General features: G+C 44.2%; 18 protein-coding genes and 2 pseudogenes across 31 annotated transcripts; 10 read left to right on the top strand and 10 right to left on the bottom strand.

Moving 5' to 3' along the window:
- Positions 1-959: 959 nt before the first annotated feature.
- Positions 960-17407, bottom strand: YKT6 (YKT6 v-SNARE homolog). The gene is made up of 8 exons (XM_063138999.1): positions 17311-17407; positions 14333-14466; positions 12071-12153; positions 10393-10493; positions 8271-8375; positions 7622-7687; positions 5499-5600; positions 960-3736 (listed from the first exon to the last, which is right to left on the bottom strand). The coding sequence occupies exons 2-8, from the start codon at positions 14434-14436 to the stop codon at positions 3701-3703; spliced, it is 597 nt and encodes a 198-aa protein (XP_062995069.1). The 5' UTR covers positions 14437-14466; positions 17311-17407; the 3' UTR covers positions 960-3700.
- A 6364-nt stretch (positions 17408-23771) lies between these two features.
- On the top strand, positions 23772-61788 carry GCK (glucokinase). Its single transcript, XM_063139235.1, has 10 exons — positions 23772-23862; positions 45483-45645; positions 45966-46120; positions 49498-49617; positions 50927-51022; positions 52420-52519; positions 56443-56626; positions 57862-58017; positions 59499-59732; positions 61335-61788. The coding sequence occupies exons 1-10, from the start codon at positions 23818-23820 to the stop codon at positions 61477-61479; spliced, it is 1398 nt and encodes a 465-aa protein (XP_062995305.1). The 5' UTR covers positions 23772-23817; the 3' UTR covers positions 61480-61788.
- Positions 61789-64974: 3186 nt separating this feature from the next.
- Positions 64975-75056, top strand: MYL7 (myosin light chain 7). Its single transcript, XM_063139234.1, has 7 exons — positions 64975-64997; positions 67383-67493; positions 69114-69189; positions 71828-71932; positions 72006-72084; positions 72955-73003; positions 74870-75056. Exons 1-7 carry the CDS (start codon positions 64995-64997, stop codon positions 74969-74971), a joined length of 525 nt encoding a protein of 174 aa, XP_062995304.1. The 5' UTR covers positions 64975-64994; the 3' UTR covers positions 74972-75056.
- Positions 75057-76609: 1553 nt separating this feature from the next.
- Positions 76610-90140, bottom strand: LOC134407359 (prosaposin-like). Of its 2 annotated transcripts, none has more exons than XM_063139087.1 (11): positions 90070-90140; positions 86934-87067; positions 85864-85974; positions 84747-84930; positions 83678-83811; positions 82224-82331; positions 81571-81754; positions 79560-79693; positions 78683-78790; positions 78016-78199; positions 76610-76799 (listed from the first exon to the last, which is right to left on the bottom strand). In XM_063139087.1, exons 1-11 carry the CDS (start codon positions 90113-90115, stop codon positions 76768-76770), a joined length of 1359 nt encoding a protein of 452 aa, XP_062995157.1. In that variant the 5' UTR covers positions 90116-90140; the 3' UTR covers positions 76610-76767. The 2 variants fall into 2 exon arrangements, with proteins under 2 accessions (XP_062995157.1, XP_062995156.1); XM_063139086.1 differs by having other exon boundaries at positions 78683-78793.
- A 13590-nt stretch (positions 90141-103730) lies between these two features.
- Positions 103731-127271, top strand: POLD2 (DNA polymerase delta 2, accessory subunit). Its single transcript, XM_063139233.1, has 11 exons — positions 103731-103864; positions 105072-105328; positions 109712-109833; positions 117818-117941; positions 118875-118989; positions 119727-119925; positions 121097-121177; positions 121838-121995; positions 123495-123622; positions 125544-125645; positions 126951-127271. Exons 2-11 carry the CDS (start codon positions 105109-105111, stop codon positions 127124-127126), a joined length of 1425 nt encoding a protein of 474 aa, XP_062995303.1. The 5' UTR covers positions 103731-103864; positions 105072-105108; the 3' UTR covers positions 127127-127271.
- Positions 127272-127338: 67 nt separating this feature from the next.
- AEBP1 (AE binding protein 1) lies at positions 127339-171117 on the bottom strand. The gene is made up of 23 exons (XM_063139228.1): positions 170223-171117; positions 162793-163194; positions 158873-158938; positions 158488-158559; positions 156053-156124; positions 152812-152901; positions 151978-152055; positions 149781-149876; positions 149306-149401; positions 147353-147418; positions 145683-145792; positions 145051-145190; positions 144197-144281; positions 143408-143552; positions 142332-142423; positions 140897-141020; positions 136723-136919; positions 135316-135495; positions 133215-133554; positions 131509-131648; positions 130321-130420; positions 127985-129489; positions 127339-127529 (listed from the first exon to the last, which is right to left on the bottom strand). Exons 1-22 carry the CDS (start codon positions 170482-170484, stop codon positions 128927-128929), a joined length of 3516 nt encoding a protein of 1171 aa, XP_062995298.1. The 5' UTR covers positions 170485-171117; the 3' UTR covers positions 127339-127529; positions 127985-128926.
- A 28498-nt stretch (positions 171118-199615) lies between these two features.
- On the top strand, positions 199616-218034 carry CAPG (capping actin protein, gelsolin like). The gene is made up of 10 exons (XM_063139616.1): positions 199616-199913; positions 203153-203187; positions 204090-204262; positions 205404-205558; positions 207708-207875; positions 210151-210300; positions 210808-210900; positions 213885-214017; positions 216646-216734; positions 217647-218034. The coding sequence occupies exons 2-10, from the start codon at positions 203165-203167 to the stop codon at positions 217710-217712; spliced, it is 1050 nt and encodes a 349-aa protein (XP_062995686.1). The 5' UTR covers positions 199616-199913; positions 203153-203164; the 3' UTR covers positions 217713-218034.
- A 2689-nt stretch (positions 218035-220723) lies between these two features.
- LOC134407280 (matrix metalloproteinase-17-like) lies at positions 220724-238761 on the bottom strand (annotated as a pseudogene).
- A 14808-nt stretch (positions 238762-253569) lies between these two features.
- DBNL (drebrin like) lies at positions 253570-286763 on the bottom strand. 4 transcript variants are annotated; one of them, XM_063139230.1, is made up of 14 exons: positions 286544-286763; positions 283132-283187; positions 279438-279550; positions 277731-277805; positions 273223-273369; positions 269340-269417; positions 268499-268650; positions 263265-263319; positions 262531-262602; positions 260408-260513; positions 259063-259212; positions 257350-257471; positions 256731-256836; positions 253570-255286 (listed from the first exon to the last, which is right to left on the bottom strand). In XM_063139230.1, exons 1-14 carry the CDS (start codon positions 286624-286626, stop codon positions 255147-255149), a joined length of 1455 nt encoding a protein of 484 aa, XP_062995300.1. In that variant the 5' UTR covers positions 286627-286763; the 3' UTR covers positions 253570-255146. The 4 variants fall into 4 exon arrangements, with proteins under 4 accessions (XP_062995300.1, XP_062995299.1, XP_062995302.1 ...); XM_063139229.1 differs by having other exon boundaries at positions 262531-262605; XM_063139232.1 differs by lacking the exon at positions 273223-273369 and having other exon boundaries at positions 262531-262605.
- A 26166-nt stretch (positions 286764-312929) lies between these two features.
- TCF7L1 (transcription factor 7 like 1) lies at positions 312930-398133 on the top strand. Its single transcript, XM_063139523.1, has 12 exons — positions 312930-313281; positions 313550-313613; positions 315985-316115; positions 381875-381958; positions 388093-388225; positions 388483-388585; positions 390675-390758; positions 392116-392259; positions 393081-393240; positions 394580-394687; positions 395902-395962; positions 396988-398133. Exons 1-12 carry the CDS (start codon positions 313057-313059, stop codon positions 397419-397421), a joined length of 1731 nt encoding a protein of 576 aa, XP_062995593.1. The 5' UTR covers positions 312930-313056; the 3' UTR covers positions 397422-398133.
- A 28349-nt stretch (positions 398134-426482) lies between these two features.
- TGOLN2 (trans-golgi network protein 2) lies at positions 426483-436590 on the top strand. The gene is made up of 5 exons (XM_063139502.1): positions 426483-426600; positions 429263-430128; positions 430171-430389; positions 432613-432696; positions 434109-436590. The coding sequence occupies exons 1-5, from the start codon at positions 426483-426485 to the stop codon at positions 434112-434114; spliced, it is 1293 nt and encodes a 430-aa protein (XP_062995572.1). The 3' UTR covers positions 434115-436590.
- A 7200-nt stretch (positions 436591-443790) lies between these two features.
- On the bottom strand, positions 443791-450961 carry LOC134407633 (caspase-3-like). Its single transcript, XM_063139503.1, has 4 exons — positions 450760-450961; positions 448461-448633; positions 445608-445737; positions 443791-444074 (listed from the first exon to the last, which is right to left on the bottom strand). Exons 1-4 carry the CDS (start codon positions 450959-450961, stop codon positions 443791-443793), a joined length of 789 nt encoding a protein of 262 aa, XP_062995573.1.
- An 8583-nt stretch (positions 450962-459544) lies between these two features.
- Positions 459545-485793, bottom strand: RETSAT (retinol saturase). Its single transcript, XM_063138871.1, has 11 exons — positions 485561-485793; positions 479051-479233; positions 477737-477978; positions 476629-476830; positions 475031-475228; positions 472987-473106; positions 468150-468288; positions 467640-467749; positions 466236-466402; positions 463710-463869; positions 459545-460369 (listed from the first exon to the last, which is right to left on the bottom strand). The coding sequence occupies exons 1-11, from the start codon at positions 485724-485726 to the stop codon at positions 460224-460226; spliced, it is 1833 nt and encodes a 610-aa protein (XP_062994941.1). The 5' UTR covers positions 485727-485793; the 3' UTR covers positions 459545-460223.
- A 7729-nt stretch (positions 485794-493522) lies between these two features.
- On the top strand, positions 493523-518118 carry ELMOD3 (ELMO domain containing 3). The gene is made up of 11 exons (XM_063139210.1): positions 493523-493622; positions 496001-496078; positions 497229-497298; positions 499164-499229; positions 500499-500590; positions 503270-503393; positions 504270-504392; positions 506516-506646; positions 512651-512727; positions 514235-514362; positions 516444-518118. Exons 1-11 carry the CDS (start codon positions 493608-493610, stop codon positions 516662-516664), a joined length of 1125 nt encoding a protein of 374 aa, XP_062995280.1. The 5' UTR covers positions 493523-493607; the 3' UTR covers positions 516665-518118.
- Positions 518119-521676: 3558 nt separating this feature from the next.
- On the top strand, positions 521677-576602 carry FEZ1 (fasciculation and elongation protein zeta 1). Of its 5 annotated transcripts, none has more exons than XM_063139407.1 (11): positions 521677-521747; positions 528160-528501; positions 534138-534240; positions 545501-545587; positions 554737-554905; positions 558360-558383; positions 561447-561718; positions 563977-564057; positions 566375-566450; positions 573992-574057; positions 576374-576602. In XM_063139407.1, exons 2-11 carry the CDS (start codon positions 528191-528193, stop codon positions 576388-576390), a joined length of 1206 nt encoding a protein of 401 aa, XP_062995477.1. In that variant the 5' UTR covers positions 521677-521747; positions 528160-528190; the 3' UTR covers positions 576391-576602. The 5 variants fall into 5 exon arrangements, with proteins under 5 accessions (XP_062995477.1, XP_062995478.1, XP_062995480.1 ...); XM_063139406.1 differs by lacking the exon at positions 521677-521747 and adding an exon at positions 522081-522205; XM_063139408.1 differs by lacking the exons at positions 521677-521747; positions 558360-558383 and adding an exon at positions 522079-522205.
- LOC134407700 (U2 spliceosomal RNA) lies at positions 540444-540567 on the top strand (annotated as a pseudogene).
- A 13137-nt stretch (positions 576603-589739) lies between the features above and the next one.
- On the bottom strand, positions 589740-952070 carry PKNOX2 (PBX/knotted 1 homeobox 2). 4 transcript variants are annotated; one of them, XM_063139402.1, is made up of 16 exons: positions 952044-952070; positions 906683-906751; positions 896918-897022; positions 872593-872661; positions 795423-795594; positions 741928-742030; positions 713631-713739; positions 682462-682601; positions 658560-658731; positions 645267-645455; positions 617333-617462; positions 613920-614017; positions 605591-605710; positions 595218-595294; positions 592136-592314; positions 589740-591101 (listed from the first exon to the last, which is right to left on the bottom strand). In XM_063139402.1, exons 7-16 carry the CDS (start codon positions 713715-713717, stop codon positions 590860-590862), a joined length of 1434 nt encoding a protein of 477 aa, XP_062995472.1. In that variant the 5' UTR covers positions 713718-713739; positions 741928-742030; positions 795423-795594; positions 872593-872661; positions 896918-897022; positions 906683-906751; positions 952044-952070; the 3' UTR covers positions 589740-590859. The 4 variants fall into 4 exon arrangements, with proteins under 4 accessions (XP_062995472.1, XP_062995471.1, XP_062995473.1 ...); XM_063139401.1 differs by having other exon boundaries at positions 795363-795594; XM_063139403.1 differs by lacking the exon at positions 741928-742030 and having other exon boundaries at positions 795363-795594.
- Positions 952071-995840: 43770 nt separating this feature from the next.
- Positions 995841-1017114, top strand: TMEM218 (transmembrane protein 218). Its single transcript, XM_063139041.1, has 5 exons — positions 995841-995890; positions 996821-996872; positions 997974-998084; positions 1004126-1004228; positions 1016152-1017114. Exons 3-5 carry the CDS (start codon positions 997975-997977, stop codon positions 1016287-1016289), a joined length of 351 nt encoding a protein of 116 aa, XP_062995111.1. The 5' UTR covers positions 995841-995890; positions 996821-996872; position 997974; the 3' UTR covers positions 1016290-1017114.
- Positions 1017115-1037012: 19898 nt separating this feature from the next.
- On the bottom strand, positions 1037013-1085934 carry SLC37A2 (solute carrier family 37 member 2). 3 transcript variants are annotated; one of them, XM_063139400.1, is made up of 19 exons: positions 1085788-1085911; positions 1072934-1073015; positions 1071864-1071951; positions 1068927-1069005; positions 1066657-1066792; positions 1059592-1059668; positions 1058243-1058409; positions 1057572-1057609; positions 1055369-1055536; positions 1053835-1053925; positions 1052586-1052648; positions 1050812-1050897; positions 1048433-1048481; positions 1047396-1047469; positions 1045554-1045632; positions 1044839-1044936; positions 1043666-1043730; positions 1039331-1039378; positions 1037013-1037429 (listed from the first exon to the last, which is right to left on the bottom strand). In XM_063139400.1, the coding sequence occupies exons 1-18, from the start codon at positions 1085844-1085846 to the stop codon at positions 1039360-1039362; spliced, it is 1518 nt and encodes a 505-aa protein (XP_062995470.1). In that variant the 5' UTR covers positions 1085847-1085911; the 3' UTR covers positions 1037013-1037429; positions 1039331-1039359. The 3 variants fall into 3 exon arrangements, with proteins under 3 accessions (XP_062995470.1, XP_062995468.1, XP_062995469.1); XM_063139398.1 differs by lacking the exon at positions 1039331-1039378 and having other exon boundaries at positions 1085788-1085934; XM_063139399.1 differs by lacking the exons at positions 1037013-1037429; positions 1039331-1039378 and adding an exon at positions 1040420-1040659 and having other exon boundaries at positions 1085788-1085934.
- A 30853-nt stretch (positions 1085935-1116787) lies between these two features.
- CCDC15 (coiled-coil domain containing 15) lies at positions 1116788-1137316 on the bottom strand. Its single transcript, XM_063139060.1, has 11 exons — positions 1137257-1137316; positions 1136567-1136652; positions 1135572-1135803; positions 1134528-1134677; positions 1133118-1133225; positions 1130888-1131043; positions 1130042-1130158; positions 1126886-1126989; positions 1121617-1121853; positions 1119690-1119838; positions 1116788-1117910 (listed from the first exon to the last, which is right to left on the bottom strand). Exons 3-11 carry the CDS (start codon positions 1135755-1135757, stop codon positions 1117792-1117794), a joined length of 1326 nt encoding a protein of 441 aa, XP_062995130.1. The 5' UTR covers positions 1135758-1135803; positions 1136567-1136652; positions 1137257-1137316; the 3' UTR covers positions 1116788-1117791.
- Between the last annotated feature and the right edge of the window lie 2959 nt (positions 1137317-1140275).

Below are 1140275 nucleotides of genomic sequence, written 5' to 3' on the forward strand. Positions count from 1 at the left end.
TCCTCTTTCTGACTTAACTCTCCCTTTCTTTTTCTTGCCATTTCACTGTCTTTACTTTCTGAGCCTTGTAAGTGTAAAAATGATTCCGACTTTGTTTTTGTCTCGGGAAACTGCAAATAAAAAAAAAACAAAAAACACAAAAATGGGACAAAACGGTTGGTGCAACTTTTTTCTCTTGGCTATACTTCTGTGCTTCTAAATCAAGCTCCTTAAAAAGTGTCTTTTTAAGCCCCCTTAAGGAATGTCTAGCAGTCGTGCTGTTCTCTATACAGAATCTGGTGGACGTAAGCTTAGCAGTTAGTCTTTCCAGCTAATTGAAGTAGAAGGTTTTGTTTGTGATACCTACTGAAGTTACATTTTATATGCCACCTTTCCTCCCAGGAGCTCAAAGTAATATACATAGGATTTCCCATTTATATACTGACCAGATCCAGACTTACCTGGTTGGTGCATTATGTACCTTCAGAATGGGCCCGGGAAGAAGCAACAGGCAGTCGGATTAAGTTAAGAAATAATCAATAGGAAATGCTTCTGAACTCCTAACACTGGGTACCTTTACCTTTAGTAGCTGTTCAGAAGAGAGAATTTTCTTACCTTTCCAAAACAATACACATAGTTATAGTAACACCTGGATTCTGGAGGTAAGAGGTGAGGGCAGGGACCACCAGTCATGGCACTGCCAACTGCTCTCTCCCATGCTGGGAGGTATGCTTTAAGGTGGATTCCTGCACTGAGCAGGGGGGTTGGACTCGATGGCCTTATAAGCCCTTTCCAACTCTACGATTCTATGAATCTGTTCTTTCCCTTCCCCCCACACATACATATGCATCTGTAGGTATAGGAGACAGGCAAGATCAGAAAAGAGTCCCCCCTCCCCCTCGACTTGTAGCACAAGAGGAACACCCAGCAATTCAACAATATGAGGACCATAATTCTGCACAGATAATATGACACAGTCGTTTTTGAATGATCAAGTGACAACTTTATCCATATACGTATAATCCAATAACCAGTACATACAGAAGTTAAGCAATATTAAAATACAATCTTTAGTAAAAGCTTCCACGTTAGAAAGAGGATAGGAATGGATGGGAGCACAGGAGCCTAGGAGGCAAAAGACTAATTAGCTTGTTCTATACTTCTCTGGGCAAGTCTCTGAAGCCCATGAGGGATCTATTCTCTTCTGCAGCAAGTAGGAACAGAACTGACTGCAACCCTCTATTCACCCCCTCATATTAGGACTTGTTAGGATCAAAGCGACAATCCACAAAGGTAGGTAACGGACTGCAACAGAAATGGACTTTTCAGAATACCGAAATGCCCTCGGGTATGTCTGAAGCAGAGATGGGAGGAAGAAAGAAAAATTAAGGCTGGTGATTACTGGCACCAAGAGGGGTGCTGCATCGGTTCTGCCAATACAGCCTCTGCATAATGTTGAGTCAAGTCTGATTGGCCGAAGTGTGCTCTTTGGCCCAATCCCTTCCCAGGAAGGGCCCTGGTGCGGAGAGCAAGAAAATGCAGCCAAGCTGTTAAAGTCTTAGATCACAGCCAACCCTGCACCAGGTCAGTTAAGACGGCAGAAGTTTATTAAAACCCTGGGTCTCTCACTTGCCCATTTTCACTCCTTCAGCTCTGGCTTAGTAGGTGTTTATAAATTGCAAGATGTTTGCAATCTGGTAGTTGCTGGTTGCTCAAGAGACCATCACAGAATCGATGCAGTCAAACATGGCAAAAGCAGCAGCAGTAACAACAAAACTGAACGCATGTCAGGAAGTGCACTCCAGCTCACAGCTCCATCAATAAGCCTCAGCTCTGTCCTACAATGACCATTAGGTATGCTGGCATTTTCCCCCTTTGCTGCAGCTTGGTGCACAATAACAGAACAATTTTGCCTGTGCCTCTCGAGGAGAGAGAGGAGGTTTTGCTAATGGTGTTGCTGGAGTTATCAACCAATCTATTTAAAATAGGGATGGGGAAACCCATTGCAGTCCAGACATTGCTGGACTATAACTCCCATCTTGGCTGAAGCTGATTGGAACTGGAGACCAACAACAGCTGAAGTTTTCCTTCCCTTGCCTAGAAGATGGGTGTTTGTTGGTGTTTCTGGGCAAATACAATGTAAGAGCCAGTTGACCAATTCCCCCACAACCCCACTGATACACATCAGAATAGCATGGCATTTTCTTGGCAACTACTGGAGCTGCTTCTCTCAGGGCTTATTTTGAGTGATGCATTCTCTCACCTATGTGCAGAAACACCCCCCGCAATTGTAAGAAAAGACCAGGTTTTTTTTGGGGGGGGAGCCACAGCTGTTGAATAGCATCCCTGCCTCACACAAGATAAGAGCTCAGGCACCACTGACGGAAAGACAAGAGCGTAAGTAACAACATTTTCTGTATTTACACACAACTAGCCGGCAGAGACAAACACTCCAGGTAGGAGAAGGTAGGCCCAGCCAAGATCACAAGACGACACCAAGATGCACAATTTCAGCGGCTAACACACCTATGCCCAAAATAGGACAGTTACACTCCACAAAACTCCTAGTGCAAAGCAGCAGATAGTGTTTCTGGGCAAATCACACTGTTTCCAACAAGGGCTGCTGGTTAATACTATGGCAGGGGCACTGCCTGACAGTAGCCATAAGACAACACGTTGCTAGTGAAGGAGGCTATCCAGAGTGTAAAACAGTTCTTCCCTTTCCTATGGAAGAGCATGGCAAAAGCAACACAAGCCATTGACTAGAACATTGACCAGTCCCACAGATAAGCCATCCCCAAACCAGCTCTAAAGATGCAAGAGATTTCCAGTAGATGGGACCGCATCATACTTTCTAAAATGAGCCCTGTCTTTGACAAGCGGCAGTAGTGTTGGGTGTGAAGATAAACCATCAACTGTTGCTTATCTCCTTGGCAAATATAGTCCCAAGATAGGAGTTCCCCAGCTTGAATCAAGGGAAATAATTCCAAGCAATTTCACAAAAGTCCAAGCTCTCCCTAGGAATCCCTTTCCCCAGCCGCTCTGAGCTCTTCTGCGAGATTACAAAGCAGAACCAGTTCTCAGGGTACCCCAGGTCTTTCAACTAGTTGTGCCAGTCCACAGATGGTCCCTGGATGATTCTGAACGGGCTGGAAGTTGACATGGGTTCTGCTTTGCTTCCAACAGTAGCAGAGAACATTTTAGCAAACAAAATCATCCCCATCACTAGATGCAGTACTGAGACGGGCAAATCACGTCTTGTTACTGGCTTGCAACCTTCAGATGGTCAAACTGTTTTCTTAGTGTTACATGAGAAAACGGTGATAGATGCAGGCCAGAGTCCACATCTACTAGCAGATTTCAGAAAAATGCAGGGCAAAAAGCCCCACATAGTCTAACACACATCAATCAGTCTGCCAGAGCAGTAGCCCCTTTGGTTAAAAGTCAGGATCTATCTTCACCCCCATAATACAAGCATCTTGACATGCAAGATACCTTCTTTCCAAGAAAAGGGAAAAAAAGAGATTGTTTTAAATTCATGAACCCCGTCATAATATCCCATTCCATGCATCCAGTCTGGCTGAGGTGGCTAAATCTGGAGACAAGGACAGCCACTGTAGGTAGTTCTGGGGTACATCTTCTTACTGCCTCGTTCCGGGAGTCCTGAATGTGAATGAAGGCCTGATAGTCCAGAGCAGGTGGTGGGCCACAGCCGATAGGGTCACATGATCTCACAGCACGAGTTCTGCTTGCGGGCCTGGACCACAGTTTAAAAGAAGCACACACACGTTGAGAGAGTGAGAGAAAATTCCATTTATACGTTCATAGCAAATCAAACCAGAGGCCTCCTCTGAAGTTAGCTTTGTGGCATGGGAACCAACGGTGCATAGATAATTTGAGAAGCCAGGGGCAACATGGAAGGAGCCCATACAGCAACCTCATCTCATGCCAGCATCATCCCAGTTTATGTATTTGTCATGGAGGCGTATGGCACATTTCAGTTGAAAAAGCTCCCAGGGAGGTTTACATATAAATAAAATAAAAATAGCAAATACAACAATTAAAACCCACAGGAAGCAACGGAAGCCCCAAAGTGACAAAAATCCAGCAGACACAATATAACAATTCCAGTAACATCCTGGACAAGAGATGCAAATCCCACATATGTGGGTGGTGCCACAAAGTTTGCTTGTCATCACACACCTAGCTTTGGGGTGGGGGGGGGGGGAGGGAGGCTCTAAAGCATGAGTGGGCAACTTCAGGCGGCCCATGGCCCATTTTGCCACCCTCCCAACCCCCCTGCTGCAGGCCAACCCAAAATAAATGCGGGAGGGAATGGTGTCCATAGCTCCTACAGGGCACCAAAAAGATCAGATTTAGCTTACTTGCAAGCTTAATTTGACTCTTTTGGTGCTCTGTACCTGCTATGAATTTCTCCCCACAATTTATTTCCTGGCCACCCCAAATTCTTTGGGGTGGGGGGCACAAGGTCTTGAACTTCATGTTCATTCGCAGCGTTTCTCCTTACAGCAGGTGTGGACCAAACCAGAACAAGATATTTGAGAGGTAAAATGCCAATGGCTTTAGGGCTAGGATATGATTATCTATTTGGACTTCCATTTATAACTCTAAACACAAAGCAATTCAACTTATTACAACTTATTACCTTTAAAGCCCTACATGGTTTGGGTCCTGGTTACCTGCGGAATCGCCTTCTCCAGTACAATCCGCCCTGCACACTCAGGTCCTCTGGGAAGAATTGACTTCTGTCAGCCAAAACTAGGCTGACAACCATTACCCACAGGACCTTCTCTTCTGCCGCTCCCAGACTGTGGAATGGCCTGCCGGAAGAGATTCGCCAACTTAACAGTCTTTCTGAATGTAAAAAAGCTATAAAGACTGATCTCTTCCGGCAGGCCTATGAGTCAAATTTTAAGATGTTTGGCTGTTATTTTAATAATGTATTCGTTTTATATGTTTTTAATCAGTTTTATGCATTTTTTATTTAAAGATGTTCCCCGCCTCTATCCAGAGGCAGGTAATAAATAAATATGTATTATTATTTATTAATTACTATTATTATTACTGTATTTCTTCAATTTTAAGATGCACTTTTCCCCCTATAAACATCTCTAAAAACGGGGTGCGTCTTAGAATCGCGGGTGTGTCTTATTTATTTTTTTCTGTTGGTGGTACTGAAATTAGTCTTACAATCGATGGCATCTTACAATCGAAGAAATATGGTATTATACAGGGGGAAAAACACCTTACATTGGACCAACAAGCCATTATATTTCACAGGAAAGAGATAAGTTTGAAACCAAAATCTCATTAGGCTTTAATCGTTACGGGCATGAAACACGTAATGCTTAAAGAGTTTCACCTTGCTTGGTTCCCAGAACCCCCCACTTTGCCTCAGAAGTCCCCGCACACTCACTAACCCACAAATATCCTTCTAGAAAAACAGAGAATGAATGGATGTCACAGAATGATCAGGCCTCTAGCCAGAATACACTTACAGTTTTGTAGAAGGCTTTTGACTGAGTTCCAAGAACCTCTGATTTGGACACCAAGTCATCCAGTTTCTCTCCTCGTTCTAACAAAGACTCCATTGTATTGTGCTAAGTGTGAAGAGACAAAGCTGAAATGAGAGACTGTAGGTGCCCAGTGAACCTTTTAAATCAAGATGCACAAGCTGCTGCAGTCAGCAAGTCTATGAATCAATAGGGCTATGATGACACCACCCTGCAGAGCTCAACTTGAAAGCTCCCATCCCACCCACCACCGCTTATAATGGCAGTTTGTGGTTTGGAAGAAGCTTAGAAAGAGCGAGTTTGCTCTTAAAAGTGAAGGAACTCGGTGTTTGCCCTTTGCACAACTCTGGCTCTCACACAGACTCTCTCTTATTTTCTTCCCCCATTACACATATTTATTAATCCCTTTCCACTCTCACACTGGGCCCTGACAGAAAGGTGTGTAAAATCTAAAGCCAGAATTTAAGAAAAAAGACATTTATACAACAAGAGTGCTTTTGCCCTATATGAACTACCCCTCCTTTTATGCCCAGGGGGAAGAATCTGCTTCATGTCCCTCGCTCTTTTACTTTAAAAAGCGACAGTGTAGGTCTTTCAGTTTTGCTACCCTTTCTTTGATATTTCCTGCCCTGAGAGGCATACCTGGCAATTGTACTGTTGGAGATTAGAAAGTTTTTCTCCTACTTATAGCTTGATTTGATTTTGTTTGTAAGGCAGGCAGATTTGAATTTTAACTTATTTTAACCCTCCTCACAATGTTTTTGATACTAAACGTTTTTTTAACGGTTTTTAATGCTTTATGTGTGTATGTTCTGTGTTTTAGAATTTTAAATTTTGTATACTTGTTTTAATCTTAATTTTAGAATTTCTGTAAACCGCCCAGAGAGCTCTGGCTATGGGAGCGGTATATAACTGCAATAAATAAATAAATATCAATCTGCTAGTAGGGTCCAATGGACCATTTAAAGTCTTAACTAGAAATTAAGATTATGGGAAAGATCCAATAACTAAGTATAAGACCCAGTTTTCAGATGCTTAAAGATGATCTCAATGCCCACAATCATGATCTAAACTTGGTAAGAGTTGTATACAGATCTTCAATTAAGAAAATCTCAAAGCTTCACTGCTTAGCCCAGAGAAGTAGTTCTTTGTACCCTAAGAATAGCTGAGAGGCAACACCAGCCTGTGATTTAAGAGATGTTAAATAGTTCCCTTTCTAGCTGCTTCCATGCTCTGCAGGGAGCTTAAAAATTCAGTTTAGCTCCCAATCCGCTCCCCCCCCCCCCGTTACTTGGGCAGGCTAACAGGAAGCAGGATTAAAAACAGCAATCTCTGCCCATAAGAAGTATCCATTCATTTGAATGGAAATCACATACTCCATTACAATCAGGTCACTCCTAAATTGTGGAGAAGGTAGCAACTCTGAGGGATGAGCATAAAACAGGATATTCAAGAGGTTTTACGCCACGTCAAGGAACACTATATTCATTATTAGAGATGAACTCAGAGATAACGCAATAAGCGGCGAAAGAGGTTCATAGCTAAGGTAGTAGTCATGACCTAGTTCCACCCGATTGCATCCTGTTTTCATCTCCGCTTGCAGAATTACAAGTGGCTTTTCAAAGACTCGTTTAAGAGCCAGTTACGCCCACGAATCAGAACACGAGGGAGTCCATCACACTGCAGAAGAGCACATCTATTTAAATACAAGGGGCGTGCAATTTTGCATCTTTCAAAGTCGTGTGGGAAAGAGTTGTGAAGCCGATACCGTTGAAGCTCCCAACTAGCCTGAGGAATACTCTGTTTTAGTGTGTATTCGGTGAAGTTGCAGGAGTCCAGGAGACCGTTCATCCTCTCCTCTCCCTCATTTTCAAAATGGTCATGACAAAGTCTCCCAGTTCAGCTTCTAGTGTGCACAGAAGAGCATCTCTGCTTACTAGCTTTACTCCTCCTATTCCCTAATCCAGCATTCAGTCACAGACACAGTAAATGACCTCATCACTATATCTCAGCGTTTGCTGGTTTAAAAGTGCTTCCACATCAAAGCCATGTAAACCGCGCACGTGAGATAATGCCATATGGTGGTAATGCAAGATGCTGTCCCTTACCAGGATGACTTTGGTCTCATCCAACTCTGCTTGCACTTTTGTCATTGCATCTGCTTCACGGGGATTCTTAAAAAAAGAAACATTTTACTTCAGAAAATTATAGCCAAGACACTAGAGATCCTCATTAGGATTTTAATTACACATTGGAATAAGCAGGAAAGTGGATTATTCCAAAGACACAAAGCTGTGCACACATGCATGGCCCAAATCATACACTTCGACACCTGTAGGTTTGATAAAAAAAAATGTCTCCCCCTCTGCTTACAAATTATAGGCTCTTCACTATGTTTCATCTTACAAAACATAGTAAAAACCAGCTGTAGTCATGGCATGTGGGATGAAAGTGACCAGTAAAGCAGCATCTTCAATCACATCATACCAGATGTTGAATCAATAAGACCAAATCCATTTTTTAAAAATAAGCAGGCTAAACAATAGTAAAATAAAAATATGCATGGAAAGGTAAGGAGACAAGATTTGAGTTAAAACTATGCATATTTTAATCCCCTAAAATGAAAGCCATTTTAGTTCATGATTAAAAGTGCACGAAGTTATTACGCTGGAAGAAATCAAGGAGGCTGCCTTGCACAGATACCCGACCCCATTACAGCCTGTTTCCTTTCAAACTGCTGGTTTAGTCCAACCATACCTGGTATTTACTAAGATAGCCATCCAATGCTGTGTAGTTTATTGTTGCTGGGGTTCCAGAAGGCCAGTCTATCCTATCAACCTGCCTTGAGAATTCATCTAGCACCTGCAATGCAAAGAAACAGTAGGTATCTTTCACTCCCATCACAGAGACTTCAGGATTATGGGCAAGTACTTTAAATCAATCAATCAAGTTTATTGTACTGGCCAAAGGCCCTGACAAATACGCCAAAAGGGGAGCACTCAGATGAAATAAAACAAGCAGAATGGCAACCCAGTTCATTTGTCCTGAAGCCTAAAAATGCTGTTGGACACATAGCTCTTGATGTGCACTATCTGAGGTTATTATAATGAGCTTGCGGGAAAATTTTATATTTTCAGGTGGGTAGCCATGCTAGTCAGTGCTGCAGCAAAGAAAGAAAGAGTTTGTGGCAAAGCAACACCTTAAAGACTAACTGAAGCTTCTGTGGACTACAGGGAACTTCACCAAGTGCATGAAGTGTTATCCTTCATTAAAGATATATACACATGGGCCGGGGAGGGGGGATTGTAAACAGTGAGGTTCCAGGGAAATGAAATGCAGTAAGTATAGACAGTGACAATTACATTCACAAAACAATTGGTGACAATACAAGCCCCCTGGCATTGGTAAGCTAATTAACATATGTAATGTGATAAAATTCTAGCCACAGGTCATAGAACTGAACCTCTTGATGTATTGCAATTTAACCGTTTCATGTGAAATTTGAATTTCCTTTGGTCAAGAATGGCCACTTTATGGTCAGTTACGTAATGTCCTGGGAGGCTGAAATGTTCCTCCACTGTTGTTTTTTAATAATATTGCGTCCATATTCATTTGTGTGTGTAGAGGCAGGCCTATTTTATATATTCTATTATGAATTTCATAGGACTGTTTATGCGTTCATAAGACGCGAGCTGCCTTGGAAAAGTTAACCCTGAAAGGTGGTATACAAACTTTGAAATAAACAAATGTTGAAATAAGCAGACTGTCAAAGACAGCTCCCTGTGTAACCTGAATTATCACTGTCAACTGCAACAACAGACAAATGACATCAAGTTTCTCTCCACCTTTTCTACTACAAAACAAACAAAACAAGTAAATATGGAGGCAGTTCTGAGTTCTGACCAAGCTCATAGTCAATAATAACTCAAAATCAGTCTGAGTTTGTAGCCTTAATAGAACACACAAGCACTGAGACACCCTGAATAGTTCCATCTCGGAAACTAAGCGGGTCTGTTTTCCAGATACTTGTCAGATTCAAATCGTCTGGGAAGCCCAAGTTTACCAGAAGACCAGAATATTAAAAAAAACACTAATAGGCTGTCATAGACGATGTTGTGGCAAGTCAAACACTCCCAAACCTGACCTAATTCAGATATCACACCAACCATGGCTAAGGAAACCCAACTATGGTTTGATGTCCAAGTTGCAATTCTTGGTTTGCCAATCTGCTTGGTACAACGTCTGATCGACAAAGCAGTTATGGTAACAGCGCTGCCTGAGAAAAAAAGCAAACAAGCGTCTCTAAACAGATTTGCCTGTTATACATTTGGATGCTCAAACTACAGCGCGGGCAGAACAGGGCTGAAAGTTCTCAGCCGAACTGGAGGGAGGGGGAGAAACGGCCAGCCTCTTCTGTTGCAGCCCTATTTTGTCTCCACTCCTTGTCCTGAGGCAGCACAAAGTGCTCCTTTCAACAGCCATCAATCTCCTACATCATATAGCATTATTCCGGCTGGGAATGGCATCCACCATTGGGGGTATCATCACATCTCTTCAGAGGTAGAGGGAGGGTGGCCAGCAGCTGCCCAGTCATTGCTACCGCTGCACAACAGCTGCCAATGTTTTACCCTTTGAATTTTATAAGTCCTCCCCAAGAAAACTACCAAAATGCAAACTCCGCCTCTTGCTAACCTTTTGGCTCAGCTTTAAACTTGGCTTCTAAAGCACAAATCACGGCTTGGTGTGATGTCCCAATTGAGCCAACATTTTATCTATAACCAAGGCAGACCTTTAGCTCTGAAAGCACACTAGAGTTTCTACTTTATGTTCTCCCTGGAGCTCATCTGCAGAGACATAAGCCACTCTGGTTCAAGCTTACCTTATCCAGCAAGGTGAAACAGACCCGGGGTGGATATTCATTATCTGCGATCACCACTCCGGCCAACCCATCATTCCGCACGTAAACATGGCAGAGGTATTCTGAAGCAAAGAGAAAAATGAAAGATTCACAGCTGTTCACACATAAAGTTCCTTAGTGTTCATGAGAGTACAGCACAGGCCGATAACAAGCACATTTAGGAATACCCCCATTTCAGCATGCATTTTCAGGATCGCATATTCTGGAGGCAAGTAGATTCGGAATTCATCAGCTCCAAGTCTTTATATGGACTTCACTTTGAAAAAGTGAATGAAATTCCCCCACTGCAGATCTAGGACACTTTCCAAACTAAAGAAGAACTATGTTTGTGTAGAACTGTAGTAGACACCACAGGAAAAACCTCTTTGGCCAAAAATTCAAGGGGGGGGGCATAAAGTCATCTGCAGCTCTGTGAATACAGATGGGGAGGAGCTAACACAAAGATAGGTAACAGCATTAGGACTTCTTCATATGGTACCTAGTCTAGACAACATAGATACATACCCTGCACTAAAATGTATTTTTATAATAAGGGAATAAGTAGCTACAGCAAAGGCATAAACAATGGGGATAGATTAAATATTGGACAGGCAATAGTAGTCATAGGAGAATGAGTAAGGCTCTCTGCAAAACACTGAATAATCATCAGATACCGCCAGCAAGCTTTCTCCACAACTAGAAGGATTCAATGTTTTTCTGGTCCGAAAAATGTATGTTAGGGTTCCATGTTCTGGAATCCTAACACTCTTATTATTTTTTAGAAAAAAGTAAACACAAGGGGCATCAGCACATAGAAAATACAGGATCAGAGAAGTTCAGAAATACAGAACAAGACAAAGTCAGAAAGACTCTAGCAAACTGGTGTAGATGGCACAGTACAAGATTTTACAACCGTTTACTGAGTAGGGTGAACACGATAAATCGGACAAAATGATGCTGTCATTATGGAAAATTGAAGCTATTTCAGGAGGCCAGAGTTTGTGTTCAATTGGGGCAATAAGGAACAGGCAATTTGCTGTCAGGCAAGTTTCTGCAGCTGCTGAATTTTCCATTATGGAACACTGAAGCATCATTCAGCATATGACTTGGCAGAGATTCAATCTGCACTAAATTCTAGAATTCCCCGGGCCCACTGCTGCTGCTACAACCATTTGCCCTACAATGTATACTTAAGTCAAAGACCAATATGAGCAGGATGAAATAACTAAAATTACTCAAGACAAATGTCAATATATGGCACATTCTTATACAAATGATAGCCATTTCCGAGAGCCTTTTTTGGCTGAGGAGCGGGGTATAAGTATGATAAATAAATAAAAAAAATTCACCAAACAAGCAGGATTAAGTCACGCTCATGGCAATGGCCAGCTCATTTCTTATTAGGAGGCGTGTTTAAAAGATGATTTGAAACCCTACCAAATTAGTCGAAGTAATTCAATCAGGAGAAGCAACAAAAACTATTTACTCCACCAAAGAACACAAATGTTCTCTTTCTGCTCAAAAAGCAGCTGTCACATGAAAGATGCAGGTAAGGGCAAGCCTCAACTGCAAGTTCCATACGTTGGAATCTTTGCAAGTTTACACCCTTATTTAATGACCTGTGCATTTCTCTGTAATCCAAACCATTGTGTACTCTTACCTTGTTCCTTTACAGAAGCTCTGCTGCCAGGCTCGGAACGCTCTACTATCAGCTGACTTGTGAAGGTCATGAATTCCTGAACACTAAAAAGAGAAGCGTGCCCCACAATTAAAAACCAAAGCTCCCCACATTCACCAAATAGTTTTGGGAGCCACATGGATTCCAGAAGAAAAGCAATTTTAATAGCGGTGACGTTGCAATAAAACCCACTGCAAAACATCCATAGTGCAAAACTACTTACTTAAAATCTGCCTTCTCGAAACAAAGACTGGGTTCAGACAACACAATAGTCAACAGTTGATTAAATAGCCCACCGTTGCATATTGTGTTGTCTGGCAAGCATTTTCCACACAACGGTTGGTTGTTTCACAGAAATAACCAGCATCAATAATCAACGGTGTGTAGCACTGACTATCTGCACAACCACTGATTATTGTGGCAGGCTCTGTTGACTATTTCACATGCCTGTAGAGTCACGAGGCAAGAGCGGCAGAAACCCCTGCCACTCTTGGCCAGTGCGGCTCTGTAGGCATGTGTCATTCATCCCGGGAAACACCGGGGGGGGGGGGGGGGAGCTGCCAATCGTGCGGCTTCCCATGTGATTCCTGGGTGTGCACAAATGGAGATCAGGGCAAAGCGGTGTAAGGATTTCTCCTGTGGCGGCAGCATCAACCCGTGAAAGAAGTCCCCCCTCCGCCTGATACTCAAAGCCCAATTGTGGATATCGGCAGGGCGTGGAGACACTCACTGTCTCCCTCTATGCCCTGTAAGCCTATGCGGCAGGGTCTTGCTATTTACTGTTTTACTCTGTACAGCACCATGTACACTGATGGTGCTATATAAATAAATAATAATAATAATAATACCGATATCCTCAAACGGATAGCGGGGCGGGGGGTACGCTCACTGCAGGAGAATCCTCCCCTCTGCTATCCATTTGAAAATGAGGCTGGGGGGATGCTTCCATCCTCCGACCCTATTTCTAAATGGATATCCCAGCATGGCGTAGGGAGACGTTGGCCTGACGATGTCCTTGACAGAGTCAGGCGAGTGTAGCCCTCTGCCACACTTAGCAGAGGAAGATGCTGGCCTGACACTGTCAAGGATATCGGCAGGGATGGGACGCGCACATCCCGGGGAACATGGGGGGCCCACGATCGTCCCATGTGGTGCTGGTTTGCATGAATGCCAGGTCAGCCCACCGTCGGAACAGGAAGAGGGGAGTATGGTGCCAGGTACTGACAGTGGGGGGACCCGGCACAAAGGGGGATTATCATGGGAACCAGCGCCACTATTCAGTGGAGAAGACAGAGAGAGGGGGTTGGGGTGGGCAATAGTAAACACTGTGCTAATAGTCAACCCCACGGATGACTAGGGTGGTACCCAAGACAACATGATAATAGTCATCTGTGGAGTTGACTATTAGCACAGTGTTGACTATTGTGTTGTCTCCGGATGCAGCCAGAAAGGCAGAGTGCAAGATTTCATTAAAAAAAAAAGGGGGGGGAGTCAGTTTTGTAATGCAGCTCTAAACCGAAAACCCATAAAAAAGCCTTGTCTATGGGTGTTAAGTGTCCAGTCAACTAAGGTCCCCACCTGTCAAAAATTTTGGTAGCAGCCTCTACCTATGAACTGTGTGAATAACTGTAGGCTAAGCTATGCTTTAAAAAAAACTATTAAAGAAATTGTGCTCAAAGAAATACATACGCAGCGAGGGAAAATGATTTTGAGTTGCTGTAGCAGTTTTGGGTAGTCCAATTTAAAAATATAATTTTGTGGCAAGAAGGCCCCAGTATTCAGGGACCAAATCCAAAAACACTGCAATGTTAATGTTTACTTGGGTACACTTAACAAACACAATTAGTGGGACATTAGAGTAGAGGCGTGAGCACACTCAAAGCTGTTTGTGTTTAGCTTGCAAAGCAAATTTATTCAGGTTGGTACAACTGGCAAACCTTTTAAGCCCTTAATTAAATTAATTATTTAAAATAAGATCATAGTTGCTGAGTCTATCATAGCTTATGCTAACAAAAAAGTAATTTTTGTCAGCTAGCATAGAAGATTTCCTGTACTATTTTTTTTAAGTCACAGACAATTCCCTGAACAAAAAGGATTAATAACCATTCACCATTGTGAGTTCCATGCAGCTATCTCAAAGAGACCAACACAGTACAAATTCAAACCTTTCAAAGGAACATAAAAAAGCATTAAAGGGAACTGGGAAAGGGTCCCAGTAGCTATCCTGATGGTGTGGAAACATACCTGGATCTCTGGAAAAAGCTAAATGACGACACATCATAGGCAGCTTTCAGTAAATGCACTTTGGGATCTCCTTTGTAAAGGACACTTAGACTGTAAAGCTTCATTGTTGTAGCTACTTAAACTTCTCTGATGACCTAAACAAAGGCAGAAGGGAAGAAAAACACTTACAAAAAAATCAAGCAATTTAAAAGTGAAAACAGCATTATTTTATTTCTGATACTGTGAAAATAAATGCCAATACATATTTCTAATTAGGTATCTGAACCTGAATGCTTTACACACCAGAAAACAAAGCACAGGAAGATTGAAAACAACACTGCAACCCTATATGCACTTACTTCGGAGTAAATCCTACTGATTTCCGTGACATTTATTTATGTGAATACAACTAGGGCCTGACAAAATATTCATCTCAGGTAAATGCATCTGGCTCAGATAAACGCACCGTGTCCTATAATTTAAAAGAGGCATTCAACATAATAGATGCTCTTTCCAAAGAAAGCTTCAACGTTTTTTGTATAAAATATAGGAGCCAGAATGAGGCTATATTGCAAGTCTCCCTATGTTTTTTTTTTAAAGGTCCAGTATTGGGGAAAAAGCAGGAAATAATATATGTAATAATAATAATTCGTTGAATAAAGCAAGAATACAACAGTGATTATAGAAATCGCTTCCCAAACACACCGAGATTTTAATAAGCTTATTTTGAATGTGTGAACTACTCTGGGTCTACTAATGGCCCAGATACAAAGTTCATCCTTACAGACCCTTATTTAAGGTGGGTTTTGACCTTTTTAGTTATTGAACTCCAGGGAGGCTTAGCCAGTACAATTCATTTCTGGGATCAGAGAAACTTTTTTTGTTTAGCCAGACCTCTGAGATTTTAAAGCTTTTAGACTGTTATTTTAATCTGATATTAATCTGCCATTGTTTGGATCTCCTATTCGTATTGTATTGTTTTTCTTCTAGTTCTAGTATTATTGTTAGCTGCTTGGGGAGCCCTGAGACTGAATAACAGGTATGAAATTTTCGTAGTATCAACTGAGGATCATGCTTCACACATCTGTTGGAGCAGCCTCTAGTTGACAATAAGCTTATTAGTTTTTTTAAAAGATACACCACAAGACAACTACACCATGGAGTTAAGGCTGAAACCACTGTGAAAGGTGTATAGAAGGGTTCATTTAATCAGCCTGAGGTGCTACAAAGCCATGGCTAAGAGTAGGCAATATCCGGCTTGATGGACAAATACTCTGACGCAATTAGAGAATGGAAGGACCAGTCTGCTTCTAGTCCCCGTCAGTTTTGCATGTGTTCATTTATAAATTGCTCCACCCCACTTACACATTAATCTGCACTTTAATAAAAGTGATGAAAATCTGTATTTAAATTCACATTTGTTTTCCTCACAGAATAAGCATTTCTAAACATATTTTAACCTTAAGTACCCACTTCTAAATACATTGCATCCTAAAATATGTATTCTGGATGGGGAGTGGGCATTTATTTATTTTTTTAGCCAAGAACTGTATTGCAAAATGCAGAGAAATGTGAAATCCCGAAGAATAAGTGCACTCTGATCTGCTCATTACTCCAGGAAGTGTGGATCAGGCCAGTCTGTATCAAATTTCTCACAAAACAAATTCTTCAAGCATCCCTAAATCCAAGTTAGTACAGCTCCCTATTTTCCTAAACTAGACCAATTCTACTTTCTGGAGCCAAGAGCAGTAGACTGGAATCTACTGGTAGTTCTCTGGCCAATTCCTGTAGATCAGTAAGAATTTCTGATTCCAAATAGCTTAATAATAGAAAGTAAAACTGAAAGTTTTTTGTTTGCTTTGGCTAATCTTGCGCTACTCACTTCTCTCTTAAGCTTTATTCCCCTCATCTAATTAATTGGTTGCCTTTTGAGCAGGTCACAAGAAGACCCATGCTGGATCAGACCAAGGGTCCATCCAGTCCAGCACACTGTTCACACAGTGGCCAACCAGCCATCAGCCAGGGATGAACAAGCAGGACACACTGCAATAGCACCCTCCCACCCATGTTCCCCAGCAACTGGTGCACACAGGCTTACTGCCTCGAATACTGGAGATAGCACACAACCATCAGGGCTAGTAGCCATTGATAGCCTTTGCCTCCAGGAATTTATCCAACCCCCTTTTGAAGCCATCCAGATTGTGGTAATGAATTCCATAATTTAACTATGCGTTGTGTGAAGAAATACTTCCTTTTATTTGTCCTGGATCTCCCAATCAGTTTCATGGGAAACCCGGGTTCTAGTATTTTGAGAGAGGGAGAAAAGTGTCTCCTTATCCGCGTTCTCCACCCCATGCATAATCTCATACAACCTCTATCATGTCTCCCCTCTTTTCCAAGCTAAACAATCCCAGTTGAGTAACCTTCCCTCACAGGGGAGAAAGAGGTTGTTGCATTTAGCCATCAATACTAGTAGCCACTGACAGGCCATTGTGTAACCCCACTAGCCACTTTGATTCTTTGCATTAGGAGCACCCACCAACACCCCATTGTAATTCAGATCATAGAATCACAGAATAGCAGAGTTGGAAGGGGCCTTCAAGGCCATCAAGTCCAACCCCTTGCTCAATGCAGGATGACGGTTTATATTTGAATATACAGCCTATGGCTCACGGGGCGCAGCAGGCAATTAACTCCACAGCCACATCCACACCCACTATTTTGCTCCTAGGTCTGACTTCGGCGTTTGGGATATAGATAGACAGATATTCTCCCACACAGATCCCACAAGCTCTGTTTCTGGCCGTCCCTATCGGAAATGGCACCACCGCAGCAGCCATCGCAATGGCGGCGGGGGAAAGCGGCCCCAATCCCCATCCCTCCCCCGAGGGATTCGCCTCGGCGGGTCCCTGTGGAGGGCCAAGTCCCCCGACGCCCACCCAGCCAGCCCCTCAGCCGTCGGCTTCGACCACCAACGGGCGAAGGCGCTTCATTCTCACCCGAGCCCACCACACGCCAGGGGGAGGTCCGACTCGGCTCCGGCCAGGGCCCCACCCACGTCACCCGTCTCGCCTCAAAGGCTGTGAGGAAACTAACGAAGCGGAAGCCCGCGAGCCCTTTGACCCGGATGTGGAGCCCGAAGAAAGCCGGAAGTGCTGCCAGCTCGCCGGCGGGCTAGCCGCCATAGAGATAGGAAAGGGGTAGAGTAATAATGAGAGACCAGTGGAAGGCTGGTGGCTCCGATTTCGGTGAGGCTGTGAATCCATTTCAGCCAGAACTCTAAAGGAGCTATGCAAGGGGCTGAAACTACTGGGGGCAAGGAGGTGAGGTTCAACACCTTGGATAGCTCCCTTAGAGTTCTGGCTGGTTCTGACTGAAACCCATAATGGATTCACAGCCCCACGGAAATTGGAGCCACCAGCCTCTACTGGATATAACAAACAACAACAACCCAAAATTAAATTAGGCAGGAAACAATAAAATTATCCAAAACACTTCCGGGGGGCGTTCAACACTGTTTTCCCCTCCCAGTAAAGACTGGTTATGGAAAACAATGGAGAAATGCACGATTTTAAGAGAGTTGTCCATGCACTTTCCAGCAGCAAAAATTCCACGGCAGTCTCAAGAGTCCCTGCTCTTTCTAACTCAGGTGTTAGTACGTGTGAAAAGTATCAGAGAGATACACGCGACGTACTTCTTAACAAATGTTTAAAATGCCAATGCCAACGTTACCCATTACCTTCCATCTCAGCTGTGATTAATATTACAGCTCAGCTCAGATTACAGCTACAGCTCAGATTAATATTACAGCTCAGAGGTGGGGCTGGGGCTGGTTTGGGTTGCCAGCTAACCTTCCCCTAACTCCGTATAAAAACACCCCCTCAGGTGAAGCAAAGGACCGTCCGCTCACATAGCCCCCTCCGCTCCTTCCCAACCCAAATCCAGCTCTCACCTGCACGCAGACGCTTTGTGCTCCACTGACTGGCACAGAATCGTATTTACCACGCAACAGGGACGCCTGACTTCGCAGCTACGTTTTGTTGGAATTTGGGAGGCAGAAAGAAGTACCCCATTTCCAAATCACACTACACGAAATCCTGGTTTTCTCTTTTACCATTTTCTATGGGCAATGATACCACCGTCCCGAAAAAACTAAAACATGGCTTCCGAACCCGGAAGCTGGAAGACTAGGTGTATATCTATAATTATAAGTCTGTCGGGCTAATCACTGCAAGACCGCCTATAGAGGTGTAGCACATGCGTCAGAGACGGAAGGGCGCACGTCACTCGGTTGAACCCAAGCGGCTACAGTCAAAATGGTTCACTAACAAGGCTTCCGGTTCCCTATTGCAAGTTGGCTCCGTGCTTCATGTGCGGGGCAAAAAAAGGGTGGGGATCTGGAAATATATAGGAATATTTTTTTAAACAACAACACCTTAATTAAAGTAGGGATACTTAGCAGCTCCCTTTCGCCGCAGCGCTTTTAAATTGCTATGTTTTGTTTACAGCAACCACCCCACAAACAAAAGGGCAAAGATAATTTGAGGGGAGGTTGACAGAGCTGTGATTTTAAAACCCCGTGGCATGTAGAAATTCAACAGGTAGAGCTGCACGAATAAAACCTCTACCTGTTGATTTGCTACCTTTACTGAAAAAAAAAGTTTTGAGGGCAGACGACTCATAACTTACCAGCTATCTTTTGTTGTAGTTCTCTTAGCCAAACATAAGTCCTTTGATTAAGAGAACTTGCTAAGAACTTGCTAAATATTGGCAAAGAGAGGAGGAAAATGATGCATTAGGGCTTTTTTAAAAAGAAAGAAAAGGGAAATGAAGTAAACAAAACAAATGAAGTAAACAAAACAAATTAATCTCGGTGGCTAAATTCCAAAGGCTAAATTCTAGGTTTTGGTTTTTCTGCCTTTTCTCCCCGCCCACATTTACCATAGCCCAGCTAACTCCCCGCCTTTTTTTAAAAAAAAACTTCAGAGCAATATTCTGACAGATAATGAGGGAGCAGGCTGATCCAGAAAGCAAGATTATTTCAGCTCACTGGAACGAAAAGGCTCCTATAACTCTATTTAATTTTAAAATATGCACTTATTTCTCCATTCAACCCTTGCTCTTCATGTGTATTATTATCACAACCGGAATTATATAAAAACTCTTGTTTGTATATAAAGGAGTTTGCCCTACCCAGCTAAAGAGCATGCCCCCTACATCCCACAAAAGGCAGCCAAAAGATAGCCAACTTCTTCTAAACAGTAATCAAGTCTCCTTGTAGCAGGAAGATTTCCTCCACAACATGATCCGCAGCCTTCTTTCCATCTCTCTCCCAAGTTATGCTCCCACGATTCTCTAAGCATGTTTATTTGGAAGTATGTCAAGAGTGACCAGATACAAAAAAAGGGCAGGGCTCCTGCAGCTTTAACTGTTGTGATGAAGAGGGGATTTTACCAGGTGCTGCATGTATAAAATAAATAAAATGTATAAAATAACGTAAATGTATACAAATGACACCTGCTGAAATTCCCTTTTTTATACAACTGTTAAAGATACCGGAGCCCGTCCTCTTTTCCATATGGTCACCCATTGTTTTCTTTTGAATGTGCTTCCTCCTAGTAGATTTAAGCTGAAATCACAATGTCAATTTCAAATGGTTTTACTGTTTCCCAGAAATCTCCCTCCGTGTCAGTTTCTAGGCATTACTGCAGTTCACAAATTATGCTCTGTCCCACACTTCAAATGTCACCCAAACTCCTCCAACTAGTGTGGGAAAAAGCAGTCTCCCACTTGCCTTCTCTAGGTAGTGGCCCTCACTTCCTTGCAATTCAGGTAAGATGCAACCTCATCATGACATTGTTGCTGACAGTGTATAATTATATTAGAATGTAACTCTGTACAGCACCATGTACATTGATGGTGCTATATAAATAATAATAATAATAATAATAATAATAATAATAATAATAATAATAATAATAATAATAATATCCAGGGAGGTGGCTGCATTTGTCTGTTGCAGCAAGAACAACAGTCTTGGGACACTTTAAAGACTGCAGTCCAAAAGCTTATACCATAATAAGGTGCCACAATACTCTATTGTTTTCTGCACTTTCTTGTTTTCTTTATCCTTTCCTGCACTGCCGGCCCACCTGTCTTATTCTATTTCCTTCACCTTCCCTCCTCCCTCCAACCCTTTTCTCCTGAAACTGACAGTTGGAGGAAATTTTGTCAGTTTTACAAATGCTTTCTCAGTTTTTTTTAATTAAACTATGATGATACACACTATCACTGATTTGCTTACAAGCCCAGGAGGAGGAGAAGAAAAAGACCTTTCCACTGAAAGTTGCAAAACTTTTACCCAAACGTAATCAGTTTCACTGGAAACTGGGGGAATTGATGAAAGAGTTGTGTTGCAGATAATGGAGGAGAAATTGAGTAATGGTATCCAAAAGGAAAGGAACCTCTTGTGCAAGCACTTGAGTCATTGCTGACTCCTAGAGGGACGCCTGCTTTCGCTGACGTTTTCTTGGCAGACTTTGTAGTGGGGTGGTTTACCATTGCCTTCCCCAGTCATGGTTACCTTCCCCCCCAGCTAGCTGGGTGCTCATTTTACCGACCTCTCAGGAGGATGGAAGGCTGAGTCGACCTGAGCCGGCTGCCTGAGAACCAGCTTCTGCTGGGATCGAACTCAGGCCGTGGGGAGAGTTTCAGCTGCAGTAACTGCTGCTTACCACTCTGCGCCACACGAGGCTCTTTGTATCCAAAAAGGAGATGTTAAAATGCCAAATTTGCACAACTCAGTGGTGTAAATTTTTAGTGAATTAAAAATGAATTTCAGATAGTATGAATCTGTTCACAAGTGACACTAAAAAGTCAGGAAGGTTGAAATGCAATTGAAAATCTATCTTCCTGCATGGCCATCAAACAATATAAATGCAAACACTTTTTAAAAACTGCATTTTTGCTTTCATACATGTATACCAGTGATGGGAGAGAGACCCAAAAGCGTTTTTACTGTCCCATTCTATCCGTGTTACTTGGAATTAAGTCCCCTGTATCCATTGGGTATTACAGTGCAATCCTAAATGTGCCTACTCAGAAGTAAGCCCCACTGACTGAGTTCAGTGGGATTTACTGCCAGATAAGTGTATATAGTATTGCAGCCTTACTCTTTAGTAAGTATATTTAGAATTGTAGCCTAACAGCATAGTCCTCTGCAAATTTACTCAGAAGTAAATCTTGAGATCAATTGGCCTTATTTCTAGGTAAGATGGTACAAGATCGCTATGTTTCTTCTGCTGACTATTGTAAACTATTGGGAGGAGAATTTATCCTGAAAGGTGATTTAAAAATCAATAATAGAAGTCAGGGTGATTGCACAATAAAATCCCCATCTGGAAGCAAAGTGTGACTTCTGTAGCTGAAATTTCTCATTAATACCAGAAAAGACATTTCAAGAATATACATGTAATAGGCTAAAAAAAGAAAGAAAAAAGACTGCTGCCTTTTTTGCATTCCCTGCTGCTGCAAAGCTAGAATATTTAAGAATATTCTAAATCTTCAAGGCAAAGATTGCAACAATGGAATGTTATCAAACAACGAAATTGCTCTGAAGGAAGTGAGAGATCAAATCAAATGGGATAAAATCTCGCAGCCATGTGGTCAGTCAGTGATAAGAAAGACAAGGGGGGGATCTACGCTACTGCTTTAAAGCGCTTTATAACAGTTTTGACAACGGTTGGGGCCCAGGACACACTGCATATACAGGTTTCAAAACGTTTTCAAAGTGCTTTAAAGCGCTTTAAAAGCAATAGTGTAGATCCCACCCCCCACCCCAGGAATCTGGGTAGGAAAAGATCCACCAAATGGAGAGGAACAGGAAATGTCTTGACCCTGGTGGCCAAAGGAAAGAAGAGAGAAGGTAATGGGCTTAGAACAGGGGTGGGCAACTTTGTTGTTGTTGTTGAGAGAGCCACATTCCCTTGTGGGGTATTTTCTGGGGGCCACATGTTGGTGGCGAGCAGGGCTGAAGCTAGTAGTGGCAGAGCCGGAACTAAAAGTGATTAAAGGAATGCAGAGAAAGAAAGCAGTGAGCTCAAAAGTATGGACCTGAGGGATGGACAGTGGAGGAGTTAGGCCCGAGGGAAAGGTGGGTGGAGGCAGCAGCATTGGGATGAAGACTGGGACGGTCGAGGAGAAAGACCATCATGGCAGTTGTGAAACTCAAAATGTGATGCAATATTCTAGATATTGATTTGAACTAACCAGCCAAATGTTTTAGAACTACAAAATCTTTCTCTAGGTAGCCAGTTCAGGACTATCCATTCCTTAGGTGATATCAGCACTAGCCTGCATGAGATATTGAAGAATTCAGCATGGATATTTTCGTTTTTCATCTCTTTAAATTAACAGCCAGATCTGTCTTTTCTGCTGCCTATTAATAGCACAGGCAGGGCAGTAGAGGTTGTTGACTCTCACGGTAAATATTGAAAAAATAAATGATGTGGATGCGGTCAAGGTTTCCGTCTTAGGAACAGTGGCCGCTCTGTCTTCAGACATTCCCACTTCTCTTTGGTTTCCCCCAGGCTAGTTATGGAAGCACCTACCTCCGTTTTAGGGGAGTGGGGAGGGGTAACATATTTCCCCTTGGAATAGGCTTCTGTGACCCAGTGTCCGTATGGGAGCAGGACAGGTTGCTAAGCCCTGCGGTTGAGTGGTTGCTGTAGCAGCAACAAAGAGATAATGTGGTTGTTATGCCCATTTGAATTAAGTCCTATTCCCATGGTAGCGATATTCCGCATGACAGCTCTCATGGCCAGGAGAGGAGGGGCACAAGTGAGGTGGTACCGCAACCGGATTTCACCAATTGCCATGGCAATGCAGGGTTTGCCTTGAGACCCCAGGAAGCAGGCCGTGTGGACAGCCAAAACAGGAGACCGTCACCAAGTGAGAAAGTAAATAAACTTGATGGTGAGTCCAGGGAAGCACCTGAATTGAGAGGAAGTCGGCAAAGGCACATACGCAACGCTCCCATGCTCTGTTACCTGGGAGGAAGAGAGAACTTTTCTTGCTGGAAAGGGCCTTGTTGCATTGCCTTCACCACGATGCAGATCGACAAGACAGATCCTCGTGGGATGGATGTTCCTTCTCGATATGCCACCAAGTGAAACACAAAGCGAAGAGAAGGCCAGGAACGCCACGCTTGGGGCAGGGAGAAATCCAGAGACCAAAGGTAAAGCGGAAGGGGAAATTTTTATCACGTGTCACCCAGCTTCAAAAGGAGAGGAAACAACCTTATACATGAAATAAACAACCTAAGAAAGTGGAATATCCTCAACGGTGACAGGAAGAGCTACTGCCCTCTCTGCTAAAGACGAGCAAGAAGCCCGAGCAAGGAAGGGGTGGGGGTGGGAGGCAAATCAAATTGGCATCGTGCATCTCTTGACTTGGTGGGAGACGGATTGGAGAGCGGTCGCTGGCTGGTGCTGCTGATAGCTGCCCCAATGCTGGATCACAGAACTAGGATGGACAGTTCCAAGAAGGAGAAGGTAACGTTATATATTTTGCTTTTGGTTTTTTTGAATTCTGGGAATCACTTGGGTGGCTCAGAGTTTTGGGTATGGAAGGCTGCCTCGCAAGAGAAGATTATCAAGTGATGATTCCTTAGGCTGGTGGATAGAGTTGCCAGGCCGCAACCCGGAAAATATACGTGTAGGTTTACGTTCCTTGGTGCAGTGGAGCAAAAGGCAGCCGTGTCTTCTCTGCCTCGTTGCTCCCCTAGTGTTACTCTCCATCACCCCTTCTCCATCTGTTGTAGCAAGCAAGGCTTCAAGAGTGCCTCATCGTGGACAGGGAAGGGGCCAGTTGATGAGACTGGGGCAAGAACAGATGGGAGAAGCTGTGACCTCTTCTCTCATCTGCAGTGGGGAATTTAAAACGACACACGTTACCTGGATTGCAACCTGGCAACCCAGCAGTGAAAGGCTCCACTGAAACAAACTAGATGAGCCATTTCTTAAAAGTGAAGTTCAGACTCTGGATTTTTAATCTTCCTGAGACTTCTTTCCCTCTCTGGATTGTTACTTTTTCTGAAGTTACTGATTTTGAGAAGTTCTATTTCTGGATTTGCAGGGTGGCATCACCTTGAAGAGAGGCTTTCAAAATGCTAGTTCAGTTATTATTTGTCATTTTTACATTCTGTTTAGCATGCTAGATGCATGACACTGATTCCAGTTCACTATCTCAATAGCCCTGCAATATACCTGTTCCACAAGTGGAAAACCGATGCTGAAACATAGTGGCTTGGGCACATCTGAGGCCTAACCCAAATGCTTGAGGAGCACCTCAACGCACTGACCTGCATGATCCATTTTGCCCAAGAACTCCCATGCTGGATTAGACCAAAATCTGGCCCAACACTTGTTTCCAACAGTAGCCAGACAGATGCCCCCCAGGGAAGCATCTGAAAAGTACATCATGGAAAACAGCCAAATCTGGTTGTCCCTAGCATCTGATAATCAGAGATATTTATGCCTCAGAATTTGGAAACATGTTTCTTAGTTGTAATGGATGGAATCTCCATATTCCAAGCTTTGCACTTGAAAACTGGAGCTAAGACCCAAGTCCTCAAAGCCCACCAATGCTTAAGGAAGTCTTCTTCAACCTCATATTCTCCAGATGTGTTGGACTGTAATAACAGTTCAATACATCTGGCTTCCCATGCAGATGTTTTGCAGGCTGTGTTACACTTGTACACATATTCGTTGTTAGAAGTTAAGGTTTCAGCACTTCAAATGTTTTGGAATCATGTGTTATTATAGTTAACATTCCTAAACATTTGCAGGCTCAGTTTATTACTGGGCAGTGAGAAAGTTATCAAGTGATTAGAAATTATAAGAATTGCTAGATCCTTCCACTGGTGTGTTCCTAACTGGATCCGAATCCTATGCTTTTCTAAGTAAGATCCATCGAGTTTAGCAGGATTTATTTCTGGATAAATGTGCCCGGAATCCTGGCCTAAGGCAGTTTGGCCACAGCTCTCTTAGCGCAAAGGCTGATGGGATATGGGGTGGAGCATTCAGAGGACTCAGGCACTCATCTAACTGCTTTGTGGTCAGCACGTGGTTAAGGAAACCAGGAACTGGTGCTGTGCGCGAGCGTATGGACTGTGGTTAGTGCTAACCACACAGAAGCATGGTTAAGCTAACCACAGAACCCTCGGTGTCGTCTGAACGGGCCCATTGACTTTTGGTTGGAAATGTCTTCTCCAATGCAAGGCCTCTCATTCACAGACATATCTATATACATCAGTATGGTTCCCACTGTTAAGGCCCCTTATTTGCAGTGGTGTAGCTAGATAATTTTAGACCCTGGACCTAATTGTTTTACGGCCCTTTCGACAGCCATGTGCATTACTTCAGTTCTGAAGCAAACAGCTAACCTTTCAGAATATAATCTAATACTACAACCACACTGGTTCCCTGTCTAGAAGAACCCAACCCAAACACATGGATAATAACTTCACGGGTGGGTTTTGCTCACATGTATTGCATGCCAAATTTGGAAGTAGGAAGGGTCAAATTGACCAGAAAGTCAGAGACTGTGATGGTGGTGGGTTACTTTCACCTATGGCATGTGTCTCTTGTCTTCCTTGAATACTCAAGAGCAAGACCAGTATCATATGCAGGCATGGTGAAGCACCAGCCGAGGGCCCATACAATAGGGGGCAGTGGCAAGAGCCCCCTGGACCCTCTCTTCCTCTTCACCATGGCAACCCACTTATTTACTTCCTCTCACTCTGGTTCAGACAACGGAGGTGGTGAGGAGGAGCAGCAGTGGATTGTCTACTTGCTCAATGGCTCTCCACCGGACAAGCAATCAAGTAGTGGCAAAGATGAGACAAAGGAGGTCTAATAACAGCTGGTCACTGCTGAAGAGTTGATCTCCAGGCATTCTTTTTACAACATACAAGTCATTGCACACATTGAGTAGTTTGATTGGTTGAGTCTGGTTGGTAAATGCTGCTGCATTGGGGATATCATCATCATCATCAATTTATTTTTTGCCCGCCTCTCCACTTTGATCGAGGCGGGGACAACAATAAACGATAAAATACATAATACTCAATTAAAACATAATATACATTGTTAAAAACATCCTAAAAAACATCCCTCCCACCTCAATTATTATTTCTTGAAAAGGATCAGGTAGCAGGTAATGTGAAAGACCTCTGCCAGAGACCCTGGGAAGTTGCTGCCAGTCAGAGCACACAATACTGCGGTAGATGGGCAAATAGTCTCACCTGGCCCCTGTCTATAAGAGGGGGCTTAACACCAGGGGCTTGTCTATACAGCTTGTTTACCCCGACCTAAATGTGCATATTCGCATTTCAGGACACATGACGCAGCCATCCATTCGCCATAGCACCGGGTTTTTAACGCGATAATGCGCATATTCACATTTGCGATTTACCGCAACTTTTCAATCACGTCTGAGTTTGCACCGCGTTATGGTTATGTGTCTTTGGGGGAGTTAAATCGCATTTTGATGTGTGGGCGGAGCTTTAAGGGTAGGACAACTTGATTGGCCGATTTCCCAATTTCCCACCTATTGGCTGCCTCGTTCCTTCGTGCTGTTTTCAGTTTGACTTCTCTGCTTCTGCTGCTTCATTCCTTCCCCTCCCCCGCTCCCGGTTTGTCTGTTATATGAATCTGCAGAGCTCCACATATAAAATTTATAGCTTCCATCATCTCTACTCCGTAGCATCGTATATGCATATATGCGCATGTGCGCATTTATAACTGCACTATAAAAAAAAATCATGAAATAAATTGCTGTTACTGTTGCAGTGTGATGCTCTTTACCTAGATTCAAACAAAGACAAATTTGGATTTATATTTAATGAGGAGCAATCCGGTTGTCGTATAGACGGGGCCCAGGTGAGACTATTTGCCCATCTAGCGCAGTGTTGTGTGCTCTGACTGGCAGCAGCTCCCCAGGGTCTCTGGCAGAAGTCTTTCACATTACCTGCTACCTGGTCCTTTTCAAGAAATAATAATGGAGGTGGGAGGGAATGAACCTGGGATCTTCTGTATGAAAGGCATGTGCTTTGCTATTGAGCTACATCCCCTCCCCTTTTGGACAGAGAGCTTAGACTTGATTACCATTGTTCCTTTTCATCTCCAGGATGTTATTATTCTAAGGATGTAATCCTAAACACACTTATTAGGAAATAAGTCTCATTGAACTCTGTGGGAAGTATTTTTTGAGAAACATGCTTAGGATTGTGTTGTATGTCTGGATAAAAAAAAAGTATCTGTACAGGAACAGGACAATGGGTAAAATCCAACTTATATCCTACTGAGAATAGACTCACTGAAATAAATGGGACTTCAGTTAGTCATGGCTAACTTAAATCCCATTCATTTCAATGAGTATTCTAAGTAGGATTTATGTTGGATTTTAACCAATTAATCTGAGTAACAAGAACTGTGTTCTGTAGAGCCATTTGTCTTACACCAGGGCTGACTGAGGTAGTTTTATGACTGACAGGGCACTTTGCCAAGGCAAAAGAGCCACTTTTAGTCTCAGGAGAGCTCTTGCATTTTTCATATAGCTGCGTAGCAGGATTCAGTAGTGCGTATCCTGTCATCACAGTACTAACACATAAGCACTCCTCTCCTCCCATGTTACTTCTATGGGTACAAGAACCACCACCACTACCTCTCAGCTAGAAATTGGCAATCCTAATTTTGTCAGCTAGGGTTGGCCTACTGTTAGACAAAATGAGTCAATTGCCTCAGGTAGTGATTGCTGGGGAGTAGCAGTGGTGGCAGCCTCATGGGTTTTCCTCCTGGACTCAGAGGACAGAGCTATGTGTGTCACACGACCTCCCTTGGGCCCTCTACTAGCCTATCACCTCAGGTGTGGTGGAGGACATTGTCCCATCAGCAGTGTGGAAGTAAGATTCAACTGCCGATTGAGCCGGCATCTATATGTGGAATGGCAAGGAGGCACCATCTTGTTTTTCACCTCAGGCAGCTATGTGTAGGTTTGGCCATGCTGCCTGCTCTATGTAGAACACTGAAAACTCTGAATTTAAAAAATGCTGGGTCTTTTCCAAATGGTAAATAATGTTTGGATTTTCTATACTGGCCCTTGGGGTGTGCATCGTCTTTGACGGTGTCAGCTGCAGCATCCAGAGGCAGTTCTGGGACAGTCCTTCCTTGTCTCCTTCAGAGACCTGCTATTTGATGCTAGGTTTCCAGTCAGGAAAATTAGATTCGGTCCTTTACATCATGGATCTAGCTGCATCAGCAGTTACCACCTGTCTGTTTCTGAGCAAATAAAGCAACGGGTGTAGAATGTCAAAGCACACCACCATCACGGTTTGAATTCCACAAGGGGAGTCACAGAACCACTTAAATGCATACTGCTAATAGATTCATCACAACGGAATAGATTCCTCCAAGAACGTTTTCATTCCACCCACCACCAGACCTTCACATTACTAGTCCCAGCGCTGTCTGTGGCCAGGTTAGTGAGTGACATCAACCCTTTCATCAAGTCGCTGAGGCAATACTAGTTAAGTGGAGTAGACCAAGCACTCAGCCATAAGGTGATCTTTTAAATATTAACCCTGTAGCAGCAGTGACCAGGAGCAGCAGGCATATGGCACAGGAAGGTCAGTTTGACCAATACATCATGGATCTTCCTGAGCCAGATCTACACCAAGCAGGATATGACACTTTGAAAACAGTATATGAAGTGTGCCTCAGTATGAGGAAGAGGGAATAATTCTTAGTTCTCCATATGTAGCTAGTTCTGATGAGTGTATGTGGACACATTTTTTTGTGCAATGGGGGGGGGAATTGTGCAGTACAAATTAGGTTTTTGTGTAGGTTGGCATACGGGATTTAATAAGGAGTTAGGTTGTTTCTTAAAAAGAAAGAGATGAGAGAAAAGGGGGAAAGGAAGTGGGCGTTTCTTTTCTTTCATCATGGTCCCTTCCCTCTTTTCTCTTCTTTTTGTTTGTTTTGCTTAGAAACAGTTCTTGGGGGATACTTGCAGGGATTGAGGGGTGGTCATAACTACTTATGTAGTGTTTGTGTGTTCAGAGGAAGAAGAAGCTTAGAATAACCCTGCAAACCTGTATGCCCAAATTTGTGTTTGGATGGAGGGAGACAAAGTTAGTTAACTTGCCAAAGGGGCTTCTGATTAAAGTGAGACAAATGACCAGAAATCATGTGCAAGTTCCTTGCAATGAATTGGACTTACACAGAGGGGTGCAAACCCCTCAGGCCTGGGCACCAAATCCCAATCTGCCCCTCCAGGGATCTCCAGGTTGCCCCACCTCCTTTCTCCAAACTACCAATTGTTTGGTGGTTTCTTGGCTTCTGTCTGGATTTCCCCCCTACTCTCTCAGCTGAGGCTGAGAGAGAAACCTGCCTAAGGCCACAAAGTGAGTTGAGGCGTAGGTTTGAACCAGGGTCTTTCTGATTGGTAACTCAGTCTCAGGCTCTCCCACACTAGAGGCATTCAAGAGGCAGCTGGACAAGCATCTGTCGGGGATGCTTTAGGGTGGATCCCTGCATTTAGCAGGGGGTTGGACTCGATGGCCTTGTAGGCCCCTTCCAACTCTGCTATTCTATGATTCTATGACTCTCCAGCAAGGGCTGGAGCCACTGAAGAAGCATTCTACAGAGGCCTTCAAGAAGCAGCTGGACAACCATCTGTCAGGGATGCTTTAGGGTGGATTCCTGCATGGAGCAGGGGGTTGGACTCGATGGCCTTGTAGGCCCCTTCCAACTCTGCTATTCTATTCTATGCACTGCAATCCTATATATACTTCCTCTGAAGTAACTCCCAGTGTGTTCAATAGGCCTTGTTCCATAATTGAGGCGTGCAGACTTTGCCACTGTGCTACATTAGCTCCATTACAATCAATCCTCTGTAATGACATCACTTATACCGGGTCTCTTTTGGGATGCTGGTGGATTATTTCAAATGCCAGGGCAGACCAGAATGAGGCAGTTGCCTCAGGGTGATAGTTGCCAGGAGGAGGCAGCAAGGTGTTGGAGAAGAGCTCTGTGCCCTCTAAGCTAGCCTGCTGCCTTCAAGAGTGTTGGAAGATGTTGTCCCATTGCCAGTATTGAAGAAAGATTTGAGTGGCCTGGTTCAGATAACACGCTAAACCATGCTGCTTAACCACAAAATGGTTAAGGGAATGCATTAATGCATTAAGCAGCATGGTTTAGTGTGTTGTCTGAACCAGGCCACTGTCAGTCCAGTCAGTTTTTGTACATGGAATGGGAGGGGGAACTATTTTGTTCTTCACTTCAGACTGTAAAGTCTCTTGGGCTGGCCTTGTCAAGTGCAGCATATTACAAGGTGTGCTAATGGAGGCTATGAAAGAGCCTGCTGAAGGGAGTCTACAGCCTCAATGTAAATACATCTCCTAAGAGGCAGCATCTTGGCTCAAATTGACCCTGCATGTCTACCTAGCCAGGCAGTTATAGAGCCTATATGGGCCTTCCGAAGCCCTAGGTATTTGTCTTAAAGGTAATTGATTCTCCAGGGGAGTCTAATGGGGTACTCCCCACCCCTCCGTACTCTCCATTTCTAACATGTTTCCAGTAACAACCTAATTCTAGCTTAAAATCTCAACAAACTCATCCTGTTCAACTTGCCTTGCCTTGAGGGCAGATTCTTTGCGTTTTAATTGATACTATATTTTAATCTTTATCTTTAGACTTTTCTAGCAACTGGGGGTGTATTGGATGGCTACTTTAATGATATGTGTGTATTTGGTTTGTGTTGTTTGGGAGGACTTATTTGAGTGTTACACTGATTATTATAAAATGACTCACCTGATGTAGCCAAGGCAGGAATGTTTGTTTTGTGCCTTACTCAGAAAAAGCTACCTTTTGTATCCTGTGCCTGGAGTATTCTGTTTATGCTCATGAACACCAAACATTGCAGCTGCCAGTCTTCCCCAACCTTGTGTCTTCCAGATGTGTTGGATTTGGGTAAGGCTGAATTATATGTCTACCAAAAATCAATTTCTTAGCGCAGGGGTGGGTAACCTCCGGAGGTCTGAGGGCCATTTCCCCCTTCCCAGATTCCTGGTGCAAGCCACAGTCTGCATGGTAACCCCCCCCCCTTGAAATTGTTGGTTTGTTGCCATGGTGTTACATTTACATTTAAATTTAGGACCTAGCTAGTGTAGGAATGGCTTACCCATTTGGGGATATAGTCATTTTGGCAAAGAAATATACGCGTCCCAGATAAATCTAGAAACATTTTCAAGGAATATCATTTAGGTCTCTGAGTGAGTAAGCAAGCTGGCCAATCAGTTAGTAAATCGGTCAGTTCCAAGCATCATTGTAAGTTTTAAAATATTGCCATAAATACACATTTTGGGCTAATGTAGAAGTTGGATGTAGGAAGCTGTCTTAAAACAAGTCAGTTTGTCCACCCAGCCTAGGATTGTCCATTCTGACTCACAGTAGTTCTCCAAAGGTTTCTGGTGGGGTAGGGTGGCCAGTTGCAAAAGAGGACTGAGCTACCACACTTTAGAGGGAATTTCAGCATAGCAAGTGACACCTGCTGAAATCCCCAACTATAAAAGGCGCAGGGGCCCTGTCCTCTTTTGTATCTGGGCAACCTAGGCCGGGGTCTTGGTCAGCTCTGCTCCCTGAGATCTTTTAGATGGGGATTGAATCTACAACCTTCTGCATGCAAAGCCTGTGTTGTGTCATGGAACTACGGCCCTTCCCCAAAGGAAGAGAGAATAAAGAAAAGGCTTGGCTGGAAAACGTTGACTTAGCTCTTTACCTTGAGCTGAGTCCTTGCCCCATCCAATAGATCACTCATGGCATAGTCTCATCTGCTTACTAGCAGAAAACTGCCGCAATGAAAATGCTTATGATCTCACACAGTTGGAGCTCTGCAAATAACTAGAATGAAACTGACCGAATTAAAAGCCATTAACACATATAGGCTCACACCTGGCTGGCTCCTCTCCTGCACAGCTGTGCAACCCAAAGAGAGAGGTGTACTACTGGAGCTGACCTACACGCAGTCCAGGAAAGGGTTGGTTCATTAGCTTAAAAGAGCCATGTTCAAGCCACACGTGAGCAGTCAAGAACGTATTTGTCTTGGAGCAGCTGCTATGAATTTTGGGATGTTAGCCTAGGAGTCTAGTGTCATAAAGAATACCAGATTGTTATAAATCTCATATCTATATAACATTTACAGCTAGCTGACACATCCAATCATCTTAAGCTTAGCCTCTGCTCTATATTCAAAATACTTCACTGGTCTACATACATTGTGTCAGCAAGGTGTCATTCAAAGCTGATCATTTTGGATATTTTTCTTAAATCCTTTAGTTGTTGGAATGTCTAAACCTATCAGGTTCTGCTCTGAGTGAAAAATTAGGAAGCATGATACAACATGTACATTAAGGCTTGGGGTGGGTGGGGAGTAATACCAGGCTTATTTTAGAGAAGAGGCAGCTGTACATTAAAAAGTTCACAGCTCTGTGAATGTACTTTGAGCTTTCTCTTTTTAATGCACATGCCACTCTAACCTGTCAGTAAACCTAAAACTGGTAAATGCTACAGCAACTGGTTCACTGATCCTTCTCAGGAGCTTTATCACACCCGCGTTATACTGTGCAATCACTGCGAATTGCATGCAAAGGACTCGAAGTTTTCCACCTTATAATCTGCTTTGATTGTGAAGTACTCCCATGTATCTTGCTTTAATTGTGCAATAAAGCAAAAAGATTCACCCTATTTAGCCCCTACTTTTTGAGCGTATCTTCTGAGCCGCCGCTGGGGCACAGGAGCAGGATTTTAAAGAAATGCTTACATCTGCGTAAGCTTTAATGATAAAGACACCAAAATTGGCACAGCAATAGATATTAGGGAGAACTTTAAACATACCAAATTTGAATTGAATTGGGTCATCCGTTGATTTTTTATGATTTTTTACATTTCCCCCCTTAAACTCACTTCCTGGTATGCAAAGGATCGCTGTCGCCCGGTAGCAAAAACAACAACCGCGAAAGCTTAGCGCTATGGGGATAATCCGAGGGAAGCAGGTATGTGGGACCAAAGTCCAGCCCCAAATGTTTATCCACTCCATTTTATTCCTGTAGTCATGATGGTACTATGATTTGAGTCTAAAATCCAAAACTGCCCATGCTCAGAGTATTATGGCAAACAGTTTTGTTGTTGTTCTAACATATCAGAACTGTAGAGAAGCATATGTAAAGTATGGATTGGCAGAAGAAGAGAAATGTTAAGTCATGTGCTTCACAACTGAAGCAATACACATGAACATCTAAAAGGCCCTCTTCTAAGACTGTTAGCTCCAGGCACTAAAACTATCTAGCACTACTGGTTGTAGAATGCTTGCTGTCCCAGCGGCAAGAGGGCAAGGCAGCAATAGTGATGGGTGCTATATTTACAAATAGGCTATGCTGAATAGGTTTCTTTAAAATTTATGGCAATATTTAGACTTAACAGTCAAATGATAGTAATTTGCCAAGTCCTAAAATGAACTAAATTTGGCCTGGATTAAGAACAGAGGTGTAACGGTGGAAGGGGTGTGTGGGTGAGAGAGGGAGGGGGGAGAAGAGATTTCAAAACACATGTTAAGATAAATTTCATGGGTGGCAGGCCCAGATTTGGGTTTCTCTTTTTGCTCTTACCTATTTGTACAGCACATGTAATTTTGAATGACTTTTGTTTCCTCAAGTGAATGCTTCAGTGCAGCATCCAAGTTTCAGGTAAATAATTAACTCTATGGCCTAGTCCTCAATTGAGGTAATAAAACTGTTGTGTGGGTTGTACACTTCAGGCTGGTGGGAGCTCACATGATTGAATGCTTCTCATGGAGTGCAGGGAGTATTCTCATTACATAGAAAACCAGTATGTCAGGGATACAGATAGTCGAGAATTTTTGTCCTTGGCAAACAGTTTTTCTGTTTGGAATAAGTTTTATCAGTGTTTGGGATGTGAGAGGTGTTGCTTGTAATATATAACTCAACTGGCATCACCTGTGCAAAAGAGGAAGGTATCAGCAGGTTTGGGGAAAGCCTAGTAAGGTTTGCAGAAGTACAAAACGCCTCTACAGGGTGAGCATGCTCAATGGCTACAGAATGCTACAGTGGGGTGAGGGCAGAAAACCATTGGAAATGAGAGGAAATAGCTGGAATTCTGACCAGGGAACATTCTACGCTGCAACATTTCTTTGCCGGTCCCATGGATTACTTACTTATTTCAAATATTGCTATCTCTGTTCTGTTGAATGACCTGCTGCTATGGGCTCTCCTACCTCTCAATTAGGGTGACCATATTTGGGAAACCAAAAAAGAGGACACCTAGTGTGTGTGGGGGGAAGCAGCTTTCTGAGTCCTGCAGAAAGTACGTTATTCCCCCACCACCTTAAAGAACACGATTGGAGTGGAGGAAGGGAAAGGATTTCATTCTGCACCACCACCATCCACTCCAATTGGGGCCTTTTCTATAATGTCCACGAATGACCCACTTTCCCCTTTAAGACCTCAATTGGAGCTCCGGGTGGGGGAATGATGTGCCTCAAGAAAGCATGTCACTCCCTCCTGCCATGCTAATGGCAGCCTTAAAGAGGAAGGTGTGTCATTCCAGGACATTATTGAAAATTATAGAAGATCCCCCCTGACACCATGGAAAGAACAAAAACCAGGACAAATCCAGGGAAATCCTGACAGTTGGTCACCCTATCTCAATTGTCACCTAGCGGCAGCCATTCCATGGGACTGTAGCAAAAGGAAATGGGAAGCAAGGCCCCACCGGGCGTCTTCCCGCTCTGAACTGTTTCCATTCCAGTAGGCCATAAGAATGACTACATAACTTTAAGGACAGGTGCCTGAGTTTTCTTGGTTTCCTTTCCCCTCCTCACTCCTTTTTCCTTTTGTGCCATGGCTTTTAAGATTGTAAGCCTGCTTTTATTGATAGTATGCAAGCCGTTCTGGGTGCTTTTTTCAGATGACGAGCTGGGTAACAATGCTTTAAATGATACACTTTAAAAATGAAACATGCTACCTTTCCATCACTTAGGTCTTCAAGAACACATTTGAACATAGCAGTTGTTTGCAGTCTCAGTAGGGCAGGTTTCCACGTATGGGGTATTTTACCCTAGAACAAACCAGTAGACTAGTATGGCATGGGTTGTCATGGTAACGGAAGGGGAAGAAAAGAGGAGAGGCATTTGGGAGTAGTTAGGAATGGAAAAGGAGGCGGAAAAAGGAAAAGAGGAGAGCGTTGGTGGGACTTGGGGAAGATTGTAAAGAGAAGGCTATCTTAATGTGCTGTTTTTAATAATGTATTAGTTTTAAATGTTTTAATTATATGTATTTTATGGTATTTGCATTTATGTTGTACCCCACCTCGAACCGGAGGGAGAGGCAGGTAACAAATATATATATATATATATATATATATATATATATATATATATATATTATTATTATTATTATTATTATTATTATTATTAAAGCTGCAGGAGCCCTGCCCTATTTTGTATCTGGTCACTCTAGTATATCTCCTGCAGCTTTAATTGTTGTGATAAAGAAAGAATTTCACCAGGTGCTGCATGCATACAAATGACATCTGCTGAAATCCTCTTTTCTATACAACTGTTAAAGATACAGGAGCCCTGTCTTCCTTTCCATATGACATAAAGTGGTGCTAACCTGGGGTGACTATACAAAAAGGAGGACAGGGCTCCTGTACCTTTAACAGTTGCAAAGAAAAGGGAATTTCAGCAGGTGACATTTTTATGCATGCAGCACCTGGTGAAATTCCTTCTTCATCACAACAATTAAAGCTACAGGGGCCCTGCCCTCTTGACCGGCTACAAAAGGGGGCAGGGTTCCTGCAGCTTGAACTGTTGTGATGAAGAGGGAATTTCACCAGGTGCTGCATGCATACAAATAACACCTACTGAATTTCCCTTTTTATGCAACTGTTAAAGGTACAGGAACGCTGTTCTCCTTTTCATAGGGTAACCCTAGCTAACCAGCATATAAACTGAAATACTGAATGATAAACAGAAATAGGGTAAATTATTTAAAGAAATGTGTAAAGAAACAACTGGTCAAGAATATACCACTCTGGAGCATTTGGCGTGCTTTCGTTGAGAATCAAGAGTGAATACCTACTACGGATGATAATAAATTTTGTTCAATTTGAGGAAAGAACCCTTTAATTTTTCCCCACACCAAAAACACTCTGACGGTGTCTGAAGAAGCTTAAAGCGAAACGGGTTTATTAAGCCGGCAGCCTGTTAAACAAGTTTCTTATCAAGCGTCTCACAACTATAAACTAAACAAGTTTCCTACTAAGAAGTTTCCTACTAAGCATTCCGCAACTATAAATAACTTTTGTTTAATCAAGTAAAACAAGTTTTTTATCAAGCGTCTTGCAATTATAAACTATTTTTGCTTAACTGTGGACAACTTTATATTTCATTGTTTATCAAGCGTCTCGCAATTATAAACTACTTTTGTGTGGTCAGAGCACTAAATATCACGTGCCTGATATTGTTAACAATCTTCTGTTATATTGTAAATATAGTGTGGTACTATTATAACATTATATAAAATGTTTCTTTAAATCATTTACCCCATTTCTGTTTATCATTCAGTAATGCAGTTTGTATGCTGGTTAGCACCACTTTATGTTGCTTATTTCAATGGCTGTCTTCTATATTGTATAATTATTCCTTTCCATATGGTCACCCTAGCTACTTGGTAAGGGTGGCCAAATACGCTGCTACCACTCTGAGTCTCTATTCTCACCTCAAAGGAAGCTGGGATACCTGCCCAGCTGGGTGGGAGGAGTACAGGAGAAGGAGGTGTGTGTGTGTGTGTGAAAGAAAATATTCAGTGTAGGTTGTTTGCCTGATTGTCTGACGGGAACACAGTAGGTTGTTTGTATAACCACCTACCCAGCATAGCTTTCCACCCACCATGGATTAGTGTGATGCGCAGGGCCAGTGCCAAACTATTTTGCGCCCTAGGCAAGGCAAGGTACTTGCACCCCCACAAAAGAAATTGCCCTTAAAGGTCTGCAGGATCCGTCCCTAGAATCCAACGTGGGGAGAAGAGGGGGAAAAGAGGCGGTTGAGAGGCAGAAGTTTGGAGGACGCCTTGGCAAGAGTGGCGCATATTAAGCTGTGGGGGGAGGTGGGGGGGGGCTTGGGGCAACGGAAAGACTCTCCTTGCTCGCTTCGCCTTCCCGCCCCGTGGGCACTCGGGAGTGCCAGTGGGGTACCTTCTCTGCCCAGCCAGCCAGCCCGCGGCACGCCACTTCCGGCTCCAGCGGAGGCTCCCCGCCTGCCAAGCAGACTTGCCAAGCAGGTGCCCATGGGCGGCTGGCTGGGGCTTCGCCCAATCAGGCAGAGGCCACTCCCTCTCTGCCCCAAAGGAGCTGCACCACGGCAGGCACTGGGTGGGCCAAAGGACCCTTAAAGGTCAGTACTACGCCCCTCTGAGGTCTGCGCCTTAGGCGGCTGCCTAGTTGGCCTAATGGTAGCACCGGCCCTGGTGATGCGTGAAACCAGCCTATGTCTTGATCTCCGTTGTGCAAGGGAGAGTTTATAGCTCTTTGACATGTCACTGAGGCATTGTCCAGGAGGGGCCTTGGATGCTCACACAGACCCATCTGGGTCTCCTGAAACAGACTGACTACTGCAGGACAAACAAACATCCCACAAAACTCAAACACACAAAAGTAAATAAAGCTTTTGAATCTGACAAGTCTGATCCTCTTAAGCTTAGCCTCGGATTTGCACAAAACACTTGACTGGCCTAGATGTTGTCTGGCCTAGATATTGTCGTGTTAGCAATGTCATGCCATTCAAACTTGAGGAAATTTCCAGTACATGAAATGCCTTGAGGCATAGTCGCTTCAAGGGGGGAAAAAATCCATACCCCAAATTCTCTGCAGACAGAAACCAAGTGTCAGAGAGATGCCTGCATTAGAAACCTTCCCTCTGACATCTGGTTTGCAGTGTGGAACAATTTTTTGTATAGTGTGAAATGAGTCTGAGGCTGTAATTCTACCAATACTTCACTTGAAAACATTGGGATTTACTTCTGAGTAAATATGCTGAGTATTGCAGCGTGTCCCTTAGGCTGCAATTCTGTACCCAGTTACCCGGGCGTAAGCCCCATTGAACTCAGTGAGTCTTACTGCTGAGTAGATATGCATAGGATTGCACTGTTATGTATTTATTGATTCCTCCTTTCTCCAAGGAGAAAAAAGGTGATCTACGTGGTCTTTCCCCTTCCAATTTTTATCATCACAACAACTCTGTGAAGTCGGTTAGGCTGAGAGAGTGTGTCTGGCCCAAGGTGAGCGTCATGGTTGAATGGGGATTCGAACCTGGTTCTCCCCAGTCCGTTCCTCTAACCACTACACCACACTAAAACCACCCACAGGTTACTATGAATGCTGAAGGCCCTGCGATGTTCCTTCTTGTGTCTTTTAGAGGCACAAACCGAAGCCATCCCGAATTCCTAAGAGGACTATCGGCTGATGCACTTGGAATGCTGTTCTCCCGTTTGCATCATTTTTGTTAGCATTGCCATCGATAACCGACCTTCGTTTTCTGTGCTGGGCAGTCACCGGGCCCATTTCTCCTGCTGGTGAACCTTTAATCTTTTTGGATTGGAAACGTTGCCCTCACTATCAGCAACGCTCAGCCTTGAGCTTAAGCAAACATACAACAAAGAGAGGCAGACACTTGGGCCTGTCTTGTCAGTTTCTGACCGGGTGGCCAGGCGCAAACAGGCCACCAGCAGATTCCTGACCGCTCCCCAGAGTAAACCCTGATCCATTGGACAGAGTGGAGGATTCACACTTGTCAAAGATGGAGAAGCTGTTTGAGAGTTTGTCGCAATTGGTAAGGGCTGCATTGATCTCCCCTCCCCGCAAGTCTCTTGTGCTATGTTTGTAAAAGTGTGTTTTTCCAGTAGCTTCTCCATACCTTGGAGGAGATTCTTTTTTCACCCCATCTTTCCTGCAAACCCCAAACTTTTTGCCTCTCTTACCCTGACTCCGTTGCTGTTTCATTGGCCAGTTTCATGGCAGACCGTTTGCAAAAGGGAAGTCAAGAAACGGTTTGGAATATCGGAATATCCACAACTATTAGCCAAAATGAGAGGAAACCGATCACCACAAAGCACAGGGAGTCCCTTAAGGCTGTGGCTGAAAATAGGCAAATTGCTGGGTTGGTGGCATATGAGGAACATGCCAATAGGCAGTCATCCTGAACCATCGCAAATAAGTGTGATTGTTAGGTCAGTGTGAAGTCCTTTGAGCCTGATTAAAAAAGAGGACATTTTTAAAAAAAGATTTGAACGATTATGTTTATATCCAGCCATTCTTTCCTCTTGCAAGGAACCTGAGACAGGTTACATGGTCCTCCTCTTCTCCATTTTATCCTCACAACAACAGCCCTGTGATGTAGGTTAGGCTGAAAGTCAGTGACTGGCCCAAAGTCAGCCAGTGAGCTTCATGGCTGAGTGGGGACCAGAACCCTGGACCAGATCTACACCAATCAGGATATGATGCTTTGAAAATGTTTTGAAAACTGTATATGCAGTGTGTTCTCACTGCTGTTATAAACCGTTTTAAAGCAGTAGTGTAGATTCTGCCCTGGTCTCCTGAGTCCAAGTCCAACTCTAACCGCCACACCACACTAGTATTATTCTGCATTCCTTCCTCCTTTCTGCATTGAACCTGTGGGAACCAGCCACTTAAAGCTTCATCCCACATACCTGCTTCCCTTGGATTATCCCCGTAGCGCTAAGCTTTTGCCGTGTACCAGGAAGTGAGTTTAAGGGGGGAAATGTAAAAAAATCATTAAAAAAATCAATGGATTACTCAATTCAATTCAAATTTGGTATGCTTAAAGCTCTCCCTAATATCTATTTCTGTGCCAATTTTGGTGTCTTTATCTTTAAAGCTTACGCAGATGTAAACATTTCTTTAAAATCCTGTTCCTGCACCCCAGCCGCGGCTTGGAAGATACGCTCAAAAAGTAGGGCTAAATAGGGCAAATCTTTTTGCTTTATTGCACAATTAAGGCAGGATGCATGGGAGTACTTCACAATCAAAGCAGATTATAAGGTGGAAAACTTCTGAGTCCTTTGCATGCAATTCGCAGTGATTGCACAGTATAATGCTGGTGTGATAAAGCTCTGTGACACACTGTGATTTTATGATTGACCAGAAATTGTGTTATTTTCCCATTATTTTCCTTGGTATACATCCACTATTTATATACCATAGCATTCAGGAGTGGTCAGCATCAGAGATTGGATACTTGGCTCAAGGAAGTTTCAGAGATCGTTCAGAAATGTAATGGACTCTGAAAGCTTAATTGAATGGGAGCAATGCAGATGGATAGATTTCCCCCATCCTGTTCACCATCTTTCACTGTTCATGGCCCAGGCAGCAGTGGGGATTCAGCTTCCTGCTTTATGCCACTTTTAATATATAGTTTCAACTAACAAGAAGCCCAGGTGAAGCCAGGAAGTGCTGTCCTCACTCTGAATTGGCTTCAGACATCATTATGTAGCCAGATCTCACTAGGGGGTTCAGATGATTACCCTCATGCTCAAAGAATATGTGACTGTGTGTACTAGCCTCACTGCTGTGCCTAGTGCCCATGCCCCTGTTGTCCATGTGTCTGGCATGTTTCAGAATGGGCTCTATAAGCATACTGAGGTATGTACATGTGCTCCTCCAAGGTCCCCCACTGTATGTAGAACGTTACATGTGAACATTGGTACATGTCTCACGTCGCTTCTGAAGAGGGCCAAATATCTGATGCAGTGTGTGGTGGTTAGACCATGTGGTTTTGTGATCCTTGTCCTGCTTTCTTTGAACATGGGGGATCATCAGAACCCCACTCTGCATTGGCATGGGCCATTCTCATGAAGCCAATTCAGAGCGAAGGCAATGCTTCCTGCTCTTACCCTGGCTATTTGTTAGTTAAAATATATTTTAAAATAACGCCCATCAGCTGCAGGGAGTGTGATTATTCCTGCAGTAAGCAGGGTTTTAGGTTTCCCCCTTAACAGTTTTTTTTCCTGGTAAGATAATGGTAGGAAAGCATGGGAAGATTACAAATGATAGATGATCTCTGGATCCTCCATAAAATCCCATGTTTGAAGCAGGGTGATTGTTGGAGAAAAGCCTTCCACAGAAGGCTTATTGCTGGAGAAAAGCCTTCCACACAAGGCTTTTCATATTGAATTCATTCATGGGTTATGTTTATTCATATTTATTATCTGTGATTGCTACACAGAATTGATGAGTTCAGGGGAAGTATACCACTCTTGAGATCTGTCGCTGGGGGCAAATTATATGGGAGAGCAGCTGCTCTTGTGCCCTACTAATTGTGAGTTTTCCAGTGACATTTGGCTTGTCACTGAGGAAGCAGAACGTAGGATTGGATGGATCTTTGGTCTGATCCAGCAAAGATCTTCTTATCAACTCTTTTGCACTAGTCTGAAAGAAAGGCAGAATTGCCTTGGGGGGGGGGGGAATTGCATTCCTTAATATATGTAGCAAGGAAGTGATACTAATATTAATGAAAGTAGGATGCCTAATAGGAATTACTTTGAAATCACATTATTCCTTTTATTTAAGATTTTAGACGGCCCCATCATGGAGGTCATGGAAGGTCGCAGGCTAAGTGAACTGATTGTCTTGCCAAACTCATCCGCAGTCCTCTTGGCTACCAAACCAAAGGATACCTAAACCTAGTGTAAATATCATTTGTTCTATATTTAGTTCCAGCCCATGAGAGTTTTAATCAGCAAATCGATCGATGAAATGCCTCTTTTAGACCTGGAATACCACCAGCTACTAAAAATAGAAAAAACCAAGGTCTTTTGATTGCTAATCTAAGCACCAATCTTCAAGGTGTTTCATAGGCAAATACACACATGACCCAAATTCAGAGAAATAGGAGATAGGGTGACAATTAAAATACGCATGCCCTAGTTGCAGTTATTGGAATTGCAGAGTACCTCAGGAAATAGACTTTTTTAATGTTTCTTCACTGATAGTCCTTCTAAACGTTCTTGTTTGGGCAGCAAGTATAGCTGAGCATGGCATAGGTGACCATATCCAGGCAAAGAAGGGCGAGGGGGAAAATGTTTATCATGCTTAAGTAAAGCACAACTTTATTTTCTGAGATACTGGGGGATTTTGTGGCATTATTTTCTTGTTACAGGTCATCCTACAGGTCTTCACTCAAATGCAATATATATGGTTCCTTTTTATGACACAATGGTGCTGAGAGGTTGGATAACCTGAGAGGTCGTGATTGACTCTTGGTCACTCAGTAAGCTTTATGGCTAAGTGTGGATTTGGAGCCAGATTTCCCTAGTAAAACACAAAACTGAGAAAGTGATTTACGAAGGACTGATACCAGCAAATAGGGGGAGTCCCAGGGTTCCGTTGGAGCACAAGTAATTGCACCTTAATTACTCAGTTCAGTTTCCTTTAGGGAGATGGAAAGCTTTAATTCCATGATTCTTCCCATTGTGCTTTTATTTTCTTTCTTTTATAGTGAAACTGTCCTTTTTGGGGGGGCAATTGAAAAAGTGAAGGGGGTGAAAAGAACAGGAACTGTTGCACAGTTAAGGTGCAATTAACAGTACAATCTCATATGTGTCTACTCAAAAGTAATTCCCACTGTATTCCATGGGGCTTACTCCAAGATAGGTGCTGCAGGAATGCAGCCTAAGAGACCATTTAACAGTAACGCTTCTACCATGTTAAACAGGAAATAATAAAATGGGCAGACATTTCAAGCAGGTAACTACTAATTAAAGGGGCAGTGGCCTTGAAACACCTCATTAGAGCTTTGCCAGGCCACCTCAGACAGGCTAATGATGTAAATGCTATATAAACAAGTCATCACAAATCAGGTCTGACAAAAGTTGGGAGGATGACACACAAATACACTGGAAAGCTGTAGACTAGCGAAGATGTCTGGTCTCTCCATTAAAAATATGAGTAAGCAAAAATATGGGTGAGCAATTTCAGAAAAAATGATAACCATAATCTCTTTTGGTATGGAAACTGCTATCCCTTAACTGTTTAAATGTTTGCTAAAGTAGCTGTCAGATCAGCAGAAAATTTCGCATTTTGTTTTCTATGTAAATAGCAAACGAACGCCAGTTGTGATAGCTATACAGCACACATTGACCCTGCTCATAAGGGCACCCAGAGCCTTACATAACTTCAGCAGGAATTTGGAACAAGAGTTGAAGGGATTTCTTCAATGTGAATGCTGGCATGCGTAGACCTCGGGATCATAAAAGTGCCTGAAAGGCAGATAGATTGAACACCTACAAAACTTTTCCACATAGGAAACACATTCTCACCAGACTGCAATGTTAAACGCCTTTATTACAACATGTGATGATCATTCCCTCATGCTGAGACTTATAGGGAGAAAATCAGCACCATGTACATTGATGGTGCTATATAAATAAATAATAATAATAATAATAAATCTTTAAAGAAATTTCAGCAGTTACTGAGCTATCGATGCCAGAAACATAGGGCAATGCAACTCAAGGGTCGTATCCTATTCTTCCTTGTGACAACTCAGTTGGACTTTGTGAGACATTGGAAAGTTAGCACAGACACCTCGGTGGGAACCTGGTACCAAAAGTTTTGGCACATTGCCGTAGCAGAGAAGCTCAACTGCCGGCTCAGACTTTAAAAAGAACAAATGACTCCAGATGCATTTTTATGGTTTGGCATCCCTTTATTTCACAAGTAAGTCAGAAAACATGCACACACCACCTGCAGCTTATACACAGACATGGGAAAACTGATTAAAATTCCTATTGATGATTTGTGTACACTGATTGATAGGGCTGAGCACCCGCAGTTTGGTTTTGTTATTTAAGAACATACGAACATAAGAAGAGCCCTGCTGGATCAGACCAACGGTCCATCTAGTCCAGAACTCTGTTCTCACAGTGGCCAACCAGCCATCGGGCCAGGGACCAACAAAGCAGAACATGGTGCAACAGCACCCTCCCACCCATGTTTCCCAGCAACTGGTGCACCCAGGCTTACTGCCTCGAATACTGGAGTTAGCACACAACCATTAGGGCTAGTAGTCATTGATAGACTTCTCCTCCAGGAATTTATCCAACTCCCTTTTAAAACCATCCAAATTGGTGGCCATCACTACATCTTGTGGTAGTGAGTTCCATAATTTAACTATGCGCTGTGTGAAGAAGGACTTCCTTTTATTTGTCCTGGATCTCCCACCACTAATCAGCTTCATGGGATGACCCTACTGGGTTCTAGTATTTTCAGAGAGGGAGAAAAATGTCTCCCATTCCACATTCTCCATACCAGGCGTAATTTTGTACACTGCGTAATTTTGTACACTACACTTTGCTGTTGTTGACATTGGTAATGGAGGAATAAGAAATATAGTGTTATACGAGTTGTAAAATATCTTCTGTACATTTAAATAAATCATAATAAAGTTTTTTTAAAAGCGGAAAAAGGCAGAACAATTCAGCAAAAATGTCTTCCATATTTTGAAAGAAACAGAAAGATGTAAATATGTATAGCTACTTGAGGAAAAAAAAGACTCATTTTATGCTACTGTTTCCAACATAAGAGCCATGCATGATCAGACCAAGGGTCCATCTAGTCCAGCATTCTGTTCACACAGGGGCCAACTAGCTGCCCACGGAAAACCCACAAGCAGGATATGAGTGCAAGAGGACTTTCCCACCCATGTTCCCCAGCAACTGGTGTACATAGGCATATGTCTCTTCTACTGGAGGAAGCACATAGCCCCATTCCTCTTTTCTAGCCATCCAAATTGGTGGCCATCACTACATTTTGTGGAAGTGAATTCCATAGTTTAACTATGTGCTGTGTGGGGGCAGGGGGGACAGGCCTTCCTTTTTTCTGTCCTGAATCTCCCAGCCATCAGCCTCATGGAATGACTCTACATTCTAGTATTATGAGAGAGGGAGAAAAATGTGTCCCTTTTCATTTTCTCCATACCGCACACATTATTTGGATGTTTGCTTGTGTTTCTTCCCTTGTAGGTGGAACAGATCCTGTCAGAATTCCGGCTACAGGAAGAGGATCTGAAGAAGGTGATGCGTCGGATGCAGAAGGAAATGGACCGGGGACTAAAACTGGAGACACACGAGGAAGCCTCAGTGAAGATGTTGCCCACTTACGTTCGCTCTACCCCTGAGGGATCAGGTAACTCATTACCCTGTTGGAAATAGATGCTTGTTGGGAGGTAGGAACTCAGAACTGCCTGTTATTTCTTATCTCAACCAGGGCCATCCAAGATATTCTGGTGCTTGACTCAGAAAATCCAGACAATGCTCCCTTTCCTCACTACCCTTTAATGGCTTACTAGTCCTGATGTCTCCATGCTATCTTTAGTATCAGAGGATGTCCCCATATAGTACAACAAAATGTCCCACCCTCCTGTTGTGCTGCTATGAGGCTTTTAAAAGCCTCCATTGACACCATTGTGGCTAATGAATGGACGATGTTGCACTTCTGGATTGCAGAGGTTGGAGATTTCCTATCTTTGGATCTCGGAGGCACCAATTTCCGAGTGATGCTGGTGAAAGTTGGTGAAGGTGAAGAAGGACAATGGAAAGTGAAGACAAAACATCAAATGTATTCCATCCCAGAGGATGTCATGACAGGAACAGCTGAAATGGTGAGTCAGGTGATTGAGTCAAGTGAACCAAGTGACATGTTGTATACTTTTGGGGGTGGGTATGTCTCAGGATCATCAAGAATGAAAGAAGGCTTGACCTGGGTGTGGGGAGGGGAAGGTTTCAGGTTTGAACGTGGAGGCAGTGACAGACTTTGTATTTCTGGGCACAAAGATTACTGCAGACGCTGACTGCAGCCAGGAAATCAGAAGAAGTTTACTTCTTGGGAGGAGAGCAATGACAAATCTTGATAAAATAGTTAAGAGCAGAGACACCACACTGACAACAAAGGTCCGCATAGTTAAAGCAATGGTATTCCCTGTAGTACCCTATGGCTGCGAGAGCTGGACCATAAGGAAAGCTGAGCGAAAGAAGATAGATGCTTTTGAACTGTGGTGTTGGAGGAAAATTCTGAGAGTGCCTTGGACTGCAAGAAGATCAAACCAGTCCATACTTCAGGAAATAAAGCCAGACTGCTCACTTGAGAGAATGGTATTAAAGGCAAAACTGAAGTACTTTGGCCACATAATGAGAAGACAGGATACCCTAGAGAAGAGGCTGATGCTAGGGAAAGTGGAAGGCAAAAGGAAGAGGGGCCGACCAAGGGCAAGATGGATGGATGATATTCTGGAGGTGACAGACTTGACCTTGGGGGAGCTAGGGTTGGCAACGGCCGACAGAAAGCTCTGGCGTGGGCTGGTCCATGAAGTCACAAAGAGTCGGAAACGACTGAACGAATAAACAACAACAAAAACAACCCACCCTTTAAAATTTTCCCACAATACCCCTAACATTGTATTTCTCCAGGTCATGATACGCTCATCTGCAAGCCACTAGGGAAATTTAAAGTGGAGGCCCAGTTGGGACCCTAGAATCCTAGCAGCTCCCCAAGGATATTGAGTGGGGGCTGATCACGGGATTGCTTACTGGGCGACCTTATAATTTGAATTCTGAGGTCTATGAACAATTTTTATTGAATTGAACCAGATCATCTTAGTCTATATGCTGTGGGCTTTTAAATGACACCTTACTGATGTTGATCGGTTGAGTGGCTCTGATGCCCCTTGAAAGAAAATGATGCCAATAACCCATGCTGCTTGTATATGTGGTGGAAATTATACGGTGGTAAGAGACTTGCCAATTTCATAAGGTGTAAAAATGATTGCTTTCCTCTATCAGTTCTTCTCACTGAATATGGTGGACAAATGTACAGGGAAAGCACTTGCAGAGACTCATTAGGTGAACCCTGTGAAGTAAGGGCCCAATTAGATGTGATGGTTCTTTAATAGGTGGAAGGAAGTTCTGGGTTGACTGGTAGATCTCTGGGTGATTTGCAGTAGAGGAGCTAAAGATTTCTGCCTGCCTTGATTTCCCCTTTTCTAAATTATACTGTGAAATGAGGAATGAGTGGAATCACCAGCAGTGGATTTTGATGTCGAAGAACTGTGAACTCTGTTCAGTTCAGGTACTCCAAGAACAACTACCTTGGGCTCAGTAATTCCAAGTGTATGTCATTTGCATCAGTTTGTTGTGGGTCCGACCAAAAGAATAGACTCTGAGCTTTATCACACGTACCTGCTTCCCTCAGATTATCCCCGTAGCGCTTAGCTTTCACGGTTGTTGTTGTTTTTGCTACCGGGCGACAGCGATCCTTTGCATACCAGGAAGTGAGTTTAAGGGGGGAAATGTAAAAAATCAACGGATGACCCAATTCAATTCAAATTTAGTATGCTTAAAGCTCTCCCTAATATCTATTGATGTGCCAATTTTGGTGTCTTTATCTTTAAAGCTTACGCAGATGTAAGCATTTGTTTAAAATCCTGCTCCTGCACCCCAGCCGCGGCTCGGAAGATACGCTCAGAAAGTAGGGGCTAAATATGGCGAATCTTTTGGCTTTGAAGCACAATTAAAGCAGGATGCATGGGAGCACTTCACAATCAAAGCAGATTATAAGGTGGAAAACTTCTGAGTCTTTTGCATGCAATTCGCAGTGATTGCACAGTATAACGCTGGTGTGATAAAGCTCTCTGAGCATCATCACACGGGGAAATCACGTTTGCTTACCATCGCTTCTCTGCCTGTGCATTTGTCCCTCATTACTTCCTCTTTTGAAAGAGGAAGTGAACAACTTGTGCGTGGCCCATTCAGTGGGCCATTTTGATTCCGCTGCTTCTCCTGCACACAGCAGGAGATAACGGCAGCTTCCATCTTTAAAAATAAGTCAGACTTACTGGGGTGTTTTTTTGTCGCGTGAAGAAGGCTAGAAGGGGCGAGGGGCAGACATCGTTGTGAGAGAGACCTGCGAAAATCTGTGAGTGCCCAGTAAAGAGTGTGGATTAAAACACTCATCTGATGGAGCTTTCTTATTTCCAAAACCAATATAGTATTGCATGAGTTAGAGGGTAGATTGCCATCTAGTGGGACACAATTGATGTCTCAAACATCTAAAATTAGACAACAGGAAAGAGAGATTTTAAATCAAGGGCTCCAAACCTCCCTTGCCAAGCCTACTCATTGTAATTATGATTTCTTTGTTTTATTTAACCTGGGCATAGAAAAGCAACTCTGTACCCTGCAAAAATATCCTGCCTATTGCTTCTCCCGCCTTCCATTTCTACGGGCTAGCCAAAGTGTTCTACTCTAAGTAACGTCCTTTTAAATAAACAAGTGTGTTCAATAGAAATGCGTCTTCCATCTAACTCTCAGAAGAGATGGCACAGCCATTTTGTATTTTGTTAATGGATTTTCTGTGGTAAGAAAGAAGACAGAAGAAGGGGTCAGAAAACATGGGAGGATTACAAGTGGGTGGTGACGATGACAGTTGGATCTCCCATAAAATTCCGTGAATGAGGCTGTGTAATTGCGCTGTAAAAGCCTCATCTGAACTGGCTCCCAGTAAACAGAATAACCAGCACAGTTAACAGAGTTTTCCCATCATTATATTGCTGGCTTGAATGGTTTTCGATGGTTGTTGTGTTGTATTTTAAATAGGTTGTGTGTTTTGGGGATCTTCAAAAGCAACATAACAATGAGATTTGATTGAGGATCATGGTGACAGAGAATTTGGGCTATGATTTTTTTCTTTCTTTCCTGGATGGAAATTCTTTTCCATTGAAAGGAAATACGGTCCTAGAGGTGAGGTGCAGTAGCCAGATGCAAAAGAGGACAAGGTTTCTTCTGTAAGTTTAATAGTTGTGTTGAAGAGGTCCTTACAGCATGTGTCTCCTTGTATGTAGGAACTCTGTCTACTCCTTTTCACCTGGCTGCCTGAGGAGGATGCTTCGAACCCGTGGTGGGCAGCTGTTGAATAAGGCAGAATGCAAAAACTGAAGGGAAATGTTTAGTAAACGTTAATGGATCTTTTTGTATTTTTTTCCAGCTCTTTGATTACATCTCAGAATGCATCTCTGACTTTCTAGACAAACATCACATGAAACATAAAAAGCTACCTCTAGGCTTCACGTTTTCCTTCCCTGTTCGCCATGAAGACATCGACAAGGTGGGATTTGAGTTGGGGATTTTTCCTGCTGTGCCGTGCATGAACTTTTTCCTGTGAGAGTTAGTCATTTGAGCTAGTAAACCACTTATAACAGTAGCCCAAAGAATATAGGAGTGCACGCTGCTGCCAGAGCATTATGGGCAACTCTGCACAAGGCACTTATTGTGCACTCATGCAAGTGTGCTTATTGTGCAAGTGCGGCCTAGACTTCCTGGTTGAACCGCGGGCTCAATTGAAGAAGCCGAGGGACCGCGGACGGAGGCAGGTAAGGGAGAGGAGGGGGGTTTACCGGGCCCTGCCGCTGTCGCCGCATGGGCGACAGCGACTGCGGCAGGGCCCGGTAAACCCCACTTACCTTTCCGGCGGAGCTCCGGATCGAGGCGAAGGATCCGCCTTCACCTCGATCCTCTTCGCCACGCTCCGCCGGCCCCCCAATCCTCTTCGCCTCCGCCTTAAGGGGAGGCGAAGCACCCCGCTCCGCTTCTAATTCGCGTGTCCGATTAGAAGCGGAGCACATCCCTAGTTCTTATAACATTACCAGAAGGGGACAGTCTCACACAAAAAAGATTGAACTATCCAATCAAATGAATCCACCATGTGCACAGCTTACAGCAATATTTATTTATTTACAATATTTACATATTGCTCATTATCCAAAGATTTTGGAGCAGTGAACAAATAGAATAAAAGAATAAAAACAGAATAAAAATATCATTAAAAATACTTTTTAAAAGAACAAGGTACAGATTGAACCATGCCTGGTCATTCTGGGAAAGCTTGTTGGAACAATAATGTTTTCAGGAGGTGCCAAAAACAATACAATGTTGATGCCTTCCTGACCTCCAAAGGCAGGGAGTTCCATAGGAAGGGGGCCACCACACTGAAGGCTATTCTCTTGGTAGACTCCAATTGGACCATAGGTCCATATGGAACCACCAGGAATATGCCCCCCCCCCCAGATGACCTCAGTGGCCAGGCAGGTTGGTGAAGGAGAAGGCTCTCTTTCAGGTATCCTGGTCCTAAGTTGTTTAGGGCTTTGTACACTAGTGCTAGAACCTTAAATCTGGCCCAATAGCAAATAGGCAGTCAGTTCAGTTCCCTCAGCAAAAGTTTTTAGGATCTTTGCTGTAATAGTTTTTAGGACCTTTTGCACCTTCCCAATTGTCATCTTGCTATATGTTTGGTTGCCACTCATAGTTAACAGTTTAAAAAATATATATGGCAGCTCAATATGGGATTCACTCTGGCCAAAGAAATTATGATCATTTGCGAATATTTAGTCTAATCTTTTTCATCTCTTCTTCTATAGGGGATCCTGTTGAATTGGACTAAAGGCTTCAAAGCATCAGGAGCTGAAGGGAACAACATAGTAGGACTTTTGAGAGATGCTATCAAACGGCGAGGGGTGAGATGAAAATAAAATTATTTCTAATAAATTTCTAATTCGCTTGGCACCTACATTATATGCTTTTAGATGCCAGATGAAGACCTTTTTATTCTCCCAACATTTTAACAATCTATAAATTTTAAATAACATGGTTTTAAATTTGTAATTTTGCATGCTGCTGTTTTTATCTAGTTGAGCTTTTATATTGTATTTTATATTATGGTTTTATACTGTTGTTTTATACTTTGAATGGTTTTAATTTTTGTGAACCGCCCAGAGAGCTCCGGCTATTGGGCGGTATAGAAATGTAATAAATAAATAAATACATTAATTCTCCTCAGTTGCTTTGAAGGACATAGGAAACTGCCTTATGCTAGCTCAGACTATTTGTCCAAACCAGGCAAATACTGTCTGGTTTGCCTTATAGCAGGTCTCCAAGGGACCGGCCCTAATATTAGGTAGAGTTAGATGGACACCTCAGGCAATGGATACTGGGGGCAGGGATTGGTGGTGAGATATTTGGGGACAGAGCTGTGTGTTCCACATGACCTGCCCTGAGCCTCAAATGTAGCAAGTGGCATTGCCCCATCGCCAGCGTTGAAGTAATATTCAACTACCACCTCAGTTACATTCTGTACAAGGAAGGGGTGGGCACCATCTTGTTTTTTTGCTTCAGGCAGCAAAGTATCTAGGGCTGGCCCTGATCCAGGATCTCAGGCAGTGGTCTTCCTTTCCATTTTCTACCTGATCTTTTAACTGGAGTTGCCAGGCATGAAACATGGCTGCTTTTAGGTCCTTCCTACATCGGAGAAATTGGAGAGTGTTTCCTCTGAACATCATTGGACTCTTATTTCACTCTTCAATCCCCTCATTCCAGATCTGGATGGTGGTTGGTAGGGTGGCTATCTTAAAGCTCACTGAGGGATAACAGAGGAAAAGCAATTCTCTTTGGTGCTGTGAGGAGTCCCTGAGTTCCTGCTCCGCCCCCCTCCCCAGTCTTATACAAAAGGGATGAAGAGGGTAGTCTCAAGTTCTCTAGCAAAGTTCAGAGGTTAATTGCTCTCCCATTCTTTGGCATCTCATTTCATTTTATTTCCTTTCTATACTGCCCAATAGCCAAAACTCTCTGGGTGGTTCAAAAAATTATACCACCAAAATACAACATAATAAAAAGATAATTTAAAATCTTTATCATACAAAATTTTAAAACAAAGCAGCTAAAAAACAGTTACAATAAGATACCAAGACCTGATTAAACAATTGCCATTTTATCTGGAGCTCTATCTTTTACTTCCAATGCCCCAAGGGTATCTTGACTGTAATATTCTATTGCATGACTACTCTTTTCTTTGCTGGGTCTTTTCCCCCCTCTGAAGAGTCTTTGATATCATAGTATCCCTTTCAATCCTATGTAGGACTTTGAGATGGATGTGGTTGCAATGGTCAATGACACGGTGGCAACCATGATCTCCTGCTACTATGAGGACCACCGATGTGAAGTTGGCATGATAGTGGGTAAGTCCATTGTATATAGCTCACCTTGGGCAATGCTCTTGCAATCTGGAGTGTTCATACTTGTTTGTCCATACTGGGCACAGCTTTATATGGAACATAGGATGCTGTCATGTACTGGATCAGGCTATTTGTATATCTAACCCCTTATTGCCTCCTCCAGTGTTCCCCAACCAAGTGCTCTTCAGATGTTTTGGACTACAGCTCCTTGGATTTAGGGCCATTGGTTGTGCTGGCTAAGACTGATGGAAGGTGAAGGGCAGAACATCAGGAGGGCATCACATTGGGGAATGCTGGTCTACACTGATGGACAGTGTCTCTCTAGATTCTCAGGGAGAGAACGGTCTCCCCCATAACCTCTACTTCATCCTTCCTAATAGCGATGCCAGGGATTGAGCCTAGGACCTTCTGTGTGCAACACATGTGCTCTACCATTGACCAGTAGAGGCTGCTGGCTCTGGTTTTGGTGGGGTTGTGAAGCCATTCTGGGTTTCAATCAGAACCAGCCAGAACTCTAAAGGAGCTATCCAAGATGCCGAATCTAATTTGGGGACAGTGTTCAGCACCTTAACTCCTTTAACATTCCAACTGGTTCTGACTGAAACCCAGAATGGATTGCCAGCCCATCTGAAACCAGAGCCTCCAGTTTCCACCACCACTGTCCTCTGGGCCCTCCCCATTGCTTTTCACATCCTGGGCATGATTATCTTATCTATGGAGACTGATGCAGAGCTTAGATCTCAGCTGACTGGCATAAATTAAAAAGAGGCCTTGGTTGTTAACATTCTCAGCAGACCACCTGCTGATCCATTCTGGATGACAATTAATGTGTTGTTCTTGCCCATTTAAACAAGTCCCCTATCATTCTAATTCAGATTAATAAAGACCATTCAGGGAGCATGGTGTGCTGACATTTCCTGTAATGGGAGGAGGTGCCAGAAGGTGTCAAAAGCAAGGATTCTGATACCCTGTTTATTTGAAGAAGAATAGAATCATAGAATAGCAGAGTTGGAAGGGGCCTACAAGGCCATCGAGTTCAACCCCCTGCTCAATGCAGGGATCCACCCTAAAGCATCCCTGACAGATGGTTGTCCAGCTGCCTCTTGAATGCCTTTAGTGTGGGAGAGTCCACAGCCTCCCTAGGTAACTGGTTCCATTGTCATACTGCTCTAACAGTCAGGAAGTTTTTCCTGATGTCCAGCTGGAATCTGGCTTCCTTTAACTTGAGCCTGTTATTCCGTGTCCTGCACTCTGGGAGGATCGAGGACACTGAATCATTCTAATTCAGATTAATAAAGACCATTCAGGGAGCATGTTGTGCTGACATTTCCTGTAATGGGAGGAGGTGCCAGAAGGTGTCGAAAGCAAAGATTCTGATACCCTGTTTATTTGAAGAAGAAGACTAGTTTGTAATGCTATGGCAAATAGATTGGAAAGAATGTTTTCAAAACCATGACAAGTGCTTAAAGTAGACAGGGTGTTGCCTGAGAGTTTCTGGGAATACCTTATATATCTGATGGACAGCATCAAGGGCTACCTTTATCAACACGAGTTCCCATATTGACACCATTCACAGCAGTGTTAAATCACTCTGGAAGGTATATAAATATGTCTCAGGTATGATTCAGGCATAAATGGCCCTGGCTTTAGTTGAATAAACATTGGGTAAGGGACAAAGAAGTGTTTACACATGAGAGAGACCAAGAAGCAAAAGCAGTATTTGTACTGCTTCCTTCTGCAATGCGATTGCAAAACGTATATGGGCTAGAATGTACAACAGTACCTTTTCAGAAGATTAACATTTACGTGGGATATAAACCATATATCTAGATCAGGTCCAGATTTACACCTTGTGTCAAATCATTATGATCCCATCATGGTAACACTGTATCCCTCTTATAGTAAGCCTGTGTGTACCAGTTTCTGGGGAACATGGGTGGGAGTGTGCCCTGCTTAGTTGGTCCCTGGTCTACAGCTGGTTGGCCACTGGGTGAACAGAGTACTGGACTAGATGGACCCTCGGTCTGATCCAGCAGGGCTCTTCTCATGCTCTTATGTTCATTTATACCTTGTAGGACAGACAATGGCATTTGTTGCAATATTTTGGATAATGTGGGATAAAAAGCAGGAAATAACACTATGAATGTGGTATATGGAATATGTAATGTGCCCCAACAATTTTCACTGCACTTCAATACCACTATAAAGCAGTAGTGTAGATCTAGCCCAGGGCTGGGGAATCTTTTTTTCTCTCTTGAGGACTGCATCCTTTGGGGGTAGTTTGTCAGGGCCCACATGCAGGCAATGTGCAGAGCCAGAGGAAAAATGGGTGTGACCAGAGGTAAAGGTGGGTGGAGTCACCCTTCTCTTTTTCTCTTTCCTTCTCTCTCTCTCTCTCTCTCTCTCTCTCTCAATCTTTCTGCCCGCAGTCCTTTTATTTCACCCTCACCCTTTCTGCTCAGCAGGAAGGGCCATATAGGGCTCATCAGAGGGCCATCACACCATCTATTTTGTTTCCCCCTCTTTGCCAAACTTCTGAAATGATTGTTTGAGGGCTTCCCTCCTGCCCCCATCCATTCATCACACCATCTTTTCCAACTCCCCTCTCCCATTTTTCACTCTCCCAAACTCCTTCTCAGTTTCCCCCACCTTCTTGAAATTCGTTCAAGGGTAACTTGCCCACCCTGATCTAGATATACTGTTAAAAGTAATTTAGTCATTAATAGCACTTTCTCTTCTGGTACACTGTTGTCTGTTGGATACTTCCTTCTCTGCCTGGAAATATATAGCATGATTTATTCCATTTTAATTCCATTGTAGCTTCAGATACTGTTCAAATTTCATGATGGTTATTGCAATAGTTCAGATATCTCCGAACAATAAAGATGGTCCCATAATCTCTCTGTATGAATTATTAAATGTGCAGTTTAAAGGGGCGTTTTCAACAGGAGGAAGAGATTCAAATCCTGTCTCCCACCACAACTTTTCCAATCAAGTCGGAGTCCCCAATAGCTGCTTTAAAGTAAATAAATGAACATAGACATGCGCAAGGGGTGTGCCGGGTGTGCCCAGGCACATCCTAATGTCTCAAGCAATAAGTGCTGAATTGAGGGGGGCATTGATTAGGGATCCAGAGGGAGATCCAGACATAGCTGGAATTACCTTCTGGCTGCCCTCCAGCTGCTCCATCACTTCACTGAAGAACCGCTGCCTTCGAGACAGCATCATTGCTCCCGGCAGGAAAAATGAAAAGGCCAGTGTCACCACAAAGGCCCACCAATGCTGGGGCTTGGGGAGAGTTTCCTCATCCCCACCCCAATGGCCCTCCCATGGTCAGGCAGGCCAAATGCAAAGTAGGGCATCAAGGTCTATAGTGTTTAATAAATAGATGAATAATGTTCTTTATGACTGAGTATTCAATAAATGTTCCTCAGGTTGACTGTCTTTTAGCATTCAAGAAAGCTATCAAGACTGATCTCTTCCGGCAGGCCTATCAAGTAGAATTTTAGGATACTTCTAGTATGCTTGTAGGATGTTTTTAACAGTGTATACTATGTTTTTAATCAGTATTTTATGTATTCTATGCTTGCTGTTGTTCCCCACCTCGATCCAATTGGAGAGGCGGGTAGGAAATATATTATTATTATTATTATTATTATTATTATTATTATTATTATTATTATTATTATTATTATATAAAATCCCTGGGTGCACACCCTAATGTGCACGCCTATGTAAATGATGCCTATGTAAATGAACGAATTCAGGGTATCCGTTTATTGATGTTTTGTATAACATTATGCCTGAGAGCCTTCCCTGCTGTAAAACCCACAGAGAACAATAATAATGTCATGCTAGGAGTTTTATGCTATGACACTTGTGCAAAGACTGATACGGAGAATCGCTCTGCGTTTCCATTCCGCCAGGCACAGGTTGTAACGCTTGCTACATGGAGGAGATGCAGAATGTAGAGCTGGTGGAAGGGGACGAAGGTCGGATGTGTGTGAACACCGAATGGGGAGCCTTTGGGACGTCGGGAGAACTGGACGAATTTCTCCTGGAGTACGATCGTGTGGTGGATGAGACCTCGCTTAACCCCGGTCAGCAGCTGTAAGGAATATGACAGATAAAGTTAACGCAACTGCTTCTTCCTTTCCTTGGTTTCACACTTCCCCTATTGATCAAGGAGAGGATGGGGTGGGTGTGGGGAGATGTATCTGAGTTACCAGGACCAGCACAAGATACTTTGTTGCCCGAGGTGGAGGACAAGATGGCGCTTACTCAGGGCTGGCGCTACCATTAGGCCAACTAGGCAGCCGCCTAGGGCGCAGACCTCAGAGGGACGCAGTACTGCCCTTTAAGGGTCACAGTTTTATACAAATTAGCTGTTTTAAGAAAAAACATTAAAAAAAAGGAAAATATAATAGTTCAGAAACTCCTCTTGAACAGCTGAATTGAAGTTGGCAATCTTTTTGAGTGTGTGTGCAAGTAGCTCGCCTTGCCTAGGGCGCAAAATAGTCTGGCACCGGCCCTGCGCCTACTACTCATCCCTCATTCAAAAGCCACCTGAAGCAGCAGGGTAGTTTGGGGGGCCAAGAACAGGTTGTGTGGCCTACACAGCTCTGTCCTCCAACAGAAGGAAACAGCTGGGGAGTTGAGGAGGAACAGCCAGTCCCCTGGCACTGCTGTCTATAGCACCTACCACCTGAGGCCATTGCCTCACTCTGCTTAATGACAGGATCGGTCCCGTGAGCTACCATGAATGCTTTACGCTAGCCCTATAAGCCAGTTATGTGTCTGTTGAGCTCATAGGGAAATTCCCTGTGACGTAGTTCATCTCTATTAGACAAATTTTAAGAGTGGACACGGAAATCAGTTGACCTGCTGTCATACCTTGGAGAATCTCTGGGGAGTATTGATAGGCTCCAGGGTTAGGAGCTATTTTTAAATCTCCAGAGTTCCTTTCCTGGCTCTGTAGCTGCCCCTGCGGCAAAGAGAAGCATGCTTCCTAGATGTGGAATCCTCTGAGGTGCAGTTGATTAATGCTTTCCCGTGCACAGTTGCTGCTGAGAGAAACGTGCAGAGTCCAGGAAAGGGTTGTTTTCCCTGCAGCTCAGACAAAATAGCCACCACTGTTGTCAGGCAATCCATCTTGATACATGATAAAAGAAGCCACAATAATTTCATCTAACAAGCTGCGGCCACCACCTCCCACAACATATATGCACACCAGCGAAATAGTGATTTGTGTCTTTCTGTTTGGCTTTCCTTCACTCATATACGCATGCACCCACCCACACCTGTCTATGTACCAATAAGCTGACTAACCCCTTCCACTTTCTCAGGTACGAGAAGATCATAGGAGGGAAATACATGGGGGAGATTGTACGACTAGTGCTACTAAAACTTGTCAATGAAAACTTGCTCTTCAATGGAGAAGCTTCAGAGAAACTGAAAACCAGGGGATCTTTTGAAACTCGTTACCTCTCACAAATTGAAAGGTAGGGCATTTCTTTCAAGTATTCCTTCTTCGAACCTGGGATAGAAATGTTGTTAATAAAATAATAATAAAGAATAAGGGATTCTGGAGCTCAAAACAAATTCATAGCCCCACTAAAACAGGAACCAGCAGCCTCCACTGGGTCTGACTCAGTAAAAGGCAGCTTCCTATGTTCCGAAAGCAGTAAGTCTATAGACACCAGTTGCCACTGGATGGATCCTTGGTCTGACCCAGCAGGGCTCTTGTGATGTTCTTAGGTTAACTAGCATGGCTTCCCTCCTAGGATATCTTTGCAACTGTAGTGAAGAGACTAGGAATTGCTAACAGAACACTCTCAGCAATCTCACATAAAAATGCTGTCCACAGTTGTATTCTGTGGAAAGCTATTAAAATGTATATAAAAACGCTTTGTGGCTGAGACTTGCTTGTAAAATCACGACTGTCGGTATTTATATGACTGACATTTACTTTTAAGATTGAAACAAAGAGTCTTCAATCTAGGATGGAATTTAACTTCATTTTTGATGGGGCTAGGTGGAAAAAAACTGGTGGGCCAGCCAGATGTATCTGTAATCTTCTCAAGATTGAGCCTGGGTTTTCTTCCAATAGACCCATGTATAGGAATGTTTAACAATAATAATGTGAGAGCAAAGCAAAAATTAATCAGGTTGTAGCCTAATCGTAGCTAGAAGCCTTTCAGTCAGCAATATACATCTTGAGAGAATTAGATGGATGCCTGCAGAGAACTTGCTTCTGATTTGTACCAGACTATTAATTATTTGATCTATTTAATTGCATTCCTTTAAAATATTTATATCCCAACTTCTGAACCAAGAGAAGGAATAGTTCCCACCCCCCAGGGGAGCACTTAATTTGTGCTCCTTGCAGATTTGCACCAATGTTCTGAGAATCTCTTCAATCTTTCTAGCTTAGTTGGCGGCAGAGATGTGGTGCAATATCTCAGATAACAGCTGATTGAGTCCAAAAGCTCCTGACAACGATGACTTTCAAGGCTGCACACATATTATGGAAACCATGAGGAGGCCATGTAGTTGTCATCACTGCACGGTCAACTGCTCATGTACATCTGGATTCGTGGCAATGGGCACAAAAGAAATAAATGGAGACAGTGGCAGTGTAAAAATGGGCTGATATTGTAGTGGTTGGCTGATACATGCAACACATGCTGAAGACCATCCTGTCGAGTAACTTTAAAACAATCGCCATTAGGGTAACCATAACATGTGCTTCCTTGGTCACCTCTTGCCAAAAGATGTATAAATTGCATCACCACTCAGTCCACATCCACTGAGTTGATTTACAAACAGCATGCCATATTATTTGAATTAGATATATGAGGTGAAGTGTATAGATTGCTCGTAGCCTCCCGGTGCTGATTTCTCACCGAGCCCTGGGGTGATAAACATGCCAGTCACCTCCATAGTAACAGAAGTGAGATCTCTTTACTCTTGTTGTTCCCAGTGACCCCAGTGACCGTAAGCAGGTTTACAACATCCTGACATCCTTTGGCCTGTTGCCCTCGGCAACGGACTGTGACATTGTTCGTATGGCCTGTGAGAGTGTTTCCACACGGGCGGCGCAGATGTGCTCCGCTGGGCTGGCTGGCGTCATTAATCGCATGAGGGACAGCAGGAGTGAGGAGACGATGAAGATTACAGTGGGTGTCGACGGCTCAGTCTACAAGCTTCACCCCAGGTGAGGCCTATGTAGCCTTGACATCGCTCAGAGGTTGTCCACCTTTCTGAATGATTCACCAATAAACATTCAGAGATTTGAAAATGAGGGATGACGAAGTGTTTAAAATTATTGTATGTTTTTAATATTCAAGGAGTCTTTTGTAAGACTCCTTGAATATTTCTTTGAGGAAGGCATCTAATAAATCATGATAATCACAAACAGGGCCACTTTTCCCCTCATCTCAACAATGGGTCAAGTTTTCTTAGACAGAAATCAATTGCGATGAAATGTAAGTTAGCAGTTTGCTGCAGCAAAGGCAGTATTGTAAAATGCACAGCAGGAACATGGAGAAATAGATTTTCCCGGTCATCAGTGAGCTAGCTAGCCTGTGAACTTAAGACAGCAATCGAACATTACTTGTAAAGTTATCATTTATCGTGGAATCCTTTATTTCTGTTCTTAGTAGTCAGCCTCATTGAGTTCAATGGGACTTACTACTAGGTATGTATATTGAAGATTTCAATCTTGAATGGTGATGGCTGATTTGTCTGTTGAACAAACCTTTAGCAGAGAAACATGGTGTGTGTGTGTGTGTGTGTGTGTGTGTGTGTGTGTGCTAGTTTAACTCTTCTCCCACCTACTGTTTTTATGCTGTAACACCCCTCAGCTGCTTCCCCCCCATCCCATGGGGTTCCAGATATGTGTTTACCTTTGCAGATTCATGTCTGTACCCTTTGTATGGGAAGTGGCTGGGATGGTGTTCCAGCGGAAAAGCAGCAGGCAGGGAAAAGGTTAAGTATGCGTTTGTGTATAACATTTAGTTTGGCCTTTATTCAAGCAGTTTGAAGGGATTGCCAAAGATATCGGACTATGGCATCTATCTATGGCAGGAGCTGGGGCGGAGCGATTTGCCCATGTTTTTATTTAGCCTCATAAAGACGTATCACCTTTCATTAAGTAGCAGCATGCTGTGGCGGCAACAAACTTCACACTGCTAGACAGGAGATTAAAAACAATAGCTGGAAGAGGAAACTCCCCGAGTCTGTATTCGGAGCCCATGCTAAATCTTGCCTCTCTGAACCAGTTTCTCGGACACCACGAAGAGCACGTCCACAGGGCTACACGCTGGTGCTACATGCCTAGGACTAAATAGAGTGAAACTAGAAACATTTTTGTGATATATTGTTTACTTACACATATATGCAAGTTGAGCATAAACAAAGAGATTTGCAGCATCAATGACCCAACAGCTATTGCTCCCCCATTAGATTTTGAGGGGGACCACCACTGCCTAGGATTCTTGTAGACCTCGGCTGTCTGTAAAACCAAGATAGAGTCTTGTGGCATCTTAAAGACTAACAGACAACAGTCCACTTGATCAGATGCATGAAGTGTTATCACTTCATGCATCTGATGAAGTGGATTGTAGTCTACTAAAACAGATGCAATAATAAATCTGTTCGCTTTTAAGGTGCTGCAACACCTTGCTTCTGGTGCATCTCTCTTGGTGGGGGCACTCAGAGAAGGGCCTCTGAAGAAGACTTCAAGGTCTACATGGGGGGAAATTGGTGGAAGACGCCAGATCTTCCTTCTCAATCTCTCTCTTTTTCTCTTTTCTAGTTTCAAAGACCGGTTCCACTCATCAGTCCGGCAACTTACACCCGGCTGTGACATCACCTTCCTGCAGTCAGAAGAAGGCAGCGGCAGAGGGGCAGCACTCATCTCAGCGGTAGCGTGCAAAATGGCCTGTATGATGGGCCATTGAAATGGCAGTGGCAAAGGACTGTGAAAGGGAAGCCACCTGCCTGGGACATGCCTCTTCCACCCAGTGGCCAGGCTGAGTTGTTTCAGAGGGTGATGGGGAGCTCAACCAGCAGAAGGACGGTTATTCCTGGGGGGTGGGATGGGTGGACGGAGCAACATTGGGTTTCTCCTAGCCTCTACCCGTAGACAACACAATAACCATTGTAAACTGCAGCCTCTCCTTTCTGTTCTTACAACCTTCTCCACTACCGCAGGGTCAGTGGGGGGGTGTCTCAGTTTACGTAATAAGCAGTTTTACATAGTTTGTTAGGAGTGGGGCTAGGGGAGGGGAGAACTGGAAAGAGATTAAGTGTGGCTTTTTTCCTTTCCTGGTGTGCTCAAAAAGAAGGGATCTGGGCAAAACGGCATCTAGATGGCATGAATGGTAGTAAAGTAGTGTTTCTCCCAGTGTCGCCGTAAGGGTTGGACTTTGGGGCAAATCTTGAGGGCCCCACTCAGCAGAATGAGAAGGGTGGCCCTCAATTGCAACAGGGCTGTCTCATTGCATTTTGGAGTGAGTGACGTGATGCACATTGTCATCCGAAGAATGGAGCAGGGCATAAGATTATTCAGTCTAGAGTCTAAAATTACCCAACTGCATGACTGGTTTCTTCCTCAACCAATCAAGTTCAGAGCGGGATAAAAATCCATCCATGTTGTCCTTATCAACTGTTGGTGGCAGAATATGCTCAGCATTAGCAGGGAAGAATACAAAGTAAACGTGAAAATCTTCCTCCGGCTTCGAAGACACTGACAGATTTTTCACCCGCTGTTTCTCAACACGAGTGCGAGTGTCAACTTGAGCACAAATGACTGTGCTCCTAAGCAGAGGAGCCCAGTTGATAAATGATGCTTTCCAGGGCGTCATCAGATGAGTGTTTTATTGCACTCTTGTTACTGGGCAGTCATGGATTTTCACAGGTCCTATTCACAACGTCGCCTGTGTCCTGCGTGCCTCCCACCCCTTCTAACCTTCTTTGTGCAACAACAACAACATAAATCCAAATTATTTTTGAGATGGAAATTGCCGCTATCTCCTGCTGTGTGCAGGAGAAGCAGCGCAATCAAAATGGCCCACTGAATGGGCCATGTGCACGTTGTTTACTTCTTCTTTCGAAAGAGGAAGTAATGAGGGACAAACACACGGGCGGAGAAGCGACGGTAAGGAAACGTGATTTCCCAGTGTGTGATGACGCTCAAACATGAATCAAAGCTTGCAACCTGCTCTAAGTAACACCCCCCAGTCCATACCATTGATCCCATATAGACAGACATCAGGAACAATCTTTATGACATGTTTTAGAATTAATCATGATTAATACAGAAAGAGGATGTGGCTTGAACGGGGCCTCAGAAGGCTGACAAAGAATGTGCACCATTTTATGACAAGCCATTCTGGATTAGAGTAAAAATCTATCTATCTAGTCCAGCATTCTTATACTGTAGCGACTTATAGGGATTAATGGTAAATATAATTTTCTGCTATACTTCTGTGCTGAGAACTGCACAGACATGCAGGAAAGGCACATCAATTTTCTAGCAGGTTCAGCAAAATGGTGGAAGATGGGCTGACACATACAGATGTATACTGTCCTTTGTACATGACGTCTACACAGAAAGAAGTGCACACAAATCTGTTTTTAAGATATAACTTCTGGGACTTCCCTTAGTTCCATCCCTCTGACCCTGGTGTTACATTTGTTTGATCCAGTCTCTCTCTCTCTCCCCACTGTCATAATATTATTTCCATCATATTGTTTTCATTTTTTCTCTGTCTCCCCTCTTCATGGATACAGAGGCTCTTTTATATTAAAAATAATAAGAATAAAAAATTTAAAACATTGTAAAGCCTGTCCCTGTTGTATCTATTCTGCGTATCAACACTTATTTGTGTGTTAACAGTGATAGTTACATTTGGCATGTAAAGAAATATGCAAAGAGATAAATAGAGCAACGCTGTGCATATTTATTCAGAAGTATGTCCCCTGCGTTCAGTGAGGCTTATTCCCAGGTAGGTGTGTGCAGGAATGCAGCCAAATGTGCTTTGAAAAACTTTTGAATAAGGTTATAGACATCAATGCACAAAATGATGGTGGTGGTAGTAGTAGCATAGTACCCACCTGCAGGTTATTTTTAAAAATGTGAATGCCATGAGATCCATTGTTGGTCGGTAAGATTCCCATTGTAGGATGGCCACATATGGGTCCCCCAAAAAGCGGAAATGCATTGCCATAAAGCGGACAAAAGAGTGAATAGATTTGCATGAAATTTGCACGTGATGTTTATAGGTATAGGAGCAAATTTAAATAGAAATACAATACAGATCTCACAATAATGGGAAAGACTGTAAACAGTGACCTGTAAGCTTGTTCAGTGTCCTACCCAGGTGCTAACTTTTGATGGGCAACTTATTTATTATGATTACATTTCTATTCTGCCTTTTTTTTTTTTCTTGCAAGGAACCCAAGGTGGCTCACATAGCCTCCTCCTCTCCGTATTATCCTCACAACAACCCTGTGAGGTTGGTTAGACTGAGAGTCAGTGTCTGTCCCAAAGTCACCCAGTGAGCTTCCATTGGTTGAGTAGGGACTAGAATCTGGATCTCCCGAGTTCCAGTCCAATATTCTAGCCACTACAACACACTGGATCTCACCCTGCTGCTCTCCCTTCTTATAGTCCTTTATTTCAAACCAGACTTGGGCTGGACAGCCTTTCAAAGGCAGCCTTCCCCAATCTGATGCCCTCCAGATGTTTGGAATGAAAACTCATAACATTTCTGACCATTTGACCATTGGCCATACTGGTTGGGACAGATGGGAGTCTTAAGACCAAGAACATCTGGAAGGCCCCAAATTGGGAAAGGCTGAAATAGAGGATGCCTTCAAACAGAGGACTCTCCTCTTTAAATTAGGACACATGGCTACCCTATCGTCTGCAGAACTGATGGCAGGAACGACAAAAAAGAGGGGGGGGTCATGTATTTATGCTAAAAAGCAGATGTTTGTGTTGGAGAGCAACTAGTGCAATTCTAAAGTGCTATAAGTTGGATTTAAATGATGAGCTGTCAGACGTCGGTTGTTTTAAATGACTGCTGGAATATATCTTATTATTTCTATGTAAAATGGTAAGGATGGAGGTGAAAAAGATCGCAGACCTACAGTTCACACAGCCCCTGTTTAGATTCAGATCTAAGCAATGACCATTCTGACAACACTGCTGCACAGAGAAGCAAAATGGAAAGCCCTGTTTAGAATGGGACGGTCAGCTTGGAAACTCTAACTTCTCCATCAGCAAAGCCTGCAAAGTGCCAGCCTTATCAATTGTCATGGTATCCAAGCCAGCTACTGCCAAGTTTGGTTTTGTCCTGCTGCTGGGCTCCTGATTTAGCTCACCGAGTGATAAGCCGTTGGATATAGTCTGAGGAGCCTACGCTTGACATCATCCAGACCTTCTTTGCTCTTCAGGAGAACATCCAAGATGGTGAGTACCCTGAGTTTGTTGCCGCTTCTGAAAATTCCTAGCAGCGGTGGGCTTTTTGGGATAGCCCTGCCTGAAGGCTGAAAAATGAACTCTCTCCCAGCAGAGGGAGAAATAAAGCAGTGGGTGTGTGGGTGTGTTTTTATACACCCCTGTTCAATCTCCGTTTAGGAGGAAAAGAGTGAGCAATGGCTCCTCCTGAATACAGGCAAGAAAGAACTGGGGAAGCATGCTTGTCCAGCTAATGAACTGGGAAGATTAAATACCTAGGTGATGATTGGGAATGGTTGCTCTTCTCCAAAGTGCTGTAGCTTTGGAGTAGCAGGGTGAAACTGCACCAAGACAACAGTTAGGGTGAATGTCAGGTCGTCCTTGTTCTTCCCGATAAGAGTGTATTGCATGTGTTAGTGCGGCCTGCACATGTGCTTCAAATTTTGCTCCTATTTACTAGGTACCTAATCATTATTTTCTAGTGCATGTCCTGGTCTTGTCCTGTTTTGTCTATTGAGATATTTGGGTGGGTGGGTGCCTTTTTAAAATTAAGTTAGTGTGAACACATCTTTGCTCTGAAGTTTTGCAAGTTTCAGCTCCCTCTCTGAATTCTCTGCGTGGGCTGGATGGATCTGGACTCTGTACTTGCATCGAAATACTTGCGCTCAAACACAAAGATAAATCATTGCTCCTCTTCCGACCCTGCTCCCCCTGTCTAGGCTCCATCTATACAGATGGTAAATGTTGCTAAGGGCACAGAATTCTATGTATGTTTAGACAGAAAAAGAGTCCTACAACTCCCAGCACTCTCCAGTCAGCAATCCTAAACAAACAAACAAAGTTACTAGGGAGTAAGCCCCCTTGAATGCATTCAGATGTACTTCTGAGTAAATATGCATTGGATTGAGCTGTAAATGTGTTTGAATTGTAGCAATTCTATAATATGCCCAAACAGATCAATTGTGAGAAGAAACGTTCTATTAAACAAGTGTGTTTTAACTAAGTGACTGTTACAGTCACTTTGCAAAGATTGACGACTCAGTATAGAATGGGCAATGCCAGGGTAAATGAATAGAATCTAAAGCAGGTGAATCCCCCCAAAACTTTCTTTGCCACCAGTTCTGAACGCCCCTTATTCCCATTGTATTAGGCATCCGGCATCCAGGACTAGTCCTGCTGTTCAGCAGGATAAGCCAGCTAGCCCCAGGAAGCAGATTTTGCAGTACCATTAGAAGCCCCCATCCCCAAGCTAAAACCCCTGGTGAATATATTTACTAATCACATTTTTAAACATTCAAGAAAATGGGGTTTCAGATTAACAGCGCAGTCCTTTGCATGTTTGCTTAAATGTAAGTGCCACGACATAGGTTGTGAACAACAGTCCTGGCCACGGACATTCCCTGCTCAAGATAAACCCCTCCACTTGAGAAACCTGAGGCGAGGGACAAACATCGCCTTTCTCCAAACTATGTGGAGAAAGGGGTTAAACTGGAAGGATTTCAGTAATAAATCAAAGCGCTGTGAATTAAATGTGCTGATGGTGATTTAATGTCAGAGTGGGTGTTGAATGTATATAACTGCAGATGATAAATGCCAAAGAAACACGTGGGACTTGGGTGGTAGTTAAAACAAACTGAATCAAAAAAATATTTTAAGGTTCACAAACTTTGTTTCAAAATAAAACTTTTTAAAACCACTCATCCAATCCTTTCTCTCTTCACATACACACTTTCCTTTCTCTCACACAATCACTCTTGAGCTTTCTTTATTTTCAGTATAGTTTAAAATACATCAACTGACTATGTGCACACCACACTCAAAAGACACCCCTCTGTACACTGATCCTCAAACTCTCCAGAACAATAGTACTCTACACACAGAGAGCTAAAGCACTAAAAGCTAAAGACTCAATAAGTACCTAAAAGTCCCTCTCAATCCCCTCAGTCATTCCCTTATATATCACTCCTCTCCCTTCCTAAGACACTCTAACTTCACCCACTCAGGTCAACATTCTAAGCACGACAGACTTATCCATTTCAGACACACATTAGGGAACTGACTTTGGGGGTGTAACGCCACAGTAAGTCCCATTAATTTTGACACAGTGTACTCCCAAGTAAGAAGTTAAAGGATTGTAGCATTTGGCTGCAATCCCTAATGCACTTACTAGGAAGTAAGCCCCACTGAACACAGTAAGTCTTGCATCTGAGTAAACATATATGGGATTGCACTGCATATGTGTCGTATTACTTTAAAGAAACACGAACAGTTCATAAACTGTCCTTCTCATCCTTCACACAGTCAAAACTTTAGGACCCTTCTTCGCCCTGGTGGGATCCTCTTCATTCTGCTTGGCAGCTGGATCCCTGGTGCTATAATCGACTCCTTTTCTTTCAGGCCAGCAGGAAAGCCGGAACTAGAAGCAAAGCTGCTGCAAAGCGAGCTCAGAGAGGATCCTCCAATGTCTTCTCCATGTTTGAGCAGTCACAGATCCAGGAATTCAAGGAGGTGAGGGAATCTAAGCCCATGAACATTTATTTATTTATTTATCGTTGCATTTATATTCCAGCTTTCCCCCCGCCCCCTCTTGCAAGGAATGCAAGGTGGCTTACATGGTCCTCTCCGTTTTATCTTCTCAACAACAATGTGAGATAGGTTAGGCTTCAGTGAGCTTCATGGCGAAGCGGGGACTAGAACCTGGATCTCCCAAGTCCCAGTTCAGTACTCTAACCACTAGACCACACTGACTCTCTCCAGTTTTCCTGTTAAAGCCAATGGAATTCATTCAGCTTGTGGCGAACTTGCATCCCATGCATGTCTTTGAAAAAAGTGGATTCTCTGTGTCTTTCCCTCGGAACTCCTCAAGCTATCCTGGCTGCCCTCCCTATTAACCCATAAGCCCTACCTCCTCTCCCAAAAGTTAGGTAGAGCTGGCTGCAGGACTGGCCCCTACCATAAGGTAGGATGAAGCAGTAATGTCAGGTGGCAGATACTGGGGGCAGCAGCAAAGTATTGGAGAACAGAGCTGTGTGTACCACATGGCCACCCTTAAGCTAGCCTATTAACCTCATGTGCATTTATAGCCTAGCTTTCCCCCCCCTCTTGCAAGGAACCCAGTGTGAATGCTGCCCCATCAACTGTGTTGAAGTTAGCATTGGAACATGGAATTCCCCCTCTTGTCCTTCATCTCAGGCAGGCAAATTTCTTGGGCTGGCTCTAGCAGGCTGTGGTAGCTGAGTGGTGAAGGAAGGGCATGCAATGACTTCATCATGTAAGCATCATGTTTTTTAACAAAATCCCCTTTTGGAATTTGCCTGTAGGTATAGATGAACTAAATGGTATGGAGCAAGATGATTAGAAGAGGATGGAAGTCTAAACATGTAGGTAGAGCTATGTCCGAGGGTAGGCATGGTCAGCTACCTGCCAGCAGGGTCTCACTGGCAAGAGCCCCTTGGAGTTGCTTCTCATTTTCACCCCTGCAACCTGCTTGTTCCCCTGCCTCTTGCTCTGGCCCAGACAACAGTGGTGGTGAGAAGGAGGAGCAGTAGATGTCACTGCCTGCTTGTTCACTGGTTCTCTCCCTTTCAAGCCAGCAAGGGGTAGCAATGATGAGGAAGAGTAGTAGTAGTAGTAATAGCAGCTGGTAGGAAGAGAGACTCATTGAGGGAGGGGGGCCATTGAAGGTGTACTGCCCCAGGCCCCTCAAAAACCTGGAACTGGCAGAGCACGTGAGTCAGTTCTTCAACCCAATGAGTTTCCTTGTAACAAAAAAGAACACAATAATAGTTGCAAAGCATGGAAGAGGCCTTGGAGGATGAGGACATCATGCAAAGGACCCGCAAACTATCGTGAGTGAAGAATGAAAGCCTTATGTAGAGAAGTTCACAGTCACCAGAGAGATAACAGCAGGGCTGGAGAATGTGATTCCTGGGGGGTGAGTAGGAGGGGGGAAATACTTATTTTATTTATTTATTTATTTATTTATTTATTTATAACATTTTTATACTGCCCAATAGCCGAAGCTCTCTGGGCGGTTCACAATTGTAAAGACTGTTCATATTATTATAGTGGCACAAAGGAATTAAACTAAGGCAAGAACAGGACTGAGTTAATTTAACTTTTCCCAAGGCTTTCAGCTGCATTGACCAGAATCGTGATGGCATAATTGGCAAATCGGACTTGAGAGAGACATATGGTCAACTTGGTGAGTGACTTCAGTTGTTATGAAACTGCACCCTGCGCAAGCTCAAAGATTTATTCTTTATCAAACAACTATGAGGCACAAGTGGGAAAAGGCACTGCCTTGTAGCAGTGCCATGGAATGGGACAACTCAGATTTAAGGGACAGAGATTCCCAGCTTCTGATAGGGTTGGATTACATCTGGAGTTTATGGGAGTTGTAGTCCAACATATCTGGAGGGCACCAGGTTGGGGAATGCTGCTGTAGCTACTAGCGTCTTATAGTATGTGAAGTGACACATAAAAGGCCTTCAGATCTGTTAGTAAGACCTGGAAAACAGGAAGCTGCTATTTGCCCCTCTAATCCAATATTCTTTATCTACTGATAGTAGCTCTCCAGGTTCTCAGATAGAGCGAAATATTTCCCATCACGTGCTACCTGATTATTATTTTTTAAACTAACGTTGCCAAAGATTGAACCTGAGACTTTCTGCATGAAAAGCATATGCACTACTGCTAAGTCTTGTCCCTCCCTGGTCTCGGTTTCTTAGGAACACAGAAAACTGCCTTATACTGAGTCAGACCATTTGTCCGTCTAGGCCAGTATTGTTGACACTGACTGGCAGCGGCTCTCCAGGGTTTCATGAGAACATAACAAGAACCCTGCTGGATCAGACCATGAGTCCATCTAGTCCAGCATTCTGCTCACACAGTGGCCAACCAGCTGCCCACAGAAATCCACAAGCAGGACATGAATGCAACAGCACCCTTCCACCCATGTTCCCCAGCAACTGGAGAACAGAGGCATACTGGAGTTAGCATATAGCCATCTGGTCTAGTAGCCATTGATAACCTTCTCTTCCAGGAATTTGTCTAATCTCTTTTTAAAGTTATCCAAATTAGTGGCCATCACTACATCTTGTGGAAGTGAACCCCATAGTTTAACTATGTGGTGTGTGAAGAAGGACTTCCTTTTAATCTGTCCAGAATCTCCCACCAATCAGCTTCATGGGAGAACCCTGTCTTCAAGTTTTATGAGAAAGGCTGGTTAATGAGTTTCAGGCAGGATTCTTCCCTGCTCCTACCTGGAGAAGCTGGGGATTGAACCTGGGAGCTTCTGTATGCAAAGCAGCTATCATCTTTCCCTTCTTCGATGGAGATAGGGTTGCCACCTACTAGGAGAAAAATTCAAAAATCTACAGTGACATTCCGAATTGGAATGTAGCAGGAGAAAATAATCTGCTTATCTCCAAAACCACTGATGACTTAACGGGTGTGTTATTTATGGAGCTGGCCTGGGAGCACTTCACTTCCCTTCAACTCTGGATGGTGTCATTTTTGATAAACAACTCGTCACTTTCAGAAATGGGCAACACATCTTCCTTTGCAGTGGATAGGGCAGCTGATGTGCAATCCAAAGCCCAAGCATGCGAGGAAGTGGGAGCAGAAAAGGTATCCTTTACGTGGGCCTGGAGATCCAGGGAGAGTAGCCCATGTTGCATCCCCAATTCCATGAGCAGGAAAAATTAAGGCTAAATTGTAGGCCATGCTTAAGGATATTTATGGAAAGTTATTTGTCTGTATCTTTGTCACTCTTGTCCAGATTAGGGTTGGGAAACATGTATTTTAGTTGGACTGCAACTCCCATCAGTCTTAGGTAGCATAGCCAATGGTGAGGAATGATGGAAATTGCCATCCATCAACATTGGGAAGGCTACATGTTCCCCAACCCTGGCCCAGATTTGTCTGAGATTTGTGGGAGTCAAATCAGAAACCATATTAGAGCATTGCTTGTTCTGAGGTGTGATAGAGAGGGTCTTGTGCAGAATTTAGGTGATGGCAATTTTTACCCCATCATAGGTGACGACAGACAGTATAAAATGATGCAGCTGGTTGGGAATGAGATTTATTGACAGCTAGGCAGGATCTACGCTACTGCTTTATAATAGTTTATAATAGTTGACAACTGTTCTGGCCCAGGACACACTCCATGTTTTCAAACCGTTTTCAAAGTGTCACATCCTGCTTGGTGTAGATCTGGCCCTGGTTGGCTACTGTGTGAACAGAGTGTTGGACCAAATGCACCCTTGGTCTGATCCAGCATACTTTTTCTTATGCCCTGCACTGTCAGACAATGAAATCAAACTTTATGGAAGGCAGGTTTAAGAAAATCGCCAGAGATCAGCGCCTACACATCTGTAGCAACCAGTGGGTAGAGGACACCAAACATTATATGCAACACTGCAAACTGTATGAAACACCTAGGGGAAAATATTTAGAGAAGCTCTTAAGGGTTATTCCTACCCTCAGTGATATGGACAAGGTCAAATATTTACTGTCCAGTACAGACAGGTATGTAATGTGTAACACAGCCAAATTTGCTGTGAAGGCTGCTCAGCTTAGACAAACTCATGTGGCCTGCCTTGAGATGTAAGGTTTTAATTGTATGCGCATGTATGTTTTAATATTTTAACATGTAAGGTTTTAGTTGTATGTGCATGTATGTTTTAACATTTTATAACATTTTATCTGTTCTTTTTTATATGACACGCTTTTATACTCAGTGTAAAACTTTTGTCTATGTAATTGTCTAAAACCTGTATTTGGTTGCCTTCAATAAATTGATTGATTGATGTTCTTATGTCCTTGCTTTCTCTCCACAGGGAAAATGAATGTGAAGGATGAGGAGCTGGAAGAGATGCTGAAGGAAGGGAAAGGGCCGATTAACTTCACTGTCTTCTTAACACTGTTTGGGGAGAAATTGAATGGTGAGTTGGTGCTGCCAGAGCCAAGGACCTTGAGGGTCAGTGCTCTATGCTGAACAACCCTTCTTTTCTGTAGGCACTGACCCAGAGGAATCGATCCTTGCTGCTTTCAAGCTCTTTGACCCCAATGCAACGGGATACGTGAACAAAGATGAGTAAGTTCAGATTCTACTGTCAATGTCCTGGGTTATATACTGTACCTCCCCACAATCACTTGGACCTTTTCTATATGGTTCGGGTCCAGGTTATTTGAAAGCACATATTCTCCCTTATGAGCCTGCCCGTGCTTTGAGATCTTCTGGAGAAGCCCTTCTTTCAGTCCCACCTTCTTCACAGGCACACTTGGTGGGAACATGGGAGAGGGCTTTCTCGGTGGCTGCTCCGGTGCTCTGGAACTCTCTTCCCGGGGAAGCTAGGCTAGCTCCCTCCTTGATGGGCTTTTCGGAAGCAGGCTAATACTTTTTTGTTCAAGCAGGCCTTTGGAGAATAATCCAGCCCTCCATCTATGTTAATATCTTATAATTTTGTTGTGTATTTTTTAATTGTTTATGGTGTTGTTTCCCTCCCCCCCATGTATATTTTAAACTTTGTAAGGCCGCCTTGAGGCCCAGCATTGGGCAAAAGGTGTTATTATTATTATTATTATTTTCTACACAAGGCTGTTAATCACTGTTATCTACTTTTGGTTGTGTTGTAGAATTGAGATCTGAGCTCTACACAAAGAGCTTTCCTGCTACATAACCTCTAGGTGGAGCTGTGCTGTAGTGGAATAGCACAAATACACATTTAGTTCTCTCACTTTAAAAAATAATACCATATTTACCCCATACTAAAAAAAAAAAACCCCAACCCTGGGAAGTGCTCTTTAAAAATGGAAGCAAAACCGTAAACAACTAGGGGTAAACACACAATAAATGCCTCATGTAGAAAAGCTCTGGAGCTCAGTTTGTCTTACAGAGAAAAACAGAGGCCTGGGTGGTGTATTTGAACAACACTGACTTCATTTTGTAAAATTCGGTTTCCAGGTTTAAACAACTCCTGTTGACGCAGGCAGACAAGTTCTCTCCTGAGGAGGTGAGACAACTCTTTTTGTCGTACCACTGGCTGGAACGTACTTCTTCACAAAATGTATCATTAAACTATGGAATTCAGTACCTGAAAATGTAGTGTTGGCCACCAATTTGGATGGCTTTAAAAGGGATTTAGACAAATTTATAGAGGATAAGGCTATGAGTGACTACTAGTCATGATGTCTATATATTGTGGCAACCCTATACATTGTGGCAATTTCTAGTGGAGGGCAGGGCCAAGGCCAATGGGGCCGGACCAAAATATATATAAAAAATACCAGCATATTTGAGCTTAAGTTGAGAAGACGTTTGATTTATGACTTAATGCAGATTGAGTTCCCTCCAGCTGATGGAGGTGAAGGCACGTTATAGGCTCATCAAGATGTGAAAACTGCCCTGTTGGCTGCCCCAAGGTAGAGGATGTGGTACATTTTCTAACGGAATGTCCCCTGTTCGCTGAGTTGAGGGAGCAATAGCTTGAGCCCTTAATAGTTGGGCTCCGTGGCAATTCCTTCCTAAGTATAACTCTATTATTACTGGATTGCGCAGGCTATTACACGTCTCATATGACTGCCAAGCTTTACAGAAACAGAAGATATCTATTGCTCTAGAAGATTAAACTTGCTGACTTATGTTCGTATATATTTCTTAGATTTTATGAAATAATGTCCTATTTCTAACTTGTGTTTGCGATCTTTCTCTTTCTTAACAATGTTTACATTGCTGTAATTTTTTTTGCATAAGAGGGGAATTTTATTATGTTTTTGTATGTGTATGGCCTGATTGGTCAATAAGCAATAAATTGGATTGGATTTTAGCTTAAAGCTCTTATTGCCAGTATTTAAGCCTTAGAAGAGGCATTTCAATGTTTTATTTATTTATTTATTTATTTACTGTATTTTTATACCGCCCAATAGCCGAAGCTCTCTGGGCGGTTTACAAAAATTAAAACCATAAAAACCATTCAAAATCTAAAACAAGCAGTATAAAAGCATAATATAAAATATAATATGAAAACACAAGAAGGATAAAATCAAGCAGCAATGCAGAAATTAATACAGATTTAAAATACAAATTTTAAATTTTGTTCTGACTTTATACTGTTAGTTTTACCCTACCCAGTGCCTGTTTACCCTACCCTGTGCCTGTTTGCATTCTCTTCCCCTCCTTATTGTTTTATTATGATTTTATTAGAATGTAAGCCTATGCGGCAGGGTCTTGCTATTTACTGTTTTACTCTGTACAGCACCATGTACATTGATGGTGCTATATAAATAAATAAATAAATAAATAATAATAATAATAATAATAATAATTAAACAGCAAAGTTAAAATTAAATTGCTTAACTGTTAAAATAATGAGAAAATAAGAAGGTCTTCACCTGGCATCTCAAAGAGTACAGTGTAGGTGCCAGGTGAACCTCTTTAGAGAGCTCATTCCACAGCTGGGGTGCCACAGCAGAGAAGGCCCTTCTTCTGGTAGCCACCTGCCTCACTTCCTTTGTTTTAGAATGGGGAGAGGAAACTGTGCAAATGCCAGGAAATCACCTAACCATTGGTGCTTGAGGGAAAGGGGTGTGACCAACTGGGAAATTCTGAGAGACAGGTTGGGTCTTCAGGCAGAGTGGATGTGACCTGTGCTTCTACGCCCCTGTTTTAGAGCCCATGGAATCCCTTTAGGAAGCTTTCATTCATAAAATCTTTAAAGCTACGCATTAACTTGAAGAATGGAATTCTTTTAATCACATGACTCAAGGAGGGTGAGGCTTTGGTGGGAAACCCCTAGTGTCCTAGTACAAAGCTCTGATGTGTTGGTCTGTCAAGTGTGATACCACATTCTTACTTCTTCTTTGTGTTGCTTCTCCTCTAGGTAGAGCAAATGTTTGCTGTTGCTCCTATTGATGTAGCTGGAAACATTGACTACAAATCCCTGTGTTACATCATCACGCATGGAGATGAGAAGGAAGACTGAAGAATTGTGTGGGTGTGGTGACGATGGCTACTGCAAGCAACGCATTGCCCTGCTAATGTTCCTGCAATAAATGACCTAGTGAGAAACGAATAAGGCTTGGACAGTGGCAATGGGATAAGAGGATGAGCATGGGTGATGCCAGGCCACAGAACTAGAAGTGTCTCCACTGGAATGTGGTTCACACATATCGCTAACCCATGGTATGGGTTGTTGAATTCTTGGTTGTTTGCTAACAAATTATGGTTTGTTAACCACGAACAACTCAGAATAGAACCCATTGTTTGCTGTTGGGTTGTAAACTCTGGGTTGTTTAAACCATGGGGGGTTGTTATGGATTAACGTAGAACCGTAGGTTATTCATGGGTTGTTTCGCAAGGCCCAAGAGGCGCTGTGTAAGAGTGGTAAAAAAAACCCAGCTGCTCTATGTGCCAGTAGTACAGTAATACAGAACCACAAAGACATTTGGGATACAGGGAAGGAGCAGGCAAAGAAGGAGGGAAACAAGCATCCCAGGGAATATAAAAGCCCCACACACATAGCAGTAGGTCTGCTGTCAGATCAGCCATTTGTCTTGACTTTCCTCTTGTGAGTTAGATGGGATACCTGCCTTTAAACAATGAAAGCCAATTTGAGGGGTGGAGTCACTTCATCAAGGCCGGTTCTATCATTAGGCAGAGTATGGTGGCTGCCTCAGGCAGCAGATGCTGAGGGTGGTGAGGCGTTGGGAAGACCGAGGTGTGTACCTGCCATCAGCCCTGCACCCCCTAAGCTAACTTGCTACCCTCAGGTGGAGCAGAAGACATTGTCCCACCATCAGACAGTGTTGAAGTAGGATTCTTCTAAATATGGAATGGAGGGGGGCATGCTATGTTGTCCTTCATCTCTGGCAGCAAAATATTTTGGGCTGCCCTTGCACAGCACAGTACCTAGGGAAACCCTCCTGCTTAGGGAGATGTCCCAACCTGTAGCCCCATCAGCAAACCATATACAGTAGGTAGCTGTGGATTCTTGGTCGGTTCATGAGTGGGTTCCTGGTTCTAGAGATTGGAACCCAGGATACCCTGGAGAAGAGAAGATTGAGGGGAGACATGATAGCACTCTTCAAATACTTAAAAGGTTGTCACACAAAGGAAGGCCAGGATCTCTTCTCGATCCTCCCAGAGTGCAGGACACGGAATAATGGGCTCAAGTTAAAGGAAGCCAGATTCCAGCTGGACATCAGGAAAAACTTCCTGATTGTTAGAGCAGTGCGACAATGGAATCAGTTACCTAGGGAGGTTGTGGGCTCTCCCACACTAGAGGCCTTCAAGAGGCAGCTGGACAAGCATCTGTCAGGTATGCTTTAGGGTGTATTCCTGCATTGAGCAGGGGGTTGGCCTTTTGGCCCCTTCCAACTCTGCTATTCTATGAAGTTCTTGAGACAAGACCTTAGTGCAGGGGTGGGTAACATGTAGCCCTCCAAATGTTCTTGGGCTGCAATTCCCATCATCTCTCACTACTGGTTTTGCTGGTTAGGGCTGATGGGAGTTGCAGTCCCACAATGTTTAGAAGGACACACATTCCCCAACCATGGCTTAATGCCTTGCATGTTTGTGTCCTTTTCTTGTTTCCCACAGAATGTATACAAAGTAAGTGAGGCAGGCTGAGCATAGCGCTTTATTCATTCTAATACAAGTTTGTTTTGTTTTGTTTTTTAAAGAAAAAAGAGAAAGAGGTAGCCCAGAAAAGGAAATGGTTTAAGGTTTGCAGCAGAACAGACAACATGCATCTAAAGGAACCTGTGCTGGGGTCCAGGATCACTCTGTTGCGGTGTAATAATAAGCCAGACCTGATGTAGGGAACAAAACAAGAATAGTTAGTATCAGTCAGTATCTGGGAAAGGCAAACTGTCTCCTCTTGTACGTCCGCCATGAACTCCTAACATACTGTTGCCAGATACAAAAAATCAGCATACATTTGTGAAGAATATGGGGATAAATTCAAACCAAACCAAATGGGACAGAATCTGATCTACTCAACACCTTAATGCTCAGATATTCAGCTGTGTCTCCAAAACCAACTGCACAGGGGATTCTACCCATGGTCTAGCCCAGTGAGTATTCTCAGGAAGGTTGCAAGCATTTTCAGCAAGGGGAAAATATATTCCGGCCACATGGAATGGGAGTAGGCTCCATCTTGTTCTTGCTTCAGGCAGCAAAATGCCTTGAGCCAGCCCTGCTGGTATCTAATCATCTTTTTTTTTTTAACTGGAGTTACCAGGGATTGGACCTGGGACTTTCTGCATGCAAAGTACGTGATCTAAGTATGCTGCGTTATGGTTCCTCCCATGCTCCTTTCAGTGGATGTGATGAATAGGAAGAACATGGAATCCCCGTAGCTTCTTGCTCTCACCTAGTGGTGCCTTTAAGCCTCCTTTGCATATTTGGAGATCGACACAGATCTCCCGAGTCTCCATGCCATTCTGCAGATCCCCCACGAGCTTATCCTTGTACTTCTTCAGAAAGGATTTGCAAGCACCTTTCAGGGACCTGCCCACAGCCTTGTAGATAGTGCTTGAATATGGGTTGAATATAGGTTGTCATTGTATTATGGGTTGTCATTACATGCAAACCCTGCACTATGGTTTATCTATGGGTTGTTAACCACAAACAAACCAGGAAGAGAACCCATGCTTTGTTGTTGGGTTGCGAACTCTATGATTAACAACCCATAGATAAACCATAGTGCAGGGTTTGCATGTAATGACAACCCATAATACAATGACAACCCATATTCAACCTGTACTCAATCCATAAACTGGGTTGTCATTATATGAGAAACAGGCCAGTAAGGGAGGTAGGACCACTGATGGTAGGTTTTGAGGGCTACTATCAGTGGTCCTCCCTCAAAACCTGGAGTGGGTACTGGTTACCAGCCCACACTTTTTAATACATTTCACCATATTTGTTCACATCCATTGCAAATTAATTGCAACTGAAGAAGACCTGATGATTTAGGATGCTCTGGGGCTGTGACTTGGAATCAACATTGCTTCTTGCTCTCACCTGGTGTTGCCTTTAAGTCTCCCTTGCATATTTTGAGATTGACACAAATCTGCTGAGTCTCCATGTTATTCTGCAGATCCTCCACGAGCTGTTTCTTGTACATTCTCAGAAAGTTTTTACAAGGCCCTCTCAGTAACCTGCCCACGACTTTACACATAGTACTTATTGCCTGGTCAATTTTTTCCTGAAAGAGAAGCCATGGAGAAAGATTGGAACTTTGGTGGCAGCATTCCCAAGATTCAAACAGATCGTTCCCCTGATGAATGCTTGTCCCACACACAGACACGTTGTGGTGTTCCTTTTTGCTCCCCTGCAATGCAGGCCCCTGAAGACTTTTCTGAAATTGAACTCAGCCCTTGGGCTGAAAGATGTTCTGTACTCCTGATTCAGGGTGTGAAATATGCATGGAGGTTGCCCAAAGTTAATACCATACTCTTGCTTTAAGGGCCTCCTAGCAGTTTACAAGAGGTTCTCTCTTCCAAGAAGCTTACACAGACAATCTTGCTTAGCTTTGACAATGAAAACACATGTTCTACCACGCCCCCCCCCCCCGGCCATTATTCACTGGATCTCTGACATGTGTGACAAGTCAGTAGCCCTCCTCTAAGACTCCATTTTCTCCAGCACTCTACCAAACAAATCCCAAGAATATCAATAGGCAACTTACATCATCTGGATCATCTCCAGCCAGGTCCCTAATTTTCTGGACAATCTTTTTGCATATGGTGCATTTGAACAGTGGGGCAAGAGCGCCAACCTCTTCCATGAGTTTCTCCTGCTGAGACAAACAAAGGCAAGCAATGGCCTTCAAGTCTACAACGATGCTTGAAAGAGAGAGCTAGGGTTAAATTGTAAATAATGAGGGTAAAAGGACTATAGCTGCAAGGGAGTCCTCGGGGCATAGTCCCTCTGCAGGAGTGGGCCAAGATTTTTGCTGCCTACTGTAGGTGAAGAGTGAGGAGATGGTCCCTCCCTTTCCATGCACAAAAGTCAACTGGACTGGCCATTGAATCTTCCTTCAACACTGGCAAGGGGAAGGTATCTTACACCACACCAGAAGGCATCAGGCTAGGTTGAGGGGTGATGGGTGGGCTGCACTGAACACAACTCTCTCCTCTAACACTTTGCTGCCACCTCCCAGCATTTGCTGCCTGAGGCAACCACCTCACTCTGCCTTATAGTAGGGCCCGTCCTTCCTCCTCTGGGATATTCCAGGTTCTTCCTTGAATTTTCAACTTTTATTTCATTCTCCCCAAGTAGCTTCTGTACTCTTCAGGCTTAATGTTTCAGTGTGACCTCATGACTGATCCCAGATCCAAACAAAAGGTATATTGTATTTATTAAGAAGGTGAAGCCACCTAGGATATTGCTTTCCTTCTTTTCCAAGGTATCCAGTTAATTTTGCTTAATTCTCCTTAACTTTGGGGAGTTATGTGGTTGCACATGCCACCTGCAAATGTGGTTGAAAGATGGAAAGAAGTGATGAAAGAAGGAGAAAAGGGAGCAACTCATAAAATGGAGGCTGCTGTGTTTCTGGCTTTTACCTCAGAAGTGCTCCACTCATTGGTCCAGCAATATTCTTCTTGGTTACATGCAGCAGCTGTAGCCACATCTTTGCACCAGAACTCTGGGCCTTGCCAGCATGCCTCAGGAGGACCCAGATCAGATCTAGCCAAGGCTGTCAAACAAAAAGAGCAAAAGGTTACCTTGTAGAACAGAGAAATAATTAGGGTTTGGAAGGAAAGCTGTCTGCTCCTGATCCCCTCCAAACCTGCCTGTCTGTCTGTCCTTTCTTTTCCTGTCTGCCTCTACTCTCCTTCCTAATCTTCAGCCTTGACCCCTTTACTCTACCTCCTCTGCCTCACTCTTCAGGCCTTGCTCCTCCCAATATCCAGCCAGCATTTTGAACTCCTCCTGAATGGAATTCTTCATCATTTTTTTTAAAATTGAATTTGTTTTACAGAGGTCATGGTTACTGAAGGCTAGTGGCTCCGATTTCGGTACAGCTATAAATCCATTCTGGGTTTTAGTCAGAACTAGTCGGAATTCGAATAGGGCTATCCAAGGTGCTGAAGCTAGTTCAGCGCTAGGGTTCAGAACCTTTGATAGCTCCATTTTTGTTGTACAAGTTGACCATTTGTGTGAAAGGTCTCATGAAGAAACCTGCCATCCAAGGCTGGTGTCAAAAGTAGGGATGGCTGGGTAATTGCCAAAGCAAGGAAAATCCCATGGGGGAGTAAAAAATAGCCAAAGGCAAGGGTGGAACCAAGTAATCTTCAAAAATAAATATTTGCAAAAGTTTTATTAAAGTGCCAAGGTGCCTACGCGTTTCGAACACAGCTGAGTTCTTCCTCAGGGCTGTTATCTAAAAAACAAAGAAGTCCTTTGTATCATAATATTTACAATTAGAGGCATTTTACAAGTATCTGTACCTTAAAAATATCTAATATCTAATTTAAAAAACTTTAAAACCATGTGTATAACCAGACATACAAATTGCAATCAAAAAGGTGTAATACATCATCATTCAGCTAATTAGAGTATATATACAAAATATACCAACCAGGAATAAATTATCTATGTTACAATAACAAACAACAGTATTTACTTACAGCATTCGTTAAGTTGTCTACAGAAAGCTGCTAGACTAGCGTGATACAGGAAGAAGTGAGATATATAGAGAGGGAAAAGAGACCTTGACAACTCATGGGAAGAATTGTTATCAACAGAAAAGAAGAAGATTAGAATGGTCGTGTAATTGCCAAGGCTGATATCCCAGCAGGTGCCTACCAAGATGAGCCTCTGGAGTTGATGCTCTTTTTCATTATTGTAACCTGCTTGTTCACCTGCCTCTCACTCAGACCCTGGCAATGGCGGTGGTGAGAAGCAGTAGCAGTAGAAGCCTCTGCCTATTTGATCATTTGCAAACAAGCAGGTGGTGGCAATGATGAGGAAGATGTGAAGGAGCAGCAGGTGGCAACAAGGCTGGTGAAAATGTAGACTCAATGACCTGGTTTTCACGTCATGACAACCCAGAGTATGGGGTTGAGTATAGGTTAAGTATGAGCTGTTGTTGGATCATAGAATGATGTTGAATCATGGGTTGTTATTAAGTGTGACCCCCTACACTATGGTTTATCTATGGGTTGTTAACCACAAACAACCCAGGAAGAGAACCCATGCTTTGTTGTTGGGTTGCGAACCCTATGATTAACAACACATAGATAAACCATAGTGTAGGGTTTGCATGTAATGACAACCCATAATACAATGACAACCCATATTCAACCTATACTCAGTCCATAAACTGGGTTGTCATTACATGAGAAGCAGGCCAGTAAGGGAGGTAGGACCACTGATGGTAGGTTTTGAGGGCTACTATCAGTGGTCCTCCCTCAAAACCTGGAGTGGGTACTGGTTACCAGCCCACACTTTTTAATACATTTCACCATATCTGTTCACATCCATTGCAAATTAATTGCAACTGAAGAAGACCTGATGATTTAGGATGCTCTGGGGCTGTGACTTGGAATCAACATTGCTTCTTGCTCTCACCTGGTGTTGCCTTTAAGTCTCCCTTGCATATTTTGAGATTGACACAGATCTGCTGAGTCTCCATGTTATCCTGCAGATCCTCCACGAGCTGTTTCTTGTACTTTCTCAAAAAGTTTTTGCAAGGCCCTCTCAGAAATCTGCCCACGACTTTACATGTAGTACTTATTGCCTGGTCAATTTTGTCCTGAAAGAGAAGTCATTTAGTAAGATTGGAACTTTGATGGCAGCATTCCCAAGATTCTAGCAGGTAATTCCCCGGTCGTTCCACACATGGAATTCCTCTTCTTTGCTCCATCACTCCTTTCTGCATCAGGATCTGCCTTTTCCACCACCCCTATAATATGTTCCCCTCTGTCCTTGAGGAGCTATGGGGTCATTGATGAGGGGTATCTTGTAGTGCTTTCTAAAGGAAATCAAGCCCTGAGCTCGGAAATCCAATGGGAGAAATCAGAGATACTGGGAGTTACCTCTGCAACCATGTAAAGAGCAACCATGTATCTATTCTCTCATTTTTTATTTACATTTCTAGATCAGGAGAAAGTTGGATCCCCTGTGGTCCTAACGACTAGCTCCTTGGTCTGCTTTATCAGATGAATACATATTTCCCCAGCACTCCAGCAAAAAAATCCCAAGAATAGCAATAGGCAACTTACATCATCTGGATCATCTCCAGCCAGGTCCCTAATTTTCTGGACAATCTTTTTGCATATGGTGCATTTGAACTGTGGGGCAAGAGTCTCGACCTCCTCCATGACTCCATCCTGCCAAGACAAATAAAGATGAGCAATGGCTTCAAAGCCGTGGAGACTGGTGGTTCCAATTTCAGTGGGGCTGTGAATCCATTCTGGGTTTCAGTCGGAACCAGCCAGAACTCTAAAGGAGCTCTCCAAAGTGCTGAACCCAAATTCCCCACGATTTTGGTTCAGCACCTTGGAGAGCTCTTTTTAGCATTCTGGATGATTCTTAGTGAAACCCAGATTGTATTTAATGTCCCACCAAAGTTGGAGCCACCATCCTCCATTGCTTCAAAGTCTACAATGATGCTTGAAAGAAAGAGCTATGGTTGAGTAGTAAATAAGGAGGGTAAAAGGGCTATAGCAGCAAGGGGTATGGCCCTTGGGGTATGGCCCTTCTGCCAGAGAGGCCCAAGTTACTTTGCTGCCTGGGGACAAGAGTGAGAGGGCACCCCTTCCCGTTCCACACACAAAAGCCAAGTGGACTGGCCATCGAATCTTTCTTTAACCCTGGCAAACGAGCAACATCTTCCACCACACCAGAAGGCTAGCTATTTTAGGGTCTATCGGGCAGCCTATGTGGCACACAACGCTCTCCTTGTACACTTTGCTGCCACTTCCCAGCATCTGCTGCCTGAGGCCACCATCTCATTCTGTTTTATAGTAGGGCTGGCTATGCCCTCTGGAATTTTCCAGTCCTTCCCTGAATTTTCAACTTTTATTCTAAAAACAAAGTGTCTTCCCCATTTACTCAGGGATATAAAAGAGAATTGGTGCAGACAGCACCCTACTGAAATGTTCAATAACTAGTAATATATTCAAACAACTTTAGATATAACTAGGTTCCCAATATTTATGTTTGGGTCTTCTGCAATGATTTCCCTGCCCCCTTAACCCCCTTCTATTCCTGACTATCAGCCTGAAGCGGGTTTTTTAATGTGACTGTTGATTCTCATAAAATTCTCTCTTGGTTGTTGCTGTACTGTTCAGGCTTCATGTTTCAGTGTGACCACATGGCAGATCCCAGACTAAAGATATGTTGTTGTTGTTGTTAGCAAAATGAAGCCACCTAGGATATTGCTTTCCATCCTTTATAATATATCAGTTTAATATCTGTTTTTAAGTGTTTTTATCTTATGTAAACCACCCAGAGATGATGATGATGATGATGATAATAATAATAACAATAATAATTTTACTTAATTCTTTTTAACTTTTTGGAAGAATGCTGCTGTATTATATATGCCACCTGCAAATGAGGATGAAAGATGGAAAGAAGTGATGAGAGAGAGAGAGAGAGAGAGAGAGAGAGAGAGAGAGAGAGAGAAGGGAGCATTTCTTAAGAAGAAGATTGTTGTGTTTCTGACTCTTACCAAAGAAGAGCTCCACTCATCGGTCCAGCAATACTCCTCTTGGTTACATGCAGCAGCTGTAGCCACATCCTTGCACCAGAACTCTGGGCCTTGCCAGCATGCCTCAGGAGGACCCAGATCAGATCTAGCCAAGGCTGTTAAACAAAAAGAGCAAAAGGAAACCTTGTGGAGCAGAGAAATTTGCACTTGCAATCCTCTATGCAGACCAAAACTCAGGCATCCTTTGAAATTCGCATTTCTCTGAATTTTACAATGGAGCTCTTCAATCAAAAATGTGTACAAAAATGCATATTTAGGAGGACTAATATTGAAAAATGCAGTACATGAGGAAAATTGTTTGCAAAAATGTGTATACTGGGCAAAAATGCATACAAAGATACACAAAAGCTTAAACATGCTTATGATTTTTTATGCAAAATTTTAAAAACCCCACCAAAACCTAAAAGTTCTGGATGAACTGAACTTCAGACTGGAAAAATTCTCAAGTTTGAGATGAACCAAACTTAAGATTGAAAAAATTAGACATTGTGAGAAGTTTAAATGCTGGCTAGACCCAGTTGCCTTCAGCTAACCAGAGCAAAGGTCCAGAATTGGGGTATGTGTTTTTTTTAAAAAGGGGGGCAACCTAGGGTAGGCATTGGCACTGGGATGCTGTAGCCATGGCAGCTGCTCAAGGATGCTCAGTGTTGACGCAGTTCTTGGCTAGCACAACACAGTGCTCTTGTTCTGGGTTCTAGTGAGCTCCAAACAGTGACACTATAACGAAGCCTTCACCAATCCAGTGCTCTCTAGATGTGTGGTTGCCTACAACTCCCATCAGCCCCAGCCAGTATGGCTTGGAATCATGGAAGAGGTAGTCCAACACATCTGGATAGCATCGGGTTGGAAGAGGTTGCTATAGCACAAGGATTCTGCACTCTTTGAAGACTGCAGCTCAGACAGAGAAAATCTCGGAGGAACTAAGGCTGTCCATGAGGAATAAACATCTAGAGAATGGGGAAGGCACAGAATTAATTCTGGATGAGATGACGATGAAGGGAGGGCAGTCACCGCAGCATCTTGCTCTCACCTGGGGGGGTGCTTAAATCACTCTTGCACCTCTTGATATCGACACAGATCTCCTGAGCTGTCTTGCCATTCTGCAACGCGTCCACGATTTGATCGTGGAATTTTTTCATCAATTTTTTGCAGTCCTTCCTCAGGCGCTTGTCCACTGCCTTGCACGTAGCTTTTATCGCGTCGTCAATTTTGTCCTGAAATAGAAGTCAAGAATGGAACTTTGGAGGTGGCAGTGCAGGATTCATGCGGATAAATTGCGCCCATGTAGGCCTGCCCTACTCTTAAGTAATTAATGGCCATCCACTTCTTTGCTCCCTGACCCCTTCCCACACCAGCATCTGCCTTCTTTTCTCCCACCCTCATTCATGTTTGCCCCTCTACCCTTGAGGAGCTACAAAGTCACTGGAGAGTGGGATCTTCATTTATTTTATTTATTTCATTTATATCCCACCTTTTTTTCTCCAAGGAACCCAAGGTGGAGTACATAATCCTCCTCCTCTCCATGTTATCCTCACAACAACAACCCCATGAGGTAGGTTCGGCTGAGAGTCTGTGACTGGCCCAAAGTCACACAGTGGGTTTCCATGGCTGCGTGGGGGTTAGAACCCGGATCTCCCAACTCCCAGTCCAACACCTTAGCCACTACACCACACTGGCTCTCTTGGAGTGATTTCTAAAGGGAATCAGGCCCTGAGCTTGGAAACCAAACTGGAGAAGCCAGAGATGCCTGGGAGATAACCCTAGAACCCTGTAAAGAGCAACATCACTCTCCTCTCTTGTTTTTCCCTTTCTAAATCAGGGGCCTGCTGTATCCCCATGTGCTCTTAAGGGCTAGTTCCTCAGTTCATTTTGTTTGCCATAATATGAAGCAGTGTTGCTAGCTGTAAAACAGGATGGGGCTGGACCTGCTGAAATTCCCTCTTCTGCACAACTAGTACAGGTGCAAGAACCCTGTCTTCTTCTGCATCTGGCACCTCAAACATGAAGCCATCCTCTTCTGGATTTGGAAGCAAGATGCCATTCTTTGGATCTCAGGCACTGGTGACAAGTTGGCAGTTTTCCTCCCGGACCATATTTTAACTAGCACTCCAGCAAACAACTTCCAAGAGCAGCAACGGGTAACTTACTTCGTCTGTTTCATCCCCAGCCTGGTCCTTGAGTGTCTGCATAATCTTGATGCACTTCAGACATTTTTGCTTTGGGCCAGGACGTTCGACCTCCTCCACAAATGCCTCAAACTGTCACAAATGAAATCTTGAGGTTATCAACTGCCTCAAAATCCACAATGCTGTGTTTTACTAGAGAAAAATAAGTGAGGCTGGCCACATTACCCCAATGTTTTACTAATTCACTGGTTTGTTTCTGGGTCCAATTCAGAATCTTGGTCTTAACCCAACCTTGTATTTAAGAAGTCACCTGGTGGCCAGAGGCGACCAGGATTTCTACACAGGCGAGCGCATGAAGTTCCATGCAGGTGAGTGAATGGGCTAGCAGAGAAGAGATGGCTTGGTCTGTCCCTTCTCTGCCAACCACTTGGTTTCCATGCCAGCTGTTGGTGAAAGAGAATCTCTCCCTCCACAACCAGCACAGACATGTAGCTGAAGGGGGAACAGAGTGATCTGCCGCTACTCTGCAAAACCACTTGGGTGTGAGTGTTTTATAGCCTGCTAAGAGACTAGTACCTTGTGTTTCCATGGTGGTCTTGGAGGAAGGAAAGCCCCCCTCCTCTGCTGCAGTCATGTAAACACAGCCAACTTGCCTCTCAGGCTTGTATTTCTTTTATCTGGCTAGAAACTTTTGTGAACTTATTTACAAAGTGGCCTTAATCTTAATAATAATAATAATAATAATAATAATAATAATAATAATAATAATAATATATTTCTTACCTGCCTCTCCCTCTGGATCGAGGCGGGGAACAACATTAAATACAAAAATTCCATAAAATGCATAAAACTGATTAAAAACATGTAAAACTGATACAATATTAACAATCAGGCTTCTTAAAATTCATCTGGGTAGGCATGCCGGAAGAGATCATAGCCTTACTCAACCTGATACTCTAAATGTGTTGGACTGCAACCCCCATAATTCCCCACCAGGTTGGGGAAAGCTGCTCTACCAAATGGTAGGGCTGGGCCAGGGGAAACTAAATTCATTGGACTAAACACAATGTGGATACATTTCAGCCTCTTACCACCAGAGAGTTCCACTCATGGATCCAGCAATATTCCTCTTTGTTACATTCAGCAGCTGTGGCCACGTCCCTGCACCAGAACTCTGGACCTTGCAAGCAGGTCTCTGGAGGACCCAGATCTGACTCTGCCAAGACTGTCAAACAAACAGGCACAAGTCAGCCAGGTAGAGCTCAGGAAATCCAGCAGGCTTGGGAAGAACTTCTCATCTTATTCTTGCTGGATCTCCTAACTCAAGTGCATCTCCTTAAAAGACTCTGTACAGCACTAAGGTGGGTGCAAACGGTGTAGCTGAGCCTGAGCCCAGTCTGCCTTGGAAAATATTACTGCATTTCCCCCTCTCTAAGATGCCCCTCCTCTGTGATAGTGCTCTACATGAGGCATTTATTGTGTGCTTCTCCCCTCCTTACATCTTGGAACTCCACCCAGTATCCCACAGTCCTTCATGGCAGAACCCATCTTGTCTGCTCATCCCAACCTCCTCCACTCTCTGATCGCTACCCTTTTTCGGTCACCACCTCCCTCCCTCTTTTTTTGGGGGTGTCAGTCTTTCACAATAGTGCTATAGTGGAATTGCGCTACAGCACCATGAATAAACACCACTGTTTTATTCTTTGCTACCACCACTTCAACCCCCGAATTTCCAGGGATTACAAAAATATGGCTGTTTCCCTGTATGATTTGTAGGGTGATGAATTAGAGCTCCATCAGAGGAGTGTTTTATTGCATACTCATTACTGGGCACTCACAGATTTTTGTTGTCTTCTGCTTCCTGCCCCTTCTAGCCTTCTTCGCGTCACAAAAAAAACACCCCAATAAGCCTGACTCAATTTAAAGACGGAAGTTGCCGCTACCTCCTGCTGTGTGCAGGAGAAGCAGCATGATCAAAATGGCTCACTGAATGGGCCATGTACATGTTGTTTACTTCCTCTTTCAAAGGAGGAAGTAATGAGGGACAAATGCGCGGGTGGAGAAGCGAAGGTAAGCAAACACGATTTCCCCCTGTGTGATGATGCTCTTATACATCCCTCAAAAAAGAGCGCAAGAAAGGCCACCAATTTACATAAAGTTGCAAATGTAAAAATAATGATTACACTTTAAATAGGACTATATGTCGCCCCCGTGAAGGAAATGGTGGCTCATGTGCAGGGCTGGCGCTACTATTAGGCCAATTAGGCAGCTGTCTAGGGCGCAGACCTCAGAGGGGCACAGTACTGCCCTTTAAGGGTCCCAGTTTTACACAAATTAGCTGTTTTAAGAAAAAATGTAGTAAAAGGAAAATATAATAGTTCAGAAACTCTTCTTGAACAGCTGAATCCAAGTTGGCAATTTGGTGTGTGTGTGTATGTGCAAGTAGCTCACCTTGCCTAGGGTGCAAAATAGTCTGGCACCGGCCCTGCCCTTGTGCCAGCTGTCATGCCTCCCCCAGAGTTCTTATCATTAAGGATGAAGGGGGAGCTCCAATGGATCTTGGGGAAGGGACTAGCAGCAAAGAAGGACAAGACTCCTTACTTTCAGGGGCCAGGGAAGACCTGGCTGAAAGTAAAGGGTCTTGTCCTTCTTTGCTGCTAGTCCCTTCCCCAGGATCTGCTGGAGCGTCCCTTTCCCCTTCATCCTCTGATGATGAGGTCTCTGGGGGAGGCATGGCACCAGTTGTCCAGGTGCTAACTGTGCTTGGGCAACTTCAAGGCCCAGCTCTCCCTTCTGATGGATCTTTATCTTTAAGCTGGACTTGTGCTGGGCAGCCCTTCAAATAAAGGTCTGCCCTCTGTAAGTTAGGACACGTGGCCACCCTAGTAATTTCCCACCCACCAATTCTGTCATTCATCCCTGTTAGGCATCGCTCTGACATCTCAGACTGTCCTGACATCACCCTTGTGACGTGCAAGGAAGTTGGGAGCCTTTCTTTCGATTTGTCTAGTGAAGGCTAATTAGAGAGGAAACTGTTTTCTGTCTTTTGTTATGTCGTCTAACCGATTTCCTCTGCCTCCCTTATTCTTCAGTGCAGCTTGTTTAATCAGAGTCTGAGGTTAGAGACATGTATATTTTCGGCAGGCAAGGGATCTTTCCCTACTATACTAGTTCGTGCATTCATGCCACATGCAGAGGGGAAAACAAGCAAGCTAGTCCCTCTGCCAAAGTAAAACCAAATCCCCTCACCCCTATTCTAGGTGTGTTGAGGGGCTGTGGCCCAAGCAATATGTAAACGAGAAGCACTGGGACCGGTCCTGCCCTGCATTTGGACACATTTTCCACAGTGCTTTTCTACTGAAAGTAACCCTCCTAAAAGGATGCTTTAGCAAGCTGTGAATGGGGCAGACGCCCTATTGCTGCCTTCCTCAACCTCAGGGCTGGCCCAAAACGTTTTGCTGGCTGAGGAAGAACAGCAAAGCCAAGTGTGTGGTACCCAAATCCAGGCAAGCTATATTGTCACATGAGGCATAAAATCCCACAAGCACCTCTCCTCATCCTTGACTGTAACAATACAACCACAACCACCATCTGCTGCCCTTTCAGGACCCTTGAAATCTGCTGCCTGAGGCAGTTGCTTCCTTCTGCCTAATGGTAGGGCCGGACCTGCCCAGCCTGGTGGCCTCCAGAACTTTTGGATTTCAACTCCAATCAACGTCAGTCACCATGACCAATGTTCATGAATGCTGGGAGTTGTAGCAAAGTATCTGGATGGTGCCCAAAATATTTCTTTGGGAAGGCTTAAAGGGCCCTGGAGGAGTAGAATTGGTGGCAGGGAACACATGCCTCCTAGTCCACCCCCCAAATGCAATTTACTTTCCTGCGTTAGGTTTCAGTCTGAAGGGAAGCAAGTGGCAAGCTAGCCTGCACACTGAGGTGCCCTGTGTCCTGCCTCTGCCTTCAGGCTGCCAGGGTTCCATGTCAGCATCAGCCGTTCACTCCTGAACCGCCACCATTACCTTTAATGAACTATTTTTTCAGTGCAAACCTGGTGCTTCCTGGCCGTCTACAAAAGTCCTCCCCCCACAACTCTCGCCTGTGAGCAGCCCTCTTTTGCTGCCCTGCTGATCGGCATGTGGCATTAATATTAGAAGGTGTGGTGGCAAAAGCTGGGCTAGGATGTTTTAGCCCCGAAGGGAACAGCAATAAACCCTGTAGACCTCTTACCTGTGCCCGCAGCGATTTTCAGGTACAAGATGAGCAGCCAGGCCATTGCAGCTCTACTGTTTAATGGGTAAGCCAGCACCTCTCTGTAGGTCTTTTAGAGCTGTTCTCAAAAGTCATGCGGGAACCACCTGAACCAATCGGGGTGTCTGAAATTGACTAAAAGAGCTTAAAAGGGCATGTTGTGGCTGCAGTGCTCAGGACTTGAGGTTTGGGGCATCCTTTCCTGTGCTTCCTGAAACCTCACAGTTCTGTGAAGATGGGTTAACAACAATAAAGTGTGAAGATGTAACTTTTTTTATGACGCTGGAGGTGTGGGCTGAACATCTATTTTGCTGTCCCCAAAATGCCTCAGAAACCAAATGCCTCCAGATGCAGCAAGGAGGTTTTCAAACCAGTTCCGGCAGGTTTTAAAAATGTGACGTTTGTCTCAGCTAAACATGAAGAGACACCTGTTGCTATTAAATTCTGTCTTCAAACAGTGTGTGTGTGTGGAAAATGAACCTGGTACTTTGACCTCTCAGAATGTTGCGTCTGGAGATGATAGTGCCTTTCTCTACTCCAAATCTAGATTGTTCTTCACTGGTTCCCATAATGATCATGAGAGAGTTTTTCAGAATATTGTTTCCAGGAAATCAGCATTCTCACTCCAGGGATCTGAGGGTCAAACTAAACCTGATGGCAATTCTGTGAATAAAGTTATTTGTTATGTAAATAGCAGTTGTGGAAAGCTTGATTTGTCTTGAAACCACGGCTAGATCTACACAACTGCTTTAGAGCACCATTTAAGTACACTGATAACTGTTGGGGCAAATTACACATTCTATATGCTGCTATCGTAGTGTTATTCCCTGATTTTTATTCCACATTCTCCAAAATACCGCGACAAATGTCACTGAGCCTCTTTAAATGAGCATTTTATAGAACACTTGTTACTGGCCACTCAGCGATGTTCACTGGTCAAAGGAGGACAGGGCTCCTGTAACTTTAACAGTTGCATTGAAAAGGGAAGTTCAGCAGGTGTCATTTGTATATATGGGGAACCTGGTGAAATTCCCTCTTCATCACAACAGTTAAAGCTGCAGGAGCTATACTAGAGTAACCAGATTTAAAAGAGGGCAGGGCACCTGCAGCTTTAACTGTTGTAATGGAGAGGAAATTTCACCAGGTTCCCCATATATACAAACAACACCTGCTGAACTTCCCTTTTCAATGCAACTGTTAAAGTTACAGGAGCCCTGTCCTCCTTTTCATATGGTCACCTAGAAGAGCTATTTGCATCTCATGGCCAAACTAGGCATGATGGCAATTGTATGGATGCAATTAACCTGCAAGTGGGTCTTTTTGTTTGTTTTTTTGCTATGTAAATAGCAGCTGTCTGAGAAACCTTGCAACCATGGTGTGGGGGGAAGGGTCAGTTTGTTTTTTTACCCACTCCCTGTCTGCCCTCATCCTAACAAGAATTGCTTTTCCAGAACTGCTGTTTGCATTTCAATATTTGCAATCTGATATGTAAGTCATTGAAGCAAAGTTCGAGATTGGACGATTTAGTAAAATCCCAGTGAATGAACAGATATGTCCCTATGGTTCTGGAGCAACAGCCCGCAGGAGACCAGGATAAAATAGCTGGGGATAATAGGTAAAACTAGGGTGACCATATGAAAAGGAGGACAGGGCTCCTCTATCTTTAACAGTTGTATTGAAAAGGAAATTTCAGCAGGTGTCATTTGTATATATGGAGAACCTGGTGAAATTTCTTATTCATCACAACAGTTAAAGCTGCAGGTGCCCTGCCCTCTTTTAAATCTGGTCACTCTAGTGTAGCTCCTGCACTTTAACTGTTGTGATAAAGAGGGAATTTCACCCGGTTCTCCATATAGACAGATGACACCTGCTGAAATTCCCTTTTCTATGCAACTGTTAAAGATACAGGAGCCCTGTCCTCCTTTTCATAAGGTCACCCTATGTTTACTAGCTTTGCTTGTATTCTCTGAGGAGTATTGCTTGCTTCAAACCCACAGCTCTTTGAGGTGCATAAGAAAAAAATAGAATAAAGTTTTGCTTGCCCAGTATGCTACGCTATACAATTATAAGCTTGTACTTTTGGGGCATGGCTAGACCAGGCTTATATCCCGGGATTGTCCCGGGATCATCCCTGTTCATCCAAATGACACACAGGGGATCCCGGGAGCAGGCAGGGACGACCCCTCCATTTGCCTGGGATAATCTTTAGGTCTCGCTAAGGCCTTTGACTACTTGAAAAACTGTGATATTAGCTGAGGATTTACAGCTATTAAGAACAGAAGAAGAGCTGTGCTGGATCAGACCACTGGCCCATTATTCCTCATTTTGTTCATAGAGTGGCCAACCAACTGTTGACCAGAACCCACAAGCGGGACACTCCCACCCATGTTCCCCAGCAACTGGTGTACATAGGATTACCACATCTGCTACAGGAGGTAGCACTATTACTCCCTCCTTAACCACAGCTAGGATTAATAAGCAGAAAACACTTTATCTTCTTCAGATTCGGAACAATAGACTTTATGATTAAATTAACTTATCCCCGCCCCATGTGAATTTTTATTTTATTTTGAAATGAAGTTAAAATAAAATAAAGGCAACAAAAAAAGGCAACAAGATCACGAAAAGAAAGAAACTCACTAATTATAATCCTTAGTTTATGACCAATATTCATGAATAAAACAGTACTTGGTTGGAATTTGATCAAAAGTTTCAAGGGCTTCTACACAGCAAATAAATGGAAACCATGTTTCTATTGTATCTTTCTTAAAATTAGGATTCCTTCCTTGCTGACTAAGGTTGTACATATTCCTAGCCTCCCAAATTTTATCAATCCGCTGCTGTTCAGCTGATTATTTGGGAGACTTTCCATTATGTGCTGTACATGATTTTGCTTCTGTATAAAATTGCTTAAGTAGCTCTTTATGCAGAAATCCAGAATCATTACATTAGAAATGATGAAGAAAAAACAGCTTTAGGAGTTAGCAGTGGTCTACCGTGGAGAATTTTTGACAGCAAAATGTACATTCATTTCCTCTGCTTTCCCTTATTTAAGGTTTTTGTATCCTGAATTGAATTTTGAAATTTTTGCATATTTTGTTAAGGCTGGCATTGTAAAAATAATAATTAAAAATGGTTAAATTGTAAGAGTAATACTAACTCTGTGTGTGTGTGTGTGTGTGTGTGTGTGTGTGTGACTAAGCTTTTGTTGGTGAAAAAGTAAGGTCTTCCACCAAAGATGACTAATGTAACTCAATATTCCATCCTATAGCCACACAACAGCATTTAATGTCCAATTACAACATAAGTGGGGAATGTGTAGCCCTCCAGATGTTATTGGATTACAACTCCCATCAAATTTAGCCAGCATAACCAATAGTGAGGAATGATGGACCAGTGTAGTGTAGTGGTTATAGAGTGCTGGACAGTGACAGAGGAGACCCAAGTACTTCTCCCTATTCAGCCATGAAGCTCACTGAGTGACTTTAGGCCAGTCATTGACTCTCAACCTAACCTACCTCACAGGATTGTTGTGAAGATAAAATGGGAAGGAGGAGAAGGATCATGTACTCTGCTTTGGGCTCCTTGAAGAAAAGGCAGGATAGCCACCCAAAGGCATTTAATGTCCAATTACAACAGGAGTGGGGGAATGTGTGGCCCTCCAGATGTTATTGGATTACAACTCCCACCAGCCTTAGCCCAAAGTCACCTGGTGAGCTTCATGGCTGAGTAGGGAGTAGAAAAAAGAGGCGACTAGCTCTGGTGCTATGAAATGTCAAAAAGTTTCTTTATTTTTCATATTCAAAATATAAAAAATGTTCTAAAAACTTTAAACCAAACTTGTACAATGCTCAACGTTTTGGATCTATGTATCCTCCATCGGGAGCTGTACAATGAAATGAATTACTTATCAAAGTTATTATAAATTTGAAATCTTATAGGTGTTTTTTTTACAGGATCGCAGTCGTATTCATCTCTGTCAGCAGTCAAACTGTTGCGATCCTGTAAAAAAAAATACCTATAAGATTTCAAATTTATAATTACTTTGATAAGATTTTGACTTTATAATTACTTTGATAAGTAATTCATTTCATTGTACAGCTCCTGATGAAGGATACATAAATCCGAAATGTTGAGCATTGTACAAATTTGCTTTAAAGTTTTTAGAACATTTTTTATAATTTGAATAAGAAAAATAAAGAAACTTTTTGACATCTCATAGCACCAGAGCTAGTCGCCTCTTTTTTCTACAGCCTTTTTGTGGTGCTTCCCCCCTATTTTTTCACAACTGAGTAGGGAGTAGAACCTGGCTCTCCCTAGTCACTGTCCAGCACTCAAACTGCTACACCACACTGGTGTTCGACAGCAACTCCCATCATCCCTTACTATAGGTTGGGATATACATCTGGCTGCCTGGCTTGTTGCAAACCTGAATAGGAGCACACCTGGTAGGGGATGAGCATACACTGCAACATTTTGCTGCAGAACCCCTTCGTATCAGTTTTATCTTCATTCATGGATGAAAAGTGCACAGATACAGTAACAACAACAACAACTTGACAGAAAGTTTTTCAGATGTAAGACTTTCTATATTGTATAGAAGATGTGCTCTTTCTGTGCATTTTGAGGTCAGGGAACCCACTGGGGAACATTAGAACACATTGTACTATTGCAGTAACATCTTGTTGTTAGTAATGTTGTCAGATGTACTGTTCAACACTGAGGATCATTGTGGCTTGGTTTCTCCATCTTACTGGTGAAGCTGGAGAGCTGTCCAGCAGGGCAAGGAACAGGTCCATGGTAAAGACTGATGAAGCCACAGGGGAGCTCTCCAGCCAAGAAATCAGAACAAGAAGTTGGGCAGAAGGAGGTATTGCATCAGCCACAGGCAGCAAGTTAGTGGTTTTTATAGGTGGCCCTGCTGTCCACTCCCTCATCATGGAGCATCCAAGGTCCTAATCTGGAAAATACGTCTGTTCACGTATTTATGTATTTGTGTCGGGTTTGGAAACAGAAGGCCTCTGGTCACTGTGCCTTCTGATCTGGACTTTGGCTTGAACTCCTTTCTTCCTTTACTTCTGGGGTCCCAAGAATGTCTTGTCTGGTTGTTTGCTTATAAAATATGTATCTTGCCTTTTAGCTACAAGAGCCCCCAAGACAGCTTAAATCAAATGTATACAATAAAATCACAATAACTGCGAGTTAAAACAACAACAACAGAGCAATGCTAGACCCATTTGTAGCAGCTGGGAGAAAAGTTGAAATCATCCCAAATGCCTGGCATAAAAAAATGCCTAAAGGCTTAAAGAGAGGGAGCTAACAAGAACCTCCCAAGGAAGGTCATTCCACAACTTTGGGACCACTACTGAGGAGGCCCTGTCCTTTGTCCCAACCAACCATGCCTCTGAAAGCAAAGGGACATGGAGCAAGGCATCAAATGGCAATAGTAAAGAGTGAGCTGGCACTTGTGGGAGAAGACAGTACTTCAAAAAACCTGGCCCCAAACCAGTTACTATTGATGTAATCATTGAAAACATTTACGTATGTCCTGGCTTTCCTTACAAGTCCAAGGTGGCTCACAGTAAAACAAAACCATGATTTGGATCCAAATGTAGATGGCACTGTCCCCTGGATCATCTCACTGCTCCGGAAAGGGGGGGGCATGTTTAATACACCCTAGCAAAGACAACTTAAAGCCTAGCATTTCCCATATATTAAACCCTCATGCAGAAAACAGGGCAAAGCACAGTTAGATTCGGCAGGACAATACACTTTGGGGTTGATTTGTTTGTGTTTGGGAATGTCAGGAAGTTATTCACTGCAGCCTGATCTCTTTGTGATGGAGGCAATCTGGTGTAGCAGATCTGAACCTGAGAGGATTATATTTGATCACAGAACTAAATAAAAGTGTATTCCTAGCTGTACATCACGCAGACAACTCTTTCAGTTAGGTCTGTAAGCAAAACTCCCCACAGTGACCATTTCTTTGACAGGGACATCTGAGAAAGACTGAAAGCAGGATGTGGTTGTATAATCCCATGCTTTTAAACCACATGTTCTTTAAGCTAACATCTATTTTCTCAAAAGCTGAGTAACAGTGGTTTGCAAACCACGGTGCCGAGGGTTTGTCTTTCAGGTGTTCTGTCCTCCTGGAGCCATAAAGAACTCCTCTAATGAACCTAGTAAGGTGCTTTAGCACCAAATAGCAATATGAATTCAGTCACGTAAAATATATATTGAAGGAGAACTCTGTATCAACACAAACCTTGGCTTGCTTGAAGCGGTTTTGTTTGAGCTGATGATAGCAAACCACAGTTTTGTTGTTATCTTTTCCTTGCTGTGCTACTACCACCCCCAATACACTCATATGCATAAAGAGGGATGCATCTCTTCTATGAGGAAAAAGGTACAGTGTCTGGGACTGTTTTGCTTAGAAAAAAAAGCTGAGTAAAGGGGGACACGGATAGAGGTGTATACACTTATGAACAGTGTGGAGAAAGTGGGTAGTGAGACATTTTTCTCCCTCTCTCATATTATTAGAATCTTGGGTCATCCAATGAAGCTGATGGTGGGAGGCGGGGGAGATTCCAGATAGATAAAATGAAGTATTCTTTCACATAGCATATAGCTATGCTATAATTAGCTTGGGTTTGTTTTTTTGGTTTTAAATTGTATGTTTTTGTGATTTAAAATTTTTGTATATTGTTTTAAAGTGTTTTTATCCTATGTAAACTGCCCAGAAAGCCTTGGCTATGGGGCAGTATACAAATGTAAGTAGTAGTAGTAGTAGTAGTAGTAATAGCTAAACTATGGAATTCCCCATCAGAAGATGTGACAATGACCATAAATTTGGATTACTTTAAAAGGGGATTGGATACATTCATGGAAGAGAAGTCTATCAATGGCTACTAGTCCTGACGGCTATATTACTTCCAGGATCAGAGTCAGAGGGTGCTATTGTACTCATGTCCTACATGTCCTATTAAAATGGTTCACCCCTGGAGGCTAATGGACTCCGATGGATTCCAGAGGGCTCTGGGGGATTTTCCCGCTGGTATGGCTGGTGCTCCTGTCGAAGCCCAGGTTGCTCTGTGGAATGCAGAGATGACTCGGGCGGTTGACGCGATTGCGCCCAAGCGCCCTCTCCCTCTGAACAGAGCCCGGCCAGCTCCTTGCTGTACACCTGAGGGCAATGAAGCAAGAGGGGAGACGGCTAGAACACAGGTGGAGGAAAACTCCTGCTGAGTCTGAACGAACACGGGTTAGAGCTCACTATCGAGCCTATTCTGTGATGGTGAGGGTGGCAAAGAGACAGTTCTTTTTCACCAGCATTGCATCTTCTCAGTGTCGTCCAGTGGAGCTTTACCATGTGGTTCGTGGCCTATTACACTCTGGGCCAGGGCAAGAGATGGTGGAACCCTCGGTAGCACGCTGCGACAAATTTGCACCGCACTTTGAAGATAAAGTCACTCAGATTCGTCATGAATTGGACACCACGCTTAATGTAGTAGAGACGTTCAGAGCGCCGTCCGGTTCAGTTTTATTGGATGAGTTTCAGTTATTGAGGCCCGAGGATGTGGACAAGGTGCTTGGCACCCTGGCTGTGGAATGAACTCCCTAAGGAGGTTCGCTTGGCACCTACATTATATGCTTTCAGACGTCAGGTGAAGACCTTTTTATTCTCCCAGCATTTTAACAGTCTATAAATAAATTTTAACTCGGTGTTTTAAATTTGTAATTTTGCATTGCTGCTGTTTTTATCTGGTTGAGCTTTTATACTGTATTTTATATTATGGTTTCATACTGTTGTTTTATACTTTGAATGTTTTTAATTTTTGTGAACCTCCCAGAGAGCTCTGGCTATTGGGCGGTATAGAAATGTAATAAATAAATATATAAATAAATAAATCCCACAGGCAGCTGGTTGGCCACTGTGTGAACAGAATGCTGGACTAGATAGACTCTTCATCTGATCCACCATGTTCCTTCTTATGTTCTTAGGTCCGACAGTAACAAATCGCCTCCCCCCCCCCCATTTATAGATAGAGCGTTCAGAATTGATTTAGCACAAACCAAATCATGATTCACGTGTAAAAAGGTTAAATGTAAAAAAAGGGCTTCTTCAGAATCATTTTCTTTTCTTGCTTTGCAATACAGAGCATGGTAAAATACTTAACGCCTATTTAAATGAAAAGTGCACCCTTGCCAACTTTTAAATTGCTACTCCATGCAACCCCCTCATCACTTTCCAGAGTGGCTTGTGTGCTCTGTGCCAGAAAACTTTATGGAAAGCTTTCTCTCATGAATTTTACTGATGTTTCTCTTGCCAGACTGCTGTATTACATTGCATATGCTTCAGCTGTCCCCATTTTCTGAATTCAGTTCCTTGTAAGTCACTGCTCATATTTTGTCTTTTGATTTGTTTTGAGAAGGCCTTATTTAAATCTTAAAATGACTAGTTTTGTCATTTTTCTGAGTTTGGCTCCAGCCATGGCACTGTTTATAATGATTTTTTTTTCATTTTACTGTTTTATTATACGTATCTTAATTCAGTTCCATTTTATTTTTTGTTTTTATAACTGTTTTATGTGCTAATATGTGGAAAATTCTATGGACTAAATAAACACTTTAAGGTTAGGGTCCCTCGTCAGGATCTCTGGAAAAAACATATGTTGGGATTGGATGCCTCTTGTTTGCACATTTATTGACCTTTATACTTATTATTTACAAAGAAAGTAAAATAACCCAAGTGCTTCTTCACAGGAAAAGCAGCTATACACAAGTCTCTGCCTAAAAGGAAAGAGTCAAAGGAGCACTGAAGGAAAAGAATATTTTTTAAAATAAAAACCAGAGGGCAGATAAAGCAAGCAGAAAGGGAAGATTCAGGGTTAGGAATTATTAGGAAAAGGAGTGAAAATAGTAGCAAGTATCTTGCCATTATGGTGTAAACACACATTGAATATCATATACAGTACAGTTCTGGTTATTCCTTTCTCCAAAAACATACTGAACTTCTAAAAGGGCAGCTAAAATTATCATAGGGTCATCTTCCCTGTGTGGAATAGCTGGAGATGGAGGCATTTTAGTTTAGGAGAGAAGGAGCGGGGACGCACAGCAGAAGTTTATAAACTTATGAAGCACACCGGGCAAGATTCTTTTACTCCCACAATACTAAAATTAAGAACCGTTCAATTAGATTGGTTGGCTGTAGGTTCAGACATGATTGGAGAATTTCTAACATGGAATTCACTAGCACCAGATGTGGTGATTGCCAGTCCCTGGAATCACTTTATTTTAAAGAACAGGTGTAATTGAGTGTTACAGTGTGCCTTGTTGCTGTTTGGGATTCCAAACACTCCAGTCTATTCCTTCCTCCTTTGATTTTCTATTTCTCCCCCCACCCCCAGCCCCGCCTCCCACAACCCAACAACCATTCCATAGTATCATGCTCAGTCCACATTGGGCTTCTATTAGGATAGTCTGTAAACCTTGCTATTTCCGTGAGCAAGCAAATGTCTCCCTCCTTGTTTGTGGATGTTGCAGTTTTGGCTGTATAATTAATGGCACTCAGTCTTGAACACTGGAAATAGAAGGAACCGAGGTTGTGCATTTAATTTTACAACATGACAGCGAAAGGGAGCCTTCTGGTCCAGAGGCAGCACTACTCCGATCACCTAATCTTGGGAGCAATAGAGCATGCCTTCATCATGCCCTGCTTGTGAGCTTCCTAAAGGCTGGGTTACATGAACCTTGATCTGGCCCATTAGGGTATACTAACTCATACTCTTGCAAGTCAATTCCACTTCTAAATATGTATAGGTGAAAAACTTCAACATTTATACACTTGCTAAAGTAGTTCAGGTACTAATAGTGTGTGTGTGTGTGTGTGTGTGTGTGTATGTGTAAGCTTTTGTTGGTAAAATAGGTCTTCTACCAAAGATGATTAATGAACCTCAATATTCCATCCTATAGCCACACAACAACATTTAATGTCCAATTACAACGTAAGTGGGGAATGTGCAGCCCTCCAGATGTTATTGGATTACAACTCCCATCAACCTTAGCCAGCATAACCAATAGTGAGGGATGATGGGAGTTGCAAGCCAATACCACTGTGGTGTAGTGGTTAGAGTGATGGGCAGTGACTGAGGAGACCCAAATTCTAGTCCTTGCTCAGCCATGAAGCTCACCGGGTTGACTTTGGGCCAGTCACTGACTCTCAGCCTTACCTACCTCACAGGGTTGTTGTAAAGATAAAATGGAAAGGATAAGAAGGATCATATATGCCACCTTGGATGCTTCACTCAGACAATATCTCCATTTGAAAAAGAGATGAATGGTCCATGTAAGAGAATTTGTAAATTGTCTGTGATGGTGGTTCTAAAATAATTTATTGCCTCCTTCGACAGTTATGGATTTAGATAAATATTTATTGCCATGAGCAAGATAGGCTTTCAAACTGAGATACTGACACACACCACACAGGATTTTTAAAGCCTTCAAGCCTGATCTAACATCAATGTTTGTTTTATTTCTAAGAGAGCATTTTAAACATATCTATCCTAAACAAATGTGGGAATTTCATACTATTTTAGAATGACAAATGTTGAAGGGCTATTAATGTGAAAAATCACATTGATAAATAGAAGTGATAAATAGAAGTTTCGCAGATGGGTGACAGAATTAGAGGTGTTTGAATACTATTTATGAGACAAGATAAATTGACCGGATTAATCCCCTGAATGATGTTACCGATTATGTAGTGATGTTGGCAGGAAAAAAATTTCAGTGCTTTATTTTGTCAGAGGAAATTTTTCCATTTTGTAAGTTCATTAGTAACAATGAATTGCAAAGCATGGCAGTTTCAGGTGATTACCCCTAGCACGTATGTGAGATAATATGCATATGTCATTGAAATACATATATGTCTCAGTGTGAACTGTAACTAATAAGTAGAGATGGTGAAACTGAAGATGCCTCATCAACCACAGTGGAAGAGACTTGAATTCTGCTGAAATAGATGAGTAATTAGGAGCATATCATTAAATTGCTAAAATTTATTAGTGTGTCTACTGTTATCAGTACCTTAACTTTTTCCTTATATTTAAACCATGCAAAAGAAGTAAATACTGTTGTCTTTAAATTTGTACAGTATTCCAATAAACATTTCTACATGATATAACATTTACATTCCACTAAATGTGCTTTAACTCCCCCCTCCCCAGCTATTTCAGGGCAAATGCTTGTGGTGTATCGGGACACAAAATTCACATAGGGTACTTTTGTTAGTTTTGTTGTTTACTAAATAAAAGTAAAATGAACATGCTAAATTAAACCACTCTCTAGGGCATCTGAAAATTTCCCAATTCAAACTGAAAATCAGAAAAAAAGACAATGCAAAACCCTCAATGGCTAGAATTTATATTTGGTTTTATTCTTCATTGTATGTTTTATCAACACCATTTATATGTTGCACAAAGAGTGTGAGAACTGGACTAAATTTGAGAGAAGATTTCTGAGGTATTTATTTATTTATTTATTACATTTTTATACCGCCCAATAGCCGAAGCTCTCTGGGCGGTTCACAAAAATTAAAACCATAATAAAACAACACTTTTTAGGCATTTTCTCTGGGAGCTATTTTTCCCTGCAAATCCAAAACAGCCACCAACAGAAAGTGACCAGTTGCGTGTTTGTGATGTGTCTACAACTGCCACAACAGTGTTATGCACTTTTTAACAATGGTTACTGACTGCTGTAGTGAAGTGTGGCTTCAGCACATGTTCACATCCTTCAACACTTCTAGCAACACACTAACAAATTTGAACAAGGCATCCCTAACGGCAAAGACAGGGACAAAACAGACAATGAACACTTATTTACCAGGGACAGGTTGCAGAAAACAAGAACAATTGAAGCAATGTGTTTGTAAGTACACAATAGCACTGGGCTACACTGCAGGATTGTTGTAAACTACTCAGAGCCTCCCTGCCTCAACCCCACCAAATGTGCAATGTGGGGATAATAACATGAAACTACATTGCAGGGTTGTCATAAAATGTAGAACAATGTCACTCAATTCCCAAATGCAATGTGAGGAATAATAGCACTACTGGACTACATTGCAGGGCTGTTGTTCACCATTCTTTTTCTCAGAGACACCTTTAACCTAACTCCTCACCCACACCTACAATAGGAGGAGAATATAATGTTGGTCTGTATCTGCATTTATTCATAGGGATTTTAAATATATACAAAAAGGGAAAACATTCCCCGCCCCCGCTCCCCCCCACACATTAAGACCTGAACTAAAAGCATGGAGTCTTATTGGTAGTACACAATGTTAGTCCTTCTTAGAGCAGACCTATCGCAATAAATGAATCTTAAGATAATCATGACTAACTTAAGTGCCATTCATTTCAATGGGTCTCCTCTAAGTAAGACTAATATTGGATATTACCCCTCGCTTCTCTCCCTCTCTCACTATAGGCGAGGAGGACACATTGGGTAAAAATCCAAAGTAAGTCCTAGGTATTGTAGGTCCATTGTAATGAATGGAACTGAAGTTTGTCATGACTAAGTTCAGTCCCATTCAGGTCAATGACAATATACTGGGCTTTACCTAGGGTGACCCTATGAAAAGGAGGACAGGGCTCCTGTATCTTTAACAGTTGCATAGAAAAGGGAATTTCAGCAGGTCTCATTTGTATATTATGGAGGACCTGGTGAAATTCCCTCTTCATCACAACAGTTAAAGCTGCAGGCTCTATACTAGAGTGACCAGATTTAAAAGAGGGCAGGGCAGCTGCAGCTTTAACTGGTGTGACGAAGAGGGAATTTCACCAGGTTCCCCATATATACAAATGACATCTGCTGAAATTTCCTTTTCAATACAACTGTTAAAGATACAGGAGCCCTGTCCTCCTTTTCATAGGGTCACCCTAGTTTTACCTATTATCCCCAGCTATTTTATCCTGGTCTCCTGCGGGCTGTTGCCATTCTTACTTCACTAACGGGGTGGGAGTGTGGGGTGGATGCCGTCAAAAGCAGTGGGACCATGAACACGCCTGGGTTTGAGTCAGAACTGCAAATGGGGCGATCCAAGAAGCCATTTTGAGGATTGGAACTGACACCTTGGCTAGGGTGACCATATGAAAAGGAGGACAGGGCTCCTGTATCTTTAACAGTTGTATTGAAATGTGAATTTCAGCAGGTGTCATTTGTATATATGGAGAACCTGGTGAAATTTCCTCTTCATCACAATGGTTAAAGCTGCAGGTGCCCTGCCCTCTTTTAAATCTGGACACAGTATAGCTACAGTATAGCTCCTGCAGCTTTAACTGTTGTGATGAAGAGGAAATTTCACCAGGTGCGACATGCATACAAATGACACCTGCTGAAATTCCTTTTTCTATGCAACTGTTAAAGATACAGGAGCCCTGTCCTCCTTTTCATAGGGTCACCATACCTTGGACACCCTCGGAAATAGGAGCCTCCAGTGGTCGAAAGTAACCAACAGATCCTGTTCTAAATAACGGCGTTGCCCGTCTACTCCTTTTTGTACGAGTGAGTCTATGGGCCACCTCGTGCGTCACTTCCTGTCGGCGTTTGACTGGCGTGTGTCTTCTTGCGTGCTCGCGTTTGGCGCGTTTTGTGTCTCCCTGCCGGGCTCTTCTGGGCTGCCCTTCGTCCCGGAGGAGGAGGAGGAGGAGGAGGAGGAGGAGGAGGGGGGGGGATGCGGTGCTTGTTCTTGCCTTCGCCCCCCGTGGGAGAGGTGAGCGGGTCCGATGCATCGCTGATGCTTGCAGAGGGAGGTTTACTTCCTTCCTTGGGGGGGGGGGGGGGCGTGTGCTTTAATGGTGCTGGGTGGGTTTTGGACCCTGGCTCCTTAGCGTTGGTGGATCATCTAAAGGGTGCTCCTCTTTAAAAAGAACATTCTGGCAGGGTTCCTGTGCTTTTAGTGCCTGCTTTGCTTCTCCTGTGGAACAGTAGTTGCATGACAGGCAGAAATCCTGCAGGTGGAACGTGGGCAGGCAGAAATCCTGCAGGTGGAACATGGGCAGGCAGAAATCCTGCAGGTGGAACATGGGCAGGCAGAAAGCCTGCAGGTGCAATATGGGCAGACAGAAATCCTGCAGGTGGAACATGGGCAGGCAGAAATCCTGCGAGTGGAACATGGGCAGGCAGAAATCCTGCAGGTGGAACATGGGCAGGCAGAAATCCTGCGAGTGGAACATGGGCAGGCAGAAATCCTGCGAGTGGAACATGGGTAGGCAGAAAGCTTGCAGGTGGAACATGGGCAGGCAGAAAGCTTGCAGGTGGAACATGGGCAGGCAGAAGTCCTGCAGGTGGAACATGGCCAGGCAGAAATCCTGCGGGTGGAACATGGACAGGCAGAAAGCTTGCAGGTGGAACATGGGCAGGCAGAAATCCTGCAGGTGGAACATGGTCATGTACTGAACAAAGGCTGAAGGATTTATGCCTGTTATGCAGCTGTTGTGCAGGAATACTGCACAACAGGCAGAAATCTTGCAAATGAAGCCTTTTGTGACATAGACAAGCAAAGTTTCTCCTGTAGTATGCTTTCTGTGACAGAAGCTGGGTGGGAGACAGGTTGAAATCTTGCAGGTGTAGGCCTTGTCTAACATGGACATGAACGGATGTGCAAAAGTTTTACCTGTCCAGCACTCTGTTCACATAGTGGCCAACCAAGAACCCACGAGCAAGACACAGGTGCAACAGCACTCTCCCTCCCATGCTCCCCAGCAATTGCTGTATTTAGCCTTTTCCTTCATGAATTTGTCTCATTCCTTTTTAAAGCCATTTGTGTTGATGAGCATCACAGCGTCTTGTGGTAGCAAATTCCGTATTTTAGCAACGCCCTGTCTGAAGAAGTATTTCCTGGGACTCAGATCCACATGGCAAGCTCTGCAGAGCAGCTCACTAACCACTCACCCTCACTGTTTCCTTGTCCCCTGCAGAAATCTTCTGCCTAGGCCTGTTGCCCTTCTTCCAGCCATGTTTTCGGAGCAGAGTGTCCAGCCTGTGCACAGCCTCTTGGCTTCCCCATCTGCAGTGGCCTCTACCTTTGCCCGGGTGCCCATCTCCACGTACACCAACTGCTCCCAGGACTTCAGGCTGGGGGAGAGGACTTTCAACCGTCAGTATGCCCACATCTATGCCACACGCCTCATCCAGATGAGACCGCTATTGGTGGAGAGAGCCCGGCGCAAATGGGGTAAGTCTGTCACCAGAATGATGCCTTCATGTTGTGGTGTTGACACCTTTTGAATGCCCCTTTCCTGTCCGTCCGTCCCATTCTCCCCAGGTTCTCCCCCCGCCCCATCTCTTCATGAGGCTTACAGTTGCAATCCTAAGAATATTTAACCAGGAAGCAACTCATTTCTTTGTTGGAGTCGGGCTGTTAATTGGGCTAAGATCCACATACTTCAGCGTACCTGAGCTGTGGCTCAGATGGTGAATCTCAGCCCTTTCTCCTTGTCAGGATAGATGGCTCACTCTAGCCAAGGGATTGCAATGTCTAGAACTCCAGCTAGGCCGGAAAAACGGTTGAAGTTGCCAAGCGGCAGCTGGGAGAGATTTGCTAAGAGTGCTGAAAGATGCATTTCTGTGAGATGAGTTGTATTCAGGGAGGAAGGTGTGTTGGACGCCCCGATTCATCTGCTAAAGAAATAGTCAAGAGTTGGCCACTCGCTCGCATCTCTTTTAATAGGCAGCATCCATTCGCTAACTCCAACTCGTATGACAGATCTCACTTTGCAGACTGGAGAGCATGTGAAGTCCCGAAAATTACTAGTAGGTGATTCGTGCAAGTGAGCCAGTTCCTGTTCATGTGTCGGGGAAATAGCCCAGTCCAGTGGCGATCAAAAGTCCATTAATGATAAGGCAGAGGGGCAGAACCTTGGGCTGATGGGCCAATTCCAGCCCATTTTGAGTTTCAGTCCAGCGCTCCAGGATTTCCCAGATGGCAACGTCATTAGGTGGCTTTCCAACTTTTGCATGGTTTTGTCCTCCGTTCTAAAAGGTTGAAATTCCCCTCCTAAGCTGTAGTTTCTGACAGTAAGAGCTGTAAGCTAAGATATGCTGCTGTTTTCGCCCCCGTGTCTTCGGCCTCATTCCATTTTGCTTTCAGCCGTGCCGCCTCTCAGGAGATGATGTGAAGTAACTCTTGATAGGGAAAGAGCAGCGTTATCTTTTCTACCCTGTCTAAGCTCCTCCCCATTAAAATCTATTTGTGTGAGCAAACCTTAGGGCGTGGATCCTTTTTAAAAAGTACAGTTGCTGCACTTTGGTGAAATGTCAGTGGATGGAGTAATGTTTTCTATGCCCGCCAAAGGGCTGAAAAATTCATTTTAAGTTTAAATAGGGTATAATGTAGTTTTCACTGGCCGTCACTAGAGAGCAGCATCGATTCTAGTTTCCCTGAAATCTTGTCATTTTCAACAAGGCATTGCTAAGTTAGGGTTGTATGGTCTGCAGATGACATGTAATGGGGTTTCTGGTGGTGGCTCTGGGTTCAACATCAAACTTGATCGAGCAAAGAAATTTTGATCCAAATACATGTGTCTGTATGTGTGGGGTGTGTGTTTGTGTGTTCTTCATAGGATGAGGTTCCATGCCATTCTATCATGTCAGAATGCAAGTGGGATCAGAAGGAACTTCATCTGTGATGAAGCTGTAATCAAATTAAATCATTTTGAGGGTTATTTGTTGGAAGATAGGTTACAGCATACACCAATGTACTCCTCAACACCTTTCTTGGTGCTTTATTAAAAACTCCCATTTTCTAGCCAGAACTTGGGATTGCTGGGAAATTTTCAGTCTTGGTGCTGAAAATTGTGGGTTGAAGGGAGTTCTTTAGTGTTTTGGGGCTCAGACCCACCACCACCTTGTATTCAGTCTTTTGGGGCAGGTCCCTTTGCCACACCTCCCATGGCAGCCATTTTGTGGTGGTGCCCAGGAGAGTTTCTCAAATTGCCAAATGTGCCCACAGCCCAAAAAGATAATTGATGGCAAGGTAGGCAGACAGGTGCCCTATTTGTCGGCCAGGACTACAGTTTGAAGGAAAATTCAGATTGTAACACTGTATTTGTCATCCAAGTTCTCCTCCACTGCCCACACCTGAAGTTAGGTGGGTGGTGGCTAAAGAGAGGACCTTTTCAGTCATGGTTGACACCTCGCTTATGGAATCCCCTTCCCCAGGGAGGCTCGCTTGGTGCCAATTGTGACGTCATTGTAGCACCAGACAAATATATTTTGATTTTCCCAGGCTTTGAATAGGTAATATCAATTCACTGTATGATATTTTTATTATCTTGACTGCAGTCCTGTGCTGATTTTTTTACAATGTTGCTCTGCTTGTTTGTGATTTTATATTTTTGCTGGTGTTTTAATATCCTGATTTTAGATTGCCTTGATAGTTTTGTTGACAGGGTTTCTTTAAAAATCTTTTAAGGGTGCAGTCCTATGTATGCTCAGACAGAAGAAATTCCCACAACTCCCAGCATTCCACAGCCAATATGGCTGGCTGAGGCATGCTGGGAGTTATGGGACTTTTTTTTAATGTGTAAACATCCATAGGATCACGCCCTAAATGAATTACTAAAATCTTGTGGTGTGGGCCTAGAAACAAAGAAGAAGGATGGCGGAGTACTGTGGTAGATATGAGTATTTCGCCCTTCTTGTGTTGCAGCCTGATTCACACCCTAAGGATGTAATTGTATGCATGTTCAGATGGAAATGCCTTTCAACTCCCAGCATCCCTCAACCAGACGCTGGGGAATGCTGGGAGTTGTTGTGCTTGTAAAGGTAGGGGCAGCGTTCTGTGGCCTGCTCCTACTGGATTTAGCACGGGCCAAGACAAAGACGCAGGAGGCTCACCGAGTGAGGTAGAAGACTTTAATCAGACTAAAGGTAGGGATGATACATGGGAAGAATAACTAAAAGAATATCATAAATGCATGCATGGCATAGAACCCAGTAACAGTTTAAAACAATAAAACTTAATGGTGCCTAGTACTCACGCCGGGCTGGGCCCCCACATCATAGTCCTTACTCTCCTCCTTGCCAGAAACAGACACACCAGGCATTAGGGCAGGGCCCCATCTTATACTCCTTCCCTTCTCGGTCCCTCTTCCCCCCTCCCCTTTTGGGCTTTGTCCTGTTGCCTCCTCTTTGCACCTCTCTCTGCCCGAGTGATAACCCAAGGCCGTTTGGCAGATAAGGTCCGGCATCCTGGCGCCAAGCCCAGGCTATCTGTCTTCCTCTCTTCTCCAGGTGTCGCCCAAGGGCCCTTGTCTTTTAACTTTTAGTGCATCATAAAAAACAACTAAAATTCTCCCTTCCCCACTACATCACCCATGTGTCTTCTACCCAGTGCAGTCTATCTGCTTTCCCTTACAGCAGTGGTCCCCAACCTTTTTGGCACCAGGGACCGGTTTCGTGGAAGACAGTTTTTCCACGGACTGGGGCGAGGGGGGTGTTGAGGGGATAGGGAGGCGCCAAGGGATGGGCCGCCCCTTTCCTTGCCAGCCGCAGCCACCCTCCCTCCCTCCTCCTCCCACCAAGCATCAGCCCAAGCTGCAACCTGCTCCGTGTTCGGAGTGCCGACGGCGCCGTGTGCCTCCAAGCCCATCCATGAGCAAGGCCTGCTCCTGCCTGGACTCGGCGGCCGGGTTCGCGCCCACCTGGTCCCCGAGAGGGAGGAACAGAGCTACGGCAGCCTCCCCACTCCCGCTGCCGCACCCGGAAGCCACTCTCCCACAGCGTCTCAGAGATGCTGGAGCGGGGGCCTTCGCTCCTCTGGTGCTTCTTGCCTGCCCAAGGACCTCCACTTCCCTTACTCGGCTTCGTCCTTTTTCCTCTGCTGCCCCTCATGCCTGGAACGCTCTTCCAGAACACTTGAGAACTACCAACTCAATCACAGCTTTTAAAACTCAGCTAAAAACTTTTCTTTTCCCTATAGCTTTTAAACATTGAGTTTGTTCTGACTCTATACTGTTAGCTTCACCCTACCCGGTGCCTGTTTACACTTCCCTGTGCCTGTTTGCATTCTCTTTCCCTCCTTATTGTTTACTACAACTTTATTAGATTGTAAGCCTATGCGGCAGGGTCTTGCTATTTACTGTGTGGTCTGTGCAGCACCATGTACATCGATGGTGCTATATAAATAAATAATAATAATAAATAATAATAATAATGGCTTTGCTTTGGCTGGGTGGGTGCCCAGCTGAAGCAAAGCCAGGACGCTGACGCGGGTGGGCGGCTTCGGAATGGTGCACCCGGAAGTCGCTCCCCCAGAGCGGCTTCCGGCTAGGCGCGCCGTTCTGAAGCCGCCCACCCCCACCCCAGCATCCTAGCGTCGCTTCAGCTGGGCAGGCAAGATGGCGCCCCGTGCCCAGGTACGCTGGGGTGGGTGGTGGGTGGGTGAAAGCAGCTCACCTGCGCAGCCCGGTTCCTAACAGGCCACGGACCGGTACTGGTCCACGGACCGGGGGTTGGGGACTCCTGCTGTACAGTCCTTATTTCTGTCTAAACATGCATAGGATTGCACCCTTAGTCCCGGAAAGACTCCACATTTCTAATCTTCATTCTCTTTTAGGGAGCAATATTACTGTGAAGAAACTGTGCGAACTGCAGATAGTAGAGAAGTGCTGTGTAGTGGGGACGCTCTTCAAGTCAATGGAGCTCCAGCCCTCCATCCTACGGGAAATCAGCGAAGAGGTAAGGGAAGAGTGCGATTGAGTTTGGAAGGTTGGATGAGAATATATGAAGCTGTCTTATATGGAGTCTCAGAGCATTGCTCTGTCCAGCTCAACAATGTCTGTTCTAATTTGGAAGCAGGGTTTTCCCCAGGGCTACTATCTGAGGTCCTTTTTATTTATTTTATTTAAAGCCATAGTGGTACACAAGTGGTATGCCGAAAAATAAAAAAGTATGAATTTATCTTGTCTATTTCTAAAACCTATAAGATGCCCTAGGACTAAAAGCTCTCAGGGTGACTTTCAATAAAAGTGAAGATTAAATCCACATTAAAAATCCAAAGCAGCACAAGAAACAATTAATTAAAGGCAGCAGAGGGTAGAAACAGGCATCAGAAGAACAACAAAATGGAGAAAGATGGGCCTAGTTTGCATGTAATGACAATTTCTTATGTTGTCAGGCTTTCCCCGGGCTGTAATTAAATTAATCAGGCTTCTCCAACTTACTGCTCCTTGGATTGTACTGTTTTTATTTTAATTGGAAATGTTTTAATGTTGTGTCTTTAATATTGCATTTTAATATTGCATGTTAATGTTTATATGTTAACCACTTAGGGATTTTATTATATTTAGCAGTGTATAAATATTACAAATAAGTAAATCAAATAAATAAACATCGGGGCTGTTGTGACTGGACACAAGTGGGGGTGCTGCCCCCCACATGCTCTCCTCCCTGGGTTATTTGTCATGATGTCTGAGCCTGATGTTGTTGAGGTTTAAATAACCCAGAGTTTTAACCCATGCGTGGTTGTTGGATTAACTCTATGGGGTGTTTAACCCTCATCAACCCAGAGTGCCAGTTTCGATGTCACAACTAACAACCCCAAAATGGGGCATTCCTTGGTTGCTTCCCTAAGCAGATGCAGAGTGAAAGTCGCCCCTGCATGGCCCTGACAATTCATGGGTTAAACAGCCCATGAATTGCTGTTACATGTGAACTGAGTCATAAAGTATAAAGGAACATGACAGCCTAGAGTTATAAACAGAAAATGCTTCTTAATGGAGAGATTAATGGAGGGAACGCTGATCAAATTTGCAGATGACACCAAATTGGGTGGGATAGCTAATACCCTGGAAGACAGAAACAAACTTCAAAGTGATCTTGATAGGCTGGAGTGCTGGGCTGAAAACAACAGAATGAAATTTAATAGGGATAAATGCCAAGTTCTACATTTAGGGAATAGAAACCAAATGCACAGTTACAAGATGGGGGACACTTGGCTCAGCAATACTACAAATGAGAAAGATCTTGGAATTGTTGTAGATCACAAGCTGAATATGAGCCAACAGTGCGATATGGCTGCAAGAAAGGCAAATGCTATTTTGGGCTGCATTAATAGAAGTATAGCTTCCAAATCACGTGAGGTACTGGTTCCTCTCTATTCGGCCCTGGTTAGGCCTCATCTAGAGTATTGCGTCCAGTTCTGGGCTCCGCAATTCAAGAAGGACGCAGACAAGCTGGAGCGTGTTCAGAAGAGGGCAACGAGGATGATCAGAGGTCTAGAAACAAAGCCCTATGAAGAGAGACTGAAAGAACTGGGCATGTTTAGCCTGGAGAAGAGAAGATTGAGGGGAGACATGATAGCACTCTTCAAATACTTAAAAGGTTGTCACACAGAGGAGGGCCAGGATCTCTTCTCGATTCTCCCAGAGTGCAGGATATGGAATAACAGGCTCAAGTTACAGGAAGCCAGATTCCGGCTGGACATCAGGAAAAACTTCCTGACTGTTAGAGCAGTGCGACAGTGGAATCAGCTACCTAGGGAGGTTGTGGGCTCTCCCACACTAGAGGCATTCAAGAGGCAGCTGGACAACCATCTGTCAGGGATGCTTTAGGGTGGATTCCTGCATTGAGCAGGGGGTTGGACTCGATGGCCTTGTAGGCCCCTTCCAACTCTGCTATTCTATGATTCTATGATTCTATGAGATGCCAGGGATTGAACCTGGGGCCTTCTGCATGAGAAGCAGGTGCTCTGCCCATGACCTACGGCCCCTGCCTGAGGTTCGTTGATGGCAGTTTGTTGCTTAGCACAGGTGATGCCGTAGTATCCAGGACCATAGTGAAAAGCTGAATGTCTAACACAGCCAGGAGTCTCCTCAATTGACTCTTTTTGGTTTAACCTCTGCTTATTCTTCGCCCAGAAAGGGATCTATAGCTGGTGAATCTGCAGGCAGTACAAATCAGATCACATTACCCTGTTGCCCTTGAATTGGGCGTCTGGCATTATAAACATGGTGGGTTGCATCTAGATTTAGTCATACTTGGAGCAGTTCCACTGAAATCAGTAGGATGTAAGTTAGTCATGACTAACCGAAGTCTCGCTGATTTCAGTGGAGCTGCTCCAAGTATGATTAAGTCTGGATCTAGCTGGGTATTGTTTACCTCTCTTATATGCTTTTCCCCCACCAGTGCTAGAATTATTTATTTATTTATTTATTTATTTATTTATTACATTTTTATACCGCCCAATAGCCGAAGCTCTCTGGGCAGTTCACAAAAATTAAAACCATCATAAAACAACCAACAAGTTAAAAATACAAATACAAAATACAATATAAGAAGCACAACCAGGATAAAACCACGCAGCACAATTGATATAAGGTTAAAATACAGACTTAAAACAGTATAATTTAAATTTGAGTTAAAATTAAGTGTTAAAATACTGAGTGAATAAAAAGGTCTTCAGCTGGCAACGAAAGGAGTACAGTGTAGGCGCCAGGCGGACCTCTCTGGGGAGCTCATTCCACAACCGGGGTGCCACAGCGGAGAAAGCCCTCCTCCTAGTAGCCACCTGCCTCACTTCCTTCGGCAGGGGCTCATGGAGAAGGGCTCCTGTAGATGATCTTAAGGTCCGGGTAGGTACATATGGGAGGAGGCGTTCCTTCAGATAACCTGGCCCCAAACCGTTTAGGGCTTTAAATGTCAATACCAGCACTTTGAATCGGGCCTGGACCTGGACTGGCAGCCAATGAAGCTGGAAAAGGACTGGCGTAATGTGGTCTCGCCGGCCAGTCCCTGTTAGTAAGCGTGCTGCACTGTTTTGTACCAGCTGAAGCTTCCGGACCGTTTTCAAAGGCAGCCCCACGTATAACGCATTGCAGTAATCCAAACGAGAGGTTATCAGAGCATGGATAACTGTAGCTAGGCTACAGAATTATCTCACATTTGTCTTCACTAAAATGTGTTCTTTCCTTAATTGACACTACAATCCTATGCGAGTTTGCTTAGAAGTAGGGCTCCTTTGAGTTCAGTGGGACTTACTCCCAGGTGAGTGTGTACAAGAGTGCAGCCTGAGAATACTTTACTTTTAGGCTTCCTGGCATTACGGCAGATTATGCTAGTAAAGATCTCTCCTTCCATTTTTCTTTGAGGCTTTGCATCATTGCAACTCAATAAACCATATTCTTTAAAATGATCTCATGGGTTCGTTGGAGTTTCAGAAGTAAGTGAGCCATCTTGAAACGTTTATTTCAAGAGAACTCTTGGGATGTGATTCTGTGTTGTTTTTAAAAACCATTCATTCCGTTGCTGGCTCAGATCAAACCTGGAGTTAAATTATGCCTTCAGCTTCTTGTTTCCTTTTCAATGTCAAAACAAACCCCATAGAATGCAAAGGAAGTTAACCTGCAGCCTTTTTTATTATTTAAAAAGGGATTAAACCTTACTGACAAACTGGTACAGACATCTTGACAAGTTTTAGCTACCTATTTAGGCAAGCTTACACATGTCTAGTTCTAGGCACTGCACCTTACGAATTTATTTAGTTATTTATTTATTACATTTCTATACCGCCCAATAGCCGAAGCTCTCTGGGTGGTTCACAAAAGTTAAAAAAACTTGAAGGATATTGACCAGCCTTCCTCAGCGCAATGCCTTTCAGATGTGTTGGACTACAACTCCCAGCATCCCCCAGCTGCCTGAGAGTTGTAGCCCAACGCATATGGAGGGCACCAGGTTGAGGAAGATGGATATAGACAAATATGACTGGGTGCAGAAGAAGATAACAAAGATGGTCAGTGGTTTGGGGTTGGGGAAGCCATGTAAGGAAAGGTTGAAGGATCTGGGTATGTTTAGCATGGAGAATCGTAGAATAGTAGAGTTGGAAGGGGCCTATAAGGCCATTGAGTCCAACCCTCTGCTCAATGCAGGAATCCGCCTTAAAGCATCCCTGACAGATGGTTGTCCAGAGAAGAGAAGATTGAACATGATAGCACACTTTAGATATATGAAGAACTGTCATGTAGAAGAGGGCAAAGGCATTCCCTCTGCTGCTCCAGAGGGCAGGATTAGGTCTAATGGGCGTAAGTTACAGGAGGATAGATTTTGGTTGAGTGTTAGGAGGAACCTCTTGGTTGTAAGAGCAGTTTGACAATGTAACTAATGCCCTAGAAGAGTGGATTGCTGTCCCTCGCTGGAGGCCTTGACGCAGAAGCTGGACAGCCATCTCTTTTTCCTCATGGGAAGAGGCCATGGCTCAGTGGTAGAGCACCTCCTTTGCTCTGCCACTTCAGTCCCCAGCATCTCCAGGTAGGGTTGGAAAAACTCCAGCCTACAACCTTTCAATGTCAACAGTACTGGGCTGGATGGACCAACAGTCTGACTCAGTATAAGGCAGTTTCCTGTGTTCCAAGGGGAGGCTCTAGTTCTGGATTTTCTGCACTGAGTAGGCAGTTAACTAGATGGCCTACGAGGCCCCTTCCAGCTCTTAGGATTCTATGTCAGCCTTCCCCTGCCTGGTGCCCTCCAGATGTTTTGGACTACATCTGCTAGCATTCCTGGCCATTGGCCATGCTGGCTGGGGCTGATGAGAGTTGAAGCCCAAAACATCTGGGGGTGGGGGCATAACATTGGGGAAGGCTGTTCTATCTAGGAACATTTAATCTTCCAAGAACAAAAAAGGAGGACAATGTAGAATTCTGTGATTCAAATGACGTTCTTTGTCCTGGCATCTTTTCCTAGTGGCAGTGTCTCTTTCTAACATGATGCTAATCTTGAGAGAGGCTTAAACATGTCATTGGAATGGCTAAAATTGTAGGAGTTTTGGCAACGTTAAGCACAATTTGTGTTATGTGCTGCAAATGTTCATATGTTCCACTCTTCCTTTGAAAAGAAAAGAAAAGTCACAGTGCACAGCTATGCACATAATCCTCCCTACTATCAAACACTAGGCAGTTAGAACTACATTCTCCAACCTGGTGTGCTCCAGATGTGATAGACTACAACCCACAGCCAGTACAGCCAATAGAAATGCTTGCTGGGGATTATGGGAATTGTTATCCAACACATCTGGAGGGCGTGGAGTTGGGGGGAAAGTTAGAGCACAGTAAAAATGACAGAGAAGCTAGATGTCCTCTTCTCTTAAATTCCCCGTGCAGGATTAAGGTAAGAACACCTTTAGCTAGAAAACTTCTTCCACTAGCATCTCAACATCTGGGGCTGGATTTCCTTCAAGAGAAGAGTAATTGTTGCAGGCCTTTTTTTCTGTTAATTAAGTTGATTGAAGAAGTGGGGATCCCTTTAGCCTGCTGATTTAAAAATAAAATAAAAATGAAGCTACAGTTTTAGATGTGAAAACTAGATTAGCCGCTTTCACTCTTGCTGCTTCTGTGCTTTTTAACAAGCTGCCAGGCACACAGAAATTAGGCATGTGAAGCTTTCCTTGGTGTGGAGGTAAAGGGTGAGGAAAACAAAACTTAATTTCTGAGTCTTGGGTTGCTTCTTAAAAGATGCAAGAGGAAAGCCACTTAAAACAATAAAAACCCACATGGGAGCTTCTCCTAAAGCTGATTGAACCCTGTTAGTTTACTCTGGGGATAGGGGAAACGATACTGCAAGAGAAGAGGTACTAGCAGAACATTTGGGTTACATAGGAACAGTGGAGATCTGACTTCCTCCAGCTAAAACCTGGAGCGGATTCACCACCCCACTGGCACTGGAGCCACCACTGCATGGGAAGCTGTCTCATACCAGGTCAGAGTATTTGGCAACTCTGACTGACAGTTGCCAAGGATCAAACGTGGGGCCTTCTGCATGTGAAGCATGTGCTCTGCCTCTGAGCTGTGGCTGGTCCCTCTTCAGAAGGACATCAGAAGAGCCCTGCTGGATCAGAACAAGGGTCTATCTAGTCCAGCGCTCTGTTCACACAGTTCCTAAGCAGCTGTTGACCAGGAACCCACAAGCAGGACACGGGTGCAAGAGCACCCTCCCGCCCATGTTCCCTAGCAGCTGGTATATATAGGCTTACTGCCTATATACTATAGACTATATACTGCCTTTTCTCTTTTGCACAAGTACCTTCCTTGGACTTTGCAATCTGTGCTGGTCCTGCTAGTCACTTGTGTTTCATTTGGACAGTCGGGGATCGAAAGAGGGACAAGTCCTTCCCCCTTCCCTTGCAGGGACATTCTTGCTCAGCTGGCATATCTGGCATCTAGAAAGAAAGAAAAAAATCCCCCATCTTGGAGCATCTTTATCTTGCTGGCAGTGTGGCTCAACTCTTGAGCAAGAAGCGAAGTCTTAGCTAACTTTGGAAGGATGCTTGTTGAGTAATAAGTTTAACTCACCCCGATAATGAACTCCATTCGAACAGCACGTCATGATCGCAAACACATGTGCTGGAGCAGAACCACCAAAGATTGGCTGTAGGAAGTCACTGACCAGATGAGTAGCATCGTTTTTGGATAAGTTTCTATAAAACTTACTTGCTGTGGTCTTGAAAGCCAGCAGCCATTAGAAGGAAACAACTTATGAGTTATTGTTTGCACATTTTTTGGAAGATGGGGGAGGCACATGGAAAAGTCAGTGCTGTTTGTCTGAGGGTGACTTGGCCTTATTGGCATTCTCTTTTTTATGTGTAGGTAGATTGTGTGGGTCTTGCTGCACTGCAGCGGTTGAGAAAAGAGGTTCACATGGCTCTTACTTAAGGCACTGAAAGTATTATTTCAGCCCATCCAATGTTTACTGTCATCAAGTGCTGGGTGCTTGAAGCTGTGCCGTTTCCTTGCCAGAATGTGTGTGGCTGATGGGAAAGAATTGTGACCTAAACTAAATGGCTTAGAATATTTTATGCTCTCATCCAGTAAGGGCAACCAGAGACTTGAATTCCTAATTACAGGAATAGATGTTACATGGAAGTCTCTGATCTTGCATCAAAGCTTTCTGCCCATCATGGGGTGGAGTGAGACTACAAAATGTGGAGACAATGAATTTAAAACATTTGTGTCCTGCCTTTCTCAGGCTAACAAAATTGGGGGGGGGGGGAGGAAATAAAGTGCATAAAAGTTGAGATCCAGTGGCGTCGTGGTTAGCGTGTTGGACCGGAACTTGGGAGACCTGGGTTCTAGTCCCTACTCAACCGTGAAACTCACTGGTTAACTTTGAGCCAGTCACTGACTCTCAGCTTAAACTACTTCACAGGGTTGTTGTGAGGATAAAATGAAGAGAAGGACGATTTATGTAAGCTGCTTTGGGCTCCTTGGAAGGCAGGCGAGGCATAGATGTAACAAATAAATAAAATAAAACAGCAGTAAAATCACTAGAAATCAAAATATAAAATTGAAAGTGCATAAAGCAGGGGTGGGGAACATGTGGCCCTCCAGATGTTGTTGGATCGCAACTCCCATCATCACTTACCTTTAGCTATGCTGGCTAGGACTGATGGACATTGCAGTTCATCAACATCTGGAAGGCCAAACCTTCCCCATGCTGGGTATAAACAATCATAAGATCTGTAAGAGAATCCACAGGCAAAAGATTTCCAAACTCAGCACCTTCTATGGAAGGACAGTCCTGCGTCTCCTTCAGGGATGGTGCTCCACAGCCTAGAGGCAGCTGGGATGAATGCCCTGATCCCTGCCACGGATGAGGGACTTGGAGCAACGCCCAACCTGCAGCATGCAGCCAGCGCTGCTCCTTCCTCACAGCCAGGTGCTGCTTCTCTTCACAGCACAATCTGCCACCTCCACCTCCCCGCACCAAATACATCCACCCATCGGATGAGCTGATCTTGGAGGACGAGCTGCAGCGCATCAAGCTAGAGGGAGCCGTAGAAGTTGACAAGCTGGTGACAGGTAGGACGGATGGGGTAGGCAAGCCGGGCTCATGGGAGCAAGACCTGGCCTTGGATCGGAACCTAGCTGCCTAGCAGCCTGTGCAGTGGCTGAATAGAGTTCCGCGCCAATGCCGCTCCCTTCCTATGCCACACTTGAAGCGTACTTGTGGCCAAAACAGACATTATTTTAAATGTGTGTCTAGTAAATAGCAACATTGTCTTTTCATTTTAACTCTAGAAGTAGGCACAAGGCCCCTGATCCAGATCTTAGAAGCCCCCCTATCCATCCCCCGTCCCTCTGGTAGGATCCTGAGCTGTTTGTTCAGTGGTACTCGAGTGCTAGGAGAGATGAGAACCTGACCTTGAGTTTATGATGATTGGGTTCAGACAACACGAGAACCCAAGTGGTTTAAATAGTTGACGGTTGGTTATTTAACCCACTGTGGGTTATCATGTTGTGTGGAGGGAGTATTTGTCTGAAATAACCAATGCAAATAACTAATGGTATACAGAGTTGGCTATATGAACCGCCGTTGGTTATCATGCTGTATGGAGGATTCTGTTGGTTATTTCCTCAGCCACCATTGGTTATTTCGTCAGCCACAGAGTCGTAAGGCAAGAGTGGTCAGAGCGGCGGCTGTCGTTCTAGTTCAGCCTGCAGGATAGCTTTTTGGCAGCAATGGCTGATGGGATACTAGCGGGAGGACGGAAGGGGGGAGAGGATAGGGGATGAACGAGTCAACTCAATGCCGATCCTAATCCACAGCATGGTTGATTATTATGTGTTGTGTAAGGAGCAGCTTTCGAGTTGGTTATTACCCCACTGTTGACTATCGTGTTGTCCGAACGCAGCCTGTCTCTCACATCTCATGAATGCTGAGTGTCTGGGTTTTGTGCAGGGAAGGTTAGCGCTGAACTGTTGTAACTCTGTCCTTTTTTCGTACTGATCCAGGGACCATCCTTGCTGTCTATGGCTCGGAGAGAGACGATGGCAAGTTCCTTGTTGAAGATCACTGCTTTGCAGACATGCCCACACAGCTGCCCATGATGGGCCCCAATACAGACAGGTGAGGCCCCCCATAAGCTTGTCCTAAGAAGGGCCCCATTGGGTCAGACCAAGGCTCCATCTTAGCTCCACATGCTCTTGGGTTCATACCTACCTATGCCAGGGTACTTGGGACATTGGAGACACTTGGTGACGGGTCAGTTACTTTTTCTGGTGCTTCAGTGTAGCTCTTGCTGCCTGGTCAGGGCACCTGTAAAGGGGAGGTCAGGGCTGGTTACAGGTTTGAGGACTCCTGAGGAAAGTATCCATTTGTGAGGCATCTGCTCTATCAGTGACCACAGGCAGGTTTATTAACAGCAGGAGCAGTGTTTCAGATAACGCCAGTCACCATTTTGATTTCTCACAGTGTCCCAGTGCAACACTATCTGAGGTGCATTGTGGGAGATTTGAATTTTGGCTAGAGCCAGCCACCCAGGGCTGCTTGAAGGACAAGATGGAAATGCTTGTTTTTAATATGGGCAGGCATCCCATATTCTTGTGTGCCACTGAATAAGTGTAAGTGGTTTATTATTTTCATCTATTTATTATATTTTTTTATCTGCCCAATAACCAATGTTCTCTGGGTGAATTTTGATCAACTCCTTAATGTATTGCCAGCATGTATCTGTCTGTTTCTTGATATTAGCCATGCTGGTCCTTCTACTTCCTGCCTATAAAGGCCTAGAGAGATCAAGGCACCTGTTCTATGGCGTGACGTGAGAATTTGGCACTCACGTCTTTTTAAATCTTGTCTTGCAGGTTCGTCTTGCTGGTGTCAGGCCTCGGCCTCGGTGGCAAGAGCGGAGAGAGTCTCCTCGGCATGCAGCTGCTCGTGGACATGGTGACCGGTCAGCTGGGCGCCGAGGGAGAGCAGTCCAGCGTAGCCCTCATCTCTCGGGTCATCCTAGCAGGCAATTTGCTCAGCCACAATACCCAGAGCAGAGACACAGTGAACAAGGTGAGGGCCCTGCATGGACTGTTTTATGTATATATTGTATTTATGATCTGCCTTTCCACCACCATATAACTGGAGGGTTGCCAAGTTGGTCTCCCCTCCAGAAACCATCCGGCCCCTGACCTGCTTAGCTTTAGCAAGCCTGCAACGTCCAGTGTCTTCAGACCATGCCCTGGGGACCCGTTAGGTCTGTTGCTGTTTGGCAATTGACTCGATACAATTTGGCAGTTGACACAATGCTCTCAACTTGATGCATTGCTTATGGCAGGAATAAGTCAGGAAATGGGCAGCGCCATGCGTACACATCTAGTACTGGGTGGCGATGGAGGGGAGTGTGTGAGCTTCAGGAATCCCCAAGTCAATGTTCTGAACACCTTCCTTTGGGCTTTGCCTATAGGAGGCAATAGCCTATAGGAGTTCAAGGTAGCAGGTTTGATGGAAGACCTCTACCTGAGACCCAGCGAGCGTCTACCAATCAGAATAGTAGAGCCTTCCCCAACCTAATGCCTTCCAGAGGTGTTGGAATACAACTCCCAGCATCCAACAGCCAGCTGTGCTGGCTGGGGGATCCTGGGATTTGTAGTCTGACACATCTGAAGAGCTCCAAGTTGAGGAATCCTGCTGTAGACAGTGCTGGGTTAGATGAACGAATAGCCTTGTAACTGCCCAATGGGATGCTTATGTGTTTAGTTGCAGCTCAGAAATGCTTTCGTCTGTCTCCTCCTCCTGCTGGTGGGATAGTTTCGAGCTGCCTCTCCAACCCCAGTGATATCACTATGTTACCTTCCCCCCTCCCTCTTTGATTGCATATGTCAGCCTTCGCCAACATGGTCCCCTCCAGATCGTTTGGACTATAGCTCGCATCAGCCCCAGCCAGCATGACCAATGGTCAATGGGATTGTGAGAGTTGTAGTCCAAAGCACCCGAGAGATCCCACTTGTGGAAGGCTGGTATATATGTGCCTTTCCTCTCCTTGGGCCTTGAAGCCAACACATGTCATCTTAAAATAGCCTCTTTATCTCTCTCGTTTTTCGTGGTGGACGTGGAGGTTATTTTGGGGAAGGGTTGCCTTTTCTTCATAAAATAGCCATCAATTGCACTGATTTCCATTGCACCATTTGAATCTTCCTTCCTTCCCTGTGTTTCTTTGATCTTCTTGCACCCTCTCATTCAGGCAAAGTACTTGACCAAGAAGACTCAAGCTGCCAGTGTGGAGGCTGTGAAAATGCTGGACGAAATCCTGCTGCAGCTGAGTGTGAGTGGGGAGGAGGGAGGGGAGGTCTCCCTCTGACTAGGGCAAAACACATCCTTCTTAACATAAAAAGAGACCTGCGGGATCAGGCCAAAGCCCTCTCTAGTCCAGCAACCTGCTTCTCACAAATCCACAAGCAGGACGTAACAGGCAACAGTTGTTCTCCTGCCTCTGTTTCCCAGGGACTGGTATTCCGAAACACGTGCCTCTGCTCCTGGAAGCAGCATAGAGACACCATCATGACTAGTAGCCAATTATAGCCTTCTCCTCCATGAATGTGCCTCATTTCCTTTCAAAGCCGTCTGGGCTGGTTGCCAAGAGGACTTCCTTTTTTCGGTCCTGAATCGCCCACCGTTCCTCATCATTGAATGGACCTGGGTTTTGGTATTATGAGATGGGCCCCGTAACTGGCTTATAAGTACACCAACAGCCAATGCAGAGTAGATGGCAACACAGTCACTTGCTCCAAATAATGGCCTTCTTTTGGCGGTGGCAGAACCACCACCAGCACCACCATTCAGGATCAGCCATGGTTCCCAACGAATCTGCAGGGAGCACATTGCAGCCCTCTGAACTTAGCCTTTGCCAAATGAGTTGTGTTGCTCATAAGCTAGCTTCTTTCCTCGTTGTTTCTGGGGCTGACTGACTGCTTTGCCCTTACAGATGTCTGTACCTGTGGATGTGATGCCTGGTGAGTTTGATCCCACCAACTACACGCTGCCTCAGCAGCCACTGCATCGCTGCATGTTTCCCTTGTCAAGCGCTTACTCCACGCTGCAGCTCGTCACCAACCCCTACCAGGCTAACATCGATGGTGTCAGGTAAAGCTCAAGTTCCTCAAGCTCTTTAAAGCAATATTATTACTGCTACTGCAGTTCTTACTGCTACTACTATTAGTACTATTACCACTACTACTATACTATTGCTGCTACTTCTATTGGTATTGTTACTGTTACTGCTACTACTATTAGTACTCTTGCTGCTGCTACTGCTAGTACTACTACTAATAGTACTTAACATTTGTATAGCGTTTTCAAGTGTTCAAAGTGCTTCACCTGCATTAGGAAGTTAGCATCCATAGAGCAACCCTGTACAGAAGGTCTTCCTCAACCTGACACGCTCCAGCTGTTCTGTACTGCAGCTCCCAATGATTCTTGACTAATATCCATGGTGGCTGGGCTGATGGGAGTTGTGGTCCAAAACATCTGCAGGGCATCATGTTGGGAACGGCTGCTGTAAGGTGTAAGTCAGTGTTATTGCCTCATCGTTGCGGGACATAACGAGCCGTCATGGAACTAAAGAGGACAAAGAATTCTCTGGTTGCTTCATCCTGACCCTAATAAAACCTATGATCGTTTGAAGAAGGAAATTGAATTTGCCCAAGTTCCAGCCTTAGCCCAAGTTCCAGCCTTAGCCCAAGTTCCAGTCTTAGCATTATCACAATCCAGCCACCTACGTAGAACATGAGCTGAAATTACCGTTACTAGTCATAGTGAGCTGGGAGAAGCGGCTTGCCCTAAGGCCACCAAGTGATTTCATTGCAGAGGCGAGACGCGAACCAGGGACTTCCTAATTTGTAGCTCAGTCTCTTAGCCGCTGTGCCATACACGCTCACTACTACTAGGAGTATGTTTTTTGTTTGTTTGAAAAGTCAGAGGTGTATTCCCTGCTCCTGCTGGCTGGCAGTCTGCACCCTGGGACCAAGAAGCATAGCTTCTTGGAGTCATACCTCTGGCATATTGAGTGAAGTATGCAGGCACTCACATTAACCTGGGAAAGAAGAGAGCTGCTGTGCTGTAGTCGATAGGCTTAAACCGGGAAGACCTGGGTTCAGACTCTCTACTCTGCTTCCTAAGAAACTCACTGGATAACTGTTGGCCAGTTGCTACCTCTCAGCCGAACCTACCTTATAGGGTTGTTGTGAGGATAAAAGGGGGGGGCACTTGGATAACCATGTATGCCACCCTGAGCTTCCTAGAGAATGTGTGGTATAAAATTGTTTTTTTTTTAAAAAATGTATTGATTGATTGATTGATTGATTGCATTTATATCCTGCCTTTTTTCCTCCAAGGAACTCAAGGTGGTGTACACAGCCCTCCTCTTCTCTATCCTCAAAACAACAGCCCTGTGAGGTAGGTTGGGCTGAGAGTCTGTGACTGGCCCAAAGTCACCCAGTGGGTTTCCATGGCCGCGTGGGGACTAGAACTCAGATCTCCTGACTCCCAGTCCAACACTCTAGCCACTACGCCACACTGGCTCTCTGCTAGAATTTGCTGTTGTCATTCACCTGTTAACAGGTTCCCCCCACTTTTCAACTTAGGTTTTTGGGGACGTCAGGGCAGAATATCAGCGACATCTTCAAGTATAGCAGCATGTCTGACTATCTGGAAATTCTGGAGTGGACCTTGAGGATTGGGCATCTCAGCCCTACAGCCCCAGACACACTTGGTAATTCCATTAAGGGAGACTCTCCCTTTTTTTTCCTTTTTCTTGGTGTTTTTGGGCCTTCCAGATAGTTGAATGGGCCAGGACAACTTTCAGTCAATTGCTTTCTTGAAGAAAGGTTATGTGTGTATTTTGGGGGCTGGTTACCCTGGCAGGAATGGCCAGGTGGTGCCCGTGGCCCTCCATCTGTTGCCGGTGAGATATTCGTAGCCATAATCTGCCTGCCTTTTATCTTTCTCCCACGTAAGTGTTACACTTAGGAGAACAGCAATACGGTTTTGTTTTCTGTTTTGCAAATGCAACCAAACAACGCAGCAACGCAACAACAGCAGAAAAGAGAGGAACCGCCACAACAACAAAAGTGTGTGTGTGTGTGGGGGGGAGAAAGAAACAACTAGGAAACAGCTGGGGAAAAGAATGAATTTATTTGATTCCAGTAAATCTCTAGAGTTGGATTTGGAATAATATACCACAGCAGACTGTTAGTATAAATCTGAAAGCGAACTTTTTAAAAATTATTTTCCACTGGTATTTAACGCCTGTAAAGCTTAACCGTATTTACCACCTGATAATAGGTGTTGATATAAAATGTCTAATGCAGACATGTCCCGTCTTTTCTGGCTATGCCCTAGGATTAAGGACTATTGCTGAAAGATAATAGATGAATTGAAATCATGTTAGGGTATACGTTACCATTAGATCCAACAATTATTCTCTTTGGCTGTGTAAAGGAAGTTGTTCCATCTGATAGCATAGAGGTGATAGTGCATTTACTAACAGCCGCTAGTATGTTAATAGCTGCAAACTGGGGGGGGGGGGGGGAACGAAAGCCCTTACAATTGAGGACTGGATTATTAAAATACCCTTACTGACAATAAAATACCTTGTCAGTAAGAGTTAGAGAAGGAAGACAACAAAATAAAAGATTTATAGAAAAGTGGCCCTTATTTGTAACATATCGGTGTAACAAAAATCAAGAGAATGTGCAACCTTTTGTGTAATTAGGAACCTTGTGATGTTTGTCAGATCTGTTAGTAAATTTGTTTATATTCTCTATTGTTAAATTGTTGGTAATATTTTGGTCCAATTGTTTGTTTCTAAACTTCTGTAAGCATTTTAAATAATCAAATAAAAAAGGAAAAAGATAGGTATCATAAACATATCCATGCATAACAATAATTTACATTACCCTTAATATAAAAAGAAAAAGAGGGGGAAGGGGAAAGGATTTTGCACTTCAAATTCAAATATATACCTTAATATAAGCAGCCCATATACCTAAATTAGCATGGGTGCTTATTTAAAATATATGTAGGAGAGCAGGAACTGTGCCGATACAAACGCCTTCCATGTTGGGTTGTGAAGGGGATGCATAACTTAAATCACATCCTGAAGTAGAAAGCATTGTTAGAATTGCCGTAGAACAAGCAAGCTTTACAGTTAATGCCTGTTGGCTCTGGACTTAATGGAAAGAGTTATATACAGCTCTGTAAATGCTTAGGGTAAATCATAGAATAGTAGAGTTGGAAGGGACCTATAAGGCCATTGAGTCCAACCCCCTGCTCAATGCAGGAATCCACCTTAAAGCATCCCTGACAGATGGCTGTCCAGCTGCATCTTGAAGGCCTCAAGTGTGGGAGAGCCCACAACCTCCCTAGGTCATTGGTTCCATTGTCGTACTGCTCTAACTTCTCAAGAACTGTGAGATGCTTCCTGGAAATAATGCATATATTTATTCATTAAACTTATTAAATGCCTCATAAAATAGATTTCTGTGGCTTCTTGAGGGTGAGGCCCTGCCAGCTTTAGATTACACCTGCTGTGTCGTCCCTTTATTAATCCTGGACTTTTAGATTTCTTCTCCCTTTAACTCCACTTGCTGGTAGATTGTTCCTTGAAAGGCATCTGCTTGCTTGTTTTTCAGGCTGTTACCCATTTTACAAAACCGACCCCTTCATCTTCACTGACTGCCCTCACGTCTATTTCTGCGGGAATGCACCTTTCTTCACATCCAAGGTAGCCAAAGGTAAGATGGTAAACGGCTGGGTCCTATGGGGGACAGGTTCACTTTGGCTTCATCCGGGGCTCCCTTGGGATTTGGTAGGTTTCCTCATAAGAAATGGAGCTGTTTCCAGTTTATTAAACTTACCTTCAGAGGTCTATCAGTTCCGTGGCAGGTGGAAGGGGAGGGATTGGCACAGGATGCAAAGTGCTGCACGTGTCTCTTCCTAATCTTCTCCTTAGCCACCTTGTTCCACAACATAAGGAGCACGCTTGGATATAAACTCCAGGGAAGCCTTTGCCTTTGGCTGAGAGGGGAATCCTGGGAATTATAGTCCAACAAGTGGAGGGCACCAGGTTGGATAAAGTAGCTCTGGGGCTAAGAGGGACTAATAATGATATTTTCTGCAAATAGCTCTATTTGGAACTCCTGTGCTGAGCCTAATAAAATGCACAAGGCCATAAAACGCACAGAACACACTAAAGCCATATTTAGGCTGCTAACCCTTTTGCAGCAAATAGTGAGCATGTTTAAACCATGGTTATGTAGCCACCATAGTTAGGAATGGTTCACACAACACGCTAAGCTATAATGCTTAACCACTGTGGCTTAGTGTGTGTCATCTGAACAGGGTCTCAGTCAATCAAATTGCTCTTGTACTACAAACTGATCCCTGGTGAAAATTCACCAGGTCAAAAAATTCTGTTCATTTCCACTCTGTATAGTTCCGGTCAGTTGCAGATTTAACAGCTGAGGTGGGTGTATCTAGTATGTTAAATAAGTGACCAATGTGTACCCAGGTGCAGTTTCACCTGTGTTACTGATGTGCTGCTTAAACCTGAGCATCTCACCTTTCTGGATTTGGGCGATTGTATGCACATTCTTAACTCCTGATGCTCTTGGCCCCCTGTCTATCAAACTGGCTTGAATTCAGCAGGTGTGCAGATATTTGCAGATCTGCTGGCTTCCATCCAAGGCCTCTATCTGTAGTGTCTCTCTACCCACTTTACATGGCTGGTACTTAACCTTTATGGAGTGCTAGGTTGAAACCTCAAATGTGGCCTTATACCAGGTCAGGATATTTGTCCATCCAGCCCAGTCCTGTCTACTTTGAGTAGCAGCAACTCACAAGGGTTTTAGGGAGAGGCTGGCCTCATTGCCTGCCACTTGATTCCTTTCTTTTAAAACTGGAGATACTGGGGATTGAACCTGGGACCTTGTGCGTGCAAAGCGTATACCTTCAAACCATGGCGGCATGGCGCTTCCCTAGGAATCATGCGAAACCTTCTGCTACTTCTTCTTACTTCCACTTCCCCCCTTGCCTTGCAGGCGATGATGGGCAGAAGGTCTTGCTGGTGACCCTTCCTGATTTCAACAAGACACAGACTGCTTGTTTGATCAATCTGCGTGACCTCACATGCCAGCCGGTCAGTTTCTCTGCCTTCGGTGCCAATGACGAGGAGGAAGAGGAAGAAGAACAGACAGTAATGGAGACTGGACATTGAGAGGCATGTGGGATCTTGCCTTCTACCCGGAAGATGTGCATATAAAGGCGATGGGGACCTAGGAGCCACGCCGCTTCCCCGTTACTGGATGTATGAACCTTCGACTCAGACAGAATGCAATAAAGAGTTTTCACTTTGTGCTTTTTCCTTGCTTGTGGGACCCCCAAGATGATTTTGTGTGTAGAATCAAATATAAATCCAGAAATGAAGTAATACCTCTTGTTATATATATATAACTCACTTTATTCCAATAACAAGAACTGTTGGAAGGGCTCAAGGTTGCACTGCCTCCTGGGCAGCTGTGGCTTGAGCATTACCTTGCAAGTACTGGAGCTGGCAAACATGAATTTCCCCTCTCTTGGTTGCTGGAGGTGACAGCTTCAGGGATGGCAGAACCGCAGCACTAGGGGTTAGAGCAGTGGTTCCCAAAGTGGGTGGTGGGATTGCATAGGGGGGCATTAAGAGGCGGCAGAGGGGTGCTCGAGGTGGTCTTTTCTGAGAAGCGCCTCTCCAGAAGGTCTTAAAACCCAGGGTCATTTTTATGGGAGAAATTTTTATGGGAGAAAGTTTGGTCCCAAGCCATATAGGGAAAGAATCCACACATGTATTAATACCGTTTAAGAAGAGTCCTTTTAACGGTGAATTGAAATGTTTTAAAAGCACCAAAACGCTAATGAAGAGACATACCCTGCTTGGTGTGCCCTGCCACGCCGGCTGCAAAACAGAGGCGTTCGCTCTCTTTTCCCTCCCTCGGCAAGCCTGTGGTGGGTGCTTCCCATTTAAAGGGGCTGTGCTCAGGGGGCACTGGGCATGAGTTTGTGGAACCAAGGGGGCAGTTACCTGAAAAAGTTTGGGAACCACTGGGTTAGAGACTTTAGCTGGGATAATGGTGTGAAGGTCAGACTGCTGGATGTCACTCTGAAATCTATCATGTTTCTAGTCCTTATGAGTATGGAGATAAAAACTGAAAGAGAGTCTCATTGATGATAAAGACTTTAGAAACGTAATCTTGGCTGGCATTTCAGACAGATGGATGAAACTTAACTCATTACAGGCCTAAGTCCTTTCCTAAACTCCTCCTGGCACTTGGGGATCAATTACCATCCCTGACCTAAATATTTTAAAGAATTCTTTCAAGGCTCTAACAAAACTGGAACCAAATCTCTGCATTTTGCATGCCCCACTTCTTAAAATAAAAATAAGGCAGCAATCCAGCACATTTAAGTGTGTTCACATCTATTGATTTTAAAGGGACAACTGTGTACACATAAGACTGCCTGACATGCTTAATTATCCCAATGACTTTCGGAGGGGGCGCACAGCAATCTAGATCCCCTTCCCCAAATCCTAAGCCATACGATCAAGAGTCCTGTGAGGTCAGTGAAGCAGAGTGGAGGAGAGAACAACAATATGATACAAAGCCAGCCATGGGTGAGGATTATATTCTCGGCTGGTTTTCTTGTTTCTGAATCGGCTATGTAGCTTGCTTGCATCAAATTCCCCTTTCGCAGGCGTTGGGTTGTTTGTAGGATTGGAGCAGTAAGCCTTGAAAGAAAGCTGAGCTGTTATAGCCAAGGCAGAGATGGATGTGTTTTAAGAGAGAGAAAGAGAGAGAGACGGTGTACATGCTATGGCTGTTGGACCCTGCTCAAAGCCATGGATTTCTTGGTGGGTTCTAAGAGCAGATGAGGGTGCCTACGTGTACTATGATCAATGGATATAGCCAGCTGCCCCAAGGAAGGTGGGGCAAACTTTAGGGAGTGTCTTAAGTGTTCCTGGACCACAGTCATAGCAAGCTGACTAATCGCCAAAGTTGACCGTGTAAATCTCTGCAGTGGTCATGGGAAAAGGCGTGCCCGTGGTCTCCTCCCTGGTCTCTCCCTCTGTGACTTCATCATCGGTCAGAGTCTCCCACTCCGTCACCGTCTCTGTGTAGATCTCCGTCTCCCAGGTGGTGGCCGTTTCGGCAGTAGGAGCCTCCCGGCTCCACGGCAGGAGCGTGGTGCTGCTGAACGAAAAGGGGAAATCTGTGGTTGTGGGAGGAGCGGTCGTGGGTTTCCGTTGCCGGTTGCGCATCTGTTGGCGCAGGCGAGCTCTATGACGCATCCTCAGCCTCCAGCGCATCCAATCCTTGGGGGTCAGGGGTCGGCCGTTCAGCGGCCTCCCATTCGGCCGGTGCCCGTTCATGGCCATGATCTCTCGGATGCGTTTCCAGTTGGACCGCGACAAGATGAAGTTGCACTGGGTGGCGCCGATGTCGTAGAAGACGTTGCATGTTTTGACACTGGGATTATAGCCATCGGCCCTGACGGTGACACGGTATTCGCCAGGGTTCAGGATGCGCCAGTAATCCCCGCCACTTGCTGAAACAGACAAGAGAAACGCAACATGGGACAAAGGCTTGTTATGGGAGGGATTCCAATTCAGTGCTTTGCATGCTGCATCTTCAGTTAGAAGGTGATGAAAAAGACCCTTCTGTGCTCAAAAGGTGTTGATGCCTGCCGGACCTCCAGAAGCAGGGAGTTCCATAGAAAGGGGGCCACCACACTGAAGGCTCTTCTCCAGGTGGACTCCAATCAAGCCATAGGTCCTGCAGAACCACTAGGAACACGTCCTCTGATGACCTCAGTGACTGAGCGGGTTGATAAGGGAGAAGGTGTTCTTGCAGGTGTCCTGGTTCGAAGTTGTTTAGGGTTTTATACACGAGTACCAAAACCTTAAACCAGTAGTAACTAGGCAGCCAGTGCCACTCCCTTTGCAAAGGAGTTGTTTGCTGAAAAGGGTCAGCTCCCTTTTTAGCATAGTGCACGCGAGGGTAAGCCTACAAATCATAGATCTGTGTTGACCGGGGCCCCATATATGCTCAGGACTAGAATTAGCACTAGCAGAGATGGAGAGCAACCCATCTGGAAGCTCCTTGAGCTTTATTTATCAGTTTTGCCAGTGTTCTAGAAACAATGGGGAAGGCCAAACTGGACAATAGTTTTCATTTCCCCCCCCCACACCCACACCCACCATCTACCCAGAAGATGATCCACTTTGCTCCTTTCCCAATTACTCGATGGTTAAGACACCAACCCTAGTATCCCCGCTGGCAGGAGCATGTGCTGCCTCAAACATGGTGGTTCATTTTTTAAAAAAAATGCTCTTACAAATTGAATGCACGCCCCAGATCTTCAGGATTCCAGGCATACCTGTTAGCACGTCGTGGTTGATCCCCCCAACAGAGATGGAGGCATTTGCAATGGGGTCTCCCTGCTGGTCTGTGACCACACCCTTAATGCCCCGGTGTATCTGCAAGAAAGTGAGTCCCGGTAGCAGAATGTATTTTTAGTGTAAGTCATTTATAGCCTGCCTGATTTTTTTAATCGTTACTGTATGTTCTAGCTAATGTAACTTTTTTTAAAAAATGGCAGTCCTACAAAATACCCAAACATTTTAAATTTTACAAAAATCGAATCCACTTGAACATCCTAGAGCTATTCTAGATACAGCTGAGGTGGGGGAGAAGGGGGGTAACATAGGGTGACCATATGAAAAGGAGGACAAGGCTCCTGTATCTTTAAAGTTGTATAGAAAAGGGAATTTCAGCAAGTGTCATTTGAATGCATGCAGCACCTGGTGAAATTTTGTCTTCATCATAACAGTTAAAGCTGCAGGAGCCCTGCCCTCTTAACCAGATACAAAAGAGAGGAGGGCACCTGCAGCTTTAACTATTGCGATGAAGAGGGAATTTCACCAGGTGCTGCATGCATACAAATGACACCTGCTGAAAATCCCTTTTCTCTACAACTGTTAAAGATACAGGAGCCCTGTCCTCCTTTTCATATGGTCACCGTAGGTAAAATGGCTTCAGTCTAGGATTTTGCAAACCATCCAGAGAGCTTCAGCTATAAATAATAGGGCGGTCACTTATACATCTCCCCGCAAAGGGGATACATCCAGTGGAAGGGGCAGTTTGGTGTAGTGGGCTAGAGTGTTGGACTGGGACTTGGGAGATCCAGGCCTCTTGCAAAAGCAAAAGATGTGAGAGACTGTTGTAATAATGAAAATAAATAAAATCATTGTAATAAATAAATCATAATAAATCATTGTAATAATATAATACCAAATTGTAATAAATAATTGTGATAATTTTAATCATAATTGTACTAAATTATTGTAATAAATAAAATCTTTGTAATAATGAAAATAACCAACGAACCAAAAGCAGCCACTTGGTCCTAAAGAAAAATTCCAAAATCCCCGGCCCTGAAAATCCGTTGTAACTCCCTTCCCAGCGTGCTCTACACACCTTGATTATTTCCCCATCCACTCAGCCACGTTCAAGCATTCCCCAACTGCCCTAAACAAGAACAATGTGGTCCTTAATGGCTCCTTACCTGCTCCATGAAGGTCAATAAGGATTCTTTGTTGTTTTCCCACTCCTGCGGCAATTCACTTTCATGGGGAAACTTGTCGCACCCTGGGTAGATGGAGAGCTCCAGACAGTTGGAGTGGAGGTAGCTGAAATCATTCATGCCTAGAAAAGCAGCAGGAAGAGGGCATCACCGCCCACTCTCACGCAAAACTTACAAAATTCGCGGCCACAAGCTCAGGGCCGAAACATACATTCCTTTTCATCTGTTCTGTCTTGGTTTCATTTTATTCTAGAGTAGGTGCAAGCAGGGCCGGTGCCAGACTATTTTGCGCCCTAGGCAAGGTGAGCTACTTTCAAACCCCACCCCCCCACAAAAAAATGCCAACTTTGATTTTTAAGAACATATGTTTCCCGGAAAAAATAAGAAGCACAAAACTTGAAACTGCTAAATTTATTTTAAAGTGCAAGAAATACGTCATGCCAATTATAGCAAACAAATTGGAAAGGAACGTCTATGGGTCTAAAATGCATTATTTAATAGGAATATCACCTCCAAATCATCCCCCCCAACTCATACGCATGCGCACACACACACTCAGCATCACTCACTCCAAACAAACACATGCATGAACACATGCATTCACTCAAAGACCCCATGCACCCCATTCACCCATACATTCTCTCTCTCTCTCTCTCTTCCGGGCGCGTTCTGTAAGTCCGAACGTGGAGCTGCCCCACCCCAACATCCCTTTGCTTTGGCTGGGCGGGCGTGGGGCGCCATTTCGCCCGCCCAGGCCCAGCTGAATCCTCAGGCCGGCTCACAGCCAACGCACATGAGTACTGCACTGTGCCCGGCACCCCTCTTAGCTTGGCGCTCTAGGCGGCCGCCTGAGTGGCCTCTATGGTAGCACCGACCCTGGGTGCAAGGGCCTGATCTGGATCAGGATCCTAGCATAGGGGGTAAGATCTGGACTGGAGGCCCTGTGCTTACTCTAGGTTAAAAAATTGAACAAAAGCAGAGCTGCTAGGCACAGATTTATATTAACATTTGTTTTGGCCTGCAGGTGGCTTTTAAAGGCGATTAGAAAAATTCAAAAAGGAGATTGTTATGATGTGGATACCTTGCTTTGAGGTAGATGTGTTCACGCCCTTAGAAGTGTAAATTCCATCGGAGACAGGAAAGGCTTAACACTGTAGCAGATTATATTCATGAGTAAAGGGAAAACTTATTACTTACCTGTCTTTCCCAACCTGATGGCTTCTAGATATTTTGAACAACAACTCCCAGCATTCCTGACGGTTGATCGTGCTGTTCGGGGCCTGTGGGAGTTGTGGTCCAAAACATCTGCAGAGCCTCAGGTTGAGGAAGGCTGTTTATTACTATTATTCCTCAATGTACAAAGAAAGCAAATCAAAGAGAAACGAAACAAACAAGAAAATAATCATTTTGTGAATGGGCAGTAGAGGCTGGAGGGTCCAATGTCAGTGGGGTGGTGAATCCGCTCTGGGTTTCAGTCAGAACTCTAAAGGAGCCATGAACGCTCTCAACATTCCAAATGTGCCCACTGGCACAAAAAAGGTGGAGGCTCCCAAATGAATGGGAAACAAAATGAACTGGGCTTCCGGAAAAGAAACCACAACACAAAATCAGGTGTCTTTCTGTACCCTCTACATTGTTATCATCCCCAGTGACTCCCATAACAGACCAGCTAGTATGCTGACACTTACTGCCAACACGTGGGTGCCACTTGGCACCGCTGACAATTCCCATCCCGCTGGTCATATCCTGGTAATGGCAGCCCCCACGAAAGGTCTCGGTCAGGGTGAGGTGAGCCGAGGCATAGGAAATAGCCAGCCACCGGAAGATGGCGTGATCTGGAGTCTCCTGAATTTCTGGGCTCTCCTCTTCGTAGTCCCCCGGGCGCTGAGGAGCGACTTCATTCTCATTGACAGGGCGAGCCATGTCAAAGGGGTAGGAGACCAGTTTCTCCCCACCCTGGAAGTTGGCGCCCAGAACAAACGGGATCTTTTCCATCCAGGCCATGATGGCCCTCACCTCCACGGCCACCTGGGGAGAAAGGAAGAGGAGGTGGAGACAGAAGAGAGTCAACGTCGCTGGAGTGAGGCAAGGAGGACTAAAGCTGGGCACATTGCTCAGTGGCAGAGAGCACGTGCTCATCCGACATCTCACCCTGCTCCCTGCTGCCCAAATTTCCTTACACCGATGGATTCGATTGACCATCTTTTGCCCTTCTGTGGCCCTGCGAGGATTTCTGGAGATCAGGGAAAGGGAACACCTATCCTAGCTTCCCTGTACTTTTAGAATATTGCTCAGATGATCATAACAAGGAGAAAAGGTGGGTTTACCTGGGTAGGGGTGGGGAGCCCCTTTTAGCTCCAGGGCCAGATTTAATTTTGGAGAACCTCTCAGGGGATGCATTCCAATGGTGGGTGGGACTGAAAAGGGGACGGGACCAAAACATCAAAAAGACCAACCTATTTGAGCTTACAGCTCTTACTACCAGTAACGAAGCCTTAGGAAGGGCATTTCAGAATGGGAAGAAATGTGCAACAGCAGGGAAACCACACAAATAATAATAATAATAATAATAATAATAATAATAATAATAATAATAATAATAATAATAATAATAATAATTTTTTATTCGCCTCTCCATTTTGATCGAGGCATGGAACAACAGTCAGGGGGAAGGATTGGGCCAGGAAAAGGGGCCCTGGCTATCTGGGGAGCCAAGACTTAGTCTGCAAGGCTCTCCACCCCTGACCTAGGCAGGATCTACACTACTGCTTTAAAGCGCTTTATAACAGTTTTGACAACTGTTGGGGCCCAGGACACACTGCATATACAGTTTTCAAAACTGTTATAAAGCACTTTAAAGCACTTTAACACAGTAGTGTAGATCTGGCCCTAGTGGGTAGGATTTCTACAACAATGTACAATGAATGCATAAGTTAGTTCTTTCAAAAAGTTGGTAAAAGGGTTTTTAATGCCCGTACGAGCTTTCTTTTACTGTGCATTTTAAATAAGACCTTTATATATTTTATGGCTCGGTGGGTGATTGGTGGCCTTGGCCTACAAATCCCATCAGCCTTAGACAGCATAACCAATGGTGAGGGGTGAGGGGAGTCGTTGAAGAGTCAATTGTTTGATGACTTGATGACTTGGAAGATGCAATTTTGAGTCTGTTTATTTTAAAATCATGTGTGCACATCGATACAGCCTGAAGGCTAATTCTATAAAATGCTATCAATCCACCCAGGAGGAGCGGCCTGAAAAGGGTCTCATTGCAGCTCTTTGCAGGATCCCAGTACCAGGGCGAGCTTGCAAAGAAAACTGTAAGAGAGTTGCCAGGAACCTTCTGCAGTGTGGATAGGGAGACATTTTTCTCCCTCTCTCAAAATACTACAACCTGGGGTCATCCCAGGAAGCTGATTGCTGGGAGATTCTGGACAAATAAAAGGAAGGACTTCTTCACACAGCGCATAGTTAGATTATGGAACTCACTACCACAAGATGTAGTGATGGCCACCAATTTGGATGGCTTTAAAAGGGGGCTGGATATATTCCTGAAGGCAAAGGCTATCAATGGCTACTAGCCCTGATGGTTGGGCGCTATCTCCAGTATTCGAGGCATTAAGCCTGTGTGCACCAGTTGCTGGAGAACATGGGTGGGAAGGTGCTGTTGCACCATGTCCTGCTTGTTCATCCCTGACCGATGGCTGGTTGGCCACTGTGTGAACAGAGTGCTGGACTAGATGGACCCTTGGTCTGATCCAGCAGGGCTCTTCTGATGTTCTTAATACTTACTGCAGCATCCTCTGCAAGGTAATGCTCCGGGATGGGGATGTGGTGGTTGGAGACTTTGTGCGGTACCCATTTCCTCTCTTCTGCAGCCCAGAGGATGCTGTTGAGATCAGGGAAGTTCTCAAAGATATCGTAGCCTTCCTCGCTCCAGTGTCCCAGGGCCCAGTTTCCCAGCTCAGAGCCCTGCAAAGAGAAAAAGGAGCTCACAGTTCTTTCTTTCTCATTCTGGTAACAGAGAGAGAGAGAAAGAGAGAGAGAGAGAGAGAGATATTTCCTAAATCACAGGTTTCCCCATTTGTGCCACTGCCCTCTAGCAAGTGTGACCAACTAGCAGCATTCCTCCTAACCATGGAGCTGCAGAGGTGTGTGGGTGATCATCCTCGCAGTTGTGTAGCAACACCTGTCTCTTCCTCAGTTCCAACTCTGGGAAGGAAAGCTAGGGTTTGTCTGGTGGCCTTGGGGCTGAATTGCCCAGCACGTCTCATCTTGCAGCGGTCAAACCCACAAGCTCCCTGCCAGCTTTTCCTGCAAGGAAGAGTGGGAAGTTCTGCTATGCAGGGCCAGCCAGATCATAACAACCACATTTTTTGGATTGACTACTGGATAAATGTTTTGAACCACAAGGTTACTGGATAAGGAAAACACACACACATTCACCTACGCATTTCTATCAGTTTCTTTAAAACAGGGCTGGCCCGACCATTGATACAAAGTGAGGTGGTCCCTTCAGGTAGCAGAGGCTGGGAAGTGGCAGCAAAGTGTTAGAGAAGGGAGCTGTATGTCACATGCTCCTTAAGCTAGCTTCAGGTGTCATGGAGGATGTTGTTCCATTAACAGCGTTGAACTGAGAGCCACTGTGGTGTAGTGGCTAAGGTGTTGGACTGGGAGTCGGGAGATCCGGGTTCTAGTCCCCACTTGGCCATGGTAGCCCACTGGGTGACTTTGGGTCAGTCACAGACTCTCAGCCCAGCCTACTTCACAAGGTTGTTGTTGTGAGGATAAAATGGAGAGGAGGAGGATTATGTACGTTGCCTTGGGTTCCTTGGAGGAAAAAAGGCAGGATATAAATGCAATAACAATAAAATACGAATCAAGTACTGGTCCAGTCAGCTTCTGTACATGGAATGAGAGCGGGGAGACATTTTGTCCTTTGCCTTAGGCAGCAAAATGTCTTGGGCCAGCCCTGCTTTTAAAACAGGGGTGGGCAACTTGTGATCCTCCAGATGTTTTGGGGGGCCCATCATCCTTTACCCTTGGTAATATGAGCAAGGGCTGATGGGACTTGCAGCCAAAACATCTGGAGTGGCCCGCCCCATCTTAAAAGCTCCAACGCTTCTGCTATTTATTCCTTTTCCCTCTTTTCAGAGATCCCCTACCCACTCTGCAAAGCAGGACTGCATCTAGTCTTACCGTTTGACTGGCAATCTCGTAGCCATCAGGGTTGAGTGATGGGACAAGGTGAATGCGGGTCTCGGTCACCAGGTTCCGAACACGCGGGTTCCCATCCTTGTACTCCTTGCACATAAACTGCATCAACATTAGCACCAGCTCCCGTCCTAATACCTCGTTGCCATGGATTCCAGCTGTATAGCGGAACTCAGGTTCTCCTGTAATAGGCCAACAAAAAATGCAAGTTGCCACGTTGCTCCATTAGAAAAGGCAGCACTTAACTTAATTAAAGTTGCTTCAGTCTGAAGTTGCCATCCTTCATTCACTTGCTCTTTATTTCAATATTTACAGCCCACATTTCAGGGTTACCTCTTCCAAGGTGGCTCACAACACATTCAAAAGTCCCATTGATTTCAGTGGGTCTACTCTAGGTATGACTAAATTAGGATCTAACCCCAAATTCATAACAAGATATTACAATTCATAAAACCATAATGTAAAATGTGAACAGGCAAAGCACTACTGTGGCTTTTCCGGGCTACTGCCCTTTTAATTAGAAGCTGCTGCTTCTAGCAGTAATAGCTTTCTCTGTCCCTAATTGCTTCTGTTCAGCACAGCTATTTTGCAATAAAAGAAAAGAAACATAATAAAAGGAAAACAGTAATCCCTTGCGGGGAACAAAAACTGACCAACTATAGGGCAACTGAAGTAATAATAGGCAGTCTTGAAGAAGGAAGTTTGTAATTAAAATTACAAGAAACCTTTGCTGATTTTTTTTTCCTGAGCAAACATTACAGAAGAATCTTGGCCATAGGGATGGACATTGGTGGGTAAAACAACATTCCTTTAATTAAATGGCATGCAGAACCACAGTGTAATTCTGCCTAAAGGTGCCCTTGATTAATGAGTTGACAAATGTTAATTTAAGAAATGGTAATGAAGTAATTCTAAAATTGCACATGGCAAGTACCATCTTCAAAGAATGATTTCCTCTTGTGCGGAGATGAATAGGGAATGCCTCTTCTAAGATGTTACTGCTAAGGATGGAGAGTTCAATTTATTTCTGGTCCATGTCAGTGTCACATGGATTCCCAAGTCTGTTCTATTCCATTTCTGCACCAACCTGCAGTGTGTGTATTTTGGTAGATTGTTTGAGCTGAGAACTGAATTTCAAAATCTGGAGAAGCATGAAAAGTGAAGTCTAACAGCATCTGAGTAGTGTGAATCACATCAGTTCACTTAAAAACACAGACCGACAGAAATCCTCGAACGTACCTAAGTCATTGAATTGCTGCAACACATACATATACCATCTAAAAAAACACTGGTGTGTGTTTTTCCTATAGAACAATTTTGTCCTATCATGCACAGCTTTGAGCAGATTTAACCCACTCTTTAACATGGATTGGTTGACTAAAACTCATACTATTAATTGACTATTCATTGACTTAAGATTTCATTAATCGGGGGATAGCCCTACTGACAACAGGACCCAAACTTTGCGTGCCGATGAGAGAAGTTTGCAAGGCAACGAGAATTTGGCATCTGCTTCAGTCTGTCTGCCAGGACTGGAATATTCCATGTTTATAATGGCAGCGGTCAAAACATTGAATGACGTCCAGAGAAGCTGGGCATTTGTAAGCCTTTGTGGGACTGCGATTTTTCAATGCGAGAGTATTACGATGACGAGAGCAGACAAGCTAAGAAGTTGGCTTACAACAAATCCTGAAATAACAAATTAGTTCCACAGGGGTTATGGGAGGGGGAAGGAGGTTATTGTGCACCAATATTTATAAAAGCCCAACGGGATGGATGCTGGTAAGCAGAAGGGTTTTGTTTTTTTAAAGCGTAACATCAGCCCCAGACACCGTCACGGAATTATTGACACAGGTGGAAGCAAAGCAAATAACCCAAGGGCAGTTAATCTAACTTGCGGATGCCGTTGTAATTGGATGGAGAACCGAGTTTGTCATGGTCTCTTGTTTTTGGAAGAGATGGCAAGCTGGGTTCACAAAAGAACGAGGTTAACATCATAAACTTATATGGTTCAGTCCCAAGAGTTGCTGAGCCATCAAGTAAAAGCTCCGGAAGGGGGCAGAGCAGCAATCGCGCCAGCTCAGCCTTACCGAAAAACTCATGACTTTGCATGGGGCTGGCAAGGATGTTTGCTGACCTGAATATTTGTCCTGACCCATCTTGAAACCTCAGGGCTGTTTCGGCCAGGAGCGCCACAGCCATTTCGGATCAGGGTGTTGGACTCTTGGAAGCCGGGCTTTGTTCTCTTAAGGTTTCTATGTTTTTTTAAGGACCAAATTATTGCAATATGTGTGGGGTTTCAGGGTCCCTAAGCGCCCCAAGACCATCCCTTTGCTTCCTGCCCTCAGATTTGGAGGGGATGTTGCTGCTTTCCCTCTTCTCACATCCTTCTCCTCTTCTTCCATACGTGGGTTCGGCTCTCTTCAGCCTTGCAGCGAAGTGAATCCTCCGTGGTTTCTTGCCTGCTCTCTCAGAGAGCGTACAACAAGCCATGCAAGCCCTCGGAGGCTGCTCCATGTCTCCCACGGCACCCAGAGTCATGCTAAGGAGCTCTGCTACTCCAGCTATGGCACTTCCCATTCTCAGGCCAGGAAGACCACCTCTGCACCAGCCAGGCTTTCCTGACAGCTGACAAATGCCAACAAATACCTCACCCTCTTCTCTCATTGGGTGTGTGCGTGTGTCATTGAGGGCTCAGTCATCGGGGGGAAAAGGGGATCTAAACACACCATAGCACATGCCCTGGTAACTTCTTGAGTTGACTCCTGTAATGAGCTTGATGTGGGGCTGCCCTTGAAGGCAGTTTTGAAGCTTCAGTTGTTCCAGAACAGGGATGGGCAACTTGTGGTGCTCCAGATGTTTTGCCCCACAACTCCCATCAGCCCTCATCAGCATAGCCAATGGTGATGGGAGTTGTAGGCCAAAACATCAGGAGGGCCACAAGTTGTCCACTTGTTACAGAATTTGGTACCCAGCTTAGTAGCCACGGAAAATACACGCCTGTTTTTTATGAGCAAGAATGTCCGCTGATTTGTTTCTGGACTAAACTCAAGATGTTGGTGCATGTTTTTATGGACTAGGCCCAAGTTGCTTGAGGAAATGGTATCTTCCATATGTTCCCTCCCACTCTTTGAGATCTAGGAACAAATAAAGTCTCAGCTGGTGACCACCGTAAAACAGCCTCTTTCAACAGTGGGCCTCAAGCATTGGATTTAGGTACTAAGTTTGGTGCGATTAATTCAGGAGACTTTTAAAGGCGCAAGACCGACTCTCTTCAAGCAACTCTTACCACAAAGTTGTTTGATGTTTTCATGCCAGTTGCCTGTTTTTAATCTGTCACTGCTATAATGTTTATTTTTTTATGGCTGCGACTGTAATTATGCTTGATTTTTCTTTCATCGTAAGCCATTTCAAGAATAAATTGTTGAAGGGCGAGCCATAGAATTCTCTCATAAACTAATAAACAAAATGGAAGTGTTAGTGGCCGCTTTAAGGAGGCCGCTTTAAGGTGGCTATTAGGAGGAGGGCTTTCTCCGCTGTGGCACCCCGGTTGTGGAATGAGCTCCCCAGAGAGGTCCGCCTGGTGCCTACATTGTACTCTTTTCGTCGCCAACTGAAGAAGGCCCTGTGGGGAAGAAGAAAGAGCAAGGGGACAGGAGCAGGCAGAAGAAACATCATGGCCTGCTCCTCTTGGACTCTCTCTCTCTCCTCCCCACCTCCCTCCCTCCTGAACTCCTGTTCCTTGTGTGTCATGTCTTTATTAGACTGTAAGCCTGAGGGCAGGGACTGCTTTTTTGCGAAGTGTAAGCCGCTCTGAGAGCCTTTTTTGGCTGAGGAGCGGGGTATAAATATGATAAATAAATAAATAAATAAATAAACTAAAGACCTTTTTATTCTCTCAGTATTTTAACACTTAATTTTAACTTAAATTTAAATTTTACTGTTCTAACTCTGTATTTTAATCTTATATCAATTTTGCTGCGTGGTTTTATCCTGGTTGTGCTTTTTATACTGTATTTTGTATTTGTGCTTTTAACCTGTTGGTTGTTTTATGATGGTTTTAATTTTTGTGAACCGCCCAGAGAGCTTCGGCTATTGGGCGGTATAAAAATGTAATAAATAAATAAATAAGCCCAGTGAGGTGCAAGGGTGCTCTTACCTAGTTCATGCTCTCCTGGGTTATCAGTGATCTCCATGGCATAGATCTTAAGTCCTCGGGAACTCTTGCCAATGTTGTAGATGCGGGTGATGGTGGGACATTCTTCATTCACCACCTTCATAAGCTGGAGGAAGAGAAAGAATCACAGCTAGGGTGACCAACTGTCAGGATTTCCCCGGATTTGTCCTGGTTTTTGTTCTTTCCATGGTGTCAGGGGGGATTTTCTATAATTTTCAATAATGTCCTGGAATGACACACCTTCCTCTTTAAGGCTGCCATTAGCATGGCAGGAGGGAATAACATGCTTTCTTGAGGCACATCATTCCCCCACCCCGAGCTCCAATTGAGGTCTTAAAGGGGAAAGTGGGTCATTCGTGGACATTATAGAAAAGGCCCCCATTGGAGTGGATGGTGGTGGTGCAGAATGAAATCCTTTCCCCTCCTCCACTCCAATTGGGTTCTTTAAGGTGGCGGGGGAATAACGTACTTTCTGCAGGACTCAGAAAGCTGCTTCCCCACACACACACTAGGTGTCCTCTTTTTTGGTTTCCCAAATATGGTCACCCTAATCACAACTAGCTGCCCACTCAGATAAGGGTCTTCTGGAGAAGAAGCTGAGGAACAGGATAGAAACAAATGGGACTGCAACAAAATGTTGCAGTGTGGAATGCTCCTGTTCAGGGTTTCAGCCAGCAATGCCCTCTTCCAGATTATTCTATTCCATTCCCCTCTCCATCCTCCCTCACCTCTCCCCAATGATCAGTCAGCATTTCTTGGCCACTAAGCAGACCCAGTCCACAATGGGCTATCTTTTACTGGGGTGGTGCTGCTTAGGGTATTTTTTTCCTTCAGTTTTTTTTTAGTACTTTCGTGCTCCCCCAGCCTGCTGATAGCTCCCTTTTGTGTATGGATGATGCTATTTTGGCCACATAAACAAAGGCACTCATACCCTGAGCATCAGAAATAGAGGGAATGATGGACAATGGAGATAAGCAAAGTGGATTCCTGCACTGAGCAGGGGGTTGGACTCGATGGCCTTGTAGGCCCCTTCCAACTCTGCTATTCTATGATTCTATGAAAGGGAACTAGGGCAGGGGGTCAGCTTCATGTAAAGAGCAGCTTTTGCAAGGGATGCTAAGAACACTTTTCAATCAGAATCTGCACAATTCTAAAGTAAAAAATTCCAACCCTTCAAGACCAGGAAAACCAGGCATACAGGAGTGTCTATTTTTTTTGTTAGGCTATACATGCATTATTCTGTTCAAGTTGGGAGTAGCTACAGCCACTGGGAGCAGGTCTGTGACTGAGAAATTGCCCAGTTTTCTCTCCCTCCCTCCCTCCCTCCCTCCCTCCCTCCCTCCCTCCCTCTCTAGCTTATGCATAATGAAAGCAGCAAATGTCAAGGAGAAGGCTCTCCTCGGACATACATATTCACCTGTCTCATGTCCTTGTAGTTGTGATGGCGGAAGTCCAGGTTGTCCACTGAAGTCAACACTTCATTCTGCAGGGTATAATAGTTGTTGATGCCTGCAAAAGAAAACCCCCCAAAACTGAGGGAACTGGTCAAATTATTTGTGGTCAAGTTGAGAAGCTTCTGAGTTTGAATGCAGGAACTCTGATAATCAGAATGCCACTCAGTCACGAATAGGGATATGCGTCGTTTCGAGATCCGGCCCTTTTTAGGACCAGTGGATCCCTGCCCATGGCTCAACTTGCATTCGCGAGCCAAGCTGCAGGCTTTTCCCTGAATCCAGGAACTTTTTTAAGTTTTTTTTTTCCTGGCCAGTTTTTGGCTAAGTGAGTTGAAGTCTGGGAGGCTGAGCTGGTGAAAGCTCAGAGGACTTCACTTCCTGGATTGATTTCTCCAACATTCCTTGCCACAAAAGTTCACTGGGTGACCTTGGATAAATGGGGCATTCTTCTACTTCAAAAGCACAATCTTCAGTTTCAAGGGGCAGGTTGTTTATGAGCTAGGAAGGAGAGCTGCACCCCACATTAAAACAAAACATATAGGAAGCTACTTTATACCAGGTCACACTATTTGTTCATCTACCCTAGAATTGCCTATTCTGACCGGTGGCAGCATCTCTCTAAGGTCCACGTCTTCTCCACCAGATCACCCCGACTTGGTGTCCTTTGGATGTGTTGGGCTGTAATTCCCATCAACCTCATCCATGGTGGAAGATCATGGGAAATGTAGTCCAACACATCTGGAGGGTCCCAGGTTGGGGAACGCTGTGTTACATGTTCCTTTAAAAATAAAATAAAAGGAGATGCCAGAAATTGAATCGGGAGCCTTTGGCATGGAAAATATGTGCTCAATCGCTGAGCTACAGTTTCCTCCCTAACAGAAATATTTGTGGGAATATTTAATTATTAGCTGCCCTGAGAACTTTATTTAAGGGTAGAATATAATGAGCTTAAATAAATGCAATAAATAAAATGAGATATAACCTCCACCCACCCCACAGCTCTATCCCATCCTAAAGCCAAGCTTTGTCCAACGCTTACTGGAGAGAGGGCAGCCCAGCACCTCCAGCCTCATGCAAAGGCTACCATTCCAGGTCAGTGGGTAGATCCGAATGAAGCGGGCCACCTTCGGCTCTGGGAATTCAGTCATCACAGGGGTGTCCTTGTCGACATTCCCATAAAAAAGCTGGAAGAGAGAGATTGCGAGTTATAAGAATCAAGGAACGCAAGAGGCCAGGTAGGAACAAGATGACCCACGACTACATTTCACCTACAATTGTATCCTTGTGGCTCTCATTTTCCCATCCTTTCTGGTCCTTGTGTGATGCAGTGATGTGCTTAGGACATGTGCACGTGAGCACCCTTCTGCCTGTGTTCCCTAACAAATGATATTTAAAGGCCTACTGGGGGTAATATATAGCCGTATGCTGTTATCCTTTCAGCACCAGAAAAAAACCTTTTTATTCTTCTAGGCTTTCAAAAGACATTTCAGATGTGTTTTTATGCTTCTTATAACCTGTTGTTTTTGTTGTTCTGGTTGTACGTTTTTTTTAGTTGTTTATGGTTATTTCTTATATGCCAGCCGCTCTAGAAAGATGTTGAAAGGTGGTAGAGCAATTCATAAATAAAGTAGTAAACAAATGAATGGATTTAGCCTTAATTCCAAAACTCTAAACAGCAATACAGATCCTTGCTGCTCATTCTGTGTCAGGCAAATGCCAATCATAAATTCCATGACCACCATTGTTAAAGCTGCAGCTATGTCATACTGGGCACTGAGGGGACTTTTCCAGGGCCTTTCTGAATTCTACAGGCCAAATGAGCACATACCATTTCCTCGTAGCCATTGCTGTATATGTCCCAATTCTGGCTGTCATTGCTGAAGCCCACATAGAAGGTGGTGACGAAGTCCTCGCTGTGGGAGACGAAAGAAAACACACACACACAGACACAGGTTAAGTGGGAGCTAAAGAGCCTGCAAGAACTGGCAGATGCAATATTCCAAGTCCTATTTTGTTTTGTTTCATTTATTATATTTCTATTCTGCCTCACAGGTGAAGCTCTCTGGGCGGTTCACAAAAAGAATCAATAATGAAAGCAAGAAAAATAACCCTAGATGTTCACTAAACCCTCATTCCAATTATTGCATAAAATACATCTCTCTCTCTCTCTCTCTCTCTCTCTCTTTCATTATAACATTAATATTAAGAGCACACATTGACACAACCATCTGGTTCATCTGTTGTCAATTTGAATTCCTCTTGCTGCTCAGTGAGGTCCTGGCTGTCCCAGATGAAACAATACACACAACCATGCCAGCATCAATGCATTCCGACCAAACGCTTCAAGGCTTCCTCACAACTCTCTGTGACCTAACATGTGGTCAGCCTGGGATGTGCACAGAGAGGATCATATAACCCAGCCTTCCCCAATATTCCTCCCTTTACCTTTTTTTTAAATTAAAAAAGCACAATTCTAGTCCTCATGAAGAAAGGCTTAAAAGTGTGTGAGTGATGCCCGGTAAGAACGCAGAAGTCAATAAAGGCTTCCAGTGATCTTAATTTTTGCAAGCATGAGGGTTCGGAAGGCAATGCAGAGTAAACTCAGCCTCCCCTTCTTCCCTTCAGAGCCATTGATTTCACCCATTCTGTGGATCTTTCCCCCTTGGCCTCACCCACACATACTGAAGGGGAGCATCGCGGCCCTGGATAATGACGCCTGTGAACTTGGTGGTTCTCCTCGTGTCCACCTGGATCCACTGTACGCGGCTATCATCTTCTGCACACCAAGCACCATCAAAATAATCGTCCTCATTGGGCCCAGTCTGGAAGGGAGAGAGGAAGTAGCATCCATATAAGTCAGGAGTTTCAAACCTCAGGCCAAATCTGGCCCACTTGGGGTCCCATCTGGCCCTCCAAGGTTCCCCCGAAGGCCCTGTCCTGCCCCTGGCCACCACCACCCTTTCCCCCAGCCTCCAACTGTTTGGTGGTTTTCAGCATTTCCATGTCTTTTCCTCGTTCTACGAGGTTGAACTGCCTCTCCTAAGGCTTACATATTGGCAGTAAGAGCTTCAAGTAAAAATACGTTGGGATTTTTGGTCCCTTTCTTTTTGATTTGACGCTTGGGCAGAAAGAGGTTGGATACCCTGATCTGAAGTGTTGAACCAATTTAACTTTGGGTGAAATTCTTGGGAGATGGGTAATTTGGAGCAGGGATGATTTCTCCAGTCATTTCAGGGAGGAGATGTTGGCATTGGTGGTGAGTTGGAGCAGCTTTTAAGAAAAGAAAAAGTTTCAGCTGCACATGGCGGCTTTACCTGCATGTTGAGGCGTCCACGCTGGGCTCCCAAGCCGTGCCGCAGCATGGAGGAAGCCAAGATCTGGTCATCCTCAATCCGATGGGATTCCATCCCGATGGGAGGACACTCTGCGAAGCAAAAGAGGCAAGGCAGTTCACACCTCTGTCACTTGATGGCTGCAGCTTCAAGTGACAAAAGAGCCATCCCAGGTGAATCGACACTAACAGAGTTTTCATGTCAATTTCCTATCACCACAAATGCAACACGTAGGTAAGCATATGTGTGTTTTATTGCATTTTCATCCTGCCGTTAAAAATAGCGCTGGAGGCAACGTAACAAAACTATAATGAAAGCATGAATACATGTCAAATTAAAAACATGTCCAACATCAAACAAAAGCATAATTAAAAACACATCGATAACAGCACTCAGCAGATTAAGACCTCCTTCAGAACCAGGGGGCAGTCTATATACAGGGAAAGCTTCATGGTGGCTGCGGATCTGCGCCCCTCTGGTTAAATGGCGCAGGTTCGCAGCCACCACAAGGCTTCCCTGTGATGCTGCATTTAGAAATAGTTGGGGATTTACCACAACTTTTTCAAAGGGAACAACGTCAACAGGGCTCACCACAGCCAACCTGGGGGTGTTGCCTGGTGGAAGGCGACCAGTGATTGGTCGCCTTCCACCAGGAAGAGGGCAGGAGTGGCTCTGGGATCCAGATGGCCACCCAGAAACACCGTGCTCCCTCCTCAGTGTTAGGATTACCCAACACCATCCAAGGTGGGGGAAAGCACGTGGTTGAAGACTTAGGCAGTGCCAACCCAGTGCTGTGAAGACATCCCCCTGATTAGATAGCAAAAGCCTGTTTAAATAAAAATGACTTTGCCTGCCAGCAGAAGGACAACAGATACAGAGCTAGCTTGGGGTGGAGGTTGGAGGTTGGGCGCGTGTTTATTTAATTCAAGCAAGATACTGAGTGATGATCATTCTAGACTGTAAAAAATAGGGTCCCACTAATGCACATATTATTCTTGCATACGACTCATGTAGGCACTCCATTCTCAGATCAAGGACAACTGCCTGAGCAAACGCTCACTAGCCCGTCTCCTCAATGTACCACTCCAAGCCACAGCATTGCAGCCTTAAACCCCCCTCCCTTCCACACTACTTCCAAGCCCGATTCAAGGTGCTGGTTTTAACCTGTAAAGCCTTACATGACTTGGGACTGCAATGACTGATGAAGCGCCTCTCCCACCTTGAACATACCCATACACTATACTCAACATCTAAGGTCTTCCTCTGGGTGCCTTCTTCAAGGGAGGTTCAGAGGATGGCAACAAGGGAGAAGGCCTTCTCAGTGGTGGCCCCCTAGTTAAGGAATGATCTCCTCAATGAGGCCCAACATTGCTATCTTTTCAGGGCCAGGTCAAGACCTTTCTCTTTTCCCAGCATGTGATGAGTTTTTCTTTTTAATCTATCCCGGATTTGTTTTTATAGTTTGCTGATTGCTCAAAGTTGTTATAAAATATTATGTTGTCTATATTGTGTGTGTTCAAATTTTGCACATTAATGTTTTGATCTTTGTGAATTGCCCAGAGAGCTTTGGCTGTGGGACAGTATAGAAATGTAAATAATAATAATAATAATAATAATAATAATAATAATAATAATAATACAACATTACTTACTTATTTTCTCTTCTGGAGTCCACTCGTCCTCATCTGTCTCCCATTTTTTCCCTTTCTTTGGCTTTCCTGCAGGTGGTGAACATGCAGAAAACAATGTTTAGGGAGGGAAAAGAAGATGGGAAATTAAGGAGGGGACATGGCAAAAGTTGAGAAAATGGGGGAGGATAAAAGACAAGAAATCAGGGCAGAGGAGAAGGCTGAAGTTGAGAAGATTATGCACAATGTTGAAAAAGTGGATAGGGAGAAATATAAGTTTTTTCTCCATCTTCCTCGGTACTAGAACATAGTGTTACTCAAATGAACTGTTTTGCAGGAGATTAAGGGCAGACAAAAACAAGGACTTCATAACGCATAATTTACGGAAGGATGAGCAGGCTCTAGTTGTGTGGGATCTGCTTAGTTTTTGTTTTACTGGGACCCTGAGGTCCACCAACTAGACCAGCTAGATGCAAAAATAGTAGCCCAGGTCCAAGAGGGTGGACATATGGTAAGAATTAAGGACAAGGTGCCTCTGAACACATGCTTCACCCAGGACAAAAGTGCACTCCTGGTTTTCCATCAAGTCTTCTTCATTTCAGCAGTCTAATTTTTGGGGGTGGGAGAGAATCTTTTTAGTAACTGCTATTGTTAAGACAACTGGGAGCCAGAAAACCTTGATCTACTGCAAATCACCTAGAGATCTATGTGCAGATCTGGATGTAATTTAGTCCCATCCTTGATTTATGGAATTTCCTGCTTCAATTTGTGATGGGGAGGGGCCGTGGTTCAGTGGCAGAGCACGTGCTTTGCATGCAGAAGGTCCCAGGTTCAATTCCCAGCATGTCCAGGCAAAGCAGAAAAAATCCTGCTGCCTAAATCCCTGCAGAGTTGCTGTCAGTCAGTGTTGGCAATACTGGGTTAGATGGACCAATGGTCTGAGTCAGCATAAAGCAGCTTCCTCTGTTCCTGTGTGGTGATTAAAGAAATCCAAGCAGGTCTATCAACAGCTGAGTCATGATAGCGAAGTAGAATGTCTGGTACAGAGGGAATATACCTTTGATACCAGCTGCTGGGGATCAATATAAAGGGAGAATTGATAAAGGTAAAATTTTACGGCTCCATGACCAATTCATGGGGACAAAGGTTTGTCTGTGGGTTCTCCAGGAGGAGAGAAAAAAAGTGTGTGCCAAAAGATATCGTCTGGGTATCCCTTGCCCAAAATCTGGGCAATTACTGCTGAGAGACCAAATCTAAGAGGGCCACCAAAATCTCTTAAAGTGGTATAACCTCCCCCATAATACTTGACCAACATAGAATGTGCTGTATAATTGGGAGTTTTCATGTTTAAGAAAATAAGTTCTAGCACAATTCAAACCTTTTAATAAAGCAAAACTGTAATACGGCCAAAAAATGTCAAGATGACAGTCAGATGGAACATGGATTTGGCTTGGCTTTGCTCCTAGTAAAAGTGTTTTTAGGAACAGCTTCTCTTTCTGTATATTAGATCATTCATGCCAATGAAGAAGGGAGAGAGAGAGAGAGAGACAGAGAGAGAAATACCATTGATAAAGAGTCTGTTTTCTGCTGGTTAAACTTTAACCACTGATTTCAGGCTGTCCACAGATATTGGAAACTTATTGATAAGGCTATATGCAGATCCCTGGCAGTGCTCTTAACACAGGCCTGCAGCAGGTTTTCTCCTAGTCCAGGGAAAGAGAAGACTAGAGGTTGTGCTGTACTCAAGGGGACAGTGTGCACTTAATTCACTCTGCCTGAATACAACAGCAAATGAAATATTCTTGAAACACATTAGCTAAACCATTTTTAATAAATAAATAAATAAATAAATAAATCCAAGTATCTACAGCATTTCTGGACGTTTTCCTCCAGCTTTTCCCCATGAATTAGTCGAGGCTGTCCTCTTTCTCTCTCTCTCTCTCTCTCTCTCTCTCTCTGGATCGAAAGTTTCCCCACCTTTCCGCTCCTTGCTTTTCTCCTCTGTCCATTTGTCTTCATCTGTTTCACCCTCCTTGTCCTCCTTACTGCTTCCGTCCCCCTTCTTCGGCGTCCCTGGACAAAGAGGAGCAGAGTTATCTCAGGACAAACCCCATTTGTGTTCTGAGCAGCACAGGCAAAGTTTTGTGCACGACCCGCTGTCCTAAGTGGCAAGTGTGCAAGGAGATCCTATGGCAGTGCAAAGGTAGTGCTTTGCGGTTAATGGGGAGGTGGAAGCAGGGACCAGGCGGTCATTTGATTATCTGGAGCAACCTGATGGGCAGAATCATTGATAGGCCGACAACATTTTCCACCCTCACTTAACTCAGGGTAGGGGAACCCAACATGGGATCTGCCACACCTTGGGGGCAGCCAGCCCCTTCCGCTCTGATCAACTCTAAAATAAAATCCCCATTTCTCTAGGCCCAGCGTCACCAGCCTGCCATCTCCTCACTTGGTCTGAGCTTCTCGTCATCTGTCTCCGTTTCATCTTCCTCTTCTTTTTTGCTGGGGTAGATTTGGGGCTTCTGGTGGGGCAGCCCGTAGTCCACTACAGGGGGAAATGTGATTGGTGAGAGGGTTAGTAGAACTCCCCATGCCAGATTCTCTCCAGCCCCGTCTTCCTTCACAACTCAGGTTCTCCAGCATTATGACAGTCACATCCCCAAATGTCTTGCAGCATATACTGTCCATCCCAGGGCTTGGTCCAAAGGCATGCAATGCAGCAACCGCTGTAAAGCTAAGTAGGTCTGGGTTCAACCAGCATCTGGATGGCGGACCATTTTGGAACCCCGGGTATGCTGCCTTGCATTTCGCAGAAGAAAATCAGGAAACAAATAAATATGCAAAGCACTTTACAATAGTTTTCTTGTTTATCTATCCTCACTATAGTCCTGCGAGCTAAGTTTACCAGAGGTAGGGTGACCGTATGGAAAAGAGGACAGGGCTCCTGTATCTTTAACAGTTGTATAGAAAAGGGAATTTCAGCAGGTGTTATTTGATGCATGTAGCACCTGGTGAAATTCCCTCTTCATCACAACAGTTCAAGCTGCAGGAGCCCTGTCCTCTTTTGTATCTGATCAAGAGGGCAGGGCTCCTGCAGCTTTAATTGTGATGAAGAGGGAATTTCACCAGGTGCTGCATGCATACAAATGACTGCTCCTGAAATTCCCTTTTCTACACAACTGTTAAAGATACAGGAGCCCTGTCCTCCTTTCCACATGGTCACCCTAGCCAGAGGCTTTTACCAAAACCATCCATTCAGTTTCATGGCCAAATGACACATGACCTTAGTTGTATGAATACAATTCAACTGCACTTTTTTTGTTATCTAAATAGCATCCCTGGTGGGTGGAGTACGAGTAACCTTAGGAACCCAGGGAGGGGAAATTGAACTCTCTCACTCCTTGCAATGGCCCCAGCAAAAATCAGTCTCTGAAGATGCTGTTTGCATTTCAAAGGAAACCTCCATGGATGCTCGCAGGGTCTTCCCTTAAACAGCAAATAGCGGTTCTGGAGAGGCCACAGCAGGATAAAATGGAGTTCAGTTTCCCTTCCCCACAATCCCAAGGTTGTTCAGATCTCCCAGTGGTTGCTTGTTACATAACAAAGACATTTAATTGCATTCATTGTGCCCACTCTGAAAAAAATTTAAAAATACTGAAAATATTCAATGTGACTACAATTTCAAGGTACCTAAAGCGGATACCTTGAAGGCCAGATGTACCTCTAGGGGCTGTTCGCACATAACGGCAGCAAATTGTGGATGAATTAATCCATGATTTGCTGCCGCGCATGCTGCCTCCGCTTTGCATAATCAACCTCCAGTCGGCCCAATCAGAGGTTGTTTCATGATGTGCAAACCCAGATACTATAGGTTATTGGTGGGTTAAACAACCCACACTTAACCTAAGAATCTGGCTGATAGAAGGATGGTCATGCAAAGCAGAAGCACCATGGGTTTTCTAGTCTGGAAGAAACTCAACCTTTGACCTGTTGTATTGGTGTGGGGGAGAGTCAGGGGGTGAAATCTCCATTTGGACCTAGTCTTCTTGGAGAAATAGAACAATCTACTAGGGACAACCCTGTACTGTTCAATTTTTTTTGGAGAAGCCATTTCTTGGAGCCTTCCTTGTTTGATCTAAGCCAGGGGTGTTGAACCTCTTTCAATCTGAGGGCCAGATTCCATCTCAAAGAAGCTCTCGGGGGCCACATTCCAAAAGTGGGTGGAACTGAAAGGAAAAGAGGGTGGAGCACAAAATACAAAAAATAGCAACATAGGTGAGCTTAAAGCTCTTAATGCCAGTAACTAAGTTTACTTCAACCTTTTAGAAATGGAGGGGAAACGGTCAAATGATCAGTGGTCAAAGGAAAGGGTATGGCTGTCCAGAGAACCCCAGAAAGCTGGATTGGAACCCCAGGTGGGCCAGATTTGATCCCTGTGCTTGTAGTTCTGCACCCCTAATCTAAGCGACTTGCTTCCTTTGGAGCTTTAGCAATGGTTCAGGAGTGAGCACAACTTCAACTGGTGAAAGCAGTTCACGGAAGCGGTGAGAGCTTGAAGAACAGATAGGCTAAGCAGCAAGCGGCCTTCCCAAGCAGGTTCTTCCTTTGATGGTCTTTTCAGGAGAAAGGCGTGAGATAGCACTTACCATCCCCATAATCTGGAAGCTCTAACCCTTCTTCATAATGGCTCTCAAAGGGTGGGGTGGGCGGCACCTCAGGCTTCCCTGTTGACCAAAAGAGAAACGCTACTAAGATCCTGAAGGCTGCGATGCAGCACAGCTGCCCAAAGTTGTGGTGCCATCAGGACTTTGGGACACATGTCCAGGGCTTGGCAGCCACCTGCCCCTTTGTGCTGAAATTGTGCATTTACCCCCTGCATCAATGGCATCCGTTCGCGCCTTTAACCTTGCATAAATGGAACCTTTATGCCAGCCATTGACGCAGTGGGGGTAGTGCGCAATTCCAGGGCAAAGGGGCAGGCAGCTGCCAGGCACTCTACGGGCTGAGTGGGTGCTCGAACGGGGTCCATGCTCATACCAGGAGCACCCAACTGGGTCTGGGGGTGGGACTGGATGCAGGGGGGTTCACCAGACCCCCAGACCCAGTTGGGCACTCGAGACAGCCCTAATCATCTGCACCTTCCGAATCACTTGTGCTTTGGAGCAGACGTCCTTCCAAGGCGGCATAGTATAGACACCGCCATGGCTATCTAAACCCCAACTTTGGAAGACCTGGCTATCTAAATACGTAAAAGCCTGAGAAGATGTGGATATCTAAGCACCATAAATGGCAGGAGGCACACCTCCAGCACACACAAGAGAAAGGGATTCCCCTGCCTGGAGCTTTGGATCATTTAGCCACCTTCTAACCAAAGACTATCTTGGGATGTTTTTGATTTCTTTTCCTCCTCCCCCTGGTCTCCCCTCTGCTTTCCAAAGCCTGGCAGAGTGCAATTGAGCCAAAGGAAACCAGCTGCATACTTGGCTTCTTCTCTGTCTCCAACACGGGTCTCTCAGGTTTCCTTCTGCTTGGTGGTTTGCCGGGTTTCTTTTGGCGTCTCATGTATTCGACTGTGGGGGGAAGAAAGAGGATTTTGTCACTCAGGAGGGAAGTCCTGGGTGTGCACAGGGAGACCGGAGGAAGGGGTGGGTCTCTTGCTCTGGGTCACCCTGAATGCATTTCATCTTAGAAGGGTCTTTCTCCAATTGGTGAGATACCAGTTGCATCTGATGAAAAGGAGTCAAATCCATGGAAGCTTAGGCCGTCATCCATTTGTAAGGTGCTACAAGACTTCATGGCTTTTTTTGCTGCAAGAGACCTAGGGCCAATTTTTATGTTACTTTGATTGGAAATTTGAAACTTGACCTGTGATCATTTTTTTAAGTGAATACTAGGTACAAGGGCACCCGATGTCCATCAGGACCTCAACTTAGATCCTGATAAAAATGCCCTCCCCTCTCCACAAGGATGGTTAGGAGACTTTGAGAGGAAAGGATGACTGGAGATGATGGGAGTTGTAGTCAAACACACCTAGAAGGTGCCTATCTGGAGGTGGCTGTTCTAATTAGGGTTGTGCACCCCCTACCCGAACTGCTTCGGATCCTGATCCGGACCTTCTGGATCGGGCCCGAACCAGTTTGGGTCGATCTGGACCTCCTCCAATCTGCTCTGGAACCAGATCCGGAGCGAGATTCGGAAGTCCAGATCGATATTTGGCGCACACTTTGCCCCCCTTCCCCACTTACTTGCCTCCGCGGCGGGTGGCAGAGGCAGGTAAGTGGGGAAGGGGGGACAAATTGGGGGTCAAATAAGCCCCTCCCCCCCATTACCAGGCTCTGCCATCCGCCGCCACATGGACCGCAGCGGTGGCGGACTGTGGAGCCAAGTAAGCCCCCTTCCCCCTTTCCACACTTACCTGGTTCCATCGCCACCGTGGTCCAGGTGGCAGCTTCAATTGCAGCCCAGGCCTAAGGCGGGAAACAGGCCACGGCCTGTTTCCAGCCTTAGGCCTGGGCTGCAGTTGAAACCACTGCCCGGACCGCAGTGGAACCAGGTAAGCCCCCCTTCTCCCACTTACCTGGCTCTACCATTGTCGCCGCACAGGCCGCGGCAGACAGGGGATCCAGGTAAGCTTCCCTCCCCACTTACCTGGCCCTGAAGCTTTGGAATGGTCCAAATCGCTTCAGACCGTTCCGAACCACTTCGGGATGATCCAGACCTCCCCCAGTCTGCTCCGGGACCAGGCTTTGGAGGTCCGGATCAGCCCGCTCTGCTTCGGATCCGGGGATCCGTAACAGAGCGGAGCATACCCCTAGTTCTAATGCATCCCTTTCAGCTATAGGGATTCCATTCTGGATCCTGGCACAACCCCAGCGGGATCTGGGCATGTGATTGCTGCCTTTTTAACCTGCTCCCCTCCCTCCCAATTCTCCTGTAGCAATATTAGGACTGGCTTTGCCCAGACAATGTTGGGAAGGAGGGGGAATGTGGAAACAGAATAAAATAAAATCCAACAACAACAAAACTTCGAAGGACTTGAGGTGAGAGAATATAAAGTCCCGATTGTCTAGATTCTGGGGGCAGAAATAGATGGTTGGAAGCTCTGCAGCTCCCCGACTTGGCAACCAGTGTAACCCGTGCGCATAAGAGGCGAACAAGAGAAAATGACCACCCAGCCAAGGAGGAGAGGTTGAGGTTGGGGTCTTAATGCAGGGCAGCTTTGTTTGCTTTGGCAAACTCCCTCCCCATCTGTCAAGCATTATTCAGAAGAGCGCCGGGCATTTTCCACTTGCGGGGGCCAAAAAAGAGCCGGAGCACGTGCAGGGGAAATGAGGGGTAGGCTTAGCGGAGGGGATCCGTCTGGGCTGCTGAGCTGTTTCCTCTGGCGAATTTTTGCACAAATCTGAGGCAGATCAAGGCAACCCAGCCTTGTCATGGTTGTATCAGGCATTCCTGCAACACTTTAAACACGCGCTGAGCGTTTCGCAGCGGTGGCCTTCAACCGCATCGGAGAACTCTAAGGGTCCATGCTGTGGTCAGTAAATAACTACTTTTCTCAACGAAAGCACAACTTTCGTTGAGCTATGGTGGTGTATTCTCCCTTTTCCAGGAGAAATCATCCAAGGGAATTTTAATCCCACTTGACCTACAAGGGAAAGATCCTATCACCATGGTAGATTTCCAAGCAGAAATGCTGAGTGAGGAGCATGAAATCTGCATGGGAAGAGTCGGTCAATAAAAGAAAAAGGCTTTCCAAAGAAAGACTACAAGTCTACCCAATCTCCTTCTGGACTGAGAGCAGGAAATGGACCATATGTAATACTCAAAGCCTATGTGCTTGCAATGCATGGCCTGAAAAGCACATACACTGTAGTTCTTTTGCCCTTTCAGGAGCTCTGCTCAAAAGCAAGTGCACCACTGGCCATCCTTGGCAGGCGCCGGTTAATCCAATACTTCCTACAGTTTTCCTGGACTGAGGACAATGGTGCAGGAAAGGGGAATATAAACAGTTGCTTGCCCCATGTGGCTGAGACAGAGGTGAAAAGCACAGAAAAGGGCAAAACATGCAAGACGCGGATGCATAACATTGGAGAAAGGGATTGTCCTACAAAATGAATCAAAGCCAATTCCTCCCAGTTCACAGCAGCAGCTGTTTGCAACAGTACAGTGGCAGCCTCCAGCGATTCATTATCCACAAACAGGAGTTGCCCAAGATGCTTGCAGATCCAAGGTACGTCCTCCTGCCCTAGAGGTGATGGGCAATGACATGCAGAAGGCTCACTTGCCACCCTCAATTCTCAGAGATTAATTGAGTGAATTCTGAAATCTAGGTGGCACCTAGCAGAGGAGATCCCAAGTGAAGCAGGACATTCCCTTGATTTGCCTAGTTCAGTAGCTACCATTGAACTCCCTAGCTCAGTATTGTTTACACCAGAAGCTGTGGTTGCTAGAGTGTGAAATTCTTAGCCGTGTGCCAAGTCCTACCCTTACAGAGAATCACGGGGTTCATTCAGCACTCGTCTCTGAGTTTGGCAGAGGTAACATCCCCTGCCACAAAGGACATGGTGGGAAATGTGGCATCAGACTCATTTCACAGCCATGGAAATGGGATGACAAAGAACTAGCTGTCCTGGAGCCATGGACCTTTGCTGCTTCTCCGCCCAGAACAGAGCAACTGCTACTACATGTAGGTAGGTCAAGTCAGCAGAAGCAGCAACGTACAGTCCTCGTAGTCCTCACGCTCAATCTGCTCATTGTAATCCAGCGTGGGCGGTTCTTGCTCTCCAGGGGACTCTAGAGAAAGAGAAAACACACAACCACTTCCTGAGTCTGGAAGCTGTCCAGTACATAAGGCAGCCTTCCCGAAACCAGGGACCTCAGGATAGAGTACAATGCCCATTATCCCCAGCTAGCTGGAAGGATATTTATTTTATTTATTTATTTAAGGATTTTTATGCCGCCATTCAGCCAAAAAAGGCTCTCACAGCGGCTTACAAAAGTATTTCTTGACAGTCCCTGCCCACAGGCTTACAATCTAAAAGACATGACACAAAAGGAAAGGGGATTGGGAGGGAGGAGGAGGAGGGGGAAAAGGAAAGCAAACTCAAGCACTACAATCTTAGTTGGAAAGTTCAGCAGTTACAGTTGACAGCAGGAGGGAGGAGGCTCTCAGCTGGAGCTGGACCCAGGCACGGTGGAGAGGTGCCTGGCTGCTGCTTCCTCCCTCACTGGTGGCCTCTGCAGAGGCAGTTGGTAGCAGGAGGGAGGGGGCTCTCAGCTGGAGCTGGACCCAGGCATGGTGGAGAGGTGCCTGGCTGCTGCTTCCTCCCTCACTGGTGGCCTCAGGATGGGAGTTGTACTCATCTAGAGGGTACCAGGTTCTTGGGAAAGGCAGACACAGGACTGATATTGAATAGATTTGATTCACCTAAGCCAGGGATGGGGGATGTGTATCCATCCAGATGTTGTTGGACTACAACTCCCGACATCTCTCACTATTGGCTATGCTGGCTAGCTGCAGTCCAACAACATCTGGAGGGCCATAAGTTTCCCACCCCTGATCTAAGCTGTATGCAACAGCCCAAGAAAGCCTGTGATGAGCCCCTTCTAAGAATCCCAGACCTCTGCCATCAAGGAACCTTATGCTGAGTAAGCTATTAGAAGTCAGTGGGGCTTAAACCCACAGATCTGTGTGTGGCTCCCCTGTGTGGTGAGTAGGGAAGTCTGTCACTGGATAATCCAGCTCTTTTTTTTTTTTTTTTGGCTTGATGGAGTTCTGTGACATGTATGATTCACTTTGTGTCTCTCGGCTGGGCAGTGGCTGTTTCCAGAACTCGGGGAACATTTTTTGCACCTTCTGGGGGGAGGGTTCTGCAATCTGTGCAAATTACCGCTGAATGTGTGCAAATTACAGCCACATTTGCCCAAATTGTGGAAATTCGGCCATAAATTCGCACAATTTGTGCGAACGTAATTTGCACAAATTGCTCAGAAATATGCGCAAACTGCAGAACTTTCCCCAAAAGGGCAAGATTCCCAGAAAATCTGAGAAATGGCTGAACTCGCTGCAGTCAGACACCACAGTGGGAACCAAAATGGAGTCCAGCGGGGGTGAGCCTAGGAAAACCCATCAAACTCCACCACACAAAATGGATTTCTCTGACATCCCTAAAAGAGCCACCAGGATAGCGGTTGAGCTGTTCCTTAGGCGCAGAAGTATTCTTGAACTCTAGAGAGACCTCGACCACCTAGACTAGCCATAAGCTTCTCCTGAACTAAAAGGACTAAAAAACTTCCATCCGAGGCCACAATGTCACCTGGGCAGTAACAGCATTGTGACTCCTTGGCTCTCACGCCACACCTGACAGTAGCCCAATGGGTTGCTGGCATCAACAGAACTGTGAGAGCCATTTTTGCTCTGTGCATTGAATTTCAGTGTGTGTAATGCAAGGGTGTCCGAACTCTTTCAGCCCGGGCGGCGAATCCATTGCAGAAAAGCTGTCAGAGACCGTGTTGCAGTGGTGGGTGGGGCCAAAAATCCCAGCCCATTTTAGCTTAAAGCTCTTGCTGCCAGTAACTAAGTCTTCGGAGAGGCATTTCAACCATTTAGAATGGGGATAAATGTGCAAAAGCCGGGAAAACGGCAGTCAGGGAAAATGGATGGGGGCAGAGGAAGAAGACATGATCATTTGGGGAAACCCGGGGGGGGTGAATTGGGACCCCAAGTAGGCTATATTTAGGACACGGGCCTGATTTTTGACACCCCCTGGTGTAGCGAATAGGCCTGGACTAGGCAGAGAATTCTTTTTAAGTCTTCTGAATATAGTACACTGGCTGTCAAGAGGCAGCAGTCACATCCCCCTCTGTAGGAAAATTTCAAGTTGTGGCGATCTACCCATCATTAGGAATGAAATAATATCTATTCCAGATGATTTCATGGGTCAGAAGAGCTTTGGGGTGGCTGACATACTATGGAGCAACCACATTGCATGATTCAGGAATATACGTGCATGCTTGTCTATTTGTAGTTTATGGATCAGACACCCTGAGAATTTTGTTCAACATGGGAGGCCCCTGTTAGTCTCAAGTGGGCTGTAATTTAAACATAACAAGAGATCTGGGCAAATAGCCAGCCCTAGACATGAGCTTCTGCTTACCTGGCTGGCTTTCATGGCTTCCATCTCTTTTTCCAGGCTCCTGTGGCTCTGTTGGGGGTTCATAGAGGTCAGCTAGGAAAAATAAAATTAAAGAAATTTGGCAAGGGTAATGGTAGACAGCACCACCCCTTCTGTCCACACAGCATTCTCTAACTCACTCATATTCTGCTCTGTGTCATGTTTAGCGAAGGTTCATTCCTTCTACTCCCCATCGGAATTATCCTGTTTCATGTGGCTGCCTGACCTATGCGCATGCGCTGCCATGATCAATTGTACACAACACGCATTGCTGTACCCTTCCCCAGGCTTTTATGCTCCTCCTCACAATGGTTGTCAAGCCCATAACCACACACCACCACCCCCTCCCACGCCTGATTGCTCTTACTATGATGCCTTGTTGGATCATGTTCCTCATCCCATCGTGGTTCCGTCGTCTCCTCTGGGAACAGAGCTGCAGAAAGAAACAGCTGGAGTCAGTGGTGAGTCAGCAAAGACCCAGCGATTGGGGTGATGAAATGAGACAGAGAAGACAAGAAGAACTGGCTGAATATATATATTGTGCCTTAAACTGGCCTTGCTTATGGAAGAAGATTTAAAAAAATAAAGAAAGCAAGAAGCAGGAGGAGGAAGAAATATTTAAGGAGTGGAAAGGTATCTATGACGCTTAGCATCTTACTTGGCGGAAGAAAGACTTAGGGTATCTAGAAAGAAAGAGGAAGAGAGCAATTGGACTATGCTCCCCTTAAAAACATATATCATGCATATTGCTCTAAATTATGGACAAGGAGAGGTATCATAGAATCATAGAATAGCAGAGTTGGAAGGGGCCTCTAAGGCCATCGAGTCCAACCCCATGCTCAATGCAGGAATCCACCCTAAAGCATCCCTGACAGATGGTTGTCCAGCTGCCTCTTGAATGCCTCTAGTGTGGGAGAGCCCACAACCTCACCAGGCAACTGATTCCATTGCCGTACTGCTCTAACAATCAGGAAGTTTTTCCTGATGTCCAGCTGGGATCCGGCTTCCTTTAACTTGAGCCCGTTATTCCGTGTCCTGCACTCTGGGAGGATCGAGAAGAGATCCTGGCCCTCCTCTGTGTGACAACCTTTTAAGTATTTGAAGAGTGGTATCACGTCTCCCCTCAATCTTCTCTTCTCCAGGCTAAACATGCCCAGTTCTTTCAGTCTCTCTTCATAGGGCTTTGTTTCCAGACCCCTGATCATCCTGGTTGCCCTCCTCTGAACACGCTCCAGCTTGTCTGCGTCCTTCTTGAATTGTGGAGTCCAGAACTGGATGCAATACTCTAGATGAGGCCTAACCAGGGCTGAATAGAGAGGAACCAGTACCTCACGTGATTTGGAAGCTATACTTCTGTTAATGCAGCCCAAAATAGCATTTGCCTTTCTTGCAGCCATATCACACTGTTGGCTCATATTCAGCTTGTGATCTACAACAATTCCAAGATCCTTCTCGTTTGTAGTATTGCTGAGCCAAGTATCCCCCATCTTGTAACTGTGCATTTGGTTTCTATTTCCTAAATGTAGAACTTGGCATTGATCCCTATTAAATTTCATTCTGTTGTTTTCAGCCCAGCACTCCAGCCTATCAAGATCACTTTGAAGTTTGTTTCTGTCTTCCAGGGTATTAGCTATCCCACCCAATTTTGTGTCATCTGTATATTTGCATCTAACAGATATGAACAATACACTCTTATCTTATAAAGACAGTGAACACACCCAATGAATGACACATTATAACAATGAGTAGAGAATAACCAACCAACCCCACAAATGACCCAACTACGAACCCTTGTCGTCCACATGGCCATGGTGTAAAGTGTCCATCGTTAGCTAGAAGTCATCCAGTCCCTGGGCAAGCCTACACTACACTACTAGCCCTGAGGGTTGTGTGCTACCTCCAGTATCCGAGGCAGTAAGCCTTTGTGCACCTGAGGCTGGTGAACATGGGTGGGAAGGTGCTGTTGCACCATGCCCTACTTTGTTGGTCCCTGCTTGACAGCAGGTTGGCTATTCTGTGAACAGACTGCTGGACTAGATGGACCCTCAGTGTGATACAGCAGGGCTCTTCTTATGTTCCGAACATCTATTATATTGTAGATAGGCTCCCGGTCATAAAAAGTCCATTTCAATCTATTATTATTGTTACCCATGTTCACTCCTCCTCTACTTGTCTCCAGCCTAGTATCACCACACAAGCATCATCAGGAAGCTACCAGGACCCCAGCAAACTCCATCGCTGAGGCCTACCCCAGGCGTCTCCTCTAAAATAATGTATTTTCAAGCACTCCAACATCTGCTGGGTCTTGCTGCCACCATTTTAACTTTTCACAACGTTCCCAACATAGCATTGCTCTAGGACACGGGTAGGCAACGTTGGGGACTCCGAGGGCCAATTTCATCCCCCCCAGAACCCCCAGGGACTGCACAAACCCTGTGCACTGCTGAACTTCAGCAGTGGTAGCAGCAGAACAACCACTGGATTATCACCACATTTTGGCCTAAAAAGGCCAAATTTCACTTGGAAAAAAGCTATGCACCTTGTTTTAAAGCTAAATCTAGTCCTTTCAGGACACTGTCGCTTTTGCCAACAAAATTCAGTGGGAAACCACCAATGGTTTTGCTGCTGCCACACTGCAGCAAATTTGGAGGTACCAGGGGAGCAGACACGGCCTGCGAGCCAATAGTTAACCCCCCTGCTCTAGGGCATTGTTGGAAATATAAATGGTGGTGGCTCCCAGACTCAGCTGCTTGGTGCTCATTGGAGAGAGTCTTCCAATATTAACTGGTCTAAATACAATTTAAAACAATAGTAATTAAAACAAAATCAAGCTAACAAGCAATATTGTAACAGGTTTGTCTATCTGCACTTTGCTTTTCCTTTGCTACTTCTTCTCCCTGAGCTTCTCTCTTTTGCCCTTTCCCTTCACAGCTCCTTCTCTTCAGCTTCCCCCTCTTCCTCTGCCACCAACCCAATTTTTATCCCTGGCTCTTCCCCCAAATTATATACTCTTCCCTTCCTTTGCCCTTCATTCTGTGACCTCATACACCTGCCTTCCAGATGAACCTATTTATCATAGCTACCATTCCTCTATATCCCTTAGATCTGAAAAATGTCAGCAATAATCTCCTTACCACATAGAAAACACTTTTTTAAAAAAAGTATGTATGTCACAACTCTTATACTATTTGCAGCGTGTCACACAATTCTAACTCTCAACTACCATAATCTTCAAGGTATGAGTCCTTGGGCAAGTGTAAGTAGAATCATAGAATAGCAGAGTTGGAAGGGGCCTATAAGGCCACCGAGTCCAACCCCCTGCTCAATGAAGGAATCCACCTTAAAGCATCCCTGACAGATGGTTGCCCAGCTGCCTCTTGAATGCCTCTAATGTGGGAGAGCCTACAACCTCCCTAGGTAATTGGTTCCATTTTCGTACTGCTCTAACAGTTAGGAAGTTTTTCCTGATGTCCAGCCGAAATCTAGCTTCTTGTAATTTGAGCCCATTATTCCGTGTCCTGCACTTTGGGAGGATTGAGAAGAGATCCTGGCCCTCCTCTGTGTGACAACCTTTTAAGTATTTGAAGAGTGCTATCATGTCTCCCCGCAAGATAGCACCCAGTGTCCTGATCCTGATCCCCATGGAGTTAGCTTAACCTCTGCTTAGCCCAGGGGTGGGCACCTTGACCTGCAACTCCCAACGATTGGCTACACTGGCTGGGGATGACGGGAGTTGTAGCCCAGACATCTGGAGGTCCACAAGTTGCCCACACCTGGCTTAGAACCTACACAAGAGGAAATCCACACACAAGAGGAAATCCACACAGTTTTATACTCATAGGCTTTATGCAGATGTTAAGCTGAATAAATCAGATCAAGGAGAGAAGACAGTCAAGATGCCACTCCCTGCTGCACTGAATGTAAGGTGCGTGTAGGGTTGATAGCAAACCAAGAAAACTTGTCATTTACTGGACCAGTTTCATCTTAGACCTTCCCCAGCCTGGTGCCTTCCAGATGTTCTGGACATCAACTACCATCAGTCCCAGCCAGTATGCCCAATGCTGAGGAATTCTGGGATCTGTAGTCCAAAACATCTGGTTCTAAGAAGAGATGAAGGGGATGCTAAAGTAACTTAATATAGGGATTCCTTGCTCCAGCAGGTTCTCTCTCAAGAGATACTGCAGTGAGAACGAGAGAATTGTGGGAAAAGGTAACAGGGAAAGACTATGGGTATAGTGTGCATATAGAAGGCCCTGTTATATGACTGATACTAGAGCGGGAACTTACATTCACCCCCTTCTTCATTTACTCTGGATCGCTCAACTTCCCTCTCGTAGGGAGAGTGAAATCGGGATGTATCAGGCACCTCATAGCCATCTTCCTCTCTGGCAGGGGGTGGGTCCAACGGCCTTTCTGGAAAGTGGTACCTCTCCTCTTCCTCATATGGTTGGACGGGGGAAGGTGGCCTCTCCGTTTTCTTTCCACCCAATGGTTTCTTCGTGGCTTTGGGAAGTTTCACCTTCGGCTTCTTTGTTGCCTTTGGTCGTTTCTCCTTTGGCTTTTTCGTGGGCTTGGGAGGCTTCTCCTTCTTGGGGGCCTTGGGAGGTCGCTCTTTAGGCTTCTTGGTGGGTTTGGGTGGTTTCTCCTTTTTCCCTTTCTTGGGCTTCTCCCTCACCTTTTCTGGCACTCCTGGGGAGGGGGAAAGGAATATGGTCAGTCTCTTGCCCCCCAATCAAACGTAAACACATCACATCCTCTCCCTCTGGGAGGTGGTGCAAAGACAGAGAAAGGCAAGCAAGTGGTCGACGGTGGACAATAGTGGTGGTGGAAAAGGATGGAGGCCTCTCCACAAAAAGCTCAAACTGGCATTCTGCCCATCCATCTAATACCACAGTGCCCCTGTTCAGAAGACACCTTAAACCATGGCTTAAACTACGGTGGTTAAGCCAGAAAGCCAGGCTGTGTTCAAAAGACACCTTAAACCACGTCTTTAACCATGGTACCTCTCCTCTTGCTCATATGTTTGGATGGGTTAAAGCCATCGTTTAAGGTGTCTTCTGAAAAGGGCCTGGCTTTCTGGCTTAACCACCATGTTAAAGCCAAGGTTTAAGGTGTCTTCTGAATGGGCCCAGTGAGTTGGTCGTGGTAGGGTGCCCATGTGTCCTCTTTCACAGAGGACAGTTCTCTGCTTGAAGGGCTGGCAGGAGACCGTCCTCTATTTGAAGATGGCTTCTGTTTGAAGGAGTGTCCTGTCTAATTCCAGTTTGAAGTTTAAGAACCCAAAGCTTTTTTGTCTGCACAGAATACTGAACAGGGAAGTCACACAAGACACCTAGTCACAGTTTCCTGCACCATGTCCTGTATTTCTATTTAAATTATAATAATTTCTAAATTTGCATCTGTCCATAAAAAATAGCACATGCAAATTTTGTGCACCCCCCTTTTGGGCGATGCATTTCTTCTTTTCAGGAGATTCAGACAAGGCCACCCTAGCTATGTGTGGATCTATAAACAGCACTGGGGCTCCTTTTAGTTCAGGATCCCACAACCAAGTTCCTGGAAATGTTTCTTTCTGGTCTCTTTTGCCTTGGCATGCAAGGTTTGGGAATACGAGGCAGTAGGCCTTGCTCTCTGTGAGTCAGAGGCCCCGTCTCTGAGAGACGACTAGTGAGTAAGGGCTGTGTCACCTCATCGCCCCACAGACAGCCACAGCCTCATTCCAATGTTCTGAGCAGCACCATTTCCATGGTCTGTGGGGGAGTGAGTCCAGCAGAGCTCCGGTTTGTGGTGCCCGCTGCTGGGCAAAGAGCTGCAAACCAACCTAGCATTTGTGCCAGAAACAGAATTCTTTCCCAGCTCCCTCTGGGAGTGTCATTCATCCCTGGGAGAGGAGCAAACTGGTGTGGGACACGCAGAGCTCCCCTATGGTGACTTTCCTCCCCCAGTGCTGGGAAGACAGGCACGCATCCCCCACTCCACCGCTGACCCTCAGCTTCCTCTACGAGCCATAGTCCAAGACCATAGTGGAAAGAGAAAGCAACAGCTGTCCAGATAGAGGGAGCAATGACTTCCTTCCCATTTCTCCTTTCCTTGTTGCCACAACCAAGCTGCTCCCGCACCAGTGAAGCAGAATACCAGGCCTTTCCCTCCCCTGTTTGCCAGGGATGGACCCAAGACATTTTGCTGCAGGAAGTGAAGGACAAGGTTGCACCCACATTAAGGTGGCCACTTCGGCGTTGCCAAAAAACAAGACAAAAGAAGACACCTATTTGCATAAGATTTGTGTGTGCAAACTTACATGCATGAGTACAAATGTAGAAATCAGAACTATTCTTTAAAAGACACCTCAACATCAAGGCCTTTCCCTTCCCTTCCCTGTGGTTCTTTGACTTTAAACCAGACTTGAACTGGGCAGTCCTTCAAATAGAGGACCCCTTTAAAGAGAGGATAGTCTTCCGCCAGCCTTTCAAAGCAGAGGACTGTCCTTTGTAAAGTAGGACACCTGGCCACTACTACACCCCCTCTATGCCACCGATAGAATCTGACCAAACTGGCAGTTGAATCTTAATTCCACATTGGCAACATCTTGAACAATACCTGGGCAGCAAGCTAGTCTGAAGAGCTATCACCCCTCATCTAGCATCTGCCGCCTGAGGCAGCCACCTCAGTCTGCGTAATGGGAGGGCCGGCCCTGCTGCTTCCACTTGTTTTGAAACAATCTCCAGCTGCAGCAGGTGTCAAGAAATGTGAGCAGTGTGTGGGAACATGAAAAGGGGAAAGAAAACAGCATCTGCTGAGTTCCGCCATTGCTTCTTCAAACAACAGATTCGAGATTCCTGCTGCCCAAAATATTTCAGAATTGTAGCATATTATTATTATTATTTTGGCCTCTGCATACACAAGAGATGTGTCCCTTTCTTTGAGAAGAGCTGCCGTCTGCTTCTCCATTCCTTCTGCACTACTAATGCAAAAGGTTTCCACTGACAACAATCAGTAAGAAAATATAAACTCAAATAAACATCATGAGGTTCTTGACATCGTGCGTGAGAGAAGAGCAACATGTACCAAACGTCTTCCAAAAATCCATCCATTTATTATGCAATTGGGCTGCAAAGAAAAACATGGACTGGAGGAAGAGAAATAAGTGAAAGTTAACAGAAAACTGTCCCTAGTTACTTGTCTGTGGAGAGATCATACATGCCCAGCCACACACACAGTGTCATGTCTAGGCCTGCTCCCCCTGGGTTGAAAGAAGTTGTTTCAGGTGATCAATCAGAATCAGACTCTGAAGTAGAGGAGTCGGCGCCAGACGCAGGCCAGTCTGTACCAGTGGGGCGGGGGGAAGCTCTCACGGGCTTGTCACCAGCTGGGAGTGAACCCATTCCAGAGCTTATCTTGTCAAGGGCAAATAATACACAGGCAGTGGGAAGCCAACTTATGAGGGAGAGGGTGCGAGAGGCTAGCCGATCCTAGAGTACGCCGCAGACTAAAATGGGCAGAGCTAAAAGAAGGTGAGAGAAAGACAGCTCCTGTCAGAAGCTGCCTCAGAACTAGTCTCTCTGAAGTTAACGTGTCTTGGGAAAAGGCTTTCCATTCTTCTTGAAAGGACAATTGTCTCGCTAAGTTTGCATAGTTTTGCCTAGGGGAAAGTTCCTAGAGATTAGACTCTCTTCAGGTGGGAAGAGATGTTTATTGCTTGAATAAAGCTTTGTGGATTACTTAGCAGGCCTCGTTTTTTGTCTCCCAAGAAGGCAGGACATTTTGAGAAACACAACACACATGCTTCTGCTGCAAAAGTGGAACTGTTTTTTCCAGTTCACTCATGTCACCTGGGGGCTGTCTGGATGACGCTGAATTGGCACCGCGAGCCCCCCCCAAACCCCACAGCAAGGAGCGAGCATGGGGTTTGCATCCATCCATCAGAGGAGGAGGAGCCGCCACCCCATGCGCTGCCGCCCCATGCTCTGCCACTTCACCACACATCGCCCCCACGCATTGACGCGTCCTTCCCCATTTCCCCCCCACCTAACCTTGTGACGTTTTCCCCACCAAGCGTTTCCTTCTCCCTCTGCTGGAGGAAGCATGGAGGTGTTCTAGTGGCCATTCGGCTCACCGGCCCGCCCCCTGCCCCTTGTCAGGGGTCGCCATCTACCCAGCCATGCCTCCGCCATGACTCTGGAGCAGCAACAGATGACAGAGACACTGTTGTCACCTTGCTCCAGAGGGGAAAAATGGGGTACGTCCCCAACTTTTTTATTCTTGAGCTTCAGGGGAAAGCCCCGGGGATGGCTCCACAGTGGCTTCTGCGATGTATAAACAACACAGTGCCACTGCAGAGCCACGCATAGGCAGCCCCCCAGCTCATGCTGAGCCTTCTGGGCTTGCCGCATTCTGTGGGCTTGCCAAAACAGACATTACTTTACATCTATGTCTAGAAGCTGTCTGTTTCCCCTCCCCCGGGACAGACACAGGGGTAGGGGGAATCGGGATTTTTTAAAGCCCCTTACGCCTCACTGTGGTGTCAATCCTCAATGCCCACCTGTACTTATTGTAGAGTAAAAAATGCTGGGCTGGGAGGAGATTTAAAGCCATGCTTGCTTTGGTCTCAAAGTTTAGCCTACCTCATAAGGTTGATGTGAGGATATAAAGGGATGGGGCGAATCACATATGCCAACTTAAGCTTCTTGAAGGAGAGGTGGGCTAAACATGTAATAAACAGGTATCGCATCCTGGTATTTGGAACAGTTACGCCTAGCTACGGAGCTAGCTTTCACGCGGGAACGTCTTACACCTCAACACATGCTTGCCTTTGAGCTAGGCCCCCTGGATAGTAAAGGTATTTTAGGATTAGTTAACTTCCGTTTGACGTCTTCAATCAGCCTGTCTAACAAAGGGCTACCCCCCGTGCTCAACTTTTTAATTGCACACAACAAAGGGCATGCAATAACCTGCATCAAAGGGCACAGCAAAAGCCAATTTAGTGGGAGGTTGGCATAGATGTGGAACCAAATGCTCACCTGGCAAGCATCAGTTGCACACATGGAAGCCTTGCTCATTGGGGACACGGTCTATAGACATAGCTAAAATGCACATGGGTTTTGCCCAGGGCATCATCTAAACGCATACGATGGTGCAGTCTTGCTGGAACTAAGCTGGTCTATCTCTGGTCAATGACTGGATGAGAAACTGCTGTTTGCTGCCTTGAGTCCAAAAATGAGGAAAGAATGTAAATTACTACACACACACACACACAAACACACACAGATGTGTGTGTCTGTATACTCATATCCTGGCTTGGGTTCTATTTGAGTTCATATTTCTGAGATTTTCTGGATTATCATTGGGCACCATGTGCATTTAAAATAAAATAACAAGTTGCACAAAGGGACACCTAGAATTATCAACGGGCTGGAGAAACTCCGCTATGAGGAAAAGTTACAATAGCCGGGATTGTTTAGCTTGGAAAAAAGGCGAGTAAAGGGGGACATGGGGTAGAGGTGTACAAAATTAGGCCCAGTGTGTACAATGTGGATAGGGAGACATTTTTCTCCCTCTCTCAAAATACTAGGACCCGGGGTCATCCCATGAAACTGATTGGTGGGATGAAAGGAAGTAAACTATGGCATTCGCTACCGCAAGACATCGTGATGGCCACCAAGGCGGTTAGGCAAATTCCTGCAGGAGAGGGCTATGTCTATTAGTCCCAATGGTTATATGCTACCTCTGGTATCAGGACCAGTATGCCTATGTAGACCAGTTGCTGAGGAACATGGGTGGGAGGGTGCTGTTGCACTCATGTCTTGCTTATGGGTGTTCCGTGGGCATCCGGTTGGCCACTGTTTGAACAGAATGCTGGATGAGATGGTCCCTTGGTCTGATACTGCTATAAAGCAGTAGTGTAGATCCAGTCCAGGTGGTGCATTGTGGCTTATACAGTTTGTTTGCTGCCCTGGATTCTTTGTGAGAAAGGGCAGGATAAATAATGAAATAGCAGTCCAACAGCTGGCATAGTGCGGTGTAGTAGTTACAGTGCTGGACTGGGGGTTGGGAGAGCTGGGTTCTAGTCCCCACTTGTCATGGAAGGTCACTGGGTGACTTTGGACCAGTCAGCTACTCTCAGCCTAACCTACCTCCCAGGGTTGTTGTGAGGGTAAAATGGAGAGGAGGCGGAAGACTGTGGATTCCTTGCAAGAAGGGAAAAGGTGAGATATAAATGTAATAATAATAAATAAATGGGAGGGCCACCGGTTACCAGTCCCTGTACTGGTTTGTGGCACCTTAATCCTCATGCCCGATTTCAGCCTTCCCCAGCAGGGTGCCTTCCAGACGTGTTCGACTATGGGGATGATGGGAGTTGCACTCCAAGCTACCTGGAAGGCATCAGGTTGGAGAAAGCTGCCCTACCGTAACTAAGCTGCAATCCTATTCTCACTTACCCGGGAGTAAAATCCACTGAACTTGCAGATTTAGTGTGGCAAAAGTTTTCACGGACTAGAGTCCCTTTCATCAGGTGAATGGAGTTATATCATCGGTTGACAACTATACATGGATATAGATGGGGAAAATGTAAAGCTTAAGAAAAGCAAAGTGACCACAAAAACAGTAACTGGTGATTTCATAATCACCCATTACTGCTGCTGCGAATGGTCGCTTTGCTTATCTTACCCTTTACGTAGAATTGTCACATGCAAAACATCTGCATATTTTGCATGTCACTGAACCCATCTCTCCCCCCCCCCCTTGTGCTCCTGTATACTTGCCAACTGAAGATAACGGTCTCTTATAGTGGGAGCTTATGCCATAATAAATCTATAAGCCTTTTATGATGCTATAAGACTCTTTTGTTGCCGTTTCCCTTCCTTTCTTCCCTTCTTTCTTTCTTACTTCTTTCTTCCTTTTTACTGTGGACTACTGCTAGCACAGCTACCCCCCCTGTGAAAGTTGTTTCTCTCTGGGTTAACCACTCATATCAGTCCCAAAACATTGAATTAGAAGACCTCACGGGTGCATCCCTTTAGCAATTACACCTACATGACAGTTATGTAGCCCTCCTAGGGTGGGAGTCTTTCTGAGATAGAAGTAGGAGTGACCAGTAAACCCTCAGGACAACATGTGAACGCTCAGGACATGTTCCAGCAATTTCTGGAAAGAGCATATGCCCTGTAAGCCCTGTTTGCAGAAGAGGATGCTAAGGTAGGACCTTACAGGATATGCATATATAAAAGTGACTTATGCCATGTCACTCAATCGTCCATTTAGTTTAATGTCTACTCTGACTGGCAGCAGCTCTCCAGGGAATCAGGCAAACCGTCTTTTCTGTCACCTGCTACCTGATCCTTTTAACTGGAGGTGGTGGGGATTGAACCTGGGACCTTGGGCATGCAGAGCATGTGCTCTCTACCACTGAACTATGGCTGGTTGGGGAGGAGCAGTAGCTCAGTGGTAGAGCACATGTTTTGCCTATAGGAGGTACTAGGTTCAATCCCCACCAGCATTTCCAGGTAGGGCTAGGAAAGAATCCTACCTGAAGCCTTGGAAAGTGGCTGCCAATCAATACTGGGCTAGATCGGTTTGGTATAAAGCAGCTTCCTATCCCCCCCCCCCCCAAGTATAAGATCTCCTTGACACTAAGACTGTGACACCGCTTCCTATGTTTCCCAAGGAGAGCACCCCCTTGACACCAAGACTGTGACACCGACACACGATGGCTCTCTCACCTTCTTCCACTTCCACAGGGGCGTTGTCCTTTTCCGCAGGGTCCAACCGCCTTTGGCTTCCAGGAAGTTCCTCACCCAAGGCCACTTTCTCAGCCTCCTGGCCTTCTGCATCCTCTTCATCGACCTCCCCCAGGAAACCTTTCAAGAACTCCTCAATTTCATGGTCGGTCAACACTGACTGCGCCTCTGCCCGGGGAGGCGTAAGGGGGCACAGAAGCCCCACCAGCAGGCAGAACAGCAACAGGGGGCAGCCGGTTCGCATCACTGCAGACGGGTACTTGGTCCGGTGTATTGAAGGATCCGGGGAGAGGAAGAATAATTCCCAGTGTACTCTTCTCACCTGCTAGATGCTGGAGGTCTGGCCTGGGATTGTGCTGGCGGGGGTATAGGAGCTGTGTTAGGGGATTGGGGAGAGGGGGTTGATTACTCCTCTGTAGGAAGGGGGAACCACACGTCTTCTAAATGGAGGGGGGCGAAGTCAAGAAGGCAGCTTTGCTGGAGGGAGAAAAGAGGGTGAGATTTAGGAAGGTTGCAAAAGAGGGGAGATCAGAGGCACTCCCGGGTGGATCCGAAGCATCTGAGAGAAGCAGAGAATTGAGGATTTGGGGAGTTGGGAGGAGACCAAGGGGGTCGCCCGGCTGAGAGAAGGGATCGGGCTGTCAAGGGCTCCCCTGGCTAGTAGACCCGGGGTGTGTGTAGGGAGGGGGGGGGCAATTGCCAGTGGAAAGCACCGCCTGTCACCGCCGTCCGAAGGCGCGGGCGTCGAAGGAGCGTCTAATCGAAGCCAGCAGCGCCTGCGGTTTCCGCGACAGCGATTGAAGTATCCGAGGAGGAGGAGGAAGAGGAAGAGGAGGAAGAGGAGGCTGCGAAGCGAAGAAGAGCCGGCCAGACACGAGGAGGCGGCGGCTCGTCTTTCCCCCCTCCGCGATCAATGCCCAGGCGATCGCCTCGGTGCGCAAACAAAACCAAACCAATAAAGGGGGGCGGGGGGCGGACTGGACAATGGCTTTGATCTCACCGCACCCCCAGACGGCGGCGTTTCCCCCTCTCAGCGTCTGGCCAAGTTCACCTCCAGGCCGAAGCAGCCGCGGTTAGTTTCCCTGCCCGCCCCTTCGGAGATCCCTGCAAATGGAAGCGCGCGAGGCTGCAGCCAGTTTGGGGAGTTTCTCTCTTTCTCTGGCTCTTGTCTTGAATCTCCAGCGACTCCTTTTGATCCTGGGGTGGGGTGGGGTGGGGTGGGGGAGATGCGGCGACTTGAGTCCTACCCGCAGGACTATTTCTGAGGGAGGGGCGGGGAGGGAGGGAGTGGGGTCCGTCGCTCGTCTTCTGGCCGGGCTGCCCACGCGGCGGCTCCCCTTCTTCTTCTTCTTCTCTGCGCAAAACGACGTGGGAGTGAAAGCGAGCAGCTCCTGGCAGCGGCAGGGAAACTCCTGACCCAGCGCAAAGGAAAACGGAGCCCGATCTCCTCCCCCAGCCGTCCCACACACCCACCCCACATCCCATTTCAGAGAGGGGTGGGCCTAAGGCTGCTTCGCCAGGCGTAGACACAACCCCAGCTCCAGAAACACAGGATCTTGGCCCGCGCGAGCGGGGGTGTGTGTGCTTTCACTCAGGATCCGCCCCAGAAGACCGATTTGGGGGAAGTGTGGTCATTTAACACTCGTGTTTAGGGGGGAGAGGAGGGGAGCAAGATGCTCTGTTTATTTATTTTCCTGTGGGCGATGTAGCCTCTTTCTACAGGGGAGGGGAGGGGAGGGGAGGGGGGAGAGCGCATGCCAATTGCATCCTCCTGTCGGAACAAGGGGATATGCCTTGTTCCACATCATATATTTGGCTGTCTAGTCCTGTATGATCTATCTCACAAGCAGCCTTTGCCTTTTACAGCGCAATCCTATGCAGGTTTAGACAGAAAAAAGTCCTGCAACTCCCAGAATTCCCCAGCCAGAAAAAGTCCTGCAACTCCCTGAATTCCCCAGCCAGAAAAAAGTCCTACAACTCCCAGAATTCCCCAGCCAAAAAAAAGTCCTACAACTCCCAGAATTCCCCAACCAGAAAAAACTCCTGCAACTCCCTGAATTCCCCAGCCAGAAAAAAGTCCTACAACTCCCAGAATTCCCCAGCCAGAAAAAAGTCCTACAACTCCCAGAATTCCCCAGCCAGAAAAAAGTCCTACAACTCCCAGAATTCCCCAGCCAGAAAAAACTCCTGCAACTCCCAGAATTCCCCAGCCAAAAAGATTCAGATTTTTATTATGCGGTCACAGACCCAATAAAAGCAATACCAGTGCAGGCTGGTGGCTCCAATGTCAGTGGGGCATTGAATCTGCTCCAGGTGTCAGTCAGAACTCTAAAGTTGGCACTTTTGGATACTGACACTAGTTCTTCAATTATGAGGGTAAAGTTGGAGTTCTTTAATGAAATCCATACCCCTGCCCGGCCACTCCTCCCCAGGTCTAAGCATATCATGACCAGCTCTGAAGCTTTCTAAATGCAGTAGCTAAGGAGGCTGGCAGAAAGAGTAAAAGGGCCAGAGCTTTTTGTAAAAAAATGTTACAAATTGCCTTAGTCAGAATGTTTGTTTGTCTAGCCTGATATTGTGTGTTCTGACCAGCAGCAACTCTCCAGGTTTACAGGCAGAGGTCTCATCACCTGCCACCTAATCCTTTTAACTGGAGTTATCAAGTACCGAAGCTGGATGCTTCTTGTGTGCAAAGGATGTGCTCCACCACTGAGTTGTGGAAGCATTATAATTCAAGCACTGCCTGGACTTCTCTATCAAGATCTGATTAGATAAAGCAGGGTTGTCTAAACTTTTCCAGCCCAAGGGCTGGCTTTGATTTTGGAGAAGTTCTCAGGAGTATGTGGAACTAAAGGCAAAAGAGATGGGGCCAAGAATACCAGCATATTTTAGCTTAAAGCTCTTCCTGCCAGTTAACTTAGCGCTTGTCTAAATGAGCGATTTATTGCACACTCACGATTGTGCAATACTCATGGAGTATCGCACTCATGGAGATTTGCGGGTCAATTTGAGGCCACCAGTGAGGGAGGAAGCAGCAGCCAGGCACCTCTCCACCGTGCCTGGGTCCAGCTCCAGCTGAGAGCCCCCTCCCTCCTGCTACCAACTGTAACTGCAGAGGCCACCAGTGAGGGAGGAAGCAGCAGCCAAGCACCTCTCCACCATGCCTGGGTCCAGCTCCAGCTGAGAGCCCCCTCCCTCCTGCTACCAACTGTCTCTGCAGAGGCCACCAGTGAGGGAGGAAGCAGCAGCCAGGCACCTCTCCACCGTGCCTGGGTCCAGCTCCAGCTGAGAGCCCCCTCCCTCCTGCTACCAACTGTCTCTGCAGAGGCCACCAGTGAGGGAGGAAGCAGCAGCCAGGCACCTCTCCACCGTGCCTGGGTCCAGCTCCAGCTGAGAGCCCCCTCCCTCCTGCTACCAACTGTCTCTGCAGAGGCCACCAGTGAGGGAGGAAGCAGCAGCCAGGCACCTCTCCACCGTGCCTGGGTCCAGCTCCAGCTGAGAGCCCCCTCCCTCCTGCTACCAACTGTCTCTGCAGAGGCCACCAGTGAGGGAGGAAGCAGCAGCCAGGCACCTCTCCACCGTGCCTGGGTCCAGCTCCAGCTGAGAGCCCCCTCCCTCCTGCTACCAACTGTCTCTGCAGAGGCCACCAGTGAGGGAGGAAGCAGCAGCCAGGCACCTCTCCACTATGCCTGGGACCAGCTCCAGCTGAGAGCCCCCTCCCTCCTGCTGTCACCTGTAACTGCTGAACTTTCCAACTAAGATTGTAGTGCCTGAATTTGCTTTCCTTTTCCCCCTCCTCCTCCTCCCTCCCAATCCCCTTTCCTTTTGTGTCATGTCTTTTAGATTGTAAGCCTGTGGGCAGGGACTGTCAAGAAATACTTTTGTAAGCCGCCGTGAGAGCCTTTTTTGGCTGAGTGGTGGCATAAAAATCCTTAAATAAAATAAATAAATAAATTTCATGATGCCGTCAACGTCCGGGATGTCTCCCGCTGAATGCTCCGGAAATCCTGGGATAAAAAAGAACTACTTTTAAAGTGGTAGTAGCTTGGAAACAGCAGGTTCTTGTCATCCCTCTCCTTTCATGTAATTCAGCCCATAACAGTTGCAGCAAAGAACGAGGAGGCACAAAAGCCCCAGGTAAACAACACAATTTCCTTTAATGTAGAGTTTCTCTAAGCCTTAAGAGAATGGGGGACTGCACAAAAATTGCACAGATGATCAGCAGTTGGGGGAATGGGATGGGGCCAAGGTAAATGGGTGGGGCTGTCAGAATTGGGACCCCCAGAAATGGTTGCCAGGCCTGTGGTTCTCCACTCTCTGCTTAGTATATGGTTGTAGTACACCCATGACATTCTACTGTGCTCTTCTAGGAGTCTTTCTTTACATGGAGATGGATGTCTGGTTCATTGCTTAGAGCCATTGTGCAACACAGACTGTCTCCTTCCAAGATGGAATCAGCCACATTGCTATAATTTTCAAACCCACATCCATTTGCAAAGACTTTGCTTTGCTGTGCATTTTGGCCACATTAAGACCACAGGCTACCATTTTCTTACACACGCTATCATTAATTGCATGGTTGGGCAAAAAAGAAGAAGAAAAGACACCCTAAGAGATGTGGCACATAGAACTCAAAGTTACCCTCATTGCCAGTAAAGGCATTTATGAGATTTGTGGCTCCTGTTGGGAGAACATTGGCTGTTGGGAAAATTAATTGGATTCCAGAACATTAAACAAGAAGCTCCAGTAAGGCTCATGATGGTCAGTTGGACAAAGAATCCAGGACAAAAGCTAAAACGACATCCAACTTGTCATTTTAAGCCCAGGTGGCAACTTTTCCCCTTACAAAGTAGTGCTCAGAGGAGCTGATTTGCAGCAGAGAAGCAGTGGGTGGAAGAGGAGGCTGGTGGTTCCCATGTCAGTAGGCGGTGAATCCACTCCGGGTGTCAGTCAGAATTCTAAAGGAGCAATCCAAGGCATGGGCCACCTTGTATAGCTCCTTCAGAGTTCTAATGGAACCTGGAGTGGATTCACCACCCCACTGACATGGGAGCCCCACTGACGTTGAAATTCAATAGGCCAATGATAGGTTATGAATCATATCCAAATGCTTTGCAAAGTTATGAACAGATGGCTCATAATGCTTCATTATACAGATCCTACCACAACTATGTAAATGGCCGGAGTTACAGGAAAATACAACTGCATGAATGCATTCACCATGGGATAGGATGACCTTATCCAGGCGGGGATCAGCGATTTGTCTAAACACAAGTAATCTCATTAGCTCCTTGACCTGCATACTCATGACAAAATAAACACTTGCCCCAGTACTTTACAAGTGTTGCTGGACACAGTTTTTCCTCTGTGGAGTGTATCGGCATGGAGGAAAAACACTATGCCCCCAGCCATAACAAGGTAAGAAGAGCCCCATTCATTGGACCAAAGGTCCATTACATCTAGCATCCTGTTTCACAGAGTGGCTTGTTGCAGGAAGTCCAACACATCTGGAACACAGACAGCATGAAAGCGATGGCTGTCCTCTGGGCCGGCATCAAGGTTAGACATGGTTCAGCACCTGTCCACACCTTGGCAGGTGCCCACTGACATGAGCTTCCAGGAGGGGAAAGGCGGTGGGGCCAAGGGGTGTGAGCTTCCGGGGAAGACTGGAATGGGATCTCTAGGGGGCCATGAGACCATGTGTTTTTATATGTTTCAATATATATTCCTGTATACTCATATATAATCCTTTTAATTCTATCCATTTCCGTTTCCCTCCCTTCAATCAATCCTTGATTTCTGTCAATAAAGATCATTTCGCCCAGATTCGAGGTCCTGAATTCCTTCGGTATTTGAAGAGTTGCCCAGTCCAAGTCTGTCTTGAAGATAAAGAACCATCAGAAGGGACAAGAGGGGGCCTTGAAGTTACCCATCAGCAAATTGCACATGGACAGCAGACTTGAGCTGAGGTCTCCTGGTCTCAGTCTTTCCCACTATAGCGAGAGCTCTTGTATTTCTATTTAAATGATAGTAATTATTTCTAAATGTTCATCTACACATCTAATTTAGCACACACACGTTTTATGCCAGTATCATATTGCCTTTATACAAATCTATGGTGCAACCACACTTAGAATACTGTGTACAGTTCCGGTCACCACACCTAAAAAAGATATTACAGAGCTGGAAAAAGTGAAGAAAAGGGCAACGAAAATAATCAAGGGGTTGGAGCATCTCCCCTATGAGGGAAAGTTATAACAGCTGGGATTGCTTAGCTTGGAAAAAAGGAGGCTAAAGGGGGGACATGATAGAGGTGTACAAAATTATGCATGGTGCGGAGAATGTGGATAGGGAGACTTTTTTCTCCCGCTCCCATAATACTAGAACCTGGGGTCATCCCAGGAAGCTGATTGGTGGAAGATTCAAGGACAGCACCCAGTTAAACTACGGAATTCACTACCACAGGATGTAGTGACAGCCACCAATTTGGATGGCTTTAAAAGGGGGCTGGGTAAATTCCTAGAGGAGAAGGCTATCAATGGCTACTAGCCCTGATGGCTATGTGCTGTCTCCAGTACCAGAGGCAGTAAGCCTATATGCACCAGTTGCTGGGGAACAGGGGTGGGAGGGTGCTGTTGCACCATGTCCTGCTTTGTTGGTTCATCACTAACAGCTGTTTGGCCATTGTGTGAACACAGTGCTGGACGAGATGGACCCTCAGTCTGATCCAGCATAGTACTTCTTATGTCCTTATGCAAATTTGCATCTGGATTTGTCCTCTTCCTTAGCGATGTATTTCCGCCAATCGTGAATGTTCAAGACCCAAGTTTGTCAACTATCAAGGGGTTAACAGGAAGCCTCCTACTAGGCTCTGTTGTTGTTTTCTGCCATTAGTATTAGCGGTTAATGATGACTAGATCCTGGCTGTAATTAGAATCAGTGAGAAGAGGGGCTTTTTCATCCCAAGCACATCCTCCGAATTTTGCCCAAACTTGAAATGATGCAAACCTGATCCATTCTGAGCTTTGTTTGATGACCTCATTGAAAGAAAATGTAACTTAGCCAAATGTGTTAACTACAAACAAGGCAACACATGGATGAAATGAGCTTTCTTCTTACGCAGAGTTGTTAAGTGAAGACTTTCGAAAGACATAACCAATCATTGATGCTTCCAGAGCAAATGTGTTATGACGGATATGAGGGATGGAATTTGAGGTACGACTGGACCAGCATGCCTAGTAATTATCATCTTGGTATTTCACCTTTTACATTTGTTAGGTGTACTCCATCTGTAAAATGGGTACATTTTTCTAGCCTATCTTCTACCCATTTGACAGATGCTTAATTCCTTGATGATATGTTACATATACTGTATGCCTATGAATTTTGTGAATTGACGTGTAGTCTGTGGATTAGATGATGTACTTGAGTTGTTGGCTCAGAACGTATTTCTAGTTATTGTTTTGTGCTTGCTCCACAATATACTAATCTGGGTTATTGACTCATATCATCTGTAAGGGTTTACCTTCTTCCTGAGTTAGAATTTTGAACTTTTCTACATGAGACATTTATTGTGCACTTCTCATTCCTTACTGACATATGTTTATGGGTTCCTTAGACAATGTCATGACACAACATTTTGCTTCCATTTTTAAGAGCACTTTTCTTTTCCTTTCTTTTTTAAAGAGCAGGGGAAAAGGAGTATTATTTGTGAAAGTGAAAGAAAATCCATTTTCCTACATGTGTACTTGCATTATTTTTTTTACATTATTTTGTTACAGCACTCTGCCACCTAGGGGTCATGTAGAGGAAAAGCAAGACAGGAAAAGCTCTGTTTAGAGCTCGGATCTCAATTCTGCAACAAACCAAAAGTAGATAGAGCATTTTAACAACTTCGTGCTGAAAAGCTCTTCATCCCTGGTTGATATTCTCACTTATGGAGTAGAGCAACATCTTTCTAACTGAAAGAACAGGGCCCTGCCTGCCTCTTTGTTTTATCATTTTAAATTTCAGTTTTACAATTCTACAACCATTCAGAAACTGAAAATTTGCATCGATTGCTAGTAGGTAGTAATAAATCTTTAATTTTTCAATGACAGGGCCTTTTCGGTGATGGCCCCCAGGCTATGGAACAATCTCCCTGACGAAGCTCGCCTGGCACCAACGTTGCTATCTTTCCGGCGCCAGGTTAAGACTTTCCTCTTTGACCAGGCATATGGCAGCACATCTTAATCACCCACATATTTAGTTTTTTAACAGTTTTTACTGCTTTAAGTGTGTATGTTCTGTGTTTTAGAATTTTAAATTTTGTATACTCGTTTTTATCTCAGTTTTAGAATTTCTGTAAACCGCCCAGAGAGCTCTGGCTATGGGGAGGTATATAAGTGAAATAAATAAATAAATAAATATAATAAATATAATAAAATATAATAAATATAATAAAAACAATGCTAAAACAAATCATACATGCAAAGGTCAGAAATTTTCCTCTATACATTTGGGCTGTAAGAGCAAAGTTGGGCCAATGCCAATATGACCGTCTTGTTATTGCATATAAACAAAAAAAGTATACTCTTTCTGAATCAGACCAGCTGGACTTATTCACAAAAAACCCGATCGAAATATTTAGAACAAATTTGAGAATAGATAGGGCAGTAAAACAAATAATGAGGCAGATCCTCCACTTTGCCACTACGGCAAGGGCAAAGTCTTGAGGCAAATGGGATTTTATTAAAACGCCCTTCTAGAACTGCTATCAATCAGCACATGCAAATTTTATGCAAAGCGATGTCCTCTTTTGGCCTGTTTTTGGTTGACACATTCCTTCTCTTTTGGAGGCAATGCAAAAGCAGCCATTCTGGCCCAGAGAGGAGCCTGATGCTCCAAAGGGACTGTATGGAAAGCAAATACTGCTCTTGCCAGGTTAAGAAGCATCGAGGCTGACTTGGGCCCCAGAGGTACAGAAGTGGTACATAAACCTATGTTAGCTTCTGTTACTGCAAATGGGGTCTCTGACAACCTTGAAGCTATTATTAAAGGCAGCCAGCAGTTTCTGGCAGGGAGTCACACATTCTACATGTTTCTGATGCTTTCCTTGCAGCCATGAAAGCTAGGCACACCATTCGTAAGACATTAAAAACGGACACCAGCCATTAACGAAGAGATCTGTCTTGACCTCCTGTATAGTCTTGCCTGTACCAAGGCAACGCTGAGAGAATGAGCAGGAGATAGTCACAAGGTGTATCGTTCCCCTTGGTATGTCATCTTAGGGCTGGCCTACAACTTCCCGTCAGCCCTAGCTAGCATAGTCGATGGGGAGGAATGAATCATAGAATAGTAGAGTTGGAAGGGGCCTCTAAGGCCATTGAGTCCAACCCCCTGCTCAATGCAGGAATCCACCCTAAAGCATCCCTGACAGATGGTTGTCCAGCTGCCTCTTGAAGGCCTCTAGTGTGGGAGAACCCACCATTAACTGCAACAGGTGGGTGCTACTGTCCCCTTCTAGCCAATCCTGGTGTCCACTGAGGTTCCCACAATCCCACCCCACCCTCCCATATCCCTTTTCTATAGCATTTATAAATCCTGGTCTTCCACCCCATTGGTCTTTCCTAGATCATTGTAGCATCATTTCCTAGATCATCAAAAGAGGAATGTTTTCCGTTGGTGCCAAAGTTGAGTCATTCAGACAATGCTGTGCAGGAGTCTTGCATTAGAAGAGAGTTTCTTGCATTGGACCGCAACTCCCATAATTCCCAGTTGGAATTATGGGAGCTGCAGTCCAACCCACAGATCTGGAGGCTGACAGGTTGGCTTCTACAAAGCATGTAAAATGGCTGCAGTTCCTTTTTGTCTGTGTTAAGGGAAAGGAGGGTTGCTTCCCTAAAAGCCTGGCTTTCTAGCCTGAGGCACATCTGTCAACAATGTAAAGGAAACAGGAGAGTTACCTGTCAGCTTAGTAAAGGAAATGTTCACAGGCCCCTGTCAGCTTTGTCGACACTTCACTCAATTAGGGGGATGGATTTGCTTTCTCCAAGCTGTTCACCTGTGAGAAGGAATTTGTCTTCCTATTGTATGGAGCCCACTCATGCATTGCAGTTCAAGGTACAGCATGCCTTGTATCCCAATGGTATCACTCTTTAGTTTACGATATGGAGGTGTATATGGCTAGTCACCCCTATATTCAGAACTAACAACAAACTTTTGGGACCTCCAACAAATGTTACAGTGTGAAGTGCTTCTGTTCAGGGTTCCTGCCCCCTCCATCCAAAAATAATAATAAAATAATAATAATATACTAGAAACACCATTAATTCTAATAATTTTGGCGATGAAAAATCAAAGCACAAACTGAACAGATGGATCAGTGGAAATAGGCATCATTTAGAATGTTAGTGTCCATTGCTTATCAGTATAGCATCTGAACACTGGTTAGTGGCCCTCATTTTGTTGCTAGGGCTATGTAGCAATGCCATGGGCACCCCACTGTCCAAATGCAGTACATTGCAAGTGGGAGCAATGATGAGAAAGAGGAGGAGGAAGAGGTGCAGCAGGTGACATGTATTTATTTATGGTGGTGAAAAGATAGGCTCACTTGCCCAAAAGACCTGAAAAACCTGGACTCTGGATTGAAAAAGGTACTATGCAACATCTAAAAAATGGCTCAGTTTGCATCCCCCAAAGCATGCAGTGGAGAGGTGTCTCTCTGATTTCCCAGTTCGGAAACTGCGCTATTTTCATTTACCTTTGCTTGTATCCATCCCCCCTGATATCAGTCCTACTTAATATTCCTGTGGTTATCAAATGAAAATGCAGGGGATCGTACCAGAAGCATCTCCCTGTGCTCCATTTTGAGCCGAACTAGCAATTAACTGTTGGGCTTAGGGTTTCCTCCTTCCTGTCGAGTCAACCCTGCCGCGCTAATGTTCGCATCTGTGCAAGCACATAAAAAGGCAGCCACATGGCAGCCTTGGCACGGAAATGATACATCCTCTAAGCTTCGGAAGGACACAGCGCCACCTTGCGAAGTCGGCTTGACACGACTCTCCCTGCTTTACGCAATCCGCAGAGAAGGAAAAGCGAGACCCGCCACACATAAATTGCCCAAAAAGAGGGCAGAAAAGGGCAGGATCTACACTACTGCTTATAGCGGTTTATAATGGTTATGAAAACTGTTCAGGCCCAGGACACATTACATATACAGTTTTCATACCGTTTTAAAAGTGTTATATCCTGCTTGGTGTAGATTGGCCCCAAGGGCTCCAATTTGCACCACGTGCAAGGTTATATGTAGGGGTGTACATGTAGAAACGATAACTAGTATTTCACTGCAAATGCAAGACATCTCACCATAGTGGAGAAGACTGATAGGGTGACCTGTGTACTCACTCAGTCTGCTATCCGTGTGGAACTTTAACGAAACTCATAAGTCCCAACTCTCCAGTTTTAGCCAAATCACAACACCCCACCCCCTGTTCTGTCTATAAGGTGGCCACCTTCACATCACCTCCCCTGGAAATTAGCACGTTATGCTTATATTCTGCCTTTACTCTCCAAGGAGCCCAAAGCAGCCTATATAATCCGCCTCTCCATTTAGGCTGAGAGTCACTGACTCTCCATTTAGGTTGAGAGCCAGTGACCCTCCCAAAGTCCCTCAACGAGTTTCTTGGCTGAGTGGGAACATGAATCCAGGTCTCCCCCATCCCGGATCAACACTCTAACCACTACACCACATTGATGGAGTGTAGTGTAGATAAAATACATGACCAGAAGAGAAGGACAAAAGAGGACACAGGTTTGCATAAAATTGACATGTGCTAATTTATATGTATAGATGCAAATTTAACTTTTGTAAACTGCCCAGAGAGCTTCGGCTATGGGGCGGTATATAAATTTAATAAAATAAATAAATAATGTGGAGGGGCTGTAACTCAGAGGTAGAGCACCTGTTTTGCATGCAGATTGTCCTAACTTCAGACCCTGGCTTCTCCAGGTGGGATGAAGAGAGAATTCTGCTTGGAGAGCCATTGCTGCCAATCAGTGTTGACAATATTGGGCTAGATGGACCAAGGGTCTCATAGAAACATAGAATAATAAGAGTTGGAAAGGGCCTATAAGCCAGTGTGGTGTAGTGGCTAAGGTGTTGCACTGGGAAGTCAGGAGATTCGGGTTCTAGTCCCCACTCAGCCGGGGAAACCCACTGGGTGACTTTGGGCCGGTCACAGACTCTCAGCCCAACCTGTCTCACAGGGTTGCGGTTGTTGTGAGGATAACATGGAGTGGTGGAGGATTATGTATGCCGCCTTGGGTTCCTTGGAGGAAAAAAAGGTGGGATATAAATGCAATAAAATAAATAAATAAATAAATAAATAAATGGCCATCGAGTCCAACCCCCTGCTCAATGCAGGAATCCACCTATAAGCATACCTGATAGATGGGTGTCCAGCTGCCTCTTGAAGGCCTCTAGGGTGGGAGAGCCTGAGTATAAAGCAGCTTCCTACGTAACTGTTGATGGGCATTTTCAAGGATGCTCTCACTCCTTATGGTTCTTTGACTTTAAATTAGACTTGGACAGCCCATCAAACAGAGAGGACTGGCCCCTGCCAGCCCTCCAAATTAGAGGACTGTCCTGTATAAAGGAGGACAGCTGGCATGAGGTGGGAGCAGCCATGTAATTGACTGACCAAAGGTTGGACAGAACAGGAGTGATGGGGTTGCAGAAGCAAACACACAGACGGCCAATGGCACACATCCCCACCACTTTGGGAAGGGCGAGAGTGAAACACCACATCTACAGGATGAAAAGGGACAAGCGCTTCTTGCTTCACAGCATGGCTTGCCCGTAATGAAAGAAGTGGGGGAAGCACTGTGCAGCTGGTTCCAGCCATCCTTTTAATTTCCTACAATGCCCCAGAATGATGTTAAGTCAGGAGCATTCTGGGAAATTAACAATATATTCTCTTATTCTTTAATCACAAAAAACAAAAAATGAGAAATTCCCCTCTTTTTGATATCTTAAAGTTTTCTTCTCATCCGTTGAATCCACAGATAAACACGATTTTTTTCCCAGATCCCCCAAAAAGTCTATAAGAGGTTTCCATTCGGTTGTAAACCTAGATGTCGACTTTTCTTTAATTATTGACGTAAGTTTCGCCAACTCCAACGTCTTCACCAGCCGTTCATCCATGCAGTGGGCCCCATTCAGTAGAATGATGATCAGAGGGGGCTCTCAATGCAGCAGGGCTGGCTTGCCACATTTTGAAGTAAGTGAGATGTAATACATACTACCATTTAAAGAAGGGATTCCTCCTCTGCCTCAATAAGGTCATTAAGTCCAGAACCTGAAATTTTCTAACTGTACCACTCGCTCTAGAACATGACAGTATATCCTTTTCCTTTGCCGGCATTGACTAGGAATGTGGAAGCCCTCCAACCCTTTGCTCTACGGGGCCGGGCCTAGTAATGAAAGATCAAGTTGGGAAATCGTTACTATGTGCAAAGGGCTGCATTCCGAGCTTCCCAAAGCCAACAAAAGTTCCTTGTAGGCATGTTATGTAAAATATTGTTAATCAAACCAAAAACCCTGGAGGTAGAAATTACAGAATGATGAACTGGCTTCCTTAAGTTCAAGGAACTCCGGCACAAGAGCAGAAAGCCTTTTGGTAAGAAGTCCCAAGTTTATATTACAAGGAACTGAACAGTTTACTGGTACTGTTAGCGGGTGGTTCATCCGTCCGGCGACGTGATGTTTGCCCTGTCCTGGACAGGGTTGCACTCTCCCTAAAGGATCGGGTCCATAGTTGGATCCAGAACTGTCACTTGAGGCACAGGTGAACTCAGTGGCAAAGAGCACCTTTTATCAGCTTAGACTGATATACCAACTGCACCCTTATCTGGACGGAGATAGCATAGCTACAGTTATCCATGCTCTGATAACCTCTCGCTTGGATTACTGCAATGCGTTATACGTGGGGCAGCCTTTGAAAATGGTCCGGAAGCTTCAGCTGGTACAAAACAGAGCAGCCCATTTACTAACAGGGACTGGCCGGCGAGATCACATTACGCCAGTCCTTTTACAACTTCATTGGCTGCCAGTCCAGGTCCGGGCCGGATTCAAAGTGCTGTTATTGACATTTAAAGCCCTAAACGATTTGGGGCCAGGTTATTTGAAGGAATGCCTCCTCCCATATGTACCTGCCCGGACCTTAAGATCGTCTACAGGGGCCCTTCTTCATGAGCCCCTGCCAAAGGAAGTGAGGCAGGTGGCTACTAGGAGGAGGGCTTTCTCCGCTGTGGCACCCTGGCTGTGGAAGGAGCTCCCCAGAGAGGTCCGCGTATCGCCTACACTATACTGCTTTCGTCGCCAGCTGAAGACCTTTTTATTCTCTCAGTATTTTAACACTTAATTTTAACTTAAATTTAAATTTTACTGTTTTAACTCTGTATTTTAATCTTATATCAATTTTGCTGCATGGTTTTATCCTGGTTGTGCTTTTTATACTGTATTTTGTATTTGTGCTTTTAACCTGTTGGTTGTTTTATTATGGTTTTAATTTTTGTGAACCGCCCAGAGAGCTTCGGCTATTGGGCAGTATAAAAATGTAATAAATAAAAATAAATAAAAATAAATAAATAAAGGTTCACCCTTTTGACATCCTAGAGTCAGAGGGGTCTCATTCTGCTTGATGCAGGAGATACAGAGCTATAACCTCCCTAAGAGAAGCCTCCCCTTGAAGATCTCTGTGATGAAGAACTCACCACCTCTGTAGATAACTGGCTCCAGTACTGAACTGCTCTTGCCTCTTACCATGGAGAAACTTCTTCTAAGGTTCAACTGAAATCCTCCCTCCTGGAACTTAAGCCTACCCTGAGTCATCCTCATGACATGAAGTCATCACATCTAAAGTCAGAATTTAGGACCAGGAGGGGGCGGACTGTCCAGAGATGCCTAAGAAACTGGCAGTGGTGTAGCTTGGTGATTTTTGAAACTGGGTTTAATGGTTTTACAGGGGGTGTGTGGCTCTTTAGATGGCAATGTGTAGTTCAAACTGTGGTCAGCCAGCCCTGCTGAATTTAGGGGCCTCCGTCCTCCTTGTGCTGAGTGCAGCCCTGGACTTGTGTCCCAAAATCTCGACCTAATGGCATCACTGGAAGCTGGAATGAGGTTATCATGGAAAAATTAATGCATTTCCATGCATTAAACTTAAAATGATCTAGAGGACTAGCAGAACCTTTTAAAAATTGCCAGATTTCCAAAGAAGTTGGCTTTGCTCTCACCAAGGCAATAAACCTGTGTTTGGGAGTCTGCAGTGTATTTGGGAGGTTTATGATTTCTGTAGGAATTATATTTTTAGATTTTAGTCATTTATGTGCCACCTTAAAGGCCTTTTGTACAGTGCTAGAATTAGGGGGGGGAGGCAGAGGGAACTTTAATGAAACTCATAAGTCCCAATTCTCCAGTTTTAGCCAAATCACAACACACACACACCCTGTTCTGTCTATAAGGTGGCCACCTTCACATCCCCTCCCCTAGAAATTAGCACATTATGTTTATATTCTGCCTTTTCTCTCCAAGGAGCCCAAAGCAGCCTATATAACCCGCCTCTCCATTTAGGCTGAGAGTCACTGACCCTCCCAAAGTCCCTCAATGAGCTTCTTGGCTGAGTGGGAACATGAATCCAGGTCTCCCCCATCCCGGATCAACACTCTAACCACTACACCACATTGATGGAGTGTAGTTTAGAGAAAATACATGACCAGAAGAGAAGGACAAAAGAGGACATAGGTTTGCATAAAATTGATATGTGCTAATTTATATGTATAGATGCAAATTTAGAAATAATTAATATCATTTAAATAGAGATACGGTGCGTCTACCACCATGGTGCTAAATATTGATGGGAAAATTAAAGGCCGTGCCGCTCTCCCTTCTTGAATAGAAAATAGGACCTGGGTTGTCAACCCTTCAAAGAGAGGTTGTCTGCAAATAGAGAACTACTTTTGACAGGCAATAGAGGATTGTCCTATGTAAAATAGGACACAGGGCTACTCATACACACCCCAGTAATTCAAGTACTATATGTGTCAATCACAAAGCAGTAGTAAAGAGAGAGACTCTAGTCTGGGGGCTTTGGGATCGTTAATACGGAACATCCCTTAAAATAAATATAGTCCATAGTAAATACATTTTATTACTAGCAAGCAGTCTGAAACGTAAAACATCTTTTGAAAATAAAAATAGCAGAGCGTAAATGCATTTTATTGCTGGCAACCTGGGACCAATTTAAAAACAAACAATCTTTTTGTTTTTCATAAGTGTGAGAAGAAAGGATGCCCATATGTTCTAGAAACCGTTTTGTTTTGGGGTTTTGCAAAGAAGGTGGCATGTATACGCTCAGCTGCTGAAGCTCTGATGTAAGAAGGAGAAGCTGAGAAGCATATTTATCTACAAAACGTGGGCTGCCTGCCTCTTTCTCGCCTCATCCTACTTTTCCACCTAGGCTTTGGTCAGAATGGTCATTTTCATCACAAGTGCCTTTCCTCTACTTTCCCTTCCGCATTAACCAGCAATCAGAGTATTTGCATACATGAAAGTTTCCTTAAATGATGTATTTTGTTAAATGATGTATTTCTCTTTTTCACCGTGAAAAAGAGAACCCAAACAAGAGACACTTGTAATCCACATGTGAAAACTCAAGGTACTGGTGGCCTGCAGGTGCTGGTGCTTTGAAAGTTTAGGCTCCCCCAGTGTGTTGCCCTTCAGATGTTTTAGACTACAACTCCCATCAGCCCCAGGTGGCATGGCCAATGGTCAGGGATTATGGAAGTTGAAAAGGTCATCATATTGGGGAAGGCTAACCTATGGTTTGGAACTACTTTATCAGAAGGACCATCTATACCTGTATGAACTTGCCCAAGCATTAGAATCAGCATTGCAGGCCTTGTTCTCTGACCCACCAGCCAAAAACCATCAGGTTGAAAGGTACTATGGATAGGGCTTTCTCAGTGGTGGATCCCTCCTCAAGGAGATAGATCTGGCCTCAGCATCACTGCTGGGTTAAAAATATAAATAAACATCTCTGAAGACACATTTATTCCATTGTACATTTGCTTGAATTTTGCTGTCCTTGTTAAAACAACAGCAACAATCACTTTTAGCTGCTGCTACTGATTTGTTTTTAAATGATTTTGAGGTTTGGAGAAACTGCTGTTATATTTTCATGTATTTTATGATGCTTCCATATGGACAGCTCCGAGCGCTACCAATCAAAAGACACGGAGCACCTATACTATCCTTCCCTCCATGGTGAGAAAAATGGTGGAGGACAGGATGAAAAGACACAGGATGAGTACAAATGGAAGAAGACAATGTCATCTGGATTCCACCACCCCCTCTGTAAAATCCCATGAGTGGGGCAGGATGAAAGCACAATAAAAGCCTCATCTGGAAGCGCTCTCAGAGTTTTGTAAGCCACCGTGGAAAGGCAATGTATCCACAAATAGGTGAGTTAAAAGGAACTATAAATCATTAATAAAATACTCTAAGATGTACACATAACTAACAAGGGAAAAGATCAAAAGCAATCTGAGAGAAGATCAAAGGCAGTTTGAAAAAGGATGCTTGGCTTATTTCCTCCCTCCCTATATTGAATCTCATAGCAGAACTGTCTCTAGCGCTCTTCTATGGAATTTACCAGTTCATCAGATAATAGCAGAATGATTAAAAATAACTCCAAAAAAACCAATCAAAGGATATTGTTATGGCTGTTGGCTGACCATTCTTTGGTTAGGCGGAGCACTAGTTCGTATAATCTCCAAGAGCATCCTCTAGAGCGGGGGATTGAATCTCAGGCCCACTTACATTCCCAATCTGGCCCTCTGGGGTTCTGCAAAAAGCCACGCCCCCTTTCCCCACATCACCAGGTGGTTCCCCAGTTCACCTCCCAACCCTCAATCATTTGGTGACCCCCAGCAGCTGCTCCCTGGGTGGCCACTTATGCATCACCCAAAAAGAGTACAAAAGAAGACCTCTACTTGCATAAAAAGTGTGTATGCTAATTTATACGTTCAGCTGCAAATTTAGAAATAATTATGGAGGACTGTGTCCGGGTGACCTGTGTGCCTTGCTGAGTCTGTTGTCCAGGTGTTGTTGCTAAGCAACTTCAAGGGCCAATTCTCCCTTTTTGCGGTTCTTTATGTTTATACTGGACTTGGACTGGACGGACCTTCCAACAGAGAACACCTTCAAAACCGAGGGCTGTCTTCTGGCAGCCTCCAAACAGAGGACTGTGAAAGAGAACACATGGCCACCCTAGCCGCTCAAGGGTAATAGTTGCTGATGCCGGGCTTGACTGAGGATATAACCCTTCATGCATCTGATGATGAAGTTGACTTTAGGGCATGAAAGCTGACGTTGCAATAAATCTGTTTGCCTTATGGTTAAATCTGTTAGCCACAACAAGATTCCTTGTGGTTTTCATCAGAAAGGGCAAGCCTAGGTCCCTTCCAGTCTCTTTCAGCATGTTACTGGACGTGTTCAGACAACACACTAAACCATGATGGAAGCATGGAGCTAAACATTATGGCTTAGCATTAACCCTAGGGTGACCATATGAAAAGGAGGACAGGGCTCCTGTATCTTTCACAGTTGCATAGAAAAGGGAATTTCAGCAGGTGTCATCTGTCTATATGGAGAACCAGGTGAAATTCCCTCTTCATCACAACAGTTAAAGGTGCAGGAGCTATACTAGAGTGACCAGATTTAAAAGAGGGCAGGGCACCTGCAGCTTTAACTGTTGTGATAAGGGGAAATTTCGCCAGGTTCCCCATATATACAAATGACACCTGCTGAAATTCCCTTTTCAATACAACTGTTAAAGATACAGGAGCCCTGTCCTCCTTTTCATATGGTCACCCTATAACCATGATTTAGTGTGTTGTGTAAAGCGTTCCTAACCATGGTGGCTACATAACCACGGTTTAAACACGCTCACTAACCCACTTGCTGCAAAAAGGTTAAGCGGCCTAACCCTGGCTTAGCGTGTTGTCTGAACAAGCCCATTGGCTGCTAGAGCTTTAAGCTAAACTACGCTGGTATTGGGGGCATTTTAGCCTTGCCCTCTTTGCCTTTGGCCCTGCCCACTGCTAGTATGGACCACACCCACCCCCCACCCCGAGAGCTTCTCCAAAATTCAATTCCTTCTGTGGGCTGAAAGAGGTTCAACAGCCCTGTTCTAAAGATTTAGCCACACCCCCTGTATTCCTTGTATCAAGAGAACAGCAGTTTGAGTTCCCTCTCCTCTCCTCTCCTCTCCTCTCCTCTCCTCTCCCAAGAGGGGGGAAGCAGTATGTGCTGAGATGCCTTCCATTCGGTTTCTAGGCTTCTATCAGAGGTGTTGATTTGGAGGTGTGTGATCCCACCTGTCTGCAGAGAGAACAGCCATGGAAAGTGAGCGGCAGCGATGAACAGACACAAAAAAGCCAGAAACTTCTGGCTTTGCGTTCCATGCAAAAGAATTCCTTCCTGATCCCTTGCCAGGGAAGCCGGAATGTAAATAATAGATATCGGGGACAATAGCCACAAATCCCGGGCGCTTCTAGCTCCCCCGGAGGAATTTGGTGCCAAACAGAAGCATCCGCTAAAGCTATTAGCAAGGGCAGCCACGACTCAGGGGCTCCGGCCCTGCAAAAGCCGCTAGCAGTTCGAGTGCGGAACAATAGCAGGAGCCGGAGTCCGGAAGGCTCTCTGGGCGTAAATGGCGGTCCGTTCGGGCCGGCTTGCTTCCCTCTGAGCTGCGAGGTAGAGAGACTTTGGCTTTGGCCTGAGCAAGAAAGGCGGGGGGGGGTGGGGGGGAGAGAGGATGAAGAGGGAGGGTTTGGCTCTGAGCCCAGGTTTAATCTTTGCCTCTGCATTAGCACAGGGTTCAGTTGGAACCTCTCCACCGCTCCCTTTTGGGAGCCTGGAATTTTTTGTCCCAAATGCAAGCTAAACCCCCTTCAGGCAGGCCTCCCTGATAAGGAGAAGATTCACTCACTTGCGGTTTCTCTCACACACAAACACACACATGCACAACACACACAGAGCAAAAGAAGGCTGTATCAGTCCATAAGAAAAATGCCAAAATGCCTAGATCCACAGGCAGCCAAAGCTTTAATTAGGACCAAGCAGAAAGTCACAGAAGTGTGAGCAAGCTTTTGAGTTCTCCAGAATTCTGCGTCAAGCCAATGCAAAAGAGCGGGGAGAGGAGGGGTGAGCTGGCTTAATGTTGAAGCCACAAAGTCTGCATTCAATCTTAGACCCTGTTCAGACGACACACTAAGCCACGGTGGTTAAGCATTTTGAGCTACACATGTCATGCAAACCATGACTTAAGTGTGTCGTGTGAACCATTCCTAACCATGGTAGCTACATAACCATGGTTTAAACACACTCACTAACCATGTGCTGCAAAAGAGGTAGCTTAGCGTGTTGTCTGAACAGGGCCTTAAGAAGAGAGAACAGACCAAACTGGACTAGGTTCTACTAGGTCAGACTTCCCCAACCAGATGCCCTCCAAATGTGTTAGGCTACGGTTTCCATCATCCTCAGCTATGTGGGGTTGATGGGAATTGTGAGGCCAACACATTTCATTTTGCAGGGCACCAAGTTGGGGGATGCTATACTAGGTATCATGCTTGTTATATCCCACCTTTTTTTCTCCAAGGAACCCAAGGCCGCATACATAATCCTCCTCCTCTCCATTTTATCCTCACAACAACAACAACAACCCTGTGAGGTAGTTTGGGCTGAGAGGCTGTGACTGACCCAAAGTCACCCAGTGGCTTTCAATGGCCAAGTGGGGACTAGAACCCAGATCTCCCAACTCCCAGTCCAATACTTTAGCCACTACACCACGCTGGCTCTCAGGTTGCTCCTAGTGCTGCCAAGACAAAGAAACTCGCAAGGGGTGATCCCCCGAACTCCACCATTTTTAAAAGTATAAAACCCAGCAGTAACTCCGATCTGTCTGCAGCCATGAGAACATAAGAAAAGCCCTCCTGTATCAGAACAAAGGCCTAAGCAGGCCAGCATTCTTATCACACATTGAACAATCAGATGCCCATGGGAAGCCCACTGGCAGGATATGAGCACATCCTCCAGCGTTTGCTCCCAAGCAGCTGGTGTTCAGAGGCATACTGGAGGTAATAATAGCCATAAACATGATTAATAGCAAGCAAGGAAGAGGTGGATATTTTGTGCTGTGTTCTAAACCATTCTGGGGGTTGTCTTTATGGTAGCGCTTTGGTTGCGTGTTTAGAAAACCCACAGCATCGCCATGGCAGGAGGGAGTGTGGGCTTTCCTGCAGCCATTGGGCTCATGAAGGATGCCCCCTGCCTTCCACCCTGTCTTCCCGCGCTCCAGGCAACGTACCGTGAGCTTTGATCTGCCCCCGGAATGCCCCCAGCGTCAACAGGAAGCAAGGTCACCATTGACAGGTGGCGGAAATACACTAGTGACCTTGGAGGAAAAGAAAAAGTTGCAGTAAGTCCACTACTTTTTCTAGGGGCAATTTCGGGGGAAAGCCCAGTAGTGGTTGCAAGTTGGCTGCTACGTCATGTAACCAACGCAGCACCACCGTGCAGCCACCTCAGGGTAAATAGGGCGTATAGACATCCCCCTGCTTACAGTGCTTCTCTGACTACTTCAGATGACATATGTTGTGTTCATGAGCTTGAGCCTGCTCAAAGGGCCCGGTCAGTCCAGACTAGGTGATTAAAAGCCCATATTGGGAATTCAGTAGACCAATGAATGTGTTCTTAGGTTTACTTTTTATTTATTTATTACATTTTTATACCGCCCAATAGCCAAAGCTCTCTGGGCGGTTCACAGAAATTAAAATCATGAAGAGCATAAAAACAACCAACGATCTAAAAACACATACACAAAATACAACATAAAAAGCACAACCAGGATAAAACCACACAGCAAAAATTGATATAGGTTAAAATATGGAATTAAAACAGCAAAGTTTAAATTTAAGTTAATAGGTGTTAAAATACTGAGAAAATAAAAAGGTCTTCAGCTGGTGACAGAAGGAATACAGTGTAGGCGCCAGGCAGACCTCTCTGGGGAGCTTGTTCCACAGCCGGGGTGCCACAGCAGAGAAAGCCCTCCTCCTAGTTGCCACCTGCCTCACTTCCTTTGGCAGGGGCTCACGGAGAAGGACCCCTGTGGATGATCTTTAAGGTCTGGGCAGGCACATATGGGAGGAGGCGTTCCTTCAAATAACCTGGCCCCAAACTGTTTAGGGCTTTGAATGTTAGTACCAGCACTTTGAATCGGGCCCGGACCTTCACACTTTAAGCCTACCCGGGCGGGGGGGGGGGGGGAAGTATGTATGTCTTCTTGATCTAGTAAGAAAAGCTTTGCGGGTAAGAAGATCATAAAGTAAGAGAAAGGGGCGGATCGTATCACTATCCGTGTTCACATATACTACAAAGGTGGATAAGTATTATAAAAGCCTTTTAATACATTAATAAGTTTCACTAGTGCAGAAAAAAAGTATATTTCCACTATAGGGCTGTGTAGTCTGACATTAAGAACACTTTAAATACACACTAACAAATACTAAGAACCCATTAAAAAACACTCAAAGTCAAGGATTTTTTTTTAAAAAAAACAGACCAAACGCATTTCGACCCTAAAGGAGGGTCTTTCTCAGTGGTCACATATATTATATAGTCACGTAGAAATACTAAGTAGTTATTTACAAATTGCCAATACCACTAGATGTTACTGTCCCTTGCTTTTTAATGTAGGTATTGGGCTAGTATATTTCAGCCAGTATCCAAGGTTTGGGATACAACTTTCTGACCCAACTACCAAGGTGGTGTTCTGTCTGCAAGGATTATTTATTTATTTATTTATTTATTTATTTATTTATATAGCACCATCGATGCTTTATTATGTTCTGCCTAATGCCGCGACCCTTTAATACAGTTCCTCATGTTGTGGTGACCCCCAACCATAAAATTATTTTCGTTGCTACTTCATAACTATAATTTTGCTACTGTTATGAATCGTAATGTAAATATCTGATATGCAGGATGTATTTTCATTGTTACAAATTGAACATAATTAAAGCATAGTGATTAATCACAAAAACAATATGTAATTATATATTGTGAAATATTTATTTCTAATTACAAATAAATGACCATCGGAAATATGTGTTTTCCGATGGTCTTAGGCGACCCCTGTGAAAGGGTCGTTCGACCCCCAAAGGGGTCGCGACCCACAGGTTGAGAACCGCTGGTCTATAGGGTGGAGGGTCTGCATTGCTACTTCTCTGTTCTGAGAGATGGCAAGGAGAAACGCACCTGGCAGAATTCCTCTGGTATGCATCTCTTAAAGGTATATGAGCCCCCTCAGGATCTCTTGATCCATATTCTTTTACAATCTTAGTTCAAGGCCTCCCACAGTTCCAAAGGAAATTTCTGTTTGGAATTGTCGCTTGACAGATGTTTTGCAGTATCTAAAAATATAAAGATGTGCTTTGTTCACTGCAGGAAGCAGCATGTTTTGATACTAATATTTCACATCTTCCTTTGGCGGGGTGGGGGTGGGGGTTGCAATGTCACAGGATCCTTCACTAACGAGAAAAATAAATACGTTGCTAATAAACACAGTTTATTTGCTCTGTGATCCATTTGCTTGCCTGATCCAACATCTGCACTGATTTTCATTGGCCCGGTGGAAAAAGAAGCAAAGGCCAGCTCAAGGGAAAAGGTGGGAAGAGGAGAGAGGGGTGGGGAGAGAAAGTTTTTTTTTTTTCCTGTTGAGGCCCATGTTCCAGCAGTGGGTGGGGCCAGAGCCAAATGTGGGCGGCATTACAGACGTGATTCTAATCTTTGTCCACTATGCTTCATCAAAACAAACAACATTTGCAGCCAGGTGTTCACCTTCTGAAATTTGTTTAGGTCTCCTCTATCAGCTTTGTAGTTAGGGGACAGCTCAGGACAGAGTAATGCAGACCGATAAGAGTAATGCAGACTGATAACAGTAGCCTGGGGAAATGGGGCACGGCTTTAGGGAAGGTGGCCTAGAAAGAATTGGAGCTACAGATTGAGAGGCCTGAAGGTCACAGCGGATCCTCACCTGCAGTATAGGATGATAATTGTTTGTTTGTTTATTTATTTATTGCATTTATATCCCACCTTTTTTCCTCCAAGGAACCCAAGGCAGCATATACGTTCTTTCTTCTCTCCATTTTATCCTCACAACAACCCTGTGAGGTGGGTTGGGCTGAGAGTCAATGACTGACCCAAAGTCACCCAGTGAGCTTCCATGGCTGAGTGGGGACTAGAACCCAGATCTCCCAACTCTCTGTCCAAACACTTTAACCACTACTCATCACACTGGCTCTCTTTTAGCAGCTACTAGAGCAATTCTCATTTCTTCATACATGATAAAACATGTTCTATGGAGTGGCAGCACATGATTACTTCTTGCAGGGAGAAAGTAAAAGAGGCACACCTTTTAAAGCAGGTGAGGAGAGCCTGTGGCCCTCCGGATGTTGACAGACCCCAACTCCCATCAACCCCAGCCACCATGGCTTATGGGAGTTGGAGTCCATTAACATCTGGAGTGCCGCAGGTGTCCCACCCCAGTTTTCAAGGCACAAGAGGCCTGCCAGAAATAAAAATAGCCATCCTAGGAGGTCTGACTCACAAACATATTTGGGAAATTTGGAACGCCAAAACAGGCTCAAAATCACAAGGGTCTGTCAATGACTCAAGTCTCGTGCCTTACCAGTTTATGCAGAACATTTTCCCACATATGCAGTCATGGGAGTTAAAAGACAAAACAATAACAGCAACTAACCTCCCACATCTCAACTGAGCCTGCCTGCCTTCACACACACACAAACACACATATCCCCATCCCTAGAGCAGTATGGTAGCTGGGAATGATGGGAATTGCAGTCTGACACATCTGGAGGACAACAGGGTGGGGAAGGTTGGTGTAGCCCAAGGATGAGGAACATCTGGCCCTCCAGACGTTGGATTACAACTCCCATGATACTTTACCATTAACTAGGCTGGTTAGTGCATCATTGACTAGGCTGGTTAGTTGCAGTCCTACACATCTGGAGAACATTAGGGAAGGTTGCCTTAGACCACTGAAGAGAACCGTATCTCCCAGATGAACTCACGTTCCGGCCCCAGGAGGGCATGCTGTCTTGCTGCAGTAGCTATGGAGGTGGGCTACAGATGGTGGGAAATCAGGCCAAACCACTTGCTATCTCATTTCCTGCCATCCTTGTCACAGTAGCTCACCCCTCCCCAGTTGTTCCTCCAGCCTGCACCAGGGCCTGTGGGAATCCAGCACACACCCAACCGCGTTTGCCCTTTTCCTTACAAGTGGTTCCCATTAGTCTGCTTGATGTCATGTTTTCTTTCAGGAACCAGAGAGAGCCCTGCCCCACTGGTTGTTTCTTTGCCTCTCAGCCCATGGGACAGCTTAAAAAATGTGGTCTATCAATTGACTTTAAGTACAATAGCTAAGGACAAGCTCTCTATTCAGAGATAGTCGGGGTCGGCCCTACCATGAGGCAGGGTGAGGCAGTTGCCTCAGAGAGCAAACGTTGAATATCATAAAAAGGCAGCAAATTGTTCGTTATTTACTTTGTTAGTACATTCCAACTGCCATGGAGGGGGAGAAGTGCTTGTGGTATTTTCTGCCACACGTACCAAAATAATTCAGCTAACTTTGGGTACTATGCATTCTGACTGGGGGGGACGGACACCATTTACTGCGCTGCCTCAGGCAACAAAATGTCTTGGGCAGGCCCGTGGGCAGGCCTTGGAGGTACTCTATCTCCTTGACCTGGAGACTTGGGGGCATTCCTAGGGGGCCAATCCCAGTGGAGGGTAAGCCCGTGAAGGCAAGGCATTGGACAGGGGGTAGACTTGATAAGCAGGATGGCCACCGGATAACCAGGCATCTAGATTTACCATTCCTGCCCTGCAGCAGCGACGCAGCTGGGTTTTGGGGGGAAGCAGTTGCAAAGTGATGGTGTATAGACACCTCCAGCATAAGTTTAGGAGGATGCCCATGTTTCAAAGGCTTGAGAAACACTGATCCAATTCACAGAAGCCTAACATCATCTGAATATGACATACTGTCCGTCCCGACCAGATCAGCATTCAAACCATGCTACATCTGGAGCATGGAGAGAGCTGAGAAATGCTGTGGGAATAATCTAATGTGAAGAATGACCTCTACATATAGAAGGTACTGGGGTTTCTTCATCACACAGAATGTCCTGACATTAAAGACAGAGGGCTTCTTTAAACAAGCTATTTATAGCACGCTCAGAACTCATGGAAGTTTTCAGGTTGATTTCATGACGTTGTCAACAAACAGGGCGTCTCCCATGGTTCCCTCCCTTATTCTGTTTTTAAAAAACATGAGAAGTTAGCTGGAACAAACCTGTAATGGTGCGAAATCGGTAGTGTGTGAAGTTGGTATTGAGCTATGAACTTGCTGAGGAAGGACATTCCCTGCTATTGGAGGGAGAAACAGGGGGTTGGACTCAATGGCCTTATAGGCCCCTTCCAACTCTACTATTCTATGATTCTATGAAGAGGGTAAAATGTTTCCTTGCAACAAAGGGAGACCGATCTCATCCCCCACCCCACCAAGAGCACCCCTTTAAGTTCATTGAGGAGTACTCCCAAGTAAATGTGCACAGGATGTAGAAGTTTCTATAAGAACTCAAGAACATGACCTTTCATTGTGCTAGATTATAGTTGTACTTTAAATCCCATGTGATTCTTTTGAATTATTTTTCTTCGTTCTTTTGATTTGTGCTAGTAGTTCCCCATGTATCTACTCAGAAGTAAGTCCCATTGTGTTCAATGGGGCTTACTCCCAAGTAAGTGTGTCAAGGATTGCAGGCTTACAACAGACGACAACAAGACACACACACCCCTTCCTAGCGCACATGCCCAGGATGGAGGGAGGTGCTCCCTCGATTCGAATCTGTCTGCCGTTTAAAGGAGCTCCAGGAAACAGCAGGATCTTCTGCCTTGTCGTCCCACTTCTCCCTTGTAATGCAGCCCATATCAATCACGCCAAAAAACAAGGAAACACCACAGACCCTGGTAAACAACACAATTTCCCTAAAAGTAGAGATACTCAATATCCATTTCACTCGCCTGCCTCTCCTCTGTAGGGTGAGGGTGACACCTTGTGGTCATGCCATTGTAAGCGCAGCCACTATGCCCTAACTCCCTTTTCAAAATGCTTGCACAGAGCAGAGATGTTTCCCACATGACATTGTTTTTGAACATGCAAGTCGATACTCATGCTAATATGTGTGTGTTGGGTGGGGGTTATCCTTATTCCCACAGAACAATTTATCCAGTGCTTTTTTTCTTACTTAACTCAGGAGCAGAAACAGCTTCCAAATCACATGAGGTACTGGTTCCTCTCTATTCGGCCCTGGTTAAGCCTCATCGAGAGTATTGCGTCCAGTTCTGGGCCCCACAATTCAAGAAGGACGCAGACAAGCTGGAGTGTGTTCCGAGGAGGGCAACCAGGGTGATCAGGGGTCTGGAAACAAAGCCCTATGAGGAGAGACTGAAACAACTGGGCATGTTTAGCCTGGAGAAGAGAAGGTTGAGGGGAGACATGATAGCACTCTTCAAATACTTGAAAGGTTGTCACACAGAGGAGGGCCAGGATCTCTTCTCGATCCTCCCAGAGTGCAGGACATGGAATAATGGGCTCAAGTTACAGGAAGCCAGATTCTGGCTGGACATCAGGAAAAACTTCCTGACTGTTAAAGCAGCACAACAATGGAACCAATGACCTAGGGAGGCCGTGGGCTTTCCCACATTAGAGACATTCAAGATGCATCTGGACAGCTATCTGTCAGGTATGCTTTAGGGTGGATTCCTGCATTGAGCAGGGGGTTGGACTCGATGGCCTTATAGGTCTCTTCCAACTCTCCTATTCTATAAGTTTGCTGGTGGCAGCTGAAATGTCAAACAAAACTTTTATGCATTGGATCACATAAACACTTACAGTTATGTCTGTGGTTTCCTTGCTATTACAGAGAGAGATGTCTCCTGGGAGATTCTGCTCCTAGATAACTTCAAAGCCAAAAAGATTAGCATCTGGCCTTTCACTGCAGCTCTTGAATAACACACAACCAGCTGATGTTTATCAGCTGGTTGCTGCAAGGCAGGGCTATTAAACCTCATTAGGATTGAATTCAATCTGGGAGAATCTCTTAGGAGCAGCGTTTCAGTGGTAGGCAAGCATCCTGGATTTTTAGGAAAAAAGGGATTTTAGCAGGTGTGATTTGTATGCATGCAGCACCTAGTGAAATTCCCTCTTCTTCACAACAGTTAAAGCTGCAGGAGTAGGGTGACCATATGAAAAGGAGGACAGGGCTCCTGTATCTTTCACAGTTGCATAGAAAAGGGAATTTCAGCAGGTGTCATTGGTATATAAGGAGAACCTGGAGAAATTCTCTCTTCATCACAATAGTTGAAGCTGCAGGAGCCCTGACTTTCTGACCAGATACAAAAGAGGGCAGGGCACCTGCACCTTTAACTGTTGTGATGAAGAGGGAATTTCAGCAGGTTCTCTGTATATACAAATGACACCTGCTGAAATTCCCTTTTCAATACAACTGTTAAGGATACAGGAGCCCTGTCCTCCTTTTCATATGGTCACTCTATGCAGGAACCCTGCCCTCTTTTGTATCTGGTCACTCTAGTTATACTCCTGCAGCTTTAACTGTTGTGATGAAGAGGGAATGCCGTACTAGCTAGACCCTTGGTCTGATACAACATGGCTCTTCTTATGTTCATATGTTTTCTTTGCTTAGGGCAACAAGATAGCTTGAGTCAACCAACCTTAGGCAGAGAGGATGTTCACAGTGGTGATCCCAGAAAATAAGGGATGCAAAGGAGGTAAGGTGATGCCTTCCAGGGGATCAATGTTTGTGGCTGTACCTTGAAGTCTATTGTCTGAACAGAAACTATCAAAACCTTAACTCCACTTGTATGAAGCGAGGAAAGAGCATCAGTGATGGAATCTTTGGACAGAATCTCTGTAAATATTGACACATTGAGATTATTATCTACAGGTGAGCAATGTGCCAAAATGCAACAGTGCATAACTGCATGGGCCGAAACATAAGCAGATTAGGTTTCCACCTTCAGCTTTGCGAAAGTGAGGTCTCCCATTTCCCTTCATAAAAATTGCAGGATGTTTGTAACTTTTCTTCCACGGTGGCCTGCGGGAGAGGCAAACCCAGGCTCCGCTGGGGCAAATGGCCAGGCTATGCACACGTAACTTCAGGCACATTGGTGGCTCACAGGCCTGCTCCAGAGGGGCTCTCCAGCAAAGTGATGCTGAGAGGGTCAAAGGGCGACAGCACAGCAAGCGATGCACCCAGAACACATGACGGGAATGGCAGCGTGATGGCAAATCAGAAGTGAAGTGACTCACTCCTCTATCGCCCACATCTGGCACATTTTTTCTTTCCCCTGCAGCCACAAAGGATCTGAGGCAATGTAAAGTTTGAATCGAGAGGCGAAGAAGGGCTCCGCCCAGGAAATCTAATTTTACAATCCTGTTTCGCTTTAGCAAAGGCTGCCGGTGAGTGTCTGCCTCGGTGAGTGTGAATACGATCCTCTTCCATGCAGTGTACGTTTTGAAAACTTGACAAGGTGGGGCTGAAATGCTGCCTGTGTGTGTGTGATCGAAGAAAAGATCAGGTTGGCAGGAGAAGAACTTTGCAAATAGCCTGGTCAAATGCAAGCAAAGGTTATCCGGTAGTTTTGTCTGTTCCGTTTTGGTCTGTTCAGTTATGTACTGGAAATGCGCCTGTCTTTCAGCTTTAATTATGGGGGAAAGGTGTGTGCATGGGATTATGTAAATTACAAGTGCCACCCTCTGGCTCCTTCCAAATTTAGTCAAATCAACCCCCCTCCCCAGTAGCTAATAGGACCGTCACAAAAGGTAAGGGGCCACCCTTCATCTGTCCCGCCTGTAGTTCAGACACTGGCATAGTGTCTTTGCACTCTTGAAATATGAAGGAAGCTGCGATTCTATCATAAATTGAAGTAAGTTGACACCGGCAACAAAACGTCTCCAGATCATGACGCCAGTGTTCAAGGCTTCAGAGAGTTTAGAATGGGAGCCTTGTAATCTTGTTCAAACCTTGCAGAGGGCAGGGGAGCTTCAGGAAGGGAGCAAAGAGGAAAGGACACCTTTCTTTCCCACTCTCTGGAGCTTTCCTTTGGTGGATTAGAAGGATCGTTGTGGAAGGATAGCCAGTGCCAGTCGGAAATGACACTGTCCTGAGCTAAATGGACAAATAATCTGAACTGGTATAAGGGCAGCTTCCTTTGTTCCTTTAGTGCCAGAGGGTTTGGGGGCCACCAGTCCAGAACGTGGGCACTTTAGTATAGTGGTGGTGGGTGGGCTTCTGGAGAGTAGGAAAAGACAGATGTGTCTTTCTCCTTTCTTTCCTGCTGAAGCACCCCTGTATAGTGTTAATTTTATGGCACACGTCCGTCCCCCCAGACCCAAATATAAGCTAGCTTGGTGTCCTCCAGGTGCCACAACTTCCATCATCCCTAGGCAGCATGGGCAATGGTGGGGATGATAGGAGTTGTAGTCCAATGCATCTGGAGTTCACCAGTTTGGGAAACGCTATAATAGACATTCATAGAATGTGCCCATGAATTTGTCTATAAGCTAATTCTCCCCTCCTCCCCAGATGACCGGTTTCTTTACCCCTCGTCCCCCTATCCAACTTGACACTGCAATATTCTGTAAATCCTGGAAGCTCACCGAGCCTTATAAGGCCGGTTTTGGCTTATCTGTCTTTCAGTCTACACAATGCATAGATTTCTGCATACTTAGGGTGTTGACAGAGCATGTTGAAACCTATCTTATTTTTGGGTGGGCCAGTTTTGCTGATAGACAACTTTGGCGGTTGCATGCCTATTTGAGGAAATGCTATACATATTTGTGGTGTCTACATGTAAAATATTTTCTCCTCTATATGATGGGGGAGATAACCATTTCAGTATTCGACATTTCTTCAATGGGAAGTGCAAGACGCAAAATCCATGAACTAGAGCCCGCAAAAGCTTGCATGTGTTAGGGCCAAACTAGACATGACCCTCTTCGTGCAGTTGAAGCGCACAGGTGGAGAAGGGGTGACCCAAATGGGGACCCTGATGAGGGCTAGTGGAGGCTTTAATCCTTTGCCCCAACCCCGCAGCATCAGTCTTGATCCAAATGGTGGGGGAATGACCTGTTATTTTCATTGGGGGCAGGGAAGCTCCCATTTGTATCAACGGAAGCTTTCCATGGAAGGCCTGATCCAGATTGATACTGTAGAATCGGGCAAAGTGTTAAGGTCCTCTCCAATTCCTCCCTTCCTCCACCCCCACACCAGGCTTCTAATCCAGATCAGTTCCCCTTACACCCCTTTGATTTTAAAAAGCCTGACTACCTCAGCTAATTATGTGAATGGCCTTATGTCTTAGTTTGGCCCTTAGTTTTTAAAGTGCAACGGATTAATCCAGTGCATGATCTGTGGTGGCCAGATTGGTAATGGGGACCAGAAGGCTTGAACATATAACACCAATTCTGGCTTGCATTAGCTGCCTGTATGTTTCCGAGACTTGATTCAAGGTGCTGGGTTTAACCTATAAAGCCTTACAGGGCTCAGGACAAGAATACGTGATGGAGTGCCTCTCAAACCAACCTGTACACTATGCTCAACATCTAAGGGCCTCCTCCGAGTGCCTACTCTGAGGGAGGCTCGGAATTCAGCAACAAGGGAGAGGGCCTTCTCAGTGGTGACCCTCCGGTTAGGGAATGATCTCCCCAATGAGGCCCGCCTGGCACCAGCATTGCTATGGTTTTGGTGCCAAGTCCAGACTTTTCTCTTCTCCCAGTCATTTAGCAGCATGTAATGAGTTTTAATCTATCCCAGATTTGTTTTTATGGTTTGGCTGATTATTCAAAGTTGTTTTTGGATGCATGCTGTCACTGTGTATAGTGTCTGTTGTGTTTTTAAATTTTGTATATTGTTTTTAATGTTTTTAAACCAGTAAAAGACAGTATGACTTGACAAAGTCCATCATGTCTGTCTAGAAAAACCACCACGAACAAGAAAAGAGATGATGATGATGATGATAAAAAATGCCTGGTGTAGAAAGGTTCTGGATTGTATTTAAGGGAAGAGCACACAGTGTTTCTGAATACAAAACACAGAGCATAGGATTAACTGTAATCTAGGCCCCTGTCCAGCTGTGTGTTGACTTGCTTCAAAAATGGGGAAGTCCACAGGCCCGGCTCTGCCCACATCCCTCCACACTTCAGTAGAGTGGCATCTTTCCTCATCAGTAGAATTAATGTGACAATGAGTGACATGTGATCGAGACCAACACTTCTGAGTGAAAAGTGTGTTAAGAAGACCAGGAGCCAGTTCCGTTACAGGGGCGTATGACCAACCACAGCTGGCAGTAAGACATCAGTTTCTTTGAAATGGCTGCCGTGGTTGGAGGGTAGCATAACAGCCCTGCTGGATCAGACCAAACGTCTCTTTAGCTCAGCATCTTCTCTTCAACTGTAGCCACCAAATGCAAGGGGAACATGAAGGCAACAATCCTGCCCGGTTGATTGTACTCCAGGAATTGATATTCAGAGATTTACATAAGAACTTAAAAAGCACCCTGATGAATCACACCAAAGCCGGATCGAATTCAAGTTCCTGCCTTCCACAGTGGCCAACCAGCATCCTGTCTTCGACAGCCAAAGGGACACAGATTTGTGGCAAATTTGCAATCTTTGTGTTTGTTCATCCTCACTGAAATCTTTGTTTCTCAACAGGTCCCTACAACCATGTACACAGCAATCCCCAAAAGGTAACAGACTCTTTTGATGCCCCAAAGCCCTAATAAACATTTTATTAACCAAAGCATTTTTGGTGGGGAGAGAACTGCTCTGGCTCATAGTTGGGATTTCGGAGGCTGGCTTTAGTTTTTGTGTGTTTCAGGTGCGTTTAAATATTGTGTCTTATTGCCATGCTCATTAGCCACGTTGGAAATCCCTGTTCTAGAACTGAAAGAAAACACAAGAAAAGTCATGATTGATTAGACCAAAGGTCCATCTAGCCCAGCATTTGGTTCACACAGTGGCCAACCAGCTTCCTGTGGGAACCCCGCAAGTAGAATGGGAGTGCACCAGGACCCGCCTAGTCGGGTTCCCCAGCGACTGGTGTACAGGCTTACTGCCTCTGATACTGGAGGTAGCATGTTGCTATCAGGTCAAGTAGTCACTGAAAGCCTTCACTGAAAGCCTTCTCCTTCACAAATTTTTCTATATCCCATCCCTGCTCTATCCCTTCTCACCACCTCCTCTTCAAAGTGACTCTTCTCCTCCACACGGTGCATAGTTAAACTGTGGAATTCACTACCACAAGATGTAGTGATGGCCACCATTTTGGATGGTTTTAAAGGGGGATTGGTCACATTCCTGGAGAAGTTACTAGTCCTGTTGGCTATATGCTACATCTTTGAGGCAGGATGCCTATAGACACCAGTTGCTGGGGAACATGGGAGGGAGGGTTGTGTTCCACTCATGTCCTACTTGTGGGTTTCCCACAGGAAGCTGGTTGGCCATTGTGTGAGCAGGATGCTGGACAAGATGGAGCCTTGGTCTGATCCAGCATGGCTCTTCTCATGTTCTGTCCGTGTATCTTACTGTTTCTTTCTGTCCTGTTATTTCCTGCTTCTCATTCATCACCTTTTCTCATTCCGCCTGGCAGTGGCTCTCCCTTCGATGCTTCTGTCAAGGAGCCAGGCCTACACATCTGGCGGGTGGAGAAGATGAAGCCTGTGTCCGTCCCAGCAGAGTTGAAAGGCATATTCTATACTGGGGATTCGTACATAATTCTTCACAATGGAGCTGATGAGCACTCCAGTGTGCACATCTGGATTGGTAAGTAAGCACTGGCACACCTGGTGGAGCCAAGATGAAACTTGTCTGGATCGAGAACTCCTCTGTGGGCTGATTCAGGAGAGCAGTCTTTCTGAACCCTGACACCTTCCAGATGTGTTGGACTATAACTCCCATCATCATCACCTCAGCTGTCTGGGGATGATGGGAGTTATAGCCTAGCACATTTGGAGGTTGTCAAATTGGGGAAGGCTACTGCAAGGCAACCTCCTCTGACCTTCAGCCACAACCTCCCATAAGCCCAAGAGTTAAAAATGGGAGATCAAAGCTGCAGACAGCAAGATAAAGAAAGTGATCTTAAGACCCCAGCAATGGTGTACAGTGGAGTTTTAAGGAAATCTGTCTGCCCTACAGAATGGAAATTTTGCCTGCCCTTGTCCAGCACAGAGGGCCACTTCTCACACACAACAGATGTTGGGTGGATGTGTCTATGCTTCAACTGGCTGAAAGATTGCCTTCTACTGTATGTGTACTCACCCAACATTAATATCCTGCTTCATGTGTCCCCACCAAGTGAAGTGAGACAGATGGCTACAAAGGAGAGGGCCTTCTCAGTGGTGGCATCCAAGCCTTGGAATTGCCTCTCCTGAGAGGCTTGCTTCTGGAGCTTTCTTTATGTTCTTTTCACTGCCAAGCGAAGACCTTTTTTATTCAACTAGACTTTTTAGACACTCCTTACATTCGCACTATTCTAGAATGTGTTTTAATCTGAGCTGCTAATTGTTTTATCCTCCTGCCTCTATTAGAAGAAATAATTAAAACCTCCAAGGGGCTGAAGCAGGCCATTCCATGCCTCCCACCCCTCTCCCTGATGGTTCATTTCTCTTTTTCAACACTCAACATGCTGAACTGAGTGCAGGGTTGGGAGAATTCCCACCTCGCTGGGGCACTTCTGCCAACTTTGAGGTTCTCCTAAGCATGTTGACGCTTCCCTCTTGGTCTTCAGTGTTTTCACTCCATTTCTGTTGGCACTCACCACCTGAGTTCACTCTTAGAGGCACAGCTATATGCAAGTTGGAAATAATTGGTAGTACAATAAGCCGGTAGCCAGGAGGTTGAGTTTCCCTCGGATTTGGAGTTTGAATGATTCTTGTTAAGTAACTGCTCTTTCCCCTTCTCCCAGGCCAGAATTCCTCCCGTGACGAGAAGGGGGCATGCGCTCTGCTTTCCACCCACCTCAACTCCTTCCTGAAAGAAAAACCCATCCAGTACCGGGAAGTGCAGGGCAACGAGTCTGATGTTTTCATGGAGTACTTCCCCCACGGCATCAAATACCAGGTGAGAGAGGGCCCAACCTGACCGGTTTTTCTACATTGCAGGCCTGGGAGGATACTTGTTAGACACTCTGGAGTGTCGAAGCACTCTAAACGGGCAAAGACGAACCCAATAGCTTTATAAAAGACCCGCTCCTGGTGGAAATTAGAACTATGAACTGGTTTGTTGCTAGGGCTGAACACAGCTGCCTGTACTTTTGGCCTCTTCTTGGGGGAGTGGCGATAGGTACTGTCATGATGAGCGTCCGCATTTACCACTACACCTCTGCCTGCAACTGGAGTTCTGGCATCAGTGGGGGGTGATGGCAGCAGAGGTTTCAGGGGTCCTTCTCCGCGAGCCCCTGCCAAAGGAAGTGAGGCAGGCGGCTACCAGGAGGAGGGCCTTCTCTGCTGTGGCACCCCAGCTGCGGAATGAGCTCCCTAAGGAGGTTCGCTTGGCACCTACATTATATGCTTTTAGACGCCAGGTGAAGACCTTTTTATTCTCCCAGCATTTTAACAGTCTATAAATAAATTTTAACTTGGTGTTTTAAATTTGTAATTTTGCATTGCTGCTGTTTTTATCTGGTTGAGCTTTTATATTGTATTTTATATTATGGTTTTATATTGTTGTTTTATACTTTGAATGTTTTTCATTTTTGTGAACCGCCCAGAGAGCTTCGGCTATTGGGCGGTATAAATAAATAAATAAATAAATTCTGCCACTGCAACGAGGTCTCTGGCAGCAAGTGGAAAAGGAGAAGGGGGGCCATGGGTTTGTCCCCTTATTTTATTTTTAAATCCTATGTTCTGCCTTATTCCCCCCCAAAAAAAGTAACTCAAGGTGGCTAACAAATTTTTAAAAGCCATTCAGTATTAAAACAAACAAACATGTATCACACCCATGACAATATTATCCTTAAAACAACAATTCCTCACCCCAGTGTGAGCATAATAATAAACCAACAGGAACAAACAGTTTCTGGGAGCAGCAGAGAAAAATGGATTAGTGTTAAACCAAGCAAGAATGAAACTAAGAGAGCATTCGGCCTCAAACTGCCATGTTCTTATCAGCCATCTGAAGCTATGAAGAGAAAGACCCTATTCAGACGACATGCTGAGCATTTTGAGCTGAACATTATGGCTTTGCGTGTCATGTGAACCATGACTTAGTGTGTCGTGTGAACCATTCCTAACCTTGGTGGCAGGGTTGGTGGGCATGTTTAACCATGGTTTAAACATGCCCACCAACCATTTGCTGCAAAAGAGTTAGTGGCCTAACCATGGCTTAGCGTGTCGTCTGAACAGGCTCAAAGGCATGATGGAATAGATTGTAGATGTTCCTGGATGAGGCTTTTCTCGTGCCATCAGCCTGCTTTGTTCATGTAATTTGATAGCGTGTCTAGATGTTGTCTTTCACATGTAACTCTTCTGTTTTTCTGCCACCACTACTTCCATCTTTTTTTTTGGTACGGCCGAGAATCCATTAATGAGAAAATGACAGAATAGTTGCACAATGCCCTGTGTCTTATATGTAAAGGCATGCAGATTGATTATTCAGTCTAACCTACCTCGTAGGATTGTTGTGAAGATAAAATGAGAGGGAGGAGAGAGCCATGGAGGAAAAGGATAGAACTGTACTGAACAGGGCCAGCCCAAGACATATGTCTGCCTGAGGTGAAGAACAAGATGGCACCCCCTTCCAGTCTATGTATGAAAGCCGGCTGGACTGCCGGATTAATCTGTCTTCTAACACTAGCGATGGGACAGCATTCTCCGCTGCCTACGGGTTTTCCCTCCCAACATCTTGCTGCCACCTCCCAAGGTCAGCCACCTGAGGCGACTGCTGCACTCTTCCTAATGGTAGGGCCGGCCCTGGTGCTGAATGAATAAGATAATGGCTTCCCTTCATCCTTCCCTTCCCCAAGCAGGTATATCTTTCACCTTGCTGCTCCTCTGATCTCAGCCTAGTTCACTATTATTATTATTATTATTATTATTATTATTATTATTATTATTAATTTATATAGCACCATCAATGTACATGGTGCTGTACAGATAACACAGTAAATAGCAAGACCCTGCCGCTTAGGCTTACAATCTAATAAACTACACTCCAAACTCTAGCAATCTACTTCCTTCTAGACCTCAACCTCTCTGTCTGTGCTCTACAGGAAGGAGGTGTTGAATCTGCCTTTCACAGGACCCAGCCCAGCCAACAATCCAGCCACATGCGCAAACTTTACCAAGTGAAAGGGAAAAAGAATATCCGGGCCACCGAAAGGGAATTGAGCTGGGGTAGTTTTAACACTGGCGACTGCTTCATCCTGGACCTGGGAGAGGTAAGCCTGGAAGAGAGGAAAATGCATGGAGAGACATGGGAGTATGCATGTTAACAGGGCCAGAGTCAAAATATTGTGTTTCTCAGAAACCTCCTGCCTTCTTGGGAGACAATGATGAGGCCTGCTAAGTAATCCACAAAGCTTTATTTAAGCAATAAACATCTCTTCCCACCTGAAGAGAGTCTAATCTCTTGGAACCTAACCCCCAAGGCAAAACTATGCAAACTAAGCGAGACAATTGTCCTTACAAGGAGAAAGACCTTTGAGTGTGTATGATTTACCCTTCACGAGATAAGCTCTGGAGAGAGTTCACCACCAGCTGGAGAAGAAACTGTGAGAGCTGTCTCCCCCACTGGTACAGGCTGGCCTATGTTTGGCGCCGACTCCTCTACTTTAGAGTCTAATTCTGATTGATTACCTGAAACACCTTCTTCCAAAACAGGGGGAGCAGGGCTAGACATGGCACAAGGGTAGGCATGATTGGGCACTTGCTGAGGGATCAGACCCCAGCAGGGGCCCACTGATAAGACCCCTCTCTGGAATTGTTCCTCCTCTTCACCATTACAACCTGCTTGTTCACCTGCCTCTCACCCTGGCCCGGTGGTGGTGGTGAGGAGCACTGGATGTAGAGATGTGAAGACCCAGGGGAAAAACTGGAAAAAATCAGGGAAAAATCAGGGTTTTTTCCATTTTTTTTAAAGCCTTTTTTTGGTTTTTTTCTGAAAAATTGAAAAAAATGCATTATGGGATGTTTTATTTTAGCATAATGAATAAAATGTTTAAGACAAGGTGTTCAGATATTTACTTCTCCAAATGATTTCTAAAAACTGTGCAGTATCAGATTATTACAATTTCTGCACACCAAGGACAAGAAAGTCCTAGGTTGCAAACTGTGACTACAACTCTCAAATGCAAAAGCAAGATGCATTTCTGCCTCTAGGAGACACTGTTATTGAAGCAGAGGCTGAAACTAAAAGTGATCGCTATAGGTCAGAAAATGAGTCTGATTAATTTTCATGCATATTCATTGAATCTTGTCCCCCCTTTTTTTTCTCAGTTCTTTTTATGGGAATGGGTGCTTTATGTCTTGACACTGGAGGACTAGTGGAGACATACATAATTTTCTTTGTTACTAATGTTGGTAGTTTCTTCTGTTGTTGTTTTTTAAAATAGTTTTTTGCCTGCTCCTCATAAACTGGCAGAACCAAAGAGGTTCCTTACAGTTCAGGTGTTCCTAAGAGTCCATTTGTTACCAAAAAAAAGTAAATTAAATTTGTAATAATTGTTTGACTACACTAAAAACTTTTCTTTTTTCTAAAGCTTTTAAAACTTGATTTTGATCTGACTTTTATACTGTTAGTTTTACTCTACCCTGTGCCTGTTTGGTGCATTCTCTTCCCCTTCTTATTGTTTTATTATGATTTTATTAGAATGTAAGCCTATGCGGCAGGGTTTTGCTATTTTATTGTTTTACTCTGTACAGCACCATGTACACTGATGGTGCTATATAAATAAATAAATAATATACCAAATGTAATAATTTTATGCCAAACCAACTTGGACATAATTACATTTTATGTTCCTAAAGTAACAAAGTGACTTTCAATCTGTAAAAAGTGCTAAAATTGCATTATTTCAATTTTTCAGAAAATTTCTGTTTCCCCCCGGAAAAAAAATGGGTTTTCCCCATGGCTTCAAAATTTCCAGAAATTTTACGTCTTTAACTAGATGTCATTACTTACTTGCTTACTGTCAAGCAAGCAAATGTTAACAATGGCAGGAAAGAGGTTGAGGAGCAGTAGTGGCTGGTGACAATAGCAGTGAGAAGGTAGACTCACCAAGGGAGGGGCTCCATGGAGGGATCTCTTGCCCAAGGGCCCTCAAAAACCTGAAAGGGTCTTCTGGATCAAGTGTAAAATATTGAAATAACCAGGAATGCATTCTCTCAAGCTACCAGTGGGGGCAATAAAGAGCACTACACATGGTTTTAAAGGAAGTACTGGAAGGTTGAATAAAAGGTGTGGTGTTTTTGAGAGGCCATTATAGAACATGGTGTTAGAAGTGGGATCGATCTCAAATGAGCAGCAAGCAGATCAGATCAGCGACAGCATTCCAGATATGATTGACAGGTTAAGCCAAAGATTTGGAAGGATGACGTACCAGCAGGAGAGAGGAAGTTAAATAGTATTATTTATTTCAGATGAAAAGGGGAACGTGTGTGGATGAGCTGGTGGCCTGGCCACCGATCACAAATCATTTTGACTTCTCCTTTCAGACCATCTTTACTTGGTGCGGGGCGAAATCCAACATCCTGGAGCGCAACAAAGCCCGTGATTTAGCAACGGCAATTCGAGATAGTGAAAGGAAGGGGAAAGCCAGAGTGGAGATCATTGATGATGGTGAAGAACCAGCCGAGATGACAGCAGTAAGATCCGTGTAGGGGAGCGGCAGACTGGTGTCTAAGCAGTGCACTGCCTTTTCGGAAGGTCTCATGACTACGCAGTAGGGACAGTGACCTTCGGCGTGCAATGCCTGTGCGCTACCACTGTGTCTATTTGGGGAATGGAACTGCCTTTTCCCGCTATCTAAACCAGAGATGGACAGCTGGTGGTCCTCCAGATGTTTTGGCCTATAACTCAGCCCTCGCCAGCATAGCCAATGGTAAGAGACAAGAGGAGACATAAGCCAAAACATCTGGCAGGCTGCAAGTTGCCCACTCGTGATCTAAATTATGAAGAAATAATCATGACGATAACTCTCTGAAGTCCCACCCATGTGCAAATGGATTCCCAGCAGCTACTGCACTGCTAACATCAAATTTGCACCAGGTGTATATTAAAGCCTGTGAGGCATGGGGTTGGGGTTCTGAGGGAGGAGGCGAAGCAGCTGTAAGCAGATATCAGCACTCGGCATGACCTGTTGTTTGTTCTAGGTCCTGGGTCCTAAGCCAGTTCTGAAAGAGGGCAGTCCGGAGGAGGATGTGATTGCCGATCAGAAGAATGCAGTCGCTGCTGCATTATACAAGGTAACAACCCAACGTAAGAAGAGCCCCAATGTACAGAGCTGGTTTCAGTTTTGATGCGCCTCCCCCCCCCCCCCCGAGATTTCCCTCTTGTGGGCTCACTCGTGTCCCCTTGCTCGGCTAACCTGCTGCTAGTGGTAGCAGCACTATAATCTGTGGTTGATTATGTGACCCACCTGCCTTTTTACTTATGCACAATGGCCTAAAGCGATGCTGTCTCAAGAGCATTGTAATTAATAGGGGTGTGCACGGACCCCCCGCTCCGCTTCACTTGCAGATCCGCCATTTTTCGGAGCGGGTCGCTCCGCCCCGCCCCCGCTCCGCCCACTTCCGCTCCGCTCCGCTCGGAGCTCCGGATCCGGATCCGGAGCTCCGTTTTTGCCCCCCCATAGGGTTGCATTGAAAGCTAAAAAAGTAAACAACTTTTTTTCCGTTGAAGTTAGAAACCTCACGTTTGGCACCATGACACCTCATGGGCGTATACACACACACGCCAAGTTTCAAGGCAATCCCATCATCCCCTGATTTTTGGCGAATTTTTGAAAATCGGGCACCCCACACACAACATCCCTGCGAGGTGGGCAGGGGAGGAGGGAGGGAAGGCAGGCAGGCATGCAGCTGGCATTTCTGGGGGCATAAGGAAGGGAGCCAAGGATAAGCCAGTAATGCATAGAAAATGGAATAAATCAATCAATAAACAAAGGAGGGGTGGAATTAAAAGCAGCAGTGTTGCTCAATAAACAGCAAGAAGAATTAAAAAAAAAAGGCTATATCTGTCTTTTACCAGCAATAGGGGGACGTGCCCGGGGGAGGGGGAAGTAGCTGCCAGTTCAAGACAGCCACCAACAGCTCTGAGAAGAAGTAAAACGCTCACTTCAACTCATAACAGGCATTGCTCCACCACTGAAAAGTGACCATTCACTTCAACTCATGATAGGCATTGCTCCACCGTTTTACTCTCTTTGGAAGGCTCTATGGCCTTCCAGTGCAGGAGAGAGTGGGGGCACGTCCACGATGAGATGCCCTAGGGGAGCTCATCCCCTTGCACCACATCGATTCAGTTGTTCACCAAGGTTAGGGTGGGGAGCAGTGCTGTGTTTTCTATCTCTTATTCTTGGCTTAGTATATGATTTCAGGTTGTGTTTGTGCATTTGGTGGGGCTACTGTGTTAAAAAACACGGGGAAAAGCCCGTTCAGATGAAGAAAGAGAAGTTTCCCAGAATCCCAAGTTACCTGTTTTGCCTATGCCCTCCTCCAACTTTGGGATCATCATGACCGGGAGCTGACTCTGCCCCTCAGCCCTTTGAAAAAGGTATTTTTCCCGCCGATTTTTAAAAAACTTCTAGCCCGCGACCCGTACGATGCAGAAAGTTGAGAGTGGTCTCAAAATGACCCCCATCCACGACTCTCTGTGCACAAGAATTTTCAGAACGATAGCTTAAACCCCCCCCCAGTTATCCCCGATTCTTTCCCTCAATGCAATCCTATGGGCGAAAAGCCGAAACGGAGCCCCGCGGTTGACCCTATTTTTAAAAAACTTCTAGCCCGCGACCCGTACGATGCAGAAAGTTGAGAGTGGTCTCAAAATGACCCCCATCCACGACTCTCTGTGCACAAGAATTTTCAGAACGATAGCTTAAACCCCCCCCCAGTTATCCCCGATTCTTTCCCTCAATGCAATCCTATGGGCGAAAAGCCGAAACGGAGCCCCGCGGTTGACCCTATTTTTAAAAAACTTCTAGCCCGCGACCCGTACGATGCAGAAAGTTGAGAGTGGTCTCAAAATGACCCCCATCCACGACTCTCTGTGCACAAGAATTTTCAGAACGATAGCTTAAACCCCCCCCCAGTTATCCCCGATTCTTTCCCTCAATGCAATCCTATGGGCGAAAAGCCGAAACGCAGTTTGAGCCCCGCGGTTGACCCGATTTTTAAAAAAATATTGCACGTGAACCACAGCACGCAGAGAGGTGAGAGTGGTCTCAAAATGACCCCCATCCACGACTCTCTGTGCACAAGAATTTCCAGAACGATAGCTTCAAAAACAACGTAGTTATGCGCGATTATTTGCCGCAATGCAATCCTATGGCGAAATGTTTTCAAGATGGCGACCGGAGCGCTCCGCCTGAACTCGGAGCTCCGAAAAATGGTCGCTTCTCTTCGCCTTGCTTCTAGGGGGTCCGCGGTCCGCTCCTACTCCGCCTCTGGGTAAGGCGGAGCAGGCCAATCCGCTACTGCTTCTACGCTCCTAATCGGAGCGGAGCACATCCCTAGTAATTAACATGGCAGGTGGCTCACAGACCCAGCCTGCTGCCTGTGGGGCTGTCGAGGCCCCGATAGCTGCCCAAAGATACTGGGCACGGGCACCAGCTGTGCTGCTGGATCAGACCAAAGGTCCATCTAGTGCTCTAGCTTGTTTCCATTGTGGGTGGGCAGATGTAGGGCCTGAAGCAAGAGCCCTCCCCAAATGTTTCTCTCCCCCCCCAAAAAAAAATTGGTACTGGGGTTCCCCTCCAGATGTTTTGGCTTACAACTTCCATGATTCCTCACCATTGACTGTGCTGGCCAGGGCAGATGGGCTGAAACATCAGGAGGGCCACAAGTTGCTCACCGTGGCTGTTGTTGTATGTTGCGACAGCAAAGCGGATAAATGAATAATGCTCTGTGTGAGGTGGTATGTCTTGAAACTCCCACCATTTCAGGAAATGAACAGGCTCTAATGTTATGAGAGAAGGAAGAATCCTACTGTCTTCATCCGTAGTTTTATAAGCACCTCTGCACATGGGGTGCAGTAGGCAATTGATTCCACTCATGGCCACCATTTTGTATCTGGCTCCACACACTCTCACCAGCCATACTTTGCACCTGGCTCTAGTTGGTGAATCTGAGGGTTCTAGTAAAAGAGCAACACGGTAGTTCCCCAAAGCCTGAAGTCTGTCCACACCTAAATTGTGTGGGTCCGCTTTTCTTTCTTTCTCAACTTCCAGGTCTCGGACATGACAGGGAAAATGAGCCTGACCAAGGTCTCTGAGTCCAGTCCATTCCACCAGGACCATCTCATCACAGATGACTGTTTCATCTTGGACAATGGCCACTGTGGCAAAATCTATGTTTGGAAAGGTAACAGACACTAGACACTACCAGGAAAACCACCTCAATGCCTGGTAGGAAACCAAAAATGCAGCATACATACCCAGCTGGGAGTGACACCAGCTAGGCCTCCTTAGGTGTGGTGTGGACCATTCTGACTAATTCTCCCAGGGGTGACCATCACCACTTGCCCACTCCTCACTTCCCAGAATAACCTGCTTCTGGTTGGTTTTTCCCTGACATGGTGTTATCAAGAATCCTTGCAATGGCTGTCATGTTGTATTTTTGTTTTTTAATCTTATTGCCCACTGAACTGGTGAGCCTTTCTCTGGGTAGTAGCTCTGAATATTGCAGATAAGATACTCATAGGGTAGAATGTTGCTCCATGCAAAAAACAAGTTTCCTTACATACAGAAAGCAAGCATGTCAGGGACAAGGGTTCTAGCCTAGGTTTTTTCCTGATATACTAGTTTTCTATGTGGGTGTGATTTTATTTTTAATTTATGGGAAACCATTGTCATATGAGCCCCACATGCGGTCTAAGTGATGGACCCCAGATGTAGATTTACCCCTGCCCCCATGGAGATATAACCCTTAGACACAATTGCATAATATTAATATGCAAGAGTGTCTACTGTTTTTAAGACAGCAGCCATGGAAATGCTGTCCTTGAACAGGAATCTCTGATTTGCTTCACCTGAAGCAAGTCCAGAATATACCTGTATTGTATCGGCTATAAATCATGGTATTTTTCCTTATAAAGTTCACGTGGACATCCTCTAAGGAAGGATTGTGCCTCTTCTTAAGGAGAATGCCAATAGGTCAGTGGTAAAGTGCTTGCTTTGCATGCAGATGGTCCCAAGTTCCAGATCCCAGAATCTCCATTTAGAGAAGTAAGGTAGGAAGACCTCTATCTAAGACCCTGCCATCTGAGAGTAGACAATACTGAGATAGATGGACAAATAGACACAATTGCATAATATTAATATGCAAGAGTGACTACTGTTTTTAAGACAGCAGCCATGGAAATGCTGTCCTTGAACAGGAATCTCTGATTTGCTTCACCTGAAGCAAGTCCAGAATATACCTGTATTGTATCGGCTATAAATCATGGTATTTTTCCTTATAAAGTTCACGTGGACATCCTCTAAGGAAGGATTGTGCCTCTTCTTAAGGAGAATGCCACTAGGTCAGTGGTAAAGGGCTTGCTTTGCATGCAGATGGTCCCAAGTTCCAGATCCCAGAATCTCCATTTAGAGAAGTAAGGTAGGAAGACCTCTATCTAAGACCCTGCCATCTGAGAGTAGACAATACTGAGATAGATGGACAAATAGACACAATTGCATAATATTAATATGCAAGAGTGACTACTGTTTTTAAGACAGCAGCCATGGAAATGCTGTCCTTGAACAGGAATCTCTGATTTGCTTCACCTGAAGCAAGTCCAGAATATACCTGTATTGTATCGGCTATAAATTGTGGTATTTTTCCTTATAAAGTTCACGTGGACATCCTCTAAGGAAGGATTGTGCCTCTTCTTAAGGAGAATGCCACTAGGTCAGTAGTAAAGTGCTTGCTTTGCATGCAGATGGTCCCAAGTTCCAGATCCCAGAATCTCCATTTAGAGAAGTAAGGTAGGAAGACCTCTATCTAAGACCCTGCCATCTGAGAGTAGACAATACTGAGATAGATGGACAAATAGTCTGACCTGTATATCCATTCGAAGTTGACATAAGTTCACAGAAAGCTATGCTAGATCAGACCGAAGGCCTATCAAGTCCATTATGGTGTTCCAACCAGCTTCCCCACAATGGGAAGCCTACAAGCATGACACGAGTGCAGCGTTCACCAGCAACTGGTATAGAAAGGTCTCCGTTTCTGATACTGAAGGTAATAAATAGCCATCATGACCTATGGCCATTGATAGCCTTTTTCATGCATGCAGGCATAATATGCCTGAAGTTGCTTTATATTGAATCAGATCTTTGGTCAATCTAGTACAGCATAGTCTTCTTTGACTGTCCCATTCCCAACCTTGCTACACCTTGACTGGAGACATTGGGACCTTCTGGTTCCTTCTGCAGGTGCTTTAACACTGAGCTACAGCTTCTCCCCCCAAATACATACACTGCACAAATCGAGGCAGTTTTGCGAAGACTTGGAGGTTGAATCAGGGACAACTGCATGTGCTTGCGTGTTGCACCTGGGAATTTGATGCCTAAATGCATCGTACAGATGCAGGCAACTTTTCCCTGTTCACATCATCCATATCAGCTAAGCTATCATCTCACATCTTTCAATCTCTCTCATCATCTAGGTCAAAAGTTACTACCCTGAAAATAAAAATGTTACTAGCCTGCTTGGGAGTGAGGGTGGCAGGTGAAGGATAGAGAACTTCACCTCTCCTCCAGCACTACTTCTGCTGGGTGGTGGTGGTCTTCTTCCTCTGTCATCCCACTTACTTGTCTGCATAGAGCTCCTTGTCACTTAGGAGAGTAAATACAAGGCTGAACTAGAAGGTTTGGATAGAGGAGAATGCCCTCTTTCTTACTAACACTAGTTTAGCCTGCACCTTCCCATTAAACAAGTTCTGCTGTGCTTGGCCAGTATCAGAAAAAAATCTGTCTCTGCTTTTCTAACCCATCCTTCCTTGAGCAGGTCTCAAAGCCAATGAGCAGGAACAGCAGGCTGCTCTGAAGGTGGCAGAGAACTTCATCACCCAAATGAAATATCCCCTGAACACACAGGTAAGTAAGCACAGGCTGCACACATAGTCAGACAAAATTGCCAGAGGGCCCTGATAAAGGAAGACCATCCCTCCACTTCTAGATGCCACGTTTTAAGAAATAAGTAGATGAGCAGGCATGGGCAGATGTCAGGCTGGGGCCATTGGGAGCTGAAGTCCAAAACATCTGGAAGACTTCATGTTGGTGAAGGCTGTTATAGATATTGATAGAACATGCCCATGCATTTTTCTAATTCCCTTAAGTGGCCACCTCCACATCTTGTGGCACAGAGTTCTAGAAGTCAGTTGTGTGTTGTGTGAAGTACATCCTTCTGTTCATCCCAAATCTCCCAGCACTCAATTTCATTGGCTGGACCCAAGCTCTAGTATTACGAGAGACGGAGACATCTCTGTCTTTCTGTCTATTCTCTGTGCTACATCATGCATAACATTATATTCCTGTATCACAGGGATAGGAAACCTCCAGATGTTTTGAATGACAACCCCCATAATCTCTCACCATTGGCCTTGCTGGATGGGAGCTGTAGTCCAATACATCTGTGGAGAGCACACCACCTTGCCTGTCACTGCTCTATCGTGCCCCGCTCTCTGTACTATTATGAGACTGGGTATCTTGTTTTCAACTCCTTTCCTAAGAAATGATAATCCCTCGCATGGAATTCACTCTTTCCCCTGCCTTAATCCACTGTGTTGATGTTTTCCTTGAGCTGCCCATCAAAAGCCCAAGATTTCTTTCCTGGGTCCCAGATCTTTGGCATCCTCCCCTAGAAAGGACTCAGAAAAGATATATAGCCTAATGCTGTGGTTAGACCTTTGAGACACTACTATTCTTCCTCCGAATGAGTGAGACAACACAGATTCGTGTGTCTGCACTGGGTGTCCTTGTCTCACATGCCTTTATCTCCATCCCCAGGTGGAAATCTTGCCACAAGGCCGTGAAAGTCCTCTCTTCAAGCAATTCTTCGTAAACTGGAAGTGAAACTGGAGTCTACGTAGCTAGCAATAGTCAGTGCATGTGCCTTACTCTGCGGCAACCATTATGCCTTATTAAACTGGAGCCACTGTATCCTCTCCAGCATGCTACATTTGCCTGAAGTTAATTTGCCCGGCTTCATTGCATTCCAGACCTTGGAAGGAAAAAGAGCAGGAAGAGCATAACTCTACTGTAGCACATCTGCTTTGCATGCAGAAGGTCGCAGGTTCGATCCCTGGCAGCTCCAGGTAGGCCTCGGAAAGATCTCTGCTGGAGACCCTGGAAAGAAGCTGTTAATCTGAATGAAATAAAATATTTTTCCCCCTTTGCTGTGTCTGATCCTCTAGGTGTGTTGGGAACGGAAACCATAACTACAGCTGTAGATTTCTGTTTCTATGCTTGGGGCAGGCTCCTAATTATAGGGTTGGATCCAGATTTAAGTTGGATCGATTGAACTTCCCTGTCCCCTACTTCCTAAGGAAGCTGCTATAGCCCCCTGAAAATGCTACACAGAGAGTTGCAAGACTGCTGAATGGGGTGTATGTAGGAGAGGAGGACCCCCCAAAACCAGGAGGAGGGGCCTTCCGTAAGTGGAGCCCTTCCTCTCAAGGTAGGCAGATCCTGGATCCCACCCATTCACCCCTGCTATGCCTTATGCCAGGGGTGGACAACATGCAACCCCTAATGTCCCTCGATGTAAACCCTGCCAAGTTCAGTGTTTGGGGGAAAAAGACTCAAAACTGTATTTTTGGTTTTCTTTTAAAATCCCGGATTTAGCACTAAGGAGCACAAAAACGGGTCAAATTTAGCGTCAGAACAAGCTTAAATTTGAGCCATTTTGCACGCTGTAGCAGTTTGCTGCCATTTTTGTTTTTACATCTTGTGGAGCACGCAGCAGCCTGGCAGGACTCTTCCCTGAAGTTGCCAACCCCTGCCTTACACAAATTAAAAAGTAATTGTCTAGAACATGATATGCTATAAGATGAAGAAGTCAAAAGAGTGAAACAATTCCTGGGTCTTTGCAAGGAGTAGAAAATTCTGGTGTGAGTCAACAATGGTTGTGAACCCACAGCGGCAATGCTGATGCTATTCTACATTTTCCCTAGCCTGACTGCATATAAAACTTGAAGGTTGCTACAATCTAATTTGGAGCAGCTGGCCAGAGTAAGAGGTCTTTGCTTTCCTCCTCCTTCTCTAGCAGTATTCAGCATACTTTCCACCTTCTATCATGCAGATGTGTTTAATCCGCGCACTCTGAAAGGAATGAACAGCAACAAAAACTACATAAGTTCTTGTTTTAGAAATTGCCCATTAGTTTTACCCTTCACCTCTTTTCAGGGACCAAGGGTTCTGATGGACTGGAAGCATGGCAAGCTAGTTTGGGAGTCAGCATTTTCCTCCCTAGTGTATGAACCCAGGTCCCATGGTTTCCCACAACCCCACCGGGTCGCTGATAAGGAAAGTGGAGTTACATAAGAAAGACGAGACAGCTTGATTACGGCATGTGTGTGCATCCCAACAACATTCTCAGATATATAAATATGCTGTTAAAAGTCTCCATAAACAACAGAAAGTCTAAAATGCTGTATTGTGGGAAGCTGATGGATTCATCCACATATTTTAAGAACGTAAGTGCCATGCAGGATCAGACCAAGGGTCCATCTAGTCCAGCACCCTGTTCACACAGTGGCCAACCAGAGAGCAACAAAGCAGGACAAGGTGCAACAGCACCCTCCCACCCATGTTCCCCAGCAGCTGGTGCACACAGGCCTCTGATATTGGAGGTAGCACATAACCACCAGAGCTAGTAGCCATTGATAGCCTTCTCCTCCAGGAATTTATGCAACCCCCTTTTAAAGCCATCCAAATTGGTGGCCATCACTACAACTTGGGGTACTGAATTTCCCTTTCTGATTCCTGTTTCAGACAGCAAATGCTGGGCTCCCCACCATGTTTTCCTTCAACGGCATTCTCTACAGTCTTTAGGCTACAATGACGCTTTGTCAATCAGCTGGGCAGGCCCAGGCAAATGACTCCGAATCATCCCACAGCTGTGTTGATGGCGAGACTGCAGAAAGAAGCAGCTATTTGTGCTGCTCCGTGCAGCGAGAAAAGTGACTCACGGTTTCCTTTCCCAAAGAGCAAGTCTGTTCCAGTGCCAATGGTTCACATGGAGGCACTTTGTGGTTGATGCATCACTGGTGGAGCGCCCTGGGCCATCTTCTGTGCCTTCAGGAGGAACTTGGAGATGCAAAAAAGAAGTCTCTCATAAGCCAGTTAGGGAGGTTCATTGCCTTCAAGCTCTTCTAACAAAAGCACTGCAGGGATTCCTCGTAGGATGCCCACAGATCCTGCAAAGCCTTTATTTATTTATTTATTTTATTTATTTTATTTATTTATTTATTTCATTTATATCCCACCTTTTGTCCTCCAAGGAAACCAAGGAGGCGTACGTACTCCTCCCTCTCTCCATTTTATCTTCACAACAACAACCCTGTGAGGTAGGTTGGGCTGAGAGTCTGTGACTGGCCCAAAGTCACTCATTGGGCTTCCATGGCTAAGTGGGGACTAGAACCCGGATCTTCCCACTCCCAGTCCAACACTGTAGCCACTACACCATGCTGGCTTTTATATTATGGGGTGTTCTGATTCCTTTAGACCAGGGGTGCACCACCTCAGGCCCAGGGGCCAAATCAGGCCTACCTGGGGTGCCAATTGGGCCCTCCAGATTTCCCCATGTGATCACACCCACTTCCCCTGGCCCCATGTCCTTTATCTTTGGATGCTTCCCTGGCTTTTGTCATTCCCCCCCACCCTCATTCTCCAAGGCTCAAATCCACCCCGAAGGCTTAGTTACTGGCAGTCAAAGCTTTAAGCTACAAAATGGTGGCGGTTTCGGCCCTGCCTACTATTGGAACACGGCCCCCAAGAGTTTTCCCCAAGAGAAACTGGAAGAGTTTCAACACATCTGCTTTAGGCTCTCCTCTTCTGGGATTCCTGCACCAAAGGGTGGCCATTTGAAGGATGTGCTCCCACCGTGTGCAAAGCCCTGCCACCGAGGGACGACGACCACAGTCTGCATCCAGTTGCTCAACACATCCTATTTCACTGGGATGTTTCTTTTCTTTCCACCCCTCCCTGCCACGGATGTGCCACGGGGCAATTTCGGCCGGCGCCACGAACGATGCTTGTAGAGCAAGGCCCCTTCCTGTCCTTCCTTCCTTCCTTCCTAGGCAAATCCTCGCACAGCCAAGAGAGTGATGGGTAGACAGCTGAGCACACTGGAAGAGATCACCCGAAAGGCAGAGCAAAAGCACACACAGCGCTCAACTTCGGGCTGCGGGCCCCGCAAGTCCGGCTGAAGCTTGGCTCCCGGTGCAGGGCTGGTGGGCACACTCCTGGGAAGGTGCAGGTCACCCGTGCAATCCAGCCAGTCCTTGGCTATGGAACGAGGGTAGCCCCCCTGGGACTTGAGGCTGTGTGGGTCAAACTTCCAGTACTCTCTGCCTTTAAAGGCATACAGAGTTCCTGCAGCAGGACAAAAGTGTGGAGGGAAGAGAGACATCAGCACTAAATTAATGTAGAAAACTGACAGTAAAAGCTAGAGATGTAGAACCAGAGTTTAGCACTATGCGCACAAACCTCTGTGAGACAGAGTGAAACCTTAGATTCAAGCACTCACCACATGGGAGGACTTAACCAGGATTTCTCTGCAGGTTCTATTATACCTGGCTTGTTGTTACATACAAACTGTAGTTGAAAACAAACTCTAGTTTGCTAAAACAAGCCAGCTAAACAAGCCATGACTTAATGTTGGCTTGTTTTGCAATTGACTAGCGTTTGTTTTAAACCATGATTCCTGGTCCATACGTAACAAGCCAAGAATCACAGTAACTACCACTGAATCCTGGTCAAGTCATTCTCCTGGTCATGCAGGAGGCAGAGAGGGAATTGGGCAACCCACGATTTTGCTCAGGCTCACGGAGGTTCATCCAGATAGCAATAAACCATGGTTTTGCTTCCGTTTCATGGGGCTTCACAGGCTTTGGCATCTCCGCTCTATGGGACACAAATGCCCAGAAAAAGGGACCGCTTCTTGACAACCATCCCACCAAATCTCAAAAGGACAGGATAGACAGAAAAGTGTTACACTCTCTCGCAAGAACCAGACTGGGTTGCAGGCAACTTCAGATAAATACCAAAGTAGCGGAAAAACCGGAGTCACTGCAAGGGGGATAAAGGACCAGCTGATGTACAAACTCACCATCATTCTCACCCAGCACAGCATCTACAGAGGTGGGGAACTGCTCCCAAGGTGCACTGTGAATAGGGAAGCCTTCTTCCATGTGCCCCGTGGCTTCATCGTAGCACCAATGGAGATCTCCCTTGAAGAAGCAGGTTTTCCGGTCTAAAGGCCACGAGAAGGCGCCATCGATGCCCCCTTGTGGCAGCCTGAAGTCCGTGACTGGCCGTGGGTACCCCTCTTCCACACCATTGTCCTTGAACACCCAGTACAGGGGGCCTAGAGACACCGGCAAAAATGAACAGAGTGCCTTGTGACAGCTTGAAAAGACTCCCACGTTTGTTACGGCAACTTCTTTTGCCGACTAGAGTCCCCTTCCCCAACCGGCTGGACATCAGGAAAAACGTCCTGTTAGAGCAGTACGACAATGGAACCAATTACCCAGGGAGGTTGTGGGCTCTCCCACACTAGAGGCATTCAAGAGGCAACTGGAAAGCCATCAGTTAGGGATGCTTTAAGGTAGATTCCTGCATTGAACAAGGGGTTAGACTCGATGGCCTTATAGGCCCTTTCCAACTCTACTATTCTATGATACTATGATTCCATCGTCCCCAGCCGCCATGCAGTCCAACCCATCTGGAGGGCACCAAGTTGGGGAAAGTTGGTCAGCTTCCTAAGTTGGCAGGTATGGATGCACATGGGTGTTGAGGGGGGAAGTAACGTAAACAGTGAGGTCAGAGGGAAACGAAACTGAAGAGACACAGACTGCGATAATTACGCAAAAGCTGATATATATGTAAAATCATTGCTAAGGCCACTCACAAACACCCTCCCAGTGTTGACAAAACCCCAGCAGTGTTTGAAGGGGGCGGGGTTGTATTATTTTAATCAAATAAAAATTAATTCTTACGCAGGCCACCCCGATCACGTTCTCACAAGTGACCCTCTTACCGCTGAAGAAGAGGATGCGATGATCCGTATGCCTCTCGTACACAGCATCTACTTTGCGGAGAGTGGACGGGAGGCCTCGCCAGAAGCCGGTAATCAGGGCTGGGCGCAGGGAGGTGAGGTGACGGCCCTGGGTCAGACGCCAGAAGTACCGACCTGCCACAGATGGGAAAGGCGGAAAGGAGAATGAGGTGTGAAGCCCCGTTAGAGAGAATAAGCTGTTGATTTGCTCGCTTGTCATGCGAGGGGATGTCTGAACATGTAACACTGAATTCTGGCCTGCTTGCATTGGCTGCCTGTATGTTTCTGAGCCCAATTCAAGGTGCTATAAAGCCTTATACATCTCAGGGGTGCAATACCTTACAGAATGACTCTCCCGGCATGAACCTACCTGGAAACTACACTCATGGTCGAGGTGCTTCCTCCAAGGGTGCCTCAGAGAGTGGTAAATGAGAGGGTCTTCTCAGTGGTGGCCCCCAATGATGGAATGAACTCCCCAGCCAGGTCCGCTTGTCACCAACATTGTTATCTTTTGGGCATCAGCTTAAGACCCTCCTCTACTCCCAGGCATTTGCCAGCATATGATCGATTTTTAATCAGGTCATGGGATATTGTTTAGATGTGTGTGTGTGTGTGTGTGTGTGTGTGTGTGTGTGTGTGTGTGTGTATGTCTGCTGTCTGTTTATATGTTTGTTGCTAAACTGTTTCTATATTACACAGTATCGTATTTTCTTTTAAGGTTTTTAATCTTTGTAAACCACCCAGAGAGCTTTGGCTATTGGGCAGTAATAAATGAAAAACGAAATGTGCCTCCTAGGATTATTTTGTACCCATAGATTAGGGGCAGGCCATTTGCGTGACTCTCCAGATGTTTTTGAACCACAGCGTTCATTATCCATCCTTTTCGGCTATTCTGTCTGAGGCTGATGTTTTGGCCTATAACTCCCATCAGCACCAGACAGCATAGCCAACAGTGAGGGATAATGGGAGTTACAGGCCGAAAACATCTGGAGGGCCAGAAATTCTCTGCACTGATGAGCAGTAGCTCTCAGGGGTCTCAGACAAGAGTTTTTCCTGGTTCTTTCTGGAGTTGCTGGGAATCAAACCCAGAACCTTTTCCAGGCAAAGTGCTTGCTCTAGCACTGAGCTACTGCAGGAAGGAACCACTTCACATGCACAGCTACAAACCTTTGAAAAAGAACGTTTCTCCTCTGATCTGTGCAACAGCATCGATGTTGGAGGTGCAGCGATCTGGGAATTCTTTCCCTGATCTGAAACAAAGCAATCAGGGGGAGAGAAAGATAGCAGCTCAGGGCAGAATTGATTTTATTTAAGGAAACAATGTGGGCCTCCTTTGCTCCAGTCGCTTCCTGCATCACTCCCATAGGGACACCAATAACTCCTGATGCAACAGCCACTTTGAGAAACAGTGTGAAAGTACTTTGTTCCATCACAGCAATTTTTATTATTCCATTACAGATTATATTTATACCCCGCCTTTCTTCCTAGCAACTCAAGGAGGTGTACATTGTTCTCCTTCTCCCCTCTGTGAGGTAGGTTGGGCTGAGAGATGCAGCGAGTTCAGACAATTGTATCTTGGTTTAATAAGCCAAGATATGAGCAAGGGTTTTGCCTGTATGTGCAGCCCAATCACTTCTCCCTTTGTGGTGGGAGCAAACAACCCGGAAGTCTTCCATTCATTATAGTTTCCCATTTCGTCTAAACCAGGAAACTATGGTTAACAGTTTTTTGGGGCGAAACCAGATAGTAAGCCAACTTCAAACCATATTTAACAGCCTGGCTTGTTCTGGAGCTGTTGACCAGTTTCCTGGCTGGGACGAAATGAAAAGCTCTAGTTAGTGGAAGACGTCCTGGTTTGTGTTTGAACAGAAGAGCAAAGGGGCTGTACACATGGCCAAAGTCTTATTCAGATCTTGTTCTACTAAGTTGAGATAGTGAGCTTGATGGTTGAGTTGGGATTTGAACCTGGGTCCCACCAGTTTTCATCCAACACTTGGACCATGACACCATACTGACAACAGGAACTGGTCTATTGGTAAGATATCTCATTGAGTCCAATGCCAGCTCAGTTACCGGAGTCCTGTTGGACAACCACAGAAGAACATTCAGCCACAGTAACACTGAAAGCAGAAGTTTGATTTAAAATACAATGATTCTAGTATTTGCACCATCATACCAGATTGTGCAGAAATGCAGTGCTGGAATCAGCACCCTATAAAACAATATCAGCAAAAGTTAAAGAGCTCACTCTGAAAATCACTCACAGGTGGTATATCACCCCTGTTAGACTGCACCATATTAGTGGTAATATATCCCCGCTCTGTTGGCGTGGTTGCTCAGTTCCTGGCACTTATATTCATCTTTGGTGGGAATGTCAACAGGTCAAAACTTTTTGGTCAACGGTTTTCCAAACCATTACAAACATTATTCATGCTGAAGTAGAAACTGACCCAGCACTGGCTCTACTTTCTATTTTTAGGAATGCCAATAGAAACATGATTCCCAAAGCCTTGGTCACCCATTTGCTGGTTGCAGACAGGTGGGAAATTGCCCAATTCTGGAAAAGCGACAGACCTTTTGACCATCAACGCTGGTTTGATAAGATTTGGAAACTAGCTTTAAATGATAAATTGACACAACATAGCAGGTTAGCAAAAGGGGAAACAACATCAGACACATTTTTGGGAAACTGGTTGGACTTTTTCACATTTATTAATGTGAATCCTAGCGAACCTAGACCCCCCAATGACTCAGGAATCCTTTTGGTCAGAAGTTCTAACCTAACCTGCATCTTTTTCTGTACTAAGTGCTTATTGAAGGAATGAACACCCATGATTTTTTATAGTGGTGCTGTGGGAACATTTATATTGTTGTTGAGTGTTTTCTTTTACTTTTACTTTTCTTTTCTTTTACTTTTACTTTCTTTGTGTGTTTATTGTATTTGTCCTTACTTGAAAATCAATAAAAATAGTATTAAAAAAAATGCAGTGCTGGGCCCAGAACTTTTTGAGGCAGTGGAACCTCAGGTGCATCCTAAAAACTCACTGCTGCAATAGCTACAACCCTAGACTTGTGGTGGACAAACACAATGGGTTAGTTCAAAGGACTCGTTTACTCTTAGCTTTCGTCTGAGCTGTCAGTTCCTAAGGAAAGCTTTTCTACACAAGGCTGTTGATCAACTGTTAATTTGCCGCATCTGCTTTTGGTTTCATTGCAGAATTGACATCTGAGCACTAGGAGAAGGAGCATTTCCTTTCCTGCTTTTCCACTATATAACCTCTAGGTGGCATTGTGGTATAGCAAAATAGTGCAAATACACAAGAAGAAATACTGTATATCTTTGGCTTCCATAATTAAATGCCACATTTTTCCTGCTCTTAAAAAAAATGCGACGAAAGTGCTGGTTAGACATAGAAATGAAACTATAGGGTCACAATGTTGTCTAAAGAAGCCATGAACAACCATGAGTAGGGAATGATGAGTGCACGATAAAATGCCTTGTGTAAAAAAGCTCCTTATGCAAAACCATCATTTTCAAAGTGCCCATTTTGTCAGTTTCCTACCGTTCAGGTTTACTTAAAAGAGAGTAGGAAATTGCCAATATAGCCCCAGTATGATGCAATAGTGAACAAGGATTATTCATGTGGCATCGTTGTGTCAAGTCATAGGGTTGTGAAACAACAGATATCTTTCAACAGTCACCTGCAATCTGACACCTGTTATGGCAGATGCATAACTGCTGGGAACAATACTTCCCAAATTAAAGGGATGGAGTTGGGTTTTCAATGTATCCATAAGTCATAGAGACCCTTTCTTTGCCCCTCCCAAAGTACATTTCGCAAACAGTGCTTTCTAACCTGAGAGCAGGGAAATCACGTGGCAGGGAAAGCAGATCTGGTAGCAGTGAGGTTACCTCTGGTTTCTCTGTGGAATGAAGAACTCTGCTCCCTGATATATAAAGAGAGAGAGAATATTAATGAATGCATAGAAAAAATGAGATTTGTGTAGTATTTGTGTAGTATTTGTGTAGTATTTGTGTAGTACTTCAGGAAAACAAGCACAAACAGGGAGGGTTTATTTGAAACAGGTCCAGTGCAAATCGGAGTGAGGCCTCCCTGGCCTAGTACAGCTTGTGATAATAGACTGAGACATTTGTGCTGAAACTGATCCAGATTCTGACATAGCAGCAGCATCCATATGTAATGATAAGCCAGGATTCCTGGTTTATCCTGGCTTCCTGTGAAGAATCAGTGTGTGGTGCACAGAGCCAGTTCGTGCCTTCTTTGGGCAGGCAGCTAAAGCAGCAGTTTCTGCAGCTGAAACTCTCCCCACGGCCTGAGTTCGATCCCAGCGGAAGCTGGTTTCAGGCTACCGGCTCAGGTCGACTCAGCCTTCCATCCTTCCGAGGTCAGTAAAATGAGTACCCAGCTTAGCTGGGGGAAAGGTAATCATGGCCAGGGAAGGCAACGGCAAACCACCCCGCTATAAGGCCTGCCAAGAAAACGTCAGCAAAAGCTGGCGTCCCTCCAAGAGTCAGTAATGACTCAGTGCTTGCACGAGAGGTTCCTTTCCTTTCCTTTCGCTTATCGTGACTCCCAAAACTGAGATCCTGGTTTGTTTCTCCCAAACAAGCCAGGATCGTAAGCCAGCAATAGGTAAAGGGGGTGAAGGCAGGAGTGAAGCAGGAGTGAATGGGCTGTGTGTACTAGTATGATAATCATTCACAGGAAGCCATGATAAGCCAGGAATCCAGGTTTGTCATTATGTGGAGAAGCCAGCCAGCAAAGCTGCCACATGTCACAGAAGCAGGACTCTTGGAACAGACTGATAAACATTACAGGTAGCTCCTGTGCTGGCAATGTGGTGTGCAGCCATTAAAGGTTCCGCTACCACTGTCTGATCATTAGAGGATAGATTGGACTATCCTATCAAGCCTTTTTCTTTGAACTTTAGAAAAATACTGCAATCTATAAACCTCTGTTTGGAATTGCCCATTGGAATCAAGCAGCGGTTAGAGAGAATATACCTACATGATTTACAGTTCCTTGGCCATTATCATAATTGCATTTATATCCCACCTCTTTTCCTCTTGCAAGGAACCCAAAGTGACTCACATGGTCGTCCTCTTCTCCATTTTACCCTCACAACAACCCTGTGAGGTAGGTTGGGCTGAGAATCAACGATTGGCTGAAGCTCACCAATGAGTTTCAAGGCAGAGTAGGGACTAGAACCTGGATCTCCTGAGTCCCAGTCCAACGCTCTAATCACTACACCACACTGGCTCTCCAAAATCCTTCTTAAGAGGCTTATTTGACTTTTTGACTTTCATTATCTAGACTCGAAAGACGTTGATGAGGTCATTGTGATGTCCAGCTATGTAATGTGAGTTATGGTGCAGGTTGGCATGTATATTTATAGCAATGTTGTTTATATCCTTTGTGTAGAGTTAATACGGTAGATTAGTTAAGGCGGGAGTGGGCTGAGAGAGTGAACGGAACGCTGGTGTGCTGGTGTATGATTGGTGGAGAGCGTGGAGTGAGTGGGGTCTAAATAGGGGCAAGTCAATTAAGAGGGACAGTTGGGATTTAGTGCTAGCGAGTGCAGGGACAATCTGTTATTTTGGGATAGATATAGTGGGAGGAGTTAGATTAGGCTAGAAAAAATTGAAACGTTAATTTCAGAGCTTTTCTTGAACACCCAAATAAATCTTCTTTACCATCTTATATGTAATGGATACATTATAAGTTATCCTTTGTTCACAACATTCAGTGTGGCATCTTTCATTATAGGTAGTCTCTCAGTGAGACCAAAGGTATTGAATAAAGGTTATATGGTGGCAGCGGTATTAAGAGAGTAGTCAAGCCTAGTGGGGAAAAACAGTGTTCTTCGAAATGGGTGTGAGTGTGTATAAAGGGAAGGGTTGAAGGATAAGGAGAGAGCCCTCTTTTACACAGATCAAACATACCCATAGCCTCAGGGAAGGGATCTCAAGGAGAGGGGTATGACAGTCATCTCTGACGGAGTTCAGTGATGCTGAGCTACCCCAGGGCCACGCGTACCATAAAGCTTCTGGATCTCAGTCCGGTCATCTGTGTGCAGCTGGTATTGTAGCGGGTCTCCCACAGGGCCCTGGTAATAGGGGCGCATGATGGAATGCTTGGAAGGAGAATGTGCTAGGCCAAGGCTGTGGCCAAACTCATGCACTGCCACGGCAAAAAGGTCAGTTCCAAAGTCATCTGTGAAAAGATGAAGACAACTGGTCAAGGATACGAAGATATAAGGCGAGAAGGCAGAAGGTCAGAGAAGGGACCTCAAAGACAATACAGCCAGGGAAGATTAACCAGAGAACCAGAAAGGAAAAAGTCCCAGCTAGTCCAATCACTTGCCACAAGGTGTTGTGTCCACCCATTGTTGATCTGACTATATAATCCAGACAGCTGTGCACAATAATCAGAGTAGAAGAAGTGCAGAAAAGTGTCTACAAAGCAGAGATCTCTGTTGCCGGGAAATCCGTCCCTTTTTCAGCTCGCTGGATTTTGGTGGCACCCCGACTCGGCTTGCATTTGCGAGCCAAGTCATGGGTTTCTTCTCGAAGTCTGGGAACTTGTGTGTGTGTGAAAAAAGGTGTATATAGCAATTTGTGTAAATTGCACTTGCAATTTGCGGGATTGTGCAAAATTCGGCCTTGGTTTGCACAAATTACAACCGAAATTTGTGCTAATTACGCCAATTGCGATTTATGTGGATTTTAAAAATCCTGAAAATCCGCGAAGCAGCCTGACTCAATGCAGATCGTGTTGGACCAGCTCGTGGGAAAATGAGCCAAAGTCCAGGGAGCCGAGCTGGTGAAAGCTCATTGAGCCCCACCTTGGATGGATTCCTCTGACACCCCTACTATAGAGTAATGTTTGCCAATGGCCGAAACAAATAAACAAAACCCTAAAAGGATTCTTTACTACCGGTTCTCTAAATGTGACTAATAGTTAGTCCAGAAGTGGGCAACTTTGGGCAGTCTCAAGGCCAATTCCTCCCCCAGGCTGCACTCCAGCCACCACCTTATTCAGCAGTACAGCAGCAGTAATGACAAAATAATAATAAACCCGCCATTTGCTGCCAAATTTCAATAGCAAAATACTATGGAAGCCCATAAGGACAAATTTAGTTTGTTTTCAAATTACATTTGTCCTTAGCAATCCTCTTTTTGCTACTGCTGTGCCATCAAATATCAATGGGGAGGACGTTGAGGAGCAGTGAGGGCCACATGTGACTCTTGGGCCAGATGTTACCCATCCCTGAGTTAGACCCTGAGAAAGAAAATGAGCAGCATCTGCCAGATGTTCCAGAAAGGAAATTGAGATGACAAATCCCTCCTCTAGTTGTGGTACTCTAGAACTGCTGTCAAAGGTACATCAATTCCTCCTCTTTAGCTTAATACGCTCTTGAACTCTTCCGTTTCCCGCCATGAATGTCAAGTCACCTGGTGAACGGAAGGTCCATTCCTCATCGCCATCGAAGTGGACGTTGCCAGCCCTCTGGGGGTCTCCAGGAAAGAAGGCATGGGCCACCATTCCACCTGGCCCATCAAAAGGGTAGCCATCATAATGGTCCAGCCGGAGGAACTCTACAGAGATGTCAGCCATGTGGCTACCCACCTCATGGAAGTTCAAGGGTGTGGCTTCACTCCAAACCTTTAGGGCATAATACATCAAGACACGCATGGTCTCTCGGCTAAGATGGGCTTCCCGTGGGTAGGTCTTCACCCTGGGGTAGAGACAATATACAGAGAGAAACAATGGATTCCCTACGCCAGGAGTTGGCGGCTTCACTTGCAGAATCTACTTACCTTTACACTAGAACTTCAAGATCCACCAACTGGAGTCTGGTGCAAAAGACATATGCACACTTAAAAGAATTTTGAGTCCAATAATTTGTTCTGAGTATCGGGATCTTCCACACACAAATCCACATCTTGTTACCCCAAACTCTCTTAATTTCAGCAGTAAAATTTGGGGCTGAACTGAGTAATTAGTCACAGATATTGTTAAACAGTTGAGAGTCAGAAATCTTTGGCGTTCCTCTGTAGATTACCAGAGATCTACAAGTTGATCCAGATTTACCTTCTGCCCACCCCTGTCTTACTCTATTCCAGCTGGACCAGATACTAGAGGGCGTATTTAACAGCATAACAAAATCCAGCAACTTGGGGGGGGGGGGGCGGAACAAACATTACTTTAAATCCATATTTAGCAGCAACATCTCAACCCCCTCCCCCCAGTTTTACTCAAGAGTAGGGGTGCAGAACCGCTTTAAGCCCAAGAGCCGAATTCCCATTTCGGAGAAGCTTTTGGAGGTGGCATTCCAGCGGACCCGATCTGAATTGAAACCCTAGTCTGGGGCCTGGAGGGGTTTGAGATCCAGGTCGGGGCCCGTGTAACTACTCTAGAGGAAAAATGAGAAAAGAAAAAAGGATTCAACTGCTAGATGCAGATTTAAATTAATGTCTGTCTTGGCTCATGGTTCCCACAGTGGCAAACTACCCCCACAATTTAACTAGGCCCAGGAAGGACTGAAATAACTATAAACTTTAGCTACTGAAAAACTTATGATGGGAGGCTTCTAACACAAAGAGGTGGTCGTTGGTTACATCCAAGCATATGGTAACCCAGGGAGACACTTCAGGACTGGAACCAATTGGCAAATTTGGCTACATTTCTTCGGGTCTGAACATTCCTCCCCCGCAACCTCCACATTGCCTAGAGGGCTGCAGTTGATTGTGTCACGGCCGAAAGCAATTGCTCGCCGTTTGGTTATGGATGTTGTTAATGTTTCGTGCTTCAGCAACTGCTGAACAACACATTTAATGCACCAGTGAATGTTATATTCTGGTCTTCCGGTTCAGTGCTCCAGTGCCAATTGGAGTTCATTGCCCGATTTGACTGCATTTTTGCAGGCTTTGAACCATCTGGTTGCTTAATTTGTTTTATGCTTTCCGGAAATATTTAGTTCTCCCTTGTTAACTTGGCTTGTGCTCTGATGCACCCCAGTTTATGTATACACGGAGCTCTTCAAGACAGTGGGTATATATCTGACAAAGTTGGCTGTTATTTGTGAAATTGTAAGCCAATTTGCCTCAGAAATTCTGCAGCGCTTTTTCTCTGCTAGCTCCCCCTGGTGTTCCTTTAAGGGGACAGCAACATAAGAAGCTGCCTTACACGGAGTCAGGCCATTGATCCATCTAGCCTGGTATTGTAGACACTGACTGGCAGCAGCTCTCCAGGGTTTCAGGCAGGATTCTCTCCTAGCCCTACTTGGAGATGCTAGGGGTTGAAGCTGGGACCTGATGCACACAAAGCAGGTGCTCTACAATGAACTATCCCCCCTATGGAACTATGGAGTAGATATGGCCGGCCCTTCCATTAGGTAGAGTGAGGCAAACACCTAAGGCAGTAGTTTCATTCTCTTGGAAGAGTAAGAAATGTGGCTAGTTTAAGGACTGCACCACTTAAGATCACGTGCTGCCCTCAGCGGTGGTGGAGCCCAACATGTTGGAGTAAGATTCAATGCCCAGTCCAGTTGGTTTATGTACATGGAATGGAAGGGGGCACCATCTTAGTCTCGGGCAGCAAAATGTCTTGTGCTCGCCTTGAGTAGACAAGGCTGGCTGGTTGTTTTCTGACCAATTGGAAACCTCATCTGTTCTTATTTACCTGGGAGTAAGGAACCTAGAAAGCTGCTTTTTACTGAGTCAGACCATGGGTCCATCTAGCCCAGTATTGTCAACACTGACTGGCAGAAACTCTCCAGGGTTTCAGGCAGACTTCCTTCCTCGCCTTAACTGGAGATGTCAGGGATTCAACCTGAGACCTTCTGCACGCAAAGTAGGTGCTCTGCCACTCAGCCACAGCCATTCCCCCGAGCATTAGGAGCATTGGAAGTTGCCTTATACCCAGTCAGATCCTTTATCCACCTAGCCCAGTATTGTCAACACTGACTGGCAGCAACTCTGCAGAGTTTCAAGCAGAGTTCTTTCCTTGCCCTACCTGGAGATACCGGTGATTGAACCTGGGACCTTCTGCGGGCAAAACAGGTGCTCTACCACTGAGCTATGGGAAAGATTAATATATTTGCTGTGCGGTCTTATGCATGATTATATATCTCCCTGTTAAATAGGACTTAAGACTCTGGTAAGCATAGTTAGGGATGCAGCCTAAGGAGATTTGCATAGATGAAGCTTAAATAACTTCGTGCTTAGATAGGTCTATAATGTGATTTTAAAAAAAACAGTTAGGCAAGCTAGAATATACATTTGCTTTCTTTTCCACCCTCTCTCCTGTATTACCAACATTTGCATGCAACACCAACAGTTCTTTTTGGTGTCTTTCATAAAGAGCCAACTTTTGGCTTCCTGGTTCTCATAATACATAGTTGTATACAGGTGGGACCAGGGATAGATTTACGCTACTGCTTTATAGCAGTATTGAAGTGCACTGATAACTGTTGGGGCACCTGACACATTCCATATACCGCTTTCATCGTGTTATTTCCTGTTTTTTATTCCACGTTCGTAATGATCTGATACAAGGTGTAGATCTGGCCCTGGAACAAGATCTTGCAGTGTTGAGTGCTCTTGTTCAGCGTGCCAGCCCTGCCCCTTTCCAAGATATTCCATTCCATCCCCACCCACCCAACCACCTCCTAAAGTCAGTCAACTTTCCATGGTGAATAAAATAAGCATGCTTATTCCTTGGGCTGTTTTGCGGTCCCTTCCCTAAAGGTTTTCCTCATTTATTTATTTATTTATTTATTTTGTATTTCTGCAGACTTTGGGATTTCCCAGAGCTTGCTAATACTTCCCTCTAGTGCAGGCATGTTGAACCTCTTTCGGCCCAATGCCTAAATTCCATTTCGGAAGAGCTCTCGGGGGCCGCATTCCACTGGCGTGGGAGCAAAGACAAAGACCAACGCATTAAAAATACCAACTCATTTTAGCTTAACACTCTCCCTGCCAGCAACTAAGCCTTAGGAGAGGCATTTCAACCTTTTCAAATGGGGAAAGATCTGCACAGAATCCAGAGCATCACCAATCACTGGTTGGGAGAAAGGGGATGTGGCCAGGAGACCATCTTGGGAAGGCCGTGGGGTCCTGGGTCTGAGGTTCTGTACTCCTGCTCTAGTGTGTGGATGGTGCCATTTGGGCTACATAAGGACCCAGAAGCATCCAAATATGGGACCTGGCGGGGAGTGAAGAAAGACTGCAACATTTTGTTGCAGCATCTACTCATAAGCTATCATTCTGTGCAGGTCCCATGTGCACCTTTTGGAACATAGTCTATATTTCCCCCTGTCGATCTAACAAACCCCAGAATGCTAATCTCTTCCCTGTGATCTGCCTTCCCTCTCCCGCAGACACTGCTTCCGTGCAACGGCACACTTAGATTTGTATAATAGGTCAGCCTTTTGCAGTCCTTTATTAATTTTACTCTGTGAGAACAAGAGTTTCAACAGAGCTGGATTAAAACTGGAGGGACGAGGCCCCCGGATTGGTTTGTTTGGCCAATCCCTGGTTTTTAATCTTCTGCTCAGCATGTGCCTGAGCAACGTATTGGTGTTACATGCTTGTTATCCATCACACAGCAGTGATCCTGAAATCTCTTTGAGGGATTTCCCGTGCTGCAGGTAGTATCTTTGGCTGAGAGTATTTGCCGACACGTTTAAATGGCTTTTATCTCTGGCATTAGTGGAAAGTTGTCTTGCGTGATGAGGGCATAACTTCTGCGGAGCTTTGCACAACAAGAACTTCTATTGACTTCCTATGTTCCTCCTAATGTAACCACAAGGGCATCTGGTCCAAACCTATGTTGCGAAGCAGATGTGACTATGCTCTAGCCCTTCTTTCCCTTTCCAGCACAGGCCAACCTGTGCACTGCAGACTCTGAAAAGCTGGTTGGAGTAGACTGCACTGGAGGCAGGTTCATATCATCACGCCTTCTAATACCGCTCAACGTCCCTGTGCCGACAGGACTGGAATCAAAACGGAGCCACTGAGAAGCCAGAGGGAGGTGGCAGCATACTCAGCTGGCTCCCAAAAGAATGCAGAAGAACAATAAAAATTTTTTAAAGCAAGAACAAAAGGGGACAACCCCTCCTCCAACCCGCAGACAAACACAAAAACAGTCCTATAGAGACTGAACATGCTCTGTGGTCATTAGAATGTTAAATGTCAGACCCAAAGCCGACGATCAGGACCCTAGCTTGGGAGATAAGGGTCTTTTAAATGCTCCCCCCAGCTATAGCTCCAATTCAGATCACCCACCCACCCACACACCCCAGCGCCTGTAATTTATATTACCAACTAGCGATCCATTGACTGGATCGTTGTTTGGTGATATGAAGTGCAGTCCTGTGCTCCCAGGCCTGGATTAGGACCGCTACAGGAGGCAAAAGGATTGAAGTCCCCCATCCCCTATGCTAGGATCCTACTTGGGACCTTTGCACTTACTCTAAAGAAATGACAAGAAAAAGGTGTAACTGCTAACTATGTATGTAATGTATGTTTTGGTCTTTGGTTAGAAAAGAAAAACAGAAAACTGCAAGGGGCGGGTGATGGTGAGTGAAGAATTGGCATTCTTGGGCCTTTAACAGCATATAGCATCCCAGAGGAAGTCATGGCTGGCTGGAACCCTGATCAGAAGCCACTCATGTAAGGGAGTGAGGATATACTGCAACATTTTGTTGCAGGTGCCCAAGCTGAAAGGTGTTTGCAGGGCAAAAGCATCCTGCACATGCTCAGGCACAGAGCCAAGCCAGACGCTGAAGGACAAGCTCCCGCTGGGTTGCTGCCAATACAAACAGAAGCCACATCCCTTCCCGAATTCAGAGACGGTATGTCTTCCCGACATGCCTGCACGTTGACACCTACTTCCAGGAGATGTTTCTCTTGGTCCAAACCGAGCCTGCGCTTCTCCTGCCCCGACTCTTCCTTCTCCCGCTTCTCCTCAACGGAAGGTTTTCTGGGAAGGTGGCAATAATATCCGGCAACGAGCAACGAGGCATTCGGATCAGAGCTAACGTGGCATCATCTGTTTGAATGAAAGGGAAAAGAAATCAAGCCCAACTCAGTTGTGTAGCTTGTCATGATACACAGGCCTAGTCATTGTTGTTTTTTACCAAGGCAGGGAAGCTGTGTATGGGCTTTTACCACTTCAGGCTGCAGCTGGACATTTACAGTTACTCCATAACAATTTTTTTTTTTTTAAATGGGATGGATCCAGAATTAGTCAGAGTAAACCAACTGAAATCCATCGAACTTCAGTTAGACATGACCTATTTCAGAAGGTGGCAACAAGGGAGATGGTCTTCTCAATGGTGGCCCCCCCAATTATGGAACAATTTCCCCAATGAGGCCTGCCTGGCACCAACATTGACATCTTTTCAGGGCCAGGTTAAGGCCTTCCTCTTCTCTCAGGCATTTGGCAACATAAGATGAAGTTTGTAATCAAGTCCTGGGTTTTTCTTATCGTTGTTTGTAAATGTATGTGTCTCTGAGAATGCCCTTTGTTTATATATTTGTATGCACATGGGTTTTATTATGTCTTTTTCAGGTTTTAATCAGAGAGCTTTGGCTACTGAGTGGTATAGAAATGTGGTGTTATGTTTTGGGACTTCAGCTCCCATCAGACCCAGCCAACATGGCCAGTGGTCAGGAATGCTGGAAGTGGTAGTCCAAAACATCAGGGCCTGAGCAGGGCCGGCGCCAGACTATATTGCACCCTAGGCACGCGTTCTGAAGCCTCCGCCCCCCCGCTTGCTCCCGCCCCCCCCTCGCTTGCCCACCCGATAACAGCCCCCTCTTGCCCGCCCGCTCACTGCCCCCCTCGCTCGCCCGCCTACCGCTGCCCGCTCGCTCACCGCTCCCCCTCACTCACTGCTCCCCCTCGCTCGCCTGCTCACTGCCCCCCTCGCTCGCCCGCTCACCTCCCCCCTCGCTCGCCCACTCACCGCTCCCGGCTTTGAAGCCAGGACGCTGGGGTTGGGGGCAGGGCGGAGGCTTCGAAGTGGCGCACCCGGAAGTGGCTTCCTGGCGCACCATACTGAAGACTCCGCCTCCAACCCCAGCGTCCGGGCTTCGAAGGAGCCAGGACGCCAGGGTTGGGCGGCAGCCGGGGCGGTGGTTTTGGAACAGCGCGCCCGGAAGCCGCTCTAGGAGAGCGGCTTCTGGGTGCACTGTTCAGCGCCCTCGTTTGCTTGGCGCTCTAGGCCGCTGCCTGAGTTGCCTCTATGGCAGTGCCGGGCCTGGGCCTGAGGTTGGGAAATGCTGTATCTACTCAATGGTCTCTGAGGTAGCTTCCAACTCTAACGCTTCTAACATTCCAGCAGGGGGTGCAGCATGTCAAAAAATAAAGGTACCCAATGAAAACTAGCAGGAACTAGAATTCCCCAGATTTTTATTATACCTGGTATCCCGGTCTCTGCAACGCCTGCAAACTGCTGCATTACACGGATGGCGCTAGTCACTGCCTCCCAGGTCTGCAGCTGACCTGTTACTGGATCAGCCGGTGGAAGGTATCCATATTGCGTCAGCCACTCCTAGGCAAAGGTGAGAGGTAGAGAACATGGGTCAATTACACCTTCGTCTTTCCCTCTGGGAGTTTACAGTCCTCTAGTTTGAGATGCTGTCCCTTTATATTCCCAGGCAATTTCATGGGTCGCTTTGTCTAGTACTAAGAAAGATCAATGCTTGTTTTTATATAAAAGCAGGGGGGGCATGATGCGCGAATGGCCACATGGGGGTCAGTTTCATGCCCAGTGCACCAGGCGAATAACTTTGTATACAGAACAAAATGGAAACTTGAAACAGCGTTTTTCAGATTACACTTTACATGCTTACCACTACAAACCATGAGGAGTATTAACATTAGAAGAAACCGGCTGTGAAAAGAACTACAGGGGGAAAACAGACATTACTTTAAATTTGTATCTAAGTGCAATTATTATTATTATTATTATTATTATTATTATTATTATTATTTTATTGCATTTTATACCACCCAATAGCAGACGCTCCCAGTGATTCCCCCACCCCATTTTTTACTCTAGAGTAGGCACAGCGACCCCAATCCAAATTGCAACCTTAGTGAGGAGGGTCAGGGGGCTTTTAAAGATCCAGATTGAGCATCCTGTGGTCGCAATCCAGCCCTTGACAGTTCATGCACCCTTCCTCTGGCACCAGCTTGCCTCCCTCTAGACTACAATTACCATCATTGGCATACTGGCTGGGGATCATGGGAGTTGTAGTCCAACCCATTTGGTGGGCTCCTTTAAATGTATGGCAACCCAGTTATGGGGGGGGGGGGTTGGCTTTGTACCCTTGACTTCATCCTGCTCCAGGAATGACTTACCACTATTTCACCACTCTCATCGGCAGCCGTGGGTGTAGGATGGGCGCAAGACGGCAAAGCCGGAAGCAGCAACAGCAGTAACGAGAGCCGAATAGCCGGGTTTGCAGAGAGAGGTGATGGCTCCTTCTCTTGCCTGCTCCCCAGTTGGTGCTGCTGCTTCATGAGATGTACTTTAGGACAACACACTTTCCCCGTCTCCATCCAGCTGGCTGGTGATTGCTTTCGTTGGGTGTCCCGGCTCATCAGTCCTCCCAACGCAAAAATAGAGACTCCCGAAGTAGCTTTCACAACTCAGCCGGCTGCGCCTGTTTGACTTGGAAAGGCTTGCAGTCAGCTTCAGTTCCAGGCTGGGGATCGAGGAATATGGCTGTTGTGTGCCTTGGGTTGGTACTCAGGCCCAAAGAAGACCTCAGCATTGCTCCAGCTGCAAGAATCACCTCCCACATTTGAGCCTGAGTGGAGGAAATGGGAGAAACAGATATCCAAATCCTCCAATGAAGTTCATTTGTCAAGCATATATGAGGTTAGAATAGGCTCTACTTTCTAGCAATTAATATTACCATTTCCAATCTACCCCATTTTTGGACAATAATAATTTAAAAAAACACACCAGAAAAAATCCTATTTCACCCAAAGTTTCCAAAAATCCAAGATGGGGGCATTCCCTCCTATTTTTCTGCTGTCCCCTCCAGGCCATTACATATTTAGCCACGAAACTCACTGGGGCAAGTACTATTGCCCCAGCTTAACCTACCTCGAAGGGTTGTTGTGTACTATTATTTATTTTATTTTATTTAAAACATTTGTATCCCGCCTTATATCACTAGGATCTCAGGGCGGCGTAATAGCCCATGAGGTAGGCTAGGCAGAGAAAGAGCTAACTAGGCCCAAAGTTAACCCAGTAGCTTCTTGGTTGGGTGTGGTCTTGAACTCAGCTCTCCCCATTCCTGGTCTGGCATTCTCACCACCTTGGCATTCAAGGGACATGTGTACAGTGTGAACTTCAACCATGTTTGGTTTTCTGGCATTGTAGGTCAATACAAGAGCTGGGCAGGGGGGAATCCATTGGATTTTCTCCAGATACATCAGGAGAGTCCTCAATGAGGTGGTTTGATTTTTTTAATCCTTTCCAGATTGGTTTAATACAGTGGTTCCCAAAGTGGGAGGTACCACCCCCTTGCGGGCAGTGGGATTGCATAGGGGGACATTAAGAGGCAAGGGGGCAGCAGGGGGCACTAAGAGGCAAGGGGGCGGCAGGGGGGGCTCGAGGTGGTCTTTTCTGAGAAGCACCTCTCCAGAAGGTCTTAAAACCCAGGGACATTTTTATGGGAGAAGGTAGTTTGGTCCCAAGCCATATAGGGGAAGAATCCACACATGTATTAATACCATTTAAGAAGAGTCCTTTTAATGGTGAATTGAAATGTTTCGAAAGCACCAAAACACTAATGAAGAGACATACCCTGCTTGGTGTGCCACGCCACGCCGGCTGCAAAACAGAGGTGTTCGCTCTCTTTTACCTCCCTCTCTCCTCGGCAAGCCTGCAGCGGGTGCTTCCCATTTAAAGGGCATTCTGAATAATGATTTTTATAGGGTAGGGTAGGGGGCACTGGGCATGAGTTTGTGGAACCAAGGGGGTGGTTACCTGAAAAAGTTTGGGAACCACTGGTTTAATATATTGCAAATTTTGCAGTGCTACTGTGCTTTTCAGAAAATTGGCTTGAAGACTCTTGAAAAAGTATCTGCAGTGACTCACTTGTGGGACTAGGTCCACGGCGATGTCCGGTCAAAACTCCACTTGGACATAAACAGAAATGTGAAGTCTTGGGGGGAGGGATGAAAAAAAAAACAGAAAAAAAGAACTTTTCCCCCAACCAAAGTTTCCAAAAATCCAAGTGGGTGTGCATTCCCTCCCATTTTTCTGTTCCTAACCAGGACATAACATATTGAGCCATGAAGCTCACTAGATGACCTTGGGCTAGTCACTATTCCCCCAGCTTAACCTACCTCAAAGGGTTGTCGTCAGAATAAAATGGGATGGGGGAGGGGAAGAACTATTTACATTGCCCTAAACTCCTGGGAGGAAGGCTGGGATGGGCTAAAAATATGTAAAATAAATCAAATCAATCCTAATGAAAGGCCCTGTGTGTTTTGAGAGCAGATCATGGCAGGGTGCTTAGTTTAGCTTGGACTACGTAAAGTGAAGAAAGAAGATATTTACAAGGAAAGGAAACTAGGAGAAGGAAAAGTTGCTGAATTTCAAGGAAATTTACCCACGGCTGCCAGCCCAGCTCTTAGCATATTATCCAGATCAGGATTTCTGGCAGGCGACAATAATAACACATGATAAAAGACCAGGACTCAGCTATAGCAAAACCCTTTATGTTTTCCGCACCCACTTATGCTGATTAAATTGTGTTAAAACCAATTTTATTATTGAAAGGAACAATGCCTTCACAAAGAAGTTTCCAAAAAGAATTTCCAGTAACTTCCACATCTGTTTCTACAGTTTGGGGAGAAGAAATTGACTACCGAATCCACAGGCTGCATAGACATGGTCTCCGCTCACCTGCACCCCTTACCATGTTCTATTCCGTGTGCTTTCCACTGTCCTCACCTGTACAGATGGACAAAGAGATGGATAAACACATTGCCAAAAAAGGAGACATGCTGACATGCTAATGTATATGGAGAGATGCGAATTTGGAAATAATGGAGAAAAAATAAATAGAAACACAATTCATCTCATCCTATTCTTCCCCTGCCACTAACTGTCTGCCTCAGTTTCCTAGTGGGAAAGGGTGTGACCAGGTGCCCTGCGTGCCTTGCTCAGGCTGCTGTTCAGGTGGTCACTCTTGATGGGGAACTTCAAGGCACCTTTCTTACAAACAGAAGACTGTCCTCTATAAAAGACAGCAGAGGACTGCTACCCTTCAAACAGAGGACTGTCCTCTATAAAGTAGGGCACATGGCCAGCCTAGCACAAAGTCATGAAATACAGGGTTTTTGGTGTGTGTGTCCCCCATCACTTTTAGCATGATGGGCCAGAACGTCCCTTAATTTCAGAGCTTAAGCACTGGGTAGCCCAGTCTTTCCCCAACCTGGTGCCCTCCAGATGTTTTGGACTACAAGTCCCAGGATTCCTAAACATTGGTCATGCTTGCTGAGGTTGATGCAAATATCCTGAGGGTCCCAGGTTAGGAGAAGCTGGTGTAGCCCGAGGATGGAGAACATCAGCCTCCCCAGATGTTGTTGGACTCCAGCTCCCATAATCCCTCACCATCGGCTATGCTAGCTAAGGTTGATAGGAGTTGGAGCCAGCCAACATCTGGAGGGCCGCACATTGCCCACCCCGGGTGTAGCCTCCCCCATTCTTAGGTTGTGCCTCCTCTGTGACTAGAGCTGCCTGGTGTTGTTTCACTCTGGGCTTTTATCATCTTGAAACAATCATCCCTTTTTACAAAGAAATTCCAGCTCAGCTTTATGGGCCATGCAGCTAGGAGATCTAAGTGCAGGTCCTATTCTTCCCCTGTCACGAACTGTCTGCCTCGGTTTCCCCTCTGCAAAACAGGAATGTTACTGATCTACCTCCTAGAGTGCTTGCAAGGACAAAACAGTGATCTGATGATTCAATCCATGTGCATACACACCCTGCCTTGATCAATGTCTGTTCGAGAGAGCTACTCTGCTAAGAACTACTTGGTTCAGTCCATGTTTTGAACCGAACAGACCTGATCTGCCCCTCTTGGACTAATGTACAAGTCTGAACGCAATTATCCTTCAGATTGCAAACTTCTCCAAATTTTTCTATGTGGTTCTTGGCTCAAAAGATGTACCCAAATTCATGCTACTAGTCCTGAAGGCTAAGTGCAGTAAGGCGATATACACCAGTTGCTGGGGAATATGGGTGGGAGGGTGCCTTTCTTACATTCATTAAAAAGTCATTTGAAAATGCCGTCTTGGAATGAAGATACATTTATAAACGCTTATTTAAACACAAATTTCCTGCTGGATTTAAAAAAAAGTCACAGAAAAGGGACAGAATAGAAGCATGAATAAACACATGAGAAACTGACACAGACCGGAAATGGATGGATCTGCCTCCATCTCCCATCAGAAACGCCACCTCTGCCATTGTGTACCTCAGCCTTCCCCAACCTGGTGCCCTCCAGATGTTTTGGACTAATAGCCCCATCAGCCAGTATAGCTGATGGTTAGAGATCATGGAAGTTGCAGTCCAAAACATCTGAAGGCTATCACGTTGAGGAAGGCTGGTGTACATGATGATAATTCCCCCAAAATGAACATGCACAGCTCCAACAGCCGGCCCCCTCCCCTCATTTCAACAGGACTCTTTCCCCCACCTTCATTCCTCTCCAGCCTCTGATTCGCCTCTTTCCATTCGTAATCTCATATCGGATGCTGCCGGGATTTTAAGGAAGTTATCCTCATTTTAGGATTATGAAAAGGGAGCTATTACTCACATGTTCAAACGAGCCAAATAAATTCTCCTCTCCTCTCCACTGGTCCCCAAGCAGAACTTTGCCCCAATTCTGCTTTTTCCCACCGGCAGAGGAAATCCAGTGATGCTCCCTGCAAAGGGGATACTCGAATCACCCATTTCGAGAGGGGGGCATAGACCCATCCCATCCCACAACGCCCAAGCCCGCCAGCCCAGCCCAGAGAATCTGGCCACTGCTGCTGCTGCTGCTTTAATCTGCTTTGCACAACTTAATAAACAGCTGCAAGCGTCTCTTGGCTTTGCACTTAACTGTTATTGCCTCTGGCTGCCGGCTCCCCCCACCCCCATATTCTCAATGCTTTTAAAAAACACAAAAACCAAGCTTCTCAATAGCCTACAGCTACGTTGCTGGGAAATTTCAGAGAATACTTATTTCACAAATCTGTGGACCCACATATTATTATTATTATTTTATTAATAATTCATATCTTAATTATTTTAATTAATACGTTACTGATCATTAATAACAAGTTATTATTTTCCTGAAAGGTGCTTTCTTTGGAAGCACAGGGGCGCACACTTCCTGGCAGTCCTGGGGGGCAGGGAGGGGAACCAGAAGAAGCCCACCTTCCAGTCTGCCCCCAAGCCTCAAAGAAATCGGAGGTGGGGGGCCGTCTCCCAATACACCCCACACCACACGAGATCATTTGGGAACAGGGCTACCCAGAATAATCCGGGCCCCCGGGACAATGGAATGTTTTGGGGAGGGGCTGTCACACACACACAAAATGCTTGTGCGTCCCCCCCCACACACACTGTGTGCGGGGCCCCGGGGCAAATTGCCCCCCTCTCTCTGTTGGAAACTCCGACTCACGATCGCACCCCCCCCCCGCCCAATGCCCCACTGAGGGACCTGATCCCCTACGAGAAAGGGACCGCGCGCGTCTCCCTCCCTCCCTCCCTCCAGAGACTCGCTTTTCCTCCAACTTCCCCCATTTACTTTGCCTCCCACCTGCAGCCCGCCGGCACGCACCTCGTGGTTCCTCCCCCTCCTGCGCCGGACGCGCTCTGCCCACGGAGCTCCAAGAAGGAGTTCATCCCATCCCATCCCATCCCATCCTCCGGGGTTGCTCTTCCCACAGAGGGAGGGGCGGGGCAGCCCAGTCCAAGGCCGGGAAGGGATTGGAGAGAGCAAGTCTTGGGGAAAGGAGGCGCTGCCGTCAAGGAGGGGAGGGGAGGGGATCGGGGCCTCAAAAGGCTTGGGCTGGGGTCGCCCTCCTGCAGCACCCCGCTGCTCAGCTCTGATGGACCATCTCGAATCGCATCATTGACACGTGCCTAAGAGGTTTGGGGAAACTGCAGGTTTGCACAAGTAGACATACTTTTACACCCAGCCACCCCTGAGGGGGAAAGCACTGGAAGGCTGAGCAAGACAGAGGCTGAGTTCGGACGATACGCTAATCAACTGGGGGTGGATGGGTGGGTTAATAGGAACAGAATGGGAAACAACCGTTGACGATTAGCGTGTCGTCCGAATTCAGCCAGAGACTGGGGGGGTCGGTTTCAATCTGCTGTGCGCTCATCAGTCATGTGAGTAGGAGCACCTACCAGCTTGGACACCATGCATGAGGTTTTTTTGCTAGCTGCTTTTGGCCCGGGGTGATGTCATTTCCTGTGTGAATTTGGGACACAAGCTGTACAAAATCAGAATGGGGCCAGTCGGCCATTCCTGGATCCAGATAAGAGAGACATCCTGAGCATGAAGCTTGGATGCCCTGAATAGATTCCCGAGGGCAGGGACAGCATTTGGTTTTTCAGGGCCCTTGAGCAAGACACCCTCTGGGGGGTGGGGGTGGGGGTGGGGGGGTGGGGTCTCCCTCAGTGAGTTTACCTTCTTAGCGCCACCACCACCAGCTCCTCCTCCTCCTCATGGCTCCCACTTGCTTGCTTGAAAGGTGGAGAGGCAGAGAGCAAAAGGCAGCGGCCTCGGCCTCTGCTCCTGCTCCTGCTCCTCCTCCTTGCCACCACCATTTTATTTCATTTTATTACATTTATATACCGCCCCATAGACGAAGCTCTCTGGGTGGTTTAAAGAAGTTACCATTGTCTGGGCCAGAGCGAAAGGTGAATGAACTTCTCCAGGGGGCTCTCGCCAGTGGACCCCTGCTTAGGTATTAGGCCCAATATTGGGCAAAAGGCAGGATACAAATAAAATAATAATAATAATAATAATAATAACAACAACAACAACAACAACAACAGGTATGGGCCCTCAGCAGGGCCCCAAGTATGCCTACCCCCAATGCTTGACCTACAATATCTTAGCTGGACGTTGATGTTGTTTTCTTCTAGGAATTTGTCTATTTAAAAAAAAGGCCCCTCCTTCAGCCCACCCTCATTTATGCCCTTTCAGCAACAGATCAAGGGCATGTATGTGGATCAGTGTTTAAATTTGCACGACCACTGCATTAATAACACGAAGATATGATCTTGCTGAATTATGGCAGCTTCGGAACGCCGCCTGCTTTGTTCTAAACTCAGACGGATTTTTTTCTATCTGGGGCGCTTCCCAACTCACATAGATCACCTTGACGTCGCTGTCTGTCTGGCTCCCTTTCTCCTCCCTCATCCAGTCTGAAAATTAAGCAAGTGGGTGTTGGTCAGCGGCTCTTGGAAGTCACTCAGTCTTTTAAAGATGTAGCTTCGGAATCGGGTGTTATCAGGAAGGGCTTCCTTTACCTGTCCCTTTGTCTGACCTTGTTCACTTCAGTTCCTGACGGTGCGCATTAATGTCCAAGGATGCCATTGGGTGCCTTGGTAGAGAGGCTTCATTTGGTGTGTGTACAATTTAGGAAACTATGGGTCCGGAGTTGCTATTTTGGGTGATGGGGTCAGTCCGGGCCTCACTAAGCTCCATAGGAGAACAATGCTGACAGACAATGTGGCCATTAATCTGCTGGGAGGCTTGCGTTGCCCGGCTAGACTGGAGGTCGTGTCCATGGTTACATAGACTATGGGGCTCTTATTTCTCACTGGGATTTTCAACAGTGGGGGTGGGGGGGAAGGGGAACCCACCCCAAAATCATTCTTAAAGCAGATTGTTGAGGGAACTAGGAAATAGAGCTTGCCTGAGTACACTCTTCGATCGATCGTTGAGGTAAACTGGGCAGTTTCCACAGGAGCATTGCCACAGAAATCAGGGGCTTGGCTCTCTTCCTTGAATGTTCAGCTTCTAGGGGCTTTTTAAATTGTTAATAAATAACGATGTCCTCATTACTAGTCCTTTTACTTGTGAAGACAGAAGGAAAAACACTGGGGATAATGAGTAAAATCATACACCCTACTTAGAGTAGAGCCATTGAAATGAATAGGACTTAAATTAGTTCTGTCTAACATAAGTCTCATTCATGGCAATGGGTCTACTCTAATAGGACTTGTTGGATTTTACCCAATATTCTGGGCAGTTGCTGAGTAAGGAGGGAGAAAAACCACTCCCGCCTTCCAGTATTTTGGGCAATAAGTAGAAAAGGCACTCGGATAGGCCTGCCAGATTTCAGGTTTTGGGGCCCATTCTCAAGACACAACTCCCATCAGCACTGTTGGATGGAAACAGAGCATGGGACTAGCCTTGCAACAGGGCAATTACTTAAATCTTTTTATTATGTGCTGAACATCGCTCAAACGTCTGCAGGAGGGCAAACTGAATGGACAAGGAAGTGGCAGAATGCCCAGGACATATACAGCGTATGAGTCATATCCATCGCACCCATAATATCCTGCTGGTGCACTGCGTGTCAATGCTAGTGCACTATCACCAAATTCAGAAGCTAATTTCATGGGAGGGGGTCATAGATTGGATCAACCACATCCGGTCCTCATCCGGGAAGGCCTCCAAAACTCTCGAACCTCATTGTACTGATGGATCCAAAAGGCTTTTGATAAAGTCCCTCACCTGAACAAACTCCTGAACAAACTTAGAAGTCGTGGAATAAGAGAAGAGGTCCTCTTATGGATCATTAACTGGTTAAAGAACAGAAAGCAGAGAGCAGGAATAAATGGTAAATTCTCCCGATGGAGGGAAGTAAATAGTGGGATCCCACTGGGATTGGGACCAATTCTTTTCAACTTGTCCATAGGCGTGAGCAGTGAAGTGCCCAAGTTTGCCAATGACACCAAATTAGTCAAGGTTGTTGGTTCAACAAACAACCCACACTCAACCACTGAGTATGGGTTAGCATGTTGTGTGAACAGCCCCACTAACGGGGCAATCCGGAGTTTATTTGCACAAAGAGATGGGTTCTAAACACTGATCTCAACTAGTGCAAGCAAGTGCGACAGATTTTCGGGAGAAACCCATCGTACTAGGTTACACTATTGTTGTTGCTCTAGAGGTTGCTCCCTCTGGCGCTACATCAATTTCATAAGTGCAGGAGCCCTGTTGGATACTGACCAAGAACAATAATTGAAATGGAAATACAATACATGTTATCATAATAAAGACTGACCAGGTGGCCTGTGTGCCCGCTCAGTCTGATGCCCAGCTGGGCAACTTCAAGGTCTCTGCTTTCGCTTCCTTATGGTTCTTTGGCTTTAAATCATCCTTGAACTGGAAAGCCCATCAAATAGAGGACTGGTCTCCGCCAGCTCTCCAAAATAGAGGATTGCCTTCTGGAAAATAGGACACCTGGCCACTCTAACAATGATTTTTATTTGCATCAAAAAGATGCAGTTTTAAACGCTGGCCCTGCTCAGAGACACCTTAAACCACGGTGGTTAAGGCTTTTTTGTTAACAAAAATGCCTTAACCACCATGGTTAAATCCTTAACCACGGTGGTTTAACCACTGGCCTCAAGTAAAGGTTTTTTATTTTTACATTTATATTCAGCTGTTTTTCCTATTGTAAGGAACCTAAGGTGATTTACGTGGTCCTCCTTCCTTCCATTTTATTCCCATAACAACCCTGCGAGGTAGGCCTAGTCTGAAAGTCAGTGACTGGCCCAAAGTCACCCCAGTGAGCTTCATGGCTGACTGAGGATTAGGACCCGGGTCTCCAGAACCCTGTCCAACTCTCTAACTACTACCCCACGCTGCCTCTCATGACAGTTATGACCGTTCAGGGTATCAAAGGTCTGTTCAAGCATCTTCTTTGTGGAGGGTTATCAGAGGAAAAGGGAAAATACAGCAAAGATAAAGCTGCTCCAATCCTAGAGTTCATCCCAGGGCAGGAGATTTGGATCTGGAAAGCGCTTGTTTATGGTTGTGCTGGGCGGGAGGAAAGGACAAGAATACGTGAAAGGGGGCCGGGATGGATATAGGAGACTGACACAAAGGTCCTAGGCAAGGTACGGAAACAGGTAGAACACATTTGGCTGGTACAAATGGTGCAGGCAGTCTAGCTTTCTCTCCAAAACCAGTTCAACAGGTAAGCCAAGCAATTAAGGCTGCAACGGGTCCGTACCTTCGAGACAAGACCAATGTCTTGCACAGGGCCTGAAGAGCGGGACGGAGGCTTCCCCATCTGGAGAGCTCAGCAGGGCTTAATGCAAAAAAAGGTGCCCCCTTTTGCCCCCAATCATAAAAATAACCTGGACTCTGTGGTTCACAATTACAATTTGTTCCCAGATGTTTGAGCCCCCACGATTGAGGGGGAGAGGCCCTGCCCCCACCGGATTATGCCGCTTCATCCCTTTAAGAGGATTGCTGCAGAGCCCGTGTGGCGAAGTCTTGCAACATGTAGGATTTCACGGCTTCCTCCCACGGAAGCTCATTAGGAGCCACCACCAGCAGAGTGGGAAGGCAGAAGCCTGTCTGTCGCAGCTACTCTACTGATGCTCCTTTAAACTGGGGAGGGAGCAGCATAGGCTCACTGGTAGAGCACCTGCAAATAAAATCATTATTATTACTGGAATTTTAGGATGCTTTTAATATGCTTTTAGGGTGTTTTTTAGGATGTTTTAACAATGTATACTATGTTTTTAATCAGAGTTTTATGTATTTTATACTTACTGTTGATACCCGCCTCGATCAAAATGGAGAGGAGGGTAAGAAATAATAATAATAAGCGGAAGGGCCCAGCTTCAAGGCCTGGAAAACTCACTTAAAAGGATCGGGGAACAAAGCAAGTGATGGGAGACTTTTGTCTGAGATGCTAGAAAGTCACTTCCAGAAAATCCTAACAGGCTGAGGTCAGATCTACACTAAGCAGGATATGACACTTTGAAAATGTTTTGAAAACTGTATATGGAGTGTGTCCTGGACCCCAACAGTTGTCACTACTGTTATAAACCGTTTTAAAGCAGTAGTGTAGATCCTGCCTAGATGGACAAATGACCTGACCAGGCACAAGGCAGCATCTGATGTAATCCCATCCAAACATGCTTGTCAATGAAGCTCACTAGGAGCGGCCATTGTTCAGTGTCATCTCCTTCCGAGGTTAGGTGCCCGGCTACAGAAGAGAGAGCTTCCTCGGTGGTGGTGCCCAAACTGTGGAATTCATTCTCTAGTCCTGTCTGCTTGGTGTTTTCATGACACTTCTTAGATGCTTTTTAATTAGGGCATTTGATCCCCCTTTTAAATCGGATGCTTTTTTTTTAATGTTTATTCATTCAACAGCTGCAGTTTACCTCCGTTTTGCATTGTTTAAAATGTTGGTTTATGTTGGCTGCTTTGAGGTATTTGCATGAAGCTCGGATATACATTCCAAAATAAACCCCATTCACGGTAATAAACATTTAAGAGTACCCATGCAATGGAACAGAAGATGGGTTTGACGCATGTGCAGGGATGTACATCCCTACATCCCAGGATATGAGGTGCAGTGGAAGGAGGTTTGGGATCTACTGAAAGATTTCAAGGTGTCTTGCAGTAGGTCACTACAATTTTCTAATCCCCAGTTGCTTAATAGTAACTATAAAACATTATTTCCCCTTAACTAAATCCCTGGCTTGTAGGAACTCAGATGTAGGGTTGCAGATTATTGCAGTGCATGTGGCAGTTGGTAATGGATTCCAATCCCCCTGCCGCCATTTTGCATCTGCCTTCACCCCATTCCAGCTGTCATTTTGAATGTGGTTTTGATGGGTAGACCTCTCGATTCTAGAAGAAAGGACAACCACCCGAAGTAGATTCCACAAGACTGAATTCTGCCCACACTTAGACTATAATAAGACCAACAATGTTGCTTCAGGAGAGTTGAGTGAAAACCGCAGATGTTGTCTTAAGAGGCAACCTGTTTTCTCTTGCACAAGCTGAAATGCCTCATTTAAGATGATTCCTGTTGCAACACACACAACTCTACCCAAAAACAAATGCGTTTTTTGTTTTACCCACTATGGAATTTCATACTATCAAATTGACTGAAACACATAAATCCACTTCACCAGCCTTTTCCAACCTGGCGCTTTCCAGATATGAAGGGGCTGCAATTCCATGATTCTCAGACAGCATGAGAACTATGCCATTTTAATTGAGCGACGGCCCTAAAAAATGGAAAAGAAATAGGCCCTGTGTTTCCAGGTCAGAAGACCACAACTGTAAAATGCAGCCCAAATACCATGGCAATCGGGACTGACACACATAGAATAATGGCTACTTGCCCCTAAGCTGCCTCTACTCTAGGGAACCTGGAACAAGGAGAGATTACTAGGCCCTCTGGAAAAAAAAACCCTTCCCGCATCTTTCTAATAGCATTAAACATCCTTTAGAAGCAAGGGGGGCAAGAGAGACTGTGTGGAGTTGCATCCACAAAGCCAGCTATATAGTGTTAGACTAATGCTTCCTCTGCTGGTGGCAGAGGGTCCCAAGGGAGGCAAGCTGAAAGAATGGGATGGGATGGAAATGAAATTGAGGTCCAGCCTGCAATCTGATTATCCATCTCTGTCTCTCTTGCTGTGTCTGCCGTGCCTGCCTGACCCGGTTAACTCGATCCTGCATCACAGCTGCTGCCACCCCCACAGGCAGCCTTCTTTGTAATCAACTGGTCCGCTGTCTCCAGGGTTGAAAAACCTTGCAGTCTTGACAGTCCAAAAGACCAACAACTTCCCTCTTTGCCCAAATAATGGGAACATTTCCCCAGATCTACCTTATTGGGGGCAGGGGAGAGCCTAGGTAGTTTCAGGTACTGCATGGGGACAAATAATTAAAACAACACAGGAACCCGAAAGTACAAGTCCTCTCAAGGAGCATTTCCTCTGGTCTCTTGTCTTAATTGATTTTTCCAGCCAACCTGTTAGAACTGAAAGTACCTCCAACATGCATTGGAATCCCAGGCTGAATTATGTTGAGCAAACTTAAATTTAGGTGGGCTGTGAGTTGAACGCAAGACAACGTTCCATAGGAATTACAAGGCAATTACTTAAAAACAAAGTCCCGGTGTGCCGAACCTCTATCAATCTAAGGATTGAATTCCATTTCAGAGAAGTTTATGGGGGCCAGTGGTGCGTTTGGTCAAAGGCAAAAGGGGCGGGGCCCAAAATGCCAGCAAATTCTGGTTTAAAGCTCTTACTGCCAGAAAGAAGCCTTAAGAGAGGCGTTCCGACCTTTTAGAATGGGAAAGAACTTCCCAAAAGCTGGGAAACCACCAAATTTGGTTTTTGGGTAAAGGGTTGGGGTTGTCCTGTTTCGAGGCTGGCAAGTGCCCTGGTCAAAGCCCAGATAGTCCCAAGTGTAAAGAGAGGGAATAGCCAGTCCAGTCCAAGGACATACACAGGAATCCAAATAGGAGAAGGCAAGAACGAGGTCAAAAGCAGTCCAGAGGTCGAACCAGAGTTCAGTTGAGCCAAACGTCAAAGCCAGTCAGGGAGTGTCCAAGTGGGTGGTGCAGGTGGGTCGTCGAGAGTCCAGGAGTCAGCAACCTCCGGAGAAGCAAGGCAACGCGCTGAAGATTACTCAAAGTTGACTGCAGCAGAGATCTGCTTCCGGCTGTGCTGATTTATAGCTGGTCGTTAATCAGCACAGATGGCTAATTAGGTCAGTGTGCTGTTTTTAAGGGTGTGGCCTCTTCTTGTTTCTCTGCTGCTTGTATTTGAGTCTATGCCATTCAGAAGGATGAATCCTCTGGCTCCACCTTCTGCATTGTGGGGGGGGAGTCCATGAATGACACTGGAGGGGCCACGCTGCTCTTCTAATGTTTCCAGGGGAGTGCTGTTGGTCAAAGCCTCCAGCTCTCTGCCTGGTTCTGGCTGGGGCTGCTTTGCCGGCTCTCCCCTTCCTCTTCTTCACCCGATGAACCCTCCTTCAAGTAAGGCATGACAGGGGCCTGGGAAAGGGGGCAAGGCAGTTTGTGGAATCCGAGAGGGCCAGATTTTCCTTAAGGTACAACACCCCTGGTGTATCAGAACAGCGGGAAGAGTCATTCGTTCAAGTTGACCATCTTTACACAAGGTAACACCATTGTGTGTGATATGCCTTCTTTCTGTTGTGTTTATAGCAGAAAACATGAAGATCCTCTTCAGAGTGGCGATGAAATAGTGATGGCTTGAGGACTCAAACCAATACAAACCAAGATTAGATTCCAGAATGACAGATAAACGTTAATATTAAAAGACTCTTGGGTGGGACTAACTAAAAACCATTTTGTTTGGAGAGGAGAAAGAAAAAATGATCATTTTCAGTGCTCACTTGAAGACGACGACAACAACGACAACGACACAGCTCACAGGGAGTTATTTTATTCACTTCATTGTTTTTTAACTATTCCGATCATCCTGATACAAGTCACAAGCTTTTTCCCCACCCCAAATCTTCATGCATGGCAGAAGGCTAGAAAAAGGAGGATTTGAACAAAATGCAGCGAACAGCAACAATTGAAATACCAATGATTCTGCATGATGGTTGGCAATTGTAATCAAAATTAAAGAAACCTTATGAAGTCACTGCTGGCCTGCTGGAGTTATCCCGAAGGGAAAACTTTATTGTTCCTGAATGGAACGATGGAATTAAAATAACTAAAAAGTACAACCTGAAGTAGTCTCCAAAACCGTCAAGCTTGAAGGAACAAGAAGACGTCCCATATTAGCTTTTAATTTTGTATGGAGGACTTAAGCATAGATTGGCTCAATTCAGACATGTTAATCAACGCAGTGTGAAAACTCCACTCAATGGTTGAGTTTTTAGGAGGTACTCCCCATACATGTTCTAACTCCACTGTTGTGTGACTATGGGCTACCATGGAGTTGAGTAAAATCCATTGCGACGTTTGATTGACAGATCCTCTGCCCTCTCTCCTCCCCCCCCCCCCCGGTCCTCCTGATGGTATCCCATCAGCCATTGCTGCAAAAAAAAAAAAAAAAACACACCCAATCCCGGCAGCACTCCCTTTTTTTGCCGCTCTTGCCAGGGAACTCTGTAGCCAGTGGGAAAATTTAATGCAACGGAGAACTTCATGGAGCCCTCCACACAGCAAGCAACGAAACGGTTGTGCAGGGACTCCTCTGCACATCATGGATATTCTGTGTGGAATGTCCCCCCCCCAAAAGAAAACCCCTCCACCGTTGCGTGGAGTTTTCCCGCCAGATAACACATTTCTCAACGGTGGTGTAAAAACGGTGGAGTTCTAAAACCACCATCGAGAAACGTGTTGGCTGCACTGAGCCACTGTGTTTAAAAAGTTCACAGTACATCCAGAGACTGGTGGGGTGAGAGTAGGGCATAAGACAGCAACCCTATTCAGAAATGGAATAAATAATTCAGGTTTAGCTTCCACAGATTGAGAAAGTAGATGCATGTGGAAAGAAAAGATTCAATTTCTGGAAACTTCTCACTACCATTAAAACTATCGTGGTTTTCTTTTTAAAAATTGCCATTAAAGGAAAACTAGCTGGAACAGATTAACTGAGAGCTGCATTAGGATCTCTTGTTTCTATAATTGTTACCACATCATGCATAAAGGCAGGGGAGAATGGAATTTAACCTTGCAAGACCATTAGTTTTGCTTCTCCAGGAAACAGCAAGATTCTCTTCTATAAAACACTTTCTCCCTGTCAGATACCTGCACAGGAAGGATTGTGAAAATTACTTGAGAAGCCATATTGCCTTGAGCAAGGCAAACAAAATAACGTTTAAATGGCTTCCTCTTTTTTAAAAAAACAGCAACAACACAACCTACACCTGCAGCTAATACATCATGAAGAGGAGGTGCTAGGCGAGAGCTGGACAGGTTATTTCAAAATGCAGCATCTGAATTCAGTTATGTTCCACAAATGCCTTTACTAGGCTAACACAATTAGCCAATGTTGATCAGTGATGCACAATGTCACACAATTACAACAGCACAGATTTGCACCGCTCCTAAGTAGTTCTGCTGCCTGAAGTTTCTTTATGTTCTCTTTTATTTAATGATAAAAAGGAGGGAAGGGAGAAATTAATCCAAATCTAAAGGCAATTTAAGGCTTTCAAAATTCAAGAAAGGAACCAAGGTCCTCCTCTATTAACCAAACCAAACCACACAGAGAGAGAGAGAGAGAGAGGGGAAGGGGAGAGAGGGAGAGAGCATTACATTTAAAGCAGTGTGCACCACAGTTCAAAGCTAGCATTGCTTTCGGGGCATTTGTTTTACAGCTTGCCTTCATGGTGTTTATGTCTCAAACCGTATCTCAAGAAACCACAGTGACAGGCATTTGCTTTAAAGCACAGGGCGAATTTCCATAAATACCCAAGAACTTAAAAAGCCAGGCAGCTTGGTCCCCACACAAAAGGGTGGAGTAGTTTGAGGGCACAATCTCCCATTGAATAATGACTGCACTGAAATGGAAGGGAGTTGCACAAGAACACTGCAGATATATTGGGCAATTCCATTCATTTCAACAGCTCTTACCCCGGGGGCAATTCCTAGTGGACTGCATCTCCAAAAGCCGCAACGCACAACCTATTTCTCTCCAGCGCTCTGGAATAACTGGGTTGTGGACTGCAGGCTTAAATTTTACCTACAAGTTACTAATTGATGTGCGCGTTTCTTAAGATACCTCTGTATGCTACCTTGGAGATCCGCAACACGTGGAATGAAAAATCAGTTTGCGTTAGAAAACCTTGCTATCTCTGTTAAGCCCATCCTATCTTCTAAACACTCCATCTGAGAAGTTCAAACAGTAATCTGGTCCCTGTGTGACTGGAGAGGATGTTTTGGGCCCATGTTACGCACTGCCAAGATTGATGTCCTATCTTCACCTGTAAAATGCCAGCTAAGGAAAACAAAAAGAAGGCAAAGGACATATTCTGCTTCACCGGGCAGGTGAAGACGTTGCTCCAGCAACAGGGGTGCTGAGCAATGGCACTTCACTCTTCAAAAGCAATACAGCGCTTCGCCTCAAAGAATGGGATTTGACAGACCCGTTCTTTCAGGTATTGCTTGTATTCTTCCTCCAGCACGAGCCGGTTATTCGATGAGTTCCACGTAGTTGGCAGGGAACATCCCAAAGTGGCCATCGGGACCGTAACCACGCCACCAGCCCTCATCGATCATCTCAATGTTGGTGATCATGTTCTCAGGGTCGAAAGAGATCTCCGTGTCGTCAGCTGAAAGGGGGAGACAGTCAGATTCAGGGCGGGCGGTGGGGGGTGAAAGAAAAGCATCTAAAAATGCATACTCAGGAACACTTGTAATGAACTATCAAAATGTAATGCTCTATCAAGATTTAGAGGGAATGTACTGAAAAATGATAAAAAGGAGATGGTACAAGACCGAAAACTGACCACCGAAGAGCAGAGATACTTGAGAGGTTGTCACACAGAGGAGGGTCAGGATCTCTTCTCGATCATCCCAGAGTGCAGGGCACGGAATAATGGGCTCAAGTTACAGGAAGCCAGATTCCAGCTGGACATCAGGAAAAACTTCCTGACTGTTAGAGCAGTATGACAATGGAACCAATGACCTAGGGAGGTTGTGGGCTCTCCCACACTAGAGGCATTGAAGAGGCAACTGGACAAGCATCTGTCAGGCATGCCTTAAGGTGGATTCCTGCACTGAGCAGGGGGTTGGACTCGATGGCCTTATAGGCCCCTTCCAACTCTACTATTCTATGATTCTATGATTCTAGAGATGGAGAAGCTCTGGCTCACAGAGCCTCTGTTGATTCCTCCAGGGGACAGGCTTGGCCTCCAATTTGCAATGGGGACAGAAGGGCGTGCAAAGGAGGCACCCAACTCCGCTGGCTAGGGGAGGAGCCAAGAGGGCGAAACAAGCAGTGCACAAAGCCGGGGACTTGGCCAGTACCAGCGAAACCACTCCTCTTGGTGCCACGGAATCCCTTTCACTGTGCTGAGCCTCTGAGAAAGGCAAAATGGGCTTGGCAATGCCCTGCGACATTACCCAGCCCATGGAAGGCAATCCGCCCTATCTCAAAGCAGTTCCTCACCCATGGCTGAGAGGAAGTTGACTACTGGTCTATCTAGTCTGGTGTTGTTTACATTGAGCAGCAGCAATTCTCCAGGGTCTATCCATCATAGACCCATCATCGTCCACCTTCACCTGATCTTAATAGGACATGGTGGAGATTTGCCCTGGGACCTTCTGCATGCAAATCAGGTGCTCTATCCCTGAGCAACAGCTCCTTGTCCTAACTAAGGAGTCAATAGAAAGCTATCATCCTTTACAAAGATGGTTGAAGTCTTGCTACCAATGTCAAAGGATGTCCAAGCAGTGTTTCAATTTGCTAAGAAGCCTGCTCTCCCTTTGATTCACAATTTCTTCAACAGCAACCTAGGAAGCTGCCTCAGACCATTGGTCTATCCAGCCCTATATTGTCAACACTGGCTGACAGCAGCTCTTCAAGATTTCAGGCAGGATTCTTTCCTTGCCGTACTTGGAGAAGCCGGGGATTGAACCTGGGACCTTCTGCATGCTAAGCATGTGTTCTATCACACTGAGCTGCAGCCCCTCCCCGAATCATCCCGCATGATTTGGCTTTCTGGCTTGCAGATCCCAATCCTGAGTTTTCAATCTGAAATCACTCCAACTTACCAGCTTGATAGTCATATAGAGCTCGAGCACATAAGCCTTTCCCCTCCATGTTAGGACTTTGTTGGTAGCTATCATCATAGTCATATTTAGTATCGTCAGCCTGTTCCTACAAATGAAGAGTTAAAAGAATAAAGGAGGATATATTTTTATTTATTTACTTAAAAGGTTTCTCGTCCACCTTTCAGGGCAGAGGCCCTCATAAGGCGGCTTACCACAATAAAATACATAAAATATTAAAAGCAATAAAACCAACAATAAAAGCACCCGGGACAACAATAGCAGCAATAACGGTATTTGTCATGGGAAGGCCATGGTAAAATAAAACGCTTTTAAGGCCTTCTTGAAAGGAACTGTTCAGACGACACGCTAAGCCATGGTTACGCCTCTAACCCTTTTGCAGCAAATGGTTACTGAGCATATTTAAACCATGGTTATGTAGCCACTAATGTTAGGAATAGTTCACATGACACACTAAACCATAATGTTTATCTCAAAATGCTTAACCACTGAGGCTTAGCATGTCATCTGAAGAGGGTTATAGGATATAATGACCTTGGACTCAAACTTAAATACACACAGCTTGATTCACATCGGGAGAGTCATATCTCAAGAGACTAACCTTAGGGGGCTCATCATAGATACCCTGTTGGCTAGGAGGTTCTTCATACACTGCTTCATGTTCTACCTCTGGTTGGTAGACGGGAGTGCCTGGTTTGTAGTTGTCCTGCCTGGTAGAATTACCTAAGAAGCAGAACACATTTTTCTATTGCAACGTATCAGGTTTAGTATTAATTCCCTGTACTAATCACTGCTATCACTCAGGGGAGATGGGGACATCACATGCTGCATACAATCTCAAAGTCAGCTTGCAAGAGGACATTCATGCCAATGAACATTTTGGAAGAAAACCTAGTCAGAAGGGATGGCTAGGCTCCATTAAAGGATGTTGTGATGACGCTGTAGCCATATACCCTTGTATTAGACATAGAGATAAAGTTCATCCCATTGGCTTAGAGCATTGACTTCTTAGACCTCGGAAGCTTTCTGGGGTGGTTTCTCTGCAGCTCTGCTAGATTTGCTACAGCGTAACCATCAACCTACTGCGGGCAGATTTAACTTAGCCACACTTTGCTTCTTCCTATCAATCGAGCTCATGTTGTAACTCTTTACTGTCCATTTGCCCCCACCTCCAATTAGATAATTAAGTAGAGGTCCCAACACCCTCTTTTGGCTTCGAAATCACCTTTAAAGTTAATAGCTGCTGTACTTCATAAATTTTGACGTGCTTCATAAATAAAATGAAGAAGATCAACTACCCTTGCAAATGTGAATGTTATAGGATGCAAGAATTTAAAAACAATTGTGCATGCCACTAAATCCGAGTTTGGCCCTTCTGATTAAAGATGTGCAGAGCCGTCTAGTAAAATGTAAAGATCACGAAGGCAACAGCCTCTGTTATCAATCCAGCGATGCAATGAAGTTTGGAAGACAAGAGTCACCCATCACTAATTTGTTCTACCTCTGCTTTAGGCTCTGTATTTGGTCATATCAAATTATTATTATTTTAACTCAGCTGAAAAGCAAATTACACCTCTCTCTTGCTCTCATTTTGGTTGGGCAGGCAGCCTTTGACTTCTTTTCCTGTCTGTCCTTTCAGCTACCTACTAGAACTCTTACAAATGCTGGCTGTTTCCTGAATCTAGTCAGGAATAATCAGTCGGTTGTTTTTTTAAGCTTCCAGACAAGAACATTGTTGTCCTATTCTAGCAAAAGATAAAAATCTACAAAGACGAGACTAGGACACACAAAAAGCAAAACGAACAACACTCCAGAATACAGAGAGAAATGAAGCACAGAGACATCACACAGGCAAAACAAGATACCTTTCAGTCTCTTTTAAATAAGGTAAGATGATTTTGAGCTATTAAGCGTGACACAGCGGAATGGCAAAAGATCACTCTACAGATCAACGGGGGCTTCCTTTCTCTGCAATGATGAAAAGTCAGGAGCCCAGACCTATAATGAAGCTGGCAAATAAGGCTAACTGGGGAATGCAGAAAGTAGTATCCTATCCTAAGCAATATTTAATTTTGCAAAGCAGACGCCAACACTTTAAGCAGGAGCCCAAACTATCTACAAAACTATAAATTTAAATTGTGCAGCTGAGATATGTGATAGTCATAGACACCTTCAGGACACGGCTGCTTTCTTCTCGATGGCTGGAATAGAGATAAAAGGGACCAACAGACCATGGGCTGCCACAGAAACCCCTTCAGCTATTCAAACCCTGCTGTAACCAACTGAGACCATGAGCTCTCTTATAACATTTTACCAAGTTCAGGAACAGGAGAGACGGGAGGCGTGTCGTGTACAGACGAATGGACAACAGGAGAAGGGTGAACATCTTGAACGGCAGGAAGGACAGGGGAGACAGGAGCCTCCACGTGACTGTTCTCCTGAAGAAAAGGGCTCCGTAACTTCCCTAGGAAAGGGGCCAAGTCAATACAAAACACGAACTGGTGAGACACATACACCACATTATGACCATTCACTGAGCAGGCCTTGGATAAACCATTCCATTCAGCCTGCTATTGGCTTCTTGTTTTGTTTTGCCAGGCATGCAAAAAAGTGATCGGATGGTATTTCCCCTCTTCCCCCTGGTGGGGTGGGAGTGGGCTCCAATTCCCACTCCCTGCTTCCCAGCCCCATGCTGGAGGCAGCTGCTCTTAGTGGCTCCCTTTGTCGTGTGTCCGGGTTATGGATGTTGGAGCAGAACCAAATGAGTTCAGCAGAACCAAATGAGTTCAGATTTTTTGGAATCCAACCTGCGGATTCCACAGTGGACCGGCTTGTCCCGTTGGATGGAACCCGCAGACTTACAGAACATTTTCCTAACCTTCGGGAATTTCATGGGAATTTTGTCATAGAAAAGTACGAAAAATAAAAAACAGCCAAAAATGCGTGTTTACCCCATGGGCTAAAGTATGAAAATGCGCATTTTGGCAGATTTGCGCAAATGCGAATTTGTGTGAATTCACATTTGAGCGGATTCAAAAACTGGAAGAAAACCACCCCCACCCCAATTCTGTCGATGGGCAGACAATGGAACAAAAGGTGCCTGACAAGCCACAAAACACAATCAGAACAGATTTTATACAATCCTTGTCCTGGTCCTTCTCCACTAGCTGCATGGCACAATAATCTCTCTCCCTGGGTGGGTTTTGAACCCCTGTTCCAAGAGGTTTGTGGGCTCTCTTTGCAGGCATCCTGCCCAGGGAACTGCATGGATGCTGTGTTGTGTGTTGCCTCCGTCCTCCTCTTTGTGGGTGTCGTGTTCATAAAACAGTGCTTGCGAGCAGCACAAGGGGATTCAACTCCATGCTTGGAACCATTTTAAAAATTATGTAATGTATTGTAACATTTATATCCAATCTTTCTCCCATCGCAGAATACAAAGTGCCTACATGGGAAGCCTATATACACCAATTGTTGGGGAACATGGGTGGGAGGGTGCTGTTGCCCTGTATCCTGCTAGTGGGTCCCTGTCGACAGCTGGTTGGCCACTGTAGGAACAGAGTGCTGGACTAGATGGCCCCTTGGTCTGATTTAGCGGGGCTCTTCTTATATGTACTTCTAGTCCTGGCCCAAGGCAAGTATAGGATTGCTCTGTCACATACCTGGCTGGGAACCGACAGCTGCTGCTTCTGTGGACATGGACCTCTCCTTCTGTTTGAAGATATCACGAGGATTCACTGATCTTTGCGATATTAGCGATGCTGCTTCCTGGGAGGAGAGAAAGATGGAGTGAATCCTGATGAAAACACTGCAACCCAAGGCAGGGGAGAGAGAAGAAAGAAATCTAGCAATTAATATCAGTGCTGCTATCCAAGTTTAGCATGCAAGGAGTAAGTGTTGACTTCAGCTGAATAAACGGGATATCAATGCTTGTTGGAAGATATATCTACCTGTGAGGTCGTCATGTACTACACTACAGTCTCTTGCATGTTCTTTAACTAGCTCATGAATGAGGATCAAAGAATGAATGAATAGTGCAGCAAGTGGTGATCTTTACAGTCCACTAAAGGGAAGATTCAGAAGGAACAATCAGTCTTTGGCGTGTTGCCAAATGGAGGAAGACTCTCACGAACCTTCTGATATAGGACAGAATTAGTGAGAAGATGTAACTTATGCAGTTCAAGAAGCCCAAGGTAAGGGCAGGTGCCCAGAAGAAAACCAGTTGTCATGCATAAAAAAAGGTTTCCCAAGAAATTGCCCATGCCCCTTTGGAAGACCCACAATAGGACGGGAAAGAGAACACCGTGAATTATCAAGAGCCCCACATGCAACTGGGCAAGTTTTTGAGCCCAATCAAAGCTCCAAAGAAGATGAAAGGAAGATCCAAGCAAGAAGTACCAGCCAGGACTGCCACCAGAGGAAAAGAACTAGTCTTGGCCATTGTAACTGAAGAGCCGTGACGGCAGAAAGCCTTAATGAGGGTTCAGCTGTCATGCTTACTCATCCCATTCTAGACTTCCGTGTTAATGAGTACTCAAAGGCATGTGTGTGCAGAGGTGTTACTAGTAGTGGAGCACTCGTGTAACTGTTGAACTATAACTTTTGGGGCAATATTCCCAAATTTGAGGTCATGCTCTATAAAACATTGTGCTGATATTGTATAACTGTCCTACATAACACAGCCTTGCATTTAATCACTCGCCTATTCACCATAGGCAATAGGAATTATGTGCAGGCGAGTAGGCTGCAGAAAGAGATATAGCATGTTCTCCCTCCCTCTGGCAGCTTCCCCCACACCAAGAATGTATAGGGGTGTGTGTGTGTGTGTGTGTGTGTGTGTGTGTGTGTGTGTGTGTGTATCTATTTTAACTTGTAAGTGAGGCTGGCAAAGGAGGGACTAAGAACTCCATCTGCCTGCAGGCTAGTAATTTTTCCCCCAGGCTAGTAATTTTTGTGGGCTTATTTGCAAGGCTGGTTTATTTATTTATTGCATTTGTATACCGCCCCATAGCCGAAGCTCTCTGGGCGGTTCACATAATGGTTGTAGGTGAGGTGAGAATTAGCTGGAACGCGAACAAGGTTTCAGTCAGAACAGGTTGGACTATGCAGCACCAGTCAAAAACTCAAGTTTTGAAAGGAATAAAGACCAAAATATTGGTGGATTTTGGGGTACAATGATCTGAAACACCACCGAAGGAGTAAAAAAACTTCTTCAGAAGAGAGACTGCACAACTGAGCAGAGCCCACAGAAAGGGGGCAGTACTGAAGAAAGAAGTGAGTGATAATATAGAGAGCATACATTATAATGAGTAGCTGGGGAGGTGGGACCCACTGGATGGTGATTCTCCCTTTTATACAGCAGAAGAATCAATGTGCTACCTTCAAAGTTTATAGAAGTGATAAATGGGCAGGTTGTAGAACTCATTGCTTCAGGATTGGCTGAAGACCAAGAAATAAGCAAGACTGAAAGGATACCTATAGGAAAGACCAGGTTACCCAAAGCTGTAAGACGTTTGGCAAAAGTATGTGCATTATTTTCAAACCAGCTTTTCATCAGAAGCATGCAGCGTTGAAAGTCGAGAGTGTACTGGGATTGATGGAGCGTAGTTCTTATCCAGCAAAGCAGTTGTTATTACTCCTTTGATCCAGTATGCATTGAGAAGTGGTATGAAGAGGACAGATTGAGAGATCCAGTCCATACCCAATGCTAAGGGGTTAGTCAGCCACGGCTCTGGTGCCTGGCTAAGAATGAAGCAGAACTGTCAAGGAGCTCTCTCCTGTGTACCTGAGCTTTTTCCACAGACTCACTTCTCCTTCGGAAACCCTTCTGCACCTTGCTGTGATCTTCTTCCTGCTCCTTCTGTAACATAAGACGATTCCCTTACACTCATGGTAAGGTGTTGCAGAGGCAATTCTCGGTCTATACCTCTGCATTCTGCGAGATGGAACCGACTTGAGTGAAATGAGAATTTCATGAACCAACTTCAGTGAAATGAGAAATGATGTATGAACATAATGGTCAACCTCTGCAACCGGTCATTTGCCCAACCATGCAGCTACCCAGAAGAATGGCCGAATCTCTCCTTATTGGGCTTAAAATGCAATGGATCTTTCTGAACCTTACAAGTGAATAAGCAACATATACAAGTTGAAAACATCATGAAAACATCATTATTCCAGGAAGCCTTTCCTTAATGTCCAGCCATGAGTCACTGTATTTGCTTCTTTTAAAATCTGTGTTAAGTGTTTTTTCTGTTTTTATTTTCATTTTATCTTGTACATCGCTCTGAAATTTTCAATGGGGAGTGGTATATAAATATTGTAAATAAATAATAATAATAATAATAAATAAATAAATAGCTGTCCTCCTAGATCTCAGCACTCTCCTACAAGTCTCAGAAGAAGACACCATGCTGTTCCGTGTCATCGTTGTAGACAGGACAACTCTTCCATGTTTAGAAGTCCTTTTCAAAAAGGCACTTAGACCAACACAAAAAGTGAGACAATTTCAAACCTCACCCATTGTTGTTTATCTTTGTCCCTTGGCTCGGTTTCCTGTTGTTGCTGGAATTTCCTGCAGATTTGAAAAACAAACAGAAATGTGGTTAAACAGAAATTATGTCAACGAGGTTTGCAATTTTCAATAAAAATGTGTTTCTTGGCCTTAACTATCCTATCTTTTGTAAACCGCCCGAGAGCTTCGGCTATGGGGCAGTATATTGATGATGATGATGATGATGATGATGATGATACCACGACCACCTTCATCTGGCTCTCTACTGGAAAAAAGCATGACTTTGCACCCAACCCCAGTTAACCAAAAATGAAGGAGACTCAGACCTGTAAACGCAACTCAGATATCACATACACTCGCCAATCTGTTTCCAGGCCCAATTGAAAGGGCTGATGTTAAGCTTTAGAGCTCTATAGTCTGGGGACAAGATAATTGAACAACTACTTCATTCTACATGCATCTCTTATGTGCACTCTGGTCATCATTTGAAGTTCTGTTTCCTCTTTGCTCCCTTGCTTTCAAAAATGTGCAGTTTTTGCTGAGAGGCTGCAGCATTGTTGTTCTTTAATTATACATAAAAATCCCCAAAGGGCAAAACATTATTTTTTATAACAATGAATGAATACATTCAAATACATTAAATACAAATGAATACATACGGCTTCACGTTATCCTGAAAGCTACCATTTAAAAGGTTTATGAATAAAACCCAGCACTCTACAAATGTTATCATTCTTTCCTTGTTTCCTGTCTAATAGGTCAATTTCATCAATAAGACGTTAGTCAACTACACTTTTAGTTCAATAAAGATAATGACTTTGAAGATATCGGAAGTATAGCTGTGCAAATTCTAGCTGAAGTTAACTGGTTTTTCATTCCACTGTTCCATTCTGCACCTAATTCCACAAGCAATCCATTAACATACCCCAAAAGTACATGGTTATGCATATAAGGAAATTATATTCAATCATATTCTGCACAATAGGGTTTTTTGCTACTTTTATGTAGCATATTCAATTAATACTATGGCCCTGTTCAGAAGACACCTTAAAACACAGCTTTAAAAACAGTGAATAAGGCTTTTTGCCTTATTTACCGTGGTTAAAGCTGTGGTTTAAGGTGCCTTCTGAACAGGTCCTGTGTGTTGTTTCTTAGTTGTAATCTTCCTTGGGGATCTTGTCCGTGGTATGTAATAAAGTTAATAACAACTAATAAACTCAACAATGCAGGTGCTTCAGCCTTTGGCGCAAAGGGGGGAAGAAAGAGCTGCTTCCCATCACTTCTGAAGAACTACAGGAAGTCTCCTTAAACATCTGGCTCAGTAGACCCAAGTTAATTTTGGCAGCACACGTCAGGGTATGAGTGGCTATTTTCCTTGGGCTCACCACAGCCTCTAGGCAGGAATACCACAGAGCTGCACAGAGGTTTTAACATCACATCCCTTAACTGCCTTAGCCACCAGAAGCCAGAAACCACATTCCCTAAGCCCTACCCCCTAGAGATAATTACTTCAGGGATGGGGTGAGTTAACCAACTTCCCAGGACTTGTCACAGAACCCCACCCAAGAAGGGTCGTCCTTCTGCTGGCGCTGCAACGGCATCATTTTCTGAAGTGTGCATGATTCTCTTTTTCGCTACTTAAAGAAGGCGGTTTTAACCTGGCTCTGAAAAGATAGCAATGTTGGCACAAGGCAACCCTTATCAGGGAGATCATTCCATAACTGGAGGGGCCACCACTGAGAAGGCCCTCTCTCTCTTATTACCGCCCTCTGAGCTTCCCTTGGAGGAGGGCCTTAGATGTTGAGCCTACTGTACAGGTCAGTTCATGCTGGGAGAGGGGCTCCATTAAGTATTGTGATTTTGGGTAGTATCCTATTCTGCCAGGGCTCGTGGGACCCTCTGCTTGTGCAATGGGGCTTTTCCGGTTTTAAAAATATCCAGAAATAAGTGAAAATTCCCGTTCCAGAACAGGTCAGGTCAGCAGAGCTCTTAGAAGTGAGCTTCGCTAACTTGTCCCGATCCGGAAACAAGCATTTCCACTTGTTTTCAGGGTCATTTTTAGAACCACAAAAAATGCTCCATTGCAGCCTGATTAATCTAAGAGAGATGAAGCAGCCCTCTCAGATATTGCTCCCTATTTTGCTGTCACTTTTAGGTACCTTAATTGATCTATATTTTATTCTTGAATTGTTTGAAACTGTTGTACAGTGCCTTGGAGTTAATCTGATCAAAAGGCAGGCATATATTTCTTTAAATATGTAATACAACCACTCCCATTCCAAAACATCTATGCCTATTTCTGTAGGTTCAAATCCCCCCTTCAACTATAAAATTCACTGGGTGGCCCTGCGAAAGCCACTTTCTCAGCTGACCTAACCTCATAAGATTGTTGGGAGGCTGGTCTCCTGGGAGGAAAGGGTGGAGATGTACTTGTGGACAAAAGTAATATGCTTGCAAAGTTCTTTTTTAAAAAAAAAACTCAAGGAAGTTCTATAGAATAAGAACGGTCGTCTCTTCCTGCACTTGCTTGTTCTCTGTCGTATGGATCTGAAATTCATTGTTCTGCTTTACGTATATAGCCTATGCAATTGTTCCAACAGAGATAGTGATTGTTGCTGCAACTGAAAGAGGGAAGTAAAACCATCTGTGGTGGGCTGACATTTCTTTAATCAAGTGCCTAATACGAAATGATTTGAGTAACATGGCGATTGAGATCTCTTTCTCATATTATTATTATTATTTATTTATATAGCACCATCAATGTACATGGTGCTGTACAGAGTAAAACAGTAAATAGCAAGGCCCTGCGGCATAGGCTTACAATCTAATAAAATCATAGTAAAACAATAAGGAGGGGAAGAGAATGCAAACAGGCACAGGGTAGGGTAAGCAGGCACAGGGTAGGGTAAAACTAACAGTATAAAGTCCGCACAACATCAAGTTTTAAAAGCTTTAGGAAAAAGAAAAGTTTTTAGTTGAGCTTTAAAAGCTGCGATTGAACTTGTAGTTCTCAAATGTTCTGGAAGAGCGTTCCAGGCGTAAGGGGCAGCAGAAGAAAATGGACGAAGCCGAGCAAGGGAAGTAGAGGCCCTTGGGCAGGCGAGAAACATGGCATCAGAGGAGCGAAGAGCACGAGCGGGGCAATAGTGTGAGATGAGAGAGGAGAGATAGGAAGGAGCTAGACCGTGAAAAGCTTTGAAGGTTAACAGGAGAAGTTTATATTGGATTCTGAAGTGAATTGGAAGCCAATGAAGAGATTTCAGAAGCGGAGTAACATGGTCAGAGCGGCGACCCAAGAAGATGATCTTTGCGGCAGAGTGGTGAACAGAAACCAACGGACTGATGTGAGAAGAAGGAAGGCCAGAGAGAAGAAGGTTGCAGTAGTCCAACCGAGAAATAACCAGCGCATGAACAAGCGTCTTGGCAGAAGAGACAGACATATATATTGTGGAGATGGTATAGTACTGAATCTTTAAGAGAGCAGGGATTAGACCCAGCTGAAGGCTGGGCAATCTATAAGGGGAGATTGGGGATAGCATTTGAGAGGGCTTAGTCAGGCATACGGCTATGCTGCCGGCCTTGCAAGGCATAGTTTAAATAAAGGATTTATATTTGTACTTTTACCTTGCCTCCTTTCGAATTTTATCATTGAACCCACCAGAACCTTTTCTTCAGAGTCCAGGTGAGCCTCCAATTGCATTCCCTGCCTGGATTCGGATGTTTGAAAACTACTTGTTGGCAGGTCAGCAATAAGGAACTTTCTCAAGCAAGAAAATGTGCGTTGCTTACTCATTGCTTGGAAGTTGAAGGACAACGGATATTTTACAACCTTCTACTTGCTGCCAATAAATATGAGACTGCATGTATCGCTTTAAAGAACTTTTTTGTGCCAAAAGTGAATGTGGTAGCTAACCTCTTTTTGGATACATACATACATACATACATATATACATACATATATATATATGTGTGTGAGAAGAGAGTCAACAGGATATGCACCATGGGTATCTAGCCTGAACAACAAGCTTTTGCTGACAGTTGCGCTAACAAGCAATCTCTGGCAATTGGGGCTCCTCTTTGTTGGGATACAAAAGATTTGTTCATCAGAGGAGCAGCTTTGTTCTTGCGAGATGTTTGGGCACCAGACACCTTACTGGTGCTGGAGACAAGTAGAACAAGGCAGAAAAACTCGTAAGTTCCCCAAAATGAAACGCTGCTCCTCAGCTGCTGAAATGGCGTCTCTCTATCCGATGAACTTCGGTTTGCCAAATCAGAATCCAGCAAAATATGCGACTCTCATCAGATTAAAACATGCACCAGCTCTTTAGCTCTTACTCTTACTTGTACAAAGCAGATTTGTATTTCAGAGCATTTACAATCACTACAAATATGAGGTTGGGGCGAGAAGTACCCCCAAGTCGGGTTACAAGCAACTAAGCGTATGCAACAAGACAGTTCTTACAGTTGTAGGAAAAGCAACGCGTCAGAGAGACTGGTGTGGGTTGGTGCACGGATGACTTCCTGTAACAACGGTATTCACAGGAAATGAACTTAGGCAAATAAAATAAAAAGCTGAACCTGTTTACTTGGGTTCACAGCCCGCCTGCATGCCTCACCATTCAGGGCTTCCTGTGTGGTTTTGCGTGGGTTGAGGGAGAAGGGGCAACAATATGGATGAGCAAAGATCAGCACTACAGAGAAAATTAGCTCCATAAATCCCGAGTCTTGAGACACACAGACTGAAACTGAAGATGGAGGGTTCCATCACAGGAGATTCTAGAAGTGCAGATTCTAGAAATTCTCAGGCTGGGAATGTCACCAGTAGGAATTATTCAGGAGCGTGCCCCTGGTGTATTATTATACTTTAACAACACAAGTATGAAGGTCATTCTCTCCCACACCAGCAGAATCATACTTCAAAGCTTCACTTTCCGCAGTGGAAGCAGCTGAGCTTTTTGGAGTTCAGAAGCATTTTGTAAAGATAAGCGCAGGCCCTAGTCCTGTAACATTCACATGGATACACAGCTGAAGAATTGAGCTCTGGTCTGCCATTCCTTCCTCTGCTCTTTACCAAAATGAAGGAACGCCAAGGATTTTAAGAGCACAATCCTATGCATGTTCAGACAGAAAGAAGCCCTACAATTCCCATGCTGGGAGTTGCAGGACTGAGCCCTAGGTGTGTTTGCTTAACTCAAGCAGTGGTCGAACAAGGCGTCCACGAAAAATCTAATCTACTCACTTCTGGGCATCAATCTCATTAGCCCGCTCCTTAAATCTTCGCTCACGTAAAGTTGCTTCCTGCATCTCCCGCTCCCGGCGTTCTTTTTCCAGGTGGTGGCGCTCTTCCTCCGCTTTCCGCTTTTCTTCTAGCCGGCGGTTCTCCTCATCTTTCTGAAAGAGCGAGCACAAGACGCCTGAATCAGGAACAGCCGAAATTAAGATGATCTTTACCATACCAGACGTGTATCACTCACGCTACAGCACATAAGACCAATTCTGGCCCGCTTGCATCGGCTGCCTGTATGCTTCTGAGCCCAATACAAAGTGCTGGTTTTAACCTACAAAGCCTTACACAGCTTGGGACCACAATACCTGACAGAATGCTTCCCCCAACCTGAACATACCCGGACACCATGATCAACATTTGGGGAGGCCCTCCGAGTGCCTCATCCAAGGGAGGCTCGGAGGGTGGTGACAAGGGAGAGGGCCTTTTCAGCGGTGTCCCCCTGACTATGGAATGAGCTTTCCACTCAGGTCTGCCCGGCACCAACACTGTCATCTTTTTGGTGCCAGGTTAAGAATGTCCTCTACTCCCAGGCATTTAATGCCATATGATGGGACACTTATACTGGCCATCTAAACAAGTCTAGAATTCTATTGAAACTGTTTCAGTTGTTTAAATTGCTATAAATTTTTATATTTATAGTTTATGCTGTATTTTATGCTGCATTTTACTGGCTTAAAAATACTATAAGAAATCAAGCATGCCATGAAAATATGAGAACTGTAAGACCACCTGTAGCAAAAACAAACAAACAAGGTACCTCAACCACTCAGAAATGTCTGAATTAAATACATACCTCTGCTTTGGCCCAAAAGCTATCTTTGCTGATTCTTTTGATCTCAGACATGGCATTTGTTTTCTGGTAGACTGAGCCCTGTTGAATAAGAGAATCAACACCACTTAAAAAATCAGTTTTAATTGCTATTAAATAAAATACCACTGAGCTGGTGAACAAGCTACACTTCTTGGAATCACCTTACACAGAACTAGGTAATGATTTACAAAATACTTCTTTATTCTACAGAAACTATTACAGAGGCTATTCAAATTGAGTCTATTCCCAAACTCTGCAAAGGCCTTATGCAAATGTGAGTTCAGAGTGCATTAAGCCATTTGGCCTGTTCAGACAACACGCTAAGCCATGGTTAGGCCACTAACCTTTTTGCAGCAAATGGTTAGTGTGTTTAAACCCATGGTTACATAGCCACCATGGTTAGGAATAGTTCACATGACATGCTCAATTATGGTTCACAAGACACGCTAAACCATAATGATTAGCTCAAAGTGTTTAACCGCTATGGCTTAGTGTGTTGTCTGAACTCGGCCACTGTATAACTACCATTACACGGAACTACCAGCATTGCAAACCCATAGGTAGTTTTACAAGCCAGCCTGTCAGATATGGGGCTATAGGTATCAGACGAGTCTGAGAAGTTGCACGCTCAGAAAGAATGGTTACATAATCCATTTGAAAAAGCTGACTACATAGCTAAGGCTCAAAGGTGTTTTCCAGACAGGGAACGTAAAGAGATCCACAGGCAGAAACCGGAACTTGGATATTGTGTTAGCAAAATGAGAGGGACAAATTATTGAAAAGGGGAAGAACAGAGGTTGGTTTTACAAGGGAAATGGAGCAGAGGAACTTCAAATGAAGTCCATCTATGGCAGAGAAGAACCTCAGGACCATGGGCCAAATCTGGACCACTTGGGGTTCACAATCCAGCCCTCTGGGATTCCCCAGTTGGCCATGCCTGTGTCCTCCAGCCCCACTCCCTTTCTTCCAACCACTGATCTTTGGATGGTTTCTTGATGTTTGTGCAGTTTCCCCCCCATTCCAACCAGTTGAAATGCTTCTCTTAGGGGCTTAGTTACTGCTAGTAAAAGCTCTAAGCTGGTGTTTTGGTCCTAGACCTTTTACCTTTGGCCCACCCACCCCTGGAATGTGGCCTCCAAGCATTTCTCTGAATTGAATTTGTCTCTTGGGTCGTGTACTCGTGCTCTACAGCAAGAGGAGGAATGAAGGATTTGTAACACAAAGAACTTCACTGATCCATAATCAAGAGAAAGAAAGAAGCACAGAAAGGAAAGACACAACACAGATAAGATTTTTTTTAAAAAAATTCAGGCAGCCACACTGTTTTATTTGAAAAAATAAATAAATCCAGATAGCAACAGTTCTTTTATCAGGATCACGTAGGAGTCACAAAGCAAGCAACACAGACTCTCAGTTTTGCATTGGGGGAGGTGTCTTGCTCCAGGAAGCAAGTTCTGAGTTGTGTCAACTCTACTCCTTTTCTGCAAGCTTCTACAGAGTTCCAGCATTTCTCCTCCTACAATCACCTTTCGCAGCACTTTCTTCCAACAAGCAGAACTTCACCCAAGGACCATATCAAGATGTCAACACAACAAACAAAGCTTCTTAATCACAGAGAAATTATTAACTTTAAAGCCCACTAAAACTGAATACCAATTCAAAATTCAACTTGTTTATAATTCAAATTAGTAGATACTGAATAGCCCTGAGGCAAGTGGGGCAGAAAATTAGCAAGGACCAGGCACAAGACAAAGAGGAATGCAACATCTATAAACACAGTCAGGTAAGGATTTCCAGGTATATAACCCGTTAGCATGTAAGATGCTTCAATTTAACAGGCAACCATGCTTAAACCTGAGATTTTAGAAGGATATTACCATATAGAAATAAGACAGAAGAGGATGATTAACCATGCCGAATATGCACTGCTGGAACAGGACCTCAGAAAGCAAATTAGAGGCCTTCAAGACTCAAATTACACCAGTTTTTGCTGCTATAAACAGGTTATTAATTGGTTTTCTGTTTTGTTTGGATTTGCAAAGCCATCTTGGTCCATGACATGAAAGAGCATGATTTTTAGAATTTTATTTTGTTTGAAATTTAATGATTTCCTCACAATTACTCCAGTTTAGGGCCAGAACATTTACATTCCAGGGCATTCCAGTGAAAGACAGACCCAGACCCTCTCAACCCACACTGCTTTACGCAAAAAGGACTGCATGACTGATCGACAAAGTGTAGTTTTACTAGCGTAACACCTCAGCAGTTCTCTATTTATAAGCATATCAGTTAGAGAGATTCGGTTTAAGAAAGATGATAAGTGGAAGTCCAAGTGGCTTCCCAAGCAGTCTTCAAATGTTTAATTTAAGTCCACTTCTCACGCCTTTGTAAACAGAGGCCGCATGGAAATCTTGAGAGAATGAACTAACTGATATAATACACCCTTAAGAGTTAGATTGCATTGTAGCAAGAAAATTCAAGTGATGTCAAAGGGCGAGTTGCCCGAATGGCAAAACAACTCCTGGATAAAAAGTATCTGAATTGAAGGTATTTGGTACAGAGACGTCATGTACCAGTATTAGCTATTGCTAATACCCCAACTTTGGCGTAGGTTCTTGAGAAGGTGGTGGCAGGCCAATTTCAGGCCCTCTTGGAGGATACATATTATCTAGACCAGTGGTTCCCAAAGTGGGCGGTACTGCCCCCTTGGGGGCGGTAGGATTGCACAGGGGGGTGCTAAGAGGCAAGGGGACAGCAGGGGGGGCGCTCGAGGTGTTGTTTTCCGAGAAGCGCCTCTCCAGCAGGTCTTAAAACCCAGGGACATTTTTATGGGAGAAGGTAGTTTGGTCCCAAGCCATATAGGGGAAGAATCCACACATGTATTAATACCATTTAAGAAGAGTCCTTTTAACGGTGAATTGAAATATTTCAAAAGCACCAAAACGCTAATGAAGAGACATACCCTGCTTGGTGTGCCCCGCCACGCCGGCTGCAAAACAGAGGCGTTTGCTCTCTTTTCCCTCCCTCCCTTGGCAAGCCTGTGGCAAGTGCTTCGGAGTTTGAATAAATATTCAATTCATTGTTACTGTTTTGAATTTTATTGTTATTATCTTCCTTAGTGGGTCGTTGAAAACCGCTATTCTGAATAATGATTTTTATAGTGTAGGGTAGGGGGCACTGGGCATGAGTTTGTGGAACCAAGGGGGCGGTGACCTGAAAAAGTTTGGGAACCACTGATCTAGACCCATTTCAATTGGGTTTCAGGCCTGGTTATGGGACTGAGTCAGCCTTGATCACCTTGATGGATGACTTTTATCAAGGGAGACATAGGAAGTGCAACCCTTTTGATCCTACTTGATCCCTCATCCTCTTTGGATGCCATTGCCTGGGCTTTGTTCCTGGACTGATTTTGCAAGTTGGAGGTTCTACTCCACTGGGGTTAGTTTGCAAAAGTAACAACGTACGTCTATTCTGCACGTTACAGCTACCATACCGTAATATCAGCTTCAGATTCATTTTCGCTGAAATACAAAAAAAGATCCCAGTAGCCCAACTAGTCAGAGCCAGTGTGGCGTAGAGGCTAGAGTGTTGGACTGGGAAGCAGGTGATCCAAGTTCTAGTCCCCACTTGGCCACAGAAGCTCACTGGGTGACTTTGGGCCAGTCACAGATTCTTAACTCAACCTACCTCACTGGATTGTTGCTGTGAGGATAAAAATGTAGAGGAGGAGGATTATGTATGCCGCCTTGGGTTCCTTGGAGGGAAAAAGGCAGGATATAAATGCAATAATAAATAAATAGCTCACTACTGGATTCTTGTCCCGTCTGCCACAAACTGGCCCTACCAAAAGCTCAGGGGAACTCACCACAGGAGCTTGAGGGCCTGAATCCTGGAACTTGCTGCCTTCTTTGTGAAAGTTGTAGTTCGCCCCTGAAGCCTTAGATACTTTCTCCATGATAGCATCTGGTTCCACATCCTCGTCAGCCCGAGCATTTATTGTCACATGAGCACCCTGGGAGGAAAAAGAGATGTAGAGAAACGACAGCTAAGAGGACAGGACAGCATCTTAACCATCCCACGAAGATTTCTTATTCATAGCCAAATACAATCTGTTGACTTTGTTTTCTGCCTGACCTTTCAATATAACAGGGTCACCAAGGTAGCTTACATAGAATACAATTACACTGGGGCTACTCTATCCCCGCAAACATATAACATAGATGAAGCAGCCACCTTGCTGAAGCTAAGCAGGCCTGGGGCTGGTCAATGTTTGGAGGCGCGACCACCCGGGAACCATATGTAACCACCTTGAGTTCCACCATGAAAGAAAGGTGGGATATAAATGTAAAAATAAATAATATTGCTTTGGGGGTGCATTCCCTGCCCACCAAACCCTGGGCTGTTGCATCTGTTCCCCCATCACTTTGCATCTCATCTCATGTCCCAATTGGGTGGACAATAGCTTGGCTCCTTACTGCCTTTGCCCTCTCCCCATCCTAGGAGTATTGGTCTTCTCACTGTCCAGGGGCAGAGAGAGGATTCAGGTACAGTTGCTGTGCTTTGCGCGAGCTGCTAAGCAGTAGAAGTCAGATGCTTTGCTGCCTGCCTGTGAACTCCATAACAACTATGGCAGCTGTGCACACAATGGTACTGCTGAGAAATTATTGTACTGGAAAAAGCAGTTAGAGACTCAAAAACAAACAAAGAGGGATCAGCACATTCTAGCAGCTAGCGGTATTTAAAAACTGCTCCTTTTTTCTTTTTCTGCATCCTGCAAAAGCGGCAGGCCTCAACCAGCTAGACGCAACAAAACAGAGTTTAAATTGACCAACAGCCCACAAATTACAGCCTAGGGAATGGGCAAGTATAAGAAAAGTGACAGTAAGTTTAAAAAGGTGGGGGAAAGGAAATCTGAATTAAAAATAGGACTCCTCCCCCCCCCCATATCAGAACTCGTTTTTCAAAAGCATAATGTGAACGGAAGGAAACTTTAATAAGAGGACCAACAGTACATGAAATAATTTGGAATTTGGTGTTTGTAAGCCATATGGCAGATTGTCTTATTTTATTCTGTACAGCGCCATGAAAATTGATGGTGCTTTATAAATAAATATTAATATTATTAATAATAATTTGGTATTGTGGGCTACACAGTTGAGAGCCAGATAAATGCAACTACATTATTCTCTTATTTATTTATTTATTTATTAAACATTTGCATGCCACCCTACATGACTGGGATCTCAGGGCGGTGTACAGACACCCACAAAAAAGGTGTTTCTGTTTACAGCTCCCAAACCAAAGACAGTCTTAGGTGGGGTTTTGCAGTGGTCAGGGAGCGATCTTTTGCCTCCAGCATTCCCTCACAGCTCCCAACTTATCCCTATCCATCTTCCTCTCTTTCAGCAGCTGGGAATCCTTGCCAAAACTCTGCAAAAACAAACATACAAAACACCAAAACCTGACAAAACTCCCGAAATTAAGCGGATTTCTTATATTTAGGCATATTGTATTGTGGGCAAAGGACGTGGGGTCTCTTGGCCAGCAATATTTCAGCTAACATTGCACAGCTAGGAAAACCTGGGCCAGGGCAGGTAACGAGTATTTGGAAGGTCCAAATCTCTGCTCGAATATGCTTATTATTTCTTATAATCAATTATATCCTGCTTTTCGGTGCAATCCTGTGGTCTCTGGGAGGGTGTCCCAGGAACCAGAGGAATTTTTTTATTTATTTATTTGGATTCCCCTCCCCAAACCATACACACTCCTATGACCGGGACATGGACCCTGAAATCCGATCGTGCCCCACTTTCCCTCGTAGCCACCATGGAAAGAACTGTGACGGTGCTTTCCAAGGTGGCAAAAGCAAGTTATTATTATTATTATTATTTATTTATATAGCACCATCAATGTACATGGTGCTGTACAGAGTAAAACAGTAAATAGCGAGACCCTGCCGCATAGGAAGGGAGAGAACAGGACAGGATACACTCTATCCTGTGGCCTCTTAAGCCCTGGAAGTTCGATTCCACTAGACAGGCTCAGAAGCCCATCTATATATGCTTGCCCGAGATTTGAGATCTGTTGGAGGAGCCCTCCTCTGCACCCCACCAGTGGGAGACATACATTATGGTGGGACATGGGACGGAGCCTTCTCTGTTGTGGCACCCTGGTTGTGGAATGCCCTCCCCTTGGAGGCCCGACTGGCACAGACACTGGCTTTGTTTCGCTGCCAAGTTAAAATGTGGCTTTTTATCAAAGCCTTTGAGGGCTAAATTAGCCTAAAGCTACACATAGTTCTATCTGTTTTTATTGGTTTTAATTTCTTTTTACTGGTATCAGTTTGTTAATGGTTTAATACATTTTTAGCTATGTAAATTATTTACTGTTTTATACTGTTTGAATCGATTTTATCTGTATGCCGCCCTGAAATCTCAATGATATAGGGTGGGATACAAATATTTTAATAAATAAATCTAGAGGATTAATTAAAAAAAGGAGGTTGGACAAGCAAAAATTGGCTCCATTGCTCCTTTTGACCTGTGGGCAGCAGCCAAGCAAGGCAGGGAATACTGAGAAGCCTCAGAGACAGGACTATGGCCTGAAGCAGCTTAACAATTAAAAGGGCAATTAAGAATAGAACATGCACGTGCTACCTCTCTTGCTTCCTTCAAATCTCTCCTTAAAACCCAGCACAACCCTGATTCTAGGCATGTTTAGCCTGGAGAAGAGAAGATTGAGGGGAAACATGATAACACTCTTCAAATACTTGAAAGGTTGTCACACAGAGGAAGGCCAGGATCTCTTCTCGATCCTCCCAGAGTGCAGGACACGGAATTATGGGCTCAAGTGACAGGTAGCCAGATTCCAGCTGGACATCAGGAAAAACTTCCTGACTGTTAGAGCAGTACAACAATGGAACCAGTTACCTAGGGAGGTTGTGGGCTCTCCCACACTACAGGCCTTCAAGTGGCAGCTGGACAGCCATCTGTCAGGGATGCTTTAAGGTGGATTCCTGCATTGGGTTTGAACCCAATGGCCTTATGGGCCCCTTCCAACTCTACTATTCTATGATTCTCATCCCCTACAGCCTTCCTCAACCTGACACCCTCCAGATATTTTGAACCTCAGCTCCCAGAATTCTTGACCATGCTGCCTTGGGAAATGAAGTCGAAAACATCTAGAGCCCTCCAGGTTGGCAAAGGCTGCCCTACTTTAACTCAGCCTGTAACTCAGCCTAAGCACATGCAACTAAAAGAACCGCATATTGCGCCCTTGTTTTCCCCACCGCCTCTCCCTTCCTCTGTTTCTTCTGCAGCCAATTTTAGATTGTAGGCTCCTCAGGGCAGGGACCTGCCCTCTTATACTCTTAGTAAGGAATCACGCGCCACCGGTGGTGCTATATAAATAACGAAAAACAGCAGCAAAGGTATAGCAGCAGCAGATAACAAGAGCAGCCAGCTAAAAGGGGGCAGCAACAGTCAATGCAGAAAGGTGTGGCAGTCAGCCATTCAAAAAGACACATCTTAGCCAGGCAGAGAACAGGATAGAGCAAGGTGAACTTGCCTGAAGAGGGTATTCCATAGCCATCTGCCCCATGTAAAAAATCTACAAACTTTGCCCCTGGGCAGCTTGAGCAAATCTCTTAGCCTAGATCAATAACCATATATCGTAATCCATCCCCGATGGACTGGGATGTGGGCCAGGAAATAAGCAACATATGAACGCAGGAAAGGTTAGAACAGCTCAACCGGGCCGGGTGTGATGTCTAGAAACGATATGGATGACTGCCAAGCATGCTCACTTTTGTACAGCTGGGTATCGTTCAGGACTGACTTAATGGCTTTAGACTGGTTAGCGGCTAACTGAAGTCAGTGGAATGTACGTCACGCTCCGCCTGCCAGGAGGAGACAGATTTGCAGATTGGAATCCAGCCCGAAAGAGAAGCCGGAGTTTTGCAACAGCCTTACGGAGCTGATAGGCAGGGGCGGGTACTGTGGCATCAGACAGATGTTTTGGACTATAACTCCCATAATCCCTGATCATTGGCCATGATGATAGGAGTTGGTGAAGAAGGCAGATGCTGTTGCAAGCATGGCATGGATTATCGGGGGCTCTGTATACTCCCCACTGCTCAATTTCTATACAGATATTACACAGCATTATTTGCTCTCTCCCCACAAGGAAACTGACCCTGTAAGCGTCTGCCCCAGAAAACTTGCTACCACTCAGGAAAAGAGGACAAATATATCTATTTTTCACTGCGCTTCCAACAGGACTCGATGTTCATAAAAGACGGCAGAACCATTTATGTGGGAGGGCATTCAGCTGAAAGAAAAAGGGATTATGCAGAATAAAATGAAGATTAAATACCTTCAAGAAGTTTGCCACAGAGCTGACATGGTTGGCGCAGGCTCCCTTTCTCAAATCATTAACGCCTTCACCAAACTACCAAGAGAAAACATCAGGCGTTTAACACGGGGGAAACTCGCGTCAAGGGTTATGATGTATTTTAACAAATGGGGTCGCCAACTTCCACATGGAAAAGGGAAGACAGAAGGGGAAGAAACGCCTCCTATGGTGTTGCAGAAGAGATCAGAATACAACGGCACTTTCCCACGAATCGTTTGTGGTAACTATTTGTAGCAAACCATTTATCATTGCAAGAACCGGCTCCTAAGCTTTAAGCCAGGAAAAATGGTATGAAAAGAATGCACGGCACTCTGGAATATGTAGCAAAAAGACGATCGTTTGGGAAGACAGAATTTTAAATACAATTGGCTTTAAAATACTAAATTCTCGCAAGCTGAAATGCCCTAAAGTGCAGGTAAGAAAATTGGTGCCCTCCATATGTTTTGGACTAGAGCTCCCGTAATTTCTGACCATAAGTCATGCTGTTTGAGGCTTATGGACGTTGTAGTACAACGTTTCTGGAGGGCACCAAGTTGTCTATTCCAGCTCTAAAGGATGTCTACCAATCTTAACGTTAATAATCTAAACACCCCAGCTACTTTAACCATGTTTTACTTACCAATAAAAGTGAACCAAAAAAGCAGAACATGAATGACCTCAGCTAACATTTCATGTTTATCTAGTTCTTCCAAAGAAGTCTTAAGAGGTCTGCCAACTGCTACTGGTGAAGCTGAGCTAACCGCCTACAACTTTTGCTCTACTTTCTGGAAGTTTGTTTTCCTTCTAGTCAGTTTATGATCACGTGTTTACTCTTTCACTGAGGTTTCCTGAGCGGTCCATGTTTGGCAATAAATGTATCTATATTTTTTTGTTTTCTAAAAATATTTAGGAATGTGATCTGAATGAATACGAATAATAAAATACTTGATTTTTTTTTACACCTTTGCTCAGAATGTTAAGATTCAGTAAGATAAACTGAATCAACTGCCTTACACTGGATCACAACCCCAGTATCACTGGCTTCATCATGAGTCAGACAATGGCCCCATTCAGAAGACACCTTAAACCACAACTTTAACCAAGGTGGTTAAGCCAGAAAGCCAGGCCGTGTTCAGAACACATCTTAAAGCATGGCTTTAACTGCGGTGAAAAAGGCAAAAAGCCTTATTCACCATGGTTAAAGCCATGATTTAAGGTGTCTTCTGAACACGCCCCTGTTTTCTTGCTTAACCACCTTGGTTAAAGCTATGGTTCAAGGTGTCTTCTGATCGGGGCCACACAGTGATCCATCCTCCTTACCCACATGGGGATTAGTACCATCCAATCCCAGTTTGTTACAAAACAGTGAACTATAGCCTGGCATGAACTGGGATTGGAAGGTTCTAATCTCCATGTGTAAGGGAAGAAAGGAGAGAGCGTGCAGGAGCCCAAGACACTCCCTCATAATGCCAGATTCTGGATTGTCATTACATCTGAACAGCGCTACTAATAAGTGTGATGGGGAAGGAATTTCTAGTTCAAAGGACGGATCTATATCTACCCCGTGAATGTTCAAACACTGGCAGTATACTTTGAAAGGGTTTCGTTACCAGGGAAAAGGTATTGTTATCTTCAAATGCAGTGACATCCATATGACTATGGAAGTTAAAGGAATCATATCCTACATACCCAATTGATGAGCACATATTTGGGCAAGCCGGAGTTGGGATCTTTCACCTTGCAGAAAGCATACATCACTTTCCCACTATTGAGTTCTTCCACCATCTCCTCCAGGCCACCATCTATATATCATTGTTTGACAAGAAGAATGAGAGGTAATAAAAGCAACCTACTAACTTGGTCCACTTAAACCAGTATACAAGGGCAGCACACCTCTAGGTTAGCACATTGAACAAAAAGGTACCTTCCATTTGCCTGAACAGTTGGGAGACACACAGGGCCTGTGTTAGCCCAGTGAAATGTTTGGCTCTCTTGTTCTTACAAGAGTTGACACCTATGCAACTCACAAATGTTTTTCAAAACTCCCCTCGGTGAAGCTTTCGAAACTACCCTCAGTTTCAAAAGCAGTTGCGATACAGCAGAGAAGGAGCTGCCATTCAAGAAAAACAAGCCTAAACCCCACTTGCATACAGAGAATTAGTTCCAAAGTTATGGAACCTGGCCATGAATTATATAAACCTATCAACACAGTTCATTTTCTACAACACTCAGAGGTAACGTTAGTGGGAAGAATGCTGGGTTTAGATATGAGTTTCCCATGTCCAAACCAAGGATTCTGTTGTTTGTTCAGCCACAAAGCTCACTGGATGGTGCTGGAGAAATCAAGGACTATAAACTATGTCATACTTTGGAAACAGGTAGAGAAACAACGAAGAGAAAATTGGAATAGCAGAGTCACCATCCTTCATGAATTTCTGCCAGAATAATAAAACTACTATAATAGGGGATGCCAAAAGAACAAGTTCTACACCTAGACTAGCCAAAGGAACACTTATAGCTTCTACTGGTGAACTGAACGAGCGAAAGAGGTCAAAACATCCGTCTAGAAATATTACTCCACCATAAAATATTCAGGAAGCACATTACTTAAGAAGGCACAAGCTCAAGATCTTGTAGTTCCCTCAATGCTCCTGCAGAAAATGCTTTGGGAACTCAGAGTTAGGAAGTAGGGCCTAACAGCTATAGGTACTAGGGAGACTCGGCAAACACTAGGATCCAGAAAATACTTATGGACACACTTAGGCGATACAGGCATTTAACATATTGAACTGTGGTTGAAAACAGCAACCAGTGAATCATTTCTTTCTTTCTTTATTATTTACTTATTTAAAACATTTATATCCCGCCCTATATCAATAAGATCTCAGGGCAGCGTACAGATAAAAGCATACAGTATAAAACAATAAATAGCTAAAAACAAATTAAATTTCTTTACCTTTCTTCCAGATATACAAGTTCTCTCATCCCTACCAAAATGTCTAACCGTTATATCGCAAGATAAATGTGCATTTATATTTTTGCAGTAGAACTTTAATACACGTGTTTAAGAATTTCCTAATTCTCTTGCTTGAGACTGGGATTATTGCTGCAAAAAAGATGGCACGTGCCAGCAAGCCTCCCAGGTGTACATGTGAAGCATTCCTATTCCACAATGGCATCCTGAACCTAAACAGGTATCCTCAGAAGCAAGGCCTGCCATGTTCAGTGGGACTTACTGCCATGAAGCAGGCATGCACACACAGAATTGCAACCTTAAAGAAGCACAGAGTGAAAACAGATATTCTTAAGGGTGGTGAAAATGGTTTCAACACACATACTCTGCTCTGAAAACAATGACTTGTAATACAGTGAGTGCATGTTGAAGCAACTTCCACCACACTTTAGAGTGCAAGTCTTTCCTTGTGTTTTGCCTACAATTTAATTTGCAACAGCTTCAAATCAAAACTCAGTTTTCCGCAACATGATTCTTCTCATCACCAAAGAAACCAGCTTTACTTGAGGAACTTCTTTGTACAATAAAAGACTCTCTTTAGGGTATTTTGTTTTGACAGTCACATAATTTGGTTCTCCGAAGTAGAAGCCATCTCGCCCCCCCTCTCCACCACTGCCCCCAAAAGTCAAAACTGAATAAGCTAACACCTCAGGACCCGGCCACAGCTGAAATTTCTTCCTCATTGGTCATCTTCCCCAAGAAAAACCACTAACGCTACTCAAGCTTTGTCAGCTACTTCTCTTTTTCTACAGCTTGAGGAAAGTTTCCAGATGAATTATATTCGACATGTAGGTTCTCCTTTTCAACAGGCTTTGTATCAAATTTTCCAGGAACTAGGGTCCTTCATTTATTTATTTATTTATTTATTTAGAGTATTTATATACCGCTCCCCATTGAAAAATTTCAGAGCGTTGTACAAGGTAAAATGAAAATAAAAACAGAATAAAACAGTTAAAACAAAACTTAAAAGAAGCAAAAACAGAAATCCAAGGCTGCATGTTAAAGAAAGGCTTCTTGGAATAAAGATGTTTTCAGGAGGCACCGAAAGGAGAAGAACAACACCTCTCATTTTTGCATTATGATTAATAAAACAGCCCGTAGGGAGGAACTTGCATCTGCCAGAATTCTCTTTCTACCTATTAGAAACGTAAGAGTCTGCTCTGTGCTAAAACAGATTTTGCTTAGTGGAATCATCAAGGGATGAACAAAGGCACAATTCTATGGCTCAATTTGGACTTCTCATTAATCCATAGTTTGCCCTAACCACAGATTAGAACTCAAACCATGGTTTGAGCTTCAAATTTTACAGGCACAACATGGTACAAAGGTATATGTCTGCTTTTGTCGGCTCATCAAACCACAATTTATTGGATTTCATTCTTTCTATTCAACACTCCTGTTGCTATGTTATGGCTGCAGTTTGCAACTCCACTTCAGACCCTGGTTTCTGATTAACGTTTGCTGGCTGATTAGAAACTACAGTTTTCCAAACAGACATCGTGACAAACCAGTTAATCTTCCTTATCCACCACAACACGTGATTGATGCCAGTATGCATAAATATTTGGGAAGAGATAATTTCATAAGGAACCAAAATGTGATTTTACACATTTATGCCAATGATTGCCAATATGGTGGTAAAAATGCAGTTACCAAGTAAATGCAAGAATATATTATTGCACATATGATAAGCTGCAGTAATACTCACCCCAATTCATCCTCCCTTACCTTTACTTTAAAGTGTGTTTTTTAAAACCCACCCAAAAAACCACCTCAGACACTACTAAAAAACAAGTGTACTTGTTAAGCTCTCTGAAATTGAGACTTTATACAGAATTCTTCATACACTGTATTTAGTGTTAAATCAAGCATCCTGCCTAGTCATTAACTTTTTTCCTGTACTCTTTCTGTTTTAGACTTGGGGAGGGTGAGGATTTAATTTCTAAATGACCATCCCCACTATTCACCTCTCTGTTCCACTTTCACCTAGTCCTGCAAACACGCTCAAGATACAACGTATTGCTTCCTCTCTGTTCACGGTCTGGAGGTGTATTTCCACTTTGCTTCCCACGCTCCATTTCACAGGGCTAGGTCTGAGCACTTCCCAGGATCCTCCATGTGTCTGAACAAGCAGCAACAGGCAGAAAATGAAAGTGTATGCAGAAAAGGAAGATGCTTCTAGGACAATATATCAGGCAAAAGGGCTAATTGGGTCATGGGACAAGTTGCATTTGGATCATGAGAAACAGGTAGCCAAGCAGACAATTCTAGATCCTATTGAATGAAACAATAGAACCTTCTATAGAAACATCCATTTAGCCAAAAATAAAATTCCCTGGCCACATAAAGTACACTTCAAAATGTACTCACCTCCAGTCCCAGCCACTCTCAAGTCATTGCTGTTCCCCTCATAAGTAAACAGAGCCCTGAAAATGATATATCAAAGGATGAGATTAAAATAAAACCGATTTTACTTCCTGACAACTGAAGATAACATTAACTAGATCTGATGAAATGGGCTCTAGTCCTCCAAAACTCACACCATAGTAAGTGTATTCATCTTTAAGGTGCAACAAGATCCACTTTTATTTAACTTGCATAATTGCATTGAGTCACAGACTCATTATCACCCCATCTCAATAGGCATTATCCCTGGATGTCTTAAGGGATCTCCCAGATGTGTATTCCTAAATCATCACCACCTCTCACATAATTTTCACTACAGCAACACCTTACTATCTCATCAAGTCTTATCCCTTCCTGACAAACTTCCCCTCTTCAGCTCCACGGGATGCAAAGTTAACAAATAATCCTATAAAATTCAAGTCCTACATAGTTACTACATCTCACTAGCCAAAATTCCCAAAGTGTTCCCAGGAGTGGGCAACTTCTGGCTCTCCAGATGTTTTGGCTTACAACTCCCATCAGCCCCAGCCAGCATAGCCAATGGGGAGGGAAGATGGAGGACCAGAAGTTGCCTTCCTCTGGTCCTCCAAATCTATGACTTGTTGCCAAACATACGCTGCATTTCTCATTACAGACTTACTCTTGAACCCCAATGCGTGGGTAGTTTATGTGACTGTGCCTTGAGCAAACCAGACTCTCTCTCTCTCCATATATGTAACAACCCTACATGGGCATAGCATGAGACTAGAGGAATAGATGTTGCACTGGTTATGTGTATACACACACAAATATATATAACCAGCGCAACATCTTTTCCACTAGTTTCATGCTACTCCCACGTAAGTTTGTTACTTTTTTCCTGGCAGGGGTCATATGTTTTCAACAAATGCAACACAGGCAGACATTCAATAGATAAAGTGTAAATGCCTGCTTAGTTTCTTCCTACTGTGGAGCTGTAAATGCATTCAAGCCCTGCCGTAAAGGTTAGGAGAAGGAACCACAAACCTTCCCTTAGGTCCAAATCTCCTGACCTCCTCACATCCTATGATACTGAACTCCACGTTCATCATGGCACCAAACAATCCACCTCCAAAACTCGTCAGTGTGTGCCTCCACCATTAACACCACCACAGCAAATGTGGAAAAGATACAGAGGCCGGGTTCAGACGACATGCTAATCAACCGGGGTGGTGGTGGTGGTGGTAATAGGAACAAAATGGAAAACAACCATTGATTAGCATGTTGTCCAAACCCGGCCACAGTGTATGGCTGTGTTTGTGTGTGCATTGCTTGGATTTACATTGCTTGTGATGAATTCTCACACAGCAAGGCACTGCGTGCTTATATATCCATGACAAAGGCAGTCTAAATCTATACTTGAGCTGCAATTTATATCATAACACAGTGCAAAGTCCTTTAGAAACCAAACCAAGCCTCACTGAAGCTTTGAGCAGAACTAGAAAAGGCAGTAAGCCTGTGTGCACCAGCTGCTGGGGAACATGGGTGGGAGGGTGCTGTTGCACCATGTCCTGCTTTGTCGGTCCCTGGTCGACAGCTGGTTGGCCACTGTGCGAACAGAGTTCTGGACTAAACGGAGCCTCGGTCTGATCCAGCATCGCACTTCTGGAAGTTTAGCAATCCACCACAGGACAATATTGAGCAGCCTCAAAGGGCTTTGCTTTCGTCGACACAACGCACATCCTTCCACATCAAAGAGAACCCCAAATGCTCTTGCTCTCTATCTACATCCCATGCCACGCAGTTGCCAGAATTTTCAACGACTCCTTTACCTCAGGCAATGTTTCAGGCCATGCATTGTCCATGGATCCCTCCTTTGCACAATGTACCCCAAGAGCAGTGTCGGGTCCAGGTTGGGGGTGGAAGGATTTGGGCAAGAAGTCCTCACCCACCCACCCACCCACCCACCCACCCACCCTTGAGTGCCTGCCTTCGCTGCCAATGTCACCACTGCTTATTTGCTTGCCTCCTTCTCCTCGATCCAATCTACACCACTGCCAGAAGAAGAAAGCAAGGCAAGGGGGTGTGTGTGTGCTATTCTATGCCTAGTGTTCTTGCCACTGCTTGCACACCTGAAGAGGGCAGGTAAACAGGCAGGAACAGCAAGGAGGAACAGGAGCAAAGGAATCCGGGGGGTCAGCAGTGAACTCCCTACTGGAACGTGGTTCCAGACAGATGTCAGATGATATCAAGCTCATATGCGGATCCTGCCAGAGACCCTTAAATCTTACACAAATCACTTACTCATCTCTGTCTCTTTCACACGGGCCTGTGCATACTAATGACCAAATCTGCATCTCTCTACACCTACAGCTTTAGGATCAGCCTGCTCCCTTACCAAGCCCCTCATCCTATGCTGCAATTTCTCCAGAATCCCCACATCTCTTATTACCCCCACATGTTCCAGATCATGCCCTACGTACCCCCACATCTTACACAAACTACACACCCACCTCATGCCCCCTTCTTCTCTCTGCTTCTGTGCATGTTAAAGCCAATCCCCCTGCATCTCCCCACACCAATGGCGACCAGCCCATGGGGCTGGCCCCACACCGTGTGCTGCTGCCTCCCCAGGGTCCTCACAACCCGGTCTTACACCCCAACTCATGTGCTGCTTCCCACAGCTGCCTTCTGCGCATGAACGTCCACCGAGAACCCCATAGCTTAGTCAAGCCACCTAAGAAGAGCCCTGCTGGATCAGACCAAGGATCCTTCTAGTCCAGCATTCTGTTCACCCAATGGCCAAGCAGCTGTTGACCCAGAACCTATAAACAGGACACGGTATAAGAGCACCCTCCCACCCATGTCCCCCAGCAACGGGCGTCATAGGCTTACTGTCTCCTGGAGGTAGCACATAGCCATCAGGACTAGTAGCCATTCATGGCCTTCTCTCCCCACCCCCTTCTCTCTCTGACACACACAGGTACATCTGCATCGGCTACACCCAGCCCCTGCCTCTCCCCACACCCACAGCCCCTCCCTCTCATCCAGCCCCACGCCATGTGCTAACGCCACCGCCGCCTCTCACAGCCCCATCTTGTTCCAGGCCGGGCAGTCGCCTCCCTCTTCCCCAAGACCCCTCGCATCTTACGCGAGCCTCATTCCCACACACCCTTTTTTGCCCAAATACACACCCAACTCTCTGCACGCCAGACCACCCACCCTGCTAGCCCTCCCTCCCACCTAGCTCGCCCCACACACAGGGCTTCCCTCACTCCCCTCAAGCCCTCGGCGGACACCCCACGAGTCACCCCCTACGGCCCGGCACTGAAACCCGGCCGACCCCAGCCCCCAGCCGACTACAGTGCGAGGGAACGAAGGCCGGGGAAAGGAGCCCCGGCCGAGGAGGGTCCCTCACCAGTCCGTGGGGCTCGCGGAGGCCACGACCCGGCCGTAGGCCTCCTGCAGCGCCGGCCCGTTCCGGCTCAGGTTCAGCGCCATGAAGACGGAGCTGGAGCTGCTGCTGCTGCCGTCGCCGCCCTCCTCCTCCTCCTCCCTTCTCGGCTCAGCCGCGGGCTCAACCTTCGCCGGCTTCCGGCTCCGCCCGGCCTGGCGCTCAGCACAGGAGACCTGCAGCGGCGGCGGCGGCGGCGGCTGCACCGGAGCGGCTGGGACAGCCCAAGAGGCGGGCGCAGCATCCCCGCCTCCTAGACGCGTCCATACATTAGGGCAACCCCCAAACCACCGCCTGTCTACTCGGGGGTAAGTCCAACCCCTGGAGTGGGGAGGCTTCCTCGCGAGGCAGTGTGCTCAGGGGCGCGCCGTTCACGTAAACTTAAAACGTAAATGAAGGAAGATATTTGAATGGACTGTCTGTCTGGGTGATTTCCCATGGGCTCAGCCATTGAGAAAACAAACAAAAGCAACGCCCCTCCCCCCACCCCGTGTGCAGACTTTATTTTCATGCCGCAACACTGTACTCACTTACCTGAGAGGAAGGCCCATTGAACTCAATGGGGCTTACTTAGGGTGACCATATGAAAAGGAGGACAGGACTCCTGTATCTTTAACAGTTGTATTGAAGAGGGAATTTAAGCAGGTGTCATGTGTATATATGGAGAACCTGCTGAAATTCCCTCTTCATCACAACAGTGAAAGGTGCAGGAACTATACTAGGGTGACCAGATTTAAAAGAGGGCAGGGCACCTGCAGCTTTAACTGTTGAGATGAAGAAGAAATTTCACCAGGTTCTCCATATATACAAATGACACCTGCTGAAATTCCCTCTTCATCACAACAGTTAAAGGTGCAGGAACTATACTAGAGTGACCAGATTTAAAAGAGGGCAGGGCACCTGCAGCTTTAACTGTAGATTTAAAAGAGGGAATCTAACTGTAGATTTAAAAGAGGGAATTTCACCAGGTTCTCCATATATACAAATGACACCTGCTGAAATTCCCTCTTCAATACAACTGTTAAAGATACAGGAGCCCTGTCCTCCTTTCCATATGGTCACCCTAGCTTACTTCTGAGCTGACACACGTAGGATTGCACTGTGGAGCCAAGCAACAACTGAATTCATACATTTGCTTGTCAGGTTCCAAACTGAGCACAAAAAGTGGCTGGTGTATGTTGCAAATTAAATACATATTTTACTTATGGCAGAGTGGCCCTTTATGCATTGTTTTGGTGGAGGCGGCTTAAAAAAGTAGTCGATACTTTTTTCCTCACAATTTGTTCTCATAGAATCATAGAATAGCAGAGTTGGAAGGGGCCTAAAAGGCCATCGAGTCCAACCCCCTGCTCAATGCAGGAATCCACCCTAAAGCATCCCTGACAGATGGCTGTCCAGCTGCCTCTTGAAGGCCTCTAGTGTGGGAGAGCCCACAACCTCCCTAGGTAACTGGTTCCATTGTCGTACTGCTCTAACAGTCATATTTTTCTCAAAATATATGGGTTTTGTTTTGTTTCCTTTGTTTTGAGATCCTCTCCATGACTTCAGAGATCCCATGTTGTCAATTTCTTCAATCATGTTTCCTAAGTTTTGGTATAGTTTCTTTGTCGAAACACCAAACAGAATGGTTTTAAGTTCTAATGGTATGATATTGCCATATTGGGGGGGGGGGGGTTGTTGTTGTGCTCTCCAGATGTTTCTGACTACAGGTCCCAACATTCCTTCACCATTGACTGCTGGCTAGGACTGGTGGGGGTTGTAAGGTCAAATCATCTGGAATGGTACCAATCCACACACAAAAGGGAGGCTGAAACACTGCATCTCTGAAATTTCTCCCTGCTCAGGTGGGATGTACACACAACAATATTATACATTTGGGTTGTGATACAGTACCTGTTTGTTACAATCTTTAAATTACTTCTCTAATGTTGTCTTAGGAAGGAACCACTACAGATGAAGACTGTGTATATAGTACAATATTGGGCCTGTTCAGTTGACACATCAAGCTCTGGGGTTAGCACTAACCACAAGCCATGCTGTTGCACACAACACTTTAAGCCATGGTTAGAGCTGCTAACCCTGCTGCAGACGGTCCAACTGCGGTTAGTGAGTGAGCAGTGTTTAGCAAAATGCATTGCACAAGACACCTTAAACCCTGATGCTTAACCAAAAGCCTTAACCAGCAGGATTTAAGGTGTCTTCTAAACAGGCCCATTGTATATTTAAGGTTTTTGGGATTTTTTGCAAACCACCCAGAGAGCTTTGGCTTTTGGGCAGTATAGAAATGTAATAAATGAATGATATTAAATGTATGGTTGGACTCATACCTCTGCCTCAGTTGGTGTTCCTGTTTCCCTGGATCATCTGCTTTCATAAGATGGTAGCCTTTGTTACACATAACGTCCCCCAAGAGATCAAGAGAGAGTTTATTTTGATTTGGTAAACTGTCGAGTAATAAAGTTCTCAAACCCACTAAGAGCACAACCACCCTACACATGTTTAGACAGAAGTCCTACAACTCCCAGCATTCCCCCAGCCAGCACTGTGGAATGCTGGGAGTTTTAGGACTTTCTTCTGTCTAAACATGCATAGGGTTGTGCCTTAAAGCTTCTGTTGATTTGTCTACTGTCACTAGCATCCTAGACCTAATGGTGCAGTTGGAGTTACTGAAATCAAGGTACCAACTCCATATTGAATTTAATCTGTATCTTCTCTTTTAAAGAAGAACAAGAAGTCTGCACTCTTTCAATGAGTACACCTCTCGTTTAAGAACTTAAGAGCCATTCTGGATCAGACCCAGGGTCTATCTAGTCCAGTATTCTGTTCACTGTGGCCAACCAGCTATCGACCAGGAACACAGAAGCAGGACACAGGTGCAATGGCACCCTCCTGCCCATGTTCCCCACAACTGGTGTATATCGATTTACTGCCTCTGATACTGGAGATAGCATATAGCCATCAGGACTGATAGCTATTCATAACCTTCTCCTCCAGGAATTTATCCAACCCCCCTTTTAATTGGAAATAAAACATGTTATCATATGCCCAATAGCAGGGGAGAACTGAGATCCTAATCTCGTTCTCTAGAGTTCTCCAGATGGTCCCACCCCCCTTTCCTTGACCACCAACTGTTACGTGGTTTCCTAGCATTTGTGCAGTTTCCCCCTCATTCTAGAAGGTTGAAATGCCTCTCCTGTGGGTTAGTTATGGGCAGTATGAGCTTTAAACAGCTCCTTGGCTGTTGTCCAGAGCTCTCGGCTGTTGTCCGGAGCTGCCCCTTTCCAGCATGTAACTTGGTTGCTGAGGGAACTGCACTGGCTGCCTATTCACTACCAGGCCAGGTTTAAGGTTCTTGTACTAGTGTACAAAGACCTAAACAATTTGGGTCCAGGATACCTGAGAGAGCACCTTCTCTCCTATCAACCTGCCCGGTCACTGAGGTCATCCAAGGGCATGCTCCTGGTGGTTCCACATAGACCCATCCTCCGATTGGAGTCCACCAGGGGAAGAGCCTTCAGTGTGGTAGCCCCCCTCCTATGGAATTCCCTGCCTCTGGAGGTCAGGCAGGTGCCAACTTTGTATTCCTTCTGGCATCTCCTGAAAATGTTCCAGGAAGCCTTCCGTTAATGACCAGCACTTATTTTGCACTTTGTTTCTTTTAAAAATGTACTTTTAATGTGTTTTTATTCTATTTTATTTTGTCCACTGCTCTGAAATTCGGAATGGGGAGTGGTGTATATTGTAAAATCATCATCTAAAATATACTGGTCTTTTGCCCTTGCTTTTTGTGGCTTGGGCCACTCACCACCTCTGGAATGTAGCCCCAGAGAGCTTCTCCAAAATGAAATGTAACCCTTGAACTGAAAGAGCTTCAACACCCCTGCCCTGTGGTCACCGACTCCCTCGTTGCATCCCAAACTCAATAGCCATAGTAGTATTTATTTACATTTATATATGCAATAGATAGCCTACAGGGTGGTAGGGGTAGGGGGGGATGGATTCTAGCGCATGCTACTTACAGCCAAATGAAAAGCAGATGTGCAGCATCTTAGCTCTGTAGACTGTTTTATGGAGGAAACACGGACACGGCCAAACCGGCAGGGGTTTGACAGGTAGTGCAAAGTTTTTGTTTAGAAAGGCATACAGAGATTTGTTGCAGCTGGTTCCTTCCTACGGTTCCTTGTTTTTGTGTCTTGAGACATCCAAATCCAGATTCTTTTCACATCACATATTTCCAAAAGCCGCAGAGTATTATGATACCTTTGGGTTTCCTGGTCTTCACCAAACTTAGAAGCAAGGCCGCAAGGATATTGTCCAAAAATGTGATTCAGCCAAGGCAACCACTCCATGGGTGGAAAGCTAGCAATTATTATTTTTTTGGTATTGGATTTCAATCCAAATACTTTTACTGTTTTCATTAAAAGGGTTCCTATAGACTGAATAACAGGCACCCATGATTGCATCTTTCCCAAAGCAAAAGGCATTTTATACTGAGGTTTAAAATGATTGCTATAGAGATGAGTAAATGAGTTGGGGGTAGGTTATTTATTTATTTGACTTGTTCCCTGCCTTTGTACCAAAATAAATGGTACCCAATACAGCTTACAGGCATAATTAATAATTAAAATAAAAAACATTATAATACAATAAAAATATAACAATTAAAGAATAAATGAAAATAGCTCTCAACCCAACTGACCCACTGGCCAAAGGCCTTCTTGAACAAAGTGGTCTTTGCCTGCTGGTGGAAGAAAAAGCAAATCTAACCTCCCTTGGGAGGGTGGTCCAAAGCCTAGGAGCGGCTGCTGAGAAGGCCCTCTCTCGGGTTGTCAGCAGAGGCATCTCTGTAGGTGGCAGCCTTGAAAGAAGGGCGTCTCCAGAAGAACTTAAGAATCAGGCAGACTGGTATAGGAGTTGTTATTAGGGATTAAGTACCCTTGAAAAGACCTGAATATTTATTGCTGCAAGTGCATAAGGACTGACATTTCCCTTGCCCTGCAGCCCAGTTTAAAACAGGTTTACTCAGGAGCAAGTACCAATGGGAACTGGTTTCTTTTTCTCTTCAGCCTTCCCCATTTTCTCTTCCAATACAATCATAAGAACATAAGAAGAGCCCTGCTGGATCAGACCAAGGGTCCATCTAGTCCAGCAATCTGTTCACGCAGTGGCCAACCAGCTGTCGACCAGGGACACACAACCAGGACACGGGTGCAACAGCACCCTCACTTCCATGTTCCCCAGATTGTGGAGGTAGCAAATAGCCATCAGGAGAAGTAGCCATTGATAGCCTTTGTCTCCAGGAACTTATCCAACCCCCTTTTAAAGCCATCCAAATGGGTGGCCATCACCACATCCTGTGGTAGTGAATTCCATAACTTAACTATGTGCTGTGTGAAGAAGTCCTTCCTTTTATCTGCCCTGAATCTCCCACCAATCAGCTTCATGGGATGAACCTAGGTTCTAGTATTATGAGAGAGGGAGAAAAACGTCTCCCTATCCACATTGTCCCACACCGTGAGTAATTCTACACATCTCTATCATCTCTCCCCTTTCTCTCCTTTTTTCCGTGTTTTCCCTTCGGTTTTCCCTTCAAAATTTCGTTGATGTTTGGAAACCACCCCTGCATTTTTCTTTGGTTCATTTCAGTCATAACATTCAGTGGGATAACTGGGTATGCTAGTGATGCATGTGACACATCTGCTGTTTGTGCTTCTGATGCAACACTGAAACGGGAAGTTACACATTTTACCCCATGGTAAGATGCATGACCTGTTCCTGCATCAGCTGCTCTCCACTGGACTTCTCTCTTTGGACATTGCACTGGCTGTGAAAAAAGGAAATTCATGTATTGCTCACACATCTGCTTTCCCTGTTGTGTACCAATTTAATGCTAATAAATTACTAGAGTCAAAGAATGAGTTTTTTATTAGATGATAATGCTGCAATCCTAAACACACAGACTTGGAAGTAAGCCCACTAAACTCAACAAGACTTACTTATGAGAAGACATATAAGACTGGCTGAGAATTGTGGGGTTTTTTCCTATCTAAACATGCATAGGATTGTGATCTTTAAAAAGTTTAAGCAGCATGCACACTTTAAAAAAAAAAGAACTTTTTTGCAGCTTTCCATTTCCCTGAGCAGTAGGGTGCCTTCAAGGATGACCACCCCAACATCTATTACATTGTGAGAAGAAGGAACTGGAATCTTATGGAGTTTATTTACAAATGTACAAGTTGTGTATGGGTGCACCATCCCAGGCAGACAATATTAATCTTTAAATCGCCATCAGTTCCCCCAACAGCAAACAGTACATGATTCTAACTACTTTGTTTCTGTCTACTTTTTACACCCAGAGGGCCAAATTCTTTCTATCTAACTCCCTCCATGAAGAGGGTAACTAGTAGCCTTCAGCCCTTGAGGTTAATCAAATGAACTTTTCTAGCCATCAGTATGCACTGAGGAAAAGATCCTTTGATTTATAAGCTGAATCAAAGGCTCTATCATTATTAAATGTTTGGGTATAGCCTAAAAATAGTTCATGTAAGGGAATGGACTGAAAATACATCATTGTCATTCTGCCCACCCCAATTCTGAATTATTATTTTTAAAGCGATATTGGGATTCTCCATTGGGTGGCAGAATTGCTCAGTGTTGAAAGTATTGCTCAGATTCTTCCCCCTGCAATGAGCTGGGTCCAGGCTTAAAAATTATTGCCATATTCTCCATAGTCATTGTGGTGAAGTTGGGAACCTTGAAATAACCCATTCTCAAAACAGGTCATCTAGGGCTTAGCCTCTTGCGGTAAGCACTTTCTAAATGGGAGGAAATGTGTCAGGAACACCATCCTGTGCAGCAGCCTAGACTTCTTCGACACCAGGGAACCTGCGCTCCCATGTTGATCCACCAGCACAGGCACTGACCCTAAAAGGAACAAAGAGGACAGTTAAATGGTCCCTTTAAGCCTTAGCACAAGGGTGAAAGGCCAAATCTGTGCAACAGTTAAAACTGCAGGAGCCCTGCCCTCTTTTGCATCTGGTCACTCTAGTGTAGCTCCTGCAGCTTTAACTATTGTGATGAAGAGGGGATTTCACCAGGTGTTGCATGCATACAAATGACACCTGCTGAAATTTCCTTTTATGTTGTTGTTTATTCGTTCAGTCGCTTCCGACTCTTCGTGACTTCATGGACCAGCCCACGCCAGAGATTTCTGTCGGCCGTCACCACCCCTAGCTCCCCCAAGGTCAAGTCTGTCACCTCCAGAATATCACCCATCCATCTTGCCCTTGGCCGGCCCCTCTTCCTTTGCCTTCCACTTTCCCTAGCATCAGCCTCTTCTCCAGGGTATCCTGTCTTCTCATTATGTGGCCAAAGTACTTCAGTTTTGCCTTTAAGACCATTCCCTCAAGTGAGCAGTCTGGCTTTATTTCCTGGAGTATGGACTGGTTTGGTCTTCTTGCAGTCCAAGGCACTCTCAGGATTTCCCTCCAACACCACAGTTCAAAAGCATCTCTCTTCCTTCGCTCAGCCTTCCTTATGGTCCAGCTCTCGCAGCCATAGGTTACTACAGGGAATACCATTGCTTTAACTATGCAGACCTTTGTTGTCAGTGTGATGTCTCTGCTCTTAACTATTTTATCAAGATTTGTCATTGCTCTTCTCCCAAGAAGTAGACGTCTTCTTTTATATGCAACTGCTAAAGATACAGGAGTCCTGTCCTATTTTGGATAATCATTCATTCTCCCTTTAGTTTAGGTAGATGTTGTTTTCAATGGTAGACAGTGCCTAAAGGGGTCTTCAACAGGGCTTGGGTGGGGGCAGGGAGAAATGATTGCTAAACCAGTATGTTTGCAATGTAAATATGCTCTGAGAAAGAGTAAGGGAGAGAATGAGGTGTCCACACATACGCATACATATACATACGCACACACACACACACACACAAATTAGAACTGGGTTCATGCTGCATGTTAGGACCAAAAGTGAACCCCAGATCTCAGAAATATTGTTATTAGGTAGGATGAATTCAATCTGGGAGAATCTCTTAGGAGCAGCATTTCAGTGGTAGGCAAGCATCCTGGATTTTTAGGAAAGAGGGGATTTTAGCAGGTGTCATTTGCATGCAGCACCTGGTGAAATTCCCTCTTCATCACAACAGTTAAAGTTGCAGGGCTCCTGCAACTTTAACTGTTGTGATGAAGAGGGAATGTCGCCAGGTGCTGCATGCATACAAATGAAATTCCCTTTTCTATACAACCGTTAAAGATAAAGGAGACGGTTCTCTTTTCCATATGGTCACCTTATTATTAGGCAGATGTAAAGTTCTATAACAGCAGGGCTACAAAGCTTTTTTAGCCTGAGGGCTCAATTCAAATTTGGACAAGTTCTCAGGACCTGTGGGGGGTGGGGAGCGAAGGCCAAAGGCATCAGTGGCTGGGACAAAAGAATACCTACAGTACCCACATATTTTGGTTGAAAACTCTTATTGCCAGTAGCTAAACTTTAGTAGAGGTATCTCAGCCTTTTAGAAAAACAAACTATCTGTGGTCTTGAGAAAGGCGGAGGACCTGGGGAAGAGGGCGTGACCATCTGGAGACCCACAGGTGACCGGATTTGGGTCCAAGACCTGAGGGTTTGCATTCCTGTATTAAAACACCAGTAGGTGATGAATAGTTATCCAAGAATCTACAGCCTTCAAGATATATTATGGCATTTCACCGTTAATGTGCATGAGAAAGGTTTTACTACCAACTACCAGTTTCTAGAAGTTTCTCACTCCCCCGTTCTGGTTCGGTGCCCAAACGCAGGAAGCGTCCCAGGAGAAAGGTAGGGACCTTTTTCTTCTTCCATCCAAGGGAAATCCCCACTATGGAAACTGCACGGAGAGTGCTTCCAGTCCCAGCAGTTAGCTTCATCTGGAAATGCAATTAAGCAGGTTTGGACAGACTTTGCCAAGAAGAGGCCGAGTCAAAAGCTCACCATAACCGACATAGAAGTAGGAGAAAAACTAAAATGACTTGGGAAGTTCAAACCAGTAAACGTGAATTGCACAGCGGTGATTTTACTGACATGAAAAATGTCATTGAGACAGGTGACTATATATTGATTTAAAATGTAAGGTACAAAGTGAGCCTTGGCTGGATTAAGAGTACTCTCAATTATTCAAACTCCAAGTCAATTATTCAGACATGAAATCAATTATTCAAACATGAAATCAAACTGAAAATAGCACACATTCTCTTTGGGGCTGGGGTCTTTCACGTCGTTGTTTCACATTATTGTTTTGGTAAAACAATGATGTGAAGGATCCCGGCATGAGACACTAAAGAACCTTTGCTAGTCGAGAAGACAATACTAGACTAAATGGACAATAGTTAGATCTATAGTATTAGATAGCTTCTACGCATAGTAAACAAATTCCATACAAATAAACAAAATGCACAAACAGAGGCTGCAGACTGTGACATCAGTGGAGCGGTGAATTCACTCCGGATTTCAGTGAGAGCGCTAAAGGAGCTGCTTTAGAGTTCTGTCTGAAACCTGGAGTGGATTCACCACCCCGCTGACATCGGAGCCACCAGCCATCACTGGGTGGGGCTAGACCCTTTCCCCTTGATGTGCAATGGTGTAGTGGTAAATTGAGAGAGCGCCTTCTCCCTTACCAACCTGCCCGGTCACTGAGGTCATCCGAGGGCCTGCTCCTGGTGGTTCCACCTAGATCCATCCTCCGATTGGAATCCACCAGGGGAAGAGCCTTCAGCGTGGTGGCCCCCCTCCTGTGGAATTCCCTGCCTCTGGAGGTCAGGCAGGCGCCAACCTTGTACTCCTTTTGGCGCCTCCTGAAAACATCATTATTCCAGGAAGCCTTTCTTTAACATGCAGCCTTGGATTTCTGTTTTTGCTTCTTTTAAATTTTGTTTTAACTGTTTTATTCTGTTTTTATTTTCATTTTACCTTGTACACCGCTCCGAAATTTTTCAATGGGGAGCGGTATATAAATATTATAATAAATAAATAAATATATATATCAGGATACTCTCCATAGCCTCTGCGGCCAGTTGGCATGGGCCTATGATTTTGAGGAGAGGGGCTACTCTGAGTCCCCCTGGGCAAAGTTGCTTGATTTTTCTGTTGCTGATGATGAATTTGCCCAAAGAAAAGCACGTAAAGCATTTCTGAATGTGAAGAAGTGATGTCTTATATACATCTTGAATAAAAGTGCTTGCCGTTACCTTTTTTTTATAAATCGCTGCAGTTCATATGTATTTAGAACTGATTAAAACATACTTAATGAGCAGTTTGAAATGAGGCCTACATTTCCTATATGGCCCGGGCTTATTACCAGCTTTGCCCGGCCCTGCCTTTGCCGCCACCATCACCACCCCGCAAGAAAATCCCAAAAATTCAGGCAGCTGTGTCGATCCATATCAGCAAACCAGGTCTAGCAGTTCTATCCCCACCAGGAGCAGATGTTTTGTAAAGCGAATGGGTCTTAATCGCCCATTCAAGACCAAGGCACCATAAAATACTTTGCGTTGCAATATTGTTGCCGGTAAAACTAATTCCCCCCAGCTGTTGTGAGGACTGCAGCAAAGCTCTGAGCATAAGGGGTAGGTGAGGGTGACAGATGGTATCCGTGTCCCTGCTAATAAAAAAGTGCCGGCATTGCCTCCCTCCAAACCTTGACTCTGTTACACTACTACTGATGTGCTAGTTTTCAACGGTTTCAGGTTTTTATTTTGAGGACCATTCAAAAGGAGAATCCCCTTCTTACCCGCTGAAGCAGTACTGTCAATTTTTACCACCTCATTCCCCATCCCATTCTTCTACTCGTACAGATCAGGCAGGCCTAAGTCCCAACACATCCCATGGGAGTTCTGTGTGTGCATAGTATTGTAACCTGAACTTCCGACAACTCCTGCACCTACTCAATATTCAGTAGCTTCTTTCTGTACACCTTCCGCCCACCGTGCCCTATTGCAAAAGAGGTGGCAAATTCAGAAGTCCACAGAGGAATTCTGTTTAGTAAGTATTTTAAACCATTTCCTGAAAGGGCAAACGTTTTGATTAAGTTGGAAGGCATTGCGCAAAAGGCTTTTAAAGTTCCTCGCTTCTATTTTCTCTCTCTCTCTCTCCCCAAACATTACTAAACTAATTGCAGAGCTCTGGACTAAAAGAATGGTTGCCACAGAAGAAGCTATTTCAGACACCACTCTCGCCGGCGATGCTGAAGGTGTGAGAATGGGGGACCCGTCTGGCCTAAAAGTTCCTGAGAGGCCAAGGTTTTTGTTTGGGGAAGAGTCTCCAGCCCCTCATAAATACCAGACAAATTTGCTGCAATGGCTACATGAAAAGGCACATTCTTCTTGCTGACAAGATGTTTTGAAAGGATTAACATTCCTAATGCTTTGCCTTCTCACACAGCTGGGGAGGGGGGGGGAGGGAAACGCCAGGCGAACCACCAGACACAAACAGCTGCTAAGTGGAGATATTTATTCAAACGGCATCCATAACAAGAACGTCAAGAGCCCTCGGAAGTTTGCTTTGCAGAGAAGGCCAGGTTTGGGGCATATGTACCTGTCGGAAAAGAAATCTGGCATCCATAGCCGTGCTTGCTGAGGCTTAACCTTACTTCCCAAGGGTGGAATAAGCAGAGATGCTCCTTGCTCCATTAACAAGGTTTGCAAGACCTTGGAGGCAAAGAGCAATCTCTTTTCATGCCCCAAGGCCACGGGGCAGCCCTCCCCAACCTAGTGCCTTCCAGATGTGCTGGACTGCATCTCCCATAATTCTCAGCCATCATTTCTAATGGCATCAGGGTGGAGAGGGCTGCCCCCACCTCTACACTCAGAGCTATGCTGTTACGTGGCCACTAGATGCTGCCACAGCAAAAAGAGCAGGATGCTGATGTTCAAATAAACATTTTGGACAGCTGGTCACTGCTGTGGTAAAGCCCACAATATTGTTCACAACCTCACCCCAATTTAGAAGACACAAATGAACTGCAGTCAGTATCATAGCTTCAAAGTTTATTGTACTAGCCAAAGGCCATGACAAATACACCAAATACATATATACAGTAATATAAATATTTCAAACAGTAAAAAATTATACAGATGACTTGGAAGGAAAGGAAAGGAACCTCTCGTGCAAGCACTGAGTCATTACTGACTCTTGGAGGGACGCCAGCTTTCACTGTTTTCTTGGCAGGCCTTATAGCAGGGTGGTTTGCCGTTGCCTTCCTCGGTCGTGATTCCCTTTCCCCCAGCTAACTGGGTACTCATTTTACGGACCTCGGGAAGATGGAAGGCTGAGTCGACCCGAGCCGGCTGCCTGAAACCAGCTTCTGCTGGGATCGAACTCAGGCCGTGGGGAGAGTTTCAGCTGCAGAAACTGCTGCTTTACCGCTCTGGCCACACGATTTGCCATATCTAAAACTCAGCTTTTACTCAGCAGTCTGAATCTCCATGGCAGTTTATGGCAATTTTGTCTAGTTCTCTCTTCCTGATCTTTTTTGCTGCCAGAGCAAACAAAGCCACTTTATGTGTCACATAACTGCTGGTATCACTCAAAAGAAAATAAACTGTTTCTGCAGGGGCATTCCTGTATCCATGTGTTAACAAGGGTTTCAGGAATCTCTCCCTTGGGTCCCTATACAGAGGGCAAATTAACATGTAGTGAACAATGTCTTCCACTTGATGTTGGCCACAGATGCGGAGTCTGCATTCAAATGGGACCTTGTGATAGCGTCCACCGAGATGAACTACAGTCATGAAATGCCATTGATCTGTTCTCTCCCTGGCCTTCTGGCCTTACAAGCATTCTTTTCTGTAACATTTTCACACATTCAAACTCTGAGGTCCCCAAGCATTTTGAGTCGGTGGGCATTTTAAGAGAATGTCATGGGCACTCTCACAAAATGGCTGCCACAGAGGGCAGGGCCAGTCACAAAATACCCATTTTCCAGAAAGCAAATACGGGAGACTAATTTGGCCTGGATAATGGTGACGGTGAGTCAAAGAGCAGTAGATGCCATTGCCTATTTGCTCTCTGCTTGTCAAGCAAGCAAATGAGAGCCAATGTGATGTAGTGGCTAGAGTGCTGGAGTCATCAGGTGCCTCAGGAGTAATCAGTCTCGCCTTTCTGTGTGATGGGAATACTGATCTAGGCCTCCATTGAGGTGTATTGACAGGGGAGGTGATATTTGGGAGATGGAGTCAGCTGCTAGTGGTTAACATCGCTTTAAAAAGGAAGTTCCAGTGGAGGCTGATGGTTCCTTTTTCAGTAGGGTGGTACATCCACTCGGAGTTTCAGTGAGAGTTCTCTGAATCCCAGAGAGTTCTCGCTGAATCCCAGAGCAGATTCACTGCCCCACTTTAATAGGAGCCACCAGCCTTCACTGGGAGGATCTTAAAACAAATGCACTCACATCGACAGAAACACATTTAGGCTAAGAGCGTCATCAAAACAGCATTTCCCTACTGTCACTTTGCCTCCTGCTCCTGTCCCACAGTAGGGAAGACCAGCTTCCTCTTTCTTCACACGGGGAAGAAAGAGGAAGCAAGGAACGGCCACGTGGCCCATTCAGTGGCCGTTTTCATCACACTGCTTCTCCTGCACACAGCAGGAAATGGCGGCAAGTTTCGTCACAACCAAAAGAATCGGATTTCCCGTTTTTGTGTGTGTCGGAAAAACGAGCTGAAGGAGCAGGAGGTGGACAGCATCATGAAAAGAACTCGCAAAAATCCATGAGTGGCCAGGAGACAAAATGCTCGTCTGAAGACGCCCTAAATCATGGTGACATGTCAGTGCCACATTCTGGAAACTAGGAAGCTGCCTTAAATATCTTTTCAGGCTATTTGTGCATCATCTCTCCCATTACTGCCTGTTCTGATTGGCAGTGGCTCCCCAGGTTCTCAGACAAAGAGCTTTACATCCTATCAGGCAGATATTCCCAGCCCCGCTGCTTGGGATCCTTTAACTGGAGATGCCAAGGATTGACCTTGGGGCCTTCAACATGGAAAGTATGTGAATTGCTACTGACCTCCCCATTAGGGCATGATGACCTAAAAGTTTGAGAAACACAGCTGTACATGTTGAGTTAATTTTAGATACCTCACTATCTGAATCCTTGGGACATAACAGATGGGTTTTTCCCCCTTTCAAAAATCTGCCCGTACCTTCAGAGGTTTGAAATGTGTATTTCTCCACTCCCTAAAATAAAAGCTTTTGTTTTCTTATCAATTGTGAAGCTTTAGAGCCACACACACACACACACACACACACACACACACACACACTCTTAAAAAGGAGGATCTACAATTGTCTGCAACTTTTTTCTTCCCAGGAGTCCTAGAGGCACCGAAACTTGAAAGCATCACATCATCTGGGGGAGCCCGATTTGAATGTCTGCAGTCCCCTTCTCCGTATCATCTCTTTTGAAATTATTTTTTATAAAGCAATGTTTTCAAACCACATCAACCCTTCCTCATCAAATAAACAAAAATATTTGTTTTGTTTGGGGGGGGAACCCCCAAACAAAGATCAAATCAAGTTAAAGAGACCAGGAACATTTAAATAATGCAAAAACGGTCAGCAGTCACAATATTATTTTCCTACATCAGCCAAAATGATTGATATACCTCTGAATTTTTTATGCATCATCTTAAGACTCTGACCATGCAGACATCCTGACTACAACGTCCAGTCAGCCCTTTCTCCCCTTACCTCCCCTGCACCTTGCCATTCTGCTTTTTGTAACATCTTGCCTGATGAAGAGATCTGAAGAGCTCAAAAGCTTGCACATTTTTTAAAAAATTCTTTGAGTTAAAAGAATTGCGCTATATGTATCTTGAAATAATGCCAGTGTTCTTGCTTAGTCAATAGAAGCAGGCTTTATGGATTTATTTTCTAGTTATGTTTTCGTTCATTTCAAAAATATGTAGTTGACAGAGGCAGGCATGCGGAGGGGGGGGCACTGAAAGACGGGATGGGAAGGGTAAGTGCAGGCAGAGAGGTCTTCATGAATAATCACGGCTGATTCTGCCTGAGGTCCTCCGGCAAGGGCTGCCCTACCTTTCCCGCTGACCTCATGCCAGGGTTCTTCATTAGCAGAAAAAGCATCTGTGACTCCAAGCTGAATTAATACTGCAGGAAAGAGAAGGGGGGCACGTTCAATTGATCAACAGAGGAGTCAAAATATTCTAATAGCAGAGTAACAGGGGTCTAGTATTCAGGCTTCCCAGGAGAGAACCAAGCTGGGGCTTAATGAGCTCCGTTGGGGCCCCAATTTGTCAATCAAGCGTTGCTCCTGACACTTGCCTCAACACCAAATGCTTTCCTCCCCTCCCCTTCTTCGTGGCTCAGCCTTTGGAGATGGAAGGGGTGGAGATAAACAGTGGCTAAAACATACTCCCCCTCCCGCCTCGATATTACAAAAAGGAAAACCGTCTGAGCAATGAAGCAGCCATTGTAGCCAGGCAAAGGCGCTACATTCCGCATGGGGTTAAGGAGCAGCTTTCGCTGAAGGAATGCGCATTGAGAACTGAAGGAGACACCCTCATGTGTCGTTACAGTCATATTATTAGCACTCTGATCCTTGCTCTCTACAGCTGGGATTTGGGACTCCCATCTTGCTCTTTTCCCATGCGATCAAGGAACAGTGTGGTACCAAACGATTGCTCTGTTTGTCCAAGAGAACTCACGAAAGAGACACCCGTAGCAACAGAAATTGATCCCCCTGGGGGAAAGTCTATCAAAATTAGGGAGGGGGGGCTCTGTCTAGTCCAATTGCACAGATCTCTTTTCCTCCCCTCTTAACTCCATTCTCTTGCATGCCTCCAATTCCCCCAGTGATCGCAAAACAAAGATTTAGTGCTTCTGGCAGCAACCAGAAATGAGGAAAAATGCTCATTCCTGGAACAGGCCAGGTTGGTGGATCTCGCATAAAGGAGTTCCGCCGCCCAGTCCCAATCAAGAAATGAGCGTTTCCACTTGTTTCAGGGCTTCCTCTGGGAAGTGCTAAATTTCTGTTGCACAACAGTGCAACAGAATCTGTGGACATAAAGGAAATTAGCAGGTGAATGCACCACAAGTGCTGAAATGTACGAATTTCGGGATGCAAAGCAAATCTGGGCGCACATTGAGGAAATCCTCAAAAGAAAAAGGGAAAAAAATCAACGGAGCAGATTTGGAGCATATATCCCTAACAAAGATACAGAGACATTTAGTGCCACATACGGTATCTGTCCCCTCCCCCTCAATATATTATGTGTAATATTTTAAGGTTTTTAATCTTTGTAAACTGCATAATAGCTCAGCCTCTCTGGGCAGTTTACATATATGTATTTATTTCATATAGAAATGTAATAAATAAAATGAAATGAAATACATTTGTAACTGCAGATTTGGGGAGGGAAAGGCTAAATGCAGAACCTATCCATGACATTAAGTACATAGGCAAAAAAATGTGGTGGTGAATGAAAGAGGAAAAGAGAAAACAGTTTAAAATTCAGACCTACATCTTTGAAAACTATGAGGCCACTGACCAAAATGATTACAGAGGGGTGAAAGGTTACTCGGGACTGTTTAAACTACCTAAAATTCACTTCTCTTTTGACTTCCTATTTTCAAGTCAGGCCATTGTGCGATGTACTATTTGGTGCATTGCGTAACTGAGTGTGACCAGTTGTTTTGGTAAGTGTGCAGCAAATTAAATAGAAAACATCATAGGCTCAAATCCAGGGAAAGTGTGAATTGCATAAATCCCATTGGAATCGCTAGGACATTAGTTGCAACTAATTAATGTCCCATTAATTTCAATAGGACTTTAGTGCTGTGAACCGCCAATAGAGCCTTAGCTATTGGACGGTATAGAAATCATCATCATCATCATCATCATCATCATCTGGGACAGAATACTTCAAACAGACAAAATAATACCCTGCAACCAACCAGACACAACAGTTACAGACAAAAAAAGAAAAACACACTTACCTCATTGACATAGCAATACCTAATGACAAAAATGTTGTAGAAAAGGAAGAAGAAAAGAGAGAAAAATATACACCACCTACTATGGAAGTAAAGAACTATGGCAACAGGAAATGGTCCCAGTTATTCCATTAGTCACATCAGTCACCGGCATCACATCAAAAAACTATACAGAAAACTTTTAGAAACGGGGCCTACCAAAATACATCCACACCAACATCCAAAAAACAGTCATACTTCAAACATACTCAATAGTCGGGAAATTCCTGAATCGGTAAAAGACAGCATGACCTGGCAAAGTCTGTCATGTCCATCTAGAAAAAAACCTCACGATTGAGAAAAGAGAGATAACAATAATAGTGTGACTAGATTTCTTTGGATCTGAGCCATAGCTTCTAGTGCACATTATACTACATGTGCAGGCAAGCAAACAGACCTAATCCCATGCCATAGCCAGGGCTTTGGGCCTTCCTGTTCCTGCCACAACCCCCAATACCTATGGCACCCTAGCATAGGTTGAGCACCTCTGAGTGCTCAACCTATGCTAGGTTGAGCACTCAGCATTATAACAACACATAACAACAGCATTATAACAACAGCATTATAGACAACACATCGAAAGTGCTACAACAAACTCCTTGTCCCCTGCTATTCTTTTGCAGATTAAACTCACCTGTTTGGCGGGGTGTTAGGAGATGCTTGGCATTTATCATTCTCCTAAATAAACCCTTCTACCTCCCTTTAAAATCTCTGACAAGCATTATGCAGCTATGGGCAGCTGACCAAGGCTGACTTTGCACTATTTTTAACCCTGGGGGGAAAAAAGCAGAAACCCACAAAATACATCTTCTGAACCAGCAGGGACCAAAGAATGACAAGAAAGAATATGAAGAATTTCTGACTGTGTACTCTTGTAGCATAGTAAATAAAGCATAGCTGCTGTACAATACTACACCAAATGCATCACTAGCATGCAGCCTGTTCATTTGCATGAGCAGGTAAACAAACCAGACATGAACAGCGTAGTTTTATCTGAACCTGGGATTCTGGTTTAATGTGCTCAAACAAGCCAGGATGGTTAAATTGACTTTAAACCAGGGTTTGTTGGTGGTTTATGAATCTTGGCCTGTTTGGTTGCATTTAACATGATCCTGGTTTGGATGTCACATGAAGCTCTCTTCTTCCTGGTTTGTTTATCCACTCATGCAAAAGGAGGAACAGTTTATTAAACCAGGATTCCTGGTTTATTATGTTTGAACTCTGCCTATTCGGGTTCCCATATGTTGACTATACTGAAGCATTAGATGCAGTACAGATCAGGCATATTAAAGATATGCTTTACTGATGTCACATCTGTTATATTACTTTATCTTATTTTATGTATTACATTCTATACTGCCCAAGAGCCAAAGCTCTCTGGGCAGTTCATAAACCATAAAATACAATAGTGCATATCTTATCTATATATGCATTTTTTTCAAGAACTGAATCAACACTGAGTATCTTGCCAGAGGAAAAACCTGCAATAAAATCCATGTTTTTAATTTCATTCCATTATTCTAGCTAGTCAGTTGAAACTGCAACCCTATACACACTTGCCAGGAACTTAATGGGCTCACTTGGAGTAGGCATGTATAGGAATGTATTGTGAGGCCCTAACTAGATTTGCAAACTTATGTTGCTTTTATACTTCTTCATGGCTTCTTTCAAATAATTCTAGGACTTGTAATATGGAGAGGTCCTTAGCCTCTGTCTTTTCCTTTTCCTGAGAAAAGGAAATTAATTTTTTAATTCATTTAAGTTTGTAGTGGCTGCTACACCAAGATTTTTTACTAAGTGCAGTGGTAATGAGCTCAGCACAGGACTGATAAGTTAAGGGGAGATTTAAGGGCATTTTATTGCTGTAAGCTGTCTTGGGAGGGCTTCTGAAAGGCGGCCAAGAAATATTTTAAATAAATAAATAAATAAATAAATCTGTACAAGAAAATCCAAAGGACTGTGAAGGATTAAATGGAGAAAACTCAGGCGTGCTGATGATGCCCATAAACAGAACTGCCACCAACATCAGGGAGGGAAGAGTGTAATTATAAGAAGCCTCTACCCTGTGAGGATTCTAACTGGCACTATGCCAGTTGTCTGTGAGAAGATCAGAAGAAATGTGTGCAGGATCAGGCTGACCCACCATCACCAACAACCCAGATGTTGTTATCGGCTCTGCTCCCAGACTGGTCCAAGAGGCAAGTGCTTCCAGAGAGGGCTGGGTCTTTACCCTGTTACTACTAACACTGAACTGGCACCAGCAGTATGCACCACAGAGTGATGGCTGAGGGTCAGCTGAAAGATTCACAGGTGGAAATGTTCCCCACAGAGACTGATAGTGAATTCCCCCCCACCCCACCCTCTAAATCTCTGTAAGCCATCCTGAAGACATAAATGGTGGAAAGGCAGGATATACATTTTAAATACACTTTAGTGAGAAATTTACAAGCAGACATCTTTTGTCCATTCGCTCTCTCCCTGTTTTAATGACATTAGTGAAAGCAAGAGTTTGGCCACCAGAGGGTGCTACTGCATGTTTGAACATAGGTATAGTCTACAAGGCCTCATAAATGAATAACACTGAAAAACAATCAAATATTAGACTTTTGTACTTTTATTATAAGTGAAGCAAAGTCACAATATTTAATAAACCTTTAAATTAGCAAAGCATGGTATGTCCCAAGAACAGCACTACACTTCTGTGTTAAAATAATAATAATAATAATAACAACAACAACAACAACAACAACAACAACAACAACAGTATTCCATGAAACTTTCGCACAACCCCTTCATGTTTAATGTTGTCTATTTTAACTGGAAACTACTAACTCCTATATTATGTTTTACCCCCCCCCCCAAGTAGGGTGCAAATATTCTAAATTAAACAACATTGAAAAATTGAATATACTTTGTGCATTTTAAATTTAAAACCAGTAAGAGGTTCCGGCACAAATATAAAAGCCATGCATCAATCGTATAGGATCCCTGACAGATTAACTGACAGACTAATTAAAACACCATAGAAACCATGATCAAATCCCAATGATGTTATTGTTCTAAAGTGTAAGTCGCCTAGAGAGCTTTGAGAATAAGTGGGAGGGATAGAAATTAGAATGTAACATATAGAGATCCGATATAACTCTTTGAAAATAATTTCATACTTTTCAACTCAATTCTTTGCAAAGTTACTCTTTTCATTTCAGTTTGTACCAACCAGGTCAAACTATTTATCCATCTAGCCCAATATTGTTTACTCTGACTGTCCCAGACAAAAGTAATTCATATCATCTGTGACCTGATTTTTTTAAAAAAACAAGACTAGAGATGTCAGGAATTGAGCCTGGCACTTTCTGCATGCCAAGCATGTGCTGTATGTCTGAGCTACGATCCCTCCTCTGCTCTAGCTCTAACAGACATTGGAAGTATAGAGTCCAAAGTCTTTTAGATTTCTGCTATTTTAATCCCTATGGTGGTTTTAGCTCCTGTATTGATTAAGTGGTTTTAGCTCTTCCTTTTGTACTGCATGTTATTGTGCTGACTTTTTGCATTGTTCCTCGAGCTGGCTTTGTATTGATGTGTGTTGCAGGTTTGTCGGATTCGTGGTAGATTATATTGTATCATTGTTCTGTTTTTTAAAGTGGTTGTAACAATGTGTAGAAACTTTGATAGGTGTCTCATACATACAACTAGATAAATAAATAAGTTCTAGGACTCATGCCTGTATAGACATATCCCTGTATACCGAGTCAGACCACTGATCCATCTAGCAGCTATGTTCCTATGACTTTGGGGGCCAAGTCCAGGATACTATAGTCCAGGGGCACCCCAGATGACCTCCCAGAAAGCAGCAGATGATGGGGCAGCACCCAGAGGCTCAGGCCACCTTGGGCTGACACCGCTTGCTGCTCTCTGGATGGTCATCTGGGGTGCCCCTGTACTGTGCCATCCTGGATTTGGGCCCCGAGGTCATAGGAACATAGGAAGCTGCCTTAAACTGAGTCAGACCATTAGTCCACCTAGCCCAGTATTGGGGACACTGACTGGCAGCAATCGCTCTCTAGAGTTTCAGGCAGGAGTTTCTCCAGGCCTACCTGGAGATCCCGGGAACTGAACCTGGGACCTTCAGCATGCAATGCAGATGCTCTACCACTGAGCCACAACCCCTCACTTCAAGCCCTAACTCTACCACTGCTCCCATGTAAAATGAGTTTGTGCCCTTGAATTCTCTGGAAGAAAGAGGTTTTCAGTGTCAGATGTGCAGGGTTTCACTCAGCAGACAAGAAGAAAGCTCCCTTAAGGTAAAGAGCTATAAGGGCACATATACCATCCCCTACCAATTCTGCCCCTCTCCTCTTTCCACCACCAAGAGGTCAAGCCCCTATAGCTGCAGGTAGCATTTGCCCAGAGGCATAAGAACACTAACAACAATAGTTGCAGCACAAGATGTGGGGCTTCCCCGCTGAGTAGTGGATGTAGCAGCCTGCTTTCCATACAAAGTACTAAAAGATCAGATATAATATGGTCCAAGTAGGGGCAATGGCTATCGTGTTCAATGGACATCCCACTCACAACCACTAAAAACCTTTAAGAGGCAAGTTAAAACATAAAGTTAGTCTAGAACAAGGTCACTGCTAAAACAAGAAAATGCAAAGTCAACTAATTCCTGTGGTTGATATCAGGCACACTGGCTGGAATTCTGTGGCACACGTAATGTTACCTGGAACGCAATCAACTGAGATACAACTTTTGCTCACTTCTGCCAATTAGAGAGCAGCTTTGCAATTTGTTGTGGGCTAGCGTGCTACAATTTTACACTGGGCAGAGTACCAATTAATCTTGTTTGTGAGCTTTAGCATTCTCTGAGTATAAAAGGCAACAAAGGTCATTATGTAACAGCCTGTTGACACACCAAAGTAAACCTGTGACAAAGTATTAAAAACTGCCAAATGCAATCTGGGAGGAGTAAATACATACATCAAATCTATCAGAGCTCTAAACAGCAGACAAGTTCTCTCTGAATCAACTACCAGAGCAGTTTAAATAAGGTGGTCAGGGAGAACCTCCTGTATGTAACTGGCAGCAAGAGTATAGAGCAGAGCTTTCCAAACTGTGTATCACGACACATTAGTGTGTCAGCTGCAGTGTGTAGGTGTGTCACGCAAATGTAATGAGAAACCTCTGAGTCTATGTGAAATAATACCAACTTGCATGCATTTTTATGCAGCAAAGGTGCCGATTAGTATGGTGCACTAGTATATTCCCCTTCCGTCATATCCGTGTATGCACACCACTGTCGAGGGATCATACAGGTACTGCGCATGCGCAGTATGCATAATCGGGTCGAAACAGCTGATTCCACGTCACTTCCGGTGACGCGGCTGCACCTGAAATGACACATTCGAGAAATTCCATGGGTCCAGTTTTTTGATAGAACACCGTCTCAACCGCCGCTCGATCGCAGCTCGACAAAATTGGTTCAATGTGAAAAGTCTTGGAAATGTATGTTATTATCTTGCAAATCATATATTTAAAAAAATATAAATGAAAGGTTTTCATGAGATATGTTGTATTCCCATAAATTTTGTTATTACAATTTATGTATGTGTCCGTATCTCTTATAAGGGGTTAGTTTAACGTCCGGTTTGCTAGTAAAACTGAATTACTGTGTCACGAAATGATGTATGTCTAAAAAGTGTGTCACCAACATGAAAAGTTTGGTATAGAGCAAGGTTGGGCAACTTCTGGCCATGATCTCTCACCATTGGCTATGTTGGCTATGGTTGATGGGAGTTGTCAACGAAAACATCTGGAGGACCACAAGTTGGCCACCCCAGTCTAGAGCATGAAGGACAACTGAATTCCAAGGGTTGTTGGCCAACTCACATGGCACGAAATTGGTCCTTGGAATGCAAGTTAATCCAGTGTGCATAGCTGGCCATGTGGTGGACAGTTATTTATTTATTTATTCAAAACATTTGTATCCTGCCCTATATCACTAGATTCTCAGGGCGGCTGAGCTTTACACATGCTATTTCTTGGTCCCAGATTGCTGCTCAGCCTTTGCTCCTCCTGATGTGATCATAGAACAACTGGCACCAATGATTGTAAAACAGGCTGGATTTCCTTGAGTCAAGTCAACCCTGCCAGACAGAATCCAAACAAAAGTGAAACATTTTCAAACATAAATATCCAAATGGGTAACAAATAACGTGGAACAAACAAACAATATGCTGTTTTAACTCGTTCTTGATTCTGTGTTCATGTCATCTTCTTATATTTAATGATTTAAAAATTATTTTCAAAATAGTACACCACACCAAGAACTTATTGGCTTGGATCCAGACTTACGCTTAGAATAGACCTAATGAAATTATTGGGATTTACATTAGTCATGACTAATTTGCCCCACTGATATCAGTGGGACTCGGCCAGGGGTAGTAAACCTTTTCTTGGTCAAAGGGCAGAATGTCTCTGGCCCCACATATGTGTGTGGGGCCAGAGCCCAAAGAAGGTAGGGACATCACCACCTCCCTCTCACCCCCATTCATGCACACATTCTCTGTGTGCATGAATGGGGCATGCAACTGATTTCCAGAGAGAGGAAAACAGAGCGATCTGACCATAAGGAAAGAGACCTGGTTTCTTGCTCCCTGGCCAGGTTGCTCCATTTTCTCTTTTTACAGAGAAAAGCACAGCCCCTTTCTCTGTGCACATCTGGGCCTCAGGAGGCTGGATGAGAAGGCCTATCGAACCTAGTGCAGTGTTAATGGGTGGCATAAAAACAAACAAACAAATAAATAAATAAATAACAACACATGATATGATGGCTGCAACCCTTTGTAAACGTCCTTAGGAGTCAATTCCAGAAAGCCAAATGGAACTTACTCTTTAGACTGAGCTGCAAATCTTTTCTAAATGGGCAACATCTTTCTATATAAGTGTCATTTCAGATCCCTAAGCACACAGCTCCTCATGTTTGATGATTATGTTGGAAAACACACAGTAATATTTTATAGTCTGGTACTGCAATCCATAAAACAGTCATGAGTACTCAATGGAATCTACTGTGTGCAGGGCTGGTTTGTTTTCAAGGTTGCAGTCATAGACTCTGTTCATATGTGCCTTTTGAGAACTCTTGTTTCCTTTCACAATACTTCCCCATATGGAACCTTCATCATTAATCACTTCTACCCTGCGTACAGAGCAACAGATTTCCCCCCTACTTTGCCTCCAATGCACACTTTATGCTGAGAACAACATGGCTATTCCATAATCCTTTGGAGTCATGCTGGCTCCAAATTTCAGGGGGGCCTTGGAGGAGATGCTCCCCTGCTCATGTGGGGCCTCCTTTCAACCCACTTTCTCCCAGCTAATGTCACTACGGCCCATTCACTTGCCTTCTTCCTGAGCCCAGAAAGAAGGGAGAATGTAGGCTGCTACTCCTTTCCTAGCTCCTGTCATTGCTTGCTCACTCAGAAAAGGCAGATTAACAGGCAGAGGGAGCAAGGAGGATGAGCAGAAAGGCCAGGAAGCTCCAGCAGTTGGCCTTCTCTTGAGGTATGGGCCTTTGCGGGTGCCTACCGATGCAGTAGCCCTTTGTTGGTGAGAAGGCAGATACATCTTGAGAAGGTGTTTTATTTCCAGGGCACTAGATACTCCACATCACAGCCCTGTACCTATTATTCCCCAGGGAAAACAAGTGAATCCGAATCAGTTCCAAATTACTGCTGGTCAAATGTGACACCCATTCCAGTGGTAATCCCAGATGTTAGCTGGTTATGAAGCACAAAAAGAATCTTTCAAAAGGTTTAAAGTTAAGATACAGCTCAGCACACTCCCACAGAATTTTAGAAGTTACATCTTTGAGTGGAAGGGGTAGCTGCATCTTGACTCTAATGCAGTGCTGGCAGAATGTTAGGAGTTCCAAGTCCCAGAAGCCCGTGCCAGCATGACCAATGGCCAATAATGCTAGGAGTTCAAGTCACCAACTTCTGCAGACCTACCTTTTGCCCACCCCTGCTATAATGCACATACATGCAGATGTATACAATACACCTGGGGGTTGCTTCCTTACCCTCCTCTTATGTAACTGTGTTATCTAATTAGTTACGTTGGGATATGCGTTTTGAGAGTTTCAGGTAGGCTATAAAAGAACATCCAGATCCTGAGCACACGTACTTGGCATTCAGCCCCACTGAATTAAAGTGGAACTTACTTTTGAGTACACATGTATACAATTAAGCTTGTCACCGGGCTATCCTTACCTAGGACAACGTCCCATTGAAACAAGTGGGGCATACAGCACGAATCAAACCAGGTCTCTGCAAAAGTGAACCCCTCTAAACTCCAAGTGGGATTTACTCTCAAGGAAGTGTGTTGAGGATGGCAGCCTTATTTCTGAAGGCAAGCTCGCATCGCATCAGGCCGCAATAATCTTTTAACAAAGCCTGTCGAAATGCACAGCAGCCAGCAATGAACCTTTAGCAACGTAGGGGTGGGGTGGGGTGGAGAGGGGGAAGAGACTTAAACAGTGACCCCTTTTGTTCTGAGAATAGGGGGGCGTTTACAAGTACACAAGGAGGGCCCCAGTTCCCCCCACAACACCCACCTTTTTTTAACCTACCCCCTTTGTTGGGTCCTCCTTCTCCTCCTCCTCCTCCTCCTCCCATCCAGGAATTCATTCCTCCTTCCTCAGTGGCAATGTTGTTTGTTCAATACTTTAAAAAAAATACCAAAAAAAAATGGGGAGGGGAAAAAGAGAGAGGTGGGGTGGGGTGGGGCAAAGGGTGCGAGAGTGTGTCCCTATTTAAATCCTGCGAAATGCTGGGAGGGGTCTGCACTTCCAGGAGGGGGGGAGGGGGAAGCCGGGGCAGCCAAGCTGGGGGGTCCCCGGGTGAAAGTGGCAGAGGCGGCGTGTGCGAGGAGAGGAGGAGGAGGAAGAGGAGGAGGAGGCGCCGTGGGTGAGGGGGTGTCTTCCCTGTTTGTGGCGGCGAAGGTGGGGGGGCGTTCCCATCCCCTCCCCTCCTCTCCTCCCCCCACTACGGGCTCGGGGTGTCAATTTGCAGCGGGAGCTCCTCCTCCTCCACCCCGGCCCCTCGTTCTCATTCTCGACCCTCCCCGGGTGGGCTAAGCAGGGCACCCCGCCGCTGCGACTTTCGGGGAGACCCCCCTCCGTTCTTCCCTCCCTCGCCTTTTTCGGGGTGCCGCCGCCGCCCCCTCTCTGCCGCCTCCTTTCCCGCCTATCCCGTTCCCTCGACGCCGAAGGGAAAAGCTCCGTGGCGCCTTCTTCTTTCCCTTCTCTCCCCCGCCCCTTCCCGCGAGTGTCAAAACTTTGTTTGGGCGGCGGCGGCGGCGGCGGGACGGGGCTGAGGCGGGAGGCCGCCGGGCTGAGGCAGGCGGGGTGCGGGGAGCGGCCCCCCGCCGCACCGGGACCCCGCCGTACTATGCCTCAGCTGCAGCCGGCCGCTGGCGGCGGGGGGAGCAGCGGCGGCGGCGGCGACGACCTGGGCGCCCCGGACGAACTCATCCCTTTCCAGGACGAAGGCGACGAGCAGGACAAGGGCGCCGGGGGGCGCGGCTCGGCTCACGGCGACTTGGACGAGCTCAAGTCGTCGCTGGTCAACGAGTCCGAGAACCGCAGCGGCAGCGCCTCAGGCTCAGATTCTGAGGTAAAAGTTTACCGCAGAGAAAGAAGAGAGAGGGGGGGGGGGAGGAACGAGAGAAGTGGGGGTGACGGGAAAGGGAGGAGAAGCTGGGGTTTGAGGCGACAAAGCGAACGGGGGGGGGGGAGGGCAGCCGAAAACGAAGCGGGATTCTGGGGTGGGGTGGGGGAGTAGGAGCAGAAGGTAGCATTATGGGGGTGGGGGGGCTTTTATTTAGTCACCTCAACCCGCCCTCTTCTTTGTGTCTTCCCCCCCCCCACCTCCACCACCACAGGCGGAGAGGCCGCCTCAGCAACCCCGGGAAAGTTTCCAGAAGCCGCGGGACTCTCCAGCCGAAGGTAGCGATTCCTCTTTTATTTCCCTCAGAAACGAGGGGAAAGGCAAAGTTTGGGGGTGGGGGGTCGGGAGGAAGAGGAGGGGACATGGCGCTCTCTTCCCAGAGAACTAGGACGCCGCCGCGATGACTGCTCCTCGTCCCGCGACTCCTCGATCTCTCTCTTTTTCCTTCACTTTCTGGGACGAGGAGGAGCTTCCATTTGCTGCGCCCTCCCGTCTCCTCGTCCGCTTTCGCTGCTGCCCCCTTTTGGCCCTGATCCTGGCGGCTGTAAGCAAGCAGGCCCGCCTGGTTGAGTCGCGTTGCGTTTTGAAAATCACTGCGGCTCGCTGAAGCAGCGGCTCCCGCCGCCCTTCGGAAAGTTCGCAGACGTACTTGGGAGTTAAGTTTCATCAATGTGTTTCTACTTTACGTGTCTATACACGCATCTCTGCAACCCACACTTGCCCCCGAGTAAGCCCCATTGAAATCGGGGAGGTCGTAGTAGGCAGAGTTACGCGAAGGTGTAATCCTAGCCGTGTCTACTCAAAAGTAAGCCCCATTGAGTTCCATAGAGGTGTACTAATTGGCAGCCTAATCACATTGCAGTCCATGGATGTAGATGCTCCTAGTTCTGCACAGAATTGTACTGTTAAAATATGTTTAGGTTTAGGGTGTAAGTGTCCGGCTAGGATGTTCCCAAGAATCATATAAGAGTGCTGTGCATGTTTATAGTGTGTAAGCCCCATTGAATCAGGTGGCCTCACATTTGAGTAAGCACACACAAATGTTTTGGCAGTTTAAAGATTTTAATAGACTTATTGTGGCATAAATATAACACAATAAGACTACCTCTGCAAAGCATCTATTTTCTCTCTGTTGTAACAGATTAGCCCAAATGCTTCTCTACTTCTGAGTAAACAGATTACTGAGAGGTAGAGTACAACTGTATAAGGTATTCATACAGAAGTACATCACACAGATTTCATATAGAACTACAGCTTTACATGGAAATAAATTCTATTGGAAGTATGACTTCCTTCCAAGTAAATTAATAGGCTCGGGTTGCATGAAAGAAAGAAATCAAAGCACTTGGAGTGGGGAATAGGAATTCACCCATTGGTATTTAGATTTATCAGGTTTTTCTGACTTTTTGTAATGATCACAATCCACAAATCATAGAATCATAGAATAGTAGAGTTGGAAGGGGCCTAAAGGCCATCGAGTCCAACCCCCTGCTCAATGCAGGAATCCGCCCTAAAGCATACCTGACAGATGGTTGTCCATTACTTAAGACTACAATCCAAAGCATATTTTCTTGGAAATAAATTCCATTGAAACCAATGGGATTTATAAATTGCATTGTAAAGAAATTTAAATTGTGATGTAGGCATGTTTATTCAGAAAAAAGTCCCATTTAGTTCAGTGGGAATTAGTCCATAGTGTCTTTAGGATTATAGCCTAAAAGTGTGTTGGTTATCTTGTTTCAGCCATCTTTTGGGGTTGTCATCTCTCATGCCTCCCCTTTAATTGCATACCTATAGATAAAGAAGGGGTGTAACCAACATTGTTTTGTGTATATGAATATGGGCTAGGAGTTATTCTTGATCAATAACTCTAGAATATAGTGGTGTGATTATGTTCTTGCTATTAGACCATGTGTCTAATTAAGTGTGACTTATTAATGTAGTTCAGCCTTACAAATGTGTCCCAAAAAAGTTTTTAGTGGCTTGTAGCTCTATAATGTCCATGGTAATAATTTATGTTCTAAAAGTAAAAAAGAAAAATAACTACTTTTTTAAAGCTTTGTTGCCTGAAGGCAGTGCTTAAGTACCACAGGAAACCAGCTGTTACCAAGCATGATATAGTTGCTTAAAATCATGGCCTAAAGTAGGGGTGGGAACCTGTTGACCCTCCAGATGTTCTTGGACTATAATTCCCATCACTTCTGACTATAGGCCATGTTGGTTGAGGTTGATAGGAACTGTAGTTCAATAACATCTGTGGGGTCACAGGTTCCCCAACCTTGGCCTTAAGTATACATGTGGTCCTCTCTCTGTGTGTGTGTATATACACACTAATATTCTAAATTAAGATGGAACTACATTCTGTTTGTTCAAAGTAAATTGGTTTTAAATTCTGAGTGCAGATTGATTGCAAAATGGGGTAAATACAAGTTATATGCAGGCTTAAGTGTTTTATGAATCTCACTGCTAATTTTTCTCTGCCTTGCAATTCTACCTAGTCTCTTAGGAATCCTGATTCTTAAAAAAATATTCTACCTTGTTTGAGCTTTTAAAGCTTTCTGCATTAAAACAACAACTTCCAAGTGTGTGTGTGTACTTGGACCCTTCTCCTCTGAATGTCTCTAGCTAAGTTTCTTCTTTCTTCCCTAGTAATCAGAAGACAGCAAGATGGAGGCTTCTTTAAAGGGACTCCTTATCCAAGTTATCCCTTCTTGATGATCCCAGAGCTGGGAAGCCCCTACCTGCCCAGTGGAGCTTTGTCCCCAAGTGGTGCTCGAACAGTAAGTGCTTTGGTTTGGTGTGAGACATGGTGTGATTAAAGTTTTCCTTCCTCTTCCTTGAAAAGGAATTGAGATAGATGGAGTTCCTTTTGTCCCACTGAAGAGTTCTGTTTTACAGCTGATATCCCAGGATAATAAACATCATTTGAGGGAAACTCTTGCTACATGGAATGCTAGATATATCTCTTTTGTAGATAGGGAGTTTGAAGATAGGCAATCTTTTGTATAATGTGTCTGCACAATTTTCAACTTAATGATTTACAACACAGAAGAGATTTCACCACTGTGTGTTGAAGATAAATTTTCTTTTAATAGGTTTTTCACTTGTTCTCCCCCCAATCCTATTTCAAGAGTGTGTAGGCTGCTTCTGCTGAGAGTTCAGGAAACGTGAGGATTTCATCATCTTTCCTCAAATTTTCTGCGGAGTTCATTTATTTGTGAGCAGAATTCTGGCTAGAGGAAGGGAAGGAGTGGGTGTGCGTCCATCTAAAATCCAGGTGATAGGATTAGATCTAAGGAAAGTTACTGTTGTTATTGTGGAAGTAAATAATCCCATTTAATATCTATTTAGGCATTGTTCATGTAAATCTGGGAAGGAAGATGGGTAGTGTAGGAATGCAAACAAAACAAAGGAGAACTAATTTTATCAGCTAGCCAAACAATTACTTGCACACACATTAGCTTTACCCATTTTCAAACATCATTCCAAGAGATGTTTGTGTTCTTTGGAAGCTTAGGATGGGTTCCCAAGACATGTTGCCCAGCAGTACTGGTTTACCACACCATAAATTGGTAGAGGAGTGTTGGATGTATTCTGTAGATGCACTCTCAGTTCAGTTACGTTTTCAGTGAAATTCAATAGGTCTGTGTAAAATTACTGTGATTTTTGGAAGACTCAGAATCCTCTGCAGGATGCAGGGATTCCAGAGCAGATGCATGGAAGTTCTACCATGCAGCTGTGTTTCCCAATCTTGGGTCCCCAGATTTTGATGGACTAGAATACCATTAATTCTGACCATTGTCCATGCTGGCTGAAGATGATGGGAATTGTAGTCAAAGAACATTAGAGGACTCAAGGTTGAGAAAGGCTGCTCTACAAACTAGTCTATGGCAAGTAGCCAAAGATGCTTTGCTCTGAGCTGGTGGTGATTAACCAGGAAAGAGATTGTGGGCTTGCGGTGCATAGCTTGATGAAAACTTCATCCTAGTGCATGATGGCTGTGAAAGAGGCACATTCCATGGCAGAGATCATTAGGAAAGGAATCAGAAATAAAATTGCCAATATCATAATACCTTTATGATATTGAGCTCATGTCTTGCTTCTGGACTTCTCATAAGCATCTTGTTTGGTCACTGTGGGAACAGAAGGCTGGACTGAAGTAGGCCTTTGGTCTGATCCAAGATGGCTCTTCTTATGCCTAATCAATATGATCTATTAAAGCAGTTTCTGGAAGTTACTATCTGTGCATGTTATATGGCCACAACAAACATTCCACAGGGTGGCATAACAGTGTGGCATTTCTTTCAATTTGGCTGGGGTGGGAGGAAGTTTTTTTGTAAACATTGATATTTGTGTTACTTGGAAGCATGCTCTACTGTGAGACTGATGCCTGTGTCCCACAGGATGTTGTATATAAAGGTTTACCTATTGGGAGAATGGCTTCAGAAATGCTTCACATAATGAAGCTTCAGTCCTACGATCAGTAAGAACTATTGTAAATAAGAGTAACGGCATGTTAAGGCCTGGTGCAGATGCAATACTGCCAATCTCTTAACCATGGTTGAGAGAGCCAGGAGTGGGTTGTGTATTTCTTCCTTCTCTTTTGCTAGCATTAACTATGGCATAGTGGTGCATCTGCACTGATATTAACATTAATGGTACTCAGGGCTAACATTTAACCAAAGTTTGAAACCAGCACTTAAAACTGCTTTGCATATCCTGGTTAAAGCTAAACCCAGTTAACATTGATATAGCTGTAATGCTACACCATGGTTAATTTTGACAAGAGAAGGTAATAGAGAGTTAATGTGGTGGGGAGATAAGTGTGCATGAATCAGTGGCCTTTAACCATGGCATCATTGTGTTGTATCTCATGTTAGTCTAACCAAAGTACCATTCATATCTATGGGTCTCCTCTAGGTAGGTCTAAAATCGGATACATCCCATAGTTCTGCTCCAGCCTTAACTGGAATATTCATGAGTGGAACATCTGGTAAATCAAAATAAGGAACCAAACAGTATTGACCTCAATGTACTATTAATATAAAATGGACAATGAAAAGTTTTTGTGACCCGCCCAGAGAGCTCCAGCTATTGAGAGGTATAGAAATGTAATAAATAAATTAATTAATTAAAAAAAAAGTTTTGTATAACATTCAGATGTCTAGGTGTTGCTTCAAACATCACAAGTTTCCTACATAGAATAGCACACAGTGTTCCAAAAAGCTGTTTCTGGGTTGCTTTTGATTAACAAGTTAAACGATTAATGGCCTTAAAGAATCTTTATAGGAGTTTACCAAGAGTGTAAGAGCAAAAGCAAAAGTTTACAAAGGTTACGCATTTTCTTCACCAGTTTTAATTAAAGATGCAAATAATAGATTTTTTGAACTTTAGAGATGTTGTTTTCCATTGTTTATATTTCAGTTGTTTAAGGATTTTTTTAAAAAAAGAGACTATGCATCTTTTAAATAAGGCAGAATGAATCTACAACATTGCATCATATATATATTAAAAAATGGATTGTATATGTGTAGTGTAGATGTGGGCAACTTGTGGCCCTCCAGATGTTTTGACCTACAATTCCCATAGTCCTAGCCAGCATAGTTAATGATGGGAGTTGTAGGCAAAAATATCTGGAAGACCACAAATTGTGCACCCCTAGGTAGTGCTTTAGTGGGTTGTAAGCTCATAATGAATGTTTTCTTTCTATTAAGCAGTTACAGTGGCATATGATATGAGTTCCAATGAAGTTGAGTTGTATGACAAAGGAAAATGTTTTCTTTTAACTCAATGAAATGGATGTATTTGAAAAAATTAAGAAACACAAAAACAAAACAAGACCTTCTACCACCACCTCCTTGAAAACATTTCTTTAATGAATGGTTCAAACAGAAAATATCTGCCATTTGTTGTATTGTGTGTGTCCCCCCCCCAGCCCTTGCCTTAGGAGGGGTGGGGAAGCCCCGTTTTGCATTGACTTAACACTTGACTGTAAATTTTCACTGGCAAACTAATGAATAAAAGAAGTAGGACAGAGGCAAATCTAGCAACAACTTCTCTCTCTTGTTTGCACTTCTTCTCTCATTTAAGGGGAGACTTAAGACTTTTAAAAGCTGTTAATGGGCCGACATTGTGTGTCCCCACAGACATTTAAAGAAGTGATTAAGCAAATTGACCAAGCGTTAGACTGCAAACTGAATCCCACTGAGCACCAACCAGAATGTCCCAACTCCAATTCCAAACTCTGCAAATGCCATAACCCTCAGGAGCTCATTGTGTTCTGTGGCCATTAGGGATTCCCTGCCTGCATCCTTATCATGCTTAAACATGAACCTATTCTTCTTCTGGTTGTGCTATGAGCATCTTATCTGCAATCAGTTCCCTCATCAAGGATCACCAGTGTTATTACTTCATTTTGAAGACTGAGAAATTGCATTTTGGCTAATCCATAGGACTAGGAAGATGTGTGTAATGCCAGAAATTTTAAAATAATGATTAATAGAGCTGTCACCCAATTAAAAAAGAATTCAGTAGGTTTAGAATTCCTGAGTTTTAGTTGAATAAATTGATTACATTTGCATAAATTGCTTATGAATAAAAGCAATAGTTCTGAAGGAAAAAAAGTGTATTTTCTTTGTATTTAGAGGATGTGGAAGTTGGTATAATCTTAGAAGAGGCATTACTCCTGTGCATGGGATACTGGCTAATGTTTTTAAGATGCTGCAAGTTTTAAAAGTACTTGTATTTAAAACAACTTTTAAAAATCTGGCAGCTAATCAAGAAATTTCTTTAGCTGATCAAAATAATTTAAAGTTGATTAATGTAATTGAACTCGGCCCCAGTGATTAATGGATCCCAGAAATCTATAGAAAGTTATAATTTAGTAATAATTGTGCCATCTTTATGTTGGCATTATTGGAAAGCATTGTGTTATTTGTAGTAGTGAGTCAGCTATTGTGCATACATAATCAACTTGGGAGCAAGCCTACTCCTGTATGAGCCTGAACATATATTAAGATCAATCAATCAATCAAATTTATTACGGCTAACAGCCAGCATGTATATTAAGATCTTCACCTTAGGTCCTGCTTAGGTCCTTGCCTTTAGAAGTAAGGTTGGTAGCCAGAGTGAATTGGGTCTTTTCTGGGAGAGATGGCACCTAGACTTCAAACTTCCTTCCTGGCATTTACTGTCAGCCATTACTTCTCTGTTTTCTTTACATATTTGTGGTTGATTTTTATTTATATAACTAGCTGTACCCTGCCACGTGTTGCTGTGGCTCAGTCTGGTTAAATTGAAAAGAAAAAAAAGACAAAGCGGATGTTTCTAATATGTTTAATTTCACAATGCTTGTGGATATACAATATTTTTAGTTGTTCCATTGTCTGTGTAGATATAGAGATTGTCTGGTTTGCCGACTCTAGAACACGCAACATATAATTGTCCATGTGAGAAGCAATCTGTGTCTAGATCTAAACCGCACAATTCTAAAGATTGGCCCTGAGCTTTGTTGATGGTGATTGCAAACGCCAATCGAATTGGGAATTGCAATCTCTTAAATTGAAATGGCATATCTGTTGGAATCATAGGAATGCGAGGAATGAGGACATCTTCACCTTTGAAAGGTCCTGTCAAGATTGATCTCCGACTATAACAATTGCCACTTCGTCTATAGTTGGAGCATTGAATCTTCGCACATGTTCTCCAGCAGGCGTTTTGTCAGCATGAATAACAATCTTGTGTGTATCAGATGGCATCATGTCAATTGCTGTTTTGAACAAATGTACTAAATTGTTTTTTTCGTGAAGTAGCTGTTGCAGTTTTGAAACGACGGACCTTTTTATGCCGGTATAAATTCCGCAGCGTGCATTCAATTCATCATTGCCATCACCAATGAAATACATTTGTAGGAATTTATGTTGACTATCTTGAAACAGAAGGAAGGAGCCGGCTTTATGATAAATTTGTCCTTTGACTTTGAAAGTTGGCATAAATGGAGCTGTGATGATTTCTGCGCTGAACGACGTCATTTGGAAGCATGAGTTGTATTTCCTGATGTTAGATAGGAAATGCTTTGATTCTGCGGTATATCTGGCAAGCAAAGTTTGTAATGGCTCTGGTGGTCCTCCAAGTTGAGGCAATTTAATTTTTCCAGCAGCGCAACACATTCCTTTTGTTTCTTCATTAAATTTAAGAGCCTTGCAATAAGGACACACTTCAGTCACAGTGCCGATGAGAACATGCCGCCTCAAACTATAATCATCAGCTGGGTTGTACCGGAATGCAAGGCGATTGTAATCGTGTGATTGTTTACCACGGAGTCGTGTTTGACACTGATGTGCTGTTTCTCGTTGACGTCTTTCAGCCACTCTCAGCCTGTCGCGTTCATTCTGTTGAGAACAAAGCAGATCTGAAGCTGTAGAATGTGATTGCTGTGCTCGCAACCATGCATCCTCAAGTCTGGCTGAACGTTGCTTGGCTGGTTCCTTGGCACGTATTTGAGGCATTCTTTTTCTTTTTTTTTCGTTTGCTGTTGCCCGTTCTTCCTCAGTCTGATTTGCAATTTCTCGTCGCAGTGCTTCCGCTCTGCGAGTACGACAACCTAAGTGTGATCTTCTGCGAGGCATTATTTGGATGAAGTAAAGCAGATTGTTTGGTTTTTAAAAAAGGATGTTTTTACGGTGAGGAGGTTAGTGGAAACTCCTGGCAGTTACCTTTCTTCAGAACGTGTAACTGTCACAGTTGTGACATCTATATTCACTCAGCTGTCACAGTTGTGACATCTATATTCACTCATCTATATTCACATGGAAATAGGAGAGGAGGCAGAGGCAGTGGATTGGCCTCCTGTTTGGCGATATCACAATGACTTATAAGAGCAAATAGGAGAGAACATGCAAATAGGAGAGAAGGCAGAGGCAGTGGATTGGTCTACTGGTTGGCGATGTCACAATGACCTCTAAGAGCAAATAGGAGAGAACATGGAAATAGGAGAGGAGGCAGAGGCAGTGGATTGGCCTACTGGTTGGCGATGTCACAATGATCAGCAGGACTGGTTTTGAGGAGGCCTATTTCTTCGATTTTAAGACAAACCTTTGACCCCATAGAGAACATAGTTACATAACAACGCTCGTGTATTCGAACGCAACGCTATGTCAAAATTTCAAAGCAATCGGTGAAGAACTTTTTCATTTTTATTTATATAGATGATTTTAATAGTTTTAATGGATTGTTTTCAACCATGCTAGCCACTTTGTAGACCCATATCCTTGTTAACAAGATGAGATATAAATATTTTAAATAAAAATGTAATAGAAGTTAGACAATTTTGGTATTCTATTTAATAGGGGTATACAGGGCTTAGCTAGGAGAGGGGTGTTATTTCAAACCGCCTTTCTGGAGTTTTCGTATTTTGTTAATAAAGGAAATCTGTAGCTCCTCTTACTTATGAAGAGTTCAGTGAAAGCATGCAGACAGTATTCTTTACAATGCACACTAAGAAGTTGTACAATTGCATAATTTAAATACAGATAGCCTAATGTTCTAAAGTGAATTTATTATTCTGGCTGTTTGGCCATGATGCCCTACCTGTAAAGGACCTAACATTGCACCATTGGGCTGGTTTTATTGTGACAAAGTAACATGAGAGAATTGGCTGCTTCATTAATGTCCTAGTACCAGCAGTAACAAGGCAAGTGAGGCTACAGTCTGTCAGAGATATCACAACCATTATATTTCCTGTATTTTTGAAATGCAGAAGAAAATGAAAACTGTAACCTAAGGCTCTCGTACTGTCTTGAAGAAGAAATATGTGCAGGAGTACCAATGGATTATGAAGGGGATGAAACCAAACGAGTTGTTGGCTATTCACGTTTTGTGATCCACCCCTTTTTAAAATAATGGCTTTAGCATTACTGCAGGTTCACCAGATTGATTCTGAATGGCCTACAGTATAAGTTGGGGAATATAATGGCATAATGTCAGTAGGGTTCTTGCTTATCAGCCCTGATGATGTTGTAATCTTGAGAGGATATGTACTGAGGTAAAATGGCCTATGTTACTAAAGATATTATACTACCGGGACTTTAGATGAACCCTTATTTATAGATCAGTATCTAAATCAGGAGGAGGCAGTGTAGATCCTGCCAGTGCCAATCGGCCCTGGACATCTTTTTTGACTCCTGCTAAGGTGCCCTACTCCACCCATTAACATATTCTTAGTGGTAACTGGCATTGCTCTGAAATAGGTTTCTATTGGCGCTGTTGTTTATTCTGTTGTTTAGTGTGTTGGGGCTCAGACTTGTACTAAAGTATTTTGGGCAGGTTTCTTGTCATTTGCCATGACTTCCATGGTAGCCATTTTGTGGTGGTGCCTAGGTGAGTTTCTCAAATTGCCAGATGTGCCAAGGCCCCCAAAGGTAAAAGTGTCACTTAAAGATGTTTTTAAAAAAGAAACTTCTGCCATAAGGTGAAACTGCCAATTGCAGGTGATCAAAATATGAGTGGTTTTATGTGTTTAAATATAAGTGTTGCAGAACACCACCAATCAAATGTTCATATGGTTTTGGCTTGTTTGGGGAGAGATAAACTAGAATTCCTGATTCAGATGTCACACTAAATAACCAAAGATGGAGAGTATGTTCTTTGTTAGCCTCTCCCGCTGGCAGGAGGAATTAAGCAGGAGAGATCAGCAATGCTTGCTTGATTCTGATAAACTAGGGTCGTCTTGGATGCTGGCTTATTGTAACATCCAAAACAGATTTTTTTTTAAATACCGCTTTTTTTCTATGTAAAACAATCAACTAGAGCAAAAATATGTGACTTAAGGTCACTAATATGACACAATAGGAGGTCATGAGCTTTATTTGTAATTGTGCAAATTGCTGCCAAATCATAACAGATTTTTCTTGATGCTGACATGCTTGGCTGCCATCTGGATTAATAGTATTTTTAGTTGTTTTTTTTCCTCATGATAATGAAAATCCCCCCTCCCCTTATTGCTTTTCTTGTAACTTTTGGTTTTTAGACTTCGTCTGCAACTATTTGAACTTTTTGTAATGGCTTATGGGCAAAACAAACTGAACTGAAACTATTGTGTAAGTGATGAATATTTAGACGCTGTCAACCAAAGGGCATGGACATCTGCTGTTGGATATTTGAAACTGTTAACTTGCTTATTTTTAAATTGTTTAAATTTAAAGGGTTCTTATAATTTGTTCGATATTGAATTGTACTCTACTTTGGGAAGATCATGGCCTTGAAAAATGACTAAGAAATACATTAAAATAAAATGTACTGTTATTAAGAAACAATTTTCTATCCAGTAAGTACCAGCTCCTGTTCCTGAATAAGTTCTGAACAATTAATCTTCAAAGGAGTGATTTTGCTTAGTGTTCTTACGTGTTTATTGGGAGAGCAAAACAGAAATTCTTTATTTCACAATAGTTCACTTAAGCATATATACATTCTCCAGTGCAAATAGTTTGTGGATTGCATGATCAGAGATTTTGGATTATGCTCCTGGATAGCATAAAGACACTATTTAGTTGCAAACAGATACATTTTAATTGTTCTAGCAACATATTACAATGCATGCTTGTTGAGAAAATATATAGATTAGAAATAGATTAGTCTAGTTAGGTTAGTCTGGTTCACACGTAACAACGACCCAGAGTATGAGTTGAACATGGTTTGGTGTTGAATCATCACACATCTTTTTTTTATTTGTATGCCGCTTTCCCACAAAATTGTGCCCAAAGCAGCTCGCAACATAACAAATGAACAACAATAAATACAATTTACAAGGTATCAAACAGCAATAAATACAACAATACTCAAAAACTACAATAACCATAGTGTTGGCAGATAAATACATAGTAGAAATATAAATATATATAATAGTACAAATAAACTTAACTAACCTCACTAAACAGAAGAGAGAATAAAGCACAGTACAAAAATATTAACATATATAAATGAGTCTCCATTCTGCATGATGAGGCAGCAGCTTTATCAGGCTTTATGTCCGGCTGCCTGTAGTATTTTTTTCTTGAGAGGATTTTACTCTTAAAGGTGGCTTATGTGGCTTGATCCCAGAAAGGTTGGGGCACATGCTCCGATAGCCTTTGGCAGCCAGAGTACAGGCCTGAACATCCCTATTAGTGTCAACACTAGGAAATAACCTCCAGTCATCTGTTTCTGGTTTTCCTGGCTCTGCACTTTCAGAGTGCCGGATGTCCTGTAAAGAACTTGTATGGCTAGTACTCAAATTCTCCTCATAAGCTGAAGATGCCCAAAGGGTCACAGCCCCCTTTCCACTACAGACTTTAGCAGGGTCCAGGCCTCTCTCTTGTCCAGTAGTGCTCAGTACTAGTCCATTCACAGCAGTGGTCCCAACGTCAACTTCTTTGTGTTCAGACATCATTGCAGCAGAGAGACTGGGTTTTTTTGCACATACAAATTCTGATCCTCTCTTGTACAAATAGTGGTCCTTTCCTTCTTCGCTTGCTTACTTGCTGGACAAAAACACCTCCCGTTTCTCCACCATGCTGCAATTTTCCTATCTCTGTTTTGCTTTCTCATCTTTTTATTGAAAAAACAGAACTCACATCCTGCTAACATGGTCTCTCATGTATCTTTTCTTGCAAGTTCTATGATCTTGCCCACTGTCACCTCCAAGAAGAATTGCATTAGCAGCATTAATTATGGCATCAATCTCAAGCACCGTGATATTGCCTCTGTAGAGGGAGACTTTCTCACTCAGACTTTTCTGTACTGGTGAAGCTTTTTTAGTGTTTTCTTAGCCTGTAGCAGCTGATCTCCCTCATGCTGGTGGAGTTCTCAAGGCTCCAACAGAGTCAGGAGTGGGGTGTGTGTGTTTAGCCTCTTCCCCTGTGCTCTGGATGTTTCTGCTGGATTGTTGTTAATGCAAAACCTGCACTATGGTTTAAGTATGGGTTTTTAATCACAAACAATGGCTTGTTGGGTGGTGAACTCTAGGAGATTGCCTTCCTACTATACAGGAATCCTCTGCAGATAAAGGGCATGGGAAGAGAGCTACAAAGCAATTCCATGCTACTGTGCTGAAATCATGTCTGAGAAATAACTGTGTCATCTGCCTAGTCAAGAAACTAGGAAAATGGTTAGGAAATAAAACAGCTAATATCATACTGCCCTTATACAAATCTGTGTCCTTATACAAATATATACTTAGAATATTATGTATAGTTCTGATCACCAAACCTAAAAAAGGATATTGTAGAGTTGGAAAAGGTGCAAAAACAGCAAGCAAAATGATCAAGGGGCTGGAGCAACTCCTATGAGGAAGGGTTACAATATCTGGGACTGTTTATCTTAGAGAAGAGGCAAATGGTGGGAAAACATGAGTGAGATGGCTCATTACATCAAATAAGGAGGGGATCGCAGGCTTGGTCCAGGAGCTTGTAAATGCCTCCCTGAGAGAGGGAGTGGTGCCGGCCCCTTTAAAAGAGGCGGTAATCAGACCACTGCTGAAGAAGCCTAACCTGGACCTGGAGGATGTTAAAAATTACAGGCCGGTGGCTAATATCCCCTTCATGGGCAAGGTGCTTGAGCGGGTGGTTGCGGGACAATTCCAGGCACTCTTGAATGAAACGGATTATCTAGATCCATTTCAATCAGGCTTCAGGCCTGGTTTTGGAATGGAAACTGCCTTGGTCGCCCTGTGGCTGGGAGAGGGACAGGGGGAATGCGATCCTGTTGATTCTCTTGGACCTCTCAGTGGCTTTCGATACCATCGACCATGGTATCCTTCTGGATAGGTTGTCTGGGCTGGGAGCTGGAGGCATGGTGTTGCAGTGGTCCTCTCCTACTTGGATGGCCAATTCCAGATGGTGGTGCTGGGGGATTATTGCTCTGTGCCATGGCATTTAGGCTATGGGGTTCCACAGGGCTCTATTTTATCCCCTATGCTATTTAACATTTACATTAAACCGCTGGGAGAGGTTATCCAGAGATGTGGGTTGAGGTGTCATCAATATGCGGATAACACTCATCTCTACCTTTCCTTTTCATCAAACCCAGGTGAGGCAGTGGCTGTTCTGAATCCGTGCCTGAGCACAATAATGGACTGGATGAGGGCCAATAAATTGAGACTCAATCCAGATAAGACAGAGGTACTGTTAGCGGGTGGTTCGCCTGTCCAGCTAGGTGATGTTCACCCTGTTCTGGACGGGGTTGCACTCCCCCTAAAGGATCGGGTTTGTAGTTTGGGGGTACTTCGGGATCCAGAACTGTCACTTGAGGCACAGGTGAACTGAGTGTCAAAGAGCACCTTTTAACAGCTTAGGCTGATATACCAACTGCACCCTTATCTGGACAGAGATAGCCTAGCTACAGTTATCCATGCTCTCATAACCTTTCGTTTGGATTACTGCAATACGTTATATGCGGGGCTGCCTTTGAAAACGTTCCGGAAACTTCAACTGGTACAAAACAGGGCAGCACGTTTACTAACAGGGACTGGCCAATGAGACCACATCACGCCAGTTCTTTTCCAGCTTCATTGGCTGCCAGTCCAGGTCCGGGCCCGATTCAAAGTGCTGAGATTAACATTTAAAGCTTTAATCGGCTTGGGTCCCGGCGATCTGAAGGAACACCTCCTCCCATATGTTCCTGCCTGGACCCTAATGTCATCCTCAGGGGTCCTTCTCTGTGAGCCCCTGCCAAAGGAAGTGAGGCAGGTGGCTACCAGGAGGAGGGCCTTCTCTGTTGTGGCATCCTGGCTGTGGAATGAGCTCCCTAAGGAGGTTTGCCTGGCACCTACACTATATTATTTCAGACGTTTATTCTCTCAGCATTTTAACAGTCTATAAATTTAATTTGAACTTTACTGTTTTAAATTTGTATTTTAAATTTGTATTTCTGCACTGCTGCTGATTTTATCCTGTTGTGCATTTATATTGTATTTTATATCATGTTTTATACTGTTTGTTTTATACTTTGAATGGTTTTAATTTTTGTGAACTGCCCAGAGAGCTTCAGCTATTGGATGGTATAAAAATGCAATAAATAAATGTGACAGCAGTTCAAATACTTGAAGAAGGCTACCATATCACCTTTTAATTATCTCTTCTTGAAGTTAATTATACCCAACTCCTTCAGTCTTTCCTCACAGGACTTGGTTTTCAGGTTGCACACTATCCTTGTCACTTTCCTCTAGACATGTTCCAATTTGCTGATTATCCTTTTTAAACTGTGTCCCCAGAACTGGATACAGTACTCTAGATGGGATCTGACCAGAGCATAATAGAGTGGAACCATTATTTTCTGTAATTTGATCACTATACTTATTTATTTTCTGCAGACTCAGGACAGGTAATAGCATTATGCAAAGGAAAGGAAAAAATGGGGGGAAAGCCACTAGTCTTCAAGCCAAGGAACCATCTAAAAAGACACAAGAAAAGGTTGGAGGAACAAGAGAAGTTCAATCCCTTTCATAAATTTCTTTCACCTATCTTTTCTCTTTGCCAGAGAAATTCAGGTTGCAGTCCTATACTCACTAATCTGGGAGTAATTCCCATTGAATGTCAAAAGACTTAGTTCTGAGTAGACATGTATAGAATTGCCCTGTTGGTTTCCTTTTACTAGGCATGGAAGTTAAGAACTCTTACAACCTGATCCTGAACATGCTTACTTGGATGTAAGTACACTGAGTTCAGTTGGATTTGCTTTCTGGTAAGTATGCTCAGGATTGCATTTGTCTCTCATGTTCTATGACCCTGTACCATTTGACTCATCATTAGAACAATGATATAATAATTCAGAAAGTCTAAAGACTTTGGAAGTATAACTGTTCTACTTGGCTTTGGAAAATATAGGTTAGGGATCCAAGTTGAGAAATCTGGAGTTTTATCCCACAAATCCTTACAACACCCTGTGAGATTTGCTAGTATTCCCATATTGCAAATAGAGGACTGAGACTGAGAGATGAATGAGCATATTTAGTAGAAATAGTCGTTTAATATGACTTGGTAGCAACTAACTGTTTTCAGCTTAAGCACTTGTAACATTTTTATTGATTTAAGATTAGGCAGTTAACGTATAGACACTTTAGTTGCTTACTTTCCTTTAACTGATTGATTACAACATTGAGTTCAATGGACTTCACTCTCAGGAATAGGATTGAAACCCTTTCTAAAGCACAGTGTTGAAAATTTAAAATTAATTGATTATTTAGGAAAAAATGAATTGAGAATATTAAGGGCAGAATCTAATGGGACACTAACATCCCTGACAATTCCTTTCGACCCCACTGATTCCCTTCCACAAGTGGTGAGTCTTACCAATTGTGTTGTGCTAGTTGGATCCACCACTGGCAGATTTAGTGCTTCCTAGGGGAAGCCCCGAAACAAAAGTTTCTGTTCATTTCTGAAAGGAGGGAGTTTGGTGGAACTCGCTTATGTGCAACACAGAAATGCTAAATCGCCATTGCTTAAGTGGTGGGGGCTGCTTGTGCAACAGAATTGGTGGGGCATCAGAACCTTTTTATTCACTCAGTATTTTAACACATAATTTTAACTTAAATTTAAATTTTACTGTTTTAACTCTGTATTTTAATCTTATATCAACTTTGCTGTGTGGTTTTATCCTGGTTGCGCTTTTTATATTGTATTTCGTAATTGTGTTTTAACCTGTTGGTTGTTTTACTGTGGTTTTAATTTTTGTGAACCGCCCAGAGAGCTTCGGCTATTGGGCGGTATAAAAATGTAATAAATAAATAAATAAATAAAATTGACCAGGGGTGCAAGAACCTCATTGGATTCTGCCCTAGGATTCCAGTAGAATGCATTCCTAAGAAGAGTTCAAAGGAAGACATTTTAAAAGTCAAATTGATTTTTTCAAAACGAATGATTTTGAAGAAATATGGAAACAGTTTTTAGATTTTGTATTATTAAAGGGGAGAGGGAAAACACCTCCAGAGGAAGTAATGAGATTTTGGAAATTAGAATAAGATCCCAGGGTTGGGGGAGCACATTAATGTTAATCAATGATTATATTAAATGAAATTAAGTTAAAATATATGTTTATTAAATTGTTTAGTATGTATTATTGTGTATTATGGGGTAGTGTTTTATACTGTATTGTTTGTATTGTTTGAAAGTTTAGAAAATAAAAATTATGTTAAAAAAAGTCAAATTGATTAATACTCATTTGTTTGCTTTGTGTACTTAAAAACATCTCATACCCCACATTTTTTGCAAATGAACTCAATCCAGCTTGCAGTGTAAAAGCACCATACAATACATAACACATCCAGTATAAAATTACCAAAAAACCCACCCCAGTATCACAAAACACCAGTCATGCATTAAAATAAGTAAAAACAAGGGAACAATGAGTTAAAAGCCTTCTGGAACAGCGAGGCATGTAACAAAATAAAATGTTGGGGGCTAACAAGCCTCCCATCGGAGTGTTTGCCACAGTCAGAAAGGTCCTGCTCCTTGAAACTGTTTACGTTAAAGTTCCTCATTCCTGAACACTCATCAGAGGCTGGGCTGCCAAGAAACCTAAAATTCAGCAGTATAAATTAAGTAACCTTTCATATGTTTGTGTAATTAGTGTGCGTCTTACAATCGAAGAAATACGGTATATGAATGCGGAATCTTCCTTACCTTGGAAGTTTAAACCCTCTTAAAGCTATGCTAAGCGTGAAAGTGCTTACTCCCCACCCCCCACCTGAAAGTCCTGCACAGTTTCCCTCTAACTTTTGAATCTTCGCTGCATGCTTTTTCAAGTTTATCTTTACAGACAAAAAGGCTAGAGCCTTGCTGAAATTTCTGAATTTTTGAACTTTGCATCAGATTCTGCACATTATCAGTGTAATCTTGGCCATGCAGAATGCATACTGTCCTGTTATAATACTATGAAATTTCACTTTTAAAGAATTTGTGTTTGTTATCAGATGATGGCATGAAGCTTTTTGACATGAAGATAATAACATGCATTGATCATGACTATGTCATTATATCATGTTCCTTTTGGTTCTTAATTACCATGGCTTAGCATATTGTCTGAACAGGCCCCATGTTAATTTTCATCCCAATATACCACAGGTATTTGATGAAAAAAATTAAAGCACACTTAATATGATTGAAAAGTTATGTTTTCTTGGAATACTTGTACACATTTGAAGACAATAGCATATATTTCCCTTACAATGTTTGAATGTAAGGAAAAAAAGCAGAGTTAACTGAAAACTGACACACTAATTCAGCCATAAGAACATAAGAGCCATGCTGGATCACTCAAGAGTTCAACTAGTCCAGCATTCTATTCACACAGTGGACAACTAGCTGTCGACCAGGAACCCACAAGCAGTACATGAGTGCAACAGCACCCCCCCATCCATGTTCCCCAGCAACTGGTGTACATAGTATCTCTGATACCGAAGGTAGTATATAGCCATCAGGAATTTGTCCAGTCTAAATTGGTGGCCTTTACTATACCTTGTTCTAATACTATGGAGGAAGGAGTTCCGTTTCACAAAGAGGCATCTATGTATTTCATTTATGTATGTGTGTGTGTGTGTGCTCTCACATACTTGCTAGGGATAAGCAAATGATTACCTAATATTGTATTTGCAATTTGCATTCGTTCATTGTTATTAAGGGACTTAAGAAACATATATTTTTTGGTGCAGAGATAAAGCCCAGTATCATCGATAGTTCCTCGTTAAGTTGTGGTATTGACAGCTGAAGGTAACCAAGGACCTCCAAAATGTCATTTATGAAAGACAAGGATTATTTTGAGCAGCTGCAATAGAAGAACTTGGAAGTGATCTATATTTTAAGTTCCTTGCTATGTATTGAGGAACTCATTTTGCTTGCTACTTTATTGTAATATATTCTGCTCCTTTTAATGTCTTGTAGTGAGAAGGGTTTTAGAAGGTTAGATAGAAGCCTGAGTGCTTTGTCTCCAGGGAAGCCTCTCTTCTTCTTGGTAAAAGGTCTGTTTCTTATTTAGAGTTATTGTTTTGTTACATTCTTATCCTTGCTGTAACTGCTTCAGGCATGAGATAAACCCCAAGTTCTGTGTAGCATTGAAAAAAATGCTTTCTGGGATGAGTTGCAGCTGCTTTCTTACCTAATAAATGCAGAATGAGGGTGCTCTGGGAAAGTTCTTTCATTGTAACTAAACACTGTGATTTGGATACATGGATGTCAGTATGTGTAGAAGGAGCGGGTTCTGTCTACTAGAAGCAGGAGAAATGGAAAAATGTTAAACTATTCATGGTTTAAAATGGCTAGGTATTGTTAAGTCCCATTGTGTTGGTATGCTGTTGCTTTCTAGACAAATGTATTCTTGCAACATAGCAGTACAAATCCATTTGGAAAATGGCAAAAAGTGAAATGGCCTGTTTCAATTTTCTCTTGGTTTCTACAATAATGTCGGTTTTTTTGGTGTTTTACTGATCCTGCTTTTGTTTATGTCAAACAAATAAATAAGGCTTTTAAATTGTGGGGCATGCTTTCTGTAGAGGTGCAGGCTGATGGAATCAGTTCCTACCAGTCGAACCCAGTTCTAATCTACTGCTTCTACAGATCCCATAATGGAACTACGTGGTGTAGACAAATAGGGCTGAACTAAATTTTGCTTCCTGAATATCATATATGTGCTTCCTGCCAATTGGAAGTGGGAGAAACTACAGCCTTCCTGAAGGAGCCATAGTGCATGTGGAAATTTGGGAGGGTGGGGGAAAGCATGTTGGTTCATTGAGGAGAAGAGTGAAAAGAAAAAAGAGGATGGGCTGTGTTCAGATGTTTTTTTCCATGTTAGCTGGCAAGGGTAATAGAAGAAGTAAATCAGGTTGAATGTGGGAGGCCATTATGGCCAGTATGTAGGGGAACCGATAAAGGGATAGGAGCTGAAACAGGACCGATAAAGGGACAGGAGCTGAAACAGACAACATCCAAACAGCAAATGTTTTGGAAGTTGCCGATCGGAAAAATGAATGAATGAACATGTTAACTACCTACGCTTTTAGTAAGTATGAAAGGATTCCAGTGCATCTTCTAATTCAGGTTTGTACCATAAGTCAAGGCATCCTCTATGCAGAGGTTGAGAACCTGTGGCCTTCCAGATATTGATGGATTCCATCAGCCCCAGCCAACATGGGCAATGGTCAGGATTATGCGAGTTTTAGTCAAACAACTTCTGGAGGGCCACAGGTTCCCTAACTCAATGGACAGGGGCTATGGCTGTTCTGCATTGGATCACACTCCCTGGTTTGTAGCTTGGGATTACTGCTAGACCCAGTGTTGCTTCTGGGTTCCTAAGTGGCAGCTGTGGCTACGCCAACTGCTGGAGGAAAGTGATTTGGCCTTCTCGGGTATACCTTACTAGACTTCTAGATCAGACTGTTGTAATGCAGTCTATGTTGGATTGCCTTTGAAGATGATTTAGAAACTTTGGTGCAGAATGATGTAAAATGAAGTGGTCCACTTGTTAACAGCATCTGCACTAGCTGTCATTTTGTTTCTGTGCCCAGTTCAAAGTACTACTTCTTAAAGGCCTAAATAGCTTAGATCCAGATTATCTCAGGGAACTTTTTCCCATGATCCCTTCCCCAGCATTTGAGGCATCTGATGCACTGCTCCACATTCCTTCAAATGAAGTGGCTAGAGTAGACTCTACCAGAATCAGGGTAATTTCTGTAGCTCCTCTAATACTATGGAATTTCCTTCTAAGGGAAGTTTAGACAACTTCCTTTACACTGAGCTTCTGCACATAAGTGGAAACGTTTTTGTTTCAGTTGAGCTTTGGGAATTAACTTCTGTTTTGTTTTGTTTTGTTTCTCTTGCTGCACTTACTTGGTTATTGTTTTTGATTTACTTTGTACTTTGTGTTGTGTTTTATTATTTTAATTTTGTAAACTCCTGTGAAACTTTGGTGAATAGTATTCAGAATTATTTGAAATAAAGAATAAAATCAACATGTTCTATTATGACAAGTTGTCATTGTTTTAATGCCTGTTCTGAGCTCTTGTTTCTTAAATAGCAAACACCATGCTTCATCTTGAAGGTAACCCCCCTTTCCCTATTGTGGTTGAATTTTCTGTTTTAGTTTTCAATGTAAGCTGATCTCTGTGTTGTCAGGCTCCTCTAAGCAGGCTATGGAATCCAGCAAGGACCAATTCCAAAATTTCTATTTAGTAGTTATTATATTGGAATGCTTGCTTCTGCCAACCAAGGTGTTTTAGCCAAGGCTTTCACTTTATTTTGGCAAAAGATCCATATGGGCTTCCACTTCGAAAACAATATTAAAGGCCTAGAATTGTTCAACAACATGGAACATTTTATGTTTCACAAACTTTATAACAGAAATCTGACTGTTAAAGACCTGATTACGCAATTTCTGTTTATCTGTTTATTCCCCCCTCTCCGTCTTTGAGGTGTTTAGGTAATGTAAGCTGATAGCAGCTCTTTAGAGCAGGGTTGCAGAGCCTCCAGCCCATACGGCCTCTTGGGGTTCCTTCAGTGGGCGAGGCTTAGATTTAATTGGAGATAGCAGGGGGGTGAGGGATGGTGGGCTTTGGGACTCTCCTGTGCCAGGGAAAGCTGCTGATCTTACCAGATGCAAGACCCTTCTGCTTAGTCTGTCCTGCCTCGTTACCACAATGGGGGAGGAAGGCAGGGGTGGGAAAAGCGGATGAGTCCCTTTTGCTCCGCTGTTAGAGAAGGCGCATCTCCTTTATGCTCCAGTTCCTTCCCCTGTTACGGGTGGGTGGTGTGAAGAATGGGACACAGTCGAACTAGTCCCTGTTGCTCCTTGGAGTGACACTGGTTCACCTTTGCTGTGCCTGGGGCTTCCCTAACTGGGAAGGTCTGCATGCAGCGAAACCTGGTCCCTGGCCCAAGCCCCAGATAGAAGATCCACTTAGCATTTGGGCTAATTCATGTATCACAAAATAGAAGTTCTTGTCTTGTTTGCTTCTGTCCCGCCCATGTCATATATTTCTCTTCCTGATGTATCTAAAAGTTTGTAGCAGTTGTTTATCTTAAGAGAATTTGTTTTCATGATAGCATGTGGGATAGGGATGATCAACTTGTGTATTCTTCCTTCTCCAAATAATGGCCTGGGCCCAGAAGTATATTTTTCTGTACAAACTGACTGTCTCAAGAGTAATCAAGCTCCAAAATAAAGTTAATACTGTAGCTGTAAGGCAGAGCTTTCCAAACTGTGTGTCGCGACACGTTAGTGTGTCAGCTGCAGTGTGTAAGTGTGTCAAGTGAACGTAACGAGAAACCTTTGAGTCTATGTGAAATAAGCAATACTAACTTGCATGCATTTTTACGCGGCAAAGGTGCCGATTAGTATGGTTCACTAGTATATTCCCCTTCCGTCGTATCCGTGTATGCACACCACGGTTGAGGGATCATACAGGTACTGCGCATGCGCAGTATGCATAATCGGGTCGAAACAGCTGATTCCACGTCACTTCCGGTGACGCGGCTGCACCTGAAGTGATGAATTCAAGAAATCCCATGGGTCCAGTTTTTTTGATAGAACACCATCTCAACCGCCGCTCGATCACAGCTCGACAAAATTGGTTCAATGTGAAATGTCTTGGAAATGTATGTTATCTTGCAAATTATATATTTTTAAAAATATAAATGAAAGGTTTTCATGAGATACGTTGTGTTCCCATACATTTCGTTATTACATTTTATGTATGTGTCCATATCTCTTATAAGGGGTTAGTTTAACCTCCGGTTTGCTTGTAAAACTGAATTACTGTGTCGCGAAATGATGCATGTCTAAAAAGTGTGTCACCAACATGAAAAGTTTGGAAAGCTCTGCTGTAAGGGATTTACAGATCTATCTGTTAGGTTTGCTCTTTTAACATCCTCCTCAACATAAATGCAAACCTCTCCCTCTGAAAAACTCAGTGGCTTACATGTGGTTTCCAGGTGACTTATAAAGCCAGATATCCTTGACTTCAAGAGTAGAACTGTGTCACATGCCTTCAAACTACTGTAGACTACTGTGACTCTAGACCCACATCTCCAGAGAAGTCAACTTCTCATACTTTGATTAGAATTCCATTATTCAAGCCATTTGATTAGCTAAATTTTGGAAAAGGTTATTTAGTATCGGAAGTTGCATTTACAATCCTCTTCTGCAGTATTCTACTGAACATACATTAGCAGGATTTATAACATGGACATGTTTCTCCTTTGCTATATTCGTATGCTAGTAACTTTTGTAGCCTTGTACAAAAGTTAGTAGCACACAAAGCGGTTTTACACCTGCCTGCATGGTTTTTGGCAACACACACGTTACCTGAAAGGTAAAACAGAACAAACCGTCTTACAGTTTGAAAAAGACTTCCTGCATGGTCTCCTTGAGCTAGTTTTCACTTACCACAGGACATCTGATAAATAACCATTTACAAGCCCAGTATATAAATTAGTTTGTAACCTGCATGGTTTTTTGAGAGAAAATTAGGAATAAGTTTGGAGTTCTGCAAACTCTGACATCATTGCTGTCAGGTAAGATTGCTATGGTTATTTTATAGACTGAAGAGCTTAGCAGAATCCCCAAAGGAGGATTTTTCAATCTGAAAGCAGCAATTGTTGCTGATGATGGGTTAGTGCAAGGTGCTTGGGAGCCCAGGTGTTTGGCAGTATGGAAATATTGTGTTACTCATACACCTCTAGGTTACATTCTCTCCAAATCCTTTTCCATTGTTCGGGTATTTTCTCTTGTACTGGCGCAGCTAAAGTAGATTAGCCTGCTTATCTTGCCGCAGCAAAGTTAACAGAACAATCTCTATTTGAGTATGAACATGGCTCTGCCAAGTGATGAATAACATGGGCATCACCTATTATTATCTTAAGTTGAGAACAATACAGATTTGGCTCTCCAGAGAACAGGTTGAGACTAGATGGGGTAGCTGTTGGGGTAACTAATCCAGACTATGCATTCCTGGTGGTGCACACCTTTTTCTTCTGGCTGACCTTGTTCATGTTTAAGTGAGCTTTTGATCTGTACTCAAATGTATTCCTACTCTTCTGGAAAGTATAGATGTTCAGGCATTTATTTTGGGGGTTTAGGCTGCATTTGTCACAGGCAGCTTGAGTAGGCTGAAAAGTAATGCAACTCCATCCAAGCATTGATACACTTTACATTTAGGAAAATGTTACAATTAGTTCATAAAACCCCTCCCCAAATTGACAAGCAGCTAGACAAGTCTTGGAACAAAGGAACAGTTTAAAATAAGATGGAGCAACTTTTTATGGAGCTTGGTACTAACAGTCTAAAATATTACCATTTCTGTTTTCATCCAATCAATATTTCTTTTTGTGGCATTTCACATCCATATCTATGATCCTGAGAGGAATCAGAGAGTTCTTATGTAATTTCCAGAAAATCTTAAAGGTTTATGCTGTTAGGGCCTCTTCATATGTGACAATTTCCCTACACTGTTTCCCCTAATAAAAGCTCATCTAGAATTTATTCCACGACTTAAGAAGGGTAGTGCCAAGTCCAAGAAATCACCAACATGGTTGATGAGCATGATCAAGGAAGCTATTAGAGAAAAGAAGACTTCCTTCAGAAAATGGAAGTCTTGCCCAAATGAGGAAAATAAAAAGCACAAGCTTGCACGTAGGAGATGCAAGGAGACAATAAGAGATGCAAATAAGCATTTTGAGGAACAATATCAATAACAACATGAAGGACATCAATAAAGAATTCTAGGAAGGCAGTTGGACTGTTGAATGGCAATGGACTTAAAAGAGTGCTAAAGGTGAATAAGGAGATTGAGGAGAAGCTGAATGAATTATTTTTGTCTGCCTTCATCGCAGAAGATAACTGTGCTTCAACTAATATTTTCAGGAAGGGACTCTGAGGAACTGAGGTATACAGTGGTGACAAAAGATGATGTTCTCAACCTTAGTGAAAATTGAAAGTTAATAAATCACCAGGTCTCCATCCTAGAGTTCTTAAAGAATTCAAATATGAAATTGCTGATCTTCTAACAAAAATATGTAACATGTCCCTGTACCAGAGGACTGGAGAATAGTCAATGTAACACTAATTTTTAAAAAGGGATCTGGGAAATTATAGGCTGTTAGCTTAACATCTGTTCTGGGTAAATTCATTGATTATTCCTGCATATGCAGTCTGGCACCTGTGGATACCACAGTTAATTGTTGGTTAAACCCGTGACTGTAAAAGAGAAACACTCATGACCACTCATGACCTAGTTCACAGGGTTGCTCTGGGCAAAGCAATAAAGATTCTAAACTACTTTATGAATTGAAATGGATTATTGAAATGTTATTATTTTAGGCCCTGGGCTCATTTGGCAAAACTGTAATGGGCACCAACACAAAATGGCTGCCATGGATATGTGGTGAAGGAAAAGTATCCTGCCCAAAAGACTGAGTTCAAGACAGGAGTGGTGTCTTGAGCTACAACACACTAAACAACTCATTTGAACCAATGGTTTTCAGGACCAACAGAATCCTACTTCACAGCAATCCTAGCTTCCTGTAAGAAAATGTGCAAATTGTTGTGTTTTAATGTGTTTTTTTATGATTGTTGTAACTTAGTTTATTTTAATATTGGTTTTATAGTGTTAGCAACCTTGAGCATGATTTTTTGTGGGCGAAAGGTGGGGCATAAATAAAATAAAATAGTTGTGTTGACCGTAAACCAAATCCATATTAGTATAGCACCTTGGGAAATTCCAAACTAAACTCTATTAACTGTTGCAACAAAGATGTACCATGAACTTGAGTGTGATTAATCTGCACTTTTCCAATGTGCCTCTTAGGTTTGAACAAGGTTGCTAATTCTTGTTTGACATAATTGGATATCTTGAGATGACAATCTATTAACTCCCTTAAGTAGCAGCCAAAGTCTGAAGCAAGTGCAAGCAGGAGAGCTTAATTTCAGGTACTGAATGCTACTGAGAACCATATAACAAGTTAATGGCATTTGGAGAATAGTATGTAAGGAACCAAAAAGATGATACCAAAGCAGAAGAAGGATTCTGTGAGCAGAATTTTAGAGGAGTCAAAATAGTAGCACAACAGTGGGAAATTCATGTTTTATTGCAAAAATGTTTTATTCTCCTATTTGAGGACTGCTGTTTCATTTTTAGGGTCTTGTGATACATACAGTGCCCTGCCCCTATGCTGAATGATTGTATGTTTGAAAAGCTGTCTTGTAGCAATAGAGAAGGTGGTAACCTTCGATATTTATGAAGGATGCTGAAGTGTTAGTGATATTTTTAGATGTTCCTTGCTATTCAATGTATTAGCTTTTTGTTTGCTGTTCCATTATGGTAGTTGGCTAATAATTTACCTTAAGCTTTTGGCTAAACAAGACTTACAAGATGTTTCTTCCCAATGTCATTCCAACAAAGAGCAACAAAATACTTGAGGCTGCCCTTCATTGTACCTCATTTTAAGGGGCCTCATTAGAGGGGTGATGTATGTGTGTTATTCTGTGCAGCTGTTTTTGATTATTTCACAAAACTATTGTTTCCCTCCTCGACTGACTTTGGTAGCAAGGAAAGAGGAACTGGAAAGTACAATTATTCATCTTGGGACTCAACTTTATTGTTAGTTCAAAGTATCCTGAAGCAAATGTATAAAAAGTGCTATAATCATTCAGGTCCTCCAAGAGAAGTGGGAATCTGTCAGTTGCATCTTCCAAGAGAAGAATTATATGGGGCTATAAAAGCAGTCCTAAATTGTCAAATTCTCACATTACCTTGGTGGCAAGGGAAGGAATGGCACTCCAGTAGTTCCTGTAGTGGCTGCGTAACATGAGTACTGGGCCTTTCAGGTTAGTTAAAACCAATAAGTGAATGATGAATAGACATAATTCTGTTTCTTATAACACTGAGTAAATTGTTTGGGAAAGCTGCTGGGGGCTAGTCAGCCTTCAAAACATATTGCCTTACAGCATACAGCAAGGATGGGTAAAGCATGATCTGCCAGATATGGGACTACAACTCCCAACAGCCGTCACTACTGATTACGCTGGCTATGACTGATGGGAAGTTTCATTCACAAGTTCCCAACCCTGCCTTACAAGATAAGGTGATTTGGAACCACATCTTTGTGGATTGGCTATAGCTTGCTGTCATAGTACTGTGATACTGTATTAAGCTGTGTTGGTGATGCTTGCCTTTTCTCAGTCCTTTCCTGCGTGTCCACCACCTTTGGGTCCCTTGTATTATCTTGAGTTGGCTCTTTTCAAGCACAGCTTTTACAAACGTTTCTGAGAGTCTTCTAATATTGAGTTGTAAGCTGGATACACAAGGCAGTTACACAACTATATCAAACTCGATATGGTTACATTCAACCCACCTTTAAAGCACCCTGATAGATGGCTGTCTAGTCTTTATTTGAATACCCCCAGCAAAGACTGGGGGTAGTCTCCTCCCTAGTAAAACTCCTCTCCCCCTTCTATAGCTCTTGTTCTTTTTGAACTATTATATCCTTCGATTGCTATATTTCGCTTGTGGGAGTCACCCAACAAAGTCTCAGTTATACCTATTAAGTTATATTTAACTGCTTGAATCAAGAGCTAAAGCTCATCCTGTTCATTTACTATACTCTGGGCATTAGTATAGAGATCAAAAGCCATGATCTTTATGCTCCAATGACCTCCCTACATTTTTATGACAAGGTTTAATAGGCCTCACTATAGCTGCTTTCCCAGTTCTTGGTATTGTGCATGAGGCCTTATCTGTAGTCCTTACCTCTGGGCTTTTGTCCCCATCCCTCACAGGATTCAGTTTAAAGCCTTCCTGATCAAACTAGCCATTATTTGTGCAAACATGTTCTTCCCAGTCTTCCTGAGGTGCAGTCCATCTCCCACTAGCAGCCCTTCATCCAAAAAGTGTAAACCATAGTCACAGAAACCAAATCTCCCCCGGAAACACCATCTTCATAGCCTGTTGTTCACCTGCAGAATTATTCTTTCCCTTTCTAGTCCTCTTCCACGGACCATAAAGATGCCTGAAAACACCACTTGAAGCCCAAAGGTTTTGAGGTTCCTTCTTAGGGCTTCGTTGTCTAACAGGATGTGTCCATAACTATGGTTGGCAGTATCATTTGTTCCCACATGCATAGGCAGAAGAAGATAACTATTGGTGGACTTGATGAGTGGTGGCAGCCACTCTGTCACATCTCCAGTCCATGCTCTTGGGAGACAACATACTTCTCGAGCCAATGGGTCTGGCCGCACACATCTTCTATGGCTCACTACGGGGAGTCACGAACCACAACCACTCTTCTCTGTTTTACAGGGAATTACTGTCCTAGGAATTTTTTTTATTTACACTGATTAAAAGTCTTTTACCATTCTACATATAAAAATGAGATATCCTAGAAGCCAAGTTGCAGAAGTTTATGATTTACGAATAAATTGGTCAAAACTGGATTTGGACTGTACCATATCTATCTATCTATCTATCTATCTATCTAAAACATTTATGGGGAAGGCTTGGGGAATGGAAACCATTTTCAGTGTTTTGTTAGAATGGTAGAGTAATTGTTGTGCTCTAATATAGTCTAGTACAGGTGGCTGAATCAATTGTCAGGTTGGTTGAGTTAGGTTGGTATCAAGCCCACACCATTTGTTTGTATTTAGACTTGAGAAGTTGTTGTTATTATTATTCTCTAATTTCTTTGATAGAGCATTCTTAAAGTACCATTACATGGTTTGTAAACTGCTTGTGCTTCAAGCTCATTCCCTGTCACATCCTTTTGGTTTATCTAACAGAGACTGGAGACAGAGGAACAATCAAGGACTTCTGAAGGCAGTCTTGGCTGGTGGGATTTCCATTTGCTGGGCAAGGGCTCTTCCAACTGATTGTATCTAGTTGCCTTGGATAGTGACAATGTCTGAATAGGCATGAATGGAGCCATTCAAGTTGATGGACAAGAGCTGAAAGCTGCACACAAAAGCCACTGGGCAGTCAGTAGAACTCGCAGCTTCAGCATTTGCCCTCAGCAAGGCAAGGCTGATAAACAACAAAGAACAGTGAACAAGCTTTACTGGGACTTTGAGTTGATGCCATTTCCCCACACCCAGAAAAGGCAATGGACATGGCAGGTAGTTGATGATGTAATAAATTGTGGACGAGGAAGCTAAAATGTGTGTGTGTGTGTGTGTGTGCAGAGGGGTGGGTGGAGGGGGGAAGCTTAACATCCTGTAAAATGGCTGATAATGCTTGATAAAAACAGCCAGTATCATTCAGTGGCTAAACAGATCAGTATTTACTTGACATGTCACCAAGAAAAATGATGAAAGGGGATTGACTTGGAGTTTCAATGAGAACCAAGAGCTTATTCTCACAAATCCGAATGCCTAAAATGTGGGCTTATCAGAGTGTATGAACAACTCTCTGTAGTTTGTACAGCCTGACAGGGATACACAGTTCAATTGTGATGGGCTACTGTTGTTTGTTTACTGTCTGGGGAAGGAATGTCAGATGGAATGGCATTCACAATCTGGTAACCCCCAGATGTGTTGGACTACAACTTCCATCCGCCTCACTGGGCATTGATCAGGTTGCAGAAAGCTAATTTAGATTCTGTAGTTTAGAGGAACTGAAAAATGTATAATCTCCCAAAGGGAAAGAGGAGCTTTGAGGGGTTTTCACCTAATTAAGATTTTACTGAGTTTGTAGATAATAATTACAATACAACAATTTATTCAAATTATAAGATCTCTTGTTTCTACTTGTCCAGTATTTTCGTTTACAAAAGAACAGCATTCTTCAGTACATACAAAACTGAGTCCTTGGTCTGTTTGAGATGTAATAAGCAGCAATGTGTCTATATGCTTCCTCTTCCATCCACATACCCAAGTTTGGGAAAGATATCCTGGTTTAAGAAACCAGGACGTCCAAGCTGAGGTACTATGGTTTAAGGGCTCCCTCAAAACTAGGATCTGATCCTTTGGTTGTCACAGGAAACTGTGGTTTAAGAAACCAGGATATTTTCATCAAAACCAGTCTCATGAGAGGAGGAGTGAGAAGTGAGTGTACAGGCACATCATTTGTTCCTGGTCTGATGGTCCCATGGTTTATTGGGCCAAGATTGTTATATCTGAACAAATCCCACAAATTTGCCACAACAGGGTGGAAAAGAGATGTGTAAGGCTTAAGAGCAAACCATACTAAATGCCGTATTTCAAACTCATAGTTATTAAATTGGATGCCCTTTGAAAGAAATGCTGCTAAGTTAACATTTGCTCCCTGTTTTCCAAGATTCCATATTAGTAGAAAATTCACATTTGAAAGTAAATTATTATTTATTATTTATTACATTTTATACCACCCCATAGCCAAAGCTTTCAGTGTGTTCACGTAAGATTAAAACAATTAAAAACTATACAAAATTTAAAACCACAAAAACATACAACATACACAGAAACATATATCTAAAAACAATTAAAAACAACTATAAAAACAGATCCAGGATCAATGAAGTTCGTCACATATTGCTAAATGCCTGGGGAAAGAGAAAAGTTTTAACCTGGCATCAAAAAGATAGCAATGTTGGCGCCAGGCAGACCTCGCTGGGGAGATCATTCCATAATTGGGGGCCCACCACTGAGAAAGCCCTCTCCTTTGTTGGAGGTTACTAGACATAGACAACTGAAGCCAGACTATCCCTGTCGAGATAGGGGCGTAACTGGGCCACCAACCAAAGTTGGTAGAAGGCACTTCGTCCCACCAAGGCCACCTGAGCCTCAAGTGACAGAGATGGTTCTAGGAGAACCCCCAAGCTATAAACTTGCTCCTTCAGGGGGAGTGTAATCCCGTCCAGAACAGGTTGAACACCCTCCATCCTGTCAGCAGAACCACCTACTAACAGCATCTCAGTCTTGTCTGGATTTAGTTTTAGTTTATTAGCCCTCATCCAGTCCATTGTCGCAGTTAGGCACCAGTTCAGCACATCCACAGCCTCACCTGATGAAGATGAGAAGGAGAAATAGAGCTGCGTGTCATCAGCGTACTGATGACAATGCACTCCAAAACTCCGGATGACCGCACTAAACGGTTTCATGTAGATGTTGAACAGCATGGGGGACAAAACTGATCCCTGCAGAATCCCATACTGGAGAATCCATGGGACTGGGCAATGTCCCCCAAGTACCACCTTCTGGAGCCGACCTTCTTAGGAGCGGAACCACTGCAATGCAGTACCTCCCACTCCCAACTCAGCCGGTCGTCGCAGAAGGATACCACGGCTGATGGTATCGAAAGGAGAATCAACTGAGTCACACTCCCCCTGTCTTTCTCCCAACATAGGTCATCATACAGGGCGACCAAGGCTGTTTCCATACCAAAGCCAGGCCTGAAACCCAACTGAAATGGATCCAGATAATTGGCCTCATCCAAGAGTAGTAGTTTATTATTACGGTCACAAGACTAGCAAAGTAAAATAGCACTCTGAATACAAAAGCATATAGTTAATTAAAAGTAAAAATTTAAAAAGTAAAACTGAATAAGCAGATTTTAAAAATGCACATATTAAATGTCTGACAATGTTTTTACTTGCTAAATCTTGTAATTTTATGAGTGGGACATGTGCATTTTAAAAAATCTGCTTATTCAATTTTGCTTTTTAAAACTTTACTTTTAATCAACTGTAACTGCTTTTATATCATCGTATTCACAGTACTATTTTACTTCGCTGGTCTTGTGACCATAATAATAAACTACTACATCCAAGAGTATCTGGAACTGGCTCGCAACCACCTGCTCAAGGTGTTTGTGAGCTCTGAATAAATGTTTTGAGTTTTGCCATCATCGTTATTATTATTTGTAATCATAGAATGAACAAATTCCAATGTTCATGTTCCAGAGTTAAGTACTTCTATATTCCATTGATTTTAACAGTAGAGTTGTACATGTCTAAATTAAGCTTAGGAAACAGTTGCTCTGTGCAGTAAAGTTGACTCTGAACTTCTAATTCAGCATAGAATGCTCTACTCACAATCTGTTTGATGGCACTATGACACCTTGGATGCTATGAGCCCCACTTGAACTTATTTGAAGGTATTTCTGTTGTTGTCCCTAAGATATCTTGCCATATATCCATGCACTGGAGAGATTTGTTTTGGTCGATTTCGACTACAGGATTGTTGATGGGCATTATCATTTGTTGGAATTCCTTCCTTTCCACACTGCAAGCTGTTTTTCAAAAACAAAACCAAGTTTCAATTGCAATTTGTAATATGTCAAATTTAAAGCAAAAAGTCCCAATGGGCTCACACAAGTAACTTTGGATTCTGGTCACATAATAGGGAGTATGAGGTGGTAGGCTGCCATATTTTATATCTACCTTAATCCCCCCTCCCCGTTTTGCCTGTTCTGCCTCTCTTTGCTCCCTCATCCCCAGTGAATTAAAGCTCTCGTGTCTGCCCAAACTACTGTCTTGGTGTTTGGCAGAGATGGATTAGTTGGTTTATTGGCCAAGGTATAGCCGTCATAAACTATGGCAGAGGTACCTTTCTCATTCCAGGTCTAATTACCTGGGTTGGAACCAGTTTGTGGATGGTAGCAATTGAGGGGTCATTTAGCTGGAGCAAGAAGCCCTTTAAAACCTGTTTTTCTGCCCAACCAGATGGAATGCAAAGCTTTTCCTGAAAGAAACATGAAACAAGAGATGAGGGTGGAGGCTGGAGGCTGGGGAAAATCTAGGTTTTGTACCAATTGAGAGCCAGTTCACACTTTCCTTGTGTTTTCCCTTTATACAAAAATAATAATTTGTTAAGTATGTGTTTAAATGTATAGATTTTCCTGAAATAAATACAGAAACAGGGTCTTCAACATTTCATGGTTGCTGTGTCCTGATTTATTGTAGGAAAACACAACTGACTACATTTATTTTATTTTGGGTTAACTGCTTCACGTCTGTCACTTCGAGCTCTTCTGTACCTCTGGGGGCCTTTTCTAAATTTCAGTTTCTAAGTTTCTAAATAAACAGTTTAGAGATGCAAATGTTCATTTCACTATATGACAAAGACTTTATTTGAGATATGATCACACTGGAGCAGCTTCCCTGTTAGCAGAGAGGGGTTTTGCCAAGGTTTTAATAACTCAGCAGCTGTGATTCCCAGTCTCAAGGCCGAGACTTGTCGGGAGACCTTAAACAAGTATTTCTTGCATTTTTGCTTGTTCTGTTTCCCTGCCACAGTCTGTACTTTCAAGCGTAGTACCTGGAATGCTGGTGTGATTAAAAATACAGTATTCTGAAAGAGCAAGGGGGGGTGGGGAGACAGAGGAGGCATTGAACTTAAGAAAGGAGCAAGTATAAGGAAGGGAGAACAGAATGGAGCATATGAATGAGAAAAAGAGAAGGCCAGAAAATGTGTGTGTGTGTGTGTGTGTGAGAGAGAGAGAGAGAGAGAGAGAGAGAGAGAGAGAGAGAGAGAGATCTGCCACAATTGTGGCCTCTGTTCTCTAGTATTAGATTTAATGGCAGAGCTAGATATTGATCCTGGCCTCAGGCTACTACTCTAACCATTAGGATCCTCCTTTCACATCGTGTACAAGCAGTTAATTCTTTCCTTTCCCAGCCCCATTTTCCTCATTGTGTTTAGCTTGAACATCTATACATTTCTTATGTACCTGATGGTGAGAGGAAAACAAGATCTAACTTCCTTGTGCAAGCTGCTTTTTGCTAACTTGAGTGGCCCAGTTTGCATGGAACAGCAACTGACAGCTGCTCTCAGTGCAAGGTGAAAGTGGGAGCAGCTAAACAACCCAGGAACACTTTGTTTCTGTATTCTTTAGTGTGATGTGCAAACCTGGAACTCTGGTGTGTTGTAGGGGAGACAAACCACAGTTGGATGTGCAAACCAGTCCATTGTCTATCTTAAATCAATTTGGATCTCCCAACATCAACCTTGTGCACATTTTGAGATTTCAATGCATTGGCTGTTCTTCTTCCTCTCGTACAACTTTTATCAAAGGCTCTTGCACAACCTGTATGAACTGGAGTGTCTATGTTAGACAAACTACCAGTGGGGGGGAAATGATAATTTCACTTATTTTTTTAGCAGTAAAAGTAATCAGCTAAAAGTGAAACATAGATTTTATGCAGTTAGTAAAATATAATGTATGAACCCCAGTTTAAAAACAGCCTTCATCAATTTAAATATACAACAGTATTTATATCTGTTATATTTTCAAAATGGAAACAGCCATTGTTTCTTCGTTCCAAAAACCCTTTGTGCAACCAGTAATCTGTATTGCACTCTGCACAATCAAATCTAATTCAGTCTGTGTATTGCCTCTGCATTCCATCTTTTATTGTTAAAAAGCACTTGGGCTTGCTTTGTGATACTCAGCTTCACCCTGCCCCTTTTGGGCTTAACATCCAGCCTGAAGATGTGTTCTGGGAAACTTGAAAACTTGCTCACTAGTACTGTGTGGCATTTTAGTTGATCCTAATTGAAGTGTTACTCTACTTTTGGATTATTTCTAATGGACCACTACAGTTGAGCTAGTATTCCCATGATGGCTTCCTTTTGATGGTAGACAAGGTAAACCATAACTCCATTTGGATGTAGTGACATTAAACATTGTTTGCATATATTTTACAAGTGAGGATCTGTTTACTAGATGTTTGAATTTAGGAAAGAATTGCTGTCCCTTTAAGCCAGGAGTAGGGAACTGGAAACTTCGACCAGATGATGTTAGTGAAAGCTTGTGTACAGAGAAGCTGCCCTGGCCCAGGCATTGGCTGGAGGGGGATGTGGTGTGGGCTGCTCACCCTCCCAATTGGGACAACACATGGTGCACTAAGGGAATCCCCATTGTTATCTCCAGTCACTAATAGAAATAACAGCATAGATTCCTCTCCCTGCTATCCTACAGGGGGCAGGGATTCAGGAAGGGCCAGATGAGGCAGCCTCGTGGGCCAAACTTGGCCAATGGGCAAGAGGTTCCACATCCTTGCTTTAAGTCCTGGATACTCCCTAAGGGTGCTCCAGTGGCTAGCTCTTGAAGTGAGCTATCTCCCCCTCCCCCTGGGCTTCTACTGGCAAGCCTTGTTGTCCCCTGCTCATAGGACAGTAGAAGATTGAAAGGGGTCCTGTGCTCCATAATTCCAATAGATTCAGAGGTGCCTTTCATGTTCAATCTTTGAGGTTTGCCAGTCCTGGGAGGCAACTCCCCTAAGAGGAAAGGTTGCAACATTTGGAGCTATTTAGCTTAAGGAAAAGGTGAGTGAGGTGAGACATGGCAGAGGTGTACAGAATAATGCATGGTGTGGAGAAAGTGGATGGTGAGACATTTTTCTTCCTCTCTCATAATACTAGAACCCAGTGTCATCCCATGAAGCGGATTGGTGGAGGGTGTGAGTGCATGAGCCTGAGGCTAAACTATAATTTAGCATTACATATGAATGCAGCCTATGGGAAGATACAGGCTGCAGCATATAAACTCCTAGTGGGATATAAACAGGTCTAGAGAAAGAGCTTTTGAAAGAGCTTGTGTAAATGGAAAAAAGTCTCTGAATTGGGTTTACTTTTCTCACACAGTGCTCTTCTACTATGTCAGAATTAGCCCTTTCATGAGTGGAAGAGGCTTTCTGCTAGTGAAAGGGCACCTTAGATTCAAGCCTTATATGTATATTATTTGTACCTCACACTGTCAGTAAATACTTGCAAGGTGACATTGTAACATATTGAAATAAAACAACCAGTAGAAAAAAAAGTGTTCTAGAATCTTAGAAACTGCACAAAAAAGTATTTGAGTTAAAACGAGGAGCCACCTTTGGCAGCGGGTCTCTCTGTCAGGAGCAGCAAAGCAACATCCTCCAGTCCTGAGGTCTCTGTCTGGTGCTGTTGCACTTGTTGGTGATGGGGGCGTGGGAGAGTTAAGTGAAGATTTATTCTGAAGTAAATCCCACTATATTTAATAGGGGTTATCCCTTAGTAATTGTGTAAGTAGGCACTCCATCCTCTTCATCAGGATTTGGGCCTGAAAGACCAAGGAAAAATGCGGGTGCATGGAGGGTAACTTCTAAGCAAGCACAATTTGGGATGTTAACAGAAGTCAGTCCTTGAAACAAGCAAGAGGTTAATTAGTTTGTCCTCTATAAAATTTAAATTTTAGTAATTATTTCTAATTATGCATATACATTTGCATTGTTAAATTAGCATGTGCAAATTTGTGCATTTTTTGTGCTATGGCCTTGAGCCCTGGATCTTTTTGTAACTTAGCAGCACCCCTGCTTTCTTCCCTTTCTGTAGTCCTAAGGAAAGTCCGTCCTCTGAAGCTTGTATTTGTATGGGAAGTAGATACCCCATTGGCAATATTGTCCTCCTCCCACCTCCTCCAAAAGCAAATACTAGATTCAGAGAAAGGATTTCCCTCAGGACCACAACAGAGCTTCTAAGACTGCTCTGATATAGTTAATTGTCAGCTGATGCAATTTGCATTTTAGAAAATCTGCTGGTATTTCAAATGCAAAGATGCATTTAAAGACGCATGCCATTTGGCCCTCAGGTTAGCCAAAACCTTTCATGGAGATAGTAAGTCTTATTGGAAATAGACTAGTTCTGTTTTTATCCATGCATATTTTCAAATAAGGAAGATTTTTTTTAAAAAAAAATGATGTCCAGTCCAGGTCCGGGCCCAATTCAAAGTGCTGGTATTGACATTTAAAGCCCTAAACGGTTTGGGGCCAGGTTATCTGAAGGAAGCCTCCTCCCATATGTACCTACCCGGACCTTAAGATCATCTACAGGGGCCCTTCTCCGTGAGCCCCTGCCAAAGGAAGTGAGGCAGGTGGCTACTAGGAGGAGGGCTTTCTCCGCTGTGGCACCCCGTTTGTGGAACGAGCTCCCCAGAGAGGTCCGCCTGGCGCCTACACTGTTCTGCTTTCGTCGCCAGCTGAAGACCTTTTTATTCACTCAGTATTTTAACACTTAATTTTAACTTAAATTTAAATTTTACTGTTTTAACTCTGTATTTTAATCTTATAATCAACTTTGCTGTGTGGTTTTATCCTGGTTGCGCATTTTATACTGTATTTCGTAATTGTGTTTTTAACCTGTTGGATGTTTTTTGTGGTTTTAATTTTTGTGAACCACCCAGAGAGCTTCGGCTATTGGGCGGTATAAAAATGTAATAAATAAATAAATGAATAAATAAATGTAAGGTTATATATTGAGGATTATTTGGTGTTTGTTTTGGGCCATTTGTGTTTTATTGTTGAGCCCTTTGGGTTGTTTTTTTTCAGTTCGTTATGTTTTTAGTATTGTAAATATTTAAAGATCACATCAATATCTTACAATGATAAATAATTTGGCTGTCCTTTTCTATGGTTTTGTTGATAAAAATAATGAGTATCATTTTGTTTATTTTATATAGGCGTAGCTTCTACAAATACTTACGTTACTTGTATTTACACTGCTTGATTTTACTGTGCACCTGGAGGTTTCCTCCTTTCTTCTCCTTGCTTGTTGGTAGCTTCCCAGTTTTCTTTTCTTTTTGGCCTCACACAATCAGGTACATAAGAAATTCATAGACATTCATCCTCCATCATCTGGGACTGTTGGGACTGTTCACATGTAATGACAACCCATTGGTTTAAAAAGAGGTTTACAGCTTACATTCCTCTTCCAATTTACTCCAAACCTACAATCAGCTCCTTCTCAGCATGAGATCCAAACCCAGACTGCTGGGTTCCCAAACAACCTGGGGGTTAACCAAATAATAAACCATGGTTTAACCTCTTGGTTGTCCAAACCCAGACCAAGCCACTGGTCTGGGTTTGGACATCATGCTCAGCAGGAGTTGATTGTGGGTTGCTAAATAAAAGCTGAAGAGGTAGGTGCCCTCCAAGCAGCATACATGCTCTCTCCTGCTCATGCGAAATAGGTCACTATGTGCAAAATAGGTCATTGGGCTGGGCTGGGATCAGGAAAGAATTCACTACTTCTTGTGCATGATCAGAAAGAAAGATCCTAATAGTAGGTAATCCAAGCCCAAACTCAAGGTCTACTTCTGCTGTTAATCTAATAATGTAGCTTAGTGGGAGAGTACCTGCTTTGCATGCCAAATGTTCTAGGCTCAAGTCTCTGGCATCTCCAGGTAAAGCTGGACAAACTCCTACTTGAAACTGGAGAAGCCACTGCAAGCAGTGTCACCAACAGTTGGCTAAATGGACTAGTGGTGTGACAGAATAAGGCAGCTTCCTATGTGATTGGTAACAATCACCCCCTTTTGGCCTTTTCTTATTCATATGCTTCATTCAGTTTTCCCTGTCTTGTACTTGCTCTTTTCCTAGGCCCAATACCTTGCCTCCCCATCAGAATGATATCTCTAGTAGTCCAGTGAGCTATTGTGAGCTGCTGAGGTTTTATTCTATCTTATCTTATTCTTCTGTTATCCCTATCTTTCACTTTGCATTTTATTTGTTTGTTTTTGTATTCATGATCTCTCTTCAATTGCTTCATCACCTGAGGGTGTGTGGCTCTAAGGACGCAGAATAGAGTCCAATCCCTGCTCATTGCAGGAATCCACCTTAAAGCATACCTGACAGATGGTTGTCCAACTGCCTCTTTGAATGCTTCTAAATGCCTCTAGTGTGGGAGAGCCCGTGACCTCCTTAGGCAATTGGTTCCATTGTTGTACTGCTCTAACAGTCAGGACGTTTTTCCTGATGTCCAGCTGGAATCTAGCTTCCTGTAACTTGAGCCCATTATTCTGTGTCCTGCACTTTGGGATGATCGAGAAGAGATCCTGGCCCTCCTCTGTGTGACAACCTTTCAAGTATTTGAAGAGTGCTATCATATCTCCCCTCAATCTTCTTTTCTTCAGACTAAACATGCCCAGTTCTTTCAGTCTCTTCTCATAGGGCTTTGTTTCCAGACCCCTGATCATCCTGGTTGCCTTCGTCTGAACATGCTCCAGCTTCTCTGCATCCTTCTTAAAGTGTGGTGCCCAGAACTGGATGCAGTACTCAAGATGAGGCCTAACCAGTGCTGAATAGAGGGGAACCAGTACCTCGTGTGATTTGGAAGCTATACTTCTATTAATGCAGCCCAAAATAGCATTTGCTTTTTTTTTTTTGCAACCACATCACACTGTTGACTCATATGCAGCTTGTGATCTGCAACAATTCCAAGATCCTTCTCATTTGTAGTATTGCTAAGCCAGGTATCCCCCATCTTGTAACTGTGCATTTGGTTTCTTTTTCCTAGGTGAAGATCTTGGCTTTTAACCCTATTAAATTTCATTCTGTTGTTTTCAGCCTAGCACCCCAGCCTACCATGGATAGCTGTTCCTCTAGTTCCTTCCTCCATTTTATGTAGGAGAAAGTTATCAGCCACACATGTCAGGAAATTCTTGGAAGGGCCACTTTTGGCAGAATTTGTCTTCCAACGTGTGTCTGCTTTGGTAGTAAGCTCTCATCCAGAGACAGACACTCCTTGTGTCTTTTTTGCCTTGGGAAGGACGTAAAGGGGAGGTGTGCGCCCATTGGCAAGCATTTCAGCCAGGTGCAACTGGTCAGAGGTTGTCCTCTGGAAAAGGGTGCTTGATGCAGTGGGTCTGCCGCTGACCGATACAGTAAGATCCTCTCTTGCCCACCATGACCTGCAGAAGTGTCAAGGTCTACTTCTTCCCCTAATCGAGCCCTAACCATGGGCCATACCGACCCAACCACACCAGGGAAATTGTTGACATGGCAGCTAAAAAGCTGTCCAAAAAGGCCAGAGTGTGGAAATCTTCCGAGCCTAAGGAAAAGGAAAAGAAGGAATCAGTATAGAAGAAGAAAAACAAGTCGGTACAGCAAGCTTCTGATTCAGCACCAGAGTAAACACTGGCTGTACCTCTGGTTATATCCACTTCTCTGCCAGTGCTAAATTTTACAATACTGATGTGGTCTGGCACAGCAGTACCAATACAGGACTTGATACCGATCGCCTCTATGTCTAAAATTGAGATTTGAGATGCTTTGCCAGGTCCAGTACTGACTAGAAGGTTTCATGACCACAGGGTTGATCTCCATGTCGTTATGGAACCCGATCACACCACAGAGGATGCCCCAATTTGATGTTTTCTGGATATTGTTCATTACTTTGGAGAGAACATAGGATTTGTGAGCATCCCAGATACAGGCCACTAACGTTCTGACAAAGTTAGAGGTGGACGGCACAGACAGTATCCTGGTAACACCATAGTGGCTGAAGCAATCCTGTGTTATGCCCCTTCACCTGTCTAGGAGAGAATATCTTCAACTTCCATTAATCCTAAACCTGCTTACATGCAACTGAGGCAAGATTCAGTATATGGACTTCCGGACGATGCACCTGACCAATAGCCCACGCGCTCAGTTTTATGCCTGAATTAGTGCAGCTGCTTGTAAACCCACCATGAGATCTTCCTACATCTGTAAGGGGGTAGCATTTTGTGCATTTGCTGGTCTTGGGCAGTTTTGGTCCTGTGCGGTGCCTGCTGCACCAGGCAGTGCAGTTCATACTCTTTCTGCTTCACATGTGCCTTTCTTCTCTAGGAGTGTTTCTGGTGGCTAGCTCTGCTCTCACCTTCCGGTAGACAGTTTCTCTGTCTTCTCCCATGCGATTATGAAACTGTTTCTTTGAAGGGTGCGGAATCTCATTCCACCAATTTAGTACCCAGTCCTGTGTTGAAGATCGTTGGTCATCCTGCAAGCTTTAACCACCAAACTGTTTGAACCACTTGCTACAGTAGGCCTCTGACTTCTTTCATGGAAAATGGCTTTATTGGTAGCCATTACTTCTGCCCGCTGGTCCAGAGAACTGTGTGCCTTACTTGTGGACCCATATTATCAGATTTTCCATTGCGATAAAGTGTGCTCCGTCCAGACATTACCTTCCTGCTCAAAGTTGTGTATGATTTCCATCTTAATCAGGACATAATCCTTCCTGCTTTGTTCTCATCTCCTACTTCTCCATTTGAGTCTTCTCTATACACTCTGGATGCTTGGTGGGAGGTTGATTTTTACAAGTCAAGGACCAAGTCTTTTCATCAGACTCCTCGATTGTTCATTTGTTATGGGGACAAGCAGCATGAACACCTGGTGTTGTCACAGAGATTTGCATTCTGAGTGTTCCATTCCATCAAGTTGGCTGGTCAACCTTTCCAGTCCAATTGAAGCTCACTCACCATGGCTACATTGGTGGCATTTGGGCTCTGCAGAGCAGCCACCTGATCGAAACTGGGACCTTCATCAACCAGTGCAGACTTGATGTACATGCCAGTGTGGACTGCTCCTTTGGCCATGAAGTTTTTCCACTGTCTTGCAGTAAGTTAACCACCCACCACCGGTAAGTCAGCTTGCTACTCACTCATGTGTGATGCACAGAGACCACAAAGAAAAAAGGCAGGTTGCTTACCTGTAACTGTAGTTCTTTGAATGATCATCTGTGCATTCACACAACCCACCCACTGCCCCCACTTTGGTGTCAGTGTCGATGTCAGTATTGATACTGAAGCTCTGTTCAGTTCTGAGGCTGCAATTGTCAGTTTTAAGGAACTGAGGGAATAGGCGGAAACCCACTAGAGACATGTGCGCTAGGACAGTAGGGGAGGGATCCCGCCAAAAAACCCCCTCAGCTATAGAAGTTTCCTGAATGGGGCTCTGAGCAGGCGCAGAGCCCATATGTGTGAATGTACAAATGGCCATTCGAAGAATGACTCTTACAGGTAAGCAACCTGTATTTTGCTTTCTATCCTCCTGATATGTATTTGATCACTACCACATGTTATAGTTGATGACTTCAGGCTTAGAAAGCGTTGTCTCCTTATATGAAGGTCTAGTACTTTAGCCCTTGACATTTTACAGAGAAAATCAGTCTTGCTGATTAACAATATACCACACATTTAGACAGCTGTAGCTAAACATCTGGATGAGATTATTTGGTTTGAGAAAGAGTAGGGGGGACTGGGGCAGTGATTTATAGAATGTTTCTTTGGCTGTAAATCCCAGTTGTAATTGGGACTTCTCGGTCCTTAATTGTTTGCAGCAAAGAGTGAAACTCAATGGTTCCCAATTCATGGCAAGGTCCAGAAACCCGGCCGGTGGGGAGCAGGCTCAGGCTTGTTGCTAGGATACTGTTGCCTTTGTTTTGGTCCCAGCTCAATCGTGTATTTAAGGCCATGTATACATTTCTCTGCATTGTTAATGTAATTTGTTCAGGCAGTAAACCGCCAAGTGCAGTTGAAGGAATCTGATATTCAGAAACACCAGAGGCCAGGTTTTTGTGGGCAGGTTGTGGTTTGAGGCCTAGAAAAGGATGAAAGATTTGAGGTGGGTGACTGTGATTATATGTTGTACATACCAGCAAACAGGCCCTCCGTACCATTGTGATAATACATTAAGTCAGTTATTGTAAAACTCTGCAAAAAGATTTGGCAACCCTGACATTTTGTCCTGGCCTTGGAAGGATTTCAACTAACTTTGCAGTGACCTGCTTTGGAGGCAATAATTCAAGCTTTTTCTTACTAGGAGAGAATTTTTTTCTCTTTGTATAAAAACGAATGGAACATCCGAGAGAACTCCTATTGTCCTAAAAATGCTTAGAAGTTCTGGTGTGCCAGAGCTTTTGTTAGTGCAATTTTTTAAAAGATGGATGGTTCAGGCATAATTGGTCCAAAGAGGCAGGTGTTAAAATAGACACTGTGTGATAATTTCCCTCATTTTAAACCAGTGTGTGCTAAATTTATAGCCTTTAAAATTAAGAGTAGAACAATCGGGTGGGGAGGGGCAGTATAAAATGTTGCCCTCTATCCTCTGCCCTTTACAAGAGGGCTCCTATTCAGAGTTCCAGCCAGGCTGGAATAAAACCCTTGCAGCACTGTTTGGAGCTTGCAGCAAAGGGACGTTTCATGAGTGCAAAAGGAATCAGGATATCTTTCCATCTTTATGATACCTTCCCCTCCTGCTCTATATAGCACTGAAGAGCTTAGGTTCATGGTTGTGCAGGGGAGGTTTCTGGAGCATTGCAAGGGATAGCTGTATTCTTTTCCCATTCCTCCTATATGAAACCACCACATATAGTGCAGGGAGAAGAGCTCCATAATGCATTATCATGACCCTAATCACTTTGCTGTAACTGAGCTCAGAGAATTTCATACACAAATCAACATGTGTTGTAGGGAAATAAGTTGGGAAACTGTTAAAGCAATTTGAGATTATTGAAAGAGTAACAGCCCCCCCCCCCAAAGTAACCAAGTGCATTTATAAATTGATTTATTTTGTATGTCCTAACTTTGGATCAAATTATCATGGTGTTTATAACAGATTGAAATAATCCTCCTGTCCTCCTCCTACCACAAAGTTTAAAAAGCACTATTCGGGTTCAAAGTATGGTTTAGTTCTGCAGTCCCAGGGTAACACTCTGCTGGAGCAGAGTGTTCTTTCCAGTGGCGGTGAGGAGCAAGTTTCCTGCAGCTGCTCCTCTGGGCATTGCTTGGGGCCAAGTAGGTCTTCCCCTTGCCATGATGTTCCTTCTGAGGCAGGCAATACAACCTCCCAATGGCCCTTAATCCTTTGGCCAAAAGCAGAGGCCAGATTGTGTTTCCCTTCTGTTCTGTAGTCCCAAGGCAATAAATAAGAATGTAGCTGTTAGGTGACCAGGTCAGGCACCCACTTTTCATTATGCTTGGGGCTAATGAAATGGGGGCACCCTGGTGTCATCTTGATGTATGTGTGTTGTAGGAGCATATCCTTGCCATGAGTTTATTGGCTCCTCTGTGTGTATGTCATATCAGTGTTATCACCAGCACCATCTCTGATTAGTGGGTACTGGTGGAGTTTGTAGGACTGCTGGGGAGGTGTCCACTATTTTCCCAGCGTTTTTTGTATTTTCAGGTGGTCTGGTTTTTTCCCTTGCCTCCTGGGCTGAGCATATGTGGCAGTTCCATAGTAGTGGGTAACTCTCTCTCCCCAACACCTCATCCCATAGTGCATAATGGGAGTATAGAATTGCTCTGTAAGACTTCATTCCTAGAGATACTTATAAGAAGTAAGTCTTTATTCCAGAGCAAAGGTGTATGGGAGACAAAAGCCCAAAGGTAAGCCAAAAGATAAACACTAAAGAATAAGGACTTGGGTGCTACAGGAGATACTGGGGGAGTTGTTGGGGTGCCTAGCAACCCCAAAGTTAAATAGCAAGAGAGACATTGGAGTGTAATACCCAAGGTTTTCTATGTCTATACACTTATGCATAGAATATGGGAAATAAACAAGATAAGCTTGCATTCCTAGTACAGCTGAGACTTGGTGGAATGACTCCCATGATTGGAATGTAGCAATTGAAAGATATAACTTGTTCAGAAAGAATAGATGCATCAGAAAGGGAGGGGAAGTAGTAGTATTATGGCAAAAACGTGAACATCTGTACAGAAATTCAAGACAGTGAATTCTTTGGAGAACATATGAAGAAAAATAAAAGGAGAATAACTAAATAAAAACACCTACTACAGACAACCATAATAAGGAGAGGATGTGGATGATGTATAATGGGGGACGTCAATTACTTTAAGACAAAATTTCACCAAGCATGGAACCTCCAACAAATTCCTATATGCCTTGCTGACAGTTTCCTGTTTCAGGACATGGAGGAAGGAATGAGGGGATCAGCTATCCTTGACTTGATCTTAACAAATAGGGATGAGTTCATCAATGAGGTTAAAGTATTGGGAATGTTGGGGGAAAGTGACTATGTAATTCTGGAATAACTGATCTTATGGAAAACGAAGATAAGTTCAGAAAAATGCTAGATAGGATTTCATGGCTAGATAAACTAATGAGGAAAAGTGCCTCAAATGGGTAGGAGTTCCTGAAGGAAGAGTTCACAATCACAGATATGCAATCACAAACAACTCCAATGAGTAAGAAAAATGGGGAACATCTAAAATAATCAGTGTGGATGCACAAACACCTTAATGATGTTCTGGACACCTATTAAAAAAGGACACCTATTAGAAATGTAAGGAACAGCAGGCCACCAAAATTAAGTATAGGTGAGTAGCCCAGACTTGTGTGAACAGTGTCAGGAAACCTAAAAATCAGAATAAACTGAGTTTGATAAGAGTAAGAAAAAGGAAGAAGGTGGAAATGCTAGAGCTGCTGCTTAGTAAAGATGGTAAAACATTAATGGGTAGGGGAAAACAGACTGAACTGTTCAACTTCAGTTTTGCCTCTGATTTCTCCAAAGGGGGAACTGTGTGCAACCCCACAAAAGTAGCATAAATGGTGAGGGCTCAGAATTACTGTTCAAGATTGATGTGGAATTGTTGTCTATCATCAGTTTCTTGTACGTTTCAATGGGTAAATCAGAACTGGTGCTAGGACAAGCTGGGATAGTTTATGGAGTCTGATAGGGAGCCGTTATCCCACCAAAGGCCTAGGAGAGGCTGAGAGGTTTATATCCCTGCAGCCAACTTTTCCCCTTCTGGGTTCTCTGCTGGGCTGGGCTTTTCCACAAAAGGTGAAGTCTCACCAGGGTCATGGTCAGATGAATTTTGATAATCACTCAGGAAATACCTAGCTACCTTATATGAGTTCAAGTCTTTAGGGCCAGATGAATTGCACCTTGATACTAAAGGAAATTGCTGCTTTACTCTCAGAACTACTGACTTATCATCCTTGAGAAATCCTAGGATAATGGGTGAGGTGCTACAGGACTGAACACATGGAAATGTTGTCCCAGTCTTCAAAAACAGGGGAAAGGAGGATCTAGAAAACTACAGGCAAGTCAGTCTGACTTTTAATACCAGGGAAGAGACAGATTATAAATGAGTCAGTTGTTAAGCGTTTTTATATCAATGCAGTGTTTAGTAGAAGCCAGTATGGTTTTGTCAAAATACATTCTGCCAGACAAATCTAATCTCTCTCTCTCTCTCTCTCTCTCTCTGTTACTAGCTTAGTGCTTTGTGGGTATGCTGTGGACATAATTTATCTTGATATCAGCAAAGGTTTTGACAAAATTCCCTGTGATATTTCGGTTAGCAAACTGGTTACATGATACTGTGTCAGATGAATTCGTAGCTGGTTGAAAACCATACTCAAGACTGCTCATTAATGGTTCCTCGTCAAACTGGAGGGAAATTTTGAATGGGCTGCTCCAGGACTCAGTCCGGGGGCGATTTGTTTTTCAACATTTTAAACTCTTATTTAGTTTAGAAGTGCTCAGAAAGCACTTCAATTCCCAGCATTCCTGACTATTGGCTAGTATGGGCTTATGGGAGTCTCAACCATCTGGAGACCTACTTGAGAAGAATGTAGACATATAGGAATAAGTCCAGAGAAGGTGTAAAAAAAGATGGTCTGTGGTATGAATAACAAGTCCTATTAGGAAAGGTTGAAGGATTTGGGTATATTTAACCTGGAGAAGACTGCAGGATGTGGGGTGGGAGTATGATAGAATTCTTCAAATTCCTGAAGAACTGTCATGTAGAAGAGGGCAAATTCTTGCTCTTTCTGTCCCAGGGGGCAGGACTAGCTTCAATGGGTTTAAATTTCAGGAGGATAGATTTCAGTTGAACATTAGTAGAAACTTCTTGATAATAAAGGTATGATGAAACCATTTTCCCCCTCCACCATTGTATCCTCTCAGTGTTGCCCAGTGAAGCTCTTCTATGTAGTTTGAGGTCTTTTGTGTTCTGGCCTAATGGGAGTGTTAGTAGAACGCCCAGTAGCACACCATAACTTGTTTGCTAGACATTTTGAAGACAAAATCACTTGCAGCCATCATGACATAGACATCACATTTTTTGCAAGGCAGTCTGTGATGTCCAGAGCACTGTCTTGTCAGATATTCTTAAATGTGGAAAAGGTGTTTGGTCAGGTTTGGTTGACCACTTGTCTCCTCAACCCTTCCCCCCTGTGGCAGATAATTTCTAGTAGTGAGGAGATGGCCTCCCTCCTAAAAAAAAAAAAAATCCAGGTCCTGGAAGATATAAATTAAGCTGGGTCCTGGAAGGTATAAATTCCTCTTTAAGAATTACAGGAGGCGCTAGTGTAATCACATCTGGGGGGGGGGGGAATTCTTTATACCCTTCTTGGGGCTAGGTGCTTAAGCATGGGGTAGCCAGCTAGAGCCAGGTACTTTTGGGAGGTAACTGGTTTTCTGGATTCTTTTGAGTCAGGGTTTAGGTCTGGTTTTAGAACTGAAACTAGGGGCACATCTGCACCAAGCAGGATATCCCACTATGAAAGTGGTATATGAAAAGCAGGAGCCACACTACCACTTTATAGTGGTATTGTAGTGCACTGACAACTGTTGGGGCCCATTGACACATACCATGTACCACTCTCATACCTCTATATCCTGCTTGGTGTGGCTTCTGCTTTTTGTATACTGCTTTCATAGTGTAATATCCTGCTTGGTGTGGATGAGCCCTAGGTTAGTTGTTCTGCAGGGGGGAAAGCAGGAGTACAATCCTTTAATTCACTTGGACCTCTCAGGAGCTTTTGATTCCATTGACCGTGATACCTTGTTGGAAAGGTCATTTAAATTGGGCTTCGGTGGGACTACTCTACAGTGGTTCAACTCATATTTGGACAATGAATTCCAGAAGTGTTGGGGACTTCTGCTTGACTCCTTGGTGCTTACCCTTTGGATTTCCACAAAGTTCTGTTTGTCCCCTACGCATTTAACATGAAATTGTATGGTGAAGTCATCTGGAGATTTGGAGTGCAGCATTATCAGTATGCTGATGGCACACAACTCTTATCTTTTTCATAGGATTCAGGTGAAATGGTGGATGTGATCGATGAGTACATGGCTGTGATAATGGGCTGAATGAGGGCCAATAAACTGAAACTGAATCCAGATACGCTAGAGGTATTGTTGATGGCCAGTTCATCTAGTTGCCATAGTAGTATTCAACCTGTTCAGGAGGGGTTGCGCTTCCCCAAAGGATCAGGTTTGTAGTTTCAGGGTGTTTGTAGCTTTCTTTTTAGTTGCAGTTTTTAAAGCAACTACCATAGTAGCACAGATTTTAAGTGGTGAAAGGTGACCTGACTCTTAGAAACACAGCACTTCAGAAATGTGGCACGCAGTCAGGAGCTGCCAAGCCACTACTAGAACCTGGGAAACTCACAGATGTATGTGCTACTGCCCAATGCAGTGAGTTACTGGGGCTATATGTTGGAGTGTTCCCTAGGGGATGAAGGACTTTGTAGATTCAGGGTGGCTGTTGGCTCCTCCCTGATAGGATTATCAGGCTTCCATGTTAGTTCGAGACTTTACTTGGGAAACAACATTAATTCCTGTGTCTGGTTCCTGGCACTGTTTTAACTGCTGCCTAAGGCTCAGCACTGACACGTACATTTATTTCTCCTTGTGTATTGTGTTGCCTTTTCTTTCTTCAAGAAATAGAAGGGAACTATTTGAAACACACACATTCCCCTCTATTTGAAAGATACAGTATCTCCATGAAATAAACTTCTTTGAATAAGAAGGAGGTGGAGTAGAATCTATCTCTTGGTTGGGAGGGACATGCTGCTCTCCTTGTTTCTTTCAGGAGGATCTTGTGGCTAGGATGGCAAAAAAGAAGAAAAGAAACTTGCTGCACATAGTTTCCCAAGATTGCATGTAATTCCAATTTGGAGTCAGCCTTTATCTATTACAGTACAGGACTGGAAATGGTTTATTGAGGCTGCCCACAAATCTGGATCCTTGCAGGTGGGGAGAGGTGGAGGAAAACTTCCTGCAGCAGAGGCTGCAGAGATCATAACATTGTCATGGGATCATGACATCTCACTGAAACTATCATACTGGCATGAATGTTTCTCTCAGTATCCCATGAAAGAAAATGATAGAGAGCTTCCTTTCTGCCTGTACTGCCTGTGAAATTGCGAATTTCACAGACATCTACAGGCTCTCCTCATTTGAGGAGAGAGGATAAGGATTAATATAGGCTGTGGAACTTGAAGAAGGAAATGGATGTGGACGGATGTGTGTTCTGAAATACAGAGGAGTGGGGGAGGGGAAAGTATAGGAAATGAAGGGGAAAGTAAAATATGTGGAGTCTCCTGGGCCTCCTGCAGTTTTACTTGCAGATTAAAATTTGCTTCCTTGATTAATTGGTGAGAGTAACAACAAGCAAAGAAATGAGGGCTTTCAGACTTTTAAAGAGCTTTCTATTGTGTGCACTGCCCAGACTTATTGGATAAAGAAAGCTTTTCCATCTTGCTATCATTGCTGCTAGCTTGTTAAATTCTATGTTGTATTTAAGAAAAACCTTCCTTCAGAATCCTAAAAAAAAATTTAAAAAAAATCACCATTGAGGTGTACTGCAACATACCTTAGTGACCGTGGATGTGTTTAAATGTAATTGTGTTAATTTGTTAAATTCAGGCAGCTAATTGATTAAAAAGACAATCTGGGGTTTATAGGAGTAAGAAAGGACTTCTATAAGCTTTGTGGAGGTTGAAAAAAAGCTGCCAGCATTTGATACCTAGAACCAAATCTTTGGAGTAGAGGTTTGTATATCTGTGCAAAAGCTGGGTTGAGATTTTTGATTCTTGAAAGTCAAGCTGATCCAAATGCTGCCTTCATAGCTTGACATATAGCTCTCATGATAATACTGTAGCTATGTAAACAAGCAAACAGAAGTCCCTCTTGTGGGTATGGGGGGTTGGGTAAATGCATTGGAGACATATTTTGGACTAGTTAAAACAGTATAATTTGTGAAGCAGTTGAGTTTCTAATCACTTCTTTGTCCCCTACAATGGCAGTGCATGGGAGTTTAGTTGCAAAATTATTGCATTCATCTTGGGAAATAGTATAAGGAATTTTGCATTTCATTCTTATGACACAGTCTATGCGGACAGTTACCTGGTTCATTTGTAATGCCAGTTGATGGACTTGTTAAACTATGAAAGGGCAGGAGCAAGTGAGTCAATCTGATCCCAATGTTGCATACGTAGCCTGAAATATAGATCTGATTTGAGCTCATTCGAAGTAGCTTGTTACCCGCCTTCTATCTTGCTTCGGATGTTTATATTGGATTTTAAAGTAGTGTCTATGTTTTCCTGGTATTTTAATTTTTGTATTCTCTCTTTGTATTCTCATCTTCAGTGTTAATCAGTTGGAAAAATTTGGTAGTGGTTTAACAGAAACTGCATGCAGTTTTTCAGACATCTCCAGTTCTCATTATTTCAATGATTCTTACAAAGATTGGGAAATTGGCCTAAGTGATTTGAAAACTTTTGAGTGAAATGGATTATCTAGAACATTTTCAGTCTGGATTTTGACTGGGGTTTCGGTCAGAGACTGCCTTGGTTGTCTTAGTGCAGAGTGGAGATTTGGGGTGGAGGTTGAATTGCCCCCTCCCCCCGTACTCCCAGAAGTTGGATCATATTAGTGTGTGGGCCCCCACCTGTGACATCAGGGGCAGGTCCTGCCTTGTGACATCATTGGATCCCTAGTCAAATTTTCAGCTGGAGCTAGGAGTTTCCTTGTCCCTCACTTTCCCCTGCATGGGGAAGGCAAAGGAGAAGGAAAGTGCACTCAGCCTTTGCTTCAAAGAGCTGGCTGCGCCCTGTGGTCAGGAGCTTTTCTACATGAGTTTAGATTCTTTGCTGTTCAGTAACTCCCAAGACATGCTGAGTATGCACAATTTTGGTCATTAGTAATTCTTGTTGTTGCCTGTTGACAACATTGATGACATACAGGTAACATCATATAAGAGTAAGATAATTCCCCTCATCCACACTTCTGGCATTTATCCTGCAGCTGTGATTAGGTAATTGTGACAATGTCTCTTAAGTTCTCCAGGACCAGTTCTCTTCAGTGGTTATTCTCTGTTTTAATTGACTCTATTAAACTTTCCAATCTAATGTGTTGTACTCCCAAGACCAGGCTTGCAGAGCCTTGAGTAGTAGCTCAATTGTGTGTAAGTGGCTGTGAAGAGCCCTCTGTGTACTGTATGAATAGACCACATATCCATGGAAACCAGAGCAGGCTGGCTGGTTGACCTTTGACCCACGTGTTGCCACCATCCTGTTCAACCTTGGATTTGCAGCTCCAGTGTTCTGCCTCTTCCCTTTTCCCATGGGGGTGAGAGGCCCTGTTGCTTTTCAGAGGCTTCCTGCAACTCTGTGCCCTGAGTACGGCCACACCACCAGTTTGCTCTGTCCTTTCCAATATGCGTCTATTTGAACTTCCCTCTACATAGATTCTGTGATAGTTTCCAGTATCCCGCATATCTCTTCCAGAGCACTATCTCCAGCATTTCAATAGGAAATGTTTCTCATTTAGTCCCTAATTACATTACATTAAATTACACTTAATATTGGATTCAATATATTAATTTCATATGTAATGGTGACAGCTTGATGCCTGTCTTTGGAGGGTTTTGTTATTTTATATTGTCTTGGAAGTTATAGCACTCCCCCCCCCCACATTTGTAATAAATACAAATACGGATACTGTATTGTTGTATGTGAGTATAAGCAGAAAAATGAAAGCTTGAGACAAAGAGAAAAAACAGGTAGCAAGGGCCTACACTCTCTGTAACTGAAAGTCCAGCAACAGGAGTCACGCTTATTTTCCTGGGAGTTTACATATGAACAGTCACAGAAGTTCAGGGGTTCTATTCATTTGTGGCTGTTACGGAATGTAAGTGACTGTGCTTTATGAACTGGAATTTTGCATTCCCTTAGACATATCCCAATTTGGAAAAGTTTTTCTTTTGTTGTTATGCTTTTGGAATTCACAGCTCTAAAACATTTTCATTCCTAGGGTTAAATAGTCCCAAGACAGAGTGTCCTGCTAGAACGTTTGCAGCTGTTAGGATGCAGACCTGTGATCTGTCATGTTACATCAACAAACAAACTTGCAATTTAAGCTTTAGCCTGTGGCCTGCAAAGAACAAACACACTCTGCTGAATTAGGTCTGGAGGAGACCTTGTCTTTACACCACCCTGTCTAAATATTTTATTTAATTGTTAAGGGTGGGGGTGAAAATCTGGTGACCAAGCAGTTAATACTGCAGCTACGTAAACAAGCAAACGGAAGTGCTTCTTGTGGATTTGGTTGGTGGTGGTGGTGGTGCTTGGGTAAATGCTATTTAGTTGTTTAAACAAAATAGCTTAATTTGTGAAGCTATTGAGTTTCTAATCACTGCTTTGTCCCTACAGCTTTAGTGCAAGTTCATAAGAATTGGTTGCAGAATTATTGCATTCAACTTGGAAAATGTATGGGGACCTGGACACAATCATACCTCCGTTAGTCGCAACTTGACTACTTTAACATGTTCTGTGTGGGGGTATCCATGAAGACCACTTGGAAACTTCAGTGGTGAATGCTGCTGTGAAAATCTTGATTAATGCAGATTGTTGGGATCATATGAATCCTTTGTTATATCAGTTGGACTATCTGTCAGCCTGTTTCGTAAGTGCAATTCAAGGTGCTGGCAATTTATTTATTTTCATTTGTTTTGTTTATTTATTACATTTCTTTACCGCCCAATAGCTGAAGCTCTCTGGATGGTTCTCAAAAATTAAAACCACAAGGTACAGCATAAAACAATATAAAATATAAAAGCTAAATGTTGCAACCTTTTAACAATGCAGAGATTTACGATACAGATTTAAAACAGCAGTGTTAAAAGACTAGAATGCTAAATGCTTAGGAAAATAAAATGGTCTTCCTATTACCTTTAAAGCTCTTAAAAGCCTGGGACTAGTCTACTTGAAGGATCATCTTCCATGTGAATCTGCCTACCTTTTTAAGCTCTACTAATTAGGGCTTCTTGGCCTTTACTATGACTTTCTGAGTTGCTGGCAACAAGCAAGAGAGCTTTTTTTTGTAGCAGCATCCTCTATGTGGACCTCCCTGCCCCAAGAGGTTAGATAATCTTCCTTTTTGTCTATGTTCTGTAAGCATGTGAATATACTACATTTTTCAATAGGCTTTTGATTTTATTGCTGATTTACATACATTTTTAAAAAGTTGTCTTAGTTTGTTTTATGCTGGTCTTCGCTTTGATTACCTTTTGTTCAATATATATTAATTAGCTGTTTTGAATGACCTGGTTCACACAGCACGATAAACCAGAATTCCAGGGGAACCCTGGCTTATCATTTCTTATTTATTTAAAGTATTTTTATTCCGCCCTTCAACCAAAAAGGCTTCTGGAATGGCTTACATACAATCTGTTAAACAAGACAGTCCCTGCCTGCAGGCTAACAATCTGAAATGACACAACAGACAAAAGGATGGAAAGGTAAGAAGAAAACATTCAACAGGGTTTGTGGAATGGCCCTGCTTCCCATTTCATCTCCCTCTCTACAGCCTTCTCAAGTGGCTGTTTGTAGACAAAGAGCCTTTCAAAACGTGAAGAATTAACCCAGGGTTTCTTTTGGGGTCATTTCTCTGGCTTGTCTTAGGACAGACAAGCTAGAGTTCCTGGTTATCATGTCACGCTAAACCAACCATAGATTGAAGGCCCATGGTTTGTTCAGCTGCTCCTGTTTGCAGAGGAGTGATTGGCTGCATTATAGAGACTTGCAAATCTTCCCACTGTCTTCACTAGGAGAGGAAAACGTATGCTTTTCACTGCTGTTTTTAAAGTTTTTCTATTTCATATGCATTTTGATTTGTTGTTATAAACTACTTTTGATTGGAAAGATATAGTAAAAATGTGAATAATACATAGTAGAGCTTTTGAGAAAAGTTTTAAAATCAGCTTAAACTAGACCTAGATTTTTATTTGTGATGAAACTTCCCCGTCTTGAAATTTGAGTGTAATTTGGAGAAGTTTCTTTTTTCTATTTTTAGTGAGAATCAGACAATTTCATTTCATATGAGTGCCAAATATGTTGTATTATCCCTCTTAAGTCAAGGGAAAGACTCTTACAGTGGGCATTATACAAGTAAGTTGGTTATTTAAAAAAATTATAGTAGCAATGATTAACAATACGAATTTAACCAGAATAACAAAAAATGTAATGCGAAGTAATAAAGATAGTAATAAGAATAAACAATAAGAATGACTAACAATATCAATAATAATGAAATAAGTATATTCAATGTGTTATCATTATCATTAAATGATCCCTCGCAAGAATAAGGTTGAACAGCAACTTGAACTCTTTCATTCTAGTGTAGAATAAGAAGGTACAACTTTCCTATGTAATGATCTTCCATTAGCCTCCCCTCTGTTAACTCTTATGATGTTGGTCAATTTTGTCAATACAGCCATGTCTCATATCCTTCCACATTACACATCAATTATTGGTGGGTTGATTTTCTTCCATCTATAGCTAATTTCCATGTGTATTTAGCAAATTAATCACCATCTCAAAGTGCAACTATAGCTTTTAGATAGCCAAATAAAATGAATGGGTCTGAGGGAAGTCTATAACCTAAAAACTTTCTGATCTCAATTATTACTGCTTCCCGAAAGCTTAAAATAATAATAAAAAATTTAAATGTGCTATGCTGGAGTCACACCTCTGGCACTTTTCTTTTTATGTGTAAATCTTACTAAGCCTAAAACATTACCATCCATGTATTAATTTATAAAAATATTCCTTGCGTAGTGTACTTTTGGGGTTGTGTTTACAGATCCCGTTCTATGTACTCTAAACGATTTTGCGATTTGGCTTGGTATAAATTGCTGATCGTATTTAGGTTTGCTATTACTATATACAGATTATTTAAAGTGCCTGTAGATCAAGAATGCACAACCTTTTCAGCCCTGAGGACTGCATTCAGTATCCGCTGGTGGTCCAGGGGCTGCACATGCGCATGCGCGTGTACACACAGTTGGGCTGTATAGTTTCTCCATTGCCACGAGTGCATTGCGGAACCCTTTTCTACTCATAAGTAAATAGGGCTGAATCAATCAGCTCTTTCAAATGGCATCCCAATATCAAGTCTCTGCATGTCTACTCAGATGTATCGATGAGCAACATGTATCCTCAGAAGTAAGCAGGACAAGCCTGTCCAGGACAAGCATCAGAATTAAGCAGGAATGAATCATTCAGTTTCCTCCCCATGCCCCCTCCCTGTCCCCAGCAGGGAAAAACTGTTATCTGATAAGCAGCTAATTGAAAATAAAGTGTTTCCCTGGTGGGAGAGGAAGAGAAGCTGGCAGGTGGATCAGCTGGGCTGCAGGAAAAAAGTGAGTGGAGTGCCACTGTCCTTGGGTCACACTAGGAGCAGGCACAGGCTGGGAGTTGTGCATCTTTGCTTTAGATGAACCCTTCAGAATTACGATTTCCATATTTGGTGCACTCTTTTATTGAGCCATATTTATCTGTTAAGAGCACTATCCTGGGCATGTTTAGACAGAAAAAAGTCGTGCGTTTCCCAACATTCCCCAGCCAGCATGCATAGAATTGCACCTTACGTGCATTAATTTACCTTTAAACTGGAAGTATTAGAAAAAATGTATATAATTTTGTTGCCTTTCTTCAGTCACTTCACTACAGCTTTTTATAAAAAAAACATTCTTAAGGATTTTCCTGATGTCTGTTAGATGGTGTTCCTCCCAAATAGCCATGTTTCCCAGACCTTTTTATCTTAATTTTTTTTCTTATAGTTAATGGCTGTCAAAGGAGAGAGTCCAAGGTTTAATTTGGTTTTATATATTTGCCAGATTTTAAATAGATCATTAATGCATAGGTTAGCTTTAATTATATACAAATCTTTAATTATATACAAAGTTAACCTCATATAACAGTTGTTAAACTATACTACTTCATCCTTCTCCCTTTTATCTGATGTAAACCAAGATGTTAAGAGTCTACCACCTTACGCAGTTTATTAATTTCTGTAGACAGGATACAGAAATTAGGATCTATTGTCTTCCATGGGGCTTACTTGCAGGAAAATGTGTATAGGATTGCAACTCTAATCTCAATAACAGGCTATTTTCAGAAAAAGCATATTGCAATTGGTCAAAACCTGATATTAAGCTCAGGAAGTAGTCTGTTAATCCAACTAATTTTAGCCATGGTGGTCTAAGCTTGAATCCTGGGTCTTGGAGAGTTGGATTGATGGTTTATACTGGTGAGACCTGAGAATAATGGTATACTTTGTATGTATGTAACTTTTATCAGTCTTACCTTCCTGGTTGCCTGGAGGCAATACTTACAATGCAGGCAACTAGTTACATATTCCCACCAAAGCTTACATAATGAGAAGTAAAATTATGTATGAGTGGAAGTATGCACTACTTTGAAGTAGTACTTGCTTGAATTTGGATCCTTCAGAACATTGTTTATAGCAACACTCTGATGCTGTTCTTCTTCTTTATACATGCAGATAAGGTTGAGGTTCTATTATTTGGTGAGTCTACAAGCTTATTTTAGATGCACCAGGTTTGCAGTCCAGGGATGGTAATAGTGCTGGATCTATCACTGGAGAGCCAGCTGGCATACGTGTCACACAGCGCCTTTTACCAACTCAGGCTGTTGTGTCAGCTGTAACCCCTCCTGGACACAGATAACTTACTCACAGTTTTCCATATCATGATAACCTGTAAATTGGACTTCTGCAATTTACATGTGGCTGCCTTTGGTTTTTTCAGATGATATAAAATGTAGCCGCTAACTACCAACTGGTACTCGCTATAAAGAACATATTTCACCCGTTCTGAAACTGCTCTGCTGCTTGCTGGTCTGTTTCCAGGCACAATTCAAAGTGCTTCTTTTACCTTTAAAGCCTTAAATGAATTGGTACCTTGTTACCTGAATGGCTGCCTTCTACCATATGAATCTGCCCCAACTTTAATGCCTTCATTCTCCTCAGTGTTCCGCCACTACTTGAGATTAGGCAGGTCATGCTGACAAGACAGAGCTCTTCCTTTGGTCATGGCACCCTGTATCTGAAATGCCTTCCCCAGAGAGACTCATGCAGTGCCAACTTTCATGTTTTTCTGGTAGCAGGTGAAGACTTCTTGTATTTTTTCAGGCATTCCAACATCTTATATAGCTGGTTTAATTGTTTTATGGCTCAGTTGGCTCTTGTTTATTACTGTTTCTTTGTATTGTATTGTATTGTTTTATTCTTTAGTTATGTGAAAGGGTGGCTAAAAATTTACTAAATAAATAAATACACATCCTTGGATGTTTGGATACACTTATATTTTATTTTTTATGTAATATAGTTATAGCCTGCTTTTCTAGGGTATGCTTTATTGTTAGGTCCTATGAATAACATTTACTTTGATCCTTCTGAGCATCTCTGACCTATACTAACTATGATGGTAATTACTAGGATACTTGAAATTAGGGCTTATAATACACTTTCATGAGTGAATGGAAGCTTAAGTGGGAGAAATGGAGTGTATATTCTTTCAGCATGGAACCACAGATTCCCTGTCTGCCTGAGGGAATTCAGTATGACATGGTAACTCTGGGAGTTGCCGAATAAGGCACTAGCACCTCCTTGATCCAGCTTAGCTTGTTTCTTCTTGATTAGAAATGAAGACCGGGAGCAACCCATCACAGCTCCTCCTGTTCAGTGAAACACAGGGATTTGTGCCCTACCTTTTTGTGCTTTTCCAAACTTGTCTCCGTTTTCCCCAAACTTCAGAGGCAGTAAGGAGCACTCCCCCTCAACACTGAAGCTGCCTTGATTGCATTGCTCTTCCCATACTGGTGATGTCTTGTACAGTCCACCCAGTGTTTGGTGGTAGCCAAATTTTGACCCCACTACAATGTTGTCTCTAAGTGAAGCCATTACTTTTCCACATAGAAGTGCATAGAAGTATTTCATTTACACACTAAAGAGTAAAAGGATGGGGGACAGTGTTGAAGGTGGGGGGGCTCAAACTGCTGTCTGCTTGAGAATCAAGCCTGAATTTTTGCATAACCCCATCCTGGGTTTGCCTCTTCATCCCAATAAACGTGAAATAATCTTGGGATATGGATGAGATATTGAGAATTGGCCTTTACATATAGATATAGATGCTCTTAAAAACAACACCTGAATAGTATGCAAAATGGAATTGGCTGAACAATTTCAGGCAAAGATTCTGTGGAAATTTAAGGCGACAGTTTGGAGGATGTTGTATGATAAGAAAATATTTTGGATGACATTTTAGCACTTCTGGAAAGGTGTATTAGAGGGCCAGTGAAAGATGGACGATTGCTAACATGGTGTTAACTTCCCCCTTGTTTCCAGCTGCTGACAGAATTAAGAGCGCTACTAACAGAATATGTAAAAATGGTTTGCAAAGTGGACAGTCAGACAATTTGAGATGTGTGAAAGGTGCCCATGAGAGACAGGTCTTTAAAGAAAAGTACTTGATGTGATCAGTTACTGAATACTCTGGGGATTAGAAAACCAGAATCAAGCTTGCCTTGTGTTGAGATAACATCTTCTTCACCATGTGTGTAACAAAAGCAGGAAATCTGGTCATTAAAATTCCTAATTGGTTGTAGCAAGTCTTCTTTTGTTTTTTCTCTCCTCCTTCACCTAGTTTGCTTAGACCTCTTCTCCCAGAAATAAGCCGGCTGCTATGCAGTGACTATAACAGTCCTGAGTGAGCCAAGGCCTGTTGTCTGCACCCCATTGTTCCTGCCTAGGATTGCAGGGCCAGTGGATTGTTGTTTGAATTGGTGGATGTTAATCCCCAGCTGAGGAGAAGCTATTTGGCAAATGGCAGGTTAATGTACAGACAGCAGGGTGCATTGTACTGTGTGTGTGGCACAACAGCATGTGGGACAGAAATGGTTAAAATCCTTTTCATTCCCCACTTGGAGAGAGGAGGAGGGAAGAGAAGGTAACAAGCAACCAGGGCTTGTTCTAATCTCTCTGGAATGTAACCATTTTGAAACTTTTATAGCTTCAATATGCCATTAACTCCTCTTTCTTTCTTTCTTTCTTTTTTTGCACATGCCTGTACAGTGAAGTCTATGTGAGAGGCACCATTTGCACTCAGAGGGAGTGTTTGGTTTTTCATGCTGCCCCTGTACCATTAGCTGGGTCCCCTTCCTTGTATATTTTCAGAGTGTTTCCCCACCCCCACATACTGCCCTCTAAATTGTTTAAAATGAGAAGGAGCCTTTATACAACCTTCATAAAGGCACACACCCCCATTCGCCAGCAGCTTCTCTGCTTACAAAATGGATTAGAAAGCCCCCTTTGTGACCAAGAGCGTTGAGTAGAAAAGAAGGGTGGAGCGTAAAATAAGCCAGCTGGAAAACGACAACACACAGGACTTTTAATTGGGTAGAACTTTCTGCACGTCCTCTGTGGGTATTTTGGGTTTCATGGCTTCTCAGTTCTTGCCAGTACTTCCTAGAAAGCTGACTCACCAAATGGGGCAGTGCTCGCTGTCCCAGTGGTTATGGGTGTTGTGAGTGTCTTTTAAAATGACTCTGCAGTAAACGGCAAGTGAACTCACATCACCACTCAATGTTTGGAAACAGATTGGAGCTGTACAGCAGCCAGATCCAGGGACTTCCCCAATCTAACCAGCCGCTTTGATCTCCAGGCTTGGAGAGTAGATCAAAGGCAGTCATTTAGGAAACTACTTCTACTGTACTCAGAGCCCAGAGTGTACTGTAGGTCATTGCGCTAGCTAGTTGGGGGTCATGGGGCCAGCTGCATACCAAACATACTCCTTGTACAGATGACAGCCCTGGCTCCTTGCCTTTTCCACAATTGGCTGTTGTAGGAGCCTTGAAGGCTAAGATCTGATTACAGATCCTCAGCCCAGTTCTACATAAAGGGCAAGGTTTCAGTACTAGCTACAGGAATCTCATGGCAACCTATTCTCATTGCAGTTTTCAAATGTGTAAGTACATTATTTCCACCTCCCACCTCATTCTAGAATTAATTAGTGGTTAATAGAGGGACAGCATGGGTGTTACATTTTTTTCTACACTCTCCTGGGCTACCCACAGGCAGCCTGCAGTCTAGGCTGCCCAGAGTATTAGTAAGGCAGTACTTCGATTTTTATTTTATACTGAGGGGGCACAATTTATTCCTGTTGCCTTACAAGTATTTAAGGCTAAAATTCTGGCCCAGTTGTTGTATGCTATTCCAATATGGATTCAGGGATTTAATCCAACTGTTGAGAGTGTTCTTTCAAACTTCTTATACTCACTTTTTGGAATGCCAAGGTGTGTGCCATCCGCTGGACTACGCCTGGAGGCTGGCCTTGCATCTATAGAAGGCAGGGCTTGGTCCCCTGCCTTTCAATATTGGTTAAAGCTTGTATATGCTGATCTATCCCAAAACTATCTTTATCTTTTGCAAAGGGGTGTTTTACCAGTTCATGGTCCAAAGGTTTTACTGTGTTTATTAGGTCTATTTATGGATTTTCTCCATACACAAGATTATCCTATGGCAAAAGCTACTGTAGAACAACGTATTGAGGACATGGATTTTAAATAAGCTATGTCAAATGGCATATTTAAATCCGGTTCTCCAATACATTTTGGTCAAACTTTTGAATTTCCTAGATATGCCAGATATCTGGAATATTTGACCATCCCCAAGTACTGCCATGTTTTTTCTAGGACTAGATTTAACTGCCTCCCTTCTGCAATATTGGAAGGGTGCTATTAGGGCATCCCATATGAGGATCACTTGTGTTCCTGTGGTGACAAAGCAGCTGAATAGTTAGGGCATTTTTTTTTTTAATGTGACCTCCACAGGGAGGAGTGAAATAGACTTCTTTGCCCTTTTATGAGAAAATGCCCAGGAAGGTCATTGGAACAGTATTTGGAATACTTCCTGGCAGGTACAAACAAGTCAACAACAGAGTTAAGTTCTTCTCCATACAAAGGTCTTGTAAGACAATTTCCTCATCATAATTGTAACTTCTATTCTATGTTGTTGTTTTAAATCTTTTGTATCAGGTGTATTAACTATGCTTATATATGTTAAATATGTTTATGCTTTAATAACTATTTTTAGCCTGTTGTATAATGAATTAATGATTGTGTTTTTATGGTTTTAATGATGATTGCTATTGTTTCTAATGGGTCTGTGACTGCATAATAAAATGATGATGATGATGATGACATAAATAATTGCTCTTTTTGCTTTGCCTAATCACATTTTTTTTAATATAATACCTTTTAGAATTAAAGATCTTAACAATAGTAACCAGCCAAAACAACAGTACACAAACATCAAAATTATAAACTAGAAAAGACCTTTTCAGAAATGTGGAATTGGTAGAAGAAGGGAATCTTGTAAAATTCAGTCTGCAGTGCTTATGGTAACAATATACAGGAAGGTGGGCAGCTATAGATGTTGCACATGGTTTCAGAAAGAGCATGTTTGCTTGTACATCTCTTGGTGTAAGGGTTCTATTACATGGATACATGTCAGAGTCTGCGTTTGTGGGTGCAAATAAAATGTTTGGGAAAGATTATTGATATCTGAATTCTCAGATTGAGGAGGAAGAGCAACTGGGCCAGAAGTGTAGGTGATATATGGACAAGTGTTTGCCCAGAATGAACTGTGTCTGGTAATATGCATGTAGAATAAACTGGGATCTCATTCAACATTTCACAACATTTACTTTTCTAGGGCAAAAGAGTGAGTGAGTCCATGGCATATAGTATGTATTTTGTTGGAAGGACTCCGGGATATTACGAGGTGGTCATAAAGAGTATCCACTCACTAATGATTGCACAAAAAGCACATAGCTTTTCTAACCCACATGCAGTGAATGAGGCGAGCTTTGTTGAGAATAGCTGCTTGAGCTCAAGTTTGAAAACTAATCCTTACAAATGTCATTGGTGCCAACTTTATATGAATAGGGAATATTTAATATGATATCCTCCATTGTATTTTTCCCAGTGGTAGATTAGAGCCTTTCGAGAATTGCTTCTTAAATATTTTCCAGATATTTTTCTGTCTCAGGAAATGTTCTTCTTGGCTCATAGGTGGCGGCGGCGGCTACTTCTACAGTTGTCTTTTCCTTCTCTTGGGGAAAGAGCCGTTGCTTGTATGCTTCATTCATTTTTGCCCTGGAGTTGTTAGTTTTGGCTATATTCTGCTTTGAGTTTGGAGGCTGAATTTTATAGCTGTAATGTAAAAGGTTGAAGGGAAACAGTTCTGCATTGTGGGCAGGACTGATCTGTCACAGTGGACTGTTTGTATGTTTTATAGGAATGAGATAAGCTCTCTTCCTGTTTCATGTCAAACGTACACAAATCCTGCTTCCTTTGTCCAGCGGTACATGGTATATTGGTCACATTCCATTTTTTCCTTCTCACCTCCAGTGGGGAAAAATCTAGACTTCCATATTCATTTTTTTTGGGGGGGCGGCGGCTATAGCTCTAGATTTTTAAATGTTTGCTCTGCTCCTGAAAAGGAATGTGTATCTGGCCTCGATCTGGTGCTGGATGTTAGCAAATAAAGAACTCAATACTGGCTGTGGAGGTGTTAACTATATCTTTACTAGGTCTCAGAAAGTACAGAGTGGCTTCCATCCACCACAAACTTTAGAAAGGCCCAACATGCTCCTGTTTTGTAGCTTTGCCTTATATATCACAACTCCTCCCCTCAAAAGTTCCAACACACTTTCTGTAAACACCCAGAGTAGTTGTACCAATGAGATATCATTGCTACAAGATTCTTTAATTATTTAAGTGCTACATAATCATTACGGCTTCCTAGTCTCCACTCAGGAAACATGTTATGGGATTGTTCCTGTGTGTCATGAGGAATAACTCAACATAGCCATGCTGGTGGTTTTGCACAAAAGCTAATGATGGTTTGGCACTAGCAGAAAGTGCATCCAATTTCCACAGCCCTCTGCACCATATCCCGAACTGTTCTAGATGGTTCCGCAAGACACAGGAGCAGCTTTTTGGTAGGGTGGAGTGCTGCAGTAGGAAAGGAGGATCTGTGAAAATTGGATCTCTGATTTATGCAAGAGCAATCACTTTCCACTACAGCACCACCACCATTGGATTTAACCTTGTTTTGGCAGATATTCCATATCACGTATAATACCTGACCATTAAGTATTTCATTGTCATGAATATTTAGCCACTTCTCTTCCAATGGGTGTTTCTTCTCCTTCCAGTTCTCATATTGGAAGAACAGGCTGTATGGATAGCCATTTCATTCTGTGGTCCTTTCCCATTTTCCCCTTCTACCAGGTGCAAAAAGCAAATTGAGTGTGTACCATCTCTTTCTTAGAGACCCTAGTCAAGTAATCAGAGAGTATAGGAGTAATGTCCTTTATTGTCACAAGGCTCTTTGGTCCTCTGAGTCCAGATGCTCCCTGTTACTCTCCAGTTTGACATATAGGAACTTCCTCTTGCCTTCCAATAGGCATCGGGTCAAGCCTTTACCAACCTTACTTTTACTACCTGGGACGCCACAGCAGTCCCTGCCTTAATTTAGAGCTTTCCAGCCCTTCATCCATTAGGGCAAACTGTATGAGTGTATTTAAGGTAAGCAAATTAATAATATGTGGAACACACATATTGCAAAAGAAATTTAAAAAATACCCCTAGGGTTCTGTTAGAAGTACATTACCTCCCAGCGTGCCAGCTTCTTGAAAGTGGGAGTTTCCTTGCTAGAGCCTCCTTGGCCTATGCCTTTTGCTGATCCAACTGACTCAACCCCCAAATTATTTCCTCCCAGTCACCTGGTTTTCTCCACCTCCACATGATTACCCCATGATTCACCATTTCCGCTTCCAGGTTTGTTACATCATTGCGGCTGTCTTTTTCCTGCTTTTGTCCCAATGCACAGAGTGAAACCAGATGGATCATTAGCTTGGCCTCTGAACAGTTTATGCTTTCCCTGGCATAATCCAGAAAAAGGGGGGGTGTTCTTGCATAAAGATGGAAGTAATTTTTGTTGCTAATAGTTACCTCCTTGGCAACTTTAGTTTTTATGGTGGCATCTACATTTTGTAGAGCCCTAAACTTTTTATACATACAGGAATGTGCACCCCTCTTCCATTTTCCCCAAACTTTCTGGCATGAAAATGGACAATGTGGGTGAAGAAGGTGGGGGTTAAAAGAAGTCAATGCCTTTGTCCACACCAGAAATTTTGCTCTCCTTTTCGTGTACCTATATCTCAGAATCTCCCCCGGGAACCAAATGAGGTTACAAAGATCTGGGTAGTATGAGGTGACCTGCAAGGGTGGTGGGGGACAGCATCTCTGCTATAGTAGTGAACTTCTACATCTGTTGTTGATGGGAGGACAATAGAAAATATATTTTTGAGAATGCTTCTGCAGGATGCTTGATATTGCTAGATTTTCTAGCATTAACCCAATTTAGCATTAACTTAAACCACAACTAAAGTTGAAATGTGAATACTACTACATTAATCACTTGCAGTAAAGTGTTAGCTGAATGCAGTCCAGAGTGGTGATTTTACAGGTTAAGAGACACAACAAAAGTCAGTGAAGGATATGAAAAACTTTTGTTGTAGGGGAATTCTGCTGGGTAGTTTTCTTGAGTGATAGACAGACAGACTTCTTTGCACTACAGGGTCTGTTTTTGGACTTTTGAATATGGATATCTTATAGGAAATTACCCTTTTAAATGTTAAATCCTATCTATGCAGGTGTTTGATTTGAATGCCCATTAGTCTGAAACAACTAAATCTTAAACAGATACATTAATATCATTATTTAACAGGACTTGAGGACTTCCTGAAGAAGTTGTTTATCCTGAATTTATAATTTTGGGGTAGAGGGGAAAAGGTTTGCATTAATAATATGAAAATGCAATGTTTTGAACATGTTTGGGATGTCACTAGGGAAACACATAGCACGTCAAAACAATGTTCTAATAACAACATGCATCCCAGATTTCTGAACTCAGCCTGGGATTTTTGAGAAAGTGTCTTTAGAAGGGATTTGTTTCCTATCCCAAAATGTTTGGTCTGACATGCTTATATGAATCTTGCACATAGATTTAGTATATGAACTGATATTGCAACCAAAGGAGTGGACAGGCTTTGAATAGGTAATTCCAAATGTTGACCTTCTGGGTTTTCCACTTATTTTCAAAGCAGTTTGCCTGGGTGTGTGGATTTTAAAAATATTTTATATGCTGCCAACCAAAAATATACTTTATTAAGGACATGCTGCCTTTCCTGCACATTATGCCCTGCATAAAAACGTGTTGAAAATGATCAAGGACAAACATGGCTGTTGTGTGAGTGACTTTGACAAGTAGCTATTTTACTATCATGTGTATTTCGTCATTCTTCTCAAAATACCCCACAACATTTTAAAAAATCTTCCACTTCTGGAAGAGTTTCAAAGGACAGATGACATTCCATTGTGCTTGGACACCTTAGACTCTTTTCTTGCATAGGAAGAAAAAAAAATCCACACTTCCCCCTAAAATCCATGTAGAAATAATAGATCATAATATCTAACTAGATGCTATTTAAATATTTGCTGCTGCCTTGAGAGTTCATAATCTCTAAAACAGAAATAGAAAACAGAGTTGTAACAAGACAACTTGCATGTGCCTATAGCCAAAACGGTGCCAGTACAGAAATCAACTGTATGAAAAAGAAAGATATATTACTTAGTTTTAATAAGTGGCCAGGGAAATACAGCCCATTTGATGAAACAAAACTGTTCTTACTTCTCTTGTGCTGGTTTGTGAATGCCAGTCTTAAGCTTCTCAGAATACAATAACCTTCTCAGAACTGAATTTGTTCAAATTATCTGCGGGAACAGATCAGCACTTATGCAGCATTTTCCACCTGAAATAGATAGTTGGAATATATGTTGGAGGAAATGCGAAGGTTTGTTTTAAGTTGAAGGGTTAATCTTCCATTTAAATTATTGGTTGTTCTGCCTCTAAATAGAGCATGCTGGGATTTCCTTCCAGCTGTTTTACATCATGAAGATTTGTGTGTTAGGGAAATTCCATTGCACAGCTGCAACTCATCCAGTCCACATTCCCAAACCTCCAGCATTTCACAGGACACACTGCATTCAGCTATAACGGCATGGAATGGTTTTAGTCCTCCACTCTAAAAGAAAACAATACAATGTACCTTTATTTTTGGAACTTTCAGTACAAGAAATGTCCAACAATGCAAGCCAATCTGACTTTCTATAGTACTGATGCTAGAAAATGTCAGGAAAAGGAATATTTAATACCATATTACAATGTTGCATTTAAAACTGGTCCAAAATTAATTTTGCTCCATGCTGTAAGTATTGAATGTCAGTTTCAGTATCAAACTGACAGACTGTTTTAAATAGTTAATGTTGAAAAAAGTAGTTGGATCAACTAAATACCTTCCTGAAAGCTGTATTTATTGCTTTGGATATATGAAGTTCACTCATCCCTCATCTAAAGTTCTGTAGGAATTCCAAGATATTCAAGAATTTGCTGGATCAGTATATTTAACTTCAGTTCCATAACTTAACACATTCTGGGTCTTCTGCACTGCTTATCGGTATTGCTCTGGAGTTAAACGGCATAGCTGAACAAATCACGGATGAGACGGATTAAAAAAGAATACCAATATTTTAGTTGTGACATTCCCTACCCACATTGGCATGTAAATTACAAGTTTTTTTTAATGTGTAAATTCAAAGTGAGGTGTGTTTCCTCAATTCAGCTTTTCGCTTTTGAGATACAAAGTCCATAGGCAAATTTGGAATTTAATTAGAATTAGAATATTGAGATGAGGCTAGAAAAAGGGAAGTGCGATGCCAACATAGGAAGAAAGGACATGATCCAGTAATGGCTGTTGCCCATTGGGACTGGTGGGGCATAGCGTGGGCCAGCAGAGGTGGAGCCAAGGTAGATGAGGGTAATGTCCTCGGAGCAACAGAGGGACCATTATTATTATTATTTATTTATATAGCACCATCAATGTACATGGTGCTGTACAGAGTAAAACAGTAAATAGCAAGACTCTGCCGCATAGGCTTACAATCTAATAAAATCCTAGTAAAACAAAAGGAGGGGAAGAGAATGCAAACAGGTACAGGGTAGGGTAAGCAGGCACAGGGTAGGGTAAAACTAACAGTATAAAGTCTGCACAACATCAAGTTTTAAAAGCTTTAGGAAAAAGAAAAGTTTTTAGTTGAGCTTTAAAAGCTGCGATTGAACTTGTAGTTTAACTTGTAGCTTAACCATTCTTAAGCTAAAGCAATAACACTAATAATGATCATCATCATCATGTTGTTTTTTTAAAAAAGAAAAGCAAATATTGCTGAGCTGTGCCCCCATAAGCAGTTTTAAAAGGTAAAATAATCCAGGCACAGACAAACCACCCAATACTCATTAGCTGCTCAGATTCTACCACAAGAAGATCTCCCCAAAATCAGTTCCCCCCAAAATCATTCGCCACTTTCCCAAATCCTGCTCCAAATGAATTCCTCATCAATCAACCTGCAATCCACTCTGCCTCTGTGCCAGTCCCAAAAGAAAGAAAAAAAACCCCATTTTTCTGTTCCTTAGTCCTTCTCTCTCAGACAACATCACTTAACATATGCAAAGAATTTCCTCCTTGGACCTTGTGACAAATTGTTGTTGCTGCCACCCCCTACCAGTTCCTCCTCCTGAGCCCACCAAGTGATCAACAGCCTGGCCATGCAACCTTCTTCTCTCTGGCCTTCCTTCGTCTCACATCAGTCTGCTGGTCTCTGTCCACCACTCTGCCGCTAAGATCATCTTCTTGGCCCGCCGCTCTGACCATGTCACTCCACTTCTGAAATCTCTTCATTGGCTTCCAATTCACTCCAGAATCCAATATAAACTTCTCCTGTTGACCTTCAAAGCTTTTCACGGTCTAGCTCCTGCCTATCTCTCCTCTCTCATCTCACACTATTGCCCCGCTCGTGCTCTCCGCTCCTCTGATGCCATGCTTCTCGCCTGCCCAAGGACCTCTACTGCCCTTACTCGGCTTCGTCCTTTTTCTTCTGCTGCCCCTTACGCCTGGAACGCTCTTCCAGAACACTTGAGAACTACAAACTCAATCACAGCTTTTAAAACTCAGCTAAAAACTTTTCTTTTCCCTATAGCTTTTAAATATTGAGTTTGTTCTGACTCTATGCTGTTAGCATCACCCTACCCGGTGCCTGTTTACACTTCCCTGTGCCTGTTTGCATTCTCTTTCCCTCCTTATTGTTTACTACAACTTTATTAGATTGTAAGCCTATGCGGCAGGGTCTTGCTATTTACTGTGTAATCTGTACAGCACCATGTACATTGATGGTGCTATATAAATAAATAAATAAATAAATAAATAAATAAATAAATAATAATAATAACCTATATCTTACTAAGGTAATTGGGAGCCAACCATGAGCAAGTAGTTTCCAGTGGGCTGCCATGCCATCTATGGGAGCGATGAGTTGAGCTAAAAGTGCATCATAACCAGTGAGAAGGTTTTTGATGTGAAAAACAATCTGGGTTTCAGGCCTTTTTGCATCTGTACCATGCTGAAAGTTTTATATTTGGCAATTTAATTTGGCCATTAAATTCTTGTGCAATCTGTTGTCTGTTTGGTTTCTATAATGTTTTCCATTATTTTGTTTTTGTGGTTTCATCTATTTTTCTCAATTCCTTTCAGTATCTGCAGGTGAAATGGCCACTCCTTGATGTACCAGCTGGAGCTACACTAAAGGATGCAAGGTCTCCCTCTCCTGCACACTTAGTAAGTGTCTATGGCTTGCTTTTATGTTAATCTTCCAGATCAGTGTCATCTGAATGTATCTCTGTGGATATTCTTCTAGACAATTTTTTTTTTAGTCTTGGTGGTTGTTTTTATAACTTAGTTGAGAACTACTGAGCCCATTATGTTAAGGATGATGGGGCAAAGCAGACTAAAAATACGTTGAGTTCCTTGCTAAAGAAGTTAGGAACAAAAGAAGATGGTTAAAAATTTGGGGATTTGCCAGCCTCTAAGATTGTTGGACCTCTGATGTAGGAAGAGCATGCATAGATGATATGGATATTGCAGGAAAGTGTGTGTGTGTGTGTGTGTGTGTGTGTGTGTGAAACCTAACACTTTATTTTAGTATTCAATATCCTCTTTTGCTGAGAGAGCACCTGAAACCTTATTCTTTAGGGATAAATGTGAAGAACTTCACAAACTTGTGTCCATAAAAGAGGAATTTTAAAATAAATTGCTAATTACCAAGTAATTATAGTTCAAGAGCTCTGAAGGAACTGAAAAATGATACTATTAAACTTCTCAATTGGATGAATTTTCAAGATTCTTTATTGTCTTCAGAATTCTTTATTACCTTTGGCTGTTTTCTCAAGAGTCTTTACAATGCAAGGTGCCAATCCTTAATATGACTCCGTAATTTTATCATATAATAGTCATTCAGAATTCAGCTCTCATTATAATTATATTTGTTTCATATGAAGGCTACTTTTAAAGTTAGCACAAATGTTCTAAAAGAGTTTTCTTTGGGATTGGGAGAGAGGAACTCAAGAAAAAATAAACAGTAAAAACTGAGGCAATTAATTCCCAAGCTGTGATACCTTGCAGCTAGGCCTAAAATATATGTGCCTCAGGCTTTTAGTTCCTATTTAGTTTCAAGAATTGATGAGGCAAAAACATGTACTGGAAAGGTTTTGTTTGAATGGACAAATGAGACAATCCAGTATTGTCACATTTACTCAAAAGAGGACTTTCAGCTATCTCAGCCCAATCCCATTCTTCCAATCCTCACAACCATAATCTGTTTACACAGTTGCAAAAACTGTTTGCAAAGTATTTCATGCTAAAAGAGATTTATCTACTGTAGTTTATTTCCAAATACTCTAATAAAATCAGGAACTGCTGGGGCTCACCACCTCTGTTTGCTCCATTTCATATTGCACCTTCTTGATGAATCAGGGCACAGAAGAACAGGAAGCCAATGTACATCCGATGGCCAATTTGGCAGCCAAGACTGGAGCAAGCTGTGCTCCAGAGAAGAAGAAGATACATGGCACAGCCTGATGAATGGCTGGAGCACAATGGAGAGGAGAACGAAAAAGGAAGATCAGAGCACGGAAAAAGAAGAAGATCGAATAGAGAGAAAATGAAGAAAGATAGAACAGTGGCATTGGAGAGACAGGACCAGAGTGAAGTTTCTGGAGTGGCTGGAAAGCTAAACTCCCAGATGGTGATAAAGAGCAATAAAAGAAGGGAGTCTGTCTCACCTACACAGAAATATTTAGACCTTGTTTTTACTTACCTGGAACAGGAGAGAGACCTCCAGATGTGATAGGGTAGGAGAGGCTAGAAGGGCTGCAAATCCCTGGGGGAAAGTGGCTGCTTGCTCTAGATCTTATCTGTGGAACATTAAGGAGCTGGCCATACAGACAGAAAGTCTGGAGTCCCTGGACTTTGAAGGCCCTTGACCTAGTTTGGCCAATCAAGGCTAGACACTAGCAGCCCAGCAGAGGCTGGTCCTTGGAGAAAAAAGTGAAGAAGAGCTGCAGGAAGGAGTAGGCATTGTATGGTTGGTGGATAGGGAATCCAATGTCAGGAGTAACCAGGATGATTATTGGGAGAAGGGCAAAGAGCATCATTACCTTAAGCTTTGGGGATTCCCAGTCAGTAGCTCTTTGTGCTTGTTGTGTAACTATATGGTGGTCCTGGCCCTGGCTAGTGAAGTAAGCCAAACAAAGGGCTTGTTAATTTTCTTATTTGAGACGTGTTTTCATGAAAACCATGGACCATGGTTTTTTGGACATAGCACTTCCTGATGATGTGCCACTTTTTGCACACAGAATTGGTATTGTTTTTGTCTCACTGAGAGTCTGGATATGAAACCTGAGAATTGCACCTTTTAAGTGATAGGTATAAAAAGGGGATGGTTTGTCTAGCCACAAAAATGGCGTTCTTGAACCCACATACTCAGTAGATGTGAATAGAAGTACACTAGTGAAGCAGATGAATTTGAAACTTTGCAAGTCTACATTCATCAGCATGAAATTTAATTTAGTGTTTGGTAGCCGACTTTATCAATGTTTGCACAAATGCGCTTGAACCCTATACTACAACATGTGCCTCTGACCTCCCTTCCTACTAATCCAGGCAACGTTATAGATGGGAAGCCGTATAATTGGGGTAACCAACCACTAGCTTATGTGTTTTTGTCAGTTCTGTGCCCTCCTCCTTTTCCCAGGAAAGTGAGGTGGAAACTCCTCGGCACTAATTATTTAATTGTTTAAAATATTTTACTTTGTAGATGCTAGTTTTATGCATGCATACCTTCTGAGCTAGAGCAGAAGCTTGTGTGTGTTTTCTTTTGTTGCCCACATACGAAAAATTTGAAATGGTTTGTGCATTGGGTGACAGCTATCAGAAGCAGTGGCAAAGAAGCCTGATTCACTTAGGTCACCTAGCCACTCCATGTTATTGGCAAGTGGTGGTGATCAGGTAATTAACAAGACAACTGTAAAGGTCTGACAGCAAGGAGAAAGATGGAACCATGTTGGCTGGATGGGTTGAGAAAAGAGATATGTAAAAGTGGGAAAAGAACAGGACAAAGGTTACAGCGTAGGTTGGCAAAGACAGAGCACGCAAGCCAGACTCCACAAGAGCAGCAGTAGCAAGATCAGTCAGGGCATGGTGTGCGTCAGGGGCAGGGTATCATGACAAATGTTTGCTTGGTGATAGAGAAATTGGAAGCACATGCAATAGCTGTGCACTTTAGAGGAACAGAATATTTTCTGTTGTCTATGGCCAGTGGTCACACCAAGCCCTGCTCCATGAGGATTGTCCATATACCGTAATTTTGTCCTTTGGGAATTAGTTATGCTTGCAGTTTCCATCAGATATATAAAGGAAGAAGGGCCTATTCAGGTAGAGAAAGCAAGGACAGGGTCATAAGCTTGTTTCTGCTTTCAGTGGCCTCTGAATGGCTTTGCAAGACTTTATGTCCAGCACAGCCTAAAATAGTGCTCTTCAGAGGAAAAATGAGCATAGAAGTGATTGGCTTCTCCACAGCACTGCTTTCCATTGTCCAAAAATGCATTGTATTGGTTCATGGGGCTATTCATGCATTTTGTCTGTTAATCTGCTTTAACTGCTGTTAAATTTGAAGCAAAATCTCGTTATCTGTACACATTGGGAGATAGCGGAAAGAAAGAAACCCATAGTATTTGGAGGCAGTATTTTTTTTCATTTGTTATCCTGCTACTGTGTCAGTACTAGGTTTGCTTGTCTGCTAGTCTCCTAAATTGTCTAATTTATTCAATCTTTAAATTATGATTCCATTCATTATATTGCAGTTTTAAAAATTCATGCTGCAGATTTGCGCTATAGTACTAGTAACCATTACGAAAACACACACACAAATAGGCCAGGTGGACAACAAGCTGGGTTTGCAGGCATCTTAGATCCTGTTAAAATCAGTGGGATTTCCAAAGTCAAGGATAAAATTTGGGATTTTGGTTCCACAGACTTTGTATCATGGCACATTGCCTGTCCCTCAAACGTTTGAACCATCCAACACCTGCAACTTAACCAACATCAACATCAATTTTGCACTGACTCATTTGTGAATTGCCCAGAGAGCTTCGGCTATTGGGTGGTATAAAAATGAAATAAATAAATAAATAAATATGATAGTAGTGTAGGAAAAAATTCCTTTATGTCCAAATTTTAGCTTATTTAAGCTTCCCTCTGCAGCTTTGTGGCAGAATTTGAAACTTCTATTCTACATTTACTGCTTAAACAAGAGTATGAATGCACTATGTCAGTATGTTGGGTAATCCATAGTCCTCCCTAACCTCTGCAAATAGCGGGAGAGGCAAACCAGGTACTGTTTGAAGTGGGGCTTGATGGTGCTATATAAATAAATAAATAAATAAATAATAATAATAATAATAATAATAATAATAATAATGTCCCCATGACTTGCCACATGCTTTTTTTAAGGTACTGAGGTCTAGAGTGCCCCTTCTTTTTCAATACTGAGTTCTCCCCACCTTCAGCTGAGTTAGATGCCTTTTTGCTTATTTACCAGTCCTGTGGCCTGTCTGCATATCCTCATCCCTCTCCTTCCAGTAACCTGTGTTGTGAAATCGAATGCTTAGCAATGCCGTGTTTGGACTAGGGAAATGATTATCGTAAGTTGTGATTCTTTGAGATGTGCCTGTTTCACTGTACAGAAAAGAACACTTTAAGAATAACACTGCTTATATAATCCCAGTTATAAAGAAACTGTTTAAAGTTATAGTGTAGGATTCTTCCCAATTTTATATGTCTGGTTTGTGCTTCTTTAATGAAGTGGTTTCAGATTTTCATTTTGGATCGAGTTTCTAGATTATGCAGGAATATGAGGACATTCTCTAGAGCAGGCCTGGACAGCTTAAGAAAGGTACAAGCAAGTCCAAGAGGATGACAGTGTGGTTAACGAGCAAGAAGGCTTCCTTTAAAAAGGCAAGAAGGCTTCCTTTGAAAAGTGGAAGTCTTACCCAAATGAGAACAAACAAGAGTACAAACTGTGGCAAAATAAATTGATAAGGCAAGTGGAAATATATATATATCAATAGCAAGAAGCAAGCAATGCAGGCACTTGAATCACTAGATGACAAGGGAATAAATGGATTGCTAATAGAGAGATTGCAGAGAAGCTGAATGAATTCTCTGTGCTTTTCTTCATTGCAGAAGATGTAGGATGCCTGAACCACTTTTTCTTAAAAACTGAGTTAAATGGAGGTGACAAGATATGAATTTATAGGGCTGACCGGCAAATTAAAAATCGACAAGTGACCAGGTCCAGATGGAATACACCTGGGAATTCTTAAGAGATTCAGATGTGAAATTTCTTATCCACTGACAAAAAACATATAAATCATCACTAAAATTGGAGGATTGGAAAGTAGCCAACATAACACCCATTAGAAGCTAGAATTATTAAGCATACAGGAGAACAAATGCTGCTGGGAAAGAATCAGAATGGCTTTAGCGAATACCTGTTCACCAAGTATCAAGCATTTAGACAGAGAATCAAGGATTTAGACAGAGAATCAAGGATTTAGACAGAGAATCAAGGACTTAGATAGAGATGGTCTGGAAGATATAATATATTTGGACTTCCAAAAGGTTTGAACATGTCCCTTTCTAAAGGTTCCTAAGTAAACTTACCAGTCATGGAATAATGGATTAGTAACTGGCTAAACAAGAAGCAAAGGACAGGAATTAATGGACAGCCCTCTCCATGGAGGGAAGTAAGCAGTGGAGTCCTTCGAGGATCAGTGTTGGGAATGCTGCTATTTAAAATGTACATAAATGACCTGGAGGCAGGTGTGAGTAGGTGGCCTGTGGCTCGGGGTGGGCCATGGCTCAGTGGTAGAGTACATGCTTTGCATGCAGAAGGTCTCAAGTTCAAACCCCAAGTAGTGCTGTCAAAATTCCTGCCTGAAGCCCTAGAGAAACGTTGCCACTCAGTGTTGACAGTACTGAGGTAGATGGATCAAGAGTCTGACTCAAGATAAGGCAGCTTTTTGTGTTCCAGTGAGACTGTTAAAGGCAGTATATTGTTCATATGGTATTAGCCCAAGCAGGTTACAAAAAACTCTAAACGGCTCTTTCAGAACTAGGTAATTTTGCCTTTTGTAAAAGAACTAGATGATCACCAATTTTAACTGAATAAAGTTACATTGTGCTGGGTTTTTTAAACTTGCACATTTAATTTATATATAATCTGAAAATATAAGAGTATAAACTCCAAATGGTTTATTCTTTTTCTCCTCTCTCTTTTAAAAATGTAATAGATTTTAAAATGCAAACAAATCATACATTAAAATGAAAAATAATCCCTTGCTTATCTCTTGTAGTCAAACAAAGTTCCTGTGGTGCAACATCCACATCACATGCACCCGCTGACACCACTCATCACCTACAGTAATGACCACTTCTCACCAGGTTCACCACCTTCCCATCTCTCCCCAGAGATTGACCCAAAGACAGGTGAGTTTTTGAAAATTTTGGCACCTCCCCACCTGGTTTGTGGTAGATTGCCAGAAAAATGTAACTAGTTAGATACGCAAATTGAGGAAGAACAAACTTGGAAGGTACATGGAAGTAAGTTTATCAAAAGTTATCTTCTGAGGGTTGGGGAAGGCTTATATTTTTCTAACTTGTGGGAAGGTGAAATTCCTGTTGAAAACTGAAAGTTAGGTTAGAGGTGCACCATGACTGTTTTAATGGCTGTTGTTTTTTCTCAGGAATTCCCCGACCACCTCATCCTTCAGAACTGTCTCCTTATTACCCATTGTCTCCGGGTGCCATCGGGCAAATTCCTCATCCCTTGGGGTGGCTCGTACCACAGTAAGAATCTCCACTGTAAAGCTCCCTCTTCCATGTTTTTCCGTCCCCCATAGGAACTCATCTTCTCTGGTCATGTGGAGATTCCCTAATCTTTCTATACAATCAAAGCTGAATTGTTGATCTTAACATGTGTTACATCTGAAATAAGTCTCTGTCTCAATTCCATGAACCCTAATCTTTGGGTTGACAGATTCATCTGCTCAAGAGATTGCTTCTGCATAGTTTCTGCTTTGTTAGGATGAGACAAATATTGCATTAAGCTATAAAAACGCTTTAGTGCACATAAATGCTATATTTTATTTATTTACTTCTCACATTTGTTTTCCATCTGTATCCCATCCTTTCCTCAAGGAGATCAAAGTATCTTACAAAAGGTTGTCTCATTTTAGCTTCGAAACTCTACTATGAAGTGGCTTAGGCCAATCCAAAGACTACACCTAGCATGCAAGTGTGTGGCATTCATAGTAAGGCTTTCCATAGAAGCATATCTCTGTGCCAGGGATGGTGAATGTGTGGTTCTCCAGACATTGTTGGACTATAACTCCCATCATCCACACCATTGGCTGTGTTGGCTGTGACTGATCAGAGTTCAAATCCAACAACATCTGGAGGGCCACACATTTCCCACCCTTGCTCCAGATGTTGGATCAGTGTTGTCCTGATCAAACAGAAAAGGGGGAAGGTGAAATCATAAAGGGATTTTTTAAAAAGTGCACTTTAATAAATAAGGCAATAGATAACGTAAAGAAAAATACAGATACGTTGTTATGATACAAAGATATTAATCACTGTAGAAAAAATAAACAAAACTCATTATATTCATAAAGTTACACAGTATTTGAAAAGACCCAGTCCTTGTAGATGTGACTGAAAACTTAAATCAAGTTTAGGAAAAAATGGCTGTTTCAGAATTCAGTTGACTAATTGAAGATTTTAAGATTTCAAAATCCCCTGGAGGTTTAGAAAAACCCTTAACACAAAAATCTGAAGTACTTACAGGAGGCCAGGCCAGGCCAGGCCAGGCCCTTATTTGGATGTCCCTTATTCATGGGAAAAAACAATTTCAAGGGGATTCAGTGACAGAGATTTCTTTTCTATGTTCTCACGTGATTAGTAGTTCTTTTCTAGACTAGAGCCTTATAGCAGGATGTTACCCATTTTTCTTGTCATGAAAAAATGTCAGAAGTGACAGTTAATTTTGTGTTTGTGTGTTTAAATATTCTCCACATCTACTCTTTGCCTGGATTTTAATATGAGTTAAGAACATTGTAAGTTTTGAGGCTCTGTTGCATATAACATAAAATGAGAACCACAGTGCCCTGATTCAGGGCTCACTGGCTGTTCTATACATGCATTCCCTTACAAGTATGGAGAGACTCCCTCCATTGAAGTGAATGGAATGACTATGTACAGGAACTGTGTATGTGAACTGGGTCTTCCATATGTTCAAGAAGCCCTTGGCTGGAATGATAGTCTTCACAAGGTCTTAATTGGCTGCAGCCCCCGCCCATGGTGTCTTGCCACCTCCTTGCACCCCTCCCTCTTTCCAACAGCCACTCTCTCGCTCCGGTAAATGCCAGAGCGGGAGCAAGATTGGCAGGGTCTCTGAGCACCTGCTGGAGGTGGTGGTGAGCCCTCCTGGCAGGGGCATGGATTGGAGTAGTGCATTTCGCTCCTCCTCCGCCTGATGCAGCCACCTCAGTTTGCCTCATAATTGAGCTGCCCTTGAACAGTCCATGTTGATCTGTTCAGAATAAATTTTGCAAGTACCCTATTTCTTCGATTCTAAGACTCACTTTTTTCCCCATATAAACATCTCTAAAAATGGGGTGCGTCTTAGAATCGCGGGTGTGTCTTAGGGTTTTTTTTCTGTTGGTGGTACTGAAATTAGTGTGCGTCTTACAATCAAAGAAATATGATACATATATTTGCATGTGTTTGCTTAATTTATGCAATAGATTTTTAGTTCATTTTGAGTTTTGGCCAAATGATAAGTAGTGTAATTTTAGTTTAGACATGAGTTTGTGGAGCTGTGTTAGGCCATCTTATAGGAGAATCTGTTCTGTCTCTTTTCCCTTGTCTGTTTTAGGCAAGGACAACCAGTGTATTCCATTCCTCCAGGTGGGTTCAGACATCCATACCCAGCCTTGGCTATGAATGCCTCAATGTCCAGGTGGGTTCCAGTAGGAGAGTGAGGCCTAATTCAATACAGGGTGCAGGTGTGTGTGTGGGCGGGTTTACATGATTGAATGCTCCTCCATTTAAAACCCCCCAACAACACTCCAGATAAAACCTGGATGTCAGAGGAAAAGAATCTAGCGTAGTTTTCTCCCTGACATGATGTTTTCTAAGTGCAGCATTACACGGACCCACACACATACACTGTGAAGGTGCATACCTGTATGTAAGCTGTTGCCTGCAGACTGAAGTGGTACAGCCCAGATGCAGGTTTACCTCCTCAGTGAAAGTTAGGCCCAGAAGGTACTAGACAAAGGGTTCAATTGGGGATCGATTCAAAGGAGGAAACTAATGACAATGTATTAGTTGATTTTCTATGATTGATTGGAAGTTGGCCTGTCCACATTCCCTGCCTAAATGACTCTCTCAGCCAGAGAAGCCATTCCATTATAAGTATCTCTTGTAGTAATTAGCGGTCTCCTGATTGAATGAGCTTCAAATAGATTTTATCAGAACTGTGGGGAGGGGGAGGGGGTGGACCTTCAGGAATGGTGGCCTTTAAAAAATCTAGAAATCAATCTGGCAGTACCAGATTGTTGCAATTTTTCTTTAAGGGAAAATATTTATTGAACAAATAAATACACTAGGTGGAGGGATAAGAGTGGGAGGAATTGCTGCAGCTGTCCATGAAGGTGGTCTGCTCCTGTAGTCCTTCATAGAAAGACTTTTATTGTGTATTCCATGTTGGGAGTTTGTAAATCATCAGTTTTAGCCAGTGGAAGTATGCCGTCTGTCAGATGGCATGCTGTCATCATGTCAGCAAAAGGACAGCATACTGAATGGGAAATAATGTCATGGGAGAAGAGATGGAAACACTTTTGCCCCCATGATTCTTTGCTTACGCTCATTGGCAATTTTGTACTTGCATGCTGAGTATTGCATGCAGTTGTAGAGGTGTTGAGGTTCCTGGAAAGGAAAATGAATTCACATTTCTAACAATGAACAGAAGTACATTTCTCATGGGTCTCTTTTAATTTAAGAGTTGCTTCAGAATAAAAGCAAAAGTATAGGATATACAGCAGAGAAGAGAGTCCATTTTTTCCTTGTTGTCTGTGGTTCAGTGGGTAGAGCAATACATTGACTGTTTATGAGATTCCTATTTGCCTCCTGTCTCTGCCACTGGCCTTGGGCCACTTGTTACACTGGTCTCTGGAGGCTTTGGCAAAGTGCTGTGAAAGAGGAGGGAAAGGAAATGGGTACAACATTTTCAATGTTTTGGAAAGTAGGGTGTGAAGAAGTGGTTACACTTAAAGGCATTTGTTTTCAACACATCACTTTTGATTGTGCTCCAGCTTGATGTCTAGCAGGTTTTCTCCTCATATGGTTCCTCCTCCTGCTCATGGACTTCATCCCTCAGGAATCCCACACCCCACCATTGTATCACCCATTGTTAAACAAGAGCCCACGCAGCCAAGCCTGAGTCCTGAAGGGAGCTCGTAAGTAATAGGTTAGCCAGGTAATGCCTGGATGTTTTATTTTGTGGGGAAAGATATAATGGGGGAAGGGTTGTTATCAATGTAATGTAATTATTCTCGATGTATACACCTGTCTCATAGAATCATTACAACTCAGTGAAGCAGCGTTATGTAATATGTTCTGTTAGAATGATCCAGCTGGTGTATTCGGGATTTCTGAGCTATGGTGGGGGCTTGTTCTAAACTGCCAACTCCCTCTTTCTCCTCCTTGCAACAGGTATTCGTATTGGAAACCTTGACAACTTTTAATTTCGGCGTAGCACAGGTTAACACCAGCAGGGGCTTTGTCATGTGCATTACATGACCCAGTATTTATGAGCTGGATATGGCAGAAAACTGCATCCTTGTGGCAACCTACACATATGCACACCCTCTCTGCTCCACCCCAGCTGTAACATTTATGCATGCTTATCATACGAGTACAGGCATCACACAGTGTGTATTATTCTCCATGCAACAGCCACTACGGAAATGGAATAAGGGTTCTCCCTAGATGGTTTCATTTCACATAGTGAGAGCTCGTAAATGTTACAACTGTGGGATTGTCCCAGGGTGCCACTTTCAGTGGCGTCCTTGCACTGATGTGTACTCTGACTCAAAGATATGGTGTGAAGGGAAACATTGCTGCAATATTTACATGGTCTTACCCCCTGACTAGTTTTTGATAGTGATCCTTTGTCTGTCAGAACGAATAATTCTTCACTCTGAGCACATGGTTGGTAGGAAAGACTGTGATTATGATCAGGACTATGGGACTGTAATGAAAGCTGTAACTATTCCAGAAAAACACCTGTTATTGTCAAGAAGGAGGAGGAGAAGAAACCCCACATTAAAAAACCTCTGAATGCATTCATGTTGTATATGAAGGAGATGCGGGCCAAGGTGGTGGCAGAGTGTACGCTGAAGGAGAGTGCAGCTATCAACCAGATCCTAGGAAGAAGGGTACAAAATAAACTCTTGGCTTTTTCATCCCATTCCTATCACAAGCATTTAGGCTACTGGGCCACATGTGTAATTGGCTTGAAGCTACAAACGTAATAGTATTGTTTTTGTGGCAGTGAAGTCTCGAACACTGGGTTGCTGAGCTCATGTGTTGACATAAGTTGTCCAGTAACATTTCAACTGCTCTGGGAGCAGTGCTATCAGAATATTTGAAGGCCAACTTTTTTGTGTGAGAGAAGATAGAACTGCCAGTTTGGCTTGGATTAAAACTTCAAACAAGCTCTAGGGACAAGAGTAGCTTTGTGAAGTGCATTAGATGGTTTCATTTCACATAGTGAGAGCTCATAAATGGGAAGGGGGCCCAGGAGTTAGAGAAATTAAAATGCTGAAGGAAGGATGTAGCATAGGCAATGGGCCGAGAGAGAGAAACCTGAAGGAAAGCTAGGTGAAAAAGTGCCTTGAAGAAAATGGCAGAGGAGATAGAGAACTGAGGTGAGTGGAAACTCTGAAGAAACCTCACAGTACTGAAGGCCTGTATGGTGGGGGTGGGGGTAGCGCTAAGGAGGCTGGCAAGAGATAAAGTGGCTAAGTAAACTGGGGAAAAGCAGACGTGTTCAAATGCAAGAATCTAAAAAAAGGTGATGAAGACAATGTTGAAGAAATGTCAAACAGGAACAAGGACTAAAGCAACATTTCATACAGTCTAGGGTAGCCTTTTCAACCTGGTGCCGTCCAGACGTTTTAGCCTACAACTCCCATCATTCCTAACTATTCGCTGGGAATCCTGTCTGGGACTGATGCGAGTTGAAATCTAAAAACATATGGAGGGCACCAGGTTGGGGAAGGCTGGCCTAGGGGCACCAAAGAAGTTGGATTTATGAGCAGAAAAGATATGGACAAAGTAGGAAGATTTGGAGGGCAGGGTATTGTATTCTAGGGGGCATAAGGTTTCTAAACAGATCCTGTACTTTTAAAGAATTGCATAGAAGAGTAATTCTACCAGTTATAGCTTCTACTATCGCCACAGCATTGTGATCTGCCAATCCTATGAGGAAAAGGAAATGGGGAAGCAAAAGAGCAAGGTGTATGTGTGGGTTGACTTTCATATATTGATTTGAAGCAAGCAGCCAATTTTTAGCTGCAAGTTACAGATGGCTGTGAATATATATGGCTTGATCCAAACACCTGTGTTGAAAGAGGATATAACTTTAGATTGTACAGCCAGTCTAGAAAGTAGAAGCTTTCTGTGTAAAGGGAAAACAATGATTTTCAATCATTTTTTAGAGTAGCACCCCAAAATTAGATGCCTCACTCTACGATATCTTTTCATATGCTTCAGTGGCATTCATTGTCCCGTGAAGAGCAAGCCAAGTACTATGAGCTAGCCCGGAAAGAAAGACAGCTTCATTCTCAGCTCTACCCTACCTGGTCTGCACGAGATAACTATGTAAGTCATAATTTTCTAACTACATAATTATATTACCAACAGTAGGATTTAAAAAACATTTGTTGTAGAGGGGCAGAGGCTATGAAATGCAGATTGATGATGACTAGAATAATGCGGGCAATTTGGACAGAGGATAGTAACAGAAGGAGATGGAGTTCAACAGGCTATTGAAGCCCTACTTTCCGACAAATGAAAGTCCTGCTCAGCCACCACTTGATTTCCTCGTGTTCAATGAACACTTGTCCAAACATTTCAAGACTTCCTTTATAAACATAAGGGTTAAAATTGTTTTGAAAAGATGGAATGGAGGAAGGAAACAGTCAATCGGAATCTTATTAATACGTCTCTCAAAGTTGCTACGTACCAGCTCAGTCCCAGGTTCTGTGTTTCACACTGTAATAAGACTACTGGACCAGCATTACTGAAGGCAGGACTAAAAGACTTGTCAAATTATTTCACTTGATTCTGTAGAGGGATCGGCGCTTGCTTTCTCACCTCTTAATGCCTTTGTTTAATGCTCCCTGGAAACTCCTCATTGTCATCGTACCCAAGGTAAAGTTGATAAAGGTTGATGTTCCTATGATGAGATTGCTGATGAATATTTCTGATTTGAATATCTCACTGTATACCTGGATACGCCTGCTTTCTCACCTTGCTGTATCATTATATTTTTTGTTTTTGTTTCTGTGGTCTATGAGCCATTTTCATAATGGACACTTCTTAATGTGATGTATTTGTGGCTTTAAAAACAACAACTTGGGAATTCGATTAATTCAGAGAATAATAATTTTTAACAATTAAGATGATCTTGTGGAGACATATTTTTCAGTTCTTCTGAACAGATGCTTTCTTCAAGACATGTTGGTTGGATGATCTTTTTTGTTTTGTTTTGATGTAGTAGCCTTCTTTCTATTCAACTGCCCCTGGGAACTGCCTATGAGTGGTCTTTCCAGGCACAACTATTATGAAAATAAATGTAATTGTAATAGTATGCAAACTTACTGCTGGCCTAGTATTTCTCTCTGCTGTCTCATATAATGTAGAATAAATTGTTGCACTGGAATTGTTCTGCCTGGCATTTATCTTCTTACCTATATCATAGTCGATTTCTCCAATCAAGTATACAACTCTTATTGGAGAAGCTTTCTGATAACCTTACATTGCTGCTTGCCTTTCTTTTTGATAATCACCTTTTGTGAACTTGTCCCTTTCAGGGTAAGAAAAAGAAGAGAAAAAGAGAGAAACAACCTCAGCAACAAATCCAGGAAACTGGGAGTAAGTACCATGCATTGTCCTTCCATAGTCTGTTCCCAGTTCATAATGCACGTGACAGCAGTAAATTATTCCTCCCTTTGAAGGGAAACTGCTAGACCGGAAGTCCTAATATTTGCTTCTAAAATCGGAAATGAAGTGTAAATGGCTCTTGACATAGGAAAAGTGTTTAAGAGAAAACATTATCTAGCTTCCTGTTACACAGAGGGATAGCAAAATGCCAATGAGGATGATCAGAGAAGTAAATAGAGATGTGAAAAAGGAGAAAGAGTCAGGCTGTGGGTTCTTGGTCTTTGTATGCAGAATTTCATTATTCTTTCCTTTGAATACACTTCAAACAAAAAGATACACTTGAAATCAAATACCATATATGAACTTCTGAACACCTGCTCTCATTTTCTGAATAGAGCTTGCCATTTCCTAATAAATAAGAATCAAAGGAAGCCAGATTTGCAGAAGCCAGCAATTCCAAGTCTCTTGGAGTTCCTGTAAGAATATTCAGGAATTGTGCAATTTAAAATGTAGGCCAGTTTTGGCTGTTGTGAGAGTGGAAGATGAGACAGAATTAAGGAAACTCATAAAAATCCCAAAGCTGTTGAAAATCTTTGAAGTTGAATTCAAAGGTCATTCAAGAGGGCATTGTGGATGATCTTCCATTATGAGAGAATAATCTTTCTGGTATTGTGGAACGGCTGCCCTGATGTGGTCCTGACTGGAAATGCCTCCTCTCAAGTGCAGGAAATAGATTTTTGTAGCCAAGGGAACGTATTCTTTCCTGATCATTGGACTGGTGTTACTACCTGGCTGGAGAAGTGGTATCCATCTGCTGTCAAACCGCCAACGTAGTTGGCGGCTTTGGAATTGGACATTTGTGAAGCTTATGGGGCAGGTTTGGGCAAGTCACTGTCTCTCAGCCAAACATGTAGCTACTGTGAGGATGAAATGAATTAAGGATTATTTGGATCCAGTTCTAAGCCTGTAGGGCAGAGTGGGAAAGAAATTAACTGGTTTTTGTTTGTCACTCACAGATTCTGTGGCCTCGAAGAGTAAAAAGCCTTGTGTGCCATACTTGCCAGCTGAGAAATCCTGTGACAGCCCCGCATCCTCTCATGGCAGCATGTTGGATTCTCCAGCCACCCCTTCCACAGCCTTGGCATCACCTGCAGCTCCTGCTGCCACCCACTCTGAACAGGCTCAGCCCCTCTCCCTAACCACCAAGCCTGAAGCCAGGGCCCAGCTGTCTCTACACTCAGCTGCTTTCCTGTCAAGCAAGGCTGCCTCCTCTTCCTCTAGCTTGACTAGCCAATCATCACTCCTCTCCAGGCCCCTCCCATTCACCTCCATGCCTCCCACAGCTCTCCTGACCACGCCTCCTTCCTTTGCAGCTATTCCGTCCCCTCAGGCTGCCTTGGCTATGTTGCAGGCCCAACCGCTTTCTTTGGTAACCAAACCGGCTGAATGAGGAAGACGCCCCATCCTGCCTCCCTGCTGAAGCCACAATTGAGATTACAAAGCAGACAAGCCATTTATTGGTCAATATTTGACCCTTTCTGAACTCTTCCATAAGGTGACTTTTGAGGAAGGAAGTGCTCTACTCTCAGAGTTGTTTTCAGTAGTCTATCTAAAGACCATTTTCTATTTTTTAAAAAAACAAAAACAAAAAAATCCCACATTTCTTTCCCTCCCCCTTTCCCCCCTTTTTTTTTACAAACTCTGAACAGGATGAAAACAAAAGAAGCCAAGCCAAGTCTTGTGTTCCTGTCAGTGCCCCCTTGGGCATGTGGACTTGTACAGATGGATCATCTCTCAATGGTGTTTGCATGTTTTGTTATATTGCTAACTTTTGCTATTCCCCATTCCCTTGGCCAGACAGTGTTTTATTTTATGCTACTTACTCCAGCCAGCCTGCAGTTCCATCATTTTTGTAAGAGATTTCCAACATTTACCAGAAGACACAAAACCACAGAAATATAGTGCCTCGCTGTCACCTTCAGAGCTGCCCAGCCTTGGGGAGGCCAAGATGCTTTTCCTGTAATCTGCTGTGATCATCCAGGAAAATGGCAGGACAATCCACCCTATTTCCTTACAGAATTGTTTTGTGTAGTAGGAAGAGGGGAAAAGGCCTTGGGGAATTGCCTGTTATTTTAACGAAGGAAAATAAATCTGCATCTTAACTTGCTGTGTGAGAGTATTCAATGAGGGAGTGAAATGAACTTACAAGAGTTTCCATCTTGCACCCCGTTTGCATCTTAGGTGTAGCCTTCATTCTTTTTAGTCTGTGGACCAATGGCGCTTGACTTCATCTTACCTATTCCACAACTATTTTCTGTTCTCCGCTTCTGCATTGGTTGTGTTACAAAGAGACAATGAGCATTTGATCTATCGATTTCCAGAAGTGCAAAAAATAAATAAATGCACACACACACACACCCCACATGCTTGTAAGAATCCTGACAAGATTATATCCCTCCTTCTGCTTGTATTGTGCATTGAGCAAAACCGTGGGTGTTTCTTTTGCAAAGGCCTACAGCGAAAGAGAAGGAATATGTTGAGAATAGGTGCAGTGCTCAAGCGGGCTTTGTTAGGCTTACCCTTTCTTAAGTGTTATTTCCCAATGCTTTGTCATCAGGTATTGTGGTTGCTTGTTGGTTATCAGGGAGCAGTGATGGACCATTAAAGAAACTATGACTAGGTCTGAAGTCTGAAATAATATGAACAGGACTACACAAAAGTTTGAATTAGCTTATGTTTTATTTTTGAAGATAATGAGCCTGAGCACCTACCAGACTACTGAAGATAGTGAGGCTCCAACAACACCATCTACCTGGCACAGCAGCCTTAGACTGCACAGCCTTAATATGTTTCCATACGTCTACTATTTATTTATTTATTTATTACATTTATATACCGCCCCACAGCCGAAGCTTTCTGGGCAGTTCACACAATAAGGATTTACTCAGCTTCACCCAGTTTTGCTGTAGCTCACAGTATAACTCATACACACACACTCACATTCTGTCTTGCACATTTGCAAGATGCCCTCCCTCCCTCCCTCCTCTCTCTCTCTCCCTCTCTCTCTCTCTCTCTCACACACACACACTGTGTACATTGCTAGATACATCCAAGTTTTTTATTTCTTTTCTGGTTTTGACAACTCTCTCGGCTATAAACTATGAAAGCCTCTCTAGTCCAGTATTCTGTTCACTCAGTGGACAACCAACTACCTGTAGAAAGCCCACAAGTAGGACATGAGTGCAATTGCATCTTCCCACTTACATTCCCCAGCAACTAGTATATGAGGGTATACTGCCTCTGATACTGGAGGTAATAAGTATATAATCATCAAGACTACCTTATTTCTTCGATTCTAAGTCACACTTTCCCCCCCATATAAACATCTCTAAAAATGGGGTGCGTCTTAGAATCGCGGGTGTGTCTCAGGTTTTTTTTTCTGTTGGTGGTACTGAAATTAGTGTGCGTCTTACAATCGATGGCGTCTTACAATTGAAGAAATACGGTAGTAGCCATTGATAGCCTTATGCTCCAGGAATTTATCTAATCCCCTTAAAGCCATCCAAATTGGTAACATCACTATGTCCTGTGGTAGTGATTTCCAAAGTTTGTGAAGAAGTACTTCCTTTTATCTGTCTTGAATCTCCCACCTTTCAGCTTCATGCGATGCATAATTTTGTAGACCTTTGTCATGTATTCCCGTATTTCTAAGCTAAACATTTCCAAACATTGTACCTTTTCCTAGTAGGAGAGTTATTCTAGCCACTTGATCATTTGGGGTATCTTTTTGTACACCTTTCCCAATTTGGCAGTATCCTTCTTAGGTGTGGTGACCAGAACTGCAAACAGCATTCCAGAGTGTGGTTTTATCGTAGATTTGCAAATGAGCAGTATGCTACTGGCAGTTTTATTTTTGACATGAGCACCAAGGTGGGAACCTTGGGTTGCAACATCCAACAGTGTAGTATAGGTTCTTACCCAGATGTTTATCGTTCACCCTCGAACAGCCATGGCTAAAAGGAAGTGGAAACTTTTTTTGATAATCATGTAGTGGTACTTTTATTTAAGTCTGGCTACTGCAAATAGAAGATCTGCAATTCCTTTCAATGTTACAGGTATGTACAAGATTGAGACAATTTTTGTGAATCCTAATGATAATTATGGAAATGCCACAGTTCTACCATGATAGCCTTTGTGAATCAAAACCAGTCCTTCCCTAAACAGCCAATAGGATTGATATTAACCAATTCTGTATCCTGTGAAATAAAACAAATGTATAAATTAGGCAAACAATGAGTACTTAAAAGTCAGGGTATGTGCAAATATAAGTGAACCTCTGGTTGCATCAGCTCAATAAAAGGGAAAAAATGGAATCGTGTTTTAAGTAATTAGGTAGATCTTCAGGGGTGAGTTTGGGAGGTCCCCACCCTATTAAAGGAGCAGAAACTTTGTGAGTTTGGTCTTCGCCATATGGTTATGTCAGAACCTGTCATGCCATGATCAAAAGACATCTTTGAGAACCTCAGAAAAGCAGTTACTGCTGCTTATCAGTCTAGAAAGGGTTACAAAACTATTTCTAAGGATTTGGGGCTTCACCAATCCACTGTCAGACAGTCTACAAATGGAGAAGGTTCAAGTCCACAGTCACTATCCAGGAGCGGTCGTCCTACCAAAATCTATCCAAGAACCAACCAGCACATCATTCAGGATGTCCTGCTTTGGCTGTAGCAGACGCTAACTGCAGTGAAGTCAGCAAACCTTCAAGCCTACCGTTGGTAATCCAGTGAGGTCAGGCTATAACAGGTGGTCTCAATCCAGGCAGAAGTCAGACAATGAGGATCAGGCAATAGCAGGAGTGGTCACGATAGCAAGGACCAGGACTGCTTGCCATCATTGAGACAACCATGAATTCTGCAGAATGGCTACAGAAAAAGAAATTCTGTGTTTTAGAATGCAAAGTCCGGACTGAAACCCTATCAAAATGTTGTGGCAGGACCTGAAGTGATCTGTTCATGCAAGGAAGCCCACAAATGTCACTGAGTTGGAGCAGTTTTGTAAGGAGGAATTAGCCAAAATTCCTTAAAATGGATGCAAGAGACTGAACAACAGTCACAAACGCTTACTTAAAAACTTTCTTGATCAAGGGGTTTCCACCAGGTACTGAACCTTAAAGTTCACATACCTTTTCACACGTGGATATTGAATGTTGAATCAGTTGCAGATAAACATCAAAAAAGCAACATGTTTGTGTGCCATTTGTTTAATCAGGTTATATGTTCTTTATCTAGGATTATGGTGTTAGATTAAGATTTTAAGAACATTTTAGGTTGAAAATATATGACAAAGGGGCTCACAATCTTTTTCTCGCTACTGTAGCAGGAGCACATTCCTTACTATGTAAAGTGATTCAGCCCTATCACTTTATTTAACAACATTTTATTGGCCTGGTGCTATGGAAAGTCTCTAAACTGGTAAATATGATGGTACCATTGTAGCTTCTTTTGTAAAGATATTTTTTTCCAAACTGCATCTGTTAGTGGGTTCCACCAAGAACTTTGGTGTGCAAGTTATGGCTGTGAGACTCTACAATTCATATCTCCTGAAAGCTGTTTATTTGCCTAGAGCAAGAACCTGATGCGACTACCTACACCAGAATTTAAAAGGTTTAAAAAGACTGGCATTCATTCATAATTCTGTTACACCGGGGGGCTGCAGGGTGGGGGCAGATGAGCAGAGAAGCAGAGCACACTTGCATGACAGGGCATGTAATTTATTGCAGCAGAAGTTTACTGATAGAAGAAAATGGAGAAGAAACATAATAACCGTGTATATCAGTAATTTGATCTCCAGTGAAAGAAGAAGAAACAAGTCTAGAGGCAAAAGAACAAATAAACTGAATCCTCCACAGTGTCTCAGGGTGCTGCTTTGAGAAGGAATTGAAACCTTGGCAGAAATAGTATCTAGCAAGCACCACTGAAAGTTGTTTAAAAAATAATCCAACAGGCGCTCTCTTTTTTTTCCTACAGAAAACAGGATTCTAAGGATCAATGTTAACAGCTCAACAATGGCCTTTTTTTCTGAGAAGCAAAAGTTGATCTTTCCCCCCCTCCTTTTTTAAAAAAGTCTTGTCTCAAGAAAACATTAGATATTTGGCAAGGAGCACCTGGGTCATGTGCAACCTCGCTCTGAGAACCCCAAAAGCTGCCTGCAGACAAGCAGCCTCTTGAATCAGATTTCATGGAAAATTAAGGGCATGAAGCGACCTGTCAGAATAATTAAAGTCTGACCCAGGGCCAGACAGCTTCAAACAGATGTTGGGCTTCAGCAGGAGAATATTTCTTTGTTTTACACTGCATTTTCCCATACAGAAAAGAACATCTGTTAGGATGCTTTTTGCAGAGTTCCTCTGCTCAGTTGAGTTTGGATTCTCCACCAGCTACAGGGATGCAACTGGCAAACTAGCCTCATGCCCTATTTTGTGCCCAGGGCCATATTGTCTGTTTCCTATGCTGTTGGAGCAGATACTATGACATGAAGTCACTTGGCTGTTAAGGTTCTCTGTTCTCACCCTCTGCAAAACAGAATCACTGCATTCTTTCTCTCTGAGATTCTTGTTCATCAGGCTTAGAGCAACCAATCACTGCACCTCTGACTGACATTTTGTGAGAAGAGGAAGTGGAAGGAATCAGGTTTCCAGTCCATCAGTAAAATTAAGTGTGGGCATGGGAGGGCGTGCATGTGTGCATGCACACATACAATTTCCAGTCCATCAGTTAGAAGGAAAAACAACCACACATTCTCTTAATTACCACTGTGAATATAAGTGGCTACAAAGCGGCACACTCAGGTGCAATTTCACCATATCTTGCACCCCTATTGTTGCACTGAATGTACAATGATTAAGAAGCAGCCCTGCATCATCCAAATGATTGTACATGTACACCTTGCAAAAAAACCTCAACCACATCGCTGGATGATGGCAGTATCTCAAGCCACCACAGTCTTCAAGGCAGTCCACCAAGCGACTACAGCAATGAGACTCCCAGCAAAACTGTCTACCTGCCCTGGCAGCCTTGGACTGCACAAGTGTAATGTTCCCCCATCACTGAGCTCATTACTGTGCAGTACCTCCAACTCTCAGCCCAGATAGCCTAACTGAAAGGATTCAAAAGACCATGGCATCAAACAGGATAAGTTCCTCATTGCTAAACTGATCAAATCAAGTATTTTATATTAAGTATCGCTTAAATAAGCAAGACCACGAACTTCCATTTGAAAGACTTGATGTGATTGCTTTCAGATACTTAACAGGTATGTTTTGTTACCATGCAGGCTTTACCATTTTGACAATTTCCCATATGTTCTGAAGCTACTCAACATTATGTGGTACTGATCATGCTTTCCAGCATCTGGCATCAAAGGATCCAAGACTATTTCATATAATCATTCTAATGTTGCAAAATATGAAACGCTAAGGCAGTGCATTGCACAATTCTGAGGAAGAACTTCGTGTTGCTAAGCAACAGGAGATATGAAAAGAACTTTGTGTTGCTAAGCAACAGGAGATATAAATACAGCTGGCACTGCTGAACTTGTGTGGAGGCCTCAGGTAAGAGCGTCTGGGAGGGAGCAGGGGGGGAGCGCCTGGGAGGGGGAGGAAGTCCAATAGACTCCCTGTTGGCCTAATGCCTGGCTTTTCCAGGCACTCATGGAAAAGCCAGGAAAGTATTATAATGTAGTAGCGTGCAGGTGCTCTGCACAAGTCAAGCTAGTTCTTCTTCGTGGTCTCTATGCATCACACATATGGGCTTTGCGCCTGCGCAGAGACCAGACCGGAACCTTCTCTAGCTGAGTGGAACGTTTTTGGCGGGAACCCCTCCCCCCACGCTACCGCGCATGTCCATGGGGTTCCCGCCCTTACCTCAGTTCTTCGTCGTCCGCCGTTGTGCCTAGACCGAAAAACTTTACCTCTAGCGTTTTCTCTGTTGATCTATTTAAAATACTTTTCTAACTTACCTTTTCTTCAGCTTTCTTCTTTTTCGTCCTTTTTCTCTCTTTATCTATATAAAAAAAAAAAAAAAAAAAAGAAGATTTTTGTAGTTAGATTTCTCCTCAGCGACTTCGGTCGTGTGAGGCCTTTATGGCAATCAAAGCACCATTTAGAAAGTGCGTCAAGTGCGGAGCTAAGCTCCCTCCGTCTGACGGCCATTCTTTGTGCATTATCTGTTTGGGAGAGGGACATGTGGTAGAGACCTGCCACCATTGTATGTCTTTTACCAAACAAACCAGAAAACACCGAGCAGACCGACTCCGCTCCGTACTTTGGGAGAAGGCTCTCAAGGCCACAGAGGCCCCTTCGATGGAAAGAACGGCGGTTCATAAGTCTGTTGCCCGTAAAACGGCAGTTACAAAGACTGTTGCGGAGAAACCGTCAGACCATAGCACTGAAGTGCAGACCAGAGCAAATAGGGCTGAGATACCCCTCACGCCTGGTCGGTCTTTATCGAGTTCTATGGCTAAAACAATCCCTAAAACAGCCAGAACTCTGATATCTTCTTCTGAGCCGGAGAAGAAAAAGAAGAAGAAGAAAAAGAGGGATGTGGAGAAATCCACCGTACCGTCACCTCGACATCGGGAATCGGCCAAGAGCCATTCCACGCCTCCTGCCGTACCGACCACTTCGATACCGAGGTCACCTTCGGTACCGAGATCTATGTCAGTACCGACGGCCATGATACCGACATGTCCTCCAAGTTTATCAGAGGGTGAAATTCGGGATTCAGTGTCGGTAACGTCCGCTCGGCAACCTATGAGGCCGCAAGAACTCGTACAGCCTTCCCCAAGACGGACCTCAAGAACAGATTGGGACAGAGCATCGCAGTACTCTGATTCCCAGCCTAGATATTATGACTGGGAAAGATACCGTCCTCAACAATATTTTCAAGGGGATCAAGGTTACTACCAGCAGGAAGGTTATTATGCACAACCTCCTCCAACAACAAGAGTCTGCCAGTTGCCTCTGCCTTCTCCATCCGCTCAGTTAATGTCGACGGTATCGACGCCTCGACACCGTGCACAGCAAGCAATACCATCTGCTGCATCCGCTACTGTGCTACCGCAAGATGATCAACATGGTCTGCAAGTGGTGACGTTATCCTCACCAGAGGATAACTATCCTTCCGATTCTGAATCTGAACATTCAGTTGCTCCAGCTGCCCCTTCACCTGACGATGCAATCGATGATACAGACCCGTCCTCTCCTTCGGACGATATGGTTCGTTTTTCGGACCATATGCTTAGGATGTCCAGAGCATTGGGACTTGACATACAGGAAACAGATGAATCGGTAGTCGACCCAATTTATGATGTCTTTCAGTCGACAACGAACCAACGTTTGGCCATTCCTGTTCCTCAAGCCTTGAAACAAACGGCTCAACTGTCATGGAAAACCCCTGCAGTGACACAGGCAACATCAAAGAGATTGGAGACACTCTATAAAGTTAAGGAAGAGGATGCACAATTTTTGCTTCAACATCCTAAGCCGAATTCCATTGTAGTGGAATCGGCACAGGGACAGTCACAAAAGACTCATTCTGCACCTGTCGATAGAGAGGGGAGGAAATTGGACCAAACTGGCAGGAGAGTTTACTCGTCCTCATCTTTGGGCATCAGAGCATCGGTGTACGAGGCAACGATGGCGAGATATCAGATTTTCCTTTGGGAAAAGATGGGTTCTCTATGCGAACATCTTCCGGAGGATAAGAAGGAGCTCGCAAGAGTATTCCAGAATGAAGCGACAGCCATAGCAAGGCAGCAATTGTCTACCGCTCGACATCAGGTGGATTGCCACTCAAAGTCGATGATGGGGGCCATTTCTTTGAGGAGGCACGCTTGGCTCAGATCAGCCAATCTTACTCAAGAAACGAAAGGGAGGATAGAGAGCATGCCATTCGATGGCGAAGGTCTATTTAATACAAAGACCGACGAGACGCTGGACTCTATCTACAAGGCGAGAACAACAGCCAAAAAGATGGGATTTACTGCTCCTCCTCCACAGACTCAATACCGACAGAAGAGATGGATAAGACCTCCTCCACAACAACAACGGCCCCAATACCAGCAACCAAGGCAGCAGCAGCAACAACTGCAAAGGAAGCGGCCTTATCAGAGCCGTTTCCAACAGGAAAAGCGTCAGCCCGACTTCTCTAAGAAGCAGCGGGTTTGACTCCTCGGCTCCAGATCCACCCCCTTTTGCGAACCGCCTAGCACCCCATTACCATCAATGGGAGTTAATAACAACAGACTCCTGGGTGCTCACTATCATCAACTCGGGCTATGCCATCGAGCTCGATGCCCTCCCTCCTTTTTCCGGCGTGAAAGCAACGACTCCATCCCCTCCTCTGCTGCTCGAGGTACAGACCTTACTATCGAAGGGAGCCATCTCTCCCGTGCCTGCAGAGGAACTCAATCAGGGATTTTTCTCTCGTTACTTCACGGTCCCGAAGAAAGATGGAGGTCTTCGACCGATCATGGACTTAAGACAGCTGAACAAGTTCATCACCCCGAGGAAGTTCCGTATGACAACGGTTACTTCAATTCTGCAGCTTCTACAGAAAGGAGTTTGGTTTGCAGTGGTGGATCTGAAGGATGCGTACTTCCACATTTCCATCAGGAAGTCGCATCAAGCTTACCTTCGGTTTTCGATCGGAGCGTCCCAGTACCAGTTCACCGTTCTTCCGTTCGGATTGGCCACGGCGCCGAGGGTCTTCACGAAGGTTATGGCGGTGGTATGCGCCCACCTAAGGCAGAAAGGCATTTGTGTTTATCCGTACCTGGACGATTGGCTTCTCGTAGCGGACAGCAGCGAGGCGCTCCAGTCGGATATACTAACCACCCTCAACCTGTTGGACTCGTTGGGGCTGTGGGTCAACCACGAAAAGTCCATTTTGACTCCACAGCAGAGATTGGACTTCATAGGGGTAACCCTATCCTCTCGAGACGGGAGAGCATACTTACCTTTAACCAGGGCAAACACCTTGCAGCAGTTAGCCATCGACATCGAGAGCCGGCGGAAAGTATCGGCTTGGACAGTCCAGAGACTATTAGGCCTGATGGCAGCCACTACGGCAGTCATCAGGTTTGCAAGACTCAGAATGAGGGTATTGCAGGCCTGGTTTTTAAGAACTTTCGATCTCAGGCTCAATGCTCGACGAACTTACCTTTCGTTACCGAAGCAAGTCAGGGCATCGCTGAAATGGTGGTTCTCGATGTCGACTCTTCTCGAAGGCGTTCCATTCCAACAACAGGCGCCTTCGGTAACGATTACCACGGATGCATCCTTAGAAGGATGGGGAGCCCATTGCAGCTCCTTAACCTCTCAGGGTCGTTGGCCTCGATCACAGAGGGAGCATCACATCAACCATCTCGAACTCCTGGCAGTAGAAAATGCAGTAAAAGCATTCGCACAGATGATCGAGGGCAAGAATGTCTTGATCGCGACAGACAATACTACTGTAGTGGCATACATCAACAGGCAGGGTGGAACAAGATCACACCCCCTGAACCGTTCTGCACTCAGGATATGGAACTGGTGCATAAAGAGAAGGACTTACCCAACTGCGATCCATGTAGCCGGCAAGGAGAACGTCTTTGCGGACTCTCTCAGCAGATCCTTCCATGTCGACCACGAGTGGGAGCTCGACGTCGAAGTGCGGGAAAGCCTTTTTCGGTACTGGGGCCGCCCTGTTGTCGATGTCTTCGCTACCGAGGACAACGCAGTCTGCGCCAAGTTTTGCAGCAGGGCAGGAAAAGGAAAGCGCTCTCTAGGAGACGCTTTCACCAGGACTTGGAGAGGAAATCTCCTGTACATGTTTCCTCCCTTTCCACTTTTGACAAGAGTGATAGCCAAGATCCAGATGGACAACTCCGATTGCATCCTGATCACGCCGTGGTGGCCTCGACAGACGTGGTTCTCCCACGCTCTTCGGTTATCGAGAGGGGATTACATCAGGCTCCCGTCGACACCGAAGCTACTGTCTCGACACCAGGGCAGGGTTCGACACGCAGATCTGTCGACCCTCAAGATGACTGCATGGAGGATAACAACAACTCCTCCTCTGCAACTAGAACTTTGACTGTGGATCACATTATATTGGCAGCGCTAAAGCCTTCCACTAGGAAAACTTATGCAGCAAAGTGGCAAAGATTTCGGAACTTTGCTTCAGTACAAGATCAAACACCAGAATCTTGCCACTTGCCCTTCATCCTTAATTATTTATTGACACTTTTCCAGCAGGGACTTAAGCTCGCATCCATCAGGGTTCACCTTGCTGCGATTACATCTTTTCACCGGGGCATAGATGGTTTTACACCTTTTACCCATCCAACAACCAAGAAATTTCTGAAAGGTCTGAAGAACACGATACCGACTGTGAAGACTATTGTGCCGCCTTGGAGCCTGTCAGTTGTGCTGCAAGCATTGACACGCAAGCCCTTCGAGCCCATGGCTTCGACAGACCTTAGGCTGCTTACTTTAAAGACTGTCTTTTTAGTAGCCATCACATCAGCAAGACGTGCAAGTGAGCTTAAAGCTCTTAGGATAGATGTTCCATACACTATCTTTCATAAGGACAAGGTTGTGCTAAGCACAGACCCAGCCTTCCTGCCTAAGGTAGTGTCTACTTTTCATCTGTCCCAGCATATTTCTTTACCTGCTTTCTTTCCTAATCCAACTACACCTCTTGAGTCTTCTTTGCATACTCTGGATGTAAGAAGGGCTCTTGCTTTTTACAAAGACAGAACAGAGACTTTTAGGAAAACAAAGCAATTGTTTATTTGTTATGGGGAGCCTTCTAAGGGACTCCCTGTCTCTTGCCAGCGGTTGTCACGCTGGATAGTGGAGACAATAGAATTGGCCTACTCTATTTCTAAATTAGAGTTAGTGAAACCTGTGACGGCTCATTCCACCAGAGCTGTTTCAACATCGGTGGCCTTCACCAGAGGTGTTCCCTTGGCAGAAGTCTGTAGAGCCGCAACGTGGTCCACTCCATCCACGTTTGTCAAGCACTACAGTTTGGACACCCGTGCGAGGCAGGACTGCTCATTTGGGAGGACAGTGCTTTCAGAGATCTTCAGATGATGCACCAACCCACCTCCAAAGGTATGTCAGCTTGCTACTCGCCCATATGTGTGATGCATAGAGACCACGAAGAAGAAATGCAGGTTGCTTACCTGTAACTGTAGTTCTTCGAGTGGTCATCTATGCATTCACACAACCCACCCACCATCCCCACTTGGTGGTGTGAGACTTACAAATGACACTGTTTTATTGTGGAATGTACTTTACTTTATTTACACTCATGTTTATGGGGGCACAACGTCGGACTCCTGTAAACTGAGGTAAGGGCGGGAACCCCATGGACATGCGCGGTAGCGTGGGGGGAGGGGTTCCCGCCAAAAACGTTCCACTCAGCTAGAGAAGGTTCCGGTCTGGTCTCTGCGCAGGCGCAAAGCCCATATGTGTGAATGCATAGATGACCACTCGAAGAACTACAGTTACAGGTAAGCAACCTGCATTTTAATACAGCAGATAGATTCTAGTGCGTCAATGGTTAACCGGAGGCCCACAGTCTCCCTGTATCAAGTACTATTTTTGAACAATCCCATTACATGTATATTGACTTTAATGGAGTCACAAAACAGACATCTCCCACTAAAAATATTTTTATAAAGTTTCCACAGAGAAAGGAGCCATGGAATAGCTGTTTTAAAGCCATTCTCCCCACTATATGACTGCATGCATTCTATATAGAAATTTGGTTGTGTGTGTGTGTGTGCGCACACACCTGCATTTAGGATTTCTAAGATTTTGAAATAGTCACAACAATTGGGACCTGCAACAAAATGTTGCAGTATGAAGTGCTATTCAGGTTTCTAGCCACTCCATGCCATTCTCCCACACCTGGGTTTTCTCCCCCTCCCCACAAATGCAATATTCTGTGGCCAGTGAGTATGCTCTGTCCCCATTGAACTGTTTTCATTCCCTCTGCTCCTTACTCCTGATTAGGGTTGGTGTTTGTTTTTATAGAGATTTTCTGTACTTACACCAGCAGTAGGAGAATATATATCACTATTCATATATATGATTTCCTTTGTGAAGTTTCAAAGTATGCTAGTAGGAATATCATGTTGAGACTCTCCAAGCACCACCCATGACTTTGAGTTGCCTTGATTCATAGTGTGCTGTACTGTATATGAGATTACTATTTTTCTGCTGACACCTCGAAGTCTTCCTTACTGTTTCCTGCTTTGGTTAGTTGGAAACCTACAGAAAAGAATGCTAAAATGACAGATAAGTATTTGTTCAAAAACTTAAAATTGACATCCCAATCTAACCTTGTATTTGTATTAATTATTATTTATTACATGCTTATACTGCCCAATAGCTGAGGCTCTCTGGGCAGTTCACAATTAAAACCGTAAAATTTAACATGCCGAAACACAATATAAAGTTTTAAAAAGTTTAAAAGCACTGCATAAAACCAAAATAAAACCCGCTACAACCCAGGGAAAACCTGTGTGAAGATGTTTTTCAGGAGATGTTGAAAAGATGTTGGCATTTTCTGGCTCCCAAAGTGCATGAGGGAGGGTTTTCCAGTGGGTGGGTGCCACTACAGAGAATACCTGCCGTCAAGGTTCTTCATGGCGACATTTATGTTCATTTTGAAATCGCCAGCAAGACCTCCTCTGAAGATCTTAAATGCCACCTGGGTATATATAAGGGAACGTAGTCTGCTAGATATCCTGGTCCCAAGTTGTCTAGGGCTTTATATGATATTAACATAACCTTGTACATGGCTCAGTAGCTGCAATTTACCTACAAGTGAAAATGAATCCCAAGACACTTTCCTGATTAAAGTCCTGTCTAAAGCACGCACTGGGAAGAGCAACTGTAGAGCTAAACTGCAGCCCTATTGGGTACCATTTCCAGACAAGCCCCCCTCTCTTTCGGAGAAATCAGTCTGCCAAAAACAACGGGGGCGGGGGAGATTTAAGATCTACCTAGATCCATTGCCATTTTCCTCAGGTATCTAACTGAACATCAAGATTTCATTAATTGACTTACTTTTTAATTTGGGCATTGCCCTTGTCTTCAGTCCTTTGGGCACTTTTCCTGTTCATGAGACTATTCGTTTCCAAACCAAACAGAATTAATTTCTCAGGTGAAGTTCAGCAAAGCACAACACTTCATTGTTTCCGCAAAAGAAAACACACACACACACACACACACACACACACACACACGAAGCCAGAGCTCTGATGTCACAGCTCAGGAAGTGAATTTCTAGCCAGACTCCGCACACAGTAAGAAGCCTGTCTTAACAGCAGCGATGGAGGGAAGAGGCCCGCGGGCCCCAGAAAACCAGTCACAGCTGTAGCAGGCACACATAAAAAAAAAAGTTCTTTTGCAAAGCGTCCCTCATCGAGATTCCTTTAACCTTCCAAAGCCCATACCATCTACTGTATATTTTACTGATAACAGCACTTGTTCTGTGCTCTAGCTTTTGGAATTATTGTTCAAGAGCTCTTGTTAATTATCATTAGTCTTTCATTGATGTTTTAGCAAACAGCATTTGTGTACTCCAGTTCTGTTTAAAACTGCTTTCTCCAATCTTCTGGCCTCCAGGTGTATTGGACTACGACCCCCTTTATCCCCAGCCAGCATAGCTAAGGGCCATGGTGATTGAGCATCATTGGAGCTGTAGTCCAGCGCACCTGGAGGCCACAGGTTGGGAAAGGCTAGTTTAGTGCCTCAGCTATCGGCATGCATATTAATAGCCATGTTATCTCACAATATATGTGAAAAATGCAAGCAAATAGGTGCTATTTTGTTGAGATTCTCCACGTGCCGAGGAAATAGGATGTGTTCCCTGGCTCATGTAGGACAATTACTTGTTCTAGTATACTGTTACTTTGGTTAGTTGCCCTTTTGGCTTTTAGGTGAGATCAGGATAAGCCATTGCAGAGTAGATGAATATTGCATGTACAATGGAGGAGAGCATCTAACAATGCAATAGGAATACAGCTCACCAAGTGACTCGTAGTTTGATAAAAGGGGCATTATAAGGATGCCTCTATTATAATCTGAAATTTGAAGTGTGTGCATATAGTTCTCTGTCCTTTGTTCTCCCCACTTCCTGGTGTGTGTGGGGGAATCGACTGCTCCCTAAAAGCTCCAATTATATAAGCAGGTCTTACCATGAGGGTTTATGTTCTTGCATAAGTTTCATGTCAGTCTCTCTGTGGTTTTTGCCTTACTTTGGTACCCCTAAGCAGCATCCCTGCTAGCTAAAGCAGGGAATGAGGGCAAGCACGGAAACAAGACAGCAATGCAGGGGAATGAGCTCCTAAAAGATGGGGGGCGCGGGGGGGGGGGGGAGAATAAATCTCTTGTTTACCTCTAGCAGCTGTGCAGACATAACAAGTGTATGGTGGGTCTCGAGTTACCTTTCCCTTTTGCCTTGCAACCCAATGGGCGTCCCCTGGGAGATGTATAGTCTTAGTCTGGGCCGTCAAAAGGCACACAAGCCTACGTGTCAGTTTATTGCTCTTCTCCTCTTTCACTCTTGCCAAACCTCCCCCCTCTCTCTATATACATGTGTACACACACACACACACACACACACACACGTGTGTGTGTGTGTTTGTGTTTTCTTCTCTCTCTGCAATAATGAGCTGACGTAGTCAGGTCCTAAAGCTATTATTATTCCTCTTCTGGGATCTACTGGACATCTCATTAAGAGTGCGAGGTGGGTGAACCTCTCCCCCCCCACCCCCCTAAGAGCTTGTTAGAAGCCCACTTGATTGTGGGTAGCATCTGGGTCCCTGCACATAGCTTTATGCATCTTTTGGAATTGAGAGTTCCTTCTGCCACCTTCGCTTGCATAACTAATCATGGTCAATATGCCGGAGAAGCACCCTCCCACCTCTTGCTCTCCAAAGTATCTCTTCAAATCAGACGTTTCCTCCGCTAACTGAATTGTCTAATGAGGGCCCAGGGGATCCTGCAGAGAAGGAACTAATTAGGGACTCTGAGGCAGGCCCATCGGATGGCACAAGACGAAACGAAGGCTTCCTTGAACCCACCTTTTGTGACAGACCATGGGGGAGGAACGCCAGATGTCCTTCCTCCCAGCTCCACACGTCGGGGTGAGGCAGCCTTCGGCTTGCCTGCCCAAGCAGCTGGTGCGGAGGCCAAGGTTGTGCTTAATACATTTTAATTAGCATCATTAAACTCTTCAATTTGCTAATTGTTTCTCCTTTTGATCTTCTATTCTGACCAAATTAACCCTCAGGGGATGTAAAGAGTTGAGATGTGTGAGCTTAGATGCTTCCAACCAGGTGAAGACTTCATTACCGGTTCGGAATGAGACTTGCTTGGCAGGGCTGGCCGATTGCACGGGCAACTGCCAAGCTCTCTGTGTGCACGCGTGTGTCCTTGCACTGTTGTAGAGGATGCTATGGGGCACCTCTCCGATCAGGCAGAGCAGCTACTTGAGCCAGAAAAATGTGCTGTTTATTGCATTGTGTGCAATGCTGCTTATCAATACATTGTGTCTGGTAGAGAAGGAAGATGCATAACCTTTTTGGCTAGGGAGCCTCTCTCTCTCACTCACTCTCTCTCTCTCTCTCTCTCACACACACACACACACTCTTACACTCTCACACACACACCTGGAGATTCCCTTGCTAGCACTAGTGGAGGAATCTCTGTGGTTTCTCTTGCTAGCGGAGGAATACCTTCTCTGTGATCTCTCACCTGAGAGATCTCTGTTGCTAGCCTTGGCACAGGAAACCCATGACGGTGCTACTGCCATGGCAGATGTGGGGAGGGGCTTCCAGAAATGGCTTGGTGGGTGGCGTGTGGCCTGTAGGCCACAGCTGGGTGGACTGTATTTTTGAACCCCTCTTCTAGTGCTGTGTCAAAAAATTCTTAGGATAGTAGAGTTGGAAGGAGCCTATAAGTCCATCTTCCACATTTCCCCACCCCAAACATTCTCATTCAATTGGATAGGAAATAATGTGCATTCAAAAAGTCATTCAAAGGAGAAGAAATTTTGGAGAAATTCTCTTGTGCTTACCTTACTTATAAGATGGCCAAGGAGTGTGTTGTCTCTTACAGTGGCAATCATCTCTACCGGCAGACTGTAGCCTCCTCCGCTTCCCACACTTCAATGAAAGCCCAGGGGAAGATATGATGAGATAATTCCTCCCATCAGGCTTTTTTAGATCAGGAAGGATAGGCAACCTGGGTGGCTGCAGAGCAATGGGGAGATGTGTAATAGAAAGAAAAAGCACACACTGCACTCTTGGCCACTGCCAGCTTTTCTCCACCAGGATCTCTTCTTGATCCTCCCAGAATGCAGGACACGGAATCATGGGCTCAAGTTACAGGAAGCCAGATTTCGGCTGGTCATCAGGAAAAATTTCCTGACTGTTAGAGCAGTACGACAATGGAACCAATTACCTAGTGAGGTTGTGGGCTCTCCCACACTAGAGGCCTTCAAGAAGCAACTGAACAACCATCTGTCAGGGATACTTTAGGGTGGATTCCTGCATTGAGCAGGGAGTTGGACTCGATGGCCTTGTAGGCCCCTTCCAACTCTACTATTCTGTTTCTATGATTTGTGGTGCCCCCATCCCCCCTCCGACACACAATGCCCTTGAATGACACTAGGTGTAGGAAATGCAAATTGTGACCAGGCTGCCAACATGTTCACTGTAGAAAAATACATTTTGCTGCACAAAAACAAAACCCGGGTTGGGGGGAGGGTGAAGAAGCTGTATTCCAACCCCTGCTAATGGCGAGCCCCACCTCTGAGAAGATGTTTGAGAATTTCTCCTCCCCCTGGGGAAACTCAGTGTAGTTGTCTCCCCAATTTCTCTGCCTACAAATAGTCTGGCGCGTTGATCATTCAGTCTGTGTTCATTGCAAAACCCTGAAGGAGTTTGCTCCCTTTGTGTCATTAGATAGATTAGTCACTAGCTAGCACTGACTTGCACTTGCTCGGAGTCATGGGTTTCTTGTTGCTGTTCTGTCATGTTTTAGAGGAGAGAAAGTTCTTGCTTCCAGAGTGTTGCATTCTCTAAGCCTTCCATAACTCTCCCATTGTATTCACTCACTTACTAAACCAATAGATTTGGATGCCCACCCCTCTAAATCAGATTTGCCAGTGACAATAAAGCAAGGATGGGCAGAAGATAGATTGGGGTCTCCTAATAGACTTCTGGGTGATTTGCACGGATTTCTGTGCTGTCCACACACCCATATACTGTACACAAATATTGACCAAGTGAAGTACATTGGAAAAGTGAGGATAACCAGGAATAATCCCCCCTCTCATTTTTAGAGCACAGGATTGCAAGTATATTTAACGGGTTGCATTTGCATTGAATTTCATCTCTTAACAGCCTTTTCAAAGTCATTGAAAGTAAACCAGCACACGGACTTCCCTACAATAGATGCCACCCCCACAGTGCTTTGGTTCTAGAATGCCTGTATTAATGGGTTCTTCAGGAAGAACCCATTAATGCAGTTCCCTTGGGCAGAGTTTTATAGCTTCCAGAGCGTCTAGTTGTAGTCATGTGACTAAAAAGTGTTGCTGGGGCAAAATCCGCAAGAGGAGCTTGGATAACTTCCTAGTATTCAGTTATGGCGAAAAGCAAGCGGAAACGAAGATGAATGACTTTTGTAAGGAATGCGTGTGCACCTAAACCCAACTATTTGTGCAGAAGTTAGTTATGGGAGGCAGCTCAGGAGCACTGAATTTGCCATTGAAATAATGCATGTGAATGGAGCCACAAAGCACTCCCATTTGTTTGGCAAGTGTGTAAATAGAGTGGGAATAAAACACCTAAGCTTTTCAACAGTCAAGGCATCATAAGCATTTATGACACCGATGCTGTTATAGTATCCCTCCCCAACATGCTGCCATTTTGACTACAATTCCCATCAGCCCTGGCCAACAAGGTCATGGATGATGGGAGTTGTAGTCACAAACATGTGGACACCATATTGGGGAGGGCTGCTCTACAGATGTCCGCCTGTGTCCAAACACACCTGCTGAAGAACACGTTGCATTATTTGTCCTTATTTTAGGAGCCTCATGTGGCGCAGAGTGGTAAGCGGCAGGGGAGGAGTCAGTGCCAAAGGTTTGGGGTGGGCACAAAGATGCAAAAATATCAGCATCTTGTAGCTTACATCTCTTATTGCCAGTAACTAAGCCTTAAGGAGCGGCAGTTCAACTATTTAGAATAGGGGGCGAAAAATGACAGGAAAGCATGGAACCAAGCATTTAAGCATGGATCATGGCCGTGGCTCTCTGGGGAGCCTGGATTTGGTTTCCACCTCCTGCCATAAATGAGCCTCGTGTGGCGCAGAGCGGTAAAGCAGCAGTTTCTGCAGCTGAAACTCTCCCCACAGCCTGAGTTCGATCCCAGCGGAAGCTGGTTCTCAGGCAGCCGGCTCAGGTCGACTCAGCCTTCCATCCTCCCGAGGTCAGTAAAATGAGTACCCAGCTAGCTGGAGGAAAGGTAACCGCGACTGGGGAAGGCAATGGCAAACCACCCCGCTACAAAGTCTGCCAAGAAAACGTCAGTGAAAGCAGGCGTCCCTCAGGGAGTCAGCAATGACTCAAGTGCTTTGCACGAGAGGTTCCTTTCCTTCCCTGTGAGGGCTGCCCTAGAGACAAGGTACTTTTGCCAGCAAGAGAGGCTGAATCTTGCAGTGGTTAGTGGCGGAGTTACTTCCCAATTCAGGGCTGTTTATGGGGAAGGCTGGTGTTTGTGGTCTGGTGGTGTTTGTGTATCTGTTGGGATGCTGTTGGAGATTACACTGGTTTGTTTGTTTTCTAATTCTCAAGGCAGTTTACATAAACAGCATGTGGGTGTGCCAGTTCCTCTGCAAAGCCAGCAGCCTCGTTTCTGGATATCGGCTAACAGTTATCAAAAGAGTTAAAATTCGAATCTTGCTCAGAGCTCAAAACTAGTATTGTAATTCGTAAGTATCTTATTATACGTTATACTTAAAATCCCCATCTATAATAAACAAATAAAGAGCAGCCAAAGGGCAAGAGAGCCACAGATGTGTTTGGGGATTTTTGAAACGCACGCAGCGCGTGCAAGATGCTGTTTCGAAACGGACTCCCAATTTTTATTTTTTAAAAAACAGTTCTCCTTTACATCATTGCTGGATTGTCAGTCAACAAAACATCACTTTCTCTACAATTGCCCTTCTTGACAGTTTAATGGATTGTTGTTCATTCCTGAGCGATTAAATACAGCTATTTCCAGAGGGGTAGCCTCATGTATCCAGAAGGGTAGCGCATGCATCAGATGAAGTCGACAGTGGCTGTGAAAGCTTATGCCAGAATAAATTTGTTAAGTCTTTAAAATGCCACAAGACTGCATTGTTAGTTCAATATAGTGAAGTATCAATGTGTGGTGTAGCATCCCTTATGTCAGATCCTGAAATGCTTTCAGTGGATGGGCAATATTGTCCCCACTGGGCCCACTGTCGGTCAGATGACATCAGGGGTGTGTGGCCCCATCCCCTGATGCCACATCAGGAGTGTGTGGTCCTTCTCTTGATGTCTCCCCCCACCATGCTGGAACTCCAGGCATGGAGAAAGGGACTTGTCCACTGTTACCTGCTTGCTGCTATCTTCATCTTTGAGATAGCAGTGGGGGTGTAGTGGGATTCACCTGTGTCTAGAAGAGCACCATTCTTCCCGGCACAGATGAATCCCCCATCCCCCTTGTTTTTTTCTCCAATGAGAGATAACAGCAGACTCCTCGGGGGGGGGGGGAGCTCAATAACTAAACCTACCCCATCAAGGAACTGCAAGACTCTCTGTTGGTGTGTCCCACAAGGCAGAAGTTCTGCAACACTGTTTTATGTGATGTCAACTGTCCAAGCCAATATGGATTTACTCAGAAACCGCTCCCACATGGTTGAGTGGGACTAATAGCTTCATCACACCAGGGTTATACTGTGCAATCACTGCAAATTGCGTGCAAAGGACTCCGAAGTTTTTCAGTTTATAATCTGCTTTGACTGTGAAGTACTCCCATGCATTTAATTGTGCTTCATATATAAAAGAACCGACCTATTTAACTACCACTTTAGGAGCGAATCTTTTGTTGTTCTCCGAGCGGCCACTGGGGGCGCAGGAGAATGTTTTGATATGTTTAAATTACAAATTAAACAAATGCTTACATCCGCGTAAGTTTTAAAGATAAAGACATCAAAATTGGCACAGTAATATATATTAAAGAGGGCCTTAAGCATACCAAATCTGAATCTGATTGGGCCATCCATTGATATTTTTGATGATTTTTTTTTAACATTTCTCCCCCTTAAACCCTCTCCTGGTATGCAAAGGGATCCTAGGAGCGCTGCCGCCCGAGTTGTGATTTAGCTAACAACAACAACAATGACAGCTTTACGTTATGGGGATAATTCGAGGGAAACAGCTACGTGGGATGAAGCCCTTACTCTCAAGTAAAGTGTGCATAGGATTGCAGTCAGCCAGCAAGATTCTGTGTTTACTCAGAAGAAAGTCCACTGTTTTCAGCGAGGTGCTTACTCTCTGGTTTATGTGTATACAGGTTTGCAGCCTTAGTAGTGTAAGACGTGTCTCTCTCACTCCTGGTAAGGGAAGTGGTGGGGAGAGGGCTTAATATAGTAGTTCAGCGTAAACATGTAGGTGAGTCATTGACTCTGCCCTAGATTGCAGCTTTATCATCACGCTCAGAAGCCAAACAAATTGAAACTCAGCAGCACCAAATTAACTTCTGGCTAGCCAATTTCTTTTCCTACAATACAGCTCACCTGCTCTGCCTCAATTCTCTGTCTGTGGGAGCTTATTCAGCAGCGATTGCAAGGAGGGACTGCTCTGAGCTCTTCATCTTTTCTGGATGAATTCATCAGGCTCAGCTGCATATTTTTTTTTAATTTTTAAAAATGCTAGTTCTCTACATTTTAATTCCAGATGAAAAACTGCCTCCCACACATATGCAAAAGAAGTCCGCTGATATTAAAGTAAGGCTTGGTTTCAAAAGGAGCATGCATGTACACAGAAATGATTGTTTGGGGGAGCACTCCTGGAAAACCTATTAAAAAGTGGGGCTAGGCTCGTTCAGCAGCTTGCTTGTGCTCTTGGAACATTCACGGCCAGGCTGCTGTTCTGTGCAGAGAAAAACTGGCAGAGTTTCCAATTATCCTAATCCTGGTTTTCCTGAAACAGGCCTTAAAATCACTGGAATTTCAGGGAGTTAGCAGAGGCAATGCTATTTAAAAAAAATACAGCTCCATGCTTGAAGTCCCGAAGTTCATATGGGATGGGACAATACCCACTTTTCTTCCCTCTTAAGCTTCTGTGACAGTTTCTGCAAAGCATGGGAAGAGCTCCAGTGATTTATTTTTAGAGATTTTATTTTAAAAGCCAGGGTTCCAGCCAAACTTGCAGACACGACATTATAGTTGCAGTGCCTGCCACCCGGACGTAGTTTCTCAGCTCAGACATGCCAAAAGAATGGTAAAGGAAGCTGGCATGGTATATGAGATCAGCCAGCACACCAGAATTAAAAACACACCGTGGTTTGAAGTTGGCTTGCAAACCATGGTTTGTACTAACTATGGTTTGGGATATGTGTGTATGAATTGGCAAGTCGTGGCTCCCTCTCCTGCAGGACAAAGATGGGAGTGAATTTACCAAGCTGGCAGGTGAAAGAAAAGAAAGCAGACAAGCAGCTCTAAGCCGGGGGTGGGCAGAAGGTAGACCTCCAGATATTTTGGACTTCAACTCCCAGGAGCTCCTGCCAAACATGGTCAATGGTTAGGAATGCTGGAGTGGATCTGAAAGATCTGGAGATTTTGTTTCTGCCTACCCCTGCTCTAAGCCATGGTTTGCCTGCTGTATGTCTGAAAGCACAAACTATGATTTGGTATTGTGCCTGGAGTGAGCTAAATACCTGTGTATTTAAATGCTCTGAGCAAGACTCCCAACACCACCAGAGTTATAACTTGCCCCATTGGGAAGCAGGCTTCTAATTTTGTGCCAGAGCAGTCAACGGAGGAAGTATCTTTTGTTGTTGTTGTTGTTTTGTTTTAAAAGATACTACTTTATGGGTGTACATCAAAAGAGGAGAGGCGCACAGGGAAATAGAGTGAAAGACAACTGCTTGCTCAGATTTTAGAGCAAGGTTGAGATTCATGTAGTGGAAACAATTAGCTCCGCACTGGAAATAAAACTCGATGAAAGTAAAAGATGGCAATTCTTCCAGCTCTACCCAGTGATGTGCATGGATGAACCAAACTAGGGCTGGATCTACACTACTGCTTTAAAGCACTTTATAACAGTTTTGACAACTGTTGGGGCCCAGGACACACTCCATATACAGTTGTCAAAACTGTTATAAAGCGCTTTAAAGCAGTAGTGTAGATCCAGCCCTAACATCTATAATATGGTTTGGCCTTGCATGTCTAATTTTTTTTTTAAAAAAAGTAGTGGGCATGTGGGCAAGCCAGATCAGTACTGTGGCGCAGGGGGGAAAGGGCTTTCATACCTACACACACACACACACACACACACACACACACACACACACACACGCTATTCACAATGGAAGGAAAACTCCCATTGCAAATAGCAAGCAGAAAGAGGCATAGCTCTGATTCCAATGCTGACTGTCATGGGACAAAGTGTTAAAGCCCTCAATGGAGGAGTTATCAAGGTTGCTGGTGGAGGAAGAGGGTGGAAGGTCCAACAGCTGCATCCTCCCTTGATACAGCAGATTGCTTAAAGACAGAGGAAGTGCCACAGGACAGGACAGCCCCTAATCCCACCAGATCAGGAGCAGGATATGGTTATTCACCGATGAAAGAGAGCACTCTGTGTGTGCTAGGGTCTCTCTCTCTCTTTAAATCACTTTGCACATTCCAGTGCCCATAACCCAAGGCTCAACTAAAGCCCAGAAGGCGTTCCTGAAGAGGTGTAGGCATTTTTCATTGCACCTTCCATGTGCAAGGATGTGCCGTGTCAGTTCACCTTTCCATGGTGCAAGAAGCTGGTAGATATATAAGGAATATATGATAGTCCTGTGGTTGCTGTCCCAGGTTGTGCCAAAGAATATAGTTGGCACATCCATATACTTCTAGTTTTTTGAAGACTGGCCATGGCATTGTTGCAGGAGTGGGCAGGCATCAGGCTTCTCTAGAACCTCTGCAATCCACCAACTGGTACAAAAGGCACACACTTAGAATTAAAGAATTTTGAGCCCAGGGATTTGTTCTGAGTACCCGAACCAAACAGAGCTGGCCCTCCTTCCACACAAAAACTCAACCCTGCTTATCCCATTTCCCCCTTCATTTTAGCAGTATGATGTAGGGGAGGAGGAAGTCATTTTGTTGCTCCTATTGTTGAACAACTGGGAGTCAGGAAGTCTTTTCACACATCTACTGTAAATCACTCAGAGACCTACCAGTAGATTCAGATTTACCTTATGCCCAACCCTGCTCTATAATTCTTACGACGATTTAGTCCAGGGCTTGGCAAACTGGTGCCCCCTGGTTGTTTTGGATGATTAATTCCCATAATGGTCAAGGATTATGGAAGCTGTAGTCCAAAACCATCTGGGACACACTGCGTTGCCTGCTCCTTTAGTTTGTATTCATCATCTGGAGAAGGTCTGGCAGATAAATGCCTAGCATCGTCATTCAAGTGCTGGATAGAAGCTTTCCATTTTTTATTTTTTTTTACCGTCGTCTGAAATTGTCCCTTTTGATCAAGAACGATATTCTCCTCCTGTCATCCGCCAATTGAGTCTTGAAATGGGAAGCAGCCAATTTCTTTTAAAAATGGAATGCAAATAGGGTCAAGCCCAAGTATGATTAAAATAATGGAACCCATTAAAGTATTCTATCAAACAAACGCTGGGAATACTATTTGGTTTCATCTTAGTAAAATGATGCCTGTACTTAATGACTCTCCATCTAGTCCTTTTGCCTCATCTATTATCTGTTTTTGAAGACCATTGTGAGACTTAAGTGTAACTAAAGAGGAAGCAACGCTCAGCCCAAATGAGCTTGCATTTGTTTTACTTTTCCACTTTTAAAAGCCATGTAATCTGAGCTACCGCTCTCCTCAGGGCAGGATTTGTAACGTGATGCCTAGATTTTATTTTAATTTTTTTTTTGAATACCATTGCATAAGAGAGGGGGGAAAACCCTTCTTAAAAGTAAACTCTGGAAACTTACAATGTTCAAATAAGCAGTTTATGATGAAATAAAAGTTAATGAATTTCACCTTCTCTTACTCTCAAGAATTCAGGAAATATGATGTAGACCACAAGATGGTGCTGCGTTCCTATTGTTTAGCATTTATTTTCTAGAGGCAAAATAGATGACAATTGGAAACTTGGTGTCAGCATATTAAATGATTCACCAAGCAGAAAACTTTACCTTGCCTTGAACTGCACATACATTTATCACACTGGGCTTTCCACAAGCATTCTGGCTGGTTGGCCACTGTAGGAACAAGATGCTGGACTAGACAGGCCTTTGGTCTGATCTAGCATAGCATTTTTCACCCCCTTATAGTTCCTTCTGATGATACAGATAATCCATAGAATCATAGAATAGCAGAGTTGGAAGGGGCCTACAAGGCCATCGAGTCCAACCCCCTGCTCAATGCAGGAATCCACCCTAAAGCATCCCTGACAGATGCTTGTCCAGCTGCCTCTTGAAGGCCTCTAGTGTGGGAGAGCCCACAACCTCCCGAGGTAACTGATTCCATTGTCGCACTGCTCTAACAATCAGGAAGTTTTTCCTGATGTCCAGCTGGAATCTGGCTTCCTTTAACTTGAGCCCGTTATTTCGTGTCCTGCACTCTGGGAGGATCGAGAAGAGTTCCTGGCCCTCCTCTGTGTGACAACCTTTCAAGTATTTGAAGAGTGCTACCATGTCTCCCCTCCATCTTCTCTTCTCCAGGCTAAACATGCCCAGTTCTTTCAGTCTCTCTTCCTAGGGCTTTGTTTCCAGACCCCTGATCATCCTGGTTGCCCTCCTCTGAACACGCTCCAGCTTGTCTGCGTCCTTCTTGAATTGTGGAGCCCAGAACTGGACGCAATACTCTAGATGAGGCCTAACCAGGGCTGAATAGAGAGGAACCAGTACCTCACATGACTTGAAAGCCAGATCTACACCAAGCAGGATATAGCATTATGAAAGTGGCTTGAAAACAGTATATGGAATGGGTCCTGGGCCCCAACAGTTGCCAGTGTACTTCAATACCGTTACAAAGCAGTAGTGAAAATCCTGCCCAGAATTGTGATGGCAAACCATTCGATTAACTACCCCACCACCACCAAATTGTAGGCAGCAATTGAAATAGTCTGCCTGGGTCTTTGATTTTTATTATTTTATTTATTTATTTGTGATACTTCCATACTGCTTAATATAACAAAATCCCAAGTGATTTTGATTGACAGACTGATTGACAATCTACTGATTGACCGCCTGCCTTTCCAGTGGCATGTGCAAAATGGCTAAGCAAATGACTGTTCCACAAAGTAGTTACAATGATTTGGAATGAAACCATAACAAATATAAAAATAATCAGGTGGAAGATGATTTTTGACGGGTAACCTCAGAAAGCTCGTGTTCTTTCAATAGTATATACCCCATTTTTCAGACGGAGACATGGACACGGTTGTAACAATCCAATTTTCACATTGAGGATTACTTCCCAAGCCTGCTGTCTATTACACATTGCAGAAGATTAGTCTACTACTCAGTTTACTGTGTTCATTTACTTTGTAATAGCTCAGACTTTCCCAGCCTGGCATTCTCCAGATGTATTCAGGGTTCTAGTCAGACTTGTCCTTTTCCAGGATACTTCATTCTATCCTTTCTCCCCCTACCTATCACCTGTTTTCCAGTTTTCTTTTTTAACTGAGTCTCAACATTACATGGTTACTGAGCACGTTCAGTCCTCGTTGGGGTAATTTGGTGGGGTGGGGTGAGGAGAGGAGATCCCTCTTAGATGTTCTGCAAACCCAAGCATGCTGATACCTTCTTCTTGGTGGCTGCAGCACTCAGCACTTGGGTTTTGGCTAGGTACCTGTCGGCACTCACCACTTCAGTTAGAGGAAGGGATACCTCTGACGAAGTGGCCTCCAGCCATAACGAATCTGTTAGTCTGTAAGGTGTCACGAAATTTGAACAAGGCATTTCCAAGGAGCAATAATAGGGACAATGCTTTACCAGAGGCATGCCAGAAAACAAACATTTCCCCAGTGAAGACTGGTGGCTGTTGGGGAAGGGCTGTTGCAGGAAAAGTGTGGTGGCTCCAATCAATGGCTGCTAGACTTCATGGCTTTGTGCTACCTCCAGTGGCAGAGGCAATGAGCCTCTGTACAGCAGTTGCTGGGGTACATGGGCAGGAGGGTGCTATTGTATTCATGTCCTGACTGTTAGAGCAGTACGACAATGGAATCAATTACCTAGGGAGGTTGTGGGCTCTCCCACACTAGAGGCCTTCAAGAGGCAGCTGGATAAGCATCTGTCAGGGATGCTTTAGGGTGGATTCCTGCATTGAGCAGGGGGTTGGACTCGATGGCCTTGCAGGCCCTTTCCAACTCTGCTATTCTATGATTCTATGTCCTGCTTATGGATTCGTGGTCAAGAACTGATTGGTTACTGTGTGAACAGAGCGCTGGACTAGACAGATCCTTGGTCTAAACCAGGAAGGTTCTTCTTATGTTCTTATTTTGTGGGGCTATGAATCCACTCTGGGTTTCAGTCAGAACCAGCCAGAACAACACCCCTTATTTTAGGGATGGGGTTCAGCACCTTGGACAGTTCTTTCAGAGTTCTGATGGGTTTTGACTCCAGAGCGGATTCACAGCCCCATTGAAGTTGGAGCCCCCCAGCCCCTACTGGATTTCCCCCAATGAATGGTCAGTTGGAGAGTGTGCAGTACAGTAGTTTCAGCTGTGTCGTGAAAAATGCAGCTAGGCTGTTCACAAACTGATCCCATCCCTTGAGTGGAAATACAAAGCCCACCAGTGCTAATCCTCAAGTCACATACAGCAGATGCAGCTCTAGTGTCTCAGAGAGATATAAAATTGAAGGATCATACACATCGCAGGCATCAGTTCTTCTGTTCTAATTGTTATTTCCCCTCCACTGCAAGCTTTTGTTGCAAATGCAAGTAGAAGTTTTACACCATAGAGGTGCCAGGACTAGATGCCTATAGGCCCATAAACAAGACCAAGGTCAGCTTTAAGTCAGAAGTTCAGGCTTGGAAAAAAGGAGGTTAAGATGAGACCTGATAGAGGTGTACAAAATTTTGCATGGTGTGGAGAAGATGGATAGGGAGACATTTTTCTTTCTGGTCATATTAGAACACAGGGTCATCCCATGAAACTGATGGGTGGGAGATTCAAGTCAGATAAAAGGACTTCCTCACACAGTACATAACTAAACTATGGCATTCACCACAAGGCGTGGTGATGGCCACCCATTTGGGTGGCTTTAAAAGGGGGTTGGATAAATTCCTGGAGGAGATGACTATCAATGGCTACTAGCCCCCATGACTATGTGCGACTTCTTCCAGTATCCAAGGCAGTAAGCTTATATACAGAAGTCTAATAAAAAGTGTTATCTTAAACCAAAAACAAACCTGAAAGCAAAATAAGTTTAAGGAAACTGGTAAAAATATCAAATTTTGGTATAACTATGCTTGTTAAAATAAAACCATTCTCTCTCCCCCCCCCCCCCCCGGCTTTTCAGGTCCTATTGGAAATCCCTGTATTCGGGGCATAAAAAAGTTGTTTTAAAATCTGCATAATATGTTTTTTAAATATATATATACACATACATAATCCGCATATAATTCCTTCCCCACTGATGAAGGCCTTGATGGTTGAAACGTGTTTGGGATTTATGTTTGTTGTATGTGGACCATTCTGTTTAAATTTTAAGTGTACATCTTGGTTTGAAGATTAAATATATTTTCTACCAACACATGGTTTTATTTTAACAGGCGTAGTTATACCAAAATTTGATATACTGTTTTTACCAGTTTTCTTAAACCTATTTTGCTTTCAAGTAAGCCTATATACAAAAGTTGCTGGGGAACATGGGTGGGAGGGTGCTGTTGCACCATGGTTGACAGGTGGAGTGCTGGACTAGATGGCCCCTTGGTCTGATGTTCTTAGGACGTGTCACTCTAACTTCTCTAGCTCTACCATTTCCCCTTCTCGCCACGCCTCCAACCCAACCACTCAAACTCTCCTTTCTGCCTCTCCTGCGACGTCTCGCGAGATCAACGGAGGGAGGAGCGACGACCGGAAGTGGTTGGCTCCGACGGGCGTCATAGTGGACTTTCCTTTTCCGTCGGGGTTTTGTCCCCCCCCCCCAGGAAGCGGAAGGAACTCTCGAGCCGGCATGGCGGCGCCGCGGCTGTGCTTCCTTCTCCTCCTCTTCGCGCTGGCCGCTTCGGGAGCTCCGGCGCCACCTGCAAGCGCTAAGAAAACTACGAAGGTGCCTGACGGGACTGCTGCAGGTCAGTGTGGCGTCTTGAACGTGAGAACGCGTGGGTCCCTGCAGGCCCCACGGATTCCCCAGTGTGTTTAGGTAGCGGTGGGGTTGATGGAATGCCGGGAAAAAGTCACTCTGCACACGCTCATGGATGCTCTTGTTATTTTATTTTCACGTCTTCGAGGGCAGAGTTCTGATGCTGGCAGTGAAGTTTTTGGTCAGAGCTTGCTAATACTTAGGCTCAGATGAAGCCTAGATGAAAGTTGGGGCTGGGTTGCTGAGGGAGAGAAATGATTCCTTCTCGGGTGTTTTTCCTGTGGAGCTGGCGACCTAACTCTCTCCTGGGGGTAAGTAGCCTTATTTAGGAAGATCATAGAATAGCAGAGTTAGAAGGGGCCTACAAGGCCATCGAGTCCAACCCTCTGCTCAATGCAGGAATCCACCCTAAAGCATCCCTGACAGATGGTTGTCCACCTGCCTCTTGAAGGCCTCTAGTGTGGGAGAGCCCACAACCTCCCTAGGTAACTGGTTCCATTGTCGTACTGCTCTAACAGTCAGGAAGTTTTTCCTGATGTCCAGGATTGTGGGAGAGAGTCGGTTTTCAGGAACCCAGTAGCTTTATTAAGAAGTTCTGTATGCGGCTTTAGTTAACAAATGAGGCGGAAGAGTGGGGGCGAGCACACTAACTACAGCTCCCTGTGTTGCTGTTCTCGTCACTCTCCACACGCTCGTCTTCAGCGGGGAGACTTTGCTACGTTTGGAGATTTCCCATGTGATTTAGAACCCTGGTTATCCACAGGTTCAGAGAGTTCCCTGCTGTAGACGGTCACCTTCAGTGTAAAGAGGGTGAGAGAAATCATGGCAGAGGGGGTTGAAGTAGGCTGCTTTCCCATACTCACTCTCTTTGTACGTTACTTAAAGCCTGTTGTGGGACATCTGAATAGGGTGGAGGTGTGATAATGAAGAAAGAGCAGGCGGAAGAAACATCAGGGCCTGTTCCAATTGGACTCCCTCCCCCCACCCCACGCTGGCCCCACAGGGCAAACTGTCATCTTGGCCTTGTGGGGAAGAAGAAACAGCAAGGGGACAGGAGCATCAGGGTCTGCTCCAATTGGTCCCCCCTCCTTCGGGAGCAGGACAATCTCATCAGCCCTGTTGCTGGTCTACTTAATTTCTCTCTCTCTCTCTCCCCTCTTCCCTCCTGAACTCCTTTTCCTTGTGTGTCATGTCTTTATTAGACTGTAAGCCTGAGTGCAGGGACGGTCCTCTTTGCTAACTGATTGTAAGCTGCTCTGAGAGCCTTTTTTGGCTGAGGGGGCAGGGTATAAATATGATAAATAAATAGTAATATTAGGACGATGGCTGTAAAGGTATCTTGTGCTTTGCTGAAGCAAAAATTCATTATTGAGTTGATCTCAGTGTTGCACTTCCCTTCTTATGGGAAGATGTAAAAACACTTAGGATGCAATTCTATGCATGTTTAGTCAGAAAAAAGTCTTACAACTTCCAGCATTTCACCTTTATGCACACACACACACACATACATGTGAACACACACATGGAAATGGCTGCAGAGCCACAGTTTGTTAGGGTATAAGGTCTAAGCATAAGGTGGCATGAGTGTGTAAACAGTGCATAGCTAAACTATGCAATTATGTGAGAGTGCAATGTGAAAATGCCTTTGACAGTACTATTATGGTCTACTGACCATTTTTTACTATATGTCTGAATTTCAAGAAAAAGATCTTAGGCAGCTTGATGAAAACATAGACCCAGTGTACAGTTGTTGTGAAAAAGGCAAATTCCATGTTAGGCATAATTAGAAACGGAATCTAAAATAAAACTGCCAAGATCATATTGCCCTTTTACAAATCAATTGTGCACCCATACTTGGACTACTGTGTACATTTCTGGTCATCACACCTAAAAAGAATTTGGGAAAGTGCAGAAAAAAGAAACCAAAGTTTATTTTTATTTATTTTTTTATTTATTTAAGGATTTTTATGCCGCCATTCAGCCAAAAAAGGCTCTCACGGCGGCTTACAAAAGTATTTCTTGACAGTCCCTGCCCACAGGCTTACAATCTAAAAGACATGACACAAAAGGAAAGGGGATTGGGAGGGAGGAGGAGGAGGAGGAGGAGGGGGAAAAGGAAAGCAAATTCAGGCACTACAATCTTAGTTGCAAAGTTCAGTTACAGTTGACAGCAGGAGGGAGGGGGCTCTCAGCTGGAGCTGGACCCAGGCAAGGTGGAGAGGTGCCTGGCTGCTGCTTCCTCCCTCACTGGTGGCCTCTCCAGAGACAGTTGGTAGCAGGAGGGAGGGGGCTTAAACCGATTAAAAACATAGCATACATGATTAAAACATCCTAAAAACAACGGCTACTAGTCGTGATTATATATTACCTCCATTATCAGAGGCAGTATGCCTACGTATACCAGTTTCTAGAGAACATGAAGTGAAGGATACTTGCCCTTATGCCCTGTTACTGTGCTTCCTGCATGCAGGTGGTTGTCCTGCTGGATTAGAGGGACCCTTAGGGGGTCCTAAAGTGTTAGTTAGCTAAGCCACAAAACTCTTAAGTTTCAGGTATTTCTTCCAGATTCTTTGGGGGTGGGGGAGTTTCTGATGATCTCCAGGAGGAGATTTTGCTACCTGAAAACTCTCTGTCTCATGCTTCTGTTCCAGAAACAGTTTTCTCCAAGTCAGTTTCTGATGAATCCACTTCTAAACCATTTCCCCAGAAGTCAAGTGCTGATGTTCCCAAGGAAAAGGTGAACGAGGCCAAAATCTCCCAGGCTTCTGATCAAGGGCCATCGTCCCAGAAGTTAGGTGCTGATGTCCCCAAGAAAAATGTGGAAGAGTCCAAAATCTCCCAGGCTTCTGATCAAGGGCCATCGCCCCAGAAGTCAGTTCTTGATGTCCCCAAGGACAAGGTGGAAGAGTCCAAAATCTCCCAGGCTTCTGATACAGGGCCATCGTCCCAGAAGTTAGGTACTGATGTCTCCAAGGAAAATGTGGAAGAGTCCAAAATCTCCCAGGCTTCTGATACAGACTCATCGCCCCAGAAGTCAGTTCTTGATGTCCCCAAGGACAAGGTGAAAGAGTCCAAAATCTCCCAGGCTTCTGATACAGGGCCATCGTCCCAGAAGTTAGGTACTGATGTCTCCAAGGAAAATGTGGAAGAGTCCAAAATCTCCCAGGCTTCTGATACAGAATCATTGCCCCAGAAGTCAGTTCTTGATGTCTCCAAGGACAAGGTGGAAGAGTCCAAAATCTCCCAGGCTTCTGATACAGGGCATTCGTCCCAGAAGTTAGGTACTGATGTCTCCAAGGAAAATGTGGAAGAGTCCAAAATCTCCCAGGCTTCTGATACAGAATCATCACCCCAGAAGTCAGTTCTTGATGTCCCCAAGGACAAGGTGGAAGAGTCCAAAATCTCCCAGGCTTCTGATACAGTTACAGAGTCATCATCCCAGAAGTCAGATACTGATGAACCCAAGCAAGCAGAGAACTTGATACCTGAACCCAAAACTTCCCATCATGTTACTTCTGTACCAGTAGAAGAAGAGGAGGAGGTGGAGGAGGAGGAGGAGGAGGAGGAGAAGGAGAAGGAGGAGGAGGAGGAGGAGGAGGAAGGTAAAAAGGAAAAGGAGACTGTTGAAGCTCCCCAGTCTGACAGTAATAAAGGGAAGAATTTGCTGGCTGGTTCACCCCAAAAGAATGGATCTGAAAGTAGTCATTTCTTTGCATACTTGGTGACCACAGCTATTGTTGTTGCTGCATTGTACATAGCCTACCATAATAAACGGAAGGTGAGTTTATAGTATTTCTTTATTTAAGGTACTTATGTATCACTTGCTGCCCACCATGGCCACCAAAGCGATATACAATTAAATTGCAACATAAATGCAAAACAAAAGAGGAGGTTGTTTGTTTGTTTTTTTTTAAAAAAGGTCCAGAGACAATTTTAAAATACAAAGGACTGATGAAACAATACAGTTTTTACTGTAAAAGGAATGGAGCTAGTCTGACCTCCCTTGGGAGGGAATTCTAAAAGTTGGGGTGCTGCTACAGAAAAGGCCCTGTCTCAAGTGCCTACCAACCTCATCTCTTTTGGTGATGGGACATACAAATTACTGGCAGGCTCATATGGGAGAGGCGGTCCTTCACGTATCCTGGCCTCAAGATGTTAAGAGCAGCATTGGGGCCAAGCGTACCTGGTCCAGAGGGAAATGCCTTATTCAGAACATGTGGTCTTGTCTACTGGCCAACAGAACCTCAATCTTGTCTGGATTGAGCCTCAGGTGTTTTGCTCACATTCAATCCCACATTGCATCTAGACAATGGTTCAGGACTCCCACGGCCTCCTTGGCATCAGTTCAGAAAGAGAAGTAGAGTTGGGTATCACCAGTATAGTGTTAAGACCCAACCCAAAAATCCAGGTCACCTCTCTCAGCGGTTTCATGGAAGCTTTAAAAAGCATAGGGGACAATATATTGAGCACTGAAGAAACTCACAATCTTACGGCCATGAGGCTGATCCGTAGCCCCCCAGCACCATCTTCTGATAATTTTCAGCCAGATAGGACCCTAACCACCTCAAAGGATGCCCCAAGTCCCGTATCAGCCAAGTGGCATAGAAGAATGTCATGATTGATGGTATTGAATGCTGTCAAGAACTCCAGCAGGACCAACTAATGCACTCCCCCTTTCTAGTTCCCGGCATAGGTAATCTGCCAAGGTGACCAAAACCATTTCTGTCTCAAAACCTGACCAGTACCCAGATTAGTTTGGATGCAAATAATCTTTCAAATAAACCTGGAGGTTTTTCCCCACACATTTCTGTTAGCGTGCACCATTTTCAGACAATGAGACTCAAGCCTGGTCTGAGAAGATCACATTCTTCCATATGCCTGAGGAAGCTGGCTCCTTCTTATTCTGTTCCTTATTCAGCTCTCCTCTAAACTCCATGATTGTAAATCCGGAAGAATAAAATTGTAAGGGTGTGGGTTTCTCGTTAAATCGGTGAGATTGCTAAGGTTGGGTTCTCTTCTTTTCTTTACTTTAGAATTTGCATTTATTTATTTATTTATTGCATTTTTATGCTGCTCAATAGCTGAAGCTCCCTGGGCGGTTCACAAAAATTGAAACCAAGTTTTAATTTTTAAAACCAAATTAAAAATTAAAACGTCACCATATGCTTCCAAGGAGGACCTTGGTTGGCTAACAATGTACCAAATATACCAACAGTTCCAATGCTAATCATAGACGTGTAACTACGACTCTACTCTGCCTGTGCTGGCAGAAACTCAACTCATTGCTTTGAGGATGTCTGTTGAAAGGTGACTTCCAAGTTGTGTGTATGGTGATAATGATTATACTCAATCATGTGAGTTCTAGAGGTTTGTTTGAGGAAGAGTGCAACGCAGATAATCTGTGCCTTCGTTCCATATGCAAGATGAGTCAAGGAAGTACTAAGGAAGACCTGTTGCTGTATTCTCGTGACAGTTCATGTGCAACCAATGACCTAGTTTGCATGACAAAATAGCCCATCTTGGGCTAATTTACCCACAGGGAGCTGTGGTGCATGCCAGCCCCCTGGGGTTGCCGTGGTTTGTTGCGTCATGTGAACCTGTCAGACGGGTGTTATTTGAAGGTTAAAACCCCTGCATAGCTCTTGGTCTGTTTTACAGTTATGTGAGGGTTGTTTAAGTCACCTCGACTGGGCAGTTCCCTTCTGAGGAAGGCCGACCTCATCTCTTTCCAGCGGCATTCTTTGGCCTTGAAAAGAAGTTTCTTTTTGCAGGCATTTGACCTGCCAAACTGGTGATGATGTCAAGCCCTTGGTTTTCAGCTTCTTATCTGCTGTCTTCCGATCCTTCTCTCTCCTTTTTATCTTGTAGTTTCAATAGTGTGCATTTTCTATTTTAATTGTTGTATTTTAATGGAAAGTTGGAGCGTAAATGCTTTAAATAGACTCTTTACTCCTGCCCAATTATTTATCTGTGCCTTTTTTTTATCCCCCCCCCTTCAAAGATAATCGCCTTTGCTCTAGAAGGAAAAAAATCCAAGTTAACTAGAAGGCCAAAGTCCAGTGACTATCAGCGACTGGATCAAAAGGTAAGCTTCTGCATGTGGCTTCTTAGCAGTTCATCTGAAGATATAGGCCAGTTGTCGATGTGATTTTTACCCTACCTTTCAGACAAGAAAGTCTCTTGCAATAGCTTGCTATGAAAATGTGTGCAGAGGTACAATATAATTAGCCATATGTTGGTTGGGGGTGGTCCATGTTCTTCCTTCCAGAGGGAGGGGGAGCAGCTGCAGAAAAACTCAAGGGTAAAGCAGGTTTTCTTTTAATCAGACTCCTTTTGCTCTTGCATATCCTGTTTGCTTTCTTTCTACTACACTTTTCTAGCTAAAATCCACGGAAGCAAATATATAATCAGATGAGATAAGCATTGCCTATGCCTGTGTGTGCACATTACCTAGCCCTGCTAATAAATCAACACCAGATGTAGGTCTGGGCACAGAAAAAATAGTTCACTTTGGAACCCAGCTTGTTGGCTTTGGTTAAATAGACATTGTTTTCCAAACTCCATGTTAGGCATTATAAGAAAAGGAATTGAGAATAAAACGGCCAATATAATACTGCCCTTATACAAATCTATGGTGCGACCACACTTAGAATACTGTGTACAGTTCTGGTCACCACACCTAAAAAAGGATATTATAGAGCTGGAAAAAAAAGTGCAGAAAAGGGCAATTAAAATGATTAAGGGGCTGGAGCATCTCCCCTACAAGGGAAGGTTACATCAGTTGGGAATGTTTAGCTTGGAAAAAAGGAGACTAAGGGGAGACATGATAGAGGTGTACAGAATTATGCATGGTATGGAGAATGTGGATAGGGAGACCCTTTACTCCCTCTCAAAATACTAGAACCCGGGGTCATCCCACGAAGCTGATTAGCGGGAGATCCAGGACTAATAAAAGGAAGTAGTTCTTCACACAGCGCATAGTTAAATTATGGAACTCACTACCACAAGATGTGATGGCCACCAATCTGCATGGCTTTAAAAGGGGGTTGGATACATTCCTGGAGGCAAAGGCTATCAATGGCTACTAGCCCTGATAGTTGTGTGCTATCTGCAGTATTCGAGACAGTAAGCCTGTGTGCACCAGTTGCTGGGGAACATGGGTGGGAGAATGCTGTTGCACCATATCCTGCTTGTACATCCCTGGCCGACAGCTGGTTGTACACTGTGTGAACAGAGTGCTGCACTAGATGGACCCTTAGTCTGATCCAGCATGGTGCTTCTTACGTTGTTATTATTATTATTATTATTATTATTTATTTATATAGCACCATCAATGTACATGGTGCTGTACAGAGTAAAACAGTAAATAGCAAGACTCTGCCGCATAGGCTTACAATCTTAACTTAGATTTGAGCTGGAGTTTCGCCTTGGCACAGGAGGTTTTGGTCTCGCAGGTTGATTTAAATCTCCCCTTTCTTTTTTTTTTTATCTGTGCAGATCTAAGGTAAACCCAGAAATTCCGCCATGATGCTGGGTTGAATAAGGACCTGTCCCGACAATGACCCCATTGAAGCACACGGGTGATGTCCTGCCTTCCATCAGTAACAGCCCTGCCCTATTGGCTGTGCTTTTGTGCCCAGGGGAGGGAGGAACAGAAGTGCTTTTAATTGTGCACATGCACTTTGGTAATGACCAACACCTTTCTTTCAAAGTCCTCGGCTGTTTGTATCCCTCTCAGCTACTTGAAGTTTGACTGTGTTTTCCTGTATTCTGACATAAGAACCAATAACGGGCAGTACTGTGTGTGTCTGTGTGTCTCCATCCAAACGATGTGGTATTTACCTTCTACTGTATCAGTTCAAAGGGCTGAACTTGTCTTGCCTGTTGAATGAGCAGATGGGCTTTATCTCATGCTAGATTCCTGGTGTTGTCTTCATAGCCAACATGGTGGGTTTGTAGTTGACTTTGTGAAGGCTGTCGACTGCTGTCCATGGTGTTGAAACAGACGCTCCGTTTGCACTAGTTGAGACACATTTTGTTTTGCCAGACAGACCTATCGGATGTCTTCTGTCTGTAGACTGCAATATTGACAAACGAATACTCAGTGTTGCACTTCTTTCTCGAGATGTCAAGAGTATGTGAAAAGGGGGAGTTCTTGTGCTTGGCTTGTGGCTTCCTAACGCCTCCTCTGTGCAATTGTGTGGTAACATTTCTAACTATTAGACTAAAGGCCAAATGATTTGGCGTCTGCTGGTATGAAGGAATTCGTGCAAGGAGCGTTTAATCCCCTCCTTCCTGGCCCATTCTGAGCCTAGGTAAGTTTTTTGTTGTTGAAAGAATCATTACCAATTTACTCGTGCCACACCCCCATTCCAAATGTCACAAGAGCATAGCAGTGGTGTCGGGGCTCATTCAATCTACCTAAGGTCACAAATAATAGAGTAGTAACACGACCTTGTGGATCATTTTCAAAAAAATAGACATATTTATAAACACTTGCCTTTTGCATCGTAAATCCACCGTTCTAGCGTTAATAGCCGCTCACTTTTGAACCCGTGAACTTAATTGCTGTTGCATAAATCTATACTTCAGAGCCCTGTTTGGGGGGCGTCACTTTTTAAATGTGAAGGGCACTTGAGTAGAAATAGATAGCATTGTTCACAAATGCACTGAAGAAAATGGTGGTTCAGGGGTGTGTGTGTGTGTGTCATAGTAATACTACACCTTTTCTTAAAACTGAATGTGGAACTGGCATTACTACGGGTTCCTGTAATTCCACAGAGCAGCCTGTTATGCGAAACAGCCTGTTCTTTTAGTTGAGTTTGTGTGGTGGCCCTTTGTACGTTGCACCAGTTGTCTTAGGCTAACTTTTTTTCTACTCGGGATGAAGAAGCGAGGCAGGGTGTGTGGAATGTGGATTTAAAAAAAATAATAGTCTGCCTGAGGCCTTCTTTGAATCTATATGCATTTCCAGTCGAAACCCTTAATTAAGGAAGTGGCGTTGCAAAACTTGTTAAGTCATGCAAAAGCTGCATTGCCTTTAAGCCATTCCAAATGCTAAAAGCCCTTTCCACACCCCAACATTTCAAGCCTTTTTGCAGAAATGCAGCTTGACTATCAGGCCTGTCTCATACATGCAGCAGTCTGCACCTGTTCTTAACTTAAGGGTGCATTCAGAACTGATTCTCTCCCACCACACAGCAGCCAGAAGGGGGTGAAACCCGTTCCACCCCTTCTTCTGCCGCGTATGTAGACTGGGCCCAAATCACCTTAGGACAGGAACTTACGTTCAAGTAACTAATGGTTCCTGCGGCCTTGCACATAAAAGGTGAAAGACCTGCTCTCTTTGGAAGTGTAGGTGCAAACTGTAGTGACTGGGGGTTCTGTGTAGCCCTACAGGTAGCAGAAGTTGCAGAGGGTCATAATTGTAGGATATTCTCAGGCCATGAAATGGCTGCTTGGCTTACAACTAGTGAATGACTGTCTCTTCCAGGGTAAAGTCCGTTTATGGAATGCAATAGAATTTCTGGCACTGAGCTGTTAATGAGAGCACCGCTGGGTGAATTCTGTCATATGGCGCTTGACATAAGACGCAGTTTCCGTAATTCATTACAAAGACATTTTTGGGAATGCATTTTCTCTAGTTTCAATATATTTCTTGTTCTCTTTTTACTTCAGGCATGAGGCTGAAGTTTCAAATAGTGAAAGCTTGCTCGATATTCTCTGGTCCGCACTTTTTTTTTTTACCTCAACTTCAGATGCGTCGAATTCTTCTGTCGCTGGATAGCTTCCTTGCCAAACGTTTCTTGTTTTCCCTTAGGTCAGTTCTCTCACCTGTTTGAATCCAAAAGTGCGTGTTTCTGGTTCTGGCAGCTTTAAAAAAATGAGACACTTTAAACGTTCAGATTTGTTTTTAATCTCGTTGTAATCTCTTTTTTTTTTCCCTGCGTTGTGATCTAAATAAATGGATGATGCCAAACTTTGTTTCGTTTCGTTTTTTGAAACAAATTTCATCAACTTCTGCTAAACAGTCATAACTCGGGAGAGAGTTTTTAGTGGGATCTTACGCTGTTCCAACCATCATTTGGTATAATGCGACATTTATAGACTTTCTGTGATTAAAATCAAACTCGAGGCTATCATAGCTTATCGAGGATAGGGATAAAGCTATCAGTGGCTACTAGTGCTGATGTCTATACGCTACATCTAGTATCAGAGGCAATATGCTTATGTCTTCACCTGGCGTCTAAAAGCATATAATGTAGGTGCCAAGCGAACCTCCTTAGGGAGCTCATTCCACAGCCGGGGTGCCACAGCAGAGAAGGCCCTCCTGGTAGCCACCTGCCTCACTTCCTTTGGCAGGGGCTCGCGGAGAAGGACCCCTGAGGATGACCTTAGAGTCTGGACAGGTACAACAAAATGATAAACCTGTAAATGTAAGCAACATATATGTATCCTTCTTCTAAATAGTTCAGGATTGTATACACAGTCTGTTTTTCTCTTGCCTGACCCTCCCCCCCCCCGCCCCTTATGCTCACAACAACTTTTGTTGAAGTATGTTTAGGCTGAGAGTGACCTGGTTCACACATAATGCTAAACCATGGTTTATTTAACTCATTGGCTGTTGAACTCCAAACATGTTTGGAGGTCGCCAGATTGGGGCAGACTGGCACAAATCTACCCTTGAACTGAGAAAATCCTACAGGAATAGGGCTTCCCTTGCCCTGGGTCCTTCTATGCGCCACAGCAAGAATGAGCATTTGAACGGTGCAGCATAACCAAGGAGGGCTTGTGCCGCATCACAGAACATGATATTTGTGGGACCAAAACTACATAACTTCCTTCTGTTCCTGGAAGGGTGTGTGTGTGTGTGAGCCGCACGCTTCACCTCAAATAACCCCTCTAGGAAGTACATAATAATGCTATTTGCTTATAGTCATTGAATGCCCTGTTTGACTTTGCTACATGGAGTGAAAAGTTTCGTTTGTGGGTGGGTCCTCTGCTTGGTTTCCCCGTTATTAGACAGAAGAGCAAATGCGGAAGTTAAACTGATGCCATTCATGCATGTTGACTCTGTCATTATAGTAGTTCTCAGAAGCCCAGCTAATCCAGGTGGAATCCACTTGACAGTGATCAGGTGGCAAACAGCCAGACTTCATTGGAGTTCATATCTACTGTGAGGAATGCCCTGATGCCGTAATTCTGGGGATGCCCGCACTATAGCTTGTAGGTTTTTTGGTGGCCTCCTGTATCTTTACCCAAATCATGCAAAATCAGTCAAAAGGGCCTTCCTTGCTCCTAGGTCTGGATTGGACAGTTGTGTCCAAGGTACTAGAACTGAGGGAAACAGACACTAACAATGGCTCCGTCTCCTCTACAAGCTCTGCCAACTCAATGTGCTTGAATTTTGGTGGTGTCCAGGTGCATGATGTAAACACCAATGGAAAACAGGGACCAGGGCTTCCTAACTCCCATCTTTCTGATCCCCCCAGAGCAGCAGCGAATCCTACCCGAGAGTGAATAGGGCAAAAATGCTGCTAGCAAAAAAACTGGGCCCATTGCAGGTGGTGCCCCTACGTCAGCCTAATTCATGCTGCTGTTGTCTGCTATAGGCTCTGCTGCCTCAGGCAGTTAGGGGTTGTAGGCCAAAACATCAGGAGGGATTCGGGTTGGGACGGCTGCTCTGGCTGAGAGTGAGGGGTGGAATCAGCAACACAAGCTCTATTAAGCTGGAGCGTGTTCAGAGGAGGGTAACCAGGATGATCAGGGGTCTGGAAACAAAGCCCTATGAAGAGAGACTGAAAGAACTGGGCATGTTTAGCCTGGAGAAGAGAAGATTGAGGGGAGACATGATAGCACTCTTCAAATACTTAAAAGGTTGTCACACAGAGGAGGGCCAGGATCTCTTCTCGATCACCCCAGAGTGCAGGACACAGAATAACGGGCTGAAGTTACAGGAAGCCAGATTCTGGCTAGACATCAGGAAAAACTTCCTGACTATTAGAGCAGTACGACAATGGAATCAGTTACCTAGGGAGGTCGTGGGCTCTCCCACACTAGAGGTCTTCAAGAGGCAGCTGGACAACCATCTGTCAGGGATGCTTTAGGGTGGATTCCTGCATTGAGCAGGGGGTTGGACTCGATGGCCTTGTAGGCCCCTTCCAACTCTGCTATTCTATGATTCTATGTGTTACCCATTGTAATTACCTGAAGCCGTGTTCAGAGGTGGTTGATTTCTTTCGTTTTATGCCCAGCATCCTCCTCTTTACGTTAGTCACCTGCTTCCCATTAAACTTTGTATTTGTTTTAAAAGCCAAGTTCCGCATTAACGAAGAGCGGACGCCCATTTTATCACCTTTGTTTAGAGGCAAGGCAAACCAGGCCAGCTGCAGGTTGATCTGATTAGCCGGAGCTGATTAGCAAAGCTCAGACAGACTTTGTCAAGTGTGCTGCGGTCAGGATGCAAAGTGCAGGGCCGTAAAACCTGGGTGATGCCAACACGTTGCTGCCTCCGAGCAGCACAGTAGCCCTGCCACAGAGGCTTTTTTTGGTGGCAACGATAAGGTGGAGCAGAAAATAGTGCCTCCAGTCGCCAGCTGCTGTTTTGTTTTCGTGGTAAGTGCTACAGAGAGGGGGTGGGGGAAGAGAAGGAAACTTATTTGATTCATGAATTAATTTCTATACCGCCCCAAACTACAAGGTACAGCATAAAATATAAAATATGGAAGCTTAAAGCCACAGTATAAAAGTACAACCAGAGATTTAAAATACAAATTTATAATAGCAGAGCGAAAAGGCTAGAATACTACAATGCTAGAATTCTGGAAAAATAAAAAGGTCTTCACCTGACACCGAAAGGAGTACAGCATAGGCGATCCTCTCCAGGCAGCTCATTCCACAGCAGGGGTGCCACAGCAGAAAAGGCCCTCTTCCTGGTAACCACCTGTCTCACTTCCTTTGGCAGGGGCTCATGGAGAAGGACCCTGAAGATAATCTTAGGGTTCAGGCCATATACATATAGGAGGAGGCAGTCCTTCAGATAACCTGGTCCCAAGCTATTTAGAGCTTTGGATATTAACACCAGCACTTTGGATTGGGCCCAGATATGGATTGGCAGCCAGTTCCTATACCAGTTTATGGTAACCTAACCAAATGCAACCCAGAGTGAATTACAGGCATCAAGAAACTGGGAGCCCAGGTAAATTTCCAGCATGAAACCAGGTAGAATGGCTGAATCCTAAGAAGTTTAATATGCATCTAGTCACAGTTTCGTCTGCAAGAATGTTAAAACTGTACATTAAAAATGCACATGTGGCTGTATATTACTGTAGTAGTTGCAGGTACTCTCTTGCCCGTGCAGATGACTGCCATTGAGTGTCCACTGAACATGTGGAGTGGGGGGGAGGATTGTGGTGGCAGGCCCTGACTTCCATGCATAGGGTGTGCCTTGGGCACAGAGACCTAACTATAGGATCTCTCTACACATCCTGGGATGCAGTAGAAATGAAGGTTTCCTGTTTACATGCAGAGAGCCTACACCAGGGTTTTGGAACCTCCAGTGTCGGATTTAGGAACAAGCCAAGGCTTAGGGCCTCATATTATCAGGCGCCTCTAAATATGTTGAAAATAACTAAAATGGATTATTATAATTGAAATCGCTTTGGCTTAAATATGTTGGGAAGTACAGCGGAGTTGCCATATATATAGGAAGTGTGGTAATGCAGTATTTAGTACTGGAAGCAATAAGTTCAGACTAGAGCCAGTTTAATGGAGCGAGTAGCTGATGAATACCTGGGGCAGCGTGTGTGTGTGCGCGCACAGCTGCGATCTTGTTCCTCTTCATGCATTCAGTGCGCCATGGCTGCAGTCGTCTGCACAAGGCTAAAGTTTAACATTGAAACACCAGCTATGACATTGCACAGACTTTTCTATGAAATCCTCCCCAATATTGCAAATTCTCAACTTTGCCTTGTTGACCAAACGAGCCACTGAACTTGACAAGTCCAGAGATAATCAGCTATCATTCTTGAATGCTTTTTTGTGTGTGTGCCAAAGTTACTAAATCTTTATTATGCAACCAGAATAGGTTTTAGCCAACATCAACAATAGACGCCTCAAGGTACAATATAAAACACAGTAGCTTTTTTGCCTGTCTCCCTAGAGAAGCCCACTTGGTTCCTGCTCTGTTATCCTTTAGGCATCAGGCAAACTGCTTTTTATCGTCCTAAGTCTTGTCAGGATGCCAACGCTCTGCCTGATGGTTTATTTCCTTATTTTAAACCTACTCTCCTTAGGGCCGTTTATTGCCAAAAAAAGGAGGAAACTCATTACCCAAAGAGGACATGCATTTGCATATTGCTAACTTATATGCATGGTGCAAATTTCGAAATAATGACTAGAATTCAGTACATCTCTCCGCAGGAGGGAACACTGATCAGGTACCGTGTTCCTGCTCAGTCTTCTTTCCAGATGCTGACTCTTGATGTGCAACCCCAAGGCCCCCTGGTCTCCCATCTTCTAGTTCTTTATCTTTAAACTGGACTTGGATTGCACAACCCCATTAATAGAGGATGCCTTCAAAGAGAGGACTGTCCTCTGTAAAGTAGGACACATGGCCACTCCAACCTCACTATTCAGCCGGCAAGAGTCCAACAGCAGTTTTAGATGAGGTCAATAAAAACAATAGCGCGTCATTAAAACAGCAGATTTATTTACGGAGGTGGTGATGATAACGGTTCCCGTCTTCCTCTCCTGCTCACAGAGGGGATGCTGGAAGTTTTAGTAAAGAACATCTGGAGACCACTGGGATGGCGAAAGATACATTATGTTTTTATTGGTTTTTTTAAAAAAATGTAAAATACCTTGGGCTACCGTATAAATTCCCTCTGTGTGTTTATGAGAGGTCAATGCACGTTGTGCTTTAAAAAATAATGTAAGGAGCTGAACCCTGAAGAGTGACAATGTTAGCAACTACTAACACAACTTTAATGAGGTATTTTGAGAAGACCTATGAAAATTGGGGGAGTGATTTATCAGAGATGACTAGCAGGAACTAGGGTCTGCCCCTGGTAAATAGGGAGTTAAAGCAAATGAACATTGGAACCACACACATAGGCCCCGTTCAGAAGACACCTTAAACCATGGCTTTAACCACAGTGACTAAGGCAAAAAGCCTTATTCACCATGGTTAGGGTGACCATATGAAAAGGAGGACAGGACTCCTGTATCTTTAACAGTTGCATAGAATAGGGAATTTAAGCAGGTGTCATTTATATATATGGAGAACCTGGTGAAATTCCCTCTTCATCACCACAGTTAAAGGTGCAGGAGCTATACTAGAGTGATGAGATTTAAAAGAGGGCAGGGCACCTGCAGCTTTAACTGTTGTGATGAAGAGGAAATTTCATCAGGTTCCCCATATATACAAATGACACCTGCTGAAATTTGTTTTTCAATACAGCTGTTAAAGATACAGGAGCCCTGTCCTCCTTTTCATATGGTCACCCTAACCATGGTTAAAGCTGTGGTTTAAGGTGTCTTCTGAACACAGCCCGGCTTTCTGGTTTAAGCACCGTGGTTAACGTCATGGTTTAAGGTGTCTTCTGAACAGGGCCACAGAGGTGTATTGAATGGCTAACAGGAGGCACAGAGTGTGGTGTATTTCGATACTCCAAGAGTGCCAGATACGGATCCACACATGCCTCTTCTGACCTCTTTATAAGCTGTTTTATAGACTGGACTGCTCTTTCAGCCATCCCATTAGATTGTGGATATCGTGGGCTGTAAAACACTTTTCAAACCCCCAGTCCTGAGCAAACCATCGAAACTCTCGACTAGCAAAAGGCATATTGTCACTCGCAAGTGTCCACGGAATTCCATGACGAGTGAACACCGCTTTAAGCTTAACATTCACAGTTCTTGCAGTTTTGTCAGGCAAACTCAATACTTCTGGATATTTCGGAAAATAATCAACTACTATAAGAAAAGGGGAAGAACCATATTCAAAAATATCTACACCTAATTTTCCCCAAGGCGTTTCTGGAATCTCATGCGGTTTAAGTGGCTCCTTCTGATTGCTTGAAGCAAAGTGAGCACAAACAGAACAATTTCTAATAACTGTCTCAATCTCTTTAGACATACCTGGCCAATACATTAGGTCTTTTGCCCTTGCCGTAGTTCTCTTACACAGAGGGAGGATTATTTGTAATCGTATACACCAGGAGTAAAGAATCTCTTCCATTTCAGAGAATCTTCCAGGAGTGGGAGGGCGACAAAGGCCAGATTTAGCTCCCTGGGACTGAAGTTCTGCACCTTCGCTATACATTAAGAGCAAACCCATTCTCTAAGTGGATCCTTATGTAGCCAAAACAGTTAGGACCCATGCACAAGTAGGAGATAGCAGCAGGCTCAGAGAAACCACAATGTCTGCCGAATTACAAGAAAGGAAAAAGGGGGTGGAAAAAGAATCCCCAAATAGCCCAATCAGAACTCAGAAGGCTCAGTTAACCCTCCTCCCCAGCCTCATGCTGTGCAGGAATGGGATTGGAGTATGGTATAAGAGGGCATGGCTGGCTGGAACCCTGAGCAGAAACAAGCCACCCTGCCAAGGGCTTACTTGTATCTATCTAGTTTTGCAAACGAAGGCAGGAGAGAAAGAATCCCCTTTTCCTACTGCCGGAAAATGAGCTGTTATGTTGAATTACACTCCAGACGATGGGTTTGTAGAATTAGATTTAAAAGGGAAAGGCAGAAGGTACAGCGGGTTGGATGCTGACTTACAGTAGTCATGCTTGGCAGAGACCCATTGAATTCAATGGGACAAATTCAAACTTCAGCCCTGCTGATTTCAATGGGTCTGCTCAAAGCGTGTCTAAATCTGGAGCCAAACCGATAAAATGCAAAGAATGAAAGGGAGGAGAAAATGAATGCCTCTCAAGCTGTTCAAGCCCAAGTGTGAACACAAGCTAATGTAATCAAAGTCCAGGCTGAACCATAATAGATGTATTTGTTTACCATTCATCTTCCAGCGGAGATTGGGAATGGGCTGCTATTAAATCATGACGCTGAATTTATGGCAATAATTTATTTCTCGTGGGGGGGTGGGGCTGGTTCTCGCTACGTAGGGATCGCTGTCGACACAGAAATAATGTCATTATTCTGTGATTCCCGGAGTCATTTCTCATGAAGTAGGATGGATGCCGCCTTCCTCTGGGGTCAGTCTAAAATCCTGATCGCCTGAGGCTTGTCTTCTGAAGGGGTAAACTGCTTCCACCATGTTAGTGACAAAGCAGGGCATCTCTTTCGCGCCCCTGTGAGTTCCTTTCGCTTCACAATGGTAGGCAACTTTCCAGCTAATTCGAGTCATTAAACGGGTGACTTCAAGGCCACGTTCCTCTCCTCTGAGCAAGTCCAGTAAGGCCTTGAGGAACATGGATTCCCATGGATTGATGAAGGAGACATAACCTGAAAATGCCAGAGAAAAAACTTAAGGACGTTGGTTCCCCTTTGTTAAGGTTCTGCCTACCAAATTGGTTTTCTCAAACTTGGTATGTTAGAAATCAGAGAAGGCTGGGGGCTCTGATGTCAGTGGGGCAATGAACCCACTTCGGGTTTCAGTCGGAACCAGAGTTCTAAAGGAGCTCTCTGAGGTGTGAACCCTGGATGGCTCCTTTAGAGTTCTGATCGAAACCCAGAGTGGATCCACCGCCTTGCAGTGCCACCAGCCTCCACTGTTTCAACTACTCTAGTAAATTCCTGCTGTGCAGGCCTAGAGATCTGTCCAGGTACAATTCTCAAAAGAGCCAGGAGAGGCTGGTGCTTCCTCTCAGATGTACACTTGGTGGCAATCATAGGTTTGTTGCTCTGTAACGACGATCCTTCGTTGGGGTCAAAACCAGGGATGGACTTTGGCTTTTATAACATGAGGGTATGCACGCATAAATGCACAGGCAGTTTGGTCAGTACATAGAATGACTATGTGCTTTGTAATATCAACAACTAAAATGCCCCATCCCCCAAATTAGGTTTCTGCTGAGAAATAATGTTTTGGGCAAAACCAGGAGTGGACTTTTGAGTGAAGGAACTTGTGAGCTCAGATCTGGTACTGAGCACAAATTCCTGGGCTGAGCATGAGCTCTTAGAGGCCTCCTGTTCCTTAATTCTTAGCACATGTCCGCCTTCCTGAGCCACTGTTCTGCACTAGACTTCTGGGTTCCAATAAAAAAAAAAAAAAATCAAAGTTAACTCCCCCCCCCTCTTGAAGTCTGTTCATCCCTGCTATAGATAACTAAATTAAAAATACAAAGCAAGAGATATAACTGGACTGGCCCATCTGGGGAAGAGTTGCTAAAAATAGGATGAGTTTAGAGTAGTTCTAGAAGGTGCTGTTGTTGCTCCTGAAATTCCAGGTTTTAACTTTCCAGGTAGTAGCTCTGACGATGACCCTGTTCAGACAACACGCTAAGCCATGGTTGTCAAGGATTTGAGCTAAACATTATGGCCTAGTGGAGCATGTGGACCATTCATTCCTAACCATGGTGGCTACATAATCATAGTTTAAACATGCTCACTAACCTTTTGCTGCAAAAGGATTAGCAGCCTAACCATGGCTTAGTGTGTTGTCTGAACAAGCCCATTAGGTAAGAGGAAGCTCAGAAATTGTTTTATATATTCTTGCCTGTCTATCTGGCAAGTCTGCCTTTCCCCCCTCCCTCTGCCTGTGGTATGGAATTACTCTGAACAGGCTTAATTGTGTTAGGTTGCAATCAGAGACCAAGCCATTCTGCCTGACCAGCTGCCCACACTATGCCTCAAACAAGCTCTTCTCTGGCTTTTCCTCCGCTACCCTAAAAACAGCCATTATTCCAAGCTGCAAATAAAACATTTGAGAATGTAATGTTAATTCTTGGGCAGCAATCCCGCAACTTACTTGGGTGCACCTGGTGGGATTTGCGTCCAAGTAAACATGCAAAGTGTTGGGCTGTTAGGCTTACGTACCGGGACTGCAAGAAAACATGACTGCGGTATTGTCCGGGATGGAGAGATAGTGTGAGAAGCAGTCACTCTGCGGTCCAGCGCCATCTGTCTGCAGGCACACGCCATGTTCTATGTCCTCTCCACGGCAGGCCTTGAAAATACAAGTGAGGGCAACAGGTATTCAGTGACTTTTGATGAGCTTCCAACAACAGCCCCCTGTGTAGTGTGCATAGCTCAGGAAAGTTTGCTTGGATCTCGCACCTCCTGGTCTGTATCCCGCCTACCTTGAAGCTTTCAGCCTCTATCCCTGTTCCCGGAGCAAGAGTGGCGGAAACCTGTCACTCCTTTGCTGTTGTACCGCCCTTATGCCTTCCAGTTTGTTTCTGGGCTCAGTTCAGGGTCAAAACTAGATGCGAGTTAAATACATCTTTGCTTTTAACATGCAGGGGTTTTTAGGCATGCAAATTGGATCTCCTGGGGCGGCTGGTAATTACGGGGATTGAGTCCATGTGGAAGGAGGGTTTAACTAGGGTGACCCTATGAAAAGGAGGACAGGGCTCCTGTATCTTTAACAGTTGTATTGAAAAGGGAATTTCAGCAGGTGTCATTTGTATATATGGGGAACCTGGTGAAATTCCCTCTTCATCACAACAGTTAAAGCTGCAGGTACCCTGCCCTCTTTTAAATCTGGTCACTGTAGTATAGCTCCTGCAGCTTTAACTGCTATGAAGAGGGAATTCCACCAGGTTCTCCATAGATACAAATGACACCTGCTGAAATTCCCTTTTCTATGCAACTATTAAAGATACGGGAGCCCTGTCCTCCTTTTCATATGGTCACCCTAGTTTAACTCTTTCCTCCCCTGAGGAAAATCCCTGCTCTGAAGCTGGTATTTGCCTAGGGATGGGCAGTGAGGTGGGAATTCCTGTACAAGCATGAGTCAACCAGCGGAGATGGTTCAGAGCACTTAGATCATTACATACTATGAAACTAGGAAATGCAATGACGCAGGGAGTTTCTTGGTGCAGAAGACGGGTTAATCCCTGACACCAAATGAGCAGAAGTAGTCTACCTCCTTTGCCTTTTGACGTCTGAGTCATCCACGCAAGCAGTCTGGCACGTTGCTGTTAGGTAAATGTGCATTTCCTGAACATAGGCTTTGGTTAGCATTTTGATGAAACTCGTTTTGACCCACTGGGTTAAAGTATCAGATGGCGTAATCCTCTACTCTCGCATGTATGTCCCATTGAGTTAAATGGGGCTTACTCCCAGGTAGGTAGGTACAGGATTGCAGCCCAAATGTTTCCATGCCACTTTGAGCTGATCTAACATTCCACTTCCAGAAGTGTAGTCTTCTAGCAAAACCAAAAAAGAGTCCTGTTACACCCCAAAGCAAGGGTGGGGAACCGTTTTCAGTCTGCGGGCTGCATTTCATTCCAGGGAATTGGCTCGGGGTTGTGTGCCAGAGGGGAATGCCCCCCTGAAAAATGTGGGTGGGGCCAAAGTGGGTGGGGCCGCTCCCTCTGTCATATACACATTCACATGCTATGCAGAGATGTATTAAAACACCTCCACACATCTCACACACACAGGTATACAGGAAGCTGCTGTATTGGCAGCACTGACTGGCAGCAGCCATCCAGGGTTTCAGACAGGTTTCTTTCTCAGCCATTCCTGGAGATTGAACCTGGGATCTTCTGCCTGAAAAAAAAATCTACTACTGAGCAATAGCCCCTGTCCTACTCACATACTCAATCTTACATTTACACATGCGCATTCATTCATTCTGTCTCTCTCTCTCTCTCTCTCTCTCTCTCTCTCTCTCTCTCACACACACACACACTTGCACACCTAGCCATGTAGAAATACCCTGAAAAAATAGAGGCAGGGGTGAAATGACACCACAAAGTAGCCAAATGAAGACTGAACATTTGACCGTAGAGAAGGGAGTGGAAAACAGGTAGGAAGCAGGGGTAGGGATGAAATGGAGTAACCTGGAAGAGGGCATAGCTAGCTGGCTGGAACGCTGATCAGGAGCAGTCTACACTGCAACGTTTTGTTACAGATCCTACTTGTCTTTCAACACAAACGCATGCAACCACATTTTTAAAACAATGTAGGAAAGTCTGTTGGGGCCAACATAAATACAGCAGGCAGAGATTTTAGCAATGTGCAATGTTTGCGTGTGCATGTTTAGGTCATAATGACTTTTGGTTTTAGAACTGGGATGTGATGACCACATCTCTTTCTTTCATTTTTGACTGAGACAGGCTTTGCTTTGCTTTCCCATCGTTATTAACATTTAAAGCCCTAAATGGCTTGGGGCCAGGTTATCTGAAGGAATGCCTCCTCCCATATGTACCTGCCCGGACCCTAAGGTCATCCTCAGGGGTCCTTCTCCACGAGCCCCTGCCAAAGGAAGTGAGGCAGGTGGCTACCAGGAGGAGGGCCTTCTCTGCTGTGGAATGAGCTCCCGAAGGAGGTTCGCTTGGCACCTACATTATATGCTTTTAGACGCCAGGTGAAGACCTTTTTATTCTCCCAGCATTTTAACAGTCTATAAATAAATTTTAACTTGGTGTTTTAAATTTGTAATTTTGCATTGCTGCTGTTTTTATCTGGTTGAGCTTTTATATTGTATTTTATATTATGGTTTTATACTGTTGTTTTATACTTTGAATGGTTTTAATTTTTGTGAACCGCCCAGAGAGCTCCGGCTATTGGGCGGTATAGAAATGTAATAAATAAATAAATAAATATCTCTACATGCTGCAGAAAAGCTGACGATCTTACAGGACAGAGCATTTCCTCATCCTCATTGTGACCATTTACAACACAGGTCACAGTTACAAGCCCTGCAGCTCCCGTTTTTACCTGTATGAAGAAGATTTTGGGCTTTCCTGCCAGTTTATGACATTTTTGGGGTGATAATATCTTGAAAATCTGTGTGAGCTGAACAGGTTGTCCTTCGCAGTCAAAGATGATCCCTTCTGTTCCGTGACTGGAAATGATGCTTACAAAACAGTCCCCATGTTCTGCATCACATTCTGCAAAGACACAGGACAGAGTAGTGTTTTTATTATTCTGTTATCCAGATTTATAGCCTGCTTTTTAATAAAAGATCCAAGGTTAGAATACACAGCCCTTTAAAAAAAGAAGAAGCAAACAGTGGCAAAAGCAACAGACGAAACATCAATAAAAGCTGCCTACGAAACAAATGTCTAGCAGTGCTAGTGAAATGTCTTCCACTAACAGTTACTCAGAGATGACCCCTGTCCTCCACTGAGTTCCATGTAGGGTTGCCATATTCTGAATCCACAAAACCGGGTCAATTTTGTGGGGTGGGGTGGGGGTAGGATTTTTTTTTAAAAAAACTGAGCTATATGGAAAGGTCTAGGGAAAGAAAGAAAGCTATCTAAACTTTAGTTATCTAATACTGCAATCCTATGTGTGTCTACTCAGAAACAAATCCTATTAAGTTAAATAGGGTTTATTCCCAGGTAAGTATGCATAGGATTGCAGGCTAAAGTACTTGGAAAAGGAAAGGAACCTCTCGTGCAAGCACTGAGTCATTACTGACTCTTGGAGGGATGCCAGCTTTCGCTGACGTTTTCTTGGCAGGCCTTATAGCGGGGTGGTTTGCCGTTGCCTTCCCCGGCCGTGATTACCTTTCCTCCAGCTAACTGGGTACTCATTTTACCGACCTCGGAAGGATGGAAGGCTGAGTCAACCCGAGCCGGCTGCCTGAAACTAGCAGAACAGTTTAAGCAAACCAACAGAACAAAATGACACTAAATTACATTTCTCCACTAGTTCTTAAAAGCTAGAGGATACTTCAATATGGAGACTTACACTTCACTGAGCAGGCTCAAGGCACCATTTCGGAGGTTGGAATTTCTCCAGCCGGCTGGAACAGGAATCCGGGATTCATGACTGACTGGCCGGGACATTTTGGAAATGCTTGGATACTGTAACATTCCTGGTTTTCCGGGACGTATGGCAACCCTAGTTCCATGGGACTTACTCCCAGGTAAGTGTGCATTAGTACTGCAGCCTAAAAGGAGCAAGGCTGCAATCCAGTAAAAACCAAAGTCCTATTGAATGCAGTGGGACGTACTTCTCAGTAGACCTGTATATGAATACGCCGTAAGTACGCAATAGCCTTTTACGATAAAACTTTACAAAAAGATTGCCCAAATAAAACTCTTTTCTGTCCTTCTAAAGCAGGGATGGGTGACTTGTGTGCTCCATCGGAAAGGCCACAACTAGCCAGTGTAGCTAATGAGGCGGGGCCTTGTTAGTCACTTGGTGAGCCAATGCAGGTGTGTGAGTTCTGGATGGGGTAGCGCTCTCTCTCTTTCTCTGAAAGTTTATGTATGCCACCTTGGGTTCCTTGGAGGAAAAAAGGCAGGCGGCTACCAGGAGGAGGGCCTTCTCTGCTGTGGCACCCCGGCTGTGGAATGAGCTCCCTACGGAGGTTCGCTTGGCACCTACATGATATGCCTTTAGACGCCAGGTGAAGACCTTTTTATTCTCCCAGCATTTTAACAGTCTATAAATACACTTTAACTTGGTGTTTTAAATTTGTAATTTTGCATTGCTGCTGTTTTTATCTGGTTGAGCTTTTATATTGTATTTTATATTATGGTTTTATACTGTTGTTTTATACTTTGAATGGTTTTAATTTTTGTGAACCGCCCAGAGAGCTCCGGCTATTGGGCGGTATAGAACTGCAATAAATAAATAAATAAATAAATAAATAAAAATGCAATAATAAATAAATATTTTAAAAATAAATAAGGTTCTATCCCCAACCCATTTGGTCTTCACAACAACCCTATAAGGCGGGCTTGGCTGAGAGATACCGATGAGCCCACCATCACCCAGTAAGCCTTGAAGCTCTTCCGGCAGGACGTTTCTCCTAATGGTATAGCTGAATTCTGCTTCCCTGCAATTTCCACCCATCGCTTCAAGTCCTGCAATGGTGAACAAGCCTGTTTTCTCTTCTTCTGACATTCAAAGGCTCCTGTCAAGTCTCCCCTTCCCCTTCTATTTTCCAGGCTAAACATACCCAGCTCTTTCAACTGGACCTGGTCTTTGGACCCCTCTCTCGCTATCCCGGTCTCCCTCCTTGGAACATGCTCCCGTTGGTCAAACACGATGGGGCTCATACCTTCCTCGTAAACGTCTTCTATTTCCTTTGCTGTCAAATCATAGCACAGTTTCACAGTGTAGTTGCAGTGGGATAATGCTTTAAAAAGCCTGTCTGCTTCCTTCTTGGCCCCGGGTCTTGACTGGAGCTTCTCTGAGGACCATCTGCTGCAAAAATCGTAATTGACAATCAGCAGAGCCCGGTTCTTTCTTTCGTGTGACATCCTGAGAAATTGCCCGACTGTCCTCGAATAGATTGGCACCAAACCAGTGCTGAGTGTTTATGAGCACCTGATATATGTACACATGCATATATAATCATCGCCCTGCTGAACCGTATTATGACTCAACTAGAGGGTGGGGAATGAAAGAAAATTCATATCCTGTTTCATTCGGTAGGCAGCAATACAAACATTGCCTTTTATTGTCGATAAATTGCAGTTCATTTGTCCAGAATAATGACTTGATTAGGACGCTGGGCCATTTCGCATGTTATATATAATGCGTGTGTGTACAGATGTATATCTGTATATAATAGAAAATGCACATTTTAAAACATGATCTGAATACTTCCATATAACTAAGAAAAGAAAGGAGTAGGCAGGTTGCGGTCTGTCAGCTTACAATCTAAAAGGACATGACACACAAGGGAAGGGGGGGGGAATTAATTCATTCCTCTCAGCCTGCTAATATGGCTGCTGCTGAGGACAGTTAAGGAAGGAGCTATTGGGTAGTATCCAACGTGAGCCCTACTTAGAGTAGATGTATTAAAATGAATGAGACACCATTGGCCACTAGTCCTGATGGTTAAGTGCTACTTTCCAGTACCAGAGGCAAAAAGCCTGGATACACTAATTGTTGGGGAACATGGGTGGGAGGGTGCTATTGCACCTTGTCCTGCTTTGTGGGTCCCTGGCTGACAGCTGGTTGTCGACTGTGTGAACAGAGTGCTGCATTAGATGGACCCTTGCAGTGGCCAGACTGATAACTGGAACAAGGAGGTTTGAACATATAACACCGATTCTGGCCCACTTGCATTGGCTGCCTATATGTTTCCGAGCCCAATTCAAGGTGCTGGTTTTAACCTATAAAGCCCTACATGGCTTGGGACCGCAATACCTGATGGAACGCCTCTCCCGACATGAACCTACCCGTACACTGCGCTCAACATCTAAGGTCCTCCTCCGAGTGCCTACTCCGAGGGACGCTCGGAGGATGGCAACAAGGGAGAGGGCCTTTTCGGTGATGGCCCCCCCAACTGTGGAATGATCTCCCTGATGAGGCCCACCTGATGCCAGCACTGTTATCTTTCAGGCGCCAGGTCAAGACTTCTCTTCTCCCAGGCATTTAACAGCATTTAACAACGCTAAGTTTGTTTTTTTAATGGACCCCAGAACTGTTGTTTTTAAATGGATACCGTTGTTTTTATGTTTTTGATGGTTTTAAATTTTGTATATTTTTAATGTTTACTGTTTTTAACTTTTGTAAACTGCCCAGAGAGCTTCGGCTATGGGGTGGTACATGGAATAAATAAATAAATAAATTGGTCTGATCCAGCAGGGCTCTTCTTATGTCCTAACTTAAGTTCCATTCATTTAAATGGGTCTACTCTAGGTTTAAACAGAACAGGATTTTTTTCCCAACCCTAGAAATACAATAATAAAGCAGAGGAGCTCGGTTGGGTGCACTGGTGACAATATATATAATTTTTTAAAAAATAGTAAAAATATTTTTTTTAATTTAATTTTTCAGTCTAGTTTAAAATGTGTGTGTGTAAAAACAACGGGAACAAGTACACACTATATATTGACCAATAAAAGCACAATATTGTAGTATCATAAAACCTATCTTTACCTAAAAACACGTTTACTAAAACCAAACGCATTTCAACCTTTGGTCTTCTTCTGTGGTAAAATAAACCACATAAGTAAAACCACACATTACAGACTGTGTGTGGCTATCAGGGTTGCCATTTTTCTTTTAACAACTAATGTTGGTTGCTTTTACACCCAGTTGGAGAGTTTGGAATTGAGGGTTTTATGGCAAAAAATTCCAACTGCCTCTCTTCCTCCCCACCTCTGAGATGAACTAGAAAAGAAAGTGAAATAAAGGAAATAAAGTGAGGTTATAAGAAGGCCACTCTATCAAAGCAATGTTTATGGTATGACTAGAAAGTCAGGTGCCTTCCTCACATGGTTGGCCAGGTAGTCCCCTGGACAAAGTCTACATAGGTGGAGATACAGAAATCAGTCTATTATTGTCAGCTGAAAAAGCAAACGGAACAAGAAAAACTTCAAACTGATGGCCGGCACAAGGCATTTTGCTGCCTAAGGTTGTTAGCTCTCAGAAACCGGAAGCGAGTAGGTCTGCTCCCTCAGTGTGTACTTTGCCAATGAACACACCAGGTTGGAGAATGCAAGCTTAAGTTTATTAATGAATAGATGTTGCAACATGGAACTCCGGCTCAAAATGCAAATTAAGAGTTCTAATTCAGCCAATATCAAGGTGAAAGACATTGCAGTGGGCCTAAAGGATGTCCTACTGATTGTGCCCTCAATGCTGATAAGCTTCCAGACTCAGAGACTTACGAGTATCCAATGCAGAGCAGGTGGCTAATATTCACCTACACTGGTTTTAGCTTATTAATGGTTTAATTTGTTTTTTTGCTGTGTATATTTATTGTTTTATATTGTTTGTATGGTTTTATTTGTACATTGCCTTGAGATCCTTGTGATATAGGGCGGGATATAAATGTCTTAATAAAAATAAAAATAAAAACCTCAACTCTGCTGTGCTTCCTGCTTGGCACTTCAGCTAGATGGGCTAATTTCACCCGTTTAGCTGGGGCAACTCGAAGGGGGGCAGGAAGGAGCCAGAGCCAGGAGCCACAAATTACCAGCCCAAGAGCAGGTACCGTCAGGGACGAAAGCATCTGATTCTACCTGGCCCCGGGTGCTAGATAGTTCACTTCCAGTGATGGTAGTAGAATTATTTTCTAAACAATTTTTGAACAGTGAGAAAAATCCAGGTACAACCCCATCATATGCTGCTAAATGCCTGGGAGAAGGTCTTAACCTGGCACCAAGAAGATAACAATGTTGGCACCAGGTGGGGGACCACCACCGATAAGGCCCTCTCTCTGGTTTCCACCTTCTGATCCTCCCTCAGAGGAGGCACCTTAGATGATGAACATAGCGTTCAGTAGGGCTGTGCTCCGCTCCGATTCAGATCCCTGAATCGGGAGTGGAGCGACCTGATCCGCATCAGCTAAGGGCGGACCAGAATCGGGTCGGGGGAGCTGAGGATCGCTTCGCCTCAATCCGGAGCTCTGAACGCAGGTAAGTGGAGGGGAGGGGGGCTTACCTGCCTCTGTCGTGGTCTGGCAGCAGCTTCAACTGAGGCCCAGGCCTCAAAGTGGAAGCCTGGCCTCAGTTGAAGCTGCCGCCCGGACCGCAACAGACACAGGTAAGTGGGGGGAGGGGGACTTACCTGGCACCACCACCGTAGTCCATGCTGCAACGGCACCAGGGGAGGGAGGGCTTACCTGCCTCCGTCACGGTCTGGCGGCAGCTTCAACTGAGGCTGCCGGCGGACTGCGATAGACGCAGGTAAGTGGGGGGAGGGGGGCTTACTTGGCTCCGCCGCCCGCTGACACTGCAGTCCATGCGGTGGCGGACAGCGGAGCCAGGTAAGGGGAGAGGGGGGCTTATTCGCCTCCCATTTTGTCTCCCCTTCCCCACTTAGCTGCCTCTGCCACCCGCCACAGGCAGGGAGGGCAAAATGGGGGGCGAATCTCGATCCGACCCTTCAGATCTCTCTCTGGATCCAGTCCCAGAGCGGGTCGGGGGAGGGTTAGATTGTCCCGAAGTGGTTCGGGCCCGATCCAAAAGTTTCAGATCGGGCCACGAAGCAGTTCAGGGGAGCTGGTGCACAGCCCTAGTGTTCAGGGAGGTTCATTCAGGTGTTCTCTCAGATGTTGTATTCCTGAGCCGTGTAAGGCTTTATAGGTCAAAACCAGCACCTTTTCTATCACGTGGAAAAATACTCCTCCATATGGTTTCTTTCCTGGGGTGAGCAGAGTACCTCCTCCAGGGCAGCTCTTCCCCAGCAGCAATAGCGGTGACCGAAGCTACAGTAGGTAACTGTTACTGTTGATAGATGGGCAACTTCAAGAACCCTACTGCTTTCCCTTCTGATGGCTCTTTCTCTTTACACCAGGTATGGACCAGAGAGCTGCGGACACTGTCAAATAGAGACCTGTCCTCTGACAGCCCTTCTAATAGATCACTGACTTCTATAAACCAGGACACATGGCCACCACAAGTAAACATCATAATTTACTGATAGTTGAATGATTGTATGTAAATGTGTTCCTCGTCCCATTCCACATTATGACTTTGTCTACTTGATCATTCAGCTTGTTAAAATGAGGTAGCAGCCCATAGCATAATAAAGCGGGGCTTTCTGGTCTTGGACAAAGAGTCGGCCGAGTCCACAGAAATATCTGTTTTATCTTTGGGAACCATACAGAATACATATGAGAAGGTCTCACTCCATGGTGGTGGAATAAGACAGAGAACCAACTCTCAGATCTCCTTTGTTCAGGTATGCACAAGATCTCCTTTGAACTGTAGTCACACAGGGCTTCAAAACAGTTGCTAAAGGCAACTGCAGGAGACAAGAAGTGGATATTTCTCTCTTGCTCGTTGGCCCACTGAGGTAGGGTACCCGTAGCCCTCCAGAAATTGGTGGACTACAGGAGCAAAGATGATGAAAGTTGGCTTCCCCAGTCCTGATGTAAGGTGTTGGGGAAGTTTCATGGGCATCCATTCAATAGTTCTCCCCATACCTTTACTCTCATGGATTTATTTATTAACTTTATATCCAACTTTCCTCCCAGGTGTCTTCCCATCCAGCTACTGGCCAGCCATGTACCTGCTTAGCTTCAACAAGGTTGCCACTTTATATGCCTTCAGACCACATGCTAATTTATAACATCAGAAACCTTAAGATGCTTCAATCCAACCTCCCATTATTAATTCAAATCCAGTTCTACAATGTGCCCCTCAGCCAGGTTCTCAATTGATGATGCAGGCCATGGAAGGGGGAATCTTCTTTACCTTTCAGATGGAACTTACGATTTCCATGAAGGGATTAAATTCTGCAGTCACAGGAGCAGAATAGTCTAAAGTAAGTTTGGAAACAATCAGCAGTCTCTTGTAGGCAGAAGAGTTCATTGACTCAAGGGGTGTGTAAATACTTACAGTACCCAGCTTAACGGAAGATGTTATTTTAAACCAATTGAGCTAAGCTGTTGCAATAGTCAACGTAGAGACACTTAATTCAATCTGGGGTGTATAGATTTGCTTTACTTCAATAAGAAATTGAGCTAAGTATAATAATAGACACCATGTCTGTGTGCAGTGGAATATAGTCAGCCAAAGGAGATTAGACCAAGTAGCTGTAGGATGAGGTGCAAGCCTCCCAGGGAACCCCAGGACCTGTTGGTAAGAGAATCAAGGCATCTTTGATATGCCAAAGATAAGCAGAAATCTTAGTCCAAGGCAGGAATGAGCAAGAGAGCAGCTGAACAACTCTAAAGCTTGGCCTTCACTAAGATCCAGGCATGGAAGCATTTACATACCTTGTCTTAGGCCTTAGCTAGACCTAAGGTTTATCCCGAGATCGTCCCGGGGTCATCCCTGCCTGTTCCCCGGATCCCCCGTGTGTCATTTAGATGAATAGGGATGATCCCGGGACGATCCCAGGTTAAACCTTAGGCCTAGCTAAGGCCTGTGTCAAGAATATCCAATAGGCTGAAATTAGAACTATGGAAGAGCTCATATATTTCCTGTCCAAGCTCAGGGTTCAATAGCTCAACCATAAACTGAAGTTTCCTGGCTGAAGGCCCAGCTGAACTTAATGATAAACCAATATGGGGTTGGACCTGAAGAACTATGAGCAGATGGAAATAATTGCAAATACTGCACATGAATTTATAGAGTGTTTAATTCATACATCAAGCCAAGCCATGATTTTTCCTAACTATAGTTAAGAACCCACACTGTGGTTTGAACTTCCAGATACAACAGGCAAACCATGATTCTGAGCTGCTTCAAGCCTCATCTTCAAAAATTCACTCCCATCTCCATCGTGCAACAGCCTCAATGGCATGTGAATTCAGACAGAACAGCAAGCCATAACTAGTACAAATTGTGGTTTCCAAACCAGTTTCAAATAATAGTTTTAGAACCTGGTTTGTTGATCCAAAATGAGCTATGGCTTATGGACAGCCACAGCTTCATCCCCCTCCTCCCCCCCAAAAAATCCACCATGGTTTATTTTCTGTCTGAACCTAGCCAGAACTATAATAAGTGGGATCTATAGCAGATCAGGCTGCCTTGCGCAAGCAATAGAGCGGTATAAAAATGTAATAAATAAATAAATAAAAATAAATAAACAACAATTTTGCATTTACTTTTTCTCACCCAATGCTTAAGAGTGAGGCATAAAAATGGTCTCTTTTTTTAGCAGAAGGCATCTTCTGCAGAACCTCCTTTGGATCCAACCCATGTTTTTTAAATTAAGCTTTAAAGAAGGGGGATGGAGAGAGAAGGACAGGTTAAATGCTCATCTCCACCTGAGCATTGATCTATGGTTCATTTTTAGGTCACTCTATGTTTACAACACAGAGTTTCCCATATTATCCTGGTTGTGTGTTGTTGTTTTTTTACTGTATTTTGTATTTGCGCTTTTAACCTGTCGGTTGTTTTATTATGGTTTTAATTTTTGTGAACCACCCAGAGAGCTTCAGCTATTGGGCGGTATAAAAAAGTAACAAATAAATAATATTTTGAAAGGCATTATAAGTGAACGTTCTACTCTGTCTGGGGCAGATAACTTCATGTACTCCAGATGGTTCGGGCTACATCTCCTGTCCGTCACAGTCGGCATGGATAATACCTGGAGATTATGGAAGCTGTAGTCCAAAGCATCTGGAGGGTATCATGCCTCCTACTGCTGTGTGTGCTAAACCGGCTTATTTTCCCCTTACACACTTATGCACAGAAGTCTATGAGTGAATGCAGAAACATGAGCACAGAACACAGGGACAGTTGCAGCTAGTTCCTTTCAGCGTGTCAGTTGGAGAAAGTGCCGTTGTGAGCATGGGAAGGTTCTGTGGGTTGTCTACAAGTACCATCCACGTGGGTGGAGCCAGTGGAGGCTGGTGTCTCCGATGTCAGTGGGGCGGTAAATCCGCTCAGGGTTTCAGTCAGAACCAGGCAGAGCATTAAAGGAGCTACCCACACCTTGGAGAGCTCCTTTAGAATTCTGAGTAGTTCCAGCTAAAGCCCGGAGCGGATTCACCACCCACTGATATCGGAGCAACAGGCTGGTGCTGATATTTTCTACACACCTGTGGAGACAAGTGGGGATTGATTGTGTGTGAACGTATGTATGTTTTTAATGTTTAATTCTTGTTTTGATACTTTTATGATTATTTTTATTTATTTATTTTTGGTTATTCTGTTATTGTTGTAGTTTGGTTTCATGATTGTGAGCTGCCCTGAGGGCATTTGCCAGTTGGCGGTATGCAAATCTTCTTCTACTACTACTACTACCACCATCACTACCATCATCATCATCGAGCCCATCCTATTCAGAACTACGGCCTAAGAGGGCTGAGCGTTGGCTATTAGCCTTTACCTATAAAGCTGCCATAGACCAATATACCAAATTATAACAAGTCAGTCCTATTATTCCAACTGCCACAGTGTTGTCTATTCCAGTAGACTTCAAGCAGTGGTTCACGACCCAAAAGTGGGTAATGAGATCAATCTAGATGGGTCGCGGCAAAACTGTTGCGGCCATGTTGGGCAATTGTGAAACTGTAAAATTGGGTCCCATGTTGCAGGTTGGGAGTCCGAAATGGGTCTTGGGTCTGGACCCAATGAAGAATACTGGTCTCATTTGAATGACAGCAACATGGGAATAAGTCTTTCCCATGAGCAGCTACCTGCCATACCATAACTGGAGATGCCAGGGATTGAGGAGGGCAACCAGGGTAATCAGGGGTCTGGAAACAAAGCCCTGTGAAGAGAGACTGAAACAATTGGGCATGTTTAGCCTGGAGAAGAGAAGGTTGAGGGGAGACAGGATAGCACTCTTCAAATACTTGAAAGGTTGTCACACAGAGGAGGGCCAGGATCTCTTCTCGATCCTCCCAGAGTGCAGGACATGGAATAATGGGCTCAAGTGACGGGAAGCCAGATTCCGGCTGGACATCAGGAAAAACTTCCTGACTGTTAGAGCAGTACGACAATGGAACCAGTTACCTAGGGAGGCTGTGGGCTCTCCCACACTAGAGGAATTCAAGAGGCAGCTGGACAACCATCTGTCAGGGATGCTTTAGGGTGGATTCCTGCATTGAGCTGGAATGGCCTTGTATTATTATTATTATTATTATTATTTATTTATATAGCACCATCAATGTACATGGTGCTGTACAGAGTAATACAGTAAATAGCAAGACCCTGCCGCATAGGCTTACATTCTAATAAAGTCATAGTAAAACAATAAGGAGGGGGAGAGAATGCAAACAGGCACTGGGTAGGGTAAACAGGCACAGGGTAGGGAAAAACTAACAGTATAACAGTCTAAAGTCTGAGTAACATCAAGTTTTAAAAGCTTGATTCTATGAACCAGGGGCTTTGTGCACCTCTGGCTCTTCTGGGGGCCAAATCTAGTCCTCCTGGGGTTTCTGGATGGCCTCTCCCCTCCCCCCACAGCTCCACCCTCTTTCCCCAATCGTTTGGCGACTTCCCAGCTCTTGTGAGCTTTTCAACCATTCTAGCAGGTTGAGATGTCTCTTCTAAGGCTTTGCTCCTGGAAGGAAGCACTCTAAGCTACAACATGCTGGTATTTTTTGGTATTTTGGGTCCACCTCTTTTAACTTTGGCCACACCCACCAGTGGCATGCGCCACCCGAGAGTTTCTCTGAAATTGAATTCAGCCCTTAGGGTGAAAGAGATTCAACACCCCGGCCCTAAGGCATATTTTCAACCACTGAGCTGTGGCCTTGGGTAGAAGAACCCCACCTGGGAGGAACCCAATGGACACTGAACACTACGGGTAAACTAGCACTAGCTTATGGTAGCTCTTGTATCCGTGCTTGGCATGGAAGCCGCCATCGTGATGCCACTTGTGCTGGCATAGTACCAAGGAGAGGCTGAAAACAGATCTGTGTGGGTTCCGAAGGTGTGGTCCTCATTAATGTCAAGACAAACCTAGCACAATCGCTCAACATGCCTACATGTTACAGTTGAAACATCACGCCCCACAGCAATGACCCTGAGCTGGAGTTGTTTCACCGTGGCAGCATCCTCTGTTGGAGAAACAAAGAACCCAAGACCCAGGCAGCTTTCGAATCATCTCTACGGCAAAGAGGAGGAGCGTGACCCCCTACATGAAGCCAGGGCGGAAGGCTCAGTTTTTCTTTTTGGCGTCGCTGGCTTTGATTTTTCTGCACAGCCATGAAATGTCGATGTAGAGGTTGCGCTGCAAGACTGCCGACGCACAGACAACGGCTCCATGAAGAGCTCCTGGGAAGCCGCCTACTAAAACATCCTGACCTGCAGGAAAAGAAAGACACCGCTGCCTCTTTTCAGCCTTTGCTCTCCCCTCTTCCTCACCCCACCCTCTTCTCAATAGGGCTGTAATTATACGATGTATACCTGGGGATGGTGGGAGTTAGGGCATCCTAAGACACACAGGTTTTTTAAAAACACACACACACACCAAGTACTTGTATTAAAACTTCTTTTTTAAAGTCCGTAGCCTGATTAGTTAAACTTTATAAACAAAACAAAACAAAGGAACTACAGAAGAGATTGTTTCCTTATATATCAGCCAATTGGAGTCTACCAGGGGAAGAGCCTTCAGCGTGGTGGCCCCCCTCCTGTGGAATTCCCTGCCTCTGGAGGTCAGGCAGGCGCCAACTTTGTACTCCTTTCGGCGCCTCCTGAAAACATCATTATTCCAGGAAGCCTTTCCTTAATGTCCAGCCAGGAGTCACTGTATTAGCTTCTTTTAAAATCTGTTTTAAGTGTTTTGTTCTGTTTTTATTTTCATTTTACGCTGTACACCGCTCCGAAATTTTCAATGGGGAGCGGTATATAAATATTGTAAATAAATAATAATAAATAATATAATAAATTAGTTCACAAGGCTTTTCATTTGTTAAATGGGACTGATTTACAGCGCACGCCCACATATTTCTCTGCAGGATTAAGTCCCACCAGATTCAATGGGGCATGCTCCCAAATAAATGAAATGTTGCAGCCCCAAGAATTCTATACCAAGAAAACTGAACTGGGGCCTGTACAGATTTTGCAACTTGAACAAAACCTGCAAGCATTGGTTTATTTTGTTTTTGCAGCTTCTGCCACTCTCTAGGACATGCAGAGCGCTAGGCAGGGAACTGAAACCCGCACCAATGGAAATCTTCTTATCCACCTCCCGTCCCTTCTTTGCTGCCAGAATCAACATCCCATTTGCAAAGGGTTTAGAGATTTCATCTACTCTTATCCATCCCTCTAATCTGGATCTCCTCTTAGTTATGGATCAGGCTCCTACTAGTAGTGCTCACTTGATGACCTCTGCCTTGTCACCTCTATAAAGGACCCCAGATATGGAGGGATGCTTGTATAGTACTGTTGAAACTTTTTTTCTCTGAATGATGGATTGCAACTGGTTAATTTTGCTGGCCAATCTGTTCAGCTTGCAGCCTATTCCTAGGCTCTGTTCTGTAGGCAACGCACAACAGATTCAGGTACCTTCGCAATGGGGTTGTTTATTACTACAATATATAAGCAAAATATATCTGAGAGAGCGTCTTCTCTCCTACCAACCAACCTGCTCACTCACTGAGGTCAGCAGAGGGCATGCTCCTGTCGGTTCCACATGGACCTATGGCCTGAATGGAGTCCACCAGAAGAAGAGCCTTCAGCATGGTGGCCCCCTTTCTGTGGAACTCCCTGCCACTAGAGTTCAGGCAGGCACCAACACTGTGTTGCTTCTTGCACCACCTGAAAACAACTTTATTCCAGGAAGCATTCCTTGAGTGACAGCCAAGGTTTTTATTAGGGGTGTGCACGGACCCCCCACTCCGCTTCACTTTAAGATCCGCCATTTTCGGATCGGCCCGCTCCGCCCCGCCCCCACTCCGCCTGTGCCCACTCCGCTCCGCTCGGAGCTCCGGATCCGGATCGGAGCTCCGGTCCCCCCCATAGGGGGGGTTACCGGGCCCTGCCGCCATCGCCGCCCATGCGGCGACGGCAGCAGAGCCCGGTAAGGAGGAGGGGGGCCTTACCTGCCTCCGTCCGTGGTCCGTCGCCGTCTTCAATTGAGCCCGTGGTTCCACCAGGAAGTCTGGGCCGCAAGTGCGGCCCAGACTTCCTGCTGGAACCACGGGCTCAATTGGAGACGCTGACGGACCGCGGACGGAGGCAGGTAAGGGAGAGGAGGGCGGGGGGCGTTACCGGGCCCTGCTGCCGTCGCCGCATGGGCGACAGCGACAGCGGCAGGGCCCGGTAAACCCCACTTACCTTTCCGGCGGAGCTCCGGATCGAGGCGAAGGATCCGCCTTCACCTCGATCCTCTTCGCCACGCTCCGCCGGCCCCCCAATCCTCTTCGCCTCCGCCTTAAGGGCAGGCGAAGCCCCCCGCTCCGCTACTGCTTCTCCGGTCCGATTAGAAGCGGAGCACATCCCTAGTTTTTATTAGCATATTTTTTTAAAAGTATCACTTTAGTGGTGTTTTAATGTTTGTATCTTTTACTGTTTTAATTCTTACATTCACTGCTCTGGAATCTGTTTCAGATATAGAGCGGTATACACATTTTGCAATTAAAATACATAAATAATAAAAAAAGAGGAGCTGTGTGTTTCAGGTCCAAGGCCTGCCCTAAGGGAGAGACGGGGAGAGGCTTCACTTGGGCCTCTTGAAAGACTGTACAGAGCGACAGCATTTTACTTAATCCATCCCATGGCGGCATTTGTTATTTTGTTTGTACAAGGAAGTGGGTTTCACGTCACTCTCCGAAACTAAGAAGAGACGTGGTCTCATTAGTTCAGTCCGACAGAACAATTTCGTTCTAGTCCTGGCAGCAGCAGGAATTAGCTACCAAGATCTTGATCTTGTTCTTACATGTAAATGACACTATTGGACTGGAGAAAAGAAGAGCAGGCTTTTTATTTGTTTAAAGACACCTAATCTTGATTGATGGAGGCTCTATGCTTATTTGTTAGCTTTTCCTGCTTGCCTTGATGGGGTTGTACGGGTTACCATTTGTTTAACAGAACTTAGGCGCTCGCTGTGGCAGTACGACATGCCCTCAAGCAGAAAGGAAAGAGGATCCTACCTCCCTGTGACCAACCCTTTTAGGACCTAACTACTTGTTACAAATGCAGATGCATAAAACAGAATCCTAGGAACCATTTTCTTTTTCCTTTTTATAAAAAGGGGGAAAAAAGACTACTTAGCAAGAGAGCGATTTGGGGCAGAGAACAGGTGTGGAAAACGTTACATTACACTCCTCACATCTGGCCTAACCACTCCAAATATTTGAGGTGCTGCCACTAAGATGATGGAGGAGATCGCTCTAGGTTTCATTCCGTCAGAACTCTAAAGGAGGTATCCAAGATGCAAAGCTCTCCAAGGTTAGAGTTCGGACTGAAATCCGGAGTGGATTCACTGCCGACTGACTTCGGAGCCGTCAGCCTCTACTGGGACTGGCTGTTGAACTTGCATCCTGCTTGTGGGTTTCCCCTCGGCAACTGGCCGGCCACGGAGTGAACAGAACGCTGGTCCAGATAGACCCTGGGCCTGATCCAGCAGGGCTCTTCTCAGCAAGAACAAAATTAAGGCGTAACAGTCAAGAGCCACGGTACCTTGGAATTGGTGAGCGTTTACCTGTCAGGTAGAGGTTTGGGACTGGAGTCTGAGGCCTTATTGTGGCTGTGACTTCTGCCTGGAGCCGAGAGATGCTGTGCTCTGCCCCGTACATCTCTCCTCGGGGAGAGGCGATGTAGTGGCGATTGGTGAGAGGCGTTCCTGCAGAGATGTGCTCAATCTGTTCAGAGAAAGATATAGACAGAGGGGGCCAAAGAGCATCAGCATCAGCATCTTCATCATCATGCATTTTTCGTCTAGACCCTGGCTTTTTAAAAAGAAAAACGCAAGTACGTAAGGTGCCCCCCCTCCTTTCTTGGGTTACTTCAGCTGTGCGTGCCCTGAGGAAGGAAGACAGAAGAGAGGACTAGGGATGTGCACGGACCCCCCTGATCCTCTTCGCGCCCGAGCCGCAAATTGCGGATTGGGCCCACTCCGCCCCACCTCGATCCGCCTAGGGTCCGCTCCGCTCCGCTGCGGAGCTCCGGCTCCGAATCGGAGCTCCGCAGCGGCGGGGAGTGGCGCCAGGTAAAGCCCCCCTCCCTCCTCCCCCTTACCTGTGTCCGTCCCGGCCCATCTCAGCTTCACTAGAGCCCGCGGCTCAACCAGGAACTGTAGGCCCCGATTGCGGCCTACACTTCCTGGTTGAGCCGCGGGCTCTAGTGAAGGTGGCGACAGGCCGCGACAGACGCAGGTAAGACCCCCTCCCCCTTACTTGGTTCTGCCACCGTCGCCGTACGGGTGGCGGCGGCTGCAGGGCCAGGTAAAACCCCCCTCCCTCCTCCCCCTTACCTGCGTCCGTCCGCCGACCCGCAGCTGCTTCAACTGGGCCCGAGAACTCAAACAGGAAGACCAGGTTACTGTTTGAGTCCTTGGGCTCAGTTGAAGCAGCCGCGGGACCGCGGACGGATGCAGGTAAGACCCCCCTCCCCCTTACCTGGCCATACTGCCGTCGGCAAGGCCAAGTAAACCCCCTTACCTTTTTTGCGGAGCTCCGGATCGAGGCGAAGGATCCGCCTTCATCTTGATCCGCTCTGCTGCTCCCCCAATCCTCTAGCCTCCGCCTTAAGGGGAGGCGAAGCCCCCCGATCCGCTTCTGCTTCTCCGGTTTGAGGAGAAGCAGAGCACATCCCAAGAGAGGACACTTGGGCCAGGAAGATTGTATGTTATCAGCTGTCATGACCCAGGAGTCTAGCAGTGCCGTGGACTCTGATGGTGAGGATCCAGTGGCATCCACAGGGGAAACGCCAGGTCCAAGCACCACCGCAGAGCCTGCAAAGACCCTTGAGCCTGCAGAGCTTTCAGCGCCCGAACCTATGAAGACTCCTGAACCCAAGCCTGTAGAGGTCACTGAATCTAGACTCCTCTGAGCCTAGCCCCAGTAACGGACCACCAGCTTCAACTACAAGGGTCCCACATTCCAGGGAGCTGTCCCGTCAACGGCAACAACATGCCAGGCATGAGCTCTTGGAGAGACGGAGCAGTGCTAGGCTACAGGCCAGAGGCGTGTCCCTTTAAGACTTCCAGCCTGAAAGAAAGGGTGGAGTTGGGGAACCACAGCATAAAAGGCTTCAGTTTGGCCTCAGCCTTTGTTGGAGCATCTTGTTGCCTTGCTACCTCATTGCCTTGTATCCTAGCTGCCTTGTTTCCTTGTACCCTTGCTGCCTTGTTCCTTTGCTGCCTCGCTGCTCTGCTCCGTGGGCTTCTGCTTGCCAGGAACACGGCATCAGCTGCCAAAGAGACCAGCAAATGACCAGAGAATCAGAAGCTTTGCGAGGCACTTAAAAGGTCCCAGGGCCGTAGGACACAAATCTGCATACAATCTGCATGCGTTAATTTACACCGATACATTGCAAATTAAGAAATAATTACTGGTATTTAATTTTCACAGGAGGAAATGCCAGTCAATTAATTTCACATCCAAATCATCCCACAAATAAAATAAATTCTTCGATTAATTTCCAGCCTGGCTCGGATCATCCCGAATCAATGGGAAAACAGTTCTGGGACTGAAAACTAACTCCTGGGTTGAAGATGTGCTCAGAGGCACCATGCTTCCCAATTTTATGGCTCCTATCGTGAGCCACTATTCTGCACTGGGAGACCTCAGGATTCTAGTAGAAAATTAAGTGGATCTTGCAAGTCCTTGGCTGGCTAGCTGGCATAACGAACAGAAGAACCCAACAACTTCATGTTTTGTTGCATGTTCCACTTCTCATATTCTGAAAAAAATATTTTAAAATTAGAAAGTAGGTCTTGAACAGGCCTTGCTTCTAAGAGAAATCCAAAAGGACCACGAGACCCTGATCCCAAATCCGAGCTAATCTTATAAGCTCGCTGGGTGTAGCTATCAACAAAATCTCCTGAGTTGATCTCAAAAGGAGGGGATCTAAAGGAGATGGTGGGGGAAGTGTCCTTAAGTTTTGCATGAGTGTTGAGGCAACTCATTCCCAAACTACCACACTAGACAACATCTAAAGAGAGTTGAAATGTTTATGCATTGCTGCTGCTGTACATGCTTTGACGGAACACCACAAGCGCTCTTACCTTATCTTTTATTTGAGGGTAAAATTTGAAGATGCTCTCCATCATACTATCCACAAAGCTATTTTTGAAACTCTCATAATCCACTCCTCTCTTAGTGACCTTTTCTTCCTTCCATTCCTCAAACCATTCATATTTTGCAGCAGCCAGGATGATCAGAACAGACTTGCCTAGGATGAAGAAAATACGGCGTGTTCATTAGGAATGTAGCTGCCCCGAAAGGGGCATTTTACAATCCCCTATAGCAATTCCCTTCCCCAACTCAACAGATGCAGTGGACTACAGTCCCCGTCATTCCCAGCCTCCATGGCCATCGGGGAGCTTTCAGGGAGATGATGGGAACTCTAGTCCAACACATCTATAGAGCACCAGGTTGGAGGAAGTTTGTCCTATCTGGAGGGCTTATAAGGCACTGAGGTGTGGTTTGTCTTGAGGGCCTTCTGACAAGTCAGACAGACGAGGTTGCTTAAGGCAAGGGTGCAGGATTGGTGGGAATACTGTCAACTGATTCCATAGCCTGAAGATGGCCAGCTGACTTTGCAATCCAATAGAAAAGTTGTTGTTTATTCGTTCAGTCGCTTCCGACTCTTCATGGACCAGCCCACACCAGAGCTTTCTGTCGGCCGTCGCCATCCCTAGCTCCCCCAAGGTCAAGTCTGTCCCCTCCAGAATATCATCCATCCATCTTGCCCTTGGTCGGCCCCTCTTCCTTTTGCCTTCCACTTTCCCTAGCATCAGCATCTTCTCCGGGGTATCCTGTCTTCTCATTTTGTGGCCAAAGTACTTTAGTTTTGCCTTTAGTATCATTCCCTCAAGTGAGCAGTCTGGCTTTATTTCCTGGAGTATGGACTGGTTTGATCTTCTTGAGTCTAAGGCACTTGCAGAATTTTCCTCCAACACCACAGTTCAAAAGCATCTATCTTCCTTCGCTCAGCCTTCCTTATGGTCCAGCTCTCGCAGCAATAGGTTACTACGAGGAATACCATTGCTTTAACTATGCGGACCTTTGTTGTCAGTGTAGAAAGGTACCAGGCCCAATAAAGTCCTTCTTCCTCAACTGGCCTGACAGTCTGAGCAACATCCCCTTCAGGAAACATCTCAGACTCCCTTTCTTCCTACCTACAGCCCATCTTGTGACCATGCCTCTGGCCCATGTGCCCATGGCCTGTGTCAAAACCGGACTCTGAGGCAAGCTGCTGAGAGCTAGGCCCCAAGCCTGACAGGAATCTGGAAACCAAGGTGGCTGCTCCAAGATTCTGCACCCAAGATTCTATAGGTTACAAAGTCCCCATTCTGACTCGCTTCCATTTTCTCCATCCCCTTAAAATAACAAAGACAACAACTACTAATAATAAAATGTGGCGATGACTACTGATGCTGTGTGTCCAGTTCAAATAGCGTCCATACCTGGGTATCTCTGATCCCACGTGGGGTCCTTAGCTGACGGAGATCCAACATAAATCAAAGGGATGTTCTTTGGAGCAGTCTCTCGTGAGCAATTAAAGTAAGAAATGAACCTACCAAGAAATAAGATTTTAAAGGTAAGTGAGATATAAGCATCTTTAATATTTTCATTTAAATGACGGTGGGTGTGTCCAAAACCCAGTCGATTTCTGACTTATACATTACACAGGGATGTGTTCCCTAAGAGCCAATCTATCTAATTAACATATGCAATTTTATGCTAATCGGTGTCCTTTCGTTGATGCATTTACTCATTTTTGCAATGCGTAAGTGGCTACCCTCCAGGTGACCCAAAGTTTACAAAACAGTATTCCGCCTTCCCTCAATTAGACTCCAAAATTTCACTAAGCTTTCACTTACATGGGCCCAATGGTCCACGAAGCGTCTTGTGTTCTACTGAAGATATTCCTAAAGGGCAAAGGTAAAAAAATAAAAATATTCTCGGCTACTTACGCTTCATTGAAGTCATTGTGCTGGTAGATGTAGAAGTTTTTGGCTTCTAGTCCCAATTCCTCCTTGGATCCTTTCAGTCCTACGAAAACACTGAATCCTGTTATGCCATGCTGCACCATAGACAGCTGGTTCTGAATCTCTGCCCACGCATGAATAAAGGGATGCAAGAAAAGAAAAGTCAAAGGACCCAGGTTGGTTCCAGAAGTAAAAGTTCTGAAAGGAAAGCGAAGAATCCAAAGAGCATTGTCTTGCTCTTCAGACAGGGAAACAGGAGCAAAACAAAGCTCATAAATCAAGCAACCTGTGGGCCCAAAATGAGTTGTCACACATATACTTCAATCCCAATATCAAATACTTTCCCACTCCTGGGAAAGGGATAGTTACTGGAGTAGCCACTAGAAAAGGGAGGTTAGCCAAGGATAAATGGTTTTGCATGAGCAGGCGTAATCTCCTGCTAAAAGTTAATCACAGAATCAGAGGGTCAAAGGAGTTCACGTTTTCCTATAATCTCCCCTTAAACAGTAAATTTTTTTTGACATGTCTAAGGTTATGAACTCACGGGAGTTCACTAGGGCTCCCATTATCTTGTTTCAACTCTTCACCTCCACTGTCTGTGCCAGGTGAAAACAGTCAAGACCACAGGAAAGAGAACCAAATCCGCTTACGCAGGGCTGTTCATTACAAAGTAAAATACTGTGTTATTTTTATTGGGTTGTTGTCTTTTTAAATAAGATTTGTGGACCAAGAAAAGCTGGAGTTTGCCTCCTGCATATATGATGCAAATATTCATGCATATTATGCACAACGCGTTCCGCTAGATAATGGAGTGTGCCAAAGAGTGATAGGGGACACTCAAGTCTGCCACCGGAAATTTTGCTTAGACTCCCTTTAGCTCCTGGGATTGATTGATTGATTGATTGATTGAATTGGTACGTCTGTATCCCAGCTTTCTTCCATTATGAACTCAAGGTGGCACACATGATTCCCAGGTGGTCTCCCATCCAGCAATGACCACACATATTCCAAGCTTGACTTCTGCAATGCGCTCTACATAGGGCTACCTTTGTACCTAGTCCGGAAACTTCAACTAGTTCAAAATATGGCAGCCAGGCTGGTCACCAGTACACCTGGGGGGGGGACGGACCACACTACACCACTTTTAAAATCTCTTCACTGGTTGCCAATTAGTTTCCAGGCGAAGTATAAAGTATTGGTTATCACCTTTAAAGCTGTACATGGTTTGGGTCCAGGCTACTTGCGGGATCGCCTTCTCCCGTACAATCCGCGCTGCACACTCAGGTCCTCTGGGAAGAATTTACTCCAGCCAACAAAAACAAGGCTGACAACTATTACCCAAAGGACCTTTTCTTCTGCTGCTCCCAGTTTGTGGAATGGCTTGCTGGAAGAGATTCGTCAACAGTCTTCCGGAATGTAAGAAAGCCATAAAGACTGATCTCTTCCAGCAGGCCTAGCCAGTTGAATTTTAAGATGCCTTTGAATATAATGTATTAGCTTTAAATGTTTTACTTAGTTATATGTATTTTATGGTGTTTGCATTGATCCAAAGGAAGAGGTGGGTAACAAATAAATAGATGATGATGATGATGATTAAGATTAAGCTTCAGCAAAGTGGTTGCAAAATGTACCTTCAGACCATCCCCCAGGACACTAACCTGACATTGGCCATGCTATGGGACTGTCTTAGTTAAGGCTGAAAAGTGCCAGTGTGATGCAGTGGTTAGAGGCTTCGACTGGATGACTCTGGGTCAGGGTTGTTGTTGCCGTTGGGCAACTGAGGGTCAGAAACGCTTGTTGATCTATTGCAAATCACCCAGAGATTCACCAGTAGTGAGGATTGTCCAATTTTGCAGTAGCGATGGGCAATAGTAATAGTGATGTGCAATTGCAGAATTGGGTGTGGAATTCAGAATCCCTTTCATAGGTGGGGATTATTTATTAATAACATGTTCATTTTTAGCCCACCGTTCTTCCCATCTTCTTCTTCCTTACTGTCACGACAACATGACCCGGCAAGCCTGAAGTCTGCCCGCCCCTGCTTTTGATGATCTGATCTGAAACTTTGCTCTGCATCGCGTGAACTTGTTCAACTCATGCAAAAGCACTCCGGGCGAAGTAGAAAGTGTTGGTTATCACCTTTAAAGCCCTACATGGTTTGGGTCCAGGCTACCTGCGGGATCGCCTTCTCCCGTACAATCCGCCCTGCACACTCAGGTCCTCTGGGAAAAATCTATTTTTCAAAGTACTCAGTGGAAATGCAACCCTCTCCCCCCCACCCACCGCACAATAGGTAAAAGCATGGAAGTGCAGGTTTAGCGGGGAAATGTGTACAATTCACGAACAGGAACGAAATTCTAGTACACTCCTAATTGAAACCAACATTTCAGATTTCGACGTACAGTTCTGTCATTGAATTATTTGTGCCAGCCACATCTGAACCTCGCTCTTGAGGCCTCCCCTCTGTTCTTCACTTGTTCCAATATGCTATAGTTTAAAACGGGTGGGAAACTTCAGGTCCATGTGTCAAATCTAGCTCTTTGGAATTCCTGAGATGGCCATGCCCTACTTTTCCCTGACTGCCAAACACTGGGTGGTTTTTCAGTTTTTGCACTATTCCATCTTCTAAAAAGGTTAAAATCTCTTTCCTAAGGCTGAATTACTGGTAGTAAGAGCTTTAAGCTAAAATACATGCTGATATTTGGGGTATTTTGCCCCCCCCCTTTTGCTCTGCTCAGGACTAGAATGCAGCCCCCGAGAATTTTTCTGAAACGGAATTTAGCCCTTGAGGCTAAAGAGGTTCAGCACCCTAGTTGAAAACAACCATATTGCTGGGATTCAAGCAATGACAAACTGTGGTTACTTTAAGCTAGAAAGTGGATGCTTCCAGTCTCCTTGGGGCTGCACTGGATATAGGGGTGGTGTGTGTGTGTGTGTGTGTGTGTGTGTGTGTGTGTGTGTGTGTGAAGTGTGCAAGATGAGGGGGTGGGGAAGTGTGCAAGATGGGAGGCTCAAGCAAACTCATTCCTTTAATGCTAAACGATTGTTTACATTACGACCAAATTGAGCTAAAGTCTCAAAGGTTTATCAGTACAGCTGTCGGAGAGCCATGATTATAGAGAGACCGGAACTCAGAACCTGCAAGGAATTTTGGGAAGTTGGTGGGACAACTTCATTTGAAGTGCTTATTATGAGGAGGAAAATTTAGAACCCAAGAATCATTTTGAGTTGTATTACAGAGAAACCTGTTCTCCTCTTAAAAATTAACTCGTTTTTAAATATATGGAGGGGAAATGTTCATGTCCAAAAATAGCACACAACTGGCTTTTGCAGAATAAAGTTTGGTGGTGCAATCTGGATCGCTCCAGAGGATGGGCTAAAGGTAGCCACCCAAGCTATTTAGTCTTAATTCTTGGAAGAAGAGAATGCAGGCTAGAAGAATATAGGCCACAAGGGCCATTAAAGAGGCTGCAGTGACACAGAAAAAGAACACGGCCCGTAGCAGATTGCCATAAGAGCTCCTAGCACAATCCTGTAGCTAAGAAGGCTAATGTGAGCCCTGGGTGTGTAAGTAAGAGGAATAACAAGAAGGATTAGGAGCTGGTGGCATTATTTTTGTCTTTGGCAGGAGTATAACTGTTGCACAGGAATCCCTATAGTACTGTACACTTTGATTTGAGTATTGGAAGACACAATTTGGGATGGGAGGGAATCTGAGATATAATTTCCAACCCCCAACCCCCTGTTTAACTTTAGAGCAACTGCAAGGGGCTCAGATTTGGAATGGGGCCAATGTAATGTCCACCACACCTCCCTCCCTCCCACTCACTTACACACACTATTAGTTCAGCAGTAGGATGTAATACATACACTGCATTTTTCTCCCTCAATGTGGCAGGGGGTGATTTAGATCAGGAAAATGGTACAGGGAGAGGAAGGTTGGACATCCCCATTTGCACCCACCACCCCTCCGTGTTTCTGCTCTGATCCAGATCAGGGAAGCCCTCATGACTGTTCTAAAGCAAATAAAGTTTGAAGGTCGAATCATGGATCTTCCACGGCATGTGCCATTTGGCCGAAAGACTGTTATTGGAAACTTTCCCAGCATCCTCATTTTCAGAAGGGACAGAGGAAACACAAAAGAGTTGACAATAGAGATGAGAATGCAGAATACGGCTATTTATTGCTTTAGGGGTGCAAGTTTATATATCAGCCTGTCCCAACCTAGTGTTCTCCAGATTTTTGGACTACAGCTCCCAGAATTCTTGACCATTAGTCATGCCGGCTGGAGTTGACGGAAGTTGAGTCTAAAACATCTGGAGGGGACCAAGTTGGGGAAAGCTAGTCTAAAAGGATGTCAAAGGTGTTTCTGACACTAATACACTCTAATAAAAGCAAAGTTTACTGGCTACATAACATCCGAAGTACAGCAATAAAAACATGCAGTTAAATCATAGGACAAGATTACTCAGGGGGTTGTATATATCCCTTCTGACTTTAAAACCAGTACCTGATTTTTTTAAGGCATGGTTGTAGTTTCTCATGATATAGGATTAAGGGTGGAATCCTGTGCAAGTTTAGACAGCAAAAAGTCTTATAACTTCCATTATTCCCTAGTCAACATCGGTGGCTGGGAAATGCCGGGTGTTGCAGGACGTTTCCTATCCAAACATGAATAGGATTGCAACCTAAGTGTGTGTTTTCTGCAGTACGCACATTGGCACTGGCAGTCCAGGTGTTGACAGTAGCCTTTTGTTTGGTACACACACAATGTTTACAATCCCACCATAGTAGAAGTGCGAATTGTTTCATGATCTCTTACCTGGCAACTCTTGCAATTTGGCTGGCAAGAGCCGTTCATACGTGTTAAAGATGCCCGCATCAGAAATCACAACCGGAGCACAGATGTTAACAATGTCCTGACCTTTCTTCACGCTTACACCTGAAAAGAGGCAAAGATAAGACCCACATTTATTAGAACCTGGAACATTCCATTTCATATTGCTCTAAAAAATCCTTTTTGGGCGATTGTAGTAAAGGAACAAGTGAGGGCCTCTCTTTTCCTGTCCTTCAGGAAGGACCCACGGATGTAGCCATATCCCATTCGGAGAAAAAGGATGTAGTGGTGTTAACTGTTACCCAGAGGACCTTCTCTTCTGCTGCTCCCAGACTGTCGAATGGTCTGCAGGAGGAGACTCGTCAACAGTTTATTAGCATTCAAGAATGCTATAAAGACTGATCTCTTCCAGCAGGCCTACCCAGTGGAATTTTAGGATGTTTTTAGAATGTTTTTAGGATGTTTTAACAATTTATATTATGTTTTAATTCAGTCTTATGTGTTTTATATTTACTGTTGTTCCCTGCCTCGATCAAAATGGAGAGGTGGGTAATAAATATATATATATATATTTATTATTATTATTATTTAGAAGCTGGTGATTAATTAAGTGCTTTTTGGGGTGGGGGGTGGATTGCCATGAATGCCACAAGGATCTACATAATCCTTACAACATCTGGGGCAGGTAGGCCAATATTATCATCCACATTTTGCAGAAGTGGGGAAGGTGGATAACAGTTCAACGGGCAACAGAGGCTCATTGTAATTAATGGGAGGGTTTAAGCAGGTAAGCTGCTTAAACTCCTTCAAGGAAATTTCATGTGGGTGGGAAGAGCTTTGGCAGGACTGTTTCCCCCCCACCCCACCCCTCTTGGTACACAGGAAGGAGCAGCCTCCCCCTCTGTTTTCCTGTCCTTCAGGAAGGACCCACAGACGTAGCCATATCCCATTCGGAGAAAAAGGACGTAGTGGTGTTACCTTTTGCTAGTTAAATACATCCTGGGAAACACACACACACCATTGAAAGAAAATATGGCAATTCCTGCTCTGAAATCCCATCGAATTCTTGTTCCACATCCAGCTGATGCTGGAAAGTAATAGGGACAAGTTCCCATTTCAGCTTTGCTCAGATGCAACGGTAAACGAAGTTTCCAGAGAATCATGGCTTAACATTTACAAGCACTGTTTGCTCCTGCTTGGCTCCTCTTGATGAAGGAGTGCATAACGGCCTTCATTTGGGCTGACTTTAGCCCTAACATCCAGTCTAGGCATAAGGGCTGAGCCCTAGAACAGGCTTCCCTAACCTCGTACCATCCAGATGTTTTGGCCTTCCACTCCCATCATCCTCAACCATTGGCCATGTGAGCTGCAGTCATAGGAACATAAAAAGCTGCCTTATACTGAGTCAGTAGATAAGAAAGAAGACCTAAGAAATATGGTTCAATTTCCTATATGGACATTAACAAGAAGTACCCAAAAATTGTTGTTCAATATTGTGTGTTTATACATTAATCAGTGAATGTAATAACTCTCAACCATAGTCTAATTTACAGACAACAGTAAGCGGTCAAGATTACAGATATGAATATACAATCAAAATCTCAATAGTAATAACAAATAAATGATAATGTGAGCCAAATGTACATAGTAGTGACACAACAACATCAATCAAATCAAAACGGACATTCCGGATTGTGTATTCCGTTTCAATGCCAGTCTTCTTCAGTTGTAAATCGCTGTTCGTCAGACCACCGGCCCTTCTAACCTAGTATTGCTGAGACTGATTCACAGCGGTTGTCCAGGTTTTGAGGCAGGTGTTTTTCCAAACCTAACTGGATCTGTAGGCGCTCTAGCACTGAATCACGGCCCTTCTCCTTGGAGTCGGAACCTAGCAACATCTGGAGGGCCACATGTTCCCTACCTCTGCTATTCAGGAACCAGGGATTTTTTTATTCACAGTCCAGTTTCTTAGCCATTACGTTACAGCAGAGAGGGGTGGGGGAGAGAGAGCTCACCCAGTTTTACTCACCATAGGCTTTTCCTTGCGAATTCACCAAGATGCTCTCTACAGGTGCCTTGGTAAGGACAGCCCCTCCAGCCCGTTCGATGATAGGGATGGAGTGAAATACAATTTCACTGGCACCTCCTTGAGGATACCAGCCTCCTTCCAAGAAGTGATCAAAAAGGATTGCATGTAAAGGGAAGCAGGCCTTGGCAGGAATCACTCCTGTAAGACACAGAGACAAATGGTTTGGCACGCTCAAAAGAAAAAGCTGGAATCACAATTATGCTTTAGCAACGAAGCATTCCCCCCTCCCACCAAAGTCAAGCCCAACCCGTATCTGTGTAGGTAAGGTCCAAGGAGCACACCCTACCTAAACCAGCACTGAAAATAAGTCAGTTTTAAAAATACTAGCGCACACACTTCCTTTTCCAAAAGAAGTGGACCACCGCACCCAATGATATCAGCCATTTGCAGCTTAGGGTGGCGGAAAAGATATTTTCATTTGCCCACCTGAACCTGGCATTCATCACCTGAGGTTCTCCTCTTTCTCCCCACTGCCATCTGAAGTTTGGTGAGTAGTGACCAAAGGGAAGGTTTCCCCCTCACTTGGGGCTCTCTGCTTTAGAACACTCTTCCCAGAGTGGCTCACCTGGCGCCAAGGTTAATGACATTGCTCAGGCTTTGAAGTTTTAGTTCAAGTATTTTTCTCCATTTGTCAGAGCGTTACAGTTCATAAAGCCAAAGAGGAGCATAGGGGTTGGATGCTCAGTTCTCTTCTTGCATGCTGGCTTCAGTGTTTCTATCCCGGTTAGCTTAAACCACCACACTACAGGGGTGGAAGAGAAAATACATCTCCAGATGTTCAGGTTTCAACACCAAGCATTCCTAACTATTGTCCAGGGGGCTTCTCGGAGTTGAAGTCCAAAACATCTGGAGACCTACCTTTTGCCCACCCGATTTACTGGTTAGTAATTTGAGATTAAGACCTACGTTTCTTGGTTCAGATGGAACAGGAAACTATGGTTTCAACTAACCAGGGTAGAAGCAGTGAACCAAGCGTGTGAAGGCTGAGAGCATGGACACAGTGCTGGTTTTCAACTTGATGAATGATGGGGTTTATTAAGTAGAGTTGGTAACATACGAACTGGCTCTGAGTGTGCTTTTATATTTATGTTTCATGATGCCGGTTGTATACCACCCTGATAGCTTTGTTGAAGTTTTTCAATAAATATCTCCAAGTCTGAATTAAAATATTTACAAGCATGATTTAAGCAGGAGTGGGCAACCCATTGGGCATGTATGGCCCTGAGTTGCTTTCCATGTGCCCCCCAGGAGCTCCCACCCAGCTGAGCTGTTCGGGTGCCACTTTTAGCAGTGTCAGGAAATCAATCCGATTTGGATCATGTGGGGCAGTGGGGGGGAACGCTTTAGCCTTTACCTCCCTCTGTGATCCCAAAGCAGCTAATACTGCAGCAGCAGGAAAGCAGCAATCCCGATTGGGGTTGATGGGGTGGGAAACAAGGTTTTAGCCTCCTCTCTCAGCAACCCCAGAACAGCCAGGATAAGCATCAAAGGTTAGCATCACACGTTCCATACAGGTGAGATGGGGTAGCTTTCCCTACCGTAGGTAGGGAAGATATAACTGAACACTGCTCTTAGGTCAGGGTTGGTAGTGAACTCGGCGACCACTTCCGAAACATTTCTGGATACCATCCTAAAGAAAGTAGAGATCAAGGCCAGCAGGCCGCTGCAGGACAAAAAATGGACCAAGGGCATCGGGAGCATTTTCAAAATAGCCATGTGGGCAGCCCCTTTGGCGACACTCTATAGGGGGGAGAGAGCGAGAGAGAGAGCAATGAACAAACATCTCAAAGATTCAGCAGAATGACTGCAGCTTATCAGCACAAGAACTGTTTTCAGCAGCTAGAGGGAAGCTGTCAACGTGGTACAGAGAGTCGGGCATCCTGTGCCTGTCCCCAGGTCTTGTTATTCTGCAATTCCTATCAGGACTACAACTGCCATCACTCCTTGCCATTGGCCATCCTGGCTGATGCTGATGGAACTTGTAGTCCAGCAATAACTGGGGGGGGGGGTCAGAGGTTGCCCACATCTGCTGTACAGCAAGCCACAAAAGCAGTGCCTACTAGGGCTGTGCACTGCTTCAGTGCCGAATCCCAAGCGAATCAGGGTGATTCGGAGGGCTTTGAAACAGATCCGAAGCGAATGAAAACTGGACCGAATCGGGATGCGAAGCGAATCAGGGGGCCGTGCACAGCCCTAGTGCCTACCTCTTCGGAAAGCAGCTCTGGAGCCTCAGGAAAGGCTGTGTTCCGGTGGGCAGGGAGGGAGGAGACTGGAGAGGCCAGGATAGGAGTAATCTTGAGCCTCCTCCAGGCTCCTTTTATCCCCCTCCAAAGCGCTCCCACTAGGTATGCCGAAAAGCCTGCCTAGCAAAAATACGGGCGATCAGAGGATGGGATGGCAAAAATTACCTCTTCCCTGCCAGCTTCCTCCTGCCCTGTCGGCTTCAGCCCAACAGGGCATAGAAAACCCAGAAACATGCAAGTTCAGAGGCTTCTGACCCTAATTGACTGCGCATTAGTGGGTTAAAAGACTTTTCTTTTGAAAAATCACACACAAACCCATATTGATTTAACCAATCCATTATGAGACTTTGCTCCCCTAATAAAATTAAGAGGCCTTTCGCCAAGAAAACCAGAAAGAGATCACCTTTACAAGAGCCACAAATCTGTCAATGTTTGCGTCTTCCCCAGGGAACTGTTTCTTTAGGCCTTTGACGTATTCCTTCTCCCCGCTGTATAGGTAATACCGCTTGCTGTTGTCAGGGTCTCCCAGAATGACCACATCAAAGGGAGAGTCCATCTTGGCCCACTGGAGCTGCCCGTCCGTGAGCTGGTCGATCATCATGCGTTGCGTAGACTCCTCGTGCATCTGTCCTATGTAATGGATCCCTGGGAGGAAACCCACAAAGTGCTATAATGGAAGAATGGTATTTCAAGAATTGAGTGCCCTTCTCGTTCCCCCATCCAATTATTAATATTTGGGCAAGTATGTTGGTCTGAGTAATCAGACTAATGAAATACCAGCGTCATGGCTGTGGTTGTTATGGTTTTGATGATCCTGTTTTAGTTTCCCATAACCTACCATGAGTTTGATTTTGTCATAGGAAGGCAGGGTATAAATGTTCAAGATAGACAGCTGCGTTCCTTAGCACTTATTAGCATACTTGATAAATGTGGTACACATGGGGAATAACGTACTCCCCCACCCCAGATACCTGCCTTGGTGCCCACTGAGACACCCTACTTCTGATTATTATTATTATTATTATTATTATTATTATTATTATCATCATCATCATCATCATCATCATCATCATCATCATCATCTCTCTTTTCTCACTCATGCGGGTTTTCTAGATGAACATGACAGGCTTTGCCAAGTCATGCTGTCTTTTATTGATTCAGGAATTTCCTGACTATTGAACATGTTTTAAGTATGACTGCTTTCGGAGAGGGGGGGCAGTTTTGTCAGGCTGTTCAGCTTGATGGATTTCCCCCCCCCTTTTAACCCCTTAAAATATGGGTTGCGATTTTATTTCTTGTTTTGGTGCAGTGTATTCAGATTATAAGCAAGATTTAGGCCTGGTTTCCAGTATGTATGTGTGCACGCATGTGTGCTTACATGCCTGTGTACATGTGTGCATGCAGTTACAACTGTGTGTGTGCCTGCATGCATATTTACAAGTCCAGGTGACCGCATGCACATTCATGCATAATTGCATCTCTCTCCATGTGTGAATGCGCATTTACAAGTCCACGTGTGCGTGCGGACACATGCATGTGCAGTTACAAGTCTCTCTGCATGTGTGCACGGGTGTGTGTGTACACGCATGTGTGGTAACAAGTCTGTGCACATATGCATGCATGAATGGTAACAAGTCTGTGCGTACCTTTGTCTGCATAGTATAGATGCAAAACCACAGCAGCTCAGTCTCACCCCCGCCTGTTTGGTCAGCCTTACCTACGTCAAACTCAAAGCCCTTCTCAGTGAAGGTATGGCAACAGCCACCTGCCTTCCCATGCTGCTCCAGGACCAGCACGCGCTTCCCAGCTTTAGCAAGGATCACGGCTGCAGCCAGGCCCCCGTAGCCGCTTCCAATGACAATGGCATCCAGATTGTTGGGAACTTTCTCCCTGGAAAAGCCTGGAAGGGGGGAGCAAGAAAAACACACAAGCAGGGTCCATTTTCTGCCGAACCGGCACAGCTGGGCTAGTGATGACCCGATCGCTGAAGAACTGAAGAGCCACATAATCTGGAGAGTCTAATCTCTGCCCTTTCCCACCCCCAACCTGCCTGACCCCCCAACCTCCAATGTAATCCTGTTGCTATAATCCCCCCGACTCTCCTCTTCCAATCTCCTCTTCCTGCTGGTTATCCTAATTTGTCACATCGCATTTAAAATTAGATTATGTGTAGGAACTCCTAGTTCCACTACAACAGATTGGATACCTAAAGCTTCCCCGGGCTGGGGAATATCTTGAATCTAGTTCATTGATGGGATTTGCAACCTAGTTTAGAATTTGCATCCAAATTGGGGGGAAGCAAGCAAAGGAAGAAGTTTCATTTTATCAGAGAACTTTAGGGAGAAATCAGAAGTTTACGATAGGGATCCTTGGGTGGGAGGTACAATTGAATTTGTTCTCCACAGTGGAATGGGAGTTACAGAAAAGTCCTGTGCTGCTCCAGTTCATTTCAATTAAATCTCTGGAAGAGACCCTCCCGTTGGATTGCAATCCAGGTAGCTTTGATGTGGTCTTTGCTGCTGGCAAATTCAAACTCTCCTGAAGGCTTTTAGCACAGCCTTGTAAATAAAGTCCCAAAAGTTACTAGACTGCACATTTTTCTTACCACCCTGCTGGGGGTTAGCAGAGGAAGGACGGAGAACTGCATTTCTATGTTGGGCATGAGAGGGGGGCTTCCCTTCGCTAGCGGGTCATTCGGTTTCTATGCTGGACACGGAGGAGAAGGGAAGAGCTCTGTGTCTCCACTGCCAGCCTCTCTTCACTCACCTACATGGCACTCCGTGCACTCGTCTCTACGCAGTTCGTGGTCACCTATGGCGATCAGGCTAGTGCTTAAATACAAGGCTCTATTGGAATTTGTTTGCAACTGCCTGAATCACAAAGAGCCCATTATATGATTTTATGTGACACCTTGGGTTTTTCATCATGTGTAAATGTGGCCACAGTTGCTGGCTATGTCTGGTTTACTGCAAATGAGCGCCGTTAGTCCACTTTGAAAGACAAATGGAACACTTTGTGTGACATCTGCACCTGGGTTCTTTTTGTTGTTGTTGCTCCCAAATAAGGCAGTCTCGTAAGCCAAGAGGAAACCAGGGTTTGTTGTTGGCTTACAAAACTTGGCTTGTTTGGGAACAACAAACCAGGTTCGGACAGTATGTGAAGCTTTCCATTTGTGGTTTGTTTCACCCGCTCATGTAACATGAGAGCGAATGAGATGCATGCCCCTGCCTGCTGCCCTTTCACAGTAAACCAAGATAAGCCAGCAATCCTGGTTTAATGTTATGTGTGAATGCGACCACTGACTGGAGAGAAAAGAAATGACGGAGTGCCAAGGAGGCAGCTGTAGTAGTTGAGATTGGAAAAGACCACAGCAAGGGGAAATAGTTTCAGTGGTAGGTCCAGAACAGACTGGATGGTGCATAGATAGAAGGGGCAGGAAGAAAAGCAGTAAAACAGGAAAGAAAACATATGCTTTGGAGACACAGGAATATTTGCTTGGACTATATTAGTTTGGGCACATCCATAGAAAGTCCAGGATGAATGCTTAACATAGAGCAGGGGTGGGTTCACCATTTTGCCGTTCCAAAGCAGCTCTGGACAATATTTTGTTATTGTTTTATTTATCTCTCTCCTCCCCCCATTTTTGGTACCAATGCAGTTTTTGGCACCCATGAGGGACAGCATCTTGGAGTCAAAAATGCCTCCAGGGCCTCCCAAAGTCCCTCCTCCCCAATACAGGGGGACAGGAACTGATGGAACACGCACTTTTACAGAATCAGTGAACAGTGGTGCCATTTTCAAGGACTGTCCCACGAACCCCTTCTCCGCTGAGGTCCATTAAAGTTAAAAACCCAAATACTTTCTAGAAGAGCTGTAAAACTTTCCTATTTTCAGGGCTGGCCTTTCACAGCCAGGAATTAATTTTAGCGGTACACAACGCACAAGCATTTCTTAAAAAAGAAGAGGAGACAGACTTTAGAGCTCAAAATTTTGTCACAGGTCTTGACTTGATGGTTAGACTTAAGCCCTTGGGCTTCATCTGGAGCGCTATGAGAACTGACAATCCTGGTAATGTAGCATTTGGCTCTTAGATTTTATATGCACATCACTGATGTGTGGATAATGATGTGTCTGTAACGCCTTGCCCTCTGGCTGTATTTCCATTTAATTCAGAGGGACAACAGAAAGGAAGTAAGATGCAATTTAAAAAAAAAAAAAAACCCACCCTGCTGCACGGTCTGTTACACAAAATACTTTTTAGGTGCAGTTAAGTTTAACCAGATTATCAAGCAAAGGGGTTTTCCTTCCCCGTTTTTCTAGACAGCTGCTCAGGCACAGTGGCTAGTGCACTCTTTACAAAGAACTTTGCAGCCATCATCATAAAGTGGCTTAACAGCTCTACTGAACAGAGACAGGGAGACACAAGACAGGGCCTTGGCTCAACCAGGGTTTAAAGCAGTGGTTCCCAAACTTTTTCAGGTCACCGCCCCCTTGGTTCCACAAACTCATGCCCAGTGCCCCCCTATCCTACACTATAAAAATCATTATTCAGAATAGCGGTTTTCAACGACCCACTAAGGAAGATAATAACAATAAAATTCAAAACAGTAACAATTCATTGAATATTTATTCAAAATCCAATTACATTTTTTTAGTTTATTCAATTAAACATAATTGATGGACTTGATCCAGTGATATAACCTTTTCAAAGTCTGATAGTCATTTAGCAAGAATATTAGATAGATATCACATTTAGTAACTAGGGTAGCGTACCTCACTATTCTGTAAATTCTTAATGTGATGGATGGGCTTGATGAAGTGATACCAGTTTCCCAAAGTCTGGTTTAAAGTCACTTAACATGAGTCTTAAATCACCATGTTTAGTAATCTGGAGTCGATTTCTTTGCTTGGAGAGAAGTAGGCAGACCACACTAAAACCACATCCCACCAAATATGATGTTGGAAATGCAACCAGGAGCTTCTGAACCGCTCTCCACAGTGCAGGATAGCGATCAGAAATTTCCTTCTGTAACCAAAACTCCTGGTACGGAAAAGGCCACCTCGAGCGCCCCCTCTGCCGCCCCCTTGCCTCTTAACACCCCACTATGCAATCCCACCGCCCCCAAGGGGGCGGTACCGCCCACTTTGGGAACCACTGGTTTAAAGTGTTCAGCTGAGAACAGACAAGACTCACATCCGTCGAAAGTTCTATATAGAAGATGTTTCAAGTCTACTTTTGCAACAGGACGGTGCAAAGGCTGCCCCCCCCACACACACATTATGGTAGAGGAAATACGTGTGCATCTTTCTATTATCCATTGGATTTGGAATGCCTGACATGCCAATTGTTTTGCCATTTTTATCTCAGTTGCCTCTGCAGCATCCCTGAGAATAAGGTCACTATCATTCCCACTTGATATGTAGGGGGATGAGAATGCAGGTTGTTCATGGCCACTGAAGAAAGTCCATACAGAGCTGTTGAATGAGGAATGGTCATGTAGAAGAGGAGATTTCAGCAGGCGCGGCTTGTCATGTAAATTCTCCTTGAGGAAATCCCCTTTTCTACATGGCTATTAGAAGATGGAGGAGCCCTGCCCTTTCTTGCATCTGGCCATCCTAGTTCAGCTCCATGGTGATCAGCAGTGGGGTATGTCCAGACTCCTAATGCTATGAAAAAGCATTAAGCAGCTATTCTGAGTTTTGTTCATTAACTTTTATTGGGGGGGGGGGGGAGAGAAGTCAGAAAACAAGACAGAAAAAGCAGTGGGAAAACACGGAAGGGTTGCAAATGGAAGACAAAATCGTCTGGACCCCCCCTCCACCACCACGCTGTTAAATTCCATGATTGTTGTTGTTTATTCATTCAGTCGTTTCCGACTCTTCATGACTTCATGGACCAGCCCACGCCAGAGCTTTCTGTCGGCCATTACCACCCCTAGCTCCCCCAAGGTCAAGTCTGTCCCCTCCAGAATATCATCCATCCATCTTGCCCTTGGTCGGCCCCTCTTCCTTTTGCCTTCCACTTTCCCTAGCATCAGCCTCTTCTCCAGGGTATCCTGTCTTCTCACTATGTGGCCAAAGTACTTCAGTTTTGCCTTTAATACCATTCCCTCAAGTGAGCAGTCTGGCTTTATTTCCTGGAGTATGGACTGGTTTGATCTTCTTGCAGTCCAAGGCACTCTCAGAATTTTCCTCCAACACCACAGTTCAAAAGCATCTATCTTCCTTCGCTCAGCTTTCCATGATTAAGGCAGTGCAATTCCACAATAAAAGCCTCATCTCTATACTGGGGTGTGCAACAGGCGGTTTGTGTGAAGCACGCACTTTCCCCTGTCCATTTTCGCAACACCTACCTTGTTCCACTACTGCTGCAGCCCCCAAATTTGCAACTGTGGCAAAAAAGCCTTCCCCCCCCTTGACTGTGTGCCTCATTTAAAAGCAGACACTTGCTTCTGGGAGCATGCTTATTTATTTATTTATTTATTTATTTATTGCACTTATATACCGCTCCCATAGCGAGGGCTCTCTGGGTGGTTTACAGAAATTCTAAAATTAAGATAAAAACGAGTATACAAAACTTAAAATTCTAAAACACAGAACATACACACATAAAGCATTAAAAACCGTTAAAAAACACACTAAACATGTGGTTATTAAGATGCACTTGCCCCCCCGCCCCCCGCAGCAAGAAAAGTCCTGCTTTTTCTTTATGCTGATGCCAACAGCTGCATGAACAGATTTTAGCAGTGATACAGCAGGGGGCAGGGATACACTCCTTGGAGGCACCCGGAGAGGGCAGGCTATGCAGCCCCCCGGCTTTAAGGTGGATTCCTGCATTGAGCAGGGGGTTGGACTTGATGGCCTTATAGGCCCCTTCCAACTCTACTATTCTATGATTAGAATAGTAATCCCCAGAGGATGTTCTATACAATACAGATATGTATCTATCAACTGAGGGTCAAACTTCACGCCTCTCCCAGTCCACAAGGGATGCTGCTGCTGTAGGTTAGTTACTCTTCAAGGCGCTGCAACACTTTCATCCGCGCACATTCAAAGATGTAACTCCGTATATGGTTTATTACCGTATTTCTTCGATTGTAAGACACCATCGATTGTAAGACGCACACTAATTTCAGTACCACCAACAGAAAAAAAAAGCTTTGATTCTAAGAATAATAATCGCACCCACGATTCTAAGACGCACCCCATTTTTAGAGACGTTTATATGGGGGGAAAGTGTGTCTTAGAATTGAAGAAATACGGTAATACAAGTGCAACAAGTTTGTATTACTAGCTCAGTATCAGTTGATCCCGAGGATCTTAATGGTGGTCTTCCCCATCATCTCCGTACCTGGTCCTTTCCCAGGAGATGCCAGAGTTGGATCCTGAGACCTTCTGCATGCCACAGACCTGCTCCCTCCGCCAGGGCTTTAACATCTCCTCTTAAACATTCAATGCTCCCTTGTTGGACGCAGTAGGGCTTACTTTGGAGTAAGAGTTCCAAAAGACCGCATAACTCAGCCTTCCCCAATCCGACCCCCTTCCGATGTTTAGGACTGCAGCCCTCCCATCATCCTCAACCATTCGCTATGCTGATGGAAGTTGTGATCCTAAACATCAAGAAGGCATCCGGTTGAGGAAGGCTGTCGTAGGCACAGTGAGACTTGGAGTTGGTGAACTCAGTTCAAGGGGGCTTACTCGCGCTAGCCATCGAGTTATAGGATCGCAGCTATTGAGTTACAGGATCGCAGCTTGCACTGAATGGGAAAATGAAGCCCTCCACTCACCGACTCCCCTCCAAGGACAGGCATCAGCCTTGAGCCTTTCCCGCATGGCCCAATATGCCTAGGGTGACCATATGAAAAGGAGGACAGGGCTCCTGTATCTTTAACAGTTGCATAGAAAAGGGAATTTCAGCAGGTGCCATTTGTATATATGGGGAACCTGGTGAAATTCCCTCTTCATCACAACGGTTAAAGCTGCAGACGCCCTGCCCTCTTTTAAATCTGGTCACTCTAGTATAGCTCCTGCATCTTTAACTGTGGTGATGAAGAGGGAATTTCACCAGGTCCTCCATAATATACAAATGAGACCTGCTGAATTTCCCTTTTCTATGCAACTGTTAAAGATACAGGAGTCCTGTCCTCCTTTTCATAGGGTCACCCTAAATACTCCCGAACCTTTCTGGGGCGCCCTCGCTCCAACCCCAACGCGCTCCGGCGCCTACCTTGCTTCAGGACTTTTTTCCGCGCATCTTTCTCCGTCACCAGAGGCGCAGGCGTCCGCCGGGCATCCACCCGAAAAGGATTCGGAGAGCTTCTCCGGGTGCCGAACCAAGCCAAGAAGCCGGCGAGGAGCAGGACCGCGCAGAGAAGCAGCCAGTACGCCCACATGGCTGTTCGTCAGAGAAGCGCCGCTGGAGGGACTGGCGATGGGCAGGCGGCTGAAAGGCCCCGGCGAGCGCGGTGCTGGCGGCGGCGCCGCCTCCTAGTAGGCTGGCTCCGGAGCGCTCCTGCCCTTTAAAGACCCAGCCCCGCACTTCCCTTTCTGCTGGAGCTTGCATCCAGGGTCTTTGCGATGATGCTGATGATAATAATAATAATAATAATAATAATAATAATAATAATAATAATAATAATAATAATAATAATAATGATAATGATGGTATAATAATAATAATAACAATAATAATAATAACAACAACGATACAAAAATGTTGTAGAAAAGAAAGAGGAAAAGAGAGAAAAAATATACACCACTGGCTATGGAAGCTAAAGAACTATGGCAAAAGTGATTCCGTTATCCACTTCACTCACTGGCATCACATTAATTTCTTTTTCACAGAAAACCTTCAGAAACTGGGCCTAAAAATACATCCACACCAACATCCAGAAAGCAGTCATACTTACAAACATGCTCAGTTGTCAGGAAATTCCTGAATCAGTAAAAGACAACATGACTTGGCAAAGCCCGTCATGTCCATCTAGAAAAACCGAGTGAGAACAGAGAGATAGTAATAATAATAATGTGACTATCAAGAATCCAATAAGATGACGAAGTTTGAGGAGTTAATAGTAAATGAGGAAAAAGGTAAAGGAGGAAGTATAGTCTTAAAAGGGTTAATGAGCGAAATATATACAATATTGTTAGAAAAGGGGCTAATGGACAGCTCAGGAAAAACGGTATGGGAGACAGATTTGAAAGTACAAATAGGGCGACAGAGCTGGGAGGGACTGTGGAAACAAAGAGTGTTGAGAAGTATGTCAGTGAGAATAAAAGAGAATTACTTTAAAATTTTGTGGAGGTGGTACCTAACCCCGATTAGATTGAATAAGATAAATAATCAGCATTCAGCAAATTGTTGGAGAGGTTGTGGGGAAAAAGGAACGTATTTACATATGTGGTGGGAATGCAAATATGTACAAAGATTATGGAAGAAGGTGTTTTTTGAAATTGAAGAAATAGTGGGAATGAAAATAGAACAAACACCAAAAATTGCATTACTGTCACTATTTGAAGATTTAAAATGTGGAAGAGAAATTAAAGAATTGATATCGAGTTTGCTGACTGCAGCACGATTGATGGTAGCAAGGAACTGGAAGATCCAGGGGGAATATTCTATTGAAGAATGGTATAAAGAAGTTTGGGATATAGCTATTAATGATAAATTGACTTGTGATATTAAGTGGAAGAAAGGTATAACGAAAATAAATGAGTTTGAAGGAATTTGGAAACAGTTCCTAATATTTGTGTTTTCTAAGGGAAGTGGGAAACCGCCAGCGGAAGAAAGTATGAGATTTTGGAAGCAGGAATAGATCCCGAGGTGGAGGGTGCACTTATATGTTAAGAAAGATTATATTTGTAATGATAGGATAGGTTATAGTTAATATTTACTCAATATATATGTATTCAACATTTATCAAAATGTATGTAGTATGTTGTGTTGTTTCTTTTTTGTAAGATGTTTATTCTGTGTTTTAAAATAAAATAATAATAATAATAAAAAGTAATAATAATAATGATATAATATAATACAACAATAACAGCTTGTTTTGACCTGCAGTCTTTCAAAAGATTGAAGGTTTCTGAGAGTCAGTGTGGTCTTGTAGGACTTTTTATTTCCTATCTAAATGTGTGTGTGTGTGTTCTTTCTTTCTTTCTTTCTTCCTTTGGAAAACATTTATACCCTGCCTTATCTTCAAGGAGTTCTCTAGGAGACTTGCAACACAGTCAACAACTGAACCATTAAAAAAGACATTATTCCAATTTACAGTGTAATGTAAAACATGAAAATAGCAGCAGAAAACCAACAATGCAGCAGCAATTGCAATAGTCAAAGGATTCAGAAAGCAGAGACAGTTTAAAACTGCAAATTAAAATTATATGGTAATTTTAATAAGTGCCTTGGAGTGCCCGTTACTAACTTTGGCTGGTGTGACAACTATGTCTGTTCTTGGGTAGGGATAGTGTAGCTGCTGTGGTTCATTTAGTGTTAACCTCATGACTTGATTACTGTAATGTACTCTACTCGGGGCTGCCCTTGTGCCTGGTTTGGAAGCTGCAGGTTATGCAGAACGCAGCGGCCAGGGTGCTCATTGGGACACCCAACCCTGTACACTTTACACCTGTGTTAAAAGGACTGGCTGCCTATCAGCTATCAGGGCATTGTTCAAGGTTCTGTTGTTGACATACAAAGCCCTAAATAACTCAGGACCAAAATACCTAGCATACTGTCTCCCCCTATAAACACACCCAACAGAAAAGCTAGCAAGGCCTCCTCTGGTTTTCAGAGGAGACCTTGCTAGCTTTTCCGTAACCAACAGAATGTCACCATGTTACATATGGGGCTGTGCACTGCTTCAGCTCCAGATCTGAATTCCAAGCTCAAATGGGCCTATTCGGACTGAATCGGTCCGGATCTGGAGTGGATCAGATCCAGGCCAAAGCTGGCTGAGGAGGAATGATTCGGAAGGTCTGAATTGGTTTCCAAAGCAGGTAGCAGGGTCCGTGCACAGCCCTTGTAACATACTGAAAGCGGGATTTTCAAAAGTGATTCCCACTGTCTGGCACACTTTCCTCCATTTGGGAGGCAAAAAATGTAGTGTGTTTTAAACACCTCCCAAAAAGTACTTTACACAAGCTTTCCCTAGCCTATAATTGATCATCATGACACCTCTCCATTTTATTGTCTCTTTATATTTATTTATCTTCATTACTGTAGTTGTTAATGTGTATCAACAGTGTATTTTAACATAAGCAGTCCCCCATTGTATTTTAACAGCAATTTAATTTTTTAATGCATGTATTTCATTACGTTAAGTGGGATGCAAGGTATTATTGATGAATAAATAATAAATACATTTCAGTATTGAACTCAAAGGAGAGCTGTGGGCATCATTACATTTTAAAATGTCTGCACCTAAGATGTTTTATACATACACCCTAAAATGCTAACATGTGAATGTGACAGACACACATCTTTCACAAGTCCATTTTCACCAACGACCCGATGAATGGCTGAAGCTCTGTGAGAAAGGTATAGCTCAGGCCTGCTAAGTTTGGATTTGCCCCCTCCGCCCTGGTAATATATGAAATGGTCTTCTCAAGAGGAAGGGTGTCCTGTGGGACTTACTTGTGAATAAACATGAATGGGATACAGCTGAATGTATTTTTGTTGCAAGCAAATGCATGGTTTGCCTCTAGGTTTGCCTAGGTTGTTGCAATAAAGAACATGTGCAGTTTAGACTATGGTTGAACTTGTATGCCTGTTAAAGGCGAATGCCTGTGACATCAGCGGTGAAAAGCGCTGATATTCCCCCCACCCCAGCCACAACCACTAGGGACAGCATCCAATTCAGGCTCTTCTCCATCCGTGTTAAAAGCATCCACTTTTTCAATGGCAAAAGTGTTGTGTCAATTCCTGCTGTGGCCATTTGGAGGCAACCCTAACGTACGGATTACATAGGTTTAGATCAGTGATTCTCAACCTTCCTAATGCCGCGACCCTTTAATACAGTTCCTCATGTTGTGGTGACCCCCCAACCATAAAATTATTTTCTTTCTTCTCTATATGATCCATTGTCATGGGATGGTTTGCTAATGAAAATAATATATAACAATAGCTTTAATAATACAAAAGATGATACATGACATAGTTCAGTCAATACAGTTTCCTAAGACCATCGGAAATATGTGTTTTCCGATGGTCTTAGGTGACCCCTGTGAAAGGGTCATTCGACCCCCAAAGGGGTCCTGACTTACAGGTTTAGATGCTGAAAAGTTGTTGCCTTTTGGATTTTTTTTTGTTTTTTTTGCAAGAGGCATGAATGGCCTACTTCCTGCACAATAAATATTCATTTCTTTTCTCAAGATTACGGTGGGATTCATCATCTGATCCTATGCATATTTACTCCGAATTAAGTTCCACTAAGTTCAGTGGGTCTCATTTCCTCACAAATATATTTAGGACTGCGAATTTACAGCCTGGTCCTGTGCAGAATTTAGGCAAACTTAATTCATAGATTAGGTTTAATAATGGGTTTATTAAGGATGAACCTATTAATTAATGGCTTCATTGATTATTTTGTTACATACATATATTAAAATGTATGTAATTTTGTAATATAATAATATAATTAAATAAAAGGTTTATTAATTATTTTTATTTATTACATTTACCCCACCTTTTCTCCAAGGAGCTCAAGGATTCGCCCCCCTCCAATCTTCATGACAACCCTGTGATTTATTTATTTATTAAATTTATATACCGCCCCATAGCCGAAGCTCTCTGGGCGGTTTACAAAAGTTAAAATTTATTATTATTATTTATTTATATAGCGCCATCAATGTACATGGTGCTGTACAGAGTAAAACAATAAAATAGCAAAACCCTTCCACATAGGCTTACATTCTAATAAAATCATAATAAAACAATAGGAAGGGGAAGAGAATGCACCAAACAGGCACAGGGTACAGTAAAACTAACAGTATAAAAGTCAGGGCAAAAACAAGTTTGAAAAGCTTTAGGAAAAAGAAAAGATTTTAGCTGAGCTTTAAAAGCTGCAATTGAACTTGTAGTTCTCAAATGTTCTGGAAGAGCGTTCCAGGCGTAAGGGGCAGCAGAAGAAAATGGACGAAGCCGAGCAAAGGAAGTAGAGACCCTTGGGCAGGTGAGAAACATGACATCAGAGGAGCGAAGAGCACGAGCGGGGCAATAGTGTGAGATGAGAGAGGAAAGATAGGAAGGAGCTAGACAGTGAAAAGCTTTGAAGGTCAACAGGAGAAGTTTATATTGGATTCTGAAGTGAATTGGAAGCCAATGAAGAGATTTCAGAAGTGGAGTAACATGGTCAGAGCGGCGAGCCAAGAAGATGATCTTAGCAGCAAAGTGATGAACAGAAGAAGGAAGAAGTATACAAAATTTAAAACCGTCAAAAAATGTAAAAACAACAGTATAAAACAGTACCCATTTTAAACAACAACAGTTCTGGTGTAGGTGTTAGGCTGAGATAGTGGCTGAGAGATCAAGGCCACTTATTAGTTTCTTAGCTGAGTGGCAATTTCAACCTAAGTCTCCCAGTTCTTCTCCAGCTTTTTTTCTGCTACATCAAACCAGCTTTTAATTTTGCAACACACATATCTGCTGAAATGTCCTGTATAATCCGGTAAAAGAAATGAACCCCTATATATATTAGAACATAAGAAGAGCCCTGCTGGATCAGACCAAAGGTCCATCTAGCCCAGCACTCTGTTCACACGGTGGCCAACCAGCTGTCGACCAGGGCTCAACAAAGCAGGACGTGGTGCAACAGCCCCCTGCCACCCATGTTCCCCAGCAACTGGTGCACATGGGCTTACTGTCTTGGATACTGGAGGTAGCGCATAACCATCAGGGCTAGTAGCTATTAATAGCCTTCTCTTCCATCAAATAGGAAACAGTGGCCTGGCTTGGACAACACGCTAAACCATGCTGCTTAACCAATGCATTTTGTGGTTAAGCAGCATGGTTTAGCGTGTTGTCTGAACCAGGCCTCTGTATGTCTGTGTCTGTCTGCCTTTCTTTCAAAGATTTTTTAACCTGCCTTGGAGGGCACACCGCCCTCACCAGGCTACTTACAATATATTGCAAAACATGAAAATAGAATTCTACAACGCTCGCCCCAGTGGGGTCTGCCTGGCACCAAGTTAAAACTTTCTTCTACTTCCAGGCATTTGATGGGGTTTTAAAAAATTAATTTACTTATTTTATCAGGTCTGGTATTTTATTGTTCATTGTTTTAGCTGTTTTAAACATTTGTATCTTTTAGTCCCTGTTGTAAGATGCCTGTTTTTTTTTCTGTGAAAGACTTCTAAATGACAATGATAATACAACACCAACACACTAACGATTTTAAAGTTTTCAGGTCAGAAAAATGTGTTCTCATGGCTTTTTTTTTTTAAACAGTCAGCAGCAATTAGGCCACGTGTGTCTCCCTGGGGAGGGAATTCTAAATGTGCAGGGCCACCACAAAGAAAGCCCTATCCTTAGTACCCACCAGCCTAATGGCTATTACTGATGGACCAGAGACTAGAGTTTCTGATGCTAAATTTTAATGCTTGGGCAAGTTCAAGCGTTAAATAATGTCTCCTACTTCTAATAGCAACAACAACAACGCATCTGAAGTGGGGAGAAGTCGACACAAGCTTATGTCATAATAAGTGTGTTAGTTTTTAAGGTGCCACAATGTTAGATCAATGTTCTTTTACCCAGGGACGAAATCCAAACAGCCCCTAAGCACGACTCCACACTTCCAGCGACAGAGGGTTCAAAAGCGCTTTATTGATTATAATAGGGTGACCATATGAAAAGGAGGACAGGGCTCCTGTATCTTTAACAGTTGCATAGAAAGGGAATTTCAGCAGGTCTCATTTGTATATATGGAGAACCTGGTGAAATTCCCTCTTCATCACAACAGTTAAAGTGCAGGAGCTATACTAGAGTGACCAGATTTAAAAGAGGGCAGGGCGTCTGCAGCTTTAACTGTTGTGATGAAGAGGGAATTTCATCAGGTTCCCCATATATACAAATTACACCTGCTGAAATTTCCTTTTTAATACAACTGTTAAAGATACAGGAGCCCTGTCCTCCTTTTCATATGGTCACCCTAGATTATAATCAAGATCTGGTCTCTTCAAAGAGAGCAATCAGACAAAGACATTGGGAATTCAGCACAGCATTTCAAGCCTGCAAGGGGCAGGGCCCTGTTGCAGCATAAACTAATCAGAACATAACATTGGAGCCTAGCTAATTTTGCTAAACAATTCTTTGTTCTATAAACAATCCCTTTGCCTTACATTAAGCTAACTTTGACACAGGAGTACTGGAGCCGAAGCTCTTGTTTATGTTAGATAAGACAGATGCAAGGAGACATCCAAGGAGACATTCTCACATGCATGACATTTTGCCTGCTGTATAGTGGCTACTCCAGTTTCCTTTTAAAAATGGAGGCACCTCTGCTAACAACAAGACTCTTCCTTGGGTTTACTGCACCAGACTAATGCCTATCCATGTGGGAATAATAGTAGTTGTTTCACACAATCTTGTTTATGTTATTTATTTATTGTATTTTTATACCGCCCAATAGCCAAAGCTCTCTGGGCGGTTCACAAAAAATAGCTTTGTTGTTTGAGAAACTCTATATATGGATGGAAAGGTTCGATCCAATCCATTCTCTTTGGAATCCTTCCTTTAAGGAACAATCCTATGCATGGTTAGACAGAAAAAAAAGCCCTATAACTCCCAGCATTCCCCAGCCAGCTGGGGAATGCTGGGAGTTGTAGGACATTTCACCCCCCCTCTAACTATGCATAGGATTTTGCCCTTACTTGCTGTGATTATGAATCCATTCCTGGTCGTCTGCGCGCTTCTTACCTGGGAGTAAACCCCCTTGAACTCAGTGGGACTTACTTCCGAGTAAACCGGCGCAGGCACGCATGCCTTTTATGCCGTTTTGCATCCCTGTCCCTTCAACCTCCATCCCAGATGGAATTGCAAACACACTACAAATTCCGCGGCAAGCAGACGTTAATGGGCCGGAGGCAGAAGTTGGTCGCTTCCCCCACAGCAGATGCGAGGCTAGGACTACAATTCCCGGCATGCAAAAGGCTGCGCACGCGCAGTGGCCCGTGTGGGTGTTAAGGGGGGGCAGAGTTAGCAACAGAGCAGAGATTGGAGGAAAAACTGTGGTGCTGGTGGTGGGGGGAAAGAATCTCTTGTTCGGTCCGGCTTGTCGGGGATGACGCCTCCTTGGGTGCGTTTTGAGGGGGAGCAAAGGAGGGGAAGGGGATCTCGGGGAAAAGGGGGGCGTGTTGTGGGGCGTGTGGGAATACGTAGACACGTGTGTGCATTTATCGCGTGTGTGGGGGAGAAGGGGGCGTGTATGGGGCTTGAGGCGTGTGTGTGTGCACACGCAGCTGGCAGTTGTGGAGCAGAAGGGCCTCCCCATTTAACTGGCCCGGGGGGGGGGGGAAGAAAGGGGGTGCAGAGTGGGAGGGGCTCTGTTATGGGGGGAGTAAGGGTGGGCAGCCCTTAGTGTGTGTGGGGGTGTCTTAGTGGGAGGGGCCATGAGTGGTGGGTGCAAATTTGGGCCAGGTTAACAGTGCACCAGATTAACAGTGGGGGGTGGTTCTTATTAAGGGAGGGTCTTAATGGGGGGCTATATGATTAATGGGGGGCAGCCCTTAGTGGGGAGGGGTCTTAATGGGTGGGGCTAAGAGGGGGCGGAGTAAGGGTAAGCTGCTTTTATTAGGGGAGGTCTTAATGGGAGGGGCTAAATGATTGGTGGGGGAGTGGGCAGTTCGTATTAGTGGGTTTTTTTTAAGGGGTGTATATGATTAGAGGTGGGAGTAAGGATGGGAAGCCCATATTAATATGGTCCTTTGTGGGGGAGTGAGGGTGGGCAGTTCTTATTGGCCAGGAGGGGTGTGAGAAGGCCTAATGGCTGGTTTGGGTTGTGTGTGTGTAAGGGTGGGTAACCCTTACTGGTCATGCAGCTTATATAATGGATTGAGGTGGGGGTAAAGGCAGATGGTCCTTATAGATCTGGGGGCCCTATTACCTTGTTGTAGCTCCCATTCTCTCCCCCCCCCCCCAGGAAGGACTGTGTGACTGTGAGCGCTGTCACTTGTGCAAACCACAGAAAACAAAAGCAGATGATATTTTTGATGGATGGATGGATTAAAATTTCTAGCTTTCCTTTGTACCAAAATTGGCCTTTAAGTAGGGTGACCATATGAAAAGAAAGACAGGGCTCTTGTATCTTTAACAGCTGTATTGAAAAGGGAATTTCAGCAAGTGTCATTTGTATGCATGCAGCACCTGGTGAAATTCCCTCTTCATCACAACAGTTCAAGCTGCAGGAGCCCTGCCTAGCATGACCAGCTGCAAAAGAGGGCAGGGCTCCTGCAGCTTGAACTGTTGTGATGAAGAGGGAATTTCACCAGGTGCTGTATGCATACAAATGACTGCTGAAATTCCCTTTTCTATGCAACTGTTAAAGTTACAGGAGCCCTGTCCTCCTTTTCATATGGTCACCCTACTTTTAAGGCAGCTGGTTTATGAAAGGCTTGCATTTACTTTAAAAAAAATTGTCTATATGACTACACCTTTCCCCAGCCTTTTATCCATTTCAGCCTTCTCCACCCTGGTGCTTTTTAGATGTGTTGGGACTACAAACCCCAGCATCTCCAAGCCATGCTGATTGGGGATGATGGGAGTTGAAGTCTTAATGCTGCTGGAGGGCACCAAGTTGGGGAACCCTGACATATGGTGTTGTGGTATGAATGCTAGTGGCTGAGAGAATGAGCTCTAAGCGGGAAGTCTGCAATTCAAGCCTAGATTCAGCCATGGACTGACTGAGTGCCTTAGGTGAGCCACCCTTTCTGAGCCTCAGCCTTTACATTCATAATGTCAGGATAATAACATTGACCTATTTCACAGGGCTATTTTAAGGCTTTCTAAGGTGTTGAAGGTGAGGACTATTTGTTGTTTGGTTAGTAAATGTGTAATTATTTATAAAACATGCATTCTCCTTTTATTAAAGAACTTAGAGCAGCTAGCCACCTGCTCCTTCTTTTTTTATGCCACTTGCTTCGAGAAGATGTTCTCTATTACAATTTAAAGCAAGTACACCTGCCTTCATTTGGGTGGATGGTATCTCTCCTTCACCCGTGCAAAATCCCCTCTCTCTGTTTCCCCCCTTCCTTATACCCAGAGTCTACTACCACCACAATTCTCTGATTAAACTGGTTCTGCTAGGCCAACCTTCCCCAGGGTGGCCTCCAGATATATTTATTTATATATTGGACTACAACCCCATAATCCCCAGCCAGCAGGGCTATTTTTCATGCTGGCTGGGGGGGGGGTAATGGGATTTGGAATCCAGTAAATTTGGAGGGCGGCGGTTTTGGGAAGGCCATTCCAACCTGTGTGAACAGATAGCAATTTTCAGTCCTGTACGGTTGATATTAAATCTGACGTGTGGTTACTTTAATAATGGTTTCCGTTACGGTAGCCAACTGTGCAGGCAGCTTCGCCATCTTCTCTGTTCCTTCGTAGAGACCTGGTGCCTTTGGGACTCTGAAGTGATCCTTCATTCCCTGGTGACTCTGATTTCATTGTTTCCATTAGGGGATGAACCGATGCAGCACAGACAACTGCCAGCATGAAGAACAAGCGGTTACTTACCCAGTTTACAAATCTGTGCATGTGAGTATTCTAGCTACCAATCTCCAACCCAGGGTGACCCTCCTGATGTCATTGAACTGCACTTCCCATTTTCCTTGACAAGTGGCTGTGCTGTCTAGGACTGAAAGGAGTTGTGGTCCACCAACATCTGGAAGGCTGCACGTTCCCCACCACTGCTCTAACCGCTTCATGGTCAGGCACTGATCCTGCGCAGGTAGACGGTCTGGTCTAAAAGGGGAGCAACTGTGCCTGTGAATTTAAAGTAGCTTGCTCTGTACCCAGAGATTTGTTTATAATTTTCCTCATCCTTAACAATTATGTTTGTTTATTAAAACATATTTCCTGTTGCCCTCCTTTTTATTTATTTATTTATTACACTTTTAGTCAACCCAATAACAAAAAAGTTATCTGGGTTCATAGGATTGCACCCTAAGTATACCTTTAAACTGCCCAATAACCCAAGTTCCCTGGATGGTGCACACAGTACACTAAAAACATAAAGTGCTAACAATGAAGCAATGAATTAAAACATGACTATATCCTCATAATAACACTGTCTGATAAATAGTGATTTGTCCAGGATTACTCTGGCTATTATGACTGAATGGAGATTTGATTCCGGTTTTCCAAATCAATTGGGTAATACACTCAGGGGCATCTCCCTCTGCTGGTATGATTTCTTAGCTGCCTCTACCATCACTTAAGGCACAATCCGATGCATGTTTGGACAGAAAAAGAAGTCCTGTAACTCCCAGATTTCTTTGGCTAGCTGGGGAATACTGGGAGTTGAAGGACATTTTTTCTGATAAAACATGTATCAGTTTGTGCCTTAAGTGATGGTAGAGGCGGCTAAGGAAGCATACCAACAGAGAGATATGCCCGTGAGTTGTCTACATGAAAATTGATGGATGGAATGTCACCAGTATTGCTAGCTGGAGAATGCTGGGAATTATACGACTTTTTTTTTTTGTCTAAACATGCATAGGATTGTGTCCTTAGTTGTCTAATGAAAATTGGTGGATGGGATGTCACCAGCTCCAGAATAGCCCTGAAACCCAAACTTGTGACTAATAGCCCAAATCTCCACCTGGAGGCATTCAAACACTTTTCAGAAAGACTGTCAACAGGTTAATATGCGGTTTTGCATTCTGACGGTTTTTCCCTCTTTTAGATTTCTGCCTTGAAACAGAATGGACTCCTGCAGTCTCTGTCAGCAACATCCAATGGATGCAGAGAAGCAGGTCAGGTTCTACAGTGCTTTTTCAATTCAGCATACAATACATTATTATCCAGCTGTTGAACAGCTTCTAATACCTCTTTCCCTATATTCCAACCATTATTCTTTTGTCTCCAACACTGAATACATTCGTCCCATTGATCTAAACATTTTTTTGTAGCTTGACCCTCCCATATTTATTTATAACATAAGATCTTGCATTAATACGCTGTACCCAATATTATTTTCCCATTCTCTGCATGATTTCCCCCATTTTTTTGCTATTAGCATCTGAGTTGAAATCAATCATCAGTCAATCATTTGCAATCATCCATTCATTCTAGTTGCTTTTAGTTGTTTTCGGAAAGCGTGCTAGTTGCTTTCGGAAAGCGTGCTAGTTGCTTTCGGAAAGCGTTCTAGTTGCTTTCGGGAAGCGTGCTAGTTGCTTTCGGAAAGCGTGCTAGTTGCTTTCGGAAAGCGTGCTAGTTGCTTTCCTGATTATGTCAGGGAGTTGTAACTGTTATTCTGTCACCAGCAAAGTCATTTTCCTTTGAGCCTACTGAGAAGATTATTTTCATTCTCCTGGTGAACTTAATCAGAACCAACCCTTGCTCATTTAATCACCATGTCAGGAATCTGATATTTTTTAAACAGCAAGTTGATTCTGGGTGTAATCTAGTAATAGTTGCTATTTTTAGTGAACGGGTTATGGGTGTGTGTGTGTGTGTGTGTGTGTGTTTAAAAAGTAACCCTTCTTGAGCATTGTGGAAAGGTGGTTCCAAATGCCTTAAATATAGATAAAATAAATATTGATGTTCAGTGAACCCCAAGGAAATGGGTACTGAATGAGAAGGACAGCATTGGTGGATTGGATCCCTTGCATGGCTCCTCCTGTGAGAGAACCTGAGGATATCAGTATAAGGACTTCTCTCCTGTCTTCCAGCTGTCAAATGATGCCTGATGCATACAATTGTTCTGGGCATTTTTTTGTAGCGGAAAAAGGCCTGCAAAGCAGTTTACGTAAGAATCACAAACAAACAAGGTAGTCCGTACACACAGGCTTACAATCTAAAAGTCATGACACAAAAGGGAAAACAGGGAGGGAGAAGGAAAAAGTGGGAGGAGGTTAGAAAGCAGATTGAGAAGCTAGTTTTTAACGTTACAAATGTCTAGTTTGAATGGAAACAATTGAAGGAAAGCGAAATGGAACAGAGCTAATATAGTGGGCTCTGATGCCGATCTCTCCCTCTGGTGCAGCCTGAGGGACTGACTGCAGCTTAGTGACGGCTGAGAAAGGAAAGAGCCTGACGGAACTGACGGAACTAGACTTCTAGCAAAGCCGATGGAATGGCCCTGCTTTCTGTCTCTTCCTTTACTGCAGCCCAGTGGAATGGCTGCTGTTAGATGACAGTTGAGGGAAAGAAGGAACCAAATGGGTCTCGCCTCTCAGCCAAGTCAGTAGAGTAGACCTCTCTTCCCACTCTCCCTCTGCTGCAGTCATCCAATTCAAAAGGCCACCTTGTTGAACGAAGTAGTTCATATCTATTGCCAGTCAAGGTAATGGTAATTAAATTCCTTATTCCAGGGATGGGTTAACCTCTGGCTTTCCAGATGTTGTTGGACTGCAACTCCCATCACCCCCACCATTGCTCATGCTGGTTGGAGCTGATGGGAGTTGTAGTCCAAAACGTCTGGGGGGTACCGGGTTGTCTACTCCTTGTCTAGAAGCTGTTCCGCAATGCACAACAGCAAAATGGTTATGAGTAGGAGAATATGATCGTTCTTTTAAAAAATGGGAGTAACTTTCAGGCATCTTAAAATTGCTGTTTTGGAAGTGGTTCTAAAGTTTGCCACTGAGCTGTTTCATCTCTCTCCTCTCCCTCTTTCTAGATATTAGCGAAGAGGTGCTACAAGCCCGGGAAGAATGGGATGCTGTGGCAAGCATCCATCCAGGAGGTATTTTCTTCATTCATTCATTTCAGAAAAATTTTATACCACTCTTCATTTTGTTTACAAAAATCCCCAAATGGTTCAAAAGTAAAATCATAAGAAAATACAGTGAAAGCAAACCATAAAACTGCAATGCTAGTGCTCAGGAAAATGCCCGGGCAAAGAAATAAGCTTTTAATTGTCGGTGGAAACATGTCACACTAGAAGCTCGCCTGGACTCAATGGGAGACCATTGCACATGTTGAGCCCCACAATAGAGAAGGCCCTCTTCCATACCATAACTTTTTGTACTTGTGTACAAAGTCCTAAACAACTTGGGACCAGGATACCTGAGAGAGCGCCTTCTCCCCTACCAGCCTGCCCGGTCACTGAGGTCATCCGAGGGCCTGCTCCTGGTGGTCCCACGTAGATCCATCCTCCAATTGGAATCCACCAGGGGAAGAGCCTTCAGTGTGGTGGCTCCCCTCCTGTGGAATTCCATGCCTCTGGAGATCAGGTGCCAATTTTGTACTCTTTTCGGCGCCTCCTGAAAACATCATTATTCCAGGAAGCCTTTCCTTAATGTCCAGCCAGGAGTCACTGTATTTGCCTCTTTTAAGATCTGTTTTAAGTGTTTTATTCTGTTTTTATTTTCATTTTATCTTGTACACCGCTCCAAAATTTTCAATGGGGAGTGGTATATAAATACTGTAAATAAATAACCATTGAACATCGATAGACCATGGTACAGTAAGCTTGTCATTGTAGTCCAAAGACAATGTAGTCCAAAGAATTGTAGTCCAAAGACACCTGGAGGGCCACAGGCTCCCCACTCTTGCTATAAAGAAAGCAAATTAAGGTCGCAATCCTCTGCATGTTTAGACAGAGAAGAACGTATTTCCTGAGTAGCTGCAGACAATTCAGACCCAATCAGCGTGTTTGTGTGTGATGGGAATTCTTCGTCTCCGTGTGCATGACTTGACACCTTGAATTTTATTTGCCATTGTGTTTATTTGGATTTGTTGCCTGATCGCTAATTATGGAGCGATCCTTTTGGAGCTCTGCACCCAGAATTCGGTGTCATTGGCAAACATTGACTCTTTCCCTGCTCACACGCCTGGCTCCAGATCATGTATGAGCAAACAAAAATGACACAAATTGGATATATCATTTTCAAAATAAGTTGCACCGATGTCTTCACATCATATTGTAAGCTGCCTTTTGCGCCCGTTTGGAGGGACCGGGGGATGAAACTGAATGAAATGGATGCTCTTTTCTTTTCACATGTGACTGTAGGAATCGTGGAGAAACCTCTGGGCCCCATACCCATAATCTCTTTCAATGAAGCATTGCAGTATTTCCAAACAGCAGATCTCTCAGACTGCAGGGTATGTATGTGCCAACGAGGATTGATTTAATAGTCATCCTGCTTAAATATTTTAGGCATTGAAAATGCTGTGTTGACAATTCCTGTTCGGTCTTTCCAGCACTTCTGAGGTGAGTGCTCCTGTTCCTATTTCATTTTGATAGGGCCGGCTAGAATTACTGGAGTCAGTAGCTTAAACATCCATGATTGAGCTGTTTCCTCTCCTTTCCCTTGCCCCACTTCCGTTTTGTCTAAGAAACCGACCAAACGACGAGACTCCGTAACTATAATGGGTGAGGTTTACAGCCTTTATGATCCTAGGCTTTCTCTGCATTCATAAATAGGTTCTCCTCCCCACAGCTTGCAACATCTGTCACTATGAATAATTTCCTTCTTGTCCACCCTCCTAGTGGTAGAAGTCGGCACACGTCCACTTGCCATAGACATGCTCTGTGCAATTTATGTGTATGTGCGATTCACGATTCAGAATATATTTCAGACTGAAATTTTCTCTACAGGCAAGATCCTGTCCTGGTCTCTCTGAATCTTGCATCCTCCTTGCTTTTTCACCACTTAGCCAGCTCCTTCTCACAGGAATCTCTGTGCGCTTACCTTTCCCTACTAGGTCTCCTCCAACACAAGTGAGGCTTGTATAGGACTCATTGGGCCCATTCAGAAGACACCTTAAACCATGGCTTTAACCATGGTGGTTAAGCCAGAAAGCCAGGACGTGTTCAGAAGACACCTTAAACCATGGCTTTAACCATGGTGGTTATGCCAGAAAGCCAGGCCGTGTTCAGAAGACACCTTAAACCATGGCTTTAACCATTGTGGTTAAGCCAGAAAGCCAGGCCGTGTTCAGAAGACACCTTAAACCATGCCTTTAACCACGGTGAAGAAGGCCTTTTGCTTTATTCAAGGTGTCTTCTGAACAGGGCCAACTAGTTCTGTACAAGTCCCACTTGTGTTGCCTAAACACATCCAAGATAAGTTTCCTAAAGTCCATATTCACACAAAGGGTTTATATCATTCTGCCGCAAGGCCCGTGTGCCTCTCCCCTTGGTGCAGGAGTGGGAGCACAGTGTGAAGGCTCTGAGAAGATAAGAAAAAGACATTGGTCTAGTTTAGATGATTCCCTAAACCAAGGATGTGTGTCCTTTTTGAAGTTAAGGGAAACATTCCCTCATGGGAAAGTAGGCGGGGCTACATACAGCTAGTGGGTGAGGTTAGAGCTGGCGGTAGGTGGGGTTAAAGCAGACAGGAATGCCGCCTTCTCTTTCTTTCTGCCACCCCCTTTTCTCTCTCCCCTTCATCATCCATTCACACACGCTTGCACAACCCCAAAGTTAATTCTAGCCATTCCAAACTAGTGCTTTAAATTGCATGCAGAAACAAACTGCAAGTTGGTGGCCTGGTTTAGACGTCACAACAACCCATGGTTTTTTAAACCGTGGGTTGTTGGGAATGAACAAATGTGCTAGTTCTGGGTTGTTCAGCATTCTACTGGCTTGTCTCTACCCCATCAAACCAGAGAAAGACCCCTACAACAAACCATGGTTATTTCTCTGGCTTGTAGAGAGAGAGAGACAAGCTAGAGGTCCAGGTTCAGATACAACCCAGGGACAATTCCGGGTTGTTGCGATATGTGAATAGGGCCAACAAAATCTTTAAACACCAGAATGGGATGGTCACAGTCAGAACCAGTTAACAATCTGGCGGCTGCCTTCTGCACTAGTTGAGGTTTCTGGACACCTTTCAATGGCAGCCTCACATTGCAGTTGTCCGTCCCGGATGGTACTAGATAATGAATAATTGTGACCAGTCTTTTAGTGAGATTTCTTTAAAACACGAATTGCCTTCGGTAGCTTATTTATTTATTTTTTACTAGTGGGTTAGCCTGACTAAGTCTGTATCCAAAATATCATCATCTGTAGAACCAATGGAAAATTCAAAGCAGTCCCTTCCTCTCCCAATCCCCTTATCTCCCATTCAAGGGTGATAGAAGAACCCCGAAATGCACCTTCTCCATAACTCATGCAACCCGGTGTCATATCTAGGCCTGCTCCCCCTGGGTTGGAAGAAGGTGTTTCAGGTGAACAATCAGACTCTGAAGTAGAGGAGTCGGCGCCAGACACAGGCCAGCCTGTACCAGTGGGGCGGGAGGGAAGCTCTCACAGGCTCTTCACCAGCTGGGAGTGAACCCTCTCCAGAGCTTATCTCGTCAAGGGCAAATAATACACAGTCAGTGGGAAGCCAACATTCTTCCGAGGGGGAGAGCTCGGAGAGGCTAGCCGATCCTAGAGTGCGCCACAGACTAAAATGGGCGGAGCCAAAGGAAGGCGAGAGAAAGTCGGCCTGGCTGGGGTCCTGTCAGAAGCCACCTCAGAACTAGTCTCTCTGAAGTCAACAGGTCTTGGGAAAGGGCTTTCCATTCTTCTTGAAAGGACAGTTGTCTCGCTTAGTTTGCATAGTTTTGCCTAGGGGCAAGTTCCTAGAGATTAGACTCCCTTCAGGTGGGAAGAGATGTTTATTGCTTGAATAAAGCTTTGTGGATTACTTAGAAGGCCTCGTTATTGCCTCCCAAGAAGGCAGGAAGTTTGGAGAAACAACGACACCCTGCTGTTCCTCGACCGTAGCCATTGTTACGGATAGGAAGTATTTTCCCCAATGCACTTCCATGACTGTTATTTTTTCTTTCTAGAAAAGAATCCAGCCGACGGTGCAAAGGAGAGGATTGGCTGCCATTGCCCATTTCTTCTTTGGCCCTCCCCGTCTCCATCAGCAGCTGCAGAGTGAGCGGGACTTAGCCCTGGCAATCGCCCAGTGTGAGTATTGCTTCCTAGGACCGAGGTGAGCGTCTCCCCTATAGCTCAATTGCCAACCAGCAGCCAGCGCTATCGCGGCAACCTGCTGAAGATGGCCACGTCTTGAACATCCGGCAAGGACCGTAGCTCAGTTGGAGAACACTTGCTATGCTGGCAGAAGGCCCCAGTTTCAGTCATCTCCAGGTAGGGCTGCAAAAAGCTTCTGTCTGAAGCCCTGGGAAGCCAACCTCTGGTCAGTACAGGCAATGATTAAGTAGATGGACCAATGGTCTGACTCAGTGTAAGGCAGTTTCAGATGTTCCTATAGGAATACAGGGGTCGAATTCTATTCCGGAGAAACTTTCACAGGCTGCTTTCCGTGGTGGTGGGGTGGGGAGGGGGAGCCCAAGGGGGCAGGGGCTGAATATCAAAATCACCCACATATTTTAGCTTAAGACTTACTGCCAGTAACTAAGCCTTAGGAGAGGTATTTCAACCTTGCGGAATGGGGGGAAACCTGCACAAAAGCAGGGAAACCACCCAAAAATGATCTGTGGGAAAGGCAGTGGGGCCAGGGAAAGGGGGCACGGCCTTCTGTGGAACCCTGGAGGGCCAGATCTGGCCCCCAGGACTGAGGTTCTGCCCACTGTCTTTACCCCTGCTGTAAAGATAGTGGGATCTACATTTATCAGCCTCTTGTCCCATCCAGCCCAGCACTGTCTACTTTGATTTTTAGCAGCTGGGCCAAGGATCCAGGTAGATTGTCTCTCCCCTCTTTGTCCTACCTGAGATCCTCAAGCAGAGATGCCACGAATTGGCCTTGAGCCGTACACATCCGAAGCATGCGCACCTGTCCTCTTGTACGTAGCGGAAGAAGTAACCCGCGTTTCTCTACAGGTGGCTTGGATAATAATGAAAAAGTCCACATGAGGATCCTGCAAACCATCTACAAGAAATTAACGGGCTCCCGGTTTGATTGTGCCCGTTATGGAGCCCATTGGGAGGATCTAGGATTTCAAGGTATGGCGGGAGTGGAACAACATCTTTCAATACGCGGTTACATGGTGGCGAGAGCAGCTGATTCAGAGTCACTCAAATTTTGTGACGGAGAGCATGCTTAGAGTTTATTTATTTATTTATTTATTACATTTTCATACCGCCCAATAGCCGAAGCTCTCTGGGCGGTTCACAAAAATTAAAACCATCATAAAACACCCAACAGGTTAAAAGCACAAATACAAAATACAGTATAAAAAGCACAACCAGGATAAAAACCACGCAGCAAAATTGATATAAGATTAAAATACAGAGTTTAAACAGTAAGATTTAAATTTAAGTTAAAATTAAGTGTTAAAATACTGAGAGAATAAAAAGGTCTTCAGCTGGCGACGAAAGCAGTACAGTGTAGGTGCCAGGCGGACCTCTCTGGGGAGCTCATTCCACAGCCGGGGTGCCACAGCGGAGAAGGCCCTCCTCCTAGTAGCCACCTGCCTCACTTCCTTTGGCAGGGGCTCACGGAGAAGGGCCCCTGTAGATGATCTTAAGGTCCGGGCAGGTACATATGGGAGGAGGCGTTCCTTCAAATAACCTGGCCCCAAACCGTTTAGGGCTTTAAATGTCAATACCAGCACTTTGAATCAGGCCCGGTCCTGGACTGGCAGCCAATGAAGCTGGAAAAGGACTGGCGTAACGCGATCTCACTGGCGTGATCTCGCAGTTCATAGAGCAAGGGTGTCGGATCTCTTTCAGCCCGAGGGCCGAATTTAATTTTGGAGAAACTCTCAGGGGCTGCGTTCCAGCGATGGGTGGGTCCTAAGGAAAAACGGAGAGGGGCTGAAAGTGAGAGGGCGGGGTGAAAAATTCCAGCATAGTTTAGCTGAAAGTTGTTACTGTCAATAATGAACATTTCAAAACTTCACGCAAACGCCTGGGAAGTATGAAGTGATAGCCGGTCAGGGCAAACTGGGTGGAGCTAGGGGAAGGGGGGATGCGCGCATCTGAGGAACCCCAGAGGGCTGGATTGGGACCCGAGGTGGTGCACCTTTGGCCCGTGGGCCTGAGGTTTGACACCTCGGCTGTAGAGGAATGTGGGAATTGGCCTTCTAAATCCTCAGATCCACTAACCTGAGCCTAGTGCAAAAGATAAATGCTTATAGTTAAAAAACTGTGAGCCCCCGAATTTGTTTCAGGTAGCAGGGCTGAATGCAGACAAAATTCTACTCCATATCAGCAGTATAATCTGTGGTTGGGTGGGAAGGGAGTGTTTCTTTCTTTCTTTCTTTCTTTCTTTCTTTCTTTCTTTCTGCTGCTGTTCAATAATTGGGAGTCCAAAATCCTTGCTGCAAGGATGTCTTACTGTTTACTATTAAAACCATTTGGTCCTGGGGTTGAGGCTGTTTAATGTGACTGTTATTTTCTTTGCTTTACAAATTGATATCACGCCTTCCAGCTGTTAAAAGCTTTTATAAGGCAGCTAGCAAAATAAATATTCAACAACTGATACAAAACAACAAGAAAAACAGTCACAACGAAAGCCCCAAAACAAGTTATAAGAGTGGAAGCAGAGCAGCACCAATAATAAAATAAATTACAACAGTGCGTTATAGAGTAGTATGATTAAAAGCTTGGGAGAGCATAAAGTTTAAAAGTTAGATGCCGGCTGAATGCGCCTGGGGAGAGCTTTGAAAATCAGGATGCCACCACCAAGAAGGCCACGTCTCCTGCCTCATTTCAGAAGGCTGGCAGAGGAACGCCACTGCTGCAGATCTTAAAGAACGGGCAGCTTCATGCTGGGGGCAGGTTGTCCTTCTGATGCCTTGGTCCGAAATTATGTACATCTGGTTTGAGCATGAGCTGCAAAGCCTAGGCCAGAAAATTTCGCTCAGTAGTTCTGATCATCTGAGGCAGTCTGGCGTGATTACGTAATGGGACGATGTATTGTATTGTGGGCTCACAAGGGATAGCATTAAGCTTTCAGCAGGTCGCATTAATTTTAGTGTTGCCTTTGTGGGTTTGACTTGGCAATTAACGATTCTCTAATGTAGCTTTACATAAGCAATAATTCACAAATATGACTTACGTAAGAGCATTTATTGGTTTGGCTTATCAGTCTCCCTTTCCCTCTTGTGTGTTTTATACTTAAGGGATGGATCCTGGCACAGACCTACGCGGAACTGGATTGCTAGGATTAATGCAAACATTATATTTTGTAATGGATTCTCGGATATTACCTGTCGCTCGAGAGATTTTCAAGCTATCCCATCATGAAACACAGGCATGTTTCTTCTTTTCTTTAGCTCTAGATTTATTTATTTATTTTAAAAAAATGTGTTACAGCTAATGTTTAGGAAAGAGAACTTTGCCACCCTGGTTCTCTACTATTTACAAGGGAAAGCCTCCATTTTTAACAGGCAAAATCGTCAATCGCACCTGTCTGTTGGAAAGACGGCTAGGGAAAGATGCCTAGAGCGCCAACTTCTTCCCTTCAATCTGCCATCCAGGAAAGGGTCCTTGGGAGATTTCCCGTATGGCTCTTTGCATCAGAGGGTCTCCTCTAGCTGCTGTCGATTTTTGCTTTTCACTATACTCCTTGCTGTAGTAATTAGGGGGTTTAACTCTTGCTCTAAAAATTGCGAGCTACACACCAGCCTGGATGGATTGCATGCTAACTGACACCTCCTGGGAAGAGGTTCTGACCCTTCTTTGTTGGAAGCCATTGGCGTTGTTTGAAAGAAACGACCAGCCATGCTTTGCCGTTACGAGCAACAGGAACCGATCTTTGTGCATTCCCTCTGCCTTTTCCCCTGAGCCCAAGGGAAGGAGATTAGAAGCATCAGTGGCTGGTTTGGTACAAGCCATGGTTTACCAGCTTTAACAGCAAACGTTGTTTTGCTGCAAAGGAGGAATGGAAGCTGCTAACATCCTCCCGTTGGGGCCTGTGGGGTGGGCGGAATGAGGAGTGAACACAAGGGATCACCTGCTTGTGCCTGAAATGGCACACCCTGGTCTAAATGCAGCCAATTTTGCTTCTGTCTCTTTCTGCTGCTTTCTTTGGGTTGAAATTTTGGACACCAGCCTTGAAAACGTAGGACTACCCTTGCCAGAAATGCGAACACTTATGAAAGGGGTCCTTTTGTACAGTATTGGTAGGTATATCATAAATTGGCCGCGCTCGTGATATTATATTACCGTAAATGTGGCACTACGCCTGTGTGTTGCTATGGCAGGGGCGCAGAACGTCAGGCCCCGGGGCCCGAATCTGGCACGCCCTGGGGTTCCACTCCGGCCCTCCAGGGTTTTCCAAATGGCCACGCCCCTTTACCCAAGCCACCAATCATTTGCTGCTTTTGTGCAGTCTCTCCCCCCCCCCCCCCCCCAAATTCTGTAAGGTTGAAATGCCGCTCCTAAGGCTCAGTTACTGGCAGTAAGAGCTTTGAGTTAAAATATGCTGGGATTTTGCCCAGTTCACAACTGGAAAGCGGCCCTGAGAACCTCTCTGAAATCGCATCCAGCCCTTGGGGCTGCATCCCTGTTCCCTGGGTTGGATCCATACTAAATTAGTGGAGGATCTGCCTCATTATTTGTTCTCGTGCCTTATCTATTCTAAGATTCGTTCTAAATATTTAGATCTTTTTTTGTGTGAACAAGTCCAACTGGTCTGATTCAGAAAGAATATACTTTTTGTTTACATGCAATAGCAAGACTGTCATGTTGGCATTGGCCAACTCTGCTCTTACAGCCCAAATGTACAGAGCAAAATTTCTGACCTTTGCATGTATGATTTGTTTTAGTGTTGTTTTTATTATGCTTGTTGTGACCATGGGTTGAAACAATAAAGCTTTATTACTACTACTACTACAGCTACTAAATTAGTTGAACTCAGTTTGCATTCCCTCCAGGCACGGCAAGCACTAGCCACATTTGAGCATATTATTATGTATTCAATTCCCACCCCATTTCTCAGTAATAATAATAATAATAATAATAATAATAATAATAATTTTCTTACCCGCCTCTCCCTCTGGATCGAGGCGGGAAACAACATTAAATACAATATAATCCATAAAATTCCCTTGGAGCAGCCAAGGGAAAGGTTGTGTCATATTTAAAAACTTTTTGGTTGTTTCAATGGAACTTAAGTTAAGCTAACCTTTCTACACCTAAGGATTATCCCAGGCAAATGGAGGGTTCGTCCCTGCCTGCTCCCGGGATCCCCTGTGTGTAATTTGGATGTACAGAGATGAGCCCGGGGTGATCCCAGGATATAGGCCTGGTCTAGCCATGGCCTTAGTCTAGCTCTAATGCTGTAAGTTTTGTCGGTGTTTTCATTTTTTATTTGATGTTACTGTAGAAGTATATTGCTCATCTTAAAGAGTTTTTGTTTGTATTTCTTTCTTTTTTTAAAATAGTAACATATAAAAATCAATCGATGAAATGTTTGGAAACAAGGAAAAGATATTTTAAATACGACGCAACCTTTCCCTTTGGCCACTCCAAGAGTCTTACTGAGAAATGGGGTGGGAATTGAATACATAATAAGATGCTGAAATGTGGCTAATGTGCCTGACGTGCCCGGAGGCATGTGCTAAAATTGGTCCCACCAGAGGCATTTGGCGGTCCAGAAAAGCGTGCCACTGCCATCTTTTATGTTTCAGGATTGGTAGGCTAGTCATCTACATTTTATCTGATTTAAGATTTGGTGGTGTATTACACACATTTCCACACCTCCTGCTCTTAGGTTCTCCCCACACTCTTGCCCCTGCCCCACTGACATCTCAAGCCAATATTCCGTGGGCAGCAGGAAGAGAATTCTGCTTCCAGAGCCCAGTTGTTCTATCATTTTCAATAAATCACGCAAGGGCACTTTACTTTGCATGGTTTATTTTGATTGTGTCATTTTGGCTTGGCGTGAGGAGTTCGTATTTTATTATTGAATCTGGGCTAGGAAAATGGAAAGGGTTGAGAGACACCTGGGACACAAAAGCAGAGGAACAGCGAATGGGAAAGGACTGGGATTTCTGCTGAATGAAGATTTCCACTTTTTCTTTTAATAATAATAATAATAATAATAATAATAATAATTCTTACCCGCTTCTCCGATTGGATTATTTATTATTATTTATTTAGAATATTTATATACCGCTCCCCATTGAAAAATTTCGGAGCGGTGTACAAGGTAAAATGAAAATAAAAACAGAATAAAAACAGTTAAAACAAAATTTAAAAGAAGCAATAACAGTAATCCAAGGTTGCATGTTAAAGAAAGGCTTCTTGGAATAAAGATGTTTTCAGGAGGCACCGAAAGGAGTACAAGGTTGGAGCCTGTCTGACCTCCAGAGGCAGGGAGTTCCACAGGAGGGGCGCCACCATGCTGAAGGCTCTTCCCCTGGTGGATTCCAATCGGAGGATGGATCTAGGTGGAACCACCAGGAGCAGGCCCTGGATTGAGGCAGGGAACAACAGCAAGCATAAAATACATAAAATACAGATTAAAAACATAGTATACAGTGTTAAAAACATCCTTAAAAGCATACTCAAAACCCTTTTTCTCAGTAAGTTGAGAAAGCATCAACCACCAAGGTAGTAATAAACGTTTTTGACATCTTACATACACCTTTCTAGCTGATCCTCTCTCGTGTCCCCCTCATTCTGTTATCAGTTCAGATAGAAAGAGTGCCATGATCCAGCAAGGGTCAGGTTTGGGGTTCCATGGGGGTGGGACTGTGCTGGCATTTGTCGAGCTGAGGGATACGAAGTCAGGCGTGCCATCCAGGGGAGGCATGGGTCAAGTGGTGGGTGGGGCCAAAAGGAAGAGGGGAGGAGTCAGTGCCAAAGGTTTGGGGTGGGCACAAAGATGCAAAAATATCAGCATCTTGTAGCTTACATCTCTTATTGCCAGTAACTAAGCCTGAAGGAGCGGCAGTTCAACTATTTAGAATAGGGGGCGAAAAATGACAGGAAAGCATGGAACCAAGCATGTAAGCATGGATCATGGCCGTGGCTCTCTGGGGAGCCTGGATTTGGTTTCCACCTCCTGCCATAAATGAGCCTCGTGTGGCGCAGAGCGGTAAAGCAGCAGTTTCTGCAGCTGAAACAAAACAAAATAAAATAAAATACATGTGAAATATAATGAAGAACAGAAAAAGAGAGAAAGAAGGAAGATACAGTTTTTGCAGCCGAAACTCTCCCCACGGCCTGAGTTCAATCCCAGCGGAAGCTGGTTTCAGGCAGCCGGCTCGGGTCGACTCAGCCTTCCATCCTCCTGAGGTCGGTAAAATGAGTACCCAGTTAGCTGGGGGAAAGGTAATCACGGCCGGGGAAGGCAACGGCAAACCACCCCGCTATAAGGCCTGCCAAGAAAACGTCAGCGAAAGCTGGCGTCCCTCCAAGAGTCAGTAATGACTCAGTGTAGAGCCTCGTGTGGCGCAGAGTGGTAAAGCAGCAGTTTCTGCAGCTGAAACTCTCCCCACGGCCTGAGTTCAATCCCAGCGGAAGCTGGTTTCAGGCAGCCGGCTCAGGTTGACTCAGCCATCCTCCCGAGGTCGGTAAAATGAGTACCCAGTTAGCTGGGGGAAAGGTAATAATGGCCGGGGAAGGCAACGGCAAACCACCCCGCTATAAGGCCTGCCAAGAAAACGTCAGCAAAAGCTGGCGTCCCTCCAAGAGTCAGCAATGACTCAGTGCTTGCACGAGAGGTTCCTTTCCTTTCCTTTCCTTCCTGCCATAAATACCCTCAGTCAATAAATGAAGCCAAAGGTCCAAAGACCAAAGGCAGGTCGTGTAGTTCGAGACAGGCGGGAGGTTAGACTCCGCAAGGCAGCGATACAGACGAAGGGAGCAGAGGAGTCTTCTCTGAGCCAAGTTGCTCAGACCAAAGCGCAAGTTGCTCAGACCAAAGCGCAAGTTGCTCAGACCAAAGCGCAAGTTCTGAGGCTTGGGCTTTAAAGGGCCTGGTGAATCGGGCTTTGTCGCTTGGGCCAGTCTCTGGTCGGCAGCCGGCATCGCAGCCTCTTTGGCAGAACTCGGTCTGCCCGGTTTACAGTTCGGAACAGCGGTGACGTCACCATAAAAACACAAGGAGAGCCCTGCTGAATCAGACCAAAGGCCTGGCTAGTCCAGCACGCTGTTTCCACAGTGGCCAACCAGATGTGCATAGGAAGCCCAGAAGTAGGGCATGAACACCCCAACACCCTCCTGCTTGTGTTCCCCAGCGACTGGTATTGAGAAATCCTGGAGGTAGCATATAGCTTTCATGACCAATAGCCATTGATAGCCTCAGTCTCCATGAATTTTAGATCCTTCCAAGATGGTGGCCACTGCTACATCTTGAGATACCCTGTTTCCCCGAAAATAAGACAGTGTCTTATATTAATTTTTGCTCCCAAAGATGCGCTAGGTCTTATTTTCAGGGGATGTCTTATTTTTCCATGAAGAAGAATATGGTATACATTTATTGTTGAACAACAAAAAAAAGGAAATTTATTACTTGTATACGGTATACGGTCATCAGACATCCCCCCCCCACCTCAGTCACCCCTGTGTGTCTGTGCCGGCCAGATTCCACACAATGTGCCCGACTCCTGCCCCGCGCGACTCACTCACTGTCTAATTGTGAGTCAGCCAGACTCCGTCAGGGCAGAGCGAGCAGCAGGCGGCAGAAGGCGCCAACTTGTCCTGGTGGCGGCGCGGGCTCTCTGATTTAAAGAGACCTCGCACTGCCGGAACAGCTACGGCTCCGCTGCGGCCAATCAGTGAGCTGCGTGGCGGCGCCCGCCACTACGGTCCAGAGGAGTCAGACGCTTTACGGTAGCTTCGGTTTACGGTAGCTTATATTCCGGGGTGGCCTTATTATCGGGGAGGCCTTATGTTCGGGGGAGGTCTTATTTTCGGGGGATGTCTTACTTTCGGGGAAACAGGGTAGCACATTGCCAGAATCTGGCTTCTAGAAGCCCTGGTTTAAGTCACACACCCGTCCTCCAATCATACCATGTGGGGACAATGCCCTGAACCCAGGTCAAATGGGTCACTCGCATTCTGGGTTCAGCTGGATTTGTATGAATGCAAGAAGAAAAAAGTGAATGTGCAGATCTGTGTATGGATTTGAGTATCTAACACCAGAACCTGTTGGTATCTGCATTTGGCTCAATTGAAATGTCAGTTCAAATAGGACCCAAATCTGTATACAGGATTTTTATTCAGGCCCATATAGTGCTACACAAAGTAAAACGACTTGTTTGGGGCAGGACACACTTTCTGATTTAGTTCTGCTTCCTTCACAGAACTTCCCTTTCTGTGTGATGTCAGTCAATATCACTCGCATTGTAATCCAGGTACTGAGGGAAGAACGCCTTTCTAGGTGAGTTGGTTGTGACCTTAAAAACTCCACGGCTACAGTGGTACCAGGGTTGTGAGTTTTGACAGATCCATTGGCTAAATTAATTAAGATCCTCCCCACCCATTGATTAATCATTTGGGTTGTAAGTTAAGGGCAGCACCCATATTTATTTACTTATTTAAAGGCTATTTCTCTTTAGTGTTTCTCCCTAATAATGCTATTATTATTTCCATGCTATTTTACATTTTTACCACTATCCAGTCTGACACCTTTACTGCGTTTTGCTTATGTGCAGATTTATTTAAATTTAATCAGGTAAAAGTCAGGTTGATTAATCAGCTGAAAATTCTTCAATCAGATGGCAACCCAAAGGAGATAAAATTACTCATTTCTGCCTTTTCCTTAAGCCAGAAATACATTCTCATAAGTCACCCCTGCATCTTAAAATGTGTGTGTGCATACGCAAATGTCCTCTATATTAATAGTGAACCTGTTCTCTGATTGTGGATCCTTATATAGCTGAAACAGCACCATCCATGTGCAAGAGGGAGGCATTAGCAGGGTTGGGGGGGCGTGTTTACAGAAATTTAATGAATATTTAGAAATCCCACCCCCACCTTAGTCCAGTAAAGCCTGAACATGCCTATTGGCCATGGAACACTTGAGTATCTGATGGGGAGGAGGTGCTGGAATGGAATGGTGTCTCCTGGAAGAGGGCATGGCTGGCTCACTGCATCCTGAATAGGAGCACTCCATGTGGCAACCTTTTGTTGCAGGTACCACGTGCATGTGTGCCTCTGTGTGTGTAAAGAAAAATCTATATTATGTGCATTTAAAATGCATATACATGGCACTGCTGAGTTGGTTCTAATTTCCTTGAGTGTGGGGTTCTTTCTCAGATGTAGGCAAGTATATAAACCCTCCAGTGTTACGTTAGGACATCGTTAGGAATATTTTTTTCATCCAAACCAAGGATCCTGGCTTGCCGTGTCCCTTACAAGCCAGAATTGCAAGCCAGGGTTTATTCTTGGCTTGTGATTCGTGGCTTGTTTGGGGGCAGCAAGCCAAGATCCTCAGTTCAGACAACACACACAACAAACCATTCCTGGTTGGTTTAGTGGCTGTGCTAGCAGGGGGAGGAGCAAAAGCAGGAGGCTGAGCTACATGTACCAGCGTACAACTTGTTCACGGTAAGGCCAGATTCTATGAAATTGTGTCTTATCCTTGCATGCGAATACAGCATGCAAAGGAGATCGTATTTAATGTTCAATGGAAATTGAGGCACAGTCAATCTTTTGTATCATTTTTATCTTCTGGGATTATTTAGAAAGAAGGTTTTTTTCCCCAGCAAAATGACATCTCTCTGCCACTTAGTGTAGGGACTCCTGAGCACGATGGACCAATAGCCTGCCTTGATATAAGGCAGTGTCCTAGATCCAGGAAGCTCTCGGAAGTGGCTTCTGTTGAGCTATTTCCCCTTTGTCTGTTTATAAGGATGGGAGATAAATATTTTGTGTTTCTCTTACAGAGAATGTAATCGAAGACAGCAGGTCATTGCAGTGCTAAACGACTTGTATGTGGCTGTGTTTTTACGCCTCTTCAACATCTGGAAAACGCAGCAAAAGACCATTTGTGACTCTGGTTTTGTTCTAAAAGGTGGGCTACTTTAGTTTTATATGCAAAAGAAAAAATTAGACGGCGTAATCATTGCTTGTTCCAAGCATGTCCGTGTCTTTATCAGTGGGCTGCTTGCCATGATCAAGTGTGTGCATGGAGGTAAACATTGGGGCCGTTCATTCTTTGGCATGATGTTCAAGGGCAGAGTTCTGTTCCCGTTTGAAACGTTTGGGGTCTATACTGTTAATAAGTTAGGAAACCTAAGGTTCCAGGGCTGCTAATATCTTAGGGATGCACTACAATTGCTGCCCTTTTTTTGTTTAGCCAACGAGCCAGTTTTGTAGCCATGTCCCATTGGGATGGATGGGGAGCTCAACGGTGGTGTGCAGCCTATGTGCGATTGTAGCCATGTTACATTTGAACCAGTAATTGGACAGCCAAGAGGACATTTCTGTTAAATATGCACATATGGCAAAGTGAGATTTTGAAAACCTTTCTTGCCCCCTTCAATGGTTGGTCTCCCCTTACTGACAATGAGTTGTCACAGTAGAAACCTTGCTTAAGAAGAGAGGAACTGCAAGTTCAGACATCTGGGGTAGGTGCTTGGCCAAGGAGCTGGTGGGGCAAAGCTACAAGCTGGGGCCATTGACTAAAATCCAACATAAGTCCTTCTTAAGTCCCATTTATTTCAAAGGGTTTACTCAAAGAAGGATGTACGTTGGATTTTACCTTATGACTGAACAGGCCTGTTCAGACTACATGCTAAACCATGGTTAGGCCCCAACCCTATCGCAGCAAATGGTTAGAAAGCGTGTTTGTATCATGGTGATGTAGGCACCATGGTTAGGAATGGTTCACGTGACACGCTAAGCCATAATGTTTAGCTCAAAATGCTTAACCACCGTAGCGTAGCATGTCGTCTGAACGCCTCCGTCAGAATCTGCCTAGGTGGGTAGTTTTACCCAACGGATCTCGATGTAGGTTCTTCCTTGCAACCCCCTGTGACCAGAACATTTGATTAAGCAAAATGCTTAATACGTAGGATTCTAAGTGAGGATGCAAAATATTTATTGTATATAGCACACAGGCCATTGTGAGTTTACAATCATACCTCCAAAAACATTATTACTCTCATAACATTCCGGAAAAATAGTACCGTATTGTAGAGCGAATGATGCCTTTTGTTGAACTGTAGCTTCGGCCAAAAATGTTTGATGTAGCTTCTTTGCATAGTATTTTATTTATCAGTGAGCAGGCTACTTCCCACCTCCCCTCCCCTGGCCATTCAGCACTTATATGAAAAAGAACCCCAAGTATTGTACGATACAGGGGATAGTGTAAAACATAAGATACAATGACACCCACTTCGCATGAACCACTAATGGTGAGAGGCTGAATCCTTCCTACATCTTCCTTCCAAAGAGGTTGTAAATGTCTAATACTGAATTCTCTGTCTCTCGTTAATAGAAGTGTTACAAATAATTCTCTACTCTAATCTCTGATTATCCACATAACCTATTGGGTAAATAAGATGGGTGTTGCTTTGGGCCTGTATAAGGCCATGTATCCTAAATAAATAAATAAATAAATATTCCCCCATCAAGCAAATACAGTTTTTGTGTCTAAGAGTTAATAAGGCAAATTAAGCAAATGTGTTCGCATTCATGTAATTTTCATAGCGGATGCTGCCTCTGAGTTTCCTATATTAGGGCTGACACCCAGTTGGAGCAATTCTAGTTGATGAACATGAGTTTTAATTCATTAAAATATATTCCATGTGGGGAATAGAAATTGCCTCGTCCTGTACATTTCTAGCCCCTTCTATCTCCTCCTTTGCCACACTATTCGTAGTGGTTTTTTTAAAAAAATAACGCTCTGTCACAGCCTTCCCCAATTTGGTGCCCTCCAGATATGCTGGACTGCAACTCCCATCATTCCCAGCTGGCGTAACCAATGGAGAAGACTGCATTTTCATATTCCTCCCTGCTCACGTCACCTGCACCCCCCTCCCCCTTAACTGAAGAGCCTCCAATGGGCCTATCCTTGTTGTAGCCCAGGTGTCATAACTCTCTCCGAGCATGTTGGTTCCAGATGTCATGTTTCTTTTTCTCTCCTTGTAGAGCTGGAGGCATTTGCTAAAAGGAACCCAAAGCAGTTACTGAGACATTTGGAGATGTACCTGAACGGGAGCACTGCTTCAGGAGGGGAAGATGGCATCCAGGCCCGTGCTTTCTCCTCGGAGGTTCTTGGTTCCAACTTAAGCTCTGTTACCATTGACAATAAGGAGTTGAATTTCACCGGAGTAGGTGACCTGCTGGCCGAGGGTGAACAAAACAGCTGATCTGGATCCAGCAAGGACGCGAAAGTCCTTGTCCGCAACGAATCGAAGAAACCGGTTGATGTGGTCTCCTAGTGGCTGTGTGACCCTGCTGAAAGTGGGCTCCGCGGAGGGCGGGAGGTTCTCGAAACGCTGCTAAAGTAGACGCGCAGGGCTTCAGTTTTGGGCCAGAGCCGCGGAAGGCGCCGTGAGAAACCCAGGGATGGAGTCTGAGATCAAGAGCAAACTGCTTCATTCTTAGAATGGAGCAATCTGGGCAGGATCTGTTCATCCCAGTCAGTAGTGCTGAAGCTCTGATATGGCCCTTTTTTTGCAGTGGGAACGTAAACCCGAAGTTTTGAAATCCTCTTGCACGCTGAAAACAAAAAAGTTCTTCCGGTTCCCAAGGTTTTAAGTCTTACGAGGACCTCGGTTTTGTTGAGAGCGAAGAGAGATGTGTTCCTGTATTGCTGAATCTGAGCTAGAGTGAACCTTGAACTGCGGCACAGTCCAGAGGCTAGTTGTGGGCCCAGATTTCCTCCAATTAGGATTTTATCTGGTAATATTGGAGACGCAAAGCTGCTGAATCCTTTTATTCCATCAATTGGGAAGCATTGCTTCTCCGTCGGTGTGTGCCTGCTGACATATCAACCCACAAGTGTGGGTTTGGTTTTGTTAAAAACAAAAACGAAAACCAAGCTCGTCAACAGGAACTATTAGATCAGCCTTCCCCAACCTGGTGCCCTCTAGATGTGTTGGACTACAACTCCCATGATGGGAATTGTAGCTCAACACTTCTGGAGGGCCCCAAAAGAAAGCTACCCTAGACGTGCTGAAAACGGCGACTGCCCAATGTGTATGCTGTTCAGGGTGGTAACCGAAATCCAGCAATGACGTTCAGAAGCCACCTGAAACCATGGCTTTAACCATGGTGGTTAAGCCAGAAAGCCAGGCTGTGTTCAGAAGACACCTTAAACCATGGCTTTAGCCATGGTGAATAATCCAAAAAGCCTTCTTCACCGCGGTTAAAGCCATGGTTGGTGTCTTCTGAACACAGCCCTGCTTTATGGCTTAACCACCAGGGTTAAAGCCATGGTTTAAGGTGGCTTCTGAATGGGGCCAGTGGCTGTTTAAAAACTTAACCATACGGTGGTTGCAACTGCAAGGCAAAGCCACCTGTGTCCTCCAACCACGTGATAACGGCATTCACCGGCTTCCCAGATTTTTGGGTGGCCATGGACAGTGCCAGTGGTAGTTGCCCTACCATGCGACTGGAGGCTTTGGCTGCCTTTCCTTGTAACATTGTGGAAGCTGCCACGGAATGAGCATTTAATCCAATGCCATGGGGTTCTCTGTGACCCATTTCCACCCTGCGGTACTCTCATTTGGACGTTTGGTCCGGCGCACCAGCTGTATGTAAGAGTTCTGGTCCTGGCTTGGTGACCAGCCTTTCCATTAAACGTACTACAATCTTCCAACCCAAGCTGTGAATCTGTTTTGTGCAATGCAGGCCAGATCTACACTTTGTGTCAAATCATTATGATTCTGTTACGGTAACGCTATTTCCGTCTCGCGCATTTATACCTCGTAGGGCGCACAATGACTTTTGTTGCGGTATTTTGGATAATGTAGAATAAAAAGCAGGAAATAATACTATGGAAGCAGTATATGGGGGTGTGTTATGTTCCCCAACCGTTTTCAGTGCGCTTCAATACTGCTCTAAAGCAGCTGTGTAAATCTAGCCCCAAATTCCCAACAAACTGAGACTTAATAAAGCTGTAAAATTAACACCTGTTCAAGGGTATTAACAGCGACTCTTTGTGCCATTAAATGTTTTTATAAAGGGCTTCGAATGCTGGAAGCAAATCATTATTAGACAGCAATCCTGAACACGTGTATCTGGGAGTAAATCCCATTGAACGTAGTCATGCCCAGGACTCCAGTACCTAAACATGTACTTGTGAGAAAGCCCCATTGAAAGAAGTGGGAGTTGCCGCTGTGTAAACCTGCATAGGATTGTAGTGTAAACTTCAGTTTTGCCTTCAGGCTTTGAGTTTTTGAGCAGATCCAGAGCCTTAACGTGCACTTCTTGGTCACGGATTGGCAGGCATACGTATTTGCTGATGGTGTATAATAGACCCATTTTCTATTTGTATTCGTTGCTGTCTGGTGCTGTAAAGGGACCTCTTCTCCATCCTTTCAATCTACAATGAGGAATTGGTGTCCTCCAAAAAACGAAGATGCTTCCCCCTCCTGAAACAAGGGGCTCTCCAACAGCAACAAGCAGAATTTGACTCACTGCTTATGAGGCCAATAAGTTTTAAGATGTCCTTTGTCTCACCACCATTGAAGGCATGTTTGGTGAGACATGGGAGAAGGGCCTTCTCAGCAGCCGCTCACAGGTTCTGGAAGTCCCAGGCATTTCAGGTTGAGATGGAGACATTTTATATATGATTTGTAGCCCTCTTGCCCAGTCTTGCATTTATTGGTACTCTATTTGTATTCATTATATTTGGTCCCCGCCTTTTCGTAAAAATGCTTAAGGTGGCAAACAGCAATAAAATGCACAATAGAAATGTATTTATTATATTTGTATATCTCCCCATAGCCGAAGCTCTCTGGGCAGTTTACCAAAGTTAAAAACAGTGAACATTAAAAACAAATATACAAAATTTAAAACCATCAAAAGCATAAAAACTACAATATCTTTTTAAAACAACTATTCTGGGGTCAGTTAAAAACAAACTCAGCACATGTTGTTAACTGCCTGGGAGAAGAGAAAAGTCTTGACCTGGCGCCAAAAAGATAACAATGTTCGCGAACCTCATCGGGGAGATCATTCCATAATTTTTTATACATTGTTCCCATGGTTTTTTCCCCCGATCAAATTTCTTAACAGCCATGAAAACATTCCCTTTTGTTTCACTTTTCAACACGAATCATTATTCTCCCACTATCCACAAACATAGCGATTGCCATTGATTTATTTCAAATATTTCTGCAAAATATTTTACAAATGCTTTAAATGTTTGTAAAAATATTAAAAACAAAACAAAATAAAATACATAAGTGAAATATAATGAAGAACAGAAAAAGAGAGAAAGAAGGAAGATACAGTTTTTGCAGCCGAAACTCTCCCCACGGCCTGAGTTCGATCCCAGCGGAAGCTGGTTTCAGGCAGCCGGCTCGGGTCAACTCAGCCTTCCATCCTCCAGAGGTCGGTAAAATGAGTACCCAGTTAGCTGGGGGAAAGGTAATAACGGCCGGGGAAGGCAACAGCAAACCACCCCGCTATAAGGCCTGCCAAGAAAACGTCAGCGAAAGCTGGTGTCCCTCCAAGAGTCAGTAATGACTCCGTGCTTGCACGAGAGGTTCCTTTCCTTTTACAATGACACACTTTGAAAAGCCTGAGAGAATAATAATAAAAAAGCCTTTGCCTGCTGTGGAAAGTATGACCACGTTTATGCTGGGTGGGCCTCCATGGGGAGGCAATTCCACCGACAGGGTCCCACAACTGAGAAGGCTCTTTCTGGTCACCGTCCACCTTATCACAGATGCTGGGAAAATGCGGAGAAAAATCTGGTATATGAGCAGGTGTTCCTTCAGGTATCTGATTTGTAAGCCTTATATTTCAGCTTAACTCTTTGAACTTGGAGATGAATTCTACTGAAATCACCAGGATATTACCATTGGGATGGAAGGATTCTGGCGCTCATCACACCTAACTAAGGATGTTTTTCCTCCTCCAATGAGACCAGCTTTGAATTTCCTTTCAAAGCAAGAAAGGCTTGTTTAAAACCTTGTCAACGCTCCTAAATTTTAAACCTTGTCTGTGATCCAGAGGTAGCTTAAAAACAATAACTTACATCCAGTGTTGGAGTTCCTGCATTATGAGAGCCAGATATTGCAGTGTTATTGCAGAAATAAACTGTCTTTATGTAAGGGAGTGTTCTGGGAAGAAAAAGAGTTGAGCAGAAAGACTAGAGCAGCCTTCTCCAACTCGATGCCCTTTGGATGTGTTGGACTACAGCTCCCATCACCCTCAGCCAGCATGGTAACAGGATGATGGGTGTTGTAGTTGACACATCAAGAGGGTATTGGGTTAGATAAGCTATTCTTGAGCCTAGCCCAGAGTTGTAAATTATTTTATTGATTTCAATTTTTATTAAAATAAATCCTGTCATTTTGGAATACGTTGTGTGACTTACCGCCCCCCCCCACACACAATAGGAGATACAATATTTAAAAACAAAAACTTGAAATCTCTACCCGATTAAATCCATAGCTGCAGTTATTTTGTCTCGGGACACAAAAAAAGTACGTGACTGAATAGTCACATACTATTTGGAACGTGACCGAATAGCAGTAGTTCCACGCTGCTAGAAATGTTCTCTCCCCCACCTCCATATTTCAAATTTATATACGCTTCGAAGGCTGAAGCACAAATTGTAGGATGACACCCCCCCCCCCACTCCCCGGCAGTGTGAATGACACATCCCCAAAGTCCTGGAATAACCTCATTCGAAGCAGATGCTTCCACACTGACCCCGTTAAGAATATTCCTTTGTACTGACACGGCTCCTCCGACGGTTTTGGGGCCCGAAGAAAATGCGGCTGTTTGTCAATGGGGCACGGCTGCGGCTGCGTGCACTGCATCATCTCGCAGCCTTTGGTGTGCGGAGGGGGCTTTAAAAAGAAAGGGCGTCCCCCCCTCCAAACTGACAGCTATCCATTGTCTCAACAACCCCCCATAATTAAGCCCCCCCTCTCTGAGTGCCTTGGCTTCTGTGTCCTCAGAGGGGCCTGGCCTTGGGATGAGAAGCCGCCGTAGTGGTGGCAGTGTCACTGTCTTGGAGCTAATGCATATTGATGAGGAAGGCTGAGCCCACGGCTTGTTCAAGCTCTCTGCAGAGAGACGGGAGGCAGCCGAGAGGCTGGGAATAGCACTGTGTTGCTCCTGTTCAGGCAGGCAGGCAGGCGGATGCTGGCTGGTTCCCCGAACAGATTTCGCTTGGGTACCCCCGGCTCCTTCCTTCCTTTTCCTTTTCATCGTTCAGGCCTGTCGGATGGGATGTTGAGCTGAGAGCAGAGTTGCTCCCACACTCAGGTGTGTATTTGTGGATGCTGGGCTGGGGGAAGCCGGGGAGGGACAGTGCCGGAGGGCGCTCGTGTGTGGGCTCCCAAGTAGCCTTTTCCTATTGTCTGCTAGGAAAGGCCAGGCCGAGGGCAGGTTCCTGAGCTCCTCACATGCTGATAGTGAGACTCACGGCTCTGGAGGCATTGTGCATCTTGCAAAGGGAGGAGGCGATACGGTGGCACATGCGTGCGTGCATGGTGGCAGCCGCTTGCGTGTGTGTCAAGCGAGGGAGCCATCGGAACGGGGCTGCCTGCGGTGTGGAGCATGTTTAGGTGTGAGAAGATTGCCAGCTTGGAAGGAGAAATGTGTAACGTTTCCTCTTTGCCTGGGGGTCAGAGATCCATCCCACCCTCCTCCGAATAGACCTTTCTTTCTGCTTTTGTGCGGCTGGCTGGTTGGGCTGTGTGAGCAGAGCTGTGTGTACACAGGTGGGTAATGCGTGCAGACGTAAAGGACTGTGGGACCCGGAGCGAAGAGCATGAGCGATGCGACGGTGCGCGTTTGCATGAGACAAAGAGGGAAGGCATTGGGAGCGGGTCTGCTTGCAAGGGCCCCCGTGAGGAGTTTGATTTATGGGATGGCACGCAGGAAGTCCAGCTTTTGTGATTGTCTTTTTAAACGGGAAGGACGCTTGGCATTTAGAGGAGGCGCCGCGTAGTTGCGGGCTGGCGATTTGTGTGGCGTTGGGTGTGCGTTGGGCTGCTGCGATTGTTTTGGCTTTTACAACACGCTGCGATGCCAGCCTGTGTTTTTCTTCTGTGCTCCCGGCAGCAGGGGGGTGGTGGTGGTAGTGGTGCAGCTGAGAAGGACGCGCAAGTTTATGTGCAGGGATGGGGCGGCTACACCGGCTAGGCGTTGCTGTTGTGCTTGTGGCAACAGGGCAAGGTGGTTCATGGGGGCATGCCGGGAAAGGCGGGTTGTGTGCCTGTGCAGATGGATGCTGTGTAGGCACACACACACACACAAGAACGACAGGATCTCACCACGGCTTTTGTGTGTTTCTTGTCTCGCTTCTTTTCAGCGTTGGGAAAGGATTCTGCCCATCTCTACGTTGCTTAGCTGGCTCCTAAAACAAGGTGACCTCTCGCCCACGGATGCCCTGACAGCATTACTGTGATGTGTGGCTCCCTGGGGAGGCCTATAGATAGTGCAAGCAGAGCCCAACCGGCAAAGGTCAGGGCTGCCGTCAGCACCTGTGTGCAGCTGCTGGGAGCCCCGTCACCTTGGCGGGGGGCCTACAGTGGACACCTGCGGTTTATTTGTTTGGTTCCCCCCCCCCCCAGCCCAGTGCTCTAAGGAGTATCGCCAGGCAGCCTAGTCTAGCTGCCATTTAAACTTCCCACATTGTCCCCGACATAGTGTTGCTCCAGGGCATTGTGGGAACTAGAATTGGTGGCCTGCAGTCCCCTGACACTGACTGCTACCTGACTGTCATCACTGCCAGGTAAGCCTGCCAGGGCCCAATTCTAGAGGAGACAGCACCGTTAGGATGGGCTTAGCTGAGATCGTCCTGAAAACTGGAGCTGGTGGTCTAGGGATGAGGGTGCAATAGAGCGCAAGTCTTCCCACGTTCAGTCCAGGCCTCTGGGCCTCACACGCCATGTTTCCAGAGCAGTCCTGCGGAGCATACGGTCCTGGTTGGGAGACCCTACGTGTTGTTTCATTTCATTTTATTTCTATACTGCCCAAAGCTCTCTAGGCTGTTGACAAAGATTAAAAAGCACTAAAAACTCACGATAAAACCCATATACATGCAAACATATAAACAAACAGCACACACAGAAACACACATATATCTAAAACGACTTGAAATAGTCAACAATGAAAAACATCCAAGACTTGCTTAAAACCTCACCATATGCTGTCAAATGCCTGAGAGAAGGAGATCTTAACGTGGCACCAAAAAGATAACCAGGCGGGCCTCGTTGGGGAGATTTTTTCCAGAATCGGGGGCCAGCATTGAGAAGGCCGCCTCCAGTGCTGGCTCCAGTTTTTTGAGGGTGGGTGGATTGGGCAAGATCCCCTTTGCAGACCCCCGTTGCTTAGTGTTTCTTCCCTTCTTCCTCACTACCATTGTTGCTGCTGCTGTTCCTCCTGCTCCTCCCACTTCTGACAGCCAATAAGCAGGCAGCAACGTTGAGGAGCAATAGCAACGGGTGGTGGTGGTGGTGGCAACCACACATCTATCATTTACAGGTCTAGAGGCACATTTAGACAGCATTATTATAACTTAAATAGAAATACAACATGGCACCGCAATCCGAACAGGTGACCCATGTGCCAGTCTGCTTTTAGGTGCTAAAAATGTCTAGGCTCTTGCTCGCCTGGCTTCTTAAGGTTCTTCATCTTTATACTGGACTTGGATCAGGCAGCCCTTCAAATAGGGGCAGTCTTGAAATGGAGGACTGACAGCCTTTCAAATGGAGGACTGTCCTCTGTAAAGTAAGACATATGGCCACCACAGGCCCTTTGCTGGGGGATGGGCCTTCGTAGGTGCTCAACCATGCCAACCACTGACACCATCCTTTGAGTTGGAAAAGATGGTGGCTGTTGGTCTCCTTCGACTTTATGGTTCTACGACGTAGGTAGGTCTCTCTGGGTAGGATGCTGCTAATCATGGATCTAGAAGTGACGAGGTTCTTTTGAAGCAAACGTGTGAAGAGAGAGGAACAGAGATATGTTTTTTCACCCCATAAGATGGGAGTTATGTGCATGTTTGTGTTTGGATCCGGCCAAAGTGAAGGACAGGAGGAAACGGGTGGTGGTTTGCTAGAAATATTTCCCGCTTTCCGCTTTTCCTTTGACTTCCACCTTCAGCCGCTTCTGTCACATCATGTTTGGCCAAAAGGAGTCTGAGGCTGCATGTGAAGTGAAGCAGCACAGCTTTTGCTTTGCTGCCTGCCCAGAAGCTAAGTGTCCCCTTGGAACTGGAGGTCAGTCCAGTGAGGGTCCTTTTTATTTTTTGTTTAAAGGGGAATGCAAGATGAAGGTTAAAATTCAACATCAAGGGATGCAAAGATCAGTGGCTGGCTGTGGGGAGAAGAGACACGTGGCCTTCTTAATTTCAAGCCTGCTGACGCTATCCTTAACAGAGACAACCAATGGCAACAACAATAATAATAATATAGCCATCAATGCTGCAAGGTCAAGAGTGAAACATAGACTGGGTTCACATGATCCCCGCAACCCACCGTGGCTTGCCATAGACTGTTTTAGGGTTGTGGGTGATTTGTTAACCACGCCCGCAATCCACCCTGGCCAGGTTTGGATGACACGGCTTAAATATTCAAAATGGCTGTCAGCACATTCCGCTGCCCGCCGTGGCTTAAATAAGCCACAGTGGGCTGCTTGATCGTGCGAACCAATATAGTAACTGTTGGAACAGCATGGTGGCTGGGGCAGGAAGTAAACAGGACACAGAATAGAAAGGGTGTTATGGATTAGGATGCAGTGCCTTGGCAGAATATCTTGCAATAAACCTTTCCTGGAGGTTTATTGCAAGATATACTCTCTGCCTATAATTAATTATAGGCCAGTCTTGTAAATAGCCCCAGATAGTTACTAGCCTGCATTTTTAACTAGTAAGTCCCTTCCTCCATGGCTAGCTTGGAAATGCAGGCCACTAGCCTATTATCAGGCTAGGAAAAAGAAAAGAAAGCCTTCTATGAAGCAGACAGGTGCAGGTGGGACAGATTCATCCATCCTGTCCCAATGCCATTTCCCTGCTGTTCATGGAAGAAGAGACTTTTGTTCCCCTGATATCAACTAATGATACCAAGTGGACTGGTGGAGAACAGAAGGCCTTCATGGAACTCCTGATCGCCTATGGTGATCAGGCAAGTTATTAGCATCTAAGTCAAGCTGAAATCCTTTCCACATTTATCTGGAAGTCAGAAATACTGAATTCAAGTAGGCACAAATAGGATTGCACTGCCAGTCCAGCATTTGATGAAGGCTACTAGATGGAGCCCAGATTGACCTTTTCACTTGATGCATTTGCTGCAAGTTCTTTCCATTCCCAATATGAATGGCAAATTCTTCTAAAAATGAAATGAAATTCTTATCCACCCTTAGTCTCAGACAGTAGCCTTTCCCATCACTTGCTTCCGGACCCTTTTTTTTAAAAAAAACAAACCCAAGAGATACCAGGGATTGAACCTGGGACCTTCTGAGTGCAAGGCAGGTGCTCTACCATTAAGCTGTATTTCTTCTTTGTAATTCTAGCATTCATGCATTTAAATGCATCCATACATGAATATAAAATGTGCACAGTTTCCCTTCTATCTCTCTCCTCCCCCTTAAAAGTACTACATTGATAGTAAATAATTGTGACCTAATTTTGATCTGTAAAATGATGAATCCGCCAGTGCTCGAAGATCGTGCTGTTCCCTAAGAAACCCAAAGGCCTGGTCTGCTAGCTGGATTGGAAGACCACCTAAGAAGGAAGTTCATGCATACCACTCTGAGCTATATGCATCAATAACAAAGCGTTACTATTCGAATCAGCCTAGCTTCCAGGAAAGTTGTGGAACGCTTCAAAACAATCTGCAGATCCCTGCAAAGGGAAGCAATAGTTATTTCTTTGTGTCAGGGTGTCAGGGATGGTGGTGGTGGTTGTCACAGAAACGGCTGACAGTGAAACGATTCCTCGCCTTTGCAATGGCTGCTGTGACAATGGAGAAAATTTAACCCAGCAGAAGAGGATTTGGCTATAGTCCATCCATCAGCAATTGGGCTACATGGGAACAGCAGGCAAATGAACAGCTTCCTGTTCGACTGCATGTGGGCTACAATACACTTTGTGGATTGTAATATCGAAAAGCAGACTTTAGAAATTGAATTGGTTCAGGCCGAGGGGAGAAATAATAAATGTTACAAATTAAGGCAGAGCGTTTCAAAGCAATTGCTGAGCTGTTGTTGGCAGAAGAGGCTTTACGGAAAATGTTATTCTGCTTTTTGCTTTACTGCAAACCTCGTGCAGTCATTACTCAGTTGCTGCATGTGATCCAGACGTCTTTCCTGAAGGTTGCTCTTTTATTGTGGGGGATACACGCTTTCCCTGGCTTGCGAATGAACTGAATGCTCCTCCATTTTATTGTTTTCTTTTTAACCCTCCACTCTAATTTTGACCTGTTCACTGTTTATTATGTACAATATATGGATTTAAATAGTGGGTTTGGGTATTATTATTTTTATGCAAACCACTTAGAGATATTCTTATATTAAGTGGCATATAAATATTAATAATAAATAAATATTGCATATTACCAGCCGCAAGGGTTACTGGGTCTTGTTGCTGGAATAATGCATGGTGTTTTCCCCCCATCCTCTTTCGCGACCTGCTTTGAACTCTGTTGTGGGAAGGCAAGCTGAAGGGGGGGGGGAGAGAGAGAGGGTTCTGAAGACCCAAGCCCCCTGTTTGCCCCCTGACTCCCTCTTCCTATGTCATCCATATTTAAACATCGGCTTCAGAATAGATTTTTAAAACAGAATCTATCACTCCGCAGGGGGACCCCAGCAGCTCTGCTGTGGATGGCGGTTACACACCAACGCAGCGCCAGGAAGGAAAAGTCCTTCTCGTTTGGTGCTGCTGCAGAAATGCTCCTTCCCGCAATGTGCTATCCTCAGCAGTCACCTAGGATAACTTAGCACTCAGGCTGTCATCACTGATGGCACATACCCAATGTCATACACTATACCATTTCAGGCTGTGGGTTCTGGCGATGCTCTGTTGATATTCAGGGTTCTGGTAAGGATCAGATTTTGAGCAGGCATCAGGTTCCTCAGGATGTAAGGCGGAAAGAGATCAGCACCATGGAAAGCTCCAAGTGGTGCTGGGGCTGGAAGCCAGGTGGAATTGTCTGCATGTTTGCTCTGACAAAAGTTCAGAGCAAAACTGAGGCTTAAATAGGAAGTTACTGGTCTTTAGGCTGGTTACTGCCACCTGTACACTGACTGAGACATTGATCCTTAAAGCCTCTTGGTCTGTTTCAGCAATCTCAGCCTGTAAATCTCAGAGAGCTTTGGCTATGGGGCGGTATATAAATTTAATAAATAAATGGAAGGGGTTGTGGTATGCTAGTGGCTACATGGCTTGAGTCCTCAGGCTTTGAGGATGATAATACAAACTCCTCCTGGTGTGGGGTAGGGGGAGGAAGGTGTCCCCTGGGGTTCCTCTGGAAAGGTGGGTTCTCAGGGAGATGAAAGCCTCACGAGCCTTTCTGTGGCTAAGTCTTCTATTGATTTCAGAGCCCCTTCGAGGGACAGGGGTTGGAATCCCCTGACGATGTCAGTTCAGGATGCTAGTTCATGACACACACAGGACTGCAGGGATAGTCATGCATGGGTTGCCATTCACCCATTCATGCTTTTTGTATTCCAGACGTTCTCCCTCTTCCATTAGCCAACCCAAGATGGAAGCCCCTCTGGTAAGCCTGGACGAAGAGTTTGAAGACCTGAGGCCATGCTACATAGGAGACAGGGAAGAGAAGTCTCGTTATTTTTATGGCTCCTCTCCTCAGTACTTGGAAGACCCCTCCCTTTCTGAGCTTGAGAACTTCTCCTCTGAGATCATCAGCTTCAAGTCCATGGAGGACTTGGTCAATGAGTTTGACGAGAAGCTCAACGTCTGCTTTCGGAATTACAATGCCAAGACAGAGAACTTGGCCCCGGTGAAAAACCATCTCCAGATACAAGAAGAGGAGGAGAACCTGCAGGATGAGGAGTAAGTACATTAATGTATAGTTCTAGAAAATACCATCACCATCATCATTGAAATCAATAGTTGTTCTTGTTCTTTTTAGGATTTTTACCCTGGTCTTCAACCCCTCAAAATAGACCGAGAGCAGCTTACAAAGATCGATAATAAATTTCTGGCCCGTCAGGCTTACAAAGACATGACACGAAAGGAAAAGGGATTGGGAATGAGGAGGAAAGAAAAAGCAAACTCAGGCACTGGTTCATTGTTACAAAGTTCTTATGAATGTTCCTTCTGGCAGGGAGGAAGAAAGCAAGCTTCCTGAAGTTCTTCCTCTGCTGGGTGATGCAGCCAGGATGGTCTTGTCCTGGCCACAGTGTTCAGGCCAGAGCACGCAGCTCTGCCAGTCCAGGGCAACTGTCACTTGGAGTGGAGTGCTGTTTCTGGCAGAGAGGGGGAAAGCCGGCTCCCTGGAACTGCTCCTTCACTGGCTGATGGTTGGGGCAGGTTGGTCTTTCTCTTGCTGTCCTGTTCTTCCTGGGAGGTAGGGGGAACAGCCTCTCAGTGGCCTTTGGTCCCCTAGCTGATAACCGATTGCTCTTCAGCTGTTCATCACCAGGGCAGTGAAAATTAGGAGTGTATATCTGGAAATATGCAGTTTCACCACAGAGCTACTTTTAGGCACACACACACACGGATGTTTGGATGACACAGCCTCCCATCATGGGTTAATTAACCCTCAAGGAGCAGTGGCACATGCCAGCCACCATTATGAATATACAAACCCCGACCAGGGCTTGTCTTGTCATGTGAACCTGGCCAGCAGGGCTTATTTGAAGGCTGAACAAAGTCTCTCATAACCCCTACAACTGTCCGTGCGTCATGCCAGTGGTTCTACAGCAGTGTTGTACTGAATTGTAGGATGACTGGCCTCTAGTCAGCACCTTCAAAAACAATATCCAACTCTTCATGTTTTTGTGATACGTTTTAGTGAAGGCTGATGCATCAGAGATGTATTAGTAGACAGGAGCAGTCTCTCTCCCCCCCCCCCCCCCAGGACCACTCCAGGTTTGAGGGGGTCCATCGGCATGGGGTCCTCAGGCAGCACTATTATGGGGACAGGGCAGTCACCAATGTAATTGCCCCCAATGGCTTGGAATGATTTATTTATTATTTATTTATTTATTATATTTTTATACCGCCCAATAGCCGAAGCTCTCTGGGCGGTTCACAAAAATTAAAACCATCATAAAATAACCAACAAGTTAAAAATACAAATACAAAATACAATAAAAAAGCACAACCAGGATAAAACCACGCAGCACAATTGATATAAGGTTAAAATACAGAGTTAAAACAGTATAATTTAAATTTGAGTTAAAATTAAGTGTTAAAATACTGAGTGAATAAAAAGGTCTTCAGCTGGCGACGAAAGGAGTACAGTGTAGGAGCCAGGCGGACATAATGCATTTATGTCCTGCCCTTTTTCCTTTTGCAAGGAATCCAAGGCAGCTTACATGGTCCTCATCACTTAATCCTCACCATTTTATCCTCACAAGAACCCTGCGAGGTAGGTTAGGCTGAGAGTCAGCAACTGGCCCAAAGTCAACCAGTGACCTTCATGGCCAAGCGGGGACAAGACCCCCAATTTCTTCTTCATGGTCTCCGCGCATCAGACATACGGGCTCTGCGCCTGCCCATATGTGTGAATGCACAGGTCCCATACATGTGAATGCACAGAGGACTGCTCAAAGAACTACAGTGACAGGTAAGCAATTGGTCCTCCTCAAGTCCCAGTCCAACACTCTTAACCGCTCCACCACACTGGCTCTCTGATGCTGCTCTGGCATGGTTTTGCCTCCTTTGGAACCTAGAGTAGGTATTTTGGGGCTGTGAGGGGCTAAACCAGTTTGTCTGGTGCAAGGTGTGTGCGAACTGCAGTGGCTCACTGGCGTTTCCTTGCAACCTTTAAAAGCCGTCACTTCTCAGGGGAGTGGTGGTAGAGTTCCTCCCCCCCCCCCATGCCGCTTCCCACATTTAAAATGAAAGCCATGACTAGAGCAGAACTCTGGCTGTTTCTGTACTTCTAGCATGCCTCTGGAATGATTCCAGAGTGCACAGCCCTGCTTTGAAAGGGAGGGGAGGGAATTAGCTATGTCACTGACGCAAGCTCCAGCCAACCAATGGTGTGTAAATCTCTGTGTCTGCCAAAACCCAGAAGAACAGATTCCACCCCCATGCCTGATCTGGCCAAAGAAGCGGCATGTGTGTCTAAAAATGGTGGTGAGTACGCTTCGGGCTTGCCACTGGAGCTTTATAGATCTGTCTCCTCCCTTGGGATGTATTTATAAAATCACCCTCCCCTCCACCCTCCCGCCATAATCAGGAATAAAAGACACTGAGTGTAGATCTTCACAAGCAACGATCATATCAGGTCTGTTTCACTGGGACCACAGCTGGGTGGGAGAACGCCTGCTTTGCATGCAGAAGAAGATGCAGGTTCAATGTCCAGCACCTCCAGTTAAGCACATCAGGTAGCAGGTGATGGGAAAGACCTCTGCCTGAGACCCTGGAGAAGCTGCTGCCAGTCCGAGTAGGCAATACTGGATTAGATGAACACTCCGACCAGGGATAAGGCAGCTTTCTGTGTTCCACCGCGTGTACAAAAACGATATGCTAGCCTTCCCCTAACCTGGCACCCTCCAGATGTTTTGGGACTACAACCCCCATCATCCATGACACCTGGCCATGCTGGCTGGGGCTGATAGGAGTTGTAGTCCATAACTTCTGCAGGGCACTATGTTGGGGAAAGCTGGTCTATCTATTGTTAGGAAACCGTTGCTAATTGTATCTTTGTGGTGCATGGGGCACACACATTGGAATAGCTCTGTGTACAGTCATCAGAGGTGACCATCAACACATGGTTTTCATGGTTCCCCACTTCTGTGTAGGGAAAATGCATGTAGGTAAAGGGTAATGCATGAATAGGGATGTGCGCACAAGCGATGACTGCATTTGCGCAGATACTCTGAGCATCAACTTGATGCTCATCTTTCCTTTGATTTCAGCGAGCATTTGGGATCGCTGTTCGATTTGCACAAACCGGAAAATTGCGCAAATCAAACACAACCGAACGACGAAATTGTGCAAACTGAATGCTATCGAATGGCAAACATGTGCAAAAAGGTGAGTATTTTTTAAAGCTGCACAACTTTCTCCCATAGACCAAAGCGTAGAATTGCACATTCTTTAAAAACATTTGGAATTTCAAACTGCTTTCTCTCTGAAATGCTTGCAATTTTTTGAACGAGAGCGGGTGTTCAAGAACTTGTGAACATTTTCAGAGAACACGTTCTCCTGCTTGCACTCATGTTGGACTTTGCAAACGGGGCCTGCTGGAATGGATTGTGAGTGCAAATGAAATTCTCATACATCCCTACATACAAATGCAATGTCTTGGAACTGTTTGAAAATTGCCACTCCAGCAAAAGAATTATTTTTTTGTTAATTGAAAACATTTTAAACAGAAACACACATATATGCCTTCTAGCCTGATGGACACCAAGGGAGGTGTCTGTCATTGGAGACCCCAGCATTAGAGCGTGAAAATTGCATGGACCCTATGCAAGGGAGGACCCTTTTTGTCCTTCTTGGAGTGATGAGTTTCCTCTTTTCTGGCCACATATAAGTGGCCACTTTAAGGCTGCAAACACGTTAAATATTTCCATATTATTTCACTATGATACGTACGTATTATTTCGGCAAAGGTAGATGGTGGGCCATGGTTGGCAGCAGAACTGAGTGGAATCTTCTTGTCTTGGCAGCCCAAATAAACCCAGCATCTCTTTCATGGACAGAAGCATAATTTCTCTTTGTTTTACATTACATGGACCAGATTTGCCCTATCTTTGTTCTTTTGGCTGTTGAATCTTCCCTGTTTAGCTCCTTGCAGCTGGCAGAGTTATTTTCCTCCCCGCTTGGCTTGACCCCAGAAATTGTTCGCTTGTGGCCCTCAATGGGCACATTGTTTGGTGTCATGAAGATGTGTCAGTGAAGCCTCACCTTTTCCAGTTCCGAAACTCAATACACAAAACACCTTGTTATCCGATTCTACAACAGGCATGACCCAACACCGAGAGAAAGCAATGGCAAAATCCGCATTGGTTTGAACGGAGCTGCAGGATTGCAGTATAGCTCATCCAAGGGCATTTTATGGCAGTATGGGCCCATGGAGTTCACACTCCCTCTCTTCTTCTTCTAGAGATGGACAAAACTGTCAATGGAGAGCCAGTGTGGTGTAGTGGTTAGAGTGTTGGACTGGGAGTCGAGAGATCCAGGTTCTAGTCCCTACTCAGCCATGGAAGCTCACTGGGTGACTTTGGGGCCAGTCAAAGACTCTCAGCCCAAACTACTTCACAGGGTTGTTGTTGCAAGGATAAAATGGAGAGGAGAAGGATTATGTATTGGGTTCCTTGGGTTCCTTGGAGGAATGAAGGCAGGATATAAATGTAATTAAGAAATAATAAATAAAAATGTCAGTTTCTCTCTGTTTCTCATTTTTTTCATCCTTAAATTCAATTTGTTCCGAAATGTGAGGTTTTTTAAAGCTTACATGAAAATTCATAAGCATTTTTATGCAAATTTCTCCTACATGTCATTTTTGTATGCAAATTGCAAACAATTTCCCTAGGATAATCCATTTTTGACCATGATTTCCCCCCAAAATGCACACACACACACACACACACACACACACACACACACACACACACACACACATATACACAACTCCATTGCAAAATTCAAAGGATAACTGAGTTTTGTTTTGCATGGTGGTTTAAAAATGTGAAATTAGGTAAGTTCATATTAAAATGTGAACAGAACAAATTTCTCCCCCATCTCTGTTTGAATCATTGGAGGGCTACTCAGATATAGGCCCAATTCAGACTTAACAATCTTCATTTAATAAACCATGGTTCATTAGATCAAGATTGGTACAATGAACCAGACCACCAGAGGTTAAACTATAGTCCTATTGACTATTTCCAAAATGAACCCTATCCCCAAAATCAAGGGTAGTCTCTTTAGAATTCTCACTGGTTCTGACTGAAAACCAGAGCGGATTCACAGCCCCATTGACATTAGAGCCACCAGCCTCTGCTGCTCAGTGCTATAATTAGCAGTTTTTGAACTTCCTTGGGCAAGTTCTTGTGCTGGGGTGGGTGGGAATGTCACTGGATTTAGTTTTATTTGTGTCATGAGATTCTCTAGTCTGAAGTGTCAAACAATCTTCCTCCAACCGGAAGACACCTTCTGCAAGCAGGGGACTTTGGGATTGAACCCATCATTTTTTAAACTGAAGGATATTTTCAGCTGTGAATTAAAAACCCTCCTGTCCTTCTAATGTTTTTGGACTGGATCTGGGCAATGCGTATCTGGAATTCAGTTTAGATCAACTGCATTTGTCTGGAAGTTGTAGGTGGCTTTGTTGTTATCTGTGGTTGGGGTTGCTCAGCTGAAGAGGACGTGGTAGCTTTGCCATCCCCATTTTCTTCACGCTCTCTTTTGAACTCTGCCTGCTGAGAAAATTGCCCCGAGGGAAGGACCCCCCCCCGGTTGTCCAAACAGCTTTCCTCCATTAAGATACCTCTTGTTTTTTCCAGGGTTTGGGATGCTCTTACAGACAATTACATCCCATCCATCACTGAGGACTGGAGGGATCCTAACGTCGTCGAGGTGCTAAATGGCAACGTCTCCGACACAGAGGTACTTACCTGGATTGGTCTGTGCTCCTTTCCCTCTCCCCTCCAGTAATCATAAGATGAAATATTTGGCAAGCTTCCATGAAAGCACCATTTGGAAACATGGCAAATGGGAAGGCGGGAATGATTGAGCAGCTGCGGGAATGCATGCCGAACAAAAATGACAACCGGCTGCTGTTCCACAAAGCAAGGTGAATAGGAATGTGAGGACGGAGCTCTTGTCGGATAGCGGGACAGATCTCCTAACCCTCCTTGAATCAAGGTCATCCTCCCTTGGGAGTGGAGAGGCATGTATAATGAGGGAAAGAGTGAATGAAACGGCCTGATATGTATGTTTGCCAAGGGAGGCATTGTCCTCTAGGCTGTTGTTTGCTCTGAGATTGACATGGATGATGTTTGTGCCGCCTTCCACCCTGACACATTGGGAACAATAGGTGGCCAGCCTTCCGAACAATGGTGGCTGTGATGGCTAAAGAATACCCACTGCAGAGCGCGGCGGGAATCAACCAGGCCCTTGTGCTTCTGCTGGGCGCTTTGGAGTGTTGTTGAAAGACTAGAGGTAGGATGCTCCAGATGGGGCCACTCTTGTGTTTTGCCTTTTCTTCCCCGTAAAAGCTCTCGAACCGAAGAGCAGGGGTGGGGGAGAGAAAGAGGGTTGCCAGGTGAATACATCAGGAGTCAGATTCGCGGTAGGGCGGTGGGCTATATGAAGCCAGAGGATTCTGAGAAAAGGGACACAAATGTCTGCCTTTTCAGCTAGTGGCTTTCTGGCGCGAAGGACAGACTTTAAACTCTCTAGCTGAATGGAAGCATCCTGATAGAGAGAGAGAGAGAAGCAGGCGTGCAGGACATCATTGGATGGCTCAGGGTGGGACTTTGCAAAAGGGCAGGATTCGGAACAGGGGTGAGAACTCGTAGTACTTAGAAGACCTCGAGGGAATTAGCATCTTTTGAAATATCTCGGGATTATTGATTTAGAATCTGGCTGCCATTTTCTTCGTATGCTGTGATGGTTTGGTAGTCTAGTATGGATTTGGACAGGGTGAATGGCAGGGGCTTGTAGCAGCTCGGGGCAAGGAGAAAGAGCAGCAGGCTCCACTTCCTTCACCCTCTTCCTGCCTGTACAGATTGGGCCTGGAGGAAGAGGGCAAGTGAATGGGCAGCTCCCAAGAGCAGGGCAGCCTATTTGGGGAAAGGGGGAGCACTAAGGGAACCCCCAAAGCTCTAGAGCCAGTGTGCCTTCTGCTGGCATCCTAAAGCAGCCTTCGCCAACCTGATGCCTTCCAGAGGTTTGGGATTGCAGGTCCCATCATCCCTGATGGTCAGGGATGATGAGAGATATAGTCCAAAGCCCCTGGTGGGAACGAGGTTGGGGGAGGCTATCCTAGAGAGAGAGGGGGCGGAATACATAATTCCAGCCACCCAGCACAGAGGGAGCCCTTCTTTTTCTTGACCATTCCATCAGATTGTGAAGGTGGCTGACTTGACCAACCAGCCACCGGAATCACCTTCTCATGAAAACCCCCATGTGCCACAGCTGAAATGAAAAGAGGAATTAGTTCACCTTCCCCACCCGCCATCCCAAAACCACAGAATAACGCATGCAACTAACCTTTTAGAGTTCTTTGAGAGTGTTAATAATAAACACATGGGTAATGGTGATCTGGTGGACATTGTTTACTTGGACTTTCAAAAGGCTTTTGATAAAGACCTTCACCAAAGACTCCTGAGCAAACTTAGCCATCACGGAATGAAAGGAGAGGCCCTCTTATGGATCAGTAACTGGTTAAAGAACAGAAAGCAGATAACAGAAAGAAATGGAAAATTCTGCCAATGGAGGAAGGAGTCCCACAAGGGTATTCAGTCCAATGCTTTTCAACTTATTCATTAATGATCTGGAATTAGGAGTGAGCTTTGAAGTGACCAGGGTTGCTGATGATACCAAATTATTTAGGGTAGTTAAAACAAAAATGGATGGTGAGGACTCTCCAAATTGGGAGAATGGGTATCAAAATGGCAAATGCAATTCAGTGAAATCAACCGTAAAGTGATGCACATTGGGTCAAATATAAGCTGATGGGAGCTGAGCTAGCAGTGAGTGACAAAGAAAGAGATATTGGGGTTGTAGTGAATAGCTCAATGAACATGTCAGCCCAGTGGGTGGTGGATGTGAAAAAGACAAATTCCATATTAGGCATAATTGAGAAAAGAACTGAAAACAGTTCTGCGAAGATCATACTCTCCTTATACAAATCTATGGTGCAACCGCACTTGGAATATTGTGTACAGTTCTGGTCTCTGCACCTAAAGAGGATATTGTAGAGCTGGGGAAAGTGCAGAAGGCCCATTCTGCCATGCCCGGCAAAGCCTGGGCGTGGGGAGGGATTTGTGGGCGGGGCAAGGAAGAGACGGGGCCACCCTGCTGACGCAGGCTGTAGCGTCATCAGGGTTGGGAGGGGTTGAGTCCTGTAAAAGGACGTGTCTCGCCCCTCCCAACCCCTCTTGCTTCTGCTGCTCCCTCCCTCCCTCCCTGTAGACAGTGTGATCCGCTGGTCGCCATTAGGGGGCCGAGTAGGAATTTTTTGCTCACGCTCTGAATTGGGCGTGAGTTGTTTCGCCTACTCCACACTGTAAGACAGCGGGGGAGTATAAATAGGTTGATTCGGCTGCGAGTTATTTGGTCACATATATGGCAGGTAGGGAAGGGCATCCAGAGGGAATATAATGGTGAGCTTCCAAGGCACTGTTACAGTGATGGGTGACTCCCGAGGGCTCCCAGTGTTGAGCCTTGTGGCCAGGCTGGGGGATAAGGACCACCCTTGAGGCCAACCTCTCTCACCCACCTTGAGCCTTGGGCATGGGTTGGGGGTGACAGTGGAAGGTCTCCCTACCCCACATGGGGAGGGACAGCAGGGCGGCGAGACAGACCGCCGCCCGCTGGACTAGGAAAGCTTGCCCCTTTCACTTAGTAAGGCCTGACACAGGCCTGGCTGGATGCCCCGTGGGAACCCCCTTTGCAGATCTTGAATAAAAGTGGCCCAGTTTAATTCCCAACACTTGTGTCGTCTCTTTATTTCTTGCGTCCGTCCCACAAAAGGGCAGCTAAAATGATCAAGGGGCTGGAGCAGCTTCCCTAGGATGAAAGGTTGCAACATCTGGGATTGTTTAGCCAAGTAAGAGGAGACATGATCGAGATGGACATCAGGAAAAACTTCCTGACTGTTAGAGAAGTGCAACAATGGAACCAATTACCTAGGGAGGTTGTGGGCTCTCCCAAACTAGAGGCATTCAAGAGGCAGCTGGACAACCATCTGTCAGGGATGCTTTAAGACAGATTCCTGCATTGAGCAGGAGGGTGGACGCAATGGCCTTATAGGCCAACTCTATTATTCTATGATTCTATGAGATGTACAAAGGAATACATGGTGTGGAGAAAGTAGATAGTGAGACGTTTTATCCCCTCTCTTACAATACTTGAACCGAAAGGGGTCATCTCATGAAGCTGATGGGTGGGAGATTCAGGTCAGACAAAAGGAAGTTCTTCTCCACACAGCACGTTGTTAAATCATGAAATTGACTTCCACACGATGCTTTGATGGCCACCAATTTGGATGGCTTTAATAGGGGATTGCACAAATTCTTGGAAGATAAGACTATCAATGGCAAGTAGTTCTGATAGTTACATGCTACCTCTAGTATTGCAGGAAGTATGCCTGTACACCAGCTGCTGGGGAAAATGGGCAGGAAGGTGCTTTTGCATTCATATCCTGCTTGTGGATTTGCCATGGGCATCTGATTGGCCATTGTGTGAACAGAATGCTGGATGAGATGGGCCTTTGGTCTGGTCCAGCAGGGCTCTTCTTATGTTCTTACATGTCAGCTTTGCAAGCTGACTAATGGAAAATTGCAGCTTCCACTGCTTGCTTCGTTATTCTGCTCAGTCAACAATAACTTATTAAGCCTTAAATTATTAACGGGTTTGCTGGAGTGAAGAGCTAATTTAATCAGGCCAGGAAGCATGAACAACAGATGGCCAAAGGGATGTTATTTTCGGAGGGCAATGGAAGCCTTTGGATGATCTGGAATTCCCCCCACCCACCCCCAGTGGTGTATACTGTTCTGAGAGGCCTGTGGTATGGAGCATTCAGTGGGAACTCGACAGACGTCATCACTGCCCTCTATGTGACGTTCAGAACCTTGGACAATCCAGAAAGGAAGGGAAGGGAAGACAAGGCCAGCTTATCTTTGGGATTCTTAGGTCTGCTCCTCAAAGATGGTACACAGGACCAATGTCAAGGGTTGGCATTGATAGGCCCTGGCGAGGGCCCACCGCCTATCAGAGGACCTACTGACAAGAGCCCACTAAGTTTTGCTTCTCCTTTTTTTGGCCATTACTTACCTGCCTTTCACCTGCATCTTGAGGTGGCCCAGATAATGGTGGTGGTGGTGGTGAGGAGCAGTAGGCGCCCCTGCCTACTGGCTCACTGGCTCACCAAGCAAGAGTTGGTAGCAATGATGAGCAGCTGACGGCCATGGTGGTGGACAGATAGAGGGAAAGAGCCCCCCATTGAGGGTGTCTTGCCCAAGGGGCCATTCAGAACCTAGAGCTGGCAGTGATGCTACATTTATAGATATTAAAAGCAATTAAGGACCCAATCCTGTGGGATGCAACTGGGCTTACGAACTCAGAGGCTTACAAGTATCCTATGCAGTTTTGCTTATGGAGCAGAGGCTTCAGGGACAGGGAGGGGAAGGGGGTTGGGGAGGCCATAGGATTTCTCATATGGCTGCCACCCCTGTCTCCTCCCTTTCCCGCCTCTGTGAACACCGCCTTTTCTGGCATGGTTATGGTGCCGGCTATGAGGGGGATGGGGAGGGGAAACTCAGTTTCCTGGCTCTGAGCTCGGAGCCCTGGCTCGGAGCTCGGAGCCAGGAAACTCAACAATCCTATCATCACTCCCCTCCCCTGATTCTGTCTGGGAGGCATAAGATTGCTCCCTTAGACTCCTGGTGAACAGCTAGTTGAGAATGTTTTTAGCTGTATACATTTTATTTATTCCTTTGAAAGTATTTCCATTCCACCTGTCTCAACATTCTGTGAGAAATTGCACAGCAGGGCCAGATCTGCACCAACCAGGATAGGACACTTTGAAAACAGTTTGAAAACTGCATACAGAATCCATCTTGGAGCAGCCCTGACAGCTACATCCTGAATTCCTCTAGTATGGGAGAGCCCACGACCCTCCTAGGTCATTGCTCCCCCTTCTGACCACCCTGCAATTTGAGTATTAAAGCCAAGCGAGTTTTATTTATTTCAATGCACTCTTTTTTGTTTTTAGTATCTTGATGATACGGAATATGGTGAGATGCAAACTCAAATCAACAAATACAGAGAGGTCATGGTGGAGATTGTATATAGGGGAGCAGGCAGAAGAATACCATTTGGCCAGTCTGCCAAGAACAGGTCTTGCCTACGGAGAGTAAATAGGTCCCCCCGCCCCGAGTGCCACTGTCTGCAGCTGGGCAATGGATGCTCTTTGTCAATTGAGCCTATTGATTTTATTCTGGCATTCTCTATGATGGCCGATTGCTATTTCATTAATGACTTTCTGATCCTTGTTTAAACTGATGCTCGTGTCTGAAACCAGGGAGCTCTTTCATAAAGCAAAAGGAAATGGTGCTTCTTTTTATTATGCCATGCCTTATACTGGACTTGGTAACCTGCAAAACGTTAATGTTATCCCATCTGTAACAATAGTCAGTGCTTCTTTGAGATCTGAAACCCACTCTTCACCCCAGCGTCCGTTTCAGGGGCAACTTTTAATTTGTGTTCTGTCATACCCCTTTCTCCCTTCATTACAGCCCTCCTGGGTAGGACCTACACTACTGCTTTTATAATGGCATTGACAACTGTTGGTGCCCGTGACCTGTTCCATATATCGTTTTCAAACCGCTTTCAAAGTATTATATCCTGCTTGGTGTAGATCTGGCCCTGCTGATACCCCTTGAAATTGCAAAAGTGAGAGCATGTTCTTGGACACTCTGCCTTGTGAACACCAAAGCAAACCTGCCAACGCTTTGAAAGCTAACACATCGGGTAGATAGGTTCCAGTTGAGCCTTCTCCCAGGGACATTAATTTCTCTACAGATAAATGAATGTGTGTGTGTGGGGTGCAGTTCCAGGATATTATTGAAAAGGAAGAAAGAAAAGCTTCTTAGCCTTTTGGCTAAGAACGAATGTACTATCTGTTCTTATCAGTTTAATATCTGATAGGTTCTCTATTGAGAACTATGTCTTAAATGGAACAGGATGCTAAACATGTCACTTTCAGTCAATTGCTGCAGGGTTGGTGATTTTCTTTGGGACAGCAGGGGGGGGCTGTTAACCCTGTGCTCCCCTGCTGTGGTTCTGATGAAAAATGACTCCCAAAACAAATTGATCTGGAGCTGGGGATGGCTCCCATTGGTGGTACCACTGACTCCAGGGCCACTAACCACTTTTGGGGATCAGATTTTTTTTATGGGACCACAGAGGGGGAAGGAAGTGTCAACCCCACCTCCCCATGCGTAAGGATCCCATTAGAATTGGCCTTCCCCATAGCTGCTATTGGGCTCATTCAGACAACACTGTGGTTAGCTTAACCATGCTTCTCTGTGGTTAGCACTAACCACAAGCCGTACGCTCACACACGACACCGTTAACCCTGTCCGGTTCCCAGTTTCCTTAACCACACGCTAACCACAAAGCAGTTAGTTGAGTGCCTGAGTCCTTCGCCCTGTATCCCACCAGCCCTTGCGCTGAGAGAGCGGCAGTTGCGGGATTTAAGCTATTTAGGCTGCTCTATCCTGCTAGCTCTATGGTTTCGCCCCCTTAAGCACAGCTGCATCGCATAAGACACCTTAAAACAACGTCATTGCCTCTAATTCTGCTGCAGGACAGGGTTAGTGAAGCCGACCACAATGTGGTTAGCGGAGGCACCTGGTTAAGGAAAACGCATGTCAGACGACACTGTTAACCCTGTTGCTTAGCCAAATCCCTTAACCCAGCATGGTTAACGGTGTCGTCTGAATGGGGCCATTAACTGTAACACACAACTTCAAGTGATGCATTCAGCATCAGGTCTGTTTGGTCTCTGGATTGCCACCAAAAGTGGAGGGCAGTGTACCCAACTGCTAGGGAGATTTTCCTAATGAGAGCTGGAAAGGATGAAATCTTAAGCAGACCTTGAATACCCCTTGCCGTGATGTAATTTCTCCTTCCCCAACTGCCTTGAATTGTAGCCAGAACTCACTGACCTTGAAAGGAGCTGAATGGGCATAATCGTTCCTTTCCTCAAGACCTTTAAAAAATAAATTTGCCTTTCCAGCAAGAATGCTTAGATGACCATGAGACAATCTTACAATGGGGATGAAGTCTTTATGAAATGCCTTTCGGTCTTTTCGGAGTCATGGCAACAATTCCAAAGTCTGGGACTGACATAGAGAGGAAACCCCTATACTTCAATTTTGAGCATTAGGGCTATTTGTTGGTAAATGGAGGAATATCTCTTCTAAATACACCATTGTTTCTAAGAGCTGGTTCAGATGTTGAACACAGGACGCTTGATGCCGTTCTTATGCAACTATACCTAGAGATGGGTGGATTCTGTGTCATTTTTCATGTGTTCTTTCATAAGTCTGTCCTGTCCTGTTGCCACCTTATTTATTTATTATTTATTTATTTAAAACATTTTAATTTCCCCTCCCCAAAAGTGGTGGTGGAGCAAAGCACTGTACAAACATTCATATTTAAATCGATATTTTTTGAATGCAAATTCTCATAAAATACACATTTCTTAGGCTGCAATTCTATACCCAGTTACAAGGGAGCAGGCCCCTTAAACTCAGTGGGACTTACTTCTGAGTAGACGCATACAGGATTGCGCTGTAAAATGTATCTTCTCACAAAGTACATGTTTCTAAATAGGCATTTTAGCTACATTTTTGACCTGAGAATTGAATTTCAAAATTTGGAGGTGTGCAAATCCAATGGGTAAGTGTATTTTGGTCCTTCCCATAGTCTGGGAAGTGCAGAACTGGTCAGTTTGCCTTGAATGTGGGCCAGTTACAGTCCTTGAGTGTCCCTAGCAGTGAATGTGTGGGTTTGTGAATGCACACTTCACAGCCAAATGGCATGCCTGCAGGTAGTTTTTTTTTTTACACAAGAGAGCTTTTCAAGCAATATAGAATCTTTATGGCACTATCTTACATCTGGGATTTGATCCTGCCAGGACCCACGCTAACCAGATTCGAAGGTACCGATATATGAGTCGAGTCCACTTTGTGTGAAAGAATGATAGTTTGGAAGAATGAAAGGAATCCTAGAATCCCAGAATTGGAGGAGGCCTTAATGGCAGAGAATCTGGTCAGAGCATTTTGCATAGACAGCTGTCCAGCCTCTCTCTCTTGAATTATTATTTGCAAACACAGCAATATCAAACAAAAATGAAGAGGGAGGGATGCCACAAAGATGTGTGTGTGGGGGAAACAAAGAAGAAATCATAAAACATATCCACACATAAATAAAACATTTATATCACTCTTAAATTAAAACAAAGAAGAAGGAAGAAAAAGAGGGGGAAAGAAGGATTTGCAGCATGTGAGTGAACTTTAACTGGCACCAGTTCTACTCATCAATGTTCAGCCAGTTTGTAGTTAGTTAGCTGGAAGGAATTTTCTGTATTGATGTCCTGCTGTTAAGTGGCAGTGAGCTATTTGAATGTGCTGCTCTAAAACCATTGCAGTGGTTTTTTTATTTTTAAAAAACCTTTTCTCTGATGGTTTTTCAAACTGTGTTCTGGGGAAACTGGGCGTTCCCTGGAAGCTTATTGAGGGGTGGTGGTGATTCCTGAATAAGAAGATCAGTAATGCCGAATAAGCTTCCCAGAAAGACAACTTGACCACCTAACCTGGCAGCAGAAGCAGTGGGAGGCTGGAAAGCCATTAATTTACATTTCCCATGATGCACCAGAGGACCTGATGGAATGTTGCTCTGGGGCATTGTGGGAATTTAAAGCAGTGGCATCCCATCTGCTTGCTGACACCAGACAGACCTGCAATTGAGGCGGGTGATTCTAACTGGAGAAACCCAGTTTGTGGATGCCTAAATGTTTTTGTCTTGTGAAATTTTTTTATGGCTGTCCCCAAGTTTGAGGGGCACCTTGGCCAAGGGCTGTCTGGCAGGGCCTCTTTGGTGTTGGCCCTAAGGGATTTTCTTAGCGGCTGCAAGCAGCAGCAGCATTGGGTGGATCCACAATTTTAATTTCCCGGAATGCCCCAGAACGACATTACATTGCCGGAAATTAAAATGGCGTCTCCAAGCTTCCTTGTGTGGGGCACCAGTCAGTGCAGCAGTGGACCCTGAAAATCTTTAATGCCGGGGCTGCCCTTGGTGCAAGCGCACGTCAAACCCCATGGTCTTGTGAGGTGGCACGTTTGTGTAAGAAAGAAGAGTGGCTCTGGGATGGTGGATCCCCAGAATTTTCTGTTCTGCTTCACAAGCACTGCAGCAACCATCTTGTCCTCTGCTGTAATGGGAATGATGCGATCTCAGCTCTAGGGAACAGATACGTCAGTGACATCAGCCAGCCCAGCAATTCAGGGAAGTAAAGTGCTGGAGCCAGTGAAACAGTGAGACAAGCAAATATTGATTGCCTTCCTAAATAAAAGTGAAACAGGAAGAACGGACTTCCTGGCTTGAATTGAATGGTGACTGTGAATCTCTTGGTATCAAGAACTCATCCCTTCCACACACACACGTACACCCCCTATGGAATTGCCTTGGCATGAATGTTTTAAATTTCCCCATAAACTAAACCCTGTTTAGGAGAGGTGGAATATGACTAGATAGAAGAAAGCGATTAAAATAAGTTAAATAAAAATACACGGGGGTGGTGCTTTGAGGAGGCTGAGCTTGATTTGAGTGGGGTGGTTTTGAGGGAAGCCTCAGTTTGAGCTTGTGTGTGTCAATTTGAGCAGGCCCTTCAGTTTCTTTCCGGGTTTGAGGGTTTGGGGGCTTAATAGAGCCCCCCTGGTTTGAGGAGGCCCTAACCAAAGCACCACCTGGTGCTCCCCTCTATTAGTGGGCTCTGCTGGGCTTACCAGTGCTCCAAATAGCACTTAGCTTCTGTGTCAAGTTGATATTTCAAGTTCCCTAATGTCGTGTCCCTCTGGGGTATTGTGGGAAATTAAAATGGTGTCTAGACCCAGCTGCATGGTTCTTGTCAGAGCACCAGAAAAGCTCCATTGTGTGTGTGTCAATGATGGTGGGGGCAGGCAGGATAGGTATTAGCAGTGGGCCTCTCTGGGGTGCTGTGGCCTTAGCAGCTGCCCCAGGATGCCAAGTGTTGGTTCTGCCCCTGGAAATAAACCCACCTAAGCAACATTTCAAATGACTGCATCTTTCCATGTTTCAGGGCTCTTGAAGGACATAGCCGTCGCAAGGGGTCATCTCGAACAACTTTCTAGCCCAGGTTTCCCCAACCTGGTGCTATTCAGAAGTGTTGGACTACAACTCCTGGAGTCCACAGCCAGAATCTGAGAGTTGTAGTCCAACGCATCTGGAGAGTTAAGGAAGGCTGCTCTAGGCTTCTTCTCTGTATGTGTGGCTCTTTACGGACGACCAAAAAAAAAAAAAAAAAAGCAAACAGGTCACCCCAAAATTGAAGATGTGAATTTATAGGCATAGATGCAAATTTAGAAATAATGATTGTAACTTAAATAGAAGTAGAAGTCATCTCACCATTGTGGGTCTTGCTTGGTCTGCTATTCAGGTTTACCTGTTGATGAGCAATGTCAAGCCCTGCCCCTGGTCTTTCTTATGGTTCCTTATCATTAAACTGGACTTTGGATTTCCTGACTGTCCTCTGTAAAGCAAGACCCATGGTCACCTTATCCCTGCGGTCTTGTTTTACGGAATGATCTTCCTTCCCACAAACACTTTCCCTGATCCTTGAGGAGAAGAGAAAGGGATGCAACTAAGCATGTAGCATGAAGGGCCACCATTGCGTCGGGCTGTTTTGCAAAACACCACTTGGATGTTGTGAAATGCTGTGGATCTTTTTTGAACTGCTTCTTAGGATTTCATTTTTTTTAAAAAAGGACAGGATATCTGGATAGTTTGTGTATTAAATATTAGTGTGAGACGAAAAAAAAAAAAAAAAACCTAAGTGGGGCCCATACCTGCTACTGAATCAGCATGCAGTTTGGGTTTTTTTTCCCTTCAGATCCACGAGAAGGAGGAGGAGGAGCTTAACGAGAAGAGTGAAAATGATTCTGGTATTAACGAGGAGCCTCTACTCACAGCAGATCAGGTACCTGCCCTTCCACTGGCCTTTCCTATGTGAAAGATGGGAGATGCCTTCCTTCTACTCGAAAATGCGGCTGAACTCTGTAATGCGTTCAGCTGATACATGTTAACAAAGAGTTGGTGTTTGTCCTTTAGTTGTCCAGCTCCTTTCTTTGCCAGGAAAATTTGCCTTAAGTAATTGTTCATTAGCAGCGGTTGGAGCATTGAAAGATTTATGCACATCTTGAGTTCTTTCAAATGCCACCGTTGTCCTTTATGCTACGTTGCTGTGTTCCACTACAAAGCAAATATTCAAACTTTACAGGTTCATCACTGCTTATGCTGCTTTCTTTTTACCCCACTGTAACCATAGATGGTGGTGAGTGTCAAGGGTAGGCATACTTGGGCACTTGCCGAGGGTCCACAACCCAGTAAGGGCCCACTAACAAGACCCCCTAGACTTGCTCTTCCTCTTCATCCTTGCAACCTGCTTGTTCACCTGCCTCTCACTCAGATCTAGGCAATGGTGATGGTGAGAAGGAAGCTCAGTAGATGCCCCTACCTACTTGCTCATTGGCTGTCTGCCTGTCAAGCAAGCAAGTGGTAGCAATGATAGGAAAGAGAATGAGGAACACTAGCAGCTGGTGTCAATGGTGGAGAGATGGTAGATTGTTGGTAGGCACATCTTGCTTATAGAATGGCATTCCCCAATTGGGTGCCCGCAAGGTGTTTTGTACTGCAATTGCAATCATCCCTGACCATTGGTCATGGTCCAAAACAGGGGTGAGCAGACTTCAGGTTTGCAGGATTTACTTCATCTTTTACTAGAACCCCAAGATTCACCAAATCTGGTGCAAAATTCAGACACCTGCGGTGCTTCTAGACAAGCCGTTTATTGTGCCGTTGGACTGCCTTATCCACAGTATTTTACTAGGGTGATGCTGGTGATCCTGATGTCAATGTCTTCCATTCGTCACTCTCCCATGTATCCACACCACTTCTTCCATCCGTTTCCTTACCATGGAAAATCCATCAAAGAGGGAAAGATGGAACAACTCCTTAATGTCTTTTGATTGGGGGCTGTTTGTCTGGAAGCCCTGTTAGAATCAGGGAATTCTGAACCTAGGAATTTGCTCTGACCAGAGTACAAACACTGCACAGAGCTCACAGTCCTTCCCTGCAGAAATCTACTTCTGGTTATTACAACCTTTTTTTCATTTCGGTTGTATAATTTTGGGTGGATGGCCGGAGGGTGGTGGAGACGTTTTGTTTCTGTTATTGTTAAATAACTACCAATCTACTACAAATCACGGAGATCTACCAAAGATCTAGATCTGCTTGCTTTCCACCCCTTGTCCAAAATATCTGGAGAAAGACCAGGTTGGGAAAAACTGGCATAGGATGTTTACCACACTTTCAATCATCTATGCGGATATTTTATTTATATGCTAAACATACTAAACCACGGTTTTGCATAAGGGTGGGCAACTTGTGGCTGGGGCTGATGGGAGGTGTAGGTCAAAGCAGTTGGAGGGCCACAAGTTGCCCACCCCTGGTTTACTGTAACATGCATAAGTAGCAACGAGCTGCATCAAGCCGTAGGCTCATGTGCTCCCCCTTCCTGCTCTTCCACCCATATGTGTGGGAGGAGGAATTGTGAAACTTTTCAACTTAGCATGGTTTGTTGTGTCATCTGGATCCAGAACTGGTTAATACTGACTATGGTTAGTTTCAACAGTCATGGTTTGAAACTAACATAGTTGATGTTAACCACATCAGTCTGGAAAACACAGTTAACCCAAAGCAAAAGTGTCTAACCTCCTCCTGGCTACATGGGAGGAGATGAGAGGAGGGGTCGTTTGTGAGCCTTTGTGAGCATGTCACACATTTATGACATATGAATGCAGCCAGTGTACTGTCATGGTTAGTGTGTCAGATTAGGATTAGGGAGATCAGGGTTCAACACCCCACCCAGGCATGAAGAGTCACTGCATGAGCTTGGGCCAATCATACACTCTCAATATCCTACCTCACAGGGTTGTGGTGAGGATTAAATGGGGGAGAGGGAAAACCATGGCCCCATTCAGAAGACACCTTAAACTATGGCTTTAACTAGGGCTGAGGCCCCAAATCTGAGCCAAGGTGGGCTAATTTGGCCCACCTTGACTCGGCTCCGAGGCGATTTAGGCGAAGCCTGAGGCGCCCTGAATCCAAAGCCTATTGGCTCTGAAGCTTTGGGATGCCTTGGTGCTTTGGAGTGGCCCTTGGCAGTCCCTTACCTGCTGCCTGCACAGGTGGCACCCAGAAAAGTCTGAGTCGCCTCGGAGGGCCCAAATCCCACCTTGGCTTCGGCACTGAGGTGGGTCAGGCAACCCCCGAAGCACCCCTGAGCCGAATCGGGCTGCTTTGGGGGCTCCGAACCGGCTCTGATGCAGATCAGGGGTGGGTGCACAGCCCTAGCTTTAACCACAGTGAACAAGGCTTTTCGCTTTATTCGCCATGGTTAAAGCCATCTTCTGAACATGGCGCATGTATGCCTGGCTTAAGCTCTTGAGATGGAAGATGGGATAAAAATGCAAAATATAAATCACAAAACTGGCTTGCCCCTTTCATAAAAGAGAGTCCACAGGGCATTTCTAATACAATGTTTTCAATGCTCTTCGCATTGCTCTAAAGAAGAGCAATGGAGACATCTGACGATTCAGACCTTGCTAATTTCATTTCTGGGCGCACAGATGTAGGAAGAAATGAACCCATACAGCTGATCTGGGGAAGAGGGGCAGTTTCTAATGTTGCATGCGAAGTGGTATGTATGCTGTGAGTCAGTGCTATCACAGAATGTAGTATTTCAGAACGTAGTGTCTTAAGAATTGTAACTTTTCATATTTAAAAATAAAGCAAGCAAGTCTTCCTGATTGTGAAAACAGAACTGAAAGTGTAGAAGTAATACCTGAAGAAATTTAGTGGAGTTGCTGAAGAAAAATTCAGCAGGTCTGGGGTGGTGGTTCGGTGTGCCTGATACATTTCTTCGTCCCCTTCATCAATTGGAAGAGGTAGAATAAATTATGCACAATAATAACACTATCATGATTTTTGCATAACTGGGCATCAGTTTACAAAATGGTGAGGTCACAGCCTGCTCACAATGCCGCTTGAGCTGAAAAATGAAGTTGGAAAGGCAGCGTCAGAACTGGTCACTTGAAAGCTGCTGGGGAGATGGCATGGGAGTATTCGGGACAAAGGCAGGATACGTCAGTGGATGGCAAAGAAAGAACTGGCTATGTTTAGCTTTGAGAAGAGATGACTGAGGGGAGTCATAATAGCACTTTTCAAATACTTGAAAAGTTGTCACACAGAGGAGGGCCAGGATCTTTTCTTGATCCTCCAAGAGTGCAGGACATGGAATAATGGGCTGAAGTTACAGGAAGCCAGATTCCGGCTGGACATCAGGAAACACTTCTTGGCTGTTAGAGCAGTATGACAATGGGACCAATGACCTAGGGAGGTTGTGGGCTCTTCCATCCTAGAGGCATTCAAGAGGCAGCTGGACAGCCATCTGTCAGGGATGCTTGAAGGTAGATTCTTGCATTGAGCAGGGTGTTGGACTTGATAGCCTTATAGACCCCTTCCACTCTACTATTCTACGATTCTATGAAAGCTTGGGAGAGGATGGGTAATATTGAAAGCTACTCATTGGGGGGAAGAACCTCAAGCCCCATATTTGACCCTCCAGGGGTCCTCCTCCCTCCCTCCTGGGTTTCCCAAAAGGTCACGCCTGTTGTCCTTTCCCCAAAACATCATTTGGTGGTTTTTTTGGCTTTTGTGCCAGTTTTCTTCCTCTCTACAAGGTTGAAATGCCTCTCCTAAGACTTAGGAGTTAATGGCAGAAAGAGCTTAAAGCTAAAATGGGCCGTTATTATTGACCCCACCCACTTTGGCTTCAGCATTATTGGAATGCAGGACCTCTCTGAAATGGAATTGAACTCTGGTGCTGAAAGAGGTTCTGTACTCCTGCAATGGACAGTTGGGGAAGCTGGGGGTGGCGACAGCCGACAGAAAGCTCTGGCGTGGGCTGGTCCATGAAGTCACGAAGAGTCGGAAACAACTGAACGAATAAACAACAACAACAACAGGTTTCAACCGAGCCTCATGAGGATGTATTTTGCCTCCAGGTTTTCTGCTAGTTTCTCAAAATGGCAGATTCCTTCTGAACGGTCAACAGTGGTAGAGCACATCTTTTGCAAGCAGAAGGTCCTAGGTTCAACCACTTGTCTCTCCAGTCACTCATCCTGATGCTCTCCACATCTGTTGCACAGCAGTTCCCATCATCCTCAGCCTGGCTGCCTGGGGTTCGTGGGAGTTGTGGTCTGACACATCTGGACCAGGTTGGGGAAGGCAGAGGTAGCAGATGTGCTGTGAAAAATTCTCTGCCTGTGGTCTTGGAGTAGATGGTGTGGAGCAGAGTAGACATTTCCAGGCTAGATGGGCAAAGATTTAGGCATCTTTCTGTGTTCCTAACAAGCTTTTGATAAGGATCATTTTACAGTAGTTAGGTACTGTGATCTGATAGATGTATAATTCGCACCGGTGCAGAATAACACTGACCGTTCAGAATTTCGTGTCATCTTCCTCATACTGCACCCCTGGCCTCCGGTTCAGTTGGATCGCCTCTTTTGTCTCTCAGGCTTCGGAGTGAGTCAGTCATTAAATATCAGAAGCTTATTCCATCCTGAGCGGCTCTTTGCTGCACCTGTGAATTTCTGTTGGTTTCCATGGCAATGATACCCACTTTATCGAGTGGCTGCAGAGCCCCTGCCGTCCTGCGCTTTCTGCAACGAGCGTGTTCAGATTTACTATTACTTTTTTTAAAAGATGGCGGCTTGTTGACCACCCGAGTCAGCTTTGTGTCATTTCCCTGTAAGGTATTCCAACTCTTTAATTCATTCGGAGAAGGATGAGAAGGACCGTTGTGTCGTAAATGCTGTTATGGCCTCATTATTTTTGGAGATGGCCTGTAGCTCTTTCCCCAAGGTTTGGGTGTGATCCCTGTAGGATTGCTATGCGTACATCTTGGTGATTCAGCTGTCATTTGGTTGGCATAGGAAGATGAGGCAGGGAGTTTACTTCCCCTGGGTTTATTTATTTATTTATTTATTATTGCATTTATATCCCGCCTTTTTTCCTCCAAGGAACTCAAGGTGACCTACATGATCCTCCTCTTCCTCCTCCTCCTTTCATTTTCTATCCTCACAACAACAACCCTGTGAGGTAGGTTGGGCTGAGAGTGTGTGATTGGCCCAAAGTCACCCAGTGGGTTTCCATGGCTGAGTGGCGACTAGAACCCGGATCTCCCGACTCCCAGTCCAACACTCTAGCCACTACACCACACTGGCTCTCTGGGTTCCATCAGGGTGGGACACCGGGGGCACAAATCTAGGGCTCTGCTCAGTAGAAGGCGGCAGGAGGGCCCCAAATGCAGCAGGGCTATTTTAGGACATTTTGATGTAAGTGAAGTAATACACAATACCATCCAAAAAGCCCCGCCCCAAGAAGTCTAGAATCCAACATTACTTAACTGCACCACTACTGCTGATTTCATCTCAGGCCTAGCATTACCACCTGACATGCTTTGATTGCTGTCAGGGCCCCCAGCAGGGCACACGTGTGCTGATGCCTGCCCTGGTTCCCCGGTCGCTAAGTTACTTAATGCCCATAGTGGCAGCCAGCCATTTTAATTCCACACAGTGACCTCGAGTGATGCTACAAAGGGGGCATTGTGGGATATTTCAATGGCTATCTGCTGTTCCTGGCACAACTAGGTGATCCTGGGGCAGGAAACCCACTGACCTAAGGGCTGTGGGGCTGCCCTTAAGGTTGGTTGAGAAGCTGCAACTAGAGCAGAATACAGCAACTCAACGATCGTCTGGAGTTGTCCCTTTTCAGCATGTTAACACCTCTCCAGATTGTGGGGAGCTGCAGAATTTTCGGCCATTGTGATCTAAATCATCTAGGAACTAAGGCTAGAACCTCACGACTGCTTTATAGCAGCATTGAAGTGCATTTATAACTGTTGGGGCACATTCTACATTCACTTTCCTCGTATTATTTCCTGCTTTTTATTCCACTTCATCCAGAATACCACAACAAATGTCATTGTGTCCTAGGAGGTATAAGCAGGCAAGAGGGAGATAATGCCACCATGATAGGATTGTAATTATTTCACACAAGGTTTTAGCCTGTACAGCACCATGTACATTGATGGTGCTATATAAATAAATAAATAAATAAATAAATAATAATAATAATAATAATAACTTCAATGAAGTTTTTCACACAAGGATTCCTGATATAGTTACAGCTACAGATGCCCCACACACAGATGTATGCATAAACAAATGTATCAACAAATACTTTTTTGGGACTGGCATGCTCGGGCATCTGTCAAGGGCCCACATCCTCATCAGGGGCCCATTGATAAGAGCTGCCTGGACTTGCTTCTCTTCACCATGGCAACCTGCTCATTCACCTGCCTCTCGCTCTTGCCAAGAGAACGGCAGTGGTGAGAAGGAGGAGCAGTATTTATTTTTATTGTATTTATATCCCACCTTTTTTCCTCCAAGGAACCCAAGGCGGTATACATAATCCTCCTCTCCATTTTATCCTCACGACAACCCTGTGAGGTAGGCTGGGCTGAGAGTCGGTAACTGGCCCAAAGTCACCCAGTGAGCTTCCATGGCCAAGTGGGGACTAGAACCCAGATCTCCCGACTCCCAGTCCAACATTTATGCAACATTATGCATCCAGCAGCAGGGCCTCATTTCCACACTGGCCCCGCCGCTGCCTACTTTCTCGCTGGCTCTCTGCCTGACGAGCAAGCAAATGGTAGCAATGACGGGGGAGAGGAGGAGGAGCAATAGCAGTTAGTGACAATCATGGTGAGAAGGTGGACTCACTGAAAGAGGGTGATATAGAAATCAAATAAATAAATAAATAGATATTTAACCATCATGTCAAAAAGGCACACTTCCTTTGCTTTAAAATACCATCAGGATCCAGTGCTGATCAAACATGTTGGTCCAAACAGCATGCTTTTGTATATTCCTAAAATGCATTGGGATGACGTGTAGCTGATTCTTTCAGGGCTTCCAGTCTTGTGAAAAAGCAGGAATGGGCAGCCCTACAATGTGTAGCTCAGACTGAGGAGCCAGCCTAGAACCAGAAGTTTTATTGGAAGTAGTGGAATCCTATTGGCCCCTTGTATCATCTGATCTCTGCTGAGTTGGTGGCTGCAATGCCACCCTCTGGCCACCTGCAGTGGTGTCGCTGTAGAGCAGCAAAGGGATGGTTTAACAAGCTACTACAGTGATGAAAGGAGTAATGTTCCTTCTGCTAGAATCTCTGGTCCAAGACCCCTCTCATCCTGCAGCTGCAGAATTATGTTCTGTGTTGTAATGCGTTTGAATTATGGTTAGGGGCAACAGGACTGACCCGACGTAGGCATACTCATGGTTTTTCTTGGGTATTCCCAAGAACTGTAGAAGCCTGTATGCTTCCTTATTGTGTGTGTGTGTGTTTAGTAATTGATTTCTCATAACAGAGAGTGCCGTGGCTGAATTAGCACACAATCTCCTCCAAGCAAAGGAAAACAAACAGCAGTAGCACAGCAATGTCTGGGATTCTGCCAGCCTAAATTGATATTTCTCAACGTGATGACTAGTAAGGCTGGATTTGTGCAAGATGCAATTGAGGGGGAGGAAAGGCATGGTGGTGCAGCAGAGAAGAATCCTAAGGTTCTTTCTGAACATGGCAATGGTAAATTTTGAAATGAAATTAATGGGAGACTTCTCCCAAACCCACGGCTTCCCCCTATGGGTTGGATCCAAGTTTAGTCATATGTAGGGTGAACCATTGGAATCAATGGGCCTTAGGTTAGACATGACTATCAGAGTACCATTGATTTCAATAGGACTACTTTGAATATGTCTTAATATGGGACTAACCCAATATTTTTTCCAAATTGGTGGAGCCTCTGGAATGAGCGACGGTGAATGTGGGTAGAAATTGAGAGATGTGGGGGGAAGAAGAGGAATTTCAGAGCATCAGCAAAAGATTTAAGCCACATTCATTATTACGTGTAGATGATCAGCCTGATATGGTGGTTCCTGCAATAGAAGCAATCTACTAACATCTTGGCAATATTGCAAATAAGAGAGTGCCTCTGAACACACACGGACCATGTTTCCATTGTCAATGAGATGGTATAGGCTGCTTCTACATATCTGGCACCTCGGTATTTAGTCTCTATCAGACATTGCTTTTTGGAGTAGTGAGTGGAAAAAGGGCAACTTGCCTTCTTCCTCATTAATGTGTAGTTTACAGCAAGGTAAAAACTGCTCTGCACCATGCCCAGACCAGTAACCATTGGCCAACAGAGTACATGATGCATAAAGTACAGGCACGATACAATACACATTTGTTGCATTAGATGCTCAGTACAGATATCTTAGGTCTGCTTTGGGCATTTCTTTAAAGCGGAGTTGAGTAACCCTTGGGCCACGTGCGGCCCTCAGAGGCTGCCCTCATGGCCCACTGTGAGTACTAAGGTGTCCCCCAAAATTTTGCCTCCTGTGTCAAACTGGTGCAATAGTACTGGGGAAGAAGGAGATGGCTCTCTCTACACATCCCTTTTCCCTACCACAATGGCTTTTCTGGTGGGATTGGTAATGGGACCCTGTTTAAGGCATGGATTCATGGTCAATGCCCAATGATACTGACCCTTCTGAAGTCCATCTCCAGTCCAGCCTTCCCTAAGCTGTTGCCATCTAGACATTTAAGACTGCAAGTCCCATCCTGGTTGACCACTGTTCACAATGGCTGGGGATGATGCTTGTTATAAGTCCAACACATCCAGTGGGCACCTCACTGAGGGAATGCTGCTCTAGCTTTTGTGGCTGAATGGTATGGCTGTCATGATGTTCCTCTATATTTACTTAGGTAGTCAAGGGAAGAGTTTAAAAATGAACCTTTCTCAGCCTGTAGGGGAGTATGCACCATTCAATTCCCCCCCGGGGCTCTTAAAATGTGGCATTTCCATAGCAATATTTAATGCCTTTTTTAAAACACCGAAGCCAGATGTTATCCTTAAGTGATTTGATGCTCCTGGTCTTTTTATAGGTAATTGAAGAAATAGAGGAGATGATGCAAAATTCGCCAGATCCTGAAGAGGAAGAAGAGATTCTGGAGGAAGATGATGGCGGAGAAACCAGCAGTCAGGCTGATTCAGTCCTCCTGCAAGAGATGCAGGCTTTGTCACAAACCCTCAACAACAATTGGTCCTATGAAGGTGAGCTGACAGGAAGGGACATTGTTTCTCGGCTGTACAAGCAGGGCTGATGCCAGATTCCAGTGGGCCCTCGGCTGACGTTAAACAAACATTACTTTAAATATGTGTCTAGCACCTATGTCTGCTAGGATGATCAGGGCTCTGGAAACAATGCCCTAGGAGGAGAGAGTGAAGGAACTGGGCATATTTAGTTTTGAGAAGGAAAGATTGCCGGGGGATGGGGAGGGAGGGGAGAGGTGATAGCCCTCTTCAAGTACTTGAAAGGTTGCCACAAAGAGGAGGGCCAGGATCTCTTCCCGATGAACCCAGAGTGCAGAACATGGAATAATGGGCTCAAGTTACAGGAAGACAGATTCCAGCTGGACATCAGGAAAAACTTTCTGACTGTTAGAGCAGTACAACAATGGAACCAGTTACCTAGGGAGGTTGTGGACTCTCCCACATTAGAGGCCTTCAAGAGGCAGCTGGAGAGCCATCTGTCAGGGATGCTGTAGGGTGGATTCCTGCATTGAGCAGGGGGTTGGACTCGATGGCCTTATAGGCCCTTTCCAACTCTACTAGTCTATGATTCCATGAAAAAGCAAGCTTGATTCACTCATTCTGGCAGAAAACAGTACTTGCTAAATAAATCAGAGCCATCTGTCAGGGATGCTGTAGGGTGGATTCTTGCATTGAGCAGGGGTTGGACTTGATGGCCTTATAGGCCCCTTCCAACTCTACTATTCTGTGATTCTTTTTTACTCTAGAAAAAATGCACAGCGCCCCAGCTGGACCTTAAAACCCCCTCTACTCCCGACACTAGGGTCCTAATCCAGATTGCAACTATTCTAGGGTAAAAATGGAAACAAACAAACCCAGTGTAATGCTAGACACACATTTAAAGTAGTGTCTATTTTTTTGGTCCTGAATGTATTAAGTGGCTATTCATTTCTTTCCATTCCAAGAGTGGAAACCACCCTAGGTTTAGGTGCTGACTAACATAGGATAGGATTCATCTGATGGTCCTGAAACCACCAGTCGAAGACCAATGCAATAAGTAACCTTCTGGCCCATGCTCCCCCTACTCCTGCTGCCCCCTGGGTGGACCTTGGGAGAAGATCAGCACTTTGCTTTGGTGTGTTCTCTTTCAAAGCTCTCTGATGAGACTCCTAAATTGGACAGTCTAGATTAGGGCATGTGTTTAGTAAGTTAAATATTCATTTTCTTTTATTTTTTCCTCTCCAAATCATAATAAAGCCATCGTGTGGCGCAGAGCGGTAAAGCAGCAGTTACTGCAGCTGAAACTCTCCCCATGGCCTGAGTTCGATCCCAGCGGAAGCTGGTTCTCAGGCAGCCGGCTCAGGTCGACTCAGCCTTCCATCCTTCCGAGGTCGGTAAAATGAGTACCCAGTTAGCTGGGGGAAGGTAATCACGGCCGGGGAAGGCAACGGCAAACCACCCCGCTATAAGGCCTGCCAAGAAAACGTCAGCGAAAGCTGGCGTCCCTCCAAGAGTCAGTAATGACTCAGTGTAGAGCCTCGTGTGGCGCAGAGTGGTAAAGCAGCAGTTTCTACAGCTGAAACTCTCCCATGGCCTGAGTTCAATCCCAGCGGAAGCTGGTTTCAGGCAGCCGGCTCAGGTCGACTCAGCCTTCCATCCTCCTGAGGTCGGTAAAATGAGTACCCAGTTAGCTGGGGGAAAGGTAATAACGGCCGGGGAAGGCAATGGCAAACCACCCCGCTATAAGGCCTGCCAAGAAAATGTCAGCGAAAGCTGGCGTCCCTCCAAAAGTCGGTAATGACTCAGTGCTTGCACAAGAGGTTCCTTTCCTTTCCTTTCCTTTCCTATTTTTTTAAAAAAATGTTTTCATTTTTGTGTGCATTCCAGAGCTTTTTAACCCATGAGTGTTAAGACTGCTCTGGGCTTGCTATCTAGTTTAAGATGACAATGCAGTGGCGACAGATGCATTACCAGAAAAGACGATAAAAGAGGACACAGATTTGCATAAAATTCATGTATGCTAATATATATGTATACATGCAAATTCAGACAGAATTACCATAATTTAAATAGAAATATAATACATCTCACCATGCTGGGGACGACTGTCACCAGATGACCAGTCTGTTGTCCAGGTGCAACCTGTTGATGGGCAACTTCAAGGCCCATTCTGCTGCTCTCCGTTCTTCTTTATCTTCAAATAGAGGACTGTCCTCTGACAGCCCTTCAAATAGAGGATGCCTTCAAACAGAGGACTGTCATCTGTAAAGTAGGACACATGGCCATCCTAGATGACAAGGCGCCATGAGCTGCTGGGATGCACTGCAAGGGACTCACAGCTAATCTTAGATTTTTCGAGAGATATACTATGTATATAATAAAAGGTAGTGATAGACATGGGTTGGAGGAGTTTGCAGTTGGAAAAAAGAGAAAGGGTCTTTCATAATATCACTTCCCCTGTGACACCCCCACCTCATTTTGAAGTAGTACAATCTGAAGTTTGGAAGGCTGAGAGCCACATGCCTTTCCTGTTCTTATAAGGACCAAACTACAAGTGTTGTGGGACATCAATGAGTAAGTCTTCCAATGTCTTCTTCAAAGGGTGAAGGTACTGGAATTGGGGGAAGGGTTTAATCTTTTACTTCTGTGCCTTTTGACTGATCACCTCCCCACCCCCTGTCCTGAAGCTGCTATTAGCCCCTGTCTTCCCCCCACAAGGTGATTAGGAGCTTTGGGGGAGCAATTCTGATAACGAAATGGAGTGGAGGGAAGGGTTAAATCCTCCTCCACTAGCCCTGTGTCCCTGGTCAGTCTTCCCCCTCTCTCCCTGAAAAGTTTTGACAAGAAGCTGGGAGATCTAGTGCTGGATTCCCCACATATTGTCTTGTTCGGCCTTAAGATTATATCTAATTGCATCTTTACTGTGTTGCTTACCTGGGGTGTTTGTGCTTCCTGATATTTGGCGCGATGGTTATGGGCTTTATTACATGGATGGAGATGGGCGACCACGTGGTTTGAATTGATTTTCAATTCAAACCCCTCTGTTCAGTTCCATTGAGGTGGTGCCATTTAGTGGCAGAAGATCCTGCTCTTTTTAAATGTTACCACTTTAAAAGTGGATCTTTTCATGAAGAATTTCCAACGGATGCCATGGGAGACGTTTTGGTAGTTTACTATGTTGTCTAAAAGTCCCGCAAACTTCTGTGAGCATTCAATAAATTGCTTGTTTTGAGGAGCCCAAAGTCTCTGCTGGTGTTCCACTTGGGGAATTGACCCTGAATGAAACTCTCTCAATGATATATGCTGTTCAGTACGATGTGATTCTTTAACCTGTTCTCTGAAATGTCGAGAGACGTTCTAGCAGCAACCTCGTTGTTGCGCAAACTTGGAACTGTATGCAAATAATGTCATATTTTAACGTGAACGTCAGTGTCCGATATATGCTGTGCTTTAACATTGGTTTATTTATTTATAGGCTACCCCATCCCTAGAGCCTGGGGTGAGTTACAGTTTTTAAAAACCAAACCTAAGATGGCTAGGTGAAATGTAAAGCCATGTCTCCAGCCTCTAAGCCTACAACAAGCCGAGATCTTGATGCTAAAAGCCAAGCCAATTAAAAAGGGTGTTGTGGTGATTCCGGAAGAGACTCCTTTAGGACTACATCACTCACTAAGGAAGACGAGGAGACATTTTTGAAAGATGTGGACTTGTGATAGGCATCTCCCATTAATCACTTGATTCCTGGCTCATGCACAGATAGTTTTTGTCAGCATCCACATTTTTCCCAAACATGCTCTGCTTCTCCTCGTATGTGTGCAGTTTTACTGTGCGCATTACCCACGCATGCTAAAAACAAAACATGTGCAGTGAGTTTCAGGTTTGGACAAGCTTCCAGTGGATGGGATTTTTTTTTGCAGTCCCAAGGATGCATGCTTTTGCTGTTGAAAATCATTAGCAGTGTATTCTTAGTAGATCTTAGTAGATCTGGGGGCATAAAGTAATTTATTTATTTATTTGATTTATGCCTCACCTTTCTACCAAAAAAGGCATGCAAGGTGGCTTGCAAAAACAATTTAAAAGATATTTAAACAAGAAAACACATTAAAATACAATAAAAACTTAAGAACTGCAGAATAAAAACAGAATCCAAGCCAACAGACCCACTCCATAGGCCAAAAGACCTTCTTGAATAAAGCATTCTTTGTTTGCTGTCAGAGGGATAGCCAAGATGGAATGAATCAAGTCTCCCTTGGGAAGGAGTTCTGAAGCTTGGGAGCAGCGACAGAAAAGGCCCTGTCTTGCGTCATCACCAAACACGCCTCTGATGGCCGGCTCATTCGGGAGAAGTCGGTCTTTCAGGCGGCCTGGTCCCAAGCTGTAGAGGGCTTTATAGGTCATAACCAACACTTTGAATTCTGCCCAGAAAAAAACCGATAGCTAGTGAAGCTGTTACAACAATGGAGTCATGTGCTCCTTGTAACCGGCCCAGGTCAACAGCCTGGCCACAGCGTTCAGATCAGGTGAAGTTTCTGAACAGTTTTCAAAGGCAGCCCCATGTAAAGTGTGCTACAGTAGTCCAAGTGAGATGCAACTAAGGCATGCATGACCACAGCCAGTTCAGACATGTCTAGGGACAAGCAGAGTTGGTGCACTGGCCTCAGGTGTGCAAACGATTTCCCCTGCAACAATATACTGTTGAGAGTTATCCCTGACGTGATGCAAAATATTTTGGGTTGACTTGTCCTTGAGTGGGTAATTAAGACCCACAAGCTTTACAAAAGACATATAACACATTCACATATAGATCAACACCACTGCCTGCATTTTTAAACTCTGTATGTGGACTGTAAACGGCGAGTGCCTACACTTCAGAATTTACCACTACGCCGCTGCTCTTGGGGCATGGGGCGAATCCGGAGAGTTTCAATCTACCCAGCTAAAGCTGCATTTAGTGCTGATGCAAATAACCCAGACATCATGGGATCATTCCCCACAACCCCATGAGAAATACACAGCCTAAATCCAGCCCTTAGTCATTCCCCCTCTGTTTTGGATAAATGTTAGTACTGCTGCTCAGGCAGCCAAAATGGCACCACCCATGCAAAGAGCAGGCTTGGAGGGACCCTGAGGTTAACTGAAGTGTAAAACAACTTTAGGAAGAAAACCAACGGGGTGGGGAAAGAGAACGCCTCAAGATGTCCACTGAGGATACCCAATGCCACAGAATATTGATTGACTTGTTGGGGTGGGAGAATGGAAAACTGGAGCATGGGAGGAGAAATAGCATGGATTGTGCTGGAAGATGGCATGGCTGCTTGGCAGGAACCTTGATCAGGAGCACGCTGCGCTGCAATGTTTTGTTGCAGCTCCCTCTTCCTTTATTCTAATCGGAGCGAAACTGGCTTCAGAATGCCTCATTGCTGAGGAGGGTTGCAAGTTTACTAGACAAATGGATTTAATTCCATTCCATTTAAACGTTTTTAATTAACAAAAAAGGTGCCTTGGATTAACTGGGCAGTAAGTTGTGTTTTTTTACACAGGTATTATTTTAAATATAAGCATTTATATATAAAAAATCCAGCTGAGAAGAGGCATTCCCCCTTTCCTATCAGATTGGAGGGAATACCTCTCTTTTGATAATGGTTGCTACCACACACATACATACACTAGCTAAAAATAAAGGATGCTTCTGGTCAGAAATATTGTTTTTACCCTTACGCAATTCTGAATGATAGATCAGTTGATTAATATGCATTTCATCAGGTTGCAGCTCTGCTTCTGAAGCCTTGATTTGTTGCCAGAAAACCTCACTCTATAAACTGAAAAATAATTAGGACTGCCGTGTTTAGAAGAGTTGCAATTTGTTAGACTACTTGGTTAATTTTTGTTTGACAGATTCATTGGGCAGCCAACCTTAATTACTTTTAAATTTTACTTATTAAAATTGCACATGGCAAATGCCATCTTGCTAAGATGGAAACCTCTTTCTGCACCAAAAGTCTATGAGATTTAAGCGGGAGGGAAGATTATGACTGATTATGACTTCTAAGATTATGACTGCTGTGAAATGGGTGTGGAATGCTTTTTGCATGAGAATAATTCTTTTTCCCCTCCTCACCTGCAAATTAAAGAATGCAAATGAATTGGTCCATTAATTAGACCAACAATCCATCAACTAAGATTTTTCTGAGCAACAGCCCAAGGAAAAAACAGCACTAGGAAAACATAACGCTTAGCATCTATAGTACTTAGCATTTATATAGCGCTTTATAGAGAATGTTCAATCTGCTTGGCATGGACCCTGTTCAGATGACACGCTAAGCCATGGTGGTTCAGCATTTTGAGTAAACATTATGGCTTAGCGTGTCGGGTGAAGCGTTCCTAACCATGGTGGCTCCATAACACGCTCCCTAACTTCTTGCTGCAAAAGCTTTAACAGCCTAACTATGGTTTAGCGTGTTGTCTGATCAGTCCCATTGATGATCTCCATCAACCCTTATCACGCACCTTTCTCAATATGGCCCAGCTGACAGCCATGTTGGCCTCTTCTCCTTCTCCAAAGGCTTGGGGCACATGTCCACCTTGGAGCTTTCGGAGCTGCTCGATCGTGTCGAAGGAGCCATCCGGGACTACTCAGAGGAGCTGGTGCAGCAGTTGGCTCGTCGGGATGAGCTGGAGTTTGAGAAGGAGGTGAAGAACTCCTTCATCACGGTGCTGATGGAGGTCCAGAACAAGCAGAAAGAGCACAGGGAGCTGATGAAGAGGCGGAGGAAAGAGAAAGGGCTGAGCCTGCAGAGCAGCCGGATAGAAAGGGCAACCCAAATGCCGCTCAAGGTAGGCGAGAGATTTCCAAAGACGGTTTATAAAATGTAAACGGTCGGGATTGCTGTGGAAGCAGGGCTTTAGGAGTTCACCCTCCCCTTCCTTTCCTATGGCTGGCATCAGTTGGAGGCTCTTGTTGGGGCAGTTTTTGCATTGTGTTCGTTCAGCAAAGGCAACAACAAAAGAAAATGGTAGGCGGGCGTGAGCGAATGCCGTGCAAAATCCCCCGAATGAATTGTTGCTCCCCGTTGCTTGATTGTCATCTTTATAGAATTCACGTGCATGTCTCTTAGTAGCTTATGCCACGGGGTGGTGGGCTGACTTCTGCCTTGCATGGTTCGTTCTCTCTCTCTCTCTCTCTCTCTCTCTCTCTCTCTCTCTCTCTCTCTCTCTCTCTCTCTCTCTCATCCCTGACCTCCACTAATTTATTTATTTATTGATTGATTTATTACATTTTTATACCGCCCAATAGCCGAAGCTCTCTGGGCGGTTCACAAAAATTAAAACCACAATAAAACACCCAACGGGTTAAAAACACAATTACGAAATACAGTATAAAAAGCGCAACCAGGATAAAACCACACAGCAAAATTGATATAAGATTAAAATACAGAGTTAAAACAGTAAAGTTTAAATTTAAGTTAAAATTAAGTGTTAAAATACTGAGTGAATAAAAAGGTCTTCAGCTGGCGATGAAAGCAGTACAGTGTAGGCGCCAGGCGGACCTCTCTGGGGAGCTCGTTCCACAACCGGGGTGCCACAGCGGAGAAAGCCCTCCTCCTAGTAGCCACCTGCCTCACTTCCTTTGGCAGGGGCTCACGGAGAAGGGCCCCTGTAGATGATCTTAAGGTCCAGGTAGGTACATATGGGAGGAGGCGTTCCTTCAAATAACCCGGCCCCAAACCGTTTAGGGCTTTAAATGTCAATACCAGCACTTTGAATTGGGCCTGGACCTGGACTGGCAGCCAATGAAGGTGGAAAAGGACTGGCGTAATGTGATCTCACCGGCCAGTCCCTGTTAGTAAACGGGCTGCCCTATTTTGTACCAGCTGAAGCTTCCGGACCGTTTTCAAAGGCAGCCCCACGTATAACGCATTGCAGTAATCCAAGCGAGAGGTTATCAGAGCATGGATAACTGTAGCTAATGAGTTTTACATTTCTATAACAGCAAGAGTGCATAGTCAGGCCCTCTTTTCAGTTTAAGGCTGCAATCTTATATCCACCTCACTTTAATGAATGGGACTTACTTCTGAAATAGACATTTATAGGACAGTGTAGGGAGACACGTCATTGATCCGTTATGCCAGGGGTGCAGAGTCTCTTTCGGCCCGAGAGCTGAATTCCATTTTGGAGAGTTTCTCCAGGTCTGAAGGCAAAAGGGGGCAGGGCCAAAATACCAGAATGCCAGTCCTGTTATAGCTTAAAGAGCTTCCTGCCAGTAACTAAAACATTAGGAGTAGAGTGACCATATGGAAAAGAGGACATGGCTCCTGTATTTTTAACCATTGTCTAGAAAAGGGAATTTCAGCAGGTGCCATTTGTATGCACACAGCACCTGGTGAAATTCCCTCTTCATCACAACTGTTAAAGCTGCAGGAGCCCTGCCCATTTCCTTACCATTGCTCTTGCTTCCTGCTTTCTTCTGCATTGGGAACAAGCTGAAATTACACTGGGAAAGACACCAGAGACCACATGGCCCATACAGATCAGTGGGAACAGCTTCCTCTAGTGGGCATTTTAAAGTGGAACTGTCCTGCACACGGCAGGAAATACAGTCTTATTTTTTTTTTAAAAAATGGGCTCTTCTGAGGATTAATTTACAATGCTAAAAACGGGAAATAGTGCGGGAGATGTGCAGGAGAACCACTGCGTTGTCAAAATGACCCACGGAGATCCATGAGCTAAAACACTTGTCTGAAGGAGCTCTTAGTTCAGCCCGCTGCAAGAATCAGAGGAAGAGAGGAAGTTCTTTCCCTTAATGTTCCCCTCCGTATCTGAGTGCATAAGCCCTGCCTCTTCTGTCATTAGCTTCGCCCCTTTACTGCTGGCCTTTGCCTCTGTTCCTGGGCTCTTGGAAGTGGTTGCAGGTTGAGGACAAGTTGGAGATGGCCGCTCTTTGCTGGCTGTTGCATCTTCTCTATGTGAAAGGGCAGATTATCCTCATGGGATGTGAGAAGGAAGTGAGCCCTCCCCATCATTGCCCCCAAATCGTTAGGGAGCTGCGATTGAAAGGTAAATCCTCAAACTGTTCTATTTTCTCTTCTGGGTAGCGGTTCAGCATGGAAGGAATCTCAAATATTCTGCAGACTGGCATCCGGCAGACATTTGGGAACTCAGCAACGGATAAGCAGGTGAGCGTACAAACAGTAAGTAAAAAAGTAATACTAGGGGTAGGCCAGACAGAACATTTGCAGGGGAGAACCAGCAGGGAGGGGAACGGCTAGGCCCATACTGGTCCTCCCCTGCCAATGACCCAGGCCCCATGTTAGAAATGCAAAGAATGCAGAGAGAAGAACTCTGTGTTTCCCTCCGTAATGCGGAATCCTAGGTTGGATTTAACGAAGTAGGGCCGACGCTCATGTGATTTTCATTTCCTTGGAATTTGCGCCCAGCGGTGCACTTAATGTTCAACTCTGGACTTAATGGACATATTTCCCCCCCCCCCACTTTGTAAATGGCAATGTGCAGTGGAGGCTGGTGGCTCTGATATCAGTGGGGTGGTGAATCCGCTCTGGGTTTCAAGCAGAACCATTCAGAACACTAAAGAGCTATCCAAGGTGCTGAATCCCCCCTCCTTTAAAACATGTCCTGGGACCAGGATTTGAAACTAGCTACTTCTGCCTTCACCCCCACATCACCCTTTACCACAGGAAAAAAACAGGCTGATATGCTGGGTCAACAACTTTTCCAGCGCCAAGCTTTTGATGCTTTGGCAGCTGAAGAGGAAAATAGAAATGACTCACTACCAATGGCAGAAAAGGCCATTTAGTCATGGTCATCAGTGCCTTATATTGTTTCTAAAGGAGGCCCCTTATTTTATTTTCAATGAAGGCTTGCTCATCTAAGCTGCCTTCCTGGACCGCAACATCTTTATTTTGAGAACCAGCAAAATAATTTCTAGAATGAGTTCTGTTGCAGCAAATCTGTTCTCTTGCAGCAAAAACAACATAGAGTCTTGTGGCACCGTAAAGATTAACCCACAAATGGAAGAGAAACGTCTTAAGATGCTGGAATGAATATTTTATTTATTAAAAAGCCCAACGTGTTTCAGCCTATTTTTTATTTTATTTTAAGGCCTTTTTCAAGGGGTTATAAAAATGTCTGCAGGGATTCCAGTAATATATATATCTCCTACTAAAATGTAGTGGCACATGTTTTTATAATGCTTTAAAGAAGTCTTTAAAAGAAAAAACCGTCCAAAACACTTTGGGCTTTTTTTCTTTTTTTAACAAACAATATTTTTGTTCCAGCTTCTTGAGATTCGTTTCTTTTCCATTCGCGGATCTACTTTGGATGCTCTCCTGCTTTTGCGCCTTTTATCTTAAAGAATAACCATTTTATTTTCTGGCATAAAATGTCTGGACTGTGGCCTGCTTCATCAGGTGCAAAATAATTGTTTTGCATCCTAAATAATACCACCTTTAATTGTATTGGTGGTTGAAGCTTTAATTCATTAATTGTCATGATTATTTTTTGTATTGCGTTATGATGAATCAACTAAAGCTTTAAGAGTCAATGAAAATCTGCATCCTCGTTTACTTGGGGCCGTTGAAAGACTTGCTGCTGATGAACTGGTTTGATCCTTTGTTGACTCCACAATTACTAATACAGTCTGAAATCTTGGTTGAGGAATGCAAGTTGAGTGTAAGAACAATAGGAAGAATTCTTCTGGATCAGAAGAAAACATTCTATTCCAGCATTCTCTAATCAGCAATGGCCAGCTAGAGGCTTGTGGGCCCAGCATCCCTAACATTTTGGAGGTACACTGCCTCTGTATTTGGATGTTCTACCTACTCTTGTAGGCTGATCACTGTTGATAAACTTATCCTGCATGGATTTGTCTAATACCGTTTTTCAACACCTTTCTAAGAACATAAAAATAGAACACAAGAATAGAAAAAAAAACTGTTTATATGCAACTCACAAACACATATATTTCATTTATTGCAAAAGGAAATATTATTTTCTTCCTAGGAATGGCATTGATAAATTAGTAATTTATATTAATTTAATCCATCATTATTATTATTTTAAAAAAGGGATGATGGCCTCAAAAATGATGCATAAACAATATTGACTATTGAGCAGGTTTTTTTGGAGATGCGACATGTAGAGTTCAAGTCACAGTCAGGGCTCACTTCCTGGCCATTTTGAGAAAAACAAGCCATACTGCACAATTTACAAGCCACCCTGTGGAAAATGCGCTACGTTCAGACATCACGCTAACCCATGGTACAACAACCATCCCACACAACCACTGAGTGTGCATTAGAGGGTTATGTGCACCCAACCACTGATAACTCATATTGAAAGAAAATCTCAAAAACCGGTTGTATGAATTGTCTTCCACCTTTCCTTTAGGGGTAGGTAGCAGTGATTGCTTCCAATTTCTATGCCTCTCAGAAAGAATGATAAAGATGAATAACTGCCAGTATCATTCCTTTCCAGTATTTGAACACAGTTATTCCATATGAGAAGAAAGGGGTGCCTCCTTCGGTCGAAGACTTACAAATGCTTACAAACAGTAAGTTCTTAGTCTGCCATGTTGGGTGCATTCAAAACAGAGCATGTAGGTAAACCATTGTCCTCTTAGGGGGCAGGTTCATATGGGTGAATTATCTCTGTCAAATTGCAGCAACGATACCTAGCAAGGAGGAATTTGCTCAGATTTAATAGGTTCCTGCATGATATTTGGGGAAGTTCAGCTTTGATTATAAGTTTTAAGAGAAATGAAGATGGACCAGATGTTGTTGGGAACTTATGTCTTTAGACCATGCTACCAATGAGTTGGAAGGCACAGAATGGATCAGCTGCAGAAGGACGAATCTGTCATTTCTCTCAGTTTCTCATTTTTCCAATCTGTGTGCTTCCCCCACCCCAATATATACATTTTTGTATGGACTTTTGCGTAGCATATGGATTCTTGCAAGGAATTTTAAATGTTGTTTTCACTAATCGACACATTTTTCTGCACACCTTTCTCTAACATACACATTTTTGTACACACTTTTTGGTTCAAGAACTCCATCGCAAAATTCGGAGAAGTGCGAATTTAGAAGAATAACTGAATTTCGGTTCACATGTAGGTTCAAAAGTGCAAAATTAGGTAAGTTCGCATTAAAAAGTGAACTAAACAAATCCTCCCCGCTATTTCTAGGGTCCAGTGCTCCAGCCTCTGTTCTTTTTTATGAGGCCTTAGGACTGTGGAACTACTTTCTCAAATGAGAGAGCGAGAGACCAACCAAAGCACTTCAGGGGTTAGATCCATTTTTAGTCAAAGGTATGACTAATTCTGGATCCAACCCCAGATTTCCCAGAAGAAAGGCAAAACCATTTTATCCAGGCACCTCCTCCTCCTCCTCCTCATTATTATTAATATTATTATTTATTACATTTATATAGCGCCCCATAACCGAAGCTCTCTGGGCGGTGTGTAAAGATATATTAGAAGCTTAGAGTTTATAATCCTAAGTGTGCTTACTCAGGAGTAAGTCCCATTGGCTTAAGCAGGACTTATTACTTAGTAAGTATGCATAAAATTGCATCCTTATAGTGCAATAAGCTATACATGTCTACTCAGACGTATGTAGAACTCATAGAGTTCAATAGAACTTTCTCCCAGGTAAGTGTGTATAGAATTGCAGCTGTAGTTATTATTGTGATAGTTTTATATGGCTCCTATTCATTTTTGTATTATTATTGCTTTAAACCCACTTTGCTGCTATTGTTTTGATAAAAGAGAGACAGGGTGTTCACTTCAAAGTAAACAGAGAAATAAAATACGCATATGAGAGTACATCTCCTGTACCAAAAGTGTCCTCAATATGCCTATCTAAAATATGCTTTAAAAAAGGAAAAGGACATTCTCCTCCCCCGCCCCCCTCTCTCTGATAAAATTCAGGATAAACATCAGCCCTATTCTATTTAAAGAATATCACAGAGAGAACACTCAACATGGTAAGAATGATACATTACTTGCAGGGGCAGGCAACTTTTCTTTGACCCAAGAACCAAATTGGTTCTAGGCAAATACATTGAGGGCCACGAGACAGCAGTGGGCATGGCCACATCCCATAGACGCTCAGGTGTCCTGTTAATGTTTGAAATTAGTAAATATGTACATGTGTATGCATCTAACTGTTGATTTTGATGGTGTAAGTCAGGGTGGGGAACCTCTATGGGACGAGGGGCCAATTTCTCCTCTCCTCCCCTGAACAATCAGGGGCTGCCCCAATACCCTCTGCTGCTGCATCACCAAGTTTACCACCAAAATTCAGCAAAGTGGAACTGGTACCAGCGAACAAGGAGGGATTCCCCCACCCTTAAAACAAGACCTGTGGGGAATAGGAATCTTGTTTTAAAGCAAAATTGTGTTTGTCTTAAGAAACATTGCCTCTTTTTTGCCTCTGCCACACCACTGCCAAATCTTGGTGGCAAACTACCACTACTCCTTTCGTCGCCAGCTGAAGACCTTTTTATTCACTCAGTATTTTAACACTTAATTTTAACTTAAATTTAAATTATACTGTTTTAACTCTGTATTTTAACCTTATAACAATTTTGCTGCGTGGTTTTATCCTGGTTGTGCTTTTTATATTGTATTTTGTATTTGTGTTTTAACCTGTTGGTTGTTTTATGATGGTTTTAATTTTTGTGAACCGCCCAGAGAGCTTCGACTATTGGGCGGTATAAAAATGTAATAAATGGCAGTGGCAGAGTGGGGGCTACAGAAAAGTCTGGAGGTGGGGTGGGGAGACACAGGTGGCCAAAAGGGCCACGTGTTGCTTATCCCTGGGATAAATAATAATTACTTCCCCCCCACCACAAAATACTTGCTTAAAGCTCAGGTGTATAGTTAAAAAGGAAGGGGAAAGAGAAGAGAATCTTACCATTTTCTTAAGCAACCTGTTCCAATAGTATAACGCTCATGTAATTGGATACATTTTCCTGCTGTGTAACACAGGCGTTTCTGCAGTTGAAATTCATTAATTCTTGTTCTATTTGAGCAGACGGGTTTTCTCTCTCCATCCTGACACCTTTAAAAATATTTGAAAACAGCGAGTCCCTTGTTCCCAAAATGCTGCCACCGCTGCTTCTCTGCAGACACCATATCAGGAACAAAAGCTCTTAACGGAGAAGGGTTCGCATTTGCTTGCTTGTATAAACCCGGCTTTGAATTCTAATCCCGCAGGTTCAGGAGAATAAAGCTGTATGCCAGCGTTTCCAAACCTGGTGCCCTCCAGAGGTGTTGGGTGATAGTTCCCATCATCCCCAGCCATGTGTTTGCTGAGGATGATGGAAGTTGGAATACAACACCTCTGGATGCCAGGTTTGGCAAGGCACCTGTATATAACCCTCTGCATGAGAAAGTTAGAATGCTGGTGAAGGTGATGGCACTCATTTATGCCTCCATCCATAATACCCCTGTGAGCCTGCGCCTCTGTAGATCTCCACACATTGAACACAATGGTCTACAGGGAGGAAGAGGGTTGTAAACACATTCAGTTGGATGTGCTTACAATTTCACCTGCAATCAAGGTCCCTGTTGGGATAGGAACCCCAATTGTAGGAGGGCTTGTAAGTGCATTCAGTTGGAGAAATCCATTTGTGGGGTGAAGTTCGATGGGATTTCCTAGGCTTGCCTCCCTTGACCTCGTTTCCGTTCCTGCTATGACACTTGAATCAATCTGTAGTGAGTCGGGCCATTTTGTGGATTTTCTCGCAGTTTGCATTTTTTTTTTTTGCGCAGGTCCTGTAATTTGAACAAATTGACAAGCAATTTGCACAAATTCGGCTGCAATTGCGCAAATGGCTCAGAAATGGCTGCCAAGTGCTCAGACGTTTGAGCAAAGTGTTCAGAAATTTGTGCAAAGTGTGGAACCTGCCCCCCTCCATGCACAAAAGAAGTTTCCGGAGTTTGGGGAAAAGCCTGCAGCTCCACTCGCAAATGCAAATTAAGCCGGACACACTGTGGAACTCAGTCGAGTAAAAAAAGGATTGGATTTCCCAGCAAAGCACATCCCTAGAAATGTGCTTACAACTGCCCTGCAGAGCTAAGCGATAAACATGCACAGGTCTTTAGAGGCACCTGCATGCCCAGGGATGTTGGAGGTAGAGCTGGTGTGCCTGCCTTTGCCCGTGCACTCTTGGATTCCTCATCTGCGCAGGTTGAATGCCCACATAGGGCTTAACTCTTAAACATTCTTCACACATTACAATGAATGCACATAGTGCGGAATTTCTCCCTTCTGTCCCTGCCCCGTCCCGTTTATGTGTGTTCAGCCTAACTTGTGAGGGCCAAACATCTACTTACAGGTTAAAACTGCCCTCTTTTCTCAAGCGTTTGGCAGCATTTAATGGCCCTGTTCAGAAGACACCTTAAACCACGACTTTAACCATGGTAAGTCAGGCAAAAAGCCTTCTTCACCATGGTTTATGGTATCTGCTGAAGGGGGCCAATGAGTTTTAAATTAGGTTTTTGATCGTCTTTGGCTGATGGTTTAGCAAATTGTTTAAAGATATGTTCTCTCTCTCTCTCTCTCTCTCTCTTTGTGTGTGTGTGATCTTTTTCTATTGTTTTATGTAAACGCCTTTCCTTTTTTTGTACTTTGTATACTGCGTTTTAATGGTTTTTAATTTTTACGAACCACCCAGAGAGCTTCAGCTATGGGTCTGTATAAAAATGTAATAAATGATGATGAAATGAAGACGTGACCAGTGTTGTAGCGATGAATTGGGAAGTGCAGTCGCTCGTCATGACAGTCCCCATAGCCACGCCTCCAAAGAGAGTCTAAAATTTCAGGCAAATGCGTTGATTTGTATCAAGAAACCAATTCGAGCAGATTTCATCTTTCCCAGGGGCAGGTCTTTTATGATGATAATGTGTCTTCATTTCCTATTCAAGACCAGGCCACCCCGAAATACTTTGCATTACAACAAGAATAGCTCAGGACTATAAATGGTTGCTGAGAAAATTCATTAACACCCCCCCCCCCCCGGGTACTGTGAGCATTGCAGCTTAGCTCAGCAGGAGCAGGGAATTCTGCGGGAGACGGCAGATGAGATCAGTGTCCCTGCTAAACAAAAGTGCCAACGCTTCGTACCCGTGAGCTTTGGATCCACCACACCGCAGCATGTTAGATTGTCCCGTTTGTGTTTACTAAATGAAGCTGCAGGGGAACCCAGTCTGGATCAGGACTATGATTTGGGCAGAGAGGGAATTGAGCGGTTTTCTCCCCCCCCTGTGGTCCCAGTCTGGATGTCCTGGAAGGAAAGTTTCCATAAGCGCTGATCTCAGCAACTACACCGAGTAAGCTGTGTAGAGAATGGGAGTGGGCACAATCCCAATTGCCCCCTCTAAGTGCATTCTTTGTAATGTGTGAAAAGAGCTCAAGGGTGGAGGAAGTACGCCTTCTCTGAGGTGAATATTGTAGAGATAGGTGGGTGGTTTTTTTTTAAAAAAATGTTTCTATAAATTGTTATGGCCAATTCATCTTCTGTATTTATCTATTATCAAATCGGTCTACCTCCTTTTTTTCTTGTTGCTACAGCTTAATATCTAGCTCCTGCCCTAACTACCCCCCTCAGCATGTTCTAGAATGCTTTGCAACTTCAAAAGCTATTTCATAAACATCCGAGTTCGCTGGCGAGCGGGCTTAGCCTCTAACTCTGAGTGAACAATTTGTGGATCCAAAATGGAAAGGTTGCGATGTTGTGACAGGGCCTTGGTGCATTCTGGGAGAATCATCCGTCTCCTTCTGAGTCTCCATGGCAACTGTGTTTTGAACTGACTGGAACAAACACTGTCTTAGTTCTCTTGAAAAGAGCGAAGCGCTATGAATGGCTGGTTTATGCACAAAGCGAGTTTTGTGCAAGTGACAATTTGTGTCTAGAGGCGAAGCCTTGGCAAAGAGGTTACCAGGGATGAATTTGTGTGGGGTTTTTTCCCTAATTAACTGGTGTGCAACACTGCATCAGACTGTGATGCAAACATAAGATATATTTAGATGAGATCAGTTACTGAGCTGGAAGAAATGTCCCCGAATAAGATTCAAAGACCAACCCACCCCTCAAAATACAGGTTCTTGAATCGTTGGTATACAAGTTGCTACCAACAAAGCATGAAGTAATGTGACTAGCATCTGACTTATATGTTTTACTTTCCCACATTCTGAGTAGGGGTGGATGCCTGTGTTTTACTATTTCAGGTTTTTACCCAGAATTCTGTTCCAGTTCCACATTTCTCCTCAATTTTTTTTAAAAAGGTGTATCAAAGTACATTTAAATGAGGCAGTGTGGTGCAGTGGCTAGAGTATCAGATTGGGAGTTGGGAGATCTGGGTTCTAGTCCCCACTCAGCCACGGAAACTCACTGGGTGTCTGTTTTCTGTTTTCCCTCCTCCCATTGCTGTTCCATGCATTGCAGTTGCTTCCATATTCCTGATGTGTTAGAGCAAACACCCACACACCAGAAACACAAAAAACAAAACACACACAACAAAACCTTGTTTTTCAACCTTGTTTAAACAAACGAACGGACAAACAAACAAACAAATTGATGTGGAGTTTTGCATTTTAAATTCACTTAAAACATAGCACCATCATGACTAAAGAAATAAAATGCACTTTGCTGTGGCTGCCCTGCTAGGAAACACATTTACTGGGGAATAAACACCATTTCGTTGTAGAAAAGAATAATTTATATTTAAAGTAAAATAATAATAATAATATGAGTATCTGCTCCCCTCCCCAACTTCAAATGTTTTGAAAAATAAGAAGAAAGAAAGGGTGTCGTAGTAGTGAGTAACATTAGTTCTTGTGGGCCCTGGCATGCTCATGTTGGCTCAGGTGCTGAGATTGAGGGGATACAGGATAGCACCGCTCAAAGACTCGAAAGGTTGTCACACAGAGGAGGGCCAGGATCTCTTCTCGATCATCCCAGAGTGCAGGACACAGAATAATGGGCTCAAGTGACAGGAAGCCAGATTCCAGCTAGACATCAGAAAAAACTTCCTGACTGTTAGAGCAGCACAACAATGGAACCAATGACCTAGGTAGGCCATGGGCTCTCCTACACTAGAGGCATTCAAGAGGCAGCTGGACAGCCATCTGTCAGGGATGCTTTAGGGTGGATTCCTGCATTGATCAGGGGGGGTTGGATTTGATGGCCTTGTAGGCCCCTTCCAACTCTATGATTCTATGATTCTATTCTATGGGCCTCTCTGCCACTGCTTCTGTCACCTAGTTGGGGATCTGCAGATTGGGAGAGAAGAAGGCTGGGGAAGCCAGAGGATTCTTTGTAACCCAGCTTCTGTAGTCGCCTCCCCTCACCCAGCCCACAGAAACACCCTCCTTTCCTCCTCTCTGAGGTCGCCTTTGCGACCTCGGAGAGGCAGCCAGCAGAATTCTTTCTGTACTGCCTGCGAGGGGGAAAGGGGCCAGGAATTTGGACTCCTGGGTCCGAGGTCAGAGCACTGTCTCTGACCTCGGATCTAGGAATCTGAACTATCCTACAGCCATGAAGACACTGTCTAAGGGCCATAGGATTACTCTCTTCAACAGTTGGCCAATAAATAATATTACATCTTTAGTATCAAAACCATGATGCCTGTTCCTAGGCATTCAATGTCTTATGATGGGCCTTTTTAAATATAATGTTAGTTGTTTTATTGGGTCCGATCATGCCTGATCTCAGGTGAAAGGGCATGCCATAGGGTGGGAGCCAACACACTTAAGGCCCTACGCCTGGTGGTTTCCAAGTAGATCTCTGATCCATGAGGAACCAGCAGGAGTGCCTCTTCAGAAGACCTCAGTGATCAGGCAGCATGATAAGGGAAAAGGCGTGTCTAGTTGCTCTGTGAACACGTGTCTGAAAAACATTCCACAGCTAGAGTGTGATGCCAGGAACCGGTCTGTCTCATGGGGAGGGAGCCACTGACCTCACCTCGGAAAGTTATTCTGAGGACCTCAGTTGATGATCTCAATGCATGGGCAACTTGTAATGAGACAAGGTAGTCCTTCAGAATGATATACTAATGATTTCCCCCCCCCCAACTTCTTTCCTCAGTTCTTTTTGCAATGAAGGAGGACAACGAGAAGGTCCCTACGTTGCTAACTGACTACATTTTAAAAGGTAACTATCAATAGGAACAAGGGAAGGCCCGTTATATTGGTTCCTTCAGCCCAGCATTGTCTACTTCAGGGGTGGGTAGCATGCAGCCACCACAGCCTCCCAGTGCAACGCAGTTCCGGGAGTATTATTAATTATTTAATTAATTACATTTATATACCGCCCCATAACCGAAGCTTTCTGGGTGGTACCCTATTTTTGCAAGCAAAATGGCATCTGTAGCTACTATGGAGTACCCAAAGGGTCAAAATTAGCTTGTTTGCAAGCTAGTTTTGACTCTTTGGGCGTTCTGTAGCAGCTCTGTTTTTATTTTTTTATCCAGTTCCCTATTTTTGGCATCTGTGCAGAGTGAGGGTGTGTGTGGTCTGCAGGGGGATTGCGCCCCCCCGAAATGTCCTCCCCGGACCTCCCAAAGTTTCCCACTCCTAGTCTACTGTTGTTAGGGTTCAACAAACCTGTTAGTTTCAGTTTTCTGTCAGTTTCTAATTTTTCCAGTCTTCAGTTCAGTCCGTCCTGTTTCCACATCAGTTTAAGATTATTATTTTTTAAAAAAAGTTTTCCACAAAATTTCGCACACATTTTTGTGAGACCCTTATGCATGCACTTTTATGTGCAATTACCCGTAATATACTGTATGCTTTTTGGTTAGCTGTTTTCCTAACACAGTGCAATTTCTAATGTTATTTTTACTAATGTACCTACACATGGCTGTATAGATGTTTTGACTGGAGAACTCTCCTAGCAAAATTGGGACAAGTGTGTATTTTGAAGGATAAATAAATTTCAGTTTGCATATAGGTTTGAAAGTGCAAAATTAGGTAGCTTCAAAGAACAAATCCCGCCCCTATCCCTGACTGTGACTGACAGCAGCTGTCAAAGATCTTTGGCAGAGGGTTTTTCTTACCACCTGTTACCTGATCCTTTCACCTGGAGATGTCAAGGGTTGCACTGAGATCTCCATGCAAGGCATGTACCCCACCATTGAGCTATGATCCCTCTCAAAAGATTAGGAACATAGGACACTCTCCACACAGGAGCTTCTGCCTCAGAGCCACCCCCGAAAAGACACCGTTTCACATTGCATGGGATTTTGCATATCTCTGTGTGGGCTACATCCTACGGCTGCCATTTCCCAGGCTTAGGATCCCAGTATGTACAAATATGGGTTTCTTCTTCTTCTGCAGCTTGAACCTGACTTCTCCTAGCCTTTGCAACCCATTTGATCAACCATACTTGCCAACAAATCAAGATTTAGCTCCCGGCAGGCTGTCTACTATTTTAATGTTGTTTTCGAAGTGCTGCATGTACATATACTCAGTGAAATGTATACTTCCCTCTTCTGCCTCCCCCATTTCCAAAGAAAAGAAAGAGAGAAGCAGAATTAGTTTTTAAAAAAATTGAATCTGTTTTTTGGGAAAAGGGAAACAGTAATCACATCAGTTCACATCACTGTGCATCTCAGCTTCTGCTACAGACAGGATGAACAGTTTCACCCTGTTCTTTTAAGGGAGAAGATTGTACATCTGACCACAATCAAAATAGACAGTGTGGTTCTACAGTGGGCTCATTCCTAAAATTAGGTATGTTTCGATACACCCCGTAGGGAACAGATGAAAAAGCAATGTAGAGATCAGTACAGTTGCCGTGTGGCTTGCAGAAATGTTGGGCAGCAAGTTTGCAAATCTGAGCCCTGATGAAACCTTTTCATCACCAAGTCCTTCACATCGCTTAGAAAGGTGCCTCCTAGTGCATCACCTATAACCTTTGCAGGGCTGAGAGGAGAGCGGGCTCCCTCCTATGTTGGTGCGCCCTGGACCTATCTGGAAGATAGCAGTACTGTGATGAGTGGCAGGCAGCTTGGAGCAATCATTTAAATTTCCTACAATGTCCCAGAGCGGTGCTATATCTGGGGCATTGTGGGAAATCAACAGAGAGGGCTAATCACAGACATGGCTACCCAGCTGGGGTGGGTGCCCCCAGGGTATGCATTGGCACAGCGGTGGGCTCTGCCCAAGGAGTTACATGCTGGTGAATGGCCTGGATGTTTGCTTTGAAGCAACTGGTGTCAACAAAAGGAACGGGTAATGGTTAGAGGACACAGCAGAAGTATAGAAAAGCCTTCTAACCTAAACATACTGGCCAATGTTGCAAGGTTAGCTTCCAGCCAAGAAAGTTTCTGAAGGGTGCTGGGTACCAGTTTCTGGCTACGCTAAATTTCTGCTCAACCATAAAAATGTGTATCTCCAATTGACCATAAATGTCCATGTCCTGAATTGTCTTGTTTCCCCTGCTCCTCCCTCCCTGCCCTTTTTCTTCCAGTTCTCTGTCCTACCTAAGCTCCAGGCTCTGAACATCATGGAACCAACAGGGGACAACCAGGCCAGTGTGTCATTCCATCACAGGGACTGCATGACATAAAGTAAACTTTTGAATTGTGTATTTAAAGATGTATAGCATTAACCCGGATTAAACATGAGCAAAACTCTTTCCTTCGCTGTCGGTTTCTAGTCGTAGTAAACATTTGAATGCATGAGTGAAGGTAAGGGCTGCTAGTCTCTCTCTCTCTCTTTCTCTCTCTCTCTCTCTCTCTCTCTGAACCACCTCCATCTTCGAGGAGGCAGTACTTCACCGTACACCATGTATTCTCAAGCCCATCTTTCCCCCAAGCAGCTATGAGACTAATTTGAATACTGAAATAAACTTTCCTTTAATTAAAAAGTTGTGATACTTCTTGGAGATGGTCTGTCACTAAAAACATAGAATAAAATAAAGCAATCCAACTGCTGAGCTCCAGAGATAGAAGCCAAATTCATATCCAGAGAGAGAAGCCAAATTAATCTAAACTTTGGTTAAGAAGGTGGGCTGATGGAAGAGATTTTTTGGCTGACGCTGGAGGTGATTTACTATGTGCCAACCAGAAAATAGGATAGGTTTTAGAACCCTCAGTAGAAAGGGGGAACTAATCAAATACCTAATTGGTAGAAAAGCCATAACGATGGAAGGTATGAAAAACTCTTCATGCCTGAGATCTGCTCATCATTTGTATAATTTAGCTCCACCTCACTAGGTGAGATTAGAATTAGAAGGAACAAGTGTCCCTCCTTTCTGCATAATTACAATGCAGATCAATTAGTAATTATGTAAAACTGGTTAGGATATTATTACAGCATGTTTTATGTCTGGGGTAGGGTAGGGATGCCTAACAAAACAAATCCACAAAAAAGATTCCACTTAAATCTCATTTTGGCAGGGGAAAGGGGGTGTGGGAAAGAAATGGATCTGGAGCCATGACGCATCCTTATACTTCAGTCCATCTCAGGGCTGACGCACAAACGGGCACGTTGAGTTGTGAGTGGCACCCGTTGTGTGAAGCGGTCTTGCGATTGATTACTTTGATTTGGGCTGCATAGTTATCATGCCACTGTGAGCCCACATTTGAACTGAGGAACTACTATGGGGTCCTGGCTAGAACAGCAGGTATGGACCTGGACGTGCCCAGGTGCAAATCTGCTCTTCGAAGCCTTGGGCAAGTCATCATCGCTCAATGCAGAGAGGTTGTAAGGGTAAAGGTGCAGAGGGGTCAAGGAGACACATGTACATGTATATAATTAAATATATCAGCTGAGTACCTGCTGCAGTGGTTGCACGACACTGTCACTGTGCAGCCAGGTACGATGTGAATCAACTCAACCCATGTGAATTGGCTCTTTCTGGAGCGTTAAATCAAAGCATAGAGCTGCATCTTGATGTAAAATCAGGACATAGGCCAAACATCGCTCGATTCTTTCATCACACCTTCAGAGTAACCAGATGAAAAAGAAGACTGGGTATTTCTCCTGCATGATTAACTGGACCTTTCCAAATTCCTGCTCTCCTTTGCATGCAGCCCTCTTACTAAACACGCACCATTTTTATCAACTGGACTGAAATTCCTTTCTTGTGGGATACCAGCCTGCTGTTGCAGAAAAGTGACTTTGATCTAGGGTCAAGGTGCAATGAGCCACTTAGATTGAGGCTTTTCTCTCAAGGTGCTAGCTTGTTCTTCAACGCATCAACAGCGAAACCCAATTGGCTTCCCTTTGGGCTTACTTTATTATCATTATCATTATTATTATTATTATTATTATTATTTATTTATTTATTTATATAGCACCATCAATGTACATGGTGCTGTACAGAGTAAAACAGTAAATAGCAAGACCCTGCCGCATAGGCTTACATTCTAATAAAACCATAATAAAACAATAAGGAGGGGAAGAGAATGCAAACAGGCACGGGGTAGGGTAAACAGGCACTGGGTAGGGTAAAACTAACAGTATAAAGTCAGAACAAAATCTGTTCCCAGGGCTGAGGAATTGGTAGGCGAAGGGGGACTGCTGTACCCCACCTGCTGCAACTAGCCTTGGGGAGTAAGGTTCTAGGACCCCCTTGCTAACCTGGTGCCCTACAGATGTGTTGGACTACAATTCCCAGCAGCTGAATGCAACCAATTGCCATTTGATGGGTTGGGATGATGGAGGTTGTAACTCAACACATGTGGAGGTGAGGAAAAGCCGATCTGGGAATTATAAGAGGAGGAAAGAAATATAATTTTGCAAAACAGTGTTTAATTTAAAAATGATTGTCTCCTTGGTTCACTCAGGCAGTGGTGGGTCTCCTTCACTGCCGGTTTTTAAGCCTGCTGCTGTCGTTGCATTACAGTCCTTGCATGGATGACCTGCAATGTACCTTCCAGCTCTGTGATTCTATGACTGTGGCTCAGGGCGTGCCTGGGCCTTGAAGAAAATGCAGTTGAGCCTGTGGTCATAGCTTCCACACAATGACATTGATTTCCAATGCTAAAACAGTCGTATTTGTAATTGGTTTAATTTGAACCTGAGAGCTTCTGGACATAAACAAAATGGTTCATTTGCTGAAGAACATGGAAGGGAAGCTTTTTTTCAAAGCAGAACAACACAGTGAATTTACTACCACAAGATGTAGTGATGGCCACCAATATGGGTGGCTTTCAAAGGGCTTTCAATAAATTCCTGGCTGAGAAGGCAATCAAGGGATACTCAGCCTGATGGCTATGTGCTACCTTCAGTATCAGAGGCAGTTGCTGGGGAGCATGGGTGGGAGGGTGCTGTTGCACCCATGACCTGCTTATGGGTTCTTGGTCGACAGCTAGTTGGCCACTGTGTGAACAGAGTGCTGGACTAGATGGATCATTACTCTGACCCAGCACGGCTCTTCTTACGTTCTTAATTTCCCTGGGAAATTGAGCGTCGTCCCTTTTGCTTTTAAGGTCCGGTTAACCCCTTTGACAAAATTAAGCAGTTTCAGAAGCCATGTTCATGTTGAAAGTGTAGTTGAGGGTTGGATATTTGAATACCCCCTTACTGAAAAACAACAAGAAGTCGCTCTGTTCATAGAAATACATTGCGATCAGGGATCAGGCTAGGCTAAACCTTCTCCTTGACATGCTACTTTTGGGTGTGGAAGCAGTGTTGGCCCCAGGTTTTTGAGGGCCTTTGGGCAAGACACCCTCCATGGGCCCCCTTCCTCAGTGAGTCAACCTTCTCACCATCATTGTCCCCAGTGGCTAATGCGCCTCTTCCTCCTCCTTTCTCATCATTGTTCCCACTTGGCTTGAGAGGCAGAGAGATGGTGAGCAAGGAGGCAAGTGGCATCTACTTCTCCTCCTTCTCACTTACACCATTGTTTGGAGCAGCGCAAGAGGCAGGGGAACAAGCACGTTGCAAAGATGAAGAGGAGGAGCAAGGTGGAGGGGGGGCTGTTGTCAATGCCCCCCCCCGCTGGGATGTGGGCCCTTGGCAGACCATGCCTACCCTTGACGCCAGCACTGAACATAATTGAACCCGATTAAGCCCCCTTTCCCCCGCCCCCTTCAGACACTGCTTCACACAATAGAGGCAAGTCTTCCTAGTGAGTCGCTTCTGTATTATAGTTGCTACGTAGGACCAGATGGTCCATTTTGATTTTAAAAAAAATGCTTTTTGAAAAAGCATGCTTAAACTGCCACTTCTGTTTTTTTTGGAGAGAAGCTGTTGTGCGGCTTCCCAATCTGAAAGCTGCTCCTGATTTGGACTGAGATCCTGCACTTGTTTTATGCTGAAAAGTCACCTCCCCTGCTGCTGTTTGCCATAGACTAAGGCCTTAGCTAGACCTAAGGTTTATCCCAGGATCATCCCGGGGTCATCCCTGCCTGCTCCCAGGATCCCCTGTGTGTCACTTACATGAACAGGGATGATACCGGGATAAACCTTAGGTCTAGCTAAGGCCTTAATGAATAAAGGGAGATGCCATCTCTTAAGGGGACTTAACAGTGTGGGTTGTTCATGTGCCAATTGCCAGTTTCATTCCTTGAAAGTTGCCCCCTTCTGATACATCATGCGCCGCATCCATTTGGAGACCTGCTACCTGGTTCATCATTTAGGGATTGTAGTTTTAAGAGGATTATGACAATTGTATTGAATGCATTTATGAACTTGTTCCCTTTATTCTGCACTAAAGACTTTTTTTTTTGTTCTTTTGGTCCTTCCCGTCTCTTGTCTAATGCGCTCCGACTTTCCATATTGAATTCTTACTCAGAGAAACAGTAGTCATACAATGCTATCATGTCAGAATTCCTTCAGTAGTTTTGAAGAATCATGTTGTCTTTTAAGAAAGATGAGAACTTGAGCCTGGTGCGACCAGGTTTCGTATTTTACCATTGCTTCGGGTTTTGTATCTTTTCTCTTTGTTTCTCTCTTATGGACCATGCATTTGAAGTACAAAAATAAAAAAAGGAAAAAATAACAGGGCTTTGCAACAATGGTGTGTGTGATTTGTGCAACAAATACGAGTTTGATAAAAACGCTAAGGAAGGCATACATTAGAGACCAAACTGTTTCATTGAGAGAGGAGAAATTAGACAAATATTGGGCTTCTGACCAGGACAGCCTATTCATCTTTGCTTCTATTTGCTGCAGGAATGGATTGCACTGCAAGCAATCTGTCCTGTTTGAGCTTGATCCAAGTTTGGCTCCTGACCCAAATGCAGCAGGGAATGTTGCAAATGTTCCTGACCAATGGTGTATGGAGCCAGGGCTCCCAGGAACACAATGCTAGCATTTTTTATTATTAGTGGTAAGGACATCAGGGCCGGCCCGACCATTAGGCAGGGTGTGGCAGTTGCCTCAGGCGGCAGATTATGGGGGGCAGCAGCTAGGTGTTCATGGAGAAAGCTGTGTACCTTGCAATTTACTCTGCCCCCCCCCCCCCCCATTTAGCCTGCTGAAGATCGATTCATCTGCCTGTCCAGACAGATTTTGTACGTGGAAGGGAATGGGGCACATTCTTGCAATCCTCACATCAGCTGGATTGAGAAATGAATTTTCCCAATCACAATATATTCTTCCTTGTTGTACTAGAAAGCATTTTGGGGTTGCTTGGACTTGAGTGGGCAATTAATGATCATTAGCTTTACGAAAGGATTGCTCCGAGCAGATGGAAACTCCTAGAACTGGGTTGCTGATATGGATCAACACAGCTGCTTGTAGTGTTCGACTCTCCTTGGGGGCATGGCTATGGTGACTGTCATGATGAGTGGCTGCATTTTGAAATGTAGCCCTACACCACTGTTCCTGACCGAAATGTTCCAGGGTACAGTACAGGCTGGTCAGGACCTGAAGGTCGCAGGCAGCCTTGGGTGGCAGGGTCAGCCCAAATGCAGAGTTCCAAACAGAGGCTGTGATCAAACAGGAGTGCATTAACAAGATTTTTGCAGAAACCCAAGGTCAAACACATGGAAGGAAGCCAAAGATCAAGCAGGAGTAGTTAGGAGTCAGAAACATGGAAGGTTCACCAGGCAGCACTTAGAACCTGTGTTGTTCCAGCAGTTGATAGACCAGAACTGATGTAGCCTGGTCCTTAGACTCTCTCCCTGGGCTCCTTTAAATGAGTGATTTATTGCACACTCGTGATTGGCCACTCATGAACGTTTGCAGGCCTATTAAATGACATCGTGAACAACTAGGACGTCTCCCATTGCATCCGTTGAAAATTCCGTCATAAAAAGAACCACTTTTAGAGGGGTAACATCTGAAAAGAGTGGGATCTTCTACCACTAGATGGCACTGCCTCAACTAAACTGAACAGAGGACACTTAGAGGGGAAGTATTGAATTCAAGCCACGCGGTTGCCCCTCTCTGTTCATGTAATACAGCCCATGACAATCGTGGCAAAAGCAGGAAGCACAAAAGCCCCGGCTAAGCAATGTGATTTCAATTGCGATCAGCCCAGACTGTCAGGCTTCCTGCTCTTGAGGAGTCTCCTACTCTTTGGTCCAATCTAGCATGGCTCTTCTTATGCTTTTACATGACCTTTGTGCATCTAATATGTGGAAGCCAAACCAGAGGCGCTAGTGTATAGGATATTTTGGCCCCCTTGGCTTGCCATACAAGGAAGGGCCAGAATTAGTTCTCTAGCACTGTACGTTCAATTTCAGTTCTGTATTGGAAGCAGACGCCGGCTGCATGGACTTTTCTCCATGAGTGGGCAATAGCCTGCTTATGCCATAATAAATGTGCTACTCTTACAAGGGTCTTAGCTGTTTCAGCTGAAATGAAGTAACATGGCTACTCCTCTGGAATGTATTATTAAACTTCTGCTTAGTGCTGTGTTCTTTGAGCGGCCTTCTCTTCCTGAGACTATGTTCAACGTACAGTTTGCGGAAGGTATGCTTGGGTTATAGTGGGAGTTTTGGAAAGACTTGGGCTTGGTGTGGGAGATCACAGTCTATTAGCCAAAAAAAAGGTGTGGGCAGCAGAAATACGCAATGGCTTCTAGATGGAGAAGGATGCAGAAATAAGCGTAAAGGCTTTTTTTAAGAGAGTGAAGATGTTGGAGGTGAGACGGTCAGAGTATAGCCTCATCATCTATGACAAGGATGAGTGTTTCTCCTTTGAAGATGAGTGGAGTTCTTGGAATGTGTATTTTAGCAGCGGAAAAATAACAACGGCAAACCCTTTGATGCTGCTCAAGTGGGCTGCTTATTCACAGGCTTGTCTCCGGAAACTGCATGAACAACTTTGGCTGAAAAAACTTCAGTCACAGATTAAGACCGCCCCCTTCCTCTCTGGAAAAATAATAATACAGATTTGTGGACAACAAGCAATTAGTGTTGTCAAGTGGGCAAAAAACCCTGGTTGGATCTGTTCTTTTGCCTACCTTTAAGGGAGGTTGAACCTGCAAAAACCAGCAGTGAGAGGAGCCTTTTGTTGGCATGCAGCTAAACTTGCTAACCACCAGAGAACAAATTGTCACTGCAGCGACCAGTTCAGAGGCTGACAACCCTGTGATTCTGTGCTCAGACTTGTAAGAATTACAGGTAACAAGTTTTGGAAAGAAGCTGAGTTGCTGTGGGTAACTTTGCCCCCCAAATAAACCGCTATGTGTTCCAATACGGAACCAGCAGGCCATGTTGTGCGAGGCCCCATCTCCAGATGTCAGAATGGCTTTAAAAGGCTTCTCCATGTACCTCCTAAAGCAGAATAGGGATAGTAGTGTGTGTGTTTTTGGTTTTAACAGGGATGGGTTCCAGAAAATAAGGACAGTCCCTGGCACCTGTGCCTCCCCCACTTTTCATTTCTTCCCCCCCCTCTTTTTACAGGGGACAGTCCTCTATTTGAAGGGCTGTTTGAGGACAGTCTTTTATTTTGAACATGTCCCATTCAGAACTCTAAAGGAACTACCAAAAGTGCTGAACCCTAGCCCCAAAATCGGTGCTGAACCCTAACACTAAAATCGGCTCTGAACCCTAGCCCCCAAATTGGGTGTGGATGGAGCACAGACCCTAGCTTAAAAGCTCAGTTGTGCCCCCCTTCCATCTATTCCTGTCCGGCCTTTCAGGGCAGACACAAGCTCATTCCCCTCTCTACACATCAAGGGCAATTGGAATGGGGAGAGAGAGAGAAAAAGCCAAATCAAACCATTTGTTTGCATCAGTGCTTGCCGCCCAATGTTTCCTGCTGTTGAACAACCGTGCGATTATTTTGTTCTGCTTTTGTAGAGAGAGAGAGAGAAGCGGGTGGTGGAGGGATATGCATATTGAGAAAGCAGAACGGGTGGCCCCTAGCGATGGGTAATGCAGAGAGATAAAATAGAAATTAAAACCTGCGCACCAAAGTGGAGACAATGCTTTGCACACGAGTGATGGATTGATGTCATTTAGCTCCCTGTGGTGATGAGAAAAATGGTGGTTCCCATTTATTTCTGTGCACAATATTGTGCCCATGCCCCCCCCCCCCCCGCTGCTATTGCAATACGAATGAGGTTGGATGCAGTGTTGCCATACACGGTCCTTCCCATTTTATTGATTAGTGCATTTGGGGGTGGGTGGGATTTGAAGCGGACAGTTCAGCGCTCGTAAAGCATTTCCATGCATATTCATACCAGCTTCAAAGCTGCGAATATGCAAATTGACAGTGGAGTTGCCGGCTGGTTTTTAATTAGTCCCAGCTGAAGATCCCAAAGGAAGCTGCACTCCAAGTCTTTGCTATTTTCCCCTTCCCCTTCCTGAAAAGATTCCTTTCTATTCAAGGACATTTAGATCATCATCATAAAACGAAGCATTCTGTGCATGGAAAGGTCGTTGATCTTTGCCAACACATCCCCGAAGGCGCATGGTTGTGCCTTTTTGCTCCATGATGTAATATTCCAGGCATTTACTTGAGGATAAGTTGTATCCCAGAAATCGGGTAGCCAGGGGTCTGCTTTCTATTTTGAAGTGCCCTCTATTTGATGGGCTGTCCGATCCAAGCCCAGTTTATAGGATGCTCCTTCACTACGATATAAGATGCCTTGTGTTTCTATTTAAATAATAGTTATTTCTGAATTTGCACCTATGCAGAAGTTTGCATATGCAGATATTATGAAAACCGGCGTCCTGTTTTTTGGTGATGCATTTCCTCTGCGATGAACTGCGGCGAAGGGAGAAAGGCTGGCAAAGAGCAGCTGCACAGTGCCAGCAGCAGCATCTCCTTCCCAGGGGGGGACTGCTGAGCCAATCAGTGCCATGATGGGGTGGGGTCAAAGAGGCAGACCCAGCAGAGTGAGATCGCTCCGTTGGTCTGCCTCCAGTTCAATCCGAGGCTCCCAAAGGCAGACCGCCCAGGCGGCTCCAGGATTGCAGTTGCTGACTTCAGTGGCTGCTGACTTCTCCAAGAGTCCATCCATGGGGGAAAAAGAGATCCCTGAGCTTGCAAAACAGCTCTGTAAGATGGGCTCAACAAGGAACGAGACCCCCTGCCTGCCCACAAAGCAGACGCAGACAAAAGACCTCAAAAAGCCAAGCAGGGAAGAGCAGCCATCAAGATAAGGAGCACGCCTTCTTGTAAGAAGAATGGAAATCTGAGTTCTGTAGGTATATCACGTTCCTGGCTGAGATAATGTGGGTTTTCCTTCAGTGAATTTGGATTTCTATTTATTCCTAGTCCTTTTGTTTTTTTTAAATAGGAAGAACATAAATAAACACAATAAAATACAGCTGGAAAACCTCATCTGGTAGCACTTTATAATAAATGGACATGAATTAATACTAAATTACAATGAATTTTCTATGAAATTACATATTACATTCATGCCATATCAGTATCCAAAATGGGGGCTTTTTTTTTTGTTTAATGCCCACTGATATTCCAATACATTCCCAAGGAATTATCATCAATTCAACCCTTAATGTAAAGTGATTGATTTAAACCTCTCAACTCCTCAAAGAGCCAAAAGAAGGAGCAAATTGAAAACGGTACTTCGTGAGCGAGGAGAAAGGAAATATTAGAGACAAATAAAGCTTTAACACATAATCAAACATTAAAAATGGGCCAATGATTTGATTTGGAAGTTCAGGATTTGTTTGGCTGACGCATGGAGGGAAGTGCTTGCAAGGGGTGTTGTGCCTATGTGGGTTTGTGGTTATTTATCTATTACATTTTGATTTTATTTTTTTGCTAGCAAGGAAGACAAATCTAAAAAGGGGAACATTTTCTGCCTTCTTCACTTTGGAAAAGTGAGCCTTGTTGTAATTGCGGCATCAGGAGGAAGAAAAGACAAAACAATAGAAAGCAAAAAATAAAACAGATAGATTGGATTAACACAGATTATAAATATTATTGGAGTCTCACATCTCTATGGAAACATTAAACATCATCTTTTCCCAGGGAGAAATACATTCATGTAAGGGAAATTTGACCACCTGCTAATCCAGAGGAATCCCTCCGCCCCGGCCCAAGGGTTGCTCATGCATCCATTATTCTTTTTGTTCGCCAGAGACATTTTTTTTCCTGAGCACAAAGTACAAAACAAAATTAATAACCATTTAAAGTGGCTCCCTCTCTCATGCAGTACTGAGAGGAGGAAGAAAAGACTGAATGAGAGTAAGTGTGTGTGTGTGTGTGTGTGTGTGTGTGTGTGTGTGTGTGTGTGTGTGAGCAGAGTTTCTTTCGGTCCAGAGAAATCTAACCTTGCTAGCTTGACAGTTCTGGAGTGGAACTGGCAAGACAGCCACTCAAAAAAGGTCACAGCTGACAGCACTAACCATATGGAGAGTTTGTAGCCTCCAAGCATTTGGTGCACAGGAACGGGCGTGAGCAGGGCCAAAAGTTATATAGCACAAGGACAGCGTCAAGGTTTGGTGTACCTGGGCAGCTGCTGAGGCCAACATCTCAGTTGGGGGTCCACAGCCAATCCTTAGAAGGTCTTGACCTTGCTACTACTCTTCATTGGTAATGCTGATGTTCTTCTGGTCTTCAAGAGGCAGCTGGACAACCATCTGTCAGGGATGCTTTAGGGTGGATTCCTGCATTGAGCTGGGGGTTGGACTTGATGGCCTTATAGGCCCCTTCCAACTCTACTATTCTATGTTTCTCCGAGGGAGCGAACAAGTAAGGAGAAGAGCAAGAAGGATCAGTGGCCTCTTCATACCTTGTGCTCTCTCTTTCTCTCTCTGGGAGGTGGTACAGACTGGGCCCAGAGGGAAAGGCAAGAAAATGTGCAAAGTTAACTGGAGCATCAAGGAGCAGGAAGATCCACTCGGGTAAAAAGCCCAATGAAATCATCTTGTCTAAGAACTCCCCAACTCCCCCCACCCTGGTTCCAACACTGACAAAGGACCAGCTCTCTATGTGGTCAGAATGTGAATACAGTGAACTATTTTTAGTAGCTACTCCTACAAAGTTTCTGATCTTTCTTGCATTGGCGTCTGTTCGAGTCAAATGAGCACATGCTGTGACATTAATCACTCTGATCCTTTCTGCCCAGTGCTGCATTCAGGTCACAATCCTTTACCAGTGCATACATTCACCATGGAGTTAAGTCTCCACCATGGAGTTAACTATGTGAGGCTTACTTCTGAGTAAACACACTGAGGACTGTGCTGCAGCTACACAACCAGGTTTGGTGGATATTGGCTGTGCACTGGGTGCACAACAACCGCACATCTCCACCCTCTGGAGAAATCTGTACATGTTCCTCCCTTGACTCCTTCCACCTAGTTGTGGAAGGATGTGAGTGAGGGACCACGATACACAGTGGTTTAAATGAAACCAGTATTGTTGGAACTTCAGCATGCAAAAAGTTCAAGTTGTAAAGACTCCCTAGCCCTATAAGTAAGAGGCGTGTAAGTCATTTCTGAGATTTCCCCATGTCTGCACAATCATAGCAAACAACTCCCCCTTTTTTTTACTCCTGTCCAATGTTAACATTGCCATGCCCATAGAAGCATAGAAACATTGCCATGCCCATAGAAGCATCATTTCATGGTGCAGAAGGAGAAAAGTGCAGCTGCTACATGTCTCTATGATTGATTTGTGCCTGAATCTTAAATTTGCACTTGCTATGTGCAAATTCTCAGGGGAGAACCTATATGCCGGGGTGACCATATGAGAAGGAGGACAGGTCTCCTGTATCTTTAACAGTTGTACTGAAAGGGGAATTTCATGGGAATGCCCCCCTTTCCATATGGTCACCCTACTATATGCATACATGAACACAGTCTGTGCTTAGACTAGGGCCTGGCATGTCTGTTCACAAGCATAGAGTAATGCGGGAGGCACAACCTGTAGCCTGTGTGGCAACTGAAGCCAGCAGGATCCCAGCCATTTCTCTTTGCAGCCCAGCAAGGCTGCAGAGGTAAAAAGCACTGGACGGCCTGGTGGGAAAAGAAAGCTGTTCTCTGGCTTTTGAGAGCACTGTTTCACTGCTACTTGTAGTGGCAGAGAAACAGAACATCAGAACCTAAGAAGAGCTGTGCTGGATCAGACCAAGGGTCTGTCTGGTCCAGCATTTCATTCACACAGTGGCCAACCAGCTGTCGACCCGGAACCCACAAACAGGACCCAAGTGCAACAGCATCCTCCTGCCTGTGTTCCCCAGCTAATGGTGTACATGGGCATAGCAATCTTGGTGGTGATCACAAGGGAATGGGAGAGGATTTTACCTCCCCCTCCCCAGCTATCCCTAGATCTCAGTGAGTTCAGAGGGGAGATGTGTATATGTGTGTATCTGTCTGTCCAGGGATGCACAACGTAAGGCTGTGCACCCCTGCAGGAATGCACCGCCACTAGATCAGGTGAACTTCGTAACTACATTTCTAAGAGATTTCACTTGAATGAAACACTGGCCCCGTTCAGAAGACACCTTAAACCATGGCTTTAACCATGGTGGGTAAGCAAGAAAGCCAGACTGTGTTCAGAAGACACCTTTAGCCATGGTGGTTAAGCCAGAAAGCTGGGCAGTGTACAGAAGACACCTTAAACCATGGCTTTAATCATGGTGAATAAATAAAAAAAAGCCTTATTCACTGTGGTTAAAGCCGTGGTTTAAGGTGTCTTCTGAACATGGCCTGGCTTTCTGGCTTAATCATGGTCAAAGCCGTGGTTTAAGGTGTCTTCTGAACACGGCCTGGCTTTCCGGCTTAATCATGGTCAAAGCCATGGTTTAAGGTGTCTTCTGAACAGACCCACTGCTGTTTATTGAGTTATGTTAGCCATGTTCATGAGTTTTCGGGGTGGGGGGGAACAGCCTTAGACACAAAAAGGCATTCTTAAGGCTAGTGTTTACGTTACAGCTGCCCTGTGGAAGCCTCAAAGTGAGCTATTTAGGCCCAACAGTTCACTACAAGGACCGGCTGTTTCCCCCTTCCTCCAATGCTACAAATGAGTTTTAAAAAGATAACTGGGGCTCAGGATGGAAAATGGCGCACCAACGGCATGGTGAGCTGCTGTGTAAGTTTGGCTCAATATGCCGCAGTGGCAGTAACCCAGAGGAGCGATTTAATGCACCTCTGCAAGCAGAATGGGGAAAGGGCCAGAAGTTCAAATGGGGCACCGGAGAACCTCCCCTCCCTCCCCGTTCATCAGCAGTGATGTCACAAGACAGGCCGCCATCGCACCGTCCCCCAACAAAGCGGGATGTAGCAGGAGGACAGGAATACACAGGAATGGCCCTTTTTATCCTGCAGGGGGGAAATAGCACATTACCACAAAGGTTGTCAATGGAAAATCAAAAGCTTTTGTGCATCTGATCCCAATCCTGAATGTAGAAGCTGCATCCAGTTGAATGCTGTTTCTTGGAGGCCTTTTAAATTGGAAGCTCGGGGTGGGGCGTGGGGGGGGCAGAGCAGCTGGTGACAAAAACTGACAGGTGAGGCTTTCCAGGGAAATGAGGTTGTGAAAAAAGGCATTAATTTCACCATCTGGATAGCAATTCCACTTAGCTCCAGATACTTTCCCCTACTTTGCTTGGAAATTCATGAGTTCTCCAAGCCAGTGGCGGCCTTTTGCTTTGCCTTCAGGCTTGCAAACATTTGGAAATCTGGGTGTGCACGTATTCAACCAACGCATAACGCCTTCATTGTTACTTTTACATTTATGATCCTCTAAACAATTAACATAATTATTCAGGGGCATTCTTTTTGGATTAACTGAGGCTACACCGTTCAGCAGGGAATCAAACCAGACATGTTACTATTGTGACACTCCAGTCAGAAGGCTAAAACGTCTCTGTTCCCACTTCCAAAATGATTCAGAGTGCATTGTGGGATTTATTCGTCATGTTAACCACAAAGCACAGGCCCTCTCTGTAAGTCTTGGGAACTGACCCAATGAAATCCCGAAGAGGTGGAATCCAGTTCTTCAGAACCAACCGGGCGTCAACTTGGGTCCAGCATTAAACTCTCTCCATGTTCGTTTGTTAAATTCTTGCAAATTTGCAAACTTCCATTTTTTTTCTACACCTAGATATTTATAAGCATTGCAGTCTTTTAGTTTCTTTTTCTTTTTGTAAAAACCATCAATCTCTTTCTCTCTCTCTCTCTCTCTCTCTTTTGCATCTATAAATCTCTCATAAAAGCAGTGAAAATGAAAACAGACTTTGCCTCTCAGTTGCATGTCACAAAAAGGCAATGCATTAGAACATCCATAAAACATTCAGTCATACAGAAAACAGCTTACCCTAAAAACACTTTTGTTGTTGTTGTTATTATCAAAAACAAAGGGGATGGGGGAACTGGCCACAATATGTGCCTTGTAAACGTGTGTCCTTCACTTAAATAATCAGTTTGCACATTCGCCAGGGTGTCTTCAATGTGCATCCATGTCCGTTAATGCAACCGGGAGCAGGTAAGCAGGACACCTGATATAAGGGTATTGTCATTGAATTTGAATGATATCTTTAAAGGGATGCAGGGCTTGTAGCTCTCTCTACAATGGGCAAGCAGGTCAAACAGCTTCTCAGGAGGAGACTGCTCCACCATTGACCATTGTTCTCTATTCGAGCGAGTCACTGTGCTCCAAGCCAAGGTCGCTAACATTTGTTGTCTGGAGCTCCTCGCCGTCTTCCTCCAGCTCCTCCTCTTCCTCCTCTTCCTCCTCTTCTTCCTCCATCTCATCCTCCTCCTCGTCCTCTGTCCCATCAAGTGAGTCATCGTGAGCTGCCATCATGGCCTGCTGCATAGCAATGGTAGCGTTATCAGAGGAGAGGGATTGGAGGTTGTCCATGTTTATGGAGCCTGGAAGAAAAAGCCAACACAGACAATGACATGGAGCTCCACTCACCACCGCCAGGCAGTGTAATAAACAGGGTGGTTGGGAGGATGACATTTGGGGGAAGAAGAACCCATGGAGGACACCACCTTAAGCTCCCTGGAAGAAAAATGTTGCAAATAAATAAAAACAACACAAAGTCTTGGGGCACCTTAAAGACTAACGCATTTATTCTGGCATAAGCGTTTGTAAACTGTAGTCCACGTCATCAGATGCATTAAGTGTTAACCTTAAATTGGCAAATAAGACATGCTGGTGTGGGGATGCCAATTTTGTCTGACAACACATTACAACTCTCCATCCCTCCTCCCCAGCACATGTATATAACCGATTTGAGGTTAGCATGTCGTGCATCCGATGAAGTGAACCACGTCCACGGAATGTGTTAGTCTTTAAGAACAGGGATTGTGCGTACAAGCAAAACATGGAGCTCGTCGAAGTTTTCAAATTTCACCGTGAAGTTGATTCTGGTTCCTGTCTGCATCAGAGTGCAATCTTGTTTTTCCCCCCTTATCCCATTAAATTTTGTGTGTATTTATCCCAAACGTAGGCATCTCTTGTGCACATCTTTGAAAGGGACGCATTCTTTTCCCATTGATTAAAATGTGTTTGTGTGCATTTTTCCAAAAGTAGGGATAGAACCTGGATCTCTCGAGCACCAGTCCAATGCTCTAACCACGGCAGCCCTACACCACACTGGCTCTCAGCGTAGTGGTATGTTTCCCTTTAAGGCTCCCGCCCTAAACAGATTGTCTCTGCTGATTTTAATGAAATGAACTTTCAGGCAAACATGTTTGGGATGGTAGCCTTTACTTTCATTCTCAATTTATGATTCCATTTATGATGCAGCACCTTTTGCGGGGCCACAATAGAAGCCTTGGAGGGCTGCACGTGACTCCTGGGCCGCACGTTATGCACCCATGTTTTAAAGTGTCAGATTCAGCAGATCTGCCTATTTTGTGAAGTCAACTGAATGCTGCACCCTTGCGCTGATTCTTACCATCGGGGTTAGTACCGGGGTTGCCTCCTTGTTGCTGCAGCACACCAGCCGCAATGGAGTTGGGCCAGAATCTTTGCGTCGGCCGGTGTTGGGATTTGATCTTCTTGGCTTTGGGGGCTGGATCCGGATTGCTTGCATCCAGCATGGGCTGCAGAATACGTCGCCGGGCGTTGATAAACCTTCCCGTGGGGAGGAAAAAAGAAAGATATGGACAGGCGTATTTCTTTATACTCCTGGGCTGCCCTGAGCATCACATATCATTGTTTTAAGATAGAAAGAACGGGAAGGGAAGCATCTTCCGGGGGAAACCTTGCTTTTTAAAAATAATAATAATAATAATCTGTTGGTAACTAATTACAAAAGGAATGCTGCTGGAAATGTGTGTTTGCTAAAGAACGGCAAATCCTACATCCAACTTGAGTCAGGTAGATGAATTTACAAAATTTAGGAATTTTCCAATACTGCCCTGCACCGATGATAAATAGCCAGTAGAGGGTGGTATCTGAATTCATTTTGCCTTTGTTCAGATAATTAAAAAGACTAAAAAACACCCCTACCGCACATGCATATGGAATCTGAAGAATATTCACACAACTGTGAAATAAAGTTTTGCTTTCAGCAAGCTGGAGCCTTTCCCCCTTACACGCTCATTTTCTATGTGCCTGGAGGATTTGTTTGTTTGTTTTCTGCATGGCAGCATTCAAGCATGTAACTCTTTATTTATTTATTTATTTATTACATTTTTATACCGCCCAATAGCCGAAGCTCTCTGGGCGGTTCACAATTCTTCAGCTAGAGTGGAACCAATCCAAGGGTGGTGGTGGAGGAAACTTTAAGGGTGGATTTAGCCATAAAGAACCCACCTTCCCGAGGGTACAGCTGCAGTCTGAATCAGACCACCCCTCCACCTCAATTTTTTGCAAACTAATTAAAGAGACAAGAAATTTGACCATGGATCTTTGTTCTCTTGTACAGTTTGTGCCCTGGTTCAGCCAGTCCGGTTCATCTATTCAGATTTGGCAGGAGCTCCCAAAGGTCTCAGGGAGAGAGAGAGAGAGATCTTGTTATCTGAGGCCCTTTAAATGGGGAGATGTCAGAGATTGATCCAGGGCTCTTCTTCATGCAAAACATGTGCTCTACCACTGAACTGTGGTCTCAGTTTCACTGCGTACAGATTATTTAACTTGAACCCAAGTGATGGTTTCTCCTTTCTCCTCCATCATCATCATCATCATCATCATCATCTAATCTTCTCCAACCTAACACCCCCCCCCCCCGGTTGGGGGAGGCTGCTAACCCTTCTCATCCCTTTCAATGTGATTGAGGCCTGATCAGTCCTCATGTTTATATTTATTCATTTATTTAATATTATTTATTTAATAAATAAATAAATATAAATTTATTTATATGATCAGTCCTCATGTTTATATTTATTTTATATATATATATATATATATATATATTCATTTATATGATCAGTCCTCATGGTTTTATTTATTTATTTATTGCATTTATATACCACCCCATAGCCAAAGCGCTCTGGGCGGTTTACCAAAGTTAAAAACAGTAAACATTAAAACAAATATACAAAGTTTAGAAACATAAAAAAACATAAAAACACAATATCCTTATAAAAACAGCTATTATTGACAATCAACCACAAGTAATCCGCCCTCCCTGGCCTGGCCACTTTTGACTGCCCACTTGAATTTTAAGAAATGAGTGAAACAAGAAATGTCTTGGCTCTATTCATACTTCTATGAGGTAATTTTCCCCCCCTGTGCTAGTTTTGCACAAGTGCACTTGTTTTCTCTATATGCCCTCATGTGGTGAGAACTGGAATTTATGAAGTCCTGTATCCAAACATAGGATATTGGTCCATCTACTTCAGTACTGTTGACACTGACTGGCAGTGGCTCTCCAGGGTTTCAGGCAGGATTTTTTCCTTGCCCTACCCAGAAAAGCTGGGGATCAAACCGGGAACCTTCTGCATGCAAAGCAATGTCTCCATCACATTGAGCTATGGCCCCTCTGAGCGAAACTGTGTATTACCTCAAGCATTTGTAGGGGAGAATCAGCAGGTGGCAGCTGCGCTTTTTAACCATTCTGGTGGCCTGAGATTCTCTCCTACGAGGACGGAAAAGGGGGGGGGGAATGGATAGGGCGGCCAATCTGCAAAAGCGGACACATGGCCATCCTAGGTCGGAAACCACATGTTTATTTTATATATAATTCCTTAGTAAAGATATCCAGGACCATGCGGGGGGAGGGCGAGGGGGTCATGACAAACAACACTTAACCATGGAAGAAGGACAAGAAGAAAATATCAACACAGGATGGACTTTTGCCGGTTTAAAAAGCTCTGCTCAGTTAAAACAGCGGCCATGGCTAGACCAGGCGATATCCCGGTGATCGCCCCGGGATCATCCTTGTGCGTCCACATGATGCACGGGGCTTCCCAGGAGTAGGGAGGGATGATCATTCCTTTGCCCTGGGATATAGCCCTCCCCTTTACCCCCGCTTTTTCTGTGGTCTCAGGATGATCCTGAGACTGCGGAATGTGTGGCTGCACGTTGTGGGTTGTCCCACCTCCTTGCGAGTAACTGCGAGGACCCAGGCACAGTGTCATGACCTCAGGAGGAGAGGAAATTGGCATTTGGGAGAGGGGCAGCATGTAGAACCACTGGATCCACAATTCTCTTGTCCCCACCCGTGCCTGCCTAGCAGAAATTAAAGGAAAGGAGGATGGAGTGGCTAAAACATTTTCATTGCTCTTCTTGCCCTGCCTAGGATGGACAGAGGCCTCTGATTTTGGAGGCCTTGTGTTGTTCAGATATTTATCTGGCAGGATTGTACCCTAAGGCTGCAATTCCATACCCACTTATCATGGAGTAAGCACCACTGGACTCAGTAGGACTTGCTTCTGAGTAGACATGTATATGATTGCACTGCACAAGGTCTATTTTTTAACATGAATATGGGGTAGGAATAAGAGTAGAGAGCAGACAATTGCCTCTCAGGGTTGAAAACCGTCTTCTCTACTTCGAGTTGAGAAGGGTGTGTGTGTCAAGATCTCACTCACCAGTTGTTGACTTGCAAGAGTGTGAGGTTTGTCTGTGCTGCTATCTGTCTTTTCTCATCCTCTGTTGGATAAGGGTGCTGAAAAGGGAGAGAGAAGGGGTATTGTTATTATACTTCACATGACCGAAGGGCTGATCCAGAGCTCTTTTTGTCTTGGAGGTCTCCATTTTCCAACAGATTTCCATCTTCCTATTCCCTCTGTAATTTGTTTAAAACATGTTTAAAAAAGAATTTTGGTAAATTCAAAACAAAATTGAACAGTACATGAGATAGCAGCGTGGTCATGGGACTGCAATCCCATGTCATGCTTGCACTTTTCAAGTTAAAGTTGGTTTCATCTCTGTAACATGGACTGTTACAAACTCTTCTTGCATAGGTTCTTTGAAAAACACATGATCATTTTAAAGTATATGTATGGTATTTATATAAACTTCATTTCATAATTCATGCAGCTTTATAAGTACATTCTTTTTACTTTTTCTCCTAGTCTCTTATCCTGAGTGACCCAACTTGGCTTTATTTTTGCCTGAAATCTGAGTCAACCCTGGCAGATTCTGACACAAATCTGGTTCAGATTGGCCTGCCTTGGCCTGAAGGAGTTAAACCACTTTGGGTTGATTTGGTCCAATGGCCTGCACTTGCCACCCGCCCACCTGTGGGACTTACCTGAAGCCTCTGTATGCATCGGTCAGCCACTCAGTCTCCTCTCTTGACTGCCGTAGATTTAATGTTGTAAACTACAGCATCCAGAAATAGCCAGCAGCCAACTCTGCTTAAGCTTTGGAAATGAAACCAAAGTGAGGCAGCCCAGGGCAAAGGTGCCCGAGTTGAATTGGGGCTGATTTGGAAGCTCCGAATTGGCCTCCGAATCGAATGCGGTGTGTGTGTTCACAGCCCTAATGCTGACCATGGCATGGATAAGGATTGGGTCAATCCTATGGTTCTCCCTCTACATTCATCCTGAATGTTTTAAAAAATGCTGTATTTCTTAGCTTCAGGCCCTTCATCTAAAACATGAGAAATAATGAACTACCTTAGCAACTTGCTTGCAAGGATTTTTTTTGTGTGTGTGATGATGCATTATGACATGCTTCAAACACTCCAGAAATTTGATGCATGTAAAGGTCAAACATTATTATTGGGGTTACTTTGTAAAACTTTGAACCGCTTCCCAGAAGCAGGTTGATTCTACAGTTCAGACAGCAGAGGGTAGCAGCGAGTTGGCATGGTGAAGGTTTGGTAGAAGATGCACCATAAATACCACTTTATTTGCTACATGACACATAGAACACTGATTTTCAGCTCAGCACCATGCAAATTTCAGAATAACAAAAATATAAGTTAAAAATCAAATCAGGGTGGCTTCCAGCGACAGAGTCGATCCAGACATTAAGGCAAATCAAGCAGCCATGATTCTCCCTATTCTACAGTCCAATAAAACAGGAATTTGGGGGTTGTGTAGGAAAGAGCAGGATTCTGGTGCAAAGCTATGCTACTTCTCTAATTTTTCAGAATCGTAGAATTCATTGGGTTTGGGTTCAGTCTGAGTTATATGTAGAGTGGACCCATGGAAATCAATGGATATTAAGATGGTCACATCTAACTTAAGTCCCATTGATTCCAATGAATCTACCCTAAGTAGGACCAAGGCTGGCTGAGCAGGTCCTTAAAGCTGATTTGCATGCTTTGCTGCTGCTTATATTACTATTACTTTTTTTTTTATCACCACAGCTTTATTTTAGCCAGCCAACAGCCCTGTGAGGTAGGTCAGGCTGATTAGAAAATGCCTGGTGCAAGGTCACCCAGTAAATGTCATGAGTGAGTGGAAATCTGACCTTGAGCTTTCTCTGTCTAACACAGACTTTATATGACAGATCTTGGAGGAGCTGCCCCTAGCCTGGTGCCTTCCAGATATTTTGGACTTCAGTTCCCATTAGCTCCAGCCAGCATGGCCAATACTCAGAGATGCTGGGAGTTGTGTCCAAAATATCTGGATGTCACCAGGTTGGGGAAGGCTGAATTAGAATAACTGGTGTGAAAACGCAGCATCTTAGATGTTCTAACTGTAAAGCAAGCTCAGAACATCTGGGCATCCAGAGCCCTCTGCCTCCATTCCTGACATAAACACATAGGCTGTCTAAATGCAGTCAGCATGTGATAAATTTAGAGGTGTATGAGGATTTCAGTTCAGTTCACAAATCACTTGGGAATACCCTATTCGCAATTCCAAACGTGAACGCGAATGGGAGTGCATGCTCTCCGAAAATGTTTGCAAATCCCCAAAATTGCCTTCGCAAAATGTGCATTTGAAAAACACACAACTCTCTCAAAAATGCACAATGTTCTTAAAAAAAAAAAAAAGAGCACAACTTTTCACGTCCAAACGAACTGAAAAGCCGGTCACGAATGAGAATGGGAACGAGCTGAACCACAGTTTGGAGAATTTCAGCCAGCTCAAGCCTCCATGGCTCTTCCATCCCTTGATAAATTGTTCTGGTGGCATCGCAGGGCTGGTTCAATGCATCTCTGAGAGATGATCATGGCACAGGGCATAGCATGTTGGCAAAAAGTGAGGGATGGGCAAAGGAATGGAACATTAGCTTCCCTCCAGGGGAAGGGAAATGCCAGCTCTGGGTGGAGGGTATCCATTGGGGCCATGGCACAAGGATGCCATCCCTCCCTCTCTGGACCACAGCCCTGAACTGAATCCCTCTCCGTCCCTCATGGCTGCTGTTTTTAAAGCAGGGGTGTTGAACCTCAGGCACAGGGCCCAAATTCCTTAGTTACTGGCAGTAAGCGCTTTAAGCTAAAATATGCTTGGAGTTTGAGTATTTTGGCCCTTCCTCCTTTTTGCCTTTGGCCCCACCCACCTCTAGTATTTGCCCCCCAAAAGCTTCTTTGAAATTGAATTCAGCTCTCTGGCTGAAAGAGATTCAATAGCCCTGTTTTAAAGGAAATAATCAGACACATTAAATGCAAGCACAATCAACTCAATTGGCCCCATATACTGCTAGGAATGTGTGATTCCAATGGGGAGGAGGGAGGCTGGGGACCCCAAGCCTCTGCCTTCTGGCCCCCGGCTCTATTCTAGGACCAGCTTCTGTTCACAGACCGCTCCCTAGTGCTCCTCCCTGCAAGCTGCTTATGGCTCTGTAAGCTTTATCTCGTCACTGCTACCATTCCACTGTTACCATTCCACTGCTACCATTCCCCAGCCAGTCACGCTGGGCAATCAGACATGGCACATTTAAACTGCCTCTTGTCCATTTCTTTATGTCCTGCCATTTATGTTTCTATAGTGGACGACGTGGAGGAGGGAAGCTGCCGACCCCGTGCCTTCAGCCCAAAATAGGGCAGTGAGATTGTTAACTGGATGGTCCACAAACATAGTTTCTAACAGTCATATAATAGGCTATACTAATACACATCCACCTATCCCAACCCCAAGAGTCTTCATTGGTGGGATAAAGAGTTTCATCATAACCCCAATACATTCAGTTATATTAAGTTAATTGTCCAAACCAGACCAGAAAGTCACTCTTGTAGAGCTTGTCTGTTTCAGTCAGTTTCTGGATACATCCTCCTATCTCATAATAGATAATTTATAACTGATGCATCCATATACCAAGCCAAAACATGAATCGAGCTTTCAATAAAGCTTGCTGTGTAAAGAATCTATATAGTCTTGGATGCTGTAGCCTTGGATGGTGCCAGGGTCAGCATGATTGGGCACTTGCCCATGTTCCAGTAGGGGACTCATGGCCCAGAGTCCTTACTCTTCACCACTGCAACCTGCTTGTTCACCTACCTCTTGCTCTGGCCAGACGATGGTGGTGATGAGAAGGAAGAGCAGGAAATCCTACTGCGTATTTGCTCACTGCCCTCTGCCACTACCTACTTTCTCACTCCTCTCAGCCTGGCAAGCAAGAATGTGGTAGCAAAGATGAAGAAAAGGAGTAGAGGCAGTAGCTGGTGGCAATGGTGGTGAGAAGGTAAACTCACTGAGGGAGGGGGCAATTAAGGGTGCCTTGCCCAAGCTGCCGCCCCCCCCCAAAACCTGGAGCACTGGATGGTGCGTTTCTTTGCTCAGATGCCACCTTCAGTCAGGAACGAACCTCCGCCATGCAAGCTTACAAAGAGACGCTCATTTAATAAAAGCTGCTCTTGATTTAAGGTCCCCGCGAGAAGCTACAACTTCTAAGCTAAAATCTATAGCAAGTGATATTGGAGCAATTTTGTTTCCCCAAGATGCTTTCCTGATGGGCTATTTCTATCTAAGCAGAGGGAAAAAAGTGCTCATTGGGCATTTTACACCATTGCCCAGAGTGAATTCAAGCTATTGTCGTAGTAAACTAAATTCTAAGGACTGCACGCTGAGAATTGAGGGATTTAAGGGATAGCACAAGGCCTAATCAAAAGTCCCATGTAGCTCAACAGAAAAAAAAGTTTTCTAAAGAAACTAGCGATGGGAATTCATTGGTATCTCCCTAGTTCGGGTCATCTCAGTGTCACCCACGGGGGGACTGTTTTGCAGCTGCAGAAATGTTTGCTCTGCTTTTCCTGGGCATTTTGATGTTTTATTGTTTTAATGCTTTTTGTTATTAGTACATTTCAGTCATTTTATAAGAAACATTGGAATATAAATATTTAAAATATCTAGCATCTTCTGCCTCCCCTCCTAGCTGGGTGAGGAGACCTGAGAGAGGGCCCCATTAATGATGGATGAGAAATTCCCTCCAACATTTTTTTTTTTAAAAAAGCAGATTTATCTGATCTGTACTTCGCGGAAACAAACATGGAAATGGATGCAATTCAGAGGTGGAAATATGTATACTTCTGGGTTTCCTTCATTCCACAAAAAGGAAACAAATAAGTTCATTTGATAAATGTGCAAAACCCCACAGCGTACATCTCTAAAGTGCACACCAACACACTCTAGTCAATGGGGCATCCATCTATCCATCCATCCATCCATCCATCCATCCAATAATGCATCCATTTGAAAAATGCACACAAAATGCACACATGTACATTGATGGTGCTATATATATATATAAAAAAATAATAATAAAATAATATGCAGCTTTTTCCTGTTTTATTTTTTTATTTTTATTTTTTGCATGGAACCAGCACAAAACAGACTTGGGCCTAATCTACACCAAGCAGGATATTGCACTATGAAAATGGTATGAAAGTGGTATATAAAAGGCAGGAGCCAATAGCGGTATTGAAGTGCACTGACAACTGTTGGGGCCCATTGACTCATACCACATACCGCTTTCATACTGCTTTCATAGTGCTATACCTTGCTTGGTGTGGCTCCTGCCTTTTATTTACCACTTTCATACTGCTTTCATAAAGCTCCATTCGATGAGCGTTTTATTGCACGCTTGTTACTGGGCACTCATGGAGTTTGCTCAGGTCCCTCACATGACATTGTCTGCCTCCTGCACCCCTTCCGCCCCTTCTGGCCTTTCTTGTGCGACAAAAAACCCCTCATCAAGTCCGATGTTTTTTAAACTCGGAATTGCTGCTCTCTCCTGCTCTCTAAGCAGCACCATTAGAACAGTGGACTCAATGGGCCTCGTGCTCATTTGAAAAGAGGAAGTAACTGAGGAACGAAAACACCAGTTGAGAAACAAAGGTAGGGAGCGTGTTATATCCTGCTTGGTGTAGATTACGTCTTGGAGTTGGGGAAAGGGGGATGTCCATGGAAACAGACTTGAGAGATTCTTCCATGCAGCTGCAAAACAGTTCTCCCATGGGTGACACTGAGATGACCTGAACTAGGGAGCTACCAATGAATTCCCACTGCTACTTTCTTTAGAAAACATTTCTCTGTAGCCTTTCCTTTCTTTGAATTTGTCTCACCCCCTTTTAATGCTGCTCAAGCTGTCATCCATTGCCAGATTTGTGGTAGTCAATTCCATCGTCTGACTATGCGCTGTGTGAAGACGTCCTTCCTTTCAACGTGAGGGTGGTGTGAAGAGAGCAGGGGGGGTATTCCGCTCGCCCTCTGTGCATTCATTGCACACTCTTGGAACACTGTGTGAAAAAGACTCTGTTCCAATGTTATCGCTCATGAATGGTAGCACGGCAGGAACAGTTAGTACTGGTTGGGCATGGCAATAATGGTGTGGGGCTTTCATGGAAGTTGGAGCGTGTTCAGAGGAGGGCAACCAGGATGATCAGGGGTCTGGAAACAAAGCCCTATGAGGAGAGACTGAAAGAACTGGGCATGTTTAGCCTGGATAAGAGAAGATTGAGGGGAGAAATGATAGCACTCTTCAAATACTTAAAAGGTTGTCACACGGAGGAGGGCCAGGATCTCTTCTCAATCATCCCAGAGTTCAGAACATGGACTCATGGGCTCAAGTTACAGGAAGTCAGATTCCGGCTGGGCATCAGGAAAAACTTCCTGACTGTTAGAGCAGTACGACAATAGAACCAGTTGCCTAGGGAGGTTGTGGGCTCTCCCATACTAGAGGCTTTCAAGAGGCAGGTGGACAACCACCTGTCAGGTGTGCTTTAGGGTAGATTCCTGCATTGAGCAGGGGGTTGGACTTTTAGGCCCCTTCCAACTCTAGTATTCTATGATTCTATGATTCTATGAATGGTTTGTTGCTTGTGGAATTTTACAGCCGAATTAACTCATGAAGCATTTGCTTTCTTTGCCCTTTTGGACTAGAGAAACAAGACAGGGTTGCCACCATGCCCTGCAATGGAGGTCACTGAGTTGATGGCCAAATGAACACACATAGATCTCCCCCTCGCCCTCTGCAAAAAAAAAAAAGTCTGATTGGGAAAAACATTTGGATTTAAAACTGCACCAGAACTACCCCCTCCCTGAAGCTTCAGGGATAATTGGGACAAGAAGCCTAGAATGCCCCAGAGTCTCTTTCTAACAGAGCTAATTGCATAAATCTGTATTAATTGCTGTGCAAAATAGTGCTCTGGAAAATCTGCCAAACGCCTTTTAATTCTTTTGCAGTCGGAGCCAATGGTTGTGAACGGGTGATGGGAAAACGCGGTCCTCAAAGCAGCAACTTATAGGTTACAGCACACACGACAAAAGATCCCTGAAACAAGTGAGTTGTGGGGATGGATGTGCCACATAAAACCATATCACCCACCTAATAGTCCTATCCAGAGATGGCTGGTATTCCTGGGCAGGCAGGGCACGGAACACCCAACTGTGGTGAGTTCTAAATCCCCTCTGTTTCAAACTCATGCTCTTGTTGGTTCTGCCTGCCCCAAACTCCTTGGCTCTGTGTACACTTTGCTGCCCTGCTTCTCCAGCCCCAATGGGCTCCAGCTTTCTGGGAGAGAATTCTTTAAAGTTAATTATGCAGTTAGGTTCTTGTATGAGGAACTGCTTTCTTTTGTAAGTTCTAAACATACTAACAATTAGAGATATATGGATTTTGTAAAATCCGTTCTTTCTGCAAATTGTGGATTGTCAGGCATCTTTCGTTCCATCATCCACTCACTGACAGAATCAGTTTTTTTTTTTACAATTTGCAAAAATGTGCACCTGCGAAAATGCACAAATCCATACATTGTTACGTAAATTCCAAACTTCGGTAACTTGCCAAGGAATTTGCATTCTTCGGTACAAATTTATTTATGTAATTTTCTAGGCAGGGAAAAAAATCTGCTTGTGTGGGTTTGCGAATGACAGAATGGAAAGTCACAAACAATCCACAAAACTCATGCAGAATGGATTAAATAATTTGAACATCGCTACTTAAGGATGAACACTTGGTTTTATGATCTAATTTGTTTTGTTTACATTACTTGGATTTTCCAAAAAGGTAACAACAACCCAGGTTTAGGAATCTGCATAGGTGCAAGTACATCCTTTTATTAGGGTGACCATATGAAAAGGAGGACAGGGCTCCTGTATCTTTAACAGTTGTATAGAAAAGGGAATTTCAGCAGGTATTATTTGTATATGTGGAGAACCTGGTGAAATTCCCTCTTTATCACAGCAGTTAAAGCTGCAGGAGCTATATTAGAGTGACCAGATTTAAAAGAGGCCAGGGCACCTGCAGCTTTAACTGTGGTGATGAAGAGGGAATTTCACCAGGTTCCCCATATACACAAATGACACCTGCTGAAATTTCCTTTTCAATACAACTGTTAAAGATACAGGAGCCCTGCCCTACTTTTCATATGGTCACCCTACTTTTATAGCTCAGATCCCAGTTTTCAGGCATAGAAGCCAGAATAATTACCTTAAATAACCAAACCCACTCTTACCTCCGAAATATGGAAATGACTGAAATGGGGAAATATGGACAGATCCATTTCCAATGGTTCACTGTAGAAGGAACAGAAGTCTGACTGACCCACAAATTAAGTTGATTGAACAGCGCATGTGTATGAGGAAGCCTGAAACATCCAAGAAACACCTCTCCACCATGGTACATAGGGCATTGCCTTCTGCTAAGTCAGACCACTGTTCCACCTAGTCCAGTATTGATAGCACTGACTGGCAGCAGTGGTTCTCCAGGGATTTGGTCAGGATTCTTCCCTAGCCCTACCTGGAGATACCAGGCACTGAACCTGAGTCCTTCTTCATGCTAAGAATTTGCTCTACCACTGAGCTACAGGCCCTCCTGTAGTCCATTACTCCAAACCCATTCCATCTGCAAAAAGGCTGTTCTCATAGTATCTATGATGGAATTGTGGATTGGTGTATATATGATGGAGTCCAACTGTCTGGGAAATCAGAAGAGTATTCTATTAAGAGTTCCTCTCTTGGGCACTAGGTGGCAGACAGACTCCTAAACATAACAGCGTGAATTGTTGATGCTTCCAAATATTGGTAAAATTTCCTCTATCCCAGGATTTTGGCAAAAAGAGAAAGAAGAAGCTTGGCTGAAGGAGAGACCTTTCCTTCTATAGAAATTGTAGGATTTGGGGGAGGGTCAAATCTGGACATAATTTGTGTATTACTGACATAGACAAAATTGACTGCAAAGCCTGCAAATAGATTAGGTTTCCCCTCTCTCCCCAACTTTTGGATCCGTGGAAGGCAGCACACTTGGGATCATGTCACCTCTGGCTGACCCCGCAACAAAAAGGACGGGCATGTGGCATTGAAGCACACCCGTGCAGTTGCAAGGGAGGCGGACATCTAAACCAACTTCACTTGCTTCATGCCGAAGCTCTGTCTCAGGGGTCCTTTCTGTGCACCTCGACTGAGTTTCCCCAAAACAGTGGAGGTAATTAGGAACATAGGAAGCTGCCGTTTACTGTCAGTCCAAAAGTCCATCTAGGGTGGACACTGACTGGAAGCAACAACCATCCAGGGGGTTAGGCAGGACTTTTTCCAGACCTACCTGGAGATGCTGGGGTTTGAACCTGTGACCTTCTGCATGCAAAGCAAGGGCTCTACCACTGAGCTACAGCCCCACCTCCGATGTAATGCTTCTCTTAGGATTCTGGATTGCACTCCCATTTAATACTCATTTTCCCAGCCCTCTTCCGGCTATGCTGGTTTATGTTGCTGAAATCCTGTACTGTCCTACCAAGACACGTGGTAATGGGGAACTCTCTTCTCTAAGCCAAGGAGTTCCGTGTCCTGGTGCTCAATGAGCAGCTGCACCTTTACTGCACAGATGTAAAAAAAACCCCGACACCTGTCACATTCACAAGATAGCCAGATGACATCCCGTCTGTTTTAAAGCATCTCTCCGTTGGCTTGCTCACTTCCCCCCGGCACAATTCAAAATGATGGTTTGTGAGAGCAGCGGTGAAATGAACCAATCAGGTGCTACTCTTGGAGGCACACAGCCAATGAGCCACTGGAGTGTTGAGGGGGCAGGCCTCTTGCTGTTCTGGTGTCTTATTGACCACACACCTCCAAGGGCCATGCGTGATTGGTTCATTTCAATGCCACTTGGAGATATACTTGAATCTAAAATGGCACACAGTTGCAAACTCCACTGGCTGGCCCAGAACTTTCCTTTACAGCATGTCACAGACTGCCACCCTGGGCCCACTAACATCCATGTTTGGGAGGTCATTCAGGGGGCCCTGTCTATGGGGCCCAAGACCTGTGCCCTATGGTCCTGTCCTGGTGGTGCTACTGAGCACAAGTCACTAGTTCTACTACTGTACAGCTAAAATGGATCCTTAGAAATGAGCAGCCAAATTTTATTTCTAATCCACAAGGTGGAGAATGATGGATTTCAACCTTCCTACATTCACTTTGGTGACTATTGTGAAGAGGTTTTCACTTATTATCATCCCAGAAAAAGGCACTTCATAAACACACACAGAGGGTGCCATTCAGCGTGGCTTCTCCTTAACAGAAATGGATCTCAAGGGGTTAATCTCTCAGACACACTTGTTGACTTCTCTCACCATAAGATGCTGAAAAAGCCAGGAGCGCATGATATTTGTAGCATGTTTCGGCAGGACTCCCCGTTTGTTCTTTGACTTTTTATCTTCGCTGTCAAGAAGAGAGGTCAGGTCCAGGTTAACCTACAGGGCAGGGAAGAGAGAAAGGGAAGCTTAAACAACAATGCAGGTAAAAAAATAATAAAAAAGGGAGGCTAGGTTGCCATGGTGACACCGTTCACAACGTCGGTCCGATTTCATGGTGGCTCCGTGAGACTAGAGAGAGTGTTGTGCTATTCAGGGAGGCAAGCGCAAAAACTAACTTAAGAGGATCTGTGATGTTCACTTCGAAATTACAATAGAAAGAAGAAGGGCATCAGTAGCATTTTCCCCAGCATCTAAATCAGAATAAAAATAACCTACTTGTTAAAGAACATGCGAGATCTTGTCCTGCCTTTCTATCTGCAGAATCTGGATGGATGGGGACTTAGACTTGTGGAAAGCACAATTGCTTGCATCATGTTCATACCAAAAAGGGTGACGAAAAGGGATAGACCTCGGGTAAAGCAGGGCTTAGTTTGAGCCAAGCTTAGGAAAGCTCAGCTCCAAAAGATGGTTTGAGTGCTAGGGCTTAGACCTGGAAGACTGGAGGGGATCATAAATTTGCCTCTGATCAAATTTAGACAGTGCTTCCCTTGTTGCCTAGTAAGTAGGAATTTGGTGCAAGTCTTTGAGAGGGGCTGAGGAGCCCAAAAGGAGAACTCCCTCTGTTCAAAAAGTCTGCCCCATAGCAACTCGGATATAGGCCTCTTCAGGATGGACATGGCCTGAAATGGGCTTCCATCCTGCCCCTAATGCTACCCAACTCTCCCCTCCATCAAGGGTAGGCATGGTTGGCCACCTGCTGAGAGGTGCCCCTGGAGCTACTATTCCTGTTCATCACTGCAACCTGCTTGTTCCCCTGCCTCTTGCTCTGGCCCAGACGACCAGTGGTGGTGAGAAGGAGCTGGAGATGCCATGGCCTATTTGCTCCTTGGCTGTCAAGCAAGCAAGTGGTAGTCATGATGAGAAGGGGGAGGATGAGCAAGAGCAGCTGGTGAAGTTCTGGGCACCACACTTCAAGAAGGATGCAGACAAGCTGGAGCGTGTTCAGAGGAGGGCAATGAGGAAGACAAGGGGTCTGGAAACAAAGCCCCATGAAGAGAGACTGAAAGAACTGGGCAAGTTTAGCCTGGAGAAGAGAAGATGGAGGGGAGACATGAGAGCACTCTTCAAATACTTGAAAGGTTGTCACACAAAGGAGGGCCAGGAACTCTTCTCAACCCACCCAGGGTTTAGGACATGGAATAATGGGCTCAAGTGACAGGAAGCCAGATTCCGGTTGGACATCAGGAACCGCTTCCTGACTGTTAGAGCAGTACGACAATGGAACCAGTTACCTAGGGAAGTTGTGGGCTCTCCCACACTAGAGGCCTTCAAGAGGCAGCTGGACAGCCATCTGTCAGGGATGCTTGAAGGTGGATTCCTGCATTGAGCAGGGGGTTGGACTTGATGGCCTTATAGGCCCCTTCCAACTCTACTATTCTATGATTCTATGATAATGTCAGTAAGAAGGTGGATTCACTGACCGAGGGCCCCCCATGGATGGGGATCTTGCCCAAGGGCCGTCAAACCCTCAAACTGTCTCCCTCTTAGGTATCTTTCCTATGTAAGAAAACTCCTTACTTTGAGGAAAATGCAGAGGGTAAGAGGTGATTGGGAAGGTTCGCTTCCAGGGACAAGAAGTCTTGCAAAGCCTCTCCATAATTGGAAATGATAGCAGAGTGTCATTTTCTGCCACAGATCATGGATCACCATAGTCATTGAAAGCGATAAGAGCTATGATGCATGGCAGGAAATGAAACACCCATGCATCATTCACAATTAAGGGTAGGCCTTGTATGGTCTCTCTTGTGTGTGGGTGAACACCCCCCATCTGCCCATTTCCCCCAAATAAAACTTTTTCATTTGGGTAAGGTGGTGGTAGGGTGGCCATGCGGAAATGCCCCTTCATGGCCACCGTTGTGCATAACATTAGATTTGTGAAAAGACAGAGACTCCATATTTGTTAAGAATGGAGGCTCTCATGGAGGGTGGGAGACTGATGGGCACAAGCGGATGGATCTGGTATGTCCTGGCCACTTGTGTGCGTTGGCGGGCAAGGGCAGCAGCTCTGCATGCCAGGTTTGGAAGGTGAGTGGGAGAAGAATCCGATGGACTTCTGGTTGGGCACCTGCTGCATCCTGTCCATTCTGAATGATTAGCCTTGTGCTTGGCTTTCTTGGGTGCCCACCGTGGTGGGTGCTCAGAAAAATAAACATCTGAATGATTCGGATGCCTGAGGCTCGATCTGAATCTGGATCCTAACAGGTCCAGAGCTCTGAATCGGGCTTCAAAGTGGATTGGGGAGGGCATGCACAGCCCTAGAGAAATCAAACAGCTTGACAAGAACTGCCCACCCATTGTCAATGCAGCAGTGCTACTGAAGAACAGGTGCTTTCATATGTACTCATGGGTGCATGCACACAAGAGATGGGTGAATTTGTCAGGTTTGATCTCATTCAGGTTCTTACTAGTTTCGTTCCATCCAGGTTCCATGAGACCCTTTTCTCTCTCCTCTGCACAGAAATCTGTACACGTTTTTCAAAATGTGTGCATTTTGTGCACATTTTTCAAATGCATGCATCGTTGCACACGTGCACTCATTGGCTAAAGTGTGTTTATTCATATTTTCAAGACAAACACATTTTTCAAATGACCCTACATTGGTGAATACATTTTGCTTTGTTCTGCAAAATGCACACAAACCCCGATTTCTGACTCCAAGTTGCATTTGGATCTGCATTCAGTTCCAGGAGGTGCGAATTGGGTAAATTTTGCAATAAAATGGGACCTGGGCAGAATGTGCACCCATGAACTGCTGCGAACAAGTTCAAGGTAACTGCCGGTTATCCAAACCAGTCTTTAGTCCCTTTGTTTTTTGGTGAAAGTTACCTCCAAGTGAATAGTTTGGTAATACTCTTCTATCTAGTAATCAGTTTTACAATGTGCAATTCTCAATAGGATTCTTTTCAGGACAGCAGAGAGAAACATCTTCCTTTCCTGTTTATTATAAAGCAGCTGATAAAAAGAAAAGAAGATGCAAACATCTTGGAAAGCAGAAAGAGAGAAGTTTTAATGAGGTTGCAGGAAACTGGAATTTCAACATCAAGTTTAAACACACACACACACACACACACACACACACACACACACACACTTTTTTTTAGGTCCTTCATAAAAACATTTCTCCTGCATGAATTAAACATCAGGATGGCAGCCCTGTGTCAGGTATAAATGATTCCCCCAGGTGCCGCTTGGGATGTATTGCAAGGCCTGGGCTGAATAAATTACCCAGGCAATACAGAAATAACATTAAGAGTGCTTGTCCAGGGCTCCAGGAGTGCCACAATATTCCCAGCATACTTGTATTCAACAGATCTGATCAATTTCACTCTAAGATCTGAGCTAGCAGCAGCTTTTACACGTTAAAAAGAATTGAGAGTCAGGTTTTGTTTTTGCCTCCTCATCTCCGCTCAGAGAGCTGAGAGAAAGACAAGGAATTGCGGATGTGACGGTTCTGGCAATGCCTTTTTCAAGAGTTTTATTAAGCTTCCTTAAAAAAAGAAGAAAAGAAAAATAATAATGCCCTGACGCAGGGAGGGGGCCAGGGAGATTTTAAAAGAGCTCGGAGACTGATCGGGTGCAATCATGGTCCCTCTCGTGCTGACTCAGTAGGAAATGTCAGTACATCAATGCCTACCTTTTTTCTTTCGGGTAGATCTTAGCTTGTGTAGCAAGCAAGCACTCTATGATTTGCTTCTCATTAATACAAAAGTAGGGTGGGTGGGTGGGTGGGGGAAGAACTGGGACACATTCCAAGAAGTAGGCAAAGATTTCTGCCGTCAAAATTCAGAGGGGGAAACTAACAGGGAGCGCTATTCCCTGCTACAACGAGATCTCCATTATTCATACCTCTTGTTCTCTGAATCTTTCAATTATCAGAACGATTTAAACGTCTCCCAGGCTGGAGACAGGTGGCAAATTGTTTTGTTGTCTTTAAAAGTTGTTGAAGGCGGCATGACAAAGGCAGAGAGTGGCCACTGGTTCGCACGCTTGTCCCAACTTCACCTATGGGTGGAGTTACACGTCGTGATCAACACAGGTCTTCTGGTCTCCCTCTGCAATGGGTATTTCGTTTTCCTCTGAGACCTGCGGCCACCTCTGCTCACTTTCATTGGCTGTTGTGATGGGGAAACCTACAGGGCTGGTTCAGACATAATGCTGAACGTTGGCATGGTGATATCAGAAGGCGCCTTCCAAGACCCTCAAGTTCATAGGCCCCTTCTTTCCCTTATTTATTTGATTCGATATGTCCCCCGCCTCTCTACCAAGAAAATGGTATCCAAAGCCACTTGCAGGCAGCAATTCTCTCTTTCGTTTCTTGGCTTGCTTGCCAGTTTAATGACTTATGCGTGCTGATAAATGAGATTACAGAGTGTCCCAGAGCCCATAGGATATGGCGGATTCCCTTTTCCGAGGTCGTAGACACTGCAATGACCTTGGAAAGGGGAATCCAAGATCGAGCCGTTCTCTTTTCCTTCTCGCAGCCACTGGGGAGGGCTTGGGGAGAGCAAATAGGGAGCTGAACGTGGGAGGGGAGAGGAGAGGCGTGGTTCCGTAAGACCCTACGGCCTCCCTGTTGCTGTCCCTTCTCTAAGTCAGCACAGAGACTCATTCAGTGGAAAATGCTTTGTTTAAAAGGAAGAATGGGATCAAAGTGGCCTCCACCATACCTCCTGCCCTGCCTGGCTCTTAATTTCTTGCATTAAAGTAATCTGAGCCAACCTCCTCCACCCCATGTTATTCAGCTGATCTAGTAGCCTCTTTTGGAGCCAAGATAAGCTGAAGGGGTAACAACTTGGAGTGTGCAAAGAGGGTCTTCCCTGCCTAGAAATTTGATCTGGAGCTCCATAGAGGTGATTCTCTGCCTTGGTTTCAGAGCACCTCTCCTCTCTCTCCCCCTTGTCGAATTGCCCATCGAAGAACCATTCAGTATTCCAGTAACCAGTATTAACAGAAATGCTTACAACTCTTTCATTTTTTAAAGATAAAGCGATAAACCTTGGCACAGTGATAGTCTTAAGGAGGGGTTTAGCCCCACCAAGTCTGAATTAGATCGGTTCATGCTTTGATTTTTAAAGTAATTTTTAAATGGAAATGAACAAAAATGCGTTCATCAGCATGATTTTTAAAGATAAAGACATAAAACATGGTAAGGTGATAGCTCTTAAGGATGGCTTTAGCTATGCCAAGTTTGAATCAGATCCATTCATGCCATGATTTTTTAGGATTTTTTAAAAAAATTCCCCACTCCAGCCTTCTCCAACTTGGTACCCTTCAGATCTATTGGATGGAGCCCCCACCTGCATGCTTCCACTGAAATAAAGAGCCTATGTGTGCCTGACTCAGGTGTAGAAGCTTTCTCACTCACCATGCCAACCAGCCAGCCCAGCAGCACTTTTACACTGTGGAAATGTGTATGATTGACTTCTATGAGTCAGAATGCGCTCCCTCTCTCCCTCCCCAACCACGGCCAGAATCAGCAGCCAATTAGTGTTTTCCACTCCCCCAAACACTGCGATTGGAGGGTCAGGGACAGTGTTGTGGCTATTCCTAACTGGTTAGCCACAGAAGTCAATATCAAAGCTACCCCTCACCCCACTCAGCATCTTCCAAATATTGAGATATTCAATTTACACCCACCCACACACAACCCACATGATAATTCCGGAGACTTTAGAAGCTCCGATTGGGCAGGTCTCCGCTCTGATATTAATCGATGTGTTTGGAAGCAGCCAATCTCTGCTCTGGAAGATCGAATGCTCTGCGGATCTTCGCAGTTACTAGATCATTCCGGGGCAGAGTGCATACCCCTAGCAGCAACTTTCCAAAGGACCCCAGCGATATCACTCCTGGGACTCCAATCAAGCAGACTTTCTGAAGTATTACAAACAGAGGTAAATGTTGTTTCTTTCGCCTTGCTAATTAAAACTTCCAAAGGAGCGTGACAACTCTTTTTGACATGCTGTTGTCCTATCCGTTGTCAGTTCACTGTGTACCAGAGGAGATAGCACATTTCTACCAGGTTTCCATTGTTAAATTTGTTCTGATGCTTTAAGATTCATCAAACTAGAGCATCTTTAAGACTAGATTGTAGGTTTTTTTTGGGTATTTGTATATAAATAATTAGGGCATGCTGCATTACAATAATTTATTTCTGCGGAGTAAAATGGAAACTCTAACGATGAAAGACAAAACAGAAGGAAGAAATGTTTCTCATTGTTATTTGATATAAAATAATATGCTTTAATATAAAATAATAATGTTTCCTAAAATAATAATAAATAAATAATAGTAAAATAAAGTATGGATTGATTGGCCACTGTGGTCTTTTTTTTGGTATATATTTAAATTATTCTCTTTGGGCCGATTCTGGCTGACATATGCTTCTTCATCACCCCCGATCCAAATTATCTGTCCCCCCAACTAGCATATTGAATGAAAATGGGCATTTGTTTCCTACACATTTCAGTTGCACAGGGGGTAATTTTGGGGTCTGATCATGTCAGGGAGGGAAGACATAAGGTTCCCCTCATCCCAAGCACAGCATTCCCTGTAAGGATTCCTTTCCCCACCACACACCTGTAATTAGATAAGGAAAAACGTAATGTGTATGTAGCTTCATACCAAGTGAATGTCTACTTTGGCCGTTGATTCACTGGACAAGGAAAATTTGATCTCATTGAAATATATCTTACCTGGGGGAGGCAGGTTTAACCTCTGTGAATAGCTATGTGGGCACGGTGGAGGTGGGGATAGAATTCATGTCTTACTACAAGTTCTGAGAGAATGAGGCAGAGGATGGGAATCCCCTGTGGGAATCCTGGAGAACCGGCAATGCATCACAATGACACCATGTTTTTCCACTATGAAAAATCTTTAGTGTTTCCTTTTGCAAGGAATACCTCCAGACAGGAGACCAGGTTGCTATCCAGAGAGCTATCAGATTGGGGGGGGGGGAAATCACACTTCCCTACCATCGCTTCTCTGCCCCCGCTTTCATTGCTTGATACTTCCTCTTTCAAAAGAGGAAGTAAATAGCATGTACGTGGCCCATTTAGTGGGCTGTTCTGATCAAGTTGCTTCTCCTGCACACAGCAGGAGATAGCAGCATCTTCCATTTTAAAAAATACATTGGACTTTCTGGGTGTTTTTTTGTGGTGCGAGAAACAGCAGCAGGGGCGGGAGAGGGACCTGTGAAAATCCATGAGTGCCCAGCAACGAGCATGCAATAAAACACTTGTCTGATGGAGCAACCTGGTCATTTTTATGCACTTTTCCTGGAGATTCTAAACTAACACCTTCTACATCAGCCTTCGCCAACCTGCTGCCCTCTAGATGTTTTGGACTACAACTCCCCCACATTCTTTACCTTGCAAGCTGGGGCTGATGGGAGCTGAAGTCCAAAATATCCAATGGGGTGGATAGATAAATTGTATTATGATCACAGATCAGCATCTTACTTGTACATGTACAATATTTACCCGCAACGTACGTAATGATATGGAAATTCAAAAACCAAACTCCTAACATGACCTGAGTACCAGCTTGGTGGAATAGTACTATTTTACTATTTTTGGTGATCTTTTGGCTGGAGAAACAAGCATTGCTTTGGAATTGGCTGCATAATATCTCTTTAGTCTTCCAGTGTTGATTTTAAGTGAACTATTGCATTTGTAGATCTTTACTCTGCTGTTCTTTTTACGCTGGTTTTATTCTGTTTTAAACTTTTTGTGGCTTTATTGTTCGTTTCATCATGTTGCATTTTAGGCTTTTCATTTTTGTGAACCACCCAGAGGTTCACAAAACTATTGGGCAGTATAAATTGGCTATTGGGCAGTATAAATAAATAAATAAATAAATAAAAAATAAATAAAATAAATATAGAAATGTAAATCACCATCACCTCTACAAAGAGATCTATACTACATTTTCTCCAATTACAGGATAGATTCAAACCTTAGGGCATAATCCCATGCATGTTTAGACAGAAAAAATGCTGGGATCTGTAGGCCTTTCTTCTGTCTAAACATGCATAGAGTTGCCCCTTTAGACATCTGAGATTTGCTTCCATTATATCACCTCAAAACAGAGAAATGTGTGGGTGATCTTCCCGCCCCACCTGTCCAGCTTCCTGTGCGGTTGGTCTTACCTGTGTATTCTGTATCTGAATGGCTCCCTGTGGGATTGCTTGGGTTACCACCTGGCCCTGAGACGTTACCATAGTTACAGGCTGGTAAAGGGCTCCACCTGGCAAAGAGACAGGATTTCACAGCAGAGTTTTAGGAAGACAGCTGAAATCTATCGGCAGCAAAGAGAAAGAAAGAAATGTTTCAACTACCCTCATGTTTTTGAATTGCAGTGAGGGAAGCCTGTACTGAGAAATAATAATAAAAAATATCTATGTCATCACCTTTGACTAAAGGATCTCGCATGCATCCTAAGACCAGCCAGAAAATATTGGATCCACATCTATGCCTATCATTTAACATAAGTATATTTCTAGAGAAACATGTAAATAATGAAAAGGCATTATTATTATTATTATTATTATTATTATTATTATTATTATTAAGCCAAAATATCTATGTGGCAGAATTAACCCTAAGAAGGCATTCAAAGGGTGAAGACAGATGCAACACAGGCGCTATTTATGTTGGCGTTGGCAGCAGGTTTAGAAATTACTCATAAATGGAAGACTAAGAGCCAAACTACATATTATGCTAATCATGTAGCTGAGGCTTGTGGGTTGTTTTCTTTCTTTTTTCCTTTGCTTTGGTCACTACAGTCTAATGTAGCGGCATCGACCAGGATGGAAGAGTTCAATCACCCTCCACATTTTCTTGAATCTCTACTGCCATGGGGTGGGGTTAAAAAAAGAAGACATCTCCACTGGATTTATGTGGTGGTCCAGATCCGAATTAGGGCTGTGCAAGTTTACACTAGAACAATAACAATAAAGGCTCAATGCTCAGCTGCACCCTGTGCAATTAGTATAATGTAGAGATTGGCTCTGACACGCTTGTTCAGTGGTTCAGCATGAGGATAAACCAAAGGAGGTCTTCATCCACTCAGCAAGTAGGGATGTTGGAGAAATCCACAACGAAATCAAATGAGTTTGGATTCTGCAGTGAACCAGCTTTTTCCGAGTCGTACGGATTCTCCAGATTTGTGGAATTGTTCTTTACTTTTTGGATTTTTATGCAAATTTAAGCATAGAAAAATACCTACAATAAAAAAGGAAGGCCAAAAATGCGCATTCCCCTCCCCCCCCAGGCTAAATCATGAAAATGCGTATTTCAGGGGGATTTGCGCATTTTCGCAAATGTGAATTGGCACAAATCTGAATTTGCAGAAACGTGAATTTGTGCAAATTTGGGAAAATAATCCGATTTCATCAATGACACAACAAAAGACACCTAACAATCCACTAAATGCAGACGGAACAAAATCCATACTTCCCTACTTATAAGAGGGCTGTAAGCAGATTGAGTTGATAGCACTTACAGCTGCTGCAAAACCTTAATGCAGCCATCCCCAACATGGTGCTCTTCAAACGTGTCAGACTTAAACTCCCAGAATGCCCCAGCCAGCAAGTGGAAGGGACTGTGGCTCAGCGGTAGAGCATGTGCTTAACATGCAGATGATCCCAGGTTCAATACCTAGGATCTCCAGGTAGGGCTAGAAAAACTCCTGCCAGAAACTCTGGAGGAGCTGTTGCCAGTCAGTGTGGACAGTACTGAGCTCAATGGACCAATGGTATGTCTCAGGAGAAAGCTGAGTTCCTATGTTCCTATGTATGTTTCTAACACATCTGGAGGGCACAATGTTGGCGAAGGCTAAACAGATGAAAGTCTTTGGGGTTGCCCATGCTCCCGTTGACTTTGGGGGCAGGACTTACGTGCATGTCCTCATCTCTTTTACCCCTTACGTGAAGCAGGCTAAACACTTTCATATGACAAATATTCCTCAGTATAGCATTTATCAAGTCAATACAGACCTTTCTGGAAGGACTTGTTTCTGTATGACTGTTAATTCTATGACAATGTTGATGACAATGTTCTGTTTGGGTTATAATATATGTATCACATTTTCTAGTCTTCTTTGGATTTATTTCTTTATTTTGTTTGGCTTACTTATAGTATTCCTGGTTCAAAAATTACAATAATTTTTTTTTAAGAGACAAATGTTAAGGATGAAGACAGACATAACAGTTTGAAGTTAAAAGCAGATGTATCATTTTGAGGCTGCAATCCTATGCATGCACGAGTACATATACACTCTCTTAGGAATAAGCTCCATTGAACTCAATGGGACGGACTTCATAGTAGACATGCATAGGCTTCCCCTGTCAGGAAGACAGAAGTAGTCCAAGCAGCCACCCACTGCAGCCTGAGGAATTTGTTTCTTAGGAGGTGAAGGTATATTCAAATAATTTCCAGTACATTTAACAGTTTGGTAGGAACAGGCAAGACAGTACCAACATTGTTAGATGAGTAAGGCGGATCCTGCAAACCACCAGAGTTCACGTTCTGCTACACATTTATGGGATGGGGAGAAATTCTCCACAACAGAGGTATGCAACCTTTTAGGGCCTGTGGGCACATTTGGCAATTGGTGGCCGGACACGCTGCAAGATATTCATTCCTAAGAATGTCTTGAGCCCCAAGTGAAGCATTCATGGGAAATGAAGAGGGCGGCATTGGAAGCACCTTGGAGAGCTCCTTTAGAGTTCTGACTGGTTCTGAATGAAAGTCAGAGAGGATTCACTGCCCCACTGACAGTGGGGACACCACCGGACAGTGCTGGGAAGCTGCCATTTTAATTTGTAGTGTCGCTCTGGGGAATTGTGGGAAATTCAAAATGGTGATTTATAGCAACTCAATCAACAGTAGGGTGAGGTGGGTTGGGGTTAGAGTGGGCTTCAGCATTGGTGGGGTCCCTGCAACTGCTGGGTGCTAACGCCAGTGATCTGAATACCAATTTTGTTTACCTGCTTGCTCATTTCACTCTGTGTAATATTGAGCTCAGGGTTCTGGTCTCCTAAATTAACCTTTATAGGCAACCATGGGAGAGCATGTTGTAAGTGTTTTTGCTAAAAGACAGTGATTTTTGAACGGAGGCACAAAGAACTCCTGTAAAGTAAAGGTGGAAAAGCCACAGCTGCGCATAGGTGTTGAATGAGTTCAGGGCAGGATCTACACTACTGCTTATAACGGTTTATAATGGTTATGACAACTGTTCAGGCCCAGGACACATTGCATATACCGTTTTCAAACCGTTTTAGAAGTGTTATATCCTGCTTGGTGTAGATCATGCAAACCTGCCGCATAAGCTGTGTATCTATCTCAGAGAATCGTCTGAGTGTGTGGATGAGCGGTGGTGGGGTGTAAGAAAGACTGGGTACAGGGAAAGTGAAGAAACCCGCCCCCCTGCAGCCAATTTTCACAGGTCTCCGTCTTGATTATGCACCGTTCAAATCTAGTTATCTAAGGGAGTTAAAAATACCAAGCATGCAAAAGACGCGACTAACATGGTCACTGACGTATGCTCCACGCCTCCCACCTGACACAACTTGTGAGTTGACTGTTGTCATGGAGATGTTCCCCTGCTGCAGTGCCGAGGCAGGTACCACGATTCCTTGGGGGTTGCTGGATACTGCATTCATTGAGTTAGGAGAATTCTGCAGCATATCCTAGTGAGAGAATGAGAGAGAGAGAGAGAGAGAGAGAGAGAGAGAGAGAGAGAAGGAACTCAGTGCATTGTCCATTGCAGGTCGCCATTGCATTTGAGCTTTGAAAGAAATCACAGGACTCTGTAGATGACAATGAGTAAAATGGGTTTCCCCAACACAGTATCCTCTGGATGTCTGGGCTACAAGTCCCATCAACCCAGACCATTTTTACTTTAGACGGTCATCTCATTTTGCCTCATGCTAGCAGGGCCAGCTCTGCAAAGTTGCCTTATTCCTACTTTAAACAGTGAGATTCAGCTCATTCCTTTAGCAAACACTTGGAAAATAAATCCCTTGGATGAATGCATTTGAATACAACTGTCCTTTGGTTTATCCTGAAATAGTCAGTCTGTTGTCTTTGGCTGCCCAGGTCTATCCTGTACTTGAAACAGCTTAGTTAGAGATGTTAGTAGCAGACAGGATTCTAATGATAATCACAAATCCAGATGCTACATTTTCCATTTTAAGAGGGGGGTGGTAAGAAAGAGACTAGAGAAATATGCACAGGCAAAGGAAGAATCCAAGATGGGATGGTAGCTTTTGTTTAATTCCTTAAATTCGGCTCTTCTTCACAACACTAAGTGTTTCTTAGGCCTTAGCTAGACCAAAGGTTTATTCTGGGATCGTCCCGGGGTCATCCCTGCCTGCTCCCGGGATATCCTGTGTGTCATTTACATGAACAGGGATGACCTCGGGACGATCCCAGGATAAACCTTAGGTCTAGCTAAGGCCTTAGTAATCAGAAGGACAAATATGTATTTGCAACTGTGAGTTACTTAGGGATGTATGAGAATTTAATTTTTGCTTGCAAAACATGTGAGCATGCCCTATTCAAATCTCCAAACACAAGTGTGAGCAAGAGTGCAGGTCCACCGAATATATGCACAAAGTGTCAAACAGGTGCTTATGTTCATCTCATTCCCGATTCCAAGTTTGATTTGTGCAAATTTCCTCAGTAGACTGAATCAGCCCCTCTTTAGCCTATGGAGGAATTTTTTTGCAAATTTGGAGAGATGAGCACAAATTTCTTGTTCAATCGCTGTTTGATTTGTGCAGGTTTCCCATTCGTGCAGCGTGAGCAGTGATCACAAAACCGAATGGGAATCAGGGACAAGAAGACCAACGAAATGTTGTTCGGAGAAACCTGTCAATATCAAACATTGCTCATCCCTAGAGTTACTGAAGGAGGAAAAAAGTAGGACTATTCCAGGTTAGTTAATAAGGTTAAGCTTGGAAACCAACTTTGGTGGAGGGCAGGATCTGCCTGGCTTGGAAAGGAAAAAAGGAAAGGAACCTCTCGTGCAAGCACTTGAGTCATTGCTGACTCCTAGAGGGACGCCTGCTTTCGCTGACGTTTTCTTGGCAGACTTTGTAGCGGGGTGGTTTGCCTTTGCCTTCCCCAGTCACGGTTACCTTTCCCCCAGCTAGCTGGGTACTCATTTTACCAACCTCAGAAGGATGGAAGGCTCAGTCAACCTGAGCCAGCTGCCTGAGAATCAGCTTCCGCTGGGATCGAACTCAGGCCGTGGGGAGAGTTTCGGCTGCAGTAACTGCGCCACACGAGACTTGAGAGGCAAGCTTTATAAACTCCAGAATTTGTCAACGGCTTGGATTAAAAATCTGAGCTGCAAAAAAACATATCCCGGCTTCCCCTGCACCCACTATTCACATCTGCAGAGCTCTTCCACATCCTCCAAACCTGTCCTTACCACCCTCATTCCCAGATATACTCTCCTCTTCCACACCTTAAATGGACAGTGGGAACTGCAGCAAAGGCATGCTGCCCTATCATGTTGGCCCGGTTATTCTTCTTGCTGCCCTATTACGCTGGCCCGGTTATTTTTTATGGTTCTAAAAATGCTATCGTTAACTGTCTAGAGAATGCCTGTTATGGGGTGGAATATAAATGTTGCTAATAAACAAAAGTAACAAATAAAATGAAAAAGCCACCTTGGAGGCCTATATTAGTGGAAAGACAGGATAGAAATGCTTGGGAGATTGAGAGTGGAAGGAAGGAAGGAAGGAAGGAAGGAAGGAAGGAAGGAAGGAAGATGAGAGAGAGAGAGAGAGAGAGAGAGAGAGGGAGGAAAGGAAGACCTCAGTCTAGAATTCGAATAACAGGAAACTATGCCCCTTACACCGTTGCTGAAAGGATGGCTTTGTGGCACATTATCAACCAGCACTCCATTGCTTAGAAGAATTCTGATTCCTGGGATTTCCACTGAGCTCCTGCAATATGGCCCTGTGACTCAGCCTCTAGACTTGCTCAGTACGTCGGACCAGCCATCTGCTCCTCTTGGCTGCCGTTGGCCTTGCAGGCAAGGCACCCCTTTTGACGAGGCAAGCTAAATATACAGTGTGAAATTCTCTTCCCCGAGCTGGCGGCACTATCAGTATACAGCCTGCAGCATTTGGGAAAGCCCCAAAGCAAATGATGCAGAATAGAACTATTCAATTATTAAAGAAGACATTCTTGTCATTGTTTGGGATAAGAGGTCAGCATTCAATTAACACTTTTTCGTTGCTGATTAAATATTTGTCTTATCTGAGTAAACCCATACGGCATGACATTACTTTCTCGGCATCGTTGCTCGGCGCACAGTAAACAACCTTCCGGCGCCCAGGAAAAAACGCGAGAGACCTGAGCAAACAAGCCAGCACAAACACATTTGGGACAGATTTTTGATTCCTTTTCTCCTCCTTAATGTCCATGAATGTGTTACAGAGCTGCGATCCTGAACACAACTTCTAGCCTGAATGGCTATTCTGGAGTCCCAACATTTGAGCTGTGTTGCTTGGCTGGTTCTCATGAATTATATCTCAAGGCCACTTGGCCTGATCAAAACCCGTCTCATTTTGCAGATTAAAACAGGGACCTAGTTGTAATTGTGAGTTTCTGTTTCATGCTGTGTTGCTGATTGTTCTATAGCAGGCATGGGCAGATTTAGGATTGAGGGATTCCCTACATCACTTTATTCCTTAGGGCCTGTTCAGACAATACGCTAAGCCATGGTTAGGCCACTAACCCTTTTACAGCAAATGGTTAGTGAGCGTCTTTAAACCGTGGTTATGTAGCCACCATGGTTAGGAATGGTTCGCATGACATGCTAAGTCATGGTTCACATGACACTCTAAGCCATAGACCCTGTTCACACAACACGCTATGCCATAGCGGTTAAGCACTTTGAGCTAAACATTACAGCTTACTGTGTCATGTGAACCATTTTGTGAAACCCTATGGACAGTGGGAACTGCAGCAAACCATTTGATACAAAAGAGTTAGTGGCCTAACCATGGCTTAGCGTGTTGTCTGAACAGGCCCATTATGTTTAGCTCAAAACGCTTAACCGCCATGGCTTAGCATGTCATCTGAACAGGGACTTTTTCTATTCCTGAGGTTTAGGTTGTTGAGTTTAGGTTATTATGTAGCCAAAGCATACCTCTCATGCACAGAAGGTTTGGGGGGCAGGCCGGGCAAAGCTGGTAATAGGCCCGGGCCAGATAGGAAATGTAGGCCCCATTTCAAACTGCTCATTAAGTACTTTTAATCAGTTCTAAATACATATGAACTAGAACGTTTTATAAAAAAAGGTAAAGGCAAGCACTTTTATTCAAGATTAGGGTTACCATATGAAAAGGAGGACAGGACTCCTGTATCTTTAACAGTTGTATTGAAAGGGAAATTTCAGCAGGTGTCATTTGTATATATGGGGAACTTGGTGAAATTCCCTCTTCACCACAACAGTTAAAGCTGCAGGTGTCCTGCCCTCTTTAAATCTGGTCAGTCTAGTATAGCTCCTGCAGCTTTAACTGTCGTGATGAAGAGGAAATTTCACCAGGTTCCCCATATATACAAATGACACCTGCTGAAATTTCCTTTTCAATACAACTGTGAAAGATACAGAAGCCCTGTCCTCCTTTTCCTATGGCCACCCTATTCAAGACACTTCTTCACATTCAGAAATGCTTTACATGCTTTTCTTTGGGCAAATTCATCAACAACAACCGAAAAATCAAGCAACTTTTCCCAGGGGGACTCTGAGTAGGCCCCCTCAAAATCATAGGCCCATGCCAACTGGCCCCACTGGGCGCCCCCTGACCAGCCCTGTTTGGGGGAAGCCCATGGTTTGCAGAGGTACAAAAAATCTTTAGGGAGGGAAAAAAACCCTAGGGGGAGGGAGAGGAGCCCCCATCCCAAAACAACCCAATGAAGCTTGAGTGTGCTCAGTGGCCACAGAATACTGCCCAGCTATTGCGGGGGAAACCCTGAAAGCCATGTGGGTGATGGGGAATGGAATGAAGTGGCTGGAATCCTGAACGAGAAACCATTCGCCCTGCAACATTTTGTTGCAGTTCCCATGGATATGTTATATTATCTTAGCCTTCACCAACCGGATGCCTCCCAGTTGTGATGGCCACTACTCCCATTGTTCCCAGCCAACATGGAATGGGTAGGATGGGAGTTGTAGTCCAACACATCTGGAGGGCACCCAGTTGGGGAAGACTGTATTAGGGGTGGAATATTGTGGCTTTGCTACTTCTGAATACAATAGGAAAATTGTTCCAGGCCTTCCAAATTCCACTGTGTTTTCAATAGGGATGTGCTCCGCTTCTAATTGGACCGGCGAATTAGAAGCGGAGCGGGGTGCTTCGCCTCCCCTTAAGGCGGAGGCGAAGAGGATTGGGGGACCGGCGGAGCGTGGCGAAGAGGATCGAGGTGAAGGTAGATCCTTTGCCTCAATCCAGAGCTCCGCCGGAAAGGTAAGTGGGGTTTACCGGGCCCTGCCGCTGGAAAGGTAAGGGGGGGTTTACCGGGCCCGGTAAACCCCCCTCCTCTCCCTTACCTGCCTCCGTCCGCGGTCCCTCGGCTTCTTCAATTGAGCCCGCGGTTCAACCAGGAAGTCTAGGCCGCACTTGCGGCCCAGACTTCCTGGCTGAACCGCGGGCTCAATTGAAGAAGCCGGCGGACCGCGGACGGAGGCAGGTAAGGCCCCCTTCCCCCTTGGTCCCTTATCGGGCTCTGCCACTGTCGCCGCATGGGCGGTGACAGCGGCAGGGCCCGGTAACTCCCCCCCGCCCTCCTCTCACGGCCTTACCTGGCACCACTCCCCTCCACTGCGGAGCTCCGATTCGGAGCTGGAGCTCCGCGGCGAAGAGGAGCGGAGTATGGGCGAAGCGGTGCGGAGCGGGCCGATCCGAAATCTTCGGATCGGCCCGCGGGGCGGAGCGGGGGGTCCGTGCACACCCCTAGTTTTCAATACATTTATTTAGAAGCCAAGCTTACACGAAGCAGCATGATACCTTCTTGCCTGATACCTGCTTTTTTCTGTGCACTATTTCAATTTTTTTTGCAACATGTTGAGAGTTTTTTAAAAATGAAATTGCCTGTCTTCTTAAGCTACTTTAACCTTTTAATGGCAAACCTTCATTCTTATGACTGTATGCCAAATTAAACACAAACAAGGACAACCATGAGGCAGCACAATGGCAAGCGAAATAGACATGTGCCATACGCATGCAAAATACCTCCAGGGTTTTACTCCTGATGAGGAATTAGTATTATTGAACAGACTGATGTGCAAATAGAATCGTTTAAAATTTAAACCGGCTGATTCATTTTCCTTCCAGGGAACTCAACTGCTGAAGATTTGACAGACAGAACTGCAAAACTGGAATTTCTTTGGCAGGTTTTTAAATACTATTCTGATCTAAATCTTACCATGTCATACCTATACTATTTTTACTGTTCCCTTATTTGGGAGAAAGTGGCACCCGAATTTCAATTTCGGTGTGAATGCACGTAGAGGATGAATTTAATATTCTCTGAATGAGCATGCTAGACAAACATGCTTATTCAAATTTTAATGGAAAGCAAATATAACAAGACTGAAAACTCAGCCTTTGAAGACTTGAATGATCTCATGAAGTCCCATAGTTTCCTATTGGGAAGGATTATTATTATTTTAACAAAACCTCCATTAAATCGTGTGTGTGTGTGTGTGTGTGTGTGTGTGTGTGTGTGTGTGTAAGAATTAGATGCTTACCGCATGCATTAAGTCCATATTTTGCATTTTCAATAATAACAAGGGCTTAGGTCCAAAGCAGACATCATTTTAAAGACATACCCAGCACTTACGTTTTTTCTTCATTTTTACTGTAGTGTAAAGACAGGGGTTCCAATTCAGATCAGGATCATAGGGTGGGGGTAGGTGGGCTTTAGCTCCCCACCCACTATGGGCCTGATCCTGATCGGTCCCCTGCACCTCCAATTTATATTGCATAATTGTACTCTTTCCAGCACCAGGTGAAGAGCTTTTTTACTTCCCCAGGCATTTTAGTCTTTTAGTTCCGTAGTTTAAAACCTGTCATTGTATTTGAAATCTCTGCATTGCTGCGAGGATTCATTCTGGTTTTACTTTTATACTGTCATTTTTGAACTTTTATATTTTATATAGGATTTTATGCTGCATTTTGTGGTTTTAATTGTTGTGAACTGCCCAAAGAGCTTCGGCTATTGAGTAGTATAGAAATGTAATAAGTAAAGAAATAAATAATAAAATAGTGATCTATTACAGGTGCAAAAGTCCAGATTGGGTCCATAATGTGTGTGTGTGTGTGTGCCGGTTCAGACAACACACTAAGCCATGGTTAGGCCACTAACCCTTTTGTATCAAACGGTTAGTGCAGTGGTTCCCAAACTTTTTCAGGTAACTGCCCCCTTGGTTCCACAAACTCATGCCCAGTGCCCCTTACCCTACACTATAAAAATCATTATTTAGAATAACAGTTTTCAACGACCCGCTAAGGAAGATAATAACAATAAAATTCAAAACAGTAACAATTAATTGAATATTTATTCAAAATCCGAAGCCGAGGGAGGGAGGGAAAAGAGAGCGAATGCCTCTGTTTTGTAGCCAGCGTGGCGGGGCACACCAAGCAGGGTATGTCTCTTCATTAGCACTTTGATGCTTTTGAAACATTTCAATTCACCGTTAAAAGGATTCTTCTTAAACGGTATTAATACACGTGTGGATTCTTCCCTTATATGGCTTGGGACCAAACTACCTTCTCCCATAAAAATGTCCTTGGGTTTTAAGACCTTCTAGAGAGGCGCTTCTTGGAAAAGACCACCTCGAGCGCTCCCCTGCTGCCCCTTTGCCTCTTAGCGGCCCTCTGCTGCCCCTTGCCTCTTAACGCCCCCTATGCAATCCCACCACCCTCAAGGGGGCAGTACCACCCACTTTGGGAACCACTGCGTTAGTAAGTGTATTTAAACCATGGTGGTTAGGAATGGTTCACACGACACACTAACTCATGGTTCACATGACACGCTAAGCCGTAATGTTTAGCTCAAAGTGCTTAAACACTGTGGCATAGCGTGTTGTGTGAACAGGGTCTATGTGTGTGTATGTGTGCATGTGAGGAAAAGTTTAAAGCCAGTTACCCCTATACTAGGGTCCAAATTCAGATCACAGTCCCTGCATTTACACTAAAACAGGGGTGAGCAATTTAATAACTAACTAACTAACTAACTAACTAACTATATAATAAAATACTGATTCATTACAGGTGCAGGAGGCCTAGTCCAGATTGGGCCCATGGTGTGTGTGTGTGTGAGGGGCAGGATTAAAGCCCCTTATGCCAAGGTCCTAATCAAGATCAGGGCCCCTGCGCTTACATTAAAGCAGAGTTGAATAATCCGGGGGCCAATTCCCCCCCTGGAACATACTGAGGACTGTACCCCTGCTCCTGTCATGCTGCCAGGTTTGCTGGCAAAATAATTATAGGCCAGGAAAAAAAGGGCCAGATTTAGCTTTAAAACAAGGTAGAAGGGGAGCCAAATTTGTCATCTTTTGCTGCCACTGCACCGCCAGAGTTTTGCCTCGGTGGCAAATTTATTTATTTATTGCATTTATATGCTGCATTTTTCCCTCCAAGGAACCCAAGGTGGCATACATAATCCTCCTCCCGTCCATGTTATCCTTACAACAACAACCCTGTGAGGTAGGTTGGGCTGAGAGTGTGTGACTGGCCCAAAGTCACCCAGTGAGCTTCTATGGCCGAGTGGGGACTAGAATCCAGATTGACTCCCAGTCCAACATTCTCACCACTACACCACACTCTATGTGTTTAACGACTTGTACCTATACAGACAGTCTCTCTATGTGTTTAACGACTTGTACCTATACAGACAGCCATCAGTGCCACTGAGTTCAACAGGGCTGACTCCCAGGTTATAATGCATAGGATTGCAATTATGGCGATCCCAATAAAGTGGCCATGATGCTACGAATTGCATACATGCACCTACACCTACACACAGACAAATGAGCTTCTGCACTTCGAAATGCACCACCACACCACCGATTGATGGACAGCCAAAGAAAATGGAATCAATAGTCAGGGAGACCCCAACGTTCTTGCCTTGCAGCAGCCTCCAGAGTTTATCTGATTCCCAGCTGAGGATAAGAAAACCTTTCCTTTTCAAAGATGCCCACGTGGCTTCCCTAATGTGGAATGATTGGAGCGCCCTTCTGATTCCTCAGCTCCTTGGCATGGAGCTCCTGCTCCCGCTGGGGCTGATAAGCTGATTCCTCCATTCCTTTGAATGTCCTAGTGTGAGGCACAATGAGGCTGGGGAGTAAGGGAAGGAATTGCAGGGAGAAAGAGAAGCATGTGTTCCCATGCCTGGCAAACGGGAGACCGTTGCTAGCCAAGAAGACATGCAGTGCTTCTCAACCAGGCGAGCTCTATATCTTGACTGGGCTTCTGACCAGCAACACTGCCTCTCCGTTTGCTCCAGTAACCTCCAGCTGCATGGCTTTGTATACCAAGGAATCAAGGCAATGCAAATAGCAACAGACAGTCCATCAAAGGTGGGGGGAAAAAGAGAGCGAAAGTCATAGAGTCAGCACCCTAAATTCCTGGTCACCAGTTGCTAATGGAAATTCACCTTCAACGCTTCACTCCAATGTTCTAAACTGGATCGGTGTGGCCTGGTATTTAGCATGAGGAAGGACAGAGTCAGCCCCATTTGGGCATCATGGTCAGGAAGAGAGAACCCCCCTGCACCCTGGAGCTGGATTTGAGTATGGGCTTTAATATTCATTTCCCCCCCTCCCTAAGACAACTTATTCCCCTCCCCCCCGCTTTCTCTCTCTCTTTCTCTCTCTCTCTCTGTAACACGAATCTGAGTAATTAACAACTTGAGAAAAACATTAGCAAGCTGCCTTCAACAAAGCTGGCAGCAGAGTGGAATTTTTATCCTGCTGTATCATTTTCCAGTGGGGAGCAACCTCACCACTTGCACAGATGATGACTCTTCTATTTCAAGCTGCTGGGATTAATTCTGAACCATGACGAATTTCACACTCTCGCTTGCTTTCCCTTTCTTTCTTTTAGAAAAAAATAAAAATAAAAGTGTACTTAATGCCAAGTTTCTGCGGAAAAAGCCCTGACCTGAGTTTTCCAGTGCTTCTACATACCCAGCTCCTCTGAGATCCAATCCTTTCCCAGAGACCTTTATACAGTTGTGCGTTTGGTCCACGAGTTAAGCTGAAATCGGCCCCTTCGGTTTTAGGGCAAAATCTAAGAGTGGCACATTCATGGAACAACCTGCACTTCGTTGATTTCATGCAACCTGTCTCCACAGCATCGAAGTGGCCAAAGATGACATCATGTTTTCCGCCCCCCACACCCCTGGCTGTACTCAGTTTAGATTCGCTGGTGGAAAATTAGTGGAAGAACGAAACATGCTTCTTTTCTCCCCACAGAGCTGAAAGATGCACGGAGAGCCTGTTTTGATGGTGTTTTCCCGGAATATTAGCAGTGAATCTGACTGTGTAGTCCACTAGCAGTGGTCTACAGCTTTTTCAGAAACAGAAGCCCTGTTGCGGCTCAAACCAGCAACATGGAATCTGCATTCTTCTTCTTCTTCTTCTTCTTCTTCTTCTTCTTCTTCTTCTTCTTCTTCTTCTTCTTCTTCTTCTTCTTCTTCTTCTTCTTCTTCCTCCTGTCTTTCTCCTTATCTCTTTCCTACACTTGACTTTTCTCTCTCTGTCTCCTCTAAAGCAGGAGTGGGGCAGATCTATTTTCCCTGAGATCCACCAACTGGAGTAAGATGCAAAATGGCGGCCCAGACAGAAAAGCCAATGACTGATTCCACCCCAAGAGCCATACAGTGGCACGATCTACATGCACAAATACAAATCTATTCATATTATTACAGATCAGGAATTCTAACTGTCTAAGCATGACTGCTGTTGAACAACTGAAAATTGGAGACTGTTGCTGACAGACAGCACACCCAGATATCTACCAGTAGAGGCTTTGATCTGCCTTCAGCATGCAAGTTAGTCTGTTGAGTTGAGTGCTATTTTTATTCTGTTATTGTGTGTCTTAACTGTTTTTTAAATGAAATACATTTTATTGTTGTTTTAACCAAGTATTTTTTTTTTTAAAAAAATAGTTCCTATGATTCTTAGCCACCTTGAGCACTACCATTTTCTTAGTGGAAAGATAGAATACAAAATAAATAAATAAATAAATAATAGTAATAGATCCAGATCTATTTTGTGCCCACCCCCTGCTCTAAAAAATACCAACTCCTAAAAAAGAAAAGGCAAGGAATAGCCAATCAACCTGGGAGGGGTGCCACTGGTATAACCCACTTTAGGCGGAACATGCACCCTGATTTTTATTTATTTATCTAAATATTTTTAGCTTGCTTATCAGCCAAGACAGGACAACAAGGCATTACAACATTACTGCACCAGGACTAGGTTTGTTGTTATCACAATTCTCAATGGGGAAGGTAGAGCATTCCTGCAGGTCAGCTGTATCATTAATCCAGCAAATCCAGTGATGTCTAGATCAGTGATGTGACATGGAAAATGTTTTGCAATGGAAAATTTCTCACTGCTACATTTTTCAATGGAAATTTTTTTCACTTTTTTCAGAAATGCATAGTTTCATTCAATGAATTGGTAGCCTAATCAATAAATACAAATTAAGGCCTTAGCTAGACCTAAGGTTTATCCTGGGATTGTCCCGGGGTCGTCCCTCCCTGCTCCCGGGATCCCCTGTCTGTCATTTACATGAACAGGGATGACCCTGGGACGATCCCGGGATAAACCTTAGGTCTAGCTAAGGCCTAAGTCTAATCGGACAACCAGAATAGGTATAATACTAGTTACATCTAAAAATCAAAGTTTCTATTTACCTTTCTGCAGGACAGTATCCCCAGGAATGCATATATATGTATGTGCACAGCCCTTTGGCATGTTAAAATTATTACATTAACAATTTGGAGTACCTTCACCCCCCATTAAAATTGAAATAATGATGCCATTTTGCTGTCATATTTAGACATTTACAAATATTTCAATAAAAATAATGTCCAAATAAAGCTGAGACTTTGCAGTAAAAGAAGAATAAGCCCCACTGAACTCAGGGGGTAAAATCCAACATAAATCATACTTAGAGTAGATCCTTGAAAACAATAGAACTTAAGTCACGACAACTTTTAGTCTCATTCATTTCAGTGGGTCTACTCTAAATTGTACTTATGTTGGATTTTACCCAATGGAATGTACTTCTGAGTAGACACGAATAGGATTGCACTGTTCGTGTACTTTACAGCAATTTTTACTCTAGTCAAACATTTCAATTCAGCTACTTTAGAAAAACTTTTAAGATATTCATACTGCACGTCAATTTAACACAGCGTGCTGCATTTGAAAGCTTTGTTTTCTAAATGTAAGTCTAATGAATATGCTGAATCAGCTCTCCTTTGGTTTAGGGCAGCAGAAAACATTTCATAACATTTCTCAGTTCTGAACTGGCTGGAAACTCATGTCACTGCCTAGAATCCAGGAAGAAGGGCTTACCTGCCCCCTTCCAGAACTGCAACAGTAAGTTCCCTCAGGAGTCCTCTGCAGGAGCAGCCCACAGAATGCATCACCAGGTTATGGAAATGTCTGCAAGTCCAAAGCACCTTTGCTATTTGCGCACATCAAGAAGGAATCTCTTGAAGGGATTTATGTTACTGCAAGATAGGTGTACAATGCATGGTTCTGTTCCATGCCTGTGGGCTGCATATACACCTCCTTAATGCAAGGTTACCTTGTGATGTTGTAGTGCCTTACTGCATCCCATCTTGAGTAGTCAGCACTACTCAGTTCAAGAAGTGTGCAGCGTTTTGATTAAATTATATGCACACCAGTTTTCCGGCAGCACTTTAACCACTGAAATCCTCTCCAGAATTCAGGAGTGAGCTGGGCCCAAGAAATACAAGTCAAGATATGGGTTAGTTGTTTTGTGTTGCATACCAGAGGTGTTGAACGCCTTTCAGCCTTCCAGAGAAGTTCTCAGGAGCTGCATACCAGTCACGTGCGGGGCCAGAGGCAGAAGAGATGGGGGTCAAAATACCCAACAATATCAGCATATTTTAGCTTAAAGGTCTAACTGCCAGTAACTCAGCATTTCAACTTGTTAGAATGCAGAAAAAAACTGCAGAACACCTTGGAAACCACCCAAGAATCGGTGGTCGGGGGGGGGGAGGGGCATGGCCATCTGGGTAACCCTAGAGGGCGGGATTGGGATTCCAGGCAGGCCAGAAGTGGCCCCTGGGTAGGTATGAGGTTCTGCACCCCTGTTTGGGTACAATTCTTTCTATGTTTTTGCCATGGATTTTCAAGGCAGCTTGTGGCAAATAGAAACACTGGAGCGTCTCAGAACGGTTCAACTGAGAAATTTGCCCACGTGTTAAATTTTCTTGTGAGAACGTTTGTGAAACTGATTTTAATATTGTTAACGGTCATATAGCTTCTTGTCGATTAATTGCCATGGCTTCCATCTATTTATTTGTTCAGGTTATTGTATTTGTTTATTTATTCGCCTGTCTGGAGTGCTAAACTATGAGTTGAATGATAAAGAAAGAGATTGAGAGAGAGAGAGAGAGAGAGAGAGAAGGAGAAGAATGTGTGTCTGGAAGTGCTACGCTGTTGCACCCCTTGGGAGCAACATGGTTTCTCATTATCCCAAGCATTTGTTCAGCACCCATCACTGGGAGTATCTCTGAAAGGTCATGTGGCTTTGAGAGGGAATAATTAACATTTCCTAACTTTAATGATCAAATGCCCAGTGACCTCTTCAGCAATGGGATTTTAAATGACAGGGGGCAGGGGGAAGATCTAGCTAGTAAACTAAGCTGCTAAATTGGCAGGTGTTCCAAAGCTCTCGTTATTAGAAAGTGAAAGTGCAATACCTCCTCAACACAGGCGTTCAGCCGGTGCACTTGGGGCGAGATCCCAGGGGCAATCTCCGCCCCGCTCCCTCCCTCCCCAACCTATGCACATTCGTTCTGAAGGCCTTTAATGCCAGTCCTGAACACTCCAGAACCTTGAAAGAGCAGGGGTCCTAATGGCACAGAGAGAGCTCTGCACAGAATCATGGGATGATAGAGTTGGAAGAGGACATGGGAATCGTCTTGTTCAGCCCTCTGCTCAATGTGAGATCTGCAATGCAGGATGCAACCACAGCATCCCTAACAGGTAGCTGTCCGTCCTCCGCTTAAATACCTCCAGCAGGGAGTCCACCACTACCCAAGGCTGTCTGCTCCACACTCTAACAGCTCTTATGGTTAGGAAGTTTCTCCTAAAATATAGGCAAAATCTGATTCCTTGCAATTTCCATCCATTGATCCTACTCTGCTCTTTGAACGATGGATGTTAGGGAAATGCACAATGGATTCAAATAAGTTTGATTTTCTAAGAATTCAGCCTTTGGCTTCTGTGATGGAGCAGCTATTCCTGTGCTGCTTTGATCCTGTGCAACATTTAAAAAAAACTTTTGGGGGGCATTGGTGCAAATTTATTATTTGTATGTTTTAGCATGTTGTATTTTATGGTTGTGGATTGCCCAGAGAGCCTCGGCTATTGAGCAGTATAGAAATGTAATAAATAAATAAAGAAAATACATTTGAGCATTAGTGCAATACAAATTAGTACTAAAGTGCATTAATACAACTGGAATGAAATTCTTTTAAATCCCTTTAAGAAATCCAATTCCAGCAATGAGTGGATGATGGAAAGAAAGTTGCCTGGCAATCCACGAAACATAGGGTTTCCCAAACTCTGTACATCCCTACTTTGATTTCTACATCCCTACTGGTTCATGCATAGCATCTATGAAGGTCCTGGAAATAAACATGCATAGGTTGGGGCAGGGAATGCCACCAGGATCCTGCTTCTCCCCCTCCCTCTCCAGGTGTGCTTATTGAACATCTGGAAGGGGTTGTTTTGTCCTCCATCCTGAACATGGCTTAATCATTCTGTGAGTAAATTCCAGAGATGAGAAGTACTGTAAGAACATAAGAAGAACTATGCTGCTTCAGACCAAAGGTCTATCTAGTCCTGCTTGTCCCGTGGATAAAAAACATAAAAAGTGCCATGCAGGATCAGACCGAGGGTCCATCTAGTCCAGCACTCTGTTCACATAGTAGCCAACCAGCTGTCGACCAGGGACCAACAAAGTAGGACATGGTGCAACAGCACCCTCCCACCCCTGTTCCCCAGCAACTGGTGCACACAGGCTTACTGCCTCGGACACTGGATGTTCAAGATGAGAAAAAGAGTTGGCAACCCCCACTGGGTACCACAAACAAAGCCAGATTTTTAAGAACTAAGCACTCAGAGCCCTCTGTCTAGACACACGAATCTGTCCATTTTGCTTCCTCCCACATTTGAAGTTTTTAAATCTCAAGTTCTTTCTGTCTACTTTATGAAGAAATTTGTAATTGTGGTAAGTTCTTATCAAACAACCCCCCCCCACAATTCTCATCCATCCCTTGTATAAAATGCATTTATTTGGTTTTTTAAACAAACTCTTCCTTTTATTTATTTGTTACATTTATACCTTGCCTTTCTTCCAAGGAGCCCAGGGTGGTATATGTGATCCCCTGCCTCCTCCTCTCCATTTTATCCTCTCAACAACCCTGTTAGGTTCAGAGTCAACAACTGTCCCAAATCACCCAGTGAGCTTCATGGCTGAATAGTCCCAGCCGAACATTCGAACCACTACACCACACTGGCTGTCTTTTAGGTATTAAAAATTACGCGCAATGGCTAGAACAGTCAGAACTCAGCACAATTCAGGTCCAGGTCCTTAACTGCTACATGAGTGGGGACTAGAGCCCAGGTTTCTAACTACTAGATCACACTGGCTGTAAGAAGAGGCCCAGCTAAAATAGCGTTGTCATGCTGTAATATAATGAGAAAAGCACCAATGTGTGAACATAAGAAGTGGATCAGACCAAGGGTCCATCTAGTCCAATACTCTGTTCACATAGTGGCTGACCAGCTGTCAACCAGGGACCAACAAAGCAGGACATGGTGCAACAGCACCCTCCCAACCATGTTCCCCAGCAACTGGTTCACACAGGCTTACTGCCTCAAATACTGGGGGTAGCACATAACCATCAGGGCTAGTAGCCATTGATAGCCTTCTTCTCCAGGCATCTATTCAGCCCCCTTTTAAAGCCATACAAATTAGTGGCCACCTCTGCATCTTGTGGTAGTAAATTTCATAATTTAAATATGAGCTGTGTGAAGAAGTGCTTCCTTTTATGCATACCATGTTCCTCATACAGGACTGCAATTAAGCTCCTGTATAGCTGAGATCTTGCAGCTGCTGCTGCCTTGTGGCGTTATACAGGCTATAGTATTGCGTTTATTTCGTTTCATTTCATTTCTATACCACCCAACAACAAAGTGTATACGGCATCATGGTTAATCTGCCCCTGATCTTTAGATATAGAAACAAAATGCCTATTTATATGACAGTAAAAGCTGATATTTGGTAGTGGCTGTTGTCATTGCTGTTTGAAAACCGCCTCTAAATTTCTGTACAGAATTTATACAGATCTATGCCTTTATACAAGCTATGGTGCAACCACACTTAGAATACTGTGTACAGTTCATTCTCTCCTGTTGCAATCAATGAGAGGGAAAATAAACCATAAAATAAAAGCAGAATGGAAAAATAAGAGAAGTCCACCCTACCCCCCCGCCCCACACACGCACCAACTCCTCAGGGCTTTGGATGTGGCAGACAGTCCACTGTGGATATCTCCCTATCTCAGATAGGTAGGTAGGATCACTTTGTCTGGTGAGCTGAAATGTCTTTCTCTCTCCACCTCCTCCCAAGTGTTTGTTAGCAACCTTTTAAAAACAGCACCTTTCATGCTACACTAGCTGGCTTTTAAACTCAAGTAGTATTCTGGGCTGGATACAATCCATCTCCATTAAAATCAGTGGGAGTTTTGCTACTGTCTTTAGTGAGTTAGCAAATATAACAGCCAGTGATGCTGTTTGCTTCTTGAGCAATCCTTATGCAAACTTCATGTTATTCCAGGCAGGATCTACACTACTGCTTTAAAACGGTTTATAACAGTAGTGACAACTGTTGGGGCCCATATACAGTTTTCAAACTGTTTTCAAAGTGTCATATCCTGCTTGGTGTAAATCTGGCCCCCAGTGACTTTGAATTCACTTAGATTTATTTATTTATTTGCTTTATATCCTCCCTTTCTACCCAAAAATGGCACTCGAGACAGCTTAGGAAGGACTCCCATCATTGGGTGCTAGAAAGACCAACACAAATTCAACAGATTTCATAGGCGCAGATATATGGCGCAGTGACAAACTACATGAGGATCTATGCATTAGGCTAATAGAGCATGCAGATGAAAATAATTTGCATGCACAGCTGGGAAATAATGACAGCAGCCATCATTTGGATGAAACGCAAGCCTCCAACTTTACCAAACCAAGCATGATCTGTAAAGATTTGCCAGGTGTGTGTGTGTGTGTGTGTGTGTGTGTGTGTGTGTGTGTGTGTGTATCTTTTAAAGGCTCTCATGCCTTTAAAAGTTACAGTGCACACAGAAATTGAGAGGGGAAAACATTTATCCTGGCATGCAGGAGAACTGTTATGGAGAAGTTTCAGCTGCTATTCTGGTCATGCAGAAAAAAGAAAAAAAAGCTGGCCATCTTGTGATTGGTAACATGCTGAATACTTAAACTGGCTAACTTGTTCAACCCCCCAACTTCCTACTTAGGAAAACAATGCCCCCTTATGGTGGGGGTAGGAAATGCTTTGCGTTCCCTGAAGACTGATAAGTTCTCAGTCCTCATCTTGGCTCAGGAGTGCACATGGGTCACCAAGAACTTCTCTGAACTCTCTCTCCGGCCCACATTCTGTCAAGTCATGTTCTCTCTCTGGAAAGGCCAGCACGAGCCCACGTTGAGAGCCATGTTTTAGGAATCTTTTCCAATATGTGCAGGGATCCTGCTGGGTGAGGAAATAGCACGTGGCAAGCTGTTCTCGGCTCATGTTGCAACTGTGGAGCGCCAATGCGGGCACAGAAGGCTTAAGGTAATGTGAGAGAGACAACGTGGATTTGGGGCATCTGTGCTAAGGAATTCAGAATTCTTATGTGTCTCCCAGTCACTGGAGGAAGGGATCACTTTTGGCGGCAGGGGTTGTGCATATAGTATTTTTAGTCTAGAAAGGACTCAGAAGCCATGTAAGCCTAACTCATTGATGAAAGGCACCCATAACTCCCTGATTGGCACATACTTGACATATAGAAGATCCCAGGTTAATTAGAAAATAGGGTCAGGTAAGAATGCAAGAAGTGCCATCCTGGATCAGACCAAGTTCAAAATATGGCAGCCAGGTTGGTCACTGGTACATCTAGGGGTGATCATATTACACCAGTCTTAAAATCTCTTCACTGGCTGCCAATTAGTTTCCATGCAAAGTATAAAGTGTTGGTTATTACCCTTACAGCCCTACATGGTTTGGGTCCAGGCTACCTGCGGGATTGCCTTCTCCCGTACAATCCGCCCCACACATTCAGGTCTTCTGGAAAGAATCTACTTCAGTCAGCAAAGACTAGGCTGACAACCATTACCCAGAGGACCTTCTCTTCTGCTGCTCCCAGACTGTGGAACAGCCTGCCGGAGGAGACTCATCAGCTTGACAGTCTTTTAGCATTCAAGAAAGCTATCAAGACTGATCTCTTCCGGCAGGCCTATCCAGTAGAATTTTAGTATACTTTTAGTATGTTTTTAACAGTGTATACTATGTTTTTAATCAGTATTTTATGCATTTTATGCTTGCTGTTGTTCCCCGCCTTGATCCAATCGGAGAGGCGGGTAAGAAATAAATTATTATTATTATTATTATTATTATTATTATTATTATTATTATTATTATTACATCTAGTCTAGCATTCTGTTCACACAGTGGCCAACTAGCTGTCCACCACGGACCAACAAAGCAGGACACGAGGGCAACAGCAACCTCCCTCCCATGTTCCCCAGCAACTGGTGCACACAGGCTTACTGCCTCTGATACTGGAGATAGCACACAACCATCAGGGCTAGCAGCCATTGATAGCCCTCTCCTCCAGGATGGTTAAGTTCCCGGGGAGCCACAACCACCAAGAGTAGAGATATTGGGACAAATGGACAAACAAGGCAGCACCCTCTGTGTATGCCCATATAGGGAAGGGCCATGCAGAAGAGCCCAGGTTCAGTTCAGTCCTTGGCATCTCCTGGTAGGGCTCAAAAAGATCCTGCCAGTGAGCTTGCATTTGCTGCCTATCCACAGTTAGCACCTGGATAGAAAACTAAGCAGGTCACAATCTTGCCCCACTATGGTGAGATGTATTGTATTTAATAACATCTCTCTGTGTGTGTCTCTCTGGCCTTAGCTAGACCTACCTGCTAGCCCGTGACAGAGGAGGGAAGATCTCGCATTGTGTTTAACGCGAGATCTCTCCTCTGTTTACACGTGACGCGCGACGACCTCAGAAGGAGAGGTGCTGCGCCCGCCATTTTTTTAATTAAAGGGCCAGCAGCACACGAACACTCGTGCGCATAAGGTAAGTGGTTTTTAAAATTTAAATTACTTTCCCTGCTCCCCCACCCTACCCTGATGGGCGCAGCGCTCCTGAGGAGTGCTGCACCCCATGTCGTGGCTCCCAGCTCCTCATGAGGGATCGTGCGGAGACGGGTCAACCCACGGCACCCGGCCACACGTTCTGCGGTCTCGGGCTCAGACCAGGACAGCGGAAAAACCAGGGCCAAAGGGGAGGGAGAGATCCCGGGGCAAGGGAGGGATCATCCCTCCCTGATCCCAGAATCCCCTGTGCGTCATGTGGACACACAGGGATGATCCTGGGGATCACCCCAGGATAAAGCCCCATCTAGCTATGGCCTCTGTCTGTCTGTCTGTCTTTCTCTGTATAACGTGTGTGTGTGTGTTTGTGAATATACAATTAGCATAGGAAAATTTTATGTAAATGTGTGTCCTCTTTTGCCCTCTGTTGTGTTATTGTTGTTGTTGTTGTTGTAGTAGTAGTAGTAGTAGTAGTAATGTATTCCCTCTTTTGGGGCAAAGCATAACTAGCCCCCCTAGCCCCAAATAACTCCTTCGGTCGCTAGTTTGCAGCCGAGGCTGGGCCTGCATTCCTCAAACATCACGCAGAAAACACACGCTCCGGTGTTTGTTCCTCACTTATAATGAAACGTGATACCTTCTCTCAGCCTTCCGACGCGTCACCTTGGTGGGAGCCGACAAGCTTTAACTAATTTTAACCAAAACGTGTGAGCTTCTCTCCCCAAGAGATGTGCCACCCTAGGAGCTGCCTGGGTAAAGGAGAGAGTGGAGCCACTTCCCTTGACGGAAGATTTCCTTGCAAAAATGTCAGGGCGAGGAAAAGAAGGTGGTTTTTTTTTTAAAAAAAATTTAGTACCTCTCCAAGGGCCTGATTATTTCCAAAGACTTGTGCTAATTTTCTGATATGATCCTCACATCTTTGTGAGGCGCTAAATCCTCATTACTTTTCCTGACCGATGCATTCTAATTAGATCAACACTTAAAAAAAAAATTCACAATAGCCACAGGACGGCTTTCCATCTCATTAACTCCTCACATATTATTTTCATGAAAATTACTGATAAAAATGTGCATCTCCATTTGCCGGGGTTTGGAGCCTCGTCGGCTCATATCTAACATCTCTCTCATCGCCCTGGATGCGAGGCGTTGCTATGGCGACTCGCAATAATAGAAACTAATAAATTACAAACGAGATGCTCGTTGAGCAATTATTGTTCTCCTTTATGCAAGTTTCTTGCTAATTTTGATCATAAGGGAAACTACAATAAAGCAGTAAAGGAATATTAAGTCCATTTCTAGAAAATATTGGAAAACACGGACAGGCTGGGTTTTTTTTTTTGGTGGTAAGATCAATGATTAAGTGATTTAGGTATTTCAGTAAATCTAAATGGGAAATAAACTTTTAAAATCTCATTGCCTCCCTTTCTCCCATCAGAGATTCTTTGCATTTGGACATTATTGCCTTTACACTGCATGGTTCTGCTATAGAGAAAGATGGATTGTAGCTTAACACCTCGATTGAATTGAAAAGCTACACCTGGCAACTCCAAAATAATATTCCATGGGCAGAAATCTTAGCTTTGCGACTGATACCCACATGGCTGTAACACATTAGTGTTTGACCCATGTAATGTGCAATGCAATCCTATGCATGTATACTCAAAACTAAGCTCCAGTGATTTCAATGGGACTTCCTCCCAGGCAGAGACAGGCCAAGCCATTGTGTTGCCTGAGGCCAAGGACAAGATGGCACCCCCTCCCCTTCCATGTGCAAAATCTGTCTGGACAGGCAGATGAATCGGTCTTCAACATTAATGATGAGGCAACGTCTTCCATGGAACTTGAAGGCAGCACAGGGGCACAGAGTAGGCTGCAAGGGACACCGCTCTCTCCTTGAACACCTCTCTGCTGCCTCTCAGCTTCTGCAGCCTAACTCCTTTACCCTGCCTAATGGTAGAGCCGGCCCTGCTCTTAGGTAAGTGTGTATATCAGAGGATGGGAAGCCTACTTCAGCTCAAGGACCAAAGTGGCTGCAAACAAGCACGTTGGGAGCTGCATGCCAGCAGTGGGGGTCCACAGCACAAAGTGAGTGGGGCTGCCCCTATTCCTAGCATCCATTCCCTACACTCACTCCCAGATATTCTCTCTCTCTCTCTCTCTCTCTCTCTCTCTCACACACACACACACACACACACACACACACACACACACACACACACTCTTGCCCCCTCCTCCATACATAAAACTCAGCCAGCCTCTTGTGGAGCTGCTGCTTGTAGCACCAGTAGAGCTGCAAGCTGCCTTCCCTGAGTGAAGTGAAGCGGACTCCACCGGCACCCCAAGGAGAAAGGAGAGAAGGGTGAAGAGGCAGGAGAGCTTTCACTCACCAGCATCATTCCCACTCACGCCCCCCCAATCAGGGAGGACTGAAGCGGACTAGGGCCCTTTCTACACCATAACTGTGTAGAGGGAGGGAGGATCTCAGGATACTCTGCTCGCAAGATCCTCCCCTTAGTCCACATGCGGGCGCAACATCCCAGGAGGAAGGAGGGTGTCACGCCTGCCATTTATTTTTATTTTTTTTAAAGGAGATGAGTGCACGTGTTCTCCAACCAAACTGTAAGTTTTTTAAAAAAGCCCTGACCTCACTCGCCCCCACCCTAGATTCCTCCTGGCTCCGTTCCTTCCCTCTATTGATCCTTGCTACTTGTGGGGAGGAGGGAAGTAGCCAGGACGAGTGGCCATACGTCCCACGGACTTGGGACAATCCCAAAACCGTGGGAAGAATCTGATTTTCCCAGGGATTATTTATCCCTGGGAAAACCCATTCTTGTCCCTCCTTCCTCCCAGGAGTACCTGTGTGTCATTTGGATGCACAGGGACTCAGCCATGACCAGCCTGTATTTTCAGGCTGGTGTAGAAACAGCCTAGGTATTGACCTCACAGAGTCAAATTCAGAGGTTGTGCCTCAGTTGCTCTGCTGACACCGCTCCTTCTTGAGGGCTTCAAGGAGAAGGTGGAGCCCCACCTGAGGTCTCCACAGGATGAATGGGGTGGCCTGGTGGGTTGATTTTTGGGCTGCAGGCCAGAGGGTCCCCCATTCCTGGTGGATAGGATTGCAGCTTACATGGCTTAATTTGCATCAGAACTCTCCAAGGCAGAGCAGATAGTGTTCCCATGCTCAACCTGGGAAGTGTACATGGATCTCATTTTATCCTCACAACTTCCTCTGTAAGGAAGGCTGTCTATTGGGGTATTTAAGCTGGGGTGGGTGGGCAGAAGGCACATCTCCAGATGATCAGATTTCAATGCCCAGAAGCCCCTGCCAGCATGGCCAATGGTTAGGAATGCTGGAAGCTGAAGTCCTAAACACTGGGAGATCTACTTTCTGCCCACCTAAGCAATGTCTCCAGCTATGGGAACCTGTGTATTTGTAAGTAAACCCAAATATTACAACATGTCAATCAGCTTCCGGTGACCTCCGTCCAAATGCGGGGAAGTGATGCACCCCTGGAACTTCTCACCACTCAGAGAAGTGGGGCACTCAGAACAACATATTTTGCCAGTGATTTAATTGACTCATGTTTCCTTTTGATTTATAGCCCATTTTTCCTTCTGCGCACCAGGATTTTGCAAAGAAGAAAAAACAAAGCATGTAAAGGAAGCAAGGGGTGGATCTAGATGTTGAATGGGGCATGGGGGATTCTTCCGATGGCTCTGCCTGTTGCCTGCTATCATCCTCTGCCAAAAGAGCTGTTTGTTTGATATGCTCCTGCACTGTGTAGGGATGTGGAAACTCTGGCATGGGGATCTAGCTTCGCTCACAGAGTTTCTGTATCTGGCCTGTGGATCCTCCTTGGATCCTCTAGGGGGCAGGCCTCAAGATGGCAGTGGGGACATGGGCCAAACTAGTGGTTGATGCTGCGTCAAGTGACCACTGTTCCTAGCAATGGCCGAGTCTTTTCACATGGCAGTTATGCCTTGAAACAAGGGACTCAGCTGGCAGGTCCCTTTCTTGGTCTGCATGGAGAATGGCTACCAGGGTTGGGGCAACAATGTCAGTGGTAGGGATGTTGGAGGAATCCATCCAGGGTGGGAGAATTTCGCTGAGCTTTCATCTCCTTGGCCCACCGGGCTTTAGCTCACTTACCTGCAAGCTGGCCCACCTGGACGCAGATGGAGTCGGGCCAGCTTACAGATTTTGTTCCGGAAATAGAGATTCGTGCAAATTGCGGCGATAATTCGTGCAATGTTCAGCCATGCTGTGGGCAAGTGAAGCAAATTCTGGGTATAATTTGGACAAATTCATTAAATTCTGGCTGTATTTTCCACAAATTATGAAAATTCCACTCGCAATTTGCGCAAATGTCAATCTAAGGGGGAAAAAACCCAACAACAACAAAAAGTTCCCAGATTCTGGGAAAAGCTCATAGCTCAGCCCATGAATACAAGCCAAGCCCTGTGGGCATCGGGGATCCATCAGGCCCCCAAAGGGGGCAGAATTTGAAACAATGGACACCTTTAGTCGGTGGAAGTGGCCACACCACTGAGATCATCTGACTTACAGAGGACCTGGTGGGGTCAATTCGTCCCACCATTGCAAATTGGTTTGGCATCTCTGGTGTACAGGAAGTGGTGGTGGGCAGATCTTAGGACTGGAGGTTAAAACATCCTTTTACTCTGGCATTGGGATTGGATGATAAAAGTCTATAGGGAATTCTGTTAGGGATAGTTAGCAGAGACCATTTTGGATTGGAACCGACACTTACAAATAGCCCTGGATGGATGGATTGCTGGATGAAAGAGAGCAATAAAAAAACCAAAAGAATGCCATTCTTTCATTGTTGCTACTCATGCCTATATATAATGTATATATTCCTCTTTCCAAACCATTCTCTCGTTGTGCTATCTTTTTTTTTCAGGAGAACAGAAGGGGTAGAAAGGCAAGTTTGTTCTCCTGAAGCAATCTTTTTCTTGCCAGTAAAGTGTAAGAGAGATTTATTTGTATCTCTAGGGCTCAGAAATATAATGCTGAAAAGCATTTTTTTTTTGCTTTGGAATGCACATAAAAGGTAGGTTTTAAACAAAACAAAAACAACAAGAGAAGAAGCACCAAGGCTTTTATTACAAGTAGTGCTACTTATCATGTTAGATCAGGGTTTTTTTTGTTAAAAAAATCACTTTTGATTCTGCCAAGGGGGGGGGAAGCTTTATGCTGTGATCCTGCACATAATGACACAGTGTAGGAGTAAAGATGGCAATGCTACAGCTTACTCCTCTGCGCATTTACACAGAAGTAAGTCCCAGGGGGAATCTACACGTCGTACTGAAGGTGCTTGCGTGCGCCTCCAGTGCGCCGTCAAAACGATGGTGTAGACGGAGAAAGAAGAGGCGGAGGAAGAGGCGGTGGAGGAGGCGGCTGGGGAACCGGCCGCGTCCTTGCCCCGCCGGCCTCCTGCTGCCGGGGTAAGAGCCACCCAGGTCAGAGAGCTCAGTTTCCGCTGAGCTCTCCGACCTGGGTGGCTCTTAGCCCGGCAGCAGGAGGCCGGTGGGGAGGCGGTGGCGGCAAGGACGCGGCCGGTTCCCCAGCCTCCTCCTCCTCCGTCTCTTCCTCTGTCTCTTCTTTTGCAGTCTACACCACCGTTTTGACGGCGCACTGGAGGCGCACGCAAGCGCCTTCAGTACGACGTGTAGATTTGCTCCCACTGCGCTCAACTGGGCTTATTATCCAGTAAGGGTGCACGGGATTGCAGCCAAAAGTTTTCGATCTTTTGAAACGTTACCTGTGCACATGCACACCCACCCACTCCCCCCCCCAGCAGTCAAAATGTGAAAGCTTGAAAATGCAAACATCAACTTGCCCAAACAATATGCGTAGGGCGTAAGATAATCAGTGGAGGTACAAACGCCCCATTGGATTCCTGCCAGGGCTTGCAGGGGACAGAGTGCAGGCACTTCTTTTATTAACAGGGACAGAGGTGTCACCTGCCCTCACTCCAGACTTCCCTGTGCCTTCTGAGCTTAGCTGCAGTCCTCACATTAGCCGGAAGGAAATGTTGTCACGCAAAGTGTTTCGGACTGTCTTGGCCTTGGATGGGCAATTAATACCCATTCGCTTTACAAAAACCCTGCTCCTGGTGGAGATGGAAACTGCTGGAACTGTTGATATGGACACACAGAGCTACCTGTATCTCAAAATTTAAGTGTTACTGCTATATCACTTGGTATGATCAAGGCTGGTAGCTCTTCAGCTGTGGCAGTACAGAAATGTTATTATTATTATTATTATTATTATTATTATTATTATTATTATTATTATTATTATTAATAATAATAACAATTCTATACTGAATGCAATAGAATTTACTTCTAGGTTTGCACTGGACAACATGCGGTGTTAGTTACTCTAGATCAGCCTTCCCCAACCTGGTTCCCTCCGGCTGTATTGAACTACAACTCTCAGCATCCACCAACCAGCCATGGTCCAAAACATCTGGAAGACACTACATTGGGGTGTAGGCTGTTCTGGATTATAGCCTTTGCAGTTCTCAATTTGGTGCAATAATGTGACTGTAAACTGCATTATGCACATTACTACAGTATGTTAACAAGTTTGCAAGCATATCAGTAGCTGCTCCCCACATGTGCTCATATGGGGAAGGCCATACTCCCAACAGGAAAGAGCCCAGATGTTTCTGTGCTTCACTATTTCCGGCCTTTGACAGCACATGATAGGGTTTATAACAGGGTTGGGGCTTTTTTTGTACGTACCTAACATTTAAGATTTTTTTGCATTATTTTACTATATTGTATTTTTAAAGGTTTAACTTTTGTAAACTGCCCAGACAGCTTTGGCTGTTGGGTGGCACAGAAATGAAATCAATCAATGAAATGAAAGGCAGTGATTGGCATTCAGTAGTGCTCCTCTTTAGGACTGCATTCAGGGACAGGTAAATGTATAGCCCCCAGATCATTCAAATTAAACAACCCGCATTTCTGGGAGCTACGGTTTGAATTAAAAAGGGCTGCTTGCCACATTACATGCCTCATTAACCATATTCGTAAGCAAGTCAGAAACAAGACAGCATTCATGGGCATGACTTATAAAAGCAGCCTCCTCAGAGTAAGCAGGAATCAGAAGCAGGGAAGACATATGAAGAGCCCTGCTGGATCAGACCAAGGGTCCATCTAGTCCAGTATTCAACCAACTGTTGACCAGGGACCCACAAGCAGAACATGGTGCAACAGCAACCTCCCACCCATGTTCCCCAGCAACTGGTGTACATAGGCTTACTGCCTCTGATTCTGGAGGTAGCACATAGCCATCAGGACTAGTAGCCATGGCTAGTCTTCTCCTCCAGGAATCTATCCAACCCCCTTTTAAACCCATCCAAATTGGTGGCTGTCCCTACATCTTGTGGAAATGAATTTCTTTTATCTGTCCTTCCTTTTATCTGTTCTGAATCCCCCACTAATCAGCTTCCCAGGTTCTAGTATGATGAGAGAAGGTGAAAAATGTCTCCCAATCCACATTCTCCATGCCATGCATATCATGCCTCCCCTTAACCCTCCATTGATGTCAATGGAGTTTCCTCCATTTTTTATCCCCTGTGTGTGAGAGAGAGATTTGGGTGTGTGTGTGGTGGGAAACAGGGCTCTTTTGTAGCCCTACTTAGAGCTGCCAGGGATTGAACCTGTGATCTTCTGCATGCAAACCAGGTACTCTACCACTGAGCCATGACCCTTCCACAATTCATTTAAATAGGGTGACCATATGAAAAGGCGGACAGGGCTCCTGTATCTTTAACAGTTGTATTGAAAAGGGAAATTCAGCAGGTGTCATTTGTATATATGGAGAACCTGGTGAAATTTCCTCTTCATCACAACAGTTAAAGCTGCAGGTGCCCTGCCCTCTTTTAAATCTGGTCACAGTATAGCTGCAGTATATCTCCTGCAGCTTTAACTGTTGTGATAAAGAGGAAATTTCACCAGGTGTGGCATGCATACAAATAACACCTGCTGAAATTCCCTTTTCTATGCAACTGTTAAAGTTACAGGAGCCCTGTCCTCCTTTTCATATGGTCACCCTAATTTAAATGGGGTTTTTCTCACAGTAGGTTTGGGTTCATCTTGGTCTACTATTTTAAAGACAAGAGCATACCTCATTCTTATGGTGTTTCAGCCCCTTCTTTTCCCTAAAGCTTTTAAAACTTGATTTTGTTCTGACTTTATACTGTTAGTTTTACCCCACTCAGTGCCTGTTTACCCTACCCTGTGCCTGTTTGCTTTCTCTTCCCCTCCTTATTGTTTTATTATGGTTTTATTAGAATGTAAGCCTATGCGGCAGGGTCTCGCTATTTACTGTTTTACTCTGTACAGCACCATGTACATTGATGGTGCTATATAAATAAATAAATAATAATAATAATAATAATAATAATAATAATAATAATAATAATAAAAATATACATATTTCTCTACTCCAGCTTTCTCCAACTGGGTGCCCTGAGGTGCGTAGGTCTACAGTTCCCATAATGCCCCCAGCCAGCATGGCCATGGTCAGAGATTATGGGAGTTGTAGTCCAAAACATCTGGCAAACACCTGATTGAGGGAAGCTGGTTGAGATCCAGCTGGTGTAGATGGAGTTATGGTTCGGGAAGGCTGCTCTACCATCTTCTGCCAGTCCACAAGCAAAATGAACCCAAAATAAAATATGAACACACCACCACCAAGATTGGAAATATGAACAGCGCTTGAATAAGAGGCATGTTGCATCGGACATTTTCAACCATTACCTGTGTGTGTAGGTTAATGGAGGACTGGTTCGGGGAGTAAGGCCCCCCAAGGTCGTTCCTGAGTAGGTTGTCGCTGTGCATCTTAGTTTTGAGGCAGGTGATGTAACGATTACAAAAGTCCTTGCACAATTCATTCACTTTCTCCAATTCCAGCAGATGAATTCTCAGGACCTGAATTGCTTTCACCATCTGGGGAATGACAAAATGAAAAGCAGAGGTCAGACCACTTCTAGAAAACATTCATTGTTTTTAACCACTGCATCCAGATGATGACCTAGTAACTAAGACTGCAATGTTTATTAATCAACTGGTTAGATTAATCATTTTGATTGACCCTTAAGGGTTGCCTGATTAATTGAACAGCAGATTTTATTTTATTTTTTAAAAATTAAAAGATGCAAAAACTGATAAAAACGGCTACTGGCAAGCATCATCTTAGACAAGGACTCCCTTCCTTTCTGAGAAAGGAGGAGGAATGCTTCTTCTAAGATGGCGTTAGAAGAGGCATTCATTCCCTCCTGTGTGTGAGAGGAGGCATTCCTCTTCTAAGATGAAACTAGAAAAGGTTCTCTTCCTTTGTGTGAAAAAGAAATGCCACTTCTAAGATTGTATTAGGAGAAGCATCCCCTCTTGTACATGTGGGAGAAGGAATCCTTCTTCCAAGAAGATGGCTCAGCATATCATTTAAAAGCACTGTGGCTAGGATCTGCAAATCTAGTTTTCTGAACTGCACATCTACCGTATTTCTTCGATTCTAAGACGCCATCGATTGTAAGAGGCACACTAATTTCAGTATCACCAACAGGAAAAAAGCTTTGATTCTAAGAAATAATAAACACACCCGCGATTCTAAGACGCACCCCGTTTTTAGAGAGGTTTATATGGGGGAAAAGTGCGTCTTAGAATCGAAGAAATACAGTAGTATAATATGTTCAAGGGCAGCTTTAGACCTCAGCTTCTTTAACAACAGTTTCTCTGTGCATCATAGCACACCCGATTTCAAACTGAGGTTTTTTTTCAAAAGCTTGTGATATGGGATTGGGTGCTGCTGGCCAAAGTCAACAATCCCATGCGTGTGGACAGAATGTGTATGGACAAGATATTCACTATTTGAACTGGCCTTAAGAGGTCTCAGATGAGCACATCAACTGAAAAAATAAGTTCAGTTCAGCCACCAGCCAGATATTCTCCTCTCATTCGCTTCCAGCCAGCAGCCAGCTGAGAATAATCAGGCAGGAATAATGTAACAGAAAACTATGTAACAGGAAATCGAAAGCATCCACTTCCACTTTTACACTAACCACAGTTCCCTATAATTTCCAAAATTCATGGAACTGTGGTTCCTTTAAACTCTGGTCATTGAGAACAAATGAAGATCAAACTGTGTTTTCTGATTCTGGCTTGTTCTAAAACCGTAACTTAAGCAAACCTCCGTTCTCTAAATTCAGACATTGATTTATTTTATTCAGACATTGATTTATTTTACTTATTACTGCATTTATATCCCACCTTTTTTCCTCCAAGGAACCCAAGGAAATGTACATAATCCTCCTCCTTTCCATTTCATCCTCACAACAACAACCTTGTGAGGTGGGTCGGGCTGAGAGTCTGCCACTAGCCCAAAGTCACCCAGTGGGTTTCCACGGCTGAGTGGGGACTAGAACCAGGATCTCCTGACTCCCAGTCCAACGCTCTAGCCACTACACCACACTGGCTCTCACCACATCTCATGGAAATGTGGTTTAAAACTGGAAGTAGATACTTTCGATCTCCTAGGCAGACAGAAGAGGAGGAAAAGGGAGTGTGAAAGTCCAAGAGTCTCCCTTCACATAATGGGAAACGGTGGCTTTCCATTACACCTTAACAAGGCCACCGTGTCAATGTCCTACATCAAGGGTGTTCATCCTCAAGCCCACAAGCCAAATACGGCCTGCCTGGTTTAAAAGAAAACATGATCAGATTTTTGATATTTTAACCTCACCCCTTTTGCCAGTAGCCCTATTTCCCCTTTGCTTTTGTTTTTACCCACCACTGCAATGCAGCACCCAAGAGTTTCTCCAACACTGAATTTGGCTCTTGGCCTGGAAATGATTCAATATTCCCATCCCATATAACGGATACTGCTATCACCTAGACAGGTTAAAGAACCAGAAGCTCCATTTGCAAAATTCAGCATTGCATTCCTGACATGCTTTCGGGATCCAGTTGTAAGTGTTTTATGTAAAAGCGTGCCTGATTATTCTCAGCTGGCCTCTCTTCCTAACAAGATCGGAGAGTGGGAACACGCCTGTAAGCTGTCCCTTGAGCAAAGTCTTGGCCTCAGTAAAATATACCCCATAAATGTTAAAAAATTTACACATAAAACATTCCATGCATGGAACTGAGACCTTACGTTTTACAGCCCTGGCCTGAAATCTTAAAGAATATATAAAATCCCAGCTATTCACCACAGGGCAATAAATCTGGTTCTTTTATGGAACAAAGAGTCTTTAAATTTCAAAGCACTTTTTCAACTTGCTAATTTTAGTGGCCACCTTTTACAAACTATTAGTCACAGGCTGCTCATGGGTAGGATGACTATGCAAATCTACGCAGGTTTGCACTCTATTCTGCTAAGGAGCATGCAGAGATGTGATCAGGGAAGGGCTGCCTTTGGACATCCGGCCCAAATAGGGAGGCCAGGTTTTGCTCTTTGCCGATGGATGTCTATGCTATGGGGTATCTGCAGGCACCGATCCTTTCTTGCGGCTGTGGGTGTGCAGAAAGAGAAAGTGCATTCCCACAAGATGTTTGACATTATTACATGATTAATAAAAGCTGTCTTCTATATTTTTATCGGTCTCAGTCAGTCTCTGTCTGCATACTCCAGGGGTGGAGAACTGCTGCATTCCCTTGAGAGGAATATAATAATTAGCAGTGGTGGGCAGGGCCAGAACAAATATAGGTGAGCCGCCCTTCTCTTTCTCTCTGTCTCTTTGTGCCAGTCCTTCCTTCCTTTCTTTCCTTTCTTTTTTCTTTCTGCCACCCCTTCTCTTTCTCTCTTTCTGTCACCCTCCTCTCTCATTTTCTCTTTCTCTCTCTACCACCCTTCCTCTCTCAGCCACCCCTTCTCTTTCTCTCTCTTTCTGCCACCCTCTTCTCTCTCATTTTGTCTTTCTCTCTTTACCACCATTCCTCTCTCAGCCACCCCTTCTCTTTCTCTCTCTTTCTGCCGCCCCTTCTCTCTTATTTTCTTTCTCTCTCTACCACCCTTCCTCTCTCAGCCACCCCTTCTCTTTCTCTCTCTTTCTGCCACCCTCTTCTCTCTCATTTTCTCTTTCTCTCTCTACCACCCTTCCTCTCTCAGCCACCCCTTCTCTTTCTCTCTCTTTCTGCCACCCTCTTCTCTCTCATTTTCTCTTTCTCTCTCTACCACCCTTCCTCTCTCAGCCACCCCTTCTCTTTCTCTCTCTTTCTGCCACCCCTTCTCTCTCATTTTCTCTTTCTCTCTCTACCACCCTTCCTCTCTCAGCCACCCCTTCTCTTTCTCTTTCTGCCACCCTCTTCTCTCTCATTTTCTCTTTCTCTCTCTACCACCCTTCCTCTCTCAGCCACCCTTTCTCTTTCTCTCTTTCTGCCACCCCTTCTCTCTTATTTTCTCTTTCTCTCTCTACCACCCTTCCTCTCTCAGCCACCCCTTCTCTTTCTCTCTCTTTCTGCCACCCTCTTCTCTCTCATTTTGTCTTTCTCTCTCTACCACCCTTCCTCTCTCAGCCACCCCTTCTCTTTCTCTCTCTTTCTGCCACTGCCTTCTCTCTCATTTTCTCTTTCTCTCTCTACCACCCCTTCTCTCTCTCTCTCTCTTTCTGCCACCCCCTCTCTCCCTTTCTTTCTCCCCATTCACTGAGTTGTTGGGAGAGGAACAGTTGGGTTGTGCCAAAGGTCTCAACTGAACAGTTGCACAGGGCTTTTGAAATTGGGCCAAGGGATGCAGGTTGCCCACCCGTGACATACACACAAACCTACACACCTCTGAAAGGTCCATGGAATTTTACAGGGGAGGGGCTGGTTGAAGAGAAAAGCAATGTACTTTGGAGGCATTGCTAGCCCCTCCTAAAACTGTGTAGGATCTTTAAAGGCAGGGATCTACTTCTTCACCTACAACATACACAACTGTTTGCTTTGCTTTTATATAAGAGCATGTCTGCCATTCATCCCTATGGGGAAACATATGACATTGTATTTGAGGTCAATGTCACAGTGGACCTTTCTACACCTAAGGACCTTCAGGGAGGGAGTGGGGATGATACCGGACTTACATAAGATCATCCCTGGGTGGCAAAACGGAAGTGCGACATCCGGGAAGGGAAGAGGGAAGTCGCGCCCATCGTGCCCGCCATTTAAAACAAACAAACACAGGAGCTGGAGCAAACTTGCGTTCCAGCACAAAGTAAGTAAAAAGAAAAGAAAAGAAAGCTCTGGCTCCGCTCCTCCCACAAATTCTACCTACTGTTCCTTAAATCAGGGGTGGGAAAGCTCAAATCTGGCCCTTCTACTGTCCCAGCCTCTGGGGTTCCCCAAATGGCCATGAAAGTTGGCCTGAGATGATCAGGATTCAAATCCCTGCTCTGCCATGAAGCTGGGGCATGACCCTGGGCCAGACATCAGCCTATACTACCTTGCAAGGGTGCTGTGAGGATGAATGGGAAGGCAGGGGAAGAACACTACTGAGCACCTTGGAGGAAGTGTAGGCTTCACAAAAAGTGCAATAACCAAAGCAAACAAATCATAATACATGTTCTCAGATAATATTGTCAGCCCAGTGTTCCTGAAAGTCAGCATCCAAGGGCAAAGGCAAGAAAACTTGACATATACATATACGTGTGTGTGTGTGTGTGCGTGTGTGTGCGCGCTTGTGTGTATGTAAAATAAATCTCTCAATTATCTCAGCTCATTTGCTTGGGGTCTCTCATTTTATGTCCCTGCTTCGCTGAGCAGTATATCTGTCCGGATAAAGAGTTACAGTCCGATGGAATACGTGCGCAGGGTTGTAAAAAATACAGATGCTGAATTAATTGACTGTGTGGCACTCAGCAGCTGATTGAGTTGATAATGGCGAGATCTGACCTTTTTCTAATTTCTAATTATGTGCATCTCGCCTGTGAGGAATACATGATTCTTATTCTAATGATGGGTAATGTCGCTGGCCTTTTCATCTCCTCTTCGCCATCCGCAGTGGTGGACAATTTACATAGGATTAGTAGCATTAAAATCACATAGATACAACAAACAAACTCGGGTATGTGTGTCTGGGAAGATATTCTTTTAGGGAGGTCTAGTTGCATGCTCCCGACTGAGCCATCTCTTGCAAAATTCTCATCCGACGTCCACCATCAGGAAGAAAAAAGCCCGTGAGAGGAAAGCGAGAGGCAAGAAAACAACGGTAACAATACCGAAGAGTCAGGTGGCATGTTATAAGGATTCTTGAGCTGCAATCACCTACACACTTTCCCGGAAGTAAGACCCATTGAACTCAACAGGGCTTAATTCTGAACATAGGATTGCATTTCTGGTCATTTTCATGCAATAGACTCTGTGCTGGCTTTAGTTTTTTGAAAGCCCTTGGGCAAGAATTCCTCAATGGGTTCCCTCCCTTAGGGCTGGCCCTCCCAGGAAGTGGAATGAATCGACTACCTCAGGCGGCAGAGAGGGAGGAGTGGTACATTGCATGCTCCCCCTCCCCCAGGACGGCCACCTGCTTGTGCTGACAGGTGGACGAACACTCAGATGGGCAGGTATGTGGTCCGGACAGCTCTGCCAGCTGCTCCTCTGCTTTTGCATTTAACAGTGGGGAAGCAGAGCCCATGGGGCTCTCTGGAGCTGTCACCCGGTGGCACTACAGTGGTTACTCCGGAGAGCACTTCTAGCCTCGCTGTTTGACCGTGGCGAATGCCACAGTGGGAGAGTGGCTGTCAGGGCTGTCTGGAGCATCCACCACCCACCCTCTGGTTTGCTCTGAGGATTCTCTCAGAGTGAGCTGATTGGTGAGCAGGAGTTTGGCGTGCTTGCTTGCTCTTTGAAGAGGGAAAAGTGGCTGGCATGACTGCAGATTGGAGAGTAGGTAGTGTTAGGGGTGACACAGTGGAAGGCTGGGTGGTGGGAGAAGAAACGTGCTGGGAGACGTGTGGTGAGATGCAAGTGGGAGAGAGATGCAGCGAATAAAGGTAGACCTTCCTTGAGTCTACCTTCTCACCACCATTGTCACCAGGTGCTATGGCTCCTCGTTCTCTTTCTCGTCATTGCTATCCCTTGCTTGCTTGACAACCAGCAGGTCAGTGAGCAAGTAGGCAGTCACATCTACTGCTCCTTTTCATTCACACCATGACCACTGACTGGGCTGGAGCGAGAGGCAGGTGCACAAGTAGGTGGTAATGGGGAAGAGGAGGAGCAAGTCCACGGGGTATTTGCCATGGTGTGGGCTCTCAACAGGTGCCTGACCATGAACACTTGATATATCTACACTTCTGGAAATAGTATCAATGATTATGATGACAATAATGATGATGGGGATGGTAATAATAATAATAATAATAATAATAATAATAATAATATCCCCCCCCAAAAAAGATAGCATATTAAGAACATAAGAACAACCTGGCTGAATCAGATCAAAGATCTATCTCAGTCTTCCCCAACCATGTGCCATCCAGATATTTTGGACCACAGCTCTCAGCGTTCCTGATGTTTGGCAATGCAGGCTGAAGCTGATGGGAGTTGAAGTCCAAAACCCATGGAGGGCACCAGGTTGGGACTGGCTGGTTTATCTAGTACAGCACCCTGTTCCACACAGTGACCAACCAGATGCTTCTTCAGAGTCCACCACAAGCAACAGCTGGAAGGCAAGTGCAACTCACAATGTTCGTAACACCTCTAGACATGGACGTTCCAGTTCATGATTACGGCTGACAGAGGTTGATAAACCCATCCTCCATCAATTTGTCTCATCCCCGTTTCAAGCCATCTAAGTGGTTGGCTGTCATCTCCACTTTTTGTGGCCATGAATTTCATGAACCAACCATTTACGTATTGTATAGAGAAGTTTTTTTTTTTTAATCCATCTAAAATCTACTGCCAGTCAATTTTATTGGGTGACCCTGAGAGAGAAACATGTTTCTTTATTCACTTTCTCTACACCATGCATAATTTCACAAACCTTTACTTACAGCGCAGTCCTACGCATGTTCAGACAGAGAAAAAAAAAACACTCCTGAAACTCCCAGCAGGATTTGGGGCAGGAGGGCCATTTGCTGCTCCCCTTCAGGCAGCAAAATAGAATCACAGAATCATAGAATAGTAGAGTTGGAAGGGTCCTATAAGGCCATTGAGTCCAACCCCCTGCTCAGTGCAGGAATCCACCTTAAAGCATCCCTGACAGATGGTTGTCCAGCTGCCTCTTGAAGGCCTCTAGTGTGGGAGAGCCCACAACCTCCCTAGGTAACTGGTTCCATTGTCGTACTGCTCTAACAGTCAGGAAGTTTTTCCTGATTGTTATGTTGGACCAGCTCTGAATTGGGAGGATGGACCAATGGCTGACTCAGTATTATGGCAGCATATTTATTTATTTATTTATTTATTACATTTTTATACCGCCCAATAGCTGAAGCTCTCTGGGCGATTCACAAATGATGCATTAGCTCTATCTGTGGCAATATAAGTTGCAGTATGCACCTCTGGAGTAGGAAGCACATGAGAACATCTGGATTATTAGTCAAATGGAATCATTTTGCTTCAACGAACTTAAAATGGATCCCTTTTATGGATCCAAAGAAACAACAACAAGACACTAGTGGTGATGGCAACGTGATTATTTCTGCCGATTTAATGGTGGAATACATTTATTTCCTATACTGTCAGTGCTACAAACTGTACAAATCCAGGTTTGGTGCTCATGCATTAAGTGCCCAGATTCTATTAGGGATGTTTGAGAATTTCCTTTCTGTTCACAAACCATGTGAAGATATCCTTTTTTGCAATCTTGACCATGAGTAGGAATGCCGTTTTTGGGGAGAAATGTTTGCAAATTCCGAAAATTGTGAATTCAGTTGAAAAAGCTTTTTTTTTTTTTTTAAATCACATTGTGAAATGCACGTTTTTCCACACATGCACAAACACAAATGAAGTTTCATGCTATAGTCAATGGGGGATGTGTGGACTTCTGAAAAAAATATGCACGGAAATTTGCACTTTTCCTGTTGAAAATGTGCACGTTCCTCATTTGAACAAGCCAAGAAATAGCTTTGAAATGAAAATGGGATTGAGCCGAGAATCTAGGTGCGCTCTACAGTCACTGGTTCTCCCATCCCTCACACCCTGTTCTGAACATCCTGGCTGGGTTGAAAAGTACTGAGGATGATGTGTGGTGGGTGGGAAGGATGGCACCCCATGTTTTCTGGACAGGGAAACGTTTCAGCCATAACCTGCCGGCTGGAGCCAAGGCTGTTCTCATCTTTATTGCATTTAATTATGTTCCAGTGATGGAGGAATGGCAGTGAGGTCAAATGACGGCAAGCGAATGACCCCGCCAACGCTCCTGGGAAGACAACAGCACCTTGCAATTCATCGGCACAGCTTTAGCTTTTGACACTGAATCCCTTGGATAAATGACACAGGATGCTGATATAAGAATGGTGAACTTTAATGTAATCTGTGCAAAAATAGCAGGAGGAGGTCGCAACAAGCTGGTTAACTCCACAGACAAACGGTTGGAAGAAAGGAAGAAACCGGGCATTTAACCCACTGTGATCTCCTTCAAAAAAACCTCCTGTTAACTCTCCTGGAGGGAGTTTTCATACAATAGTAGTCTAAGAGAAGAAGAAGAAGAAGAAGAAGAAGAAGAAGAAGAAGAAGAAGAAGAAGAAGAAGAAGAAGAAGAAGAAGAAGAAGAAGAATCCCCATATAAATTGAAACAAAAGTGGCAGAACACAATGGTAAAAATCACAGCTCTTCAAAATAATCCATATTCTTAATGCATGAGAGAGTTACTCACCTCCTGCCACAGAGTTTTATAAATTTTATAAGAAACCATCCTTCTCATGATTCCCACATGCAAGAAGTGGCAAGATTGTTCTTCTACTCGGGAGCTTCAGATATAAAGATGAAGTTCCAGCAGAGAAGCTCCTTCAACTTAAGGTTCGCCATCATGAGTTGAAGTTGCAACATGAGGATGCAAGCCAAATATTTAAGGAAACATCCCTAATTAAGGGAGGTTTGCAGAGACCAACTGCATATGAAATGTGTCTGCACCACCCCACCAGGTTCAGGGTCAACACCAGGCACTCTCAGGCAACTGGCAGGGTTTCAGCAGAACCTCCACCCCCACCAGCACTGATGCCTGCTCTGGGCCAACTGGGTCAGTCAACTGGATCTGGGAACCTGCCATCTAAAATTTCCTACCATGGGCTACAGATTTCCTACAATTTCCTACAATTACCACTCCAGAGCATCCACTGGTGTTAATTTACTCCTGCATTCCACACAATTCCTGGCCGGGGCCTTAAGTGAGATAAGCACCGTGAGGCAGTCAAAGGTTGCAGAGCATGAAAAGCAAAAACCGGAGAACATAAACGATGTTAACAACAACAATCCAGAAAAAATGAGAGAAAGGACAAGAACAAAGAAAAAAGCAATGACCTCAGCAAAAACAACAAGTCTCTTTTAAAGAGCCCAGTTTCCAATGAAGCGGCCAGCAAGGCGGTTGAAAGAGAACTGAGGAGGCAGGTGGGAATCCACTGGAATCTGTGCAGTTGGACGGAGGGTGAGGTTTCTGCCAACAGTGTTCCTCGGCTATAGAAGTTTCCTGAAATGAGGCTCTGCACAGGCATAGAGCCTGCACGTATGAGGCACAGAGGCCATGAAGAAGAACCAAAATGGCAGCCCCGCACAATGCCCCGAAGTGATGCTGCATCAGGCACTGTGGGGAATTTAAAATGGTGGCTTAGACACTTCGTTCTGCCACAAGGTAAGCCTGCTGAAGAGAGAGGGCACAGTTCGGTATGTGCAGGTTTTCAAATGAAAAAAAGTTTTTGTTTGATGGCCTGCTTTTGGGCTACCTGGAGGATATTGGACTATTATGGAGAAAGGGGATAGGGAGACATTTTTCTCCTTTCTCATTGTACTAGAACTCAGGGTGGTGGTGGTGTCATCCCATGCAACTGACTGGTGGGGCATTTAGGGCAGATAAAAGGAAGGGCTACTTCACACAGTGCAATTCCACAAGATGTGGTGATGGGCACCAATTTGGATGGGTTTAAAAGGGGGATTAGATACATCAATAAGACTATCAGTGGCTTCTACTCCTGATGGCTACATGCTATTTCCATTATCAGAGGCAGCATGCATATGTATACCAGCTGCTGGGGAACATGGGCAGGAGGGTGCTTTTACATTCAGGTCCTGCTTGTGCATTTCCCATGGAATGCTGGACTAGATGGACCCTTGGTTTTTCTTATGTTTTTATGAACTTCACTTATGTATACCCCTTCCTCTATACATATTGGTTGAACTATTTGCACAGACTGCTGGTTGTGGTCTTTCCATGACTGTTTTGGGGTTCCCTGCACGACTCTTCTTAAGTTTTTACATTCATATGACTAGATGGACATTGGGTCATATCCAGCATGGCTCTTTTTATGTTTTTATGTTCTTCTCATGCTCTTACATTCTTATGACTGGATCGACACTGGGTCTGATCTAGAAGGGTTCTTCTTATTGGCCTATATTAATTGCTAGGGTACACCACTTTATGGGTGAGGGGAGTTTATTGTAACCGAATATAAAACAACTCTGTTTTCTGAGATCAGAAGACGTACAACCCAATAGAAAACATCACGGAGAGAGAGTGGACATTGCCCAGAACAGCTTTTACCAATCTGATGCCCTCCAGTGGACCACAACTCACATCATACCTGAGCATTGGTCACGTTGGCTAGAACTGATGTGATTTCTAATCTAAAACATCTGGAGGGTACCAGGTCGGGGGAAGGCTAGCCCAGAGAATGGTTGGGAAAGTAGGTTAAAGTATTCAACGTTTAGGCTTACTGCATTTTCAATTCTAACATTTTACAAGTTTTCTTGCAAAAGTATTTATTTACTACATTTATAAGTCCTCTTTTAAGATTTCTTTGGGGTGCCCTCCCACCCCCTGCAATGAGGTTCATAGAAGCTGAGGTGGCAATTTTGCTGTTGGATCTAAAAGGTATAGAAACCAGTCAGGAAGGTGGGATTATACTAACCAGTTAGACGCATTATCAGCTTATTCACAGTGTGGTTACTGAGCCATAACAACATTATAACTATTCAAACCTAAGTGCTCTATTTGGGTAATAATAGGTCTGGCCAATCACAATACACAGATTTGCATAATGAGTACCTAAGAAAGATAACTAGGCACTAATTATGCAAATCAGGCAACCATGACCTATCAAGGTACAGGGAACATCATAACTAGGGGAAACTGTTCAGTGCTATTAAATGTTTCAAATATAGGAACAGAGGAAGATACCTTATACTGAGTGAGACCCTTGCTCCATCCAGCACAGTACTGCTGACACTGACTGGCAGCAGCTCTTCAGGGATTCAGGCAGGTTTCCCCCCCCCTGTCCTACCTGGAGGTGCTGGGGATTGAACCTGGCACCTTTCACATGCAAAGCATGTGCTCTACCATGACCCCTGTGTCTCTTTCATCATGGAATTCAAAGTATTGTACGTGGGGGTTCCAGGTAGTTTCCCATCCAAGTACTGACCTGACCTAGATTGTGGCCTTAGAAGGTGCAGGGCAAACTGTATGATAAACACTGCTCTGTCCTACAGCAGCTGGCCAGTGCTCCCTGACTTCCAGCATCTGCTGTTTCAGGAAGCTGCCTCTCCCTGCCTAATGGTAGGGCTGGCCCCGTCCCTTCTTATGCAGCAGTGATAAGGAAAAGCAAGAGACTGCCCCCAATTAATACTACCTGCATTGCTCTGCCTTTTATAAAAAGGAAAGGAAAGGAACCTCTCGTGCAAACACTTGAGTCATTGCTGACTCCTAGAGGGACGCCTGCTTTCGCTGATGTTTTCTTGGCAGACTTCGTAGCGGGGTGGTTTGCCATTGCCTTCCCCAGTCGTGGTTGCCTTTCCCCCAGCTAGCTGGGTACTCATTTTACAGACCTCGGAAGGATGGAAGGCTGAGTCGACCTGAGCCGTCTGCCTGAGAACCAGCTTCCGCTGGGATCGAACTCAGGCTGTGGGGAGAGTTTCGGCTGCAGTAACTGTCTTTAATAAACCCATGGACTATTAGCTCGTAAGACAGAGGCCATAAAGATCATTTTGAGGCAGATGATGCTTGTATTATTACATTACCCCCTCTCTTTCTATCTCTTTCATTCACACAGTCAGCCATATGCATGAATCTAGGATATTTGTCATTTGGTGTGGTTTTACTCTCCCTTTGAGCTGAGAGGCTTCCTTAACGGTTCTTCACTGGTGATATAAGACCATTCTCCAGTGGAACTATTGGTAGAGCTAAATAAATGCCAGAAGAATTCTCCCCGTAGGCAACAGTATCCTCTCTCCAGATTGGTTATTTCCTTCTAAAAAAAAGTCAATTTCCAAATGTAACCAAATTGCTCTAATGTCATATCCTCCTGAGCAGACAGTTGTAAAGATTTCCAGCATGAATGGCTGCTGGTTCTTGGAAGCAGATTCCATTATGCAAAATAAGACATATGCAAATTTTCTTTAATTGACCTAACAGCAGAACTTGCAGCACAGCCTGGATTTCCTTGGCGTTAACCCCGGCTGGGATGCCTCCGGTGTATGAGTTAGGGTTAGGCATCTGCCAATTTCAGTTTCTCTCTATCTCTCCTTTTTCCCTGTCTTAAGTTTGGTTTGATTCCCACCCCACCCCATGAAAATTCATACACATTTTTGAATGCCTTTCTGTGTAAGATACCTTTTTTGCGTTGCAAGAAATTTCCCGACTATAATGCAACCATGAACATAATTTTCACTAATATATGCATTTTTGTGTGCACTTTCCTCTTATAAATGTGTTTATCGTATGCAATTTTTTTTTTTTTTGGAAAGCTGCGTTACAAAATTTAGAGAAGCGCGAATTTCAAAGGAACAACTGAGTTTTGGTTCACGTGTCGATTCCAAAGCACAACATTAATTTCTCCCCCATTCCTAGTATGAGTCAATTTGGGTGGGGTGGAGGCCTTTCTTTTGGAGCTCGAACAGTATATTAAAAGGACTGACTGATCCAGGTAAAAGCATTACCAGGTTGTCCAGTTCGGGGTCATCGCTGAAGAATGGTTTGTGCTCCTGCTCTTGCTGGTGAACGAAATTCTCAATGTCGACGTCAAAGCTGGCGGAAGTGATGCACTCCGAGCCCTGTGTCGCTTGCTCACACTTCTCAAACAGCAGTGTCAGGAGGGGGAAGAGAGGATGCCTAAAGATGGAGGAAAACGCAACATCATTCCGGGGACAAAAGGGATGCCACCAATATGTTAGTTCGGTTTCCCATTGCATAGGCCATCAACCCTATGCAGGCAGGCTTATTTCTGGGAACAATCAATCTGGGGGTGAGGGCAGAATAGTAGGTGCTGGCACTGGCCCTGACATTAGGCAGGGCGGGCATGTGTCCTACTTTACAGTGGACAGTCCTCTATTTCAGGGCCTCCTCTATTTGATGAGCTGCCTGGTCCAAGTCTGCTATGAAAATAAAGAACCATAAGAAGCCAGTAGAGCAGGGGACTTGAAGTTAGCACCTAAACAGCAGGCTAAGAAGGAAGGTACGCTGGTCACCTGGTCATAATCTTTCCCATTATGGTGAGATATATTTATTTCTCTTGAAGTTAAAGCAATTCTTTCTAAATATGCATCTGTACATGCCAATTAGGATATGAAAATTGATGTCATCTTTTTGGTGATGCATGCTCTCTCTCTCTCTCTCTTTGGGTGGGGAGATGTATTGTTGGCCATCCTAACTTTAGGATCCAGAAAAACGGGAGAAACATCTCAGGATGCTGTTGACAACTTTATTGTAAATAAGCCCAATGAGTTTTGGCCTCTGGCTTTCTGTTAGGCATTCTTCAGGGGGTTGTAACAATGTCTGCAGAAATCAATTACAACAGGATGTTCTCATGTCTCTACACGGGTGCCTAGTGAGATGTTTCTCCCCTTTTTCTGGTTCATCTTGGATGCTTACCTGCCTTGCACACCCTAACTTTAGGGCAGGGCCATAGCTCAGTGTTAGAGCACATTCTTTGCATGCATAAGGTTCCAGGTTCAATCTCTGGCATCTTCAGCTAAAAGAGTCAGGTGGTAAGTGATGGGAAAGACCATGAAGAATGCTGCCAGTCAGAGTACACAATATGAGGCCAGATGGACAAATATCTGACCTGGTATAAGACAGCTCCCTATGTTCCTCTGCCTGTTGGTCAGCTCTTCTTAACAAAGGCTTTTTGTGTGTGCATGTGTGTGGGGGCAGGGTACAGTTTACTGGTACCCATGTAATCTTTCCGCAACTCAGCTTGATCCATGTGTGGAGGTTGGATGGCAGAGACAACAGGTATGATCTTATCCCTGAAATTAAGGTCACCTGCGCAGGCTTTGAATTAAAAAGCAAGTGAGCAAGGTTTAATTGCGAATAGTAAATTTCATTTGGCTACTCATCTGCTCCCTCTCTTCACACCGAGGGAAGTGGAGAAGGGTAAGAGGTGGTTTGCAAATAAATCAAGCATTCCCCACACCTCTGTTCAGTAATTTGGCAAACAGGATGCCGGGACTGGCAGATACCACATTTTCCTCCTGCCTTCACATATGTGGGGAATTGGAAAAAAAAAAACCCATATGCCCGTTTTCACTAAAGGCTGAAAGTCACTCTTTATTTAATCAAAGCAAGTGTGTTTTAATTTCTTTAAAGCCTGTTGTCTTGAATGCTTAGAGCTAAAGCTATCCCAGGAGTCTGACGGGTTGAAAGATCTATTATACACATCAACAAATCAGAGGAACCAATGGATTAGCCGAGCCTTCCAGGACCAAGACAAAGAAAAAGGCAGGTGAAGGGGTTAAACTCTGGTATAAGTCTTCATTTGCAGCCACTAATACTGCAGCATATTACAGTCTAATCTAGACTGATCCCAGTTTAATGCAAGATTCTTCAAGCCATGAGCAGAATACGAGTTGTGGTGGGGGGACCCTCCCTGGTCGTAATTTAGGCAGCCCTGCTGAGGCTTAGCTGAGGGATATGAAAGGCAAATTCCAGACGGTGTTATGAATTATTTCGCCTTATGAACCTTCCCACTCTCAACAGATGCCTGCTGCCATTTAAACAGCCAGTAGATCAATTAGAAATGAAAGGCACAAATCGACCCTGCGCAAGGGCACTAAATTACTAGGAACTAATAATCCAAGCAGTAATGCCAGGTGGTAGGAGTTCAGCAACGCACCCCCAACCTTTGCACACAGCACAAATTCATTTTCAATGTTAGAGAGAGAATGGAAGTGCACACCGAGAGAGACTGAGATGGGGAGAGAGAAAGATCGAGCGAGCAGCAGTTTGTAACCCCCTGGCAAAAGCTTCAGGAAGCAAACTCTTTTGATACGTCTGCAGCTCAGGTACGCAAAACGAACACAAGTGGAAAGTGTGAAATGCCAATGAGGTCTAGGGGTTCTCTACCTGAAGGCCTGTCCAGTCCACGTCCAGCTTAAAGATACAGAACTATAAGAGAGCTTTGGCTAGTGGGCGGTATAAAAATGTAATAAATAAATAAATAAAGTAAGTAAGTAAGTAAGTAAGGGCCATCAACAGTATGTACCCAGACAGCAGACTGAGCAGGAATGTAAGTTACCTGGTCCCAATTTTCCCTATGATGGTATCATAGAATCATAGAACAGCAGAGTTGGAAGGGGCCTACAAGGCCATCGAGTCCAACCCCCTGCTCAATGCAGGAATCCACCCTAAAGCATCCCTGACAGATGGTTGTCCAGCTGCCTCTTGAATGCCTCTAGTGTGGGAGACCCCACAACCTCCCTAGGTAACTGCTTCCATTGTCGTACTGCTCTAACAGTCAGGAAGTTTTTTCTTATGTACGTATTGCATTTCTATTTGGATAGTAGTAATTATTTCTAAATTTGCATCTGTACATATATTGTGAATCACAAAAATATTCATAGGTGAAACCGTAAGACTAGATGAAACATAAAATCTCTGAGTAGCTCCCCACCACCAAAACCAAAACCAAACATATATCCTTTAGAGAATAGTTTATATATTGTTCTTTAAGTCAGGATTTGGACAGCCCAATATGTCTTCCTTGATAATATTTGTAAGAATATCAGCCAAGGATGGGCAAACGAGCAATATTCAAGAGCACTAGAATCTCCAAACATTGTCTCGCTGCTCATCTAGTGCCTGATTTCTGTTTGCGATCGCTGCTGGCTCTCCACAAATGGGAAAATCGCGCAAATTGAGTAGTGTCCGAGAGTGAAATGTCACAATTTGCGCAAATTTCATGATTTGCACAACTTTCTTTCATAGACTAAGCAGGGCTTCTGATCTGCAGGGGAAAACGTGCGCAAATGAGGAAATTTGCACAAAATTGATCTGGGAAAGCTGCACAAATGGACCGTGAGCACATGTCCACCATTTGCTAATATTTTCAGTGGATATTTTCATGCTCGCACATGCATTCGGGACTTTGAACAGAGCACACTTGCATGTTTTGTGAGCAAAAATGGCATTCACATACATCCCTAATATCAGCAAAGCATTATGGGAGCACACCTGAAACCCATTCAAGTAAAGTCTTATTAGCTGGTAAAGGAAGCAACCACAACTGCAGGTACTGAGCCTCTCTGTAAAAGAAATATGGCATATTGTCTCACAACTGAGGGCGTACAACAAGTTTTCTTTTACCAAATATTGATATTATTCTCCATGCGTAAACAAGACAAGGACACTGTCTCAGCTGGTGTGAAGTTTCTTTCTTTTTCTAGCTATTATGAATGGGGGTTTCCATTCATGATGAAAAAGAAGCCCTTCCTAAGGAAAGTGAAGAAAATAACATAATACAGTAGTGGCGTTATCGATTTCTCCCTGCCTAGGAGGTCATTTCACTCATCGAGGCAGCCTCAAACAGAATGTGTCTGTGAGGGAGCTTAAACAGCTTGTGCAGAGTGAACAATATGGCAACTGAGCACAAGGACAGAACCGCGTGACACCGTGAGACACATGGAAGCTGAAATGTAAGGGGGGAAAAACAAAGAAAAATTGGAGGAGAGTTTAATACTGAGGGATGAGTAGATGAAAGCATACACACACACACTGGCCCTTTCATTGAGATAGCTGAGTCGGTCAGTTTTGCTTTCTCCAGCATGTGAATTTTTAAAATCTCAAGTCCTTTCTCTCCTGAGAAATGTATCGCATTTACATCCAAAACAAACTAAGAGAGCAATTCCTATGGACCCTAGGCAGCGCCGGGGGTGAGGGTACAGGATAGTTCGGATCCCTGGATCCGAGGAGCACTCTGACCTTGGACCCAGGAGTCCAAGCTCCCCTGCCCCTCCCACTCAAAGCCAGCATGGAGAGTACTGCACCGGAATGCTTCTTTGAGGTTGGAAAGGTGACCTTGGAGAGGAAGAAAGGGGGCAGTTCTGTGGGTGGGAAGTGGAGGGGACTTTGGAAGCTGGCTTATGAAGCATCTTCCAGCCTTCCTAGCTGCCTTCCTTCCCACTCCACAGAGTCCTGGCTAAATGGGTGAAAAAAGCCCGTCTAGCAAAAATGCAGCATGGAAGAGTGCAGAGGCAAAGATCGCCTCCATGCTCCTCCTGCTCTGCACAGGATGCTCTTCAGCCTCTGATTCTGGAAGCTGATGGGCATTACAAGAGGATTGCACCCTAAAGGGGGCACAGCCCTTGTTATAGCTTCACAACTACCCAATGAAGTTGATTAAGGTGATAGATGATGATGATGATGTTTTACCCAAGGTCACCCAAACGAGCACTGTGGTTGACCAAGGAACTGAGAGCCCAGATCTTGTAAGTACAACCCTTTATCTACTCGGCTGCTCCAGATGTCTTGTGCCCAGATGTATCTGGACAAAAAGCTCCCATCATTTGAGATAAATTTCAAATATCATTTCATTATCAAGGTTCCAGGCTGGGAACCTCTCCTTAAAGCCAGGATAAAATTTAGCCATGTTGGCTAAATTTGGAAATGCTGCTGCACATAGCTGACATCAACTACCCAGTATTTGTAAACCCTGGCCCTGTTCGGTGAGAATATTTTGACATATTTGATGATGATGATAATGATGATGATGACAATGACGATGACAACTCCCAGACTACATTTGTCCAGCTGAAGCAGCTTTGCAATGTTTAAAAAGGCATACTGGGCTTGGGATGTTTTGAATATGCTGTAACGCCAAGGGCACTTGATAATGATGTTATTTCAGGCTATATCCAAGGACTGGCATGTATTACAGTGCCTTAATGACATCCTCATCGACTCACAAGCCAAGTGCTCCATGGCCAGTGCTGGCAGACCGTCCTGGGAAACTTACTTCAGCTCAGCCTTGATGCAAAGCCCAAGAAACACATTTCAATAATCCTCCGCTGAATTCCTAGGATTCTTGAAAGAGGCAGAGTATTCCAGCATCTCATTGCTTTTGCAGACTTTTAGGAAGCCCAAATACAAATGGTTTCCAAAGCTGCTGCTGGTCTTCCAGTATTTTTAACTTCATAACCCCATTGTTTACTTTCCCAAAATAAGAAGCGTGGGAGCTTGGCCTGTCTAGAGCCTCATCCTCTGATTTGGAAGACCTTCCCCTAACAGCCACTACTCCCGGTTATGCTGGCAGCTGTTTGAAGTTCTTAGGAGGAGGAGGCATTCTGCACATGCCCAAAGTTACCTATTTATTTCATTTATTTGTTCCATTCATACCCTACTTTTTCACCAAGAAAATGGTGCTCAAGGCAGCTAACAATCATAAACAATAAAACAAATATGTTAAAAACACATATAAAAAAATCACCAAAAATTGCAGAATAAAAAAGCACCCAGCCCAACAGACCATTGTACAAGCCAAAAGCCTGCTTGAACAAAAATGTCTTTGCCTGCTGGAAGAAGGGCAGCAGAGAGTGAGAGCGAGCGAGAGCCAACCTAGCTTCCTTTTGGAGGTAGTTCCATAGTTTGGGAGCAGCCACTGAGAAGGCCCTCTTTTGCATCACCACCACATGTGCATCTGATGGTGGTGGCATTGAGAGGAGGGCTTCCAGTAAAGATCTTAAAACTCTGGCAGGCTCATATGGGAGAAGGCAGTCTCTCAGGTAACCTGGTCGCAAGCCATACAGGGCTTTCTAAGTCATAACCAGCACTGTGCCCAGAAACAGGCTGGTAGACAGGGAGTCATGTGCTTCCTTTAACTAGCTGTGGTCAACCATCTGGCTGCAGACCCATCTTATTAGGTCACCACATTTTTCACATGTTACATGTCTGATAAGAACTGTTTAAATTAAATCCTGTATATCCCTATTATTATTTCTTCTTCTTCTTCTTCTTCTTCTTCTTCTTCTTCTTCTTCTTCTTCTTCTTCTTCTTCTTCTTCTTCAGAGCAGGATGTAGACAAAATTGAACACTTTGAAGTCATGTTGATTTCGTGATATCATCCTCATCAGTTCTTTTGAATTTTTATATCATTTCATTATAATCTTTGCAACAAGGTAAGTCCACTACATGGGCAGATAAGGCTACCTGATTAATTCAAGGCAGAAGCAAGATCCAGACCAGCCATTCCCCGAGACCAGCTTAATCCTCCTGTTGACATTCATGGGTCTTAAAAATACTGCAATGGGTCACAACTATAGTTTTTTTTTTTTAAAGACAAAGCACTACTCTTTCCAACACCAGAGTTTACATCTGAACTTTTTTTTAAAAAAAAAAGTTTTGAAGAATGAATCTCTTCAACGGTCCATGGGTTGGGGATGGGATCTAGATGTTGGCTTTAGGTCAGCACTGGTGTGACTAAGTACATTAAAAAATCACCTAACTGGGGAAAAGCCTACACTGAGCAGAGATCACTGTTGACCTCCTCCCACTCTGCCCAGTTCTCTCTCTCCCCCCCCCACCCTCTCTCCCTTAAGCCATTCAAAATTTGGAGGAAATAAATCTCTCTACACTAATTCAGGGAAAGTTTGATCCTCGTCAGCGCAGAACAAATAAAAGGGCTGAACTGGCCTGACATTTTACTGCAGAAGAGAGGTCGTTTTCAGCCACTAATAAAAAGGATTTGACACAGGCTAATAAAGAGAAATGAATTCCTCTAATGGCCTAATTTAGCACATTCAGCACTGTTCTGCTTGCAAGTCAGCCAGGAGGGGAACAGCCGAGAGAGAGAGAGAGAGAGAGAGAGAGAGAGAGAGAGAGAGAGAGAGAGAGAGAGAGAGAGAGAGAGAGAGAGACTACAGACAGGGGAGGAAGAGAAAAAGAGAGGTGTATGAAATGTAGGGGGGGGGACACCTCAGGATTTTAAAATACTAGTGTGTACCTCTTGCCCTACATTTTCTGTAAACAGCAACAGATGGGAATATGTCATTCTCTATATCCCCAAAATGAAGGCAACAAAGGGTCCTTTGTCATATAAGCCCACCCTCTAATATTGTGACGGGTAATTAAAACCAGTGGTTTAAAAACAAAAATCTTAAGGGGATTCTCCATTCCTATTTTGCCCTACTGAAAACAAACAAACAAATATCACCCAAGGTTTCTTATTTCCAGGTCTGTTATCCTGACATATCAAAATCCTGTCTATACAAACCAGGGTATCGGAGCTACACCCCCCCCCCCTTGCTGATTTATTGTGTGAACTCCATTCACCAGAAATAACAGCTGTCCTATTTATTTATTTTTAAGAAAAATCATTGAGAAAGCAATATTTCTTTGTGGTGGGCCAGGTTTGGCTCACAGACTGCCAGTTGCCCATCCCAACTTTAAGTGATTTCTTTTATCCCAAGATGAAAAGCAGACAAGGCAAAAGTTTTCTCTAGGGACTGGTTACACTCCGGTCACCTCTAGTTCACTCCTTGAACATTAGAACAAACTGGAGGTTTTAAATGAAGTTCAGGGATTGTTACCTCAGAATAACTGACTGTGAAATAAGAATTTTAGGCACAGTAATGAATAAACTATAAGTGTACTGTGACTCCTTAGACACTGTGGTGGGTTCACATGAGACTCCAGGAAGGATGTGGTGCTTAAATGTGGCAAGGGAGCATGGGTTTGCATCTGTCTTGCTTTTGGGTCTGCCTAATGTCAAAATAAGGCCAATGTCAGCACTGGAAACCCATAGGCAATTGCTAGGCCCCATATGCTGTGGCAAGACACACAGGACCTAACTCTCCCTTTGACAGGAAACTATGAGCAGCCATTTTAAATTTCCTCAGAATGCTGTGGAATACCTGATACAGCATTTCAGGAAATCTAAAATGGTGGTTGCATTGTAGGAAAGTTAAAATGGTGGCCCCACTTGATGATGATGAGGGCTGGACAGCTGCTTGGTTCTCTTGAGAAAAGCATTGCCAATGGGTAAGTCCTCTACTGATACCAGGCAAGCCCACCATAGGTCCAATCAGCATTGGCGGGGAGCCACTGGTGGCCTTCTGTGAAGCCCTGGGTCCACACTTTAGGATTTGGGCTGCATAAACTGGATTCTGACTGCACTCTGAAACATTGCAGCTAAAGTGTGGATGTCAGGTATGCCTGGAAGCAAAGCAGGCACAATCCTGCTCCTTTACTCCACATAGGCTTTACACACTTGGCTCCCGACAGGAACAGCTCCCCTGTTATAAAAAAATTGAAAAATTCTAGAGAACTGGGGTAGCAGTGGATCAACGACAGAAATATATATATATATATATGGGCTATTTTTTTAGCTACTTTCTAGCTTTCTCTCTCCATAGGAATGAAATGGCAAAGAACTTGCTTATGCTAGAACTATGGGGACAAATTTAATGTCAACTCTAATTATTTATTTACAATATTTGTATACTGCTCCACATCCAAAGATTTCAGAGAGGTGAACAGCAGAATAAAAACTTCATGTGAAAATAATTAATATTTTAAAGAAGAAATGGGATTCTGATAAAACTGAATTTTGATAAACCGTGGCCAGTCACTCAAGGAAGGCTTCCTGAAATAACAATGTTTTCAAGAAGCAAGGCATTGTTGGCGCCTGCCTGACCTCCAGGGGTGGGGAGTTCCACAGAAAGGGGGCCACCACATGGAAGGTGACATTTTCAGTGCCACAACTTTATAGGAAGGCCACTTATGAACAGAGGGTGGCCATTTTTAAACTTTGGCATTGTACTTTATCATTTTGTTTTTGATGGTTTTGATGGTGTCTCAACCTCCCATAGACCTTTGGTGATATAGAAACGTAATAAGTAAATAAATAGCCAAAAAAGAAAAGAGGAAAAGCACCACTCACAAAAAGAGTGGTGCTTATTTGCATAACATTTACATACATTTATATGTATAGATGGCAATTTAGAACTAATTATTGTAATTTAAATATTTAGTTATTTATTTATATTCATTTCTTGTCTACCTTCCAAGGTGGCCTACAGCAATAAAATACATAAAAACAGTTAAAATATTAAAAGCAATAAAAACATAAGCACAATAAAATAGCAATAAAAACAATAAAAACCAACAATAAAACCACCAGCAGCAACAATGGCAACAACACATCAATGAAAAGGCCATGGTAAAATGTGTTTTCAAGGCTTTCTTAAAGCCTGCATTGATGGCGCATCAAAGACCTCCAATAGCAGCTTGTTCCAAAGATGTGGGGCCACCACAGAGAAGGCCCTCTCTGCAGTGGCCCAACACCTTATAGAAATAGGGTGACCATATGAAAAGGAGGACAGGGCTCCTGTATCTTTAACAGTTGCATAGAAAAGGAAATTTCAGTAGGTATCGTTTGTATATATGGGGAACCTGGTGAAATTCCCTCTTCATCACACAAGTTAAAGCTGCAGGTGCCCTGCTCTCTTTTAAATCTGGTCACTCTAGTATAGCTCCTGCAGCTTTAACTGTTGTGATGGAGAGGGAATTTCACCAGGTTCTCCATATATACAAATGACACCTGTTGAAATTTCCTTTTCTATGCAACTGTTAAAGATACAGGAGCCCTGTCCTCTTTTTCATATGGTTACCCTATATAGAAATTCATTACATTTTGCCGTAGTGCAGAAGACCAGGTGGTTTGTTGGCCTTCCTGTTCAGCCCAGGTGCTCAGAGTTGATGGGCACCACTTCCTATTGTCCTTATCTTTAAACTGGAGTTGAACAGAACAGCCTTTCAATCAGAGGATACTTTAAAATAGAGGGCTGTCCTCTGTAAAAGAGGACACTTGGCCAACCTACCACTTTGGCCTGGCAGTATTTCCTAACTCTTGTGTGTAGTAGAAGGAACTTTAGAATCAGGAGGGTTCCCCCCTCCACTTCATGACATATGGAAATGTGATTCATTATACCTTTTCTGGAAAGAAAGGGACTCAGCCTGCCTTACAAAGGTTACCCAAAATCATCCTCACCCTCAGAGCATTTCTCCTCCTGCTCAGCCCAAGTCGACAAGATAAGCTGCAGCTTCTAGAATGGGTTGTGCGTGAGGAAACCAAAAGAAAACTCACTGAATAGCAGGGCTCTAGAAACATGTTTTGCAGAGACAGAGCAAGGGGGAAGAAATAATTTTGTAAAGTTCTTTTTATGGGTGATAAAACTCCCGACACACGATAAACCCGAGCAGTAACTTCACGTCCACTCAACCATTTTCTTCAGAGTGACCTTGGCCAGGAAAGCAGACCTCAATTACAGACCCAACCAACTGTGCCGCAATATGACTGCTGGGCACTGCTTGCCTTCCCTCATGAGTGACCTTGGAAGCCTCCGCCGAGTGCAAGGAACTTCAGCAGCTCAGCTTTTACAGCCAGCACTAACACACAGAAAAAATAATTTAGCAGGGCATTAACTCGGAAATTTAGTTCAAAAGCCAGAAGTTGCCTTTCACCTACTAGTCATTTCGGGAGCATAACTCTCTCTACCTGTCCTCTCTCTCCCAGATCTACGGGCAGTCAGGTCTGCCTTGCTTGTTTATGACAGCTTGGCGCTGAGGTAAGGAGCATCCGAGCAGCTCCTTCCTGCACTATAAAGTGATAGAATTGGCTTTATTTGCACAGACAATTGTTTTATCATAGCATCATAGAATAGTAGAGTGGGGCTGTAGCTAGACCTAAGGTTTATCCCAGGATCATCCTGGGTTCGTCCCTGCCTGAGTGCTGGATGCCCTGTGTGGCACTTAGATGATTATTTATTTATTTATTTATTTATTTATTTATTTATTTATTTATTTATATAGCACCATCAATGTACATGGTGCTGTACAGAGTAAAACAGTAAATAGCAAGACCCTGCCGCATAGGCTTACATTCTAATAAAATAATAATAAAACAATAAGGAGGGGAAGAGAATGCAAACAGGCACTGGGTAGGGTAAAACTAACAGTATAAAGTCAGAACAAAATCAAGTTTTAAAAGCTTTAGGAAAGCTGAACAGGTTTGCCCCCAGGACAATCTTGGGATAAACCTTAGATCTAGCTACGTCCTTGGAAGGGGCCTATAAGGCCATCAAGTCCAACCCCCTGCTCAATGCAGGAATCCGCCTTAAAGCATCCCTTACGGATAGCTGTCCAGCTGCCTCTTGAATGCCTCTAGTATGGGAGAGCCCACGACTTCCCTAGGTAATTGGTTCCATTCTCGTACTGCTCTAACAGTCAGGAAGTTTTTCCTGATGTCCAGCCGGATTCTGGCTTCCTGTAACTTGACCCCATTATTCCATGTCCTGCACTCTGGGATGGTCCATCCAATTTCTCTGCCGACAAATACACCGGAGAATTACAAGAGGGCATTTGTGCACTATTGGCATTGACTGATTACTGCAGGAACACATATCTCAAACCATTTCATCACAAACCCAATGCCTGAAAATGTTGGAAATAGCTGTGACAAGGCAGCAGGTGTTGTTGTGGGTTTTTTTTAAAAAGTTTTTTAATTAGTGCTATAACACTCTTTCATTTAACCTGTGAATTTTTTTTTAATGTAACCAATAAAGCATTTTAGCGCTAATGAAAAGATATATCCAAAAATAAATAAATCCAGTGATAATATGGCACACTCCAAAGAGGTAATAGTGAAGGTATGCCAGTGCTAACATCATGATTCCCATCCAAACTGCACTTCTTTAAATAAGATGGAAGATAAGCACTAAGATGCCCCACACCTGGGGTGACTGTGGTATTGTTCTACTCTTTTCTAAAAGCAAGTCAGTTTATCTGCAATCTGAAAGGAGGAGGAGGAGGAAGGGGAGGAATCATGGTGGAAACCAAAGCAGGATGACAATTTTATGATGACATCAGGTGTTTCCAAATGGAAGGCTCATTGTGCTACCAACCAGAAGGCAGTATTCAGTAATTCCATCTTTTTTCCATAGTAAGAATAAAGATGGAGGGAATAGTGGGTAAAAACAGAGAGGGTTATGAATGGAAGATGCTTCTTCCATGAATGAGGCACGGGGAACAGTGTGGTAAAATCCTTGTCTGGAAGGGCCTATCATTGTAAAAAGAGAGTGAATGAAGCAGTATTGGCTTTAGTTTTTTGAGTGCCCTAGAGCAAGACACCCTCAATAAGCCACCTCGATTCTCACTGACATTGTCACCAGGTGCTATTGCTCCTCATGTTCTTCCTTATCATTGCTACCAATTGCTTGCTTGCCAGGTAGGCGAACAAGTAGGCAGCGTCATCTACTGCTGCTTCTCACCACCACCACTGTCTGGGCCAGAGCGAGAGGCAGATGAACAAGGAGGTTGCCATGGTGAAGATGAGGAGCAACTACAGGGGCCCTCTGCAGGGATGCAGGACCTCAGGCAGACCATGCCAGCCCTTGACGCCAGCCCTGGAAGAAATGTGGCAATTCCACACTAAACTCTTAGGGTTGGTTCCAGTTTTAGCCATACTTAGAGTAAACCCATTAAAACAATGGGATGTACATTTGTCATGGCTAATGTAAGTCCCCTTGATTTCAAAGGGTGTATTCTAAGCATGGCTAAATCTGGAACCAACCTCTTGTGATGGAGCACCTTTAGGCTGTGTTTCCATGGGAGTAAGCCCCATTGAACTGGATGGGACTTCTCAATGGGACGTGTATAGGATTGTGCTGTTAAGTGAATGTTAGATGGTATCATCATAATCAGGCCCCCGTCTTGATGGTGGTGCTTCGGCACCACGAGGCCTCTGGCTCCCACACTTGCGTTCCTTCCCGACATCTGCATGGGAAGGAACGCATGTGTGGACTTTCCGCCGCAGCTACCGTTGCACTGAGCACCAGCAGGGATTGGGGAGGAACGAGGCAGCCAGAGGAGGATGAGGAGAGGGGCGCAGGGTGCCCGAACCACTTCTCCTCCCTCTGACCTCCCTCTGGCTGCCCGTTCCTCCCCCCTGTTTTTATTATTATTATCTGTATCTGCGAAGCTTCGCAGATACAGAAAAAAATAATTTAAAAATTGGGGAGGGAGAGGAACAGGCCCCGTTTCTCTTCCCCCTTTTTCATTTACCACAGGACCCTCCTGAGCTCCTGGAGGTCCGCCTCCTTCCCTGTCCAGCCTCCGCAGACAAAAAAGTCAGGGTAGGTGCCCGTCTTCTTTTCAGCGGAGTTTCTGGTGTTTGCCCCCGGATGGCTTCGCAATGGCGGCTGCATCCTGTAGATGACCTGCCGCTACTGCGAATCCACCCTGGGGCAAAGCCATCATCTAGACAAGCCCCAGAACTCATTTTCATGGCTTCACCCTCTATTCACCTTTTCTCACCCAGACAAGTTGGCATTTGCCAGCACCCTCCAACCTTTTCACCACTTTGCAAATAAAATGACATGTATGTTGTTGATGAAAAAAAGAAAAGAAACCATCAAGCCAATTTAAATCAGTTTCATCAGGCTGTTCCCGCCTAGGGAAAAAATACACTCTGGCTTGGATGCTGAAGACCTTCTTTGCTTTGCATTCTCTGCTTTATCTGAGAGGCTGTGGAATGTTCAGGGTTGACAGTGATACATCGGCACTGAGCACTCTTCACAGCAAGGGCAACATTAAGCATGTGAAGTCCTGTGGCCTTGATTTGAACTGCCCCACCTGGATATGGCAGAATTTCCCCTTCAGCTCTAGATTTGATGGCTCTTGTTTAGGCCAGATAATTATCCCAGCAGTAACATTTTTCATTGGCTTTTTAATTTATCTTGCTTGCTTTTTTCCCCATGATAGCAGGGGTGGCGGGAGTGGGGGGAGAATAATCACCCCCCCTCCCAAATGTCATCAAGAGCGATCAAGGCTTCCCAGAGTTACCATATATAACTGCAATTGCAAGACATTAGACACTCAATGATTCATTGTTTTTAAGGCCAACAGAAGCGTTTATAATAATTTAGTCCAATCTGTTACACGGGGCATAAAGCCTGCACACACACATATACACACACAGGCCAGATGAACACGTTGTGTCAAACCATTGTGAATGTGGAATAAAAAGCAGGATATAACACTATGAAAGCTGTCTATGGAATGTGGATTATGCCCCAACATTGATCAGTGCAGTTCAATACCATTGTAAAGCAGTAGTATAGATCTAGCCCCAAAGTCAGTGGGGCAGTCAGCTCCCATTGAAATCAAGCAGTTATATTAAATTTCAAGGGACTTCAAGTTAGTTATGATTTAAGTAAGTCAGTACAATGGGAATAAGCATGAATAACTTTGGTCTGGGTCCAAGCCATTGTCTTCACTAAGCCAAATAATGATTGGAGGACTGCATTTTTGAATCCCCAGAGATATCATATCCTGCTTTTTCTTTTTTAATTCTCTCATATGGAAGGCTGGCGACATCCTTTGGTTCAAAGGATGTTCAAAGTCTGGATTTTATTCCCAGGTTATTTCCCCTGGCATCTGTTACCAGCCATTCTGACATGTATGCCTGTGCAAGATCCACTGTGCAAGAGCTTGAGGGTGGACCTCCCTCAGGAAGCCTCAAGAGAACTTGCCTGAATCTCTCTCAGCTGTAATCAAAACATGGACATCAGATACATTTTATGATTAACTGGTGAACAGACCTGACATCAGACAGGTTCAAATAGCCCTTAGTTTGGTACAGTGAAGCCTTCAAGCAAACTTATGCAGCTGATAGAGTTGGACACATTGTGGCTGTCATGGAGTGAAGAGACACCCACCGGCACCCTTAGGCACAGCTATTTATTTATTATTGCAGTTATATCCCACCTTTTTTTCCTCCAAGGAACCCAAGGTGGTGTACATAATCCTCCTCCTCTTCATTTTATCTTCACAAAAACAACCCTGTGAGGTGGGTTGGGCTGAGAGCCTGCAACTGGCCCAAAGTCACCCAGTGGGTTTCTATGGCCAAGTGGGGACTAGAACCCAGATCTCCCGAGTCCCAGTCCAACATTCTAACCACTCAGCCACACTGGCTCTCATTACATTATATTATGGATTACGTTTTCATTTAATGAAGAATTAGGGCTGCCATGTCACAATCCAATTATTTCTGTAATACCATTAAGAATTCCAGATGAAAGAGGAGATTAGGCAGCCATGCTTCACTTCCAAGTATTATGTTCAATTCTTTCCAACCAGCTATATATGACACCTGCAGGAGGATGGTTGGCATGAGTAAAAGGTGCCACAGGAAGTGACGCCGCTGAGGAAGTGTCACAAGATGTTGCACAAGAGTCCACACTGTGGTGTAAAAGCTAAGGGTGCAATCCTATGACTGTTTAGACAGAAAAAACTCCTACCGCTCCCAGCATTCCCCAGCCCATGCTTCATTTCTTGGGGGAGGACCGGGGCAAGAGATCAGCCTTTTACTCGGAGGCTTACGGTCATCAAATGCAGAGCGGGAGTAGCGGCAAAGGCGTTCTTCACCTCCACGCTTCTCCTGCTCTGCAAGTCAGCTAGATGGGCTTGTTTTTACCCGTCTAGCTGAGGGTGAGGGAGAGGGAGGCAAGAAGGCTCCTCCTCGACTATGGGAACACTCCCTTTACTTTGCTTCCAAGGTCACTTTTGCGACCTACAAGAAGCAGCCAGTGTGGTTCTCTCTATGCCAGCTGTGAGAGGGAGGGGAGCCTGGACTCCTGGATCTGAGGTCATATTGCTGACTCCAACCTCAGATCCAGAAACTCAAACTATCCTATGGATGGTTGGCATGAATAAAAGGTGCAACAGGAAGTGACACCACTGAGGAAATGGCACAAGATGTTGCACAAGAGTCCATACTGTGGTGTAAAAGCTAAGGGTGCAATCCTATGTCTGTTTAGACAGAAAAAAGTCCTATAGCTCCCAGCATTTCACAGCCAGCTGTAGGACTTCTTTCTGTCTAAACAGGCGTAGCGTTGCACCCTAAGTCTGATATTTTGTTGACTGATGCTGTCTAGGTGCCATAGGATTTGTCTCCAAACCTTTGTATACCACCCAGAGAGCTTTGCCTATTGGGAGGCATAGACATGTAATAAATGAGCGAACGAAAGAATTTCCCCAAAGTTGGAACAAATAAAGAAAGGCACCTTTGGACCCAGCCCAATGTCTGCAAAGCCGTGATGAACTTTGGTTTGTTACAACCTGAGAAAGACTCTTCCACAGAACTCTTCTTTAACAACCAACAGCTTTGAGTCAAAGCCTCCCGATGGAAACATTTGATTCTATTGTCTCCAAGAAAGAAAAGCTGCTTTTACTAGATATTAAAGTAAAATAAAACAGAAAATGATCCCCACGCAACTCAGTACGTTATAAATTTCAGCACTAACCATAAATCCATCAGAAAGTGCATTTCTTTGGATGTCTAGCGAAAGCACCCAGAGCACTCTAGCAGCCGAAAGCTTCCGGATATAAATGGGGGTTCCGCTAAATGCTGCCAGGACTGCACATGAGTTATTACTGTAAGCGGCATCACTTCCAGGACAGCCAAAAAACAAACAAGCAAAACACTTCTGTCCATTAAGGGGAAATAGATTAAGCTGCCAAAGACCAACCAATGCCCCCCCCCACAATAAAATGAAATAAAAACCTGTTTTTCTCAACCAGCTCTTTAGAGTTAGAGCCGATTCATATTTTCACCAACTGTTTGTGGGCCACAACATACACCGCTGAAGTTTCCTGTGCATGGCAACTGCCTCTCTGTGGCCAGCTGACTGTGTGCAGTTGCTGCCGCACACAATTGTTGTTGTTGTTTCTGTGTAGGGTGACCATATGACTGGATTTGCCCGGATTTGTACTGGTTTTTTACGGCAAATCCGGGAGGGGGAGGGGAAATCCGGATTTTTTTCCAAAGAGCAGCTCTAATGGGAATTAACAAAAATGCCTATCACTCCGTCATTTTTTAAGGTAAAGACATGAAACTTGGCACAATGGTAGCTCTTAGAAAGGGCTTTAGTCATCCCAAATTTGAAACAGATCCGTTCATCCATTGATTTTTTAGGATTTTTTAAAAAATTGATGTTTTAAAATTATTATTTTTAAAATCATCATTTTTTAAGGTAAAGACATGAAACTTGGCACAATGGTAGCTCTTAGAAAGGGCTTTAGTCATCCCAAATTTGAAACAGATCCGTTCATCCATTGATTTTTTAGGAATTTTTTTAAAATTGATGTTTTAAAATTATTATTTTTAAAATCATCATTTTTAAAGATAAAGAGATGAAAGTTTGCACCATGAAAGGATTTAGGTAGAGCTTTAGCCACACCACATTTGAAACAGATCTGGGGCCAGTAGCAAACCCTATTAACAACAACAACAGCTTGCAATGAGTGAAGATACAGTCAGAAAAGATATTTGAGGGAAGGGGAGAATGTAACACACAGAGTATAGCAAAAGCTTCAAAGTACAGCAAAACCTACAAAAGTAGGAGTGAGTGAAGTTAATTTCAGATACATTGAATCTCTCACTTGTTCTTTATTTCAGTGATTTTAACATTAAAATGTTATGTAGAACAGATTTGTCTTAAATGTCTGCTGTAAAATCAGACATGTGACCAAGGCTATGTTCGGGTGGGCACACCCCCTTGGTACTGGACACGCCCCCTTGGGGGCGACCATGTTGTCCTCCTTTTTGGTTTCCAAAATATGGTCACCCTATTTCTGTGCTACCATGCACCTCAAAAATGATCCATGTAGTCACTTAGGGCACTTCTCACCATTACTGCTAGGAATGCTGTTAGCAGGAAGATAGTTCCTAAATATGTTGTGGAGAGGTTTAGGACTATTTTTTCCTCTTAGGCCCAGGGACAGGCACTTTCATCCCTCCACCCGTGCGCCACTCGTCCCAATTCAGATCCTGCTAGCTCATGAGGACTAGCATCAATACTGAGCCATATACGAGGTTATGTTATTATCCTATAAAGCCCTAAACAACTTGGGACCAGCATACGTAGCACACCGCCTACCCTTATATGCACCCAGACGACAGTTACAATCTTCAGAGGAGGTCCTGCTAGCCATTCCAAAATGAATGGAATGTCGCCATGAAGAACCTTATCTGTGGTGGCACCCACCCTCTGGAGGATCCCTCCTTCCTGCGGTCCAGGAGGCGGAAACTGGAATAGCTTTTAAACGCCTCCTAAAAACGTACCTCTTCACACAGGCTTTCCCTGGACTGTAACTTATCTGATTTCACGTTGCACTTTTATCTTTTAACGTTTTAAATTTATTGTGTACTTATTGTATTTTTATGGTTTTTATTGTGCACTGCCCAGAGAGCTTCGGCTATTGGGCACTATAAAAATGTAACAAATAAATAAATAAAATAATAATAAATCAATCTTATTGGCTCTCAACAGGAGCGAGCGATTAAAGCCTCCCTGTTAAGGTTTGTTCCCAGTCTTCCCTGGCTCTCAGCTTTTTCTGACAGCTTTTTCTGGCTCAGTCCCACTGCCCCAGCCCACTCCTGGATCCTCATTGGCAACTGCCTATGTTTCAGCACAGTGTTGCTGCTCTCAGGTGTGCCAGCAAACGCCAGGAAGAAAGAGCCCTGCGAAATGAGAATTAGAAGCAGTAGCACCAGGTGTGTTGGGTGGTCAGAATTCAAGCCTCTGTTGCATTTTCATCTTCTTCTTCTTAACTGGCTGCACGGCCCTGTGCTGTGCGTCTCTCCTTATCCTAAGCGCCAAACACACAAATGCACCTATGCATCTTGGAGTGTATTGCACACAAATTGCACCCAAGCACCTGTAATGGCCTTAAGTAATCCAGAGCACTTCCCAGACCAAGGCCCCAGTTATTAAGCTGCCTTTACTTTGCATTTGGGAATCGGATGGGCCCTCCCCTAACCATTTCCATAGCAACTAATGTATTTCAGATGGGAAAAGTGGAAGAAGATGGAAGAGGATCAAAGGCCAACTCAGTAAGTGGCATGAACAAAACAGGAGATGGGCACAAGGTGTGCTACTGCAGAGTTTTGCTGCTCCCTTTCGCAGGCTTGGGCAACCCATAGTCAAAGGTAGCGAGAGAAAGAAAGAGAAAGAAAGACACATAGATGGCGAAGAGGTAGATAGAAGATGATTTCCTTAAAAAATATAAACTAACACCAATACACAGCTGCATATCCCATCTGTTAAGATTATGTTGTGAATCGCCCTTAGAGCTTTACTTACCGGGCAGTGTAGACATGTAATAAATTCAATGAATGAATGAATGATTTTGCAACCTTTAATACCAGCTACAACAACAACAACAACAACTTATCATCATCATCATCATCATCATCATCATCATCATCATCCAATTATTATTAATTAAAGCCAGGCTTTCCCTAACTTGTAACCAAATATGCACTGCTCTGTTTGACTGCTCTCATTGCAACATTTTTAATGTATTTATTATTTTACATGGTTTTTGCATTAGTTTTCATATTTTCTTAGCTGTATTTTTCATGTAAACCTCTTATAGGTCTTAGAATATCAAACGGTAGGGAAGTTGTTTAAATAAGTAAATAATACATCATTATATTTATTGGATATTCTGCTTAACCGTTACAAACCCTCTCCCACCTTTCTCCCTGTCCACCCAGTCACGTTGACTATCCCACTAACCCCGATGGAATGAGCATATGGACAATGATGAAGCTGATTAAAAAAAATCACCTAAGATTTCCAGGCACTGCACAAAAATGAAAAACAACAGTACAGGCCCTACTTGCGAACTTACGACTTAATATAGACATGTTACAATTGGGAAAAGGGACAAGAAAAGAAAAAAAAGGAGTGCATTTAGGTATCCGTCCTTACATAGAAGCTTTTCAGAACTGTACTGTGTGGTCAGCTAGCAAAAGAGAAACTCCCGCATGATCCAATTAGAAGCAGATGCCTCGTTCCCAAGTTTTGGATTGGGGGAAAGAGATGTTCTCTATTAACATATCAGTCATCACAAACACAAGCCAGCAGACCTTTCTCTGTTCTCCTCTCGGTCCTATCTTGTAACCAAGCAACACTGTGGGTAAGAATACTCGTACCAGGGTTTGGTGAAGCTGTATGCAGGTGCGGGAGAACCAAGTCCCACACACATATTTCTTTTTTTATCTGTGCTCTCCGAGAGGAGAGCATAAAAGCTACAGCTTAAGCATTAATTTGAATTGAACGGGGCCTTGTTAAATTTATTGACATGAAATGAAAAATCCCCAATGCGGTTTTGAAGTGTCATGCTACCCAGAGGCAAGAAATTTTAATTAAAAAAACACACACACCAAAAAAAAAAATCCCTCTAGGCACTCAGTATGATATACAAGGGCTGCAATTCAAACTCTCTGCTTCCTGGCTCCTTTCCCGCCTTAGTTCTATCCTGCACAAAAGCCCACGTTTCCTTTTCTCTAGCTCTTTTCTTGCGTATACAAAACATAAATCTGCTAATACACAGTATTAGATGTGTGAAATCAAAATATCACAAAAGATTCCAGGATCCAGCCTTCCTTCCCCATAAAGCTCATTTACAGAGCAACGTGTGATGGTACTTAACACCGGCATTGTAAATTTCCACCAGGAACATGGAGGGCCTCGTGCCCTGCAGCACTGCTCAGTGGTATCTAAGGCCATAGCTAGACCTAAGGGTTTATCCCGGGATCGTCCTGGGGTCATCCCTGTTCATGTAAATGACACACAGGATATCCTGGGAGCAGGCAGGGACGACCCCGGGATAAACCTTAGGTCTAGCTAAGGCCTAAGTGTGAGTGCCATTGTGTGCTCACACAGCATTGGAAGTAAGAAATGAGCAATCCCTTCTACAGCCAGTATTAGTGATGGGAGAGGCAGGGATGCTGGAGCCCCCTGAAATTCTCTGAACTTCAAAACCTCAAAATACAAAGCTTAATTTGGCTCACTCCTGTTCTCATAGAATCATAGAATAGTAGAGGTGGAAGGGACCTATAAGGCCATTGAGTCCAACCCCCTGCTCAATGCAGGAATCCACCCTAAAGCATACCTGACAGATGGTTGTCCAGCTGCCTCTTGAAGGCCTCTAGTGTGGGAGAGCCCACAACCTCCCTTGGTAACTGGTTCCATTGTCGTACTGCTCTAACAGTCAGAAAGTTTTTCCTGATGTTCTCCTGGAATCTGGCTTACTGTAACTTGAGCCCATTATTCCGTGTCCTGCACTCTGGGATGATCAAGAAGAGATCCTGGCCCTCCTCTGTGTGGCAACCTTTCAAGTATTTGAAGAGTGCAAGCATGTCTCTCCTCAATCTTCTCTTCTCCAGGCTAAACAGGCCCAGTTCTTCCAGTCTCTCCTCATAGGGCTTTGTTTCCAGACCCCTGATCATCCTTGTTGCCCTCCTCTGAACACACTCCAGCTTGTCTGCAACCTTCTTGAAGTGTGGTGCCCAGAACTGGATGCAATACTCAAGATGAGGCCTAACCAGGGCTGAATAGAGGGGAACCAGTACTTCACGTGATTTGGAAGCTATACTTCTATTAATGCAGCCCAAAATAGCATTTGCTTTTATTTTTTGCAGCCACATCACATTGTTGGCTCATATTCAGCTTCTAATCTACAACAATTCCAACATCCTTCTCGTTTGTAGTATTGCTGAGCCAAGTATCCCCCATCTTGTAACAGCTTGTGACCTGTATTTTCAGCTTGTTTGAACGGGAAAAGTGCATATTTTTCAGAAGTCCACACCTCTCCCACATTGACTAAAACATAAAAATACAAGAAGAAGAAGAAGAAGAGGCAAGGGAGACAGGAGCAGGCAGAGAAAACATCAGGGCTTGCTCCAGTTGGACCCCGCCCCATAGGGCTAACTGACATCATGACCCTCTGGGGAAGAAGAAGGAGCTGTTGGTCTGCCCCTCCTTTGGGAGATGACAGGGGGAAGCAAGGCCTTCCCAACAGCCCTGCTGAACAGTCTCCTTAATTTCTCTTTTCCTTTTCTCCCTCTTCCCTCCCCACCCCCTTTTCCTTGTGTGTCATGTCTTTTGTAGAATGTAAGCCTAAGGGCAAGGTCTGCCTTCTTTGCTGATTGATTGTAAGCCACTCCGGGAGCCTTTTTGATTGAGGTGCAAGATAAAAATGCTATAAATAATTTTTTTAAAAGACTTTATTTTCCTGAGCTTTTATTTTGGTTTGTGTTCCAGAATAGTAATAATAATAAAAAAGCATGCATCCATTTGAAAAATGTGCAGGAAAAAAATGCATCCATTTGAAAAAATGTGCACAAGCACGCTTTAAACAATGGGAGAAAAATGCATCCATTTCAAAGATGCTCATAACTGATGCATTCATTTGGGAAAATATGCATGGCTTTTCATGCGAAAAAACAAGTTAAAAAGGCTCACAATTGGATACAGACCCAAGTTTGAACGAGCTTTGAGTTGGAATTCTGAGATCTTTTTGGGCTCATATTTGACTGATTCGCACATCCCTATGGATGCCTCCATGCTGGGAATAGCTGTACTTATTGAATTTGACAGGTGGAGATAGGTGAGAACTCTGTTTGGTCTGCCTTTTGCTAAGAACATACCAAAGTTTACAAATGTATTCATAAACTGGGTGGAAAGAACTTGAAAAACGTTTTGTTTTTTAAACCTGAACTAGATTCATTCATCGCCAAATTGTCTAAAAGATTGTCCCCAATCAGATTATTAAAAAGAAGTTGTTAATTGTTTACTACAAAACTCTGGGGGTTCAAGTGTCATCTTAGAAATGGCATTCCTTCTCCCTGTATAAAGAATGAATGAAATTTTTATTGCTAAAGGCGATAAGCCATCACAATTCGACATAATAAAAACAAATAAGAAGTGAAGCTAAAATAAATAAGTAAGTTAAAAATGGATAATATTTTTATCCAATAATATAGAAAAGTCACATTAACATACATTAAGAACTCGCGAATAGAATGCCTTTTCTAAGCTGATGTCTGCTGCAACGTGTCTGTGCAAAGAAGAAAAACACACACACTAGTAAAGTGTGCTTTTCACCAGTAGTATTGATTGATTCATGCATATTTATACAGTTAATCAACTACAAGTCATATTGTTAGCAGACTATGGTTCCTTCACATCAGGAATCAGCCCTAATTTTGAGCACTCCGCAAATGTGAAATCTCTAAAGCAGAAGAAAAACGTTTGGGATTGGGTGCAACTAATGGGAATCAAAGGGTAGTTTCCAACGTTAGACCCAGTAAAATAAACAGGTCTTTAGTTAGTCATGACTAAAGTGCCATTTATTTCAATGGGTCTACTCTAAGTACGACCCACTAAAGAAGTGGATCACGCAGAAAAGTCTCGAAGACTTTTCTACCATCAGAACATTCATTGCCACATCATCATTCTATTGCCTGTAACACAAATCCCTCAGTAATAAAGAAAGCAAATCTCTTTAGGTCCTTGGCTTGAGGCTCACTGAGTTTAACATGCACTGGAACCTGTCTTTTTCAGCCGACTGACAAAGACGCGGCAAAGAAACAAGCCTCTGTGCAGCATCTCATTGACAAGTTAGCCCCAGGCCAAATTCCAGCAATATCTCAGCAAGCCACTACAGGGATGGGAAGCAACATTAAAGAGCAGCCTAGCAGGCAGAATCCCTCTGTACCTGTAGACAGCCCGCTTGTCAGCCTCCAGTTGTGCCTGAGGGTCGATGGGAGTGCTGGGGATGGGGGTGTTGGCTGCTGCCGAGGGTGTGGTGATGTGGACGGGTTGTGCTTTAGCCGGCTGTTGAGCTGTGGCAGTCATCTGTTAAGAAGAAGAGGGAGAGGACAAGGAAGTGAAAGGTTGACAAGGCAAAGCGATGGTTCAAGCGATGGAGGACCCGGCGGTAGTCACTTGCAAACATCTCAGAGCATGGAAAAACTGTCTTTTCTGTATCTGATATGGCAGGGATGGGCAGAAAGTAGATCTTCAGAACTTCAACTCCCAAAATTCCTGACTGTTTGCCAGGCTGGCAGGGGCTTCTGGGAGTTGAAGTCCCAAATATTGGGAGATCCACCTTCTGCCCACTCCTGAGATATGGAAGCATGAACTTCATAATACTAGAACCTGGGGTCATAATACTAGAGAATACCTGGGGTCATAATACTAGTAATACTTCATAATACTAGAACCTGAGGGGTGGGAGATTCAGCACAGATTCAGCATCAGACTGTTAGTCATGATGCCTGAACCAACTCAGCCATTGGTCACATCTGTCCAGAAGGACCTTCCCAGTATTCATCCTGAAGATCTCGGTTTTCACAAATGAAATGAATTGCAAGTTCCTAGTCCCTATGAATGTTTTTTTAAAAAAACCAGCAACTCGGGATCCTGAGTAGGCTGGGCAGGATTTCCAGTGTTCAAGTGACAGCGGTTCATTGCACTAGGTGGTGATTTGTCCCTCTCCGTAGCTAGCTCAAGCACAGTGACAGCACAATCATACACATGCATATAAATCCCACTGAGTCCAATGGAATTTACTATCAAACAAGTGCATATGGGATTGCTGCCTGAATTAAGCAAAATCTGCGGGTGGGTGACTCTGCCCCTCTCATCAGTGACTATGGAATTCACTTCCACAAGACGTAATGATGGGCACTAATTTGGATGGCTCTGAATGTGGGCTAGACACATTCCTGGAGGAGAAGGTTACCAATGGTTACACCTTCTTCTATATATATTGGTTGAACTGTTTGAACAGAATGCTGATTATGGTCTTTCCATGACTGTTTTGGGGTTCCTTGCTTTGTACTTAACACATGGCATTGTGTGTCTTTTTATATGGATGGATGCATATGTCTTTATGATGGTTTTATAAGATGTTGGAAACTCAGATCCATGATGATGCACATGATCCATGAACAGAATCTTCTATTTTAGTTTTTTTTTTCACCCCAACCCCACCCCTTGGAGACAATTTCAGCAACATCGATCAAAGTCTTTCCTCAGAAGAGACTAAGGCCTTAGCTAGACCTAAGGTTTATCCCGGGATCGTCCTGGGGTCATCCCTGTTCATGTAAATGACACACAGGGGATCCCAGGAGCAGGAAGGGATGACCCTGGGACGATCCCAGGATAAACCTTAGGCCTACCTAAGGCCTAAGAGAGTAAACCCATGATCCCTGGGGTGAGGAATTTCAAGGATCATAGGATGGCCAGGAACGCCCCCCACAAGGTTGGAGACAGTGTTGTGACCTTGGAAGTGGGAGTCATTGATTCGACCCCTGGCCTGACCCCCTCACAGCCAGCATGGAGAGAAGCATGCTGGCTGCTTCTCTGAGGTTGGAAGAGCAACCTCTTAGGTAGAGGAAAGGAGAAGTTCTGCTGGGGTGGGTGGGAGGAGACTGGAGAGGCCAAGATACAAATTATCCTGAGCATTCTCCAGCCATCTTCCCTCCCTCTTCAAAACTCCCTTAGAAAGGATGGAAGGCAGGGAGGGAAAGATTGCCCCTGCTACCCCTCCTGCCCCACGAACATCAACCTCACAGGGCATAGGAAACTTGGAAGTCTCCGGGTTCAGGGGATTCCGAGTGACGAGGGTGCAATTGATAAGATCACAGTCCTACTGGATTGCTGCCTTCTAGACAGAACCTAGATTTTACTTAATCCTCAGAACAATCCTGCAAACTAGGGGATGCTGAGCGATAGTGACTAGACCAAGAATGGCCAGTGAGTTTCACGGATGAGCAACAGTGTTGCAGTGAAACCAGATCTCACAGCCTTGATGCACTGGGACTTTTTAATTAGCAGGGATGATGACATAACCTCTCATCCCCTTCAGGTTTCCCTGTTTTCTCGGAGTTTAGCTGTAACCCTCTCAGTAGCTGGGAGAAACAAATTTCCCCAGCAACAAAATGTTGTGAACTATCTGTGTTGTATTCCAGAGTGGCTTAGTCTTGAATGGGCAACTAAAGCTGATTCGTTTTACAAAAGACCTGCTCCTGGTGGAGATGAAAATGGCTAGAACTGGTTTGTTGATATGGATCGACAGAGCTGCCTGTGTTTTTGGCCTCTCCTTGAAGGTGGGAATATGGGGTTGTTTGGTTGATTATGATGAGCATTTACATGTCAACATTTAACACTACACCACTGCTGTGCAGGAAACTGAACCTGGATCTTCCTCGTTATAGTCCAAACACTCTAACCACTACACCAGATTAGATCACAATTTAGTTGAATATGGGCCTTTTTATCCCTTAACCCTATTTTTTTCACAGCAGTATTTTTCCCCCTGCTGTTCTCCTCCACTCTCTGGCCAGATGCATAATGAACTTTGGTGTCTATTTCATGTCCTCCTCTTCAGCTGAAAACATATATGGAATTCCTGCCAGAGAGTATTGTACAATCAGCACAGAGAGCAGTTCAGCTACTAAGATATTCTGCCTTTTGTGTGTGCGTGTGTGCGTTAAACTATTATCATGCCTTGGAATAAATACAGTGATCCCCATGTCTAATATAGGCTGCTGTTAATGTGCTATAGAGCCAAGTTTAAAAGAGAAATAAAGAGCAAAGTCCGTCTGCAGATACTTCAAGTAGGTAATGTATCTGGATAAGGTTACTTGGCAATGAAAAAGGATTCCATGCTTCAGAAGTAGATTCTGAGGTTTAAATGCCCTTCATGCAGCAAGCAGATAGAGGTCAGGTTGGTTTTCAAGCTACACCAATAATGTGCTCAGCCTGTCTTGAAGAATTCAGAGTACGAGGAGAGAAGAATGTGGACGAGGGCTAAGAAAGTGGAACACAGATATACTCTGGGATGGAAGGAACCAAAAGGTCACTGATGAGAGGGGCAGGGTCACCCACCCGTGGATTTTGCTTAATTCAGGCAGCAATCCCATATGCACTTGTTTGAGAGTAAATTCCATTGGACTCAGTGGGATTTATATGCATGTGTATGATTGCACTGTCACTGTGCTTGAGCTAGCTACGGAGAGGGACAAGAAACGTTGCCACTTGAACACTGGAAATCCTGCCCAGTCTACTCAGGATCCTGAGTTGTTGTTTTTTTAAAAAACTATTCATAGGGACTAGGAACTTGCAATTTTATTTCATTTGTGAAAACCGAGATCTTCAGGATGAATACTGGGAAGGTCCTTCTGGACAGATGTGACCAAAGGCTGAGTTGGTTCAGGCATCATGACTAACAGCCATTGATAGACCAAGAGGGAATCTACATGTCGTACTGAAGGCGCCTGCGTGCGCCTCCAGTCCGCCCTCAAAATGATGGTGTAGACGGAGAAAGAAGAGACAGAGGAAGAGGCGGAGGAGGCGGCAGCTGGGGAACGGCCGCGTCCTTGCCGCCGCCGCCTCCCCACTGGCCTCCTGCTGCTGGGGTAAGAGCCACCCGGGTCGGAGAGCTCAGGCGGTTCCCCAGCCGCCTCCTCTTCCGCCTCTTCTTTCTCCGTCTGCACCATCGTTTTGAGGGCGGACTGGAGGCGCACGCAGGCGCCTTCAGTACGACGTGTAGATTCCCTCCAGAGCTCCATCACTTTGCCAAATCTCCTTTTAAAGTCATCTGATGCTAGATCTACACCAAGCAGGATATAGCACTATGAAAGCAGTATATAAGAGGCAGGAGCCACACTACTGCTTTATATTGGTGTTGTTGGGGCCCATGACACGTACCATATAATGCTTTCATACCGCTTTCATAGTGCTATATCCTGCTTGGTGTAGATCTGGCCTAAGAGTGGTAGCAATTGCCAAGTCTTGGGACAGTGAGTTCCATAGATGAACGATGAATCCCGATACTGAGCCCTGTCATTGAGTGGTACAGTTGCATCAAGTAGCACTACTTCCTTGCCTGATTGGTTTCAATAGGTTACTCTAAGCATGACTAAGCCTGGATTCAACCCAGTCAGTTCCCCCAGTTCCTCTTTCAGTCACTAAATACTGGGAATCCAGGAGAGTTATATTGTTAAAGGGGCCCAGTAAGCATTGAACCAGACTGGTCTCCTCCACGCTACCTAGGTCCACTGCATGTACAATACACAAGGCTGCAAATATTCCATCAATTGATTGGTCAGGTTAATCAATCAAGATGCATTAAGAACATAAGAAGAGCCCTGCTGGATCAGACCAAATTTACACCATTTTGTAGACTGATATACATAGCAATAATTTTTAGATATGGAGGCATGTGGGATAGCTCATATGTGCATTCATTTATTTATTACATTTATATACCACCCCATAGTCAAAGCTCTCTGGGCGGTTTACAACATACACAGCCAATTGAAATAATGTCTTTATTTTGGTATGTTACTTTATTTATTTTATTATTTTATTACATAGTGACTCATGTAACAATTGTGTAATGTATTAGTCCACAGTTGGTGTCAATTTAGTGCTTTTCTGGAAAAGCTCATGACTGTTGTGAAAAACTGAGCCACACTATTATAAACAAGTGGCATCTTAGAAGAGGCATTCTCCTATCCCTTTCTGACCAGAGGGAATGCCTCTTCCGAGACTGCTTGCTGCAATATATGTGCACATCCACTACAAACAAACAAAAATATTTTTGCTTCAGAGTTTTACTCTTATATAAATGTATGTGATGCACTAAAATCAACTAACAGTGCAATCCTATACATTACTCAGAAAGCCCATTGAATGAAACTTGCTCTTAGATAAGGACGTATAGGATTGCAGCCTAAAACCCATACGATTAGTCAACTGAGGTTTCTGTAATTCAGGGACAGGGAATGTGTGGCCCTCCAGATGTTGGACTGCAGCTCCCGTAACCCCTAACCGGCTATGTTGTCTAGGGCTAATGAGAGTTGTAGTTACATGTTCCTTACAATTGCTATAATTGACTGACAGTTCCATACAAAATACATTCCATATTGGTAGGAACCCTCACTGACCTAATCCACATTAGGAGGGGATGAAAGAAAAGAAAAATCAAATTTTAATGATGAAAAATGGAAAATAACATAAAACATTTAAGTATAATAATAGAATATATGAACAATACAAATATCCCCATCAAAAGAATGGCATAACCTAAGCTAAGCAATATTATTAAATAATCTACTTCTAGCATTATTTTTATTTTATTTTCAAATTCTAGCAGTAATCCATCAATTTATGAAAGCAATATACATATCTTTCCATTCTTGAAATACTAACACTAAGTTTAGGCTGCAATCCAATGTACACTTGTCTGGGAGTAAGCTCAATTCAAAACAATAGGATTTACTTCTGAACAGGCATGCATAGGATTGTACTCTTGGGTAATTACTTGGGAGTAAGCTACACTGAAGCCAATAGGGCTTATTTTTGAGTAGATATACCAGACCATCGGATCGCAGAAAATAAAGCATAAGGCCTCTCACATCATTGTGAATTTGGTCATTCCAGAACATGAAAAAGTTGGCAATTTCTGCATAAATCTCTCTCTCTCATGCAAAATGTGTCATTTCTGACATAAGAGCCATATTCCAAACTCTAAAAATAAAAGCCACAGGGGCGGGAAGATATGGGCTTTTTCCAGTGATATGCTATGGTAACCTTAGCAGCAGCTCTTAATAAATTTATAGCCATTTCATGATCGACCTTTTCCACCAATCCATCCAAACAGTTAAGTAGAACGTACATGGGAAGTTCATAGGGGTTTTATAACTCATGACTTGCTCGATATAATTTTAAAAATTCAAATAATGTCTCATTACCTTGTCAATTAGCAAGAGACCTCAGGTGCATGACAATGCTGGGACTTGTAGGACTTTTTCTGTCTAAACAGGTATAGGATTGCATCCTCTTAATACTGACTACTATTCATAAAAAACCCGGCAAGAAGTAGGACTGGGGGAGAACAGACATTCACAGCAATGTGAAGAAAATGGGTTGAAAACTTCAGAACAAAATACAATAAAAGACTTTTTTAAAAAAGCAATGGCCACAAGCTCCCAAAAATTCATGGTGAAAAGGTCTTGCTGCCCCCATTGTTTCTGGTGTGGACAAGGCTAATGAATCACCATGGGCTTCCAAAGGGCATTTGGAAATTCTAAACAGGATTTAGAGCAATTGTATTACCGCCATTGCAACAGACTGAATGCATTTCACAGCCAAGTGACCAGAGGTCTGTGTAATGCAAGAGATTTTGAAGCTTTTAAAAAGATGAGAGGAATGTAAAGTGAGCGCTAATTCGTTTTAACACAACGGCCATTGTCGCCCGTTAACACAGCCGCTGTCATGAAGCCATCCAGCTTAGCCACCCCACTCTCTTCTTACTTGGGACTTAATTAAACCAGAAGGTTGATGCTAATGATTGATCAAAGCATTGGCTTGTTGGCATTCAGGAATTCCGTTTTTGGGTACTTTCCAAGCCTTTGCTAGCTTGCAAAATCCCTTGAAGAACAGACAAAATATAAAATAAAACAGGGCCAGAATTTGTATCAGATGTAGAAATCGCAAGTGCCAGTGTCTATTCATTATTTAAGCATTTATTTATTACATTTAGATAGATACATATTTACTATTTATATTACATTCCTTTAATACACTCAGGATGGCTACTGTAAGACAGTTGGAAAGCTACAATGGATCCAGAATTTATCTTATTTATTTTGTACATTTATTTCTGGCCTTTCAATATCCAGTAGGCATTCCCAGGGTGGTATACATAACAAAACCTCCCCCAACCCCAAATATTACAGTAAAACAAAATATACCATCATAGAATTAAAATTAGAGCATTATTATTATTATTATTATTATTATTATTATTATTATTATTAAAGTTAGTAATGTTTAAAAGCCGGTTGGGGTGGGGGATATACCTGACACTGAAATTATAGTAAAGTAGGCATGAGGGATGGGTGATCATTTCTTTTGGTTCAATTTTAGATGCGAACAAACACACAAAATTAATGCAAACTTCCCCAATTTGCATTCCTCAGACTTATACAGGAGCTGAATTGCAGTTGCACTGCAAAGCCTGCACATTGCTGAACACTGCAATCGAGCTAGTCAATTAAAAAATACAAACCCAAAATGTGTGTATTGGGAAAAAGTACACACAAAAGGCAGATATTAAGGAATCACTGTATACTATGGGGGAAATACATATGTTAAAAAAGTGCGGACAAGAAGTGTATATTGGGAGAAATCTGTACAAAAATATATACAAATTTCCCCCATGGGCAAACCCCACAAATTGATGTGGAAACTGGATGACAAAATGAGTGAAAAGAAAGTGAACCCATCAGTTTTAGGTGCCACGTCCTCTGGCACTTGGCCTTTTCAGGGTACAGGACACTGACATGAGATGAGGGTCAGACAGCTGTTCCAGGAGAAGGCCAGTCATTCACCTCCCCACCCAGCTAGAAGACACATCCTTGACATCATATTCTGAATCAGAAGATGAACCCCTGAAAGAACCTCCATCTCCTCAGCCTCATAGAAGACATCCACCCTTTCTACACCTAAGGATTATCCCAGGAAAATGGAGGGATCATCCCTGCCTGCTCTTGGGATCCCCTGTGTGTCATTTGCATGCACAGGGATGATCCCGGGGAAAAAGGCAAGTGTAGAAATGGCCTGAGACTACAAAATCAAGTGGGCAGGGACACTGCAGAGGCCACCAGTGAGGGAGGAAGCAGCAGCCAGGCACCTCTCCACCGTGCCTGGGTCCAGCTCCAGCTGAGAGCCCCCTCCCTCCTGCTACCAACTGACACTGCAGAGGCCACCAGTGAGGGAGGAAGCAGCAGCCAGGCACCTCTCCACCGTGCCTGGGTCCAGCTCCAGCTGAGAGCCCCCTCCCTCCTGCTACCAACTGACACTGCAGAGGCCACCAGTGAGGGAGGAAACAGCAGCCAGGCACCTCTCCACCGTGCCTGGGTCCAGCTCCAGCTGAAAGCCCCCTCCCTCCTGCTACCAACTGACACTGCAGAGGCCACCAGTGAGGGAGGAAGCAGCAGCCAGGCACCTCTCCACCGTGCCTGGGTCCAGCTCCAGCTGAGAGCCCCCTCCCTCCTGCTACCAACTGACACTGCAGAGGCCACCAGTGAGGGAGGAAGCAGCAGCCAGGCACCTCTCCACCGTGCCTGGGTCCAGCTCCAGCTGAAAGCCCCCTCCCTCCTGCTACCAACTGACACTGCAGAGGCCACCAGTGAGGGAGGAAGCAGCAGCCAGGCACCTCTCCACCGTGCCTGGGTCCAGCTCCAGCTGAGAGCCCCCTCCCTCCTGCTGTCACCTGTAACTGCTGAACTTTCCAACTAAGATTGTAGTGCCTGAATTTGCTTTCCTTTCCCCCCTCCTCCTCCTCCCTCCCAATCCCCTTTCCTTTTGTGTCATGTCTTTTAGATTGTAAGCCTGTGGGCAGGGACTGTCAAGAAATACTTTTGTAAGCCGCCATGAGAGCCTTTTTTGGCTGAATGGCGGCATAAAAATCCTTAAATAAATAAATAAATAAATAAATAAATTTTTCTCATTCTGTCATAATATTAGAACCCAGAGTCATCCCATGAAGCTGATAGGTGGGAGATTCAGGAGAGTTTAAAGGAAGGACTTCTTCACACAGTGCTTAGTTGAACTATGGAATTCACTACCACAAGATCGAGTGACAGCCACCACTTCGAATGGCTTGAAAAGGGGATTGGACAAATTTGTGGAGGAGAAGGCTATCCATATTGTCCTGGTGGCCATATGCTAACTCCAATATCAAAGGCAGTAAGCCTATGTACACCAGTTGTGGGGAACATGGGTGGGAGGGTGCTGTTGCCCTCGTGTTCTGCTTGTGGGCTTCCTATGGGCTGCTGGTTTGCTACTGAGTGAACAGAATGTTGGTCTAGATCAGCCTTCCTCAACCTGGGGCGCTCCAGATGTGTTGGACTGCATCTCCCAGAATGCCCCAGCCAGCTGGGGCATTCTGGGAGTTGTAGTCCAACACATCTGGAGCGCCCCAGGTTGAGGAAGGCTGGTCTAGATGGATCCTTGGTCTGATCCAGCAGGGCTCTTCTTATGTTCTTATGTAGGTCAGCTGAACTCACTACAGATTGTGGCTGACTATATAGGGCTTCAGTTGGCTTTAGACTGCTGTTGAGGCAGCAATCTGCTGTGGTTCTAGCTTGTGAGCCAGGCAGTAGGGATGGATGAGAAACCCGTTTCAGTTGGTTTACCCAGGATATTTCCCAGTTTGCACCTTCCAGACTGAGCACAGTTGCACACAACCCGCCCCTACTCAGTTGTCGCTCCTGCATGTTCAGGTGAATGCATGTATAGGGCTTGAATGTACTCTAGATTAACAGAAAAGAGATTCTGGGCAGGATTCTGGTAGCCATCATCTATATATTAGAAAAACGTTGCATCTGTAATGCATGTATTCGCTTTCAGAACTTGATTCCCTGTACTTCAAGGACAAAATAGCAGGGAAAGAACTTCACTTGGAAACACTTAAATTTATTATAAAGCAACGTATGAAGTGCAGGATTTTTATGCAGATTCCCAATTTTCAAAAGACAGATTCTCCTGTGCATTTGCAGAGATTATGCTCAATATTACTGCCCCCTAGCAGAACCAGAAGATTATTAAAGCGGTTGCTCTGTTCTCAAAGGATGTTTTTCCCATTGCTTCCTCTTTATTTTCATAAAATCCAGTCCCCTTTTTTTGACAGCCAGTTCTGCTGCCTTTGAAAAGCCCTGTCGAGCAGACTTTCAATTGGCAAAAAGGGGATATTTATGCTAAACTGCCTGAGCAGGAAGCCTACTCTTGCCTGCCTCTCAGTGCTTCTCTGGGCAAAAATGGTGCGTTAACATAAGGAACCCTTCCCTTCAGTGGCATTGTTGCAAACAGATACATTTGCGCAAAGTGAAATCGTGGTACTTTAGGGGCAGCATACTCCTCAATGTCATGTAATCCAACCCTGACACTGAAATATGCTCATCCGTGTCCAGTCATTCACAGGACTGTCTCTCTTCTAGTCCAGATTACAGATCAGTCTTCCTTAACCTGGTGTTCTCCAGATGTTTTGGACTATCAGAGCCATCATCCCTGGCCATGTTGTCTGGGGCTGAAGGTAACTGGAGGGTGCTATGTTGGGGAAGATGGGCCTAGATTACAGAATCCACTAAGGGTTGCTTCCAAACCATAAACTAGAAAGCAGGATGCAAAGCTATCCTAGCATTAGCCCTGCTCAGCCCTAATACCATATTTTCCAGTCCCCATGGCTGAGAATCACAGCAAAGAATGAAGGGAAAGGCAAAAGAACTGTGGGAGCCACTATCAGAGCAGTCCTCTCTCCTCTTCCGGTCTCTGTGCTACTGTCCTCCTTGAGTGTGACATTTGTGCAGAAGATTGGCTGTTTCAAGGAACGTAATTCCTTTCCTGAGCCAAACAAGAGCTCCTGGTATGCTCTGCTCTCAGTCTCCACTGGTCCCCCAAGGTCCTTCTAGTCCTTCACTTTAAGCAGGGGTAGGCTACAAGGGTGCCTTCCAGATATTTTGGGCTACAATACAAAGCTGTCAATGGCTACTAGTCCTCAGAGCTATATGCTACCTCCAGTATGAGACGCAGTACACCAGTTACTGGGAATATAGGGAGGAGGGTGCTGTTGTGGTCCTGTTCTGTCTGTGGGTTTCCCACGGGAATCTGGTTGGCCACTGTGTGAACAGAATGCTGGACCAAATGGACCCTAGGTCTGAACCAACATGTGTCTTATGTCCCCTAACCCCTAACCATTGGCCTGGAACAGGTGGGAGTAGTAAACATCTGAAGAGCATAAAGTTGCATGTCCCAGCTTCGGGTAGTTACCTGGCCTGGGCAGAGTTGCCCTTGACATAGGAACAAAGGAGATGAGATGTTTCCTTCCCTTCCCTCTTTGGTGTGCTCTTAGCAAACCAGGAGAAAAGACCTCAGCAACTTTGGGAGCTGAAATTTTCCTACTGCAATGGGGAGGGAGTTCAGGGGGTCAGGCAGCTGTCTGGGAAGGTATTTGCAAGATCAGGGTGGCCAGGTGGAAGGGCAGAGGGCAGAGGTGTTGACTTCCTTTAAGCCCGGGGCTGAATTCAGTTTTGGAGAAGCTTTTGGAGGTTGCATTCAAGTGCTGGGCAGGGCTGAAGGCAAAACAGGGGGCTCATCTACACTTAAGGGTGTAGCAGGAGGGAGAGGGAAGGATCACGGGCTTACCTGCTCTCATGATCCTCCTCCAGCATCTATATGGCCGTGTGATGTCCTGGACGGGATGGGAAGAGGGATGTTGTGGCCCCCTTTTTTTTGGAAGAGGAGCTGGTCGCATGGCAAAAAAGTAAGGAACCCCCCACGCCCACCCAGGGATGGAGAAATTACTGCACCCCACCTGCATGGGCACGGAGCCACCTTGTGCAGCTCCGTGCCTGTTTGAGGACCCAGGAGGCCACACCACATCAGCTGTGGTCCTCAGGGTTGTCCTGGGACCACAGAAAAACTGGGAAATCCACGGTCGCAGTTATTATTTAGGGGAAAGTCTCTGGTTATCCCCAGTTGACCCCAGGATCCCCTGTGCATCATTTGGACGCACAGGGACAACCTAGAAATGATCCTGGGATATATGCATGGTGTAGACATGCCCGGGGTGTGGCCAAACGGATCAGAATTGTCTTGTAGGCCTGACATTTTGTGCTCCCAGAGGAGAAACAGAGTGCCTGCCTTCTGAAGTCAGTTTGGCCCAGAAATGTTGCCAAGCTATTTCTGACTTTTGAAGACTCTACTTATTTCTGCTGGGAGGATTTATTCTGACACTACTTTCTGTTTCATTTTGACTAGTCTTCTTCTGTTTCCTTTCTTTGCACAAGTAAAGGAAATTTGGAAAGACTTTGGTGGGAAAGATGGACTACGATGAAGCACTTCTAGTGTCAAAAATTTCCTTAAAATTCCCCGTAGGAATGAAGAACAGTTAACTACATTTCCCTGCTGCCTCCTTCTGTCTCTGGTTTCAGCTGCCTAAGCAGGAAAGAAGTCACACTCAAGGAACAGCTAATGGGAAATGGAGCTGCATTTTATAAAACACCCCGTCTATTCAACTTAGCGGGTTGGAGTCCAGGCTGGGGGGGCGGGGGCGAAGAAAGGAACCAAGAGGAGCAGCGAAGCGAACAAACGATGACACAGAAGTTCCAAAAGCCATAAAAAAAGCCACCAAGGTATCATTTGTGCAAAGTGACCTTTCTCACCGGAGGGACACGTTTAAGAGATGAGGATAAAGAGGCCCCTGTGATTTTGAACGTGGCTCATAACGCAAAGATTTCACTCCATCCTAGAAATCCTCTATGAGGGGGCAAAGTGGTCTTGGCACATATCTCAGGACCTAGAAGTAAAACAAATGTTCTCTCTCTCTCTCTCTCTCTCTCTCTCTCTGTTCTGCACACAACAGTTAACTCCCTCTGAACACAGTCATATTCTCGCATAGGGGTGTCCATCGCTGGGAAATCTGGTTCCGTTTTGGCTCCTTGGGATTCTATGTCATGCACAATTTGTGAGCTGAGCTGCAGGCTTTTCCCTGAACTTGGGGATTTTTTTGCACATTTTTTTTTTTTGGGGGGGGGGGGGGAGGTTCCGCAATCTGTGCAAGTTACAGCTGAATTTGTGCAAATTATGTGAACATGACTGTAACTCACATGATCTGTGCAAACTTGACCATGGATTGTGCAAATTGCAGAACTCCCCCCACCCTACCAAAATGTGCAAAATTCGTGAACTGTCCCAACTGGCTGGTGCTGCAGCGGAACTGAAACAAAATCTGGGTGGGAAGGGAGAGGGAAGCTTAGGAAAACACCTGGAGATCCATCCCGAAATGGATTTCTCTGACGTCCCTATTTGACATCCCTGCCAATCCTGTCCGTACTTTAGTAAGGCTGAATACGGTTGCTCTGATATGCTGATATGGTTGCTCTGGTGTCACAATTCCCAGAAGCCCTTGCAAAAGAAGTCAGAAAAGAGGATGGTGGGAGATTGTCCAATAGTTTTCTGATTTATTTATTGATTCGTTTATTTATTCAGCAGTACGGTGACCTTATGGAAAGGAGGACAGGGCTCCATCTTTAACAGTTGTGTAGAAAAAGGAATTTCAGCAGGTGCCATTTGTATGCATGCAGCACCTGGTGAAATTCCCTCTTCATCACAACAGTTAAAGCTGCAGGAGTATAGCTAGAGCAACCAGATACAAAAGAGGGCAGGGCTCCAGCAGCTTTAACTGTTGTGACGAAGAGGGAATTTCACCAGGTGCTGCATGCAAATAAACCACATCTCCATTCTCACCCCTTTGGCTCTGGCTTTTCTGGCTTCCTTCTTGGGGTTTCTTCCTTTTTTGGCTTTTGCAATTTCTACAAACCCGTAGAAATTCTTTTGAGCATTTCTTCCACTAATACATTTTTGTGAGCACTTTCTTTTAATGGACACATATTTGTACACGTAATATATGCATTTTTATACATATACTTTTGTTCAGAGAACTGCATTGCAAAATTCTGAGAAATATGAACACTGAAGGATAATTGCACATTGATCCAGGAAGTGTGCATTTAGTAAATTCTTAGTGATATGTAAACTGAATCAAATTCTCCTATAACCCTAGCTACCTGCTACTAGGAATACTCACAAGCTGGGCATAATGGCTAGAGCCTATGCCCACCTGGCTGAGCATTTGTTAAGTTTATGACTCAATTACTTGCCACATAGCCTGATCTGATGCTCATTTACTCAGAAGTAAATCCTATGAAGTTCAATGGGATTTTCAATCAACCCTCCCTAGGATTGCAGCCTTCATGCTTTCTATTGTCACATATCAATATTTATTGCTAAGTTGATTTCAGGCTGATCATAGAAGAAAACTGCATGATGTATGAGCAAAAAAAAAAAAGTCTTCTTTAATAACCACAACAATATATTTGACATGAAGCTTCTATTTCAGGATTTTAGTTTCACAAACCTCATTAACTTTCATTTGGAGCCATTCAAAAAGCACAAAACTCTCTTCCACACCCACCTCAATAAAGGTAAAGTGGTTGATAACATGTCAAATGGCAAACCTCTAAAATTTTGTTGCAGTGCTATTACCAAGAACTAGGGGTTGTCCTTCAATTAACAAATGCTTAGTTGATCACTTGCCCTTTCACTGATTAATCCATTATATTTAAATAATTTTGCAGATGACCATAGCTTAAATAAAGGGTGCCTTTTTGAGATATTGAAGGAAGTATATGATCTTAAAATTTAAGCAGATTTAACTCATTGTTAGGAGGAAGGCACATCTTTATTTTTTTTCTTTTTAATTCAATTTTACTGTAACAAACAAGCAATGAAAAGTCCTCTCTGAGATTAAAATGGGTCCCTACCAATTAATCAATTAACCTTCGGTTGATTAATCTACCACTAGAGCAGTGCACAAATGACTGTTCAAAACTCTTCACACTGTTTAGGGGCAGAAAAATGGGGTGGGGAAAATTTCATAAAATTTCTCCAGTAGAAATTTTCCAACAGTTTCTTGGGTGTTGTGTGTGTGTGTGTGTGTGTGCGCGCGCGTACGTGTACGTGTGCAAGGCTCACCATTAGTAGTGACACTAGCAGTAGTATCGTGGTACATTTTGAAGTGCAAGCAACTCATCCTGACATTTCCATAGATACGTCCCCAAGGAGAGCCCAAAATTGCAGGCAGATGTGTTGACCTATATCAATAGATCAGTTCTAGTGATTTTCATCTCCACCAGGAGCAGGTCTTAAAAAACCACCCAGAAGCCATGGCCCATTCTAGGGAGCTAGATGATTTGTCAACCACCCCAGCCACCCACCCTCACCAGGTTGGGATGTCAGAACAAGGGTGTTGGATAAATTCCTGGAGGACAAGGCAATCAATGGCCACTAGTCCTGGTTGCTATGTGCTACTTCCAGTATCAGAGGCAGTAAGCCATAAACACCAGTTGCTGGGAAACATGGGTGGGAGGGAACTGTTGCACACTGTCCTGCTTGTGGGTCCCTGGTCGACAGCTGGTTGGCCACTGTGTGAGCAGAGTGCTGGACTAGATGGACCTTTGATCTGATCCAACATGGCTCTTCTTATGTTCTTATGTAACAAGTTTAGTACAGCTTCCTTTTAGCCCTATTCAGGTGTTTACTTGAACATGCAAGGGCTAAAAGTGAAGAGAAGCCCATGTGTGCAGGTCTGAAAAGAAGCCCACGTGTGCAGAGGTGGGGTTTGTGCACATGCCCCACCCCTATTCAGTTTGTCCTTTCACGTGTTCAGGGTTTGAACGTTCTCTGGATTTACAGAAATGAGATTCTGAGCAGGATTCTGACAGATGAATGGTTAACAAGCAGCCCTGGCTTATTAACCACCCTCGTGTCATGCGAACTGGCCCATGGTGAGGATTGTAATTCAGTTCAGAAGGAGCAGGGAAATTTGGAGCTGGGAGACAGATGACATCAGCATCCCTGCTAATTAAAAAGTGCCTGGGCTGTGTCCCTGAGGCCACTAGTAAAGCTTCTTTTTCCCCTCTAAGATTTTTTTGGGAGGTGTCACCAACAACGATTACAGAAAACAAGTGCAAGAAAAGGCAACTAAAACAAACAAGGGTCTGGAGCATCTTCCCTACGAGGGAAGTTTACAATAGCTGGGATTTTTAGCTTGGAAAAACAGAGCCTAATGCAGTGGTTCTCAACCTTCCTAATGCCGTGACCCTTCCTAATGCCGTGACCCGCCCAGAGAGCTTCGGCTATTGGGCGGTATAAAAATGTAATAAATAAATAAATAAATAAATACAGTTCCTCATGTTGTGGTGACCCCCAACCATAAAATTATTTTCGTTCTTCTCTACATGATCCATTGTCATGGGATGGTTTGCTAATGAAAATAATACATAACAATAGCTTTAATAATACAAAAGATGATACATGACATAGTTCAGTCAATACAGTTTCCTAAGACCATCGGAAATATGTGTTTCCGATGGTCTTAGGCGACCCCTGTGAAAGGGTCATTCGACCTCCAAAGGGGTCCCGACCCACAGGTTGAGAACCACTGGCCTAATGGGAGACATGATTAGGGTGTACAAAACTATGCACGGTGTGGAGAATGTGGGCAGGGAGGAAATATCTCTCTCTCTCTCTCTCTCTCTCTCTGTCTGTCTCTCATTTCAGTCTGGTTTCAGGCCAGGGCAGTGGGCACGGCACTGAAACAGTGTTGGTGGGCTCTGACTGATGACCTACTCCGAGTGGAAGACAGGGGGTGTGCTACCCTGTTGATCTTCCTGGATCTCTCGGCGGCTTTTGATACCATTGATCATGGTATCTTACTGGGTCGGCTCTGCGAGATGGGAGTAGGAGGCACTGGGTTACAGTGGTTCCGCTCCTACTTGTGAGACCGATCCCAGAGAGTGGTATTGGGGGGATTCCTGTTCCACCCCATGGCAATTAAGCTGTGGGACGCCACAGGGTTTTATTCTGTCCCCCATGCTGTTCAATATCTATATGAAGCCGTTGGGTGAGGTCATTAGGGGTTTTGGGGTTGGGTGCCATCAGCATGCTGATGATACTCAGCTCTACTTCTCCTTGTCGTCAGAGTCAGCTGGGGCTGTGAAGGTGCTGGACCAGTGCCTGGAGGCTGTAATGGGCTGGATGAGGGCCAATAAACTGAAGCTGAATCCTGATAAGACGGAAGCTCTGTGGATTGGTGGTTCCCGAGTCCGGGAAGTGGGTAAGTGGCCTGTTCTGGATGAGGTGGCGCTCCCTCTGAAGGAGCAGGTATGTAGCTTGGGAGTACTCCTAGACCCATCATTGTCAATGGATGCCCAGGTGGACTCTGTGGCATGGAGTACTTGGGGTCAGCTTCTGCTGATCCGCCAACTACGGCCTTTCCTGGACAGGGACAACCTAGTAGTGCACGCACTGGTAACTTCCCGATTAGACTACTGCAATGCACTCTACGTGGGGCTGCCCTTGAAGACGATGTGGAAGTTGCAGCTAGTGCAAAATGCAGCAGCTAGACTGCTGGTGGATACATCTTATAGAGACCACATAACATCAGTCTTAAAAGAACTGCACTGGCTGCCTATATGCTTCCGGTCGGAATTCAAGGTGTTGGTAATGACGTTTAAAGCCCTAAACGGCTTGGGACCTCGATACTTGTGAGAGCGCCTCTCCTTATATATGCCTGCCCGAGACCTCAGATCCATTCGTGGAGCCCTTCTCCGCATCCCACCAATGCAACATATATGCTATGATGGGACAAGGGAGAGGGCTTTCTCTGTGGTGGCACCCCGACTGTGGAATGCCCTCCCCTTGGAGGCCCGATTGGCGCCAACATTGATTTCATTTCGACGCCAAGTAAAAACATGGCTTTTAAACAAAGCCTTTGATGGTTAAACTCACTGGCACATTGTTTTAACTGCTTTTATTGCTTTTAAATTATATGTTGTTTTAACTTGGGTTATGGTTTAATTTGTTTTTAATTGGGTATATTTATTGTTTTATACCGTATGTTTTTATCTCTGAGATCTTAATGATATAGGGCAGGATATAATTTTTTAAAATAAATAAATAAAATAAATAAATAAATAAATAAATAAATAAATAATACTAGAATCCAATGGGGGCTATCCCATGAAGCTGTTGGGTGGAAGATTCAAGACAGATAAAAGGAAGGACTTCTTCACACAGTGAATAGTTAAACTATGGAACTTGTTCCCACAAGAGCAAGTGATGGCCACCACTTTGGATGGCTTGAAAAGGGGATTGGATAAATTCCTGGAAGGTAAGGCTATCAGTGGCTATGAGTCCTGATGGCTACATCATACCCCCAGAATCAAGAGGCAGTATGCTTATGTACACCAGTTGCTGGAGATCAAGGGTGGGTGGGTGCTCTTGAACTCATGTCCTGCTTGTGGGATTCCCATGGGCAAATGGTTGTCCACACTATGAACAGAATGCTGGACTAGATGGACTCTTAACTGTGTTGGAACACTGGCTGCTATTTTGCATCCTCCACAGTGCCATGGACACAGCATCCATATGGGGCTTTGTGGTGGAAACATGGTGGTTGCCAGAAAAATATATTTGGTGGGGAATATTTTGCAAAATGCCTTTCTTTTTCTGATGAACAGGGTGGGGTTGGAGGTTGAGAAAATGAAAACTCACAGGAATTTTTCCTAAGGGGGAAAAAAGTCTCCTGAGAAATTTCAGCTCAGCTGTAAATCCAACTGATTTATGTTAGCAACCCTACTAAACAGCACTGCTTAGCTAGAGAGGGAGATTAAGGCTGATCACGAGAACTGCTCGTAAGTTGCACAGAGAAAACAAATCACACAGTGGACAAGATAGGCATGCCAAATACATACATAAAAACAACTTGGAAACAAAATTAGAAACATGATGAGAACAAGGCCACCTTGGCCTCCTTGCGAGGAAGGGTAGGATATAAATACAAAAGAATAAATAAAGAAATAAGGAAGAAACAGCAGCAGAATGTGTTTTTAAAAAAGGAAAGGTCGTAACTTTTCTATGGAAAGCCAATAAGATGGGTTCATGACAGAAAAGACAGAGTTCCTTGTGATGGTCACTCTTTCCCCCTGCCCTGCATCGGATTGAATTTGGAGGTAGGGCCTCACTTACTGATCTCAGTTGTCATGGTGTTACCACAAGATGTAGTGATGGCCACCAATTTGGATGGCTTTAAAGGGGGGGGGGGGTTTGAACAAATTCCTGGAGGAGAAGGCTATCAATGGCTACCAATCCTGATGGCTATGTGCTATCTCTAGTATCTGGGGCAGTATGTCCAGGTACACCAGTTGCTGGGGGAAATGAGCAGGAGGGTGCTGTTGCGCAAATGTCTTGCTTGTGGGCTTTCCAGAGTTGGTTGGTCACTGTGTGAACAGAATACTGACCTAGATGGACTCTTGGAGGGGATCTACACTAGTCAAGTTAGAACGTGTCTTACCATTTTAAAGTGTGTGTTTGGTAGTATTTTGCCACATGACGTTCAGTTTATGACATTTTATTGTTGTCTGTTCTCCGATTTTTATTTTGAACTTCTCTGAAATAAGTCGTTCTATTTAGTATGATGTGGCCGATTTCGTCATATTAAATGGGTTTCCTGTAGTTCTTAATTAGCCAATCACATTCCTGGGGGCATGTTTATATAATTTCCGTGCCCAAAGTTGGAGCCGTTTTTTTTTCTTTCAAGCCTCTTTTTTGCAGACATTTTTAGTTTCACTTTTGGGAGGCTGCTTGCTGGATTGTTTGCCGGTGGAGGATTCTCAGAGAGAAGAGGAAGTGGGAGGGGAAATTGGCAGACGGGGAAAAAGAACAAACGGATTTCTTTTCTTAGTGTGGCCAAAATGAATGCATTCCCATGGAAAGAGAAAAGTAAGTAAATGTTTTAAAAACTGCTACGTTTTAAATCGTTCAAAACCAAAACGTTCAATGACTGTAAAAACAACGTTTCATATACTAGTGTAGATCCCCTCCTGGTCTAATCCAGCATGGTTCTTCTTACATTCTTATGTGTTAATACTACAGGAAATGAGAGATGTATCCATATCCTGATGACTTGGTATCAGTGCTCAGTGGAATATCCAGCATCCATTCAACATTAGAATCTTGCTTTCAACTTAAGATGTGTGCGTATTTGTTTTATATAGAGAGAAGTGCCTTGGAAAATGGCAAGGTCCATTTAGGGCCATGGCTAGACCTGCCGATACCCTGGGATTGCCCCGGGATCATCCCTGTGCGTCCACATGACACACAGGGGAACCTGGGAGCAGGGAGGGATGATCCCTCCTTTGCTCTGGGATATTGGCATATCCCTTTAATCCCACTTTTTCTGTTGTCTCGGGATTATCCTAAGACCACAGAACATGTGGGTAGGCGTCGTGGGTTGTCCTGGCTCCTCGTGACTAACTATGAGAAGCTGGCAGCTGGGCACGGGGCACAGAGTTCCTCAGGAGCTCTGTGCCCATTGGGGGTGGGTGGGTGGAGCAGGGAAATGCTTTTTTAAAAATATATATAGCCACATTTGGTGCTCGAGTGTTTGTGAGCTCCGTTCCCTTTAAGAAAAAAAGATGGCAGGTGCGACGTCCTCTTCCTCCTAGGACATCGCGCTCCGCGTGTAGGCAGAGGGAGAGATCTCGCAATAACCATATCGCGAGATTTCCCTCCTCCATCGCACTAGACCCACAGGTCTAGCCATGGCCTATGTATTACTAAAATCAAGAAAATGCATCACTGCAAAAGAATAAATAAAAGGAAATCGAAGAGGACAGCGATTTGCATAGGCAAACGTATATGTATAAATGTGCATTTGGGAAGCATAGCTATCATTTCAACAGAAATATCACACGTCTTGCCATCGTGGGAGAGACTGTGGCCACGTGAGCTGTGTGCCTGCTCAGTCTGCTATGCAGGTGCTGACTGCAGATGGACACCTTCTTCTGGGTCTTTCTCTTTAAATCAGACTTGGACTGGGCAGCCCTTCAATTAGAAGACACCATAAAATTGAGGTCCTCTAATAGCTCTTCAAAGAGCAATATATCCTCTATAAAGTAGGACACATGGTCACCCAATAGAAATTAAAGGAAGCATAAAAATAAATCCTCTGCTATGGTATTAGTTGGCATTAGGACATTACAGATGATGATGATGATGATGATGATGATGATGATGATGATGATTTCTTACTTACAGAAACCTAAAGTCAGTCTTCAACTAAAATAAAAAGAGGACTTACTTCTGAGAAGACATGCATTGAACTGCACTGTTAATTGCATATATTCCAGCAGGGAAGACCCAGGGATCCTACTGAAAAATATACCACCGCCCTTCTAATAAAATACAAGTGTTTAATAGGTTTGTCACAATGTCCACAAGTAAAGTGTGTGTGTGTGTGTGTGTGTGTGTGTGTGTGTGTGTGTACCCAAATGGAGACCCAGGAGGATAGGTTGGCTGATGTGTTATTTCTGTAACTTTGCAAAAAAGAAATCAATAAAACCTTAAATACAAAGAAAAATGGAACATGAAATGATCAGCAGGGAATGAACTTTGTTGAAATAAATTATGATGGACTTTTATTTAGAGTTATTTCAGGAATCTTTAAGGAACCACTTAAGTTATAATTGAGCATCTGATAGAAGAGAACCTGTCAGTTAAGAGCCTGTGAGGAGTCCAAGTGACTCAGGGCTATTAATATAAAGTTCTGTCTGCATCTGCAAAGCATCAGAGGACATGGCTAAAATCCAAAGGGCAGAATTATGCAGAGAAGAGGATTTTTTTTAAAAATGGAGAGAGATGCTCAAACACAGATAGCTTGTGGCTTCAATAGATGTGTTTGCAAAAGATGCAGTCAATAAGATTTCATTGTTTTCTTACCCAGCAGAAATCCCTACAGATCACAGGACAAAAAATATCACGTCTGAGAATTTGAAGAGCTGCAACCAGCCAGAGTAAATGCTGGTCAAGATGGATAAATAGTATGACCTGGTTTAAGGCACTGTTCTATGAATATGCCCAAATGGGGACAGATCATATGCAATCCTTGGCACCTACAGGTAATGCTGTAAAGAGGACTCCTGTCTGAAGCCCTGGAGAGCTACTGCAGTGCTACTGCAGTACTGAGCTAGACAGACTACTAGTCTGACTCAGTAGTTGAGTTCACACAATAAGTTAACCCACACTCAGTGGTTGAGTATGGGTTAGTGCTGAACCATGGGTTGTTTATTGAACCGTGGGTTAGTGTGTTGTCTTAACCCAGGACATTTTCTGCAGGGTGACTTGTTAACCACGCATGGGGCTATTTTACTCTGACAAGACACCTTGAGTACCCATGCTTTGCTGTTGGATTGTTCAGGGTTAACAAGCCACACTGCAGAAAATGTCCTGGGTTTGTACAACCCACGGTCCAACGAACAACCTATGGTTCAAAACAACCCACACTTGTTGTGTGAACCCAGCCAGTATAAAGCAGCTTCCTATGTCCCCAGATGCACCATTTGATATGGACATGCTACTTCTCATGGTGCCAATTACTCCGCTAGTAATTCAATGAGACATAAGATCTACAGGGAGTGTCAGTGCTTCCATCAACACTACACAGGGATCCAGTGCAATTAGTTGCTATATTATTGTTCCACCAAGTGTTCAGGATCCAGTTTTTACCAACAAAGACAGATGTTTTATAGCATCACTGCAAGTACAAACAACTGCATGGGGGCATGGTTAATATACCCACCCACAAAACCAAGGCTTCTGCATGCAGTGTACCCCATAATCCAGCCACTCTGTTGACCCATCTCCAGCGGTATGTGCATCAGCCATTGGAGGCTTTCAAGGAAACTGAATCACATTTCTCCTTGGGGGGGATCACATTTCTTAATGACTTGAAATGCTTTCCAGAGATACAGCTATTGCTGCAGATCCATTACCGGATTCTAGGGCCCCATTACTGAAACACTGGTAGGGCTGTTGGGCAAATCCTCGGCCAGCCCAGAACTGAATGTTTGGAGCAGTGCTGACTTTCTCCTGGGACATGAAAGTGTTTGGCACCATGACCAGCCATGGGGGCTCCTTTCAGCAGCTGCGATTTGTTAATCCACAGTATAATGTGAATTAAATTAGGCTCTTCACACTTAACTAACCCTCAATCTGCATTCTTTTGTAACTCCTGAGGTTTCCGATGCAGCTAAGAGCTAATCCCTGCAGCCCTAAACTTCTCCCAGCTGCTGGCTCGTAGCCGTTATGGAGGGATTCCAACTATTCAGGGCCAGTAAACTTAATCCTAAAGCTGTTAGGCTCTTCTAAAATAACGAGACCCACCAATTTAAAGCTGTTAGCCTTAATTAACAGGAAAGGAGGCATTCAGGTTACATGCCGAAGCACAGGGCTTAGCCAGAAAGCCGTGTTCCATTGCTTAGCTTCCAGCTTTCTTGTACTCTCCAAAGCACTAGTGATGTTTGCATGTTAGATGGCAACGCTGAAAATATCATTGATAGCGTAAGAGATTTGATCAGTTAGCAAGGTCGGCTAGCAGCCTGGATCTTTGGAATGTATGGGCACTTGGGAGTTGTCAGTGTTCATGGTTCAGTGTCATTGTGAAAAAAACAGTAGTGTGAGAAGTACTGTGTAAAAAGGGGTACATTTCTCATTGGGGTCCTCATGCTGACATTCTGAGTCCAGCTGTGTCAATGGCATGGTTTGCACTGATATCCATTCACCCTCTTTCTCACACATTCATGCATGGAGACACCCCCCCCACACACACACAAACATGGGGAGTGGTATAGAAATATTGTAAATAATAAATAAATAAAAAAACACACACTATTTGTACAGCATGCATATGTAAGGGATACCAGCACTGCCTGAAGAACCCAGTGCTAGGGTACTTTTAAACTTTAAATATGTTTTTAGCTGTTTACACTATTTAATTTTTTCTATGTTAAAAATGTTAGACTGTTTTTCGTATGTTGCATTCTGTATTTTTATGAATTATTGTAAACCGCCCAGAGCTTTGGTTATGGGGTGGTATAGAAATGAAAAAACAACCTATTATTATTATTATTATTATTATTATTATTATTATTATTATTATTAGGGAAGCTTGAGGAATTTAATCTTTGTGGAAATTCTGATATTAAATGTCATGATTGCACATCCCAAATTAATGTCCAGACTGGAATGTACTTATCCACTCGATTCCATATTTCCCAGATGTTCCAACACTGGCTCAAAAAAAAAAAAGAATAAAAATGTATCAAAAGTGAGTGAAAATGGATGTTAAAATATGTATTTAAAAGCAAATTTTCAATGTAGATTTTAAAAACAAAAACAAAACAAAATGGAAAATAAAGTGGAACTGGAACAGAATGAACATGTGTAAATGTAATGCAGACTAATAAGAGACCGATTCACCATCCATACCCAGCACATGGGAGTTGTATTCCACACTCACTGCTTGTGGGTTCCTGGTTGACAGCTGTTTGGCCACTTTGTGAATCGAGTGCTGGACTAGACGGATGCTTGTTCTGATACAGCACTGGCTTGCCTTACGTTCTTATGCACTGTGGTGTTCAGATTTGCATCCAATGCACGTATCTAAGTCCTACAAATAGGGATCACTTGGATTTTGGATACTGGTGTACTGCTTTATCAAAGCAGGTCTCTGGTTTCACAAATACATATGGAGGGGGAGTCCTCAATGTATATCACATTGTGTGGTCTAGTGACAGAATCTGTGAATGTTTTGTCTGGGTGCAAGATAGGGTCTGCACAGATGAGTTAAATCTGTACAGGTTCTATACATCTGTCCAAACAAAGATTCTATACATCTGTCCAAATACGGCAGTGCATTATGTAAGATAATGTGGTTCTCAAACTATGGTGTACATGGCCGAACTAAGCTGTGTGTTGACTGTTTAGGTACATGACCATTCCTGGCAGGGTTGCGTTTGTCTCAGAGAGGGATAGAAGGATCTGCCAGTTTTGCTCTTTCCCCCATTCCTTTCGAAAAAGAAAAAGATTTCATGTTCTTTCTGCCATGAATATGAAGAAATTTGAAAATTGTGATAAATTCTTATCAAAACAAAAGGAAATTAAATACTTATTCATCTGCACTTACCAAATTTAATAGGCTCAATAAGTAAAATTTGGCTTGAGAAGAAGCTATATTTGTCTCTTTTAGTGCTTCATAGTGCTAAAATCATCAATTTGGGGAGATTTCCCCCTACTGCCACTGAAGTCAGGGATTTCGTAGGAGTGGTATAGGGCATTATGCTGCTATCTTCCCGGCGCCAGGTTAAGACTTTCCTCTTTGCCCAGGCATATGGCGGCACATCTTAATCACCCACATGTTTAGTTTTTTTTAATGGTTTTTAATGCTTTATGTGTGTATGTTCTGTGTTTTAGAATTTTAAATTTTATATACTCGTTTTTATCTTAATTTTAGAATGTCTGTAAACTGCCCAGAGAGCCCTGGCTGTGGGAGTGGTATATAAGTGCAATAAATAAATAAATAAATAAATAAATAAATAAATAAATACATCAGTCCCATGGCTCTGTGTTGCCCACCCCTATTCTAGATGGGCTTTTAGCCTCATCCAGCAGGGTGCTTTCAAGCTTTGTCTGCTTGTGGAAGGAACATAGCTCAATCCGTGAATGTCTTTTTCAAGAAGATCCGTATGTATGCATCCATTCTCCCATCAATTTTAAGACTTTGGAATGTCATGTGAAAACCATAATGGGGAGTGCCCTTTGGAGTAATTTGAACAATTACTCATAAAAACATAAGAAGTGTCATGCTGGATCAGACTGAGGGTCCATCTAGTCCGGTGTATATCCAATGTGCTAGAGTATTAATCTACAAAAATGTACGTGGCTGCCTCTAAGGATGGATTAGGCCACTGTGAACCACCCAGAGAGCTTTGCCTGTTGGGTATAGAAATGCAATAAAATGAAATGAAGTCATATATGCACAGTAATTGTCTCGGTTCATGTTTATCCCAGTTTTGTCTCAGTCAGGCCTTTTCTTCCTGAGAGTTTTTTTTTTAAATTGCTTTGGTCCTAGTGCTTTGCATCCTGGGAGAAAGAAACAATTGCTGCTACATCAAGCAGTGCTTCCAGACTACAAAAAAGGCCTTGCCAGGCACATTTGGATCAACAGTGGTATGGACTGGAACATTTACTAGGACTGTGGGGCAACTTTGCAAAAACAAATCATTATTTCTATTGCTGCTGCTGCTACTGCAGTGCTACTAATTATTATTTTTTTAAAAAAAATTAAACAGGAACAGTTTGTTTCACATATCCACCAACAGAAGTGTTTAGAGAAATCCTCGTGTGCAATAAGACACTGGGAGACACTGTGGTGTAGTAATTAGAGTAGGAGTAGGCAACCAGTGCTCCTCTGGGTGTTTTGGACTTCAACTCCCATAATTTCTGAACATTGGCCATGCTGGCTGGGGCTCATGGGAGTTGATAGTCAAAACATTGGGAGGGCACCAGGCTGCCTATCTCTGGATTAGAGAGTAAAAGTAGGGAGAAAGGAGGCCAGGGTTGAAATCTCCTTTCAGCCATAAAGTTCATCAGTTGATCTTGAGGCAGTCTCTCTGACATCTTAACCTACCTCACAGGGTTCTTGTGAAGATCAAAGAGCCCTGGTGGTGGTGGTAGTGGTGGAAGAGAACTACGTATATCACCCTGCTCTCTTCAATTTTTAAGAAGGGAACTATTTCATATTGGATGTGGAAAATTCTCATCTCCTCGCAGGCATAAATGAGGAAGACATGGGTGGGGATCACATAAGCCCAAGGTTATCATGAATCATACGCCATAGTGTTGTTGATGCCAGCATGAGTATGATAGAAAATGAAGTTTTGCTAAAATCGTTACCTGTTGTTAGATTGCAAAATATTCCAGAATTTTAATGTATCATAGGGATACCTTATAATTACAAGCCCCTTAAAAATAAGTTGCAGTTACATTTCCCCCGCTTGTAACCCCATCTCCAATTGAAAGCTGAGATACCCCAAATTTCAGCAGCTTGGCCATATATGGAATCAAGGGAACTGAAAAGCCTACTTAAATATGAAATATCCCTGTCATGAGAACTTGATCATGGAAGCTCAATATTTGCTTTTCTCGCAAAGAAAACAAAAATAATTTGAATCTCCATTAGAGATAAGTTGGGTCACTTCTTTTTCATGGTGAAAAATCCCCATTTTCTGGGATTTACTAGATTTAAGGTGGCTTTATGTGATCAAGTGATACTAGGATAGCAAGAACTGGGTTTATAGATATATTTGGCCTCTGTTTTGTCTACACATTTAACAGGATAAGCTGAACCATCAGTGTTATCTCTCATAAGTGCACTTTACAGGTCTATGAGAAGAGTTTCCCAAAATGGTGGCATATCTCTCTCTGTCTATCTCATAACAAAACTCCTGCTGGATCAGACTAAAACAGGGTTGGGCAACCTGTGTCTTGCAGCCAAATTTCAAATGCCCTTTGGATGTGATCAGTTCAGCCCTCTGGCATCATGATCTGCCCTTCTCCAGCCCACTGGGCTGGGATGAAGAGGGAGTATGGATGTCAGAGGAATCCATAGGGAGGTGGAGTTTACTGACCTTTCATCAGCTCAGCCCCCAAACTTTGGCCTGTTTCTCTGCTAACTGGTTTGACTCTATCTGTATGGAGTCCATAGATGTATGGAGTCAGGTCAATTCACAGATTTTGGCTTTTAAAATGTATTTTCAGGAATAGAAATTTGCACAAATTGCGGCTGAGATTTCTCTAAATTTCACAAATTGAGGCCGTGATTTGTATAATTTGCAGAAGTTGCGGTTGTAATTTGCATAAAACTCTGAAGTCTATTTGCACAAATGGGGTGGTGCAAATAGACAGACAAATCTGGGTTATGATCATCTTGCTTATCATCATGCCTATTACCCTTAATTCGCATTCATTCACACTGTTTTCCCTGCCCCACCTCAACAAGAGTAATTTGTGATAGAAGCAGCAAATTGTTGGCAAAGTAGCCGCAGAGCTGAAGGCCTGCTAATAGTTCAACTATGGAGTTTGCTTCCACATGATGTAAAGGGCATTAGACGAATTCATGGAAGACGAGGCTATCAATGGCTACTAGTTGAGAAGGACATATACTACCTCTAGCATCAGAGGCTGCATGCTTGTTTGATTACCAGTTGCTTGGGATCATGAGTGGAAGGGTGCTGTTGCACTCATGTCCTACCTGTGGGAATGGGATCCCCATTGGAACCTGGTTGTCTACTGTGAGAAACAGGATGGTCAGTTAGATAGGCCTTAGCTTGATCCAGCAGGACTCTTTTTAAATTCTTGTGACTCCCTCACAAGACCTAGTTTCATGTAGGTATCTCCACAAAGGGAACTGGGATAAAAATGAGAATCTCAAATGAGAATCTCAGTTGTATCAATTCAACACTAGTCATTTTCTCTCAGCATTGATGTAGGCCTGATTTTTCAGACTGAGGTGCTTAAGTCATCATGAGGTAACTTTTCCCTGTGACAATCACATAGGGCCCGTTCCTCTGAAGAGGCCCAGCCTAAGACATTCTGCTGCCTCAGGCAAGGGACAAGATGGCTCCCCACTTACAGAAGCTGACTGAACTACATGCACAGAAGCTAACTGAACTAGCAAATGAGTCTTAGTTCAACACTAAGGACAAGCAGCATCCTTCCTCACAGCTGAGGGCAGTAGTCTTGCTTAAGGGGCAGGCCATGTAGCATACTCAGAACGCTTCACCCTTTAGCACTTGAGGTGGCTGTCTCAGTCTGCCAAATGGTACAGCCGGCCCTACCTCTTGAATATGTCCAAACATGGTGAGATATGGTATTTCCCACATTCTGGAGACTGTGGGACCTAGAATTAGCCTAAGGATCCACTTTTGGCCTCTGGATAAAAAGTACTGAGGCCTTTAAAACTCTGTGACTCAAATGTTCATGGCCCAAGGGCTTTGCCAGGATGTACTTGGTGGGGTGCAGGTATGTGTCACTGTTGCCTGAGAGACTACAGCTGTCTTTTATAGGCCTGTATCTTTTACAGTTCTCCAAGGAGGGCATTAACTTGGGAATGCAGCAGTGTCTCCTTTCAGCTGGACAATCTCCAGCTCCCCTCCCCTGAATGGTTTCCTCTCAAGCAATGGAAATGCCAACCTAAGAAATCTTTCCTGCTCACGCCAGTGGCTGGAAAGAAACAGCTCCTGAGGCTCCAGGCCTGTCTTTTTTTTTTTAGGGGCAAGAGAGGGTGACCAGCTGTTACACAGAAGCGAGGGATGGAGTGGTCAGCTAGCTTCATGTCTCTCTCTCATACTATTTATTTTTTTTATTTTTTTTAATAAATTTTTATTTTCTACAATACTTAAACATACAGCATTACAATAAAAAGAAAACAACATACTACATAAATGTTGAGTAAACATTGAATACATAATATCATATCTAAATAACATAATCAAACTTAACATATAAGTGCACCCCCCACCACGGGATCTCATTCCTGATTCCAAAATCTCATGCTTTCTTCCGCTGGCGGTTTCCCACTTCCCTTAGAAAACACAAATATTAGGAACTGTTTCCAGATTCCTTCAAAATCATTTGTTTTAGCTATACCTCTTCTCCATTTAATATTACAAGTCAATTTATCATTTATAGCTATGTCCCATACTTCTTTATACCATTCTTCAATAGAATATTCCCCTCTCTCATACTATTTATGTGTGTGGGTGAATGTTGTTACTGGGGGAGTGAAAGCAGAGGAAAGCCACCTACAGCCTCTCCTCTTTTCCCCAGTCCTTCCCCCATCCCCCATCCAAAGGAAGACAAGATTGAAATCCTTGAGCTGTGAGGACACACTGCCTTTATTATAACCTGTATTACTACTTTTATTGCTTTACCCTTTTGTATCCAAGAGCAGAAGGCTCAGGATTTGATAAAACAAAGAAACCTTTATTATTTACAGCATGAAGAAAAAGACTTATAAGGTGGTTCTAGAACAAATTAAGCCAGAACTCTGAATTGAGTTCTGGCTTAATTTGAGGATATCATATTTAAATTGAGGCTATCATATTTCGGACATATAATGTGAAGAAACAACTCATTAGAAAAGACAGCAATACTGGGAAAAACAGAAGGTAGGAGGACAAGAGGAAGTCCAAACAAGAGGTGGATTGACTCCATGAAGGAAGATGCGGACATGAAGTTACAAGATCTGAATAGGGTGGTTAATAACAGATGCAAATGGAGGCCACTGATTCATAGTCATCTTCTGCTTTGCCAAAAGCAGAAGATGACTTGAAGGAACTAGCTAGCTAAGATGGCAAGAGTATATAAAGAACTTTGAAAGCTTCTATCTAACCATATCCTCTCATACACATCCTCTCTTTCTTCACATTCTCCTCACAATTTACCTTTTCACAATCAGTCTCTTCACAGACGAAATCCCCGTCTGTTCTACACAAGCACAGCACCCTGTTTATATATCACACCTGCTTCACCCCACCTCACTCATTCAGCCAATCATCTCACATATGCAAATATACCATAACTCCTGTCACTGATATGACTCTCACACTAGACACAGGGCTGATCTACACCAAGCAGGACATTCCCCAATGAAAGTGGTATGAAAGTGGTATATAAGAGGCAGGAGCCACACTACTGCTTTGTAGCAGTATTGAAGTGCACTGACAACTGTTGGGGCCCATTGACACATACCATATACTGCTTTCATGCTGCTATATCCTGCTTGGTGTGGCTCCTTCCTTTTATATACCACTTTCATAGTGGAATATCCTGCTTGGTGTAGATGAGCCCATAGTTACCATAAAACACAGAGTCATAACAGGAATACATGTATCTATAACCACAAGTTCATAATATACGTACGTATAATGTCACAGCCTTCCCAGAGAGTTTTGCCTGGCACCACCTTTATGGTCATTTTGGTACCAAGTGAAGACCATTTTATTCACTCAGGCTAGTTCAGTAACTCATATCTTTTAGACTAGGCCTCTCAGTTTAAAATGTATGATTTAATGATGGTTTTTTTTAATAGTTTTTTTTTATTGCTCTACACTGTATTTCAAGGCTGTATTTGTTTTGTGTTCCACCTACAGAACATGTGTTACGGCACAGTTTGGTAAATATATGAAGTGAAGATACAAATTTGTATATAGATAAACATATGTACACACACTAGCTTTTCTGCTCTTCATTTCCTACTTTTCTCTTTCCACACTCAAAAGCGCAAGCTGAACAGGTGCTGTCAAAAATGTTGAAAATGGGACAGGTAGTAGATCTCCACACACTCACCTGTTGGCTTTCTTGATAAGGGGGAGGGGGCACAGTCTGTGTGGCCATCATTGTCAGAGCTGGTGCTGGGGAGACATGTTGCATCATGGGATTGATTCACATCTAGAACCTGTTGGTGGGGAGAAAGTTCAGCTTGGTTTAAGGAACCCCCAAAACTAGGAAGCCTTCCTTCAAATCACATACACACACATATCCAGAGGTGGACCATGACATTTTGCTGTCTGAGATGAAGGACAAGATGGCGCCCCCTCCCCCATTCCATGTAGAAAAGCAGACTGGACTGGCAGATGAATGCTCTACTGTACCTGAAGGCAGCAAGCTAACCAAGGGGGTACAGAACAGGCTGCATGGCCCAGAGGTCTCTCCTCCCACACCTTGTTGCCACCTCCCAGCATGTGCTGCCTGAGGTGACTGCTTCACTCTGACTAATGGTAGGGCCGGCCCTGCACGCATCCCAAACATGAAGCCTGCCACACCAAATTGCCCATCATGAAAGGCCAGAGAAAGAAATGATAGCAACTGCCCCAAGGCTGCTGCTGGCTCTTAGGGGCAATGATGCCCGCCATAAGTTGGTTGCAAACATGTTGGTTTCAGCTAGGATCCTAATAGCAAAACAAATGGGGAAAAAGATGTACCATCTTTTAGGGAATGGGAAAATAATATTTGGTATAAATTATTAATGCATAATATCTCATGTTATATAAAAGGGGATTCTTTAGATCAATGGGACGAATGTATTCAGTAATAGAGACAAAAGAATAATGATTGGAGTATAGGGAAAGAGGTGTTAGAAGTTGTTTAACAGCTCTAATTGGTTGTAATATGAGTTTGGGGCAAAAAGTAAGATAAGCATTGAATTGAGAAAGCATGGTTATTAATTATTTTTCCACTTTTGGAATTGAAAAACACACACAACCTTTTTGATATAATGTGCCCATGTCCCTTTTCAGTTATGGGCACTGAAAATTCATGGAGTGGGCAGCACAACCATGTCTGTTGGCCATGCCCTGGTATTGCTGTGGCCCATTGACTCGTACCCCATACCTCCTGCATTAACTGGAAGGTCTTATAGAGGCACCTATGTGAAAACTGCTGTGTACACATATGTGCTCCACGTAACTGGCAACAATGTGTGATTGAGGTTCCAAATAGCACAGAGTTGTACATCTGTAGGAAGCCCTTTGCAGACTTTGTGCGTAAAATGCAGATGTCATGGACTGGGCCAGCGAATGCAGTCCTGCTTCTGTTGCACACATTTCTGGTGTGCATGGAGGCAATGCTTGGAAGAGGCTTGTGTGGTTTTCCTTTCAAATGTAAACCAAAGCTCCCTCCAGATGGACATCTCCTAGCACATGCAACATTTTGGGTCTGTTTGGCCATTTGAGAAACTGTCCTGGGCACCACCACAAAATGGCTACCATGGGAGGTGTGGCCAAGAACAAGTAAAATGCTTGAAAGACTGAGTACAAGGCAGAGTTGGGACTTGAGCCCTAACACACCATACAACTTTGAACCCACAGTTTTCAGGACCATTAGAAACCTATTTTACAGCAATCTCAGATGCTGGTAAGGGGAAAAATAGTGAGAGGGGAAGGGTACATTGGTGGGCAACAAGAAAGGTGTCTGGGGGTGCATTTGTGCTCATGAGACCACGTTGGGCCTGTTCAGACAACATGCTAAACCATGCTTCGGCCACTAACTCTTTTGCAGCGAACAGTTAGTGAACGTGTTTAAACTTTCGTTATGTAGCCACCATGATTAGGAATGGTTCACATGGCACACTAAGCCATAATGTTTCACTCAAAATGCTTAACCACCATATCCTAGCGTTTCATCTGAACAGGGTCATTGTCTACGCTTGTCCTAGTGCTGTCAGTGAAATACACTGTGTAGTTAATTCTATCTTTCCCTCCTGAACAGATTTTGTGTGTGTGTTAAGAAAAAAAGATGGAATAATCACTGGGAAAACATGGGAAGGTTTCAAATGGAAGACATCATATAGACCACCCACAAAATTCCATGTTTGAGGCAGAGTAACTGCACAATAGAAGTCTTATTTGGAAGCACTGTTATAGCATGAGGCCAAATGAAGAGTCTCTAAGGGTAAATTTACACATGTATACTTGTCTCTCGATGCGTGCAGCCTGATTCACACAGACGTTGTGAACCCAACACAGCAGAATGAGCTTTCACATCATGTGACATCTTCTCAAAGGCAAGACATTTCAGCTGCTATTCGCTGAGTGGCCTGAAAGCTTGTGAAACAAGCACAAATTTTGGAGGAGGCCCACATATCCTCCTCCTTGCCAGAATGATGACAGAACAAAATACTTGGTCTTCATTGCATTTCATCAACAAAGGAGAACTCTCCTTGGCTTCCCAGATCTGTTTTAATTAATATCTAGGGTACCAAAGCTCTTCAGACTATTCCCTTTAGAGTCCAGTTTAAATTATCTTCACTTGCTGATTCGAAGTTTAATTTGAGTGGGCACGGTTCTATGCCCTCCTTTGTTAAAGGCGGTAAAGGCCTTCTTTTTAAATAGCCCAATCCATGAAAACACAGAGCCTAAACATCACAAAGTCAAACCGTTCCCTGGTGAAATACAGAAACTAAACAAAGGAAAGTGAAGAAGCACATTTTTTGTATGCATGAACCCACAGTCTAATGTGTGTTTGTGTGCATTTTAGGAATGTATGCACTTTTCATTTCATGCTGTTGAAATGTGTGCACGTTGTTGAATCTTGGAAATGTCTGGATTTTCAACCATGAAGTGTGCTTGGGTCTGTGTTTGGTTCCAGGAAGTGTGAATTAAAAAGTGAAGTCAACTACTTCCTTACCCATCTCAACTTGTGGACTTCCTGGGGCGGCTTGTTGACCACAATGAGAAACAGCATACTGGTCTAGATGGAACTTTGGCCTGATCCACCAGGGCTCATCTATTCATTATGATGTATCTGAGACTAACAAGGTTTTAGGAACACCTTGTTAGACTCGGGTCCTCTGGGAAAAATCTGCTTCAGCTAGCAAAATCTAGATTAACAACTGTTACCCAGAGGACCTTATCTTCTGCTGCTCCCAGACTGTGGAAAGGCCTGCCAGAGGAGACTCGTCAACTTAACGGTCTACTAGCATTCAAGAAAGCTATAAAGACTGATCTCTTCTGGCAGGCCTATCCAGTGGAATTTTAGGATGTTTTTAGAATGTTTTTTTTAGGATGTTTTAAAAATGTATATTATGTTTTAGTTCATTTTTATGTATTTTACTGTTTACTGTTGTTCCCCACCTTGATCAAAATGGAGAGGCGTGTAAGCAATAAATTTATTATTATTATTGTTATTATTATTATTATTATTATTATTATTATTTATTAAAACACAAAGTTGGATCTTTTATTTTTGAACACGAGTGGATGCTTTGTGATTCTCTCTCCCTGCCCCACCCCAATCCCACTGTGTACTAAAGTTTTCACAGTTTTGGTGTTCTTTATGACTTAGATAAGAGAATGACTTTGATTATTATTAATAAAGCACATTTTGAAAAACAGGCTCAAAAAAGAATGAGCTCATGAGAGAAGCGTTCATTAGATCCTGTTGACATTAAACCCATTAGACCAATTAACATTCCATTAAAATAGCACGGAGCCTTCCTTAGAGCATCAATGAGTTAATTCTGCACCATGATAATTGCTCCACAAGCGCCTGAGAGGTGGATCCTCAAAGGCCAGAATTAACGACATCCACTCCCTCCAGAGAAAAATAAGCCAGGGCTAATTGTGAAGCACCAAGGCACTCGAGCTAGGTAAAACAACCAATCCACAGCCTTTCACTGTCATGGGGCAATGTTTTGGCCAAATCAGTGACTCTACCAGATGTGAATGTTGCATTCTCTACTTAAAGGATGCAAAGTCTGTGGAAATGTGATTTTTTTAAGCAAAAACATTTGCAGAGCAGAGATGGTGAACTGGCAGCCACTTCCTCCATCCCATCATCCCCAGCCAGCATGGCCAATGGATGGGGATAATGGGAGTTGTAGTCCAACTGCATCTGGAGGCAGGGCCTCAGGTTCTCCATTTATGCTATAGAAGGAAAAAATGCAGTTATTTGAAGACCAGTGCTAAATTTTGATGTTGCAAAATCAATACATAAAATGTGGTTGAACTTTTCTTATCCAAAGTCACAGTTTAACTCCAAGGCCTCATTTTATCCAAGCTGAGCATTTCAAAAGAAAAAAGTCATAAATTCTTTAGAGTTTAATTCATCTTTAGTTAATATAGCGCTAATGAATTCCTGGCCTCAAGCCTACATAGCTCTGAGTCAAGATAACAGTTATTCATAGTCTGCAACTCTAAGCATACTTACAAGGAAGAACGTCTCATTGAACATCAACGGACTTGCTTCCAAGGAAACAGGTTTAGAATTGGGCTGTCAGGGCTGGATCCAAATAACCCTGATGCTCAAAAGCATCCAGAAATTTCAAGTGGAGAAGAACATGAATGCCGGAAAGTTAACTGAGACTTGCTGCCATCATCATAGAAGTCTAGTGACTATTTTTAGGCTAAAAGCAATGTGCTGTTCTTGGTCTTTAAAACTCTAAACTGCCCAGGACTGAGATATCCAAGGGACAACTTTCTCCAACATGAACCTGCCTTCCCAATTAAGATAATGAGATGCATGTCTTTGGTTGCTGCCGCCTTCTGAATTCAGGTGGTTTGCTACCACCGAGAGTTCCTTTTTGGCACCTAAATTCCAGAACTCCTTCTCTAGACATGTTCACCTGGATACTTGTCTCCACTATCTTTTAGGTACAGGAGAAGTCCATCATGTGCTTTGTTATTTTTTATAATTATATTTTACAAGGGAAAGTGCTCCTGTCTGCAGTTCCAACCACCCAGCTAGTCATGCCATTTTGAAAGACAAGCCATTCCATCCCCTCTTGTGTTCTATTCTTTCCCCTGCCAATCCAGCCCACCTGGAGGCCCAATCCACCCCTGGGTTTCCCAAATGGCCACACCCTCTTTCCCCAGCTCCACCCCCTTCCCCTGACCATCAATCCTTTGGGAGTTTCCCTGCTTTTGTGCAATCTCCCCCCACATTTTAAAAGGCTGTGATGTCTCGCCTAAGGCTTAGTTACTGGTAGTAAAAGCTTTTAGCTAAAACTGGGGCTGTGCACGGTCACCCCAATCCACTTCGGATCCCAATTTGGACCTGGGCACCATGTCTGCTTCTAAACAGACCCTTAGTCATGCCAATTTTGAAGCAAATTGGATCATCCCCTGATTTTTAGGGAATTTTTAAAGTTTGCCCCCATTTACAAAACTGCATTTATCTCCATATTTCTTCAAGATACACACATGTAACTGGGCACCATGATATCTTCCACATAGGACCTTATACATGCCTACTTTGAAGCAAATCAGATCATGCCCTGATTTTTCATGATTTTTTAAAGTTAAACCTCAACCACAATATCCCTCAGAAATAAAAGTGCATCTCAGGACATTAACACTTCAAAGGGAACACAGTGCACTGTGTTCCCTTTGAAGTGCTAATGTTGTCCTGAGATGCACTTTCGATTAGCTCCTTCCAATACACATTTTATTTCTGAGGGATATTGTGGTTGAGGTTTAACTTTAAAAAATCACTAAAAATCAGTGCATGATCCGATTTGCTTCAAAATTGGCATGCATAAGGTCCTATGTGGAAGCTATCATAGTGCCCAGTTACATGTGCATATCTTGCAAAATGACAGAGATAAATGCAGTTTTGTAAATGGGGAACTTTAAAAATTCCCTAAAAATCAGGGGATAATCCGATTTGCTTCAAAATTGGCATGACTAAGGATATATTTAGAAGCTAACATGGTGCCCATTTTCATGTGTATATGTGCTTGGAAAAGGGTCTGAATCGATCTGAATTAGTCCAAAGCTATTCGGACATCCCCGAACCGCTTCGGATCGATTCAGACCTCCCCCGACCCACTTCGGATTTGGAATTCAGAGGTCCGAATCACCCCGATCTGCTTCAGATTCAGAATTTTGATCTGAAGCAGTGCACAGCCTTAGGTAAAACATGCTGGACTTTTTGGCTCCACCCCTTTGACTTTGGCCCCGCCCACTTGGAGAGCTTCTCGGAAAAGGAATTCAGCTCCTTGAAGTGAAAGAAGGTTCTCACCCTTGGCACATAGGATTGTATTTTCCTGTTCCGACTATTGTAAGCTGCCTCAAGACTGTTGGCCGCAGCAGGCAGAAAATAAATGCAAAAGTTCAAAACAAATAAAGAACATCTTTCCAAAGTCCCCTCCCCTCGCTGTCTCTAGCAGACCGTCTGGCTTTCTGCAGTGCAGTGCCTCAAAGGAAAGAAATGTTAGTCAGAAAGAACATAAAAAGTGCCCTGATGCTGGATCAGACCAAGGGTCCATCTAGTCCAGCACTCTGTTCACACAGTAGCCGACCAGCCATCAGCCAGGGATGAACAAGCAGGACATGGTGCAACAGCACCCTCCCACCCATGTTCCCCAGCAACTGGTGCACACAGGCATAAGCATGTAAGGGCAGAACTTTTGTCAAAGCCGCCTTTCATCGCTGACTTCATTCTCAGCAATGTTTGGTCCCAACCAGTCCTACAAAGCCGGCCAAATGGAATTTGTTCTCAGACACCAGGCATTGCTGCAGCCATTCCATGCCAAGTGCATTATTATTATTATTATTATTATTATTATTATTATTATTATTATTATATTTATTTGTATCCCGCCTTTTGCCCAATGCTGGGCCTCAAGGCGGCCTTACAAAGTTTAAAATATACATGGGGGGGGAGGGAAACAAAACCATAAACAATTAAAAAATACACAACAAAATTATAAAACATTAACATAGATGGAGGGCTGGATTATTCTCCAAAGGCCTGCTTGAACAAAAAAGTTTTAGCCTGCTTCCGAAAGCCCATCAAGGAGGGAGCCAGCCTAGCTTCCCCAGGAAGAGAGTTCCAGAGCACCGGAGCAGCCAACGAGAAGGCCCTCTCCCATGTTCCCACCAAGCATGCCTGTGAAGAAGGTGGGACTGAAAGAAGGGCTTCTCCAGAAGATCTCAAAGCACGGGCAGGCTCATAAGGGAGAATACGTTCCTTCAAATAATCTGGACCTGAACCATATAGAGCTTTATAGGTCATAACCAGCACTTTGAATTGTGCTCGGAAACAGACTGGAAGCCTGTGGAGCTGTTTTAACAGGGGAGTTGTCTGCTCCCTGTAACCAGCCCCGGTCAACAATCTGCATCATGCAGTTGCAAAACATATTGCGTGCAGAAAACAATATAACCCAGATTGGGCAGACATCTCTGGGAGAAGGAAAGGCCTGGCGTTGCCTGAGTCTGCTCCTTGATGCAGATGGCAATTTCTATACGCACAGAGCAGCCCAGTTTCCGACGTCATGCACATTCACTTGGCGATAGCTGCACTTTGCCAAGCTTCCTTGAACTCTCCTTGGATGAACTTGGAAGTTATACATATTTTCATGTTTGTTTGTTTTTTAAATGAACCTATGGAAAATGATAATTTTCCTGGGCGAATTTAAGAGCTCGGAAAATAATAATAATCTCCAACTCATATCAACCAGCCCCTGCCTTCCCTTAAAGCAAGGGTGTGTGTGTGTGTGTGACTTCTTTCAGCTTGTGATCTGAATTCAGTTTCAGAGAAGCTCTTGAGTGGCTGCATTCTGGTGATGGGCATGGCTGAGAGACATGCCTGACAGACTGGGGGTGCTGCCCATGAACTGTGCTCTCGTTGCTTTGAAGCCCCCCAACCTAGGAGGCTTCAGAGATTGCTATGCCCTGCTGGGCTGAAGCCAGCAGGAAGGGAGGAATTTTTGTCTTATCTGTCCTCCAACCTCCTTTGTTTTCACTTGGGAAAGGGAAGGAAGGTGGTTGGAGGAGGTTCAGTAAAACACGTATCCTGGCCTCTCCTGACTCCTCCCCTCCCCACCCACTGGAATGCCCCATTTTCCCCCTTCTTCAAGGTCAACATTGCCCTTCTCCAAGGTGCTGTCTCCAACCTTGGAAGAGATTTTCCGAGCCATCCTATGATCCTTGAGATGCTCACAAAAGGACCAAAGCTATATTCTCTAGGCTGGTATGCTAGTCGTAGGTTTTTTTAAAGTTTTTTTTTTGTTATAAATGGTTTAGATAATATATTTTTGTAAGCCACTTTGTTAGATTCCACCCCCTAAAAGGTGGAATTCATTATTAAATTCATTATTAAATTTATTAAACAAATTAGTTTGAATGGCAATGCAACCCCAAAAGACAGTCATAGGATGAAGGGCAGTGTGAGTCAGTCCCTGTGAGCCCATCATAAGTTCTTCCAATTTTTGTGCCTGTAAGAGGCAATCTACATTCCTCAAGGGTCAGCATTTTACCCAGAACAGGGACCAGTGGGGGCTGGTGGCTACAATTTGGGTGGGACTGTGAATCCATTCTGAGTTGCAGTCAGAACCAGCCAGAACTCTTAAAGGAGCTATCCAAGGTGCTGAACCCTATTCCCCAAACTGGTTCAGCACCTTGGATAGCTCCTTTAACCTTCTGGTTGGTTCTGACTGAAACCCAGAATGGACAGCCCCACCTAAACCAGAGCTACCAACCTCCACCAACAGGGACCAGAAAATAATAAACTGTTTGTAGTAAACAGAGGCAGCTCCAAAAAACAAACACCTCCCTATGTGGAAAGGGGAAGCTAAAAGTCAAACCACTATTATGACCTCTCTACTGGGTTATACATTACCCCAGCCTTCCACTACCTGGTGCCTTCCAGATGTTTTGGACTAGAATTTCCATCATCCCTGACCGTTGGCCATGCTGGCTGGGGCTACTGGGTGTTGGAATCTAAAACACCTGAAAGGCAAAGGCTGGGAAAGGCTGCATTTTACAGTAACGTAGAAAAATGAACAGGGATTGTGGCGGCGGGGGGGGGGGGGAAGTCATCAAACAAAAGAGAACAGGGGTGGAGGAATGTTCCTGGTGACAGAAATCTCCTTCAAGTTAAATCAATGGATAAAATTCTCCATGTCTCTGGCTTTTGGAAACTGTTTTCCTTTGGGTTCTCTTATTGGTGTATTGTGAGAAATGGAGAAAAAACCAATTTCCTTGCTCGGAGAACCTCCCCGCCTCCCCCTACAGAATCCTGCAGTAAAATTTAGTTTTCAGATAAATGGGCTCGGATGTATACAACTCTTCATGAGTAATACCATTTGTTTTAGCACCATAACTGTTGTTGCCAACCTTCTGAAAAGTGACATAAACAGACGGAAGTAAAATGTTGGTTGGCTGAGGCGCAAAGAAAGATTTCTCATCAGGTACAGCTCTGGATGCCCTCCCTAAAAACACTCATTTGGGATCTAAAAACCTCTTTCAGCATTTAGAAACCAAGTAAAGAGTATTTTATTTTCCCAGATGTTTTGGGCTAGAACATTGTGGTTTTAGAGAGCTCTAGCAATCCACTCTAGCAAAACGTTAACAAGGCATTTCCAAAAAGCAAAATACTGGGACAAATCAGGGACAGTGTTTTTATGTTGTTATTATTGTTATTATTATCATCTTGTTTCTCACTCATGGCAGTTTTTCTATACACAAACATGATGGGCTTTGCCAATTCACACTGCCTTTTATTGATTCAGAAATGTCCTGACTATTGAACGTGTTTTAAGTATGACTGCTTTTTGGATGTTGGCGTGGATGTATTATGGTAGGCCCAGTTTCTGAAGGTTTTCTGTATAGTTTTTTGGTGTGATGCCAGGGACTGTTGTTGTTGTTGTTAGTGCACGCGCTGGTAACGTTGAAGCTCGACTTCGACGTGATGACATGATAGCACTCTTCAAATACTTAAAAGGTTGTCACACAGAGGAGGGCCAGGATCTCTTCTCGATCCTCCCAGAGTGCAGGACACGGAATAACGGGCTCAAGTTAAAGGAAGCCAGATTCCGGCTGGACATCAGGAAAAACTTCCTGACCGTTAGAGCAGTGCGACGGTGGAATCAGTTACCTAGGGAGGTTGTGGGCTCTCCCACACTAGAGGCCTTCAAGAGGCAGCTGGACAACCATCTGTCAGGGATGCTTTAGGGTGGATTCCTGCATTGAGCAGGGGGTTGGACTCAAGTATGCTGTAGGGTGGATTCCTGCATTGAGCAGGGGGTTGGACTCGATGGCCTTGTAGGCCCCTTCCAACTCTGCTATTCTATGATTCTATGATTCTATGATTCTGAAATGCACTCTACATAGGGTGCCTAGTCCAGAAACTTCAACTAGTTCAAAAAATGGCAGCCAGGTTGGTCACTGGTAAATCCAGGCGTGATCACATTACACCAGTCTCAAAATCTCTTCACTGGCTGTCAATTAGTTTCCGGGTGAAGTATAAAGTGTTGGTTATTACCTTTAAAGCCCTACATGGTTTGGATCCAGGCTACCTACAGGATCGCCTTCTTCCGTACAATCCGCCCTGCACACTCAGGTCCTCTGGGAAGAGTCTACTTCAGTCAGCAAATACTAGGCTGACAACCATTACCCAGAGGACCTTCTCTTCTGCTGATCCCAGACTGTGGAATAGCCTGCCGGAGGAGACTCATCAGCTTGACAGTCTTTTAGCATTCAAGAAAGCTATCAAGACTGATCTCTTCTGGCAAGCCTATCCAGTAGAATTTCAGGATACTTTTAGTATACTTTTAGCATGTTTTTAACAATGTATACTATGTTTTTAATCAGTATTTTATGCTTGCTGTTGTTCCCCGCCTCGATCCAATCGAAGAGGCAGATAAGAAATATATTATTATTATTATTATTATTATTATTATTATTATTATTATTATTATTAACCAGAGACAGGCCCAAGACAGGTTTGCTGTAGAAAAGAGAGGCTCCCCTTTGTGTCCTCACCAAGGATACGACGACTGGAAAATATTCAAAATGAAACCCCACCTTCCTGCTGACTGGGTGATGCTAGATTTCTCATGGGATGTGTTAAGCCCTCTGACTCCCTCCCAGATTAAACCTTTTGGCTAAAGGCAGAATGTTCAAGGACCGGTTGCAAAGCATCGTAACAGTTAATCTCATGTGAGAATGTTCAGTGCTTCAACACTCTCGGCAGGTTGGTTGGGTTTGCTACAAAAGTCCCCTCCAATCTGGTGTTCTCATGATGTCTTAGGCCTGCAACTTCCAAAATTCCCAGCCAGCATGGCCATTGGCGAGGAATGATGGGAATTGGAGTTTAACACATCTCAAGGGCACCAGGTTGGAGAAAGTCTGTATTACAAGATCAGAATCATAGAATCATAGAATAGTAGAGTTGGAAAGGGCCTATAAGGCCATCGAGTCCAATCCCCTGCTCAATGCAGAAATCCACCCTAAAGCATCCCTGACAGATGGTTGTCCAGCTGCCTCTTGAAGGCCTCTAGTGTGGGAGAGCCCACAACCTCCCTAGGTAACTGATTCCACCGTCGCACTGCTCTAACGGTCAGGAAGTTTTTCCTGATGTCCAGCCGGAATCTGGCTTCCTGTAACTTGACCCCATGATTCTGTGTCCTGCACTCTGGGATGATCGAGAAGAAAACCTGGCCCTCCTCTGTGTGACAACCTTACAAGTATTTGAAGAGTGCTATCATGTCTCCCCTCAATCTCCTCTTCTCCAGGCTAAACATGCCCAGTTATTTCAGTCTCTATTCATAGGGCTTTGTTTCTAGACCCCTGATCGTTGCCTTCTTCTGAATATACTCTAGTTTGTCTGCATCCTTCTCAAATTGTGGAGCCCAGAACTGGACGCAAAGATATCATACAAATATTTATGTGATCTAGGCAGGAAGACAGACTATTTGGCTGCTCCACACACACTCCAGCGTGCCTTCGCTCCTCTAAAGATACATATCTAACTCATGATCGGATCCTGATTACCTCTTCCTATTTGCGCCTTCCTCTGCAGCTTTGGTTGGGTTTTTCACTTTTTAACATTGCTGTTTTAAATTTGTATTTCAAATCTGTATTAATTTCTGCATTGCTGCTCGGTTTTATCCTAGTGGTGTTTTTATATTTTATTTTAAACTATGCTTTTATACTGTTCGTTTTATATTTTGAATGCTTTTCATGGTTTTAATTTTTGTAAACCGCCCAGAGAGCTTCAACTATTGGGTGGTATAAAAACCCAATAATAAATAAATATATAAATAAATTCTACCACCATGACATGACTGTCATCCAGTGCAGGCTAGTGGCTCCGATTTTGGTGGGACTGTGAATCCATTCCAGGTTTCAGTCAGAACCAACCAGGAGTCTCAAAGGAGCTATCTAAGGTGCTGAACTTGTTTTGGAATAGAGTTCAGTACCTTGGATAGATCCTTTAGATCTGGCTGGTTCTGATGAAAATCCATAATGGAATTACAGCCCCACCAAAATCGGAGCTACCAGTTTCCACTACTAACATAATGTTTATCCAATCAAATGTTTATTCTGTGCTTCCCCCCCATTTTTAAATTATTCTTTTTTTAAAACAACAACTGTTTTTAAGTACTTTAAAAACTGGAACATAGGAAGCTGACTTATACCAGGTGACTTATACTACAACTGAGCCATGGCCTCTCACCTGCTTGGGGAGGAGCAGAAGTTGGCTGTGTCATTGACAAAAGATCCAGATCCCTGACTATGTCTTTTCCTTCAAGGGATGCTGTGAACTCTAGTGCTCCTTGTCCCATCCCTCGTGAGAAAAGATGCTCCAGTGGAGATTTGGAGTGCCCACTGCCACCTCCTCCTTCCCATGCCCCAGACAAACTTTCTGGACTCATAGTGGGAAGGAGAAGGGGAGGCACTGGGTGCTTTAAGTATAAGGCAGCATTATGTCCTATGTTACAGAGTTCAATTCTCTATTTGAAGGGCTGTCAGAGGAATATCCTCTATTTCAAGGCATCTTCCATTTGATGGCAAGTCTGGTCCAAGATCTCTTTTTTATTTTGGTGATGCATGACCTCTTTTTTGGTGATGCATGCCTTGTTTGGGGGTATTTTATGTGGGCGGTGGGATGCATAGATGGCAATTCAAGCACCCACACGTCTTTTGCAAGGTTCAAGCTGAGTGCTCACAAAAGCTTAACCCATTTCGGGCTGAGCAAGGTTTTGTAGGGATAGTGATGCATCCCTTCTTTCCACTAGCTTAGGATTCTAGTATTTCATTTTCACGCATATGTAGATCAGGCCTAAACCTGAGTTGACCACCACCTCAGCTCCTGTTCCAGAGTGTAACCACCCAAATTGTCTGGACCAAAAGTAGAAAGACTTATGACCCAAGTTCTGTCCCACATCCTCCTTCAGCCAGGTCTATGCCCATGATGTGTACATTTTGACAGATTTATGATGAATGTGAGTGGGAGGAAGTTAGTAAATCCACTGGTGTGCATACCCAAGTACAAAGAACAAATATAGAGCAGGCACTGTCCAGAGCAACTAAAATGCCCACAGCCAGCTCTATTCTGGATAAAATGTGACCTTGCACCTCATTCTGTTTTTTGCATATTCCAGAGGGTGGCAGTATGGCACATTATTGAATTGTCTTGTGTACCACAAATTTGCTCCCTAAATCACAGCCCTTAAATATCCCAGGCTACTAAATCATAGGGGCCGCTTGTCTTAGGATTTACAGCTCTGGGTGTTTTTAGAGAATTGAACTTATAGTCAAATATAAAAACAAATAAAAATGAGAGACAGCTGTTGCTGATAACACTATATTTATCTTTGGGACACAAATTCGCTTTGCTGCAATAAATATGCCAGGAACGGCATTCTGTTTGCTGGAAAGATTTGGACAGCTCTCTCTCACTGGGAACTACAGCTATGAATCTTGAAATAATGGTGTAAAGCTGTCACAGACTTCATGTGACTCCATGGATGTATCTGAAGGGGAAAAATACCCATGATGAGTCCTGCAAAATCCATTGAGAACTACAAAGTGCTGTACTTGCAGTATGGTGATGGGCGGGGTGGGGGGGCATCACCCTAGCTAGTCCAAGAATCCCAAGGCCAAAGTAGAGCAAAATAAATAAATAAAATAAATCCATCCTGCAACCAAGGTTTGAAATTGGGGAATTTTGAGTATGAATTTCTCCATTTCAGAATGTTTAAACTAATTATGGGGTGAGCCCAAGTCACATAAAAATTCACATACAATATTTGTGCACATTTCTTCTAATACGCACATTATTGTCTAATGTATTATTTCCCCCCTCTAACAATTTCCCCAGTTGAATGTGATTTTCATTAGGGTACACACTGTTGTGTGACGTTTCCCCCCAATATTCCCATTTTGTATGTATTAATTTTGTATTTGGAGAAATCCAATGCAAAATTTGGAAAAGTGTGAATTTCGAAGGTTAACAGTTTTGGTTCACGTATTGGTCTAATCGTATGAAATTAGGTATATTTCCATAAAATTTGAGCAAAACACATTTCTTTCCCATCCCTAATTACACAAGCCTGTCTCACTTTTTTTTTGTTTTTTGGAAGGCCTCAATTTACACGAATCATTATATGCACTAACTCATGCACGTTCTTGCACACTCACAACAAACTGTGCCACATCTAGAATCCACACACGTGGGCAGCATGAGCTAGCCTTGAGTGTGCTTAGGATCTGAAAGACCATGATATATCCATCTCTGGAAAGAGAATAAAAGCCAGGAGCAAAAAACAGAAGCAATGTCTGTTGCAGAAACAGAGAGGTTTCCCTTCATCCCTTTAACTCATCATGCAGGAAAATCTAAAAACACAGCGGACCGGCCGAGTCCAGCTCTCTTAACTGACGGCTGTTCCAATTTAGCCAAAAGTGACCTCCAGAGATCCTTCCTTGCCCTGAACTCAATCCATCTGCAGAAATGGCAGCACTGAGAGAAATGATCCTGATACCCATTTTGTGTTTAGTTGCTGTTGATTAACGGCATGACTTCACGCAGCAGTAAAAAATAAATAAATGCCCAGTTGGAATATAAGTTGCTGAGTCACTCAAAAGAAAACACTGCAGATTGCAGATGACTGTGAATGGCATTTATTTGGAAAACATGCCACTCCAAGTAGTGTAATGTTAATAACATAAGTTTTATTCATTTTTTCTCCCTCTCTCCCTCCCTCCCTCCCTCCCTCCCTCTCTCCCTCCCTCCCTCTCTCTCTCTCTCATACACACTCACACACATGCATGTGTGCACACAATGTACACACATATACAAACTTCATTCTGCTCTCTGCTCCATCATCAGCCTCACATTGACTATAACATCTGCAGCACCCAAAATGAACACTTTTAAACGGGTCTATGAAAACAGAAGGAGGGGGGATTATTACCATCTTGATGTTGGAAAAAGAGAAGATGGTTGCCACTACTCAGGTTCTGAACAACAGGCCTGGCTGCGGACACTCCCTGCTCAAGCCAAGCACCACCGCTTGATAGGCTTGAGGCGAGGGAAAAACACCTTCCAAACTATGTGTTAAATGGAGAAGGATTTCAATAATAAAACAATGCGCTGTGAATTATATGTGCTGAGGTGAATTATTGTCAGAGTGGGTGTTAAATGAATAAACTTCAGATGATAAATGCCAAACAGATACGTGGGATTTTTGTGGTAGTTAAAACAAAATAATAAAAATTTATTTTAAAAGTTCACAAGCTCTGTTTCAAAATAAAACATTTTAAAACCTTTTTGAAACCTCTCATCCAATCCTTTCACCCATTCACATACACGCTTTCCTGTCACACACACATTCACTCTTGAATTTTATTATCAGTATTGTTTGATACTGATCTGCACACCCCACTCAAAAGACCCCACTCTCTATACTGAACCTCAAACTCTCCAGAACCCAAGTACTCTACACACACAAAGAGCTAAAGCACTAAAGGCTGAAGACTCTAAGAGTACCTAAAAAGTCTCTCTCAATCCCCTCAGTCATTCCCTTATATATCACTCCTCCCCACTTCCTAAGACATTCTAACTCCACCCACTCAGGCCAACATTCTAAAAACCATAGACTAACAATTGCAGACATGCGTGGTGTGTAACGCCACAATGGTATACTTCATTCACACAACATTCCTTTACTCTAGCAAGAAGAGATTTTCAGAAGTTTGCCTTATGAACACATTCCGTGCTGGATGTCTTTTTCTTTTTCTATTCAGGGCTAACTGCCCAGATACAAATCTCATGCTGGCAAAGCGGTTGTAAGAATGCACAGTCCCACCACAAACAAGGAGCGAGGGTTAGTTCATTCACAGGTGCATGTTCGCCAGTCCATGTGCATCCCTTCATGACTTGGAGCAGCAAGCAGTGCATGGCATGTGTGAATGAGCCATCATGCATCAAATATTGTGCACGCACATCCTAACCCTTTCCCCCTCACACACACATATAGCTCAACACACATGGATGGAGTGTTTTAAACCTTCCCTCCCTGCTTCTTGAGATCTAGGGATCATGGGAGGTGGGTGAGTGGGTGGAGGTGTCCTCTCCCCACCCACCCAAGTGATCTCTAGCTGCTGCTATTAGCATCAAGCTAACAGCCATCTCAGAAGCCAGGGAACAGCAGCTCTCTCCCCCACACAGCCTAGTTTATTAGGTGGGCTGAAGGGGGAAGTGGGTGAGGCTGTGCTAGCTTTGGGGTCTGCACCTAGAATCATAGAATCATAGAACAGCAGAGTTGGAAGGGGTGGCGGTAGAAAAAATGAACAACGCAACCAAGGCAACAGTGGAGGAACAACCAGGATGAGGTAAACGAGATCCAATCATGGGTTATACATGTGTCTTTAGAGGATAGATTCACAGGCCCAGTGAAATTGGAGCCACCAGCTTCCACTGGATGGAGAACGCTGTGGGCCTTCAAAAGATAGTCAAAAGCAAGGGGATGCTTCATCTCCCCGCCATCAAAACACCACGATAAAAGTAAGACACACCACCCACACTTCTCCCTGTATTATTCGGATGGGGAAGGTCAGGGGGCAGGTCAGCAGGTCACTTCCTCCCACAGGCTCAAGATGAAGAAACAAAAGCGAAACCCCAAGCGATATTCAGAAAAAGGCTGCATTTTGCTTGGGCAAGCGGGAGGGAGGGAATTCCATGTATCCCCACTGGAAAGAAAGATCGCCCTACCTTTTGGAAAGCATGGCCGGGCCATATCTGCAGGGCATGCCCACGCCTTTCTCTTCCTTGTGCATAAAATCCACATCAAGTATTGAACAGCTGAATCGCCAATTTAATTCTGCACCACAGTGTCTCTCCATTCACGCTTCCTACTTAATCCTTTTCATCTAGCAGCTCGTAACTTCTTGATCTTCAAATCAATTCCGTAAATAGCGGTTGAATATTTCATTATTTCCCTGCCTGGTTTCCTGCATTTTGATGGCAAAATCCACCCCCCTTCAGTAGCACTTGTATAACACAGCCTGGTTCAATGCCTTCCAACAATTTAAGAAGGAAGTGATTCCAATTGTACTCCTGGGCCAGCTCTTTTGCATTGCTTTGGGCATCCAGTTGCCTAGTGTACCCAAAACTTGCCATGTCAGTCACTGGTGTTGGTGATAAAAGGAAAATGGCCTTCCAATGCTGGTTATGGAGGAGACTTAGGCCTTAGCTAGACCTAAGGTTTATCCCAGGGTCGTCCCGGTGTCATCCCTGCCTGCTCCCGGGATATCCTGTGTATCATTTACATGAACAGGGATGATTCCGGGATAAACCTTAGGTCTAGCTAAGGCCAGTGACCCTGTTCAGACAACACGCTAAGCCACAGGGGTTAAGCATTTTGAGCTAAACATTATGGCTTAGCTTGTCATGTGAGCCATGACTTAGTATGTCATGTGAACCATTGCTAACCATGGTGGGTACATAACCATGGTTTAAACATGCTCGCTGAACATTTGCTGCAAAAGGGTTAGAGCCTAACCATGGCTTAGCATGTTGTCTGAACAGGCCCCTACAGTCCATAAAGCAAGAGTGGGAAACTCTTTCAGCCCTGAGATAAATTCTGGATTAGAGAAGCTTTAGGGGACACATTCTAGTGGAGGTTGGGACTGTAGGCAAAGGGGGTAGAGTCAAAGGTAAGAGGAGGAGAATCAAAATACGGAAAATACCGGCATTCAGAGTGGGGAATAAAAACAGTGCACAAATGCCAGGAAACCACCAAAGGTTTGCTGGGTGTGGGGGAAGGAGGTTGGGTCTGGGGAAGGGGCATGGCCATTTGAGGCACCCCAGAAGGTCAGATTGAGACCTCAGGAGGGCCACATTTGGCCCTTGGGGTTTGAGGTCCCCCACCCCTGCCAAAAGGAGTGTCTGTCCTGATCAGGGCTGGCCCAAGACATTTTGCTGCCTGAGGCAAAGAACAAGATGGAGCCCACCTCCCATTCCATGAACGGGCAGTTAAATCTTTTTTCCACAGTGGTGATGGAACAGCATCCTCCCCTGCACCTGAGGGCATCAGAATAACTTCGGGAGAGTAAAGTGCAAACTGTGTTTCATACAAACTCTCTCCAGCAATAGCTGGCTGCCATTTCCCAGCATCTGCTGTCTGAGGCAGCCACCTCGCTCTCCCTAATGATAGGGCCAGCCCCATCTCCTGATGCTGTCACTTGTCTGAAGAAAGAAAATCAAGAGCAGACCAAATTCAGGCAGGCATACTTCAACGCTAACTTTATAAATGAAATGCGTGGATCCAAATGGGTTTTTTTGCTGACAGATGCTGCTGTGTGTCACAGCTAAGCATTATTAGGTTGCTATCAGAGGTGAGTCAGGAACTAGGAGTTGAGCCAGAGAAATAGAGCTGAAAACCACACAGAAGCACTCCAGAACTTGGAAGGCTGTTGTTGGCCAAACAACATCCCAGCCCAAACAGGAAGCTTTTTCTAGCCCTGCCTGTACTGGGGTGGGTGGTGGTGGAAGCAGTGGCCATTCTGGATGGGCAGTCCACAGCCTGAGAATACACTGCCTGAGAGATGTTTCAAACTGCAGTAAGGACAGCACACCAGACAGGCCGACAGCAAACAGGACTGAAGGTTTTCCAGTTCTAGTTCTAGCACACTACTGACAACTCCCATGCAATTTGCATAGGGCCAAAACAGCTCCCATTGAAGTGAATGGTTTGTTCCCCTATACAAATTGCAGGTGTAGCCTCCCCCCCCCCCCCCCCAATCCAGATCATGATTAGAATGTGTGGGTGTATTAAAAGTAATGTTTACTCTGTCCTCCAGTGGCCATTCCATCTGGTAATATGTCACTGGAAAGCAGTGGAGGCTGGTGGATCCGATCTCAATGGGGCTAGAAATCCCTTCTGGGTTTTAGTCAGAACCGGCCAGAATTCTACAGGAGCTATCCAAGGTGCTAACCCTATTTTGGGGATAGGGCTTAGCACCTTGGCTAGCTCCTTTACAGTTCTAGCTGGTTCTGAATGAAACCCATAATGGATTCACAGCCCTGCCGATATCAGAGCCACCAGCCTCCACTGCTGGAAAATCCTTTTACCCGAGTTTACTTGTTTTCTCTTGTTTTTCCCATAACATCGTCCTATTTTTTAAATTATGTCTTTGAGACTGTAAGCAGAGTATGCATAATCTTTTAATGTTCATATGATGCCTCCAAATTTGTAGGTGCTTTATGAAATAATAATAATAATAATAATAATAATAATAATAATAATAATAATAATAATCTGAAATGGTACAGCCCTCTCTACTACTTCAGGATTCTTTCGGAAAAGAGTAGTCTGCCTATTTCTGGTCTGTCTCGGTTTCACACATTTTACCCAAAGTTCCATGCCATTCCACATCCACATTAATCTGCATTAATTTTGTTTAAAACCGTCTCAAAATCCATAATTAAATAATAATTTATTATTTATTTAAATGTCTATTTTCTCTCAAAATCCATATTTAAATGCACATTGTCTCTCCAAACCCACATTTAAATGTGCATTTTGAATAAGTTGAAACTGCTGAGAAACCGCAGAGCAACATTTGGAGAAACACAAAATCTGTCGGACGGCTTCGGTTCGGATCCACACATTCATCGGAAAAATGCAGACCTGGACAATTTCTATGGGAATTTGTAAGGAGTGAATTTCTTCAGCATCTTCCCTAGGATTCTTACGATCATTTTCTATAGACCAAGGCAAACAGAAAAGTTGCCAGTTTTTGGATGCAATGGGAAATTTGGAGTAAATTTAAAGGGAAGCTGCTTCCGAGCAACTCTCCCTTAGCACCGATAATAATGTTAAAGAATTTCCCAGAGGATCTAAAGGGTAGATTATGTAAAATATTAAAAGAGAAAAATAAAATAAAATTAAAGGATTGGGTAAGAGATATTAAAACAAGAGAGGATATGGAAAATTTGTTAAAGGAGAAGAAGCTATCGTGGCTAGAGTATGGTCAATTAGATCAATGGAATAAAAAGTGGATTAAAGATAATAGAATGTGCAGAAAGATGACGAGGTTTGAAGAATTAGTAGGAAGTAAGGAGGAAGGAAAAGGAGGTAGTATAGTTTTAAAAGGATTAATGAGTGAAATATATAAAATATTGTTAGAGACGGAGTTTAGAGAGAATACAGAGAAAATGGTTTGGGAATCAGATTTGAAGATACAAATAGGGCGACAGAGCTGGGAGGGACTATGGAAACAAAGAGTGTTGAGAAGTTTATCAGTAAGAATAAAGGAGAATTATTTTAAAATTTTATGGAGGTGGTACCTAACCCCGGTTAGATTGAATAAGATAAGTGATCAACATTCAGCGAATTGTTGGAGAGGTTGTGGGGAAAAAGGAACATATTTACATATGTGGTGGCAATGCAAATATGTACAAAGATTATGGAAGATGGTGTTCTCAGAAATTGAAGAAATAGTGGGAATGAAAATAGAACAAACACCAAAAATAGCATTGCTGTCACTATTTGAAGATATAAAGTGTGGAAAAGGAACTATAGAGCTGGTATCGAGTTTGTTGGTTGCAGCACGACTGATGGTAGCTAGGAACTGGAAGATTCAAGGGGAATATTCTATTGAGGAATGGTATAAAGAAGTATGGGACATAGCCATTAATGATAAACTGACATGTAATATTAAGTGGAGAAAAGGCGTAACTAAAATAAATGAGTTCGAAGGAATCTGGAAACAGTTCCTAGTGTTTGTGTTTACTAAGGGAAGTGGGAAACCACCAGCAGAAGAAACGATTAGATTTTGGACTCAAGAATGATCCCGAGGTGGGGGGTGCACTTTTATGTTAAGAACGAAGATGTTGTAGTGTGATAAGGTATATGTAATAGTTTTTGATATTTGTACTCAACAATTATTCAATATGTATGTAGCAGATGTTTGAAGTTTTTTTTTTTCCTATTGTGTTGTTTTAGTTATATTTTGGAATGTTTTTTTTTTATGTTTATATAGTGTAGAAAATGAATAATTTTTTTTTTTTTTAAAAAAAGAAAAGTTGCCAGTGATGCAGGGCTCACTTCCTCTCTATTCAGCCCTGGTCAGGCCTCATCTTGAGTATTGCGTCCAGTTCTGGGCACCACACTTCAAGAAGGACGCAGACAAGCTGGAGAGTGTTCAGAGGAGGGCAACCAGGATGATCAGGGGTCTGGAAACAAAGCCCTCTGAAGAGAGACTGAAAGAACTGGGCATGTTTAGCCTGGAGAAGAGAAGATTGAGGAGAGACATGATAGCACTCTTCAAATACTTAAAAGGTTGTCACACGGAGGAGGGCCAGGATCTCTTCTCAATCATCCCAGAGTGCAGGACATGGAATAATGGGCTCAATCTATAGGGAGCCAGATTCCAGCTGGACATCAGGAAAAAACTTCCTGACTGTTAGAGTAGTACGACAATGGAACCATTTACCTAGGGAGGTTGTGGGTTCTCCCACACTAGAGGCCTTCAAGAGGCAGCTGGACAACCATCTGTCAGGGATGCTTTAGGGTGGATTTCTGCATTGAGCAGGGGATTGGACTCAATGGCCTTATAGGCCCCTTCCAACTCTACTATTCTATGATTCTATGATTCTATAAGTTTGAGGGCATCTCTTGGGTGGTTGGTTTGGGGACGACTTAGATGTCTGTGGTGGCAGTACTCCGGACAGTGTTGGGCAGCTGGGTTTAGCCACCATTTAAATGCCCCACAATGCTCTAAAATGAGGCTAGGTTAAGGACATTGTGGGGAATTCAAAAGGTTGGCTACATCTAGCTGCTGGGTGCTGCTCAGAGTGTTGGGCCAGAAAATAAATTAAGGTAGGGGGCAAGACAGCCATCAGTAGAGGACCTTGGTCGTTGCCTAAAGATGCTGATAGTAGTGGCCCCTAAAAAAAAAGGGGGTTTATGAACTAGCACCTAGTGACCTTCTTAGTCGCAAAAGGATTTCACTCTCCATTGCCAACTTCAAAGAATCCAGGCAGATCCCTTGAGGTCTTTTCAAAATGTGTGGTCTGAAAATGTTTGAATCAGAGGCTCTCTCTCTCTCTCTCTCTCTCTCTCTCTCTCTCTCTCTCTCTCTGTGTGTGTGTGTGTGTGTAGGTGTGATGGGGTGGGGGCGTTTGGGAAAAGGTGCTGCAACATGTCTGAAGGTAACAATTACAAACAAGCCATTTTCTTCCCTCCAAAGGAACTCATCACAAGCCAATCTTTAAGCCTACAATGCTCCAGGGATGTGTCTATAACATAAACACCGTAATAATAATATCATAATAGTAATAATAATAAAAAGACCAGCAACAGGCAGGGAGAACTTTAGTAGACAAGGTTAATGTACCTTGAACAGAAGCATTAAACAACATTGTTTTGATCTGTAAGTGGATGGAGAAGAGGACTGCAGAGATCGTAAAGTTTTCGTAGATGGGGTGGTGCCCTCCAAAACAAACAGAAAAGGGTAAAAGTTATATAAGCCGAGGAAATGGGGAGTGATAGTTACACTGGCAGACACTGATGGAAAATGTGCTGTGTATCCTTAAGGGCCTGTGAAACATGGCATTGAGTGGTTGTAAGGAGAAGTCGGTCCCTTGCACAAAATACAACATTTTCTGTTGGATAGGTGGTAGCACAACTGAATTGCACTTATATCTCCTTTCAATAGGGAGGGAGGGTAAGGAACTTTTATCTCCTTTCAACAGGGGTGAACCATTGATACAGTGGGGGGAAAGGTAGAATTTCCAAAGCTTCTGGAAATCGCGTGTTTCCCTCCATCCTCCTGCGCCAATGAGGGCCTTAAAGGTTTACCCTCGCGTTAATAGGGCCATTAAGGAACTCATTGGCATGGGGGTGGGGAGAGACGTGCGGTTTCTCAAAATTGCGCATTTCCCCATGTTGCATTAATAGCAACCACTAGTAATGCAGCAGGGAGAAAGAGCCAGAAGCCAGGGCGGACCCGCACCGGAACACCTGCAGGGAGCTCACAAGCGCTCAGGCACGGGTCCGCACTTGCACTGAGTGCATCCAACTGGGTCTGTGAAGGTCAGACGCTGGTGTGTGTGTGTCTGTTGCCCCTCATGGACCCAGTCAGATGCTCACGGCATCCTAAGAGGATGGACATGGGGGATTCTGTTGGTCTCCTGGACCCAGTCCTGTGACATCCCTACCTATGGGAAAAGGTTACAATTTCTGGGGCTTTTTAGCTTAGAAAAAAACACAAGTAAAGGGGGACATGATAGAGGTGTATGAAAATATACATGGTGCAGAAAAAGTGGGAGGGAGGGGTTTTTCGCTGTCATTCATAATACTAGAACCCGGGGTCACCCCACGGAGCTGATTTGTGGGAGATTCAGGACACACAAAAGGAAGTACAACTTCACACAGCATACTACTCAAACTATGGAACTTGCTACCACAAGATGTACTTGGAATTCAAGATGAGGCTTATATAGCCTCACTGCCCTACATTATTCACTGTGTTTTACAAGGAATCCAGACAATGTCATCTCCAGCTCTTCAGCTTCCTGTATTTTCCTACCACTTCTTCCATCTTCTCTCTTAATGCGGATAATCCATTTAGAAAAGACGGATGGAACTAGGATTGTGCAAGCCTCGGGCCTCGGATTCGGTAATCCGAATAACAGAGGCCATTTCATGGCGGATCCACCATTTTATGATGGATCCGCCATTTTCTTGCACAGCCCTAGGCCCCCCCATACAGCCTACGACTCCCAGCATGCAGTGCCTGGGAGGGCTGAACTTACCAGGGCCCAGGAGCAGAGGGAATACAGGAAATAGCTGCTACCATCCCCAGGTGCTCCTTGGAATCGGCTGTTTCCCAGGCCAATCAGCTGCTGCTATCAGAAAGCTGTAGGGCACCTGCGGAAGTCACGTGGACCCCTCCAAGGTCAATGGAGACTTCCTGATGCTGGGAGTTGTAGGCTGTGTGGGGGGCCTAGGGCTGTGCAAGAAAATGGCAGATCTGTCATAAAATGGTGGATCCGCCATGAAATGGCCTCCGTTATTCGGATTTCCGAATCTGAGGCCTGAGGCTTGCACAGCCCTAGATGGAACTGTCCGATGCCTTCTCATTGGTAGCACTACAAGCCCTGGGTTTGCAAGTACCCATCATGATGATCGCCAACTTTAGAGGACTGGGCTGTGAGAAACTAACTGATTTATTATGAATGTTTATAAATGAATGAATTAGGCTGCGATCTATAAAAGCTTGTACCGCAACAATCCACTAATCCCTAGGGCGCCACAGAACGGTTTAAATTTAATGGCCCGAAAGCCAGCCTTAGCTTTCACAGAAAACTTTCATACCAGCCTCTTTAATTATACTTATTTTCTCTGGTCCTTAACAGTAAAGTAGAGAGTGGGGAAAAAGCTACCGGTCCAATAGATCCTTTTGCGGGGAGGGGAATCAATGCTCCTTCTCACTAGTCTAGAGAGAAGGACAGAGTGAACCTGCTATTTTTCCGACGTGTGTAACTATCTAAATGCAGATAGGAAAGAAGAACTATTGATGGAGGTGGGAAAATATTCCTGTTCTGACAGAAGATCTTTTGTGGAAATGCCCGGACCTCCTGGTCCTTCTTGCCAAAGGTCTAATTCAGCATCCAAATGTGAAGGAAACACCTGATGTACCTTGAGTGGACACTCTTTGGAAACATATCTGGGTCTGGGAGGGGGGACCTTGCAAAATATGAATTTCACCTACATCACACTACACACACACACACACACACACTATTGGGAAAGATGACAAACACTCCTCTTCACAGCTTCACAGACAGCCTTACCAAACTGTACAGAGGAATTAGCAGCAGAGACACCTAACCGTCTTGCTAGGTTGCATTTCTCACGATAGGGGAAAAAAAGATGTTGCTAAAAACTCCAACTTTTTAAAAAGTGCACCTAACTGGAATGCATCTCCACAAGCATGAACACATGTAGCAGAGGCTACAAAGCCCTATGAAGAGAGACTGAAAGAACTGGGCCTGTTTAGCCTGGAGAAGAGAAGACTGAGGGGAGACCTGATAGCACTCTTCAAATACTTAAAAGGTTGTCACACAGAGGAGGGCCAGGATCTCTTCTCGATCCTCCCAGAGTGCAGGACACGGAATAACGGGCTCAAGTTAAAGGAAGCCAGATTCCAGCTGGACATCAGGAAAAACTTCATAACTGTTAGAGCAGTGCGACAATGGAATCAGTTACCTCGGGAGGTTGTGGGCTCTCCCACACTAGAGACCTTCAAGAGACAGCTGGACAAGCATTTGTCGGGGATGCTTTAGGGTGGATTCCTGCATTGAGCAGGGGGTTGGACTCGATGGCCTTGTAGGCCCCTTCCAACTCTGCTATTCTATGATTCCATGATTCTATGAAATAGCAACATGATGTAAAGTCCACAAGGAATAGCGGGAAAGCCATCTACATCTTTGGGGAAGACTCCTAAAGAAACGGTATAAAGAGTTCTCCAAATGGGCACTTTAACTTAAGCACAGGCTATCGGCCAGATAGCGATTCTGATCCAAGTCATCGTGGGATAATTTGGAACAGTACTGAAATCCCTGCCATGTGGAAACTTGGATCCATGAAGTTGTTGTCAAAGAGCCCAAGGTACTCATTTTACTTCTGTTGGATTGCTACTAAACCGTCAAGGGCATCTAAGTTGCCATTTTGCCTCTTGTGCTCATCTACTGGCTATATACAATGCAAGGGCTTTTATGCGACAGCTTGGTCTCAAGTTTACTATTATTATTTTTTAGTTATCATATTTTATTCCAGCCCTTTGTCCAAGGAGATCACGAAAGGACACCTGATCAGGACAATCAGGTGTCCAACCAGGATGATCAGGGGTCTGGAAACAAAGCCCTAAGAAAAGAAACTGAAACAACCGGGCATGTTTAGCCTGGAGAAGAGAAGGTTGAGGGGAGACATGATCGCACTCTTCAAATACTTAAAAGGTTGTCACACAGAGGAGGGCCAGGATCTCTTCTCGATCATCCCAGAGTGCAGGACACAGAATAACGGGCTCAAGTTACAGGAGGCCAGATTCTGGCTGGACATCAGGAAAAATTTCCTGACTGTTAGAGCAGTATGACAATGGAACCATTTACCTAGGGAGGTTGTGGGCTCTCCCACACTAGAGGTATTCAAGAGGCAGCTGGACAACCATCTGTCGGGTATGCTTTCGGGTGGATTCCTGTATTGAGCAGGGGGTTGGACTCGATGGCCTTATAGGCCCCTTCCAACTCTACTATTCTATGATTCTATGATTCTAGGTACATTGGACCATAACTCCCATAATTCCTGGCCAGCATGCTGCCAGGTTGGGGGAAGACTGGTATACAAGCTTTCAGCTCCATCCTCTGGGCCCTGTTATCCTCGCAACAAGCTTTTCACCATTATTGGCTGGTGTGCCAGTTGTGATCCCACCCAGGCAGTGATAGCCTGGCTATAGGTAGCCATGTTCCATTAATATCCTGTCTGGACTACTGCAAGTGATATATGTGGGGCTATGCCTGGCTAATAGTCATTTTTGGCAATATATCCTATCGCCTTGATCAGAGACAACATGGCTCTGAATACTATTTGCCCTCATGTCTCAGTTGTGGGCTTCCCAGAGAGGCATCTCATCGGCCACTGTGGAAGGCTGGATGTTGGATTAGATAAGCTTTTCGTCGGATCCAGCAGGGTTCTTCTTGTGTTCTTATGACTTTGAAAACATTCTGTAAGTTTCCTTGCAAAGTACTGGGGATAGCTGTACCAAATTACTGTACTTTCATTGATTTTATGCCAGTGGTTGATGTTTGTAGCTAGAGTTAAAGCATCATCATTGTGGGGGTGGATCAGAATTCAGGGAGGCTGAAAGCAAGGAGTGGGATGTGGATCACACCAGTTAACCTGTGTGCATACAGAGCCCATAAACACATGGAGATCAGGAGCTAGACAAGCAGGTGTGATCCTGACTCCTCCTTGTCCATATTCAGCCTACGCAGATTTGGACTTTTGAGAAAAGGGGTGAGTGGGTGAAGGCTGGAAAGAGGACTCAGGAGGCAAGGGATTGAAAAGGCAGGGTTTCCGTTGGCAGAGAAGCTTGAAAGAAGGGACGGGCAGTCTGTGGTCTTCAAAGTATGGAACTGAAGGGAAGGATGCACCGAGAGGGGAGGGAGGGGGAGAAAGCAGAGAGCTGCGCAAAACAGACAGGAGGTTGAAAGATAAAATGCCAAAGGAGGGGGGTGGAGGAGAGAGGGAGGCAGCCTAGAGACAGGAGAGGGGCGGGAGAGAGTGAACTCTGCATATCCACTGGAAACAGTGTGTGCTCTGTAAAGCTATGTTTAGAGAGGAATGCGTTCGGATTTTTTTTTTAACGTATCATGCTTTTTAAAAACTAATCAGTTAAATTGTTAAAAGCCACAGGAAGAGATTTCTTCCCGGAGCCATAATACCCTTAAAGTGTCTTCAAATTACTTCTTTCAGCAGAGAAGGAGCCTGCTTTACATCTGAGTATTTTTCACCCTAATAGACCTCTTTTATTTTGTTTTTCCCTAAACCAACATCCATTTCTAATGTCACACACTCACACACACACACACACACACACACACACCCCTCTGTGTATGTGAGTCCATATGGGGTGGAGGGCAGACAAAGGCTCAATCCTATTGCTACATCCACACATGCCAAATCCTAGGTTCTGAAAGGTTATTTTATTGTGCAGTCCAGGATGCTCCATCCTATAAAGCGTCGCTATCAGTTCCGTGTATAAAGTAGCTTTTTGTTTGTTGGTTGGACTTATGGAAATCAATCTGCTCCACGGTTTTGTATGGGAAATGATGGAAACGCAGCGCTTACTATAGAGGGTGCTCCGGGAGCCGCTTGTCTTTTGAAACTCTCCCCTCTGCCCTTTCTCTGCCGGTAACACAAAAGCCTCTTCTTCCAGCCAGAGCAGAGACGCCTGAAAAGAGACAGATAAAACCATCAGCTGGAGAGAAGAGGATGCAGCAATCTGTGAAAAAAACAACCAAAACTACAGTCTGCAAAAGCCACAGAAGCTAAACTCAGCTGGGCTATTTCCACGCCAATCTTCAGAAATGCCCCTGGCCATAACCCAAAGATTCTTCCTGATCCCAACCAACTTCAGAAATAGAAAAGAGAAAGAGAAAGTAGTTTGTTTATCTATTTGTTTTTCTGGGATTGAAAATCACAAGAATGACCTAGCCAAATAGGCTCAGGGCATGTAACAGCCTTGGAAATATGCCATGTGCCTTAACTGTCCCTATTTACCAGGGTCAGTCCCCAATTTTACTAGGGCAGGAGCTACACTATGGCTTTATAATGGTTTATAACAGTAGTGACAACTGTTTAGGCCCAGGACACACTACATATAAAGTTTTCAAACTGTTTTCAAAGTGTTATATCCTGCTTGGTATAGATCTGTCCCCTATTCTCTGAAAATAATTGTCATTTGGGAATGGCCAGTTCGATAACCACCTCCCAAAGTTCTTACTATATAAATCCCATTCCTTAGGGCATCCTTCCTCATCCTGGTGACCTCCAGGTGTGTTGGATCAAGCTTCCATTATCCCCATCCAGAATGCTGGCTGGGTATGATGGGGGTTGTAATCCAACCTACAGAGGAGTAGGTTGGGGAAGACTACCTTAGGGGATTGTGTTTATTTATTATATTTATTATTATGTCTCTATCCCACCTTTTCTTTTCCTCTACAAAGAACCCAAGGCGGCTCACATAGTCCCCCTCCTTTCCATATTATCCTCACAGCAATCTTGTGAGTTAGGTTAAGCAGAGAGTCAAAGTCTGGCCCCAAATCATCTTGTGAGCTTCATGGTAGGGTGGGGACTAGAACCCGGGTCTCCTAGTTCAACACCACACTGGCTCTCCAGTTGCTAATTGACAAGTGATTGATGAAAAACCAATAAATCTATTCCACCGATCAATTGGCCATTCCAATATTGTTTCAAATCTCTTATTGTGATTCTCCCATAACGAATTCCCACTAAGGTTATTAATGTGTCCATTTTAGCTGTATTCCATCTCTTCGCATAATGTCAGTTTCTGATGGAATACGGGAATTTTTCCATGTTAACACTGTTTTTATCATTATGTGGATAAAGATACCAAAGTACTGAGGTATGGGCAACTTAAATTCATTATGCTGCTATGAGGGTGGGTTCATATTTAACATCTGGTGACCTGTGTTAAGTGAAGATGATACTTCAATACAATAGTACAATAGTAACTTCAGACACTGCAAATACATCTGAAGTTTTTGTAGCCATTCAAAAGTACCTGAAACATTTTTGTCATTTCAATACCCCGAGAAATAATATTATTTGCGCACAGAAATGTATACAGGAAGGATGTCTGGAGATCATTCTTATTCCTATTTCCCCCTGTATTTTCCCCTTGAGTTTTGTTGAACTTAAGCAATTTTTGATGGCTGGGATCCAACAGGCTTTACCTTATCCGGCTTCTGTATCCACCTATTGGGACTTTTTCTTGGGTTTTCTTTGGGTGCTTCTATATACACACACTGGGTGTTTTCTTTAGAATTGATACCATCTCTTCCAGTGCCAGCTCTAGGTTTGGGAGGGCCCTTGAGCAAGACACCCTCAATGGGGGGCCCTTCCTTAGTGAATCTACCTTCTCACCTCCATTGTCCCCAGCTGCTATAACTTCTCCTCTTCTTCTCTTTCTCACCATTGTTTCCGCTTGTTTGCTTGGCAGGCAGAGAGCCAGTGAGCAATCAGTTGGTGGCATCTCCTGCTCCTCCTTCTCACCACCATCATTGTCTGGGCCAGAGTGAGAGGCAAGCCAACAAGCAGGTTGCCATGGGGAAGAGGAGGAGCAAGTCCAGGGGGCTCTCAGCAGTGAGCCCCTGCTAGGGTGTGGCCTCCTGGCAGGTGTCCAACCATGCCCCCCTTGATGTCACCACGATTTCTTCACTATGTTATTACACAGAATTCAGACAGCATTACTGCCAAATTGGTGCTTCCCAGTGTTTTCCCCATTGTCCTCCATCCTTTTTAAAGATCAAGCTTGTGGTGTTTTCTTTTGACCATCCATCTCAACCAAGTTTACCTGTGGACTGGCCATTGTGCCACTGACACACCTGGTGAGAGAAATGGCCCATGATGCAATTGGTGATGTGTTTGGCAAAGCCCCGCCTTTCTAAATTGCTTGCCCTGGCTTTTCTAATTGCATTGTCATAATAAGCCAGGGAGTTCTTTCAAGAAGGTTAAAGTTCCACCAATCAGGTGTTCAGAAGAAGGAACAGAGGCCGAGATACAGCATCCTGCTTCTCCAATCCTAAATAACAACTGTGCACACTTGACTGGATATAGACCGATGACTACATATAGACAGACAGACAGACAGACAGATTCTCTCTCTCTCTCTCTCTCTCTCTCTCTCACACACACACACTCACACACACACACACACACACACACACACACACACACACACACCTTGGAAAGGCCTTCGGCCAATTAATTATCTGTTTTTACACCAACCAATTATATTTACATATATTTGCATAATGCAATGACTTTGTAAAAGGTGCTATTTTTGAAGAGCCTTAATTAAGGTGACAGTTTCTCTTTAGGAGATAGTGCCTGGACTTAATGAGGGATCAGAATTTAATTGAAGTGGGACAACTGAAGTTCTAGGGTTCCAGTTGCCCAATAGTCACTTGGGGACCTCTAAACGAGCAATTTATTCCAAGCTCATGATTGGCCACTCACGAAAGTTTGCAGGACTTTTAAATGACGGCGTGACTGACCAGGATGTCTCTCATTGCATCCATTGATAATTCCATTGTGAAAAGAACCACTTTTAAAGTGGTAATATATGAAAAAAAATATCGAGATCTCCCACAGGTAGATGGCACTGTCTCAACTGAAGTGAACGGAGCACACTTAGGGGAGAAGTATTCAATTCAAACCATGTGGTCGCCCTTGTCCATTGGAGTAATTCAGCCCTTGACAATCATGCCAAAAAGTAGGAAGCACAAACATCCTGGCTAAGCAACATGATTTCCCCTTAACATAAAGACGCCCCCAGTGTGTAGTTTGTTCACAAGATCAGCAAATGATGAGCACTCTTTGACAAGATACTGAAAAGTTCCACATTCCTTCACTCAAACCAAAGTGTTTTGGGAAGCACAAAAATACGCCCAGGCATAAACAAGCAGAATTCATTGTTGTTTCTTCAAACCACTGCCAAGGCTTCAGTTGCTTAGTTGTAATGACTGATCAAGCTTTTCAGCCTGTCTTTCTAGAACAAGGAGCTTGTGTGTTTAGTTGCTTGCCCACAAATCAGAATGACAAACCAGAGTTTGAAGTTGTGGTTTGAGTGAACCTGTTTTGCTTCCAAACCGAAAGGCACTCAACCATCAGAGCACTTTGTTGAATTCCATTTTGGTGGAACTCCCCACTTAAATTAAATCACCATTTATACAAATTGTAGCTACAATTTGTGTAATCTACTATGCAAATTGTGCCCGTAATTTGTTTAATTTGTGCAAATTGTGGCCATAATATGCATAATTTTCACAGATTGCACCCTCAATTTAAGCATATTTTGGCTGCAATTTGCCCGAATTAAGGAAAATACAACTGAAATTTGTGTATATTAGTCAAATTGGAACTGCAATTTGCATAAATAGTAATTTAACAACAACAACAACAACAACCCAAGAAAGTTCACAAACTTTGGAAAAAGCCAAGCCGGGGGCTCTGAGAAAATCCAGCGAGGTCAAAAAGAGCTGGATTTTCCCCGCAACGGCCTTTGGACTAACTAACATTTGGGCTATTTTATTATTTAGAACAATTTTGAATTGTCCCTCCTCTCACTGAGCACTAGAACTGATGTACAAATAGAAACTATAAAAAGAATAACATACACTAACTATAAAAAGCTGAATAACTTTTGCCCCCTCCTCAGGTTAATAATAAAAACAGAGAGCAGCAATAACCATTAAAAGCTTGTGCAACGAATGTTGGTTTCAACAGCCTTCTAATGGACCATAAAGAGAGTCGGTGTGGTGTAGTGGTTAGAGTGTTGGACTGGGACTCGAGATACCCAGTTTCTAGTCCCTTCAGTCATGATGTTGAATTTGGCTAGTCACTGAGGGCCTTGCTAGATGATGCCGGATAAGCCGGCAGGGAGGTGGGGCGATGGTGCGCTAACTGTAGTGTGCGCCGCCCCGCCTCCTACATGCACGACGCGCAGGGACTCCAGAAGCCCTGCAGTGTCGGCCATTTTTTGTTGTTGTTAAAGGGGCCACGTGCGCCCCAAAGACTCCAGAGAAGGTAAGTGGTTTTTTTTACTTAAGCCCCCCCATCCGCTCCTGATCCCCTCCCATGCCTCCTGCCCACACTTTCCCCGCCCTCCCTCCCTGTCCCCGATCTGTGCCGCCCTCCGCCATCCCTCCCCGATCTGTGCCACCCTCCGCCCTCCCTCCCCGTCCCCAATCTGTGCCGCCCTCCGCCATCCCTCCCCGATCTGTGCCACCCTCCCTCCCCGTCCCCGATCTGTGCCGCCCTCCGCCATCCCCCTCTCCTGCTGGTCTGGCCTTCCCCCCCAATCTCCCCCCCCGGCCCGATGGGCACAGCGCTCGTATGAGCGCTGTGCCCAGTCCGTGGCTTTTCCCAGCTACTCGCGAGTAAGTGAGTAGCCGCAAAAAGCCACGGACCTTGCTAGACGTTCCGCAGCCCCGGCCTCAGGCGCGCCATAAGCGACTTCACTTATGGCGCGTTAGGTGAGGCTTCAGCGCGGCCTGACCCCGGATTCCCCTGTGCGTCATCTGGACGCACAGCAGGGAAACTGGGCCTCACAGCGCGCTAAGGCCTCGTCTAGCAAGGCCCTGGCTCTCAGCCTAACCTACTTCAAAGGTTGTTGTGAGGATAAAATGGAGAGGATGACCAGCACGTGAGTCACCTTGGGTTCCTTGCAGAGGAAAAAAGGTGGGATATAAATGCAAAAACCTCCCTAGGGAAAGTTCTGCAACCAGGGTGCTGTTACACAAAAGGCCCCATCTTGAGTACCCAACAACCCTCAGCTCTCTAGCAACTGTGGTTTGGCACAAGGAATGAAACGCTAAACCCTTGCACAGTGTCCACATGTTATTCTTAAAAGCCATTTTCTAGAACCTCCTGCATGACCCTGTGTGAGTTTCCGAAGAACAATGGCTTCCCTTCCGCTGTAGCTGCTTTCTCAATCTTTCCTTTTTGGAAGGGTGGATGCAAAGGCTGATGTGCTGCCCTGCGTTAAAGAAACTGCTGTATCCAGCTGTGTGCAGTTCAAGCAACTGTGGATTAATAAAACATATTCTAGAAGAGAAGAGAGCGTCTCAGGTGACACTGTAGCCCCCAAGGTTCTTGAGCCTGGGGAAATAAACAGATTTTTCTCCCCATAACTAATGCCTCGCCGTGTTTTCATTTTCCCTGCGACCACCCAAAGAAAGCTTAGAGGTGGAGAGATCCCGCCTAATCTCATTTTCTCTGCCCATAAGCTGTGCCTTGAAGTGAAAGTGCAACAATTTATATGACAAGGGAAAGAAAGGAGAAGGCAAAACTGAAAGGAGAGAATGAGGGAACAGCAGCCATTTCAAGCTGCCGGGATTTATAGCGCTGCTCAGGCAATTCTCCCTCGCTGCCGCATGAAACAGGGCAAAGCCAACTGCACCAACGTTTGATTGAGGGAAAAGGAGGAGGATCACATGTTTTGCGCTAAGTGAATGAAAGGCTCTTTGCAGTACGGTTGTGAAAAAGGAAATTTAGAGAGCCATTTGAAGTAGTGACATATGTCTGCTAAGTGACTTCTTTTTCTTTTTGCAAAACACACATTTATCTCTATATTCCAGAAAGCACAATAACAGTGCAATCCTATATATGCTTACTTAAAAATAAGTCCCATTATGTTCAATGGGGCATACTCCCAGATAACTGGGGATACCATTTGCAGCCGAAAACATTTAAATGCAATGTCACACAATGATTAAGATGCAATGGAGAACCAAGGTTCTCCATTATGAGAAGATGCAGAGGTCAACCTCAGGCTCATGGGCACCTTTTTTCCTCTTCTCTCCTTCTTCATGCATGAGGGAAGGATGTTCAACACTTCTGTTTGTGGGTTGGAACAAGCTGCAGTTTCATTGTATATCTAAATATCAAATCATGGCTTGATCTTGGGTTGTTATACTAACCATGGTTTGAACAAACCATGCTTTCCTGCATTGGAGTGGAACACAGAACTGTGTTTTGTTCCAAACCACGCACAGAAGCTTCTCACTTTGGGCTTTTTCAGACAGTGCATTACGCCATGCTTAGGCTGCTAAACCTTGTGCAGAAAATGATTAATGAGCATGTTTATTTTATTTATTTATTTATTGCATTTCTATACTGCCCAATAGCCGAAACTGTTTATACTGTGTTTATGTAGCCACATGGTTAGGAATGCTTCACATGACATGCTAACCCATAATGTATAGCTCAAAGTGCTTAATCACTGTAGCTTAGCGTGTCATGTGAACAAGGTCTTTGTCTCCTCACATGTAAAGAAGAGAGAAGTGTCTGAACCCAACACTCACCACCACACTCTCTCTTAACAGGAAATCATTGTTACATCTGAACCAAGTCAACAGCTCATTTCCCCCAAATAGTAACATATGTAGGAGTTCACAGTTCTGCATGAAATCCAAGTTAGGAAATCCACTTCCAAAGATGAAAGCATGGGATTCTGCCAACCCCATGCTTGGCAAGTGAGTACCAATTTTGAGCATGAACTCTCTACAGATGTGCAATCAGAACACATTCAAGGGAACTGGCATTTGCATCTTTCAATTTATTGCAAAGTTTACATTAAAACATAAGCACTGGTACTGTTCCTACAGGACCCACAGGGTGTTCCATCAGCCAGGATCACTTTGGTTGGATCACTTTCAAAATGGCAGCAGTGCTGAAATAGCTGAAGACTGGCCAAATTCTTACTATGTGGTAAAATCAGTGTCTTCTGGACTGTAATGTTCCCTCCACATAGAAAAGGGAAATAGCAGAGAGAGGGGGTTTAGTCTAGTATTCTTGCTGACATGCAGTTTTCTATCTGCAGGGATTTTGAGGGTGGGGGTGGGGGGCAAAATTGACCACTTCCATGAGAACTTGGTCACTGTGCTGGATGTCAGCCTTCCCAAACCTGGGTTCCTCCAGATATTTTGGCCTACAAATCCTATCAACCCCAGCCAGCAAAACCAATGGTCAGTGATGGTGGGAGTTGTAAGCCAAAAGACAGACCTAGGTTGGAGGAGGCAGCTTTATGTTCAAGATATTGAAGATATATATCACCTGCCAGGATAGCGTTCAGGGTTAAACTATGTTAAACTATGGAATTCACGATCATATGATGTAGTGAAGGCCACCAATTTGGATGGCTTTAAAATGGGATTAGAGAAATTCATGGAGGATGATGCTATCAACGGCTACTATAAGGCTATCAGATGGCTATATGCTGCCTCCAGTATCAGGGCAGTAAACCTATGTACCGCAATTGCTGAGGAACATGATCAGGAGGGCATTATTGCACTCATGTCCTATGTGTGTGAACAGAATGCTGGATTAGATGGACATTGGTCTGATCCAGCATGGTTCTTGTATTCTTAGAGTGCTCATAGGTCAGTCTTATGCCAAAAGAAAGGATGGTGTCCCTTTCAGAACCACAGGGAGTGGGGGAGGAGAAGGCCCATGCACCTGCATACCTAAGCACAACCCTCAAGTGAGACCAGCAACTGCTTTAACACAGTTTGCCCAGAGTTAGAACAACAGGATTCTTCTGGACCTTCAACAAGTGAAAAGTCAACATATCATTAAATCATTTTTACATTTTGATACCACCCAACAGCTGAAACCCTCTAGGTGGTTCACAAAAGTCAAACGCCTATAATAAAGTGGACAATTTATGGAAGGGTTGATAGCTCAGTGCTAGAGCACACACTTTGCATGGAGAAGTCCCCATTCAAACCTCGGCATCACCAGATCAGGTGACAAGAAAGACTTCTGCCTAAGACCATGGGGAGCAGCTGCCTTCTACAAAACACAGTAGACAGTAACTTCTATCAAAAGGTACTTGCTGATGTAAGCCAGGTTCCTACACCCTGGAAAGAACAATCCCATGGCCCCTGGGGGAGCATGTCAGATAACATAGGATGCCTCAGGAAACCTTGCTCCAACCTTGGAAGGAGGAGGAGTTGGAGATCTGACCCTAGACTCCTCCCTGTCACACTCAGCATGGAAAGAACCATACCGGCTGCTTCTCCAATGTCAGAAAAGCACCTCAGAGGAAAAGGAAAGGGGGCATTCTGGTGGGTAGTGAGGGGAGGAGACCAGAGAAGCCATGACACAAGTTATCCTGGGCCTCCTCCAGCTTCCTTCCCTTCCCCACCAAAGCACCCTTGCTAAATGGGCTGAAAATAGAGGACATTGGAGAGTAGGGAGGATAACAGCTTTGCCACTCTTCCCATCCTGCTGGTTTCAGCCCGGCAGGGCATAGGGAACCTGGACAACTCTGAGCAACCTTGCTTCCTGCTTGTGGTTTCCTGGTCAACAGCTGGTTGGCCACTGTGTGAACAGAATGCTGGTCTAGATGGACCAGCATGGCTCTTCTTATGAGTGTGTGGATTCTGAGTGGCACAGTCCATAGGATTGCACCCTAATCCAAGGAAGGAGTTCATGTGGCCCTCCACATGCTGGGCTGCAACTCCCATCATCCTTTTGCATTGGCCATGCTAGCTGAGGCTGATGGAATTTGGAATCCAGAACATCTAGAGTCCATGTTCCTTACTCCTGTCCCAAACCTTGCAGATACACAATTTAAAAAAAAATCTGTCCAGACTATTATTATGTCTGATAATTCCACAGTTGGAAACCTTGCTCACAATACTCTCTTCCTCTTCCAACAATCTCTTTCAGTATTTTTTTTAAAGTTTAATAGAAAAAAGGGAAGGCAATGATAAAAGCACAGTAAGCATCCTCTCACCAAGTTCTCCCTGTTCTGAGGAAGCTAGGACAGGACGAAGAAGAATTACAGAGAGAATACGGGGTGGGTGTGGGATAATAAAGAGCTGCTCTAGTAACAAATATAGCATTGCATATTTATTTGGAACATCATATATCTTCTTTGATGGTTCACGAAAGTTGAAGAATGATACACAGATAACTAAAAATAACTGGAGGACGAACCTCCGGATCCGCTCCTGGGGCTACTGTATACCTTACTGCAGCTTTCCCCAACTACATGCCCTCCAGATGTTTTGGACTTCAACTCCCACCAGCCCCATCCAGCAGGTCCATAGGAATGCTGGGAACTGCAGTTCAAAACATCTAGAGGGCTCCAGGTTGGTGAAGGCTGCCCTAGTATAATTAAGTTTATTATAGCTACTTGGAATTAGTGACCACATATTCTCCCCCTGAATACCATTTCCCCTTTTCTCAGTGCTTTCCCTGTTTGTTTTAGAGTCTCTTGGGTTAGGGGCCTGCCATACCTGTTCTCTGAAAAGTGCCTTGTACATATATGGCACTATATAAAAATCATCATCAGCTGATTTCTATCTACCTTTAGTTGATCTGTTATCTCACCCCAGCCCACAACGAGGTTCTGCCAAACATTATCTGGCCAGTGGGCTTTTTCATAACCAAAATCACTCATTATCCAGTTATCCACAGTAGTGGATTTAGCAGCCATTAGGAGATACTCACAACTACCAAATTGCCTACTCACCCATTCAAGTGTCATTCCCCCCACCCAGAAATCCCAAGCTAATTCCTTTCCTCTCCACCTGACTTGGTTTTCCTGGTTGTTGTATCCCACTTTGCTCGGAAAAGAGGACACGGGAGTTCCATATCCACAATAGAGGCTGGTAGCTCCAATTTCGGTGGGGAGGTAAATCCATTCCGGGTTTCAGTCAGAACCAGCCAGAACTCCAAAGGAACTACCCAAGGGGCTGAAGCTTAATAGCAAAATGGCTTTAACACCTTGGAGAGCTCCTTTAGCATTCTGGCTGGTTCTGGCTGAAACCCAGAATGGATTCACAGCCCTACTGAAAGTGGAACCACTGGCCTCCACTGCATATCCCAATATTGGAGGGGATGCAAGCAAACAGAAACAATTTGACCCAAAGGTAAGCTTGGTGTGGGGGTTCATTCTTCCATTCCTTCTAGGAGTGCTGTTAGCCCTGAAAGGGCTTTGTCTTGGAGACACTTCGGCTACCTACTTTAATCTAACGTTAAAAGTCTGACGACTCAGGAGAGATTTATGATTAAGCTGCTCCCCCCTCCAGCCGAGTGGCCCGCAGGCTACAGAATGGTCAGCGGTGCAGAGCTCAAGCTGTGTCTCCCCAAACGCCTAATTAACAGACAGGCTTGGCTGAACTAGAACGCTGTGGGAGGTAAGCGAGTCTGCAAGCTGTGGGTGAAGGGGGGGGGAGGCTGAACTCACCCATAAATTAGCTGCAGCCCAAACTCCTATCAAACTGCCTCTGTTTAGATATTGATCTCTTGCAAGAGTCATGCGATGCATGGTGGCACAGACGTTGCAAACGCACCATGCTGGTGTGTCCTCTCCATGAAACATCTGGAAACGGAACCGAGGAACGGAACGGAATAAGACAATATGATCACGTTCTTCGCTTTGATTTGGGGATGCATTACGAGGAAGGTTCTAACACATAAGGGATCATGGAGTTTTCCACATGTCAGGAGCTACCAGCAGGAGATGCAGGGACCTTCAGGACACGGAGGGACAATCTAGTTGTAGCATGGGAGGGTTACAACTGGAACGTCATCTGGAACCCTCCTCCAAAAAAAGAAATTCATTAGGAACATCTTGACTGTTGGGGTGGGGGGGACAGAAAGCTAGTTTGGAAGGGGAGCAGAATGGAGTACCATGGAGGAGGGAAGGAAACAGGTGTAGTCCATGCCATAGAGTATAATATAAAAAAAGGGCATGGGGGGGAAGGATCTTGCGATATGCTGATCGTGAGATCCTCCCACTGGATTCACACATGGCGCACAACGTCCGGAGAGGAATCAAGGATGTCATGGCCACCATTTTTTTTTCTTTTGGGAGCAGCAGGTCCAGTCGTGCCAGAGCAAGGCCCCACTCCAACAAAAAGGTAAGGGAAAAAAAAAAACCCTTTCCCCTTGAAATTGCCCCCAATTCCCCTCCCTGCCATCCCAGAAGTGGCAAAATTGCTGGCACCCCCCTCCCCTGATGGGCACGGAGCCACGCCGCATGGCTCTGTGCCTGTATCCGGTGCTGCACTTACTCATGAGCAAGCGGGCACCAGTTAGAACAGGCGCCCACACCTCCCATGGTCTCAGGACAGTCCTGGGACCATGGGGAAAATTGGGATAACTGGGCAACCAGTTATCATGGAAAAATGGAGGGGGCATCCCTGGTTGCCCCCGGGATCCCCTGTGCATCATGTGGATGCACAGGGACAACCCCAGGATAAAAGTCTCGTGTGAACATGCCCACAGTTGCAGAGCACATTTTTTTTTTCATTTAGAAGGTCCCAATTTCAGTCCATTTATAAGGAGCAAGAGGAGGAAGACCGCTTGCTCTCTGAAACACTGATGCCAACCAGCATAGGGAATACTGGGCGAGGTGGACAAATAGTCAGACCTGCTGTAACAGAGGTGTAGAACCTCAAGCTTGGGGTTCCAATCAGGCCCTCCAGGTGTCCCAATGTGGGCCTCTGTGGTTATTCAGAAGGTCTCACCCCTTCCTTTGCTCCCATCCCCTTTTCCCCAACCATCAATTGCTTCGTGGTTTCCTGATTTATGTGCAACTTCCTGCCCATCCCAGTTTAAAAGGCTGAAATGCATCGCCAAAGAATTACTTACCGGCATAAGAATTTTAAACGAAAAATAGGCTTCTACGTTTGGTATTTTAGCCCTGCCCCCTTTTGCCTTTGTATTATTATTGTTGTTGTTGTTATTATTATTATTATTATTATTATTATTATTATTATTAATTTATATAGCACCATCAATGTACATGGTGCTGTACAGAGTAAAACAGTAAATAGCAAGACCCTGCCGCTGCCCAATTAATTAATTAATTACATTTATATCCTGCCTTCTTTCCCCCTCAAGGTACCCAAGGCAGCCCTCCTCCTCTCCAGTTTACCTCACAGCAACAACTCTGTGACGAAGGCTAGGCTGAGAGTCTGTGACTGCCCCCAGTCGCCCAGCGAGCTTGCATGGCTGAGCGGGGACTAGAACCCGGATCTCCCGACTTCCAGTCCAACACTCTAACCACTACACCACACTGGCACTTACCTTTGTCCCTCCCCTTTTTGCCCTTTTCCTGCTCCTTTTGACTTTGACCCCACATGGCAATGGGACAGGACTCCTAAAAGCTTCTCCAAAACTGAATTTGGCCTGTGCTATAAGGCCAGACTATTATAGGTTCAGTCTTTTTCAACAAATCAACAACAGCCAATAGCACAACAAGGACCCTGAACGTCCAAGAATGTACGTATTTCTTCTTGCTTCCAGGAATTCTGGAAAATGCAACGTGTGCACTTCAAGGTTGTTGGTTGGTGTTTGTGTGCATGTTCTTGTGAGCATGTAGGTCACTTCAGTGCAGTTTGAATAAACTTATGTGTGAATCCATTTGAATACCTGCAAGAATGTGTGTGTGTGTGTGAGAGAGAGAGAGAGAGAGAAAGAGAGAGAATGTGGAAAGATATATGAAACAACCGTGATTAGGTTTAACGCAATTGCTCAATGTGAAATCTGGCTCGCCGCAATGGGCCAATGAATAATAGAAAGTCACCATGGCCTGCAGAAGCCGGCCCCATACTGTTCGGCCTTGGGCAAAATAAAGGGAATTCAGGGCCCACAAGGTCTAGAACAGTGGGATTAATAACACATCAATTTTAATGCGGATTTTCCCCCCTGCTTCATAAACAGCAAAGTGAATGTTTGAGCATCTCAGCAGGGGGTTAATGAGGACTCTGATTAGTTATTCAGATTTCCTTACACTGCCTCAATCCATCCTACTAGAGGGGTGGGGGGAGGAGGATGTAAAAAGAAGCTCTTAGAAAATACAGTAAATACATTTTCCTCCCATCCCACTGTTGTTTTCCAAACTGGCTCCAGTTACAGCACAACGGAACCTTACAGGTTCAATATTATGTTTCTCTGAATGATTTAAACTTGGTAGAGAGCATGTAGAGGGTCCCCAAGTGAATTATTTCCCCCTGTCTTTTCATGCGTGTGAACCCCCGAAGAATGAGAGCAAACAATTAAAAACATAATGAAGTACGTGGATTAACATCACTCAAAATCATGCCTCTTGCAACGTGGCAGCCGTTCTGCAGAAAACTCCAGCGTATACTCGGCATTCTCAGTGGAAAAAAATAATCCTCCATCAGCCCTTCGACAAAGACATAAGACCATGCAGTCAAAAGAATCCAGCCTCTTAGACTAGAATTAGGAATGCATATGGAATCCGCTGCAGTTCATTTTCAATCAGGATTCACCCAGTTCTCCCCTTCCAAACCAAACATGGATTCGGATGCAATCTGCAGTCGAAATCCACACATTTCTGAGCCTGTAATGTGATTTGCGGACCTAAAACATGTGGTCAGCAGTGTGCTTACCTTTGAAAAATGTGCATGAAAAAAGTGTCCTTTGGCAAATGCACAGAAATATGCTTTATTCAATGTCAGAGGAATATGTACGTGTGCACATTAAAATGCACATGGATTTCCATGGGAATAGCAAAAGCAAAAAGCAAAAGAAAGCTCACCATCTGAGTCGGAATAAGGTTCAAGATGGCATTCAGAGAACATTGGTGAACTTGAGGTTTGCTGATTCACACACCTTATTTAGAATTGTTGGAAGAGCTAAAGACATAAGGCATTTCTTAGGTCTGGGGATCACCATTATGCAGCATTAGTTCAGGGTATGTTTTAAAGAGGGGAGATTTTTTTTTAATTATGGGAAATAGAAAACAAGATTTTATAGGAATACCAAAAACGATCCTTGTTCTCCTCCCCCAGGTGACTGGTCGTCCAAGCTCATGATGAATGAATATCTCTTACCCATTCGATGGCCTTGTAGGCCCCTTCCAACTCTGCTATTCTATGATTCTATGATTCTATGATTCTTATTTGACTGTGCTGCATCCCAGCATGTGCTCAGTACCCACACACAGGAAGCTGCTTTCTACCAGGTCAAACTATCTGTCCATCTGGACCAATATGAGCTGGCAGCGGCTCTCCAGGATCTCTGGCAGAGATGGGTAGGGACGTAGGAGAATTTTGGTTTTTGCAGTCGTGAGCGTGTGTCTGCCAAAAGCATCCACAAATTGCTGGAGACGTGGTCACGTTCAATTTGAGAAAGTTTCCCAGTTCAATTTTCTGCAAACGTCCTAATTTTCATGAATTTCCGCTGTAGACTGAATCAGCCGTGCTTTAGTTCATGGAGAAAAGTCGCACACATTAGGAAATTAGTGCAAATTTTGGAAAAACTGTGCAAATTTCCAAATTTGTGCAACTTTCCAAATTACATTTTCCCAATTTCATTTTTGATGACTGCTTGATCTGTGCAATTTTCACATTTGTGCAGCACGAGCAATGATTGTCAAATGCAAACAGGAATTGGGTACAAGACGAGCAGCGAGATGTTCTTTAGAGAATCTTGGTGGTTTTAGACTTCACTCATTCACCCATCTCTAGAGAAGGGTCTTTCCCATCATCGGTTCCCTGCTCCTCATAGGTGGAAGTGTCAGGGATTGAGCCTGGGCCCTTTCACATTCAAAGCATTTGCTTTGCCCCTGGAACTATCATCCTTCTCCACACCTTGTCATAATAAAAAGATTACAGATCCAACCCAGGTGTAATTACTATGTGTTGTCTAACCTGGGGCTGGGCAGTGAGTAGATCTACTGGGATAGTGATCTGTAGGCCTGTGAGCTGTGTGTGGTCACACCACATATTATGATATTGGCAGCTCTTGGGTGGGGTGGGGGTATGGTGCCCCCATTTGCCCTACCCTGGCTACAGGGCTGTCCCTCCCCCTCAGGAGTAGGAAAGTTGTTGCATCAATTTGCTTTCCCAGATTAGGGCTTGCATGTTACCTTTTCGTTTGCCAAGGACAGTACAGAGCTGAGAAATTCGGAAAGAGAAGCTTGCTGGATACGCTGCAAGCAGCGGGTTTTGTAAGTACAACAGTAGGATATGAGATCAATAAGAGCGACTGTTTGTTGCAGGGCAGGGGGTGTGAAGAGAGAAGAGGCGAGATGTTGCAAGCTTGCCTGTTGTCAATGCTATCAAGACTGAGCAGACGGGGCTGGTTTTGTGATACACTGACAAAATAAGAGCTTCAGTTTATGACCCAAATTTGATTGTTGCTAGGAGGCGTGTTTGTTCCTGGCTGTGACCTGGTGAGAAGCTCCTCTTTGAAATGAACTCAAAAGATGCAACCGTGGTGGGGAAAGCTGACTCTCACGCTTAGGAAAACAAAAATAGAAATGAGAGATTAGGCGGAAGTACCTAAGCCAGTCCAGCTCTCCCCCCACCTTGCTGATAGAACCGATTTCATAAGGAACTGATAATAAGAGACTTCAGATAATAGGTCCCCAAACCATGTCCCCCCTCCCAATTGAACTCACGGATGCCGGGAGATTTAACTAAATGAAGAGCACCAATCCTAGAGTACGTCGCCATATCAAACAAGCAGTTTTAATTACATGGCAGCATGGAGTGGGGGGCTGGGAATAACCAACTGATGCTGAATCTGTGGCCTACAAATACTTGGTCATGAATATTCACTGAGAGTCTGCCATAGCTCTGCACATTTTGCTGTTGTTGAGTAGGGAAAGGTTCTGTCCAGGGTACTGATTTGCACACTGTATCCAGTTCTTTCATAGGTGGTGTTAGGAAGAGTGCTAGCCAGCCACACCAGGGCTGGCTCTGGTTTTGTTATTGGTGGTTCTCTGCTTCTACCCTGGTTGTGCCCCAGGTGAAGTGAGCATACCCTGGATAGATAAGCAGTGAGTTCTTAATTTCAGGCTCCTCCTATACCAATCTGGACCTCAGCAATTGCTTGCAGTGGTCGTGGTTCTCCCCAAACCTTCCAGCCTTGGGAATTCCCTGAGCAGCAGAACCATGGCAATATTGCTGGTGTAAGTCTCTCCAAATCCTTTCACCCTTGATAAACATGAATGGTTAATTTAGGTCATGTTTTTATATAATGGGAGCGTTCATACATAACAATAAACTGGAATTTTTGGCTCATCCTGGTTTACTGTGAACAAGGAACATGCTCATTCACGAAGCTTGTTTGCTTCTGCTTTGCTCCTCCCGTCAGACGAGTGGGTAAAACAAATCAGAAGAATAAAGCTCCTGAAGAAAGTAGCCAGGATTTGTAAGCCAACATCAAATTGTGGTTTATTCCTGGCTTACAAGTCTGACTTGATAGGGAGCAACAAACCAGGAATCCTGCTAGGGACATCCTGAGCAGCTTTACATTCCTGGCTTGTTTTACCCACTTGTTCCATATGAGAACAAATGAGCATCATGCACCAGGATGTTGCTCCTTCACAATAAACCAGGATAAGCCAGCAATTCTGCCTTCTTATTTTCAAATACTTCCCCCCATTTTTTACGGGTTGACTGAAGCTGTGATCACTTGCTGCAATTGACACACTCAGGATGTTGTTGCTGGTCCTTGTACCAATCATGGCTGGTTCTTCCCTAACCTGGTGCCTTCTAGGGAAAAATAAATAAATAAATAAATAAATAGGATTTACCTCTAGTAAACAGAGAGCAACTGGACCACATGAGCATCATGAATGCTCTTTTCTTCCTCCCTGTTTGCAATGCCATGCGGATTTTACAGCCAAGGAACTTTCTCAAGCTTTCCCCTTCAATGTAATCGGGAAGTCATTTATTCCTCCATAACATTTGCTTGAAGGAACGTTAGAGCTGAATTATAGCTAGGACCATTATCTCACAATAACTGTCTGGGAAATGTTAATGCCTGGATCATGCAGAATGCCACATTACAGTTTTTATGGTGGACATAACATTTTTATGAACTTTTTCTCGGGTAACACCACCATTTACTAGGGAGAAGAGCACCTACCATGGGTTCATTAGCTTGGGCATAAACTTCACGAGAGCCTTGGGGCGACTTGCTACAGACTCCCCCAAAATACATCCATCCCCACCCCCTGTTTATTTGTACATCACCTATTCCAATGCAAACCATGCTCAAGGTGGCTCACAACTTCAGAAGGTTTTACTTAACAAAGTATAACATTCCAAGATGATTTGCTAACAATTACAAGAGAACAACATTTAAGCGATCATACAAATATTAATAAATATACACATTAAGATGAGACAATCCACTAATAATTCATACGAAGGAGGGAACACAGAAATACAAAAAGATCAACCATAATCCAAATAGCAGCCAAACAACAACAACACAGTATGCAAGACCAAATGTTGGCCTCAGCAACAAATCCTAAACTCTGATGGTCTATAGCAGCCTTCCTCCAACCTGTTGCCATCCAAATGGGATGGACTGCAACATTTACTATTCCCAATCCTGCGTGGCTATCCATAGGCAACTTTAGCAGCACAGCAGGAACATCATTTGTAGCTGGAGTCAATCAGAGCCCTGCATTCCCAGACCAGGTGAGACAGCTAGATAGCATAGGGACAGGTGAGAAATTTGCTCTATTGAGAGAGCAATCCTATTGAGAGAGCAAGTCTGAGCTCCCTACTCCCTTGCAATGGGTATAGAGAGAACCATGCCACCTGCCTCCTTGACGGCCTTGGAGGGGAGAGAAAGGGGGTGTGCTGATGGGGAGGGAGGGGATGACTTATCCCCAGATCTCCCTAGCCTCCTTCCCTCCCCCCCAACACCTCTGCTAGATGGGCAAAAATGCCCATCTAGCCAAATTGCAGAGCAGGCAGTGGGGTGGAGGTGAAGATTACCTCCGCCACACCTCCCGCTCTGCACCAGATACGTATAAACCTATGAGTTAGGAGGTTTGCAAGTATCAAGGGGGGATCCGTAAATCTTACGGATTTACTCAGTTTGCACCTCTCAAGCCTTTCAACGAGCTGAAACACAGCTGTGTTCAGCAATCTGCATTTTTGTGAGTTTTCCGATGCAGCTTGACTCGGGGGGGGCGGGGGACGACTCCGCACAAGAACGTGGACATTAGGGGAAAGTGGATACACAATGCATACATTTGAGGGAAGTGTGCATGAAAGAGCATTTCAGCAATGTAAAGTTCTCGGGGTGGGGGGAAGTGCCAAGATTACGAAAATGTTGCACAGGAAAGTACAAATCTTTGTATAGATATTTTTTTTAAATGGCAAGCTCCTGTGGAAACAGGATGGAATGAAGTTGACCTCAAAAAAACTAATCTGAGATGGACAGGTAGATGTTTTTGCGAGGGGCAAACAAATGTGCCATCCTGGCAAATGGCAAAGGGATGCAGCTTGCCAGGCAAACGCTCAGGTCTGCCGACGCACGAGAAACCAAAATGCCTGTTTTCATGTGAGAGCTGCGATCTCACAAGCGCGCCATTGCTGTAGCAACCTGACTTCGCAAGGAACGAAAGGGGACAAAAGGGAAGCGACGAGGACTCTTAAAATATCTCTGAAAGAGCTCAGCATCTTCACTTGAACTTTGGGGTCTCTCTCCGGAGAAGACTGGATGATCATTTAAAGTGCTTCTCGTTCCACTATGCAAGTAAAAAAAAAAAACTTTCAAACTAGCCATATTTTATACAGACTTTCATAAAAGGTCTAATAAAGATGGTGTTTAGTATTTTATACCCTCACACAAAAATAATGATCTTGGATCTTTGCTCTCCAATGCAGAAATGTTTTAAATGGGTTTATGTCTCTCACCTCTGGAATCATTCTTTCTTCTCCACCTTTTTTTTTTTATTTAAAAAAAGAAAGACTGAATTTATGGCTTTGTTCTTTATCTGCCCCTAGCTTCCATTAAGTGTCATAACTATTCCATTATAGGCAGGCCAGGTCTCCTTACTTACACCTGCATGTGGGGGTTACATCATTTCATTATTCTTCTAGACAGACTGCTGCTTAACCCCTGACATTGCTAGTAAAATCTGGATGCCTAACATCAGTTTACTGTACTTAGGGCTGACAAGTGTCAGCGCAACACACCCAGGGGTGGAGGGGAAAGGCAGCCAAAACGACCTGGCAGCTCCCTCTAGATGGGCAAAATTACTTTTAGAATATTCGCAGGGATGTTAGACAATCCTGCCGAGCTTCTTACCAAGAGCACAAGCTGAACAAGTGCAAAAGTTAATGGCAGAAAATTGCATCGCCGCGTTTTAGGGATGTGTTGCAAGCTTAGCGCCTGGTTTCCGCTTCTAAAACCACAACAGTAATGGTTGAAAGGAGACTCAGAGCTGATTCAGTTCTGCAGGAATGGAAATGCACGGAAGACAATTGTGGTCGGGCTGTCCCACTTCAGCCTGTGGATGCATGCTAGTGCTGGGGGCAATAACATCTTTGAATATTTCTGCCATGTGCATGGAAAGTTAGCATGACAGGCAAGTTATCGCTGATGAGCTAGCTACCCATCTGCAGGGAGGTTCTTTTTGTGAGCATGAAAACACACACACACAAAATCTGCCATGTAGTCTGAAGTGATATTGCTTGCTTTTCTGCATGTTTGCACAGGTTTTCCAGGCAATGGATATTGACATATCCAAAGGTTATTTCCCTATCCACAGAGGTAGGATCAATCCCCCCCTTTTAAAATCAGAAAAGGAAAAAGAGGGGGAGTATTATGAATATAAGATTGGGTTGGGAGACACCATTTAAAGAAATGCAAGCCCAGCAGAGAATCAAGGGAACTTCCAAAGCAATTCGCCATATGCCACAAGAGGCTATGTTCAAAGAAAGAAGTTCATGCAAGCCCTTTGCCATGTGCAAAGAAGCTCTTTGAAGACAGGTGCAATGGTGCGAGATTTCAAGATTTCAAGTTGGGAAGTTGAAAATGTGAACTCCCCACTCAAAAGGTATCGCCCCATTTTGAACTGGGCCCAACCTGAAGTGGAGCTAGCATCCCACCATTGCTGTTACCCAGCATTCCTTGCAATATCCTCCTCTCCTGCCTTCCCTGAGCAAAAATAAAATGGTACCTTGGGCAAAAGAGAGACTAACAGGAGATAGGGAGGGGTCACTACTGCACAGAAGAGACGTTGTGAAGCCTCCCTTAGCTGGGGTCGGTCTCAGCAGTAGGCCCCATTGGGCATCCACAAGATGTAGTGATGGACACCAATTTGGATGGCTTCAAAAGGGGGCTGGATAAACTCCTAGAGGAGAAGTGCTTCTGGGTTTCCATAGGAAGCTGGTTGGCTACTCTTTGAGCAGAATGCTGGACTAGAAAGACCCTTGGTCTGATCCAGCATGGCTCTTCTTACGTATCTCCTGTGCTATGTCTTCTTTTGCAGAACTGAAATCCATCAAGTACTTAAAATGAAGATGTATTGCCAGAGCGTTTACACCATACATTTCTTATTTCCCTACAGAAAACAAATGATGCCGCACCTGCTCCTAAGCAACTCAGGACCGGTTCTCCTCCCTCCTGCTGGAAACAGACTGCTTTCCAGATTCCCTCTCTGATACTAAAGAGACACCATAAAAAGAGACTCTTTTTCTTTGGGACCACTTCCATATGCTTCATTTCAGTTTTAAACGGCATGTTAATTGTTCTGAATTAACAGCTCCAGCTGGAAAAAGCAAACAAGCAATTTGCAAATCTTAAGATAACACCCAACCTATCTGAAGTGATTTAAGTTCCAGGGGAAAGTTCCCCTTTCTTGGTTGGATGGAGTTCAAATACGGTTGAGGTTTCTAAAAATACAGCCTGTCCTTTCCAATTATAGATATTCCCAAATATGTGACTTGAAAAATTGAGAGAGAGACAGAGAGAGAAGAACAACACAATCTCATCAACACCACTAATCTCTTGCTCTTTGCTCTTAAAGAACTCATAAGACATAAGGAGTTCAAATCCTGGTTAAGAATAAACCATGGGTAGCCTTAACCCACACTTATGGTTGGTTGCTAGGATATAACAATTAGACAAGGGATGGGTGATAGTAATGTGCAATCTCATCTAAACTCATGGCCTCTTCACTGCAATTAAGAGAATGTCTACATTCAACAGCTCACTGAAACCTATTGTGGGTAATGGTTTCTGGATGACTATTTTTTATTAGATGGATTGTTGGTTAATGTTCTTGGATGATCAGCTGATATTTTCTCAATAAAAACCAATAGTTAGAAGACTGATGATAGTTGGGAAGCTTTCTGTTTTAGAATGAAACAATAAAAGCTTGGGGAAAGTGATGCTTCTCCAGGCTAATGGAGGGAAGAGAAAGAGAGAGAGAGGCCTTAGCTAGACCTAAGGTTTATCCCGGGATCGTCCCAGGGTCATCCCTGTTCATGTAAATGACACATAGGATATCCTGGGAGCAGGCAGGGACGACCCTGGGATAAACCTTAGGTCTAGCTAAGGCCAGAGAGAGCGAGAGATAGAGCACAGAAAAAGCAGTTTTGAATACGGGAGAGGGTCAAGTTCTCTGACCTTGATCCCAACTTTGTTTCTGAAGAAGATTCCATGGTAGAGAAAACATCATCTATTACCCCAGGCCAGAGGACATGGTTTTATTGGACTCTTCAGAGGGCAACCCCATGCAGTCCTCATCACCCCATGCTGGAAAGGCCAGCGGCTGCAAATCAAGCAATGATAGACAGCTCCTCAAAAGGGATGGGTGTTAACAGCAAGCCCACATCAGCCAGCCATCATAAAGCTTCAGAAGATCTCTACATGTTGCTGAGACAACAGCTCTCCCTGTGTGATTCCCCACCAGCATAGGTCTGTCCAGGGCTCTGAAAAACCTCACCATTTTACTAGCAGGACAGACTTTGGACAGCTGGCTAAAGAAGAGGCATCTAGGGGTGCAGGATCTCACTCTATACATTTGATATGAGGTAGCTGATCTGCTGCCTTGTCGGAAGACTGAGTAAATAAAGCAAATATTACAAAGGCAACTTAATTTGCCAATGCATGTTCCGTCATCCAAAGAAGACTAAATCTGCTGCCCCCTGGAATTTCTCACTGCTGGAAGAAATGGGGAGGATTTATCAATATAGATGGCACCCTATTATGTATAAACAGCTCTTCAGAAAGAGTAAATAGTGACTTGAGAGGACTTTTCTGGAGCCCCCAAAGCCACAAAGATGCAGGCTGAAATTCAAGAGCAATGCTAGCTAAAAGAGCAGCCTGCTCCCCCCACCAGCATGCCCTCTGGCATAGATTAATCCTCCTTGGTGGAGAATTACAAGGACTTCATTTTAAAGAAGATATCAGCCATCAGATATCTTATCCAATGCCACCTCAATTATTCAAATAATCCCAGCCTCTAAACGTGGGCACTGTTTAGGGGAACATGGGCTCCGATTAAGTTTCTGCCATTTCCCCTATCACATCCGGCGTTCTGAACTTTTATGTCTGATTGCAAAATTTGCATTCAATTTAATTTTTCCATCTGGAGTAAATGAATAATCTGAGAACCTACCTCGGCCTTAATTACATTTGTTAAATTAAGAACGGGAATGTGAGAAATTTAAATGCATGCAGTTCTGCAGACAGACAAATGACATATTCGACCAACGTCAGTGTCTCTATCTTCTGTTCCAATTTCTTTCCATTGCTCTATAAGACATACATCCTCCTCCAGGAAAGAAAAAAATTACAACTGAAAAACAAAACAAAACAAAAGTTCTTTATAAATGATGGAACAATAGATGATCTTTTGACATTTCCCGTGCTGTTTGCAAGAGAAGGAGATAAAACATAATAAATTCATACACTTCTGCTTGCTTCTTGGCTTTTGCAGCTAGAATTTCCATCTCTTTATGCAGGATTCCTGGGGTGCAGAAATCCTTGATAATGCCAAACAATTCAACACTTTATTTTCTCTTTTGCTCTGTGCAACACAAAATATAGAGCTCAAGCTGCCAGCTGCTGGAAGTGAAACCAGATGCCAATATTCCATTTGCACAGGGAAAAAAACATTGAAACAGAACTATACCAAAAGGGTGTAAGCTTCAATCTCACAAATCAAGCCCTGGTTGCAGTGTTTCTCAGCCCAGTGGGGCTACTATTTTAATAGGAAAGTATTAAGACCTACAACCAGTAGCAGAACCATTAGGGATGGCTGAAAAATTCATTCAATGTGTATTTTAATTCATATTTGCCAAATTTCACCCTTTGGAACCAATGTGCGAACTAAAACATGGTTATTTTTGAGATTCACCCTTCTCCAAATTTTGTGATACAATTCTCCAATTTGAAAACAACAACAACAACAACAAATCACATATTAGGAAAAAAGCGGGCACAAAAATGTGTGTATTAGTAAATATAAGTCCAAAAATGCTTAATATTGGAGAAAACTGCTTGCAGATAAATGTATATATTACATAAAATTGCTCACCAAAATGTGTGCGAAACAAGAAATGTGCAGAAAAAATGTATGTGTTTGTCATGCAAACAATTAAAAAAAGAAGAAGAATCTCAAACTGATGCAGAAATGGGATGAACCAAACTCCAGATTGGAAAAATGAGAAACTGAATGAAACCAGAATTGACAGATTCATCCATTCTGAATCTCTGTTACTGCTGAAATGCAGTTGGCTTCCCCTGACATACACACAATTCCTCACATTCCTGCTTTCTGCTTTGTGCCAGGAGGGTAAACTGAAATGGTGGCATTTGAATCTGACACAACAACTTCACAGGTGTCCATTCAAATAAACATTCACCTGTTCACATCCTGAAATGTTGCAAGACCTCCCAGCAACTCAGATGCTTAGAAATTTCTGCAGAGTATTTCCTTCCCTTGCATTCTGTTATTGCCACTCTCAACATTTACTGCCAAAACCAAAATAAAATCACTATCAACACCAGAGCCTGCTGGTTATTTGAAACGAATGGATTCAGGGATGACATTGTGAAGGAAAGCGGTAGCTGAAATCATCCATTAGACATTATCTTTGAAACTGAGCTCACATTTCCCAGCTGGCTCTTTATCTTAGAATCATATTATCATAGAATTGCAGAGTTGGAAGGGTCCTACAAGGCCACCAAGTCCAACCCCCTGCTCAATGCAGGAATCCACCCTAAAGGATACCTGACAGATCGTTGTCCGGCTGCCTCTTGAATGCCTCTAGTGTGGGAGAGCCCACGACCTCCCTAGGTAACTGGTTCCATTGTCACACTGCTCTAACAGTCAGGAAATTTTTCCTGATGTCCAGCCAGAATCTGGCTTCCTTTAACTTGAGCCCGTTATTCCATGTCTTACACTCTGGATCGCGAAGAGATCCTGGCCCTTCTCTGTGTGACAACCTTTTAAGTATTTGAACAGTGCGATCATGTCTCCCCTTCTTAAAGAAGAAGGTCAAAAACCTCATGACCCAGAACATAATGTTAGGAAGTGCTGCCCGCTAACATGGTCCTTGATGATGTCACTGCCCTCACTCTAACTTGGCTTTGTGATGACATCATGTAACTCAGGGCTTTGCTAGACCTGCCGGGATAAGCCAGCAGGGAGGAGGGGCTACGGCGCGCTAAGTTTAACGCGCTCTGCCCAGCCTCCTAGACGGCCGACCCGCAGGGACGACGGAAGCCCTGCAGCGTCGGCCATGTTTTTTTTTTTTAAAAAAAGGGGCCATGTGGTGCCCGAAGCCGCCGGAGAAGGTAAGTTTTTTTTATTTAATCCCCCCCATCCGCCCCCCTCGCTGTCTCCTTCGTCGTCCGCCATCCCCTCACCATGTCCTTCATCGCCCTCCGCCCCCTCACCATCTCCTTCGTCGCCCTCTGCCCCCTCACCATCTCCTTCGTCGCCCTCCGCCATCCCCTCACCATCTCCTTCGTCGCCCTCCGCCCCCTCACCATCTCCTTCATCGCCCTCCGCCCCCTCACCATCTCCTTCGTCGCCCTCCGCCCCCTCACCATCTCCTTCGTCGCCCTCCACCATCTCCTCACCATCTCCTTCGTCGCCCTCCACCATCTCCTCGCCATCTCCTTCGTCGCCCTCCGCCCCTCACTATCTCCTTCGTCGCCCTCCGCCCCCCTCGCTATCTCCTTCGTCGCCCTCTGCCATCCCCTCACCATCTCCTTCGTCGCCCTCCGCCCCCCCTCACCATCTCCTTCGTCACCCTCCGCCCCCACTCACCATCTCCTTCGTTGCCCTCTGCCATCTCCCCCCCCGGATCACCCACCTCCTGGCACGATGGGCACAGCGCTCGTATGAGCGCTGTGCCAGGTCCGTGGCTTTTCGCGGCTACTCGTAAGCGAGTAGCCGCAAAAAGCCGCAGACCTTCCTGCACGTTTCGCAGCTCCGGCCTGAGGCCGGGGCTGCGAAAAAGGCACGCCATAAGCGACTTTGCTTATGGCGCGTTGGAGGAGGCCTCACTGCGGCCTGGGCCCAGATTCCCCTGTGCGTCATCTGGACGCACAGCAGGGAAACCGGGTCTCAAGGTGCGCTAAGGCCTCGTCTAGGAACGCCCTCAATCTGACACACTTGGTGTTGCTGTTATACCATCACAAGGACTACATAGTCCCTTATTGGCTCATTCCTTATATAAAACCAACATGAAGGAAAACATTATTATTTTTTAAAATGTGCCAAAGCAGGTGCTAAGATGGGCAGTGAAAAGGAGCACAATGATGGACATGAAGAAGAAAGCTGTGTGCGTGGTGTATGTGTGTGTGTGTGTGTTCTGGAGAACATTTCTAGTGCCCCCAATCTTCTTCTTTTTTCACACCAGAGATGTTTGCTGATGAAAATTCAGCTCAATTCTGGTTGGCCTGACCTTGCAGCCTACCACTTCACCCTGGCTCAGGTCTGTCCTTGCTTTCTCAAGACTACTCTGCTCTTTGGGCCCTAATGGCCTGGGCAAGCTACCTCCTCGCTAAGCCTCACAAAAGCTGTATAAAGTAAGAGACGATCCCTCCCTCTTTTGAAGGACCCTCAACCCTTCCCCATGATCTCCCTTTGCTTTGGGAGCCAACTATTTTATTTCTCAGGCCACAGCTCCATGGGATGTATCCATTGTGGTGAATCAGGTATGGAGACAGATACCGACCCGTGACAAGCTGCCCCATGCTACTCACCAGTCACATGCCCTCATATGAATGCTCATGATGTCATGTTGGTCCACCCTGCTTAACTCTGATTAGCAGCTGATAGGAGAGATCAGAGCTTTTCTCTCCTAAGTGCTGAGAAAGGCAGCCTCTTCCAGTGTTCAGCGGGGTAAAGCTCTTACTGGTTGGAAATGAGGAGGTAGTGGGGAGGGGCACGGTGAACCTCCGGCACGCAGGCTGGCACTTTCCCATCCCTGTCCTAGAATGATGTTATAGGTCTACTTCTGTGTAAGTAAAAAGTGCACCTAGAGTAAGTGCATTTTATCCCACCCCTGTCTTTCAAGGGTAACATGCCAATAGGATCTAAGGGTGCAATCCTATGCATGTTTAGACAGAAAAGAGTCCTACAATTCCTATGCTGGCTGGGGAATGCTGGGAATTGTAGGACTTTTTTCTGTCTAAACAGGCATAGAATTGTACCATAAAAGTGCTTATTTTTGGCTTTGGAAACCTCATCTCCACACATGAGTCCATCTAGAGCTTCATCCCACGTACCTCTTTCCTTCGAATTATCCCCTCCAGCACTAAGCTGTCACCTTTGTTGTTGTTGTTAGCTACACACCTTGGGCGGCAGCGCTCCTAAGATCCTTTGCAAACCAGGAAATGGGTTTAAGGGGCAAAATGTAAAAAATCTTTAAAAGTCAACAGATGACCCAATCTGATTCAAATTTGGTATGCTTAACGCTCTCCTTAATATCTATTACTGTGCCAATTTTGATGTCTTTATCTTTAAAACTTACGCAGATGTAAGCGTTTGTTTAATTTTTCTTTAAACATATCAAATCCTCCTCCTGCGCCCCCAGTGGCCGCTTGGAAAACAACAAATGATTCGATCGAAAACTAATACCAAAATACCTCGAGTCTTTTCCCTTTATAGCACAATTAAAGCAGGATGCATGGGAGTACTTCACAGTCAAAGCAGATTATAAACTGGAAAACTTTGGAGTCCTTTGCACACAATTTGCAGTGATTGCACAGTATAACCCTGGTGTGATAAAGCTCCTACAATGAAAATCTTAGAGTGGTCCATTCCAAGGACATATTTTCAAGGGGGCAAAAAAAAAAGGGGGGGTAGAAAGCAAGAAGTCCAGAATATTTCTTTCGTCCATGGATGCTGGAATCTTTCTGAGAGCATATTAAGCTCATTTCTCCTGCCTTCTCAAGGAGCATGGGATTTGATTTACCGCCAGGGGAAGAGAAAAGAACCTAAGAAACAAGCAAGTGGACACATCCAGCATTCAGATTTACAGCTCAATCCTCCCATCTCTACCAACAGTAAATCGCCTCTATTGGTACATGGATTCTGGCAGAAAGAACGAAACCTGCCGAGTCGTAATCAAACTGGAGGAGCCTGTCATTATAACTTCAATCCCCGAGTCCTCTGATTTACATGTATAAATAATCCTACTCAGTGACATTCACCCTAGAGACTAATAATAGATTTTCTGTGGTAGCAGACGCAGAAAACATAAAATAAGAATGACACACACACACACACACAGCAAGCCAGGGGGAAGAGATGGTGACAAGAGCCCCAGGAGAAGCCCAGGCTGAGGCGGAAGAATAAGTGGATGGGCTACAGCCCACATCACAGCACGCAAAGCCTACGTACATCATTTATTGGTCAGTTCAGTCCTGCTGTCGCAATGGAAACTAGAAACTAGGGGGAAAAGCCCCCCGTGAAGGACAACCGGTGGTTTTAAAGCTGTTATGCAAAGCTGGGGGTTTGATCTTTCAAAATGTTAAATACGAGCATATTCAATCTATTATTATTATTATTATTATTATTTATTTATTTATTTATTTATATAGCACCATCAATGTACATGGTGCTGTACAGAGTAAAACAGGAAATAGCAAGACCCTGCCGCATAGGCTTACATTCTAATAAAATCATAATAAAACAATAAGGAGGGGAAGAGAATGCACCAAACAGGCACAGGGTAGGGTAAAACTACAGGTCTAAAAGGCAGGCCAGAGGAAGTTGATGTCTCAAAATTATACGTATGTTATCTATAGAGTTTTCCTGGCATACATTTTGCAATTGACTGTTGCATTTACTGGTGGATCAATGGTGCGTGCATGTAGAATGTTTAATACTGTGATGTGTGTGTGTGTGTTTCCATGCTGGGGGTGGTTCTAGAGGTATTTTGCCACGGCATAGAAGGGTCAGGAAGGAATCCAATGTGAAGCTGATTCAAACATGGATCCCCAGTCTTTGTTTGCCATCTCCCCCCCACAGGACTTCCTGGTGGAAGAAATTAATTCACAGGACACCATTCCTCTAGGTTGCACTCGGACAGCAATCTACTGCAGCCTCCTATAAAGAGTTTTCTGTTGTTAGACATCTGAGGCATCTCAGAGCCGGGGACTCTTATTTGCAAGTTTGCAACTAGAAAAGAAAAAAAGAAACAGCAAAGGCTATGACGTGATTTCCTGTGTGCTTGACTGGATGGAAGATCCATTTGGGAATGTAAAAGCCTTTCAGGAACCTTTGGCTCTGTGTATAACCGCCCCATGTGGCAAACCACCAGAATTGCAGCTTAGAGCACCTTTCTGGCAGTGAAGATTTTGGACTGGTTCTGGCCATCCAGGCTGGCTGGTGGGGCCTCCTGGACAAGGGGTATAAAGGGTTTCCTCTTAGGGTAGAGACCATGGCTGAGCAACAAGTGTCTTCCTGGCTCTGGTGTGTTCTTAGGCTCAGTGGAGGCTTCCCACCTTGGGTAGCTCCTTTAGAGTTCTGCCTGGTTCTGCCTGAAACTTGCAGCAGATTCACCACTCTGCTGACATTGGAGCCACCAGCCTCCACTGTTTTGGCTTCAATGTCCCATCTTGATTCTTGGCTCTTCTCTTATAACTGGCTCAGCCTTGACAGTCCCCATTGAGTAGCTTTGGGGATTGGGTCTACCTTCATCAAAGCCCCAAGTAGTCTTAACTGGGGCCTTACGAAACATGGCACTGACCTAGGAACAACAAAGGTAATCAATAGGGATGTGCTCCGCTTCTAATCGGACCGGCGAATTAGAAGCAGAGCGGGGGGCTTTGCCTGCCCTTAAGGCGGAGGCGAAGAGGATTGGGGGGCCGGCGGAGCGTGGCGAAGAGGATCGAGGTGAAGGCGGATCCTTCGCCTCAATCCGGAGCTCCGCCGGAAAGGTAAGTGGGGTTTACCGTGCCCTGCCGCTGTCGCTGTCGGCCATGCGGCGACAGCGGCAGGGCCCGGTAACACCCCCCCGCCCTCCTCTCCCTTACCTGACTCCGTCCGCGGTCCATTGGCGTCTTCAATTGAGCCCGCGGTTCAACCAGGAAGTCTGGGCTTGCGGCCCAGACTTCCTGGTTGAACCGCGGGCTCAATTGAAGATGCCGACGGACCGTGGACGGAGGCAGGTAAGGCCCCCCTCCCCCTTGGTCCCTTACCGGTCGCCGTCGCCGCACGGGCAGCGATGGAGGCAGGGCCCGGTAAACCTCCCGCCCTCCTCTCCCGGCCTTACCTGGCGTCACTCCCCTTCACTGCGGAGCTCCGATTCGGAGCCGGAGCTCCGCGGCGAAGAGGAGCCGAGTATGGGCGGAGCGGTGCGGAGCGGAGCGGGCAGATCCGAAATTTTCGGATTGGCCCGCGGGGTGGAGCGGGGGGTCCGTGCACACCCCTAGTAATCTAACACCCACTCGTGTGGGTGTTGAGGTCTGTGATATTTCAAATTAATCCTTCTTCCCCCCCACAATCATGGGATGTTGATTAAAACACCAGCTTGCGTGCAGACTGGCCTTCTCTTTTCTGTGCTCGGAGAGGAGGCATCTTCCCCCCCCTTTTTTTTAAAGTAGGAATTACGTGTCTTTCCTCCCCAATCACACTGGTTCATTTCCAAATTTGGAAGCATTCATTGCCTAAAACCTTAAAATCTTTTTGAAGTTCCATTAATACTTTTTAATGTAAAAACTGAGCAGATTGTGCCTGCTGAGTGAGACCCAATCTTCACAAGGTTCCTTTCTGTTTTGTTTTGGATTAACAGTTATTGTGCCAGAGGATAAATCGTCATGTTTTAGCAATGAGGTCCCCAGTGAGCCTGTTTAAAAATTAATTAGCAGTATGCAACAACATATTTGCAATGAATAGTAATTTCCCCCCCTAAGATCTCTTTTACCCAATCACCTGCTACTGTTCTTCCAAATCACCTTGCTAGCATTTCTGGAGCCTGCATCTCCCTCTGTGAGGAAGCAGCACAGCAGTTCCTCTGCACATTAGTGGCTGCCAATACTGTGTCAGCCCTATACTGTATCAGCGGGTTGGGGCTTAGAGCCTCCATGACTACGTACAGTTCATCATATCTATACAATTTCCCGCTTGCTGCTACTGTGGCACTAGTCCTGATCAACTAATGGAACAACGTGACAACGGCACAGAAAATAATAAGGAGGGGAGGAGAAGATAAAAGCTCTAATAGTTGCTACTTGTTCCAGATGGCATTCAATGGAATGGTGACATTGACTAGACCAGATTCCAAGCTATTTTTGGTCTAGTTAATTTCATCTATTTGTGTTAAGTGGGGAACTTAAAAACAAAGAAGTACAAGGCTACTCCCCAGCAATATACTAGGGGCAAGAATACTTAGCAAGATTACTTTGGTGTGTGTGTGTGTGTGTGTGTGTGTGTGTGTGTGTGTTTGGAGGCCATCTCTCTCTCTCCCTCCCTCTCTCTCTGTCACACACACACACACACACACACACACACCTGCTCTGATCATCAGGTTCATGTATGCATGGGTGTGTTATCCAACACAGGCACTATGTGCTCACAACAGTCATACCAAAATGATGGCTATCATTTGAGATCTATCAACATTCCATGCCTATTTTCATAGTTCTGGCTATACTTTTGATGGCTTGTTTGGTTTTTTCCAGGGTGCAACCTAGACACTTAAGAAAGCCTGCTAAATTAGCTTTGATTCGAAGACTAGTCAGGAAATTAAAAATTGCAACATATAAAAGTGGTACAAACCTGGTACGAAATTTCCAAAAAGCTACCGTCTGAACAAAGCTTAAACAAATCAAATCAATGCTCAGCTTTCCAAGCGTCTAGAAATCACTCCCAGTATTTTTATCTTCCAAAAGCACCCACCAGATATGCACAACATACGTTTTATTGCTATTTGTTAAATAGAGCAGTGCTTAAATCCAAATGAAATGAAACGAAATGAAACTTTGCTAGTAAGTACTTGTTGTGATCCTCCTCAGTACTCTGTTGTGCCTGTTCTATGAGGATCATTTGGTTAATTAGATTCTTTAGCTTCCTGTCTTCCATTGTGCCAACTCATATAAGGTCTGCCCAAAGGCAGAGGACCAAGCATGCTCAGGCATGGATGAGGTTCTCTGCATCAGCCCCAAAGTGTCATCTAAGGAGGCAGAGAGCAAAGTCCCGCATTTCTGCCATGCAGTCTAAAGTCTAGGCATAAACCCTTCTCATTATGGAAGGGAGAATGAACTCCCTTGCCCTCAAATGACATTGTGCTGAGATCCCAGTGATATAGGGTGGGATACAAATGTTTTAAATAAATAAATAAATAAATATAAATAATTGTTTTGTGGAAAGTTTATGGATATTATTTCTGATGTAGTATAAATATATCATACAAACAAAACACATAAGTAAATTATCCTCTTCAAAAAGCACATATATTTATGGTGCACCCTGCCTCCAAGGAAGTCAGAAAGGTGTACATGATTCCTCACCCTACATTTTCCCTCACAACAACCCTGTGAGGTAGGTTAGGCTGAGAGGGACCCAGCTTTATATAGACCGTTTCTACACCTGCCTTTTCCCCCGGGAATGTCCCGGGATCATCCCTGTGCATCCAAATTCCACACAGGGGATCCCGGGAGCAGGCAGGGACGATCCCTCCATTTTCCTGGGATAATATTTAGGTGTAGAAAGAGCCATAGAGTCAGACCAAATGCACAGTTACAAGGTGGGGGATACTTGGCTCAGCAATACTACAAACGAGAAGGATCTTGGAATTGTTGTAGATCGCAAGCTGAATATGAGCCAACAGTGCGATATGGCTGCAAGAAAGGCAAATGCTATTTTGGGCTGCATTAATAGAAGTATAGCTTCCAAATCGCGTGAGGTACTGGTTCCTCTCTATTCGGCCCTGGTTAGGCCTCATCTAGAGTATTGCGTCCAGTTCTGTGCTCCACAATTCAAGAAGGACGCAGATAAGCTGGAGCATGTTCAGAGGAGGGCAACCAGGATGATCAGGGGTCTGGAAACAAAGCCCTATGAAGAGAGACTGAAACAACTGGGCATGTTTAGCCTGGAGAAGAGAAGATTGAGGGGAGACGTGATAGCACTCTTCAAATACTTAAAAGGTTGTCACACAGAGGAGGGCCAGGATCTCTTCTCGATCATCCCAGAGTGCAGGACACAGAATAACGGGCTCAAGTTAAAGGAAGCCAGATTCCGGCTGGACATCAGGAAAAACTTCCTGACTGTTAGAGCAGTACGACAATGGAATCAGTTACCTCGGGAGGTTGTGGGCTCTCCCACACTAGAGGCCTTCAAGAGGCAGCTGGACAAGCATCTGTCAGGGATGCTTTAGGGTGGATTCCTGCATTGAGCAGGGGGTTGGACTTGATGGCCTTGTAGGCCCCTTCCAACTCTGCTATTCTATGATTCTATGATTCTATGACCACTGATACAGCTAGCTCACTATTGTCTACACTCTACATGTTTCAGACAGAGGTCTTTCCCAGCCCTCCCTGGAGATGTTGGGGATTGAACCTGGGACCTTCTGTATGTATAATAGAGGCTTGACCACTGAACTATGACTTTCCCCCTGACTGGCCCAAGATCAGCCAATGATTTTCATGGCTGGATGGGGTTTTGAACCCAGGTCTCCCTGTTCCTAGACAATGGCTCTGTATCAGAATCCCCTCAATCTGGTGCCTTCCAGACGTTTTGGACTTCAACTCCCATCAGCCCCAACCCCATGGCCAATAATGGGCACTGTAGTCCAAAACATCTGGAGGTCACAGGTCGGGAAAGGTTCCTTTACACTTACCTTTGTAGTTAAGTGCAGAGCAGTCAAAACTATGGCACTGGCTACCACAAGATGTAGTGATGGCCAGCAAGTTGGATGGCTTTAAAAGGGGATTAGACATAATCATGGAGGTGCAGGCTATCAATGGCTACTAGCCCTGATGGCTCTGTGCTACCTCCTCCAGTACCAGAGGCAGTAAACCTCTGTACAGCAGTCATACCCATGCCCTGCTTGTGGGTTTCCAGATGAGCACTTGGTTGGCTGCTGTGTGAACGGAGTGCTGGACTGGATAGATCTTGGTCTGATCCAGCATGGCTTTTATCTTCTCCGCAGTACTCCTTACCATCTTTAATACACTCTGCACTATGTGACAATCACCTGGCTACAGATTGGCACTCTCTCCATTGGCAAGGTTTTATCCCCCGCCCCGGTCAGCAAAGGCATTTCTTCAGCTGCCCCTGCCTTCTTTTGCAATGGAAACTCAAGATGGTAACCCAGTAGCAGTATCAAGCCTTACCAAACATGTCCATGTCATCCCCAGCACCGGTATTCAAAGCTGTTCTTATTCATTTATTTATTAATACTTTCACCACTGCTGGCAGAAACATACAACCGCAGACGTCTTACACATTCTGGTAAGGTCTAAATCCATCAAAGCACTGGGTGTTAGCTCAGAAGGACAATGAGGTGAAAGGCAGAACACGCCCCCCCCCCCCAAACTCACCAGGTTTCTTACTCAATAACATTCATGTAGGCGAAATGGATGACAGAGAATTTTCAGGGACATCTGGAAAGCATTAATTTTATGGTATGTTTCATATCACAAGCAGGTACTTTGAACTGAAATCTGGTAGCAGTCCTACATTTCCCCCCTGGGTGGGCTGCAGCTCAGTTCTTTCAACCTACACAGCATCAACATGATAAAGGGGCTAGGGACATAGCAATGACATATTCCAAACACAGCTTTCTGCCTCGGGGTGGGTGGAGGGGGAGCGGGAGGAGAGGAAGTAGAGAACAAATTACAAACAACAACAAAAAGAAAGTATTTAAGTGTTACGGATTCTCCCCTCTGTCGCCCCCTCCTTCCACTCACCATATCACGCCATGAACATCACAAATTGTAAATGACTCGGATAAATTAAAGGGCTAAGAATACAAGAAAAAAAAAACTTCTGAAGATTCATTGGTTTTATGAATAGGGAATCAGCTAGAATTTGGAAATGTACCCATAAGAACAAAAGCACAACCTTTCCTGGAACAGAATCCAGGGGTGTAATTCAGGGAGGCGGGAGGCTGGTCTGCCTTATGATATTTCCAAGGGGGCACCCAACCTACCTAGTGATTACTATTTTGGAGTCTCGCCATTTAACCTTGTGTTATGTAAAAAACAATAGAAATATTTAGAAAAGAAACTTTGACTTTATTTAATCCTAATAAAAATTTATAAAAATTATGACAGCCCATTACACAGACTGTAGCGGGTGTTAGGTACCTGGGCGACCTGATCTCAGGGGAGATCTCTTTGGAGGAGGAGGGCTGGGAATCCCACCGCGAACCCCACTCCCACAGAAGACACTGGACAGTGAAGAATCTTGTCACAGGAATGCCCTGACTGAGGTCCCCTTTGAATGCAGTCTAGCCCAGTATTTTGCTTCCAATATTGACCAATCAGATGCTTCCAGCAAGCCCACAATCAGCCTTTGCCTGCTGGTTGTTTTCTAGCATGTGATATTCTGAGGGACACTATTCCTGAACATGGAGGTTCCATTTAGTTACACGGTTAGACCTCTCCTACTCCATGAATTCCCTCCTTTACTTTTTAAAACCACTGAAGCGAGTGACCATGCATGCAAACAAATTATACTTCTTGCTTCCGAACTAATTTTTTTAAATGAATATGCAAATGTAATAGATGAGCCAATTAATTGACTGAAACTCTTATGATGGATTGACTATGATGGATTTAATTGGGGAGTGGGGCAGCAGACAGCGGACATTATAATTGAAGATGGTATGAACACAATTGAAGGAGACATGTGTACCAAGTGTACAGAAATGTCTATCTTTATTTGATAAGCAAATACATTTTTTTTAGAAATTTGGCTCCACTGAAACCTAGGAGGCTGACAATGCAACCCTATGCATGTCTACGCAGAAGTAAGTCCTACTAAATTTATTGTGACTTACTCCCAGGTAAGTATGTATAGGAATGCAACCCAATGTCCATACATATTATAAGCTATTCCTAATATATATATAAAAAGAAAACCAGCTACAAGAACATACTGTGCCGAAGACACGATTATCTGCTTTAGGGCTTGTGATATTTCCAAACTGCAGGTTTTTGAATGCCTGTGGATCAAAATTCCACCCGAGAGGACACAAGGCAAGGCACCAGGATTGGATTTAAAGCAAGCCGTGAGGAAGATAAGCTGCTGAAACATCTGGAATGGGGAAAACCACAGTGCTTGGGAATGCTCAACTTGATGGATTTACTGGAGGCCTCATTATGGCCAAGAGGGGACATCCTTGGAGTTTCTTAACTGTACACATGGTCATTGTTTGACATAAAAAGATTTATTTCCCAGGAAAATAGTATAGAAAACTGATGAGTGTTGTTTCTCTAAAGGTCATTGGACACATACACACACACACACACACGCACAAGATCTCAGAAGGCAAGACTCTCCAGTACCATGGGAATGTGCCTCTGCAGTCTAAATTTAATCTCCCAAATTGCATGGCAGACTTGAGGCATAGGAGGTGCAACCCACATGAGGAAAAGACGAACAAGCTCCCATGCAAAGTGCAGAGTGTGTGTACTGTGGCACTTTCTCCAGGAATTAAAATGGGTCTGTCGAAAGTCCCAGGGGCTGAGGACTGAGGGGGTGAGGCCCTTCACGCTTGGCAAAGGTAGACTTAGGCCTTAGCTAGATGGGGCTTTATCCTAGGGCGAACCCCGGGATCATCCCTGTGCGTCCACATGACGCACAGGGGATCCCGGGATCAGGGAGGGATGATCCCTCCCTTGCCCTGGGATAGAGCCCTACACTTTGGGCCCGGTTTTTCCGCGGTCTTGGGCTGAGCCATGGGTTGACCCAGCTCCGTGCAATTCCTCCCGCAGAGCCGGGAGCTGCGCACGGGGCACAGCACTCCTCAAGAGTGCTGCGCCCTTCGGGGGGAGCATGGGGGGAACGTGGAAATTAATTTTTTTTTAAAAAAAACTTACCTTTCAGCACTCGAGCGCTCATGTGCTCCGGTTGCTTTAAAAAAATAAAATGGCAGGCACAATGCCTCTCCTCCTGAGGTCGTCACGCCTCACATGTAATCGGAGGAGGGATCTCGCGATAATCACATCATGGGATCTTCCCTCCTCCGTCCTGGAATAAATGGTAGGTCTAGCTAAGGCCTTAGGCTATATGGCACCAGAGTAAAAAAACAAGAGTGAACAATGTTTCACAATCATGACCATTTCATTTGACTTATGTTTTAATTAAAGCAAGCTACAGTTACATCCTTGTTTCTTGTAATTATGCATGGCTCTGTGAATGGATGCTTAGAGTAGAGTTTTGATGGCCAATTATTGAACTTTGATCATTTTTATGCTGGGCTGAATAGTATTTTCAAGGGCCGATTAACTCTAGTTACTACTTTCTGGCTTCTTGACATTTTGTTGTTTGCAGATTTTAATTTATATTATATTATATTATATTATTGGAATGGTGATATTCAGTTTTATATGTCAGTGAATCCTGCAAAGATGCCCGAAAAAGACCTTTAAATCAATAAACCCCTTGAACGCCGTGTGTTCATTTTCACTTGCTTGTCATACAGTTCAACTGATCTACTTCTTTGTTCACTCATGTGCGCAGGCAAGTTGTCACCTCATTTGAGAACACAAGTTTCACTCCAGTAATGAGAAGGAAGAACTCTAAACTGTGTTTGGAAGTAGCCAGAGATTAATTCTGACTATGTTCATCCTGCAAAACATGGCGCCTGACCAAGATCGTACTGAGATGATTTCCGCCCCCAACTGAGAAATGACAACATTGCATTGACATGCTGATCTCTGGGAAGATGTCCAAAGATTTCCGGGGGTGGTGGTGGTGTAACTTAAGGAATTCCCTGATGTACCGTTTCCTGAAAAAGAGTAGATCTGCAGAAAGATCCATTGCTGATGTGACCTGAGAAACAGTGGTACCAAGAAGGCAGGACTTTGGGGCAGATGTCCGGGGTCCCACTCTGTAGAATAAGCAGGAGGGCCCACCAAATGCCACAAGACTAGCTTACTCCACTTTGAAGTACATGGAGTACCTTACTAGCTAATGAGGACAACCCTGACAGACCATTAAGTCCAGGTTCTAAGAGTACTTAATTGCATCACCATTGAGAAGACTCACGAGACAACCAAAGTTATGATTCAACAGAGAGAACTGGGGAGAGGAATCTGGGGAGGGGGGAAACAGTCTTAAAGGGCTGCTTCTGTCTCAAAGTGTTTCTGGTGGGGATGTCTGTTGATGGGAAATCCGGCCCTTCTTGGGACCCATGTGGTGCACCCGATTCGGCTTGCTTTTGTGAGTCAAGCCATGTGTATTTTCCCTGAGTTCCGGGGACTTCTTATGTTTTTTTTAATGGCTGCAAATTATTATTATTTTATTTATTTATTTATTTATTTATTTATTTATTTATTTATATATATAGCACCATAAATGTACATGGTGCTGTACAGAGTAAAATAATAAATAGCAAGACCCTGCCGCATAGGCTTACATTCTAATAAAATCATAATAAAGCAATAAGGAGGGGAAGAGAATGCACCAAACAGGCAGTATAAAAGTCAGAGCAAAATCAAGTTTTAAAAGCTTTAGGAAAAAGAAAAGTTTTTAGCTGAGCTTTAAAAGCTGCGATTGAACTTGTAGTTCTCAAATGTTCTGGAAGAGCGTTCCAGGCATAAGGGGCAGCAGAAGAAAATGGATGAAGCCGAGCAAGGGAAGTGGAGACCCTTGGGCAGGTGAGAAACATGGCATCAGAGGAGCGAAGAGCACGAGCGGGGCAATAGTGTGAGATGAGAGAGGAAAGATAGGAAGGAGCTAGACTGTGAAAAGCTTTGTAGGTCAACAGGAGAAGTTTATATTGGATTCTGAAGTGAATTGGAAGCCAATGAAGAGATTGCATTAATTATGCAATTTATGGCTGCAATTTGTGCAAATCTCTTTTTATGCTAATAATATTATAATAATTAAAAAAATATGGCCATTCTGCCAGCTGGCCCAACCCATTGCACATCAGGTTTGGCAGGCTGGAGTAGTATGGAATGGAATCTGGGGGACTTAGACCACGAAAGCTCATCCAGCTCTAGCCCACAACTAGTTTCCTTCGACATTGCTAATTCATGGAGATTTCTTTATTTTCTTTTTTTAAACCGGAATATTCATTAACTTGCCCAACTTTAGTCAGGCCAGCTTGTGGGGAAATGGGCTAAAATCTGGAGGGGTTGAGCTGACGGGAGCTCAGAGAACTCCATCTCTGGATGGATTCCTTCAACACCCCCAGTTTCTGGTTCCACGGTTGGCATAAGGGGGTTCCTAAGAAGGATAGAGTATGTGGTTGCAATTCTGTGTCAATTTATTATACTATTCATGTACTGCTAGAATGCTCTATTTATAATGGTCTTATAACCCAATACATTCATCTGCTGTTGAGATTGTTGAAGATAAGGCCATCCTTTGTAAAAGCTTGTTTTCTATTGTGTGATGCTGAGAAGTATCCATCTTTAAGAACATCTGAATTTATTTATTTATTACATTTTTATACCACCCAATAGCCGAAGCTCTTTGTCAATTCCTTGTCAATGCTCTACAAACACGTGATAAAAAGGCTGCACGGAAAACTGTTCAACTCTTAATGGTTCATTAGTAGAGTTTTAAATTGTATAGTGGTTTCCCCCCACTGTAATTGTGTATAATGGCAATTCGCTAAGACACAATAGACTATGTTTGGTTTGGTTCCAGGGTGTAGCAGGTAGGCTGTTGGGCTACAGTCTGACAGATTCTCACAAAGGACCTGGTTTGGGTGCATTAATGAGCTGAGTTGCATGATCATTCCCAAAACGTAGGAATGCTACCATTTGCAGCTGTAAATAGTGCTATTTCTGCAAAATCACAGCCATAAGTAGCCCAATTTTGTGCAAATTAGACCACTTGTGGCCCTGATTTTGCACAAATTGCACTATTTACAGCTGCTATTTTGTACAGATCATGATTTGCACCCTCCCCCCAAAATTGGTGACAAGCAGATACTTCTTTATTTCTCCATACTTTTTTTAAAAAATTTAATCTCTGCATTACTTTATGATTTTTGCATGCCTGTTTTATCTTGAGGTTCATTTTTGTGGCTCTCAGTGTTTATTCATTAATGACATTTATATGCTGCCCAATAACCCAAGTTCCCTGGGTGGCTTTACAATAAAAAATAAATAAATACAAACACAAGACCAAAAAGCCGTAACATGTAATACAGAGTGAAATCGAATACAATTTAAAAACAACAATAAAGACAAAAACCAAGACTATGGACATAGCGTGCAGGTGGGCCCAACGATGCTCCCGTTCCTCATTAATTATATTTATTTTATTAATTTATACTGAACCTGATGGCACATATAAGGCCCTGTTTACCCTATAATCCATATACAGTACTTGTAGATATCCTGTATTATTTTCTCCTGTCCTGGCCAGGACATTTTTTGGAAAGGGACCTGTGTCACTTGGGTTTTCAGGCAGTTTAGAAGTATAATAAATTAAATAAAGGAATATTACCAGACCAGGTTGTCTTTGCAGTAAGCCATCCTTTACTAGCATATAGAACAAAAAGGTGGTGGTATGAACTCCTCTTGTCCTTTACAAGGAGTCTGGCCTATAAAGTCCCATGCATGGCCATTAATAACATGTGAAAAATATTTATATTAGCGGAGTTGAAACTTTAAAGGTTTTCCCCAACCAGGATTAAACCCACTGCCTAACAGTCAGAGCACATGTTAAAAGCATCATGCAGAGACTCAATGGGAATGCTCTCCAGTCCATGTGGTGATTTAACCCTGTGACAGTCATCACATCGAGAGCCAGTCATCACATCAGTTTGATACATATTGGACAGAGTTCTCCATGACAGCCATAACCAGGTCCTAGAACTGGTACATAAGAAAAAACATGAGCTCTGCTGGATTAGACTAAGGGTTGATCTAGTCCAGGATCTCCAGGCCTAGATCAACTGTTCCAACTGTTCACACAGTTGCCAACCGGCTGCCCAAGGGAGCTGCCCATGGTAGTGTTAGCATGGGAACTTTAGCAGATGCTACAAGTTACAACCACGGTGGTGACACATTACATCACCGGCTTTCTCCGTGTGATTTTTGAAAGTTGATTCTCCCTAGTGCCTTTTCAAGAGGTCCCTGCTAGCCCTCACTACCTACTCCTGACCAACACCAGTTCAACATTCGGTCTATAAAATGATGCTTTCATTACCTATTTTACTGCTCTCACGCAGGAATTCATGTACATTGGATTTCAGATGTATAAAAGATGTAAAATATTTCTAAATTATTCACGTGGCATTTAAATATGAATCTGCCACCACTGCAAAATTATGAGGAATAGAGGAGCTTGTATTAAAGAACCGTCAGCTCCATTTTGCCTTCTTTTCTTTTATTTGAATGGAAAATCATTTTACATTTGATTGCGTAAAGTGAACATGGAGAAAGGGCAAACAGGAAGAAACCCCCCCCCCCACATAGGTATACCAAAGGCCATTTAAGCATTCCATGCATTGTTACAAAACCAGCCCTGGGTACTCTCCTCTACCTGTATTTGTTCACTAGCTCATCACCCTCTCCACTAGATAGCAGTACAGTCACACGTGCCTTGCACTCTTTCAAGTCATCTCTCTGGCTGATTAATAGCGCTAACCCAATTTATCCAGGAGCACCTGGATAAAACCTCAAGATCTCCTACTGAGACCAAGGCATAGTAAGCCATACACCCCGTGAAGTGGAGGCACAGGTCAGGGGTTTGACTCACACTTCCAGTGGCTCTCCACATATCAGACTTTCTCCTTCTGCAAAATAAGCTGAAGTTCAACGATCTGTTTCTAATGCAGGCTATAAACGGGGTAAGATGAAGCTTGCAGTAGTAGACAGACCCAGCTTTTGACAAGCTCAGGGAGCAAAACAACAGGGAGCAATACTACAGATCGCAAGCTGAATATGAGCCAACAGTGTGATATGGCTGCAAGTAAGGCAAATGCTATTTTGGGCTGCATTAATAGAAGTATAGCTTCCAAATCATGGGAGGTACTGGTTCCTCTCTATTCGGCCCTGGTTAGGCCTCATCTAGAATATTGCGTTCAGTTCTGGGCTCCACAATTCAAGAAGGACACAGACAAGCTGGAGCGTGTTCAGAGGAGGGCAACCAGGATGATCAGGGGTCTGGAAACAAAGCCCTATGAAGAGAGACTGAAAGAACTGGGCATGTTTAGCCTGGAGAAGAGAAGATTGAGGGGAGACATGATAGCACTCTTCAAATACTTTAAAGGTTGTCACACAGAGGAAGGCCAGGATCTCTTCTCGATCCTCCCAGAGTGCAGGACACGGAATAACGGGCTCAAGTTAAAGGAAGCCAGATTCCAGCTGGACATCAGGAAAAACTTCCTGACTGTTAGAGCAGTACGGCAATGGAATCAGTTGCCTGGTGAGGTTGTGGGCTCTCCCACACTAGAGGCCTTCAAGAGGCAGCTGGACAAGCATCTGTCAGGGATGCTTTAGGGTGGATTCCTGCATTGAGCAGGGGGTTGGACTCAATGGCCTTGTATGCCCCTTCCAACTCTGCTATTCTATGATTCTGATTCTATGAAGATTGGGTGAAGCAAAAAGGACTTCACCCACAGGATCAGACCAAAGGCCCATCTAGTTCAGCATCTTGCCTCCATGTTGGACAACTGTTTCTAGGAAGCTTAAGAGCAGAGTCTAAGGTCTCGTATACCTAAGATGATTACTGATAGATGGTATCCCAAGTACATAGGAAACTGCCTTATATAGAGTGAGAATCCTGGTCCATCTAGCCCAGTACTGATGGATAGTGGCTCTCAGGCAGGATTTTTTTCCAGCCCTACCTGGAGATGCTAGAGATTGAACTCCTGCCTGCAAAGCAAATGCTCTACCAGTGAAGCATCATGAATGTGGAATGATTTCAAGAAGTCAATTACATATCGTGTGAAAAAGCAGTACTAGGTGATGGAGGCAAATTGTCATTCACACCACAATGCAAGTCTCTGTTTACATGAGTCTTTCAAACCAAGGACCTTGATGTGAAAAACAATGGCCCAGTTTACACAATCCTTCTCAAAAGGGAATGAGCATCAGACTGAGTGGCACTCCTTCACATCCTGGTTTATTTATTAACTTGGCTTGTTAACTAACATTAAGTCAGAACTCCCTAGGGAAACTCTAGCTTAATACAAACCAGGACCTTCATGGTCAAGTTGGTGTGCAATGGAAGTGGAAACCAGAAGCAGGATGGGAGGATAGCTCATACCAGACATTCACTCCCAACTTTATAAACTATGGTTTATGAATCCTGGAACAATCATCTAAACTTGACCAATCCTTTTTTCAAATGAAAGAAAAAGATCCTGTTCCTGTTTTATCTCAATTGTGTTTTTCTATTAATTCTGAAATGTGGAACCCCCCTGCTATAAAAGCCACTATTTAAGTTACAAAAGGCTTAAGAGCCCCAAAATCTCAACCTGGTCTTGTCTGGTCTGTACATCGATTTCAGCTCCCTACCAGTGGGTAAAGTCAGGAAATGTCTGGGAACTCTTAGCTGTACAAAAGGTTGACAGTAACTTTAGGGGAGCTTACCATCCCTACTGGGATTTGCTGTTGAGACTCTGCATTTCCACCCAAGCATATTAATAGGGCAAAAAGTCCCATTCTTTGCTGAGTTCAATGAGATATGTCTCCAAAATTAGCAATGGATGGTAGGCCATTAAAGGACATGGGTAAGAATGACTAAAACTTTCAAATTTGTGTCGTCATCATCATTATCCATCGATTCACTTAAAAAACACATATAAAACAACATTGAAAAAGCAGCAGAAAGACCAAATTCTAAAATATTCTTCACCTGGCACCTACATGATGAACCTCCCTGGGGAAAGAGTTCCATAGATGAGGCCATCACAAGTTGTAGTGATGGTCACCAATGTGGATGGCTTTAAAAGGGGGTTGGATAAATTCCTGGAGGAGAAGATTATCAATGGCTACTAGCCCTGATGGCTATGTGCTACTTCCAGGTAGATCTGGGAGCTGGCATTCCTTCACATACCTTGGGCACCATTCCATGTAAGGCTTCATACATACTTGCTTTTTGAATTGAACTTGGAAATGGACTGGAAATCAGTGGAGCTCTTTCAGCCATGGTGTAATGGGCTCCCAATGCCCAGCCCCAGTCAGAAATCTAGCAGCTGCATTCTGTATATAAACATAAGCAGCACTGAGATGAATGGGTGCCATGCAACATCATAGCATTGCTCTTGAAAGACTCCCATTCATTCCAATTCAGCTACACAGGAGAAGCGCCCTGTGTTTCTTGAGGCACAGGTCTAGGATGGAAACCAAGATGAGCCAAAAGAAGGGAAACATCAAATCCTGATAAATCAGAGCACAGCTTGATGCTCACTAATTACCCAGTAATACCATTTATATGCTACAGGCACTCTCCAGAAACGAAGCTTCTACTAAGGGAGGTCCACATCAATATTAATGCTGCCTCTCTCATGTTAATACCCTGAGTCGTGAAAAGACAAAGCCACACGCTCAAGGAAAATGAATTGGGGGGGGGATGACTATTTCCAAGTTCAGAGGATCACACACACAAAGAGAGAGAAAGAGTCCACGTAAAAATAAAGGACAACGCAAATTGTGTAACAAACCACTGCAATGACCTCTCTCCACCCAGAAAGGGTTTGTTTGTCTTTAAAGTCAATTTGGGGAGAAAATAAGACCAGAATAAAATCGGGACAGGTGATATAGGTGATTGGAAAGCAACCCATGAAAAAGTATGGGGGTGGGAGAGAGGGGAGGAGGAGGAGGAGGAGGAGCCCACAGGTCATTGGACTATGTAAATTCTCTGCAAATTCTAGATGGATTTAAATCAAGGCAGACATAGGGAAAACTTACATGTCACATTGATGTCCTCATTAATGTATGGAATTCTCAGCCAAAGGATGGCCATTAGTAAAACAAAAACAAAAAACGAGGCTTTACATGGAGATCAGATGAATTCATAAAGGATACATCTATCAAGAGCTATTGGCCATGATGGATGTATCAGTTGTTTGAAGGTGGTAGGATAACATCCATTGCGCTTGCTTTTGGATTATAGGGATGCGGAAATCAGCAAGGTTTTTGAATTCGCCAAGATTCTCCAAGTTCCACCTTGAAGCTCAGACTGCCTTGCTCCCATTTCCAATTGTGGTTTATCTTTTCCTTTGAACCAGAAAAGGGTGCAATTCAGCACACCTCCCTTTCCCCAGGATAACCAGGAGGGCTTTAATCCCAACTTTTCCTTCAGTCTCGGGATCGTCCCGGGACCATGGGACGTGTGGGTGGCCATCCTGGCTTCGTCCTGACTCCTCATGAGTAAACGCGAGGACCTGTGAACCGGGCATGGGAGGGGGGAGGGGGTTCTTTTAATTTATTTTTTAAAATTACCTTTTCGATGGAGTGCTTGTGTGCTCATCTTCAATTAAAAAAATAAATAAATGGCAGGCACGATGTCCTTCTTCCTCCTGGGATGTCATGCGCCGCATGTGGACTGAGGGGGAGGATCTCACGAGCAGAATATCATGAGATCCTCCCCCCTCCCTCCCAGAACATCGGGAGGCCTAGACATGCCCTTCATCCATGACAGTCTTCTCCAACTTGATGCCCTCCAGATGTGTTTGGTCTGCAACTCCCATCATTCCCAGCCAGACAAGCATCATTCCCAACCCATCTGGAAGACACCAGGATGGGGAAGGCTGGTCTATCAGAAAAAACGAACACAACCAACTCAGCTCTCAGCATGGTCATCTCATGCGGTTGCTGGGAAGGATAGCTAAAGAAGGGAGCATAAAGCACTTGGTAGGATAGAGAAGAAATCATTGTCACAGCAAAAACAGATGGTTGCTGTGTTCTAAAAGTAGCCACTGTGGGCTACTTTCAGGGCCAGAGGTTACTGCTATTTAATACCTGGCATTTGTCCCTTTCCTTTACTCCAAGGGCTGAAATGTTTAATTGGCTATTCCAGATGAACCGGCCCATAATTTACATCCATCATTGAAGGCCATGATGTATGTCCGACCACATAGAGAGGCTAGCATGGATTCTCAAGAGAGGGCCTTTTCCAGTACTGCACCCAGTTTGTGGAAGGAGATTGACACCTTTTTTTTACTTTGGCTTTAAATGGGCAGTAAAGACGGTTCTGTTCTGCCAAGCTTTCAGTAGTGTGTAAAGTTTTAGATTGATCTTCCAATTTATTTTGATGCTGCTCCCAATTCTTTCTGTATAGGCTGAGTTTTGCTTCTGTGTTGTTTTGGTTTTATGATGCATCTTTGTGATATTTTTTTAAGTGTACATTGCACACCCTACCTACCGGTTGCTTGATAGAAGGAGGGTGTGATTTATAAATTGAATAAATAAATAAATAAATACTATTTTTTTTTTTTTAAAAAAAGATGTAATCAAAAGGTACGCTAATATACTGGGCAGCAGATTTAAATATTTTATAGCTATTTAGGCACTTATAGAAATTTCACATCGCAAGGACCAATTAATGAGTGAAAAGATAATGCAGAAATTCATCTTCTAAAGAACACTTGCTAAAGAACACTTTCTTCAGAACTACAGCTTTTTCTTAGAAGCATATTTATGCAAATTTAATCAATTAATTAACCTATTAATCAACTAAAATTCAATTAATCACTTAAGGCACAATCCTATCATGATGACTGTAAGCTTCTGAACTCAGAGGCTTATAGTTATCCAGTGCAGAGTTCGAGTAGTAGTGGAAGCGAACTTGAACTCCTTGCTCCTCCAACTCTGAATTTGGGTGTTTTGGAGGTGGAGGGAAGGAAGCTGGAGAGGCCTCAGGATAGCTTGTATCCCAGCCTTTCCAGTCCCCTCCTCTTCCCGCTGACCACAACAACCCAACCTTGGAGAGGCAACTATTATAGCTCTTTCTATGCCGGATTCGAGGAGGAGGAGAGTTGGAACACGAATTCATGGATATGGAGTTCTCTCTTTGACCTCAGATCCAGGAATTCGAAATATCCTATCCCCCACCTCCAGACACTGTCTAGGGGCCCTAGGATTGCTCCCTAAGATTTCTTCAAGAAAGTGACATAGAGAAGCTTATTTATGGACTTGCATGTATCCATTTGTAAGTCCACCCTATTCTATTTCTGCATCGATCTGTGGAATATATGCACAAAATGTTCACATTTTCTAACACAGAGATTTACCAAAGACACATTTTTGTACATATTTTAGCTGAAAATATGCATTTTTCTACATAGTTTGGTGTGGGTTTTGAGCTGAAAACTATTGCAAAATCCAGTTCAAAAACCAAAGGGGGAAAATGTGTTTCAGGAATTAGTCCAGGAAGAGTGAATCAGATTCGTTTCTTAAAACTGCAGACCAAACAAAATCCTCAAGAACTCATTGGTGACAGCCCTAATTTATTTATTAGTATTTATTTATAATTTATTTATAGTTATTTATTTTATAACTATAAAATATTTAAATCTGCTACCCAGTATATTAGGGTACCTTTTGATTAGATCTTTTATTTTTTTTAAAAAAAATTGTACTTATTTATTTATTCAATTTATAAACCACACTCTCCTCCTATCAGGCACCCACAAGAAAGACTTGAGCACAACAGCACCTTCCCACCCATGTTCACCAGCAACTGTATATAGCTTTACTGTGTTGGGTACTGGAGGTAGCACATAGCCATCAGGGCTAGTAGCCATTGATAGCCTTCTCCTCCATGAATTTGTCTAACCCTCTTCTAAAGCCATCCAAATTTGTGGCCATCACTATGTGTTGTGGTAGGGAATTCCCTAGTTTAACTATGCGCTGCGTGGAGAAGTCCTTCCTTTATTTGTCTGGAATCTCCCACCTATGAGGTTCATAGGTCGACTCCAGGTTCTAGTATTTTGAGAGAGAAGAAGAAACAACAGAAGAAGCCTGTTCGGGATGGACCAAGTGAGAAGGTGCAGAAGAGCAGAATAGGAAGGGAGACATGACTAGTTCACGCAAAAACGTTTGCTGCAAAGACAACAGGCAACAAGAACGTGAAGCTTTTAACGGCTCCATTTTAATTCTTTGTTTTTTCATGTTTTTCTGTCTAATCAGGAAGGATCGCTAGATCTGAAACGCTGAGCTCCTTTTTCAAACAGTTTTTCACAAAAATATTTTTAAATAGTACAGACATTCATGTAAAGAGATTAAAAACTTTCCCACTCTTCAACACTAGAGTCTACCTCTCTTTCTATTGGTAGTTCACACAGAGAACATGGCCGTATCCCAGATCCAATCACTGACCTATCTGGACCACTGGTAGATCTACAATTGATGTGAAGCACCTGTTGTAGATCTAGCCCCTGACAGAGATGTTTCTCTAGCCATGCTATGCTACCTAACTGGAGACTGGAGGGCCTTCTGCACACAAGGCTGGTGCTCTACCACTGTGCTAACAATGTGAGAACCTCAACCACAAGGCAATTTGACCAGTTCTGTGGGTGCATTTGCATGAATGCTAGCTTGTGAATTCAGCTCTCCACAATTACCTACTGGCAGTTCCCGTGGTGCTGGTGATCGTGGAATTGGCCACTGGGAAGCAGTAGCAGTTTCTTTGGAGAGTTTGATTCACACACTTAGGTTCCCCTTGCAAGCACATCCCAAGTGGGGGTGCATTGTACAAACTGGCCCCACAGTTAGGGGGCTCAGGAAGACTGAAAGCCCAAAAGGAAATCCTCCATTGGTTTGCCTGCCATAATTGCTGTCCTCTCCCTCCCTTTATGAAGCAGGACATGGCAAATGGGAAGTCCCTGGCCCCAGTCTCAGCTATGCGACAGCCCATGTTTCACCTTGTTGCTGCCCTGTGCCTCAAATAGATGGGAGGAGAGTTGAGGAATGGGAAAAACTCTGTTGCTGGACGCAGTTTAAGACAGTCTCGCCCTTTGAGGCAAAGTTGCATTCCTGCTCCTTTAGGTAAAACTAATTCTCAAACAAGCTTTAAATGAATGCAGGAACTGATAGGGAAGTCTGGAACCGGATTCTCTGGAGCATCCACCAGTGTGGGCCTCTAAGTACCTCCTCCTCCTCCTCCTCCTTCGTGTGAGATCATCACAGTTCTCAGTCAAATGGCATTTTTTATGGTTAACAGGGGGTTAAGGCCAGAAGAGGCACATGCACATTCAAATGTTAACTGGAAGCTTCTCTCCATGTCCTGTTTACTTGACAGTGCAGATTACAAGGACGGGAATGCAGCCTGAGCCATCACTAAAGTGGCTTGAAGAGTCAAAGTAGTATAAACAGAAGAACGCCAGGGCTTGCACTTCTGTACGAAAATCAAGATTCCTCTCACTGCAGCTCTCCTTGGTCCCAGCTGCTCCCACTTTCTACACAGTGTATGGGCAACCTGTGGTCCATCGGTCACCATGATCCCCTGCCATGGCCTGAATTCCTCCTACACCGATGCTACCATGCTACCAGCGTAATTTAAATGGGGGAAGAAAGCACTTAGGGAGAGTCACCCTGGTGCAGCAGTTTTCTCCATGTAAATCACACATCTCCCTTGCCCTCCAGGAGTGGGGAAGGCATGAAATTATCACAGTGGGCAAGGAGGGGAGGTTTCTGCTTCCTTACTCCTGAGCTCTGAAAAGTGTGTGCAGGGGTGTTTCTGCTTCCTTACTCCTGAGCTCTGAAAAGTGTGTGCAGGGGTGTTTCTGCTTCCTTACTCCTGAGCTCTGAAAAGCGTGTGCAGGGGTGTTTCTGCTTCCTTACTCCTGAGCTCTGAAAAGCGTGTGCAGGGGTGTTTCTGCTTCCTTACTCCTGAGCTCTGAAAAGCATGTGCAGGGGTGTTTCTGCTTCCTTACTCCTGAGCTCTGAAAAGCGTGTGCAGGTGTGCGTGTGTGTGTGTGCGTGTGCATATATGTGCATGAGACAGTTTGCCTGTATGTGTGTATGTGCATGTGAGTGCATGAGAGTGCATGTGCATGCCTTTATGTGCATGTGTGCCTATTAGCTTTTGGGTAGATCCCCTGACTCACTACCACCTAAAATGGCAGTTCTGTAAGGGTCATTTGGTCATATAAAGCAGGGGTGGGTAAAGGCAGGTTTCTAGATCTTTTGGACTTCAACTCCCAGCATGCCTGGCCATTGGCCATGCAATCAGGGGCTTATGAGAGTTGAAGTCCAAGACATCTTGAAATCTATCTTCTGCCCACCCATGGTACAAAGAGTTCAAAACTGTTTCCCAGTTTCATTTGCACAAGATCCTTCAGCATGTAGCTCCTTGTATTGATGTAACTACATTTTACTAATTACAATTTTTATATATGAGTTGCATGTGTACATGATTCACAAAACATTTTCCCCAGCTATCTGTAGCAAGAACTGAGTTGCATCCATAAATCACCCATCCTGCTGTGCACTGGAGTCTTGAAGGGCACTGATATTTTAAAATAATATTCTGCCACCAGCTTCGGTTTCCGTTAGTTCAAGTGTGAGAAGTACTTTTCTGAAAGAAGCTGAATGTATTTATTTAGTTATTATATATAAGGATCTGTCTACTGCCTTTTCACTGCTGTGTTCAAGGTGGTTTACAAAGACAATTAGACAAACACATACTATTACGTCCATAAACGTATCCACAATTGTTCAAGAAGAGATTGAACCACCATAACATCGAACAGGGATTCACCTCATTTGAAAAATGGAAACAGAACTTCACACCAGTCCTTTAATGTATATATGTCCTGATTCTTAATTAGGAGTATTCTTAATTGGGGTGATAAAAATGGTTAAGCTGTTAGCTCAGCTGCATTGGAAAGAGCAGGGTCTTTCAGAGTTATTAGTTCAATAAAATTGGTTGATGATACTATTACTTTTAACTCCTGAGCACATTAGCTAAAATAAAATTAAAAAAAATCTCTAGGCAGTATTTAAAGTTAACACAGAAGTTCAGTGTATTTAAACATCACAGACTAACCAGAAAGCTGCAGAAAGAAAGCAGAGTTTGGGCAAGAGCGAAGTGAGGTGTTGGTGTTGGTGGGGAAGTCGGCTGGTGCAGGGGAGCTTGAAACAGAAAGAAAAAGTGCTGGGAAACTCATAAAACCACACTATGAATTTATCCAGATTATTTGGGTTATTAACATGAAGCCCCTCATGGGTTCAAAGAATAAAGTACAAATGTGTGTACTGGCCATGCCTCTTCTATGCTGATGCATCTGCTAGCCAATTGCATGCTGTGCACTAGCGAGAAAGGAACACAATGCAAATATACCATAATATGGACGTATGGTTCTTTCACCTTATCAGGAACCCTGACTGGCTATCCCAATGGACCAGGGCTCCTGATTGGTTGGAAGAGCTGTATATACATAGCCCCCCTTTTTCACTAATGCTGAACATGGAACCACTGGGTTGTGGAGCCAGTGGGTGAGTTTCTGCTACGCCTTCACATGTTCAATGAATGTGTGATAGGATTCATATAAACACCAGCAGTGAGATGGCCAAACAGTAGCAAACCAGACGTATCACAAAGCAGTTTACTCACGCTGACTCAAATAACAGTGTCAAGCTACAAAAGGAAGCTTGAGGGATTATTTGCGGAGCAACCATCTTTTCATAGGAGGAATAGATACCAAACATTAAGCCAGTCCCAACGAGCAGAGTATGAAGCAGATGGTACAGTAATTGCTTCCTCAAGCAGCCATTGGCCACCCCTCAACAATGATCAAAAGAAACCCTCTTGGTTTTTACAGTGCCCTATCTCACAACACTTTTCACCACTTCATCTGGTTAAACCACCAGACAGGTTCTATAGCACTAATAAAACTGCTACTCTGGAATTTGTCACGGAACGGTCTTTGCTTGCTTCCTTTTTTTTGGCATAATAATTTTGGTGGCTTTTTTTTAGCAGCAATAATATCAGAATAGGGTGGCCCGTTATACCTCATCCTCCAAAAGGAAACACATTTCCCATAAAGAAGATGTTTGCATAACATCTGTATGTGCTAATTCATACGTATTGATGAAAAGTTAGAAAATGTTACTACCATTTAAATTTTTTAAAATGCAATCAATCTCACCATAGTGGGGAAGGCAGAGACCAGCTGAGCTGTGTGTCCGCTCAGTCTTCTGTCCAAGAGCTGACTCTTGATGGGCAACTCCAAAGTTCCTGCTCTCCTTTCTTATATACCTTGCACTTTTGTAAAATCTTTAAACTGAATTTGCACAGCACACCCTTTAAGCAGAGGATGCCTTAAAACAAGAGAGTGTCCTCTCTAAAAGAGAACAAATGTCCACCTGCATCAGAACAATGTATGTCACCTAGAGAACAACACAAGCAGCAATAGCACACTGTTGGTACATATGTACATAGGAAGCTGCTTTATACCAGGGGCGGATCCGCACGTCGGCCCCAGAGCGCATTTATGCGACCCCAGGGCACCCTGAAAACGATAGTCTGTACTTGCCTGTAAAAAGAAACGAGGAAGAGACGACGACGATGCCGCCGCCGCCGCCACCCAGCTTCCTGCTCCCCGGCCGGGACGGCGAGCTGGGTGGAGAGCGGAAGAAGCAGCTCTCTACCCCGCCTTCTTCAAAAAGAGCTCTCAGAGCCGGCCAGGGAGCAGGAAGCTGGGCGGCGGCGGCGGCTCTTCCTCGTTTCTTTTTACAGGCTATTGTTTTCGGGGTGCCCTGGGGTCACATAAATGCGCTCTGGGGCCGATGTGCGGATCCGCCCCAGGTCAGCTTATTGTCCATCTCCATTGACCAAGAGCTTCTCTCCACAGTCTCAGGCAAAGAGGTCCTCTGCTTTCATATTCTTTTAACTGGGGATTGAACCTGGGGCTTTCTACATGCAAAGCAAGTGCACTGCCATTGGGCGATAGCCAATGTTAGCTTAGCTTAAGTCTCATTCATTTCAATGGGTCTACTCTAACACTGGAGACAACCTAATGAGTAGGAAGAGGTATTGCTATTATAATAGCCTTCTAAAGTATGACAGATTCTCCCAACCTTGTGTCCTCCAGATGTGTTGGACTACAATTCCCAGAATCCCCCAGGCAGCACAGCATCTCGAGGACACCAAGTTAGGAAAGGCTGTGCTCTGACATCTTACAGAAATTTCATAACATATGCAGCAGGTATCTACCATAGTTTCCTTATTATTATTATTGTTAATAATAATAATAATAATAATAATAATAATATACCGCCCCATAGTCGAAGCTCTCTGAGCAGTTTACAAAGATTAAAATGCTGAATATTAAAAACTGATATACAAAATTTAAAACCATAAAAAGCATAAAAACAGATTACATACAATATTCATATGATCCAGATGGCTCATAGCTCCATCTGGGAAACTGAACAGTAGGACTGGCCAGTGGGGATAGGTTTTGGCAACTTGGATAGCTCCTTTATTGTTCTGTTTGGTTTTGACTAAAACCCAGAATGGATTTACAGCTCCACCGAAATCAGAGCCATCAGCCCAAACTGGGATTGCTGCACTAAGTGTAATTGATTTCTGTAACTTGACTGTGATAGGCAAAGTTAGGGAAAGTTAGTCTAAACAGAAGTATTATTAGATGGGTTCTCAATCTGAAAATTCATACCTAGAGAGTACTTTGTAATGGCTTGTTCTTCAGCTGCCAAGAGGTAGTAGGTGCACTCACTCAATACTCTGGGGTGGCCCAGATGCTGTTCAATGTGTTTGACGATGGTTCGGATGAAAATATGGAGAGTAGTCCATCAAGTTCGAACGGCTGACAGTGTTGATGTGGACTGGAGACAGTTCAGTAGACAGGTTTAGAATCCAAGCCAATCTTCATCAATGGGAGAACAGATCTGGAAAACATAAATACAGCAATTCAGGGTTTAAAAGTGTAAACATAAAAAGATATGTCCTATAAAATATAATGGAAGAGGGTGGAAATCAAATACATTCATACGGCAAAGAGATTTGATGATCTGAAGTCGTTATATTAAATTATTCTATAACTATTGGATGACTTTAATTCAAGTAACACTACTTCATAATATATAATGCATATGTAATTATTATTTTTTACATATTGTATATTGTAAGTGGGACCTGCAACACAGTGTTACTCTGTATCCCCCACTCTTATAAAGACTGATTTTCTTCGGGGATTCATTCATCTTTGTGCCTTTTCCTCATTAGCCAATACACTGTAAGGCAGTAGATTTGCTACTTAGCACCAATGGGAACTTTTTCCCTAACCGTTCTAGCCAACTGGGGTGAGCAGCGACTTGTGTTCTGATTGTGCTGGGAAGGGTCCCGTCAACATGTATTGCCTTCCCAGTAAGGATCCCCCACCCACCCAGCATGCAAAAAAGGGAGACATAGGCCCTTTCTACACCTTAGGATTATCCCAGGAAAATGGAAGGATTGTCCCTGCCTGCTCCTGGGATCCCCTGTGTGTCGTTTGCATGCACAGGGATGATCCCGGGACGATCCCTGGAAAAAAGGCAGGTGTAGAAATGGCCATAGCTACATACTATGCATTCAGTGTAATATGTAGTTGGGCCATTAGTGAGCAATTGGATACAATACTGCCTGCCTGCATTGCCTTGCATGTCTGCAAGTAAATGGGCTAGAGGTGTTTTGGGTTTTTTTTAAAAGAAGAAAGAGATGAAAGCTGAAAATGCAGTGAAATGATCTGGAAAAGGCCCATCCCTACCACAGGCTGAGTGAGACAGCAGATGCTGATTGGGCAGTTCTCTGCATGCCTGCAACCTATCCTTTGTTCCCCAAGGTAGCCTTCTGCTCTCAGGTGCAGTGGAGGATGTAGTCCAATTGCCAGTATTGATGTAAGATTCAACTGCATGTTCTTCTTTTGTAAATGCAATGGAGGCAGGTGCCACCTTGTCCTTTGCCTCCCGTAGCTAAACATTTTGGGCCGGATCTGGGAGTAACTCTGAGGGGCCAGGTTCTCAGAAGCCCCTCTGTTGCTAAAGCCCTTCCTGGAAGGACAGATCTCCTGGGATCCCTATGAAAGCCAAATTGAACTTATTGGAAGAAAAGCAGAATATTACATAGACAGATAGATAAACGTATCACCACCGGGAGGCTTCCATAAAAATGTGTTTGCGGAAAAGGAAGTTGTGCCAACCCAACGTACAGTGCAATCTTGTTGATGACTACTCAGACGTAAGCTTCATCGAGTTCGATGCGATTTACTCCCAGGTAAGTGAGTAAAAGATTTTGGCCTCAGCCTTACGCTTTTGCATGTGTGTGACCCCCACCCCCCCACCCCAGTAAGCACTGTTCTCACTTCTAAACATTTTAATTTAAGAATGCATCCTTTGCATTTACAGATTCCGAAGTCAGCCTCAAATGCCAACACCTTTCCCATTATGAATGTCCTAGTAAAACCACTCCTGCGTCACAACAATTAACCTTTATGGTTCTCTCTCCCTCGATTACATCTCCCCAAATCTTCTCTTCCACAGTCTCTCACATGGTGCCCCCTTTCACTTGGTCTTCCCTGCCCGGCACCCCCTAGGTTATGCAAAGAACACCCCAAGCGTGCCCTGGAGCCATTGCGTTGGGTTGGGGGGAAGGTTCAAGTCTGTCAGGAAGTACATATCAAAGCCAGAGTTTAAAAACTGCATTGGGAATATGGCAATTATCTCCTCTCACCACATTTCTCAGCCCTGACTGAGGTTTAATTAAAACCAAGTTAAAACACACACACACATATACACATGGAGTCACTATTTCAGATATCATCCTACTGCATATCGTGTTTTTTTTAAAAGAAAGAAAACATAAAGCTTTTATCACAGAGTTTTTAATTTACTGAGAGAACCTCCCAGCTCAGTTGGATATTATTCGCTCATAATATTTCCTTTAAAGAAATATATATATAAATTAGCTAATCCCCATAATCTCCTTGAGTTGCACCTAAAACACAGTTTCTTGCAAGTGACCTTTTCCAGAAAGGCTGTTTCTATGGCAACGGCATTGTTCAATTCAGTCAGGAGAAAAATACTGCATGGGGGGGGGGATACTTAATTTTGCTGCATTTGATGACACATTTAATGCTGACAACATGGCAATGTGGGCAAAACCTGCTCTCTTCAATGTCTTTTAAAGCCATTTTGGAGGGGAAACCAATGATCCAACGTGGAAAACGTTGATCACCCCCCAAATTTACAGGTGTGTGTGTTTAACAGAGAGGATCATGCTTATTACTATCCAGACTGACCTCCAGTATGAGACAGCCCATAAAAAACTCAAGCTGTAATTACTGAAGTAAGGCGATAACTTTTGTTCCAACTACCGCACATCTCTGGGGACAATTTCAGAGAATGTATAAATACACAGGGTTTTCCGGTATACCCATACCAACTTTATTGCTCATAGCCGAAGGCTACCACAATCCAATATAGTTTCCAGGCATTTGGGTTTCCCCCTCTGTATGTAGGTTTGGAACCAATTCTTCTTAAGCGGTAGCAAGGCTGTTTGGGGTCCATTTGCTAATGCTCTGGTCTTACATTTTTCTTAATAACTGACAGGGAAACAAAGTTAAAGAGAAGAGGCCTAGAGAGACTTAGGAATTTTCTTCTGCTCTCATTACAAGCACACCACCCCCTCTCTAAAAATAGTGCTTCACAGCAGAACATCTACAAATTCCTCTGGCTCCACCAGCAAATCTCTACAACTCCCCCCCCCCATTTTTAATTTTGTGCTGACTGTGAATTTTCTCTTCTGCCTGCTCGTCTTGCCTCTTGAATTCCCCCCTTTGTACACTCTTTAACGGTCGTGTCTTCTTCTCACCTCTCTCCTATGTTACTCTCGGCCTGGTCCCCCGCTCTTTCTCCCACTTAATCACCATCCCGATGATCTTCTAGCTTTTAAATCAGCTGTGATCAGCACTCAGCTATTTTATGCAAAATAAGCCATGCTAATTTGTGTCCAAAAATAGTCAAAAGTTGAGAAACACTGAAGGCAAATGCCAGGGGAGAAAAATGTTCATTGCGTTCTCGGAACTTTGCTCTGAACGAAAAGGAAAGCAAAGATATTGCATGATGCTACTTGAGGAGATCTTGGTGGTGGTGTGGAGAAGAGGGAGAAGCAACCTATAATATGACTCCAGAGCATTCACAAAGATTATTCACCACACTTCAGTCAGATCGAAATGATTATGTCTGTGGATACATAACAAGTAACCTGGACTGTTATCTCTGCACTCAGCAGAAGAACCGGAGATCGACAATGAAGGGATATTTTGGGAAGACAACCAACCACAGTGTGATGTGCCACTTACCTGCTTATCTGGGGGGTGGGGAGTAGACATTTTCTACCCAAGCAATTGGAATATGTACTGTCTGTGCTACTCCGAGCCTGAGACTGGCAGATGCCATAGCACTGTGTAGTATTTTCCCAACTGGAAATCAAGTGCATAGAATCATAAAATAGTAGAGTTGGAAGGGGCCTATAAGGCAATCGAGTCCCAACCCCCTGCTCAATGCAGGAATCCACCCTAAAGCATCCCTGACAGATGGTTGTCCAGCTGCTTTTTGAATGCCTCTAGTGTGGGAGAGACCACAACCTCCCCAGGTAACTGGTTCCATTGTCGTACTGCTCTAACAGTCAGGAAGTTTTTCCTGATGTCCAGCCGAAATTTGACTCCCTGTAACTTCAGTTCGTTATTCCGTGTCCTGTACTCTGGGATGATCGAGAAGAGATCCTGGCCCTCCTCTGTGTGACAATCTTTTAAGTATTTGAAGAGTGCTATCATGTCTCCCCTTCAATCTTCTCTTCTCCAGGCTAAACATGCCCAGTTGTTTCAGTCTCTCTTCAGAGGGCTTTGTTTCCAGACCCCTGATCATCCTGGTTACCCTCCTCTGAACACAGCAGCTGCATAAGCACACTCTGGAAGCAGGCAGAAAGCATGGCCATATGTGAAACAAATGTGATGTGCATTCCTCCCTCTCCCCTGTTTCTTCCCTTCTAGCTTCCCCCAGTGAAGAAAGAAGCTGGGTCTCTCTACACATGCAGCGGAATGAGATGTCAGAACAGACTGCACCTCTTCAAATTGCAGGTGAGAGGTCGTCACTTTGAATTCTCTCTCTATAAAAGAAATTCCTTGCAAAAAGAAGAAACCACTATTCAAATTCAGACTCTGTTGAAGGAAGCCAGCTAGACCAACTGGAGGGAAAGTAAAAGCATCTCTGCTTCCAGGCAGATCAAGGTTAACCACACCAGAACCACACCAACTTACCATGTTTTGACTAACTGCGGGCATACTGTTGCCTCTGGCCACAAGGGTAAGCCAGGGATTACCCTATTGCCACAACCCTTCAAATATCAGTGGAAGAAGGAGAAGCTTGGCATACAAAACAGTAACACCCTGCTTATCATTGTGCAACCAGATGTGGCAGAAAACCACAAATTTCTCTCTCTCTCTCTCTCTCTCTGTGGTTACAGTGATCACACACAGAGAGCATGTTTTTTATGCAGCTACATGTTTGGTGGCTGTTTCCAGCATTAGTAATTATTTAACCTACTTATTTTTTGGGAAGGGGGAATTAGTACCCTGACTTCCTTATGCAGCAAAGTGGGAGCGATGATCTAGATGTATACAACTTTTCTTATGCTTCTTGATATTAACCTCTTTACATGACGGCGGATTGCTATTGTCAGTTTTTGTCACAGCATCGCAACAGGAGCCTAATCTATCACAGCCATTTCATTCTTTTGCGGAAGATAATCACCATGACTAAAATATGACCTATATTTTCCTCCTCTTCCAAATTTTCACTCTTAAGGGTTTGCGACACCAAAATGCATGTTCCACCAGACCACCAAATACATTCTGGTGGTCTTCCTTTGGCAGAGTTGACCCTGGTCAGCAGTGGTTTTAGATTTCGTTCTGGATAATTTCATCCTGGAGTCCTCCTCTATTGCCGATGAATTTTGTGAACCACCCAGAGAGCTTTGGCTATCGGGTGGTATAGAAATGTAATAAATGAAATCAATAAAAATAAATAAATGTTGCTGTTCAATTTTATTTCATATTTTATTTAAATCTGTTTTTTCTAGGCAGGAATGAATAAAGCCCTGAGAGACTCATCAGAAACTACATCATCAGCTGTAGGAAATGCAGCTCATTTGCATACTTGAGCTGCATGTAATCAACATAATTTGGATATTATTTACATGAAGGGATAAGATGACAGACTATAGCTAGTGGACACTTGTAATTATTCTACAAAATTTGTGCTGAAATGGTGAGGAAGTCAGTTCAGCCCCTGAAGAATCTTGGTAAGGTGGACTTGAGAAAAACATAATGGCAAGAACACACACACATCATAATTTAGGTGTCTCATTGAGTAGCTTGTTTTCAATTCTTTAGAATTTACACCCATCACAACTGTAGGCATAGACCTGCAACAGCATGACCAAATCTTTGATGATCAGTCAATTGTATCACTGAACAGTCGTGTGTGTGTGTGTGTGTGTGTGTGTGTGTGTGTGTGTGACAAGTAGAAAGAATTACTGTAACTTAAATAGAAATGCAGTATGTCTCACCATAATGGGAAGAATGCAACCGGCTGAGCTGTGTGCCTGCTTGCTCAATCTGCTGTCCGGGTGCTAAATGTTGATGGCCAGGTCCAAGGCCTTCTTATGATTCTTGATCATTATATCAGTCTTGGACCAGAAAGGCCTTCAAAACAGAGGATGTCTCATCTAAAAACTTTTCTTTTTCCTAAAGCTTTTAAAACTTGATTTTGTTCTGACCCTACCCAGTACCTGTTTACCCTATCCTGTGCCTGTTTGCTTTCTCTTCCCCTCCTTATTGTTTTATTATGGTTTTATTAGAATGTAAGCCTATGTGGCAGGGTCTCGCTATTTACTGTTTTACTCTGTACAGCACCATGTACATTGATGGTGCTATATAAATAAATAATAATAATAATAATAATAATAATAATAATAATAATAATAATAAAATAGAGGGCTGACCTTTTACATCCCTTCAAATAGAGGACTGTAAAGCCGAACACTTGGCCACCCTAGTTCAGCTTCCTATGCATGACACATAATCTTCATTTCGGAAATATATTATTATTGAACATATTTTAAAATATGTCTAAGATATGGATCATGGGTAGGCTCCTGTGCAAATGGATGATTGATCGGACGGAACTCAAGGTGAGGAGACCAATCCTGATGCCCCTTACACACAATCAAGTGTCTTTACTGAGCTCGTTCAGCTCTTTCTTCCATCACACGGGGGTACTCTGGAATCTAGTGGCCCCTCAGGCCACTTGAAAACTTACACGCTAGCCATCTCTGTTTTCTGAAACCTGTCATGACTCAGGCTCTGGCAGGATCTACACTACTGCTTATAATGGTTTATAATGGTTATGGCAACTGTTCAGGCCCAGGACACATTACATAGACCGTTTTCATACCGTTTTTAAAGTGTTATATCCTGCTTGGTGTAGATCGGGCCTCTGTCTCCATTTTGCTACCAGTTCTGCCTTTGGGGGAGAAGTGCAACATTTCACACCTTGTAAACAGAATGTAATACAGGGCAACATCTGAACCCATATGGAACACTCAGGATTGGGGAAGGGCCATAGCTCAGTGGCTGATAGGGATGTGGGAGAAATCAGCAATGGATTCAAATGAGATCAGATTTCTGTGAATCCAACCTGCAGATTCTGCAATGGACCGTTTCCCCCCCAAGTCAGATTCTGCAGATTTATAGACAGGTGTTTATTTGTTTTACTTTCTCGAATTGTACAAAATCTTAGTCATACAAAATACAAAAAAAAAAAAAAAGGAAAGGAAAAAAGACCAACCAAAAATGCACGTTTCTCCCACCATAGGCTAAAATTTGAAAATGTATGGTCTGGTGGTAGTGGTGGTGATTTGAGCATTTTGCGAAGTGCTCGTTTGCAGAAGTGCACGCTTTCCAACGAGAGTGCAAGTTCAGGAATTGGAGAAAAACCTGATTCCTTCAATGAGTGGATGACAGAGCGAAAGTCATCTGAAAAAATGCAAAACGCAGATGGAATGCATTTAACAAAGTCCATGCATCACTAGGCAGAGTACATGCATTACAGGCAGACGTCCGAGATCTGATCCCTGACATCCTTTAGGGTGCTGCTGTGAGTCAGTGCAGACAACACTGAGCCACTTGGTCTGACTTGGAAGAAGCAGCCTGCTACATTCCAGATTAAGAAGGAATGTTGTGCTGGTTTGTGTCTTACCCTTGGGCTCAAACATTCTCATTTCAAGGGAGCCTTCCTATCCACATGGCCAAGAACACGGTCACAGAGTGTATTTACTTCTCTGTCTCAAGGAAAAACACCACATACTGCATAATTCATCCCAAGACCAATACATCTAATTGATGTTGATCTAATCCATAACTTCGGTGTTTGTTGGCTTTCTTAAAAAAAAAAAAAACCCAAAAGATCTGGAAGACAGTTGCACTCCTAAGTGTGTAGATGACATTTCTGTAGGGTTCTAACATATATTGATAACAGCCTTCAAACAGGCACCATTTTATTTATTCAGAGCAAAGAGAAAGGATATGAATTCTCTTTTAGTAAAATGATATTGAAGGGACTATTTCCCCTGCACCTTATGTTCTACAGAGACAGTTAAAAATACTTTTCAGCCAAAGAGCTTGGAAGGTGTTGCAAGTTTATGGGTGTACAGAGTTCGTTCAATCTGTTCTGTCTATGTTTTGCGGATCGCCAGATTCCCTTTTCCCTGTCATCCACTCATTGACAGAATTTGATTATTTTTTTAGGGATGTACAAGATATTTCCCCCCTGTTGTACACTTGCACAAATCCCCAATAAAAGTGTGTGTGTGTGTCTGTCTGTCTGTATATATATATATATACGTTGCAAGTCTACGGGATTTGCGTGACTTTGAAAAAGCTGGGGGGGGCTACATGCCACCGTTTTGCAGCTGCTTCCCCCCCCCCAAAAAACCCTGCAGCTTCACTGCTGCAGGGCAGGAATGCTAAATCTAGATGGCAGGGGAGAACATGAGCTATCCGGCGGCCATCCCATTTGCCAAGCACACTCCCTGCCCAATGCCCTGTGTTCCCAGGCTTACCCTGCACTGGGAACTGCCCCTAGGAATTCCCAAACTGAAGCCACCACTGACCGATGGGAAAAAACAACATGGTGGCATTGGAGCAAACGGATAAGTCATGGTAAAAGGACACCATGAGAAGGCACACTTTTGAAGGTGACATTCCGGTGTGGCTATGATATAAACACATCACCACTTTGCAGCTACTATGGTTTATATAGGGCATATAGGCAAGGTCCTGGGCTGCTGTGGAATCCACAGTTTGGATTCATAGGAATTTCAAAGTTGTGGATTTCTCCAAGTGTTATCATTAGAGTGGCCAATGGCTCAGTGATAGCACCCATGCTCTTGAATGCAGAAGGATTCAAACCTAAGCTGTTCCAGTTAAAGCATTCTGCACAGGAGGGTTGGGAAAGACCTTGGCTGGAGACCTTAGAGGGCTGCTGCCAATTAGACTAGTAGTGAATACTGTGCTAGTTGAACTAATGGTCTGATTATAAGGTAGATTTCACTGGTGTGAATTATTTGAATTATGTATTATTATTTTGCTAATAGGTCTCATAGAATCATAGAGCTGGGAGTGATCTCAAAGGTAATGTAGTTCAACTCAGTGCAGCAAAGAAGCATGGATTAGATGAACTTAGAGATATCTTCCAAGTCTATGAGTGCTATAGGCAAATAATAGTAATAAAAAGGAATGCATAAAATACATAATACAAATAATTTACACCACTGAAACTACTCCATAGTTTCTACTTCCTTTCCTTTCTATTCTGCTCAGTGTATCTTGAAATCTTGCACATCTTGATGTTCTCATAAAAAAAGGTACGGCTTCAATAATTTGTTATTTATTTTCTCTCTATTTACAGTTTGTTTTATGCAAGGTACTTGGGGAAATTTTCATGGAAACTGTGCATAATAATGGTGGTTTGATCCTGATTTGATATCCTGGTTTGTGGAGACCACTCAAACTTCTCCAAGAAGGGCAAGGAAAGAATCCTACCTGAAACCCTGGAGAGCCACAGCTGCCAATCAGTGCCAACAATACTGGGCTAGATGGACCAGGTGTCTGACTCAGTGTAAGACAGCATCCTTTCCTGTTTGGACATCACAGGAAACCGTAGTTATAAAAACCAAACCAAACCAGAAGTACTGGAGAGAAGGGGGTGCATTGATACACAGAGCTCATTCCGATTCTAGGAAACCATGGTTCGTTGGATCAGGATTGTTCTAACTGAACCTCTGCAACCCTTGACTCAACAATCAAGACAGACAGACATCTACCTGTATATTCACAGAACTGACTCTTTTTTGATCTTCATGACAAACTGTTAAAAGCTGACATAGTTTCCATTTCTTTGGGTATTTTGAATTTATATATATATATATATATATATATATATATATATATATTTAAGAAGTAAATAAACAAATGTGTATCTCTCCTTAACTGTCAAAATCTTCTCATCCAGTGTTACAATTCAGTGCAAAACTGGAAGGACCCCTCTCTTCTCCTTCTCCTCTACCTCAAGGGTTAAGAAGAAATTCAAAATATACGCCCCCTAGACCTTGCTAACCCAGCGCTCCCCAAGACACATACCCATCGGCTGAGCTAACTCTCCAACTCAGCCTGAGGAGGAGAATTGTTCTGAGAAAGTAGCCCATTGGCTGGTTGCTATGGAGACCGACATACCACAGCTCTGACCCTTGAGAGGTTTAGCACTCGCCTCAGCAGGGTTGCCAGCAGCTGGACTGCAGCTGTTACAGGGTAAGATCAGCCAGTGTGTAAGAGAGAAATCCCATCTGCCGCCAGTCCGGAGAACAGCCGATGCAGCATTGCCAGCTAAAGAGAGCCCTCCTTTGATGGGCGATGAACGGATATTTGTTTATGGCCAGTGCTGTTGTCAAAGTGCAAAACGACACACGCGAGGCAGAGCATCAATCCTGCATCAAAGAGCTTCGCGACCACATACACAGGTTGTGGGCTGTGGTGCGCCATGCGAATGGGAGAGTTGGGGATGATGTGGTGGAGAGTAAAGATGCGAGAAACTTGTTATAAACACACAGCTATCCATTTCTTATGGCCTTGATGGACAGGAACCATCAATGAGGCACTAAATGGAGATCTTTCCGATATATCTCTATCTACAGCCCTATTCAGTCGTTTCTAAAGGGTTAAAAACACGGCCCTGCCTCTTTCTCTCCTTGCATTTGTTGCCTTGAAGAGGGGAGCATCTTCTATCTGTGGATGCTCTCCATGTGAGGGGCAGAATGCAGAATTTCCAGTTTTCTGACTCATGTGGAGCTTCCATGGAGAGAGGAGGCTCTCTTCTTCAGTTGATGATGACAAACGCAATGAGGAAGCACTCCTTCTCATGTGTTCATTTTAACCCCTTTATGAATGCCTGAATAGGGCTTGGATCTAAATCTACCATCTATTTACTTATTTATCTTTATCTAGATATAAATATGGGGACACACACACACACACACACAGACACACACACATACCAGCCTTCAACAAGAGGCTCTTTCTGTCCCCAGACTGAGGTGTATATCTTTTTTTTTTGTCATATGCCCCTTGGAGATCAATGGGCCACAGATGCCAGCACCTTTGCTCTCCGGTGCACCATTTCTAAATAGGAACATCTCTCCCCATCCTTTCCGCAGAGCGTCAGCTCGACACAACATCACCCCATGCTCTTCAGCAGGCAACAAGTTGTGTATGTGGTGGGGAGCAGGGAGGGGAGGGGAAGGAGGGAGGGGAGGGGGGAGGGAGGAGAGATCCCTGCCTCTTGGCTTTATTTCAGGCAGATCTTTTATTAAATTTAATGATCTTGATTTCAGAAGACGGCCTATAAAAATTCTGTTTAAGTAGAAAATTGTTCCATGTTGGACACCGTGGAGCCATTTAGAGAGGGAATGTGTGTGGGGAAAATGATTAAAATTTGTTTCACCTAGCCATTTTCTGTCATCCCATAATCCTTTGCTCTCCCCAAGCGGTCTTAGGCATACAGTGCCAAAGAGGCGCTGTGTATAAATGGAGAGCAGTGGGGCTCTGGTCAGGCTAATCTGTGCAGGGATTTTAAATAAATACACTAAACGCAAGGAATGGGGAGACAGCTTTTGCACAAGATCACCGTATCAGTGTCATCAATCAGCAACTGTGCAGAGTACAGAACACCATTCATTCCGCCGCATTTGTCCTCCTGACCATTCATTGACTCCTGTATATAAAGCGTTACAGTTTTGCGATATGGGAGTGCTGAGTGTTCTTCCACAAGACTTCCCCCCACCCCTTGCTGAAATAAAATGGGTCAAAGGCACATTGCAAGTTTGCTCCCTCTCTCCCTCTGTGCATTCATGGAACACCTTTCCTCTAACAACTTCCCAATACAAAACATTTCCTGCAAGTGTCGTTTAAAGGGCACCCCAGTGCTGTATTCAGGCACAGTGAATTAACTGGGCATTGTCCCCTTAAGAATAGCCCAGCCTTCAGACACCCCTCCTTCCTCTCCTCCCTTAGACAAGGAGAACCCCTGTGCAGACCTGTGCAAGGAGGCCTGCTAGGTTTGCATATTTCAATGTCAATGAATACATATGAAATGCATGTGAAAATACAACTTTCTAGCAATAAACAGCTTCAACAAAAACAGACCAGATACCCAAATATTGAAGGTGGTGTCTATATGCTACCCATTCAAATATTAAAAGTGTTGTAAGGTCCCTCAATCCACTGCATTATAGGAGGTGAGATATTGAAATATTAATCTTTTAGCTGCCAAAAGGCATGGAGAATCCATTTATGCTGACAATTCATTAATGTCCAAGAAGCAGGTAGATAATTTCAAAGAGGATGTACACCAGCACATATTAAAGACTGTTCCAGTACAAAATTTATCTGTATAATAACCTCCTCCCAATAAAAAGCAACTACTGGACATTGCCAAAACATACGTTTAAAAGACTCATTAGCTTCATTGCACCACCAGCAATTAGCCGAACATGCATTGGTTATTTCTCGGTTGGACTACTGCAACCTTCTTCTCACTGCCCTTCCTTCTTCTCACATCAGTCTGTTGGTTTCTGTTCACCACTCTGCTGCTAAGATCATCTTCTTGGCTCGCCACTCTGACCATGTAACTCCACTTCTGAAATCTCTTCATTGGCTTCCAATTCACTTCAGAATCCAATATAAACTTCTCCTGTTGACCTACAAAGCTTTTCACTGTCTAGCTCCTTCCTATCTCTCCTCTCTCATCTCACACTATTGCCCTGCTCGGGCTCTTCGCTCCTCTGATGCCATGTTTCTTGCCTGCCCAAGGGTCTCTACTTCCCTTGCTCGGCTTCGTACATTTTCTTCTGCTGCCCCTTATGCCTGGAACGCTCTTCCAGAACATTTGAGAACTACAAGTTCAACCGCAGCTTTTAAAGCTCAGCTAAAAACTTTTCTTTTTCCTAAAGCTTTTAAAACTTGATTTTGTTCTGACTTTATACTGCTAGTTTTACCCTACCCTGTGCCTGTTTGGTGCATTCTCTTCCCCTCCTTATTGTTTTATTATGATTTTATTAGAATGTAAGCCTATGCGGCAGGGTCTTGCTATTTACTGTTTTACTCTGTACAGCACCATGTACATTGATGGCACTATATAAATAAATAAATAAATAATAATAATAATAATACTTTGCAGCGTTCAATAGACACAAAACAAAAGGTTTTGCTGAATAAGATATAGCTTAAGATAAATAGATGCAATGCTGTTGCTGTTGTTGAAATTTCACAATAAAAAAATAAGCAAAAAAGGAGGCCTGGCAGGGAGTTGTGTATGACTTGGTAAATAAATCCATTGAAGGTGCAAGCCGATGCATGTTTAGACAGAAAAAAGTCCTACAACTCTGTCTAAACCTGCATTGGATTGTGGCCTAGGTTAGCAATAGGTATGGGGGAGGAAGTCATTCAGTTTACATTTTAATGCAAGCATATCTAACTCACGTTTCCTGAATCAATGGACAAACCAGAACATAGACCTACTTTGATATTTGTAGTTCTCCAGTCAGAAATTGCATACACAAAGGTGTATATTAAAGGTAAGGGAAAGACTATAATAGTCAAGTTTGAACACAACGCCCTTGAATGGGTTCAGAAATGCACTTCCAAGCTTTGCAAAAACAAGTCGAATATGTTGACAACGCTCACGATACTCCTGCATCATGCCCATAACAATCTACAGCAGAAAAGGAGATCCACCCACTGTGTATCGACTCCGGCCATGCAGTTTGTGTGACTAATTTTTTGCTATTGAACGGGCGGGTCAGGGAGCACTTTTTCTTTACGCTAAATTCTCCCATGTCCTCCCAACACCTCTGGTTTTGCACTACAGTGCTAAGCCAAACGCTTGTAAATCTGCCATGCAGGCATTCTATAAAACAACAAGACCTCCTAGCACCAAATACCAAAACCCAGTAAAATGTGGGGATAAACACAGAGCTCCTGAAACGGATTGTATCAGTTGTCTGTCCAAATGCCCTTTTTACGTTTCTCGGACTCTCCTGGCTTCCTCAGTTCTATGTTGTGTGACACCTTCTGTAAAGGCAGATCAGTTTACTCTGGACTTGGCACAATGGAATCCAGGACAGTCCAACCATGCTCTTGGAGTCAAGGGCAAACCTGCTTCTGATGGCAAGTTCAGAAGAGGTGCAGTGGGAAATTTTGAGGTGCAGCCTCATTCCCCAATAGCCCCCATAACACTCCCAATATCCATGTCCCCAAGAAGAATCCAAACATTCAGGCAGCTTTATTGATCCATATCAACAAACGAGTTCTAGCAGTTTTCATTTCCTCAAGGAAAAACTCTTTTGTAATGCTAATAGAGATTAATTGCCCATTCAAGATCAAGTCACTCCAAAATACTTTGTATTACAACATGGAACAACACATTATTGTTGGGAAATTTCATTTTCCACCCCCTCCAGGACTGTGAGAATTGAGAGCCAGTGTGGTGTAATGGTTAGAATGTTGGACTGAGAGTCAGGAGATCCAGGTTCTAGTCCCCACATGGCCATGAGGCTCACTGGGTGAGTTTGGGCCAATCCTTGACTCTCAGGGCTCATCTACACCAAGCAGGATATTCCACTATGAGAGCGGTATATAAAAGGCAGGAGCCACACTACTGCTTTATAGTGATATTGAAGTGCAATGACAACTGTTGGGGCCCATTGACACATCTACACCAAGCAGGATATAACACTATGAAAGTAGTATATAGTATGTGGCTGTAGCTAGACCTAAGTTTTATCCCAGGATCATCCTGGGTTTGTCCCTGCCTGAGCACTGGATGGTACTTAGATGAACAGGTTTGACCCCAGGACAATCATGGGATAAACCTTAGGTCTAGCTATGGCCTGTGTTATGGATCCCAACAGTCGTCAGTGCACTTCCAATACTGCTATAAAGCAGTAGTGTGGCTCCTACCTTTTATATACCACTGTCATACCACTTTCATAGTGGAATATTTGCTTGGTGTAGATGAGCCCTCAGCCTAACCTAATTCACAAGGTTGTTGTGAGGATAAAACGGGGAAGAGGAGAATCACGTAAGCTATCTTGGGTTTATTGCAGGAGGAAAACAAAGGTGGGATATAAATGTAAAATAAAAATAAAAATTGAACCTGAACTCAGAGAGAGAGAGCAGGGATTTTTAAGGGGGGATGGTAGATGATGTTGGAGTCCCGGCTAATATTAAAGGGCTGACACTTCCCTCCTCCCCCAATTTTCCTGCCCCCCCCCCACATTCCACACTTGAGCTTTCTCTGGACCTTCACATTTCTAGACATGGATGGTTTTTGTGACTGTGCCACATTTACATGCACATGAGCAAAAAGAAGAACCTTACTGGGTCAAACCAAAGGTCCATCTTGTCTAACATCCTAAGAACGTAAGAAGCGCCCTACTGGATCAGACCAAGGGTCCATCTAGTTCAGCACTCTGTTCACACAGTGGCCCACCAGCCATTGGCCAGGGACCAACAAAGCAGGACATGGTGCAACAGCACCCTTCCACCCATGTTCCCCAACAACTGGTGTATATAGGTTTACTGCTTATATTTTTTAATTGTTTTTATTTATTTATAGTATTTTTATCCCACAGCTCAGCTAAAAAGGCTCCTGGAGCAGCTTACAATCAATCACTAAAGAAGACAGTCCCTGCTCTCAGGATTACATTCTAAAAAAGACATGTCACACAAGGAAAAGGGGATGAGGAGGGAAGAGAGGAAAAAGAAAAAGAAATTAAGGAGAGTGTTTCGCAGGGCTGGTGAGAAGGCAAGATCATGGCAAATAGCCGCTAATAGATTTCTCCTCCATTGATCTGTCTCATCCCGTTTTAAAGCCAGTGACTGCCACTGCATCTTATAGCAGTGAATTCCACATGCCTCCTAAAGAAATCACATGCATGTGCGGCACTGTCTCGGGGGCTTCCACACACAGTCTTCGGGGCGCCCCGAAAGCGCTTCAGGGCACCCCGAAACTCCTAGTGTAGCTACCTGGTCAGAAGAGACGGAGGAAGAGGAGAAGCCGCCGAGCCCTGGGAACCAGAGAAGCCGCCAAGCTCTGGGAACTTTTCGCCGCCGCTGCCGCCTCTTCCTCCATCTCTTCCTCCGTCTCTTCTGACCAGGTAGCTACACTAGGAGTTTCAGGGCGCCCTGAAGCGCTTTCGGGGCGCCCCGAAGACTGTGTGTGGAAGCCCCCTCAGAGGCACGGTTATGTCTCACTTGGAAGAGCAGGAGCTACCACCACTGATTCTGCATCATGCAGCTGGATCATGGAAAACAGGGCTGTTTTCCACGATCCAGCTGCATGACGCGGAATGGATACCACTCTCAAATCCCATGCGCTGCAATGTCAGCTGCATGCCATCCCCAAATCACCCAGCCACTCCCTTTGGTCTGGTGGTCTTTCACACACTCACACACATTAGGGTTATGTTTATTAGTAGATTAAGGCTGGAACCCTATACACATTTACCCAAGAGGAAGTCCCATTGAACTCAGTGGGGCTTACTTCTGAGCAGACATAGACAGCATTACACTGTTAGTAGCTCAGGGGAGGAAAACAGTGTGACATCCATTGGTTAGATCAGGGGTGGGCAACTTGTGGTCCTCCAGATGTCTTGGATTACAACTCTTATCTGCCCTAGCCAGCATAGCCAAAAATGAGAGGGGAGTTGTAGGCCAAAACACCTGGAAGACCACAATTTGCCCGACCCTGGATTAGATGGTGTATTGTTAATGAAGGGAAGATTTTGTCATAGACTAAGGGGGGAACTACACTACTGCTTTTAAAGCGCTTTAAAGCGCTTTAAAAACGTTTTGAAACCTGTGTATGTAGTGTGTCCTGGGCCCCAACAGTTGTCAAAACTGTTATAAAGTGCTTTAAAGCAGTAGTGTAGATCCCCCCTAAGAATACATAATACGCCAATCTAAGTATGAAGATGGTATAAACTGAGAACTGTTAGTGATTTGAATATAGGCTAGACTAGCCTCCCCAACCTGGTGCTTTCCAGATGTGTAAGGCTTCATGTCCCAGCATGCCTGACCATTGGCTATGCTTGTTGGGGCTGATGGGTGCTGAAGTCTGAATCATAAAGTTCCCTGGGTAACCTAAGGCTGGTCACTATCTCTCAGTTTAACCTACCTCATAGGGTTATTGTGATGATAAAATTGTGGTGTGTGTGTGTGTGTGTAGGGGGGCAGGAGAGAACCATGTACACCACCTTCAGCTTCTTGGAAGAAAGGTGAGATAGTAATGTAATGGGAATACATAAAATAAATTCACTGTGAATTTAAAAAAAAAAGATTTTGGGACACAAAGGGTTTTCTGTCTTCATGTCTTCATGCAGCCATTTATTCCCCATGGTCACCCAGTTAGTTCAGACAGAATGTGTCAAACAAAATAAAATATGGCTAAGGCACTAGCATCTTCTGAACACAGTGCACGTACTCAGGTGAGGCCAAATTTCAACACCCCCACCCCCGGATTTTCTCAGCAGGCTAAATTCTTTTGCAAAATGTGTTCTTTGGTGACACAAATTTGGAATTGCAGATGCTGCTTTTGGTATTTTGCGGGAGCTGAGAAACATCTGGCTCTAGTTTTGCATGCTCAACCCATGAAGAATCTAGCTCCAAGAAGTCAAGGAAATCTTGCTCGTAGGAAGAAAAAGAGGAAGGTGGAGGTCATTCCCAATCACACAGACTTATTTCGGGTGGACCACTTAGGGAATTAACAAACAACATTTTCTTTTTCCACCAGGGACTTGGGGACTGTTGAACAATTTGCCATTTTAAATACTTGATGGATGTTTGGGATCCTGATTTATGGTTTGTTGGAGATAGTTATTTTATTTAGATTGCTCCAAATTATTATTATTATTATTCCTATTGTTTGTCCTTGACTCTCCCCCCCCCCCACACAATTCAGTTCTATTTGATTTTATAAGGATCCTTGAGCTCACTCTGAGATGAAGGGTGAGCCTGACATTTTAAATAAACAAGTGAGACCTGCAACAAAAGGCTGTAGTATGGAGTATTTCTGTTTAGGGTTTCAGCCAGCCATGCTCTTTTGCACGTTACTCCATTGCGTACCTCCCATTTTCTGCTTGCCTCCTAACAGCCAAACAACAGCATGCATACTCACTGAGCATGCTCAGTCTTCATTGGACTGGCTTTATAGGGTGGAGCAGGGGATTCTCAAGATTGCGTGTACTTCTTCAAACCTTGAGATCCGCCCCCCCCCCCCGCCCCCATACCTTCTGATTCCTTCCTCTTGTATGTGGATGGTTTCATTTTGGCTACACATGGATCATTACTCCCTGCTATTGGAATATAGGATAAAATAACTGATTTGATTGGTTGGCTTTGACTTCTACCAAAGAGAAACAACACCGTAAAAAAAAAAAAATGAATAAAATAAATCCAATTCTGTCCATGGGTGGATGACGGGACGAAACACCGACGGAAGAGCTCTTACACAATCTGTGCATCCCTTGCCACAAGCCCAGTAGCCATATGGTTCCCAGTCCATTGAAGCCCATCACGCCAGTTTTAAAATCTCTTCACTGGCTGCCAATTAGTTTCCGAGCGAAGTATAAAGTGTTGGTTATCACCTTTAAAGCCCTACATGGTTTGGGTCCAGGCTACCTGAGGGATCGCCTTCTCCTGTACAATCTGCCCCACACACTCAGGTCCTCTGGGAAAAATCTACTTCAGCTAGCAAAAACTAGATTAACAACTGTTACCCAGAGGACCTCCTCTTCTGCTGCTCCCAGACTGTGGAATGGCCTGCTGGAGGAGACTCGTCAACTTAACAGTCTACTAGCATTCAAGAAAGCTATAAAGACTGATCTCTTTCGGCAGACCTATCCAATGGAATTTTAAGATGTTTTTAGAATGTTTTTAAGATGTTTTAAGGATGTTTTTAACAATGTATATTATGTTTTAATTAGGTTTTATGTATTTTACTGTTTATTGTTATTCCCCGCCTCGATCAGAATGGAGAGGTGGGTAAGAAATATTTTTTAAATTATGATGATGATGATGATGTGCCAGCACAATTGCAGGACAAGCTTGCAAGCACTGCTGGGTGGGTAAGTGGGTGGGTGGGGACAACTGGTGTCAAGTGCTGGGCAGGCTGCCCACAGTTCACCAAAACCTAGAGCTGGATTTGTCAGCAGAGGCCAGATCCAGATGATTCAGAAAATCCTTTCAAGAAAAAAAAATGCCAGATTGGCATCATCTGTCCCTTGGTGCTGGCCTGGATCAGAACTGTAGAGTCAAGGTGATCTCCATTCTTCTGCCAGTCCCACAAAAGACCAAGTGCAGAATTCAATTGCCTCCCAGGTCATTCACCTCTGAAGCGAATAACATAGGGATAGCTGCTCCTTCTTCTCCAGGAGTTATTTTATGCTGTTTTTGCAACCCAAGTCCTGGTGTACCCATTACAGGGAGAATACCTTCTATTCTTCTCTCTGAGCCTCAGCAAAATCAAACAGCTTCCCTGTTCTGTTCCTAGCTGCCAAAGGCCATTCCCATATTGCATAAATCAGGCGGCCTTCTTTCTTCATGGTAATCCTCATTAAGGAAGAAGGAGAAGCAGAAAATATAGTGCCTTTTACCACTCTAAACTGTACAATCATATCACCCACAGAGTTCTAACTGGACCTGTTTCCCCCCCGATCTTCAGCAATAAAAACAACCCAATAAAATGAACACGAAAATATATTCATTAGGATTTATAATGCTCATTAAAGCTGCCTGTGTAGAAAACCATGACTGAGATCCAGAGAAGTAGGAGAAAATGCAAATTATATTGCACAAGGAGGAAAAAAAGGGGGGATATTTCTCTAATCGTCCAATCAAATGCCAGCCCAATTATCTGTGGCCAGCCCAATGGGTTAAAATTATACTGTTCATCCTTGGACACAGTGAGGAGTCTAAAAAGTGTTTCATTTTAATAAAAATGAGATCTGGACGCTGCAGAAACCAGCTTCACTAATGACGTGTTTACACAAAAGACAACAATTTCTATTTAATGGTGATTACTGCCAAGAACAAATTAAACTTCCTGAAGTATATGGGTTAGAGATAATGGGAATGGAGGGGAGGGGAGAATGAAGGTTGAAGAATGTGTGAAAGTGTGTACATTTGTACACACAAAACCCAGCAGTTGTGTACAACCTGTGTGCACATGATTATAAGAGCATGTAGAAAAATACAGAAGTGACATCAGTAAGGCTGACAATAGTGCAACCAAAATAGAGGGGATGAGTTTTGTGAAGGACTTTGCTCCCTTAAACCCCCTTGCAGTTATTCTTCGGCGGGGTCTGCACTACTGAACAAAAACCAATGTCAGTTTAGACTGAAGGCAGGAAACCTAGTGTGTTGTTGCTCTGATTTGGCTTTGTGACATCTTTACTTATCCAAATCCAAATGGCTACATGGTGTCATTAGGAAGACTATTCAGAATGAGGGCCAAAGATTCCCCCCTTTTCTCTGATTTGGCTTCATGTCATCATCCATTCAAATTCCAACACTAACTGAACTGATCTGGATGAATAGATTAATTAGTCCTCCTAGAGTAATGAGCGGAGAACTTTGTTACCCACTGTATTTGGAACTTCCTAAACATTGTGGGTTTTTTGGCTCAAAACTATCGAAAAATACATTTTAAAATGAGTATTTTGAGAGAATATATGTGTGTAAATGTGCATTTGAGGGGAAATACAAAGAAATCTAATTCTGATGCAGAAATGGCAGATTAATGTGGAAAACGGATGGAATGCACTGATGGGTGAATACATGTGGAACTCAAAAATGTCTAGAAATAGACTTGATTTATCCATCCCTACCCTTGACACTTTCAGATGTTACAGTTGTGTGGAGATAGGGAATGCATGATCCTACACCATCTTCTTACACGTTCAGATAATGTCTGAAAAGGAAGGATGCATGAGAAATTCTTTCAGTTCATTTTTGATCAGGATTCACTGAATTCGCACCTCCTGGACTGAACATGGATACAATCTGCAGTTAAAAGCTGTACATTTCCAAGCTTGCAATGTGATTTTTTTTAAAAAAACAAACAAACATGGGTTCGACGGCATGCACACATTTTAAAACGAGCATTAAAAAAAAGAGCACTTTTGAAAAATGCACAAAACTTTCTTTTAATCAACTCGAGAAGAACGCATATGTTCTGAGGATGTGCACAATGGATGCGTACATTTGGAAAAGTAAGTTTTCGTGTGAATAGGGGGCGGGGGGAAATCAAGCTCACAATCTGATATGGACTTGAGCCAGAATGAGCTCTGGGATGGAATTCGCAGAACTCCAGCAAACTTGCCTTTTGCGGATTTGAACATCCCTTTTGAAAAGTGCTAGTGTAGTGGCTCCTTCTCTGTGGAATTCCCTGCCCATGGAGGTCAGGCAGTTGCCAACACTAGGCTGCGTCTGGCGCCTCCTGAAAACAACTCTGTTCTCAGTGGTGGGCCCCCAATTATGGAATGATCTCCCCGACGAGGCTCACCTGGCGCTAACCTTGTTATCTTTTCGGCGCCAGGTCAAGACTTTTTTTCTTCTCCCAGGCATTTAACAGCATATGTTGAGTTTTAACTGACCCAGAATAGCTGTTTTAAAAACTAATCTGTTTTTACGTTTTTTATGGTTTTAACTTTTGTATATTGGTTTTAATGTTTAGTGTTTTAATCTTTGTAAACCGCCCAGAGAGCTTCGGCTATGGGGCAGAATATAAATATAATAAATAATAATAATGATGATGCAATATATGTTTTTCCCCTTTCGTTTCCATGATATATTTTCTGTTCTGTTTTGTTGATATTCACAATAATAATAATAATAATAATAATAATAATAACAACTCTGTTTTGAGAAGCCTCCGCAGCTGACTAGCCATTATTTTTCTAGTTCCTTTGTTTTAAATTGAACAATTTTCATTTGCTTTTTAAATCTTCTTTCTTTTACTGTTAATATCTATGTTCACCAGTCTGGAATCTGCTTTAGATATTGAGCGGTATATAAATATTGCAAATAAATAAATAAATAAATAAAATCTGAGTGGGAAAACAAGTAGTAAACCTAATATAGTTTGACATTGGCCATATTTTCTGTAAAAGCAAACAAAGTCCTTCTCTGAACAAACTTCAGGCAATCCTGATATCATCCCACAGATCCATGTTTGATGGAGGGGGGAACAGTTTCTGAAGGAAGCAAAAAAGCAACAATCAATACACTTCCTGCCTGCTCACGAGTAAATCTAACAAAGGTAAGTAGTTTTACAGAAACAATACGTAGCTTTGTTAGTTTGTCATAACCACTCTGAAATTGCTTGGTAGGAGAAAAAGAGAGGGAGGCTGTAATGACCATTAGGCATTAAAGACTTGTCTGGCAACACTGTATTTTATAATTAAAATAATTAAAATTTTGCAACCAGATGCCCGTGATTATGTCATGCGTACTCATAAAGTAAGCCCCATGGTGTCTAACTCATTTTGCAGCATATTCCACTGACGGGGTGAAGTCTGTATCACAGGATGGAAAAGGAACGGAGGAACTGCTGAAAATGAAAACTAGACACTTCACCGCTCGCTAAATACTGACTTCCCTCTTTCATTATATCCAACCAGGGCATTCCAGACAGACAGAGGCCTTAGCTAGTCCTAAGGAATATCCCAGGTAAATGGAGGGGTCATACCTGCCTGCTCCCGGGATCCCCTGTGTGTCATTTGGATGCACAGGGATGATCCCGGGACAACCCCAGGATATAGGACTGGTCTAGCCATGGCCAGAGAGAGAGAGAGAGAAAGAGAGAGAGAAAGAGAGAGAGTGAGAGAGAGAGACTTGACATAATACAGTAGATCTATAAGCTTCTCAAAGGGTTTTGTTTTGTTTTGTAAACCCACCCCCACCCCACCCAAACACCTTTGAGAAGCTGAATGGATGCCTGACTTGGATTTCGTTCCCATTGTGGCATCCGACTTGAATCTATGGCAGCTCAAGCCAGTTCACAGTTTTTTCCAGGAATTGTGTGCATTTTGGGGAAGGTTCTGCAATTTGTACAACTTTCTGAGCCATTTGTGCCAATTACAGTTGATGTGGCCAAATTTGCATAAATTACGGAAATTATGGTTGAATTTGTATGATTTAGGCAAATTCAGGCGCCATTTGCACAAATTATTCAGAAATCTGCACAAATTGCTCAGGAATCTGCACAAATTGCAGAACCTTCTCCTCTCCCAAAATGTGCAAAAAAAAAAAAATGTTCTCAGACTTCAGGGAACAGGCCACAACTCCTCCCACAGAAGCAAATTGATTCACAAACACCGCAGAACCTCATCAAGACAAAAAAAAAAAAAAAAAAAGAATCAGACCTACACCCCTATGTAGGTTATATTTCAGAGAATTTGGACAAATCACTTTGATTTTATTAATACATAGAATGTCCAGGTTTCATAATTGTAGAACGCAGTTAACCTATATGGCTTAGCTCTACAGGTGCTCCCATGTCTGTATTATATCAGAAATTTCCATTTTAAAACATACACAATCACAATGAAGACAATATTAGGCGGCCATTTTTCACCATCTGAGAAATTTATGCTTTGGTATCTGTATCCCTAAGTCATCGATGTTGTCAACAGAACTGAAACTCCCTGCATAGGTAAGCTGGTTTTCCATATTTGAAGTTCATTGCTGTAATATGCAAACTACATCTCCTCTTCCCACTTCAGTGGTTCCATAGTGACAATTCAGCCCATAGGCAGGGAACCCCTGGGCAGCATTAGTTTCAAGAGCCAAACCAAAGAAGGAGTGCTTTTAGAAGAATGAGACATATGCAATCAACACACATCGAGTGTAAGACATAACCCATTGCAGGCATAATTTTTGTCTTTGTTACCACCTAGCGTCTTCATGGTGACTTCTTCGCTGCTTTGCATTTCTCTGTTGTGTAACTTGGCTATTCAAAAGAGATCCAGACCTGCCTTTTGCCATTTGCAAGAAAGAACGAAGCACACAGACACACATCTATTAAACACATCACATTCAATCCCAAACAGAGCACGCTCGAATCCTACTACATATCTGGAGTTGCAGAACAGAACATCAATATTCCGCTTTAATAGCTATTATTTTCTAAGGAAGAACAATCAATCACTTGCAAAAGCAAGCCTGGATACTAACAGTTCCCAATGCAGGAATTTAAACTCAAAGGCACATAACCACACAATGTCTATGAAGATTTAATAATACTAAAATTAAAATTGTAACTGAAGCATAATGAAGAATTTATTACAAACAGGCGTGCAAACTCCAAGATTAGCCTCTGTGGAATAGCGATCAGTTCAGAGCAACAGTAAACAATGCACAGAAATGCAACTTAATTATCTTCTTGACTCAAAATACACAACCAGATGCACAGACAATCCTTTGATGGAGGCAAAGGCAGGGTGGGACGGAGAGTTCAGAAATGGGCTTCTACAGCCCATATCTCCGTGGGGGAAAGTCCATTCAAACCCTTAGTCAATTCTCTCCTATGGGTAATATAACCTTCAGGTTTTCTCCTCTCTTCCTGAGAGGCATCACTGGCTGTCATGGAATTGTTTCCCCATAATATCTCCTTTTCGGTGACCCAATAATATTTACCTTTTGGTGTTTACATATGATGCTTATGAGCCTTATTCTGAATCAAACCCAATGGTGCCCAACTACTATCTATTCAATTCTGAGTCACTGAAGAGCTGCTGCCAGTCCAAATTCATTTACACTGTAAGGTTGCCTTGCCTATTTGTGAGTAGACATACTTCTCATGCTTAACTTGCAGAGGCCTGGTATCAGGGATGCTATTTGAAAGTGTTGCTGAGTGCTTCAGCCCTGCTTACTTGTGAACAGATATGCAGAAGTCTTCCTGTCCCACAGGTTGGAATCAGCTGCTCCTAAAGAGTCCGATATCACTAACAGTACAATGTTATACATCAGCCTTGCGCAACCCCACCTTGTGATGCGTTGGACAGCCAATCCCATCATTTCCCTCCAGGATAACTGTTGGCTGTTTGGGAAGGAGGACAGTCAGCATTCAACACATCTGGAGGGCACCAGATTGGGCAAGGCTGCTAGACATGTCTTCTCAGAAGTATGTTCCACTGATTGTAAAGAACTTTACTCCCAGATAAGTGGGTATAGGACAGCAGTCTGAATGCATTTGGCTGTAATATATAGTTCTTTGTCCACCTTTGAGGCCATCCCTTTCCTTGTCCATAAGCCAATTGGATTGGATCCAGATTTAGGCTTGTTCAGAGCAGACACATTGAACTTAGCAGAACTTCAGTGAGCCATGACTCATTTGTCCCATGGATTTCAGTGAGCCTAATTAAGCCCAGATTCACCTCCTTGTTAGGCCCACGCTTCTATCCACAATTGGCAGTTGTGCACGCACACATGAGTACAGCCGGAAGAAGAATGTTATTACAATTCTGTCTACACCCAAACACTAGCCGTTCCCAACCTAGAACTCTCCCATCTTCCCTGACCACTAGCCATGCTAAGTGGGGCTGATGAGAGGGGTAGTACAAAACATCTTGAAGGCCCCAGATTGTGGGTACCTGCCCTCCAGAATATACATCAGCTTGTGTGCCTGTGCTCACATGTACCTAGATCTATATAACAGAAACAGTATGCTCACTGAGGTTAACATTTCATGCGTTTGATGGCCCCTCGAGTGCTTAGGCCACAATTAATATTTTATCCTTTAAAGTGCCGCGGGACTCTTTGTAACAGAGTAGCATGACTACTCCTTTGGAATACAACAATTCCAAAGGAGGCCCCCAGGGATGTACTCCCCTTTCTGCAACACACTGCCTGCCAATATGCTGGGATGACATTTGCAGCAATTGTGCAACTGAGGTCCATCAATTTCAGAGAGCAAGGGAATTCCAGAGGACATTGGAGCACACACGGCGCCAGCAAGCGCATCAAGGGATTTTCAGGTTTAAGGAATGCCGAGGAACAGTGCTCGGTTTGTCATGCTCCGCTCTGCACTTTTGGAGCATCAGGAAGAAAAGGATGGGCAGGAGCAAAAATGAGAAACCGAATTCACATCTGCTTGTTGTAATACACACACACACACACACACACCCACCCCACAAACCCCTCCTTTGTATCAGAACAGTAGAAAGCTAGAAAGGGTGGTTTAAAAATAAACCACTTATATAGAATTACTTTTCTTAGCTGCCTTTATCAGTGAAGTGTACTATTTAAGTTTTACATTTGCTAACACCCGTTCCCCACCCGACCCCAAAACAGACAGTTCCCCCCCCCCCGTATATTGTTTCAGTAACTCTCTTCACATCCCCTCATAAGTAGGAACCAGAGACAAGGGGAAATAAGGCACTTTTTGCATGGGTGGGTGATAAATTGTGTTTTGGAATTCAGTCGAATGTTCCCAAACATTTCCTGGTTTTCATTAACACATTTTTTGTTGTTGCTCAAATTCCAGTCTATAAGACCTACTGCTTAAAATTATTCTTCGCTTTGGGAAATAGTATTTGCAAACTGCCAGTGGTTAGTTTAAACTGCCACCTGTTTTCTCGTTGCATATTTTAGAAGTAATTCCACTCTATGAGAAAAGTGTTTCCAATTTTTAAAGTCATAGGGTTGGGGGCGAAATTAATTCAGTTTGCATTTTGAAGCGAATTTATCTAATTTTGTGCTTTTGAACCAATACGTAAACCAGATTCTTTGAAATTCGCACATCTCTGAATTTTGCAATGGAGTTCGCCAATCCAAAAATGTGCACAAAAATGTTTATACTAGCAAACATAATATTTAAAATGTATATTAGGAAAATTCCTTGCAAAAACATGTATGTTAGGCAAAATTGCATACAGAAATAAATGCACATAAAAATGCATGCATATTTTCATGCAAACTTTTTTTTTAAAAAAAAAAAATACTCAAAGTTTGGGTGAAGCTGAACTTAAGACTGGAATAATAAGAAACTGAGAGAAACCAAAACCAACAGATTTATTCATCCACATTTAAAGATTGAGGCAGGGGGAAAGTTTTATTATTTTTTAAAAAAGAGCAAAGAAAGTCAAGGAACTTCTAGACACAGTGTCCTGTTAAAGTATATTTGTTAAAGACATTTAAAAAATGCCTTTCTGCCCATTAGGATTGTAAAAGTGGTGTACAATTTCAAACAATACAATAAAATCCATGTAGACTATCAGCAAAAACAAAACCTTCCTTAAAGCAAGCCAGAACAATATTGAAATCCATCAAAAGCTTACTGCCCATCTAAAACTTGTTAGGGACTGAGCCAGCTTGACCTCCCTTGGAATGGAATTCCAAAGCTTGGGTGCAGCTACAGTAAAAGGTCTTGTCTCATGAACCCACCAACTTAGTCTCTCTTGGTGGTGGGTGGGGAGGGCATACAACAGGGCCTCTGATAAAGATCACAGATTATGGGGAAGCTCAAGTGCGCGGAAGTGTTCATTCAAACATTTGATCCAGAACTTTATGTTCAACTGGGAGGTCATGCACAAGGAGCACTGAATGATATCATAGTATAATGATTAAGAAGAGGTCTTATGGCCTTAACTCATCTCACATAAAGGATGAATCATTAAGCAACATACTGACCATGATCAGACGTCACAACAACCGAGGACATCACAACTTTTTTTGTGACAAGTTTCTCTGCCCAATTTGCTGTCTACATGCTTTTGAAGGGCATTTCCAAGGCTGCAGGTGCTTTGTCCACCTTACGGTTCTTCTAGATGTCACCTTAAAATGGAGGACTGTCCTCTGAGCCCTTCAAATACAGGGCAGCCCTGCATAAAATAGGCCACATGGCCATGCATAGATACAAATTTAGAAATAATTACCATAATGTCAATAGAAATACAATGCATCTCACCATAGTGGGGGGCACTGTGACCAGGTCACCTCGGTGCTTGACTCAGTCTGCTGTCCAAGGGCTAGCCCCAGATGTGGTTTCAGCAGTGGCGGTAAAGCACATGCTGGTTTGCCAGTCATTTGTTTTGCACAGCTGTAGGTGACTTCCTGCCATGTCATGAGAAGTGGGACAGGGGAAACGAACATGGGAAGGATCTTTTCGTATTCAGTAGACTTCCTCAACTTGGTGCCTTCCATATGTTTTGGGCTACAACTCCCAGATAGTGGGCCATGCTGTCTGGGAGTTCATGTCCAAGACATTTGGAGGGCACTTGTTTGGGGAAGGTTGGTTTAGATCTTTTTCTTTTTTCTTTTCTCATAACTGCCTCAGAACCCACCATCTGCCATGGCCACCATGTTTTCTGCTTTGGCCCAAACTCAGCACTTTGGTACCCCCACATTAAAAGAGTAATAGTTGGCATAAGCCAACACCGAATCCCTTTCCCCCAGAATGATAGCTCTGTAGGTGAATCACTACACAGCAGGTTATGGAAGCCAGGGGAAAGGCATTGTGGGCCTTGGTGTAGCTAGGGATGTCAGAGAAATCTACAAGAGATTCAAATGAGTTTGGATGTGTATGAATCCAAATAGCGGATTCTGTGGACTTGCAAACCGGGTTTTCTCTTTGGGGAGGTATTTGCGCTCATTTGAATTATGTATATGTATTAGCTAATTTTCACATTATTGTGAGTGTGCATTAGTGCTCATCTTTTTTCCTCCAGAAATTTGTGCTTTAAAAAATGGATTCTGACAATAAGCAGACGATGAAACAAATGGAGCCGGGTAATCTATGAAACACAGATGAATTGGATTCAACAAAATCTGTCCATCCTCAAGTGTAGGCCAATACGCCATACATTGACTCGGATCCTTCTATCGTGGCAAGTAACAATAAGACAGTGCACTGGACCAAGGGTTAGATTGTGAAGGGAGAAAACAGTGTTAATATAAGGAAACAATAGCCATTTTAAAGAAGCTCGCTTTCCAGAAGTTGATCTTCAAAGTGCCCTTAGTTTGACATTACAGGCCATTCTCCTGGGCTGGGAATATGACTCATAAAGGAAAGGAACTCATGAATGCAAGACCCTGATAATCGGCAGGCCAAGAAAAATGGGCATGGGATAAAGGAATGAGATTCTGCTCCCATAAACCATACATATTCTGGCCCAGCCTTTGTACAAATAGGGGAAATCCTAGAGAACTGCACGGCTGAGAAGCTGGTGGGACTTGAATGACAATTGGCATATTTAGTAATGTCGCCAATCCTATTCCAAATCAAGATATGGAGAAATTATCTTGGGCAGACATCTGAAATTGTTCCAGGCACTCCAAATGGATTCACTTCCAGAATTCAGGCACCATTGGCTGGATTCTAGGTATTCTGGGGGAAATAGCCTTTTGTTCTGTTCTAAAATGTGCTGGCATTTGTATTTTTTTATTTTTTTCAAAATGAGATGTTTATTATGACTATCAGAACTTCCATAGCTAGAGAAGAAGAGGGGGAAAAAAGCCTGATCAGACTGCGGCCATAGCTAGACCTAAGGTTTATCCCTGGATCATCCAGGGGTCAAACCTGTTCATCTAGGTGACACACAGGGGATCCAGTGCTCAGGCAGAGGCGAATCCTGGATGATCCCAGGATAAACCTTAGGTCTAGCTGTGGCCTGTGTCAGACTTTCCAGATTTCTGGACTTCAACTTCCAGCATTCCTGGCCATTGGCCATGGTGGGAGGGGCTTCTGGGAGCTGAAGTCCAAAACACTTCAGGATCTGGCTTTCAGCTACCCTTGGTGTAGACAGCCTAAGCTGAGAGTACTTCCCAGGGTTCAACCCTGTGTGTACCCAAACCAGGGTGAGCATGTTAGAAAAAGCTGTGGGGACTTTTGCGATGCTTAGAAAGGCACCTGAGAAGATATGTTCCAATTATATCCTTCCCACCCTCTAAGGTGTTGAAGCAAACAACTTCACTCAGCAAAGCAGGATCTTCCATTATTTGATTTTAAATGTTGCTGCTCAGCTCCTCTTTCGGTAGTCCAGCCTTCTATTGCAAAGTATCCTCTATTTGAAAAGATTTCCGGTCCAAGTTCAGTATAAAGATCAAGAACCATAAGAAGCCAGGAGAACTGGGGCCATGAATTCGGCCGTCAACAGCACCTAAGGGCAGGTGTGTTTTTTTCACAGTTGGGGTTCCAAGTCTTTCGAAAGCACTTCTCACTAAGGATGACCAATACTTCTCTCTGCTCTCCTCCAGGGCAGTATCTACACTTCTGCTTTAAAGCACTTTATAACAGTTTTGACAACTGTTGGAGCCCAGGACACACTCCATATACAGTTGTCAAAACTGTTATAAAGCGCTTTAAAGCAGTAGTGTAGATCTGGAAGCCATGCAAGGAGTTCTTATTTAGGCTGGTACTCCAAGGTGTACGGTTAAGTTGATGTCTTAAGCTGCTGACAGTTTCTGTTCTCTGTCTTATTATTTATTTATTTATTTATTACATTTTTATACCGCCCAATAGCCGAAGCTCTCTGGGCGGTTCACAAAAACTTATTACTTTTATTTTGTTACCTTGCTTTGAATTTTACAGAGTTTAGGAGGATGCGCTTTATTTTCGTCTACTGTCAATGCAGCAGCCTGCCCTGTGCCACTGTAATTTTAAGTTGGGTGGATTGGTGGTTTTTGGGTTTTTTTTTTTTTTTTTTTTACACAATAAAGCTCTTGATTCTCCCAAGCTTGATCCACAACCTGTCAGGTGGAAACAGTACAACTTCACTTACCACTAATTGGATCCTGCAGAACCGAGGCTGGCATCTTTATGGGATATTATGGAATTTATGTTAGCATCAAGATCACAGAGATATGTATAATTGTGTGTGGACAGGTTTATTTTAGCCCTCTAATTATGTCTTTCAACAGCTGCTGCAGTCCTACTTTACGCCACCCTTCTTTTTGTTCCATTATCAGATTATGAGGTGTTCAGAGGCATCCTGCAAGACATTCTGAAATGCTATGCATGGAATGAAGTGCTAACGCTGAACATCATCCACTCTAACTGTATTCATTTACTAGCCATAGTCCTTAAATTCTAAGGTTTGTCCTTGCTACACCGCTGTCCGTGGTTTCACCTTTTCAGGATGCTTTATTCATATTTTCTTGGGGCCTTGCTAGACCTACCAGATAATCCGGTGGGGAGTCGGGGCGAAGCCGCACTGCAGCTAGTGCGCGCCGTCGCCCCTAGCTAGACGTAAACACATGACAGGGTAAGGGAAAGCCCCATCGCGTGCTCCAGTTTTTTTTATCTTAAAGGGCCATGTGCGCAGGAGCGCACCAATGGAAAAGTAAGTAGTATTTTTTTAAAAATAAAGGGTTCCCCGCTCCCCCTGCCCCTGATTTCCCCCCAACAATGTCTGATGCCCCCCTGCCCACTCGCTTACCCGTCCTCCCCCGTCCGCCATGCCCTGTCCCCGTCTGCCATGCCCGTGCCCATTCTTCTTCCGTCTGCCATGCCCTGTCCCCATCTGCCATGCCCTGTCCCTGTTCTTCTTCCCCCCCATCTCTCCTGCCGGGTCCGCTCTTTCCCCCCGGCCCCCATCTCCCCCCAATGATTCCCCCCCAGCTTGCTGGGCACAGCGCTCCTATGGAATGCTGTGCCCAGTGCGTGGCTTCTCCCGCCTACTCACGAGAAAGTGAGCAGCTGGGAAAAGCCACGGAAGTCGCTAGACTTTCCGCAGCCCCGGCCTAAGCCCGGGGCTGCAGAAAAGCCAGGCCATAAGCGGATCCACTTATCCTTGGTCAAGGGAGGCCTTAGCCCGGCCTGACCCCGGGATCCCCTGTGCGTCATCTGGATGCACAGCAGGGAGCTCGGGCTTCACACCAGGCTAAGTCCTCGTCTAGCAACGGCCTTGGTCAGAGTAACTAGACTTGCCATCTTACAGGATCCAGATGTGTCTCCCAGAAGTTACAATGGCTGGCTGGGGAACTCTGGGTATTATAGAACTTTTTTCTGTCTAAACCAGAGCTTTCCAAACTGTGTGTCTCAACACGTTAGTGTGTCGGCTGCAGTGTGTAGGTGTGTCGGCGAACGTATTACAATTTATGTATGTGTCCGTATGTCTTATAAGGGGTTCGTTTAACCTCCAGTTTGCTAGTAAAACTGAATTACTGTGTCGCGAAATGGTGCATGTCTAAAAAGTGTGTCACCAACATGAAAAGTTTGGAAAGCTCTGGTCTAAACGTTATTGCACCCTAAATAATAAAAATGTGTGCATGAGAGAAAGAGAGGTGGCAAGGTCAGGGGACTCAAGCAGGAGCCTTGGACAAGAGGATAGAGTTGTTCTTACACGCCTATTCCTACCTTCAGCAGTGAGATTATTGGAGTGTATGAAACATGACTGTGCTCAGCTAAGGTGGAAGGAGAAACTGTGAATATGTTACATCCTCATTTTGTGCCAAAGTTAAATGTTCACACGAGAGAAGGCCTTCTCAGCAGTAGCCCCACACCTGTGGAACAATCTCCCGTCAGAGGTCCACCATGCACCTTCCTTGCAGACTTTTAAGAAAGCCTTAAAAACGTTTTATTTCACATTTTATTTCTCATGATGAGTACAGTTTTGCTGCTAGTGCCATTGTCATTCTTGATGATTGTATTGTTAGCTTTTATTGTTTTAGCTGCTATTTTACTGTGTATGTTTTTATTGCTTTTAACGTTTTAAGCTGTTTTATTGTACTTTATTGTTGTAAGCTGCCTTGTGAGGGCTTCTGCCCTGAAAGGTGGCCAATAAACATTGTAAATAAATAATTTAAAATTGTTAATAACTAATTTCTGATACATCCCTAGAAGTCCTCCATTCCTTATCTCCATCTGGAAGGATGGACATTTGTGGAGTCTGTTTGGGACAGTCTCCTTTTCGGCTTTGATACTTCCTTTGGATACAAGTAGAGATATACACTGTAGGATGCATCTATTTTTCGAAGTGGTTTGAGTATACACACACACAAACATTGCTGATTTATTTTACAGCCACACAGGCCACAGCTAGACCTAAGGTTTCTCCTGGGATCATCCGGGGTTCGCCCCTGCCTGAGCACTGGATCCCCTGTGTGTCACCTAGATGAACAGGTTTGACCCCTGGACGATCCAGGGATAAACCTTAGGTCTAGCTATGGCCACAGTCAGCCCCCAATTGTCCTCTTCTTCTCTTGTGGCGCAGAGTGGTAAGCGGCGGTTACTGCAGCCGAAACTCTCCCCACGGCCTGAGTTCGATCCCAGAGGAAGCTGGTTCTCAGGCAGCCGGCTCAGGTTGACTCAGCCTTCCATCCTTCTGAGGTCGGTAAAATGAGTACCCAGCTAGCTGGGGGAAAGGTAACTGCGACTGGGGAAGGCAATGGCAAACCACCCCGCTACAAAGTCTGCCAAGAAAACGTCAGCGAAAGCAGGCATCCCTCTAGGAGTCAGCAATGACTCAAGCGCTTGCATGAGAGGTTCCTTTCCTTTCCTTTCTCTTTCTAAAAGGCCAATCTGGAAGGTTGACCAGAACCCACAAACCTCAAGGGAAGCCTGGTTAAACCAGCAAGAACCTTAGGATAAACACACAGTAATCATGCTGTAAGCTTTGCATACTGAAGCTGCACAAAACAGAACCAGGAATACTTGCTGCTGTGCAGACATTGCTGAGAGTGGCGTGCTGGAATGCTAATAGTGCAATCCCAGCAGGCACACAGCTTTTATAGTGGGGGCTTGTGTGCTGTCTTCTAGGCTGGCTAACAATATCTTAGGTATACCGGCACAGCAAGAATTGTGGCCTAACTTGGAATGTGCGTTTCTCAAGTGGAACAACTCAAAGGACATACCTTTGCAACATTTCACAGAGGAATTGGAGGTAGGGGGAAACCTTTCCGTATTTGCAATACCTCTATTTTCAACCAAGGTCACCCCTAATTTCATGCGCTCCTTCTGTGCTTTGCTGTATTTGCCACCACCTTCTATATGCTGTATCCATTTATTCTACAACCTTCTGTCCTGCACTGGCTTTTGACATGACAAAACAGTTTTAATTCTTTAAAACAAAAGCAACAACTCCACTTTATTTTTGGATCTCTATGCATTTCTTTCTTTTCAAGATGGAAGAACGTTTACTACAATGTTGACCTGCACAATGGATGAGGTTGTACTTCTTATAGAATAGCTGGAATTGTAACATACTCCTTAGCTAGACCAAAGGATAATCCCAGGCAAATGGAGGGGTTGTCTCTGCTTGCTCCTAGTATTCGCTGTGTGTCATTTCGATGTACAGGGATGATCCCAGGACAATCCTGGGGTATAGACTTGGTCTAGCCATGGCCATAGTCAGCAACATTTGCTAATCCAGATAAGGCTACTTTCGCGCAGAATACATTTTTAAAAAATAAACCCCCAAGTCTTTTTTGATGTGGTTGCTGGAGAGCAGGGCTGATATTTTGATCCTGCTCTTGCACTGGACACTCTGTATGACCCTGCTTCCTCAAGTCCATGTGCTACCATGATTGCTTGCAGTAAATAGGGTTCTATAATCTGTGTATACTGTGTATAATCTGTACAGCACCATGTACATTGATGGTGCTATATATATATATAAATAATAATAATAATAATAATAATAATAATAATAATAATAATAATAATAAATAATAATGGAGGAGAAATTTGTTTGGTCCACATTTTTATATGAAGTTACCCAACTCACACCTCCGGAAGCGAATGGAACACATTTCTGCACTTCTCAGAATTTTGTGAAGTTTGCAACTAAAAAAAATATATGCACGTATAAATGGACATTTTGACACAAAAACACATATACCAGGAGAAAGCGTACGCAAAAATACTTTATGCAAGTAAGAAATCATTTGCAAAAAGTGCATACAGAATGTGCATATTAGGGAAAACATGCACAGAAATGCATACGACTTTTCGTGTGGAGTTTTTGTGCGTGTGTCAAATTTACAAACTGGTGCAGAAACCAACCAAAATGAATGTTTTGTATGGGAAATGAGAAACAAAGTGAAACCAGCAAAAAAGCTCCCATATTAGTATGTATTCACACATGGGTTCCGTTTAATTGAGACACTAACCGGGATTGGGTGTTTCAATAGCATGGATTCTTACTCAAAGGCAACTATTTGTGTGATAGCTTCTTCTTTGGAAATGACTATGCTACCATATGGACATTTGGGAGCTGAGTCCAGTCAATGTGCCAAATGACACAATGGGTCCAGGAGCATGACCCCCACATGATGCACGTTTCACACGTATCACACTAAAGGGGGCTTAAATTATCCTTCCATCTGTTACCACATCAGATCAAAATGAGAGGCTCACCAGAATGTGAAATGTCAGTATTTATTAAGTATGTACGACACCACCACCCCTTGTCCAGTCCAGGGGGGGATGTCTATCGCAGGGAAATCCAGTCCTATTTGAGTAGTGGATTCCACAGGGTCCCTGGCATGTCCTCCAGATTTTGCATGCCTCCCCCCTGCAAACAGAGGAAGATACAGCAATTGTGGCTGCAATGAGTACATCTTGGGTAAATTATGCTCACAATTGGCGTATTTTACGCCATTTGCGGTCTTAAGGTGCTTTATTATATGTAAAGTACGGCCATAATTGTGGACAAAATGCAGATGAAAACTGTAAGCAACCTTGGGTTACCTGGCAAGGGGAAAAAAAGGTGGGCTATAAACTGAATAAATAAATACATGCTAAAAAAATACATTTGTTTTAATTGATCCTTTAATATGACTATAAACTACTTTTGAGAGAGTGTTTATACCTGAAAAAGCTGCCTATGAAATGTTTCAAATAAACAAGTAAAGACATACATAAAGCCATAATAAAGGATTTACTTAGTTCCTTGGATTTAATCTACTACCACTGTGTCAATTTAGGCGGTGTGAACACAAAATGCTTAGTAAGATTGCCGGGGGGTGGGGGGGAAGGGGTCCATTCATGTCATCTCCTGAATATTCTGTATAAATAATCCTTCAAGGCAGCTGCCAGGAGCACTGAATGAGCCAGAGACCGATTAAAAAAAAAATGTTCATGCCAAGCACTGTACCCTTGCACCCAGGGTGTGTGTGTGTGTGGGGGGGACACACAGACATATGCTCTCTCCTGTATTGAGCTATCCCAAAAGAGAAGGATTCATAACATTCTTGAGCACAATGAACCTGCTGCTGTTTCAGATGCCTTCCTTCCATTTAAAACAACAACAGGGCATGCATGTGAAAATGCACCCAGACACGCACTCAAACATACACATGCACAAAAACGAAGCGTCGCCCACTACTAAAAGTTGCTCCCTACAAAAGAAGAAAGAAAGAAAGAAAAAAGGAAGGGAAAGGAAAGAAAGCTGTTTAAATGTCTCCTTTCGAAGCCAGCCCCACGGAGCCAGAGCTGAGAATACATTAGCCTTTAATGAAGTGAAACTCTCATCTTGCTGGAGACACCTCATTTAGCGCAATTGTTTCAGAGCCATTACAGAAAGACAATTACAAGGAAGCGGCGAGAGTAATTGGAAATGCTGGCAGGAGTTGGGCGAAATGATAATAAATAAAAATATTCACCCTAATAAGCTTCCAGGAGGGGGTGGGCTGAAGAAAATCAACATAATTAGAACTGAACCTTGGCAAGGAAAAACAGACAGCAGGGTGGCAAGAACTCGACGTGTACAGGGAGAGGAGATGGGGGGAAGTGAAATGAACTCGATTATTTACTGGATCTTCAGATCTCAGCACTAGGATGACCCCTAGAGAAGCGGATTGCCATGAGAGGAGGAGGAGGAAGAGGAGGAGGGCGCCGCTGTCTGTACAAGAAAGATCCAAGGTGCCAAAAATGGTTACAAAGGACTCCCTTTACAATCCGAGTTGCAAATCAGCATTGCGGCTCCCTTGTGTTTGCTCAGCTTAAAGATGAAAAACGCACCGTTATTTCGGATTTGTTCGGTTGTCTTTCAAAACACGTGTACATGTGGTATGTACCCTGAAATGTCACTTGGGTCTTTCCTGGTTCCTGCTAACAAAGTAGGAAAAAAAGCTTTCCCTAAAGCTTCCCCACCCAAGAGATTTTCAAACCTGAAGTTTATAACTAAAACCAGCATCAGAATAAGAATAGTTATGAGATGGGAAGTGATAGGAAGTGAGATAAATAATGTCATCTATCCATCTCTTTGTCACATTCCAGCATGACCAATTGAACCTGGTGGGCGGGGCTATTCAAATTAAGGGGTCAGACTATGCAGATGAAGGCACTGGCTGGCATCTCAGAGGTGTCTCAAGGAACTGAATCGGTGCACATAAACAGATTTTGGTATTTTATAGGATTGAGGAGGGAACAAAGCCTGCCCCTGAGAATGAGTTCTACCAACAGGAACCCTGCACATGTTTTCACACAGAGTGCAAACACACTTCCATTTGCCAAGTGTCCTCTCAATATACAGCCCCTTCTTCTGTTCACCCACACACTGATAGCTATATTTTAGTCTGGCCAATTTAGCATTTTTGTACAGGAATGAGGCAGACGGTGGGGGAAGAGTGAGTTATATTTTGCATCCAAACAGGTTTTATATTTGTTATAAATAAGGTGGGAAGAGAGTGGAGAAACACTCAATGTCTCCTGACAAAATGGCTGCCACTCCTCTCAGAGGCCCAACTATTTTTCCACAAAGAATTTAGCAATGGGCTTAGGGGCACAGTCTGTGATTAAGTAAATGGGATATATCAGGTTGTCATAATAAGGGATGAATGAATCTGTCAATTTTTATTTGTCTCTGTTTCGTTTTCCAAGCATAAATTCAGTTTGTTCTATTTCCATATCAGTTTGTGATTGTTGGTTTTTTTAAATATCAACAGAAAACTGATTTTATTTTGCACATTTCTCATAATATACAACATTATTTTACTCAGTTTTGCTGAATATAAGCATTGTTGCAAACTAGCTCCCCTGATATAGAGCTCCGGCTATTGAGCGGTATAGAAATGTAATAAATAAATAAATAAATAAAGATATAGTGAGTTTTGTTTGCTAATTTCAAGAATGCATACATTTTTGTGCACACTTCCCCCATATATTTGCATGCATTTTCTGATTGCAGACCTTCATCGCAAAAAGTGTGCATATCAAAGTAAAACTATGTTTTGGTTTGCATATTGGTTTGGGAAGTGTGAAATAGGTAAAATGTGGACTGAGCAAATGTCTCCCCTACCCCTAATCAAAATCAGGGAGCCCATCATCTTTGGAACTCCTGAGCATCTACAGTTGTCATTGACCGTTAGCCTACAGCAAAATCCAACGTGAATTCGGTGAGTTTCTCCTAAGATGAAACATCCAAGGCCATAGCTAGACCTACCAGGTCTAGAACAATGGAGGAGGGAGGATCTCGCGATATGGTTATCGCAAAATCTCCCCCTTGTCTACACGTGGCGCACGACATCCTAGGAGGAAGAGGACGTCATGCCCGCCATTTTGTTTTTGTTTCTAAAGGAGACGGAGTGGATGAGCACTTGAGCAAAAAACAGTAAATATTTAACCTGTTGATTGTCTTACTATGATTTTAATTTTTGTGAACCGCCCAGAGCTTCGGCTATTGGGTGGTATAGAAATGTAATAAATAAAATAAAATAAAATAATAAATACATTTTAAATAAATAAATAAATAAATTTCCTCGCTCCCCCCATCCCACCCAGGTGCCCAGCTCCTGGCTCCTCATGGTTACTTGCCAGGAGCTGGGACAAACCATGATGCCTGGCCACATGTTCCATGGTCTCGGGATCATCCCAAGAGTGCGGAAAAACCGTGAAAAAAGGGTAGGCTTATATCCCAGGGAAAGGGAGGGATCATCCCTCTCTCCTCCCGGGATCCCCTGTGCATCATGTGAACGCACAGGGACGAACCTGGGGCAATCCCCAGGATATCGCTCCATCTAGCTATGCCCCAAGTAAATTTGAAGGATGCCTGAAAGAATTTTTGGGCACAATCTTATGCATGTTTAGACAGAAAGTCATACAACTGCCTGCATTCCCCAGCTTACAAAGGATTGTACCTTTATTCATTCAGTCAGTCAGTCAGTCATTCCTTAAAATATGTATCCCTCCTTTCCAGCAAATGGTGTTAATTTTTGTGAACCGCCCAGAGAGCTTCGGCTATTGGGCGGTATAAAAATGTAATAAATAAATAAATAAATAAATAAATAAAGGCACCTAAGAACAATAAATTAGAAAAGCCCTATTCAGGCATTCTGAATCTGAATTGGGCAAATATGTGGGGACAGGGAGTGTTAGGCCAGCCCCTCTCAATCACATTTCTTACCCTCGATTCATGGCGGGCAACTATCTGAAGAGGGGAGCCTGCTATATCCATGGAGAATCCCCACATGAGACGGAACATTGGAAAATCAGCATTCCTTCTCACATGGAAAGCCTCCATGGAAATGGCAGGTTCTCCATTTCAGGCAGTCACCCTCCATGAGTTGAAGGCAACAAATGTAATGGTGGTGGTGGTGGTGGGGGGCTGGGGCTGGGGCGCTCCCTCTGCTCACATGTTTCTCCTGTTCAGGTTCAGAATGACTGAATAGGGATGAAGTTGCACACAAAACCAAAAACCGAAATAAATATATAAAATCCAGGTTAGCTAAATCCAGGTAGTTAAAACCTCAGTAAAATCAATAAAAACAACAGGTTGTTGGTGAAATTGCAACCTTTACAGTAGCCAGAAGACTAACAGACTTTTGGGGTAGAGAAAGGCTCACATAAGAGCAGTCCTCCGGGTCAGATCAAAGGTCCATTTAGTCTGGCATAACACTTTCGGCAGGCCTGTAGCTCAGTGGCAGATCACTTGCTTTGCATTCAGAAAGTCCCAACTGGAAATAGTCCTGCCTGAAACCCTGGAGAGCTGCTGCCAGTCAGTGTCGACAAAACTGGGCTATGTGGACCAATGGTTTGACTCAGTATGAGGCAGCTTCCTAGGTTCCTACAGTCCAGTGACTAACCAGATGCCTCTGAGAAGAGGACAGTGGCCAAACAGATCCTAAGCATGCCAGGTAGATCCATGATCTGTCGAAAGGCATCTCCCCTTGCCCAGGAGAACTGATTTCATAAGGGGTTGGGAGAAAGAAATGGTGTTAGTTTGAAGGGAAAGAAAGGGGGGCAGTGAAGCAGAATAGTTTGTTTAGGAAAAATCTAGAGATAACAGTGAACATTAAAAAAAATATGAGCTCTTAGGTATTTACCATGATTCTTTATGTTACAGCCATTGAATTAGATCCAGTTGTTTTTATTTCACATTAAAATGATATGGCGCTACGGAAAATGTTAAGAGGAAAATGTCGACTCTGTGTATCGTTGCCCATGGTGTTAAATGCCAAGGAGTCTTTCCAAGACATCTATTTAGATCCACACTTAGCAGTGGTACAGAAAACGACTTTGTTTTTGGCTCTGGGGTTATTTTTCTGCAGATCGGTGAACTTTAATCTTTCAGACAACATTGGCATCAAGCTGCCAGAACTCGGAAAGTCTGCACGCAGTGAAAGGATGTGTGTTTGTGTCTCTGCTACTAGATATACAAACAGAATCTAAAGTCCGGGCCCTTCTTGTCTTTCTACACTCCTTCGCACAAACAGCGTGCACACATGGCTATTGAGCTTCTACACTGAATGGAAATTTGTTCAGCTTTTCCCCAGTGATGCCAGCCACCAGGAAGTAATACAAACAACTCCGAGGAAGCAGAGGGCACATTGGAAAGATCAAGCCCTCTTCACCTCTTCCCACCAACGGCGCATACCCTCTCCCCATCGCTGGGGCCTTTATGCTGCACTCAGCATTCCTAAATTTAACCCTTGAGCGGTGGGTATATTTGGGAACATTCTCTGTGACAGTACGGCAGCCCAAGCAATGTCTAGGGGAGGCTCTATCCAGTGAGGGTTAGGCCTGTGAGTTTTCACCCCTTTCCACCCCTAAGTTAGGGATGAATGAGAAATTCATTTCAGTTCATTTTTGATCAGGTTTTAATCATCTTTCACTTCCTAGACTGAACATAGGCTTGAACGTAATCTGTGGTCAAAGTCTGCACATTCCTGAGCATGCAATGTGATGTGTGGACCCCCAAAAATGCATTCGGGAGCATATGTACATTTGAAAAATGCACATGAAAAATGTGTACTTTTGGGGAAAGAAAGTACTTTTGATAAAATGTGTACTTTTTTTAAAAAAAATGCACTTTTCAAAAATCATTTTCAATCATTGGGGAAGGCTGCCTACATTTCAGCTGATGTGTACATTTGGGAAAGTTCATATGAAAATACACATGAATTTTCACAGGGAAAACACACACAAACACACACACTAAGATTGCAATCTATTACAGACATGAGATGAACTGAGCTTCAATGTGGAATTTGGACAACTTCAACGAACTCAAATTTTGCTTGTACGCAGATGCCTACCCTAAATTGCTCTTGACTATTTTGGGGGTGGGGGGCAAAATTGGTCAAGCCACTATTCACGGCACATCTAGTCCCTCAGTGATTTAAAGCATCATGACGAAAATTAAGTGGCTTTAACAACAAATGGAGATGGTTTTATTGCATAGACATACACATCGTTGTATTTCCTGGCACTACCTAAGAAGCTACTTTCTGTTAGCTCTAATTATTTGCCCTACTGAAGATGAAATTGTGTGCATGTTTAGATGGGAAAAAAATCCTACAACTCCCAGCATTCCCCAGACAGCATTCATATGATTATGCTCTAAACCAATTCTGTCTATTTTGACAGGCAGTGGCATAATAATAATAATAATAATAATAATAATAATAATAATAATAATAATTTATTTCTTACCTGCCTCTCCGATTGGATAGAGGCGGGAAACAACCAGAAGCATAAAATACACAAAATACTGTTAAAAACATCCTAAAAGCATATTAAAAGTATCCTAAAATTCTACTGGATTTTGCTGCCGGAAGAGATCAGTCTTGATAGCTTTCTTGAATGCTAAAAGACTGTCAAGCTGATGAGTCTCCTCCGGCAGGCTGTTCCACAGTCTGGGAGCAGCAGAAGAGAAGGTCCTCTGGGTAATGGTTGTCAGCCTAGTCTTTGCTGACTGAAGTAGATTCTTCACAGAGGACCTGAGTGTGTGGGGTGGATTGGATTGTACGGGAGAAAGCGATCCCGCAGGTAGCCTGGACCCAAACCATGTATTTATTTATTTATTTATTTATTTATATTTATTACATTTATATACCGCCCCACAGCCGAAGCTCTCTGGGCGGTTTACAACAGTTAAAAATGGTAAACATTAAAAAGTATACAAAATTTAAAACCCATCAAAAACATAAAAACAACAGTATCCATTTAAAAATGTAGGGCTTTAAATGTAATAACCAACACTTTAAACTTCACCCGGAACTAATTGGCAGCCAGTGAAGAGTTTTTAAGACTGGTGTAATGTGATCACCCCTAGATGTACCGGTGACCAATCTGGCTGCCATATTTTGAACTAGTTGAAGTTTCCGGACTAGGCACAAAGGTAGCCCTATGTAGAGTGCATTGCAGAAGTCGAGGCTCAGCGTGTGCACTACCATTTTTACATCTTCTAACTCTAGGAAGGGGCGCAGCTGGCGTATCAGCTGAAGCTGATAGTAGGCACTCCTGGCCATCACATCTATCTGGGCTGTCATTTGGAGAGACGGATCCAGAAGCACCCCCAAGCTGCGAACGCAGTCTTTCAAGGGGAGTGTAACCCCATCCAGAACTGGTTGACACACCTCCAAACCCAGGTTGCGGCCTTTGACAGCGAACACTTCCGTCTTGTCTGGATTCAGCTTCAGTTAAAAGGGTCATCAGCCAAGGCCTTTCACACCGTTACCTCATTCTTTTAAACTGAGATTCTGGAGACCTGCATGCAAAGCATTCCCTCCATCACTGTGTTATGGTTCCTACACCATATATCTGCAAAAGGGCAGGACAAAGGCACAGTCCAGAATGAACAGGAAGTCTTGGTAAACCATCCTGGTCAGAGAGAGCTAATGGTCAGCTATGATAGCCAGAGTCACTCCAGATCCCAGGAGTTCTTTAAGCCCATAGAGCTATAGTTCTGGCAGATTACGACACGGGGCAACTGTACACACAAACATCTAGACTCCCGGGATGATTCTATACCTTGGTAAACCATCCTGGTCAGGGAGAGCCAATGGTCAGCAATTGTACAGAGTCACTCCAGATCCCAGGAGTTCTTTAAGCCCATAGAGATGGGACAACTGTACACACAAACATCTAGACTCCTGAGATGATTCTATGCCAGACAGCTTCCGATATAAGTAGGTAAACTCAATCTTTTCCATCACTCCCTGAGTAAATACAAGCAGCTTGCACATAATAGCCTTTAGGACGTATTTGGAAACTTCTGCTGATGCAAAATACAAAAGGGCCAGGTTCCAGGTTCATTTCTGAGCACAATTTATTGTGCTTGTTTTTTTAATCTATAAAGCAAGCTGGGATAAAGATATCAGAAGGAACGGCACTTCTAATACAATCCTGTCTTCCCAGTGCACTAAGCAACTGAAGTCTGGCTCATAAAGATGTGAAGGCTTGGTTCGGGGTGGGTGGGGGATAATTCCACCCTCAAGCCTTTACTTTGTGAACCGCCCAGAGAGCTTCGGCTATTGGGCGGTATAAAAATGTAATAAATAAATAAAATAAATAAATAATTTACATCTTTACTTACTCTGCATCACACCTCTTTGGAGATCTTTCTAGTTGGGACACAAGATAGGGCCTTTTCTATCATGGCACTCAGGTCATGGAAATCCCTCCCTAGAAGGGTTCAGTTGGATGGTCTCCACCCTCTTCAGCTACATGCGAGCGGTTTCGAACTTTTTGTTTTTGCTTAGCTTTTGGGTTGATCTGGGGGTGGAATGTCTCAATTTTGCTCTGAATATTTGATTGTGCTCCTAGGTTTGGTTTTGTGTTGAAACTGATTTAATTATGTCTTTTCTTCTTCTTGAACGTCACTTGCTGGGTGGGGTAGGGCAGGAAAGTTGCTTCTTCTTGTAAATCACTGGGGGATGATTTAGGGCAGAAAAGCAGCACACATAAATAAAAAATGTGGGGGGGGGGAAAGAGCTTTGGGGGCAGATCATTTTGACTTTATAGATGTAAAATCCCTGCATTGCTGCTCAACTTTATTCTGGCTGTACTTTTAAATTGTGGTTTTATATTGTGATTTAAGTTTCATATTTTATGCTTCAAGCTGTATTCTATGGTTTTAATTTTTGTGAACAATTTTTGTGCCAACACTGAGCAATGCTTTTAACAAAAAAAGAAAACGCATACCATATATAGAGAGAGAGAGGGAGGGAGGGAGGAGGGGAATTCAATGGAGATTCCAAGGACTACAGGTATTGTTTTAGCTTCTTCCCTCAAAGAATAATGCTTTATTAGCACCTACCAGAGGAGAGGAGAGAGCGCACGGTGGAAACACAGGACGAGGTTGCTTTACACAGCACTGCATTGATAGCCCGTGGGCAGAAACGGCAAGGAACAGCTGGAGCAGAGTGTTCCGTTGCTCTGTCCCACCTCTCACAACAGATGTTGCTGCAGGGTGCTGATGTTCAGGAATGTGCAATGAGAGAAGGCTGGCACAACTCAGACTCGGATAAAAATGGAAAATGAATTGGGAGCGGCACAATGTGGTCAGAACAAGAGCTGCTAAAAATAAGGTTGTGGTGGTGGGTGGCCACACTCAGTGCCTGTTGGATAGAAACAGTAAAGACGGCCTCCACCTCTCCTGGAAGAGTGAGGAGTGTGGCCTGCCCCTCTCTCTCTCTCTCTCTCTCTCTCTCTCTCAGGAACAATGTAACAGCTATTAAGATGTCCAAAGCAAAACAGCTAGTGTGCATTCATAATAGCTAGGCAAACTCAAGATCCTTGGAACAAAACTGTTTTGGCTCGAGCCTGGCCCGTTGTCGACCTAAAGATGTTTAGAAAAAGCTCTCACGCACATCACACTTTCCTCCTTCTTGACAGAAATTACAGCAGAGGGTTTCCTATTGATTTGCGCTCTTAAGAGCTATCCCCAGTTACTCCTCAACAAAAGAAGAGGGGGAGACCGTAGATATAGCATTAAGAAGAATATACTCAAACTGTCCTCCTCCTCATCACCCTGTCCCCCGCATCAAAGATGGTATTTTATTTTTTTTTGCTGGTATCTGTCCCTGGTAAATCGCTACCCTGATTCTGTGTGTATATTTGCCTGTTGGGGGATGCCTTGCTAAACTGCTGCTAATGTAATCTTGCTAGGGTTGTTCATCTTCAGGGTTTGGATCCACCTTCAGCATCTCTAGTACGGTTGCCATTTATGCAGCGCCAAAAAATGAGGCAATGCATCACCACAAACAGGAGAGAGGAGGACAGCAATCTGCATTAAATGTGCATATGGTAAAGTATATGTAGAAACAATGGCTATCATTTAAATAGGAACCCAATAAATGTCACTATAGTGGGGTGGGGGGGAGAGACTTTGACCAGGTTGATCCATATGCTATCGAGGTGCTACCTCTTGATTAGGAACCTCAAGGCCTCTGCTCTCTCTAGTTATGATTCTGGAGTTGAACTGGGCAGTTCTCAAATGGAGATGTCTTCAAACAGAAGACTGCCCACTGATAACCCTTTAAAGAGAAGAGTTTCCTCTGTAAGTTAGAACACATGGCCACCATAGAGTACAAGCATGATGTGGCCAAAACTCATTTTTCCTGGGTTGAAAATACAAACTTTGAGCTTGTAATGCTCATCTTGGATATGACGTGAGGTCTTCTCTACCCCAGATGATAATCTGAGCCAGAGAAGAATCTCCACTTATCTGCTTCTCACAGGCCTTCCTTTCCTTGTCCTGCTTTGTGGGTTCCTGGTTGACAGCTGCTTGGCCACTGTATGAACAGAGTGCTGGACTGGACGCACCCTTGGTCTGATCCAGCACTGGCTCTTCTTATGTTCCTTCTGACCCTTGCTAGGTGGGGCAGGGGAAGGAGAAGAGGATTCTTCCCTTTCTTCCTCCCACTTTCTGCAGCTTGCTACCACTTCACCAGTTCAGTAAGTTGGGTTAAAACTGGGTGTGTTGGAAAGGATATAGGACCACATTGGCATGGAACGATGGTGAGGTTTCCAAATCAATTTGATGCTACCTATCATCAATAAAACATAATTGTTCTGCATTCCCAATGGTCAACTTAAAATCAACAATGGCTTAAAAAACATGACCCAACCCATCCATGATGTATTGTTGGTGTGAATCCCTATAATAAGGCCCATCCCTCCTTCAGTTCCATACCTATTTTAAACTACTGATGGAGAAATCCCTCATCTGAATTCAGCATGAACTTAAGTAAAACAAATTCATAAACAAATAAGCAAACAGGTAGAAAATACATTGTATTTCCCCTCAAGCCCATTCCACAGATCAGGTCTTGTCATACTCCCAATTACATCATTCAAAGTATCTGGAGGTCAAGTACCTCCCCAATCATCTCCATGAGCACCAAACCCTTTGAGCCTCTACCACTCCATTTCTTTCCCCAAGACCCACCTGGTTGTGACAGTGGCACGTTGCTGGGCTCATGAGAAGGAAGTATAGTGCTTGGATCTCCAACATCTGCAAGAATACTGCAGCATCGGTAGTGCCAAGAACCTGGAAAGATGTTGCTTCCCAGGACTCCCCAAGGCCATAGGAATGTCCCAGTAGTAGCCCTGGGAAACTACATTTCTCAGGTGTTTGGGTATTTAGCATTCAGCTGTGGCAGCACTGTTGGGCATAACAGAGCCAGCTTTCCCTTGCAGTGCTGTAAGGTACATTTGAGCATGAAAAGGAAAGGGTGGCTACAGTGGCAAAGTGCCTTGATGCCAAGCCCACAGGTCAAGAAGCCTAAACTCCAGAGGAGCTTAGTTTGTATTTATAATATGCTCAGGATTTCGCCCCACCCACCCCCATACCAACATTGCTACTTTGAACTGCTTTCAGTGCTTTGACATTTAACAAGCACGGGACACACCTCCCCCCACCCCTGTTCTTACCATTAACGGTAGACATCTCATGTCAGGTCTAGGTGCTCAACCCCTGGAGGAAGGAACGTTTTCTGTCCAGCCATGATGGCAGTTCCTTCTTCCCATGCTATTTGCACTGACTGGGCCGGGGAAGTTTGATGCCTCTTAGAATCGCTGTGGCAGCAGGCAGGAGAATCAGTTTCAGAGGATTAGGAGAATTACTTATTGCAGTGGGATTCTGGATGAATGTTAGGAGCATTAGGAAGCGTAAAAACCCGGCTGGCCTATCGAAAACCCCTTGAATGTGGAGTGCCTTGGCGCTTGATGAGAGAGGATCAGGAGTTATGTTTAGCTCCTGGGACATGTGCTGTGTGTGAGGTTGCTTAGGGAGAAAAATCTGTAATGCTAAATATATATTTCAAGAAGCCTTAACGAGCACAGCCATACATGCTCACAACCCTCAAAGCGACAAAATTCACCTAAACTGTTCCCCTCCCCTGCGAGAAGATTTCATTTCCTCTTTTAGGGTATTTTCTAAGCATGAAGATAATGCTGACCTTATGGAACTTTAATAATAAATAATAAAACCCGGGACTGTCATCCAACTGAAGAAATCTCAGGCAGTTATTCACAGGTTCTAAGGTTGCAATTCTAAACCCACTTGCTAGGAAGTAAGCCCCACTGGACACAGGTTGCTTTGCATGTGAATAAACACACACAGAATTGTGCTATGAATCGATCAATTAAGTTTGTCTGTGAATCAAAGCGATGCTTCTGAAGCAAACAGCATACTTCCACCATTCTCAGATGAAGTTGCAGCAGGCATCTTGGAAGAGGCATTCCATCTGGTCTGAGACAGAAGAGCAGATGCTTCTCCTAAGGTGGTAAATAGCACACAAGAGTTTTCATAGCTATTTGACTTAAAAAGTATTTCCGACATGGGCGTGCTTATTGGGCGTGCCGGGTGTGCCCAGGTACACCCTAATGCCTCAAGCAATAAGCACTGAACTGAGGGGGCCATTAAGCAGGGATCCAGATGGGGATCCAGACGCTGTGGGAATGGTCCTCCTGGTGCCCTCTGTCAGCTCTGCCACTACATTGCCTCTAAGAGAACACCATTGCTCTTGGCAGCAAGAGAACCTCTCCTGCAACAGCCCTCCTATGGTCAGGCAAGCCAAACGTGGAGCAGGACATTAGTGTCTACAGTGTTTAATAAATAAATGAATAAAAATAATGTCCTTTATGACTGAGTATTCAATACATATTCACCTTTAAAAAAACCCCTCTTCACCCTACTGAAATGTGCGGCACACACCTATGATTTCCAAACAATCATTGTGGTTACTTTTTTAGTTGATCTAAAAGGTGTTTAAAGCAGGGGTCCTCAACCATTTGGGGCTCAGTGGGCACATTTGGAACGTGGGGAGGATGCCACAGTTCCTCTCACCACATGGCTGCCATGCTGCACCTGTCCAGGCACAAAACGCCCATTTCCCCAAAGACAAGCTGGTGAGACTAAAGGAAAAGTAAGTTGCGAAGAACAAGGCAGTGGTGGGGGGTCTGAGTTCCAAAACATAAAACCACTCTTTTCAACCCAAATGCTGATGTTGCTGGAAGGCAACACTTGGCTTTGCAGCACTGACTCCCAGCTAATTAAAAATAATCTTAAGGGGGGAAAAAATCAGGAGGTACAGGAGCCAGGAGGACACCAATAGAGGTGTCCACAGGCACCATGTTGGAGAGTCTGGGTTTAAAGCAATTAATGTAATGGATTAAAAGTAAATTAAATTTATTTTTATTTATTTTTATTTATTTATTACATTTTTATACCGCCCAATAGCCGAAGCTCTCTGGGCGGTTCACAAAAAGATTGTACCTCTAAATATACATGCACATGCTGACACACATCAAATGTTTTTTTATTTCTATGTTGTTTGAGTTTGCCAGATTCTTGCAAGAGAGCACCTGAATGCAAACCTTTGCTGCAGTGTCCTAAGCAGGGAATGCTTTCCCCCTCCAATATGACAGCTAAAATGACTTTGACCTTGTGTGCACAGGTAGATCAGCAATGTTAGTGCCTACTTGATACATCTGGAATATGCAGATGCTGTACTCTGAAGACATCAAGGAGTTGGAATATTCATGGGATTCCCAAGAGGAAAATTGTACTGAGTTAAAGGAGGGAAGATTTCCTCACTTCAATTGGGAGGAAAAAGTGTAAATGAATATCTGATGCAAACTACTATACAAGCAATGTATGCAGGAAGGATTCAATCTGGTCCATTTTCACTTGTCTCATCCCTGCCCATTTTAAAATCTACAGCTGTGAAAGGTACCAAAATGCCAATCTATTTTGACTCAATGATTCATGTTCCTTTGGTCTGTAAGGGCACAATCCTATGCTTGTTTAGAGAGAGAAAAAGCCCTACAATTCCCAGCATGCCCTAGGCAGCCATGCTGGCTGGGAAATGCTGGGAACTGTAGGACATTTTTTCTGTCTAAACATGCATAGGATGATTGTGCCCTTAATAGAACTTTTAAATGCATGCATACATAAACACATATTAGGGCTAAAATGCTTGGCCAATCATTTTATTTATTTATTTATTTATTTATTATATTTCTATACTGCCCAATAGCTGGAGCTCTCTGGGCAGTTCAGAAAAATTAAAAACATTCAAAGTATAAAACAACAGTATAAAACCATAATATAAAATACAATATCAAAGCTCAACCAGATAAAAACAACAGCAATGCAAAATTACAAATTTAAAACACCAAGTTAAAAATTTTTATAGACTGTTAAAATGCTGGGAGAATAAAAAGGTCTTCACCTGGCATCTAAAGGCATATAATGTAGGTGCCAAGCGAACCTCCTTAGGGAGCTCATTCCCCAGCCGTGGTGCCACAGCAGAGAAGGCCCTCCAATCAATCAGTTAAATTTATTAAAGACATTGTGATGGATCACAAAGGTGCCCCCAATTAAATCAAATTAAATTAATAAACTAACCTAAAAAGTACTTTAAAATTGAGTATATATACATAGGATTGGACAAATCTGTCCATTTCTCTTTCCACCACATTCACTTTAAAAAAAAAATCTATCTGTGTAAAACCTCTTCTGTTTTGATGGTAAATGTTCGACGTGGCTGCAAATTGGCAGCTGGGTCATATAGTAGAATCATAGAATAGCAGAGTTGGAAGGGGCCTATAAGGCCATCAAGTCCAACCCCCTGCTCAATGCAGGAATCCACCCTAAAGCATACCTGACAGATGGTTGTCCGGCTGCCTCTTGAAGGCCTCTAGTGTGGGAGAGCCCACGACCTCCCTAGGTAACTGGTTCCATTGTCATACTGCTCTAACAGTCAGAAAGTTTTTCCTGATGTCCAGCTGGAATCTGGCTTCCTGTAACTTGAGTCCGTTATTCCATGTCTTGCACTCTGGGAGGATCGAGAAGAGATCCTGGCCCTCCTCTGTGTGACAACCTTTTAAGGATTTGAAGAGTGCTATGCAACACCGCTGTGCAGCCATGATAGGGTAAATAGGCCATACACACCAACCCGTACACCCTGATTGACTACACAGGGATTCAGATGCAGACTTTAAAACATTAAACATTCAAAGCCTTCCGCCTGGATGTCAGTCTCCCACATTCCAATTCTGTTAATCTTAAGTTCTCTCCATCCTGTTTATGAAGAAATGCATGCGTTTTGGCAGGTTCTTGTCAAAAGAAAACCCCTAAACCAAACAAAATTCTCACCCATCTCCACATATAAAAGCTGAAGACGGCAAGCCCTGGTCTCAAAGACGCATTCCGTGCTGTGTGTGACAGAGGACTGGGGAATTCCTTTTCTGAGAGCATGTCTGCTACAGCGCATCATCCAAAAACAAAACAAAAACAAGGTATGATTTTCTCTCTCCCCAAAAGTTCTGTTTTTCTCCCACTTCCTGCTCGAGTGCTGGTCCTAACACACATCAACACAAAAGGATCTTGGCTTTCATACATAAGAACATGGGAAGGGCCATACTGGATCAGACCAAGGGTCTACCTCGTGCAGCATTCTGTTCACTCAGTGGTCAATCAGCTGCCTGAGGGAAACCCAAAAGTAGGACGTGAGTGAAATAGCATCCTCCCGGTTGTGTTCCTCAGCAACTGCTGTACAATGTCTGCCGAACCACCTCACAAGTAGTAACACTCGTGAAGATGCATATAGCCTGAAGGGTTAGCACTCATGACTAAAATCAAAGCTCCTCATCATTCACATTATACTTGTAAGTACTAAGTAGTCCCACCGCCCAAGAACACACACAAACACACACACACCTCTTTTGAAGGGGGAAGGTGCAATAGGCTTACAGCTGAGGCAAATAGCGCATGAATGCTTGACTTTGTGGTTGTGTTTGAAGGGGGTGTCGTTCTGTCCCGCGGCATGCTTCTTTTAAAAGAAGACAAGCAGCCACACAAAATGTGGCCGGATTCCTTGCTTGCCTAATAAAAGCAGCTCTGCCCATGTCCCGGCTCTACAAAATACCTTCAAAAACACATCTTAAGCTGTCCCAACAGGTGGCCAGAAACCCAACACTTTGAGAGTCCCTGGCCTTATTGAATCTGCGTTAGTGAGAAACATCTGGCAGGGAGCCCAGAACGCCGCCCGGGATGGTGGGGTGTGTGGCGGGTGAGAGGCCGGGGCAGAGCTTTGACACCAGTTCAGTGAAACAGAAAAAACAAACAAGGCAGCCAATCGGAGGAAGGAGGCGCTTGCTTCCTGCGCTACAGCTATGGCATTCGTGACCCAGGCTCCACAGGAAGCAAGGATGGAAGGCCTGGATAATTGGGGTATCTATGGGGAATTCTCTTGGCAGCTCCTTGTCTCTACACTTGAAACAACTCTGCGATGATGATGATGATGATAAGGATGATGATGGGAACGATAAGGGGGGAATCACCAGAAAATGAACACAATATAACCATCACAAATTATCAGGTGGAAATATTCACTGTACAATTTAGCAAAAAGAGTAATCTCTCATTGGCCTAATCTACACCAAGCAGGATATAGCATTACGAATGTGGTATGAAAGCAGTATGTGTCAATGGGCCCCAACAGTTGTCAGTGCACTTCAATACTGCTATAAAGCAATAGTGTGGCTCCTGCCTTTTATACACTGCTTTTATAGTGCTGTATCCTGCTTGGTGTAGATTAGGCCATTGAAGCTACCATGGCTGGAATAACCAATGTTTTTAAGGTAACCTTCACTTCACAATGCATATTTTCCCTACAACATAAGTGTGTGTTTACATTTTAAATGTATGAGCAGCCCTGCTATATTAGACCAAAACTCCATCTATTCCAGAATCTTGCTTTCCTTTGTTTATTTATTTATTTACAAGATTTAAATATCATTCTACGTCCTGCAGGATTCCTGATCAGTTTTCCCAGAGTGACCAACAAGATGCTTCTGGAAAAGGCATTAGGGGAACTGGACTCTTCCATTTCACTCCCCAACACTGTCACTACACAGAGGCATACAATCTCTCTGAACATGGAAGCTGAATATAGAGTTGGACAGATTAGTCTATTTCCAGTCAGTGCTACATGTGTTCAGTCATAAACCCATTCCATCCCTTTCCCTGCATGCTTTTAAATTTCGTTTTCTCTTAAAATACACATTTTTGAGCCAAGAACTACATCACAACATTGAGAGAAGTGTGCAACTAACCCATATTCATCTGGGAAATGTGAATTAAGTTGGCTCGCTTAAAAATGTGGACCAAACAAAATTCTCCAATACCTTTAGGTGAATATAACCACCATGACTAGTAGTCATGGATTGACATTACCTCCACGAATTCCCTAAACTAGTGGCCATCACAACTTCTTGCAGCCACGTATTCCATAAGTTAATTATGCATTGGGTGAATAAACGCTTCCTTTTGTCTTTCCTGAATCTACTACCAATCCAGGTTTGAAGTTGGCTTGGTTGAAAGTAATCAGTTAGTGCTAACCACAGTTTGTTGCACCAGAAGCAGTGGTGTAGCAGAGCCAGGGCTGACAGAGCTGAAATCCTGAGACTTCTTGATCAGTGGGGATGAAGATGAAATCTGTCAACACCCACCCACTACTCCCCTGTTCCCTTTGAGCTTATCTGCAGTCCTTACAGTAACTGGGGGAGGAAGGGCAGGATGGATCTTCCCAGCAACAACATATTGCTGTGAACTATCCCTTTTGTAAGGCAAGAGTAGTTTGGACTGGTCTGGCCTCGAATGAGCAGTAAAGTTCCATTTGCTTTACAAACGCCCTGCTCTTGCGATGAAAACTACTAGAACTGATGGTTTGTTTGCTTTTTAACATGGATCAACACAGCTGCTTGCATTTTTGGACTCTCCTTGGAAGCGTGGCTATGTGGACGGTCACGATGAACATCTGTACTTGAAACGTTAGCACTACACTAGTGACCAGAAGTTACGATTAACTGCAGTCAATCAAAAGTAAAAGCTTTTGAAATCCTGTGCAGGAAGAGGAGAGGGGAGGTCCACAGTTCCAAGGCTCAATGAGGCTCATTCATGCTCATCCACCACAGTTTTGTGCAATGTGCATACAAATAGTGTGTGCGTGTGTAGAATAAATCTGTATGGGCAGAGATAACGGGTTCTAGCTGCCCAATAAGCACAGCTAAATGTCATACCCCACTGCTATGTGAGCATCAGGCCCATAGCAAAAAAAAGAGGCATACTTTAAGGGTATGCATATGCCATGCCGTGATTTCTTAATGTGGACAACATGAAGAGTACAAAGTATGAGATGCTATTTTTTCTTCTTCTTTCCTGCGGCAGATTCTGATGTAACAAGTGGTTCAATTCAGTACCCATGAAAGATCTCTTTTATACTTCGCCAGCTCTTATGCCACTTGCCCTGCAAGTGAGGTATCGCTGAGCTGATTTAAAAGGAGGATGGCATACGGCATGCAGCAGGTGAGAGCAGCAGAACTTATAGAGAGTCAAGCTACAGTTCATTAACCTGTTAGCTATGATTTACATGGCCACAAATTACTGCATCCCATATCAAGGATTCATCACCAACTGCAGCAGGAGCTTGTGGGTGAGCATAAATATTGTTAACCACTGACATGGGCCAACTGCATTGAAATATCACAGGGCAAACATGCTGCATGCATTTCTTTTTTGAACTCTCTCAGATCATATATACTCAGCTTATATTATTATGACTTATTTCATTTCTATATTGCCCAATAACCAAGAGTCTCTCAGTGGTTCAGAACAATTCACAAAAAAAAATAAAAAAAATACAAAACCCCCAAGGTTATAAACGTTATAATAAAACATGGTCTAATTTTTTAAAAAGTACAAAATGTAGAACAATTAAATAGATAAATATTTAGAACACAATTTCAATAACAGACCTGTTTAAGACAGCTGACATAACTGCCCCATCAGATATCATTAAATGCCAGGAAGTAGAGAACAGTTTTAACCTCCTGCTGAAAGGATGACCATGTTGGTGCCAGGTGTGGGGGCACCACTAAGAAGGCCCTCCTCTTGTTGCTATCTTCTTCTGAGCCTCCCTTGGAGGAGACATTCAGAGGAAGATCCCAGATATTGATCATAGTATCATTTCAGGAGAGGCCGAAAGGTCATACATTCCATAAGGTCATCATCCTCAGACTCACAATTTTTCCTTCCTCCCAGTATGGTGATTCCAGCCTCCTACCCCAACACCAGTGATCTTTTGGGAGAGATCCAATTGTCATTGTGGCTTTGTGAACAGCTCGACATACCTTAGGATTGAAGGCTTAGCAAACTTCAGAAGTGAGGTCTTCAGCCCTCTTTTGGAGTTCTTAATCTTAATTTCATTTACACATGATGAGGGAAAGCAAGAATCAGAATCCTAGCTTCACCCATCCCCTACTCTGCTGCTATTCATGTCACCCTCCTTGCATTCAAGTCAAACTTCTGAAGCAAGGAACCTCCATGGAAATACCTATTAGAAGAATTGCACACAAATACGTGTACGAATTTTCATGCAATCTTTTTTTAAAAAGCAAAAAGCAAAAAATCAAAGCTCAGGATGAACTGAGTTCAGGATTGGAAAAAATGAGAAATGGAGAGCAATGACAGATTCATTCATTCCTACGCATGACCATGGGATGTATGAGAAATTCGTTTCAGTTCATTTTTGATTAGGATTTATTCAGTTTGTGCCTTCCGGACCAAACACAGACTAGGACACAATCTGTGGTTGAAGTTTGTATATTTCCAAGCTTGCAACATGATTTGCGGACCAAAAAAAATATGTTCGACAGCGTGCATACATTTGAAAAATGCATGTGGAAAAAAAAGCATACTTTTGAGAAAAGCACACAAAATTCGCTTTAATCAATGGGAGAAGAATGCATGCGTTTCAAAAATGCACACAATTGTTACGTACAACTGGAAAAATATGCATGAAAATATGGATGGATTTTTATGCGAAAGGAGAAAAATGAAGCTTGCAATCTGAAAAAGAACTTGAGATTTATCCATCAGGTCCAGGGTTTTGAGGGCGCAGGTCTTAGGGTTTCCTCTTCTCTGGTAAGCTCCAGATCTTTGACAGTTCCATGGCAGGTGAGCCTAAGATGATGCTCTCCATGCTAGGAATAACTGTACCTGTTGAATTTGGCTGGGACAGAAGAGCAAGAATTTCATTTCAATTTGTTTCGTATAAGAATTTACCAAAATTGACTTAAGATCTTCATATTCAGGAGAGAAAGAACTTGAGGTCTTTTGCTTGTTTGTTTGTTTGTTTTTAAATGAATAGAGGAGAAACAAAAACGATCAGATTCACCCATACCTTATCACAGCCTTGCTAAGGCAGGTCACACCAATTCCTCTTTTGGAATGCCCTTATACAAACATTTTCTAGCACGCTCGTAACTGGCCACTCATGGATATTCGGGGGTCATTTTTACAATGTAGTGATCCTCTTGCATGTCTCCCTCTGCTTCTGGTGCTTTCCTGCTACAAAATAAGACCTTGAAAATCCGATTCTTCTCAACTATAATGATAATTAGCACCATTTCCTGCCATGTGCAGGAGAGGTTGAGCTATAAAAAGTCCCATTTATTTTAATGGGTCTACTCTTAGTAGGACTAACGTGGGATACCACACTGTGTCTTTTTATTTATTTTATTATTGCATTTATATCCCGCCTTTTTTCCACCAAGGAACCCAAGGCGGTGTACATAATCCTCCTCCACCTCTCCATTTTATCCTCACAACAACAACCCTGTGAGGTAGATTGGGCTGAGAGTCTATGACTGACCCAAAGTCATTCAGTGGGTTTCCATTAGGGTGACCATATGAAAAGGAGGACAGGGCTCCTGTATCTTTATCAGTTGCATAGGAAAGGGAATTTCAGCAGGTGTCATTTGTATATATGGAGAACCTGGTGAAATTCCCTCTTCATCACAACAGTTAAAGCTGCAGGAGCTATACTAGAGTGACCAGATTTAAAAGAGGACAGGGCACCTGCAGCTTTAACTGTTGTGATGAAGAGGGAATTTCAGCAAGTTCTCCATATATACAGATGACACCTGCTGAAATTCCCTTTTCTATGCAAATGTTAAAGATACACGAGCCCTGTCCTCCTTTTCATATGGTCACCCTAGTTTCCATGGCCAAGTGGGGATTAGAACCCGGATCTCCCGACTCCAACACTTTAGTCACTACACCACACTGGCTCACTTTTAACTGGAGATTGCCCAAATTCAGTCTCTGTCATCCCCATTCAGTGGTGTACACCATCACTGAACTATGGTCAAGAGAACAGGCTCCAAATTGTGAGGCTCTCAGGAGGAGAGTGCCTGAATTTGGATCCGTTTCCCTGACCCTGGATATATGGGTGCATTGCTGCACATCTTTGGCTGAGATCCCTGCATCAGAGCCAACTGGCAATCCGTCATCACGCAAAGCTCTTAAGTTCCAGCTAGCCCTGGTTGAACAGAAGAAACGTTGATCTGAGAACAGTTAATTATTCAATGGAGGTGGTGGTGGTGGTGGAGATACCCAAAACCTACAACATCACATTCAGGCAAGTGCTGTTCCAAACAATCCTGAGAGCCACGAATAAACTTCCAGCATCATTCCAGAGTGCATGCTGTTATTCTGGTGGCTAAATCACTTGGCAAGTGACAAAGGTTCTCTGGCTTGCAGCTGCGTTTTGTGCAAGGAGTTATAAGCAAGGCCTGTCTTTCAGGAACACCCTCCTGCAAACACAGGGGGAAAAAGGAAAGGGGGGAAAAGCATGTGTGGGGAAAACAGCTGCTGCTACCTGATTTAGCAGCAAACATGCAGAAACAGCAGGAAATCTCTCCAAAGCTGTCCGGCTCTAAAACCTTCTGTAAGACAGGCAATGCTGTTAGACCGCCACCGTCGCCCGCATTCAACAAAGCATCTTTTCAGGGGTTTCTCTCAATCTAATTAAGTTCCAAACCAGCATTTGGAGACAAGAATTCCTGGTTTTCTTTTCTTTATCTTTTGTTTTGTTTTCCCGTTCTGCAGCAGAGTGGAAAGGTTTATTTAGCCAGCAGTGGGAAAGGATTCGCAAACATTTCCTCCATCCCTGCAGGGAGAGTCACACCAACCAAAAGGAGATTTAATTAGCAAAATCTCGTTAGGCAAACGAAATTATCCGTAAGACAATCCTCCTCTGGACAGGGGGTATGATTAAACAAAGCCATTAATTGAAAAAGTAGCTTCAGTAGTAGCTCACTGATTCATCCTCAGCGCCAGCTCCATTTTACCTCTTCAGGGTTGAGTTGAGTAGACTTGCTTTCTGAGTTAAATTGTAAGGCTGCCCCCTCCTCCAAGTGTTCAGAAACATGGGCGAGAAAGATGGGGGTGAGGGGAAATCAGGGCTTTGTACATTTTTTTTAATGGTGGTGGGTTTTTTTCCCCTTCTTCATCTCATCAGCAGGCTCTCCTTGCCAGATTTCGGTTAAAGTGGCTTGATTGCATAATGTTTATTTGCATAATGTAAATTGCAATCTTCTACTGCAGGAGATAAGAGATGTAGAACAGCCTTTTTTTTTAATAATAAAAAAAAAGATAAAAAAGAAGAAAACACTCCACAAAAATTCTACATTTAGTAGGCGGATTTGCAGCTGGTAAAAAAAAGAAAGAAAGAAAAAGAAAAAGAAGAAAAAAGCAGCTTTATAAACGAAGCTGCCGCATGTGCCATTCGATGAAGCTGATTAAACCAGAACAGCAGAGGCCATGTCTATACAAGCATACAAATTACCCAGCGGCCCCTTCATCACAAAGGTAGCTTAACCCAGAAAACGTTTCAATTCAGCTTGGCTCCGCCCTTCAGATACGGAAGGTGCTAAAACTCGGTTGGGTGACATGTTGTCGGTGTGGTCAGGGAGGCATCTGAGACACTCAAAGAACCAGAAGTTCATAGAAAAAGAAGGGGGCATTCAGAGAGAGCCAGCAATAGTCCATTCCAAACCACAAGGAGGTTGTTTTTAGATAAGGAAAGTTCAGAGAGTGGCCTCGCTCCAGGAAATCGTGAACAGGAAATCATGAACAGGACTTCTGTTTACTTTTTCGAGACTCTTCATTTCATGCTGCTACTTGCAGTGCTGTACAAAAGAAGCAAAAAGCAGGATTGCCACTTTGTTATCTGGACTCTAGATGCATCCTTTTAAGGGCACAATCCTAAGCATGCTTAGACAGGAAAAAGTCCTACAATTCGCACCACTCCCCAGGTGGCTGGGGAATGCTGAGAATTGTAGGACTTTTTCCTGTCTAAACATGCACAGGATTGCACCTTATGTCTCCCAGGGCAGCCAGGACAGCCCCTCCCTGTTTCATCCATGCCGTTGTCGTCCACTGCCTTCCATCTCCTATGTATTGCACACAGGACTGGCTCCAGGTCTTAGCCCAGCGGTGGGCCTCCTCCTACATCAGTGCACCGCCATGATGGGCTTACCAGGTAGCCGTGGTCTCAATGGGGTGCAGGGATGAATAAAGCAATCAATTTCATTTTCTCTGTTTCTCATTTTTCCAGTCGTACGTTTGGTTCATCTTGAACTTTGAATATTTCTCGAGCCTTAAAGTTCCCGTTGTCCTGTTTTTTGGGAATATGTTTTGAACTCTGCATGAAAATTCATAAGCATTTTATGTGTGTATTTCTCCTTAACATATGCATTTTTGTATGGACTTTTTTCTTTCTTTTTTTGAACCAGTAGGAGTGGGTGGGGAGGTAGCATTTCTCACAGGTAGAGCACTTTCTTTACATGAAGAAGGCCCATGTTCAATCTCTGGCACTTCCAGTTGCAAAAGGATCAGGTACCAGATGACATGAAAGACTTCAGGCTGTGACCCCAGAGAGCTACTTAGGGTGGCCATGTGCCCTACTTTATGGAGGATAGTCTTCTATTGAAGGGCTGTCCAGTCCAAGTCCAGTTTCAAAATAAAGCACAGCGAAGTAGACTAGGGGCACTGAGGTTGCCCATCAATGGTAGTTGGACAGCTGCCTGAGGCACATACCAGTCCCAGGTTCACAGTATTGACTCGCTCTGGTGAGATGTACTAGATTCCTTTTTAAAAACATATATACATATATACATATAAATTGGACCAGCAAACATTATGCAAATAGGTGTTGTCTTCTGATTCTTTTTTCAAGAGACATATGATCTTGCCACGGTCACACATGCTCTTTAGAAAGTATGTTCTTTAGAGAAGCTAGGAACTGCCACCCTTCAAGTATCAGTAGGAGGAAGGAGTATCAGGTCTTGTTTCTGGTGCACACATGTGTAAGCTAGTACATTTAGTCAATGTATAAGCCAACTTACTTTAGAAAGACATACCATTTAGATGCAATAAAATCATAAATAGATTTTTTTTTTTTTCAAAAATATCACAGAATCGGCAGCAAAAAGCTACTCAGGCCTTAGCTAGACCTAAGGTTTATCCTGGGATCATCCTTGGGTCATCCCTGTTCATGTAAATGACACACAGGGGATCCCGGGAACAGGCAGGCACGACCCCGGGACGATCCCAGGATAAACCTTAGGTCTAGCTAAGGCCTCAGTAAGAATCAATTAAATCTGCGTTTAAATATGATAAAACAATGGGTTGGATCTGCTCCATTCATAAAAGGCACCTCAGCCCCACTTTTTGATACGTTTCCCACTGCTGTTGCAACCTTACCCCCCACATACACACACACACTCATGCACCACCCCCTACACTGTCAGGACAGCCTCTTGATCCTCTGGAAAGGTTTTTCAGGGGGCACAAGAACCTACAGCTGGGAGGAGGGGGAAGGGAACACCTCACTGAGCTAGTGGTCTGCTGCATACACAATTTCAGACCCAGTTCTATGGTTCTAAAACAGGGGGAGGGGGGAAAGCACACCGTCCTGTTCTGTGGTCCCTTGAGGCATTTAGAGAAGCTGGTACCATGATCAAGGCAGAAAGCAAAGAGGGTCTTGGATAGCACCAAGTGGGTCCTGCTGGCTGGAATTTCCCCCTCTAGGACAAGAGAATGAGGTTGTCTCAGCCGGGAGCTAAAGCCAAATCAGCTTCATAGGATGACCCTGGTTTCTAGTATTAAGGGAGAGGGAGAAAAATGTCTCCTTATCCACTTTCTCCATACTATCATGTCTCCCCTTACCTTCTTTATTTCCAGCCTAAACAATCCCAGCTGTTGTAACCTTCCCTCGTAGGGGAATGGCTCCAGCCCCTTGATCATTTTAGTTGTCCCTTTCTGCACTTTTTCCAGCTGCACAGTATCCATTTTAGATGCAGGGACCAGAACAGTACACAGTATTCTGTACACCCATCTAGGCAAAAGTCTTTGAAAGTCCTTGGCACTTAAAAGTTTGAATGTGAATCACTGTGTATCCAACCATGTTTGTTGGGGGCAATTAGGCTTGGCAGCTCTTTTTTTCTTATAGGCTCCTCCCCTTTTCACAGCTACATGGTAGCCAGGTACAACATAATCCTCTTCATGATGGGGAATAGGCGTGCCTATTGAATTTGGCTGGTTCATATGGGAGAAAATTTCTTTCTTTTTATAAGAACTTACTGAAATTTGCAAATTTCTTCATGAAAAACTGAGTGTGGGAGAATAGAAAAGCGACAGATCGAGGGGAGACATGATAGCACTCTTCAAATACTTGAAAGGTTGTCACACAGAGGAGGGCCAGGATCTCTTCTCGATCCTCCCAGAGTGCAGGACACGGAATAATGGGCTCAAGTTACAGGAAGTCAGATTCCGGCTGGACATCAGGAAAAACTTCCTGACTGTTAGAGCAGTACGACAATGGAACCAGTTACCTAGGGAGGTTGTGGGTCCTCCCACACTAGAGGCCTTCAAGAGGCAGCTGGACAACCATCTGTCAGGTATGCTTTAGGGTGGATTCCTGCATTGAGCAGGGGGTTGGACTCGATGGCTTTATAGGCCCCTTCCAACTCTACTATTCTACGATTCATCCATCCCTACTAATGATGAGAAGGTCAGGGACTGAGTAGGCTGGGATGGTAATGTTTGGAGGTCAGGGTTCCTCGTGTGAACAGGCTGAATGTGTGCTAGGTTAAGAAGAACCACGACAGCCACAGATTTTCATTTTGAGCTGCTGAGACTATTTTGTAGGGCAACTATGCATTTTTTCCTGGTGCATCTTTTAACTGAAAGAACAAAGCACACTTGGCTTTCAAATCAGCACAGGACAGACTTCTGCAAAGTAATTGAGCACAAGGTACAGCCAGCAACATGCCTTCAGCAACATGTATTTGTGAGATTGGTGAGTAGCACTCCGGCAGCGATTCTAGGTGTGAAAACAAGGATATTACAAGTACATAACAGCATCTTTATTTTCATCTACAAAATGCCTGAGGCTATATTTCACATTAATTACTCAGATTCAAAGCACGTATTAAGCTGTAGCATTAGTACACATTTCATAAAGAAGAGGGGGAAAGAAGTTTCCAAGTGTAGGTTGCTGCTTACAGCAGTGTATCGGGGATCTTTAAATGCAATCATAAACAATGAACAATCCCAGAATTTGCAGTCAGGGGACAGGGAAGGTTGCAAATGCTCACCCATGAGCAAAACAACCATTTTAAAAGAAGGCATGTCCTTTTTAGAGTTTCCTGAGTGTTTTACCTTGCTATTTGAATGTATTTTCTTAAGAACAGAAGACATCACTTATAAAAAAAAATACTGGGAAATGTAGCTCTTAAAAGCTGTCACAAAGACTGGCCCAAAGATGGTAAGGTTCTCAGTTCCATAAAGTTCTATACAATTATTACACGTAAGTCAAGGGCAAGCACATGCAACTATTTTAAGCCCTACTGAAGTATTATGTACTGCAGGTTCATTTAATATAAAGGAGGAGAACTTTAGGAAAATGGATGAGTTTAAACATATAAGCTTAAATGAAGATTTATTGTGACAGTTATTAAGTATGACTGTATTGAGAATGTCCAATTCCATAATGATTTGGTCATTGACCTCTCTTTGAGGTACAACATTGGTCTCCTTGAGGAACATAGGTCCAGAGTCAATTTTTTGTTTTGTTTCATACTCTAGCCTCCTGTGTGCCTAGCTTTGAAAAGTCTGCAGTAGACATGCCAAAGTGTGATTTGCTTCTGTGAGTTGGCACACTTCTGCCCTGACACATCTCCAATCCTGGTTGCACTATCAAACCACAAACCTGGTTCACTTTTCAAACCACAACACAGGGTCACCTGGCACTTACATTGTGCTCTTTCTGGGGCCAGGTGAAGACTTCTTTTTTAAAAGAAAATCTATAGCAAAGCAAAGCCTGCTCCTATTTGATAGGTCACATATTTGAGATAGCTTTGCACTGCCAGAAGATAAACTCATAGAGTTCCATACGTTAATTCTGTTCTTCCACACTCTCCTTGGGAGAGGAATTCTAACAAGGAAATGACCCACCTGATGTCTGAACTGTAAGAACTCTCTCTCTCTCTCACACACACACACACACACACACCATGTAGTTGAAAATCTACCCCAATTAAGCTCCCATGGACCTCCTGTAAAGAGGCTCTGCTGGAACTCTGGCTAGCAATTGCAAAAAGAGAGGAAGAAAGAGTTTCTAGAACTTTCCTGCCAAACTCATGGGAGAACTGTTCTCTTTGGTTTATGAGCTGTATCTAAGCAGGCTGGACCAGAGATACATAAAAGGCCAAGATGTAGCTCCATTCTCTGCTCTTCAATGTGCACATTATTAGCATTTTCATTAAGGAAGTCACATTAAGATCACACCCTTATGCTTACATTTCAAAGACAAATTAATCATGCCCAACCTGGAGCAAAGTTTCATTATTGCCAGAGGGGCGTTAACTTTTGCAAGCTTTAGAAATGGGCATTATTGCATTATCATTGCAACATTACAATTTTCCCACCTACTGCAAACTCCTCTACTTAATGTTGCCTTACATTATCGTGATACACACAGACAGACACACGCACACACACAGAAGCATGTCAAGAAGCCCTGATCTTATCATGCGTTGTATATTCTCAACTCACTTCTATCCCTGACTCATCCTTGAACACACAAAATAAAATTCAGGGACTGTTATCCCAGAATACCTGGCCTTAACCTCCATTGTAGAGTCCCTGACTTGAGCTGATTATATTGACCATGATCCAGAATTAAGCCTGTTGAAATATTTTGCTTAACTCTTCCATTGAAATAGATGGGTGTAGAGGTTGCAGGGAGAAAGACTACATTAATCACATGTTAGCTGACACACACACACATTATTGGCTTTTCAGTGGAAGACCAAGGTGGCCCACTTACCTTATGAGCTACTTTCCATGTCTCTGCTGCTACGGAAGAACCACTGGAGCTCAGACGGCCCCAGGTATCTCCAGGTACATAGGGCCATCAAAGAACCTGAACTGAAATCCTGGAGAGTTCCTGTTAGCCCTCCCCGACCCCTCCAGATATTTAGGACTTCAACTCTCATCAGCCTCAGCCAACATGGGCAATGGCGAGTGATAATGGGAGTTGCAGTCCAAAACATCTGGAGGGCATCAGATTGCCCGCCCCTGAGCTTGATAGACTGATGGTCTGACTCAGTATAAGGCAGCTTCCTATGTCCCTGTGGTAAAGGTTCCTGCTAAGTAGTATCCTACCGTGTTTTCACACATGACAAACAATTATGCATTGTTTTTAAAATGCCATGTTAGCTGCCTTAGGGACTTTTCATCAAAAGGCAGATTACAAATGTTTAATAAAAGGAAGAAAGAAAGTTTGGGGGGAAATGCAACAGAGCTGTGCCCCCTCCGACAGACTGGCTAACACAACAGCACACTGAACCAAAATGCACAATGGCTTGAAAGGAGAAAATTGGAGGTATTATATCAAATGCGCAGCCCTTGGAAGTGACACTCAAAGGCATGTCCTCATTTGCTACGGCGCAAAAAGGACCAGATGGCTCAAGTGTGTTGCATTTTTACATACAACCCCCCTTTCATCATTTAGCTTTCCTTCATGTTTGTTTCACTTTCCCACAAAACTACATACAAATTAATTGAGCAAGCACCTCCCGATCCCACCCTACCCATCCCCTGCAAAAAATAAAAAAATAAAAGTGTGTAAACATGTGCTACTTTTCCCTGTTGCTTTAGTTGGTGGCTAATTTGATTCATCTAGGTTAGATTAAGATATCTATCTATATATCTATCATCTATCTATCTATCTATCTATCTATCTATCTATCCATCCCTGCAATCTACTAATTTATTTAAAGAGAAAGAGAGAGAGAGAGAGAGAGAGAGAGAGAGAGAGAGAAGGTGACAACGGACTAGTTTCCCCTAAGCTCCACAAATGCCTAAGGGCAAAAAGGGTGAAATTGAATAGCCTCCTGCCACAAAACAGTAAAAATTAAATAGGTGTCAGTTGCAATGCTATAATTTGTGCCTGAGGGAGGCGGAAAGCCTCAGGCATTCCGATTGGCCAAGGATACTTATGGTCCGCATCAACGGTCTACGTTCAGGACTGAAGTATATGTTAAAGAGCCACAGATAACATGTTTATTTTATAGCCTCAGCGCAGTGATTGGATTGAACGGGTGTTTGTTTTGAACGGAATGAAAGGGTTTAGGTGTTGTGGCATTAAAAGATATGTGGGTGGATTATCTTCTGGTTTTCTTCTTTTGTGCACATTTTTTAAAAAGGAAATAGCCTGAATGAGGAATTGTTTAACTTGAGGAATGAATTCCACATAGGGCTGTGGCGAATTTTCGTCAATGAATGTTTTTGACGGAAGGGGGCATTTTGAGGGTCCCAAAATATTCAATGAAACAATCCCTGAGCTTTACCCTTTTCACACCAATTTTACTCTTGTTAGATCTCTCTCTCTCGACAGTCCCTTGTTGCTGCTTTTCTTTTCAGAGACTGGTCTTCTTACTGGATATATAATCCAGGCTATGAGGAATCACATAGCCACCATAACAACATCACGGTGCCATGTAGCCAATCAGAAAAGATTGTGTATTGATGTCACAATGGCAAATCAGGGTAAGGGCAATGTTCCCCACTTTCACTTTCTTTTCCCAGCCCTCCAAACTATCACCAGAAAGGGGTGTTGCATTTAATGGAGGCAAAGGTCTTCATGAAACGTTCACCTGTTTCAGCTCAGCCCAAATTCCAACCCTAATTCAGTTCAATACATTTGCCCTATTCAGGAATTTCCATCCTGTGTAAACAGCTTGGGGTCAGGTTATCTGAAGGAACGCCTCCTCCCATATGTACCTGCTTGGACCCTAACAACATCTTCAGGGGTCCTTCTCCATGAGCCCCTGCCAAAGGAAGGGAGGCAGGTGGCTACCAGGAGGAGGGCCTTCTCTGCTGTGGCACCCTGGCTGTGCAATGAGCTCCCTAAAGAGGTTCACCTGGCACCTAAATTAAACTCTTCTTTGACGCCAGGTGAAGAACTTCTTTTTCTCCCAGTATTTTAACAGTTTACCATCTTAGTCTTTTAACTTTGCTATTTTAAATCTGTATAAATCTCTGCATTGCTGCTTGGTTTTATCCTGGTTATACTTTTATATTGTGTTTTTTATATTGCAGTGTGTGATATAGTGGTTTGTTTTATACCTTGAATTGTATTCGATGGTTTTAATTTTTGTGAACTGCCCAGAGAGATTTGGCTATCGGGTGGTATAGAAAAGCAATAAATAAATAAAAGCATGGGGACAGGGCCCCCCATTTCCATTGCCCTCTACATGCAGATGAGGAATTTGTGACAGGGAGAGCCTATATCTGTGGAAGCTGTCCATGCAATTTTGAATGATATCTTGCAGGCAACTGTTCCTTATTTCTGATTCTGCTAGGTAGGAGCTATCCAGGAAACATCTCCCAAAATATGATTAAACAGAAGAACCATAGCTCAGAGCAAAATGTATGAATGATAACATTGCACCTATCTTTTCATTTTGTTTCCAGGCTCCACAAAACCAGTGGATGCAATATGGATCCAACGGGATCACAGTTGGAAAAAAATAGCATTGCTAATTTGGCTTATTACAGAATTAAAACATAATCTAAACAAAATACATATGTAATACTCTTCGGAGCTAGCTGTTGTGCAAACCCCAGAAATTCAAACGAAACAGTTGAAGCTTCTACAACATGCTCAGCTATTTCATGACATCTGGGAACATCACTTTTAAGTGGACGTATGAAAAACTTAGTACCCATAAATTGTCCCCTAGAACCCAAGGGGGGAAGCAGGGGGGGGGGGATTTGGCCTAGTCTCCATTCTAGCCATGCTCTATCTGTAGTTGGGAACTGGAAGCCTAGCCTTTAGTGGACACGAAGAAGCTGTAATTCAGCTGAACTTTGATAGCCATTTTAGCATTTCAGCCAGATTGCTTATTATGCCAGTAGCCCTTCCATAGCTGTATACATAGCCAACAGAACCAGCTGGGAAACAATTATGGGTCAAGTGTATGTGGGGAGGAAATCAAGGGCTGCTCAAAAACCACAGGATGAGACCACATAAAATTAGATGGTCAGTTCTACCCGGCCAGTGTGTTCCAAAAGCTGACAGATTGGGGAATAAAGTAACTGATGATATCCAAGATTTTCAATGCAAAATAAAGAAACAAACAATCCAGGCTTTAATCCACAGATCAGCATGTACACAGCTGGGGTTATTTTGTGACCTGTTAAAATTAAACTGACAACAGGAGGTTGTAGATTTCCATACCGTCCAACATCTCATAGATGAAAACAGAAGCACTGTTGTGTTTGTATTAACACTGTTCTGTTTGGGAGGAGGGCCTGTAGCTCAGGGATAGAGCACATGTTTCGCAGGCGGAAGGTCCCAGCTTCCATCCTGGGGATCTCTAGTAGCACAAGATGGGAAACACTGTTGCCTGAGACCCTGGGGAGGAGCTGCCAGTCAGAATAGACAGTGCTATGCTAGATGGGGCAATAGGAAACTGGTCAGTTTCCTATTTGGTATGAGAGTGCAGATGTAAAATTGCAATATGATAAATAAATTTGTGCGGTGAATGCAGGGTGAAAAACGACCTTGTTCTTTTCTGGACTGCATCAGAGGCCCCTCAAATGGAGGGTTTGGGGAGTGGTGGTATCATTGCCCCCATCGCAATTGCTTGATCCAGGCTATTGAGGACGCTTGTAGATGCCTGTATAAAAGAACAGGGAGCCAAAACTTGTAATAGGGTGGCTAAGCCAAGTGTAAAAAGCTGAAGGTAGAGGGGCAACATTTTAAAAAAAGTTGAGCTGGACTGCATGCCATTAAAACCAACAAGGGACATAGCACAAAGGAGATAAAAATATAAAAAATTCCTAGAGAGCAACCCTTTGCTCCCTGGGAGAACAACAATTTTTTAAAATCATTTTTCTGCTGCAAGATTGCCTCCCGTAGCAATGTTACCTCCCTATGTGTTACATGACACTGGGCCTGTTCAGACAACACGCTAAGCCATGGTTAGGTATGCAAACCATTCGGCAGCAAACCATTAGTGAGTGCATTTAAACCATGGTTATGTAGCTAGTATGGTTAGGAAAGGTTCACATGGCATCCTAAGCCATGGTTCACATGACATGCTATGCCATAATGTTTAGCTCAAAATGCTCAACCACCATGGCATAGTTTGTCATCTGAACAGGGTCATAGGGAAATTGCACCCATGCAGCTGAGCCAGAGAGAGACACTGGCTGGCAATTAGAGTGATGGTACTGTCTCTCAGCCTAATCAACAGGGCTTTCATCCTATTAAAAGAATCAAATCTTGCACTGCTCCCCTGTATGCGTCTACTCAGAAATAAGCTCTGTTGGGTTTGGTGGGACTCAGGCCTTAGCCAGACCAGCCTTTATCCCAGGGCAAACCCCAGGATCGTCCCTGTGCGTCCAGATGATGCACAGGGGATCCCGGGATCAGGGAGGGATCATCCCTCCCTGGCCCCGGGATATAGCCCTACACTTTGGGCCCGGGACCGCAGAAGGTGTGGCCCGTTGCTGTGGTTTGAGCCGGCTCCGCACGATTACTCGCGCAGAGCCAGGAGCGCTGTGCCCATCGGGGCTAGGGTGGGGAGAGCGGGAAAATCATTTTAAAAAAACAACAACCCCTACCTTCAGTAACTCAAGCGCTCGTGCACTGCCGGTCCTTTAAAAATAAAAAATGGTGGGTGCAACACCTCTCTTCTTGAGGTCATTGCGCCTTATGTGTAAACAGGGGAGAGATATCGCGTTATTCACAACGCAAGGTCTCCCCTCCTCTCCCCCGGACTTTACAGTAGGTCTAGCTAAGGCCTTATTCCCAGGTAAGTGAGCATAGCACGGCATTACTGGTCAATCAAATGAGTTTTAATCAATCAATTACATCAGCATAAGTTTGCATAGATTTAAAATTGTCATTTTGAAGGGGGGGGGAATGCACATTGTGTTTAGATGGTGGATATATGTCAAGGCAGGTGCCATTTTAGAAGAGGCATTCCCTCCAGGGTCATAGTGGAAATGCCTCTTCCAAAATGGCACCTGTGGTATGCATTTTTAATAAGTAGTAGTAGCAATAATTATAATAATCTTTATTAAAAATGTATTCCCTGACTGAGGATACTTTTTTAGTCTATTAAAGCGTTTTTTAATTGATTAATCAAACAGATTTAAAGGTTGCAATTGACCCCAAAAGGTTATTGTGGTCTGAACCATGCTGACGGGAGATAATGGGAGATGTTGTCTAAATAATAATAATAATAATAATAATAATAATAATAATAATAATAATAATAAAATTATTTCTTACCCGCCTCTCCATTTAGATCGAGGCAGGGAACAACATTAGAACAGGAATCAATACATCTTAAAAATTCATGATTTAACATTGATCTGGATAGGCCTGCCGGAAAACGCTAGTCTACCATGACAACAGCAGGATGGCACCAGATTGAGGAAGGCCAACTTACAGAAAGGGTTCTAGGCCATGGCTAGACCAGGCCTATATCCCGGGATCATCCCTGTGCATCCCAATGACACACAGGGGATCTCAGGAGCAGGCAGGGACAACCCCTCCATTTGCCTGGGATAATCCTTAGGTCTAGCTAAGGCCCTAGTTACACAGTATAAACAGAGACAACAAATCAACCAACCCTTGTCCTGGTTAGGATTTACCCTTTTTGGCTCAATTAATATTGAATCCATCTCATGTATACTGAATTAAATAGATCATGTATTTACCATAGAAGTGTATGTCATCGCAACAGAAAAAGGCATCCCAAAATGAATTGATTTCTTATACTTAAACAGATTCTGCTGAAAATTTCAGCAACCAAAAGGAAGCAAAACATCACATAAGAGCCCCAAGAGGGGAAGTGGAAACCTATAAGGGCAACATTAAATGAAAGAAACCCTTAAATGTCAAAGATTCCCCCCCCCTCCTAGTTTCCTGTCTTTTATTGGGCTGGCCTATTGACTCAGAAAACTCAGTAAAGATTATTAAGTCAGGCAGAAAAAGAAGAAAGGGGGGAAAAGATATGACTAGCTCAAAGAGGAGACGGAGATGGGGAGATGAAATTAAAAAAAATGGACCAGCGAATTGGGTGAGTGTGGGAGCTCACTACACTGGCAAACTCTACTCCGAGATAAGAGTATCGCAGCTCTAAGGCTCAGTACAGTACCAACTACCAGTCTCTTTAAAGGGGAGAGGACTCTGAAAAATATCTGTCCTCACCAGGACCCGCTTCTTTATTCCCATCTTTCGAGGAGGCAGAACCAGGGGGCTGGTTTGAGTATGTACCATTGACAGGACCACGTGGCTGTGTTCATGGTGCTGGGTGGCACCTCCTCCCTCCTCAACACTGTGCTTTCCCTCTCCTGGGCAGTGTCAGGAAATCCAGACACTGAGGAGGGAGCGTGGGGCTTCCGGGTGGCCATCCGGGTCCTGGACCTGCTCCTGCTATCTTCCTGGTGGAAAGCAACCAATTACTGGTCACTTTCCATCATACTCTGCCCCTGGTTGGCCCTGGATTGTCTGCGGAGTGACATTACATGGTGGAAGCACCATGTTGACGTCGCTCCCTTTGAAAATGTTGGGGTAAATCTCTGATTTTTTCAAATTTGAGTATCACAGGAAAGAGTTGGAAGGGACCTATAAGGTCACTGAGTCCAACCCCCTGCTCAATGCAGGAATTCACATTAAAGCATGCCTGACGGATGGCTGTCCAGTTGCATCTTGAATGCATGTAGTGTGGGAGAGCCCACAACCTCCCTAGGTCATTGGTTCCATTGTCAGGAAGTTTTTCCTGATGTCCAGCTGGAATCTGGTTTTCCTTATCTCGAGCCCATGATTCCGTGTCCTGCACTCTGCGAGAAGAGATCCTGGCCCTCTTTTGTTTGCGAAACGAGGACTTGATGATGATGGAAGAAGCCACACCTCTGTTGCATTCCCCCACCTTCAGTATGGGTGACTACACTGCATTGTGCAATGGGAAAAACAGGCTCTTCATAGGAGGTTTTAAGGGGAAAGATTCTGAATGGCTCAGGGAAATCAAACAGCAGAGGTTGATAGGTAGAGAGATGGGCCCACTTTTGAGATCCAAATGGGATCCCAGGAGACTTAAGAGGTGGGGTAGCAACTAAGGGATCAATCATGGGATAAAACCAAAACCAAAACAGATATACAAATTTTACAATACGAACAATCCGAGCAGCGGCTTGGCAGCCCCAGGATTCTCCCGCTGCTCACAAATTCTATTGCTGCAAGCCTTTCTACATCAGCCAGAATGTCTTTTGTCTTAGTGGCTTTACGTTTCAGGGCAGGGACCTGATGGGGGCGGAGAGGAGAAAGTATTGTATTATGCACACAGGGTAGACCATTCGCGGCTTCTTTTTGCAACACGACATTCTGTCGCTGCTCCCGTAATCCCTGCCATCCTCTATCAAAGCAGGGGCTGCACATGGGCAGATGAAATCTTCCTAACTGCTCTCAATTACAGTGATTCACAAGAAGGAGGGCAGCATGACTGCATTGGCCTTTTTAAAACTCTTGTTCTACCATCACCTTTTCTTCCCAAAGATTTATCGAAAGGAATCTCAGTTCCATCAATAAAACGACCGCAGTGCTGCCCAGGATCTGCATAGGATTTGTTAGTGCCCCATCCATCTTCCTTTCCGATCCAGGCACAAAATGAATTTGCTCACACTTTCCAACTACACCCAGTGTGGATTTGTATGTGTGCTCAGTGTGCAGAAATCCAGGTTCGTGAATGGAGTGTGGCTTTTAAACGTGAAGCATAGAACCAAAGGAATTATTTGCAAGAACACTTATAGGGATACCAAGCTACAGCCCAAAAAAGAACAGACAAGATTCTTCTCATTACACTACATCACTCCCAGCAACACTTGGCCAGTCTCAAAAGTCTTGACGCCCATCTTTAAAGCCATTCTGACCTTTAGCATCTGTGCTCCGTGGAGATGGTCAAAGGGTCAAATGCATGGCTTAGTAAATCGAAGAGGCAGAACTTGCCAACAGCTGGCCTGGCTTATGGTGCTGTTACTTTCAAAGGGGTGGAACAAGGCTGTGGTTTTCAAGGCTGTGTGCTCTGTTTCCCCAACTCAATAACAAAGCAAAAGCAAACAACAACAAACTAACAAACAGGAAAAGATAGCTGCAAAGAGAAAGGTTATCAATGCCTCCGAGGAAAGAAGGAAGATGAAATAAGAAAGGATCTCTTTCCCTAGATACATCATCGGGTGTCACACAAATCTTTATGCCTACAGAATAAAAAACAGGAAGTGCAGGAAAGCCTTGCTATTTTGCAGACTTTAAACTATGAGCTCCATCAGACGAGCGTTTTATTGCACGCTCGTTACTGGGCACTGACGGATTTTTGCGGGTCCCTCTCACAACGTCGTCTGCCTCCCGCTTTCTTCGCACCACAAAAAAAACACCCCAGTAAGTCTGACTTATTTTTAAAGACAGAAGTCGCCACTATATCCTGCTCTGTGCAGGAAATGCAGCACAATCAAAACAACGTGCTCTTTCAAAAGAGGAAGTAGTGAGGGACAAACGCACAGGCGGAGAAGCAATAGTAAGCAATCACAATTTTCCCGTGTGATGACGCTGTGTGTGTTAGGATCCAGAGGGTACACACTACATGCATGCAGCTAAATTCTTCTTATTCAGAAGGAATCCTTGCAGAAATTTTAAAGGCCTCTGTTCATCAAACTGTTTTCGAGATTTGGCATGCGAGCTTCCTAAAAGGTACAATGCCCCTGCTACGCATGTGCCATTTTCCCCAACACACACATACACACACCATTTGTTTTCAAAACGCCAAATTTATAAACTGCCTGGGCAGAACTGAATGAATACTCTTGGGAACTGTCCCCACCCCCACCCCTCTCCAAGCAAACTTTCTGAAAGGTGAACACTGGCTGAGAAAATCTTGAGCCAATCTGTGGAACCTAAAACTCTGTACACCTATGATTCAAACACAAATCCAAGCAGTTCCTGTTGTTGGAGTTGGCCTGGTTTATAGAATTTGTTGCTGTTGCTCATATATGTCGCTTTACAAAAAGCAACTAGACAATAAATACAGTGAAAAGGGACTGTACAAATCACAGCTACAAAAATATACTATGATGCAATCGCACGCCTGCAAAGTACATTGAAACAATCAATAGATAAAAACGTTTATCTGAATTTCTTCAGTTAGTTTTATCCATTCTTGCAAGACCTAAACATTTTAATAACCATTAGTTATGTGTAGGAGGATATCTCCCTGCACCTAGCCAACATCTTGCCCATAACAGATTCATAATGAATGATTTCAGATTATTTGGAAGATTTGATTCTATAACACTAAACAGAATCAATAAAGAATCTACCTCAACGGCACGATCAGGGATACAGTAGATAGTACTGAGTGCCAATATCTCCATGCAAACTGACTTCTCCACAATGTATTCACTTATCTATTACATTTCCAACAGTGAAACACAGGTCACGAAGAACACCCAGTGTTGTTCACACTAAATGTAGGATGCTTTGCCTTGAAATTCTGGAAATTTGAAACGTTTGCAACAAAAAGAGAAATGTCATCCAACTGCATCAGGGATTCACTTCCATTGGCCGGTAAACAAAGCAGGGCATCTTAGAATGGACAGATGCAACATCTAATCCGCATCACCATCTGTGTTGCTTTACTTTAGTTAGACAGTTTCCAAACTTGAGCCTTGACAGATGCTGGGTTTTAACCTATGGAAGTTGCACAGCTGTGGCTGAACCAATCAGAGAATATCATCCTGGCAAGCGCATCTATCTTGGGAGCATTGCATGAGCTCCAACGCCTAGCTCAAATTGCTGGTAAATTGCTGATCTTTGACCCACAAGTGTAATTGTCAAAGGTGTGTGTTTTGGGGCTGACGGTGGAGCTACTTTCACACACACCTATTGAAAGGCCTCATATCATTGTTGTGAGGCATAGCTCAAATCCTCCCTCTTGCCTTTCATCCCATTTTCAATGCCTCACCCTTGTATTATTCTTTTCTAGAAGCTAAATCATCCTTCTTCAGCTTGGTGGCCTCCAGATGTTTTGGACTCCAACACCCACCAGACCTGGCAATCATGGCCAATGATCAGAAATGTTGGAAGTTGTCATCCAAAACATCTGGAGAGAGCCAGGTTGGGGAAGGCTAAGCTATGTATTCACTGGCCTCTCCAACAGTAGTGAGCACATGACTCCTTTGCATTTTTAAAAATGGAAAGAACAACACTCAGCTATTCCCCACTGCCACCTCCAGAAAGGCTAACCCCATTATCATTCAGATGCAGATATCACTTGATATGGCTTGCAATATATTAAAAGATAATGATCCTGCATTACTCCATGGAAAATGTCCTTTGTTCTGGACTTCATGGATAAGGAAAGGAAAGGAACCTCTCGTGCAAGCACTAAGTCATTACTGACTCTTGGAGGGACGCCAGCTTTCGCTGACGTTTTCTTGGCAGGCCTTATAGCGGGGTGGTTTGCCGTTGCCTTTCCCAGTAAAATCCACCCTAAATCCTACTTAAAGTAGACCCATTGAAATGAATGGGACTTAAGTCTGTCATGACTAACTTATGTCCTGCTGATTTCAATGGGTCTACTCTAAGTAGGATTTAGGTTGGATTTTACCCCATGACAACAAGAGAAAATACTGCTCATAGGTCTAGTTCATCCATAGAATAAGCCACCATCTTCCCTCACAATGCTTCCTTCTGGAACAAAGCTACATCAAGATGCATTCCTCATTCTGAGTGAGATATTGTTGGGGAGTGCAGTGGCCTGCTGGGGTGCTTCCATTTGTCTTTACTCCATCCCTCCCCCACAAAAAAACAAACAAAACCAGTCTGGAATTTCTTTCCAACCACTCTAAATCATCTAGATTTCTTTCCCTCTTTCACCTGTCTGCCATCTCCAAAGAAAAAAGTGTTGAGTTGGAATTTCTGGCTCAGTTTTAATTTAACGCAATCAAAAAGCCACACGGGCACGGGTTAAAAGAAAGGAGTTGTGGGTCATTGTGCAACCCCATCCTGCGTCCAGGAAGACAGAAGGAAAGGTCTTAGTTTCGGTTACTAAGGAGGCTTTCGCGGGGATACAGTGGGATGGAGTCAGGGCAAATGCGCTGCCAGTGTGAAGCAGGTTTGCAAAGCGGTAACTTTTAATCACTGGCTCCATCAGCAGGCACTGAACTCTGCAAGCCATTCGGGGTCAAGGATGAGCACGCTCCTTGCTCAGCCTTCTGCATGATGTTATGCGGTATCAGGTTAGCTGTTCTTATGATTTATTCAAATACTCATCACAGTCTATTTTTACACAGGAGCGATGATATCTGCTGATAACAGTTCATCATATATACATGTGAATTGCTTAGGAGCCAAGGTGCTATTAAAATGCTCCCTGAATTCAGCAGCCAAAGAATGGACTGGCTGGCCCCAATCAACATGCAAAATTCAGCCCTGCTATCTCACCACCTTTTGGTTCTAGAGTTGCCACCTTTAACAGCAGCCTGACACAGGTGAAGCTTTTCCTGCCATGAGGTGGGAAAAGGTTGCTCTGTTTAGTTAGTGCCAGGGCTGAGCCTTGAGCAGCTCAGCCCTGACACTAGTTCCTGGCTGCCAGAATGAAAAAGCAGTCAAAGATGAAGGACCAAACCAAGAATTGGAACTGAGGAACGTGCACAAGCACACTAGGAGCAGGGATGGGCAATTTGCGGCCCTCCAGATGTTTTGCCCTACAACTCCCATTATCTCTCACTATTGGCTAGGGCTGATGGAAGCCAAAACTGCTGGAGGACCACAAGTTGCCCACCCTGCGCTAGTATCAAGATGAAGATTGTTGCTCAGGAAATTCTCATGTCCAAACAGGAAACCTTTTATAGATCTTCCTGTCCAGGATGGCCCATTACTTCAGGAAGATGCTCCAACCTCCAGTTCTGATAGCCCACCATGTAAAACTGAAGGTTCTCAGTTTTAGCCACAGCATCTGAAGACCATCGCTTTAATCTACTCATCCCTCAACCTGCTGTTTCTCTGTCATCCCCTTTCTCCAACTCCACTTCCTGTGGGCATCCCACACTTCCTCACTATGTGAAGTTTTAATCCCAGCCAAACTGACAACTTCCCAAACCCAGCAGAGAACATAAAACCTGGCCAGGTTCACAACATAGGCATTGGTTTTCTTCAATCCCTTGTCTTGCTGACTTCTGGGATAATTCCTTGTGTGTTCTGCCCCAACCCCCATCCCAAGTTATGGAGTAGGTGATATGGATTCATTGGTTTGCTTCCATCGTGGCAGTTCCCCTCTTCAGTTCAGTCAGCTGGGTGAACTCTCGGGTATTTTCTGGCTGGAGAAATCTATAGTCGTTTTGGCTCAACTACAACTCTCCGTGTACGTTCAATCAATGATGGGAAGCAGAAGAGGAGAGAGGCCAAACTGGTTTTGCTTAACTAGGATGACTGGCAAAGTCTTGACACTTCAGCAAGCCCTGCCAAGTGAATGCAACTGCCGCCATGAGCTAACGGACAATGAACAGCACTAACTGTATGAGCGCCAAAATGAATTACATACACGACTTAAGCTAGACTCTGCTCTACTCACGCATTCAGGAAATGTCAAGCCAGATAAGCCCCTGGTATAAGAGGCAGAATCCATTTTACCATTCCTAGAAATGGAGATTGTGGGGAAGAGAAAGGAAATGCCTGCTTACACTCCACACCACTGTTACTGTGGAGCTAATGCACACAGAGATATTGTCTACCATGATATAGGATCAATAAAGACCAATGGAAAAACACAAATACACATTCTAGCCCTTTGTGACATTCAGACATAGTTTAATCATTTCATTAAGTTTTAAAAACACCAACTACTTCATTGTTAGATAACTTATGGTGCAAAAATTATTCAAAATTTCAAATTGTGGCCATGAAGTTGAACCCAGCCTTTCTCAACCTGGAGCCCTCCAGATGTTTTAAACTTCAGTACTTATCAGCCCCAGCCAACATGGAATGCCGGAAGTCCAAAACTCCTGGAGGGTACCAGGTTGGGAGACGCTACTCTAAACTCAGTACAACACATTATGAAACTCCAATCACAGTTACTTACAATTGGGGAGTCCTTTCGAACAGCTCAGCTTCAAAGGCAAAAGCCTCAGGATCCAACTCCAGAAGGTACCTATTGATATAATAAAGTAAAGCATGTTAAAAAAAAAGGCCATGATCCCAGAAGTAATGCTGCAACATTTAACACATTTTGAATGTTAACATAGTACAAACAGTTGCTAGATATCCAACCTATGAAGAAAAGAACCCAGTCCAAAGGTGCATATTCAACATGCAGTAAAGGAATTATGGAAATCCACACATACTTATTAGATCTGAATCTTCCCCTCCTCCAAGATACTGACATCAGAGAACCCATAATGATCTCATGATTTTTTTCTACACTGTGCGATAGATTAGATAAATAGAATGCATTGTATCCAATGGGGCCTCAGAGCAAGCAGAAAGCACTTATTTTCACACAAGTCAGGGCATTCAATTTTGGCCCATCTTCCCTACCCACTGTAGCCCCACCACCACCACTAACAGAGCTGTTCCTGGGAGGTGGGGAGAGGGAGATCCTCAAGAACAGCTATGAGATATGGCACCAAGGGGTGGAGTAAGTAGGGAAATGCAGCAAAAATGTGACACTGTTCCTTCCATGAGTGTCATAGCTTTCTGCTTGTGCAAAGCCACCAATGTATACAACCTAGGGCCTTGCTAGACCTGCCGGGATAAGCCGGCAGGGAGGCGGGGCGACGGTGCACTGACGTTAGCGCGCGCCGCCCGGGCTTCCAGACGCGAAACGCGCAGGGACATCGGGATCCCTGCAGCGTCCGCCATTTTTTAAAAAGTTTAAAGGGGCCACGTGCGTCCCGAAGACTCCGGAGAGTTAACCCCCCCATCCGCTCCCAATCCCTTCCTGATCTTTCTCTCCCTCCGTGTCCCATGTCTTCTGTCCGTCGAGGTGATGTTTGCCCTGTCCTGGACGGGGTTGCACTCCCCCTAAAGGATCGGGTCCGTAGTTTGGGGGTGCTCTTGGATCCAGAACTGTCACTTGAGGCACAGGTGAACTCAGTGGCAAAGAGCACCTTTTATCAGCTCAGGTTGATATACCAGCTGCGCCCTTATCTGGACAGAGATAGCTTAGCTACAGTTATCCATGCTCTGATAACCTCTCGTTTGGACTACTGCAATGCGTTATACGTGGGGCTGCCTTTGAAAACGGTCCGGAAACTTCAACTGGTGCAAAACAGGGCAGCACGCTTACTAACAGGGACTGGCCGACGAGACCACATTACGCCAGTCCTTTTCCAGCTTCATTGGCTGCCAGTCCAGGTCCGGGCCCGATTCAAAGTGCTGGTATTAACATTTAAAGCCCTAAACGGCTTGGGGCCAGGTTATTATTATTATTATTATTATTATTATTATTATTATTATTATTTATATAGCACCATCAATGTACATGGTGCTGTACAGAGTAAAACAGTAAATAGCAAGGCCCTGCCGCATAGGCTTACAATCTAATAAAATCATAGTAAAACAATAAGGAGAGGAAGAGAATGCCAACAGGCACAGGGTAGAGTAAGCAGGTACAGGGTAGGGTAAAACTAACAGTATAAAGTCTGCACAACATCAAGTTTTAAAAGCTTTAGGAAAAAGAAAAGTTTTTAGTTGAGCTTTAAAAGCTGCGATTGAACTTGTAGTTCTCAAATGTTCTGGGAGAGCGTTCCAGGCGTAAGGGGCAGCAGAAGAAAATGGACGAAGCCGAGCAAGGGAAGTAGAGACCCTTGGGCAGGCGAGAAACAAGACAGTAAGGAGGAATACACTGTTATTGTGCTGTAAAGAATCATATATCAAACCAATGAGAGGGAATACAATGTTGTTGTGCTATAAAAGTCTAACCATACCAAAAATAACCAGTACCAAATGAACCAAATGTGTTTTGATGTACAATTTTCCTCAATGGTCTAGTAAAAGGGATGTCATTTAGTATATAGTATGCCCCAAAATGAACAAACACGTGTATACGAACACTTTGGCTGTTTCTACACCTGCCTTTCCCCCCAGGATCGTTCCTGTGCATCTAAATGCCACACAGGGGATCCCGGGAGCAGGCAGAAACGATCCCTCCATTTTCCTGGGATAACTCTTAGGTGTAGAAAGGTCCGTTGTATAGAACACATTCAGCACAATTGCCCATGGAATTGCTCCTCCTCTACACCACTGCAACGTGGGCAGGATCTACACTACTACTGCTTTATAACAGTATTGAAGTGCAGTGACAACTGTTGAGGCCCAGGTCACATTCCATATACCATTTTCAAACTGTTTTCATAGTGTTATAACCTGCTTGGTGTAGATCAGTCCTGCTTATTCACCTGACTTTCGTTCTGGTGGTGAGAAGGAGGAGAAGTAGAGGCCTCTGCCTACTTGCTCCCTTGCTCTCTGCCTGTCAAGTAAGCAAGTGGTAGCAATGAGGAGGAGGAGGAGGATGAAGAGCAGAAGCAGCTCATGACCATGGTGGCAAGAAGATAAGGGAGGATGTCTTGCTCAAGGGCCCTCCAAAACCTGCTCAGAGGTAGTGCATACAGCCTTGCAAGCAACAGCTTCCTGGAAGGCAGGTACAACATGATCCTCTCCATGCTGGGAATAGCCGTACCTATTGAATTGGGCCAGTGCCGATGAAGAACATACTAACATCCACATAAAAAGAACTTGAGATTTAAGAAGTTCAAACCTGGGAGAAAGCAAAAGGGACAGATTCATCCCATCCCTACTCATAATTGATATGTTGCCTATTGTATATTTGGGCGTCCATCTCCAAATGCAGCGTATCATGGGAGGAGCAGCCCTCAATCTGCAGGGGAGACCATCCCTCTTCTCTCCCCTTCCACCATCCAGCCCAGAGCCTCCCATGTTCATGTAACCTCCACACATGCACACTCCCAGCCTTGCTTCTCACTGACCCATTGTTCAAAGCAATGCCTTAAACAGCTCATATTTTGTTAATTGTACAAGCCTAATGGAGGAATGTATTGGCAAGAAGGGGTAATGGCCATCAGGCCGGCAATAAAACAAAATTAATGGTCCGTAGGAAGAAATCATGTCCACTTAATATCAGCTTTGAAACTCTAATAAAATAATGGGATACCAGTGGCAGCTTCTCTCTCTCTCTCCCTCTCTCTCCCACACACACAGACACACAAGTGCATGCAGATTGCTTACACTACGTTAAATCACTCATAAAGCAGACCCCATTCAGTCGAAGCTCACAAGATCCTTCAGGGAACACAGTAGACCGGAAACATTTAGTGTAAGGATCATTACCGACATGCGCAGCTGTAGTAACACCCACAAGATCCAGCCCAGAGGCAACGCAGGAAAAACACACACACCCAGAATAGAGTATGAGGTCTCCATTAGTGCTTCTCCAGCCCTTTAAGAAACACCACACAAGCATGCTATTGGTATGTCATCTGGAAACCCAACTCTTCAGTAGGCATGTCTAGGGAGAGATGGGCAGGCAAAAAAGAAAAGAAAAGGGGGAATTCCTTTCTGCATGGCCACAGCGTGATCAAACTATGGGTTATTCTAGATGGAATACTTAAAATTCCTCTGTCTGGCAACCTGACAGAAACTCCGCCGCTCTGTATTACCAATCAAATGCAGATGTGGAGTAAGAACAAACACTACCCCGCTACATAGCCAGCTGCTACGGCTCCTTCTGTGGTCACATCAAATTAACGTTAAATTAACAGCAAGTCTAGAAAGTTTGCGTTATTGCCACCAATTAAGAGCTGTCGTGAACGGTCCATGTATTTACTTTAAATACACTGTAGCTTTGCAGAAGCATGCCGTGGACGGCACTTCTTGCATTTCATGGACTTTGGGTCTGTTGACCAGTTATCTCACTCTATGCACATTTACATGCATGCATGCACATGCAATATAAATGTGCCCATCACCCCAGGGGACACAGGAAGCTGCCGTTTACCAGGTCAGACTATTTTTCCATTTATCCCGATACTGTAGGGCAACCACTGCCCCCACCCCCAAAAGAGAGGATAAGATTTGCATAATGTTTGCATGGATGAATTAATATGTAGAGATGCAAATTAAGAAGTCATGAGTATAAATGTAACTGAAATGCAAGACATCCCACCAGTACGGAGAAGATGGTGACCAGGTGGGCTGTGTGCCGGCTGTCTCAGGGCTCATCTACATCAAGCAGGATATTCCACTATGAAAGCAGTATGGAAGCGGTATATAAAAGGCAGGAGCCACACCGAGCAGGATATCCCGGTATGAAAGCGGGATACGGTATGTGTCAATGGGCTCCAGCAGTTGTCAGTGCACTTCAATACTGCTATAAAACAGTAGTGTGGCTCCTGGCTTTTATATACCGCTTTCATAGTGGAATATCCTGCTTGGTGCAGATGAGCCCTGTCTGCTGACCAGGTACTCTCTGTTGATGGGCAAATTCAAGGCCTCTTCTGCTCTCCCTTTTTATGGTCCTTTATTTTTAAACTAGACTTGGACTAGACGGCCTTTCAGATAGAGGATGTCTTCAAACACCGGACAACCGGTGCATGTTTAGACAGAAACATGCTGGCTGGGGAATGCTGGAAGTTGTAGGATTATTAATTTTTGTCTAAACCTGCATAGGATTGCATCCTGAAGTGTTTTTAATGGCCTGTATTTTATGGTTTAATGGTGTTTAATTCTGTGCATTGCCTTGAATGCATTTTAGCAAACAACAACAACATAAACATGTTAATATACATAAAATAAATAAATAAATAAATAAATATCCCCCTTTTATGGATTGGTAATTAGAACATTATTTCCCCCTAATAAAATAACAAAAGATACCTCCTCCCTATTAGCTGCTTATCTGCAGCTGATATTACAGAGTCTTCATGTTCAAATAACTGTCTAGGTAAGCTGTTTTTTCCCCATATTACTTTTCCTTGTAGAATCAACTGCTTAAAGGAAACCTAGTTGTTTTACCTCATAACTTCCTCATCAGTAGACCTCATCATTAATCATGTTACAGTTAGAAATCGACTTTGCACAGTTGATGTGTGTGTTGTTGTTTTTAAAAAAATCAGTGAGGAAGGAAACCTGCAAACACTTGATGCATTTAAGCTGCAGAATTATTCAAGTCTAAGTATTTATCTGATGAGACACAGCGGCCTTGTTTTCAGCTGTGCCATACATTAAACACTCATCCTTGTGTAACACAGAAGCTTGCAATATCCAAAACACACAGGGTTTTGATAAGGCTTTCCAATGCACTTAGTATAAAATGCAAGGAACAGTTTATAAGCTGGACGGTATGCTGTTAGCAGAAGTGGCTGAATAAAGAAACCTGACTCCAGAAAGAGGAGCTTGGCAAACATTACTGAATCATAAACAGATAGTTCCCTAGCTATACAACCAGAACTACAAAACAGCAGAGCAAATCAAGCTGGACTCCTACCAGAACAAAACTACCACTACTACAGAACATAATGAACAGGTTAGCTGTTTTATACACACAAAATCCAGGGTAAAAAGAAATTTATTTGACTCCACCAGTAACTACAAATACCCAAATCACAACTCAAAGGGTTTAGATAAATGTCCGGAACGGCTACTCAGTCTGAGGTGACATGCCCTAAATTGTTTTCTCTATCAACCCAATCACAGTAAACGATTTAACCTGTATTAAGAATAATTTAACCCAGAATGCCTGCTTCAAGGATGCTAGATATTAGGAAAAGATATGTTCGATGGACGGACGTAGGAGAAATTCATTTTTTAAGAGAAACAGACCTAATTTTCACTTCCCAGACTATTGCAAGACCAAAATGCAGTTATGCTTTGGATTATACGCTTTTTCCAAATTTTGCAGTTCTCTGCTCCAAAAGAAGTTATCCCCAAAATGCACATTGTAGTGAAAATACACACAGAAATGCTTATTTTGGGTAAAAAAATAAATACGAAAAGCATATTTTAAGGGGGAAATGTATACAAATGTGCATACTTAAGGGGCAAATTAGTATAATTTAAATGAGCATGTTCATGCTTTTTTTTTTAATCACAGAATACCCAACAGACTTGCAACTGAACATATCTGAAACTGACCTGGACCAGAAACAGACATCCATCGGTAGTTCAATGCAGGGACTCAGTTTTACATATCATTAGCTGAAATAAGCTTTTTATACTGTGGACACTTATGGCATTGGTGATGAGCACGAGTGGTCTGATTTGTTTTCCCTTCCTTCATTCCTACTTGAGCAATCAAAGTACCTCAGCCATTCATGTTCTGATAAACTACTCTGGGAAGTAAGCTTTCATCATCGGGAGCAGGGGAGTTATTTATTTATTTATTTAGAGTATTTTTATCCCGCACCTCAGCCAAAAGGCTCTCGGAGCGGCTTACAATGTATCAATAAAGAAGACAGTCCCTACCCTCAGGCTTACATTCTAAAAAAAAAGACATGACACACAAGGAAAAGTGGATGGGGAGGGAAGAGGGAACGTTAGGAGATAGTTTCTGATCTCAGAAAAATACCATACAGCTAGGTTAAAAAAAAAAAAGTATCCAAAATTTGGAGCCTGCCCACAGCTTTATTACAGTCATTTCCAATTATTATAGATCACGCAATAGTTTAAAACAGAAAAAAACCATACAGAATAGAAGTAAAAGAAATGAAGAAAACAAGAATTAAAAATTACAAAAGTTCAAAACTACATAAAGACAGCAGGACTCTCCACTAATCCGCAAATGCCTGACAGAAGGAAGATGTTTTCATTTGTTTAGGAAAGGGGACCAGAGAAACAAACACATGAACTTCCTGGGGGTAGGGTGGCCATGTGTCCTACTTTACAGGGTACAATCTTCTATTTGAAAGGATGTCAGAGAACAGTCCTTTATTTGAAGACATCATCTGCTGGAAGAACTGTCCAGTCTAAGTCTGGCTTGAAGGTAAAGAACCTTATGAAGGGAAACCAGCAGGACTGGAGCAGCACACTGAGCAAGGCATACAGGTAACCTAAGCCAGATCTACACCTTGTGCCAAATCATTACGAGCCCATCATGGTAACGCTATTTCCTTCTTGTGCATTTATACCTCATAGGACACAATGACATCTGTTGTGGCATTTGGGGGTAATGTGCAATAGAAAACAGAAAATAAAAACAGGGAAGTGGCATATGGAATGTGTAATGTGTCCAACAGTTATCAGTGCACCTCAATAGTGTATATCTAGCCCTGGTCACAGTCTTTACCCCTATGGTGAAAGATATTGTATTTGTGTTGAAATGATAGCAATTATTTCTACATTTGCTTCTACACATATTTATTAGTATGTACAAATGTTATGCAAATATGTGTCCTGTTCTACTCTTTTCGTTTTTGTTTCAGTGATGTTTTTCCTCTTTGGGGGGCAATCCATAAGCATCCACCCTACTTGGGGGAGAGCATTCCACAACTTTTGAGCCACCACAAAAAAGGCCTTGCTCATGGTAGGTGATTACTGTACTTTCCTCACAGAGCAAATCCAGAGCAGAGCGTCATTGGTTCATCTCAAGAATAGGGGGTGGGCTCTCATGAGAGAAAGTTTTTCTTGTGATAGTTGTGGTATAAGTCAATGCTAAACAACTTCTACCCTGAGGACCACTTTCTCCCACTTGAACTTGTCTGCCAATTACAATTCTTAAGAAGTACTCATCTATGTGCCCTTGCCCTCAGGCAGAGAGGGCTTCTCAGTGTTGGCACGCAAACTATCAAACTCCTATCCTATACCCATTCATCTGACACCACTTTTATCTTTTAGACACCAGGTGAAATCTTTCCTTTTCCCAAATGTCATTAATGGCTCTTAATGGTATGGAAGTTTCATAGCCTTGGCTTTATATTTGACTCCTCGCTCTCCTTTATTCCTCATATTGAGGCAGTAGCTAAATCTTGTCGTTTTTTCCTGTATAATATTGCCAGGATTTGATCATTTTTGTCTGTCTCTTCTGCCAAGACGCTTGTTCATGCGCTGGTTATTTCACGGTTGGACTACTGCAACCTTCTTCTCTCTGGCCTTCCTTCTTCTCACATCAGTCCGTTGGTTTCTGTTCACCACTCTGCCGCAAAGATCATCTTCTTGGCTCGCCGCTCTGACCATGTTACTCCGCTTCTGAAATCTCTTCATTGGCTTCCAATTCACTTCAGAATCCAATATAAACTTCTCCTGTTGACCTTCAAAGCTTTTCACGGTCTAGCTCCTTCCTATCTCTCCTCTCTCATCTCACACTATTGCCCCGCTCATGCTCTTCGCTCCTCTGATGCCATGTTTCTCGCCTGCCCAAGGGCCTCTACTTCCCTTGCTCGGCTTCGTCCATTTTCTTCTGCTGCCCCTTACGCCTGGAACGCTCTTCCAGAACATTTGAGAACTACAAGTTCAATCGCAGCTTTTAAAGCTCAACTAAAAACTTTTCTTTTTCCTAAAGCTTTTAAGACTTGATGTTGTGCGGACTTTATACTGTTAGTTTTACCCTACCCTGTGCCTGCTTACCCTACCCTGTGCCTGTTGGCATTCTCTTCCCCTCCTTATTGTTTTACTATGATTTTATTAGATTGTAAGCCTATGCGGCAGAGTCTTGCTATTTACTGTTTTACTCTGTACAGCACCATGTACATTGATGGTGCTATATTTGTTCTTTGCCTACTGTTTCTATTTTGCAATTAACTTCTGTTTTTACTGATTTAGGTTTTATCATTTTAACTGCTGCCATGGGCATCTGCTGGATTTTTTCCTGGGAAAGGATCACTTTATCAAACAATCTTCAACTCGCTTAAACCCTATTGAACTTGCTTCCAGCTTGTGATTTATTACACTGGTACGAAGAGAGTAGGCATATTTCATCACCTACAGCATAACCAATGAGCAAAGCTGCTGCTGTGGTCCATGTTAATTTCATCACCCACAGCATAACCAATCATCACCTACAGCATAACCAATCACCAAATCTGCTGCTGTGGTCCAGGTTAATTGTAGCCTGCAGTGTCTCAAGAATGGCTTGTAAATAGCTAGAGACAAGCAGTTACTACCGAAGACATACAAGGTAATACCAAGAGAATAGTAAGCAGGGCCTTACTGTAAAAGGAAGCAGACTGAAGTTAGATTTACAGGGCCTAGCCAGGTGTTTGCCTTCTCAGGGAGATTTTATTGCCACACTCAAAAATAGTTATTTTAGGGCAGGCAGCTGAGATTTGTATGGAATATCACTGCATTATCCATCCCTTTTGGTTTCAGATGACATCGTCTGGCACAGTGCTTACAAGCCAGCCCTTGTCCTCTGTAAAATAATAATAAAAATGCCTTTCCTTAAACAGTGCAATTTTCATAATACAAGGCAAAGGCTGCACATTTTCAACTGAAGATATGCCATTACTATTCTAATTAATCTATGTTGGGGCTGGTTATTTAAGAAGCAGAAAACATAGCCCTCACTCCCTCACTTGTGCATCGTGACACAAGTGCACCGCAAACGCTTGCTAATAAACTCAAGTAGCATATCTTTGTAAGCTATTTCCTGTTTCAAGTTTAAAGCAAAAGGAGCCGTCCTGCAACTCACCCTAAATTTATTTATTAATTATTTATTTAAAACATTTATATCCCGCCCTATATCAATAAGATCTCAGGGCGGCGTACAGATAAAAGCACACAATATAAAACAGTAAATATACACAGCTAAAAACAAATTAAACCATAAACCAAGTTAAAACAATATATGATTTAAAAGCAGTAAAACTATTAAAACAGTTAAAACAATGTGCCAACTTAGTGAAGCAATTGTAGAAAAGAGGGCTTTCCAAGTGAGGAAAATAAAAAGGAGCAAGACTGTAGCACAGCACTGCTACTATGCTGGGGCAGGGAGAGGCCATGTATGCTAAGAATCCAGAGACATCACTCCTAGATCTTCTCTGAAACAAGGTCTGACCCCAAACATTTTGGGCATGCAAGTAGAACTAAAATGAAATCCTCCCGATCTGCATCAGCCAAATTCAATAGGTACAGCTATTCCCAGTCCGGAGAGGACCATGTTGTATCTAATTGCTTTAGTACTCCCTTAACTTTATTGTCATCCAATAGTCCAATTGCTTCCCTATCTGTTTTCCTGCTGCTGATATATTTTTAAAAATTCTTTATTGTTGGCCTTGATATTATTAGCAATGTGCTCTTTAAAATGCTTTTTTGCAACTCTTATTGTTTGCTTGCATCGCCTTTGTGCAAGCTTGTGCTCCTTTTTATTTTCCTCACTTGGGCAAGACTTCCATTTTCTGAAGGAAGCCCTCTTTTCTACAATTGCTTCCTTGACACTGCTTGTTAACCATGCTAGTGACCTCTTGGACTTGGTGCTAACTTGTGGAATACATTTTAGTTAAGCTTCTATTATTGTGCTTTTGAGCAAGCTCCATGCATTTTGCAAGGATTTAACCCTCTGGATTCCCCCTTTCAACTCTGTTTTCACCAGTTCCCTCATTTTAGAGAAGTTTCCTCTTTTGAAGTCAAATGTGACGACGTTGAACTTCCTGGACTTCCACTGGAGTATATATTGAATCTGATAGCACTGTGGTCACTGTTACCGATTGGTTCAACAGCATTTACATCTCGTACTAGGTCTTGGGCAACACCACTTAGGATTAAGTCCAGGGTCGCCTCCCCTCTGGTCGGTTCCATGACCAACTGTTCTACAGCACAGTCATTTAGGACACAGAGGAGGGCCAGGATCTCTTCTCGATCCTCCCAGAGTGCAGGACACGGAATAACGGGCTCAAGTTAAAGGAAGCCAGATTCCTGCCAGACATCAGGAAAAGCTTTCTGACTGTTAGAGCAGTATGACAATGGAACCAGTTACCTAGGGAGGTTGTGGGCTCTCCCACACTAAAGGCATTCAAAAGGCAGCTAGACAACCATCTGTCAGGGATGCTGTAGGGTGGATTCCTGCATTGAGCAGGGGGGGTTGGACTTGATGGCTTTGTAGACCCTTTCCAACTCTGCTATTCTATGATTCTATAAGAAATCTAACCTCCTTGTCATGACTAGATATGCATTTATCCCGTCAATGTGAGGATAATTGAAGTCACCCATTATTACAACACCTCCTCATTTGGAGGCCTCCCTGATTTTGTTTTCCATCTCAAGGTCACCCTGAGCATTTTGATCTGGGGAACAATAGCATGTTCCTAGCACTAAATTAGATATGGGGCCCTGTATCGTCACCTGCAGCACTTTTGTGGAAGAGTCTGCCCTGTTTAAGTGCTCTAGTCTACTTGACACAATGCCCACTTTGACGTACAGAGTAACACCGCCCACAGTATGCCCTTCCCTGTCCTTCCTGTAGAGTTTATATCCAGGGATGACCATATCCCACTGGTTCTCTCCATTCCGTCAGGTTTCTGCAATGCCCACTATGTCCAGGTTCTTCTTTGAAACCAAGCACTCCAATTCTCCCATTTTGTCTCAGAGGCTTCTACATTTGCATAGAAACACCTATACATGGTGTCCCTCCCCAGATGTCTCTGGCATGTCCCTTTTTCATTGTTGCACTTTAGCCTCTTTGATTGGCTGTCATGTTCTATCCTGTACTCATGGCCTATTTGCTCCCATTCTACAATGGGACAATCAAAAACATTTTCATTTTCATCTCCTTGAGATGATTTAACCTGAACCACATGCTTCCCAGCTCCTGTTGGCTTTCCCCCAGACTTTGCCAGTACCCTCCAAACATCTATTTAATTTGCATCCCCAGCGATCAAGACATTTATTAGACACTAAAAAATGCCCCTTGCTTACCAAACAACTTATTCCCAAGATAAAATATCACGCTCCCTCTCCCACAAGCCTGACTTACAACCTCATCCCGGGAATGTTGTCAGTGCATTCTTGTGAAATGTTTTCAAACCTCACTTCTAAAGTATGGCTTTTGTCAAGGCTTTCTAGCCTTCAAAAGTTCTCTCCCACATGAAAAAACACACAAAAGTTCAATGAAGGGGATTCTACAGGAAGAATTATTCAAGATGCATAAATCTCATAAATCTTTAACCCTCCTTCAAAATAAGCAGCACTTTTATCTTTAGAAGTTGGAGGTGGGGGTGGGGAGAAATTCACGTGAAATGAAGAAAAAAATCCTATTAATTACATGTCCTTTTCCTACTGTCCCTGGAGACAGAAGTCCATTCTACTTCATCTACAATACTTCAATCTATGCTACCACCCAAATCTGATTTAGAGGTTTCACAATTTATCTGTTGGGGATAATTATGGGGTTATATGCAAAGAGGAAGAAAAGAAAAAGAACTGGTAAACATCCTACCCAAATGGAAAACAAACCAAGGACTCAAAATTTGTGAGTAAAGTCAGCATGTTTGAAAAAAAAAAGTTTTATTTTTGTGATTATGTATATTTAAATTCTATTGTTCTCATTCTTGCAAGCTACTCTGAGATCATTGGTGAAGGGCACTGTATAATTCAACCAGTGCTGTTGCTAACTTTCTAGGTTGCATCCAGACTTAGTCATACTTAGAGGAGACTCATCAAGTCATAACTCACTTTAGTCATATTAATTTCAAAGGGTGTACACTAAGTATGACTAAGTCTGGATCCAACCCACTAAATTCTACTCTACTTCTTATTTATGCAGTGTAAAGGAAAGGAAATTTACACAACACTGCAATTCAACAGCCATGAGCTTTGAGAGCTCAGATGGATTTCCTTGGTCGTAAAGGTGGACTGAAGTATATCAAACGTTCCCTGCCCCAGTAGATTTCTCTGCTCACAGGGGGTCAGGACTGGCTGCAGAATTGGACAATGACCCTTTAAGAAGAGGACAGCTCCTCAGAGGGAGTGGAATTAACATCAAATCCTGACCTTCCAGTCTTCAGAAGGACTTTGCATGTCGCTGAGACAACAGCTCTTCCTGAGTAAGTTTTAGCTATCATAGATCTGTCCAGGGTCCTGAAAAAAACAGGGAGGTGTGATGCTGAGAATTCTGTTCTATTTAAGCCTGATGGGATTTTGCAGCATTTCTGTTCTGATAAGTGGCAGTGACTGTGGTGGAACCCACCCACCGACCCCGACGATTCTGAAAATGTTCACATTTTTGTTCACTTTAAGTAGACACTTTAAAAAAATGTGTCCTGTGATTTGCTGAAAAGGCATTTGTGCAAATGGGATCTTGATTTGAGGGGAGAAAAAACATGCAGTTTGCGCAAATTGCTGCCACTAAAACAAACAAACAAACTGAAATCGATGTATTGGATCTACTTGCTACAGATTGAGTTCACATCAGTGGGGGAAAACCAGTAAAATCAGTTATGATTCCACCCCCAAAACGGATATCCTAGGCTATCTTAGAGCAATGATGCTTCATCTTGTTTTGAACCCAAAGATCATGGATTCCTCCACGACCATCTTAAGCAATTAAATTCATGTATAGAATGTAATTGGAAATCTCCAAAACAATCAACCAAAGAGCAGCAGATAATAAAATTTGAGAGACTAGCACGTATAAATTGACTTAGCAAGTGCGTTGAGCTAGGAATCCTAACTCAAAGAATGGCATTACTGCACCATGGTTTTCATTTATTTCCTATGCTGAAGCTCTTAAAACCTATGATAAAATTCCAACCAGTTTTTGATTAATACACACATACACACAAAATGACATAGATTTACACATGTTCTTTTTATATGTTGTATAACGTGCAGTTTTATTTTTAGTGCTCCTACTTAGGATGTTTTACTGTAGATGTTCCACAAGCGTATCAGTAAATTTATAATGACTGGATTCCTTTGCTTCTTTGGTAATTTTGATTTATTATTACGTATGTTCTTTTTCTACTTTTTTGCCTTTATTTTGTTAACTTTATTTTGAAATAAAATAAAATTCCACTGGAAAAAAAATAGTGCAAATGTCAAACTGATTTTTGTTCCTGCACTTGTGTATCAGCTTTAAAAAAATAGAAGAAAATTTGCTTCTGGGCTGAATATTAACAGCATCCTGAGGTGGTCTTACCTTCAGGGTGCAAGCTCCAAGCCAAACACCAGTTTGATTTCTACCTTCAGTTATTGGCTTGGTTATTCGCTTTCATGGAAAAACATGTGCGGATGTCTAACCATTTCACAAAGAGCAGAGAGGAGGGGAAAGGAAAGGAAGTGGCGAAATACATGAGAATTCTTGTATGGTAGCTTCTGTACTATAATCCTACTCTTCTGGATCAAACTTCCCCCTTCAGTCTCTGACAGGGAACCTCCATCAGGGTTCCAGGGGCCAAGAAGAGACATCAATATCTGCAGATTATTATTTTTTGCCCTGACAAGCTTGACAGCAAGTTTGCTAATTTACACCAATTAAGAGTAACGGGAAGCAGAGGGCCTGGTTACATAGAACTAGTTACTGTAGAGCCATGATAACATTTCATACAAACTAAGGCTCAGATTCCTAGCTACAGCCATTTAGAAGGGGTCAGTCTAAACCAGTCTCTCCACAGTAAAGTCTGCAATGTGGAAATTGTACTCCACCAAGAGGATTGCTAGGCCTGGGTTGATGGAGCCCGGGCCCTGAATCTATTTCCCAGGGCCCCGGGTATATAGCCAAGAGCTCTGAGTATCCATTGATACCAATGGAAGATTTCTTTCTTAGCTAAATTGACACACACATCAATTATCAATGGGGAATTGTAGTTGGGACGGAAGGGATAACTCTCCCCACATGCTGGAACACACCTCCAAAATTCCTCCCCTCATATGGCAATTAAACTGGGGTGTGTGTGTGTGCCTTTGGGGTTAATGGAAACCTTTCTTCTAAGCTTGATTGTATGATGGAGGGGCAATTTCCCCTCAAAAAGGGAGAGAGAGGGGGGGAGAGGGGGGAGTGGGGGAGAGAAGTGGAGGGAAGGGACAGCACGAGATTGTAAATTAATTGTAATTGAGGAAGAGCTACTAATTTTGGATGAAGTGCAAATTAAAGGAATAATTCATTTTATTTGAGATGGTTTGGTTAAGAAAATTGGTCAGCTGGCTTTGCTTGCCATGAAATTTCAATAAATGCTAGATCCTCCCCCACCCACCCAAGAATTTGCATCTATAGATTTTATACACGGCCTAGGAGCCAAAACTTTTTAGTGCCTAGTAATGCCTCTAAAATCGCACCTCAACTTTTATGTGTGTGGAGGCCGTTCACCTGAATTAGGGCAGCTACTTACACATTGCCAAAAAAGGAGGAAATGCCAAAATATAAGAGATAGATTTGCATAACATTTGTATATGCTAATCCAGATTCAAGTGCAGAACTAATTACTCTAATTTAAATGGAAATGCACATCTCAGCACAGTAGGGAAGACCAGGTGCCCTCTGTGTCTGCCTGCTCAGTCTGTTGTCCAGGTTCAAACTATTAACGGCCAGCTTCAAGGCCCCTGGACACGCTCTTCTTCTGCTTCCTTCTTTCTAAACCAGATTCGGACTGGGCAGCTCTTCAAGTATAGGAGAAGTGGGAAATATTTTTCAATCCAAGGGCCAAATTCCCATCTAGTAAAGGTTTTGAGGGGTGCGTTCCACCTGCGAGTAGGGCCAAAGGGAAATTGGGTGGTGCCAAAATGTAATCCACTCCTAGGCTCTGGCCATTTTCCCATCTCACCTCATGATTGTGGAACTCTCCCCGTCCACATCTTCATATGGAACCAGAGTTGGTCAGATTTAGACGAGGCCTGAAAACCTGTTTGAGTTGGAGCCATAGGTGTTGATGTATGGAGTGAGGAACATTCAGTTTGTTTTTGTTTGTTTTAATTGATTGGTTGTGAATTAGTTTAATTTCTGGTGAGTAGTTTATCTAATGTGTATTTATTGATTTTCATTTATATTGTTTTTTGTAAGTTTTGGTTAATTGGAATGGACTCTGGTATAGACAGCAATATAAATTTGTAGTATCATCATCATCATCATCATCATCATCATCATCTCCTCCTCCTCCTCCTCCTCTTCCAGCAGGCCTACCCAGATGAATTTTAAACCTAAGAATTTTAAGATGTTGTGATTGTTATTTTAAAAATTGTATCAGTTTTATATGCTCTTTTAACCAGTTTTATGTATTGTATTGATGTATTTAATGTTGTTCCCCGCCTCGATCCAGATGGAGAGGCAGGTAAGAAAAACAATATGTTGTTGTGGTGGATGTTCTTACCCAGCCCCCTTCCTTAGGTGTTTTAGTAACACAAAAATTGAAATCTGTCACTAATCAGGCACTGTATAGTAGTTCCCAGACTTCTAAAGAACCTTTGCATGGTGTGAGATTTCAAGCACAAAGGTCTTCATATCTCTAAACTAAACATATTTATGTCCACCAAAACTCCTACAGAACCACAAAATGATTGTTGCCTCTTAGGTCAGTTTTTACTGGCTATAATTGTTTTCCGCAAGCCTTGAGGGCAAAAGTCAAAGCTCTGAGCCTCGAAGCAAGTCCACCTCGCTTTCATGGCAATGCCACAAAATGCTGAATAAGAACTTTGCCAATAAAAGCTACCAATTAAAAACGGCTTAAGTGCTGAAGTATTTGAAATATAATAAGCTGTAAGAATTTTGGCATATTACCACGACTGAGAAATGGCAGTTTGATTTTATCAGCCTGAAACTGACGATGACGCACCCAGATCTTATTAATCTCAACACCTCACTTCACTTTGCGACTTCCGACGTCTGTTTTTGGATCAACGTGGTCAAGATCTGGAGACGCAGCCCCAGGCATTTCGAGCAGGGATGTTCGAAACTCTACTGAAAAATACTGCGAGTAGGAATATTGCTGAAGGAAAAGGGGGTGGGGCCAAAATAACAAAAATGCCAGCATATTTCAGCTTGAAGCACTTCCTGCATGTAACTAAGCCTTCAGAGAGGCATTTCAGCCTTATCCAATGGGGGTGGGGGAAGCCTGCAAAACCCGGGAAACAATCAGTGATTGACAGGACAAGGGTGGGGCCAGGGAAGGGGTGGAGTGTTCTGGCAAACCCCTGAAGACAGGATGGGGACCTCAAGTGGTCCAGATTTGGCCTGCATGCCTAAGGGTCCACACCCCTGCTTTAGTTGAATCACAGAATCATAGACTAGTAGAGTTGGAAGGGGCCTACAAGGCCATCGAGTCCAACCCCCTGCTCAATGCAGGAATCCACCTCAAAGCATCCCTGACAGATGGCTGTCCAGATGCCTCTTGAAGGCCTCTGTAGAATGCTTCTTCAGTGGCTCCAGCCCTTGTTGGAGAGTCATAGAATCATAGAATAGCAGAGTTGGAAGGGGCCTACAAGGCCATCGAGTCCAACCCCCTGCTCAGTGCAGGAATCCACCTTAAAGCATCCCTGACAGATGGCTGTCCAGATGCCTCTTGAAATTCAATAGCAACTCCTATTCTGAGTTCTGCATTCATTCTGCTTCAGCCTGACTGGCTAAGAAATTCTAAACGGGTAAGCAACTGGAAACAAATATAAACAACAAAACAGAACTAAGCCCACAGCTCAGTTTTCCCCAACTCAGTTTCCTCTAGATCTTTAGACTAAAACTGCCATCATCCATGACCATTGGCCATGCTGGCTTCAACTGATGGGGGTTGTAGTCCAAAAGCATATCCTATTGGGGAGAAGGTTGCTGCCATAAATTCTCCATCCTGGGTCCAAGAAGGCTATTTTTGAATTACAGCTATGTGGTGGTGTTTTTTTTAAAAAAGTTAGCCTTTCAAAAATATTTCTGCATCTACTTAAAATGTTGCTTTGTCACAAGGATTAGAGGGTTACAAATGGGGTAGGGGGCAAAATTTGTTCCGTTCACATTTTAATATGAACTTACCTAATTTTGCACTTTCGAACCACTCTATGAACCGAAACTCAGTGACCCATCAAATTTTACACTTCTCCAAATTTTGCAATGGAGTCCTCCCATTAAATGTAGATAGCAGGTGATTTTTTTGAAAAAGGTATTCTGTTAGGAAAACTGATTTCAAAAACATGGATATTGGGTAAAAATTCATGCCTTAGAAGAAATGTGCACAAAAATGCCTATGATTTTCTACATGAGTAATAATAATAACAACAACAACAACTTCAGGATGAATTGAATTTAAATGAATTGAAGACTGGAAGAACTGAACCTAAGGTTGGACAAATGAGAAACGAAGAGAAACTGAAATGGATAGATTTATCAATCCCTAGTTGCATACCACAAAGACGACTTCTAAAATAGAAAATGCGATGAAGGCGCACAGTGTGGAATTTAGACTACTCCTTAATTCAAGGGATTGATTGCTAGGAGGGGAAATGGTTTCAGATAAACACTCATTTTCCCACATGGTGTCCCACAGTTCTACTGAGAAATACCTGCAGCAAACTCTGCGTGGGAAGGGTGAACATTTATCAGTAATTGTACATGTTTAAACAAAACATAAAAGGAAATGAATAAGTAATGAGACCATTGCAGCCCCCCTAAAGGTGGTAACAAAGGAAATAAATAAAAGGACGTCTACTGTGTAATGTTTAGTAAACACAACTTGGCCCTGGAAATGCTAATATTTGTAACCTTGCCCCACTGAGTAACTCCATAAACATAATACCTCTGTTTTAACACCATACTCATTTTCTTCCGACTTTGGTGGGGCCTGTCTTAACCCATTCCATAGCCAAAGAGTTTGCGTTATTTGATTATTGTTATGGCTTCTACAGTATCAAAGGATTTGGGGTGGGGATGGAGAGGGGTCTCTGAGATTCCACGAGCTCTAAGCACTTCAGGCTTGCACTTCACCCTCCCAAAAGAGGGCATGGGTTTGCATAAAAATTGCGTATGCCAATCTACATGTCTAGATTCAAATTTAGAAATCATTACTACAGTGGAGGCTGGCAGCTCTGAAGCTGGTGGGGGTGAGAATCCATCCCATCCATACTCTGCCCAAGCACTGTCGGCCATCTTGGGTGGGCCATGGTTCAGAAAGGTGGTTCTACATACTTCAAATGAAATAAAGTTGTAGATGCTCACATTGGACGACAGCAAGATGGACTTGTGAATGGGGAAAGCATGGGGAATCAGCCTTGAATGATGACCTGTGCCAGTCTTCTCCAACCTGCTGCCCTCCAAAGGATTTGGACTGTAACTCCCATGAATCCCGGCCATCATAGACAATGGTCAGAAATTCTCGGATTTGTAGTCCAAGCCATCTGGAAGGCAACAGATTGGGGAAGGCTGTCCTATGCATACATACTTGGGAGTAAGTCCCAGTACAAATGACGAGATTGACTTCTGAATAAATGTGAATAAAGTTTGTGCTGGGGGTGACTTTTTAAAATCTGTGTTAGAAAGACAAATACAGAATGCTGTGAACACTTAGGGCTTAGCTAGACCTACCTTTTGTTCCACAATGGAGGAGGGAAGATCTCGCGTTGTGATTAACGTGAAATTCCTCCTCCGTTTACACGTGAGGCGTGACGACCTCAAGAAGAGAGGCGTCACACCCATCATTTTTTATTTTTAAAGAAGACGGGGCGTACGAACGCTCTTGCGCTGAAGGTAAGGTTTTTTTAGAATTTAATTTAGTTTCCCTGCTCCCCCCCCAACCCCGATGGGCGCAGCTCCTGGCTCCGCGTGAGTAATCGCGCGGAGCCGGGTCAAACCGCGGAAACGGGCCGCACGTTCCGCGGTCTCAGGCTCAGCCCGAGACTGTGAGAAAAGCAGGCCCAAAGGGGAGGGCTCTATCCTGGGGCAAGGGAGGGATGACCCCTCCCTGATCCCAGGATCCCTTGTGCGTCATCTGGATGCACAGGGCCGATCCCGGAGTTCGCCCCGGAATAAAGCCTGGTCTAGCTAAGGCCTTCGTCTTTCTTTCTTTTTTTAAACGGAGTTGGAGAGATCAAAAAAATCCTTGTAATCCTTGTGAAGCTGGACCATCCATCCTCTCATTTTAGAGGCTAAACAGGCAGACCATGTCTGCTTACTGTACACTGTCCAACACACTGATGACATTGAATGTTGAGTGGTAGTAGCTACTGCTCCTGTTTATTGTGTTACCATAGGGAAGAGTCTGTAGCGTAGCACCAGAACACATGCCTGGGATGAAAAATGCCCCAGGTTCAATCCCTGTTATCTCCAGCTAAAAAAGGATTTTAGATAGAAGACCTGGGAAAGACCCTGTAGAGCTACAGCCAGACGGAGTTGAAAATACTTGACCAAGGGTGCAATCCTATGCATATTTAGACAGAAAAAGAAGTCCTACAGCTCTCAACATTTCCATGGTCTTTTTTCGATCTAAACATGCCTAGGATTGCAACCTAAATGAACCAGTAGTCTGGTGTGTTGAAAGGCAGCTTTGTAAGGGAAGGCCACTAAGAGAAGGAACAAGTTGTGGTAGTGGTGATAGTGTATGCTTTAAGGTATGCTTTAAGGCAGATTCCTGCAAATGAGCAGGGGGTGGACTTGATGGCCTTGTAGGCACCTTCCAACTCTACTATTCTATGATTCTCCGATTCTACTGCATAAGATCCATGAAACAGAGAAAAGAAGGATGGAGCAGATCCTAGCATAAAACTGCCTCTGTATATGCAGGCCCTATTTCTTTGTACATGAATGCCACATCTTTTTGTATGTGAATGCCACAACTGTCTTCATACATCCTACTGATTTCTAGTGCTGCTGTGAAATTACACGGTTCAGTTTTACACTGGTATAGTGGTCTGTTTCTTACGTCTTGAACAAACTAACTTGAATTGGCGGGATTCAAAACTCTCCAAGATTTTTTTGTTTTGCAAAACAGAAATGTAGACAGTACTGTTTTTAAAAATACTGCTTTCCTCCTGTTCATAATTTTGCTGTGTGTGATTTATTAAAAAACAAACGAACAAACATTTCAAAGTCTTATCTTATAAGTTGCTTGGGGGCTCTTTCTGGGCTGGAATAGGACTCAGAAAGATCCTCAGCAGGGCAAAGATTCCCATATGCAGGTAGGAAAGCCAGTACTATAACATGCTGACACCACTGCAGGGAAAGGAATGGCTCTTTAGAATCTAAAGTTTAGATGGACCGGTCTTGGAACTTGTTTTAAAGATATATTATTACAGCCCAGGAAGGGGGCCCCTCTCTGGGCAGGAAGAGGATTCAGAAATAAATTTTTAAATAGATAACTTAATAACAAAAACAAACATAAAAACACTGGCAAAGAAAAGTGGAATCCCAGAATACAGTTCTGCCTAGAGATCCACTGCACATTTTAACCTGGTCTTGAAGTAACAATGTCTGGCGATTGCCAGACTTTTTTCTTCTATTTTTAAAGCTTCAGAACTTTCACATTTTATTCCCTTTGGGCAAGGACAGCTTCAGAATCCTTCTCCTGTTCAATGGATTGGTAACTGAAAAGGTCAACATGAGCCTGGGTTTTCTGCCATCTTCAGTCCTGAGGAGAAGCAGTTTTAAGTGGTCTCTGAGGTATAAGCACGTGCCATTCCATCTCTCAGAGGTTTTAGACTGAACTTGGTGCTATAGCATCAGGAGGGGCCGAGGACTGTTTGGGGCAGTTGGAATTTGGAAAGAACAGGAAACGACCCAGAGCAGTCGGATCTGCAGAACTCTGTACTCGGCTTGGGTGGCGGTTCAAAGCGTCTTTGGGGGTTGATGGCTTCTCTTATGTATTCCTCCTCGAACTGCAGGAATTATGCAAGACTCTGCAGTAAGCAAATATGGGGGTTCAGAATTTGTTCACACACTTTGGCAGAGTGGTGTCAGTGGAGCCTGGAGGAGAAGGCTATCAATGCCTACTAGTCCTGATGGTTAAGAGGCAGCAAGCCTGTATACACTAGATGTTGGGGAACATGGGTGGGAGGCAGGGCCGGTGCCAGACTATTTTGCGCCCTAGGCAAGGTGAGCTACTTTCATGCACCCCACCCCCCAAATGCCAACTTTGATTTTTAAGAACATATGTTTCCTGGAAAAAATAAGAAGCACAAAACTTGAAACTGCTAAATTTATTTTAAAGTGCAAGAAATACATCATGCCAATTATAGCAAACAAATTGGAAAGGAACGTCTATGGATCTAAAATGCATTATTAAATAGGAATATCACCTCCAAATCATCCCCCCCTCACACGTGCACGCACACACTCAGCATCACTCACTCTAAACAAACACACGCATGAACACATACATTCACTCAAAGTCCCCATGCACCCATATAGTCGCTCTCTCTCTCTCTCTCTTTTGGGTGCGTTCCAGAAGTCCGAACGTGGAGCCGCCCCACCCCCACCCCAGCGTCCCTGGCTTCGCTTCGGCTGGGCGGGTGCGGGGCGCCATCTCGCCTGCCCAGGCCCAGCTGAATCCTCGGGCCGGGTCGGCTCGCAGCCAACGCACGTTAGTGCTGCACTGTGCTCGTGCCCCTCTGAGCTTGGCGCTCTAGGCAGCCGCCTGAGTGGCCTCTATGGTAGCACCGGCCCTGGTGGGAGGGTGCTGTTGCACTATGTCCTGCTTGTGGTTCTCTGGTTGACAGCGGGTTGGCCCCTGTGTGAACAAAGTGCTGGCCTAGATGGACCCTTGGTCTGATCCAGCAAGGCTCTTCTTACATGGTTATGTTCTCTGATTTCAGTGAGCTGTAAATCCACTCTGGATTTTAGTCAGAACCAGACAGAACTCTAAAGGACCCATCCAAGTGACTGAAACTATTTTGGAGTGGGGTCAGCACCTTGGGTAGCTCCTTTAGAGTTCTGGCTGGTTCTGACTAAAACCCAGAATGGATTCGCAGCACTGCCAAGATAAGAGCCAACAGCCTCCACTGAGCTGCGTAGGTCCCTCCACAAAGGGCAGAGGCAAGTCTTGCTAAGTAAGTTGTGCAATAATAGGCATCCAAATAATTTAGAGCTAGGACAAACATTTCCCCATAAAAGTGGGGGTTGGGAGAGCAGTGGGAAATTTGGGGTGGGGAGGGAGCCTTGCTGCCACCCTCAACCATCGAGTTTTAATATGCTGGAGGGTTTGAGTTTGTGTTTATGGTTTTTTGTTTTTGTTTTTTTGTATTTTTGGTCCCATCAGTTTTGCCTTTGGCTACATCCACCAATGGGATGCAGCACCTGAAAGTAGGGATGAATGAGAATTTCATTTTTGCTCACAAAACCTGCAAGCATGCCCTGTTCAAAGCTCTGAACATGAATCCGAGCACACGTCAAGCCAAAAGTATTCTTAAATTGTTGATAATATGCTCACGTCTTATTGCCGGATTCCCAGTTCAGTTTACGCAAATTTCCTGATTTGCACAAATTTTCTCTGGAAATATGCCCTGGTTAGTCCTGCTTTCGTCTATGGAGAAAAGTTGTGCAAATTTGGACATTTGTGTAAATTTGGGGGAATCTGCTCCAATCTCCCATTCGATCGTTGCTCAATTTGCGCAAATTTTCCATTTGCGCAGAGCAAGCAGTACTCACAAACAGGAACCAGGCATGAGATGAGCAGCGAGACGATGTTTGGGGAAAGCTGCCTATTTCGAGCTTTGCTTGTTTGCCTGTTCCAGCCTGAGAGCTTCTCCAAAATGGAATATGGTTCATGGACTGAAAGAGAACCCCTACTCCCGGTTTAAAAAAAGGGGGGATGCCACTGAGGCTGCCACCTGCTCCCCTGGTAACCGCCTAGCTCCCTTATAACATTACTAGAATTTATCTCAACCCTCAGAGTGGTGGGTGAGAGGGGAAGGCCAGAATGACTCCTCAATTTGTCACCTCCAAATGGGGTGGCAAATTTGTTGGGGCTGTTTCGGCTCAACATGATACAAAATCTGGTTATGGCGATTGGCAGACTTGGGGCTGGCCCTACCATTAGACAGAGTGCAGCACCTCCCTCCCAGAATGCGATTTGGAGTATTATGAAAGGGCGGCAGGTTGCATTTCAACTGGCAGGGACGGCAAGGACACTAGCGACTCTCCAACCTGGGAGTCTATCAAAAGAACAATGTTAATGATGGAAGGCTTTGCCCAGATTTGACAGCTGCCCAGTTTCTCCCATGTATGAGCCACCCACAGCCTCAGAATTCCACCTTGGCCCCCAGGACACCCAGGATCACGTGGGAAAACACACAATTATTATGTAGCCACAACAATTCCCATTGGACAAACAGAACCAAAATAAATAAATACAGATCTGCTACCGTTTTTCTTTTAATCTGTCCACAGCTTTAAAAGTCATTAAATACAGAATAATTCCTCTTGCATACATGTGTTGTAAGTATGGGATATAGGCTCCCTGCACACAATTTGTGCATGTGTCCGGGGACGACGAGAATGTACACAGGCCTAGAAAAGTAAGAAGTGTTTTTTAAAAAAATAGAAAGTAAAGAGATCTACGAACCATTCTGGGGTGCTTTGCTGGTGGAGACAGCACGGCCTGCACTCCTAAATATATCTTCCAGATCAGGAACATTTGCACATGTAGAACAATCAGTAACTCTGTCACCTGTGGAAAAGAAAGAATAAAACAATAATACCATTAAGGCTATAACACACCACACACACACACACACACACACACACACACACATGTACATCCATGTTTTAAGGTGTTTGAATTGGAATCTAATAGATATCATATATATATATATATATATATATATAGAGAGAGAGAGAGAGAGAGAGAGAGAGAGAGAGAGAGAGAGAGAGAGAGAGAGAGAGATTTACCCAAATGGCACATTGCAAGCCCATAAGTGAGTTGTGTACTGAAATCCACATTTTTATGAGCTTCATGATGATCATCATGGGTGGGGAGGTGAAGAGAATGTACACCCCCAAAATATGCATATTAGGGATGTGCATATTATGTCCCTCAGGTCCTGTTCACACGTAACAGTGGCGAATCATGGGTTATACAACCCACAGTTAACCTAAGAACTAATCATGGGTTAATTAACCCACTATTTGCAAGTGTCCTGTGCAAACTGGGTTTCAGAGTCATCAGCATGGTTGGGTCCTATTTTTATTCTTTTAATGTTCTGTTTTTAAATGGTGTGTTTTTAATGTACTCACTTTATGATTGTTTTAACCAAGTATTTTTATTTTAAATGTTGTTTTCTTTTGATTGACAGCCACCTTGTGTACCATTTCCTTGATAGAAAGGTGAGGTATAAATAGCACTCCACATTGCAAGTTTTTGTTGCAGGTTCCACTGATATATCTATATCTATATATAGATATATGAAAGGTCTGCCACATCAGAATTTCAGGACACACTATAGAATGAAAACATCTGTTGTACAGAACGTTGCAGAGTTGGAATTGAAATTAAGTTTTCAGCTCTTCTGGGCTCTTTTTTTAAAAAAACATTTTAACTTGCCACACAGCAATTTTTTAATTTTTATTTATTACATTTAATTTAATTTATTACATTTTTAATTTAATTTATTTATTACAGTTCTCTTAGCATTTCATAGCAATTAATAGTACATTTGTTGGGCTTTCAATTAGGTGCTGGTTGAACTGAAGTCAGTCCACATCGGGGATCTCCAATACAGGTCTATGGGTGCTATGGCACACACGGAAACTTCCAATGGCACCTACAAATCTCGCCACTCCCTCCCTCTTCAAAAAACATATGTTTTAATAAAACCCTTGGAAATTGTTTGGCCATATTCTAGTCTCTAGTCTTGCTCTTCCTTTTCTCCTTTGCCTTGCTATTTCCCCCTCTCTCCCAGCTTCTAGCATCCCTGTTTCCTGGTCTTCTTTCGCTCACTGTTTCTTCCTCTCTTAGCCTCTAGCCTTGCTCATTCTCTACACCAGCGGTTCTCAACCTGTGGGTCGGGACCCCTTTGGGGGTCGAACGACCCTTTCACAGGAGTCGCCTAAGACCATCGGAAAACACATATTTCCGATGGTCTTAGGAACCGAGACATTTCATTTATTTGTAATTAGAAATAAATATTTCACAATATATAATTACATATTGTTTTTGTGATCACTATGCTTTAATTATGTTCAATTTGTAACAATGAAAATACATCCTGCATATCAGATATTTACATTACGATTCATAACAGTAGCAAAATTACAGTTATGAAGTAGCAACGAAAATAATTTTATGGTTGGGGGTCACCACAACATGGGGAACTGTATTAAAGGGTCGCGGCATTAGGAAGGTTGAGAACCACTGCTCTACACCTTTGCCTTGCTATTTCTCCCCACTCCCAGCCTCTAGGCTTGCTCTTTCTCTCCCCTTTACCCCTTTGACTTGCTATTTCCCCCTCCCTTCCAGCCTCTAACCTCACTATTTCTCCCTCCCTCAATATTTCGCTCACTTCCGACTAACCAAGCCCCCACGGTGGCCATTATGTGACTAGCCACATCTTCCTTGGGAGCCATTTTGTACAGCTGCTGCTATATTCCTGATATGTTAGAGCTGTATGTGTCCATGCGGCTTACCCTTTAGCCCTCATCAAGCATTCACTTGAACATGTGAGGGCTTTAGACACATCTCCGGGCACGCTGCCACCCCCTCTGTTCAGACCTTGCTGTGTTGAACTGGCGAGTTCTGGAATCGAGTTCTGTTTGTGTGTGCTCGAACGCAAGCTTGAACTCTCCATGAAATCAGGTACCCTAAGTCAAGTTTACACTACTGCCCTTAAAGCCCTCACAGGTTCAAGTGAATGCCTGAATAGGGCCTTTATCCTCTAGACTAGCTTGCTGCCCTCAGGTGGGGTGGAGGATGCTTGTCTCGTCAACAGTGTTGGAGTAAGATTTAACTGTTGGTCTGGACAGCTTTTGTACATGGAATTACAGAAGAAGGGGGAACTTTGTCCTTAACCTCAGCAGGTAAAACGTTTTGGGTCAGCCTGACACACAAACACAGACAGACACCACTATTTCATCGCTGGACTCTTAACACACAAAGTCCAATGAGCAGCAGCAAGTTCAAGCTGGAAGAGCTGGGGGGCGGGGGAGGCAGAGAGAGAGAGAGAGAGAGAGAGAGAGAAGAACTACCAGGTTGTTATTATGAAATTTACTTTGGGACAGATCATGAGAAGACACTAAGAATCCATTGAGCCCAGCAACGCAGAGAGTCAAAGATCAAGCCCTTGTATGTACCGCAACTGTCTTAAAACCTTAAGAAAAACATGCATTTATTACCAGAGCTCCCATCCTCTCATTCCCCCCCTCCACTAAACTGATTAATTAAATTAATACAAAGACTGTCTTGTTCAGAGCTCCAGTCTCTCTGCTTTTTTTTTTAGCCAGCAAGGCAAACAGGAAACAAAGGGTTTAATTCTGTCTGGTTTCATGAAGGGTGCTGTATGTCATAGCCAGGTGCTGGAACCCGGCGAGTTTCTTGGACCAGCAGCAAGGAGGCTGTTAGGCAGAACCCCTCCACTCTCTACTACCCCCCCCCCAATTAAATAAATAAATAAATAAATTCAAGCAGGCACACAATCACGAAGAGAAAGCAGCCCTGTGAAGCGACTCCAAATTCCAGCACAGCAGGGAACTGGCAGAGAAATAGCAGAGAAACGGCAGCGAGCATTTGAAGGCAAACAAACAAACAAATGCAAAAAACCCGAAGCGTTGGAAAGGGAAGAACGCAGATTGTGCACCCTACGCTAATCCCGGATCAAAATGGTATCTGCCACTTATTCGGTGACACATCGCATTTGCTAAGGCATGAGGCAAAGCAACACCTCAGATTATTAAACAGTAGGCCGCTTGCTCTAATTGGCTTTTCTGTGGGAGGGCCTGACTTTCATCCAAATTGACAGAAACGCTGAAAGAACTCTCATTCACAACACAGGTTCATGACCCACCCAGTAGAAAGTTAAAATGGATTCTTGTTTAACTTCTCATACAGCTGTTTGGTTTATTTGGGATCTCAGCACTTCTCTGTATCATCCAGGCTACTTGACGAATGAGGGTGTGTGTGTGTGTGTAGTGTCTGTTAACAGAACTGATAAAATTGGGGAACATTCTGATGAATCACATAGGCGAGGGGTGCAGCTTTTACATAGATTTCTCCCCACCCCATTCTAAATGGTTTACATGTCTCTTCTAAGGCCTTAGCCAGACCTACCTGTTGTTCCGGGGGAGAGGACGGGAGACCTCACATTTTGAATAACGCGAGATCTCGCCCTCGTTTACATGCAAGGCGCAATGACCTCAAGAAGAGATGCATCGTGCCCACCATTTTTTATTTTTAAAGAGACAGGAATGCAGGAGCGCTCCAGTGACAAACAGTGAGTCTTTTTTTAAAAAAAATTGATTTCCCCGCTCCTGTCACCCTAACCCCGATGGGCGCAGTGCTCTTGATGAGTGCTGCACCCCATGCGCGGAGCTGGGTAAAGCTGCGGAAATGGGCCACATGCTCACGGTCTCAGTCGAGACCGCAGGAAAAACCGGGGTCAAAGGGTAAGCCTGTATCCTGGGGCAAGGGAGGGATGATCCCTCCCTGATCCCTTGTGTGTCATCTGGACACACAGGGAGGATCCCGGGTATCAGCCCGGGATATAGCCTGATCTAGCAAAGGCCTAAGGCTTAGTTACCGGAAGTAAGAGTTTTAAGCCAAAATATGCTGGTATTTTTTGGTATTTCTGGAATATTGTGCCCCACGCCTTCTCCTTTGGCTCCACCCATCACTAGAATGCCCTCCCCCATCCCTTAGCTTCTCTGAAACTGAATTCGCCCCCCTGGCTGAAAGAGATCCAACACCCCTGGTTTAGAATAGCCTCCTCCCAAATATAATTGCCTGGAGCCCAGGATTATCTTCAGAGGTCCTTCTCCGTTTGACCCCCTGAAATGAGGCAAGGCAAGTGGTTACTGGTGGAGGCACAAAAAAGAGGGGAAAGAGCCCCACCAAACCAACGAAGAAATGTGAGCCAAGCTCTGGTGCTATGAAACAATCTTTTTCTTTAATGATCTTTAATAATCTTTAAGTGAGGAGAGGACCTTTTCAACTGTGGTTCTCCAACCTTTTCTATTTTCTGGGGTTTTCGCTTTTAAAGCACATTTCAGTGCTTTTTAGAGTGTAGTCTTTAAATTGCTGGGATTGTTATTATTATTATGCTATTTTATTTTGATGCCATCTTAACTTCCTTAAAATTTTGTTTGGTTTATATTTCATGGGTTGTTGCTTTTTGTTTTTAAGTATCTATACTGCCCAGTATAATGCTCTGTTGATGGGTGATATAAAAATGTTGTTAATAACTAAATGCAGGATGACCACAGAGAACCATGTAGTACTTTGGGTTGTTTGGGGAAAGCACCAGCTGAGAAGCATGTGTGTTGTCTGTTGTGTATGTGCCTGTGTGTGCGCGCATTATATACTGTGTGCTACATTACCTACATTATATGCTTTTAGACGCAAGGTGAAGACCTTTTTATTCTCCCAGCACTCTAACAGTCTATAAATAAATTTTAACTCGGCGTTTTAAATTTGTAATTTTGCATTGCTGCTGTTTTTATCTGGTTGAGCTTTTATATTGTATTTTATATTATGGTTTTATACTGTTATTTTATACTTTGAATGTTTTTAATTTTTGTGAACCGCCCAGAGAGCTCCGGCTATTGGGCGGTATAGAAATGTAATAAATAAATAAATCATAAATAAACAAGAGACTACCTCTAGCTGCACAAAAAGTAAATATTTAAGGCCTAATAAGTTCTACATTTTTGTGCAAGTAGAGCTCTCTCCTTTTCTTGTTCCCACTCCAGGTGGGAAACAGAAAGTAGGTTGACCTAAAAAAATATGACTGAGTAGAGGGGGCAAAAAATCCTAGAGCCACCCAAGCTGTAATACAATCAATGCCTGTATTGTCACTCGACGCATATCAGTGACCACTGCTGTTGAGTGGTTCTTCAGCACAAACCAGAAACCACATATTTAAGTTGATTTGATACAAATGACAGGTACCTGCCAAAAGCAGCAGGCATATCCTGCAGAATTTGTCAGATGAAAAAGAACCATAAGTACATTTAGATCCCGCAAGAGCAGCTTCCTGTCATGTTGTAGCTCACGGTCAGGTAGCCCCAGTAAAGGATTTTGAAAACTTCAAGGTGTACCACAAATGGTTCATTTTCTTCAGAGTGCCTTCGAAGGGATAACAAGATGGGATGCAAAAGCATCATGAGAAGACATCCACGTTTCCATAGGGGGCTTTGATTGTGCAATTGCCCTGCTCTCTTTCACAGAATTTTATGGGGGTCCACACATTGTCATCTTCAACTCATAACCCTTCTGAATTTTCCCACCAGGTTTTCCTCCTTTTTTTCTTACCACGGAAAATCCATTAAGGAAGGAAAGTCTTGTGAGCTAGGACTAGAGATGGATGTACCTGTCAATTTCAGTCTTTCAGTTTCTCATTTTTCCACCCTTAAGTTCAGTTAGTTTTGCACTTTGATAATTTCTCCAGTACTGAGCTTGGTTCCTCCTGAACTTTGAGATTTTTTAAAAATGTCAACATGGAAATGTATTTAAAAATGCAAACTTGCGTGTGGATAAATACACGGATATCTGGTCTGCTTTTCTTGAAATCTGTGTATAACTCTCTCCTCGCCTTTTTTTTTTGATGAATGGCACACATGATGAAAATGATGATATTCTTATATATGTAATGTGTGTTTCTCCTTTACATGATGTATTTTCTTTTCTGTTTTGTTGATTTACACAATAAAAAGGGGAGAAAAACATACACCATGGAAATGCATAAGCATTATTGTGCACATTTCTCCCAATACATGCATTTTTGTACGCATTTTGCCTAGTATAAAATATTTTGCAAGGCATTTTCCAGCATTGTTGCAATATATCCAGTTTGCTGTTTCACTTTTTGGATTGGAGAACTCAATTGGAGGACAAATTTCGAAGGATAACAGAGTTTGCATAGTGGTTTGAAAGTGTAAAATTAGGTAGGTTTGCATTCAAATGAGAACTAAATGAATTTCTTCCCCAACCCTACAGTAGCTAGCATTCCTCCTTCTGGAATTCTGGAAGCACCTAGGGTCAGTTTTTAACAACAACAACAACAACAACAACAGATGTGCACTAGGGTCCTGGTAACAGTGCTGAAAATACCCCCAATGTGTTTTTAATGGATTTCAATGGGTTCTATGTGGGGCTACTCTCGAAGTGCACTCAGAAGCTACGATTGGTGCAGAATGCAGCATCTAGGCTACTAAAAGGGTGTCAGGACTTGAAAGCCTTGCACTAACTTGAAAGATCTGAACTGTTTGCCAGCTACTTTCCAGACTCATTTCAAGTCTGGAAAACAACTCTTAACCTTTCAGAGGTTGCCCTGGCTATCTAAGGGACTGCTTCGCTTGTTAAGAACCTGTCCAGTGATTCACCTCTGCAGGAGAGGCCGTCTTGAAAATCATTACCTGCAGGGGGCTGTTCATTGAGCAAACATGGAAGAGCGTTCCGTGACACTCCCAAACCGTGGGATGCGCTTTGTCAAGGTCTCTGATTGGCTCCCACTCTCTTGGCTTTTAGAAAGGTGTGAAGACACACAGTGGAGGCTGGTGCCTCCGATGTCAGTGGGGCAGTGAAAGTGCTCTGGATTTCAGTCAGAACTCTAAAGGAGCTATCCAAGCACCTTCAATAGCTGCTTTAGAGTTCTGACAAGCTCTGACTGAAACAGGGAGCGGATTCACGGCCCCACTGACATCGGAGCCACCAGCCTCCACTGAAGACATCCTTTTTTTAATTTAGCCTTTTAAATTGTGTCATTTCAGTGTTTTACTGTTAATGTTTTTTATTATTATTACCATCAAGGTGGTATACAATTCGGAACAATAACAATTTCAAACAATTAAAAAACAAAGAACATTAAAAACAATAAAATAGTAAAACCACGTAATTTAAAATTAGGCTGTGTATATGAACGTATATGCACGTCTATTAGTCCTTCACTTTACCAAAGGGGGAGGGGGAATTACAAACAGTTTGAAATTAGTTGTATTATTATTATTATTATTTATTTATATAGCACCATCAATGTACATGGTGCTGTACAGAGTAAAACAGTAAATAGCAAGACTACTTGATGGGTGAACGGACAAGGAGCTATTTATTAATTTATTGAAAACATTTATATCCCGCCCTATATCATTAAGATCTCAGAGCGGCATACAGATAAAAGCATACAGTATAAAACAATGAATATGCAGTTAAAAACAAATTAAACCATGATCCAAGTTAAAACAATATATAATTTAAAAGCAGTAAAAACAGTTAAAACAATGTGCCAGTGAGTTTAACCATCAAAGACTTTGTTAAAAAGCCACGTTTTTACTTGGCGTCAAAATGAAATCAACGTTGGTGCCAATCGGGCCTCCGAGGGGAGGGCATTCCACAGTCGGGGTGCCACCACAGAGAAGGCCCTCTCCCTTGTCCCATCATAGCATATATATTGCGTTGGTGGGATGCGGAGAAGGGCTCCTCCAACAGATCTCAGGTCTTGGGCAGGCATATATAAGGAGAGGCGCTCCCTCAAGTATCGGGGTCCCAAGCCGTTTAGGAGCTATGTTGTTGATGTCATAGGTACCATCCAATAGGTGCTCACCTCAGCCATGCTTCCCCCCATCTGACACAATGGGAAGTTGCAAAATTCTGAGTGTGTGTCCTCTTCCCTCCTCCCCTGAGTTTGCTCCACTAGATTACAGTGTGCATGCATTTCTGGGGCAGCAAAGGTGCTTTCACACCACCTCTTGCACACTTAAAACGTGATCACCATAAGATAAATTTCCTAGCCCGACTGGCTCCGCTCGTGCAAAAATCTCACTTACAAAGACCAAAGGAGGGAGGGGGGGAATGCTAAGAGAATCCTGCATTGCAGGTGCTACTTCTGAGCAACTCACATAAGGAGCTGACTTTGTTTTCACTTCTAAAAATAAAGGGTCGGTGACTCTCAAGAAGATCAAACTGGGACAGTCTTTCTTCTTGCTGACTTGCAGCGCAGAGCGACTCCCGTCCCCTACAGAGACGGCTTCCCGACAGAATCCTCGCAATTGACTTAAGCCTAAAATGAAAAGGCCCCCCATCTGCAGGAGGCAGCGTGCTCAAGGTATTCATCTCCGTTCTATTTGCGGTAATAGGCCTGCTCTCCAAAGCGAGCGCTCTTCCGCGTGCCAAATTCTGCAACAATGTCACCGACTCGGCAAAAGGGACTCCCACTTGAGCTGAGCCTTCCAAACCCACGGCACGCAGGGACCTCAACTTGACAAGTGAAGATCATAGACCAGAGATTATGCACTAAACCCCTCTAAGGGTACAATTAATTCTGAGTGAAAAGGCGTCTGTAATTCACACAGAGATAACAGCAGATTTCCCCAGTAATATCAGCCTGGAAAAAAATGTATCTGCCTCTATATAACAAAAACCAAACATAAATTGTTGGAGGAAAACAATACGATGACCTACCTTGAGATAACCTTGGCTACTTTCCAGGTGTTCTACCAGCCCTGTTACTAAACCAGATTGTTCACTTAACTACCCCCTAGTGAAATAGCTTTATTTGGTGCTTTTAGCATACATATTCCCACCGGATTCTCCATCCCAGCAGTTTTGAGATGTTTGGCTTGGGGGTGGCGGAGAGAGTGAAGTGGTAAATCGGTGCCTTGACTGCTTCCCTGTCTAGAAAAAGATATTTGAAGCTATCAAGGCTGAAGGATGGGGAGGAATTATTCAGCATGATACAAAGCTGCATCTATACGCTGGGCATGGGGAGGGAAAGGCTTGCATTCACATCACAAAAATGTAGTATCTGGTAGCAACAAGGTCCCTTTCCTAATGGAGAGAAATGGTTATTAAATGATGGAATTGCCAGCCAAGAGACATGGTGGGAACACCATTGCTTGAGAAAGTCAACAGCCATATTGAGGTACATGATAAAAGGGTATTGTGATGTCTTTTTGCTATGTTCTACCATCTCAAGGAATGGTCTTTGTCATAAAATTGATCATATGTACAGCTTGGCTTCTACGGTCCTGTAGTTCCATGCATTCCTTGAATCTGAGCGGGGCGGGGGTGGGGGTATGAAACCTATGGGAATTTCGAATTTCTACTGAAAGTTTATGGGGCTTCAACCACCACCACCTTTAGACATTGTTGACTAAGTTTACACAGTCAGGTAAAGAATGAACTTACCAAAATCAATGCTTTAGGCTTCTTTTTTCCTACCAGTCCTAGAACCAATAGCATCCATGTTTGGAAACGCTGGAAAGAAATTTAAGTTGGAATATAATATTCAAATCTATTTTTAAAGGCATATTTTAGATGACCATTTCTCACCCCACTACCACACCACCAAATTTGTTTCAGAATAGGCAAGCACGATCCTATGCATGTATACTCAGAAGCAAGTCCACGGTGTTCAATGGGCTTACTTCCCTGGTGAATATATTAGGACTGCAGCCTTATTGGAGGAGGGAGGCAGAGAAAGACAGATGGATCGCTCACTAGTTCAGGGGTGATCAGAAGGTAGTTTAGGATTGACTTCATAAATCTCTGCATGATTTGCAGTAGATGGAGAAGGGGTTCTAACCACGAATTGTTTAACAGCAGCAACAAAAAGTCCCCCTCATCTCTAAATTAGGCTGTTATGAAGAGAGTTGGGAAGGGGAAAGCAGGAGCAGATGTGTGGAGTGCGTGCGTGTGTGTGTGTGTGTGTGTGTGTGTGTGTGTGTGTGAGAGAGAGAGAGAGAGAGAGAGAGAGAGAGAGAGAGAGAAAGAGAGAGAAAGGGGGCATGGCTAGACGATGGGGATGATCTCACAATATGATGATCGTGAGATCCTCCCCCATGTCTACATGCGGCGTGCAACGTCCCAGGAGGACGTCGCGCCCGAAATTTTGGATTTTTTTTAAACTCAAGATGAAAAGTAAGTATTTTTTTTAAAAAAAAAAAAACTCCCACCCCCTCCACCCCACCCCTGATTGTCCCGGCTCCTCGCGGTTACTTGCAAGGAGCTGGGACGAAACCGCAACAGTGGGTCACACGTCCCACGGTCTCGGGATCATTCTGACACCATGGGAAAAAATGCGATTAAAGGGTAGGACGATATCCTGCGGCAAGGGAGGGAACATGTGGACATGCAGCGACGATCCCACCCTGAGATCCTAATGATATAAGACGGGATACAAATGTTTGAAATAAATAAATAAATAAATAAATAATCACCCTGCGTAGACATGCCCAGAGAGCGAGAAAGAGAGGACTGCAATCTCAGATCTGAGACTGAAAACAAATTATTGGTCTAAGCCATGAACTCAGAAGCATCCTGTTCCATAATTTGCCGATGTGTACATCTGCCCTAAGCCAGTTGGTGGTTCTAATACAGGGATGGGGAATCTCTTTCAACTCAAATTCAATTTCAGAGTAAATCCAAGGGCTGCATCCCAGCACTGAGCAGGGCAGAAAGCAAACAAGGCAAATGGGGGCAGGGCCAAAGAGAAACAGGGGCGTGGCCAAAGGCAAACAGGTTACAAATATACCAGCATATTGTCGTGTAAAGGCCTTACTGGCAGCTACGACGGCTTAGGCATTTCAGCTTTTTGGAACGGAGGAAAAACTTCACAAAAGCTAAGAAATTACAAAACCGTTGGTGGTTGGCAGGAAACAGATGCGGCCAGTGGAAGGAGGCAAGGCCATTTGGAGAACCCCAGAGGGCTGGACTGGGATCCGGGGAAGGCCGGATTTGGCCCCAGGAGCTGAGGTTCCCCAACCTCGTAGTAATAACAATAAGTTGTAGAAAATAAAGAGGAAAATAGAGAGAAATGTACACCACTGGCTATGGAGGTTAAAGAACTAAGGCAACAGTTATTTCTCCGCTGTGGCTCCCCGGCTGTGGAATGAGCTCCCCAGAGAGGTCCGCCTGGCGCCTACACTGTACTCCTTTCGTCGCCAGCTGAAGACCTTTTTATTCTCTCAGTATTTTAACACTTAATTCTAACTTAAATTTAAATTTTACTGTTCCAGTTCTGTATTTTAATCTTATATCAATTTTTGCTGGGTGGTTTTATCATGGTTGTGCTTTTTATACTGAATTTTGTATTTGTGTTTTTAACCTGTTGGTAGTTTTATTATGGTTTTAATTTTTGTGAACAGCCCAGAGAGCTTCGGCTATTGGGCGGTATAAAAATGTAATAAATAAATAAATAGGAAAAGGTTGCAATCAGTCACATCAAAACAACAATAACAACAACAAGGCATACCGCAAGGTGCCATCCTTTCCCCAATGCTATTTAATATTCACATGAAACCACTGGGAGAGATCATCCGGAGGCATGGGGCAGGGTGCTAACAGTATGCTGATGACACCCAAATATATTTCTCTATGCCTTTGACAATAGCGTCAGCTAAGGATAGTGTGTCTCCTCTGAATGAATGCTTGGAAGCGGTAATGGGCTGGATGAGGAAAAATAAACTGAAGCTGAATCCAGACAAGACGGAGGTGCTAGCTGTCAAAGGCCACAACCTGGGTTTGGAGGTGTGTCAACCGGTTCTGGATGGGGTTACACTCCCCCTGAAAGACTGCGTTCGCAGCTTGGGGGTGCTTCTGGATCCGTCGCTCCAAAAGACAGCCCAGATAGATGCGACGGCCAGGAGTGCCTACTATCAGCTTCGGCTGATACGCCAGCTGTGCCCCTTCCTAAAGTTGGAAGGCCTAAAGACGGGAGTGCACGCACTGGTAACTTCAAGGTTCAACTTCTGCAATGCACTCTACATGGGGCTACCTCTGTGCCTAGTCCGGAAACTTCAATTAGTCCAAAATATGGCAGCCAGGCTGGTCACCGGTACACCAGTTTTAAAATCTCTTCACTGGCTGCCGATTAGTTTCCAGGCAAAGTACAAAGTGTTGGTTATTACTTTTAAAGCCCTACATGGTTTGGGTCCAGGCTACCTGTGGGATCACCTACTCCCGTACAATCCACCCCGCACACTCAGGTCCTCTGGGAAGAATCCACTTCAGCTAGCAAAAATTAGATTAACAACTGTTACCCAGAGGACCTCTTCTGCTGCTGCTCCCGGACTGTGGAATGGCCTGCCGGAGGAGATTTGTAAACTTGACAGTCTTTTAGAATTTAAAAAAGCAATAAAGACTGATCTATTCCGGCAGGCCTATCCAGTGAAATTTTAGAATGTTTTCAGGATGCTTTAAAGATGTTTTAACCCATTTTAATGTGTATTTTATATTATGTTTTTATACTGTTTGTTTTATACTTTGAATTGTTTTAGTTTTTGTGAACCACCCAGGGAGCTTCGGCTATTGGGCGGTATAAAAATGCAATCAATCAACAACAACAGCTAGACATAAAACTCTCAGAAAGTGGGCCTACTAAAATACATCCACACCCACATCCAGAAAGCAGCCAAACTTAAAACATGTTCAATAGTCAGGAAATTTGTGAACCAGTAAAGGACACCATGACTTGGCAAAGCCTTTCATGTCCGTCTAGAAAAACTGCCATGAGCAGGAAAACAGAGATCATTATCATCATCATCATCATCAGACCCCAGAGGCCTGGCACCTACATACCCCTGGCATAAGAGGCTACCATCATTTAAATAGATCTTTACAAAGCAAAGCTGATAGGTAGATGTGGAACCTCTGGAGGCCATATCTGGCCAAGGTCACAGAGGTTCAGCATGTCTATTTTAAAGTCTACAGATCACATAGATTCAGGAAGGTGTTTCTGAATTTCAGCCTACATTCGAGATGTGCAAATCAGCAACGCCCGGCCTTGCCAAAGTTTTCCAAATTCCATCTCAAAGCTCATTCCAACTCTAGTCCGTAACGGAGGGTGAGCTTGTTTTTCTTTTCACATGAAAATCCATGAGTATTTTCATGCATGTTTTCCCAAATGCCCGCACGAATTGTGGACATCTTTGAAATGAGCTCAAATATATTTTGAAATGTATTCATTCCTCTCCCATCGATTAAAGCATATTTGTGTGCATTTATTTATTTATTTATTTATTTATTACATTTCTATACCACCCAATAGCCGGAGCCCTTACTAAAGTAATGCCTACTTTTTTTCTTAATGAAAAAAAGTAGGCATTTTTCATGGAGTCCACATGCAGTCTAACATATTTCTGGGGGGGGGGGGGCACAGAGCACACTGCAAGCTAGAAAATGTACAGACGCTGACCGCAAACTGTGTCCGAGTCTGGACTGGAAATGGGTAAATGCTGATCAAAAACGAACGGAAACAATTTTTTTCATACATCTCTAAGCCTATTTAACTGTAAGAGCAATACAGACGGAGCCATTTATATCCTGTTAAAACAAGTCAAAATTCCTTGCCAAGGTAACCCATATGCTGCCACCGAAAAATAAGATTAAAAAATGGATACATTTATGTAAATTAAACAAATGTTGCAAAGAGTGCTTAGTTTGCATAATTAATTCCACTTCCTCCTATACGGTGGGAGGGGGGGTTTGAAGCCTCACTCCAACCACAGGGAATCCAGTACCCCTTTTCTCTGTGTTCCTGGCATTTCAAAGGTGATGCATAGACCCACCTTTCCCAAACTCATGCCTCACCAGATGTATTGCATTCCAATGGCTATGCTGGCTGGGATTTAATGGGAGTCACAACCCAACACATCTGGAGAAGACTGGCATGACACTTTCAAGCCCAAGTCGGTTTTTATCTCGTTGTGCAAGAAGAGCTTTCTCATTACCAAATTATCTGCTTGCACAGCGTGAGAGTGGAATGCACAACAGCGAAATGACCCATCAAGGGATGTTAGTGAATTCCTTTTCTTGCAGGCTTTTCGTGATACATTGGACAACCTTCTATTGAACATGAATACCGCAGGTATGGGATTTCCAGAGGCACAGTTAGAGTGGGCCATGGCTCCTCCCCAAATACTCTCCACTTTCTCTGCCCCCTCCCTCTCAAGCCCCTTTACTTGTGGAGATAAGGGGAAGCAGCCAGACAGTCTTCCAACCAATTACTCATTAAGAAATAAGCCAGTTCTGATGAAGGAGCGTGAAGAAGTGCAAGTCCCTATCTGCAAATTGTATAAAATATGTTATTATCACTTAACAAATTCTATGGGCAGAATCCACTAGCAAGAACAGCTAGCAGTGCAATTAGAAGCTTGGGCCGGTGAGCACAACCAGAAACTAGCCTAGAACTAGCACTTCTGGAATAGGTCAAGTCAGCTGAGCTCCAGAACAGAACTCCATTGACCCATCCCGTTCTCGAAGTGCTAGTTTCCTGAACTGTGCTGGCAAGCGCTAGCATTCTATAGCACAAATGATCACCCAAGCAACAGTGCATGTAGAAGCCTTTGTAAGAAGGGACCTGGGCATGAACGCAAAATGCCAAGACTGACCCCTGACATCTCCAGGTAGGGTTGGAAAAGACTCCCATTTGAAAACTCTGGAGAACTTCTGCCGGTCAGTGTTGACAATACCAAGTTACATAGATCTAATGCAGCATAAGGCTAATTCCCGCATGGCTGTTTAGTTATCAGTACAATTCAAGATGTTAGCACTCTATCATTCCCTCGCCAGGATCCGACCTGTCTTAGGGCCTTGCTAGACCTACCTTTAAATCTGGACTTCAGGCGCGGCGAGCCCGTGCTATAATTAGCACGGGCCGTCGCGCCTATCCAGACGTCAGACGCGACGGGGAAAGGAAAGCCCCGTCGCGTCCTGCATTTTTTAAAAACAGTTAAAGGGGCCACCAACAAAAAGGTAAGTGGGTTTTTTAAAAAATAAAGGGTTCCCCCCTCCCCCTGCCCCCGATTCCCCCCAATGTCTAATGCCCCCCCCGCTTGCCCCCCCGCTCGCCCGCTTGCTCGCCCCTCGCTCGCTCACCCGCTCAACCCCTCCACTCGCCCGCTCGCTTGACCCCCCCGCTTGCCCGCTTGCCTCCTTGCTCGACCCCCGCTCACTCGCTCCCTCGCCCGCCTGCCCCCTCGCTTGACCCCTTGCCTGCTTGCCGTCCCCGCTCGCCATGTCCGATGCCCCCTCCACCACCACCCTGGCCGCAATCTCCCCCCCCTGGCTCCGCTCTTCCCCCCCATCTCTCCTGTCAGGTCCGCTCTTTCCCCCCGTCCCCCATCACTCCCCCCCGCGATTCCCTCGCCCCTGGCCCAATGGGCACAGCGCTCCTATGGAGCGCTGTGCCCAGTACGCGGCTTCTCCCGGCTACTCGCGAGTCAGCGAGCAGCCGGGAAAAGCCACAGAACCAGCTAGAGCTTGCTCAGCCCGGGACTGTGGAAAAACCGGGCCACAAATGGATCTGGTTATCCCGGGTCAAGGGAGGGTTTAGCCCAGCCTGACCCCAGGATCCCCTGTGCATCATCTGCATGCACAGCAGGGAGCCCGGGCCTCACACCGGGCTAAACCTCCGTCTAGGAAGGCCCTTATAATCTGTCAATTAAAAAGGCAACTAAGCTGTACAAAAATTACAAGAAAAAGTAGCATTAGAGTCTTTTAAGGAGCAAGGATTTAATAATGTCATTTATGTTTGAGACCCAGAAAAGAAAGAAAGATAGATTTCTGGAGTAAAGTATAAGGTTAATTCAATTCTAATGCACTCTTGTCCATTTTAATTCAGTTTAAGAACATAAGAAGAGCCCTGCTGGATCAGACCAAGGGTCCATCTAGTTCAGGAATCTGTTCACACAGGGGCCAACCAGTTCCTGGATCTCTTCCTCTTCCTGTCATTTAAACGAGAGCTCAGATTCTTACAGGGTAAAAAATAGCCTACCAATGCTGTTCATTAAGTTTGCTTTCTGTTGTCAAGCTGCTTGGATTTATAGCATGTTCGCTCAGATCCAAATAGCTTTTGCATTCGCTTCGTACTAAACATTTGCTATAAGTATCCTTTTCGCCTCACAAACACATTTCAAAAGTGCATCTGAAATGCTTTTTTTTTTCCTTAGCAAAAAACCCCACCAGTTTTAAAATGCCCCAGCAAACAAAATGCCTTTCAAGACCAACCCAACGAAGAAAACTCGTGAACAGGAAAACTGCTCAGCTGACAAAATGCTCCACTTAATTTTTTATGCCGCTAAATTAATTGCCGCAGTTAGAGATGCCGGATCTGTCACCAAGATATAAAGAAACCAATTTCGACACAAATGCATTAGGAGACCTTTCCGGGGCACTTTTCCGCACAAATGAGATCACACTGGCAAGAAGATGTAACAAAACAAATACACAAACACGCAAAAAGCTGTTGTTAATATGTTTACTACCAGCCGAGGTCGTTTTTAATCTCCTTATTTTTGACTGTAAAAAAAGACAAGTCATTTATTATTATTATTATTATTATTATTATTATTATTATTATTTATATAGCACCATCAATGTACATGGCGCTGTACATAGTAAAAGAACAAAACAAATAAATGCAGGAAAATGCTAAACAGACATACCTCATCATCACTGGTATTACTTATATAATGCCATCGATACACATGGATCTTCTTCTCTGAAAGATCCCGTATAAATACATCTGCCTTAATTCTGGACTCTCATGATGAGCACCTCCACTTCAAAATGGACCATTGCAGCACTGAATCTGCCCAAGTGACTCAGTCTCCCATCCAGGTGCTAACTGTGGATGGGCAACTTCAAGACTCCTGTTGTTCTCCCTTATTGGGGCTCATTATCTTTAAACTGGAGTTGGACCGGCAGCCCATCCTACAGAGGACCCCTTCACAGGTTTAATGATCGACACAATACGCGCACTTCTCCCCCACTTGTTTTTGCCAGTTCCTTCCCATATATTTCATTTTTACCGCCAGCAGATGGTGCTGCTTATTGCGCAATCTCGATTTATTACAGTATTTTCAGGGTTTTACAAAATGGCAGGCTCCCACTTGAAAATGGCAGGCGGTTGACAGCGTCATGCAAAGGACCAGCAAACTTCTATGAGTAAACCATCACCAGCATGCAATAAATCGCTTCTGTGGAGAAGTTCGAAGAAGCCTTGAGAGACGAATAGAGGTTAGGAAGACAGAAAAAGCCTTCCCATCTAATAGGCTGTGTTCATTCCTTGTACGCAGGAAGCAACATCTGAAGGGGGAGGGGAATAACAGCTTGAAACCATTTTTATTTTATTTTTTACTTTTCCATAGACTGATACAAAGCGACTTCACAGAGTTTTATATGCTGCATAAATTAGGACACAGCATCTTTCATTTTTATAAACCGAGGTGCTTGCTTTTCCCCCTTTTCAGATTTATTGCTTGGGAGCATTAAAATGTCTAAAACAGTTTACATACACCATCACAGTGGGAATGTGCTTGGGGATAAAGGAGCTTGTAATTGCAATTCTGAAACTAGCCCTATAAGCTTGAAGTAGTGTTTAAAAAACATTTTAAGAGCTTTATAAAGCTATAAAGTGCCTTCCAACAAACCTAAAAGTAATATATCTTGAAAGAGAAAGAGAAAGAGGGACTAATCTCCAAACAAACGGCAGACGTGGGATCGCACACTACTGATCATTATAATACGAGGTTCTCGTAAATAATACCATTGAAATGAAATATAATTTTTGAAGGGATTAAGGGAATTATCTCCAAAATAAAGAAAGAGAGAATGAATCGTGGCTTGCTGGGTGGTTCGTAGTGCGAGTTTCCAGAAACTCACGGAGTGTATGTCCTGCGCTACTGTCGCTGGCTTTATTTTGACTTGATTTTACTTGATTTTACTGGTTCCTCTCTATTCGGCCCTGGTTAGGCCTCATCTAGAGTATTGCATGTAGTTCTGGGCACCACACTTCAAGAAGGATGAAGACAAGCTGGAGCCTGTTCAGAGGAGGGCAACCAGGATGATCAGGGGTCTGGAAACAAAGCCCTATGAAGAGAGACTGAAAGAACTGGGCATGTTTAGTCTGGAGAAGAGAAGATTGAGGGGAGACATGATAGCACTCTTCAAGGACTTGAAAAGTCATCACACAGAGGAGGGCCAAGATCTCTTCTTGATCATCTCAGAGTGCAGGACACGGAATAACGGGCTCAAGTTACAGGAAGCCAGATTCCAGATGGACATCAGGAAAAACTTCCTGACTGTTAGAGCTGTATGACAATGGAACCAGTTATCTAGGGAGGTTGTGGGCTCTCCCACACTAGAGGCCTTCAAGAGGAAGCTGGACAACCATCTGTCAGGGATGCTTTAGGGTATATTCCTGCACTGAGCGGGGGGTTGGACTCGATGGCCTTATAGGTCCCTTCCAACTCTACTATTCTATTATTCTATGATTTGGGGGGGGGGAATGCCAAGTTATCACACTTCTCGGGGATTCATTGTATGTAGCAAAGAAATAGTTTTTCCATGTAGGAAATAGCAGGTGAAATGTCAGACACACACGCGTGTATCTCTTACTTCGTGTACACGGGCTGTTGTGATCCCAAGCTCTCCCGCTGATCCAGGGATAAACCTTAAGTCTAGCTATGGCCGTGGTTTTATTCTTTGACGCTGTTTTATCTTTGTTTAATTCTGGGCTTTTTGAGGGGGTTGTTGTTTTTGTTTTGTCTTTGTTTTAGAGCTTGCATTTTATGCTTTTATTTCGTATGCCACCTAGAGAAATTTGGTTAATGGGAAGTTTACAAGTACAGTAAATAAAGAAACTGCTTTCTAAAACATGCATTTTAGACATGCCTTTGGTACTTTTTGGAGCTGAGAACTGCAGACACAAATTAAAAGAAATACAGAATCCAAAAGGTAACTGAGTACTGATCTGTACTTTACTCTGCATGGTGCAGGTCAGTTCATCAAAATTTGCACACACACACACACACACACACACACAAATTCCACAAATTCCTCAAACATCCCTACAGTGGGAAATACCATAGCTGAGTGGTAGAGCACATCCTTTGTATGCAGAAAGCCTTAGGTTCAATCCCTGACACCTCCAGTTAAAAGAGATTATCAGGAAACTGGTCTGCAGAATGGAGGTCTACAGTGACCCGGGAGAGCCTAGACTGTCATTTCATTATTTTATTATTATTATTATTATTATTTATTTATATAGCACCATCAATGTACATGGTGCTGTACAGATAACACAGTAAATAGCAAGACCCTGCGCTACACTAAAAATCCCCTTCCTCTTCCATTTCCTTCCCTAAATACCTGCCAATTTTCCTGACAGCAGGTAGATGCCTAGAAAGCCTTAAGCTCTAAATCATTTTTTTTTAAATCCTTAATTCTAAATGATGCAGCAACCTCCCATGTTAATACTACAACAGGAAATAATTATAGCTCAGTTTCCTGAATTTGGCTGATGCGATTTTCAAAATGACCAAAAGACTGTTTTTGAGACACATTCTTTAAGCGTACTGTGGGTGTGATGAAACACAAACCCACTAAATAATCCAGGAAATTTTCATACATCAATGTTTAAGAGATGGGGTGGGGGAAGATGCAACAGATTGCACAATTACCACTTTTTCAAATTGGATTTAACAACTTTCCCCCCTTCTCCCTACTCACTCTCTCTCTCTCTCTCTCTCTTTAGACTACAAAGCACCACATTGTGACTGGGGAAAATGAGAACAGAGACTGTGCTTGCTGGAAAAAAATGTGGTTTTAGTTACTCGTGTTTTCATAGGTTTTGTAACACCTTATTAAAGTTGAAAGCTACATATATAAAATTACTGGTGGCACTTGTCTAATCCACTGAAGTTGTATTTCATTACAGTGCCTCCTGTACAAAACCCCAAGCATTCTTTGCCATGGTCTTTCCGCAGTTTGGGTTTTATGCAATTGCTGCAATCAAAAAATAAAATAAAATAATGTGAATACTACTACTAATACTCAGCCACCACATACATGTACACACTTCTGTTACATTTTAACCAACTACTGACAGCAATACAAGAACACAGCACTCAGCAGACCATCGTTAAGATGGGTTTGAAGGAGAGACAGAGATTTTCCTTTAGAACTGCTTCCCCGTCTTTAACAACGCTAGTGCTCACAAGGAGGGCAGCTTGGCTTTTAAAGGCAAATGCCCCCAGCAAGAGATCATCTCTTGCAGTCACTTTCAGAACAATAATCTAAGTCTGAGACATTCTGGCTGTTTCTTCAATACCATCCACCTTTGTTGGTCTTTTAAGATAGTTTTATCGGTGCTATTTGCCACTATGTAGATCTGAACCCCAAAATTCAAGCTAATTTTACATTCATTTGATTCCTGAACATGCACATAACCCAGGAGGAATTCAGTGCATTTAGTTTCAGCCAATCCACCCTTAAGTTTCCATGCCATTTCTTAATCACACAAGACTGAACAGTAGCCGTACAGCTGTATGCATGTTGGATGGGGTCTTTAGTAGGGAGTAGCATCCATTCCAAGGTGGCAAAATGGTAGAAATTATCATCCATAAGAGTGGCCCAGTGTACAGGGCTATGAGCCCCTGGTTGTGTGGCATTTAAGAGACCACTTTCTGTATCTTTGGGGGAATCCACACGTCGTACTGAGGCTGCTTCCATGCGGCCCCAGTGCGACCCCAAAGCGATCGTGTAACTTGCCTGGTGAAGAGACGAGGAAGAGGTGTCCTTGCCGCTGCCACCACCCACCTCCCTCCTCACCGGCTGGCTCAGAGAGCTCGGCAGAAGAAGGCGGGGTGGAGAGCTTCTTCCGCTCTCCACCCTGCCTTCTTCCGCCAAGCTCTCCTCGCCGACCTCGTCTCTTTTACAGGCAAGCTACACGATCGTTTTCAGGGTGCACTGGGGGCGGATGGAACGTGTGGATTCCCCCTTTAAAAGAAAGAAAGAGGTTACAATCCAGACAGAGTTAAACCCTTTGAAGTCCCATTGACATCAATGGGAAATATTAACCGCTGCACAATGCTATACAGATCTTTGCATTAAAGCCTTTTGACCTGCCCAGCCATTTTACATTTTTTAAAGTATTTTTACTTAGTTGAAATACATTTTATACTTCTCACTTCCATCACATGGATGTTTAAGTTTTATTTATTTATTTAAGCATTTTTATGCCGCCATTCAGCCAAAAAAGGCTCTCATGGCGGCTTACAAAAGTATTTCTTGACAGTCCCTGCCCACAGGCTTACAATCTAAAAGACATGACACAAAAGGAAAGGGGATTGGGAGGGAGGAGGGGGAGATGTTTTTATTATATTGGACATTTGTTTCTTGTATATAGTGCCCCAAAAATCCTTTTCTGGATGAAGGTACAGTCTATAATTTTAATAAATAAATAAATATGCGGAAGTAGGGGACATCGAGTTCAATGGGGCTTGCACCCAGGTAAGTGGGCATAGAGTGGCAGCCAAAATATTTCCCATAGAAGTCTATGGAATTTTAAAGAGTTTGAGGGAGCAATGCTATGTCCTTTAGACAATGTCTGGGGGTGGGGACATAGGATATTTGGGGTTTATGGCTCTGAGCTCATACACAATGCCCCGAGCCGGGAGCCAGAAAACTGCACTCCCCACCCACCCCTTGCAGTCAGTGCAGAGTGAACAGCAATGGCTGCCTCTCTGTGCTTGGTGGGAAGGAGAGGAGACCACAGAAGCTGGTTTAGACAGCTTCCTAAGTGCCGGGTGGCTTCGCTCCCACTCCGAAAGCCCAGCTAGACAGCCAAAATCGGCCATCTAGCCAAAAAAGAAGGATGGATGGAGCACGGAGGAGAGGATCTCCTCTGTGTGCAGCCGCCCAGCATAGGATACTCGTAATTGCCTGGTTTACCCTAACTCTGCACCCTAACTCTGGCTAATTTCCTATCCCTACCCCACACGGCCAAATAATCTACCAAATGACTAAAAGCCAACTTTGAGTTCGCAAAACCGTGTCCCGCTCAGACCTTGAGCACAGAGCTTGTTTATTCTACTGTCACCATTCCGAACAGCGGTCTGCAATAAAGATACATATTTGGAAGCAATATATTTAACTTAAATCGTTTAAGCTTTAAGTCAGATTATCCCAGAGACACAATAGCTCTAGACATCCCACAGCCTCCCAGCCAATTTACACTACATTGTCCAATTAAGGTATTATTGCTGCAAGTGATACCCACACCGCGATATCCATAGAAACATAATGCAAGAACAGGTTGGGCATGCAAATTGCTGCCTTGTCAGTTGCTTCACTCTAGAATTAGTAGACCGTCTTGTTAAGGAACCAGTTCAGGCGTTTACCACATTCACACGTTACACTTCTGTTTATATCCACACAGAGATTATATCCACCCAGGCTATTTATGCATCAGGTTTGCATAGAATGTGCATATGCTAATTTATATTGGTAGATGCAAATTTCAAAATGGTTACTCCAGTTTAAATAGAAATAGAAACACCTTATAATAGTGGGAAAGAATATATCAAGGTGGCCTGCTCAGTTTGCTGTTCAGCTGCTTACTGTTACTGACGGGTACTTTCAAGCTCCTGATGGCTTTCCCTGTTTTTTGGTTCTTTATCTTTAAACCAGACTTGGACTGGACAGGTTTTCAAACAGAGGACAGAGGACTGTCCTCTGTAAAGTAGGACACGTGGTCACCCCTACACACAGACCATACACATGAGAGGCCCCCATGGTCAAACGTACGATTGAGCTCACAGAAAGGTGACCTGAGATCAATTTTTCACCCCCTTGCTAAGGAGGAGTATTTATATGCATCTCAATAAGGCGTGAAGAGATATTCAGAGTTTCCAAAAATGTACGATGAGATCCAAACCACACTCCTCTTCAACTTACTATGGTGAACTGAACTAGATGCGATGTTAATCAGTCAATTAGTAATTGTATGAATGGGTTGGTTGTTGTCATTTTAAAAAGAAAATAGCCTTAGGGCCCCTGAACAATCAGGACTATACTGCGTGTGTGAGGAGGGAGCTTAACTTTTGAGACCTGCTGTGGTCCCAGTCCAGATTCTCTCCCCACCCCCAACAGCTGCAATTGGCATTAGGAGGGATGGTCCTTTTGGCAACAGCTACATGTGAGCCAGTGTGATATAGGGCCTTGCTAGACGAGGCCTTAGCGCGCCTTCCAACCCGGTTTCTCTGCTGTGCGTCCAGATGACGCACAGGGGAATCCGGCGGCAGGTCGCAGTGAGGCCTGGTCTAGCGCGCCATAAGCGAATGCGCTTATGGCGCGCTTTTCCCCCAGCTCCGGCCTCAGGCCGGGGCTGTGGGAAGTGTGGAGACTTCCGTGGCTTTTCGCGGCTCCTCGCTTACTCGCGAGGAGCCGCGAAAAGCCGCGGACCTGGCACAGCGGTCATAGGAGCACTGTGCCCATCAGCGGGGGGGGGAAGAGAGGGGAGAGCGAAGGATGGGAGGGTGGGTGGCACGGGGGGAGGGCGGGTGCGATCGCGCTGCTCGCCGCCCGAGCAAGCAGCCGAGCGGCGCTTGCCCGGGCAATGTCGCCCCATCCCGGGCATTGCCCGGGCAAGCGCCGCTCAGCTGCTTGCTCGGGCGGCGGCGGCGCGATTGCACCCACCCTCCCCCCGTGCCACCCACCCTCCCATCCTTCGCCCCCCCCATTTTAAAAAAAAAAGTAAAAAAGCCACTTACCTTCCCGGAGTCTTCGGGCCACCCGCGGCCCCTTTAAACAAACAAACAAACAAAAATGGCGGACGCCGCAGGGCTTGCGTCCTCCCTGCGGCTCCGCCGTCTGGAAGCCTGGGCGAGGCGCGCTAACGTTAGCGCGCCTTGGCCCCGCCTCCCTGCCGGCGTAAGCCGGCAGGTCTAGCAAAGCCCATAGTGGTTAGATTGTTGGACTGGGATTCAGAAGACCCGGGTTCAGGTCCGCACTTAGCCATGGAGCTTGCTGGGTGACTTTGGTCCGGTCACGGAGTCTCACCTTAGCTTACCTCACAGGGTTGTTGTGAGGATAAAATGGAGAGGAGGAGGAAGACTGTATAAGCCACCTTGAATTCCTTGCAAGAAGGGGAAAGGTGAGGTATAAATGTAATACCCGTGTAACGCTTCTTACTCGAGACCTACCAGACCAATTGTGCTCATTTTTGTTTTAAGTTGAAGCAGGAGCAATTTTTGGCAGAAAATTTTGAAATCTCGAAAAACTTCAAAGCTCAACCTTTGGGCAGCTTGGGGAGGGAGAAGGGAAAAGGATGAGGCAAAGCATATGCATAAGCCTCACACAGTGCATGTAATATAACACGTGGCACAGTGTATGTATGCATGTGTGATCATGCTTACTCCTGTGAGCTCTTAGAGTGCTGGGCCAATGGAAGGAAAGGTATGGAATGTTGCAAAAGGGGCTGAAGAAAAGTCAGGTGGTGACAGAGTAGGACAAGGGGAAGATGAGAAGAAAAAGGTGAGAGGACACCAGAGGCAGGAAAGAGAGGAAAAACAAGAGATGAAAAATACAGTCAATCACAAGGGAAACGGGCAAACATATTTTTATCCAATCATTCTGAGACTACTAGCACCTGTGATGACACAGGATTTACACTAGCAATAAAAGAGAGAGGGCTGGGGAATTACCTGGATCAAGAGCAAAAGGGTTAAGGCCATCTCTGTACCACCACCACATCCATGGTCCCAATCCTAGGGTGACCAACTGTCAGGATTTCCCCGGATTTGTCCTGGTTTTTGTTCTTTCCATGGTGTCAGGGGGGATTTTCAATAATTTTCAATAATGTCCTGGAATGACACACCTTCCCCTTTAAGGCTGCCATTAGCATGGCAGGAGGGAATGACATGCTTTCTTGAGGCACATCATTCCCCCACCCTGAGCTCCAATTGAGATCTTAAAGGGGAAAGTGGGTCATTCGTGGACATTATAGAAAAGGCCCCAATTGGAGTGGATGGTGGTGGTGCAGAATGAAATCCTTTCCCCTCCTCCACTCCAATCGGGTTCTTTAAGGTGGCGGGGGAATAACGTACTTTCTGCAGGACTCAGAAAGCTGCTTCCCCACACACACACTAGGTGTCCTCTTTTTTGGTTTCCCAAATATGGTCACCCTACCCAATCCGGAGTAGGGGGAGTCGTGGATATGTACTTTAAAAAAAACCCCACAAATATATAATCAACTGTGCGAGTAATGTCCCAACTACTCTGGCCCTGAATTGTACCACTGTAAAGTTGCACGGTTAGAGAAAAGGGAGCTTCTAGAATTCTGGCATTCAGGATAGTTTTCCTACTGGGTATTGCCTTGAGTACCCCATTAACCAACTCAATTTTCAGGAACAGGACCTCAAAATTATGTTACTGTGAATATTTGTCCAGGTTTTGTTTCATTCACCAGTGTCATAGGGGATTTTCCCCAACCCAGGGCCCTCTAGCTGTGTTGGAATACAAACCCCATCATCCCCAGCTAGAGCCAAAGGGAAAGGTGTAACTTTAAATTGCATCTGATGTACATATGGACTACCATTGGTTATCTCTCCCTAGGAACGAGCTTTCAAAAGTTCTTGGGACTCTCTATGACTCCCCTCCCCCCCCCACATCTAATATTTATTAAACTTGAAATCTTAACAATCTGACTAATGGTGCAGTGAAGTATTCCGTTTTCTTTAACCTGATTAGAGAGCATTTGTTCTTAACGGGATCTCATTTCCAGCAGTCATTAGGATAAAGTCTTTGGTACAACATATACTAACATTGCATTTACAATCCACTTTGCACATTCGTTGTGGGAATTCAGTGAAACTCCAAGTAATTTGTATGAACCAGACTTCCAAGTTGGTGTTGAAGCCAAAGAAAGTAGAATAGAAACTTAAGTTTAGAAATACCGAACCTTCAGATTTCTTATACCCTCAGACATAAAGCCACTACATTCAGAGTTTAACAACAACAATCAAATCTCCCAATCTTTCTGTATCATCTGAAGTTTGAAAACTGCTGTTTTCCCCCCTCATACAGCCTTTCCCCAACCAAAGATTTCATCTAACTGGTTGACGAATTCCCTATCAATAAAATCAATAACCTCATTGTGGAGACTGCAACCTGGTTCTATCATAATTTCTGTCTGGTGAACCATGGTTTAATCAATGTGTTAAACATGAAGCTGCCTATGAAATGTGAGATTGTTAACAAGGGCTGGCCAATACAATCATAACATTAGGGATGTCCATTGCTGAGAAATTTGGTTCTTTCTTTGAGTCCCCACAGCATGTATGACTCAATTTGCATTTGCAAGCTCAGTTGTGGGTTTCCCCCAAAACTCCAGGAACGTTTTCTGTGTATCCTCCCCTGCAGGTATGGGCATTGTGCTATTTGCACTCTTTATTTCTTACATTTATAGCCCAACTTTTCCCCTCCTTAAGGAATCCAAAGCAGCGCACATAATCCTCCTCCTCTCCATTTTATCCTCACAACAACAACCCTGTGAGGTACATTGAGCTGAGACTCCATGGCTGGCCCAAAGTCACCCAGTGAACTTCCATGGCCAAGTGGGGACTAGAACCCGGCTCACCTGGCACCCAGTCCAACACATTACCACTACACCACCCTGGGTCTACACCTGTAATTTCCTTGCTATGTCCAACCCATGAAACTGGTTGAAACTCTGACTACAACTCTTACTTGGAAATTACAATCAAACTGTGGTTTACAATCCCAGTTTGGAGTCAGAGCTTAAAAAACAGTTTCCCAAATCTGTGGATCTACCTCTGTAAGGGCGATTGGGAGTGCAAGAAGCAGACCCCTTTTACCTAAGAGCTTCTCAGAAACTGAATTTGGCCCTGGGGCTGAAAGAGGATCCCCTCTCCTGCAGTAGAGAACACAAACTCAGAGACTGAAGCGCCTTGCCAGTTTTTACTCTAGGGACCAGATGTCCTGAACGGCATATCTAAAATTCATTCAGTTCTAAATTAGTGATCTCAAAGACATGACAAAGTGTTTGATGACGCCGATCTACTATCTTTCTTATCTTCCCTCGTGCTTTGTATGATTGCATCAGAGTCCAGGAATCATGTTACAAGATGCAACCACTATGGACCACAAACGTGCTCATGTTTAGAATCCATTTCAGGCTTCTGTGCCCTATTTTTAAAACTCTGTTTTAGGATTGTGAGCCACTGCGCGAAGACCTTTTGTCTCGAAAAGTGGCATAGAGATCTTTTAAACAGAATAAATAATATCACAGATTCTCCAGTTTCCTCTTCCTACAGAGTATAATCCCAACCACCATGCAGATTTATAGTTTTGTCTTCGGTGTAAACACAATGAGTTATGACAGGCAGCAAGCAGTGTTGAAAAACAGAGACGTCAGAGGATTATCCCCATATCCCCAAGTACGTACAGTAGAGCAGCACCGACAGACACCGGCATTTCCCATGGAAATAGTAATTGACAAATAAGGCTCACCCATGGGGATATGTGTCTAAGCTGACTTAATGTTTCCTGACGTTTTCAAGAGAGGATTCTACTACTCTCGACAGACACAAAAAAATTGCTACATTCCCAAGACTTACAATCTCCTCTTTAAGGAAACATTCTCAAAATGGATTTAAAAGGGAAAGAACCACACAAAAGCACTCACAGCTGTTCCTGAACTAACCGGGGGAAGTCTGGGGGAAATTGGAGATCAGAAGATGCCAAACACTCTTGCACGTTACTGGCCCAGAACAGATAACTATTAATAGTGAGCGCATTTCCCCCCCTTTGCACAAAGTCATTCAAATATAAAAGACTTGTTAGCTATGTAGTCAAGTCATCTGCTTCTGCCTGCTAGGAAGAGGTTCAAGGTACTCCAAGAATTATCTTCAAAGCCTGGTCATAATCAGAGACTGGGACTATCATACTGCATTACTGGCCACTCATGGATGCTTGTGGGTCATTCTGATGACATCATCAGCCTCTCGTGTGTCTCCTGTTCCATATTCCATTTTTAGTGCTTAGAACAAAATCTCAGAAAAACAGACTCTTTGGGGATATGTCGATATTTGTCAGGTTTTCCTGTGCTATAAAATGCCCACTAGAGGGCACTGTCCCATTCAACTGTATTGAGGCTGTACAAGCTACATGGTCGCTGCTGTCTTTCTCGTGTAATTACAGCTCATTGCAGAAGTGGAAGAGAAACGGGAAGCAGAGACACAGTAAGAGAATGCGATTTCCTCCCACCTGAAGGAGCTTATAGTCATGGGATAGCCTTCCCAAACATGATGCCCCCCCCCCCCACATGTTGGACTAAAACTCCCATTAGACACAACAACCATCAGCTGAGGGTGATGGGTGTTGTAGTCCAATACAGCAGGAGGATACCAGAAAGGGGAAGGATGCTCTAGTGTAAAGCTCAGAGAACCTGAAAAATATCATTTTCCAGGCAAATAACAACAGGAACTACTTCCTAATAAAATCTAGTTCATCACTGAGAAGCAAATAGAACCAGAATTAGACAGCTAAAATGCCTTTTTTTGTTTCTGATATCACATAAGATTTAAAAGTTACCCTTGGAACAGCTGGTGTTGAAAATACCACTGTTTGGAACAGAACATTCTCCGCTACTTAAGCAAGGAAGCGAATATCGGATGTGGTGTTTGTATCTGGGCCAGCACTTGATTCCAGCAATAAATGCCCTGTTTGTAGGCAATGTGATGTGCCAGTCTGTAATCTGGAGCGTATCATCACAAGATTGACCAGTTTGGAATGGAAACCAGAACACTATAGGCATGCAACCAGCTGGGGGGAAAACGGTGGGGTCGTTTATGTTTGGTAAACTACGGCTTTCATATGATGCTCAATGAGCCCAGATTCTGGGCATTATTTAGAACATAAGAAGAGCCAAGGGTCCATCTAGTCAAATAGGGGCCTAAAACAACCGGGCATGCCGTGATTGCAGCTAGATAATTTTATACTTTGGGATTAATGATCTGGAGTGGTGGTGGGATCTTTTCAACTGGCACTGACTTCACAGATAAAAGGAAGTACTTCTTCACACAGCACGTAGTTAAGCTATGGAATTCACTACCACAAGAAGTTAAGAAGGCCACCAATTTGGATTGCTTTAAAAGGGGGTTGGACAAATTCCTGGAGGAGAAGGTGGCCAATGGCTACTAGCCTCCAGGATCCAAGGCAGTAAGCCTATATGCACCAGTTGCCAAGGAACATGGCAGGAGAGTGCTGTTGCACCCATGCCCTCCTTGTGGGTTCCTGGTTGACAGATGGTTGGCCACTGTATGGACGGAGTGTTGGGCTAGGTGGACCCTAGGTCTGATCCAGCATGGCTCTTCTTACGTTCTCATATGATAAGTCAGCCCCACTGCATTTAGAGAGGAGGCTGCTCATTTTGCTGAGCTGGCCCCCAGATGTCTGCCCAAAAGCCCTGTCCTCACAGCACCATGCAAGCGGATGTACACTCATGTGTTTTAAGCACATCCCAGCCTTCCCACCAAGCTTCTGCATGAAATATGCCATGCTTTCCATTCCCACAGCAAAAAAATGGATCGTGTTGCTGGCATAGGATGTCCGCTACTCTTTCTCCCAGAAGTACCAATAAGGGATCCCTATATAGACAGACACAACACACTTATATTTAACTTGCAGTACTATGCAACTCTCCCCTCATCTGGAATGTGTCTGGGTTTGAGACAGAGAGCATCAGCAATCACCGAACTGCAATATACATTATTTTACTAAGGGAAGCTCCCCATAGGAAAATTGCAGAAAAAGACCATTGGAAGGAAGGACGGACGGACGGATGGACGGAAGGAAGGTGTTAGTGCAACAGCAGCACAAAGGCTACATCCACAACCAGTCTTCTATACTGGAGGGACGCTCCAGAATAAGTAACCATGGGCAGACAAGGGCCTTGATTTTCCAATTACGTCCAAGAAAGACAACACCTCAACCATTAAGCAGTGAAACTAGAAGGACTGAAAGGGTGGGGATGGGGGGAACCCTATTTTTTTATTATTATCCTATATAATCTTCTGTGTGTGACTGGTATGTGATGGGTCTCCTATTGATTCAGAATGAAGGTTGCCATCTGCTGGATCACTACAGCTATTTCCAGCTACCCTAATGACTTCTCATCACAAGCACTTTTCAAGACCAGCCTGCAAGAAATGGCATTTCAAGCACCATGGCTTTTGTCCCTGCACTCTCTAGCAGAGGCTGGCGGCTCCGATTTCACTGGGGCTGTGAATGCATTCTGGGTTTCAGCCAGAACCAGCCAGAACTTTAAAGGAGTTGTCCAAGGTGCTGAACCCATTATTGTTCTAACTGAAAACCATTCCCACTGAAACAGACCCACAAGCCTCCTTTCTCTCTCTCATTCCCTCTTTCCCCAGTGCTAGGGAGCTCTCCCCCTTGAAGGAAAGGAACCCCTAATTTCTATGTACCTTCACAAACATAAATAAATAGCCCATCCTTTCTATGGAGCTGCAGCACTGGGGATGGGGAAATCTCTAGAACTTCCCGTGGCTCCCAAATCTCATGGAAGGCCAGGGAATCGCCACCAACTCTGTGGAGTTTCTTTCTCCAGATGAAGTTCATTCTGAACAAGGAATTCCTTCACTGCTCAAATAAATACCTGGGGACAAACTTGATGTCAACCGAAGGGTGTGTGTGCAAATTAACAGGATCAAAGCTGGCATGGGGGTGGGTTGGGGGCAGGGAATGTAACTAGTGGTGGCTGGAGGCTCCTATTTCAGTAGTGTAGTGAATCCATTCTCGGTGTCAGAACTCTGAAGGAGCTGTCCAAAGCGCTGAACCCATAGAGTTCTCCACCCTTCTCTGTGATAATGAACTGAAGAAGATTCCTCCTCTGAGGGATCTCTGGAGGGCAGGGAGAGACAGGCTGAAATCCCTCCTCCATGCCTACTCTGAGCCTGTTCATGTTCAGTCCCCCAGCTGATGCAATTTTCATTCTTTGAAAACTTGAATGTCAAATGCAAAGACATATTTGACACACTTCACTGCCAAGCCTAGATTGGCCCACATGACGAAATGAATGTTGGCTAGCTTCTACCTGCCAGGGTACATACAGCCTAGTTTGGTACAGACTCCCTCCCCCCAGAATGGAGGAATTTGCTCGGAATTATTCCATTTGAAACACACAAAGCACATCACAACCAGGGACCTAACTCCCACTTCCTGGACAGAACGGGACACAGTTAAGCTGCAGATTGTATACTTCTCTGGATTTTGCGATGCCATTCTCAGCTCAAAAGCTGCAGACAATGATTTGTATATTGGGGAAAGATACACACAAAAATATGCATGTTAGGGAAAGTTGCGGGCAAGAATACAAATTTTCATGCTTTTTTTTTTTAAAAAAAAGTTAATTCCCAGAATGCAGAAATTTGATTGGTATTATGAAATTGATGTGAAACTGACATGGACCTGATACAGGCTGATTCATCTATCCTTACCCCTGAGCTGTTATTTTGCACCTCGTTCAGGATGGTGGACCTTGGAATTCTAGTAAAAAAAACAAAGACAATCTCATGAGCCTAAAGTCTGCCCACTTCTGCAATAAGGACCACTTCCCTTCTCCCCTGAATTCCACACAAGCCAGGGACATTGCTAGGCCTGGGTCCATCCTGCCCTCCTCCCCCCACCCTGATCTATTCTCCTGAGACCTGACTGTCAATTGATGGCAATGGAAGATTTTCTTTAACGCTCAATTGCATTGGAAGGGGGCAATTCCCTCCTACATGAGGGAAAGAGAAGGGCAGATGGGATATGAGAGATTGCCTTTTAATTAGAATGGAAGAGGAACTCTTGATTTAGAATAATTTTTGGTGGAATGGAAATCAAAAAATATATTTCACTGGAGATGACTTAGATGAGAAATGAAGAGGCTTTGCCTTCTGCGGAACGTAACTAAATCCGAGTAATCATTTCTAAATTTGCATATAGATATAAATTAGCATATGCAAATGTTATGCAGATCTGTGTCCTATGGGCCTGGGCCCTGAGTATTTTCATCGTCTAGCAACACAATCGACAACATCTCCTTCTCTGTGTGTGAACTATGAACAGCAAGGGCAAAGCAGAAAGGGGATTTTCCGTGTGGCTGTCCTCTCATGCTTCCAAACTAGCAATTGTCCTTGCACACGCAACTGGTACTTTCGCCTGACAACGTTGGCACAGTTTTCTGGAGAGGCAGCCTCCAACCTACCGCACGTGTTGGCAAGAGCACAAGGGGCAGGGGGGAAATAAAGAGAACTGGACCCATTCGCTCGCCTGATCAGGGTGAAGATTAAAGAGATGACATTTTTTTCAGCACATATCAGTATCATTTTCCCCCTGACATTTAATATGACCAGCTTTGAAAGCCGGACCCAACTTTCCGTTGTGTGAGTAATAACAGAAGGCAGCTGCCGTCTCCTGTGCCTGGAAATCCTGGAGCTGGGGAGACTTGCAATAGAGCTCCCATTTTTATTTGAGCTGAGTTTCCTCCTCCTGACATCTGCCCTGCAACGCACCATTATTCTGCGGCTATCAGGAACTTCTGCAGCAGCAGATGGACCAAAGCGTGCACTTAAAGGCTTCGGCATAGAAATACATTGATACTCTGCCACGACAATTTGCGTTAAATATTTAATTCGGCGAGATGTCCGGTTCTTATAGCTAACCCATCCATTTTACCTAGCCCAACGTCCAAATTCAGCTTGCTGCATAAGTCATGGTTTTAGCACTTAAGGAAGAATAAAAGGATGCTTTTACTGGCTATGGAGGAAGTTTGCTTTCTTACTGACAGAAGCCGCATCTGGCAGCCACCGTATCATCAATAATGAAAGGACAGAGAAAAGGTGCTTGAGGGCCAGGAACTAAGCCTTCCCCGCTGGATTCATCAAGCTCTCCAGTGCTCACATATTACTCCTAGCGATGTCAGCAGGACTTGTATTTACCTGGCTCTGATTATGAAGTTGGACCTTTCGCTGAAGTGCCATTTACCTTTAAAAAATTACTTATGCTCAGATCATAATCTAAGTCAGTGTGGCCCATCAATGCCTTGCATGATGCAACAAGAACATCCCCAGGGGCCCTGGGAAATGTAATTTTCTCAGGGTGCCTGTGTCCTTAGTATGATGGCAGGCACCTGGGAAAAGCTACAAACCCTAGGGCTTCTTGTCCCCAGGGCTTTGAGGAGCATTCAAACCCTATTCTGGCCATTTGCCCATCAACGGTGAAATCTCTCCCTCTGGCAAGACAGGAGGTCAATGGAGCAGTCCTGACCTAAATTTTCATCAATTACAGCTAGTCTTATTAGAGTGTAATTTGCATGAACACCTTTCATTCCCTGCCAACACCTTTTCCAGAAATGGCTCCTAAGGTACGCCTATGTCCTACTTTACGGAGGACCATTCTCTGTTAGAACAGGTGTTAGAGGGCTGTCCTTTATTTGCAAGCATCGTCTGCTTGATGGGGCAGTCTGGTCCAAGTCTGGTGAGAAATGTAAAGTACCCCAAGAAGGCAGTGCCAGGGGCTTTCAGTTACCTATCAACAGTAACAACCTGGACAGCAGAATGAGCAGGTATAAGATCACCTGGCTGCCTTTTCCCCCACTCAGGTGAGATCTACTGCATTTCTATTTAAAGTATAGTAATCATTCCTAAAATGGCATCTCTACATATAAATTAGCACATGCAATTTTTATACAAACCTGTGCCCTCTTTTTTGGGTGATGCATTCCCCTCTTTTTAGCATTTCCCTCTTTTTTAGTCATTCATAAGTGCGACCCTAGTAGCTTCTCCCTATAGATGAGGCTCCTGACTCAAGTTTCTCCAGTCTCAGCACACACTCCCCAAAGGATTTTTCCTGAGACACCAGTGTTTAAATGGGAAGTAATAATAGGGTTCCACCTTTAAAGGCTGCCTAGAAATAAGTTTAGATAAATAGATAGAATAGCTGCATTTTTAGTTAAAGAAAAAACCAGGTTTCTACCATCACAGGGGTGTCATATTTTTTAATAGTTGTATGAAAGGGAAATTTGCATTAGATGCAATTCCTTTTCCATTCTCTCTTACACCTCCGAAGGCATAAAGGAGAGAGGTCCTTGTACTTACAGAATTGCTATGCCCCTTAAATATAAGTATTTATTTTTAAATGGAGGTGTTTGGAAGGCCAGAGCAAAATGGTAGAGTCAACGCTTTCCATGAACAATGTCCCATTTCAAAGTGCAGCATCTCCAGTTGAAGGACCTCAGGTAGCAGATGCTGGGGAAGTCCTCTGACTGTGACCTGTCCTTCCTGAGACCTACTCTTCCTGAGACCTACTCTTATAAGGGGATTAGACAAATTCATTGGTGACTAGTCATGATGCCTATATATTTCCTCCACTATTAAGGCAGTATGCTTCTGCATCCCAGTTGCTGGAGAACATAAGTGAGAGGATGCTATTGCCCTTATGTTCTGTTTCTGGGCTTCCTAGAGGCATCTGCTTGCTGGGGATATGGCAACCTCGTCTGCAAGTTACAGGAAGGGGTTGCAATTAGTTCATGGGAATTTGGGCATAGCTAGCCTTAGAATCTCTATAGCCTGCAGTGTGGTTTCCTGCTACTCCCTTGCCCCCTCTCTTTCTGACCTTCTCCATTGCTGGGAGCACATTTATTTATTTATTTATTTATTGCATTTCTATACCGCCCAAGAGCCGAAGCTCTCACATGTGTTTGCTCTCTCTCTCTCTCTCCTGCTCGTAATGGAACACAAAATGGACTCCTTTTGAAATCCTACGCTATACGTGCATTTATATGCAAGCATGTTTGTGAGTAAAGCGGTTTTCTTTCCTTCACTAAAGAAAAGTGTGGACTTGTTGTTGGGTGTTTTTTGTTTTGTTTTTGCTTGTGTGCATATGGGACTGGTAAAAGGCCATTCCATTTTGCCTCCCCCCCCCCCCCCGCCCACTGGTAGCTGCCTTTCTAACAGGAGGCAGCAATATCAAATAATCCCATCGCTGCTTGGCCACTGTGTGAGCAGAATGCTAGACTAGATGGACCCTTAGTGTGAACCAGTATGGTTCTTACATTCTTACCCCAGAGAGCTACTGCCCATCACAAATTAGGGTAGATGAACAATGAAGTGACTTGGTATAAAGCCGTTTTAAGTGCCCCTGTGTGCTCGTACGTAACTCCTCCAAAGTTTGACCTGACATCTTGCAATTTTCTTTAAGTATGCAGCCCAGCTAAGGAGAGGGGGCGGGGGAGAGGATTCTTCGGAATCATCAGTGGTAACTCCAAAGAATTTTTTCTTATTGGAATAAGAGATGATTACGCAAATGTCGAAGCAGGGGAGAAAGACAAGTGACAGAGGTAGCATAATCTTGTAAAAGTAATTAGGAATGGATGATTTAAATAGATCTGCAATTATCAGTGTTACAACTAGCAATTTGTTGAACTATTTATTTATTTATTTCACTTCTATACCACCCAATAGGTGAAGCTCTCTGTGGGGTTCACAACAATTAGTCCATGTGATTCTGTTTCTTTTTATGCTACTTTTGCCTTAGTTTTTTTTATTTTTGTTTTGTTTGTTTTGAAGAAGAAGAAGAAGAAGAAGAAGAAGAAGAAGAAGAAGAAGAAGAAGAAGAAGAAGAAGAAAGTTATGTTTTCAGATGCAGGGGATGGCTCAGGAGCCATGTGAGAAGAATTCTGACATCCATGTATGGTTCATTAACAACAGCTCAAAGAGGGCAGGTAATTTCCTACAGTAAAGGGGGCAATGGGTACTACCATCAATCAAAAATTTTGTAGGAAAAGTTATTATGCAGTGTTAAGGGCATGGGGTGACTTAAATTCTTTGGAAGTGATACAGAATAAATTTGTGGAAAAAATATAATGGGTCTTCGCCAGGGCACCCCAGCTGCAATGCTCTGAGCTGACGTGGTTATGCCCTCCATTAAGGCTAGAACACATAAGACACTGTTTATGTACTACCCAAAAATGAAGCAAATGCCTCACCATAGGCTACCAAAGCTATGCTTTCCGGAATAACTAGGCTCCAAAAGCTGGAAAGAGAGTTGTGAAGCATTGTCCAAGGATTATGACCTCATATTTGAGACATTAGAGACAATTGATTTTGAAGGGATCGAAAAAATTGATCAAGGAGAAGGTGTTCAACAAGGGCATCAACTGGCATATGGAAAATCTAGCAAACACCAGGTATTCCTTGTGGTATAGGCATATAAGAATAAATTAGATGCGGCAGCAGTGTTGACATGACCTTACATTTCCTTTATTAAGAGAGGCTTTTACCAAGCTGTGTTTTCAAACTATGCCGACTATTTGCTTGGAAAGAAGGTTCCTTAAACTTCCATGGGACCAACAGCTCTGCACCTGTGGGCAGTGGGAGGTGGAGAAGATGTGTGATTATTTGTTGTGCTGCCCATTGTATAAGGCACCTAGTGAGAGATTTTTTATCCTATGTTTTTCCTTGTTCTGAGATGTCAGATTTTGAGAAATTTGCATTCTTTTAGCTGATCAAAGCAAATGTGTTATGTACCATGTTTCATTATTTGCAGGAGCTGTTTTTATTTACAACACTTGCATACCACTCCACATCTAAACAGATTCCGGAGCAGGTGAACAACGAGAGATAAAATGATACAAAGATAAAAAGAATAAAACACAATATTATAATTACTATTTTTAAAAAACAGAGTGCCAATTAAACCGTGGCTGTCCTGACAAGGAAGGCTTCCTGGAAAAGAGCTTTTTGACAGGATTATGTATAATTATACACACACATACACATGTACATGATAGAAATTGTTTGGTTGATTCTTTACTACGGATTTGTTCAGGATCCCTCACTTTTCTCTCTCCTGTTTTGTGATCATCTTCGGTTTTAAGCAAATAAAGACTGGACTACAGTATTGGTAATTGAATTTTGCAAGCATCTTGTTTATTTATTTATTACATTTTTATACCGCCCAATAGCTGAAGCTCTCTGATTCAGAGAGAATCTTGACCTGATTCAGCAGTTGATTGGTTTTACCATTTGAGGGTGGTCTGTGTGGCGTTACACCCCACAAGTCAGTTCCCTAATGTATTTTGATTTGTAAGTCTATTGTGTTTAGGACGTTGACCTGAGTGGGTGGAGATTGAATATCTTAGGAGGGGGGAGGAGGATATATAAGGGAATGACTGAGGTGATAAGGTTGGTTTTTTGGAGTACTTTGGTTCAAGAGAGAGTTAGAGGATCAGGGTAGAGAGGGTTGTCTTTTGAGTGTAGTGTGCAGAGAGTCAGTTGGTGTATATTAAACAATCCTGATAATAAAGACAGTTCAAGAGTGAAGGGGTGAGAGAAAGGAAAGCGTGTATGAGAAGAGAGAAAGGATTAGATGAGAGGTTTTAACAAGGGTCTGAAAAGTTTTATTATGAAACAAAGTTTGTGAACATTGAAATAAATTTTTATTCAGTTTGTTTTACTACCTCAAAAATCCCACGTGTCTCCTTGGCATTTATCATCTGCAGTTATAAACATATAACACCCGTTCTGACATTAATTCACCATCAGCACATGTAATTCACAGCGCATTATTTTATTCCTGAAATTATTCCGGTTTAACCCCTCTCTCCACATAGTTTGTAGAAAGGTGGTGTTTGTCCCTCACCTCAGGCTCATAAAGTGGGGGCGCTTAGCTTGAGCAGGGACTGTCTGTGGACAGTCCTGTTGTAAAGAGCCTGTGTCATGGCACACCACAGTCTGCCCTGCTGGGAGGGTGGGAGAGTTCAGCTGTCAGTCCTACAGGCTTCCTAGTGGGTGAGAGGGCGATTCACATTTGTGGGTCTACAAGGAAGGAGCAGCAGAAGCCAAGAAGGCACAAGCATCTGACTATTAGGAACAAAGGAAGCTGCACTACACACAATCAGGCCATTGGTCCATTTAGCCCAGTATTCACAACACTGACTGGCAGCAGCTCCCCGGAGTTTCAGGTAGGTTTTTTTCTAGCCCTACCTGGAGATGCCGGGGATTGAACCTGGGGCCTTCTGTATGCCAAGCATGTGTTCTGCCACTGAGCCACAGTCCCTCCCTAAACTATTAGAAGCTAGAAGAGACCCTTGCTGATCTATTCCAAATCACCCAAAGATTTACCAGTAGCTCCCAACCTGCCTTCTGCACATTCCTATCCTGAAACCCGGAAAATGCCTGAAACACAAGTCATGCTTTTTGGATTTGTGAATCACAAAGATACAGATGTTAACTTTCTAACTAATTACATTGAGAAGGAAAGGAAAGGAACCTCTCGTGCAAGCACTGAGTCATTACTGACTCTTGGAGGGACGCCAGCTTTCGCTGACATTTTCTTGGCAGGCCTTATAGCGGGGTGGTTTGCCGTTGCCTTCCCTGGCCGTTATTACCTTTTCCCCAACTAACTGGGTACTCATTTTACCGATCTCAGGAGGATGGAAGGCTGAGTTGACCCAAGCCGGCTGCCTGAAACCAGCTTTCGCTGGGATTGAACTCAGGCCGTGGGGAGAGTTTCAGCTGCAGAAACAGCTGCTTTACCGCTCTGCGCCACACGAGGCCTGATGCCCAATTAAAGAAGTTAGGTGATTAGTCATATTCTTAGTTTTAATTAATCCGCATATGTGCAACACTTGTTTTAAAGATAAAGTACACTTTATTTCTAGATGATGTGTACACATGTCACCATGAGTATCACCTTAGAAGAGGCATTTCTCTTTCTCTCTTATACCTAGGAGGGAAAGCCTCTTCTGAGATATAAACTCTAAATGGCAGGGAATGTTTTACACTGTGTGTGTTTGTGCATTTAAAAAAATAGATGCATTGCCTAATCAGGGGCACATTTTTGGTGGAAAGGAAAGTGTCAAAATTGATTACTCTAACCAATTAATTGTCTAAACGTTACATGGGTTTAGTGAGCCTCGTGTGGCGCAGAGTGGTAAAGCACCAGTTTCTGCAGCTGAAACTCTCCCCACGGCCTGAGTTCGATCCCAGCGGAAGCTGGTTTCAGGCAGCCGGCTCGGGTTGACTCAGCCTTCCATCCTCCCGAGGTTGGTAAAATGAGCGCCCAGTTAGCTGGGGGAAAGGTAATAGCAGCTGGGGAAGGCAACAGCAAACCACCCCGCTATAAGGCCTGCCAAGAAAACGTCAATGAAAGCTGGCGTCCCTCCAAGAGGCAGTAATGACTCAGTGCTTGCACGAGAGGTTCCTTTCCTTTCCTTTCCTTTCCTACATGGGTTATTGTATCTCCCTGAATTTACAATGATAATTTCCTTAGATTTGGTTATTTGCCAAGTTGAAGTTGCTTGGTTGTTGATGATTTTTAAAATTTCAAGCTTACTAAAATACATATGTCCCTAAAAGACTTTTAAATAATGTTATTTGCTAACTTATGATGTTGTAGTATTTTCAGTTAAATTTGCAACTGTTTAAAATTGCTTCATCTATCAACACATTTTTCTTTCAGTCTGGAGCCAGGTCACCAGTCCGACACTCCCCTTTACCCAACTGAAAAAAAGCAAAATTTTGCTGTTGAAGGGCTTTGCTGGCTGGGGATAATGGGAGTTGTACTCCAATACATATGCAAGGCACCAGGTTGGAGAAGTCTGACCTCAGTCCTGAGAAGGAGAATGGACTATTGTGATATTTCCATTGTGGGTCATAGGGAAGCAGGAGTGGATAACACATAATTCTGCTAGGAAGGTGCACTGGGAGCAGGGAATTTGTTTCCCATAAGAATGAAGAGACTCTCTGGCAGACTGTCAGGAGCCAGATACTTCTGGAAAACAAGGAATAGGACAGGGGTGCCTATTTGAAAATCTGGCCCTTTGGGGGCTGACAGATTGTCGCTTTTTCATGTTAAAGGAATTCATTGTTCAAACTACTTTGGGATTTTTATCTCTGTTCCAGAAATGCAATCTCTGGATTTTGTAAGCCTGTGTGATCAGCTTTAGGGAAGGACATACAGGGGAAAAAAGTCTTAAATGACGTGCCAAGAGTAAGCACTGGACAGGAGGAGGAGGAGGAGGAGGAGGAGGAGGAGGAGGAGGAGGAGGAGGAGGAGGAGGAGGAGGAGGAGGAGAAGAAGAAGAAGAAGAAGAAGAAGAAGAAGAAGAAGAAGAAGAAGAAGAAGAAGAAGAAGAAGAAGAATTATTATTGTCTAGGAGACCAAGAGCGTGTTGTGGCATCTTAAAGACCAACAGACTTACTGTGGCATAAACCTTCATGGACAACTTCAGATGCATACCAGAGTGATCAAAAATTGGCTATAAAATGTAAAATGTGAAAAGAAAAACTCTGTCTTAGATGCATCAACAAAGCTATTCTTGAAATCTGATGTGTTGACAGAAGGGTGACAGAATGAAAGTAAACGTACTTCGAATTATGGTTGTTGCAGACCTCCACAAAAGAATCAAATGAGTTTGGATTGTTGAGAATCCTGCTCATGGATTCCACAGCAGATCAGCTTTCCCGCATTGGATGGATTCTGCAGACTTGTCGACTGTTTTTTAAACCTTTAGCAATTTTGTGCAAATTCCATCGTGGAAAAATATGTAATTTTTTTTTTAAAAAAAACCTGACCAAATATGCACATTTCCCGCACAGGCTAAAGCATGAAATGCACATTTTTGTGGGAATTTGTGCTTTTGGGGGGGATTTGCACAATTTTGTACATGCACAAATTCAGAAACTAAAAAAATCTGATTCCAGCAGTGAGCAGATGATGGGATGAAAGGTACCTGACACTCCGTAAAACACAAACAGAACAGATCTTGCACAATTCGTACATCCCTACTTAGAATACTTGGGGTCTTCTTCATGCTACTATAGCCCTCAGTAGGAATGTACAAGAATTTAGTTTCGGTTCACAAATCAAGCAAAACTGTCTAATTTGCAATCCCAAACATGAGCAGGAACACTTTTTTCAAGAAATGTTTGCAGATACACGAACTTTGCAATTGGTATGAAAAATGCATCTTTTTTTTAAAAAAAGTGTACTTTGAAATGCATATTTAAAAACACACAAGCAACTAATTTTCAGAATTTTGTCAATTGGGGAAGTGGACACCTTGAAAACTATGCATAGAAATGTACCCTTTTCCTGTTCTAACGAGTTGAAAAACAGGTCGAAAACAGGATTCAGCCAAAATGAGTTTTGAAGTAATTTTCAGAGGATTTCGCTGAGCTCAGGAATGGTTGGTTCCCCCATCCCTAGCCCTGAGCAGGATAAATCAGGGGTCTGGATTCCACAGAGTCTTCTCCTGGACCTCAAGCAAAAATGAATAGAAGCCTCTTTCTGTTCTGAGCATAGGAAGGTCTGGAACTAAGGGGGCAGGGGAAACATTGGGGTTGGGCCCAGAAAATATGGCCCTGTGCCCCTTACATACATAACTCTGCCCTGACTAGGGATAATGCCTGAATCTTGCTACACCCAATTTTGGATATCAAAACTCTTCTCCATAACATCACCACTGCACAAGATTCTGCTGTCAATACAAGGGATACAATAGTTATTTTCCAATTCACTTGCATTTCTTCAACAAAAATGAAAAGAAAAGAAAGAAAACGCTAGGGGATCAACCCACAATTCCACCCCAAGATTTGAAACCCAAACTGACTCCGCCAACCCTCGTTGGAGACAGCTGCCTTCCTCCACATTCCAGCCAAAAATAATAACAGAAGAGCGCAGTTTGGAGGAGAGTTAATCTAATCTTCATTGCTTCAGTTTTAAAATATCCTGCTTGGTTTAGGGTTTCTTGTTACACGGAGGGATGTGTTTTTAGTGAGATAGGTCTTCGCATAAAGGTCCTTCATGGAAGCCTCATGTAACCAGAAACCAAGGAAAGCCAGCTCAACGCTCACACACAGACAGACAGACACAGTCGTCTTCACAAGGCAACACTTTGCAAGCAAACTCTGCTGAAGATGAACTTGCCACAGCAGTAATTATGTTAATGCCGCTGCATTTTTATTAAACTATTTATAAATTGTGTTTCATTGTAGAAACCTGTGAAACGAGTTTACGCTCCCCAGTTTTCCCCTGCAGAAACTTTTCTTCTGTGTTTTTTTTTAATATAGATATCTACATACCTGTGTAATTATAATTTTTTTAAGAGTCTCTCACTCTTGCATTTTAAGGCATCGAGCCAAGATTTTTCTAGTTGCTGTTCTGTTATGGAATAAGATGAACTTTTACTCTTTGAGAGAAAGGACTTAGGAGACATTTCTTGGATGAGAAATAATGTTATAAGCACCAACACCACAATCAGATGGCGTTAAATATATTACTGCTCATCCCCCGTGCAAAGGTTAAGACGGAGACCCTGATATACTTTATTATTCATTTAAAAACCACTTTCTTGTCTTAAAAATAGTGCTGTCTTGTTTCAACAAGAAAAAAGAACACTTGAGAAATCAAGTGGGGGAGGGGAAACCTAGTATTTTTCAGAGTTCGTGAGAATTTTTTTAGACATTTTGGGCCCTGGGGCTTACCCTAACAAATGGCAGAGCAGTTGCTGGCCAATAGTGGCTATTCTTTTATGAGGGCTGCCATTTTGTTTTTACCCACAATGTCTCTGGCATTACTCCTAAAAGAAGCAACACTTCCAAAGCATTTGTTGGGAGACATAGTAGCCTACTGGTATGCTGACTTGGAGGTCAATAGCCACAAGTAGCAGTGGACCAGTTTGTTACCAAAACAATATACGTGCATGCGTGAACACTCCACCCCACTTCTTGTTATGGTAACTCCCCTTTAGGGGCTGACATGTTTAAGAATGTCTCCTGGCCCAAGAGAAAACACAAATCCACAAAATAAAATATGGGGGTGGGTAGAAGGGATATATCAGAGCACTCAAATCCAGCAAAGATGACAAGTAAATACAAAATAATCAAATCGATTACCCACTCCAAAGTACACAACCAAGAACGTTCCACCACATATCTCAGAGGATGGATTGACAAGAAGGGCCTGAAATGTCTACCTCAAATTAGCAGCCCAGAAATGGCATCCAGTCAACATTTCCATCCCATATCCTCTAAATGCAACAGAGTCATTCGTGTGCAACGAACATCCTTGCAATAGCAGCTCGGATTGAGTTCACCAGACTCTGCAGTGGGTGTTTTGGGAGCTCCCATGCCTCACTGAAAGACCCAGGGCAGGGCTGGGGAATGTCTTTCAGCCTCAGAGTCGAATTCAGTTTCGGAATAGCTGCAGAGCTGATGGAGGGTGAAGTGGAGGCGGGGCCAAATGTGCAAAAAAACAAAGAATACCAGCATATTGTAGTTTAAAGCTCTTACTGCCAGTATCTAAGCTTTAGGAGAGGCATTTAAGCCTTTTAGAATGGGGAAAAACTGCCCAAAGCCAGGAAACCATTTAATGATCAGTAGTTGGGAGAAAGTATGTGGGGCCCATCTGGGAAATCCAGAAAGCCAAATTAGAACCTCAAACCAGCTAGTTTTCAACCCCGGGCCTGAGGCTAACCACCCTTGATCTGGCACGAGCACATACATTTTCACATAAATGATTCCCAAAATTTATTTCTGTGGTGTCCTGTTGCTGTCCTAATTCAGAAACTAAGAACGTTGAAATTTACACTAGCAAAGGTATTTGACCTATCGGAGCATAGAAGCCTGATTTCAACCACGCGGATAACAAAACTGGATCAGATGCAGCAGTATCCAAAGCACATGCTGAACATGGTAGGCGGCATAAACTGCTAGACCACGAGCAGCACAGGAACAGTTTGAGCATAGAGGGACACCACACTGCTAATGAAATTTAAAGAGAAGATGCTGCATGCGAAGCAGGACTTTGGTGAGGACTCGATGGGTAGGTCAATAGGCTGCCACAACATATCGATCCTTCTACGTTGTCTGTATCCAATAAAGGCATCGCCCATAAAAGTGGCCATGCTATATAGAACACCATCCCCTGTGCACTGCTGTTTCATAATTCTCATCCATTTCTGTGAGGTTTATCCAGATCTGTCATATAAGCTGGTCGTTCAAGAACATCCCCCCACCCAAATGAGCTCCTCTGAAATCAACCCAAGCTGCACAGCAATTTGCACTGAGAATAGTACACTCCAGTCCCTAATATGCTGTAGTTCTTTCTCCATTACCAGCTGTTGCTACAGGAAGAGAAAGGCAGGACAACAGTCCTCCTTTAGCCCCATTATTCCTGCACAGGGCAACATTAAACACACATGTATCTTCACTACTCAGTGTCTGCAACGTCACGCCCGTGCAAGAGAAATCACAGGACACCTTGAAGAAGATGCATCATCAAAAGCATCTCCAGAAAACACAGTAGCCGCCTTTTCAATGGCGTTGTTCAACTACAACTCATCCATTCTTAAATGTGTCATTACATTTCTATACCGCCCAATAGCCAAAGCCCTCTGGACGTTTCACAAAAATTAAAACCGTAAAATACGACACAATCGAAAGTTTAGAATAAAACCAGAGTAAAAAACAGCAGCAATGTAAAGCTCCAAAAAGTCATAATAGGCTTAAAAATCAAATCAAATAAAAAGACAGAAGGACTAAAAAGCCTGGGAAAATAAGATCTTCACCTGGTGCCGGAAAGGCCACAATGTAGATGACAGGTGAGCCTCTCTGAGAAGGCCATTCCACATCCAGGTGTCACCACCGAAAAGACCCTCTCCTTTGTGATTGTAGGTGCATTTATGAATTCAGCCTAAGATAGTCCGGAAGGATTAGTGTGCCATACCTAATGCTTCAGCCAAACTTGCTTCTCCTTTGAAACGATGCTCTAAAAATCCATCTCTACTTGCTGATTCAAGCCACCAAGGTTGAACCAACTGGACAAAAAGCCTCCTTTTAGTTTAACTATGTGCTGTGTGAAGAAGTCCTTCCTTTTATTTATTTACAATATTTATATACCGCTCCCCATTGAAAATTTTATTTGTCCTGAATCTCCCACCAATCAGCTTCATGGGATGACCCCGGGTTCTAGTATTATGAGAGCAGGAGAAGAAATGTCTCCCTACCCACATTCTCCACACCGTGCGTAACTCTGTACACTTCTATAATACCTCCCCTTCGCCTCCTGTTTGTCCAAGCTAAATAATCCCATCTGTTTTAACCTTCCCTCATAGGAGAGATGCTCCAGCCCCTTTATCACTTTAGTTGCCCTTTTCTGCACCTTGTCAAACTCTACAATGTCCTCTCTTTTTTTTAATGCAAACTGTATACACTATTCTAAGTGTGGTCACACTACAGAAGACCAAGAGCTCCACCAGACGAGCATTTTATTGCACGCTCGTTACTGGGCACTCATGGATTTTTGCGGGTCCCTCTCATTATGTCATCTGCCTCCCACCCCTTCTAGCCTTCTTCGCGCCACAAAAAAAACACCCCAGTAAGTCTGACTTATTTTAAAAGACGGAAGTTGCCGCTATCTCCTGCTGTGTGCAGGAGAAGCAGCGGGATCAAAACGGCCCAGTGAATGGGCCACATACAAGTTGTTTACTTCCTCTTTCAAAAGAGGAAGTAATGAGGGACAAACACACGGGAGGGGAAACGACGGTAAGCAAACCCGATTTCCCCCTGGGTGACGACGCTCCAAGGCAGAAAGGAAATGGAATGGAGTGGTCTGGGAAAGGGCACATCTGGCACCTTGCACGAGAGCACTCCGTGCTGCAAAATTTTGGATTAAGCTAATCGAGAAACATCACTTCATTCTCTTGAGGGCAGCAGGATAGTCGAAAGCCAGAGCACCATATTTCATAGAATCATAGAATAGTATAGTTGGAAGGGGCCTATAAGGCCATCGAGTCCAACCCCTTGCTCAGAGCTAATCCAGTGGCTGATTTCCCCAAAGCTAAAGCTGCCCAGATGCCCTTCCCTACTAACCCCAGGCATGTGGAGGGTGGCTGCAAATACAGGTTCCTGGCTGAGCTCCAATACCCAAGACAGCTCAGCAGCAGAAGCCTGCAGGGCTGCGGCCCTACATGCAAGAAGGAAGCAGCATTCTGTATACATGAGTGGGGAACAGGGGGATTAAGGTCCCTCTACTTTTGAAGAGAACAGCAGCCCTGATAAAGCTGTGGCGTAACCAGAAGAAGAGAAAGGGAGGACCAGAACACAAAGGGATTCTGGGAAAGAAAACAACTGAAAATAATACATTCCCTGCCTGGAATTGCTCAAACCGGGCTTCTAAAATGTATCTTTTTAATCATTTAAGAAGCAAACAAGTATGAAACCGATGCGCAGAATGCTTCTTATCGCCCTCTAGTGGCTATTTCCTATAGAAGAGCCAGAAAGGCAGCGTTGGCATTGCAGTTGCAAATGGACCACACTGTTCTGGTTTCATGCACGTTTGGAACGTGTATCGCAGACCAGCAGCTCCCCTGGGTGTTCACGGCCTCTGGCTTTCTTTTTGCTCTGTGGGGACGCAGAGTGTGTTTTAGGTGCATATTACACATGCCCACACACACACAAGCACACCCTGTGTGCATCAACTGAAGACACTTTATGCCTTCAGTGTACGCTCTAGCTCAAGGGCTGTTGAACCTCTTTCAGCCAGAGGACGGGAATCAGTTTCGCAGAAGCTCTCAGGGTCTGCATTGGAGTGGTGGATAGTGTCAAAGACAAAAGTGGTTGGGCCAAAAATACTAGCGAATTTTGCTGCAAGAAATTAAGTCTTAGGAAAGGCAGTACGGTGTAATGGTTAGAGTGTTGGACTGGGACTCTGGAGATCTGCGTTTCAGTGACCTGGCCATGAAGTTTGCTGTGTGCCTGGGACAGTCACTAACTCTCAGTGTAACCTACCTCACAGGGTTGTTAGGAGGTTAAAAGGAGAGGAGAAAGATCATGTGAACCACCTTGGGTTTCTTGCAAGAAGAAAAATGTTGGGATATAAATGTAAGAAATGCAATCAATAAATAAAATGTGGAAGTTTTAAGTGTTTCGAATGAGGGTAAAACATGCAAATGCTAAAAAACACCAAATGTTCGATGGCTGACAGAACGGGAATGGAGACTGCCGGGGGGGACGAGAGTGTCAGATTGGGACCCCCAAGAAAGCTAGGTGTGGTCAAACTGCTCTAGTCTATGAAAAATTGTGTTCGTTTTTAAATGAGCAGAATTGCTCTGGTGAGCAGTTCTTAAAGTCTTTAATCCGCCCCTTTCTTACCTTTGCATGACACCCAAACCTCGTTAAGGTTCATTAAGAGCTCTCTCTTTTCTTCCTTCCTTCCAGGCAGGGGAGAAATTAAAGGAAGAAAGAGAGGGCAGGGCCAAATACATAGGTGTTAGGGCGTGCACAAGGCTGGGATGTATGAACCACAAAAAACCTTCTGCATTTCCCCCATACATCTAAGGATGGAGTCCATGAAGCCTCAACACCTTGGCTGAGAGGGAAAAACGAAACAAAACAGAGGCCATAGCTAGACCTAAGGTTTATCCCTGGATCGTCCAGGGGTCAGACCTGTTCATCTAGGTGACACACAGGGGATCCAGTGCTCAAGCAGGGGCGAACCCTGGATGATTCCAGGATAAACCTTAGGTCTAGCTGTGGCCAGAGTTTAGCTTACACACTCTCCTAATAGTGGACTATGCTTCCATCATGCTATTTCATCATGGTCCTGCATGCAAAAGTTCCCAGGTTCAATCCTTTGGGGGTTTTCTGACAGAAGTCCTACAGTTCCCAGCATTCCCCAGCCAGAATGCTGGGAGCTGTCGGATTTGTTAGATATCCATGTTGCTGTCTAAACTTGCACTCTGAAAGGAGCAGAATTGCACGCTAAGGGCAATATCGGAACACCCAGAGGGCTGGGTTCCGTCTCCCAAGCCTAGCTTTCTGCACCCTTGTTATAATCCAATGCTGGATTCTATCCGTCTCCCACCAGATAGACACGCCAGAAGTTCACTTCCAAAATAACTCTGCAAATCGCACTGAAGTTATGTCAGTCACCAACTCCTATCGCAATTTATTCCGATTACAACTAGGGGTGCCTGTGTGAGCACACAGGCATAGTTAGCATATTTGGCACGGACTGCAATGTTGTGGCTGGGGGAGGGAGGGAAGAAAGGAAGGAAGGAAGGATATCACAGACGTATTTCAACATGCTATCTAAAGTGGCTGCCTAAAGAATATTTCTCCTAGAGTTATTATGCTCACACAAGAGACAAACACAGTTTTTAAAACATGCTGGTTGGACACAAGCTTTTAAGGTAAGTTAACAGCTACCCAGGAAGCTGAAGTTAAAGTTGTATTTCAACCTTCCTGCCGTTTGTGGCTCCTGTTAACACATGCATTCTATCCCAAGTGGTGTTTTTAGTCCTTCACCCACCATTTTTAGGTGTCTCTTTAGTCCCAGTAAAAAGCCACAAAGGTACCATTAGGGGGGAAAAATCCAAAATCCATATTGGCGTAATAGTTTTATGATCACCAAAGAGGTAGCATATGAACTGAGGATAACAGATCAGTCAGTCTTCTAGCCACTATGCTACAACATTTTTAATGTTATTTTTAAGTATTATCTTATTTGAACCCCCCAGAGAGCTTTGGCAATGGGGCGGTATACAAATATATTTATTTATTTATTTATTACATTTTATTTATTTATTACATTTATATACTGCCCCATAGCCGAAGCTCTCTGGGCGGTTTACAAAAGTTAAAAACAGTGAACATTAAAAAGTATACAAAATTTAAAACCATCAAAAACATAAACAATATAAAAACAACGGTATCCATTTAAAAACAACAGTTCTGGGGTCCGTTAAAAAACAAACTTAGCACTGTTAAATGCTGTTAAATGCCTGAGAGAAGAGGAAAGGTCTTGACTGGTGCCGAAAAGATAACAATGTTGGCACCAGGTGAGCCTCATCGGGGAGATCATTCCATAATTGGGGGGGCCACCACTGAAAAGGCCCTTTCCCTTGTTGCCATCCTCCAAGCTTCCCTTGGAGTAGACATTCGGAGGAGGACCTCAGATGATGAGTGCAGTGTACAGGTAGGTTCATGTCGGGAGAGGCGTTCCATCAGGTATTGTGGTCCCAAACCGTGTAGGGCTTTATAGGTTAAAACCAGCACCTTGAATTGGGCTCGGAAGCATAGAGGCAGCCAATGCAAGCGGGCCTGTTTGCATAGCCAAGGTCATAAGCGGTGCCTGGGGAAGCTGGGATCCAAAAGAAGGGAGTGATAACATGTCTTTTGGAGGGAACTTAGGAAGTCTTGAAAAGGGGACTAGAAGGAGGATGGAAAAGCCGCCTCTGGAATGGAACCATGTGTGCTACTTCAGATGGGCTTTATTGAATGAAAAAAATGAATTGCACAGTAAAGACCCTTGTCCTTCACTCCTTTATAAAATCCCATTTCAAAGACAATGGGATTTTATAAAGGAGTGAAGGACAAGGGTCTTTACTGTGCAATTCATTTTTTTATTCCTTTACTATTTTGATTTTTTTTTTAAAAAAAAAAGAGAAATTATTAATAAAGGAGTCCTAATAAAATTTTATGTAATAAGGTAAATAAATAATCTATTTAAAATAGCATAATTATGCAGCAGGGATGCTGTCATACTGGTAGAAGTGGTGGCCCAACCTATCTCACAGGAAACGAATGGCCAGTAGGGAAAACTACTTCCTTGCTTACATTTTTAAGTCTGTTAAGATGGAATCCTGTACATATTTAGACAGGAAAAAGTCCTACAACTCCCAGCAGGAAGGGGGTTGCAGGACTTTTTTTCCTGTCTAAACATGCATAGGATTGTGCTTTTAGGGGATTTTTGTTATTATTATTATTATTATTATTATTATTATTATTATTATTAATTTATATAGCACCATTTTTGTTCGACACTGCTCTGGTATTTCTCAATGTGATTGATTAAAGAATAAATTGTGCATGCTACCTTGAGCTCCTTCCAGGAGAGGCAATGCAATAATAAATAATATTCAGTACTACACCATCCCAAAAGTCTATCCACCTCCAGGACAGCTGGATACTCATACTGCTACCCATTGTCTGCTATGAACTGAACACAAACCTTTGCACCTCCCAGTATTAGTTTCACAACTCTTTGGCACCCTGGAGTTCATTCTACCAGTTCTGTTGGAAGTCATGGTGCCGCTGTTGGACGGGGAGCCGTTAAGAGAAACGGACAGCAGTACCTTTATAAGGGAAACTTGCTACAGAGGTTCAAGTCCTAACCACCAGAAGACTGACTCCTCAGAGCCAAACAACACATTAGATGCAAGTAGTGTGGAAGAAAACCTCGACAGACACCTCTTTGGCTTCAGAAGGAGTTGCTCAAAAGTTAAGACCGAGGATGCCTTGGTGACAGGAGACTTTAGTGTTGCTACTGCTCAAATTACTCTACAGGATGCCTTGTACATCAGTGGGATGGGGCGCTGCAATAATTAATATCCTAAGGCCTTAATGGACTTCAAAGAGTAATCATGTCTTCTCCACATATTTATTTCCAAGACCAACACACAAATGGCAAAAGAGCCAGTGTGATGGAATAGTGGATTTGTTAGACATGGGGAGACCCTGGTTCAGATCTCCTCTCAGCCTACCGGGTGACCCTTGGGCCAGTCACTATCTCTGTGCCTTCCTCACTGGCCTTCCTCGCAGGGTTGTAGTGAGGATGGGAAAGGACTGTATACGCAAAGCCTCCATTTTGTGGAGGAAGGGCAGGATTAAGCAGCAACAACTGAAAGTAAGGAGGAATGCCAAGCCTTTGAAAAGAAAAGAGATCCTGGATAAGGAATCACCAAACTGAAGCGGTTCATTAGGTACGTTTTAATATATTTTAGTCACCACATTTAGGTTTGCCTTCCAGAGAAGCCTGGGTGTAAAGTGGCGTTAAAAAAAAAATCAGTGCAAAGTCTAGGAAGCTCAGTTTATTTTTGATCACTTTTGTGTGCTACTGGTTTAAAAAACAACAAAGAGTCTTGTGGCACCTTAAGGATGAACAATTTTATTACGGCATTCGCTTCCATGGACTACAGCCCACTTCATCAGATGTAAGATCAGGCTGAATTACAAATATATACATAAGCGGGGGAGGGGGAGGGGTTAGTGGTAGTTTAGCCCTGACATTCTCCACCCTCCACAACTCACTTGACTCCAGGTTTCCCTTTCTTTCCTCCTCAAGTCAATGTCTTTGCTCCTCAAGTCAATTTCAAATCAACAAAGCTAGCTCAGACTGAGGACTAGCCTAGGAAATGCTGTACAAGATTTTTTTTCATGGGGGGGGGGGAAGTAGCACTTTTCCAACCTGGGTGGGGAGAGAGGCAGAAAGAGAGCTGGGTGGTGGTCGGTGTTGCTTGTTTTATTACAACCCAACTTGCCCGGATATTCTGCTCAGCATCACTGGGAGAAAATATCCTGACATCCAATCCTGACATGTCGGCTCTAAGCTGAGTGCAAATGCTTCTGCGCCCTTTCTGTGCTACGATTTCAATGAAGTTGAGAGACCAGAGGGTTTTGGAGTTCATCAAGCGCAGCTTTTGGGCCCTTTGGAAGGGTAACCACCGTTTAAATGGTTATGACATGTGGTCAAAGCCACAGGCAGCCAGAGAAACAGGCAGCGTGGGGTGGGGGGAGAGAATGCCCAACAAAAACCCTCTCTCTCTCTCTCTCTCTCTTGGCACATCAAGAAAATGAAGGCACATCTCCATGAAAAAATGCCATCGTCAACCTAGGAGGTTAGCTCCAGAAGTTTTTGAAGTCGTGGCTCTTTTACAAGCCTCCATCAGGTCACTGCGCACCAGTGAGGTTTCAGAACCGGCTGCTACTTGCCTCCTCCCGCTCCAACCGCAGAACGTGCAAGACCTGTGTTCCTATTGTGCCTTTTTTGGGGTGGTGGGAGGCGGTGGGTTTGTTTGCTGGGGGGGGGGCGGTCAGAAGGAGAAAGGATCCAAGCCATAACAAACGCAAACCAAGACAAACACGCAGACGGGAAAGACTCAAGAAAAGCAAAGATCGCTGTCCCTGCTGGCACCCCGCCCTTCTTGGGAGTCAAGCACAGGGAGAGGTTGGGCAAAGCCAGGAGCTCGCTAGATCTGAATAATAATAATAATAATATAGTATGACTTGGCAAAGCATGTCAGGTCCGTCTAGAAGAACTGCCACGAGCGAGAAAAAAGAGATGTTGATGTTGTTGATGATGATAATAATAATAATTTCTTATTTGGCTAAAACAACTTTGCCCAACCCTCGATAACGGTAGCGAAGCAGCTGTCGCCAGCTACTTTAAGGTACGTGGCCTGATCCGAAGTTAGAAGCAAGTTTATTATTCCCAAGGATCGCACCGATTTTCTAACCGGTTTTCTGAAAGGTGGGGGAAAGGTTTAAAATCAGTTCGCCTGTGGGAAAACTTCTGTACAATTTATCATCATCATCATCATCATCATCATTTATTATTTCTGCAAAGGTGTTTGCTTGCTTCCTCTTTCCTTTTTAGCTTGCATTCAATCAGATTGTGTTTCTACGAAAAATTAAAAAAGCAAAAAGAAAAAGTGAGACTGGAAGCCAAGTCCGATTCCGGGCACCGAAACTCTCCCGAGTCCGCCTGCGCGTTTGTGGCACGGTCCGGCGCACGCCTACTCGGGAGCAAGTCCCACTGAGTTCCCCGGGCCTTCCTCCCGAGCAAGCGTAGCGTGGATCGCAGCCTCACAAGGCGAGCCCGCACCCAACTTCTCCATCCTTTGAAGGGCGGTGGGGGGGGGGGGAGAGATTAGGGCAGATTTTGCGGCGCGCGGGGGGCTGGGGAGTGAGGAGCTCAGAGCGCCGAGAGCAGCGGTTCTTGCTCCGGGCTCCGGCGGGCGCCTGGCAGGAGTTCCCCCGGCCGGGAGACGAAAACGCCCGGAGGGCAGAAGAGCCTGCCTTCTCTCGCGCGCGCGCTCGCCCAAACTTCGATCGCCGCGGCCGGAGGGGCCCCTCGCGTGGCCGCCGCCGCCGCGCACTTCGGTGGGGAGAGAAAGACGCTCTTACGCGCGCCCCGCACAGACAGACAGACACGCACACCCGGCGGGGAAAGCAACGCGCGTCCCTTTGTCTCCTCGGCCGAAAGAACAACGAACCAGCCTGCGCTCCTCCGCCTGCCGGGTCCCTCCTAATCCGGTCTCTGACTCGGGGCGCCCCGCCAGGCAGCAAAGCTACCAGTCCCCACCCCCGCAGCCCCAATCCCCACCTGCTCTCTCGCTCGCTGCCTCTCCTCCCCAGCCCGGCCCGGAGCTGCCGCGTCCCAGCTGGAAAGCGCCGCGCCTCGGCCGCCCCAGCCCGGAGGGAAGGCTTTCCGCGGCTGCTCCCAGCCCCAGCGGCTGCAGCTCCCTCGGCAGGCCGCCGTCAACCCCCGGCCAACGCCACGCAGAGACGCCGAGCGGGCGAGCGCCGCTGCGCTAGACAAGAAACGAAAGCGAGAGCCGGGCGGGCTCCGAAGGCCGGCGCCACCCCAGCGGCTCTCCGGCCGCGCAATCCTCGCCAGCCCAGCCACCCCCGAGGTAGGCCGCGAGTCCGCCGGCCCCGGAGCAGCGCCCGCCGGGTCCTGGTCGAAGCCCTCCCGCGCAACGGGGCCTCCCCCCCCCCCGGCCGCGCTCCCTCCGGAGCCAGCCTTCCGCCCGGCCGCGCCGAGACTCCAACGCGCCTCCGAGCAGTGCAAAGCCACCACTGCCGGCCGCTGGAGCCCTCCGACGCGCCGCTGCCGAGGCGGCTCTCTGGGTCGAAGCCAGCCGGCTTTTCCAGCCCGTCCCTCAGCGCCCCGCGCGGGTTGCGCGGCTGCCTTCGAGGCTGCGAGACGGAGATACGCGCGCGCGCGCCCACACACACGCCCGCCCGGAGCGGGGAGCTCCGAGCCCCTTCCGAGCCCCCGAAGACCAGGGGGCTCCCGCCGCCCCACACAAAGCCCCTCGTCTCCCCCTCTCCTCCTGCCCCCATTCGGCGGGCGCCCCCCCCCCCGCGTCGAAGCGAGCCCCCTCCCCCTCTTCCCCCTCAACTTCGCTCCTCCGACTCGCTTCCAAAACGCCACCGCGCCAGCCAGCCCGTCGCCACCACCTCGCCCTTCTCACCCCTTCCTATCCCCGCCCCCTTTCCTCATTCTCACCCCCCCCACCCCGGCCGCCGCCAAAAGACTCCCTGCGCCGGTCCTCCTCTCCTCACTCCGGTTTGGTCCACTTCGCCTCGAAGCCCAGCTGCTCTCGCGCCTCGGCCGCCGCCGCCGCCGCCTCCTTCCCGTCCTCCCAGAGCACCACACCTGCGGCGCAGCCCCGGCGAGCCCTTCGACCCGAAACAAGCCTCACGAACCCGGCGCCCTTTCCATCTCGACCCGACGGCCCCTTTTGTCCCCCCGCTCGTCCCCCCCGCGCCCACCCCCTCGCCGACTGCGGAGTCCTCCTTTCCCCCGCTTGCCGTCCAGGCTCAAAGCTCGGCTAAAGTCCCTGGCTAAGAGAGGAGGCGGAGGGAGACGCAGAAAGGGGGGGAGAGAGAGAGAAGGAGGTGGCACACACACCCCCCCCCGACGGCCCTGCACGGAAAGCCCCGCGCGCAACCCTTTCTTCCCCGCCGCTGCAAGCCCGGTGCCTGCCCAGCCGGCTGCTGCTGCAGCAGCAGCTACAACTGCTGCCTGTTCCTGCGAGCGCAGAGCCCGCTTTGCCCGCCCCTGCGAGTCTGCGACGCGCCGCGACTCGGCTCCCTGAATGACAGCTTACCTGCATGCCAATCTTCATCAGACTGACACCGGCCTGACAGCGCAGCCTATACTCACTGCCTGGCCCTGCCGCGCGTCAGCCCGGCCCCGCCCTCCGCGGTCACACCCCCTCGTGCCGCCCGCGCGCCGCCCCCGGCTCGGCCCCGAGCGCTGGTGTCCGCCAGACGGGAGGCGCGCGCCCAAGAGGCGGCCCCGCTTCCTCGGCCTGGCTCCCCCTAGCGGACGCGCTCTGCGTAGGGCGCCCCCGCCGCTTCCTACGGGAGTTGAAGTCGTCCAGGCTAGGAATGAGTAGGCTGGAAAGGGGCTTTGGGGGGCTGTTTCCGCAGAGTTTTAATAAAAAGACTGAGGTGTGACCCCACCACCACCACCACGCCCCCAAAACAGAGCAGTCCCTGACGTTAATAAAAGGAAGCACACCTTCACAGAGCAAAAATTTAAACTCAGGAATTCTCTTCCACAAGCCATAGTGAGGAACACCACTTGGGATGGCTTTAAAAGGCTACTGGACACATTAATGGCTCCTAGTCCTGACTGCTAAATGCTACTTCCAATACCAGAGGCAGTATGCCTATGTTCACCAGTTGCTGGGGAACATGGGTGGGAGGGTGCTGGGGAGCATGGACAAGACAGTGCTGCTACACTCATGTCCTGCTTGTGGGTTCTCAGTCTGTGTAGGGTGACCATATGAAAAGGAGGACAGGGCTCCTGTATCTTTAACAGTTGTATTGAAAAGGAAATTTCAGCAGGTGTCATTTGTATATATGGGGAACCTGGTGAAATTTCCTCTTCATCACAACAGTTAAAGCTGCAGGTGCCCTGCCCTCTTTTAAATCTGGTCACTCTAGTATAGCTCCTGCACCTTTAACTGCTGTGATGAAGAGGGAATTTCACCAGGTTCTCCATATATACAAATGACACCTGCTGAAATTTCCTTTTCAATACAACTGTTAAAGATACAGGAGCCCTGTCCTCCTTTTCATATGGCCACCCTACCACTGTGTGAACAGGACTTGATGGACCCTGGGTCTGACCCAGCATGGCTCTTCTTAGTAGAATGAATGCAGTCAAATGGGACAGATGTGGCTTTTCTATCCTTAACCACCTTCCCTCGGAAGGATGTCCTCCTGGACAGCTTGTTCCACAGTTGGGCTGCAATTTTAAAACTTGCCAGCTTATCAGTTTTTCTACAGCTTGCCTTAACGAGTGGGAAGGGCTAGCTGATAAAGCCCTGAAAAACTCGTTGCAGTGATTACTGCTTGCTGAACTGTTAAAGGCACAGGAGTACATGGGAATGTCAGAAGCTGCCAGATACTGGCTCAGTTCGGACGACACACTAATCCGGGGGGAGGGGGGGATAATAGGAACAGAATGGGAAACAGCCATTGATTAGCGTGTCATCCGAACTCAACCACTGACTCATTCCATGGGTCAAAGCAGCTCTATATTGGGGGTAAATGGGTAAGCAAGCCCCTGCCTTTCCCCTATCCACTTGTGGTTGAGAGATCCCACCCCCCAACACAACCAGGTACATTTACTCCACTGTTTCAGTGCAACACATGGGCTTCTGCCCTGCCCTGCTCCCACTGGGGTCAGTGGACACCATCCGCCACTGCCATTGGTCAATCTAGCCTAGTATTGTTGACACTGACTGGCAGCAATGGCTCTTCAGACAGGATTGACTTCTAACCCTTCCTGGAGATGGTGGAGATTGAACCTGAGACCTTCTGCACGCAGAGCAGATGCCCTACCACTGAACTACGCCCCCACCCCCATGGAACTACAGAGTAGATATGGCTGGCTCTTCCATTAGGTAGAGTGAGGCAACCATCTCAGAAGGCAGCGGCAATTGTATCACTCCCTTGGAAGACCCAGCAGTGTGGCTAGGTTAAGGACTGCATTCCTTATTTATTTATTTATTAAATTTATATACTGCCCCACAGCCGAAGCTCTCTGGGCGGTTTACAAAAGTTAAAAAACAGTGGACATTAAAAAAAGTATACAAAATTTTAAAAAATATAAAAACAACAGTATACAGTATCCTTAAGCTAGCTGGCTACCCTCAGGTGTAGTGAAGGAGCCCATCGTGTTGTTAGTGTTGGAATAAGATTCAACAGCCAGTCCAGTTGGTTTATGTAGGGTGACCATATGAAAAAGAGGACAGGGATCCTGTATCTTTAACAGTTGCACAGAATTTCAGCAGGTGTCATTTGTATATATGGGGAACCTGGAGAAATTTCCTCTTCATCACAACAGTTAAAGCTGTAGATGCCCTGCCTTCTTAAATCTGGTCACTCTAGTATAGCTCCTGCAGCTTTAACTGTTGTGATGAACAGGGAATTCCACCAGGTTCTCCGTATATACAAATGACACCTGCAGAAATTTCCTTTTCAATGCAACTGTTAAAGATACAGGAGCCCTGTCCTCCTTTTAATATGGCCACCCTATCTTCAGGGATTTAGGCAGGATTCCTTCCTAGCCCTACCTGGAAATGCTGAGGATTGAACTGGGGACCTTCTGTGGGCAAAGCAGGTGCTCAAGTTCTGAGTCACAGCCCTGTTTTGGTTCTCTTGTGCTACTGTGTTAGGGAATGGAAAATAAATAAATCATAGCTGGTCGGTGATCTCTTTCTTTCATTCAGTTGCTGATGATTTTGCAATTCCTTCCATGCCTCCTATAAAAAGGCACCTCTGTTGAGGTTTTTTGGCAACATGCAAATTTATTTAAATTAAATTAACAATTAATCTGTCAAACGGCAGACAAATCAATCACTTAAATTTTCTTTAATCAGTGACAGCCCCACTCAAATCCTCAGTGTTATTATTAAAACTCTTTGGAAACAGAAAAAGGACTGGAGGTGTCTCTGAGAAGCAATTTATTGCCCCACACAGCACACACATACACCCTTTTGCAGGATAGCATGTGGGGTTAAGGAATGACACATGGGGAACAGCAGTGGCCATGCTGATTGGGGATGATGGAAATTATACTGTTTCAGGGGGGAATAAAGGCTGGACTACTGTAATATATTGCACATGGGGCTGCCTTTAAAGACAGTTTGGGAATTACAACTGGTGCAAAGCAAACATGGCAGTGAGGGTTTTTATCAGTTTGAACATATCATGCTGGTCCTATCTCTCACACACTTTCCTGGGAGTATGCCCCATTCATCTCAAAGGGTCTTATGTCTATGAGTAGGCATGCATTGGGTTGCACTGTCAGTCACTTAAGTGTATTAGGAAGCAGGTTATAAGGAGGGGTGTGCACTAGTGACTAAAGAACTTGCAGGGTGCCTTCCTCGTGAGTTCTCTGAGTACTGCCCAGCTGGCCTGGACAAACACTCAGCAATGCACACTTCCAGGGCCACTGGAAATTGTGAAATTCCCCCGGCACACCATTACCATGCCGGGGGAATTGCACACTTTCTAGAGGACCCAGAAAGTGCATTTTGTCTTCCCCCTCCCCCTGCCAATTGTGGCCTGAAAGGCCCTCTTAAGACCTGGGGCACAGTAGGGGCTTCTTTAGATTAAAGGGAAACTGTGTTTGCTTACCAGCTCTTTACTTCGTGCTTCTCTTCCACAATTGTAAGGAGCTGAATTACACAGAAGGAGAGGGGTTGGTACTCATAGTATTGAATGGGACAGCACTCTCTAGTGGGTGTTTTGTAGCACAACTTCCCCTGCACATGGTAGGAAATCTGGAGGTATTTCAGTAGTGTGACCATATGAAAAGGAGGACAGGGCTCCTGTATCTTTTACAGTTGTATTGAAAAGGGAATTTCAGCAGGTGTAATTTGTATATATAGAGAACCTGGTGAAATTCCCTCTTCATCACCACAGTTAAAGCTGCAGGTGCCCTGCCCTCTTTTAAATCTGGTCACTCTAGTATAGCTCCTGCAGCTTTAACTGGTGTGATGAAGGGGAAATTTCACCAGGTTCTCCATATATACAAATGACACCTGCTGAAATTCCCTTTTCTATGCAACAGTTAAAGATATATGAGCCCTGTCCTCCTTTTCATATGGTCACCCAAAACATTTGGCTTTCCTCCTCCAGTCTGCCCCAGGCAGCATAGCCAATGGTGGGGGAACATGGGAACTGTAGGCCACAGCATCTGGAGAGCCACAAGTTTCCCAGCCCTTCCTTTCAAACATCTGTCAAACAATCTCTGAAGCTTGACAATACTGTTGGCTAATGATTATTAAGTCTTACTTGAAATTGTAGGAAGGCCAATCAAAATTGAAGAGATAAACTTCTCCTGTTGACCTACAAAGCTTTTCACAGTCTAACTCCTTCCTATCTTTCCTCTCTCATCTCACACTATTCCCCCGCTCGTGCTCTTCACTCCTCTGATGCCATGTTTCTCGCCTGCCCAAGGGTCTCTACTTCCCTTGCTCGGCTTCGTCCATTTTCTTCTGCTGCCCCTTATGCCTGGAACGCTCTTCCAGAACATTTGAGAACTACAAGTTCAATCGCAGCTTTTAAAGCTCAGCTAAAAACTTTTCTTTTTCCTAAAGCTTTTAAAACTTGATTTTGTTCTGACTTTATACTGCTAGTTTTACCCTACCCTGTGCCTGTTTGGTGCATTCTCTTCCCCTCCTTATTGTTTTATTATGATTTTATTAGAATGTAAGCCTATGCAGCAGGGTTTTGCTATTTACTGTTTTACTCTGTACAGCACCATGTACATTGATCACCATCTATGTACACCATCACTATATAAAATAATAATAATAATAATAATAATAATAATAATAATAATAATAATAATAATAATAGGCACCTGTTGACATTCCTTCTCTTGGGAATAAGCCCACCGCGTCCCCATTCAGAAGACATCTTAAACCATGGCGGTTAAGCCAAAAAGCTGGGCTGTGTTCAGAAGACACTTTAAACCATGTCTTTAACCATGGTGAATAAAGCAAAAAGCCTTATTCACCATGGTTAAAGCTGTGATTTAAGGTGTCTTCTGAACATGGCCTGGCTTTCTGGCTTAACCACCATGGTTAAAGCCATGGTTTAAAGTGTCTTCTGAACGGGCCCTTTGATTTCTGAACTTTTATTCAGTCATTCAAACATATCAGAATTACCTGTACAAAACCAAAACCATTTTATTGCAAGTGTCTTTTTAGATCAAAAATTAGGTCTTCCATCATTTATGAATGACACAATAATAATAATAATAATTAATAATAATAATGACTCAGTGGTTTTATTTATTTATTACGGATTGAAGATTCATTGATATTTTTAATGAAGTGTGCCAGGTTGCGCCCCAAAAATGGGCTGCTGTGCCTTTAAGAGACAATTCTATCAAGTGTGGTTTCTCCACTCACTTCCAGCCTGGGTTGCCAAAAGCCACATCTGGTAAAACTCTACCTTCCCTGCAGCTCTTAAAGGGCCACATACCCCCTGTAGCAAAAAGGAAAGGAAGCCTCCACATCTAAAACTAGTAATTTGGGGGTAACCACCAACCATGAAATTAATTGAAAGTTTTCTGTTGGCTTGTAAATAGCAACTCACCAAGCAAGTTCTATTAGCCAAAAAATTAATAATACTTTGGTTTTCACACACACCTTTCAAAATATAAAGCAGAACAACCTTTTATTATAGCTGTCATTTGAAGTAGTGAGCAATGCAGTTGGTCAAATACTGAGATATTTCTTGTGTTAATTTCCTGTCCATTTTCTTTCTTTTCATTTTTTTTTTGAAGATGCAATTAAGAAAGCAGATAACTTGAAACATTTCTACTGTGTTGTTTTTTTTTTAATGTTGAGATGGATTATAATCCTAATTTGAAAATGCTTCTTAATGGACCATTAGCCACCCTTGACTTCTCCTCAGGTCAGCTAAACACCACCCACCATTGTGAGGGGGTTTGCAGTAGAGAGATAACAGCGCTCACCTCATTAGATATTATTGCTTCAGCAGCAGTGTTTAAAAAAACACACACAAAAAGGAAAAGGGTGGCAATAAACAAATCCCAGCTCTCTCAAGGAATGGATTCCCAGACTCTAGAGCAGCCTTCCTCAACCTGGGGCGCTCCAGATGTGTTGGACTGCATCTCCCAGAATGCCCCAGCTGGGGCATTCTGGGAGATGCAGTCCAACACATCTGGAGCGCCCCAGGTTGAGGAAGGCTGCTCTAGACCAACCTCTCCCAGCTTGGCGCCCTCCCAATATTTTGGATCACAGCACCCATCATCCCCACCCAACATGGTCAGGGATGATGGGAGTTGTAGTGCCAAACCTCTGGAGAGTGTCAGGTTGAAGAAGACTGCTCTAGAAGTTGATTTTTTAAATGTTCGGCGAAGTAGCAAATTCTTTGCCCGTTCTATTTAGTTAGTTATTTCATTTCTATACCATCCGTTACCCGAAGCACCCCAGGCGATTGACAAGACAAAGCTTAAAACCATAAAATACAATAGAAAACCATACGTTTGAAACAGAATAGAATAAAACCAAAGGAGTAATCAAGATAAAAGCCAGTTGCATGCAAAGATCTTAGAAATGCACCAAACCGAGTTTTTAAACTGAAGGCTAAGAAGACTGGGATTTTTAAATTATTATTTTTAAAGAAGGTGCCTACAAGGTCACAATGTAGGTGCCAGGCGAGCCTCTCTGGAAAGCTGATTCTACAACTGAGGTGCCACCACTGAAAAGACCCTCTCCTTAGTAGCCACCTGCCTCACCTTATTTGGCTGGGGCACCTGGACAAGAGCATCTGAGGGTGAGTTTAGGTTCTGCGCAGGTATAGATGGAAAGACATGATCCTTCAGGTAACATGGTCCTAAGCCATTTAGGGATTTGCGAGTTAATACCAACACTTTGAATTTGGCCTGGAAATGGACTGGCAGCCATTGCAGTTCACAATGCTGTACAGGTAAAAACGTGTATAAGTAAAGGTGTGAAGCAAAACAATGGTTACAGCCACCCACTACTACTCATGTGGTCATAGGCATCACATCAGGTTTTGTTACTTATAGTTCGCACATGCCAGGAAAAACAGTTTGTTTCAAAAAGGAAATGAATCTCTCTCTCAAACATTATGTCCTAGGCTCACTGTTGATCAACAGCCTTATAAATTACTTGCATGAAAGAGTAGAGTTCATCAGATCTGCAGATGGCACCAAACTGAGTAGGGCTAGCTAACGTCTTAGAAGGTGGACAGAAACAGGTTTCAAGATGTTCTTGACAGCATGAAGTTTTGAGCCAAAAACAACAAAATGAATTTCCATAGACATAAATGTAAAGTTCTGCATTTATGTAGGAAGAGTCAGCTGCACAAATGCATGGTCAGTGACATCATCTGGCTTGGCAGCAGGGCACGTGCGAAGAGTTTAGGGATTTTAATAGACCACCTGCTGAACGAGAGGCGGCAGCAAAAATGGCGAATGCAATTCGATGCCGGACCAAAAGAAGTGTCGTGTCCAGACTGCAAGAAATAACAGTATCATTTTCCTTTGCCTTGGTCAGATGTCATCTTAGTTCAGTGGGGATTACTGCCAGGTAAATAGCTCCAGGACCGCAGCCTGAAACATCTTGCCCCAGACTCAAATATAAACTCCCATGCCACAAAATCTATTTGTGTGCAGAATAAGATGGGGGTGGGTTTTCCTAATGCCGGATAATAGCGTTCCGTTGTGGCTTCGCGTGCCACACTGGCTTTCCTCAAAGGATTTCAAAAGAAAGTTCTGTTTAAATAGCAATCGCACCATATGGCCCAATTTCTGATTGTGGGGGGGGGGGAAGAATTACGGAAAACAGACAGAAGAGGAAGGCGGGGAAGAAGCAACAGAAGGAGCGGAGGAGGGAGGAGAAGTGGCCATTGGTCGGCAGTGCGCACCAAGAGCTGTTTCTATTTTGGCTCTTTCCAGGGGATCTTCTGACAGATTTCTGCAGGCTGGAACAAGGGAATGAAATTTGTTCACCGCCCCTAGTGCTGATAACTGTACCCTAGACATCTGGCTACCCTAAGTTACAAGAGCCGAGTGCAGTGGTTCCTAATTGGTGGTCCGTGGACCCCAGGCACCATTCACCTATTAGCTCTGCAAGGTCTGCATTTTAATAAAAGAAAATACGCCGTCTCCCGCGCTCCGTTTGCTTCGACGGTGACGTCATGCGCGAAAGCACCTGCGTGATTTAGCAACTAGCTTCAGAAATTACTTCCCTGCACCTAATCCTGAAAACTCATGGAGAAGGAATCCTTTCGAATGTGGTGATGTACAACTAACAACTCTATCTGCAGAAGAGCAAGATGGACCAATTCTGGGTGAAGGTTTTACCTGATTATAAGAAGTTAGGTGAAAAATCTTTGAAACATCTAGTTCCCTTTTGTTCCACATAACTTTGTGAACAAACATTTTTGACATTTTGTTATATGAAGAACAAGGATAGAAATCGGCTTGATGTTGATCCAGATTTGAGATTAAAAGTAGGAAATCAATATTGATGCGGAAGGTATTGTTCGGGTCGAAAAGAGGCATGATTTCTCCCATCACATTTAGGTTTAGTAGCTGTTAGACATGTCATAATTTGTTCAAGATGTTAGTAAAATTAAATTCGTCTTTATATTCCTAAGGTCTGTTTTAAGGTCTGTTTTTTAGTATACCTAAAATCCTTTGCTTATTAGGCGCCACCCCTTATTTTCTCCAAAAAAATTGCTTTGCACAAGTAATTACCATAGAGATAACAAAATTTTCAAAAGTAGGGGTTCCTTGGCTTGGCATTTGAAAAACAAGGGGTCTGCAGTACTTAGCTAATTGGGAACCACTGGCCTAGTGGGCTCTAAGAAACTCAGGGCCAGCTCCATTGCATGATATTGCGGATGATCAGGAGGTGCAACCCACGGCAAATGTGCATCAGCAGTAGCAACGCTGCAGAATTTCATAAGTAGTCCGCTTTCTGGTCGAATTTTGCCCGTTCTCAGCACTCACCTCTTTAATGAGCTGGACCGGCCGTTTATGGATTCGCTATTCAATTCGGAATTGTTCATGAGCTTCTGAGCATGTGCAGTTTCTATCTAAACAGTGGCATTGGGTGGGATGTGTACTGCGTTGGTTGGATTAATGCTTCCCTTGCCTACTGTGGCATTTCTGCACATGTGCTGTGTTGGTTTCCTGTGCTTCTTCCCTCCTTATCCTCACAGTCCCTGCTGTTCTCACTCCATGTGAAGGAGGAGGACTCAGCTAGGGTGACCATATGACCAGATTTGTCCAGGTTTTTGATGGCAAATCCGGGAGAGGGAGGGGAAATCCGGATTTTCCCCCCAAAGAGCAGCTCTAATGGGAATTAACAAAAATGCTTATAACTCCATCATTTTTTAAGATAAAGACATGAAACTTGGCACAATGGTAGCTCTTAGGAAGGGCTTAAGTCATACCAAATTTGAAACAGATCCGTTCATCCATTGATTTTTTTAGGATTTTTTTAAAAATTCAGGTTTTAAAATTATTTTTTAAATCGTCATTTTTAAATATCAAGAGATTAAACTTTGTACCATGATAGGATTTAGGTAGAGCTTTAGCCACACCAAATTTGAAACAGATCTGTTCATCCATTGATTTTTTAGGAATTTTTTAAAAAAATAGGTTTTAAAATTATTATTTTTTAAACTGTCATTTTTAAAGATAAAGAGCTGAAAGTTGGCACCATGATAGCTTTTAGGTAGAGCTTTAGCCATACCAAATTTGAAACAGATCTGGGGCCAGTAGCAAACCCTGTTAACAACAACAGCAGCTTGCAATGAGTGAAGATACAGTCAGAAAAGATATTTGAGGGAAGGGGAGAATGTAACACACAGAGTATAGCAAAAGCTTCAAAGTACAGCAAAACCTACAAAAGTAGGAGTGAGTGAAGTTAATTTCAGATACATTGAATCTCTCACTTGTTCTTTATTTCAGTGATTTTAACATTAAAATGTTATGTAGAACAGATTTGTCTTAAATGTCTGCTGTAAAATCAGACATGTGACCAAGGCTATGTTCGGGTGGGCACGCCCCCTTGGTACTGGACACGCCCCCTTGGGAGGCAACCATGTTGTCCTCCCTTTTGGTTTCCAAAATATGGTCACCCTAACTCAGCAGTGTCCCTAAAGTTTTAGTCATCTTACAGGACCATGTAAGCCACTTTGGGGGCCTTGCAAGAAGGAAAAAAGTGGGATATAAATTGATGTGGTCGTTTTGGTGGTGATGGTGACTGATGATGATTTGGAGGTTCTGAATAGGCCTTGATTCAGCTCAGGGCCTTGCTAGACCTACCTGCAAATCCGTGCGGGAGGAGGGGCCAGCCCGCGCTAAAAGTAGCGTGGGCTGTCGCCCCTGTCTACATGTAAAATGTGACGGGCTGCAGGAAGGACCCATCACATCCACCATTTTTTTTTTAGTTTAAAGGGGCCATGTGCGCAGCAGCGCAGCAACGATAAAGGTAGGCACTTAAAAAAAAAAGGGTTCCTCACTCCCATCTGCCCCCGCCCGCCCGCGTTCTCCGATCCCCATCCCCCCGGCTCCGTTTCTCCCCATCTCCCCACCCTGCCTTGATGGCCGCAGTGCTCCTGTGGAGCGCTGAGCCATCTGCCACTTTTCCTGGCTACTAAATGCGGTAGCTGGGGAAAGTGGCAGAACAGGCTTCATGCCCACGGCCTTGGGCTCAGCCCGAGACCGCGGGAAATACCGGGCCAGAAGCGGTGCCGGTTAACCCGGGCCAAGGGAGGGTTACCCCTGCCTGAGCCTGGGATCCCCTGTGCGTCATCTGAACGCACAGGGGCCGGGCCGGGACTCATACTGGGCTACCACATCATCTAGCAAGGCCCTCAGAATTGCCCTGGTCCACTTCAGATTCTAATCCGAATCAAGTAAGTTCTTGCAGTTTCCTGACACCCAGGAATGCTGGGCAAAAGGCTGAATGGTTGTCTGTAGGAATCCTCTCCTCTCCCCTCCCACTCATCCCCGCCCCCTCCTGCTCACCCCCAAACCTGGCAAGCTGCTGCCCCCACTTGCCCACCTGTGGGACTTGCCTGACCCATTTGCTACGGCAAGCTTTTCCGGCTGCTGCAGATCTGCAGCAGGCCACAGTGGCTCTCCTGGAGGATGGGCAGGTAGCCGGTGTGATTGGACAGGTCAGGTAAGTCCTGTGGGCGGGCAGGCAGGGAGCAGTGGCTCACCACTGGGTTGAAGCAGCCCAAAGCAGCCCAATCGTGTCCTGACTCAGATTCGGATTGAGGTAGGCTGAATTGGCTCACTTTGAATTGGATGCAGGGTTTGGGATCAAGGCAGGCGTACCCATTGTTGTTCTTATTTTATTTCTTAGATGCCTTTCTCAAAAACCAGGTGACTTACAATAGAATGAAAAGATGCAAAATTTAAAATAGCTTACTAATTATCCATTAAAAGACACCCACGCCATAAAGCAACTAAAACATCAGTGATAACCACAAACAATTATACTAGCGCGTTAAACAGGTTGTCACATCCCATCAAGAGCCTGGGAATACAGGAAAATCTTAGCCTGGCACCCAAAAGATGGTAGTCCTAGCCATCTTCACACAGGGTGTGTTGGCTCCTTATTCCTAATGCTGGTTTCTAAGATGCCTGCACCCAAGCGGATTTCACTCAAGGAATCCGTCTTCCCAGTGAACTGAATTTTGAAGTGTGGCGTTGCACTTAGAAAACGCAATCTGAACTTCAGCTGCTTTGATTTTTGTTTTGCTTTTCTGCTGTCTCAGGATTCGTGTTGCTTGAAGGATTGAGCCCTAAATCAGTTTTATGGGAGCCCACTGTCAATGATTGCTCCGAAGTGTCATGACATTTTTCTGGGCAACGGCAATAAAGATATCGACCAATCTTTTTAAACTTGGGAGGCTGTGCCTCTGGGCATGGGGCTGGTTTCGAGAATTACTGACTATAATAGAGTGTGTCTCAGTTGGAGGCAGTCAAATAAAAGATATAATGGGTTTAGGAATACGCTAACCATCAAACAGGAAGATGTCTCATGGAGGGTGGTTCGCAAGAGCAGATCATTAATAAACTGAATGATTTTACAGTGCAAGCCTATCCATGTTTACTCAGAAGTAAGCCCCATTGAATTCAATAAGGCTTATACCCACATAGGGATAAATGGGTCAGTCTGTTTCCAGTCTGTGTCAATTTCACATGTATTTATTCAGGACAGGTGTGTTCTGACCTATTCTGTTTTAATCTGAGTCCACCCACCCACGCGCGTACACACACACACACACACACACGGTCTGCAATGGTGTCATTCCTCAAACTCAAATAGCAGAAGCAGAGCAATGCTGAATCTGCCCATTGTGCAAGTGCTTGCACATTACACTTAGGCATTATGCTTGCAACTACTTGCACAAGCAGTTGTGCAAGCATAATGCACAACCACTTGCACAGAATCCAGCTAAAGTTACATTTCCACAGCCGCAGTTGTGCAACTAGTCGTGCAAGCGGTTATGTATGTACAGCACCATGTACGTTGATGGTGCTATATAAATAAATGATAATAATAATAATAATAATAATAATGCATTAGATTTGCACAACCACTTGCACAACTGCAGCTCTGCAAATGTAACTTTAGCTGGATTCTCTTCTTGCACAAAGTTCGGAACCTCGTTTCCACTAGTACAGTGTTACAGTTGGATACTGCCCAATGTACCGAAATACCTATTAATATGCATAGTTTTTGGACATATTTTCCTCACAAAAATATGTGTTTCTACATTTATTTTTGATCTTGAAATATGCACTTTCTTTGTTTTGTTTCTTTGAAGTGCATTGCGGTATGGGGAGGCAAAGCGTGACTGAGGCTTTTAAATGCTTTCTGTGCCTTTAATTGAAAACACATTGTATTTCCTTCTCATTTTATTGTTTCCTGTTTAGTACAGCTGGTGGAATTAGTGATGAATTGCCCCTTAATATCAGTTCCTGTTCCCATGGGGTATGTATTAATTAGTTGCTTGCTTTTTATTTATTTTTAAAGTAGAAAAATAGCATGATTTCACAACAAAGGAAAGAAAAACGGTAGATTATGAAAGGAAATGACTAGTTATCTCACCTACCCAACTGCATTAGCGGGAACTGACATTAAGGGAGAATTTGTTGCTAATCCTTCAGTTATGGTAAGAGAGGCATGTGGGAGGCTGGATATGCACCAGGGAACCATGACTAGCTCAGCTGCTTAGAGTTTGTTCACCACAACTTTATACATTTCCCCACGATGACAGCCAAAGTGAAATCCACTAAGTCCCACCGATTTCAACAGGAAAGTTAAGTATATCCTCAAAGCTCCCCCTTAATTTAAATTAATGGGGCTTAAAAGTGCTGCACTTTGAGAGGATCATACCTACTGTATCCACCAGAGGACAATAGAAAAGAAATATAAATGAATCTAGTATGTTCTGCTACTAGACATTATCTGATTTATTTTAGGTAGAACAGGGGAAATCCGAACCATTATAACATAGCAGTAGTCCATTTGGGTTTGAGTCCTGGTGTCTTACCTACAGATCTATCATTGCCTCCTGTGAGAATGTGTTGATGATCCATAAGTGATCTAGAAAGCCTTCCCACACTTCCATTTCTGTACCTGTTTACTCTGAGTCCAGACACACACACAGAGGCTATAGCTATACTAGGGTAACCATATGAAAAGGAGGACAGGGCTCCTGTATCTTTAACAGTTGCATAGAAAAGGGAATTTCAGCAGGTGTCATTTGTATATATGGAGATTCTGGTGAAATTCCCTCTTCATCACACCAGTTAAAGCTGCAGGAGCTATACTAGAGAGATCAGATTTAAAAGAGGGCGGGGCACCCAGCCTGAGTTCAATCCCAGCGGAAGCTGGTTTCAGGCAGCCAGCTCGGGTCGACTCAGCCTTCCATCCTCCTGAGGTCAGTAAAATGAGTACCCAGTTAGCTGGGGGGAAGTAATAACGGCCGGGGAAGGCAACGGCAAACCACCCTGCTATAAGGCCTGCCAAGAAAACGTCAACGAAAGCTGGCGTCCCTCCAAGAGTCAGTAATGACTCAGTGCTTGCACGCGAAGTTCCTTTCCTTTCCTTCTCCATATATACAATTGACACCTGCTGAAATTCCCTTTTCAATACAACTGTTAAAGATACAGGAGCCCTGTCCTCCTTTTCATATGGTCACCCTAGGCTATACACCAGTGTTAAGCCTTTTTTAGCCCAAGGGCTAAATTCAGTTTCGGAGAAGCTCTTGGGCACCATATTCCAGTGGTGGGCAGAGATAAACACAAAAGAGCTGGGTCCCTAAATAAATAAATAAATAAATAACCGGTATAATGTTATGTGTTTGGGGTCAGACTAAATTACCTCCAGGAGACTCTTATAACTCAGTGTCTCTGAATAAAAGAGATTGAAGATTCCCACCCACTCACCCCACACACACTGTAATTCCTAAACTGACAACCTTTTGTCCTACAAGGCTTGAAGAGGGGGGAGGAAATGAATCTGGCTGAAGGCTGAATCTGAAACAAAAGGGGAGCAACTTTTGTTTTGCGAAGAGATCTGCTGGGCCATGGACAGGAGGTGTGGTTTGCTTGGTGTTGGGTTGCTGTATGTCAGCCTTCCTCAACCTGGGGCGCTCCAGATGTGTTGGAGTTGTAGTCCAACACATCTGGAGCGCCCCAGGTTGAGGAAGGCTGCTGTAGATAGAACACCTGGTAAATAAGCCTTCTTAAAAGAAACACCACAGATCTCCAGTGTCCTCTTTCCAGGAAACCGAATTCTGAGTAAGCGCTGAAGTCCATCTCAAGAGAGCTGAATTGTAATCCCAAACGGGCCATATTTGGCCCATGGGCCTGAGGTTGGACACCCCTGACATACACACACACACACCACATGTTCTATATTTTCAGATCTCAAGGTATGCAGGTGGTATATGCTGCTCCAAAGAGGATGTCCAGGGGAAGCTAAGCTAAGCAGCATATATCACTAAAGAATAACCCACCACCATGCACTCAAAAAGCCTGGTCCAGGCCCTTATGGCTTGTTTACACCAGGCCCATCAGAATATTGGCTGATACGGGTTACACACTTACTTGCAGTCATTTCATTTGTAAATTAATTCCCAGGCAGGCATACATCACCAGCTCTGCAGATTTCTCTGGAGTCGGTAATATTACTTTATGAAAATTGCACTCTGATGTGTGCAGATGACAGACATTTGGATGTATGACCTTGTGATACACTGTGAATTGGGCGGCATTGGCTTAAAAATAATCGGATACACCTATCACTTTCTACTAGGATCAAGGTCATACTGGAACTTCAATATGTACAAAAAATGTGATTGGAGCTCTTTCTTATATCTAGTAGTGGTGACTAAATTTAGATGGTGTGTTTTTATTGTATTGTTTACTGAATGTCTGGTTTTCTATTTTATTGTACTTCCAAACTTTGGTGAGTCATGCTGAGTGGTGCATAGGCACTAGAAGATGCAGTCCTTTCGATTGTGACCTCGAGGATTGGAAGCCCCTGAAAGTGGAGGCATCTCATCATCTAAGGCACGGCAGGAGGTGCGGTGGACACGATCTTCATTTGCCCATCTTCCTGCCCTGCAGGTTTTGGAAGGCACTTCAGAGGAGGAGGGAAGGAGGCTGGAAAAGGCTCAGGATAACCGATATTCTCACCTCTCTGGTTTCTTTCCCTCTCTGCCCACCAGAATGCCCCCTTTCCTCCCTTGCCGATGTTGCTTTTCTGACTTTACAGGGCAGCTGGTGTTCAACATCTAAGGCCCTTCTCTGAGTGCCTACTCCGAGGAAAGCTTGGAGGATGGCAACAAGGGAGAGGGCCTTCTCAGTGGTGGCCCCCCAATTATGGAATGATCTCCCCAATGAGGCCCGCCTGGTGCCAGCATTGCTACCTTTTTGATTCCAGGTTAAAACTTTTCTCTTTTCCCAGGCATTTCGCAGTAAGTGACGAGCTTCATTGATCCTGGATCTGTTTTTATAGTTGTCTATAATTGCTTTTAGATATATGTTTTTGTGTATATTGTATGTTTTTATGTTTTTAAATTTCGTATGTTGTTTTTATCTTATGTAAACCACCCAGAGAGCTTTGGCTATGAGATGGTATAAAAATGTACTAAATAATAAAATAATAATAAAATAATTAGTGTTCATGTGCATTGAGTTGACATGCGTCCACTCATTACTTGTGAGATTCTAGAGGCCCTGCACCAAGCCTTCTTATTGAAGTCTAGCAACTGAAACTGTTTAACAAAGCATCCCCAAAAGTCAAAAGCAAAGAGAGTGATTTGCAGGGCCAGCATCAGTGGGAACCAGCTGATGACCACGCCCCAATGGGGAGCCCACTGTGACTACTGGTGCTGCCTCCTCCTCCTCGTCACTGCCTTTCTATTGTCCTCAAGCAATGACAAGAGTGAAGAGAGGGAATAGCATCTTCTCCTTGCCTTGCACTCTTCCTCTGGGAGATTGCGTGGATTGGGTCCAAAGGGACAGGGCAAGCCAATGAAGGAGGGTGCTGTTGCACCCATGTCTTGCTTGTGGTTCCCTGGTCGACAGCTGTTTGGCTGGCTGCTGTATGTATAGAGTGCTGGACTAGATGGACCCTCGGTCTGATCCAGCATGGCCCTTCTTATGTTCTTAATAGAGTGGTGAACAGGAGCTTGGTCCATGCCAGGACAGGGGGGAAGTCTTCCCTTCCCTTCCCCTCCCAGCAACACCTGGAGCTACAGATGTACATATTTTGTTAAATCCATTCTGTCTGTATTTTGCACATGGTCAGGCATCTTTTGCGCTGTCGTCTGCTCATTGATGGAATTGGATTTCTTTTACCAGATTTCCGTTCTATTTGTGTTAATTCACGTTAGTGCAAGTGGGCATCAGAACTAATTCACACTAGTGCAAATCTCCCTCCCCCCCACAGTGTGTCTGAAGGAAACAGTCCTTTAATCCACAGAGTCTGCATAACTTGGAAAAAATGGGTCCACTGTGGAATACACAGGTTGTATTCATAGAAACCTGAACTCATTTGAATCCATTCTGGATTTCAACCTCTCTACCTGGCACAATTCCTGGTGATCCACCAGGATCAGGCGTCTGAAAACAGAGAGCGCCTCTCTAAGAAAAGTGGAGCATATGAAATAAAGACTCCAGTGGCCTATGTTCCATGAGAACCGGCCTGTGCACACGGATATTCCACAGGGGCAGGTGAATAAAGGCAGGGAAAACCAGGCAGATGCTTGCAAGCTAACAAGGCTTCATCTTTTGCGGAGAGCTGTGAAGAAACAGGTCACTGAGTCCTGACACTGCAATAGCTAAGCTTTGACACTGCCTCCTTGATACTGCACCAAGCCTCCCTCCTGTAAATCAAAGGGATATTTTTTCAGCCAATGAGACAGATGGAGAAGATTTCTTCGCAAGACAAAGCCAGATTGCTATCAGTACAGCATGTCAGCATGACAAACATCATTCGAGGAATAACTTGGAGCGACTCCTTTCCTCCCTCTCCGTCAGGATGCCTTTGGAGATTTTTGGGGGACCAATGATTTATAATAATCCCACCCCCCAGTCCATCCTGGGCTTGGAATACAGTAGAGACCTCGGAGTGTCTTGTAAATCAGAAAAACAGGATGGTCCTTACACACTCATTATTATTCTACGAGAGCTATGGAAGACAAGAAGCTATAAAACTGTCTTCGGTGCTAAGTTGTTTCAGCCGGATTTGGTGCCAGACAAAAAGAAAAGAAAAAAAATCTAGGTCTTTGGAGACAGGCATAATTGGAATAGGATAGATAAGTAGGGACAAGCATAAAACTTCCATCTTGATATCCGAGCCATAACAAGAGTTTGCATATCATTTCCTTAGATGGAGGAACCATGAAAGGAGAATGAAACAAAACCACAACAAAAGAAATAATTTTATTTTCTTTATGCAAAACCAAAATAAAAAATCATGACAACACTATTAGTAGGGGCTTGTTCCCAACACAGAGATGCTTTCCTTTGTACTATGGTCTAGTTAAGTCCTGGCTAGGGGATGCTGGGAGTTGTAGGACTTTTTCTTTCTTTTTGTCAAAACATGTATAGGATTGTGCCTTAAGAAAAACTAATGTTTGGGGAAAGCCAGGGTAAGCAAGTAAGTTTTTTTTAATAACGGTATCTAATGTATTCTGTAGGATGCAAGATGTACATATTAGTGAAAGTAACATTAACATGTACTATATTTGAGAAAGTATTGCAAAAATGTGTGTATTAGGCAACAGTGCCTACAAAAATGCATAAATGAGGAGAAACGCGCACACAAAAATGCATGCTTCCTCCCCACCCAGGCGAACTAGATCAGAAAAATCCTCCAAGTTTGTGGTGAACTGAACTTCAGATCGGAAAACTGAGAAACAAAGAGAAACCACAGCTGGCAGATGTGTCCATCTCTACTGGCAAGTCACTCTTTCTTCAGTTCTTGGTGGAGAGTTGCTGAGTGTTGTTCCTTAGCCTTGAATTGCAGTTCCCATTTCGTAGGAAGCTGCCTCCTGCTGAGAAAGTCCACTGCTTCTTCTCGCGCTACACTGACTGGGGCCAGATCTACACCAAGCAGGATATAGCACTATGAAAGTGGCATATGGAATGTGTTATGGAACCCAACAGTTGTCAGTGTACTTCAATACCGCTATAAAACAGTAGAATAGATCCTGCCTGGCAGTGGCTATCCAGGATCTCAGACAGAGGTCTTTCCTACCCCCATATGGAGATGATGGGGATTGGATCTGGGCTTTTATGTTTGCAGAGCATGTACTCTACCACCAAACTACACGACTTCCTTTTTTTTTTATGCACAAGTTGCCATCCAACTGCTTTTGTTCACAAGGAGCTTTTCCATTACCTAATCCTTACTCATGAGTAGCAGATCTCAAGATACATCTCAAGACAGCATCTAGGTGCTCCATCACTTTAGAACATAAGAAGAGCCATCCTGGATCAGACCAAGGGTCCATCTAGTCTAGCGTTCTGTTCGTACAAGGTCATCTCAGATTTCAGCTCATGGCGCAGACGTCGGTCCATGTAATCTTCTGGCTTCCACCCCTCTCATAACTCTTCCCTTGCTCTCCCATTAAAGTCCAATTCCAAAAACCCATGTGCTTTTGCTTCACAATATTAAATGGGGATTCTTGCGACAGCGTAATTGCTCTGTGCTAAGAATTTGCTACCAAAGGGACAATTTAATAGCTGTAGTGGTGATGACAAGGGAGGGGAAAAAAGTTTGCCCTAAGTTTGCTAAAATATTAAACACTCTACAAGTGAAGTGGCATGTATAATTTGTAATATTTACACTTTTACATAACAGGCTTAGGGGAGAAAACAAATTACATAAAAATCCATTGAGTTTGATTGTAAAGTCATTTCACTACTTTTACATAAATAATTAAATCCTGTTTACAAGATTATATTATTGCTGGTGTGCAATTTCTCTTGGAGAACTATGTCAGGTTTGCAATGGGAAATTAATGCTTACAGGGTTATGTGTACATGAACAGAAAAACCTTGTTAAATATACATAAGATTGAAGTGGAGTAAATTATTGAACAATATGTGTTCAAAACAGCACAATTTCTTAGGACGGAGGTGCCCATTGTAACTCTTCAGATGAGGAAAGGGTTGCCTTTTCCATGTCCAAGAGGAATAATAGTTTATATTTATAAATGAATGTATTCCATCCAACCACTAAAGTCTACAGGGCTACTCTAGGGCATGTGTCGTTTGGGCTCATGGGTCATGTAGTAGCAAACCAATTTATTGGAAGGTCAAAAGTTAACAAGATAATTATTTTATGGTTTCAATTTTTTTTTCTTTTAGAAAAAAGAAGCAAATAATTTAGTATGGTGTATTTATGTAAAAAAGAAATTGAATCTTGGTGTCACTCGGGTGTCTTCTTTTGGTTTAGTTGAAAAGGCTCCAGCCAATATATAAGCAATTTAAACATTAATTGAGTTGTTATTGCTAAATGCAAAGTAGCTTTTCTTTTTTTAAAAAAGAACCTCATGTTCATGGAGGACAGGCGAAAAGGCTACGAATAGCTACTAGTCATAATGGCTAGGTATTATCTCATAAGTATATAAGGAGAGCCACGCTGCATCTGACCAAGGGTCCATATAGACCAGCATTCTGTTCACACAGTGGCCAACCAGCTGTCAGCCAGGGACCCACAAGAAGGACACGAGCGCAACAGCACCCTCCCACCCAGGTTCTCCACCTATCAGCTTCATGGGCAACCATGTGAGCTACTTCCCTTATTAGCAACTACATCTTCGATAAGGGAATAATCAGGAAATGGAATCGAAGATGTAGTTGCTAATAAGGCAAGTAGCTCACATGGTTCCTCAAGACTTCTCATGTAGACAAATAGCAAACTGTGCTGAATTTATATAGGGGGTGTTGAGCAGACATCAGTCTTGGGGGCTTTGGACATGTCTACATGACAAATTCAGCCAGAGAACCCTGAACTGACATTTCACAATGGGCCTGGAGTTTGCCTAAACATTTCTGCATGGAGACCACAATTCAGATGATTCTTTGGAAGAAGCTGTGGAAGTTTAACCAATTTCACATCATTTTAAAGACTTCCAAAGTAGGAAGGTGGCTTGTTTTATGGAGCCAGGCCAGATCTACACCAAGCAGGATATGACACTTTCAACATATTTTAAAAGCTGTATATGGTGTGTATCTTGGGGCCCAACAGTTGTCACTACTGTTATAAACTGTTTTAAAGCAGTAGTGTAGATCCTGCCCTAATAACAATGCTTTAAATACTCATTATTACTGGGGTTCTCCAGTGCAGAAAAGGAAGTTGCTCTCTTTGAAGGAGGAGGCCTCAAAAAGAAAAAGAAAAACCATGGAAAGCAAAGCACGAATTGTGCCGGTAACCATTTCTGTGGGACAGTTTTAGTTCTATCTGTCACTCAGAGAGAGAGAGAGAGAGAAAAGAAGAAAAAAGAATCAAAATATTTAATTCTTCATCTGGCAACAACCAGAGTTTTCTGGTTATCAGTGTGAAAATTAATAAGCAGATAGACTCATTTAAAGACGATTCCTAATAGTAATCCTTTACGACAGCACCTTGTCATAAAAAGAAGAAGTAATTATCGGAGCAAAACACTAAGCAATGATTAGAGAGTTTCAAAGACATATTGCAGTCCCAGATAAGACCCACAGAGTTTCAGTTTCTTTATTTGTATTGGTTTGTTACATTTACACCCTGCCTCTTCTCCCCCTCTCTCTTGCAAGGGTCTCAGGGCAGTTTACATGCTTCCTCTCCTCTCCCCACCCCACTATTTTGACCTCACAACATCCTGTGAGGTAGGTCAGGCTGAGAGTCAGTTTCTGGTCAAAGTCACCCAGTGAGCTTCATGGCTGAGTGGTGACTAGAACCTGGACCTCCTGAGTCCCAGTCCAACACTCTAACCATTACACCATAGTGGTCTTCAGTTAGGATATCTTATCACTTTCCTTGTAACCCCACCGGCCAGTAAAAAGACCTTCACAAGTCATAGGTGTGGACATCTGTTAGGAGAAGAAAAAACACTGGGTAACACCCATTGCTATCTAGAGATCCAGGAGTTTGAATATGGTTCCAATATGAGGACTGTGTGGAGTTTGTCTATGGATATGGGATGCTGCAATCAAGTGCATCACTTAAGCTCCCATTAAGTTGTGGGCAGCCTTTGTCAATTCAGCCTACTAGACAACCACTGCTAACTCACTTGGCCAATACATCTTGTGCAATGAACAGAAATTCAGTTGCTCAGCCAAAAGATCTATCTATCTATCTATCTATCTATCTATCTATCTATCTATCTATCTATCTCTATATCTATCTATGTTGCCTCTGATATTGATTTGATGAGGTGATCTGATGTCACCCAAAATGTTAACAGGAGCAAAATTCCAACAAAGTTTTCAGCAGGAAATATAAGCAGTACAGCTTTGGAGAGATAAAGTAAAGTTGTCAATTTGGCTGGGATTGAACCTTACAAAGCAGGTAAACTGACATGCAGGAAAGCCACAGGCAGAGGGGTTTAAGGAAGGGAACAGGGTATGTAAGAAACAGTAACTTGACAGCAGAGGAAATTAATTCAGCAGGTAAAGTTTGTCTCACCACACACACACACACACACACACACACACACACACATGCCAGGAAAAGCTTCACCTGTGTTGGGCTGCTAAAGGTGGCAAGCCTAGAATTTAGTGGAGCGGGTGGGTGGAGGTTGAATTTCATATCCTGAATGAACCAAAGAACCATGTTTGTTGGCTGCATGCTTCTAGTATATATGTAAAGTAATGCAATTTTGACTGTTTTCCCAAAGGTAAAAGGCATTCAGTTTTGGCTGGGACAACATTTTATCCCTGTTCATTCTTGCTTTCCTACCTTCAGGCCCTGTTGCAGAATCCTGCTCATATACAGCACCTGTTCAAAAGGTAATCATGCAGGACTCCAAAGCCATAAGACCATCCTGACTCCAATATTGCTAGGAAGGCAGAAGCCTAGACATGGTCACAACTCTTTAAAGATGCAAATTGAGAATCAGCCATCATAACAAGAGAGTTCTGTTAATTCTCTTATGAGTATGCAGATTTCACTGCCGACTTTTGCTAGGCTTATTTGTTTTATTTAGCAATAAATTTAATACAGGCTCCCTGAAGCAAAGAGACAGATGGACTATAAACTTTGCATTTTTAGTAGCTTTAGTTACTAGGTTAGTGTAATTTTTTTTTATCCCTGCTTAAATTATATCTATGCGAGTTTATATTGATTGAATTCTGGCGTTTAAAAAGTGGCCTCTGGTGTGACTGTACATCTTTGCATTAGAAGCTGCAGGGGTTCATTTGATTATCTGCAAGGATTCATTTGCTTTGTCGGTCCCAACTTTGTTTTTGCTATGCACAGGTTGACTAAAGTCCAAAGCCTGCGTCAGATGTCATGCATTGAACATCAGAATAATGTTTCTGCTCTTAACTGCCCCATGACGGAACATAGCTGTTACAGTGTGAGAGTTGTGGGTCTGGACAACTCAACACTGGCTTTGCTTCTGATGCACTGTACACCCCATGCCACACCACAAGTACAACATTGTACGTATATGTCTGTAGTTTTGGATGTGCAAGCAACCAACCATACAGGATAGGCTGTGTCAATCAGATTGTGCTAATCTAAAATGGAAGAAATATACAATCTTTATGAAGTACCACTGGGGCAGATAAGTTAAACTGAAGTCCCGACCCACAGTTTCCAGCCTTTAGTTATCCAGTCTTGTAGTGTGCATTGTAAGATGATATATTCAGAAGTTTCAAAGGATGTTTGAATCCAGGGGTCAACAAACTGGTGATCTGCATGTATTGATGGCTGACACGCTTTCCCCTGGCACAATGATATCAAAACTCCCTTCTTCTATCATCAGTCCCAACTTACCTAACAGGTGGCTCTCTGCACTTCTTACTTTGTCACCATAATGCTATCATACCCAGAGCGAAAAGCTCCAGGTCTTTGACTTAGAGGCCAGCTGGGAAGGCTGTGTCAAATATAGAAAGGAAGACAAAGTGTGGTGACAGAATCCAGGTAAAGTGAGAGCGTTAGATAGTGCTACAAGACCCAAAGGCCTAGAATGCGGCAACCACCAGTCAAGATCAATAAAGGAGGTATGCAAGAACTCAGGAGCCAGAAGCAAGTAACACAAACACAGAATCAACTTCTTGCTCACGCATGAGCAGGAAATTGATCTGGAAATAGGCAGAGGGAAACAGCTATCTTGCTCCAGGCTGCGACCTTGCCGGGCTATGGACAAAACTAGGCAAGAGGGCAAAATAGTTACAGGAGATCAGGACCCCGGACAGATCCCTTTTGGAGGGTGTATCAGAGGCTGGTTGCAGAGTGGCAAACTATGGGTGTTGCAGCATGGAGCTCATGGTGAACTTTAGCAGTACTGTAATGAGGGTGTTTTCTCTTGCATTGCCCCCACTGAGGAAGAGTTTGCTCTAGTGGGGCTGGGAAGCTTCCTACTTCCCCTGGCTATAGGATGGAAACAGCAGGGCACACTCCTACATCACACTGGGTTCCAAGGATGATTCTTGTGAGTCAAGGGGGAGCAGGGCTATCTCCTTGGAAGAAGCAGATGCCTGGGGCTCCCCTCCCATAGGAGTCTCCACCAAGGTGGGTATTTCGAGGGATATTGTCAAGCACCAGTTCTTACCACCAGGCTTCCCCCTCTTCTGGGTCATCAGTGACTTAATCCATGGCCATAGCAATATGAAGAGCAGGAACCAATGTGTAGAGGGAGTGAAGTTGAAGTTCCATAGGAAACGGCTTGGGGATGGTTCATTCACATCCCATTACAATGCAAGGGGCATCTCTGCACGTGCAAAGCCAGGACCATGTTGTAAGAAGTGGTTTATCTCCAGTCCTGCCAAGGGAAATCTACCACCCCTGGAGGCCACCTTCTCAGAAAGCAGATCAAGGTAGAATATCAGAGCCTGCAAATGTGAATAACTGTCCAATATTTGCCCCACTTTCAACCACCTGACTATTCACAGCATGTACTGAACTGCTTCAATGGTGATGGGGTGGAAATCAACACCTCAAAATGATATTTTATTTGTGTTTGCATGGTGCATATGTATCAGGAAGTGTTCCTACAGTCATACAAACCTATCTTGTCTAAGTCATTACTCTCATGTTGCTGCTATCAACCTATCAGTGCTTGAGGTAATAATGACTCCAAAACAGTGCCCTAAGCTCATATGGCACTACCTGATGCCTATTTTTAGCAGATAAAAAATACGAGATAAATACTAATAATAAATAAATATGACCTCTCTATGGATGCATTTATATTTTATTTATTTAGTTTGTTTATACCCCCTTTTTCCTCCTGCAAGGAAGCCAAGGCAACTTACATGCCCCTCTTCCATTTATCCTCACAATAATCCTGTGAGATAGGTTAGGCTGAGAGTCAATGACTGGCCCAAAGTCTCCCAGTGAGCTGCACGAGCATGTGGTGACTAGAACCTGGATCACTTGAGTCCCAGTCCAACGCTCTAACCACTACACCACAGTGTGCACGAACAGGCGTGCTACTGCCTCTACTACTCCACTTTCAGAGGAGCAGTCAACACTTGCTAAATATGGATGAATAATTTTTGTATTAAGATTTGGGTACCCAGAAGGCTAAGACACCTGGTAGTTCTGCATGGACCTATGGCCCAATTTGAATCCACCTGGAAAAGAGCCTTCAGTGTGGTGGCCCCCTTTCTATGGAATTCTCTGTCTCTGGAGGTCAAGTAGGCTCCACCACTGTGTTGTTTCCAGAACCTCCTGAAAACATCTTTATTTCAGGAAGCCTTCCTTGACGTTCATGACCAGTGATGGTTTTTTATCAGAATTCTTTTTTTAAAATACATACATACATATATTTTAACAGGGAGTTTTATTCTTTTACTTATCTTTGTTTTTGTTTGTTTTTTTTATCATTCACCGCTTCAGAAGATGTGGAGCAGTATATAAATGTGAATACATGAATAAACGAATAAAATAAAATTTACCTTCCCTACATCTCTTTACAAATTGCTTTGCTTACTGGTGCTCTTCACCCTTTGACACTGGTGGTGGAAGCTAATGGACAGTAGCATTGGCTTATGCTAACTGGGCCATTACAACAGATTTCCCCAATCTGGTGTCCTCCAGATGTTTCAGACTCTAAATAGCCCCAGCCAACATGGCCAAAGGTCAGGATGTTGTAGTCTAAAACATCTGGAGGATACCAGGTTGGGGAAGGCTGCATTAACACCTGATGAGTTGCCTTGAAATGATGGTGCCAGTTCATGAGTATCTGTTCAACAGCCCTTGTATCTCACCCTACACACTCCTTCACTGCAAGGCTGGGATTGGACTACGACACACCTGCTATCTCCTAGGCCCTAACATTCAGGGAAACATAATTCCCCCCCTCTTTATCCAGATCCAATTCATAAGCTTTATTATGAAATGGACTTATGGAATACTTTCCAATAAGTGGGCATTAGCTAATGCTGAACTGCGATAGAATTACTATGGATTAACATATTACAGGCCTATTAAAATCTAATGAGTATGCCATGATTAATGTCATTATGAGGAATACCAAAGGAGCTAATGATGATTACCCACTTTACGGCTAAGTATTTGAGTTTCATTATCAATGACTGGATGGCTTCTCTTGGAACTCAGTCTGGATGATGCCATCTGACAACATTTGCCCATGTGTTTGGGGCAGGGGATTTGCTCCGCAGCTCGGAATATAGATCTCCTTTGTTGCTTTCCAGGGAACCAAGAGGAAGGGAGAGAGGAAGAGCATTTGCAACCCAGCTGTGTTGAAACTAAACGAGCATTTGCCAGGAATGACTATGGACATCAGAGGGGTGTGTGTGTGTGTGTGTTTTATGATTTGAAACTCTCAAATGGATATAAAAATCCTGGGAAATGGAAGACCTGCTCAGAGATATGCATAGTGCTGGGATGTTCAGCCCTCTTTCACCCCAAGGGACAAATTCCATTTTGGAGAAATTCTTGTGGGTCGCCTTCCAATGGTGTGTATGACCAGAGCCAAAGGGATAATAGGGCTGACAGCAAAAGGGATGAAGCCAATATCTATATATTTAAAAACAACAACATCATACTGCCAGAAACTAAGCCTTAGGAAAGGCATTTTAGCCTTTTAAAATGGAGAAAACTGCATAAAAAGTGTTTTATATTTTTATCCTGCTTTTCACACACATATTATCTGCATTAAAAAATAAATAAATAATGATCATGGAGCAGGTGATGTGGGAGACCCTAGAATGCTACAGCCAGTCAGTGTGGACAATAGGGAACTAGATTTATTATTTATTTATTTATTTAAAATATTTGTATCCCGCCCTATATCACTAGAATCTCAGGGCAGCATATACTGTAAATGGATGAATAGTCTGATCTATGGAAGGATCGCAGCTCAGGAGCAGAGCGATTGCTTTGCACCTGCTTTGAATGCAGAAGGCCCTGTTTCTCGCCCTGGAATCTTCCACAAGGCCGGCCCTGCCATGAGGCAGAATGAGGCAGTTGCCTCAGGCAGCAGGTGCTGAAAGGTGATAGCAAGGTGTTGGAAGAGAGAGCTGTGTGTGACATGCAGCCTGTTCTGCACCCCGTTAAGCTAGCCTTCAGGGATGTTGGAAGATGTTATCCCATGGGCCATGTTGAAATAAGGTTCAACTGACTTTTGGCTTTTCATGGAATGAGGGGAGGAGGGAATGCCATCTTGTTCTTTGCTTCAGGCAGCAAAATGTCTTGGAATTCCCCCTGATCTCTAGTTAAAGGATCAGGCAGCAGGTGAAGAGGAAGTATCTCTGGGTTAACTCCATGAACAGACACTGGAATAGGCGTTACAGGACAAATTGGCTGAGCTGGTGTAAGTCAGGTTGCGATGTTTGCTTTTCCTCAATAGCATCTCTAATCCACAGTTGTAGCTGGGGCTAGGGGGTAGCAAAGCCCCTCAGGAATATTCCATGTCCCTACTTCAATTTTCAGCTTTCATTAAAGACATAGAGCAAGAGCTTTGGTCTTTTTTCTTGGGGCGAGATATACGTGAAATTGTGCAGGCAATATTCTCCTGAATTACTCACTAAACAGAAATGCAATCAAGTAACTTTAAACATTATTAGGCTACTGGTATTTATATTCTGGCTCTACTTCAAGGATACAGCACCCCCCTGGGCCCCCCACACCAAAAAAATGTCTGGCTACGAGCCTGCTGTGATCTCTCTGAGTAAAAGCAGCACACAGGCAGACATTCTTGGCAGGTTTTTACATCAATAATCACAGTCTCCCCCTGGTTACTAATATGCATTTTCCACCCTATTTCTCCCTTTGTCCTTTCAGCTAGGGTGGTAGAGTTGCTAGTGTTGGATATGGAGCTCCAGGGCAAGTCATTGTCTTCTGGATCTTCTAATGAACCTCACATGAGGCCTGTGAGGATAAACCAGATGCAGTTCATCAAGCATTGCAGGTACGGCCAAAGACATTTAGCTCCCTGAGGTGAAGGAGAAGAAGGTTCCCTTTCCCATTCCATGTACAAAAGCAGACTGGACTGGTGGATAAATCTGTCTTCAACACTGGCGAGGAGGCAGTATCTTCCCCTCACCCCAAAGTTAGGTGGCTAATGAAGGGGGTGCAGGGCAGGCCAAATAGCACACGGGTCTCTCCTCCAAGACTTCATTGCCACCTTCCAGCATCTGAGGCCTGAAGTAACAGCTTCATTTTGCCTCATGGTAGGGCCTGCCCTTAAGCATTGTGTGCATCCTGAAATGTTCTATACACATCTGATGACAGACTGGAGATAACATTGGGGATTTCCTCTCCCACACACAAGCCCCTAGTAGGGCTGGGGATTGTGGAGGGGATGGGGCTTGCAGAGCTGAGGGGTCAGGGGATTATGGAGGGAACACAAGCCTGTGGCCTGCATGTGGAGCCTCCGTGGTTCTTCATCTGTTCCATAAAAATGACAAATAAGAACGCTCTGCCCTGTTAAATATTGCGAGACAGAGCATAGAATCAGTGGAAGCTAGTGGGTTGGATTTCGGTGGGGCTGTAAATCCGCTCCAGGTTTCAGTGAAAACCAGTCAGAACTCTAAAGGAGCTGTCCAAATTGCTGAACCCTAGCCCTGAAATAAGTCCAGCTCCTTTAGAGTTCTGTCTGGCTCTGAATGGAATCCAGAATGGATTCACAGAAGCACCAAAATCGGAGCCACCAGCCTCCGCTGATTGGGATCCTATTTTGGCTGTTTCCACAGAGGTTAATATTGTGGATCCCAGACCAGACACAAGACATGCCCCTAGCAAACTCTAACATGTTGCAATCAGTGGGTGAACAAGCCCAAAGATGCTGCTGAAATGAATCAAATTTGTTAACACAACAGACAAGACATGGTGAAAATGACAGTGTTCAAATCCGGCGGTACACAGAGTGGTTTGCTCTTATGAATCAGGACAACGTACAGATAAAATCAAACAGTATGAAACAATAAATAATATACACTGGTAAAATATGTTAAACCATTAATCAAGCTTAAAAAGAAGTAGAAAATTTAAAAGCAATAAAAACAATTAAACTATGTGCAACTTTAGCCCTCAAAAGCTTTGATTAAAAAAGCCACATTTTAACTTGACGTCAGAATGAAGCCAGTGTCGGTGCTGGTTGGGTTTCCAAGGGGAGGGCATTTCACAACCGGGGTGCCACAACAGAGAAGGCCCTCTCCCATGCCTCACCATAATGTATGTCTTGCATTGGTGGGACGCAGAGGAGCGGTCCTCCGATAGATCTCAAATCTTGGCCAGGCATATCGAGTATTGAGATCCCAAGCTATTTAGGGCTTTAAATGTCATCACCTACACCTTGAATTCCAACCAGAAGTGTGTAGACAGCCAGTGCAGTTCCTTTAAGACTGGTTTTATATGGTCTCTTCATGATGTTCCGGTCAACAGTCCAGCGTTTTGCACTCTCCCATGGGTTAATTACTAGCAGTAAAAGCTTTAAGATGAAATATGCTGGCATTTTTAATACCCCAACCCTTCTGCCTTCAGCCCCACTCACCACTAGAATGTGACTCCTGGGAGCCTTTCCTGAAATGGAACTCAGCTTCTGGGTTGAAAAAGTTTCAACACCCCCTGTGGTAAGATGATCCATCACCAACCTGGCAGATTTCAAAATGGCAGCCAGCATTTTGGATCAGTTGTTGGAATTGACAGAACCACAATATTCAATCCAAATTCCAATTTTGGCGAGGGGCAAATCTAATTCAGGGAATATAAACTTGTAGTTTCTCTTTCTACAACTGACACTATAGTCTCAAAAGCAGAAGCATGGATCAAGTGATATTTCTTGTTATATATCTTCCCATAATGGAGAATTATTGTCTGCGGAATATAAAGATGCTTCCAATTTACATTTATATCCTTCAGCTTCGACCTGATTCATATTTTGAGCTGTTTGATGTTTTAAGTATATCACATTCTCGCTATGCCATTGGAAAGACTTTTTGCCGAACTAGGCTGTGGTCTTCGGATCTTTCTAGAAGGCTGTTCACTTGAACATATCAGACTTTTTAAACTTAAAAAACGACTTCATATCTCATTTTATTATTTCTGAACCTTGCAGGATTTGTTCTATTTGGAGTTTTACATCCTCATTTCCTGTCAGGTCTATTAAAATTGATTTCCGCCATCAGCAAGAGAAAGATAATACAAAATGGGCTCCTGCAAGGAGAGAGTGGAGGAAAAATACTTATTCCCACAGGAGCCATTACAATCTTTATATTATTTGAACTCCCCCCACCCTCCGCCCTTGTTGTTCTCCTCAGAAAAAGGTAACCTCCTTTGGCCGATTATGGAATAAACACTTATCTCAAGGAAGCTATTGAGAAATGCTTTGCCATGAGTGAGATCTTTGAACAGCATAACAAATAATGGAGAATCAGCTTTATGCTTGTTGACATACAAAGTTTGAGCATTGGCTGGACAAGGGAGATGGCATCATTTCTCATTTAGGGCCAAAACAGGCATTACTTTAAATTCGTATCTAGCAACTACTTCTTTGTCTTCTTCTTTTTAATTCTCTTGAGCAGGTATCTCCAACATGGTGTCCACACAGGGATACCTCCAATGGAGTAGTGGGGGTGGGGGTGGGGGAACAGAGAGAGCTAGCATTTATAATTTGTGTCAGATGAAAAGCATCGTTTCCAAGAAGAAGGAATCAAGGTTCTTCTCCCTCCTTATATAAGAGCTCTTCCCTTCAGTGCTAAGACAGACGGCAGATACAGAAGGCCGCCTTTAGCTCTGCCTTACCAATGAGCCTCTGCCACCTAGCGGTTACCTCACGGTGACAAAGGCCTTGCCTGCCTTTACAAGAGAATAATTTAACGCCACTTCCCACTTAAGTACCATATCTACAGGGCGTGAAATTAGTTCCAGCAAGCAGCTAATAAAAATATTTAGCAATTCGCTAGTCTTTAAATCGGCACCAGAATATTTCCTTTATTTGCATCAGTGCTTGTTTCTTCTCGTTCTAATATTTGATGATCAAGCCAGAACGGCTCTGCTGAAACTGTCAAACTCCCAAGTTATATTCTTGTGCAAAACGTTAAAAATAAATAAAAATAAAGGTTCAGAAGTAACTTTTACAGACACTGTGCCCTGTAGGTTAGGGGTGAGGGAACCTGTGCCTCCCATAATCCCTGGCCAATGGTCAGGGATTATGGGAGGTGTAGTTCAACATCTGGAGAGCCACTGGTTCCCCACTCTGCTGTAGGTAAAAATGCAGCAGGCAGGTCCATTCGCTCCAACTCTCCATATTTACTAGGGACAGTCCCTATTTTCTGTTACTGGTTGCTGATAAATCAATATCCCTGTTTTGATCCTCTTTAGAGTGTTGGGCTAAGGCCAGGGAGACCCATGTTCAATTCAAATCCTCACTCAGCCATGTAGCTCATCAGTGATCACGAGCCTATCTTTCAGCCTAACCTACCTTGCAGGGTTGTAATTAGGGACATATGAGAATTTTGTTCCTGTTCGCAATCATGCAAAGATGTACAGTTCAAAACCCCAAACGTGAACGTGAGCAAGGGCAGAATGCTCCAGAAATTTCCACAAACCCCCACCCAGTCCACATTTTCATGCTTTAGCCTATCAGGGGAATTGTGCATTTGGGGTTCACACTTTTAAAAATGCACATTTCCCCCCTCCAATAGAAAATGCACATTTTTTTTTCTGAGAGACAAAGAAGACACACACGTCCAGGAATGCAAATGTGGTAAACCAAACTTTGTGGAGGAATTCGGGGAGCTTTGATGAGCTCAAACATCACATCTTTGTCCATCCCTAGTTGTCGTTTAGATAAAAACAGATGGCGAAGAGAACCATGTACACCAGCCTTTCCCTACCTGATAACCTCCAGATGTGTTCTACTGCAACTCCCATCATCCACAGCCAGCACCATGAGCTTCTTCGGGGAAAGGCAGGGTATAAATGTAGGTGAAATAAATGAAATGATGGAAGGCCTTTTCAAAGGTTGGTTAGCATGTACTGGAGTTCTCCAGATTTCAGCCCCTTTGCCCCAAGTCTCTAGCAATCAAACCTGGGTGGTGGGGTTAGAGCCATGTTGATTAGTGTGTACCTAAATATGTGCCTCTAGAAACTTAAGAGTTCTGAGTCCAGTGCAGATTCACTGCCCCACTTGATAGTTCCTTTAGAGCTATCTGTTTTGGGGGATATGGTTCAGCACCCTGGATAGCTCCTTTAGAGTCCTGACTGGTTCTGAATGAAACCCATAACGGATTCACCACCCCACTGAAATCAGAGCCACCAACCTCTGAAATGTGGCAGTCCTGGACCCCCTGGGGTTGACTCTGCTTTATTTGTCCCCCCACCCGGAAGCATGGAATTGCCTCCCAGAACACCTGTCTGGTGCTCCAAATGTTACATCCTTCACATCCCTCCCCCAAACCCACCTTTTCCTTGAATCTTTGTCCCCTTCCTATACTATAACTCAGACTGCAACTAACTTGGGAGAGCATCAGATGAGCGTTTTATCACGCGCTGGTGACTGGCCACTCACTGTTCTTCACGGGACGTTTTGACGACGCAGTGATCCTGCCATGTGAGCATTTCCCTTGAATTATCCCATAGCATATGGAAGCTGTTGTTGTTGTTGTTGTTGTTAGCTCCATCACACCAACATTATACATCCACCTCTGCCCTGCTCCGGTGCGTGCCCTGGGAGGGCTGGGCTGGGCTTCGCAGCGCTTGCTTGGGGGCTGCCGAGGCGGCCGGGTGGCCCTGCTCCTTGTCTTCCTGCTCCAGCATGCCCCCTGGGAGGGCTGGGCCTGCTTCGGGCTCCACCTGGGGGTTGCCGAGAGAGGTGGCCGGGCGACTCTGCTCCTCGTCATCTTTCTGCACACCCAGTGGCCGCTCGGAGAACAATAAAAGAATCACATTTTCCACGGTCCAAAATACATCACTATTTTTTTGGGGGTGGAGGAAAGCACCATCAAAGCAGGACACATTGGAGTACTTCGTTGTAACAGCAGATTATAAGGTAGAAAACATTGGAGTCCTTTGCATGCAGTGATTGCACCGTATAACACTCTGTGTCTCCTGCTCTATTTGCCAGTTTTCCCCTTTTAAAATAAGCAAAACCCAACTTTTAAAAAATAAGTCGGGGTTTGTCGGAATTTCCTGCCATGAGCAGGAAAGTTCCACTATAAAGGGCACTGCTCCCATTCTTCTGTTGGAGCCACGTGGTCTCTTCACATTTCCCCGTGTACCTGGAGATCGTCGCCAATGCAGAACTGAAGCGAGGAGCAGAGACAACCTGCTGAGGAAAGCCCATGGATACAGGCCAGACCAGTAATATACTAAGTTCTATTCAGTCAGAAGTTGCAAAATATCAGATGTTAATTGACGAAGAAAACCAAAAATTGAAACGGTACCAGATTGAAAACATTAGAAGAAAACATAACTACTTGCCATTCATCACGGAGTTGTTAAAGATGTTAGCAGAGCACCAACAATTAATCCCACCTGTAGAAAAGGCAAAAGAAAAACAGAACGCTAAGAAACCTCAGGAGGCCAAATGAAGACTGGTGTCTTTTTTTGTCTGTGATTTCCCCCCATCTGAAGGAGCTCTAAGCCTAAGTGCGTCCAAATGAAACAACCACACGTCGCTTACCTGTTTACCCCTGCTTCCATTTCCCTGCCCTTCCTCCGTGTCAAAGTTTTGATTGTATGTTCCTTGGGGCAGGGGGCTGTCCTCTTGTACTCCACAAAGCACCATACGCTTTGATGGTGTGCTATAAATAACAGTGATAACCAAAGAAATAGGTTCTAGCAAATTCTGGTTTGCTGCCATTTATGCTGGCTACATCTATAATTTATTTTATTATTTTTCCATCTTATTCTTGGGGACTTGGTTTCTCCTGCCTAGCCTTGCTGAAGTCAACATGCAAAGCTCTACAACATCACCTCCCCACTCCCAATCGCCTGGCCGCACCTTATAATAAACAGTTAACGCGTTGTCATTCTTCAAGATCTGCTGATAGCCAGCAAGAACAAAGAGATCAACCCTTGGCGGAATTGCAAAGAACTTTTGCTCGACTTAGAACTCTCACAATGGACCGTCCCTCCCACCTCGCTCCACCCCAGTATTAAAATTGCTTTCATTAAACACAATGAGAGCGCTTGGAGAAGGCTCACCGGTTTGATTTCCGGCCCTCCTGCCTCATTTTGTCAGCCCCACATCACGGGAAAGAAAAAAGAAAAAACACCCCCAAAAAACCCAACCCTACGACTATAGAAAAAGATTTATTAAATGAAAAAGTCTGAAGAATGAAGCTTTCCAGCATTACACAATGGCTCCCCCCGCCCCATCTTCCTGTTGGGCAACTAAAGCAGCTACCCTGAATGCAAGCTGTTTAAGACAGTAACAATGCAATTTGCTATTTTCGTCCGACTCACTTTCTTTCTATACAATTCCTGTTAATTAAAGCATCCTTTTCAGAGTATTAAACCAGCTCTCTGATCACCTTGTGCTGATTGTGATTGCATGTTTGCACGCCTCGGCAGCGTGGGAGCAGGCACAAAATGGAAGCAGGTAGGTGTTCAAAGTTCTGCTCCGGAGTTCCTCCTCCTCCAACCGTCATCTCCAGACCTTTTACAAGCCACCAAGATGAGGGAACAGAAAACACAGGTATCTCCCTGTGTCGGGTTAGTTTAGGAAAGTAGCCTAATCAGATCACATTATTGTATTTTGAAATAAAGTTAACGAAATAAAGGCAACAAAAAGAAGAACGTGCATAATAGTAAATCAACATCACCAAAGAAACAAAGGAATTCACTAATTTTTTTAAAAAAAGTCTATAACTGATGCTTATGGAACATCTACAATAAAATGGCCAAAGCAGGAACGCAATACTAAATGAAAAGTAAAAATGCAAGTTATAAAAGGAGTATGTGTGTATGTGAGTGTATGCCATTTTGTGTGTATCTGTCTATTAATAATAAAAAGTATAGGCAACTGTACTTGGTTGTACTTTTATCAAGTTTGAAGAGCTTCAAAATAGGGGGGAAATGGAAGTCATGGTGCCATAATATCATTCTTTGAGTTAGGTTCCCTTGCTCATCGCACTTGCTGAGTAAGTTTATACATACTCATATGGGTTGTCTATACCCTCTGAAAGCCCTGGGGGAGGGTGCACAGTGGCGCTGCATCTGGTATACGACGCAGCAGCCACCTCGAAGCCACTGTGGGGCTTTCCTGCGAAGCTCGGCATTTAAAACATCAGGGACTTACCCAAACTTTTTAGGCTGGAGCGAAGCGAACACATCTCTTCTTCCATCTAACCTCACTGCAGCACTGATGCCTCACTGTAAGTCAATGAAATGCAAAACACAATCAGATATAATAAAAATCCATTTAACTACGATATTAATATACCATCACAGAACCAGCATGAAACCAGTATAAAACCATCAGCACAAGATCAGTGTAAAACCTGCACAAAGGCACCGTAAAATCCATATAAATCCGGCCTAAGAAAAACTAGCAAGGAGAAAGATAATTAGGGCCAAAATCTCAAACAAACTAAAAACATTTTTTTTAAAAAAAAATCCCAGGGTTTTTAGTTACAAGTCTTTATTTATTTATTTATTTATTTAGATTTCCAGATGTCCAGTAGACTGGAGACGATCAAGGAGGTTCACCCATCCTGGGATGGGGTACATTGATTTTGGCCCAGGCTGAAAAAGAAAAAGGGTTTTTTTAAAAAATGGATAAATATTGTTTTTAAACTCCTGCTGTGCAGACAACGGTTTTGGCGCTGCAGTCGCTGTTGAGTAGTTGCCGTGCTTCTGAATATTATGAATTCAATGCTGTGGGTAAATCACATGAAAAGGTTTCTATGTGCAGAGCATGGAGGAGCAGCTGTGAAATGCCATTTTAAGAAACAAACGCGTACATGTTGTGTTAATACTGTATTTATTCTGCTTTGTTAGAGTTGGCACCATTGCCTTCTATTTTCTGTCACCACTGTGCGTCTATTTAGATGCAACATCAGCTGCTGTTATTTCAAGAAAAGAATAATTTATTTCATTTATTTATTTATTTGTTATTTTTAAATCATTTTTCTCTGCAGGTATTTCACGACTCCATCGTTCGATCGTGACCATGAGGTAGAACAAAAGGATCAACATACAAGTATCTCACCACAATGGCCATGTTCAGAAGACACCTTAAACCATGCCTTTAACCATGGTGGTTAAGCCAGAAAGCTTGGCTGTGTTCAGAAGACACCTTAAACCATGGCTTTAACCATGGTGGTTAAGCCAGAAAGCTTGGCTGTGTTCAGAAGACACCTTAAACCATGGCTTTAACCATGGTGAATAAGGCTTTTTCACTTTATTCACCATGGTTAAAACCATGGTTTAAGTTGTCTTCTGAACAGGGCCAATGATGCTTATGGTGGGTCTACAATTGACAGGCAGAGTGGTTCTCTACACTGGGCTTTTTACCCCTCAACTTTACTGGGGCTTTTACTTCCAGATATTTGCCAGATTAAGTTCACCCCTTTACATGCGCTTTCCCCAGGGATTTCCTTTCTCTGCAAGTTCTATATGTTTCATATAGGTGAAACACAGGTGGACTCAGTGGCAAAGAGCACCTTTTATCAGCTTAGGCTGATATACCAACTGTGCTCTTGTCTGGACGGAGATAGCCTAGCTTGAGTTATCCATGCTCTGATAACCTCTCGTTTGGATTACTGCAATGCATTATATGTGGGGCTGCCTTTGAAAATGGTCCGGAAACTTCAACTGGTACAAAACAGGGCAGCACGGTTACTAATAGGGACTGGCCGACGAGACCACATCACGCCAGTCCTTTTCCAGCTTCATTGGCTGCCAGTCCAGGTCTGGGCCTGATTCAAAGTGATGGTATTAACATTTAAAGCCCTAAACGGCTTGGAGCCAGGCTATCTGAAGGAACGCCTCCTCCCATATGTACGTGCCCGGACCCTAAGGTCATCCTCAAGGGTCCTTCTCCGTGAGCCCCTGCCAAAGGAAGTGAGGCAAGTGGCTACCAGGAGGAGGGCCTTTAATGCTGTGGCACCCCGGCTGTGGAATGAGCTCCCTAAGGAGGTTCACTTGGCACCTACATTATATTCTTTTAGATGCCAGGCGATGACCTTTTTATTCTCCCAATATTTTAACAGTCTATAAATTAATTTTAACTTTGCTGTTTTAAATTTGTATTTTAAATTTGTATTTTTGCATTGCTGCTGTTTATCTTGGTTTTATACTATTGTTTACTATGGTTTTATACTATTGTTTTCTTTTGAATTGTCTTAAATTTGTAAACCGCCCAGAGAGCTTCGGCTATTGGGTGGTATAGAAATGCAATAATAAATAAATAAATAAATAATACAGCTACTAGATGGTGCTGTGGTATAGCTGCAGTTATCGTGCAACTCCATAATTACACAGAGCTATTCAAATTGCCATTTTAAAATTGTGCGTTTTCCCTGTTACAAATAATGCCGGGGAAAAGGTCAGAAAGCACAGGAGAGGCCCTGGAGGTTGACAACGTCATGTCAAGGACTGGCAAATATCTGTGAGTAACTGATCTCGATCGTGGGATAAACATCTGGTGGAGAGAAGCCATCAGTGACCAAGCAAGCAGTGGCATCTATTGCTCCTCCTTCTCACCACCACTGTTGTCTGGGTCAGAGCAAGAAGCAGGTCAACAAGCAGGTTGCAAAGGTGAAGAGAAAGAGCAACTCCATGGGGACTCTTGTCAGTTGACCCCTGCTGGAGTATGAGCCCTTGGCAGGTGCCGGAACACATCTACCCTTGACACTGACTCTGATAATATAGAGGGGAAACAACAAAAGAAAATATCAAATTAAAGACACAAGTAATTCTTTTAGCAACCATCAATCTCAAGGCAAATTAGCTGGAAAGATTCCAAAGAGAAAGTGGGGTTGTGTGGGAGAGCTTAATATCTTCTTCAACAGGTATAAATGGGATTTTATTTCAGCGGATGCTGGTGATAAGGTTTTTGGAAAACTCCAGAAATGGAGAAACTAGGAAATCAGCTGTGTGCCATTTTGGAGCAGGTCTTAAAGAGAACAGTGGGGAGGACTTCATGTCCGATAGGGAAATTCACTGCCTGTGTAAACTTGAGAAAGGTCAAAATAATCTTTCATTATCCATAAAGTAAAGTCTCATTCTTGAAGCTGTCGTAATATTCACATTTACCAGGAACTAGGTACCTCAGGGCATTTCTTACGAAGTTCTGGCAGATCCACCCAGGAGGGACTATAAATTGTTCCACGCTAATGGATATTTGGCAGCTTTAGATGAAATGAATTTCATAGACCTGGAAGGAGCCTACTTCAATCACACTGCATTGAGGCAGAGTCTAGGGCAGGGTCTGAAGAGGCATGACACAGCAACTTTGGTGAAGCTAAGTGTGTTTGGTCAGCACCTGTATGGGAAGTCATCTAGAAAACTTATGTTCATTGCCTTGGGCTCTGTCAAGGAAAGGTAGGATGAACATACAAACAACATCATCATCATCATTAACAACAACGTACTTGAAAAGCCCTCACCATTCAGATTATAATGTTCTGCTCTTCTGTTCCAGGCAATGGTCTCAGCCAGATGAGGGTCTCACCCAGGCAAGGGACATGTTTGTGTGCTAGGCTAGTTGTGTGCTAGTTAAAGGAAGCCAGATTCCGGCTGGACATCAGGAAAAACTTCCTAACTGTTAGAGCAGTGCGACGGTGGAATCAGTTACCTAGGGAGGTTGTGGGCTCTCCCACACTAGAGGCCTTCAAGAGGCAGCTGGACAAGCATCTGTCAGGGATGCTTTAGGGTGGATTCCTGCATTGAGCAGGGGGTTGGACTCGATGGCCTTGTAGGCCCCTTCCAACTCTGCTATTCTATGATTCTATGATTCTATGATTCTAGGCATAGGTTCGAATTTCAGCAAGCAAGCAAAGCAACACAAACTCTATGAGATGTCATAGAATCATAAAACTGTGGAGTTGGAAGGGACCACAAAGATCATCTAGTCCAACCCTCTGCAATGTGCAGGAAAGCCAATTAAACCATGAGAAGTGGCTGTCCAGGCTCTTCTTAGAAACCTTCAGAGATGGAGAACACACAACCCCTGTAGGTAGATTGTTCTACTGTTGTACAGATCTTACCGGCAAGAAGTTATTCTTTATATTTAATTGAAAGATGTGTTGTTTTTTGATACATATTATAGATTTTTTTTCTAAATTCACATTCATACATATGGGGTTGTGCTTAGTCATGCTTGTAGTAGACCCATGGGGCAAGTTCGTCATGACTAACTTCAGTCCCAATGATTTCAATGGGTTTCCTCTAAGCATGTCTAAGTCTGGATCCCACCCATCAATGAGTATGTGTAAAGTTTATGCAAAGCTTTTGTCCTCTTTTCTGGTGATACACAAGTGGCCAACCTGAGCTGACCCTTGACTCTGGTGCTCCTCTTTGCTGTCACTGTCTGTTCACCTGTCGTCTCTCAACAAGAGCAGAGAGGAGAAGGAGCAGTATCCTCTACATCAGGTGGGGGCTGAAGATACAATTACAGAAGTTTGGAACTTCAGCTTCCAGAAGCCCCTACCAGCAAGGCTCATAGTTAGGAATGCAGGGAGTTGAAGTCTTGTTCTTATGAGATACCATTGAGCATTCTTGACAGTAAGGGCCTGTTCAGATGTGCACAGATGAGGGCGGGTAGAGGAAATGGAACCACAATAAGCAGGCCCACCACACGATCACAGAACCATGCTGTGCCCTGCCCTGTGGTTCCACTACCCACCCACCCTCTGTAGTTAGATCACTTACCTCCATGCAGTTCAACTCTCCATCCTCCGCACCCCAAATGGCCGCCTGGCAGTCATTCCATTGTGAAAAGGGGGGAAATGGCCACTGACCATGGAGAACACCCAAGGCAGAAAGAGTGCTACCTCCAGGATCAGAGGTGTAAGCCAGTTGCTTGGGAACATGGGTGGGAGGGTGCTCTTGCAACATGTCCTGCTTGTGGGTCAACAGCTGGTTGGCCAGTATGTGAACAGAGTGCTGGACTAGATGGACCCTTGGTCTGATCCAGCAGGGCTCTTCTTACGTTCTAAGTCCCCTGTCTATATGCTTTGCCTTCTCTCTGTGAACAGGTGTGGAAGTCAAGGGGCAGTGAGGAAGAAGTTGGCCCACTCAGGGATAGGAGTCTACTGAAGACATCTTGTCCTAGGGACCACAAAATCCAGAGCTGCTCAGCACTGGCTCCCGAGAGGACTCTTGAAATGAAATCTCTGCATGGGGAATGGATCTAGTACAAATGCATCAATAAGAACTGAGGTAAGGCTACAGCTCACCCCACCAAATACAACGGTCTGGCACCACCATGCAGTGCGCAATCTGCTGTTTCGCTATCTGATGCTCCACAGGGCTCTTTTCAGGGCTGGCCCAAGATATTTCACTGCCTGAAACGAAGAACAAAGCAGGCCACTTGCTACTCAGCTCTCCCCTTCAATACCTTCCTGCCGCTCCCCAGCATCTTCCGCCTGAGGCCTCCGCCTCGCTCTGCCTAATGGTAGGGCCAGCCCTGTCTCTTTTGCAATGGTTGGTATAATTTCTTGATGTGCCGTTACATTTATGTTCCTAATAACTCTTCAACCAAAAGGGTGTGCAGAGCAAGCCCTCTTTGCTTTCCAATGAATAGAAGCCCAGTTAATGCAGAATAAATGATTCAACGTACAGCAGCTAGAGAACAGAGCCTTCAGCAGTATGGAATAATGCAACCTGCGAATGGACGTGTGAGTTAAGAAATAATTCTTGTTACAAAAATAGGGACATTACATGTGTGGCAATAACACTCTCTTCCTGCTGTATCTTACCAGCGACTGGTCTTCTGGTCCTGGAGATAATCTATCACCATCATGAGAAGTAGCTCTTATCTGTGATAATTGCAGCTGTCCATGCTATTTTAAATTAAATTAAATGCCGTGATGTGGAGATTAACATATGGACAGCAAAAGTGGCGTTTCAGAACCCTTACAGTTGCAAAGAGACTAAAAGCTTGAAAGGATAAACACCCATCTTTATTCAACGGCCTGAGATCTTACTGCTCTTGCTGTATGAATGTAAATCCTATAGTCGCCAATTTCATCTGGATGCTTACTTAGATATATGGACTTCTTATATTAATGTATATCTGAACAATTATTGTGAATGGATACGCTTTTATGTCATGGTCTTTCTTTTTCTTTTCCATTGCTATTTTCCCCTTTCTCCTTTCTGTTTCTGTCATAATCGCTCACATATACATATATTGAGTATAAGCTCTTGATAAGGCAAATTCATGGAGAATAAGGCTAGAGCTCTTTTAAAGTTCCCTGCTGGAGGATACGTCCACACAGAGTTCAACTAAGCCCAAGATCATACAAGATCTTTGTTTCTACCAATGCGGGACTTCAAAATAAATCAGAAATCTAGATAGCAGTCCCTTAGTAAATTTGAAAGGGATTGGGGTGGGATGGGGTGGGGGGTGAGGCCAGATGGTAAATTTCTCACAAGTTGGCATTACAAGTGTTTCTGTTTTAGATCTTTCTTTAGTGTTTAAAATACTGCATGCATGCCAAATGTGGGAAGATGTTTTCCTCCAAATTCTTAGGAGTGGGGGAAGGGGTCTTGCAAAAAAAAAAAAAGGTGTTGGAATGATTCAAACTGAACAGAAACGTTCAACTGAAAAAAGCAGACACAAATATGCATGTATCACTATTATTTCTGTCTCCCCACATCAGTTAATTACTTTGAGCCTTGGTACAACCTAAGTAGTAGTAGTTTATTACGGTCACAAGACCATAACACTGTGATTGCAATGATACAAAAGCAGATTAAAAGTAAAATCTTAAAAAGTAAAATTGAATAAGCAGGTTAAAAAAATGCACATGTCCCACCCATAAAAATCCAAGATTTAGCAAGTAAAAACATTGCCAGATATTTAATATCATTCCACGCCGACAAGCAATTGCAGCAGCACAAAATTTAGCCACTAACAACTCCTAACGTACCACCCCTATACACATTTACTTTGCGAGTAAACCACATTGAATCCTCCCAGAGTGCAGGACACGGAATAACGGGCTCAAGTTAAAGGAAGCCAGATTCCAGCTGGACATCAGGAAGCTCTCCCTATGAAGAGAGACTGAAAGAACTGGGCATGTTTAGCCTGGAGAAGAGAAGATTGGGGGAGACATGATAGCACTCTTCAAATACTTGAAAGGTTGTCACACAGAGGAGGGCCAGGATCTCTTCTCCATCATCCCAGAGTGCAGGACATGGAATAACGGGCTCAAGTTAAAGAAAGCCAGATTCCAGCTGGACATCAGGAAAAACTTCCTGACTGTTAGAGCAGTACAACAATGGAACCAGTTATCTAGGGAGGTTGTGGGCTCTCCCATACTAGAGGCCTTCAAGAGGAAGCTGGACAACCATCTGTCAGGGATGCTTTAGGGTATATTCCTGCACTCAGCGGGGGGGGGGGGGGGGTTTGGACTCGATGGCCTTATAGGTCCCTTCCAACTCTACTATTCTATTATTCTATGATTTGGGGGGGAATGCCAAGTTATCACACTTCTCGGGGATTCATTGTATGTAGCAAAGAAATAGTTTTTCCATGTAGGAAATAGCAGGTGAAATGTCAGACACACACGCGTGTATCTCTTACTTCGTGTACACGGGCTGTTGTGATCCCAAGCTCTCCCGCTGATCCAGGGATAAACCTTAAGTCTAGCTATGGCCGTGGTTTTATTCTTTGACGCTGTTTTATCTTTGTTTAATTCTGAGCTTTTTGAGGCTCTATGATTCTATGATGGGATTTACTTCCAGCTATAGCCCTGCACAGTTAATGGGCTGATTTTATTATTGTTGTTAGCCACCTTGGGCACTATGAGGAAAGGAATAATAATAATAATAATAATAATAATAATAATAATAATAATAATAATAATAATAATAATAATAATGTTTTTTTGACGGGGGAAGAAAGGGGTTGTTCTTGCTTTCTGTTGCTGCAGGTGTGTTGCTTCTTTACCTTGATGTGTTTGTTTGGTTTCTTTTTATTTTTAGATCATCCCTAGTACTAGATAATTGGCACTTCAAAAACTGCATACATTTAAATGAAATTAACATGCACTTTCTGGTTTTGTTTCTTGCAAAAGGGTGCAAAAACTACTAAGCAGGGCCGGGCGGGAGGCTGATTCTGGATTCTTCCTCTGGCTAAAGAAAGAAAGAAACAGAAAGACGCGTCGTCAGATGTTCCTAGGAATGAAATATCGCCTCCTGCCTCGCTGCCAGCAGTGCAAAGAGAGCCGGCGCTTGAGCCCCAGATGGAGTGGCAAAGGATGGAGACAGGCGACAGGCAGAATGGACTCCGGCGATTGGTACAGAGCAGCCTTCAATCCCCACCCACCTCCCCTTGAACCAATCAGCGTGCGCGTCCCCGACGAGGCGGAGCTCTCTTGACCAGGCTTCGGAGTTGCCCGGGGTAACCGCCAATCCGACCCGCGAGAGGAGACGAAAGGGAAATGCGCATTGGTCGCTGTGGGGCAGGGCTAAATAGAAGCTTTTCCACGATTGGTTAATATGCCTCCGCTCGTTCGGGCAATGTTGCCAGGAGGGAAACGGGCTTGGAGCCTGTTTGGGCCCGCGCTGAGTCCAAGCTGCAGGTACGGGGCCGGGCATCCCCTTGCTTTGAGCTCCGCAGCGGGGCTTTTCCCTCTCCCGTGGCTCCTCCCTCTGCCATGGCTCCTCCTCCTCTCCCCTCCCACCCCCGCGCCTCTGCTATATTATTCCAAATTTACGAACCAGTTCTGACTTGCGAAGTGTTTTAATCTTGTTCTGTATTTTCTCTCTCTTTCTCATACTCACAACAACAACCCTGTGAGGTAGGCTGCCACCCTTTACCACCACCAGGCAGAGCTACTGCAGGGCAGGCAGGAATTCAACTGGTGAAGTTTTGCCCCAACGCAGCATCTCCCTGTTGCATCTGTACTACTTTATTCTCCCAACATTTTAACAATCTATAAATTTTAAATAACATGGTTTTAAATTTGTAATTTTGCATTGCTGCTGTTTTTATCTGGTTGAGCTTTTATATTGTATTTTATATTATGGTTTTATACTGTTGTTTTATACTTTGAATGGTTTTAATTTTTGTGAACCGCCCAGAGAGCTCCGGCTATTGGGTGGTATAGAAATGTAATAAATAAATAAATAAATAAATAAATTTGTAAGCGTATAATCCCTATATGCATGTTTAGACGGAAAGAAGTCCTACAATCGGGCGGTATAGAAATGCAATAAATAAATAAATAAGATAAATTCCTTAAATTCACACAATTGTTAAAAGCCTAGAAGCATTCAACAAACATTGACTGATTTCCTTCTCTTTCGCCCTTCTCCACTTCCCCATGTCCCATCACTGAGGTTTCAGATCTCCCTAATGTAATTTACAAGGTTGTTGTGAAGTTGACAAGAGGGTATATGAACCAGGTATATTACCCTGAGCCCCTTGGAAGAAAGGTAGGATAATAATGTAATATCTAAATAAAACAAAGAGGAGGAAAAGCTTGATTTGTTGATTTTATTTTTCTTAGCTTGCCATGCTGCTTTGAAAGCACAGGGGTCCTGGCGGAGGTTGGGGGAAAGGTAAGTCCACATTATTCCTGTTTTGCAGGGTTGGGACTGAGGACATAAAATGGCACCAGCGAATTCAGCATCTTATTTCATACAGTGGCCAGCCAGGCGCTTCACTGAAGCCACCAGTAAAGCATAAAGCAAACCGTCAGTTTGGACCTCTGGCAAGAGGAATCTCTCTTTTCCAGCAACCTGCTGGGCAAGAAGGAAGAGGGACAGAAGGAGGAGGCAAAAAGAGAGAGAATGAAATAGCCATTCCCACTTCGAGCTCTGGCCTGGCCCACCACTGGCTTCAGCCCTGCCCACTGCCAGGTTGTGGATTCTGACAGATCGCCCTCAAGGGAACGCAGCATTAGTCAAACAAAAGATTTCCCACCACTGCTGCATCACCAGCTTAGGAAGCTGCCTTATACTGTGAGTCAGGCCATTGTTCCTCAACCTGGCACCCTTTTGGGCTACGACTTCCATCATCCACATCCACTGGGGTGATGGGGGTTGAAGTCCAACGTATCTGGGGTGGGGTGGGGCACGGAGATGGGGAAGGGTGGTCTTCATTGACTGGTAGCAATTCTCCAGGGTCTCATATAGGGGTCTTTCCCAGTTGGAGATAACAACTACTGCAAACTCCCTGAGCTGTGATATTCCCCAACGGTATGCTGGCAGACTGCAGGTAGATAGCCATGGATTCAGTGGGGCAATCCAGATGGATCATGATGTAATGGGCTGCAGTGGCTTGAGTATTGGCTTTTGGCCAGGGAGATCTCTGGAATGCACATCCATGAGTTCCTGTTAAGATCAAGTCATGTATTACACAGCAGCAAACCGTTCAACTCTGTGTCACATTTTGGGCCACATTTTTGGTGCAGTTATCTGTGATTTTTGGCCACCACCTGCTGTTACCCTTGTCTCTGCTTTGTATTCTGTCTTTTTTTAAATACTGTTTCTCCCCATGAATAGAGGGCCCCATGGGAAATCATGGCCATTCTGTCATATTGAGCCATCATAGCTCCACAGCCACCAAACGTCCAGGTTTAAATGGGGGAGGTGGTCCTGTGCTAACGCTTTCTTTCTTTCTTTCTTTCTTTCTTTCTTTCTTTCTTTCTTTCTATCCAGGATGCCTGGTACAGTACTTGGAGTTGGGCCAGGAGTATTCATCTTAGCACTGCTCTGGGTATTGACCTTGCTGCTCTGCGTGTTGTTATCCAGAGCGTCTGGACTCGCTAGGTAAGGTGATCTCTCATGCTGGGAAAGTAATTGGAGGGGAAACTGCTAACCCTGTGGATTTTAGGCAAACATTAAGAGGAACTTCTTGATGGTGAGAGCAATTTAATAATGGAACCAATTACTTAGAGGGGTGATGGGATCTCCTTCTCTGGAGGTCCTCAAGCAGAGGGTGAACAGCCATCTGTTGGAGATGCTCCAACTCTAGATTTCCTGCTTTGAGCAGGAGCTTGGACTAGATGGCTGAGAAGGCCTCCTCCAACTCTGTGTTGTAAGTATTCAGCTTCTAGAGGGTCTTGAATAGGGACAAAGTGCTTTATTTTTATCACACTACATGTGTTAATCAGTTCATCAATGCAAGGATCTCTGTGTTATCACCCAACAAAATTTTGAAAATGGCCACATAAATAAGATAATTACTATTGTCTGTACTTTGCATTTCAATTCCCCCTGACCTCACCATTTACAATTTCCATTCCCAGCCGTGAGTGCATATACATGCACTTGGAGCTGAAGTACTCCACAAAAGCATTTGCCTTAATAAATTTGTTGGCCTTTAAAGTGCCACAAGACTGTTGTTGTTTTCTATGATTTCAGCCATTCCTCTTCAGAAGAAGAGTTGTTCCATCGTTAAATTAGGTCCCCTATGTCCCCTAGGCAGCATCTGAGGGGGACATTGGATTATTCAGTTTCAGGGCTATGAGGTTGGAAACAGGGCTCTGACCTTGGAACGCAGAAACTGTGCTCCCCACCCCCTTGCCTTCATAGTCTGGCTACGCCTCCGAGCTCGGAAACAGAAGGTGGAGATGGGGGAAGGGGCATTCTCAAGGGTGGGGAAGGGGGGAGACTGGGTCATTGGCCATACAGTTTCCTATCCCTCCTGCTCCAAAGCGCCACTGCTTTGCCCACATAGCAGAAATGCAGGGCGACTGGAGGGCAGAGGTAAAGGCCACCTCTGCCCTCCAGCTACTCTGCATTGGATACTCAGCAGCCTCTAAGTTCAGAGGCTGTTGGCCATCTTCACAGGATTGTGTCCTTAGGGTGCAGTCCTATGCATGTTTAGCAGAAATAAGTCCCACAACTCCCAGCATCCCCCAATCAGCCATGCTAGCTTGGAAATGCTGGGAGTTATAGGACTATTTTTTCCCTGTCTAAACAAGCGTAGGATTACATCCTAAATTACATAATTACATTTGTATTCCCACCTTGCTTCCAGGTTGCTCAAAGTGGTGACTTTAATGCTTCATCACAAGGGACATTTTGGTGGGGATTGAAAAGCGTTCAGAGGTACTAACCAGTGTGTTTCTGATCTACCCTTAATATATTTTACAGTATGTATGTGACTTCAATGCACTTACACTTAGAGCTAGGGGGATGTCATAGATGAAGGGTTTTTTTTTCTTTTAAAAAGAGGGGTGCGTGTTCAATCAGTTACTCAGATTCATCATTTTTTTAAAAAAAAATGGCTAAAAAGTTGCTCAGGCAGCAGATTTTTAAATTTATTTTAAATTCAGCTGCTAGCTAGCAGGTACCATCTTAAAATAGGCATTCCCCCTTCTGTCACACGATATAGGCATACATACATCATGTCAAATCATCTCAAACAAACAAGCTTGTTTCCTCTCAGAACTATTGTTTTACTTAGATACGAATGTTAATCAATTAATTCACTACAGTTCATATGATTAATCAAGATTTTTTTTAACTGGGTCACAGCCTTTAAAAAACCCAAAACGCCACACCAAACCAAGCATTCAAACTCTAGGTTATGAAATGATTTGAAAAGTATAATAGATTCATTAAATACCCTACCACCATTAAAAGGGGGGGGAACCTTTCAAAATGAGAGCAAAATACCCCTTTGTTTTCCATCCTATTGTTCTCAGATAAGACCTGGGATATAATACCTTTCTTTTACTGCAGAATGTTTCATTTTTACAAAAAACACTTCTTAATAGGACTTTTAAGGACAAAAGCCTGCCTGATCATTTCGGCTTGGGTACTTGCTTACTCTTGTTACTTATGATTTAATAAGTTTGTTTGTTTAATTCATCTCCTGCTATTGGCTGGATGGGTTGTCTGTTTGGGACAATGGAAAAGCACCGACTATGTATCCACAATACAGAAAAGGGGCAGGATTTATCACAGTCACAGAATCCTCCGCTACTGAAAAAGACTGCCCAGAGTTTTCAATTTGTTTGATACTCCTCCTTCCCAATTTTTTTTTTAAATGCAGTGCATGATTCTTAGCAGGCAGCCTTCCAAAATATGCTGTGAATATAGCTGGAATGTTTGGCTTGTGGCACTGCAGGTCCAAACACTTAAACATTAAATAATTTGTTTGGCGTAGAATCCTGTTGGGATGGAATACTTACTTCTAAACAAAGAGAGGCTATTACAAAGTTAAGACTTACTCAGTGGTCAGGGATCCTGGAAAGGACTCCTCTCCCCAATGAGATGGACACACACACACCCGAACTTGGTGGACCAAGAAAAAAGACTGCTGTTGTAATAAATAAGAGGGAAAGGTAGAGCCCTCAAGGTTGCATGGCTTCTCCCTCACCCTACTTCTGTAGGGGTGAGGTCTGTGCACATAGACCTCTATGGATGTGTTGCCAAGAGCTGGAACCCTTCATAATTGGAGTTCCAGCTCTCAGGAACGCCTGTGCGCATTTGGCTTTCCCCCTGCAGATGTTCTTATCTAAAACATGGATCTCCCATGGTGTCCCTTCATGTGTCTAATGCATAAAATCAGCTTAGTTCTTCTATCCTATAATACTTGCGAACTGTGTCTTTTCAGTGCAGCCGGGATCCCCTTTGAAATTAATTTTTAATTTAATATTGTCCCATGAGCCTCTCACATAAAATCCTTCTGAGGTCCCAGTGAGGGAAAGACTGTTGTTTGGTACAATAGAAATGAAAATAAATTAGCCATGTGAGCCTTCTCAACGTGAAGACCTCGAACACTACATACAGGTTTTCAGAGATGTTGAAGGGTAAAGTGATGCACCTCTGTGTGCATACTTTAGAGGAGGGGTGGGGAACCTGTGGTCCTCTAAATGTTGTTGGATTCTAGTTCCTGTCGGTCCTAGGTGACATGGACAGTGATCAGGAATGATGGGAGTTGTAGGTCAGCATCATCTGGAGGGCCATAGAATCATAGGATAGAAGAGTTGGAAGGGGCTGATAAGGCCATCAACTCCAACCCCCAGCTCAATGCAGGAATCCACCTTAAAGCATCCCTGACAGATGGCTGTCAAGCTGCCTCTCGAATGCCTCTAGGGTGGGAGAGCCCACGACCTCCTTAGGTCATTGATTCCATTGTCATACTGCTCTAACAGTCAGGAAGTTTTTCCTGATGTCCAGCTGGCTTCCTTTAACTTGAACACATTATTCCGTGTCCTGCACTCTGGGATGATCGAGAAGAGATCCTGGCCCTCCTCTGTGTGACAACCTTTCAAGTATTTGAAGAGTGCTATCATGTCTCCCCTCAATCTTCTCTTATCCAGGCGAAACATGCCCAGTTCTTTCAGTCTCTCTTCATAGGGCTTTGCTTCCAGACCCCTGATCATCCTCATTGCCCTCCTCTGAACATGCTCCAGCTTGTCTGCATCTTTCTTGAAATGTGATGCCCAGAACTGGACGCAATAGATGAGGCCTAACCAGGGCCGAATACAGGGGAACCAGAATCACGCTTTACAGAATCATGCCAATGTCAGCTTTCAGTTTTTACCAGACATTTTCTCCCTATGTTAAGTGTAGTATTAAAAAAAAAATTCCAGGAGGCATTTTGACACCTTATCTTTAAAAACTCCTGCTCCCCATAACACTCACACCCACAGTGTTGCTCACATAGTGCATTTTTTTTGTTATGGTTTTCTTTTGGCAGTATTTATTTATTTATTTAGAATATTTATATACCACTCCCCATTGAAAAATTTCAGAGCGTTGTACAAGGTAAAATAAAAATAAAAACAATAAAACAGTTAAAACAAAATTTAAAAGAAGCAAAAATCCAAGGCTGCATGTTAAAGAAATGCTTCTTGGAATAAAGATGTTTTCAGGAGGCGCCGAAAGGAGTACAAGGTTGGCGCCTGCCTGACCTCCAGAGGCAGGGAATTCCACAGGAGGGGGGCCACCACGCTGAAGGCTCTTCCCCTGGTGGATTCCAATCGGAGGATGGATCTATGTGGAACCACCAGGAGCAGGCCCTCGGATGACCTCAGTGACCGGGCAGGTTGGTAAGGGAGAAGGCGCTCTCTCAGGTATCCTGGTCCCAAGTTGTTTAGGGCTTTGTACAGTATGGAATATTGTCAAACGAACATTTTCAGTTGAGTATCCTCCACTTAATCTAATAAGGCCTTTAAATGCATCTTTTGGCTTCTCAAGACATAGCATCTATTAACAGTTATTAAGCAGCCTTTTGCTATTTTATTTTAAAAAAACAAAAGAAAAAGAAGCTTGGCATCAAAAAGATGCAGATTGCTGAATGCACGTTTTCTAGAACTTGGCATTTCCCTTTAAGCCTCCTTCCTGCAGTAGCGAGGGGGGGATCATAGAGCACTTTCACTTGTGTAATTGCATTGATTTCTGTAAATTGCACCTAAGGTTGCAGTCATTAAATTGGAGTTGTGACTAAGCCCTGAGATGCTTGTGAATAGCAGAAGTTCTGGCATTTTTGCTGCTGGATCATCTGTACATGTAGGGTTGCCAGGTTGCATCCTAGATGCTGGACACTAGGGATGTGCTCCGCTTCTAATCGGACCGGCGAATTAGAAGCGGAGCGGGGGGCTTCGCCTGCGCTTAAGGCGGAGGCGAAGAGGATTGGGGGGCCGGCGGAGCGTGGCGAAGAGGATTGAGGTGAAGGTGGATCCTTCGCTTCGATCTGGAGCTCCGCCGGAAAGGTAAGTGGGGTTTACCAGGCCCTGCCGCTGTCGCCCATGCGGCGACAGCGGCAGGGCCCGGTAAACCCCCCCTCCCTTACCTGTGTTCATCCGCGGTCCGTTGGCTTCTTCAATTGAGCCCACGGTTCAACCAGGAAGTCTAGGCTGCACTTGCAGCCTAAGAAGAAGCCGACGGACCGCGGACGGAGGCAGGTAAGGCCCCCCTCCCCTTTGGTCCCTTACCGGGCTCTGCCGCCGTCGCCGCCCGTGTGGCGATGGCAGCAGGGCCCGGTAACCCCCCCCCCCGCCCTCCTCTCCCGGCCTTACCTGGCGCCACTCCCCTCCACTGCAGAGCTCCGATTCGGAGCCGGAGCTCCGTGGCGAAGAGGAGCAGAGTATGGGCGGAGCAGCGCGGAGCGGAGCAGGCCGATCCGAAATTTTCCTGCACACCCCTACTGGACACTTCTTGTTAAACTGTCTGATGTGGCGGGAGAAGAGGCAACCATGGCTCCTTCTACCCGTTCCCTTCCTGGTCCTATACTCTTGCTTACTGTGTGGTATGCCTGGATTCCTGCTTAACACGACAGGTGCAGGAGAGGTTGGGTGACATGACTGAAAAGGCAAAGGGTGGGAATTGCTATGGTGCCTTCTCTCCTGCCGCACAGGGAGATGTAAAGGTATGCCTGCAGCATCTGGGTTGTTAAAGATAGCAATCCTATGCCAACGTTTTCCAAGGATACCTGAGAGAGCGCCTTCTCCCTTAGCAACCTGCCCGGTCACTGAGGTCATCTGAAGACCTGCTCCTGGTGGTTCCACCTCGATCCATCCTCCGATTGGAGTCTACCAGGGGAAGAGCCTTCAGCGTGGTGGCCCCCCTCCTGTGGAACTCCCTGCCTCTGGAGGTCAGGCAGGCGCCAACCTTGTACTCCTTTCGGCGCCTCCTCAAAACATCTTTATTCCAAGAAGCCTTTCTTTAACATGCAGCCTTGGATTTCTGTTTTTGTTTCTTTTCAATTTTGCTTTATTCTGTTTTTATTTTCATTTTACCTTGTACCTCTGAAATATTTCAATGGGGAGCGGTATATAAATATTCTAAATAAATAAATAAGGAAATACGGTTGGGATTCCAGTCTTAGCAATGATTCCTATGTTTCTCTCCAGGTTTTCTGTCATCCCGGTTTTCTTTGCTGCCGTGATCATCACATTAGCTCTGTTGCTTTTCCCTCGTGCCAGTGAACTGCCAGACCCACCTGCAGAAATTAAGGTAAAGGTATTGAGAGTCATCCCACCCACCCCCGCCCCCAAACACACGCAAAAGAAATATATGTGCTTTTTATACTAACTGTTTCAAATCCGGGCTGTTTACAGTCTAACTCAGGCACAGATCTCAAGTGGGCTGAGTACTTGCAGTAAGTATAATACATCGCTACAAGTGGTCAGCTAATTACCCATTTTCGATGGGAAAGCAAATGCTGGCGGAGGGACTGAGTTCCAGGAGAGAGAGAGAGAGAGAGAGAGAGAGAGAGAGAGAGAGAGAGAGAAAAGGAGTTAGACTGATGCTGTGAGAAGTTGAGTGTCAGGTGCTCAGGCTGAGGGTGGGCAGGTACCTTGGATGCATGTCGACTGAAGGCAGGCTGAGAGATTGGAGACAAACAAGCTGATTTCCAATTGGCAGCAAGTTGGAGGTAAAGAGAAAGAACTAGGTGGTGTCCCACAGTAATAAGTAGTCCAGGATGAGCAAAAATCAGCAGTAAGCATAGGGCCTGCCTCTCCTGCCTGTCCTGAAAATAGCCTGGAGGCTTATAGAGGCAAAAAGTGAGGTCTGTATGTGAGAAAAGTTTCGGTGCAAAGCGATCCCAGTCTCTGGATGTGTAGCCTCTCGCACCTTTAGCGCCACACCTGCACCTTTGTTTTTGTGGATTTACGCACGCATAGTCTGGCTACGTTATGAATTTGAGAGTTGTTCTAGCTCTCTGCTGCATGTACGATTCTATTATTATTATTATTATTATTATTATTATTATTATTATTATTATTAGCTATTTATTACATTCCTATAATGCCTCATAGCCAAAACACTCTGGGTGTTTTACAAAGGTTAACACATTAAAAACAATATACAGGATTTTAAAACAAACAATAGACAGCACACAGAGATACAACCTATATCTAAAAACAACTTTGAGCCATCAGCCAAGCCATAAAGACAGATCCGAGCTTGTTTAGAACTCATCACATGCTGCTTAGGAAAAGAGAAAAGTCTTGACTTGGTGCCGAAAAGTTAGCAAGTTAGCAATGTTGGCACCAGGTAAGCCTCATCGGGGAGATCATTCCAAATTGGGGGGCCACCACTGAGAAGGCCCTCTCCCTTGTTCCCTTCTTCTGAGCCTCCCTCGGAGTGCGCACCCAGAGGAGGACCTTAGATGTTGAATGTACCTAGTTGGGAAAGGTGCTCTGTCAGAAATTACAGTCCCAAGCCGTGTAAGGCTTTATAAGTTAAAACCAGCACCTTAAATTGGGCTTGGAAACATACAGGCAGCCAATGCAAGCAGGCCGGAGTTGGTCTGCTTGCATTGCATCTTCGAAGGTTCTACTTGCCAGGGAAATGTGTGTGTGAGAGAACCGACCTTCTCCAGGCTTTGTTTCTGCCAAACAAGAACAAAAGTTTCCCTTTGCAAGGAAATAATTGAAGATCAAGTACAAGTACAGCACCATTTTAAAGGTTATAATTACCATTAGGTAATGGAGACAAATTAAGGGCAATCAAAATGCATTCAAGTAATATTTCATAGAAAGTACCACAGTGTTGATCTTCTTTGTGATATACCTCTAAAAGACAACACCATTATGCTTGCTGTAATGATTCACAGCAGGGGAAAAAATCAATCTGTATAGAGAGCATTGTGGCTTTGTTGGCTAAGATTAACCAGTGACTTGATTTGCAGTGTACATCGGAACGTCCCCCCTTCCTTCTGCCCCGTGTTCATTCGCCTCTTATATTTTGTTTTCTCTATCTAGCCTACACTCTACTTCCATTTTGTACTGTTGGATTTCTCCTTACGGTAGCGAGAACATTTGACAGTCCAATAACAGGAGAGACCACTGTTCAGCAGCAGAGCACAAAGGTTGCATGCAAAAGGTTTCAGGTTGAATCCCTACTATTTCCAGTATGGGGAAAGGACTGTAGCTCAGTGGTAAAGTAGCTGCTGCCAGGCAGTGCCGACAATACTGGGCTAAATGGACCAACAGTCTGTATAAGGCAGCTTCCTAGATTCCTACATGCCTTCCATGTAGAACAGGGGTGCACATGCTCAGGCCTCGTGTGGCCCGTTGTGATCCCCTGGCATGCTCAGATTTACCACCGATTTTACTGCCTCTGCCACATTCTCTTGAGGTGCCATTCCTGTCACTCTGCAGCGATGCAGACCCCCCCACCCCCATTCTAGAACAAGGGTGTTGAACTTCTTTCATCCTGAAGGCCAATTTCAGTTTCAGAGAAGCACTCAGGGGCTGCATTCTTGTGGTAGCTGGAGCCGAAGGCAAGAGCAGTGGGACCCAAATACCCAAAATTCCAGAATAGCTTAGCTCGAAGCTCTGGCTGCCAGTAACAAAGCCTTAGGGGAGGCATTCCAACCTTTTAAAATGAGGGGGGCAGTGGAAAGGGGTTTCCCATCTGGGAATCCCTGAAGGGCCAAATTTGGCCCCCAGTTGGGTTGGATTTGGCCCATGGCCCTGAGGTTCAACATGCCTGTTGTAGAAGGTCCTAAATTCAATCCCTGACCTCAGAAGGAGAAAGAGAAGAAGATAAAAGAGCAGGTAGCAGTTTGGGAGAAAGACCTTTCTCTGCCTGAGATCGTGGAGGGCCACTGCCAGCCAGAGGAGACAATATAAGACAACTTCCTTTGTTCCTATGATCCCTTTGATATCAGAGAAATCTAATACTAAAATAGAAACTTTTTTTTTTTTGGACCGAACAAGCCAGGATTGAAGCTTTTTTTAAAAAAAGAAATCTGAAACTATTTCCCTTCCACCCCTCAAGTCATGGGGGAAAAACACTAATAATAATAATAATAATAATAATAATAATAATAATAATAATAATAATAATGTTTTTGCACTGGAAAGTAATGCCTTGAAAGGAATGTTTAAACTAACCACCAAAGTCACCATATTAGGCACCTTGCAGCAGCTGCTGAAGGGAAATGCTTTTACACTGAGGTTTGTTTGCGAAGCGAATCTGCTTCCACATTGGGTCATTTGTTAGGGGAATCATTCTTTCCATTAGAAGGCGCACACAAGATGCATGGCTTCGTGTTTGCAGGAGCACAGGCGTACTGGCTGGCAACTAAAAGTTTTCTGCATGTTACTGGGGGATGCTGGTTGTGACCACTCGATACAGCACTGAGGTATCGAACCTTGCTCCTTCTTCAGCTCTTTCATTCTTGTGGTGGACAGGCTTATCCGTAGCCCAAACAATCACATTGGTATCTGCTAACCTGGATTAGGATTCATGCGGTTTCTGGCGTCCAGCCTCCAGAAATTCCATGTCAGTTGAGGTTCCTTTATGCCTGTGATCCCAGAGGTGCAGCCATCTCAATCTCTTTAAGCAAAATCACAGAATCCTGTGGTACCTAACCTGGACTTCCTTGACAATTTCCCACTTGTTGAATTTGATAGCATTGTGGTAACTAGTGATAGTGCTGGTGGACCTTTGGTCTGATCCAGTGGGATGCTTCTTCGTCCTATATGGTGCCTTTAAAGATCAACGTGCCTTAAAGGTGCATTAATCCTTTAAAGATTAATCCTTTAAGGTGCCTTGGAGTCCTTGTGGTTGCTTTTATACTTTTGTTCAATAATCGACATACCTAAGTAAAATGTAGCTAGAACCTTTGGTTACCAATCAATACTGAGGGTCCCTTTCTTTCTACCATTCACAGTGTTTCCCTCTCCAGCTTATTTTCTTCTCTACTCCTAGCACAGCTATGTTTAACTAGGATGACCCTATGAAAAGGAGGACAGGGCTCCTGTATCTTTAACAGTTGCATAGAAAAGGGAATTTCAGCAGGTATAATTTGTGTGTATATATAGGGTGACCATATGAAAAAGAGGACAGGGCTCCTGTATCTTGAATAGTTGCATAGAACAGGGAATTTCAGCAGGTGTCATTTCTATGCATGTCACACCTGGTGAAATTTCCTCTTCATCACAACAGTTAAAGCTGCAGGAACTATACTGCAGCTGTACTGTGACCAGATTTAAAAGAGGGCAGGGCACCTGCACCTTTAACTGGTGTGATGAAGAGGAAATTTCACCAGGTTCTCCATATATACAAATGACACCTGCTGAAATTCCCTTTTCTATGCAACTGTTAAAGATACAGGAGCCCTGTCCTCCTTTTCATAGGGTCACCCTAGTATATATGAATTTCAGCAGGTATCATTTGTGTATATGGAGAACCTGGCGAAATTCCCTCTTCATCACAGCAGTTAAAGGTGCAGGAGCTATACTAGAGTGACCAGATTTAAAAGAGGGCAGGGCACCTGCAACTTTAACTGTTGTGATGAAGAGGAAATTTCACCAGGTTCCCCATATATACAAATGACACCTGCTGAAATTTCCTTTTCAATACAACTGTTAAAGATACAGGAGCCCTGTCCTCCTTTTCATAGGGTCACCCTAGTTTAACCACCTCTCCACTGCATCTCCTTGCAGGGAAAGTCATGTAAGAACGTAAGAAGACACACACACCCCTCTCCGGCTGTTGCCCTCCACCAACTGGGATTCATGGCATACTGGCACTAAACATGGATATTTCATTTAGCTATAATGGCTGACATCCATTGATAGACGCATCCTTCATGAATTCATCTCATTTTTAAAACCAGTGGTTCCTAACACAGCTCGGGGCTGTTAGTGCTGCTGCTTCTTTCTCCATCGAGTGTTAAGCAAATTGCCATTGCTGAATACCTTTGCTCATAGCTGACAATCAGCTTCATAAGTATTAAGAAGCCTTATGAAAGTTTAGCTCTTATACAGAGTCTTATTTTGTCTTTGGGTGGTTATAGCTGTTGTCTCTCGCCACTTTCTTTGTTGTTCTCCTCTTAGTCCCCTCTTGCGCCTGCTTCTTTGCCCTAATTATTTTGCTCTGATCTTTTCTCATTCTACCTGTCTGCCTCCAGTAGTCTGCAGGCTTTATCGCTGCAGTTACGTGGGGGAACTCTCTGCTCTGTCACACTACATGCAGACGGCCAGATTCTTTGATCCCTATGGTTCCTGGGTTCTCCTCTGGTTTCCCCTCTATTTTGAAAAGCTGCCTTGAACCCCCAGACCTTTTCTCCCCAAATCCCACACTGTGGCATGTTTCATTGCCTCAGATTCGGTAACATGACCTGCAGCCTGTTAAGAAGAATGCTGGCAATAAAGATGTGAATTTTAATTGTGATGATCACATCTTTGATCCTGGGAGCTGTTTTTTATTTCTCTTGGTGCCGACACTTGGCTGCTTATTAGAATGCTTCACTCTCCCTGCCCCAGGAGCCCTTTCTCCAGGGGCAAGTGTAATCCTACCCCCTAACCCCCCCCCCCCGAAAACACACTTTCACTAGCACAGCTGCTGCCTCCAGCAGATTTCACTGATAATCAAATGTTCCTCCTAGAGGCTTTTCCCTGCTGCTAGATTAAGCCTCCAAAATGGTCTGAATCTCCATTACTAGCAGCCTGGCTCCCTCATCGCTCAGCTTCAGAGGAAATTCTCTTCCTTCCCAGAGGTTTCCCGGTCCTAATTATTTAAACTCCACATTCATTACAGAATCCTTTTCCTGTCCTCCCCCCCCCCACTCCCGAAAGATCCTGGGGGTACTTTGAGCCCTCTGGCACGAGGCTCCTTCATGACTGCTGTCTTCCACGCAGCCCCATGGTCGCCACACTCGAGCAGCAGGGGAAATCGCCTTGACGGTCTTAGGCCAGCTGTATCTTTTCTCTGAAGAACTTCCTTCTCCAGCCTTTCAGTTTATAGCACAACTAATGTGCCCTTGTTGCAAGGGATCCGGATGTAATTTCTCAAGGGAAAGCATCTGTGGAATTTTCCTTATTTTTTATTTTTATTTTAGCCGGGACGGAGAGAGGGATAGCATTTTCTCTACAATGAAATAAAACTGCCCAGAGAATTTTGGCTAGGGGCAGTATGTTTGTTGTTTATTCGTTCAATCGCTTCCGACTCTTCATGACTTCATGGACCAGCCCACGCCAGAGCTTTCTGTCGGCTGTCGCCACCCCTAGCTTCCCCAAGGTCAAGTCTGTCACCTCCAGAATATCATCCATCCATCTTGCCCTTGGTCAGCCCCTCTTCCTTTTGCCTGCCACTTTCCCTAGCATCAGCCTCTTCTCCAGGGTATCCTGTCTTCTCATTATGTGGCCAAAGTACTTCAGTTTTGCCTTTAATACCATTCCCTCAAGTGAGCAGTCTGGCTTGATTTCCTGGAGTATGGACTGGTTTGATCTTCTTGCAGTCCACGGCACTCTCAGAATTTTCCTCCAACACCACAGTTCAAAAGCATCTATCTTCCTTCGCTCAGCTTTCCTTATGGTCCAGCTCTCGCAGCCAGAGGTTACTACGGGGAATACCATTGCTTTAACTATGCGGACCTTTGTTGCCAGTGTGGTGTCTCTGCTCTTAACTATTTTATCAAGATTTGTCATTGCTCTCCTTCCAAGAAGTAAACGTCTTCTGATTTCCTGGCTGCAGTCAGCGTCTGCAGTAATCTTTGCGCCCAGAAATACAAAGTCTGTCACTGCCTCCACATTTTCTCCCTCTATTTGCCAGTTATAGAAAATAATAATTAATCATCATCATCATCATCATCATCATCATCATAATCGGTTGTTGGGGAAATGTAGTTCTTTTCCCCAGCCAGCAGGGTCGTTCCAGTTTAGAGCGCTACCTGGAATGTCATTGTGCACAGGGTGTGGGCACCTATTGGCTAGTGCCTGTGACTCTCGCTAATAAGAAGCAATGCAGCTCTCCTCACGCCCCACCTTCTCTGTAATTGCACCATGTGGCCAAGCCTGCAAGGAGGGGACTCACATTAGGTACAGAGTGTATTTATGTATTTATTACATTTATATTCCATCCCATAGCCGAAGCTCTCTGGGCGGTTTACAAAGATAAAAAAGGTTAGATTAAAAAGACTGAACATTAAAAATCAGTATACAAAATTTAAAAACGAAAACATAAAAACAGCTAACAGTTAAAACTACTTTTAAACACTCAGTCAGATTACACTCAGTGTAACCATTCCAGACTTTGCCTTGATTGCTTTCTCCTCCTATCATGCCCTCCTTCCCAAACCATGCACAAGGCAAAGCTCCCCTGCCCCATCCTTTATGTTCAGACACTTGATCTGCCTTTCAATCTGAATTTGGAGGATTTACATATCGTAAGACCATTCTCTAAACTGATTGTCAGCATAGTGGAACCAGTTACCTAGGGAGGTTGTAGACTCTCCCACACATTCAAGAGGCAGCTGGACAACCATCTGTCAGGGATGCTTTAGGGTGGATTCCTGCACTGAGTGGGGGGTTGGACTCGATGGCCTTGTAGGCCCCTTCAAACTCTGCTATTCTATGATTCTATGATTCTGATAATAAGCCCTTGATGTTTGTGGAATGGGCATTTTCTTACCTCAAGGGTAGGCCGAAATTAGACCATCTCATTCACAGGGATTGCAGGGATTCTTGCAAAGAATGCTAGTCTAGGTGAATTTTGGTCTGATCCAGGAAGCCACTTCTCATAAGCAAGAGTGCCTGCTCTGGAACTCTTAACACAGTTTAATTATGCCAAAACTATTAAGAGTCCCACAGGAATTCCAGTTTGTTTTAAAAGAAAACACATCACAAAGCTGCCCATGCAAGATTGAAGTCATCTCCCTAGCATATTTGTGAAAGATCGTTACATGCCTCAGTTGTGATTCAGATATCCATTTAACCTAGAATTGTAACAGTGGAGGAGAGCAAACTCCGTCTGATCCAAGACCTGGCGCACCAGTGGAATTGGGAGCACAGTGAATTAGGGTGAAACATTTGGTCTCAGACCAAATCTCAGACAGCATTTGGTTGCTGGGTCAGGTTTGGCCAGACTCCAAGGCAAGCTGCAGCTCCCCCACCTCCCTGTTCCCCCAGTTCTGTCACAAGCAAACAAAGACCCACCAGAACCAGAAGCAGTTGATGTAGCAGTTGATGTAGCAGTTGATGTAGCAGTCAGGTTCTGGAGGAGGCAGGTGAGGATAAATACGGACAGCAGCAGATGGTGCAGTCAAAAGCAGTGTGAGACCTCTTTGCATCAGGAACTAAAGTGGCTTCGGGAGCAAGCTTCAGAAGGGAATGAGTCTAAAGACAGGAGCTGAAGTGGTCAGGGTGAGTTCAGGAGAATCTCTGGTGTCCGTATCAAGAGAGAGCTGAGGCCATTGACCAAGGAATCAGTCCAAAGGCAAGATCAGGATAAAATGGGGTGTAGGATGCAGACTTGGCTGAAGGAACTGAGGTGGTGCAAGGAGGGGCAATGAAGAATGGCAAGTCCAGGGAAGAAGGCCGTGGGGCTTGAGGAGCACGCCAGGCAACGTCTTCTTCTAGCAAAGTTTCTATAGCACAGATGGGGAACCTGCGGCCCACAGGCTGGATGCAGCCCCCAGAAGTTCCCCCTTCAGCTCTCATGCTTCTTCTGCTCTTATCGCCAATCATTGCTCAGAGATAAGAGGGTATTTAACGGCAACTAAACTTTTAACCACCCTGCATAAAATTGAATGGTGCTTGGCAGGCATGAGTGCTGATGCAGTAGATATGCATAGGACTGAGCTGTCTTTTGGATGTTTGCTGGGTAAATGTCCCGTTTGGTAAGAATTACATCTGTTCTTGGCCACGCCCCATGTCCCTAGCATCCCCCTCTGCTGGAATGCAGCCCCCGAGACCTTTCCCAAATTGGAATTTGGCTCCCAGGCCAAAAAAGGTCCCCATCCCACCATGGAAGACCATGGAAGGTTTTATAGCCAGTAACGATCAGCAAGGGCAAATCAGGTCCTCTTGGGGTGGCATCATGTAAAGCTCCTACTGTATCAGCTCACTGCCAGTCTAAGCCCGGTGTCAAAGCAGAACAGAGGAACTAGCAATGATCAGCCATGGCAAGACCCCTGGTTCAAGTCCTTGTATCTCCAAGACTTGAATCCCGGCCATATTTCCACCCACCCACCTCCCTCCTCCTCTTCTACCCTACATTTATGTCCCTGTTGTTCTACTCCGTGTTGCAAAGTAAAAAGTTCAGGAGGACCAGTGGAAGCTGGGCCGCGAGGCACAGTGAATGTTTGAGAGACAGGCCTGTGCAGCAAAAGAGTTCATTCTGAGGATCTCTCGGACGAACCTTAGCCTCAGCCCAGCACAATATGGTATCAATAATACATGCCCTGAGCTTTCAGCACCCAAAGCCTGCTAATTGGCTAATTAAAAAGTGAAGCGTGTTGAACGAGCAAACATGTCACCCACAAGAGACTTGTTCTGTAGCGGAGGCAAGGTCAAGCTTGTGTTAATGCTGTTTCATGAAACTCACCTTTGCTGCAAGTGGAGCGTGTTGAGCAGTCTCAGGTGCGGGGATGGCGTTTTTGGAATCCATATCTTATTTTTTGGGTTGGGCCAGATGGAGTGTCTTAAGACCACACCCTTACTTTATTTTCATTTATTTATTGGGCTCCCCCGCCCCCCCCCCCCCCCCCGTGTATCCAAATGGAAGTTTTAATACCGCCCCTCCCCTCTGACAGATATTTCCAAATACATTTGGAGGATAGACCGGCCACCGTAACCGTCAGAGTTCAATGTTAAGCATGCAGGCAAAGCGTATCTAGGGGTCAGCTAGAACACAAACCAACCAATATGCATACCAGACCCAAGGCTTCTTTTTCTTTTTTGCAAATGTCAAGCCTTAATGAGCATGAAAGGAAAACTCAAAAAATATTTAATTGTGCATTTATTAATTCCAAGAGCCTTTACTGTAAACAAGAACTGGAGACACTCTTGCGTGAGAATAAATTTGATATGGGCTGCTGTTTATGCCATTTAGTGGGATAAGTCCTCAGACTGGAACCTAAAACTATACACTATCGATTCGCTTTGGAAGTATCCTTCTGTTGGTTTGTGTGTTTTTAGTTACAGCTTGATTTTATCATGAGATGTATTGGATTTTGCCAACGTATTTTGATAAATGCTTTGAGTGTCTGTAAAACAGATTTGAAAGTTTCAAATACGTAACCTGTAGCAAGACAATATTCAGAGATTCTACAAAACCACCTTCTGTGACTATGTTGTCCTCTCTAATCATTCTGCAGCTTTTTTAGTTCCCTTAAGAAGGCTGGTCGCACCTTTTTTCATGTTTCTGCCCAGTTTTCCCCCCACCACACATCAGCCCTAATAGCTCCTAGTTTGCCCAGAGCAATTATAATCTCATTTGAAGATTATAGAGCCAGTCATTCTGGTGGTGACTGACCAGAAAACGTTCTCGATGTTGTGGTGGACAGCTTGATGAAAGCATCGACCCAGTGTCCTGCTGCTGTGAAGAAAAGCAAATTCCATGCCAGGGCTCATTAGACAAAGAATCAAAAATAACACTGCCAATATCATAATGTCGTTATACAAATCTTCGGTGCAACCACGTGTGAAATACTACACCTGAAAAAGAATTTTGTAGAGTTGGAAAAGGTGCAGAAAAGGGTAACCGAAATGATCAAGGGGCTAGAGTAACTCCCATGTGAGGAAAGACTACAACATTTGGGTTTTTTTAAGGTTAGAACAAAGGCAAGGAGGCAGCGGTACATGATAGTGGTGTGGAGAAAACAGAGAAGGAGATGTTTTTGTCCCTCTCTCATAATATTAGAAACTGTGGACATCTCATTATGCTGATTGGTGGCAGATCCAGGACAGATAAAAGCAAGTACTTCTTACACAGTATGTAGCTTAACTGTGGACTTCACTACCCTAAGATGTGGTGAAGGCCACCAACTTGGACACCTTTAAAAGGGGATTAGACAAATTAGTGGAGCATAAGGCTATTTATTTATTTATTTATTTATTACATTTCTATACCGCCCAATAGCCGGAGCTCTCTGGGCGGTTCACAAAAATTAAAACCATTCAAAGTATAAAACAACAGTATAAAACCATAATATAAAATGCAATATAAAAGCTCAACCAGATAAAAACAGCAGCAATGCAAAATTACAAATTTAAAACACCAAGTTAAAATGTATTTATAGACTGTTAAAATGCTGGGAGAATAAAAAGGTCTTCACCTGGCGTCTAAAAGCATATCATGTAGGTGCCAAGTGAACCTCCTTAGGGAGCTCATTCCACAGCTGGGGTGCCACAGCTGAGAAGGCCCTCCTCCTGGTAGCCACCTGCCTCACTTCCTTTGGCAGGGGCTCGCGGAGAAGGACCCCTGAGGATGACCTTAGGGTCCGGGCAGGTACATATGGGAGGAGGCGTTCCTTCAGATAGCCTATGCATTTCTGTATACTGCCTCCAGTGTCAGAGGCAATATGGCCCTGAACACTGTTTGGTGGGGAACTTGAGCAGGAGGTTGCTCTTACATTGATATCATGGGAATCTGGGTGGTCCCTGTGGGAACAGGATGCTGGACTAGATGGTCCTTCTTTTGTTCTTACGTTATTTTCACATTATTGGTTTATTTTGTATATTTACATTCTGTCCTTTAGTCAAATGGCTGCTAGAGCAGTTCACAAAAATACAAACCAAATCAGTGCAATAAATCGATGCATTCCAGCTAAACAAACCAATCCTAATAAAATGAACAATACATTAGCAGTGAAAAGTCGGGTAGAGCACAAAGATTTAAGATGCAGGAAGAACAAAGTCTTCACTTTCACGGAAAAGAGAAGTGTAGGTGCCAAGTCAGCCTAACTAGGTTGGGAGTTCTAGAAGTGGGGGTGAGAGGCCACCCACAAAAAGGCCCTGTCCCCCACTTACCACCCATCTCACTGCAGATGGCAGGGGCACCTGGAGGAGAGCCGTCGCTGACGATTTCCACACATGGGCGGGCTGATGTGAGGATAAGCTTCCCTTCAGGCCTTTCAGGGTTGTTTGCTCATTACGTTTGCCACGCGTGTAATTTGCGAACTTTACGTTCTCCTCAGATTGTGGACGCCTTCTTCATTGGCCGTTTCGTCCTGCTTTCCCTTTTGAGTGTGGTTTTCCTAGGATGCCTCTTCCTGCTGTTGATTCACCACATCCTGCAACCCGTGTATGCCAAACCAATGAGAGTTGCCTCGTAAGAAAACAGGCTGCCCGTCGCTGGTCCCGCTTTGGCCTCAGGAGAAGACACACCTGTAACAAAGGAGAGAAAATGAAATTGCCTTAACCAAAATGTTTTATTAATGTTTCTTTTTTCATAAATACAATATTTTGTTCCTCTCATGTTGTTATACGAGATCCTGAGATTTTCCGCGTACAGAGGTTACAAATTCAGCTTTATGAATACAGTTCAACATCGCATCAGTTCTAAGTCTGCTTTCCATGTTGTGGTTCCCCCTTCAGTTCACCTCCCTTAGAAAAGCTCTTTATGAGAAGATGCATTTGCTCAGCAGCGCAGGTAGAGTGTATTGATTCTGGCATCATGTCAACTGTAGTGTTGGTAGCTGCCTTTTAGCCGGGGCGGTTGATTAAATAAATAGAAGTTTTCACACAATAAATGCTGATTTGGTTTGCAACGAGTTTCTGTTTTCCTCTCTGCTCCGCACAGAGAAACCTTGCCTATGTATTTCTTTGTAGTACCTTCTGTATTTAGTGGATTTAATTTAATGGATCCCCAAGGGCTTATTTATTGTCTCCCCACTCCTTCCCGACACAGGTGAGAGATGCTAATGAGTCCCTCTGAGAAGTCACTTGGCTGAGTTGTTCCAGGAGGACAAAATGGAAACAGAGATCATTTTTCTTAGTCACCAGATGATTTTTGTCCACTTCTAAAAAGTATAGGGAAAGCAGCCCATATCCGATTTAATGTTTTCTCTCGGGACTGAATCTCTTGTTGTTGTTTTCCAGATCTGGGAGTCGCTTCCACATCTGTACGTGCATGCATACACACACACACACACAGAGAGAAAGAGAGAGAGAGAGAGAGAGAGAGAGAGAGAGAGAGAGAATGTAATGTCTGAATGGGTAAGACTAAGATCCATCTGCACACACGCTCATGAAGGCTGAAGTTTGAAATTGGATTCTGGGTTTCACATGTCATGCACACACCTTTTTAAAAATCCCATTTATGATGGGGATTACAATTATTCCCCATGGGTGAGACACCCAGGTCTTTCATACATCAATTCCCTGCATAGGTCTGTGATCTAGAAATCCTCACATGCTTCACAGAGTCTTTTGCTGAATATATTGACCCCAACTGGTTCTGGATGGGGTTACACTCCCCCTGAAAGACTGTGTTCGCAGCTTGGGGGTGTTTCTGGATCCGTCGCTCCAAATGACAGCCCAGATAGAGTGCCTACTATCATCTTCGGCTGATACGCCAGCTGCGCCCCTTCCTAGAGTTGGAAGACCTAAAGACGGTAGTGCACACACTGGTAGCTTCGAGGCTCGACTTCTGTAATGCGCTCTACATGGGGCTACCTCTGTGCCTAGTCCTGAAACTTCAATTAGTCCAAAATATGGCAGCCAGGCTGGTCACTGGTACACCTAGGGGTGACCACATTACACCAGTTTTAAAATCTCTTCACTGGCTGCCGATTAGTCTCCAGGCAAAGTACAAAGTGTTGGTTATTTCCTTTAAAGCCCTACATGGTTTGGATCCAGGCTACCTGTGGGATCGCCTTCCCCCATACAATCCGCCCCGCACACTCAGGTCCTCTGGGAAGAATCCACTTCAGCTAGCAAAAACTAGATTAACAACTGTTACCCAAAGGACCTTTTCTTCCACTGCTCCCAGACTGTGGAATGGTCTGCCGGAGGAGATTCGTCAACTTGACAGTCTTTTAGAATTTAAAAAAGCAATAAAGACTGATCTATTCCGGCAGGCCTATCCAGTGAAATTTTAGAATGTTTTCAGAGATGTTTTAATCATGTATGGTATGTTTTAATTCATTTTAATGTGTATTTTATATCATATTGTTATACTGTTTGTTTTACACTTTGAATTGTTTTAGTTTTTGTGAACCGCCCAGGGAGCTTTGGCTATTGGACGGTATAAAAATGCAAATAATAATAATAATAATAATATATGGATGGTTCTTTGCTGAATAGATGGATGGTTCTAGTTTTATTATTATTTTAAGGCAGTTAGCAAGTAATGGGGAAAAAGCCTTGCTTGGATCAAGGGTGGGCAACTAGTGGCCCTCCAGATTTTTTTTTACCTATAACTCCCATCAGCTTTAGCCAGCAAAGCCAATGGTGAGGGATGATGGGAGTTGTAGGCATCTAATGTTTTTCACTGTTAACATTATAGACGTAATGGCTAGAAACTTACTTTTAAAAACAAAATAATAGCCAGGACCTGAATTCCGCATCGAGTACCAAATTCCATATGTGCATAGTGCAGTTGCCAAAGTGTGGAATACACATATTATTATTATTATTTATTTATTTATATAGCACCATCAATGTACATAGCCCTAACAATGCCCAGTATTGGAACTGACAATGAAAAGTAGGTTGGAAATACATTCATTTACTTTGCACCAGATGCAGCTGTACTAACGTCAGCGTGTGCCATTCTTTCTGTGCATATTTTTAAGATAGGGTGCCCAAAGTCTTCTGCATAGGTTTTTGGGGTCAGTGGTTCCATAACTTCTGGATATTAAATATACTCTTTGCTTTGAGTTATCCTCTTAGTTCTTGTTCGTTCATAATCCGCAGGCGATTCTAATTTCCCTTGGACTGAGATCTCCCATTTTGCTGGAACTCGCTGCAGAATAATTTTCATTTGGCCTAAAAAATTAAACTTGAAATGGGAGAACAGCCCCCTTTTCTCCTAACGAAAGAGGTATGTGTGATGGCAAAGGGCTCTTTCTAACAAGATCGTTGATACATTTTCTAACTTCATTAAAGGTACTTGCCCTGGGAGTGAATAAAAAAAAACCCTCACAGAATAATTCTAAAATAGCTGAACCTCTTTTTAACAAGAGGAATAAGTAGGAAAGTAATTGGCCAGCTAAGGAATACTTTAAAACCCAGCAAATAGCAGGGAAAGCTTCCTGAAATGGATTGTCAGTGTTTCCATATCACATATTAATTGGCAATAGCCCATTTGGAAAGCCATAAAAACCTGGGGAGGTGGCAAGAAATTGCAAATATATAGTTGCCAGTTCTCTTGATTTTTTTTAAAGGATTCTTATAGACAGAAATCACAATACTCACGACGATAAAGTAATAAGGCTGTGATTTCATTATTACAGAGCAAAAGGTTGAAAAGTATGAGCTTGGCTCAGGAATACAAATATTCAAAGTAGAAAATAACCCATTTTAAATAAAAGCACACCAGTCACAATTCAGCACTGAGTTGAGTATTTATAGACCGCTCTGCATCTAAAAATTTCTGATGAATTCAACACACTTAAATTAATGGGTTTAAGCATGCCTAACTCAGCAGGATCTTGGCTGTTGGCTGTGATCCAGCAGCTATTGGAATTTACTGCCACAAGGTGTTGTGACAGCTACTAACATAGATGGCTTTAAAAGGAGGTTAGGAAAATTCGTGGAGGACAGGTCAACCCATGGCCAGTGTGGTAAAGTAGTTAGTGTGTTGGACTATGCTGCAGGAGATCTGAGTTCAGATCTCCACTCGACCATGAAGCTCTTTGGCTGGTCACTATCTCTCAACCTAACCTATTCCATAGGGTTGCTGTGATGTTAAAATGAAGGAACAATAGTTCCCCTTTTCTGATAGAAGGAGCTTCCTTTGATGGAAGGAGGCCATTGGAAGGGGATTTTGGGGTCCGGACCAGTATATGTTAACTCGAGCTGCTTAGAAGTATGGCTACATACAAATGTAATAAATTAACGGGGAGGTGGAGATTGGAGCTGAAAATGGCGGGGACGGTTAGCTGGCATGGAAATAAATCTGTGCATTCTGTCATGATGTATTCTCTACTCAGCTTTTGATGTAGCTCCATGGCATCTGCCCAGGCCTTGAAGCTAGGCGGCTGGGTTGGCAAGCTACCATTTTAAATTCTGCACAATGCCCCAGAGCAATGCTACATCAAGGCGTTATGGGAAGTTTAAAATGGCGGCTTTCCAACCTAGCTGCTTCTGTCGGGTAAGCCAGAAGTAGGGTGGTTGTGTGTCCTATTTCACAGAAGACAGTACTCCCTATTTGGAAGTCTGTCATAGGACAGTTCTCTGTTTGAAAGCATCCTCAGAAGGATTATCCAGTCCTTGTCTGATTTAAAATTGGAGAGCCGTAAGAAGGGACGGCAGGAGCCTTGGAGTTTCTGAGATCACTTATTCATAGCCTTATCCATTATGGTGAGATGTATTTTTATTTACGTTTTATTAAGTTCTAAATTTAACATGTGCCATTTTCAATGCAAATTGGTGCCCTCTTGTGTCCTCTTATCTGATGATGGTTAAGTAGCCACTCTAGTTAGGGTCCCGCTGACATAGGAGGAGGGACACCAGAGAACTCTTTTCTGAGATCCCCCTCAAACCTGGAATGAGAAGTACCCAGGGGCGGGCTAGATTGGAAACGGACCTTCTTAATAGCGAACCCCATCCCTCCGGTCTGCTCACAGGACATCAGGGAGGAAAGACTCCAAACCCCGTCATCGCTCAGTCCTTCGCTTTTTAAATTGTCCAGCTGTTCCTAAGTGTAATAAAGTTGTGTCCTATTTACATCCAAGCTGGAGTGTCAGCCCCCTCCCTCCCTCCCCATTTGTGAGAATTGCGTATAAGTCTTGTTCAAGCCCAGAGAGACTTAATTAAATGTGTTAATTCTGCAACCTCCTGCTGTAATTTGTCAAGTATTTCTGTTTTAAGTCTCACAACCCTAAGGTCAAAGACAGAGTGTCCAGGGAGACTGAAATGCTCCACTGCTTGATTTCTGTATGTTTCCACCTTCGCATCGGATTTGCTTGTCTTTATTTCTAGCCTACTTGGCCAGTATAGGTGCACCACTGGGCATTACTGCTAAAGACATTCCTGGGCATCCAGAGGAGCAAGTGCTTCAGGCTATAGCTCGGGGTGGGAAGCTTGTGGCCTTCCAGAGCTTATTGGACTCCAACTTCCATCATCCCTGACCAATGCCTATGCTGGCTGGAGCTGATGGGACTCAGAGTCCAACAACATCTGAGGCTAGCAGGTTCCTCATCTCTGCTAGAGCTGATGTTACTAGGCCCAGCATGGGGTTAAAATTACAGAAAGTCATGTTGAAAGCTCCACTAAGTGTCATGAGACTTATTGCCAAACTGGTGTGCATGGGTTTATAACCCTTTAAAGCAGGAATGGTGAATCTCTGGCCATCTCCAGGTCCCACCCCCTAAGAACATAAGAAGAGCCACACTGGATCACACCAAGGGTCCATCTGGTTCAGCAGTGGCCAAACAGCTGCCCATGGGAACGCCACAGGCAGGACAGAAGTGCGACAGCACCCTTCTGCCCATGTTCCCCAGCAACTGGTGTACAGAGGCATACTGTCCCTGCTACTGGAGGTAGCGCATAGCTATCAGGACTAGTAGCCATTGATTGCCTTCTCAGGAATGTATCTACCCTCTTTAAAACCATCCAAATTGGTGGCCATCACTACACCTTGCGGTAGTGAATTCCATAATTTAACTATGAGCTGTGTGGAGAAGTATTTCCTTTTATCTGTCCTGAATCTCCCCCTAATCGGCTTCATGGGATGACCCGGTTTCTAGTATTTTGAGAGAGGGAGAAAAATGTCTTATCCACATTCTCCACACCATGCATAATTTTGTATATATCATGTCTCCCCTTAACCTCCTTTTTTCAAGCTAAACAATCCAAGCTGTTGTAACCTTCCTTCAGAGGTGAGATGCTCCAGCCCCTTGATCATTTTAGTTGCCCTTTTCTGCACTTTTTCCAGCTCTACAATAACTTTTTTTTAAAGTATGATGATCAGAACTGTATACAGTATTCCAAGTGTGGTCGCACCACAGATTTGGATCAAGGCGGTATGATACTGCCTGTTTTATTCTCAGTTCCTTTTCCCATTATGCCTAACATGGAGTTTGCCTTTTTAACAGCAGCCGCACACTCCAATTTCTCTGAGTAGTTTCTAGGAGCTTGGATGGAAGCGGTCACCAGAGAGGACTGGAAACTTACATGCTAGATGGCTGGTTTCAGTTTGAGGGCTGCCAGTCCCCAACTTCTATTAGCATTGTTTCCTGCAAATGTCTCACTTTCTCACTTTCTTCATGCAGAAACCAAATTTTCCCAAGGTGTTTTTTTTTTTGGGGGGGGGGGAAGGGAGGGGTTGGATGAAAATCCAGACATCTGGGAGGTTTGCAAGAAGTGGGAACAGGAACTGGAGAACACTGAGACCCACTCCTCTGGTTGTTCTGACTCTGGCTCCATCTAGTGAAAAAATCCGTTGGGAAATACACCATAAGGTACACATACAGGACTACATCCTGCAATTCCTCAGTCTGTTTTCCAAGTAGTTTTGTCCTTTATGTGACATGCGGCCACCGCTAGTTCTCATTGTACTTCTTTAGCCAGCGACAGCCGTGCATCGTCTGGACGTTTGGAAGTTGAAATGAATGCGCAGGCAGGACTGGCTGATGTAGCGAAGAGGCTGGCATGAACCATTCACTTTTCTAAGGCTTAGTAATAGGCAGTAAGAGCTTTAAGCTGAAATATGCTGGGGGAGTTGCCTTTTGCTCCACCCACCACTGGGATGTGCCCCCCACCCCCGAGGACCTCTCTGAAATTGCATTCGGCCCTTGGGCCGAAAGAAGTTCAGCACTGCTGCTGTAGTGACAGGCAGGAATCCAGAGGGTGAGAACTTCTCCCCATCGCTTTCTCTCCATGCCGGGTCAAGCTTTGCCTGTTGAATTCCCGCCAGTTGTGCAACTACCATTGACACAGGAGCAGAGGCAAAGGATCTTGGCTTTTCTCATATCCCAGAGACTGGAGCATTGGTTCTGCTGCTCTGGGGAGGGGAGGGGCCCGTTTCAACCGCTGGAACAGACACAGCTGCGGAGCCAGACTTTTCACTGGCAACTGCCACTGCACCCTGCTTCGCTTCAAAGAATGGGCCCTTCTATTTCCAGCCTAAGCATCTAACTTCATGAGTAAGGCTGTGGGGAGGTGGATTAACGTGTGCAGGAAACTCTGGCTATGGAGCCAGCTAAGGATTAGCAGCCTCAACACAAAGAGCCTGAAGTCATTAGTGCTAAAGTCTGCCAGGCCTTAGTAATGCCCTACAAGGTGTTAATCTTCTCAGGCCCTTTTTGTCCATGAAATACGGCCGTGCTGCGGGGCTTGCCTGATCGGTAGGCGGATCTCAGCCTGGCCTCCGAAAGGAGCTGGGCCCGCGTCGGCATGGAGAAGGATGCCAGGGAAACGCTGAGCCAGCCAATCACGCCTGAGGCTGGAAATGGGGATATTGACCTAACCTCTAAACCAGCTCCATGGCTCCCTCGTTTCTATGTGGGGACCCAGCAGCAGGACGATCACATTCATTTATTCTGGCATGCGAGCCTCCTTGTGCTGCCTCTCTTTCTTCTTGCCCCCAAACAGTTATGGAGACCAGAAAGACCAAATTCTGCATCTGCTGTTTCTTTCCGCACAAATGTTACTGAGCAAGCATCCATTTCCTGCTTCTGCCCTTCCAGTATTTCAGTGGACGGGGCATTAGATGTGTTCAAGCTCCGTCCCGGGGGTCGGCGTCAAGGGTAGGCATGGTTGGGCACCTGCCAAGGCCCACATCCCAGTAGGGGCCCACTGAACCAAGCTCTTCACTATTGCAACTTGCTTGTGCGCCTGCCTCTCACTCTGGCCTAGGAAACAGTGGTGGTGAAAAGGAGCAGTGGATGCCACGACCTACTTCCTCCCTGGCTCTCTGCCTGACAAGCCAGCAAGTGGGAACAACGATGAGAAAGAGGAGGAGGAGCGATGGCAGCTGGCGACAGTGGTGGTGAAGACTCTTGAGGGAGGGGCCCCGTTGAGGGTATCTTGCCCTCTAAAACCTGGAGCCAGCATGGCTCCTATTCCATCACAAGTCAAGGATTGATGTTCTCTTCACTGTCTCCGGGTCAAATAGCAGCCTTTCCTTCAGCATCAAACGGAGGATACTTCTCCGATGTGTGTTGACCAGACAAACGTCCAGAAAAATAGCAAGAAGTGTAGGCCAAACCTGGAGAGGTAGAGATTCGACATCTCAACACATGTACAGAATCCGTATCCTCGTGCCAAAGGAGTCATGGAGTGATCATGCCTTTAGAAACACAGGGATGTGAACTGGTCCTTAACGGTCTGCAGTGGACTGTAAAGTAGATGATCTGCGATAGACCTTTTGTAAAGGTGTGTTACCATGTGGTTGTTCTTATTGATATTTTGAATTGCCATATTGTATATTTTTCTTTTGCTATCCTACACATTTTGTAATGACCTTTGCGTTAGAGACAAAAATAAAACTCAATTCAAATTCAAAACTCACTAGTGTGGCACCAACCTTCTTGTCTTTCAAGTCCAAAGTTAAAATGAGTTTATTCTCCCAAGCTTTTGGTGACTGATTCATTTTCTTCCAGTTCTCTTGTCGGTTTTAGTCCAAAGGAATCTTGCAATTTTATTTTTAGCTTGTCTCTGCTTTCCATGTTTCCTTGCGTTAACATTTTACAAGCTGCCTTGAATCCTCCTATTTTTAATGGAAAGGTGGGATAAAAGCACATTTTAAAGAAATAAAAAATTAAGAGGAGCCAGGATGTAACCTTCAGAACATGGGATCGGAAGGGATGTGCTTGTGATCATGTACGGTCAGGAAGAGAAGTTGAGAATTCCAGTGCGAGGGAACCATGCTGCTATCCAAAGTTCCTGTCCATCCAGGAAATCCCATTAGATAAGACATGGATGCATGACCTGATAAGAACACAAGAGGAAGAAAGCAGAAACAAAAACAAAGCCGTGAGATGCCAACTGGACAGGAAAGGAAGGCGTGAGAAGGGTAAGGTCAAAAGACGAAGGATCCAAACAGTCCCACTCAAAAACGTATAAGCGGCTGCCAGCCGCAGAGAACGGCACACTTCCATTTACCTGGCAAACTTAATCTGCAAAGATTTTAATTAAAGATTTTAAGAAATTGGTTTTATGCAAATGACAACGTGGAGGCTTCTCTTCCCCCTTTGCTTTGAAGAAGATGCAGAATTCCTGGGAGGAGGAAGCCTGCAGGGGCCTCTCCTTGACGCAGCCGACGTTAATGATTTTATCACGGGTCTCGTGATATTTGATGGTATTTTTAAGCCCTCGCTGCTGGGGACAAGTGATTAGATGAGAAATTCAGCTTTCTTTTTCTTGTCTTTTTTTTTAAAAGGGGAGGATTTAAAGTGTTGGTTTTTAAAAAAACGAAGCAACTTAACTGAAATTTTGAATCAAGAAAGCAAAACAATGCAAAAGATATGGAAGGATGGGGAAAAGCTGTTGAAGTAGTAGTTAGGTTTCTGCAAGACTGGGAGAGGAAATGGAGGGGGCATGAGGGGGGGCAGAGAAACATCTGACCCCGATTGACGGTACATTTGTTTCCTGAAGGGTTAATTCAGGCAAGAAGCTCAAAACGGTCCTAGATGAAATTACATAAATATTTCAGATTTTTGCCATTTCCCACAGACCATGCAAGATTGGGGATCTATGAAGAAAGTGCAAAAGCTGGGTTGCAGTTAAACCTCAAAAAAACCAAGATTATGGCAACCAGCTTGATTCATAACTGGCAAATAGAGGGAGAAAACGTGGAGGCAGTGACAGACTTTGTATTTCTGGGCGCAAAGATTACTGCAGACGCTGACTGCAGCCAGGAAATCAGAAGACGTTTACTTCTTGGGAGGAGAGCAATGACAAATCTTGATAAAATAGTTAAGAGCAGAGACACCACACTGAAAACAAAGGTCCGCATAGTTAAAGCAATGGTATTCCCTGTAGTAACCTCTGGCTGCGAGAGCTGGACCATAAGGAAAGCTGAGCGAAGGAAGAGAGATGCTTTTGAACTGTGGTGTTGGAGGAAAATCCTGAGAGTGCCTTGGACTGCAAGAAGATCAAACCAGTCCATACTCCAGGAAATAAAGCCAGACTGCTCACTTGAGGGAATGGTATTAAAGGCAAAACTGAAGTACTTTGGCCACATAATGAGAAGACAGGATACCCTGGAGAAGAGGCTGATGCTAGGGAAAGTGGAAGGCAAAAGGAAGAGGGGCCGACCAAGGGCAAGATGGATGGATGATATTCTGGAGGTGACAGACTTGACCTTGGGGTTGCTAGGGGTGGCGACAGCCGACAGAAATCTCTGGCGTGGGCTGGTCCATGAAGTCACGAAGAGTCGGAAGCGACTGAATGAATAAACAACAAGAGCATCGGACAAGTTTGCAGTAATTATATTAAGAGGCTGTTTTGGGAGCTACAGTAGCTTTGGACTGGGCACCGTTTTGTTCCCTACCTATAAAATACTTAAGAGATCACCTGACCTGTTCGTTCGGGTTTTTTTTTTTTTTGTTTTTTTTAACTGTAAGCGATGCATAAATATTGTTAATTAAAATAGTAAATAATAAATAAAACGGGCCTAATAATAAGAACATAACAAGCTGCCTTATAGCCAATCAGACCATCTAGCTTAGTTATTGTATCGGCAGTGCTAAACTGATGTCCTCTTTTGACTTCTTTGTTGGTGATGCATTTCCACTTTTTTTGATAATACGAAAATCACCACCCTAAATCACACGCCCCAAAGGAAGGTTCACCATGCAAAACTGATGGGGCAAAGGGAGGACATCACCGACTTCGCCACTTAACCCAATCTAAGTACAATATTAATGTAAGTACTGGGCCTGGGGGCAACTCTACATTAAGGAAAAACCCCACACCTTTACCAGGCTTTCTTTTTCTTGGCTCTTTCTGCATTCACTATGGGCTTCTTTAGATGGAGACCAAAGGCAACCCCGTCATTATGAATTGAAAACTTCCCCTCTGGGCAATGCTATTCTGTTAAGTGAATCATTGCCATCTTGTGCAATTATAGCACTACAACTGTACATGCTGGGGAAATCCTGGGATAATTAAAAACTGCATCATCTCCATATTTTTTTTTAAAATGAGATTACCAGGGAAATGTGCAGAAGACATCCTGGAGGTTGACAGCATCATGTAAAAGATATGCAAACTTCTGTGGATGGCCAATCATGAGCATACAATAGATCACTCATGTAGAGAAGCTGTAAGTGGGTTGATCATCATTCTAATTTAAACCCTTCTCTGTAGTGGCACCCACTGTCTGGATAACCCTCCCCTGTACATTTCAGGATGCAGAAAATGTGGCATCTTTCGAAAGCCACCTAAAAACGCACCGTTTTACTCAGGCTTTCCCTGGGCTGTAATGTAAACTAACTATGCCACTCCATTTTAATGCTCCTTACGTAGTTTTACTGTAGTTGTTTTATTGTTGTGCTTTTAATGTTGTGTTTTAATATTGCATCTAACTGTATTTTTATATTGTGCACCGCTGAGGATTTTTTTAACTATATTCAGCAGTACGCAAATGCCACAAATAAATAAATAAATAAATAAATACTCAAAAGGAGGCTGCATCCTTTATTCCTTTATCCCATCAGTTCAGAATTAGCCTCTGGGGTTCCATTCCCAGTCACCTCTATAAGTTCATGGGGTGGAGCATGGGGACACAGCTGACAGCGAAGTTAGCAGTATAAGACTTGCATCATACCCACAATGAGCAGCCTTGAGCAGGAGTGATTCAGGTAGCTGAGGATCCCCTTTGGGGAACCCAAAGGAAACACATCTAAAGTAAGATGAGCAGAACAAACATCTCAAAGGAAGGCCGAAACAGACCAGAAAACCAAGGTGCAAATGAATATCCGGAGGCTGCCAGTGATGGAATGGATTGTACAGAAGCTGACATAAAGCTGTGCATAAAGGGCAGCAGGCAGAAGAGGCCTTGATGCCTTTGGCAGATGGCAAACATTCTTTCCAGTCAGAAAATCTGGCTCCCCTGAGGATGTGCCCATTGCTTTGGAGTGTAAGGACCTGTCAAGAAGACCTGTAAATCAAAGACTACTAAAATGATTCAACAGCCCAACTTAGAATCTTTTGAAGATGATATTTCTGTAGAATGTCTTTCCTTCACCAGTGAGTAACCATCAGCAAACCACATCCCCACCAAGGTGGGCTTCAGGGCTTTCAGACAAGACTTCCCAGCAAACTTGAGATCTGGTATCTCCATTTGCAGGAAATGGATCACCAAACCTAGTATACAAATGGAACCTGAATTAAAATGTGCCAGCTATTCTATTTTCCATGGAACTTTCCTATTTTTATTTTTTTAACCCATTAAGCATTCTCAGTCCTCGCTGGGCTAGTTTTGATTCCCCCTTTTTCCCCCTAAAGATGTTTTGTACTTCTGCAAATTTTGCAGTTATCCCAAGCCTAGTAAAACCTCCTCCTTGTGCAGAAGTTGTAATGATTTGGCTATATAATGGACACACACACATAGAGGATGAGTTCTGTATTAGGTGGAAATCACTTCCAGCAAGAGCTGTTTTGTTCTTTTAATTTGTTATGAGCAAAACTAAAGATCATTTCATTTCTTAGTTAACAATGAATTAATTGATCCATCAATCCACAGCAAAGAGGTCAGTTTTTGATGAAAGAGTAATTTCTCCCTACAAGGCTGGGTGGAGAGAATGAATCAGCTGGGACGAAGTGCCATAAGAAATGTGACTTCAAAAATAAACTGGGGTCGGGGAATGGTGTGTTCACATGATCTGCATTAAATTGCTGCCACTAATTCCAGTTGCATATTCATTTGGTGCAGAGGCCTGAATCTCTGAGATGTTTTATTCGACTGCCTTGTCACTAATGCCAACCCTCAGAGCTCCTCTGCTCGTTGGACATTTCATGGATACCTCCAGAAGGGCCAAACCCATAAAAAGGTGATTGCTCTGGTTACCACACACAACGAGATCTCCAGCGAGGGAGCCCTAAAGAAGTCCATTAACATTTATAGGTGCTGAATTAAAAGTGGTACGGATTCAATTAAGCCACACAGCTACGAAGACATAGCGGTTGGCGGCAGGTGAGAGACAGGAGGGAGGTGGGAGGTCTAGCAGAGTCCCATTCTCATCTGCTGAAGGAGGAGGCCATGCTGAGGGTCTGGGTCAAATACATGCATTTGTCATTCCACATAACCACCCATGGTGTGATGCACTTAATTTCATGCTGTCGGCTCTGAGCTGTGGGCAACTGTTGGAAGTGATCCAGGGAGTCAGAACTGAGGACCACACACAAAAAAACACCAGAGTCACAAAGACTTTGTTGCTCAGGCAAGGTACCAGCACAAATAGGAAGTCTTGCATAGCATTTCCTGTCCGGAAGGAACTGTGGCGTTACACCCCACAAGTCAATTCCAAATGTATGTCTGCAGTTTGTAAGTCTGTGGTTTGTAGAATGTTGGCCTGAGTGGGCGGAGTTAGAATGTCTTGGGAGGGGGGAGGAGTGATATATAAGGGAATGACGGAGGGGATTGAGAGTTCTTGTTCTTTTCAGGAAAGCTTTTCAGGGAGACTTGTTAGGTACTCTTAGAGTCTGTAGTGCTCTCTGTACTTAAGTTCTGGGAAATTTGAGGGTCAGTGTAGGGAGTGGTGTCTTTAGAGTGTGGTATGCACGTAGTGGAAGTTTATTAATCAATACTGATAATAAAGAAAGTTCAAGAGTGATTGTGTGAGAAAAAGGAAAGCGTGAATGTGGGAGTGACAGGATTGTATGGAAGGTTTCAAAAAGGTTTTTAAATGATGTTATTTGAAACAAAGCTTACGAACTTTTAAAAATAAATTTTGATTGTTTGTTTTAAAACTACCACAAAAATCCCACGTGTCTGTTTGGCATTTATCATCTTAAGTTTACACATTCAGCACCCACTCTGACAATCATTCACCTAAGCAGATATAACTCACAGCGCAGTATTATATATATTAAAATCATTCTCCATTTTAAACCCCTTTCTCCACATAGTTTGGAGGAAGGTGGTTTTTATCCCTTGCCTCAGGCGTATCAAGCGGTGGTGCTTGGCTTGAGCAGGGAGTAGCCTCGGCCAGGTCTGGTGTTCAGAGCCTGTGTCGCCCCATAAGAAGTGGTGGCAGACGAGAGGTCTGATGTTCAGAGCCTGTGTTGTGGCAGGAACCAATGGAGCTCTCCAAGGAGTTGAACCCTATTCCACCCCCCCCTCCAAATGGCTTCAGCACCTTGGATAGTTCCTTCAGAGTTCTGGCTGGTTCCAGCTAAAATCCAGAATGGATTCAAGGAAATCCATCTGCATCACAGACAATATATGCAGTAGCACATCCCATCCAAAGACACACAAGCGCACAGGAGAATGCCAGAGTCAAACAAGACAACCCCCTCCCCAACTATGATAGGATGTCCCATGCAGCAACAGGAATGACATCAGTTACAACAGCAGAAGCAGAGGTCATGGTGGGAAACAGCAGGACGCCACACACAGCAATAGGAATGACAAGACATCATCACCATTTTCTCCCCTTCATCTTTCTCAATATTCCGAGCATCTCCTGCCACCTGTGATGCTTTCTGTGACCTCATAGGAGGATAGGAGTACAACTTACCCAAAGACAAACATGCCTTGGAGGTTGTCTCTGAGTGCTCAAAGGAAACTGAGCTTGGCTCAGGTAGTGTGGGTTTTTACCTAAGTGGCTGAGACCTGGGAGGACGTGTGGCCTTGTGTTTGTTGCTTGCTTGCAATGTGTTTGTTGCTTGATTGCAATAGCCTGGAAACCCTGATTAATTAAAACATCTGATCGCTATCTAGTTTTCAAGGTGGCTTAGAATGCTAACAGCACAATCCTAGGCATGTCTGCTTAAAAGGAAGTCCTATTCAGTCCAAGGCTCTGGAGAGCTGCAGTCCTAAGTGTACTTATTAGGGGGTAAGCCTCGTTGATCACATGAAGTGCCATACTGGATCAGACCAAGGGTCCATCTAGTCTGGCACTCTGTTCACACATCAGCCATTGGCCAGGGAACAATAAGCAGGACATGGTGCAACAGCACCCTTCCACCCATGTTCCCCAGCAACTGGTGCACGCAGGCTTACTGCCTCGAATACTGGATCACAATGGAATTTACATCTGAGTCAATGTGGTTTGGATTGCATTGCACACCTACAATCCTGTATATCCTTTCCTTGAGCTCAAGTAACACTGAACTCAGTGGGACTTCCTTCTGAGTAGACATACACAGGGTTGCGTAGTTAAGGGTCGCAGAAAGGATTCTGTAGAGCTGGAACAGGCAAATGAAATGATCAGGGATCAGGAGCAACTCAGCTAGGCAGAAATATTAAAAATTTGGGGGCTTTTTAATTTAGAAAAAAATATGAGCAAAGGGGAGAAATTATCGAGGTTTATAAAATTATGCATTCTGCTCGCTCTCTTGTGATACCAGGATTTGGAGCCACCCAATGAAACTGATTTGCAGTTGATTTGAGGAAGACAAAAGAAAGCACTTCTTTGCACAACACATAATTTATGTTGAGTTTAATGTTTCAGTACTGTCAGTAATTTGGAAACACCATTGTTCACTTCACAGTGCTGGAGGTTCTGCGAATACTCTCAAGATTTTTCACCACACTGCAGCAGTGCCACCTAGTGAGTCTATATATAAGAATGGGAGTTTGGACAGGGGAGGCTTCATGGCGCTAAAGGTATTACTGGAGGACCCCGGCATGGCACATATTTTCTTAAGGCTGGGGTGAAGAACCTCCAGCCTATGAGACAATTTGGGCCACCAGGTTGGCCTGTCCAGCCTACCGGGCCTTGGGTGAGGCCCCTCCCCTCTGTGAAGCCCCACCCCTTCTGAAAAGAGAGTGACTGAGCTGCACCTCAATATCTTTCACTTCCATCAGAAGGGGACTGAGGCAGCTCCCTTTCATTCCTCCCCTGCATTACCCATGCAGGGACTGTGAAAGAGGAGTGAGGCAGAAACCTGTGTTGAGAGGAAGCAGCGATAATCTACTTCCGTCTGAACGGAATTTAAATTCTCCCTGCACAGTGAGAGCCACAGAGTGGGCCCTCCGGCCTCTCTCTGCATACAGAACTTAAACTCTGTGCAGAGGAAGTTTCTCTTTCTGCACGGAGAAATGTTCCTATGATATCAGGAGGAGGGGCCCCTGACACCATCCCACCCACCCCGGAGGGTATGTGTGAATCAAACAGCAACAACGCACTGTTGATGAGCAACTCCAAGGCCTCTCCTTGGAGCAACTCCTTACTAGGGTGACCATATGAAAAGGAGGACAGGGCTCCTGTATCTTTAACAGTTGCATAGAAAGGGGAGTTTCAGCAGGCATCATTTGCATGCAGCACCTGGTGACATTCCCTCTTCAACACAACAGTTAAAGCTGCAGCAGCCCTGACTTCTTTTGTATCTGGTCAAGAGGGCAGGGCTCCTGCAGCTTTAACTGTTGTGATGAAGAGGGAATGTCACCAGGTGCTGCATGCATACAAATGATGCCTGCTGAAATTCTCTTTTCTATGCAACTGTTAAAGATACAGGAGCCAGGTCCTTCTTTTCATATGGTCACCCTACTCCTTACAGTCCTTGACCTTTCAGCAGGACTTTGGACTGGCCGGTCCTCCAAACAGAGGGTGCTGTAATTTAGGACACATTTGGAGGTAAGCTCCAGAGAACACAAAAAGGGACATATTTTCTGAATAAACATTCATACAATAGGCTGAAATCCTGTGCACTTTTAATCTAGACTAATAGTCTCATGGGAAGAGTTGTGCTGACTTCAGTTCTCCAAGCAGTAAGGTAGCCATGTGCCCTGCTTTACAGAGGGCAGTCCTCTTTTTGCAGTGTTGTCTGTTGACTGTCTTTTATTTGAAGACATCCTGGAGGGCTGCCCAGCCCAAGTCTGCATTAACATAAAGTACCCTAGGTGAGCCAGCAGGGTCCTTAAAGTTTGCTGTTAACAGTTAGCAGCTGGACCGCGGACTGAGCAGGCACAGTGGTCACCCGGCCACATTTCTAATTTAAATGATGGTGAGTAACCTTGACTTTGCATCTATACATATAAATTAGCACATGCATGTTTTATGCAAAGCCATATCCTCTTTTACTCTCCTTTTCGGTTATGTGTTTCCTCTTCTTTGACAATGTGCAAGTGGCCACCCTTTTTCAAATCAGCCTTACAGTATAATCTGGTAACTTTCTGCTGGGAACTAAATCTCACTGTGATCAATGGAGCTTATTTCCAAGTTAGCCTGCATGAGACAGCAGCCTTACAACTCCGTTTGAATGAATGAATGAATTTTATGTATGTCAACTTAGAAATATGTCCCACAGGTTTTAGTGGGCCATGGGTTCCCATCCCAGGGACATGTGCAGTTAATTCGTTCTCAGAGCATTGCACAGCGCCAAAAAATCTGCACCTTTCTCTCTCCCCCCCCCATCTTTACTAGTGGAATCAGCACATAATAAAATAACATCAGGCACAGATGTTCCTCAGTGTGTTAAGTTCCAAGGAGGTGAAGTCAATTAGATTTCAGGTTTATACTGTACATAAACACAGCACTTGGCACCAATGTACTGAATAATACCCATGGAAAGATCCGTTGGGTAATTAGCCCAACTGCCACCTTGGCACATATTTTTCTCGACGGAGAAAAGTTTGGGCTGTCTTCAGCAAAAGAACCCCTTAAAAGATTAATTTATTTCCACCGTATATTACCTTTAATAAATAAATAAATCAAAATCCCAACTTGCGCACAAAGCTGCAGTCTACATCTGGAGAACAGGTTGGGTATTGCACATCTGGTTACAATGTACCTACTAATTAACAGCCATGACTCTGGACTTGCTGATAGCCAAACATCTCACTCTATCCCACACCAAGGCCTCTGTTACACGGCCAGTTAAAAAACTGGGCGTACTGAAGTCTAGTATGGCTCTTCGAACAGGGTAGGTGGCCCAGAATTTGGTCCCAGTATTACAGTCTTAACTATATACCATGGAGGGCATCGCTGGATGTTTTTAGATATCACTTTCACCCTGATGGTGGTGGAAACCATCATGCCATAAATGGAAGGCACTTCCGCTGTTCCAGCCGGGCGGTGCTCTCTGTCGACAAAACCTGATGTTGTAAAATGTGTATAGTGCGTCAAGGAAATTCATTACCCTGTTGGGCATGATGCAGAAGGGGCTAGGCAATCCTTGGCTTCTGTTGAGTGGGTGTATAAAGCACTACGACTCAGACAGAAAGATACCCAGCAGCTGTTTGGCTCATGCTTCTAGCTCCTGTGAATTGGGGAGAACTTTATGTATGTTAACTTAGAAGTATGTCCCAAAGGTTTCAATGGATCATGGGCCCCTAAAGAAATTTTATCTTGCTCCCAAGCCCAATAATTTCAATCTTGCTGTGCTAGACCCTTTTGAGCATCCTGACCTATACGTGGAAAATAAAGTGGAAGCTGAGGATACAAAAGTTGACCGTCCCTGGCTGGAGAGGACAGAGCCAGTTGTGAGAAACAGGATGTGAGCCAAGCTCTTATGCTCCATTGGGGTGAATGTGAGCGGGAGGGTGCTGTTGCACTCATGTCCTGCATGTGGGCTTCCCATTGGGGCATCTAGTTGGACACCATGGGAACAGAATGCTGGATTAGATCGGCCTTTGGTCTGATCTAGTGTGGCTCCTCTGTTCTAAAGCTACTTCACACCAGAGAGCTAGTTCTATGTCGAAAGGAAAGGAACCTTTTGTGCAAGCACTGAGTCATTACTGACTCTTGGAGGGACGCCAGCTTTCGCTGATGTTTTCTTGGCAGGTCTTATAGCAGGGTGGTTTGCTGTTGCCTTCCCCGGCCGATATTACCTTTCCCCCAGCTAACTGGGTACTCATTTTACCGACCTCGGGAGGATGGAAGGCTGAGTCGACCCGAGCCGGCTGCCTGAAGCCAGCTTCCGCTGGGATCGAACTCAGGCCATGGGGAGAGTTTCAGCTGCAGAAACTGCTGCTTTACCGCTCTGCGCCACACGAGGCTCATAGTTCTATGTCTAACCTCTGCAGAATTAATGGACTGAGGTCCTGTCTGCATTAGAATGGGAATTCCAATGGAATGGCCTCAGGCAAAATGTCCCTATGGACATTCTCTGCTGAAGGTGGCACGTCCCTCTCACTTTTCACAGGATCCCCATTTGAACCTTCCTCTCACCCCCCTGAACACTCTGCCACACAACACAAGCCGTTTGCACCAAGGATGCAAAACGTAATATGAGCTGGGCATATTGTTATGTGCCAAGTGTTATGTGCTCTGTTCCGTGTTTTGCGAGCTGCAAAGAAAAGAGATTAAATGCACAGGCTGGGCCTGGCGCTTTGAAGGTGGGTGGCTTTTGCTCCTGCTTGCCTGAATCAGACCCAAATGGACAAAGAACTCTTTACTAGAGCTGTAATTGCAAGCAGGTGAATTGGAAACATCAAGTGTGGCTTGTTGTTTTTTCATTACCCTCTCAGGAGGAAATAGTTGTGTTGGCTCCGGTAGACCCACCTTCCAACTGGAGACCTTTAAGGGAGGTACTGGGCACAGAGCAGGTATGGACAGAAAATTGATTGAGATCTACTAATGATTTGTAGCACATCAACAACGGTTTCTGACTCCATTTAAAAAAAAAACCTGCAGTCCTCGTGCACACTTAATTGGCCAATCCATGGGCAAGTTGTATATCTTAGAAGCTCAGCCTTCCCCAGCTGTAAAATTGGACTTTATGCTTAAGAGTGCTGATACGACTTGCCATTGCTTAAAATGGCAAGTTCAAAAAACAAAATCAAAGAGTCTGCCATGACTGGTTTTGTGCTAATCACAAAATCATCTTTCTGTTTCCTCTGCAAAATATAGGTATTCCTGTATTGTCTTAGACTAGGGGCTCATCTACACCAAGCAGGATATTCCACTATGAAAGCGGTATATAAAAGGCAGAAGCCACACCAAGCAGGATATAGTGGTATAAAAGTGGTATATGGTATGTATCAATGGGCGCATACCACTATAAAGCAGTAGTGTGGTTCCTGCCTTTTATATACTACTTTCATACCACTTTCATAGTGGAATATCCTGCTTGGTGTAGATGAGCCCTAGGTCTTTGTGTAGTTCTGCTGGCCAGTACTAAAGTTTTGTGTTAGAACATCCCTAATCTGTAGTAATGCAGATACAGATTTATGCTAGTGTATGTAGGTTATCCTGATATATGGAACATGGGCTGCAGACAGTAAGTGAATGGTTTCTTCCCCTGGCCACCGTTTTGCACCTGACTCCAGTTGGTGGACCTTGAGGTTGTAGTAAAAAACCAAAGTAGATCTTGTAAGCCTTAAGTTTGCCGCCTTCTCACTTGGGATGGATGGATTTTATAACATCTGTTCCATCTGAGTTCCGTTCCGTTGTCGGCTCATTGATGGAATCAGATTTTTTTCCAATTACCTGAATTTGCACATATTTGCACTTGTGAAAATGTGCACGCACACAGTCCCCCACACACCCAATGTGCATTTTCATACTTTAGCCTATGGGAGAAATGTACATTTTCGGCTGATTTTTTCTTTTAACTTCATGTATTTTTCTATTACTAAATTTGCATAAAATTCTGGAAAGTAAAAACAGTGGTCTGCAAATCCCGAAACAGAAACGTGGAACTATTCGCAGTGTGTGCTTTTCCCACCCTCATTCACCGCTGCAGCGACAGCAGTTCTGAGATGATCAGAACCTCCCATGGGACCACAAACACATCTCATCCCCTTTCACTTGGCCGACAGAAAAGAGCCGCCGACTGGTTCCGCACCATTTTTTAATAATAAAAAAACGAGCAGTAACAAAAGGGATGCAACTGGCAAGTGATATGAAACGGAGGCTTTGGGACTTCACATGGACCCCAAGTAAACCGCTTCCTTTTGCCTTTGGCTTCGCTGCATCAGTGTTTTTCCCTGCTCCCCTCTGATGGCCATTTAAAAACAAAAGACATAAAAGTGCAGCTGGTGATCGATCACATTGGCTGGTGTCTTGGAAGAGAGTTCCGTTGTTTCTGGAGCACGTTCCATTTCAGCTTCATTAATTCCTCCCACCGTGACCCGGTGGGGATGGGCAGAAGTGGTGGTGGGGCAACGAAACCAACCCTCTTGGCAACGCTCCTCCCTGTTAACCTCGACGGGCTCCTCCGGTCATGTGGGTCACGTCAAAATTCTTTAAAGCTGAAAGGTCCAAGGAGATCTTATTAGGAAGATCAAGATCACAGACTCCATCCTTATGCAGACAGGGCAGCCGTCCTTTCAAGGGCCACATTGACCCACATGTGGCTCAGGATTGAAGGTGAGATCTACCAGTGAAGGCTGGTGGCTCCGATGTCAGTGGGGAGGAGGCATGCAGGAATCTGCTCCGGGTTTCAATCAGAACCAACCAGAACTCTAAAGGAGTGCACCTTGGAGAGCTCCCTCAGAGTTTGGACTGGTTCAGACTGAAACCCAGAGTGGCTTCACCCCCACTACTGCCGACAGCAGAGCCACCAGCCTCCATGGAGACCTACATAGATCTAAAAGAGCTTCCAAGTTGGGACGGTAGCTGCAGTTTGCTTTGTGGGTTTGGATTCCCCACATCTCTCAATCAAATAGTCTGTTTGGAGTTCAAATGGTTACCTTGTTTTATACTACACAAGTTTTATGCCAGCTGCCGGGTGTATGTTTTATTTAAAAAAAGGTGGGTCATAAATAAATATTGGTACTAATATTATTAATATTAAGAGTAATATTAAGAGTATTAATATTAAGAGTTCAATATTATGAACTCTTTCTCCAAAAATGGTGTCATCCACACACAAGTGGAAGGTACTGGCAAACCCTATGTTTTGCAGAAGTTTAAAGAAAACCTTTGCGGGGAAAAGCCTGGAGGGAGCAATCCTATGGCCCTTGGACATTGAGGGGCCATTGGATAGGATTCCCCCACCCCCAAAATTGGAGACCATGCTCTAACCACGAAAGGGGAAGTAGAGATCAAAAAACCCACTTCCCCCAAACTTCACAGCTGGCGTGGGAAGGCCAGCCGGTGCAGTACCGGCTGGCCTCCAAGGTCAGAAAATCAATCTCAAGAGAGGGAGGAAAGAGGATGTTCCAATGAGTGGGAAGGAGAAGAGACTGGACAGCCCTGAGTGTCTTCCAGCTTCCTTCTGTCCCTCTCTGAAGTGCTGCTGCTAGATGGGCAAATAAGCCCATCTAGCGAAAGCCCAGTGATTGGAGGACGGGGAGGTGAAGATCACTTCTGCTGCACCTCTTACCCTGCCAGCCTCATTCTACCATGGCATTGGATACACAGACGCCTTCAAGTTCAGAGGGTTCCATGTCGCGAGGACACAACCCATAGGATTGCACCCTAATGGGGAGGGAATGCCTTCCCCTCACTGCAAACCAAGGAGGACTGAGCATGCTCTGTTGCTACAGAATGCTGGTTGACTGTTGGAGGGTTGGACTCCAGCATTCTGGAAAACTGCATGACTGGCTGGAGGAAACCCAGAAGAGGAGTCCTCTGCACTCCAACATTTTGTTTAAATAATAATAATAATAATAATAATAATAATAATGCTAGTATGAAATGAGAAGACCTAGACTCAAATCTCTGCTTAGATGTGAAGGTCATCTGAGGATGTGACCCTACTGCTTTGGCATTGTGCCCTCGGGATCATGACCAAAGCTGAGTATTGCCACCCTAGACCCTGCTCTAGGTTCATTTCAGGATTAGCATTCCAAAGAAGGTGGCAGGGAAGTCAGTCAAACATTGGACGTTGAGGTTCCCTTCAGACTCGCAAACAAGAGAGGAGTGCAAACATCCTGGGAATTCAGCCATTGCACAAGTGTTCTCTTCTAAGTTTCCCTGAATCTTTTTAAGTTCACTTGAACCTTTTTAGGTTCCCATGAACCTCCTCAGTTCCCTTGAACTCAGACTCCACCACCAGAGATACAAGCACAACTGTCCCCACTTAGTCCAACAGAGGTTGTAGGAGACTAGGAAAGGAATCATCAAGGCTAGACCACTAGTCCCAAAGACACCAGAAAGCAGGACACTCAAGTGACACCAGGGGCTCAAGGCAGAGATGTGGACTTACCGTGACTTATGGCCCCAGAGCATGCCTACTCAAAAAGTGGTGTCTGACCTGTAAATACAATCAACATATAGTGGAACTCGGGATCTTGGGAGTGAGGGGGGGGGGGGAAGGACGTGGAAGGGGAGATCTCCAAAAGTTAAAACAGTGGTTCTCAGGGCCTAGCTCAACCTTCCCCACTATGATGTCCTTCAGAAGTTTTAGACAACATTTCCCAGCATTCTTGACCATTGGCTATGCTGGCTGGGGCTGATGGGAGTTGGTCCCAAACTTCTGGAGGGCACTACCTTAGGGATGGCTGGTCTAGCTAGATATTCTAGGGGCAGCACACCTATTGTTGACTCGTATCCCCCCCATACAACACCCCCCCACCCCATAATGTACAACTTGCCTGATGGCCAAGGTTGCCAACTGAAGCACTGATACGGGTGTCCTGGGTTGCTGTGGCCGGGCAGGTGGCCACAAGCCACAAAACTATTTCCGTGGTGGCTCCCTGTTTATGGACTACTTAAAACCAAAATCAGGGCCTTTTTGGTGGGGGTGCCCGAATTAAACAGAAACAGGGCAAATTAAACAGAAACTGACAAAGGCCAAATCAGGGCCACTGAGAAACAAGAGGGAGGTATCAGCGTACTCAGGTGTGTAGAAGTACCAAAAAACTGTAAAATATTAAAACCCTGCAAACAAAACAAAACAAAGCCACCAGCCCAATAGGAACGGATCGTACTGAGTAGTCATGAAATGCTGAGAGACAACCAGGGAGCGGAGAGTGGAATGGAGGAGTACATGGCTGGCTAACCAGCTTGAACCCCAAACATGAGCGCCCCTGTTAGGAGCGGGGGATACACAGCAACATTTTGTTGCAGTTCTCATTCGTATGGCTCTGACAGTATTGTTTGAGGTCCCTTGTGGAGCCCTATAATGCCCAGTTTGCTCTATAATAACCAGTGCTAATGGAATGCTACCCAAGGCAGAGATGGAGCAGATCTCACGTACAGCATCCATTGGGCAGGTTTTAGCCATTCTCTGAATTCTAACTCAAAACGGAGCTCCTGTTGGGAGAGATCAAGCAGGTGCTAACGCCTGCCTTAATTAACTGCCCGTGCCAGCCCAGTTTTGAGAACCACTGTTTCAAATTACGTCCTTTCATTTTTCTCAATCACACCCACCCACCCGAATCAAAACTCTTGGTGGGTGATTCGTTTTACCACACAGCGTGATCGTTTATACAGCTAGACTGACATGCAAGGAAAGATGGTGAAGATGGAGACAATTAATTATCTCGTAGCACTGATTGTTTCCCAAGACATGATCGCCATGAGATTTCTTCATCTGGAAATTCATTCAGATTAGCTGATCTTGATGTATTTATTAAGATGCGTTAGTAGAGGCAGAGGGAGGCATCTGGGGTGTTGTGGCACAACCATGGCCTTAGCTAGACCTAAGGTTTATCCCGGGATCATCCCGGGGTCATCTCTGTTCATGTAAATGACACACAGGATATCCCAGGAGCAGGCAGGGACGACCCCGGGATAAACGTTAGGTCTAGCTAAGGCCCATGGCTTTCAGAGAAACAAACCTCTAAAAAGTTGGGGTCTATTCTGGCAAGGGATCTACCAGACCTTTGTGAATTTTCTTCTGCTGCCCCTTACGCCTGGAACGCTCTTCCAGAACATTTGAGAACTACAACTTCAATCGCAGCTTTTAAAGCTCAACTAAAAACTTTTCTTTTTCCTAAAGCTTTTAAAACTTGATGTTGTGCAGACTTTCTACTGTTAGTTTTACCCTACCCTGTGCCTGCTTACCCTACCCTGTGCCTGTTTGCATTCTCTTCCCCTCCTTATTGTTTTACTATGATTTTATTAGATTGTAAGCCTATGCGGCAGAGTCTTGCTATTTACTGTTTTACTCTGTACAGCACCATGTACATTGATGGTGCTATATAAATAAATAAATAAATAATAATAATAATAATAATAATAATAATAATAATAATAATTTCCACACTGCTCTTGAAAACTGTACATTTGATACAAAAACACTATTGGGGAAAAAATGCTCATCTTGCTGGCATAACTGTCATTTCAGTACTCTTTGGCTAGGAAGCTGTCTCATACCAGGTCAGTCTATTCCCCAGCCAGTCAGAGCTGGCTGGGGAATGCTGAGAGTTGTAGGACTTTTCCCCCTGTCTAAACATGCAGAGGATTGCACCTTAAGAGTATGATCTTCTGGCGGTTGTTAGCTTTGTTTTCCACAGTGCCCCAGAAGAAGACTCAACCACCAGGACTTTGTGTAGGAAAAACCTGTCACCACTATGTTTTTATGGTGGCGGTCCTCCTCCTGCAGCAATGCCTTGGAAGTTGAGTAAATATCTGGGATGATGGGGGGTGGGAATGCCTGCTGCCACCAGCAAGATAGACCTCACACCGTCCTCCCATAAGTCCTAGAGATGGCAAGTAAGGAGGTCAAATGATTAGGGAGCTTAACTAAGCATCTGTCTATCCATCCATCCATTCAATTGATTTGTACCTTGCCTTCCTGCCAAGAAAATGGCACTCATTCCAAATAAACACTGTGGATTCAAACCTTGCTTGGTCTCATTCAACTGCAATAAAGAGGTGATAACCTTAACCTAACACAGTATAAATGAAAACAAAGAAGTTAAGGAAACAGGTACAAAATACAATTTTTTATACTAAAATATAATTTTGAAAATAACTCTGCTTATTGTGCTTGTGAGCAGTGGCTGTTTGGAATACCTTCCATGGACTTCCTTTGAATATTTGGACTTGTACCGTATATTGTAGGGAGTGACATCTGATTTCTTTTAATTTTTGGAACTTTTAAGTCAGCCCTGGGAGAAAATAGCCCACGGTACTAATCAGCTTGGCAAACTGGCCATTGAGGAAGACCAAGGGTCGAAACGCGTCTGGCCAAATGGATCAAGTTTACGGAGCATTTCCTGTCTAGCATTCTGGTTGTCTCATTTTATTATTGTATTTGTGAAATGCTCTGTGTGTGTTATTTTTAACATTATATTTTAGTATAGAAAATGGTATTTTGCACCTGTTTCCTTAACTTCCTTGGTCTCATTCAAGACAGGTATATCCAACTCACCCAGTTATGTCTGGGTGTCTGCTCTGCTGGAGCTGGGAAAATGTCATGGCAGATGGATACACTGCTGGATGCATCGTTCCTTTGCCCCTGAGAAGGCCGCGCCTTAAGCTCACCCATGCAATGAATGAGACAGATTTGGGGGGCTCTTCCATATCCCACTCCCCTTTCACTGAAAACAGCCGACCTTCATCAAAACTGCTTATTATGCTGTCATGCCTTGGTGCTCCCTCACAGCTTCTCTTGACAAGTGCATGATGTTTACCTCCCAGATGCCATGGGGGACAAGGAAAATCAGGGGGAAAAGGGGGCGAATCACACACAGAAATTTGCACACTTTTTCGCTGTCCATTGAACGGGAAGAGAGAAGCGATGGACATACTCACACTGCAAACTATTTTGTATCCAATACTATTGGCTGTGTTAATGTCACACAAGAGCTATGAAAGCACATGAAGGAGAAGGATACTGTTAGTACTGGTTAAGGAGACATCACAGGGTTTGGGAAGGGGCGGGGGAGAGAATCTGGGTTTGTTATATTGTGGCCAGAGTTCCACTTGGCTCTTTGGTACACTGGCTTTTAGGTGCCAATTTAGGCATGATAGGGGATGGAAAGGTACCCTTTCATGGTGGGACTGGAGATACAGTGAGAGAGTTTGGACGATCATATCTTGGCTTAATAAGCCCAGCTATGAACCCGCCTTTTGCCAGAACATGCTGCCACTTCACGGAGGATATGAACAAACCAGGAAACCTTCCATTTACTATAGTTTCCTATATCATCCGAACTGGGAAACTGCAGTCAACAGATTTGGAATGAGCCAGGATATCAAGCCAACTTCAACCACACTCAATATGCAAATAAGTCCAAGAGTGTTTCACCCACTTCCAATGTAGCAGGTATTAGCATCCCATGGAGTGGGATGCTGCCATCTTGTTTTTCATTATACATACATACTCAATGGCCATGCTGACCAAGGATGAGTTGAGTTGTGGTCCAATGTATCTAGAGGCCACTAGTTGGGGAAGGATGCAACAGGGCTACCAAGTACATTCAATAAAATTCAATATGCCAGTACCCACAACAGGGGATTTAGCAACTACTCGTTGACAAACTCATAATTTTAGGGAATTTGGATGTTATCAAGACACCTGTGGACTACAGGTTACAAACAACTTCTGGAATAGTACTCTCAAAAGTCTTTCAGTTCGGCCAACACCTACCCTCTTTTCCTTGTGTAGCAGCCACACCATCCTCGCATTTCTTTGAATACTACTCGTGAAAGGAGCTGGAAGGAGAAGACAGATCCAAAATCAGTTTGGGCAGTAGCTTTTGTGTGAATGTCCAAGAGGGTTTACTGTCCACCCAACATTCATTCTAGGTAGCTGCAAGAATATACCTCTTGAGTTAAAGGCAAATTCGCTGAGGTCACAGGTCAAGTTCAGGAAAGAACGTGCCAGGGGATCTCCTAGGAAGGTGCCTGCTCCTCAGTCAGAGCAGTGGTCCACTTAGCCCAGTACTAGTCAACTCTGACTGACAGCAACTTTCCAGGGTTTTGTGCATGTCCCTTCCCCAGCCCTTCTACTCGAGAGCATGGTGATTGAAACTGGGACCTTTTGCATGTCCACTGAGCTACTGGCTCTCCCCAACTCAGGTCTGGGCTGGGGTAGAGTTCAGTTTTTCTGAAGGGTCTCTCATGGCACCAGATCTGGAGGTTCGCTGTTACCCCCAAAAGGATTCTAAGCCCAGTGAGACATTGGTCATATCACTCCGTAAAGGACTCTTGGGAAGCCTTGATGCATCCCCCAGACCCATGGAATTGCCCCTCACATCAACCTCAGCCTCCAAGAATGTCTCTCCCAAGGTTTCTCAGGTCCTTCAGGAGCTCAAGGCGACAGAAATGAGCTTGGGCCTTTTAAAGTTGCAGTTAGTACCTACCATCAGAGAGACCTAAATTGACTGGATTACGGAAGCCTTCAGATGCTGCTAGACCCTTGCTGGAGCAACAGCTCCTTTCATGAAGAACCAGCCTAGCCTAGCAGCTCCCTCAGAGTGCTGTCCGAGGTGCTAGTAGTCTCTGCTTTTCTGTGCTCTTGTTTACTGGGCATAACTGCTGACTAAACGTAACCCTTGGTTTCCCAGCTGTAGCCTCCTGCTACCAAAATCTCCTTGAGTGCTCAGTTGACTGGCATCTTCCCCCAGGGCCTAACCTAGCCAAGCCAGGATTTACCATCCAAGTTTAATTGGGCTGGATTAGCCTCTCGGTTTACAGATTTTGGGGGGTTTAGAGAATTAAAGGGCTTGTACAGGAATGGGCAGTAAGGTGATCAAATCTCTTGCGATCCCACACAACAATTGGGTAGGTTGGTGCAAAATACTCTTCAAAAGGAACTCACTAGGCAAGCCAGCACATCTGCTGATATCAACATGTAGAAGACGTTGTCCCAGCCGGTGCTAGAGATCACACCTGCTAGGAGGGGTCCAAGAGCAGCACCTGCAAAATGAAAAGAACAGCACCAAGGATGAGTAAGCGAGTAGTCGAGAAGTCCAGGTCAGATCTCTTTGGAGGGCAGACTCCGTCCCACACAGATGGCGCAGGGAGCCCGTGCTCATTAACTGTATAGGAGGACAAGGGAGTTAAGAAATGGCAAACACGTGCTCACAGATAACAGAAGAACTGCCATGCTGGATCAGACCAAAGGTCCATCTAGACTCGAATTCCGTATCGAAGAGTGGATGCCCAGATGCCCTGGGGAACCTCATATGGGGTGCAAGATAGCGAGAGCATTTGGTGATCTCTGAACATAGGGATTATGTTCTTGGCTAACGTTGCTCAGTGCCACTGATAGATTGACCAGCTCATCCTCCATTTCTGCCTTGTACTTAGATTCATTGGCAAGTTACTTTCCTTTCAGTCTCACTGGTTTGCTTTCTGGGAAATGAATGTTTTGTGACCCGTCATGCCCACCTTAGCAGCCGTTTTATGAATGAGCAACTCTTCCCCAAGCAGCCATTTTGTGAGAATGCCCACGAGATTCTCTCAAAATTCCAACTCTGCCCACTGAATCAAAAGGCTTGGGGATCCCCATCCTACTCTCTCTGGTTACTCACCTACAGATCCAGTCCCATCAATGATGGCTGTAACGGTGGAGAGGGCTTTTGAATTTCCCTGGAGACTTTCATGAGTGCCCTGGGGTGGAGCAGAAAAAGGAAATACACACACAAAAAAAACAAGTTAAAGGAGAAAAGGATGCATTAACAAAAATGCAATTCTGAGTTTTAATAAATCTGATGTTCTCCAATCTCCCAACTTTCCAAAACCATTTGGCAGTGGTAGCAGAACTTTAGAAGTTATTGTCTCTCTGTGTTTATACCATTCCATCTTGTTATGCAAACATTCCCTGTTGGAGAATGTTTGCAACCTATAACTTGAAGCTGGGTCCAAGAATAAAGCCATGATCCAGATGTTTGGTTCAGAATCACAGCAGAGAGATGAGAGTGAGGAAGAGCGGGAAACGAGGCCTAGCCAAGAACTGTTGGTAAAGCAGCTTTCTGTCGCAGGACAGGGGAGCAGTGAGAACGCAAGAAGGTAAGAAGAGCCATGCTGGAATAGACCAAAGATCCATCTAGTCCAGCAGTCTCTTCACACAGTGGCCAATCTGCTGCCTTGGTATTTTCTCAAGTTCTTCTCCTGGTCTTGGAAAGAGGGATTTCAATCCATCAACCTATATTTAGAGGCCTAGAACAGCTCTTGCAAAATGCCTCCTTCCACCAATAAATCAACCACTTTAGAAGACATGAGCTGTGTCAAAAGGTAAGAAATATCCTGCTACAGCAGACAAAAGGTCCAGCTAGTCCTCTGCCTTCTGTTTGCAACATTGGTCAGCCAGATGCTTCCAAAAACACACACACACACAAGCAGGGCATGAAGGCAACTACCTCTGAACATGGAGGTTCTATCCCTACCTCTGAACATGGAGGTTCTATCACTTCCTCTGAGCATGGAGGTTCTGTTTAGCTACCCAGGGGCCCAGCTGTGCTTCCCAGCCATGACTCAGCACCTTATTGGCTGATGGGAGTGGAAGTCCAAAACATCTAGAAGACACCAGGCTGCCCTAAAGGATAATTCTGCAGCCAGAAAACCTTTTCCAGGAGACCTGTTGGATGCTGTTGTGAGACCTGTTGTGTCAGATTACTTCAAATCCTTTCCAAGTTTTGCAGGCCGTGTGCTGCTCTCAGCCATGAGGTTGGCTTCCTCCTGGGGCCCATTCAGCCAAGGTATCGTGTTTACACATCATGGAAAGAATGTGCTAGTCATGCTCAAAGAAGCGCACCGCTGCGCTGCATGGCATCATGGCCTCGGGATTATTATCTCCAGCCCAGAAAGGGCAATTGCATAAAAGGGAAGGTTGAGGAGGAGGAGATACTGGATTGATCATCTCAGTGCCAACTCAGGACCGAACTGCATGTTACACTTAACACACAGCATCTAGCTATATCTCCAATTTTACTTTAATCCAGCCCTTTTCTGCCCTCCAGATAGTTGGGACTACCACTGCCATCAACGCCAGCCAGCGTTGCCAGAGGTCAGGGATGATGGAAGCTTTGGCTGTTGGTCAGTATAGAAATGCAATAAATATGTAAATGGGAGTTGTAGTACAAAATCCTCTGGAGGACACCAGGGCCAGATCTACACCAAGCAGGATATTGCACTGTGAAAGTGGTATGAAAGTGGTATATAAAAGGCAGGAGTCACACTACTGCTTTATAGCGGTAGTGAAGTGCACTGACAACTGTTGGGGCCCATTGACACATACCGTATCCCGCTTTCATACCACTTTCGTAGTGCTATATCCTGCTTGGTGTAGATCAGCACAACGGGGGTGGGGTGAAGTGCGCACACACACAACACACACAGCTAGAACACTTAGAAAAAAATATTCACATTCTTACCAAGTCAGCTGATACTGCCGTCGTAATGAGAGCATAAGGCCCATTAACGAGGGCGCCGCAGATAATTAGCATGACTGAAAAGGGAGAAGGAGAACATCAGTACACCACGCTCAGCAGCTACGGTCTTCCTCCAGGTGCCTCACAAGGGAGAGGGCCTTTTCAGTGATGGCCCCTCAGTTAGAGAATGATCTCCCTGATGAGACCCGCCGGGTGTCAACATTGTTACATTTGGGGCGCCAGGTTAAGACCTTTCTCTTTTCTCAAGCATTTGGCACCGTATGATGAGTTTTGATCAGATCCTGGATTTATCTTATGGTTAAGGTTGATACTTTAAAGTAGTTTTTAGATATACGTTGTCTCTGTGTGTACTGTCTGTTTGTGGTTTTTAAGTAAATAGATTTTGAACTTTGTATAGTGTATTTTTAATGGTTTTTAATCTTTGTCAACCACCCCGAGAGCTTTGGCTATTGGGTGGTATAGAAATGTAATAAATTTCCTCCTCCTCCTCCTCCTCCTCCTCAGTGGTGCAACTTTGCCACCTTGGTTTCTAGCTAGACATTCTGCTGGTCTCCTTAAACAGGAGTGGCGGTTTCTTGGATAGAAATGCAGGAAACACATTTCCCTTGCTTTGCAGGATGTAGCAATTGCTTTCCTTGTTTATAAGTCCATTAATAGGCCAGCTTTGGGGGAATAGCCCACACAAGGTGACGTATAATATAATACTGAAATATTTATGAAATGCATTAATCCAACATAATCCAAAAAGTTATAAAGCAGAGATGCCTCAGGGCCAGTTTTCATGTTACTGTTTGACCCCGAGAGCATTTTTTGTTTGTTTGATAATGTTCAGTTTTGTGGGGTGAATAAATATTACCTCAGACAAATCTCTTAGATAAACTTAAGAGTTGTTGTTATTATCATCATCATTATCATTATTATTAGTATTATCATTATTGTTGACTGGGGCTAATGGGAATTGAAATCCAACACATCTGGAGGACACCAGGTTGCTTCTCCGGAAAGGCCTGCAACCTTACCTATTGACGTGGCTAGTCCATTCTGGCCGACGTAGTTGTACACGTAAAGCTGGAAGAGAAAGCAAGGCAGCAAGTAAGAATTTCACTGTTGTCACTTCAGCGGGTATTCAGCTAAGGCTTGGATATGTGAATTTGGTCGCTGATAAAAAGCAGGGTTTTTTATTATGACGGGGAGTGAGCAACCTTTGGTATGTGGTTTTTTTCCCCTTCTATTGAGGGCTGCATTCCCTCATGGGTAATAAGTTGGGAGCCTCCTGATTAAAGCCAAAGCCAGTGAAGGACAGGACCAGATGTGCTAGTGTGAGTCATCCCTTTCCTCTTTCTGCCACTCTTTCCCCTCTCTTTGGCCAGATCTACACCAAGCAGGATATAGCGGTATGAAAGCAGTTTGAAAGTGGTATATCATAGAATCATAGAATAGCAGAGTTGGAAGGGGCCTACAAGGCCATTGAGTCCAACCCCCTGCTCAATGCAGGAATCAGAGAATCACAGAATCATAGAATAGCAGAGTTGGAAGGGGCCTACAAGGCCATCAAGTCCAACCCCCTGCTCAATGCAGGAATCCACCCTAAAGCATCCCTGACAGATGGTTGTCCAGCTGCCTCTTGAAGGCCTCTAGTGTGGGAGAGCCCACAACCTCCCTTGGTTAACTGATTCCATTGTCGTACTGCTCTAACAGTCAGGAAGTTTTTCCTGATGTCCAGCTGGAATCTGGCTTCCTTTAACTTGAGCCCGTTATTCCGTGTCCTGTACTCTGGGAGGATTGAGAAGAGATCCTGGCCCTCCTCTGTGCGACAACCTTTTAAGTATTTGAAGAGTGCTATCATGTCTCCCCTCAATCTTCTCTTCTCCAGGCTAAACATGCTCAGTTCTTTCAGTCTCTCTTCATATGATATATGTCAATGGGCCCCAACAGTTGTCAGTGCACTTCACTACCGCCATAAAGCAGTAGTGTGGCTCCTGCCTCTTTCATGGTACAATATCCTGCTTGGTGTAGATCTGGCCTTTCTCTCAACCCCTTTCCTCTTTCTTCCCACCCAACCGGCTTCCAGGGAAGGGACATGTGGCTCTTGCCAGAGGTCCGAATTGAACGCATGCAGAGAAATTGGCCGAGGGCCGCGTGACAGGACCGACCCCTGAGCAAGAAGTTCAGAGGAATGACCCCTATTGGTTTGCTGATATACTGTAGCCAGGTTTCCCTGTCTACCTCCTATGACGGAAAGAAAATCATTCCCATTATGAAAAGCCCTGGGGGAATGTCTGTGCAGGAACTCCTCGCTCTCCTAGTCGACCCTCATGACCTGCTCAGATAGATGCCATGCAGTTTGTGCTCCAGCAATGAAGCCTCATTTCTAGCAACTCTGCTCCCTACCCCACCTCTGCATCAAGCTCCTGTTCTATATCTTCATCAGTATGGAAGAAAAGCCATTGTGGAGTAGTGGCTAGACTGTTAAGCTAGGCCAGGGAGCTCCGGGTTCAAATCCTCCAGGTTCATCCATGAAGCACTCCGGGTGACCTTGGTCTTTCTTTATCTCTAAACAAACCTACCTCACAGAGTTATTACTTGGGTGTAGACATGCTGTCTATTAAAAATCAGTAATGGCCTGTGGCTTCAGCTACCACCGGAATGCAACCGCCAACAGTGAAGAAAGGGAGCAGGGTTAAGAGGGGTTACCCCCAAACGCCCAACTCCCACGGCCGGCTTTGCAGGCAGAAGGCAAACAAATGCTCCGGTAGACTGACAGAACCCCTGAACATCCAACCCTGCCTAAGCCAGGGGATACTCAGATCTTTCAGGACACACTTGGGGCACAGAAATAAGGGCTCAAGCTGACACCCTCTATTTCACACTCCAAGCCCAGGATTCTAAACAGTAGCAAGACCAAAGCAGAAGACTCGGGATTTAGTACTGAGGCTTAAATGGGTTAAAGCACGCACAAGCTTTGAAACAAATGTGAAATGTATTAACAATAAGGAGCGTCCCATTCGGAAAATGTCACAAAGTACTGGGAATGCAACATGGAAAATTATACACATAACATAAAGTAGCTTTCGCCAACCTGTTGCCTTTCAGATGTTTTAGATTTCAATTCCCATTAGCCCCGTCCAGCATGCCTGTGACACATGGATGCTGGGACTTGTAGTGCAAAACATCTGGAGGGCAAGAGATTGGGGAAGGGTGACATGCAGGATGTAAATTTTCAATCTGTAATTTGGATCAGATAGAAGGTCTGTCTAGTCCAGCGTCTGGCTTCTGATAGTGGCCAGATAGATGCCTTCAGGAAACCCCCACGCCAAGTCATGAAAGCACTGGTCTTTCCCCGTCGTCGTTCCCCAGCATACTGCCTCTGACCCTGGAGGCGCTATGTGAATACTCACCATGGGAGCAGCCAAAATAAGCATCGAGCAGCACGTGGTGGCCCTGCCACCGGTGTAGTCAGAGATGAGACCGGCCATGATGCCTCCTGCATGACAAAGACCCATTTCACAGTCAGGCAAGAGTGGAGAATGTAAGATCCCAGAGCTAGTTTCATGTAGTGGCTAAAGAGACTGAACCCAGGCATGCTGCTTTGAATCTAAAGCCCCAATGAGTTCAGTGGGGCTTCTCCCCTAGTGTGTTCAGGATTGCAGCCTGAGAAAGACCCTGGCTCAAGTCTCACCTCTCCATAAATGGTCTTAGCCAAACTACTCATTCTCAGCTTTAGACTCCATATCTTACAAGATTGCTGTAAAGATTACAACTAGGAGTGTAAAACCTAGGAAGCTGCCTTATAAAGAGTCATACCACTGGTCCATCTAACCCAGTGCTGTCGACACTGACTGGCAGCAACTCTCCAGGGTTTCAGGCAGGAGCTTTTCCTGCTCTGTCTGGAGATGCTGATGATTGAAACTGGGACCTTCTGCATGCACAGCAGGTGCTTTACCTGTCTCATCTATCTAAAAATACTTCAAAGTCACCTTTAAGGGTGAAACCATCTACCACTGAGCTACGCCCCTTTCCTTCCTAGATAATGTATGCGAAATGCTCTGAACCCATGAAAGTGCTAAACAAATGTTAATTATCCTCCTCCTCATCTTCCTGTTGGATTAGGCCAACATCTTTCGGGATGTTGCCAGCCAGATCATTCTGGTTAGTTCATAAACTAGCCAGAAGGGAGATTCCATCACCTATTTTTTCCAGGCACAGTATTCATAACTCTATGCTCCATTACTATTCTAGAATACTGGGATCCAGTTGATTTCATCCTCAGTTAAGGTCCAATCGAAAATACAGAGATCTGAATGTCAGGACTGAACAGAGTTCATGCATGTGCAATCTTCTTTCTTTCTACAACTCCCTAGAAGTCTTTAAGTTTCCACCTCCTGATGATCTGGGTAGACCCCCAAACATCAGCTGCTGCGGTGGCTTCCTTCTCCTTGGCGCCCCCTTTTCTTCCCCCATTGTCCTTGTTCCACTGGGTCTGCCTTACTGGCAAGGCGGGGTGGGGGGTGGGGTCGAGCTGCTTTCAGGTGAACTCAGTTGGGGACAAGTTCTCCAGGACCATAATTGTAGTGATGGGCGGTGCCGAATGTAAAAACGGTGGGGCAAAGGGGAAGGGGCCAGAATATTAAACATACCACCATATTGGAGCTTAAAGCTCTTACTGCCGGTAACTATGTTTTGGAAGAGGCATTTCAACTTTTTAGAATGGGAAAAAACTGCATAAAAGCCAGGAAACAATTGGCAGTTGGCAGAAAGGGGGTGGGGTCAGGGAAGGGGGCATGGCCTTTGGGGGAACCTTGGAGGGCCAGATTAGGACTCTGATTGGCCCACTTTTGGCCCACAAGCCTGAGGTTGAACGCTCCTGCTATAGGACATCTTGGTGGGGTGTGTTTGGGGCTCTGCAATTGATAAAGACCCTAAGCCAATCTAAGGCTTTCCAGATCTTTTGGACTTCCACTCCCATGAGCCCCAGCCAGTATAGGCAATGGTCAGGAATGCTGGGACCTGTAGTCCAAAACATCTGAAATGTTGCAGAAATCTGTTCAAGGCTGCCCACCCAAAGCTCCCCAAGAAAATAGCCCCCTCCGCCAGCCTAAAAGCAGAGTACTTTCTCTCCTCCCCAAAATACAAGGCAATGCATAAATGAAAAGAAAAATCAATGCAACAAACCAACAATGCCGCCAACATCGAAGAGAGTGGACATATCTCCGGCCTTTTTCGCAGTGAAATGAGCTGCAAAAAAAGGAGAGAAAAGCACAAGGAAATGACTGAGGGAACAGAGATGATCAAAGGGTCCGTAGTTCAAAGGCAACGTGCATGCATTGAGTGCAGGCTGGAAATAGGTTCAACCCCCAACATCTCCAGATCTCAGCTGGCAGGGCTGGGAAATACCCCTGCCTGTAACCTTAGGAAGCTGCTGCCAGTCAGAGTTGGCAATACTAGCCTAGATAGTGATTGGATTGGTCTAAAGTAGCGTTGGATTTTCAAAAGTTACAAAATGTTTTGAACGAGAACCAAACTAGATTTGACACTATTCATGTCAATAGCCATTGCATGATTTGTACACAGCAGGCACTGGAGATCTGATTCAGATAGGGACCGTACCAGGGGGGCTCTAAACACACACAACTGCTCTTTGTATTGGAAGGAAAGCTATAATTGGCACCCTTGGGAGCTTTCCTTCCAATGCAAATGGCAGGTGTAGGACACCTGAGAAAGATTGGGACCACAGTGGGAAACATAGTAGAGAAGCCCACCACCACCACCACCCCTATCTACAACCATGGTCATGATCTGGATCTGCCCCCCAGCACCCACTGTTTATTTTTACAAAGGAGTTCAAGCAATTGCTGATGGTGTCACTTCGAGATTGGCACTGAGAGCAACTCCACATATGGGTGAAGTAACCTCGACTGCCACTTCTAAATGGGCGATTACCATGGCTTTACTGAATCCCTGAAGAGACTATACTATCCCTTAGTTGAAGACCAGGGTAGTAGCCATGGGATGGGAAGTCAGGGATCCATGATTCCTTTGTTTTTCTGGGTCAGATCCAAATAACGGTGAGCAGAAGCCAAGTGCTATTGCACACAAGAATCCACACAGGGCTGGAATGGCTTCCAGAAGGAACTGCATAGCTTCTGGCACATGTGGAAGAACCTCCTTGGAAGAAAAGCCCATCAGTGAGTGGAAGCCCCCTTTCACAGGCAGAAGGGCACTTTTGGATTCAACCCTTTCAATGGATTTTTAAATAGAAAATTGGATCCATCTTCCGCTGCGCCGTGTGAGACGGCACTGAGAGTCGTGTGCCCAAAGCCCCTAGGCCCAAAACCTCATCAGAAACCTCCGTGAGAAAAAGGTGCTTCAGAAGCTTCCTGAATGATAATATGGCAATCTTACAAAACTTTCTGTAACTTACCCACATTCACGATGTACAGAGGCAGCCAGTAGAGGAAAGTGTAACTGACGAGTTTGGCAAACAAGAGGCAAAAGGAGAATTCCACCACTCCCTGCAGAGGAAAGAGAGCCGGGGCAGGGGGAGAAAAGAGAAGAAACCCATCAGTGGCAAACCAAAGCCCGTTTGAAGAAAGTGTGGGCCAGGACCGATGTGACCCAGAATAGAAGAGCCATGATAAAATCTCCTGACTCTCCAATCGCACTTAAAAGCAATCCTGGAGCTTTCGATTTTGATCCCAGCAGCATAATTCTGTGCCATTTTTCCAATTCAAGGGCCAAAGTAGTCATCTTCATGTGGAAGATGTGTGATCTCCTAACTATAGGGTGACCATAGGAAAAGGAGGACAGGGCTCCTGTATCTTTAACAGTTGTATTGAAAAGGGAATTTCAGCAGGTGTCATTTGTATATATGGAGAACCTGGTGAAATTCCCTCTTCATCACAATAGAGAAAGCTGCAGGTGCCCTGCCCTCTTTTAAATCTGGTCACTCTAGTATAGCTCCTGCAGCTTTAACTGTGGTGATGAAGAGGGAATTTCACCCGGTTCTCCATATATACAAATGGCACCTGCTGAAATTCCCTTTTCTATGCAACTCTTAAAGATACAGGATCCCTGTCCTCCTTTCCATATGGTCACCCTACCTAACTATTGATTTGATTGATTTGCTAAAAGCAGCCTTAATTTCGATCAGGACATGGCACCAGGGAATGGGGGGGGATCAAAACCTTTCCCTCCCCACCACTGCCCCTGATTCAGTCCCCTAAACACACACAGATGGACGGGAAACTGTTCCAAGTGCAAGACAAGTAATGCCTGGTTTCACCCTACATGGCACACCCAAAGCAAGCTGCTATTAAACCCACAGAGTTGTGCACGTTATGCTGTTGGGCGAGGAAAAAATTAATAGCAGCGTCAGGGTACGTGTAAGCTCTGAGTTATATCCAATGTTTGTCTTACTTAGAATAAATCCATTGAAATGAATGGGATTTAACTTAGTCATCACACTCTTAAGTCCCATTCATTTCTATAGCTCTACTCTTAAGTAGGACTAACAATGGACACAACCGTCTGCATGTGGGGAAAGGGATAAACCAGAGAAAGCGACACATGCCCCCGATCTGCTGCTGAAATCAGCGTGAGAATGGGCTAAAAGTGACCTTTTTAACACTCCATAGCAGGTTTCTTTGTCGCCAAACTTGGCAGCCTGGCAGCAGAAGAGCACCCACACACAGGGGCATGATTTAGGCCCCCCAAAAGTAGCCCTCACCTCTCCCAAGTTGCACACCTCTGGATTAAACACACCCATTCCCAGCACTGCTGCTCCAATCAAAATCAGACCACCATTCCCACCAATCACAGCGGCCTCTTTTTCCCCCTTATCTTTTCTTTTCTTTTCTAATGTTGAAAGTTCCAGTCACGGACCTCCTGCATCACACCTATTTTCCCCTCTCTATAAGCAGCTCGACTGGCCAGGCCACCCATGGGGCTGTACTCACCGGTATCCTGAGAGCGTCAATGAAACTGATGGCTTCCCGGTCCTCTTTGGGCTCTTTGGTGCTTTCTGCCACGTCAATGATGTTTTCCCGGCTGTGGGTGGAGACGTTCAGGCTGCCGTCGCTGATGGAATGTTCTGCCTCGAGGCCTTTCTCATCCGAATCAGTAGCCTGAAAGAAAACCCACGGCCTCAGGAGTTTGGATTGAGGCATTCTGGGAAATCGGGGCCACCTCAGCTTCTCACAGAGCCCAGGAAAGGATCGGAGAAAGGATTGCTAAAAGCCCTGTGGGTGAGTGGTTCCCGAGTCCACTTGCCTGTTCTGGATGGGGTTGCACTGCCTCTGAAAGATCAGGTTTGTAGTTTGGGGGTACTCTTAGACCCATCTCTGTCACTGGAGGCTTAAGTGGCCACGGCGGCTCGGAGTGCCGTTTACCAGCTTCGACTGGTTCGCCAACTACAGCCTCTCTTGGACAGGGATAGCTTGGCCACGGTGGTACAGGCATTGGTAACCCCAAGATTGGATTACTGCAACACGCCCTACGTGGGGCTGCCCTTGAAGCTGCTCCGGAAGCTGGAGCTAGTGCAGAATGCTGCAGCTCGGCTGTTGTCTGGAGCTGCCCCTTTCCAGCATGGAACTCCTCTGCTGAGGGAACTGCACTGGCTGCCTATTCACTACCAGGCCAGGTTTAAGGTTCTTGTACTTGTGTACAAAGCCCTAAACAACTTGGGGCCAGGATACCTGAGAGAGCGCCTTCTCCCCTACCAACTTGCCCGGTCACTGAGGTCATCTGAGGGTCTGCTCCTGGTGGTCCCACATAGATCCATCCTCCGATTGGAATCCACCAGGGGAAGAGCCTTCAGCGTGGTGGCGCCCCTCCTGTGGAATTCCCTGCCTCTGGAGGTCAGGCAGGCGCCAACCTTGTACTCCTTTCGGCACCTCCTGAAAACATCATTACTCCAGGAAGCCTTTCCTTAATGTCCAACCAGGAGTCACTGTATCTGCTTCTTTTAAGATCTGTTTTAAGTGTTTCATTCTGTTTTTATTTTCATTTTATCTTGTACACCGCTGGGAAATTTTCAATGGGGAGCAGTATATAAATATTGTAAATAAAAATAAACATAAAAGAAGCCTTAATTTTGATCAGGACATGGCACTGGGGGAGGAGTGGGGACAGAGCTCTGTCCCCTTCTTTCTCAGCCATAGCCTGAGAGTGGATGTGAGGGGGGCAGGTAGGGGTGCTCAAGTCCTGGCCTGGAGGAGGCTTCTTTCTGGAAAGGAGATGGGGTTGGCAGAAACAACAAACACGCTGAGCCTATTTACAGGAGGATATAGGATGCTTTGCATGCAGAGCAATCCCTGGTGTCTCAAGCCAAAAAAGGATAAGGCAGCAGGTAAAGCGTGGGAGGAAACCCATCGGAGAACCCTGAGAGCTGCTGAGTAGATAATACTGAGCGAGATGGACCCATTGTCCGACCTACTATCAGGGAGCTCCTTCCATTCTTATTGTAAAGCAATGCCGCCTTTATTTGATATACATCCATTCAATGGATCAAAAGCAACGACGTGGCTTACATCTTTAAATGTCACCTCTCTAGCTGTATCGAGCATCTATCGTTTCCTTCTTCCATCTCCCCTTAATCAGAATCAGGCTTGGTTTTCAAGCCACGGGCTATGTGGGGGTAGGTGGCAAACGAACAAGCGAGTTGGGGGCGATTGTTGAGAGCTATGAATGACTCCGTCAGGGGGGCAATCCTTGAAGAACTGGGATCAGATCCGGGGCTGCTGAGAGTTCAACTTAGTTCATTAAAGTTTATTTTCATGCATTTTTGCATTTTTGTGAACCGCCCAGAAAGCTCCGGTTATTGGGCGGTATAGAAATGTAATAAATAAATAAATAAATATTTTTTTTCCGGCTCCAAAGCAATGCACAAGAAGGTGAAATCAAAATTCAGAGAACAAAATGACACTGTGCAAGATGCTAGTCCATACTAAATAAGCTGTGAGGATGGGGAGTTGATTCACCCTCTCTCTCCTACGGTAGCACCCCAAGCCCCATGGTATAAGGGAGAAGCCCCTGTTCAGCGCTAGAAAAGTCTAACAGTGCATGTCTACTCAGAAGTACGCTTCATTAAGTTGAATGAGACTTCCTCCGAGGTATGTGTGTCTAGGATTGTAGGCCAAGAAAAAGGCGTGTGAAACTTACATGATGGAGAGGTGGGCTACAGTCGACATCTTCTGGATCTGGAAGAGAGGGAGACTATTACAAAACCACGTACCAACTTTTGGAGCAAGGTGATGGTAGCAACCAGCGTGTGCATTTCAGGCCAGGGAAGAAAGCATTGATGCTGTTTTCTGTCACTAGGTGGCAACATTTGCTTGTCTGTGTCTAACATGTCTCATGTACGGAAGGGCAGAGATGTTCACAGATCTTTCTGAAGTTCCACAGAAATTGGAAGTGATCCTTGATCCCCACAGACTAGTTTCCCGGAATGTCAATGCTGCTTTGGTACTTATATGGTGACTTTTGAGATCTGCACGGGATTTTGTCTGCTTATAGATCAGTAAAATAATTATTTTATATTTCAGACAATTTTGACAATCACATTCAAGTCCTTCATTTATTTTTTATTTTTTTTGGTAATGTTATAAATTGCTTTAGCCTAACACAGCCCTTCCGCAATTTGGGTCATTCCACCTGAAACAACCTTGGAAAATGCAGATCATGAATATACTGGGGATATTACATTGTATTTTATAGGTGTAATGTTGTGGTACCCATGGTCCAGAAAGCTGGTTTATACCTATGTTAAATAAATAAATAAAAAAACCTCACCCACCTCCATCCCCTGTACTTTGCCCATTTGCAATACTCACATTCAATGAGGAACAAGAAGCACATGACGCCCATGGTGGCTATGATGATCCCAGGCACGATGAATGACAGGCCCCACGCGGTTGAAACCCAGGTACCGGCAATCAAGGACCCCAAGATGTTCCCTACAGAGGTGTGTGAATTCCAGATGCCCATGATCAAGCCTCGTCTGGAAGGTGTTAAAGAGACAGACACCGCTATATCATCTTTCTGTGCTAGGCCAGGAAACACGCTCAGTTTTTTAACAGCTCAGTTCACATGTCGTGCCAAAGGTTTGCGTGAAGAATACGTTGCACCCGGAACTATGGTTTGAGCGTCTTAGCTTGCAATGTAGAAATCATGGTTAAGGGTTGTTTGTCTTCTTTTTCCTCCCTTCTTCTAAACTTCCTAAGTCCTTTTTACCATCCAGGGTGCAGCAGCCTTTCAGAGGAGGCACAAAATGGTCAGACTATGGCTTGGTCAACCACTCCATATCATGGTTAGCAAACCCACTTCAAGCCATGGTTTCTCATCCTGGCTTGAGAGCTGATTGCAAACCATGGTTGGTCAATTCAGACATCTCATCTAACAAAATTAAGCTTCCTTAATGGTGATTTAAGAACATCCCATGTTGGATCAGACCAAGGGTCCATCTAGTCCAAAACTCTGTTCACATAGTACCCAACCAGCTACCGACTAGAGACTCACAAGCCAACAGCACCCTCCCACCCATGTTCCCCAGCAACTGGTGTACATAGGCTTACTGCCTCAGTAACAAAATGTCATTAAGGATGCTAAACTATGTTTTGATGAAATGTCTGAATGGGCCAATCATAGTTTGCAATCAGCTGTCAAGCCAGGATGAGTAACCATGGTTTGAAGTAGGTTTGCTAACCATGATTTGGAACAGTGTCTGAACTCAGCCCAAGGGTGTGCACTATTGAAACTAGGAAACATGGCTCAGTGACTAGAAGAGAAATGACTGTCCATATGGTGACTGTTGTTGATCCCTGTCTCGATCAAAATGGAGAGGCGGGTAAGAAATAAATTTATTATTGTTGTTGCTGTTGTTGTTGTTGTTGTTGTTATCATTATTATTATTATTACCTACACAGAGACAACCAGCAACGTGTGTTTATTACTGGTGAGGTGAGATCTCTCTGCCTAGGTTTTTTTGTGACGACAATCCACAAACACATGGAGGCACTCTAGGCTCAATCATACCATTGCCCCATTTTCCAGCCCATGGCTACATTTCCTGTTTCAGTGAAGGAATAAATCAGGCACTCCCTCCAGAGGTGAGGATTAAGCAACTGAGACTTGAAAGGGATAAACAACCCACAAGATGCAGCTGGACAGAAACCAGACTCACTTCCCCTTTCCAAACCAGTTGCCAACGCATGTCACCACTGATGGCCATCCGGTTGTCTGCACCAAGCCATTGAGGATCTAGGAGTAGAGGGAGAAGGAGAAAGACACCGTTAGCGGGAGGGAAATGCATCTTTTACACCTCCGGCCCCGTGGCCAAATCTGGCCTATCAGGGGAACCAAATCTAGTCCGTCCAGGGGCCAAACCTGGCCCTCCAGGATTTCCCAGAGGGCCATGCCTGCTCTCCTTTCCCCAACCACAAATCAATTGGTGATTTCTCAGCTTGAACGTGGTTTTACTCCCCATTCTAAAAGGCTGAGGTGCCTCTCCAAAGGCTTAGTTACTAGGAGGAAGAGCTTTACACTACCATATGCTACTATACTTGGCCACACCCCTTTTCCCCTTTGGTCCTGCCTACCACTGGAATCCAGCCCACAGGAGTGTCGAGCTGAAAGAGGTTCCACACCCAAACCCTGCAGAGTGCCTTGTCATTACAATAACCATATTTATCCTTCCCGTCCTCCAAAGGGAAGTGGACACACGCTAATGTTCTTTCATCCTCGTAGCAACCCTGCAAGGTAGGTGAGGGATAATAGTTCCCGAACGCTTCAACTTCTTACACCAAGAACAGCTCTATTAACAATGCAGGTTTACATTGACCACACATTCCCACAACAATGCGTGGCACACTGGAGGTTACAAGGTTGTGAACAAGAACTTTATGTTGCTAAGCAACAGGAGCTATGAGAAGAACTTTATGTTGCTAAGCAACAGGAGCTATGAAAAGAACTTTGTTGCTAAGCAACAGGAGCTATGAAAAGAACTTTATGTTGCTAAGCAACAGGGTGTATACACACAGCTGATACAGCTGGCATTGCTGAACCAGTGGAGGGGGAGCGGGGGGGGAGCGGAGGGGAGGAAGCAGCAAGGAGTGGCTGGAAGGAAGTGGGTGGCAGAGGGGAGTCCAACAAACTCCCAGTCGGTCTCATGGCTTGCTGGTGCATGTGGAGGCCTCAGGTAAGTCCCATGGGTCAGCAGGTGAGGGGGGCAGCAGCTGGGTGTGAACAGGGCGAAATGGGGGAGAGGTAGTGGAGTAACAGCTAAGGAAGTGTCTGAGGGGCAGTGGTGTATGTGGTTTTCATTTTAACATTTTTACCCCGTTCTGTCCTTACAGCCTCTCCAGGTGCTTGAGCTTTCTGAAAAGCCCACTAGAGGACTTCCTGCCTTGGAGTTTTCCCAGTGCTGAGTGCTTAAAAGCTGAGTAAAGCATTCTTGGTTTTGTGTTGTTGTTAGAAGGAGGAAGAGGAGAACAGCACCGACTTGTACAACAGCAAGAACTCCTCACCCAGCCCTTCCCACAATTTTTGGGCACAATTTCTTTCTTCCCCTCTCCCCCCACCCCCCCGAATGGTCTAAAATCAATAGATCAAAAAATGCAGCACACAGTGCCAGTTTAAAAATAAAGAACCGTAACAGCTGTTGCCTATCCACAGTGAGTATCTGAACAGCAGCCTGAACAGGCAGGCGTATGATTACCTGATCACAATCATACTAGGGCGAAATGTACTGTATTTCTATTTAAATAACTGCCCGAGACTTGAGATCTGTTGGAGGAGCCCTCCTCCACGTTCCACCAATGCGAGACAAATGCTATGGAGGGACATTGGAGGGGGCTTTCACCCCACCTGCGGGATGCCCTCTGCCGGCGCTAGTTTCACTTCAGCACCAAGTTAAGACATGGCCTTTTAACACAGCCTTTGATGGTTAAGGCCACAGCTAGACCTAAGGTTTATCCTGGGATCATCCAGGGTTCGCCCCTGCGTGAGCACTGGATCCCCTGTGTGTCACCTAGATGAACAGGTTTGACCCCTGGACGATCCAGGGATAAACCTTAGGTCTAGCTATGGCCAATATTCACCAAGCCTACACGTAGTTTTAATTGGTTTTTGCTGTTTTTAAATTCTATCCTGGTTTTAGCTTGATTAACGGTTTAATTTGTTTTTAGCTGTGTATACTTATTGTTCTATATTGTTCGTATGATGGTATCTGTATGCCACCCTGAGATCTTTGTCATCTAGGGCGGGATACAAATGCTTTAATAAATAAAATAAATTACAATTATTATTCCTGAGTTTGCATTCTATACCTGTAAGCATTAGGAAATACATATGTTATGCAAATCAATGTTTTTGTTTTGGGTGATAGTTTTCCTCTTTTTTTGGTGATTCTTAAGTGACCACCCTAACTACAGCCAAGGCAGCAGGCTAGTTTGGGGAAGGGTGGGGCTGGACAGGTTGTGTAGGATACACAACTCTTTACTTCAACAGAAGGGGGCAGCCAGGGAGTTCAGGAAGAACAGTGGGGAGGGTGCCCTTGCTGCCCCCCACCAGCATCTGCCACCTGAAGCAATCGCCTCATTCTGCTCAATGGTAGGGCTGCCCCTGGGTCATCACTACAGCGACCCCTGATCTGGCAACTGGCTGGGTACATCCCAAACAAGTCCAAATGCTTAGGCATGAAGTCTTCCTCACTGTTCAATGAGTACTAATCAGGGATCCTGTTTTTTTCATGTGAAGGCAACTGACTCGATAATTGGGAACGTTTCCACCTTGCAAAGCTTGTGCTCCATCTCTCGGCAATCCAGATTTTCCCCCCGAGCAAAAGCTTTGCCAAACTACTGCACAAACCGGTTGTGAGTCTCAACCCATTAATGCGTGGGAGGAGATGAAATTATGACATAGAGGCAGTTTCAAGTGATGGCAGGGAGAAGGAAGGCAGAACGATGGGACTTCTTGCCCAACTGGCTCCCAAAATAGCACTGTGCAATACAACGTGGTAACTATGGTGAGGCACACTTTCCCTGCAGCCCACAGATGCAGAGAAGATGCCCTACCCATGTTGCTATTGGAGGAATGCGGCTCATGACTCATCACACAGAATCCGCTTCTCTACAGATTAGCCAAGCAACTGATGGAGGGAGGCAGTGGCAGACAGAAACCAAATGGAGGAGGACACAATCTCCACCCCACCCCACTCCATTGGACCAAGGATGGACAAAGCTCCAACAGCATGGTCCAGATGACTTCACCAGTCAATGGGCCAAGAGTCCATCTCCCTTTGGCTTGTATTCTTATCGTCTGCACATGCTTTATTGTATAGTTACAATCCATGACATTTAGAAGTCTACACAAATTGGGGGGGGGGGAATCCTCAGAACTGAAATTTGACAATATTAATGCAGAGGAGTATTATATTCAAGCTTTTCACATTGGAGACTAGACTGGCTGCTGTGTCGTGATGATACTTTCCGACAGAAATGTTTCAACGTAGCTTGGTACCAATAAGATCTTTCTTTTAAAAGAAGTTATATTGGATATTGTTATGGCATTACCACTCTTATCAACATTCCATGGTTTGCCAGGAAAGAGGCCTCCATGTTCCCTTCATCTTGGAAGCACTGGTGAGCCCTCTGGGAGCAGCAGCAGTGGATTCTACAGAGAAAGTTTTTGGCATGGGTGGAGGGTGGAGGTCATTTTTCACATCATTATCAGTTAGTTTTTACATCAGCTAACAATGTAACATCTGTATGACTTGAATTACAGAACTGCACAAATGTTCTTTTGGAACTGCACATTTTGTGTTTGGCTGCACATTTTTTTAAAAGCCCTGGACAGTGCTGATAGATCAGTCCCTGTGTCAATCACGAAGCCACCCTGCAACTCTTCACAGAGCTCGGCATTGATTGGGCAGCGCTTATATCATTTACAAAGCCACTTCCCTTGTCTACTCGAGGAAGCTTTAACACATTTTTTTTTTAAGCAGCAAACAAAATTTTCAGCAGATAAACATGCAAGATGAATCAATATAAATAAACACAAAAGCAAATAGGGTAACAGGACATAGAAAAACCTGCATGTCGTCCTGTTTTTAGATTTGTCTGTACCTGAGTTTTATCTTTGGCATTTGTAAGAAGGAGAAATAGCAAGTAAGGGCCAGATAAGATTTCAGTTGCAAGTTTTATGTTAATATAGGCAGTAAGGCAGGGTCCACACCCATGAAATGAAATGATATATATAAAAAGCTCATTATGAAATGATTCACCAGAGTTATACAAGGACACAGGTATCAACAGCAGCGGAGCATTCCATACAAGCCACAAAAAAAATTGACTTACTCATGATTTAGACCACATGCCTGGATTGGTTTTTATCAGCAAATTAATGGATGAATCAATCCAGTCAACCAATCAGCTTTAATTAATAAATCATGGGACAAAGTTGAATTGCGGGGGTAGAGACTCAGTCGCTAGTTTGAGTTTTCAAATCCTTCCGGTGTTCGGGGAATTTAAAATGAAGTGTTAAACAACTTGATACAGTTGGCTTATTACATTGTAAATTATCAAACACTTCCATCAACATCCTCCCAAAAAAGGCACATGGTTTTATGCAAATTGACTGAAGTGTGATCAATGTCACTGAACTGTAATTAATGAGAAACAGATTAAAGGGATGATGTCCCCACACATCAATGAAGTCTACTGACATTTAAGATAGTGAGGCCCTGATTAAAGTTCTTTCTCCTGAGGAATCCAGGCATTCCCTGTGGCACCTCCAGATCTATGAAATGCACAACCTTCAAAGATCTGCAGAATCCTCTATTGTCTTTTCAGAGGAGTTAAGACCTCCATTTTTTTTCACTCTTGTGCCTTCAGTAGAAACTGTTTTTACTCTGCAAGTGTTTTGGTTGGTCGTTACCCTACTCTTTCTAACTTTGCAGTCCAACACATCTGGACAGCATGGTTGCGGTAGTTCTTAAGTTTCCGGTATTATTATTTATGATTACATTTATAATGCACCTTTCCCTGTCCTTGCAAGGAATCCAAGGTGGCTTATATGGTCCTCCTCTTCTCTATTTTATCCTCACAACAACCCTGTAAGGTAGGTTAGGATGAGAGTCTGTGATTGGCAAAAGTCACCCAGTGAGCTTCCATGGCCGAGTGGGGACTAGAACCCAGATCTCCTAAGTCCCAGTCCAACACTCTAACCACTACACTAGATTGGCATGCCACTGATTTTTCTTTTTTAAAAATCCTTTCTATTTCAATTTCAATTTATTTTTTAATGTTTGTACACCAGTTTGGGAAACTGATACTGACTAGCATCATAGAAACTTGACAGTCAATACAATGGGTCACCATTGATTAAATTAAACGTATGAATGTCTTTACATCAATGGTGACCTATTAAACTGGTGGCCCGTGCCACTAATAAACAACTTTCTTCAACATATGGACTCTTATGATCCCAACAACGGCAGAGCTTGGACCTGAGCTTGAGTCGTCCCCAACGATGTCAAAAATCACATGTGCAGCGATGGAGACATATGAATAATACCACCATCACATGCTTGTATCGGCACAGTTTCCGAACAGCCGTTCACATCATTGCTGAGTTCCCCCTCTCTGACCTTCCCCTGTCACTGGGTTGTCTCTATTAACTTCTGCAAGGACATTTCCCCATCACCAGCTTTCTTCATGGGAAAACCAGTTTCTGATGTTCAGCTCTGTGGATTTAACAGTCACATACACGGCAGGCTGGGCAAACAGAAGCCAGATATATTTAGCCATCGGAAGATCTTCAAGAAGGATAGTCTATTTTTTCCATCCTGGCTGCGTCTGTCTGAATGAGACACTGCAGTCAAATGAGAGGTTATGGGGTTTGATGATGGAGGAAGGACAGGATGATACATTTCCAGTTTGGGTCTGAGCGTTTTAGTCCCATGTTTATGCCTAATTTTAAAAACCCAATGATTCACTAAGGTTCCAGCTAACTACCGAGCTATTTCCGAGAGGGTTTTTGTATAGATTTTTAATCGTGCGTTTAATGTAGTTGTTTTATGTTACATTTTAATTATTTTTTTGTGTTTAATCTGAATTTGACTGCTAGCTGTATGGGGGGGGGCAGAAAGGCAGGTTACAAATTACATATGTGCAAACATATCTGGTTTTCTGATTGTTTTTTTGTCAACTGAACTTGGATAAGTCACAATGTTTCTGATTGTTTTTGAAAACTGAACTTGGATAAATCACAATGGGGCTGTTCCCGCAACACACTAACACCACGCTCAGTGGTTTTGTGTGGGTTGTTGTTGAACCGTGGGTTGTTTGTTGAACTGTGGGTTAGCATGCTGTCGGAATTCAGGACATTTTCCACAGATGGCTTGTTAACCATGCAATGCAGCTTATTATCCACCCTGAACAATCCAACAACAAACCATGGGTTCTCAAGGTGGCTTGTTCGAGAAAAATAAGCCATATTCCATGGTTAACAAGCCACCCTGCAGCAAATGTTCAGAAAACATGCTAACCCACAGTTCAACAAACAACCCATAGTTCAACAACAATCCACACTCAACCACTGCGTGTGGATTAGCATGTTGTATGAACACAGTCTATCTTTTGAGTCTCATTGAAGACAATGACTTCTGCGACGGAGCACATCCTTCACGTGCAGGATACCTGAGAGAGCGCCTTCTCCCCTACCAATCTGACTGGTCACTGAGGTCATCCGAGGGCCTGCTCCTGGCTGTTTCACATAGATCCATCCTCCAATTGGAGTCCACCAGGGGAAGAGCCTTCAGCGTGGTGGCTCCCCTCCTGTGGAATTCCCTGCCTCTGGAGGTCAGGCAGGCGCCAACCTTGTACTCCTTTCGGCACCTCCTGAAAACACCATTATTCCAGGAAGCCTTTCCTTAATGTCCAGCCATGAGTCACTGTATCTGCTTCTTTTAAAATCTGTTTTAAGTGTTTTATTCTGTTTTTATTTTCATTTTATCTTGTACACTGCTATGAAATTTTCAACGGAGAGCGGTATATAAATATTGTAAATAAATAAATAAATAAATAAATAAATAAATAAAATCATCACGCAGGAGGTGGTGTTGAAGACCTCTGTTGGCCCTGGCAGTATCTTGAGGATGCCGCATGATGGGGGTAGGCCTGACTGGAGAGATCCCCTAGCATAAACCTGTAAAGAGAACTGGGTTGGCAGACGTGGCGAAGCTGCGTACCTGTACAAGCACGAAGTACCAAAGTTGGTGGATGTCCCAGAAGTAGCCCAGGCCAAATAAGGACGTGAACAGCCCACTTAGCACCATGCCTCCAGACAGGTAGTACCGCAAGGGGAGGCGCTCACCAAAAATCCCACTGTGGGAGACAGAAACAAAGAGTGTATTAATCCTAGAACTTGTTCTCAAAGTTTAGCTTGGCATCACAGAATTGGAAAGGACCTCCAAAGAGATCCAGGCCTTAGCTAGATCTAAGGATTAACCCAGGCAAGTGGAGGGGTCATCCCTGCCTGCTCCCAGGATCCCCTGTGTGTCATTTGGATGCACAGGGATGATCCCGGGGCGATCCCAGGATATACGCCTGGTCTAGCCATGGCCCCTGTCTGAACCCCTGCTGATGCAGGAAAGCTGCCACACAGAACAAATGCAGAACCGCTTAGCTACTGCGACAGTGTAGAAAATACTACAGCGCGGCTTCTTCTTCCCACGCTTCGCTGGTAACTTAGGAAATCCACTCTCACATGGAAGTGAAAATGTGAAGGCCCAGAAAAGAAGCTGGAGATTTTTTTCCCCCCTAAGGACCTTTTTTTTTAATTTGCAATCAGGAAAAAAAAATGAAAATTTGGGAGGACACTGAAAAAAAAATCCTATGAAATATTTTCTTTTGGAAGGAGTGAAATGCTTTCTAAGACAAGCTTTTATTTACTCCAAATGTGTACTAGTCTGCAGCATTAGAGAATGAGGATTGCTGCATATGTTGGGGACATATATGGTACTCACATTGGCTCGTAGGAAACAGGGACAGCTGTCCTATGGTCTTTGGGAGAACATCTCAAGAACATAGAGCTCTTTGGAGTGCTCTCCCGGAGCCATACACACTGCTGCGACCTCGGGAGGGGGGAACTAAATTCTGGCCCCGGCCCATTCCCCTGGCAACGGGCCGTCTCGAGCCGGGCTAGAACTAACCCCACGGAGCTCTTTAAAAACTACTTAGGTGACAAAACATCCTGCTGCGGGCCTCAGCAAACAGAATCCATCATTGGGTTAAAAGTGCCGTTGACAACTCAAGCCCTGCATTAGCAGGGCTGCTTATCCATCTGCCCTTATGAACCAGCTACAGGAAGTCTGTATCTCTGAACTGCTTTCTGCCCAGTTTCGAAGTGGATCGATTGCCGTCGGGGTGCGGCCAGCTCCTGACGTGTTACGTCAAACTAATCAAACGGTAGGTATGGATTTGTCTCAGGAACACCCCTGGGATCATTTGATGTCCCGAACAGTCGTGTTCAGCAGCCAAGTCCAGGTGCCAAGTGACCGACGTTGTCCGCCACAAGTGGCAGCAGGGGCTGGCTGTGGACTATCAGCGAAGGTCAACCAAGATCACATCGAAATGGCCAACGACACGGAAGGAGCCGGAGGGATGAAGTTCATAAGAACAGCCTGGCTAAAACTGTCCGGCATTCCTTTCTAAAAGGGATCGGGCGGATGTCCTCAGCGTGAAAACTCTTGTCATCTGAAGATGCTTGTCCTCATGGCTGCATATGCAGCTGCCAGTGGCAAGGTTTGGGTATATGGATATATACCCAAAATGTGGTGGAGATGAGATGGCAGAATGCTGAAGCAGTCAAATGGACTTCGGGCCAAGTGTAAGGGATATCACTTTTGTTTGCTCTTCCTCCTCGTCGTGGTGTTGTTTTTAAACTCCATGGGAATAGAAAACTAGTTCATCAGGGCAGGCATAGTTGGGCATGTGACAAGGGCCCACACCCCAGCAGGGGCCAGCTGACAAGACCCCCTGGAGTTGCTGCTCATCTTCACCATTGTAACCTGCTTTTTTTGGCCGGCCTCTCACTCTGGCCCAGATAACAGTGGTGGTGAGAAGGAGAAGCGGTAGACGCCACAGTTTGCTTGTTCACTGGCTCTCTGCCTGTTAAGCAAGCAAGTGGTGGCAATGATGGGAAAGAGGAGGAGGAGGAGGAGGAAGAGGAGGAGGAGGAAGAGGAGCAGTAGCTGATGACAATGGCAGAGAGAAGGTAGATCCACAGAGGGAGGGGGACCGTTGAGGGTCTCTTGCCCAAGGGCCCTCCAAAACCTGTACAGCACTGCTCTCTGCTGCAGGCTCCCATGTCCAGAAGGTGGCGGTTCTGCCATGGGGATGTGGCCCAAGAGGCATGGCTGACCCGCATAATTCCAAACACATGGCGGATCTGGATGCCCAAACAAGACTCCTGCAAAAGACAGATCTATGTTCTTCTCCTTGTATTTCGAGTACGCACCTGATATACATTCCAATGGCGTAAGCAACGAGGAAAGCATTATCCAAGGCTCCAAACAGCTCCTTGTAGTTGTCCTGATCTGGAGGAAAGAACAGGACAAGTTCAGCTCTGGTCCTGCAACGTCCCATACACAGGCTCCTGTATTGCAATGACTGGCATTTCATCATCAGCAGCAGCAGCAGCCGCCACAGTCACTTCTGGAGCATGGCAATGGAGGCTGGTGGCTCTGACATCAGTGGGGCAGTGAATTCGCTCCAAGTTTCAGTCAGAACTCTAAAGGAGCTATCTTAGCTCCTTTAGAGCTCTGACTGAAACCTGAAGCGGATTCAGCACCCCACTGACATTGGAGCCACCAGCCTCTGCTGGAGCATGGTGTCACATCTTTATCTATTTCAATGTTATACACAATTTGGGGGAATTGTTTCCACATCATCCTGGGCTCCTTCACCTAAATTTTGAAGTAGCACTTTCCCGACAAGGCTGTACCACCTGCTTTTTACGTGCACATACATGTGTATTTCATCTCTGAGTGGGAATAGCAGGAGCCTACCTCTTAGGGTTGTTCTAAGGGTGAGCCAGATGAAAAGATGTTAAAGCACCATAAGATTCCACACAACTGATAAATATAACATTTCTCCCTGTGCCCTGTTCTGCTGGCTGCTCCTTCTGTGCAGAACTCCTTCCCTGAGCATATCCCTCAGTCTTCCCCAACCTGGTGCCCTCCAGATGTTTTGAACAACAACTCCCAGCATTCCTGAGCATTGCCCATTCTGGCTAGGGCTGATGGGAGTTGAAGTCCCAAACATCTGGAGGGCTCCAGGTTGTGGGAAGCTTCCTATAAAGGCACCATGTATGCCATGGGTTCCCAACAAGGGGGGGAATTCCTCCCTGTGGGGAATTTTAGGTTCCAGGGGGGAATTGGGACCACTATTCAGCAAAGTATGATGTCCTGTAGATTATGTTTTCCTACATGTTATTAAAAACATCCCAGAAAAGTGTCATGTCGTCTGCAAAAGCCAGGCCTTTGCTCTCTTCTCCCTCCCTCCCTCGCAATCCTAGAAGTTTCAAGCTTCCCATTTAAAGGGGCAGCGCAAAGCATGGGAGCTGAGAATGTAAAAGGGGCCATTCTTTGCGTTGCCCCTTTAAATGGGACTAATACAAAAAAAAATTAAAGATTTTCAATATTATATGCATATTATTTGGAATGCACCTTTTGAGTTAGACTATCTTGGGAAGGGGGTAATTATATTCTGAACAATGGTGAAAGGGGGGAATGGAGCAAAAAAGGTTGAGAACCGTCGCTGCAGAATGAATTATAATTTTAAAAATAAATTAAAATGGCTGCTGGCCTCTAGTTAGCAGCTGCCAAAGCCGAAGTGTGCTGGGAACCAACCTTGAAGTCACCTGCTAATCAGGCTCATGCTGCGATTTCCAAACAAATGAGGGTAAGATAAGTAATTGCATCAGAACAAACCGTTACCCCACAAGCAGGGCCGGCGCCAGACTATATTGCGCCCTAGGCAGGCGCGTTCTGAAGCCGCCCCCCCCGCTCGCTCGCTCACTGCTCCCCCCGCCTGCTCGCCCGCTCACTCCCTCCCGCTCCCGGCTTTGAAGCCAGGACGCTGGGGTTGGAGGGCGGGGCAGAGGCTTTGAAGCGGCGCGCCTGGGTTGCGGAGCCGGAGCGCGTCGCGGGCGAGAGCCGAGGCGAGGTGCCGCCGCCGTTGCCGCAGGGTGAGGACGCTGCCACCGCGGACCGGCCCACCGACCACCTCACAGCTGCTGCCGCCGCCGCCTCCAGGACATGAGGGGCCCCCAAGGCCGCCCCCCGCCCGGCTGCCCCTGCTGCTGCTGCTCCCCCCTGCGGGCCGGTCAGCTGGTTAAAAAAAGGGGGGGAAATGAAGCGGCGCGCCTGGAAGTACTGAAGCCTCCGCCTCCAACCTCAGCATCCTGGCTTCGAAGGAGCCAGGACTCTGGGGTTGGGCGGAGGCTGGGGTGGCGGCTTTGGAACAGCACACCCAGAAGCCACTCTAGGAGAGCGGCTTCCGGGTACGCTGTTCGGCACCCTCATTTGCTTGGCGCTCTAGGCGGACGCCTGAGTTGCCTCTATGGCAGCACCGGGCCTGCCCACAAGGTGTTCCATTTTGGTTATTAAATATGACTGGGATCAGAGTCTAAAGTGGTAATAAAGGGGAAAGGCCTCTGGACACCTGGACACAACTCAAGAGTTCCTGCCAAGTGGGCCGCCCTAAGAATGAACATCACTCCTGCCATTTTCTAAATGGGAGGAAATTTAATGGAGGCTGGTGGCTCTGATGTCAGTAGGGCGGTGAATCTGCTCAGGTTTTATTCAGAACCAGTCAGAATGCTAAAGGAGCTATCCAAGGTGCTGAACCGCATTCCTCAAAATGCATAGCTCCTTGGGTAGCACCCTTAGAGCTCTGGCTGGTTCTGACCCAGCAGCCTCCACGGGGAGCCGCAACAGCCTTAAAAGCAACACAGAAAAGGCAGCGGTTTCATACCCACCAACACAGCAACCCAGGGAAGTTCCTTCTACCAAGTCAGGTAATTCGTCTAAGCAATGTCTACCCCATCCTTCTCCACTATAACTCCCATCAACTCTCACCACGGCCATGCTGGCTAGGGCTAATGGGAGTTGGAGTCTAAAACATCAGGAAAGTACCAAGCTAGCGAAGGCTTGTTTACACGGACTGGCCTTGATTCTCCAGGATTTCAGGCAGGGCTCTTTCCTACCTGGAACTGCCGGGGATTGAACCGGGGACCTCAAGCATGCAACGCATTGGCTCTATGGCGACACCACGGCATCCCATCCCGTTTTACAGCCCTGCCCTCTTTGGCTCTGCAGCAGCCAGTTTTAAAGCGCCAGAGGGAATTTGGCCTTTCGGTGTAAGAGATACTAGGAGGCAAATGACATCTTACCGAAAGGTTTCCAGTCACACCATGTGGTGCTGTTTGAACCATTGATTGGATTGGGTTTCCGTGAGGAACAGTTATAATGCAGTTCACTCTGATAAAAGGAGAAAGAGAAAGGACAGGCACTAGCATTAGGAGTTGTTGTTGTTGTTATTATTACAATTATTATTATGCCATTATTAAGCATGGCTCTTTCAATAGTACAAGAGGACCCTGGAGCATGCAGACTAGAAAATGGCACAGGGAGACAGCAGTGGGAAGGAGGAAGTAGAAGTGAGGTCAAACAGGAGATGGATATGCATTATTTATTTATTATTACCTTTATATCCTGCCTTCTTTCCTCCTTAAGGAACCCAAGGTGGTATACATAATCCTCCTCCTCCTCTCCATTTTATCCTCACAACAACAACCCTGTGAGGTAGGTTGGGCTGAGTGTCTTTGACTGGGCCCCAAAGTCACCCAGTGTGCTTCTGTAGCCTAGTGACGACTAGAACCCGGTTCTCCCGACTCCCAGTCTAACACTCTAGCCACTACACCACACTGGCTCTCTTCGCATTTGGCTCAGTGGCCCATACAGCACAAGCCTACGAATGTTTACTTGGACGTAAATCACTCTGTGTTCAACGGGTTTCATTCCCAAGTAAGTGTGCAAAGCAGAGGTGGGGAACCTCCGGCCTGGGGACTCAATAAGGCCCTCCCAGGGGACCAACCTGACCCTTCAGGGTTCTCCAGATGGCCACAACACTTTTCCCTTTGATTGTTTGTTGGTTTCAGAGCTTTTCTGCAGGTTCCCCCACCCCAAATGAAATGCATCTCCTAAGGCGGAACATTAAGCTAAAATATGCTGGCATTTCTGGTATCCAGCCTCTTTGGCTCTACTGCTTTTGACCCCAGCCACAACTGGAATGCAGCCCCCCCCCCAAGCTTCTCTGAATGGGATTTGACCCTCAGTCTGAAAGAGGTTCTGCATAACGCACGCCCCCCACTCTATAGGATGACAGCCTTGGGCTTCACCTGAATACCCCACATGTCCAATATACGACTATTGCTCACTCACAGGGATGTGTGCAGCGTACCTTCACAATGCTAATGGGCTTCCGAGACAGATGGAAAGTGGAGTAGCAGAGGAACGTCAGCACAAGGATCAGCCCCCGGAACCTAGAAAAGAGCAGACACGAGGGAGGTGATGCAAACAAACGGTAAAGGAAAAACACCTAGTGGTATCTTTAAAAGTTGAGTCGGCTCATCCATGGCCCTCTCTGGCAAGGACTGTTGGACTGCCCAATTGCCCTGAAAGAGTGTTCCCTAAACAGGCATGGGCAGACCTCAAGCTATAGGTCTGGTGCAGTGTCACCACTTGACCAGGGAGGGGGGGAGGAAGAGCCCCGCTGCTGGCCAGGAATTGCCCCCAAGGTGCCTGGAGCCGAAGTAGCTCCTGCACGAAAAATACTGAAGATCACTGAAATAAGCTAATAAGAGGTGAGATCAAAGATGGAGCGAATAACAGATTCCCCCCCCCTTTTGTTACCTCCCCCAAACCCAACGTGGTGGTGGTTGTTTTTACAAATTTAGGAAAAGGTCATTACAGCCACGCCCAGCCCTGCCTGGGTGTGGTGATGCGGTTGCGGGTGGCGGGTGAACGAGGCAAGGCGTGGAGGCCCCTGATTGGTTGCCTCCTCGTCAGGCCACGAGGCGGGTGGCGTGGGCGATCACTTATAAGGAGGATCGCCCTCCCCTTGGCCTCTCCTTCGTTTCACGGCTCCCTCCCTCCCTCCTTCCCTGTAGACAGTGTGGGTTTGCTGGTTGCCCTTTGAGGGGCCAAGTAGGATTTTTTTGCTCTCAAATTTCTTTATGATTGGGAGTTTTTTCGCCTGCTTCACACTGTAAGACAGCAGGGGAGTATTAATTAAGTTAATTTGGCTTTATTCGGTCGCATTTGTCTTGGGGGCAGGTGTACAGGCATGGGGAACAAGGTTAGGTTTGGTGAGCCCCTTCTTTAGGCACCACTGAGGTGATTGGTAACATCTGAGGCCCACATCTGGGACTCCTGCAACACCAGATGATGGGATAAGGGTTACCTCTGAGGCCAACCTTACTCACTTACTCAAAGTTTTGCAACGTGAGTGGGAGTGACATCGGAAGGTCTCCCTACCCCTAAAGGGGAATCGGGATGGGGGGTGGCTTACAAGCACCACCCATCTGGATACCAGGGGCTCGCCCGATCCCAATATGGCCTGTAAGTGGCCTAGTTAGGAGGCCTGTTTAGGCCTCCATCACCATTTGCTCAACTTTAATGAATGTGGCCTTATTTTTAAATCCAACACTGTTGTCTCGTCTCGTTATTTCGCCTTCCACTTCCGCAAGTGGAAGGAAGGAGGGAAAAGTTAAAACCTTTCCTACCCACATGCAGTGGTCCTTATCTGGATCAGGGGCGCACACATCTACTTGTAAGTTAAAAAGGAAGAGAGGGTAAGGGGCACACTACAGTATTCAGACGGAGAATCTGATACTTGTATGTAAAGCAAAAGAAGATGTAGTCCACAAGTCAGCGGCTTGCCTGTGGTTCCTCTTTTCTTACCGAAGGAGGAACAACACCATCTTTCCATTCGCCGAAACAAATGAGCCACAATAAAAATAAGCATGTTTTCAGAGTCACATGGGAAACTGCACTGTGCGAGAAGAGCTCCACTCAGCCTGCTGCATGCGGCAGATGCCAGAGACTCATTCATTCCGTCCTCAAAGGGAACATGGATGTCAGCACCTCACAAGACCTAGCTTATGCTTATCAACACGGAGCGAGATAACCGAGAGTCGGCACTCTGGCCTGGGAAGGTCATGCTTGAGAAAGCGATGCAACTATCTGCCGAAGAAAAGAAAAGAAAAGCTACACACAGAGAATCAGGAGGGGTGGTTAAGCACTGAAATGATCCGTCCCAGCTTCACCAGATTTTCTAACAGGCACCTTCAAAGCGGGAGGAAGAACAGGGGAGCTGAGATCAGGCAATATCTCTGTGATTTGCTAAGCTCGCAAAGACGATGGCGTAACAGCGCTTTGTCAAACGACGTCTAAGAACCTGATTTGGTGGCTTCATTTCAGCATCAAAAAGTCCACCTAATTGTGGAAGGCAAACAAAAAGCAGACCCCCCCTTCCTTTCCCCGTTCCAAAGATAGACATAGGATCCTTCCATATTGGGCTCCTCTTTACGATTTATTTTTTCATCTCTTCAATCCCTTTAAGATCGCTTATTCCAACTACATCCAATGGCATCCCACCCCGTTGCATGGAGCAGGGACAAGTGAACCAAAGTGGCTGAAGTAAAGAAAAGACAAAATAAAGCATAAAGAGAAGCCAAACGTGGAAGGATCCTATGTAACAGCCAAACTTCTCCCTTCCTTGCTACTATCCAAACCAAAGTATAGAAGCCTTGTAATCGTAGAGTTGGAAGGGGCTTATAAAGCCATCAAGTCCAACCCCTTGCTGAATGGAGGAATCCATCTTAAAGCATCCCTGAAAGATGGCTTTCTAGCTGCATCTTGAAGGCCTCTAGGGTGGGAGAGCCCATGACCTTCCTAGATAATTCCTTGAGGGGAGACAATCAAAGAGGAAGGCAGGGTGGTCTGAAACCATATATCCGGGATTAGGAAGCAGTAGCCCTGCAGGTGTTTTGGAGTCCAACTCTCATCAGCCATCACCAATGGACAAAGGCCAGAGATGTTGGGAGTTGTAGTCCAAAAATATTAGGAGGGTTGCAGGTCCTCCATCACTGCATATGACAATACTGATGCGCTATAAAAAAATCATTGTATTTGAGAAATCACATTTAAGAATGGAATCTCTTAAATGTTACACAAAATGGATTAACAGGGCCACACACAGCATCCTTCATCAAGTTGCTGGGGTTCCACCTCGCAAGACATCTAGTTCTTCATGATAGTCCATGCAGAGACTGTTTATGACAAAAACACAAAAATGTTGGACTGGATGGGGGATTTTAACAGGGTTGGACTTCCAGCCAGTTTCACTTCTGCTTTAAAACTAAAGAGTCACAGATCGTGTAAGTCCTTCAGAGGAAGAAAGCAAAAATGTGAAGAACAGGAGAAATGTCTGTATGTGGTGGTGGGGTGTGGGTGCTCCATGGAAAAGCTCCATACACATAGAAAACTAGCATGCCAAGGAAAAGACAAGGCTAGACCCTTCTCCCTGAGATACCTGCTTTCTACATGCAAGGAGCTTTCAGGGATAGCGAAAAAATCAAACATGTCAAACTCTGCATGGGAATGGTACAGGACAGGAAAAGCTGTATCATATGATCCTGCTGGATGTTTAAATTGGACCAGCTGGGAGTAGCTCTAGAAAAGAGGACTCTCTCTCTCTCTCACACACACACACACCTTTCTGAACCTCCCTTTAAGGAAAGTGCCTGATACTTTTGAAGCCACTGATTTACTTGAAAACATGGCAGTACTGTCTATTGCCCTGTTGTAATGAACTTCTGCAATGGTCCTTCCCTTTGGTACAGTTGGCCAATGTCCCAAGAGTCCGTAAACACGTTTATTACACTTTATAGGAATTTCACTACAGATAAGATGTCTCCCTGTTTTAAAGAGATGTGCTCTTCTTTCAGTAAACAAACTGAGTGAAGAGCACATCATGCGGAGTTTCGAAATGGTATTTTCATTCCAAATGAAAACATCACTCCAATAATCTGATGATGATGATGATGATGATGATGATGATGATAAGAGAGATGTATGTATAGTATCTTTTATCACTCTGTATTATAAGGGAAGCGATTGCCATAAATAAACCTTTGCTTTCAGAGGAGCTTGCCTGATACTAAGCCAGCCCAGAGCAAAAATGTCACACTTAATGTAATTACTGATGGGACGATGGGAAAAGGTAAGAGGAAGGTGTGCTTTAAGGAAGCGTCCTTCACATCCTTGTGTGTACTTTCCCAGCTCAGCCCAGCTATAATGACTTCTGCATAGCATTTGTTTTTCTGTCAACTGCACATTAGAATACTGACTTTAAGTAACACTGATTTAAGCAATAAGGAGGGACAGAGAAAAGGAGAGGGAGAGAGAGAGAGAGAGAGAGAGAAGCCTGTCAGAGCTAGCCATGTCATAGAAATCCACAATGGATTCCAGTGAGTTTGAATGTCTATGAATCTGATTTGAAAATTCCACACCAGATCAGCTTTTTCCAAGTTACGCAGATTTCACGGACTTGTGGACCAGTTTTTCACTTGTGTCTATGTGTGGGGGATTTGCACAAATTCACATGAACTAATACATATAAGTGCAATTGTGCAAATACATATGCACATCAGCGCTAATCCATATGTGTGCTAATGAGAATGAACGCATATAGGTAGAACTTCTGGGGGGGGAGGAATCCGATTCCGTCCATGAGCGGACAGTGGAATGAAAGACCCTGACAATCCGCAAAACACAGATGGAACACATTTAACAAAATCTCTACGTCCCTAGCTGGAGCTTTCTTTAGAAAGAGACAGTTTTCACATGTTCAGAGGCCATCAATAAATCACACAGAATTAAGGCAGTGTAATAGGTCTGCGGATGTTTAACTGAGGTAACTTTTGTCACCCTGATGCCCTCCAGTTGTTTTGGGTTACAACTCTGAGAGCTGGCTGGAGAATGACAGGAGTTGCAGTCCAACACATCTGGATGGCACTGGGTTGGGGAAGGGGTTCACTGATGGTGCTAGTTAAAGGTCAGTAACACAGAAACAGGTACTCAGGTTTCGAAGTCGACAAACCTTTCAAGACCATGAGCTCATTTCCACATAAAAAATAATGATTCTCCGCCATCCACCTCTACATACTTTGCGAAACATATTTGTTCAGAGAACAACGTCAAGTGACCGACTTCCTTTCGGTGATTATCACCCATGAAGAGCCACGCTTCAGTAAAGATGCTGAAATGTCATAAAGTGGCAGGTTGAACCTATCCATGCTACGCCATCAGCTCTACAGCTGCGATGCAGCGGGATGACATCTGCTGTTATGGAAACAACTTCTTCCAACACTGAGTTATATACAGATCATTCAAGGGCTGTCCCATTGACGACAAAGCAAATTTGTTTTCTGCTGCTCTGGAGTGGCCAATTCCCAAACCTGGAGCCTTCCAGACAGTTGGGCTATGACTCCCATCATCCCCAGGATGATGGGAGGTGCAGTCCAACATATACAGAGAGTGCTGGCTTGAGGAATGGCTGCTCCAGCGGGTAGAATCTGAGTCAAATGGGTCTAAACCACAAGAAAGGACATTCCGATTAAACATTAGGGAGAATTTCCTGACACTATGAGCTCTTTGGTAATAGGAACGTAGAGAGCTGCCTTATACTGAGTCAGACCATTGGTCCATCTAGCCCAGTATTGTTAACACTGGCTGGCAGCAGCAGCACTCCAGTGTTTCAGGCATGAGTTTTTCTTGCGTACCCAGAGATGCTGGAGATTGAACTACTGATCTACCTTGGAAAGTGGTGGATTCTTCTTTACTAAGAGGTTTTTGTGCATGGGCTGGATGGCCACCTATCAGAGAGGCCCTTCTGAGGGTGCCACCCTCATCTGTAGTGGGGTGTGTGTGCAAAGAGTGGGACTCTTTCTCTTGAGAGACTTTCCCCTGTCCCCTACATTAATGCAGTTTATGTGGCAGGCAAAGACTTTAAAAATAAACAATAATCCCAGATGTTTTAAATTTCTGATTTTTATTTTTTTGAAATCTGCTTGGATTCTTTTGAGCCCTGCCTTTTATGGTTGTGAACGGCATTATTGATTTGTGCCATTTTATGAAGGTTTTATTGTGCATTATGAGTTATCACAAACTGCCCTGGAAATGATTTTGCTTTAAATGAGCAAAATAAGTCAATACATTTCCCTGACAGAAATCATCAGTCCAACCTAATATTAGCCAGAAAAGGGGTGGGGGGAGGACAGAAAATATAAATCCATATGCCTGCTCCACCCCACCCCACCCACCCCGCTCTTTCACAGCTAATAAGAGATTCGCAGAGATGGAAGTGGATTTAATTTGGTGAAATGGTGTATGACGTGTGTGTTGGAGATAGGGAAGATTAACTCCCCTCCTCTTGCAACACATCCCCAATCCAATCCACAACCCCTGGGAGGCAGCTTTTAACTAAAGAAAAAGACTTTGTAAATATGATGATGGATCAACCACATGCCATCTAGGTTAAGAGCTGTGAGGCCGGTGGAATGTCAGGAGGTACCTTTTGCAACATCCCTGAAAGGTAAGGTGCAGTGACCAACAAACCCCTCTTACAGACAGCTGTTCTGGTCTTTCCATCTACGTTCCATCTACTTCGCCAACCAGCTGGTACTCACAGGCAATGCTGCCTCTGAACCTGACTAGTGGCCACCAATTGCCTTATCTTCCATGAATTTGCCCAATCCTCTGTGAAAGCTAAGCTAATGGCTGTTCTTCTTCATGTCATTACAATGTATTCTTTGGGTCTCATGAACTAGCCTTTTCCATCTGGGCATCTTCCAGACATCCAACTCCCACTGTCTCCATCCATGCCAGAGGGAACCCAGTTGGGGAAGGCTAGAGATCCTGGCGAGATCCCCCTGTGTACAGATTCAAACTCAGAGCAGCTATTCCAACTTGGCTGGGCTCGTTGGCCGGTGGCCACACCATTTCTTTAAAGTTTAACAAAGGAAGTGTTCCTCTCTGGAATATGCCTGAGAGGAATAACATTTTATAAGGAAATGGAATAACATTTCCTTATAAAACTCTTTGAAGGATTCCAAAGTGGAAAGCTTGGCAAATCATAAAGCAGAGAGAGGTCAGCAATTATAAAGGAATCTAGGCTGCTTGATCATGTACACAGAAGCAGCTGTAGATTCCTGGATGAAGAACGCAAATCACGGAAGGAAACCAAGTCTTGGAAAGTTCCCTTTGGGAATGAAAAGGCAGGTCTGGGCAGAAAACTTGTGCAATATGATCTCTCTCTATATATATATGTCTATGACTTATAGGAACCAGCATGACATTGGAACTCCATGAAATTCGTTGCCCCCAGAATATCTAGTCAGTTCCTTCCCTTATTTATTTTTAATTAATTAATTTATTTAAAACATTTGTATCCCACCCTATATCATTAAGATCTCAGGGCGGCGTACAGAGTTCCCTTCTGGTGTCTAGACAAGGGTGCTCAATTATGCATTACAAATAAAGAAGGAACACATTGCTCCAAAAGAAGACAAAGGAGGCCACAAGTTGGTATAAAATCTGTGTGTGCTCGACTTATAGGTATAAATGCCAATTTCAAAATAATTCCCATCACCCAAATACATCTCACCATAGCGGCGAGGACTGCGACCAAGTAATCTATGTGCCTGCCGCTCGACCTTCTGCTAATGGTTGAAGGGCAACTGCTACAGAAGTCAGACAAAGCTGGATTCAGGACAGGCAGAAGAAAGTGCTTCTTCAAGTGCACATCATTGATTTATGGAACACATTGGCACAAGCTGTGGTAATGGCCGCTGGACTAAGTGGCAAAAAGAGTTTAGAGAAATTCATGGGAAAGAGGATTCAGCAGCAGCTATATAGAGCCTCCAGGTTTAGAGGCAGTAGAGGCCTACCCAGTCGAATTTTAAGATGTCTGGCTGGCTGTTATTTTAATAATGTATTAGTTTTTATATGTTTTAATCAGTTTTATATATTTTATATTTTGTACTCCATGTTGTTCCTTGTCTTGATCCAGAGGGAGAGGCAGATGATAATATCTCTGAATACAGATGCTGAGGACCAACAATAGGAGAAGGCTATTGCCCTGATTGTGGGCTTCCCAAAGGCATCTGGTTGGCCACTCGGGGGACAGAATGCTGGACTAGATAGACCTTTAGTGTGATCCAGCAGGGCTTTGGCATTCTTGAAGAGGTAGCTAACACTGTTCACCTTTGTTCATGATGCTGTGTCTTTGTGGCCTTATTGCCTGACCTTGCTTCCTTACATCCTTATTTCCAGCCACGCTTCTTCTCCTTTAATGGAACTAGAAGATACTGTTAACTTCCAGATCTAAATCAGCCTATTCTGAGTGGACAACAGAGTGCTAGAACCAATGTTCACAAAGGCACAGGCCTGAGGGTTAGTGTGTCAAGCACGCCTTGCTCTCTTGGAAATAGTGTGTGAGCCAAATCCACTGGGGGGGTGGGAAGTGCTTTGAGATTGATGCTGCTATTATCAAGAGATGAATATGCAAACTAGAAATAAGTTAGGTGTGAACTAGCAATAAGTTGCTCAAGACAAACATCCGACATAAACTATTTCCAGTATTTTGTCTGTAGCTATTGATTGGAAGCTGAATTTATTCATTCTGTAAGACAGCACTGTGAAGAGATGACCTGATTACTGTACCATGACATACAGAAACAGTATGTGGGTGGAACTCTCTAGTTTTGCAAGTACACAGCTGAAAACTGGGGTATGCAGGTAACACAGTAGAACAATTCAGCTGCAGAAGGGAAGTGTAATTTCTACCGGGAACTGCTACAACTGCTTACCAAGAGAGGCAGTATAATTGCTGCAAGTCGGAGTAATTAAACAGAGAGATTAGATATCTTCCTACAGATGATGCGACATCCTCTTCAGATTAAGTTCAACCTGATCAACACAATAGCCTCTTCCAGTCCATGACACACAAGCCAGAATGCATTTTTCTTGCGACACCTGTACACGCTAGATAAAACTTAGCTGATCCAAGTACAGTGGGCAAAGTTGATTTTATGTAAGTTCCCGGGCAATCAATATAACCCATCAGGGAGAGGCTTTGTCAAAGTACTTCTGTCAATGGCAACAAGCTGATACAGCAAGAAATGATGTGCCAAATTATAGCACAGGGATGGTGGGCGTTCTTTGCCATTTTAGACGGAAATGAATGGAGTAAAAAATGCTATTGATTGCCACGCTCCCAAACAGCGTTGATCAGTTTGAGAAGAGATGTGAAATGCATATAGTAGTTGGGAACTGTAAGACAAGGTCCGTTGGCTTCTAAAACTGACTGTGTTTTGAAACAGTGCCGTGTTTTGAATCTGAATGAGTGCTCTGGAATGATTCCTGTAGAGAAATATAGATGGGGAAATGACACAGTGGAATGGGAAATCCACTGGGATTCTATAGAGAAAACCCACAAACCGAAACCTACAAGGATCTAGTATCTCGGTTGTAGATCTTTCTTACGCAACCTGACATAACACGTTCTCTGTGTAACGCCCATAGGCATCACGCCAGTTGCTCCAGTGAACATAATGATGCCCTTGGAATGAAAAGGTGGGGATCTGTGCGAAATGGGGGGGGGGGAATTAGAACTCAGAGGTCACAAATCCTGCATGGCATCCCAGACATGCACCCTCTTCAATCCTTCATATGCAATATTCAGGTGTCAGTAGTCAGAGAGGGGTGTGAGCTCAGTCTGTCTCTTTTCTGCTCTTCAATGGGTCAGTAAGGGGGAAAGGGGAAGAGATTGTGGGGAGGGGTAGGACCTCGCAGGTAGTAGATAGGGTGCACAGGTGGGACATCTAGGGAGTTACCTAAAACAAATTGTGGGCTAAGGACTCATTAAATGATATCCTGGGCTGCATGGGACATTGTTTTAGATGCACCATCTATCAAATAAACACTGCCCCTTAAAGGATGAAACCATGAAAGATTTAAACCATCAAAGCACAGCAGCTCAGCACCATGAAACCATCAAAGCACAGCAGCTCAGCTCCCATTTGTGGGCCGTGTGGTATCTTAAATAACTAAGTGCTTTCAGAACACCAGAAGCTGCCTTAAGAGACTATTTGTCATCTAGCTCAGTATTGCCTACACGGATTGGCAGTGTCTCTACAGGGTCTCAAGGCAAAGAGATGGACTTCCCGACCCCCTGCTCCCTGATCCTTTAAACTGGAGATGCCAGGAACAGAACCTGGGACCTTCCGCATGCAAAGCATTATTATTATTATTATTATTATTATTATTATTATTATTATTTAAATTTATATACCGCCCCATAGCCAAAGCTTTCTGGGCAGTTTGCAAAAGTTAAAAATAGTGAACATTAAAAACAAATATACAAAATTTAAAACCCATAAAAAGCATAAAATACAAACAAAAACAGACAATATCCATTTAAAACCACTATTCTGGGGTAAGTTAAAAACTCAGCACATGCTGTTAAATGCCTGGGAGAAGAGAAAATATTATTTATTACATCATGTGATAAAGCATGTGCTCTACCACTGACCAGGGTCGAATCTACATCAAGCAACATAAAACACTTTGAAAATGTTTTCAAAACTGTACATGGAATGTGTCCTGGGCCCCAACAGTTGCCAAAATGGTTATACGCTGTTTGAAAGCAGTAGTATAGATCCTGCCCAGGTTTAGGTCATGCACAGAATAGACCCATTTTGTGGTTAAGCAGCATGGTTTAGCTAGGGTGACCCTATGAAAAGGAGGACAGGGCTCCTGTATCTTTAACAGTTGCATAGAAAAGGGAATTTCAGCAGGTCTCATTTGTATATATGGAGAACCTGGTGAAATTCCCTCTTCATCACAACAGTTAAAGCTGCAGGAACTATACTAGAGTGATCAGATTTAAAAGAGGGCAGAGCACCTGCAGCTTTAACTGTTGTGATGAAGAGGGAATTTCACCAGGTTCCCCATATATACAAATGACACCTGCTGAAATTTCCTTTTCAATACAAGTGTTAAAGATACAGGAGCCCTGTCCTCCTTTTCATATGCTCACTCTAGTTTAGCGTGTTGTGTGAACCAGGCCATTGAAAATAATAGGACTTGACGTAGCCATGCCTTAACTTGTCCCATTAATTTAAATGGGTCTACTCTAAGAATAACTAAGTGTGGATCCAACCCCAGGATTCCACCCCCCATCCCCCAAGGACAAGACAAACTCTCAAGTCAGATTGGCTGCATTTCAAAAGCATTATGTTGATTACTAAGAACTGCTGGGCCTCAACACTATGGTGGTCTGTTTTTTTTAAAAAAAGATTCTTTCACAGGTTCATCACAGGTCCTAGGCCTCTTGGCCCTAAATTTTCAGTGCAATCCTTCTTTCCAGCCCAACCCCATTGACTTTGAAGGGTGCCAGAGAGCACTCTTCACTCTCCTCATAAGCCCTGCTTTTATTAGGATATACAAGAATTTCTTTCCCCCTCCAGAGACTAATTACATCAGTGACAAATTTTAAAAGTTAGATTAAATGCAAAACCAATATGGATTTCTCTCTCCCCCCCCCTTCCAGGAATAGACCCAGAAACAGGGTTGTTTTAACCAGTGTGATGCTAAGAGCACCTTTTATAGAGCAGTCCTATGCATTTCTACTCAGACGTAAGCCTAAATTCAATGGGAATTACTCTCAGGTAAGTGTGTATAGCATTGCAGCCCTGGTCTGTGATGTGAATGCTGTTAAAATGGAATAAAAAGAGATGCATTTCCTAACTGAATGTAAGCCGCTCTAGGTTTTAAGTCTGAACTGCTGACCGAGGAGACCAAAACAACGCCAAAATAAAAACAGCCATTTAAGCAGGCACTTGGGGAAGATGGCTTGGATTTCTGCACTCCTTTTCTGGAAAATCAGTGTGGTGTAGTGGCTAAAGTGTTGGACTGGGAGTCAGGAGATCCAGGTTCTAGTCTCCACTGGGCCAGGGGAATCCACTGGGTGACTCTGGGCCAGTCACAGACTCTCAGCCCAACCCACCTCACAGGGTTGTTGTTGTGAGGATAAAATGGGGAGGAGGAGGAGGATTTTCCTTGGAGGAAAAAAGGTGGGATATAAATGTAACAAATAAATAAATAATAAATAAAATGCTGGTGGATTTTTCTTTTGAACATCTACCCTAATTTAGGGGATAAAATACAGGTAGGTAAAACTCTTCATTGGAGGCAGTGGCTCCAATGAAATGCAGTGGAGGCTGGTGGCTCCGAAGTCAGTGGAGCAATGCATCTGCTGCAGGTTTCAGTCTGAACTCTAAAGGAACTATCCAATGTGATGAGACTAATTTGGAGATAGATAGCCCCTTTGGAATCCTGACTGAAACCCAGAGCGGATTCATTGCCCCACTGACAACGGAGCCACCAGCCTCCACTGAATCTGCTCCAGCGAGTTTCCAGAAGATAGATTGAGTCAGATCACACAGGTCAGCAGCACTGTCTAACTGCACCAGTGTTCTCAGATGTTTTGGGACTAGATCTCCCAGCATTCCTGAGCACTGGCCATGCTGTCTGGGACTGCTGAAGACCCAAACATCCGGCGGGCAGCCGATTGGGCCAGGATGCGCGACACCGACTCGCTCTTGGCTCTCCAAGGTTTCAGCCACCGGCTTTCTCAAAGCCCAACGGGAGATGCTGCAAACAAAGCATGATCCCCGCCCCCGTCCGCCTTCTAACCCAATCCGACACCCGACCCATTTTTCGTTCAGTATTGCCTCCTCTGCACGGCGGCTTCCCGGGGTTTCTTCAGGCAGAGGGGAGCTCTTTCCCCAGCCCTGGCCGGAGTAATGCCGCCACCCCCGGGGATCGAACCCGGGACCTTTGGCCCGCCAGGCAGACGCGCGACCACGCTGCGCCACGGCCGGCCAGCCAATCCAGCCGCAGTCGGCCGCGGGCATCTGTGCGCATAGACGCGCTTTGTTTCTCTGAATCAGCGTCTTCTTTGTTTCCATCCGAGTCGTCCCCGAACAAAAGAACTAGGGATCGGGGATCGGGGATCGGGCACCAGGCCAGCAAGCCGCTCCCTCCCCCTCCCGCACCCCGGTCCATCGCAGGAGGGCATCCTCCTCGTCCCGACAAGCCTTTCGAGCTGGCCGAACCCAAGCAAGCGAGGGGGAGACGCGGGGCAGACCCCCCCCCCCCCCGACGGGCCCGGCCGCCCTTCCTTACCAGCTGTCCCTGGAGAAAGAGCGAAGGAAGCGGATCCCGGGTGCGGGGATGGCTCGCATGGCTGGTGAGCGCGGGCAGCGGGCGCGATGGTCGCTCCTCTCCGGCCGGGTTCGAAGCTTGGGGCGCGGGCGCTGCTCCGAGTTGGGCGCCCGCTGGCATTTAAATGCCCCGCTGGAGCCCGGCTGTCGGGCACACGCCGGTGATTCAGGCCGCCTCCCCGCCCCGGCGCGGCCAGCGAGCGAACGAGGGAGAGGGAGGGAGGGAGGGAAGGGAGGGGGGAAGGGCCTGCCCCGGCCGCCCCTCCCCGCGCGGCTGCTGGCTGGCTGGCCGGCCCGGCGGAGTCACATGCTGCGCCCGAGACAGAAAGCCCGTGCAGCAACTTTCTCGCCGCGATCCGCGGCCAGCGGATCCGCCCCGTCTCTCCCCCGGCCAGGAGGAGGCTGACGAATCCCCCTCCTTTTGGCCGTGGTGCTGAGCGCAGAAATCAACACAGTTGTCTTATGAGACCAGATCAGGCGGTTGGGCTATTCCAGCCTGTCCGCAGCCCCCCTCCATGATGGTTTGGACTTCAACTCCCATCTGCCCCAGCCAGCATGGGCCCTGGTCAAGAATCCTACTAGCTGTTGTCCAGAACATCTGAAAAGGGGGTGGGGGTGAGGATGGTCTACTCTCATCCCTACTGGACCTCCACGGGATGGGTTTCCCATCAAGTGCTAGCCGTTTCTTTTAACTGAAAAGATGGGGATTCACAAGATGTAGCCATGGCCACCACTTTGGATGGCTGTGAAAGGGGATTGGACAAATCCATGGAGATTAAACAAGCTATTAACCCTGATGGCTATATCCTACCTCCAGTATCAGGGGCGGCATGCCTGTGTATACTAGTTGCTAGGGAGCATGACGGGGATGGTGCTATGGTACTCATGTCCTGCTTGTACGTTTCCTGTGGGCGGCTGGTTGTCCACTGTGTGAACAAAACGCTGGACTAGATGGACCCATCGTCTCAGTGATCTTCAACTCATGGGTTGTGAGATCAGATGGGTCACGGCAAAGCTGTTGCCAACCATGTTGGGCAAGGAGAAAATTGTGAAAGTGGGTCCCATGTTGCAGGCTGGGATTCCGAGGTGGGTCTCAAGTCTGGACCAGTTGAAGACTACTGCTTGGTCTGACCCAGCATAGAAGTTCTTATGATCTTCTATGCACCACTGGGCTCTGATATCACCACTGTAGGCCGCCTTGAGGCCCAGTATTGGGCAAAAGGTGGGATACTACTACTACTACTAATAATAATAATAAAAATAATACAGGGAGCATCATGGCACCTTTAAAGATGAACATATATGTTGTGGCATGATCTTTCCTAAATCAGAGAGGCCACGACTGGAGTCATACATCACCAAACATACATAATGCATCTTGGAAGTGCGTTTTTGTTTGTTTTGGTAGTGATTTACAATCCGGTTGCTGTAACTGGTGTCTTTCTGACTGATGTAAGCCTCCCGTGAGTATTCTAAAGCAGGAGCCACTCAGCAAGAGCAGCAAAATCCCCTGCTGTTCTTTCTGAGTGATCTCACCTGAGTTGCAGTGACAGCCCTCTGCTGATGCCCAAATGGGGTTGAAATTATTCATACTGCGCTTCCTTCCCTTTGACAGATGAAATGTACAAGGGCATTGACAAGGCCAGGCTATCTATCTATCTATCTATCTGAATGATAGCCACAAGTATGTAATTGTGCAACTGTGAAAAACCGACCAAAAATGTAATAACAAAATTACAAAGTCATCATTTGCACACATCTCAGGGGCTGGAAGTAGCATATAGCCATCAGGACTAGTAACTATTGATAGCCTTCTCCTCCAGGAATCTCCTAATCCCCTTTAAATGCTATCCAAATTAGTGGTCATCACTGTATCTTATGATAGTGAATTCCATTGTTTTACTACGCACTGTGTGAAGAAGTACTTTCTTCTATCTATTCAGAATCTCCCACCAAATCAGCTTCATAGGATGACCCTGGTTTCTAGTATTTTGAGAGAGGGAGAAAACATGTCTTCCTATTCACGTTCCCCAAACCATACATAATTTTGTACACCTCTATCATATCTCCCCTTACTTGCCATCGAAACGGTTTGACTCTCACCTCAGCTATCTCCAGCTTCTCTTGGGCGATGTATCCCAAAATGTTGATCATCTCCATCCTGTCCCACAGGGGCTCTGGGATTGTTTCTGTCACCGTTGGCTGTACAAATGAAGAGAACCTGCAAAAGCGAGGGGGGTGAGATGGAGAATTCAGACAGACATTGGCGCGCAACTTCGGAGTGCTTCAGAGCAGAAAGGCCGGGCTCCTTTCACTGATGGCTATAGGAAAAAGAGGCGACTAGCTCTGATGCTATGAATGTCAAAAGAGGTTTCTTTATTTTTAATGGAAATATAAAACATGTTCTAAAAACTTTAAACCAAACCTGTATAACACTCAACGTTTTGGATCTATGGATCCTTCGTCAGGAGCTGTACAATGAAACTGTTCTGACTGCTGATGGAGACAGAATGAATACGACTGCGATCCTGTAAAAAATATCTATAAGGTTTCAAATTTATAATTAGAAAAGTAATTCATTTCGTTGTACAGCTCCTGACGAATGGGGGGCCGGACAGGGGGGTCCGCAGGAGGAGGAGGAGGGGCGGGGGGAGCAGTGTCCACTCTTGTCTTGCAAATCAGCAAGTTTGGGAAGAGGAGTGAGCAGTCATGGGCTCGGTGGGGAGCAGTGGCATAATGCTTAGCGCTGGTCCAGGAGCTTTGCCAGTCTCCCGGGGGGCGGGGGGGGGGAGAATATTTTGCCCACAATTTCAAGGTTTAAGAAATCATAGAATAGTAGAGTTGGAAAGGGCCTGCAAGGCCATCGAGTCCGACCTCTGCTCAATGCAGGAATCCACTCTAAAGCATCCCTGACAGATGGTTGTCCAGCTGCCTCTTGAATGCCTCTAGTGTGGGAGAGCCCACAACCTCCCTAGGTCACTGGTTCCATTCTCATACTGCTCTAACAGGAAGTTTTTCCTGATGTCCAGCCAGAATCTGGCTTCCTGTAACTTCAGCCCGTTATTCAGTGTCCTGCACTCTGGGATGATCGAGAAGAGATCCTGGCCTTCCTCTGTGTGACAACCTTTCAAGTATTTGAAGAGTGCTTTCATGTCTCCCCTCAACCTTCTCTTCTCCAGGCTAAACATGCCCAGTTGTTTCAGTCTCTCTTCATAGGGCTTTGTTTCCAGACCCCTGACCCATCCTCATTGCCCTCTTCTGAACATGCTCCAGCTTGTCTGCGTCCTTCTTGAATTGTGGAGCCCATGTATTTGGGAAGATTTGTTAACATTTTCTCAATAGCTTAGAGAAGAATACATGTAGGGAGGTTATGGCCAATGCTATGCATGCTTACTCAGAAGTATACCTCTGCTGAGTTCAAAGAGACACCCTCAATAGCCCCCTTTCTCCGGGAGTCTATCTTCTCTCCACCATCATCACCAGCTCTTTCTCATCACTGCCACCACTTGCTTGCTTGACAGGCAGGCAGCGGCTCCTACTGTTCCTCCTCCTCCTCCTCCTCACTGTGAAGGTTGAGCAAGTCTTTCCATGACCTGCACCACCGGATTTAGCACGGACCCAAGCCAAAACAAAAAGGGCTCACGAATTGTGAGGTAGAAGACTTTCTTAAGACTAAAGGTAGGATAGATACATGGGAAGAATAACTAAAAGTAACTTGAAACATGCATAGCATAAAAACCCAGTAACGGATAAAACAATAAAATCTTAACTATGACTACTCACTCATCATCAGGGCCTTGCCCCCCTCTCCCACCATGGTTCTCTCCACATCCTTTGGCAAAGACAAGACCAGTAGTCTGGGCAGGTCCCCACCTATATACTTTTTCTCCTGTTTCACCTCTCCCTCTCCGCTCCTTCTTGGCCTCTGAGATGACTCAGACATTGAAGTAGATAAGAAGCTCTTTGTCATTTAGAATGTGTGCATAATAATACCAAACAGGCTCTTTGTCATTTAGAATTTGTGCATAATAATATCAAACTAAAACTACCCTCTGGCTATCTGTTCTCCTTCACATTCACCACTACCATTGTTGGGGACAGGGAGAGAGACAGGTAAACAAGCAGGCTGCAGTGGTGAAGAGCGGGGGCAACTCCAGTGGGCTCCTGTCAGTGGCCCCTGCTGGGACGTGGGCCCTCCACAGTAGCCCTGCCATGCTTACCCTGGATGCGGGCCCTGAAAATAAGGAGTGCATGATTAACTTCCCTAAATGGAAAAGTCATGTTTTTATCTAGGAACGGTTGGTTAAGAAGCACATCGAATATACTGCCGATCACAATATTTAATATAGTTTAGAAAAAGGAAGGGAATTAAACACTCATTTAAAGGCAATTTGATTCTTTCCCCCTTGACCTTCTAAATGAAAAAGGTTTGGACAAAATGTAACAAGAGAGTTATTACTGTATTTTATGTTTTTTAAGGGGAATTATATTATTATTTTTTAAAAAATCTTTATTCTGTGTATTTGAATGGAAAATGTATATTATCATTACCCTTGTGGGATTCTCCACATTTCCAATTATCATTTTATGTAAGATATATCTTTCTTTTTTTCCATTCAGGGGGCACATTTAAAGTGATTTTCTATTCATTTAGTTGCTATAGAGTATTCAAATTCTTGAGTAAAATGCCAATTATATTTCCCCCAAAGTTTTCATGCAAAATGTCTATCTGGAGGGTGACTCCCCATGCCCTTAAATAGCAGGTCTATGATGATCCCTAATGCAAAAGGTTTTCATTTTTCAATAAGTGTGTAAAGTAGTATTTATATTCAGTCCATGAAAACAGAAACCTTAACATTTCCTGACATTTAGGAATGCCTTTGTTAGATATCATCATAGAATCACAGAATAGTAGATTTGGAAGGGGCATTTAAGGCCATCGAGTCTAAGCCCCTGCTCGGTGCAGGAATCCACCTTAAAGCATCCCTGAGAGATTGCTGTCCAGCTGCATCTTGAATGCCTCTAGTGTGGGAGAGACCAACACCTCCCTAGGTAATTGGTTCCCCTGTTATACTGCTTGAACAGTCAGGAAGTTTGATAAACAAGCAGGCTGCAGTAGTGAAGTATCACCATTGGACAGATAACACCTGAAATAATTTTGTTCTTAATCTCATCCCAGGTCTGTAAGAATGTATTACTGGATTATTATCAATATTTGCTCGCCTTCTCTTATTTGTTATAACGAATAAGTGAATGTAAAGGTAACCTCAATACGTCTTCATTGCATATCTCATTCAGCTTCATTTATTTATTTATTGCATTTTTATACTGCCCAATAGCTGAAGCTCTCTGGGGGGTTCACAAAAATTAAAACCATTCAAAGTATAAAACAAACAGTATTTAAAAAAATGATATAAAATACAATTTAAAAGTAGGGCTGTGCACAGACCACCACCACCACCACCACCCCCGATCCGATCTGGATCCCGATCTGCAACTTTTGGATTGGGTCCACTCCGCTTTGGGATGATCCACCTCTGTTCCGCTCTGCTCCACAGCAGATCTGGATGTGGATCCGGAGCTCCATTCCCCCCCCCCCCCCATAGACTTGCATTGAAAATGTAAAACACCTATAACTTTTTTAGTTTTCAGATTAGAAACATCAAAATGGGCACCAGGAGAGCTTCTAAATACATCCTTAGGCATGGTCACTTTGAAGGAAATCGGATCATGCCCTGATTTTGGGGGAATTTTTAAAAGATTTTCCCCATTTACAGAAATGCATGTATCTCCGTCATTTTTCCTGATACACACATGCACCAGGGCACCAGGAGAGCTTCCACATAGATCCTTATTCATGTCCATTTTGAAGGAAATCTGATCATGCCCTGATTTTTAGCGAATTTTTTAAAAATACCACCCCCCATTTACAGAAATGCATGTATCTCCGTCATTTTTCCAGATACACACATGCAACTGGGCATGAGGGCTTCCCATAGATCCTTATTCATCCCTATTTTGAAGGAAATCAGATCATGCCCTGATTTGGGGGGGAATATTTAAAGATAAACCTAAATAAGAATCGTCCTCTCAGGTTAAACACTTCAAAAATGAACACAGGGAGAAAAGTGTCTCTGTATGCCTCTGGCTTAGTCCCCCCCTCCAACATTGGGATTGGAGGATGCTTCACATGGGCTGATCACTTATCATGATTAGGAGATGAACCTGTCTATTAACATTCAATAAAAATTAATTGCAAGCAAACCGCACAACAACAAAAAATTCTGAAAATCTACACAAATGACCCCCAATGATCAATCTCTAAGCACAGTAAGTTTCAGGGATCTAGCTTTAAAAACAAAGAAGTTATAGGCATTTATTTTCGCCCAATGCAATCCTATGGAAAAAGACACCCAAAATAGCGGATGGAGCTCCGAAAAGATGTGGAGCGCTCTGCAAATGAGAGAACTGCTCCATGTTACTCCGCTGCCCCCGACCCGATTCACCGCTGCCTTTGGCGGAGGCGAAGTGGGTCACTCCGCTCCGGCTTCTATGACCCGAAATGAAGCAGAGCACAGCCCTATTTAAAAGCACATATTTCAAAAACCTTCTTGAATGGTTACCTAAAGCATGTAGGTAGCAAATGCCACTACTAACTGAGAACCTCTGTTGTACATGTGACTTTCAGAATATTCATCCCCAATAAATATTCATCTTGAGCCCTTTTTGTTAGTTTTTTTTTAAGGTATTCTAACTGCCACCACCTCATTATTTATAAGCTTAGTACACATGCTGTTCCAGTGTCCTAACATCTTCTCTGATATACAAATAGGCATTCCATTAGATCTTGATAAGGTATCTGGAGATAAAAGGAGTGCACGCCATTCTGTTCTTGATAAGCTATCTGCAAATATTTGTCCTGTCTTGCAGAAAGGTGAGAAGAAAGGACAGGTTTGAAACTTACCTGTGTCTACCTTGTAGGACTTCAAATTGGTGTATGTGCTTGTGACAAAATTACCTGCTTGTTATTATATTATTATATGAATGCATGTAGTTTTGCAGGAACTGTATATACATGTAAGAAAGGGTTAACTGTAGGTAGGATGGATCTTGCCTGTGAAAGATAATAGGAGGAGGCCTGGGTCAAAGTAAGAACAGGCACCACCATGCTCTTTAGTGCCCAAGGGGATGAAGAAACTCAAAAAGTTTTGTTTCTCTCTCTATGTGTCTGCATTATAAGCATGTATTAGAATGGGATAACCTAGTTACTGTCTAGGGTGGTTGGGTGTCCTTTTTTATGGAGAGCAGTCCTCTTTTTGAAGGGCTGTCCAGATTAAAGATTTTAAAAGCCCCAAGAAGGGAAAGTAGGGGCTTTAAAGGTGTCCATGCACAGTTAGCACCCTGGACAGCAAACTAAGCAGACACATGGGTCATCTGGTCACAGTGTACACAAATGTGGCGAGGTTTCTATTTACATGACAGTATTTTTTAAAAAATTCTACTTACATGAGACTAATTATTTTGGCATTTGTACCTGTATGTATAAATTAGCACTTTGCAAATTTTAATGCAAAACGGTGTCCTCTTTCTGGGTACCGCATTAAATGCAAATGGCAATGCACAAGTGGCCACCCGACTCCTGTCCATGTCGTTGGAAGAAGTTACCTCTTTTTTGACAAGCAGTTTAAACAGTGACTACACTGGAAATGACTAGGCATGCTGTGTACTAGCTGATAGAGCTGTGCATGGACACACACACCCCGATCCGCTCCAGATCCGAAACTTCCAGATCGGGTCCGCTCCGCCCTGTGTTGATCCACCTATGGTCAGCTCCACTACAGAGCTCCGGATCCGATCTGTGGCAGTGGCGCCAGGGCCAGGTAAGGCACCCCTACCCCCTCAAAACTTACCTGCCTCTGTCGTGGTCTGGCGGCGGCTTCAACTGAGGCTGAGGACTCAAACAGGAAGACCAGGCTGCAGCCGCCACTGGACCGCGATGGAGCCAGGTAAGCTGCCCTCCCCCTGCCCCTTACCTGGCTCTGCCACCATCACTGCACAGACCACAGCAGTGCCAGGTAAGCCCCCACTTACCTTTTTTTCAGAGCTCCGGATCGAGGCGAAGGATCCGCTTGGTCACGATCCACAGCTCCCCCCACCCCATCCGTCTCCGCCTTTGACAGAGGTGAATCAGGCCGCCTCACTATCGCTTCTCCGATCTGAAGCGAAGTGGAGCACAGCCCTACTAGCTGACTCTAGCATTTTCAAAAGGAGCACAGAGTGGCTTACTACATTAATAAAATAAGTAACAGTAAAAACACCCCCACACAATAAAATCCTACAGTCAGAGTAAGGGTGCAATCCTATGGACGTTTAGACAGGAAAACTTCCTACAACTCCCAGCATACCCCAGCTAGCACTTTCCTCCCATTTAACTGTGTGTAGGATTGCACCTTAAAACAATTTGAAATGCAACAATAATAATCTAATCTAATCTAAAAGCAGCCAAATTGAGACTTCAGGAGCCACACCCTTTTCTAAATAGAAAAAGGCCGTTAATTTACATTTTAAAAGTACTCATGGCGAAGGCGGGTGTCTAATCACAGCTCCCCTGGGAGGGAGTTTCACAAATGGGGCTGGGCGCTGGTCCCCAGTAAAAATGCCCTGACTCATTTCCCAACCTTCCTCAACTCATTCGGAGGACAGACAGTACAGCGAGCAGGGTATCTCCTGCAGATTGAACAGCCCTAGTTGGATAGTAGGCATGTGCTCCGCTCCGATTAGGAGCGGAGAAGCAGTAGCGGATTGGCCTGCTCCGCCTTACCCAGAGGCGGAGTAGAAGCGGACTGCGGACCCCTAGAAGCAAGGCGAAGAGAAGCGGCCATTTTTTGGAGCTCCTATTTCAGGCGGAGCGCTCCGATCGCCATCTTGAAAACATTTCGCCATAGGATTGCATTGCGGGAAATAATCACGGATAACTGGGTTGTTTTTGAAGCTATCGTTCTGGAAATTCTTGTGCACAGAGAGTTGTGGATGGGGGTCATTTTGAGACTACTCTCACCTCTCTGCGTCGTGTGGGTTGCATGCTATATTTTTTAAAAAATCGGGTCAACAAACAGGGACAGCGCGGCTCAAACGGCGGTTTTCGGCTTTTCGCCCATAGGATTGCATTGCGGGAAATAATCAGGGATAACTGGGTTGTTTTTTAAGCTATCGTTCTGAAAATTCTTGTGCACAGAGAGTCGTGGATGGGGGTCATTTTGAGACTACTCTCACCTCTCTACGTCGTGCGGGTCGCGTGCTAGAATTTTTTTAAAATCGGGTCAACAAACGGTTTGGGTTTTTTTTTGAAGCGATGAATTGATCTCCTTATGAAGCATCCTCCAATCCCAGCGTTCGGGGGGGGGGACTAAGGCAGAGTCATCCTGAGATCTTTGAGCTCTCAGCGTCTTGTGGGTTTAGCGTTCGTTGGGAGAGGGTCTACTTAGCTAGCTGCTGCTGTGTACTTTGGAGATAGATTAGGATTTTAGCTTGGCGCGTGTGTTTGTTTGCTTCTTTCTGACTTTTTGCTTAGTTTGCTCTGTGTTTTTCCCTTACTTTGATTCAATATAAACTTTATTTTTAAATTTTGGAGTGTGTGTTTGTTTGGTTCGTTCGTTTCCCCCCTCCCCTCTCTTAAAGCCTGATTGCGTGCACTGCTTTTGTGAAGTGCAACAGCCACAGATTGAGCATTTTGGGGAAAGCATACACACACTTCTTGTCCCATTTCCCTACATTTAGTAATATTCTTAAACATATTATTATATTCTTATACATGGACACATGGATAAGCTATCATGGTGCCAAGTTTGAGGTTTCTAACGTGCAAATTGACAGAGCTATCGAAAGGGGTGTGAATTAGGGTTATGGGTGGTGCGTTAGAGGTTAGAGCTGCGCCAAAAATCAGGGGATGATGGGACTGCCTTGAGTCTGGGCGTCCATGTGGACACATGGATAAGGTGTCCTGGTGCCGAGTTTGAGGTTTCTAACGTGCAAATTGACGGAGCTATCCCAAGGGGTCTGAATGGGGTGCCCGATTTTCAAAAATTCGCCAAAAATCAGGGGATGATGGGATTTGCTTGAAACTTGGCGTGCGTGTGGACACGTGGATAAGCTTTCATGGTGCCGAGGTTGAGGTTTCTAACTTGAACAGAAAAAACATTGTATAATTTTTTAGCTTTCAATGCAACCCTATGGGGGAAAAAACGGAGCTCCGATCCGGATCCGGAGCTCCAATCCGGATCCGGAGCTCCGAGCGGAGCGGAAGTGGGCGGAGTGGGGGCGGGGCGGAGCAGCCCGCTCCGAAAATGGCAGATCTGCAAGTGAAGCGGAGCGGGGGGTCCGTGCACACCCCTATTGGATAGTAAGAGGGGAGGCGCTCCTTCAGGTACCTAGATCTTAAATCATGAAGGGCTTTATATGCTAAAAGCTAGACCTTAATTTGAACTTGGTCGCTCACTGGCAGCCAGTGCAGTGCTTTCAGGATAGGTGTAATATGAACTCTCATAGCTGGTCCTGGCAGCTGCCAGGCTGTAGCGTTCTGCACTACATTGATGCCTTAAAAGCATATCTGAGTCCCTCTCACACTAACTGAAGCATGGAATGCATGGATGTCTGCAAGGAATCAGTTGCAAAAGAGAAATACCAGCCAATGCAATTCTTTTGCTTTTGCACCATAGGCCAGTTTTCAAAACCTCACCTATGAAGGCAACCCAAGCGGCTTCAAAAGAGGAACTGTCTCGCAACCAGCAGAATTGGTCATTGTCTCTATCAGTCCTCCCTCGGGTAACTATCTCATAACATTAAGTAATTAGGGAGATTAAAAAAAAGTGCACCAGTATTGACCAAACAAGATACCACATGGGGCTGATGTTATGTAAAAGCAATTAAGGGCTATTCAGTGGAACCAAAGGGCAGGGAAACAAATGGAGCATTTGACCAGAGTTGGTCTGCTCATTCTGCTAGTCCTCAATGTGATGGGTAGAACAGAAGAGAAGCATGCAAGAAGGCAAAGTGTGCATGGATCCACAAACCATGCACGCCCCAGAGGTGCAGTACTTAATTCACCTGTACGTCATGTCCCCACATGTCCATGGGCGTGGGTCCATTGTAAACCCTGTTGTTGTTGAAATAGAATGAGACAAAGAGAATCTTTTGATGGCTATAAACAAATGTGGCAAGTTCAAATTTGCAGAAGAACTGGCAGAGTTCCTTGAGGGAGAATGCCGCGACAGCATGAAATCCCCATGTTTCTTATTGGGGGTTGAAGAACATAAGAAGAGCCTTACTGGTTCAGACCGAAGGCCTGTCTTGTTCCACATTCTGCTCAAACAGTGGCCAGCCAGCAGACTGTGGGAAGCCCACAACAGGACATGAGTGCAACAGCACCTTCCCCACTCATATATCCCAGGAACTGGTGTTCACAGACATAGTGCTTCTGATTCTGGAGTTAATAGATAACCATCATGAGCAGTAGCCATTGATAAGCCTAGTTTGTTGATAATTCTGTCTTGCTGTGCCTTATAGAAGGGCTGGCCCTGGGGATTGGTACCCAAGAGACCCGGTCTGTTGAGGGAACAATTGAAATTGCCTCTTCCCCACACACTCGTTTACTGACCCTGGCTTTCGCATCATGGGCCTAATGAAGGCCCCCGAAGTCTTAGCAAAAAGGAACCTCTTGGGACATGATGTTCTTCCTCCTAGCCAATACCTGGCAAGAGGCTGCCCCATCCCCTATAAACACACACGCACAAGATGGTGGGGCTTTTTATTTAAAACCAAAACCAAAAGCCAAACCCCAAAGAGCCAATGGTGAGCTCGTTCCCACTGTTTACTTGAATCTCCCGAAAGCTTTTGATAAGCATACTCATAAAAGGCTATTAAGTAGCTACAGGGTAAAGGGCAGAATTCAATTACAGGAGGAAACTGTTGTTAATAGGACTGCTACTACCTGTAGCATACACACTAGAGACGTACTCCTGATGCACACCTGCCATGACATAAACTCTCTCCTTGCAGCTTCGGCTGTGTCCCACGCGGTTCTGTACTTCTGTCTTTATGAAGTCATGAAGTCAGAACCAACTCTTCTTTGCACATAATGGGTTGAATCCAGCCTTGGTGTAGATCCACTGAAATCATTGGGACGTAAGTCAAGCACAACTAACTTAAGCATAAGTTCCACCAATTTCAATGGATCTACTCCATGTATGACCAAGGCTGGATCCAAACCACTGAAACAACTGCTTAAAAGTGCAATCCTATATTTAGATGGAAAAAGGCCCTGGAACTCCTAACATCCCCCAGATAGCATGGTTGGCTGGGAGATGCTAGGACTTGTAGGACTTTTTTCTGTCTAAATATGCATAGGGTTGAGCATCCTATGAATGTTTCAACAGAAAAAAAGGTCCTACAATTTCCAGGACACCCCAGCCTGACGCCCCAGCCTAAGTAGCCTAATTTAGTAGCATTTCGGTGCTGAGACAGAAGGCTCAAATCCTTGCTCCTTTGTTACAATATATTTTTTTATGCCAGCTTTCCTCCAAGGAGCTCAGAGATGTACATAGTCCTACAACTGCAGAGATAAAAAGAGTGCTTACTTTCCTAGCAAGCATCTCTGGCTTCCCAAGGGTTCTTGGATCATGCCACAGCTGTACCTGCTGAAGTTTGCTTAGGGCAGGTCTGGGACACTGGTGGCCCTCCAGACGATGTTGGATTACATTTTCCATCATCTATACTGATGTGCCATTCTGCTTGGGGCTGATGGGAACTGGAGTCCACAGGTTACCCACCCCTGGCACCCTTGCCCCAGAACAACCAAGACAACCAAATAGGCTTAGGTGTTCCAAATGGAGTGCAGGTAAGTTGAACATGGCTTCTATTTATTTTATACAACAGAATTTCATTCCCTATCTCAAGCTATCAAGAACGTTCAGACACTTTCGATAAGCTCCAATAAAATTATATAGCTGTGTTCTATTTGTAGTACACAAACAAATGTAGAATTTAATGCTTTTCTTATTGGTGCCAAAGAGACTTTTGCCGGGACGCCACACGAACAGTAATGAGGTACTCGCACCCCTATCCTTCCCTTTGCATGGAATGCTGTCATAATATCTCAGCAATGCCAACCTAAAGGTCCCATTATTAAGACATTGTACTAGTACAGTCAGCTACCCACTCCGTGCCCATCCGGCGCTTCTGGTGGAAGGCAGAACAGTGGGATGTAGAGGGCAGTATCCAATGGAAGTCCTACATAAACTAGGCCCATTCACTGCAGTGGGTCTACTCTGTGTAAGAGTACCATTGGATACTGCCCAAAGCTTTGAACAGAAGGACGATATCTACACCTGGATTGCTAGGCTAGAAGTAATAGTGAGAGAAACCCTTTGCTCACTATCCTTGGATTGACTCAGAATAAGCAAAGCTCATTCTCTCTCTCTCTCTCCCCTCCCCCATCAAATTAGAGGAAATCCTGGCCTGTTCTGGGATGGAGTTAAATCAGATCATGTCATGCCTGCAATTCCAGCTGGGAATTGTAGACCTTTCCCCCTCCTGTCTAACCATGCACCTTTAGTGTTTCATGCATCTCACATATTTTGTATTGCTTTTTGAGGGGGGATTTGTTTTTGAGCCATCAAAAACAAATCAACTACATTGTTTTGGAGAACAGCCTGAAGATTATTTGTTTTTCCTAGTAGCTGCCCACAACTATCCTAGACTTTGAGAATAATGACTCTAGCTCTCATACATAGTGATCCATATTCAGCCAGGAGATGGTTAATTTGTCTTCTGTATTGATCCATATGTTGTTCCTGGAGATGTTTCTTCAAGCCCTGCCTATGCTTTAGCATACCCCAGAAAAATCTCATCTTCACCATAGGAGGATATGAGAGTCCTTTCACTGGCAATGTACAGTGATCATCTTCATGACGTATTCTCAGAGGCAGGTTGCCCAATAACAAGACCTGACCCTGGACTTGCTCCCGCTCTTCAGCATTGCATCCTGTTCATTCACCTGTTTCTCGCTCTGGTCCAGACAACAGTGGTGGTGGGAAGGAGGAGCAGTAGATGTCACGGCCTGCTTGCTCACTGCCTCTCTGCCTAGCAAGTAAGCAGGTGGTACCCATGGTGAGGAAGAGGAGAAGGAATAGCAGCAGCCAGTGGTACCCTTTCCTCACTGAGGAAAGGGTACCACTGAGGGTGTCCTTCTCAATGGCCCTCAAAACCCAGTGCCGCTGAGAGATTGTCTGCTATTAGAGCCATTGCCAATCCTTTGATGGGATGTACGATGGTGGAGGAAAGCGTAGGGAGATACATTTGGAAGGAGTGAAAAATGGAACCAAAACAGGGCCTATTTGGGTTCCATTTCCCACCATTCTGAAGTAAATAAATAAAAAGAGTAGTACAAATTAGGGCTGTGCTCCGCTTTGCATCGAAGCATAGAAGCAATAGCGAGGCGGCCTGATTCGCCTCCAACAAATTTGGAGATGAAGTGGATCGGTGGGACTACAGATCAAGGCGAAGAGGATCGAGACCAAGCCAATCCTTCGCCTCAATCCGGAGCTCCGAAAAAAAGGTAAATGGGGCCTTACCTGGCACCGCCCCCGCTGCTGCGGAGCTCTGATTCGGGGACGGAGCTCCGCAGTGGAGTGGACCATAGGCGGATTGACGTAGGGCGGAGTGGGCCCGATCTGGAATTTGCGGATCAGGATCGGGGGTGGGGGTCCATTCACTGTCCTAGTACAAATGAGACTCCCATTCATGCTGTTCCAGGGAACAGGGGTCTACCTCTGTCCAGCATCAGGATCCAAATTTGTAACCCCCCCTGGCAACCAACATCATTTCCCCAAAATATCCCAGATGTGACATCATTCTGAGAGATTTGTGGCGGGGGGTTAGATGGCAACTCCTAGGAACAGCTACTGAACTCTCTGTGTGTGTAGGGTGGGAGGGGAAGGGAAGGCACATTGTGAGTGTTTGTGTTCGGAGGAGTGGAGGAAAGGCAACCCACGGATAAATAGTAACAAATGAATACAATGATCCTATTCAGATGACACACGGTGGTTAAGCATTTTGAGATAAACATTATGGTTTAGTGTGTCATGTGAACCACTCTTAACCATGGTGGCTACATAACCATGGTTTAAACACACTCATTAACCATTTGCTGCAAAAGGGTTAGCAGCCTAGCCATGGCTTAACGAGACGTCTGAACAGGGTCAATGAGTGAGCAAAACAAACATAATTTTCACCAATAAAAAACAGAACAGCTGTGTGCTTTAATAATGGAAATGAACAGGGTTACAAAATGCTCCTCCCTGTTATGCACCCCTAAAAAGAGGATGTTGATTGATATATATGGGGACGGACGGACCCACAAATCATTAAAAGCATTCAGGTAGAATCTTCAGATGGTGAAAAATATTCCCTGCAGTAAAGGCCTTGAAAATTTAAAGAGCAGGTGGAGCACATAAATATCACATTTTAACGATGTTTATTCTTCAAAATAAAGCACTTGGGGCTTATCTTTATAACTCTTTTCTTCAGGTCTTCTGTAACTCTGCATTTATTAGCTCTCGTGATGGTAAGAAGTAGTACGTGACTATGTTGTCTAGCAGCCCGGGGACCAAATAAAACTGCACTCATAAAAAAAAAGCCTCCTGAATAACCCTACTCAACATGGAAATATAGTTTTCAGTGTTTCTACATTAGCTTGGCTACATGCCCCCCCAAATTAACTCATATATTTAGATGTTCAAACACACATGGGTCATCTCATAATTCAGGCCGCATTCATTGTCCTATAGAAGGATTTTTTTCAGAACCTACTCTAGATAAAAGACACCTGTGAACACTTTTCTAAGAAATATAGCAGAACATAGTTACATGCATCCATTCCTTTTATTTTAAGAGGGCGCCTCTGATACTGGTAAAATGTGCAGGATGAAATCTAACCATCTTAATAGTGGGGAAAGAAATGTCCTTATCACACACCCCTCCCACCTTCTGCTATCTCTCATGGGCCAACACATTTTTTCTATAGCAGACTGATAGCCATAATAGGGATCTGTGAGCTGTCAAGCTCAGCTATGAACCTTATTTTAATGATCAAGCTTAGTTCTGTTCAGGACCACACGATGTAGTATTTGAACATGTACAGAGTGCCATAAGCAAGACTGGAGGACAGGGTTTCAGTGACAATTTATTTATTACATTTCTATACCGCCCAATAGCCAGAGCTCTCTGGGCGGTTCACAAAAATTAAAACCATTCAAAGTATAAAACAACAGTATAAAACCATAATATAAAATACAATATAAAAGCTCAACCAGATAAAAACAGCAGCAATGCAAAATTACAAATTTAAAACACCAAGTTAAAATTTATTTATAGACTGTTAAAATGCTGGGAGAATAAAAAGGTCTTCACCTGGCGTCTAAAAGCATATAATGTAGGTGCCAAGCGAACCTCCTTAGGGAGCTCATTCCACAGCCGGGGTGCCACAGCAGAGAAGGCCCTCCTCCTGGTAGCCACCTGCCTCACTTCCTTTGGCAGGGGCTCGCGGAGAAGGACCCCTGAGGATGACCTTAGGGTCCGGGCAGGTACATACATTTGTACCTGCCCTGTACAGACATTTCATTGGAAATAAGAAAAGTATAGACTAATTAGGTTTTTCCTTCAACAGTCAAGTCAAGACAATGCAGAGAATTCAATGAAAATCCCCCCAGGGCTCCAAACCTACGGCAATCTGCTTCATTTCTCCCAGAAGCCATGTCATAAAAGAAGCCGTGTCATTTTCTTTTTTCTCGCTCAAGTTCAAAGAATAGAGACAACTTTCAGTGAAGCCATGCCCCCATAGTAAGGCCTACTAGCAAGCGCTTTGCCATGACGTTTTTGTTCAATGATGCCTCCTGCTGGCTGCTTGATGAATGTTTGGGAAATACCTAAAGAGTTACTTTCGCCATGATCCTTGAGTGAGTGGTTTACTGAGGCAACAATCAAATGTGAGCACAGGGGCCTTTTAGTATGAAATGGTGGCGATACCCTAAACGGTAAACACAAAACACTCTTAAAAAAGTGAACTCTTGGAACTATCACACCAATGAATTTGTCATTACTTTTCATTAAAACTTGACCCTGTGTTTCAACCTGCGCTAAAGTTCACTTCTGTTATCTAGTGGTTGTTGTTGCCTTTCCAGGAGGAAAAATAGTGTGACTTGCACAGGGCGAGACTGGTAGTGTAGCCCCTACATTTTTTTTTTAAAAAAAGGTATGTCCATATGTCTTAAACGCTTTATTAGCAGCGCGTTCCTCGCATTGACGCAAATCGCTCATGAGTTATCGGCTAATAAATGGCACCACGGGTCCCTATTATGGAGATAAATGATTTCTTGCTTAGCGTCAGACATTACTCAAAAGCACGGCAAAAGAAAATCAAGCCTAAGAAAACGCTAGGAGAAAAAAAAAACCCATCTTGATTAGTTTAAAAAAATCTATACCTACCTCTGGACTCTTAATGGAGCCTTGGGAACTTCTTTCGGGTGCAATTAAGATGAGAGGCATCCTCCCACCTCACCATGCAAGGAGAGAATAATAAATGGGAGCTATTCTCTGCTAACAACCCACAGCAGCCCATGTCGCCCCCTGTGACGCCCACCCTCCACTGGGTTAACTTCTGGATCACTTTACTTCTTTTGTGACTCCAAAGGACCCAACTCAGGTGCACTCATCAGGGCTAGAGATGCCAACTCTGTCCCTGTGGCGCGCCTACTTCTGCTTAGGCCATCACAGCAGCACAGATCAGCGCCCTTGACCCAACCTTCTCCCTTCCGCTGCCACCATATGATTACCTGTACCCTTCCCCAGGTACTCCAATGTCCACACCAGGTTTAGATGAACGTTATTTATTTAACAAGATGATTATGCAGGTTCAAAGCTTATTGGTTTCTCTCAGCGACAAGCGTATGGTTTCAGAGCACAAAGCGTAATGGTTTCATAGGTTACTTCACTTTAATATTTCACAATATATAACTACAAGTACTCCTGCCTACTCTACCCCTCTCTAAACTACTCTCTCATTCCCACACTCTAATCCACCAAAACAACGAACACGCAGACCCTTCCTATCTCTATCCCAAACCATTCATTCCATTCCATTGCATTTTCATTTCATACCTTCTCTTCTCAGAAGCAGCCTATATATTCTCTACAGTCCTCCGACTCTTCCCCTTCTCACAGCCAGTCCAGACGCTCTACACAAACATCCAATCAACACTCTCCTTCCTCTATGTCTCATACTTACCACTCTGCAACAAACTCAGTGAGTCCTTACTTTAAACTCTGCAAACCTTAACACTTTATACTTAACAACATAGGCATCAGCAGTAAAACATCACACACCCCGAACTATGAAACACACTCCCTCAAGAATTACGATTTGTCCCCACTTCTCTTGGGCTTTTTGAAAGGGTGCAAAGACACAAAATACACCCTTTAGAATGTATAGTCGATCACATTTTAATGTGTTTGCTGTTTTTGTTCGCGTTCCTGTTTTTTTAAAATTGTTTGATGGTTTTAAATTGTCTACTGCTTTGATGGCTTTTTAGCAGATGAAGGGGCATATAAATGTTAAGAATAAGAATAAACAGGAAGATTCAAACAAGAGAACGTTCAATGAAAATCAGATTGATTAAGGCCAATGGTTTGCTGTACCCACTGTATTTACTTAAATACATCTCACCTTCCTTTGCCACAGCAGAAACCCAAGTTGGTTAACAGCATGATATCCAACACAAATTACAGTAAAGCTCACAAAAAACTTGTTACACCCTGCTGTTGGAACTTGCTGCAACTATTAGAAATATTGTAGGAAAAAAGGGACCACTGGAAGGAGGTTCTCTAAATAAGACCATTTTTCTGCTTCATTTTGTAAAGTAAAGATACCATTTCTAAACATATTTTTCATTTATTTTTATTTAAATCTTGCGATATCCCAAACATTCAGAGCCAAGGCAGCTAACAGGTTAAACAGACAGCCATAATAAAGGTTACTAACTGCTACTATAGAATCATAGAATAGCAGAGTTGGAAGGGACCTAAAAGGCCATCGAGTCCAACCCCCTGCTCAATGCAGGAATCCACCCTAAAGCATCCCTGACAGATGCTTGTCCAGCTGCCTCTTGAAGGCCTCTAGTGTGGGAGAGCCCACAACCTCCCTAGGTAAATGCAGGTTGCTTACCTGTAACTGTAGTTCTTCGAGTGGTCATCTATGCATTCACACATATGGGCTTTGCGCCTGCGCAGAGACCAGACCGGAACCTACTATAGCTGAGTGGAACGTTTTTGGCGGGAACCCCTCCCCCCATGCTACCGCGCATGTCCATGGGGTTCCCGCCCTTACCTCAGTTTACAGGAGTCCGACATTGTGCCCCCATAAACATGAGTGTAAATAAAGTAAAGTACATTCCACAAAAACAGTGTGTCATTTATAAGTCTCACACCACCAAGTGGGGATGGTGGGTGGGTTGTGTGAATGCATAGATGACCACTCGAAGAACTACAGTTACAGGTAAGCAACCTGCATTTCTTCTTCGTGGTCTCTATGCATCACACATATGGGCGAGTAGCAAGCTGACATACCTTTGGAGGTGGGTTGGTGCATCATCTGAAGATCTCTGAAAGCACTGTCCTCCCAAATGAGCAGTCCTGCCTCGCACGGGTGTCCAAACTGTAGTGCTTGACAAACGTGGATGGAGTGGACCACGTTGCGGCTCTACAGACTTCTGCCAAGGGAACACCTCTGGTGAAGGCCACCGATGTTGAAACAGCTCTGGTGGAATGAGCCGTCACAGGTTTCACTAACTCTAATTTAGAAATAGAGTAGGCCAATTCTATTGTCTCCACTATCCAGCGTGACAACCGCTGGCAAGAGACAGGGAGTCCCTTAGAAGGCTCCCCATAACAAATAAACAATTGCTTTGTTTTCCTTAAAGTCTCTGTTCTGTCTTTGTAAAAAGCAAGAGCCCTTCTTACATCGAGAGTATGCAAAGAAGACTCAAGAGGTGTAGTTGGATTAGGAAAGAAAGCAGGTAAAGTAATATGCTGGGACAGATGAAAAGTAGACACTACCTTAGGCAGGAAGGCTGGGTCTGTGCGTAGCACAACCTTATCCTTATGAAAGATAGTGTACGGAACATCTATCCTAAGAGCTTTGAGCTCACTTGCACGTCTTGCCGATGTGATGGCTACTAAAAAGACAGTCTTTAGAGTTAGAAGCCTAAGGTCTGTCGACGCCATGGGCTCAAAGGGCTTGCGTGTCAGTGCTTGCAGCACAACTGACAGGCTCCAAGGCGGCACGATACTTTTCACAGTCGGTATCGTGTTCTTCAGACCTCTTAGAAATTTCTTTGTTGTTGGATGGGTAAAAGGTGTAAACCCATCTATACCTTGATGAAAAGATGTAATCGCAGCAAGGTGAACCCTGATAGAAGCGAGCTTAAGTCCCTGCTGGAATAGTGTCAATAAATAATTGAGGATGAAGGGTAAGTGGCAAGATTCTGGTGTTTGATCTTGTACTGAAGCAAAGTTCCGAAACCTTTGCCACTTTGCTGCATAAGTTTTCCTAGTGGAAGGCTTTAGTGCTGCCAATATAATGTGATCCACAGTCAAAGTTCTAGTTCCAGAGGAGGAGTGGTTGTTATCCTCCATGCAGTCATCTTGAGGGTCGACAGATCTGCGTGTCGAACCCTGCCCTGGTGTCGAGACAGTAGCTTCGGTGTCGACGGGAGCCTGATGTAATCCCCTCTCGATAACCGAAGGGCGTGAGCGAACCACGTCTGACGAGGCCACCACGGAGTGATGAGGATGCAATTGGAGTTGTCCATCTGGATCTTGGCTATCACCCTTGTCAATAGTGGGAAGGGAGGAAACATGTACAGGAGATTTCCTCTCCAAGTCCTGGTGAAAGCGTCTCCTAAAGATTGATCTCCTCTTCCTGCTCTGCTGCAAAACTTGGTACAGACTGCGTTGTCCTCGGTAGCGAAGACATCGACAGCAGGGCGGCCCCAGTACCGAAAAAGACTTTCTCGAACTTCGACATCGAGCTCCCACTCGTGGTCGACATGGAAGGACCTGCTGAGAGAGTCCGCAATGACGTTTTCCTTGCCGGCTACATGGATCGCAGTCAGGTAAGTCCTTCTTTTTATGCACCAGTTCCATATCCTGAGTGCAGACCGGTTCAGAGGGTGTGATCTTGTTCCACCCTGCCTGTTGATGTATGCCACCACGGTAGTATTGTCCGTCGCGATCAAGACATTCTTGCCCTCGATCAACTGTGCAAATGCTCTTATTGCATTTTCTACAGCCATGAGTTCGAGGTGATTGATGTGCTGTTCTCTCTGTGATCGAGGCCAACGACCCTGAGAGGTTAAAGAGCTGCAATGGGCTCCCCATCCTTCTAAAGATGCATCCGTCGTGATCGTTACCGAAGGCGCGTCTTGTTGGAATGGAACGCCTTCGAGAAGAGTCGACATCGAGAACCACCATCTCAGAGATGCCCTCACTTGCTTCGGTATCGAAAGGTAAGTCCGTCGAGCATTGTGCCTGAGATCGAAAGTCCTCAAAAACCAGGCCTGCAATATCCTCATTCTGAGTCTTGCAAATTTTATGACTGCTGTAGTAGCTGCCATCAATCCTAACAGTCTCTGAATTGTCCATGCCGAAACCTTTCGGCGGCTCTCGGTATCGATGGCTAACTGCTGTAAGGTGTTCGCCCTGGTTGACGGTAAGTATGCCCTCCCGTCTCGAGAGGATAGAGTTACCCCTATGAAGTCTAATCTCTGCTGTGGAGTCAAAATGGACTTTTCGTGGTTGACCCACAGCCCCAACGAGTCCAACAGGTTGAGGGTGGTTAGTATATCCGACTGGAGCGCCTCGCTGCTGTCCGCTACGAGAAGCCAATCGTCCAGGTACGGATACACGTAAATGCCTTTCTGCCTTAGGTGGGCGCATACCACCGCCATAACCTTCGTGAAGACCCTCGGCGCCGTGGCCAATCCGAACGGAAGAACGGTGAACTGGTACTGGGACGCTCCGATCGAAAACCGAAGGTAAGCTTGATGCGACTTCCTGATGGAAATGTGGAAGTACGCATCCTTCAGATCCACCACTGCAAACCACACTCCTTTCTGTAGAAGCTGCAGAATTGAAGTAACCGTTGTCATACGGAACTTCCTCGGGGTGATGAACTTGTTCAGTTGTCTTAAGTCCATGATCGGTCGAAGACCTCCATCTTTCTTCGGGACCGTGAAGTAACGAGAGAAAAATCCCTGATTGAGTTCCTCTGCAGGTACGGGAGAGATGGCTCCCTTCGATAGTAAGGTCTGTACCTCGAGCAGCAGAGGAGGGGATGGAGTCGTTACTTTCACGCCGGAAAAAGGAGGGAGGGCATCGAGCTCGATGGCATAGCCCGAGTTGATGATAGTGAGCACCCAGGAGTCTGTTGTAATTGACTCCCATTGATGGTACTGGGGTGCTAAGCGGTTCGCAAAAGGGAGTGGATCTGGATCTAAGGAGTCAAACCCGCTGTTTCTTGCTGAAGTCGGGTTGCCTCTTGTCATGTTGGTATCTGCCCTGGTAAGGCCTCTTCCTCTGCAGCTGTTGTTGTTGCTGCCGAGGTTGCGGCTGGTATTGGGGCCGATGCTGTTGCTGCTGCATCGGAGGTCTCCATTTTCTAGAACGGTATTGAGGTTGCGAGGGAAAAGTAAACCCCATCTTTTTAGCAGTCGTCCGAGCTTTATAGATGGAGTCCAGCGTGTCATCGGTCTTGCTGTTAAATAGACCTTCTCCATCAAACGGCATATTTTCTATCCTGGCCTTAGTCTCGTTGGTTAGATTTGAGGATCTAAGCCAGGCATGCCTTCTTAACGATATGGCCCCCATCATCGATTTTGAGTGGCAGTCCACCTGGTGTCGAGCGGTGGACAACTGCTGCCGTGCTATACCCGTTGCTTCATTTTGAAGAACTCTTGCCACCTCTCTTTTATCCTCTGGGAGGTGATCACACAGATTACCAATCTTCTCCCAAAGAAAAAGTTGATAACGGGCCATAGTTGCTTCATAGGCTGATGCCCTGATGCCCAAGGAGGATGACGAATAGACTCTTCTGCCCGTCATGTCTAGCTTTCTCCCCTCTCTATCCACTGGAGCAGAATGTGCTTTCTGGGACTGGCCCTGTGCTGACTCAACCACTATTGAGTTCGGTTTAGGGTGCTGAACTAAAAATTGTGCACCCTCTTCCTGCACTTTATACAGAGTCTCTAGGCGTTTTGATGTTGCCTGCGTCGACGTCGGTGTCTTCCAAGTCAACTGCGCTGCCTGCTTTAGCGCGTGAGGGAGAGGGATCGCTATCCTCTGGTTCGTGGTAGTCTGGAACACATCGTAGATACGATCTACCACAGCCTCATTAGCTTCCTGGGTCTCTATCCCCAATGCTCTAGACATTCGCAAAATATGGTCCGAGAACCTAACCATGTCGTCTGATGGGGAGGAAGGGTCTCTATCTTGGACCTCATCCTCCGGTGACGGAAAAGAAGGAGCGGCCGACACACCCGATTCCGAGTCCGAAGGATAATGTTCCTCGGGTGATGATACGGTGACTAAATGTAAATCATCCGTCGATACCGCAGGAATCGCCACAGTCGACGCCGACGGTTGTTGTCGAGGCGTCGATACCGATGATCTTTGAGGCGCTGGTGATGGAGGCAAAGGAAAGCGACACACCCTAGTAGTAGGCGGGGGAAGAGCATAGTAATCCTCCCGCGGATACTGTTGTTCCTGAAAATACCTTTGGGGGCGGTATCCCTCCCATTGGTATTCGTCACCCCTCGCCTGAGGTTCAGAGTAGCGAGAGGTTGCCTCCCAATCACGGCGTGGTGTTAGCCTTGGAGATGGCAACAATGGAAGTTCTCGCGGTCGAGGGGGCTGATGAGAAGACGCTGCCGACATCGAATCCCTCAGTTCGCCTTCTGAGAGGCTAGGCGGACGAGTCGGTACCGCTGGTAACGAATGTGGTCTCGATACCGAGGGTGGTCTCGACATCGAGGCGGCAGATACCGAGGGCGGTTTCGATACCGAGGCAGTGGGAGCAGCGGGAGGAGTGGATTGACTCCTGACCGGCTCTACTGGAGGAGGCGATGCTAAGGAGGTTCTCTCCGCATCCCTCTTTCTCTTCTTTTTCTTCTTCTTCTCAGTCTCAGAAGAAGGAATTGGAGTTCTGGCTTTTTTAGAGTCCTTTTTAGCCTTTGAACTCAAGAATGACCGACCAGGCGTGAGGGGTATCTCAGCCCTATGAGCTCTGGTCTGCACTTCAGTGCTTTGGTCTGATGATTTGACCGGTGCGGTCTTAGTAAGTGCCGTCTTATGAGTCACGGACTTATGAGCCGCAGTCTTCTCCATTGTCGGGGCCTCAGCGGCCTTGAGAGCCTTCTCCCAAAGAACCGAGCGGAGTCGGTCTGCTCGATGTTTCCTGGTCTGTTTTGTAAAGGCCATACAATGATGGCAGGTCTCGACAACGTGCCCTTCACCTAAGCACAATATGCAAAGGGAGTGTCCGTCCGATGGAGGGAGCTTAGCCCCGCACTTTACGCACTTTCTAAACGGTGCTTTTAGTGCCATACAGGCCTCAAGCGACGAAGTCGCTGAGGAAAATCTAAACTACAAAAACTATTTTTTTTTTTTTTTTTTTTATAGGATAGATAAAGGAGAAGAAAAAACGCCGAAGCGAGAAAAGAAGAGAAAGAATTAGAGTAAAAGAGAGATTTTAAGACACAAACGCTAAGAGGTTGGTTCTATGGTCTATGCACGATGGCGGACGACGAAGAACTGAGGTAAGGGCGGGAACCCCATGGACATGCGCGGTAGCATGGGGGGAGGGGTTCCCGCCAAAAACGTTCCACTCAGCTATAGTAGGTTCCGGTCTGGTCTCTGCGCAGGCGCAAAGCCCATATGTGTGATGCATAGAGACCACGAAGAAGAACTGAATCCATTGTCGTACTGCTCTAAAAGTCAGGAAGTTTTTCCTGATGTCCAGCTGGAATCTGGCTTCCTTTAACTTGAGCCCATTATTCCGTGTCCTGCACTCTGGGAGGATCGAGAAGAGATCCTGGCCCTCCTCTGTGTGACAACCTTTTACGTATTTGAAGAGTGCTATCATGTCTCCCCTCAATCTTCTCTTCTCCAGGCTAAACATGCCCAGTTCCTTCAGTCTCTCTTCATAGGGCTTTGTTTCCAGACCCCTGATCATCCTGGTTGCCCTCCTCTGAACACGCTCCAGCTTGTCTGCGTCCTTCTTGAATTGTGGAGCCCAGAACTGGAGGCAATACTCTAGATGAGGCCTAACCAGGGCTGAATAGAGAGGAACCAGTACTTCCCGTGATTTGGAAGCTATACTTCTATTAATGCAGCCCAAAATAGCATTTGCCTTTCTTGCAGCCATATCGCACTGCTGGCTCATATTCAGCTTGCGATCTACAACAATTCCAAGCTTGCGATCCTGTAAAAATGTTTTAGAAAATGTTAATCAATTAAACAGGAGGGGCTGAGAACAGAGACAACTTTCTATTAAACTGTTTGAACTACTTTCGAACTGTTAATGTATTTTATAAATGGATTTTTTATATATATATAAACACTTGTTTCCATATGGATGAAAAGAAGAAAGTATTTAGGATAGCTTTTCCTCCATCCCCCAATGAGTGGAGATATTCTTTTTGTGTGTAGTGTGTGTAAGTCCAGATGCTTAATATGAAAATATAAAACATCAACTAACAACATTTGAATTGAGGTCTCAGATAGTAGTAATTAATCAATCAATCATCATTATCATCTACCCAGTAACAAGAGGCCTCTTGGTGGACTACATTAACCTTAAAGAATAAATTGCAATATTAAAACAATTCAAAAAATAAAACCCAACAGTACTGGAAAAAACAATGATCTGTTGCCGTGCTTTTGAGTTCTGTCCGATGCTAACCAAGAACTCATTTATCTCTGTAATAGGGACTCATGGCACCATTTATTAGCTGATAACCTGTGAACGATTTGCGTCAATGCGAGCAACACGCTGCTAATAAAGCGTTTAAGACATATAGACATGACACTTTTGTTTGCTTGGGTTAAAGTGGGCAGTGACCACTGCCTACTTTAACCCAAGCAAACAAAGACCTTCCATTGGGGAAATGAACACCCACCCACCTTTAAACCACTGCAAGGGTACCAGAAGAAATGCATGTCTTCACATGTGACTGTTCATGCTTGGATAACACCAGTGGAGGCCCTTCTGAAGGCAGGAAGAACCAAAGCAGATGGCAACATCTATGCACTCAGATAGTATTCTCATCTATTCTAGGTGGAGACCCAATATATACATGTTGCACTGTGTTCAAAGGAGGAAAATAGTTCCTGCTGAAGATTGTGCCACTCTGAAGCTTAACCAAGTCAGACTTAACTGAACTGGTTGTTAATGTGAAGAGACATAAAAGACTCTCTGCTGTCAATGCAGTATCCAGTATCCATTCAATCCAGGAGGGAGGCTGTATAAAGTAACACTGCAACTTGAACAAGTGTATTGAAATTTGATGTATTAAGACTTGTGTAGCTTTATTAAGTATTGTTCATGCAATACTTTGAGGTATGTTATTAATTTATTAGCAATATTTATATACCGCTTCTCATTTGAAACACATCCTCTTTGCTGCCATGGGGCCTCTAATTCAGACTGTATGAAATGGGGGGTAGGTAACAGAAGAATGTGTAGAGGAATGATTGACAGCTGGGCCAGAATGGAATAGTGGGTAGAGTTATTCCTTCCTTCGAAGGAATACAGACAGGGACAGCTGGAGATCGTCAGAGAGTGAGTTATGATGGAGATAGTGAGAGGAATTAGGGGCTACTTAGTGAGTAGAATGGTAGATAAGGCGTTAATGATAAAGGAGGGTGAGAAGCTATTAAAAGCAGAGATGACTATTAATAACGGTTCTGTAAACCTAATATACATCAATTGTCCTGAATGCTGACCTGCTAAAGAAACAAATATGTTTATTCTTTTAAACACATATGTTCTGGTCTGCATGGCTTTGCAGATTGGCATACCTCACCCTACATGCTAAGGATTAGGGCTGTGCTCCTCTTCGCTTCAGTTCGTAGAAGCGATATCGGAGTGGCCTGATTTGCCTCCACCAAAGGCGGAGCCAGATTGGGTCGGGGGCAAAGCAGGTCGCCCATTTGCGCAGCGATCCGCTTAGTCGCGAAGCTCTGCCCGCCATTTTGGAACTTTTTTCGCATAGGATTGCATTGGGCGAAAGAACGCCTATAACTTCTTTGTTTTTAAAGCTACATCTCTGAAACTTACTGTGCTTAGAGAGTGATGATTGGGGGGTCATTTGTGTTTTTCAGAATTTTTTGTTGTGTGGTTTGCTTGCTATTAATTTTTATAGAATGGATAAAGCGGGAGGGGGAAACCTATTTTGTAACGTTGATTGACAGGTTCATCTCCCAACCGTGATAAGTGATCAGCCTATGCGAAGCATCCTCCAATCCCAATGTTGGAGGGGGAGAATAAGCAAAAAGGGATACTTAGTATTAGTAACTTTTATTTCTTTGTCTTTGGCTCTGACTTTTTTCAGTTTGTAGTGGACTGGTGAAGCAGTAGCCCCAGCAAACTCACACACACAACCTTAAATAATATACAAAGTAAAATAACAGATAGGAAACACAGCACTGCAAGGTACCCACCATAACCTTGGTGAACAACTGAACAGATGTGGTGGAAGTTGATGAGCTGTACGGCATGTGGACGTGCCCAGTGCCCAGTGCCCTTGAGGCTAATCAGAACCCTCCAAAGGGGAACCAGTGGAAGGAAGCCAATGATTTGCATGAGTTAATGTGTGAGGTGGCTTCTCAAAGGCAGGTACCTAGACAGGACCGTCCGAATGACTGGCACAGTCCACACTGTCCCACTGGGCGCGTCCACTTTCCCCTTACTGGTAATAAAGTCAGACCCTGGAGTGTGTGAACTGTGACGGAGGTGTGTGTGTGTGTGTGGGGGTGCATCTTGAAAAACCAACACGTAATAGCACTTGAGTGGATGACATGAAAGAAATTAAGTTTTTAGAAGTATTGCAACCCAAGCGTGGCAACACATGGTCTGTACGCTCATCCCGTTTACTAATTTTCTATCTTGAAGTTCCCTGTGTTCATTTTTGACGTGGTTACCGGAGAGGGAGAGTCTGATTTAAGTTTAACTTTAAATATTCCCCAAAATTCAGGGCATGCTCAGATTTCCTTCAAATTGGGCATAAATCTGGATACATTTACAAGCTCTCATGGTGGCCATTTCGATGTTTTTAACTTTAAAAGTGACGGAGATGTAAGCACTTTTGTTAATTGGGGTTAGGGTTGAGTGTTAAAACTTTAAATAGTCCCCCAAAATCAGGGCATGCTCAGATTTCCTTCAAAATGGGCATGAATAAGGATCAATGTGGAAGCTGTGATGGTGCCCAGTTAGAGGTCTGTATCTGGAAAAAATGACGGAGATAACTGTATTTCTGTAAATAGGGGGGATTTTTTAAATATTGCCCAAAATTCAGGGCATGCTCGGATTTCCTTCAAAATGGGCATGAATCTGGATACATTTACAAGCTCTCATGGTGGCCATTTTGATGTTTCTAACTTTATAACTAAAAAAGTTGTAGGCGTTCGACATTTTCAATGCAGGTCTATGGGGGGAAAACACGGAGCTCTGATCCGGATCCCTACTGCGGAGTGGACCATAGGCGGATCGCCCGAAAGTGGAATGGACCCGATCCAAAAGTTGCAGATCGGGGGGTCCATGCACAGCCCTACAAAGGATCAAGATGAGAGTCCTACTGCTCTCTATAACTAAGTAGGTGGAAGCAGATGGTGTTTTGGGGGAATTCTAGAAAACATCTGGATTCAATGACTACTAAGGGACAAGGCCTTATAGGGTGGCCCTAGATATGTCACACATTTTTATTATTGCTCGTCCGAACAAATATGGAAGCAGATTGGATAGGCCTAAGAAAATCACAGTACTTTTAACGAAGACATCCTGAAGAAATGACTCCTCATCCTGTTGCATCTACTGCTGCATAAGCATACACAATTCTCATAAGCAAATTAAGGTCTAAATTTTACCAAGATTACTGCATGCCCTTAAGTGACCATCTACAAAGTTGAGGAAAAACACAGGCAGGTCTGAGCCCCACCTATAGCAAGGTTATGTCAGGCATGTTGAGACAGGGAGAGGCCGATTCTTGTGGGGAAAAACGACAACACTTGGGCAATAAATCCCACACTCTGGAGTGTGAGCTCTCCATATAATTCTGTCCTAAACATTTATGTAGGCATATTTGCCAGCAATGCAAATTAACATGGTACATTATAGCCAGTCAGCAAAAATCATCTTAGGTGTAGTTTGTACAAGCCCTTTTTTATGATGTTTGTGCTATGAAGCTGGCCTTTTTTAACTTTCATGGTTGCTGTCACCTTTCAGGAACCCTTAGAATTTACTTTTTCCAGCATTTCACACTGATCAATGACAAAAAATACTAAAAAGATACTACTATCAAGTCCCGTCTTCTAACATTTTTAAGATGATAATAATAATAATAATAATAATAATAATAATAATAATAATTTCCAAGGCAGTTCAGATCAGAACACCAAAGAAAAGACCTTGCTCATTAGCTGTGCAGTTCTCGTAGGAGCATTTGGAAAAATCGGATACACCCTTCTCCTAATTTGATCAGTTTTGGGGCTACCTCCTGTTGGAAGGCGATAACATAATAATCACTACAGAAACAGCAGCACAGAAGTATTGGACAAGATTCATACGGATTTCTACGATTAGAACAAATGCAGTCTACGGTAAGTATTTCCAGTATTTATTTCTTCTGTAATGGTTAGGCAACAGTTTAACACAAACCTTTAGTAGAAACAGAATAAGGTCAATAAATCCAGCTGTCATTTTTTCCGGACATTTGGAAAGTTATTGAGCTTTAAATGCTGCTAAGGTTACAAGAGCAGACTACTGTCTGTCCTTGGAAATGAAACTATTGGAAAAGATGTTATAAACATTAACTTTTAAGTTGTCCAGTATTGACTCACCAGTTTTTACTGCCACATTTATGCTAGAATCTATTAATGATAATGTTTTGATGACTACCAGATTGACAATGGCCGGAGATAAAGCTTTATGCTGAAAGGGTCTCTTTGCTAAGAGTATTGCATGGACATGAAAGGTTTTATTCTTCTGTTTCATTCAGAGGAAAAGGTTCTGGAGGTTTTAAGTAACCATGTGCTAGCACTCAGAAAAAAGAGGTAATCTGGAAGTCTACTACATCATTATTTGTTTAACTGAAGATTATTCCAATGAAAGAGAAAAGGACAGAGGGCATATTAAACCAATATCTGCTTTACTGAAAGTCTAATGGCCTTTTCCCCCCAACCAATTAACAACCAAGTAAAAGATAGCTGTCACCTATTAAAGAGATCTCTAGAGCACAATTATGGGAGCATTTGAGCTGCTCAATGAACAGAACAGGCCTGGAATCCAAACTGAAAGCAACATACTGTAAGTAGGTTCCATTCTCTCCCCGCCCCCACATATGCTACACACACCCTCCATTATACACTATTTTTATAAGTTAGTAGAGTAGGCAGTCTGACCATGCTCCTCACACATTACTAAACCCCCGAATGCATTTGTGGTGGCTGTTTTGCAAAAGGGCAAGCACAAAACAGAAAAAAACTGGCAGTACACACTAAGTTATAAAATTTAAAACATTTTTATTAGAATGGGGTCAAGCAGCAGAGAATTATCTTTCTGCATGGTACCCAAAATGGTGCGTTTCTCTTTACAAATATTTACATTTGCAGCTGGGAAGGTTGGTAATCCAAAGAACATGAAGTCTCATGACAATTTCCTTTGCTGTCAATAAGAACTGAAGATTGAGCTATAGACTCCCTCTCTTTAGTAGAAGAGATTGAAGAACAGATGTTCAGAAGTATTTCTTCCCCAAAATATGGATTCAACTTGTAATATGGTGAAAGGATTTTGTAACATTTCAAGATTCTAGTCTGTCCTCTTACCACTTCCAAATCACGAACAAGGGGCTCCTCAATCGTCCAGCTATCATCAAACAGAGCAAAATCCTTAATGGCAGCCTCTTTGAGCACTTAATAGTTTTATATTGGAATATGTCGAGTTACATATTTCACTTAATTTCTTTAAGTGCGAATGATTTCTTCATCAGATCTTGCTATTGCCACACGTCTTCATTACGAGCAATAACTCTGTCCTTCTGCAGTGATCTCAGTCTCTTAGAGCTTTTCTGCACTTATAAAATCGGTACTTTCAGAGTTTGGAGGAGGAATGAAGGCCTGGGTTTGAGATCCATATACAGAGATTCTCAGAATAACTATTCACCTCCCCAAACAATGAGGCTTGTTGTCTCACAGAAAATGGATCGTTTCCCCCTCATATAGCCATCATATCCAAAGCCCAAACTGTCAAGTGCAACAAGCCAAATTCAGCGGAGCTTGCATGCTGAGATATACAGGTTTGGCTGTGCTCAAAATAGCTCTAAACCCTCTTTCAAACAGATGCCACAGGAAGATGTAGAGTTTTCAACATAGTATCTTACAGGAGACAAAACCTAGGTTATTAGTATGAGAAGGGAAAGGAAGTACCTTGTGGGAAGGTTCCCTCTTTCCAACATTTTTAGTAGGACTTGCGGCACAATCCAGAGGAGATTAGATATGGATGCCTACGTGTATACACTATCACCTACTTGCAAAGACCTTGCCTGAACAGCCAGGGATGGGAGGGAAGCATCAGTTCCAAAGTTCTCTTTCAGGAATGCTTAGAACGAGCATGTACAGACGCAAATGTATGGACAGCAAGTCTTGTGTTTGAACCCCCATCAATAACATTGCAAGATGAGATGACAGATTGCAGAGCCTGAGCATATGCTGAAAAAGAATGGAACAGCATTAGATTGTATATCACTTCTAAAATTGTATGGAGTATGGAGGGTGAACTTTTTCTCCCACTCCCATAATATTTGTTTGTTTATTTATTTATTAGATTTCTATACCGCCCAACAGCCGGAGCTCTCTGGGCGGTTCACAAAAATAAGCCATGCATACAGAAGAAACTCTTCACCCAATGCCCGTTTATGGAGCTTGCTGCCATAAGATGTGGCCGCTGACTTAAAGGGGATAGATAGGTTCATGGAGGCTAGGTCTATAAAATGGCTATACGAAATGCCATTGAATACCTGTTTTTTGTCTCTGTAGAGGCCACCACTGAAGGAGGAAGCAGCAGCCAGGCACCTCTCCATCGTGCCTGGGTCCAGCTCCAGCTGAGAGCCCCCTCCCTCCTGCTACCAACTGTCTCTGCAGAGGCCACCAGTGAGGGAGGAAGCAGCAGCCAGGCACCTCTCCGCCGTGCCTGGGTCCAGCTCCAGCTGAGAGCCCCCTCCCTCCTCCTACCAACTGTCACTGCTGAACTTTGCAACTAAGATTGCAGTGCCTGAATTTCCTTTCCTTTCCCCCCTCCTCCTCCCTCCCAATCCCCTTTCCTTTTGTGTCATGTCTTTTAGATTGTAAGCCTGTGGGCAGGGACTGTCAAGAAATACTTTTGTAAGCCGCCGTGAGAGCCTATTTTGGCTGAATGGCGGCATAAAAATACTTAAATAAATAAATAAATAAAATACCAATTGCTAGGGAGCAAGAGCGTGGAAGGACTGTGGCCTTCACGCCCCGCTCAAGGTCTTTATAGATGAAAACGGGTTGGCCAGTGTCAGAAACGGGGTGCAAAACTAAATGGATCCTTGGCCTGATCCAGAAGGGTGGCTCTTGCATAGCTAATTAACTGGGATGCAATACCACTCTGCTCCCCTTACTCCATGTCAATCTGACTGAACAATTTTATTATTCTTGGGGGTCAGGAATTAAGCAGTGTATGGAGCTCTTTTGTAGAGAAACTCCACTGCATCCAAGGTAATGAAGCCATTTGCTGCAGTGTGATCAGACAGCAGCGAAGTCTTTAGCATGGCCGTACCAGAAGGTACAATTGCTTCGCAGACAACAGCCTGGTGGTGGGAAGTCAACCTCTGAAATACAGAAGCCCACTACATCTTCAAGACTCTTTAATTACATAACAAGCTTTAAAAGGCACACCTGGCCTCAGGCTCTGAATGGGAAACACCAGAGCAAGCCACCTTGGTGGAAGAACCCTTGCTTACCAGGTGCGCTTACCGATGAAGGATTTGTCCACATGAAAATGATCTTAATGGCAAAATCCCCCCTTGCCCTTTCTGTACTTCCAAGATGTTAGAGATACTAACGTCCCCCTACCCCACTTTTTTTTTTTTAAGGTTTAGCTCTGCAGGGCTAGGGAATTTAAATGTAGCAGATCCTCAAAACATAGGTGCTGGCACTGGATAACATGCAATGGTCAAATCAAGAATGCGTGGCACAACTGTGGCCACACAGTCAATTAGGGTGCCTATATATAGGATGAAATCTGGTTCAAAGTGTCACGCTCGTTAGAAGGAAGAACAGAGGCAATCAGAACCAATTGTACGTTTGCATCCATGCTTAAATACCAATTGGCATGTCTCAGCCTTTCAAGGGATTACAGCCTGCTGTGACAGGCATTAGCTGCTTTAATGTATGCCAGTATTCAAATCAACATGAAGAATTCTCAACTGCACTTAGTAATATGGACTTCAGAACGCCTGATACCTTTGTGGTTTTTATAGAATACACAGTTGTTGGCACAGCTATCAGGATGAGCATCCCAGAAATCTGAACCACAGAAGCACAATGGAGGCAAATTGATATTGTACGTTTTGATCTTCTCCCGCATCAGGGCTCGTAAAGCTTCCACATATCTGAAAACAAACAAGAGAAACAAACACAAAAAAAAACTTTTAATTTGCCTGGCAAGGGATTGTTTCAACGGCTCAGTGCTAGAAAACTTTTCAGGGTTGACCCACAGCCTTGTTAACATTCCAGCAGTTGAGTGATGTTAGTCCCTTTCAGCAAACACAACAAGCGAAAAAAGAAAAAAAGCCACCAGTGAGTCTAGTGGCACCATAGATTTATTGGAATATAAGCTTTTGCAGAGAACTCACTGTGTGAGATGAACTGTATGAACTTTAACCTCCGTTGGTGCGCATATTAACAGAAGGCCATGAAATGCATGAGGCACAATTTGAGATATTTCTGTTTAAGGATTTCGATAGAATCCTATATCAATTGATTTCAGGATAATTTACAATCACATCAAATTACAGAGCTGGATCCCGACTTAGTCATACTTAGGAAATTCACTGAAGTCGGTGGAACTAAACCTTAGTCCCAACCAACTTGTCCCATTGATTTCAATGGGTCTACTTTAGCATGGCTAAGTCTGGATAGTAAAAAATAAAATTAGAACAAAGTAACAAAATACAGAGCAATTAAAAATCAACCAAGCCTTGTTGAGCATGGAAATGAGTTTCGCAAGTGAGCATGAGAGTCTAAAATGCTGTCTCTCTAGCTGGCACTTTCTTTACTTTCAATGACAGGGGCACCCAGAGAGGGATATCAGAAGGTAACCTTAGTACATAGATAGTCCCAAGCCATTTAAAACTTTCTAAGCAAACCCCAGCACTTTAAATTGGGCTCAGAAAGAGACCAGAAGCCAGTGCAGCTTGCTTAATACTGATAAATGTATCAATCAGTGCTCAAACATATATACAAAAGTAGAGACAAGTGTGTATTCACCACCACAACAGTTTGTGCTGCAAAACTGGTGTGTGTGTGTGTGTGGGGGGGTAAACAGTAGCAGGAGAGAAATCCCTGGTTTAGATTGAGTGCTAAAAATGAATCGAACCAAACCTACTAATAATACTTCAGTAATTTCATGCTGGAGTTGATTTCAACTCACCAGGGGTGTTTCTCAGGAGAATGAAAAGTTCTTTTGCTTTCTGAATGCTGCCATTTTGGACAGCTATGTTACCTGTATTCTTGCATGTAGAAACTGATCAACAAAAAGGCATTGATGGCATACAAATGACTCTCTTACAGTCTAGTTAATTATATTAAGGCTTGCGATCCTGTTGCCCAAGTGAATACGGGCACAGGGCTGGCATCTGGTTGGCCTGTTATTCCTTGAGCACAATCACTGCCTTGGGAGGGGCCTTGCCCTGAAAGGTGGCCTATGTATATTTTAAATAAACCATGCTGCGCTGACACACATGACCCAGCAGCCCTGCGACCACCAAAAACTTTGCTGTGATTCACTGGAGCATTTGGAACCGAAACAGCTTAGATGGCCAAGAAGTTGCTGTGACACTGCTCCAACCTGTCACAGGAATGTTGGTTGGTTTCGCAAGGGCATTGACCACATGGTGCCCTTGTTCACAAGATGACCCAAGATCTGCTGGAGTCCCATCAGCATGGCGTATTTCTGAATAGTTGCTAGAGACAGACAATGGAGGGCTTTTGCTTTCCTGCCCTGCTAGTGGGTCTTTCAGAAGCATCTGACTGGCCAGTGTAAGAAAAAAGATGCTGGAACAGATGGACATTTGGGCTAATGCCAGACCTACTGGAGATTTGTGGCCTCAATTCCTGCATCTGGAATTTTAGAACATCAAAAAAGTTGTCCTTCGATATTTCAGCTCACCTTGAGTATTCTTTATTTCTCTGTTGTCTTTCCTCTGCCTCTTTCTTCTGTTGTCTTTCTGCTACCTCTTGTTTCCGTTGTCTTTCTGCTACTTCTTGTTTCTGTTGTGTGTCCTCCAGTTTAAGTTCTTCTAAGTTTTCACACCACTTTTCCCTGGAGATAGCATTGCCATGGGATGCCCTCTCCTGTATCCTCTGTTCCTCTGCATAGCGCCGACGCTCCTTTTCTTTCTTAATTCTGCAGGCAGAAATTGGTTTTTATGCAGTCTTCCAAAAGATCACACATTATGAGCACAGGATTAAAAATCAGAAGAACACAAATCCATTCGGAGTTCTGCAGAAGCAGTGTACCTCCAAATACCAGTTGCTGGGAAAGAAGTGTAGGAGGGCAACTGCCTTCACACCCTGGAGGATTCTGGTTAGGGTTTGAAACCAGATGCTGGACTAGATGGACTTTTAGTCTAAGCTAGCAGGGCTCCTCTTATGAAATACAGAACGCAACCGCTGTAAGTTTCACCTGATTTCTAAGTCAAAAGCTGTTCAAGTTGAGAGGAAAAGTACAAGAATTTAAAAGAAAAACACACTTGCTTAACAAAGCTATATTGCTGAGGGAAATTGATAGCCACTTGATTTTTCGGTTCTCTCCCCTCTGCCACTCTCCTTAAAATTCAATATTTGTACAGACTTTATTGCATCATCATAAAGTTTTCACTAGTAAAAAGCTGTGGGAGCAAGGCCAGGTTGACCTTAGCAGAGTATATAACCATAACAAGCAGGTTCACTCCTATACATAGGAAGACTCTGTAGCTAGTAAGCTGGAGAAAACTGAGCGAAGTACGAATCTATCACAACAGGAGATAATTCCTCTTGTTGTTGAAAAAAGTATAACTGCTTCTGGGTATAAGTTGCCTGGGGTGATCTCTGTACTTCTGACATTCTATTTTTTCAAAATACAATTAAAAAAACCTTAAAGTTACAATGGCAATAAAGTGACATGATTTGTCCCATAAGGTTAGGAGAGAAAAAAACTACTGAAATTCAGTTTTAGTACAATATAAGCCAAAACCTATTGGGCTGAGAAACCTATAAGTATCCTGTGAATGTAGTTTTATGAGAAGCTCTGGAATTGGAAGACAGTAGTTGGAGAGTTTATCTCTGCTTGGGTAGCTACTAGTCATTTGAGACTCTCTTTCATAGGATCTTTACTAAACAAGTTGTGGGGGTGGCAAGGTGAGGGGAAAAGAGGTTGGTGGGACCAACAGAGAGAGCAGGATGCAGAGTACAGGCAGAGTAGGATGATGCAACAACAGAACAAAACCACTATGCAATCATGTAAATGATCCTGGATCCAGGAAAGAGATGCATCTTGTTTTCCCCTTTGGGATTTACTACCTAGCTGTTCCAGTTTCTGCATGGTTACTGGTTACACAGGGTAGGCTTGTGGTGTTCTGGCAGAAGAGCTTCTTTGCAGTTGTATATGGCTCCAATTAGAAATATATAGCTCACAGCCTCAGAGCATGGCCGAAAACACGCAATGCAGCAACCCTGCTGGAGCTAAGCCGGTCTGGACACCACCTTGTGTTCCTTTAAAGAAGAGTGTAGACCAGGACTCAAGAAGCCCAGTTTTAAATTGCCATTTTAAACACTCAATGACCCCGGGACAGTCCCTATCTTTCAGCCGAGCATGCCTCACAATGCCCTTCATCTCAGTCAAGAGATGAAGGGCAGAAAGTTTCCCAGGGATTATTTATCCATGGAAATTTTTCCATTTCGTAAGTTTATTAGCAACAGTGAATGAATGCTGACTACAAATACTAAATTAGGCAAGCCTGGCACTTTCAAAGTTGTAGATGAGTGGCTGTCAGGATATCATGCACATTCCTGACATGTGTGGGTGATAACTTTCTCCTACAGAAAGTGGAGGAAGGAACTAGAGGATCGGCAATCCTTGACTTGATATTGACCAATAGGGATGACTTCGTGGATAAAGTGGCAGTTACGGGAACTCTGGGGGGAAGTGACCATGTCATGCTTAAATTCTTGATTATGAAGGAGACAAAAGTTGAGTGTAGCCATACACGTACTCTGGATTTTAGGAAAGCTGATTTTAATAAACTCAGAACTATGATAAGTAAGGTCCCGTGGTAAGTGAGCCTAATGAGAAAAGGAGTGCAGGATGGGTGGGAGTATTTAAAAAAAGAAATTTTAAAGGCAGTTACAAACAATTCCAACTAAGAAAAATGATAGAAGACAACAGAGGAAACCAATGTGGCTCCACAAAAAGCTTAGAGATGACCTGGAAACAAAAAAGGATACATATAGGAAGTGGAAGGAAGGCCAGGCTACAAAAGAAGGGTACAGACAGGTGGCGCAGAAGTGCCGAAATGGCATCAGGAAGGCTAAAGCTGTGACTGAGCTGAGATTAGCGAAGGATGCTAAAAGCAATAAAAAGGCTTTCTTCAGATACGTGAGTAGTAAAAGACAGAGGAAAGAAATGGTGGTTCAACTGCTTAATGAGGATGGCAAACTGATAACAGATGACAAAGAAAAGGCTGAAGTGCTCAATTCCTACTTTGCCTCAGTCTTCTCCCAAAAGTGGGTCTATGACTACCACCTGGAAAAAGTGAAGCAGAAGTTGAGGGGGCAGAATTGCAGTTTGAGATTGATAAACAAATAGTCAAAGAACACCTAATTTCCTTGAATGAGTTCAAATCTCCAGGGCCCAATGAACTGCATCCTAGAGTAATGAAGGAGCTAGCGGAAGAACTCTCAGAACCTTTGTCTATTATCTTTGCAAAATCATGGAAGACGGGTGAGGTGCCGGATGACTGGAGGAGGGCTAACGTTGTCCCTATCTTCAAAAAGGGCAAAAAGGAAGAACCTGGGAACTACAGACCAGTCAGTCTGACATCCATCCCTGGGAAAATTCTGGAGCAGATTATAAAGAAGTCAATCTGTAAACACCTTGAAATCAATGCAGTGATTACTAGAAGCCAACATGGATTTGTCAGGAATAAATCCTGTCAGACTAATTTGATCTCATTTTTTGATAGGATAACCTCCCTTGTGGACTGTGGGAATGCTGTGGACGTCATATATCTTGACTTCAGCAAAGATTTCGACAAAGTGCCCCATGATATTCTGATTAACAAACTAGCTAAAAGTGGGCTAGATGGAACAACTATTAGGTGGATTCACAGTTGGCTACAGAATCGGACTCAAAGAGTACTTATCAATGGGTAGAGGCAACGAGTGCGGTACCACAGGGCTCAGTCCTGGGCCCAGAGCTCTTCAACATTTTTATTAATGATTTGGACGAGGAGGTGCAGGGAACGCTAATCAAATTTGCAGATGACACCAAAATTGGGTGGGATAGCTAATACCCTGGAAGACAGAAACAAACCTCAAAGTGATCTTGATAGGCTGGAGTGCTGGGCTGAAAACAACAGAATGAAATTTAATAGGGATAAATGCCAAGTTCTATATCTAGGAAATAGAAACCAAATGCACAGTTACAAGATGGGGGATACTTGGCTCAGCAATACTACAAACGAGAAGGATCTTGGAATTGTTGTAGATCACAAGCTGAATATGAGCCAACAGTGCGATATGGCTGCAAGAAAGGCAAATGCTATTTTGGGCTGCATTAATATAAATATAGCTTCCAAATCACGTGAGGAACTGGTTCCTCTCTATTTGGCCCTGGTTAGGCCTCATCTAGAGTATTGCCTCCAGTTCTGGGCTCCACAATTCAAGAAGGACGCAGACAAGCTGGAGCGTGTTCAGAGGAGGGCAGCCAGGATGATCAGGGGTCTGGAAACAAAGCCCTATGGAGAGAGACTGAAAGAACTGGGCATGTTTAGCCTGGAGAAGAGAAGATTGAGGGGAGACGTGATAGCACTCTTCAAATACTTAAAAGGTTGTCACACAGAGGAGGGCCAGGATCTCTTCTCGATCCTCCCAGAGTGCAGGACACGGAATAACGGGCTCAAGTTAAAGGAAGCCAGATTCCAGCTGGACATCAGGAAAAACTTCATGTTAGAGCAGTACGAAAATGGAACCAATTACCTAGGGAGGTTGTAGGCTCTCCGACATTAGAGGCATTCAAGAGGTAGCTGGGCAACCATCTGTCAGGGATGCTTTAAGGTGGATTCCTTCATTGAGCAGGGGGTTGGACTCGATGGCCTTGTAGGCCCCTTCCAACTCTGCTATTCTATGATTCCTTTAGGCTGCCAAACTTTATTAGTGTTAGCAGTTTCCAGTACTTCTGTGTACTTCTTCAGTTGAAACAATGTAAGGGAACCACATGCTATTTTCTTTAATTTGTTTACAAGCTTTGCAAGAAAAAAAATCTATATAACGCTTAGTGTGCTTTAATTTTTCCTTCAACTATATCAGGCGAAACGCTTGTGGGGTATTGGGACAATGAATAAACTTTAGAAAAAAGCTTTGTTATTTAAAGTAAAATAAATATGCTAAATTAGATCACTCTCTAGGGCATTAGAAAAAATTCTGATACAAATTTAAATTTGCATAGGAAAATTTTCCAATTCAAAATGTTCCAGGAAACTCACATCAGGATAAAATGGAAGAGGGGTGGTGGTGGAGAGAACGATGTACTCTGCCTTGAGCTCTTCGAGGGAAGAATATGAATGCAAGTTTCAGTTTTTTAAAAAAAAATCCCAAGAAATAAGGAAACTTGACAAATAAACCTACCTCCTCTCAGCAATGCAATAGACCTAGGATCTGAGTCATTGTACCTGTCCAACTACCAAAACATTTTGCTTCCTACGTGCAACAAAACTGTTTCATTGCTATTCTACTGGCAGAATGTCTGTTCCTCTAAGGTAGTAAATTTTTGGTCAAAGTATGTCCTTGCATGTTTGGAAACTTCTGTTTGTTTGCAATCTGATCTCTGCCCCTTAAAGGCAGTGCAATAAAATGTTGTATCCATAAAATAATTCAACCTGCTCATTTTCCCAGTGAGCTAAGAAAATGGAAAATACGTTCACTGTGATCACTGCAGAACTATTCTACATGCAGAAAGAGATTGGAGACAGAAGTGATCATGCCACACAATTGAGAAGGCAAACTGAAAGGCTAGGATGTGGTGCTGAAGAAGGCTTCCAGTAAAATGCAAGAATAAGGATTCTTCTATGGTTTAATTAGCACAGCAATAATGTGTTTCCTACAGTCTTCAGTTCCTACGCTCTTAGATATGACCCGTATAAATTAAAAGCAAAAGGGATGGTAATATATTGAACATGTACTTGTCCATTTTCCTCTGCCATGTCTTCTGCCTTTGTTGCTCCTTTACTTGTTCTCTTTCGATGTCCATGAAAAGCCGTCGGTATCTCAAGTACTGGCTTTGACGCTACAGAATGAAAGGTTGAGAGCAATGTTGGGTAAAACTTGCAACTTGCACTGCACAATATCATGCTATAGATACTACACAGAAGACTGTTTGCAGCCATTCCACCAGGCTTCAGCAATGGTCGAGGTAGTTACAGCACAGCCCACCACAGAGACTCAGCTTGGAACAACTGCTGTTAGGTTCCTTCTCTCCCAGCCTACTCAATTCAGTTTGTCGTTAGGCTTTTCTACACACAGCGCAGTAAAAAACACAAGAACAAGATTCAAAACGCCCATGTACAAGAGAATCAAACTAAATATAATAAAGTGATAAAAAAATTAAAATGTCAACAACTAATTTGTGTATTAAAAATACTAAATTAATTAAAATAGATCAGTAATCTGTATCATCATCTATCGACATAACAGACTCCCTCTTCCCTTAAGCTAAGCTAACAAATTTGGCAGTATGATATGGCTCATGAGTCTTATCAGCCTTTTAGATACAAGCCTTTTTGGTGTTTCTGGACAACCTGGTGAGCCAGGTTATCTACACATCCAGGACTACTGTGAATTCATGACTAAGAGACTTTAGAACAGAGGCTAGTCTGTGATGTTACAGGTACGTTGACCATCCAGGAAACAAGGACACTTGGGTTTCCCTTGTTCTGAAACAAGGTAAACATACTTGTTTGGCTCCATTTCTTCTCCTGTCTCCTAATCCACCCATCCTGCCCCTTGCGTGAGCCACGCCATAAAAACTGTTGCATATAATCTCCCACGCCCTGGCATGTTACTTCTCTAGCCCAATCCTCAGTCCTTATTTGGTGAACTCTAATGGCCACCCTCTATCTTTCTCTTTCTCTATTACAGCTAATGGAAATAGTCTGCTTATAGTGATAAGGAGTTGTTATTAATGATGTGAGGCTGCTGCAAAATTTTGCATTGGAATTTTCTGGAAAATTAGGCTAAGTTACATAGGAGTAATTTGCAATAGAAAAATCACAGTTTCCTTCAGAAAAATTTCTGATGCCCTAGAGTGATCTAATTTGGCATGTTTGTTTTATTACTTGTATTTAGTTAACAAAGCTAAAAAATAACACATGCTATTTTTTATCCCAATACACCATGAAATTTAGACATTTGACCTAAAATATTTGAGGGAAAGAAGCAATCACATCAACACTTGGAATACTTGTAAAATTACTGAAATGCTTGCAAAAATGTAAAGACCGTAACATGCACTTCCCTTACATAGTTTAACTTTAAGAGGGGGGAAAGAGTACTGAAAACTGTGGACACTAATAAATTTTAGCAACCTAAAGAATTGTGCATGATATGCTGTTAAGCACTCTTCTGCAACTTTGAAACTGGCAAGCTTGACATCCAGTCATTGTTACTCACAAACTTATGAAATGGAACATTTTCCATGGAAAAATAAAGCACTGGAAAATGTTCCATCCCATATCACTGGCATTTCTGAAAATATTTATGGTGATTTCCTTAGTCAGTAAGCTAACTTCTGTTTTGTTGGAGTACAATGTATGATGATTTGCTGTGTGCATGCCATGTCTCTGCAAAAGATCTCTATATTTCCAGATTTATTGGTGACATCTACACATGCAAGGTTGTGCACGTGTGGCCATGAACATTCAGTGACCTGGTTTGCATTTAACAACCCAGAATATGGGTTTTCATTAGTGCAAACCTGGAACAACAGATTAACTCTAGGATAACCACAAACAATTAAGGAAGAAGTGCCATGATTTGTCATTGAGTTGTGAACTCTGCTTTTATTTTTACAACGGGCTGTCACTACATACAAACCCAGAACCAACAGCTGTTCATTGGTTGTTTTGCAGGCTTGAGGAAGCAAGCAGAACTGGTAAAAAAAAAGCCTGCCTGTTCTACATGCCAGTACTAGAGTGACAAAAAAAACATTTGGTATACAGGGAGGGAGTGGGTGAAGGAGGAGGAAATCAACCTGCATTTTGCGTGACAGACAAATCACAGGTAAACTCTGGGTAATGCAATAACCCATACTCTAGTTTGTCACTACGTGTGAATTAGATCAGTGTCGCTGATAAGCATATTTGTAGAATTCAATAAAGTTGTTACACCTTCTTTGCATGTTGCAATTAAAGTTACGCCAATACAACTTATTGGAAATAAGCTAGAAGGGACACAGACCTATTGAACCAGGTTTCCCTCTGCTGGTAAGTAATTAAATCACAACTCTGTGCTTTGCCTCCCATTTGTGAGAGTTGAACAGTCTAGTTCGTTCTCAAATGCATATCCCACTTGGAAGTCCAAAACCAGAAATGCATCACTGTGCATTTGTTTGCATTGGCATTTCATTGCATGCTCTGGAAAATGTTTTAAAGTACATAAATTACTTTTTTCTAAAACGTGGAAGTGTATACACACAGTCACACCACTGTATTTTAGCATTGAAATCAATCTCCCATTAAAGATAAGCAGTGAAACAGAATTCTCCTGTTGACCTTCAAAGCTTTTCACGGTCTAGCTCCTGCCTATCTCTCCTCTCTCATCTCACACTATTGCCCCACTCGTGCTCTTCGCTCCTCTGATGCCATGTTTCTCACCTGCCCAAGGGTCTCTGCTTCCCTTGCTCGGCTTCGTCCATTTTCTTCTGCTGCCCCTTACGCCTGGAACGCTCTTCCAGAACATTTGAGAACTACAAGTTCAATCACAGCTTTTAAAGCTCAGCTAAAAACCTTTCTCTTTCCTAAAGCTTTTAAAACTTGATGTTGTTTAGACTTTATACTGTTAGTTTTACCCTACCCTGTGCCTGTTTACCCTACCCTGTGCCTGTTTGCATTCTCTTCCCCTCATTGTTTTACCATGATTTAGTTAGAATGTAAGCCTATGCGGCAGGGTCTTGCTATTTACTGTTTTACTCTGTACAGCACCATGTACATTGATGGTGCTATATAAATAAATAAATAAATAAATAATAATAATTAGAGAGTCATACCTTGCAGCCGCCACAGCCCTGCACTGTTTCCTCGCGGAAACTCATTTGCAAAGGGAATTCACTTAAGACCACATACCTGCTTCTTTGAATCTTCTATCTCTCTTCCGGGCCAAAATATGCGAGCAGCTCGAGTTTCAGTGCCAATTACTGAAGAGCCCCCTGGATAGTTACCTTTCAATATCTCACCATTAACCTGCAAAGAGGGAAAACAGAGCAAGTAGCAACTCTAAGAACCTCTGGAATAAGCCATTTTATGTAAAAGGTTCTGATTAAGCTTTAATTTAATTTCTCCATTTTTGTTTTCCAAGAAGCTTATTTATTGCAAGTTACATGGACTATGGACATGATCCAGCCAAAGCTAAACAGTTTCATATCCCGTTGATCTCCGTGGAAAAAGTTTACCCACCCCCCTTAACTCTCACACTGAAATCAATGGGATGCAGAACTGCTTAAGTATGTTGTGATCATACGGCATATTTGGTGCAATAGTTTAGATTTGCTTTATTTATTTGGGCCCATTGAAAAGTTTGTAAACAACCGATGCTTAAATCAGTGTGGATCTGATTGGCCCCTTTTATGAGAACTTCATATAAGAATGAGATATAAGCATAAAAGAAATCTTTTAAAAAGCAGAAAGAGTAGATTGCAAATGTCTAAAGATGTACCAAGTACATATTCAAAATAGTTAGCGCATAAAAGGTTGTTTAACTATGGAAAAGCCGGCACCCATTTATCACTCGTTTGTACCTTGAGCTACAAGCTGATGATGGAAGAACAGAAAGCAGTTTGGCACTTAGTTCAGAGGTAGAAATATAGAAGCTATGAGACAAGTTCAACTAACTTCCATTCCTATAGCATGGCCTCACACAAGAAAACGAGAACAGAAAGGGCAGTTGTCTGCCAAAGTATGGAGAAGTCTTACTTTTTGAAACTCTACGGTATAGTCCAAGCGCCTTTCCTGCTGTCCTCGCTCCTGCTCTCGCAGTTCTGCTGGAAGGTCATGGAATCCCACAAGAGGAAACTCCCCACTGTCACCCTCTTGTGCATTGACTGGAGATGTCTTGCAAGATTCTGACTTCTAAAGAAAGATGTAGGTGTTATTTCAGAAGTCCCTGCATCATGTACGTATTATGCGGCAGGGTCTTGCTATTTACTGTTTTACTCTGTACAGCACCATGTACATTGATGGTGCTATATAAATAAATAATAATAATAATAAATAAATACACAAACAAAATGAATTGGAGAGATGGTTTGAATCTTGGATCAATTTCTGGGAAATCACATGAGAGCAGATCCATGTGCCAGGTCTCTCTCCAAATCACTATGAGGTGGGGCATTTTGAAGTATAGCATCGTCAGGCTCCAGGAACTAAACCTTTCTCCAGACTGTGCCCTTGTCCAAAAATTCCCCAACAAAGCAGCCTCTAAAAAACAAGAAGTTTGTCTCAGCAGAGCTCTGAATCAGAAGTAATGCTACTGAGGGAAAATGCTTTTAAAACGGCCTGCTTGTTGGGGAAAAGAGATGGTGGGAAGAGTTTATTTCCCCCTTAGAATCATAGAATAGTAGAGTTGGAATGGGCCTATAAGGCCATAGAGTCCAACCCTCTGTTCAATGCAGGGATCCACCTTAGAGCATCCCTGGCAGATGGTTGTCCAGCTGCCTCTTGAATGCCTCTAATGTGGGAGAGCCCACGACCGCCCTAGGTAACTGGCTCCATTCTTGTATTGCTCTAACAGTCAGGAAGTTTTTCCTGATGTCCAGCTGGAATCTGCTTCCTGTAACATTCATCCGGGTCCTGCACTCTGGGATGATCAAGAGATCCTGGCCCTCCTCTGTGTGACAACCCTTCAAGTATTTGAAGAATGCTATCATGTCTCCCCTCAGCCTTCTCTTCTCAAGGCTAAACATGCCCAGTTCTTTCAGTCTCTTCTCCTAGAACTTTGTTTCCAGACCTCTGATCATCCTTGTTGCCCTCATCTGAACCCACTCCAGCTTTTTGCCTATGTTGTGTCTTAAATCTTATCCCTACCCCCTAACCCTCAATTCTCTGCTGCTTTATAGGGCTTTGGCACTACCCAGGTTGGATCATGCCACAGCCACATCCAATTGTGCCTCAATACATTTTCAAAAATGATAAAGCATCATCTAGAAGAGCAAGTTCGCAAAGTAACAATTGCAACTTTCACCCAATGACTTGATCTTGTAAACAGCTAGATAAGCTATCATAGGAGCATGCTCTCATCACTTCAAGAAATTACCTAATAGGATAAGATAAAGCTAAACACACATTTGGTATCACTTAAGCGGACTGTGTGAACTTGCCTAGTCACCCAACGTCAAATTTCAAGTACACCTCGTGGGAAGAATTAAAAGCTGCATCTCTTATTACTTGCAGAAATGAACTATGAACAGCTTTCCCCCTTTTTTTATAAAGAGAATTTTAATTAAGGTGTTAGTACAACTACGTAAGACTTCAGAAGTACTGGACCATCTCCTTAACTCTGATTGAGGAGACTTGCTGGGTGTTAAGAGAAAAGCAGACTGCATGCCTTCAGAGGAATTTTTACTGCATTCTTGCAGGCTAGTAGAAATAGTTTTTGACTACCCAGTCATAATTTGTGGACACATGGTCAGGTTGGCCTTGGAAGAAACAGTCATCATTCCAGGGAGAGCTTCTCATGGAATACTTCCTTCAATATTCCTTTCCAGGATTGTAGCATTGATCTATCAGATTCTGAAAATTAATTTCACCTTAACTTATTTGGCAAAATCCAGAACAAGAAACAGAACCCGTTCAGAGAGAACACTAAAAACATAGTCTAGCATTCCCTGCACAAGCAGAAGTGAGTCTTGGGCTCATCACTCCCCTCTTCTGGCACAAGGAGTTGAAAACCATGCTTTTTCATTATGCCTGAAAAGGGCCAAGGTATAGGTTTGTACCATGAGAGCTTTTAAAGAATATAGCAATTCAAATAATATAGTCAGATAACTTTAAAAAGCCATCTCAATCCATCATTTAGAATTCATTTTGTTCTAGCAGCCTGAAAGTGTTCACTTAGAAGTAAGCTCCAATGCTTTGCAGCTAGCCAAGTAAGTAAAGCAACTCTTGCAAGTTGTAACAAAGTAAGAGCATTTTCTCTGGGACTCACCTGTGTCCTTGGATGGCTCTCCCAAACGCCTCCTGGAAGAGCATCTCCTTCTGATACAGCTTTCCGGGAAGCCAGCCTTCGACGAACCTGCTGCACTGTTTTCCTTACCTGTGAACCGATATATAAAGAGCAAGTGACAGAACTGAGAGTTATAAAAAAGCTAGTTTATGGCATATTAGGATTGCCTCCACTGCTCTATAATGGTACCTTTGCATGCCAACACAGTTGAAGCCAGTAATTCCAGCTTTTCATACACCTGGAAATTATGTATATGTAGCGCTTTGCGTTTGTAAAAATATTTGTTGATTCATTTTCAGATGCATAGAGTAAAGGAACTGAGGCCCAATGGACAGAGATATGAAGGTAGAAGATATTTAAAGATAAAATGTGCAAATACCCTGTTTATTGCAAAGAGGAAAACACTCACAGTTTTAGCTTGCTCCGAGAATTGCAAATCTTGCACTTTCCCTCCAACATCCAGCAGATAATTAGGTTGATGCACAGATATTATTTTACTACCAGAACTGCAGATGACAGAATCTGTGTTGTATCTGTACAAACATGTGCTTTTCTTAGGGGTCAACTGCAATGCAGAATCTGAAAATCCTATCACAACAGAGCTTTCTTTTAGAGCCTACAGAAGAAAAAAGAACAATAAGAGAGAGTAATATGCATACAAGCCGAACGCGATGGGGGAGGGTTATAAAATGGCTCTGTACAGATAAGCACAACCGCTGAAGTCAGTTTTCTTTTAATAGCGGTACAATCTTTTTATTTTTGGTGGATTCTAGTGATTTTTAAGAATGATATCAAATTGTTTTCCTATGTGGTGAGAGGTAATTTTTAATGTTAATTAAATGCATTCTCAAGGAAAACATTGTACTAAAAGGTGAAAACTGGATTCAAATTTCTTCAAAAACTGGAGATAGGTAAGTACAGACATGCTCTAAAGCACAGCTCAGCAGAAAGTAGATCTCCAGATGTTTTGAATTTCAATTCCCATCAGCCCCTGCCAGCATGGACAGTGGTCAGGAATGCTAAAAGCTGAAATCCCAAACACTAATACCTGAAACTGGAAACTCTGTGTTGTTTAGGAGTTAAACCCATAGTTTATTGCTGATTGAACTCTAGGGTGGTTTAAACTTAAACAAACTAAAGTCTTGAGATTTGTATATAATGATATCAACAATGGGCACTCCTGAGTTATTTGGGAAAGGAGATGCAACGGGCACACAGAAGGCAGCGAGCTCACTCACTGCCATGACTAACTATGGGTTAAACATCCCATAGTGAACCAGGTCTGTTTCTCATTCCACGTAACTTCTATGCTTAAATCATGACACTTTCAAGGAGAGATCCACATGTGTAGTTAATAGAAGCAGAACAAAAGATTAGGAAATATTGCCTTACTGCTTCATAGGACTTCTGCAACTGTTGTTTTCTCCTCAGCTTAACATGTTGGTTCACTCTGTGTTTCACTTCCTCTTGAAAACGTTTCAGAACTAGCTCTTTTTCTTTCTGTTGTTCTTTATATTCTTCTTCAATTTGAGCTGCTATAGCCTAAAAAAAAAAAGGATTCAACATAGTTTAGACCAGGGGAGAGCAGATGGTAAACTGCAGTTTAACAGTGAACCCTAGCTAAGTTCAGGGGTAGCACCTAGTACCTTCAAGTTGCTGGAACTCTTGCAAAGAATACTGGACTAAAAAGAACTTGGTCTGATCCTACAAGAGACTTTAAGTTCAAGAAAGAACATATAGTTAAGACTTTGGACAGTTTAGTTACACCTTAAGTGTTGGTAGATCCCAAGCACGCACTCTTGCTTTGTAGCTTTAACCATCTGATGGACCACAGGATTCTAGTTTATAAAAAGAGTCACAACCACACAATACTGAAGCATAGACCAGGAGTAGACAACCTGCACCTCCTGAGATGTTGTTGGACTTCAATTCCTACCAGCCTCAGCCAGTATCATCAGTTGTGAGGGATGAGGAGAGTTATAGTCCAACAACTGGAGAGTCACATGTTCCCCATTCCTGTCTTAGTCATATTTAAGAGGAAAAAAGTGAATCACCAGATACATAGGGTAACACAAATTATGTAACCAGAGAAACTAGATTAAGCCAAGTTTTTTTAAATGTTGATTTACACAATCCTTGAAGTTACATAACTCAAATTGCAAATGTGGAGCTCTGCTAACATTGTCAGATAGCTAGTACAATCCAGATTGGGGGCATAGCTCAGTAAGAGAGACATTCTAATAATCTCCTATTGAACCCCCAGAACTTCCCGTTACGGAGGCCTAACGATCTCAAAGAACCACTACCAGTTGGAACAGACAGACTGAGGCTAGATGGATCCGTGATCTGAATAGAAATTTTTATTATATATAAAATGATGCTTTGCTAAAAATAAAAAAATATGGCAGTAGATAGGGATTTTTTCTTAGTACTCACAAATGCTGGGCTCTCTTCTTGCTCCACATAGTCTTGGGGAATCTCCACCCAAGCCCCAACTGGTGCCACACGCTGGGTCCTCTCTGCTAACACGTTCCAGTTTGCTGCCACTGATCGGGGCCTCATTTTTGCCTCAGCTGTTCTACAGAAACGCTGTTGTTGCAGCTGCTTCTTGGGTGGTAGCATCCCAACAATATAGCAATTTCAAACCTGGGATTTCTGGAAGGAGCCTCTGTTAAAATACAAGATCGAGCTTAACATTTGTACAATGTAGCTGCACTCACCTCTCGAACTGAGTTTTGCTTAAGACATGCTCATCCACTGTGCAACTAGGGATGCCAATGGGCCAGAAAAAAAGCCTGCTCTTGCAGAATCAGGTGACGCTTTCCATGGTGTGGAAATATCACCACCTCATCATTGCTGTTAAAGGGACATTTACAGAGTCAGGTTCAAAGAATTGACAATCCTGCCTAAGAGAGTAATTCCACAACTTTGACATTACTAAACCTGTTTCTTTAGTACTCTCAATTCATGTACACATTATTAGCCATCCATATAAGCCTCATTTTACACATCTGTCCAGCTTCTTTTCTAAAACACATTTCATCCTTGCACAAAATATTCCTGTGAGAATAAGAGATAACACAGCCTAAGATTCAAGGCTCTCTTCTAGAGTTTCCCATAGGCTATGGAGAAAGAAAAGAAGGAACAAAGATGGCTTGGCTCACTCCCATCTCCTTTACCAGAGTTTTAAGGAAGGTTTTCATGCAATAGAACTAAATATGATCCTTAGGATTGAATTTGTCATAGTTTGGGTATATACCTTTCTGATTTTTATATACTTATTCACAACTTGTTTGAAAAGCTTTTTTTAATGTATTTGTTTTATACTTATAAACCATTTACATTTAAAGACTTCAAAGCAGTGTAAACAAATCATAAAAACAAAGGCCAATGCACAGACTATACCATATCTATGTAAGCTAGACGCTTACATTTCACAGATGCATAAACAGATGGTTCTTCATAAATATTCAGCTGCCTGTATAGTTTTCATTTGCTTGGCAAGTTACTTTGGAAACTGTTGAAGTTGAGCAACAGTGCATAAATATCGTAAATAACAACAGTATTTAATGGCTGCAGACCAAATGGCTGTTTATTTGTGTATCGCCCCCCCCCGCCCCAAAGTCGGCTTGCTACAAACTTTCCCCTAAATTTTGTTAAAGGAACAGCAATGGCGACCAACACAATAACTCCACACTTTCTGCACAGCATCCCCAGACATCCCACCTGCTGCCCAACTGACCCACAGGGGAGACTCTGCCATCCCACCTCCAGAAGCATTTGTTACCAGAGCCTTCCCTGGGGGACCTCCGCGCCCGTGAGCAAGGGCGACTCCAGAGAACCTCTCCGTCCCAGGGAACTAGGCTTCTTCCATAGCATCGCGGCCCACCTGGACTATACCTGCGCCGCTGCCATGGCAACCCCCACCCACCCGGGATCCAATACCTGCCCTCAATGACGCGTGCTACCGCAGCTGGTGGCGGTGCCATAGCAACCACGCTAGGCCTCATCCTCGCACACCCTCACACGATAGGCCAGGAGGAAAACCAAAGGACACGCCCCGCCCCCAACCCGGAAGCAGCCACGCGACTCCGCGCTTTGTTTTCGATCCCATTCCCAACCGTCGTTTTGAAATCTCGCGCCGCTTCCGCCCCCCGGCTGGCAGCGTTCCGGCCCCGCCCTCCCCTTCACTAGGCACCAATCCAAGGGGAAGAAAGGGCGATGACGTTGCAAGCAAGGCACTGTCTGTCACTCTGCGTTTCGTTTGCGGATCCTGGAGCGCTTTGAGACGAAAACGCCCTTGCGGCTGGGACCGCCTCTTATCTGATAGCCGCGCCCATCGAACGTTTACTCATCCAATCAGTAGCCTCGGTTTAATTTAAGGCGGTCTCAAGCGTTGTCACTCGAATCCTTTATAGCCTGGACTGATAGGAAGTTGTTTATTGGTTATTCTATTTTCAGGGCTGTTTACATAACATTGAACTATGATAATAAATAATAATCCAAGATTCATAATAAAAAACAGGCAACAAAAGGAGCAGCCAAAACAAACTTTAAAAGGTTGAGCCAGATGGTAAAAGCAGGTTGGGGGGTGCTGGGAATGATTGGACTTTTTCTATCTGAACAGGCATAGGATTGCACCCTAAAAGGCAGTGTGGTATAGTGGCTAGTGTAGGACTGGGAGTCAGGAGATCTGGGTTCTAATCTCATAGCCATGGAAGCTCACTGGGTAACTTCTGGCCAATCACAGACTTTCAGCCCGACGTACCTCACAGGGTTGTTGTGGTAAGGATAAAAAGGAGAGATTATGGAGGAACCTTTGGTTCCTTAAGGAGATCAGCTGGGTCCTTCAACTTGCCCATCAACATTTAGCACCTGGACAGCAGACTGAGCCGGCCCACGGGTTGTCTGGTTGCATTCTGCCTCGCTATGCTGAAATGAAATATTTCAATTTAAATTATATAAGCCTTACATTTCCATCCTAGCAGATCAATTCACACATGCAAATTGTATACAAATCAGCACCCTCTTTTGCCTTCATTTTTGGTGATGCTGCCTGCCCACCCTTTTTTAGAAATGCAGACGCTCCCCCTCCTTCTGTAAGGTGGGTTGCTTTGACTCTTGCATGGCTGCACCACATTTATAGCACTTCTGACCCTTCTCATGTCTGGCAGTAGGCTGAGCGTCAGAGGGGTTTATCTGACCATATCATCAGTACGTCACAGAAAGGGAAGATAGGCCAGCTGGAACAAAGCCCTGTAGCGTTTAGCACTTGTCTTGCTGAAAACAAAGCTTTTGTTTGTGACTTTGCACTGTGTGGAGGCAAGGCCCAGAACACCAGTGGCAGAAAACAACTGCGGAGATTAGCTGTTCTTGTTTAAAATAAAAACAACAATTTCTGGGGGGAAACACTCTCCTCCAATTAAACCCCCCCACCTTAGGAATAGATCAAAGCAATCTGATGTACTCAGTGGCCTTCCAAGTCCATGGTTCTATGGGAACGGCCAATGGGAAGAGCTTTCATTGCTAGAATTTGGAAGACACAGGCAATAAAACAGTTTGGTAAGAATTCAAATGAGCATTTGGAGGACTCAACCCTCTGCTTCTACCTTAATCAGCCGTTTTAGAACAATTGGGACTTTCTATTCCATAGTAAATATTGTATTTTATTAATGACCACAGAGCTGGAATCCTAAAAGCGTCCCTTTCGTTTCAATTATTTGCTGCATCTGGTAACCACGTCTTATTCAAAAGATTTAAGACGACAAAAGGAGACTAATTGGCACTTTGAGCCTGGAATGTTGGCCTAGTTAGGGGGGTGTAGGAAAGGACAGTGTAGCCTATGCTGGAGTTAAAAGCATCGGAACTGAATAACTGGAAGCTGAATAATATCAAAGAGAAAAGACCTACTGGTTTGCTGGAGTTGGTTTGTGATTCCTTGCCGCTACAAGGCTCTTAAATCCGGCATTGACAAATGTTCGGTCATTTCTAATAAGGTTTCCAAGGTGGCAATAGCCAGGGCTGTTTATTTCACCCTTGCCTGTATGAATTTACCTTCCTTTTAAGGTACATCTGTGAAATGCTTGCAGAAATTGCCTTGTGTCTATACTCTAGTTACCAGTTGTCTTCAGCACCTGGAGATGTTTCTGCCTTATCGACTGAGGACCTCTGGGATGCTGTACCCCTGGCTCTCAGGAGGAACATCCTAGCCAGGGGAACACCAACCTGTCTAAGGGCTATCAGAAGTGTATGTATAGATTTGAGGGCTTGGGGAGCGTGTGGAGAAGAATAGTTTAATTAAAAATCAGGTTATATACCGTATTTCTTCGATTGTAAGATGCCACTGATTGTAAGACGCACGCTAATTTCAGTACCACAAACGGGGAAAAAACCTAAGACACACCCGCGATTCTAAGACGCACCCCGTTTTTAGAGATGTTTATATGGGGGGGAAAAGTGTGTCTTAGAACTGAAGAAATACAGTATATCGAAAGAAAGAAAGAAAGAAAGAAAGAAAAAAAAACCATTGGCCAGGTGACTAAGGGCTGTTCGGTTGTGCGGTGTTTGGGTTGGTGTATTTATTTATTTAGTAGTACATTTCTAATCTGCCCAGTAACTAATACTGGTGACAACCAGTTAAAAACCAGAAATTTCATTTTAGTACACAGTTAAACCTATCAAATACAATAGACATGTTTCAAATAATAAAATACAACATAATGTAGGGTGAGCATATGGAAAGGGGACAGGGCTCCTGTATCTTTAACAGTTAAATAGAAAAGGGAATTTCAGCAGGTGTCATTTGTATGCAAAAAACACCTGATGAAAATCCCTCTTCATTGCAACAGTTAAAGCTGCAGGAGCCCTGCCCTCTTTTGTATCTGGCTCCTGCAGCTTTAAGTGTTCTGATGAAGAGGGAATTTCACCAGGAGCTTCATGCATACAAATGACACCTGTTAAGAATCCCTTTTCTATTTAACTGTTAAAGGTACAGGAGCCCTGTCTTCCTTTTCATATGGTCACCCTAACATAATGCAAAACAATAAACAGCACAGATATTGATAAAACAGCCATTATAACCTAGAATTACATCTTTAAAATGCCTGGGAGAAAAGAAAAGTCTTTTCCTGGTGCTGAAAA

The sequence above is a fragment of the Elgaria multicarinata genome, chromosome 12 (genome assembly GCF_023053635.1).
Source record: "Elgaria multicarinata webbii isolate HBS135686 ecotype San Diego chromosome 12, rElgMul1.1.pri, whole genome shotgun sequence".
NCBI lineage: Eukaryota > Metazoa > Chordata > Lepidosauria > Squamata > Anguidae > Elgaria > Elgaria multicarinata.

What these genes read in the sequence shown, in the direction of transcription:
- YKT6 (XM_063138999.1), bottom strand. Translation starts at nt 14,436, where the DNA reads ATGAAGCTTTACAGTCTAAGTGTCCTTTACAAAGGAGATCCCAAAGTG. An exon ending in AGCTTTTTCCAGAGATCCAG is followed by an intron (nt 12,154 to 14,332) that starts GTATGTTTCCAC and finishes TTCTCTTTTTAG; the next exon opens with TGTTCAGGAATTCATGACCT. An exon ending in GTTTCACCTTGCTGGATAAG is followed by an intron (nt 8,376 to 10,392) that starts GTAAGCTTGAAC and finishes TTTGCATTGCAG; the next exon opens with GTGCTAGATGAATTCTCAAG.
- GCK (XM_063139235.1), top strand. Translation starts at nt 23,818, where the DNA reads ATGCTGGATCACAGAACTAGGATGGACAGTTCCAAGAAGGAGAAG. An exon ending in TGACAGGAACAGCTGAAATG is followed by an intron (nt 46,121 to 49,497) that starts GTGAGTCAGGTG and finishes ATTTTTTTCCAG; the next exon opens with CTCTTTGATTACATCTCAGA. An exon ending in TACCTCTCACAAATTGAAAG is followed by an intron (nt 58,018 to 59,498) that starts GTAGGGCATTTC and finishes TGTTGTTCCCAG; the next exon opens with TGACCCCAGTGACCGTAAGC.
- MYL7 (XM_063139234.1), top strand. An exon ending in AGATCCAGGAATTCAAGGAG is followed by an intron (nt 67,494 to 69,113) that starts GTGAGGGAATCT and finishes ACTTTTCCCAAG; the next exon opens with GCTTTCAGCTGCATTGACCA. An exon ending in GGATACGTGAACAAAGATGA is followed by an intron (nt 72,085 to 72,954) that starts GTAAGTTCAGAT and finishes TTCGGTTTCCAG; the next exon opens with GTTTAAACAACTCCTGTTGA.
- LOC134407359 (XM_063139086.1), bottom strand. Translation starts at nt 90,115, where the DNA reads ATGGCCTGGCTGCTCATCTTGTACCTGAAAATCGCTGCGGGCACAG. An exon ending in CTGGGGATGAAACAGACGAA is followed by an intron (nt 84,931 to 85,863) that starts GTAAGTTACCCG and finishes CTTCTATTTCAG; the next exon opens with GACAAAATTGACGACGCGAT. An exon ending in CTGGAGATGATCCAGATGAT is followed by an intron (nt 81,755 to 82,223) that starts GTAAGTTGCCTA and finishes CTTCTCTTTCAG; the next exon opens with GACAAAATTGACCAGGCAAT.
- POLD2 (XM_063139233.1), top strand. Translation starts at nt 105,109, where the DNA reads ATGTTTTCGGAGCAGAGTGTCCAGCCTGTGCACAGCCTCTTGGCTTCC. An exon ending in TACGGGAAATCAGCGAAGAG is followed by an intron (nt 109,834 to 117,817) that starts GTAAGGGAAGAG and finishes TTCTCTTCACAG; the next exon opens with CACAATCTGCCACCTCCACC. An exon ending in AGTTGACAAGCTGGTGACAG is followed by an intron (nt 117,942 to 118,874) that starts GTAGGACGGATG and finishes GTACTGATCCAG; the next exon opens with GGACCATCCTTGCTGTCTAT.
- AEBP1 (XM_063139228.1), bottom strand. Translation starts at nt 170,484, where the DNA reads ATGCGAACCGGCTGCCCCCTGTTGCTGTTCTGCCTGCTGGTGGGGCTT. An exon ending in GTGGACGCCTCAACATGCAG is followed by an intron (nt 145,191 to 145,682) that starts GTAAAGCCGCCA and finishes TCTCCCTTCCAG; the next exon opens with ACTGGGCCCAATGAGGACGA. An exon ending in ACCTTGCAGAGGATGCTGCA is followed by an intron (nt 133,555 to 135,315) that starts GTAAGTATTAAG and finishes CTTTCTCCCCAG; the next exon opens with GTGGCCGTGGAGGTGAGGGC.
- CAPG (XM_063139616.1), top strand. Translation starts at nt 203,165, where the DNA reads ATGTACACAGCAATCCCCAAAAG. An exon ending in TCGCTGCTGCATTATACAAG is followed by an intron (nt 210,901 to 213,884) that starts GTAACAACCCAA and finishes CTCAACTTCCAG; the next exon opens with GTCTCGGACATGACAGGGAA. An exon ending in AATATCCCCTGAACACACAG is followed by an intron (nt 216,735 to 217,646) that starts GTAAGTAAGCAC and finishes CTCCATCCCCAG; the next exon opens with GTGGAAATCTTGCCACAAGG.
- DBNL (XM_063139229.1), bottom strand. Translation starts at nt 286,626, where the DNA reads ATGGCGCTGAACCTGAGCCGGAACGGGCCGGCGCTGCAGGAGGCCTAC. An exon ending in TCCGCGAGCCCCACGGACTG is followed by an intron (nt 283,188 to 286,543) that starts GTGAGGGACCCT and finishes TATCATTTTCAG; the next exon opens with GGCTCTGTTTACTTATGAGG. An exon ending in ACAAAGATAAACAACAATGG is followed by an intron (nt 262,606 to 263,264) that starts GTGAGGTTTGAA and finishes CTTATGTTACAG; the next exon opens with AAGGAGCAGGAAGAAGATCA.
- TCF7L1 (XM_063139523.1), top strand. Translation starts at nt 313,057, where the DNA reads ATGCCTCAGCTGCAGCCGGCCGCTGGCGGCGGGGGGAGCAGCGGCGGC. An exon ending in TTGGGGTGGCTCGTACCACA is followed by an intron (nt 388,586 to 390,674) that starts GTAAGAATCTCC and finishes TGTCTGTTTTAG; the next exon opens with GCAAGGACAACCAGTGTATT. An exon ending in ATGAATGCCTCAATGTCCAG is followed by an intron (nt 390,759 to 392,115) that starts GTGGGTTCCAGT and finishes ATTGTGCTCCAG; the next exon opens with CTTGATGTCTAGCAGGTTTT.
- TGOLN2 (XM_063139502.1), top strand. Translation starts at nt 426,483, where the DNA reads ATGGCGGCGCCGCGGCTGTGCTTCCTTCTCCTCCTCTTCGCGCTGGCC. An exon ending in GCCTGACGGGACTGCTGCAG is followed by an intron (nt 426,601 to 429,262) that starts GTCAGTGTGGCG and finishes CTTCTGTTCCAG; the next exon opens with AAACAGTTTTCTCCAAGTCA. An exon ending in CTTCCCATCATGTTACTTCT is followed by an intron (nt 430,129 to 430,170) that starts GTACCAGTAGAA and finishes GAGGAGGAGGAG; the next exon opens with GAGGAGGAGAAGGAGAAGGA.
- LOC134407633 (XM_063139503.1), bottom strand. Translation starts at nt 450,961, where the DNA reads ATGTCACACGAAAGAAAGAACCGGGCTCTGCTGATTGTCAATTACGAT. An exon ending in AGAAGACGTTTACGAGGAAG is followed by an intron (nt 448,634 to 450,759) that starts GTATGAGCCCCA and finishes GTGTCTTTGCAG; the next exon opens with AATGTGATGCAGAACATGGG. An exon ending in CATGTTTTCTTGCAGTCCCG is followed by an intron (nt 444,075 to 445,607) that starts GTACGTAAGCCT and finishes TGGCATTTTCAG; the next exon opens with GTTATGTCTCCTTCATCAAT.
- RETSAT (XM_063138871.1), bottom strand. Translation starts at nt 485,726, where the DNA reads ATGTGGGCGTACTGGCTGCTTCTCTGCGCGGTCCTGCTCCTCGCCGGC. An exon ending in GGGCTTTGAGTTTGACGTAG is followed by an intron (nt 477,979 to 479,050) that starts GTAAGGCTGACC and finishes GTTTCCTCCCAG; the next exon opens with GGATCCATTACATAGGACAG. An exon ending in GATTTGTGGCTCTTGTAAAG is followed by an intron (nt 476,831 to 477,736) that starts GTGATCTCTTTC and finishes TCCCCCCTATAG; the next exon opens with AGTGTCGCCAAAGGGGCTGC.
- ELMOD3 (XM_063139210.1), top strand. An exon ending in GGAGGATCTAGGATTTCAAG is followed by an intron (nt 504,393 to 506,515) that starts GTATGGCGGGAG and finishes TTTATACTTAAG; the next exon opens with GGATGGATCCTGGCACAGAC. An exon ending in AGGGAAGAACGCCTTTCTAG is followed by an intron (nt 512,728 to 514,234) that starts GTGAGTTGGTTG and finishes TTTCTCTTACAG; the next exon opens with AGAATGTAATCGAAGACAGC.
- FEZ1 (XM_063139407.1), top strand. Translation starts at nt 528,191, where the DNA reads ATGGAAGCCCCTCTGGTAAGCCTGGACGAAGAGTTTGAAGACCTGAGG. An exon ending in CAACAATTGGTCCTATGAAG is followed by an intron (nt 554,906 to 558,359) that starts GTGAGCTGACAG and finishes ATTTATTTATAG; the next exon opens with GCTACCCCATCCCTAGAGCC. An exon ending in ACTCAGCAACGGATAAGCAG is followed by an intron (nt 564,058 to 566,374) that starts GTGAGCGTACAA and finishes ATTCCTTTCCAG; the next exon opens with TATTTGAACACAGTTATTCC.
- PKNOX2 (XM_063139402.1), bottom strand. Translation starts at nt 713,717, where the DNA reads ATGATGCAACATGTCTCCCCAGCACCAGCTCTGACAATGATGGCCACA. An exon ending in CTTATCAAGAAAGCCAACAG is followed by an intron (nt 682,602 to 713,630) that starts GTGAGTGTGTGG and finishes TCTTCTTAACAG; the next exon opens with ATGACTGCCACAGCTCAACA. An exon ending in CAACTCACAAGTTGTGTCAG is followed by an intron (nt 614,018 to 617,332) that starts GTGGGAGGCGTG and finishes TCTCTTTGCCAG; the next exon opens with GTGGAGCCCTTTACCAGCCT.
- TMEM218 (XM_063139041.1), top strand. Translation starts at nt 997,975, where the DNA reads ATGCCTGGTACAGTACTTGGAGTTGGGCCAGGAGTATTCATCTTAGCA. An exon ending in AGAGCGTCTGGACTCGCTAG is followed by an intron (nt 998,085 to 1,004,125) that starts GTAAGGTGATCT and finishes GTTTCTCTCCAG; the next exon opens with GTTTTCTGTCATCCCGGTTT. An exon ending in ACCCACCTGCAGAAATTAAG is followed by an intron (nt 1,004,229 to 1,016,151) that starts GTAAAGGTATTG and finishes CGTTCTCCTCAG; the next exon opens with ATTGTGGACGCCTTCTTCAT.
- SLC37A2 (XM_063139400.1), bottom strand. Translation starts at nt 1,085,846, where the DNA reads ATGCGAGCCATCCCCGCACCCGGGATCCGCTTCCTTCGCTCTTTCTCC. An exon ending in AGCCCATTAGCATTGTGAAG is followed by an intron (nt 1,071,952 to 1,072,933) that starts GTACGCTGCACA and finishes TCCTTTTATCAG; the next exon opens with AGTGAACTGCATTATAACTG. An exon ending in CGATGTTGGCGGCATTGTTG is followed by an intron (nt 1,050,898 to 1,052,585) that starts GTTTGTTGCATT and finishes TTTGTCATGCAG; the next exon opens with GAGGCATCATGGCCGGTCTC.
- CCDC15 (XM_063139060.1), bottom strand. Translation starts at nt 1,135,757, where the DNA reads ATGCTACCACCCAAGAAGCAGCTGCAACAACAGCGTTTCTGTAGAACA. An exon ending in AGAAATAAAGAATACTCAAG is followed by an intron (nt 1,119,839 to 1,121,616) that starts GTGAGCTGAAAT and finishes GTTTGTTTTCAG; the next exon opens with ATATGTGGAAGCTTTACGAG. An exon ending in ATTCTATAAAAACCACAAAG is followed by an intron (nt 1,117,911 to 1,119,689) that starts GTATCAGGCGTT and finishes ATTCTTTTTCAG; the next exon opens with CATATGCTCAGGCTCTGCAA.